General features: G+C 50.4%; 25 protein-coding genes and 5 long non-coding RNA genes across 91 annotated transcripts; 10 read left to right on the top strand and 20 right to left on the bottom strand.

Annotated features, from left to right (window-relative positions):
- The first annotated feature begins 39,740 nt into the window (after positions 1–39,740).
- On the top strand, positions 39,741–64,321 carry FAM3D (FAM3 metabolism regulating signaling molecule D). 4 transcript variants are annotated; one of them, XM_073350920.1, is made up of 11 exons: positions 39,741–39,881; positions 43,763–43,809; positions 50,190–50,256; positions 51,971–52,078; positions 52,838–52,858; positions 53,896–54,019; positions 54,519–54,577; positions 59,174–59,224; positions 62,031–62,115; positions 62,795–62,921; positions 63,985–64,321. In XM_073350920.1, the coding sequence occupies exons 3-11, from the start codon at positions 50,244–50,246 to the stop codon at positions 64,072–64,074; spliced, it is 678 nt and encodes a 225-aa protein (XP_073207021.1). In that variant the 5' UTR covers positions 39,741–39,881; positions 43,763–43,809; positions 50,190–50,243; the 3' UTR covers positions 64,075–64,321. The 4 variants fall into 4 exon arrangements, with proteins under 4 accessions (XP_073207021.1, XP_073207020.1, XP_073207019.1 ...); XM_073350919.1 differs by having other exon boundaries at positions 50,187–50,256; XM_073350918.1 differs by lacking the exons at positions 39,741–39,881; positions 43,763–43,809 and adding an exon at positions 48,814–49,117.
- Positions 64,322–72,803: 8,482 nt separating this feature from the next.
- FAM107A (family with sequence similarity 107 member A) lies at positions 72,804–143,898 on the top strand. 5 transcript variants are annotated; one of them, XM_073350914.1, is made up of 6 exons: positions 72,804–72,896; positions 75,176–75,323; positions 110,369–110,432; positions 133,871–134,045; positions 138,699–138,855; positions 139,911–143,898. In XM_073350914.1, the coding sequence occupies exons 2-6, from the start codon at positions 75,300–75,302 to the stop codon at positions 140,016–140,018; spliced, it is 528 nt and encodes a 175-aa protein (XP_073207015.1). In that variant the 5' UTR covers positions 72,804–72,896; positions 75,176–75,299; the 3' UTR covers positions 140,019–143,898. The 5 variants fall into 5 exon arrangements, 3 of the variants coding, with proteins under 3 accessions (XP_073207015.1, XP_073207014.1, XP_073207016.1); XR_012159744.1 differs by lacking the exon at positions 72,804–72,896 and having other exon boundaries at positions 74,649–75,323; positions 139,911–140,083; positions 143,837–143,898; XR_012159743.1 differs by lacking the exon at positions 72,804–72,896 and having other exon boundaries at positions 74,649–75,323; positions 139,911–140,083; positions 142,599–143,898.
- A 14,275-nt stretch (positions 143,899–158,173) lies between these two features.
- On the top strand, positions 158,174–162,750 carry LOC140914042 (uncharacterized). The gene is made up of 4 exons (XR_012159746.1): positions 158,174–158,520; positions 159,293–159,361; positions 160,489–160,542; positions 162,359–162,750. It is a non-coding gene; the product is annotated as an uncharacterized lncRNA (long non-coding RNA).
- Positions 162,751–164,883: 2,133 nt separating this feature from the next.
- On the bottom strand, positions 164,884–173,372 carry LOC140914041 (uncharacterized). The gene is made up of 4 exons (XR_012159745.1): positions 173,074–173,372; positions 170,603–170,940; positions 165,678–165,824; positions 164,884–164,964 (listed from the first exon to the last, which is right to left on the bottom strand). It is a non-coding gene; the product is annotated as an uncharacterized lncRNA (long non-coding RNA).
- On the top strand, positions 168,820–199,712 carry ACOX2 (acyl-CoA oxidase 2). Of its 4 annotated transcripts, none has more exons than XM_073350893.1 (15): positions 168,821–168,924; positions 170,659–170,827; positions 173,518–173,680; positions 176,710–176,861; positions 177,752–177,859; positions 179,865–179,984; positions 180,557–180,672; positions 181,506–181,678; positions 183,320–183,482; positions 184,573–184,763; positions 187,660–187,821; positions 188,064–188,169; positions 191,886–192,103; positions 197,033–197,165; positions 198,855–199,712. In XM_073350893.1, exons 1-15 carry the CDS (start codon positions 168,907–168,909, stop codon positions 198,915–198,917), a joined length of 2,055 nt encoding a protein of 684 aa, XP_073206994.1. In that variant the 5' UTR covers positions 168,821–168,906; the 3' UTR covers positions 198,918–199,712. The 4 variants fall into 4 exon arrangements, with proteins under 4 accessions (XP_073206996.1, XP_073206997.1, XP_073206994.1 ...); XM_073350894.1 differs by having other exon boundaries at positions 168,829–168,928; XM_073350895.1 differs by lacking the exon at positions 187,660–187,821 and having other exon boundaries at positions 168,820–168,924.
- Positions 199,713–201,060: 1,348 nt separating this feature from the next.
- On the bottom strand, positions 201,061–209,346 carry KCTD6 (potassium channel tetramerization domain containing 6). Of its 3 annotated transcripts, none has more exons than XM_073350912.1 (4): positions 209,257–209,346; positions 204,615–204,697; positions 203,627–203,734; positions 201,061–202,452 (listed from the first exon to the last, which is right to left on the bottom strand). In XM_073350912.1, the coding sequence occupies exons 3-4, from the start codon at positions 203,651–203,653 to the stop codon at positions 201,766–201,768; spliced, it is 714 nt and encodes a 237-aa protein (XP_073207013.1). In that variant the 5' UTR covers positions 203,654–203,734; positions 204,615–204,697; positions 209,257–209,346; the 3' UTR covers positions 201,061–201,765. The 3 variants fall into 3 exon arrangements, with proteins under 3 accessions (XP_073207013.1, XP_073207012.1, XP_073207010.1); XM_073350911.1 differs by lacking the exon at positions 209,257–209,346 and adding an exon at positions 206,386–209,226; XM_073350909.1 differs by lacking the exon at positions 204,615–204,697.
- A 3,237-nt stretch (positions 209,347–212,583) lies between these two features.
- Positions 212,584–218,904, top strand: PDHB (pyruvate dehydrogenase E1 subunit beta). 3 transcript variants are annotated; one of them, XM_073350907.1, is made up of 10 exons: positions 212,584–212,667; positions 212,916–212,978; positions 213,261–213,368; positions 213,454–213,516; positions 213,593–213,628; positions 213,775–214,060; positions 215,597–215,707; positions 216,477–216,568; positions 217,679–217,820; positions 218,486–218,904. In XM_073350907.1, the coding sequence occupies exons 1-10, from the start codon at positions 212,599–212,601 to the stop codon at positions 218,629–218,631; spliced, it is 1,116 nt and encodes a 371-aa protein (XP_073207008.1). In that variant the 5' UTR covers positions 212,584–212,598; the 3' UTR covers positions 218,632–218,904. The 3 variants fall into 3 exon arrangements, with proteins under 3 accessions (XP_073207008.1, XP_073207007.1, XP_073207009.1); XM_073350908.1 differs by lacking the exon at positions 212,584–212,667 and adding an exon at positions 212,749–212,843; XM_073350906.1 differs by lacking the exon at positions 212,584–212,667 and having other exon boundaries at positions 212,744–212,978.
- On the bottom strand, positions 215,411–279,548 carry PXK (PX domain containing serine/threonine kinase like). 9 transcript variants are annotated; one of them, XR_012159742.1, is made up of 19 exons: positions 279,316–279,547; positions 268,209–268,259; positions 266,356–266,403; positions 257,656–257,842; positions 249,298–249,375; positions 248,782–248,855; positions 248,244–248,318; positions 245,622–245,726; positions 245,316–245,417; positions 243,613–243,774; positions 242,163–242,280; positions 241,615–241,693; positions 237,871–237,919; positions 236,758–236,835; positions 235,467–235,553; positions 234,700–234,769; positions 233,269–233,331; positions 220,977–221,367; positions 215,411–217,558 (listed from the first exon to the last, which is right to left on the bottom strand). XR_012159742.1 is itself a non-coding variant. In XM_073350902.1 (19 exons), exons 1-18 carry the CDS (start codon positions 279,415–279,417, stop codon positions 226,590–226,592), a joined length of 1,545 nt encoding a protein of 514 aa, XP_073207003.1. In that variant the 5' UTR covers positions 279,418–279,547; the 3' UTR covers positions 221,276–221,367; positions 226,572–226,589. The 9 variants fall into 9 exon arrangements, 7 of the variants coding, with proteins under 7 accessions (XP_073206999.1, XP_073207001.1, XP_073206998.1 ...); XR_012159741.1 differs by lacking the exon at positions 215,411–217,558 and adding an exon at positions 218,966–219,055; XM_073350902.1 differs by lacking the exon at positions 215,411–217,558 and adding an exon at positions 226,572–226,606 and having other exon boundaries at positions 221,276–221,367.
- Positions 279,549–286,861: 7,313 nt separating this feature from the next.
- HTD2 (hydroxyacyl-thioester dehydratase type 2) lies at positions 286,862–289,100 on the bottom strand. Its single transcript, XM_073350889.1, has one exon. The coding sequence runs from the start codon at positions 289,098–289,100 to the stop codon at positions 288,585–288,587; it is 516 nt and encodes a 171-aa protein (XP_073206990.1). The 3' UTR covers positions 286,862–288,584.
- A 17-nt stretch (positions 289,101–289,117) lies between these two features.
- On the bottom strand, positions 289,118–296,943 carry RPP14 (ribonuclease P/MRP subunit p14). Of its 2 annotated transcripts, none has more exons than XM_073350890.1 (5): positions 296,751–296,943; positions 295,326–295,410; positions 293,800–293,876; positions 289,994–290,072; positions 289,118–289,204 (listed from the first exon to the last, which is right to left on the bottom strand). In XM_073350890.1, the coding sequence occupies exons 1-5, from the start codon at positions 296,909–296,911 to the stop codon at positions 289,148–289,150; spliced, it is 459 nt and encodes a 152-aa protein (XP_073206991.1). In that variant the 5' UTR covers positions 296,912–296,943; the 3' UTR covers positions 289,118–289,147. The 2 variants fall into 2 exon arrangements, with proteins under 2 accessions (XP_073206991.1, XP_073206992.1); XM_073350891.1 differs by lacking the exon at positions 296,751–296,943 and adding an exon at positions 295,509–296,355.
- Positions 296,944–310,721: 13,778 nt separating this feature from the next.
- On the bottom strand, positions 310,722–467,532 carry PRKAR2A (protein kinase cAMP-dependent type II regulatory subunit alpha). The gene is made up of 11 exons (XM_073350887.1): positions 467,117–467,532; positions 404,948–404,983; positions 364,142–364,194; positions 361,437–361,520; positions 351,731–351,837; positions 332,534–332,687; positions 325,419–325,520; positions 323,944–324,018; positions 316,966–317,031; positions 315,685–315,823; positions 310,722–314,269 (listed from the first exon to the last, which is right to left on the bottom strand). The coding sequence occupies exons 1-11, from the start codon at positions 467,370–467,372 to the stop codon at positions 314,136–314,138; spliced, it is 1,206 nt and encodes a 401-aa protein (XP_073206988.1). The 5' UTR covers positions 467,373–467,532; the 3' UTR covers positions 310,722–314,135.
- LOC140914035 (uncharacterized) lies at positions 467,121–510,602 on the top strand. Its single transcript, XR_012159740.1, has 2 exons — positions 467,121–467,580; positions 502,906–510,602. It is a non-coding gene; the product is annotated as an uncharacterized lncRNA (long non-coding RNA).
- LOC140914034 (uncharacterized) lies at positions 502,499–510,004 on the bottom strand. The gene is made up of 3 exons (XR_012159739.1): positions 506,266–510,004; positions 505,552–505,633; positions 502,499–505,081 (listed from the first exon to the last, which is right to left on the bottom strand). It is a non-coding gene; the product is annotated as an uncharacterized lncRNA (long non-coding RNA).
- Positions 510,603–522,872: 12,270 nt separating the features above from the next.
- On the bottom strand, positions 522,873–540,409 carry SLC25A20 (solute carrier family 25 member 20). The gene is made up of 9 exons (XM_073350888.1): positions 540,205–540,409; positions 536,182–536,274; positions 533,246–533,373; positions 531,325–531,415; positions 528,705–528,822; positions 527,305–527,377; positions 526,674–526,783; positions 525,009–525,133; positions 522,873–524,103 (listed from the first exon to the last, which is right to left on the bottom strand). The coding sequence occupies exons 1-9, from the start codon at positions 540,307–540,309 to the stop codon at positions 524,041–524,043; spliced, it is 906 nt and encodes a 301-aa protein (XP_073206989.1). The 5' UTR covers positions 540,310–540,409; the 3' UTR covers positions 522,873–524,040.
- A 174-nt stretch (positions 540,410–540,583) lies between these two features.
- ARIH2 (ariadne RBR E3 ubiquitin protein ligase 2) lies at positions 540,584–595,849 on the top strand. 7 transcript variants are annotated; one of them, XM_073350882.1, is made up of 15 exons: positions 540,584–544,938; positions 552,306–552,649; positions 566,558–566,625; positions 571,890–571,953; positions 574,409–574,556; positions 577,532–577,653; positions 580,436–580,545; positions 581,963–582,080; positions 586,461–586,511; positions 586,612–586,633; positions 588,585–588,736; positions 590,028–590,171; positions 590,519–590,587; positions 591,870–591,953; positions 592,482–595,849. In XM_073350882.1, exons 2-15 carry the CDS (start codon positions 552,401–552,403, stop codon positions 592,551–592,553), a joined length of 1,473 nt encoding a protein of 490 aa, XP_073206983.1. In that variant the 5' UTR covers positions 540,584–544,938; positions 552,306–552,400; the 3' UTR covers positions 592,554–595,849. The 7 variants fall into 7 exon arrangements, 5 of the variants coding, with proteins under 5 accessions (XP_073206983.1, XP_073206980.1, XP_073206984.1 ...); XR_012159736.1 differs by lacking the exons at positions 540,584–544,938; positions 592,482–595,849 and adding exons at positions 545,520–545,706; positions 591,677–591,779; XM_073350879.1 differs by lacking the exon at positions 540,584–544,938 and adding an exon at positions 545,521–545,706.
- Positions 595,850–597,529: 1,680 nt separating this feature from the next.
- LOC140914033 (uncharacterized) lies at positions 597,530–598,862 on the bottom strand. Its single transcript, XR_012159738.1, has 2 exons — positions 598,567–598,862; positions 597,530–597,872 (listed from the first exon to the last, which is right to left on the bottom strand). It is a non-coding gene; the product is annotated as an uncharacterized lncRNA (long non-coding RNA).
- Positions 598,863–599,784: 922 nt separating this feature from the next.
- P4HTM (prolyl 4-hydroxylase, transmembrane) lies at positions 599,785–627,828 on the top strand. 2 transcript variants are annotated; one of them, XM_073350886.1, is made up of 10 exons: positions 599,785–600,107; positions 600,858–600,939; positions 613,940–614,130; positions 615,335–615,431; positions 617,832–617,994; positions 620,725–620,910; positions 621,457–621,547; positions 622,160–622,283; positions 624,885–625,127; positions 626,075–627,828. In XM_073350886.1, exons 1-9 carry the CDS (start codon positions 599,844–599,846, stop codon positions 625,100–625,102), a joined length of 1,416 nt encoding a protein of 471 aa, XP_073206987.1. In that variant the 5' UTR covers positions 599,785–599,843; the 3' UTR covers positions 625,103–625,127; positions 626,075–627,828. The 2 variants fall into 2 exon arrangements, with proteins under 2 accessions (XP_073206987.1, XP_073206986.1); XM_073350885.1 differs by having other exon boundaries at positions 624,885–627,828.
- LOC140915403 (secreted frizzled-related protein 5-like) lies at positions 606,632–611,836 on the bottom strand. Its single transcript, XM_073354993.1, has 4 exons — positions 611,631–611,836; positions 609,991–610,160; positions 607,972–608,061; positions 606,632–606,945 (listed from the first exon to the last, which is right to left on the bottom strand). Exons 1-4 carry the CDS (start codon positions 611,825–611,827, stop codon positions 606,632–606,634), a joined length of 771 nt encoding a protein of 256 aa, XP_073211094.1. The 5' UTR covers positions 611,828–611,836.
- A 563-nt stretch (positions 627,829–628,391) lies between the features above and the next one.
- Positions 628,392–649,795, top strand: WDR6 (WD repeat domain 6). 5 transcript variants are annotated; one of them, XR_012159734.1, is made up of 7 exons: positions 628,392–628,549; positions 630,610–633,082; positions 633,625–633,705; positions 634,051–634,167; positions 634,741–634,859; positions 635,049–636,709; positions 642,970–649,795. XR_012159734.1 is itself a non-coding variant. In XM_073350864.1 (6 exons), exons 1-6 carry the CDS (start codon positions 628,480–628,482, stop codon positions 635,573–635,575), a joined length of 3,387 nt encoding a protein of 1,128 aa, XP_073206965.1. In that variant the 5' UTR covers positions 628,392–628,479; the 3' UTR covers positions 635,576–637,490. The 5 variants fall into 5 exon arrangements, 3 of the variants coding, with proteins under 3 accessions (XP_073206965.1, XP_073206966.1, XP_073206967.1); XR_012159733.1 differs by having other exon boundaries at positions 635,049–637,136; XM_073350864.1 differs by lacking the exon at positions 642,970–649,795 and having other exon boundaries at positions 635,049–637,490.
- On the bottom strand, positions 639,846–650,392 carry DALRD3 (DALR anticodon binding domain containing 3). Of its 2 annotated transcripts, XM_073350868.1 has the most exons (13): positions 650,061–650,346; positions 648,522–648,820; positions 648,148–648,428; positions 647,827–647,885; positions 647,582–647,704; positions 646,729–646,799; positions 645,385–645,443; positions 644,430–644,512; positions 643,384–643,507; positions 642,732–642,790; positions 642,283–642,396; positions 640,914–640,982; positions 639,846–640,513 (listed from the first exon to the last, which is right to left on the bottom strand). In XM_073350868.1, the coding sequence occupies exons 1-13, from the start codon at positions 650,241–650,243 to the stop codon at positions 640,394–640,396; spliced, it is 1,644 nt and encodes a 547-aa protein (XP_073206969.1). In that variant the 5' UTR covers positions 650,244–650,346; the 3' UTR covers positions 639,846–640,393. The 2 variants fall into 2 exon arrangements, with proteins under 2 accessions (XP_073206969.1, XP_073206968.1); XM_073350867.1 differs by lacking the exons at positions 639,846–640,513; positions 640,914–640,982; positions 642,283–642,396 and having other exon boundaries at positions 642,415–642,790; positions 650,061–650,392.
- Positions 650,393–650,465: 73 nt separating this feature from the next.
- On the top strand, positions 650,466–704,535 carry NDUFAF3 (NADH:ubiquinone oxidoreductase complex assembly factor 3). 6 transcript variants are annotated; one of them, XM_073350875.1, is made up of 7 exons: positions 650,466–650,483; positions 652,336–652,479; positions 678,256–678,345; positions 678,965–679,157; positions 679,592–679,658; positions 680,111–680,211; positions 680,868–681,107. In XM_073350875.1, the coding sequence occupies exons 2-7, from the start codon at positions 652,475–652,477 to the stop codon at positions 680,961–680,963; spliced, it is 552 nt and encodes a 183-aa protein (XP_073206976.1). In that variant the 5' UTR covers positions 650,466–650,483; positions 652,336–652,474; the 3' UTR covers positions 680,964–681,107. The 6 variants fall into 6 exon arrangements, 5 of the variants coding, with proteins under 5 accessions (XP_073206976.1, XP_073206979.1, XP_073206975.1 ...); XM_073350878.1 differs by lacking the exons at positions 650,466–650,483; positions 680,868–681,107 and adding an exon at positions 704,255–704,535 and having other exon boundaries at positions 652,043–652,479; XM_073350874.1 differs by lacking the exon at positions 650,466–650,483 and having other exon boundaries at positions 652,056–652,479.
- On the bottom strand, positions 681,749–706,000 carry IMPDH2 (inosine monophosphate dehydrogenase 2). 4 transcript variants are annotated; one of them, XM_073350869.1, is made up of 15 exons: positions 705,839–706,000; positions 705,020–705,080; positions 704,582–704,683; positions 703,868–703,942; positions 703,109–703,315; positions 696,160–696,247; positions 695,204–695,403; positions 692,640–692,730; positions 691,277–691,372; positions 689,587–689,658; positions 687,239–687,382; positions 683,260–683,404; positions 683,005–683,148; positions 682,435–682,518; positions 681,749–682,011 (listed from the first exon to the last, which is right to left on the bottom strand). In XM_073350869.1, exons 1-15 carry the CDS (start codon positions 705,934–705,936, stop codon positions 681,990–681,992), a joined length of 1,629 nt encoding a protein of 542 aa, XP_073206970.1. In that variant the 5' UTR covers positions 705,937–706,000; the 3' UTR covers positions 681,749–681,989. The 4 variants fall into 4 exon arrangements, with proteins under 4 accessions (XP_073206970.1, XP_073206971.1, XP_073206973.1 ...); XM_073350870.1 differs by having other exon boundaries at positions 705,032–705,080; positions 705,839–705,999; XM_073350872.1 differs by lacking the exon at positions 689,587–689,658 and having other exon boundaries at positions 705,839–705,999.
- A 9,998-nt stretch (positions 706,001–715,998) lies between these two features.
- Positions 715,999–760,164, bottom strand: QRICH1 (glutamine rich 1). Of its 11 annotated transcripts, none has more exons than XM_073350851.1 (11): positions 755,391–755,426; positions 753,435–753,495; positions 749,176–749,505; positions 734,432–735,445; positions 729,609–729,786; positions 728,254–728,408; positions 727,240–727,354; positions 724,281–724,389; positions 723,537–723,688; positions 722,663–722,807; positions 715,999–721,659 (listed from the first exon to the last, which is right to left on the bottom strand). In XM_073350851.1, exons 3-11 carry the CDS (start codon positions 749,482–749,484, stop codon positions 721,467–721,469), a joined length of 2,370 nt encoding a protein of 789 aa, XP_073206952.1. In that variant the 5' UTR covers positions 749,485–749,505; positions 753,435–753,495; positions 755,391–755,426; the 3' UTR covers positions 715,999–721,466. The 11 variants fall into 11 exon arrangements, with proteins under 11 accessions (XP_073206952.1, XP_073206951.1, XP_073206953.1 ...); XM_073350850.1 differs by having other exon boundaries at positions 755,311–755,397; XM_073350852.1 differs by lacking the exon at positions 755,391–755,426 and adding an exon at positions 754,246–754,733.
- A 3,952-nt stretch (positions 760,165–764,116) lies between these two features.
- QARS1 (glutaminyl-tRNA synthetase 1) lies at positions 764,117–786,351 on the bottom strand. 3 transcript variants are annotated; one of them, XM_073350861.1, is made up of 24 exons: positions 786,202–786,351; positions 783,896–784,043; positions 782,525–782,634; positions 781,664–781,739; positions 776,698–776,762; positions 776,332–776,385; positions 775,793–775,850; positions 774,503–774,574; positions 773,897–773,982; positions 773,191–773,277; positions 772,190–772,289; positions 770,896–770,974; positions 770,535–770,643; positions 770,065–770,195; positions 769,683–769,775; positions 768,303–768,440; positions 768,129–768,216; positions 767,909–768,052; positions 767,673–767,777; positions 767,332–767,424; positions 766,660–766,787; positions 766,051–766,117; positions 764,469–764,594; positions 764,117–764,360 (listed from the first exon to the last, which is right to left on the bottom strand). In XM_073350861.1, the coding sequence occupies exons 1-24, from the start codon at positions 786,319–786,321 to the stop codon at positions 764,310–764,312; spliced, it is 2,328 nt and encodes a 775-aa protein (XP_073206962.1). In that variant the 5' UTR covers positions 786,322–786,351; the 3' UTR covers positions 764,117–764,309. The 3 variants fall into 3 exon arrangements, with proteins under 3 accessions (XP_073206962.1, XP_073206963.1, XP_073206964.1); XM_073350863.1 differs by lacking the exon at positions 764,117–764,360 and having other exon boundaries at positions 764,504–764,594; positions 766,680–766,787; XM_073350862.1 differs by lacking the exons at positions 781,664–781,739; positions 782,525–782,634.
- Positions 786,352–794,956: 8,605 nt separating this feature from the next.
- Positions 794,957–798,095, bottom strand: LOC140915181 (epidermal differentiation-specific protein-like). Its single transcript, XM_073354757.1, has 2 exons — positions 798,013–798,095; positions 794,957–796,154 (listed from the first exon to the last, which is right to left on the bottom strand). Exon 2 carries the CDS (start codon positions 796,132–796,134, stop codon positions 795,013–795,015), a length of 1,122 nt encoding a protein of 373 aa, XP_073210858.1. The 5' UTR covers positions 796,135–796,154; positions 798,013–798,095; the 3' UTR covers positions 794,957–795,012.
- An 18,431-nt stretch (positions 798,096–816,526) lies between these two features.
- On the bottom strand, positions 816,527–854,760 carry USP19 (ubiquitin specific peptidase 19). The gene is given in 27 exon segments (XM_073350848.1): positions 816,527–817,761; positions 819,520–819,698; positions 819,780–819,943; positions 821,441–821,593; positions 821,849–822,065; positions 822,928–823,038; positions 823,533–823,843; positions 824,220–824,357; positions 824,467–824,585; positions 825,601–825,741; positions 826,045–826,146; positions 826,319–826,429; positions 826,769–826,879; positions 826,956–827,114; positions 828,506–828,594; positions 828,597–828,638; positions 828,725–828,926; positions 829,292–829,506; positions 829,860–829,975; positions 830,607–830,678; positions 830,792–830,948; positions 831,269–831,518; positions 832,270–832,647; positions 833,111–833,244; positions 834,381–834,509; positions 848,998–849,272; positions 854,558–854,760. Coding segments are annotated over 27 exon segments (4,503 nt in total). The 3' UTR covers positions 816,527–817,536.
- A 4,012-nt stretch (positions 854,761–858,772) lies between these two features.
- Positions 858,773–901,884, bottom strand: LAMB2 (laminin subunit beta 2). Its single transcript, XM_073350846.1, is given in 36 exon segments — positions 858,773–859,339; positions 859,438–859,597; positions 861,228–861,404; positions 862,160–862,301; positions 862,541–862,748; positions 870,328–870,472; positions 871,284–871,487; positions 871,678–871,919; positions 872,318–872,502; positions 872,693–873,065; positions 873,283–873,379; positions 876,067–876,284; positions 877,381–877,605; positions 883,671–883,834; positions 884,280–884,511; positions 884,931–885,039; positions 885,041–885,075; positions 885,536–885,728; positions 887,590–887,710; positions 887,965–887,998; positions 888,001–888,091; positions 889,737–889,892; positions 890,183–890,318; positions 890,500–890,579; positions 891,961–892,073; positions 893,157–893,336; positions 893,510–893,698; positions 894,290–894,410; positions 894,761–894,963; positions 895,520–895,583; positions 896,709–896,897; positions 898,136–898,209; positions 898,820–898,955; positions 899,337–899,506; positions 901,530–901,607; positions 901,693–901,884. Coding segments are annotated over 35 exon segments (5,331 nt in total). The 5' UTR covers positions 901,558–901,607; positions 901,693–901,884; the 3' UTR covers positions 858,773–859,202.
- A 2,986-nt stretch (positions 901,885–904,870) lies between these two features.
- Positions 904,871–952,992, bottom strand: LOC140914013 (laminin subunit beta-2-like). Of its 3 annotated transcripts, XM_073350836.1 has the most exons (35): positions 952,911–952,992; positions 951,910–951,958; positions 948,896–949,059; positions 948,019–948,142; positions 946,882–946,955; positions 946,097–946,285; positions 944,675–944,738; positions 944,115–944,317; positions 943,556–943,676; positions 942,919–943,107; positions 941,618–941,797; positions 940,516–940,628; positions 940,366–940,445; positions 938,398–938,554; positions 936,623–936,775; positions 935,839–935,997; positions 934,895–935,016; positions 934,314–934,434; positions 932,589–932,781; positions 932,011–932,154; positions 928,876–929,107; positions 928,033–928,196; positions 924,492–924,716; positions 923,256–923,470; positions 922,955–923,051; positions 919,949–920,327; positions 919,297–919,481; positions 917,832–918,073; positions 910,488–910,691; positions 910,070–910,214; positions 909,614–909,821; positions 909,189–909,330; positions 906,919–907,095; positions 906,351–906,507; positions 904,871–905,666 (listed from the first exon to the last, which is right to left on the bottom strand). In XM_073350836.1, the coding sequence occupies exons 2-35, from the start codon at positions 951,938–951,940 to the stop codon at positions 905,533–905,535; spliced, it is 5,487 nt and encodes a 1,828-aa protein (XP_073206937.1). In that variant the 5' UTR covers positions 951,941–951,958; positions 952,911–952,992; the 3' UTR covers positions 904,871–905,532. The 3 variants fall into 3 exon arrangements, with proteins under 3 accessions (XP_073206937.1, XP_073206940.1, XP_073206938.1); XM_073350837.1 differs by lacking the exons at positions 904,871–905,666; positions 906,351–906,507; positions 909,189–909,330 and having other exon boundaries at positions 906,962–907,095; XM_073350839.1 differs by lacking the exons at positions 946,097–946,285; positions 946,882–946,955; positions 948,019–948,142; ... (1 more) ...; positions 951,910–951,958; positions 952,911–952,992 and adding an exon at positions 945,455–946,055.
- Positions 952,993–952,994: 2 nt separating this feature from the next.
- On the bottom strand, positions 952,995–969,428 carry LOC140914015 (uncharacterized). Of its 3 annotated transcripts, XM_073350844.1 has the most exons (7): positions 963,402–969,428; positions 963,072–963,210; positions 960,597–960,760; positions 958,463–958,695; positions 957,977–958,074; positions 956,992–957,196; positions 952,995–953,079 (listed from the first exon to the last, which is right to left on the bottom strand). In XM_073350844.1, the coding sequence occupies exons 2-6, from the start codon at positions 963,115–963,117 to the stop codon at positions 957,045–957,047; spliced, it is 693 nt and encodes a 230-aa protein (XP_073206945.1). In that variant the 5' UTR covers positions 963,118–963,210; positions 963,402–969,428; the 3' UTR covers positions 952,995–953,079; positions 956,992–957,044. The 3 variants fall into 3 exon arrangements, with proteins under 3 accessions (XP_073206945.1, XP_073206946.1, XP_073206944.1); XM_073350845.1 differs by having other exon boundaries at positions 960,597–963,210; XM_073350843.1 differs by lacking the exons at positions 960,597–960,760; positions 963,072–963,210; positions 963,402–969,428 and having other exon boundaries at positions 958,463–959,433.
- A 975-nt stretch (positions 969,429–970,403) lies between these two features.
- On the bottom strand, positions 970,404–976,812 carry CCDC71 (coiled-coil domain containing 71). 3 transcript variants are annotated; one of them, XM_073350841.1, is made up of 2 exons: positions 976,740–976,812; positions 970,404–972,095 (listed from the first exon to the last, which is right to left on the bottom strand). In XM_073350841.1, exons 1-2 carry the CDS (start codon positions 976,787–976,789, stop codon positions 970,850–970,852), a joined length of 1,296 nt encoding a protein of 431 aa, XP_073206942.1. In that variant the 5' UTR covers positions 976,790–976,812; the 3' UTR covers positions 970,404–970,849. The 3 variants fall into 3 exon arrangements, with proteins under 3 accessions (XP_073206942.1, XP_073206943.1, XP_073206941.1); XM_073350842.1 differs by having other exon boundaries at positions 970,404–972,087; positions 976,740–976,807; XM_073350840.1 differs by lacking the exon at positions 976,740–976,812 and adding an exon at positions 975,840–976,211 and having other exon boundaries at positions 970,404–972,087.
- Positions 976,813–977,046: the final 234 nt, after the last annotated feature.

Raw genomic sequence — 977,046 nt, 5'->3', positions numbered from 1 at the left:
ATGGGACAGGCAGTGCACCAATCCTCTGCATGGGGTTGAATTGCAAATATTTGGACAACTGCCAGGGGCGCATGAAACTGTTTGCAAAGCCCCTGTAAGGTGCTAACTTGTCCCCAGCCCACGAAGGACCCACTGCCAGACCCAGAGTCTCTTTCTGGCCACAGGTTTATTTTCCAAACATAGACAAAACCCCAAAGCCGTCCCTCCTGGGCTACAGCTCCTGGGCGGTTTTCCCCTTTGCCCTCTCAGTCCCTCCTGTTTCAGGGCCTCCTGCAGGATTCTTCCCAGCCATGTTTGCTGATTCTGCCCAAGGCTGTCTCCTTGGAGGCCCTTTTCCCCAGCAGATTCCCAGTGCCTCCGCTCCCAGTGAACGCCCTGCAGCTCCCATTTCCCTTCCTTACTGCCAGCCTGGCTCCACAGAGCCCCAGCTGCTCCCCTGCCCTCTTAGTTGGCCCAGCTGGGAGCAGCTGTTCTTGCACGGGGGTTTCGCAAAAATGAGTGTCTGAAAACGTCTCCAAATTGCGCCACTGGCTGGTTTGAAATGTGCTCGCCATCCCCCAGGAAGAGGACCCAGTGCCCTGGGAGCACAGTGACCACCCAGCCACTGCCCATAGCCAATAGCTGACATGGGCAGACCTCAAGCAGGCTGGCTGCAAACTACAGGGCAAATGCTTCAGCCGGAACCCTCCTGAATGTTTGTTATTCACCAACCTAATCGGGGGTTACGCTCACAACGAACTCTATTAACGTGGAATGGTTCTGTCAGCTCCAGCTGAAATCTGCAGCATCGCCGCTGGCTATCGATCACTGTCACCACCACTGGAATTCTGTATGCGACGGTATTTTGTGCCGCGACTGCCTTCCACCTGTGCTGAGGCTCGTTCCCGGGGTGCGAGTAATAAAGCTAATCGTTACAGCGACCCAATGCGTCTTTTCTCTGTTGTTGTTTCGATGATGAGTTGACTGTGAAATTTGAATTGCAGCTGAAAACGAAGCGCGCGCCTTGCACTGGGCTCACAGGTGTGTACAATGTCCAGGGAGTATTCAGTACTAATGCAAATGCGTTCTGGGTTTTCTTCTGTGGTCTTCACTGTAGCAGCTAAGTGCCAGTGGAGTTTTATACTCTGTCCCAGCCCACATACTGAGACAGCCTTCTATCAGAAAATCTTTGAGGCGCTAATCAAATGTAGGGAACAAATACTAAATCCATTGAAATACGGAGCAAGGACAAGTTCCGTTACCAGTGGCAGCTGATGAGCTCAGTGAAATATTGGAAGAAACGACATATGAAAATAATGATTTTCATTATTCATGCTATTATCCATGGCAAGGCACCGGACACCCGAAACAGCCAGTTGATAAGCCACAGCATTCATTAATTCCGATCAGGGAAACCGATAAGGCGCCCGTTTCAGAGAAATACTTTCCGTCATCGAAAGGTATTTCAGCTTTTCAAAATACAGCAGATCTAGCGCAGGAGGGTCAGCAAGTGAAATTACACCTCTGCAGTAATTAGCTCCATGGTCAGTGTCAGGACAGACTCCACATGGATGGACATGGAGTCAGAAAGAATAAAGGCATTATCCCATGGCCCTGGGAAAGGGACGGTGCCCTGTACTCTGCAGTGCTCAGCTTCACCGGTTTGTAATTACTTGGGCAGGGGGCCACATAGGCGTAAATCCTGTTTTGGAAGTTTGAAGGGTCCCTGTGCTAACCCTCTGCACAAAGGCGCTTCGTGCCACATCGCAGCCTACAAAAAGCTCCCACAGTAGCAGGGATTAAGAAGACCTCTTCAGTGGAGTAAATAGGGGTGACCCAATCTCTGAAGAGAAACAATAGATCACGGTGCCGCAGCATGAATTATACACTACAACAGAGCCGCAGAACCTTGTTCTGGCTTGGCCATTTATCCAGGGGAGAGAAAACACGGTATGTTTCATCAAACAGTATTGATTTTTTTGGGTCAATATCAATTTTCATATCACTAATTCATGGTTGCATGTAGTGCAGACAGATGAAAAGCTCTAGCACGCGGGTGTTCCAAAACGGCTTTAAACCCCAGGGTGCTCGGAGGCCATCCTGTTAACCGATTGTCGTTAAGTCAGATGGAAAGAAAGAACACCATAAAATAAAATATTCTTTGATGGCTGAGAGCCCTTTCCGTTCAGTCCAGGGAATTTGAGACAGCACCTCTCCAGATTATTTTGTTTTTATGTTTAAACTTTAGTGGCCTAAGAGAGAAGGCAAAGATGCTGGCTGGAGGTAAGATTACAGCCCAAAGCACATGCTTTCTGGGATAAAGGGGATGAGGATTGTGTGGCTGGGAAATGGTGGAGGGTGATAAGCCCAGATACTAACATCTGTACAGCCAGACACCAAAACCAGGGCAAGGTTCTTCCATGAACCCACAGCTGAGCTGTAGGCTAGACACTGCCCCTCCGGCCTGGGGGTGGGTCAAGGAGCCAGGACCAGCACCGACCTGCCACACGTTAGAGAAGAGTTCACCAGACCAGTGACCTAAGGAAACTCACTCTGAGTCCAGTCAGGGGCAGATGTGTTTTCCAAGCCACCCTGGGGTTTGCAACGAAACCTGGATAAGGCTTTGAAAGGCCAAGAGAATGACCTCGCCTTGAGGGAAAGGTTTTGGTCAGAGCTCCTCTCTTGTTGTGCCATGTTTGATGTAGCCATGTGTATATAAGACAGTAGCCAGGTGTGTGTGTGAACTGTACAACTTGTATTACATACATCAGCAGTGTCCTCAGTCGTCTTCTCTTGCCCTGAACCCCTCCCCCCTGCCCAAAGCCACATATCACCTTTTAGGCTGCTCCTTCCGATCTGCCTTTTACCCCAGGCCTCTTCTTGCAATTGGCTAGCAAGTACTTCGCTTGATGTTGATTGGCCTTCCAGCCATGTCAATTGCTTGACGCTCACCAGGTCAGAAATCCTCATATTTTGTCAATGCTGTGCTATCTCCCTTCAGCTGCTGGTCTTTCTGTCGCACTGTGGACAGTCGCACCATTCTCCTGCAACAGGAGAGACTCCTATGTGATTACAGAATGGACTCAAGATCAATAACTAACCAGCTCTTCTTACAACCCAACATATGTTGACAAAGCTGAGTGGATACCTTGAGCCAGATCAAGCTGCACATCCTAGCCCGAGGATGGTAAAGTATTAACTACTCAATATCATCTGTTACTTGCAGTTTTACTCCAAGTTTCATTTGGCTACGGTGTTAGCTGTGCCCAGAGCATCCTAATAAGCAGGAGCATAGGCAGTCAATATTTCAATTGACAACTTTGTGCTTTAAAACTCCTGCCCTGCTTGAGCACAAATGTGAAATATTAATTCGAGCATCTTAACAAATGGGCTTAGCCCGGCGATGAACACAACACAGAGGCTTTGTGAACATGAGTGTTCTGGAGCATCACTGAATCTGGACTGTCCCCCTATTGCTTGATGCTAAAATCTGGGTGGCAGATCTCTGACAGTCCTAGCCAGTTGTCTAGCCCCCACCTGTATCTCTGTTCACACCTCAGATTATAAAATCAGGGCCTATGCATGTAGCACCATGTAAGAGTCACTGAGCCTGCTTCTCCTGGCACATACCATCACTCACCATGCACCCAGAGTAACCTCCCTTTCCCCGGGCACAACGGAGTTACTCTAGTGAAACCCAGTGTAAGTGCAAGGAGAATCATGGCCACTGCGTTTGTGTGGGTTAATGGAAAATGTAGCAAAGCAAAAACCTTAGAGACCAACTTTAAGGGAACTTCAAAGAAGAATTAGATACGTTCATAGTGGATAGACCCATCAATGGCTAATAGCCAAGATGGTCAGGGATGCTACCCCAGGCTCCAGGTGTCCCTAAACCTCCAACAGCCAGAAGCTGGGAATGGACAACAGGAGACGGATCGCTCGATGATCGCTTGTTTTGTTCATTTCCTCTGAAGCACCTGGCACTGGCCACTGTCGGAAGACAGGACACTGGCTAGATGGACCATTGGTCTGACCCAGTGTGGCCGCTCTTATGTTCTCAAGTTTAACCACAAGTCATTGAACTTGATAGTGTCATTTACATAATAGGGAAGAATAGCTTCTTCCATTGCAGGAGTTATGGGTGAACTTTGAAACCCTGTGTTATGCAAGAGGTCAGATGAGATTATTATAGTGGTTACTTCTGGCCTTAAAACCTATGAGGGAAATTGAGGCCAATGGGAGTTTTACCACTGACTTCAGTGGCACCTGGATTTCACCCTATGGGCCAAATTATCTGCTGACAAAACTCCCGTTGTGTCAGTGAAATTACTCCAGCAGAGGAGTTTTACCCTATAAATGCCGACTGCAGTCAAAGAATGACAAACATTCATGTTTGTGCGGCAAGTCTGTGGGAAACCAGTACAGAATTCAAATCACAGGCGGAAGAGAAGCACATTGTAACCTCTAATAGGACCAAAGAATCTGAGGTGACACCGAAGGTCATTGCCACCTCAGGCTGTGAATGAAAGGATAAACCACCATTCATTTAAATGAACTTTTACAAATCAGGAAGATGAGATTTACATGCATATGAAAGCTAGGAGCAGCCAAACTCAAGATTGTTCAGGTACCTGTCCCAAGGGCCAGATCCTCAGCTGGCGTAAATCCATTGGTCAGTGAAGCTTTGCTGATTTTCACCAGCTTCACTTGCAACCCAAAGCTTTGTAAGTGTCTATAACAGACAAGCTTGGCCTGCTCAGGACGGGCTGCTCTGAGCTGACTGCCGGTGTGTGTCCATTTGTCCTCTCGCATCGTAACATTGTCCTGAATGCTTTTTTCCTTCTGAAACCCCCCATGAGTTGGGCCCAGCAGAGTATATTTCATGTTGTTTATTAGGAAGTGCTTTCAAAAAGTTAGGAAAGAGACAACTCTGTTTTCTCTATCTTTTAAAATCCCTTTTCCCCTCCCAAGATATTTGTTTTACACAAGAGTAAAGGCTAAATAAACATATCTAAACAACTAAGAAACATGTCAACATTCAACTTCAAACTAGAACTTATTGAAGGGTAAAATTACACGCCTTGCTCCACAAATCTCTAACAAACCACACAGTATGTAACCTGCCGCGCACTTTGTCACGGCTGAGTTTAACACATCAGACAAGCCCCACAAAGTAATTCCATTGCATCTCAACAAAGAAAAGCCCTGCTTAGTCAGTCTTCCCACCTGCCTTCCATCTCAGAAAGGATCAGAGGCAACTCAGTGGGTGCAGCTTTTTTTCGGGTGATCAAACCAAAGCAGAAATGGTAACGTAGGCTCCCAGTGCAGGATATTTAAAGAGGAAAGAATCAGAGACATCACTGAGATGCTCTCCAATCTCTGATCACCCTTGTAAAACTTTTTCTCTTTCTGAAACTTCCTGTGGTTTATCTTCTGCCAAGAGAGCTTTAAAAATGCCAAATTCGCCTTGAACAGGGCATTCCCCTTTTGGTAATGGCCACTGGATGGGTTATGTGCCTTGCACCCAATCTCCAGCCAGTGGCTAAAGGTGAAACAGCTCTGGAACGGATGTGCATGAGCGAAGTTCGAGTAGGTGAGTGATATTCACCCCTGTGCTGAGTCCGCACTACTTATATTCTGTGGCTCTGGAAAGACCAAAGGGACAATAAATCCATCTATACCTCCCTGTCTGCTGGATCCCTGACCGCAACTGGAGCACCTCTGCACTCCAGCCATCTCCAGCCACGGACATGACCCCATGGGTCCACACATTGCTCTAAGTTGCTCCAGGGGCTGAACTCACTCCATGATGACACAAAGCCACCTTTACCCCTCAACCCCTCCCCATCACAGCCCCACTGGGTCAGAGGATCTAGCTGTAGAACTTGATCATACTTTAAAACTTCGTCCCCCCTCTTTCTGCGAGGCTTGTGGATGAATTCTGACTGCTCAGACGCTCTGGGGAGTCAGAAAGAACACGTTATTTTTTAAGCAGGCCCCCTTTCAGCCAAACTAAATTTATATGTATGCCCAATAAGGACCAATTAATTTAACTAATTAATCTATTAGCTGTCCCTGAAATAAACTTCCAAACCTTAATTAGACCATTCTGATCAACTGTAAGAAACTGAGCCCTGAAGGCAAGTCAGCTAGGAATACATTTATTCTCCTTTATTGCCAAAATCCAGAATGGGTGCAGGAACAGACAACGAAAGTTAATGTGAAGAGACACTATGTGACTAAGACACAACGTACCATCTGCCAAACCAGGCACCACAAAAGAGAGAAAACAGAAAGACAAGGCTGTAAAGAAGGAGAATGAGAGAGCAAGAGACTCTGCAGAGGAGGTGAAATGAAGAGAGAGCTTAAAAAAAACCAATCTTTAGACCGGTTTCAGAGTAACAGCCGTGTTAGTCTGTATTCGCAAAAAGAAAAGGAGGACTTGTGGCACCTTAGAGACTAACCAATTTATTTGAGCATGAGGGTTAGTCTCTAAGGTGCCACAAGTATTCCTTTTCTTTTTGCGAATCTTTAGACCATAAACATGAGGTGCAAATTATTGTCTGTAATATACTGTATTTATGGATCACCTCCACATGGCATTAGAATGTAACTGGGCCATTGGCTATAATGAAGTTTCAGGGAGTTTTGTCCCAATGGGAAGCTTGCTGATGTTAGTTGGTAAGTTCAGTATTTTGTCTTGATTCATTTCAAGCTGTTGTGTCTGGGTTAGATTTTCTTTTCTTTGTTTATTTGGGTCTCAGTCTTGCACTCCCTTCCTAGTCAAGCAAAACCGCCCCCTGAATTAAACGTTGGACTGTGAAATGCAGTGGGCAATGCTTTCAGGCCTCTGTTATTGCTTCATAAAGTGCAGGCCAGATGGTCATGCAGAAATACTCTGCTTTGTTGGATCGAAACTTCTTGGCCTGGCATGTCCCATGCCCTCTGCTTTTATCCCTGCCGTGCACATGTGTGTCACACAGCTCCCCAGGCACCGTGCTGAGCTGGCGATCTGGGGCACTGCCTTTTCCAATCCACTCTGCATGCAGAGATTCAGCAAAAAGACTGGACACTATGTATGATACGGTGCTGTCAGTGGCTGACGTGACTAAGAGAGTTCAAGTACCCGGCTTGGCATAAACTGGGCTTTGGTGGAAAATACAAGACCTGACTGGGGATGATTGTGTTGTCTGAGCGAAAGCTAGTCTGATGGGCATCGGGGGAGCAAAATGAGGCAAAAACAATTAATCAGGAGATCAGAATGTGCAGGAGAAAGAGTTTGAGGCTGATGTGGTGGACAAGGGAAGCAAGACAGAGATTTGTTTTTTGTAGCATGAATCATCGAAGTGTAGGACTGGAAGGAACTTCTATAGGTCATCTAGTCCAGTCTCCTGCACTGAGGCAGGACTACTAAGTATTATCTAGCCCATCCCTGATGTATTTCTCTAACCTATTCTCAAAACCTCCAGTGATGGAGATTCCACAGACTCTCTTGGTAATTTCTTCCAGTGCTTAACCACCCTGACAGTCAGGAAGTTTTTCCTAATGTCCAACCTAAACCTCCCTTGCTGGAATTTAAGCCCATTGCTTCTTGTCCTGTCCTCTGCAGATAAGCAGAACAATTTATCACCCTCCTCTTTATTGCATCTTTTATGTCCCACTCTCAGTCTTCTCTTCTCCAGACTAAACAAACTCAGTTTTTTCAATCTTTCTTGATAGGTCATCTTTTAATCATTTTTGCTGTTCTCCTCTGGACTCTCTCCAGTTTGTTCACCTCTTCCCCAGAGTGTGGCACCCAGAACTGGACACACGACTCCAGCTGAAGCCTTATCAGTGCTGAGTAGAGGAGAAGAATTATTGTTCATCTTCTGCTGACAAAACTCCTGCTAACACATTTCAGAAGGATGATCATTTTTTGCAACAGCGTTACACCATTGATTCATATTTAGTCTGTGATCCACTATAACCCCCAAATCCTTTTCTGCAGTACTCCTTCTTAGGCAGTCGTTTCCCATTTTGTATTTGTGCAACTGATTGTTCCTTCCTAAGTGTTCTATTTGCATTGTCCTTATTTAATTTTGTCCTGTTCATTTCAGACCATTTTTCCAGTTTGTCAAGATCATTTTGAATCCTCATCCTGGCTCCAAAGCACTTGCAGCCCCTCCCAGCTTGGTATCATCTGTAAATTTTATAAGCGTATTATCTATGCCATTATCCAATCATTGATGAAGATTTTGAATAGAACCAGACCCATGATAGATCCCCGCAGAAGCTCACTCAGTATGCCCTTCCAGCTTGACTGTGTGAATCATTGATAACTACGCTCTGAGTATGGTTTTCCAACCAGTTGCATGCCCACCCTCTAGTAGCTTTGTCTTGGCTATAGTTCCCTAGTTTGCTTTTGAGAAGGTCATGTGAGACAGTATCAAAAGCTTTACTAAAGTTGAGATATATCACATCATCTGCTTTCCCCCCATCCACAGGGTTGTTACTCTGTCAAAAAAAGGACGTTAGGTTGATTTGACATGATTTGTTCTTGACAAATCCATGTTAACTGTTACTTGTAACCTTATTATCTTCTAGGTGTTTGCAAACTGATTGATTATTTGTGCCATTATCTTTCTGGGTACCAAAGTTAAGCTGGCTGGTCTATAATTCACTGGGTTGTCCTTATTCCCATGTTCATAGATAGGTACTATACTTTCCCTTTTCCAGTCCTCTGGGATCCCCCCGTCCTCCACAACTTCTCAAAAATAATTGCGAATGGCTCAGAGATCTCTTCAGCCAGTTCCCAAAGTATTCTAGATGTATTTTGTCAGGCTCTGCTGACATGAAGACATCTGACTTGTCTAAGTAATTCTTAACTTGTTCTTTCCCTATTTCAGCCTCAGAGCCTACCTCATGTACACTGATGTTCACAAGGTTAATAGTCCAGTCACTGCTAAACTTTTTGGTGAAAACTGAAACAAAAAACAGGTTTCAGAGTAACAGCCGTGTTAGTCTGTATTCGCAAAAAGAAAAGGAGTACTTGTGGCACCTTAGAGACTAACCAATTTATTTGAGCATGAGCTTTCGTGAGCTACAGCTCACTTCATCGGATGCATACCGTGGAAACTGCAGCAGACTTTATATATACACAGAGAATATGAAACAATACCTCCTCCCACCCCACTGTCCTGCTGGTAATAGCTTATCTAAAGTGATCATCAGGTTGGGCCATTTCCAGCACAAATCCAGGTTTTCTCACCCTCCACCCCCCCACACAAATTCACTCTCCTGCTGGTGATAGCCCATCCAAAGTGACAACTCTTTACACAATGTGCATGATAATCAAGTTGGGCCATTTCCTGCACAAATCCAGGTTCTCTCACCCCCTCACCTCCCTCCCAAAAACCACACACACAAACTCACTATCCTGCTGGTAATAGCTCATCCAAAGTGACCATTCTCCCTACAATGTGCATGATAATTAAGGTGGGCCATTTCCAGCACAAATCCAGGTTTTCTCACATCCCCCCACCCCCATACACACACAAACTCACTCTCCTGCTGGTAATAGCTCATCCAAACTGACCACTCTCCAAGTTTAAATCCAAGTTAAACCAGAACATCTGGGGGGGGGGGTAGGAAAAAACAAGAGGAAATAGGCTACCTTGCATAATGACTTAGCCACTCCCAGTCTCTATTTAAGCCTAAATTAATAGTATCCAATTTGCAAATGAATTCCAATTCAGCAGTTTCTCACTGGAGTCTGGATTTGAAGTGTTTTTGTTTTAAGATAGCGACCTTCATGTCTGTGATTGCGTGACCAGAGAGATTGAAGTGTTCTCCGACTGGTTTATGAATGTTATAATTCTTGACATCTGATTTGTGTCCATTTATTCTTTTACGTAGAGACTGTCCAGTTTGACCAATGTACATGGCAGAGGGGCATTGCTGGCACATGATGGCATATATCACATTGGTGGATGTGCAGGTGAACGAGCCTCTGATAGTGTGGCTGATGTTATTAGGCCCTGTGATGGTGTCCCCTGAATAGATATGTGGGCACAATTGGCAACAGGCTTTGTTGCAAGGATAAGTTCCTGGGTTAGCGGTTCTGTTGTGTGGTATGTGGTTGTTGGAGAGTATTTGCTTCAGGTTGCGGGGCTGTCTGTAGGCAAGGACTGGCCTGTCTCCCAAGATATGTGAGAGTGTTGGGTCATCCTTCAGGATAGGTTGTAGATCCTTAATAATGCGTTGGAGGGGTTTTAGTTGGGGGCTGAAGGTGACGGCTAGTGGCGTTCTGTTATTTTCTTTGTTAGGCCTGTCCTGTAGTAGGTAACTTCTGGGAACTCTTCTGGCTCTATCAATCTGTTTCTTTACTTCTGCAGGTGGGTATTGTAGTTGTAAGAAAGCTTGACAGAGATCTTGTAGGTGTTTGTCTCTGTCTGAGGGGTTGGAGCAAATGCGGTTGTATCGCAGAGCTTGGCTGTAGACGATGGATCGTGTGGTGTGGTCAGGGTGAAAGCTGGAGGCATGCAGGTAGGAATAGCGGTCAGTAGGTTTCCAGTATAGGGTGGTGTTTATGTGACCATTGTTTATTAGCACTGTAGTGTCCAGGAAGTGGATCTCTTGTGTGGACTGGACCAGGCTGAGGTTGATGGTGGGATGGAAATTGTTGAAATCATGGTGGAATTCCTCAAGGGCTTCTTTTCCATGGGTCCAGATGATGAAGATGTCATCAATATAGCGCAAGTAGAGTCGGGGATTTAGGGGACGAGAGCTGAGGAAGCCATAAAATCTAAATCAGCCATAAAAATGTTGGCATACTGTGGGGCCATGCGGGTACCCATAGCAGTGCCGCTGATCTGAAGGTATACATTGTCCCCAAATGTGAAATAGTTATGGGTAAGGACAAAGTCACAAAGTTCAGCCACCAGGTTAGCCGTGACATTATCGGGGATAGTGTTCCTGACGGCTTGTCGTCCATCTTTGTGTGGAATGTTGGTGTAGAGGGCTTCTACATCCATAGTGGCCAGGATGGTGTTATCAGGAAGATCACCGATGGATTGTAGTTTCCTCAGGAAGTCAGTGGTGTCTCGAAGGTAGCTGGGAGTGCTGGTAGCGTAGGGCCTGAGGAGGGAGTCTACATAGCCAGACAATCCTGCTGTCAGGGTGCCAATGCCTGAGATGATGGGGTGCCCAGGATTTCCAGGTTTATGGATCTTGGGTAGCAGATAGAATATCCCAGGTCGGGGTTCCAGGGGTGTGTCTGTGCGGATTTGATCTTGTGCTTTTTCAGGAAGTTTCTTGAGCAAATGCTGTAGTTGCTTTTGGTAACTCTCAGTGGGATCATAGGGTAATGGCTTGTAGAAACTCGTGTTGGAGAGCTGCCGAGCAGCCTCTTGTTCATATTCCGACCTATTCATGACGACAACAGCACCTCCTTTGTCAGCCTTTTTGATTATGATGTCAGAGTTGTTTCTGAGGCTGTGGATGGCATTGCGTTCCGCATGGCTGAGGTTATGGGGCAAGTGATGCTGCTTTTCCACAATTTCAGCCCGTGCACGTCGGCGGAAGCACTCTATGTAGAAGTCCAGTCTGCTGTTTCGAGCTTCAGGAGGAGTCCACCTAGAATCCCTCTTTCTGTAGTGTTGGTAGGGAGACCTCTGTGGATTAGTATGTTGTTCAGAGGTATTTTGGATATATTCCTTGAGTCGGAGACGTCGAAAATAGGATTCTAGGTCACCTGGATTTGTGCTGGAAATGGCCCACCTTAATTATCATGCACATTGTAGGGAGAATGGTCACTTTGGATGAGCTATTACCAGCAGGATAGTGAGTTTGTGTGTGTGGTTTTTGGGAGGGAGGTGAGGGGGTGAGAGAACCTGGATTTGTGCAGGAAATGGCCCAACTTGATTATCATGCACATTGTGTAAAGAGTTGTCACTTTGGATGGGCTATCACCAGCAGGAGAGTGAATTTGTGTGGGGGAGTGGAGGATGAGAAAACCTGGATTTGTGCTGGAAATGGCCCAACCTGATGATCACTTTAGATAAGCTATTACCAGCAGGACAGTGGAGTGGGAGGAGGTATTGTTTCATATTCTCTGTGTATATATAAAGTCTGCTGCAGTTTCCACGGTATGCATCCGATGAAGTGAGCTGTAGCTCACGAAAGCTCATGCTCAAATAAATTGGTTAGTCTCTAAGGTGCCACAAGTACTCCTTTTCTTTTTGTGAAACAAAAAAGACATTGAACATTTCAACCACTGCTGTGTTTTCTGTTATTGTCTTTCCTCCCTCATTGAGTAACGGGCCTATCTGTCCTTGGTCTTTCTCTTGCTTCTAATAGATTATAAAATGTTTTCTTGTTACTCTTTATGTCCCTAGCTAGTTCAATCTCATTCTGTGCCTTGGCCATTCTAGTTTTGTCCCTACAGGCTTTTGTTTGTTTGTTTGTTTGTTTGTTTTATATATTCACCTTTCAAAGTAATGAATGAAAAATCATTCTAATTTCTATGTAATTTAAAATATTTCCTAAGAGCCCACTCTTTTTGGTCCAGATTCTGGTGCTCTCACCTGCACTTTCTACTGTTCAATCAGGTGACACAATTTTAACACGTTGAAATAGTGCCTCTCGCTGGTAAATGTGTGCAGATTTCTATTCCGCAGCAAGCTGAAGTAAAAAGTGGATTCCTTTAGGGTCAGCTACTGTAGACTGGCCACAGAGTTCTCCGGCCACAAGTACAATGTTTGACATTAAAAAGACAACAGTTATTTCCTATTCTGTGTACAGGGGCATCAAAGATACAGTAGCACTGTCTAGTAACTGTCAGCAAATGGTGACAATTTAATGCTGATCATTGTGTCGGTGATACTTTCTGAGTTTCCTTCTTGTATCCAAACGCTGAATAACTTGTACCAGTGTCAGAGAGCAGCCTATGTCTATCTGTTATTTCCTTAGCAAGCTGAAATCTTCTTTAAGGTGTCTAAGAGACACAGCATGGGAGGAAAGATATTCTCCCTCAGGAAAACGGTTCTGTTTGACAAATATTATAAACTATCCTACAGACCATAGAAGCAACATTCTAGGGGCTCTGCTTCCATTGGAGGGTTTTAATTTCTGCTGCCCCTTTGAACAAGACGCTGTGCTGGGCCAGACCGGTTCCTGGAATCTAAAGGGTTCGTTAGCAAGGAAAGGACAAAACGTTGGTTTCCGAGCGACGGTGTAGCACTAGGGCTTCAGAAGGCTTCCAACTACTTAGATTGAGCTATAATTAAATAAAAATAATGAGCTGCACTAACGAACTTATCCACTCGGCGTGTTTGTCTATGGGCTTGTGGGACAGCCTCTGTCCTGCTGATGGGACCCTCGGTGGAAAGTATTTAATGCCCATTTGAAATAATGGCTTGGTCCCTAATGGAGCCAGCAATATAAATACATTTCACTGTGATGTATCATTTTCTTTTACTTATTTATTCATTCACTTTATTGCCTCGCAATCTAGGGCCCATTAAGAATTTTGTGGCCGCGTCCATTGTTTGGAATGGCCTGGATCTTGGGTGCAGGTTCGGCCGGGGCGGTGTTTGGGCAGCAGTGAGCGTTTTCATTGCTACTCACAGACAGTCGGGTGTGACTGAGTGCTACCCAGGAATGACGCACGCTCCTGCTGCAGCAATGGACCCAAAGCACTAATTACTCCTGCAATTCCTGGTTATATGGAAAATCCAGGGAAATCGATCCCTGGACTCACGCAAGGCATTTTCACATTCGGAGCAGGCTCAGGAATGCCGACCTTAGTGCAGCAAGAGCCAGTGGGCTCGGGGAAAGGGAGATGAGAGTCCCTCGAGGGAGAATGTGAGGAGACCACCCCTAGCAACAACAGGGAGAGGACAGGCAGGGGAAGGACTCACAAGCCCTAAAATGAAGAGCTCAGAGGATGCAGGAGAAATTACCTGGGTCCCAAGTAACCATATTTCCTAAATATACACAGCCACGCAGGGCCTAGCTACAGCCACGCTGCAGCTCTGACTGGTTTCTGGTGGCTTCTAAAACACAGTCAGAGCCCCTAGAGGGATCACAAATCATTTACAGGGATACTATGCTATTGCCCTACACTACAGTAGCAATGTGAGGGGTGCATGTGGCCCTGGGGTCCCTTTCTCCCTTCCTTGAGCAGCACGACGGGGGAATGAACAGGGCGGGTAGGAGCGGCTCCTGCATCTGGCACCCAGCTGGTTCCCTACTGTTTCTCCTGCCCTCTGGGTTGCTGCTCCCCTTCTCTCACTGGGCAGGCTATCACAGGGGAGCAGGGCCTACGGGAGGCAGCAACTGCTCCATCTGCCTCTCCTGGCGAACTGCAGCCAGATCCGCGCAGCTTTGGCTCCCAGCAGAGTCATGTAGCGGCTGCAGCCAGAACTGCCGCGTCCATTCCAGTTCCGCCAGAAACTCTGAGCTAGCAGGGGCCTCTCTAAAGACTCTGAGAAGGAAGTAAAATTACTCCACAGTCATGAGACTCTTGAAAGTCTGATGAGAGTTGGCCAGTGGGAGGTCCTTTTCATACACAAAAAGCTCATAGCAACAAGAATGACCTTCCTTGCAAAATGCAGACATTAAACCTGGAAGGTCCAAATCCTCTGCCCAGTGCACAGCCAGTGTATAAGGGGGGGGATTTCTGGGGGCTGCTCTTTATTTCTCTGTGAAAGACGTAACACATAAAAGCCATATTCGCTACGTTTACCATATTATTACCTTCTTCTCAGCACTGAGAGAGTTCATACAGACGTGGATTGGTTGCATAAAACACAGGAGGACACAAAAACTCTCGGTAAAAGGAACAAAGCCCACCTAGGTCTGAATCGCAGCCCCCAGACAAAGACAGTCCGTAGAGTCTCAGCTTTGTAGATGCTTTCATCCGCTGAGTCGAAACATGTTAAGTTTTACAAAGGACTTAGTGGCTGGTTCGTTCTATAGAGATGGACTGTTGCTACGGCTTGGTTAAAAACTCCCGTGGTAGCATAACGCTGCCTACGTGTTACAGTGTTGCCCGCTCCCAGGAGTTGACCCCCAGCCTTGCAATATGTGGGCGTTTTTCGTAAAGATCCGGTTGCTGGGCTTAGGTTATTACGTGAGAACCCCAGTGTTCATTTGGGGACGCAGTCCTGGTCCTGGTGCATGGGGAGGGAAGCTTGAAAGCAGGACGTCTGGATGCGCCAGCCCTCAGGGGCGTGGGGGTGTACCATCATAATCCACCAGACCTGCCCTGTAATCAGCAATGGAGCTGTTGTAGTCACTTCCACTCATCCACTGAAGCTTCCCCTTTCCCCAGCAGGTCCCAGGGCCCTTCTCAAGAGATCCTGCTCCCCATCTGCTGCTGCATTTCTTCGGCAGCTCTGCTTTTCACAGTGTCCGTGCAGTTTTCTATGCCCGCCACTCCAGATGTGGCCGCTGGTTGAAGCCTGTGATTCTAAGGAGCGATATCTCCGTTGTGTGACCGGTGCAGGGCCCCCGCCCCATCACCTTCCTGGGCGTGGGGACAGATCCCAGAGAGGTTCTGGCAGCCCGGCCTTCTAAGCCGCAGGAGCGTTTGCCCAGAGGGCAGGAAACAGCCTCTCCGAAGGGCACTGATGGTCCAAGGTCCCTGCAGAAAGCTGCGGCAGCCCCTTTGTACGTTTCAGCATTGTCCAATCCAGAATCAACCCTTAATGTGATTTAGCCTAAACCCCTGCCCCATGCTACAGGAGGCCACTGCCTCTGCCTGTCTCCATTCAGACCCACAGGCCTCTGCGATCCAGCTCCTGCGTCATTTTGTTTTAGCGTATCAGGTATTAATCGAGGTTCTTCTCCTTCCCTCATCTGTAGGGCCCTACCAAATTCATCATCCATTTTGGTCAATTTCACAGTCATAGGATTTCAGAAATCATACATTTCATGATTTCAGTGATTTCATTCTGAAATGTCACAGGGTTGGAATTTAGGGGTCCTGACCCAAACAGGAGTTGTGGGGTGGCAGAAGTTTACTCTAGGAGGGCTGCGGTACGGCCACCCTTCCTTCTGGGCTGCTGCCTGCAGAGCTGGGCCCTCAGTCAGCATCCCTCGCTCTCCGGCCGCCCAGCTCTGGAGGGAGCAGCGCAGAAGGACGGGTGGCCTGGTGTGGTATCACCACCCTTCCTTCTGCGCGGCTGCTGGCAGGGCACCACCTTTGGAGCTGGGCAGCCGGCCGACAGCCACCGCTCTCCGTCTGACCACCTCTGAAGGTAGCGCAGCCCAACCCCCCCAAATAACCTTGCGACCCCCCCTGCAATTCCCTTTTGGGTCAGGACCCCTAATTTGAGAAAAGCTGGTCTCCCCCGTGAAATCTGTGCAATACAGGGTAAAAGCACTAAAAAGACCAGATTTCATGGCAGGGAGACCAGATTTCACGGTCCGTGATGTGTTTTTCATGGCCACGAATTTGGTAGGGCCCTACTCACCTGTCAGTACAGCTGTATCGGTCTATGTGCTGAGAGTAAAGCTATCAGCAGAGCAGGGCGTCTGTAAGTGAGGGACACGCCAGCCAAACGCTGATTCGGAGGCTTGATGAATTCGTTCTCATCCTCGTGCTCATTGGGTTGCGGTGATACCTGGAATACACAGGTTTGTTCCTGCTCGCACGGGGCAGCCTAATCGCCCATTTCCCAGAAGAGAGGCGTGTTCATCACTGAGATAAAACAACCACAGCATTTGCCTGTCTGGCTTGCGTAGTTATTTATTTAAAATGTTGCTGACTGAGAGAGCTTCCTGAGACGTGTGTTTTATTTCTCCTGGACTCCTGGGGGAGCTCAATCAGACAGGCTCATCTCCAACATGCATTTTAAAGGCAGCTTTGGCATAACTGAGAAAGCACCAGCTCTGGGAACACTTGGGGCCTGACCCTGCGCGGTGCTGAGAACATGCGACCCCAGAGGGGTGCTCTCGCCCCAGGCCTGTGTGTGACCTGCTGCGGTTCTCTTTCATGGCCACCGACGCCGCAGTGACGCTCTCTCACACAACCCTTTGAAGGGACACTGCTGGTGGGACTGTATGAAGATGGCGGAGATGACAGGAATGAACATGCCATCCTGCAGCATCTAACCACCGGCCCAGGGCAGACCTCTGAAGAAATGGCTGGCTCCAAAGACACGAGGAATGGAGCTAATGCTACGTGTTTAAATCCTGGGAGAGAGCGGAGTCCATAAGTGTCTCTGCACTGGTGCTACCCACAGCAGAAGACAAGACTTGGTTGTCTAACCCAGCTCCCAGTCTACACGCCAGCTCTCAGTGCGGGTGGCATCTGGGTGGGAGAAACAGGAGAGGAAATTTTGTGGCAGTGAAAATATTTTCACATGAACTTTACAGTGGAAGCAGTTCTGTGAGAAAGAGACAGAGAGGGGTGTGCAAGGGGACTGTGTACAAAACAGCACCATAGGACGCCTTGCTCATCTCACAGCGTATCAAGGGGAGTATTGAGAGTAATATAAGTTTGTAATCAAGTTTCATGCTCTAGACAACAAATGCAGAGAGTTATGGCTCCATACGCAGAGAACAAACCATGAATTATCAGCCTAAAAATGACCAATAAGAGAGAATGCAAGCGCGATCTGCCAGACAGAGAGCACAGGGTGTGTTTCCAGCCTTACACATGGTGGCAACACTGAGAACAAAATGGCTCCCTCCCTTCTTTGCAGGCAGGCAGCGTGGTTAGAAGTTGAAAGGTGCAGTACACAGAAAACACCACCCTGAGTACTGGGCAGAATATTTTGCACTTCCATAGCTGGCTCTTTTCACCAGTTCTCATGGCACATTCACTGGCTGATTCTAATCATACCTCTCAAGGGAGGCAGGGATTACACCCATTCTGCAGATTAGTAATTGAGGAGCAAAGAGGTTAAGCACCAATTTTTCCTGAAAGCTGGCTGGGTACCAGCGAGCTGCACAGGATCAGATGAGGAAGCCACCCTGCCATGGGCTATAGAACAGGTGTGGCACTTCTTTGCATCAGCTCCTCGGGCCCGAAAGCTGGAGTAGATCCCATGGCTCGAGCACCTCTCTCTGCACCCAATACAGGGAGAGGATTGAAGGGCTCTTGAAGCAACAGACCGTCCCTCTGCAGCCTTGCTGTAATGGGTTCTTAGGGGCCCCGTGTAGCTGGTCTCTGTGCTGTGCAGAGAGTGCCCCATCCTGCCCAGCCTTCCAAAATCCTGCCCTCTCCCTCCCGCGGAGCCAGCTGCATTGCTTCTGTGGTACGCAGGGCCCTCAGCACCCAGGGAGTGTGGGGCAGTGCCCGGACCAGAGCCCTGATTCCTAGTCCTGCCTTCCAACACCTCCCAATCATTATTATTTTTATTTATTATTTGTATCGCCATCGTGCCCCGGAGCCAGCATGATGGGCCGTGGGCTCTGCACACCTGCGGCCTCGCTGCTCTTTGTCGGCATCATGGCAAAGAAGAGTTCTGAGCAGGGAGGATAATGAGCTGGCTTTGCTGGTGTTTCCTGGGAGTTCCTCCCAACCGCCAGGGTCAGCGGGAGAGAAAGCACCAAGCGGCTGGTGTGAAAATGTACCAAGCTGGCGATGGAGACGGGCACCGGGGGCCAATCAGAGGCGGGGCGTTCTGAATGGAGACAAGCGGGGCGAGCTGCCTAGGCCGCAGATGGATCAAGTGCCCATTTCCATCTCCTAAGTGGAGGCCGGGGTTGAGTGTTTGACGGCCATGGGCCTGGGCCACTCCCTCCCTTTGGAGCCGACAGCCGTGTCCGAACAACTGCTGCTGGGAGCAAACCAAGCGCTTCTGAACCAGCAGCAGGTTCTGCTGCCACCTCCTTACCAATGGGGGAGAGATTCCTTCGTCCTGATATCAGCAGGGGACGGGTCCCGCTCTTGTGGGGAACTTTCCTGGCTTACACCCGACCCCGGTGGCATGGGCTAGCGAAGGGATCTGAGTCCTTGCTCCCACTCCCTTTACCCAGAGGCCTGCCTCCCCTGGAGGGCTCCCTTTCCGCTCTCCTGGGTGGCAGAGTCCTCGTAGCCCCAACAAGGCAGGGCCCAGGATTCCTGGGGAGCTCGACCCCCATCTTGTCATGGTCACTTAGGGTGGGGGCTCGGGCAGAACCAGCTCACACGGAGGACGGGACCCACTACGTTTCAGTGAGGGGCCAGCAGGGCCTTTACACAAATCCCGGAAGAAGAAGGAAAAACCAGTGAATTTTATAAAATAGTCACTGACTGTTCCTTTCCACCTTACGCCTCACAAAGAGTGGGGGAGAGGAACATTTGCCCAGCCCTAACTCTGCCACAGCGGAAGGCACTCACCAATGAACGGTTAAACCAAACTTTCCACTGGCTTCCCACCAGTTGTTTCATTTCAGCAGAACAGGGCACGCCTGGTATCTGGTGCCCCCAATCGATAATAATTTGCTACATTTGCTGCCTAATCCTCACACTCATAATACCAGGCCTGTCCCTCGCACATGAAATGAATTTTAGGATGTTAAAAGAAATACGAAGCGTGTGGAGATCAAAGCCTTTCTGAATAGGCAGGAATACAAAATACCCTAGTCTGCCAGCTTTTAAATCATTACAAGATATTTAAATGACCCCAAAGTTATTCATACTGAACACTATGGGGTCTTATTGCAAACGTAGATTGTTTCAGCAGCTGCCGACCACCCAAGGGTGGCTGAAAGCATTTCATCCAACCTCCTGCCTCACAGCTCATTGAAGAGCATGGAATAGATAATGAAATCTCATCCTCTTTTCCCTCTAATTCTGCCTAAATTGAGTATGCTACATTGCTTTACCGGAATCAACACTCAAGTTCTAACCTTGTTGGTGTTAGATCCACTGAAAACACGCCAGGGCAATTTGCCCAGGGCTGTTAGTTCTGCCATTTCTTAAGGGATCCGTAGACACTTATAATGCCTCCTGAAGCCAGTTATATTACTGTCTCTTCCAATCGTTTCAGAATTTGGGATGCACAAGGGTTAGGGTAATGGGGAAACATGCTCTGGATTATGCTCTCTTTCACATCAGGGACCAGCTAGTGAGGTTAATAGGTCACTGGATCCAACTGACATCAGGAGGGCTACCTGTATCTAATTCAGGAGAGAAGCGCAGAACTTTAGAAGTGAAGGACTGGAAGGGACCTCACTAGTTCATCTACTCCAGTCCCTGGCACCCTGGCAGGACTATGTAATAACTAGACCATCCCTGACAGGAGCTTGTCTAACCTGTTCTTAAAAACCTCCAATGATGGAGATTCCACAGCCTCCATGGGCAATTTATTGTACATATCTTTTTCCATATTTTCCCAATCCTTTCTCCAGTGGGGATTTGCCCCAATCCACACCCTTAAAGGCCTGGCCTCCACAGCAAAGTCCTGGTGTAGACAGGCCAAGATGCTATTTACATCAAATGAGCTTACCCTGCTTGAAACCAGGATATGCTGTACCAATTCAAAAATAACGAGGAGTCCTTGTGGCACCTTAGAGACTAATAACTTTATTTGGGCATAAGCTTTTGTGGCTTATGCCCAAATAAATCTGTTAGTCTCTAAGGTGCCACAAGGACTCCTCGTTATTTTTGCTGATACGGCTACCACTCTGAAACCTGTACCAGTTCAGAGAATGCAGAGAGGATCTGTCTACACAGCAAAAAAAGCCTGGGTCTGGCCCACCCCGCAGGTGATAGAGCCCAGTGCCAGCCAGAGCCTGGAAGTCTACACAGCAATGAATCAGCCCTGCAGCCCAAGCCCAACAAGCCTGAGTCAGCTGGCACAGGTCAGCTGTGTGGACAGACCAAGAGTAACTGGAGTATTCACCTGCTCCGCTCCATCGATTGCTGGAATTGGGGCAACTGCAGCGGGGTTGAAGACGGGAGTATATTTTTATTAATAAATATAGTAACGAGTTACAGAATGAATGTGAAAAGTTGAACAACAATTTGGACACTTCTCCCCAAATCTTTTCTCCATTCCCCACCACCCCACATTCAGCTCCCTGTCTGGGACTGTCCCTGCTGCAAGCTGGACACTGCTGATCATGGAGACAAAACTCTGCCTGTGTGTGGTACATAGAGCAAAATAAACGATCCACAGAACATTTCAAGGCCCTAACCTGTCTTTCACCTGAGCTCAGGGGGCCAGCACCTACAAACCTGACCTGCTATTCAGCCCTAGCATTATGCAAAGTCTTTAAGGAGAAAAAACTCCCAGGACTTGAGCAGTTCATATCACCGTTATTGTCCATCAAGATCTCAGCAAGTTTTCAAGCCTCTCTCAACGTAGGGCCAGTCGGCCTTTTGCCAAGGCTCTAAGCTAACTATTGAATTTAAAGGGTGATTGACCCAGCTGTGATCTTTCATACAGGGATGTATCCTGCCTTATGCTTTGTGCCAAAGCAGCTGTGTAAGGGCCAAAATGCAGTGGACGTGTCGTGTGGCCTTTGTGCCTGGCAGGGGGCTTTGTACCTCCCTGCTAGGTGCAGGGTCAAACCATACTGCGGGTCTCTCTGCCAGACCATGCAGGGCGGGTTGTGGGGGTGTGATTGTGCACAGCTCTGACCCAAAATGCCCTGGCCATCCCCTACGGCGAGGCATAGAGGACACTTCCGGGGGCAGGTTGGTACTGCAGCTCAGAATTGGAGGGGGAGGGGAGGAAGTTTCCATTGTTCAGCCTCCTGCCATTCATCCGGTGGCCCCACTGACCCAGCTGAATGTGTCTCCTGACCTTGGAATCTCATATTGGTTTCATTCTGGAGAAGCGAGTGGCAATCGGTAATGCCTCACGCTCCCTAATTGCACCAAATAGCAGGCAATTTCCTGGCATTCAATTGATCCATCCCCACTGTCCCCCTCTGTCTGAAACGCTAAGGAAATCTGGCCAGCACAAAGTACAGCATTACTGTACTTTCATTTGAATATATCTTTTCAACACAAAAAGAAAAAAAAATCCCAAACCATTCACAATTCAACTCGCGCTGTTTAAAAGCCTCCTAGGACAACAGCCTGTTATTAACATTTACAGGGCTGTGGTTGCAGAATAAAGAAAAGCTTCTGTGTGATTTGTGCTAATGTAACAATGATGGCACTTAAATTCAGTCGTGTGCGGAAAATGGTAGGCGCCATAATGGTCCACGAGAGGAAACGGACAAGGACATTATGCAGGCCCTTTTATGGAACCAATGAGTAAGTTAGAGTGAAACTTGCGGTTCCTGCAGGGTGTCTCTGCCTCTCCAGCAGAAGAAGGGACCTCACTGGTGATTCTCAGTGGGAGCTGCTAAGCCCCACGGGTGGCACAATAGATGTCTTTAGAGTTGGGTTACATTTTTGTTGTGGCCATTTCCATGGTGAGTTATGGGCTGGGCTGTCATTTTCATTGTTTCCTATTAGCAAGATGTTTGTGCAGAAATTGTTACACTTGGCAACCAAACGAGGGTTTGAAACGGTCACATTGGCAGAGCGATGCCAGTATTTTTTGTCTCGCTGCCAAATTATTCTCTGTCCTACACTGTCGTTCCACAGCTTTATTTTTGCACGTCAGCCTCATTGGTAAAGAAGGCGAGAAATCCTCTGGCAAAGGGAAAATCTCCCAATTAAAAAGTGTACAACATGCAAAAATGCCAGAGAAGTCTCGAGAGCGGTGGTAAAAGCGGTCACCTCTTGTCCTCAATTTATGCTATTTCCTTCACCCTGGGCATTATATTAGTGCTGACAAGGATCAGGTTAACCCCGTCTGCAATCTAATAAAAGCTTGCATGGGGGAAGCGTGCATAATCTTTCTGCAGTGTCTTAGGGAATGCGCACAGTAAAACCTGCTGCCGTTGCTACGTGGCCAGAACTCTGGGCTGAAATAAATAGGGCCCTGCCTGAGGCAGACAGTGAGACGTGCTCTCAGCAGGGGACTTCTCAGAAAGCCCTGCTCACCCTGCACTGGGACAAGCCTCCACGTGGGGGGGTGGCCGCACCATGAACTCCAACTCATGCAGCTGCCACCTAAGTCCTCTCCTGAGGAGTGTAGCTAGCCTTTCCGCCAGCTGCCCTCTCCCCCGGCCCCTGAAGAAAGGGGGTTCAGGGCCCAGACTGCCCAGCTGGGGGAATCTGGCAAAGGGCATCTACACCGAGTCCACCTGCCCGCCCCTTGCTGGAAGGAGCTGTGCTGGCCTGGTCCGCCGGTGATGCTACCCTGAGAGTCTCCCTGCAAGGGCTGACGGGGCTTCCCCGGCCTGGGGAGAACTCCCACGTGTTGCTGCCGGCTAGGGAAGGGCAGGCGCTCCGGAGGTGCATAGCGAGGTGCGTAGCAACCAGGCCTGCTCTGGAGCAGCGTGGCGGGGCAGGCCCACCCCGCCCCAGCACCACGGCCACAGGCTCTGCTCCGCCCCCCACTGAGCTGCTAGATTTCCCCCCAAAGGCTGCCACATTTTCCCTGGCACTCCTGATGCTAGTGGCACACGGAGAGGATGAAGGGTGGTGTGTCTCGCCCTTGTGCCAGCAGCACTGCGTTCAGTTCCCAGCTCCTGCCCAGACCCCTGGGCAAGACCCCTAGCCGCCCTGGGCTTGCTTCCCCGTGAGTAAAATGGGGTTCCTACTCTTCCCACCCTCCCACCCACCCACCCAGGGAGGGCAGGCGTGGTCTCTAGCCGTGTCTTTGTCCAGCGCCGAGCAACGGGGCCCAGGTCTCTAGGGGTTCAGCTCCACAGCCCACGGCAGCGCCCGTCCAGCCTAGAGACTCCGATGAAAATAGCTGAGCGGGCTGGAGCTCAGGCTCTGAAGCCTCGAGAGGGGCGTGGGCTTGGCTCCCGAGCCGCAGCGGACTACTGCTATCTACGCCATGGTTTTGGTGCGGTGGCGCGGGCCTACCCTCGGTGCTGCTCCGCTGATACCCACATTGCTTAGCACCAGCCGAGAGCTCTCTTTCCAGCCTGAACTCCAAGCATTTGTTGTTTTGCTCGGCATTCAGCTGGCAGGACTCGCCCAGCCAGACGTCCCGTCATTACTGCACCCAGCAAAGGCAACGCGCGGAAGGAGCTGCCCTCGGTAAGCGGCTGGCCGTCTCCCGTTTCTTTCCCCCTCCTCATTAATTGGCCAACCCCGGTGTTGCAGTATTAGAATGATGCTCTGTTACGCTTTGCAATAAAAACACGGCCCGCGCATAAGAACCAAGTGTAACGATATGATCCTAATAGGGGTAGAAGTGAGCTGTGCCAGCATTAATCTTTTATAGCAGCATTCATCTTTGAATGCTGTCTGTGCTTCTGTCACAAGGAAATGCTGTGGCACTAGCCTATCAATCCCCCGTTTCGTTTCCCGTCCAGGGGAAGGACAGTCGCCAACGTACCGGAGAGAAAGGTCCCCAGAATGAAGCCACTAGAGGTGCAAATTCGCCATTTGGAAATAACGGGAATTGCCTTGTCCACAGTTTAAAGGAGAGACTGTGCTTCAAATGTGAACATTCCCTTCATTGGCCTCACTCTAGCTACTTTAAATGCTGGATATTCACCGGGTCTGCCTTCACCCAGGAGCGGCTGGGATCGTTTGGGGCTTGTATATTAGCGGCTGCATTCGTTAGTGCAAAAATCATCGTCAGAATGCTGCTGCTTGGTGCACGGCCGAAGGGCCGGCTTGTCAGTGCACCGCTTTCCCCACCGGAATGGGGCTCAGGCTTAATTAGCTTGTGAGGGCTTCAAGGCAGTCTTAGTGCTTGTCTGTGGCAGTGGGGCCCTGACCCCTGATGGGGGCACCAGGCCCCACTGAGAGGTGAATTATCATCATCACAAATAACCTCTCAGGAGGGCTGCTCCCTTCTGCTGCCGCAAGGAGAGGGTCAAGGCAAAGCAGCAGCTTTGCAGCATGTTACCTCCCCTTTCCATCCATCCACTCCCCAGGGACCAGGCTGGATCTGGGCACCTCCAGGCTCTCTGCACTCCCCCCACCCCCAATCTGAAGGGAGCAGAAGGCTAGGAAACAGCAATCAGCTGATTTGCAAAGGAAGTGTCACAGGATACTCAGGTAGCAAAGCGTAGAAGAAAAGGATGGCAAACTGCTACGTGGCTCACAGCCAGAGACGGGCCCATTCTAGTCTACTCTGTTGGATTCTCGGTCATCTGAAGCCTTTAAAGCAAGGCTGGAAGTCTTTGTAAAGGGTAAATCTAGCTCAGGCCATGGTTATGGGCGTGATGCAGAAACCGTAGGACGGCTTCGTGCCCTGTGCTTTGCAGAAGGTCAGACTGGAGGAAGCCAATAGCCAGACTGGCCTTAAAATCTCTGAATCCATTGTGCACTTTGGTCTTTGGGTCTCTCTCCAGCCCTCCTCCCCCCAGTGTCCGAGCACCTGCCAGACGAGCAGGAAGTGAAATGACCAGCAGCTGCATCACGTGTGCTTCCGAGCCATAGAACCGGGATCCAGGTTCCAACACTCCAAAGGGCCCGTTATTAGTATTATTATTTTATTGGGGCCATTTGCCCAGCCCTCATCCAGACCTGGGTCTGAGCTGTGAACACCCCCAGGGACGATTGCATCGAGGGTGTTGAGTCAAGCCCCGCTCTGCCGTCGCCATCAATACTCTGGGGCCAGGGATGATCGCCGACGATGGGAAATAGATAGCAAGCATTACAGCTGTCCAGAGAGCAAATGGAAACCGAGCTGCAGGGGCTGCTTGCTGTGCAGAGTGCTCAGTGGCCACTGTGTATTTTTTCCAGTACCTTTCAACCGGATCTGGCTGGAGATTCTGCCCCTGGCAAAACTTCACCAGATGCCTTCTTAGACTAACTGCAGAAAACTGGGTAAACAGGGTGTGGCATTGCTGGTTGCCTCCCTTCTACGCCCACCTCCCCCTCGGTGCCACTTCGTATGAGAGGAGACAACAGCCTGGCTTCTAACTTGTCGCCAGCAGCCAAGATGCCACTCACATCAATTTTACACACCAGTGGCAAGGAAAGTGAGACATCCATCCTGCTCTTGGAAAATGCCAGGCAAGCCCCTCTTGTAATGAACTAACCATAGCTCTAGAGGCTGAAACACAAACTGACAAATTTAATGTCAAATTAGGTGACCGAGAGGAAAACCTACAGGCATTCAGAAGATGCAGGGCCCAGAACCTCAGCTGAACCCAGGGGTTTTCAGCACAACTCAGAAAGGGGCAGCTGCAGAGGTAACTGACCTCTAATAATCCCCAGAGCCAAGGCGTCTGATTAGGGCTGGTTTGGCCAGTTCTTGGATTCAGGCCAGTTATGAACAGCTAGACTTCACACGGTTGAGTAAATCTTACAGGTCTGTGGATCTTTTGTACTCAGGGTGAAATTGCTCCTGTACAGCAAGGCAAATCTGAACATTGCGAAGGCCATATTAAAAACCTTGTGTAAGTGCCAATGAATAATGAAGGTTTGGATGCATATGGGATGGCACCTAATTTCCCCTCAAACCACGATCAACTCTCCAGAATTGCATAGGATGATTCCCAACTGTTGTTCTGTTGTGTCAGTCTGGAAAGAGACCCAGTGTCTGTGACATAGCGGGAACACTGCAATCTCAGTCTTATAACGTGCACATTTTCCATCAGAACAAAGAAATGACGCCAAGCTATTGACATCCGATGTCTGTGCTCAACCCAGTATTTCCTAGACAGTGAGAAACCATCTCAACGAAAGAACGACAGCATCTTTTCTTGGGAAAACTTTCACACGAGAAGCTGACGCTACATTTCTGGCTCTCTTCATTTTGTTCTGCGGAGGCTAACTCATAAACTACTACTGGTCTACGCTCCCCAGGCTCTCACAAGGATGTCAGGGAACTAGCAATGTATTTTCTATGCTATTCAACTGTTTGTGCCAGAGGAGAGGAAAAGGCACTTAAAACAAACTTACTGGAGGTCTCCAAAACGGGGTCAATACCACTCCTCTACCCACAGGCGGGCGTGCGGCTAAACACGTTAAAGCTTGCGGAGCTCTTTGAGATCTGTTACAAAAGGCGACCTAAGGGCCAGGCGTCGTTATTTCCCATAAGAAGTCATCTGGTATCCTGGTGTCAGCATGTGTCATGGGACGTGGCTGTCACGATGACAGTTTAATTGCACACTAGTGCCCCTGATTCTCCTCTGCTTCGCACCTGACATGGTCACTCGCACTTGTGCACGGTCACCGGGTAGTACTTTCCCCCCACTTTGCTGGGTATAAATGGCACCATGGGGGAGCAGCCCAATCGCTCAGCAGCACTTGTGTGTGGTAAACAGGGCCGGGGGGGGAGTGCTGTGCCGTGCCGTGCTGTGTGGCTGCCTGGAAGAACCATTCAGTTATCCAGGCCACAACTGTCAAGCTTGACTTCATGAAGTTGGGTAGGCACCAAAGTATTAGTGATCTGATTTGCACAAGTGTGAGCCCCTGCCTCTCTAGGTGCTTCAGTCTGACATTACTAATAAGTGCCTCTATGGGCAAATCCTGGGCCTCAGGGACTGATTGTCTCCATAATTAAACTGGGTAGGATAAAGCTGTGGCCTACTGTTTGGATAACACCTGGTGTCTATCCTCCACCTGAGGCCAGTCCTCAGCAAACTGAGCAGAACTTGGCTAGGGTACATAGTAGGGATGGGGAGGGGGCTACACTGAAAATAACCTTTTGAGAGTAAGCAACATAAATACAGGGTGATGAATGAGGGTTTGATAAAGTGAAATGGAAGCTAATTTCCTAGGACGTGCATAATTGCAGCAATTCAAAATGTTAAAAATGCAAAATTAGTAATAATCAGGGGCTGTTTATGATCTGTGTCTATACTCTGTGAATCCAACTAATATGGAGTAATTACATTCCTCTAATTCTAGGTATTTATCATCTTTTGGTTGAAGAGGACTCATAAGAAACAATAAAAACAGATTGCTCTGTATTTGGCTAGCCCAGCATACTGTGTGGTTGGTGCTGTATGGGCTAATTTCTCTTTTAAGGGTAAAACCGTGAGTATTTGGCTTTGCTTACACAGCTGTTCCATACATGCGTTCAGCATGCCTCCAGCATGCAGCAGCTGATCAGTTGCGCAATAGCACCACCAGTAGACAATATCACGGCGTTACGGAGAAGACACTCAGATGCTATCTCTTGGCTGCACAAGTTACGACTGCTGAGTGCAGTGCAGAATAATACTCACACTTTATTTGTCTACTATCGTATATTTTTATGGAGCATTTCCTTTATTTATTTTCCCCTTTAGCCCATAAGGGGACTGGGATACCTACCACTCGCAAATATTTGCCAGCAGAACCAAGTTACGGCAAAGTGGGATTCCAGCTGCACTGCGGTAATGCCCGATGAATGTGTGATCAGTTTGCTAATGTGGGTCGTTCCTTAGTTGAATGAATCATTTCATTTTCCCTGTTCCATATGCGTGCACTACAAAAGTGGATCAGAGAGCTAAACTCCTGAGCGGGCTGAGGTTTGCTTTTAATGGATGATGTTCCTTCTCAGCCCCGGAAGTGGTCATCAGAGGTGTAATTATCAGAGGCCTGTAGCAAGCCTGGATGGTGATGAACCCATCTCTTCAATGTCAGGTTTCAGAGTAGCAGCCGTGTTAGTCTGTATTCGCAAAAAGAACAGGAGGACTTGTGGCACCTTAGAGACTAACCAATTTATTTGAGCATAAGCTTTCGTGAGCTACAGCTCACTTCATTGGATGCATTCGAAAGCTTATGCTCAAATAAATTGGTTAGTCTCTAAGGTGCCACAAGTCCTCCTTTTCTCTTCAATGTGTGACTCCCGGGCTGATGTGGAACCAATGACGTGGCTGTCCGGCTTGTGAGCTGCTATTAGTCTGAAGGGTCCCTCTGATGTCCTGTAGCTTTGTCCTGCACGCAGCAGCCTGAACCCATATTGTTGGTTTTCAGCCCCTGTGACATTGTTTGTAATAGGTAGGGCTGCTCAAACTAGTCTTTACGGGTGGTATTTGTTAGGCCTTTAGCACATCTCGGTTAGCAGACTGTTAGCAAAGCGATGCTCCCTGTGTGTGCTCATTGAATCCTCTGCACAAACAGTTCACAGGCTCTGTTCTTGGGCTGTTTGCTGCCTGTCTCCCAAGGTTTGTCTCATGGCCTGGCCTCCTGTATTCCTGTAGATGAATATATGGACCCCCCCCTCCCCCAACCACCAGGTCTGACAGTCTCTTAGATGGTATTATAGAGGGTAATAACTGTCCTCCTGGGGAATAGAGAAGAAGTTAGCTAAGATGGGCTGGAGTGCTCATTGTTGCTGTTGTTGTTAAAGTCCAATCCCGTTTCCTAGAAGACAAACACACACACACACAGAAAGAAAAGAGCAGCAAAGAGGGAAAATGCAGCTTCTGTCTCTGGTGCTGACTCTCACTTGCAGACTTGCTGCTGGAAAAAGACAAGCACAGCACATGGTCTGATCAGCAAGTCTGAGACCTGGCAAACTTGTTCCAGCATTGAGCTGTTCAAGGTATTACATTTAGCTGCCCCTTTCTGGTCTCAGGCTTATAGCAGTGTTGCAAAATATGCATGCTTGGCTGGCTAGCCAGGCTCTTACTAGGCAGAAGGAAAAAGGAGATCGGAAAGAGAGAAATAAGGTGGGCAAGGAAAAGGACACATGGGGCTGTGGGAGACCAAGTCTCACATCCCAGGTAGTGTTCAGGATTTAGCCAGAGCCGGTGGATGAGGCGGTGTCATCTGGATCCCTCTCTCGGGATCTCTCAGGATCAGGATGAAGAAGGCCCGGCATCTCAGGAGATGGTGAGGATGGCAGCCAGGGATGGTGAAGCTTGCTCCTTTCCCTTCTTTTGTCGTTCAGCCAGCCAGCGTTTGCTTCCAGCCATCTGTCTTTTCCCCCAAAGTATCTTTTTTAAAGACCCCCCCCCCAAAGGGAATGAAGGGCAGAATAGCTCATTCCCTCGTTATTTTGTTCACCAATTAGGCCTAATTTCTGACCTACTCTTTTTAGTTCACTAATTTCCAGTCCTACACTTTTCTTGTTTACCACACACGAGCTTAACAGAGTCGGTGAATTATACCATGGGGTCTTTTTGTTTGGACTATTTCAGCTTTTCTGTTTTCCTTTTGCACCTTTTCCCATCAACACGTGTTGTTACAGGGCACTCCGGCACTGTAGGAACTTTGACCCACTTCTCACAATTTGAGTAAATTTGTAGGCCCAGTGATTACAAGAGGCCCTGTCCCCTTGCAAGGTGACTTGAGTGTTTCAAACTGGAGAGTAATGAACACAGCTGAGCAAACACACGCTGCATGGGTGTAATCATCCTTTGAGCTAACATCTCTGCATTCACCAGTGTTTCACTAGGAGCTGGTGGCTGTTTGAATCCATGTGAGGACAGGGAAATTTGCCTCTGTGCAGATGGAACCTGACCAGTCCAAACCCTCAGCACCACTAACCCCCACGTGCTTCTCCACGAATGAACCCAGTTCTATTCGACCTTCTCCGGCAGCAAGTGATGCTGTCCCACTGATGCTGGGGCCATACACCATTGTGTTCAGAGGTGGTTGAGTGACATGTCTCACTGCTGAACATGCCTTCTGCTAGGAGATGGTCCTCTCTTTGTAAAGGGGCAGATCAGGAGGATGCGGGACCAAACTTCTGCCTCCACAATACCTACAGGAGGCTTTGTAGCCATTCATATTGTCCTGACATTTAACCATGCATAAACCCTGTGGCAGGAGCACCAAGGAATAAAGCGCTCCAGCTCCCCTCTGGCCCCCTCCTTGGTGTCAGGGGGAAAAGACAAAGTGAACAAGCTTCATTTGCATGTTTGTTACCCACCATTTCACCGTGAACATTTTGGCTAAAATTTGTAATGAAATATAACTATCCTTGTTGTGTAACCTGAAGGCAAAACCTGTACTAAATCGAGGTGAAGGGATCACCCTGGTGCAAATCCCAGTCTTGCATGGCTGGGCTGTGCAGCATGGACACAGGAACGGAAGGGGGTGGGGGCTCATCTTGGGGTGTGAGGCCTGGTTCTAAGAGGCGAGGACTCTCACCAGCAGCTCAGCGTTGCCCGGGGAGCTCCCAGCTTGAAGACAGCGACATGGAGGAGCTGCAGTAAGAGCAGCATAGAGCTGAGCTATGCTGCTCTAGTGAGAGGCCAGGGCCAGCCCAGCAATGCAGGCTCTTTGGAGAGGTGACATGGAGCAGGGGGTGGGCTGAGTAATGAGAAGCTGAAGAGCCTTTATGGGGCCTTAACCCACCTGGGGTCAGGGCAACCTGAACCCTGAGCTGAGGTGCAGCCATACCCTACGGTGGGACCAGGCCAGGCGGCTGTGATGGGAAGAGCCAGGGCCAGCGAGGGAAGCTGCCCCTGATTGTCCCTGGTGGGCACCAGCCGGGAGGTCAAGGAGATGGATGGCTAGTACTGAGCATGTATTGAGGCTGTGGGGATGGGGAGATGAACAGATTCCTTGCAAGTAAGTGTGCTTTTCTTCACTTTACCTGTGCATCTAATAATCTTGGGTTTCCCATGGTCTCTTGTTTGTGTTCCCTTTCCCTTCAGTACAGTTCTCTGCTCCAGCCCAGGCAAGAGAGCTTGCTAGAGGAGAAGAACCTCCTGACAAGGCTGACCAGAAAGGGCTTTGTTTTATTGTGTTTCCCAGAGCAGGAATACCAATGAGACTCTGGGTGGGACCTTGGGCCAGCATTGCTAAAGTGGACCCCCAGCTATCAGCAGGCCAGCCCTTGCTGCTGCTAATCACACCTGGCAAAAGAGTTACACATGGAAGCTTGACTATTATCTTTAATGGCTACAGGATAATGCTGCTATAAAGGCGGCGCATTGTTGTTTGCATGGCACATTATTCATTCCCCTGCCTGGCAGCTTTTCAATATGACATGTATTTTTTTTTTAATTCCTCCTTAAGAACCGTGAAGGATTCTCCCAATGGGAAGATTGCAGCCTGAGCCCAATGCCATTCCATTCCACGGCTCTGGTTTATTATTTGCTACGTTGCAATCAAGTTAATGATCTGCTCCCGCAGTTTGATGTATTGACGTCTTGAATAATGGTGTGCTTCATTTTAATTGCACCTTGCTGTGGGTCACTGCAATACAAGACGGTGCCTGAGCTCCCCAGAGGCAATTCTGGACATAAACTTCCTCCGCAAGTTTTGAGGCATCAGATGCTGGGGATTTGGGTCCAGCCCTTCCCAGTGGGACTTGAAAAGAAATTGGACAGAGTTAATGCAATGTAATCACTTGACGTTTACCTGTTTTGTTCAGTCCCTCTGGGACAGCTGGCATTGGCCACTGTCAGAAGCCAGGATACTGGACTAGATGGACCTTTGGTCTGACTCAGTATGGCCATTCTTGTGTTCTTAAAATAGGAGAGAGTTGTGCCCTCTTTTGCTTCCTTATGATGGCTACAGTAGGTCTGCTAAGAGGGTCTTTGCATTTTAAGCTTTTCCTCTTGTTCCTTCCGGAAGTGTCTGGTGAATTCAGTCTAATCCTCTCCCTTTTTTTGTTGGAGGGCTTTTTGGATGACCCAGAAATGTATTTTGGGAGCTTTCTGAGTCCTTGGTGGAAGGTAAGGGGGCAGGGGAGGGAGAGGGAGTCCCTCAGAAAACAAACTCCTCTCCCAAGTGTGTCCATTAAATAGGGGGCAACCAAAATTAGAGCCGTGCAGTCTACATACACTTAGGACTTGATCCAAACCCCACTGAAACCAGCCCATTGACTAAACTGCTTTCACTTCCTTGGAGCTTGTGATGTCTCAAGAGTTCTCCAGTTGAACATAGAGTCTTCCTGGGTAGTTGAAAACTGAATCTCTACCATAAGAAGCAGAGGGGAAAAACAAACGCTGTTTTTGGAAACCCCTTTCAGATCTTCATTCTCTACCATAAAGAAGCAAAACAGGGTCTGGGCCCCATTTCCATTAACTTTGCAGGTCACCTTTCAGCTGGTGATATTTTGCCCTGTGACGTTGTCGATCATGGATGTACATTTCCTGCCCATTCAATCAGATGCTTTCAGTGTTTAAGCACTTTCTGCGGTCACTTCAGTGCCCCCCCCACACACACCCCATCCTCTCACACCAACACGATGTGGCCTCTAGCAGGGGAAGTGCCCCCAACCTTTTGTAGCGACTCCTCGGCCTCACTTTCTTTGCTCATCTTGTTCGGCCCCGTTGGGTCCCTTTTCCCTTCTACAGGCAGACAAAGGAGAGGAGCTGTTGCAAGGACGTCCCGAGCATGCTCAGTGAACCTTCTCACGCTCTCGCTCACAAGCATGACTTCCCCAGGTATGAAGAGAGGCTTGGGGAGCCCAGCAGGCCTCCTCCAGCCAAAGCCAGGCTTTTATCATTACAGCTTCCCAAATTAGGCCGCGTCTCAGATGCTGCAGAGAGCCAGGGAGGCCCATAGGGCTGCAGCATACTGGGGTCTCTGAGGCTGTTTGTTATTGAGCAGAGCTGGTTATTACCAGCAGCTAAACAAACTAATAGGAAGGATATTTCCCTGGGGAGGGAAGAGGCTGCTGATTGAGAATGTGCTGTTTAAGCCCAGATTCTCACTGCAGCTAAAATTTCTGTCTGAGGCTGACAAGCATCAAAATGCAAAGTTCAGGCCTAGATTTCTGTTAGTTAAAGCGATCTGTGTGAAAAGAGCCGCAATGTGATTTTACAGCCCTGCTGTTACGGACAGGGGAGGGCCTCATCATCTCAGTCCCAGAGTGGCTCGAACAGGTGCAGTTTGATGTTCAGATGGCTGTGGCTGGGCCCATGAGATTATTACATCGGTCAGCCCTGCCCAGCTACAGCACAGCACCCTGGGCCCCGATCCTGCAATCAGATCCACCGTGCGCTCCTGCCCAGCAATGTCCAACTGACTCACCCAGCAACAGGTGTGCAGTAGCCCTCCCGCAGCCTCTCGCCTGCCTGCCTGCCTGAGCCCAGCAGCCCCCGGCAAACAGCGAGTGTTAAGGACATTCCAGCCCCCTCAGCAGTCCTGAGGAAACTCTGGGATGTAGATCAAGCCCCACACAGCAAAGGGAGACCGGCCAGAGGAGGTGAGCAAGGAGAACTGCTGGAAGGAAAGGGGGACAAGGACACGGGAAGAAGGGAGAGATGAAGGGCGAGAGACACGCAGCCAGTTGTTAAAGGGGCAGGGAAATGGCGACCGGCTCCAGACCTTTGATTTGCAGGCTGGTCCCCTTTTGTGCAGAGGCCTCTACTCGAAGGCATTCAGGGTCAGGGGAGACCAGCCAGCCCCTCACAGAAAACGGCTTATGAAAAAGAGGTGGAGACAAACGCTGGCACGAACTGGGCTGCTTAACCATGCTAAGGGGGCTGACGGCACCTGCTAACGTCACAGGTTGGCCTAGCGATGACGTGCAGAGTCCAGAATGGGAAGCCATGTTTATAGTCAAGCCATCACAATGTCTTTGATTGGTTCATGCTAACGGATGAGACCAGGCCCCCTCCTTGCACTCCATGTGTCTGGGGTGGTGGCTCTCTGCTGGTTACGCTGTGAACGTAGCGTGAAGGAACCACGTCGGCACCGTGTTCAGATAACTAAGGGCTTATCTGCAGTGCTGCACTGGTACGGCTCCAGCTCTGTAGCACTTAGTGAAGACACAGGCTGCGTCGCCGGGAGAGCTTCTCCCATTGGCACAGCGAGGCCACCTCTCCGGGAGGCAGGAGCTATGTGGACGGGAGAAGCTGTCCTGTTGACATAGCGCTGTCTACACAGGGCGTTAGGTCGGTATAATTGCGTCACACCGGGATGTGGATTTCCCACACCCCCGAACAACGTCGTTACACCGATGGTTAGATGGGTACACTGACTGTTCACAACGTGCCAGGCCTAGCTACATACACACACTGCTGTGCTTCCGGGTGTCTAGGCTCAGACCACAGACAGCACGGCTAGAGGGCTCACCAGCTATTTAAAGGGATAATACCTGATTCCTCTATACCACTACATGGGAGCAGTGGGAACCACGGACGGGAAAAATTGAGCTTTGTTCCACCATGGCTGCCACCCCATCCTCCCCTGGGACTCTGGGATCCACCATGACACGACTGGGCCTTGACAGGCCTGAGTCTGAAAGGCGTCCTGACCAGACCAGGCCAGAGAGTGGGAATCAGTGAAACTGCTCCCGGCTTCAGCAAATCCTGAACACCACTTGGGATGTGAGGCTTGGGGTCCTGCTCCCTCGTGCGTCACCTTCCTTCCCCACTTTCTTTCTCCTCAGTCCAACCACTCTTGTTGCCTCTGTTGAACAAGGGGTAGCCAGCCAAGATGGCACCACCTTCTGCCACACTGCTGTGAGCCTCTGACTGGGAAGGGCAATGCCGTAAGCGCCATGAGCCCAGTCATGGTTTGCCAGGCTTCACCACGAGGCTGCAAGTGGAAGGCAGCCCCAGAGACAGAAGGGAGAGGGTCTGCCACTTTTGCTCACATTGAGCAGCACCTCCATTCATGAGTAGTTCCACTGAAATCAATGGGACGGGCCTCCGCATCTGGTCCATACTGCGCAGAAAGGTCAGTCCATACCCCTTCCCTTCTCCCTAGCTGGGAGGACCCCACGACACCGTTTACAGAGTCCTGAGGGGTCTCGTGGGACATTCGGAGCTGCAGCTGCCTTGTATAGAGCGAGGTCCATGTGTGGGAGTGAGGTCACCGAACATTCAATATTCTTGTGCTGCTCTCCCCGCTAGACAAGAATTCAGGGGTGATGAGGTCACAGGAGCAGATGAAATGGTCGCTCTTGCCTTAACAAAACTGCTCAGTAGCTCAGAAGCTGCTTTAGCAAAACGAGTGGCACTGAGGTACTAGCGACATGGACCCTGAACTTGTGCTCTCCGGAGCAGCTCCCATGCTCCCTGCAGTTCTCTCCCTAGAACAGGAGCAACCCGCTTTCTGCCCCTTTGCTGCTGTGCCCGTGAGCCGGGGTTCGGAGTGGGACATCAGTCAGCCTGCCTGGGGCCCGCCCCCTCTCCCCCTGAGTCTCTCCAGCTGGGCAGGGTGCGGGGAGCTCACTTTCTCACTGCCTCAAAGCATTTCCTGCAGGTGAAGGGCTAGTGGGGTCTGGGCAGCCACGGGGCACGTCTCTCCACGCTGAGCAAGGCAATGCAAGCTGGGAAACCTGGGATCTAAAGCCATTCCCACTGAACTCCTTGGGCCGGAGTCTCACTTACACTGAAGCCCCTTGACACCACTCTTCTATTTACATGCTTCTTAAGGCTGTTTGCACTGCCCCAAAGGTGGTTAAGAAGGCTTAGTGTTCATAAGAATCAGGCCCGTTGACTTTAATGTGGGTTGGATCAGGACCCTGGTGGTTAACCGTATTGATAAAGTATCCATGCCTGCATTTGGTCAGGGGAAGGAGTGCAAGACAACTGTACGCAAAGGCCCTGGATCAACACGGAATGCAAAGAAAAGGGGAGGAGGCAAAAATCTTTCTGCGCAAAGCAGAGAACCCTTAAAATGCTAATTAGAGCTGAATAATGTCTGCCACAGACCAGGGGCTGCTTCTGACTTCAGACGAATGGGGGCCTCGCTGTTCACGTTTCCCATTACAGCCCGGAAGTGCCGCTCTAGGTAGGGGTACGTCAGCAGTATTTCAATTACCAGCCCTGCTTTTCGGCTGTAAAGCTTTGCGCTGGGGTGATACGTGGGATCTAATTTGTCATGCTGCAAATTACTTTTTGAACCTATAAGATAATCCATTTGGCTCTAAGTGGTGGGAATGAAAAAGGACAAGGCTCCATTCACCATGTGCCAGGTGAACGGGGCCTGGATCCTGAAAGATGTATATTGCATACAGCACAGCGTGGAGAACCAGTCCCTCCGAAGAGCTGTTCCTGGCATCAGGCACATAAAAGTAACAGATGCTTAAAAGAAACCTGCCTAAATACATATTTGCTGTTAACTGTGGGCTCCGTTGGAAGCATTATGTCTTCTGGAGAAATAGGTGCTTGCTCAAGACAAACCGTACCATTTCACGTGAAGATAGCAGGCTAGATTCTGCTCTCAGTTACACCTGTGTACATTCAGCGTCACTCAGGCCAGCAAATGGGTTTACTCCAGATTTACACCATTCTCAATGAGAGCAGAATCTAGCTTATCTATTTTATAACCATCCAAGGACACTTTCCTTCTTTTCTTACAGATTTCTGTAAATAAAGACACCAAATGATGTTCGACTAAGATGAAAAGTGGCACAAAAGAAGGAACGGTAACAAAGTCCAAAGTAAGGCTGACACGCTGACCGTGATGCCCACAGTATCTTTTTTACACAACTGTGTAAGGTTGGAAACTGCATCATGAGGCCACCCAATCCAGGCTTGGTCAATTTACACCTTTATTCATAAATGTTCAGACAGAATTATTGTCCCTTATAGTTTCTGATGACATAATATGATAGACAATAAACAAATAAGACGGAACAGGTAGGAGCTCAAGTAACCGAGTTCTGGGGGACTGGGAAGTTCTCCTGAACTTCAAGATGGTCTCTGGCCTCCAAGCTGGTGTTCTCCTGTAGTCTCTCATCTGCTATTTCCCTGACTTGGGTCTTGCTTCCTTGGTTTCTTATTTCTTTCCATATTACACAGTCATTAGATTTCCTCCAGTCAACCTTATGTAGCATGACGCATACCCAGTTGTATATTCACCCCAAACTTTCATAATTTGTTTTTTGTGCTCCAGGCTATGTTGTTATAAATCATTAGCATTACATCAGCATTAAACATAGCCCTTATTTTCTGCCATTCAGAAATTTCCTTTATGTTTTGACGTCATTGTTCAGTGTATGTGGATCATCAGAACCTTTAATTGCTATTAAATCAGAATAGGAGAGTTATGGGAACAATATGACCTGACCTTAGTGTCAGCATTTTATTATCTTTTCCACACAGCGTCTTCATAGAATCATAGGACTGGAAAGGGACTCGAGAGGTCGTCTAGTCCAGCCCCCTGCACTCAAGGCAGGACTGAGTATTATCTAGACCACCCCTGACAGGTGTTTGTCTAACCTGCTCTTAAAAATCTCCAGTGTTGGAGATTCCACAACCTCCCTGGGCAATTTATTCCAGCGCTTAATTCAGGGGGACTATTTTGCTCAAAGTCTAATATCATGCTTATAAATCAGTAAAAAAAACCTGGTTGGTTTGCCTGTTGTATTTTGAGGTGCTTTTTATTTTGCAGCCTTGATATTCAGTTTTTTCCCCAACAGCTGCATCAGACTTGAATACTGCGTCAGCTGTCCCTTTGACATTGTTTGCTCCCCTGGCCCCTCTTATTTCCTATGTAACAAACTCCACAAGTGTTCCCGGCACGGGAGAGCCAAGCTCAGAGGGTGGACAATGGTGTAAATTAGACCAGCCCCTCACACTAACTTAGCTTCAGCTTGAACAGTGGTTCAACCACATTATAAAGTCACTGAGCGTCTCACAGAGAAATATTGCTTTATTTCTCTGCTGTAATTTGGGGCCTTACCCTGCGAAGTTTTACGTAGGCAAGTAACCCAATGACTTCAGTAGTAATATTTATGTAACGGCAAGTATGTGATCATATCTATCATCTGTTGCAATTCCTACGTGAACTACTTTTAAACTGAGCAGTAAAGAGGCACATGAGATTCTGGGATAGGTCATACATCTTTCTGGGTTTATATGTTGAGAAAGAAATTAGGTGGAGAACAGCTAAGTATGAATAAAAGGCCAAAAGGAGGAATGAAGTAAACAAATGAATTAGCAACCTTTGAGCAAGATAATTATGACGTATCCCTTTGTGTGCACATGGATATTTTTGTCAGTACAAACCTGAGCTTCCATGTGAATAACCACACAGACTTCCTTGTTCTTGTGGTTTGTTCTGATCCGCTGAGGTGTGTGTAGTTGATTTAACATTTACTAGACCGGCAGCACAATGCACATGGAAAGTGTTTGTGGTGATTCACAGAGGGGATGGGCTGTACCATGGACTCAACCCAGTGGATCACTGGACTTACAAGCGTTAGTCAGAAGGTGTCCTGTCCTCTCTCTGACAATACCCCATTTGGAACGCAGCCTTCAGAGAGTAAAGAGACCTGTCGGACGGTTTCCCTGGTATGTACATTTGAATTAAGGCCACAAAAGAGCTCTGATACCTTTGTGTTGCTGGAAAAATGCCCAGAAAGAGTGGTTTTTTAAGTACAGTATAACTAAAATAATAGATTTTTGTCCTCTATTTTGGTGACCATTGTAGATGTTTTTTACAATTCAATCTGGCTCAAGCAAGGGTGATTTCAGTAGCTCGATGTAAAATAAAACACAGCTAGCAGCAACCATTTGGGACAGCATATTTATTTATTTTCCCTTATTTATCATCCCTTATTTATTATCCCTTCTTATAATATGGGGAAGCTGAGAGAGAAATCGGATTAGCTGGTGTACTTTTACAGTCTATAACCTGGGGACAGGTTTCCTTCTTTCCACTCCTCACTCTGTTCTTACTCTTCTTTATTTCTATGTATCTGGTTTTTCAAAGGAAAATTTTCCAGCCAGGGTACTTGTACAACACTATTTGTGGCAAAAGTTAGTTTTAAAGCCCTGAGCCATTTCAGTTTCTGCATGTCCATTGACTAACTGGAGATAGAACCTGTTGTCTGATGTGTGTTCTGTGCCAAATGTCTTTATTGTTTACTAATATCAGAATATCACTAGAAGTATTTCTGAAAGAAACAGGATTTTTTTAGTACCAGTGCCAAATGCTGTGGCTAATTAAAATGTAATGTTTATGGCTAGTCTAAGGGCCAGCTGAGTATTGGTTGGTTGTTTTTTGATAGCGCCTGAAGAGATCGTTCTCGGATCAGACCTCCACAGAACTACACCCTGTACACACATGGAACAGACAGCTTACAATTTCAGCACATGACAAGGAAACAGGCAGAGAGAAACAACCAATTAGAGGAGTTGAAGAAGACAAGGTACATGATCGCAAAAAGAAAAGGAGGACTTGTGGCACCTTAGAGACTAACCAATTTATTTGAGCATGAGCTTTCGTGAGCTACAGCTCACTTCATCGGATGCATACCGTGGAAAATACAGAAGATGTTCTTATACATACAAACCATGAAAAAATGGGTGTTTACCACTACACAAGATTTTCTCTCCCCCCACCCCACTCTCCTGCTGGTAATAGCTTATCTAAAGTGATCACTCTCCTTACAATGTGTATGATAATCAAGTTGGGCCATTTCCAGCATTTCCATTTCCGGGGGTGGGGTGGGGAGAAAACCTGGATTTGTGCTGGAAATGGCCCACCTTGATTATCATACACATTGTAAGGAGAGTGATCACTTTAGATAAGCTATTACCAGCAGGAGAGTGGGGAGGGGGGAGAGAAAACCTTTTGTAATGGTAAACACCCATTTTTTCATGGTTTGTATGTATAAGAACATCTTCTGTATTTTCCACAGTATGCATCCGATGAAGTGAGCTGTAGCTCACGAAAGCTCATGTTACTAAACATGGAGCTATCAGGTATGAGAGCCAGCTGCAGTTTGCTGACACTTTGCGTCAGGTTCCTTTATCTCTCTATTTGCCTTGGTTTCCCACCTCTTCATTTCCTCCTTTTTATTGTGCTCACAGTGTTCATTGCTCTTTGATATTTGTTTTCTTAGCCCGCTGTGGTGGCTGTGCTGGGGATTGCAGTAGAACAGGTTCTTCCTATTGACCTGCCTCTTGCTTTATCTCCGAGCCTGATAAACTTAGGGGAGATCCTGGAAGGTGGGTGTGGGGTGCCATAGGAACACAGCAGCTGCCAGATTGGGTCAGAGCCAAGGATCACCTAGGCTGGTAGATGGTCTCTGATGGTGGCCAGCACTAGCTGCTTCACAGGAAGGTGCAAGAACCCTGCAGCAGGCAGCTCTGGGAGAAATCTGCTGCCAGGGAAAATTCTCTCCCAAGCCCCAGTAATTAGTGGCTGGCTTATGCTTGGAGTGTCAGATTTCATGTCTGATCCCTGACGCGGGAGGGTTTTTTAGCATGTACCATTCTAATTCTGGGTATTCTTGCTATCCATAGAAATGTCCAGTCCTTTTGTGAATCCCGCTGAGCTCTGGGACAGTGCCGGAGGGACTGACGTAATTTTACTTTACCTCCAGGCCCTGCTGCAGGGCTTGATGAAACTCACTGTGAGGCTGAGTTCATGGTGGTTTGGATATTGATTCTGTGATGGGCACTGAAACTGGACAAAAGGCTGAAAATCAAGGATAATAAGACAATAGGCCAGATTCTCAGCCGCTGGGAATCGCATAGCTCCAGCTGCAGTCAGTGGAATTCAAGATCTAGCCCAGTGTCGTGGAGCTGGGGATAGTTGTCTAGTGGGGCCTGGCAGACCTTCTGTTGAGTCCTGTCACTTGTAGGCGATCCCATTAGGCCCTGTCTGCCGACCCCGTCTTCCCTGAACCAGCTGACCAGCCACATCAGGGTCAGAGAGGAACAGCAGGACAGAGGAACTGGACCCAGCACAGAGAGAACCCAGCAGAGCAGGTGGTATTGGAAGCCATGGCCGGTGCTCCATTCCCTCAATGGCCCCGTCACCACCATAGAGAACAGTGGGTCCCAGATGCATTGTCCAGCGCGAGTCTCCCAGTGAGCAGTTCTCCAGCACAGCGGGCACCAGGATGAGCAGGGTTCTAAGCCAGGTGAGGCGGGCTGGGACCTAGCCCATCCAGGCGAGTTCCTGGAAAGAGGCGTATTTAGAATAGCTCTGGTAAACGGGCTGCCCCACAGCAGGAAGGGTTCCTGCCACTTTCAAGCTGCAAATTCACCAGAGGCACCTGCACTTCTTGGGGCACGTTAGTACCCGTACCCTGCTCTAGAGGGGCAGGAATCCCCTCACTCATCAGCCTCACCCTTCAGGACCAGCCCACAACAACTAAGAGAGGAGAGAAGGGCAGGGCCAACCTAAAACTGCACTGTGCAGTGGGCAGGGACGGAGCCAGGCCATCATCTGTGTGGTGTTGACCCTGGTGGCCCCTGAGCCTTCACCCTTGCCACCTCCAGGAGCCTTCACCCTGCCTGCCCCTTACTCTGGGAAAGCCACAGAGAGTGCAGTGGGCTTCCAGACCCTATCCCAGCTCTGGGCCAGATGCTCAGCAGGAGTAGGCAGGCACTGCTCCATTGACTTCAGCTAGAGCTGTGCTGATTTACACCCGCTGTGGATCTAGCTGTTTGGCTCTGAACTAAAGATCCAGGGACCAGCCTTTAACCCTGACAACTTATCACTGAGTAACTATTTACCTACAACAGCTTTGAATTCTTCAAATGACTGACAACAGTAAGCCTTTGGCCCAATATTTGTATGAGTTGAACAGTAAAAAAAAAAAAAAGAAAAGAAAAAAGCCATCTCGCAGGTGGCATTTGCCTATGGACTAGCCCAACTAATCACATTCCCCCTACCCTTATCACGGGTAAAAGTACATTTATTCCCTGTCATAAAACAATCCAGCCCCAGTCCTCTTATCAAATTAGTTTTGATGCATTTGGTTAAGTTTTGCCTTATAAATGTCAGTATTTCACCTCCTTGGCGTTCTACAACTCAAAAGAGCCTGGGATTGACTGGGCCAGGAAGTCTCCTTAGAGACCCATTTGTCAGCCGGGGTTTTCCACACTTCTGCCAAGCAGGATTGCATCTCCCCTCCTTGACTTGCAAGAAGGAAAAAGGTTTAAACTGACCACCCTGAACATCCTCACAGAGAACAGTGATACTAAGGCTGGAGGGGGACTGCTGGGGAAGATGCTGCCTCGTCTTAAATACACAGCTAAGGCATGAACTCAGGCTCACTCATCTGCCTGCTTCTCTGAACTGCCCGGTATTTTTGAAGTCAAAACAAATACATTTTGCAAATGCTCTGAACAAAACAATGATCGTTTCAAAGCAAATTGTATCTATCTGTTCAGCTAGAAGGCACGGTGTCGGATCCTCAGCAGGGGGGAATTGGCACGGCTGCATTAAAATCAATGGAGCATTGCTGATTTACATCAGTTCAGGGGCTGGCCTAATTTTTTTCCAAAGCTGCATAGCGAATGTGAGAGACAATTCAGGATGTAGGTCTGTCTTTTGTCTGTGCTACTTTTCTTTTGATCTCTTTGAAGGGAAAATCCTCAACTTCCATGTTTTGGTCAGCTCAGTAGCTAGAAATGTCTATTGCCACGAGTGTGTATGTGAGCATGTATCTGAAACCAAGTGGCTGAGCTGAGGTCATCAGCCTGCCAGAAGAGAGAGAAAAGTGCAGCAGTGAAATGAAAAGGAAAAAAGAGAGAGCAGTGTTTTCCTTGGGAAACTAACCTGAGTTTTCCTCCATTATTGGGAGGAGAATGTGAACATTCATAAACTGGAAAGTACTGAATCTCTGAAGCCCTCTCTGTGGCAGTTTAATACAAGACAGGACACGGCTTTAGGCAAGCAAGCAGGCTGGTTTGCTGACTGGATTGCTTTTGTTAGCTTATTTATTTATTTATTTATTTATTTATTTGCGCATTATATATTTTGACCGCAAAAGGCATTAACAAAGGAAATAATATGATTTTGATTAATATTTTTATTTACTAGTTTTTATTTATTATAATTTTTGTTTTTAGGCCTTGAGCCTAGTTTAAGGAAGCTTTTTATGGTTTATGTTTTTTAATTGACTTTTTAATGGTTCATGTTCCCATGGTCCGTGTCCTTGGACAGAGCAATGTGTGCATCGCTCCTACACAACAATCAGGGTGTGCCCTGACTATTTCCAGGTGCATGAATGCTACATGAACCCTTCACCTCTTTAAGAATATGTGCATTTCATGAAATTTCTCTCCTAAGGACTGACTGCTGCAAACAATATCTTCGAAAGATCCAAGATCTAACAGGTAGAGAGTTTCCTTTAATGTTAGTATCTGACAGGGGTCCTGTAAAGGAGGAAAAGTGTTGCCTGGATAATGTTTATTAAGAAATAGATTTGTTCTTGGAAAGGGTTTAATTGTTGAGCCAAACAATCTGTACATTTCACCCCCCACCGTCTTCCACAACTTCTTCCTTTCTACTCTCTCTCTGGCTAGTTGCTTCCTCTTCCATTGCTTTTCAGTGGATCTTCCAAAATCAATCCACACAATTAAAAGGGAACATCACAGAAATAGTGGGATGAAATGATCCCTGGGATATTGCAGTGAAGTGCTGGGGATTTCATCGGGGCAGATTTGATCCAATGAGTTTCATTTGGGGTTACATCAGAGACAAATGGCACAAACAAGTAAATGACTTGCTGAAAGATGTACTGTTTATTGGCTTATATGCCATTTATCTCTCTGCATACCCTGCCACAAAATCAACAAGAGTATAGATGAATACACATTGTGTGATGGATAAAAGCTGGGCAAGGGGAGGAAGCAATTGGTTCTGTAGATTATTTTGCAAGAGCCTTCCTGGGAGTGGTTCTCTTCCTGTTAAGGTGGGATTTGGGGCCAGTTAGAATGGGGTTTGGTTGGGGGTGAAGCCGCTGCCAGTGCAAAGGGGAAATGCTGGGAAAAAAGCCTTCTTGGAAACACTCCTTCCCCTGACTGAATTCCTAATTTGTTTGAAGATGGAGCTTGATAATTTTATGAAGAGGATGATGGGATGAGGTTGCCTGTGACAGCAGGGAATTGAACTTGATGGCCCAGGAGGTCCCTTCCATCCTACATCCTTATATTTTCTGTATCTCCCTTTCCTGGTTTCTTTCATTGCTAGGGATAGTGGTGTGAAAACAAGCACATGGATTTTCAAGTTTCCATCCCCTGTTTTATGTTCCTGGTGCCAGCAGCCTCCTGGCTTATGGCAATACTCACAGCAGGGAGAGGAAATCTCCACAGGATCTGCTCACGGAGATCCCCTGTTAGAGAGCTTATTCCTTCACTCTCCCACTTCCCTGGTCCTTCTCGCATGAACAGAGAGCAACAATACCCGAAGTCCGAAGGTGCAAACAATTCGATGTTTATTGGGGTGAACTTCCAGCAAGCTTAAATACAAGTTCCTTTTTCCTTATTTTCGAATCCCAACTTACTTCCTGTTTGCCCCTAATTTATATAGTAATATTCCTAGCTATACCTTAACCAATCATTCTACTGAAATTTAACTAACCAATCCTAACATATTGTAACATGATTAGCTAACCAATTATATCCCATCACCTTAATTAGTTTACACCCAGCAAAATTAATTATACAGCAGACAGAAACAATCACAGAACCAGACAGAGACCGTGCCAATAAACAATAGCAAAGTGGGAACTATAATGACAAAACAATACAGAAGTGGGGATTTCACAACTACATCTATAAAGACATAAGAGTTTCCCAGCTGTGTCTATTGATAAGTGAGTTCTTATCAGACAGAAAACTATCAACCTCAATTTCCTTTTACATCTTCTAGGCACTTCCCTTTCTCTGGAGGCCATAGGCGTTATCAGGACAGGATTGTATTCGTAACAGCCCCATAGCACCTTCTTTCAATGTGACTGGTTTGGGATGTGAGGAGGTGACCGGTCGCTTCCCAGCTTATGGCTGCCTCTGCTGCTTAGCCAAAGGCCTTAGCCTAAGAACAGGGCCTCAGACTGTCACAGTAAGAGAAGGACCTTACACCGGCAGACAGTGATTTTGATTCTTTCTTTTATACCTCTAACTAGCCAAGTGATAAGAATACCCCTAAATTCTTAGCGTACAGGCCTTTGCAGACAGGCCTGAATATCTGTATCCTAACACCCCCTCCCTCACATCATCGCAGAAAAGGCTGCATGGCCCGAAATCTGGCAATGCTCTGGGAGGGTGGAGCCCCCACTCCCCGCCCCCATCTGACTCCCTGGCTTCATGCTCCTCCTGGCAGAGCACGGAGATCTGGTGACTCAGTCCCGGTTGTTGCACTCGGGGCTGGGCAGGGTGGGAGCCCAGAGCTTGGAAAGGCAGAAGGTGGAGGAAGCACACGCTGTGTTCCCAGACTCGTCTGAATTGGAGTCGGAAGAGAGCGAGGCGCCGCAGCAGAGACGGAAGGAGGCGGAGGCCCTGCAGAGCAGGTCTGGCCGTTCCTGGTGCCCGTAGCAGTCGCCAGGCCTAGGTGCTATTCCTGTGACTCTCGGCCACTCTCGTTCTGCTGCGTGCCGGGGACCATGGTGGTGCCACAAGAAGGTGGAGGCTGTAGGTCTCCTCCTTTCTCATGCCTTTGCCCCAGGCACAGCAGGAGGGAGTCGCAGCCTCTACAGCCTGAGGATGCGCTTGCCAGGGACCTCGTTTGGCTGGCTGACAAGTAGCCGCGGCCGTGCTGGGCCTGAGGCTGTAGTGCAGGGGAGTCCTCGGTGTCCATTGGCCCCTCAGCAAAGGGCCACCTGCCCAGTGACCTGCAGAAAGCTGGGCCCAGTGCCAGAGCAATGGATGGAGTCTCCAAGCCAGGAGAGGAGCTGGGCAGCTCGGGCTGATGCTCCTGCCCCATAACCCCCTCTTCTTCTTCCTGGCCTGGCTGTGGCTGGCGGCTGCAGTGCGGGCCTGGTTCTCTTCTCATGTGCGCGAGTTTATCGCCGCTGGCAGACAGAGCAGGCGGACTCCCACGAACAGAGCCATTCTGGTGAGGGGCTGGTCTGGTAACTCCCCCGCACATACAGTGGTTGCCATTGATATCCTTAGAGCTGTCCATTTGCAAGTCCCTTACGCTTCGCCCAAAGGGCTTGACTCAGCCAGCTCCTGGGTGCGTTTGAAATCAGTGCAGCTCCCCGAGAAAGGCAGGATTATTCATGAGGTTAAGTCTTGGCCCTTGGAGCTCGAGATCCCAGATAACTGGCTGGGTGAAAGTACACAGACGTTAATAGCGGTGCGGAAGACAGGCTGAGACGTTTGTTTCAGGCTTTCAGCAATCTGACCCTTGGTCAGGGAACGGCAGTTCCAGCCGGGAACCTGAGGAATTGTTCTTTGTCATTCTATTCCAAATTCTCCAGCATCCGGCTCAGACATCTCTATGCTCTAGTTCAAGCCCACGTTGCTGGGCTGGATGCAGGAAGCACTGGCTGCAGGTTTGTTGCCTGTAAGATGCAGGAGGTTCTGCATCGGGGTTCTCAAACTGTGAGTCGTGACCCCATTTTAATGGGGTCACCAGGGCTGACAGACTTGCTGGGGCCCAGGCCGAAGCCCAAGCCCCACCGCCTGGGACCAGTGGAGCTCGGGCTTCGGCTTCAACCCCCCGACCTGGCATGGTGGGGCTCAGGCAGGTTCAGGCTTCGGTCCCCCCTCCTGGGGTTGTGTAGTATTTCTGTTGTCCGAAGGGGGTTACAGTGCAATGAAGTTTGAGAACCCCTGATTGTAAATGGTCCTAAATGGCTGGACCGCAGCTAAAGGATCATCTTGTGGACATGCTAAGAATAGGCAGCCAGCTAAAATCTGGCAAAGTCCCTTCAGTCTCCACTGTCTAGCCTTTACTGGGAATCAGAGATGGATCTACAGGGGCAGTTCTCCAGTTTCTTAGTTTCTCACATTATAACAGGACTCCAGTAAAACAAGTCAGGATGGAATTCCCTACTTTTTCTTTCCTTGGACGTTGAAGCTGTAGAGAGGAATGTGTCTCTTACGTTCACGCCAACCCAGAGAAATACCTACAACCTCAATACTGGCCGAAAAGGAAAAAAAATTGACTTTGGCCCCTGTTTTCCTTGATTCATACAATCAAGGTCAGTGGCTGGGGCATGAACAATATTTCCCTGGAGTAAATTAACTGCCAGAATATTATCTCTTGTAAATAAGGGCTTCTGGGGTCAGAAAAACCCACGATGCTGCTAACTGGCAATACATTGCTTAGCAACTATTTATCATGTTAATAATAAACCTAGATGTGAAGCAACCACACAGAGAGCAAGCTTTGGAGCTCCTTTAAAATGCAGCTAAGGAAAAGAAGGCCAATCTTTTATCCCACATCATGGCTTGGGCTGGTAAGCCCGGGGTCATTAACTCTTCCTTGGCATACTTCAATATTCGCATGAAGTAAAAGTAAAACCAGTACAGCCTTGTAATCTGGTTGAAACCCTTTGGCTTAGCAGAGACTTGGGGAGAAGGGGCAATAATTTGCTAAGAGTATAAGAACTTGCCCATCCTAAATGCAGGGTCTTATGGGTAAGGCACTCGGCTGGCCGGGCGCTCTGAGTTCATTGCTGGCTTTGGCAGACCTGCTGGGCCAATAAGGCAGGGCATATCTTTCCCTCCAGCTCATCTCCACTCTCCCTGGGCAAGGCGTAAGTTCCTTCTCTGGGATCTGATTGTGCATTGGTGGGGCACTCCAGCCCCGCACTGATCTCCTGCAGGAATGCAGCAAAGGCCCATCGGGTGGAGTCCTGGACAGGCTGGTTTCTGGGAGGCATCACCAGCTCTTAAAAAAGCGCTTTGGGATGCAAGCGGAATCATGCCATACACGCCCTGAGGGCTGGATGGCACTTGTAGGCGCTCAGCCACTTTGGGAGGGGGGCAGTGGAGCTGCATCCGCCCAGCTGGAGGCCAGAGGGGCAACGAGCTTCAAGGAGCCACAGCGTCTCTGGGCGCTCACCGGCTTGCAGTCAGGGCATGCATGCCCCTCTGTGGGGTGCAGAGAGAGGGGCCAGGCCATGCCCCTCCGCACCCACTTTGCGGGGCTGGAGACACTGGCAGCACCAGCCTGAGGACTGAGTGACACTCAGCCCTTGCACAACTATGGAACTATTGTCCGAGTCTGAGCAGGAAAAGAAAGCTCCGGGAGATGGTTTGCCATTAACTCTTTGGCCCAGTGATTACATGACCTGTCGATCTGGTTATGGGAGGGTCAGTGGAGAAAAGGGAGAGACTCGAGGGAAGGATCTTTTTTCTTCCATCTTTACATAAAAGCAAAAAGCACTCTCCTTCCACCGCAGCCTGGCAGCAGCATTCATTCTGTGCCCGACAGGCAGGAAGCACCGAACCCAGCACAGCTCGGGTGTGAAATTTTCCAAGGAAGAGCTAACAAAAGTAGCATTTGCTCCTTTAAGGCTGAACTAAGCAGAGCTGGGGGCGTGTGTCGAGCCGTTAAAATTAGCCTCCCAGCTCCAGAGCAATCACAAGTGGTAAAGCGAGAACTGCGGTAAGGGATCCATCCTCCACAGTCACCTGCAGTGTGTGTGTCAGATCAGAAGCAGCAGCCTGGGGATAGGCAGCAGCACAGGAGGTAAATGTCCCCTTTCCCGCTTCCTTTTACCACTGCTAAGGGGTTAGATTTGGTCAGACAGTCCGATTCATTGTGGCCTGAAGGTGCTCAAAGAGAATGGTAGTGAGGGCTTATAAGAGTAGACAGATAGTCCATGCTCTGTCCCTATGTAGGCAAAACTCCCAGAAAAGTCAATGGGATTATGTCTGAGTAAGGCTAGATAAACTCTCATCCTGTAGGACAAATGCTGATCTTACTCCACTGTAAATCCAAAGTGCTTGGCAGACTTCTGGTGCCACCCCAGGGCACGTAAGAATCGAATTTGGTCCTGTGTCTTTATTTACATTAGAAATTATCCTAATGAACTTTAATAACTGTTACAGTTATAATTCCCATTTCGGGTGTGTAGCCAAAAAAAAGTATCAAATATGTGATGCAAAGAATGGAGATCTATATGAGCATGTAACATTTGCTTGTTACTATTTTCAGTTATTCAGGTACTGTGGTTTCTTTGACGGTATTGATTTGTGACAATAAACTTTCCCTAACCTGTCAAGGTCAAGCCTTGCCATGTCCCCACCTGGTGCTTAGCACGCTTTAGGATTAGAAATGTGCTTTGCATTATCCAGCTATGAAATGCAACAAAACTATGATTTGAAATATTCTGTAATAAAGAATATGCTATCCAATTTTCAAGTAATTTCAAAACTCATTATTCTTATTATAATCGGCAACAGATAGAAAAAAAAATTGATCCATTTTGAAGTAGAACGTAAAACATTACTGGTGGGTCCAAAGAATAAGTGGTGAGTAGCCAAGGGTGGTCTTAAAAATGAAGTAAGTTTAAAACAATGTCTGCTGGTGTCATACAATTGGACCCAAAATTATAAAAATTCTGAAAATTGTAAAAATGACTTATACTAGCTCTACAAGAGCCATGGCAGCTAAATCCAGTCTGGGGATAAATATGTAAAATGGGATACTTCTGTGGTGCTCTAGCAGCATTACGCAGCAAGTAAGCTCTTTAATCTACCGCTTACCTGGGTTTGCTGGAGGACAGTTACATTTCAAGATATTTTTTCTGTTTCAGCAGGTTGACCTGTGATCTTTGATTACAGCCCAGATTCCACTGTACCTGAGCGCTACAATGAGGTTGACAGGTAAGAGGCAAGAGGATATTTCTTTTATAATGATTATAAAAAATGCTCTTTGTTCCTATTCTTTGGGCCTGTTTCTCATTCGCATGAAGACCTCTAAATTACCGCGTCCAGCCAGAGTGGTAGGAAAGGATCGACGTGTCAATAAGTGTGCAGCCTTTTTCTGAAGAACTTTTATACAGTTCAGCCTATTGTCTTTTTTCCAGTGAAATCCCTCCAGCCTGGGGAAGAGATGACTGTGGAGAGGTTCTTGGTTCCATAAGAGCCATTCACATGCAATATAAATGTTTTCTCCAATCATGTTTCCAAGGCAGGGAAAGAGCATTGTGCTCCACTGACCGTTGCTTTAAAACCAAACACCAATCAGATTTACATTAACAGCTGTTCAACGGGAGCTAGTCACTAGATGGGGAAGTCAGGAGGCTCCCAGCTCTGGGAACTCAAAAAAGACTTGGATTTACATGGCTTTTGAACGCCTCAGAGATGCTTTGCAGTTATGTAGCATCTTTTGCCCACAGACCTCAAAGCACTATAGAAACATTCATTAATAGAGCCAAAGATTTTTAAGGCCAGAAGAAACATTATGATGATCTAGACCAGTGCTACTCAAAGTGGTGGTCCGCAGACCGGTGCCGGTCCGCGAGCCATCAGCTGCTGGTCTGCGTGCACATTGGGGAAAAATTGCCAGTCCCCCACATCCGATAGCTTGAGAAGCACTGCTCTAGACTGACCTCCTGCATAGCACAAACCAGCAGCTCCACCCAGCGCATCGAACCCAGCCCCAGTAACTCAGGCTAAGCCCCATGAGGCCCATATTATTTGTATGTAAGAATGGGAAACTGAGGCACAGGTAGGCCAAGCGGCTAGCCCAGAGTCGCACAGTGGGCCAGTGGCAGAACGTGACTCCCAGTCTCGTGCTCTCACCACTCAATCTCTTGCTGCATGCAGGCCCCATTAAGCAAACCCACTAGAGCCAGCGAGGGCCGTGCCCCAAGCTCCGAACACCCCTGAGCTCTGAAGAGGGTTGGCTCTAGGCGTTGCGGTTCGGGCTCATAGCTAAGTGGAACCCACATATAGTGACGTTGCTGTTGCCGGAGAACCCCACCTTTACAGCACCCCCATCCCTTCGCCTCAGGGGGGATGAGCAGAACTCCCTTCCCCGCCTTCCTGCCCCTCCGCCATAGGGGATCTGGCAGTACCTGCTCTTTTCCCCACGCAGCTGTCAGGGGTATTGGTTGTCTCTTCTCTTGCCTTCTCCCTCTGCAGCTGCATGGGAACTGGCTGATGAACGCTGCTTGGCTAGCCCTGTGCAGCATTGTGCTCTAGGGCCGGGGACGTGGAGGGCAAGCACAGCCAAACAACAGGCACAGGGTTGGCGCTGATGGCCTACCTAACCCCAATGCTGGTAATTACTTGGGCCCCGGCTCCACGGGGGTGGATGTCTGCACCAGTGCAGGGCCACATCAAAGGGGCTCTGTGTGGGGGCAGGGGTCTGCCCCCATGGCTCCGACTGCAGGGGGGCTCTCGGGCAGCTAAAAAAAGAGAGTCACGTTTTACTTCTCCATAGGTCGGAGGAGAATTCTGCCAGGAACTTGCGTCCTTCTCTGAGAGTGACCCGTGGTCCCTGGCAAGTGGCGGGAAATGAGCTCAGGGGCCGAGCTGCTCCACTCTCCAGAGTGCTGCGACTTACCACGCTTGTCTCTCTCTCCCATTGCAGGGCTGATCCGGATAGCGACTGTGATGTTCTCACTGGGCACCGCCTGGCTCTTTGTACAGACGTACTTCAACACCGGCTGGAAGGTCGTCAGTCTGCGGAGCTGGCTGGGTACGGTGATTTACCAGGACTGCTGGGGCCAGCCTGGAATACATCCAAGGCTTCCCCTGGGAGGAAATAGGTGGCTCCATGGGATGTGTCATTTGTGGCAATACTGATCCTAGCAGCTCTCGTGGTCCTGCCTCTGGTGGGATGGGGTATTCTGCCCAATATCCCCTCCACAGAACCCATTTACTCAGGGCACGGGAATAGCACCGTAAGATCTCGCATCCATCTCTGCAGTGGGTCTGCATGGGCAGCGTACTCTCCATCCTGCTTGCCCAATTAGCTCACCTTCACCAAGTCCTCCAACTCTGCGCCATTTAATGCCCACATGGGGCCCTGGGCCATGGGCTAGGCACACAGGGTATGTCCACACAGCAGAAAAAGACCTGTGGCAGCAAGTCTCAGAGCCTGGGTCCACTGACTGGGGCTTGTGGGACTGGCATTGCAGGGCTATAAAGAGCTGTGTAGATGTTCCGGCTTGGGGCATAGATGTTTGCCCCTGCGCTTACTGGCTCTGCATCCATGGCGCCCGGTCAGTTAGTCCATGATAAATCATCTTTTCTCATTTAGACTCATGTATGTATTTCTATGAAGCGGTGGGTCTCCCCAGCCGACCCCGTTAATCCAGAACGGTGGGTTAGGCTTGTTTAGCCAGACACCCGCCTTCCTCCTCCAATCACTTCCTTTGCTGCCCAGTCTCTCGTTCGGCTCGGCAAAAGGGCAGGATGTCTCAGAATTGTGATGCTGTTGTTTGTGTCTCTCCAGGTGCCGGCCCTGACCTGCCCAGTGAGTATACCGTTCTCATGTCACTTGTACCATGCCGGAGCCGCATGGAGCTCTGAGAAGTGCTGGCAGAACGAGGGAGGCAAGGGGTGAAATCCTGCCCCGCTGAAGTGCCTGGGAGTTTTACTGGTGACTCCTGTGGGGCCAGGAGTTCATCCCTGGGGCCTGACTTGTTGTCAGAGAGTCACACCAAGGCCCCAGTTCTGCTCCCCCGTATTGATGTCAAGCGGCCCCCTTCAAGGCGAGCCTTCCCAAGCACGCCAGCTCGAGGCTCGGTGTCTTTCCGAAAGATGCGCTGTGGCTCACAGCGAGGTGCTGGGCTGGATGCAGGAATCACTGGGCGAGGTTCTCCGGCCCATGCGATGCCGGAAGTTAGACGAGGGTCCCAGGTGCGACTGCACGCAGTGAGAGCAGCAGTCTCCACTCGATGGATGCTGTGTCTGGGACTCACCTGCCTGCTGAGACAGCCGCTGACTGGGGCGGGACAAACCCCTTCTGGACGCTGCACTCTGCTAGCGATGGCAAACGATTCACTCTGAACCAGCATCACACACGCCTGCGCCAGGCCCTGCCTGATTCACCCCCTCCACTGATACACTGATTCCTCGTTAAACTTTCAAGGGACTCGGCTAAATGAGCCTTTTGCTCAGCAACTTCCATTTCACTGGCTACTGGAGCTTACCCCAGTCCGTCTCTTTCCTGAGAGATGCTGCAGTTATTTCAGACTCCCTTTTCTGCCCAGAATGGTTGCATGCCAATATCGGAACAATAAACTCGTGTGGTGCTCTGCCAAGGTGATACCCCGCCCTCCCCCCGCCCTCCCCCCCCCCCCCCCACACACACACACACACAACTGTGCAGGGATGAATTTCACCCAGTGCCCCAAACACTGAAATCTCTGCTCAGGTTAGATGCAAACTCCCTCTGGTGTCTAGAGAAACTGAGTCAGTCCCCTCAGGATTTGGCCCATGTATTGAAAACCCTCACAGGCTGCCTGTGCAATGCAGTGCAATTTACAGTCTGCTCTTCATTCCCTTCAGAGACCCAACCCCCACGAAACAAGTGTGGTAACCAAAAAAGTTGTCCCGAAAACTCATTTGCCTTTAAAGTCATGAGTGGAGCAGCCAATGTTGTTGGGCCTTCGATGTGCTTTGAAAATACGATGTAAGTACTGAAGTAGCACACCAAAACACCATGTTACACTGGAGGTAGGAAGGACTCTCTCGGGAGAGGACTTGGAGGGGTTGGCTGAGCAGCCGTGAGGGAGGAACCTTAGCAGCAGCCAAGCCTGGGGAGAGGGATTCAGCCGCTCTTTGTCATGTTGTTAATTTCTTTGCTTGACAAAAGCAGACTTAGGCAAGGGACAAGTTTGGACCCTACATAGTATGTGGGCTGTGTGTGGGGGGAACCTGGGGACGGCACCTGCTCACAGAACAGGAGAAGAAAGCCTGCTGGGTAGCAATGGTGATGGGCACAGGCACAAATGGGGTTGAAACCCTTTTGAAAACAGGTCTCCCTGCTGCTGTGTTCATGGACATTGCAGCTGGCCTAAACCAAACCCTGCGGATGCCCTTTTCAAATGGCCATGCTGGGCTCTTTCCTTTGCACGGACATTGCTAGGATGATGCTACTTGCCATTTTATTCTCTGCGCTTTATTTCCAGTATCATGAGTGGCGTGAAGAGCAACGTTGGCAGAGGGTTAAACATTGCACTAGTAAACGGTGAGTTCTCGGAGTGGGAATCATTCTCCTTTTTACACAGGGTGCCCTGTCCCGCACCGACTGCAGGGCTGCAGCCCCAGCCATTTTGATGCATTTGGGCAGCTGCTCACCTCCATGAGTAACTGATCAGTAATGACTCCTTGGGCTCTAGGTTCATAGCTAGTTACCTATTTAATTATGAGTCGGCTGTCTCTCAATTAACTAATGCTTGCCCAGCAAATAGAGGGCCAGATCCCAGTTAGTGGAGGTCAGCCCAGGTCCACTGACTTCAGCTCACACCAGGTGAAGATCTGACTCTTGCATTGCAGAGCATTAAGTAGCATTATTGGGCCCACTCCGGAAGTCCTTAGTCGGGCAAACTCCTGTTGAACAGCATTCACTCCATTTTCATCTAGTCTTGCTGGAGCAGGGACCTCAGGGTTTGGCCTCTTATTGGCTGCTGACCAAAAACATTGATTCCTGGAGTAAACCTCCCTCGTCATTTAACTTTTCTTTGTACTCTCCCTGTTAGTCCCAGCACCCCCTGCTGAGTTTCCCAGAGTGAGCAAAATCACTGGCCCGATGCCGAATTTGGCACAGGCCCCAGAAACACAGACTGACACTGCTGGCTGGGCACTGAACAGAGCCAAGTCCCTCATCCTGCCGGTCTCCAGAAAGATAAGGTGGCAATGAGAAAATAGCTGGGAGGTTCAGAGCTCAATGGGTGTTAACACAGCTCAGGGTTTAAATAGCAATCCCCACAAAAAGCACAGAGCTTTAACCAGGTAGCTCCCCCACAGGGAGGAAAGCGGGCTCAGCAAGCTGTGCCCTGGCAGAGTTAATGGAAGGCGGTCAAGTATCAGTAGGTTTGCTCTGAGTCTCTCCTACTGCTGGACATAACATGGCACCCCTTAGGAACCCATTTAGCAGGAGCTGGGGCATAAGCCACTGGGACAGACGATAAAAGACACTGTAGCTTTGTCTCTCTGCTCACTGGCATCCTTAACCCGAGAACTGAATTCTCTGGTCGGCATTTCAGGGAAAGGGCCCAGCTCCGGCATGAAGGAGCTGCCATGCCCCCGCAATGGGAGCTCAGCTTGGCAGCTTGAAGTCAATCTGACAAAAGGCCGATTATCAGAGAACGTCTCCGGTAGAAAGAGAGACCCCAGGGGCCCCACTGTTACTCTGCCCGGGTGGTTCTATTGCAACCAGTGCAGCTGTGCAGGCAGGAGACGAGGGTAATGCAGCAGTGAAAGGGGCCCGGGGTGCACCTAGGTGTATCCGATTGCAGGATCAGGATTCTGAGCTATGCGTTTAGTTCCATGTGCCATTAATCTTCATTTCCATTGCTCCCACAAAACTCATGCTAGTGAAATGGAATTCCATAGTTACTGAGCAAACATTAATAATAGATGCCTGCTTCCATTGGTTTTGCTGGCAAAGACGGCTTTCCATACTATGGCAGTGAACATAATGAACATAATTTGTTGGGAAAGAATCAATATGGTTTTTGTAAAGGGAAATCATGCCTCACCAATCTACTAGAATTCTTTGAGGGGGTCAACAAGCATGTGGATCAGAGGGATCCAGTGGATGTAGTCTACTTAGATTTTCAGAAAGCCTTTGACAAAGTCCCTCACCAAAGGCTCTTAAGCAAAGTAAGCTGTCATGGGATAAGAGGGAAGGTTCTCTCATGGATCAGTAACTGGTTAAAAGATAGGAAACAAAGGGTAGGAATAAATGGTCAGTTTTCAGAATAGACAGAGTTAAATAGTGGTGTCCCCCAGGAGTCTGTACTGGGACCAGTCCTATTCAACATATTCATAAATTATCTGGAAAAAGGGTAAACAGTGAGGGGGCAAAATTTACAGATGATACAAAACTACTCAAGATAGTTAAGTCCAAAGCAGACTGTGAAGAGTTACAAAGGGATCTCACAAAACTGGGTGATGGCAACAAAATGGACATAACATGGCACCCCTTAGGGTGATGAAATTCAATGTTGATAAATGCAAAGTAATGCACATCAGAAAATAGAATCCCAACTATACATATGAAGTGATGGGGTCTAAATTAGCTGTTACCACTCAAGAGAGATCTTGGAGTCATTGTGGATAGTTCTCTGGAAACATCCACTCAATTTGCAGAGGCCATCAAAAAAGCTAACAGAGTGTTGGGAATCATTAAGAAAGGGATAGATAATAAGACAGAAAATATCATATTGCCTCTATAGAAATCCATGGTACGCCCACATCTTGAATACTGCTTGCAGATGTGGTTGCCCCGTCTCTAAGAATATATATTGGAATTAGAAAAGGTTCAGAAAAGGGCAACAAAAATTATTAGGGGTATGGAGCGTCGCCATATGAGGAGAGATTAATAAGATTGGGACTTTTCAGCTTGGAAAAGAGACAACTAAGGGGGGATATGACAAGATCTATAAAATCATGCCTGGTGTGGAGAAAGTAAATAAGGATGTGTTATTTACTCCTTCTGATAACACAAGAACTAGGGGTCACCCAATGAAATGAATAGGCAGCACGTTTAAAACAAACAAAAGGAAGAATTTCTTCACACAACACACAGTCAACCTGTAGAACTCCTTGCCAGAGGAGGTTGTGAAGGCCAGGACTATAACAGCGTTCAAAAAAAGAACTAGATAAGTTCATGGAGGATAGGTCCATCAATGGCTACTAGCCAGGATGGGCAGGGATGGTGTCCCTAGCCTCTGTTTACCAGAAGCTGGGAATGGGCGAGGGGATGGATCACTGGATGATTACCTGTTCTGTTCATTCCCTCTGGGGCACCTGGCATTACTCACTATCAGAAGACAGGTTACTGGGCTAGATGGACCTTTGGTCTGACCCAATATGGCCGTTCTTATGTTCTTAAGGAAAGACCATTTCCAGTACGGCCGCTATGTGGCTCACAACCACTCCCCTTGTTCTGGTGGCTAGGCTGGGCGTTTAATGGGGACAGGGTGGCCCATGGCAAGCAGGGCAAGGCACGGCCGCCGGCAGGAGACCACCACTTGGGAAGAGCTGGTCTGTTGTCCCAGCCCAGCACAGGTCAGTAGGACCAGAGTTACGTTACACTGTGAGGTTCGGGCACTGAGTAGCATTCTCCTGTGCTGGAAACCAATGCAGCCGGTGTCTGAGGGAGCAGCAGGGCTGACCTGCCCTGGGGACCCCTCACGGGATCCTGGCTAACACATCTGATTGGCTGGCCTGGGATGCCAGGGGAGTGCCCAGGAGAGGGACATTTGCACACGCCTTTGACCGCCCACAGCCTACCCTTCTTCCTCTCCTCCTGCCCCCGGGCCATGTGGATGGAGATGTGAGCTCGTGGCCCTCCCCTCTCCTCCCGCACTGGGGAGGCTGGGAGTGCTGTTGACGCGCAGCTGCTCCAGAGTCTCCCGTCCCCAAACAGACTGTGCCCAGCCCCCTGCTGCATCAGAAGTGGGGGGAGGAGACTCCCGGGCCCTTCCCCTGCATCCCGCAGACCCAGGCAGAGAGATCTAACAGTGAATGGACCTCCCCATCAGCATGGGATGATATTATCAGTGACTGCACAGCCTGCCACCTGCGTGTCACACCTCGGCACTCCAATGCACCGAGTGGGTTAGCGGGCAGCCTCTGGAGTCTCCAAGGGGCATGGCGTGAGACTGTCCAAGAGCGTTCAGTTCCTGCCAATTCTAGTTTGCTCCTGCCCGACTGGGAGAGTGGGCAGCGGTGTGATAAAGACAGAGATGGAGACACCCCAGCTGCTCCTGAGCCTGGCTACAGACACCACAGATTGTCAAAATCTGCCCACACATCCACCTAGCCCCACAGATGTCAGGAGGCTGCATGGGTGTCAGAGCCGAAGTGGGTCCACTGAGGAGGCCAAGGGTTTAACGTAGGGGGTTGGTCTTAGGGAACCTTGCATTCCTCCAACGTACTCTGCTCTTTTTAGAATGAAAACCTTCACTGTCATTTATCAGCAGCATCGCTGCAGATTGACGGACTCTGTGGAGTGTGAATTTAGCACTCAGGAATTCCTAGGAATAGCTCACACAGGCCTGGGACAATCCACATTGAGCTTTTCATTACGGAATTGTGTGAGATCAGCACTCCACGCTTTCCTTCTGCTGGTGTCATTTCTCTCTTTGGCAGCTCGGGCCCCTTTCCCTGGGATCGGGGGGTGCTGCCATTGCCTGATTTAATGTTTTCATTCCACATTATGGTCCCAATCCTGCAATCAGATCCACCAGCTCAGACCATTCTGGAGCTCCATTGAGCCTCCTCTGCTGGTGGCACAAGGATCTGTTCTAGTTGGTCCCTTTTGCTGGACTGGGACCTAAAATGAACTGATGGCCATTCAGCCTGGTGTCACTTATTTTAGCAGCTCCGCTCATTCAACAGCACTAGATCCTTTCCCCACTACTAGATCGTTGTGCTAATCCCATAGTTCCAGTCATAGGCACCGTGTCCTCTACAAAGTGCAGGATTGCACCAAGGAGCAATTCTGCACATATTCCCCTGGATGCGTGAGCTGAACAGAAGGACTAAACAATGCATTTCTGTCACAAAGCTTACAGTTTCAAAAGTAATTGCGCTATTTCATTTCCCACTTTAGGAACAAATGGCCAGCTCATGAAAACCGACGTCTTCGACATGTATTCTGGAGGTAGGGCTTTGCTTTCCCTAAACACTCAGCATCTACCAGCACTTCACTTTTATAGTAAGATCCAGAGAATTGCAAGCAGTATTGATAACTAGCTCCTTCTACCTTCTCGTCTGTTTACTCACTAGTAAAATGAAATGGACCTAAGCAGTGCTGCCAACTCTTGCTATTTCTGTTTGGTGTTTTCCTTAAGCCCCTACTCCTGGAATCATGTTATTAAATGAGACTCTTGGGTTTTATATTTTTTTAAAAAAAGGACATTTCTGGCCCTCATGGCTGTGGAGAAAAGCTTGAAAACGTGCCCCCTAATGTCTCAATAAACAAGGCGCATAAAAAGATCCATATTTATTATTTTTGAAGTATTGTGATTATTAAACCAATGAGACCTGACTCATGGTTTCTGAACACTGGGGTTTGGCAATCTTGTTTTATGTAGCTTCTTTTCTTCCCCTCCTATCACAGAGTAAATTACAGATTCAATGTATAGATGCTAAGTCGCTTTCTGCATTAATCACATCCATCTAAAAGCATGTTTTTAAAAAACAGTCTTTATCTTCCTATAGAAATCCCCCTCGCTCTGCTCACATTAATTATTCTGCAGGTTTTAATGGGATGCCTCTTGTGAGTGAACAGGACAGTACTGGGCCCACGTTTTGTGTCGTGTAGATACTACAGTGCCCAGATGCCAGCCCTTCTGAAACATGTATCTAGCAGTTGGCCGATCACAAAGTGCAGAGTACGTGGTGTTAGCTCTGTAAGAAAGCTCATCCGTAGGTTGTATGCTGAACTCCCCAAGGATCTCCATGGAGCTGTTCTCCATTAGGAATGTCATTGCTCAGTGTCTTCCAGCCAGAGAACCCTCCAACCTGCAGTCTGATAGGGGGAAATGCCTTAACTACCATCGCACTCTTGGCTTTCCAGCATGATTATTCCACCTGCCAGTATCCAAGAGGCCAAATTCTGCATGCGGGTACACCTCTGCTACCCTATTGCAGGCAGCAGAGGGCAGGATTGGGCACTGCGGGGCCAGACCCTCAGCTGGTGTCAATCAGCGTGGGACTGTTAACAACAGTGGAGATACACCAGGTTACACCAGCTGAGGATGTGGCCCTAGATGTTTAATTTGAAACCGATGTGGAAAGAACAGAGGTACAAGTCACTTACGCTCTGCAAGTGCAATTCACCTGTGCGGGGAGGCAGCGCTAGGCTCAGGAACCACTCGAGCCCTCAGAGGGGCTTAACTGGCTCTTAGGGCTTGTTTCGGGCCTTCTGCACAGGATGACTGTCGCTTTCCGGGGCTAAGGGCTCAGTGTTTCCTGTGAGCTGCAAAGCACCCTCAGCCGTCCTGGACGTCTGGGTGCTCAGCCGTGTACAGGATTAGACCCGTTCTGCCCAAGAGCCCTTTATGCCCTCCTACCCCGGCGGTGGCTGTGCACCGGCTGAACGTTTGCTGCGCAGCATTGTCATTGTCATTGCCCCAGGCATTGTCAGTCCAGAAGCTGCAGTTCTCCGCAGGTCCCTAGACAGAGCCTTACACTGAAGAATCTCAAGTGACTTCAGTGGGTACCGGTAACGGCTGCAATGGAGTCTCAAAGTGCTAGCTAATCTGCATCCAATTTTATGTAGCTAACTAGGGCTGCAAACATGCACTTGGATCAGACCGTTGCACCTAGGTGTATCCAATTGCAGGATCAGGATCCCGAGCTATGCGTTTAGTTCCATGTGCCATTAATCTTCATTTCCATTGCTCCCACCAGACTCATGCTAGTGAAATGGAATTCCATCGTTACTGAGCAAACATTAATAATAGATGCCTGATACCTGCTTCCACTAGTTTTGCTGGCAAAGACGGCTTTCCATACCATGGCCGTGGGAGAAATTAACTCTGCACATGGTGCAAAGGGCCCAATCCTGCAAAGTGCAAGGGACCGTCTGCAAATTGGGGACTGCCTTCGAACCCATTGAAGTTAAAAGGTGCTGAGGGGGCATTCGGCACCTGCTCCGATCCTACGCCAAAATGTGGAGAAATTAATTTTCAGCTGAACAGTTCTCCCCGAGGCAGAACATTCTATGCACAGTTGTTGTGTATCTGAGGCCCGGTCATTAAGCCACTCCATGGAACAGCCCAGTGGGTATGTGAGGTGGCAGTTGTCTTTGATCCTAATGAGTTTAGCCCAATCGCTTTTGGCTGATTGATCAGCAAGGAGGTATTTTATTAATTAGCCTAAATGATGCTGTGTGATGAACTTTGATTTAAACCATGTTGGATAGGAAAGCTATAAATAATACTTTACAGAAATGGGCTCATTTGGCTCACCAGGGAAACCCAAAGGAGAATAATTGGAAAGGAAATTATTAATGGAAGACAGACACCATCTTTCAAAAACCATAGCCTTTCCATACGGTCAGGACCTCAGTATCCGAGTAGCTAGTGAAATAATTTAAAGTTCATTGCAGTAAGATCTCTGTGCAGTTTTTTTCTAACATAAAGCATGATTAAATGAAACCAGTATGCATGTTATGCCAGGCAAGTGTAATTGTGTAGAAGTTACATTGCTGTCTATCGTCTGAAACAGGTCTGTTCTCTTAACGTCAGTGTGCTGCAAATTCAGTCTGACTTGGAAAATGCTGTTGTACTCTATGGGTGAAATTCTCCTCTGCAATTCATGCTGAGGACTCTCCCAGGACTGAAGGACGTAGTGCTTATGCTGAGCCACTATCCCTGTGCAACATCTGTTGGGAAACTGGTTGTGGCTGGGTACCAGGTCTTTTAGCAGAATGTTTCCGTTGATTTTCTTTTCTTTACCAGATATCAATCTGTTACTGGACTTCCTGAAAGCAATCCAAAGTGGCACTATAGTGATAGTTGCCTCCTACGATGATCCAGCAACAAAGTAAGTATAATCCAAGGAAGTGATGTTTGATTTCCAAGGGCCAGTCCTTCACCCACAAAGTCAATGGCAAATCTCTCATTCGGTTCTGGGGGAGCAGGATCAGACCCCAAGTCCATACAGACAGTCCTTGCATTGCAATCAAAACTGGATTAAGATAATGTGCTCTACAGGGAGCTACCCCTTGAGACCATTCAGAAACCTCAGACGATGCAGAATGCAGCTGTCTGCTTGCCAATCACCATGTGTCAGACGGAGAACACGTTACGCATTACACCAGTGCTCAGGAAGCTGCACTGAATGTCCCCCAGGAGCTCTGGACCATCACGAACCTCCCCACCTTCTTCCCCAAGTGCAAGGCACATTTCTTTGACCTGCCATCTATACCAAACATATCACAACAGGTACATTACCCAATTATTATAAAAATTATAATGATATGGTTTTAAAAACTCCAAAGCCAGCACTCCCCTGCACACACTTCTCCCCCAGAGGAGAAGATGAAAGAACAAATAGGTGACAGCTGTTTGTCAAGTTGCGTAATGCCCAATGGGAAGACTCAGCACTATGCTGGTGAGCGCGTCGCACCGATCCGGAACCTGGCTGGAACGGCAGTGCAGGCTTCCCTTGAGAGGATGAGGGAGCTGCTACCCAGCTCTCCTGTTTTCCCTTTTTCTCCTAGGCTGAACGATGAAGCACGGACGTTACTCACCAACCTGGGAAGTAGCCACGCGAGCAAGCTGGCCTTCCGAGACAACTGGACTTTCGTGGGTGCAAAAGGGCTCAAGGATAAAAGCCCCTATGAACAGGTATTTTCCCCTCTCCCCCAAGAGGAAGCCTGTGGCCTTGGTTAGTAGTAGGGCCACTTCTGCCTGAGCTGCTACCATTCAGGCTGTCCTGTCTCCTGCAGGTATTCGTTTGACTCGGACAAATTCTTTTTTTTTTTTTTTAAAAGCCTGGCAAGTGCCTGGCTCTGGCCATAGTTCAGCGAGACCATGTGGCACACACAGGCAAATCCAAAGCTTGCCCTCTGTTCCCTTGCACTGCTGTACAGCCGCACGGAACTGGAGGAACCTGCCAGGCCTCGCATGCAAACGGACAAATCGAATGTCCCCTTCTGCAGCCCAGTTCCTGTGCCCCACACTGAGACGCTGCACAGGGCTGACCTCCAGTGGGGCACTCTTCACACACGTGCACTGGAGAAGCCTGGGCCATAGAGAACGTGTGAGGCAAAATGCTTCTGTCCTAATTCCAGCTTTCTCCAAAGCCACCAATTGAGAAGCCACTGCACAGGCCTCCCAGTGACCGCAACTGTGCAGCAGCAGAGACATGTCCTGTGTGCCCCAAGACATGACTGTCTCCTATGTATTCCCCTCTCCATGCAGTCTTGTGCTGCTCCCGGACAGACAGTCTGCATTGGCAGATGGGAGCCTGGAACCACCTCTGCTCCTTCCAGCACACACTGGTGCTGCTTTTGCATGTGTGGTCAAAAATGTATAGAGTCAGAACTGGGTTGATAATTCTGTAATGGCATAACCTTTATACCCTAAGTGGTAAGCACCTGAACTTTCTGCACTGTCTGCTGAAAATGTACCTTTCATCTTGCATATACAATTCACTAACTAAATGGCAGGTCCACTAAAGGACAACAGCCTACTACCACTACCAGCTAATGGAGCTTCTCCTTTAGCTCAAGCGGTAGAGCTCTGTGCTGCAGGGCTGAACATCCATGTTCCAAGCCGTGCTGACAATGCATGCAGGGGAGATGACATTATACCCACATTATACTGATTATCTGTCGTCTTGTAAATCTGACATTCACTTCTGCCCTTGCCAAACCCTCTGCTTTATTTCATTTTTCCCCCTCCAAAGCACTTAAAAAATGAAGCGGCAAAAAACAAATATGACGGCTGGCCGGAAGTTCTGGAAATGGAAGGATGTCTCCCAAAGAAGATGGATTAACAGTGTGCTGAAGTCAGAACAACGCCCACATCCAGCCTTATTTAACAATACGTTCCTGTTTGGCTGGAAGACGGCATTTCCAGCTGAATCCAGCATATGAACTGATCCCAGCTCCGTGACAGCACAAGCCAACTGGCTGTTTTCAAATCACCAGCCAACTTATAAGGGTGTCTAAACACTGCTTTAAAACCATGTAGGCTATGGTATACTACACCGGCAATGAAGTCACAGCAAATGTCTAATCTTCCAGCATGCTGCTTTATTATATTAATACGGCACATGTTGAGGTGAAGGCAGCAGTCTCAATACCAGGCATTTAGTTTTTCTGTCTGTCTCAAAACAATAAGTGCCCCAATAACCCCACTTGGGAAGAAATTGCTTCAGCTTCTGCTTCTTGAGTTGTTAAAAGTGATGTTCCCAGTTAAATCCTCCCACATTGTTGCCAAGAAAAGAGATCAGCAGGCAGGGGGCTTCTCAGCCTGGCTGACAAAGGCAGAACAAAATCCAGTGGCTGGAAGTTGAGGTTAGATCAATTCAACCTTGAAATAAGATGCCATTTCCTAGCAAGACGAGGGATTAAACATCGGAACAGCTTGCTGGGGAGGTGGTGTGCTCGCTGTCACTTGGAGTCTTTGAGACAAGCTTTTATATCTTTTTTAAGTATAAACTTTAACCCAGCTTCTAGGAGAAATTCTAAAGCCTTTGGGGGGCGTGGGAGGGGTGGATGTCATGGTGGCCTTGGAATGTGGGAATCTATGACTCCCCCTGTTCGTTCCCTTCCTTCATGGGCCACGGGGAGGCCAGGAAGCCCTGCTCTGCCCTCAGCATGCTTGTAACACCTGCAGTTCTGCATTATGAGAATAACTGTAATCAAATCTCATGCTTCAGGGCTATAGCTGGTCACTTACAGTGGTCAGGAAGGGATCTTTCTGCCCAGTGAACTGTTGGACTGGTGTGTTCTGAGATTTTTTTTTTCTCTCCTTCCTCTGAAGCATCAGAGATTGGGCACAGCCAGAGTCAGGACACAGGGCAGGGTGCACCAGAGGTCAGGTGGTCCAGCAAATCCTCTTTCTTGGCTGCCTGGCTGGTGAATCTGGCTCACATGTGCAGGGTCAGATTGATCCCCAGATCTGTGGTCAGGGAGGAATTTCACCCCAGCTCAGTTTGGCAGGGACCATGGGTGGTGGGTTTCGCCTTCCTCTGAAGCATGGGGCTGGATCACCTGCTTGGATAATCTGGGCATGTGTCACCTAATCAATTCCCCACCATTGCAGTAGCCTCAGGCACTGGTGACACCATGGTCCCTCCTTTACCCTGCCTGTGGTTAGTCTCCTGACAAATTTACTCCTTTAGCCTAACTAAAGTCACTGGGCTCAATACAGGGGTCAGTGAGTAAAATTCTCTGGCCTATGATGTGCAGGAGGTCAGAGGAGATGGCCCAATGGTGCCTTCTGGTCTTACACTCTATGAAACTATATAACATTTTAACATTCTATCTTCAAATAGGTTTCAGAGGGGTAGCCATGTTAGTCTGTATCAGTGAAAACACCAAGGAGTCCTTTTGGCAACTTAGAGACTACCAAATTTATTTGGGCATAAGCTTTCATGGGCTAAAACCCACTTCATCAGATGCATGGAGTGAAAAATACAGTAGGTGCTGTAATATATATACTGCTTACTGTATTTTTCACTCCGTGCATCTGATGAAGTGGGTTTTAGCCCATGAAAGCTTATGCCCAAATAAATTTGTTAGTCTCTGTAGTGGGGTGGTCACCCACTCCGGGCCTGAAAGGTTACAGCTAGCCCTGGGAGAGGACTGGGGCTGGGAGCCAAAGACTAGGCTGACGGGGAAGCAGCCACAGCTGGGGCCTCGCCCCAATCAGGCTGTAGCTGGAGCTATAAAAGGCTGTGAGCCAGGAACTCAGGCAGTCTCTCTCTAGCAGTGGAGAGAGATGGGCCTGGCTGCTTGGGACCTCAGCAGGGTACCCAGAGTGGAGCAGGGCTAGGGAAAGGCCAAAGGAGCTGGGGCTCTCCAGGCTAGAAAACTTCCAGCCTACAGGCCTTGCTGAAGGCCTAAAGCAGGTACTAGGGTTGCAGAGGGGCAGCCCAGGGGTAGGCAAAGGCAGCAGGTCCAAACCCCCCTTGCCGATGATGAGTGGTTTACAGACTGCAGCCTGCCCCAGTGAGCAGGAGCTAGATGGGGACTGGCAGTAGCCACTGAAGCAAGGTGGGGATTCCCCAGGGAGGGGAGACCTAGACTGCAGGGCTAGTTCAGGGGGCAGAACTCTGATGTAGAGGGGGTCCGGGAGGGACACAGGACCCGCAAGCAAGCAGGACACCAGCCTGCAGAGGGCGCTCCAGAGGCTGGAGAGCTCATTCCCAGGATGACCAGCTGGAGGCGCTGCAGCAGTGAGTCTTGCCTCGCTACAGTCTCTAAGGTGCCAGAAGGACCCCTCGTTGTTTATGTTCAAATAGTTTTCTCAGGGCATGATGATGCCTTCCAATATATGGTACCCAGTCCTGTCATTCAGATCCCAGTCAGTGTACCTGCTTGCACGCCAGAGGGTGTTTCTGCAGGATACCTGCATACCAGAGGGTGAAGTCAACATTTTAGATTATTAGCGCCTGAAGGAGCCATAATCCAGACAGCAGATCTCCCAGTGAAGTCAATGGGCCAATGATGAAGTCAATGGACCGTTGAGTCCGATGGGACAGTTTGCACTATGTGCGAAGTTACCTCCATGTGCATGTCTTTGCAAGAATCAGGGCCTCAGCTTGAAAGGTCTTTGTGGCAGGCAGGGGCCAACTTTTACTCTATGGACAGCATCCAGCACAACGGGGGCCCTGTCCTGGTTGTCCCACTTGGACCATCAGCCTTGGAACAAAGTACTGGGCACTGCCGGGGCCCCAGGGCTCACTGGAGTGCCTCTCTCCCCTCCCCTTGCCCAGCGGGGAGGCTGGGGAAGTTGTTGCGTGTGACGTCTTTTGTCGGCGTTCCCTGGGTTTGATTCCCGCCAGCCAGAGAGGCTTTACTGCGTGTCACTGGGGTTGCATCTGCTCAAGTGTCCCAGCAGCTCACAGGGCGAGCGTGGGGAGTCCAGAGAGTCCAGAATCATTGCCGGGGTGGGTTTGCTCTTCTACGTCACACACGCAGGGAAGCGGGTTTCTTGCTTTCAGACATTTATCAGAAATAAATTATCTACTTTATACAGGGTCTCTGGTTCTGGGAATATCAAATAGCTGAACGATGGGGAGTTTGGGATTTTTTGAGTCTCTAATAAAATTTTTAACCAATGATGCTAACCGGCTCGTTTTTGGGGAGAGTCACACTGCGGAGCTGGGGGGCCAGATCAGGCAGCACAAGGGTGGATGGATTGTAACTGGGATAAAATAACCTTGTGTTCTCATTTCAAATGACCACATCTGAGCTTGCATAGTCCCCTGAAAATAAAGCCCTAAAAGTCACTGTGGCATGTGCAGTGAACAGGTCAGCTGACCACCTGGCTGGGTCCATGCACCTCTCAGTGCAGGAGCGCATGGTGCGGGTCACAGAGACCTTTACAGCATGTGCAATGAGATCTGACGGGCGAGGGAGGCAGAGGGGCCTAGTGGTTAAAGTCAGGGCTCTGTGCCCAACTCTGCCACTAATATGCTGTGGAATCTGACTTCTAAGCATGGGAAAGATGCAGTTGGAAGCTGCTTTTTCCTTTCTCCCTTGCTCGTTGAACAAAGGGGTGCTGCTGAGAAGGACGTGCCTGAGCATTTAAAACCATATGAAAACCTTTCTTCACACAGCACCAAGCAAACCTCTGGAACTCACTGCCCCTGGAGCTCCCTGAGACAAACAGGGCTGGAAGGAGGAGAAGGGAGCCACTTCTGGCCCCCTGTGGTGAGCTAGTCCTAACACTGCAGTGCCATACCCCCAGAATGAGAGCACCACTCCGCTGGGGGGAGAGAGAGTAGGCTTGCCTTACAGAAGCTGGCAACCCCGTATGGGCACCAGTTTGGGGTCAAGAAGTGCGTAGTGGGTGCTGCTGCTGTGGAGGTTTGCGTTGCATAGCATGCCTTGGCCATCCATGCACAGAGGAGGATTTCTGTGAAGGGATCTTCCCAGTCTGCATGAAATGGGGGAAGACATTGTGCTGTCCGGTACTGGATACCGTGCTAGATGATCCACTGGACTGAGCTCGTATTGACGTTCCTCTGAGAAATCTGAGCAGGGAAGGGACTGGGGCTGTGCACCAAAATGAGCAGACCACGTCCCTGACATGATCCATGGAGAGAAATCAGGATTGGATCTTTCTCTGAGCTATGCTCAACCAGAAGTTAGGAGCTTGATGCAGGAATTAGTGGGTGGAATCATGTTATATGTGAGATCAGATCATAATGACCCCTTGTGACTTTACAAACCTGTGAACCTTAAGCTACATGCTTCTTTATGGCTGGAGCCACTGGACATCGGCCAAGAGCACATGGGGGGTTGAACTCCCTGGGTTGTGGGAGGCACAAGAGTTGTTTCACTCAGTTCTCTTCCTGGCTGCAGATTTCCTTGCCTACTCATATGGATAAGCAAGAGCCAGCCTGCAGCCTGGGCTGTGAGTGACTGGGGAGAACTTTGATACAGATGGGTTTGATTCTCCTGTCATCAGTGGAAATCAGAGCGACTCCAGGGAAGCAAAGCTCCAGTGGAGTTACAGGGGACACACCAGTGGTTAAAAAACAAAAGGAGTTGGGAGAGACTCCGGCACTGTTACCCTTCGCTGAGAGACACACTTGTGGCTATTGAGAAATGAAACTTCTGAAAGAATGATAAACGCATTTAACAAGTTGAAGGAGGACTTGTGGCACCTTAGAGACTAACCAATTTATTTGAGCATAAGCTTTCGTGAGCTACAGCTTACTTCATCGGATGCATTCAGTGGAAAATACAGTGGGGAGATTTATATACACAGAGAACATGAAACAATGGGTGTTACCATATACACTGTAATGAGAGTGATCACTTAAGGTGAGCTATTACCAGCAGGAGAGCAAGGGGGGGGAACACTTCAATCTCTTTGGTCACTCTATTACAGACCTAAAAGTTGCAATTCTTCAACAAAAAACTTCAAAAACAGACTGCAACGAGAGACTGCTGAATTGGAATTAATTTGCAAACTGGATACAATTAACTTAGGCTTGAATAGAGACTGGGAGTGGATGGGTCATTACACAAAGTAAAACTATTTCCCCATGTTTATTCCCCCCCTCTACCACCCACTGTTCCTCAGACATTCTTGTCAACTGCTGGAAATGGCCCACCTTGATTATCACTACAAAAGGTCCCCCCCATCCCCCCGCTGGTAATAGCTCATCTTAAGTGATCACTCTCATTACAGTGTGTATGGTAACACCCATTGTTTCATGTTCTCTGTGTATATAAATCTCCCCACTGTATTTGCCACTGCATGCATCCGATGAAGTGAGCTGTAGCTCACGAAAGCTTATGCTCAGATAAATTGGTTAGTCTCTAAAGTGTCATAAGTCCTCCTTTTCTTTTTGCGAATACAGACTAACACGGCTGTTACTCTGAAACCTGTCATTTAACAAGTTGTAATTCTAGGTTCAAACCAGTAGGTGGAAACCTTCCCACAGGAGAGCTGGGAACACAGGCTACATGTTTAAAATCTCTACTAGAAAACCAAAGCTTGCTGTCCTAGGACAGTAGTGATTCACCTTGTGCTTTGGAGTCTCACTAGACATCTGATGCTGAGCAAACTTCACCAGGGTCCCTACTAAGAGATTTCATGTAGATACATGACTCCCTGTGTTTGCTGTGGATCTTATTCAGGGCAGAGTTGTACAGAATTTGGTAACAGCCCGTGGGCTATTCAGAATGCAGGGCTGCCTTTGACAGAGCCCCTTTGGGAGCGGGGCAATGTCTGTACAAGTTCAAGAGGAGCAAGAGCCCCGAAGCCCTATTTCACAGACACATACGGCAAAACAGGCCAGCCCAGATGTGTCCCAGCTCAGCTCATGAGCCGAGCCACATTCAGATCTGAAACGCCTGTGTGCATCAAGTGCCTAAAGGCTGGGAAGATGTCTGGCCTAAAGCCTCAATTAGACTGCCTTCTGCCTCTTGAGCATGGTCTGGGCTAGGAAATCTAATGGCAGGTGAAAACGGTTGTCAGCAACCAGGTGAGCTGGATGGAAGAAGAACATGGGTTACCTGTAATTGTAGACCAGAACAAACTGTGTTCATGATTCTATAGTCTTTAATTTCATGATCACATATGATTTTTTCCACCAGTCCTGGCCTCATTCAGTGCACAGCAGTGGTGCTGGAACAGTTTTTGGAGTTGGGGTGCTGAGCTGCACCCCTCTTACCCCTGTCTGCACCCCTCACCGCCCCCTAAAGCTGCGGCTGGGAGCAGGGATGTGGCTCTGGGAGGTGTGGACAGAGACAGGGTAGGGCAGCAGAGACTGTGCTCACAGCTAGCGGTGGGTGCAGAGCCCTGGGCGTGGGGCTGGTGGCTGGGACCATGTCTGTGGGGCAGGCGGCCAGGCAGAACCCTGGGGCTGGCGGTGGAGCCCCTGGCCCGGGGTCAGTGGGTAGGACCCCACATGCAGGCCAGTGGCTGGGTCCCTGAGGCGGGCAGAAGAGGGCCCCCCAGGGCCAGCAGGTGAAATTCAGTGTTGATAAATGCAAAGTAGTGCCCCTTGGAAAACATCATCCCAACTACACATATAAAATGATGGGGTCTAAATTAGCTGTTACCACTCGAGAGAGAGCTTGGAGTCACTGTGGATAATTCTCTGAAAACATCCACTCAATGTGCAGCGGCAGTCAAAAAAGCGAACAGAATGCTGGGAATAATGAAGAAAGGGATAGATAATAAGACAGAAAATATATTTCCTCTATATAAATCCATGGTATGCCCACATCTTGAATACTACATACAGATGCGGTTGCCCCATCTCAAAAAAATTACATTGTAATTGGAAAAGATTCAGAAAAGGGAAACAAAAATGATTAGGGGTATGGAACAGCTTCCGAATGAGGAGAGAGTAATAAGACTGGGACTTTTTATCTTGGAAAAGAGACTACTAAGAGGAGATACGATTGAGGTCTATACAATCATGACTGGTGTGGAGAAAGTAAATAAGGATGTTCTTATGTTAAGGTTCTTGTGTTACTCCTTCTGATAACACAAGAACTAGGGGCCACCAAATGAAATTAATAGGCAGCAGAGCAGATTTAAAACTAACAAAAGGAAGTATTTCTTCACACAACACACAGTCAACCTGTGGAACTCTTTGCCAGAGGGTGTTGTGAAAGCCAAGACTATAACAGGGATCAAAAAAGAACTAGATAAATTCATGGAGGTAGGTCCAGAAATGGCTATTGGCCAGGATGGGCAGGGTGCAAAACCATGCTCTGAAGTATCCCTAGCCCCTGCTTGCCAGAAGCTGGGAATGGGCAACAGGGGATGGATCACTTGATGATTACCTGTTCTGTTCATTCCCTCTGGGGCACCTGGCATTGGCCACTGTCGGAGGCTCGATGGACCTTTGGTGTGACCCAGTATGGCCATTCTTATGACTGCAGGAAGGGACAGTCTGGTCTAGTAGATAAGATAAAATAGATAGATCAGGCATGCGGCCTGCTAGGGTAAGCCCCCTGGCGGGCCAGGCCAGTTTGTTTACCTGCCGTGTTCACAAGTTCGGCCGATCATGCCACCCACTGGCCGCGGTTCGCCGCTCCAGGCCAATGGGGGCTGTGGGAAGCAGCGCGGGCCAAGGGATGTGCTGACCGCCACTTTCCGCAGCCCCCATTGGCCTGGAGCGGTGAACCGCAGCCAATGGGAGCTGCAATCAGCCGAACCTGCGGACACAGCAGATAAACAAACTGGCCCCAGCCCGGCAAGGGGGCTTACCCTGGTGGGCTGCGTGCCAAAGGTTGCTGATCCCTGAGATAGATAGTTGAGCGTGACCCATGAGAAGTGGGGCCTATCCCTGGCTTTGCCATATGTTCTTGTGAGAAATTGGGCAAGTCACTGATGTAAGCAGTGTCAGGATGAGCTCCACCCTGACATCTGGTGGTGAGGTGTGGCAAGTTGTGGAAAAGAACTTCAGGGGCTGATCTCATTTGCATAGGCACACGCACCCCGCCTAGAATGAGGCCATAGCTGCCCAAATGGTCACTTTAGCTGCTGTGGGATTCCCAGTGTCTCTGTTATTGGGGCAGGAAGAATAAATTGTTATTACCCTGATTATGGGAACTATGCTGGGAACTGTACTTGGCCTTTTGTTATGATGGAGGGACTCACCATCAACTAAGTAGCACTCGCTAGGCAAGGGTCATGGGTTCCAAAACTCTGTGAATTGAGAGAGGTTGGGGACAAGTATTAATACTTGGTGGCATGGGCCTCTTGGTGAGGGACTTTCATGCTAATTACACTTCCTTCTCTCTCCACTGTAGAATATCAGAGCTAATTTTGATTTCATGAGAAGTCTAGTTACAGGCTGCTGAGCTCACTTTGGGCTAATGGTGCACCAGCCCTGAGGCTCCCCTACTAGAAGCTGAATTCACCAAAAAGCTGAACTGACTAAGAGCTGAAATCACTGAGCGTTGTGTTAAGCAGGGGGGGAGCCTGAAGATATATTGTGGAGCAGTTTGTGGGCTGGCTGGAGTGCCTTGTAGACAGGCTGGTGGAGCAGTTTGTGGGACAGCGGGAGCTGCTTGTGGGCCGCGGAGCTGAGCAAAGGAGTTCGTGGGGTGGCTGGCGGAGCGGAGCGGAGCGAAGGCCTATGGAGCTGTGGGGCGGTCAGCTTCAGATCACGTAAGGTGCCTCTTACCCCCGTCCCATCTCCACCCAGGTTGGGAGGTAAAGCTCCGCAGATAAACTTTCGAACTCTGGGGCTGCCCTGACCAGGGACAGAGACTTTTGGGCCATTGGACTTTTGGGACTTTGGGTGATTTGGGGTTGCTGGACTCAAGAACCAAAGGGAAAGGACACGCCCCAATTTGCCTGGGGTGGGGTTGTTTTTGCTCATGGGTTGTGTTATGAATCCTGTTGGTGGTGTTTCCCCAACATAATGCCACATTGTTTCTCTCTGTTATTAAAAGGCTTTTTGCTACACTCAGACTACGCGAGAGGGGAAGTATTGCCTCTTGGAGGCGCCCAGCGGGGGTGGTATATATTTGTCCCAGGTCACTGGGTGGGGGCTCGAGCCGGTTTGCATTGTGTTATTGGAATGGATCCCCTAGATATTGAACCCAGCCCTTGTTGCTGCCAACTCTGACGGGTGCCTCCAAGAGGCAATATTTCCCCTCTCGCAAGATTTCTCTAGATTTCGAACCCTAGATCCCCTAACCCTAAAAACAATTAGGAAAAGTAAACTGCAGTTTCTTTTCTTAAATACAAATAAAAGCAAAATTCCCTTTAATAACTTTCAAAGGTTATTGCAAAAAGCAGACAGACTTATCAAAATGTTTTTACTGTCAGGAGCCTGCCTGGCATTTACCTTTCTACCAAGAGCCTTATGTGCTTCTCCAATACGTTTAATGAAGTCATGATTTCTCACAAATAGGTCCTCAACTGTGCTGTAAAAACACTGCTGTTAAAGCCAAGTGCTTATGCACACACCCCATATCAGCGCTGAGAAACGAGGGCCATGTAACAACTGCAGTAGCTTTTGCAATCCACACGCCTTGTGCCTTGCCAGCGTTAATCTGTCAGCTGGTTTCATTCCCCTCAGAAAGCAGGGATTCCACGCGAGGGCAGATTAAATGCAAGTTGTAAATATTTCCCACAAGGCCACGGTGTGGTTGTGGTTGGAGTGGAAGGATTTCCAAGGGGCCCTCAGGTTTCAGGCTCTGGGCAGAGACTCTACTTTTGATCCCGTGATTGAGCAATGAGTAAGGCGGGTCAAAAAACGGGGGCTTTAAAGTCAGGCGCCTAAATCCATATTTCGGCAGCTTGCCGAGCAGGCAGCTTTTCAGCAGTGCTGCGGCCGAGCAGCTCCCCCTGGCGGTACTGGACGCTAGTGATCACCCAGCACTTTGTAAAACCCACCCATGTCTCTAGGTGCCTAAGCGTGGCCTTAGGAGCCTGACTCTAGCCACTTTTTCGACAAAACCGTTTGACTGTAGTAGCTCCACAAGGGGCAGTGGGTACCCCAGGGGCTCCAGTCACTAGCGGTTTGAAAGGATTCTCCATGACTGAGATCGTCCCTGGTGAGTTTATTAAAGACCATTGACAAGTGTCCTGAGTGGAACTGAGCCTCCCCATCTCACGCTGCCTTCAACAGAAACAGAGGGTGCTCAGCACCGCACCGGATTGGCCCTGGGGGCTGTCTGAGCTGGGCAGAACTCCAGTTCAGCCAGAGTCAGCATGCAGGACAAGGCCTTTATACGGTGCGGTTCGGCGGCCGGCGCCCACTGGGGCTAAGCCGCGCACACAGTTCACGTTATGTAACATCTTTGTTTAAGATGCTTGTTTGTGAGCAGCCTCAAGAACTTGCAGAAGTTGAAGAGCTGCCTGATTGGGATTGCAGACGCCGAGTGCAGGAGCAGCAGCCTAGCCGCTGAATAATAATCCTGCATTCTTTCTCTTGGGAGTGGGGAAATGGGCTTATTTTTCAAGGCGTCTCTGCCAAGCCATCGTGAAGTGCAAGACAAATGGCTAGAGAGGATGGCACAAATCCACTAGCAAACAAGGACCTCCTAGTGCTGGGGCCCAGCCGAGCCCAGCAGGTTGAATTCTTTCACAGATCAGCTCTGCATTCTGTGACATCTTGGTCTGTCAAGTACAATTACTATAATCTTCCACAGCCTTTCAGAATAAGGAACCCAGCTTAGAAGCCAGGCATCTACAGGATGAAAGCTGCCTTTGTGCCTGGGCAGACCTTGTGTGCAAGTCAGACATTAGGTATACAAAAGTGAGTTCTTTACGTGGCAGGAGAAGAAGTCAAAGGAAAACTTCGATGCTCATCTCCTTTAAGATCCTGCTGATTTTTGCCTGCGTTGCTCTGTGGAATAAACTGGAGCTGTCAGGGTGCCAGGAGCTGTGTGTTTGCACATTCCCTAGTGTTTAATGCAGCCCATGCCTCTCCACAGATTGTGTGGACAACACCACAGAACGACACGGAGCCTGCGACTCCCTGCAAGCGCAAGCCAAGAGGACAATTTGGAGGGACTGCCGGAGATTTGGGGGAGGCTTCCTGGACACTGAACTTGTACCATGGGAGCAGCTCACGGGAAAAAGGTAATGGGATGCCTTCATTCTTTGATGCTTCAGCATTGGTGGCTTTGAAGAGATGACACTTGTCTGCTCACATGTAGCTCTACTTCACCCCTTTGTGCGCTGCCCAGGCTGTTCAGTGGTGGATTAGAGACCAGAAGCCGCTGGTGTGGACGCAGGTGTCAAACGCTGTCAGCTGGGTGAAGTAATTCGATCTGATCAGATTGATAAATTGTCCTTCCTTTAGGGAGCTCTCTAGAGCCAATGAGGAGCGTGGGGTGGGACTGAACAGTGATATGTCTGGAAGCTGGAGGGTTACACAGACCCACACACACAGACACACACAGGGCTTAGTTTTTGCAATCACTGCCAATGACAATGTTCACTCACATATCTGATGTTTTTAATCCTGTCAGGGAAGGGCAGCAGAGTTTTACCAACTTAGCTTGTGACAGTTCTGAGCGATGTTGAAAGCAGGGCAGCATTTGGGTTCTGGCGCACTGGGGAGATGTGTCAAGTGAATGGGTGTGCAGGTCTGTAAATTGCATTCTCTGTAGATCATCTACAGTATGGCTCCAGGGGGGCATCAGCAAGCCAGCGCCAGAAGTGAAGGAGACCTCCTGGGATTGTTCTTGTTGCTCAACTCAGCACTCTGGCGTCACTAGTAGCTGCTCATGGCGTTCTTTTTTCATTTCATTAGTCTAAAAAAAATGCCAACGAGTTCCCCTGCAGTAAAGAGCACTCCTCTCTGGCCTGCCTACACACTTCTTGTCAAAAATGACCCTCCACAGGGAGAAAACATGTTAGAGGCTACAGCTGAGCAAATATTCATCACACATCATTTCTTTAATGTAGCCTCTTGTCTGTTTGAGAATCACCTGCAAGCAGCTCAGCATTTCCCCTGAATGTATTCATTAGGCAAAAGCATGACAGGTTCTCAGGAATATTTCTTGCCCTGTACATTGTTCACAGCTCACTCACCATGAAGTACGCAAGGCAGGATTCCTCTGTCAGTGAAACTCAGCTGAGACTCTCCCTCCCCTCATCCGCCAGGAGCGCTCTTTTAAAAGGTTTCCTCTCTTTCTCTTCTCTCATTAACTCCCCTCCCCCAGAAGGGCACATTCAGCGTCAGATCCCATTGGCAGAGAACAGAGGTGGCAGCAATTACGGATTCATAGATTCCAAGGCCAGGAGGGACCATTGTGATTATCTAGCCTGACTCCCTGTATAACACTGGCCCGAGACCCGCCACCAAAACAACCCCTACAGCAGAGCTTTTGGAAAAACATCCCATCCTGATCTCAAAACTGTCAGTGTTGGAGAATCCACCACAACCCTTGGGAAATTGTTCCAGTGGTTAATGACCTTTGCTGTCGAAAAATTACACTTTATTTTCAGTCTGAATTTGTCTAGCTTCAACTTCCAGCCATTGGATCTGGCTAGATCTTCCTCTGCTAGACTGCAGAGCCCATTATTAAATATTTCTTCCCTGCATAGGCACTTATAGACTGTGATCAAGTCACGCCTTAACTTTCTCTTTCTTCAGTTAGATAGATGGAGCTCATTAAGTCTCTCACTATAAGGCAAATTTTCTAATCCTTTCATCGTTCTCATGGCTCTTCTCTGAGCCCTCTCCAATTTATCGCCATTCTTCTTGAATTGTGGGCGTCAGACCTGGACACAGGACTCCAGCAGTGGTCGCACCAGTGCCAAATACAGAAGTAAAATAACCTTGCTTGCACCCAGTTTACCAAGCGAGCTCGATCACTCTGAATCAGGGACCTCTCCTCTGCATTACTTACCACTCCCTCAATTTTTGTGTCATCTGCAAACGTCCATAACCTATGGCCTTTTCGTCCATACACTCCAACACTGACACACAGTGCAGCTGCATTTGAACTGCACAGTGTAACTTCCTGCTCGAGGAGACATGCCTGTGCTACCTCTGACTGAGAGTAGCCACGGTGCTGGAAGTGGCAGGAGGGGATAGCCACCCCAACCATGGTACCATCGGAGCCCCTACGTCCATGCTCACAGCAGCTAGCCCCTACTGCTGCTCGCTCCCTGCGCGTATACTTCTAGCTCCATCAGGAATGTCTCGTGGAGCTGGAGTTTGCACCTGGCTTGAATGATGATGTACCCAAAGTCTGCAGGACGGAGGACTGAATTTGTACCAAAGCAGCCCTGAAACACACTTCGATGCCTTCTAAGTTACACCAAGCCTTGTGCTAGGAGCTGAGCGGGGACAAGGTAACAGCATTTTTTAATTTAACAATAAAAACCCCCTCACAAGTGCTGCCCTGGGGCCAGTCCCCCCAATCGCCTGGCCTCTCCATAACCCCTGCGCAGTCGCTAGTGAATGGCAGCCCCCACAAAATACAGGCATTTCCAGTATAGCAGGCTTGACTCTGACAAGCTTCTGAAAGATGCTGGTTTGGAGACGACTTGATTTGGGTGGGTACAAACAAGGTCACAGATTTCACTTGCATTGCAACAACCACAACATTGCCTGGTTGGACAAAAGAATGTGGCCCTGGATAGCGGCGGTTAAGCAGGAAGACCTGTTAAAGGCTAATGACTTGTGGGTCCATTTTTTATGGTCTAGAGTGAATCTGATGGCAGTAGGAGGGAAAGCCCCTTTGCTCCTGTTTCCTAGGTATGGTTAGGTTGTGCATAAATGGTGCAATCCTTTCTTTCCTCCAGCACTGAGTTAAAGTCCATGGGACCGAACAGAAGCTAGCCTGGCTGATGGGCTGTAATCAGGGGTTCCCAAATGCTGACCTCCTTTCTCTGGCGTCCTTCGCAGGCATTTACAAACTCCCTGCGTGTGCTCAGACAAAGTTTCGCCTGATACATAAAAGTGAAGCAGCAAGAGCCGGATTTAACGTGCCTGCCACAATGTCTAGTGAGTAGCTCGGCCCTGGAAAACACAGGAACAAAGGACAAGGGACTAGCCAACCATAGGAGAACTGGCCTCGGGCAGCCATAGCAGCCCCTGAATGACACGCCTCTCTGCGGACAGTATCGGGGCTGTGGCCAGGATATAGCTATGCCCCACTGACAGCCCTTTGTGAGTCCTGCCAGCTAGCCCCAGTTGTTTGCTTTGTGGAGACGTTTGGCTCTGGTTATGTGGGTAGGACTTTCATCCATCCCCACAGTATCTGAGCCCCTCCTGTGCTGCTGGATTCAGCCTCCCAGGTGTCCTGCTAGGCAGGGACGTCAGCAGTCCCACGTTATAGCTGGGGAACCTGAGCCATCCGATGAAGTGGGTTCTAGCCCACGAAAGCTTATGCCCAAATAAATGTGTTAGTCTCTAAGGTGCCACAAGGACTTCTCATTGTTTGAGCCAGAGAGGAGAAGTGACTCGCTCAGGGACACACAGGGTGTCTGTGGCAGGGGTGGGAATTGGGATTCTGTCTTGGGAATTGGGATTCTGTCCAGTCCGGTCTCTTAACCTCCTCTCCAGCTCCGATTTACATGGCTGGACCAGCCCTGTGCACAGGGCCCTGATGAACAGTACTGTGTACTCCTCGCTGCAGCCAAGGACTCAGGCCATAGCCTGTGCTCCTTGTCTCAGATGATGAGAACCGGGGATCTGCGACACTGACAGGCTGCGTGGAAGCGTACCCTGGGGCCCGCAGCGGGAGCCACACCGAGAGATTAGCAGTGTTTGTGCAACCTAAGGAAAGACATCTGCCGCCACACACGACAGGCACAAGGTGGGACTAGGGCCTGCACGAGGAGCGAGCTGATCGCCTGTGAGAGTCAAGGAGGAATTTTCCATCCTGGCACATTGGTGCTGTGTGGGAGGAGCATTACTGCCCAGTGGCATGTTAGTATTGGTCCCTCTGGACCAGCTGGCTCTTCTTTTCCCATGTATGACATCTCCTGCGTGAGCTCCTGCTCCCCAGCTGTACCTGCCGGTCCTGGCCAGGTTGTGCTAACGGAGACTGCGTGGTGGTTTTCTCCAAGTCTTCACAGGCGTCATTAAGAGCTGCATTAAATACGCTGCCCCAGACGGCTGGCTTCCCTCAGCCAGGCCCAGGAAAGCTCCGGTGTAAAGAGCAGGACCTGCACAAGGAAGTGCCCAAGGGCTAAGCCTGATATGGGGCTTCACGCACGTCACACCCAAGCTAGGACTGAAGTCAGGAGCTGTCCCAGCTTCGTACCTCTCAGATTTAGAACAGAACGGCAGCACTGAGGGATTAAAATAAGTGGATTGTGATGTACAGGACATCAGCAGAACAATAGGACTTAGCAAAGAACGCCAGTGTGTCCGCAGGGCATTAGCCGCCAGCCCTAGGTCAGGGATCTGATGCAATTCCCCCTTCCAGGGCTGCAGCCGCTTCACCATCGCTGCCTCACGTGGGGACACCGGCTCCGCATGGATCGGCTCCAGAGCTATCAACCGCAAGATCGGGGCTAAACCAAGGACAAGATGCAATGGGAGGCGCAGAACATGGCCGAGGGCAGGAAGGAGGAGATCAGGGTGAAAAGGTCTCAGGGCCAGGCCCTCTGCCCAGTGCTTTGCACAGCACAGGCTCCGCAGTCACCAGTAAGATAGAGGGGAATAAAGGCAATGGGGGGGTTATTAGATTTATAGTGGATCGACCTAGGCTAATCTAGCTCACCAGCCCTGTCTGGGAGTGACTCCAGAGACTGGTTTGCAGTTCTGAGGAGAGACTGCAGGAAGCGTTGTGGGACGGAAGTGGAATTGCTCTTTCATGTCTCTGCTGTTGTGTCTGGGGTTTCCTTGCATCTGTTGCTCACCAGCACATTTAAGACATTAGCAATGCTGGCCCCAAGCTTTGGCTGGCAGAGCCGGCCACCTTCTCAGTGGCAGTTCTGGCTACACACTGGCTACACATTCTCCGGAATGTCAGGCTTCCACAACACTGCAAAGACATTACCCTGGTGTCGGCTCATCTTCGGTTCCCCTTCCCTTGCAGCCGGGAGCGCGGCTTGCAGGTATGAAATATTGAAGGCAGCAGTCCAATGGTTTAGGAAGAAGGCTTCAGACAATGACCAGGGGGGTTGCTTAAGCAAATGAAGCATGCTGCACCAGCCTGGTCGTCTATTTTAAATTCTCCTTGTGGAGAGGTGTAGTTATAGTCAAGGGGAAGGGTCTGGCGTCTCTGAGAACTGGAGATATGCCGTAGGTCAAGAGTGTTAAACTGGAAGCAGCAGCTGGAACTGAAAACTCCACCAAAGCCGTGAAGTCAGCCTGTGTAACTCATTTCTTTATTTACTGCCACGGTGCTCTACTCCTCGGCCTGTCAGTATTTCTAGTCTGTTATAGGGCAAGCCCACCTGCAGCACTCCCCAGTGGAAGAACAGGCATGCTGGCCTCAAATTCCTTCCTTCAGAGTCCCCATTAACGTCACACAGGCTTTCTTGTCTCAATAATTCCCTCCTTTGGGACAGTTTATTACCAAAACATAGTTAAAATACTCCATAACAAAAGCTCCAGACTCAGTCCACTTCTCCATAGTCGCCACTGTTTATAGTCCTTAATGCTTCACATTGTCCAGTCCACTGACCTAGCACATACCACATGCCCGCGTCTTCCACCACACCCAGATACTTCTTTGGACCTTTCAGCAAGACAGCCACCCCAGCCCGCACAGTTGGACTGTAACCATGCTCTTCCCAGCAGGAACCCCCACATCCTCTCTGCTGGGAGTTCTGCCTCACCAGGGGACCACCCATATCCGCCCCCTTTTCCAGCTCCCAGCCGCCGGTGGATAAGCCCCTCTGCTGCTCACAAATTCCCGAAACATCGGACATTCACGCACTTCTGGGAACAGCATGGGCCCGCCCCCACCAGCATGACCTCACATGCCCGGCGTGTGCAAGGTCCCGCCACATGGGGGACGCCATTTTCTAGAGCGCCCCGGCCCCGCCAGCCTGACCCGCTTCCAGCGGGCGAGGTTAGGTCAGAGGGGTGGAGTGGCGCCCTCTTCAGAATGGTGCCCCCATCTGATACTGGACAAAACCACCTCTGGTTTTCTCCTAGGACCGGATGGAGGACAAACCAGCCAAAGAGAGGCCAGGCCGGAATCAAACCAGACAAGTGGCCTCCCTATCCACTTCCCCTTGCCCTCAGCCCTCTCTGGCCCTTTGCTCTGGCTCTCCAGCTTTGATGCCAGGAGGCAACTCCCTCAGCTGTTCTCCTGCCTTCAGCCCCGCCGCGTCCCAGCTCTCCAGTGTGGCAACTCCACAAGCAAATGCCTCCACTACTCTCATCTTCTGCCTTCGACCAGGAACCACCTACAGCTTCCTTCAGGGACCTCCTGCAATCTCCCAATCTCTGGCCTCCCAGGCAGCTCTCACTGCCCCTTCCTGACCAGCTCTTCTCTTTAGAGCCCCGGTGCCCTCTTTTAAGCCCAAATGGGGTCAGCTGACCCATCACAGGTGGCCTCTTCCCTTGCCACCATGTGACTCACGCAAACACATTTAAGGATGCTACATAAAAATAAAATATACCACACAGATGTTGCCAGGATCACTAGAACTGCTCTGTACTCGGCTGTATTTCTGCCAGTGTCCTGTATCCCCTCACTCCCACATCTCTGTATTACTTTTCTGACTGCTGCTGATCATCGAGATAGTTAAACACACCCAAGAGCTTACCTCTCTTGTAATCAACTCATTCTGTCAGTTCCACTTATCCACAGACAATGACACAGCCCAGTGACGGAGACATCAGCCACTGGTATGGGAAACCGGTTGTCACCAGGCCCCAAGTCCATAGGAAGTGAAAGCAAAGCAGCTTGTAGCCTTTGATAGCCTGTAATCTCTGGAGAGCTGAGCTGCTCCCAATTTAGAGCAGCTACCATTACAGCAGTCAGTGCTATGTGCTGTGCGAGCCGTAGTGTAATGGTACCTACTGTGCAACTTTACATTCCATCCGTTTCATAGGTGCACAGATTCACGGATATTTAGGTCAGAAGGGACCGTTACAATCGTCTAGTCTGACCTCCTGCACAACGCAGGCCACAGAATCTCACCCACCAACTCCTGTAACAAATCCCTCACCTATGTCTGAGCTACTGAAGTCCTCAAATCGTGGTTTAAAGACTTCAAGAAGCAGAGAATCCTCCAGCAAGTGACCCGGGCCCCATGCTACAGAGGAAGGCAAAAAAAACCCAGGGCCTCTGCCAATCTGCCTTGGAGGAAAATTCCTTCCCAACCCCAAATATGGTGATCAGCTAAATCCTGAGCATAAGGACAAGATTCACCAGCCAGACACCCAACTGACACGGTATATCAGGCTATTGCTGAGATCATACTGCAGCACTACAGAAGTTAAAGAAAGTTGCATACTTCAACTCTTTTCTATTTAAGAAGCTTCAGATAAGAGTGAGCTCTTCCTACTAATTTCTTCAGATTTTTACCTACCGTCCCCTCCCAAGTATAAAGACAGCTCCCCAAGAAATGAAACGGTACCTTGATTGTTCAAAGGTACGGAGTCCCTGTAGCTCCCATTGATGCAAACACAGGATAGTCCAAAATAGCCCTGTTGTTTCAAAATGACCCTGCTTCCTGCAATTTCAAATAAAATATGGTTAGTCATACATTAATTGCAAGTACGATCATTTCATCAAACCAGATAATTCATGCTGCACAGATGACGAATGCTACAAGAGTCAATATTTCAATTCTAAAATACAAGCTAAATCCTGGAATAAAATCCCTAGAAGGAAATGGGCTAATATTACTTATACTTACCTCTTCTCTAACGGGAGGAGAACTGTGCATTGATAAATAACAGGTCCCTTGCCCTTTTCATTGGCTTTGGTACAGGTAACAAAGTAAAGCCATGTGACCGTATGTTCATAAGAGGTGTCTCTTTCAAAGCTTAGTCCATGGTAAGGCTGTCCCAGATTACGAGCATCTACCTCTTGAATCTGCCACTGGCACAGCAAAGGTAGCAAATAAAGAACTAAGGAAAAGTTGTGTTTCTTTTGGTTCTTCCTCCTCCAGTTCTCAGTATGGCAGGAGGCAGCGATGCCATTTTTATCAGTGTCACCAGACTGCTGAACAGGTGAGTTCTCTTCCAAGCCTCACAGGTGGATCAGCATCTGAACGCAAGCACAACCTCAAGCATTGTAGCCCAACCAACCCTAAAAGGAGGGCTTCCTTTTCTGAAGAGCATATTGTTAATGAGCATCTGTTTGCCACAGACTGGACATTGGGTCAAAGCAGCACCTAATATAATTCCATTTGTTCCAATGGAGTTTACACCAGGGAAGAGTTTGACCCTTTCTCTTGAATGGTGCCTGCTGTGAAAAGGCAAGAAGCTGGCAGTGAGCAGAGCTCTTAAATGCTAAAAGGAAGTTTAAAGGGAAAATCTATGTTACTAAATGGAAAATTCATATTGACCAAAAGCCGCTTCTCTCCCTTGGAGCTTTTGGAAACTCTTGTCCTGGCCATTAGAATGCTGGGCCATTCTTTTGGAAAGAGAAGTGCAGAGAAACGGCAAACAAGAGCAGCAGTGTTTGTGGCTGGCAGGACAGAGAAGGGCTTTATCATGCGAGCCAGAAGCGGGCTAGTTCATTGACTGCAAGGCAAAGTGCAAGGAAGAAAGAACTCTGATTTCCGGGGGATTAACATGTAATGCCAGCCAGCCACTCCGAGAGCCTGATCATGATTCCACCAGAGTTATAGATCCTGGAACTTCCATTTAACGGGAAGAACTGGAACTGGGGTCCCAGATGTGATTACTCAAAGACTGCTCTGTTCAATCTGCAGCTCAGTTCCCCTTTCCTTCCTTCGAAAGCTCATTAACCTCCTCCGGCATCAGCTGGAAAGCAACAACCAGTAACAATACCAGCCTCAGAAATCAAACGGGAAAATGGAACAGAATGGGCCAGGTTCTCAGCTGCTATAAATCAGTAGTTCCATTTAAATCAATAGAGCTTATGCAAATTTACAGCAGCTGAGGATATGCCCCAAAATGCATTTATGTGTACATACAGCTATCCCCAAGTTAGTTGTTAATCCTAATTAAACTGGAAACGCCAATTCTGAAAGGCAGAGCAAAACTCACTGGCTGGAAGCTGACGCCTTTGTGCTCCAAGAAAGGGATGTTGGGGAAGGCAGGAGCATCTGCACGGGAGGAGGATAAAGCCAGGGGGAAAGAGCATTTGCTTAGATTCAGAGATCCCATGGCCAGAAGAGACCACTGCAATCACGTAGTCTGACCTCTTGCATAGCCCAGGGCAGAGACCGGCCCCACAGTAACCTCTAGAGCAGATCTAGAAAAACAGCCCGTCTGGATTTCAAAATGGTGAGAATCCACCACGACCCCTGAGTAATTGTTCCAGTGGTTAATGAACCTCAGTGTTACAAACCAACACCTTATTTCCAGTGTGACTTTGTCTAGCTTCAACTTCCAGCCATTGGATCCAGTTAGACCTTTCGCTGCTAGACTGAAGAGCCTATTAATTAAATATTTGTTCCCTGTGATCCCTTCTAGGCTGTGATCACGTCACCCCTTAACTTTCTCTTTGTTAAACTAAAGAGCCTGAGCTCCTTGCATCTATTACTGTAAGGCAGGTTTTCTAATCCTTTAATCATTCTCATGGCTCTTCTCTGAGCCCTCTCCAATTTATCACCATCCTTCTTGAACTGTGGGCACCAGAACTGGACACAGGATTCCAGCAGCAGGCACCCCACTGCCAAATACAGGGGCGAAATAACCTCTCTACTCCTACTTGAGATTCCCCTCTTTATGCATCCAAGGATCGCATTAGCCCTTTTGGCCACAGCATTGCATTTTGAGCTGACTATCCACCATCACTCCCAAATCTTTGTCACAGTCGCTGCTTCCCAGGAGAGAGTCCCCCAGCCTGTAAGCGTGACCTACATTCTTTGGTCCTAGATGGACACATTTACATTTAGCCACATTAAAATGCATATTGTTGCTTGTGCCCAGTTTGCCAAGAGATCCAGAACGCTCTGCATCAGTGACCTGTCCTCTGCATTATTTATCACTCTCCCAATGTGTGTGTCATCTACAAACTTTATCAGTGACGATTTGATGTTTTCTTCCAGGTCATCGATAAAAAATGTTAAATAGTGTAGGGCCAAGAACGCCCCCCACAGGACTCCATTGGAAACGCAGTGGTGCTGCTCAGTGGTGACTCCCTGTTCCAACGCTGGGGGTAGCAGGGTATGCTGGTTGGGGGGAGAGACACTGTGAGTCTATGAAACAATTGCCCTACGTGTGGTTACAGGCTATACTGACCTTAAAGAACTCTTCGTTTATGGCCAGAAAAGCATGCAGGTGTGAGATGCTGTAGGACTGATGGGAATGGCTTGTGTTGTGCTGTGAAGGCTGGGTGCCCCCAGGCATTGCAGGGGACACTGATGCCCAGGCCAGAGTTCCCAGGAGGACCCGCACTTTTGGATTGTTCCTAGCTCTTTTGTGTAGCTGTTAAGCAAAACCCAGTTTGGACATTGCCGACTCTCCACGTTCCCCTCAGCTTTCTAAGGGCAGCCTCTCCGCACCTGTGCTCTGCAGGAGCACGTCCATCCTGCTAGAAGAGCAGCAGCCTTCGCCGCATATCTGTGCAGGACACGCCCCCTTTGGGCAATGGGACCATCGATGGCAAGGCCCAAAAGGCAGAGCAAGCGGGGCTGGTGGTCACTAAACGCTGCCAGGTGTTTTGAGAGAAGATCCAAAAATCAGCTGTAGCTGTGGGAGGAGGAGTGGGGGGGGTCCCTTGCATTTTCCATAATAAACACTTCTGTTCAGGAATCAGAAGAGTTTCGCTAGAATGACTGGCCTGGCTGGTGCTGAAACGACACCTGTTTGTGTCTCCTAGCACTGGCGAGCTTGTTGAAGACCAGTTGGCTCTGATGCAAAGATAAGCGTGCGCACTCTCTCTCCATGCAGCGCTGTTAGGGCTGGGGAGACTCGGGGCAGTGTGTCCACCTTGGCATGTGGCAAGGTTGGCGTGAGCTGGGGGATGAATCCAGTGGCTGTTTGTGGTCTGAATGTCCTCACAGCTCCGTCCACAGGAATCCCTGCAGCCTGCTTCATGATGCCACGTCCCCTCCCTTCTCCTTTTCCTCCTGTGTCCTCCTTCTGACCCTGGCAGCCTCTCCAAGCTGGCTTATAGCCAAACCTCTCTTGGGAGGAGCATGCCTTTCTTACAGCACTAGAGCCAGGCAGAGGGACAATTTCATTTCCAAAGGCTTTCCCACCTCATTTTATGCTTATCCCTATGGGCTAATTTCAGTCATGGTCAGCTAGGCACCACATTTGTGCCTTTGCACAGAATACTCAAAGGCGTCCGCAGCACCCTGGCCTCACACAGCCAACAGGTTGGTAGTTGTTCAGTAATTAATAGCAATCATTGTTTGCAGTGGCCAAAAAGCCACCCCTTTTGCTTTATTTGGTGGAAAGGGGTTCCCCAGCCTTTACTTCCCTCCAGGCCCTCACCTGCAGCTCGCTCCCGCCCTCCCTTTGGCTCCCTTCAGCAGCAGTACATCAGCCAAAAGGATCAATGCAGAGTGCCAGGAGGGGCTCTCTGCCCATGGGTCTGCTCTTCATGGCACTTCAGCTCTGACAGGCAGCAAAAAATGGCCAGTTTGGAGCTGCATTCCTAGCCACGGGGCTAGTGGGTTAGCCCCACATGCTGGGGTTTTTGTGCCAACTGCATTACTGACTGCCCTGCTAAGATGGACAGTCTGACACTGGGACCTTCTGCCTTTTGTAATTAAAGATATGCCTGAGCCAAACCCCATAGCCACAGCCTGGCAAATGTTGTTGACACTCAGACTCCAAAACCAGATCCACACCCAAATTTCTGACTGCTCCAGATCAGCTAGACCAAAACTCTATCCTGAGCAACCGTGAGTTTTGGGGTTGGGTGTCAAAATCTGGGCTTGACCAATGAGTCTTGGGCCCTTCACTATTTTCCAGATTTCTTGTGGAACCGAGATCTCTGAGCTTTGTTACCAGGAGGAAAAGGAAAAGCAGCTCAGTGGTTTGTGAAGCAAAGAAAGCCCAAGGGTAATTAAAGAGCCCAGCTTGCTGACAGGCCTCAGACTCTGGGCTTTCACTGCAGCCGCAGTCTAGGGAGGAGAATAAGCTCATGTCACTTTGACATGCCCACAGAAAATGCCCTGATGTACAGCTGAACGCACTGGGCAGGAAGCAAAAGAGAGATGCTGTCTTCCATCCCTAAGAGATCATTTGAATAGAACTAAAGGGACTGAATTCTGCTGACACTTTGGCCAAATGCCACCTGCTGCATTTGGGAGGCTGCAGAAAGCATTTCTAGACAGATCACTGGCCCACAGAATAGAGTTCCTTTTAGGACTTTTTTGCACAATTATGCACACTCGTGTGCATGCGCTCACACACACACAATCATTCTAACTGATCTAGCTTTTTCAAGCAGACAATCCCAAATGTATTATTGCTGGGTGAAATTCACCCAGTAGGGTAAGGCACCAGAGGAGAGTCTGAAAAGCAAACAGAGCTGCTACAATTCTACTTTATAGCCTGGGAGCTGTGGAAGAGGGGAATTTCGTATCCCCGGTGTGCAGTGGAGTGGGCTCAGTACCACCGTCTCAGGAACCATTTACTTCCCCAATGTGGGGTCAACAAAAAACAGAGCAGCTGAGAAATCTGGGTATTTTCTTTTGCTCTTTCTCCTAAAACTGTTTCCTTTGGGCCCTTCAGAAATCCAGGCAGTTCTCCCACGCTTAGGCAGTGCCCAGTCTGAACTTCCAGTCTGGAGTACAGGCTCCAGATTTAGGACAGCCGCTCTTAGCCCGACAGGAGCCCTTTTGTAGCCAGTCCCAGTTTCAGGGGAGAGTGTATAGCAGGAGATGGGACTGACAAAGCCAAGTAAAAGCTCAGCTGGGGAGCAGCCTGGTCTGTGGAATAGGAGAGGCAGGTGGAGTCGTTAGTGGGAAAGTGACCAGAGCCATCACTGCCCAGGAAAAGCACCAGCTGACAGATCTGTGCCAGCTCGCTGACTCCCAAATCAAAACTGATTCAAGTCTTTGCTGGGCTGCTGCTGTGTCTTTGTTCCTTGGGGTTTGCATTTCGACTGAGCCACTCACATTTCAAGGAAACTTCAGGAAGTAGCAAAATAAGAAGAATAATTTGGGGGTGGGGGGCTGTCATCCCCACAGAATCCTTGAACTCTTACTGCTGCGATCTCTCCATAGCCAACTACTGCTATGCAGCCACCTCTGGGGTGGGACCATGGCTGACAGGTGCACAATTTGCTCAGCTTCTACTGTACAGAAGTCTGGACAGGGGAAGTGTTGGCCAAAGATGCTGGGGCAAACCGCTAAGCTAGCAATAAACACGCTGCCACAACGTCCACAAACAATCTCTAGCCCGTCTCCTCGGCCAAAAGCTGGGAGTGGACGACATGAGATGGCTCACTCGAAGATCGCCTGTTCCGTTCATTCCCTCTGGGACACCTGGCATCGGCCACTGTTGGCAGACAGGACACTGGGCCGGATGGACCTTTGGCCTGACTCAGTCTGGCCGTTCTTAGGTTTTTCTCCATGTTTTCCAGTGACTTTCTCTCTGTCACTTTTTCAACGTTACGTCTACATGTACCAAGTCATGTAGGAGCTGCAGGGAGCATACTTCACTCTAAAATCAGCGTTAGCCGAACGTGGGACTAGAGAGAGACTCGAGATGGGCCTGGGTCATGAAGCTCAGACACTCGGCAGTAGCTAAACTTGCCCAAAGTCAGATGGTTCAGATCCAGGTTTTTGATTTAGCTGGTTATAGAGAGATGGGCCAGCCACAGAGACAGATCTGAATGTCTGCCACAGCCTTCAATTGTCCTTGTAAAAGAGCAGCAGAGAATTATTCAGCATTAACATCTCAGCGAGGAAGGCTTCCTCTACATCTAGGAATGTCTCCTTCTGAACAAGTGATGATAAAACCCACTGGCCCCATTAAACTCCAGTGTAGATCATGATTCGTTATTTTATGGAAACCACAAGTGTGCTAGGCGCTGCACATAAAACATCCAGCGGGCAGGTCCCTGCCCCACAGAACGTACGGCCTATAGGAGTGGCTTACCAGGTGAGGGAGGGCGTGCCACACACCAGGAAGGGGAGAGGCTTGGGAGGACACAGGCTGCAGACATGCCCACGTGGCTGCTCGTCTAGGAGTCATACGTCTTGGCAGTTCAAACGTGAGGAGACTTTTGTTTGTGGCACCTCAGTACCTGGCCCGTGCAGCTGGGCAGGGCACTGCGCAGACGTGTGAGTGACAGGGGAGAGGAACCCATGCAGCAATCCCATGCCATGCTCCAAGCTAGACAGGGTACGGCTACGAGATCCTGCTCCCTCCATCTGCACAGCACAGCCAGCTGGGGCCTGCTGCCTGGGGTCCCACCCCGGCCATGCCCACCTGGGGGCTGAGACAGGATCGGCCAGGAAGCGTCTGTCCACACAATTCGCTCGAGCCGCGTTCCCCGCCTCCAGCTATTTGTGACGTGGGACTGGAAAACACAAGAGGGTGCAACATGCTGCTGCAGCCTGGGACGGCTCCCAGCATCCGCCACCAGCAGAGTGCCAGCTTGCAGCCCTTTGGACAGGGTGGCAAAAAGAGTGCAGAGAAGCAAGAGGGCTGGGAAAGCAAAGTCTTTCAAGGACTGGTACTTCAGGGGCAGCTGTATGCCCCAGCCAGGCCAGCAGTGCCCCACCGCTGCTCCAGGCCTGGCTCCTTGTAGGACGTGGCAGCTCAAGCCACTAGCAATGCACAGAAATAGCGTCCAGGAGCCTTAGGGTCCCTGTGACAATCCTCCATTTGGTGTAAATCAGCCCAGTTCCATGGGCTTCACTGGAGCTACGCCAATTTACATCAGCTGAGGATCTGGCCCAACGTTTTGCCATCCTCGGTGCCTGACTGGTCCTTGCATGTTGAGCGTGTGCATGTGGCAGGCCTTCCACTCCATCTTCCCGCGCTGCATGACCCCACCCCCCCACCCACAGCTTCAGTATGAATCTCTCTTCCAGGGAGCTGCCCTCTTGGGATCCCTCTGCCATTTTTGCCCTTTCTTTACTCCTCCCTCCCTCCCTCCGTGACATGCCCACCCCCGGAACGCCCAGGCCGCACTAGAGCGACGCTGACCAGCCTTGCTCTCCATTTCTAATTGCTGCAGGAACTAGGGGGCGATGGCAAGTGGGTGTGTTTGCCCAAGGCACGCTTTGTTCCAGGTTTTAAAGAACTGTCCCTGTTTGCATTCCCAGGCCAGTGGTGATGTGTCCAAGTCCTAGGCTGAAACCCCAACAACCCAAACGTTGGGGCTGGGAGCCAGACATCTAGGCCTGGGTACAAATTCTGCGGTTACCACCCCTGTCTAATGGGCTGAACCAGAACCCAAAATCTGAACAGAGCAAACTTTGAGAGGTTTGGCCCAAACATAGGCTGGCTTTTCCTGGTAGGACCCATCTCCTGTAGGCCTGAGGCTGTGAGGTCAAGTGGGAAGGGGGCCGTAGTGGGCATCAGAAGAGATGGGTTCTGTTGGTAGCTCTGTCCTCTGACCATGAGCAAGTCAGGTAACCTTTAGCACCCGACTTCCCCCATCTCTAAAATAGAGATAGTGGGTAAGATTACCATGAACAGCTGTATGTCAGAGCTAGGTATTGTTACATGCGAAGTTCCTATGCGATGAGTGTCACTTGTTGCAAAGCCCAATTCTATTGGGCTCCGTAGTGTTCTCCTTACCGTGTTCTCCTCTGTGTGACAGCAATTCAGCCGTGACTCTCTCTGGGCCCCTTTTGTATCTGCCATCAAGGTAAACTCTCGACACCCCTCGGCGTAGCCAGGAATATCATTTGCATCCTTCATTCAGTGTCTCTGGTGCCATGCACAGAGGACACTAACTCGGGCAGAGCAAGGAGCCTTGAATGGCCCGGGGTTTCCATGGCCGGTCTGAAAGGGACACGAATAGCAATAGCTCAGGAGCTGCTAACTAACAAAGTTCTGCTGAATGGTGTGAATGTAGCCAACTGAGGGTAGTGCAAGAATTTGGCTGCGTGCGTGTGCACATGTTACACACTCCGCGCACCACAAGGGACTAGCTGAAAAGTGACCCATTGCAGGTGAGGATTTGGCTAAGGCCTAGAGCCAACGGGGGGTCCTTTGGCATCATGTACTGCATGGCATAATGTCTCACTTTGTTTTGTGTTAGGTGGCACCCAACCAAGACTTTCCTTGTGTTCTTTGAGTTGGTGTGTCAGATTTGACAGTCAGTGCCAATGCTTCCCAAATTGTCCTTGCATACGGATTGGCTGGGCTGTGGGTAGTGTTTTACACTGTGTCTAGCCATTCATTGCTTTGGTTAATCTGCAGGAAGTCTGTTGTTCAGACCTGTCTAAAAGCAGTACATTATGCTTGATCTCACTGGTCTCTGTAGGGTTTGTTTTTAGACTCAATACGCAGCACTGAGATTGGACATTTATTGGGGCCCAGTCTAACTCCCATTGAATTCACTAGAGGGTTTTTCCACTTGGATTGAGCCCTGAGGTTATTAGCTTCCCTTCTTTGTCTTTGCAGTTATACTTTTCCAGGGAAGTCAGCAAAATGGGCCCGATTCATCAGCGTTTTAACACTTGTGGCCCTCTCCGTTGGTTGCACCATTGTTATTTCCATCGTGCAGTACTTGCAGCCTGAGCAGTGCAAAGAGTAAAATCCAAATGAACCAGAAAGACAGGAATCCCTGCCTGGAATAGGTCCCAGCCTAGAGACACAAGTGGGCACAGTACTGCAAAGAGCACACACAGCAACTGGACTGAGCTAAACTGAATTAAATCCAGACCTGCTGTCCACTACCCCAGCATCATAATATGACAGTGAGCCAATCAGTCCAACAACACATCCTTTGCCTAATGCAGAGACGATTAGCTAACGCACTAAGTAAAGGAAACTTGCTTTTCTTTTCTCTATTTTGATGCATTTATTGTGCCTGAAAGCGAAGCTTCACACTGGTTAGAAGCAGGCATCCTGCTTTCCCAGTGCATGTCCATCCTGACCTACAGGGCCCTCTTCCAGCTTCTTGGACCTCTCTGGGGCAGTGGCAGCTGGCTGCCCTGTGCAGAGCTGGTTTCTGGTTCTGAGATGCGAATGAAAGTCTGTGGGGAATGGGATGAGGTCACCAAATCTGCTTCCATTTCAGGCCTAATCCGAAGCTGAATCCTGGCCTTCCTCCAGAAATGAAAAGCTCATGCCATGAGGCCACAGAAACCCTTAGGGAAGAAAATGTAGTGCCTCTTATTCCTTGCTAAAGTTGATGGACTAGTCTCCCGCCAATAGCTCCGAACCGGCAGCACTCATTCAGGACCTGCGCGGTGTTCTGCTACCCTGTGTTAAGTATGATTATGAAGGAGTTTGTACTCAGTCCAGACTTTGGCCATGAATTAAAAGGGTGGATTCATGTTGTGATGGCCATGCCTGTCCTGTGAGCAATGAGCATGACCTCTTGGTATTTCAGGTCAGAGTGGGCATTTGCGCTAAAGGCCACAAGGAAAAAAAAACAAAGGGTGCTTGATTTATGAATAAAATAACACAAAGTGCTATTTCAAGCACTGGCAACGTTCTACTTGAATAGCTAGTAAAGTGGCCACCTGTCTGATAGTCTCTGAGCGCAGCCTGAGAGCCGCAGTAATGTGATAATAGTATAGTAATGAGATCTCGTGACTCGCCTCACTGTGTAAGCTTGCCATTTTTCGCTACAGTCTTTGAAAAGTCATTAGGTCACTGTTCATTTTCCTGAGATCAGCCAGAAATTAAATCACATGGAAGTACTATAACCCTGAGCCTAGCTTTAGCCCCAGTGGAATAGGACAGATTTTTAAAGGTCAGAAGATCAGCAATGAAATGTTACACCAATAATTTGATATACTGGAAAGCACTTTGCAATATGATAGTGAAATCTACTATGTTATGGGCAGGGAATAGAGGCAATATTATCTTTGTGCTTTGCTTAAAAAAACTAATCAGATGCTGTACAAACCCAGCTGTGCATATGCGTGCCAGACAATGGGAACTGGCATAAAACAGCAATGCTTATGGTGTGCTGAAACCAAGGTGACAAAAGCAAACCACCTGACTCTATGCTCAGAGGATGGTGTGTGTATTTCCCATTAACTTGTTCCTTATGTACATTAAAGGATTCCCATTATTATAGAAACACAATATTCTGTCCTTCGTGAGTTAATGCTCTTTTCTGGAAGTAAAGATGAGGCACTATCAGAGAGGGAGGTGTTAAAAGAAAAGGTGTGGTCACAAACTGATCATTAAAAAGCATTAAACCACTAAGCCCACATGGTCCATCCGAGAGATCTGAAGGAACTTAAGTATTAGTGGGTGAGTTGCTGACGAAGATATGAAATCTCTTCTTAAAAACAGCTACTGTTTCACAGAACTGGATGGTAGCAAATGTTGAACCTAAATTTTAAAAAAGGCTCTGGGGAATTACACTGCAGTCAACCATACATTGGTACCTGACTAGCTAGTTGAAACAATGGTTAAAAATAGAATTATGAAACACCTGGAGATGATGATCTGATAGCATCTGTCTGGCCTGGTTTCTGTGAAGGAAAATCATGTCTCACTAATCCCTTAGAAGTCTTTGAACGTGTCAATATAGTAATGGTTAAAGGAGAACAGGCTTACATTATTTAGACTGCCAACATGCCTTTTACAAGATCCCTCACAAGAGGCCATAAAAGAAGCTAAGTCCTCATGGGCTGGCAAAGTATTGTCATGGGTCAATTCAGCTGCTAAGGGACTGTAACAGAGTGGCTTGCCCCTGGGCTGGAGAGCCTGAGGCTAAGCCAGCCCTGATTACAGGATGAGCCCACCTGTGGGAATCGGGTATTTCAAATACAAAAGGCAGCTGGAAGCTGCAGGAAGCGGGTGTGGTTGAGATGGCCAGAGGCAGAAACCTTGCCAGTAAGCCAGGGAAGAGACTGTGTGGATCCTGGAGCTGCAGAAAGATTGTGTGTTTGTCTGGGGACCTTTTTGAGTTCTGTTTTGGACAATTATCTTGCCATCTTGCTGACAAGTGAATTAAAGGAGCTGGGGCTGAGAAGGCAACTGGAACCATTGTGAGTTCTTAAAGGGGACCTCGTGAAGGGGGAACAGATGCAAGTGGTGGCCCTGGGACGACAGAAACAAAAAGCAAAAGAGTGGGATTCAATGGGCACACAATTTTCAGATGACACAAAGAAATGTAGGGCACTCAGGATCAGAGAGGACTGTCAGGACCATCAGTGAGACCTGAACAAGCCAGGAGAATGGGCAACATCATGGTAGATTAAAAAAAACTAGGAGGACTTGTGGCACCTTAGAGACTAACAAATTTATTTGAGCATGAGCTTTCATGGGCTAAAACCTGTCATCATGGTAGATGAAGCTCATTGTCAACACATGCAAAGTAATGCACACTGGAAGGAAAAAAATTAATCTGCTCATACACCTCACAGGGTTCTACATTGTATCACCCCAGGAGAGAGACCTGGTGATCACTGAGGACAGCTCAGTGGAAGCCTCTGCTACACAATATTATGGTACATAAGGAATGACAGGGAGTCTAATACAAGAAAATAGTTTATGCCCTTGCATAAATCAATGGGCAGCCTTGCTGGGATACTGTGTGCAGTACTGGTCAGCCCATCTGCCACAGGACATTGCCGAACTGGAGGGGGGTCAGAGAAGGGCAACAAGAATGAGCAAGAGAGTGGAAAAACTCCTCTGAAGAAAGAGTGGAAAGATTTGGAAGTATTTACCTTATATATATAGGTATATAAAATATATAAAATACTGACTGATGCAGAGGATGTAGATCAGGAGTTTCTTTTCTCCTGGTCTCATACTACAAGAACTAAGAGACATTTAATTGAATTGAAAGGTGGCAAATTCAAAACTGATAAAAGGAAATACTTTTTCACACAATGCATATTTAGACGATGGAACTCACTGCCACAGGAAGTCATTGAGGCCAAGAACGTAGCAAGATTCCAAAAGAAGCTGGAGATTTATGTAGGTGTCAAGAATATCTGGAGTTATAATTAATGACAAGGCCTAGCTGCTGAAGCACCTGCCGTGCTTGCAAAACACCTGACACACTACTGGCACCCGAGGGGTTTGGTGCTCTGAGCAACCCCCCAAGAAGTACTTCACTCATCAGCAAAGGCTTGATCCAATGGCTGATTTCGGTGGGCTTTGGACCAGGCCCCAGTTGCTGAGAGGGAGCGTAATAGACAAACTATTGAGAATTAAGATGTGAGAGCAGAGCAGCAGCTTCAGGTAACGTCTTAGCCCTGGTCTACACTAGGACTTTAGGTCGAATTTAGCAGCGTTAAATCGATGTAAACCTGCACCCATCCAGACGATGAAGCCCTTTATTTCGACTTAAAGGGCTCTTAAAATCGATTTCCTTACTCCACCCCTGACAAGTGGATTAGTGCTTAAATCGGCCTTGCCGGCTCGAATTTGGGGTACTGTGGACACAATTCGATGGTATTGGCCTCCGGGAGCTATCCCAGAGTGCTCCATTGTGACCGCTCTGGACAGCACTCTCCACTCAGATGCACTGGCCAGGTAGACAGGAAAAGAACCGCGAACTTTTGAATCTCATTTCCTGTTTGGCCAGCGTGGCAAGCTGCAGGTGACCATGCAGAGCTCATCAGCACAGGTGACCATGATGGAGTCCCAGAATCGCAAAAGAGCTCCAGCATGGACTGAACGGGAGGTACGGGATCTGATCGCTGTTTGGGGAGAGGAATCCGTGCTATCAGAACTCCGTTCCAGTTTTCGAAATGCCAAAACCTTTGTCAAAATCTCCCAGGGCATGAAGGACAGAGGCCATAACAGGGACTCGAAGCAGTGCCGCGTAAACTTAAGGAGCTGAGGCAAGCCTACCAGAGAGGCAAACGGCCACTCTGGGTCAGAGCCCAAACATGCCGCTTCTATGATGAGCTGCATGCCATTTTAGGGGGTTCAGCCACCACTACCCCAGCCGTGTTGTTTGACTCCTTCAATGGAGATGGAGGCAACACAGAAGTAGGTTTTGGGGACGAAGAAGATGATGATGAGGAGGAGGAGGTTGTAGATAGCTCACAGGAAGCAAGCGGAGAAACCGGTTCTCCCGACAGCCAGGAACTGTTTCTCACCGTGGACCTGGAGCCAGTACCCCCCGAACCCACCCAAGGCTGCTTCCTGGACCCGGCAGGCGGAGAAGGGACCTCCGGTGAGTGTACCTTTTAAAATACTATACATGGTTTAAAAGCAAGCATGTGAAAGGATTACTTTGCCCTGGCATTCGCGGCTCTCCTGGATGTACTCCCAAAGCCTTTGCAAAAGGTTTCTGGGGAGGGCAGCCTTATTGCATCCTCCATGGTAGGACACTTTACCACTCCAGGCCAGTAACATGTTCTCGGGAATCATTGTACAACAAAGCATTGCAGTGTATGTTTGCTGGCATTCAAACAACATCCGTTCTTTATCTCTCTGTGTTATCTTCAGAAGAGTGAGATATCATTCATGGTCACCTGGTTGAAATAGGGTGCTTTTCTTCAGGGGACACTCAGAGGTGCCCGTTCCTGCTGGGCTGTTTGCCTGTGGCTGAACAGAAATGTTCCCCGCTGTTAGCCACAGGGAGGGGGGAGGGTTGAGGGGGTAGTCACGCGGTGAGGGGAGGCAAAATGCGACCTTGTAACAAAAGCACATGTGCTATGTATGTAATGTTAACAGCAAGGTTTACCCTGAAAGAATGTAGCCACTGTTTTATAAAATGTGTCTTTTTAAATACCGCTGTCCCTTTTTTTTTCTCCACCAGCTGCATGTGTTTCAATGATCACAGGATCTTCTCCTTCCCAGAGGCTAATGAAGATTAGAAAGAAAAAAAACGCACTCGTGATGAAATGTTCTCTGAGCTCATGCTGTCCTTCCACACTGACAGAGCACAGACGAATGCGTGGAGGCAAATAATGTCAGAGTGCAGGAAAGCACAAAATGACCGGGAGGAGAGATGGCGGGCTGAAGACAGGGCTGAAGCTCAAATGTGGCGGCAGCATGATGAGAGGAGGCAGGATTCAATGCTGAGGCTGCTGGAGGACCAAACCAGTATGTTCCAGTGTATGGCTGAGCTGCAGCAAAGGCAGCTGGAGCACAGACTGCCACTACAGCCCCTGTGTAACCAACCGCCCTCCTCCCCAAGTTCCATAGCCTCCTCACTCAGACGCCCAAGAACGTGGTGGGGGGGCCACCGGCCAACCAGCCACTCCGCCACAGAGGATTGCCCAAAAAAAGAAGGCTGACATTCAATAAATTTTAAAGTTGTAAACTTTTAAAGTGCTGTGTGGCATTTTCCTTCCCTCCTCCACCACCCCTCCTGGGCTACCTTGGTAGTCATCCCCCTATTTGTGTGATGAATGAATAAAGAATGCATGAATGTGAAGCAACAATGACTTTATTGCCTCTGCAAGCAATGATTAAAGGGAGGAGGAGAGGGTGGTTAGCTTGCAGGGAAGTAGAGTGAACCAAGGGGCAGGGGGTTTCATCAAGGAGAAACAAAGAGAACTTTCACACCGTAGCCTGGCCAGTCATGAAACTGGTTTTCAAAGCTTCTCTGATGCGTACCGCGCCCTCCTGTGCTCTTCTAACTGCCCTGGTGTCTGGCTGCACGTAACCAGTAGCCAGGCGATTTGTGTCAACCTCCCACCCTGCCATAAACGTCTCCCCCTTACTCTCACAGATATTGTGGAGCACACAGCAAGCAGTAATAACAGTGGGAATATTGGTTTCGCTGAGATCTAAGCGAGTCAGTAAACTGCGCCAGCGCGCCTTTAAACGTCCAAATGCACATTCTACCACCATTCTGCACTTGCCCAGCCTGGAGTTGAACAGCTCCTGACTACTGTCCAGGCTGCCTGTGTACGGCTTCATGAGCCATGGCATTAAGGGGTAGGCTGGGTCCCCAAGGATACATATAGGCATTTCAACATCCCCAACAGTTATTTTCTGGTCTGGGAATAAAGTCCCTTCCTGCAGCTTTTGAAACAGACCAGAGTTCCTGAAGATGCGAGCGTCATGTACCTTTCCCGGCCATCCCACGTTGATGTTGGTGAAACGTCCCTTGTGATCCACCAGAGCTTGCAGCACTATTGAAAAGTACCCCTTGTGGTTTATGTACTCGCCGGCTTGGTGCTCTGGTGCCAAGATAGGGATATGGGTTCCGTCTATGGCCCCACCACAGTTAGGGAATCCCATTGCAGCAAAGCCATCCACTATGACCTGCACATTTCCCAGGGTCACTACCCTTGATATCAGCAGATCTTTGATTGCGTGGGCTACTTGCATCACAGCAGCCCCCACAGTAGAGTTGCCCACTCCAAATTGATTCCCAACTGACCGGTAGCTGTCTGGCATTGCAAGCTTCCACAGGGCTATCGCCACTCGCTTCTCAACTGTGAGGGCTGCTCTCATTTTGGTATTCATGCGCTTCAGGGCAGGGGAAAGCAAGTCACAAAGTTCCATGAAAGTGCCCCTACACATGCGAAAGTTTCACAGTCACTGGGAATCGTCCCAGACCTGCAACACTATGCGGTCCCACCAGTCTGCGCTTGTTTCCCGAGCCCAGAATTGGCGTTCCACAGCATGAACCTGCCCCATTAGCACCATGATGCATGCATTGGCAGGGCCCATGCTTTGAGAGAAATCTGTGTCCATGTCCTGATCACTCACGTGATCGCGCTGAGGTCGCCTCCTCTCCCGATATCGCTCTGCCAGGTTCTGGTGCTGCATATACTGCTGGATAATGCGTGTGGTGTTTAATGTGCTCCTAATTGCCAAAGTGAGCTGAGCGGCCTCCATGCTTGCCTTGGTATGGCGTCCGCACAGAAAAAAGGCGCGGAACGATTGTCTGCCATTGCTCTGACAGAGGGAGGGGCGACTGACGACATGGCTTACAGGGTTGGCTTCAGGGAGCTAAAATCAACAAAGGGGGTGGCTTTACATCAAGGAGTATTTCAGGCAGGACTTCACAGAGGGTTCCAATAAGAAATGGTGCACCTAAGTTATTGTTCTTATTGGAACAATGAGGTTAGTCTGGCCTCTGATTGATACATGGCTAGATTTACCTTGCTGCACCTTCTCTGAGTGACTGCAGTGTGACCTAGAGGAATGAGTCCCCTAGACGGGGGAGTGGGGGGAAGCAAATGAGTACAAAACAAATCTGGTCTATTTCTTGTTTTGATCCACTCCATCTACCTTTTACATCTTTGGCTGGCAGCAGACGGTGCAGAAGGACTGCATGCCATCCACATCTCATGGCTGCCCGGCAGAAGATGATGCAATAGGACTGCTAGCAATCCGTATCGCCTGCCCGCTCACCATAAGACGGTTCAATAGGACTGACTGCAGGACTAAAGAGAATGACCTGGTTGAGTCACTCCAAATTTAGTCCCTGCGCCCATGTCTGCTCAGGCGCTCCTGGCCGACGTGGCACCTCTGACATGACGATGACGGCTACCAGTCGTACTGCACCGTCTGCTGCTAGAAGGCAATGGGTTGCTGCTACTGTGTAGCAATGCCGTACCGCGTCTGCCAGCACCCAGAAGACATAGGGTGATGGTTACCTGAGCGGGCTCCATGCTTGCCGTGGTATGGCGTCTGCACAGGTAACTCAGGAAAAAAGGCGTGAAACGATTGTCTGCTGCTGCTTTCACGGAGGGAGGGAGGGAACGGGGGCCTGACGATATGTACCCAGAATCACCCTCGACAATGTTGTAGCCCCATCAGGCATTGGGATCTCAACCCAGAATTCCAATGGGAAGCAGAGACTGCGGGAACTGTGGGATAGCCACCCACAGTACAACACTCCGGAAGTCAACGCTTGCCTTGGTACTGTGGAAGCACTCCGCCGAGTTAATGCACTTAATGCACTTAGAGCATTTTCTGTGGGGACACACACACTGGAATATGTAAAACCAATTTCTAAAAAACCGACTTCTATAAATTCGACCTGATTTTGTAGTTTAGACATACCCTTAGTATCTAAGAGGACCCAGCCACATGGTCTCATACAAGGCATTGGGAGCCAGCAATGGGAGGACGTTTCCGGTTTAAAATAACCAATGTTCACCTCAGATTTAGCTAATGTGTTTCTAAGTCTCATATGATATGGTTTCACCAGGTGGAATTGCTGTGTCTCTTGGATGTGTCTGGGGCTAATGTGTGGTTTCAATGCATCAGACCTCCCTTTAAGGGTTATTTTTTAAGCACTAACATTGTTTTCATTAATCAGTGTGTTCATTCACTGACCATCCGTGTAAACAGTCTCTATGTCAACTTACGGGAATGAATTACCTTTTTTCCGATCTCCCTTACACTAGAATATTTTGAGCAAACTCCAGTCAAGTTAATGGAGTTATACTGTTATATATGTGTGCGTGTGTTCAGAACCAGGCTGTAAATGTTCTTTCACTTGGTGGCATTTTATACACCTTAATATTTCCTAGTTACCATGATCTGATTGCAGCAATTCCTTTCCTAATTCATTTACCCAGATTTTGATTGGCAACATAATACTATGACTATAATGCTATAAGATAAGGGCTTTGATATGGCCCTAAATCCATCTGACACCATACTTACAAAAGAGTCATTAAATTTGCATTTGCCACGTGGATTGTGCCCGTGTTGACAGCTGGCTTATCTAGCAACTTTAATCAACACACGAACACAAGTAGAGATTACTGAGAGGATTAATTTTACTGAAAGCTAGCATTATGTTATCTAGGTGTAGGACAAATATCGCTTTTTCAAAATGTTGTATAGGAGCGCTGGGTAGGGGCTTTGGCAGAGACGTGGGGTCCCTGGAGCGGGCTCTCCCTCACTGAGCTAGAGATGGAAATTAACGAGTTGGGGGAAGAGGAAGAAGAAGGAAAGCTAAGTGATGCTTGCTCTTACCAGCCACTTAATGGATGTCCCCGGGCTTTGGCTTCACCTAATTTATGGTGAAGTTCTCCAGTCACAGCTGTTCAGAACTGAAATATCTCAGGAACTACAAAAAGAAAAGGAGGACTTCTGGCACCTTAGAGACTAACAAATTTATTTGAGCATAAGCTTTCGTGAGCTACAGCTCACTTCATCGGATGTAGCTCACGAAAGCTTATGCTCAAATAAATTTGTTAGTCTCTAAAGTGCCACACGTCCTCCTTTTCTTTTTGCGGATACAGACTAACACGACTGCTACTCTGAAACCTGTCAGGAAATACAGTGGTTTCAGGATGAAAAGGTGGGGAAATGCTTAGGATCTGGCTCCATATCAGAGCAGGATCCAAATTTGGGGACTGTACAACACACAGGAGCAGAGCTGGTGCTGTACATGCTGACTATGAAACAAAATCATACCAATAAAAGAGCAAATTCCTGCTAGGAGATCACTCGAGCCAGTCTTTATAAAATAAGTCATTTTCCCAGTTGTCTCTGCAACACGCAATGCTGCAGCCTATCAGAGAGACTTGTGCACTACCAGGAATATAGCTGGCCTAGTGTGGTGTAATGATGGCGCACCACTTCTGGAAGTAACAAACAAAAATCCATGTTCTAGGTGAAGGCATTTGTGTTTTCCATAAATACATGTTATTATATTTTAACTAACTTTTAAAGGACAGAACAACTCCAGGACGTACGCTAGGAAGGGGAGTTTAAAATGGAGGGCTTGGCGCTTGTAAACTGAGGTCACTGGAGCTATGCCAGGCTATGCCATCTGCGGCCCTGCCATGTAGACCGTAAGTGTGTGCTTGGTGCCCCCTTCAACAGCCATGGTGTCTGAGAACCTCTCTCCACCAATGGGGAAATTTCCTGGCTGGATTCACGCCTGGTGGATTTTTTCATCTCCTGTGGGTATAGGGAGCTCGAAGGAATTCAGCCATCCTTGGAGCAGCTTCTTAAAACAGACTAGGAAGGCTAGTGACTCCGTATGCTCCTGTGCATTATGGCTCCAGGCTGTTTGAGGTTCACTGGTTAGATCTCACACCTGCAGGCATGTGTGATGCTGACAGTGCTTCACATGAAATGTCACAGCAAGCAGGCACCTACAAACTGACGAGAATATAGGGCTCTGCCTGGAAGATGTTAGAGCCCTTAGATCCCATTTACTTCAATCAGGATTAAGAGCACTCAGCACTTTGCAGGAGGTGCTCAGAACTTCACAGGATGAGGCCCCCAGTCCCTTTCATTTCATCTGTTAAGCATACCATGGCCTTCCTGCCTGTGGATTAGCTAGTTCTGAACCTAACCAAGAAAACTCTTCCCATCGGATTTTCCACTTTGGGTCGTTTCCCCTTCTCTTCGTGTTCCCCTCCTGACACATTGCTGTTTTCCTCTGACATCATATCCCTGTAGGAAAGCGGCCATGATAAGGTTAACTGGGTAACCCAGGGTATTATGGGATGGAGCCAGGTTCCACCCAATCCCTTGCTTCCTGTTTAGACAGTGGGACTTTCCCCTCAACTCTGGAGTGATGCAGTGAAATAAAGCAGCAAGTTCCCAGGCTGTAGTGCTGTGAATTGACTTAGTTTTGTTGCACTGAGCGAGCTCTGCAAAACTTCTGAGATTTAACTGCCTGATTCTCAGAGGGAACCTTCAGCCCATCTCCAGTGGTAGCATGCTTCTGGGATAGCACAAGGTTTATGCTCTGACTTACTGCCCCCCATCCCCATGCAACTGCACATCTGCTGTTGCCATCTCTAAACCATTCCTACATGAGTCTCACAATAATTGTGGGTTCTCCGTAAAGCCCCAGCTCCTGGAGACCAGTGATTACACATGAGACTCCAGCTTTCCTTTAAACAAGTAGTAAGTTTCTATCCCTCATGGTTGTAGAGAAAAGATTAAAAATGTGAATCAAGTGTAAGGTAAAGACTCAGAAACCAGAAAACAAATTAAAAAAAACAATTTTAAAAAAAAACACTGATGATTTTTAAGCCAATCTCATGATGTTTTTGGAGCCTGAGTCATGATTTTTGACCATTTGGGGTTGGCAATATTGTAAATCTCAGCAGAATTCAGCCATTGTTATGTGAAGAAATCCTCTCCTGATCTCCCCTACCATGCACAGCAGTCTTTGTTATCTCATTGTGGGGCAGGTGTTGACATTGGGCGTGTACCTCCGCATTTTTCCCCTTTGGAGTGTGTCATTAGCAGCCGTGTCTTTCGCTTCGCCCCAATCCGAGTCCACAGTTATACAGCTAAGCCCAGTACGTGACTTTTTGCTGATCAGTCCAGCTAAGCATGTTTACCGTTTTGACACTGGAACAAAGCAGTTCTTTGTTTGGAGCCCAACCTGCATGTCACTCCTGGCCTGTCACCGTTTGATGTTCCAGGGTCATTTCAGAGCATTTTTGTTCCTCTGCACGTCAGGGCCTTCGTCTTTCTACACAATGAGTAATGTATATCCTAACTGACAGCCCTAGGGGGGAATTCACCCCTCAGCACAGGGCCCAGTCACCCCGACCTGCAGTTTGAGCCCTGGCTGCAGAGGGGTGAATTTCACCCAGTATGAGAGCCCATCCAGTAAAGACTCTGCAGCCTTTTTCCTGACCTGTCTCCGTTAACAAACTAGGAGGAAACACACCTGACCCCCTAATGCCAATAGAGTCAGTGGGGAGGCGAGTTCTCTAAGCACAGTTGCAGTTACTGACCTGGTTGAGTGTGCATGTTTAGTAACAGTTCTTTTGGGGGAAATAGATTAACGTGGCAAACTCATTCCATTGTCTCTCCCTTTAAAGAAAAGAAAACAAAAGAAGCAGGTCTCCAAATCTGCAGCCTGGCTTTAGGAACTGCTCCCCAGAGTTACACACTGGACCAAGCTGACATTTGCCTGCCTAAGACCTTGTCTACACCACAGACCTTGGCCTGAATAGCCGCACAAGCAGAGCCCTGTACTGCAGATGCAGCGTAAGCTACGCCACTTCCCAGAGTGACACTAGCCAAGCTGACAGACACGCTTATCTCTCAGCACAGCTGTATCCACACCGCGGTTTTGCCACCATAGATACACCCACGAAGGATTAGGATTTTGTCACACTCCTAGCCCACTTAGCTGTGCCATCAGAGCGTGGCCATGTAGACCAGCCCTGCAGGGTTTGCCTTCAGTTCTATCAGGCAGCTTGCAGCGAAGGACAAGCCACTTAGGCAACGTCACCCACCACAGCAGTGCCGCTATCCACCGTCAGAATACGGGCGGTGGAAGGTGCTCGGCTGCCTGAGAGTGAGTGTCTGCCCCACAGTCGTGCAAGAAGATTCTGCTCCTCTTGGGTGCCGTGGAGCTGGGATGGGGCCAGGCCAAGGCCACGGGGTCCATGATTATAACCCTTTGATGGAAGGGGTGCACAGGGGCTGACTTGATTCATGCCACACATGGCCTTAGTGCTATACAAAGGGGGAAGAACAATAAACCATCATTCCAGACCCAAAGACAAAACAGATGCAAGTAAGAGGCTGTAGCGCTGTCCTGTACCCTACTCTCAGGGTGCAGATAAACTCCGTACCCCTATCCAGGCACATTTCTCCACCCAAAATCTGTCATGAACATAACGGGAATGTATACCCCGGAGTAAACCCTTCAAAGCCAGTAGGGCTGGTCCTCCACTCACCACCTTTTTACACCAATGTAATTTCCTTCAATGGAGTGACTCCTGATTCCCGCGAGGGTAGAGGAGAGATTTGCATTCATCACGATCCCCCTACCCCGACCCGCTGGAGGACTGGAAACCCTGTGTTTTCCAAACAGTATAATATGTTCACACGTTTTCCAAACAGTATAATGTTCAGTCATGGTTTATTTCTCCTGGAGCAACGTGGCACTGAGACATTGTTACCGCGTGAGTCATGGATGTCCTGGTACCTCCTGTCACACTATGTCCCTCAGCTCTAGCTGCCTCTGGCAGGGATTTACCCAAGAGTGTCCCCAGTTTCTGGAAATGGCCGAAGCACATTTCTCAACCCATCACCGCAATGTTTTCTCCAGGTCTATGATTTGATTTGAAAAGCAAATGCCTGTCCGTTCCCACAACACCTCTCCATAGACCCCGCTGGGTCAGGCAGAGGCACCCAGTCCCCACTCCCACCCCTCTGGAGCAGAAAAAGAACGACCTGGGGTAATTATCTGCATCTTGAGGGCTAGAAAGAAGCTGCTGAGGAGGGTTGTAGCCGTTGCAGTGACTCAAGTGACCTCACCCGTATTCAGAGTAGCAGCCATGTTAGTCTGTATCCGCAAAAAGAAAAGGAGGACTTGTGGCACCTTAGAGACTAACACATTTATTTGAGCATAAGCTTTCTTGAGCTGCAGCTTACTTCATGTAGCTCACGAAAATACTCCTTTTCTTTTCACCCATATTGTTGACACTTTTCTTTCTCTTTTCTCGGTGGGGGAGGCAGTATTCTAAGGCCCCCCCACACTGAGCAAGTCACTTCACTAGGCCCTTGACTTTGATATTGCTGACCAAGCCCCCGATCCTCAGCTGGTGAAAATCAGCATAACGCCTTGGACTTCCATGGATATACACTGACTTATGCCTGGTGAGGATCTGTCTCCTGTTGAGGCGAGGAAATATCTGACAGATTTTGGAAGACGATCTTCCAGCAAGTGGAGTGAAATCCAGGCTCAATTAAAGTCAAAAGCAAAACCACCATTGACTTCAACAGGGTCAGGATTTCACCTGTGGACGCTGAAAGACACAACTGTGCACAACATTACCTCCACCTTCCTGCAATCAGCTCTCAGTTGGCTGAGCGTCAAATGAGGTTTATTAAAGACACGTAAGGGCCAGAAGGAGAAATCTTTTCAAAGTGACCTGAGCCGTTCCCGGTTTATTTTGGAGCTTGCATACACGGTGATGGTTCACTAATGTCATAGCCTGGATGAATAGTAAATATAAGTCGGTTCATCCCTGTAGAGGGGTGGTTACCCGCTCCTGCCCTGTGGGGCTTAAAAGCCAGCCCTGGGAGAGAGCCAGGGCTGAGGGCAAGAGAAGCTAGGCTGATTGGGGAAATGGCCACAGCTGGGCCATGCCCCAATCAGGCCGCAACTGGGCCTAAAAAGGAGCTGCTAGGCTGAAGCTTAGCCAGAGTCTCTCTCTGCGTTCAGAGAGGGAAGGGCCTGGCTGCAGGGACCTGGGGGATACCTAGATTGGAGCAGGGCTGGGGGGGAAAGGCCTTGGGAGTAGGGGAGCTCTGGCCTGGAAACCCCCAGGCTGCAAGGCCTAGATTAGGGCCTATTAGGTACTGGAGTTGCAAGGGGGCAGCCCACGGGTAGACAGAGGCATCAGGTCCAAACCCCTTTGCCTGTGATGAGTGGCTGATACACCGCAGTCTGCCCTGGGGAGTGGCGTTAAGCGATGACTGGCAGTAGCCAAGACTGAGGCGAGGTGTGGGTTTCCCGGGGAGGGGAGACCCTCAGGGATTGTTGGGGTTTACTGCCAGGGGGTAGCACCCCAGTGGGAGGAGGCACCAGGTGCTGGGAGGGACTGGGGCCGGCGGTAAGGCAGATCACCAGACAGCAGGGGGTGCTCCAGAGGCTGACAAGCTAATTCCCAAGGACAACCAGCAGGAGGTGTCGCCGGGTGAGTCTGGCTCGATTACAATCCCCTTGTCATGCATGTGGGGAAGGACTGTTTCATGCCATATAGAGCTTTGGAAAACTGAGGGTCTGGCCTTGCTGATGCCCTGTCTAATTTCTGTATTGATTATTTAGTTTGCTAGTTTTAAATAGCAATGAACAACTGCCATGCAAAAAGCTCTAGGTGCCCTCGCAATTAATTAGACAAATGACAACCACCCAGCAGCAACAAAGAATCCAATAATGAGTTAACTCCACCAGCTAATAAATCAACGCACCAAACAGCCTCTGTAACTCCCACACCTAGGAGCAGCCCCTACACCGTCCCCCACCCCACTGTCAAATTAAGGGTTAATATTTTTGAGGGTTAATATTCATTATTTATTTTATAATAATTCCTCATCTACTCCATAGGCGCAGTATTCAGTGCACAGACTGAGTCTCTGAGAACATATTTAAGTAAAACCTAACGCCAGATCCTCAGGAGGAGTGAGTCCGCTTGGCTCCCCAGAAGTCAGCTCACTGAGAGGGAAGACTGGTCCTGTGTTGAAGGAACAGGTCTGGGACACAGGAGATCTGGGGCAGTCACTCAGTTTCTGGCTCTGCAACAGACATCCCTGTGTGTGATGCAATTCTCCAGCTGTAAAATCGGAGATAAGAATCCTTCCTTTCTCTCCTCCCCCGCTTCCCCCCAGCCTGTCTTGTCTATTAGTTGTAAGCTCTCTGGGGGCAGGATTTGTCTATGCTGCACCTACCAAATGGGGGGGCCCAATCTCAGTGGGGACATCTAGGCACAGCCGTACCCCAAATACTAAGTGCTCATTCTCCTTTCAGTCTGAGAAAAGCCCATCTTCTCTTTGAAACACTTGTTTTCATTTTCCGAAGCTCATGAGTCACTCTGAAATTACAAGACCCAAACAGCTCAGGGTCACAACGTTAGTGTACAGAATTGCTACAATAGGAAGAACAACATAAGGAACATGGCCTACTAGGTGCCTGCTTAGGACTGTGGAGAGAAGAAGTAAGAAAAATAACCAATCGTGCTGATAACATCCTGGATGAGTCATCGTCAGATTTCATTGTCTCGGGGTATCAAGTCCAGGAATTTCAGCTTTGCTAGTAACGTTGGGCGAATTTGAAAACCATGAAATGCATTGTCCGAAGGAGCCGCTCCAGATAAGTATCACCTAGCAACCAGCTGCATTGGCACAGTAACCTTCAGGGAGCCGTGGAGAAATACAAAGGCTTTTTGTTAGCCCCGAAAACTTAAGAGCACAGGTTGAAATTGTTTACTAATTTAGATGCCAAAATGAATCGTAGCTCAAGTAACTCCTAACTCCTTGATGTGAAACTCCATGGCCCCCTTTGGCTCCACTGAAGTTCTTTACCCTCAGAAAGACTTGTCCATCACAGTACAGAGCCTGTACACCCCTACCCATGTACAGGAATCCCCTAAGAAGAGAGTAAACAGGCTGCACAGCAGAGAGGAGTCTGAGAGTGGCAGCCTTATGCATGGGCATGGGAGGCTGTGAGAGTGTATCAGACACAGAGCAACATTTCAAGAGTTTTGAGCATTTCATTTTTACCAGTTATCTGACGCTGAACTGATACAGGCTTCCTCGTGGTCCCCCATCTGTCCAAGCAACAAGGCACTTGGGATCTGAAGGCCAGTTTAAATCCTGCTCTGTTCCCCTTGATATGGCCCCCCGTGAACATGCTGATCCAGAGCTGAGCAAAAGCCACTGGCTAGTTCACAAGCAATATGGAGAGACTGCACCCACCCCTTCTTGGACAGAAAGCTAGACATATGAGTTAGGAGCTTGAGTGTGGGAGAACCCAAGAGAAGCTTGAAGGCCCATTCTGAGGGCGAAGAATTCCATTTGGGCTGTCACTCTGTATGCAGTTTAAAGAGACAGCCAGCGACGACTGTAAATAACATTGGGCAAAATGCTGCTGTCTAATGGAGGTGACTAGCCTGAGGCCCGTGACCCTGTATTAATAACCTGATATTTGGTGTTAGATCCACGTATTGCAAGTATTTGAATCGGAAAGGAGTGCTGCCTGTTGGTTAGCGCAATACACCAAGGGCCAGGAGGGCTCTTGGGTTGGAGCTGACTTGCTGTGGAACTTTGGGACAGGGACTGGGAAGGGATCATTTCCATTGCTTGTGTGCACCGCCTTACGGGTCGTCACCAAGTGGTGTTGCCACTTCAGAGGAAATAATACTGCCCTGTCCTTGTAGTCGGCCAGTTGCTTTTAAGGTCATTGTTCTCATAACAAGCTTATTCATATCTGCCTATTAGTTGTAGTCATTATCTTGAGGAAGTTAGAGCCCCCGGGGCACATTTGCCATGTCAGGAAAATGAACCATCCTGGGGCATCTTTGCAACAACACAGAAAATTAAATATTTCCTCTTATTTGCTCCCGGCAAATGAACCAATGAAGGTTATACATGTCAAAGGAATTGTAAGAGAACAGTAATGCTGAAGTGCTACTACTTGGCTGGACAGACAGACATCTCTGGATCGTAGTAGGTCTGTGACATCCTGACTCTTAGCTTTCATTCTAGAACTTCTTGCTTGTGCTGAAAATTAGCATGGATCCAAACCAGTTAAGGGTCACCAGTTTTCCTGAGGTTCTTCTGGAACTGTCCGTTTGAATGTATCCCTATGTCTTTGCTGCTGTGGATCTGGAGTTCTGCTGAAGTGCCTGAGGTCAGAGAACCCAAGAGAGGTTTGCTTTAATTGTGAATTGTGTAACTGTGCTGTTTAAATGGAGGGCACTCACTTTTCTGGCATGGCTTTGTTCGAGAGAGTGAGAGTCCTTCTGTATAAGTCAAAACGGCTCTTTTCAAACTTAGCCCTTTTTTACATAGGAGTGTTCAGGATTGTGTGTGTGTGCATACGTACGCACATGCGCTCGCACACACACACACATATATAGGTACCACATATAGGTACTGGAATACATACCAGGTCATTTCTCCACTATACCCGGTAATATTAAAATCCAGCATTTCCCCCCAATTTGAGGTGAAAACTCATGCCCCTACTCTCTGGGTCCCTACTGTCTTCAAAGTCCATTTATAAGTCCATTGGCAGACTCTGTCCACTGATGATGAATTCAGGGCCTACGCCGGTGAAGCTAAGGCATACGACAAGGGTGATGAATTGGACTCTAGGGCTAAAGGAGGTGATTGCTCCTTGCTACATTATTCCTCTTCCTTCCTAATGCCTGGGTTGTCTGAGAAGACGGCCAAGTCCCTCTCCGTCTCTGCTGGGGGAGCAGCCTGAGGTGAGAGAGTGCGAGGTGCAGAGTGTGAGTGTGAGGCACTGGGACGTGTGGTCGTGTGGATCAGGTGGCCAGACTGAGGAGATGGAGACAGACCCCTGCAGCACGCAGAAAGGTCACCTCTCGCTTTTCTCTCTTCTCTTTCACAGAAAGAATATTCTCTTCCGTCCACCTTTCCCAACGGAAGTGGGAAGCATGTTGTCAACGGCTCAGGTGAGTGTCTGGAGCAAGCCACACCGGGGTGGAATGGCACGTTCTGCTCAGCCAAGCAATGGGGTGCTTCGAACAGCAAACAGGGCAATGTCCATCGTTCTGCACAATCAGTGTTCCTGGGGCTACCCCTTGCTCGCAAACACTGCCAGGCTGGGGGGCCAGGGCAGGGAGCTCAGAACATGGGTTCCAGCCAGCCACATTCCTGGTCCGGACTCAGGGCGGAGGAGTGTTACTGAAACACAGTATTTAATATAGGAACATATGACTGGTTCTGTGTAGAGGCAGAAGGGGAGGAGAGGGTGCTGGGGCTCTGTGTGGGGGCAGAAGGGGAGGAGAGGGTGCTGGGGCTCTGTGCGGCAGCAGAAATGGGGGAGAGGGTGCAGGAAACCCTCTCCCCTGCAGAGGGACCCCCACAACCTCAGTAGGGAGCCCAAGGAATATGCTAATCTAATGCCATTGATGCTGCTAGACTGTGGCCTGGTACCCAGTGCCCATGGTCTTGTTCCTCATCTGCACTAGCCAGTGTAGTTGAGTGGGTGAGGCGGGACGTGCGCATGACACCTTGTAAAGGGGTAGCTGAGCTCCCCCAGAATCCCTGGAGGAATTGGGGTTGAGCCAGCCAGAACCGCCCTGAGAACCCCGGCTACAGCATGGCCCCTCCCGAGCAGCCTGCCGCGGTCCCATGACTCTTCAGCTCGATGGTTAGTAAGTCTATATTACAGCCGGCGGGAGATCCACATGCAGCTTCCCATTAGGCTCCCACACTGCCAGCGTCACACAGGGCAGGCGGCAAAATGGCTGCCCCCAGCAGGGTAACTCTGCTCTGGCCCCCTATTTCTTCCCGGGTGGTAAAAGTCTCAGCCCCACCCCATACAGATTACAGCTCTGCTGTGACTGAAACGTGGCGATCGCAGGGCACCAGAGAGGAGCTCTGACAGCTGGGTGGGTTGTCTTGCAGTGGGCTAGCAGAGGGGCCCTCTCACCCCTACACCCAAACCCCAAAAGGAACCGTTCTCAGGGCGGAACGTTTCTCGCCCCCCACATCCCTCTCACCAATACATGTTTGTGGCGCCTGCTGAGAGCTGAGCCCCAAAATCCCATGAGATCGTGGAGCTTGGGGTATGGCTGCCCCTCCCCATATCCGAATTTGCTGAAGAGGGTGAAGCCCTGTTGGGGATGGGGGGGTGCCCCCTTAAGAACCCAGAGATGCCAGGACCACTGGAGGTTCCTTGCTGATAAGCAGTTTATCCAAACCGCCTCCTTCCCCCGCTCACAGTCCTACCCATGGCAGCCTCAGTCTCCCCTACCCCCACCCGTCATGCTACTCTCCCCTTCCTCCCTTCCCTCCCCCTCCATGATCCTGTTCCTTTCCTGTTCTTTACCCCCACGCTCCTGTGAACTCATCCCCTTGTGCCCTTCCCCCGCCCCCTCTCTGTTAACAGGCTGCAGGCCTGGTATGACCCCGAGCCTTTTTTCTGTGTAATACACTGACACGCAGCATGTCAACATGCGTGTCTGGGCTAAGCGACCATTCAGCCTCCTATTTGCTCCCAATTCAGAGAGGTTTTATTTACTGCAAGTTGTAGGAGCTTGTGGTTTAGGTGCCAATGGTCCCGGGTTCGATCCCTGCTCAGACTCATGGCGTCGGTACCTCTATGTTGCTGTGGTTTGTGACAATTGTACCTTTTTGTCTTGTAGACTGTAAACTTGCAGGGGCAGGGACTGCCTCTTCCTACATAGTCTCACAGCATCTAGCACGTTTTGGGGCACCACCAGAATAGGAGCAATCATCACTTGAACAGTAACGCTGTTGCCCCAGATTCATGTTGCAGTGGATTATCCCGGGCAGTGGGGAGTGTGGGCCGATCTTTGGACAGTCTGGTTGTCTCTGTCTGCATGTGCCATGCAGCTTTCAGGGCAGAAATCACTGCTAGAACCTGGGCAGTGATTCTGACTCCTCTGTCAGCTCTGTGGGTTGCGGTGAATGTTCTTGCCTAAATTGTTGTTCCAATCACTTGTCACAGGGGAAGCTGTTTTTCCTCCCATGAAAAGAATCAACTCGTTCCTGAGCATTGAGCTAGCCACTTGCTTTGGGGAAAATGTCCCCAAGCTGAGCAATTAACAGCAAATAAGCCATTTCTGGGTGGAGTTGCCCAACTAGTGCGGAGGAGTTAATAATGCTCCCCCAAGGTGCGGGCAGCTCCCCTCGCACAATAGTAATGTAATATTACAGGAGCCGAGCGCAATGGTTTTGTTAGTGCAGAATGTGCTTGTCAGCAGGGGAGGGCAGCAGCTATGCAGCAAGCTCAGATCACGTGACTGTGTATTCTCACTCCCTCTGAAAAGATCTTACAGAAGTGAGAGAGCTTAGCAGTACAGAGCCAAAAAGTCATGCACACTTAGACCTGCACAGCGCTGAGAAGAAGCTAACTCAGAACACACAATACTGAGAAGCTCAGAGACCTGGATCTCATGTCTCAGAGGGTGGAGGACCAGGTGAGGGTACCACCTGGAGCTACTGGACTGTACAGAGCAATGCTGGTCAAATCAGGTAAGCACAGGTGTCTGGCAAAAGTCTCCCAGGCGCCCTCTCAGGCAGAACCAGAAATTTGATCAACTTGAAATTTCCATTCGACCTTCAGCCTGCTCTTCCCCTGCGTTGGCTTTGACAGCAGCGAAGGTGAAGTATTTTATGAACCCTCCTGGGTCTGTGCTGTCTCTGAGTTTCCCTCATAGGAATACTCTGCAGCACATATGTGTTTATTTAAGGAACTATTTTACAGCTAGTTTTAAGTCATGTAACTCTTTTGAGATCTTTCCTTTAAGACTTCTGCAGTTCACAGGCTTCTTCTGCCTCTCCAAACAGACCCATAGGCCTCTATGTATACTGTAAGCAATCCTGTGCTGTAATTCAAATGCTCTGTTTGGAAGGGAATTATGCTGGAAGAAGATATGTGCTAATGAAATCCCTGCTGTTAAATTTTGGAGATTTTTCTCTGTGATCTTTCAGACATCTTTGGACTACCTAAAAACGTTTCCTGGTGATTGGGACAATGGGATCTTTTTATCATGAGTATGCCAAAAGCAGAGAGCAAATATGTGATGATATATTAGTAGTGAATGTAGGATTTCTAGGCTTCTGTCACTTCTTAACAAAAATAACTAGGCTGGTGCATTGGTAGTAATTAGCAATACGTATGTTAGAGAGAATTCTTCTATGCCCATGAGAAATTTCAACAGTAATGACCCAAAACCCTGCTGTCACATTATGGTTTTGACCACTCCCATAGAATACCAGGGCATGTTTTTATAAGTGTAGAGCGCTTGGCATTTCTGAAAGGCATTTCACTGAGACAGCTTGTTAATTGTTAATCAAGGCAGGAATCCAAGGACTGTCATGTGTATTTAACTGTCACAATCGGAGAAACTTTAAACTCAATTGTTAACTAATTTACCAGATTTCACCTGCTGCCACCACAGCAGGGATTTGGCTGTAGGGATAACTTTATAAGCAGTTTCAAGCTTAGCTGAAACACAGTCAAATTTGCATGAATTGTAAACACCTTGTAACTCAGTTTGTTGAAAAATAAGCCAGTGTTTGTTTCACTTGGAACATTTGGTGATTTGGTGACCATTTGGTGAACCTGTTCTGTTCATTCCCTCTGAAGCACCTGGCATTGACCACTGTCAGAGACAGGATACTGGGCTAGATGGACCTTTGGTCTAACCCAGTGTGGCCATTCTTATGTTCTTGAGAAATTAGCTAGTGAGCAGGATTGGAGCAGTCCCAGGTGTCACGTACAACCCTTTTGGATTTGAATACCTTTTGAAGGTATCAATACTGGCAGCTTACATTCTCAGTAGACAATGCTAGCAGCTGGTTCTCAGTAGGCACTGGACCATGCTAAGTTACACCAGTGTAAAGCTAGAGGGACTCTATTACATTTGAATTTCTTTGAACTTAATTTGCAACAGTATAGATGACAGCAGAATTTGTCTCCATATTTTCAAGAATGGCACTAAGAGTTGTGATGGATGGGTACATGGGAATATTAGTGAGTTACCAGCACCTAGATGCCATGAAAAGAGTGTGTTACTCCTTGCACAGCTGTTTGGGGATGTAGCAGGGCGAGTCTCTCAGTAACGCTGGTGTAAATCCAGAGTAATGCCACTGACTATTTACAGATCAAAAATGGCAGGCTGTAGGTGCGGCTGGATGGCTCAGGAGTTTGGTAATGTGCTGTGGAGTCTTTGCCTTTCACAGCAGGTTGCTGGATCAATCTAGCTTAGATCAGTGGTAACCCAAAGATGGTACCAACTGAGAGCTGTTGACCTACATGGAAGTAAAGGGTGTGGTCTCCTCCCAGTGGATGGGCACCCACCTCCCAAAGCTGACACTTCCAGCGACCCACAGGAAAGCTCACGCTACTGCTGGTTATTCTGAACTTGCTCTGCGGATGAACAGAGATCTCCATTCCCCAGGGCTTTCAGCCTGGTACCTTTCACCAGCACAAAATGAATAGAACAACATACCAGGTTAGAGAGATTTGGCAGAGTGAAGTTCGAAATACATTGTAGGGAACAGGCCTGCACTGGCACTAGGGAAGGACTAGGCAATCCAGCCATCTTTTAAGTCTCTAATTTATGAATACACCTCCGTGGGGCCACCATTTCAGAGCTAATAAGTACAACAGGGAAGCGACCAGCCCTGCTCTGAGCGGGACACTCTGAAATGTTCCTTGTATGTTCTTTATCCCTGAACCCGGCTTCAGGAACACAGTTAAAAATCCAGGTGACAGTAGGTAGTGTGGCTGCTGTATTAAAAACGTGAGCAGAGACTGCTGTCAAGATTTCTTTGCTTTCCCCCAGCAATAGTTTGTACCACGAAAGGCCATTTTCTTCTGCCCTTATTCATGGTGAGAAGTGCCTTATTCTGCGAGCAGTCCCTAGAGAGATTGCCTTTGCTATGAGATGAGCTTAATAAATTAGTGGAGAACAGTTTCTTTCCACACCCAGAGTGACATATCGCACAGAGATTCACGCACTACACCTGGTCTGAAATCACATGGATCTTAACTGTAAAAAAAAAAAAAAAAAAAAAAAAAAACCAACCCAGTTAGCATTATAGAAAACTAGGGGAGTGATGCTGAAGCAGCTACAGCACGTGCAACCCCAGTGAAGTCCGTGTCGCACAGGGTTCATGTCCTGGTGACTTCCCAGAAGTATCTGCAGCCCTTTCCTTCCCATAAAAAACGACTTATGGCATTGCAAATGCAATTCATGTTTTCTTTCTCTTCCTGACATTGCGCCCTCTGTGCTTTGTTTTGTCCCTGAATTTTAGTCTTGATCAAAGCTTAGAGAACCTGCAATGTCTGTATTTGCTGCTCTCATTCAGAGCGTTAGGAATCATTTCCCAGGGTGATCACATCAGGTTACATTTGCCCTATTGCATTATAATTACCAGAATTAGGCTTGGTTAATTATTTAAAACTATGGATTAAACGGGGACAAAGGATTTCTGTCTTCCTTTTGGAGCATGCCCTGTTGCTCCTCAGAGGTGTGACTGCCTAACCGAAGGGTGAGTGATGAGGAGGGGAATGTCTGCCAGGTCTCTAGTTAGACCCCGTTTCCCCTGGATGCCATGCAGATGGAACAGAGCAAACGCCATGCACAGCAAATTCCAAAAGCTGCCTACGTGGCAGAGACTAAGACGCCAGACAGTTAAGAAAATCATAATGATGATGCCAATGATGCCCTGACCATTATGATAATTAGCATCTGCCAATCGTAGGGCTTTCTGTAATGCTAATTGCAGTGTCCATCACCACTGCAGACACTAAGCTAATGTAAGGGAATCAAGTTGTTGTTCTCTCCCTAAAATGATCTTTGTTAATAATGAGATTCAAAGTGAGACTCCCCACACAGCCTGGCCCCCACCCCCTATCCGCCCCCTCCCACTTCCCGCCCCCTGACTGCCCCCCTCAGAATCCCTGACCCATCCAAACCTCTCCCCTTCCCCCCTGCTCCTTGTCCACTTATCGCCCCCTCCCGGGACCCTCGCCCCTAACTGCCCCCTGGGACCCCACCCCCTATCTAACCCCTCCCTGTCCCCTGACTCCTCTGACCCCTATCCACATCCCTAACCCCCCCCCGCTCCCCATCCCCTGACCACCACCCCAAAAACCTCCACCCCCATCCAACTGCTCCCTGACTGCCCCCCTGAACCCCCAACCCATCCAACCCCCACTGCTCCCTGACTGCCCCCCCCAGAACCCCCGACTCATCCAACCGTCCCCTGACTGCTGCCCTGGGACCCCCCCGCTCCCCGCCCCCTTACCATGCCGGAGCCAGCCCCGCCGCCGTGCTGCTCGGCAAGAGCGGAGGGCCAGAGCACGGGTGGCGCAGCACGCTCAGGCTGTGGGGGTGGGGGGACAGCTAGGGAGGGGCCGGGGCTAGCCTCCCCAGCTGGGAGCTCAGGGGCCGGGCAGAACAGTCCCATGGGCCAGATGTGGCCTGCGGGCCATAGTTTGCCCACCTCTGGGATAGAACAAAACTTTCCAAATCAGTTCATTTTCCTGGGGTTTGGAGAATTCAAGAGGATCAGGCCAGGTCAGCATTCAAAATGCTTTTTATTTGGAAGCTAGGTTCTTATTAATTTCATGCAAGACACATATTCCCACTGGCTAAAGAATACTAGCTGTGTTGCTCATAACTGTGACAAAATAGGGACCAGTATGTGGCTGCTTTATTGGTCTGTGTCTTCAGAGTAATGTCCAGGAGGAACTGTGTCTGGAGCAAGTAGCTTGTGTCTATCTGGTCAGGATCCTTTTGCAAATCTAACTCTGATCTGTAAACATGTAGGGGCAGATCTTGGCACAGCATCACTGGCTACAGAGGAGCTATGACAATTTATTCTGTAGATCTCCCCCAAAGACCTTACTATGGAAATTATAAAGCAAGGAGAACTCTACCAAACAGAAACTCATGACAGATTAATGTTTCCTTTGTGTTTGTGGCACAAAAGTCAAAACAAATATCTGTCCCTTTCCCACAGCATCAGATTATACCAAAGTCATTGTGCGTGTCAGCAATGTTGGGAAACAAAACAACCGATCTCTGGATCCCCTGATGTGGTTGGAAATGTTACCTAAGGCTCCTCCAGAGATCTGAGACATGTTACCATTACTTGTGCAAAGGGACTGTAGAAGGATTCAAAACTCGCACGACTTCTCCAGTGTAACCTCAGGTTAAACGCCTAACAAAGAGCCTCCTGTTGACTTGTTACTGTATCTTTTATGTCTTCGTATGACTTTGGGTACAGGATGTTGGGATACAGAACAGCCTACACTTAAATATTTCCAATCTTATCTCTTTTTAATAAAGTAGCAAAAAAATCATCTAAATAACTGCAGGGTTATGATGTAAATTGCCATGAGGCAAGACATTCAAACTGAAGGATCATCATAGAATCGTAGAATGATAGAACTGGAAGGGACCTCGAGAGGTCGTCTAGTTCAGTCCCCTGCACCCAAGGCAGGACTAAGTATTATCTAGACCGTCCCTGACAGGTGTTTATCTCACCTGCTCTTAAAAATCTCCAATGATGGAGATTCCACAACCTCCCTGGGCAATTTATTCCAGTGTTTAACCACCCTGACAGGTAGGAAGTTTTTCCTAATGTCCAACCTAAACCTCCCTTGCTGCAATTTAAGCCCATTACTTCTTGTCCTGTCCTCAGGGGTTAACGAGAACAATTTTTCTCCCTCCTCCTTGTAAAACCTTTTATGTACTTGAAAACTGTTCTCATGTCCCATCTGTCTTCTATTTTCCAGACTAAACAAACTCAGTTTTTTCAATCTTTCCTCATAGGTCATGTTTTCTAGACCTTGAATCATTTTTGTTGCTCTTCTCTGGACTTTCTCCAATTTGTCCACATCTTCCCTGAAATGTGGTGCCCAGAACTGGACACAATACTCCAGTTGAGGCCTAATCAGTGCGGAATAGAGTGGAAGAATTACTTCTCATGTCTTGCTTGCAATCCCTTTGCCTTAATTCATTCTTTAGGACATGCATATGGCATAACATACAGTATCATCACCGTGCATCTAGCACCGTATATAGAGCCAGATTCAAAGTCCACTGAAGTCAGTGGAAATTCCCCCACTGATTACAATCACCTTGAGATCAGATCCAGAGATTGCCTTCCTGCACTCATCTGCGACCCCCTGCCAGTTGGCTTTGCAGACTAGTGTCAGTTGTGTTGTCAAGGGCCTGCAGGAAGCAGAAGTTCTGTGTCTTGGTGTTTGAAATGCACACCTTAAAACTTCTGGAAAATACATCTTTTCTTCAGAAAATGTGCAGGGTTTTTAAAGTTCCTAATTCATCACAGGTTTCAGAGTAACAGCCGTGTTAGTCTGTATTCGCAAAAAGAAAAGGAGTACTTGTGGCAACTTAGAGACTAACCAATTTATTTGAGCATGAGCTTTCGTGAGCTACAGCTCACTTCATCGGATGCATACTGTGGAAACTACAGAAGACATTATATACACAGAGACCATGAAACAATACCTCCTCCCACCCCACTCTCCTACTGGTAATAGCTTATCTAAAGTGATCATCAAGTTGGGCCATTTCCAGCACAAATCCAGGTTTTCTCACCCTCCGCCCCCCACCCCAAACTCACTCTCCTGCTGGTGATAGCCCATCCAAAGTGACCACTCTCTTTAAAATGTGTATGATAATCAAGGTGGGCCATTTCCAGCACAAATCCAGGTTTTCTCACTCCCCCCCACCCCCCTCCAAAAACCACACACACAAACTCACTCTCCTGCTGGTAATAGCTCATCCAAAGCGACCACTCTCCCTACAATGTGCATGATAATCAAGGTGGGCCATTTCCAGCACAAATACAGGTTTTCTCCCCCCCCACACACACCCATACACACACATTGTAGGGAGAGTGGTCGCTTTGGATGAGCTATTACCAGCAGGAGAGTGAGTTTGGGCGGGGGGGGGGGTGGAGGGTGAGAAAACCTGGATTTGTGCTGGAAATGGCCCACCTTGATTACCATACACATTTTAAAGAGAGTGGTTGCTTTGGATGGGCTATCACCAGCAGGAGAGTGAGTTTGTGGGGGGGGGGGGCGGAGGGTGAGAAAACCTGGATTTGTGCTGGAAATGGCCCAACTTGATGATCACTTTAGATAAGCTATTACCAGCAGGAGAGTGGGGTAGGAGGAGGTATTGTTTCATGGTCTCTGTGTATATAATGTCTTCTGCAGTTTCCACGGTATGCATCCGATGAAGTGAGCTGTAGCTCACGAAAGCTCATGCTCAGATAAATTGGTTAGTCTCTAAGTTGCCACAAGTCCTCCTTTTCTTTTTGGTGATATGGTGGAACTTCTAGTACTTAGTGCATGGATTCTGAGATATCAGGCGGCTCCTTCAGTCAACAGGGACTCTTTCCATTAAGTTTAGGGATTTTTAATATGTGGATACTGAAATACTCGCCAGTAATAGGTCCCTTGTGTTCCATGATATTGTCAGTGTGGATGCCATTTATTTTTACGTGAGACTGAAGGTGCTCTAGGTTCATGCCTTAATTCCCTTGTGGAGTTCGGGCTGACCAGCTGCAAGTGAGCATTTGCAGTTGTCTCTTCTAAACAAACAAACTGCAAACTGTTAGCTACGGTTTTGAACAGTCACATCCATGTTTAGAGACGTGAAGGCCCCCAGAGGTGCCCTTGATGTGCTCATGCAACAAAGAGTCATGTGGGGCATGTAGACATGGGCACGCGCGCTCCAGCCTTCCTTAAAGTGCTTAACTTTAAGCACGTGCTTAACTCCCATTTGTTGCATTAGCGATGAGCGATGCGGCAGGCAGAGTGGCAGGAAAGAGCTCTGTATTCAGCATGCACAGAGGCCAGCTTTATATTCAGTGAGCCCTGTGTTTGTCTCGTAGCCACCTTGCCCAGCTTGCACTCCTGAGCCCCTGGTGACATACCAAACCGGGTCCCTCCAGAAACTTCGCCCTCTTCCTGCATTTCCACGCATCGTAGTGCACCTTTGACTTCAGTGTTCAAGTGAGGGGTGTGCTTTGCTAAATTGGCACCTCAGGGGGTGCCCCTCTGTAAAATTCCAGCCTACAGCACAAACTGTACAGATAGAGATATATCACTAAGTTCTGCTTCTTGTTTAAGCCGGGGTGAATTTTGGCGGCCAGGTTATAGACTCCTTAAAATCAGGGAGCACTGCTGATACACCTGACGCAGCCCTAACTGTGGCAACGTGACTGATGGCATTATTCCATTTCACCCGAATGCCCAAAGTCATTTCTGCGACACAGACGTTTGCTGGCAGCGCACAGTCAAGGCCTGCCAGCACCACTGCAAACTGTGGTACTAGCTTGAAAGAAAGAGCTTCATTTGAGCAGCTCGCCAGGTTACCCAAAGTCAGCCCTTTTGTGTATGAATACAGGCTTAGCTGAGATTTCTCAAACTCGTCCCACCCTCTGGCCATCTGAGAGCCAGATTGCTGTGGGTAGGCGAACCATACATCTGTAGCCGTTTGGCAAAGCATCACACTTCAAACATCTTTGGGAGCAGAAGGCATTCAGAATGCTGCAGAATTTTCCATCCACCCAGCGAGTTTGAAATGGCCTTTGCCAGATCCTTTTTTGCCTCTGTGCAACAAAGGAGATTGAACTTCTGAGTGAATTAGCAAGTGCAATGGTGCTGCAGTGCCGACCCTTCATGGCAAGAAAAGGCCAAGTCAGCTATTCCTAATTGTAATGGAGGTGGGTTTTTTAAAGCTAACAGCAAGATCTTTGTGTGTCTTTGAATAGAGCCATAAATATCTGCTTGATACTTCGTTTCCTCCCTGCCTTACCCTATCTGTTATTCCAAAGATATTAAAGCTGTTGCTATTTTTTTAAACATCTTTCCCAGATCCCATCAAAACTTGCTCCATACAGATGGTTTTTTAATATAATTTCTGCAGAATGCAGCATTTGGGGGCTTGTTGGGGTTTTTTTTGTTTAGCAGATCCAGAGTTATAAAAGGAGTTGGCTTGGGCACTGGAACCTTGGTGCAAGTTGAGTTGCCATGGAGATCTGTTGTGTTTAATATTTGTGCTTTGGCAGATAAAACGCTGCTTGAGTTTAGAACACCACTGGGATGGCAAATTCTTGGAAATGACTACGAGACTCGTCAGTGTTGCAGCTGAGCATGTTGAGTGCATAATGTAGGTTATTTCATCGTGTCAAAGCAGCAACAGAACCATTCCAACTAGCTGTGATAAGCCACATTGCAATACAGTATATGAGTTGTGGCTTTTAGATGACTTATGCAATGCATCTTCTCCCACTACACGATAAAAGTGTTGATACTACACCAACCCAGTTCAGTAGCCACCATCACTAATTTACTATTCTGCCATTACTGTACTGAGATTTGTTCTTTTTTTATTACAATAAAATACAGACAGGATATGCAAATGAGCAATGGGTTACTTCCTAGAGTTGTATTCGTAAGTCACCATTCAGGAGAGGTAGATTGTTAGAACACTCCATTCAGCCAGTGATTTTAAGAGCCCTGAACAGCCACATTTATACCCAAGCTTCTGGAATCTTGGTCAAGTTTTGACTTTCTGGCAATCTCCAGCAGGAACAGGGTTTCCTAGAATTATGAACATTAATGCTCCCTCCATGTGAGTCCTGACCCCACCATCAGAATCATGCTTCAGGCCTCTAGTTTTACACTGGTGCCCTATCATAGAATATCAGGGTTGGAAGGGACCTCAGGAGGTCATCTAGTCCAACCCCCTGCTCAAAGCAGGACCAATCCCCAATTTTTGCCCAAGATCCCTAAATGGCCCCCTCAAGGATTGAACTCACAGCCCTGGGTTTAGCAGGCCAATGCTCAAACCACTGAGCTATCCCTCCCCCCTCTGTCCCAATCACCTATAAACAGAGAGAAAGAGGAGGAGGAAAAGGTTTTAATTATATCATTTGGCGTGAAGCAATCACAAACATATAGAAATATGAAATACAACGCACATTCAGTCCTCCCTGAAAATCCAGCAACAGTATTTCAAGAACCTATAAGAGGGACAATAGGAGTTTGTTTGCTGCCCTTGAATACTGCAGCACCCACTGTAGTTAAGGTAGGACTATTGTATTTAACAGATACCACCTGTTGTAGATATTTTCTAACTTTCATCTAAGCCCCCTTTTTCAGTTGTTCCTAGTTTATTTTAAAAACTCCTTTGGGGGCTGAAATGTTCCATGTTTGGTCTCTGCCCAAAGGTGAACTTTTGTGGAAAGATTGAGTGAAACCATTTTGCAATCATTCAGTCATGAACAAAAACCTTTTCCCCAGATGTTCTACCCAGAAAATTAGTACTCAAATAACTCAACCATCAGAAACTAGGAATTGCAAACTTGGCTTGTTTTGTAGATCCCGCTGAAGCTTAAAAATCAAAGGGCTCTGAAGAGGAAAAGCTCAATAGCGTTAAAGTTATACCTTTTGAAAGTCAGCACTTTTTGCATGTGTGCATTAGAATTTTTCCACACATTTTTATGAAAACATATAAATAATTTATATTGGCATATTTCCAGGTTAAGGGGGCATTTGTTAAGGTCATCCCAGTTAAGGTTGCATTAGTCAAGGATGCCTCAGTTGGCAACATTAATCACTGAAACATCTGTGAAATTATTTTGTTCAAATAGTGATCGATTTTAAGTGTCAATGAGATCAACCAAACCAGCTAACTTTGACATTTCTAGCTTCAGCCCTATTTAAATTTTCTATGCTGGAATAAAAACAGCAGAGTAGCAGACACCCAGTTAATGGAATCCCCTCGTTAGTGAAGCCAGCAGAACTTGTGAGCACCACTGGTTGAGAGTTCTATATCAAGAACATTGCAAGGTCGGCCAAGAAAGGATTTCTAAAGGGCTGCTGACTTAGGAAGAAGGCCTCAGTGAAGCACAGTGCTGCTTCAGCCACAAAGCCCAAGAGTCTGTGGAGCTCATTAACACTGCCAAGGACCCATAAGCCTATTGTTTGTATTATAATAAGCAAGATGGGGCAGGGGCTCTTGTTCTATTTGTCAAACACAGAGCGAGAGGCAGTCCCTGTCCTGGAGAGCAACAATCAAAATAGAGAAGCCAGAGAAAGGGTGGAGGGAATGGACATACCATACAAGTAGCGTGAACAATGGGACAGCTTGTAGATGCCGTGCGGAGTGGGGGAAGGTTGTGGATGGGTTGGTTTCCTGTTTTCCTTTTTGTGGGGGTTGTTCAGAGGGAAGGAGACTATAGCTACGAGGAGGGGGCAAAGTTAAAGGGGAATTGAGAAGGGAGGCACAAGGCATGCAGAGTGATGCTGGAAAGGAGAGACCGTCAGGGAGGGAGCGGGCAGCCAATCAGCAAAAGGGAAAGAATTTCAGAGTAAAATCTGTAAAAAGTCGTCAGGTCTCCCCTGAACAGCTCTGGTCCAGGGGTGCTGGGGCAGAGCCTCAGCCCAGAAATAAAGCTTCTCAAGCCTAATAGCCCTGGGTTTTGTTCTTTCTTTGCTTTTGTTTTTAGTCATTTCCCGCCCCCTCAATCCCTTTTGTCTTTTAGAAACCTGCTGGACCCAGCCTCAAGCTGTAACCAGCCATTGCACCTGTCCACTGAGTGATTACTTTCACTTCCCTTTAGAGGGGAGCTAATCCACTTAACATTCCTTGAGATTTTTCTCATGCACCCAGACGGGCAGACGAGGCAGCCAGAGCCCTTTAATGACAGCACCTGGGGCACCAGCATAACAAGTCTCTGCCAGGTATAGGAATATATGGTCCCGTGGTTGTGGTGCACGGCCATAAAGTGATCCATTTTTCCAAGACGGGGCATTTCCAGAGTGAATCCTTCCTAGTTAGAAATAAGTCGAAGGACCCCAAATACATTCTCTGTGAAGTGTATCTCCTGTCTCGTAGGTAAATGACGTCACTGTGACCCAAAGAGCAGAAACAAATGAGATACAGGGATGGGGTTTATCGCTCAATTCACCCTCTGAGTTTGGGTTTCCACTCCAGTCCAGAAAATATAACTTAGCCCTGAAAGAGAGTGATGCTAGTGATGGCGAGACTGGCTCCCAGGGGAAGAGAAAGCATCATGCCACTCCAGAATCCATCACCCCAGCCTGGATAGTATTCAGAATAAGAACATATGAACGGCCATACTGGGTCAGACCAATGGTCCATCTAGCCCAGAATCCTGTTTTATGTTCTTATAGGCAGCAGGTTTAAAATAAACAAAAGGAAGTGTTTTTTCACACAATGCACAGTCAACCTGTGGAACTCCTTACCAGAGGATGTTGTGAAGGCCAAAACTATAACAGGGTTCAAAAAAGAATTAGATTAATTCATACAGGATAGGTCCATCAATGTCTATTAGCTGTTTGCTAGAAGCTGGGAATAGGCGATGGGCTGGATCACTAGGTGATTACCTGTTCTGTTCATTCCCTCTGGGGCACTTGGCATTGTCACTGTTGGAGGACAGGATACTGGGCTAGATGGACCTTTGGTCTGCTTCAGTATGGCTGTTCTTATAGTTATGTTCTTATGTTCTGTCTTCCAACAGTGGCCAATGTCAGGTGCTTCAGGGGGAGTGTACAGAACAGGGCAATTGGAATGATTCACCCTGTCTTCCCCTTCTGGCAGTCAGAGATTTAGGGTCGGACCGAGCATGAGGTTGCATCCCTGACCAGCTTAGCTAATAGCCATTGATGGACCTATCCCCCATGAACTTATCTAGTTCTTTTTTTAATCCAGTAATACTTTGGCCACCACAACATCCCCTGGCAATGAGTTCCACAGGTTGACTGTGGGCTATGTCAAAAACTAATTCCTCTTGTTTGTATTAAACCTGCTGCCTATTAATTTCATTGGGTGACCCTTGGTTTTTTATTGTGGGAAAGGTTAAATAACACATCTCTATTCACTTTTCCACTCCATTCATGATTTTATAGTCCGCTGTCATATCCTCCCTTAGCCATCACTTTTCTAAGCTAAACTGCCCTAATCGTTTTAGTTTCTGCTCATACAGAAGCCATTCCATACCCTCAATCATCTTTGTATCCTTCTCTGAACCTTTTCCGGTTCCATTATATCCTTTTTGAGATGGGGCAACCAGAACAGGACACGAAATTCAAAGTTTGGCGCACCATGGATTTATATAGTGATAATGATATTTTCTGTCTTATTTTCTATCCCTTTCTTAATGGTTCCCAACATTTAGTTCGGTTTTTTGACTGCCGCTGCACACTGAGTGGATGTTTCCAGAGAATCATCCATGATGACTTCAAGATCACTTCCTTGAGTGGTAACAGCTAATTTAGAACTCAGAATTTAAATCTCAGAATGGGACTGTTAGAGTTCAGCGGATGCTTAGATCCCTCCTTAGTCAGAGGGAGGGCCAGGTTCGTATGGGGCCCGGCAGGAGGAGAGGATGAAAACAGAAGATGGGGAAGGTCTGCACAAAACTACCTGCATTCCAAGCAGCGCTGCCATTCGGGAGTTATAGTGAGGATCATTCCATCCAAGTGTAGGTTTTTTCTTTTCTAAATCTAGTGTTTGAAAGCACATTCAGTGCCCCCAGCAAAAGCTGATTGACAGTGTGTTCTATAACACACATCAGGTTGGGACTGAAAACAGCCTAAACTGGGAATGGCTTGGCTATTGAAGTGTGGCTGGAAGCCCTTGCTGAAAACAGACACCCCCACGCTGAGTAGCAGGAAGGGCATGTATTGTTCATCACCTGGATTTTGTTTCGCACTCTGGTGACACTTGCAAACATGCAGTTCTGTCTCCAGAATACCAGACCTCTGACAGGGGCCCAAAAAAGGCCAGAGAAAATTATCCACCGATGCTGTAATGTCAGAGACAGCTGCATGGCTGAAAGACCTCAGTCTGTGGTGGGTACAGGGATATTAATTCAGTATAGATCTTGGCAATTAGACAGAAACCTGACATTTTAGCTACATCTTCCGCCATGGGTCTCAAAGGCAGCATCTAGCAAACTAACAAGTATGCATACAAGTCTGGGGAGCTACAATTTTCCTGATGTGGCAGTTTCCAACAATGCATTTGCAGTTATCTAATACTCCAGAGAAACCATGCTTTTCAAACCCCAGCTAGTGCTTTCCCAAAGCATTCTACCCACCCTTGGTTTAAGGGGAGGCAATCAGTGCTCCACATTGGGCTGGACAGAATGGTCATTAACCCTCTCCTGTAAAATGCGGAGGTGGACCAGAAAGGAGGTTGGCTTCAGGTCCACAAGTTTGGTGGTGATTTTAGCTCTGGATCCCATTGTACAACCAATGTTTGGAGCAGTACTTGGGCTCAGATAAAAGGTTCTGGTTTGGGCCCCTCTCGAATAAAATATGTGTAAAACTCAATAGTAATGACACTGTAACTATGCCAAACCCACTAAAGTTGTCCATCAAAACCTAGATCTATACAAACATTCAAAGATAAGGAGGGAGAAATGTCACCTAAGCTCCTCCCCTAAGTGAGCCATATGGTTTAGAAGAAAAGTCTGTGTCCTGTGTCCTGGCCAGACTGGGTATTCAGGGTCACACATGATGATGCATATACTGGAGATCTGTGAATTGCTTATGAAGCAGAACTTCCCCGTTACTTTTGAAACAGGTGATGTGACAAAGCCTCACAGTATTTTTTTTGAACGAGGTGTCCTGCATGCTAGACACAGCATAAAACCTAAGTGAAGCAAGAAGTTGCTATAGAAACTTCCTTTATATTGATATCAGAGTAAATATTTGCTTAACACTTACCTAACTTGTTGACATGCCTGTTTCAAGTACTGCAGCTCTGCAGTGACTTTGACTGTGCTCTGAAATGCAAAATTTAGGTCAAGATTCTCCTTTAAGATCTGCTCAGCAGTGAGACCTGCACCGGTCAGGCTGCAGAATATGCACTGTGTGCTTCTGAGAGGAGAATTTCTCCCTTACTCTTTGGGCCTAGGCATTGCCTTGGTAAACATTTAACAAAGGGAACTCCTCCTTTCGCCACTCCTTTCGCTAGGTGTGGTAATCTTGTTCCTTTAAAGGGAAATGGCTTTCCCCCTCTTATTCCTCACGTCCTCTTCAGTTTGAGGTCTTGGTTCCTATTTCACCCCACTTTCTCCCCTCTTTGACTTGCATGCTGCCTAGGTATACACAGTCTAACAGCAGGCGGTGAGCACATGAATAGCTGCTGCAGAGAAAGCTGGCCTAACCATTTCCTGGCATCCAGTGCTTTAGAAATCTCATGTTTTTATTAAAATAAATTGATTCCTGACTCTAGATCTTGATTATGCCCAGCTGGACTCTGCATTGTTATGAATGTAAACATTCAGGGCCCATTCCCCCACTGGTGTAAGTCAGCACAGCTCCATGTCTGATGGGGCTTTGCAGATTAAACCAGTTGATGATTTGGGCCTAAACCAGGGCTGGTTTACATTCTGCAAAACCAAAACCAGTGGTGGTTTGGATCCTGGCCCCCTGCGACCCAAACCTCACTGCACCGGCTAGGGCATGGCTGGAAGGGTTTGGGTTTGGCCCATTTCTAACTTCAATGGTCAATGGTCATTTAGGCATCGAGGCAAGCAGGAGTAGGGCCCAATATCTGCCACGCAGCCTCTCTCTCTCTGTACGTATCATAGCGACAGCCCCAAGAGCCCCACTCCACGGTCTGCTCTGACTGGCTCAGATAGATGCGCCGGCCACTTGACTGCCTCTGGTAACTCTCCAGGCAGGCGGCCAATCCACCCCAGAGGCTTTTCAGCCACAATACTTGTTCCTTTCTCTGGAAAAACAAAGCGAAGGCAGCTCCTCTCAAGGACTGAAATGTTACATGAGGCTTCTCGGACTAATAACAAAGGCCGTGCCCTTCTCCCTCAGAGCCGTATGAACGCCAGGTGTCTCTGTGCCTCCAGTTTCACCCTGGAATACAAAAGGGAAGGACCACTAAGGCAGAAAGGTGAGAGAATTACAACAAGGCCAGGAAATGCAGGTGTCAAGTTGTCATTTCCAAGCCTTTTGCTTTGGTCTTCTCTCTCACGTTCTTTCCAAGCTAGAAAGGAGGAGCACGTTCTATGGTGGCCTTCCAATTCTGTGTGTCAATGAATGTAAACGATTCTGAGATGGGTCAGTTCTCGGCTTGTCTGGCACAGAGACAAGTAGCTTTAGTCTGAGGTATGGACAAGCACCCAAATCTCCCCCTGCTGCTCCATCAGCGGGCTTCAGCCTGACCTGTGGGCCCCCCCTGTACATGGGAGAGGCGGTTCAGGCTCCAGGGCATCCTGTCTCCTCCTCTCTCCTGAAGCTGCCCTCCAGGGCGCCAAGTGGTACAATGGCTTCTCTGAGTCTCCTCCTGCCTGCTAGGAAATGGACTGAGGCCTCCACGCCTTGCACAGCTCTGCATGGGTGGGGAGGAAACTGCCGCATGCTAAGCCCAAGCCAAACGCCCACCAACGTCCATGGCCTTTCTCAGATCTACATACTCTGGCCTTTTTCACCCTGAAAAGCGCCTTCCCTAGAAAGCCTGAAATGTCTAGCGATGAGGAAAGGGAACGTATGTGAACAGCAAGTCAGTGGCTTTTATAGGGGCTGGTAGGGCTGCCAACTTTCTAATCGCACAAAACCAAATTGAGGGCTCCATCTGTGGGGGTGCAGGCTCTGGGGTGGGGCTGAGGATGAGGAGTTTGGGCTGCAGGAGGGGGCTCTGGGTTTGGGGGCTCAGGGCTGGGGCAGGGGATTGGGGCTCGGGGTTGGGCGGGCTTACCTCAGGTGGATCCCGGTCAGCGGTGCAGTGGGGCTAAGGCAGGCTCCCTGCCTGTCCTGACTCTGCACTGCACCCCTGAAGCAGCCAGCAGGTCCGGCTTCGGCAAGGGGGCCAGGAGGCTCCACGAGCTGCTCTCACCCCCGCAGCTCCCATTGGCCCATTGCAAGGGGCCAGATCCCACTGACATATGACTGAACCTTGCAAATACGGGCCCGGTGCTGCAGAGAGGGAACGTGGGTGACCACACAAACCCTCTGACTGACGATACTAAGCCAGCTCATAGCCTTATGGCTTTGATATTAGTGACAGCCAGGCCTGAAAACTTTGGCTCAGCTCCACTAGAGGTCATTTGGCCATCGGGGGCCCGTCTGGTAGAGTGCGATGGAAGAGATGCCTGGGTCCTTAACCCACAGGCAAGCCCTGAGTCCTGTTTCAGGGAACACAGGCACTTTTCACGGTCTCGCTTTTCTTTTTATACTCCACCCACTATAAATTACACCCTGAACTGCAGCAGGCAAAGGACCTGTGAAGCTTTACATAAGAACAGCCAGCCCGAGTCAGACTAAAGATCCATCTAGCCCAGTGTCCTGTCGTCCGGGAGGCTCCACCAGCGGCATAGCTAGGAGTGGAGATTTGGTTGGGCCCCGACTTTCGGGGGGACGGGCAATGACAGACGGTGCTCGCTCCTCTCCCCCCCACCGCCACACTCTGTTCCTAGCGCTGGTGCCCCCAGGCACAGGGCTTCCCCTGCCGAGCTGGGCACGTGCACGGGGCGGCTCAGGACGTGGCCGGGCAGAGCTGCCGGAGTGCGGCTTTCTGAAGGGCGGGCACGTAGCTCCATCCTGGGTTTCAGGCGCCCGAGTGACTACACACCTGCACAGATTGGAGTGGGCCTGGATGCTAAGTGGGTGGGCCGTGGCCCACCCCAGCCTCACCCAGGGCTACGTCTTTGGGCTCCACTATTGGAGAAGACCCCGACGTTGGAAAAGTGAAGGGCCGGATAATAGTATTTAGCCATTGGCCTACACTAGGGGTGGTGTGAACCCTGACTTGAAGTCAATGGAGCCTGATTCCTATCTGCTGTACATTGGCATTACTTCGCTGAAGTCCCTGGAGCTGCAGGGATTTACACCAACTGGGGATCTGGGCTTTTACGTGCTTACTGCTTGAGTTTACTTTTGAACTTGCTACTTGGTTTCAGCTCTGTTACCCACTGGCTGGGCCGGACACCAATAGCTAGCGCACAGTGAGCAGAATGAAGATAGTGACATACCTAAGCGGACAGATGAGTCCTGCGCCCTCTTTGGCTTTCAACGGCCTCATATTCAAAAGTGCTGAACACCCAGCATCTGATCTTGACATCGGTGGAAGCTTTTTGCGTGCAGGGATGCGAGAACAATTTGTACAGAGAAGGTCCTGAGAGCCATTGAACCAAACTGCAAACCCTATCTATGATGGAAACCACTTCAAGTCAAGGGGGGTGTCACCACATCCCCACCACCCCTAGTTCCAGCACCTACAATTGGGGCTCAGTATTTTTGAAAATCAAATCACGTATTCAGGTACCTAAATATGAATTCAGGAGCCTAATTTCCTTTGGAAGAATCATAGAATCATAGAATCATAGAATATCAGGGTTGGAAGGGACCCCTGAAGGTCATCTAGTCCAACCCCCTGCTCGAAGCAGGACCAATTCCCAGTTAAATCATCCCAGCCAGGGCTTTGTCAAGCCTGACCTTAAAAACCTCTAAGGAAGGAGATTCTACCACCTCCCTAGGTAACGCATTCCAGTGTTCACCACCCTCTTACCCCAAATGTATTGATTTGAGATTTGAAATGCTGGTAACACTGACATTAACGGCCAGACCCTCAGTCAGGCTGGTTGTTCAAAGGTACTGTAAGTATTTGCCAAGCAAAACTTTGCAAGAAAAGAAACAAGTTTGTTTTTTTCCAAATTTTTCTTCAAACATTTCAATTTTTTGATTAAATGAAACAAAACATTTCTTCGCAATTTGGGATGAAAATTCCATTTCAAGTTGATTCAAATCAAAACGAACAACCCTTGGGTTTTTGGTATTTTCTCCCCTAGCTTTCTCATCCTTCCCCTTTCTTCCTCTGGAAAAGGGAAGAAACAAAATAAATTAAACCCAAAATTATCCTGACCAACTCTCCCCCTCCACTGCTGCAAATCAGTGGCCTCCATTGAAGCCTGATTTTCACCAGCTGAGGATCTGGCCCTAGAACAGGGGTGGGCAAACTTTTTGGCCCGAGGGCCACATTAGGGTTGCAAAACTATGCGGAGGGCCGAGTAGGAAAGGCTGTGCCTCCCCAAACAGCCTGGCCCCTGCCCCCCATCTACCCACTCCCACTTCCCGCCCCCTGGCTGCCCCCCTCAGAATCCCTGACCCATCCAACCCCCCCCCCCCCCTGTACCCTGGGACCCCCACCCCTAACTGCCTCCTGGGACCCCCACCCCTTATCCAACCCCTCCTTCTCCCTGTCCCCTGACTGCCCCAACTCCTATCCACACCCCCAACCCCTGACAGGCCCCCTGGGACTCCCATGCTGTATCCACCCCCCCTGCTCCCTGTCCCCTGAGCGCCCCCCCGAACCCCCGACCCATCCAACCCCCCCGCTCCCTGACTGCCCCCCTGAAGCCCCCACCCATCCAACCCCCCCGCTCCCTGACTCCCCCCCAGTATCTCCGACCCATCCAACCCCCCCGCTCCCTGACTGCCCCCCCAGAACTCCTGACCCATCCAACCGCTCCCTGTCCCCTGACTGCCCCCCCGGGACCCCCCACTCCCCGCCCCCCCCTTACCATGCCAGAGCCAGCCACGCTGCCGTGCTGCCCAGCAAGAGCGGTGGGTCAGAGCGCTGGCAGGGCAGCACGCTCAGGCTGCGGGGGAGGGGGAACAGCGGGGGAGGGGCCGGGGACTAGCCTCCTGGACTGGGAGCTCAGGGGCCGGGCAGGACAGTCCCGCGGGCCAGATGTGGCCCACGGGCTGTAGTTTGCCCACCTCTGCCCCAGAAGTATATGAATCAGCCAGGCATTTGTCACTGAACGGCTGCCCCCAGCCATCTTTCACGTCTGCCCATAATAATGTATGATTCTAATGGAAAATAATTTGGTATAAGAAATCGTTGGCCCAGGATCCCAGCAACCTTGAAATGTGTACTGAACTTTTCACCCCAATTACGCTGATGTAATGGGATGTGATTTGTTTTTCTTCATTCCCAGCGTGCTGGGGCTCTAGCCCCATTAACATGCAACGGGAAGCTGTTCAGAACTGAGTCATTTTCCTCAGCAGTATTCGTTCTTACAGACGTTTATTTGCTAGCAACCCATTTTAAGTTTGGTGAACTCTTACTGATTCTGGAAGAATCACCCTAGCCGGCCTTGTTCCGTTGATTGCTCTTTCAAATGGATTTTATAGCTGAAAAGAGAAAGCTGTTGCAAACCAACAGTTTGCCGTGCTGTTCCCCGGGCCCAAATGCCCCCCCAGTATGCTCTCCAAACCAGTGTAAAAGAGAGAGAGTTCCTGACATAGTGCTGTGTGCACTTGCTTCCTGAGGTTACGCTGCACTGATTTGTAAATTTCCAAACTGTACACGCATGAGTGAGTGGTTAAGAATGAATTCCTCGGTACAGGCCACTTCAATTTCTGCATGCATGCATCCTTTATGCATCCTGGCACAAACCTCGTCAGCCTGGCTGTGCATTGCGCTAAAAGACCCTTGAAAGTTCGCGTACTTTAGCTCTCAGTCTGTGGTTTTGGTCATTTTGTATAAATATATATTTTTTAAAGTTATTGAACTTTGCACCACATCAGCAGGCTTGTCTGACATCCAAAATATTGTCAATTACAACATCACAAGCACGGGTTTTGACATATTAACATATTAAGTATGAGATGTGTGAACTGTAATCTTGATGCTCTGGGGCACAGGGTTGGGTACAAAGCAGTAGACCAATAGGGTATCACTGACAGTTTAAGATTTCATACAATTTATGACAATTTCTTCGGAGCAGATTATGGGGTCACATCCTGTCGTCATGGGTCCACCAGGCTCTGCGCTCGTTAGGGGCTGGATGCATGAGCAGTAAGGTGCACAGGAGCAGCACCCCACGGGAGTATCTGGGCCAGTGTTTGTCTTTTGTTTTATTATGACCTATTTCATTGTCGTAAACGATTGCAGCGTAGCGACGGGCGTTAATCGATCATTGTCATTAAATGCTGTAGCCGGTGAACTGAGCAGCTGCCACTGCTTAACAAGTGGACTAATTCATTTGTATAAAATTCACACTGTCATGGGGATTTTCTGAACAGCAAGACTTTTTGCATGGGTACATGCACACCCACACACACCAAGCCACACCCACCCACACACTTAGCTTGTAAGCTCTTTGGGGAAGGGACCCCCTTTTTGTTGCGTTTGTACAGCACCAAGCATCCTGGCTCTTCACTGGGGCTACCTGGTGCTACTAAAAAACACAAACACACACATACATACACCACCCGGGGTCGGGGTGAAAGGAAGGTGTACCTGTTGGATTTTTGACCTCAAATTCAATTTGTTCCTGTCTATACTGAGCCTTCTCTTTTCTCTTCCAGCGTCTATGTATTCAGAAATACAGAGGGAGCGGCCTGAGGTTAGGAATTTCATGTCTCACCCAGACTACATAGATGGAAACCCGGATCTCATCAAACCTAAGAAGCTCCTAAATCCTGTAAAAGCCTCGAAAAGCCACCAAGAGCTCCACAGAGAGCTGCTTATGAACCACAAAAGGTGAGGCAAAGACGCAAATGCCTCTTCAGCGGCCTTTGCATTGGGCTGGAGACTGTGGTTTCTGGTGTCACATCAGTGCAGGCAGCAGTGACTCGTCAGAAAGCCACAGGCTGGGTCTTTGACGATTGCGGCAAATCGTTTTACTGTTATGGGCAAACAGCAAAAGGCGTGAAACAGGCTACAGTGGGAGGCGGCTTTTCTCTGCCATGCTGTGACCCAGATTGTAAAAGAATCGCTCTGTCATTCGGAAAAGCTAGGAAGTTCCTAAAAGCTAGTGGCCTGCTTTTCAGAGCTGCAGAGCGCTCACCAGCCATTCCAACGGAAGGCAGTGGGAGCTGCAGGTGCTAAGCACCTCCGAGAATCAGATCGCTCAGCCAGCTGAACCCTCCGAGTCTTGTCTTGTGTCCCGCAAACATCCCTCCCTCCTGTCTTACTCCCCCTGCCCACCAGGCAATGCCATGATTTACAGCCCATCTATGCCTCTTGGAGTGTTTGGTGTGAATTTTTTGCTGGGGAAAGGTGGACTGCTCTGTTTATTGACAGCACAGATCATATCAATGCAGGCTCCTGCATACTGGGAAAATGCTGACACCCATTTCCCTACAAGCAGACTGGTGCTAGGTTAATGCCTGAGCTAGCATTCATGGGCCTGATTCTCCAGTATGTTCCTCCAGTTTAACCATGTTGTAATTAATGGAGTTACAGCAGTGTAAAGCTGGAATATGGCAATTGGGAATTAGGCCCAACAGGTGCATCAGCACTCCCGCAGTAACGTGGAAAGCGATGATTTCGAAAGCAGCTAGGTAAAAGCACATTTGGTACAGAGCCCTTTGAGCAAGGAGCGAATTCTACTGACTCTCAGTGGGATGTTTCCTAACAGTCTGAGCTGTTTGCAAATCTGACATCATCAAATAACAATAATATCCATTTGCTCAGCTAATTATAAACAGCAGCCAGACTGATTGAAAGTGACATCAGTAATCGTAAGAGACAAATCAAGGTATTTAATCTGCTAACAATCAAGCCCTCCAAAAGTAAATTGGGGTCATTGATATTGACACAACCTGGACTTGGACTTGACCCTGACATTACAGGTGATAATGTGGACTTGGACAGGTCACCCGCGCACACCACGCTGGGAGCAGAGCAGAGAATGCACTTCGTTTAGCTTAACTTTTCATTGATCAATACAAAAGTGAGCTGCAATTTGATGGTAGAGCGCTGGGCATGCTGCCTTATGTTACTTCCCCTTAGCCCACTAGATGTCCCCAGAATGCAGCCAAAACTACCACAAGCTCGCTCTCTCTTTTGAGAACCTCAGACATCTTTTCTTTAAACTCCAGTTAGGTTTCTCAAAGCTTCAGTTGGCCCCCTTCCCCTCCCCCGCCCAAGGCCTTGTGAAAAGTGACCAAGAAAATCCTTTTTCCAGAAGAATGCAAGATGCCCGGTATCGTACAAAATGTGCCTCATATCTGCAGTTAAATATAACTGTGTTCAGAATATTTCATCCAGCTTTAAAGGGCTTTAGGAGCTGATCCAAAGCGCATTGATTTACATGGAATTTGGATCAAGCCTACAGAAATGTGGCAGATCACAGTATAATCAGTCTTTCCCCATAGCGGACAGCTGTAAAACTTTTGATTCCTCTCCCTCAAAAAATAAAACTTCCCCAACTACTTCTAGAAGTTCAGTAAAATGTACAATTCCAAACTACTCCAAATTGTCCTCCAAGGACACTGACTTTCCAATTGCCCTGGACAAGGGGGCTTGGTCAAGGCCATTCTGTGTCAATATCACTGAGATCACTTCTTAATAAGCGCGTCTGTTAGTTTCTTACAATTTAGCACAGTCAGTCTAAAGTTAAACAAAGTCTTTGCTTCTCAAAGTTCAGCAAGTGTAGATGTGTCCCTATAAGTGGATCAGTTCATATGAATTTATAGCTGAGCAAGCGTTGCAAATGTGTCAAGTATGGAGTCACCATGAGGCAGAAGTGATTACAGGAGATTTTAGTGATTTATATCAAAGGGATTTTTAATATTGACAAGGGACAGGTTCATCTTCTCTGTGGTGGGGAAGATTTTAGACCCTCCCCCAATCCTAGAAGAAGAGTAGGGACCCTCACACTGTAGTGTAAAGAGAGGAAAAAAGGTGATCTTGTGTTTGGGGCATTAGACTCATGAGGACACTGGGTTCTCTGTCACCAATTCCCTATGCAGCCCCGGGCAAGTCACCTGAGCCTCTCACTCATTCTGTTATCTCGCCAGGGCAGGTTGCCCAACCCTTCCCATTCTAAACCCCTGGTTTCAGGTACTGATGACTATTTGGGTTGAAACTGTCTATGTCAGGTGTCTGTTCAGGCTGAATTGTTTTTTAAAAAGTTTCAGCCAGAGTGGTCAAGCTTGTGGGGGAAGAGGCAGAAGTGAAACCCACTGGCAAAGTGCGTGTGCCTGTGTGTGCGAGAGAGTGACAACCTGCTCTTGCTATCAGTTGCTGCTCAAACGGCAGAGGGGTGTGTGTGAGGTGGATCTGAAGGGTCTAACCCAGCCGATCACCCACGTGCGTGTCACTATGATGCCAGTTTGCTTTTTAAAAAAACCTAGGAAATTACACACACACAAACACTGCTGAAAGAACATTAAAGTGGCATAGCTAAGCCCTCACAAGTTAGGAAATGCCACAATTAAGACGGCCTGTACACCACCCACCCTGTGCACTGACTGAGGCAGGGGTCCTAATGAAAATAACAATATGTGCCCATGTAATTGGTGACTGTCTCATAATGCATATGCACAGGAAGCTTTAATTTTGGCATTTCCTGACTTCTGAGTGTTTGGCTTTGTTATTTTAATGTGGTTTTGGTGTGTTTTATAGATAGAGAATCAACTAGTCATGAGTTCTTCTGACCTGGTGTCTTAGGGGTTCATGTGGCCCATTATGAAGAAGGTTGGAGGCGTTTTAAAAATCCAAATCTAGTTCTGGTTGGATTTTGAACATCCCAATGATGGAAGGTGCTTGAATCTAGGGATTTGCTTCAGGACCTTCTCTCGTGTGCCTACAATGTGCTAACACGCAGGTGAAAGCTCCGGACATGTCTCATTTCCAGTGAGCCCATCAGGTCGCAGACCTCGGCTCCTCGGACCAGCACTGCTGTATTAATACACATCTCAGGGGTGAAACTGCCTCCGTTATTGACAGACACTTGTGCGTTCAGGAAAAGGGGCCTTTTATTTTGGCCAAAAGGCCCAAACTCTCTACATCAGGCAGGAGCATCACTCTGTTAGCTCCAGCTCTAAAATCAGCAGAGCCATAAAGCGAGTGGAGGTGGACCTAGACTAGATACAGTGAGGAAATAAACTGCTTGAGGGCTAGAGGTAAACTGCAGGGCTAATTGCTGGCACCCACTCCCCTTGCCGGTAAAAAAGAAAAAACTCAGGCACTTAAACAGCCTTATAAAGTTACACACGATTAAGGTTACGTTTTAGTCACCGGGACTGTTAGTAAAAGTCATGGACAGGTCACGGGCAGTAAACAAAAATTCATGGCCCGTAATCTGTCCATGACTTGTACTCTATACAAGTCCCCTGACTAAATCTTGGGTGCACTAAGGCAGGGGGTGGCCTGCGGGTGCTCGGGGCAGGGAGTGGCCCAGGAATGCCGTGGGTGCTCTGGGGGGGGCAGTGCTTGGCCCAGGACCCCCGTGGGTGCTGGGGGGGGATCGGCAGTGGTGTGCAGCCAAGAACCCCTGCAGGTGTTGGGGAGAGGGGGGACGGGTGGTGGCAGCCAAGGACCCCTGCTGCTGCTGGGGCGGGGGGGGGCACAGCGATCGAGACCTCTTCTTCTGCTGCTGGGTGATGGAGGGGGCAGTGGCCTGGGACTGCCCCAGCAGCAGCCGTGCAGCTGGCCCAGGGGCTGCCCATGCTTGGGCAGCCCCGGAGCCAGCTGCACTGGCCACTGCAGAAATCATGGAGGTCCTGGAAAGTCACAGAATCTGTGACTTCCATGACAGGCTCACAGCCCAGTGATCCCTTTTTAGAATTAGCTACAAATCAATAAGAAAGGCCACTGCAGACTGTCCCACTTCCCCCAACTCACAGAACCTGACGGTGGCAATGGACATGGGGCACCAGATCTGGCTAGCTTTCTATGCCCATGATTCCCAGCCACGCACTGTAAACATCACACATGTTACACATCCCCTATTAATGCATTAATGGGTTAACAGCAGGTACATATCGCTACATGTTCCCAGCCAATAAACGTCATTAACCTATAGTTAAAGTGTAAAATCTTCATTATGTTATTTTAATGTTGCTTGGGTTTTGCATGTCGTTTCGGAGAGTGGATAAGCTCCACCCCAGGAATAAGTGAGTTTCCATCTCATTTACTGTGATTTATTTCGATTTTGGCACCAGGCCGTGCGTCATTGTTCGGTGGGTGAGGAAGGGCCATTTAGAACCATTCAATGCCCACTGAAACTGTCGGGAATCTCTCTGTTGACTTCAGCGGGCTTTGGCTCAGGTCTTCCATGTTCCTGTTTGGATCTGAAGACTGCGCCCCAGCTCTCTGAACCGGCAGGCTCCACACACCTCTAACAGCAATGAGAGTCAGGGCTGAAGGGCTCCGGCTCAGAAATACTCTGTGCTCTATTCACAGAGGCTTGGGTGTGGAGAGCAAGCCTGAGCTCCAGCGAGTGCTTGAGCACCGACGGCGAAATCAGCTGCTCAGGCAGAAAAAGGAAGAAGAAGAGGCAAAGAAACTGCAATCTCCATTTGAACAAGAGCTCCTGAAGCGACAGCAGAGGCTGGATCAGGTAGAAACTGAATTTTAAATCACTCCCAATGTTATATTAAGTGCCCTGCACAAGGGCCACGTCCAAAGAGAGGGTTTGCGCTCCATCAGAACGGAGCCATGGCCTTTTCTCTACCCCGAGCGCGAGGTGGTACTGTGGAACTACAGTGGCTGAGTAGTGGCACGCGAAGCCAGTCGGCCCCCAGCGGGCAGCCTCTGGCACAACACCTGCCGGAGACTGCCGGAAATTGTTGACCAGAAAATGCCCATCGCTCAAACCAAAACCTTCCCCGGGAAAGTATTGGGATGGACAAAGCTTTTGCTGGAAGGTTTCTCAGGTCCAGGATGGAATTTCTGGTCAAACGCAGGGAGAGGGCGACCCACCTGGAAATAGCCAGTAATCCAGCAGTTAGGGTTGTTACCTAGGCCATGTGGAGCCAGGTTCAGGTCCTTGTTCTGCCTGATGTGGCCTCTCACATCCCAGGTGCACGCCCTCACCACTGGGTTATTGGCTAGACTCTCTGTCACTCGCTCTCAATTTCCGGGTGTAAAATTTCAAAAGGTCTCAGTCTGTTCTGCTGCAGAACGAAACCTAATGGCAACACCTTGACATTTGTCACAAACCGGTATTTTTGTTGCCGGCCAGCCCTACTCGACAGCGTTCCTTACGCCCATGCCTGGCAGGGACCGGCCCCTCCCTTCAGACCTGCTGCCAGCCCAGATGACTGCGTGACATTCATTCCGATTTTACTGTCTAGTTTCTCTAACTACATACAACTGAAATCTTTAGCTGTTCCAGGCGTAATAACTACATTAACATGAGACTTTATAATTAGCCATTGTTTATTTCTGTAGGGACAGATCTGCTACCCTTACTCACATTAAGTAGTACCTGACTCTATAAATAGCTCCACTGAAACCAACGGGTCTAATAGCAGAACAAGGGGCTACTCGGTGTGAGTAAGAGCAACAGACTCCGGCCAATAGTAATTAAGTGTGCAACATGCAACAATGTAGTGAATGGCTTGCACTTCTGTTCCCTAGCAGGCTAATAACCGTCGCTGTTCTTTCATCTAGCTGGAAAGAGGACAAGAGAAGCATGAAGAACATGCACCAGAATTTATTAAAGTAAAAGAGAACTTGAGAAGAACATCAACGCTAACTGGGGAAGAGAAAGCAGTGTAGCATCTGCCAAACCTAAGCGGAGGATCATATCAAGCTGGGGCTAATACCTACACACTGACATCTTTGTACGTGGTGGACATTTACAGCCATGTCCTTGGAGCTACTTACTGTTACTAATGCTTGCTCCAGTAGAAATGCATAAAAGGGCTTTCCCGTCCAGGACAGGGTATTTAAATGGTAAAGGTGCAGTATTTGCCAGTAGAAGTACTCACATGAGAAGATGTGGAGGCAAATGATGTCATTTTCCCCTCAGTTTGTGGGTCCATGCTAACATCTATCCCTATTAACTCTTGGTTAACCCCTTGAGATACAGCATATGCTCAAGACAGAGGCGTTTATGGAGTGACAGGTTTGGGAAACCCTCCTAAGTAATCATCCCAGATGATCTCCGGCCGTGTGGCTGCTGGTACTGAAATCTCCAGGACAGCAGCTGTAGCTTGGGAGGGCTCCCTGGAAACCTACAGGTGACACCTTAAAGGGATGATCCTGCATATTGCTGGGCATGGCCTCAGTGACGCGCAGGGGCCAGATGGGAGAGCTAGAGGGTGGCTGTAAGATTTAAGCCTTAGAGAAGCTATGTGTCCTTGCAGTACTCCCCTGTTTAGCTGCTGTGAGAAACTCAAGTCCCATATCTGCATGTTTCTGAGTCAGCCTTGCCAAACAGGATCCTGGTAACGGTCCTGAACTTACACTGAAAATCTGATAACGCACTAGGACGTAGCTACATAGCAGGTAGCTCACTGGGCTGCACCGCAGAGGCCACCTCGGGTTAAGGCTAATGTCAGACACTTAAAGCAAAGACTGGGAGTTCTGAGCATTGGGGTTAACCAAACTGCACCCTGCCCAGCCAGCAGGTCCCCTTGGGCCAGAGCAGCTCATCCCGAGAGTCAGAGCAGCAGATTCATTGACTCTTCCCTCCAGATTGTTGGGCTTTGGGTCCCTCCCCCCCCCCCCCCCCCGCTAGACACCTGTTATTTTAACAGCTCTGAAAAGCGTGTTCCTGGTGCATTGCTTGACAGCTCGCACAGCTGGGGTGGAGGGGTCAGTATAAAGCCCCTCAGACCTAGCAGCAGCTCGACTTAGTGCTACTGCATAGCTGGGACCTGCACCAGTTTTTGTGAGTGAGGAGCAGATGTGGATCACGGCAAAATACATGGTCATGGTCCATTGTTATCCTCTTCCCCTGGAGGCCTGTTAAGGGGAGAGTGGCCATGCTCATTTGCCACGAATGCAGAGTATCTTCTAGTGTTCATGGTGGCAGCGTCCAGCGTGTGTTGCCATGGAAGGCGGCACCTTTGCAGTCAGAACTCCCTCACTCCTGACCCAAACTTCAGCTCCCCCCATGCCTGAACTTTGGGGAAGTTCCAGTCTGGAGAAAAATTCTCTGGCTCTTGGCTTCTTATCACTCACTGTGTCCCCGATAAAATGTGAGAGCAAAATAAGCTATTGGCTGCCTTTGGATACCGACTGTCTGATCACAGCAGTCAGTGGGCCTGGCCTGTGACAAAGGCATCAGGTGATTAAACAATATCCACTGTGTGAGCCCCAGCGGATTCACATGCAAAGTCAATGAGCACTGGGGATTCATCACATCTTTCTTAAAAAATTAAAGCAACCCCCCACAAACACATTTTCTGGTCTCCCCAAGCTCTGCTAGTTCAAGAGACTGTTGCTTATTCTGGCAGCTTGAGGAAATATCTGAACCCAGCAACGAGTCGTGAGCAGTGACCCAGGTATCTCCGGGTACTGTGGCAGCCTTATCAGACCCTGGAAGCCCTTAGCTGAATCTGGTTCATGAGAGCTCCAGCTCCCAGCACTGTCTCTGTGGAGATTAGCACCACCTCACCCAGCGTGTTTATTCTAAACTAGTGTTTGTTTCCAAAAGCTAGCGCCTCTCCTCAGCATAGAGCCAATTCCGTCTGAAATCAGCTACTCCATCCTTTCCGCTAAATGCAGCTTTTCGCTTAGCTTCTTGGGCAATCAGTGTGGAAAAAGCAGTATTGTGGGTTTTTTTAAAGAGAAATTTCTCACCGACACAAAAGGGGAGCAGTTGGGAACATTTTACATATGGCTGTGAAGAACACTGTGTTACACCCACTCAGTAGCATCAACTTAAATAACATTGTTATTAGCCAAACCTAACTAAGCCAGGTTTCTGATGGCTTCAGTGCTTTCCTCCCAGGGGTTACAGCACTGGTTAAGGTGTCTTAATTAAACATGGCCAAGAAATGAAACAAACGAACATGACTTCTCTAAAGGTGAAACTCACCCCAGTGCAGACAGCCTGCACCAGTTAAGCTCCAGGCTAATTGCTCACCATAAGCAGAGCACAGGATCATATGTCCGCTCCCTGCACTGCAAAAAGAGCTAAGCGCTTGCATAAAGGAAAACCTGCAGTACTGGTAGCAACCGTGTCCTTTTAATCCATAGCATGAAAACCACCCAGCAGGGCCTGGCTAAGCTGAGGGCCAAGGTCAACATGGGCGAGTCTGTAAATCCCTGTCAGTGGACTGGCTGAGTAGGCTCGTGTTGGCGGAGACCTGTGCTGTGTCACATTTTGACCAAGTGTCTCGGTTACAGGTGATGGTAAAGCATGACTGCAACCTGGGATTCACTGAGGCTGCAGGGCAGGAAAAGGTGGGGTGTATTCTAACAGAAGGGAGGGGCCAAATCATGCACTTCTGATTCAGGGTGAGTTCCCCAGCGACGCCAGAAGACATCTGCCTGCCCATGGAGAGACAAGGCCCAAACTACAGCCGAACCGAAAGTCACAGAGGGCAGACCCACACCAGAGAGACGCCACGTGCCCCTGTGCACTGCACAGCCAGGCTCCAAAGCATCACGTGCCGTGGTGGAGACTGAGCCACGCGGAGGGGGGCCAGCAGGGCCACACACTGCCCAGAGCCGCCGAGCTCGCCATAATCAACGACAGCCCAATTGCTAGAGTAACACTCGCAAATCAGTTGCCTGGTTCCCTGCTCCCTGTTCCACATGGTAGAAGAGGGGTCCCTCTGCCCTAGCCCTGGCATTCAGCCCTCAGCACAGGCTGGGAGAGAGGAAGACGTTCACCCTGAGCAAGAACTGCAGGCTCTGGCTCTAAGGGGCTGCACGTTTGAAATGATGCTGTGAGTATTTAAGGGTTTACTAGCAAGTTTAAAATTGCATCATTTTCAAACACACATATCCTCATCTGTGTTACCCAGCAACCGGTTAAGGTGTGAAAACTGAAAGCGTTTGAAAAGTCCTTTCACCGCAGATACCATTTGTATTTCACCCCCACTCTGCTCGGCCTAGAAAAATGCAGGAGACAAGTTTCTAGTCAGGTTCTGGTCCTGACCCTGGAGTCTGGCCACACTGTTCAGGTTGTAAACACTGCGGGGAATGTTTAAAGCCAAAGAAAATAAAATCAGTTGTCACGGAATTTTAAAGAAACTGATCAGTGACAACAGTACTATCATTATTACATTACTAGGTTCTGTAAAACTTTTTTTTTTTTTTGCCTTTTAAATAAAAACCTAAATGATGGGCCTAAATTTCCTGCTAGTATCCCTTTCAAATGCTTCCGCAAATAAATGTGATTTACCCAAACGATGCACATTCCCAGTATTACTGAAAAGACAACCTTTTGCATTGTTTATGCTATATAATGCTCTACATAGGATACATACTGTATGTGTGTATGTATATGCACTTATATATTATGCAATTTTATTCAAATTAACTGTTGTTGCTCACATTATTTAATGCACACATTTCTGAAGAAAGATGATCAGCAAATAAATCAAGTGATGATTGTATATTTTGCTCTTTTCCACAAGGAACTGAAAAAGCTCCACGGATGAAGGCAGACAACAGCCAAATAAAATGATTTCAAATTAAATCACTGAAGTCTGACAGTTGATTGGTCCATTAGTGCTGCAGTATCAGGCTCAACAAGAAAATGTTTTCCTCTCCAGGGCCCAGTGCTGTATTTCTTGATCACCCAAAACTCACACTGAATTTACTGAAAGTAACTATGCAGGAGCAGGCCCCATATCTGTAAGGCCTTCCTTACCCACCCTCTTAAAATCGGAAACCTTTATTTTTTTAATTTCCAAACTGAAAAGTCGAGGCCCAAATGCTTTAAAAAAAACCAGGTGAGGAACCGTAGCAGAGCGACTCTACTGAACACATCCCTCTGGTAAGGGTCTCGAGCAGCTGTGACGCTTCGGGGTTCACCCAGACCAGGAAGGGGTGGTGTCACCTCCCGCTCTGTAACCCTGGGTGCGTCTGTGTTGTGCAGCTTTGGTTCAGAGCCCTGATGCCAGCGACTTGCTTACAGCACAGTGCCCTCCCCGTAGCTTCCACCAGCCTGTGTGTGACTTGCAGGGTGATCCCAACAGCCCCTTGAGCCCTGAGTCTCCACAAAGCTGTCTCCTCTGCAGGGCTGTAGCATTCACAACCATTGTCAAGTTGGCTGCTCCTTTAAAGAGCCAGCACCAGCCTCTGAGCTTGGCTGGGGATTGCACTCTCCAGTTTGAAACGCTGCACTGAGCTCGTTGTGTAATAAAACAAGATGAGGTTTATTAACACAGACCAGAGATTTAAGAGACACCAGGTGGAAGGAATTGGGATACAAATGGCTACAAACAAACAAAATTAAAATACTCTTCTAAGAAAGACTAAAACCTAATGTCACGAACCCATCTTTTGTACACAGTAGATTCCTCCCTCCAGGTGTTCTTCTGGCATGGCTGGCCACTCCTTGCCTAGGATCCAACACACACAGCACAAAGCGCTGGGCTTCTTTGTCTCCTCGGGCAACTAGTGCCAAAATGGCCTTTTCTCTCTGCATAGAGTCTCAAAGTTTTCTCTTTGTTTTCAAAGTCAGGAAGCTCTCCTGCAGCTCAGCTTGCTACGTCCACCAGGTTGCTGACACCATGTTAATGTGAGCAGTCTCCCCCTGCCATGCTAGCTAAGTGACTATCTCCCCCACTCAGTAGTTTGATGCCCTGCCTGTCGCTGTGCTTTCATTGTCTCTCATGGGAGACACCTCCAAGTAGGCCAGGCCATAGTCCTTTGCCTAGAGCAGGATGACGTATGCTCTACCTGCCAAACACGTTTGAAGAGCATCTTTCCAGCATATATTTATAATGTTTCACGTATCACCCATACATATGCCACGCAAGCCTTTTACCGACCAGCGTGTTGCCAGTTTGCATACAACACCCTCCATGACACCTTTTAGCCACAGACCATGACAACAGCACTGGGGTGCTCCTAGGGTCACAGCTGCCCCTTCATACAACTCTTCAGGAAGACAGGCCATTGTGACTGATTTCACTGGGCTGGGCCATAGTCACTAAGTATCTTTACACGCAGGTTTTCTAGAGCATCCATAATGTAAAGGAACACGCTATTGCAGCTGATAACCCCCTGTCATTGCCCAACGCCGTTCCCAGCGGAGGTGGGCAGGAAACAGATTTCTTATCCTATGAGAATGTTTAAGACTTTGACATTGGTCCCAAACCCTGAGATCGTCCAAAGTTTTCCATGAAAACTGAGAGAGGGACCCACCCCAGAACAGCCAGTAGCTGTGAGGGAGCAGGGAACAATCTAGGATGGGGAAAACCAAGTTCCAGTCCCTAGTCTGAATCAGGCAGAGAAGAGACTTGGGCCTGGGTCTTCTTTGTCCCCAGCCCTGACTCCCCAGTCTATCCTAGGGTGGGGGTCTCTCCCACGCCTTCTTCCTCCTCGCTCCCAAAACTCATCCAGGGCCTGAGAAACCTTCCCAAGGAGAGTGTCAGCAAAACCGACACATTCCCGGGAAAAGTTTCGCTTTTGATGAATCAGCATTTTCCAACAAAAAGACGTTTAACGGAGCAAGTCCCAACCCGCTCTAATTACCAGCATTCTAATTCCAGAGAAGAGGCGCTCGCGTGGCAGGAAAGGCTAGCATGGCCCCTGTGCAGGAGAAGGCTGGGTGCTCTGACTGCAGCCTGGCAATGCAATCAGTCATGTCGTTACCAGCACTAGTCCCTGGCATTCCTCTGGAAACCCTGGTGGGGTGAGAGCAGAAGCCTCACGCTGCTGCGCTCACTGTGTGATAACCCAGGCGACGCCATTCAGATCAGCTAACTAATACAACAAAGGGCCCTACCCTGGTGCTGTGCCATACCCAACGGGGGCAGACGCCACGTTCACTGGGCGTCCCATACTAACAGTTGACATGGAAAACAAAGTGAAAGCACCTCTGCCTGTTCGTTTGGGAGAAGGAGGAGCAAGCCCCCTCCATGGCTGGCATTTGTTTTCAGGGGAGATATGTTTTCCCATTTGGGCACATTTCCCATTTTCTGTGCTTGCGCCTGGATGCACGATATAAACAAACCAACACGCACGCAAGATCCCAGGCCTTCGGCCAGAGACAGCCGCATCCCAAAACCAGATAGGCTGAGTTTTCACCGTCAGCTGTTAACAGAGAGTGGTTTATCGGGGTCCAAATTCCTCTCTACAGAGACACAGAATAATTAACATTTTATCACCAATTGCTTTTGTCTTTCTTTCCATTCAGAAAGCTGCACACATTTATAAATCAATAACTAGTAATAGTTACTCCTCTAACCTGGTCATGCTGCGATGTGTATTATCACAGTGAGCAGCAGACACCTCGCATGGCCTGGGTTGAATGCCTGCATATGAGTGTTAGCAAGAACAGGTCTCATTCTTAGGTCCAGCGTGGAACTGAGATCTTTCTTTGGATTAAAATAACTGGACAAAGTCTGTGACAAAGAAACATAAGGGGAAGGTGCGGAAATAAGAGCTGTGGCAAGATGAAAAAACTTTTACTGTGAAGCCATTTTGCTTTGGATGCTGCAAACAAATATTTAAGGAGTCTATTGAAAAGAGTTAATTTAGAAGGAAAAATTGGCTAAAACAATCGATAATCATTCTTTGCCCTTCTAGGGCCTCAAGGACTGCAGTTAAATCCTTAAATTAATTAAGTAAGTCCTGAAGCATCCCTACAAGGCAGGTATTAATATCTCCATTTTACAGGTGGGGAAACTGAGGAACAGAGCAGGTGAGTGAGGAATACTGAAACCTGGAGATATGCTGAGCTCCTCTGAAAAGCCACCACCCAGCAAACCAGCATCAGCGCCTAGAACTGCGTCTAGGAGGTCCACCTGTCAGACACCCTCCCCCGCCCTGCCCTCACCAATAAGCAAGCTGCTTCTCTCGACAGGAAATTCACAGCTACACGTGTCAGAGAAGATGCTGACTGACTCATTCCCAGAAATGTTCAGATGCCAGACCACTATGGATTGATAACCCCTATTTGTCATTGCAAATGTGCTGCTCATCGAGCGTCAGTACGTTAACTCAGACACAATTACACAAAACCCGATACCTGTTTCAGAGAGCTACGGTAGCAGTATCTTTTCCATCAGCAGCCTGTTTATCAGCATGTCCCCTACGCACCTTAAGCCTTGATATGAGAGCCACTGGGTCAGTGATTTGCAGCTGTGCATGCATATCAGATGAGAAAAAAACTCCACCCCAATAAAATCTCACACAGGCTGGTTTTACCTTCTTTATGTTTTATTTTAAAATTAAAGCATGGAAACTAACAATCCCACCCAAAACATTACAGTCATGTTGGATGCACAGTCTAGTCTACCCTGAGAAAAGCAAAACAATAAGATAATACTAAATTGCACCCTGGACAATATTCTGGATTTGGATCATTTATAAAATGATTTTTAAAATATCACAAAGGTGACCAGGTTTATAATAGTTGAAATACAAGACAAGACCATCATATAGTAGAAATATACTGAAATAGAGTCAATACAAAGAAACACTTTTTACTGAACTCTCTGCTCAAATATAACGTGGCGTCAATTGTTCCAGTGAGTCAAATATTAAATTATGTCAAATTCTGTTCAGAGGGTTTCATATCTACACCCCTAGCACTTTTGCCAATAGGAAAAATTGTACCCAGAATAATAAATATAAGACCATGACGTGTCTCCTTCCTGTCAACTTTGTAAACGTTTTCTTATATTTATTCTCCAGCTGCTTACCAAGGGCTACCTGCCCACCCCACATGCATGGTTGTGACTCCCACTGAAGTCATAGGAGTTGTACCTGTTTAACTGGGGTACCTGATTTAAGTAGAACACACTACTGTGCATGGGTATAAACCGTGTGTATAAACTGGGATTTCACAGACAACCCTTTGTGCCCTGGTGAAATGCAACTACACCTGTGTACTAATAATGAAATGACTGACATGCTGCACCCTAGTGGCAGGATGGAAATAAACCACCCACAAACCTTCGGTGACATTCTGCGTTTCTACAGTGTGTTTCTATTGTAATGTGGTACGCAGTGGTGTTGTAGCCTTGTAGGTCCCAGGATATTAGAGACAAGAAGGGTGAGGTGATAGCTTCTGAAGTTGGTCCAATACAAAAAATATGACTTCACCCACCTTGTCTCTCTCTTGCACATGTGATTTTAGGATTTTACAGATGTTCTTCTACTATAGAGCCCTCTGAGCTCCAATTGTCGATTAGTCACATCCACCAAAACCACATTGTTTTAGATCTAGGAAACTACTACATTAAGAGAGAACGTCTGGATCTGTGTTCAGCTTGAGGTCCTTATCAGTCCCAAATTAAACAGATGGCAAAAGTCTGTAGCAACCACAATATAGCACGCTGTGCTGGAAACGGCAGCAGCTATGTGCCCAGACAAGAAACGGTAAAGCTGGGACACCACAATCCAACACAAAGCGAACTGATCGAATCCCTGGAGCTCGCTGCTCAGTGTGTGTTACGCAATCTTCTCTCTGCCCCATCCACAAAGCTTGTCAGTCTGTTACAGGGCTTCTCTAGAAAGACTGTCTCTTTAGCCCAAGTTGCAGAGACTCACGCTTTTACCTCTGGAGGTCACTGATTAAACCTTGGTGTTGGCCCTGATGATATCACTCACATTTTCACTACTGAGGGCACCAAAACATGTGGAAGGAAGAGCTCTGTCTTCCCCCAACCTTCATAACAACCAGGAATCTCCCAGCATATGGAAGCCCATTGGCCTAATGGAGAGTTTGGAAAAAATGCAAAATCCCAACTCCGATCTTCTGGCATGAGAGGAATTATTAAAGGTAAAATACGAGGAATTGTTCCATTTGGCCCACGCTCCTTAAGAGAGAGCTCACAAGACTGCTGTTTAGAGCAAGCTTACCTTTGACTGTCCAAACTGGTCACTGCATTAATTGTTGGCCTCTTGCAACGGATATAGCAAGATGGCTGCAACTGACACAGACAGCAAGGACAAAAAGACTTAGGCCTATTTGTGCTGCCGACTGTAGTTACAAATTCCAACCAGGTTTCGAATTGCTGTTATATGGCTCTTGGCCTGCTTTGCAGAGCTCTTTAGAACAAGGGACCAAGTAACTTCTCAGAACTTCACCTTTGTTCTCTTGCTCCCCTGCGGTGGACTTCCTAGAATCGTTAGTACCGATATGTGTCATTTTAGATGGTCTCTCTTTTTAACTCTCATGACCGTACTTTGTGGAGCTCATAAATTATTGAAATTAGTAATAGTCTTGCCATGCTTAAGCCCATGCTTATGGTGCACTCATTTTCACTCACCGCCAAGTAATCTGGTAACTGTGAACAAAGAGATTTTTTTTTTCATTGTGCTGTGAAATGGCTTTGGGACGTCTGCGCGTGTTCATGTTCTACCGCAGCTTAAGCTTTCCCTTTTCTGCAGCACGAACACGTTGAACATTAAACTACCTTGCAAAAGGCAACCCTAAGAGAGAGGGCTTTAACTGAGAGCTCCATTCTGCAATGTGCTGAGTGCCTTCCACGTCCTAATAAGTCTTAACACTACACGGCATAGAAAAAATTAAACAAAATAGTTAAATCTACAGTGAATGCTTTTGTGCCTTGTTCTGAACTGAGGTGGATGAAATGCAATGAAACCCAAAACTCTCCTGGCTTTAGATTTTGCAATTGAGGCTCATCCCAGATACGGTGAAGACATTCACTGACTATGGCTACACTACAGCTTAAGTCAACATAAGCTATATCACCCAGGGGCAGTGCTTAATTTGGGCCAAGGCTGAGCCCCCCGGGGGGGGGGGGGGCTCTAGGCTCAGCAGTTCATAGCCCTGGCTATGTAAAAAAATTGCTTCAGCCCCGGCATCTCTTTCATTACAAATTAAGCACTGCACCGGGGGTGAATTAGCCACCACCCTGAGCAACATAATTTATGCCAATTTAAGTGGACAGTGCTACGTCAGCAGGGGAGCTTCTCCCACCAACATAGCTACCGCCGCTCACAGGGGCTGGAGTCATTACAGCTGTACCGCTGTAAGCTCTCTGGTGTAGCCATAGCCTGGGATTCACACATCTTCTCAGTGACCCTAAGGCCGATCTTTGATCATACAGAGAGATCATGTGACGCTCATGGTTTTAACATGAAACTAGTAGAAATTCTGAGTGGACTAAAATGTTTGTATGAACCTCTGTGAATGAAAGGTGTTGCGTTTCACATCGCTCTAGTTCGAATACTACGCAATATATTCTTGAGGGGTCTGTTGACTCTAGCATTAAAACAAAGCCATGAACTCTGTGTTTGTAATTACGCTGCATACCATGGCACTATAGAATTTCCCAATATGAAAGTGACAGTGGGGTTAGAATTCCGATACCCCGGCTTCACAAGGGCCGAACTACCTGAGCTGTTGGAAGCTCGCTGTTAGCAAGAGCGAATATATTACACACACTGCTGAGCCCTTCTGATTCCAGCCAATAGAAAGCAGTGGAAAAATACACAGTTAACAGCCAGCTCTTTGTTGAATATACATATGGCTTTCAGTCCAGTGAAACGACATCTCTGAGTGAGAATTTGAGATCCTGGCTGCATTAAACCCTATTTAACTCAGTCTCATCTGTCATCAGAAAACACTCACCTCCTGAAAGGCATTTTTAATAAGTGGAGTGAAACCCGAAATCACAGGCTTAATGCCAGCTGTGGCTTGCCTTCCTCTGAAGATGCTGGAGGGTGTGTCTTTCGGCAGGTAGAGTATTATAAGGGCCTTAAAGTTTGAGGGGAAGAAAGGACACACATTTGAGAATAAGGAGAAATGAAGTTAGTATTTGTTATCTCCTTATTTGCAACATTACTTATTCTCTTTGGTGCAACAGATTCAGGTAAGAAGTCAGGTACATTTCTTTTTGAACTTTTGCTTGGAATGTCTTAGCTAGGACAATTCAAGTGCAGCTCAACTCTTGAAAAGTGACTATGTAAAAACAACAATTTCTTGCTCAACAGATCTAGTCCTTGAGTGTTTTCCTAGTCATAATTACTTATAGATGTAATGCTTCTCAGCCATGCAGATAAGAGAAAGAGTGCTGGATTCTTTTCTCTCTGTTTTGTGCATCATCAACAGAAGTGTTCACTAAGGTTTGAACTACAGAGTCATTCCGTTTTTCCATGTTCTGAACAGAATGGGCATTATGAGCTATGTATACAGACTGGGATGAGGAATTTACCTATTGTCATATATAGAAAACTGTGCTCAGAATTTGTGCTGCAACATTCAACTCCAAGGGGCTCCCTCCTCAACCAGGGGAGACCAGCTCCAAGCAGCTCGTGGTGCACAACCCAGGAAAAGACAAATGGCGGGCCATTGAAACAGTCAGACAACTCAGCCAGCATTTCCCCACCCTGAATAACCATGAGTCACCATGCTAGAGACAAAAAGAAAAGAAAAAAACTCTTTATAAAAAGGAGGCTTGAGACTGACATCCAGCTGAAGGGCAGTCGCTTGGTGGGTACTGTCTGTGAAATGCTGGATCCCCTCCATGGGCGGGAGGGGACACACTGGGAACTTGTCCAATGGCAACAGATAATTTGCATTAGAAGAGGGGATTTATCTAATATAGATGTGGAACATCTGAAGTTGTGCCCTTCTGTTTATTTTCTGGATCACTTGGCTGTGTGGCATTCCCTTGCTATTCCGTCTCTGACTCAGTGGTTTTTTTCTATTAAATAAACTTTTTCTTTCTTGTGCCCCCAGGCCGGTGTCTGTTGTGCAGGCTGTGTGGGGTGTGCGTGCCAAAGTGACCAGTTATCTGGGGAGCTGGTTTCATTATCCTGGGGGTGAAGAACTAGAGGGGAGAAACCCAAGTGCCTGGTAGTTCAGAGCTCAGGAAAGATAGATCTGGGGAGACGCGGGACCAGAAGGGCTGTTGGGGTCACTGGAGTAACTTGGCTGGTGGAAGCCAGCATGACTCCCTCATGCATGTGGGCTGGTTACTGGTGGGAGGGCTTTGAGCCATCACAGCCAGCATTGAGGCTCCGCAAGGTGACAGAGCAGGCACATCCAGAACCCCTTACTGGTGTGGGTGATCCCCAAAACATCACAATTGCTTTTCCCATTGGTGCAGACAGAGAGAAATAGAAGTCTTTGCGCTTACCATCCCCCTGCAGACCAACCGCACCTTCATCGCTTTCCACTTGTAACTGAACTCAGCTGTTTTGAATGAAAATGGAAGTTACATGCTTAGTGTCACCAGGCACTGTGCACAAAATGTGTCTTGGCATCTTTATGGCAGACCTGCAGTTGGATAGGTATCAGCAACCCTGTTACAGTATTTATGGTGGGTTGTTTCCATATACTGTACACATCACAACAGCCACCAGTGCTATCTGGGAAGGTGCAGCGGTGTTGGCCAAGCTGCAGAAAAGCCGGTAACCAGATAGAGCAGATTGCTGGAAGGAAGCTCTCTGCTAGACATATGTCATCTTTAAAAAATAATCTTCAGGATCTTACAGTTAGAGAGAAAGCAAACCCAAGGCAAGCACAATAGCAGGGTGGTGTTATACCTGAGAATAAACTTGATCTCACCTTCAGAAGTGGGTGCTATAGGAAGCAGAAAGGGATGCTAGGCATCACTTTGAAGCATGATGAGCACTGTGAACATCATGTTCTGAACTTTTTTTGAAGTATTACAGCTAGATACAACAGTTTCCAATGGCGTTTCAGTGGGATCGTGACCCCCTGTAGCTGTAGGCTGATGGCTCTTTGTAGTAAACAGGAGATTTCCCTGCATGATGCTGCACGCTCCTATCTTTTCTGACTCTCCATTAATGTGTTACAATGATTTGTCCCTTCGTAGACTTCTTGAAGAAATCAGATGCGCTTGAGTTCTTGGGCAAAATCCGCAAGCGCCGTGATGTGGATGGAGGCTGTGCTGGTGGGAGATGCACCTTTGAAGAAGACAATGATGTTTTTGATGATACAAGCTTTGGGGTTAGTAGATGGCATGCTGCATGGGAAGCTGGAGGGCTTGAATCATATTACCATAGTAATATGGGACGACTTCATTTGTTCCATTAAGGGTCACTATGGTCCTTCATTTGCCTTAATTCATGTAGGGCTAGAAAAATGTAATCATAGAAATGCAGGGCTGGAAGGGACCTCAAGAGAGCATCTAGTCCAGCCCCCTGTGCTGAGGCAGGACCAAGTAAACCGAGACCATCCCTGACCGTTGTCTGTCCAACCTATTTTTTGCAGTGCAGACATACCCTATGACGACCTTAGATTAAGACTTTGTATCATCCTGGTACATTGCATAATCTGCAGTGATGAAAGTCACCCTGGTGCAGACAGCCTGTACAAAGACGTAGGCAAAACATAAGGCCCTCTTAAACCTCCAGGGCAACAGCAGTGTTTAAGTCCTGGTACGAGCTCTCTAAACTTCACCCCAATGAATCATGTTCTTGCCCTGGTCCAGTGATCACCACTGCACCATACTCCAATTAGGATTCAATATTCACTAACAAAGTAAAGGCACAATATGTTATTTCTCTTGTGGTAAAGGGATCGCTACTGACTAGTTTATGAGGAAGGGCAACTGGTGTGGCAACTGTCCCTATGGAAAAATATTTTGGGGGAAAAGCAACTGTCAAAGTCAGATTCAAGACTCACAAAATTTGTCAGACCACTCTGTTTATTAGCAAAGCACTTTGCGAATGCACCCAGATATGTGAGCCTCCTGCAAAGGCTCAAGCTAACTTATTTAAACAGATAAGGGAAAGCCAATTTAACATAAGAGACAAAAGGAAGCAGAAACTGACAAATATACATACATATCTTATTTGCATACTAACGTTTACCAATCTCCTAGCTCAGTTGACGCTCTAAGTTAATTAGTTTGAGGACCCATTGTCTCACGCTCCTTAATGTTTCTCTTCCTGACAACTATATTTCAACAAACCCTTCAAACAGCATTTCTTTAATGAATTATAATTTCAATATAATTCATTCTACTTTCACAATCCCTCCTTTTGGTTAAGCTACGCAATGACCAACAATTACTGGGTTCCACATATCAATCTTTCTTTATCTCTTTGTTCATCAGTGATATTTAAAATCATCAAATTAGCACTCTGGTTTGGGGCAACTATCTGTGTAGCATGCCTGACACAATTTTGAATACAACAGGAAAGTAACTGAAAACATACAAAAATTATTAGGATTCCAAACAGGAGAGTTAGGGCTCCCTGAAACAACCAGTTTCCTATGCCAGAGAAATTGAAAAGGTTACTTAGCCACTTCCATAAAGAACTTGGCTCTTCGTGGGGAAGATATGCAATTTGTTCTAAGCGGCTAGCACGATCTATTACCTCATTGGTGTTGTCTGGTATATGCACACAGCAGTCTTTTCCAATGAGAGCACAAGTCCCTCCTTTTGCCGCCAGCACTATGTCCAATGCCTGACGGTTTTGGAGGGCCATCTGTCGGATTGCCCCTGTTTCTTTGGCCAGGGCTCTTAAACTTTCTCCAGTTTCATCTGCCATTATTTCAACTACAGCTTGTAACCTTAGGAGCCTTTTTGCATGGTGTATTACTCCCCCTAATGGTATGAAGGAACCGCCAATGGCCTCTTCCCAGGGTAAGGGGCTTATGTTATTTACATACCGTTGGGCATCTGTTAAGTCCCTTCTTTTTCGCCTGAAATTGCGGAGGCGTTCTCGAGGGAAGGTTCCTAGCCCTCGGAATTGTGGGAAGAGTCGGGCAGGATAACAAATTCCTGACCAATTATCTGGTAGTGCGGTATAAGCTCTGGTCCCACACACCCAGTGATGGCCTATTAAGGCCGGGAAGGGTCGGTTGCACCCATTTGTCATATAGGTGTTTGCAAAGGAGGAGGAGTATCCCCCAAAGCGTACAGGGTAATTCTCCTTACGAGGAGTGGTGTTATTTGCATGACATTGAAAGATTGTATTGTTTTCACTAAGGTTACTGTAGGGGGAACATGAGATTGATTTCTCTGTTTGATGCAGGTTGAGAAAAAATTCATATCTCCATATCCGGCCCGCCACTTTTTAGTTTTGTTTGATAAAAGAATTGTCATCGTGGTCTCCCCAGACCGTAAGATACCAGCAGCCGAGGAACAGGCAGAGGCGCATGTTGGAGGCAAGGCTCTTCTGGTTCTGACAACCTCAACTGAGGGAACCGCAGTCACGGTTTTACCCCCACCAGGCAGTAGGCGCTAGGCTTGCTACTGCTTTTTTTTGTTCGTTGCCTGCTTCTGGCAACCCTTACGAGGGCGTAGATTGTAAGGTATTGCAGACCGTTCCTCTACATCGTCTTCTGGAGTCAAAATTGACTCTGTGTTGTCCTGAGGTGATGATTGGTTCTCTGGGGATGGTGCCTTCTTACACTGTGAAGCATGTATCCACACTGCGATGCCAGATGGTTTAACAGCCGTCCGTGTAGTAAGCAGTACCTGATGAGGACTCTTCCACCGGGGCTCCAAGGCATGCTTTCGATGATGGCGCCGTATGTAGACCCAATCACCTGGCTCAAGGTTGTGGCAAGTGTCGGAGATGGGTTCTGTGGGCCAGGCGACTCGAACCTGTGAATGGAAGTGACTTACAGCTTGCATTAGTCCCTTGCAAAACTGAAGGAGCGCACTGTGAGTCAAGTTCAAATCTGGAACGGGAGTAATGGTAGTCATAGCTCTCATAGGGCATCCCATAACAATTTCAAAGGGACTTAATTTATGCCTTTGGGATGGAGTGGATCTCATGTCCCTAAGGGCTAATGGTAAGGCTACTGGCCAGCTTAATCCTGTAGAGTCACAAATTTTAGCAAGCTTATTCTTAAGTGTACCATTTCGTCTGTCAACTGCCCCTGCACTCTGTGGGTGGTAGGGACAGTGCAACAGGTGCGATATACGGTCCAGGTGTTGAACAAGTTGTCCAGTGAAATGTGTACCCCGATCCCTGGACAGAACAGCAGGAATTCCCTTGGCAGGCATAATATGATTTAACAAACATTTGGCAACAGACAGCGAGTCAGCCTTGTGACAAGGAAAGGCTTCAATCCAACCAGAGAATAAACATACCCTAACCCATATCAATTCATATTGTTGACACTTAGGCATTTGTGCAAGAACGGTGCTTGAGGCAGACCCCGGAACCCCTGGGCCACTTTTACAGGTTTACCTGTAAATATTATGGCTTTGGCAAATGGTACAGGCTGCACAGTGGCGGGCTGCAAAAGAGCTAAAATGGGGGGCCCACCATCCTGTCTTTGTTACAGCAGAGACCATCCCCTCCTTTCCGACATGCGAAACACCGTGTAGCAGGGCGGCCAGAGATGGGTAGAGTGAAAGGGGGGCTACAAAGGCGCCAGTAGGCGAGCGCCAAAAGGAATCGGGATGTAGAGAGCAACCTTGGGCAACCTAGGATTCTCTCTCGGTTTCTGGGGCAGAGTCTTGGAGCAGGGCGAGGTCAGTGAGGGACAGGAGGGTAAGAGGAGAGCGGAGAACAAGGGACTCAGACATTTCGACTAGGCGTGCTGCAGCAGCCACAGCACGCAGGCAGGGGGGTAAGCTTTGGGCAACAGGGTCTCAAGTGGCAGAGAAATAAGCTACTGGGTGGTTCTTTTCTCCGTGCAGCTGAGTGAGAACTCCAAGCACACACCCAGATTGTTCGTGGCAGAAAAGGGTAAAAGGCTTAGAATAGTCAGGCAGCCCTAAGGCAGGGGCAGAAGCCAAACCCTGTTTGAGGCAAACAAAGGCAGAATTGGCCTCAGGGGGCCATGGCATGGGATCAGGCACAGAGAATCAAGTGAGTTCCTGGAGAGGTTTTGCAAGGGAGGCATATTGGGGAATCCATTGTCTGCAAAATCCAGCCATGCCTAAAAACTTCCGGACCTGGCGTGGGGCGCGGGGTCGGGGAAAGCTAAGGATAGCTTGGACACGGGTGGGAGAAAGTGCACGGGAATCCTGGGAGAGGAGAAAGCCAAGGTATGTGACAGAAGCTTGACAGAATTGTAGTTTACAGCGAGAAGCTTTGTGACCCTTATTTGCTAGGGCAGTAAGGAGCACTAAAGAGTCAGTTTCAGAGGCAAACAATGAAGGGGAACAGAGGAGTAGATCATCTACATATTGGACTAGAGTGGACCTGGACGGGAAAACAAGGTCACCAAGGTCTCGGGCTAATGCTTGGGAAAAATATGACTCCTGGGGCAGTGTGGTCCATGTGTACTGTTGCCCCTTGTAAGAAAAGGCAAACAGGAACTGGGAGTCAGGGTGAACTGGGACAGTAAAGAAGGCAGAGCACAAATCAACAACAGTAAAATGAGTTGCATCTGGTGGGATAGAAGCCAGAATCGTCGCTGGGTTAGGGACAACGGGAAAGGCAGGTATGAAAATGCGGTTAATGGCCCGAAGATCCTGAACAAACCGCCATGATTTACCATCAGCTTTTCGAACTGGGAGGATAGGGGTGTTACAGGGGCTGGAGCAGGGGATAATAATGCCTTGTTCCCGCAGGGCAGTCATGACTGGATCAATTCCAGCCTCGGCTTTGGGGTTTATAGGGTACTGAGACAGGCAAGGCAGAGGTTTGGAGGAATCAACAATAATGCAGACGGGGTCAATATGTAAATGGCCCACTTCAGATGGGTGGGTTGGCCACAGAGAGGATGGGACCTGTGAAATTAGGTGTTCAAGGGATGGGACCAATGGGCAGCAGGGGACCGGAGTGGAAAGGGGAGTTTCAGACAGCAGGGAGGCTACAGAATCACTCAGAGAGGACTAAGGGATTTGTAAGTAGACACCATCCGGGGAACAGTAGATGGTACAGCCAAGTTTACATAACAGGTCCCGACCCAAAAGGTTCACCGGAGTCGAATCCGAGAGGAGGAATGCATGGTCCGCGGAAAGGGGACCAACCTGGACTGGTAGAGGCTTTGAAAGGGGATAAGGGGTTGGGACTCCCGTAATGCCCACAGCGGATATGGTTTTTTCAGAGTGGGGAACCTCAGGCAGGTCGGCGTACGAACTGCAGAGAGCGAAGCTCCCGTATCAACAAGGAAAGGGAGAGAAAGATCATTAATAGTCAAAACACATTCACCCGTAGGAGTGAGAGGCAGTAAAGGAGCTAAAATTTCCTGAGGTTTCCTGGTGTTCTGTCATTGCTGTGGGACAAAGTAAGTCTGGGGACTGTCGGGCTGTGCCGATGGGGGGTCTAGCTGGTTGTTTACAGAGCTATTAGGCCGGCGCGGACACTCGTTTTTCCAGTGTCCGGGTTGTTTACAGTAATTACAAACACCCCCAAAACCCGAAAATCCAGTTCCACGGCCCCTCCCGTGACCACGTCCCCCTCCCCTCGGATTCCACTCCAGAGAACCTTTTGGGTCGGGACCTGTTATGTAAACTTGGCTGTAAGTCAGCTGGATTTTTGTTTGTTTGCCCATTGTCACCCAGGTTGACATATATACTAGAGCAACCTAAAAAAATGTAAAAAGAACGAGGAGTACTTGGGGCACCTTAGAGACTAACAAATTTATTTGAGCAGACTCATGATGACTCATTACACAAACTAAAAACTATTCCCCATGCTAATTTTCCCCCTACTGCTACTCATGCCTTCTTGTCAATTGTTTGAAATCGGCCATCCTGATTAACATTACAAAAGTTTTTTTTTCTCCTGCTAATAATAGCCCACCTTAATTGATTAGTCTCATTAGAGTTGGTACAGCAATCCCCATTTTTTCATGTTCTCTGTGTATATATATATCTTCCTACTGTATTTTCCACTGCATGAATCTGATGAAGTGGGCTTTAGCCCACGAAAGCTTATGCTCAAATAAATTTGTTAGTCTCTAAGGTGCCCCAAGTACTCCTTTTCTTTTTGCTGATACAGACTAACATGGCTGCTACTCTGAAACCTAAAAAAAGTCTCTCTTTTTGTTTCCCAAGGAAGAGTTCTTGAATTTTTTTCTCTTTAGGAGCTTGTTACAGCGCCTTCACTACTCTGGGAAATATCAGGTATCTAGATATTTATGCCTAGATCTACATTTTAAAGAATGAAATAGGTTATTTTGCATTTCTTCTACCAAGTCTGACCTATTAACTATCATAGGCAGTGATGCTGTAGCCAGGTTGGTCCCAGGCTATTAGCAACACAAGGTGGGTGAGGTAATATCTTCTATTGGAGCAACTTCTGCTCGTGAGAGAGATGAGCTTTTGAGCCACACAGAGCTCGTCTTCTGATCAGAAGCTCGTCATTCTTGCCAACAGCAGTGGGTCCAATAAAAGCTATTAACTATCAACCATTTTCATGGATTTAAGGCCAAATGGGACCATCCATAATGGTCATCTACTCTCATCTCCTGCATAGCACTGGCTGTAAAATTTCATCCAACAATTCCTGTAGTGAGCCCAGTGACTCATGTTTGAACCACAGTCCTCTGTGCCAGTTTTCCAGGCTGATATTCAAATAAATTAAAATCTCCAGTTCACATCATCCACAATAATGTATTGATTTGCATTCTTCTACAGCCCCCATTTCCAGGCCATCTTGGTACCACGCATTCAACTGGAAAACGGACCAATTCATCTTCAGCCAAATATTTGACACAGGCCCTAACTATGACTAATATTTATATTGTGATAGAACAAAGAAGCCCCAGTCAGGCCCTGAGGTCTAACTGTGCTGGGTGCTATACTGAGAGAAAGGAAGACAGAGATCACATGTCTAAAAGCCTACAATGCAAAGAGATAAACACCAGACAAAGGGTGGGGGAAGGGATGCGACCAACAGGCAGAAGGATGGAGTGAGGGTGGGCACGTCATATTAATGCCAGGACTTTTTGTCTTTACTGTATTTGTTTTATCTCTCTTATAAAACTGAAGAGTCAGGGGGACTGTGGGGCAGTCAGGGTTGCAGTGGGGCAAAGGGAGGAATTATGGGAGGGGGAGGGAAACTCAAGAGCAAAGACGAGAAGGGTTGTGGGAAATGAGAAGCATAATAGGAATGAATGGTAAGGTTGGGTATTTGAATGGCTGCGATGTGAGAGAGGGGCAGGGTGAAGCCACTCCTGGGAATGCAGCAGGTGATGGGTGGGGAAATGCAGCATCACCAATTTTCTTTCTTCCCTGCCCCACACTTTCAGACTCAGTTCCACCCAGCGACGGAGTCTCCACCGGAGCCCACCATGACGCCGCAGGTACTTTGCTGTTTGGCTCGCTGGATTGCTTTGACCCAGAAGCGCTCTCTGGAGCACAGTTCAGAGAGGTCTTTGATGAGGAAGGAGAATTAAAAGCTGCTGTGGTCTACAGACTCATCAAGCCAAGGCAGAGGAGGGCAAAGACGAACCACTTGTAAAGCAGATGACAAATCTCATACGCTGGTGCTCATGGGAGATTTTAACCAGAGAGAGAGAGAGAGAGAGAGACAGCCTTAACAACTACCATCGCTAGCTTTGCCCTAGATACCCAGATTAGTTACCTCAGCATTAGCAGTGTCCCCATGGTAGTTCTTCCAGTCAGCACAGGGAATGTTGGCAGGTCAGAAGTAGCATAATCTGTGTACCTAAGGCAAAGTTAGCAAGTTTTAAGGGTGATCATATCTCTCTCTCAGTAATAACAATCTCCTGCAAACACCAGGCCACAAAACTTGTCACCCCCACTGCTTACGATCACTACCTCTGGTGGGCTATATTTATTTGTTTCTCTATCACCCCACTCCAGCCCCAGCCCACTTGTTTGTCTCGTCCACCTGTTACACCTTTTCTTTAAGATGGTAAACTCTTTCGGGGTGGGGACAGACATTTATACCCTTATACAATGCCTAGCACTATAAAGCCTACCCTGGTTGTGGCTTTGAGATCTTACTACAGTGTAATTACTTTACTGCAGTGTAATTAGGCTTGGAAGGATTAGATTTTTATCAGTAAATGTCAATAAATGTTGATTTCACCATACACGCACAAACTGATGAAAAATATCTCCATTGATAATTGAAATTTGCAGACAGGCAAAGTAAGGAAAATGCTTCTTAGACCTTATTAGAGTTTGATTTAAAGATGTTTACTTTGTATATTTTGACAAGTGATGTTGACAGTTCATGTTTTGATGGCTATAAAGCTTGAGCTTTTTGAATCTCAGTCATTAAATAATTATTGTCTGCCCCCCATAATTGCCTGCAACTGTAAAATTTAAATTGACAAAAAAATACTTAATCTCCATAATTTTGCATAACTGTGAATATTTACATCAATAAAAATAAACCAATATTATCTGTCAAAATTATAAAAAAAAATAAAAATTGAATTCTTCCAAGCCTAAGTGTAATATTAAATAATAATTTTCATTTTTCAGCTTGTCTATCTGTTCTACAGCTAGAGCTGGGAGAAATTTTTTGGATGAATAGCTTATTTGCCCAACCCTGTAATTTTGGGTTTATTGAATTCAAGTTGCATTCGGCTACTAATTTTGATTTTAAAAAAACCTGAATTTTTTTAAAGAATATAAATGTTTTGTTTTGACATTTTCAAAATGAAACATTTTGACGTTTGTAAAAAAAATTTATGGGAAAAACACACCTGACAACTGAACAAAACATTTCATTCTACCTGAAATTATTTTTTCCAAGCAAGAAAAACTGAAAAACTTTAATTTCAGTTTGACCAAAACAATTCCCCCCCCCCCCCCCAATTCTTTGGTTTGCCACCAAACCAAAAAAAATCTATTATTCAATCAGCAATGAGTGAGGAGTCAATAGACTCAATTCTTCATTCTCCTTCCTCTCTTATTCTAAACCACAGGATTTTACGGCTTCCACTGACATAATTATCCATATGTGTTCTACCAGTACAATACCCAGCTCCTGCAGACAGGTCAGATACACAACCTTTTACCACAAAAAATAAATTTAACTCTGCTTGGGTTAACTATCTGGCCAAATATACAACTAGTCAAGTGCAAAGTGAAGGTCTGACTCTTCAAAGCCTGTAGGTTTCCATTCATTTCATTAATTTGCAGGAGTCTTCACCATCATCTGTTCCACCTGACAGTTCATCTCTTTGATTGATGCCCAGCTGGATCAAGTGGATGGATTCACTGGTGAATGCCCATTTGTGGTCAGAAGAAACCCAAGGAACATTCAGTCATCTCTCTTCCACAGGTAGAAGAAAAAGTAGCAGAAATTGGCTACTTGGAAGTTCTCTTGTCTGTATTAACTCTGATTAATAAAAAGCATGCAAATAACGATGAAACACATCACTCCCTGACTCAGATAATACAGAAAAAAAGACACCAGGCTACTCCCTCCTCCCAGACCCCAAGCGACTTGCATTCTAGCTACATATGTATAAAAACAAGTACCCAGAAATGCATTTCTCAGGTTTAACTGTCAGAGGTGATGCACAAAACAAGTAAGACAGAACCTAGACCTAAAGGTTCAAAAACAATAAAGCTGATTGATTAGAATTTAAACACCTTTTATTTCAGAACTAAGAATAAAAGTGCAATGTGAGGAACACAAAGAGTGTCAACAGCTGTTTATAGATACCACATATTACCATTTATTTACTTTGCTTTTAAAACTCTGTATATTAATGTAAAATATTCTGCCTTGCTCTGTATTTAAAAAACACCAACAGTATTTTCTTAACTATAAAGGAGTCCTAGAGTTACATTGGTCAGAAATGACAAGGCTGTTAAAGAAAATACATTATTGTCCTGGAGAGGTTGGGAGTGTTGGAGTCATGATACCCTTATTCCAGGCTGCTAAAAAGCAAGGTAAAACTCTGAGCAGAAAGCAGCTTGCAGCGTGGTTTATACATTAAGATGCTTGCACCCTGCATAAACCAGCCATATTCAAGTTTAAAAGAAATAAAACGGTTGTGTCTAATGTGGACACACAATAGCAGGCTGATCTGGTTAACACAGCTCCCTGCTCTAAACACAATGATGGTAGTAAGTACATTTTAATGATGAAAGACATCCTGTCTAAATACACCTGGGTGGAAGCCCTAAAGGATAAAACCAAAAAGAGGTGACGAGGGCATTTAAAACTATTTTCAATCAAGTCAAAAATTATAGATGGACTGTGGAAAAGAATTTGTAAACAAAGCTTTAAAGAATTTGTTAACACAACCGGGCACATACTGTTTTGTTATCAATAATGAAGTTAAAGTGGGGGTCGTGGAGAGGGTTAACAGCACTTTAAAACGAAAGATGTGGGGGTACTTTACATCCCACAGCACCTATTGGTACCGCAACATGAGGCAGGCTTTTATACACAGTTACAACCGAAGTTACCACAGCGGGCGACCGACCGATGTTAACAGTTCTAACGTGCTGGCTGTGTGGAAAACGGTCTAGACGGGCAGTTTTAAAATAAAGTGAACACAATCCTTTTTAAGATCACGTCCTAAGAGTACCTGAATCATAAGGGGCATCAGTTAATTGGGGACTGCTATGTCCGCTGTTGCTTTCACATCTGTGGCAGCAACAATGAATTTATCACTATCATACATGGCAAACTGCATTATGTTCGTTGGAGTAAGCAGCACATCACTACGGAAATAAAGACAGACCAGAATAAAAACATTTCATTTCGTTCGGAAAGCTGATCATTCAATGTCATCTGCACTTTGGGAAAGTTGAGGGACAGTGACCATAAAAAATGATGGGGACCCCTCTTTGTTTAAGAACTACTAAAAGGCCCAGGCTGGTTATGCCCTATTAGGATAATCAGGGATTACCTGTTATGTAGGGGGCTGAGTTAGACTGGATATTCCACAGTCTTTTTAGAAAAGCTGGGCTGATTCTGAGACAGGGACTAGAAATTATTAAGACTCACATGAAAATGGATGCAAAACATATAACCAAAAATGAAGTGACCCACATACCTAGTGCCATTACACACAAGGAAGGCACGTACATGCAACAGGGAGGCTCTGGTCTAGTAATGATTAAGAGAAAAAGAGCAGCGTTGTGCGTCCATTTACAGGCCCTCCCATGCCCTTTAAAAGGAAAGCTGCCTAAAGCCATCGCAGACAAATGTGAAAGCCGTCCGAAGAAGAAGACCATAGATCATGATAAAGGGGATATAGACTCCCTGGGGGGGCCACGAGCAGGTTTCCGGAGGGCTGCCAAGCAGGCCAGAAGTCGTCTCACTGGAGCCCAGGGCAGAAAGCCGAAGGCCCACTGCATGGGGATGAAGCCTGGGGCACTGAAACCCACCACCTGGGGCTGAAGCTGAAGCCTGTGCAGGCCCCAGAAAATTGCCCTGCTTGCTACCCCCTAACGCTGGCCCTGGCTTTTAGATGGAGAAAAGCAGTTATGGTGGTACAGGTGGGCCTGTGGAGTTTTTATAGCATGTTGGAGGGGCCCCAGAAAGTAAAAGCTTGAGAACCCCTGTTGAAAACACAACACAGCTTTAATTCATGGCGGTCCTGAAGAATGTGCTGAATCCCAGCTGGATTTATTTCAAATAGCCCCTAATCTAACCAGTATTGAGAATCACTTTTCTGGTGAGGTGCGACCTCGGCTGCTTTAACGGTGAATGCCCCTCGAGAACGTTTTGTTTCAGGACACAGGGACCATCACTTAGACCTCAGCAACACTTTGCAGTGCACACGCTGCAAGACAGCAAAAGAAGACGGTTCAGACATTGATGACAGTGCCAGGATCGCCCCATGGCCACCCTTTTTACCAGCTGGCTGTCAGCCAGACAACAATGCTTACCCTTACCAAGCCTTTATAGAATTGATTTTAAACTACCACAATGAAATCTTCTCTACGCAGGTGTCCCCCAGAGGGTTTCAGGAAGACACAGAGGGAACTCACGAGAACACCACCTGGCTGGTGTGGGTAGCAGGGGGTTTACTCCACAATTTCATTTTTCAAGAAAAAATGCTGCTGAACGGTGTGGATGTGAAAATTAAACTCACACATAGCGAAGACACTTTTTGCCTCATGAGTGGGAATGCCGGTCAGAATTATAAAGTGCATATTTAGTGCCGCGACTCTCTTTCTGGATCGTCTGAAAGCGGCTCCAGGGGTCCTTTGGGGACATGCAGAGGCTCGAATGACAGCCAACGCAAAGCGCCCTGGGGACTGACTGGGGATGACAGTATTTAATATTCCAGCCAGCAGTCACATCAGTAACCAGGAAAATCTCTTTCTGGGGCAGTCACCCAAGCAGCTCGTTACTGGATTTGCAAATAATGATGCCTTCGGTGGAAATTATGCTAAAAACCTTTTTGACTTTAAACATTACAATGCTGCCACAAAAATTGTTGCCATTTTCAGCCTCCACTTATAGACCATTTGTAGTGTGGCTGTCACTTACCCATGGCCTGGCTACCCCCCAAAACAGCTGTTCTTGGGGAATTTTTCTAAAGGCGCAGTTCTCTTTGCTCTTTTGAAGCTGGTTTGCGAGAGCTTTCTTCTTTTTGCTGTTGTTGGGTATCTTGGTAGATAGCGTATGATGCCTCTGCTAAATAACATGCATAAAACCCAGTTTTAGGATCCAGTAACAAATATTTTTAAAAGTTTTAAACAAAATCCTAGATTTTTAATGAAAAATTATTAATGGCGGTAAATTGCTGGATGAGGGATTTGAACTTCTGCAGAGTCACAGGCTACTGGGTCTTAAACACAGCGGATTAACCACTCTTGCTCTAATCATGTTAGGGTACAGCTTGGCAAATTACTGTACTAATGTTTCTTCAGTATGTAAATGCATAGCAGAGCTGTCAAAACTAACCCCTTCTTTACACTAAAAGGGATGATAAGCATCTTTTAAAAACTTTACCTATGCACTGTCATGTATATTTCAAATTACTTTTGAGTGACACCAAAATCTTCTGGTTGTGTATGGGAGCTGAGGGGAAGAGCAGGGATTCTGCATGGTTTATCTCTCCTGAAAACTGCTCTCTGATTACTTAACCAAACAGTCAAGTCATCAGTGTTTCACATTTCACAAAACTCCATATAGAATGTCTAAATAGCAGTCATTTGTAATGGTAGCAATTTTTGATTCACTTTAAGTCTTGAATATATTTAAGTTATAAGCAAATTTTAAAAATACAGTTATTTCAAAAACTTGCCACACTTACAGCATCTCAAAACTGTTGTGTAAACAGAATCAGAAACCCTTAACCTTTGCAATTGTAATAATAATCACAAATAAAAACTATACCTGTGGTCTTGGATATTATTAGGAATGAGGCCATTTTGAATTTGAATGCTGACTTGGTTTAAATTCCACCATATTTGGGCAAAAATAAAACAACAAGAAAACAAACAAAAAATAGAATAAGATCTATACATGAACCTGATCTTTAGGAGTCAAGTCTTTTTTGGGGGGGGGGCAGTAATTTCTGTAGCTATGCTCAGTTTCAGTCTTTTTTTGACACCAACATACACATCTACAATCTCTCTTGTAATTGTTACAATCAGAACAAGATGCAGAGAACTAAACTTCATTGTTATCTTCAGCCCGTAGGCGTCCATGTAACAGATTCCTGGGGCTGTTTGTAACTCTCAGTTTTCAAATGAAGAAACAGATTTTCCCATGAATTTAGCAAACTATGTCAAGGGCACCATTGCTTTCAGGAAACCAATAGTCAAGTTTTCAGACTCCCTCAGATACCAAGGCATATAGAAAGAAAAGGAAGGACCCAGACAAAATGTCACCAATTCTGCAGAGAAACTTTTTACATTTTTATCATGAAAATGGCAAGTTTTCATTTTCACTGAAAAGACTGAAACATTTTAAATGAAATTAGCAAAAGCACCCACACAGCTCCTGGCCCACACCCATTTTTAAAGAGGTATCCGAAGAAGCATTGCCTTTAGGAACTGTCTGAGGGGGACTGAACAAAAATCTCCTTTGAGTGTCTTCCCAAATGCACTCTTCATGCCTAAGAGGATTTTCACAAGTGCATACTATAAAAGTATCAAAACCTATTTTGCTTCTGCCTATTTGCCTTACTCTAAAGTGAATTATTGACAGCGAGGGATAAAGCAAATATTAAGTGTTCTATTGTCAGAGTAAATCTGCCTTCCAGGGTCCTTCAGTCACACACAGATCTTTGCTCTCAGACAGTCTCCTGTTGCATTAGCAATGGTTCACCGCTGAATCTCCGTGTCTGCCATGCAGTTCAAACCAAAACTTTACGCTTTTGCTTTTGTGAAACAAATAGTGACCCCTCAATATTTCCTGTCGCCTCCTTTCCTGTCTGCCCACTTCTGGGCGGGGCAATGGAGATCTGAAGTGGGGACAACTTCTCACTGGCAAGAGGCCCTTCAACGAAGCTCTGTTGCCCACCTTCAATCCAGACTTTGCCTTTGCTGCACACGTAACTGGGGGCAGGGGCATTGAAACAGTGTCTGGCCTTCCTGCTCTCACTAATGATGCCGCTAATTTTCTAGCACCTGCCCCACATTGTCACCACACCCAGAAGCCCATGATGGAGGTGGCTGCGACACAGAGCCTGCATGGGAGAAGACTCAGCCGCCTAGCACAGTAGGGAGTGCGACACTGCTTCAGAGACAGTTCCCTTTCCCTCACCGGCTGCACGCTGCCACAGCCTGCAGCATGCTCGGGCCCCCAGAGCTGTCATATGCCAGTGTGTCAGAGAGACCCCGAGGGCAACATATGCCAGACAAAGTAGGTGGGTTGAGAGAGCGTGTATCTGCCGGCCCTCAGCAAACATGGCTAGCCCCTATGCTGCCGGGAGGCGGGGCGGCCCTGTGAGGTGATATAAAGGGAAAATGTGGTTGGGAAGGGGCAGGGATAGAGAGTACCTGGGGGAAGCACCCTGGGGTGCAATCCTGTGTTCTGCTGCACGATCGTAATGGTCCCCCCTGGCCTTACAATCTGTGAACGGTAGAAGGTGGAAGAATTGAGCAGGACAGGGAGAAATACTGGGGGGGCAGAGAGGGAGCGGGAGGGAGATGGTGATGTGGCAGAAGCCAGAGGGAAAAGGGAATATGAGTGGGAGGGCCAGGGAGCAGGTGAGGGTCTGAGACAGAGGGAGCTAGAAGGGGGTGATGGGGCAGGAGCTCGAGGCTGGAGGAAGGAGAGAGTGACGGGGCTGGGGGGCATGGAAGGGGACAGAGAGACAGCTCTGCCACCCCCAGGCTAGGGGAAGGGACAGGAGCCCCCGCCACGCAGCTAAGGAGCAGGCCTGTGTTTGTGTGTGCGCATTTACATTGAATTTCCACCCCAAAATGATCTCACACCCACACACGTTGCAGGGCTGGGGTGTCCCCAAAGGGGTGAATAGTCAGCGGGCCAACCAAAAACAAAACCATTTTTAAAAATCAACCGCCTGGAGTTTTGCGGGGAGATGCCTGTGTTGTGAGTGCTTGGGGTCAGCCCTTCTGTTCACTGCAGATGTGGAGCAGATGTGAGGTGCCACCCACTAGAGGTCACTGGCGGTGCACAGCAGCCAGCGTCCGCACAACAAGGAGTTAATGACAAAGCCTGACACGGAGCGTCCTGGGGAAGGGAGTGTGCAGTCAGCTGCTGAGGAAGTTGGGACTGGACTGGAGATGCAACTTTCCCTCTAATGGCTGCCAAGGGGAAGGTAGGTGAGTGTGCGTGTTTGCATGGTGAATGAAGGGCAGCTAAACCAAAGTAGGAGCATGAAGCGGATGGTTACTGGTTACCTCTAAGCTGCCACGTTTGCTTTTCACTGTACAGCAAGGGCAGTCGATTACATTTGTTTGATTGGGAAGCTCTGGTTTGAGCGACGTTTCTATGCCTAGACAATAACAGGCGGACCCTGAATTCAATGCCTTAAGATCATGCCAGGAGTTAAGATCCATCTTGCTCAGGGCTTCGAAAATTGCAATGTCTCGGAATGACAGATAGGTTTATGAAGCCAGACAGCCTCTCATCAACTCCGGCTGAACTGGGGATCCTTTTACTCAGCAATAGAATTGTACGTTTGGATAGAGTTACGGTTACATGTAGGCAGATTTTAAAGCCAGACGGGACCATTAGGATGCACAGGATACAGAATTTCACCGAGTGATTCCTGCATCAGTGACATGTGGTTGAACTAGAAAGTATCAGAGAGTGTCTGAGAGCATAACTGCAATTAATTGAAAGAGCATATTCAATTTTCCTTTCCCTTGAATTAAATGATTCTGCAGTCATTAAATCCTTATTTTTCAGCAACTCTTCTAAACAGCTGAATCTCAATCCTAAATTAAAGTACTATCAACACATGCATCTAATTAAAAAACAAAACAAAAGTGTCCCAGCTACAACTGTGCTTAATTGTGTTAAGTAGTCAGGAAGCCTACTTCTTGGTCAGTCATTACCTATCAGGGTTAATAAGCAACATGTTGGATAGGGGACGTTAACCAGGTAAAAACCAGAACCTAGTGACCTTTTCTCCCCCTGACTTTCTCCAGAAAGAGGAGTGGGATAGTTTTAAGGGAAGAACTTCTGTTTTAAGGGTAAGAGACTGTTTATGGCCCTTTTTTCCGTTCAACATGTAACGGAGGAATTGTGAGTCTGCTCCAGATATGTTGTGGTCGTGTAAAGGGAGCTTTTCAAATTGCTATCCAGTGTATGCCCTATAGCTGCAGTCCTGGAACTGGATCTCTGGGAGCAGGTGAAGTCAGGTCAGTTGCTTGTGTTCACACCTGCCTATGCATTCCCCGCAATGTTGCAATCAAACACTACCAGAGACCTTTAGAATGGGGGATGGGGAAGGAAGAGTAGTTTTGATAGGAATTTTTAAAGTAAAACGTAACAGGAATCTCTTTCCTTAAACTCTTACATTTTGAGTTCTAATCCAGGATGACCATGTGCCATCAAGTGTCCTAAACATCATCATTCTATGCTGCCATATGGTGGGGTTTAAACAGTCACGCAGATCCGCATATTCTATTAAATTCTCATGAAAATTTACCTGCCTGGGGACAATATCTACTCCTGCACCTTTTGTGTTGATAATGGATGCCCGTAACAGAAAACATACAGTATTCTATTTGCCAATTCACTGGGGGAAAAGAAAGTGCCTACCCTGCATACATAGGATTTTGCCAGGCTGAGTTAGTATCTGCTTAGTGGAAGCCAATCAGCTGGTGCCTTTACAGTTCTTTTGGTTGCACAAAACACCACATTATCAGAAAAATCCAGCAAAATAGCATCAGTCCTCTGAACTGAACTAAGCATAATTCATCCTCGTTGTAAGACCAGCTCTAGACTTGCAAGTAGGTAATGAAAATGCTGCCATAGGGGATGCTCACCTGGGTTTTCGAGGGCTGACAGACTAATTCATACCATCTGTTCTCTGGGATTCCAGCAATCTCAGATGGCCCAGTGGAACAGGAGTGGCTATTTCAGGAGCTCTGGTAGCAGAGATGTGAATCCCGACCTTCAAGCTGAAAGGCAGACTGCCTCCTTCAGTGTGGAGAGGCTCACTACCATATTGGATGGAGGTGCTGACAACACCAGGACACGGAGGGCAGTAGGTGAGTGGCCTTTAAAAGACTTGATGCTTTCTGGATGAGAGAGACATTTCCATGTCCCTGTTATGTCTGTTTCTTCTCTGCAGTGGTGACTCTTATACCCAGTGAGGAACCATCTCCTCAGATAAAGCAATAAAAAATTAAAGCAAAGAAAATGTCATAAGGGGCTTTAAGAAAGAGAGAGGTGTGAGGCCAGGGTTCTCAGCTGGTGTAAGTCAGTCTAACACCACTGAAGCTACACAAATTTACACCAAACTTTTCACCCCACTTTTCCTCCTCCAAATCCCTGGGTGACTTCGTAGGGTGCAATAAATTAGGCAAAACATATAACTGAGGCTAAGATTTTGTCATAAGTATTTTTAGTAAAAGTCAGGGACAGGTCACAAGCAACAAAGAAAAATTCACAGAAGCTGTGACCTGTCCCTGACTTTTACTAAAAATGTAAAAGGGACAAAAAGGGAAGGGGCTGGGCAGCTGTGGGGTGGCTGGCAGCTCTGGAGCCCCCACCACCCGTGGGGGCTCAGAGCTCCAGGGATCCCCTCGCCCCCTCCCCAGCAGCCAGGGAGCAGGGTTGTTCCATGATTTTTGGGAGAAAGAGTGGTACGGTTGGTTAGGGATAAACTAAATGGGAAGAGAAGAGAAGGGGAAGAGAGGGCAGGGTAGAAGGGGCAGCTGGGGAGGGAAAGCTGAGATGCAGCGACCCTGAGGGAGCAGGTTGGAGCAAACAGCCAGTCAGCACAGAGTAAAGACAGTCCAGTCAAAATGGCCGATAGTTCTCTGAAGGGCCAAAGGGCCCTGCTTTATCTGCTTCTGTAGCTGTTCCGACTGGATCAAGTCTCTAGCTGGCTCCGCTCTGCAGTTTTTTAGGCTGGGAGGTGCATTTGAAATTGTACTAAAGGTCATAGATTCAAAACCCCGGTCTGTATACATATTTCACAATGACCATCAAGTTCAGAACATTACAAGCTTTCATAAAGGACTGTATTCAACATATTGTGATACACAACGTTGTATGCAACCAGTTGATTCAATTGCTTATTCTTTGGGGTTCAGACCTCTTGACATAAATCTAAAGGGAAGGGTAACCACCTTTCTGCATACAATGCTATAAAATCCCTCCTGGCCAGAGGCAAAACCCTTTCACCTGTAAAGGGTTAAGAAGCTAAGGTAACCTAGCTGACACCTGACCCAAAATGACCAATGAGAGGACAAGATACTTTCAAATCTGGGGTGGGGGGAACAAAGGGTTTGTCTGTCTGTGTGATGATTCTGCCAGGAACAGATCAGGAATGCAGCCTCACGACTCCTGTTAAGTTAGTAAGTAATCTAGCTAGAAATGAGTTAGATTTCCTTTTGTTTAATGGCTGGTAAAATAAGTTGTGCTGGATGGAATGTATATTCCTGTTTTTGTGTCTTTTTGTAACTTAAGATTTTGCCTAGAGGGATTCTCTGTGTTTTGCATCTGATTCCCTTGTAAGGTATTTACCATCCTGATTTTACAGAGGTGATTCTTTTACCTTTTCTTTAATTAAAATTCTTCTTTTAAGAACCTGATTGATTTTTCATCATTTTTAAGATCCAAGGGTTTGGGTCTGTGTTCACTTGTACAAATTGGTGAGGATTCTTATCAAGCCTTCCCCAGGAAAGGGGGTGTAGGGCTTGGGGGGATATTTTTGGGGAAGACGTCTCCAAGTGGTCTCTTTCCCTGGTCTTTATTTAAAACGCTTGGTTGTGGCAGCATACGGTTCAAGGACAAGGCAAAGTTTGTACCTTGGGGAAGTTTTTAACCTAAGCTGGTACGAATAAGCTTAGGGGGTCTTTCATGCGGGTCCCCACATCTGTACCCTAGAGTTCAGAGTGGGGAAGGAACCTTGACACCCCTGTTCTCCCCTAGGGGTGTCTGGACCCTGACTGTCACACTCCCTAACTACAAGTAGGCAACTGATTTGACTGGTCCTTCCTACCCTGCTGCATAGAGAGCTGGGATCCCAGAGTGCATTGCTCCACATGATGCACATGTCCCCTGGGCACTGTCCCCCAGCTGAGGCAGTATGGGACAGTGGCCAGGGTAGTCCCAGGATGCACTGACACAAAGACAGTGACGCAGCATGGTATGGGTGGGCAGGCAAACACAGTTGGATACAGGGTTGTGTTACGAAACACCGGCTGTGTGGACACAATACAATGTGGTGTGGTAGCCGTGTCAAACGAGCATGTCATGACCAGGTTACCATACCGCTTGTACTCACCATGCAGACAGGACTCTGGAGGTAGCCTGGCTGCAAACAAAGCCTACAGCCGTGCCAATGCCAAGGAGGGGGCCAGAGCGGGAGCATGTGTGGTCTGGAGGAGGTTTCTGGCCTTGTCATGCGAAGGAGGGCTGGAAAACAGATCACTAAAATTAAGCTGTGAAGGGAAGAGGGGGATTCTGTGAGTTTGATCAGGTCGAATCCTTGCCTGTGTAGATCACATAGCTCTGCGTCACCTGAAATAGATGCTGGGACCAGGGTTGTCTGCAGAGAGCTCTGCCAGGTGAGGCTTTCCCTGTGGGCAGCCAACACCGTGGTAAAGCTTTCCATGGCTGCAGCTTGCTTTCAAACACAGCTCAGGGTTTGCTGAGAGACTAATCATATTGGGGCAGAGGACCCCAAGCTGTATTACCGCGGAGTGAGCTCTCCTGTTCTGTTTTACAGAGGCAGTTATCCACAGTGACCCCGGCTTTAGCAGAGAAAACCAATACTTTCAGAGTCAGAATGAGAGGTATGAAGCAGCAGTCAGAAAGTCTGTCCACCTCAAAGAGAAGATGCATCAAATGGGATGGACTGAAAACAGGCCTGAAATTAAGTACTGCTACAGGTAATGGCTTTAATATTGTTATTATTTTTCTTTTAAAAAAAAAATCTGCTTAAATCACACACACCCCAGTTAAGAGGCTGGAGGCTGCAACTGTTAATGGACAGATTAACAGGGGTTCCCCCACAAGCATGCTACAGATTTTTACTTTAGCACTCTGCCTCAGAGGAAAGAAAAACATTGGTATAAAACTCCAAGGGAACCACTCAAGAAGTAGTATACAGCTGCTCCTGCAGAGTAATAAAGGTGACTCAGCATACTGGAAATGGCAGCAGATCCAGCTTCCTCGCACTGTCCTTTCACACTCCCTTCCCACGGGTGCTGCTTGTGAAGACAGATGTGGCCTGGAAGAACTCAGGCCAGGCTCCCAACTCACATGATCCTTTTAAACAATCCACAAGAACAACCAGAAACATATTAAAAATTCCGAGTTGAAATGTGCGAGTGGAAGGTCAGCATTTACGCGCGAGGTGGTGGCATGAGGCCTGGACTGATAACTCCGATTCCCCATGAAAGGTTCTCATCCCCACAGTTGAAACCAGAGAATGCCGTCCCAACTGACTTTTTAAGTCTCTTCCGTAGGATAAAACGCTACTCCAGTGAAAGGCCACTAGTACGACAATCTGACAACGTGGTTTGCAAACAGTCACTGCAGCTCAGCTTTTGAATTCATGAAAAAGGCAGGGAATTTACAAAGTTGTTGGATAAGTTCCATTTTTTTAATAAAAAAATGTTTGGTTCGTGTATTTATTTAGCTATATGCATAAAGGAGGAAAGCTGCTACCCTGGGCTCTGGGCTCCTTTGATAGAATTTTTAAATGCAATGACAAAATAACCAGCGGCTTTCCCCAACCAGAAAATAAGAAAATAACTAATCAGCACCCTGATGATAACCCACCACATCTGCTTTCATCAGGCCCCTTTCCCCATTTACATTAATGGGACTAGTCATGTGCTTCCAGTTAAGCGTGTACATAAGTGCTTTGTTGAAACAGGGCTGAGTACCTTGCAGGAGGACCGAGTCCCTAGCCTGCATCTCATATATAATCACATGGCAAGTTCTTCAAAGGGCCTCACAGTGCTGGAGATTGTCAGGGTTCCCTCCCCACTCTGAACTCTGGGGTACAGATGTGCATGAAAGACCCCATAAGCTTATTTCTACCATCTTAGGTTAAAAACTTCCCCAAGGCACAAATCCTTCCTTGTCCTTGGACAGTATTGCTGCCACCACCAAGTGAGTTAGACAAAGATTCAGGAAAAGGACCACTTGGAGTTCCTGTTTCCCCAAAATATCCCCCCAAACCTCTACACCCCCTTTCCTGGAGAGGCTTGAGAATAATATACCAACCAACAGGTTAACCAAGTAAGCACAGACCAGACCCTTGAGTTTTTATGACACTAAAAACCAATCAGGTTCTTAAAAGAAGAACTTTATTATAAAGAAAAAAGTAAAAGAAGCACTTCTATAAAATCAGGATGGAAGGTAATTTTACAGGGTAATAAGATTTAAAACACAGAGGATTCCCCTCTAGGCTCAACTTCAAATTTACAAAAAGCAGGAATAAACCTCCCTCTTAGCGTAGGAAAAATTCACAAGCTAAAACAAAAGATAATCTAACGCATTTCCTTGCTATTACTGACAATTTTTGTAATCTTAGATGCTTATTTCAGGTAGGGTTTTAGGAGATGTTTTTTTCCTGCCCTGGTCCCTCTCTGTCCGAGAGAGAACAACAAAGAGGGCACAAACAAAAACCTCCCCCCACAGATTTGAAAGGATCTTCTTCCCTTATTGGTCCTTTTGGTCAGGTGCCAACCAGGTTATTTGAGCTTCTTAACCCCGTACAGGTAAAGGAGGGATTTTATGCTACCCTTAGCTGTATGTTTATGACAGAGATAGTGAAACAGTGGCAAGTATCTCTACAACCTGTTTTGAAAATTCATTTTTAATAATGTATATTCCTAGCTAGCTAGCTAAAGCGTGTATCACTACTGTGCAGTGCAATCTTCCTTCAACCATTCCCTTACACACATTTCTTCTGCCCCACCCTAGATGATCTTGAAGCTCTCCAAGGTCCTGTATAACAGGAAGGGGATGATCATTTATTAAAGAGAACAGGTGTCCATCAGTTTCTAACAGAGGTGCCTGTGGTGGCATTGCAGTAAAACAAGGGGTTGCGAATGATCTAAGGAGATAGATTAATCAGCTCCGCTGAGCAAAGATTTCCACATGTGACAAAACGTGAGCTACCTTCTGTGCAGAAGGAGAAACTCCAGAAGGAAGGCACTTCAGACTCCTTCTACTTCTTCTCACTGTTTCTATTTTATACAAATAATTAAATATTTTACAAAAGAGAAATTTTCACCATGTGCTACTGAAATGAGATTATCTAAATTCCTATGGGCTGCAGAATCTTAGAATGCACCATTCTGGGACGGCACCATGCAGTTGAGATGGCTGGCATGTTGTCAGAGGAACTGACTAGACTTTTTAAAAAAAAGTTAGGTAAGTTCAAAGTTGTCTAAGTCCTAAGTGACAGCAGATGCAGCTCAGTCCATTCCAGCTGAAATCAGTGATATTCAGTATTTTTGGTTGTGATTTAAATAGAAGGAAGAGGAAAGATGAAAGGGGGAAAAGAGAAGAAAGGGTTAATAAAAATCAAAGAAAGTTTAGGGGTTGGATGGTGTTTTTTAGAATCTCAGTTCAATACTACTAAGCTGATCCGAAAAGAGAGAACACCTTTCCACATTGCCAATTAAAAGACAAGGGAGGTGTAATCATCAAACAAATAACTCTCAAGCAAGGTATGCTATTAAAGACAAAACAGAACCAGCTTTGAAGGATTATTTTTCTCGCACTTCCTGTGTAGATGCATTCTGTTACAAAATTCATTCAAAAGGTCAGTAACAATGGGAACTCAGAACTGGTAGGTGCTGAAGTTTTTTTAAAAATGCCTTATGCATTGGGACGGTTGCATTAACCATATTCTTGGAACTAGCACTCATGCAGAATACTGTCCGTACGTTCCTTCCAGGGCACTTGGAGGAGACCTAGCATTTAACGTCCACAGAGTCTTTAAGAACAGTATCTTGGCCCTGGGAACAGATGAACAGATTGCCAAGTGGATCCCACCTGCTGACAAATACCACATTATAGGAACCTATGCTCAAACTGAATTGGGACATGGTAAGTCTACAGAGAAAATGTAGCTTTTCCTTAGGAAGAAAAACACTGGCCCGGATGCTCAATTGGTGTAAATTGGCTCAGCCTTATGGACTTCATCTTAGGATATGGCCAAAGATTGTTTACAACATGAGACGCCCTTTGGGGCAATCAACTGCTCCCACCCAACAAATTTCAGAGACTTGAGTTTAGAGGCTGTGGAGATGTTCAGCTGCGGATTGCACGAGAGTCCCAAAGGAAGAGGAAAAGCCTTTCTCGCTTTATAGAGCTGGCAGGAAAAAAATGAGTGTCAGAGAAAGTCTGCTGGAAGCTGAGCTTTGCTTTTTGATTCTGAAAAGTTCAAGTGGTGGAAGGGGAAGACTTGCAGTTGGATGCCAGAAAACAGGCATCCAAGAGGGTCACCCTCATCCCAGGAGTTGGTTGGGGGGATATATTTGGTTATACGTTTTCTATTCCTGGGAGAGGGATTTGCCAGGTTACATCAAAGGTAGATGTGCTTGGGAGATGGGTTTTAGGGTAGCACTCACCAGGCTGGGTTCCAAGCCAGAGAGTAAACCACAACATTTGGGGAGTGTCCATACTAGCTTCCAAAAAGGTGTAACGACTGCAAGTTAACTCAGGGGAAAAAACGGTAGTGTAAAAAGACTCCAGAAGCCAACAGATTAGGCCCAGCCTTAAATATCCTATGGAGACAGCTGCAAGGGCCTGCACTGAATGCACAGTCTCTGGCAGATCCTTCTCTGAGAGGAAGGGGCCTGGTAGGAAGGGAGAGCTAACGATCTACCAGAGGTCCTGTGTCACTTTTCTTCAGTGAGGCCTCAAGGATGTGGTGTCTGTCTCTCAGATGACCCTTCTGACATACTGAGGGATTATGTCCATTTATCTTTGTGCAGGGACATTTCTTCGGGGTTTGGAGACAACAGCGGTTTTTGACATTTCCACTCAGGAATTTACACTGAATACACCAAAGATCTCTGCAATGAAGTGGTGGCCTGGAGACTGTAAGTACCAAACTCAGAATTACACTCTAGTGTTCCTAGTCTGCACCATTCAGTCACTCTCCCCTCCCGCTCCCCGACTTAACTTGGCATGTGGGTGTCAGAGCTGCCTTTGCTTACTCCCTAAAACATATTAGGATTACATTTTAAAGCTGAGCTTTGTGACTGGGTGAGCCACTTGTTGTAAATATTTATTCATGTATTTAAAAGTCAAAAAGGACCATTATGATCATCTAGACTGACCTCCAGCACAGCACAGGCCAGAGAGATCCACCCAGTGACTCCTGCTATGCAGGGAATCCTTCTTCTCTACTCCAAGTGACACTGTGTGCCCAGTGACTTGTGGTTGAACTAAAACAGATCTTGGAGTTACTTCCAGTCTCTGTTTAAAGACTCAAGTGATAGTGAATGTATCACCCCTTTTGGTAAGTTGTTCCAGAGGTTAATTATCCCCCCACTGTTAAACATTTCACCCTAACTCCAATTAAAAATTTCTAGCTTCAATTTCCAGCAAGTGGATCTTGTTAAGCCTTCGGGTAAGTCGACACGGCAACTGGAGATGTGATTGCAGCATGTATAGACACACCTCAGATAGCTTTAACCTCGCACACTTGGGTAGCAGAGCAGTGAAGCTGCAGTAACATGGGCTACAGCATGGGCAGTTCAGTCCTGCCTGGAACCCTGGGTACTCACTCGGTTGGCTACTCCGCGGTACCATGGTTTCACTGCTGTTGATACTCTTGCTAGCTCGAGTGAAGCTAGCTCGTGTACATCTACACATGCTGCAAGCACACCTCCAAATGCAGTGTGGAAATACAAAAAGAAAAGGAGGACTTGTGGCACCTTAGAGACGAACCAATTTGAGCATAAGCTTTCGTGAGCTACAGCTCACTTCATCCGATGAAGTGAGCTGTAGCTCACGAAAGCTCATGCTCAAATAAATTGGTTCGTCTCTAAGGTGCCACAAGTCCTCCTTTTCTTTTTGCGACTACAGACTAACACGGCTGTTACTCTGAAACCTGTGGAAATACAGACTCTTTGCCTGCTGTAGCAAAGGGCTCCCTCCTGTGGTGTGCAGTGATCACTCAGTGCTTAAGGTGCTTGCGAGAGCTCTGCTTTATTCTGTGTCCAGTTCCCCTTGACTGTGTTTAACAAGAGCTTCACCACACCCCAACCAGCATCTGTCTGAGAAGCTCAGCCCTAAAAGCCACAGTCCCCAATATCACAAGTGGCTGATGTCTTCTCCCTGCGTAGGTACTCACAGATCACAATTAACCCTGCGATCAGTTTGCTACCAGCAGGTGGCAGGCTTTCCCAAAGTACCTTTAGAAATTAGAAACCAGCGAAAGGACTGGGTTTTGTCCCCTCAGTCTGCATGTGGAAGGAAGGAAGGAATAGTTTTCTGATTACAGAGAAGGATGGAACCAGGAGCCGTGGGATCAGGGCATTCATTTCTTGTGCTAGATTTCCTTATCTGTAACAGTGGGATAACACACCCAGTACCCCCTGTGCAGGATGTTGAGAGGAAAAATTCACTAATGTCGGGAAAGCTACAGAAGTGCAGAGTATCAGAACCTATACTCACAAGCCAGTGTCTCAGGTTCCCCTTGGTTTGAGGATGGCACATTCCACATACAACTGCAGAACCCAAGGCAATTACTACAAAATACTTCACACTTCAATAGCATCTTAAATATTCTAGGACCTGTCTGAACATTAACTATTTACGTAGATGAGTCTCCTCATTTCAAAGGGAAACTGAGGCAGGAGAATTAAGTTATTTGCACAAGATAATCCAGAAAATGAACAGTGCTAGGAGAACTACTCAGGGACTTCCTGGCTCCTAAGGTCCCTGCTCAATCCACTAGATCACATCTTTCTCGAGGAACCATTCACTATCGACTACTACATGTGTTACGTCAAACAGAACCAATGTCTGCTGCATTGAACTATAAAAGCATTTATTGTATCTAATCTTAGAGAAACCTGGTATTCTTTCTCCTTCTAGTGGGCAGATCAGCAACCCACGCTGTGGTTTTTGCCCAGTTGTATATTAAAGGAAAGTGCTATGGTTTGCATGCCTTCATCCTGCAGATCCGCAGCCTTTGTGACCATTCACCTGTGCCAGGTAATTTACTCCAGATCCTACAGTGATGCTTCAGTTACCTTGTCTAGTTCACTCTCAACATATTTTCTAAACACTGGGCCGGAATTTTGAATAGTTCTACATGGACACCTGACAACTGTCCCAATGTAGCACCAAGTACTTATAAAGATATTCCTGAAGTTTCAGGGGAGTCACAAGCAGTGTTTACAATTGTCAAACATTGACCCAGCATAGCTATAATTCCCCCAAGCCCTTTAACTGAAGAATCATTGGTAATGCCCTTTGGCAGCTTCAGCCTAAATCTACTTTCAATTGTGAAATGTCAAGGCTCCTAGCTGTGCTGCTGTAACCATTTTTGGTATTAACATTTGAACGCTGGTCCCCAGGCAGCACCTATAAATCAGTAGATAGGTAAGGTAGGCAGACAGCCCTTTGAGATTCAGTTACCTCCCTCGCACCCTGGGAAAAGTTTTCTTCAAGGGAAGGGTCAGGGAGTTGAATTTTAACTTGTGCTAGATCTATAAACCTATTGAAGTACTAAGAAAAACAAAGTTCCAATGGAAGTAAACAGGATCCATCTTCCCATTCCTTAGGGGTCATTGTGGGAGACATCGGTCCCAAAATGAATTTTGAACACATTGACAATGGCTATCTCATGCTGCAGAACATTAATATTCCCAGAGAAAACATGCTGAGCAGATTCTCTCAGGTACGTGATGCATTAAATCACAAACACTTCAAGCAGATCCAAAAACATCTAGAGTTATGGAAAAATGTTATCCTCAGATATGCATGCAACTTCAGTTGAACTCACTGGGAATTGTAGATGAGGGTGGAATTTACCTGTATCCTAAATGTACTCTGTACATCAGGAATTACAAGTTAGCGGTTAAGGCAGCGTGTGCCTTACATGCCAAACATGCGCCCTGCATGACCCCATTTTCAGATGTGTTGCTTCCCGCAGCCCCAGACAGGATGGAGGGCGCCATTTAAAAATGGCAGCCTCCATGCAGCCTGATCTTGCACACACCCTACACGCAAGATCATGCTGCGTGGATGATGCCATGTTGCTTTACAAAAGGGCATCCTTTGCACAGTGTGACCTCCCACACGCACGGTGTGTGTGTGAAGTCATGCTGCATGGAAGGTGCCATTTTGTAGAGCAAAATAGCATCTTCCATGCAGCATGACCTCACATGTATGGCTGTGCCGTGTGGAGAACACCATTTTGTAAAATGGTATCCTCCACACATGCAGGATTGCTGCAACCTCATCCGCTGATGGAGTGACCCCGCTTGGGGTCACAACCCACAGTTTGGGAACTGCTGTGATAAAGATTATGATGCAGGCAAAATATATTAGTGTCAGCAGAAGAAAGAGCATGTGTATCTTAAAATGGGTACTTTATCCCTTAAATACTGGAATATTTAGCTCCATGTTCATTTTGCTCAATACAAAATGACCACAGAACCATCTATTTTACTGAAGACAACTATTGCCCTCCATGGGTGCTGTTTTATTACTCTGTATTTCAAAGTCTAGGTTCTACCGGATGGCACCTATGTGAAACAAGGGTCTGATAAGATTAACTACTTGACCATGATTGTGACACGTGTTCAGATGCTTTGGACTGAAGTTATACCCATGCTGTTGAGGGCCTGCACCATCGCCATCAGATATTCTGTGGTTCGCCGGCAGTCCAAGTTGAACCCTAGGTAATGGCATGCAGATAAACAAGGGGGACAGGTGCAGTGTCACACTGTGCCCCCCTTCTCTATTTTATGCTTTTATTCCTGTCTCCTTTCACACGTGATCTCATCACCGTGTCATCAGTTTATTCACCTTTCTATTTGAGGAAGGAAATTAACATCTTCCATCGCTATTCACACTAACAACTTTTCAGCCAAATCCCAGGAGACCCCATTCACAATTACTGTCTGAGATAAGACCCAAGCTTTATATACTCCAACAGCCAGGAAAGATCACTTGTTATCTTCTCCCTGATTGGCCTTCCTTCATGATTACATAATCCAGCAGAATCTTGAAAAAAACACTGATGGGGTAGAGAATTCTTCTTCAGTCCCATTCTATTAGTGGATGAGACATTAAACTGATTCGCTAGTGAATGCAGTGTTGGTGTAGCCATGTCACTCCCAAACCTGAAGAAGAGCTCTGTGTAGCTCGAAAGTTTCTCTTTTTCACCAACAGTTGGTCCAGTAAAAGATATTACCTCACCCACTTTGTCCCTAGTGAATAGCTACATTGTAGAATTTTTATTAGCATTATAAGTCCCTGTGTAATGACTGTGTTAGATGGCTATTGTACAATTGACTTAGACCCAAAACTTTAAATACTTTCATGATTGATTGATTTATTTTAGAATTCCAGTGAAAACAAAGTCTCCTTCAAATGTGCAACTCAAACACTGCACCAGTTTGCTAATAGGAAGCTGACTAGTTCAGTTTCACGGGCAAGCTCAATTTTGGGCAAAAACTAAACACAGAAAAAAGTGAAGAATAAATTAGACTATTAAAAAAAGCAGTAAGGTCCAAATATTTTCATAAGAAATGTAGGGTTTGACCCAAAGGATAGGTATTATATACTTTTATAATCTTTAATCTAACAGTGCACATTAAAAAATACACATTCTGTATTCAAGAGAGCTTTTGAAGTTTGACCATTTGGATTGGACTATTAATACTAATAATAACACCAGACAATCTGTAAGTGTGTGTCTCTGTGTAATGAAGTTGTTGCTGTTGCTAGGGCTTTTCCACTTCTATTTTCGATTATTCTTTCCCCCAGTTGAAGAAGAAATTTTGCTGAAGCACCTTTAACCTTCTGTGCCTTTATTACAGAAACATTGGCAGGAGTTGGTCAGTTTGTGAGCTGCTTTCAGACCAGAGGAGCCTGCTTGCAAAGCAAAAATACCTTGGGCTCCTTAGATTACAAATTTCAGAGTAACAGCCGTGTTAGTCTGTATTCGCAAAAAGAAAAGGAGTACTTGTGGCACCTTAGAGACTAACCAATTTATTAGAGCATAAGCTTTCGTGAGCTACAGCTCACTTCCTCAGATGCATATCGTGGAAACTGCAGCAGGCTTTATATATATATAAATATGTATATATAAATATATATAAATATGTATATATAAAGTCTGCTGCAGTTTCCACGATATGCATCTGAGGAAGTGAGCTGTAGCTCACAAAAGCTTATGCTCTAATAAATTGGTTAGTCTCTAAGGTGCCACAAGTACTCCTTTTCTTTTTAGATTACAAAGGCATTTCAAACTAAACTAATAATAATTGCTGTCCACAGCCTTCCATACTTTATAATCAGAAATCATCTTCCTACAGTGACCCAGAGGCAAAAATCCTAGACTACCAGACTCAGCAACAGAAGCTACTACCTCTGCTAGCAACAGCCTATGCCTTTCATTTCATGAATGCCTTCGTGAATGAGTTCTACAACAAAGGATACACCGAGATCAAACAGGGGAATTTTGATTCACTACCTGAGGTAATTTGCAACAAAAATAATAAAATAATCATTACCATTATTTGCACACACTGTGCATTTTAATCCCTAGATCTCACAAATAATTTACAAAGCACCCCACTAGACAGATGGGAAACTGAACCACTAGGATCTTAAATTATTTGCCCAAGGCCCACAGAGAGATTACAACTCAGATCTGGACATCCAGAGTTATCTGCATGCAAGAGACAGCATTTGAAAGGTTTTTTTAGCTTGAGAAAACATTGTTTTAATGATCCGACAGATCAACGTGGCTCAGATTTACTTCAGTCTTTCCACACTCTCAAAAAATTAACTTCTGGGCTAGGATTGCCAATTTTGGTTGCACATATTCCTGGACGTTTAATCACATATCAATCTTTAATTAAAGATCAATCTTTAATTCCTGGAGACGCCAGGACAATCCTAGAGGGTTGGCAAAACTATTCTGGGCTGAGAACCAGTATGTAACTTTGGGGGGAAAACCAGTGAGTGCCTGTAAATTGGGGTGAGGAGTGCGCTCAGGGTAGGGGGAACAAGGCGTGAAGAGGTGAGGTGGGGGCGGAGCAGAAAGAGGCAGACCAGGCATGGGGCCTTGGGGAAAAGGGGCAGAGGTTAAACACCCCAGAGAAATAAGGAAGCTGGAGCCTGAGACTCCCTCATGTGAATGCTGCAGCATGAATTAAAAGGGATCTAGTTTGTATCAATGCACTCCTCTTCAAACAGGACTAAGTTAATGCAAACTAGCTACCTTTTCGTTCCACGTGAGAGAGTTACAGTGTAGGAATGCTGCAAGTCACATGCCCATAGTCCAAACTGTGGGGCCACGTAGACTTAGCCTATGAATCACCAGGCAGCATGGTTTAGAAAAAGCATACATGGTGTGAGCATGTGCAAATTTGCAAGGACACAAGTGGACAAAAATCAGGCCCTTGAGTTTGCCTGCAGCCAGAGGACCCACACTAAAGTAGTCAGACTTACCAGAGAATACCGTACTTTAGCTTTTTATAAACTTTTAATGGCCTTCATCACAGAAATTGTGTGGCCAAAGGCCAAACTCCTTCACTGTTAACAATGTGTCTGCTTTATACAGCTTCATGCACTTACTTCAGGCCTTAAAGCCATAATTACAGACTACTGCACGGCTGGGGCGGAGGTCTGTCTCAGAGCCTGTGGAGGACATGGTTACTCTGCGCTGAGTGGACTCCCTTTTTTGTATACTAAATTAGTCGCTTCTTGTATTTACGAAGGGGAAAACACAGTTCTGTTCCTGCAGACTGCCAGGTAACTATTCATTCCTGTTTGTGTAATAACCTGCCTCCGAGTCCTCTCACTCCCTACAGCATCTTCTCCAAAGCAGTTAAGGACATCAACAGTTTTCCTATAATGCATGCCCAAATCAAACCCATTTCACAAATGATTCAGTTTTCACGCCCACAGGCAGGAAAGGAGGAGAAACAGTCACTGTCCATCCCTACTGCTCCGGGTCTTGAGATTCCATGGTGATGGTGGTTTGTAAACAGATTGGATACGTTGTACCTACCTCAAGATTTTTGTCACGGGGAGGTGAAGTGAAAATACCCCTCCACACAATAACAGTTAGGGAAAGAGTTTTCAATGGAATTTGTTGCCTTTTAAGGTAATTTTAAATTAAGCTTAAATTTTGAGAAGGTAAACTTGTTCCACTTAGACCAGGCTGTGGTCTGTTCCAGTAATGTTGTTTTCCTTTGGATACATAGTCTGCTAATTATCTGCAGCGGATAAAACGCAGGAAAGGTGCAGTGCTAACATCTAATTGAGTAATAAAACATGCACTTAGCTAAAATGGGAAAAATCTAGTCCACGTCCCGAGAGAGCGAGATCCACCCCACCCCTCCACCACTACCCACCCACTGCATTTGCTGGCAGTACCTGCAGCAATGCACAGACAGGACGGACTCAGAGATGACCTCTGTACTGTAGCCTATTGCTTCTGGAGATGGTCCATCCAGCTCAAGGCTGAGTCACGTCAATGGGACTTGGTGGTGAAGCTCACACTGCTTCTCTCTGTCTCCCTGTGCATGGAAAAAGAGATTCAGTCAGAGGTGAAAGCAAGCCGGTGCGCCGTACCTGGACCGGCTTTCCCAGACAGCAATTTAAAGCCTTGGGGTAAGTTGCGGCGGGGCTCCGGACGGGATTTAATGGGCCCCGGAGCTCCAGCCCCCACTACCGCCCTGGGGCCATTTAAATCCCCACCGGAGCCCTGCTGCCGAAGCCCTGGGGTAGCGGCGGCAGGGCTCCGGAGGAGATTTAAAGGGCTGGGGCGGTAGCAGCGGCTGGAGCCCTGGGGCCCTTTAAATCCCCGACGGAGCCCCCCCCCACACCTCTACCCCAGGGCTCGGGTAGCAGGGCTCAAGCAGGGATTTAAAGGCCCGGGGCAGTAGCGGCGGCTGGAGCCCTGGGGCCCTTTAAATCCCCGCCAGAGCCCCGCTGCCGCTACCCCAGGGCTTGGGCAGCAGGGCTCAGGCGGGGATTTAACGGGCTCGGGGCTCCGGCAGCCGCTACCACAGCAGAGTCCCAGGCCCTTTAAAGCTCTGCCAGAGCCCCGAGCCCCGGGGTAGCGGTGGCAGCCGGGAGCCCCCAGGGCTCCTCAGTGATTTAAAGGGCCCGGGCTCTGCTGCGGTAGCTGGAGTCCTGGGCCCTTTAAATCGCCCCCGAGCCCCGGGGCTCCCAGCCACCTCTGCAGCTGGTAGCTCAGGGGTGGTTTAAAGGGCCCCGGGCTCCCAGCCACCACTACGGCAGCTGGAGCCCCGGCCCTTTAAATACAGATGACCATCCGTCCTGTCTGTGCATTGCTGCAGGTACTGCCAGCAAACGCAGGGGGTGGGTAGTGGAGGAGGGGTGGGGTGGATCTCGCTCTCTCGGGACATGGACTAGATTTTTCCCATTTTAGCTAAGTGCATGTTTCATTACTCCAATTAGATGTTAGCACTGCACCTTTCCTGCGTTTTATCCACTGCAGATAATTAGCAGACCATGTATCCAAAGGAAAACAACATCACTGGAACAGACCACAGCCTGGTCTAAGTGGAACAAGTTTACCATCTCAAAATTTAAGGGATTCAAGTCCCTGCCTCTTCCGGTTAAGGCCACGCCTCTTCCGGTTGAGGCCACGCCCCCTGTTCAGGACTCCGGTGTACCAGTAAGTCCTCTAACTTACTTTCACCCCTGGATTCAGTATTTGGGGCTCTCATGTCAACATCTTTCATGCTTATGCAGGTTTTTTTTTTTAAGGGGATAAATGCACCAAACACAAATTGCCTTTACCTATCCTAGTTTTGTGGCTCATGCAGTTTTAAAGAGAACTATCTAATTATCACACAGATGGAATCCTGTTAACAGCAATATCAACACCAATTCTAGACATTCATCAGGACACAAACATTAGACAGACCCTGTGGAAAGCCAGGCCCATCACATCAGGTTGCTGCAAACAGCACACAGAAAACAAAATCCCTGTTAACTGATTGGTGGATTTTAGACTTTTGACGGCTCATAGGAACTCACTGCTCCTCCCTCACCACACAGAGAGGCTCATGACACCTTGCAGTAGTTTGCACAGAACAAACAGGTCCAGTGCAGCCTATTGCATCTGCAACAAACAGATTCTTTAAGGATGCGTGTTCTAACATGAAAACTAAACTAAAATTCAACCCAGGTTTGAAGTCCACTAGTTAAGCCCGACTCGCAAAGCCATGTTCTTTCCCCAGGCTCTGTGCACCATGGAGGCAGAGTGCTTGGCTCCCATAGAGGAGTGGGGAGCAGCTTGGGTTACTAAGCAGCCAAAAGGAGTTATTGCTTAACATGGGGTGTAGGATCTGTCCAGCCTTGCTTGGCTAGCTGGATGTCAAATCTGATGCAGTCCGGGGGGGATGCACAGGAGGAGACAGGAGCTTGTGACAGGGAAATGAGGAACCTCTTTCCCCACCTCATACCAGAGGGTAAAGGGTCCTACATTTTGACAGTAACTCCCCAGGTTTCCAAACCATGACCCAATATGTATTCAAATACACTTCCCAGGGTTTGCATCTGGCTTCAGCTCAAGAAGCCTCAGGTCTCCTCAACAGGGGTCACTTTCAGGACATGCTGCAATTTTGGAACCATACCGAGCTGAGGACCCATTCTGTCCCCCTGCTGTCAGGTTTCTGGTAAAGTGCCTTGCAGCAGCTCACTCCGGCCAGCCCATCCCTGCCTCCGTCGCCTATCTGTCTTCAGTGGGCTCGGGAAAGTGTAAGGCCTGGACCAAGACGGACTTTCTCAAACCAGACATTTACGCAGAGGCCTATCGGCACAGAGCAACCAGGTGAGTCAAAAGGGGCCGGAGGAGGAACTTTTCCAAGGTTAACACCCAAGCAGTCCTTGAATTCAAACCTTTCATCACAAATAAGAAAACCACCTAAATCGGCTTCTTAGCTTAAGAAAAGGAGGCAGCAGTTTAAATTCAGCAAAACCTCGTCATGCCGTTTTCGCAGAGATGACAGTTCACCAGTGGTGAATATAGAGTGTGTTTATAGACATGTACAATACAAATAATTTTCTTCCCAGGCTCCTCGGAAATGCAGCAACCAAACTACAGGCTTTGGTTCAGTCAGGAGCAGAACAGTATGAGGCATGGAACAAGTGCACAATACAGCTTGTCCAGGCTGCGAAGGTTAGTACAAATCCAGTATTCCATAGCCCTACTAGATATGGCTAACAACAGACAAAAGGAACCCATGGTCAGCTTAAACAGATTTAGTCATATTCCCAATTATTTACTGTTCGTATGACAGAAGCACCTATTCTATTGTATTCTATTCCATACAGCTTATACCTAGAGCTCCCAGCTGAGATCAGAGCCCCCTTGTGCTAGGTACAGTACAATCAGAGTGAAAGACACTTCCTGTCCCAAAGAGGTTACAGTCAAGAAAACAAGAGGCAGGAGGGGAAACAGAATCCATAGAGAGGTGAAGTGACTCACCCATGGTCACTCATCAGCCAGTAGCAGCGGAACTGGCTCCCAGTTCCGTTCTCTCTGCACTGGAACGCGCTGTCACAAATCACCATTTAACTCAATTGCCATTGAAAATGTTCATTTGTTTCCTTTGGACCTCAGTGCCGGAATCGGAAAAAGTTGTAGGGTCACTGGGGCAAAATTTACCCCCAACGTAAGTGTGTTGAAGTCTCTTAGAGTAGCACCCAGGGGCAATTAGGCCTATTATTTCCTTTTTAGCTTTAAAAAGTATTTCTCCTCCCAAAAAACAGGAACAGTGATAAGTCTGATACTGTAATTTCCACCTTAAAAGAAAGCAAAGGAATAAATAAGATCAATTTAGCGAGACCTGAAAATGACCGGATATCCTGAAGAAACTGATGTGAGAATTCAGGCAGGCAAAATATACATTCCCCACACTGAAATGTGCTGAGACAGCCGAGTTAACACTCTCTACACTTCAGCTCTTAAATGGAGCACACCGGGGGAACCATTACAGAAATCTCATTCAAGGGGGAAATTAAAACACTTGGAATTTCATTATGTCTCTAGTAGGCAACAGATCAAGATAAGTTCTCTGCAAAGTTTCATATTTTGCTGCAACTATGTTAAAAATAAAGTTATCCTCTTGTACCCTTTTTATCTAAAGGAGAACATTTTTGAAAATAAAGATCTATAGGTCATTTGTTTTACTAAAATTAAAAAGTTTTAAAATCTAATTTCTTCTGAAATGTGTGCTTGTATGCTCAGCATCAGTGTGAGACTGTCCAAATTAAACTGGACAAAGTATAGATCCCTCACATGGGTGGTGTATAAAGGAAACTGACCACTTAACTGCAGCAGCATTGCTTAGATGTCCCCTTAAACAGGAAACTGCACCCAGTGTGCTTAATCCAGCAGCCAAAGTTCACAACAAAAGTGCAAGTGATTCCCACCAGGAAAATACTACCCCATGCCTTCGAAAACATTAGAGCGGTTATTCCTCTCAGACTAATCGCACTTTCAAAAGAAACAGTGCTCTATGGTCTTCCAGGTCAATGTAATCTTTCAAAAGCAGAAGTAACTAAATCTACTTTGAGCAATAATGGCTCTCTCTAATGGCATTACAGGCCAGCCAGCTGCCCAGCATGTTTGTTTTCACCCTTTCTGGTAGATGGAAGAGCTGCAGGCAGCCTCAGTGGAGCAGGATATTCAGGATGGATAAGTAAAAAAAAAGTGCAGCATTTATTATTGGGGATGATTGAAAAACTGGAATTCTTTTCTGTGAAACAGTTTGAATGGAACAAAGATTTTTTTAGTTAGAAGTTTTCCCCAAAATTGTCCAATGAATCAATTAGATACATTTCAAATGGAAAGAAATTGAAATAAAAGCATCCATTTTGGAGCCTGCCCTCTCCTCTCCTGACCCCCAGAGAAAGGGATCAAGGCCAATAAACAAAACATTTTCATTCAGCCTTCTCTGTGCAAAAATCTGGAATGCAGGCTTGATCCTGCACTCATTCAAATCAAGGACTGAACCCCACCCCTCCCCATTGACTTCCATAGTCCATGATCTTGGTGGTGGGCAGGCAGGGATGGGAGAAATGGCCCATGCATCACAAGACTAGGATAAATAAGGGCCAGGAATGCCCTATCAACTGTGGAATAGAAGGTCAGTCAGCGGAGAGAGAAGAAAAGGAGGACTTGTGGCACCTTAGAGACAAACCAATTTATTTGAGCACAAGCTTTCGTGAGCTACAGCTCACTTCATCGGATGCAGTGAGCTGTAGCTCACGAAAGCTTATGCTCAAATAAATTGGTTAGTCTCTAAGGTGCCACAAGTCCTCCTTTTCTTTTTGCGAATACAGACTAACACGGCTGTTACTCTGAAACCTGTCAGCGGAGAGAGTGACAGACAGAATTTGACCAGGATTTGTAAATAAACAAAATATTGATTGTATAAGGTGTTTATCAAGGGAAAACACAGCGTTGAGTAAAAGAGAATGGCAGACCAAGAGTGAAAACGAAGTGAAGCTTGAGTTCTGTGCTGAATTCCCCAGGTACATACACGCGTGTGTGTGACCCACCCAACCCAGGAATGGAATTAGAACACAAAGCATGGTCATTTGTAACTTTTCCCACCACACTTCCTAGTTCACTGAAGACAGCCCTGAACACGCATCATTCTGTGACATCTTTACCACACTAGAAAATACCAAGAGGATTTCAGAGGGAGAAAAAGATATTATTTGTATTATTTCTGGGCAGAATTCACCCTCTCCACTACTCCCACATAGACTGCTCGGGTGAATCATTAAGCACAGAAGTTTAGGATTAACTCAGTTTGCATATTTCACTTCAGAGTTCAAATGTTCAGCTAATTATGCCCGTTAGCAGGGCTCATTTCTTTTGCTTTGGGTCAGCAGCCAAAAGGACTTCCATCAATTACCTCAAACAACAAAAGCATTGTCAGCTCCTTGGGGCAGGGACTTCTTTTGTTCTGTTTGTACAGAACCAAGCACAACAGGGTCCTGGCCCAGGACTAGGGCTCCAAGGCACTGTAGTAATATGAATAATCAATAATAATTAATTGGAAAGATGCGCATTCATTTGTCACTCCCTGAAGAAAGACTGAAGTCTCCTTAGTTCTGAGCTCCTGGGAAGGTTGAGTGCTGCACGCGGCTCCAGTGCGATATCTTCAGTTGAACGGATTTGTTTTCCCCCCCTCAGTCCACACATAATCAAACAGCCTTGTGGGGATTCAGTGCAATGGGTTTCAGTGCGTTTCTGCCATTCAGATTGCCTGGAATGCTCGCTGACAATATTTTGAATAAGAGTAAACCAAGTTCAGAAGGATTTTTCTAATCTTTATCACAGTGGTTCTCAAACGGTGGGTTGTGACCCCGTTTTAATGGGGTTGCCAGGGCTGGCATTAGACTTGCTGAGGCCGAAGCCCGAGCCCACCACTCAGGGCTGGGGCCAAAGCCCAAAGGCTTTAGCCCTGGGCAGTGGGGCTCAGGTTACAGGCCCCCCACCGGGGGCTGAAATCTTTGGGCTTCGGCTTTGGACCCCCCGCCCGGGACAGAGAGGCTCAGATGGGCTCAGGCTTCGGTCCCCCATCCTGGGGTCATGTAGTAATTTTCATAGTCAGAAGGGGGTCGCGGTGCAATGAAGTTTGAGACCCCCTGCTTATCAGTATCCCAGTGGTGATTATTACTGTCCCCCCTTCTCTTCCATGCTGTAGAAGTCAAACATGAATGTGAATGGCCTAACCAGAATAAAAACTGGCAGAAAATGGCCAGTGAAAGTGAAAGGTTTTATACCCTTTGCTAGACTGTTTAGGTCACTCAGCATAGCCCTCATCACTGGAGACATTTATGAGGATGCATTCATAGTTGAATGTAACTCTTTTCTAGGCTCACTGCCACTACATCATTGTGAAAAACTTCATAGACACAGTGGAGAAACTTAAAAACGAGGCTGAAATCCAGAAGATTTTGAAACACCTTTGTGACCTTTTTGCATTACATGGTATCTTCTCAAACACGGGAGATTTCCTGCATGCTGGGTACATATCTGGGGATCAAATGGACATGGTGACTGCATCCTACCTGGACCTACTCGCTGTCATTCGGTAAGCTATGATAACATAAGAAAGTTAAACAGCAGCTTCCCCCCCATGTCCCACAAGAGGGGGGAAATTATGTTAAATAATTGTTAAGGATGGTTAAGTGTGTCACCATCACCAAGCCTGATGGGATGTCAGGTTTACATTTGTACACAAGGTCTATATGCAAGCTTTATTTTTACAGTTACACAGATTTAAACCCTTAGAGGTCTGAAGGAAAAAAAAAAGTTCTCAGGATTTCATAAATTGCCCGCTTTTAAATATCTTATTTTTTATAATTAAAACGTTACTACCAATTAAAGGAAATGTCTCAGGTACTTTAAACTCAGCATTTCAGTTTAAAAAGAGTTGCATGCACATAAGACTTTTCTCACACACACAACAGTCAATGTGGCATTGGGCTACTGCATGAGAAGCACAAAATAAAATAAAAATTAAACCAACTACAGGTGACAGTGCAAAATGTAATTCATTGACTTCATGACCGGGATATCACATAGGAAGATTTGGATGACCTTGTAAACTGGAGTAATAGTAATAGGATGAAATTTAATTGTGAAAAGTGCAAGGTCATGCATTTAGGGATTAATAACAAGAATTTTAGTTATAAGCTGGGGACACATCAATTAGAAGTAACGGAGGAGAAGGACCTTGGAGTATTGGTTGATCATAGGATGACTATGAGCCGCCAATGTGATATGGCCATGAAAAAAGCTAATGCAGCCTTGGGATGCATCAGGCGAGGTATTTCCAGTAGAGATAAAGAGGGTTTAGTACCGTTATACAAGGCACTGGTGAGACCTCACCTGGAATGCTGTGTGCAGTTCTGGTCTCCCATGTTTAAGAAGGATGAATTCAAACTGGAACAGGTACAGAGAAGGGCTATTAAGATGATCCGAGGAATGGAAAACCTGTCTTATGAAAGGAGACTCAAGGAGCTTGGCTTGTTTAGCCTAACTAAAAGAAGGCTGAGGGGAGATATGATTGCTCTCTGTAAATATATCAGAGGGATAAATACCGGTGAGGGAAAGGAATTATTTAAGCTCAGTACGAATGTGGACACAATAACAAATGGATATAAACTGGTCATTGGGAAGTTTAGACTTGATATTAGATGAAGGTTTCCAACCATCAGAGGAGTGAACTTTTGGAATAGCCTTCCAAGGGAAGCAGTGGGGGCAAAAGACCTATCTGGCTTTAAGATTAAACTCGATAAGTTTATGGAGGAGATGGTATGATGGGATAACATGATTTTGGTAATTAATTGATCTTTAAATATTCATGATAAATAGGCCCAATGGCCTGTGATGGGATGTTAGATGGGGTGGGATCTGAGTTACTACAAAAAATTCTTTTCTGGGTATCTAGCTGGTGAATCTTGCCCATATGCTCAGGGTTTAGCTGATCGCCATATTTGGGGTCGGGAAGGAATTTTCCTCCAGGGCAGATTGGCAGAGGCCCTGTAGGTTTTTCGCCTTCCTCTGTAGCATGGGGCATGGGTCACTTGCTGGAGGATTCTCTGCTCCTTGAAGTCTTTAAACCACGATTTGAGGACTTCAATAGCTCAGACATAGGTGAGAGGTTTTTTGCAGGAGTGGGTGGGTGAGATTCTATGGCCTGCGTTGTGCAGGAGGTCAGACTAGATGATCATAATGGTCCCTTCTGACCTTAATATCTATAAATCTATGAAAAGTTAGATTATTATAATTGCAACCATTTCTAAAATCTAAGAGGTTATTAGCAACACAAGCAAGAATTTTTTATGTACAATTTTACCCTGACTGTGGCTTTAAATTATTCCACCATTTAGAGAAAAACGATTTAAACTAGGAAGTTAAATAGCAACCATGCAGAGTGTCTTGTAGCTTTTAAACATCCAGTAGTACATGCTAACCCTATAAATGAAATAACCCTTCACACACTGAATGCTTTCTGCCATTTTACAAGATTTCTTAGTTTGTTTCAAAGTCATGTTTGGATATAATCAGAAAAGATTAAAAGTTTTTCAGCCATGACCTTTAAACAAAAACAGAATTAGCCACTGAGTCATTTCTCAGATAGCATAGTAAATTAATCCCTTACAACGTTTAAAAAGCTGTTTTCACATAGGATTTACTTTCCATAATACAGCACAGCAATTTAGATATTCAGTTTCATTGGGACTTTAGACTAAGTTGTTGACCAAGTGAGGTAACTGGGATTTTGCACACACTAGTAAGAGTACACCCTACACGGTGGACTAGAAAATCACAATTGAGGCACACACATTTTTATTAGAATTTCTAAACCAGGATTCAAAAGGTAGCAAACCTAAACCGAATTTTCAGAAGACCTTAGCCCATGGAACTCATAGTCAAAGATACTGCTGAGGTCAAGAATTTAACAGGACTCAAGAAAGGAGTGCCCATTTCTATGGGATAATGAAAACATGCATGGAGTCAATATTTAGGATTAAAATGAAAACAACCAAGAGTCTGAAAGGGATACAAACACTCCAGCTTTGGGACATGAGACAATCTCATTGACAGGGGCTCGGAAGAAACTTCCCATATAAGCGGGTTGTGACAGGTTTCCCTCAGGGTGCCCCTGGAGGTCGGGTACCACTGAGCCCACCTGACACACCAGAGTGGGCTCCCTTTAACTAACTGTACTGCTGTGACAAGCTGCAGACCCACTCCCAGTCTCGCTCTTTCACCAGCATACATAGAGGTAGGGACACATCCAGCTGTTGTAACATGCAAACAGGCTTTCTGACTAGCCCCTGCATGGGATGGCTTCAGCTAAGGAACTGCCCAGATACTCAAGTGAACCCCCCACCCCACCCCCACAGCGCAAACCCAAAATACACCATCTTGCGCTGGACAGAGAACTGTACAGCGTAAGCTCATGAAATTCACTCCCTCCGTCAATGTGGAGAGAGATATGCAACAGCTTCCCCCCCCCGCCCCGTTATGAATTCCCCAGACTGGGTTAAGACAAAACAAAACAAGTTTATTAACTACAAAAGGTAGATTTTATGTGATTATAAGGGATAGCAAACAGATCAAAGTAGATTATGTAGCAAATGAAACAAACACGCAAGCTAAGGTTAATATACTAAAGAAACTGGTTAAAACTAGCAAATTCTCACCCTAAATGTTGTTTTAGGCAGATTGCAGAGGTTCTTGAAGGCCAGCTGCTCTTGCTTGCAGCTTAAAACTCCAGGTGTTTCTTCCACAGGCCAGAGACCTTCTAGCTTGGGTTCAGTCCTTTCTTCCCCTGTTCAGTCTTAGGTGTTTTTTTTCACAGTCAACTTTTGTAGGGAGACAGTGAAGAACGAACCACATTGAGGTCACTCCCCTGCCTTAAATAGCTTTTGCATATAGCAAAACTTAGTTTCTAAACTTAGTTCCCACGCCAGTCAGTGAAAAAACACTGGTATTCCAAGATGGATTCCAGTACCAGGTGACCCTGCAGCCACAACTCAAAGGCTGGTTGTAACATCCTCAGGAAGACTTCCCAGGAAGGTGGGAGACTACCATCTTCTAAGACCTATTGTTCTTCCTAATGGTCCTTTCCAGCCAGCAATCTAGACTGATTGCATTCTGTCTAGTGCGCATTCCCCAGGTGTACGCACATTTGTAATAGCTGCACAGACAATATTCCTAACTTCAGATACAAAAATGATACAAGCATGCAAATAGGATCATATTCAGTAAATCATAACCTTTCCAATGGTATCTCACATGACCCATCTTGCTTAAAATACATCTTAGTTATGTAATAATCACATCATAACAATATTTCTATGAAAAATATGGGGATGTAGCGTCACACAGGTTATTTCAGAACTACCTAGTACAGCATTTCCTGCAGCTGGTACTGGCTATTGTCAGAGGCCAAGATCCAGCAAAGTATTTAAGCACCTCATCACTAGTCACTACTCAGGTGCTTAAAGTCAAGCATATACGTAAATGCTTCTCTGAATCGGGGCCAGAGCTAGGATACTGGATGAGCCATTCGATATATTACGTTTATCTCAATATACTGAAAGCTCTGTGTCCCTGAGGAAGTCTTAACATGTGTAGATTTACAGACATTTTGAAACCAACACGGTATTTGACCCATTGCTTAGTTCTTTGTTTATATGATGACATTATCCATCGCTTGTTGAGACCCTATTTTTTAAGCAGCTTTTCTAACAAGTAAATATAATTTGGAGGCATATTATTGTAATTCCACTTTAATTTCCTCCATTTATTTTTCAAAGGCACTAAAACCAGAACTTCATCATTTTGTGAGGGAAATAAACATTGTCATTTTAAAATATAAATCCTCTTATCAAATTTTTTTTTCCAATTAGTAATGCTGTTTAAAAGCTTTGTAAAATGAAATCTCTTAGATAACTATTTTACCAGTGGCAGCAGTATCAAGCAGTGAATTCCTAATACAATTATTAAGATTTGCATTTCATTAAAATGACAGTGTCACGGCTTTTAATTGTGTGGGGGCAAGATGCGATTGCCATGTAAAATACCATCTAGAAGTGAAAAATACCCCTGTGCTGAGGGCCAGCACAAGTCTGGGAACCACTTAAGCCCATCAGGCCACCTTAAGGCACAAGCTGCAGGGCCTGCTGCTTAAGTGCATCGCATAAGATTCAATCCTGAGTCAGGGACCAATCCACGGAGGTGCCAAGCACCTTCAACTGCCATTGACCCCAACGGGAGAAGAGAAGGCTCGGCACAATGGACAATCTGCCTCTCACAAATTAAGGTATATTGGCCGATAATCTCTCCCCAAAACCAGGAACATTAGTTCCTAAATCACCAGGTTTTTTCACACTACAGTAAATACCCAACAGCAAATATGAAATTGTTTCCCCCCATTCGGCCCCTGCAAAGCGGTAAGGATTTCGTTAACCCTGCAGTGAGTGCGGTCCATTTGCTTCCCTAGGAATGATGCCGTGCCACTAGCGGATGCTTTCGACTTCACTGATGAAAGTTTAAATTCTGCACTTGGCTGTTATGACGGACATATCTACCAACGGCTTTACGAGTGGGCTCAAAAATCCCCAACCAACCAACAGGTAAGGACAGTGGGCTACAAACTGCCGGCACCTACACATTAGCTTAGGCACACATTATTTAGACATATAACATTAAAGGCTGAAAAATGGAAAACAGCCAGGAGAAAGCAAGTGGACTGACAGGTTGGAATTTTGAGGCCAGAAGCTAAAAACAACAGTAAAGGAGGACTTGTGGCACCTTAGAGACTAACCAATTTATTAGAGCATACAGCTCACGAAAGCTTATGCTCTAATAAATTGGTTAGTCTCTAAGGTGCCACAAGTCCTCCTTTTCTTTTTGCGAATACAGACTAACACGGCTGTTACTCTGAAACCTAAAAACAACAGTGTGTTCCTTGGAACGGAGTATTGACTTGTGCCCATTACATGCACGGCTCAGAATCTGAGAGTTTAATGACTGAGGCTCTGCTCGAGCAATCGACTCCATGTGGATGGATCTGTACTGACATCAGTTGGGCACTGCACAGCCACACGTCCGTCTATAAAGAGCTGCTCAAGCAGGACGTCAGAGCCACGTCTGCCCTTGTTCCATGTGCAGAACAACCAGTAAGAAGCATGGTTTGGTTCTGGTGCAGTAATCGGAACCTTATAAGTTTAGACCTGCATGTGCACTGGTTGTTCAGTGAATTCAACGTTCGCAGAAGGCATTGGCCTGACACTGCTAGAGCCTGAAATCCAGTTTAAGCACATAATAGGTACAGCATAGTAACGCCACTGCATGATTCTCCATACTACTGTGCCAGTCTGCCACTGCCCTTTTCTGAAGGAAATGCCCTGTAAGTGGGGACCGGGTTTGGCCAGGCCCTTTCGTTCCTTGGCAGTCTCAGCAGAGGCCTACTAGTACCATTTAAAAAGGTGTCTTGTCATGAGCCCTGCTGCAACAAGACCACCCTAAAAGCCATCAGATGGTCTTTCAGTCACCGGTGACCAGGACCGGATCTGAACAGGCAATCTAGAGGTCCGGGGCTCTATCTCCTATTACAGTAGCCAGAGCTGTCCAGCCCTCTGGCTGGAACATTATTTTTTATTTATAGCTCTGAACTACCACTGTGAAAAGGCAAACAACATGCACAAAATCTATATATGTACAATTTAACACCATGGAAAGATATGATAGTTACACACTCTGTATTAACAGGCTGCATATTCACGGGTACTTTTATCACTACTTATCAATAAGTATGTTTATGTTTAAGCAGTAGAGGGTATAAGTTTTAAACAAGGTAACCTCCCTCTTCCCCCACCCACACACTGTATTCTTAGCACACTGCCTTCATTTCTAACATCACATTAACGGTGAGTTAACATCACTGTTCATGCTACATTGGGGTTTCTTTTTTAATTTAAAAACACAGCTCACCTACTTAAACAAGATTTTACCTTAGTACTTTTCCCAGCAAACCAGGTACCACTAGTTTACAAAGAATGCACAATTTGAAGTTTGCCTTTGGTGAATATTCAAGTTAAAAATGTGCCTTCCAAAATTAAATGCTTTGCATCCTCATTTTGATGAGCAGCACTGCATATTAACAATGTTGGGGGATCCCAGGTACCGGGTTGGGGGGCATTACACACTACTGTAGCATATTTTTTAAAAATTACACTTCAAAGATCATTCTGAGTTATTGAGAAATCATTGTTTCTCCTTAGTCACTGCTGATACCTTCCTATATGCTCCCTCTTCCACAGGTGAGCCGGGCCTATGCAAGGTACCTGAAACCACTTTTTCAGAGTGCTCCGTCAAAACTATAAAGATCAACAGCTGCTTGGGACACAGACAACATCTTCTTTGGTTCCATGTATGGTGCACTAGTTAGCACCCTGCCAGTGTTTTATAAATAATCATAAAGAGTAACACAGAACAGTTCACTATATTGTCTGCAAAGATCAACTGGAATTCTTAGTCATTTACATTTAAGAATGGAAGAAAGCCAAACAGGTTTCAGCTATGTCTGTGGTTATACTCCTTATTCCATTAGGAACTTACCTATTTTATTTTATTTTTTTTAAATATGTTCACAGTAGCTGCATAAGCTGCCATATTTAGCAGTCCGATTCTCAATGTTTTATTACATTCAGGTTAAAAATAATTACTTTCTTGCTGCCTGGGACATAAGTTTGTTGAGCCCATAAAATGCATTGCACAGAATCAAGGAACTTAAGTTAACAAAAGTAATGTAAAGTCACAGCCATAGGTTCTGAAACCAGCTGCTTAGATTAAAAGTGCTGTTAAAATGTAAGCTCTTTGGGACAGGGGACAGAATTCCTCCTTGTATCTTATTGAGCAGTGAGCACTATCTGCACTTAAATAACCAATCAAAACTCACACAGTATGTGCCAGCTTCAACTTGTGAAAATTATCTATTATGATGAAAGTTGCCGATATCCTTTCTGTAAACTTCAGCCTCCAACAGGGGTGTGTGATTTAGGGTTTGCTTATTAAATGGGTCTGTGGTTATCAAGTAAAAAGAACAGATATCTTCTATTCGGGGATTAAACCAAGCATTACACATTGCAAATAAATGAAGAAATGTTGTGAACTATTTATTTCACGATTTTCTTGTACTGTTGCAAACAAACTATTTTACAGGGATCATATATTGGGGTTTGCCTGGCAAGAAACAGAAACTGTTTGCTGAAGCTTCCTCAGTTCACCCTAAGAGCAGCCTTTTCCTATCTGAATAAAATAAAAATCACTTCATGCTAACAAACAAAACAAAAAAAACCCATCCCCTAAGCACCAATAAAAAGGGAGGTGAAGATAGGACCAAAGAAAAACATGGCACTGAGAAAGGTCTCCATGGTCAGAGAATTGTGAATGAGCCAAGCTGAATAAGAAGTGCATACCCACTGCCAAGTCCATGAACTCTAAGGGTATATTTACACTGCAATAAAACACCTGTAACTTCCCCATGTCAGCTGACTCGGGTTTGTGGGGCTATAAGACTGCAGCGTAGACGTTCAGGCTCAGTCTGCAGCCTGGGCTCCCTCCCTTTGCAGTATCACAGAGCCCAAGTATGGACATCTACACTGCAATTTTGTAGCCCCGCAGCCCGAGCCCTGTGAGACAGCTGACATGGACCAGCTGTTTGTGTTTTATTGCAGTGTAGACATACCGTAAGCCCAACCAAAAAGTTGCTAAAGTGGTAGCCCAGGCTGCAAAGCCCAGGCTCTCTCTGACCATACTCGGGAAGCTGGGGTCCATACTGGCCAGATCAGTTAGACCAGGTAAATAGGAAGTTTATATATCTAGAGATGATCGTGAATTATTTAAGGCAGACAGAAACATTACAACCTAGAAAGAGGAGTAAGCAGAATTGCACTGGCCTAGTCACTCAAAGCAGAAACCAAGTTTATTTATTTCAGTGTCTTCTAACTTTGATTCCTGTTTGTTAGTATCTTTTATGCATAATTCTACAGAATGCATAAAAGAGGCAGGAGCACTGTCTAGAGAATTGGGAGATAAGAATGCGGAGCCAGAGTCCCATCCACTTCAACAAAAGCAGCCCTGTGCAGGGTGATGAGAGCTCTGAGACGTGCTGGCAATTGATTTGATGAATATTTTGAAACTGGATAATGTTTCCCACCAGGTTATAGTTATTCAGACTCTAGATGTACCCTGGATTAGCATCCTTTAACTAGCATTAGTCATTTCCAACTTCCCATTAGTCAAAATGTATAACTTCTCCTCTTAATTTTCAATTTGGAAATTATCCCTATGGAAATATGATGATACAAGGTCCACTAAATTGAATGTTAAGAGTGAGCTAATATTCCTATGCACCAGAATATGGAAAGTAGTAGCCTGTCCAGTTTCACTTTCCTGTATTGATATACCTTACTCTCCCCTTTTTCCTAGAATAAAAAAGGAGAGGAGAAGACAAAAAATACAAGCTTTATTTCGATATTTGACATTTTTATTAGCTTCTTGCTGGCAGGCATTACACTTGGGAATAATATTGCACCAGGCATTAAAAGTATGAATTCTACCACAGGGATATTTTGCATTCAGAATCCAGTATAAATATTTCTAATAACATTTTCATGGCTACAGATATTTGGTTGCTTGATTTATATGCATAGAAAAACAGTTGTCATAACTGTAAAAAGCCATACTTAACAAGTACTTTAGAAGGGTAGGATTTGTTTTCCTAAAATATTACAATACTGTTTATTGATTTAGAAACTAGGTTAGTTTACATGATGCTAGCCTTTCCCCCATCTGCATCTTAAATCCTGTTTGTTCTTTACTCTGAGTGTTTTAGCATTAAATGGATTAGAGACCATTTAAATAGGTGAAGTTAGCACTTTAGGTTGAAAAAGCTGACATAAAATGTCCTACCATACTGATATTTAAGACCCCCTCTTTAAAAAAAAAAAAGAAGTGTCTTAACGGTGTGAACAGGCACATGCATATCTTTTTCTGGACAAGACAAAAAACGGATTTGCTAGAGCATGTAACTTCTCCAGTCCTTAATGGTTATTAATAGTCTCATAAAAAAGCCCATGCTGTTGCTTTAGTCAAAACCAGATTCTTCTCAGGTATGCTGTTCCAGGAAGTTGTGTGTAACCACTGAAATGACATCTGTGGAGTCATACATCAGTCATCCGTTTTCCGAGCCAGTCTACAGAAAGTCCAGTTGTGCTCCACTGTATTTTCATTGGCCCGCTCGCTCATATGGTGAACTCTTGTATTTCTGATAGAGAAACCTTGTTTTGTAATGTACTCCATCAGATGGACTCTGAGGGAAACTTCCTGGTGGTAATCACATGGCCCAAAAGTAAAGGAAACTTGGCAGTCTCTTGTGTCCATCATGTGCTTATTCCACTTGGTAAAGTGGTTTGAAATGCCTTCCAGTAATGAATGGACCTTAGTTGTGATGGTTAACTGTGTTATGATTACTGCCACTGGATTGGAGTATTTGGAAAGTTTCCGTGTGCTGGACAGCTCCACTACTTCCTCAAAGGTATCCACAGGATACAAAGGCTTGGGGTCATTAAGACACTGGATTAGGGGTTCAATTTGATAAAAATCTGCTTCTTTTCGAAGCAAGTCAAATTCCTTGAAGTCCAGTGGCAAAGTCAACTCTGAAGTCCTTAAAAAGTTAAGAACATACCGGAAAAGTGGTCCATCTCGGTCAATGAAGTAATTGCCCTGAGAGTCCCTGGCAGTGGGGAAGTCTCCCCCGAACATGGCCCCAAGCATTGAATCGGGATATCTCGTTAGAGTGGTGAGGGATGTTGTATACAAGTGTCCACCCACATTTATTGTGACTGGATCAGTCATCTAGAAAGAAAGAAATTCCAGAGTTTATCAAACTACCACAAGAGATTTCTTATCACCAACACATGGCAGTTGCTGTGAGAAAGCTGCTGGCTCTAGAAAGAATTGCAATTGTTCAGCTTGAAACCTACCAATGGTGTTATACAGGAATAAATTCAAGAAACCTAGCCATAATCCACACCCGGCAACTTAGAAAGCATATTTTCAAAGTGCTTTACAAGTATTAACTAAAGCCCAGAGCTCACTGTCACATAACTATTTCATCTTCTGCAAAGTAAATATTTTCTCCATTTTTACAGATGAAGAGACTGATGCACAGCGTAAGTGATTTCCCGAAGGTACGAGTCAGAATTCCACCTCTGGCTCCTTGCCGTCACAATATCCCTTTTACTCGAGAAGGAACTAGTTTAGCAGGTACAAAACCTCTTTCCAGAAAAAATGAAAGGATGTAATGTAATTTTAGATCTAGGACCAAGAGCTTCCATTCAAAGGTGCAGCTAGGGGACATCATAAAGAAAACTCTATCACGCAAACAGTACTGCTGTGTAGAGGAGGGGCCAGAGCCGTAGAGCTAGCCTGCAGCTACAGCAGCCAGATCGCACGGAAAAAGGAAGGGGAGAAAAAGGATAGGGCACGATCCTGGGCACTGACTCTGACAATGAGGGCAGAGGGCCAGCCAGATAGGCAGACAGACAGAAGGGAACGGGATGTTTAGAGAAAGAAGAGAGAAGGAAAAATAAGAGGTGTGTGTCTAGTTTTGTGATGAAAGATGAAGTTTAAGAAGCAAGAATATTTTTCCAAATAAAATGACAGCAAAGTAATTAAAGGAGCAGGCAGGGAGAACATATTTTTTTCAACTTTGTATACCAGAAAGGTGGCTTTCGAGCCCAGTGTCAAATTGTATCTTTTTAGGAGCAATATAGCCCTCTTCTTGCTGTTGTGTTCAATAATTACTACTACGTGGCTGAAGATTAAGAACATGAACTGTCCCAACACACAATATGAAATGAAACATTAAAAACAAACCTATCTGCTTATATTATTTTTACTAAATTCATTTTCTTCACTCAACATTAAACTCTGGGTCTATACACAAGGCCAAGAGATTCGACCTAAAAATCTGGAAAGCCCAATTCTATTTTTCAGCATGCACACATCTTTATATTGGATCACTTACCATATATCCCCAGTCTCCATTATCCATCTGTTCTGTTGTTTGATCTATGGCAGTCTGAGTTTAATTGAAGGCTGCTAGGAGGACACACAATTCACCTCCTATTTCCCCCTGCAGGTTGGGAAAAAAGCAAAAAGTAGCAGACTGTAAGTACTTACAAGAACAGAGCAGAATATTTCTAATCAAAGACAGACTTGTGCCATAAACCGGTCTCTTGCATTCAACTACAAAGCCACACTGGTACAGGTATCTAACAAAGGAGAACTTCCCTATCTGAACCTTCCAGCATATCCTTCACTGTTACTCAACAGACTGCTGTCTCTAGAAGCAACTGGTAATCACTTTGTAGGCTGTCGTAAGCAGTCCTGTTTTGTTAAACAATAAGTCTGTCTTTGAAGATGATTGAAACGGAGAAGACGACCACATATTTGACTTGGGCAAAAGAGACATGGTTTAATAAGTAGTCCCAGTTACATAAATCAGAAACTTATTTACCCACCTATCTGGCTGAAAGTCCATCTCAATAGGTGGGTAAATAAAATTTCTGATTTATGTAACTGGGACTACTTGTTAAACCATGTCTCTTTTGCCCAAGTGAAATATGTAGTCATCTTCTATATCTATAGGTACAAACACACACAGATATATAATTATAATTTCAATGGTATTAATCAGCCATTCTGCATAAAATTGTACAGAAACACAAACCCACGAGGCGTCACTGTGTTTAAAAAACAGTGAGAATCTCACTGGAGTTAATGCTTCATTAGAGGGGACTGCAACTTGGCTGCAAGAGTGTGAACCACAAAGTGTGAAATCAGAGCCCAAGCTGATTTCGCAGCTGCCATAGAAACTTGCAAAGCACTTTACTTTTCAATGCATTTTTATAAATGAATCAGAATACATTTTCAACAATACTCCAACAAGAATGGTTTGAAAACAAGTTTTAACAATAACTTTCTAAGAGATATCCTCAACAGCGTTCACTCACACAGCCAGGGAAATGACTGCCTCCACTCCAGGAATGATGGGTGAAAGCCTAGTGCCTTGAATTTGCATGAGATCCCTTCTGGCCTTAAAAAAAAAAAAAAAAAACTCTAATCTATAAGCAGTTTGGTACAAAAATAATCCTACTTATGAGAGCTTTTTAAAAACAAATACATACAGACATGTTTTACAAGCCCCGTTGTTAGCAAATAAGATCTGCTGCAGTATTCAGTCTCCTTACTGCACTCCAATTGACGATCACCCAGCAAATGAAATCACAAAGCTCTGGCTGAGACAAAACCCTACATTATTCTGTACCTCTTCCAACTCAGACCCAAAAAGAATCTGCTCTTCTCTTTACTCCCTAGCAAACAGGGGGTCCATATCACCCACTTCAGAAGAATGTGGAATCGTTCAATGCTTTCTGCTCAAAATAGGCGCAAAAGCAGAGCACAATGGCTCTCTCTCAAAAGGTCAGCAAGGCACGTGGAGAACTGTGATATAGCCACAGAACGCACTGCATCTCAGAATGAAAGAGCTTCAGAGTCCAATTCAGCACTGTGACGGTGCGGATTGGCGCCACACTGGTACAGCGGTGGTTAATCCTTCCCTCCTAGCGGAGGAAGCCATGCCCAGGCATGCTCCACCTGGAAGTCAGGTATAAAAGCCTGCAGAGCTGCTCAGTCATGGTGGATCACCAGAGGGGAAGGAGGCTTGTTGCTCTCTTCAGCAGAAAAGAGGCTTGCACCCTGAGACGCAAAGGCCAGACCCCCAGAATCTGAGAATATGGTAGGAAGTGACCCAGAGAGTTCTTAAAGGGGAACGGTGCTGAGACCGTTCAGGCCGGCGTGTTTTGGGAGGATCCCCACCGGACCACTGGTGAGGAGAACTCACCCCTTGCAGGGCCCTGGGTTGGGACCCAGTGGAATGGGTGGGCCTGGGTCCCCCTACCTGGGCCACCCTCCTTTGAGAGGAGCTGGCCCCACACAGTGAGTTATATGGACTCTGGCCACTAGGTGGCATTACCCCACTAGGGGAGAGGAATTAGGTTGACTCTGGCCATTGGGCTGCACTACCCTGGGGGTGCATTGTATGGACTCCGGCTGCTAGGCTGCACTACCCTAATCAGCAAGGGGAAGTAGATGGACCCAGGCCTTTGGGCCACCCTGTGCAAACTACAGAAGGGCTTGGAACACAGACTTGGGCGTAGAGAGACTGCTCCCTCCCTCCCTCCCCCCGACCAAAGTGGCTGACAAGATGCTAGCACTGCCATAGGCACCTCGTGCATATTATGAAACGCAACCCAGTTAAACAGGACGAATCACCTCGGCGCCCCGCGGTGACACAGTGCAGCGGCGAGCACCACAGGGCAGCGCAGTAGCAAACGAATGCTGATCTAAAAGGTGGGAACAACCTTAGAACACCAGCTTGACTGCCATATACTAGAATGCATTTTATCCACGGTAAAGGAATTAGTGGTCCAGAAGACAAGCCTTCACAGCTTTTATTTGCTGTTAAGAACCTTCAACCTGAGCACAAAGTGCAACACACAGCTGCATTACAACAGGGAGAAAGAGCGGGGAGGGTTTCTGATCAATTCCCCATTAACAACGCTGGAGAGGAGCAGCACTCAGACTCGTGGTAACAGTGAGCATCAAGGACAGCTGGCTACTTAAACTGCACAGCAAACAATGGGAAAAGAGATCTTCCTGTCTCCAAAGTAGGTGTGAAGCAGCACAAACATTTTAAAAAGGAAGAAGACAGTACACGCTCACCGACATAAGAGATTTTCTTTTTCAAATTTCCATTACGTAGCTGATGCCAGTCAACTGCAACCTTCCAAACCCTGGGAATTGATTAAATCAAGCAAAAGCTACCCTTTTGGGTGATCATAAAGGGAAAGAAATAGATTACGTATTCCTGTCTGTACCATGGTAAAAGGCTTCACTTGATCACAGCACTGCTATGTAACACCAGGGTGAATAATGTATGAAAGCAATTAGCTCAGACAAGCCCACATGTCAAATAAATAAATAAAGGGCATCCAATAAGCTACACTGATTTTGTGTAGTATTTGAAAGTCATTAGACATACAGAAATCTGCTTAGGCAAAGGTAATATTAAAGTGAGGAGCACATTAGAAATACTGAATAGCAGCACTAAAACTGCATCACATGGTAAGTTCAAATGCCAAGTGCCTCAGAAACAATTAACTTTCCTTATCAGAATTAGCCTGGAAGTTTCTAGGTTCCTCTTTTAGGCAGCTGTGTGTATACTGATTATTTATTCTGGTCAGGTACAACTCAAGCATCATGAATAGCTAGAGGCAGACTAGAATGGAGAGGGAAGCCTTTGACAGCTCTGCCTTTCAACCAATGCATTGAATTATTTTAGTTAAAGGGATTTACCTTAAAAGATTCTGTGGTTAACTTATCTACAACTAAAGAGAATGAATGCTCTCTCGGGGTTAAAATCAGAAAGCTAGCATAAGACTCCACTTAAGCCCTATTTAGCCCACAGCCATTTCCCCCACTCTTGTGCAGAATGTTGACCACATAATAAGCAATGGCAAAAAAAAAAAAAAACCAAACAAATAGTGGAAAGCAAGTGACTGATGACAAGTGGCCGTTTGATGAATGATCAGTGATCCCAGTATATCAAATCTGTGTGATCCCATTCATATCAGTGCAGCTTCTGTAAATGTTGTTTAATATTTCATGACTCTAGAGATCTATTATACTACCTTACTATTAGGCATAGCGCTTATTAGTCATTCGTCCCATTACTTCAATGGAGCTGGGGGGCAGGGAGGTAGAGACAGTGCAGGCTCAGAGTACAAATTATAATCAGAGCCATCTGAGCATTCTCATGTGTATCATCCACACTGTGGATGAAGGTTCAAGCCAGATTGGAAGAGATTTGACCCAGTGGGGTTCTCAAGTTTTCTCACAGTGTGGATCCCATTTTAGAAGAGAGTGTGCCCTGTTCCAACTTCACCCCAATAATACAATGTTAGGAAAGCGTTTCCTATCTTTCCCTGTCATTTATCAGCTAGACTAGAGGACAGCCAGCACCATGTGACCTGCCAGCTGTTTGCAGACCAACTGTCCACAGACAACTGCTTTGGAGCCTACAGCTTACTCATTTCTCTCCAACAAATCAACTAAAAGTCACTCCTAGTTCCAGTCTTTAACGGTTACTCCAGTATCAAAATATTAACCTTGGCTTTCTAGATCATTCCAGAATGTACAAACATCTTAAAGATGGTGGTTTAAAAATCAAAGGTTGCAAAGCTCGCACTCCCACTACACGGTTAAACACATTTTGCTATTCAAGCTGCTCCCAGAGAGCCACTTAAGATAGGTCACTGTCTTTGGCATTCAGACATATATAGATGAAACAAATGTCCTAGCTCCAAGTATAGATAGTTACATTTGTCCTGAATTGCTCTGCGCCTCAGCTGTGCACAGAGTTTGAGAGATAATATTTTCATAGAAAATGGATGGAAGAAATTTAAGGCAGTCACTTGAGTTAAAAAAAACCAAGCTGGCACAAGAAGTAGCTACATTTGCAAATACAATGGAAATGTAATCATAGCACAGCATTATTCTTAACTAAAATATTGATGACTTGACTTTTTCCTTAATTCAACCCCCTTCAAGGGTTGTAACAGCTGCTTTGCTTTACTCCACAATGAATCATGGTTTATACATTTCCAGAACCAATTTTTTTTCTAAAATAGGTTACAGACCATCAATATTTCTCTTTCTTGCTATTTATCTTTAAACAAGAAAACAAAATTCACACACAATAGGTGGTCTTAATGTTTTCATCTCTGCATGCTTAGTTGCTTTATTACAATTTACAGCACCCTCAACTCTTGACGGAGAGAGCTTTATCAAACATTTTTTGTCAAAAAAAAAACCCCACCCCACCCCCAAAGGCTGCATTCAGACCTTTTCTTTTAGCTACAAAATTTTCCATTTCAAAAAGGTGTGATTAGAGGGGCTCTGGGAACCAGTGGACAAACTGAACAGTAAAAAGTCACCAGGACCAGATGGGATTCTGAAGGAACTCAGACGTGAAACTGCAGAGGGGCTACCTGTCCTCTCCCTAACCCATCATTTAAATCAGCTCCTGCACCAGGTGGCTGGAGGGTATCGCTAATGCCACACCAATTTTTAAAAGAGGCCCCAGAGGCGATCCTGGCCATTACAGGCCAGTCAGCCGACCCCTTGCAACCGCAGTAAAGAACAGACTGATCAGACCCACGGGCGACCACGATCTGCTGGGGAAGAGGCCGCCTGGAGAGGGAAATCAGGCCTCCCCCGGGGGCGGGCAGCCTGCGAGAAGTAGCCACGGCTTCCCCCGGGGTCGCGGGGAGACCCGGGCTGCCCAGGGCCGCAGGCGGGAGCCCCCCCCAGGGTAAAACCGACACCCGGGCCCCGGCGCTTCTCCCGAGCTCTGCGACACAAGCCTCCCTGGGGCCGCCCCGCGCCGGGGACGGGACCCAGGCGTCCGGCCCCTCCCCCGCGCCGGGGACGGGACCCAGGCGTCCGGCCCCTCCCCCGCGCCGGGGACGGGACCCAGGCGTCCGGCCCCTCCCCCGCGCCGGGGACGGGACCCAGGCGTCCGGCCCCACTCACCGGCTGCGCTCGCGGCTCCCGGGCTGCGGAGAGGCCGGCGACCGCCGCGGGGACAACCGAGCGCGACCCCCGCGTTCCCGCCCCGCGCCCGGGCCCCGCCCCCCCGGCCCCGCCCCGCGCCCGGGCCCCGCCCCCGCTGCCGGCTCCCGTCGAAGCCGCCTCGCAGAGAGGCTGGTCCGCGAGCCCGGCTGTGCCAAGGCTGGCTCGCGGCGGGGGCGGGGGGGGGCGCGGAGAGCCCCTGGCCCAAAGTGCAAACGCGGCGTGTGATGGGGCCCGCCTCAAGCCCGGGGGCGCAGCAGCCGCCCCCGCCCCCTGGTGCCTGCCCCCTCCCCGGTGCAGCGATCCCTATACCGCCACTGGGTTTCTGCTAAACAGCCTCTGGCAAGGAGTTCCACAGGTTGACTGTGCCCTGTGTGGGGGAAGGCTCCCTTTGGATTGTTTTCAGCCTGCTGCCTGTTAATTTCATCGGGTGCCCCCTAGTTCCTGTGTTAGGAGAAGGAGTAAATAACACTTCCCTATTTCCTTTCTCCACACCAGGCATGATTGTATAGACCTCAATCATATCCCCCCTTAGTCCTCTCTTTTTCAAGCTGAAAAGTCCCAGATTTATTCTCTCCCCTAATACAGAAGCCGTTGCATACCCCTGATCAGTTTTGTTGCCGTTTACTGAACCTTTTCCAATTCCAATATATATTTTTTGAGACTGGGCGAGCACATCTGCACGCAGTATTCAAGATGTGGGCGTACCATGGATTTATATAGATGCAATACAATATTTTCTGTCTTGTTAACAGAGGACTAGTCACAATGACTCCAAGATCTCTTTCTTGAGTGGTAACAGCTAATTTAGACCCCATCATTTTATATGTATAGTTGGGATTATGTTTTCCAATGTGCATTACTTTATCAACATTGAATTTCATCTGCCATTTTGTTATCCAGTTTTGAGAGATGCTTTTGTAGTTCTTCGCAGTCTGCGTGGGATTTAACTGTTTTGAGTAGTTTTGTATCATTTGCAAATTTTGCCACCTCACTGTTTACTCTCTTTTCCAGATCATTTATGAATATGTTGAACAGCAATAGTCCCAGTACAGACCCCTGGGAGACACCACTATTTACCTCTCTCCGTTCTGAAAACTGACCATTTATTCCTACTCTGTGTTTCCTATCTTTTAACTGAGTTGCCAATCCATGAGAGGTACCTTCCCTCTTATCCCGTGACAGCTTACTTTGCTTAAGAGCCTTTGGCAATGGACCTTGTCAAAGGCTTTCTGAATACCTAAGTACACTATGCCACTGGATCCCCCTTGTCCACATGCTTGTTGACCCCCTCACAGAATTCTAGTAGATTGGTGAGGCAGGATTTCCCTTTACAGAAACCATGCTGACTCTTCCCCCAACAAATTCTGTTCATCTGTGTGCCTGCCAGCCATTAGTTTAAAAACTGCTCTACAACACTTTCACTGTGAAGTGCCAGCAGTCTGGTTCCATGTTGGTTGAGGTGGAGCCCACCCTTCCTGTACAGGCTCCACCTAAAGAGTGGTGCCAGCAGTGATATTTCTAGTCTGACCCCTGCTTTGGATACACCGATCCAGCCCCATTTTGATGGATCTCTCCCATCTCATTAACTTCACTTTCAGATAGACACAAGGCACTCTGGGGCCATCATGGCTACATCACAGGGAGACAGTGTCCCTGTGGAGCAGCACAGGCGCTGCGTGACACAGAAGACACACCCTGGCTGTGCAGAGCCCAGTCCCAGGGGCGCCACTTCAGGCTCCAGGGTGGTGTCTGGAAACCCCATTAATGTGTTGGTGCAAGTGTTGTGGTCTTGTGACTTCACTGTCTGACACCACACTCAAACACTGGGACACAGCACAGCAGCCAGAATCGTGCAAGGCAACTACCAAAGTCTCCCCAGTACCAGCTGAACCTTGGGCAGTGGGATGCAAGTGCTGCTCTCATCTTCTGGGCTGAGACCTGTGGCCTGCAGCTCTGCTCCTTTAGGCTAATGGAACGTTCTGCTACTACAAGAATGAAGCCCATGTGCAGGACTCAGCACTTTCTCAAGAGCCAGCAGAGCGTGGAACAAGTGCCCACAGACAGTAAGGACCATCGCAAACCTCAGTCCCTTTCACTCCAAGTGCCAAGATCACCTTTTCAACCTGCAGTCCCTATCATAACCACAGAGGTGTATAACGTGGCCAGATTTGGGCAGATTTTCACAGGCACATCCCTGATGCTACGGCAACCACCCTGCTAAGTTTCAAATCCCTGTGCCGAGGCACGGGCGCATGACATCTCTGAACGAAAAACACTAACTCTAATTTTTTTATGTGGTCAAAGATAACAACTTTTCCCCAAAAAGAACAGGAGGACTTGTGGCACCTTAGAGACTAACAAATTTATTTGAGCATAAGCTTTCGTGAGCTACAGCTCACTTCATTGGATGCATGCAGTGGGAAATACAGTGGGGAGATTTATATACACAGGTTTCAGAGTAACAGCCGTGTTAGTCTGTATTCGCAAAAAGAACAGGAGGACTTGTGGCACCTTAGACACTAACCAATTTATTTGAGCATAAGCTTTCGTGAGCTACAGCTTACTTCATCAGATGCAAACTGTGGAAAGTGTAGAAGATCTTTTTATACACACAAAGCATGAAAAAATACCTCCCCTCACCCCACTCTCCTGCTGGTAATAGCTTATCTAAAGTGATCACTCTCCTTACAATGTGTATGATAATCAAGTTGGGCCATTTCCAGCACAAATAACAATGGGAGTTACCATACACACTGTAACAAGAGTGATCAGGTAAGGTGAGCTATAGCCAGCAGAAGAGTGGGGAGGGAGGGAACCTTTTGTAGTGATAATCAAGGTGGGCCATTTCCAGCAGTCGACAAGAACGTGAGGAACAATGGGGGGGGGGGAGGAATAAACGTGGGGAAATAGTTTTACTTTGTGTAATGACCCATCCACTCCCAGTCTCTATTCAAGCCTAAGTTAATTGTACCCAGTTTGCAAATTAATTCCAATTCAGCAGTCTGTTTTTGAATTTTTTTTTGTTGAAGAATTGCCACTTTTAGGTCTGTAATCCAATGACCAAAGAGATTGAAGTGTTCCCTGCACCCACCAGGCTGAAATCCAGCGTGGCCAGCGTCAGGCCAAACCAGCGAAGTCTGACAACATCAGCAGCTGGAGACAAGTCTTCCATGGGCTCCTGCCCTCCGGGGAAGGCAAAGCTGTAAAGGATGGCGTCTCCGTACTAGCTTTGGTCCAAGCCGCTCACCGTACTCGCAGGGCAAGACGACGTTCGGCCCGCGGGTTGGCGGAACCCGCTCAATGCGCCGAAGGGCGGAAGCGAGGCAAAGCCATCCCCTGCGGCCGCTTCTGTCTCTTCTCGCGATAACAGTGAGTAGCTCCGCCCCCTGCGCCCGCCTGCCGGGCAGTGACGGGGCGGTCCCGGCTTTGATTGGACAGACAGGGTGTGACGCAGTGACGTAGGGGGCCGACAGGCAGAGGGCAGGGGCAAGATGGCGGCTGCCGCAGGGGCACTGAGGAGGCTGGTGCGATGCGGGCCCCAGCAGGTAGGGCCGGGCCGGGCCGGCCGCCCCCGCCCCGCCGGCTCCGTGTTAACGCGTGTCCCCGTCTCTCCGCAGGGCCTGGGGCGGCTGCTGCAGCTGCGCCGCGGGATTCACGGGACCGCGCCGGCCGCCGCCCAGGTAACGGGGTCACCGGGGGGGGGAGGGGCAGCCCCCCCCGTTCCCGCCGGGGCGGGGGCTGGGAACGGGCCAGGCCCGTGGCACCGCGGAGAGCGGCGGGTTGTGGGGCGGGCCCGGGTCCGTCACTTGGCCGAGGCGCTGGCGGCGTCGCCACCTGTTTTGGGGGCGGGGGGGCGGGGCGGGGCCGGGCCGGGGGGGGGGGGCAGCGTGCGGCCGCTCTCCGGGAGCCGCGGGTTTGCTGCGCTCCAGACTTGCCCTGAGCGGCTGATCTGTCTTCCGCAGGTGACTGTCCGCGATGCATTAAATCAGGCATTAGATGAGGAGCTGGAGAGGGACGAGACGGTGTTTCTGTTGGGAGAGGAAGTTGCCCAGTATGATGGTGCGTACAAGGTGAGGGGACTCCTGTTTATTAACTGAATTAACTAGTATTTGGAAATATAATCTTAGCAACCCAGATTTTCTTTGCTAATTGCAGGTTAGCCGAGGTCTCTGGAAGAAATATGGAGACAAGAGAATAATAGATACTCCTATATCAGAGGTATGAATAAATTAGCAATCCCTCCTCCCTCATTTTTTGTAGTCATACTCATTCTTCGTTTCTTTTTCTTTTTAAGATGGGCTTTACAGGAATTGCTGTAGGTGCTGCTATGGTAAGTAATTTCTGACACTTTGAAGTGGGATCAGTTTTCTCTTGGTTTAATTCATTTAACAGAAAAATGTTAAATGCAAAATACTTTGCTATTATGATAGTTAAACTAGTGTTTTAACTACTAATATAGCTGTCTTAATTTAACAGGCTGGGTTGAGGCCGATTTGTGAATTCATGACCTTCAACTTCTCCATGCAAGCAATTGATCAAGTTATAAATTCTGCTGCCAAGACACTTTACATGTCTGCAGGCATAGTGCCTGTCCCAGTTGTCTTCAGAGGTCCCAATGGTGCCTCAGCTGGAGTAGGAGCACAACATTCACAGTGCTTTGCTGCTTGGTATGGGCATTGTCCTGGACTGAAAGTAGTCAGCCCTTGGAGTTCAGAGGATGCAAAAGGTCTACTTAAAGCATCAGTCCGGGATGACAATCCAGGTGAATGGAACTTTTTATAAATACCATGGTCTAATGATTAAGCGCTAGCTGCTTAAACTTATTCTCCAATTAGTCTCTGAATGAATTTTTTTTTAAAGCAAATTTAAATATTTGATTAACTCCTAAACTGTTTAAAATCACTGCTTTATTGCAAAGATTCTCCATGCCCTTATAGGAGCTATTAGGGTGTCTCTGCACACTTTTCCTAGCATAGAGTATCTGCAGCTGACTTCAACACAAGTTATAGGATCAATTTATGCCTTTCCCAGCTAAGCTTCAGTGCGTGGTTAAGAACTTCACAGAAAATTAACACTATTGAAGTTGAGGTGTCCCAGATAAACAAACTACACACACAAGCTTCTAACTCCCCTAGTTATAAATTACTAGTTACTAACTCAGTAGTGCCGTCTTGTTGAATCTACATTCATAGAATAGAAAAGTCAAAGTTACTCTGTCCATTAACCATACCGCACAAATCACTGTAGTATCGGGCACCTTTGATGCATTGATTTTTAAAGACTAACACCATAACAATGAACTTGGGAATTTTAAGGGCGCATGCTGCATACAGTGGCTTTAATGGTAGCAGGCACAAATGACTATGCATCTATCACTTGGTGGTGATTCTCCTCCTCTCTCCAGAGAGAGAAGCATGTGGAGTGTCTTGTTTTGGTACTGTGTCTTTAATAAATACCTATTACTCTGTGTTTATATTAGAAAATGCAAAGTCAGAGAAATGTGCCTGGCACTTGGAGCAGAAAGCGGTATGGCTTGTGATAGATTTTAGTTCCTGGTGGAATTCATTCCAGAGTATTAGACTCGCCTCCTGGGAAAGTTCTGTCTCCTATACAAATGAGTTTAACTACTATTGTTGAGAGTTCCATTATGTCAAAGTTCTCTTTTTTAAAATCTTCCTAAAACATGATATGACTTTTTTGCAGACTTCCAGGAACTTAAAGGGAGAAATCTTACACAAACTCCTGGCCCTAGTTCCTCTTGTTTAAATTCAATTTAGAGTGAGAATAGGGAGATCCAGATGTTTAATTTCTGTAGTGACCAAGTAGAAAAAGAAAGTTAATACTGTATTGCCCTATTAAGGAACTAGTTTCCTGCATTCTTTCCCACATGAATAATGGGACTGCTCATAGGAAAGGTGGTTGGATCAGGTCTTAGGCTTCTGCCTACCAAACTGAATATCTCAAATCACCAAACTTACGGTTTTTGGGGTTTTTTGTTTTGTTTTTTACCATGTTAACAAACAGGATCATTTAGTCAAACTTTTAAAACAGTCTAGCGGCTCAGGTTAACTGAGTCATTTTTCATGCTGATACAAATATGCTACCCAAACTATGCTTTTATTGCATTTATTGTTCACCCTCTTGTAAGTAAGCTGAGTTTAGCATCATGGAGCCCCCTAACACTTTAGGAATTTGGGGGGAGGGTAGAGTAGGGAGGAGAGGCTGGATGATGCTGTATAGTGCTTTCATCTGGAGAAGTGCATCAAACTAACCAAGTAAGCACTTGATGTTTTTTCAGTTGTGATGCTGGAAAATGAATTGATGTACGGAGTCCCTTTTGAAATGTCAGAAGAAGCTCAGTCAAAGGACTTTCTTGTTCCTATTGGAAAAGCCAAAATAGAAAGGCAAGGTAAGTTCAGAATACTCTTAACACTTCACATAATCTGATCCTCAAATTCTCCTACTCTGTTGGGTCGCTTTAATTAATAGCGTATTTCCCATACAAAACACTCTCTCTTCCTGTGGAATAGGAAAATATTTAAAGGGACAGAATTCTAAAGTCCAAACTCAACTTCTAACATACTGTACTAACCTCATGTTAATAAAACAGAACATCACTTGGTCCCATCCTTTTGGTCACAATATCTTGGTTGTTAGAAAAAAGGTGCGATTCTGGATCAAGACTGGAATGAACCAGGTAATAGACCTATGTGCTGCTGAGTGAAATCTGTCACATTTCTCTTCCTTCCTTGCATGTAGACAACCACTTTTGTTTAGAATCTTAGTGACCTTTGAGGTGCTGAACAAACTTGCAGTGGTTCAAATTTCTTATTATACATAAGTTCGTTTGCAGTGATGAGAACTTCATAGCCATACCATGCAAGTTGCTACTACTCATTCTGCATGCAGAGTATAAGTGTCGGACGCTTCAAATACGCAAACTCAGGATGAGTTCAGATGTTGAATTTCAGGCTATTCCTAATGTATAAATCACTTCTGAATAGACTAAAAAAGTCCATTTAAATCAATGTTCAGTCCTTATGTACTTACTATTTCAAAACTGGACTGTGTTGTCTTGAGCTCATAAGGCTACTTATAGCTACTTAGATCTTCCCACACCCTGACTTCTGTAGTTAACTCTTATGTAACTTGATCCATCACCAACTTCTGTGTTTCAGGAACCCATGTTACTTTAGTGTCACACTCCAGATCTGTTGGACACTGTCTGGAAGCAGCTGCTGTACTTGTCAAAGAAGGTGTGGAGTGTGAGGTGTGTTATGGGAGGATTCCAGTCTCTAGTGAAGAAATTCCTTACTGTTTTTAAAATTGAACTAAGGCCATGCAAAATTAAGTCTAGTAAACTGTTTGCACTTCAAAGTACTCTTTCATCACTGATTTAAACAATGATGGAGACAAATGTGTTCCTTGCATGTATCTGCCATCCCCTGATTTCCCATCATAGAGCTGGGGCCAAATTAATACCATGTATGTAAGTCAAAATCACAAAAGGGAAGCTTGTGTTTGAGAGGGTCTGTTTATGCATGGCAGTAGTGCTGCAGCTAGGCAGGATGACATTTAGTGGGATTCCTAAAAGGTGACCAGGGGTTTGTCTAAACAGTTGTAGCAGTTTAAAGTGGGGTTTATTTTTAACTGATTCAGTTAAATCAAAGGCTGTGTAGACGTTCAAATCAGTATAAGTCTGGCTTATATTGATCTAGCTTCTTAGGAACAGGCTATAAGCCATACTGATATAGGTCAAGTCTATATTGATTCTAGCATCTAGCCCTTTCACTAATTGGTCTTAAAATCACTTAGTTAAGGTAAACGGATGTGCTCTGTGCGTGTGTTCATATTTTAAACTACGTAGAGACAGTGAAAGGGCTATTGTTTGCCTTGATCCAAGGAGGCTTAAAGCAGAAACACAAGTGAATGTGTGTGCAAGGCTCATTGCTTACACCTCTGTATGAAGGGAGGGGATGACCAGAAAGTCAGACTTCCGACATGCTGGAGGGTGTGAGAGGAGTCTGTAGCATGATGATGTGGCTAAAATTAGTCCTCTACATGCAGGTAGAAGCATCCTATCCTAGAACAAAGTGAGTAGTTCCTCTTTGTACTGTGGGTGTGACTACAGCTGAAATACAGAATTTAGGTACCTCTGCAGAGGAAAGAGATAGCTAAAATAATGGCTGCCGAATACACACCGTTGGAGGAAATGCCCTAGATCTCAGTTTGAAGTGTTGCCTTTCTTTAGCCACTTGTCCTTGAGAGGATAAGAACAAAGTAATAAGATGAAGTTAAAGGTTAGAGTACTCACTTACGCAATTATAGATAGGCTTAAAGGACCTCTTGCAAAAATAAAACACTTAACACTCTCTCTAAGGTGGTAAACCTCCGTACCATTAGACCAATGGATGTGGAAAGTATAGAAGCCAGTGTTGTGAAGACAAATCATCTTATAACAGTGGAAGGAGGCTGGCCGCAGTTTGGAGTAGGAGCTGAAATTTGTGCTAGGATCATGGAAGGTAGGTCATAATAGCTTCTGAAGCTTATTTAACTTTGTATTGTATGTTTCCAAAGTTAGCTCACTAACCTTAAACATACTACTCTCATGATACATGAGCTGCTCCAGACAACTGTTTTTGTGGGAAGGAAAAGAAGGAAATTTCTAGTCAAATCAAGGTTCAGGTTTTCTGTTAGACTTTTAACCATTTAACTTAACAAAAGCACATACCAGTGAAAACCTTTGCCCCTTTATTCTACTGTGGCCTATCCCCCTAGAGCCAGAGCTTGCAGAGGCTGTGTAGGTGGTAGTGAGTTAGGCAACCTGGTAACGTGCCCTAGAAGGGAATGTGGGACACACATCTTCCGCTCCCCCCCCCCCCCCCCGGTAAACTTTCATTGAAGGTGCAAAAACAACAAGGAATCCTTGTGGCACCTTAGAGACTAATAAATTTATTTAGGCATAAGCTTTTGTGGGCTAGAATCCACTTCATCAGATGCATCATGAATGTGTGAAGATGGTGAGAATTAAGCAAGAATGTCTATAGGTTTAGGGTTAACACATCAAAGGTCGGCTCCAGGAGTAAAGGGATTGGCCCATGGATCACTTTGAGACCCTAACTCCTTTGATGAAAGCTGTAGCTAAAAATACATTGGCCTTTCCTAAGACCTTTTTATTCTATTCCAGGACCTGCCTTTAACTATTTGGATGCTCCAGCTGTGCGTCTCACAGGTGCAGATGTTCCTATGCCTTATGCAAAGATTTTGGAAGACAACTGCTTACCTCAAGTGAAAGATATCATATTTGCAGTGAAGAAAATATTAAATATCTAGGTTGTATATACATGGTGCTCTTCCAAAGTGTGTCTTAAGAGCATTAATGGAATGGACTACACACACTTACTCATAATGTTGTATAGCTCTATTGAGCTCTTTGTACTGAAGGAAAAGTTCAGGTGACCTTTTAAATGTATTTATGTAGTTAATCTGTGTTTAGTGGGTCACCCTCTCAGCTACTTTCTTCTACTGAGCTAAGCACACTTACATGTATGGGTGCCAGACTGAGTCTGTAAAGTGTGAATCTGTATTAAAAGCCTTAGGAAAACAGTATCTAAATAAGCCTCCCTCTGTGCCATTTACAAATGGTAAAAGAAATAAAGGGTCACCTGTGCTCTGAGTTGCTTCTGTGGAACTTGGGGAGAAGAGAGGTAAATTGCAAGGGCCAATGAGAGATGCTGGCTGCAGTACATTGGTTGCCCTAGTTTGGTGGAGAAAAGAAGAATGGGTGTAGGTGAGTTTTTAGAAAAAACAAATCCCATGCTCTTGGCAGCTGTAACTAATGAGCTGCAGGACTCAAGGTGCAGTTTCTCTAAAAATACTAATTTATTATGATTGTGGAGCTGCCAACTGTGTGCAAGATCAGTCTCAAGAAAATCCTTTTGCTGTACAGGTGCTTTCATACCTTATGGTGTCCAGTACTAGAGCTTTCCCTGGGTCAGATAAGAAACTGATTGTAGAGAGGAAATAAGTCAGTATGGACTATTTTTGTTCAATCCAAGATAAGCTGCTCCACATAAGTTTAGAAGATCAGTATTTAGAGTCTTAACCCTTTTTAGCAGTTTAAATCCTGTGACTATACTAACAGCAGCACCTGTTCAAAAATTTTTAATCTTAATTATTCCTCATTCATCCACTCAGTTTCACCACAGGAGTAATCCATGATCAAGTCCTGGTAAAATAAAAGATCTTTTAAAAAAAAAAAACAAATATATAGAGAGAGAGAGAAAAGGAGGACTTGTGGCATCTTAGAGACTAACCAATTTATTTGAGCATAAGCTTTTGTGAGCTACAGCTCCTCGTACGAGGTTAGAGAGCTTGATTGCTAAGTGATCTTAACTTCAGAAATAATGGAACCCTTGTTTGGATGTTGTAAAACCACTCCTAACCCCAATAAGGAAATGAGAGTAGATAGCAAAGGTGCTGTGTTTAAAAAAGGAGGCAACAGTGAAGTCATTTTAGAGAAACTAGACAAGTGCTGTTACTTTAAGAGTGCTTCCCTCTAGAACAATGGTTTTAGGAGAAGCTAGTGATAATCACCACAGCCTGTCAGCATTGTTGTCATGTATCAGTCACTGTCAGATGCAGTACCAAACTGTATCTTCATGGAGGGAACTGAATTAGCCTCACTCACCTACCCAAGGAGCTGAATTCCTTCCCTTTGCATGGACAGTCAGCAAGCTGATGTAGCACTAGCCTGTCATTTCAGTACTTACCACTTAAATGCAGGGTGTAGAAGCTTCTGCTGCATTCGATTCTCTATTTTACAGCCCAACTTATTTTAAAGCAGTAACCCTCATTCTCTGACTGGAGGAATTCCAGTGACATTTATTTTAATAAAAATATGACTGATATATCACAGGTTACATGAAACTTTATACACAATGACATTCTCTGCATAGTAAACACTGATGTGTACTTGAATTTAAAATGGATTATCTATAATCCTTTAAAGTGCAATTTGTTTAAGGTTTTAAGCAAATCATAGAATAAAAGGATCTTTTCAGTCAGCATTTTAAAACAAAGTGTTCTGCAACTTCCCCAAGAACAAGATTAATTTCATATGGATGCAAAATTTGCCTGAGTTGAAAACTCCCCAATCCAGAACTTGTGTTGATTAATCAGTGCCAATTAACTCCCATTTTATTGCCTGAATTAACAGGCTGTTTGTTTCCCCAGCACATGTGGTAACTAGAAACAGCTACATGTACTGTTGGAATGACCACCCTAAACATTAGTTACATATAAGCATGAGAAGCATTCATGCTACACTGTTGAATATGCCATAGAGAGAGTTAAATCTACAGTTCCCTCACCAGTGTACTACACTTTGGATTAAGTGCTTTTTTTTAAAAAAATTTTCTAAAGTAAATGGCTGGTTTTTGATGCAGCAAAAATGTAATGTGCCAACTACAAGGAATTGTAGGAAAATAGGGCAGACTAACATTAGATTTTCAAGTGTGTTTGAAACAAGGGGTAGGGTGGAATCAGATGTACTGAGTCAGTATCCTCATATTTGTTCCTATTTTCAGATGGTAAAAATATGGCTTTACCTCCCTCCCTCCCCAAAAATCACTTAAAATGAACTTTAGTTAACTGGAATAAATGAAGTCAAGAGTTACCACAATATGGCAATGCAGTTCAAACAACGTAGTGCTGCTACTCAAGGACAAGGAGAAATTTCTCTAGAAAAAGCTGAAATGGCTCTGAACAAACAGCTGCAAAATAATAGACCACCATGAAGTGGCTGATCATGCCTCAACTTAGGACATTTGTTCAAGGGAAAAATATCCGATCCTGCTGTCAAGAGTTAACTTCAGCTGATCCTGGGAACACTGTAGTCACACGTGTCTGCTTTCTTCAAAGCTCCTTTCTGAAAGTTTTGAATGGAGCTAAGTAAGGCTTCTCGGCTGGCACTGGCAGCAGGCGAAGGGTCAGGATGCACTGCCCCATCCATTGGAGGAGGGAGTGGAGGAGCTGCTGGTGGTGGCGGCGGGGGCATAGTTGACACTCCTGTTAAAATGAGACAGTAATTACACAAGAAACCACCACATTAGCTGACCAAAAACAAGACTAAGCTGATCTAATAATTGCAGCTACCTTGCTAGAATAATAAATCAACTAAAGAAGTCATTTACCCAAGTAAATATGTAACTTCTTGAGTATTGCAAATAGGAATCAGATTGTGGAGAAGGAGGACATAGAAATTAGATGCGAGAAAGACCTAGGAGATCACATCCATCCTCCTGTAAGTGCAGGCTATACAGTCCCCTGATAAGAGATCATCCAAGTCACCTTTGAAGAGAAGCCCTGGATGCCCAGTTACTTGGAGACTCAAGGGGCCATACAACTACAAATTATAAGAATCTTGTGCTGGCTGAGGGATGAAATTAAATGATTTCCAGGACTTTCCCCTCATCTCTGATTCCTGCGGTTTGTTTCTTAGTGCTAACACCAAGTGAAGCAGTCTGCCCCCATCTCACAAAGCCAGACCCAATAAATAAAATAGTTGGGCTGTGGCATTAAGTCTCTTACTATGTCCCAGATGTAGCTACACTGTAAAGTCTGGTTTTTTTCCCTCTAGCCAGATTTTCCAGTCCATAAATTCTGTTTTTAGGTCATTCGCTATACATGAAAGTATTGATAAGGGGTATAAAGACTCATTTTCTAAGAAATAGAAAAAGGCAAGTTCCTATTAAAATTAGTTATTGAGTAGTGATATCCTTTTGTAGATTACACTGCATCACAAGTTCTTACAAGGGCCACAAAGAGACCAGAGTGCTGGCCAGTGGCACTTTTAGCACTGAAAAATCTTGACTTGCGTTGCTACATTCTGGGTTCTAGATCAGTTCTCAACCTTTTCTTTCTGAGGTCCTGCGATATACTATAAAAACTCCCTGACCCAGCTGTGCCACAACTGTTTTTTTGCATATAAAAGCCAGGGCTGGTGTTCAGGGATAGCAAGCAGGACAATCACTTGGGGCCCCACACCACAGGGGGCACCACAAAGCTAAGTTGCTCAGGCTTCGACTTCAGCCCCAGGTGGTGGGGCTCAGGCCCCGGGGCTGCAGTCCCACATGGTGGGGCTTCAGCTCTGCCCTGGGCCCCAGTGAGTCTAATGCTGGCCTGCTTGGCAGACCCCCTGAAACCTGTTCACAGCCCCACGGTGGGCCCCAGACCCCTGGTTGAGAACCACTGGTCTAGATCACACATACGCTTCACTTTCTGTAACTCAGTGTGTCAACTTCACACTCTTACATCAAAAATATACAGGCACATAAGAGCCAGAGAGTTTCAGATATGCTCCCTTGCAACCCCACATCGCATGGCCATACAAAGTCAGAGCTGGGAAATTTAGTTAGGCTTGGAAGGATTTGATTTTTTAGCAGCAAATCTTGGTAAACTTCAATTTCACTGTACACAAAGATGAAAAAATATTTCTATGGATAATCAAAATTTGCATATAGGCAAAAAGCTGCTTGAGAACTAGTTTGGTTTAAGGTATTTACATTTTTGACACGTGATGTTGATGGTGTGTGTGTGTGTTAACAGTTTAAAGCCTTAACTTTTTGAATGTGAACATTACTTAAATAATTATTGTCTGACCTCCCCCACTGTCTGCCACCCCCATATTTGCCTGCCACTGAAAATTTAAAATCAATAAAAATAAGAACTTAAACGCATAATTCTGCGCAACTGTGAAAATTTTACTCTAAGAATTAAATGCTTAAAAATTAACATGGATATCAGTTGAAATTAAAAATATATATATAGAATGAATTCTGCCACGCCTATTTATAGCGTGCCCTCTTCTGCCAGATAACAGGATGACTCTTTCCAATACACAAACCACATATTCTGCAAGGGGTAGAGGAGGTCTGATTACATCCATCACCCAGGTACTTTTTGGTGATTTGAGCTAATCAATAGATATTCAGGAAAGAGGGGAATGTGAAAGATACAGCATCGCACTTAGTCATGCCAGGTTTACATGGAGAACATCTGGAGAACACAGAGGTGAAAACTCTGCCATTATCGGACAATGAACGGAAGTGATAAGAGGCTAAGGGAAGCAATAGTTACCAGAGCAGAACCACATGCTGCCATATTTCCATTAACTCAACACTCCCAATGACTACGTAAGAAATTAAGTCACACAGAACGACATTCAAAAGTTATTCAATGCTCAGCCACAAGGAAAGCAGCTGAAGCAATCACTTCCTTCTCAACTTGTTCCAGTCTTCCTTGTTGCTGCTTAGTCTCACACTAGTAAGTGGTGGTGAAAAAATAAGTGCTGTAATAAAACAAGCTGAGTTCTAGAAGGAAAGGACCTTAGTTTGAAACATTTTCAATTTGTGTCAGTTTTAAAGATTGTTCCTATGTGGAAAAATCTACCTCAAAAAGGAGAATGTTTATACAAAAAGCATTTTATTTGGCCAGTGACTTCACTGCATTCCTATGGTTATTGTACTTCGGACACTTGGACAAGAGTGTCCCTTCCTCACAAGCCAGCACCTCCTGCAAGGCGGGGAAGGGGGAGACAATCCTCTGATGGGAAAACAACAGCCTGTTCCTATCGAAATATGTGGCTGTTTCAAGTCTTTGTTTTACTCTCCTCCTCTCCAGTAGAAATGCCAGTGTTCAAAGAAGGACTCCCACACTGGGCAAAGTGGGACCACCTCTCTGTTGCAGAGATTTTGTTTTAAATCCATCCCTCTCTTTGGTAATTGAGCTGGAAGCAAAGTTAATACATATTTGAAAATCAGAGATGGCCCAAATTCATCACTGTAATTCACTGGCCTATCTGATTTGTCCTTATACCAGCACAGATAACTGGACCTGAAAATCTAAGTTTATTAATAACATTTATTGGAAAGTTATCCCCACCATTAGAGTCTCACTAACTAATGTGCTCACTTATGATCAGCAGAGTGTGGGGCAATATTATGAAGAGTGATACTTAAAATTCATGGCAGAAGGAAGAACAAATGGTGATCCACAGCAAAGGCTGAGGCAGGATGGTAAGCATTAAGGTTGAAGTGGTCAGAGTAGAACAAAAGGGTAGGTGAAGTCATCCCACATCCTTATTGTTTAACTTGTGATCAAATGAATTAGCCATTAATATGATATGCCACAAAAGAGTCAAGAGCATCTGAGTAAGGAACGAGATTGCAAAGAGACAAAACAGAGAAACTGATAGGATAGGACAGAGAAAGACTCAGAACACAATAGACAAAGAACAGAGAAGATAACAGACTAAAGAGGCTAAAAAGATGAGTTGTCCAAAACTGAATATGAACAACAAAGGCTGGACTTCTGTAAAGGGACAATGATAATAGTAACATAGAAGGAAAAAAAGGTGTAAACTTGATGAGAACAGAGGTAGAAAAGTCATCATACATCTAATGGTGGATCACTATTTATAAAATCAGTCCAGGGCACTAATGTTACCTAGTTTCTAGACTGGTTAGTGTTTTGGAGGGGGAGATCAGTTTACTTTTTGTACTTTTTTAGAAAGCCCTTAGAGCTACATACTATGTAACGACTGAACTGGAAACAGAACTGCCAGCACCAATGTGCAGTAAGGGGAAACTCAGCTTTTCTCTATTACGGAGGCACTTTAGTTGATCTGACAATTTAAATCTGAATTTAGCCTTAACACAGATGTAGCTATTGAAACCGTGTCTAAGTCAGGCGGGAGAACCACCTACAAACATCATATTTGTTCCATTGGGGCCCATTCCGTCATACACTTACATGAGTGTCTCTACTGACCGGTGTCTAATGGTTTGCAGGACCTGGCCTCTAGTTTATAAAATGTAACAGTTATTTCATTTCAATCAGCACATCTTATAAAAGTGTCAGGCAACAAGTCATCTCTCTGTCCTTCCTCCCTGCGACGGAGTCAATCGGTGACTGGAGACCCTGTGGGCACGTCTGCACTGCAGTGTAAGTCCAAGGTTTGAATGCCAGGTCAGGCCTAATACCCTTCCATTTATATACAAACGGCACAGAACTTGGTGGAGGGTCCAAGCTGTATTGCATTGCAGTGTAAATGCAGCCCCATTGGGCTCATGCTCTGGGAGGCCACAATCCCATGGGCCAACTTTCTTTATCCTCTGCTCAGTCAAGTTTGATGGACAGTCAGTTTTCCCCACACTGCACCACAAACAAGGGTGGGAGTGGCCGGATTCTGGAGAGGGTGCCAAGAAGTCTGGGATATGGGTGGTTGGACTCGGGCCCACACAATGCTGTGTAGACGCTGGAGCCCCAGGTTGGGATCCGAGGTTCAATGATTCCTAACCTGCGGTTATAATTGAGGGTAGACACTCAAACCCTAGGTTAACAAACCAGGGTCTGCTAATTCGAGTTCTACTAACGCTCGGCTTACACTGCAGTGTAAACTTACCCTTAGAGCAGGTCTACACTGCAATTAAAACACCCTTGTCTGATCACTCAGGCTCGCAGGGCTGTAAAATTGCTGTGCAGATGTTTGGGGCTGGACCCCGGGCTCTGGGACCTTCCCCCCTGATTGTGGAGTCCCAGAGCCTGGGCTCCAGCCCAAGCCCAAACATCTACATGGCAAGTGTTACAGCCCCACAAGCATGAGTCAGTTGACATCGGCCAGCCATGGGTGTTTAACTGCAGTGTAGACAGACCCTCACGCACCTAAATATACTTTGGTGCAGTTGCAGCTACTGTCCAGCAGGAAAATACTTTACAATATTTACAGGGAGAAAGTGACTTGATGCAAGAGCTTGGTGAGCAGGAGGCCTTCCCTACAGATATGTTGGAGGACGCTGCTCAGGGCCAATGAATCATTTGTTTATCCCTAGGATTTTATGAATGAACACTCCCAATACCTATCAAGGGTTTTTACGGTGCCATTTTTGTTAAGAGTTTGTTACAAGAAATTGAAAGTTTATCAGATACTGTAAAGCTGAAGCCTGACTTGAAACAAAAAAAACCTCAGTAATGCATTTAAAGCAACAGCAATTGTGAAAATTACATGTTTAAAGGTTGCTAAGAGAATGGGATGCAAACAAAATCATTGTAGCGATAGTTTTTAAAGATGCTATATTTAATTAAAATAATTAATGAAGTAGCTTATGATCTACTTCTTCTTTGTTCCTTTTTTATGCCATGAGAAGGTCTGTGTTCAGCTTTCCCATACAGAAACAGAACATCTTTAAAGAGAGAAATCAGCATTAGCTTACGTTACCGATAATTCATGTTCAAAATGATGTAAGCTCTATTGAAGACAGCAGAAAGAGAGACAGAGACAGAGAGAGAGGATACAAGTCATTATTCTGGTTCTAGTGTCATTCAGTCACACTGTTAGCTGTGCAGTTAGTTAGGTTACCCAATGGTTATGCTCATACATTTCTCTATGAATTAGAACGTATTGATTTTGAACTGTTTTAAAATGCCCTTTATATTAAAAAAGCCAAATAATTGTGCACGTAATGTAATGAAGTACACTTTCTGTACTAAAATCTTTATCGACTGATGAAACATGATGTTTATAATCTCACACAGACACACATCCACCCATCGAAAAATGCCAAATGTCAAACTCGGGGGGGTCTCAAAAGCACTTTTAGTTACACTAAAGTACATCTTACTTAGAGTGATTCAATAATAAAGCTGTATGAGAAGCAGCCATAGGAAATAAAATCCATTCATTTTGTATGTAACATTCCAATAATTTCTTTCTACCCTGAAACATTTAGATTATGTATCTGATCTGTACACTCAAAAAAGGAAGAATAATTAAGGCAGTGAAGTTGGCTCATGGTGATGTAAAAGGCAGAACACCAGCACACCATGACCGTCAGCAGGGCATCTTTCTCCTTGAAGGATTTAAAGCCAAAGAAAAAACACCCATAGTCAAGTCCAAATCCTGCTCCTGGAGTCAACTCCACTTTCAAGATTGATAGATTCTAAGGCCAGAAGGGACCATTATGATGATCAACTCTGATGTGCTGCTTAACACTGCTAGATTGAATAGCCCATTATAAAATGTATTTGTTCCCCATGTAGGTATATAGACTGATCACGTCACCCCTTAACCTTCTCTTTGTTAAACTAAATAGATTGAGCTCCTTGAGTCTCGCACTATAAGGCAAGTTTTCTAATCTTTTAATCAGTCTCACGGCTCTTCTCTGAGCCCTCTCCAATTTCTCAACATCCTTCTTGAATGGTGGCCATCAGAGCTGGACACAGTATTCCAGCAGCAGTCGCACCACTGCCAAATACAGGTATAAAATAACATTTCTATTCCTGCTTGAGATTCCTGTTTATGCATCCCAGGATCACATTAGCTCTTTTAGCCACAGTGTCACATTGGAAGCTCATGTTCAGCTGATTATGCACAAGGACCCCAAATCCTTTTCGGAGTCACTGCTTCCCCAGATAGAGTCCCCCATCCTGTATGTGTGGCCGACATTCTTTGTTTCTAAGGAACAAGGAACACCCATAAGGCAATTGGGGTCACTCACATTAGTAAGGGAAATGGAATTGACCAGAGATGTCCTCTTTCAGCCCCTACCTTCCTGCCTAGAGAAGCTTGCTCATTTATTAATGCTTCCTGGGGTCAGGAGGCATGCAATGAAGAGTGAGTTATACTTTCCCTTTTACAGCATCCTCCATCCCATCTACTTTACGTACAACTTCTGACCACAAAAAATGAATGGATTTTTAAGTGAGAGCAGAATTAATGCAGTCGGAAAAAAAACTGAACATGCAAGGGGAAGTGACAATCACTCTAGCCAAAAGCTCAGAGCCACAGGAACCTGTATTAGAATCAGCATTTGCCACCACCCAAGTAAGATATCTCAAAAAGATTTGGTAGTAAAGCTGAGAGAATAATTTGCAACAAGTTTAGCCTCCTTCTCTTAGCAGCATGTCTGTTAACCAGCCATGATTTCTGTACATGTTATTTGGATTTAATTGATTCATCTTTTGGAACTTTTTGCTCTATGAACAGATTGCAAATGTGACATTTGAGTTTTCTTGCTTTGTTGTAATTTATTAAAGTCACATAGTATGGTTTCTGCTCCATGAGTGGATATGCACACAAGCACTACTGAAACACATTTGTGGGTCCAAATTTCTCTGTGAAAACTCACATATGAGTCTTTGAAATTCACTTTCTGCACTAGAAGTGTTGGAAAGCAAACACTAAAGGGTCATGAACATAGCCAAAGTGAAATCACTGAGAAATTCAGAGGAATATTCATGGATATTTGTTTGCATTACTCATTATTGTTTGCTAGCAGCTTTAGCACTGGCAATATTAAAACTAGGAAACAGAAACCAGCCTGAACTTCCATATTTGGGCACTGATTTGCCTTAACCCTGAATGAAGTGAAGGGAGATGAAGGCATATGGCTCTTTGCAGAATCAGGCCCCTCAGTAAGCAATACATTGAAAGTTATTCAAATCCCTCTAGTTAAGAGGCTGCACATTAGGCACCTCTGCAAGGTCCTTCACGCCACTTAGATTAGGCCATTTTAAAAACAAGTAGGTTTCTATTCCACTAGCTGCTAAGTGCTACACTTTCTAATTGCTAATGGGAAGGCACCACAGAAGGCAATCTACCCTTACTTCCTCTTATGTAGTGCGGTGACGTGGCTAACGCCCCAAGCACAGCGTTGAACGTCACTTACCAACTTCTACCCCCAAAAGGTTCAGTGCAGCACTTCAGCCACAGCATGTGGAGATGTCTAAAGAGAGTTAGCTATTTAGACTCTTAATCCTAGTGCTCACCCAGATCATTGTTTTCCTCCACAAAGTTAATCAATGAAGAGGCAAAGAAATTGGGCTTCGTGACATTTTAAAGGTTCTGCAGGTCTCGCAGCTCTTGAAGGCAACACTGTTAAATGGAAGGAGACTAACTTATGTGCTGTGTGACCCAACTCTGAAAGCAACTAAGACTATAGGCACCATTATACAATGTTCTCATTCACCAGTAAACTCTCTAAATGAGCAGTTTAGTCTGCTGAAAATACTCTCGAGGACGGATCCCTGTATTTTGCCCATGAGGGAATCCAAGTTCAACCACAGCTATAGCCATGGCAAGGCGATGGGACCGTCAGCTGCAGTGTGGGTTTGTTTTTGGAACGTTTTAGGCAGCTTTCGCAAAGATGTGCAACAAAACGCTCCTTATTTACAATAAATAAAATTAATGGTCTCCTCCATATGTGTGGAATTGTACTTCTGTGATACGAAATATAAAATGTAGATGCTAAAAAGAAACCTAAATTGTGCACATAGTACAGCTCTTAATTCACTAGACCTTGCATAACAAGCAGGGCTCTAATAAATGCCTTACGTAAGGGTCCCTTAAAGAACTGCCGGAGTCCCAGGAAAGCTTTGAAAGGAGGACAGTATTCTGAAAGGTTTTGCGGAGCGTTGGTTTCCTGTACTCCTCTCGTTCCCTCTCAAGGCCTGATCCAAAACACACTGAAGTCAGTGGAAAGACTCCCATTGATTTTAATGGCTTTGGATCAGGCCCACACTCAGGTCGGACACCTTGGGATCCAGCTCCCTCTGCTCTCCCTTCCCAGCTCCACATGTGCACAGACGGTACTTTTGCTTGGCTGGCAAGGGGCCTGTTGGGGACAGGGGTTCACGTTTGACACACTTCCCCTCTCATTCCCATTCCCTTCCTCTCGGCATATCCCATCATCACAGCATGCCACATTATCACACAACTGCACTGACTCGAACAGAATCCAGACCAGAAATCTAGAGGAGAAAAGCTTGACACCTCTGCCAGTCACCTCACCAATTAGTTCCCCCATGAAACTTTTGTCCTTAGTCGAGAATCAGGGAATGGGGAATACAGAACGCTGCTTCTGTAGCCTGTATTGTTAAGACACAGATATTCAGGCCTGTCTGTAAAGGCCTATACTCTAAGAATTTAGGTGTATTCTTATCACTTAGCTAGTTATAGAGGTACAAAACAAGGATCAAAATCAGTCTGCCTGTTTATAGGCCTTCTCTCACTGTGACAGTCTAACGCCTTGTTCTTAAGTGAAGGCCTTTGGCTAAGCAGCAGAGGCAGCCATAAGCTGGGAAGCCACCGGTCACAGACTCACATTCCAAACTAGTCACATTGAAAGAAGGTGCTATGGGGCTGTTAGGCATCATTATCAGGACAGGATTGTATTCCCATCACCTCCAGAGAAAGGGAAGAGCCTAGAAGATGTAAAAGGAAACTTAGTTTGATAGCATCCTGTCTGGTAAGAAATCACTTCTCAATAGTTGTGGTTGTGAAAACCCTCATTTCTGTATGTTTTATCTTTATGGCCCCCACTTTTCTATTGTTAATCTGTCTGGTTCTCTAATTGTTTCTGTTTGCTGTATAATTAATTTTGTTGGTTGTAAACCAGATGTGGGCAAACGGGACTGTCCTACCCGGCCCCTGAGCTCCTGGCCCGGGAGGCTGGCCCCCCTCCCCCTCAGCCACACCACCGCACGGCACAATGCTCTGGGCAGCGGGGCTGCAGAGCCCGGCCTGAACCCGGTGCTCTGTGCTGCGGCCTGTCCTGGTGCAGCCACGCTGCCAGCCACCAGTGCTCCAAGCTGCGCGGTAAGGGAACGGGAGGGGGGGGGGGGTGTTGGATAGAGGGCAGGGGAGTTCAGGGGCATGGATAGGGGTTGGGGCAGTCAGAGGGCAGAGAAAAGAGGGGTTGAATGGAAGCAGGGGTCCCGGGGTGGGGGGGGCAGTTAGGGGACGGGGGTCTGGGGGAAGGGGCCCAGGCCATGCCTGGCTGTTTGGGGAGGCACAGACTCCCCTAACCGGCCCTCCATACAATTTCAGAAACCCGATGCGGCCCTCAGGCCAAAAAGTTTGCCCGCCCATGGTGTAAACCAATTAAGGTGGTGGGATATAATTGGTTAGATAATCATGTTACAATATGTTAGGATTGGTTAGTTACATCTCAGTAAAATGATTGGTTAAGGGATAGCTAAGCAGAACTCAAGTTTTACTGTATAGTCTGCAGTCAAATCAGGAAGTAGAGGGAGGGTGGGGGGGGATTGGAATCATGTTTTGCTAACGGGGGGGAATGGGAACGGGAACAGGGACACAGGCAAGGCTCTGTGGTGTCAGACCTGGGAAGGGGACACTGAGGAAGGAAACTGGAATCATGCTTGCTGGAAGTTCACCCCAATAAACATCGAATTGTTTGCACCTTCGGACTTTGGGTATTGTTGCTCTCTGTTCATGCGAGAAGGACCAGGAAAGTCAGCGGGTGAAGGAATAAGGCCTCTAATATGTATCTTCTTTCTTAACAATGTTCTTCAGTTGTGTCAGGTTTTTCCCCCCCATTAGGTCATTTAATGGTTTGGTTGCACACAGAAGTGGAAAAGGCATATTCCTGGTGAAAATCAGAGACCCAAGCCCCCCTAACTTTCTTTATAGCTAATATTTGAAGTGCTAAAATTATATTTAACCACTCCAATTAATGCAAAATTAGATGGTCTTTTTATACCATCCTGTATGTATTCAGTTTACAAAAAATACATTCTTAAATGGTGGCAGTACTAAGAATGCCTGAAACAAATCTGATGTATCAACACAATTTGCATGCCACAGCACTTTTTGATTAACACAAATGCAGGGACAATTTGCATAGAATCAAATATGTTATGGACTAGATCAAGCAGCCAAGAGCACAATGTCAGAAGGATGAGTGACATATGATAGGGTGTTCACACTGGAGATGACACAGAAGCCAAACACACATGCTGAAACTGACAAAGCATATTTCAGTTTAAATCCACATCAATGTCAAGACATGAATCTAAGTAAACAAAAACCTAACTTCATTTCACAAAACAAAGATAACTATTTTCTAAACATCTATCCATTTGGGAAAGGTAGAACTGTTCCTTGCATTTTCACCTAATTCCTCTTTTTTTTTTTTAAAAAATGCATTCAAATCTTGGAGGGAAAAACCCCAACCAAAACATAAAATAAAAGTTGGCACACCTGGAGGATAACAACATTTACTTCAATACAGAGCATACAGTGGCATCCCAGTATCCTAAATCCAGTGGACCTGGAAGACCGAGTCCTTCTTAGAGAGGACATAGTTAATAATTCTCAACATATTCTGAACTTGACAGGGAAAAAACCTCTTTACTGAAGTTTGTGGACTACAGTGTCTTTTAGAAGGTCAGTTAGAACGAACCAACCAACCAACCACACACACTTCCCTAACCAATTAATGTAGCCTAGATGTAGGAGCTAACGCCGTTCAATGCAGCAGGTTCCTTGGACCAGAAATCAGGTGAGCTAGTCACTACTGCACAGGTAGTCGGTATCGATGTTTCCTTCTGAAAACGGATCGTATTAGCACCCTCTAATAATGCTGCTCCTCAGTGAGCCTTACACTTACATTTCAAATGTCAGTGATGTATTGTGGGTTAATACTTGGATCTGCAGCTAACACTCGGGGAGTACAAAGATGATACAAAGCGGCTGAATCACAAAACAGAGCACTCCAGAGCCCGCAGACTGGATCACCAGAAAGCAAAGCACGTTTGTGAAATAACGCAAGGTCCAGAGAATGTCTGGAAAGTACCAATCAAGGTAGGATTAGGGTAGTGCAGATTTAGACACAAGCATTTGTATTGTGTAGACAGATTATCTACAGGAGTATTACAGAGAAATTTGTTAAACAAGAAGGCTTTGTATGTTACAAGGCTATCTAGGATGCTCAGAAGACTCCAACTGTCTGAACTTTTGTCACTAGAAGGTAAATAAATGTCATCTGTACATTTTTATGGCCAGTCCTTGTCCCTAAAACTCTATCACCCCTAAGGATACAATAGATCATCTCCCGCCCTAGAAAAACTCAACAGAAGACAGACCAACACTGCAATGGCTCTTTCGCTTACCTGCTGTAGAGGATGGAGTAGGGGACGATGGAGATGTCAGAGGGGAACTGGCCCCAGAGCCTGCTAAACAAAATAAAAACCCAGTAACTATAGCTGTGATTTCAGGATTCAACACAGTAACATGGGCCTTCGGAAACAGTCTGATTTTACTGACTACTTCCACTGAAGTCAATGGCTTAATTCCCATGGACTTGAATGGGTACAGAATCAGAACCTGTCTCAACTGACGATCTGCACAGCATGGATGAACAGACCAGGCTTGACAAACATCTCAACACACACTCAGAATTCCCCAATGGGGAACACTTCTTTTCAATAGCAGGCAGGCTGTTTAGACTAAATGCTGTTGGATTTCAGAGCCTAAATTTTGCTCTCCTTTAGGTGCATGCCACCCACTGCCTGCAGACTCTGACCCCATCTCTTCTTCTAGGAGAGAGTTTTTTAGTCAGTTGCTATAGCTTCACCAGTTACTTTGGTAGCTGACTGTATTTCACAATGAATTGCTTTCTGGAATAGTTACACCCTTTAAGATGTAAAGTTCCCCTTGCAAGTCATTTTAGTTAACAGAAACTGGCTGCACTACTGGACAGTTCAGCAGGTGACAGTTTACCACACAGAGCCCTCTTCAGGACTGGACACAGAAACTTTTTTCTCTGTAGCTCATTGATTCATTTTAGTAACTTCTTATCAAGAAATATAAATGTCAAGAGTGTTTCCATGTGAAGGACGAAGTATCCAGTGGATTGACTGATCAATGCTATTGTAAGCAACCCCACACCTTCCATCCAACGCTCAGAGCACTGAGAGGTTTTCACCTATTAATGAAACTATAACTACCAGTGACAAAGTTTTTAAACCCACAGTTTGACCATGATGAAATAACCAATAACTGTTCTATGTACTTTAGGCATTCATATAGCCACTCATCGGTTTTTCTTATTTATCTCATTTAAAGTTACTGCAAATCAACTAGCGGTCAGCATTTAACTTCTTGTCAACTGTCTAAATGGGCCATCTTGATTATCACTACAAAAGTTTTTTTTCCTCTTGCTGATTATAGTGCATCTTAATTAATTAACCTCTTACAGTTTGTATGGCAAATTCCACCTTCTCTGTATGTATATACATATCTTCTTACTATATGTTCCATTCAATGTGTCCAGTGAAGTGGGCTGTAGCCCATGAAAGCTGATGCTCTAATAAATTTGTTAGTCTCTAAGGTGCCACAAGTCCTCCTGGTTTTTTTGCAGATACAGACTAACACAGCTGCTACTCTGAAACCAATACTAGGATCAGCTTGTAATAGTCTGTTAGTATACAGTAGAAAATTCAAAGTGATTTTAGGTTTTCTAACGAGCATGTAATTTTTTTTTTTTTAAATCCAAAAGAGAGAGCGCGCTGTAAACCTGTTGAAAGGACCCTGTTAGTTACCTGAATTGTTTGAATTGCTGTATTTTGCCGAGCGTTCTTCCCCGCTTTCGAAGGCAGAGAGCTTTGACTTCTTTAAGAATCAAGGAGAGAGAAGACAGGAATAAACAGCATTTCCCATTATTTCACTGCGGCCCTTACCAAGATGCCTTTGACACATGAGGATTTGCATCAGCCCCCAAGGGGTTATTATAGCATGCAGGGATCACCAGTGCTTTATCCACTCTTCCCCAGAGCGTACTCCTGCTGTCGCAGTCCTATTGGCCAACTCTGCAGCAGCTAGGGAATCACCCATTGCTGGGGAATATCCCCAGCTGCCCACTTTGGGCAGCAATATGGCCCTACTGCCAACCAAAACAAGGGCCAGGAACTGGTCCTCAAAAAAAGAGAGAGCCAGAGATGCAGGAAATGCGCTGCAGATGCAGGAGATAGCTTTCCCATCCCCCAGCAGAATGTGCGAAGCCAGCAGGCCGTTCTATGCACTTTAGGCATTCATATAGCCACTCATCGTTTTTTCTTATTTAGCTCATTTAAAGTTACTGCAAACCAACTAGCAGTCAGCATTTAAACATTGCTGCACAGCACATCGCCTGTCTGCATACGTGAAAACAATCAAAACAGATGTTCTCTCTCTCTTTCAGAAGTGTTCCTGCAGGTCATGGGGGTGAGAGCATACCCCTATTATGCTCTCATTTCCTCAGCACATACTACACTAGGAATGTACATACTTCTCTACATGCCAGAAACTCGTGTTAAACAATCCCATTTACCTTTCGTGCCAAGATTTTTCTTTTCTTTTTCTCTTCCTCAGAGCCATGGTGAGACTGAGCTCTTGTCAGTCTTCTATGCTGGTGAATCTTTAGAATATGAGAGAGACAGAGACCAAAACAGCCCACATGAAATGTACAAAACTTATCTGGCAACCTCAGAGAAGGGGAAACGCTGGAGAAAATACTCAAGTGGCTTTGAATTTTTAAAAAATATTTAGATCTTTGCTACTGGTTTGGGGCCCAAAGACCAGAGTTAAAATAAAGTTAGATTTATAAACGTTTAGGGAACATTTTGGGAGCCACTCACTGTGGAAATTCCACTAAAGACAATGGCAGATCCATGCATACAACAGCTGCACAATCAGGCCATGGCTCCTTTACTAGGGAGCATCAAATGTGCTGCAAAAACAACTGTGTTCCAACAACATTATTGTCCACCACATGGACTGGACAGTCTTCCTCTAAAAAGCATTCAGAGATCATACATCTCATACTGATCTCCTCCTCAGCTAGAAATGGGCCTGTAACAAAACCTAAGACAAAAACATTCCCAAAATTTGGGAAGCTTGGTTCCAATCCTAAGTTTTACATCTGGTTTCCTTCCCTATAACACACTGGGGCGGAACCCTGATTCAGACACCCCAAACTTCAGAAACTTTAGATCTGGACTTCCTGACTCAAACTAATCATACATTTCAACAGCCCTTTGAAGACTACTAAATTAATATTCAAGGATCCAAAGGAATACAGTCGATTAAGGGCACCAATTGCACTTTAATTTTTAAACGTAAGCTAATAAGAAAATATAATCGCCAGATTTCCAAATTGTCAACCAGTTTTTCCATGTATTTATCTGCACGTGCAAAAGCCAATACAGTGCACAAAAATCTATCATGTGTGTCTCTATCATGCCAAAGTGTCAGAAGCCAGGAAGTTTGGCTTCATGCTGTCAATTAGCCATTTTGGCTTATATAGTTTTTAAATATGATAAAGTTAACTAGAAAAACAAACAAGTTTTTGTTTTATATTTTAAATACTCTCATGTTCTATCTTACATTGTACAGCGTACCTTTAAGACACCCAAATATAATTCAGTTTAAAAAGAATCTGTTCTAAAATGGTTTCTTACATCTACTGCAATAGTCTCACAGGCACATTTCACCTCAGTAAGATTTATTAAACCTACTGATGAAAATCTTTAACATTTCACCATTTGTCATATAATCTTTGGTTTAAAAGATAAAGGGAAAAGAATGTCTGTGGGAAAACCATAAAGAAATGCAAATATTACCAATTTCTGTTCTTCAGTTAGTCTCTTTTCTATGCACTCCTTGGCAGTTTTCAATGCCTCTTTTAACTTAGTGGGAATCTGGTAAAGGAAAGGGAAGAATCATGGTATGGGATGTGCCAAGCAGAATTAACACACAGCTTCACTGCCAAACATCCACTTTTAATCTGAGGTATTTTTTGATCTATGATAAGGCCCCAGGTTTTAACACTGATTGTTTAATGAAGATAACTGTGTATCCACCTAGACCACATGGGATTTCTGCAACCACTGCTCCCTACAAACCTGGCTGCAAACCTCAACAACAGGAAAAGAATATGGTGTATGATGGAGGAGTTAAAGCCAATGTTAAAATCTAGCAGCTGTTCAGATATAAGGTGCTTCAGATCGGACTGTGGACTAACTGATGGTTTAGAGTGGTTCTGTTGATTTCTTATGGGAAGGTTCCAAATCAGTGCCAAGGAGATTGCTCTCCTATGCAATGCTGCAGGAGTCTGTTCTCGCCATTGCTGTTGAAACACACGTGGCAAGTAGTTGGTAAAAAGACATGGCATAAGAGCTATATTATGTTACTCGTGCTTTGAAGAGATTGTTTGTCCTGAATCTCCTACAGAACTTTATGAAGTTCACATTTGTTCATCTTATAACCAAGAACCACCAAAGAAAATCTTGCAGTTTACTTCTCTTGTCCACTATGTACAAGTAACTTCTTTTCTGAGGGACAGTTTGAAGCATCTGCAGAATTCAGTGCTGAGTAGTCTCCCCCACCATCCCTAAACCCTGCGTTTGCTTTACGTTTGTGTCAGTGTTCCTAGTAAGGAACAGCAACTGCCATCGTCCTTAAGAAAAATCTAATGAGTAAAAAAAAAAAAAACACAAGTGCTCCCAGGAACATGTCAATGAAGGTATCCAACGAACAAGCTCCCTTGTGAAGTGCTGCTGAAAGAAACAGCAGCACTGGTGTCTTGGCAGCCTTGAACACAGCCAAGTGTCTTCTTCCCCACCTGTCACACACCCAACCCCACATTTCGGATGGATAGCACCAAGGCCCAAAGCCAGCCACATAACCACGCAGTCAGCAGCAATTCAGGATACGCCAGCGTCGTTCACTTTTACCTTAAACTGTGGTTTCTCGGAATTCGTTAGGAGAATATCACTGAATAATCTGAAAGGAAAGAAAAGTTCAAGCTGGTGTGTTATTTCCAAGAGACAGACAGGATCAAGAAGAGAATGCAGCATTACCACCACTCCCTCCACTGCTGCTTATTCGTTGCACTAAGACAAAGTGGGTGAGGTAATATCTTTTATTGGACCAACTTCTGCAAGTGAGAGAGAAGCTTCCGTGCTCACACAGAGCTCTTCTTCAGGTCTTTGCACTGGCATTTATATGGTGCTTGTCATCCAGAAGGGTCATAACATACAAATAGCAATCCTCCCTGACACGTAGCCACCTCCGATGTGGAACATAGCAAGACTAGCTAACAGCTTTAGGAGGAGACCAAGAGAAACACTTTGATAGTTGAAACACGGTAATTTTAGTTAGGCAGAATAGAATCTCCCAAAGCCAACTCTCCCTTTGCTTAAAATGCCATAACGACTACAGGGGTCAGGTATTTGGTGGGGGGTTTGTACATTGCATCTAAAAGATCACTCCTCTTTCTGACAAGAAGCTCTCTTTGCACAGTCATTATATGTTATTATTCAAAACACTAAAGAGCATGGAAAATATCAGAGTAAAGCTTCACATTTCCATTTACCTTGTAGTCCATAAGATTATTTTGCTAATTATATCCTACTAATCCAGCCAGCTGTAACAAATATGCTTCTCTTTCTGAATTAATCCATTTCATATATCATTCTTATATTTTATCAGTATTAATTCCTATGAAATTAGGATGTGTTGAGGTATATGATAGGTGTTTCCTAATAATTATACAATAATAGAATAAGTTTTGCTGAAATGCAAGAAGCCAATAGCTAAAAGTATGATCAGTTAAGAGTAAGTCAGCATAAAAGATGGCAACCTTTGGCACAGATAGAAATGGTCCCTGAACTTTGGGGAACCTAAGGGGAGGAACTATACACAACCCCGAATAGATTTTTCCACCGTCTGCAACCGGTTGGTAACCAAAAACCTGGAAGTCGCCAAGAGAGCCTAGGTGGGCAGTTTTTGGAGTGAGACAATCCTTAATACGTAGAGAGTAAGTGTCATAATCTGCTAAGATATAGGATAAGGGGACCCATACCTTTCTTAGGGTACAGAAACAAGATTTGGGTATAGTAGGTTGGGCCTGAATTATATAGCATCAAGATCCTATAAAATACCATGTAAGGATATCTTAGGGAGCTTCTTCTTTTCTTTGTTCTCCTATATTCCGTAGGCTATCCTTTTAGCTACCTATCATTCTATCTTCCATCACGCTATCAGCTCAGCTTGTGTAGTATAGTATAACAACTCAGCATTCCGAACTATTGGGACCATCGTGTTATCGGGCATGCCAGGAGTAAGGCTAGTCCTTCACGCCCTATTACCGGGTCCTCAAGGAAGGGTGTGAGTAAGTTAGGTTAAGGTACTTATAATAGGAATGTTACCACCAGGAGTTTTGGAATCCTTTTACCATTTTGCAGTCATAAGTTTCATAGCACTTATTATTCTTTTGTTAATCTCAATAAAGTATTTATCAATTTGGTATTGTCCTCAGTATAAGTTTTTTGCCAAGCACCCCAAGAGTCCTCTCCTGATATAGAGCTCGGAGTTCTTGGACCCTGTAGTCTGAATTGGACAAGAACCTATAAATCTTTTGGTCGGATGCGATCAGTGGCGAGCCATAACTAACCCATAAAATTCAGAACAACCACCTGGATTTTAACACTCCAGTTAAAGTAACTGAACAAGGGAAAAATGTTTCACTCAATCCCACTAGACAGCAGCAACAATGCAAATGATTAACCCTCTGTTCTCAGAGCACAGGGGAAGTACACTAGAGGGCAATGTTAGTCTGAAACTAGAAATATAACATTTCCAGCTACTTTCTATTTCTTTGAGAACACACTAGAAAGGTTGTCCAGTGTAATGTCAGAGTTAAATCCCCCATGACCGATAGTTTAGAATTTTGACACTATTGCAGATTACCACATGTTTACGCAAGTGATGAACTTATCCAACATCCCAGATCCAGAGTAGCAGCCGTGTTAGTCTGTATTCCCAAAAAGAAAAAGGCATACTTGTGGCACCTTAGAGACTAACAAATTTATTTGAGTGTAAGTTTTTGTGATCGGATGCATGATGATTAAATAAATTTGAATTCAAATAAATTTGTTAGTCTCTAAGGTGCCACAAGTACTCCTTTTCTTTTTATCCCAGATCCAAACACTCAGGAACCATAGTAGGCAGAAAATTCAGAGAAAGGTGTGATAAAGTTGTCAAAGCCCCTTTAAAACCCACTTGTGCATTTCTTTTTCCCCTCCCCTGCTTTTTAATTATGTGCCCTTGCCAAAATTAAACAGACTCTTGCTACAGAACAGTATTTTATTTAAGAAGAGAAAGGTTTATTTTTATTGTATTGGCATATACATGAACCCAGAACCTACACATTCCAAATTGTACTGCATGTACACATCAGGTCAGACTGGACATGGATTTATCTTCTCTAACTCATGACCTTTATAAATTCTTACACCGATACCATTTCCCTGTTGTCAGATTTCTGTTCATTTCCTCTCTCCCCCTCAAATAAAAAAAGACAGATGACAAAAGACAAGACTGCAGTGACCCTTTCCCACCAGAGAATATGGAACTCCACAGCACACCCCAAAATGTGTGGCAAGCTACGCACTGTGGGACTAGTCGACAATTGTAAAGGACAGAACATTACACTTCTGCCCACTCCCTATTTTGAACACGAATGTGGAACAAAGCAATAAAATCTACTTTGTTAATCACATCGCAGGCTCACTACCAGTCAAATCTATTAAGGATCACTTCTAGAAGGAACAGCAACCCACAAACATCTTAGATGTTTTCTTATCATCCCTCCATGTACTTTTGCATGTGTTCATAACTGATGGCTGGGCCCATTTAAATAATCACAGCAACATGCTCTATACATCGGGCTTATGTTTTTCAGTGTTAATTACTTCCATTTTTCAGGATTTGTTTTTAGCAATTTGAGTTTTACATAGAGGTCCAAAATCAGAGGTTTTCAGGGCTCTCTCTGTATACCCTAAAATAAGTATGTATAGAATGCAAATGTTATATATTTACTCATTACAGTAATATATACTGTAATGAATTATCTCCTGTAATGTTCCCTTGTATGCTTTAATATAGAACTATTTTAAACAGCACTATGTTAAAGTGCACTAGGGAACATTTAGTGTACATCAGCAGGATCTACATGGACCAATTAACACGCAGCACATTAGTGTGCTTTAGAAATCTCACCCCAGTACTCCGCATTACTGCTCCACATAGACAAGCCCTTAGGTACAAGTAACCATTTCCAGTGGGTTTTTTTGAAATGCTAGTTTTTTCTTTTTTAAATAAAATAAGCAGTGTTTTACAGGTGTTTTCAACTTTAATCAGTAGTCCTTCATTAAAATGCAAACACCCGAGTGGGTGAATGTATTGTATGCTAGAACGTAGCAAGGGTCAGAATAGTTTAAGGAACATCAATCATATTTCACAAGTGACGTACATCAAATAAAGTTAGACCATTAATGCTCTCATTGAGGAGAGATTATTCCTCCCCCCAAAAAACCCTTTATTATGAATGATGAGAGCACAGAGATAATTATATTAATATGAGAAAAGCTAACAATACTACAAAGTCTACAAAAAACAAGGCAACGAGAACTTACGACATCTGTAAGATCTTGGAGACAGTTGGCATACCATTCTTTATGGCTTCACAGGAGAGTATGGATTCCAACACTGCCACTTTAAACAGGAAGGAAAAGAAAGAATGGGCAGATTTTTATACTGCAGGAACACGTTTGTTAACACTGCTTTCCTTGTTTTGGGACAAAAGATTAGGCACTGTTGTGTAATGCTCCCTAACTAACCTTTCAACTAAGACAGTTCAAGAGCAGTAAATATTACTTTTACTAGATGATCAGAAACCGTGTAGTAAAGAAAGAATGACAAAGCAACTCAGTGTATCTGTGCCGTATATATTTCTTCAGGGAAAAACGAATCTCACAATATAGAAACGTACAGGTATGGTATATTTTCTATTGTAGTCAGTTTAGCAAATAATTATCCAACCTCAGAAATCTTCTAAAGCCACAAGAAGTTTTAAGTAGGTTTCTAGTGTATTCCAATATGTCCTTTTAGTTTGATTAAAAGAAAGGCAGACAACTGAAGTTACTTTAAACAGAGGCTAATACCTCCCCAATAGTATACTGACCGACTGATGCCGATGGAGCAGGAGGGAAGCCGTCCACTGGGATTGAATCTGGAGGTCTCCCGTACGTCATTTCATACAGTAAGTGACCAAAGCAATGTACATCAACACCTTCTAAAGTCTAGGAAGACAAAAGCCCAACTTGCTCGAATCAAGCAATTTTGCACATTTCAGTTTCAAGATTTATAATGATCTATTAGAGAAGGATGGGCTTGTGATTAGGACACAAGACTGGGACTCAGGAGATAAAGGTTCAATTCCCAGTTCTGCCACCAAACTGTGTGACCTGGGGCAAGTCCCTGTCTCTCTGTGCCTCAGTTCCCCATTGATAAACATAATCCCAATCCTCTCATGCTTTACCTGTCTTTTCTATTTAGATGCTAAATTTGGAGGGGAAGAGCAGTCTTACTATGTACACAAACTGCACCCAGCCCAAATGGCTCCTCTAATAAAGTAACCCCTTCACAAGTGATCAATTTGGCATTTTCAGTTGCAGGTGACAATACAGCTTAATAATTGACCTAACTATTTTTTGTTCACACAACCCTTATTCCTACAAAATAAATATAGGACTTTTGAAAATCATAATACTGAAAGGAAATCTTGAGCTAGCGCATTTTTCTAATATTATTCAAACAGTAAACACCGAGGTTTAATATACTACATGTGAACGTATTAACAGGAATAGTACACATACCCACACCACCACAGATTTCTAACCAGCCACAAGTAGATAAAAAGAAAAGTATCCAAAGAAAGAACTATTTGTACAAAATACCAGAGAGAGTTTAGTGCATTTGGCTTAATTTAGCATAGTGACTTAAGTGTTAATGGAGGATGGATGTTCACTGGCTTTTAGATTTCGGTTTAGTAGCAGACACACATATGTGGCTGCACTTATTGGCTAAGACTTTAGTAAGTTTTGATGGCACGGATAGTTAATATAACCATGAACTTTTGAAAGTTTATTTGGCAACTCAGTCCAACTGTTGAACAAGGTCATCAGCTGTGCCATGTGATACCTTACGTAATTTATTACGAGTACTTGAGAGCAAGGCAACATACCAGTTAAAAGCTTGCAAGTTCTACAACAGGGCAGATTTCCCAACAGAGGGAAAGTTAGGTCTAGCTTCTCTGCAGACAGTCCTGCGATGTGCAAATCTGCACCAACTCCCACCCAATTTATGAGTTTTGAAGAGCCAGACGTCTACATAATGCCTCTAGCCCATTCATCTTAGAGAAAACATTCTCTATTTCATTCCAGGGATATAGTCTAACTTGAGCAGATGCCTACAGAAGTCATACTTTCTATAACAGCATTAAGGTCACTTTTCATGGTTGATGGACTATTGTAATATTTTATCGTCAAGCACAAATTGTTTTACTATCACATCTATGATGAATTTTCACATATGAAATATCTATTTGTCACTTTATATTTTAAGTGACTTACATTAATTTTCCGAAATTGTGAAAAATATGATCGATAAAAGGATGGGAGTCCCAGCAAGGAATTCTCTAGATCCAGCAACCTGCATGTATCACCGTCCAACACCACATTGGAGGAATGTAGATGCCCATAAGGAAATCCTTTCTCATGCAAGAATTTTAATACCTGAAAGATCAAAGAGAAAAAAAAAGTGTCACTGCGAGGACATCCGTTTGGATGATTGTCAGACAACATTTGAAGCGTACTTAAAAGAATGCACAATGGATGAATAAGCTCCTCAGACTCTGGGTCTTTCATTTTTTCCCATTCAGCTCCCACCTTTTAGCCACACTGTCAGAGTCAAGCCATCTTCTACAGCTCTTCATTCACAGACTGGACTGGCACCACATGTATGATCACTCTCACCCTATACCTCACCTGGTGGTTTCCCCAACCCATTAGGCTCTAGAGGTTCACGTTCTCACATTCCTCTCTAACAACTGTTTCCTCTAGCCACTTCAATCAGAATCTGCTGCATTTGGGTTTCTTTTAACATTGCACATAAGTAGCTGGAATCTGAACCATCCTGTCTTCCCCCATAAAGGAACTATCCTGTGAGATGCACACCTGTATTGCTCTTCTCCCATGGATTCACAGGAGTTTCCCAGCAGACTGTGGGAGTTTGACCTCTTCTCCCACAATTCTACTGGGCTCCCAAAAGGGCTTCAGAAAACTCCCGGAAGCCTCTGCTTCAAAGCATCATGTCAGAAACAGTGGGATAGATGGGGCAGGACACCAAGGATCAAGAGCAGAGAAAGTTCTTTTGGATAAAAGGATCTCTGGCTCTGGTTAACACTGGTGCCAAGATTCATGATTTCTCACCACCAAGTGCTAAAGGGATAAAATAGACTGGACTAAGGAAAACATCAGAAGAGGAGATATTGTACTATGATCTTATCAGCATAGATAATATGATCTTAATCAAGAGATCTTGAAAGTTGACACTGATCAAACACTCACAATAAACCTGGAAGTCATTTTCATGTAAACAGCACCAATATTGAAAGGTTCTTGGAGCAGAATAAGAGGCTGATAAAAGGGGTTTATTTACTGTGTCTTAAAAATAAGAAAAAGGGTCAAACTGAACAAAAAAAGTCTACAATATGGAAGACTAATACATTTAGTGATGTAGACTGCAGCAAGTAAGAGAGATTTAAAAGGACGCTGTTAACTTTAATTTTTTCTTTAAAATTTACTAATTTGGAAAAATTCCAGTTTCTGATGGAGCACCCTTTTAAGTACTAGAGCCGTATTTTTTTAAAAAAAAAGTTACCATAAAAGCACTGATAAGGGTATCTCTGCTCCTGTCTATATTTACGGGTCTTTCCGGCAAGGAAAAAAAGGTAGTTACTTAGTCCCCAGTGCAGCAATTGGATCCATATGGGCAGACCCTGGCACCTGTGCAGAGCTCCAGTTACATCACAATGAGGGCTCCATGCAAGCATAAGGGTCTGCACACAAGGATCCAGTTGCAGAATGGAGGCCTAACTATGCAGGGGACTATACTGAACTGATTACACACAAAGTGTGGCCAAATGTACAAAATAAACTAACTGCAAAAGGATACAACATTCTTAACTCCCTTCCATTATAATAATCTTAGCTGTTAATTATGAGGAGATTATCCCTTTAGTCACAAATGCATGTTAGACAGTAAAAGGAGTTACCTCTAGTATTTGTCTCCCAAATGTTTTTATTTGCTGAAGTTCAAGACCTTGAATTTTTTTGGGATTGCAGTACTTCTTCAGGAATGGGTCTTTGGGTTTTGCCTTAAAAAAAAAAAAAGTCCACAGCTATTAATGAACATCTAAAATGCCATGTTCACACTAAGCAATTACAAAGAAAAAACTTGATTTACTCAACAGTAAAACATAAAAAGCACTTTCTACTATTATAAACATACGCTGTAAAGATCATAGAGTAACAAAATATGGCAGAGCATTTTGCTAAAAATCGGTGCCAATCTACAGTACCTTATAGATCAGGTCCTTTAGTGTTCCCTTCTCATTGAATGGTCTAATTACCAGTGCTGAGGATTCATTGGCTGTGGCAAAAGTGACTTTGTAAATGTAGGGATGCTGCCAAAAGAAGAAGGAAGATTCATACATTTTAATGTGGATTACAGTAAATTCATGCTAGATTCATTTAACAGAGAACATATGTCCTGAAGCAATATCATGCATTTCAATGATTTGTTTATCAAAATGACAAACCAGAGTCTGTAGTCACATCTGTTTAACGGACCATTATTTTAGTCTTAACCAAGGGCCAACAAAGCAGGGATTTTATTCAACTTCCACTGAAGTAGACAGGAATCTTACTACCAATTTCAGTAACAGCTGGATCAGGCCCTAAATTAGTAACTCTCACACAGGGACGTGCACAGGAATTTAAATTTGACTGCATTTGAAGGAGCATGTTCTGTGCCCCTGCCGCAGCCCTGGGGCTGGAGGAGCTTGCTCTGCCCCCACCAATTATTGGTGGGTGCCCATGCCCCCCTTGTGCACACCCCTGCCCACACATGATAAAACAGATGCACTTAACCCAGACGTGACCAAGCACAGGGTGCAGGGGAATTTGGTGGGCATCAGGGGAAGTTAGGAGGTTGCAAATCTCATTACCTGTGCTCTTCCTCCTGATCTCTTACACTGCAGTCAAAGTCACTAGCTTGTTGATTAAAAAAGGTTATTTATACCGCATAGTCCCATTAAAGTGTTGTTGCCACTGTGTCAGTCCCAAGATATTAGAAAGACAAGGCGGGTGAGGTAATCTCTTTTACTGGACCCACTTCTGTTGGAGGGAGAAACAAGCTTCCAAGCTTACACAGAGCTCTTCTTCAGGTCTGGGAAGCTTACTCCGACTTGGTCGACACCACACTCTCTGGTATAACTCTCGCTCTGGGGTATGAAAAATCCACACCCTTGAGCTCTGTAGTTATACCAACCGTAAACCCCCATGTAGACAACGCTGTGACAGGGGGACAGCTTCTTCCACTGACCCAGCTACTGCCTCTTGCGGAGCTATGAAACTGACAGGAGAGCTCTCTCCCATCAGCTTAGAGCATCTTCACCAGACGCGCTAAAGCAGCGCAGCTGCACTGACCTAAATTTGTACCGTAGACCTGACCGTAGTGTCTCACAGCTAAGTGTCTCACAAGACGGAACAGATTGTTTAGCGTACGTAGTTGAACAGTCTCTTGAAATAAGTGTTAAGATGTAGTGGCCTGTTATGTTCCCTATGACAAAAGGGGTATTAATGGGCCATGTCACCTTGAGTGGTCCCTTGAAATACGTACTAACTATTTATGCTAAACAATCTGTTCCATCTTGTGTTTAGCTGTGAGACACCAAATGTGGTGATGTCTACAGGAGAGCACTTACAGCCTGCACCACTGTAGTGCTTCTGGCGAAGATGCTCTCAGCCAACGGGAGAGAGCTCTCCCCGTCGGCTTAATGACTCCTGCCTCCATGAGAAGCGGTAGCTACGTCGTGGGGAGAAGCTTCCCAGCCAACATAGTGCTGTCTACACTGCCACTCAGGTCAGTATAACTTCTGTTGCTCAGGGGTGTGGATTAATCATCTGTTATACGAAGTAATTTGTAGCAGAGACAAGGTCTAAGTTTCCCAGACCTGAAGAAGAGCTCTGTGTAAACTCAGAAGCTTGTCTCGTTAACCAACAGAAGTTGGTCCAATAAAATATATTACCTCACCCACTGTGACTCTATTTATGCTGGATAAAGTTACTCATGGCTTTGTGGTCTCAGGCCCTAGATCTGCAGTACAATATGAGGTAGTTGAAGACTAAGAATTCACAGTACTAGTTTCATAACCTTTTCAGAAATTAATATCACTCACTGGAGTAACTCAGTTCAAGTGAGCACTATTTACTTTCTGCTGACAACTTGGCTTGCAGGATTGGAAAAAACAACCATACACATTTAAAACTTGGCTGTAAAGAATTATTCCCAAGGTGTCCTGCTTTTTGCTGCGAGAGTCTCAAAGCAGAAACAGGCCACACAGGGTTCCCTTTGGAGTCAGCAAATACCATTCCTTATTCAGATAGAGTTACTACTATTGGATCCTGCCGTGTGGTGTTCCCTGGAACACAGGAAATCAGAGCACTGCCTCCATTGTTTCCACAGCCTCTGCCTCCAGGCTACCGACAGATTGCAGACAGAGCACAGAGAATCCAAACACATTTCACTGATATCCATTAGATCCTCAGGACATCTCTGATGAGTTGTTAAACAACTAAATTTATAGACAGCACTGTTCTGACAGCCTGAAAATCTTGGACATTTACAATCAAAGTTGATGCTAACGCGAAGTATTATGGAAAGACAGGAAGAGAAAAAGCACAACAGCCATGACTTTGACATTTCCGGCATTACTACTTTCTTGGGCGATTACATATTACCTCACCAGGGTTTAGGAGGCTTAACTAGTGTTGACAAAGGCTTTGAGCTCTTCAGATGACAGCAGTTTTATAAGTACACAATATTTTTGTATTAGACTGCATACACTTTTTCAGGATTAGTCCTCGTAAGAGTTAGTTTTGGGTTGGCTCAGTTTAAGAGTCATCAAGGTAACACTCACAGAACAAGAAGAAAGAAGTTTCACTGCGCACTGGAAGTCTTTATCAGACAAGTATTTATCAGGGCCAAAGTCAGCCTAGAAATGAATACAAACAGTAAGTCATCAGCTGAATAATATACAGAAAAAGATGGAAGGATTTTCACTTAGTTTTCTCACAAGTTACTAAAACAGCTGCTTCTGCAAAGTTTACCTCTAGAGTAAAAGAGGGCAAAATATAATGCAAGGTAATGCTTTATACATTATGGAAAGAAACATTCTAGAAGCTAAACTAGCTCACAATTGGTTCACATTGTCACTTAGAGCTGGATCCCAAGCGCCCAAGTTTACATGTTTCTGTTATTCATATGCAATATCTGATAAAACACTATGAAGCTAGGCTTCACAAAAATAAGATCTTGAGCATGAACTCAAAACATTCCTTTTGTTGGGGACGAAGGCAACCACACAGAGGGGTTTTATAATGCTGCTTTGACCAGTTCATTTATATAGCTATCTTGAAGAACCTGAAAGTGGGATGAAATTTAAGATGCAAGCATACCCAACTTAACATTAGTCGCTCCTTTGGCTGATTCTTACTCTTCATTAAAAAATACCTCTTACGGATTCTCCAGCCTAGGAGGAAACACAGGTTTCATTTTTGTTTTTAAAAAAGCTACTGAATCATAGCAGGGTTTATGTGCTAACTCTTTATTATGCTTCTCCAATAAGAAAATTCTTCTAGATTTACAAAGATCGCTATCAGTGGGGCATTATACCAACATACACCAAAATTATGTCAATATGGAAAGATACATAAATAATTTAAGGCTTCAATGCTTAGTATTATCAGTAGTAAGACTCCAAATCCTTCATCAAATTCAGTTCCATATACATAATGACAGTGCTCTTCTAACTTGGCTCAAACTGCCACCATAATTCTTCATTTTAATTAAGTCTCCTTCACAAAGAGAGACATTTAAGAAGAGAGAATTGACCAATATATTTCCCCCCAAGGAACATTAATATGGCAGCCATGTCTCTCCTTGAGCAGAGACCCAAACTGCCAATTTCTTACCTATATCTTTTAGTGGCTCTACCACCTCCCACTTTGGCTCCGACCGGAAGAACATCGAAACATGCTGTAAGGCAATTTCTGCAAAGAGATTTTTAAAAGTCTGTTAATTATACACACATTGCTGAATGGTCAGAATCAGAGGCAAGCTGCAGGGATTCAGGCTTTGCTTCACACGTAACAAGGCAGCAAAACTGTTTCTTTTTTTAAATTAAGTCACAAAACATGGCTAAAAAGTGTCTGAGCTTTTAACCTGAAGTAGTTTAGATCTTCTAAGCCCTGGTCTACACTAGGACTTTAGGTCGAATTTAGCAATGTTAAATCGATTTAAACCTGCACCCATCCACACAGTGAAGCCCTTTATTTCGACTTAAAGGGCTCTTAAAATCCATTTCCTTACTCCACCCCTGACAAGTGGATTAGCGCTTAAATCGACGTTCCCAGCTCGAATTTGGGGTACTGTGGACACAATTCGATGGTATTGGCCTCCGGGAGCTATCCCAGAGTGCTCCATTCTGACCACTCTGGACAGCACTCTCAACTCAGATGCACTGGCCAGGTAGACAGGAAAAGAACCGCGAACTTTTGAATCTCATTTCCTGTTTGGCCAGCGTGGCAAGCTGCAGGTGACCATGCAGAGCTCATCAGCACAGGTGACCATGATGAAGTCCCAGAATCGCAAAAGAGCTCCAGCATGGACCGAACGGGAGGTACGGGATCTGATCGCTGTTTGGGGAGAGGAATCCATGCTATCAGAACTCCGTTCCAGTTTTCGAAATGCCAAAACCTTTGCGAAAATCTCCCAGGGCATGAAGGACAGAGGCCATAACAGGGACCCGAAGCAGTGCCGCATGAAACTGAAGGAGCTGAGGCAAGCCTACCAGAAAACCAGAGAGGCGAACAGCCGCTCTGGGTCAGAGCCCCAAACATGCCGCTTCTATGATGAGCTGCATGCCATTTTAGGGGATTCAGCCACCACTACCCCAGCCGTGTTGTTTGACTCCTTCAATGGAGATGGAGGCAATACGGAAGCAGGTTTTGGGGACGAAGAAGATGAGGAGGAGGAGGAGGTTGTAGATAGCTCACAGCAAGCAAGCGGAGAAACCGGTTTTCCCGACAGCCAGGAACTGTTTCTCACCCTAGACCTGGAGCCAGTACCCACCGAACCCACCCAAGGCTGCCTCCTGGACCCAGCAGGCGGAGAAGGGACCTCTGGTGAGTGTACCTTTTAAAATGCTATACATGGTTTAAAAGCAAGCATGTGAAAGGATTACTTTGCCCTGGCATTTGCGGTTCTCCTAGATGTAGTCCTAAAGCCTTTGCAAAAGGTTTCTGGGGAGGGCAGCCTTATTTCGTCCTTCATGGTAGGACACTTTACCACTCCAGGCCAGTAACACATACTCGGGAATCACTGTAGAACAAAGCATTGCAGTGTATGTTTGCTGGCATTCAACCAAAATCCGTTCTTTCTCTCTCTGTGTTATCCTCAGGAGAGTGAGATATAATTCATGGTCACCTGGTTGAAATAGGGTGCTTTTCTTCAGGGACACTCAGTATAGCCCATTCCTGCTGGGCTGTTTGCCTGTGGCTGAACAGAAATGTTCCCCACTGTTAGCCACAGGGAGGGGGGAAGGTTGAGGGGGTAGTCACGCGGTGGGAGGAGGCAAAATGCGACCTTGTAACGAAAGCACATGTGCTATGTATGTAATGTTAACAGCAAGGTTTACCCTGAAAGAGTGTAGCGACTGTTTTATAAAATGTGTCTTTTTAAATACCGCTGTCCCTTTTTTTTTCTCCACCAGCTGCATGTGTTTCAATGATCACAGGATCTTCTCCTTCCCAGAGGCTAGTGAAGCTTAGAAAGAAAAAAAAACGCACTCGCGATGAAATGTTCTCCGAGCTCATGCTGTCCTCCCACACTGACAGAGCACAGACGAATGCGTGGAGGCAAATAATGTCAGAGTGCAGGAAAGCACAAAATGACCGGGAGGAGAGGTGGAGGGCTGAAGAGAGTAAGTGGCGGGCTGAAGACAGGGCTGAAGCTCAAATGTGGCGGCAGCGTGATGAGAGGAGGCAGGATTCAATGCTGAGGCTGCTGCAGGACCAAACCAGAATGCTCCAGTGTATGGTTGAGCTGCCGCAAAGGCAGCTGGAGCACAGACTGCCACTGCTGCCCCTCTGTAACCAACCGCCCTCCTCCCCAAGTTCCATAGCCTCCACACCCAGACGCCCAAGAACACGGTGGGGGGGCCTCCGGCCAACCAGCCACTCCACAACAGAGGATTGCCCAAAAAAAAGAAGGCTGTCATTCAATAAATTTTAAAGTTGTAAACTTTTAAAGTGCTGTGCTTAAAGTGCTGTGTGGCATTTTCCTTCCCTCCTCCACCACCCCTCCTGGGATACCTTGGTAGTCATCTCCCTATTTGTGTGATGAATGAATAACGAATGCATGACTGTGAAGCAGCAATGACTTTATTGCCTCTGCAAGCGGTGATTAAAGGGAGGAGGGGAGGGTGGTTAGCTTACAGGGAAGTAGAGTGAACCAAGGGGCGGGGGGTTTCATCAAGGAGAAACAAACAGAACTTTCACACTGTAGCCTGGCCAGTCATGAAACTGGTTTTCAAAGCTTCTCTGATGCGTACCGTGCCCTCCTGAGCTCTTCTAACCGCCCTGGTGTCTGGCTGCGCGTAACCAGCAGCCAGGCGATTTGCCTCAATCTCCCACCCCGCCATAAACGTCTCCCCCTTACTCTCACAGATATTGTGGAGCACACAGCAAGCAGTAATAACAGTGGGAATATTGGTTTCGCTGAGGTCTAAGCGAGTCAGTAAACTGCGCCAGCGCGCCTTTAAACGTCCAAATGCACATTCTACCACCATTCTGCACTTGCTCAGCCTGTAGTTGAACAGCTCCTGACCACTGTCCAGGCTGCCTGTGTACGGCTTCATGAGCCATGGCATTAAGGGGTAGGCTGGGTCCCCAAGGATACATATAGGCATTTCAACATCCCCAACAGTTATTTTCTGGTCTGGGAAGAAAGTCCCTTCCTGCAGCTTTTGAAACAGACCAGAGTTCCTGAAGATGCGAGCATCATGCACCTTTCCCGGCCATCCCACGTTGATGTTGGTGAAACGTCCCTTGTGATCCACCAGAGCTTGCAGCACTATCGAAAAGTACCCCTTGCGGTTTATGTACTCGCCGGCTTGGTGCTCTGGTGCCAAGATAGGGATATGGGTTCCGTCTATAGCCCCACCACAGTTAGGGAATCCCATTGCAGCAAAGCCATCCACTATGACCTGCACATTTCCCAGGGTCACTACCCTTGATATCAGCAGATCTTTGATTGCATGAGCTACTTGCATCACAGTAGCCCCCACAGTAGATTTGCCCACTCCAAATTGATTCCCAACTGACCGATAGCTGTCTGGCGTTGCAAGCTTCCACAGGGCTATCGCCACTCGCTTCTCAACTGTGAGGGCTGCTCTCATCCTGGTATTCATGCGCTTCAGGGCAGGGGAAAGCAAGTCACAAAGTTCCATGAAAGTGCCCTTACGCATGCGAAAGTTTCGCAGCCACTGGGAATCGTCCCAGACCTGCAACACTATGCGGTCCCACCAGTCTGTGCTTGTTTCCCGAGCCCAGAATCGGCGTTCCACAGCATGAACCTGCCCCATTAGCACCATGATGCATGCATTGGCAGGGCCCATGCTTTCAGAGAAATCTGTGTCCATGTCCTGATCACTCACGGGACCGCGCTGACGTCGCCTCCTCGCCCGGTATCGCGTTGCCATGTTCTGGTGCTGCATATACTGCTGGATAATGCGTGTGGTGGTTGATGTGCTCCTAATTGCCAAAATGAGCTCAGCGGCCTCCATGCTTGCCTTGGTATGGCGTCCGCACAGAAAAAAGGCGCGGAACGATTGTCTGCCGTTGCTCTGACGGAGGGAGGGGCGACTGACGACACGGCTTACAGGGTTGGCTTCAGGGAGCTAAAATCCACAAAGGGTGTGCCTGTACATCAAGGAGTATTTCAGGCAGGACTGCACGGAGGGTTCCAATAAGAAATGGTGCACCAAAGTTATCGTTGTTATTGGAACAAGGAGGTTAGCCTGGCCTCTGATTGATACATGGCTAGATTAACCTCGCTGCACCTTCTCTGTGACTGACTGCAGTGTGATCTAGACAGGGGAGGAGGAAAATGAGTACAAAACAAATCTGGTCTATTTCTTGTTCTGACCCACTCCATCTATCCTTTACATCTTTGGCTGGCAGCAGACAAAAAAGGCGCGAAATGATTGTCTGCCCTTGCTTTCACGGGGGGAGGGAGGGTGGGAACGGAGTCCTGACGATATGTACCCAGAACCACCCGCGACAATGTTTTAGCCCCATCAGGCATTGGGATATCAACCCAGAATTCCAATGGGCAGCGGAGACTGCAGGAACTGTGGGATAGCTACCCACAGTGCAACGCTCCAGAAGTCGACGCTTGCCTCGGTACTGTGGAAGCGCTCCGCCGAGTTAATGCACTTAATGCACTTAGAGCATTTTCTGTGGGGACACACACACTCGAATATATAAAACCGATTTCAAAAAAACCGACTTCTATAAATTCGACCTAATTTCGTAGTGTAGACATACCCTAAGAGAAGAGTGTAAATCAGCTGGTTTAGGGAACGCAAACTTCATGAGCTAACATTTCTGCTGTACTAGAAATGGGCCTAAGCCACAAGATCCAACACCACCCCAAGAGACAGTTCAGATCCAGATCCAAAGCTCATGGTTTGAATTTCCCCATGTCTAGTCTGCCTCACAAACAGGACATTTCTTTGTCATTCACCTTTAATGCCAAATTTTAAAACTTAATTGACATTTAATTCTGCCATTACTATGTACAAACTATTCATCTATTTATTTTACTCTTTGCTGCCTGCTCCTGCTGAGCAACAAGAGCTGACTAGTGCAAAGGCACTTACTTCCCTGTAGACTTTCTGCTGGCAGCCTCCAGCGTGCAATTCTGAAAAAATGAAACCATTCCAGATTACTGGAGACAGACAGCACTCCCCTGCAGCTGGAAAGGCAACTCTGTTAGGAGTTCACAAGGTGATTTAGAATTGATCATTAGGGAAAGCAGGCAATGCACTGAATGCATCTGATGAAGTGAGCTGTAGCTCACGAAAGCTTATGCTCAATTAAATTTGTTAGTCTCTAAGGTGCCGCAAGTCCTCCTTTTCTTTTTTCAGGCAAACAATGAAACTTCTCTAATGTCACTGATCTTGTCAGGGACAAATAGTGCAAGTGAAAAAGGATGCAGGGTTTTAGATTTTATTTGACCCGTTGTGTATTATTTGCCTGTGACCATTTGTGGAAACATGCTTGGAGAAGGGGAAAATGGTGCAACAGTCATTGTTTATTGGTACAACAGTGACTTAAAGTAATGTCACATTAATGGGGTCTGCCAAGATCATAGGCAGTGACTTAATCATTATTAATTCCCCTGGTACTTGCTGTAACAGTAATCTTGATGAACTTGCTCAGAATTAATATGGATGTTAGAATACTTCTTACAGGATCACCACTGTTTGTTCAGTGGTAACTAGATGAGCTAATATGTTAATGTATTACTTATATTTTAGGTCTCCTCCATAGCTTAACATAAATGTCAGAGAATGTTTAGGGAAAGACAGTTAACTGTAGGCAGAGACTCCAGACACTAGGACAGGGCTGGCCAAACTTACTGACCCGCAGAGCTGTATATGACAATCTCCAGAAGTTCGAGAGCTGGGACGTGTCTGCCGAGGCTCGGGGTTTCAGCCCTGCTCCTGCTGTGAAGCCCTGAGCCCTAGCAGGTGCGCCCCACAGGGCTGAAGCCCCAAGATTCCCCTCCTCGCTGGGCAGAAGCCACTTCCCTACCCCCTGCTGCAAGGCAGAGATTCCGAGCTCTCTCCCACCCCAGATAGATGGAGAAGGGGGTAGCAGGCAGGGGGGGGCGGGGGGGGGGTAAGGGGGCTCTGCGAGCTGCGCTTTAACTGTAAAAAAGAGTTGTATACAGCTTGCGAGCCACAGTTTGGCCACCCTTGCACTAGGATATTTCACAAGGGGGGAGTGGACACAAATGGAAAATAAACAGTATGTTTCTGCTTTGCTAGGTTGTGCTTTTATGAACATAAAGGTTTGCATTTCACAGTTTATAGGGGAGTTGACACTATATGTCATCTCTGGTATGGTTTTCCCATTGGTTAGTGCTACAGAAATAAATTGTAGAATGCCTTCCTTTGTTTAAAACTTCTTTTTGGGGTGAATTAGGCTATCACTTTACCTCAATCTGGCACATTTTATAGGTCTGGGGTTCACCAACAGAGGGGGTGCCTCTGGGTCATCTTCCCTCCAGCTGCAATCACATAAGCCATTTCTCCTCTTACTTGCAATCCTGAGGACCTCCCCCATCGCCCTTCAAAGCCACCTAACTGCAGCAACTAGTTACAAGGGGAAGCAATATTGAGCATATTTAAATTTACTTTCTGCTTTCTTTACTGAAACGTAAGTTTGAACCAAGGAGAGAAACGAGAACCATTTGGTTAGCAAGCTTCCTCCACAGATGATCAGCAAGAGCTCCGTGAACAAGTTTGAGAGCTGCTATCATTGTTTTTTTAGAATCTTCTGCATTTAGTATCTTCTGCAAGAACAGAGTTTTCAGTCAACAAGATCCGAAGAAAATTGCTAGTCTCCTACAAAAGGATTTATTGCCAGCAGCTTTAGTATGGACAATATTTAGAAAGTCCAACAGGAAAATCTTGTTTGGACAGGTACCATAAAATTCTTCCTTCTCTCATACTTGCCTGCTACATGCTGGACTATGGAGAAAGGGGGAAAAACATACAAGTCCAGAAGCAGCAGTACATGTTGAAGAAGGAGGATTGGTTCCTAACAAGCTGGATGAGCTCCCAGAATGACAGTCAGTATGATCAATTATTTATTATTAGTATTAAAAACAAATTACACGCACATGCACACTTTAAATTTTTCCACCTCCCCAATTTATACTATGCACCTATCAACATTTCTCAAGATGCATGACCAAAGCACATCTCATGCATATTTATATATTGCCACAAATTTACACAGTGCTTTGCACAGATCAGGACACATTCCCAGCTCTGAAGAATTTAAAATCAAAGTAGAATCATAATACAATAATACATAAGTCTTTTACAGTGCTTTTCGTCAGTAGATCTCACAGTGCTTTACCAAGAGGCAAATATCATTATCCCCAGTTTACAGGTAAGAAAATTGAGGCACAGAGAGGTACAGTGACTTGCCCAAGACCACCCAGCAGGCCAGTGGCCAAACCAAGAATAGAATCCACATTTCTCAAAGGCCAGTCCATGGCTCTATGTGTAAGGCCAAACTGTACACACGGGACAAGACATTGGACAGCAGCCCAGGAAAAGAAGATGTAGCAGTTACTACTAATGTGAAGAAGACAGGAGGGATTACTGGAGGAGGTGGGTTTCAAGGAGGAATTTGCAAGAGAAAAGCAAGGGAAGTTGACACCCCAGGTAAATTCACTCACCCTTACTGGTTAAATGGGAAGAGTTTTAGAGGGTTAAGCTTGTCTCACCCGCGTGTGACTGTAAGGATGAGTTAAAGTCTATACAGCACTCTAGAAAAGGACTACCTTAAAAAAACAAAGCAAATGAGACATGGGGCTGGATGTCAGGATTCCAAGATTCTATTCCCAACGGCTCACTGTGTGACCTGGGACAAATCACAACCTCTGCCTTAGTATCCCCACCACAGAAGTGCCACCTCCGTATAACACTGAAAGCTAGGCATGAAGAATGCTAAGTGTAGAAGTGCCAGCTACCCATGATGCAGCGGGCAGGAATTTGTGAGCTATAACCGCAGTACACAGTAATATATGGGGTCTCTATAGAAACCATGAAGAGTTTGCACCATGGGCCTCACAAAGTACTCAGCAAAGCTGAACTAGTTCCCTGTGTTTCTTGGCTCACTGCCTTAGCTCAGGTACAATAGTTTAAACTGCCCCTAGGTAGTCTTATGTCTCCCCTCTTTACATTTCCTCCTCCTGATTCTCTCGGTCCTGGCCACTCTTTGTGGTACTGTAACTGGAAACTTGGTAACAGTACAGTTAATGCACAGATCTGCTTCATGACAGACAGCATGTGGGCACTTCAGAGTAAATTCACTACTCTACGTCGCAGTATCACTCCTTAATAGTATTAATGCACAATTTATAAGGTGAGACTGGTCCTCTGTGTCTGGAAGAGGAAGTAAATTTCTCCTGTGCCCTTCACTCAGCAACCAGCATTTATTAATGCAGTTTTACAATCCTTCACTTACCAGTATAGTTTACAGAATAGTTGTTTGGATCCAAAAATTTCTTTACCAATTCACAATTGGACAGTATGTGATTGGAAGTGATGACGTTGAGATAGTTCTCGAGTCCCTTCTGTCTTTCAGCGATGAATTCACGATCCATATTCCCAATCAACTTTTTGGGAGGTAGAGGTAGACTTAGAGTCGAGATCTTAAAAAGAGAGGAAACATAATATTATCAAAAAACTTCCTCTTTTAATATCTCATGGAGGTAAATAATTGAGCCATAAAACACTAGTTTTGCGTTGTTCTAAGAACCAGGTAATTTTTAAAAAGTGGATATTCAGAAAGTCTATATTGGCATTTTGCCTTAAGTTCTGTGTTTGTACAGTGCTGAAATAGTCTGATATGTACTCTCATCTCAGAATGTAGAGATTTGTATATGTACCACCACCAAAAGTGCCAGGAGATTTAAGTGCAAGAGCCACACTAACAAAATGAGAATAAAGCACGGTGTTTTCTCAGCATACCTATGTCATAGCACAAACCAACATTGCATCCTAGTGTCTGCTCTTGACAAACTCTCTTCTCTCCTATTTAACTTGTGCACAGATTGATAATAGTTTCTAATTCACGCACTACCATTATTGTGACTTAAAGAAGCCAGCAGTAATGGTTTTTAACTTGCAGTTTCAATTATAGGAGATAATTCTTCACATCCCATTCTAAAATTTTTGCTGTGTGACATTATACAGGTAGAGCTGTTATGTACACCCCAGAAGCATAGGCGCCAACTCCGTGGGTGCTCCAGAGCTGGAGCACCCACAGGGAAAAATTGGTGGGTGCTCTGCACCCACTGGCAGCTCCCCGCCCCTCCCTTCCCCAGCTCACCTCCGCCTCCTCCCCTGAGCACGCTGCCACGACCTGCTTCTCACCCTAGCTCCCAGCACTTGCACCGCGGAACAGCTGTTTCATGGCAGCAAGCGATGGGAGGGAGGGGGGAGGAGGGGGAATGTGGCAAGCTCGGGGAGGAGGTGGGGCTGGGATTTGGGGAGGGCTCCAATAGGGGCATGGAGGGGGTGGAGTTGGGGCGGGGACAGAATGGGGGCTGGGTTAGGGGCGGAGTCATGGTGGGGCTGGGGGGGTGCGAGCACCCTCCGTCGCCGGGAATAGTTGGCACTTGAGCCCAGAAGCACTACGTTCTAGTGGTGGATCACTGTATACCCCTTACCTACATGTCGTGAGGCTTTAGTTAGTTAACATTCATGAAGCACTTACGGCTCATCAGATGAAAGATGCTGCAGAAAGGCAAGGTATTATTTTAAAGAAATCAAAAGATTGTGTTTGAAAAACAAAGATGTAGCTTGAACACAGTATTTATATCTACTTGCGTCATATGAATTGATACACAATGAATTATTCATCTTTCCAACACATCCCTGTACAGCAAATCAAAGCAGATGTCTCACAGTTACTGAGCCTTCATGGGAGAAATCCTTAAGAAACCGGGCGTCTGTCACAGAGGCCCATGGTGCCAGCTGGCAAAGGGTTCCCTGTTCTGTAACAGCAACTCCTAACAGGCCTGACAAACTAACTACACCTATCAGAGGGGTAGCTGACGCGTATTAGTCTGTATCCGCAAAAACAACAAGGAGTCCTTGTGGCACCTTAGAGGTTAACAAATTTATTTGGGCATAAGCTTTCGTGGGCTATAACCCACTTCACGTAAGATCTTAAATGAAAGCCAGGATCACACTGATCCATATTGTTGTGAAATGTATGTACAAATACTGTGTCAGAAGTTGCAGACATGCATGCATGCCCTCAAAATATATTCCTAAAAGTGTCTGAATCAAGGCAGGGTTGACAAACCGGTTTCTATCAGACAAAGGATGTATATTCAACCGTCTGCCTCAGTTCACCTGCAAATCAAACAGCAGAAGCTCTATTTGCATACGCAGTCAACATGAACTCAGCACACCAGCGAACAAACCCCGGAGGGGGTCATCCTGACTTTAGGAATAACATAATGAATTTTGGGGGTTATAAGGAGAAGGAAAGCCTAAGGACACCTCTATCCTTCTCTGAGGAAGGATAGCGCTTGGGGATAGTAAACCTGGTATTTCTGTGAATAGCCAGTGACAGGCTGGATGTCAAAGGGGAAGACTCCAAGGGGTATCAAGGACTGGGGTGCACCTATTAACCTGCCAAGCAAAGTGAGGGCTGGCTTTGGCTTGAGGAGACTGGATGACAGCGTTGCAGAAAAAGAAAGTTGTTGGGGCACAATAGCTGCTTTTCTAAAGAAAATAGTTCCGGCACTGGGGGGACACTTCCCCACACCGCCTCCAAAAGCTCAAACTGGAAAGTGGAAAGAAGGTGGGAACATCTGGTGGTTATACAATCCCCACTTCTAACTTCCACCAGTTGGAAAAGTAGGAACAGTTTAAAAAGCTGGAGGAAACCATCGCTTTTTGAGAGAGGAGGCAATGCCCTTGCCCTTTTCCTGCTCCTCCCTCCACACCCACGTGAGCTCTTCCCAATCCCTGACATTATCAATGTTGATAAATGCAAAGTAACGCACATTGAAAAACAAAATCCCAACTATACATATAAAATGGTGGGGTCTAAATTAGCTGTTACCGCTCACAAAAGAGATCTTGCAGTCATTGGGAATAGTTCTTTGAAAACATCCACTCAATGTGCAGCAGAGTCAAAAAAGTGAACAGAACGCTGGGAATCATTAAGAAAGGGATAGATAATAAGATGGAAAATAGCATATTGCCTGTATATAAATCCATGGTACACCCACATCTTGAATACTGCATGCAGATCTGGTCACCCGTCTGTGACGTTATCTGGTTAAAATATGACCATATAGATCATTGTTGCAACCACTGTTGTATATTTGCAACAAATCTTGTACAAAATGTGGCATGTAAGATGTCTATGGAAAGGTTATGATTTGCTGGTTATGATTATGCTATCTGTGTGCATGTATCATTTTTGTATTTGAAGTTAAGTATTGGCTCTATACCTGGATTTCAAACGTTTGCCCTGAGGGAATGCCCACAAGGTAATTAGCCAGCACATCTTGGAGGGACTATTCAAATTATGTGGCTCATCAAGAAACAAACACTTAACTGACAATGAACCATGGGAGATGCCCATCTACACTGAATGGACAGTCCTGCAAACGTGCTGTTTGGGGTATAGGTAATGGCTTCTACGGTGTCCAAACCTTCATGCATGGACACGTGACTTGCCCATGTGACTCCAAACTCCATCTTGTCACCTGTAATTTTCCACTAGCTGTGCTGGGGGCTTTGTTTGAAACAATGGGTTTCCCTCCATGGGGCAGAAGATATAAGGCTCTGGAAACCCCTCCATTTTGCCTCTTTTCTGCTCCAACCTCTGGACTATGAACTTATATTAATGGAAGCATTCTAACCAAGGAATTGAGAACCTTCAATGATTTGGAAGCAGCCAAAGACTTGACTTAAGCCAGCAGTTTATTCCATCACTGCTACAAGCCTGAACCAAGAACTTTGCAATTATTGTATGTATTTGATTCCGTCAACCAATTTTAATTCTCACCTTTCTTTCTTTCTTTTTATGAATAAACCGTTAGATTTTAGATATTAAAGGATTGGTATCAGCGTGATTTTTGGGTAAGATCTAAGTTATATATTGACCTGGGTGTGTGGCTGGTCCTTTGGGATCAGAAGAACCTTTTATTTGAAGAGGCTGGTTTTAAAGAACCACTCATCTCTAAGTGTAGTGTTTTCGGTGGTAATACAAAGACTGGAATACCTAGGGAAACCACTTTTATGACTTCTTGTTAGCCAGTGTGGTGAAACAGAAGTTTACTTTTGTTGCTGGTTTGGTATATCTTATGGGGGATTAGCCACCAGTCTTGGGGTGTATCAGCCCTATTTTTCAGTAGTTTGTCCTGAATTTGGCATCCTCAGTTGTGACGCTCTGAGGCACAGTTACACCACCTCAAAAGAGATATACTAGAATTGGAAAAGGTTCAGAAAAGGGCAACAAAAATGGTTAGGGATATGGAACAGCTTCCACATGAGGAGAGATTAATAAGATTGGGACTTTTCAGCTTGGAAAAGAGATGACTAAGGGTGGGGATATGATAGAGGCCTATAAAAATCATGACTGGTGTGAAGTGTTATTTACTCCTTCACATAACACAAGGACCAGGCATCACTCAAAGAAGTTAAAAGGCAGCAGGTTTAAAACTAACAAAAGAAAGTACTTATTCACACAACGCAGTCAACCTGTGGAACTCTTTGCCAGAGGATGTTGTGAAGGCCAAGACTATAACAGGGTTCAAAAAAGAACTACATACATTCATGCAGGATAGGTCCACCAATGGCTATTAGCCAGGATGGGCAGGGATAGTGTCCCTAGCCTCTGTTTGCCAGAAGCTGGGAATGGGCAACTTGATGATTCCCTGTTCTGTTCATTCCCTCTGGGGCACCTGGCATTGACCTGTTGGAAGACAGGATGCTGGGCTAGATGGACCTTTGGTCTGACCCAATCTGGCTGTTCTTATGAATCAGTAGTGGACAAAATGTTGGTAGGAAAAATAAGGTTATGTGACTGTCTTCAGTTACTGGAACGCATGCAAAGCATCCTAACCACTGTGCATTTCCCCACACGCTCACCCTCCTACTTTGAGGGGGAAAAAATCTCACCTGCAGGCTAAGCAAACACAAACACAAACAGACGCACGTCAGTCTGAGAATCTGCACCAAGATTAAAGAATTACAGCAAAGCTTCAGAAATCAGATGCATTTTCTGTTTAGAAGTGCAATCAATCAACAGAAAAACATGTCAGATCACAGTCGACATTGGTGAGGCCTCATCTGGAGTACTGTGTCCAGTTTTGGGCCCCACACTACATGAAGGATGTGGAAAAATTGGAAAGAGTCCAGTGGAGGGCAACAAAAATGATTAGGGGACTGGAACACAAGATTTAGAAGGAGAGGCTGAGGGAACTGGGATTGTTTAGTCTGCAGAAGAGAAGAATGAGGGAGGATTTGATAGCTGCTTTCAACTACCTGAAAGGAGGTTCCAAAGAGGATGGATCTAGACTATTCTCAGTGGTAGCAGATGACAGAACGAGCAGGAATGGTCTCAAGTTGCAGTGGGGGAAGTTTAGGTTGGATATTAGGAAACACTATTTCACTAGGAGGGTGGTGAAGCACTGGAATGGGTTACCTAGGGAGGTGGTGGAATCGCCTTCCTTAGAGGTTTAAGGTCAGGCTTGACAAAGCCCTGGCTGGGATGGTTTAGTTGGGGATTGGTCCTGCTTTGAGCAGGGGGTTGGACTAGATGACCTCCTGAGGTCCCTTCCCACCCTGAGATTCTATGATTCTAAGATTAGGCTCTTCCCCTGAGGGTTAATCACTGCTTTACAGAGAAGGGGCTCTAGTTTAGGTGACCATTTTCAAACTTTCTCCAAATGCTCCTGGAAAGATTTCATTCCTTGATTCAGAAAAACAAATCTGAATATTTAAGGCAAGCCCAGTATTTTCACCTTGGACTTCTTCAACCCCACCTGCCGGGGGACTGGGATCATATTTATGGAAAGGCACCTCAGTGAGGCCCTGACCCTATGAAGGCTTATGCACGTGCTTTAGGGCCTGAGGGAATACTTACTCTGGGCCCTAATTCAGCACTCAGAGAAGTAAAGCCTCCTCTGCAGCCAATGGGATTTTTGCCAGAGAAGGGCCAATGCTTTAACACTCTTATCTTCAAACTAGAGCGTTCTTCTTAGGGATCTCCGTTGATAATTCAGAGTGCCTTTGTTACAGCAAGTCATTTGCTCTCTTAGCAGAGAATGGTCTGAGGAGTTCTCTCAACAAAATGGAGATCACATGACATACAATTTCCACGCTTCTACACTAAATAATCTCGAAGTAAAAAGAGGATGGATTGCGAGAAGCTTTTTAATCCAGTACACTTGGGGAGACTCTGGTTGAGATTTTCAAATGCAGTTTGGAGATTTAGCCACAAGTCTCCCATTAATTTCAACGGGAGCAGTGTGGTTAAATCCCCTAGTCCAGTCAGCTTTGAAAATCTCAGCCCCCACTATTATTTTTTAAGAGGTGTAACAAGGCAGTACAGACAACATAAAAAAATCCACAACAATTCCAGGCTCTGCAAGACATCCAAGCACAACTTCCTGAAGAAACAGGCAATAAGCAGGTCAAGAGTTAAGTGAGTCAGTAAAGAACATGGGTGGTTTACGGCTTTAAGTCCAAGAGAACTTCATTTCTCTCTTCCAGGAACAGGTCAAAGTTTCATAGGTAATTTTACTCTGAATTAGCTTCCATATCTACAGGAGAGGTTTAAGCTTGTTCAGTCACAGGGCCTGAACATTTCCATACAAGATAGTGCTGTTGGGAGTTTTGGAAGGAATTAGGGACTGTGCTTCTTAAAGAATCAGAAAGTGTACACAGGTGTATGCAATGCTGGAGTTATTTTACATAACTCAGTGGAGCAGGAGAAAGAAAAAATAACCTTAATATGCCCCATTTCCCTGCGTGTCACCTCTCAAACCTTGGCACAGAGAATGGAGCTAAAAGGGATGTGTTGGGGCAGTGCTACACAGCAGCCAACACTGTGGAGATTCCTGACAGCACTGCAGCCAATCTACGTCTTAAAGCAATGGTTCTCAATCTGTGGTCCACGGACCCATCAAGGCCCACAGACTACATCTAAAATATCCAAAGGGGTCTGCACCGCCATTCAAAATTTTTAGGGTTCTGCAAATGAAAAAAGATTGAGGACCACTGGCTTAAAGTCACTTTAAGGAACCCCGCCTTCCCGCTGTGCTTCAAGTTCTATGCTGTGCCTCCTAGAGGATATGTTCTCACTCCTCCCAGCTTACAGATAGCGGGAATGTCTGTTGCTAAGCATCTTTTATTACTTTGATCCTTTGCAATCTTCTGTTATTTACTAAAACTGCTTCTGAGGAAAGATGAGTTGAACATAATGCAAGCCATTTGGGCTTACCTGAGACTGCCCTGGCTGGGGCATCTGCCCACCACCTCACAATAATAATTCCACATGTTTCCACTAATGCAAAAAATAATTACAATTCTTCAACAGCCTTGTTCCTTCCCACAAGCAATCTCTTTTTACCTCCGGTGAACCCATGATGCAATTATTCAGTTAGAGTTTTGTAGAATGCATTACACCAGCTTTTTACCAGTCAGAGGTGTTGTAGATAGCGATTTTGTCTCAAGCATGCTCCATTTCGCTCTCCTAGGAAGTGGTATGCATTTTAAAGAACAGTGACTATCAACCTACACAGAAGACCAGGAAGGAAAGTCACAGGGTTTGTCCATTCAGTAGGATTTTCTTTTCCTGCTTGTGGGAGTTATTTTTAAAATTGCTCCATTCCCACATATGAGTTCTCTTCTGAAAAACTGCTGGAATCCAGTCGTCTCCTGCTGAAGTCATGTTTGGGCTGAACACGGCGAATACATGCCAAGATATACACAACCTAACAGAGTAGTCATGAACATTGTATGCTGTATTGGTATATTAAGGGCCCAATTTTGGATTCCGTACTCAGGCAAAATTCCCAGTTAGATCAAATGAAGACAATGGGAGATTTTCCTGATTAAGGAGTGCAGGATTGGACCGTAGAAGACAAAGAAGAAAGTAAAGTTGGTCATTTAATAGTGGTCACACAAAATCTTGAGTGCAAATTCAGACCTAGTGGATAACCTCATAGAATTCAATTAAGTTACACCTGCTAAAATTGAGTCTGAATTTGGTCCCAAGTCTATCTTCTACCCTCTACAATGTCATCCCTGCTTCTGTATTTAATGATGCTCATATCGTGAGCACAGTTCAATATACTTGCCCACTCTTGTTCACAAGACTTCACCAAGTAGTCAGATTTTTAAAACCAACAAGGAAATGAAAACCAGAAAGGCCTTAAGGTCCTGCAGTCACACTACATGTGACGGGGGAAAAAAAGAGAAGAAAGTGACAGATAAAATCTATTCTTAAAACACTGATAGAGCTCACTTCATATGTTATTTGTCTGGTGTTAAACTAAGAAATCCTAGAACCACAAGCATCCTTCCTGTAAATGTTAGTCTCTGCCTGCCCCTCATCCCACACACACTTTGCCTTTTCCTACGCAAACTAAAAGAAACCACTGTCCTAAAAAAAAGAAAAGAAAAATAACCAGCCAACTCAGTGTTTAACTGAGGAACCCTTTGCCATGATACAGAAATCCATCACATGATAAGCAGCATCTGGAAGTGCTTTGAGAGGAAGCCAAATAACGAGATACATAGCACTTCTGTGCTGAATTAAGAAGGTCAGTATGTGCCTCCGTTTTGTGGGAGTCAAAGAAAGAAGGGGTCATAACAGTGCACCAAGCCAGAACAAGTCACATCACTGAAGGGAAAGATTCAGTATCTGCCAATCTCCTGTCTTTAGATTTAAATTGGTCACAGAGGTTACAGCCAACATTTCCCAGGGTAAAACCTAAAATAGCTCAGCATTTCTCCTTGTTCAAAAATGTCAGTTTATAATTTTAAAATTTAAGTAATTTCATTTTCAGCCATGTAAGTTTGATGCTGTCTCTGTTCTCTTCATTGTTGTATACAAAGAAGAAAATTTTAAATATAATATAATATATTAATTAGAATTATAGTTATTTATCAGAGGAAAAAATCTTACCTGTAAACTACTATTAAGCAAATCAAAGTCACTGTATCTTCTCACAATCTGCAAAACATAAAGGCAGTATTGAAGCAACACACTAGATTTTATGTGATAACTAAACCGCATGAGGGAAAAAATTCCGACTTGCAATCTTGGTTTCACTAAGCTTCTCTGTACAAATGCAAGACTGCTGGGTTTACACTGCTGTCTAGGAGTCTATGCCAGCAAGTGAAGAGAGAGAGAGAAGAGTTGCTCTCTGTGATGTCTAATCTTGCAAGATTCATAGATTCCCAGGCCAGAAGGGACCACTGATCATCTAGCCTGTCATCCTGTATAACTCAGGCCACAGAACTTCCCCCAAAAAACTCCTAGACCAGAGCTTTTAGAAAAATCATCCAATCTCAATCTAGAAACTGCCAACGATACAGAATGGACCACGATGCTTAGTAAGTTATTCCAGTGATTAACTACTCTCACTATTAAAAAAGTGCACCTGGTTTCCAGTCTGAATTGGTCTTGCTTCAACTTCCACCAATACAGCTTCCTAGCTGTAACATTATATTGCAGCAGCTTCATCAGAAGGTGTTTGCAGACACCTTCTGATTCTTCCATCCTAGAAGCAACATTACTTCAAAATCATACATTCAAAATTTAGAAAAATGTAACTTGACCTTCCCCAGAAAAATCTATCTGGTAGCAGTGGATGCTCACCAGCTCTTCACAGGGTATCAGCATCATTACTTATTTTTATTACAGCACAGCCTGGACAAGACAGTGGTTCCACTGCTAGCCGGGAGGCAGGTCCTGGCAGACTATTCAGACCCCATAATTTAGGTTTAAAAACAAATACCATCTATACACACCTGCATATTATATATATGTAATAGGAACACACTGCAGGGATTATTCTTTGTTTGGCCTAGAACATCCACAATGGCAGAAGACAATGAAGTCTTCTATAACTACCACAGCCACGTCGCTCTTCTAAAATGAAGAGGTCAGACAAAAATGTGCCTCTAACAATCACAACTTTCAGAAGCTTTGGTCAAATATGGAAATAGAAAGTTTATTCCAGAGGAAAAAAAAAAAAACTTGCTTCCAAAACTAGAGCAAACAATGTAAAGCATCCTAAATTATTCTATCTACCGATGACAGACAGACATACATACGTACATAGGAAAGAATGCTAGTGGAAAGTGTGTATGAGATCAACGTGAGGACTTTTATTCTGTGTCCACTGGCAGGATTGTCACAGAAACTAAAGGACTGACTCACCAAACTTTACTCCTGGAAGTTGCCCACTGTTGTTGGGACAAGTAGCCTACAAGTAGTAAGAGTTGGCACAAAATGAGCCTTGGTGTTGTATCTTAGGTCATATGTATCTTAGGTCACATGTAGTAGTCATCTGGAAGACTTATATGCTGAAATGAAGCCTTCACGCTAATTAATACTGACACTAGAAACAACAGTTTGTGACCGAACACATTCAAGCATTTCACATTCCTGACTCTCTCTCAAATAGCATTTGGTCTCTAGCTAGAATTAGACTAGCTAGGATGAATCCAGGTCTTTTCCTAGGAACAGTGGCCGATTAGCCCCTGGGCCAAGGGGGCCTGTGCCCAGGGGCCCCGGAAAAATGGGCACCCCGACTGCACTTCCCCAGCCCACCTAAAGCTCCTGCTGGGGAGTTGGGGAAGCCCCTGCACCCGACCCCACTCCTCAGCATGAGTGCCGGGTGTGGGAGGATGACTCCAAGAGGAAGGGTTAGGGAGGAGCCCCCCACTTCCTCTGGGCCCCACAAAACTGTAATCTGCCTCTGTCTAGGAAGACCGTCTGTTTAAGTGACCCAAAATTTAAAGAGCGATTACCTGCCAACTGTTTTCCATGGAAATCCCTCTCTGCACACGAATTATGTATTCCTAGAAATGAGAGGGGAAAAGAAGGGAGAGAGTTATTAGAAACCGGAACTAGTGACTCACAAAGAAGTGTGAATGCATAGTCAGCCTTCTCTTTATAATGGATTTAAACTGACCACTATGAAACTTGGAAAAGCTCAGAATTTTCACCATTTCTGATCTAGATTTAGAACCTCCCAGCTGGAAAGTGTTTTGATCAGGGGTCTCATTCAGACCCATCTCTAGAACACACTGAAAGATGAAACAGAATTTTAAGAGTGTACAGGTTTCTGAAGCATTTAAGCACTTTCATTTACTTTAATGAGAGACAATAGTGAATACGTCTCCTCCTGTTATCTCAGCCAGTAAAAGCTGGAGAAAAATCTGTTCCTCAAAGATCTAACTTTTAAGACATCTCCTGGAATTACAGCCACCTTCATAGCTGAACGAACTCCAGCTCATCATTCCCAACTTTACTACCGCTCATTGCTGCTGAATGCAAAAATTACTATGGAAAGCTTAGGTGAGAGGATGAAGGGGTTAAACGCAGCATAATAGACTTGAATAACTGGCACACTTCTATTACTCCTGATGCAGTGTTTCATTTCCAATGCATAGCTCACATTCATTGCTTACAGACAAAATATATGCCTGTATATTTTAATTATTGATTATTGTTGATTTTTACCCATCCATCTTTACATTCCTTAATTCCTGGACTTAATTCTTAACACTATTTCCCTTCATTTCCATAGTCATCTTTACACCGTGCCTCTTGAAATAGGGCCTCTGAAAATGTTTTCAAAAGTATCCCACAATAAAGTGTATTTACCTATATTTCTTTGTGCATCCCCATCTCCTGATTTTGCTCATCCCGCCTCAAAACTAGAGAAACCCAAATCTCCCACATCGCAAAGCATATGGGTGAATTCTATTCAAGCAGTATCTCTCCACATAAAATCAGCATAAGGGATGGTTTCCACACCATTCATTCCTCTTATTAATATACCCAATTATATTACAGTTATCTTTCCCCAAAGCCAAAGAAGAGCCCTGATCCCCAACCCAGGTACAATGAAAGGCAACAAAGTTAACCCTGACTTACACCAGTGTAACAGAGATTAATTAAGCAGACACCTGAAATGCCTAATTCACAGCTAACAGTTGGGTTTTTCCATTTCCTGATTTCTAATCTGTACCTTAGGAAGTGGGAAGAGACTGCTTTATATATATACACACAGACAGGAAAAGTAGTAACCACTTATTCAGCAAGTCTCTGAGGAACATTAGCGGTTTCTCTGAAAGAATGTAAGGGAAAGAGGATTCCTGATGTTTGGTCATTCATCTTTACTAGTATTTTAAAGGAAGTGGAGTTATTGCCCAATCTCCCCTACTGCTCACTGTTTACACAGCGACTGACCTTCTCATTGTACTACTAAGGAATGTTCTCAGGCAGGCAGAATGGAGGCACAGCTCCCATTTGATTACTGCTTGGGAAAATATAAAATTGCTTTCAATACAATACTGCTCTTTCCTGAATAAAATACCAACAGCACAGCTTCATCCCACAGCTTCCCTTATCTCCCTTCCAACACACTATCCCCATCACCACAGTAAAATTCCTTAGAAGATCAATTCGGATCCAAAAATCACAATTATCTTACACAGCCCCTTGCCCCATCCAGCTACTTTTTTATCATCAGGCCTCCTCTTCCACTGCAATCAGCTCTCCCACAATCCACTGATTCCACCGGGTCAGACAGAAATATCCCCACAATGAACTCACTATTCAGTAACTTCTGACTCAAAAAAAGGGAGGCTGCTTCACAGGTTCCTCGCTCCTCATCTGTTTAATACCAAGGAGGTTTGAAAAGCCGACAAAAGTATGGAAATCCAGGTCATCTTCAGTTCATGCCAAAAGCTTATCAGAGGCACAAAAAGGCTTTTCTAGCTTCCAGCTTTTTAATGCTCGAAACTGGAAACCTAATTAAGCAAGAACCATCAACAAAATACTAGTTTAAGAACACTGGATAGAGACTATTTTTAATAAAGGGTTCTAAAAAGCCCCTTTTAAATGCTTATTTGAGAAATCTTCTAGTATGGAAAGTAGCACTGTAATCATGAGAGCTGCTTAGACCCCTGGGTCCTCCTTTAATAAGGGGCAAAGTATGATTACTATTACACAATTCATCATTAAACCACTTCATCTAAGATACTGATGCCTACCTGCAGTGTAAACAATGCAGCTCACGTCAGCTGTATCTTTATTATTGTAATGTACACACCATTCCATACATTTATAAAAATAAGATCACAGCAGAAGAAAATTAGAGACGCACGTTGAAATTCACTGAAATTTACTGAACAAGGAAACCACTTTGGAAAGAGTAGAGAAAAGATGCTGTCCCTCTTCCCAAACAGGCTAGTTCTCTTGCCTTAATGCAAAGTGTTTTGAATTTTATTAGAGGACATCTGTAAAGGATATGCTTAGAACAGGATCATACAGAATCTGGCAAGATGCCAAGCACCTTGGACTCCTACAGACTTCAGTGGCATAGTGACAAACTTAGCACTTTGCAGAATTGATCCCGGAGACTGTATACAACAGTTACAGTTCAAGTACACTGTAGACTCTCAGGTCAGGGACTCTTCCTTTGAGTGTACAGCAGCCAACATAATTTGGCTGCCATCCTCACTGGGACCTCTGGGTGCTATAGTAATAGCAATAATAATGATTAGCAGTGCTATTAGAAACCTTCCTGCTGATATCACTAAAATAAGCTGTGTGTTCAACAGTCAGATATCCTGTCTTTTAAGCTCTGACCATACTTTACAAAACTACGTTGGGCTGCGTTTGAGGTTTTCTTCAAAACACACACAACTTAGGTTTTTTAGTTAATGGTCACCTTTAATGCTGATTCCATTGTGTGTTTCAAAGCAAAGGAAAATGCTAGAGAAGAGGCTGAATTCATTCCAAATTAATGGCACAAGGATCTACAACTGTTTCTAAACAACCGAGATTCTCTCCCTTCCTAAAATTATAGCTTTAGAAAAATGTAGTCTGATTTTGTAACTACATAAAGATCTAGAGAGAGATTTAAAAAATCTGAATCATTAAAATGAACTAAAGGGATGATTACATCTTTAAAAACAGTGTTCCCATTAATTGTTAATCAAAGAAAAGCTTTCAAAATATATTTTAAGGAATTATCTCAGCTTTTAGCTTCTGGGCTACCTTAAGGCAGCAGACTAATGGAATGGCAAATTCCACTTCACTGTTGTAATTTCAATGTACAATACACCAAGCAGGGAAAGAATTTATTCCAGAGAGGACATGCATACACACCCCCTAATGGTTTTACTACTTTAAATAGTTCTGCAGCTCACAGGTCCAGGCATGCAACTACTGCAGCAGGGATCTGTAGAGAATATCATGAAAGAGACTAGTTTTCCATTTAAGGCTTAAAAAGCAAATTATAGAAACAAGTTCTCATCTACAGATGGACACATAAAAACACTCAATGTCTAAATAGCTGAAACACATTAAAGCCTTTCTGCCGAAAAGGCCTCTGCTATCAGAACATGGTATCTTATTATTAGGCCTCTTTTACAAGTATTTTACCTTAAAACACATTGGACACCATTCTGCTCCAACTGAAAGGAAATTAAAAGGACAGGAAGATTTTTGCCTGCTACAGAAATGAGATCCACTCTTGGTACTCAAGTATTTTCGGACTTGCTAAGAGCAGATCTTGCAACTGGACCACTATGCTCACAGGAAGCTATGTGACATGTTAGTCACACTGGTTAATGCACTATTAGAAGAGACTCAGATACTACAGTGATGAGAGTGGTATAAGAACCTATACAGAATAGAATTTAAAAAGCCCTGATGAAATCAAATCCAGTTGCAGGATCAGGCCTTATACCCAGAGGGTGATATGAAGTGCCATTGAAATGTATATGAAATATAATTGCTATGATGTTCAAAATTAAAGCGTGTGTACATGGTAAATATCGAGACACGGAATTAGCTATGTCCAATTATACATGCTAAAAAAACCCAGAATTTTTACATTGTGTTTAATCAGAAAAAGAGCTCTCTAAAAATTAGATCATGGTGTTCCATATACTTAGTGACTTACTTAGTGACTTCCAGATCAAGTGCTATCAGTCCACAAGCCAAACAATTTACACATAGATGTACTGTGATTTTGTTTCAGTGTAGAAACTTGGGAGGGGGGCCGAAACAAGCTCTTTTTTGGTTTGTTTTTGTTTGAGAGACAGGGGCTGTCTCCTCAGTCTTCACTAGCAATAAAGATTCAAAAATCAAAAGTCAGCCGACAGTTTTGTTGCTGCAGCATGAAGCTGAACGGAACCCGACATACGTACTGGCTCCACAGTGCTACCTGACACTGAACTGCATCTACTCTATGATACACGGTGAGCCAGTCTGCTGAGTGAGTCATTTCTATAGTGATTTTATAGCTATTTTTCTGACAGACAATAACACTTGGTACAAGTTTAAGAGGTTTGTGTGTGTTCTCTGTCAAGTGAGAGAGTTACATTTATTACCATGAACTGCAAACTTTTGTCCGATATTTCAAATACCAATTTCATTCCCTCTTCGGTTTCTGACTAATGCAAACATATGTAGTGGGTTATTCATGCTGAAGTTTCCTCCTCATCTACAAGAAATAGGAATCAGTCTGCTGCCAAATGTAGAATTTTATTCAATGACATTAAATTTACATTTCCCCAATATTTTAATGTCATACTATCCAAACTGTTGTATTTGACCTAATTTGAATAAGAAGCAGGCTAATCCACTAGAATAGTCCATTTTAAGTATCCCCATCACTAATTTTTGTCTTGAATTTCGTATTTTACCATGTTTAGAGATTTTTTTCCCCTGCAATTCGTCACCCTTATCTTGTAGTCACTGGTTTATTCAAAACTCTGACTATTTCTGGAGCCTATAACAACTTTACAGAGTATTCCTAGCCTGGATGTCATATTAAATTACATTAAATCAAATCTGGACTCAGATCTTGGTTTGTAAGAGCTATGGAAGAGGGTGTTTCATTTTTGATAAATCCAATGGAAAGTTTTTAAGCAATCCCCGCAGCGTTTGCAGCCCACCTATGACAACATAGCACTAGGCGACTTAGTAGTTTCAGATTCAAAAGAGGAAACAATCTATTTTCATTGTTCAAACCAACACATATGCAAGATTTAAAAAAAAAAAATCAGATTTTTCACATTTTCTGCTTTAATAATCTTAGATGCTATCAGTATCACAGATAAGGATTTTAACTGTTAATATTATTTTTAACATGGCCACATCCCCTTAAATTATGGATAGAATATATCACTGGCAAATGAACAACAGGTTTATTTGTAGACCCCTTTTCGTATCTGCTATAGGGCAATGCTAATTTATGAAGCTTCTGCTCTCCATGTATTCGTATAGGATAAACACATTTATAGCCAGGATTTCTTCCTTTTGGGGCCTTTCCTTTGAAAGCCTGAAGGGGTTTTCATTTAGTCTTCCTATTTCATTCAGTCTTCCTATTAATAAATCACCACCACCACCCTGTGTCTTCATTATGTCAGGAATACAGTAAAATGAAACTATTCCTCCCCCCAAGATGTCTTGGCAAGTGCCTCTTCTGGGAGGGAATCCTACCGCTACACTTGGGATCTGTTACTATAATTTATTTTCCCCACAGAAGTTCAAATCAGATGCGCTATATATCAGTTACTTCCTGCTCTCACCCAGTTTCCCAGCTCAGAAATGAGGGGATAAGGTCAGATATGCGAGATGACAGGGTAGTAGCTTTACGTCAAGTAGGAAATCCAGACTGCTGTGGTGCCTGCTATTTTGTTTTAACCATTACCCCACGCTGACTCTATGTAAACTACCTGTGCTATGTACATCTCAAGACCATTTTATTTTAATTCTTAACGACAGTCCTTCTGCCATAAAAGCTATTAGAAATACATGCACCCGAAACGACTTTTAAATCAAAAGCACAGTGCTACTGCATTCTGATCTTTTGTGCATTTCTGGTGAAGAGCAGAATTAATTACTACTAGAATCTTCCTCAGTGTGAATTTACAACACGGAAGTACAAAGACAAATGATCAAAGGGTCACAATACTTGCTACTGAAATCCCACACATGGAAGTCGCATCACACAGAGTATTTGGGATAGAAAACTGCTTTTAAGTGCTTTCTGTACAACAGAACTCTTCGCGTTTTTTTTTAAGTCAATTCCTGCTAGAGAATCAACCAAAAAAACCAACAAACCAAAAGACACAAAAACCTATTGTTATCTTTGTACTTGTAAGTGATTGTAATAAATGGTGTTGAAAACAGTTAAACGGGGGGAGGGGGAAACCACTCACAATGAAACTAGAATCTGGCTTGGTAGCACAGGGAAACAAATTATATACGATAATCACTCAATAACTAAACACAGTTACACATCTCAGTTTATTAAGACACAGGTAAAGGGTTTGTCAGAAAGTATGCCTAACATAGCTTTGGTTATAATGCAAGTTTGACCACAGCTCAGAATGTAGAGCCCTGGGCTTGTAAACCACTAGTCACAACTTCTAAACTCACTGATGCCTTCTAAAAGATTCCTCATAGTTTTAGAAGCCTGTGTTCAGAGGGAGATTGTTTTACAAAAGTTAGTTCATTAAACTACTAATCTGAGATCCTCGAACAGAAAGCATTGCAGAAGCACAGATTATTTGTACTGTTACAATTTTGATGGCATAGCATGCTTATTAACTATAAATATAGCACTATCTACCTCTACCATCTTTCATGTTACAACATTCACCAGACACAAGGAATAAGTCAGAAGCCTGCTGTCATGATATGCGTGCCCCTAAACAATGAGTGAGGCTGAAGGACACACCCCTTAATGTTCAAAACAAAGTCTCTTACCAATGCACCTGCTGCTGTGGAAGTACACCTGGCCTTATCTCTTACAACCCCATTCCCTGCTAAGTGGGTAAAGCTCTGAAACGTGATTACAGGTCTCCTTTTCTCTGATTCTGTACCTTGGTACTGCTTGATAATACCATGGTAAACACAGTTTTTAAAAGTGCAGTTATACTCCCAGAAAGGGCCTATAAAAATAGCATTATGGAATTCTGTTGTTCTTGGGTATCAGTGACCCCAGACAAAGTCTGCTCAGTTTTTAAGAAAATGGTGTCAGGTGTAAATACATCACAGGAAAATGAGCCTGGCACCTGAAAGTCAAACTGGGTTCTTTCTGGCGAAGCATCATAATCACCCCTTGTCATAATCTGAGTGCTACATTCTGCCCTCAGTTACACCTGCGCAGCCTCATTGTCTTCACTGGAGTTGCACAGATGGAAGTGTGGGCAGAATTTAACCCTACGTTGTCACTTACATTAGAATCCAGCTCCACTCCCATCATTGAGATGGATCAGCCAGGCTAACGTAAGCAAAGAAATGTTAAAATCTTACTTTGGCACTAGAGTAAGCAGGCATAACTGTGCAGACACAGCGGGAGATGGTCTGGGTAAGGGCTAGTCTACACTAGAAGTGCTACAGTGACACAGCTACGTTGGTGCAGCTGTGACAGGGTCGTGCATCTGGTGAAGATGTGCCAATGGGACAGAGCTCTCTCCCATCGCTCAGTGAGAGGCAGTAGCTATGTCTGCCAGAGTGCTGCCCACACCCCTGCTTAAGTCGTTGTAACTTACATTGCTCAGGGGGGTGGCTTATTCCCACCGGAGCGACACCAGTTGTACCGACACAAGCGGTAGTGTGTACAAGCCCAAAGAAGAGGGTGCATTTGCATTGTGACGTTATTGACCAGCACAATACAGGTAACCAACAGTAACAAGAAGTACAGTTATGGCACATGGCATAGAGCAGATCCATCAAGCAGAGAGGAAGGGAAGGGGCTGCACAGCACGGGGCTCACTGTATAAAGCCAGGAGACAAAACCCAGCGACAGAGCCATCAGAGCAACCCAGCGAGCTGCCCTGGGGCTTCTTCCCACCCAACCCCAATACCCCAGGTTTCAAACTCCCTCCCCCCCCACAGGGCTCCCCCCGACACACCCCCGGCTCCCCACCCTGACACACACACCCCTCCACACACACATCCCCCCCGGCTCCCCCCCGACACACCCCTCCCCCACACACACACATATCCCACCCCGGCTCCCCCCCCGACACCCCCCCACACACACATCCCACCCCGGCTCCCCCCCGACACACACATCCCACCCCGGCTCCCCCCCCGACACCCCCACACACACACATCCCACCCCGGCTCCCCCCCCGACACACCCCTCCCCGACACACCACCACCACCCCACACACACATCCCACCCCGGCTCCCCCCCGACACCCCCACACACACACATCCCACCCCGGCTCCCCCCCCGACACCCCCCCACACACACATCCCACCCCGGCTCCCCCCCCCGACACCCCCCCACACACACATCCCACCCCGGCTCCCCCCCCCGACACCCCCACACACACACATCCCACCCCGGCTCCCCCCCGACACACCCCTCCCCCCCCCACACACATATCCCACCCCAGCTCCCCCCCTGACACACTCCTCCCCCCCCCACACACACACATATCCCACCCCAGCTCCCCCCCTGACACATCCCTCCCCCCCACACACATCCCACCCCGGCTCCCCCCCGACACACACACATCCCACCCCAGCTCCCCCCCCCGACACCTCCCCACACACACATCCCACCCCGGCTCCCCCCCGACACACCCCTCCCCCACACACACACACACATATCCCACCCCAGCTCCCCCCCTGACACACCCCTCCCCCCCACACACATCCCACCCCAGCTCCCCCCCTGACACACCCCTCCCCCCCACACACATCCCACCCCAGCTCCCCCCCCGACACCCCCCCACACACACATCCCACCCCGGCTCCCCCCCCCGACACCCCCACACACACACATCCCACCCCGGCTCCCCCCCCGACACCCCCACACACACACATCCCACCCCGGCTCCCCCCCCGACACACCCCTCCCCCACACACACACATATCCCACCCCAGCTCCCCCCCGACACACTCCTCCCCCCCCCACACACACACATATCCCACCCCAGCTCCCCCCCTGACACACCCCTCCCCCCCCACACACATCCCACCCCGGCTCCCCCCCCGACACCCCCACACACACACATCCCACCCCGGCTCCCCCCCGACACACACATCCCACCCCGGCTCCCCCCCCGACACCCCCACACACACACATCCCACCCCGGCTCCCCCCCCCGACACACCCCTCCCCGACACACCACCACCACCCCACACACACATCCCACCCCGGCTCCCCCCCGACACCCCCACACACACACATCCCACCCCGGCTCCCCCCCCGACACCCCCCCACACACACATCCCACCCCGGCTCCCCCCCCGACACCCCCCCACACACACATCCCACCCCGGCTCCCCCCCCCGACACCCCCCCACGCACACATCCCACCCCGGCTCCCCCCCCGACACCCCCCCACACACACATCCCACCCCGGCTCCCCCCCGACACACCCCTCCCCCACACACACACATATCCCACCCCAGCTCCCCCCCCGACACCCCCACACACACACATCCCACCCCGGCTCCCCCCCGACACACCCCTCCCCCACACACACACACATCCCACCCCGGCTCCCCCCCCGACACCCCCACACACACACATCCCACCCCGGCTCCCCCCCGACACACCCCTCCCCCACACACACACATATCCCACCCCAGCTCCCTCCCTGACACACCCCTCCCCCCCCACACACATCCCACCCCGGCTCCCCCCCCGACACCCCCACACACACACATCCCACCCCGGCTCCCCCCCCCGACACCCCCCCACACACACATCCCACCCCGGCTCCCCCCCCGACACCCCCACACACACACATCCCACCCCGGCTCCCCCCCCGACACCCCCCCACACACACATCCCACCCCGGCTCCCCCCCCGACACACCCCTCCCCCCCCACACACATCCCACCCCGGCTCCCCCCCCGACACCCCCACACACACACATCCCACCCCGGCTCCCCCCCCGACACACACATCCCACCCCGGCTCCCCCCCGACACCCCCACACACACACATCCCACCCCGGCTCCCCCCCCGACACACCCCTCCCCGACACACCACCACCACCCCACACACACATCCCACCCCGGCTCCCCCCCGACACCCCCCCCCACACACATCCCACCCCGGCTCCCAACCCCCGACACCCCCCCACACACACATCCCACCCCGGCTCCCCCCCCGACACCCCCCCACACACACATCCCACCCCGGCTCCCCCCCCCCGACACCCCCCCACACACACATCCCACCCCGGCTCCCCCCCGACACACCCCTCCCCCCCACACACACATATCCCACCCCAGCTCCCCCCCCGACACCCCCCCACACACACATCCCACCCCGGCTCCCCCCCGACACACCCCTCCCCCACACACACACATATCCCACCCCAGCTCCCCCCCCGACACCCCCACACACACACATCCCACCCCGGCTCCCCCCCGACACACCCCTCCCCCACACACACACATATCCCACCCCAGCTCCCCCCCGACACCCCCACACACACACATCCCACCCCGGCTCCCCCCCCGACACCCCCACACACACACATCCCACCCCGGCTCCCCCCCGACACACCCCTCCCCCCCACACACATCCCACCCCGGCTCCCCCCCGACACACACACATCCCACCCCAGCTCCCCCCCCGACACCTCCCCACACACACACATATCCCACCCCAGCTCCCTCCCTGACACCCCCCCACACACACACATATCCCACCCCAGCTCCCTCCCTGACACACCCCTCCCCCCCCACACACATCCCACCCCAGCTCCCTCCCTGACACCCCCCCACACACACACACATCCCACCCCGGCTCCCCCCCCCGACACTCCCCCTACCCCAGCTCCCCCCCCAACGCACACCCCCCACACAAACACCCCCCCCACACACACACACACACGGCCCGGCGCTCACCGTGTGCGAGTGCAGGCTCTGGCTCGCCTCGATCCCGGCTGTCAGCGGCACCGTGTCGTCCAGCAGCACCTTGCCCGCCGGCGGCTTCTCCAGGAAGGCCATGCCGGGCCGGGCCGGGCCGCGCCGCGCCGCGCCGGGAGCCGAGCGCCGAGCCCGCGCCGCCGACCTGCCTCGCGCAGCAGCGCTCGCGCCGCGCCCGCCGCTGTCAACACGGGGGAGGCGCCGGGCGCCGCCGGGTCTTAAAGCCCGAGGCCGCCGGCCCCGCGCGCAGCCCGGCCGCGTTTCCCGGAACTGCCGTCAGGCCACCAGAGCCGGCACCCAGCCCGGGGGGGGGCGCCTCACCCGGACCCCCCCCGCGACACCCAGCCCGGGGGGGGCGCCTCACCCGGACCCCGCCCCCCCGCGACACCCAGCCCGGGGGGGGCGCCTCACCCAGACCCCCCCCCGCGACACCCAGCCCGGGGGGGCCGCTCACCCAGACCCCCCCGCGACACCCAGCCCGGGGGGGCGCCTCACCCGGACCCCCCCCGCGACACCCAGCCCGGGGGGGGCGCCTCACCCAGACCCCCCCGCGACACCCAGCCCGGGGGGGCCGCTCACCCAGACCCCCCCGCGACACCCAGCCCGGGGGGGGGCGCCTCACCCGGACCCCCCCCGCGACACCCAGCCCGGGGGGGGCGCCTCACCCGGACCCCCCCCGCGACACCCAGCCCGGGGGGGGCGCCTCACCCGGACCCCCCCCGCGACACCCAGCCCGGGGGGGGGCGCCTCACCCGGACCCCCCCCGCGACACCCAGCCCGGGGGGGGCGCCTCACCCAGACCCCCCCGCGACACCCAGCCCGGGGGGGGCCGCTCACCCAGACCCCCCCGCGACACCCAGCCCGGGGGGGGCCGCTCACCCAGACCCCCCCGCGACACCCAGCCCGGGGGGGGCGCCTCACCCGGACCCCCCCCGCGACACCCAGCCCGGGGGGGGGCGCCTCACCCGGACCCCCCCCGCGACACCCAGCCCGGGGGGGGGCGCCTCACCCGGACCCCCCCCGCGACACCCAGCCCGGGGGGGGCGCCTCACCCAGACCCCCCCGCGACACCCAGCCCGGGGGGGGCGCCTCACCCGGACCCCCCCCACGACACCCAGCCCGGGGGGGGCGCCTCACCCGGACCCCCCCCGCGACACCCAGCCCGGGGGGGGCGCCTCACCCGGACCCCCCCCGCGACACCCAGCCCGGGGGGGGCGCCTCACCCAGACCCCCCCCGCGACACCCAGCCCGGGGGGGCCGCTCACCCAGACCCCCCCCCCGCGACACCCAGCCCGGGGGGGGCGCCTCACCCGGACCCCCCCGCGACACCCAGCCCGGGGGGGGGGCGCCTCTCCCGGACCCCCTGCGACACCCAGCCCGGGGGGGCGCCTCACCCGGACCCCGCCCCCCCGCGACACCCAGCCCGGGGGGGGGCGCCTCACCCGGACCCCCCCCCCGCGACACCCAGCCCGGGGGGGCGCCTCACCCGGACCCCCCCCCGCGACACCCAGCCCGGGGGGGGCGCCTCACCCGGACCCCCCCCGCGACACCCAGCCCGGGGGGGGGCGCCTCACCCGGACCCCCCCCGCGACACCCAGCCCGGGGGGGGCGCCTCACCCGGACCCCGCCCCCCCGCGACACCCAGCCCGGGGGGGGCGCCTCACCCAGACCCCCCCGCGACACCCAGCCCGGGGGGGCCGCTCACCCAGACCCCCCCGCGACACCCAGCCCGGGGGGGGGCGCCTCACCCAGACCCCCCCCCCTGCGACACCCAGCCCGGGGGGCCGCTCACCCAGACCCCCCCCCGCGACACCCCTTCCTACTCTCTCCCATTGTCCAACTTGACCCCAACAATGGTCCCCTCTCTTCCTGCTATTTATAACCCCAGATCCACAGGGAACAAGCCCACTTCATCCCATGCCCAGGGCCCTCCATTACCCTAGCTTCAGAGACACCTGTTTTGCTCCCAGACTCCCTACAGTTTATGGCGATCAACATCTGGATTTAGATTTGGTAACTGCCCCAAACTACTACCCACTGTTTGTCAGCCAGGGGTGCTGGAACTAGGAATGCTGGGGGTGCAGCAGCACTGCCTAGCTTGAAGTGTTTCCAACATATCCAGGGTTTACAGTTTTGTTCAACGGCTTTCACCCACCCCCACTATAAAAACTGTTCCAATGCCACCACTCTGACCCAACAACCCCCCCCCCCGCAACTTGACCCATGATATCAAATGGACACAGAATTGCACACCAAGGGAGGCAGAAGGAAAAGGAATTAAAGTCAAAAGGAAAATTGGAGTTGCGTGCCTTTGAAAATCTTCCCCAAGGTTATACAGAGAAGGCCTGATCCTGAGAGGTCCTGAGTGTACTTGACTCCTCACTGGGAGTTAAGGAGGCTCAGCAACTGGCTGTGTTAGGCCCAAGGTGATAATAGAAAAGAAACCAAATGAAGCGCCTCAAACGGAGGAAAAGAAACTGAACGTCATGGGCAGTCAGTGCTGGTTCTGTGGCAGGAGTGGCCAGGCTAAACCCCCTGCCGCAGAGATGAAGCAACTTCAACATTTCCCCTGAGATGAGATCACGCTGAATACACAAAAGGCTTTGTCCACCCCCACCTCCCCCCATCCAACCTCCTCCAGTTTTGAGGAGCCAGATTACAGCCCTCGTTCCTTTGTTAAACTCATTTCGTTTACCTTTGCATTACAGTGCGGCTTGGTAAGGACAAAACACCATTCGCTTCACAATATACACAAACATATCTGGACAATCTATCCTTCAGAATATGTGACCATCATGGGGATTTTGCTAAACTGCCTGGGGAGAAGCATTTATACAGTGAAAAATAAAAAACATTCTGAGGTTGGTGATAGTCACCAAAATGAATTACATTAATTGTGAATAAATGTATTTCCAAGGAGGTGGGAGATACTATGGAAGGCATAGATAGCATAATGGGCAGGGACGGAGGACTTTTGGCCAGCAAACTATATAAAATTCACCAGCTGAGGAGAAGGGCTGATAGTTCTTCTCCTGACACTCTCCATTGCACCAGTGCTGGTAGGTAATTTTTAAAGGTTCATGGCAGCATCGCTAATCATGCCGGCAAAGAAGCAATGGAGGCTAGAATGCTTCAGGCTCAGTTGTTTTTTTACTCCCCAAAAGCCTAATCTGTTTGAAACCTTGCTTAGCACCACTAGTAACCAACCAAAGACTTGGTGGGTCTGGACCCAAGGCACATTTCAATCAATTTAGGATGAGCAAACAATGTTTAGCAACATAAATTAATCTCTGATAGAGAAAACCTTAAGGACCTGATTCTCCACTACTTTGCACCTTGCCTAGTCATTTATACCTGCATGACATGGGTGTAAAAGGCTACCTAAACACTATGGACAATCGGCAAGAAACAAGGCTGAAGACAAACAGGCCCTCTATTGATACCTTCCCTAACCCACCTCCCTCCAGTTCTAATAGACAGATTCCACCATTGAGTGTCATTTGTTTGTTTACAATTAGCTTTTGTAAGACAATATGCATTTTACTTATTAATACCTTCAAACCCCATCTCTAGACCAATAATTTACTCTCCTCAGCTTAGCATAGAGGCTGATTGTGATCAGCACTATATACAAAGTTACAAAGGGCAAAGGTAGTGAGGACATTTGGGAAATAGCCTATTGCAGCAATACCAACTGGAAGTGATGAAGTCGATCATGTGAGGAAATCCTGCTAATTAATCACGCAGTGCGTATCAGCATCCTTCCCCTCAGCACGGCTGCGGGTTAAACTTATAGCAGTTGTCCTTTGCCATTGGTGTTTACTTGTCACTGAAATAGGTGAAATAATCATGGCTAGAGGATAACAGTAATGTTTACACACAAGTCATCTGAATTCTTGAGGGGGGAGGGGGGAACGGTCCAGGAGCTCTCATGAATCCACTATCAAAACAGCTCATCCACTACTTTGGGATGTGTTGGGGTATTTTTTGGCATGGGTGAGCATGGTAGAGGAACATAGAGTCAGAAGTAGGAAAGAATAAAATTATTGAACATCTCTAATATACTCAGAGGAAGATCTCTTTATGCATATACAGTAAATTCAGTCCTATGCAGCTGGTCAGGCCAAGACCTATGCACCACTTGAGTCCCACATAAGACCTTAAAAACAAGGCTTAGACGTGCACAGGTCTTGTTCTGTCCCTCTGCACAGAGATGAATTTCACTGTTATAGAATGAGTGTAATGAGCATGTGGAGTAAAACATTAGTAGATGTGGACCTCAAAGAAAGCAAACATCCTTCTGAGATGTATTAGCAGGAGTGTTGTAAGCAAGACACGAGAAGTAATTCTTTTGCTCTACTCTGTGCTGATTAGGCCTCAACTGGAGTATTGTGTCCAGTTCTGGGCACCACATTTCAGGAAGGATGTGGACAAATTGGAGAGAGTCCAGAGAAGAGCGACAAAAATTATTGAAGGTCCAGAGAACAGGACTGTAAGGGAAGATTGAAAAAACTGGGTTTGTTTAGTCTGGAAAAGAGAAGACTGAGAGGGGACATAACAGTTTTCAACTATGTAAAAGGTTGTTACAAGGAGGAGGAGGAAGAAAATTTTTTATTCTTAACCCCTGAGGACAGGACAAGAAGCAATGGGCTTAAACTGCAGCAAGGGAGGTTTAGGTTGGACATTAGGAAAAACTTCCGACCTGTCAGGGTGGTTCAGCACTGGAATAAATGGCCCAGGGAGGTGGTGGAATCTCCATCATTGGAGTTTAAGAGCAGGTGAGACAAACACCTGTCAAGGATGCTGTAGATAATACTTAGTCCTGCCACTAGTGCAGGGGACTGAACTAGGTGACCTCTTGAGGTCCCTTCCAGTCCTGTTATTCTGTGATCCTGATACATGTCATTATCCACCTACCTGAGAAATAAGATGATAAGTCAGTATTTGTCAGAAATAAATCACTTTGCCAAAGTACAAACACTGATTAAGGGAATACAAACGGTCTGGCACTACGTTGGATTATATGGACGTTTAATAATGATTCACTCACAGGGCCATAAGAAAATTAGAGCATTTGCACATTGAGCTGTCACAGAAGTTATGGTCTCAATGACAGAGAAAAACAGGCAACTTTTTTTAAAACACAAGACTTCATACAGCTACTCCATAAGGAATGAAAGAGCCAATTTGAACTCAACTTTGCCATCAGTTGTTTAGTTTGATTTTCCCCAGTTTGTTTGTTTGCCAAAAGAACATCTTTGAAATAACACAGGACCCTCAATTGTACAGATCTTCCACTTTTGCAGAACATAGCCTTACGTGTGACGTCTGTCTGAATTACCGTAAATTCTTTCCATAGCAACAGTATTGCCTAGCGGAGGTCTGGGACTATCAGAAGCCTTTGTAGATCCGACTTCTGTCTGGAGCTACCACCAGAATTCTTTCAGCGTCTCTGGTGTCAGGTAACGCAACAATGAAAGTAGTGCTTTCTCTGTATTCTCCTGTTGGGAGTTCTTTAAGGCCTCCCCATATGTACTGTAATTAATCTGGATTTCATTTACTTTTAAAGGCCTTGGAGCTCTGGCAGTATTTCCTCCCAACAAGCCCATAATATAAATGATTTTTAGTCTGCACTGGTTTTCCAGAGCATAGTCTGTATCTATACTACAGAGACTACATTGGCGTAGCTATGTCCATGTCATTAAGGTGTCATAACCCCATAGCGTAAATGCAGCCTACACCAATGGAAGGGTTTTTTCCATGCGTTTAGGAACATCACCTCTCTGAACAAAGTCAGCTACATCAGCAAAAGTGTTCTTCCATCAACATAGCTGCATTTACACTGAGGGTTCGGTTGACATAGCTCTGTCAGTCAAGGGCGTGCATTTTCACACACCCTGACTGCTGTAACTATGTTGAACTAACTTTTAAGTATAGACCAACCCTAGTAAGCACAGCTTATTTGTATGATTGAAATAAGTAAGCCTTGGGCTACACTTAAAAGTTAGGTTTTTAAGGTATTATTGTTGAAAGCCTAATTTTTAAGCTCTTCTCCACAGCAGAGACGGTGAGTTGTAATTGTTGTCGGTGCCCTCAGATTCCCGTAAGCTCTGAAGCAAGACCACCATGATGAAAGGAGTTAGAGGAGCTGAATGTGATGGTATGCTACAGCATCAGTTACAAGCTTCAATGTCAACATTATCAGCTATCAATTTTATTTTAAGCAGTCTCAGAATATGCTTATGTATATGAGCCCTACCCAGAAGCTGAAAGAGCTATTAAAAGGATCTGATGCAAAACAATGCTGATGTAGAGTGCTAATTATTGCTTGGGTGTAGCACACAGGAAGAACTACCAGCTGGTTGATGAGCCCTCTTCTCTTTTTAATTTGTCTCTTGTTTTCAAACAGATCACCAGAGATGACAATCTGTCACAATACAAAAATAAAAGTGTGTTATAGAGAAGTTTTAAAAAGTCTGAGCTATCATAAGAGAATAATCAGTGGGGTTTGAGATTTGACTTCTTTACACTATTAACTCAGCAGCAAGTTTCACAGCCAACATATCTGCTTTTTCTCTAGCTGCTGAACAGTGAAAAAGTCTTCCTTCTAGGGACCCTGCTTCCTGCCATTTTCTTTTTAGTTGTATCAACAGCAGTTGATACAGAGATCTGCTTAAAAGTCAAGAAATTAAACTGACAACACTTGCCCACAAACAAACACTTATTTTACTTCTTATTTCATCTTATATAGTCTCTGATTGTGCAGCTACCTCTTACTTTTACCTTGTTCAAAATATTGTCTGTAGGGTGCAGTTTAAAAGGTCTTGGATGCCTTTAAAAACTTTTAAAAGAACCAGATGTCCATTAAGGGTTCTTGCTGTCCTTAAACTACCACATTTTGCAGTCACCAATTTTTCAGTCTATTGCCATTTGAACACAGAACTGTGCTGTTTAAACATGACCATTCTTCTGAGTTTTAGATTTAAAACTCAGAAGCGTAGATCAAAGATTTGCTTCAGCTTGGAAAGCTAGATTGACCTATTATTGTGCTTAAAAAAAATCTACTGTAATTTTGATCTACAAAGCCCTTTATGGGACAAGTCTAAAGGTTGCCACATCCTCACAGAAGACAGCTGCTACGCTCAAGATGACAGACCCCAGATTTGTACAGTGGGACGTAGGCTTGGTCAGTAGAAAGCTCTTGGTTCTGGCAGTTGTTGTTCCCTTGGTCCAACAAGCTCACACGGAGTCCAAAGCCCAAGAATGGATGTTTGCTTTGTTCGTCTCTCCCCTCAGCTCTGGCTAGCAGTTATGTTATTCACAATGTATCATTCTTAATGTAAAAAGAAAAGGAGTACTTGTGGCACCTTAGAGACTAACCAATTTATTTGAGCATGAGCTTTCGTGAGCTACAGCTCACTTCATTGGCATCCGATGAAGTGAGCTGTAGCTCACGAAAGCTCATGGTCAAATAAATTAGTTAGTCTCTAAGGTGCCACAAGTACTCCTTTTCTTTTTGCGAATACAGACTAACACGGCTGTTACTCTGAAACCATTCTTAATGTAAGCATGCCTAGAGATTTAGTATATATAGATATCATATACAGACCTGGAATGAGTCTAAGAGAGAAAAGGAAGTCCAGTACTAAACCAGAAGTCAACCTAGTGTACTTTGACTATCCATTATATCCACAGAGTATGTTATGAGCCAAACTCTGCCATCAGATCCACAGCACATTGCTCTAGCTTACATTGCTGTGATTTCTGCAGCTCTGAGAATGGCGTCAGACTTAGCTAAGTAGGACAGCCCAGTGTTAGGGTGTTAAATCTGGGGTCTCCAAAGTCCCAGGCTAATTCCCTGCAAATGTCCCATGTGACCTTTTGCACATCACAGCCAGTTTTTTTAAAGGTATTACACATCAAAAGATGCAGATAGGTACCTAGGCACCATGGAAAACCCCACTAGGTGCCTACCTGCAGCTTTAAATGTCTAAATACCTTTAAAAAAATCTGTCCCCTACTATCTTTGGGCCTTACTTCCCCATCTGAAAAATGGGGATAATAGCACTTCCCTACCTCACAGGTCTTGGTTCCTTGAAATTTAAGAGGCTGCTCAAACACTATGGTACCAGGGGCCAGAAAAGTACCTTGCCAAGTAAATTTAAGGTTTACAGCAGCCACCTCATTTATTCTGATCTGCTCAAACTAGGACTCTGTCTCTCCTGCACATTTGGCTCTGTGTGTTGTCTGAAAGAACACTTCCTTCTAGCTATCCTCTTTCCAAAGCAATAAGCAATTCTGGACTATAAAGGGTTTAGCTCATAAAGCCACCAAGTGTAGCCACACGTATGTAAAGTTCCCTATAATCTAGTTTTAAGAGTTCCTATATCTGTGACAGGTTGCACCATGACATTTAGTTTGTAGTTCCGCAGTAGTCAGATGTTACCCAAGACCTTTACACAGACTATTTTTGTAGGGCATAATGATAGCCTTAAATCAAATGAGTCCTTTCGCTTAAAAATTAAATGGAACAAGGCATTAATTTATGAAAGAAACATCAGAGCTCCCTAATAAAGGCAGCGTTTGAATAAAAAGCTTTTTATTCTTGTAAGTCAGGGGAGAAGATGACATGTGCATGTGTTAATATCAACCAAATTCTGCTTGCTTTATTCACTCACATAGTCCCTTGGACTTCAATTAACTGAATTCATATAAGAAAGGGGGTGGGAGATGTTGCCCTTTGATATACCTAGAACCTCAAACCAAGTAAGAGTTCAAAACTCAACATATTAGATATGTGAAAAGTGGCACATACTGTGCACTGGTAAAAAGGAACCAAGAGAATACTCTATTCATTTATCTGTGACTAATATCTTGGCTCAATGTTTACTAGTCAGGTGACAGGAGTCTCTTGACCAACTCCAGAACATTACGTGATGTAAACGTTCCTTTTTAAAAGGTTCCAGTAAACAGTAGTGTTTATTTTGGTGACAAAAAGTTGAGCTAGGAAAGAGAATAGGCTTGGCTGCACATGATAGTAATAGATGTAAGTTAAGTATGGATCATATTGATCTTCATGTGTCCTTAAAAGCCATCAAAAGTGATGTTTTACATCTCTTATCTACAAGGCAGAGTAGCTCTCAAAATTGACAGCAAGCTGTGACCTCCTCTTACCAAGGTCTGAGGTATCATAAATGTAACCCCCCCACATATTTCTGAATTTTACTAAAGAATAAAGCACCATGCAATCAGGAGCGCTGACCTTCCGACACCATGACTTTCACCATCCCTTCCATAACAATCTTTTCACTTTCCCTAACAGTACATGATACTGAAATGTATGCAACAGATCTTTTCAGTCTCTTCACTTCTGCTGCAGCTAAGACTTCTTCTCCAATGTACAAGGGAGCTGGGAAGTGAATTTCCTGAGAAAGAAACACACAACCATAGCCAGGCATTTTAGTACCTATAACTGCAGAAATAAGTCCGTTGATCAAAACTCCATGTACAATTGTTCTCCCAAACCTAGTTTCCTTTGCATAGTCTTCATTCAAATGCAATGGGTTTGTGTCCCCAGTTAAGTCAGCAAAACAAACAACATCCTTCTGTGTGAAGGCTTTAGTAAGTTCAGCCTTGTCTCCAACTTGTATATGTAAATACTGAAGAGAGAGAGATTTACGCAATGAGCTGGCAATGTTTGGTTTTGTTAGGATGGTTCTTTTGAAATCTCCACCAAAAATTCTAGGTCTGAGTACTGCCAACATCTTGAGCAACTTCTGCTTCTTACAGCCCAACCTTGTCTCCTGTGTATTCAATCCAATACGAGTTCTCTACTGTTCCCAGATAACGCAAGGAGAAATGGAGAGGTCTGGTGAGAAAAAAGAGACGCATTATGAAAACATCACACATACCAAACAGTTTCCAGCAGACAAGATAAAAACAACAACAACAAAAAAAACCCACAAAGCAAAATTAGAGCAACTTAAGCCAACCATGTTATTCAACTATCCCCTTGGAGACCAATTCCAGCTCCCAGACTCAGGTTACTGAAAGTTACATGGCAGAATGAAGTGAAGCATTTCAAAAGGAACAAGCATTGGGCTCTGGAGTTCAAGTACAATGGGGTTTCAAGTGGGTGACTGACAGTGGGGGAAAAACAATACAAGTTTCATCCAGATGTGGGCCAAAGACAAACTGTCATGGAAATTAGTTTCCTCAAAAATCTGTTAATGAGATCAGACCTGACCTCATTGTAGTAAATATATAAAGTGATGAAATTCAGACACAAGAGTCTAGTTTTACAAGATCGGATCTATGTGGGCCCCCAGAAGGAAAGAGGATTCCCAGCATCTACTTCCTCTCAGACAACCCCAGATATGACAACAGGTGATTGTTACAAGCACCATACAATATAAAGAGAGACATGGACATGACAATTTAAGTTGACTGAATGTCAGTAATTATAAAACAGACTGATTTAATCTCTCACCAATCTGTTTCACACCTATCTTTAAGGGTATTTAATTCTAAAAACTGATCAGTTTTTACACAAGTAAACCATGTCTCTATTAAGAGGTTTTGTGTACTTGAGTAGGCCGAGTAACCCTAAAGAGCATCAACATTCAGGGGCAGGTCCCAGAGTTCCCCAGGACTTTACCTGTATCACTCTAAAAGCACACTTCCTGTTCTGGTAGGAGCCCAGCAGTGTTAGAGCACTCCACAGCTTGACAAGGCCACTAAAGAATGACAAAATTAAATATATTATTAGGATTCACATGACTCAAAGGTTTTCCTGCTGTGTACACAGTTTAAATAGAAATCCCCTAAACAGAAGGAATAATGAACTCTCAACTGCACTTAACAGCTGGTAATTTCATCAGTGGGCTCTGGTGACAAGTTTGTGACACAATTACCCTTCAGTGTAGTTTGTCTTATCGATGGTTTGGAGTATTTAATACAATCAATGCTCATGGGTTTTGCCCTTGTCAAACCCTTTTTTTCTGGGCCTGTTTCCTGAACCCCTCTTCCCGTTCCTCTAATCTCCTTCCCTTCCCCACCCCCAATAGCTTCCATTCATCTTTAGTTCCCTAATCTCCCAACTGCTCCTGACCTTTTCCCACAGCAAGGGATAACAGACACCGGTTTGAGTACTGCATCATCCACACCTGGTCATTTTATGTTTTAAGACAGGAACCATATATATGGATCCATGTTTATCGTCTCATTGAGTACACATCAAGTTTGCTCAATTTAAGTAAAAAGATGTTTTAGTCTTTAACCTCCAGCCCTGCATACTCAGCCTAGCAAAGTCAAGCTGGGTTCTTTCTAGGTCATGCATGGTCATCAGTAAGAGATTCTGTGGGCCCAATTTTCCCTTCAGTGCCACCTGAGCAATCCAACTGCTGTCAGCTGATTAACCACAGCAGGAACCAGTTCTGTTGATGCACAAGTAACACTCTCCAAGTCACTCTAACTTACATCTGCAGAGCCAATGCAACTAGTACTGAACACTCACTTTTGTAACTAAATGCAGCAGACAGGACTACACACAAGAAGATGTGTCAAGACGTTGTGAGGTTTACACATCTGTGTCACTTTTTAGACCAGTGTCACCTTAACTATTCTGGACCTGTCACATTTTTAAGGTCAGAGTCAGAAAATAGTTGAAACCCACAAATGCCAATGGAAATTCGTTGTGTTTGAGGTGGTTTATTAGTCTGCCTTTTTACTGCTCTTTTGATTCCCAGTGCTCTATTATTTTTCTTATGGCTTGTCTACACTGGCAATTTACAGCACTGCAACTTCCTTGCTCAGGGCTGTGAAAAAACACACCCAAGCACAGCAACCGCAGCACTGTAAAGTGCCAGTGTAGACGCTGTACCAGCGCTGGGAGCTACACCCCTCGCTGCCTTGTGTGGTCGCAGCGCCCTAAAAAACCCCACCTCAACGAGGGGCATAGCTCCCAGCACCAGGGCATTGTTTACACTGGCGCTTTACAGCACTGCAACTTGCTGCGCTCAGGAGGGTGTTTATTCACACCCCTGAGCAAGACCTAAATTAGGCAGACCTCACAGTATTAACATTGAAAGATAACAGGGATGTAAAGACTGCTCTAAAAGGCCAGTTACTCGATTTCACACCTTAAAAAGGCATTTCACATAGCTTTTTGAAATGGAGATGAATCATTTACAGTTTTGCTCCACAACTAATTATCTTCCACGCCAGGTGCCAGGCACATTATTCAACCTGCTTTCTCTAACATGTAGCCGCGTGTACATTCTAAAATCCACAACAAAAGACACTATGCTAGACACATAATTTTCCCCAAGGAGAGGATGAGAGAGAGAGAATAAACCATGTCATTTAATGCACTCCTGGAAGGCACTCAGATACCATGGTGATGAGGGCAGTAAAAGAGTACAGTACAGACTCTCTAGAGGCCAATAAGGCTATAAAGTGTCCTCCTCCAGACTTTTAAGCAGCCACTTGATAACTGAGAGTGAAAGGTCCCTCTTTCAGCAATGGATTGTCTTATATCAGTGAAGGCTGAAGCTTCTACCAATCCTGGGCCATGTGCCCCCCTAGGTATCTCTTGAAATTCAAGCACAATTAGGGGGAAAAAAACCCAAAAAACTCCTGAGTGATCACTAAGCAGCATTCACATACATCCCAGAAACACACAAGAATCATAGAATCGTAGGACAGGAAGGGACCTCGAGAGGCCACCTAGTCCAGTTCCCCGCACCCATGGCAGGACTAAGTATTATCTAAGATAGTGGTTCTCAAACTTCATTGCATTGTGACCCCCTTCCGACAATAAGAATTACTACATGACCCCAGAAGGGGAGGGACTGAAGTCTGAGCCCACCCAAGTCCCGCTGCCCCAGGCTGGGGGGGCCAAAGCTGAAGCTCTGGGCGGTGGGGCTTGGGCCCAGGGCCAACACCAGCCTTGGTGACCGCCATTAAAATGGGGTCCCAACCCACAGTTTGAGAATCCCTGATCTAAGACCATCCCTGACAGGTGTTTGTCTAAGCTGCTCTTAAAAATCTCTAATGATGGAGAACAATTTTTCCTCCCTCCTCCTTGTAACAACTGTTTACATACTTGAAAACTTATTGTGTCCCCTCTCAGTCTTCTCTTCTCCAGCCTAAACATTTTTTCAATCTTCCCTCACAGGTCATGTTTTTCTACACTTATCACTTTTGTTGCTTTTCTCTGGACTTTCTCCAATTTGTCCACATCTTTCCTGAAATGTGGCACCCAGAATTGGACAATACTCCAGTTGAGGCCCTAATCAGCACGGAGTAGAGTGGAAGAATTACTTCTTGTGTCTTGCTTACCATACTCCTGCTAATACATCCCAGAATGATGGTTGCTTTTTTGCAACAGCGTTATACTGTTGACTCTCATTTAGCTTGTGATCCACTATGACCTTCAGATCCCTTTCTGCAGTACTCCTTCCTAGGCAGTCATTTCCCATTTTGTATGTGCGCCACTGATCGTTTCTTCCGAAGTGGAGTACTTTGCATTTGTCCTTATTGAATTTCATCCTATTTACTTCAGATTGCTTCTCCAGATCATTTTGAATTTTAATCCTATCCTCCAAAGCACTTGCAACTCCTCCCAATTTAGTATTGTCTACAAACTTTATAAGCGTACTCTCTATGCCATCATCTAAATCACTGATGAAGATACTGAACAGAACTGGATCCAGAACTGATCCCTACGAGGCCCCACTCAATATGCCCTTCCATCTAGGTTGTATTTCCCTAATTTGTTTAAGAGAAGGTCATGCAAGACAGTATCAAAAGCCTTAATGAAGTCAAGATATATCACATCTACCGCTTCCCCACTATCTACAAGGCTTGTTATCCTGTCAAAGAATGCAACAGACAAACAGGCTCAGAAAATCTGACCCACGAGGAAACATTAAACAGGCATGTTTAGTATTGGGGGGGAAAAAAAAAGACTGAAGGGAGACCTGATAACAATCAACTATGTTAAGGGCTGTTATAAAGAGGACAGTGAGCGACTGTTCTCCCTATCTACTGAAGGTAGAAGTAATAGTGATGAGCTTAATCTGCTGCAAGAAAGATTTAGGTTAGATATCAGAAATAACTTTCTAAACTAGAAGGGTGGTTAAGCACTGGAACAGGCTTCCAAGGAAGGTGGTGGAATCTCCATCACTGGAGATTTTTAAGAACAAGTTGGACAAACACCTGTCAGGGATGGTCTAGGTTTACTTGGTCCTGCCTCGGCGCAGGGCTGGATTTGAAGGATTTCCAAGGTCCCTTCCAGCCCTGCATTTCTAAGAAATCACAGCTATTATTTTCTCCCTTATTTTGATAGGAAACTGTCAGAAGTTGTAAGCGAGTTATTTTCAAATTAAAGGTTATTTACACATCTTATACAATTCCAGGTTGGTACTTGCGAGTACTGTATATGCAATCAGTGTCTCTTACCTGCTAGAAACTCTTAGTATTGCAGACAGGGTCTTTTCCTCATATGTTAAGACATCAACAGGCAAGGCTGCACCAACCTATGCACCAATAGGGCACTACTGTTAAATCAATATTATTCACGGCTTTAACAGCAATTTATGAACATATGATTTCCATGTTCTCCAGCTAAAATTCTTATTATTAGAGCAACTTTGTAATATCCAGCTCTTTTATGGCCCTTTTCATTCACAGATCTCAAAGCACTTTACAAAGGAAGCAAAAATCATCATCACCATTTTACAGCTGGCAAAACTCAAAGAGGTGATAGGACTTGCCCCACCTCACCCAGCAAATCAGTGGCAGAGCCAGGAATAAAACCTAGGACCTCTTGAGTTCCAGTCCAGCAGGCCATATTCCCTCCTGCTGTTTTCCCTTTGAAGCTCCATTGCAGCAGGAACAGGGATACCAGGACTTAAAGGAAAATGGCTGTTTTCACACCCAGATCAGTGAGTGTCAAATAGCACTGAAAGCAGCATCCAGGCTGATAGGAGGTACATTAAGGCTCCTACTTCAGTTTCTTGAACTTAAAAGCCAAAGTCTATGAAACAGCAGAAAGCAGAGAGAGAAGGGCTCTGAGGGAGCAGGAGGGAAATAATTTTAAATGGTTTCTTCCTTTCCCTTTATGTCCCATGAACCAAGCCTCCTTTCTGCTTAGTTTCAGCTCTGACTTTCTATTAGTAATTCTAATTTGGATAATACTATTCACTAAATTATGTTTTCTAAAGGATGAGCTGGAATCACTCATTAGACCACAAACCTAGAGAATCTTGGTTATCTTTTGAGGGGCCCCATCCACATACTGACCCAGCCTGACCATTTAGCTTCAGAGATCTTCCAGAATCACTAGTTTGCAATTCGGGGTGAAACAGCTTCCACACTAAGAAGTCAATTAGTCAAAATTCTTTGCCCTGCTAAAATTAATTTTAGGTCAGATGAATCATGCATGCAGCACAAGAAACCTCAGGGTTCAGAAAACTTTGAATACACATCAGAACTGCTGTGAAGATGGGATTTTCATATATTTGCCTACTGAAACAGAAGAACTGTAACATTTACTACCATTGTTAAAAGCAGCCTGAAGTCTACGGATTTTTTTTTTAAATGTAATCATAGCATAGTAAATAAAGAACAAGGTGTTAAGGTGAAGAAATATCAGCCTCTGCCATTCACCAGCACTTTCTCCTAGACGTTCCATTTGAGATAATGGTTTTTTAAAAGTCAGCACTATTTATTTAGTGATTCTCCATCATGTGCAGTCTTCAAGTTGAGAGAGACGCTCAACTCAAACCAGAGGTATGGGCTCGATGCATAAATTATTAGAGGAAGTTCTTTGGCCATTATTATGCAGGCGCTTAGACTAGAAACTAGATTCTCTTAATGGTTGCTTCTGGCCCCTAAACAAACAAACAAACAAAAATCCATGAAGTTATATTTACAAGGAATTCAGAAAAGCGCAATCGTCAGGCACACAGTCAGTGATCCCGTACCTCCCCATGCAAGTCCTTCAGTGCTGAAAGGATAAGTTGCTTGAAATGAGCAGCGTTCAATCTAACTCCACCTTCTTGAAATTCTCTGAAACGAACAACGTTCACACGAAGCCTGATTATTCAAGTCCATGCACCTCAAAAGGGACGTTGTGGTCAAAAATGGGGGGGGGGAGCCGAACTTACAAGCAAACCTTCACGTAGTGGTGCTCAGAAGCGTTCTTGAACACGGTTCTTTCAAACGCCGCGGGCGCGGCCGCCCTCCCGCCCCCGAGCTGGGCCATGCGAGCCACGCGCGGACCCGGGAGGGGAGACCGCGCAGGCCGTGGAGCGGCGGCGGCGAAGGCTTGCGGCTGGCCCCGGAGACAGGCCAGGCAGGCTCCGGGAGCGGCCCGGACCCGCGAGCCCGCCAGAGCGGTGAGCGCCCGTTACCCTGCGGGCTGTCCGCGGGCCCCGGAGCCCAGCGGGTCCCGCCGGCGCCGGAGCCTCCCCCTGCAGCCAGCGGCGGGCGCAGCTCCTGGCGCGGCGGGCTCCGCGCCAACGGGGCCCGTCCGCCGCGCGCCGGGGCTGCGAGCTCTGCGCATGCGCAGCGCGGGCCGGCCTGGGAGCGCGCTACAAAGGCGCTCGCCGCCCTCGCAAGGCCTGGCCGACAGGGTGGGTGAGAACCGAACCGAACCGTCCCCGCGCTTCCAGCGTGCCCAAACCCACACGCTGCCCTCCTCGCCCGCTTTCTGAGGGGAGAAGCCCCACCGACCAATCAGCGAGCAGCTCCTCCTCCTCGTGGCCAATAAGAGCCAGCCACACGGCCCACCCCCTACGGCGGCCCAGCGGGGCCAGTGCGAAGCCGGAGAGGGGGCTGGGCGCTACGTTGGGGCTTCCGGGGAGTAGCAGGGGCGGCACCTTTGTTACTGTCGCAGCTCGGGGCGCGCCCGGCGGGAGGGGTCGACTCGGCTCTGCGCGTGCGCGATGCTGCCCAGCCGCGCGCCGCGGGGGCCTGGTCACGGTTGCTGGGCTCCCTCCCCCTCAGGCCGCCGCGTTGCCATGGGGATCCGACCCCGCCGCGGTGGGGCGCCCTGTGCACGGCTCCCCGGGGAGAGGCGGAGCTCGCGGCCCGGCCCGGCCCGGCCCGGGGCGGCTGCCTGCGAGGCGGGCCGGGGTCCAGGGCTGCTAAGTGACTGGACAGCGCGGCGCCGGGGGCGCGGGCACAAAATGGCGGCTCTGGGACCGGCGGAGGCGGGAAGAGAGAGGAGCCCGGGCTCAGGGCCGGCGCAGAGCAGAGGGACATTTCGGAGGAAGGGCGCGGGGTCGAAAATACACCCAGGGAGAAACAGGAGCCGGGCGAGAGAAAATCAACCCCCGCTTCCTGCCTCCACCGCCAGGCCTCAGGAGTCGCCTCCCCCCGGTTCTTCGCCTCTCGGGGCGCCTCACCTCGGCACCTGCAACTGCTCCCTCTTGTTCGGAAAGGGGGCGCGAGGGCAGGGGAGGCGTTGGGCAGCTGCCGGGGACGGGACTTTTCTCGCCTCCGGTCCGCTGCTGCGGCCCGTGCCCTCCTGTGCACACAGCTCAGTGCCCGTGTCTTGGCTCCTCATGCTGAAAACCTGGTCCTGCCGCCCACCCGCCCCGCATCTACCCTGCCTCAACTGCCACCGTCCCGCTCCTCCTGGGAGCCCTTTGACCGGCTGCGGAGCAGGATCTTGTGTGCTGAGCAAAGAGAGCTATTATGAAGACAAAGACTTAATGCCAGTTTAAATGTAGGCTCAGCATTTCTGAAAAATCAGGCCTAAAAGAACCCAGCCTGCAGAGGGAAAAAGCACCATTTTTAAGGGGAGAAAATCGGGTCTAGAGTCAGCACACAGTGTTAGAGCACCGCTAGCATCAGCCATTCTGATCAGGGCTGGAGCTAGCATTGTTCCGAACACTGTGTGGATAAGGACTAAACGTTCTCATTACTTAACTATTATGAACTTCCTTTGGGTAGATAAAGGAAATAAATGAGGCGCTAGCTGAAGCATCTGATGTGGGGAACAAATGCTTGTCACACATAGTATCCTACTCTGCTACCCAAATGCATATAAGATAAATGCAGAGATTTTTTGCCCCAAAAAGGTCACGGTCACAGAGTCACAAATAACTTTGTACCCTGAAGCGAAGACTTCCTATAGTACTTAACCCTGTTTCTGTCATACAACTGCTGGCTGTTTCTGGAGTGGCTGTTTTAACAAACTCCATTCCTGTCACATCTACATTCCGGACAAAAGCGCATCTTGGAGTTTGTGGATCTGGTGCATAATACAAAGGACAGTAAGAAACTAGCGTGAACTTCAGGAGAGTTGCAAGAAGTAAAGTCTGATTCTGTTCTGAAAAGTAACCATATAAATGGCATACGGTGCTCTGTCTCCAGATTTCTGAACAGATGTGCTCAATGTACAGGCAGAGATATTTAGTTCTTGCAGATTCAATCTGGTATCTGAGAACCCAGCCGCTCCCTCTGCTTCTCATACATTACCTGTAATAAAGGTCCCAAATTAGGCCCTGTACAAACCCACATCATGTCTTTATATGATGCCATCTGAATCACTTGTGCTAACTCAGTGCTTTCAGTGGAGTTACACAGATAGGACTGACTAAATATTAGTAAACTCCTCTGCTGAAGATACATAAAAGGAATACAGATTGCTCCCTATGAGCATGTTTGGCTTTGCAGGGCTGACCAGAGGAAAAAAAAAAAGCTGCAAAATGTTAGTTTAGTTCTTAAAGTCAGCAGCTGTGTCTAAATATGTACCTGGAGCAAATCAGCTAAGCAAACATGGCACCTTCTCACAGCCACTTCTCAGACTAGGACCACACATTAATTTAGAAAATTCTGCTGCTCTGAAAAGCTTGTGGGAGTTCTTCTACAAAACGTGACAGTGCCAGAGTTTATGCAGCTCATGTGATCTCATCTTCTGTAACAAAATTTTATCAACATTTGTAAGTGTATAGCAGACGCAGGCAGATTTAAGATTCTCTTAATTTTTATAACCATCTAGGCAATATGATAGACCTTGTCATAAACATACAACTAAGAGTAGCATAAAATCCCTCCTTTACCTGTAAAGGGTTAATCAGTGCCATTAACCTAGTTGACACCTGAACAGAAGGACCAATGGGGAAAGAAGATACTTTCAAATCTGTGGGGGTGGAGGGTTTTTGTTTGTGCTTTTGTTGTTCTCTCCGGAGACAAAGAGAGAGACCAAGCAAGTAATCCAGCTCCTACTGAATGATACATATAAAATTACAGAAATAGTAAGTAATAGCAAGAAAATGTGTTAGAGTATCTTTTGTTTTAGCTTGTGAATTTTCCCTATGCTAAGAGGAAGGTTTATTCCTGGTTGTTGTTTTTTTGTAACTTTAAAGTTTTGCCTAGAGGGGAATCCTCTGTGTTTTAAATCTTATTACCCTGTAAAATTATCTTCCATCCTGATTTTACAGAGGTGTTTCTTTTACTTTTTTTTTTCTTTATAATAAATGTTCTGTTTTTAAGAATCTGATTGGGTTTTTAGTGTCCTAAAAACCCAAGGATCTGGTCTGTACTCACCTTTACTCTCAAGCCTCCCCAGGAAAGAGGGTGAGGGGCCTTGGGGGCATATTTTGGGGAAACAGGAACTCCAAGTGGTCCTTTTCCTAAATCTTTGTCTAACTCACTTGGTGGTGGCAGCGATACTGTTCCAAGGACAAGGAAGAATTCGTGTCTTGGGGAAGTTTTTAACCTAAGCTGGTAGAAATAAGCGTAGGGGGTCTTTCATGCGGGTCTCCACATCTGTACCCTAGAGTTCAGAGTGGGGAGGGAACCCTGACAGACCTGAAGGACTAAAAATACCTAAAGTCTCAAACTAGAAAATTTAAGAATATGTAAGAAATGTGGTAAGAGGAGAAACTTTCTGGATTGAGACTTTAGGATTTTTTATTCCTTCGGGTTTATCACATTGCCTAGATGGTTATAAAAATTGTTGAGAATCTTAAATGTCTGGAACATCAGAAAAGTACTGCTTATATCATTATGTCATATGGAAAGAACTGTGTATGAAAGGAAGACTTGCAGGAGAATACTAACTCTGTATGTGTGGTGAATGAAATGGATGCCCATAGTAAAGAAACAGTGTTCTGCATCTTTAAATTTGTTGAGAACTGTGCTGAGACAGCAGCCATTTTGTTCTCAGTGGCTCCTGCTGGTTCAGTGGAGACACACACAGTGCTATCTCATGGAGCCTTGAGTCTCTAACTTTTCTTGTTTGTGTTAATCTAACAAAAGTCCTTTAGCCAAGGTCACGGTTGCTCTTTGTGCATGGAAGAACGTAACAGCATACTAGCTGTGTTAGTGTGGGTAAGATTTTCACCACTGAATCCCTTTGCTGTTTGTATCTCTGCCTTCAGTCTAAAACAGTAGTTGCCAAAGCATGGGTGTGCGGAGTACGTGGTGGTTGTCTGGGGAGAGCTGGGTGGTCACACAGAGCTAGAATCTCCTCATTCCCAGCTACCACATTACATTGAAAACAGCTAAAAAGACATGCATGCTTTCCTGAAATTACTTTTCCGTCTACGCTATTGCTGTAGTCCCACTAAACCTCTGCATATAACACCTCTAAACAGACAGCAGGTAAAGACCCAAATGTGCCCTCCCTCTCAGTGGAGCAGACAGTGCTGGTGATAGTCTGAGGATATCCAGATTGGCATGGAAACTGGAAAGACAAGGGGTCCACTACTGGCCAGCACCACTGCTCTTGCCAGCTGTAGATAAGGTTTTTAAAGACTTGGTATGTCTACACTACGAAATTAGGTTGAATTTATAGAAGTCAGTTTTATACAGTTGATTGTGTGTGTCCCCACACAAGTGCTCTAAGTGCATGTAGTCGGCGGAGTGTGTCCACAGTACTGAGGCAGCCGTTGACTTCTGGAGCGTTGCACTGTGGGTGGCTATCCCACAGTTCCTGCAGTCTCTGCCGCCCATTTGAATTCTGGGTAGAAATCCCCGTGCCTGATGGGGCTAAAACATTGTCGCGGGTGGTTCTGGGTACATATCATCAGACCCCCGTTCCCTCCCTCCCTCCCTCCGTGAAAGCAAGGGCAATCATTTTGTGCCTTTTTTCTTGAGTTACCTGTGCAGACGCCATACCACAGCAAGCATGGAGCCCGCTCAGCTAACTTCACCGTATGTCTCCTGGGTGCTGGCAGACGTGGTACTGCATTGCTACACAACAGCAGTTAATTGCCTTTTGGCAGCAGACGGTGCAGTATGACTGGTAGCCGTCAGCGACGTAGTCCTCGGTGCTCTTTTAATCGGGCGCCTGGGCAAACATGAGAGTGACTCAGCCAGGTCATTTTCCCTTGTTTCGTCTCATGGCGATTCAGTCCTACCAGCAGTACACTGTCTTTTAACCTCCAGCCAGCAGAAGATGATGGCTAGTTGTCATACTGCACCGTCTTCTGCCGAGCACCCAGGAGATGACGACGGCTAGCGGTCGTACTGCACAGTCTGCTGCCAGCAAGATGTATAAAGATAGATGAAGTGGCTCAAAACAAGAAATAGACCAGAATTGTTTTGTATTCATTTTTTCCTCCCTCCCTCCTTCCCTCTGTGAAATCAACGGCCTGCTAAACCCAGTTTTGAGTTCTATCCTTGAGGGGTCCATTCAGTTTCTCACAAAGCCACCCTCTTTGTTGATTTTAATTCTGTGTAAGCCATCCCTGTAAGCCATGTCGTCAGTCGTCCCTCCCTCCGTCAGGGCAACGGCAGACAATAGTTCTGCGCCTTTTTTCTGTGCAGACGCCATACCACAGCAAGCATGGAGCCTGCTCAGATCACTTTGGCAATTAGGAGCACATTAAACAACACGCACATTATCCAGCAGTATATGCAGCACCAGAATCTGGCAAAGCGATACTGGGCGAGTAGGCGACGTCAGCATGGTGATGTGAGTGATGAGGACATGGACGCAGACTTCTCTCAAAGAAGGGACCCTGGCAATGTGGGCATCATGGTGCTAATGGGGCAGGTTCATGCGGTGGAACGCTGATTCTGGGCTCAGGAAACAAGCACAGACTGGTGGGACCGCATAGCGTTGCGGGTCTGGGATGATTCCCAGTGGTTGCGAAACTTCCGCATGCATAAGGGCACTTTCATGGGACTTTGTGACTTGCTTTCCCCTGCCCTGAGGCGCAAGAATACCAAGATGAGAGCAGCCCTCATAGTTGAGAAGCGAGTGGCAATAGCCCTGTGGAAGCTTGCAACACCAGACAGCTACCGGTCAATCGGGAATCAATTTGGAGTGGGCAAATCTACTGTGGGGGCTGCTGTGATGCAAGTAGCCAATGCAATCAAAGATCTGCTGATATCGAGGGTAGTGACCCTGAGAAATGTGCAGGTCATAGTGGATGGCTTTGCTTCAATGGGATTCCCTAACTGTGGTGGGGCCATAGACGGAACCCATATCCCTATCTTGGCACCGGAGCACCAAGCCGCCGAGTACATAAACCGCAAGGGGTACTTTTCAATAGTGCTGAAAGCACGGGTGGATCACAAGGGAAGTTTCACCAACATCAACGTGGGATGGCCGGGAAAGGTACATGACGCTTGCATCTTCAGGAACTCTGGTCTGTTTCAAAAGCTGCAAGAAGGGACTTTATTCCCAGACCAGAAAATAACCGTTGGGGATGTTGAAATGCCTATATGTATCCTTGGGGACCCAGCCTACCCCTTAATGCCATGGCTCATGAAGCCATACACAGGGGCAGTAGTCAGGAGCTGTTCAACTACAGGCTGAGCAAGTGCAGAATGGTGGTAGAATATGCATTTGGATGTTTAAAAGCGCGTTGGCGCAGTTTACTGACTCAGTTAGACCTCCGCGAAACCAGTATTCCCACTGTTATTACTGCTTGCTGTGCGTTCCACAATATCTGTGAGAGTAAGGGGGAGACGTTTATGGCGGGGTGGGAGGTTGAGGCAAATCGCCTGGCTGCTGGTTTCGCACAGCCAGACACCAGGGCGGTTAGAAGAGCACAGGAGGGCGCGGTACGCATCAGAGAAGCTTTGAAAACCAGTTTCATGACTGGACAGGCTATGGTGTGAAAGTTCTGTTTGTTTGTTTGTCCATGATGAAACCCACCGCCCCTTGGTTCACTCTACTTCCCTGTAAGCTAACCACCCTCCCCTCCTCCCTTCGATCACCGCTTGCAGAGGCAGTAAAGTCGTTGTTGCTTCACATTCATGCCTTCTTTATTCATTCATCACACAAATAGGGGGATAACTACCAAGGTAGCCCAGGAGGGGTAGTGGAGGAGAGAAGCACCAGGAGGGGTGGTGGAGGAGGGAAGGACAAGGCCACACAGCACTTTAAAAGTTTAAAACTTATTGAATGCCAGCCTTCTGTTGCTTGGGCAATCCTCTGGGGTGGAGTGGCCGGAGACCCCCCAACCGCATTCTTGGGCATCTGGGTGAGGAGGCTATGGAACTTGGGGAGGAGGGCGGTTGGTTACACAGGGGCTATAGCAGCAGTCTGTGCTCCTGCTGCCTTTCCTGCAGCTCAACCATACGCTGGAGCATATTGGTTTGATCCTCCAGCAGCCTCAGCATTGAATCCTGCCTCCTCTCATCACGCTTCCGCCACATTTGAGCTTCAGCCCTCTCTTCAGCCCGCCACCTCTCCTCCCGGTCATTTTGTGCTTTCCTGCACTCTGACATTGTCTGCCTCCACGCATTCGTCTGTGCTATGTCAGTGTGGGAGGACAGCATGAGCTCCGAGAACATTTCATCACAAGTGCGTTTTTTTTGCCTTCTAATCTTCACTAGCCTCTGGGAAGGAGAAGATCCTGTGATCATTAAAACACATGCAGCTGGTGTTAAAAAGACATTTTCTAGAACAATGGCTACACTCTTTCACGGTAAACCTCGCTGTTAACATTACATACACAGCACATGTGCTTTCGTTCCAAGGTCGCATTTTGCCTCCCCCTCCCCCCCATGGCTAACAACGGGGAACATTTCTGTTCAGCCACAGGCAAACAGCCCAGCAGGAACGGGCACCTCTGAATGTCCCCTTAAGAAAAGCACCCTATTTCACCAGGTGACCATGAATGATATCACTCTCCTGAGGATAACACAGAGAGATAAAGAATGGATGTTGTTTGAATGCCAGCAAACATATACTGCAATGCTTTGTTCTACAATGATTCCCGAGTATGTGCTACTGGCCTGGTGTGGTAAAGTGTTCTACCATGGTGGGTGGAATAAGGCTGCCCTCCCCAGAAACCTTTTGCAAAGGCTTTGGGAGTACATCCAGGAGAGCCGCAAATGCCAGGGCAAATTAATCATTAAACATGCTTGCTTTTAAACCATGTATAGTATTTTAAAAGGTACACTCACCAGGAGGTCCCTTCTCCACTTGGCAGGTCCAGGAGGCAGCCTTGGGTGGATCCGGGGGCGGGGGCCTGCCTCCAGGTCCAGGGTGAGAAACAGTTCCTGGCTGTCGGGAAAACCGGTTTCTCCGCTTGCTTGCTGTGAGCTATCTTCCTTGTCCCCAAAACCTGCTTCTGTGTTGCCTCCATCTCCATTGAAGAAGTCAAACAACCCGGCTGGGGTAGTGGTGGCTGAACCCCCTAAAATGGCATGCAGCTCATCATAGAAGCGGCATGTTTGGGGCTCTGACCCAGAGCGGCCGTTTGCCTCTCTGGTAGGCTTGCCTCAGCTCCTTAAGTTTCACACGGCATTGCTTCAGTCCCTGTTATGGCCTCTGTCCTTCATGCCTTGGGAGATTTTGACAAATGTTTTGGCATTTGGAAAACTGGAACGGAGTTCTGATAGCACGGATTCCTCTCTCCATACAGCGATCAGAGCCCGTACCTCCCATTCGGTCCATACTGGAGCTCTTTTGTGATTCTGGGACTCCATCATGGTCACCTCTGCTGATGAGCTCTGGCCAGCGTGGCAAACTGCAGGTGACCATGCAAACAGGAAATTGAAATTCAAAAGTTTGCTGGCCTTTTCCTGTCTACCTGGCCAGCGCATCTGAGTTGAGAGTGCTGTCCAGAGCGGTCACAATAAAGCACTCTGGGATAGCTCCTGGAGGCCAATACCATCTAATTGCGTCCACAGTACCCCAAATTTGATCCGGCAAGGCCGATTTAAGCACTAATCTACTTGTCAGAAGTGGATTAAGGAAATCAATTTTAAGAGCCCTTTAAGTCGAAAAAAGGGCTTCATCGTCTGGACGGGTGCAGGTTTACATCGATTTAACGCTGCTAAATTCGACCTAAACTCCTAGTGTAGACCAGGGCTTAGAGGACTGTTTAAAACACAGTTCTATTCTGATGTAACCATCTTCACTACTAAAATGTCAGAATACCTAGAAGCAATCAGCTCTTGGATTAAGAGCAATCTTCATGCTCAAGCCAGGCAAGACTGAACTGATGCTGGTTGGAAAGGAGAAACCCTTTAACGAAATGACCGAGATGTTGTTTCCACCTTCCACAGAAGGCACACAGGCCCCATTCACCAGAGTGGGATGAAGCTTTGGGGTCCTGTCTGACTCCTCACTGAGCTTGGATGGCCAGAAAGCATCAACATCTGAAAATGCCTCCTTTTACCCCCAGCTTATTAGGCAACTTCCTCCCAGATGAGGACTGGCTACAGTGATCCGTGCATTTCTTCTCAAGTCCCTCCATTAGCTCCCAGATAGCTCTTGATGCCAGTTTAAGACCTTCATCCTAATTTTCAAGCAATTAATGGATCAAGCCCCAACTACATCAAAGACCAAATTTTGATCAATGTACCTCCATGACAGCTGTGTTCCACTGGGATAGAGGCCTGCCTGCTGACTGTATTGCCTAAACTAAGATGTTGCTACTTTTTGCCTCCTGTTGTTTTTGCAGAGCCAATGTAATTACAGAGACGAGCTTGGATTCCAGTCTGGCTCACACATCTGCACTAGAATTGTTAACTAAGGATACTTACGGCTGGCTATATTTTAGTTGTAATCTGAACAGATTGGATATGGTGCCTTCAAGATGATTAATGCAGAACCCTGCAATCCCCTTTTTATGGGCACTTAGGGTTATTTTGAAGGCAAAGGGCTGTATCTAAATACACCTCCAAACAGCCATGGTCAAAGAGGGTCAGACAAACCAAGCTTTTTTTGCCCTGATCCTGGCTCCACTGAGACCTAAGGAGGCTATTACACCAGTCCTTCAAGTGGAGCCACTGAGGAGTGCTCTGAGACATGGGCTTAAGGACTGGCACACAGACCATTTGGGGCATCTCAATGCATGTGTATCCTGAACCAGATCCACATAATTCCTCCCCCAACAACCCCATGCCATTCCCATCCTGCTTGTCACAGGAATAACCTGGGAAGGAGGGCTCTAGCTAGCTAGCACGTAGGCTCCCAATAGTAGGAGGTTTATAGTATTAAGAGGCATCCTTTTTCTGGAAAGCCTGAAGATTTCTCAGAACCTGGCCCATAATTCTCACTAATTGCTTGATTGCTATTCCCTTGGGCTGCTGGATATTAACGCCAGGTCATTCTGTTGCCCTTTTTTAAACTAAATTAATTCTGCTAAAGCTGTATTTGAAATGTGAATTATTTTGGTAAGTGGGCAGAAAAATATGCTTTCGATGATGTAATTCGTGCCCAATAGAACTCTCGCCCAATAGAAGAGGCAACCCTCTTACGTTACATGAGCTGTAGTCCTTGCATATAAAACTGAAATAGAAGCCTGTTAGCACAGTTTTTGGGCTAGGTACTGTTCTCATTCATCCCTGCCAGTTCAGCCCAAGAGAGCAGAATGCAGCTCTTCATGCAGGCAAATGTTTGAACATAAGAAAATACCTAATGTGGGAAGGACGCAACAAAAGTCATTGATTCCATGCTTGGCAGTACAGAACGGGCTGCTGGCCCCACAGCCTGACCTACTTGGAGTTTCTCCAGAGAATGGAGTGCATCCTTCCTATGACTAAACTGATTGTCTTAATTTCCTGGGGCAAAGATACATATTACATAATGATGCAAATCCCTGAATTCACCAGTGTTACAAGATTCAATTAATGAGGATTCTTACTGCAGTACAAATGGTAACCTCATTTAGGAGTAGCATTAAATCCCATGGGAAAACCTGAGAACTTTGGAATGATCAAAGCATGTAATATGAAATTTTTCTCATTGTTATTTACTTGGATGCTTGAAGTTGACAACAGTTGGTTTCTTTGATGACATTAACAAAGCTTTAAAATGGTAGGATAAGAAAACAAAAACTGAATCTGACTGCAGGGCAAGGGGGAGCTGCAGCAAACATCGGTGTGAAATGTAACCGATGATAGGTGTGTGGCTCACACCAGCCAAGCAGGGTAATCATTTTGAATGTGTTATTTCTTTTTGTTGGACACTACTCTCCCACTTGCTTGGTTATAAATAATAATTACCAAGGAATAAATACTATGGGCATCCATTCTTCAACCCCACCTCTGACCTCCTAACTCCAACAACAGCAGTAGAAGAAAATCCTTTGAGATGACAGAGAAAGCAGCTGAGCTGAGAGCTTTGGAATGAACTTTAGATTTGAATGTGAAATACTTAAGACAACCATGGATTGTGGAGCTTCAGCTAATGCAGGTGAGTTGGAGCAAATTGGAAAGTTGTAATTAGGAATAGAGGCTTTTAGAGAGTTTTTCTCCAGCCTTTGCAATAATAGGTGCTCAGCCATGGCTGAATTAACATCCCACTAATTTCTGCTTGAAAAATAAAGTAAAACATTTGTGAGATGAAGTAGAAACAGGAGCCTGCTTTCAGTTACTGACCAAACTGGCTCTGAAAGGAGAGGCTGGCAGTGTGTTTTTACATATCAGATTATCTCTCAGATACAGATGTTCATTGTCAATTTAAATGCTGCCCTGCCTACAGACAATTCCCATGTCGAGGATACAGGACTGTAAAACTTGGTAACAAAGGTCTGTTCTCTGTATTATATAGATGGTTTAATCCTGTCTTAGTGCCAGCAACAGTAACTGGACTGAGAATACTCTGCTGTTGGATTCAGAGATATACTGCATCAAAGTTAAGCCCATTTAAAAGAAAAAGAGCATCTCTGCCTTTGTTGCCCACAGTGTATTTATCATGGAGCATTCAATATTTGTCTTTCTGAAGCTGAAAGAGCAGTTTAACTTCAGGAAAAGCCATCTGTACTCAGCTGTATCTGAGGTGATTTATTCCAGAACCAGCGAGTATTTCTTGTCCTCAACAGCCTGAAATGAAATTGAAGATGAGACTGCAGCACCCTAAACCTTCAGTGCCCAGTGAATTTCTTGTAGCTGCCTCAAGCCATGTTACGTACCAAGTATTTGCAGGGATGTTTCCATGTTAAAAAGGGCACTTTACATCGTTAAAATGGCCGTGTCAACTTGGGAGGAAATGTAATTTTCATAACATGCAGATTTGGCCAAAACAGTTGATTTTAACCTCACAGATTTAAGGGACAGTAGTTCTGATAACCATTCATTTGTTTACAGTATCAATATACTGTAGATGTTAACAGTTCTGCAGCTGTGGCAGAAGAGATTGTTTAGAAAACTAAATATTGGTTGTGCTTGACTGTAATCTCAATTTACAAGAAGTGCAAGTGAACACAAATACATTTCCGACCTGGAGTAACCTTGGGCAGCATGAACTCATTTGGGGATGGGGTGGAGTTGGGACATGCTCAGAAAAGTGATGAACAGTTCTAGTCCCTCATTCTGGGGTAAAAAATCTGTTTTCTACATTTTGTAGTGGATCCCTTCTCACTTTGTAACGATAAAGCATAAAAGATTCTCTGTACAGAGCAGTGCACTGTTCACAAGCGATCTTCAGTACAAACTGCACTGCACCAAAGCACTGATCCACATAAGGGAGCTAGAACTTTATCAGGATGGGAGAAAAACGGGTCACTTTTGCGTTAACTAAGTTTATGATTTAGGCCTGGTGTGCACACAATTCTTGTACTGATTGAGCTACTGCAGTTACGGGGGGGTGATTTTCTACTGAGAACTTCATCGGTACAACCCCTAGCGTGGAAGTAGTTGCATCAGTGTAGAGCAGGGGTTCCCAAACTTGGTTTGTGGCTTGTTCGGGGTAAGCCCCTGACAGGCCGCGAGACACTTTGTTTACCTGAGCGTACGCAGGTACGGCCACTCACAGTTTCCACTGGCCGCAGTTTGCCGTTCCCAGCCAATGGGAGCTGCGGGAAGCAGTGGCCCGGCCTGCACCGCTTCCCACAGCTCCCATTGGCCGGAAACGGTGAACCGCAGCCACAGAGAGCTGGATGGCTGTGTCCATAGAGGCTGCACACATACCCTTGTGGATCCAACTGCTTGGCCCAGGAGATGCGACTTACTGTCCTGTAGCTCCTTTCCACATGACCAGAACCTATATGTGCCAGGATTCTGCTGTTGGGGAATTTCCTGCAGAACCTTTCCCTTGCTGTGGTCTCTCTGCTTTCATGAAAGAACAATTATTTATGTAGGCCTCTTCCTGCCAAAGAAAGCATTCAAAAACACAAACCAAAAGTAACTGCTGCAGTGCTGTCTTCCTTGAGTCTGCAGCCAGCCTGAAACAATGGCAGAGATCTGTCCTCATTCGCTGCAGTGGGGGTAATAATGCAAACCTTAACATCTTGCTGATATGCGGATCCCAGATGACAAGTGTCTACGCATCACCTGCACAGACATCAGTAAACTCTGTTGATCTACTTGGTGCCAAGGGAGCCTCAGCTTCATGCCGCTTGTTTTCTTGGGCTGGGAGGTTTCTCTCCCCTCTCGGTTCCAATGGAGAGGGATTTGAGTGCTCAGAAGGTGTGGGGTTCTTCCAAATGCTTAGTGTCTTGGCAAGCTTCGGATCCGATCTTTAGCTCACGCCTTGGTTTGGGAGACAGAGTCCCTAGTGGATGCACTTCAGTACATTTTAGTGACACTGACCTGAACAGTTCCTAGCTTCCCAATGCTGACATGGGAAGCAAAACCCAGAGCCATGACACATTTATTTAATCCAAAGCCCCTAGTGAATTTGCTAAGGCACTTTCCATTTTGAAAGTTGATCAGTGTGTCCCGTGGATACACCAGAATTCTTCTCCCAAATCTATACATTTAAAGCTGTATATACAGTTTAAAAGGGTTAAAATAAAACCAGCTCAGCAAAAGCAAATATGCCATCATGCTGGGTGTTCAGATAGTAAACTCTCCAGGTCACACAGCACATCTTTTGTACTGGATGTTTACTTGTTTCCTTTAAAGGTTTTGTGTTAGTTTTGTTAAAGAAATAGACAGCCACAGCTCAGCACACACTATGCGTCAGCCACAAATGCAGGGCAGCTAACTTTAGAAACTTATCTTAAAACTAGTTTTGTTCTCCTGCAGAATTTGTTTTAGGACAATCTATGTTTTGCACAGTGCTCAACACACCAACAGTACTCAAATAATAAATCAGAAAGCCAGTTGCACCATTTTACTATGTAGTGTGGCAACAACAGCGTAGGAGCTGGTTTTATCCATAGCAATAATATCCAAATACAGGTGTAATCTTAATGCATCAGTAGGGCCCTCTCACCAAATAGTAAAATTCTGTGGTTGGGGAATTTTGTAACTGGTTGTGTCAGGGAGAGAATACCATTTTCAGCAGGCCACTGAGAGTACTAACTATAGTGCCTCCAGCAGTCCTCCAAGTAAGGCTTTCTCCTTTGTCACTAGACATACACAGCCACTTCATTACATAAATGCTGTGGGGGGCTGTGTCAGCTGGAATAAGTTAACACACACACAGGATTATACCAGGAAGGCTGGACACGACATGTCAGCATTTTATTTACCAAAAGTGAAGCTGAACCCCAGAATGATTTTTTTTTTAAAAAACCATAAGCTTATATGGCAGGTATTTTTCCCTCCCGCTGTCAACACCACAGTGCAAGAATCGATCTCTCTGCAATCACTTATCCTTTGAGAATCAAATACTAGTTGTAAAATGAGTTAATAAAATATGGGTCTCCCAATGAATCAATAAAAAACATTTAACTCAATGCAACAGACCAATTTGCAAAACCAACTTATGGAATTCTCCCAAGTGAAAGACCTTTAAAGCACTTGGAGCCTTGAGGTAGCATTTTTATGCAGAATTCAATTTTTTTTTTGAGTGGAGGAAAATATTGGTAGCACATCTTTAGCTCCAGCCAGGCTAAGTGGATTTCAGTAATTCTCTTATGAGGCTAGTGGCTTTCTTTTGCATCTTTAAATACTGATATAACACTATAGCCTGTAAAGAGAGAAATTACAAGGAAGGCCTCTTGAAATAAAGCATATGTTTGAAGTGACTGAAAACAGAAGTAATTGTAATAACAACAAAAAGTAACTGGAGTGAAAAAACCCAAAACATTTGTATTTTGGCAAGACTGGTTTACAAATACATGTCAAGAACCAGAGTCCCAACATCAGCTAACTGAAAAGGAAAGAGAATGGAAGGTGACATTCAAAGGGGTTTTTCTTTTTTCCTCTGTGCAAAACTGCACTTTGGGTTTTTTTTGTTTTTTTTAAAAGACAGCTTTTTTTTTTGTACATTGTGAAACCTGTGCTGTGACATTAACCAGAAATACCATATGCCAGGACACTTGACCACTGAAAGCTCCTCTCACTGACTTCACAACAATCACAAGCAGAGAATCAGAAATAAGACAGATATTTCTCCTAATCTCAAGATCATCATCCTCTTGCCCACTTTGCTGCTGAGGTCTCTTATTAAACTAGAGCTCTCTCCACTACCAATTGCTGGGAATCCATGGCAGATTTACTGAACACAGAGCAATACCAACAGAGAAACTCACACATCCATTAGACACATTAAAACAAAAGTGGCTGGAGTAAGACAGGGATGTGGTGATGCAGCTGAATCACTACTGACCAATGTCTCAAAGTCAATTCTCACTCTCTCTTTTCAAGCACTCTGACTTTGTCCTTTATTGATACTCTGGCTGGCTAGCCAAAGGTGCTATTGAGTAACATTCTATAGGTCACCTCTCCCTATCTTCTTATCCCCACTCCCCAAAAGACTACATAGCAAATTGGTTAAAACAAACCAGACCAGCCAGGCAGATCCCAAAGATGGACTTTAAACTGATGATCCCCCACCCCTTGCCCTTAGAGGCTCATTCTCTCTGCTCAAAGTTCAGTTGCTCACTTGCATCATACTACAGTGTCCCATCTGACATTGGGTGTGACATGGCTGTGTGTGATAATTCCACTCTACTGCATGCAAGGAGCATAGAGATGGATAAAAGTTTGTAAATCTGTCCCCTCATCTGGGACCTCTAGCTTTCTGAGTCCATAGCCTCATGTTCCCTCCCTCTGCCTTCTAAATCTATTAAAATCCTTCCGTGCAGAATTTCCATAAGGCCCTAAGGGTGTCCAGTAGATCTTGCTTCCTTTTGGCCAGGCTTCAGTACAGTTTATCAGGTTTGCATATTCTGAGGCACCAAGTCCTATAATGCAGAGAACTGAAAGTTGTAAGCGTAGCCAGATGTGCTTTACTCCAGTGGATACAAGGGAGGGGCATCTGAGGAAGTGTTTGTATGGGAAGGACCAAAGCTGGTTGAGGATAGTTATTCAGAGAGATTTCTTTAGTTCATGTGACAGCTTAAGCTGTACGGAAACTCAGATGGGTTTGGAGACCAGCTTGTGTCTGGATTGCCTGGACAATCCACAGCTGGCCTGATTTGAGAGCCTGAGTCTGCTTCTGAATCCTGATCTCTCAGTTATCAGCATGAGGACCTGCCAACTGTTCTTTTTTTAAAATTCTACAATTAAAAAGAAAGACGGAGTGTTTTTAGTGTTAAACCTCAGAAGTATGAATGAAATTCCAGTTCCTGCTGCTTTTTTAGCCTTGCAGAACTGAACCTGTACAGTAAAACAGGGAAAACACACTGTGTGTGGAGGCAGTTACAAGAGCAACTAGATAACAGCATCAGGGCTGTAACAGTGAGGCACACCTTGTTCAGTGGTATTCATTACAAACCAGTCCATCATCTGAAAGCATAATGCAATCTACTGTAACTAGACAACAACAGTACAGACTCAACCTGATATGGATCCCACTTTACAGAACAGTGCAGGAGCTGGAAGGAGTGAGGAAAATATTACAGGCTAGAAGCCAACTCCGTGTTGTAGCTCTGCACCTTCCACCTTGTTAGAGCAGATTTCTAGTGTGCTAACAAGCAGGAATTCAGAGTTATAGTATTCTCTCCCCTTTCTCAGGTGATCATAAAAATTAAATAGTGGGTTCAGTTCTACCCATCAGAGTCTGCAATTAAAATTTCACCATCCCAGAAACATGGAGGTAAGTTTCACATAAATTTAGAACACTGAAAATGGAAAGGGGACCACTAGACTTATCACCTACAAATTCATTGCCTTTTCTTTATATAAATATTATATTTTATGCCATAAAAAGGGTCCCCCTGAAGGTCGGAGTCTCATTTAGATAATACTCTGATAAAATCTCAGCAGGATGTGCCTTAAGGTCAATAGATCTATAGAAACAGAAGTCTTCCTAATAAACGCTGCAGATTTGACAAATAAATATCTTTAACTGAATTATATTACCTAAAGCAAAAGACCACTCCAAACACACCAACTGCCTAGTTAGCAAAGGCATTTGCTTCATGAAGTCAAATGTTGCTAATTTCTGAAAGATTTAACAAACAGACTTGGCATTTGGAAGTATCTAAGTGCCTAATCAAGTTAAATATTACAAAATATTAGAATTGAGGGGAGCTGCTTAAGTACATAATTATTATTCCTTTAAATTACAAAAAAATTAACCTCCTTAAAAAGAGAGTTTTAAAACTGATCCAGACAACAGCAATGCCCTGTGAAATCTAGCAGTATAAAGGGTATCTAAGCAGGAGAGGGTCATGTGCTGCAACATCTCAGCAGTAAAATCTGCCCCGTTTAAGAAATGGAGAGCAAGTTTATGGGGATGATACAGCTATGGCACCTTCAAGCCACTGGAGCTGTTGGATGACTATCGAACTCTCTGCATATGTGGTAGCATAAAGAACGAAAACAATTCTTTTTACTGGTCAGAAAATGTTCAGAGTCAATCATTCTTCATTTTCTGCATTTCAGTATTGAGCAGTTATTTCTCTCTTGTGCCCCCAGCTTTGTTTATAGTTTTATTACAGAACTGCAGTACCTGCAGCTTTCAGCAGATGGCAGGAACACCTCAGTGCCAACTTATTCAATGGCTCTGATAATTTCAAGTCCCCTTGATATATTCAGCATCAAACCCAAATGCTACAATTACATTTTTGACATTCTGTAAAGGAAGTGTCAAAGGAAGATATTAAGAGACTGTAAAGAGAAGGCTGCTCCCTGGGGGAAGATAAGCAGCCTGCCATTACAAATCTGCTCTGAAGATTTGCCACAACAATAAAATGAGGAAAAAAAAGGAAGGTTCTGTATCTTTTACACTTTGGGTTTTGCATCAGGCACTTATATTGTTGGAGAGACATGCCATTCTGAGCCAAACAAGTGAGAGAAGGGTTAGAATCATCTTTAAACTAAGCCTAATAATGAAATTTCAGCAGCAAAGTGGAGGCATGGAGTGAGCCTCTCCCCATCCATCTGTGCTGAGACTTATTTATGGTTTCTAAAATGCCCAAGAAGACAGCAGCAGTAACTGTTCTGTAGTGTCCATTTTTCCTTATGTGTTATGTTGCTGAGAGGAGGCTTTTCTGTGTCTTGAACTGAGAAGGCACTAAGGTACCATGTGCCTAATTCCCTGGATCCAACAGGTCCATGCTTGAACCAAACATTGCCACCAGCTGCTCCTCATAATGTGTTATATTCCTCTTCATAATGTCCATGCAGGGGCCAAGCAGCCTCTCGAATGCTTGCACATCCATGACTACACAGAAACAAATAGAAGAGTGAAAACAAATAAAGAGCTGCCCTGCAAAATAAAGCAATAACCCAATCCGAATTACTTTCTAAAACTCATGTAACTTGAGTCCAGCCAACATGGTTCTAATGTTTCAGTGGAAGCCACTCGCACTGAAGTCAAACTTCTCATTTTACAAAGCTGTCATGCTGATCCAGGAGACTAATAAAAATAAATGTCTGATCCTGGCATAAATCTGGAGGCCAAATGCAAAAAACACACAGCTGCAATATGAGCATGACTGAAAAATCTCTGGTTTCAGAGTAACTGCTTGATAGCTGCTTTCAACTACCTGAAAGGGGGTTCCAAAGAGGATGGCTCTAGACTGTTCTCAATGGTAGCAGATGACAGAACGAGGAGTAATGGTCTCAAGTTGCAGTGGGGGAGGTTTAGATTGGATATTAGGAAAAACTTTTTCACTAAGAGGGTGGTGAAACACTGGAATGAGTTACCTAGGGAGGTGGTAGAATCTCCTTCCTTAGAGGTTTTTAAGGTCAGGCTTGACAAAGCCCTGGCTGGGATGATTTAACTGGGAATTGGTCCTGCTTTGAGCAGGGGGTTGGACTAGATGACCTTCTGGGGTCCCTTCCAACCCTGATATTCTATGATTCTATGAACAGCCGTGTTAGTCTGTATTCGCAAAAAGAAAAGGAGTACTTGTGGCACCTTAGAGACTAACCAATTTATTTGAGCATAAGCTTTCGTGAGCTACAGCTCACTTCATCAGATATATGCCGTGGAAACTGCAGCAGACTTTATATATACACAGAGAATATGAAAAAATACCTCCTCCCACCCCATTGTCCAGCTGGTAATAGCTTATCTAAAGTGATCAACAGGTGGGCCATTTCCAGCACAAATTCAGGTTTTCTCACCCTCCACCCTCCCACACAAATTCACTCTCCTGCTGGTGATAGCCCATCCAAAGTGACAACTCTTTACACAATCTCTGTCATGTGTAACAAACATCTTTAGAGGGAAGGAAATCAAGCTGAATGGAGGTTGTGCTTTTTATGCTACCATGCTGCAGATACACACTTGACTCTATGACTTCCCTTTTCTGAAATAGTGGAAGCCAGGCACATAAAGGAAGTAACGTACTTAATCTCCATTGGGCACTTACACCATCCCCAGTCAAAACAGAAATGGTACAAAAAAAGGCAAGATGAAGGAAACAAGGGTTCCCATACTGAAGTGCTGAAGGTCTCTTGCAGGCCAAAATTCCTGGCCTTGACTGAAGAACAAGCAATCCAGATTGGATGCCAGTTAGAATCTACATGGCTGTACAACTTAATGGAATAGCATAGACAACATGAAGCAATTGGGCATTGCCTGAAGGCACCTACTGCAGAGAGATACCTAGCAGCACAAAGTACCCTTACCTAAACACTTGACATCCCCAACAGCATAGGCAGAGGCTGCTCTGGGTTTGTTGGTAACAAGTGCAAGCTCTCCAAAATATTGTCCTTTCTGACACCGGGCAATCTCCACTTCCTGGTTAGCGTCCTTACTTGTCATAGTCTGTGCCAGAAATAGAACAATAAGCAAAGTGACTATTTTAATCACGACACAGTGCTATGCATACAGCTCTCTCTGAACAGAAGATCACAGCTGGCAGAGAAATGCTTCAGTAATGGCTCAGTATCCTGTACACAGGGTCTCCAGAATATTCCCTAACAAAGATTTTAAGTATAACATACACAAGGCTCTGCCCAGTAAAGATTGCCTCAAACTGGGAGAACTATTTGTTTGAAAGCAAGACCCCAGTTAAAAGAAGTCACAGAAGGGCAAAGGGTTAAAAGATGCTGTACTTTGAGTATCTGTTGACTGTTGCCTACTACAGTCCCCCCTAGGGAAGACTGTATCCATGTTTGAAGTTTGGAAGGGAACATCATGACAATTTGCACATGTGCAGATGTAAGCAAAGCATGTTTCTCAAACAGACATGCATCATCTTCAGAATCGGTTTTTGAAATAGCTTGAAGCAACTTTGGGGAGATGTACAGCCTGCCTTGCCCAGCTAGAAACAATAACGATCAGATCTTCAAATAATCCGAGAGTTCGTCTGTTGTACAGCACAGCACTTTTATTAAGAACATAGATCAGGCCGAGAATCTACCGAGCCCGCTGTCCTGTCTAACCCTATCCAGTACCATATGTTTCAGGAGGAAGGTCCTATGATGAGAGGGTATTTTTCTTTTTATATCCCCCTCCCCCCCAAAAGATGTATATTGAGCAGGGCTGCCTACAATGATGCCCAGGACTTTTTTAAAATTTAGAACACAGCAATAGCATGAAATGGTTCAAATTTTTTCCCTTCAGTGTTGACTTGCATTTGTCAACACTGAATGTAACCTGCCATTGTGCTGCCCATTCACTTTGTTAGGTCCCTCCGCAACTTTTCACTCTTCTGTAGTCTTTATTCACCTACATAACTGTCATCTGCTGGTTTTGCCAACTCACTGTTCACTATTTTTCCCAGCGCATTGATAAATATATTAACCACCACTGACTCTAGTATGGAACCATACTACACCTCCTCTCTATTAACCTTTGCCTAGAGTGAAAATTGACCATTTATCTCTACTTTTTGTTTCCTGTCACTTAGTTTCTAAACTACGATAGCACTGGACTTCTCACCCAGTAACTGTATTTCAACTCACCTTGCTTTTAATCAAGATTTTTACTTCACCAGACTCTACAATGTAAAAGCTGTCTGCTTTATCACCCTATAAAGAGAAAAGGTAAGAATAAATTTGCCATCCTATTTTAAGATACAGAAATTATATTCAAATGTTCACACTATTCAGGGCTTAGTGCTAAATTGTGCACAAGTTGAAAATTTGCTGCAGTGACTAATACAGGAAGTGGCCTATACTGGGCTAAAGCAGTAGCTCAAAAGAGGGGTGAGGAGTCTGAGGAGAGTCTACCTGCTGACATCCAAAAGGCTAACATACCAATATAAACAAGGAAGGTTTTAAAAATGCTTGTGAAATAGAAGGGAAAAAACTGATAGGAAGTTGAACTGGTAAACAGTCGTCAAGGAATGCACATGTAATATTAAGAAAACAAAAACAAAGCAACAAAGTGATAACTAGAGGAGTCAAAAGCAATAAGAAAGGGTTTTAGAAGTACGTTCAGTAAAAGAGAAAGGTGAGGAATATACAGAATCTCTGCAACATCAGAAAGGAGAGCAAGTATGAGAAAATAGCAAAAGAGCCAGCACTGCAAGGAGCTGCTTCTGCTCAACTTGTAGTGAAAACCTTGTGCAGGAAGCAGTTCAGTGATTTGAGATGGCAAATGGAGAGGCCAACAACAAAAGGGCAAACAAAGACGGGGGGAAATCTGGCAAAACTACTGCAGATCCTGATGAAATGCATCATATAGTTTTTAATAAAACTAACCAAGGAATGCCTGGAACCTCTGAAAACAAGTTTCAGTGAGTCATTGGAGAGAGACTAGCTGTCTGGAAAATACCAAACATGGTAGCAACTATTCCTTTATGGTCAATAGGAGGAAAGAACCAGAAAATTACCAGCTAATTAACCTGACACATTCTAGGCAAAACAGCTGAGACTAATAGGAGTCCAATACATCAGCTTTTGTGGGAAAGGTGTCTAAAAACCAATAAGAGATATTGTTTTGATAAAACTAAGCTATGCCAACAAATCAAATGGCCTTCTATAGGATTAATGGTATATCTGACAATGAGTGGACGGAGCATACTGGGATGTCAATAAGGCGTTCAATATAGAGCCAAAAATATAATATTAAAGAAACAAAGTCATTCATTCAAGGGGAAAAAAAAGATACAAATTGGTGGACAGCTACCTGAAGAGCAAACAAGTCCAACAAAGATATTATAGGGTGGCTTCAGGTAATCAGCTAAATATGACCTTGAAGTGCAAAATAGCTGGGGAAGATGGGTGTGTACACCCACAAATGCACCAGAACTACCACCCTTGGAAATACAGTGTGTTCACCTTGGGGCTCACAGGATGACCCCCATTATCTGTCTAGCTTTACTTTGATTATATATATATATATATATATATATATATATATATATATATATATATATATATATATATATATATATATATATATATATATGCGCAAGTACAGAGACAAGTGTTTTGTAGACAGGGCAGGAGCTTCGTCTAACAAGAACATTGGCCAGCACTTCCCATTATAAGATTGCGTTTTCAGTTGCTTATAACTTTGCAAAAGAAACCATTTGGGCTGAAATTTTCCATGCCAGGCCTCTGCTGCAGGAGGGTTTTTTGGGAAAATTTCAGCCAAAATGGTTCAGCTGTATCCAAAAATGAGCCTAGGGAAAAATATGTTTTGCCCATGTTAAAAAATTCATGTAACCTTTTCTTTGAGAAGCTCTAGCACTTCAAAAAGTGCTTTGGACCAGGATGTTGAAATTTGTTAGGGGACTGCCCTTTGTGTCAGGGACGTGCCTTTTGCCTTCCCTATGAAAATCTGCACAAATTTGGCCCAGCTGCAAGTCTCTGAAATATCATAGTTCATACTGCTCAGTAGAGACTTGATATAGCTTAATCCCTCTGCACCGGGCATGCTCCAGCCTCGGGCTGAGCAGGACTTTCCTTGAACTTGCAGCTCTGGCTGCCGCAGGCTGGCCTGGGTACCAGAACTGAGAGAAGGGGAGAGCCTGTCCATCCTGTATTCTCAGTAACCACTCCCCTTGTTGACACCCAGGCAGCATGGAAGAGGAAGCTACCTGAGTCAAATGCAGAGGACAAGAGCAGAGAGGACAAGAGCTGGGGAAAGTGGCCGGGACATAGGATGCCCAGATAGCAAGTGTGAAAAATCGGGACGGGGGTGGCGGGGTAATAAGAGCCTATGTAAGAAAAAGCCCCAAATATCAGGACTGTCCCTATAAAATTGGGACAGCTGGTCACCCCACCGGGACAGCCTGGGCAAGGAGGCTGGGACTAGGAGCCAGGTGGTAGACTGGGGATGGACTGGGCATTAGTGGGATGAGGGCAAGGAGACAGATCTGATGAGGAACCGGGTGTGTGCACACTGGAGTTGGATGAGGAGCGTGAGAGTGAAACTGGGAGTAGGAGTCAGTGAGGAAGGGAAACACAGGCAGAGAGACCCAACTAGAGGTTGCGGGGAGACAGACAGTTCAGATGAGGAGCTGGGAGGTGAGAAGGGAAGACTGGGAGTGTGATGGGGAGTCAGAAGAGGGAAGACTATGACTTGTTGGGCCAGGAAACTGGGATGAAAAACCTGAGGAGTGGAGACTGGAATTGGTTAGGTGAGGAGAATGGGACGGGGATGAGGAGCCTGGATGGGGAAGAAATACAACTGGGACGAATTGGTGAGGACAGAGAAGAAGGGGTCAAAGTTTGGGGGCAATGGGCAGAAGACCATATGACTGCTAGAGCTTGGAATGGAGCCCAAGATTCCTGAGTCTCACCATTCCTCTGCTGCTTGCAAATATCTGTGAAACCCAGTGGAAAAGCATCCCATCCCCCTCTAGTGCTGGTCCACATAGAGGATGGCAACCTACCACGGCTATCAGTTACTCTGTCAACTCAAGTGGCAGAGGTCCGTGCAATGGATCTAGAGGTTCTAACCCTGCTGATGAACCATGTGGGTGTCAATGTGACACCACATAATGGAACTTTTTTTTTCTAGTTTGCTATTTAAAGAAACTAGGAAACTGCACACAAAATTTATGTGAAAAGAACATTAAGGTTGCAAAGTCAAGCACTCGGATGTTAGTGCAACCTTAACTCAGCCCGTTTGAGTGCATACTTTATGATACAGTCTTTGATTACATGATCACATACTGTGTTTTCCACAGGACACTGCCTCATTCAATATACAGGACTGATCTGTTCTGTGGATGAATCCGAGTTGTGTGTGGTGAAGGAGGCTGCTGTCTGTAGGACCTCTGCCTCATTTGTTGCAGGAATGTAGTGAATGAAGCAGGGGATTGCAGGAAGAGAAAGGAGGGTCTCATGTTTAAGGCAGCTGAATGCTGTCCTGAAGAACTGCATTCTATCCCTGGTTCTGTTCCTCTATGATGCTAGTTTCATATGTGGTCACTAATTGTGTGTTCTTGATTTTCTGAGTTTGTCTGGCTTGAGACCCCTGGACTCTGATTTGCAGAAACTTGGAGCACTCACAAGTGCAACTGAAGTCACTTAGAAATGTGCTTTGAACATATGAAGCGTTATACAATGTTAAGTGTTGTGAGAAATCAAGTCCTACATGTCTCAGACTGGGCAACCAAAATTAGTGAACGTATGTGAGTTGTACAGACTCTCTTTATTCTGGCATTTCCTACATTAGCGTGCTTGACTTTGCAAACTTAATGTTCTTCCATTGTTTATGTTCTTACTCTTCTCTTTAGTTTGTGTGTAATACATATATGGGAAATATATGGATATGAAACACAGATAGAAGGTACCTAAGTGGCCGAGGATAGAGAGAATCAGAGGAGACATGAACACAGCTTATAAATACATTACAAAGAACATAAGTGAGAAGGGAACTGAACCCTAAAAAATGGCAGGAGAGAGAGCCACAGCCCAGTGCCAAGGCAATACATGTTTCCAAGACTGTAGGAAAAGTTATGATGGTATGGCTCCTCTGCCATGTCTGAGGAGGACACCTCTCCTAGCAGCTGCAGGGCAAGTCCCAAAACCCACTGTCTATCATGCTGACCAATGTCTCATTGTTCACTTGTACTCCCGTCCGTCTATATCCATCTGTTGTTTCTAGTCTTTGCTTGTAAGTTCTGGGGGCAGGGACTATCTTTTTGTTTTGTGTTTTACAGCGCCTGGCATGATGGGGTCCTGGTCTATGATGCTAAGATAATGCAAATACAACAACAGAGTATAAGCAGGCCAAGCAATCCAGGAGGCCATAGGGATTCTTTCTGTCATCTGGTCTTAGCACCCTTAGTTGGCTGGTGTTGGTGGCCTGTGACATAGAGCAGTGCTATTCAAAGTGGTGGTCCGCGGACCGGCAGCCATCAGCTGCTGGTCTGCGCACACATTGGGAAAAAAAATTGCCGGTCCCCCACATCAGACACCTTGAGAAGCACTGACAGAGGGTGTCAGAAGAGAGGAGCTGGTGGTCCCTCTAGACTTTATCTAGAACTCAGACACTGCAGAAGGTTAGGTGTCATTCAGACAGCCAAAATGTCAATCCAGCTATTTCATTTCACACAGTTTTGCAAGCTATTAAGGCATTAAAAGATCTGTGCACCACATCTATGTTGGAAAAAAACATTTCTACCTTAAAAGAAACAAGCTGAGTGGGAAATGCAAGGATTTCAACTAAGAACTAGATAATGCTAACAACTTTCAAATGCTTTAAAGATAATGTTACTCTTAGCTGAATGACCAAATTAATGAAAAATGATTTTTTAAATGTAAAATTATTTGGTAAGAGTGTGCATGGCACTGACATGACTCCTAGCATACAAGACTTTTCCAGGCACTAAATCTGATCCACTGCTGAAGGTGTACAAAATACATCATATCCCAGCTGCCCACATAAATTCAGATCACTAATCCCCTGGGCAATATCTAAGGAGTGTTTTATATACTTTTCCTGAGTTCTGTTACTTGTGGAGATGTATTGTATCTTGACTTTAGCAAAGCTTTTGACACGGTCTCCCACAGTATTCCTGTCAGCAAGTTAAGGAAGTATGGGCTGGATGAATGCACCATAAGGTGGGTAGAAAGTTGGCTAGATTGTCGGGCTCAACGGGTAGTGATCAATGGCTCCATGTCTAGTTGGCAGCCGGTGTCAAGTGGAGTGCCCCAGGGGTCGGTCCTGGGGCCGGTTTTGTTCAACATCTTCATAAATGATCTGGAGGATGGTGTGGATTGCACTCTCAGCAAATTTGCGGATGATACTAAACTGGGAGGAGTGGTAGATACACTGGAGGGCAGGGATAGGATACAGAGGGACCTAGACAAATTGGAGGATTGGGCCAAAAGAAATCTGATGAGGTTCAATAAGGATAAGTGCAGGGTCCTGCACTTAGGATGGAAGAACCCAATGCACACCTACAGACTAGGGACCGAATGGCTAGGCAGCAGTTCTGCGGAAAAGGACCTAGGGGTGACAGTTGACGAGAAGCTGGATATGAGCCAGCAGTGTGCCCTTGTTGCCAAGGCGGCCAATGGCATTTTGGGATGTATAAGTAGGGGCATAGTGAGCAGATCGAGGGATGTGATCGTCCCCCTCTATTCGACATTGGTGAGGCCTCATCTGGAGTACTGTGTCCAGTTTTGGGCCCCACACTACAAGAAGGATGTGGATAAATTGGAGAGAGTCCAGCGAAGGGCAACAAAAATGATTAGGGGACTGGAACACATGACTTATGAGGAGAGGCTGAGGGAACTGGGATTGTTTAGTCTGCGGAAGAGAAGAATGAGGGGGGATTTGATAACTGCTTTCAACTACCTGAGAGGTAGTTCCAGAGAGGATGGTTCTAGACTATTCTCAGTGGTGGAAGAGGACAGGACAAGGAGTAATGGTCTCAAGTTGCAGTGGGGGAGGTTCAGGTTGGATATTAGGAAAAACTTTTTCACTAGGAGGGTGGTGAAACACTGGAATGCGTTGCCTAGGGAGGTGGTGGAATCTCCTTCCTTAGACGTTTTTAAGGTCAGGCTTGACAAAGCCCTGGCTGGGATGATTTAATTGGGTATGGGTCCTGCTTTTGAGCAGGGGGTTGGACTAGATGACCTCCTGAGGTCCCTTCCAACCCTGATATTCTATGATTCTATGAAAAGTGCTGCATAATTGGATCAATGACTGCATGTGATCCCAAACCTGACATCTCAGCGTGGGCTTTTTGCCTTTGACTCTCCGTTTGCCCAGAGCTCACTCTTCTCAGGCCCTCAAGCAGGAGGGTTTTATCTTGCAAAACAGAGTGGATTTTTGGATGGAATTAATTGGCTTTGTTTAGTTATTAACAGGCTAGGCCGTTCATTTATTCAAAATTATCTGTCACTCAAAATAATTAAAATTAATGTATGCTGAAGACATCATCAATGATTCTTGGTCAGATTTTTACTAGTTAGACTCAATTCAATTAGATAATTTCCTGATGACCTAATTCAAGTGTTATACAAATCACTGCTGTTGAATTGTTTTAGATTTTGATAGGAACAAGATCTAAAATTTGTCAGAGATCATTTTACTATTTATCCGCTCTCGTTTCATCAGGCTACACTGTGCATTTAAAAGGCTTGTTGTGATTGTCTAAGACGTCTGCTGTTTTCAGGAAGATGAGGACCTTCATGGAACCCTGTATCAATAGGGATCTTTCCTTAGTGTTTTTTTCTTAATCACCCAAATGAGTCATTAATTGTATTGTACTTCCCGTATAACTTGAAAAAAGGCTTTTTAAAAATATTCACAAGCAGGAAGTAAATTAGAGTAAGAAAAATGGATAATAGAACAAATTCCTAGGGGAACTACGTACCATCCCAACCCTGAAAATAATAAAAAAAACCAACAACCTTAAATAAGATGTTAGTAGAAATAATGGCGAGAATAAGGTCAAACTGGACAACCAAACTGGTATCTATGATTCCATGTAGTATAAAAAAAGAGGGGGGAATTCGAAGTCCAAATACCTGAGAAATGATGCGCTCCCCATCTCGATACACCTTCTCCCCTATTACATCAACTATCTTCATTCGCTCTGAAACCTGGAACAGAGAGAAAATTTCCATTCAGCGTACAACTGCCCCTGAGGAATTAGGACCTGAAACCATGTGAAGCTTTTCCTATTTTTGTGTACTATATTAAAAAGAATGCTTGCTATGCTCTTTGAGATCAGCATGCCATACAATTTACAGTGAGCATCTGGGAGTTTCTGATTTTTCTAGTGTCATAGATAGGGAACCATATTCAACAGTGGATTAAATGAAGATTGACTATTGACTTTAGTGGCGTTTACTCATTTATTCCAGAGCTGAATTTGACCCTATGTACTTATGACTAAGTAAGGGGAAAAAGTCAAATGTGTTAACTTGACTGCAGTTTAAAGGTCTGTTGTTTTAATGATGGTAAATTAGAAATTAAAAATTAGAAAGCGGTTGTACGAAATATGTATGCCCGAGTCTTCATGTACAGGGAAGAGATGATAGTTTAAAGAGATTAATCTTCCATTAAAGCTCACATTTCCTCTTGTCCACTTAGCCTCTCAAGAGAGAATTTGATGGGTCCAGAGTAGCGGCAAAAACAGTTCAGAAAGGAATAATTCGACAGCAAAGATGATACATCAATAATGGATTTAAATCTTACTCAACTAATCTTGAGCATGTGTACCTCAAATGTAATGAAATGAGTTATTCTACATATAATATAAACACAGTTTGTCATGCAATAAGCCACCAGAAATGCTAATGAGGTATTTTTGTATTTTCCTAAATATTTATGAGACACTTTAGTGCTCAGGAAGGTCACAGTGATGGAGCTGGTTTAACCCAGGTACAGAGGGAGCAGGGGCTGTGGATGCTTCCTCCCATAGCTTTGCCAATACACCTCTGTCCTGACCTGTACCACCATGTTTTTTCCAGCCCTTGAGCAGAGATTGCCAGTCACATCTAACCATAATACTTTGCTTTTCTCTAGCACCTTTCATCAAAGGATCTGAAAGTGCTTTACAAACATTAATTAAGCCTTAGAGAACATCCGTGAAAGGTATGCCTGTGATGGGGAAACTGAAGCAAAGAGACATTAAGTCACTATCTAAAGTAACAACACATCAGTACCCATAATCTGGAAGAGAACCCTGACCCCTTAACTCCCATTCCTTGCTTTGAACAATGTTGTTTCCCGAATGTATGGTGATTTTGAAGAAGGGTACATATGGTATTTAAGATGAAATCAGCAACCTTTCATTCCACTTGTGACTGAAGGAAGGATTTGAACAAATTTTTTGCATAATTGCTGTAAAAGAAATTAAGTTGTTCTACTAATGTGGTGTTACTGTAATTTCTATTTCAAATTGTGCTCTAGCAAGGATCCAACAAGAATCCTATCTAATTGAAAAGCATCAATAATAGCAGACTCTCTAAAGCAAATGCTAACAAAACAGCTTTACCTCCAGCGATTTAAGAAGGGGCACAGACTCAATAAATAATTCAAATGTCTTCCTCTTCTTCGCATTGTTTTTCAATATAATTCTTCTGAACGTCACTCGATCCTGTAAGAGAAAGGATAGAAAAATGGATTATTTCCTTTGGACAAAATGGCAAGTGTTTAAGAGATATGCAGACTGATGCTTTCTCTCCAGAAAGCAGGAATGCTGCAAATGCTAGTTTATAAACACTGTGTTTAAAAAGTCTATTAAAATTGTGCTGTATTAATCAAATAATGGGCATTGCTGATGGCTGCTGTAAAAAGGACCTACTGTAATGGAAATCAGAAGTTAGGAATTGTTGAAAACTGATAAGGGAAGCAAAGGGACACAAGGTGAAATCTACAGCCAGCGGAGTTAAGGACAAGAAGGAGACTTTTTAAAATATATTAGGAACAAAAAGAATCCTGACTATGATATTGGTCCATTGCTAGATTTAAATAGTAGAATTGTTAATAATGCAGAAAAGCATAAGTGTTCAATAAATATTTCTGTTCTGTATTTGGGGGAAAAACACAGAGGATATAGTTTCATCATATGGTGACAGCACTCTCCACTCCACTAGTATCTTTGGAGGATGTTAAACAGAAGCTGTTAAAATTAGACCTTTTAAATCAGCGTGTCCAGATAACTTGCATCCAAGTGTTTTAAAAGAGCTGGCTGGACAATTAATGCTGATTTTCTGTAAGTCCTGGAGCACTGGGGAAGTTCCAGAAGACTGGAAGAAAGCTAATGGTGTAACCATTTTTAAAAAGGGTAAATGGGATGACCTGGGTAATTATAGGCCTGCGAGCCTGTCACCGATCCCGGGAAAGATAGTGGAGAGGCTGATATGGGGCTCAATTAATAAAGTATTAAAGGAGGGTAGTAATTAATGCAAAACAACATAGGTTTACGGAAAACAGATCTTGTCAAACTAACCTGGTTTTTTTAATGAGATTACAAGTTTGGCAGATAAAGGTAATAGTGCTGTTGTGACATACTTAGACTTCTGTGTGGCATTGGACTTGATTCTGCACAACATTTTGATTAAAAAACCAGAATATTAAAATTAACATGACATATTAAATGGATTAAAAACTGGATAACTGATCCGTCTCAAAATGTAACTGTAAACAGGAAATTGTCATTAAGCATGTGTTTCCAGTGGGGTCCTGAAGGGACCAGTTTTTGGCCCTATACTATTTAACATTTTTATCAATGACATGGAAGAAAATATAAAATCATAACTGATTAATTTTGCAGAGGACACAAACATTGGGGAAGTGGTAAATAATGATGAGGACAGATCACCAATTTAGCACCATCTGGATTGCTTGATAAACTGCTCACAAGCAAACAATATATGTGTTTTAATATGGGTAAATGTATACATCTAGGAACAAAGAATGTAGGTCACACTTACAGAAGAGGGACTCTATCCTGCGAGGTTGGGGGGGTCATGGTGGATACTCATGGTGGAACATGAGCTCCCAAAGTGACACTGTGGCCAAAACAACATAAGCAGTCCTGGGATGCATAAAGAAGGGAATGTCAAATAGGAGTTGAGAGGTTATTTTACCTCTCTTTTTGGCATTAGTGTGACTGGTAATGGAACACCATGTCCAGTTCTGGTGCCCACAATTCAAGAAGAAAGTTGATGAATTGGATAGGGTTCAGAGAACAGCCACAAGAATGATTCAAGGGTTAGAACACATACCTTATAGTGGTAGACTCTAAGAACTCCATCTATTTAACTTAACAAAGAGAAGGTTATGGGGTGACTTGATCAATGTGGCCACTAGGTAGCAGCATTTGACCAAATGAGATTAAGCTCGCCCAATATCTGCAAGGGTTGTTCACCTCATATTTTTGTACCCGCAACATCAGAAATATTTAGCTTTCTTCTTCTCAGCAGGCTAAGGGAAGAATAGTACAAACACATAGGGACAAAATCAGAAAAATCAAAATCAGAAAAGCTAAGGCACAAAATGAGTTCCACCTAGCAAGGGCCATAAAAGACAATAAAAGATGTTTTTAAAACATATTAGGAAAATATGAAGGAATTATTAGGTTTTCTACTTGGTGGGGAAGCAGAGCTAATAAATGATCACATCAAGAAAGCTCAGGTGTTTAATGCCTATTTTGCTTCACTCTTCACTTAAAAGGTTAATGGTGACCAGGTACTCAACACAATTATAACAACAAAGGGGAAGGAACACAAACCAAGATAGGGACAGAACAGGTTAAAGACTATTTACATAAGTTAGATGTATTTAAGATGGCAGGACCTGATTAAATTCATCCTAGGATATCTAAGGAACTACTGAAGCAATCTCGGAACTGTTAGGGAGTAGCTTTGAGAACTTTCATGGAGGATGGGGTGTGGCCCAGAGGACTAGAGAAAGGAAAACACAGCACCTATCTTTAAGAAGGGGGACAAAGAGAAACCAAGGAGCATAGACCAGTCAGCCTAACTTTGATACCTGGAAAGATACTGGAACAAATAATTAAGCAGTCAATTTGTAATCACCTAAAGCATGAAAGGGTTATAAGGAATAACCCACATGAATGTGTCACAAACAAATCATGCCAAACCAACCTAATTTCCTTCTTGGATAGGGTTACTGGCCTAGCCAGGGACACAGCAGCAATGATATACCTTGATTTTACTAACTGTTTTGACACAGTCCTGCATGATATTCTCATAAGCAAACTAGGGAAATTTGGTCTCAATGAAATTACTATAAAATGGGTGCATAACTGGGTGAAAACTCATACTCCTGTAAGAGTAGTTATAAATGGCTTACTGTTGAAGTGAGAAGGCATATCTTGTGAAGTCCCACTGGGGTCTGATACTATTCAATATTTTCATTAATGACTTGGACAATGGAGTGGAGAGTACAATTATAACATTTGGGACTTTGGAGAACAGGGTTAGAATTCAAAAAGATCTTGAAAATTAGAGAATTGGTCTGAAATCAACAAGATGAAATTCAGTAAAGACAAGTGCAAAGCACTACACTTAGGAAGAAAGAACAACTACAAAATGGAGAATAATTATAGTTATCCCACTCTACTCAGCACTGGTGAGACCGCAGCTGGATGAGTAAATACTGTGTCCAGTTGTAGGTGCCACACTTTAGAAAAGATGTGGATAAATTTGAAACAGCCCAGAAAAGAGCAACAAAAATAATAAAAGGTTTAGAAAACCTGGCCTATGAGGCATGGTTAAAAAACTGGATGTGTTTAGTCTGGAGAAAAGACGACAGAGGGGGGACCTGATGACTATCTTAAAATATGTTAAGAGCTGTTACAAAGAGGACAGTGCTCATTTGGTCCTTAATACCTACTGAAGGTTGGACAAGAAGTAATGGGGATTATGACCCAATGCCCCATAACAGTCACAGAGATATGCTTATGATATGAATATGGCACAACTAAGATATGTTTTATGCAAGAGGGGTCATGTGAGGTGTCATTGGAAGGGTTACCATTTACTGAATGTGATTATCCAATCTGTATGCATGTTTCGTTTCTGCATCTGAAGTTAAAAATATTGACTATGTAATAATTACAACTGTGTTTTCACCTGGGGAACGCCCACCAGACAGTAGGCAAACAGCCAGGATGAGCCATTAGGAAGGACAATAGGACTTTGAAGATTCTAATCTCCCTCCTTCCTGAGAAGTTTCCTGGGATGCTGCTTTAACGCTGTAGGGTCAGGTGATCAGGTCACCTGGTACTGGACATCATTTTGGACTCATGATATTTTTCTATTGGAAGGGGGTGGGGGTCAAACTAGGAGACAGGATTCCGGTCATATGTAAATCCTATTTAAGGCTGGGGAGTGAGTTAATCTTGGCTCTTCTCCACTGCCTCCCCGCCCAAGAAGGAAGACTGCTGAAAACACCAGAAGAAACAAAGGAACTAAACTGGGGGCAGGGGCTGAGCCCAGGCGAGAAAGGTCAACCTGTGAAACAAATACCTGGAGATTCAAGCTGCAAGCAGTGCAGTTTACCTTCAAGAAACTCTGCAACTTGCATAAACCACCACTTAGGGTGGGAATTGGGTATTAACAACCATTTAATTTAGTGTAATAAGCTTAGTTTGCATGTTTTGTTTTATTTGCTCAGTGATCTGCTTTGTTCTGTTTGCTATCCCTTATAATCACTTAAAATCTACCTTTTGTAGCTGTTAAATTTATTTTTTGTTTATTCTAAAACCCAGTTTGTGCAATTCATAATGGGGGGGGGGGGGGGAGCTGTGCATATCTTCCTTCACATTGAGGGAGGGAGCGAATTTCACAAGCTTACACTGTATAGATCTCTATACAGCACAAGGCAATATAATTTTGGGTTTACACTCCAGAGAGTGTGTGTACCTCTGTGCTAGGCAATTCCCCGAGCTGAGTCTTCCCACACAGAGCTGACTGCAGACTCTGTGCGATTCTGCAGCTGGGTGTGTCCCTAACTATGTTTGCGCAGCAGGACAGAGTGAGGGAGCCCAGGCTGGTGGAATGGGCAAGCTCAGTGGGACCCCAATACATCAGGTGGCACCCCAGAAGAGGGTCCAACCCATCACAGGGTTAATTTACAGCAAGGGAGATTTAGGCTGGATATTGGGAAAATCCTTCTAACTATAAGGGTAGTTAAACTCTGGAATATGTTGTGGAATCCCCGTCATTGGAGATTTTTTGAGCAGGTTAGACAAACACCTGTCATGGATGGTCTAGGTTTACTTGGTTCTGCCCCTGTGCAGGGGGCTGGACTTGATGGCTTCTCAAGGTAAGGAGGGCCAGAGGGCCTAGGTGAGCATTTTAGAGAAAGAGCCAGATCTTAGAGCAGTTATGGTGGAAACAGTAGTAAGATCTGGGCACAGCTTAGAGCAGGAGTTCTCAATCTTTTTCTTGCTGAGCCCCCCGCCAAACATGCTATAAAAACTCCATAGCCGACTTATGCTGCAGTAACTGGTTTTCTGCATATAAAAGCCAGGGCTGGCATTAGGGGGTAGCAAGCAGGGCAATTACCTAGACCCTGTGAAACTACATTGCTCAGGGCCCTGGACTTCAGCCCCATGTGGTGGGGCTTCAGCTTTCTGCCCTGGGCCCCAGTGAGTCTAATGCTGGCCTGCTTGGCGGCCCCCCTGAAACCTGCTCACAGCCCCACAGGGGGGTCCTAGACTCCTGGTTGAAAACCACTGGCTTAGATATTGGTGTAGACAGATGGCTGAGTCATGGGCAACACTCAATCTGTGGCCCTGAGTGACAGAAAGGATGGTGTTGTTAGCAGTGAGAGAAGGGGAGCAGCGGGGGAAGACAAAAAGTTCAGTCTTGGGCAAAGGAGAGAGCGAATGGGGTCACTGGAGGAGAAGAGCGAGTGAGAAACACCTAATGAAAAGCAAGAGGAAAACACAGTTTTGGGGGGCAAGGGGAAAATGAAGTCACAGCAAATATTGCTGATCTTTTCTTTGTAATAGTTGGTTACATCCTGTGTGGAGAGGCAGAAGACACAGGAGCAAAGCATGATTTCAGGAAGGCATCAGAGGTTGGGAATGAGTGTGGGAATGTGGGTTTGAGAGTCAGTGAGGGAGGAGAAGGGCTTCTGTTTGACCAGGAGGAAGGCAGAATTGAAAGAGGGGAGTGTGCATGTTAATGAGTCTCTCTCCAGAAGCATTCAGTGGCACAGGAGCAAGATAAATCAGATGTTGGGAGTAAGTACTCTTCACTGCCTTGCAAGAGACCTAGATTTGATTACTGATCTTAGTCTTGCTGAGATGGGCTTGCAGAGCTGTGGAGGTAGTTAAAACCTCCTAAGTGGAAGAGAGAGCGAGTCATTCCTGTGTTTTACTGAGTAGCTGAGAGCTGAAGTGAGGTGCTTGAGACAGTGCTACTTCAGAGTGACGAAAGTATGGTAAAGAGAAAAGCAGAGAGCAGGCAAAGGGATCGTGGGAAAATAACCATAATTATGGCCAGGCAAATCAACTTCATTTCAGCTTAAAGGTAACTGGAATAAAAAGTCACCTTATTCACTTTTTCTAATGAGCTCCATGTACAGGTGGTTCATTTTATATTATTTAGCCTGTTTTGTTATAGAAATTAATTAGACCCCAACATTACTCCCAGGTTAGCTTATCAGAATCTTTCCTTTATGAACTACAAACAAAAAGAGAAGTCAATCTTCTCAGTGTGCACTGAGATTGCACAAACATGCTGGTGCATAATAGCTTATCAATCATATAATCAAGGTCATAATGCACAGTCAACCTTTACTGATAGTTGCTGAGGAGCCATGTGTACTATACGACAAACTTCAAAGGCTTTGTGGTATTACAGTCATTTTCTGACGTGCACTACAGCAGATGAGTAACACCGAGCACTTTGAAAGTAGACCTTACACAAATACTGTAAAGAAAAGGACCATATAGGAAGCTCCAATTTCTAGAAGTCACATTTAGCAAGCGAACCCAGAAACAAAAGCAGCAATACTGTCTATCAGCCCAAAACGTGGGAACAACTCTCAAAGCTGTGCTCATCCTGGGACCTCTTCCACAGCAATGTGGGGCAGAGACCAGGAACAACATGAAAGCTACAGTTTGTCCTTGGGAAGGTGAACAAATCTTTTGGTGTCTCTTCCTACCTCAAAGTGAGCGCTTCAGATTACTTGACAGGCTAACGAGAAAGAGAACTACAACTGTTTCCCAGAGAGAGAGGAAGATGCTGGGGAGTTAACATTCTTGCCTCCCAAGTCCTAAATGGGCAGGGCTGTTCTCCTACTATAAAATACATGCATTCGTTACCTTCTCTTTATCCCTCTGCAGTATGAAAAAACAGACTAACTAGCAAAAGCTTTACATTGCAGCGCCTGTGAAGTGACCAAATGACCCTCACTAATAGATCTGGAGTTATGATTTATTGACAGATTGTTTTAGGGAAGTGGTAAAAAGCATTTGCACAATGAACTCTGGGTTGAAATTATAAATCATGATAAAATAGCTATTTGCATACAGACACGCACTGGGAAAAAGTAACTGATGATGGATGGGGTATATTAATTAGTGTTTAACACTTGATGCAGCTTAGAGTAATTTTCCACACTTACCAGTCCCCAAAGGGCTCCTTCTGTTGTGGCAACAATGGTAGCAGCTCTAGGAGTGTTGTACATCAAGGCCAGTTCCCCAAAACTGCCGTGATTGTCGTAACGGCCGACACAACGAGGCTGGCTCTCTCTTGTTACAAAAATATCATACAATCCCCTGGAAAAATAGAAAAAATACTGTTCATTAGACCAAATTAAAGCACTGCTAATAAAATACTGCTTTCAACAGTTGGCTCAAATATAAATGATGCAGATGTTTTCCCAGTACAAGAATTAGTTTTCCTATCTCTGATCTATGTACCAAGAGCACATGTTCTGCCCAGTTTGCCATTATCTGATTGTAAGCTATTTCTATGTAAGATGCCTTCAAAGCACCTCTCCCTTCACACTTCATTTTAACACCTGGAAGCTTCCCTCTGTCCATCCTGATCAGGGCTCCCTGCTTTCTTCTGAATTTATTACTTGGGCTTTCTGACTTTGCTATGCCTAGCAGATGTCATTGGGTTTAGGAGCTTTTTTAGTTAGACTAACTGCTGCTGGTTCTGACGTTTGAGGTGCCTGGCTCTTTAAAAGACATTTTGTCAAACTATATGTTGGAGTGGGGGAAAGAAGGGAGATGAACATATGAGTATGAATGTGTCTTCTTCGGTTAAGTTAAGAAGATACACCAAGAGGGCTTTTGCTGCATTGGACAGGGACTCCAAGTACTAGGGCAGTCCAAATGAGTTTCTCTGGTTATTCCATTTACAATAAGTGAATCACAGGAACGTAGAGCTAGAGAAGTCACAGTTTTTGGGGGTGTAATCCAGACCAGTGAGGGATTTACCCTGTAACCTTGAGTGGCTCACAATGACTTGCTACTATAGTTCCCAGCCTGGGACACTCACAGCAACAAATATGCAGGTCACACCCTGAATGCCTGTGCACTATGCAACCAGCCCTGGTTCAGCAACTTTGACCCCAACAGCCTTTCTACAGACCCCCAGCCCCACTCTGACTTCCACCAGCCTTGATTACAACTAGCAAAGTGACCCCAACACACTCCCCATCCTGAATATTCCCCAAACCCTGTGCTCTGTAATCACCAGCCTTTTCCTGGACAGTTCAGAGAAATAATAAGGTTTATTTGTTCCTTTAAAGAGACAAAAGCATATTACAGCTTATTCACTTAACTGGGATATATAAACTCTTCCCTGCAAACTCAACACTTAGTTAGTTTATAGTAAAAATAAAACACATTTATTAACAATAGGACAAAGTTATGTGCTGCTAAGTAAAAGGAATAAAGTTAGAAACTGCTACAGGGAAATAAAAGTGAAAATGCATCTAAAAGTCTAAAACTTTATCTAGGAAAGTACAGGCTTTGTTCAAGATGGTTTCTGTTACCAGTCTCTCGAGCCATGGCTGACTTTCCCTCAGTCAGAACCTTCCACAGAAGTACAAGATGCTGGTTTGCCTTGTTTTCCTAGGTGAAAGATCTTTGCCTTTGCAGGTTTCTCACCTATAGTCAGTTTCCAGAGACTTCAACCCCTCCTGGGTTGAAGGACCCATCTTTCACAGCTGCAAGAGCTCTAGCCTCTTGTGTCTGTCTAGTGATGGATAACTTAGGGATGTTCTCTGCCCTCCCTCTCTCAAAGTTCATATACCTTGCTGTTCTTCTCTTCCTGTGGCCTTCTCATTCCCCATCTGATTTCTATGTAAATGGGGATTCTTGTTTTGGTCACACCTTGCTTAATTTCTTTGGAGACAGGGAGATAGCTAGAACATTCCCTCCTGTCTGGGAAAGACCTGTTTCTCCCTTTGTTTAGGTCACAGACTGTAAAGTATAATATTAAGGAGCATTCATAATTCTCTATGTAGTGTTAATAATTACAATTCACAACTATACTGATCATCAGGGTGTCATAGGCTTTCATAAAAGACCTTGCTCAACACACTTTTATCATACAGTAATATTGTATGCTATCAGTAGATTCAATTGCTGATCACTTGAGGTTTAGCCTCCACCCCATCTTTACAGACCAGCAAAAATTTGTAATGTATTGTTTGAAAAGTAAAACACAGCCAAGCTTCTTTCTCCTCCTAGGTATAGATGCCATACTGTCTCCTCCCCCAGTTGTTAGCTTGCTAGTTTAGTTTAACTAATATGTAAACAGACCCTCATTCTCTCTGCCTGATGACCAGACTGGTCAGAGAAGCAAACATTTCTTTGTCTAGGGCAGACTATTTACCAATTTCCCCTGACATGCCTGATTTAAACGCATTTTAGTGATAATTCTAGCATATATCCATAATGTTTAATACACACCACATACATATACTATGCAAGAATATTAATTGAGTTGGGGTACACTGGTCAGGCCAGCTGAAACTCATTACAATACCCAGGAGTCCCCTACCCTCTGGTTCTGAGATGCTCTTAGGGTCACACCTGCCCCCTTACAACACTGCAGGAGGGTTAGCCACTGGCTGACCCAGAGGCAGACGGTTAGAGCCCTCTTTCCTGGACAAGGCATCTGCCACCGCATTTTCCTTCCCTGTGAAAGAAACCTGTTTTCTCACCTTTGTCTGTTTACCGTCTCCAGGACATATTAGAGTATCCAGATTTTCACGTACAGAGTTATTACAAACATTTCAGTGACATTAATGACCAGTGTGTTATTAGATTTCAAACGATATACAACATGCCACCTTTGAAAGAAATATGACACAGTGTGTATGCCAGGCCTGACAAGAGTTTCTGACAGAGTAGTGAACGTCAAATGGGCCTCTGATACAGAGGTCATCTACTCCATCCCGCTGTGCTGAAGCGGGACCAAGTATACCTAGAGTCCCATATGCATTAGCAGCCACTGCACTGCAACCAAGCCAACCAATTGTCAGGGATGGTTGATGACAGTACCTCTGAACATACCTACCTTCATGAAAAGACAAAGATTCCCTACATTTTAATGTTATAAGGGAAGTGTCTGAGAAGGAACTATGCATCTGAGGAATATCCTAATAGTCATTCCTTGGAACAGACATTGGTCAAGGAGAATTTATGAAAGATGTAATCTCTAGAGGAAAAACAGCCAATGAATCCGTTTACAGAAGAGAACCCCAGAAAAACCACCACATCAAGTTTTTAAATAGACTTGATGTTGGATGCAAAGCTATAATCTTCACCAACAAACTGGAGAGAATGTTATTGACCTCCCATAGGGTGTCAACTGCCACCTAGAAATAAGAGAATTGTCAGCTATAGCAGCAAGTGGAACTCTTCAGTAAATAAGTTTAGGAACAAATAGAGTCCACTAAATTAAGTCCTAGCTGGCAGCATCAGTCAAGCAGCAGTTAGGAGTGATGACTGCATACCCTGCTATTGGATAGGAGTTGTCTTTGAACTCTCCGGTTTCTAAAACAAGCACTGGATGCAGCTCTGTGCCAACAACACTTGCAAATAGCTCCACCATACTGATTCCTGCACAGATACCTCAACTTGGAAACTATAGTGTATCAGGTGTGGGAAAGCTTTGCAACAAACCCACAAGCCGGCATTCCTGCCTCGAAGCCTTTCAGACCAAAAAGATTAAAATTTAGTTTGCTGGGTCAATTTCCACTATGTCAGAGTCAGGCTTGTGAACATTTCAGGAGATACCTCAAAGCAATCCAAGAGTTACCAGTCTCAGTTGAGGCCTCAGCTGAGGCACTCTCCTTTCATCCAGAAAGCTAAGGCTGAAGCCAGAAGAACAGGGAAACAGCCTAATATGTCTACAAAGGACTTTGACCCTTGAAACCATATTACTTAATTATATATGGAATACAGACAAGAGAAAACAATTTCAGTATGCTAACAGAAGACCACTCTAGCAGTGAACAGTGAACTACCAATGCCATATGCAGTTAACAGAGAAACTACAAACAACAAGCCTATTAAGGGAAGCATAAGACCATCAACAGAAGATAGGCGTAAGGACTCCAAAACGAAACAATGCACCAATATTGGCAGGAGCAATAGTCAGATGAGTGATACAGTCAGTGCAAGGACTATACCTAATCCAGCTAGGAAACTGGGCAAGGTCAGACAAACAACAAATGTTTGCACACTAATGCAAGGAGCCTGGGCAATAAAATGGAGGAGCTAGAACTGCCAGGACACGACATGAAACTCAGTAGTATAAGGATAGCAGAAATCAGATGAATAGCGGCTCCACAGCAGAAGAGGACGTAGGCTGAAACCCACTTAAGTTTCTGGGTAGACACTGGTGTTCACTTAGCTCTGTCTGCAATAGATACAAATAGTCTCTGAGAGGCTCTAAAAGATTTAATTCTGTCCAAATAATATGCTAATGCTCTCCTAACATCCCAGGTATCCTCTCTAGTCTGATGGGGTAACTGCCAGATGAATAGCCTGACTGATATGGAAGTTGAAGATGACTTTGGGTAGGAACCCGGGTGTGGCTGGAGGGATACTTTATCTTTGAAGAAGATAGCATAAAAGCCAGGATTAACCATCAAAGCACCTAACTCACCAAGTCTTCAAGCATAGTTAACTGCGCCACTAGAAAAGATGGTTACTCACCTTTGTAACTGTTGTTCTTCGAGATATGTTGCTCATATGCATTCCAATTAGGTGTGTGCGCACCGTGTGCATGATCGTCTGAGAATTTTTAGCCTAGCAACACCCGGTGGGTTGGCTGTGGAGCCCCCTGGAGTGGCGCCTTCATTGCGCTGGATATATACCCCAGCCGACCCAGCACCCCCTCAGTTCCTTCTTGCCAGCTACTCCAACAGAGGGGAAGGAGGGCGGGTTTGGAATGGATACGAGGAACACATCTCAAAGAAGAACAGTTACAAAGGTGAGTAACCATCTTTTTTCTTCGAGTGCTTGCTCATATTGATTCCAATTAGGTGACTTCCAAGCCTTACCTAGGCAGTGGGGTTGGAGTGAGATACTGCGGAGTGCAGAACCACTGAACCAAATGCAGCATCGCCCCTGGACTGCTGAATTATCGCATAGTGAGCGACAAAGGTATGTACCGATGACCAAGTGGCAGCTCTACAGATCTTCTGTATTGGAACCTGGGCCAGGAAAGTGGCCGATGAGGCTTGAGCCCTTGTGGAGTGGGCGGTGGGATGCGTGGTCGGGACACTGGCCAAGTCATAGCAAGCACGGATACAGGCCGTGATCCAGGAAGAGATGTGCTGTGAGGAGACCGAGAGGCCTTTCATCCGATTGGCCATGGCAATGAAGAGCTGGGTCGTTTTTCTAAACGGCTTTGTGCGCTCAACATAGAAGGAGAGAGCTGTACGAACATCGAGGGAGTGCAGCTGTTGCTCCCATCGAGTAGTGTGTGGTTTCGGGTAGAAAATCGGAAGGAAGAGGTCCTGATTGACATGAAAGGCTGACACTACCTTAGGAAGGAAGGCAGGGTGAGGTCGCAGCTGTACCTTGTCTTTATGGAACACCATACACAGTGGTTCTGACATGAGGGTTCTGAGCTCGGATACGTCTTGCAGAGGTGATGGCCACAAGGACAGCTGTCTTCCAGGAGAGGTACAGGAGCGAGCAGGTGGCCCTCGGCTCGAACGAGGCCCCCATAAGCCTGGAGAGGACCAAGTTAAGGTCCCATGCAGGAATCAGTTGTCGCACCTGCGGGTATAGACGGTCCAGTCCCTTAAGGAATTTGCCGACCATAGGGTTGGAGAAGACTGAGCAACCATGTTCCCCTGGGTGGAAAGCGGAAATGGCTGCCAGGTGCACTCTGATAGATGATACAGCCAAACCTTGTTGTTTTAAGGACAGGAAGTAATCCAGGATGAAATGCACCGATGTCTGCACGGTGGGCGTGCCGTTCTGAGCACACCAGCAGGAAAACCGTTTCCATTTGGCCAAATATGTGGCTCAGGTGGAGGGTTTCCTGCTGCCTAGCGGTACCTGCTGCACCGAGTGTGAGCAGAGCAGCTCTGACCGAGTTAGCCATGCAGCATCCACGCCATGAGGTGGCGTGATTGCAGGTCAGGGTGACAGAGGCACCCGTGGTCTTGTGAGATCAGGTTCAGCCACTGCGGGAGCGTGATTAGAGCGTCTACCGATAACTCCAGGAGCGTGGTATACCAGTGCTGCCTGGGCCACGCCGGGGCGACCAGAATCAGATGTGCTCTGTCCCTGCGTAACTTGAGCAGGACCTTGTGGACTAGCAGGAATGGAGGGAAGGCGTAGAACAGCTGGTCTTTCCACAGAAGTAGGAAGGCGTCTGGGAGGGAACCCAGGGAATGTCCCTGGAGAGAACAGAACACTTGGCACTTCCCATTGTTGCGTGAGGTGAACAGGTCGACCTGGGGAAACCCCCACCTCAGGAAGATGGAGTGGATGACATCTGGGTGAATCAACCACTCGTGAGACTAGAAGAACCTGCTGAGGCAATCCGCCAGTGTGTTCTGAACCCCTGGGAGAAACAATGCCACCATATGGATCAAGTGAGCTATGTAGAACTCCCACAGGCAAATGGTTCCTGACAGAGGGGGGATGACTGTGCTCCCCCTTGCTTGTTGATGTAGAACATGGCCGTGGTGTTGTCTGTGAGGACCGCCACAGAACGGCCATGTAGGTACCCGTGAAACGCTTTACACGCCAGGTGCACTGCCATCAGCTCTTGCACACTGATGTGAAGAGATAGCTCAGGTGCGGTCCATAGACCCTGCATTCGGAAGGCACCCCATCCCAGAGATGATGCATCTGTGACTAGGTTAAAATCGCTTCTGGGACAGTGACCACCATGCTCAGGCTGTCTCAACCTGGCCGATATACTGCTGACAGCCAGGCCTGAAGCGGGCAAAGCCGAAGTTTGGCATGCCTGGTTACGTACGTGCACGAAGCCATGAGCCCCAGAAGGCTCAGGCATGTCTTTATAGTTGAAGTCAGGAAGTTTTGAAGGCTGCGGACGATGTTCACCAGCGACTGAAAGCAGGTGTCCGGTAGGAGAGCTCAGACGAGTCTGGAGTCTAAGACTGTCCCGATAAACTCTATTCTCTGGGTTAGTTCCAGAGTCGACTTTTCGGTGTTGAGCAGGAGGCCCAGCTGGCGGAACATGTCTATGGTGAGTCAAACGTGGGATTGTACTTGGTCCCTGGTGCAGCCCCGAATAAGCCAGTCGTCGAGATGTGTAAACGCTTGGATCCGTTGTCGATGAAGGGAGGCTGCCACAATGGCCATACATTTGGTGAACACCCTGGAAGCTGTGGTAAATTGGTAGTGTTTGTGATTGACCACAAAGCGAAGGAAACGTCTGTGCGCTGGATGAATCGCTACGTGGAAGTACGTGTCCCTCATGATGAGGGTGGCGTACCAGTCTCCAGGATCCAGGGAAGGAATAATGGTCCCCAGTGAAACCAGGCGGAACTTCAACTTTACCATGTATTTGTTGAGTCCGCGCAGATCTAGGATGGGTCGAAGCCCACCCTTGGCCTTGGGGATTAGGAAGTAACAAGTAAAAAATCCTACCCCTTAGCTCCCTTAGAACCTTCTCGATTGCTCCCACGGTCAGGAGCGTTTGGACCACCTATGTAAGGAGTTGCTCGTGAGAAGGGTTCCTGGAGAGGGACGGGGAGGAGGATGGAAGGGAGGGGAGAAAGAAAACTGAAGAGAATATCCCTTTTCCACTGTGCAAAGAACTCAACGGTCTGAAGTTATACGGGACCACGCATGGTGGAAATGGGAGAGATAATTTCAAAATGGAGGGGAAGGATCCTGGATGGTGACTGGCAAGCCGTCCTCTGGCACACCTTAAAAAGTTTTGCTTAGGCCCCAACGGTGGTTTGGGAGGGCCCTGATTCTGACCGGGTTGCTGGCCAGTAGATCTCATCCTACCACCTCGCCCGCGCCTTCTATAAAAGTCCTGCCTCAGGGGTAGGACTGTTGAGGCTGCGGCTTAAGGGCCTGCGCTGGGTAACTGGGGTGTGCGTTCCCAGGGAGCGCATGATAGCCCTGGAATCTTTCAGGCTCTGTAGTGTAGAGTCCGTTTTGTTCGAAAACAGGCCGGAGCCTGTTGACCGTGCCGCTCCCTTTCGTTCACCAAGGCCACCACTAGTGAACACGGCTGAGGGTGAGTATAAAGGTACTCGTACTCCTTGGAGGGGACAAAGTATTTCCTCTCCACTCCTCTGTCCATCGGTGGGATGGAGGCAGGGGTTTGCCAAATTGTCTTGGCATTGGTCTGGACGGTGTGGATAATGGGCAAAGCTACTCAGGACGGGGCCTCTGCTGAAAGGACGTCCACCACTGGGTCCTCCAACTCCACTACCTCCTCAGCTTGGAGGTTCATATTACGTGCCACCCTACATAGAAAGTCTTGGTGGGCAGGAAGGTCTATCGGGGGAGGACCCGAAATTGTTGTCCCTGCCACTGCCTCATCTGGAGAGGACAAGGAGGATGCCACGGGGCCAGGGGATCCTGTGGCAGAACCTGCTGTGAAGGGTCCTGTTGCCCAGGATCCGCTACACTGGGGTCTGGGGCCTGCTCTGGGGTAGGTGCAGTCGCCTCTATACCCCCCGGAGGACGACGACTTATGGTGGCCTCTGGTACCTGGGGTTCTGAGTGGGCTGAGAGGGAGGCCCCTGACGGAACCCACTGGACTTGGTGGTACGCCCACAGGGTCCAGAAGGACCATTGTGAAGGCTCCTGATTAGGATCTTGGCCCTCCTCCTGCCAGTGACCCACATCACCCTTGCCGTGGCTTGGAGTGGGGTAGACTGAGCACGAGCTGCCCTTGGACTGTGACGACTGTAGGGCAGAGCGTGAGAGCCAAGGCAGTGCAGAGCGTGCCTGCATCGACTCTCTGGGGGACGGTGCAGATTGGTACCAGGTCACTGGAGAGCGGTGCCGGTGAGGCGCTGGGGAGCAGTACCTGGATTGAGATCGGTGCTGATGACTGGGCCGGTACCGGGATCCAGATCTTGACTGCAACGATGACCGCCTGTGGGAGCGGCGTCTGGATCGGCTCTGGGAAGGAGATCGGTGCTCTGATCGGTGCCAGGATCAACGTCAGGAGCCCGAACGGTACCGTGGTCCAGAACTGTGCCCAGAGCCAGATCGGTGCTGTGAGTACGACCAATGGCACGACTGCGAACGGCGCTGGGACTGCGAGCGGCGCCAGGATCGGGACTGGGACCGGGATTGTGTTTGCATGCGCGGAGATGGCGGACATATTAGGGTTGGCTTGCCCCTAGACGGTACCGAACGAGTTGGAGGCTATGCCGCAGTCTGTGATGATGCCGGCTCTGTGAGGGCAATGAGGGCTCGCGCCGCTGCAAATGTCTCCGGCGTTGACGGAAGCCGGGGCTCAACCCTGGTCCGGGTCGGGGAGCCTGTGCACACCGGACTCAACAGCTCCGCTCTCAATGCTGGAGTCAACAGCGCCAGTATCGGCACTTGTACCCCCAGTTGCTCTGGTGCTGGACGCGACTCCGAGGCTGGTATAGGAGGTGCCGGCGACTGTTGAGGTGGGACAGTCATCTCTGGCTTGCGCGGTCTCTTCTGGCCCGGAGATAGAGAACAACGCCGGGTCACTTGTACTGGCTATGGTGCCGGAGAGGTCCGGTGCTGCGGGCCTCTATCAGAGTCCAACCACAGTGCAGTACCTGATGCAGCCGCCAGGGCGCTGCGCACTGAAGCGCCCAGTGCCGGGACTTGGCGAGCCGATGGAGGGCCGGGCTAAGGGCCGCCTCCAGAAAGAGCTGCTTGAGTCTAAAGTCCCATTCCTTTTTGGTCCAAGGTCTGAACGCCTTACAGATCCTACACTTGTCAGCCTGGTGAGACTCCCCGAGGCACTTCAAACAGGAGTCGTGGGGGTCTCCCGTTGGCATAGGCTTTGAGCAGGCTGAGCAAGGTTTGAAACCCAGAGCCTTGGGCATGAGCCCAAGCGGCAGGCAGGGAGGAGGGGAAGGATCCCTTCCAACTCACTAAATTAAGTCTAAACTTATCACTCTCTCTATAATAACTACTGCAACTATACAACTATAACAACTATCTAACAATAGGAAGCAAAAAGCTAGGGAGAGTGGAGGACAGCTATGCTGCGCTCCACAGTTCCAATGACCGTCACGTGCGGTAAGAAGGAACTGAGGGGGCGCTGGGTCGGCTGGGGTATATATCCAGTGCCATGAAGGCGCCACTCTGGGGGCTCCACAGCCGACCCACTGCTAGGGCAAAAATTATCAGACGATCGTGAACGCAGCACGCGCACACCTAATTGGAATCGATATGAGCAAACACTCGAAGAAGAAAGGCAGTTTTCATGGAAAAGTTTAAAACCATACAAGTATTATTATTAAGGATACAAGAGCAAACTATCCCAATGCATAGGAAAGATAAGAATTGCAGTAAGAAAGCACCCTAGCTTAACCAGTAGATCTTCAATAACCAGAAATTCAAAAAGCAGAAACTAGATCAAATCATAAAGGATGAATATATATTAAAAAACACCACAAGCATGTAGGGACAACATTAGAAAGGCGTAGGGACAAAATGCGATTAAACTAGCTAGTGACATAAAGGTTAACCAGAAACCACAAATACATTAGAAGCAAGAGAAAGATTGAGTAGACAGAGTAGGCCCATTACTCAATGAGGACGAAAAGACAACAGAAAACACAACAGTGGCAGAAGTGTTAAATACCGTTTTTGTTTCAGTTTTCACCAAGAGGTTAGCAGAGATCAGACCACTAACATAGTGAACATCAGTGCAAATGAGGTAGAATCTGAGGCTACAGGAGGGAAAGAACAAGTTAAAAATTACTTAGACAAGTTAGATATCTTCAAGTAAGCAGAGCCTGACCAAGTACATCTAGAATACTTAAGGAACAGCTGATGAGTCTCTCTGAGCCATTAGTGATTATCTTTCGGAACTCATGGAGAATGGGAGAGATCCCAGAGGGCAAGAAAAGGGTAAATATAGTAACTATTTATAAAAAGGGGAATATGGTCTATAATTCCCTGGCTTGTCCAATCATCTTAACTTGGTACTTGGAAAAATAATGGAGCAAATAATCAAACAATCAATTTGTAAGTATCTAGAAGACAATAAGGTGATAAATAACAGTCAATATGGATTTGTCAAGAATAAATCATGTCAAACCAACCTAATATCCTTCTTTGCGGATGGGAGGGAAGAATTAAATGTGATGTATCTCAAATTTAGAAAGGCTTTTGATACTGTCTTGCATGTCATTCTCATAAGCAAACTGGGAAAAAGGTACCCTAGATGAACCTACTATATACAGTGGGTGCACAACTGGTAATTATCAGTGGTTCACAGAGTCAAACTGGAAGGGCATATCAACTGGGGTCCTGCAGAGCTCTGTCTTGGGCTCAATGCTATTCAGTATCTTCACAAATAATTAAGATAATGGCATAGAGTACACTTGTAAAGTTTGCAGACAATACCAAGCTGGGAGGGGCTGCAGGCGCTTTGGAGGACAGGGTTAGAATTCAAAATGATCTTGACAAACCTAAGAAATGGTGTGAAATAAATAGGATGAAATTCAATAAGGACAAATGCAAAGTACTACACATAGAAAGGAATAATCAACTGCACAAATATAAAATAGGAAATGACTGCCTAGGAAGGAGTACTGCAGAAAGGATTTGGGGGTTATAGTGGATCACAAACTAAATATTGGTCAACAATGTAATACTGTTTCAAAGAGTGAATATTGTTCTGGGATGTGTTACCAGGAGTGCTGTCAATAAGACAAGTAATTCTTCCACTCTACTCAAAACTGATAAGGCCTCAGCTGGAGTAGTGTGTCCAGTTCTGGGCACCACACTTTGGGAATGATGTGGACAGCAACAAAAAATGATAAAATGATCTAGAAAACTTGACCTTTGAGAAAAAATTGGGTTTGTTTAGTCTGGAGAAGAGAAGACTGAGGGGGCGGGAAACATGATAACAGTCTTCAAGTACATAAAAGGTTGTTTTAAAGAGGAGGGTGATAAATTGTTTTCCTTATCCATTGAGGACAGGACAAGGACAAAAAGTAATGGGCTTAAATTGCAGCAAGGGAGATTTAGGTTAGACATTAGGAACTGTATGGGTAGTGAAGCACTGGAAGGAATTACCGAGGGAGGTTGTGGAATCTGCGTCATTCAAGATTTTTAAGAACAGGTTAGACAAACACCTGTCAGAGACAGTCTAGATACTATTTAGTCTTGCGCCAGTGCAGGGAACTGGACTAGATGACCTACTAAGGTTCCTTCCAGTCCTATATTTCTCTAATTCTAAGTAGCTAGTGGTTCAAAGGGAGGTTTCATCAGAGAATTAAGAACTAAATTCAAATCCCAAGCTGTGGTGGGTTCTCTGCCATTTGGGAAGAGATTTGATAAACTTTGATGAATCTGAAAGTTGCAGGAAGAGCAAATGCCAAGAAACCTTCCACAAGAGAATGAAATCCTGTAATGGCCACCATGTGGACTTTAAATGGAACTCAAAGACTGACCTCCTTTCTTCAGAGTGAAAAAGTATTCTAGAGCCTCCAAAATGGGAGAGCCAACGGGAGACAGAGGAAAGTAAGTACACAGTCTTTCTGAAGGTAAGTTTTCTTGTGGATTCCTTTCTGCTGTTGATTAGGACTTCTTTAACATTTCTGGAACAGGAGAGTTCTAACTTTGAGAGCCACCTAGGTACCAAGCCGTGAACCACAGAGTGTTCAGGTGGAGGTGACAAGTGTTCCCCAAGTCCTGAGTGAGAAGACTGAGCATCAGAGGGAAACTGATGGCCAGCCAGGAGGAAAGGAGAAGCAGATGAGCTCCCCATCCAAGGAGGGATGCAGCCAAAACTACTGTGACAGTGGGAGGAAGATGGTTGAAAGGAACTCTGAGCAAACCTTGTCCGGGCTCTTCAGTCAGTCGAGGGATACTACTACACAGCTGGGAATAGAGAGCTACTTGTTCAGACTGTGTATAAACTGTCCTGGGCAGGCTTGGAAGCCGTGCAGATAAGCTCATTTGGAAGGAGCATGAGGAGCTGCAGGCATGATCTTGCAGTGACCTGTGGTCTCAACTGGACTTGTCAATTAAGTGCGTCAAACTGAGAAATTTGTCCTCAGGTAGGTTTTGGATGTCAAGGCACCGAGAGTGGCCTCTTTGAACTCTATATCAATTGTTTTCACTTCAATGTAGGAATTGGGAAGCCAAATGTTGAGATAGGGAAAGACTACTACTCCCCACTGGTGAAGCTGTGCAGTCAGTACCACTATAATTTTTTTTAAACACTCTGAGGGTAGCAGAGAGTCCGAAAGGGAGAACCTCCCTGACCTACGTGAAATGTTGGAATCTCTTATGAGAGAGGCATATCACAACATGCAAGTACGCATCTTGATGGTCAAGGGCTATGAAACAGTCTCCCAGATCCACGCCTGGAATAACAGCTGCGATTGTTACCATCTTGAATTTTTGTACCTTGACTAAGGTATTCAGCATCCTGAAATCTAGAATTGGCCTCTACCTGGCCTTCTTATTTGGGAAGCAGGAAGGACTTGGAATAAAATCCCATTCCTCTGAACTGAATGGGAACTAGTGTCACAGCTCCTGTGCAAAGAAGGGAGAGACTCTCTTGTCTCAAGAGAGGCTTATGAGATGCGTCCTTGAAAAGGCACAGGGAAGGGGTTGGGAGGGAGGTGTGGAATGGAAAAGGATGGAGTAGACCGATGTTCTAACCGCCAGATCTCAACTCTCATGAGATGCAGATGTGGGAGAGACAATCCCACAAGGTGGGAGGATCGAAAGGGCGGAATGGTATATAGCATCAGCTCTGGCCAGCAGCAGGGGTGTTCATGGCTTTCAACTGCAGTGTCAAAACAAGTGCTTTGTAATTGATGGCTGCTGCATCAACCTAGGAGCAGCAGTTGAGAATTTCCCTGCTGAATTCTGGGTTTCTTTTTAGGTGGTTCCGACACCCTATGGTAGGTGGAGAACTGAGCTGGGAATGATCTCCAAGATGTCTGAGCCCAACTAAATCTCCTCTTGTTTGTAGGCATATGTATGCCCAGTGAATGAAAGGTCAGCCTAGAATCCTTCAGCAAATGAGGGGACTCATCTGTGAACTCACTGAATAATTTATATTCAAAGGGGAGGGCCTCTACAGCGTTCTGTACTTCATGCAGAAATCCTGAAGACTGCAGCCATGAGGTTCTATACATGACTACAGATATGGAGATGGAATGGGCTTGTTTTGTCAGCTGCATCAAGAGAAATTTGCAGAGTTGTGCCTACCAGAAATTGTCCCTCTATGATGCGGGCCTGAAATTGCTTCCTATGCTTTTTGTGGGAGATGTTCAGTAAACATTTTGAATAGTTAACATGGTTATACTTTGCAAAGAGAATAAGCACTTTTGGTCTTTATCATGCAGAGTGGCCTTGGAATGGTGTTGTCTTTTGTGTTCTTAGTTGTGGATGCAGTAAATGGAGTTAGGGGCAGGATGGAAATAGCTATTCTAGCCACAATGTAGTACTTTTTGTCTACCCTCTTAGCTGTCAATGGGACAGTGACGGGAGTCTGCCACATTCCCTAGGCCTGTTTTAATAGCACCTCATTTACAGCATGGGTGATCCTTTCTGAAGGTGATGTGTGAGGAATGTTCAGCAGCGTATGCGGAGTCTCTTGGATGTCTTCTAACTGTATTTGAAGAGAGTGTCTGCCACTCTCCATCAAATCATGAAATTGTTTGACGGTACCCATGCTAGATGGAGGGGACATAACAGCTTCATCTGACAGACTAATGAAATATTAGTCCAAGATGAAGCCTCTTCAGCAGCCCTTCTCTCTTTCTCCTCAAACATTCCCTCCTGTGGTAAAGACTGTTGTGAGGGAATGGAAGAAATCAGGGAGGGATGTACCTGGCATTTCTGGCATGCTCTGGGTACTGTGGAGAACTGTTGACAACAGGCAGGCCAAGGTTCTCAATATGGCCCGTGAGGGCAGGGGCTCATAAGGGAACGGGGGAGGAATCCAGGTCTGGTCATACCAATGAGGGTCTGAGCAGACCAAGGCTGCACCAGCTCGGAAGTACTCCTTGATGGAGTAGGTCCAGGACAGATCAGGCTTGGCAGGTAATCATAACAGACCTGAACAGAAATTTGAGAGTCTGAAGAGCTCTCATCTGCATAATCTAGAGGAGAAGCCAGACAAAGGAGGAGTGCTGGTTTGCCTCTCTGCATGCAATACTGCAATAGGTGAGGTACCAGTAGCGGGAGCCTAACTGAGACTCACATTCGTCAGAGATTAACAAATCCCTGCAAAACAAACTCCTGACATATCGGGTGCAGTTGTGCAGTAATTTGGTGAGCCATGGATGTAGTTGCCTGTGGTATCAAGGATGGTACAGGGGGCACTGGCGTCTCCTGGAAGAGGTATAAAGGCATAGTAGATGCTACTGGTGGTACCAAGTTCTTCAGTGCAGAATCGGTAGTGTGTCTGGCACATTGGTCATGCCTTGATGGTACCGACGGCTAGGTACCATGTGATTTAGATGAGCTCTCAGATTTTGATTTACAGCTCTCAGTACTAATCCCTCTTGAACCCTCTGTGGAAGCCTTTTACAGGTGTGGGGTCTCCAATATGGTGCAGCTCTTAGTATTATGCAGTTTCTGAGGAGATTTAGTACTCCTCTTCATGGAAGTCTTTTCTGCATCACTTGCAGGTCTACCAGAGGCTGATGGGGCACTATAGTTGCTCAGAGGCTGCTGTATGGGTCTCTGTCTGCATTTGTCTCTAGGCCTGGATCTGAAGCCGGACAATGGTATGCTCCATCATAAGGAGACAAACTTTAATCTCCTCCTCTCTCTTGGAGGAGCTCTTAAAACTAGTGCAGATTTTGCACTTTGGATGTCATGTGTGAATACCTGAGGCAGCAGCTACAGTGCAAGTGGCCATCACTAATTCAGAAGGATTTCCAGCAAGTGAGTCAACGTTTGAATCCTCAAGACTTGGCATGCCCCAAGAAACCAAGAGGCTTCTTTGTAAAAGGGAACCACCACCCTCATCTGGGGTGGGCAGAGGGTAAGGGAGACAAAAGGCTCAGCTAATTGGAAAAAGATCCCTCAGAAGAAATAGAACGCTAATTTACATAAAAGAATAAAATTATTATTTATAACAAAATAAAATAAAACTATAAAAGTAAATAAGAGGAAAGTATCTGCAAAACTCATCACTATCGAATGCTCCATCTCTGTCCAGGCTGGTTTGTCCATCGCAGCCCTATATACCCTCGATACAGGGCACAAGGATAGCTAGGGCACATGGACAGATCACACAAGAACTGCTGCTGAAAAATCTTCAATTGTAGGTGCATGGGGACCTTGAGTGGTACACCCATAGGGACACTATTCAAGGAAGAATTATTAGTTAAAATGGAGAAGACGGGGCTTATACAAGTATTGCAAGGCAAGTAAGGAACTGACTAAAAGGGAGATGACAATGGGCTGTGCTGAAAGAAAAATTTTGAGGTTCGAGGGAGATTGTTAATAGAGTTCATCAAGGATTGGTCTTGGGACCAATGTTATTTAATATTTTAATTGATGACCTTGATGCAAAACGTAAAAGTGATATAATGAAATCTGCTGATGATACAAAGTTGGGAGACACGGTCGATATAAGGAGGATAGGATTATTATGCAGGAAGAATTGGATGACCCTGAGGACTGGTATAACAGAAATTGGATGAAATTTAATAGTATGTAGTGCAAGGTCATGCATTTATGGACTAAAGAAAAATTTCTGCTATAAGCTGAGGGGAGGGAGGCTCATCAGTTGGAAATGACAGAGGAGGAGAAAAACCTGAATTAATTAATTGATCATTTGAGGATTAGGAGCCACCAATGCAATGTCGCTGTGAAAAAGGCAAATGTGATCCTACGATACATTGGGTGAAGTATTTCTAGTAGAGAAAGGGAAGTACTAATGCCATTATACAAGCACTGCTAAAACCTAATCTGACATATTGTGTATAATTCTAGTCATCCACATTTAAGATATTATGAACTCAAACTGGAACAGGTGCTGAGAAGGGTTATTTGGAAAATCAGGGGAACAGAGAGCCTATCTTCCAAGAGGAAAGTACAAGAATGTGGCTTGTTTGGCCTAACAAAATGAAAGCGGAGAGAGGAAAGGATCTGATTGCTCTCTATAAATACATCAGGGAGAAGAGCTATTTAAGCTAAAGTACAATGCTGGCACAAGAACAAATGGGTAAAAACTGGCCATGAATAAATTTAAGCTGGAAATTAGAAGAAGGGTTCTAACCATCAGAGGAATGAGGATCTGGAACAGCCTTCCAATAGGAGTAGTAGGGGCAAATACTCAAACTAGTTTTAAGATGGAACTTGATAAATCTGTGAATGGGAAAATATGCCAGGGTTGCCTGCAATAGCAGGGGGCTAGACTCGATGACCCAGAAGGTCTCTTCCGGTACAATGTCCCATATTCCTAATTCGCCCTGCATCCAGGGAACCTCAAAGAGTCATCTTAGTGCCTCTGACGCAAAGTGGACCCAAAAACCCTAGCCTCAAAGGCATTGATGCTGAAATTTACTGCTCTACACCAGAGCCAGAAGGCTTTGAGAAAGACCTGTGCCTAATGTCTCCAAGAAGGTGGAGACCTGAAAACTGCCAAAACAGTTACAATTCAAATAGGGAGCTCCACTGTTGACCATGATCAGAAAGGAACTGTAAGGAAAGGTTCTCGAGCATTAGGGTAGCAGCAATTGCTCTGTGTACAAGACACACCTACTGATGGCTTAAAGAGCTAAAATCCTTAGAAAACAAAAAGAAAAGGAGTACTTGTGGCAGCTTAGAGACTAACAAATTTATTTGAGCTTAAGCTTTCGCGATGAAGTGAGCTGTTGCTCACAAAAGCTTATGCTCAAATAAATTTGTTAGTCTCTAAGGTGCCACAAGTACTCCTTTTCTTTTTGCGAATACAGACGAACATAGCTGCTACTCTGAAACCTGTCATTAGAAAACAAAGGAATTTCCACCTAACTCAAACTAGAAGTGCATGACCCAAGAGCAGAAATCCAATCAATGTGGTATCTTTAGGGAAATATGCTTTTGGACATGGAAAATAGATACAAAAAAAGAATATGGATAATGTTAAGACTTTCAAAGATGATGATTTGTGGAACAAACAGTACAGCAGACCCTGCTGAGCCTGCATTTCCAAGTTGGGTCTCAACTGTCATACAATACTTATCAGGCTTTATTCACTTATTCTCAATATATTGTCTTTTTGACCTGCACAGTTTTGCCCACAGTTGTGACAGCAGTAAAGTACCAACTATCATCATATCCTCTGGAAAATCACATGTGGCAAACTCTACCGCCTTAAATCTTCTGCAGCCAGCTAGCTGGCTTTCAGTATAAAATGTTTTGTAGCTGACAGCCTGTTTGTAGAACATGAGCTAATCAAAATAGGAATTTGGCTGAATTAACTAGGTTACCAGAACCTAACATAAAAGTGCATTGTAAACTCCCTAAATATACAATAAATGACAATCCAAAGGAAATGCACTGTCTTAAGGAACTGCTTTGAAATCTTTAGTGTCTATTTAATGGTGCCATTATTTGAAAGAGGAGCATCTGATAATTATATGAATCAACTTCTGTGGCGGAATCAAGATCCTGTTCCAACAACCACTTATTCTTACATTCCTCAAGATTATTCTTATTAACATCACAGTTTTATAGGAGCCACAAACATATATACTTCATATCTGCAGAAGAATTAAGTAGGTGTTCATCAATAGAACTATCACTAGGAGATGCTTATAAGAGGAAACACTGATACAGAAAAGAGTTTCTCTGAATGCCTTTATTATAAAAGGGTAAATATATATATATATTATACATATGAAAGGGAGAATCTCTTAATTACACAGATATATAGAACCCATTGATCTGCAAGAGAATAGACAGACTGACTGACAACTGGGTACCTTAAAATAGCTACCTTGTACGGACAATTAGGCCAAATAATAGAGGAAAGATGTTTATAAAAATCCCTAACGCCAGTGAATGAAAAAACTAAGAAAAACAAAAGCCGCATGAGGTGCTAAGTCTATAGGAATTCCCTACTAATTCCAGAATGATTGAAATGGAACAAAAATTATGAGTTCTAGATTTTTATCTCCATAGAACTCATACAAGTCAATGGCTCATTTTCCTACCTCTCAACAACATAAAAGTTGTCTCCATCATCTCCTTGGTCAATGACGTGTTCCTGAGGTTTCACTTTCCTCTCAAACATGGCGTCGAGAACCTGAGACAGCTGCTCCTGGAAGGTTAGAAAACCCGCAATAAGATTAATCATTGGAAAAAGACTGGTTCATTCAACTTTTGTTCTGGACAGTGAGTAGTAAGGCACATGGATTTTCATATCCTGAATAGGAAGATTTGGGTTATTTTAATATTTTGACATTAAAGAGTTTTCAATTTTATTTTAATATTTAATATCTCAAGGGTTTGCTTGCACTGCATTTTCTGACAAAAATGTTGATTTGTGGTTTAAGCCTTAACAGCTTAATCCAGTGCTATGGGTTCAATGCCAAAGTGCACACTCTGGAGTAGATTTTCTGCAAGTGTAAACTGATATAGCTCCTTTGATAGAGACATGCGGATTTACATCCGCTGAAGATATGGTTCACTAAATCTATGTCTACATACAGCACCATATTTAACCATCACAGTCTCTATCACTGTGCCATTTAAGGGCCTTACATCAATGCTGAACTTCTTTCCTATATATGTTATCCTTAAAACCACTGACAATTGACTTTCACTGTAATTTCAGTCCATTATCAGATACACTAACATTTAAACCTCAACAAATTTCCAAAATGCAACTTATGAACACCCCTAATCCAGTGTTTATGCTGCTTAATGCATTTTAAAATTTACTACACTAGTTTTACAATATGACTCATTACAGCAGTATCTGTAAGCACCACTATATTAGAAGTGCTATCTGACTTTTCATCAGAAAGCTCTTATTTTCTCATCTTAAACCCTCCTGGTATTTAAACTGAGAAGGCAGTTGCTGCCTGAAAGCTGTTTGTTTTAACCACATATTTAAAGTATGTGTGTCTAAATAACAGAAGTCAGAAAAATGTAAGCATTGTGGCTATAAATTCTTTTTTTAACCCCTAAAGCTCAAAGGTGCCTTATTTTGGGGGGTGGGCAGCAGAGGCTTAAAAAATATCTTCAAGCTTGTTGATAATGTAAACAAGTACAATTAGTAGCACAGCTGATGCACACGTCCAACACATTACAGCATTTTAAGATTCTACAAACTCACTCACAAGATATTGTGAAACACAGCTGCATTAATGCAACTATCACATTTTTGCAGGATGCTCTCCCATGACAGAACTTATATTTTGTTCCCCCATGGCTTTAGATGTGGGGACAGAATGCAAGTTAGTTTTCCACAGGCAAGAGTGTTCAGATCTGCAGTATATTAAGGACTTTTGCTAGTAACCTGGATTGGTTTTACTCCAAAATTTACTCTGATTCTTGCAAGAAGTGATCCAAAGAACACTGGCTTCTTAGTCTTTGATTATGAGTGTTCTGGCAGCTAATTTATGCCTTTTTAGAAGATATATTTAAGATATTTAGAAGATATATTTAAACAGAACAATTGATGTACTGGGCCTACATTTACTTTGGTTCAACTCAACTGAAATCACTGGAGTTAAACAAGAGATTAATTTAGCCAATTATGTGTACTCCAGTCACGCAAAGTTATATTTACCCAAAGAATAATTTTGACAGGTTAGTAAAACAGATGTCTAAGTGGGTCCCTTGAGAGGTATCTTCAACACTATTCTGTTAAAGGAAAAACTTCTACAACCTATGAAAGACGCTATTGTGGTTCTCCCTCAGGACACAAAAGACCTTATTTTATACGGGCCTATAGGAGCTGCATAGGAGCTGAATCACAACAGAGATTATAGTAAAAATACTAGCTAGCTGACTGCAGTCTACGCTCCCAGCTTTTATGTAAATCCAGATGAAAGTGGATTAATTAAGGATAGACAAATGTAAGACAATATTTGGAGAGTAATTGGAATCATCCATACTGCTAGATCAAAAAAGAAAAGATAATTTTTTTTTTTAATCACTAGATACAGAGAAAGCCTTTGATAGAACAGAGTGAAGCTTTCTGTTTCAAGTCCTATCCCGTATGGACTTTGGCCCCCAGTTCCTTAAATGGATAACTGTTCTTTGCACCAAACCAAAAGCAACTGTGCAAATTAATGGGTGAAATCTCCTCTATCAGAACTACAAAGAGGGACCAGGCAGAGATGTCCAGTGTCTTCTTTACTTTTTGCACTGCCCCTGGAGCTTTTTGCACAGAAGATAAGGAACAATGAATCCATCACAGGAATAAAACTTGCAAGAGTATATCAGAAAATATAATTACATACAAATTATGTAATATTTTGATCTAAATCAAATATTTACCTAAAATAAGTTGCTAAAGAAATCCAGGAATTTGGGAAGGTGTCTGGATTTAAAGAAAATTATGCAAAATCTGAAGTACTAGGTATAAATTTTCTAGACTCTGAAAAGTCAGTCCTCCAGAAACATTTGGGTACCAATGGGCAACAAATTATATAAGATACCTGGGAATTCAAATCTCAAACAACCTAAAAGAGCTCTATGATTTAAATGTAAAACTACTACTTCAGCAAATGAACAAAGATCTAAAAGGCTGAGGAAAGTACGCAATGTCTTGGTTGAGAAGAATACCCACAATCAAAATGAACACTCTGCCAAGCACTTCTTTATTGTTTCAAAATCCTTATGCAATTCTGTGTAGTTTTAGGAAAAAGAAGTGTAAAACCAATTGCACAATGGAACAGACAATGGCAGGGGATTAAACTACATGATCCTTGAGTTCCTTTCTAACCCTATGGTTCTATGATTCTACCCCAGATAAAACCCTAGCAGGAATACAAAGGATGTTAGAATTATGTGGAATAAGAAGAGACCAAGAGTGAGTGCAGCTACTTTGCACAGACCCATTAAACAGGATAGATTAGCTGTTCCAAACATTCTATGGTGCCAGCCAGCTCAAAGCAGTAGTGAAGTGAGGGTGCTCTTACCCAGACAAACACTGGCCCTTTATGGAACAAGAAAATTGTGGCACTGAAAATATCACGAGGCTACAACAGATTAATAAAAAAATCATACCCTCCACAAATTTACACACATCCTTTATCAAAGGCTACTCTGAGTCTGGGATAGAACCAGAGAAAAGATCAATTATTTTCTGTTGCCAGTGGCACCCACTGCTAATAAGCCAGATCTTAACCCAAATTGCGAACTACAGAGCTTCAAAAGATTGGGAGAGTGATGGAATACACATGGTTGGCCAGTTATTCAATAAAGAAACTTTTATAATTTATTTAAAGAGCAAAACTATCTTTAACTGGGTCCACTCTATCCTGGTACCAGTAGTTTCAAGTCAGGCATTAGGTTTATTGATTTTCCAGAAAATCCGTTTTATACAGAAAACAAACTTTAATAAAGTGATGGTGTCTACTCAATTAGGACACAAACAAAAAAAATAACTAATTTAGATCAATCTTTGCGGACAGCCTTCCTAACAAAAAAGTCTCTATGTATAACATGCTGGGACATGGATGCTGATAGACAAATTACCCCAAGAGGGTCTGATCTGGAAAAGACGACCAGTGATCTTAATTTTGTAGCACAATACAAAAAAATTTCTTCAAGATACTTTTTCAATGGCACCTCACACCAGTCAGGTTAAAAAAATAGAGAGACTCAATGGGGATAAATGTTGGAAAAGTTGCGGTGAAAGAGGAGATTTTATACTTATATGGTGGACATGTCCAGTCATTAGAGAGTACTGGCATGTTATCTGTAACCCAGTATCACAAACTGTTGGAAATTTATTACCAAATAATCCCTTGGTAATCCTCCTATGGCTTCCAAGAGGAAATGAAGACTTAATCCCTTATCTGCTAGTAGCTGGTTTGCTATTAGTAGCCTCTCACTAGAAGAAGTAAAAATAGTCCAATCACAGAAGAAAAATGGTTCAAAAAATATGGGAGGTTGTGGTTACAGAAAAATTAACACACCAGTTACCTAGCCAGCAAAACAGACAGAGGACAGATAGCTACTATTTAGAAAAGCTGGACGTGCACAAGTCCATGGGGCCGGACGAGTTGCATCCAAGAGCGCTGAAGGAATTGGCGGCTGTGATTGCAGAGCCATTGGCCATTATCTTTGAAAACTCGTGGCGAACCGGGGAAGTCCCGGATGACTGGAAAAAGGCTAATGTAGTGCCAATCTTTAAAAAAGGGAAGAAGGAGGATCCTGGGAACTACAGGCCAGTCAGCCTCACCTCAGTCCCTGGAAAAATCATGGAGCAGGTCCTCAAAGAATCAATCCTGAAGCACTTGCATGAGAGGAAAGTGATCAGGAACAGCCAGCATGGATTCACCAAGGGAAGGTCATGCCTGACTAATCTAATCACCTTTTATGATGAGATTACTGGTTCTGTGGATGAAGGGAAAGCAGTGGATGTATTGTTTCTTGACTTTAGCAAAGCTTTTGACACGGTCTCCCACAGTATTCTTGTCAGCAAGTTAAGTATGGGCTGGATGAATGCACTATAAGGTGGGTAGAAAGCGGGCTAGATTGTCGGGCTCAACGGGTAGTGATCAATGGCTCCATGTCTAGTTGGCAGCCGGTATCAAGTGGAGTGCCCCAAGAGTCGGTCCTGGGGCCGGTTTTGTTCAATATCTTCATAAATGATCTGGAGGATGGTGTGGATTGCACTCTCAGCAAATTTGCGGATGATACTAAACTGGGAGGAGTGGTAGATACGCTGGAGGGGAGGGATAGGATACAGAAGGACCTAGACAAATTGGAGGATTGGGCCAAAAGAAATCTGATGAAGTTCAATAAGGATAAGTGCAGGGTCCTGCACTTAGGACGGAAGAACCCAATGCACAGCTACAGACTAGGGACCGAATGGCTAGGCAGCAGTTCTGCAGAAAAGGACCTAGGGGTGACAGTGGACGAGAAGCTGGATATGAGTCAGCAGTGTGCCCTTGTTGCCAAGAAGGCCAATGGCATTTTGGGATGTATAAGTAGGGGCATAGCGAGCAGATCGAGGGACGTGATCGTTCCCCTCTATTCGACATTGGTGAGGCCTCATCTGGAGTACTGTGTCCAGTTTTGGGCCCAACACTACAAGAAGGATGTGGAAAAATTGGAAAGAGTCCAGCAGAACGCAACAAAAATGATTAGGGGACTGGAACACATGAGTTATGAGGAGAGGCTGAGGGAGCTGGGATTGTTTAGCCTGCAGAAGAGAAGAATGAGGGGGGATTTGATAGCTGCTTTCAACTACCTGAAAGGGGGTTCCAAAGAGGATGGCTCTAGACTGTTCTCAATGGTAGCAGATGACAGAACGAGGAGTAATGGTCTCAAGTTGCAGTGCGGGAGGTTTAGATTGGATATTAGGAAAAACTTTTTCACTAAGAGGGTGGTGAAACACTGGAACGCATACCTAGGGAGGTGGTAGAATCTCCTTCCTTAGAGGTTTTTAAGGTCAGGCTTGACAAAGCCCTGGCTGGGATGATTTAACTGGGAACTGGTCCTGCTTCGAGCAGGGGGTTGGACTAGATGACCTTCTGGGGTCCCTTCCAACCCTGATATTCTATGATTCTATACTTAGATATTTGTTTACATTTTATTCAATACTCAGACAAAGTATATCCATCACCCCCAACCCCCCCAACCCAATACCTGTTCAGTAATATTAACATTTGATAGACATGCCTGATCTGTTAAACGCATACACTGAGATTTCACTCAGCTTAATAAAATCAGTAGAAATAATATATTATCGGTGTTGTAATGATACCATATTACAGAGTGAGTAACACCCTGTTAAACAGAATACTATCTTCTGTAAAACGTCTCTTTAAACAAAAGGTAACTGTTGTAATGATAGTTTTGTTTGATATTTACATGGCAAGAATTTGTACAGTTGTTAAAACTTCCTAAATAAATAGTGAAAAAAATAGTTTTACACTCCCTCAGTCATCACAACAAAGGGCAGAAGAGCAGATTTTTACCTGTTTTGCAAGAATGGCTTACTTATATTAGACCATTCATTATGTTGAGACCACATACAGAACTGGATACAAGCAGATGCAGCACACACTTTGTAGTCTGGTGTATATTCTGTAATTGTTCTTCCCATGCTGTTCATAGTTTTCAGTTACTCAAGTGGATTGGGGAAAAAACTTGAGAAAAAGATGGCAAATGCTATACACCATTCATCTTGCTATTGGAAAGAAGCTTGACTCCTTTTGTAAGATGCCCCCAGAGGTAATGACATACTGTACCGTCAGCCTACACATCATGATCATTTTCTTTAGCGCGCACATTGTTCTAGAGTTGGAGCCCTAACAACTGCCATAATTAAGGTTGCTCAGTTAAGTACATAAGAATGACTATACTGGGTCAGACCAATGATCCATGTAGCCCAGTATCCTGTCTTCCAACAGTGGCCAATGCCAGATGCTTCAGAAGGAATGAACCAATCAGGAAATCATTGAGTGATCCATCCTGTTGTCCACTCCCAGCTTCTGGCAAACAGAGGCTACCACCACTCAGAGCATGTGATTGCAACCCTGACTATCTTGGCTAATAACCATTGATGGACCTGTCCTCCAGGAACTTACCCAGTACTTTTTTGAACCGTTATAGTTTTACCCTTCACAACATCCCCTGGCAACGAGTTCCACAGGTTGACTGTGCATTATGTGAAGAAGTACTTCCATCTGTTTTAAACTTGCTGCCTATTAATTTAATTGAGTGACCCCTAGTTCTTATGTTATGTGAAGGAGTAAATAAGACTTCCTTATTCACTTTCTCCACACCAGTCAACATTTTATAGACCTCTGTCATAACCCTCTTAGTCATCTCTTTTCCAAGCTAAAAAGTCCCAGTCTTTTTAATCTTTCCTCACACAGAAGTTGTTCCATACCCCTCATAATTTCTGTTGCCCTTCTGTGTACCTTTTCCAATTCTAATATATCTTTTTTGAGATGGGATGACCAGAACTACATACAGTATTCAAGGTATGGGCGACCATGGTTTTATATAGAGGCATTATGATATTTTCTGTCTTATTATCTACCCCTTTCCTCATGGTTCCTAAGTCTGTTAGACTTTTTTTTGACTGCCAGTGCACATCTAGTGGATGTTTTAAGATACTATCCACAATGGCACCAAAATCTCTTTTTAGACCCCATCATTTTGTATGTATAGTTGGGATTATGTTTTCCAATGTGCATTACTTTGCATTTATCAACATTAAATTTCATCTGCCATTTTGCTGCCCAGTCAACCAGTTTTGTGATATCCCTTTGTAATTTTTCAGTTTGCTTTGGACTTAAGTAACCTGTATTTTCTGCAAGTTTTGCCACCTCACTGTTTATCCTTTTTCCAGATAATTTATGAATCTACTGAACAGCACTAGTCCCAGTACAGGCCCTTGGGGGATACCACTACTTACTTCTCTCCATTCTGAAAACTATTTATTACTACCCTTTGTTTTCTGTCTTTTAACCAGTTACTGATCCATGAGAGGACCTTCCCTCTTATCCCATAACAACTTACTTTGTTTAAGACCCTTTAGTGAGGGCCCTTGTCGAAGGCTTTTTGAAACTTTAAGTATACTATATCCACTAGATCACCTTTGTCCACATGTTTGCTGACCTCCTCAAAGAACTCTAATAGATTGGTGAAGCAGGATTCCCCTTTACAAAAAACATGTTGACTCTTCCCCAACAAATTCTGTTCATCTGTGTGTCTGATCAATCTATTTTTCTCAGATTCAACTTCCAAGTTCTGAACCATTTTTTAGCAAAAAGAAAATCAAGTACACTGGTATGAAGCAGCACTTATTGGCAGAAGAGCAGCAGCATTAGCAAAATGGGTTTGTCGTTAGTGAAAATAGACAGGGATGCAATTTTCTTGGGGGGAGTGTCTAAAAAATCATGGTAATCAGAATATTGAAATACTTAATTGAATTAGAACAGATTGATTGGTGTTTGATCTTTACGTACATGCTCAAAAACAGACTGCAAACAATTCATATTTCAGAAACCGGCACTGTGAAAGTGATGGGCAGGAGTGTTAGAGAGTCAATGACAAAAACAGTGTGAGCATCATCAGCTGGGTGTGTAACTGGAGAATTCTGTCAAAATACTGGTATATTAGTATGTAAGTATCAATGGAGTGAATTTTAGTGAGTGAAGGGAATTATCACTTGAATGATCTGACATAGTTGGCAAGGTCATCACAAGGTAACATAGTAGTAGTGAGCAAAGCCACAAGAAGCCATGATCTGCACTGGCACAGCTTACCACCGCTTCAAAGCGGAATGAGCTGCACCAGTGCAAGTCACAGCTTATAGTGGTTTTGCCTGTCTGCACCAGGGATTTGCACTCATGCAGCTACAAGAGAGCTGACCATTAACGCTGAATCCCCAGAGCACAAGAGGCCTCAGAACAAGGTATGAAGAAAGTTATACCAGTGCAACTTGTGTATATAGACAAGAGCTGAGGAAGATCAGACCACAGATCTACAATGCCCAACTATTCAGTTATAAAATTCTTGTTAAGACATCAATATCACATGTCAGTTGCTTCTACTTTGGATACTGCAACGGTGTTTCTGGGCAATCCAAAACCATGCTATGGAATGATACCTCAGATCCTTATTTTCTGCATCAGATGGTGGCTCACTTCATATTTCAGTGTACTGTTTCCTTCTCAAGTGTCAGAACCTAAAAGCTACAAGAATTAAGAAATTTCCCTACAGCTTCTTTTAACAGCTCTTTGTGGTTCTCAAGTTAGCAGAAGCAATAAGGCTGTCAGGCCTTTGACTGTTCAGCTACCTTGGTTTCACAGGTTTCAGAGTAACAGCCGTGTTAGTCTGTATTCGCAAAAAGAAAAGGAGTACTTGTGGCACCTTAGAGACTAACCAATTTATTTGAGCATGAGCTTTCGTGAGCTACAGCTCACTTCATCGGATGCATCCGATGAAGTGAGCTGTAGCTCACGAAAGCTCATGCTCAAATAAATTGGTTAGTCTCTAAGGTGCCACAAGTACTCCTTTTCTTCTTGGTTTCACAGTATATTATGAAAAGCCTTATGGCTCTGGTCTTGAAGAGACCAAATGGTTTCCAAGGCTTATCTAACCAACCTGCTATGTAAGACAGTTCTGCTCTTTTGTGAGGGGCAAGAAGAGATTCTGTTCAAGTTATAGCTAAGTCATTTTTTTACCCTCTGGTTTCCAACAGCCAAAAAGATGACTGGAATCCTGTCATGGTTCAGGGCAAAACAACAACAATGGTTACAAAGGAGAGCTCAGGATTCTGAGCTCAAGACTTGACTGGAGAGTATTTATGCCATCTAGCTAGTGTTTTATTTTTAAATGTATTCAACTGTAATTTAAATATTCTCATCTTCTGTTACTAGTTTTGGGGTTTAGATTTTTGAAATAGAAATTCTTCACAGTCATCTTTTATATCAACAATTTCTCCTTCACCCCATTCAATCAGGAGAAGATAACAATAATGGAGAATACTGAAGCTATTACCTGGCTCTAATTTCTACTTTAACCTTTTACAAGTTGGATATTTGCTTCTTAGTTGAATCCTCCTTTGTAAGGTGGCTATTACAGGATACAAATTCAGTATGTCCTTGTATTCCTGCAATACTCCTTTTGCAATATTCCACTACTGAGAACAATGTAAATGGCTAGTAATTATACATACGGTAAACGACTGTAGTTCAAACATTATAGCAGTACTACCTGATCTAGGTTTTTGAAGAGGAGTATATCTTTGCATGCTTCCTGCAGTCTACATCTCTGCTCATCTGTTTTTGGATGAACTACCTGCAAGGAAAAATAAAAAAAAACCTGTCATGGCAGTAAAGAAATCTGATCGCAATCTGAAGCATACTTAACCTCACAAAGTGAATCACAACATTAAGTAAGAGCCTTGATGTAGCTAGAACCTCAAAAGAATGAAAAGTGAAAAAAAAAAAGATTTATATAGTGGCAATAATTGTTCAGGAACTCATACTTAAAAAAATTTGATATTCTGACAACGTATCTTTTTAAAGGACATCCAGACAAAAACAATTACACAAATATTTAGAAAATTAAACTGAGTGAGCAAAAGCTGTTTTAATATTGCTCTTCAATGAACTATTTTATTGTTTTAATATTTCCTCACCATAACAGCTCCACTAATATTTAATATAACTAGAGCATTTAAGATATTTATATATCTTAAAAGTAGTTATTTGGAAAAAAAAAGAATTTATTTTTAAATTCTGGAATTCTTTTCTACTCTTTCCCGCTTCTGAATTGTTTAGTGATCTTCAGGCACCTGAAATACAAAGCCTGTCCAAGAGACTAAATCAGAGTATTGCATGGGAGGATGGAAAAGAACCCCCAAAACACACACACACGAACTTGGAAGAAAAGGAAACAAGAAAACAATTCCAAGTAAAAAAACAAAGTCAGACCTCTCTTCTTCTAAACTGTTCTGTTCTCTCTTTCCTCCTAATTCAGAATTTAGGCGAGCAAAGAGGCACCAGGCACCAACTCAACTGCTGTGACCATGTCTGATCCAGAGAGCTCTGTGCATCTTATGAGCAAGAACTGGAAAAGAGACCCATGACTTTTATGAGGATGGGAGAGGTGAAGCTAGTGCAGAACGAGCTTCTCCCTGACAAATGACCCTTCCCAGGCACTTTCAGACACTAGGCACGGGAAGTCTGCAACTAAAATCTTTCCCTTGCACCAGTGAAAATTAGTCATCCATCCTAAGATATGGGCTTATAAAAAGAGAACTGAGATCTCAGATGACAATAGCTTGTCCCAGTAGATCCGCACAGCCTACTAACAACAACAGTTATTTAATTTTTTCTAAACTTAATATTAATTAAATCAAAAATAAATTTATAGAAGTATACTGTAAACCATGTTTTTAGAGAAAAATAGCCAAGAAAGCAATGAACAAGAAGGAGGAGGAACAGAGGATATCCCAGCAATAGCAACGTATGGAGCCTAACAATAAGTGTTGGTTCCACAAGAGAGTATATTTGCAGCCCCAATGGCCACAACTTTCTAGAAGGCTCCGATTTTGGTGCAGATGCACATGAGAGTGGGGTCTATATGTACAATAATTGAATTTGGTATTTTAGTAAGCCTTAAATTCCACTGAAAGTATCTGTAGTACTAAAAATCTTGATGAGATCCAAAATACATGGTATAGTACCCAGATACCTTTGTGAGGACCACAGTAGAAATACCTAGACAATACTGAAATCTTATGATACATGTTTCTAGTGGCCACAACCACCAGTAAATCATCTAAAGAACTTGATACCAGAATTTCATCAGATGTCAAGACAAAAACCAAGAAAAACTGAAGTTTTAAGTTTTGTTTCCTTCAGATGATGTCTTCCCAGATAAAGAGAACTAATGTTCATTTCTTCAGAAAAATAATTCCTTATTATAATGAAAACAAAATCTAAGTAAATTCACTGGGGGTTAAAATTGGATAGTAAGCAGATAAGAGGATTAATTGCTTCAAATTAACCACACAGATAGCCAGGATTCTGAAAGAAAGTTGCACCATTAAGTACTTAGCCATTAAATAAAAAAGAATGAGAACACACTGAAAAACTTGATGTAAAAACAAATTTCTTAAGTCAAAATACTACTCAGGAATCAAAACCTCTTAAATGGTCGTTCTCAAACTTTTGTACTGGTGACCTCTTTCACACAGCAAGCCTCTGAGCACGACCGCCCCCCCACCCCATAAATTAAAAACACTTTTTTAAAATATATTTAATCCTATTATAAATGCTACATTCCAGAAGTACAAGTCCCTAAAGGAAATATCAATTCCTATCAACCAGGATTTTGTTATATACAGTTGCGCTCGAGAAATACAACTACAATATCTGAACTGTAACAATCCCTATAAATTGCCTGCATTTAAAAAGATACAACTGCTGATTATAGGCTCAAGCACATTTCAGCAAAGCATTTCTTACATAAGCAGCAGGCAAGCTCTCCCAGCACAGAACTGCTTTGATAAGGAAGGCAGTGGAAAACATAAGAGGTATTCTAGGCATCTAGACAGAGAGCTGTGCTAAAGCTTCACTAATTCTTCACACCAGCACCAGTGCTCCAGGAATTGTCTGAACAAGTGTTACCTAAGCAGATAATTAAGAAAGGAAAAGATTTAAGTTCATGTAGATGGTAGGCCTCTAGGTACAATTTTAAAATCTTTTTGTATAACAAGTTTGTAAGTTAAAGCCGATAATGACCAAAGGAATGCCTAGGGCAAAGAAACTTAACATTTCAGTAATTCTGCTTTTTCAGTAATCATTTCACTTTGCAGAATTAAATGTAGAATTAACAAGGGGATGATGCGCTTGCATATGTACATTAACCTATGCAAAAGACTGTGCCAGATGTAATTTGCCCACGCTTACCCTTGGTTCTGTATCTTCCTCTTCCTCATCTGGGTTGAAGGCTTCAGCACAAACTTAATAGGAAAAAGAAGAAGAAAAAATTACATAAAAGCTGTATTTCACAGGAGCATAAGACAAATAAAATTTCAATTCCTTCCCTCTAAATTTGCCATTCTATATTTCACTTTTGTTTTTAAAGTGATTTTTGTATGAATAGTGCCATTATGTCGAAGGATGAAATCCTATTTATCATCAGAATAGACACATTACGGTCATATCCAGACACCAAAGTGAGGGGCACGAAAAAGACTGAGGAAGCTTCCTCCACATTGGCCAAACTACCTCTTTCAAAACTCTACCTCTAACCAGCAAGCTTAACTTCAAAATATAAATACAGTGCTCATACGCACATATAGATTTTAATTCTGCAACGTCTTATAACCACATTCATAATGATCATGAACACCGATCCATTCACAAAACTTTCCCTAAACATTAAGAGGAAAAACCATCTTGTAGCCATGACCCCTCACTCACATACAGTACATTTCAGAACTACAGACATCATCTATCAATTCACACAAACCCTTTATTAACAAACAAAACACAAAATATAACCAATAAATATGGTCTCCGTTAAGGCTATAAGATGCTGGTTAGGATCAGAGAATGAAGATGTGGGCTGTGAGTCATGGAAAGCAGGTAGGCAGGATTGAAAAGGGGAACGGATTCGTGGAGTATAGATGGGTTATTGAATGACTTATTTGCTTTTTATGGTCTGTCTTGGAGAGGAAGGGGGGAATATGGGATCTATCCATATTAAAGTTCAGGGTTTTTTTGGGTGGGGGGTGGTAGAGAATTTCTCAACTTTTAAATATGCATTAACACTAATAACTACTCAGATGGGTAAGTATCCACGGTTGATATGTAGAATCACATGCACTCTCCCCCTCCCAGAGTCCGTTTTATACCATGCAAACAGCCTGGCCCCCAGAACTGTATTCCTTCCCAATGTCTCCTGTAGAGCCCCATTTCTCCTTGGGCACAGACTATTTCTGTGTCTCATGCACCTATCAGCACAGTAGGCGGGCTCTGTCCCATAATATCTCTTACAGCTAAGCTAGCAGTTCTCAACCAGGGGTCCATGGCTCCCTGGGGTCTGCGAGCCCTTTCAGGGTGGTTGCAGAGTCCCGCTACTGAAACCCAGTGCCCCAAGCAGCGAAGGGTGCAAGGCTGAAGTCCCAAGCCTTGGTGCTCCCCCTGCCCCCATGGGACTGAAGCAGGGAGAGGGCTGAAACCCTGATCTCCCCCGCCCCCCACTGAAGCCAGGAGCAAGGGGGGCCTGAGCCCCAAGCTCCCCCTCCCTCTACTGCAGCCAGGAGTGGCAGGGCTGAAATCCCAAGCTCCTCCCACACCTTCTTGGAGCAGCAGAGCTGAAACCCTCATTTGTATGAGGAAGCTCAGTGTTCTGCTTCTCAGTAATGAAATCTTTGTTCAGTGGCACGTTTGGTCCTGATGAATCCAAAGAAAAATGATTTCCTGCATTTTTGAGATGAGCACAAATTCTGTCTCTCTAGTTATTCTGGGTCAGGGTCAGCAGCAGCAGGGATGAACCCAGAACTTCTGGATCTAAAACCATGAGTCTCTGTTGCCTAAGCTGAGGCACTCAGGTCAGTTAGCTCAAAGCCAGTGGCAGACTCAAACCACTATGCGGGTCCAGCTTGGGTTACATTAACATTTACATTGGAAGAATCCTGTTTACGTTATCTTCAGTTCATCTGATTATTTGTTTTCTACCATTTCCTTCAACTTTGGGCAAGTTAACCCTGATAATTTTATAAGTTGATATTGGTAATCACTAACCACATCGTTTGCACTCCTGAACAACAATTTTCACATTTACCACAGTCAGATTCCCTATGTAGTTGCTTCTCATTCTAACACTGAAGACTACAAAATAACATGAGCTAGCCAGCTCTGTAGAGAAACCGTTTATCAGATGCCCTACCCATTTTCCAAAAGTTTCTAGATTCTAGAAAGCCAGTAACACCCAACAGTTAACCACCAGATCCCTTCTCTCCAACATTCAATGACAGTTGATTCCACCACCATGCCCCCTTTCTCATTCAGCAATGACTCCAACCATTTCCTTTCTCCGCTAAGATTCTAAAACAGGTTAATAACTTTATTTCCTAATAGGCATAACAAGAACCTTGATGTTCTTATCTCTTCTTTTAAATTTTCAGAGTAGCTACAGCCTTTGTTTATAGATTAAAATTAGGGACTAGTGTTTTTAGTATGAGTAATTTTTTTTAAACACTTCAGTGATACAAATTGAAAACAAAAAAACAAAAAAAACCCAGAAAACACCGTCTTTCAGAATGCTGACTATCTCTCACAAATAAATCAAGCCCAAGAAGAAAATCTAGAAGTCAGAGGTATTTAAGTGGCAAAGGAGAAAATGTGTTTTGATTTTCAATTCTGGAACCCCTGGTTCACATCCAATTTACAGTAGAAAACAAGTGAAAACAGAGATCAGAAAAACGACTGCTTAGCCTAATTTGGAAAACTCAGTCTCTGCTCAGGACCAAAAGGGCTGCATTAGCAGAGCTGCTCTGTAGATCTTATGAAGTGCCCATGTGTTTGGTGCCTCTGGCTCTCATTACTGTCTTTCAATTTTAATAAGACTGTGAAATACTGGGGAAATGAATAACTGGACGACTACTCATAACATGATCTTGCCTGTGTCAAAATTCCCATTACAGCATATAAAAAAAAACGGCAATAGTTCGACCCATGCTGGCACCAAAGGCTATATTTTATTGCCATAATCTCTGTCACTCACTCACTCCCTCTACTTTATTTTAAATCTTTTCAGTGATGTGATGAGTGCAACCTGAAGGGCCAACCCTGGGTCCTGCTTTTCAAACAGTCTAGGATAATGATAATTTCTCCATAGGAAACATTTACAGAATTATATAAGTATCTTTTCCTCCAACTGCAATTTCAGGTATACAGTAATCCAAAACATTTATATGGTGCTTTATCACATGACTATCTTATGTTGTCTTTTAAAAGGCAAGTAAAATACAATAAAGAGCCATAAACACAGGTTAACCTACCCACAGGTTAAATTAAAAAGACATGTTAAATATAGTATAGTATTAAAAATACTAAGATTAAGTTCCCCTAGGGACCAAACAGGGAATTTTCTGATGGAAGGCATATGATAAAAGTCATTTATGAACAGCAAATCAAAACTGAAATCTGGCACCTTTACACTGAATAAATCACTTAGAGCTATGAAGAACATAAGAATGGCCATACTGGGTCAGACCAAAGGTCCATCTAGCCCAGTATCCTGTCTTCCGACAGTGGCCAGTGCCAGGTGCCCCAGAGGGAATGAACAGAACAGGTAATCAAGTGATCCATCCCCTGTCACCCATTCCCAGCTTCCGGCAAATAGAGGCTAGGGACACCATCCCTGCCCATCCTGGCTAATAGCCATTGATAGACCTATCCCCCATGAACTTATCTAGTTCTTTTTTTAAATCCTGTTAGCATCTTGGTCTTCACAATATCCTCTGGCAAAGAATTCCACACGTTAACTGTGCTTTGTGTGAAGAAATACTTCCTTTTGTTTTAAACCTACTGCCTATTGATTTCACTTGGTGACCTCGAGTTCTTTGTGTTATGAGAAGGGCTAAATAACACTTCCATTATGTACTTTCTCCACACCCGTAGTGATTTTATAGACCTCTATCATATCCCCCCTTAGTCCTCTCTTTTCCAACCTGAAAAGTCCCAGTCTTACTAATCTCTCCGCATATGGCAGCCATACCATACCCCTAATCCTTTTTGTTGCCCTTTTCTGAACCTTTTCTAGTACAATACATCTTTTTTGAGATGGGGCAACCACACAGAATCATAGAATATCAGGGTTGGAAGGGACCTCAGGAGGTCATCTAGTCCAACCCCCTGCTCAAAGCAGGGCCAATCCCCAACTAAGTAGGACCAATCCCCAACTAATGACCAATCCCCAACACATCTGCACACAGTATTGTGAATGCCGCTGCACATTGAGTGGACGTTTTCAGAAAACTATCCACAACTCCAAGATCTCTTTTTTGAGTGATAACAGCTAATTTAGATCCCATCATTTTATAGTTAGATATTGTTTTTCTGTGAGTTTAGTAAAAATTTAACAAGTTTTAATGATGGTTCTTACACTGGGTGTAAGCCAGCAATAACTTAACATGAGTAAAACAAGGGTTTAACTAATCTTATATACGTTGTTGGTCCCAAGACACCTTTTATCAACCTGACAATTTTTCAAATGTTCACTTTTAGAGATTTGAGGTGATAAAGAAATTTGGTTTTCAAAATGTGTGATTTTTTGACTTGTGTCCCTTGTAGTAGTATACATCCAATGGAAAAAGGCTTCTTTCATAGATACTAAGGTCAGAAGGGACCATTATGATCATCTAGTCCGACCTCCTGCACAACGCAGGCCACAGAATCTCACCCACACACTCCTGCGAAAAACCTCTCACCTATGTCTGAGCTATTGAAGTCCTCGATCCGGTTTGTGAGGCGACAGTACCAAAACATTGGTGGTCTGGGTGATAATCTAAATTAAAATTACAGTGAGGTCTCATTGTAAAGGTTAAATGACAGAGCTATTACCAAGCAAGGAGATCTGTTATACTAACACCAGTAGAATCAAAAGTCTGAATGCAAAAAATGAAGGACACTTAAAATTTAACAAACCAACCTAATCCACCACAGCATAATGCAGTTCTGAACTTTTCCCATCAACAGCTGCCATTCATAACTCTGCAAGATCCTTTTCATTCACACTGGCTGTAGTGCTTGCTTTCTTCCCTGAAGCACGTTCACTGTCAGCCCCATTGGCATCTCCTTTAGCATAGCTATGAACCATGAGAACCCCAGCTTGGCCAAGAGTTTGTCTGGGCAAGAGTTCAGCTGACTCAGTCTGAAGAAGCAGAACACGCTGAAGAGTTGGACGGAAGGCTGCACTCTGCTTAGAAAGCTACAACTTCTCTAAAAATTGTACTCCTACCTGGGTATTTCATTGCAGTTACTTCTCCGCCGTCCTTAGTCTTAAAAAGATTTGATATAATCTATCATAAAAAGACATTTATGATCCAAGTTGGAAGAAGCTGGTCTAATTTTTAAGATTTCCCTCAGTCCACAGAGAGGTAATGCCTGCGCTTCCAGTCTTCAGAGACAATAAACCTGTTTAATCATTCTACTATTCAGAAATGTTACATTAAAAAAACTGCATATAGGAAGGCTTGATTTTTAACTCCTTGTCAGAGAAGCCAGGTGCCAAAGAATGAATAAATCCACACAGCCACTCACTACTTCCTTTTGCAGTGAAGGATCTCTTTGAATAAAAATGAATAGATCCTTGTGGTGATAGAGAGGTATACATTATACCACACGCACACACACAATTTGGTATTACAGACAAACTAGTTTTGGTTAATTTGAAAACAAATGCCTAGCATTTACATAGCATTCCATCTTCAAAGCACATTGTAACATAATCAATAAACCTTAGAACACTGTGAAGGATGTTTCTCCATTTTACAGATGAAGGCTGACGCACAGAGAGGTTAAGTAATTTCCGCAAGGTCATCTTGCAACTGAACCAGGATTAGGGAGGCTGTATTGGTGAGTATCTGAGTGTCTGTTGTGGGGACAGTTTGACCCTGTGCTTGATTGGTTGTTTGTTTGAAAAGTGTGAATTGCGAGTGCTTTGTTCCAAGTGAGCCTTGAGTGGGCCTGCTGTTACAAAAAGCCAGTCAGCTGAGAACCAGCTGAGTGGCTGAACAGCAGAGATGCTAACAGAGGGAGTTTGCCTGGGAGTTCGTCCAGGGAGAGCCCACTGAGGCTTACATCTTCCCAGCTTCTCTGAGTAGTTACTACAACTCCTGAGGAAGCTCGTAATATGGATGGGGAGCGTTCAGCTGTTGTGACCTGCACTGGATGTGCCATGTTTATCTTTCTTCCACAGGACAGAAGTGACTTTGTCTGTACAAAGTGCAAGCTGGTCTCCATATTGGAAGAGAAGGTTCAAGGTCTGGAGAAACAAGTATCGACCCTGCGTTGTATAAGAGAAACTGAAGATTTCCTGGACAGACGTCAGGATATGCTTCTACGGGCACAATGTTCTGAAGATTCAGAGCAGGCTGCGCAGCGGGGACAGGAGGACAGTGAAAAAATCTGGCAGCATGTGACCTCCAGAAGAAGAAAGGGGAGCGTCCATGTACCAGCAGCGCAGATACAGGTAAGCAACCATTTTCATGTTCTCTCCACAGGTACTAATGCAGAGTGGACTAGATGATACATCTGAGGGAAGGGAACAGAAGGAGACTCCACCAATTGGAAGGCAGGAGATGCACTGTCCTAGGGATGGGGTTTCCACGACCACCGCTCCCAAGAGGAGGAGGTGGGTGGTGGTGGTCTGGGACTCTCTCCTCAGGGGGACTGAGTCATCTATCTGCCGCCCCGACTGGGAAAACCAAGAAGTCTGCTGCTTGCCAGGAGCTAGGATTCATGATGTGATGGAGAGACTGCCGAGACTCATCAAGCCCCCGAATTGCTACCCTTTCCTGCTTCTCCATGTGGACACCAATGATACTGCCAAGAATGGCCTTGAGTGGATTGCTGCGGACTACGTGGCTCTGGGAAGAAGGATAAAGGAGTTTGAGGCGCAAGTGGTGTTCTCGTCCATCCTCCCCGTGGAAGGAAAAGGCCTGGGTAGAGACTGTCGAATCGTGGAAGTCAACGAATGGCTACGCAGGTGGTGTCGGAGAGAAGGCTTTGGATTCCTTGACCATGGGATGGTGTTCCAAGAAGGAGGAGTGCTAGGCAGAGATGGGCTCCACCTAACAAAGAGAAGGAAGAGCATCTTGGCAAGCAGGCTGGCTAACCTACTGAGGAGGGCTTTAAACTAGGTTCACTGGGGGAAGGAGACCAAAGCTCTGAGGTAAGTGGGGACATGGGATACCAGGAGGAAGCACAAGCAGGACAGCGTGAAAGGGGAGGGCTCCTGCCTCATACTAAGAAAGCAGGACAAACAGCAAGTTCTCTCAAGTGCCTATACACAAATGCAAGAAGCCTGGGAAACAAGCAGGGAGAACTGGAAGTCCTAGCACAGTCAAGGAATTAGGATGTGATTGGAATAACAGAGACCTGGTGGGATAACTCACATGACTGGGTACTGTCATGGATGGATATAAACTGTTCAGAAAGGACAGGCAAGGCAGAAAAGGTGGGGGAGTTGCATTGTATGTAAGAGAGCAGTACGACTGCTCAGAGCTCCGGTATGAAACTGCAGAAAAACCCGAGTGTCTCTGGATTAAGTTTAGAAGCGTGAGTAACAAGGGTGATGTCGTGGTGGGAGTCTGCTATAGACAACCGGACCAGGGGGATGAGGTGGACGAGGCTTTCTTCCAGCAACTAACAGAAGTTACTAGATCGCAGGCCCTCGTTCTTATGGGAGACTTCAATCACCCTGATATCTGCTGGGAGAGCAGATACAGCGGTGCACAGACAATCCAGGAAGTTTTTGGAAAGTGTAGGGGACAATTTCCTGGTGCAAGTGCTGGAGGAACCAAATAGGGGCAGAGCTCTTCTTGACCTGCTATTCACAAACCGGGAAGAATTACTAGGGGAAGCTAAAGTGGATGGGAACCTGGGAGACAGTGACCATGAGACGGTCAAGTTCAGGATCCTGACACAAGGAAGAAAGGAGAGCAGCAGAATACGGACCCTGGACTTCAGAAAAGCAGACTCTGACTCCCTCAGGGAACTGATGGGCAGGATCCCCTGGGAGAATAACATGAGGGGGAAAGGAGTTCAGCAGAGCTGGCTGTACTTTAAAGAATCCTTATTGAGGTTACAGGGACAAACCATCCCGATGTGTAGAAAGAATAGTAAATATGGCAGGCATCCAGTTTGGCTTAACAGTGAAATCCTTGCTGATCTTAAACACAAAAAAGAAGCTTACAAGAAGTGGAAGATTGGACAAATGACCAGGGAAGAGTATAAAAATATTGCTCAGGCATGCAGGAGTGAAATCAGGAAGGCCAAATCACACCTGGAGTTGCAGCTAGCAAGGGATGTTAAGAATAACAAGAAGGGTTTCTTCAGGTATGTTAGCAACAAGAAGAAAGTCAAGGAAAGTGTGGGCCCCTTACTGAATGAGGGAGGCAACCTAGTGACAGAGGATGTGGAAAAAGCTACTAAAAAAAAAAAGCTACTTTTACATTGAGTAAAAAATGTACTCAATGCTTCTTTTGCCACTGTCTTCACGAACAAGGTCAGCTCCCAGACTGCTGCACTGGGCAGCACAGCATGGGGAGGAGGTGACCAGCCCTCTGTGAAGAAAGAAGTGGTTCAGGACTATTTAGAAAAGCTGGACGAGCACAAGTCCATGGGGCTGGATGTGATGCATCTGAGAGTGCTAAAGAAGTTGACAGATGTGATTGCAGAGCCATTGGCCATTATCTTTGAAAACTCATGGTGATCGGGGGAGGTCCCGGACGACTGGAAAAAGGCCAATGTAGTGCCCATCTTTAAAAAAGGGAAGGAGGATGATCTTGGAAACTACAGGCCAGTCAGCCTCACCTCAGTCCCTGGAAAAATCATGGAGCAGATCCTCAAGGAATCAATTCTGAAGCCCTTGGAGGAGAGGAAAGTGATCAGGAACAGTCAGCATGGATTCACCAAGGGCAAGTCATGCCTGACTCATCTAATTGCCTTCTATGACGAGATAACTGGCTCTGTGGATGAGGGGAAAGCGGTGGACGTGTTGTTCCTTGACTTTAGCAAAGCTTTTGACACAGTCTCCCACAGTATTCTTGTCAGCAAGTTAAAGAAGTATGGGCTGGATGAATGCACTATAAGGTGGGTAGAAAGTTGGCTAGATTGTCGGGCTCAATGGGTAGTGATCAATGGCTCCATGTCTAGTTGGCAGCCGGTGTCAAGTGGAGTGCCCCAAGGGTTAGTCCTGGGGCCGGTTTTGTTCAATATCTTCATAAATGATCTGGAGGATGGTGTGGATTGCACTCTCAGCAAATTTGCGGATGATACTAAACTGGGAGGTGTGGTAGATACGCTGGAGGGCAGGGATAGGATACAGAGGGACCTAGACAAATTGGAGGATTGGGCCAAAAGAAATCTGATGAGGTTCAATAAGGATAAGTGCAGGGTCCTGCACTTAGGACTGAAGAACCCAATGCACAGCTACAGACTAGGGACCGAATGGCTAGGCAGCAGTTCTGCGGAAAAGGACCTAGGGGTGACAGTGGACGAGAAGCTGGATATGAGTCAGCAGTGTGCCCTTGTTGCCAAGAAGGCCAATGGCATTTTGGGATGTATAAGTAGGGACACAGCGAGCAGATCGAGGGACGTGATCGTTCCCCTCTATTCGACATTGGTGAGGCCTCATTTGGAGTACTGTGTCCAGTTTTGGGCCCCACACTTCAAGAAGGATGTGGATAAATTGGAGAGAGTCCAGCGAAGGGCAACAAAAATGATTAGGGGACTGGAACACATGAGTTATGAGGAGAGGCTGAGGGAGCTGGGATTGTTTAGCCTGCAGAAGAGAAGAATGAGGGGGGATTTGATAGCTGCTTTCAACTACCTGAAAGGGGGTTCCAAAGAGGATGGCTCTAGGCTGTTCTCAATAGTAGCAGATGACAGAACGAGGAGTAATGGTCTCAAGTTGCAGTGGGGGAGGTTTAGATTGGATATTAGGAAAAACTTTTTCACTAAGAGGGTGGTGAAACACTGGAATGCGTTACCTAGGGAGGTGGTAGAATCTCCTTCCTTAGAGGTTTTTAAGGTCAGGCTTGACAAAGCCCTGGCTGGGATGATTTAACTGGGAATTGGTCCTGCTTTGAGCAGGGGGTTGGACTAGATGACCTTCTGGGGTCCCTTCCAACCCTGATATTCTATGATTCTATGATCTGCAAATTTTACCACCTCACTGTTTACCCTTTTTTCATTTACAAATATATTCTTTTGTGCTTTTCTGCATGGGGGCACAAAAATATGCGGGCCATATCAATTCTGTCAGAAGTACAGAAGGTTCCTAATATGATTAACCATATACCCTGCAATATCGACAAGAAACATTTTGTATAGATTCTAGTCCTCTTAAATTAAAAGCACTTTTCTGTTACATGCATTATCCACAGAAAAACAGTAAAGAAAAGCTCAAGTTACCACAGAAATGGAAGCATACCAATATCTCAAAACAGTTACTATGAGAGACCGTTTCAAGGAAAATATTTTTTTCTATATCCAGCCTTAAAAGGGGGATCTAATACTGAAGTCCTAGATGGTTGGGATCTTCTTGAGGCCTCTCTCGCCATGTAATATTACCGTAATTGTGATCAGCAGAGACATTCGTGCTTTTATCTGTTTTCTCTGCTTTTGCTAAAGGCTGGTTGAAGTTTCTGTAGGGGCACAGAGTACTTTTCAGGGTGGATAAAATAAATCTGTTTAAAATTAAACTTGAAATTATGACAACCGACGTTCAGAGCTAAAATTACTATTATCTCTTCAAATTATTTAAATAAAAAATGCTCCATTAATGAGCCCTCAAATTTAATGAGTTAAACAGAGCTGCTTTTAAAATTACATACAGAAATGGGGGGGGGGAGGGAAGACATCTAATTTTTGAGGTCTACTCACATTTTTATGAATGTCGCTATGTAATGCATTATGTATATTGTTTTCATACTTTATAATGAAGCAAATTTTCCACATGTAAATATTTTCAGTTTGTTACGCAGAAAAGCTTTTCCCTTCATCACTTTTGGTTTCAGTTAGCAGCAGGTGCAGAGAGAATATTTGTTTTCATTTGGAAAAACTCATTCAAAATTAAGAAGCTGGGAGCAGAAAGAGCAGGAAAGCTTGTTTTTCTCTTATAATCTATGAATGAGAACCAGATGGGAGAGGATGAGATCTAATCATTCTAAACCTGAAGGCTGTGAGGCTGAATTTTCAAAGGTATTTATAGGCACCTGAAGGCCCAGTGTGACCAGAAACAATTAATCAATTCACCAACTACAATTAGTACTAGCTTTGTCTAATAAATCAGTTTTAAATTAAACATATTTTTGATAAGCTTTTTTTTCTTATGTACCAAGTACATTTAAGGTAGTTTTATTTAACTAACAATTTTAAAATGCTATTTTGTACATTTTTATTGAATTTAACTACCATCATAATGCAGCTTGAAACAAATCCTGAGTAAAAAAAAAAAGATTTTTTAAACACAATTTTACCACATTTTACATGTGTTACATAAAAAAGTAAAATGTAAGAATCTGCATTAATGGATGTTAAGATACGTAATTGCTTAATAAATGTGTATAGATACAGGCTATCCTCCTGGTTGGTTAAAAGGAGTTACAAATTTTGTATAAAGCCTGCTATATTTGGTTGTAAATTAATACAGTTTAATGCTTATACCAACCAACCAACGTGAATAAATCTTTCTTTAGGACAAGAATTAAAATGTAGAAATGCAATAAAAAAATCAGTAATTTAAATCCTTCCAGGTTAGTACTTTTTGTCAATCTGGTGATTAATTTGTATTGTGTGGGGGACGATAGATCCTAGTTGGGTCAGGTATTATAAATAGTAGCTTTTATGTTATATATTTTATATTAAGGATCAGTACCTACAGCTTTAGACTTTACCTTTTTTGGTATGATCAGAAATATAAGCATCACTAAGCTGTTATCATGGAATTATTAAATATAACTTCAAGGTGAAATCTAATGTACCTATACAATATCAATTAACTAACTGAAGTTACATTTACTAATTTCTAAAAGTAAATTCTTTTATTTATTAAGCACTAATTATGCATGAAGAATTTTTAAAGAAGCCTCTGCATTCCAAAGAGAGGAAAAGGGCTTCTTTCCATTAATGTAATGGACGACTCATATTTCTTACGTGAGACCAACACTACTTTCATCTGCTCTCCCACACACTTAGCTTCTGCACTCATATCAGCATTTTTAAAGACAATTTATTGTCACTTGTAGTTATGTCAGTTCTGCAATGAAGACCAGCAAAAAATGACAAATGCATCAGATTATTTTTGTAATAGAGAAGCCATTAGTAACAATCTGCATTTCTAACATAAATCTCTTACAGATTACAGTTTGCATGTAAACACTCACCAGGAGTTGCCATACCAGTAGTAGTTCTATTAAAATTGCAAATGGTGAAATAAGAGAACTCACAAAATATCAGAAGAAGCCAGACCTCCATTTTCAGTTAATCTTCTCAGTCCCATAATCCAGTACATTAAAAGTATGGAGAGTACATCATTTATTCTGAATTAGTTACCTGATTTTCTTCCATGAATGACTTAAGGTTAAAAGATGTTGGCAGAGGAGAGAAGAGGAAGGTGGCACCGTTAGAGGAGGAAAACACTTAACACTATGGCTAGATCTGCATCTCAGAGAATAGGGTGCAGGCTTTGGCTACTGTCATTATTGGGGTATCCAGAAGGAGCATGGATTAATTCAACAGGACCCCAAAATTTTGTATTATATTGACCACCAGAGAGTAGACCTGAGATGAAGTTATAAAGTATATCAGGAAACTAATATAGTTCACATGCTCTTCATCCACCTAAAGAAGATCTTCAGAGTTTGAATGTGGATTTAATGTGTATAAATTAAAGTTATAATTTAGGCTACAATTCTGTCATGGGTATTTTTAGTAAACGTCAGTGACTGGTTGCAGCCAATAAACGAAAATCCAAGGAAACCTGTTGTCAAGGTTCCTTCCCCACTCTGAACTCTAGGGTACAGATGTGGGGACCTGCATGAAAGACCCCCCTAAACTTATTCTTACCAGCTTAGGTTAAAAACTTCCCCAAGGTACAAACTTTGCCTTGTCCTTGAACCATATGCTGCCACCACCAAGCATTTAAACAAAGAAGAGGGAAAGAGCCCACTTGGAGACGTCTTCCCCCCAAAAATATCCCCCCAAGCCCTACACCCCCTTTCCTGGGGAGGGCTTGATAAGAATCCTCACCAATTTCTACAGGTGAACACAGACCCAAACCCTTGGATCTTAAGAACAATGAAAAACCAATCAGGTTCTTAAAAGAAGAATTTTAATTAAAGAAAAGATAAAGGAATCACCTCTGTAAAATCAGGATGGTAAATACATTACAGGGTAATCAGATTCAAAACAGAGAATCCCTCTAGGCAAAACCTTAAGTTACAAAAAGACACAAAAACAGGAATATACATACCATCCAGCACAGCTTATTTTACCAGCCATTAAACAAAAGGACATCTAACGCATTTCTAGCTAGATTACTTACTAACTTAACAGGAGTCGTGAGGCTGCATTCTTGATCTGTTCCCGGCAAAAGCCTCACACAGACAGACGAATCCTTTGTTCCCCCCCGCCTCCAGATTTGAAAGTATCTTGTCCTCTCATTGGTCATTTTGGGTCAGGTGCCAGCTAGGTTACCTCAGCTTCTTAATCCTTTACAGGTGAAAGGGTTTTGCCTCTGGCCAGGAGGGATTTTATAGCACTGTATGCAGAAAGGTGGTTACCCTTCCCTTTAGATTTATGACACCTGTGATCTGTCCCTGACTTTTATAAAAATACCCTGGGGAAGGGGGAGAGACAAAGAGAGAGCTGCCGGTGCCTGCAGCTGCTCCAGCCCTTCTGCTGCTCCTGTGACAGGAGCTGACTACTGTTGCTCCAGCGAGGCTGGCCCAACCCCAGCCGCTGCTCCAGTGGCTGGGGACAGCTGCCCCAGGTCTGGAGGCTGGTCAGCTGTTCCAGCAGCCGCTGCTCCAGCCCTGCACCAGAAGAAGTCACAGAGGTCTCGGAAAGTCATGGAAACTGTAACCTCTGACAGAATCATAGCCTTAGTTATAATCAATATAAACATAAAACAAATACAAGATTGGACAGAATAAGTTATGGACATCTAAGAACTTGTCTACTTGAGAAAGTCGCTCCAGTTTAACCTAGATTCTGATTTTAAACTGATTTAGTTAAACCAGTGCAAACCCATAAGATACTCTTATTTTGGTTTAAGAATGGCAATATTTTAGTTTTGTTTATGTCAACTGGTAACAGGTTTTATAGCTAAACCAGAGTAAGCCACTCTGAAACCAAACTAAGAGTGTCTGCACACAGGTTTTCATTGACTTAAAACATTTCAACATTACAGCATAAACAAGGTGTTGGAGAGATTAAACAAACATTCCAATGGGAGAGATTAGGTGAAGAGAAGAATCAAACTGCTGTTGTATGTACCAAGTGTCATGAACAGCAAATTCCTTTTTAGCTGTCAAAAACATTTTTAAAAGCAATGTACCACCACTTGTGATGTACAGAAAGAAACTTAACTGAGCAAGAAAACTGAAAAGGAACTAAAATAAAGACTATGAAGCATGCAAAGATTTGCATTCCACTGAGGAACTGGAGAACGAAGTAGGTAACTGAAAACCCACAGAAAGTTACTCAAGCAGCAACTTGCTGCTCACAGAACATTGCACATCGTGAATGAAAAATGGAAAATGTGATTACATTTATACTGGAATATGGAAATCAATGGATGGCAAGCAGAGCAAGAGCCATCAGGGACAAGATGAAAATATTAAGTAGGAGTCTTCACAGATAATTTATGATGGCATGTTGTGGCACAAAGGCTCTGTGAGTAGTTTAGGATGGTTACATGACTTCAGAGTAATAAACTCACCAGTTACATGAAATACCCAAAGTGAGTACCTATAAAATTTTCATGTATGCTGTATGGCAACAGTTTACAGAGAAACTATTTTAGCAAGTGGACATAAAAGGGAGATACATTTAAATTACAATTTTAGAAGACTATAAATTACCTAAGATAGCTTTTCTGTACATAATGTTGTCACAATGTTAAGGTATATGTGAATCTAAGGTACCCGTCAATGCCAGCTGACAAAGGGTTTACCATTCTGTTACAGTAACTCCCTGACAAGCCTGGCAAACTCACAACACCCAGCACTTTGCTTTCATGGTATTTATCCAAAGTGGGTCAAGTGTGATATCTACTAAAAGCTTAGGTCACACTCATCCTTAAACACTGCAAGATGTATGTACAAGATGATATTTAAGGAGTTGTGTATATCTATCTATATCTACTGGGAAATGTTTTAAAGTCTGAATCAAAGTGGCGTTCACAAGCAGGTTTTGACAACGGCTGTATATTCACCTGTCTGCCTTTGTTCACATGTAAAAGAAGCATCCAAAACACTGAAAGTTCATTTCCATACAATGTCAACATGAGGATGTGAAGGCAACATGGAACTAGCACATGAGGGAATAAGCCACAGGGGTTATCCTGATTCTGGATACAAAACAGTGGCTTTGGGAAACGTAAGGGGAAGGCAAAAAAGACATCCTTTCATCCTTCACTGAGGAAGCAAAAAGGACAGCACTTTTTGCATTAATAAAAAGAGGATCCCAACCATGCTGGTTTGAGGCACTGGGATATTGTTTTTGGTGACAAACTACTTTGAACAAGGGCTTTATCTGTTAAAGTTAGGAAGCATGTTATATATTTTGTTTTATATGTAACCATTTCTGCTTCCATCATTATCCTTATTCACTCTCTTAAATCTTATGTTTGGTAATAAACTTCTGATTGTTTTCACTATAAATATATCTCAGTGCTGTGATGTTATATTGGAGCTTCTTCTCAGCTGAGCCAAACAAGCTGGTGTGTACACTGTTTCTTTGGCAAAAGTTTACCTGGTAATTTCTGAGAGTGTCTAGTGATTAATGGTTTTACACTGCAGGATAACGTTTCAAGAGCGCTTGGGGTACGCCTATTACCCTGCAAGTCTAAGTAAGAGCTGGCAGAACCCTGAGGAGATTGTTTGGGTGGTTAACAGACTGGTGGTATCAATGAGCTGACAGCCAGTTAACCATCAGCAAGTCTTAATCTTGCTGAAAGCAGGGGGTAACAAGGTGAATCTTAGTCCTAGGCACCCTGAGAAAGCATCACAGTATGATATCTCATGACCTTCCAGGGCAAGACTCAAGTGCAAATATGTCATTGGAAAGACCAAATATCAGACCTTGAACCTATCAATGGTCTATCACAGAATACTGCCCATCATAAGCTTAGAGCCAAAGGAACTGAAGGGGGAGAGAGAAAGAGAAGAATTCCACATTTATGGAAAGAAGAAAACCATTTTATGGCTAGTGAGTTTTAAATCAGATGTATATTAAAACATTAAAATACATATACACTCACATAAAACCGCTGCAAGGTTTGGGATTTTGGAAGCCATCTCAGAAGAGACTGATTAGTGAGTAGAGTGTAGATGAGGTAGTCAACGCAGCATGATTAGGGCCCTACCAAATTCACAGTTCATTTTGGTAAATTTCATGGTCATAGGATTAAAAAAAAATCTTAAATTTCAAAATTTCATAGTGTTGTAACCATTGGGGTCCCAACCCAAAAGGGGATAATGGGGGGGTCGCAACAGAGGCTACTGTAGGGGGTCATGGTATTGCCATCCTTACTTCTGAGTTGCAGGAGCTGGCATCACTGCCTTCAGAGCTGGGCAACCAGAGAGCAAGGGCTGCTAGACAGGAGCCCAGCTCTGAAGGCAAGCGCGGCTGCCAGCAGCGGCGCTGCCTTCAGGATTGGGCTCCCAGCCAGCAGCTGCAGAGCTTCCTGCAGCTGAGGGAGGTTCCCAGAGATGGACATGACCCGCCCGGGAGCACCCATACAAGGGCGCTTCAGCCTACCCCTCCCCAGCTCCGGTCCCAGCACTCAGGAGTTAAAGGGGCCTTGGGCTGGCTGTGTGGAGAGGGGTGGGGGGCAGCAGACCTTAACCACAGCGCCCTGGGCGGTCACCCACCCATAAGGCTGGTCCTGGATCCCCTGAAAGTGCCAACCCCCTCAATTCATGCCACCCGAACTTCTGCACTGCTGCTGGCAATGTCATTGCCTTCAGAGCTGGGCACCTGACTAGAAGCCACTGCACTCTGGCCAGTCAGCTCTGAAGCCAGCACAGAAATAAGGATGGCAATAAGGCAACCCCCCTACAATAGCGAGATTTCACAGGGGAGACCAGATTTCATGGTCCATGACACGTTATTCAAGATCGTGAATTTAATAAGGTCCTAAGTATGATAAATGCAGTTTATCACACAGCTATACATTTTATAATGTGGCTGTCACACCACCACAGATGTGATTATATAATGTAATAGTGGTGACCCACAGCTTTGCAATTTAAGTAAAGGGTTTTATGGTAAATATGAGTGACAGTGGGTGACTGGTGTGATGTGCTGGGAGAGTTCTGTTGAGTTACATGGGAGGGGGGCTGTACTGAAAGATGTGTGTTATTTGTGCAGGTAGTGAATAAGTGGTATGTGCTTTGGTGAGGGGCTGTGTGTCTCTGTGGGTTACTGTGTGTGCTGGTCATGTTGATTTGTGTCCAGAGAAGAGGAGTTGTTCTGGGGCATCTTGTGTTGATTTGTGTGGGTGGTGAATAAGGGGTATGTGCTGCAGTGAAGACCTATGTGCATTTGGGGTTATTGTATGTGCTGGTCGTGTTGCGTGGGTGGTTGTGTTGATTTGTGTGTGGATTGTGTTGTGCTGGGAGAGTTGTGCAGATTTGGGCAGAGGGCAAATGAGGGGTGTGTGCTACCATAAGCAACTGTGTGTGTCTGGAGTTAGAGTGTGTGCTGATTGTGTTGCTGGATGGATGGTTTTGAGAAACTGGCATTTGGGCCAAGTAAACCACCATCTGCACAGTCTCCATCATACAACTAGTGTAGAGTAAGAGTGGTGACTGGCTGACTTACCTCTGATATCACAGCGGTTTACAACTCTTGGTATGGCATAAATACATGCGTTTTACCCTGCATAGGTGTAATTCATAAAGTCAGAATGGCTGAGAATTTAAAAATTGGATGATGACAGACCGTAGAGCCTAGTGACCAATCAACCTGCTGAAACTCTGAGCAAAGAGCCCTTGATGAGACATGCAGCTGTTTTCATCACTTCACACTGACTCTACAGACGCAACAGGCCTCGTAAAACACAGAGCAACAATCCTAGAAACTTATAATATAGATTATTTTGAACAGGGATACTTAGTAATGTGTCCCCCTCTGGACAGAGTTATTTCCTTGTGAAGGATAGAAGTGGCATCATATGACAGGGATGCCTGTGATAGCAGAAAGAAAAGGAGTACTTGTGGCACCTTAGAGACTAACAAATTTATTTGAGTATAAGCTTTCGTGAGCTACAGCCCACTTCATCGGATGCATTCAGTGGAAAATACAGTGGGGAGATTTATATACATAGAAAACATGAAACAATGGGTGTTACCATACACACTGTAACCAGAGTGATCACTTAAGGTGAGCTATTACCAGCAGGAGAGCAAGGGGGGGAGAGGGGGGAACCTTTGTAGTGATAATCAAGGTGGGCCATTTCCAGCAGCTGATAGCAGGGTACTGACCTGGATGACTCAGGAGGTCCCTTCCAGTCCTATGTCCTCATACAGCTAAGAGGATGATTTCAACTAATGTTTCTGGGTACTTTAGAAAAGTTTAAAATGATAATTATTACAAAGTACATTTTCCCATGTCTGCACACTAGCTTCCACTGTAAATTTCACATTTTTACACGGGACATCAATTTGAAAATATTTTTTTAAAATGAGTTTAAAGTAGTTTCAGATATTAACATTTCTGTGGGAGCTCCGCTTTCCATGCGTCTCCTAGTACCTTTTTGTCATTTTACAATCATATCTGCTTGTTTTTTAAAGTTCTTCTCTTCATTGTTGATGGATGAGATCATGACACAAATGACCAAGGAAACTGACTGCAGAGGACATGCAGTCAATTTATTCTCTGATCTTTAAGAATCACCTTGAAGCAAAGGGACAAATAAAATGTATAGCTTTTTAAACACTTAATTTATTATAGTACTTGGAAATTTAGCATTTTAAATTGGTCTATGTATGCAACATGTTATTTGGCTGTTCGTATTTGTGAAACAGGAAGCATTCCATAACCCAGTTTGTTGTGCACAAGTACTGTTCATTCACTGCTTCTAAAGTCTTCTACTTCTTACAAAGTGTTTCCCAACAGTTAAACTGTCTGCTTCGAAGAGGTCTTTGAGTAATCTCATCTACTCACATGGCTCCAACTATTATCTCTGCTCTGCTGACTCAAAAATCCATATACAGACTCCTAGACTTTTCTCCTTTCATTCAGTCCTACATTTTATCTGGTCTCTCTAACATGTCCTCTTGGATATCTGACCATCAGTTAAAACTTAACTTTGCCAGAACTGCACTTGTCTTCCCTTCCTAATCCTCTTCACAACCCCTCTCAACACCACCCCTTCTCCTTATCAATCAACATCATAACCTGACCTTTATCTTTGACTCCTTTTCTATTGCCCGCACATCCAAGCTATGTCCAAGTCGCACCACTTCTTCCTCCACAAATACCTCTAAGATTCATCACTTTCTTTCTATCCCTACAACTAAAACCCTCATTCAGCCCCTCATGTTCCATTTTGATTACTGCAAGCTATTCCTCTCTGGCCATTTGACACCAGCATTATACCCCTCTAGTTCATCCATGACAGCCATGAAAAATCATCTGTTCTTGCCCAGTATTCTGACCACGCTCTCACTCACATACTTTTAAGTCCCTCCACTCTGTTTCCCCTCCTTCACCTCATCAAGATGAAGGTTGTGGCTGGCTCTTTCAAATTCTGTACTTCTTTTTTCAGGCTGGGTCTACACTATAGACTTATGTCAGTAGAACTACGTCGCTCAAGGATGTGGAAAATCCCCACTCCTGAGCGACAATTATACCAAACTCCTGATATAAATAGCATGATGTCAACAGAAGTGCTTCTCCCATCAACATAGCTACCTCCTTCTGGGGAGGTGGAGTACCAGCGCTGACGGGAGCTCTCCCTTCGGCAGAGCAACAGTCTTTACTAAGCACTGCAGCTGTGCCTGCTGTACGTGTAGACAACCCCTCATTCTGTGTTAGCTTTTCCCCTCCACTCCGTCAATGATGCCAGCCTCGTCCATCCATTTATCAGCTTCTCACACAAATGTCTGTGTCTCCTTCCATGCTATACCCAGACACAGAATGCTCTTCTTGAGTCAGCTACAAAACTATTACCATATATGCTTCAAGTCCTCTCTGAGCAGGCTAACTTGACAATGTCCTTTTAAACTTCATTTTGTGAAGAAGTACTCAGACTACAGTACAGCTCCCCGCAAGCAGCAACCTCTCCTGGCTGCTTCTCGATGGAGGCACGGCAGGCAGCTCTCCACGCTGCCTCTGTGCGCTAGCTCCACCACTCCTATTGGCTGGAAACCATGGCCTATGGGAACAGCCTGAGCGCCTCCACCTAGAAGCAGCCAGGACAGGTCGCTGCTTGCAGGGAGCCGCCTGAGGTGAGCACCCCCCGGATCCAACACCCCACACCTCCTCCCATGCCCCAGCCTGCTGCCCCGAGCCCCCTCCTGCACCCAAACTCCCTCCTAGAGCCCATGCCCTGAACCCCTCCTGCGACCCTACCCCCAGCTCTGCACCCCCTCCAACACCCAAACTCACTCCCTCTGAGTTAACCGGCATTTTTCACTTACCCAGCACCCCCCATTCCTCCACCATGCTGGATAAAACAGTTTTTACTATGCATATATACACACATTTTATTTATCTATTGTGACAAAGCTCTGTTCTTGCCTCCATGGGTCCCGCGTTTCCTGGAGGATTTCGCTAGCCTCAGAGCTCACCGTGACCCTGCACTTAACCCTTCTCTCTCTAAAAACAAGGGTCACAGTCTACTGAGCCATTTTCATCATAAGCCAGTGAGGGAGGTGAGGAGAAGTTATCCTTCCTTGCACAGTCTCTGTTGCCTCCCAGTCTCAGTGATTAATCAGAGGGCAAAGGTGGTGGGGGGGGGGAGGAGGAGGAGGAGCCCGGGCCCACCTTCTACTCGGGCTCCAGCCCAGGGACCCCAATAGTATCGGGGTAGCTGACCTTTCAGAAACATGACATGTACAATTCCCTAGGCTACTTCCCCCACAGCAGACCTCACTTCCTCAAGCTCCACTTCACCCTTACCTCAGGGCCTCCTTCCTTGTGCCTGATATGGTGTGTACTACTCAGCCTCTCCAACAGCGCAACTTCCTCCCACAGCTCCTGACATGCACACCCACCTGACTAACTGGGAGGCTTTTAACTAGTTTCAGCCAGCCCCGATTGGCTTCAGGTGTCCCAATCAACCTAGCCTTCTCCCTGCCTTCTGGAAAGTTCTTAATTGGCCCCAGGTGTCTTAATTGACCTGGAGCAGCTGCCATTTCACTTATCCTGGTATCAGGGATTTGTTTAGCCTGGAGCTAATATATCTATCTATCTCCCACTTCTTTTCTACGGCCATCTGGCCTTGCCCCATCACACTATCTATATATGCATGCATTGACCTCCTCCCAACCTCTGCAACTAAGTTTGTGGACACTTCCTGGCAATATGCAGAAGGAGCTTTAAGGAGCTGGAATCCGGTCTTTCATCTGATCTTGATACCTTAGCCAAGTACTTCTCGAAGTGGCAACCTAAACAAAACACACTAAAGACAGTGTCATCCTGTTTCCATCTCACCAACTGATTAGCTGCAAGTCCTTCAAAACAATTAGCCAATAGCTTTTTAACTGTACCCTCCTTATTTTGGAGATAAAGCTTGACTGATCTCTGTCCTTTTTGACAGCACATCAAGATGACATGCACTAAAATCCACTCAAGTGTCAGACAACTCTGCTGGTTTACTGGCAATTCATGAAGGATTAGTGAAGCTACTTTACGGACATCTACCTATGCCCTAAATCATTACACATACTGAATACTGGGCAGCAGAATGGAGCTTCAGTCATCATCATGGCAAGTCGGACTCAACTATCAACTCTCCCCTTCATATCATCACTGACGTGACCTGGACAACTTCAATAGCCAGCCTTCTGGTCCTGGCTGGCATTGCTCCATGGCAATTAGGCATAAAGGCATGGCTCTGGCTGCATTACTGCACACAGCCAACTATGAAAACAGGTTACTTCACAATTTCATCTCAAAATTTCACCAAAAATGCTGCCAAAAAAGCCCAAAAGCCTCCTTCTCTGAAATAGTTGAGCCTCTCAGACAGTATATCAGATATGACTTCCTAAGGAACAGGAGCAATAGGAGGTACAGGACCACACTTTGGATCGATGGCACATTTCTTGGCAGATAGACAACTCCGATCTGCATCCCCTAGTTTCTCTGGATAAGCTCTCACATGCCCCTCAAAACAGCCATATTAACTGAAAGATCCTCCTTTGTTACAACAGGATATGTTGTGATCATGGGAGGTTAACTTACATCTTTATCCTTGGGGCTTCTTGAGCTCCCCATCGTGCCCCTGTGGAGCTCAAGAGCAAACACCATGTAATCTGGTTATGGTCTGATCTCTTTATCATCTTGATGGTGGATGGATGCATTTGATGTCTCCAGACAATATTGCTGTGACAGAGTGGCTACTTCTCTTATCCAACACATAATTCATTGTTTGTGCCTTCAAAGATTAAGGCAGATTTTCTAATCTTTTAATCATCCTTGCGGCTCTTCTCTGAACCCTCTCCAATTTTTCAACTTCTTTCTTGAATTATGGACACCAGAACTGGACATAGGATCTCAGCAAAGGTCACACCAGTATCAAATACTGAAGTAAAATAACCTCTCTACTCCTACTCATGATTCCTGTGTCCGCATCCCAGCATCGTATTAGCTCTTTTGGCCACAGCATCACACTGGGAGCTCATGTTCTGCTGATTAGCCACCCCCACACCAAATCTTTTTCAGAGTCACTGCTTCCCCAAATACAGTCCCCCATCCTGGAAGTATGGCTGACTTTCTTTGTTCCTAGATGTATACATTTACGTTTAGCTGTATTAAAATGTATATTGTTTGCTTCTGCCCAGTTTACCAAGTGATCCAGATTGCTCTGTATTATGGACCTGTCCTCATCATTATTTACCACTCCCTCAATTTGTGTCTTCTGCAAACTTTATCAATGATGATTTTGTTTTCTATCCTCACAACTATCAGCTCCACAATTACCACAGAAAGGAAGAAGCCTCATGTAATGATTCAATATGAATATGAAAAATTAACACTATCAGATTTAAGCAACAATAGACAACCACAGTTACAATAAGTAAGCTATTTCATTAAAGTTGGTTTCTTTAATAACTGGCAGTCATAAGTACTGGCTTTAGGATGGAAGCCCAGTGAATGGAAACCAAGAGTTGTTTGTGAGAGAGAAGTATCTGATTTACAAAATCAAATGCGGACGTCTCCATTCCATTAACATTTCAAAATATCAGCAGAAAGATTTCATGAGCTACTTTGTTTTCTGAAGATCAAAATGATACCATTCTATACTATGCAAGACATCTTAACACTCAATAAAATTCTATTTATTGCATACAATTATTTACAGGAAAAGTTATTTTTGCCTACTCTGCTAACAGACGTACCGGTAGTTTGATTAATTTTTCAGAACATACAAAGACAAAAGATAAAAGTTGTACTTCAGTTACCTTGACATTTAAAAACACTGATGAATACAGTGTTTGTTTTTGGGGGGTTTTATTTTTTTGGTTTTTTTTGCAAGAGTTCCATAGTTTCTTGCTGCTAACTCTTTGTAGTATGTACTGATGAAGCATAAACTATGATTACCAGTCAAACAATAAACTTGTGTGGGTCTAAGTCTTACAAACTGAAAGTTAAATGATTCATCAGATGTCTTGTTGGAATGGAAGGTCATCATCTTATCATGGCTATAGTACTCTAAAGCAATGCAAATGCATCCAGATTTATATATTTTACCTTGGCCTTAACAATACAAAGATTTTCTCTTTTCACCTAGATCAAACTGGAGGAGTTTTAGTTTAAGTATCAAACAAAATTGTGGTAAGTTAAAATGAATCCAAGAACAGTTTTTCAGCTAGTTTTTCAATTTGACCAGAGGTAATTAGTTCATATAATCAAGACCACCAATATGCTCAGCAACAAGCTGGGCCTAAATTCTGTGTTAAGGCCCTTATTACATTTCTGCAGCCCTCCATTCAAACTAGAATTTCTGCAGCAGATTCAAGTATATTCCAAAATGGAAATTTTTGCTTGATTAAATACGAAAATGAATTAAGTAGGAACAGACATTCAGTGAGTACAGCTTTGCTTGTGTATACTGATATTAAATTCAGTTTACTTCACACTGCTGCCAAGTTTTCAATATGCCAGATTTGTGTATTAACATGACCATATTGTAGAAGTTGTTTGGGGAAGGGGGAAACTGAAGTGTTGGCATCCAGGACACAGCTGAGACTTTCAGCAATGGAATGAAGACAACTCTTTTAGCTTTCAGTGTGATATGGTCGGAAGTGGCTGTTCTTGGATGGGGGAGGGGATGGGGAAGATGGGCAAGCTAAGTTTCCCACCACAGAAACCTTTGACATTAATGGATCCAATGACAATGGATAACCAAATTCTCTGGATATTACTGCTAAAGGGGATCAGCTATGAACACAGTGAACTTTGTTTATTATTTTATTTGGTTTGGTTTATAGCAGCAGTACTCAAACAGGGGCCAGGGGCCTGGGGCCCCCTGGGGGGCTGTGAGCAGCTTTCAGGGGGTCCACCAAGCAGGGCCAGTGTTAGACTCACTGGAGCCCAGGGCAGAAAGCAAAAGCCCTGCTGTGCAGAACTGAAGCCCAGGGCCCTGAGCTCTGCCACCTGGAGCTGAAGTTGAAGCTTGAGCAACTTAAGCTTAGCGGGACCTGCTGTGGCGTGGGTCCCCAGGCACTTGCCCTGCTTTCTACCCGTTAATGCCAGCCCTGGCGGCACGGATGGGCCATGGAGTTTTTAAAACATCATATTGTGGGGGGGACTCAGAAAGAAAAAGGTTGAGAACCCCTGGTTTATAGTAAATATTTTAACGTTATCTTAAATGTTTTTTGCCTAAGTCACGGATATTTGCAATCTTAATTAAAGTTTATAAAAGGGTACTGTATTTGGTTTGTTTTAATTGCCTGGGGATTGCCTCAGGTTTAAAAAATATTTAAGAATTTCTCAGTGACAGACATTCCTGTGTAACTTGCAAACTGCACAGGGACAGATCCCACTTCTCCCATATTACCTGCCTCCCAAATGTGCTTACTTCCTCCCAGTGCCCAAAAGACCCTTCCCATTCCACCCATCTTCCCACGTAGTTGCCTGCTTTCTCCATAGAGTAGGGAAGGAAAACCGACATGGAGACAGGGGAAAGAGGCATAAGAATTGGAGATAGCGTATATATTTGCAAAGCAGATAGGCTCTCTTTCCTCTCTATACATCTCTTCAAGACTCTCCCCAGACTAAACCCAGGGGTGGTGGGCATTAAGATAGGGTGTGAGGAGGGCAGCTGCTCCCTTCCCCATGCTTCATAACACATGCTTGGACTGGCAGGTCTGGGTGTCCAAGCAAAACAGGAAGTGGCCCACTCTCCCCATCCATCACCAGCAGTAACTGGAACCTTAAGTAATGACAGGTTTCAGAGTAACAGCCGTGTTAGTCTGTATTCGCAAAAGAAAAGGAGTACTTGTGGCACCTTAGAGACTCATGCTCAAATAAATTGGTTAGTCTCTAAGGTGCCACAAGTACTCCTTTTCTTTTTGGAACCTTAAGGGGGCACTACTCCATGAGGGCAGGCAGCAGCTCCAGTGAGTGGAGAAAGTCAGAGAGGGGCAGAAAGATGCGGGGGGGCAAAGAGCAGGAAGTGACACTGCAATAAAGAAGGTGCAGTCTCTGCTCTCCACTTCCTTGGTGCAAAACTGGACTGGCTCTGCAATGCTCTGGCCACGACCACTTGAAAGTTGATCAGCACTTTTCCCCTCCCATCTCCTGCTCCTATCACAGGTAGATGGAGGCAGTGGCTTAGCTCATGCTAGCTTCTCTCAGAGGACCAGAGTGGGACATGCCCAGTCCTCTGGCTCCCATAGTGTCACAGGGGAAAAGTGGGGACAGGGAGGGGTTCAGAGATGGCAGGGATTGCAGAAGTTAGGGTTTAGGATTTTGGGCGGGGAGGGGGGTGGAAGACGGGGGGAGAGAAGGAGACTCGGACCATCTTTATAAATATCCACAAAAGTCCATCTCCATAGAAAGCTTTGGAACACTATCGATAAAGCCTTCCTGAATTGTTACAAATATGGTCATAAACAACCTTTACAAAACCTTAAGTTAAAATAGTTTGCTAACTTAGAGCCTGATCCTTCAAGCACAAAGCATGGCTGGATCTATACCAGCACCTGCAGCTTGTGCTTCATCCTGGAGAAGGGGATAAAGAATGGATCAGCAGGGCTTAGCACCTTTGGGAGGGGCGGGCACGGTAGAGGGGAATGGGTTATATCTGCACCTTCCTCCTTAGCATTGCTCAGAGAGGTAGTCAGTGGGCCCCTGTGATACACTTGGCCTCCAACTGCCAGGGCCAATGAGTTGTTGCTAAAATGAGGCATGTGACAGATATGACTGTATAATGCAATATCCTGGGCAAACCTTATGAAATTAAGTTAAACTTTATTGAATTACATTTAATACCTTTGGAGTCAATTGTATTGCTTGTGCACTATTGTGGGATTGTATAGAACTTGTTTAGGAGGAGGAAGGATTAATGCAATCTCAGAGAGAATATAAATTTCAAAAAACCATGTTGAACAATATAGAAGAGACAATTGACGTTTTGAGACAGTATGCATGAAATGGAATTCCTAGGAAGTACTGGAGAGGAGGGGATAGCAAACCCACACCTACGGACGCAGGCTTTGAAGCTTTGCCATGGGTGGAGGGGTACCGTTTGTCTGCTGGGGAGGAGGAGGACTGTTCAAAGACCCATTCTGTATTTTCCAGTGACCAACACACATATCAAAGATTTTTGGATAAACAGCATGGTTTTAAACAGGCCCGGGACTTTTTGTTCTGATCCAGCAAACGGGCAGAACCTCCGATCCACAGAGGGGTGTGTAGTAATTGATAACTGCATCAATAACACTTGTACCATCTCTGAAGAGAAAAGTGAAGCAGGTGTGCTTAGGCAGACTGTCTTTTGCTAGGATTAACCCAGTGAAGGCAGGCAACTGTTCAGTCTGGAAATGTCCCAGTCAGGCAGGAGAGAGATACAGCTCTCCACCCAAGAAAGGCAAGAGGCAAAGAGCCAGAAGCCTGAGAGTGGGTGCCCTTGCTGAATCACTAAGGGGGTAAACAGATGCAGTTGTTTTGAACTGCAACATTTCTCCACCTGCTAACATGCAAAAAACGTTTACTCCCCTTCTCCTAACTGTTGTTCTTCGAGATGTGTTGCTCATATCCATTCCAAACCCACCCGCCTTCCCCCTCACGAAAGCTTATGCTCAAATAAATTTGTTAGTCTCCAAGGTGCCACAAGTACTCCTTTTTCTTTTTATTAAAATATTGGAAATAATCACAACAAAAGGTCCCCAAATACACCGATTTTTAATGTTTTATCCTTCAAAAAAATCCAAGAGCTTTCAACGGCCGAAGCAGCCTCTGGCCTCTCAATGAAATCTGAAATGGACCCCTGATAATCACCCCTTTATTTCCATGATTGCTGCTTCCACCCTTTGTGGCCAGGTGGCATTTATACTGTTATGGTAATAATGCAGATGGCACAGTTACAGTATTATAAGTTCTTCTTCTTACCACGTGAACACCATTTGAAAGAAATGTTGCAGTGTTTTTAGTTTTATGATGCAACTTCTTTCCGGGGGGTGGGGGGGGGAGACGGACACGGGACTTTCCAGACAGCAAGAGAGTTGGCTCTCTGCCTTACTCTAACTGGAGCGGATTGCTGGGGCAGAGTTGACCCCTTCACAGAATCATAGAATATCAGGGTTGGAAGGGACCTCAGGAGGTCATCTAGTCCAACTCCCTGCTCAAAAGCAGGACCAATCCCCAATTAAAACATCCTAGCCAGGGCTTTGTCAAGGCTGACCTTAAAAACTTTTAAGGAAGGAGACTCTACCACCTCCCTAGGTAATGCATTCCAGTGTTTCACCACCCTCCTAGTGAAAAAGTTTTTCCTAATATCCAACCTAAACCTCCCCCACTGCAACTTGAGACCATTACTCCTTGTCCTGTCCTCTTCTACCACTGAGAATAGTCTAGAACCATCCTCTCTGGAACCACCTCTCAGGTAGTTGAAAGCAGCTATCAAATCCCCTCTCATTCTTCTCTTCTGCAGACTAAACAATCCCAGTTCCCTCAGCCTCTCCTCATAAGTCATGTGTTCCAGACCCCTAATCATTTTTGTTGCCCTTGGCTGGACTCTCTCCAATTTATCCACATCCTTCTTGTAGTGCGGGGCCCAAAACTGGACACAGTACTCAAGATGAGGCCTCACCAATGTCGAATAGAGGGGAACGATCACGTCCCTCGATCTGCTCGCTATGCCCCTACTTATACATCCCAAAATGCCATTGGCCTTCTTGGCAACAAGGGCACACTGCTGACTCATATCCAGCTTCTCGTTCACTGTCACCCCTAGGTCCTTTTCCGCAGACCTGCTGCCTAGCCATTAGGTCCCTAGTCTGTAGCTGTGCATTGGGTTCTTCAGTCCTAAGTGCAGGACCCTGCACTTATCCTTATTGAACCTCATAAGATTTCTTTTGGCCCAATCCTCCAATTTGTCTAGGTCCCTCTGTATCCTATCCCTGCCCTCCAGCGTATCTACCACACCTCCCAGTTTAGTATCATCCGCAAATTTGCTGAGAGTGCAATCCACACCATCCTCCAGATCATTTATGAAGATATTGAACAAAACCGGCCCCAGGACTGACCCTTGGGGCACTCCACTTGACACCGGCTGCCAACTAGACATGGAGCCATTGATCACTACCCATTGAGCCCGACAATCTAGCCAGCTTTCTATCCACCTTACAGTCCATTCATCCAGCCCATACTACTTTAACTTGCTGACAAGAATACTGTGGGAGACCGTGTCAAAAGCTTTGCTAAAGTCAAGAAACAATACATCCACTGCTTTCTCTTCATCCACAGAACCAGTAATCTCATCATAGAAGGCGATTAGATTAGTCAGGTATGACCTTCCCTTGGTGAATCCATGCTGACTGTTCCTGATCACTTTCCTCTCATGTAAGTGCTTCAGGATTGATTCCTTGAGGACCTGCTCCATGATTTTTCCGGGGACTAAGGTGAGGCTGACTGGCCTGTAGTTCCCAGGATCCTCCTTCTTCCCTTTTTTAAAGATTGGCACTACATTAGCCTTTTTCCAGTCATCTGGGACTTCCCCTGTTCGCCAATCTTGGCCAATGGCTCTGCAATCACAGCCGCCAATTCCTTCAGCACTCTCGGATGCAACTCGTCCGGCCCCATGGATTTGTGCACGTCCAGCTTTTCTAAATAGTCCCTAACCACCTCTTTCTCCACAGAGGGCTGGCCATCTACTCCCCATGTTGTGATGCCCAGCACAGCAGTCTGGGAGCTGTCCTTGTTAGAAGACAGAGGCAAAAAAAGCATCGAGTACATTAGCTTTTTCCACATCCTCTGTCACTAGGTTGCCTCCCTCATTCAGTAAGGGGCCCACACTTCCCTTGACTTTCTTCTTGTTGCTAACATACCTGAAGAAACCCTTCTTGTTACTCTTGACATCTCTTGCTAACTGCAGCTCCAGGTGCGATTTGGCCCTCCTGATTTCATTCCTACATGCCCGAGCAATATTTTTATACTCTTCCCTGGTCATATGTCCAACCTTCCACTTCTTGTGAGCTTCTTTATGTTTATGATCCACTAGGATTTCACAGTTAAGCCAAGCTGGTCGCCTGCCATATTTACTATTCTTTCGACTCATCGGGATGGTTTGTCCCTGTAACCTCAGCAGGGATTCCTTGAAATACAGCCAGCTCTCCTGGACTCCTTTCCCCTTCATGTTAGTCCCCCAGGGGATGCTACCCATCTGTTCCCTGAGGGAGTCGAAGTCTGCTTTCCTGAAGTCCAGGGTCCGTATCCTGCTGCTTACCTTGCAACAGAGCATTAGTGTTCTAGACAAGATTCCTGAGAGAGGACTGTCTGAGGGCTGTTTGACCACCTCTGTTCAAGAAATGTTGTGTTTAATGCTATTAAAATAAGCCCTGCTCTACACTGGGGGGGGAGGGGTGTCGATCTAAGTTACAGCAACTTCAGCTACGTGAACAACATAGCTGAAGTCTTAGACATGGTGTCTTCACTGCGGTGAGTCGACTGCTCCGCTCCCTCGTCTGCTCCACTTGCGCCTCTCGCGGCGGCGGAGTACAGGAGTCAACGGGAGAGCACCCGGGGGTCAATTTATTGTATCTAGACTAGATGTGATAAATTGATCCCCGGTGGATCGATCGCTACCCGCCAATCCGGCAGATAGTGAAGACATACCTTAAGTTATAGTAAAAATATATAGACTTTGTGTCACTGGTTTCTCCTTCAACAGAAAACAGACCAGGAAGGGCCTGAAATTTTGCTACCTTGCAGCAGCGGGGTGATAATATACAAGTCCATAATGTGCAAAAGCTACTTTTAATAAATAATTCCATCAAGTATATTCCAAAATTAGTCAATGACATTCATCTTTGCGAAGATCAGTAGCTCCTCTGGTTGCAGGCAATAACGTAACAAACAAAAGTCATGTACCAGTGACAATGGTTGTATCTGTCCTAGGATTCTGTACTAGTATCCAGCACGGCAGCATTTAAGTGCTTATTGAAAATATTAACAAAAATTCAACAGATTTGAAAGAGACTTTTCTTAGCTGAAAATATTACCCCTGTGACCTACAAAAGAACGATATTCTGATAAGAGAGCATACAGGGACAAGAATATATTTCTAGCAAATTGATATACTCAATAATTATCATCAATTCAGAAACAAGCAACCACTAACCAACCCACTTTACCTTCCACCCAAAGCACAAGGCTATGAGAGAACAAATCTATTACCTAGTTAAACTTTCCTGGGAGATTAAATTTCCTGGTAATGCTGAATTTAAAGGGCAGAGAAAAAAATATTTTTGTGCCTCTCTAGCACCTTACATCCAGGGACCTCAAAGAACTTCATAACAAGTTCTCTGCATCCCTGGCATTTAAAGTTTTATTATAGGTATGAAGCCAACAGTAGACCAATTACAATAGTCGTTTGCAATCTTATTATTTAACTGACACCAGAAACTACAAAAGGCTGCAAATAATCAGCAGAAGGGCACATAACAAGTGGGGGAGGTAGAATGTATTTAGAAAATTGGATTAAGGTCCTTCTAGCAATATTCAAGTGGGATCATGATCTTTCAAGTGATTAAATTTATTGAAGTAGGCTCCCATGTAAAATAAATATGTACTCAAATCAAAACTTGTAATTACATCTTTGAGTTCTGATAAGTCCTTATCAAAAACAAATATAAACTCCCCAAAATCAATCACTACACAAGTCTCCCCCAGTTCCACCACTTCCTCCAGCTAGTCTAACTTCCTAAAGGCAATGTTTCTGCCTGGTTTTGAAACCAGAACCTCATGCAAGGCAAATGTAATATCCACTACACTGCAGAAATGCAGTTCAGACTCAGATTAAGTCAGTCAGATGGCTGGGACAGGATGCTCTCAGTAAAGGGTCACAGATTCCAGAACTAACTTCCCATCTTAGTCTGAGAACCCAAAGTTAGCTGACCTTCAAATCACACTGCAAAGCTTCTCTTTTTACCTGGGACCTTTTATATATAGTATTATTATTGTTAATGACACTGTTAAGATCCTGGATTTTTTTTCATATATAAATAAACCAAAATAATTAGAGAAACTCTTGATGGAACTGCAACTTTATTTACAACTGAAGATGCACTCTATATTATGCTAAAAACCTAGTGATTTGCAATAAAAAGCAGTATTCGGAATCTTGCCTTCTAACTGGTCAGGAATCAGGAACAGCTTTTCAAAGCACCATCAGTTAAGACTATTTTGTGTACTGAACAATATCACAAAATATTACACCAAAATGCTGAGAACATTAAGGTTTCAGTGTTGTTGTTAACCCAATTTCTGCAGTTCCCAAAAGTGTGGTAGGCTCTTCAGTGCAGGGTTTCTGTTTTATTTGTACTTTGAAGAGCTTTACAATCTAATTTCAGACATGATACAATATGAGGAGGCATAAAGAGGCAATGAAAAATTGGGGGATGGGGGAAAACTAACAGAGTGACAACTTTATGTGGTAACTCAGCAATGATTCAGTACACAACAGCGTGAGCAAATAACTAGATAATTGTATTTACAAATCACATTGTAGGTAATACTTTTGTTGGCATCACAGCAAAAGATAATCAGAGACATTAGCTAAGAAAGAGCGTTCAGCGTATAAGCATTGCATGGAATAAAGCAGAAATGGCTGAAGGAGACTACGGCCATGTCTACGCGACCTGCTGGATCAGTGCGTAGTGATCCATCTATCAGGGATCGATTTATCGTGTCTAGTGTAGACGCGATAAATCGATCCCCGATCGCTCTGCCATCAACTCTGGAACTCCACCACGGCGAGAGGCAGAAGTGGAGTTGATGGGGGAGTGGCAGCCGTCGATCCTGCGCCACGAGGACACAAAGTAAGTGATTCTAAGTCAATCTAAGATACGTCGATTTCAGCTATGCTATTCTCCTAGCTGAAGTTGCGCATCTAAGATGGATCACGCCCCCAGTGTAGACCAGGCCTAGGACACAGGAATTGATTCTGTAGATATCGATCCAGATTCATATACTGTGCCCATCACCAGGATATCCAAGAACCCAATGGAATCAATTGGTTAAACGGAGCACTCAAGTCAAAAAGTGACAAACTGCACATGCTACTGTAACTCTTGCCCCTCTTGTGTATAAGAATTACAATACAGCCATTATTTACAAGATTATATACTATTTCACAAAGAATACCGAGTCTAAACATTTTCTGCAACCTTAGATCAGCAGTTCTCAAACCGTGGCCTGATTAGCACACAACTGCGGCCCAGCTCAGCTGTGTGCTAAAGAGCAGCCTGCAGACCAGGGTCCCACCAGGTTCCTGGCTGCCCGGAGGGGCCGGGGCAGCCGGCCCAGCCCCACCCCGTGGAGTCCAGGGCAGTTGCATGGCAGGCATCCACGGTTGGGCTGCCGCTGCCCTGCCACCCGGCCCCTGTGGCCCAGGTAACACATTGTGGGCTGCATGTGCGGCCAATAATGTGTAATAAATTGAGAACCACTGCCTTAGATTAATGTATTTAACACCTGGCAGTACAGAGGTACAGAGCAGTGCAGACTGCTTTGTTTACACCAAACAAAATCCACTGAAGGTGTTCATATGACAAGTACAAAATAAACCTCTCTTACATAATACACTACAGATTAAGCATAATCTATGACAGAAGCGAAAGTCGGGGATGGAGGGAGGGGGACATCTATCTACACAGGCCACCTAAATTTTCAATAGAGAAATGTCACAGTGAATCTAACTTACCTTGTAAATTACACCTAAGAAGGAACTATATATAAATTAATTACATTCCCTGCACCTGCATAGAGCCCAAAATTACATAAACGCGTTCAGCACAAAACAACTTGCAGGATCAAGGCTCTCTATTAAAAAGCAGACCTTACAGATGCAAATTTACATTGAATGATTGCAAATGCAGAAATACTGGATAACCTAAATATACAAGAATGAAAGTTTGCTACAGGATGATACAAATGTTAAATTGAGGCCTTAAGAAAAAGGCTGAATGATATATGATCCACTCTCACATAATACAATGTAAGTAACAACTATCAAAATGCATATGCACAGAGAGGTGATGCTGCAGTTATGCATGGAACCTTGTTCTCATTTCTTGAATTTCTGAGCACTTAATCATGCAACTGTAACATTTGCTCAACATAGTTTTCAGGTTTAATGAAATTTCCTAGGGGTTGGTTTTTTGGGGGTTTTTTTTTTGTTTTTTTTTTTAAAACAAAAAAAAATATTGAAAAGGTTCCATAATCTAAAACTGTTCACATTGTTCTCTATCTCTAGATACAAAGAGAACATTTTTTCACCCCAACTCCTTTCCCAAAAATAGCTGAAGTGTTTGGGTTGAAACATTAAAAAAAAAAACACCCAAAAAGGCTGAGAAATCTGAGCCCCAAATAATAAGTTACTGTGGGAAAAGCCAGACTTTATCTTCAATTTAAATCATTTTAAACTACATTTTTAACAGGTCTTGAAACTCAGTATTCCCCTCAAGCAGTTCCTTTCTGCAGTCTATCTTTCATTTGTGATCTTTCCTCATACTCCAGCATTCCAACCTAAACAGTATCACCACAACACTGGTCTCAAATACACGGATATTCATTTTTATCTAAAATGAGCCTTCCACATCTTGTAGAGTTTTCCAAATGCAGTAGTGGCTAGACCAATTCATTTTATGTCATCTTCACAATTCCCATTCTTTGATACTAATCCTCCAAGGTACACAAATTTTTCCCACTTGTTCTAATTCTTTGTTTCTATCTTCAATCTTTACCTCTTTTTTTGTATTCCAGTTGCCACAGTTTGTCTTCTCTATGCTGATCTTAAATCCAATTTTTCTGCTTTCCCAGTCTACCTCATTAATTATTCTCTGTAAATACTCCTCCTTTGTCAAAGCCATGACATCAATATATAATCTGTAACTTCAAGGTTATTCACTGTCTTCCCATGTAACATGACTTCTCATTCCATCTCTCAGTGCTATAGCCATTGCTACTTCCATTACAAAGCTGAGCATATCTGGCAACAGTATGCATCTTTATCCCACTCCTACATGTCTTGAACCATGCAGTCTGCTTCCTGTCTACTCTCACTGCACTCCTCAACTTGCTGTAGATGTTTTCTATCAGATTGAGCAATTACTCAGGAATGACATGCATTCTCAAGACTTGCCATAACCCTTTCTGCAAAATGATATCAGAAGCCTGTTTGAAATTTATAAAGTTGTTGCAACAGATTTGGTTGTGTTCTAGGCGTCATGCTGTCTGGAGCGGCTCACAACTGTGAGTGCCAAACTTAGGTTAGAATGTAAGAAAACAGGGCAGACACCCCAAACTGGTGGTATATTCTATAATTATATTTCACCAAGCCAGTAACAAATTTGAACTCCTGGATCACTATACCAATCTTACTGTGGAGTCACAGACAGCTGCCTTCAGCACTCCAGTCTTATCCTGCCACCCAGACAAACTGGACTTGGTGATAATGGTCACAAACAAACAAAAAATAATCACACCACATACTGATTCTTTGGGATTGCAAATAACCAGTAACTTACCCTAGGTCAGCTGGTACTTTGGAGCTCACACCAAAGAAAATGCTGACAGCCAATTCTATAGTAAACTAACTACAGGTTTATTAGCTAAGAAAAAATGAGAGTTATTGAGAGTTAAAGCAGGTAAAATATAATAGGTGAATCAAAGTTTGCAAATCCAAAATGACAGCAGTTGATGTAATACACAGCTAGTTTCCCAAAAGTCTTTTCATGAAACCCTGATGTTTCTGGGGATCTCCACTTTGCATGTCATATCCTCTCTGTAAGAGTTCAAGTAGTCAGCGATAAGGATTATTCTTTTGAATCAGGTTTCAGAGTAACAGCCGTGTTAGTCTGCATTCGCAAAAAGAAAAGGAGTACTTGTGGCACCTTAGAGACTAATCAATTTATTTGAGCATAAGCTTTCGTGAGCTGCAGCTCACTTCATCGGATGCATAGCCGATGAAGTGAGCTGTAGCTCACGAAAGCTTATGCTGAAATTGGCTAGTCTCTAAGGTGCCACAAGTACTCCTTTTCTTTTGAATCAGGATTTATAGTGTCTGCTCAAAGACGACAATCTGAACAATGTCTTCACCTGTGTGGGGCAGTGAATTTCCATTGTCAAACATAATGACCCTTACTTTGAAGTTAGCACTCTTCTTCATTTACATATCCAAGGCTCCAATCGCATTTGACAGGTAATTTACCTTTTACATTGTGTATATCCGTGTAAGTGGTCAGTTTGGATGAGCTATTACCAGCAGGAGAGTGAGTTTGTGTGTGTATGGGGGTGGGGGGGGATGTGAGAAAACCTGGATTTGTGCAGGAAATAGCCCAACTTGATTGTCATGCACATTGTGTAAAGAGTTGTCACTTTGGATGGGCTATCACCAGCAGGAGAGTGAATTTGTGTGGGGGGGTGGAGGGTGAGAAAACCTGGATTTGTGCTGGAAATGGCCCACCTGATGATCACTTTAGATAAGCTATTACCAGCAGGACAGTGGGGTGGGAGGAGGTATTGGTTCATATTCTCTGTGTATATATAAAGTCTGCTGCAGTTTCCACGATATGCATCTGATGAAGTGAGCTGTAGCTCACAAAAGCTTATGCTCTAATAAATTGGTTAGTCTCTAAGGTGCCACAAGTACTCCTTTTCTTTTTGCGAATACAGACTAACACGGCTGTTACTCTGAAACCTGTAATTAATGTAACAGCAAACAACAATCCCTCATTAGTTTTCATGAAGTTTACACATCAAGTATATTCTCATCTTAACACTGACACATACTTTTGATCTAGGGTTAACTAGTTACAGGAATATACATAATGCAATGCAATAGCAATCAATGGGTTATAGACAAATGAAGACAGTATCTTTAACATTTCTTTTAACTAAACTAATACACAAATGAATTGGCCTAATTATACTACAATACCTTTTGTTGCTCCTTTAATTTCTATTAGCTTATGAGTGAACTAGCCTCCAGCCCAGTCCTGAGCTGGCACCAGGGTAGACAGCATCACACTAGGTATTTCTCCAATACCTGTCTTATCACAAATAGTTGATCTACTGTATTTCACCTCTGTCTAAATCCAAATCACTCTTCTGCAAGCACTGCTTTATTCAGATACCTCTTCATTCTCCTCTGCAACGTCTTGACGGATGCTTTTGCCAGCATACTCAATACAATGATTCTTCTGTAGTTCTTTCACTTACTCTTAACTCCTTTTTTATAGATTGGTAGTATTATCACTTTCTCACATACACTTAGCACTTGATCTTGCTTGGAAATTTTGTTAAATAACTTGTGCATCACCTTTATCACATGTTCCTTGCCTGCTTGCAACAGCTCTGCGATTATGTTGTCACTTCCTGGTGCTTTTTTCTTTTTCAAGCTTTCTACTGAGATCTTTACTGTGTCTTCTAAGAGTTCCACCATCTTGTCTCCCATATTTGTACTGGGAAGCTTCTCCGGGAGCTTTTCATCTGTGTTCACGACATTGTACAGGTCTTCAAAATACTCTTTCCATCGCTTATTCTTTATTTGTTCATCCTCAATTAATTTGTCCATGCTTATCTTACACCTCTGTTCATGGCCTGGTATGTAAGCCAAGAGTGGAGGAAGCTTACCTTATAGAATCATAGGACTGGAAGGGACCTCGAAAGGTATCTAGTCCAGCCCACTGCACTCATGGTAGGACTGAATATTATCTAGACTATCCCTGACAGGTGTTTGTCTAATCAGCTCTTAAAAATCTCCAATGATGGAGATTCCACAACCTCCCTAGGTAACTATCACCCTAACAGTTAGGAAGTTTTTCCTAACGTCCAACCTAAACTTCCCTTGCTGCAATTTAAGCCCATTGCTTCTTGTCCTATCCTCAGCGGTTAACAATAATAATTTTTCCTCCCTCCTCCTTGTAACAACCTTTTACATACTTGAAAACTGTTATGACCCCTCTCAGTCTTCTCTTTCCAAGACAAAACAAATCCAGTTTTTTCACTCTTCCCTCATAAGTCATGTTTTCTAGACCTTTAATAATTTTTGTTACTCTTCTCTGGACTTTCTCCAATTTGTCCACCTTTCCTGAAATGTGGCACCCAGAACTGGACACAATACTCCAACTGAGGCCTAATCTTACGCGGAGCAGAGCGGAAGAATTATTTCTGGGGTCTTGCTTACAACACTCCTCCTCATACAGCCCAGAATGATGTTCGGTTTTTTTGCAACAATGTCATACTGTTGACTCATATTTAGCTTGTGGTCCACAAGGACCCCCAGATCCCTTTCCGGAGTACTCCTTCCTAGGCCATCATTTCCCATTTTGTATGTGTACAACTGATTGTTCCTTCCTAAGTGGAGTTCTTTGCATTTGTCCTTATTGAATTTCATCTTATTTACTTCAGACCATTTCTCCAGTTTGTCCAGATCATTTTGAATTTTAATCCTATCCTCCAAAGCACTTGCAACCCCTCCCAGTTTGGAATCGTCCGCAAACTTTATAAGTGTACTCTCTATCCCATTATCTAAATCACTGATGAAGATATTGAACAGAACCAGATCCAGAACGGATTCCTGCAGGATCCCACTCGTTATGCCCTTCCAGCATGACTGTGAACCACTGATAACTACTCTCTGGAAACGGATTTCCAACCAGTTTTGCACCCACCTAATAATAGCTGCATCTAGGTTGCATTTTCCTAGTTTGTTTTTGAGAAGGTCATGCAAGACCGTATCGAAAGCTTTACTAAAGTCAAGATATACCATGTCTACTGCTTCCCCCCATCCACAAGGCGTGTTCCCCTGTCAAAGAAAGCTATCATGAAGAGGTTTTAAAAACATAAGACTAACAAAAACTAGTATAAGACATGCAGCTTTAATCACACATTTGTATGATAGCTCCATGTAACTAATATAATAAGGTTCAGTTATTGCTATTACAACTCCTATAAATTTATCAAAAATGTGCAGTGAAAAAGATGAAGTTGCAACCATATTACCAAACATAATTTTAGCCCAGTTGCGTGCATTAGTAATCTGGTTTTACATTCGCTGCAAGTTCACGCTAACATATAGAGCATAAACAAATATCCTGTTTCTCAATAAAGACTCATTATTGCACTGATCATCAATGAGACCACTAATACTTCAACACTGAAGATGCAGTGAAATGCCTGTATGTCCCCTTTCGATGGTCACTTAGCCATTCTGCCCCTACACTATGGAGTTCACAGCCTTTGGACATCTGGAATAGCTCCATTTTCTTATTTAAAATTTTATTTAATTGCTTTTAACCAGTTATTGGTTCAGGATGGATTACTTTAATATTTACATTAACGTAAAATGGCTTGAGACCACCCCAATAAGGTGCTTTAATGAGTTGTCACTGTCCCTCCAAATTCACCACTGCAATAGTAAAATATATGCTAGTGTCAAAATAATGAAAAAGCTCTGATTATGGTCCGCTTCCTTATGTGCGGCAACACCCTTGTCTCCAAATCATGCCCTTAATTGAACCTGAGCAATTGCACTGCAGACTAATAGGGCTGCCTAGGTGTAAATGAGGACATAATTTGGTCACAAGGGGACTATACATGTGAAAATAATACAAAGATCCTAAAAGATCCTTCCTTCTCATTCACTATCACAGGAAAGGACCCACGCCAACTATCTAACCTCAGGCTGAATTTGCACAGATGATTTAGAAAAAATATCTTTTTATTTAAAAACTGAGAATATTTGAACTGGAAATAATTGACAGACAATAAACAGGGAACTCACAATGCCATTTTCACAAAAGTACTTTTAAAAGTAGAACTACATTAACTAATTTCCTGGACAACTATCCAAGTTTAGTTAAATGAAAATCAAAGAGAATTTAAGATGATTTGTGCTGTGCTCTGGCGGAACAGTGGAGTTCTGATGGTTCAATAGCACTCACTTTCAATGTCAACTTAAAAAAAAAAAGAACAAAACAGTTGGTAAAATCAAATGAGAAAGTTGCAAAATATTTAACCATGTGGAAGAACTATGCCTGGGAACAAATGCATCAATTATGCTTCCTGAACAAATGGACATTTGCAAATCTGACATTTTTAGCTATGGCAGTGTAGCTGTAGCCCTGTCGGTCCTAGAATATTAGGGACACAAGACAGGTGAGATATCTTTTATTGAACCAATTTTTGTTGGTGAGAGAGAAAAGCTTTTGAGCTACACACAACTCTTCTTCAGGCTCCTCCCTGTGGCTCGAAAGCTTGTCTCTCTCACCAACAAAAGATGGCCCAATAAAAGATACTACCTTGCCCACCTGTCTGTCTAATTTTTAGCTATTATTTTCTGGAGGCATGGTGCAGGCATCTGCTGTTCTTAAGATAACTATCTCTTCAGGTTAGACACAGTGACAAAAACTGACTATTGGAGAAGGCCTTATTTTGTGCATTGTGCTGAAGATAAAACTGACAGCAATCTGGAAGATTAGCAAGAAGAAATAGAAGCAGATTCAAATGAAAGAAGCTGAAACATTCCCAGAGTTATTTAGATGAGTCTTTTCTGTGGCCCCTGTGACATATGTCTTCAGAAATGTATCCTGACTGAATGGTTATTAATGTTGAAGTTGCCTTAAAGCCTGAAATTGTCATTAATAGGAAAAAGGTTTTTCCACTAACCTATCATTTGCAATCTATTGATTTCTAAAATAAACAGAGAGAATTATAATTTAAATACAATAACTACTATGTGCTAAATACAACAGACAAGTGTTAATAGGCCACAAACTGGAAAGTCATTGCTTTCAATAAGCACACATTTAAAACCTTTTCAGAAGTGTATTAAAATAATAAGGGAAACTTTACCTGATACTCTTCTGTTAAATCTGTTAATTACTGGAGCTGCAAAACAAAGAAAAAAATCAGTTAAAGGTGAAATTACTGTTTACTAAAATAAGTCATTAAGAATCAAAATGATCACATTTGGTAATACCACTATATTTTTTCTATTTTATATCCCACCCTATTAAAATCTTACAGACACTTTTCATCCGCTTCCTTATGTACAGGAAGAGTTTGGATATTTAAAGCTAAGCTAGATTTTCCAAGACTGTTATAGAATAAAAAATAAAACAGCCCTTTAGTACGTGGTATTTTCTTCCCATTACATTAATCAGGTTACCATCTCAATCTTCTTTTCGATAAACAGATTGAGTTCCTTAAATCTCTCATTGTAAAGCATTTCTTCAGTCTCTCAAGTCATCTTTATGGCTCTTTCTGCACCATCTCCAAAATTTCAACATCCTTTTTAGAATGTAGACATCAGAACTGGATGCAATATTCCAGCATCAGTCTCACCAAGTCTGGATACAGAGGTAAAATCACTTCCCTACTCCTTGGTTCATCCATCCAAAGACTGAGTTAGCCTTTTTGCCACAGTGTCGCACTGGGGACTTATGGTATGTTCAGTTGTTTGAAAAAGATCTCTTGGTCAAAGTGGACAGTCTGCTCTGATCCGAGATTATGACCTTGCATTTGGCTATATTCAAACACATTCTGTTTGAATGGGCCCAGGTGAACTAGTGATCCAGATTGTTCTGTATAGCTGTCCTGCCATCATTTGCCACTATAGGTTCTCCACAATTTACCATCAATGGTTTTATATTTACTATAGATCATTGATGAAATATTGAATAGCATCACATATGGAATCAATCCCTGCAGAGCCCCACTCAGAATACCCCCATTTCATGATTCCCTATTGACAACGACTTTGAGAAGTAATAACTTTATAAGCAGGCCAGAGAGCTCCTCAGCCAACTTTTAGGAATCAGGTGCAAGTTTTCTTGGTCTGCTGTTTTTTCGTTTTTTGTTTTATTCCCTAGCAGATGCTGTTCAATACCCCCTTCATTACTAATGGACTGGAAAGTAGTTCCTCATCATATGACATGAAAATATCATCCTGCTTCTTTCCAAATACAAAGCAGAAATATTTATTGAAAACTTCTGTCTTTTCTGCATCTGCACAGATAACTTTCTTTAAATCAAGAGTGGAACAAGCAAAAGTAGAAAGATAAAGCTGAATGGTGCCGCTGAAGACAAAGAATGGTACTAGGGCCACTCTTTCTGCCTATGTGGAAGAAAGAATGGCAGTACAAAAAGAATCAAACCAAAACCTCACAGTCTCCTTCCAAGGAGAGAAAAGTGAAACTATGCAATCAAAACTACAGACAAGCCCAACCAACAGCTAGAATGGCTATATTGGCAGACTACCATAAAGAACAATGTGCAGTGCTAGCTCAAGACACCAGAGAATCACAGCCCCGTATGGAAAAAATGTTTCAAGTGGAAGAAAGAATGGACAACAACAACTAGGGATGAATGAAAAATATTAGAGACTGAGACGTTGGATGGACCAGGGAAGCGCAAGGGCCTGAGAATTATTATGTATTTTGCTGAAGGGAAAGAAGAAATAAAGCAAGAAGCCTGGGATTTGGATCAGATTTATCAACATTTCCGTATTTACATAAAAGTGTATCAAAATAGGGAGTTCTCTCCAAGAACACTCTACTACATCAAGCATACATGAACCATGCATAGGAGTGTTATAGTGGCCATGTCAAACAGAGTTTTCCCACTTAAATTTTTATTAAAAACTTACTTTGTTTTTAATAAGAACATTGCCATGATAATTTGATCACAGAACTTTAGAGGGGTGTGTACCAACACACACAATTTGTATGCCATATATCAAGGTTGATAGAGCAAAGCATAAAAACACTTTTTGATACTTCCTTACAGAGATATCCACTATATAAGCTTAGGAGCACAATTTGTGCCCCACTCTTGTACAGTGCACTGGCTGTAAATACCAAGGCATCATCTAAGACCTGCATGATTACTTTGCCTTATATTTTGGAGCACAGTAGATCTGGGACTTTTAAATGCTACCAGTTGGAAATGCTGAATTGTACACACAAATGCAACTCAGGTGTTTATGGCACCTTTTCACAGATTTAGCTCCAGGGATGCAATAATTTTAACTCTAAATGCAGTTCACTCCTCAAGACAATCAATCATCACATATGAGTATATGAGCAAATAAAAAAAATCTGCCCCTTCACTTCCATGGATGCAGAGTCTGAAGACTTTAATTTGCTGAACATTTTTCAAAAGCTATCGTATTTAGGCATGTTAACATTCCAGAATTGCACCACAAATGAAATATTTACATTATTACATAGCTACTATTATTACCAGAACAAGTCAGTAACATAACAAACCAACAAAGGTAGAGACTATTACTAGAAGTCATAACATGAAAGACCTACCATATTTTACTACACTAACTCTCCGAATCACCATAGGGTAACAGAATTTTCTGCTGAAGTAAAATTTCATCTCATGACTGAGAAATTCAATTTTTTTCTTCTAACATAGCTGGCATTGATATGGGATTGATAAAGTTTTTTGCCTTTCAAGCTTCTGTGAGCAGTAAATACAACATCTGAAGAAGCTCTTAGAAGGAAGACAATATGGATATTGAGTGATCAACTGTTGTGACCTGCACAGGATGTGCCATGTTTGTCTTTCTCCCAGAGGATAGAAGCAAAGGTTAAAGGACTAGAGACCTACGTATCAACCCTGCATTGCATCAGAGAAAAGGAAGACTTTCTGTATAGAAGTCAGTGTTTGGCACTGCAGGCACAGCAAGTTGAAGAATCAGAGAGGGTAGTACAGAGCAGAATGGGGAAGAAAATTAGTAGCATGTGACCTCCAGAAGAAGAAAGAGGAGAACCTGTGTACCCCCACTGCAAATAGAGGTAAGAAGCCGTTTTCAGGCTCTCTGCACAAGTACTATGGTGGAGAATGGTTTGGAAGAGTCATCTGAGGCAAGAGACCAGAAGGCATGAGATCCATTGTCCTAGGGGGTTCCACCACCACCACTCCCAAGAGGAAGAGAGAGGTGGTGGTGTTCAGGGACTCCCTCCTAAGGAGGGCCAAGTCACCCATCTGCTGTCCAGACCGGGAAACTTGAGTAATGTGTGCTTCTTGCCTGGAGCTAAAATTCAGGATGTGATGGAGTGTCTGCCAAGACCGATAAAGCCCTCAAACCGCTATCCCTTCTTACTTCTCCATGTGGGCACCAATGATACTGCCAAGAATGACCGTGAGCAGGTCACTGCAGACTATGTGGCTCTGGGAAAAAGGATAACGGGGTTTGAGGTGCAAGTCGTGTTCTTGTCCATTCTCCCTGTTGAAGGAAAAGGCCGAGATAGGGACCATTCAATTGTGGAGGTAATGCATGGTTACACAGGTGGTGTCAGAGAGGGGGCTTTGGATTCTTTGACCTTTGGATGTTGTTCCAGGAAGGAGGATTGCTAGGCAGAGATGGGATCCACCTAACGAAGAGAGGGAAGAGCACCTTCACTGGCAGGCACACTAACCTAGTGAGGAGGGCTTTAAACTAGGTTTGTCGGGGGGTGGAGACCTAAGCCCTGAGGTAAGTAGAATACTGGGAGGAAACACAAGGAGGAGGGTGCCACAGGGCAGGCCTCCTGATTCATACTGAGAAAGTAGGGCAATTGGCTAGTTATTTTAGGTGCCTGTACACGAACGCAAGAAGCCTGGGAAACAAGCAGGAAGAACTGGAAGTCCTGGCACAGTCAAGGAACTATGATGTGACTGGAACAACAGAGACTTGGTGGGGTAACTCACATGACTGGAGCACTGTCATGGATGGGTATGAACTGTTCAGGAAGGACAGGCAGGGGAGAAAAGGGGGAGGAGTTTCACTGTAAGTAAGAGAGCGGTATGACTGCTCAGAGCTCCAGTCCGAAACTGGAGAAAAGCCTGTTGAGAGTCTTTAGGTTAAGTTTAGAGGCAAGAGCCACAAGGGTGATGTCGTGTTTGGCATCTGCTATAGACCACCAGACCAGGAGGATGAGGTAGATGAGGCTTTCTTCGGACAACGAACAGAAGTTTCCAGATCACAAGTTCTGGTTCTCATCGTGAACTTCAATCACCCTGACATCTGCTGGGAGAGCAATACAACAGTGCACAGACAATCCAGGAAGTTTTTGGAGAGTGTCTGGGACAACTTCCTGGTACAAGTGCTGGAGGAACCAACTCGGGACTGTGCTCCTCTTGACCTCCTGCTCACAAAACAGGGAAGAACTGGTAGGGGAAGAAGAAGTGGATGGCAACCTGGGCAGCAGCGATCATGAGATGGTCGAGTTCAGGATCCTGACAAAAGGAAGAAAGGAGAGCAGCAGAATACGGATCCTGGACTTCAGAAAAGCAGACTTGGATCCCCTGGGAGGCTAATATGAGGGGGGGGAAGGAGTCGGGAGAGCTGGCTGTATTTTAAAGAAGCCTTATTGAGGGTGAAGGAACAAACCATCCCAATGTGCAGAAATAATAGCAAATATGGCAAGCGACCAGCTTGGCTTAACAGTGAAATCCTTGCTGATCTTAAGCACAAAAAGGAAGCTTACAAGACGTGGAAACTTGGACTACGGAGGAGTATAAAAATATTGCTTGAGCATGCAGAGGTGTAATCAGGAAGGCCAAAGTACAATTGGTATTGTAGCTAGCAAAGGATGTGAAGGGTAACAAGAAGGGTTTCTACAGGTATGTTAGCAACAAGAAGGTGGTCAGGGAAAGTGTGGGACTCTTACTTAATGGGGGAGGCAACCTAGTGACAGATGATGTGGAAAAAGCTGAAGTACTCTATGCTTTTTTTGCCTCGGTCTTCACCGTCAGCTCCTACACTGCTGCACTGGGCAGCACAGTATGGGGAGAAGATGAGCAGCCCTCAATGGTGAAAGAATAGGACTATTTAGAAAAGCTGGACGTGCACAAGTCCATGGGGCTTGGTGCAATGCATCTGAGGGTACTGAGGGAGTTGGCTGATGTGATTGCAGAGCCATTGGCCATTATCTTTGAAAACTCATGGCAATCGGGGGAGGTCCCGGATGATCGGAAAAAGCAAATATAGTGCCCATCTTTTAAAAAGGGAAGAAGGAGAACTATGATGTGATTGGAATAACAGAGACATGGTGGGGTAACTCACATGATTGGAGCACTATCATGGATGGGTATAAACAGTTCAGGAAGGACAGGTGGGGGAGAAAAGGTAGAGGAGTTGCACTGTATGTAAGAGAGCAGAATGTCTGCACTGGATGGGTCTCACAGTTCTGGGTCTTGATATTCAGTACCAGGATTGGTACTAGAACTAGGGTTCTGCTCCGAGGGAAGAAGTGGAGGTGCTCTAGATTCCAATACAACGGAGTAAGACCTTCTAGTATGTGTCCCCTGCATTGGAGGAAAAGCCCAAAGGTTCCAGAACAGCCACTGTGCTGGCATCTGCCACTGTGCAGGTAGCCAAGCTGCAGGTGGGATGCCCTGGGTTGGGTCTGTCATCGGGTGATGTCAGGTGGAGTGTTGATGCTGGCTCCTGCAGGAGACATACAACTCTGCCTCTCAGGATTCCCTTTTAGAAGATCAGGGAGGAGCAGTGCTGGCAAACAGTGCTGGCAGGGAGGGGACCAGGCTGTGCCATCAAGACTGGTTTCCCTTTTCCTCTATTGTGGTGGAGAGTCCATCGGTGCCAGAGTAAATGGTGCCTGTTCCGGGGTTGGAGTCAACAGCACCAGACAAGTTACAGGAGCCTCAGAGTGGCCCAACATGGGTTGCACTCTGCTACCATCTCTTTGCCCCGCAGACCTCGGAGTTGGGGGATCGCTTTCTGTCCATCTTCTTCTGCTTCTCTCTCGGCACCAGTGGAGAACAGTGTTGAGAGTCCCTTACCATAATCATCATCTTCTGCACTGGGAATGATGGACAGTGCCAGGAGTCCTGAGAAGCAGAAGGAGCATCCTTTTCCAGTGCCAGAGATGTGAAGCAGTATTGACGCTCCTAAGAGAAGTCGGAGTGACTCAGCTCCGAGGGATGACTAAGTACTGCCTCCATGAGGAGAAACCTAAGCCTAACGGTCTATCTTTTTTGGTGCAGGGCCTGAAGCTTTTGCAGATCTTGCAGTGTTTCCACATTTGAGTTTCCCCAGGTACTTAGACAGCTGGAATGGGGGGTCACAGACAGACTTGTGGCATGAAGCACAAGACAAACTCTGGAGACCGAGGCATCCCTAGTGCCCAGAGGAACTTACCCCGCTGAGCGGGGTTTGCTATCCTAAATAACTGTCTTAATAACTGAAATTTAACAACTACAAATAGAGATGACTATACAAAATAAAAGAATCCAAGTCCACTGAAGGAGTATATGTGAAACACAAGAACAAACTCTAGTTCCAGCAACAGTAAGAAGGAACTGAGAGGGTGGTGGGTTGTCAGGACCCTTTCTATCAGCACCATGACCATGCGACTCCAGGGGGCACCAGAATCAACCCGACAGATACCACTGAGGGGAAAACTTTCTGGTGGCAGTGCTGGAGGCAAGCACACACCAACACTGGAATGGACATGGGCAAGCACTTGAAGAAGAACAAGAATGTTCTTTGCTTCAGAAAAGCAAGGTCCATCCGCAGAGACCAAAAACAGATCATGAACAAATAAAAGCAAATCCCTTAAGATTTTAAAATTTTCAATCAGATCATTTAGGAACTTTTGCATTGCTTTCATCGAGGTTTCACCTGTAGCAACAACACTCAATGTGGGAAAATGCAACATCTTTCCTGTTAAATCTGTCTGAAAGATTGCACGATTCCTCTGATGGGGAACACTTTTTCAAACAGATCCCCAACATGGCTTGCACGGCCTTGGAGCTGCAAATTGAGGGAATTAAAGTGATCAGTACTGAAAAGATACCTGTGACATAGAGGGGACATCATTAATAAATTCTAGGAACTCAGAAGCCTTATTGGTCTTGTGGTTTGGAAGGAATTTTATTATTTCTTTTTAAAGTGCACAAAATATCTCTAACACATACCCCCTACTAAACAGCAAATATCGCTGTGTTGCAACAGGTCACTATATTTGGCTGAAACGTCTTGTAAAAGAGCTTTAAAAACACGATGTTGCAAGCTAGAAGTTGAGCATATGTAGTTCACTAATCTCTTCACAACATCCATTGGTTTTTTCAAGTCCCCAGACAACTTATCACACAGGACAGTCTGATGAATAACACAGTGAAGTGTATTTAATGAAGGATATATTGCAGCCAGACTTGAAGCAAAGCCCTTCTCTTTCCCTCTCATGGAGGGACCTCTGTCTGTAGCAAGCAAGCTTGCTTTCTGCAGATCTAAACCTTTTTTATTTTTCCAAAAAAGCCTCTCTCCTGTGGTTTAGGTTTCTAACTGTATTAAGCACAAAAATTCTTCCTTGAAAATTTCACCATCATAAAATCTAACGAACAGCGATAGTTGTCCAGTATCACTTAAATCTCTTGATTTGTCCATTGCAAGAGACATGTATTTGGTGTTTTTAAATCAGAAAGCAGTGCTGACAGACCATCCTCAAATTACTTCCAATCTTCGCTCTGCCATGGAATCAGACAGGGGAACTTGCTTCACAATGTCATCTTTGTTTTTATCTCTGGCATTTACAACTTGTACTCTTTGACAAGCTCGGCATCTAGAAAAGGCTTTCTTTTTAGCTAGTACTCACATTATCAGAAGAGAGGCAGCTGTTGCTTTTTCCTGTACTCGTGCTGATGTTGTGAGAATGACATCTGAAGTGTGATATGGAGAATTCAGGATTTTCATAGAATCATAGAATATCAGGGTTGGAAGGGACCTCAGGAGGTCATCTAGTCCAACCCCCTGCTCAAAAGCAGGACCCATACCCAATTAAATCATCCCAGCCAGAGCTTTGTCAAGCCTGACCTTAAAAACGTCTAAGGAAGGAGATTCCACCACCTCCCTAGGCAACGCATTCCAGTGTTTCACCACCCTCCTAGTGAAAAAGTTTTTCCTAATATCCAACCTGAACCTCCCCCACTGCAACTTGAGACCATTACTCCTTGTCCTGTCCTCTTCCACCACTGAGAATAGTCTAGAACCATCCTCTCTGGAACTACCTCTCAGGTAGTTGAAAGCAGCTATCAAATCCCCCCTCATTCTTCTTTTCTGCAGACTAAACAATCCCAGTTCCCTCAGCCTCTCCTCATAACTCATGTGTTCCAGACCCCTAATCATTTTTGTTGCCCTTCGCTGGACTCTCTCCAATTTATCCACATCCTTCTTGTAGTGTGGGGCCCAAAACTGGACACAGTACTCCAGATGAGGCCTCACCAATGTCGAATAGAGGGGGACGATCACGTCCCTCGATCTGCTCGCTATGCCCCTACTTATACATCCCAAAATGCCATTGGCCGCCTTGGCAACAAGGGCACACTGCTGGCTCATATCCAGCTTCTCGTCCACTGTCACCCCTAGGTCCTTTTCCGCAGAACTGCTGCCTAGCCATTCGGTCCCTAGTCTGTAGCTGTGCATTGGGTTCTTCAGTCCTAAGTGCAGGACCCTGCAATTATCCTTATTGAACCTCATCAGATTTCTTTTGGCCCAATCCTCCAATTTGTCTAGGTCCCTCTGTATCTACCACTCCTCCCAGTTTAGTATCAATTTTGTCACATCTTGCAACACTGCCAGGAGGATAGGCTGTGTTGAAATTTGTTTGCTTTGATTCAAAGTGGCGCCTCACGGTGACAACCTTACAGGCGGGTACAACAGTTTGGCATATCAAACACAAAGGTTTTGTGTTTTAATGAGATGGTATAATTAAAAGAAAATCCTCTCTCCAGTTTGAGTTAAAAGCTCAGTCTTTGCTGTCGACTTTGGAGGTTTACTCCCACGCATTCATTTTTTGGTCCATTTCCATCACTAACGAAAAAGTGAGTGGCATCCTAGCTCAATCGTAGCTGATGCCATTGTGAGAACTTAAGAGCCAGTCAGTTACTTACTAAGGAAGCCATAGGCAAATGATAGGCAGCACATCACTGTTCGTGAATTTATTTATAAAACTTTATATTTTTATTTATATGCGAGCTGGCGGGCCACACAGGAAGCTTTGGCAGGCCCACATTTGGCCTCCAGGCCACCTTTTGCTTATTACTGATGTAGACCCTGCTGGAGTGCTTGTTTGTTTGAAACAGTACTATTAAAATGCACTACGGAACTTAGAGGACACTAGCATGATCTAAAGGCACCAACTAATGTGCAACACTGATTTCAGAAATCACATCCCTGCACAGAGCATTACCCCTCCCTGCAGAAAAGCCCTAAAACTCTAGAACCTAACTTCAGTGGACCATTGCTCAGTCACACTGCACTGTCAGATCTATTGGGTTCAGAGTTAATTATAAACTCTCAGGAAAAAGATGGTATGCATGACTGTGGATACCTCTATGAACTGGTGCTTTCAGTGCACAGCGGTGGTAAAGAAAGTAACCAAGAAGTCAGCACAGATGTAATCACTTTGAATAATGAGTTCCGTTTTTGTCATGCTCTCAAAAGTGACACAGCAGAAAAACCAAGAGAAATACAAGGAGATATTAAAATCTTACTTTTCCTTTCCAAAACTATCAATGGTAAAATGAGAGAAGATTACTACATGGCATAAAGAAGCATTTTTGACCGCAGATTCCATGGAGCACTGTTCCCCAAAAGGAGGACTTACAAGAGCAGCTCTACTGTAATGTTCTTCAAGGCAGAGGAGCGGTTACAGATGACAGTCACATTAGTAAGAAAAGGTATGCTGCCAAAAATGTTGTTTGATGTTACTGTCAGTTAGCTTAGCAAGAATATGAATAGTTTATACATTAATTAACTAAGGTTGGAAGATCCTTCTCCCCCTACATGACAAGTGATTAATGGCTCCATGTCTAGTTGGCAGCCGGTATCTGGCGAAGTGCCCCAAGGGTCAGTCCTGGGGCCGGTTTTGTTCAATATCTTCATAAATGATCTGGAGGATGGTGTGGATTGCACCCTCAGCAAGTTTGCGGACGACACTAAACTGGGAGGAGAGGTAGATACGCTGGGTAGGGATAGGATACAGAGGGACCTAGACAAATTGGAGGATTGGGCCAAAAGAAATCTGATGAGGTTCAACAAGGACAAGTGCAGAGTCCTGCACTTAGGACGGAAGAATCCAATACACCGCTACAGACTAGGGACCGAATGGCTAGGCAGCAGTTCTGCAGAGAAGGACCTAGGGGTGACAGTGGACGAGAAGCTGGATATGAGTCAACAGTGTGCCCTTGTTGCCAAGAAGGCCAATGGCATTTTGGGATGTATAAGTAGGGGCATAGCGAGCAGATCGAGGGACATGATCGTCCCCCTCTATTCAACATTGGTGAGGTCTCATCTGTAGTACTGTGTGCAGTGTTGGGCCCCACACTACAAGAAGGATGTGGAAAAATTGAAAAGCATCCAGTGGAGGGCAACAAAAATGATTAGGGGACTGGAACACATGACTTATGAGGAGAGGCTGAGGGAACTGGGACTGTTTAGTCTGCAGAAGAGAAGAATGAGGGGGGATTTGATAGCTGCTTTTAACTACCTGAAAGGTGGATCCAAAGAGGATGGATCTAGACTATTCTCAGTGATAGCAGATGACAGGACAAGGAGTAATGGTCTCAAGTTGCAGTGGGGGAGATTTAGGTTGGATATTAGGAAAAACTTTTTCACTAGGAGGGTGGTGAAACACTGGAATGCGTTACCTAGGGAGGTGGTGGAATCCCCTTCCTTAGAAGTTTTTAAGTTCAGGCTTGACAAAGCCCTGGCTGGGATGATTTAGTTGGGGATTGGTCCTGCTCTGGGCAGGGGGTTGGACTAGATGACCTCCAGAGGTCCCTTCCAACTCCGATATTCTATGATTCTATGATCTACTTGCCTGTAAACAAAGTTTTTAAGATTATATGACAGAGTCAGATGTATAAATAAAGCAGTGCTTGCATATTCTGATTACTGAGGTTCACAAAAACATGGTTTACGTCAGACACAATAAGAAACACTCCTGGCCAATAGCCGTACCACCTTACACTATGAGCTTGTCAGATCTCACAAGCTGACTCACAGAAATGGGCAGAAACTTCAGCAGGTGGTACTTTCCCCTCAAACAGTAACTACCAAGATCTTCTTCCACTTCCTCTTCTCTAATCAGGTCTACCACAAACACAGACCTTTGGATCCTTTTACTGACTTCCTCTTTCATGTTAAGTTCAAGCTCACTTTGCTTTCAAGATTTTTCAAAACCCACCCCCACCTAACCTTTTTATTTCATCACATCGACTCCCTTTTTGCGGAAGACAGTAGCCTGTCGTAGCCCATCAACACAGGGAATTTCATAATTGAGAACACTGTGTGCAGCATCCTGCTCTGATTATCTCAGTTCCATTTCAGTTCTATAGTAAATACACAGTAATAAATTTTGTAAAATGAATTAAGTCAGGCATATGAGACCTCCGTACAATACCAGCCTATTGTAGTGTTTGCTGAGAAGCAGAGAGGGACTACCATTTTGTGTGGTAAAATACAGCATTTGTGGAGAAGCAAAGTGTAAATAAGCAATAAGTTGACTATATACAACAACAAATGGCAACATAGTTGCTCTGGTGCACAATGTGAGCAGGACCCCATTGTTCCAAACCCTTAAAGATGCACCAAAGTATAATGTGGCATCTTTAGGGCTATTGAAAATCAGATAAATATTCAGCTTCAGTATCCATCTTTAACTTCAACAAGCTTATCTAGCCAAGGCCAAAATCCTCAACTCTGCACCATCTGATTCAGGCCAGAAGGCACAACAGAAACAGCATGAGGGGTGTTGATGGATTATCTCTTGAGGTGGATGAAGGGAAGATATCCATTCTCATTCTCCTGGGATCTCCAGACAGCATTCAAAAGAGGTGATTATGAGTTTCTGCTCCATCTCTGGGAGGTGGCAGGGTTCCAGGGAACACGATAAAATGGCATGAGTACTTTCTGGAGACATTCAAAAAGTAGTGCTGGGAAAACTATACTTCCACCCCCACATGCCTCACTTGCAGAGTCCCACAAGCTAAGTTCCCTGTAAGCTGTGCACCCGTGCAGCAGCCTTCTTAGCACCATGCAGGCACTTAGGGAACCCGCCCGGGGACCTGCCATGGCAAGGGCGCCCCTCCCCTGGCCCAAATCTAGCCCAGCCCCAACTCTGCCGCAGCTGGGGCAGCCCTCCCCTGGCCTGAACCCAACCCCAGCTAGGAGCTGCCGGGGGAGGGGCGTCAATCCTGCAGCCCCAACCCCAGAGCTGCCACAGCGGGAAGAGCTGCCTCTCTCTGCCAGCCCAGGTGCTGCTGCAGGAAGAGAGAGCTGGGTGGGAGTCCTCTCTCCTCGCCATAGCCCAGCGCACCCTCCTGCACCCTCAACCTCTAATCCCCAGCCCCACCCCAGAGCCCACACCCCCAGACGGAGCCCTCACCCCCTGCACCCCTCTGCCCCGGCCCCACCCCAGAACCTGCACCCCTACCGGAACCCTCACACCCCTGCACCCCAACCCTCTATACCAGCTTTGAGCCCCCTCCCACACTCCATACCCCTCGGCCCCAACCCCACCACATGAATTTTGTTATGTACACTAATATGAAGGTGATGTGTCACACATCACCTCCAGATTGGTGCACATAACAAAATTCATTCCGCACATGGGTGGGAAAAATTAGAGAGAACACTGCCCACAAGGTTCATTTCTCTCTTCAGTCTTATTCAACATTTTCAGGCAGCCATCAGGAGAACTGAGGAGACATCACTGATTCAAATGCCTTATCACCACAATATCACTTTGATCAAGCTAGCTGTGTGCTTGTCGTAAGTCAGAAGGCTGAAGCTAAACCCAAGTAAAACAGAAATTATGCTGGTTGTCAGAGCAAAACGCTTCAAAAAAATTCATAGCCATGGTGCAGTCTCCTCTGGCTGAAGATATGTATTCACAATTGGTCACATCAGTCCCCAGCTTAAGAGAGCTCCTGGATTCCTTCCTCATGTTAAGCTCACGCATAACAGTGCCCACAAACAACATATCCTACCTTCTACAGCTGGAAAGGAAAGAATGTCCCATCCTGGCAGATGGTGACCTAGCCTCAGGAAGTAATACTGACCTTCATTATCCTCCTAACTGAACAATAGCAATGCAGCTTACTTGGGCACGAAATGATCAGCCCTCAGCAAACTCTAATTTGAACACAATGCAGCAGCATGCCTCCTCAGCACTAGCCATATTAAAACCTGTCCTCCACTTGCTTCCCATACAATAATGTGCCAAATTCAAAGTTTTGGACTTATCTTCAAGGAGTTCCGTCATCTGGGTCTGGCAGGGCTCAAGGTGCGGGAAAAGACAGGTGCTGGTTATGATGTTACCAGACCAAGTGCCAGCTCATGCGAAGGCCCTGAGGCCTCACTGAACACTGACAAATGCATAGCTGGAAACCAGTCTGGCTTACCTGTGTGTTAGCACTGTTAAAACAGATGTTAAATTGATAAGAACGTGTTTAGTCTTGATGAAATGCTTGTAGGATGCGGCATGTTACTTATATCTGTAGCCCATGGTATAAAGTTATATTGCGTGTTTGCATTGTAATTGTACATTGTTTCTGTATGGTTTAGCTCAGCAAGCAGGAAAGAAGCATTAATGTAAAGTGCTGGTCCTGCACATAAGCAGCCCATTAAAATCAAATGAGCTACTGTGAAACATCAAAGAACAAAGATTTTGTTGATTGCCCTCCAAAACTCACACTCATAAAGAGGAGACACTTGTTCCATTAGTTTGAATACTGGGGGAAGGGAACCAGAAGGTACTGTATCACTGTGCTCCTTGAAATTTGGAGAGGTCAATATTTCTAAGTTGAAGCAAGAGATCCTCAACCTGCTTAGCTTGGGTTAGCCCTAAAGGACATACAGAGCTTGTATATTACAGCATCTTCTACTACAAGGGTGGGACCTTGGTATAAATGGCTGAGCTGAATTTGTGCATTATTAATCAAACTGTTGCATTTCTGATTAATAGTACACTTGACCACAGAGTGGAACACACACACACAGTTTGGTGTCAGTTCCTTTTATTTACTGCCTCTTTCAGCACAGGTGTATTTCGCTAACTTGATAGCCTTACTTCATCACTTTCACTCAACTAAAATAAATCCATATGAATGCAACCCCTTTCCTTCCTAACAGGATTGCCTAGGTGGTAAACCATATCATTAAAATTTACAGTATTTTTCCCAAAGCTGTATCACTTATATAACTTCCCTTTATAAATGTAACTTTATTACAATTACAGTATTAGATTCCAACAAGTTCCCTAATTTTCATTACTGTATCTGACAATATCTGATATTAATTTAAATTTTAATTCATTCACACAAATAGAGAAAAAGAGGAAGTCTCTGTCTGCACCAGTGGTGTACTCTTAAGAAAAGCTGCAGCAAGTTTTAGTTCTGCGGAGTACTGAAGAAATCTAGCCATTAGGCCTTTCATTTTATTCTCTCAGTCCTCTGTTCTATCTTTTCCTAAAATAGCCTTGATGCCGCCACAATTCTTAAAAGTAATAACTCATAACTTTGGGCCCTTAATTACAAGAACAACAGAATTCAATTTTATGATGACATTTGTGGTTGCTTTTTATTCTTGCAATAGGAAACACTTTGGCAATTTTTTTTTAAATCTTGCATGACATTTATACTAATGGGCAGATTAAATGTTTTGCAGTCTACCATACACCCAAAACAGTCTTAATTTTCTTGAGCATGGCTGTCCACAACAATGTAATTGTTCTGACTTGCAATGGACAACCAAGTTTGTTCCTTAAAGTGTATCAGAAGAAAAGCCCTAGTAAATAAAGGAACAAAGTTTACAACATACTGCTTAAATTCACATGCACAGTACCCAGCTTAAACAAAAATAAATTTAAAAATATGAAACAGGTTTGAATTAAAAAAAACACCAGCAAGTGACTACTTCAAAAAGTACATTCATTTCAGATTATGGTACAAAATTATCCTGTGTGAGTGAGACGAAGACAGAAAACTGAACATAAACTGTTCCTATTTAACGAGTTAATTAAAAATTACCCAAATCATACTTAGGCTCACACTATAAACTCTTCACACTGTAAATATTAGGAACAGAGTCGAATATGTCTGTTGAGATGACTGGCTGTGTGGAATGCAATGTCAAGTGCTGATAAGAAGGTCTGAGACTCTGGCTGTCAAGCCATTTTTCCTCACACCAAGATGTCAACAGGCTCATACCAAAACATACAATCATGATGGAGAGAAAGTTTAACAGACTCAAGTTCCAACACTTCAGGATTTTCAGTAATGAAAATGTTTACAGTGCTACTACAGAAACAACACTTCTACCAACAGATGAACAACCCTTTACAGTAGATACTCTATGAAAAGCAATATCTACTAGCAAATATAATATTTTAAGAGCAAACCATAATACACAAGTTTCTTATAGAAGATGGAACTTCTCCACAGTGGGTCAGTAATACCTGCTGCACCTACATGTTAGAATGTCATGCAAAAGTTCAAAACTTATCTTTGAAATGTTAACACGGAAAGTTTCATTAACATTTAAAGTATGTTCTGTCTGCTAGTGCTAACATGACTACTAAAGACCAACTCTGTTTTGGACAGTAGCCACAGGACTTTTAAATCCCACACACCACAGCAAGCAGAAATTTGAAGAGGACAAATCGGCTGAGTGGGAAACCTGGAATCTTGTTGAGGTTGCAGAGAAGTAGGAGAGATTTAGAGGATACATCAGAAGAGAAAAAGTAGGGGATTAGAAAGGAGGGAGACAAAGGAGGAAAGGAAAAACAGAGTGGGGAAAAGAAAGAGGAAGTGATGAAAAGAGTTGAAGGGAGAGAGCAGAAGAGGGAGCAGCAGTTATTGAAAACTGCAAGGAAAGACAGATCCAGGATAGGAAAGACAAGGGGAAAAAATGTATTGACGGCGAAGTACAACAAAAATGAGATACAAAGTTGCATCTTTTTAAAAAACTAAAGTTGATTGACAAAGTTACAGTTGAATTCAATGCACGAACAATACACCCATACTTTGTCCCTCTGTACTACGGGGGCGTGATGATGCAGTTATTTTTCACCCTGGGTATTAAAGCTTAGTCTTCTGCCTAACTAGGAGACAGTAAAGTTTGCAAGTTCAGTGTAGCCTCACATCCTTGGGTCCAGATCTAGCCATTCTATTTTTATTTGGAGTTTGATATTGCAGCAACAAAAGGTTTTTTTTTTTAAAAGTACAGCATTGAAGCCTGATCTCAAACCTGAAAGCAGCTCTTGGGTATTTGTTTTCTTCAGGTTTTGTTTGCTTTCAAATCACTATATGGGAAATTTAAAAACTACTTTTAAGGTAAAAGTTGAGTCAACAGGCAAGCAAAATGAAAAGTCTAAAGAAACAAAATTTGGACTAAATTCACGTAGCACTCAAACACTGTATTATGTTCTTTTACTCAGGCAGCTCTCTAATGAATTATTAAAAGCCTTTGTACTCTAATACTGACAGATTTTAGAAATCTGATGGATCCCAAAGGGAGTAAACCATATCTGGATAAACTTTAGAACTTAGAAAGCTGAGTAAAAGGAAAACTCCATTGATTAGCCAGAACACTTTTGCCAAATATTTACTAAAAAATATTTTTTAAAAATTGAATAGTTTTTAGTAATCCCCTGCAATTTTACTATTCCCAGGTAATAACGACATCTGCATCTCAGTGAGGATGGGGATGGGAGGATCCGATCCTATTTTAACAATACTTCTCAGCAGATGCCAAGCACAATGAAATAGGGATGAAAGAACTGGCTTTTCACTGGACAGTGGAAAGTTTCATAGTTGTATAATTTTATAAAAATTCTTGGGTTTTTACTTTTCACCTCAGAAGCCTTAAAATTTCTAATTCTTTCTAATGGAAAGCAGGTTCTCTTTTTCTGTTTTGAACTGTTAAATTGCCAAGGTGGCAGCTTCTGTTTGATTGTTAATTGTTCTTTTAATTTAAACGGTGATTTTCTGTGGTTTACTTTTTGTAATTAGATACAGCATTAATGATCTCTTCTATTATGCTGTAGTTTTCCTGTAATTGTAGCCCCAAGAAGATCAAGTTGATAAGAAATATCTTAGAGAGATTTCTACCATAATGGTGCTTCAAAAAAAAAAAAAACTGAGCAAAGGGAACTGCTGAGAGATCTCACAGAACTAGAAAAATGAACAAGGACTTTTGACAGATATTCATTGAATGACCCAATAGATCTTTTCCATCACTAACTTCTATCATGAATTATTTTACCTGAAATGTAAGTATGAACTGAATTTTTTATACTGAAAAATTAAAAATCATTGTTGTGACACTATGCCCCATATTACTCATAGAAATATTGTTATAATATGATTATAGCATATCTAAGATGTATTTCATGTAATATGGGTCATGTGAGATACCATTGGAAAGGTTATGATCTACTGAATATGATCATTAGTATACATGCATCATTTTTGTATCTGAAGTTAGGAATATTGTCTATGAACCTATTACAAATGTGTTTACACCTCGAAAACGCCCGCTAGACAGAAAACAATAGGTCTTTGAAGATGCTAATTTTCCACCTTCCTGGATAGCCTTCCTGTGGACACTGCAAATAAACTGAGTTATGGCTGCAGGGTCATGTGATCAAGTCCCCTGATCCTGGACTCCATGATAAAATTAGTACTTTTCCACTAACCAGGGGTGGGAATCACACTAGAAGACAAAGGATTCCTGCCATATGTAAAACCTATTTAAGGCAGGGGAGTGACATAATCGTGGTTCTTTTGTCACTGAATCCCCACCCAGGATGACTGCTGTAAACATCTAAGAAACAAAAACAAGGGGGGGGGAGAAGGACTGAGCCCAGGCTGGAAGTGTGTCTAGCCTGTGAATGAAATATCTGAAGTTTTAAGCTGCAAGCAAGACCAGCTTGCCTTCAAGAATCTCTGCAATCTGCCTAAAACAACATTTAGGGTGAGAATGTGCTACTTGTAACCAATTTCTCTGGTATCTTAAGGCTTAGATTGCGTGTTTGTTTTATTTGCTAAGTAATCTGCTTCGATCTGTTTGCTATCCCTTATAATCACTTAAAGTCTATCTTGTGTATTTAATAAACTTGTTTTCGTTTTCTCTAAAATCAGTTTGTGGCATTCATAACTGGGGGAGAGGGGCAAAAAGCTGTGCACATCTTCCTCTACATTGAGGGATGGTGCGAATTTCAACAAGCTTACGCTGTATAGTTTTCTGTGCAGCGCAAGATGATACAATTTTGGATTTACACTCCAGAGAGGGGGGTGCACTTGAGTGCTGGGCAACTCCTTAGCTAAATCTATTCCTTAGCTAAATCTTTCCTATGTAGAGCAGATCTCAGCATCTGCGTTAAACGGCAGCTGGGCATGTCCCTACCTGTGCTACAAAATATTTAGGTTGCTTTCAGTGACTAAATAGTGCTGTCAGCTTATTCGCTAATCTTTTAGTTCTGAAGGCATGAATTCCAATCCTGTTTAGATTCCAGGTTAAATGGAACAATACAAAAAAATGGCAGTGTCAAAGAGCTGTGTGCTTCTTAGTGGCTTTCAAATTAAATAAAACATTGTTTGAGCCACTATTTATATATGACCATAAATAATTACATACAAAAATGTATGTTACTAATGTATGTAATGCCCATGCAACCTTAATCCTGCCTCCTTAGATGTCCAACCTGTGCACTGGATAAAGCCGGGGTCCTATAGAAAAAGTAACACAATCATGCAATTAAAGACTGTAGCGTAATGCGCACACACAAGCGGGCAGAATTAAGACTGCACAGGCAATCATAATCCTATCATTTCCCAACTTTTGAGTGCTTGACTTTACAACCTAAATAACTCTTAACGTAATATTTTTTTAAAATATAATTTCCTAGGAAATGAGTTAAACACAAATTCTATTATATTCATCTGGAACAACCACTCCATCGTGTATCTTTATCAGAGTTTGAATCCTGAATCTTGAGCTACAGAACTACCTGCACTGTTTGAGAGCAGAAAGCACCTGTTATTTGAGGAAGCATGGATGGAAGAAATGGGCTACATCCAAGGAATGATCAGGGGAATAGAATCCCTGGCTAGTTTCCTTTCCTCCCAATTTCAGGGTGGTGGTGGGGCTCCTACCACTGATGCCAGGAGAAGGGTTACATGGAACAAATAATAGGAACTTCTCTAGGTCAGGAATCTTCAAGGTCTGCTGCAAACAGAGGGATCCAAACTTCTTAAAAATTTATGGAAATTTTTTTTACAGTGGAAAACATTAGTCAACCTAAATACAGACTTGCTATCAGCTCTCCCTAAAACACACAGATCCCAGATCAAAACCGGTGAACTGAAAGAACATGAGATGATTACTTTCCACCACCCTTGAAAAAATGCTACTTATCCAAAAAGAGTAATATTTTTGGTTGGCAAGTAAATCAGATTTTAATATAACCATAATTATATTAACAGATAGGCTTGTAGAAATTTTGCCTGGACTGGTATGTTTTTATGATTGGTTTGAAGGCTGGTTTAAACAGTTTTTGTTTAACATACCCCTTTGTAGCTCAGCCGAAGTAATTAGAGACAACAGCTCACAGTTTCACACCAAATTGTAAAAAGAAAAGGAGTACTTGTGGCACCTTAGAGACTAACCAATTTATCTGAGCATAAGCTTTCATGGGCTAGAACCCACTTCATCAGATGCATGGAGTGGAAAATACAGTAGCAGGTATAAATACACAGCACATGAAAAGATGGGAGTTGCCCTTTGGATGCTGCAGCAGTGGACACACAGGCATTCTTAGCATGAACTGACCTAGGTATCAGAGTAACAGCCGTGTTAGTCTGTATTCGCAAAAAGAAAAGGAGTACTTGTGGCACCTTAGAGACTAACCAATTTATTTGAGCATGAGCTTTCGTGAGCTACAGCTCACTTCATCGGATGCATGCCGTGGAAACTGCAGCAGACTTTATATATACACAGAGAATATGAAAAAATACCTCCTCCCACCCCATTGTCCAGCTGGTAATAGCTTATCTAAAGTGATCAACAGGTGGGCCATTTCCAGCACAAATCCAGGTTTTCTCACATCCCCCCCACCCCCATACACACACAAACTCACTCTCCTGCTGGTAATAGCTCATCCAAACTGACCACTCTCCAAGTTTAAATCCAAGTTAAACCAGAACATCTGGGGGGGGGGGGGCGGGTAGGCAAGGTAGCCTATTTCCTCTTGTTTTTTCCTACCCCCCCCCCCCCCAGATGTTCTGGTTTAACTTGGATTTAAACTTGGAGAGTGGTCAGTTTGGATGAGCTATTACCAGCAGGACAGTGAGTTTGTGTGTGTATGGGGGTGGGGGGGATGTGAGAAAACCTGGATTTGTGCTGGAAATGGCCCACCTGATGATCACTTTAGATAAGCTATTACCAGCTGGACAATGGGGTGGGAGGAGGTATTTTTTCATATTCTCTGTGTATATATAAAGTCTGCTGCAGTTTCCACGGCATGCATCCGATGAAGTGAGCTGTAGCTCACGAAAGCTCATGCTCAAATAAATTGGTTAGTCTCTAAGGTGCCACAAGTACTCCTTTTCTTTTTGCGAATACAGACTAACACAGCTGTTACTCTAACACCAAATTGTGTGATGCAAGGAAACCCCAACTCTCAGCACTAAGGAGTTAATGCAGCCTGATTGAAGTACTTTTTCATTCTCTTGTGACTTGCACTATCAAAACAGCATTCCATATTATCTACCACTGCAATGACATGACCCACACAGACCTCTTTATTTCTTGCTGACATGTTTTTCTGAATTCTTGGCAAATACCGAAAACTTTTTTTTAACAGAGTTAATCTTTATAACCCTCCTAAAACTTATCTATATAGTGGCACAGGTGTACAAGGTACCTTATAAACAAGGTCCCAGTCCTAAGGTAAAATCTAAATTAGAATGATACAATACATATAATGATTAAGGACCTGGCTGTATGAGAACTGCACAATAGAAGAGATTAGGAACTGAAGTCCATGAAGGATTTGAAAGAGGAGTTTTTATAGTACACAGAAGAGGAAGGATGTTCATAGTATAGAGAAAGTAATGAGTGGGAGGAGACTATAAAGCGAGCAGAGAGCAAGAGACGGGGTGTAGGAGGAAAACACAAGCTGAGATGTAGGTGAGGCTGTCGTGAAGAGTCTTGAGAGTGAGGAAGAGCAACTTGGGCTCAAAGACTAAGCCAGGAAAATTATTTGAAAAAGAGGGCAACAATATGAAGCAGCACTATAGACATTTCAGTAGTCACAGTGAGATAAGGCACATACCAAGGGTTTTAGCAGTTGGTACGGAAAGTTGTTTTGTTTTGAATATTGAAGAACACAAAAAATTTGGAAAGAGCCTAGACAGGGAACATTTGCGGGGGGAAGGCTACAGAGGAATTGAAGATGGCAGTGTGATTGGGGGAACCAGAATAATGGAGTCTTCAGCAATTAAGAAAGAGTATACAAAAACACTTTAAGACTTGTAAAAAATTAAAAAACTGCCACCTATGAAAATAGAAGGTATATCCTGTCTAGGGAATCCTGAAGCATTTCCCAGTTGGTCAGAATCATAGGTAATTTTATACACATTTTCCCACACTGTTTCCAACACTTAGAACAGTGTCCTTCCACCAGTGCACCAAGCAACCTCCTTCTCTTTTGAGTCTCTCCTAAAGGCTCACTTTTGGCTTCCTTCCTACAGTTACCTACTCAACTCTGCTCTCATGCCTCACCCTCATTAGCTAACTAACCTCCTATCACATGAGAAATACGAGGTATTAAACTAAAAGACAGGTGTTTTTGAAAATTCCACCCTAACTGACTTAGGAGCCTAAGCTTCCATTGGACTTGGGCACTTTTGAAAATTTTACCCGTTAACAAGATTTATGTCCTACCTTACCAACGCAATTCTCACTTCTTTTAAAGATGCATTCTCTCTCCCTTGCCTGTATTTCACCTAATTTTAGTATGGTCTGATTTCAGAGGTGCTGAGCAATTACACCTTTCATTGGCTTCAATTTTCAGAGCTTTCATGAAAGGATAACATGGCATAGCTTTGCAAGTTTCATGGCAACAAATAAAAAAAACGGGGCTAGTGAGTGCAGCGTGAATAAAACATAAACCACAATTAAAACACTATTATTAAGAGTGAAGTATTTTCTAAGGGCATGTCTACACTACAGCACTGTCAACCTATGTTAGGTCGACCTATAGCCACCACAGTAACTACTGCAGAGGCTGATGTCCACACTACCCTCCTTCTGTCAGTGGTGTACGTCCTCACAGACTAAAGAGATGCAGTGTGGGGGGCTGAGAAACCTCTGCACTGCTCCCCACCTGGAGTCCAGCTCTTGCTTCCTCGCGGGCAGTCACCCAGGTTTCTCACCTTCCAGAGCAAGGAGCCTCTGGGCAGCAGGCCAGCTTGGAGTGGGGAGCTGGCTCCAGCATGGAGCCTTGAAATTGGTAAGACAACCAACAGCCAATGTAAGTAACACAGTGTCTACACAGATACTGTGTCTCCCTAACTACACCAACATAAGCCCTATGCCTCTTGTGGAGATGTAAATGCCCTATTACACCAACATAATAATTCCATCGGTGGGACAATGCTGTAGTTTGTCCACTGACACAATTAGGTCAATGTAAGCTGCCTTATGTCAACCCAACTGTGTAGTGTAGACAAGGCCTAAGTAAAGTTTTATTATTATTATTATTAAAAAATGATATTATGGCACTGCCAAGAGACATCGGGATCAGAGCCCCATTGCAAGGTACTGAATAAACCTGAGCTAAACACAGGCACTGTCCCACAGAATTTACAATCTACGACATTGTCTGCTACTCCCTTTGCTTTGCCAGTAACGCCAGCTTTGATCACCTGCTTCTCCTGCAGATACCTTTTCACTTTCTTCTAGGTTGGCCCTTATGCATGGAGATTATATATCTCCATAAATCCAATACCAATCCTTCCAAAAGAATACTTGTAAGTATATTGAAAATTACCTGGAAATCATGCAAGAAATCCAAAACAACTAACAAAAACAAACAAAACCACCTGCTGATGACAGCCATTCAACACAAAAACAAAAAGTGGAATCAACTATAACTACTCCACAACCCACAAAACACCACCTCCAGGGGAAACCATGGCACCAGAATTCACCACAAGGACACTACACAATACCCAATCATCATTAATTTATCAACACAATGCCTCACTGGAGCTGAATTATCTGTACTTTTTAAGGGTCTGAACTTCGGCCCCACCACAGAACCCGATACCATACTAATATGTGGAGAACAGGAAGAATTCTTCCACCATCTCTACCTCAAAGAATTCTTTCACTAGGACGACACCACTCACAATTACTATGTCCCCACCAACAATAATAAGAAAAAAGAATCATCTGACTGGGCACCACAGGATGAAAAATAGTTGACTGTGAAATCCTTAATAAACATCATATCCACCATAATCTCTACACCACCAAGAGGACGGCCATACAGTCCCTGATATCTAACTACCAGATAGTAGTCAAACCAGCAGACAAAAGGGGCACCATTGTATTTCTCAACCATGCTGACAACATCAACGAGGCCAACTAATAACTCTTTGATACTAAGTACTCACAGATAGAGTCCTGCGCAGATACAGAATTTGTATCTGCATCCAAGCCACGATCCACAAACATGGTCAGCAGATATAAAGTGGATATCCAGACTTGCCATGCTCTATTCACCCCCCACACCACAATTTATCCAGAAACTTATCATCAAATCCTTCCCCAAACAACTCCACAAGAAAGTCTACAAACTCTTCCCCCACAAACCCACTCCAGGGACCTTCTACATGCTTCCCAAGATACGCAAACAAGGGAACCCAGGCAGACCCATCATAACTGGTCATGGCACTCTTACTGAAGGAATATTGGGACTCTCAGAAACCATCCTCAAACCACTAAGGGCCAACTTCCACCAGGACACACTGACTTCCTCCATAAACTATACAATATTAACAACCTCCCTCAGAACACTATCCTCACCACCATGGAAGTTACTTCCCTATACTCCAGCATCCCTAACAATGACAGCATAGCTGTCTGCCTCAAATGCTTACATGACAATGGCCAACCCTCAGATAAAAGAAAAGGAGTACTTGTGGCACCTTAGAGACTAACCAATTTATTTGAGCATGAGCTTTCGTGAGCTACAGCTCACTTCATCGGATGCATGCCGTGGAAACTGCAGCAGACTTTATTTATACACAGAGAATATGAAAATATGGGAGGAGGTATTTTTTCATATTCTCTGTGTATAAATAAAGTCTGCTGCAGTTTCCACGGCATGCATCCGATGAAGTGAGCTGTAGCTCACGAAAGCTCATGCTCAAATAAATTGGTTAGTCTCTAAGGTGGCACAAGTACTCCTTTTCTTTTTGCGAATACAGACTAACACGGCTGTTACTCTGAAACCCTCAGATAGCCACCCCAAACACATTGCCAAACTCATCCATTTCATCCTCATCCATAACAATTTTACATTCAGCAACAAACACTTTGTCCAAACCATGCAAACAGCCAAGGGTACTAGGATGGCTCCCCAATATGCCAACCCCTTTGTGGGCCACCTTGAAGAAGAATTTCTGGACAAACGCACCACCAAATCAATGACATACCTGAGATACATCAATGATATTTTCATCCTCTGGACAGACGGCTTAAACTCGCTCATAGATTCCCACCACAACTTTAATCACCACCCATCCATTAAATTCTCTGGAACACGCCCTCAGTAGCAACTTCTTGGACAACACAATCAGTTTCAACAATGGAACCGTACAGACAACCATATACAGTAACTCCTCACTTAAAGTCGTCCCAGTTAACGATGTTACATTGCTGATCAATTAGGGAACATGCTCGTTTAAAATTGTGCAATGCTCCCTTATAACACTGTTTGGCTCCCTTACCAAGCCTGCTTTGTCCACTGCTTGCAGGAAGAGCAGCTCGTTGGAGCGAGCTGGTGGGGGCTTGGAACCAGGATGGGCCAGCAGCCCCCAATCAGCTCCCCTAAGCTCCCTGTGCAGCAGCCGCCCAGCAGGCTACCAATTGCCAGCAGTTCAACTGTCCCTCCTGCCACGGCCATGTGCTGCTCCTGCCCTCTGCCTTGGAGCTGCTCCGGGGAGCCTCCTGCTTGCTGTGCAGGGAAGGGGGGAAGAAGGGGGTTAATGACAGGGTGTCCCCGTCCCCCCTACTCCTGCCCCCCCTTACCTCTTCTCCAAATAGAGCAGGGTGGGGACAGGACAGGGCTCAGGACAGAGAGTGCTTGCTGGCCACAGCTGCTGTCTCCACTTCCTGATTTTTTTTAAAGGCAATGTACTTAGAGTGGGGTCAGCATACTTAAAGGGGCAATGCGCATCTCTCTCTCCCACACACACACAGGATGTGTGTCTCTGTCTGCCATGCTGTCTCCCCTCCCTCCATTCGTGCTGCCTTGTAGAGTGGGAGACTACATTAACGACATGTTAACCCTTGAGGGCTCAGCTGAATGCCAGTTCATCATTTAGCAGTAAGGCATTCCCCAGGAAATATCCCACCCTTTAACTTCACCACCTCAACCAAGCTTCACAATCATCATTGTTGTGTACAATGTGTACAGTATTATATATATTTTTTGTCTGGGGAAAAAAATTTCCCTGGAACCTCCCTTCCCCCCCATTTACATTAATTCTTATGGGGAAATTGGATTTGCTTAACATCATTTTGCTTAAAGTCGCATTTTTCAGGAGCATAACTACAACGTTAAGCAAGGAGTTACTGTATGAGAAATTCACGGATCACTGCACCTACCTTCACAGATCCAGTAACCACCCCGAACACACCAAGAAATCGGTTATCTACAGCCAGGTACTCAGATACCACTGAATATGCTCTGAGGAATAAGTCCAGGATACATACACCTTCACACACTTTAAACCGTCTTCACCAAATAAGGACATTTCACCAGAGAAATAGATTGCATCATAGAACAGGCCACCAAAATACCCTGAGAGAACCTGCTTTGATATAGAAATAAAAACCCCTGTGACTGCACGCCACTAGTTGCCACTTAGCACTCCACACACTGGAACCCATATGGGATATCATCAAACTACAACCCATACTCGATGGGGATCCCATCCTGAAAAAAATCTTTCCTGAATCCCCACCTCTGGCCTTCAAAACAACCCCCAATCTCATCAGAAGCCAACTCCCCACACACCAGGACACAACACAAAGTGGCACCAGGCCCTGCCAGAACACAGATGCAAAGCCCGCAAACGTATCTCCATCGCTGCAATGATCAACACCCCCCACAATACACCTTTCAAGATCCACAGATCCTATACTGGCCTATCACAACAAGTGGTGTACCTTATCCAGTGCACTAAATACCCCAACAACAACTATGTGCATGAAACCAGACAATCACTATGCTCTTGAATGACCTCACACAGGAAAATGATAAAAGACAAAAAGACCCTATCACCTGTGGGTGAACACTTCTCAAAAAGCAATCACTCTATCTCTGACCTATCAGTTCTCATCCTTGAAGGAAACCTGGACAGCACTTTCAAAAGACGAATATGGGAACTTATATTCATTACTCTGCTAGCCAATAAAAAATCATGGACTGAAAAGAGACACTGGATTTATGGTTTACTACAACAATCTGTAACCCTCTAGCCGTCTCTCCCCTTTATCCTATGACTGCAGAGGTGTTAACGGGGCCACTTTACCTTGAATGGTCCCTTCAATATGTGCTAACTACTTAGGCTAAAAGAAAAGGAGTACTTGTGGCACCTTAGAGACTAACCAATTTATTTGAGCATGAGCTTTCGTGAGCTACAGCTCACTTCATCGGATGCATACCGTGGAAACTGCAGCAGACTTTATATACGCACAGAGAATATGAAACAATACCTCCTCCCACCCCACTGTCCTGCTGGTAATAGCTTATCTAAAGTGATCATCAGGTTGGGCCATTTCCAGCACAAATCCAGGTTTTCTCACCCTCCACCCCCCCACACAAATTCACTCACGAAAGCTCATACTCAAATAAATTGGTTAGTCTCTAAGGTGCCACAAGTACTCCTTTTCTTTTTGCGAATACAGACTAACACGGCTGTTACTCTGAAACCTGCTTAGGCTAAACAATCTGTTCCATCTCGCATTTTGCTGTGACTTTGCGAGTACTTTTCCCAGAGCTGAAGAAGAAGTTGGTCCAATAAGAGACATTACCTCACCCACATTTTCTCTCTAATTACCAGTTTCCAGCAAACAGACAATATATACTTTCTTCACCTGGAGCACACTAAAGGAATCCCACTGATCAATCAATACGGAGCAAACATAGGTTATCTGAATCTCTGCACAAACTGAAGACCCTCACCCTGCAATTGAATCTGCGCAAGTAGCCTCTGGCACCTTCAGGAGCCCCACTGACTTCTATTGCCCAAAGTAGGGACAATGGGATATCCTTGCAGATTCAGCTGCTGGATTGAGGCCTATAAACTCTGCAGTGCTGAGTAAATTCTCTTGCATCTGCAGAAACAGGAGTATAAAAGACTACAATGGTGATGAAGGAGAAAAACAAAGCAGATGCCTTATAGGTCTCTTCTAAGCAGCAAGAAATTAAGAATCCTGTGAAACATGTCCCAATTTTTACCCAAATTTCTTCAAAATCGGGACAATGCTACCTATTGTAACATCTACTCTCCAGCCTCCTGACAGCATTCCCCAGGCATTCCACTTTACAAAACCATAGAAGGAAAAAATTAGAATCCTAATGAGATGCATTTTATGAACCTATTAGATAATCTTTTTTATTCTCTGTAGCTCACACACATTAACTCAGGGTATGTCTACACTGCCCACATTGCAGCACTGGGATGTGGGCAGTGTAGACATGCTTTATCACCAGGAGAGAGCTCTCGCAGTGATTAAAAAAAACAAAACAAAAACTACCCTCCCTTGGGCCACCCCTTCCTACCAAGGCCCTGCCCTCGCACTGCCCCTTCTCCACGAGCCCCCACCATTGCACTGCCTCTTCCCCCCTCCCCAAGACCCCGCCACCAATCACTCCTCTCCGCCCCCTCCCCCACATCATTCACCCTTACGGCCTGGTAAAAAGTGCGGGGTGGGGGAGGGGGACGGGCACAAAGACCCCTGTTCCAGGGCCCATGATTGCAAGTCCCACTGCATCCTTACTCCAGAAACATCACCTTTGCTTTCATATGTTATACAAAATGCAGCAGACATATATTTATAGTATAATCTCTTTATCAGTCACTGAAATTTCATCACCATGCATCATAAATTGAACTCACAGCTTAATCAGCATTAGTCTGGGTTTGTGTAACCTGAGAATGGTTCGTTACCCAAAAGTAACAGTGAGCACTGCAGTATCATTCGTAATCAAGGTGGGAATGGAAATCTTGAAGTCTGTGTGTTGTTGGATTGTTTGTTTGTTTTTTGGAAATAGAGTCCCTCTCTGCCCAATCTTGAAAACTCCAATTTTTGAAAATTCTGGAAGTCATGCTCTCTGACCACTCTACCTACACATCCATGAACTTATACTGCATCACCATGGAGAAGTAGCCTTTTCTGTTAATATACTCCTTGACTAACTGGAGGTGACATCACAGAATATGGGCAGATAGATTTCCTGAACAGCTTCTGCACAATTCAGAATCCCAGTTGTTTAAACCCCTCCATTATCTCTGGCACACTGATCACCTTGATTACAATCCCTTGCAATATGCTATATATCACTACGCAAACCTCCACAATAGTTTTCAGAGTAGCAGCCGTGTTAGTCTGTATTCGCAAAAAGAAAAGGAGTACTAGTGGCACCTTAGAGACTAACCAATTTACTGAGCATAAGTTTTCGTGAGCTACAGCTCACTTCATCAGATACATTCACTCCACAATAGTAGCTCCTACCATGGGCTTTCTGATCCCAAGCTACTGACTGTATGGGGTAGCCATAAAAGCCACATTACTCTCTCTCTTAGCTCAACAGAGTGGTGCGCTCATCTTGGAGGTCTGGCACTGCAACATTAAGGCTAACTCACCACAGAGGAACAGAAGTGTCTCCTTCCTCACTGTGAAGTTCTACAGCCACTGTTGCTTATCCCAGGTCTCAAGGACAAATCAGTACCACCAGTCTGATTATGGTCCGGATCCAAAAACAGCATTCCATCTAGTGAACAAGTTATTCTCAAATACACAGTACCAGCTTTTCTGGAGGCCCCAGAGGATTAGTGATTATTGCAGCAAATTTTATATCTTATGCCAGAACATCCTCCACCTGAAAATTTATAGAAATTTGCCAGGGAATCATGCAGTTTGACATCTTCTTTCAATTTCCCTGGATAGCTCTCAAAAGCAACTGATACAGAGAGCTGTGCTAGCAACTGTGCAATAGGTACCAAGCAAGCAACGTATTGACAAGAGCAAAGTACAGTGTAAGCAGTAGTTTAACTCTCTAGCGTTAACACAACCTTTGGGCATGCCTACACTATGACAGTATACCTATGATGTTGCAGCTGTGCCGCTGGAGCGCCCTAGCATAGACTCTTCCTACACTGATGGAAGAGGTTCTTCCGTCGATGTGGTTAATCCATCTCTCTGAGAGGCGGTAACTAAGCTGACAGAAGAATTCTTTCATCCACCTAGCTGCATGTACACCAGGGGTTAGGTAAACTTAACTATGGTGCTCAGGTCAAAAAATGTTCACACATGTAAGCCCCGAAGCTAGGTCAATCTAATTTTCAAGCGTAGACCAGGCCTTAGTGTTGGGTTACTGTAAACTGAACTATGAGAGGGTATGAGGCATTAAGTGAAAATATATTAAGGCCACATAACTACACTAGCCAGTATAAACTACATACTGGATTATTCTCAATTATATATTCAGTATCTACTGTAAACTACCTCCTCTTCTACACATCACTTCCCCAAACACACATGAACAAATGAATATTTCCCCCTCTTTCCCCTGCACTCTGTCCAAAACAATATCTCCCTTTTCTGTTGTTCCACCCACACCGTCTCCACAAACCTTGACTCCCTTTTTCTTTTAATTTCTATATCAAGTTTATTCTCCTCATCTTCACCTCCATGGTTCTGCACACACTACCACAGCCTACATCTTACTACGTGTCATTCTGTGACCTATCACATTCATGGTCCTCCACAATCATCTTCTCATTCCTGGTTTCACACTACCTTTTATCTTTGGAATAGACTCTTAACTCCTAGTGTTCCCATGGCACCTTCCAACCCAATTTAAAAAACACTTGCATCATCATCTTTATTGAACGACTCAGCAAATGAGGTATGTGCATCTTGCATTTCAACAGTTATCCAGTGCTTCATATCTGTCCTAGTTACAACATAGATTCCTTGAGTCAGGGATCATGTCTTTAAACTGTTTTGGTAAACATTATGTATATTCCTAGCGCTCTGTGTTAATCATACTGCAGTTTTAAACATCAAAAAATGTGTTGTCTTCCCTCAACCACTAACAGTGCATTTTGTTTTGGTGGAGTAGTAACTAGTTAATTAAAAACTGTCCAAAATTACTTTATGATTAATATGACAATGCAATGTGGGGTAGCACAAACTACTGAAGATATTACTCCCTGTATTACTGCCATCTAATGGCACATATACATACATCTTCTTGTGATTTAATGAGATTATATGACTTAAGAAAAACATGAAACTGCATTATTGATTACTATTCCACTTTTACCAGAAACCAAATATTATGGCAGAAAATACTACTTTCATTAAGTGGTCTGTATTTAAAGGGAATTCACAGTTTGTTCTGCAGGTAGCACACATAAATATTTGGAAGATGCCTGCAATGTGCAGTCCTTAATTGGAATCATGTCATGGCTACTATCATGTAGCACAGTGAATGTAAATGCTGGATATCTGCACTTGGCAGCTGCTTGGCAGGCTTTATAATAAGAAATCTTACTGAAAATTGATAGTGTCTTTAAATGTAATAGGAGGATATAGACAGTATTTTGAAAATCAAATACTTAATATCCTGCAGCAGTCTTCCAATCCATCCACATCTAACATACTGTTTACCATCAATTTGAGCTACTTAACAGCTGGTAACAGCATTTATATTCAGCCACCATTTTCAAAGAGAGCAGCCAAATAGGCTAATGTAACATAACATAGCTTCCACTGGGGAAAACATCTAATATATAACTTCTAACCAAAGTTTTGGGGACCAGGTTAGATGGAAAAATACAGTGTGATTGAAATTACATTGTCAAGTTTGAGACAGTAAAATGTGAATATACTGCATATCAAAACACGTAAAAGCAGTGAACAATAGAAAAGGTCTGACTCAATGAACAAGCGTGCATGGTGGATAGAACAAACCCGGTCTCATGTGTCAGGCAAGTCATTCTAAACATGAATAATGATACATCTAGTCATCTTTAAAACAATGAGTTAGAAGTCATTTCAAGTCCCCAAGTCCCTCTGCCAATTCATGGTTTTACATAATTGCATTTTCCTAGGGTTTAAAGCATTGCTCTCTCCTTTTACTGTATGGAAGGCTCTCACAAACAGGGCAAAGTGACTAACGACCAGCACCGGGGCGGCGGAGGGAGAACAGTGAAACTGACTGTACATAAAGTGCTGTCAAATAAGCATTATATAAACTAAAAACAAAAATTGTTACAAATATATATCACAACCTTAGGTTAAAAATGCATTTACACACATGGATATTTTTAAAAAGACACAGATTTCACAAATACATTTTTCTTGCACTATTCCTTTGCTCTATTGTTTTTCCATAGTAGCAGAGCCCTAGACAAACCCTCTCAACCAACAGTTAACAGAGAACAGCAGAACAGCTGCTCATTGGGAGGTAGAAGTGGCATTACAAGTGTGACATTGCACTTCATATGATTTTTTTTTAAATATGCTAATGAGTGTGAATATAATGTAACTGGAATATGCTTTATGCAAAAGGTTTTTGTAAGGTATTATTACAAAGCTTATAATTTACTGAGTGTGGTCATTCTATTTGTATAAATGTATTATTCTTGTATCTGAAACTAGAAATATGAAATATAACTCTGAGGTCCTATTGTAATTATGCAACGTATGGGCAATTAATGGTGGTTTGGTATCTTGGCTCCCGTTAACCAGGACAATTGACTGTAGATGGCTCTGTTTACTTGCAAGCCTTCCTGTGAGTCAGGCCGGGAAGAATGAAGGCTTGGGGTCTCACAGGACATGTGACCATGTCACCTGGTACTAGAATCCATCTTAAACCTGGGGCTTTTCTGTTTAGAAGGAGGGGTGGGGACCCAGAGAGAAAAGATTCCCCCCTTGTGCCAAAGCTATATAAGTGGGTGGAACAGAACAAAGGAGGATGGAGTCATGTGAAATCCCTTGCTTTACACCTAAGATGCCTGCTGGAACTAACAAGAACTGTACCAGGGGAAAGGATTGGGCCCAGACTAGGAAGGAGTCTAGTCTGTGAAAGAAGCTTATTGGAACATCTCTGAGGATGAGATTCCATCTGTAATCAGTTTCTTAATGTATTAGGCTAAGACTTGAGTGTTTTGTTTTATTTTGCTTGGTAACTTACTTTGTTCTGTTATTACTTTGAACCACTTAAATTCTACTTTTTATATTTAATAAACTTACTTTTTGCTTATTAACCCGAAGTAATAAATACCTGGAGAGCAAACAGCTGTGCATATTTCTCTATCAGTGTTATAGAGGGCAGACAATTCATGAGTTTATCCTGTATAAGCTTTATACAGAGTAAAACAGATTAATTTGGGGTTTGGATCCCATTGGGAGCTAGGTGTCTGGGTGCTAGAGACAGGAACACTTGCTAAGCCATTTTCAGTTAAGTCTGCAGCTTTGGGGGACATGGTTCAGACCTGGGTCTGTATTTGCAGCAGGCTAATGTGTCTGGCTCAACAAGACAGGGTTCTGAAGTCCCAAGCTGGCAGGGAAAACAGGCTCAGAGATAGTCTCAGCACATCAGATGACAGTCCCGAGGGGGTTTATGTGATCGAAACCGTCACAACAAGAATGATAAGTACCAAGCAGTGTTGTCTAGAGTTTAGAACAGGAGTCAGAGTCAGGATCCAACTCTATTCCCAACTCTGTAGCTGTCTTAGACTGTGAAGTTAGGTAAGTTCCAGACTCTGTACCTTCAGTTTTTCCGTAAAGAAGTAGTATACAATAATTAGGGCCCTACCAAATTCATGGTCCATTTTGGTCAATTTCATAGTATTTTTAAAATCATAAATTTCATGATTTCAGCCATTTAAATCTGAAATTTCATGGTGTTGTAATTTTAAGGGTCCTGACCCATAAAGGAGTTGGGGGGGAGGGGCCCGAAAGGTTATTGTAGTGGGGGTGGGAGGAGCTGCAGTACTGCTACCCTTACTTCTGTACTGCTGCTGGCAGCAGCGCTGTTTTCAGAGCTGGGCAGCTGGAAAGCAGCAGCTGCTGGCCGGGAGCCCAGCTCTAAAGGCAGAGCCGCTGCCAGCAGCAGCACAGAAGTAAGGAAGGCATGGTTTGGTATTGCCACCCTTATTTCTGCACTGCTGCCTGCAGAGCTAGACCTTCAGACAGCATCCATCACTCTCCAGCCGCCCAGCTCTGAAGACAGAAGCACAGAAGTAAGGGTGGCATGGTGTGGTATTGCCACCCTTACTTCTGCACTGTTGCTGGTGGGGCAGTGCCTTCAGAGTGGGGTGCCTGGCTAACAGCCACCGCCACTCTCCAGACACCCAGATCTAAAGGCAGCATAGAAGTAAGGGGGGCAATACTGTGACCATCCCCCCCAAAAAAACCCTGTGGCCCCCTGCAATTCCCTTTTGTCTCAGGACCCCCAATTTGAGAAACACTAGTCTCCCCTGTGAAATCTGTATAGTATAGGATAAAAAAAACACAAAAATATCAGATTTCACTGGGGGAGACCACTGAAGATGGACCTGGCAGCGGTATGACCCTTTGCAACAACAGACTGGAAATGTTTCCTGAAGTCCTGTGGTAGATGTTTAATGAAGGCCGTTAGCTTGCTGTAATTAGTAAAGTTATATTTAGCCATGACCATTGGATAGTTCATAATCGGGAACTCCAAGCTTATGGACAACTAACACTTTCATGCCAGAAGGTCCAATCGGTTTTGATCCTTGTCACAGGGGGTAGCACTTGAAAAATGCAGTGTACCCCGTTTGTTCACAGCATCCACCACAAGGGAGTTAGGTGAGGGATGGGAAAACAAAAAGTTATAGTTCTTAAGAGGTACATAATATTTCTTATCCACCCTTTTGAATGGTGGTGGAATAGTGGATGGCATCTATCATACTGTCTTAGCAAGATCCAGGAGAGCCTCATTAATAGGTAGCCCCATTTTGGAGAGTGTTGCTGACTGCAAAATATCAAGCAGTCTGTGCTGCTGGTCTTTGACCTCCTCCAGAGGGATTGGCAGTGTGTCTGCTACCCTTCTAATAGGGTTCTGGAATTGTCTGAAGGGGGGGAGGCATGAGCACCTCATCCAGCAACAACAACAAAATGGGTATTTCAGGAGTGAATTCTACGCCTGCCCTAGCTTCCAACTCTTCAAACGTCTCTTCCTGCCTTGGAAGGGAGGATGAGGAACCCCGGTTTCCCTGCAGGACAAGACGGTAGTTTATTGAACTGCTGCCAATAGGCAGCCCACAGATTACAATATTGCCATTGTTGGGTGGTCCATAAGGGAGTGGGGGTGGCATACAGGGTTGGTTTCACCATGCTTGATGCACTGCAAAGTCCTCCCTTTGTCCGAGGGCAGATTCCCGAAAGGGTATGTAGGAGAACCCCTAACAGAAATCGAGGAGACCGACCAGGTGTCCTCCTCTTCTTCCTCCACATCCTCCCATTGCCGCACAGCCAATGAGAACGGAGGAGAGTATTGTGCCAAGGAGTGGCCACTCAGACTAAGGTCTCGGCACTGTGAAACACTTGGTATCTAACAGCAAAGGGGACTGTGGTTTGTCTGACATGGAGACCCCTCGAGTATCGGAACTCCTGCAGTACTGGAAAGGATGCCAATGCCAACACCATAGCCGAAGTTTCCATGGCTGAAGCCAATGGTACCAGTAATGCTGAGCATTCTGCAGGCTTTGCTGGACATCAATGCCTGCTTGGTACCAAAGGTACCGCTTGTACAGACACCCCCGGGTGAGCTACTTGCAACAGGACCAATGGCTGGATTAAGGTGTGCAATGGCACCAACTGCTGAGTGGAATGCTTTGGTGCTGATGGTGAGGCCAAGCTTAATGATACCTTGCGTTTCTTTTTACTAGAGCGTGCTTGTACCCTCCTATCGGAGCAGTGTTTCCTACCTTTGGAGCTCTGGCACTTTACTGGCCCGCTGGTTTCAGAGGAAGAGTCTTTGGCCTGCACAGTACCCTTGGAGACTGAGTACATTGGCAGGGACCTGGTCTTCTATGGAGTTTAGCTCCTTAGGTATAGAATCCATGCTCCTCTTTTCGGGAGTCTTCCCTGTGTGCTCAAAAGGCTTCCCTTTCTTAGGAGAAGCATGTCCCAAGGTGGGTAGGGTGCTGGATCTGTCTCAGAACAGATACATGGGGGTCTTCTGACCTAGCTCAGAGAGCAGTTGCAGGGAATGTTCCATCGCCAATAGTCTGAGCTTCATCTCTCTGTTCTTCTTGGCCCTGGACTAAAGGACTCAACAAAAAAACAACTTTTGGGAGATATGGGACTCTCTTAGGCAACTGACACTCTTGGAGTGTCCGTAACTCACCAGTATAGCCTCCTGGTAGGAGGAGCAATATTTGAAGCCTGGAAAAATAGGTATACCCCATCATGAGAAGACAGATCTCCTGGGGGGAAAGCAGTCTCTCACCTAAACTACCTATACTAATACTAACAACACTGAACTATCTTATATAGAAAAAGTAAAGAGAAAGGCTGAGCACACTAAGTTGGCATGCTAGTGTTCCATCTGGGTCCTAGGAGATAGGGAAGGAACTGAGGACAGTTTGCCTGCCCACTTCTAGATAGCCTCAGTGTTTGCCACAAGGAGGCATAGGGCTCACGCGTGTGCCAAACAAGCACTGCTAGTTAGAAATTTCAAATCAAGGGCTTGAGAGACACATGCACACCTGGAGTGGTGCACGCATAGGGACGCTACTCAAAGAAGAGCATTTTTGCACACCGACTCACCAATCTAGTGAGGAGGGCTTTCAGCTAGATTCAAAGAGGGCAGATAACACAAGTCCAAAGGCAGATATAAAAAAGGGGACCTTAAGAGAGCTGCATATTGGCAGGGGGAGAGAAGAATGGAAAATTGTCACAGGCACAACAAAAAGAACAACAGTGGGGAAATCTGCTTAACATCTTAGATGTCTATACACAAATGTAAGTAGTATGAGGAGTAAAGAGCATGAACTGTAAATATTAGTTCATAAGCTAAATTATGACTTAGTTGACAATACAGAGACTTGGTAGGATAAATCTTATGACTGGAACACTGGTATAGAGGAGTACAGCTTTTCAATATAGGAGGAAAAGGGAGGAGATACTGCATTATGCATCAAAAACATATACTCCTGTTCTGAGGTCCAAGAGGAGGTGAGAGGCAGTCCAGGCAAAACTCTCTGAATGAAGATAGAAGAGAGGAAAAAATAACAAAAGAACAAACAGGGAGGAAATGAATGATGAGGCATTTCTAGAACAAACAGAAATGTCCAAAACACAAGACTTGGTAACAATGGGAGATTTCTACTAAGACATCTAGTGGAAAAGTAATATGGAAAACACAAAACAGAATGGATAAAAAAAATCAATGATTTTTTTTAAAAAAAAAAAAGCAAAAATCGGTTTTTAATTTAAATAGGTTTTTTCCTCAAAAAGCATTTTATCAAAAAAATCCAATCTAAAGATAGTTTTAATTAAGATACATTATAGCTCAAAGATCTCTCATCACAGAATAGGGATTATAAATTCTAATTCTATACTATGAGACAATATATTCATGTAATATTTAAGAAAAGCTTTGTAAATGAGTTCCAATAGTTCATGGATTAGGGACCCCATTTTATGAGGTTCCAGGAGCTTCAATATAGATTATTTTGGTTAATCTTTTTATCTACCCAGCGGGATTCAGTGCTCAGTCTAGAAGATACCATCAGAGATGCTTAGTTTTGCAGTTCTCAAACTGTGGATGCCTGTTAACACCAAAAATGTTTTTAAATAAATATATAGAGATGAGAAATACCAGACCTCAACCCTATTGTCCTCTGCAAATTTGTGTACACAGAGTCAATCCCTCACCTCTCTCTAAAAGTGCAAAGTTTCAAAAAGTTAAATGAATAGAAGATTGTTGGGGGCAGAATAGAACTGGACAAGGAGAATTAGTCTGGAGATAAAAGTGAGAAGGGAGGGACAGGCAGTAGAAACAAAAGTGAAACCGTCTGAGCAGCATATTCCAGAAGTCTTGAGGTCTTTCTGAGTGTAGCCTTCATTGATTTGAGATCTACCATACCACTCTCTCATTAGAAGGAAAAACTTATAATGGCAGCAGGCCGTAAAAGAGACCCAGTTTGGGAATAAGAACAATTCAAGAAATATATGTTTGCTGATAACGTTTTAAAGAAAGTCACACCCGTGAACTGGTGGAAGTCACTTAAGCACTTGGATTTAGAGACTGTTGAAGTGATAATCTCACTTAACAGCAGTAGCTTATTCTGCTGGTGTAGAAAGAATATTTTCTTCCTTTGGAAAAATTCATTCCAAATTGAGAAATCGATTGGGACCTGAAAAAGTAAGGAAGCTTGTTTTTCTTTTCCAGATTATGAACAAACAGGAAAATAAAGGTGAAGATGACTGAGTTAGCTGCAGAAGCCAATATTTTAAGTTTCTCATGTTGACCTGGCTGACATAGTCAATTTAATTTTAAGTATTTAATTTACTATTTTAGTTAAAAACAAATTAAACAAAAACAAATCTGATTTTAAAAAACGTGAATGTTTAACTAAATTCAGGTTTCAGAGCGGTAGCTGTGTTAGTCTGTATCAGCAAAAAGAACAAGGAGTACTTGTGGCACCTTAGAGACTAACAAATTTGAGCATAAGCTTTCGTGGGCTAAAACCCACTTCATTAGATGCATGCAATGGAAAATAAAGTAGAGAGAGAAAGAGAGAGAGAGAGAGACACACACACAGAACATGAAAATGGGTGCTGCCGTACCCACTATAATGAGAGTGATCAGTTAAGGTGAGCTATCATAAGGTGGAGAAAAAAAACCTTTTGTAATGATAATCACGATGGCACATTTCCAACAACTGACAAGAAGGTGTGAGTAACTGTTGGGGGAAAAATAAGCATGAGGAAATAGTTTTACTTTGTGTAATGACTCATCCACTCCCAGTCTTTATTCAAGCCTAATTTAACGGTGTCCATTTTGCAAATTAATTCCAATTCAGGAGTTTCTCGTTGTAGTCTGTTTCTGAAGTTTTTTGGTTGTAGTAATCCCATTTTTAGGTCTTCTGAATTCGGAAACACCCATTTTTTCATGTTCTCTGTGTATATATACACAGACAGACAATCTTCCTACTGTATTTTCCACTGCATGCATCCGATGAAGTGAATTTTAGCCCACAAAAGCTTATGCTCAAATAAACTGGTTAGTCTCTAAGGTGCCACAAGTACTCCTTGTTCTTTTAACTAAATTCAGAAATTCATATGCTTGTTTTGTTAAAATATTGTGTTAGCTGTTGAAGAAAAAAATCCAGAACATAACACGTTGTTTTTAGTTAAATAAAACAATTTAAATGTCTGTCTGGTGATGTTCTCCTCCTAATATAGCACGGCAAGAAAATCCTCCAAATATTAACGATTAACCTGTTGAATTGGAGATAGTTCACCTCCCAATGACTTCATCAATATCTGCTTCAATTACCTTTAGTAACTGAAATAACTACTCACTCATTTTCTGATATAGCCGTAAAATTAATCTGAAAAGTTTTCAAAATAAATCACTTTAAAAATGTATAGTGTATACCTTCTAAAAATGAAACCTACATCCATCTCTGAGTTGTGAAGAATGTGTGTTAAGGTTATAACAACCAACAAGAATGCACATTTATGTAGAAATCCATGATTAAATCAAGTCTTCCTGACTAGTGATCTAAATCATGATTTAAATCAAATCCACCCTGACACAAAATGTCCAATAACTCCTTGGAATGTACTGGGAACAACTTTTCAGAATATGGAAGTAATAACTAGGGGGACAGCCATTTTACACTAGACTCTCTGTCCAACAGGAATTGGCTGTGAATCTGAAGGTAGAATGCACTTTGGGTGAAAGTGATCATGAAATTATAGATTTTGTGATTTTAAGGAAAGGAAGGAGTGAGAGCAGCAGAATTAGGGCAGTGCACTTCAAAAAGAGCAGACTTTGGCTTTGTTAAAGTACTAGGAGATCCCATAGGAAGAAAATCTAAGGGATAAAAGGAGTTCAAGAGAGCTGGCAGTTTCTCAAGAAGACAGCATTAAAGATACAACAGCAAACTATCCTGATGCAAAGGAAAGATAGCAAAAATAGTGAGGCAAATATGGATTTATCAGGTGTTCTTTAATGGTTTGAAAATCAGAAAGGAATAGTACAAAATGTGGAAACATGGGCAAATTGCTAAGGAGGAGTACATAAGAACAGTGCAAGCACAGAGACACAAAATCATAAAGTCTAAGGCACAAAATGAGTTACACCAAATAGGGGACATAAAAGGCAGTAAGAAGAGGGTTTACGAATATATCAGGAGCAAGAGATAAAGGAAACCATAGGTTCCCTTAGCAGAGAAGGAGAGCTAATAGCGGACAGCTTCAAGAAACCTAAGGTGTTAAGTACTTATTTTTCATCAGTCTTCACCTTAAAGATTAATGGTTACTAGATAGCCAACACAATTAATACTTGTCAAGGTTCCTCCCCCACTCTGAACTCTAGGGTACAGATGTGGGGACCTGCATGAAAAACCTCCTAAGCTTATCTTTACCAGCTTAGGTCAAAACTTCCCCAAGGTACAAAATATTCCACCCGTTGTCCTTGGACTGGCCGCTACCACCACCAAACTAATACTGGTTACTGGGGAAGAGCTGTTTGGACGCGTCCTTCCCCCCAAAATACTTCCCAAAACCTTGCACCCCACTTCCTGGACAAGGTTTGGTAAAAAGCCTCACCAATTTGCCTAGGTGACTACAGACCCAGACCCTTGGATCTTAAGAACAATGAACAATCCTCCCAACACTTGCACCCCCCCTTTCCTGGGAAATGTTGGATAAAAAGCCTCACCAATTTGCATAGGTGACCACAGACCCAAACCCTTGGATCTGAGAACAATGAAAAAGCATTCAGTTTTTTACAAGAAGACTTTTAATAAAAAATAGAAGTAAATAGAAATAAAGAAATCCCCCCCTGTAAAATCAGGATGGTAGATATCTTACAGGGTAATTAGATTCAAAAACATAGAGAACCCCTCTAGGCAAAACCTTAAGTTACAAAAAAGATACACAGACAGAAATAGTTATTCTATTCAGCACAATTCTTTTCTCAGCCATTTAAAGAAATCATAATCTAACACATACCTAGCTAGATTACTTACTAAAAGTTCTAAGACTCCATTCCTGGTCTATCCCCAGCAAAGACCCAGCATACAGACAGACACAGACCCTTTGTTTCTCTCCCTCCTCCCAGCTTTTGAAAGTATCTTGTCTCCTCATTGGTCATTTTGGTCAGGTGCCAGCGAGGTTACCTTTAGCTTCTTAACCCTTTACAGGTGAGAGGAGCTTTCCCCTGGCCAGGAGGGATTTCAAAGGGGTTTACCCTTCCCTTTATATTTATGACAATACTAATAATGGGGAAGAAACAAGCCAAAATAGGGAAAGAGCTAGGTTAAAGAATATCTAGACAAATTAGATGTATTCAAATCATGGCCCAAAGAAAGGGTACTTAAGGAACTAGCTGAAGCAACCTCAGAACTGTCAGGATTATCTTTGAGAATTCACGGAGACAGACAAGGACCCAGAAGACTGGAAAAGGTCCAACACAGTACCTATATTCCAAAAGGCGAACAAGAGGACCTTTGCAATTATCGTCCAGGCAGCCTAAATTCAATACCTCGAAAGACACTGGAACAAATTAAACAATCACTATATAAGCACCTAAATGATAATAGGGTAATAAGGAATAGCCAGCATGGATTTGTCAGGAACAAATCATGCCAAATCAATCTAATTTCCTTCTTTGACACGGTTACTGGCCTAGTGGATGGGGGGGGGGAGGGGGGCGCAACAGATGTGATATATCTTGATTTTAGTAAAAAGAAAAGGAGGACTTGTGGCACCTTAGAGACTAAAATTTACTTGAGCATAAGCTTTCATGAGCTATAGCTCACTTCATTGGATGCATACAGTGGAAACTACAGTGGGGAGATTTATATACACAGAGAACATGAAACAATGGGTGTTACGATACATACTGTAAAAAGAGTGATCAGGTAAGGTGAGCTATAGCCAGCAGGAGAGTGGGGGGAGGGGAGGGGACCTTTTGTAGTGATAATCAAGGTGGGCCATTTCCAGCAGTTGACAGAATTTGGCACATGATGGCATATATTACATTACATTTCTGATATAGCTGTATGGCCCCAGAGTATGCCAACGTTTTTATGGCTGACTTAGAACAACGCTTCCTCAGCTCTCGTCCCCTAATGCCCGTACTCTACTTGCACTACATTGATTACATCTTCATCATCTGGACCCATGGAAAAGAAACCCTTGAGGAATTCCACCATGATTTCAACAATTTCCATCCCACCATCAACTTCAGCCTGGACCAGTCTACACAAGAGATCCACTTCCTGGACGCTACAGTGCTAATAAGTGATGGTCACACAAACACCACCCTATACCAGAAACCTAATGACCGCTATGCCTACCTACATGCCTCCAGCTTTCATCCAGACCACACGATCCATTGTCTACAGCCAAGCTCTACAAGACAACCGCAATTGCTCCAACCCGTCAGACAGAGACAAACCTACAAGATCTCGATCAAGCGTTCTTACAATTACAATACCCACCTGCTGAAGTGAAGAAACAGATTGACAGAGCCAGAAGAGTACCCAGAAGTCACCTACTACAGACAGGCCCAACAAAGAAAATAACAGAAAGCCACTAGCCATCACGTTCAGGCCCCAACTAAAACCTCTCCAACGCACCATCAAGGATCTACAACCTATCCTGAAGGACGACCCATCACTCTCAGATCTTGGGAGACGGGCCAGTCCTTGCTTACAGACAGCCCCCCAATCTGAAGCAAATACTCACCAGCAACCACACACCACACAACAAAATCACTAACCCAGGAACCTATCCTTGCAACAAAGCCCGTTGCCAACTGTGTCCACATATCTATTCAGGGGACACCATCAGAGGGCCTAATCACATCAGCCACACTATCAGAGGCTCGTTCACCTGCACATCTACCAGTGTGATCTATGCCATCATGCGCCAGCAATGCCCATCTGCCATGTACATTGGCCAAACTGGACAGTCTCTACATAAATGAATAAATGGACACAAATCAGACGTCAAGAATTATAACATTCAAAAACCAGTTGGAGAACACTTCAATCTCTTTGGTCACTCAATTACAGACCTTAAAGTGACAATTCTTCAACAAAAAAACTTCAAAAACAGACTCCAACGAGAGACTGCTGAATTGGAATTAATTTGCAAACTGGATACAATTAACCTAGGCTTGAATAGAGACTGGGAGTGGACGGGTCATTACACAAAGTAAAACTATTTCCCCATGTTTATTCCCCCCCCACATTCTTGTCAACTGCTGGAAATGGCCCACCTTGATCATCACTACAGAAGGTTCCCGCCCCCTGCTCTCCTGCTGGCAACAGCTCACCTTCCCTGATCACTCTTAGAATCACAGAATATCAGGGTTGAAAGGGACCTCAGGAGGTCATCTAGTCCAACCCCCTGCTCAAAGCAGGACCAATCCCCAACTAAATCATCCCAGCCAGGGCTTTGTCAAGCCTGACCTTAAAAATATCTAAGGAAGGAGATTCCACCACCTCCCTAGGTAATGCATTCCAGTGTTTCACCACACTCCTAGTGAAAAAGTTTTTCCTAATATCCAACCTAAATCTCCCCCACTGCAACTTGAGACCATTACTGCTTGTTCTGTCATCTGCTACCACTGAGAACAGTCTAGAGCCAACCTCTTTGGAATACCCTTTCAGGTAGTTGAAAGCAGCTATCAAATCCCCCCTCAATCTTCTCTTCTGAAGACTAAACAATCCCAGTTCCCTCAGCCTCTCCTCATAACTCATGTCTTCCAGTTCCCTAATCATTTTAGCTGCCCTTCGCTGGACTCTCTCCAATTTATCCACATCCTTCTTGTAGTGTGGGGCCCAAAACTGGACACAGTACTCCAGATGAGGCCTCACCAATGTCCAATAGAGGGAAACGATCACGTCCCTCGATCTGCTGCCAATGCCCCTACTTATACAGCCCAAAATGCCATTGGCCTTCTTGGCAACAAGGGCACACTGTTGACTCATATCCAACTTCTCGTCCACTGTAATCCCCAGGTCCTTTTCTGCGGAACCGCTGCCAAGCCATTCGGTCCCTAGTCTGTAGCGGTGCATTGGACTCTTCTGTCCTAAGTGCAGGACTCTGCACTTGTCCTTGTTGAACCTCACCAGATTTCTTTTGGCCCAATCCTCCAATTTGTCTAGGTCCCTCTGTATCCTATCCCTACCCTCCAGTGTATCTACCACTCCTCCCAGTTTAGTGTCATCCACAAACTTGCTGAGGGTGCAATCCACACCATCCTCCAGAACATTTATGAAGATATTGAACAAAACCGGCCCCAGGACCGACCCCTGGGGCACTCCACTTGATACCGGCTGCCAAGTAGACATGGAGCCATTGATCACTACCCGTTGAGCCCGACAATCTAGCCAGCTTTCTATCCACCTTATATCCACTCTTCGTACAGTGTGTATGGTAACACCCATTGTTTCATGTTCTCTGTGTATACAAATCTCCCCACTGTATTTTCCACTGTATGCATCCAATGAAGTGAGCTGTAACTCACGAAAGCTTACGCTCAAATAAATTGGTTAGTCTCTAAGGTGCCACAAGTACTCCTCTTCTTTTTGCGGATACTGACTAACACGGCTGCTACTCTGAAACTTGATTTTAGTGAGGCTTTTGACAATTCCAAATGTCATCCTCAAACAAACTAAGGAATGTGGTCTAGATGAAATTACTATAAGGTGGGTGCCCAACTGGTTGAAAGACCGCACTCTAAGAGTAGTTATCAATGGTTTGCTGTCAAACTGGGAGGACGTATCTAGTGGGGTTTCATAGGGGTCTACCCTGGTCTGACATTCAATAACTTAATGAATTACTTAGATAATGGAGTAGAGAGATGCTTATAAAATTAAGACTACATCAAGTCAGGAGGAATTGCTAGAACTTTGGAGGACAGGATTAACATTCAAAACAACCTTGACCAATTAGAGAATTGGTCTGAAATCCATAAAATGAAACTCAATAAAAGACAAGTGCCAAGTACTACTTAAGAAGGGAAAATCAAATACACAACTACAAAACGGGGAATAACTGACTAGGTGATAGTACTTTTGAAAAGGCTCTAGGAATTACAGTGGATGAAAAACTGAATGAATCAAAAATGTGATGTAGTTGCAAAGAAGGTTAATATTCTGGGGTGTATTAATAGAAGCATCGTGTGTAAAATACAGGAGGTAATTGTCCTGCTCTACTTGGCACTGAAGAGGCCTTAGCTGGAGTCCTGTGTCCAGTTCTGTGCACCACAATTTAAGAAAAATATAGACAAATTGGCAAGAGTCCAGAAGAGACCAACAAAGCAATAAAATGATAAGCTACTAGAGGCCCTTTTTAAAAAAGTGCATAAACCTACCTCTACAACTAGTTATAGAGGGGTCTTATGGAATCCAGATATAAATTTGTTTTGGCAAATATATAATATAAATAAACCTCCTGAGTAATCTCTTAATATAGCTGACTTAAAACTTAGACTCTAAAAATCCTTATTTGGGAAGTACTAAAGCTGTAATGTAGAATGAAAGACTGTGTGTACCAGAAAATGTTTTTAAAAATTATGAGAAAGTATCCAAAGAAAATGGATTCATTTGAAAACCATTTAAATTTTATCATAAGGATTCAGTTGAGATTATTTAAAATACACATTCTGAGAAATGACCTTTTACATTTTTACTGCTAAGAATATACATGAACTCAAAAATTCAATACTTCATTAAAATGTATACAGATATGAAAAGTAAAGCATAACATTTTGATCTTCCTGTGATAAAGTGCTCAGCTGAAAACAGAGAAGCCTCATTATGAAAATATGAAACAACTGGAGCTTTCACAGAAACGTTGTACTGTACATTTTCATAGGAATAGGAAGAAAGTACCTTCACTCCTAATAAAGTTACAATTGTATAAAGTGGTGGGCTAACTCACCAGCCTCAGGAATGAACCAGTGCCATGCCAGAGCCTGTTTCAGGCCCTGGCCTCAGGGTACAATTATTCATACACAAAACATTTATGAAGTAACTTAAAACAAAACAGGTTGCAGTACCCAGAAGCCTCTCTCCTTGTTTCTGTCAGCCCCTGAAAGAGGACACACCTCTTCCTTCAATCCCCTGCTGAGTCATATTTTTATTTATTATTCGTATTACCATAGTACCTACCAGGCAGCCCTTAATCCCTTCAGAGCAGTTTCACCCTGTCACTGTTTGTAACAGGACACTTGTATACATGTGTCACTCTGCTGGGAAATGGCCATGCCATTTCTTCAGCGTTGCTGCAAATGGCACCATTATTCTTTGATAGTTCAGCAAACATATTTTTCCATTAAAACCCAATTTCATAGCTTCTAATGACTGACCCAATATGCAATCTATTAAAAAGACTTTCACAATGGTAACTGTCTTCATCCTTTTAATTTGCACCAGTCTGATAGACATTTTAGATATGTACAAATACAGAGTCTCTTCTCGGAACAGTTTACAATGAAGGAGACCGATGAAGCATGGTAAAGGGATTCATCAAGACAAGCAAAACAGTAGGGGTGAATTTTGCAGACACTTTGTTAGTTCCAAGGGATCTTTGTGGAGCGAGGGGTTAGTTTTTCCTCCATCCAATCTTGTTCACATTACTTAGAAGAACTTTTTCTATCAGTCCCACCTTTTTTTATAGGTGGCCATACCCTTGTCTCATAGATATGTCCCTCCCATCTGTTATCACATAGATCACTGCACCTCTCTCAATTGCAATAGCATAACATCCATGGGACAGCTAAAGCAGTTGCTTATCAGGAAAAATATTAAGAAAATGTATAATTTTGGCTGTTTTTAGCATTTTGTCCCTTTTTTAAAAAAAGTGAACCACAGCAACTCTCCCTCCCATTTGAGAAAAGAACTGACCAAATGGAACCGGGGAGAGCCAGCAACAAGTGACCTGCCACTAATCACAGTCTGGAAACCTCTGGTTTACACACCAATAATACAGTATCTAGAGCATGTCACTGGATTACTCAACCATTTACTAATTTACAGTGGAACCTTACTAATTTTACACTAATGACAGAAAACCACTGCAAATTAGCAAAATCGGAAACATAATAAAAGAGCAAGGATAATACAGTACCAGGTTAACTTTGTTCATTTTGACAATTAAAACGGAATTATAATTTATAATATTTTATAATGCACTAAAATGTTCTATCATACAGTTGTAAAAATAATCCAGTTTTAGAAATAAAATAGTTCACTACAGACTTAAATATTTGATAAATGGGGAGAAATACAGAGGTGATGTATTAGAATTCACTGCAAAAGACCATGTTCAAGAACAAAGGTGAGAATAAAGGATATGATATTCTGTGAGGGGAAACTTCTGAAATAGATGCAAATTTTTATACATAATGTGCCTCAAAACCATACATACTGAATTACTGATAAATTTGTAAATGGCTGTACTGATACCATACTCATTTCAATACAAGACAGAAATAATTATAAAAGGAACCTAACAATTTCCCCGATTTTGTGAAAATACAGACGTTTAAATTTGTCTAATAGAAAGTATAGGTAAATTATAAACTTCATACGAAACACTAAGCTGTCATGGGATAAGAGGAAAGGTCCTCTCATGGATAGGAAACAAAGGGTAGCAATAAATGGTCAGTTTTCAGAATCATCATGTTCCCATTACGTCTCTGGCGTTTAGGGCAGCAACAAAGCGCCTCCATTCCTATCAGTTTCTGGCAAGTCTGTCAATGGTTCACCAGCTGTGCCCCAGGTTTTTCAGCTCAGTTTCCACAGCTCTTTGCCATGTTGTTTTGGGGCAGCCTCGTTGTCGCTTGCCTTCAGATGTCCATCTTATTGCTACTCTGGTGATGGAATCATTTTCCATCCAAAGCACACGGCTAATCCATCTCCAACGCCTCCTGACAATGATGGTGCTCATCATTGGCTGCACGGTGTCAACAGATCTTGGTTGAGATTTTTCTGAAATCTGAATTGAAGGTAATTTTCTGAATTGAAAGTATACAGCTCTGATAAATCTTGAGTTTGGTTTTGGTGTTGTATTTTGATGATTTCCAGACAGTATTTAAGGCTACTGAAGGTGTCCCTGGCTTTACTGATTTTGTTCTGGATGTCCTGGCTTGTTTCACTATCCTGGCTGATGGTGCTGTCCAAGTACGTGAATGTTTCTACACTGATGAGAACATGATCCTCCATCCGTACTGGTCATGGTGAGGCAATATTAAAAGTCATGATATCTGTCTCATTACGATTGATTTTCAGTCCAATTTGCCTGCTGAATGCGTTGAGTCAAGTTGTTTTTTCTTGTATATGGTATGTACTAAGAAAGCGAGATCATCTGCGAAATCCAGTTCTTCAAGGAATGAGAAGGGTGTCCATCTAATGCCTCTGGGCATGTCTGCTGTTGTACGCTGCATTACCCGGTCAATGGCAATGCTGAAGAGGATTGCAGACATGATACACCCCTGACATACTCCTGTTTCGTCTTCAAAACTGAGCTCACTGTAATCAACACTGCATGTAAAGTTGAAATAAAAGCTTCTGGTGATGATGATTATATGAAGAGGGATTCATATGCCCGCAGAATGCACCATAGGCTGGAATGCTATCAAAAGCCTTCTCAAAGTCTATGAAGTTTATGTAGAGCTGCTGTTGCCATTCTAAGCATCGTTCTATTATGTTTCATAGAGTGAAGAACTGGTCTGTGAATCCACGCCTTTCCGAAAACCGGCTTGCTCTTTTCCGAGAACGCTATCAACTGCCTCTGATATATGCTGGACTATGATCTTACATAATACTTTGCTTGGCGCAGATAAAAATGTGATACCATGCCAATTATTCCAATCACAGAGAATTCCTTTCTTTAGTATCTTCACTATAACCCCATTGGTCCACTCATCTGGCATTTTTTCCCTTTCCCAGATTGATGTAAATAGAGGGGCCAGGATAGATGCTGCTAACTCAGGATTTACCTTGAACAATTCTGCATTTAAGTTATCCTTGCCTAGAGCTTTCCCATTTTTTTAAGGATTTGATGGCTTGAATGATCTCTGCCTTAGTTGGTGTCTGTGTTGATATCAAGATCATCTTCTGCCTCCTGAATGTTGGGAATCATTAAGAAAGGGCTCAATAATAAGACAGAAAATAATCATATTGCCTCTATATAAGTCCATGGTACACCCACATCTTGAATACTGCATGCAGATGTGGTCGCTACCTCTCAAAAAAGATATATTGAACTTGGAAAAGGTTCAGAAAAGCCAACAAAAATTATTAGGGGTATGGAATGGCTTCCGTATAAGGAGAGTGTAATAAGACTGGGACTTTTCAGCTTGGAAAAGAGACTACTAAGGGAGGATATGATTGAGGCCTATACAATCATGACTGGTGTGGAGAAAGTAAATAAGGATGTGTTATTTACTCCTTCTCATAACACAAGAACTAGGAGCTCACCAAATGAAATTAATAGACAGCAGGTTTAAAACAAACAAAAGGAAGCATTTCTTCACACAATGCACAGTCAACCTGTGGAACTCCTTGCCAGAGGTTGTTGTGAAGGCTAAGACTATAACAGGGTTCAAAAAAGAACTACATAAATTCATGGAGGATAGGTCCATCAATGGCCATTAGCCAGAATGGGCAGGGATGGTGTCCCTAGCCTCTGTTTGCCAGAAGCTGGGAATGAGCAACATGGAATGGATCACTGGATGATTACCTGTTAATTCCCTCTGGGGCACCTGGCATTGGCCACTGTCGGAAGACAGGGTACTGGACTAGATGGACCTTTGGTCTGACCCAGTATGACCATTCTTATGGTCATTTGGCAATTATTTTCTACCATTCTCATTGAATGGTAAGAGTGAACAGCTTCTAAAAAAATTTCTAATTTAGTCCAAACTTCCACATAATTAGATTAATTTAAAGACAAACATTCTTCATTATGAAAAAACTGAATATATTTAGCATGTAGATGGGAACAGTTATGGGAAATAAACTGTATAAAAATTATAAATTTAAAGATCTATGTTGTCCACTGTCATGGAAAATTAAAATAATTTAGAAACTAATTCCACCCCCCCCTTTTTTTTTTTAGCTTGAGGCTATGCATTATTCCTTACATAGTCACACAGCATATGTTTCTCAAATGCTGCATCTAGTTTCCATTCTCAGTCACTTTATGCATCCGATGAAGTGAGCGGTAGCTCACGAAAGCTTATGCTCAAATAAATTGGTTAGTCTCTAAGGTGCCACAAGTACTCCTTTTCTGTTAGTGGAAGAGTTGACCATACTCAGGCATTTGTACATTTTCTCTGTTCCCACTTTGCTTCTTTCTTACAGCTAAAAAAGCCTGAAAGATATTAAATATGCTTTGTTTTCTGTTGTTGTATTTACACTAGAGACATCAGGTTTTGACTTCTCCATGTTTGCTGGAGGACTAGTAGAATTATTACTCTTATTATTACTTATTATTTCAAAGGCTCCTATCACCATGATATTCAAGTGCCAACATCATAAGAGACAAATTTGAGCAATTCAGAGATAAAGGTGTTTTAAACAGACTCTTTAGAGCCTATTATCAATACTTATTTAACCCAAACATTTGGTGAACATGTGGGGAAAAAAGCTCTCCGTGAAAGCTGAAAGAGCCCTCACCCATTCAAACTGAGGATTCACAAAGCTGCACTCTAGTTCTCAGTTCCAAGGAATCCCCCAGCAAAGGAACAGGAGACAAGACTTGGTATTACTAATATTTCTAAGAGAAAAAGCAGGCAGTTTCTTTGTTGTTTGCTTAAGTCCTTTTTATAAACTGAGAACAGACAGAAAGGGCAAAATGATTGATTTCTCCTTTGCAAGTCACCTCCAAAGCAGACTCAGTCATCTTTGTTTCAGAGTAAAGAAAATGCTGATCAAGACACTTTCATACTCTCAAGTGGGAAAAAAAAAATGCTCTGTTTTAGGGTTTATTGCTTTTAAATATACTCTCAATAAAACACTTCCGAGAAACTTTGCTTTGGTGTTCTACTCGTCTCAGCAACCATTTATTGCTTTATTACTGAGTACTACAAATCAATGGGGATTTGTCCCTGAATAATTGATTTTGTTCAGAAAGATCAAAGCAGCCGCTGAAATTTTCACCTTTGGAGATGCACTATAAAAGTTATCAGAAATGCATGTCATACTACCTTAATGGCAGCAGGTGCGACCTATCTATGTAAGGTACAAATTCCAGATTAACTCACTGTTATTAAAAACTTCATAATTGCCACTTACAAATCTTACCCACAAGAAAAATATATGTTTTGCCTAGTAAATGCAACATCAAGCCACTGTTACAGAGAAACTTGCAGCATACGCTACACATTACAAGTCTGTTTTAAAGCTAAGCTAACTGTTAACTCCTCATAGATTTTACATACAAAAGCTTATTCAGGTCCTGAGAAAGAAGAATTAGTGTACAGAAGTAAACATAAAAAGAAAAGGAGTACTTGTGGCACCTTAGAGACTAACCAATTTATCTAAGCATAAGCTTTCGTGAGCTACAGCTCACTTCATCGGATGCAGCCAATGAAGTGAGCTGTAGCTCACGAAAGCTTATACTCAAATAAATTGGTTAGTCTCTAAGGTGCCACAAGTCCTCCTTTTCTTTTTGCAGATACAGACTAACATGGCTGCTACTCTGAAAGAAGTAAACATATATCCCAGAAATTGCACCCTCACATTACTATTCACAATTAAACCACAAAGTACTATATCCATAGTAATCAAAAGCTTCCAACAGTAAGAAATAAGGCTGACTTCAGGGGGACTCCACATGGGTACAAGGGACTACTCATGTGGAGTACAATGCAAGATTGGAGCCCTATGTAATTAGGGAATGTTGACCCTCATTTGAGCAACAGGCTAATTATCCTATATCAGAGACAACCCATATTTAAATTCAATTCAAAAAAAGGTTATATACATGAAATTGCATAAGTATTTAATCAAAATATTACTCAAACATTCAGAAACCGATCTAATCAAAATCCACATAATCAGAGATAAGACGGACTTACAAAGATTTAGCCCCTTAAAACAGGGGTTTAGGAATCTGTTATTTTTTGCAAAAATAAAGACAAACTAAAACCATGAGCATGATTTTTGGTTGTTTTTTTAAGATGCATCCCTACAGCCTACACTACTGTAGGATCCAAGAGACTTACAACATTGATGAATTGGCAAAAGTAGGCAAAGCATAGGACTGGAGAGAGGTTACCCGTGGAGTTCATCAAGGATCAGTCGTGGGACCAATCTTACTGAATATTTTTATCAATCACCCTGGCACAAAGAGGAGGAGTGTGCTAATGAAATTTGCTGCTGATACAAAGTTGGAAAGCATCATCAATACAGAAAAGGATCAGAATATTATACAGGAACATCTGGCTGATCTTGAAGACGGGAGTAACAGAAAAACTGGATGAGATTCAACAGTACGAAATGTAAGGTCATGAACTTAAGGTCTAAAAAGAATTTCTGCTATAAGCTGGGAGCTCATCAGTTGGAAGCAACAGAAGAGGAGGGAGATTTGAGTGTGCTGGTCAAACACAGGATGATTATAAGTCACCAATGTGATGAGGCTGTGAAAAAGGCAAATGTCTTGCATAATGCATCCTACATTTCCAGTACAGATAGAGAAGTAATAATGGCATCGTACAAGATACTGGTAAGACCTCCTTTGAAATGCTGTATACAATTCTGGTCACCCATGTTCCAGTTTGAATTAATCTTTCTTGAACAGGTGCACAAAAGAGCAATTAGGATGGTCAGGATAACTGAGTGCCTATGTTATGAGAGACTGGAAGAGCTTGGCTTGTTTGGCCTAACAAAAAGCAGGCTGAATAGGTATATAATTGCTCTCTATAAATACACCAAGCACCAGGAATGGTAAAGAGTTATTTAAGCTAAAGAACAATGTTGGCATAAGAACACCAGGGCATAAACTGTCCATGAAATTAAAAGAAGGTTTCTAATCATCAAAGAGTGAGGGTCTGAAACTGCCTCCCAATAGGAGTTGTGGGGGCACATCGCCTACTCTTCACTGGGCTGTGATGTTTTGGTCTGATTTTGATTGTTGGGTTCAGTGTGCCAGTGGCCTGTGACATACAGGAGATCACTGGATGATCTGGTGGTTCTTTCTGGTCTTAAACTCTTATTCTAAATCATATAAAGAAAAGGAGTACTTGTGGCACCTTAGAGACTAACCAATTTATTTGAGCATAAGCTTTCGTGAGCTACAGCTCACTTCATCAGAGCTCACGAAAAGCTTATGCTCAAATAAATTGGTTAGTCCCTAAGGTGCCACAAGTACTCCTTTTCTTTTTGTGAATACAGACTAACACGGCTGTTACTCTGAAACCTGTCTAAATCATATCAGTTCCAGAATTATCCCTCTGGGGGGAAAGAAAGGGAAAGTTGTCTTACCTGTGACTTTTCATTCTTGGAACCTCCACATCAGATAGTTTTCACAGTGGGACATTCCATGTCATAGCAACTGGAGGCAGACTAGATGTCTAATCTGAGTCTAGTTTTAGGATTCTCCAGAATGGTGAATTCCAAAGCTGAAAAAAACCCTGCATCAAAGCTTTAAAGTGCTATTCAGCTCAAATAATTTGCAGCAGAGCCTTGACATGAAGTTTAGGGATGGAACACCCTCTTCTCTTTCAAACTATTCAACAAATAAGCATTAGCCAGAAAAACACCCTGGACATAGTGCCATCCTTTGAGGGAGCGCCAGACTGTCTGACACACAGGTCTAAGAATGAAAAATAAGATAAGACAAAGTTTTCCCTCTCAGTCCCCTCCCTCTTCTAGTCTTCACAGCAGGATGCAGAAGTTAGTAAGTCATCCCTAGAGAGGGAAGAATGATTCAGTTTACCCATGTAGAATTGCACCCTGACTGTATAAATTGGTTAGTCTGTAAGGTGCCACAAGTACTCCTTTTCTTTTTGTGAATACAGACTAACACGGCTGTTACTCTGAAATCTTCCACCAAACACTGCATCAGCTGAGGGAAGGATGTCAGCTTGAAAAAGTGACTGAGTTTATTACATGATATTTTCTTTCTTTTAGGCCTCTCTCTTGCAAGACTTCACAAGGACTCAGTATGCACAGATCTTTATGTAGAATTGACACTTTGGTATTAATGTCTCCTTACTGCCCTTTTGTGATGCCCATTGGATGGATCTTGTATAATATTGCTCAGAAATACAACCTACCTACCTCCCTAAACTATGTCCTTGCCTCCTTCGTAAGTCATCTGTTACAGTGCTACATAAGAGCATTCTAAGATGACACACAATACTTCGCACCTTGCCATTTTTGTAGAATTGGTGGTATTTGTGAAAATTTCAGAAAATAAACTAGAAGAGATAAGCCAAAATAGCATAACTCTACAAACCACATGTCTATTTGATTGACATTCATATTTATGAATTTAGTCACTGGAAGCAATCAAAGCTCTTGTAATACAATTACTGGAGTGTATTTGTGTAGCTATAAAGTAAAGTTACAGTTCCCATTTTTCAAGGGATTATCATTCATATGTAAACGCTAGCTCTTTATATAAACAAGTTTGTTGTAAAGAGCACTGCAGTAATCCTTCAGGTAAACCCATTTAGCTTGCAGACTGATCCCAGTAGATTTTTCTCTACTGTATTATTCCCACTGCAGCACTAAACATTCATGTTAAAATTATTTATAAAACTTGATAAATATTACTAAGCACATGCAGGACACTGCACTTCTAATGGATGAAACTAAGTTAGGAATTTATCCTAAAATGTTCAGCATTAATAAATATATATTTTGCATGTTTGTTCCTGAAGAATTCCAAAGCATTTCACAAACTATATACAAAATTACTTCAGCTCGTCGGTAGCCATTTTCTTAGCAGCACAAAGCAACAATTTATAAGACCGTAAGACTAAAAGAATACTATATCCCACCAAAAATACAGGGGGGGAGTTGAAAAGAGACAACGTGGTTACCAAATCGGGTCATACTAGATTAATACCAGAGGGCAAATGGCATTGGCACTGTCGGCAGACAGAATACTGGGCTAGATGGACTTTTGAACTGACCCAGTGGTATGGCCATTCTTCTAGTGTATGCTAGATTTTTGTCTTCTCTCTCCTGCCCCCCATGTCTCTATTCAGTAATCCTCCCCTCCCGCCAGAGATTTTTTTTTTTTTTATGATGCATACAGACCTTAACTACTTGTTCTTGTTGTTTTACAAGAAGGGTAAAAGGTCTGGGGAAGGTTTTTTACATTAGAAATTGAGGGAGCTTTCTACCCTAGAAGACTGGTGATTGTACTACAGGGTGAACCTCTCTAGTCCAGCACTCTCCAATCCGGCAACTTCTGTGGTCAGCATGATTTTTAGCTTACTCTATAAAATTGCCAATTGATGTCTTGCTAAAGAGCTGATTGTAGTTTACCTTTTCCCAGTACAGTTGATATTGAAGACTTGTGAGCTACCCATAGAAATTATTTCTTAGAGATTAAGAAACTTTGTAGTTTAGTAAAACAAATGTTGTACTGCCTCTTACAAGCCACTGTTGTCAGCTGTTCTTATTAATAGGAGTAGAGGTTAAGGCAGATTTATGGACATGCAAAACAAACCATGTGGCATCTTAGCCTTTCATGCTCAGCAACTCTGTTTATTAAAGCAAGCCAATGCTGAATGAAATCAAGTGGTTTTGGACACCAAGTTAACTCTGTGAAGGCATCAGTGTCTGCTACATTTCACTTGTGTTGGGATCATCTGATACTGCTAATCTTTACTCACTCTTGTTTTAATCTTGACAATTCTTCGCTCCACAGGGCTTTAAAGAATCTTTTTGTTAAGTAGGTTCACAGTAATGTAAAAAAATAAGTTACGTAAACTTTAGTCCAGCCTCATAAAACTGCCAAGATTAATTACTAGCCCATATTCAAGATCTAAAAGATTACTCACCGCAGGCAACCAAGTTTTACAAAGTTGCTTTAGGCCAATTCTGCAACTGTTCCAGTTGATAGCACAATTACTGGGTACTTTTGACAAGACTGATCATTTAAAAAATGCACTGCTTGCATTCATGTCACTGACAGCATTAGTTTATTTGCTCAACTGGTCCTGGACACATTTTCCTCATACACAAGGTTCCAAAAAAAGCTCTGAGCAACTTGAAAGCTTGTCTCTTTCACCAGCAGAAGCTGGGCCAATAAAAGATATTAACTCATTCACCTGGTCTCTCTAATATCCTGGGACCAACTGCAAGCAGAAATGAAAGAATGATGGCTGAGGAGCTGATTAAAGATTTCATTTATTACTTGGGACCAACAGGCAGATTTAACTTTCTTTACATAAAGAACAGACAGATCATTTTTTTAAAATGGATATTTAGATGTTTCATAACAAATATGCTAACCAAGGAGAAAAGAGGAAAGTAAAATATTAGCTTGCAAAGCCTATATGGCAACAGTTGAGCAAAGAAAACTAAAATATCCCTGTTATACTCTAAAAATGCAAGAGGTTGCGTTGTGGAAAATGACACTGTTCTTAGGTATATATAATCTTCCAGTTGACAGAACTAGAGTATCTACATAGGCAATCTGCTACTGACTTAGAGCTGGTGCACTATAGGGCAATAATTATAACACTAGGACTGAAAAAGGTAAAATATGAAGAGAGATAAAGGGGGGTGGGATTATTCTCCCTGGAAAAGAGAGAATACAGTAGAAACTTCCATGGCTATCAAACATGCTAGTGCAGAAGAGATATTGCTATATTAAACTAAAAAAGTTCAGAAGCTTCAAAAACTAGGTTTCATTTAAAAAAAATGAGGAAACAAAGTAAATACAGAATACAAGTGAAGTAATTTTACACAAAGGATGTTAAACATAAAATAAGTTCCGAGGACGAGATGAATCATCAAAAGAGATTTCAGTGAATGTAAATGAAGGCAAGGATTGTATTTGACCGAGATGACCAAAATATGATGAACAAAAATGTACATGGGCTTAAAATAAAGCCAAACCAGTAGGCGCTTGTGAAAGGGTCTGCCAGGCCTTCTCTGCCTGCTACTGGAGATGTTGGAGCTCTGACATCCCCCTGCTCAAGGAAAACCCACTGAAGCCCAGGCTACCAAGACTTGGTCCTCCACAGGACTGGAAGGGCCAGGAGGAGACACTAACAAATCAGGAGCCAGCAGACTAATTAAAAAGGCTGGCTGCTTCTTCTCAGGGACAGTGCTGGCACAAAGAGCTCATCAGTGCTAACTCAGAATCCCAGGACTAGGTCAGGGCCTCGCCTTCAAGCGCTGCAATTAAGCACTTGCCTTTGAAGTTGTGTTTATTTAAAGGCACAAACAGCCAAATTCTGATTTTGTTATTTTTACTTAACTGTTAAGACTGATGCCGAGCTTTTAGCACGAGCTACCCTTCTTCAAGCACACACCCATAACTTTCTGACTTCAGGGAGCACGTGAAGTGCCATGGTTGGCCCTGCAAAAGGGGGCACTAGAGAGCTGCTTTTGGGGTGTTTTTTTGTTGCAGTTGCTTAAAGATTTTAATATTGGGTAAATGCCAGCACATTATTGACTTGTATTCAATTTGAGATCCATTATAACCCCTAGATCCTTTTCAACAGTACTACCGCCTAGACATTCCCCATTTTGTAACTGTGTATTTGATTGTTCCTTCCAAAGCGTAGTACTTTGCACTTATCTTTACTGAATTTCATTTTGTTGATTTCAAGCTAATTCTCTAATTTGTCATAGCCATTTTGAATTCCAGTCCCATCCTCCAAAGTGCTTGCAACCTCTCCCAGCTTGGTGTTACCCACAAATCTTACAAGCATACTCTCCACTCCATTATCCAAGTCATTAACAAAGAGAATGAATAATACCCCAGACCCAGAAATAACCACATTAGATACTCCCTCTCAGTGTGACAGCAAACCATTGATAACTACATTTGGACTACGATCTTTCAATCCATTGTGCACCAACCTCAGAGTAATTTCATCTCGACCACATTTCCCTACTTTGCGTATGAAAACGTCATGGGGGATTCTGTCAAAAGCCGTACTGAAAAACAAGATATATCAAGTCTACAGCTTCCCTCCTCTCCACTAGGCCAGTAATCCTGTCAAAAAAAAAGAAATTAGGTTGGTCTGACATGATTTGTTCTCGACAAATCCATGCTGGCTTTTATCCTTTAAGTGCTTACAAAGTGATTGTTTAATAATTTGTTCCAGTATCTTTCTACGTATCAAAGTTCGGCTGATAGGTCTGTAATTCCCTGGGTCCTCTTTGTTCCTCTTTTTAAAGACAAGCACTATGTTTGCCTTTCTACAGTCCTGTGGAACCTAACCGGTCCTCCATGAATTCTCAAAGATAATCGCTAACAGTTCTGATGTCACTTCAGCTAATTCCTTAAGTACCCTTAGATGAATTTCATCTGGCCCTGCTGACTTAAATACATTTAAGATATCTAAATATTCTAACCTGTTTTTCTCTCTTTTGGCTTGTGTTGCTTCCCCCTTTTTGTTAACATTTTAATCAAACATTCCTTTTGTGTTGCTAAAGATTCTTGATACACCTTTTCTAGACCTTCATTAGCATGTAAATGAAGATTCCCTAACTGTTGCATTGTTCGTATGAAGCATAATTCAATTGTGTAACAAAGGAAATACGGTACTAAAAATCGAATACAGATATGAAAAGAATAAAAGCTGGATAACACGTCACACCTGACAAACAGACACACAGCCAAAGCTTTCATGTTATGTCCAAAAACCTGAACAGAACAGAAAGGAAATACACGGCTTATTATGACCTTCTTCATAGCCTAAACACAGGGCAAGCCAGCCCATAATCATCACTAATCAAAAGTAAAGAGAATGAAAACCTCTATGAATGAAATGAAAACCATCAACATATTTAATTATCCAAATGTCCAAGCAGCAGATTCCCCTTTCATCAGATTCAGGTTTTTTTATATTTGCTCTGATTATATTCAACAATTTACCTATCAAAATTTCTTCTTGTACTAGATGCATAATTTAACTAGATTTGACAGTACTGTATCTATCTATACTTATTTTAAATATTTTACATCCCCTAAGCTTGTCTCATCAATGCAAGGAAAATTTGAACATAACTCCATTAACACTAACAGGAGTTACCTTTATTTAATCCTTCAGACTTAAATCTGTACGAATTGGTTCTTGGATTCAAAGATGATGTCTCATGTATAAACCATTACATTTTTACATACATTATTCTTCTCGTTCAAGATCTGTTCTTCCTTAAACAATTTCAAAACATATCCCGTTATGCTAAAATATGTCTATGAAAAATAAAGGACTTGCTATCTTAAGGCTATACTACCAACAAGGATAAATCATTAAATACTTTGACTTATGAAGGTTTCAACAATACTGGGTGAGGCCAGGGGGAGAACCAAAACTCCAAAGTTTGCTGAGTTTTATATGAGACAGGGTGATGTTTGTTTTTTAAACCACACTTTCCCTTCTAAAACCAAGGGCCTAATTTAATTTGGTCAAAGTTTGCTAGGGCTTCCCTCCAAGATCTAGCACAGTAACCTCAAAACTTTAGAAGACAGTGAAATCCTATTTCTTTTTGGACTCTGAAAGCCACAGCAGGGTATAAAATAATATTGTGATTACAAAAAGTTAAGGCACATAGATGTTAGTTGCAACAACGTCAAAGTAAAAGAAGTAGTTCTAGCACTAATTATTATTGCGGTAGTGCCCATACATAATGTGCTTTACAAATAGTCCAAGAGAGGAATGTCCTGTTTTAGCATTACAATGTGCAATAGCACAAATAAGTTGCAAAATAGGTGTAAAGAGCTATTTTACTTTTAATAGCAAAAAAAAAAAAAAAAGAAGCAAATTGGGGCTAATAGTACTATGCTTTGTGGCCTTCCTTATTTCCAAAGATTTATCAAATATGGAGGTACTTGTTCATTTGGTGAATATGTTGCTAAATGTTAAAGCACTTTAATGTTAGAGGCTGTTATGCCACCAAAGAGAGCTCTGAAACAAACCCGAAACTGAATTGCATTTGACAGCTTGAAGAGAACACATCAACAAGTACCAATAACCATAATTCTCCTCCCCCAAAATATTCAAATAATTAAATTGTTGAAAACCTTGCACAAACTGAGTCGGTCAAGTGAGTTGATTCAGTGTACCAAATTTCCTAATCAAAAGACAGAAAATAGATCTAGCTTACCTAGCACAGTATAGAAAAATATGAGGCTACTCAGATTTTAAAGGTGAACAATATTAACTGATCTATGTCAATGTTTGTAAAGTAACTATTATCACTGACCATTAAAAGGACTATAAAGGCTTCAATTTATCCTTCAGAGGTGGATTGGATGCTTCCTCTATTACCTGATATCACTTTATAGAAGATAACACTTTAAAAGGACTTGAAACTCTTGATTGCTTTTTTCCCCCCAAAAAGGTCCTATGATGCTTTTGCAAAACTTCTGATATTAAGCCAGGAAGCACTCTGTACAAGACCAAAAGCAGGTACATTTTTACCTGCTCTTCCAATACATAACTACTGTGTTTTCTACTGCAACAACAGAGCAGGGCAGAGGATTCTTTCAGGGGGTAAACGCTTAAAAGTGCTCACTTTTGCCCTCTGGCTGCAGGACAGGAACTGCAAACAAAGCATACAAGCCTTCCGACCCCCACCAACTGCACAGAGAAGGAAAGTTCCCAGGGAAGAAAAAAGCATCAGATGCCCTACACTAATTATGATTATTTAGGAAACTGAATTGCCCACACACTGTTAGGCTACATCCACATCAGCATTCCATTACGTAGACTGAGCTCAGCACCCACCACTACCACCCAAAAAAACCCCACATAAACGGAGAAAAGGATATTAGATGTTCAGAATTTTCAGCTTTTAACAATCGAAGTAATAAAGTTAGCAGCAGATTTCAATTCTTTATAATAGTGTGTAATTTTAGGTAAACAGAGAAAAACATCAAGCACCACGTTCATACTCAAAGTCAAGGGGAAACAGTTATGGCTGCAACTCTATCCTTAAATAACCATATTGTGGTAAGTATTGTAAAAGGCCGCACAAAAGCACATGATCTTACATATTGCATACTCAGCAGGATGGACATTTCAATCTTTGATGGTTCAAGTGAGACCCTACAGTACCGTTTTGGCAGTTACTGGGTAGCTGCTTACATTTGATTCCTTCCTCCAGGATGTCTCTCTGGCAGTGGAATAATGGCCTAACTTTGTACAGCAAACTGCCTTTTCAACTGCATATCTACTTGTTACGGGGCAGAACACTTCAGAACCCAAATATGTAGCTTCTTAATAGCATGGATAACAAACGGTAAAGAACACAGATAGAAAAGCCCAGCAGAAGAAGCTAAGAAACAATTACTAGCAGGCTCCACACCAATGCAAGCTCATGTCCGAAGGGACATCATGTGTGGGTTACAGCAGCCCTAGATTCCCTTCCCCCATTCAAACCACCCTGTCTTGTATTAATCTGCAGCTACAGTGGCCCAGGACGTTCGGGAAGGATGAGAACTGTTGAGGTTTTTGCTGTGAAATTCATCTCTCAGTAAGGAAGGACTACAGGAGGATGAGCGGAGAACACACAGCCCGGGAAGAAGGCGGGCAGGAGAATAACCTTCTGACAGCCCCGTGCCCGCTCCCCGCCCGCTCGGACAAGGGGACCCCGATAGTTGCCTGCCATGGTTGCTCTCCACGGTGCCTCGTTTCCAGAGGGACGCGCTCAGGCTCAGAGCCGAGGATTACCAGCATTACCGCTGTCAGTCGCTACTTCGCTTTGCCCGTCGCTTTTACCGCAAAACGTGGGACATAAGGAACCGCGCACCCGAAGAGACAGTTTACAGGGAGGGACCCAAGCCCAGACCTCTTGCCGTTCCCCTTCCTGCATGGAAGCTGTGTCCCCGCACCTCCTGCTACGGCTCTTCGGGACCCCTGGGCCTGGCAGGTGGAGCCGCACCCCGGCAGGGGGCGCCCCTTCCCCGCTGCCCACGTGCCCCCCGCGGGACGGCTCCCGGTGCCTGCCCCGCTCCCCCCTGCCGGCAGCCGCCCCCGGGAGACGGACCCCGCCCCGCCGCCGCCGGCTCCCGCGCCCCCTCCCGGCCCTTACGCTCGAAGTCGGAGTCCTCGTCCTCGTCGTCCCGCCCGGGCTCCTCCTCGCCGTTGGACTCGGTCTGCATGGGCTCCCCGTCGAAGCTGACCGCCTTGCGGCCCCCGGCGGCGGCGGCCTCCTGGTCGCGGGCATCCCGCAGGCGGGTGAAGTAGTCGGCAGCGAAGCCCAGCAGGTCGGGCGGCCGGTGCCGCAGCACTTCCACCGTGTAGCCCTGCAGCAGCTCGGTCAGGCCCGGCGGGATCTCGATGCTCATCGTGCCGGAGACTGGGGCCGCCTCCCCCGGCTGGCTCCGGCTCCCTGGGCTCCGGCGGGCTCGGGGCCTCCCTCCTCAGGGCGCTCGCTGACTCCCGCCTCTGCTGTCACCCAAGCCGCTCCGAACAGTCGCTATGCGACTGCGCATGCTCTGCGGGAGGCGCGGGGCGGAGCCCGATGGAGGACAAGCGCTGCGCATGCGCTCAGAGGTAAGACAAGTCGACCTGTCCAGAGACGGTAGGGGTGAGGATGCGCGTGCGTCACAGTAGGGACACGCGCAGAAGGCGCGTCCTCGGATCATAATACACTAAACCCGCCCTGGGGGAGGAAGGGGGAATAATGCGCATGCGCATAGTGTGGGTTGAATTGAAAAAGAAAGCAGTACGCGTGCGCAGCAGAAGAACGCGGGAATCTGATGTGACGGGAGCGACATCGGGAGGCCCACTAGTTCCAATCACCTCGAGCGTGCACTGCCTCTCGAGCCTCCCTCTCCTGACCCGGCAATGCCCCCTGTGCTGGGGTGCGGCGCGGGTCTCCCCGACCCAGGCCTCCGCCTCTTTCCTCGACGTGGGGGAGGAGAAACCTTCTTCTCAGCCCTCGTCTCCGTTGCCTGAGCCCCTCCTGTACACCCCCCCAACTGCCTCGGGGGAGGGGCCGAGCCCTTCCTATACACACCCCCCCCAACTGCCTCGGGGGAGGGGCCGAGCCCTTCCTATACACACCCCCCCCAACTGCCTCGGGGGAGGGGCCGAGCCCTTCCTATACACACCCCCCCCAACTGCCTCGGGGGAGGGGCCGAGCCCTTCCTATACACACCCCCCCCCAACTGCCTCGGGGAGGGGCCGAGCCCTTCCTATACACACACCCCCCCCAACTGCCTCGGGGGAGGGGCCGAGCCCCTCCTGTACACACCCCCCCCCAACTGCCTCGGGGGAGGGGCCGAGCCCTTCCTATACACACCCCCCAACTGCCTCGGGGGAGGGGCCGAGCCCTTCCTATACACACCCCCCCCAACTGCCTCGGGGGAGGGGCCGAGCCCTTCCTATACACACCCCCCCCAACTGCCTCGGGGAGGGGCCGAGCCCTTCCTATACACACCCCCCCCCAACTGCCTCGGGGAGGGGCCGAGCCCTTCCTATACACACCCCCCCCCAACTGCCTCGAGGGAGGGGCCGAGCCCTTCCTATACACACACCCCCCAACTGCCTCGAGGGAGGGGCCGAGCCCTTCCTATACACACACACCCCCCCCAACTGCCTCGGGAGAGGGGCCGAGCCCTTCCTATACACACACCCCCCCAACTGCCTCGGGGGAGGGGCCGAGCCCTTCCTATACACACCCCCCCCAACTGCCTCGAGGGAGGGGCCGAGCCCTTCCTATACACACACCCCCCCCAACTGCCTCGGGGAGGGGCCGAGCCCTTCCTATACACACACACACCCCCCAACTGCCTCGAGGGAGGGGCCGAGCCCTTCCTATACACACCCCCCCCAACTGCCTCGAGGGAGGGGCCGAGCCCTTCCTATACACACCCCCCCCCAACTGCCTCGGGGAGGGGCCGAGCCCTTCCTATACACACCCCCCCCAACTGCCTCGGGGAGGGGCCGAGCCCTTCCTATACACACCCCCCCCCAACTGCCTCGGGGAGGGGCCGAGCCCTTCCTATACACACCCCCCCCAACTGCCTCGGGGAGGGGCCGAGCCCTTCCTATACACACACCCCCCAACTGCCTCGAGGGAGGGGCCGAGCCCTTCCTATACACCCCCCCCCCCAACTGCCTCGGGGAGGGGCCGAGCCCTTCCTATACACACCCCCCCCCAACTGCCTCGGGGAGGGGCCGAGCCCTTCCTATACACACCCCCCCCAACTGCCTCGGGGGAGGGGCCGAGCCCTTCCTATACACACACCCCCCCCAACTGCCTCGGGGAGGGGCCGAGCCCCTCCTATGCACACACATCCCAACTGCTCTGGAGGAGGATCTGGGCTTGTCCTTCTGGCCACTACTCATGGAGTTGAGTTCCTCTACTACCTACCCCTATTTTTCCCCGCTACCAAGAAGCCCCTATTCTGGCTCCTCCTAGATCTTTTATTACATTTTTTGCTTGACTTCTCTCCCCATCTTCTCATTTACACACAGCCAATCTGTGGCCCCACAAAGTCGTGGGACCTCCTCGTCAACCTATTGGCGATGGCCAAAGTGGCCGTCTATAACACAAGGGAGGGGATGTTGGCTGAGGGGCTTCTTTGCGACTGTGGGCCTATTTCCGGTCCTCCCTCCCTTCACGTAGCTGGGCGGAGTTCCTCTGGGCAGCATCTGCTGTCTCCCTTGACACCTTCTGCTCAGTGTCCCCTTTAGGTTCTCTCTGACCCTTTGACCTTCTCACCCACCCTTGTTTTCTTTTTTGTTGTCCTCCATAATTAGTTGAGATCCCCAGGCTCAGTGGATCCTTCCCAAGGGCTGGGAGAGAGGGCCTTAGGGTCCTTCCCCTGGAATTTTCAATAGGATCAGTGGCCAGGATTCCCAGGAAACATGATTAGCCTGCTGTCAGCTCTTAGGCAATTTTCACTTCCCTGTTCCTCATGGCCATCCTGCAGACAACTGAGGGGATGAGAGTTGCCCTTCAGTATCCCCATCTGTAAAATGGCAATTGCAACATACACCTACATCAGTGGAGCTGTGAAGATTAATTCTTCAAGACTTTTGAACATACAAAACATCCTGTAAGTGTTACTTATGTTATTTTTGTTATTATATACATCAGGGGTTGGACAGAGCTGGAATAGGCCAGTACATGCTGTCACTATTAAATTAGACGTGTCTGTTTCTTCAGAATTTAAGCTTTCATTCTGGGGAGGAAAGAGGGTGGGAAATAGTTTCTGGCCCTGAGAAAGCTCGGAAGAAAAGTTTGGGAACATGAGACTGTAAAATGCTGTTTCAATGAACCTAGAAACAGACTGAAACTGTGCTTATGAGTAAGGCTAAGTTTTTGTCAGGGATAATTTTAGTAAAAATCACAAACAAGTCAGGGGCAATAATGAAAAATTCACAGAAGCCTGTGACCTGTCCTTGACTTTTACTAAAAATACTTGGGCAGCTGGGAGAGGGAGGGGGCTGGGAGCTACAGGGTTCCCCTCTGCTTGTGGCTCCAAACTGTGGGAGTCCCCCCTGCCTCCTGCAGCAGCCTGGAGCTCTGAGGATCCTCCCTGCCACCTACCGTGGCTGGGAGTTGCAGGGGTGTGTCTCTCCCTCCCCCTGCTGGCTGCAGTAGCCAGAAACTCCGGGGTCCCTCTTGCTGCCCACAGCAGCAGGAATCCCCGCGGCCATGGCTGGGCACCCCGGGGATCTCCCTTGCCCCCTGCAGTGTCCAGGAGCGGCGTGGGTCCCTCCACTGCCTGTGGTGGCTGGGAGTGGTGGCAGGGAGCTGCAGTGCTCTCCCCTGCCATCTGCGGTGGCTGGGAGCTACGGGGATACCCCCCAGCTCTCTGCCTCTGCAGGCAGCAGGGGATCCTGCAGCTCCCAGCCTGTGCTGGCTGAAGTCACGGAGGTCTTTGAAATCACAGATTCCGTGACCTCCGTGACTATATCGCAGCCTTATGAGTAATATCTACCCCAGTCATCGTAATTTATGTTAACCCTGAAGCCTAATAAGGGTAATTTAAATATCTATGTAGTCTGTTTCAGCCTTCCATGGTTGGCATATTCATTTCACGAAGCTGACCACCTGGGACAATCTGGCTGATTGCTCTTGAAGCTGAAGCAGCCAAGAGTCTGTCTTTGCTGCTGAGGCAAAAGTGACGAATGAAACCTTTTGAAAGGGCAACCTGGTGTTCTGCATATTGCCAACAAATACAAAATGTGTGGGCAAGACTGACAGTACCCTGAATGAACTTTATTGAATTAAGTTATACCTTCTTTACCTTTAGGGTCCATTGCATTAAAAATGCAATTGTGTATGTGTTATCATGGGAATGTATGTATGTAACTTCTGTAGGAGACTGAATACAATCTCTGGAAGGTATTGTGAACTTCAAAGGGCTTTTTGGAACAATATGTGTGAAGTAGATTTCCTAGGAAGTACATGGGGGTAAGGAAAATGCAACTGACCCACCTTGAATTCACCCTTTTGAAGCTATATTCTAGGGAGGAACCCCCATCATGTACTAATTATGTGTTCCTGGAAACTCCAGATCAAAGACCCTGAACTGTGCTTGTTCTGAACAGAAGCTGTGATGAACTTGTGACCACAAAAGAAACACTTTGGCTGGGGTTCTGCTCCAGCCAGACCTCATGTTAGGGTTGGGGTGAACTCTGGTAGGCTTATTAGCATGTGTGTAGGTCCTTTTATTGTTTTTAATGTTTTCTCTGTCGTGCTTTAACCTTAAGAATAAAATAGGCTTGCATAGAAAGAACTGTGGAAATGTAACTGTTGACAATCCCTCTATTAAGAAAAGGAGTACTTGTGGCACCTTAGAGACTAACCAATTTATTTGAGCATAAGCTTTCGTGAGCTACAGCTCACTTCATCAGTGAGCTGTAGCTCACGAAAGCTTATGCTCAAATAAATTGGTTAGTCTCTAAGGTGCCACAAGTCCTCCTTTTCTTTTTGCGATTACAAACTAACACGGCTGTTACTCTAAATCCCTCTATTATTAGCCTCTGGAGAGAAAGCAAGCCTCTGTTCTCGGGCAGTCTGCCTCTGCTGGGAATAACACAACAAAGTCAGGGAACTGTTCACCCGGGAAACATACTGGTCAGAAGGGAATGAGACTAGGTTTCCACCCAAGAAAGGCAATGCCTGGGGAGTTGGCAGCCTGAGAATGTATGACCCTGCTGGACCACTGAGGAGAATTATAGGTGCTGTGGCCCTGAATTTACCAAGGAATGCTCCTATCTGGTCAGTGATCAGATGGGCACCAGAAGCTTTGGTGGTACAATAAGATTGCCAATGATGGATGTAGATTGAACATCCAGACAGACTTAAGGACATAGCTAGCGATTGATCTGGGTGGTGCTCAGTCTTCAAGAAGACTATGTCCTTTTGGGATTTACCATGATCATGATATAGTGTATTTCATTTCTCATATATTTTACCAGAAACATCCAGGTGTTCTGGGGTTGTGGATGAATTTTGGGATTATGGATAGATGAAATTTGAATAGAGTGCCACCACTTTTTTCCAATATGACTCCTGTGTATGTGCTGAAAAGACAATGTGATGTTTTATATGAGAGTAAACGCTAGTCTGAGATCAAGAAGTTGGTCCACAGTGCTTTAGAAAGTAAATCCTCCAGAAGTAGTGGTATGAAATTGAAAACATAATAAGAACTTGAAACCTCTATGTTGTTGGTGCACTGGTGACTGCAGATTACAGACTTTTTATTTTTTTAAACATCCACCAAGATAAATTAGAAGAATTAGGATTCAAATCTCATTTCATGTGTTAGGAGGCTACCTGAGATCAGTCTTCAAGAGATGTTCTAAGGAGGATTTGATTTGACATTTTATTGTGCCAAATTAATCCCTGATATATCTCTACTGAAGTCAGTGGAATTACATCAGGGATATTTGGCCAAATAATTCAGAACACAAAAAACTGAATTATCCCTATTTTTTTGGTTCTGATTTAAAAGTTTAAAACAGTTCCAAACAGCAGCGACTGAATTTGGAAATTCATTCTGCAAAATGACAGGCTTCAGAGTAACAGCCGTGTTAGTCTGTATTCGCAAAAAGAAAAGGAGGACTTGTGGCACCTTAGAGACTAACCAATTTATTTGAGCATAAGCTTTCATGAGCTACAGCTCACTTCATCGGATGCATACTGTGGAAACTGCAGAAGACATTATATACACAGAGACCATGAAACAATACCTCCTCGCACCCCACTCTCCTACTGGTAATAGCTTATCTAAAGTGATCACTCTCCTTAAAATGTGTATGATACCAGCAGGAGAGTGAGTTTGCGGGGGTGAGAACCTGGATTTGTGCTGGAAATGGCCCACCTTGATTATCATGCACATTGTAGGGAGAGTGGTCACTTTGGATAAGCTATTACCAGCAGGAGAGTGAGTTTGTGTGTGTGTGTTTTGGGGGGGGGTGAGAAAACCTGGATTTGTGCTGGAAATGGCCCACCTTGATTATCATACACATTGTAAAGAGAGTGGTCACTTTGGATGGGCTATTACCAGCAGGAGAGTGGGGTGGGAGGAGGTATTGTTTCATGGTCTCTGTGTATATAATGTCTTCTGCAGTTTCCACAGTATGCATCCGATGAAGTGAGCTGTAGCTCACGAAAGCTTATGCTCAAATAAATTGGTTAGTCTCTAAGGTGCCACAAGTACTCCTTTTCATTCTGCAAAACGTTACGCAGAGAGATTTCAGGTGATAAGTGAGAATCTGACTTTTTTTTTTAAATGTTGGAACAAAGAAGCAGTTGACCCCTTTATACAGCTCAGTCAGAAAGCAAACGATATAGAACCTGCTGGTAATTCACAAGATTCAAAATTAGTGATACTGTAGGATGACTAGAGGCCAAGATGCAATATATATATAATCTAAAACAGCATTTTCAGATTGGCAGCTTCTTATCTGAAGTAAAATTAATTGCCCCTTACATTTATTGTAAAAGTAAATAAGTGTATCATTGATATGCTTATTTAATATGAGTGTATGTGTTTTGAGAGAATACTTGGACTTAAAGGATAAGGGTATATGAGGAGTGGGGGAGCAAGATTTTCTTTACTTTAGCTTGTAATGTTTTCAAGGCTTCATGACCCATGGATTGTTTTTTTGTGACACTCCTCCTCCCCTCCCCCAAAAAACACTGGTCTAAAGAAACAAGCACAGGACTGGGAGTCAGCAAGTCTTGATGTCTAGTCCTGCTTCTACCAATTATGTGGTCTATGGTAAGTCCCGATCCTGCCTTAAATTTCTCCATCTGTGAAATGGATTATAATATATTGACCTACCTTATACTGATGAGGTGAAGGTTATTTGCTTAAAATGTGAAGCAGTTTGTAAATTCAGTATAAAATTTGTGTGTGCACATTAGAGAGAGCGAAAACAGTGTACTGCATTATGGAGCTTTCAATTATATTCTTTATTGAAGGCATGCACATGTACCACGGTATCTATTTATGTGCACCCTGAAGGCCTGGCAGACATACAAGTGCTGTCTACCCTCTTTGTGGCTTGGGGCGCACCTAAGACTTGAAACCACTGGGAACTATAATGTTGGACAAAAAAATATGCCTGCCCAGCCTTGAGAGGAATAAGGATGTTGGTTTGGTGACACCAAAGGTGGTGTCAGTGTTAATATTTTTCTTTTCTTCTTTTTCAACTGTAGAAAGGGTCAGAAACCAACATGTATTTTAATTATGAGCTTCACTCTCGCATCCAGAATTGGCTGAGACTATTTATGACGTGTTGGTTTGCTCGTGTGCCAAGAGTTCCTGTAGCTTATCCGTGTGGCTCTCGGTCCACTCCCCCATACAGACAAATATATTTTATTCATGGTTGTTGAACCAGGGACACAACTGAAGACACTCAAGTCTCCGTATTCAGTGCTCTTGCTGAAATTTTTTTTGTGTACCATGAGGGAGGCCAATTAGAAATCTTCTGGCATTTATTACGGTACTCAATGTCTCTGTTACAATATGTTCGTTGTAATTCTGCTTTCATAATTTGGTTTGGGGTAAGCTTGTTTTTATATCAATATAAAATTAAATAAAAATACAAGACAGAGCCTTTTTGATGAGATATAGCAAATCTCTCTGAGGACAAAGAATTAAACTGTCTTTCCTTACACTGTATGGTAGACACACCTACCAGAAGCAATGTACTTTTCTCAGAAGATACTTTATTACGGTTACAATCTCACCCCTACTCCACCACCTTATCTGTGGTCTGTTACCAGAACACATTGCACCAGCCCAGTATCTGTCTGTGTCTAGACTGGTAATGTAAAGCTTAACGGAAAATGGCCTTGATTGATAAGAGAAGACTCAACTTCGCTGCCATATCCCACAGGGGTAAATGAGGCTTCTGGCAAGTTCTTATCTCCTTTGGCTTTTGGGTGCTAGGACTGTTACTGTTGGTAAGGAGGTCTCTGTAAAGGCAGTTTTCAGAGTAGCAACCGTGTTAGTCTGTGTTCGCAAAAAGAAAAGGAGTACTTGTGAAACCTTAGAGACTAACCAATTTATTTGAGCATAAGCTTTCGTGAGCTGCAGCTCACTTCATCAGATGCATTCAGTGGAAAATACAGTGTCCAGTGTGATCAATGTACATGGCAGAAGGGCATTGCTGGCACATGATGGCATATATCACATTGGTAGATGTGCAGGTGAACGACCTCTGATAGTGTGGCTGATGTGATGAGGCCCTATGATGGTGTCCCCTGAATAGATATGTGGACACAGTTGCCAATCATGTATGTGCCAGCAGTGCCCCTCTGCCGTGTACATTGGTCAAACTGGACAGTCTCTATGTAAAAGAATAAATGGACACAAATCAGACATCAAGAATTATAACATTCAAAAACCAGTCAGAGAACACTTCAATCTCTCTGGTCTCTTGATTACAGACCTAAAAGTTGAATTCTTCAACAAAAAAACTTCAAAAACAGACTCCAAGGAGAGACTGATGAATTGGAATTAATTTGCAAACTGGATACAATTAACTTAGGCTTGAATAGAGACTGGGAGTGGATGGGTCATTACACAAAGAAAAACTATTTCCCCATGTTTATTCCCCCCCTCAACCCCCCACTGTTCCTCAGGATGTTCTTGTCAACTGCTGGAAATGGCCCACCTTGATTATCACTACAAAAGGTGTCCCTCCCTCTGCTCCTCCCCCTCTCCCCCCCCCCCGCTCTCCTGCTGGTAATAGCTCACCTTAAGTGATCACTCTCATTACAGTGTGTATGGTAACACCCATTGTTTCATGTTGTCTATGTATATAAATCTCCCCACTGTATTTTCCACTGAATGCATCCGATGAAGTGAGCTGTAGCTCACGAAAGCTTATGCTCAAATAAAATTTGTTAGTCTCTAAGGTGCCACAAGTCCTCCTTTTCTTTTTGTAAAGGCAGTATGCACTTTTAAAATAAATCTTGGCAAGTAGGGAGAGGAAAAAGGGGAGTCTGCAGTTCCAAGGGAGTAAAATTATTTCTCTTTCCAAGTCTCTTGCACAGCAGCCAGCCACTTGGCTATCCCTTGCTTTTGGTACTAGACGGCACTTGTACCAGTTTTGAATGTTTGTTGATAATTTTCTCATTTGTCCCCGTGTGTGTAAATCTGGTTATTTATATAAAAATGTGTTACCAGTAAATATTAGTAAGGCTCTAAGGAGCTATGATGTATTAGTCTTCTGATGTTTATATGTCCATACGCAGCAACCAAACTCAGATAGAGGAAGAAAACACGCTATAAAGGAGGACTAGCACATAAACACTGGGGCTCTGTTTAGCTTCTGTCTGAAGGTCAGTGGACAAAGAGAGGAGCCTCCAAGGACACATGAAGCACATTTCAAAGCTATTTTATTCCATGGTTCATTTAATATCTTTGTACTCTTTTATTTTGTGGGTGTGGGAACTGATAGCAAGTTTGTGCAAGAGACTTGTCCCTGTCAAGTGAACTTGAAGTGTAGTATCCCCCTCTCTGTGCATATTTATAGCTGATAATAATCTATGCCATCTCTCTAGCTGTACATTATATCTTTTAATTAGAAAAATCCCTTTATCAGCAGAATGCTAGGGTTGCAAAGTCAAGAACTCAGGAGTTAGAAAATGACTGACTGACCAACTTAATTCTGTCCCTACTATAATTGCATAATCACATTCTACTTTCTTCCACAAGATCCCTGCCTTATTCAGCATGGGATGGAATAAGACAGTGTTGTATAGTTAATGAGACCGTTGTCCATAGGACCCCTAGGTCAACCATTTTTCTAGAGTAATATTTTTCTAATCCCTCTTGCCACCTGATAACTTTTTGTTATTTCTGTGTTACTCCTACTCTCAAGCCCACCAATTTTGACATCTTCCCCCCCACACACCAAACTCTTGTGCTTTGTGTGCAGGCTCACAGTGAGAGTAATAAGAGATGCATACCAAACAGCATTGCTCATGCTTGTACCAGGAGTGGCAGGGTTGCAAGGAAAGTGGCAAAATAATCCATGTTACCTTTTACTTGGAAAAATTATCAGATTAGTCTTCCAGATTGTCTCTTGAGAGGTGAAATAAATAACTCTCTCTACGTAAATACTTCCCATAATTAGTTATTTTTATAGTGCTGTCAGCACTGATCTGAGCACAGCAACACAGATGTTATACATAATACCTAACTTCTATTGTGCTTGATTTGGTGCCTCTAACCTCAATTAAGTGTCTGCAACCCAAAGTAGAAAGAGGATAATAAGGGAACATACTAGGTGTTCTGCTGGTTGATATTAACACTTGCCAGTGATCTGCTAAAAAAAAAAACAACCAAAAATAAACTATTCCAGAACAGCCCAGAAAAAATAAAGATCAGGAGAGAGCCTTCTAACGAAGAGCCAAATGCTGCCCTTGCCTACAGACCTCCTCCTCTCTGAGCCATCCAGTCATGGCCCCGATCACTTTAACTGTGTAGATACTAACGTTTGTGAGGTGTATGTGACACTACGCCCCATATTCTTCATTGAGATATTGTTATGATGTGAATACGGCATAACTAAGATGTGTGCTATGCAAGATGGTTCATGTGAGGTGTCACTGGGAAGGTTATGTTTTACTGAATATGATTATCCTATTTATATGCATGTATCATGTTTGTATCCAGAGTTAGGAATATGGGTTATGTATCAATTACAAAAGTATTTGCACCTGGGGAACGCCCACCAGAGAGAATGCAATCAGTCTGGCTGGTTAGTCAGTGGGCCATTAGGAAGGACAATAGAACTCTGAAATTGCTAATCTCTCACCTTCCTGAGAAGCTTCCTGGGATGCTGCTTTGACACTGCAGGGTCATGTGATCGTGTCCCCTGGTACTGGACCCAATCTTAGCCTACTATTTTTCCACTAATAGGGGGCGGGGACCAAACTGGGAAACCAAGGATTCCCATCATATGTACATCCTATTTAAATCAGAGAAGTGAGTTAATCTTGTTCGGTTCTTCACTGAATCCCCACCCAAGATGACTGCTGAAAACACTTTACAGCACTGCAACTTTCTTGCTCAGGACTGTGAAAAAACACCCCCCTGAGCGCAGCAAGTTACAGCACTGTAAAGCGCCAGTGTAGACAGCGCACCAGACCTGGGACCTGTGCTCCCAGCGCTGGTAGCTATTCCCCTCTCTCCCAGAACTATGCCTTGGCTACACAGCTACGTTAAAGCACTGCCATGGCCAGCACTTTAACGTTGCTAGTGAAGACATGCCCTAACACTGATCTGGGAAAGAAAGGACTGGACCCAGGCTAGAAGGTGTCTGGTCTGTGAAAGGAATATCTGGAGTTCTAAGCTGCAAGCAAGAGCAGTTTATCTTCAAGAATCTCTGCAACCTGCTTAAAACAACATTTAGGGTGAGAAATTACTACTTGCAGCCAGTTTCTTTTGTGTATTAAGTTTAGTTTGCATATTTGCTTTATTTGCTCAGTAATCTGCTTTGATCTATTTGCTATCCTTTATAATCACTTAATCTACCTTTTGTAGTTAATTAACTTGTTTTTGTTTTTTCTAAAACCCATACAATTTTGGGTTTACACCCCAGAGGGGGTGTGCGCTTGAGTGCTGGGAAATCCTCTAGCTGATTCCTCCCGGGCAGAGCTGATTTCAGTGTCTGTGTCTTTCTGCAGCTGGGCGTGTCCCTGCCTCTGTGTGTGCCAGAGGAGGCTTGAGGGCCTGGCACAGCAGGGCAGGGTGAGGGAGCCCAGGCTGGTGGAACGGGCGGGCTCATTGAGACTCCAGTACATCAGGTGGCACCCCGGAGTGGGCAAAGCAACCTGTCACAGGGTGTTTTCCCTATCACAGTATTGTTCTAATTAACATAATCTAACAAAATAAACAGCATAAAGACTAGATCAATAAGCTTGTAAAATATGTTGACAGAACGAGTCAGAATGCTCAAAACATTGGGACCATGAGCCCACATAAGACTCGCTTGGTGCCAGTTCCCTGTGACTAGATATCTGCTGGTCCTTTCTGGCTGTGGCTGCAACATGGGAAGAAGGAGGATCCGGGGAACTACAGGCCAGTCAGCCTCACCTCCATCCCTGGAAAAATCATGATTCCTCAAGGAATCAATTCTGAAGCACTTGGAGGAGAGGAAAGTGATCAGGAACAGTCAGCATGGATTCACCAAGGGTAGGTCATGCCTGACTAATTTAATTGCCTTCTATGACAAGATAACTATCTCTGTGGATGAGGGGAAAGCAGTGGACATGTTATTCCTTGACTTTAGCAAAGCTTTTGACACAGTCTCCCACAGTATTCTTGCCAGCAAGTTAAAAAAGTATGGGCTGGATGACTGGACTATAAGGTAGATAGAAAGCTGGCTACATTGTCGGGCTCAGCGGGTAGTGATCAATGACTCCATGTCTAGTTGGCAGCCAGTATCAAGCGGAGTGCCTCAAGGGTTGGTCCTAGGGCTGGTTTTGTTCAATATCTTCATTAATGATATGGAAGATGGCGTGGATTGCACCCTCAACAAGTTTGCAGATGACACTAAACTGGGAGGAGAGGTAGATACACTGGAGGGTAGGAATAGGATACAGAGGAACCTAGACAAATTAGAGGATTGGGCCAAAAGAAATCTGATGAGGTTCAATAAGGACAAGTGCAGAGTCCTGCACTTAGGATGGAAGAATCCCATGCGCCATTACAGACTAGGGACCGAATGGCTAGGCAGCAGTTCTGTGGAAAAGGACTTAGGGGTTACAGTGGACAAGAAGCTGGGTATGAGTCAACAGTGTGCCCTTGTTGCCAAGAAGGCCAATGGCATTTTGGGCTGTATAAGTAGGGCATTGCCAGCAGATCAAGGGACGTGATCGTTCCCCTCTATTCAACATTGGTGAGGCCTCATCTGGAGTACTGTGAGCAGTTTTGGGCCCCACACTACAAGAAGGATATGGAAAAATTGAAAAGCATCCAGCAGAGGGCAACAAAAATGATTAGGGGACTGGAACACATGACTTATGAGGAGAGGCTGAGGGAACTGGGATTGTTTAGTCTGCAGAAGAGAAGAATGAGGGGCGATTTGATAGCTGCTTTCAACTACCTGAAAGGGGGTTCCAAAGAGGATGGATCTAGACTGTTCTCAGTGGCAGCAGATGACAGAACAAGGAGTAATGGTCTCAAGTTGCAGTGGGGGAGGTTTAGGTTGGATATTAGGAAAAACTTTTTCACTAGGAGGGTGGTGAAACACTGGAATGCTTTACCTAGGGAGGTGGTGGAATCTCCTTTCCTAGAAGTTTTTAAGTTCAGGCTTGACAAAGCCCTGGCTGGGATGATTTAGTTGGGGATTGGTCTTGCTTTGAGCAGGGGGTTGGACTAGATGACCTCCTGAGTTCCCTTCCAACCCTGATATTCTATGTACCTTCAATTTACTGCATGTCTGCAGTCTCTCCAATCCAACTTCTGCTTTCTAACATCACTGGAGATGTGTTTATACCCTGTAACATTGTAGATATTAAAGACAAAACCTTCTGTACTCTTTCTGGCAGAGTGAATAATGTTAACAAAAGAGAGAATGAGCCTGGGCTTAGCAACCAGGATGTAGAGATCCTTCAATGTGATATACAGGATAAAACTGCTTTTGTTTGTTTTTCTTCTTCCCAGACAGACTAAGGGTATGTCTTTACTGCAGTTAGACATCTGGGGATGGCCCATACCAACTGATTCGGGCTCCAGGCAGAGCCTGAATGTCTACACCACAATTAAACAGCCCCTTAGCCCGAGTCAGCTGGCATGGGACAGCTGTGGGTTTTTAACTGCAGTGCAGACATGTCCTGTATAGTAGTGGTTCTCAAAGCCGGTCCGCCGCTTGTCCAGGGAAAGCCCCTGGTGCGCCCGACCGGTTTGTTTACCTGCCATGTCCACAGGTTTGGCCAATCGCGGTTCCCACTGGCTGCGGTTCACCACTCCAGGCCAATGAGGGCTGCGGAAAGCAGCGCAGGCCCCTCCCACAGCCCCCATTGGCCTGGAGCAGCGACCCGCAGTCAGTGGGAACCGCGATCGGCCGAACCTGCGGACGCGGCAGGTAAACAAACTGGTCCGGCGCGCCATGGGCTTTCCCTGAACAAGTGGTGGATCGGCTTTGAGAACTACGGCTGTATAGTATTTTAGGATAAAATTCAGCCCTGGGCATAAGTCAGTGTAATTTCATTGAAAACCAATTGTCATAACCATACAGCTAAGGGTAGCCTAGAATTCCTCCTTACCTGTATGGGGTTAAGAAGCTCAAATAACCTGGTTGGAACCTGACCAAAAGAACCAATGGGGAAAGAAGATACTTTCAAATCTGGGGGGAGGCTTTGTTTGTGCTCTTTGATTGTGTGTTTTCTGGGGAAGCAAAGAAGCATCAGGTCAGAAAACTCCTCCTAAAATCCTCCTAAAATGAGTCTCAATATTGCAAAAAGAGTAAGTAAATAAGGCAAGGCACATTAGATTATCTTTTGTTTTTAGCTTGTGAATTTTCCCTGTGCTAAGAGGGAGGTTTATCCCTGTTTTTTGTAACTTTAAAGTTTTGCCTAGAGGAGAATCCTCTGTATTTTGAATCTGATTACCTTGTAAAGTTACCTTCCATCCTGATTTTAGAGAGGTGCTTCTTTTACTTTTTTGTTCTTTATAATAAAGTTCTGTTTTTTAAGAATCTGGTTTACATATTTCGTTGGTATATCATTCTCAAGCATCCCCAGGAAAGGGGGTGAAGAGGCTTGGGGGGATATTTTAGGGAACAGGAACTCCAAGTGGTCCTTTTCCTGAATCTTTATCTTACTCACTTGGTGGTGGCAGCAGTACCCATCGAAGGACAAGGAAGGATTTGTGCCTTGGGGAAGTTTTTAACCTAAGCTGGTAGAAATAAGCTTAGGGGGTCTTTCATGCAGGTCCCCACATCTGTACCCTAGAGTTCAGAGTGGGGAGGGAATCCTAACACCAATAGTTACATCACTTACATCAAGGCTGAATTAATCAATTCTCTATATGAATCTGGCTTGGATAATTGCTGGCAAGACATTCTTCTGCATTCAGTGATAATCTTGAACTATCGACAAATTGGGGGGGAAATCTGTTCTACTGAATAGGAATTCCAGGCTTTAACTGACCCAACTGATTATTTATACAGCCAACATTGACTCTATTGGTTACACTTATCATTCTTTAAACAGAGAACCTAAATCTCAAAACCTGTGATCTTGTAACATGTGACATATTCAACTAGGAGTGTGCTGGCTGCTGCACAGGTCTAAAATTAAACATCTTTGGAGTTTAAGTGTTAGGGCCTCATGTGACCCACACATCTTATCATAGCAAAAAAAAAATATTTAAAGAGCCATGTCAGATGGGGTGGGATCTGAGTTACTACAGAGAATTCTTTCCTGGGTGTCTGGCTGGTGAGTCTTGCCCACATGCTCAGGGTTTAGCTCATCACCATATTTGGGGTCAGGCAGATTGGCAGAGGCCCTGGAGGTTTTTCACCTTCCTCTGCAGCGTGGGGCTCAGGTCACTTGCTGGAGGATTCTCTGCACCTTGAAGTCTTTAAACCACAATTTGAGGACTTCAATAGCTCAGACATAGGTTAGGAGGTTTGTTACAGGAGTGGGTGGGTGAGATTCTATGGCCTGTGTTGCGCAGAAGGTCAGACTAGACGATCATAATGGTCCCTTCTGACCTTAAAGTCTATGATTCTATGAAAAAGGTGAAAAACCTTTAGGGGATCCTGCGCTGTAATATGCCATCTGATTTATCAGAAACCATTGTCACAAATGACATTGAGCATAGTTTCAAAAAACTGTTGAACAGAGGTAAAACCTATAGGGTATGATCACACTGCAATAAAATAAACCTGTGGCACCAAGTGTTAGAGCCCAGGTCATCTGACTCAGGCTCACAGTGTTTGGGCAGGAGCGTGGCTCTGAGACTTCCCCCTTTTGGCTTCAGATCAAGCCCAAACATTGACACTGCAACTTTATAGCTCTGCAGCCTGAGCCTGCTGACCCGGCCATGCCTTGCTCTTTATTGCAGGGTGGTAATACCCATAGGCTCCACATCAGAGAAGCTTTGTGGAGTTTCCTGAGGAGGGAGTTCAGGATTTAGACCATAGAAATTACTAGACATTTTAGATACCCTTTCCAGATTTCTCATCTGGTCTTTTCAGTGCTCAGCTGAAAATCTGGAGCTGTCTTTAACTCCCCTCTCCCCTTTTCACCTCACCACATAGCCTGTGTCTGCCGCTACTTGCATACTCATCCTGTGGAGTAATATAGACAAGCATCCGTGCTAGTATTACAGTTCCTTTCTTCGTGGCTTTTCAGAATCACTCCAGTCTGTTCAGAATGTTACTATCACCTTCTCTCTTGTATATGCAAATACCATCACATCTTCTCTGGTCTTATATTCCCATCTGGCTTCCTATTTACAATCATATCCATAACCAGAATCTCATCTTCAGGGAACTTTATGACCAAGGTGCTATCCATGAGATCCATGATCTCATTATCCTATGCCCTACTGTTTGCCCCCTCTGTTCTACCAGTTCTGGCCTTCTTTCAATCTTTTATTCCTCTTTCTCCTCTGTCAAAACTCAGTCCAATAATGATGCTGCACCAACTGTCAGTAACAATCTTGCCTTCCTTCCTCTGTTTATGCTGATAATCAAAGCTGTTAACAGCTCGATCATTACAATTTCCAGCAATTTATGATTCTCCCCTCCTGTTCTTGTACCTGCTCCATAACTGTAGCTTTATGGACATATAATATTAAATTGTACTGTATGCGGCGTGTACATTACTGATCCTCCCATTTTTGGTTCTTCTGAGTGCTGGCTTACTACTTCCAAGAACCAGACATAAAACTATGATAACTGAGCTTAATCCACCATATCCCTAACTTTTTTTAATTTTACTTAAACCCTTTTATGAGCTATATTACATCCATTAGCACTAGCTTTAATTAAGCTTGTAGCACAGCACGCAGTTCAATTTACCAATAATTTAAAGCTCAATTTGGTGTCATAACCATTTCTCCTCAGAGAACACTAGCAAGAGCCCCCAGTGGTTTTTTCCTGCCATCCATCACACGCTGTGCTTTAGCATATATTATAAAAATGTTAGTAGAAGATTGACTAGTTCAGGGGATTGGTAATGTGAATGGAACCTTACCTCTAGGCTACTTCTTCCAATTCAGCTCAGGCCCCTAATGAATAAAAGTAATTTGCCTCTGACTGCTGTTCGGTCGCCAATATGAAATAAACTGATGGTCACTTTTCAGTTGCAAGTGAGGCAGTGGCTACATCATAACATTTGGCTCCTCATTGTCCGTCTCAGCAAAGGGACCAAAGATTGAATGACTCTGAAACCTGAAATAGCTTTGCATGTCACTAGGTGGTCCCTGCAGATAAGAGTTAAATCAGTTTGGTATCAAGAGCTTCTTGCACTGATATGGTGTTGCAAATCCTCTCCTAAGAATTATTAGGGGACTTCCAGGGCTATTAAGGGCTATCAGCCCAGCACCTGCTAGCAGTATTAAATTCACATTAGAAAAAGGGGGAAACAATGTAGTTTTTAAGAATGAAGTTGCACAACCTTCTGTACAACTTGCTTAGACATGCCTCTCCATTGACATCTAGTGTCCATGCAGACAGAGCTTCAGACACCTGATATTTGTATTTAATATTTGTTTCTAAAACTTTCCTCTAATGCTTTTTCCATATATAAGAAAAGGAGGACTTGTGGCACCTTAGAGACTAACCAATTTATTTGAGCATGAGCTTTCGTGAGCTACAGCTCACTTCATCGGATGCATACCGTGGAAACTGCAGCAGACTTTATATATACACAGAGAATATGAAACAATACCTCCTTTTCTTTTTGCGAATACAGACTAACACGGCTGTTACTCTGAAACCTTTCCATATATAGTTACTATGAACTCTTATTAATAACAATAGGACAACATAGTAATGAGATGGTGAGAAATGATGAATCAAATTTCAACCTGATGATCAAACTGCACCAAATCCCAGTTTTGAAAGTTTGGTTTAGTTTTTAGAAGAGTGCCTTACTTGGCCTAGAGTTTGTTCTCCCCCAACAACCTTTCATCTTTGAGTTTGGAAAACAGCTACACTTGATCCTGGGATTTCTTATGCCATCCAAATCTGCTGCCAACTCCATTTTCTTGGTGTAGAACATCTTCAGAAACCCTACCAAAGCCTTCTTGTGGTGTAACCTTTTTTCCTCCTTCCCTCAAAGGTAGTCCTGCATGTAAGGCTTTAAGTACCTGACCTTTATCTTCCTCAACTGCTTTTTGCCAGCTTGTATTCCTCATGACTGTCCTCAATTCTTACTTTCTGCCATCGCTTAAACTTTTCCTTCAGCTTCTCTACTGCCTCCTGTACATCATTTGACCACCACCACATTGCTTTGCCATGAAAATTTTCTTCCTTTTGTTTGGCCACAGACAGCTTTTACACTTTCTGTAATATGGCTGGAGGTTTTCTCAAGCCTCCCTGGCATCATGGTGTTGGTCTAGTAATTGTCCAAACTCCATAGAACCTCATTCTTCAATCTCAGACTAACTTCCCTATCCACAAGCCTCCGCCATTTTATCCTTTATTCCACAACTTGGAAGTCCATTACAGCCAGTCTGTATTGCGCTGGAATCTGCTTTCCTAGAATGAATAATTTTACAGTCTCCCACATTTTTTAGATCTCTTCCTTGTCAGGAACTAATCAATCTGGGACCTGGCGGCACTGTTCTTATAAGTAATTAAGTGTTCCTTCCTCTTTACAAAGTGTGTACAATGAGGCCATGGGCTCTGGCTGACTCCAAGACATCCTCACCAGCTACATTTCTAGTTCCAGAGTCTCATTCTCCATGACAAAAAGAAAAGGAGTACTTGTGGCACCTTAAAAAGAAATGGAGTACTTGTGGCACCTGAGCGACTAACCAATTTATTTGAGCATGAGCTTTCGTGAGCTACAGCTCAGAATTGGTTAGTCGCTAAGGTGCCACAAGTCCTCCTTTTCTTTTTGCGAATACAGACTAACACGGCTGCTACTCTGAAACCTGTGGCACCTTAGAGACTAACCAATTTATTTGAGCATAAGCTTTCGTGAGCTACAGCTCACTTCATCGGTTAGTCTCTAAGGTGCCACTAGTACTCCTTTTCTTTTTGCGAATACAGACTAACACGGCTCCTACTCTGAAACTTTTCCTAGGTGGACTGTCTGGCACAGCTGATGATCCCCAGCTACCATGCACAATCTGGTTCTAAGGCACCATCCATCCACATTTCACCTCCCCCCTTCCAATTAGGAATACCTCTTCCATGAGAAGAGGTAGAAGTTTAGCTGTCAGAGGCGATATATATATTTTGCATGGGTCTCATGAGGCATTTTCTAGGAAGGGAGAATTCTTCATCAAACCCACCTCAGCCATGACAGCTATTTGCCCTTATCTCATTTATATTTATTTATATAAAATTTTACAAACAAAAGTGAGACAGAGGCCCTGCCATGAAGAACTTGCAGTCTAAATATTTTAAGTCTGTTAATATGTTAACTTTCATTACCAGAAGTTAAATAAGTTTGACAGGTACATTCAGTTTCTGGCTTAGCTAAATGCCACTGGCTTTCAAAGCCTTCAGGATCCTAGAGTACTTGGTCTGTGTTTTGTTTTTAAACTTTAATATGTATACTTCTAATTTTGATGTTTGTAATTAATGAGATAATGATTTCAGCATTCTAATTTCTCATTCCCCTTAAATAGGGTACTTAGCTTCTGTGGAGAGGGAATGGCTTGAATTATCCAATGACAAGCCCTCTGGGCAGCGGAGTGGCAATAAAAGTTATGATGGGATTGCTATGCAGTCTTCATTACCCAAAAAGATGTTACGATTGATGGTCTCTGCTGTAAGACTATAGAGAAGATAACACCACCCCACCTAAGACCCATGTGGGGTATCCCCCCCTCCTCTGAGCCACATGGACTTGGAGAGGAAAAAAATTCAACAGAGAAGTGATCCCTAGGTGCTATAGAAATTCTAGCTGACAGGCACAAATGCAAGGAGCAGCTATTGCAGCTTTGAGGGAAAGGGGTAACATAGGGCGCAGGTGGGACATAGCTGGGGCCACCACTGCTCTCCCAATGGCCTGTGTACAGGGGTGACATCCATGGCTGCTCTGCAGGGGAAGTAGGACCCATTGCTAAGATTTTGTGACAATTATTTTTAGTAAAAGTCACAGATGGGTCACAGGCAACAAACAAAAATTCACTGAGCCCGTGACTTTTACTAAAAATAACCGTACAGGCCGAGGCAGAGGCGCACGGCCCCAGCTGCAGCCCCCCCGCAGGGCAGGGGCACACGGCCCTGGCGGCGGCCCACGGCACAAGCCCTGAAGCTACGTGGGGCACACGGCCCCGGTAGCAGCCCCTAGCACAAGCCACAGGGCTACGTGGGGTGCACGGTTCCAGCAGTGGCCCCCAGCGGGGGGCTACATGGGGTGTGCGGCCCCGGTGCAGGGCACACGACCCCAGCAGTGGCCCCTGCCACAGCTCCAGCCATGGCTTCAACTGCTGACAGCTGAAGCTGAAGAAGTCTCAGAGGTCCGGTAAAGTCACAGAATTTGTGACTGCCGTGACCTCCGTGACTAAATCATAGCCTTACCCATCACTCTGACTCTGCTTTTACATTCTATCCCTTTCCCCATCCTTTGGCTGTGTTAGCCAATACATATGTTAGGGATAGTACCTTCTGTGTGGTGAACACACTGAGAATTTTCTTTCTGGAAGGAAGGTATCTGTTTCTTTCCATATTGTACTATTTTGTTTTTAAATAAGTTTGGCTACGTTCAGTTATTTGGTCTTGAACAATTTTAAGAATAAAGTGACAGGTTTCAGAGTAACAGCCGTGTTAGTCTGTATTCGCAAAAAGAAAAGGAGGACTTGTGGCACCTTAGAGACTAACCAATTTATTTGAGCATGAGCTTTCGTGAGCTACACCTCACTTTGGCTCATGCTCAGATAAATTGGTTAGTGTCTAAGGTGCCACAAGTACTCCTTTTCTTTTTGCAGAATAAAGTGGTGAGCATAGTCAAATGGTTGACTACACCTTTTTGCTCAATTGGTGAGCCAGCCAAGAGCCAATTAGCCAAGTATTAAGTCAAACCGGTTTTGCATAGGGTCGAAACCTAGCCATCTGGATTTTGGATAGTAAATCTTACAGAGCAGGAGTGGCCAAACCACGGCTCTTTTTCAGTTAAAGTGCAGCTCGCAGAGCTCCCCCCTCGTTATCTGACTACCAGACTTGGGGGAGGGGCTGGCGCTTCTGTCCTGTGGCGGGGTGGTAGGGCTAGGGCAGGGGCGGGCAAACTTTTTGGCCTGAGGGCCGCATTGGGTTTCAGAAATTGTATGGAGGGCTGGTTAGGGGAGGCTGTGCATCCCCACACAGCCAGGCGTGGCCCGGCCCCTGCCTCCTATCTGACCCCCGCTGCTTCTCACCCCCTGACGCCCCCCCGCCAGGACTCCTGCCGCATACAACCCACCCTGTTCCCTGATGGCCCCCCTGGGACGCCTGCCCCATCCACCACCACCCCTGTCCCCTGACCGCCCCCAGACCTCCCGCCCCTAACTGCCCCCGCCACCCCATCCAACCCCCCATCTACTTCCTGATTGCCCCCCCCCGGACCCTACCCCATACAACCACCCCTTCTCCCTGACCGCCCCTGGGTACCCCACTCCTAACTGCCCCCCACCGCCCCATCCAACCCCCCCTCCTTCCTGACTGCCCTCCCCGACCCCTACCCCATCCAACCCCCCTCCATCGCTCCCTGCCTCCTTACCGCGCTGCCTGGAGCACCGGTGGCTGGTGGCACAGCTGCACCAGGACAGGCAGCCGCACCGCCCGGCTGGAGCCAGCCACACACCGCGCAGCACAGAGCACCGGGTCAGGCCAGGCTCTGCAGCTGCGCTGCCCAGCAAGAGTTCGCAGCCCCGACGCCCAGAGCATTGCGCCAGCGGCACAGTGAGCTGAGGCTGCAGGGGAGGGGCCGGGGGCTTGCCTCCTGGGCCAGAAGCTCAGGGGCTGGGCACAACGGATGTGGATCATGGGACATAGTTTGCCCCCCTCTGGGCTAGGGATTTCTGCCTTGCAGCAGGATGGCCAGGCTAGGGGCTCTCAAACTTCTGAAGATTATTGTATGTGGCCCATGGGGTCAGTAAGTTTGGCCACCTCTGTTATAGAGGTTGGACTTTAGGGATTATGGATCCTAAGTACACTTGTAGCAAGCTAGCCTGGGCACTGGGGAAATCTATACTAAGTGCTGCTTTAGTGAAATGCCTTAAATAACGGTTTAACAGAAACTAATAAAAGCAAACTGCTTTTCTGGGCATAGAGCCATACTTTAAGAATATATTGCAGTAAAACATTTTCTCAGCAAAATGCCCAGATACAGCAAAGGTTAAAACTGTGAAACACCAAAGCCCACAAATTAAGAGTAATGATGGCCAAAAAATAATAATAAATTATTTCTCACATATTTTGTAAGAAAATATGTACCTAAATATGGAAACAGGACATGAGGCACCCAAACAACCCTGGGATTCATTATGTGAAGTAAAAGTTAAACAAATAGGGAAACAAATCAAGGAACTAAAAGAATCAAAATAAGAAATTTAAAAAGCCAATAGAAGGTATAGGCTTCTGTAAATACCTGTTTTGCTTACAGTTCACAAGAAATGAAGGGAAAGCTAGGAGATTGGCAGTGTGCAGCCAGCAAGAGGGACAGAAGGGAGGGATAGCTCAGTGGTTTGAGCATTGGCCTGCTAAACCCAGGGTTGTGAGTTAAATCCTGGAGGGGGACATTTAGAGATGGGGGCAAAAACTGGGGATTGGTCCTGCTTTGAGCAACGGGTTGGACTAGATGACCTCCTGAGGTCCCTTCCAACTTGTTTGCACCTTTAAATATTAAAGTAGCTATTTTTAAGCATTTTGGCTATAATGTACTTATATATGATGTCTGGTTATGTTACAAAATGTTAAAGTTAATCAAACAGATTTCAACAGGTTACTTTTGTCTCCCAAGCACACGCAAGGCCTTGTCTACACTACACAGTTTTGCTGGCAAAAGGCAGCTTTCGCTGACAAAACAGTGGAGGTGTACACATTACAAAGCTACTTTTGGCGGCAAAACAAAACCACCTTGGTGGGAGGCAGAGCTTTTTGTGGCAAAGTTAAAGCGACAGAGTGTCAGTGTAGACACTGTTGCTCATTATGTTGCCATAACTGGCCTCTCTCAGTATCCCTCAATGCCCACCATGACCGCTCTGCTCACTGTTTTGAACTCTGCTGCCCTGCATCTAGCTACGCAAGTGTACTCCTCATCCCTTTGAAACTGCCAGGAAGCTTTGCTATTCCTCAGCATGAAGAGCTCACAGAGCTGTTCAGGATGCTGCTCTTGGTAGCTGAGGAGGCTGTGGGAGAACTTGGAGGGAATCACAGAGCAATTAATATGGACTCCTGCTCTCCCCAGCACTAGGAACGCAGCCACTGCAAAGAGGACTGCTGTGCTGTGCAGAGTTGGAGACTGATGTGGGGGAGTGCCCCCCTCTCCCTGCCTCAGGTTGGGTTGCTCAGGCTGCTGTCTGAACTTAGAGTCAGCAAGCTCACACACACTTCCCCAACATACCCTCTGTTTCTGTCTCTCCCCTCTCATACACACACTCTCTGTATCTCTCCACTCCTCACCACACTTAAGTTGAAAGGTGGCTGGCAATCCCATGGGACAATGGGATTGAGAAAACTGCATTATGTGACGCTCTACCTGTCCCATGAGGCATTGCAAACCCTTCCCAAAGCACCTTGCAGCCAGTTGCACAGTGGGATAGCTACCCACAGCGCACTGCTCTCTATATGGATACAAGAGCTGCTGTTGTGGATGCACTCTGTCAGCACAAGGAGTTGGACATGAACAATGGTTTAATTAATGCACTTTAATTAAAATGGCATAAGTTTTGTTGACAAAACTCTATAGTGTAGACATAGCCCAAATGTTGTGAAAGTTTATTACCCTCAGTGTTTGCATAAACATCCATTTAAACTTACTTTTCCTTTAATTTTAATACTATTTTCTTTGGTGTTTTGTTAAAATAAATTAAAGTTTGTGCTTTCAAATATTTAATAAGTTTAATTGCTATAGCAAGCAAATTCACTCTTTAAAAGCTTGGGTAAACATTCTGTTGCTAAACAGAGTGGTCAGAAGGTAGAGCTATACCTCTTCTCACAGAAGATTGTAAGCACATCTTAGCAGCTAAGCACCATCTTTATTAATGCACATGTTAAAGAAGTAAAAATAAATGTCTATGCAAAAGCATCAAAAACAGGAATATTTGTGCTAAAGAATTAAGAAATTCAAAACAAAAAGGAAAAATGTATTTTAACAAAGGAGTAAAAGGAGAGTAATTAAAGAGTAGAAAACCAGGTCATGGTTCTGTCATATGCTGTACTGAAGCATAACTTCTGTCGTAGATGGCTTGGTCCCCATCACATTGTGAACAAACTGATCTCATCTGTGTATAAATTAAGGTTATGGAGGGAAAAAAAGTGAAGAAGTGTATTATGTTAACCAACTTAAGCTGTTTAAGGGTCCATCCCACAGACTGGAGACACCAGAATATATCAGTGCACAAGGAAGAAATCTCCAGATATTTGGAAAAAGAAAAGATAAGGTGCTTTATATATAACAGACTGGTCAACTAAACTTCAACCAACTGTATATGGACTATTGAGTACACAATTGACTATAGAGACATTAGCTCAGCCAGGTCTAACTCAATTTGCATATACCTCATTGGAATATGACTAAATTTGTTCCTTGGGCAAAAGCAAAATGTATTGTTGTATACTACTTTGTTAATAGAATAGCATCTTTTCAGGAATGTAAATGAGACTCAGTGGCTGAGCAAGAGACTCTGCAGTCTGCTGTCTTTCAAACTGGGAGACACCAAAATTTAGATGGAATTAGTGATTCCGTTTAAGGATTATTTGGATCTGGAACATGGCTGATATGGAAAATATAAAAACAGTCACAATTTTGTGCATCAGGCAGTGAAAACAGCTTCAACCCATAATTCATGGCATTGAGGGTATAGCTACTGAGGAACAGTATAGGCTGCATAGTATCGCTATGCAGTTGAGCCAAACTAGTAAAAATTAATGAATACATCACAGAAACTAATAAAGCAAGGAAAAATCATGTAGGTAGAGAAATTATTTGCACTGTTCTTGGGAGTTGTGTTAACTACCATAACCAATTCATTAGGGAATATTGAAAAAGGGAAATTGCCTGAACTTATTACTGATATGATTTAGTAAAATTGCTTATCTTCAGTGTATAACAAAGGTTATTGTAAACTGTCAGTCTGTTAAATCAAAAAAAATTCCACTTAGCTCAATACGTAATTTGAAGTCAGTGACCCCACATCCTAATAGAGGTACATCCTTTTCAAAACAATCATGCTTAGTGTTGGACGCAAGATATATTTCTTTTCTGGTCTCTTTGCTATATTTGATAAGTTGGCTACTGTCCATTCAGTAGGTTACTTGGAAGACAGCGTGTACAAGGAATGTCTGGATGTACCTCAGCTACTGATGCATCACTTAGCAACATGGATGTGAAGGGCACTGCACTTGGCTTCTTGTTCTATGAAGGGATATCTATACATGCTTTTATGTAATATGTAAATATGTTTTTGACATTGTGACTTGAGTGTGTGGCTATGTAGGCCTGTACCAGTATATTTACTCCTGGGGGGAATTCTGCGCCACTGCACGTGCACAGAATTCATTTCCTCCACCCATTTCTTTGCTTCCCTGCAGAAAAATGCCTTCTGATGGGGAAGTAAAAGAAAGCCACAAGAGCAGTCACACGCCCCTCCCCAGCCGCATGGGCACATTGTTTTGGGTGCCCAGAGCACCTGGCAGAGAAGCAAGTCACTATAAGGGGAGGGGCAGAGATGGGATGCCCCAGCAGGTGACTTTTACCCTATGCTGGGCTCAGCTGATAGTGTCAGCTGGGCTAGGGAGGATGGGACTTCCTCTTCCACTGCAAGGAGTGGCTGAGACCAGGTCAGACCTACCCCGAGAAATCTTCCCCACCTGCAGGAAGCTCTGCACATGCACACACCACGCTTCCTGTTCCCATTGCGCCTCAGCCACAGGGGGAGGGGTCTCTGTATGGGGAGCTGCTCCCCTACACCTAACCCCTGTACATCCCCCCCATACCCAGACCTCTTGCCAAGCCTCCCCCAACACCCAGAACCATCCCGCTGAGCCCCCTGCCAAGCCCCACCCCTGCACCCAGATCATCCCTCACTGAACCCCTGCACTCAAACCCCCACCCCACCAAGCTCCACTCCCCCAGCACCTGGATCTCTCTGCTGAGTCCCATGGCCCCTGCACCTGGAACCCCCCTTCACAACAAGTCTGTGCATCCAGAGCTCGCTCTCTCTCTCTCTCTCACACACACACACATTCACTCACTCACTCACTCACCCTCCCCACCAAGCCACCTGCACCCAGATTACCCCACACAGAACCCTCTCACCCCACACTAAGCCCCTCCACACTTGGATCCTGCTGGGCTAAGCCTGCCTGCCCCACACCTGGATCGGGGGCCAGGGCTGGGCATGCATGCAAGACTCTCTTGTTTGCTATCTTAGTGCTCCTGGCGCGGAGGGGCAGAGCCCTGGAGTATTTCTGGGGCAGGCCCAGCCCTTGCGCTGTGTTAGGGTCAGCTGCAGCCTCACTACTGAGCGTGTGTCCAGGGGGTTGGGGCTGCAGGGTGATCTCCCACCTCTGTACAGTGAGTGGCCTGTGCTCTCTGATACCATGCTGGAGCCTCCACATTTATTTACTGACAAAATTTGCAGAATTTTAAATGTGTGCAGAAGTTTTATTTTTTTGGTGCAGTATTCCCTCAGGAGTATATATTGAGACAGGAACATTAGCCTCTACTATCTCCTGCCCTGTAAAACTTACCAAGTGGCATTGGTCAGCAGTAAGAGTAACCTATAATATGAATGGATAGTATTGTGTAGTAACTAAGAAGAAATGTATGTATGGAGAGCTCACTTGTGATGACATTGCTCCAAAAAAAAAAAATGTTCTTCTTCTCATGTACATACTACAGTTCAACCCACAGTGTTAATCCCTATTCCACTTTAAGTGGTAATAGTTTTAAATTACCTTAATTATTATACAAGTGGCAAAGAGTCCTGTGGCACCTTATAGACTAACAGACGTATTGGAGCATAAGCTTTCGTGGGTGAATACCCACTTTGTCAGATGCATGTAGTGGAAATTTCCAGAGGCAGGTATAAAAATGCAAGCAAGAATCAGGCTAGGGATAACGAGGTTAATTCAGGTTTCAGAGTAGCAGCCGTGTTAGTCTGTATCCGCAAAAAGAAAAGGAGGACTTGTGGCACCTTAGAGACTAACCAATTTATTTGAGCATCAGCTTTCGTGAGCTATAGCTCACTTCATCGGATGCATTCAGCTCAATCAGGGAGGATGAGGTCCTCTTCTAGCAGTTGAGGTGTGAACACCAAGGGAGGAGAAATTGCTTTTGTAGGAAAAAACAAGAGGAAATAGACTCGCTGGAGTCTGGATTTGAAGTTTTTTTGTTTTGTTTGTTTTTTGAAGCGAGAAACTGCTGAATTGGAATTCATTTGCAAATTGGATACTATTAATTTAGGCTTAAATAGAGACTGGGAGTGGCTAAGTCATTATGCAAGGTAGCCTATTTCCTCTTGTTTTTTCCTACCCCCCCCCCCCGATGTTCTGGTTTAACTTGGATTTAAACTTGGAGAGTGGTCAGTTTGGATGAGCTATTACCAGCAGGAGAGTGAGTTTGTGTGTGTATGGGGGTGGGGGGGATGTGAGAAAACCTGGATTTGTGCTGGAAATGGCCCACCTTAATTATGCACATTGTAGGGAGAATGGTCACTTTGGATGAGCTATTACCAGCAGGATAGTGAGTTTGTGTGTGTGGTTTTTGGGAGGGGGGTGAGGGGGTGAGAGAACCTGGATTTGTGCAGGAAATGGCCCAACTTTATTATCATGCACATTGTGTAAAGAGTTGTCACTTTGGATGGGCTATCACCAGCAGGAGAGTGAATTTGTGTGGGGGGGTGGAAGGTGAGAAAACCTGGATTTGTGCTGGAAATGGCCCACCTGATGATCACTTTAGATAAGCTATTACCAGCAGGACAGTGGGGTGGGAGGAGGTATTGTTTCATATTCTCTGTGTATATATAAAGTCTGCTGCAGTTTCCACGGTATGCATCCGATGAAGTGAGCTGTAGCTCACGAAAGCTCATGCTCAAATAAATTGGTTAGTCTCTAAGGTGCCACAAGTACTCCTTTTCTTGTATTGAAAGAGGGTGCTGCATCAATAGGCCCAGAGCAAGAGTGAAAGCCTGGAAGTAAAAACGTTGATTAAATACATCCAGGCTGGAGTATTTATATAGTCAGCTAACCTGTAAGAGTCAGGGTAAAACAAAGGCATATGAATAAGGGGGTAAATGTGATGTGGTATCTCATTCAGAGTAGTGCCCCTTGGTTTGGATGCTGGCAAAGCTGAGGTAGTAGCCAAATGGAGTCCTTCATTCCAAACATTTTATGATAGTTAAATGTCTATAAATCTACGTTTGGATCCATTCCTGCCCTGCTCGACTTTCTGTCTCCATTCATCCCTGACTTTTCATCCCCAGGTAAAACCTCAGATTCCAACAAGTCCCAATTCTCCTATCATTTCAATGGAATGAAGCAGCAGCTGCAGTCAAGAGCCTGTTGCCAAGCAACACATTTCAGCTTCCTCATGGATTTGAGTTACCATAGTGACAGCTGGGAGTGCAGATGCACTAGACTGAGTGGCATAAAAGCAGCTGCCCCTTGAAAAGCCAGGCAGCTCTGTCCTGAAAGAGAGACTCCTAAATGAGCAAAGGCAGATGGAATAATGATCACAGGACTGTGTGTTCACAACCTGTACTTGCTATTTATATAGTGCTGAGGGAGAAAATGAGACAAGGTCCCTGGCCAGAGGCGCTTACCAATTTATACAGATGACACAGCAATAAAGATAATGTCAGCACAAACGTGTGGGGGGATTAGTTGAGTGGAACAGGTGCTGGGGCCATCCATCTTGTGGTTTACATCATCAGAACCTACAAACAAAATTACATCTTCATAAATGATCTGTGTGCATGTTATTTTGTTACAAAATGTAGCTACCAAAGGAGGCAGTCTTGTACGTATAAAGTTAGTGCAGTTTTGTGTCATTGTGGATAGACATCACATTCCATTTAGCTTGCAGGGGATTACAGCCTTGTCTTATATAGACAGATTTTCCTTCAAATGCTGCAGCGGGATGCAGCAACCTGTTCCTGCAGCTATAAGAAATCCAGGCACCAGACCCAAGTTGTCTGCAGGAGTTCCATGGGAAAATGCTGATGAGCTTTCAGAGGGCTATAGAGTAGTAGACCAACTATCCACAATGGTGATCAGTTACTAAGATAGTATAGCTTGGTGGATGAGAAGTCTGGGATGAATGGAGACAAGACTGCGTGCAAGTGGCACTAGTCACTGATAACAGGTTCATTTGGCTACATAAATATATTATTAAGAATGGGAGTGGTGAGACATATAGAAATGTGAGAATTTTGGAACTATTTGGATATTAAGTAAGCAGAGAAACTGAGGGTTGGTACATTTTGTGTTGACATACAACCTCACAGAGACTGTTGGAAACAAAAATACAAGAAATGCTGGAGAATATCATAAGTGGGATGTGATGGTCCAGGCTTCCACCAACCCATCACCTTGATGTGCCTACTCAGGAGGTGAAAGTAACTTAAAGGACTTACCGGTACACTGGAGTCCTAAGCGGGGATGTGGCCTCAACCGGAAGAGGCAGGGCCTTTAAATCACCCCCAGAGCTCGTAGCTACAGAGGTGGCTGGGAGCCCTGGGGCTTAGGGGCAATTTAAAGGACCCAGGGCTCCAGCCACCGCTACTGCAGCGGAGCTCCGGGCCCTTTAAATCGCTGCCGGAGCCCCAGGGTGGTGGCAGCAGGGCTCGGGTGGCGCTTTAAAGGGCCCGTGGCTCCCCGCAGCGGCCAGAGCCCCAGGCCCTTTATATCGCCTCCCGAGCCACTGCAGGGAGCCCCGGGCCCTTTATATCGCCTCCCGAGCCACTGCAGGGAGCCCCGGGCCCTTTATATCGCCTCCCGAGCCACTGCAGGGAGCCCCGGGCCCTTTAAAGCACCGCCTGAGCCCCAGGGTAGCGGCCAGAGCCCCGGGCCCTTTAAATCACTGCTGGAGCCCTGCCAGCGCTACCCCGGGGCTCCAGCAGCCGGGCTCGGGAGGCAATTTAAAGGGCCAGTGGCTCTGGCCGCTGCAGGGAGCCCCGGGCCCTTTAAATTGCCAGCCTGGGGAAGCTGGTCCAGCACAGCGTACTGGCTCTTGCTGGTCTGCCATACCGGACCGGATTGGCTTACTTTCACCTCTGTGCCTACTACAGATTGAACATACACCTTATTTTATACCCCTTAGCCCGCACGCTTGCAAGTCTGGTGACCATATGTAGATTGCCTCCTGGCCCCCATGCATGAGTGGCATTCTGGGGAATCATAATTGAGGTTCTGACTGTTGACATAAGCTACTTGCATCAAAATATATTTGCCAGTATTTCAAAGTGCATTAATGTGTTGACCTCAGCGTTACATGCACCCCAAAATCCCCTTGAAATCCATTATTTCAAGATTGTCTTTTCAGAGTAACAGCTGTGTTAGTCTGTATTCGCAAAAAGAAAAGGAGGACTTGTGGCACGTTAGAGACTAACCAATTTATTTGAGCATAAGCTTTTGTGAGCTACAGCTCACTTCATCGGATGCATACTGTGGAAAATACAGAAGATGTTTGTTTTTATACACACAAATCATGAAAAAATGGGTGTGTGATCACTCTCCTTACAATGTGTATGATAATCGAGGTGGGCCATTTTCCAGCACAAATCCAGGTTTTCTCCCCCCCCACACCCACCCCAAAACAAACCCACTCTCCTGTTGGTAATAGCTTATCTAAAGTGATCACTCTCCTTACAATGTGTATGATAATCAAGGTGGACCATTTCCAGCACAAATCCAAGGTTTAAAAAGAACCTCTGAGGAAGGGGGTGGGGGTGGGGTTAGGAAAATAAGGGGAAATAGGTTACCTTGCATAATGACTTAGCCACTCCCAGTCTCTATTCAAGCCTAAGTTAATTGTATCCAATTTGCAAATGAATTCCAATTCAGCAGTCTCTCGCTGGAGTCTGGATTTGAAGTTTTTCTGTTGTAATATCACAAAAAGAAAAGGAGTACTTGTGGCACCTTAGAGACTAACCAATTTATTTGAGCATGAGCTTTCATGAGCTACAGCTCACTTCATCGGATGCATACTGTGGAAAATACAGAAGATGTTATTATACATACAAACCATGAAAAAAATGGGTGTTTACCACTACAAAAGGTTTTCTCTCGACTCTCCTGCTGGTAATAGCTTATCTAAAGTGAAAAGAAAGGAGTACTTGTGGCACCTTAGAGACTAACCAATTTATTTGAGCATAAGCTTTCGTGCATCCGATGAAGTGAGCTGTAGCTCACGAAAGCTCATGCTCAAATAAATTGGTTAGTCTCTAAGGTGCCACAAGTACTCCTTTTCTTTTTGCGAATACAGACTAACAGGGCTGTTACTCTGAAACTTATCTAAAGTGATCACTCTCCTTACAATGTGTATGATAATCAAGGTGGGCCATTTCCAGCACAAATCCAGGTTTTCTTTGTTCTCTTGTGGGTTCTCTTGTGGGTTGTTTATCACAAACTACATATTGTAAAAAGTCCCTGTAACCTTATAACCTAGATCAAACACTTATGCTAACATGTCTATTTATGCTAATTACCAGGTGGACTTTTAGTGATACCAAAATATAGCAACAATATTTTAAATCGTGTTTTCCCTCATTTCCACGATACTGTTTCCTTAAACTGCTCATCCTAGCATATAATTTATAATACCAACAGCTTGACATAAGGAGTTCCCAGATCAGGACAGATGTCAGAGGTCAAGAACAAGTAGCCCATGGACTTAAATGGGAATATTCATGTGAGCAACTGCTCATAAGGAAAGTAAGGAGCTCATAATTTGGTCCATAAACGGCAAATATCCAGATTGCTTGGGGAGAATTTTCAGAAGCAGAGAAGAAAAGGAGTACTTGTGGCACCTTAGAGACTAACCAATTTATTTGAGCATGAGCTTTCGTGAGCTACTCAAAGCCTGAAGAATTTAGGCAATCAGATGGCTGCTCTTGCTATAAGAAACTTTTCTCCCTTAAGACTTGTGCAGTAGGAGGTCTCTTATCTGTTGTAATTAGTTCTTGAATAAATGGCATCTCCTGAACTCGTCTCTGCATCCAGCTTCCTCTTCTTTAGCTGCCCATCACAGCTCCAAAGTCTTTTCTAAATAGTGGTTTGCAGTAACATTCTCTGACTGCTCTTCAGGAAACAAACTAAACCTGGGTAGTGCTGCACACAGAGCTTCTTACCTTGATTCCTTCAGAAAAAGTTAGCCTGCTTTAAGGGGACTAGCACAGATTGTAATCTTTAAAGGCATAACCCCATGCTGTAAATCACGTGCTGGTGACAGTCTTATGCCTCCCTGAGTGTATTGCCTGACACACAAACGTTTAAACAGTAAAGCACTGCCTCCTCTTACAAACTAGCATGACTCCTGCTGATTTTGGATTCCATCTCCCTACATCTGCTTCCCCAAGCTATTGCACTTTCCAGTAAACTATTGGCAGTCCCAGCCTCAGAATCCAAGACTCTGTTGATTGTATTTGTACAAGGTATCTAGCCTGTGGGAAGTATTTCTCAACCTGTGACATTTTGCACTGTTGTACTAAGCATGTGTGCAGCTTTCTCTGAACTTTATCATTCCAGTTGCACAGACTATGACAATGGTTCAATTACATCAGTAGCCCATGGATTATCTTTTTTTAATTTCTATTGCAGTAGTGCTTAAGGAAGCCATCATACTTACAAACAAATACTACAAAGACAGTCCCTGCCCCCAGATGATGATCAAGGGTGTCACAGTGCTTGGAAGGGGTCACAGCTGAGACAACCGGTCACAGCTGAGAGAACCAATCTCAGGTCCGACTGTCAGAAACAGGGCAGACACCCAAACTGGTGGTATATTTTATTATTAGATTTCACCAGACCAGTAACAAAATGTGTGCTCCTGAATCACTACATTATTTTTACTATGGAGTCATAGACAGTCCTCCTTAGGCTCTCCCAAGAGTCACAAATTAAATCTAGGTTTCAGAGTAGCAGCCATGTTAGTCTGTATCCGTAAAAAGAACTGGAGGACTTGTGGCACCTTAGAGACTAACAAATTTATTTGAGCATAGGCTTCTGTGAGCTACAGCTCACTTCATCGATCCTCTGACCTGCCTCCCACATAGGAGATCAAAGAGAGCAAACCCAAGAGATTATTGGGGTACACCTCTATATGCATACAGAAGGAACAGGGGCAACACATCCCAATCGCTCTTATGCCTGGAAACACATTCTAAGCATGGCTTTCAAAGTTCCATTTAATCTTTCCACAAGGCCATTAGTTTTGGGATAAAAACAAAAACATCTGAAGAACTGGGGTTTTTACCCACAAAAGCTTATGGCCGAATCAATTGGTTAGTCTTTAAGGTGCCACCGGACTCCTCGTTGTTTTTGTGTACACAGACTAAAATGGCTACCCCTCTGATAGTTTTGGGATAGTAGGGTGCAGCCTTCAGATGCTTCACTCCACACAATTTCCGTAACTTTTTGAAGACAACAGACATAACATTGGTAGCACAGTCTCAATTTCTCTGGGGAACCCTACTCTGCTCAAGATGGTAAACAAAGCCGCAGCCACTGTTCCAGCCTCAATATTACACAGTGCTGCGGCTTCTGGGTACCTGGTAGCAAAATCTACCACCACAAGAATATATTTCTGCCTACTCCTAGAAGATTTAAGGAGAGGTCCTACAATATCTACAGACACTCTGGCATAAACCTCTTTAATAACAAGGAAAGGTTGCAGAGGTGCCTTTAAAGCCTTATGCTTCTGGCATAAGTCACAGCTTTTACAGTAATCCTTCACTGTCTGAAACATATGGGGCCAGCAGAAATTTTGCTTTAGCCTGTGCCTGTTACAGGGTTTTTCTACACCCAAATGACCTGCGAATGAGCAATCATGCTAATTGGAGCAAATCTCTTCTATATCCCTCAGGCACAACTATTTGCAGACTTCCTAAGGAAGCCTCTTCTTCCCTGAAGGAGCTTCTCTAAATAATAATCCATCTTTCATTAAAAAAAAAAGCCCTTTCCATCCTTGGGGCATTATTCTGCAATTCTCTCATGTTCCAAAGAAGCATCATTTTGCTGATCAGATTTAAATTCCTTTTGTATTTCACTTAACCCCAGTAAAAAGAAAAGGAGGACTTGTGGCACCTTAGAGACTAACCAATTTATTTGAGCATAAGCTTTCGTGAGCTACAGCTCACTTCATCGGACACATTCAGTGGAAAATACAGTCGGGAGATTTATATACACAGAACATGAAACAATGGGTGTTACCATACACACGGTAAGGAGAGTGATCACTTAAGGTGACAGAGTAACAGCCGTGTTAGTCTGTATTTGCAAAAAGAAAAGGAGTACTTGTGGCACCTTAGAGACTAACCAATTTATTTGAGCATGAGCTTTCGTGAGCTACAGCTCACTTCATCGGATGCATCCGATGAAGTGAGCTGTAGCTCACGAAAGCTCATGCTCAAATAAATTGGTTAGTCTCTAAGGTGCCACAAGTACTCCTTTTCACTTAAGGTGAGCTATTACCAGCAGGAGAGCGGGGGAGGGGAGGGGGAAATCTTTTCTATTGATAATCAAGGTGGGCCATTTCCAGCAGTTGACAAGAATGTCTGAGGAACAGTGGGGGGTGAGGGGGGGAAATAGTTTTACTTTGTGTAATGACCCGTCCACTCCCCAGTCTCTATTCAAGCCTAGGTTAATTGTATCCAGTTTGCAAATTAATTCCAATTCAGCAATCTCTCCTTGGACTCTGTTTTTGAAGTTTTTTTGTTGAAGAATAGCCACTTTTAGGTCTGTAATCGCGTGACCAGAGAGATTGAAGTGTTCTCCGACTGGTTTTTGAATGTTATAATTCTTGACGTCTGATTTGTGTCCATTTATTCTTTTACGTAGAGACTGTCCAGTCTGACCAATGTACATGGCAGAGGGGCATTGCTGGCACATGATGGCATATATCACATTGGTAGATGTGCAGGTGAACGAGCCTCTGATAGTGTGGCTGATGTGATTAGGCCCTACGCTATTCCTACATACATGCCTCCAGCTTTCATCCAGACGACACCACACGATCCATTGTCTACAGCCAAGCTCTACGATACAACCACATTTGCTCCAACCCCTCAAACAGAGACAAACACCTATAAGATCTCTATCAAGCATTCTTACAACGACAATACCCATCTGCTGAAGTGAAGAAACAGATTGACAGAGCCAGAAGAGTACCCAGAAGTCACCTACTACAGGAAAGGCCCAACAAAGAAAATAACAGAACGCCACTAGCCGTCACCTTCAGCCCCCAACTAAAACCTCTCCGACACATCATCAAGGATCTACAACCTATCCTGAAGGGCGACCCATCACTCTCACAGATCTTGGGAGACAGGCCAGTCCTTGCTTACAGACAGCCCCCCAACCTGAAGCAGATACTCACCAGCAACCACATACCACACAACAGAACCACTAACCCAGGAACCAATCCTTGCAACAAAGCCCGTTGCCAACTGTGTCCACATATCTATTCAGGGGACACCATCACAGGGCCTAATCACATCAGCCACTTTCCCTGGAAACTGGTTATAACATTAATCTGCTTAGACATAGTTACAATGTTATTGCATACTGAAATATCAGCAGGTAGCAAATTCCTAATGCCAATCACAATATCACCCTTAAAACTTTCCCACTTCAGGTGGATTTTAGCCAGATGCACAGTCATTGAATATTCAGTCAAAGCTAAAAGATTTATATTTTTGCCAGGCAATCTATCTTCCTCTCACAAAACTTTCTTTAATCAAAGTGACATGAGACACTGTGTCCTGTCACCCAGTACACTCAGTGCCAGCTACCCTTGCATAAATAATAAACTCTTAATACATTCTTCACTCCCTTCTCAAGACTCAGTTCTAATATAATTTATGAAGACACTTTTCTCCTCCACAATTTTCCCTGTGTCTAATGTAGTAATGTTAGCACTTGTGGTTGTAACATTGGCACTCATGATGGGGGTTGTGGGTGCATGTTATTGGGTGGTTTTAAGCTTTGGGCAATTTGGCTTTATATGGGCAGGGTCCCACGCTGATGACAGACTACCAGTTTCCCTTTGTGGTAAGATGTTTTCAAATCTGGCTCCCTTGAGGTTTTTTAACAAAGTTGTGGTAAGGTTTATTTTTAAACCCTTCAGCCCTTTCACCCTGAGGAGCAGAGGTATAACCGTTTCCCTGGGGCTTGCGCCCTTCCCGAGTTTTGGACTCAACATATTCATCAGCAGTTTTTGCTGCTTTTAAAACTGTCAAGGTTTTTTGTCACAGATAGCTGCTTTTACCTCATCAATGACTACCCATAATAATTGCTCTTGTATTACCAAACCTAACAGATTATTAAAGTCACTGTCAGCACTGCCCCAATAATCCGTTTTTTTTTTCACATAACTACACAGCTTATACATATATTCCACATAAATTATATTGTCAGGCATTTTAAGATTTCTAAACTTTAAGAAATAAGACTATGAGGTGATTTAAAATCTTTTCCATATAGTTTCTTCAAAGTTCTTATATATCATAGCATCCTCCATCACCATTTCATTAAATATCTGTCTGGCTTTTCCGGTCAACCTGATTAAGAGGATTGGCATCCATTTATTCTCTGGAATCTTATGGATAGTACACAGTCTCGCAAAGGTGGCTAGGAATGCCTCATGGCAGTCAGATTCCTGATAAATTGGGCAGGTTTTTTCCCCTTCCCTGATGTTGAGAGGGGATGGACCCAAAGGCTGAGGCTGGTCCTTTTGCTTGTCCAGGATTTCAAGCAGCATTGCATGAGCTTCTTTCTCAGCCGCTAGCTGCTCCATGCATCTCAGGTGGGCTTCCTTCTCCATCTTAGCGATCGCTTGCTTCTCTTTCATTTGGAGTTCTATCATTTTCATTTCATGCTTATATTCTTGCTTGACTGCCGGGGTCTGCGGCATCTGGTGCTGGGGTCAGCGGTGCTGAGACCTTGCTTTTTGGTCAAAGTCCCTGAGCATAGTTCTCACTTCCAGATCTGCTTTCTTCTTAAAGGGTAACCCCCTCTACAAGCACAAATGACAGAAAAGACTTTGAGCAAGATCCTCATGATTGTGTTCACCCCTTTGTAACTACTCTTTAACCCTTAACTTTAAATATCAAATTTAAACTTTAAATAGCACTGGGTTCCTATCTTACAGCCCAATTGACCTTTGGCATCCTGCCGACTACACCAATTGCCACCGTGTCCAGAATGGGTCACAGCTGTGAATGCCAATCTCAGGTCAGTTGGTCAGAAAAATGGGCAGACACACTGAAACTGGTGGTATAATATAATTAAATTTCACCAAACCAGTAACAAATGTGCACTCTTGAATTACTACATTAATTTCACCATGGAGCCACAGACAGTCCTCCTTAGTCTCTCCAGCCCCTACTTTGCCACCCAGACAACCTTTCATAATAAAGTCCAGTCTATTTCAACCAAAATCACTGTACATTAGGTTCTTCCAGCCTCAAAGGGCCAGTCCCTTACCCAGGTCAAGGTATATTCCAGATCTCACCAAAGATAATGCTGAAGCCAGTTTCTCTAGTAAACTAAACGAAAGATTTATTAGCTAAGAAAAAAGAGAGAGGAGATGAGAGGTTAAAAGCAGGTAAATTACATTAAAGGTGAATCAGAGTTGTAGTCCAAATGATAGTAGCAATGTAGTAATCTGCTTGTTTTCCATAAGTCTCTTGGGGCTTCCCAAAATGGCTCTGGGGACCTCTGTCTAATTGCTTTCCAGACTCCTGAAATGGATACAGAAATCTGATTTATCTTGCATACCCCAAGTTTTACCTCACTTAAAAACTCAGGCTTCAGCTTCAGCCCCACACACCAGGGCTTGGGCTTTGGCATTTTGCCCTGGGCCCCAGCAAGTCTAATGATGGCCCTGGCGATCCCATTAAAACGAACTCACCCACAGTTTGAGAACCACTGAAATAGTATGAAATTTTAGTTTGTACTGACTTTGCTGGTGCTTTTTATGTAGCCTGTTGTAAAACTAGGCAAATGTCTAGATGAGTTGATATACCCCGTGGAAGACCTCTGCGTATCCCCAGGGATACACATACCCCTGGTTGAGAACCACTAGCTTAGGGTTCTCCCTGTCAGAATTCAAGCCATTCAGAGATGAAGGATCATTCCCATGGCACACTTTTATAGCTATCTTCCCTAGAAAGAAGCCAGGCAAATGCTTGCACTCACAGCATGGTCTCTTCCTTTGATGAAGAATACATTTTGGGTCTTTGACCTCAGGTCACCACATCAAGGACCACTTGCTTTGAAATTAACATTCTACTTCCTATGATACACAAGTAATCCAGTTACAGTCATGTATGCATACAATTACCTGCCATTACATTCTGATAGATAGATAAGTGAAAACAATATAGAAAATATTCATTAGTTTTCAAGATATCTACACAGCAAGCAAATTCTCATCTTAATGCTAACACAAACTTCTGATCTAGGGTTAATTAAGCATAGGGTGAACATATATAATGCAAATCAACAAGTTACCGATATGTGAGGACAATATCACAAACATTTCTTTGAACTATTCTAAGAGATAAGTGAATTGGCTTGATCCTATTACAATGCCTATCAGCCCAAGTGAATTGGTACACCTAACACCAATTTGAGGTTGTGACCTGAGCTAGCTAGTTGTCAGTGCCATAAAGGGCTCTTACCATACCACTTAGTTTGTATTTTTATACATTTTTGGATTTTAACATTATTATTATGGTTTTAGATTTTAATGAGGTCTGAATTAGTCTTTTAGATGGATTTATGGATCCTCAAGTGTCATAGCAAATAATAACCTATTACCATCACTCAGCCCTCCCCCTAGATCCTCTCATCCAGGCCCTACCTGAATCATGCCATTTGTTCCTGAAAGAGATACAGTCTTTCATTATCACCCATACGGCCCAATCTCTCGTCCAGGCCCCCATCATCTTGTGGCTCAACTAGTACAACCTTTTCTCTGGCCTTTACAAATACAGTCTTGCCCCACTCATATCCATTGAAGGCAATTCTGCAAAGACTCTTTTCCTGGCTTGTCATATCACCACTCTCTGTGTTCCTGCACAGGCTTCCCCTGCTCCACTGCAAACACAAGCCACACATCTTCACTATCCAGGCCCTTCATGGCCTATCTCCACCCTAGCATCTCTCCTATTCTATTGATGGCCACCCTGTCAATGGTACCAGCCTTCAACGCACACTTGTTAAAGTTTTCAAACAAGCTTCTTGCTGCTTTCTTCCATGCTGCCCTTCATACATCAGAGCGGCTTCACATAAACACTCACAAAGATAACTGGTGTGCTGAGGCTACTGCATATTATGCTGACCAGCATTGACTTATTATTCCCTTATGCTCCCTGTGATCCAAGAACTTCTTTGTGTCAATGGGCAGAAGGCACAGGTGGGCATAGAGTTTTACAGGGATCCACTGGGTCATATCTGTGCATAATAATTCACCAAAGGGTGGCATGTAAAGTCTCTATTGAGAGCATATAGCCCACTGTTTATCAGAATCATTGCAATATATATGGATGGATAATATTTAAGAAGTTATGTACCTACACTGGAAATTATGTTCTTAAAGCCTTGAAATGAAAAGGTGATACACTTCAGGTTCTGTTCAGGCGGGGGATGTAGATGCGTCTCTTTGTCTTGTCTTTGTGCATTGTGTCTCACACAATGTAAGCCTATTTGCAGATGCAGCCACCAACTAATCAAGATTGCAAAATCTCCAGGAAGACGCACACAGCAAGAGGTGCCTGGGTTATGAATAAAGGGACTGTTTTGATGTATCTGGGGTTGCAAAGAAACACAGTATCCTTTCACTGAGGAGACAAGCTGACAGTGTGTTATGTCTCATGAGAGAGGGATCACAGCCAGTCACTGGCCTGGTGATCACAGTGCTGGTGAGCTATACTGTATTAGGAGAATATCTCGTTAATTAATTCTAGGTTCTAAAATGCATAAAATGCATCTTATGGTTTTATTTTACATTGAACCATTTCTTTCCATTACTTTTGCTTGCTTCTTCTCAAATCTCTATATTTTGTTTTCACTATCAATATATCTAAGTGCTGCGTCATAAGCAGAGCAATGATCTTAAGTGAAACTGGTAAATTAGGGTGTACTGTTCCTTTGAAAGCAACAAATCTGTGAATACTGAGAGTGTCCAGTGAAACAGGCTGGATGCTCCACAAGGATGCTTAGAGGGAGTGAGGATTGAAGTATGCCAGGTGCTAACCTGCAGAGGGACAGCAGTGTCTGCATAATCTGAGACGGGAGTGCTTGTGTTGTCCATGCCCAAAGGAGTCAGGGACCTGGCCCACAGAAGATACGGACAAGGCTTCCCCACGCTGAGGGCAAATTGTAGTGAGGTACCTCAGAACTCTGGGTACTCCCAGGAAGCATCCCATCCCATCCCATCTGTTGTATTAATCTGTTGTCTCTTGTCTCATGCTTAGATTATAAATTCCTTGGCGCAGGGAGTGTCTTTTATTCCATTTGTATAGCACAATGGGGTCCTGGCCCACGACTGGGGTCTCTAAGAAATACTGCAACCTCAGTACTAAATCTTACATTTACACATTAATGTTGTTTTGACATCACCACAAAGCTTCTGATTCCAAAACTAGCAGCTTCAGTTATTTGCAGTTATTCAGCATTTTTTTCTCCTTCGAACTGTGCCCAAGGAGCAGAAATTGTTTAATGGTGCATTTGCTCCCAGCAGGGAATTAGAAGGCAAAGTACAGAAATAACCACAATAAAATTACCCCTCTCTGATTGTCTAATGCCTGTCTTCTCTGCCCCTATTGGAGATGTTTTCTAGCTGACAGCTGATTCAGACTCTATAAAAGGCGATGCAGTTTAAGCACAGCCATAGTGACTGGGGCTGGGAGGGACATGGTAGGTCACTTAATGATCCCTCAGGGATGTGGACTATGAATAATTAAAATAACCACTCCACTTGGCTTCAGCCAACCAGCTCCCTTCTCACATTATGTCCAATTTATTTCCCCCGGGTCCCCGAGAGCAGCATTGAATGCATTGAACACAAGTAGGTCAATAAAATGGAGAGATGGTTAGTAAAATTCTGTCCCTCCCACATGCATTGTGTGTGATCCCTGGTCTAGAGTATATGCATTTCAGTGTCATTGTTTTATTTATGTATTCTTCCAGAGAGAATGCTGTGATTCTGCCTTTTTTTATATAATTCCACCTCTGTCCTGCATGCAAATGTTAAACTATTTGGGCCCTATCTAGAAAAGGAGAGGGGTTAGTAGCTTGTTATGACAATTTGGAAGCTCTGTTGTGGCTGCAGAATGTTAACAAATATGGAATGGTTTTGCCAAATCTGGTCCATCTGTATTCTGCAGTTTCCATGTGCTAAGAGCTGCAGCCAGAGAGCGGAGCCATTTAAAGGGACACAGCCTTTTCTGTCTAGCTCACTAGAACTGAAGGAAGTTGCAGACCTATTATTTCCAGTCTGTTTACTTTGTGCATTTGGCAGCACTTTGGGGGTATTGTGTTTCATACTCCTCCCTATGTATAGCAAGATTTTAAAACCTTGTTTTAAATGTGCGGATGTGATATCAAAATGGAACTGTGTCAGGAATGGGACAAGGTGACGGGAGCAGCAGAGGACCAGACTCAGGCCTGGTCTACACTGGGGGGGATCGATCTAAGATATGCAACTTCAGCTACAAGAATAGCGTAACTGAAGTCGACACATCTTAGATCAACTTAGAATCACTTACTTCGCGTCCTTGCGGCACGGGATCGACGGCTGCCGCTCCCCCGTCGACTCTGCTTCCGCCTCTCACCAGGGTGGAGTTCCGGAGTCGATGGCAGAGCGATCAGGGATCAATTTATCGTGTCTACACTAGACGCGATAAATCGATCCCCGATAGATGGATCAATATCTGCCGATCTGGCGGGTAGTGTAGACATGGCCTAAGATGGCTGTCTGAAGCCTGATCTTAGAGAATTACAATTTGCCTCCATCAACCTTCTACACCAAATAACCCTGATCAAGAAAGTGGAGCACAGGGTTCCAGAGAATGAATTCCTCAAAGCAAATCCAAACATTAAAAATAAAAAACCCTCACTGAGAAGGGAGGCCTCTTTGACTGCAAGTGAGGACATGTCCTCACAAAACAAGCAGGAATAGTAAGGCCAAAGAGCCAAATGGTCACACCAAGGTGGACCTCAGGAGATGAATCTCTGAGTTTAAAGTTCTGAGAAATGATGTTCAAGAGTCTAGCAGAAAGAAGGAAGTTACTGACTTTGAAGGTTGAGTCCCTGTGTTAGAAACTGACATAGGAGAAACAATTGAGAGAGAGAGCGTGCACACGCTGCAGAATCACATGGCACTCCTAGAGTAGAGAAACACAAAGATGTAATTTATGTTAGATTATAGAGAAGACACAAGGAGAAAAGGTTAGAAATTAAGGGTCTGCCTGAAAATGCTGAAGGAGGAAACCCAATCAGGTATGTCAAGTTGTTAAATCTGAGCTCTCTGGAGGTGGTGAAAGTGGACAGAGCACATAGAATCCTATTCCATCAGCTTGTGCCTCATTACAGATCCTGAGATCTGATTGTGAAGTTTCATCATCAACAAAGATTTAATTTTGAAAAATATCAGAAAGTTTCCAGAGCTTACCCTCAAAGGCCACAATCTGCAATTTCCCCAAGACCTTACTGCCCTAACTTTAAAAGAGAGAGACAAGACTAGAGATAGGGGAAATTTCAGCAGCAGTCAGATGGGCAGAAATCCACAGTAGACCGGGATTTCCATTTACATACTCATTTGCTTTTCGAATTGGTATTACACGATCAGCAGTTTTAAACAAGGGGGGAAATAGACTCAGGTTGCTTGGGAGAGAAATCCAAATCTCAAACACACGCGAGGATACTCCAGAGGTAGAAGGTAAGGATAAGATGCTGAAAAAAAAACATGTCTGACAGCATAACTCCAGCAAAGGCAGACAGGAAAAGAAAAGGTGAAAGACTAGAGAACACATTCACAATGGCAGAAGTAAAGCTGAACAAGAGAACACAGACACCTGAGAAGTAACCTAATCATTAACCAGAAAAGACTTTTTGGGAGTCATCAAGAACAAATACCTGATCGCTGTGTTAATTTTCAGAGTAGCAGCCGTGTTAGTCTGTATTTGCAAAAAGAAAAGGATTACTTGTGGCACCTTAGAGATTAACCAATTTATTTGAGCACAAGCTTTCGTGAGCTACAGCTCACGTAGCTCACGAAAGCTTATGCTCAAATAAATTGGTTAGTCTCTAAGATGCCACAAGTACTCCTTTTCTTTTCACTATGTTAATGTTGTAAAGAAAGTCGTATTAAGTTTAAGTGGAGTGATCATAACTGTGATAGCTGTGTTCTGAATCTTAAAATATAGAGAAAACAGAGGATAATAAGGGGTGAGTGTGTGGCTGGGTAGTGGTCTTAGGGATGGAGGAGAGTGGAGGGAATGGGAATGGATAGGGGCCCTTACCTGTTTTGTATACCCACCAGTAACTCAAAAAGTTCAGCTGGTAATCTGTCCCTAAGGGTGAGGGTTGATGTACTGTACATGGAAAGAGTACCTCCTTTACATTGTAAGAGAAGCAGCCCACATATTTGTGGGGAGGGTATAGCTGTTTATGGTTCAATAAATCACGGTAGTTTGAGAACTGATTTATATGCTGTTTTTGATATTTTATTTTTTTATCTTAAAGTGAGTCTGGAAAAGACCTAACCTCATTGAGCTGTGCTGAATCATATAACAAAGATTTTAATTGATTGTATTCCTAGTGCCAGATGAAAAAGAGATCCATTTCCTTTGTTATTACTTGCTGCCGAGAAAACTTTTGATAGCATAGAGTGGAACTCCATGTTTAAATTCATGTCCCCTATGGACATTTGGCCCCCAGTTCCTTGAAGAGATGATTGCTCTTTATACTAGCTTGTCACAGCGTGCTCTACTCATTGCTGGCTGGTGCCTCCTTCAGGAGGTGCTGCCCAGTCCCGTGCCCCCTTTCTTCTCTTCCACCATTGCAGGTCTCCTCCTGCTCATGGAGTTGCAGTATGGCTGCTTTGTGACTTTCAGGGGAATCTTTCTAAGTCTCTCTGCACAAGCATGGTCAGGTAGTCCTCACACCCACTGACCTGATTAGGTCACTCCCACAGCGACTCAGGCAGTTTTCCCGTTCGCTGCCCTTAGCAGTACTATTCTGCAGTGGTTGGTAGGGGAACCCAGGCCTACCCTCTATTCAGGGTTCCAGTCCATGGCGTTATACCGAGCAGTTGCTGTCTGCAGCTACCTCTAAGGTCTGGACTACTTCCTACCATGCTTCGCCAAGCTTTTCATTCTCCAGCTTTCCTAGTCAGACCGCTCTCTCTTAGGCCTACTAGGTAAACTTTCTCTCTTAGGTTCCTATCTCTTTTCTCAAGGGTTTCTTTCTCGCCTCAGGGAGGGGGACTGACGGCTTTCTCCCTCCTGCCTTTATAGAAGCACTGCCTGTTTCTCACAGGTGAACTTCCTCCTCATAAGTGCCCTCCACACAGATTACATCTTCCCCATTTGCAGCTTCATGGGCTGATTGGGCTTGTGTGGGGAGTACCCATATCACACAGCCTAACAGCAGCTGCAAATGCCCATGTCCCCTGTAATTGTTTGAATCCCGGGTCCAGTACCTCCTCCCCTTAGGCTGCAGGAGGAGCCTTCAGCTGCAGGTGGGCTTGAGCCTGCCCACCTCTTCAATAGGTTCAGAAGCCAGTGAAGTTAAATCTCCCCCTTCTGAATTGCACAGGAGAGATGTCATTGTTGCCTTTGCTTTTTGCATTGACCATGGAGTGTTTTGCAGAGGATAAGGATTAATTATTCTGTCACAGGAACAAAGCTTGCAGGAACACATAAGAAAATAGCTTTGTTTGGCAATTATATGATTTTTTTATCTGACCTGAGCATTTCTCTAAAATTAGTATCAAAGAAATCCATGACTTCAGGAGAGCATCTGTCTTTCAAGTAAATTATGCCAAATCTTAAATACTAGGTATGAGTTTGCCACACTTGGAAGAATCATCCCTCCAGAAAACATTTGGGTACAAATGGACAACAGGTTCTGTAAGATACCTGGGAATTAAAATCTCAAGCTTGGGCTCTATGATTTGGATGTCAAACCTCTATTTCAGCAAATAAAAAAATTTTTTTTGATTGGTGGGAGAAGTATGCAATTTCTTGGCTATGAAGAAAATAAAAATATCCACAGACAAAATGAATACTTTGCCAAGGGTATCTTCCTTGTTTCAAAATCTTCCTATAGTCATCTGAGATAGAACTCTAGCAGGAGTATAGAGAATGTTGTTAGAATTTATGTGGAATAAGAAAAGACCAAGTGTCATGGTTCATGGCATCTGCACGTGTTCCCCCTCTATGGTCCAGTAAGGGGCACCTACTCCTAAGCTTCTGGCTCCCCAGCCGTTGCCTCTCTTGGGTGGAGACATATATCTCTCTCCCTCCTGAGCAGATATTTCCAGCCTGCACAGTTCCCTACCTATACTGTGAATTCCCTAGCAAAATTAGAGTGCCTAAAGAGGCTTGCTTTACATTTCTCCTCAGAGATGATAAACAGTAATTGACACAGTTAGTTACCACACAGCTCTTTCTAAGCAAGTACATTTATTCTTCAGGTAAAACCACTACAAAGAATACATATTAAAAACAATAAAAGAATCTACATACCTGCTAGATTTCAGAGTAGCAGCCGTGTTAGTGTGTATCCACAAAAAAAGAGGAGGACTTGTGGCACCTTAGAGACTAACCAATTTATTTGAGCATAAGCTTTTGTGAACTACAGCTCACTTCATTGGAAAATACAGTGGGGAGATTTATATACATAGAGAACATGAAACAATGGGTATTACCATACACACTGTAATGAGAGTGATCACTTAAGATGAGCTATTACCAGCGGGGGGATGGGGGGGACCTTTTGTAGTGATAATCAAGGTGGGCCATTTCCAGCAGTTGACAAGAACGTCTGAGGAACAGTGGGGGGTGGGGAATAAACATGGGGAAATAGTTTTACTTTGTGTAATGACCCATCCACTCCCAGTCTTATTCAAGCCTAAGTTAATTGTATCTAGTTTGCAAATTAATTCCAATTCAGCAGTCTCTCATTGGAGTCTGTCTTGGAAGTTTTTTTGTTGAAGAATTGCCACTTTTAGGTCTGTAATCGAGTGACCAAAGAGATTGAAGTGTTCTCCGACTGGTTTTTGAATGTTATAATTCTTGACGTCTGATTTGTGTCCATTTATTCTTTTACGTAGAAGCTGTCCAGTTTAACCAATGTATATGGCAGAGGGGCATTGCTGGCACATGATGGCATATATCACATTGGTAGATGTGCAGGTGAACGAGCCTCTGATAGTGTGGCTGATGTGATTACTCTAACAAGGACTCTGGCCAGTGAACAGTCCTTCAAACCCTACCAAGAGGTTTTCCTGGGGTTGCACGTTCAGAACCCCTTTTCCTGAGAACAAGAGCACAGACTGGGCCAAGTCCTTCCAGCCCTTCCCAGGGGGACCCCTTGGACAGAAGATCTTTTTGATTAAAAAAAACAGACAAGAAGGCCCTGGGTCAGTGTTAACACAGGCTATTTAACCAAAAGTCCTTTCTTTGTCAGTTGGTCCCTGAAGAATCCAGTTTCCACCAGTACATGCGAGCCTCTCTCCAGGTGGGGTAGCTCTCTGGAGGTCTTAAAACCGGAGTGAATTTGCCTAAATCACTCCCACTGTTCTAAGTTCCTGGAGGGCTGTTGTCCCCCTCTCTCTGTAATTACATGCAATCTCTGGCCCACAAAGATACATAAACTGAATTCAGTAAGGTTTGCTCAGGATGTTGCCCTATCTGTCACACTAACACTGAGTTTGGATACTTTGTACAGATGCATTAAACAGGGTGGACTAGCTCTTCCAAATATTATACAGTCTTGTCAAGCCAGCCAGCTCAAAGCAGTTAGTGGCTTGGGGGTGCACTAACTCAGCCAACACTGAGTTTTATTCAATAAGAAAATTGTGGCAGTGTAAATATTGCTACATTACCATGGATTAATTTAAAAAAATCACACCCTCCAGAAATGTATATAAAGGGTTCTCTATGGGTTTGGAATAGAGCTAAGGATCGGATAAATTCTTGTCCCCATTGCAAATCATTCAGATTTTAACTCAAATTACAAACCAGAGAGATTTAAGAATTGGGAGAGCCCTGGAATACATACAGTCAGCCAGCTGTTCATCAAAGAAACCTTTCTAATGTATTTAGCAATCAAAACCAGCTTTAACTGGTTAACTCTCCCATGGTACCAGTACCTTCAAGTTAAACATCTCTCAACTTTTCTATAAAGTTATTTTATACAGAAAGCTAATTTTAGTAAACGCAATGACTTCTGGTCAGTTAGGAAACCAAAAATAACACATCAGTCTTTGTAGGCAACTTTCCTAACAAGGAAAATGTCCATATATGACATGGTGGGAAAAGGATTTGGATAGACAAATTACCCCAGAGGACTTGATCTGGAAAAGAAGACCAACAACATCAGTTTGTACTATGATAAAAGAAAATTTCTTTTTTTGTTTCACTTAGCACCGGTCTGGTTAAAATATATAGAGCGATTGAATGGCAGTAAATGTAGGAGAAATTGTGGTGAAAGCAGAGATTTTATGCATATGTCGTGCAGATGTTCAGTCAGAGAGTACTTGGGTGCAGTTTGTAACTACACATGACAAAGTGTTGCATATCTCTTACCAAATGATCCTTTGGTAATCCTCCTGGGGCTTCCGAGTGGAAGTGGTCACACTCAAAGAAATGAAGAATTAATTTCTTCTCTGGAATGAGCTCATTTTTGTAATGATTAATGCTTTCTTGCTGATGTTTGTATCGCAGTGATTTGTAAACCCATTCAAACTTCTGAAACAGTTATAAAAAATTTCAAGTTGACATGGATTTAAAAATTAAATAAATAAAAAAGGACTAAACAGAGTACTTGAAAATGTTTCTGCAGAAGCTGTCCCGCACTTACATCCCACAAGATATGTCAAGTGACCTGATGGGTCTTTTCCTATCTCCTGTGTGTATGGTCACTATCCTGAACTTGGCCTTCTCCCATAGAAACCCCGACTCACTTCAGTGAGAGTTTGCCCTAGTTAGGAGTTCTGTGATTTTACAATGGCTTGGATTCCTAACTCAGGCTGCTTTGATTTTTAACAGTGGAGACCACAGTTAATGCACAATGCAACCTGGCCTCTATGTGCAGTTCATAAAGACACTGCATTATTTTTACTATTGGGGGTCCCATTGTGTTACACACATTAAAGAAAGGTAAATATGGTCTCTGATCAATCCTAGCTTATTAACATTATATATTATATCATATGTATAATTTCTCCTTCGTATCACTAAGTCAAATAGGCTCAGAGAAGTAGTGTACTTCTCCATGATCCTCTCTCTAGATTGCAAGTGTCATGTGGTAGGGCCTTTTAGTCATTTCCATTTATTCTTTTTCAGCACACGTTGGGGCACAAATCTACTGAATTTGATTGCTCTTTTTAGTGTCACTCAGAAGATTGACTTCACTGAGTCAGACTGCTACAACAGTGAGTCAAATGCCCAAAATGTTACAAAGTAAAGTAATGATGGAACAGGGGGAGGGGCTGATTCTGATATTCTGCCCTGTCTGGACTAATGGAAGAGAAGGAATGCTCAGGCATTAAACTCAGCTTTCATGTCCGCAAGAGAGAAACCTCTAGAAACTAAATGAATCTTTGGAATTGAAGGAAACAACTACTAGAATCCAACATGGGAGCACTTTAAAGGAGGGAGGGAACTAAGACTGATGATCAAGCCCTTTAATCCCCTCAATCCATGATGATCAATCCCCTCTTAGAATCATAGAATCATAGAATATCAGGGTTGGAAGGGACCCCTGAAGGTCATCTAGTCCAACCCCCTGCTCGAAGCAGGACCAATTCCCAGTTAAATCATCCCAGCCAGGGCTTTGTCAAGCCTGACCTTAAAAACCTCTAAGGAAGGAGATTCTACCACCTCCCTAGGTAACGCATTCCAGTGTTTCACCACCCTCTTAGTGAAAAAGTTTTTCCTAATATCCAATCTAAACCTCCCCCACTGCAACTTGAGACCATTACTCCTCGTTCTGTCATCTGCTACCATTGAGAACAGTCTAGAGCCATCCTCTTTGGAACCCCCTTTCAGGTAGTTGAAAGCAGCTATCAAATCCCCCCTCATTCTTCTCTTCTGCAGGCTAAACAATCCCAGCTCCCTCAGCATCTCCTCATAAGTCATGTGTTCTAGACCCCTAATCATTTTTGTTGCCCTTCGCTGGACTCTCTCCAATTTATCCACATCCTTCTTGAAGTGTGGGGCCCAAAACTGGACACAGTACTCCAGATGAGGCCTCACCAATGTTGAATAGAGGGGAACGATCACGTCCCTCGATCTGCTCGCTATGCCCCTACTTATACATCCCAAAATGCCATTGGCCTTCTTGGCAACAAGGGCACACTGCTGACTCATATCCAACTTCTCGTCCACTGTCACCCCTAGGTCCTTTTCCGCAGAACTGCTGCCTAGCCATTCAGTCCCTAGTCTGTAGCGGTGCATTGGATTCTTCCATCCTAAGTGCAGGACCCTGCACTTATCCTTATTGAACCTCATCAGATTTCTTTTGGCCCAATCCTCCAATTTGTCTAGGTCCTTCTGTATCCTATCCCTCCCCTCCAGCGTATCTACCACTCCTCCCAGTTTAGTATCATCCGCAAATTTGCTGAGAGTGCAATCCACACCATCCTCCAGATCATTTATGAAGATATTGAACAAAACCGGCCCCAGGACCGACCCCTGGGGCACTCCACTTGACACCGGCTGCCAACTAGACATGGAGCCATTGATCACTACCTGTTGAGCCCGACAATCTAGCCAGCTTTCTACCCACCTTATAGTGCATTCATCCAGCCCATACTTAACTTGCTGACAAGAATACTGTGGGAGACCGTGTCAAAAGCTTTGCTAAAGTCAAGAAACAATACATCCACTGCTTTCCCTTCATCCACAGAACCAGTAATCTCATCATAAAAGGCGATTAGATTAGTCAGGCATGACCTTCCCTTGGTGAATCCATGCTGGCTGTTCCTGATCACTTTCCTCTCATGCAAGTGCTTCAGGATTGATTCTTTGAGGACCTGCTCCATGATTTTTCCAGGGACTGAGGTGAGGCTGACTGGCCTGTAGTTCCCAGGATCCTCCTTCTTCCCTTTTTTAAAGATTGGCACTACATTAGCCTTTTTCCAGTCATCCGGGACTTCCCCGGTTCGCCACGAGTTTTCAAAGATAATGGCCAATGGCTCTGCAATCACAGCCGCCAATTCCTTCAGCACTCTTGGATGCAACTCGTCCGGCCCCATGGACTTGTGCACGTCCAGCTTTTCTAAATAGTCCCTAACCACCTCTATCTCCACAGAGGGCTGGCCATCTACTCCCCATTTTGTGATGCCCAGTGCAGCAGTCTGGGAGCTGACCTTGTTAGTGAAAACAGAGGCAAAAAAAGCATTGAGTACATTAGCTTTTTCCACATCCTCTGTCACTAGGTTGCCTCCCTCATTCAGTAAGGGGCCCACACATTCCTTGGCTTTCTTCTTGTTGCCAACATACCTGAAAAAACCCTTCTTGTTACTCTTGACATCTCTCGCTAGCTGCAGCTCCAGGTGCGATTTGGCCCTCCTGATATCATTCCTACATGCCTGAGCAATATTTTTATACTCTTCCCTGGTCATATGTCCAACCTTCCACTTCTTGTAAGCTTCTTTTTTATGTTTAAGATCCGCTAGGATTTCACCATTAAGCCAAGCTGGTCGCCTGCCATATTTACTATTCTTTCGACTCATTGGGATGGTTTGTCCCTGTAACCTCAACAGGGATTCCTTGAAATACAGCCAGCTCTCCGGGACTCCTTTCCCCTTCAAGTTAGTCCCCCAGGGGATCCTGGCCATCCGTTCCCTGGGGGAGTCGAAGTCTGCTTTCCTGAAGTCCAGGGTCCGTATCCTGCTGCTTACCTTTCTTCCATGTTTGCTGAGAACAAGAATGAGTCTTTGGTGACAAATTGCATGCAGTTTTCCAATGTAGTTGGGAGTCCTGCCCTCTAACAACCACGTGAATCTTTGCCACTATAGCCAGTTGGGCAGCACAGTACAGTAACTCCTCACTTAACATTGTCCCAGTTAACATTTTCATTATGTCACTGATCAATTAGAGACCATGCTCGTTTAAAGTTGTGTAATACTCCCTTATAACATTGTTTGGCAGCCGCCTGCTTTGTTCACTGCTTGCAGGAAGAGCAGCCCGTTGGAGCGAGCTGGTGGGGGCTTGGAACCAGGGTGGGCTGGCAGCCTCCAATCAGCTCCCCTAAGTTCCCTGTGCAGAAGCCCCCCAGCAAGCTACCAAGTGCTGGGCAGTTCAGGTGTCCCTCCCCCCACTGCCATGTGCTGCTTCTGCCCACTGCCTTGGAGCTGGTCCCAGGAGCCTCCTGCTTGCTGTGCAGGGCGGGGGGAGAAAGAGGGGTGCTGATGTCAGGGTGTCCCCCTCCCCCTGTACCCCATCTCCACAGAACCAGACATGACAGGGCTCAGGACAGAGGGAGCTTGCTGACAGCAGCTGCTGTCTCAACTTGCTGATATGCTTAAAAAGGCAACGTACTTAAGAGTGGGGTCAGCATACTTACAGGAGGCAATACGTCTCTCTCTCTCTCTCTCACACACACAGAGTGTGTGTCTCTGTCACACACACAAGCACCCCCAACACTTTGGAAAGTAGAGGGAGTGGTGCACTCCAGTGGGAGAGGGTGGGTTCATCATCACCTTGTTTCCGCAGGGGATATTTGCCGCCACTGCCATGCATCTATTGTGTCTCCTCTCTCCATTGGTGCTGCCTTGTAGAGTGTGAGGCTACATTAACAACAGTGGGTTAACCCTTGGGGGCTCAGCCGAGCGCTAGTTCATCATTGAGCAGTAAGGCATTCCCTGGGAAACATCCCACCCCCTGACTCCACCACCTCAACCAAGCCTCACACTCATAGTTGCTGTGTACAGTATTGTTTGTTTAAAACTTCTATTGTGTGTATAATGTCTTTTGGCTGGTTAAAAAATTTTCTCTGGAACCTAATCTCCCCTATTTACATTAATTCTTATGGGGAAACTGGATTCGCTTAACATCATTTTGCTTAAAGTAGCATTTTTCAGGAACGTAACTACAATGTTAAGCAAGGAGTTACAGTAATGTCATGATGAACTGATCTGAGGCCACCCCCTTATCTATTGTATCCCACTCAGTAAGTAGGGCTTACTGGGCATACAAAATTTATCATTTGTTGCCGTGAACTCTTTCCACAGAGGGAGAAGATGAAAGAGAATTCAGGAAACACTATGAAAATTAGGAAGTTACAAATTTTACAGCAGCAATTAAGAGTTAACACAAATCAGGAAGAACCATATATTCTGTGCTTGAAGCCCAATGGCACAAGTACTGTGTAAGGGCAGGAAACAGATAAAGCAAATCAGCAGGATATTAGCATGGTCAGAAGGATGACAAAGCACATAGGTACAGTGCCTTGAGAATCCAATGGGAGAGCTGGATGGGCCACACTTTCTTCCTTAGATTTCAATTTCTCTCTGCATCTACGTGATCTCCTCATTCCCTTCTTAAAGAGATGCTGCACCGATCAGTCATGGGTAGTGTGTCAGTCTCCTTTACTAACAAATATCTCTGGCATTTGTAAAGATGCCTGAACTTCCAAACGTGTGCTACATCCCTGCTTACATACAGGTTTTCTTAAACATAATAGGTTTCAGAGTGGTAGCCGAGTTAGTCTGTATCAGAAAAAAAAAAAAATGAGTCCTCGTGGCACCTTAGAGACTAACAAATTTATTTAGGCATAAGCTTTTGTGGGCTAAAACCCACTTCATCAGATGCATGCAATGGAAAATACAGTAGGAAGATATACACACACACAGAACATGAAAAAATGGGTGTTGCTATACCAACTGTAACGAGACTAATCAATTAAGGTGGGCTGTTATCAGCAGGAGGAAAAAAAAGTTTGTAGTGATCATCAGGATGTATTTTTCACTGCATGCATCCAATGAAGTGGGTTTTAGCCCATGAAAGCTTATGCCCAAATAAATTTGTTAGTCTCTAAGGTGCCACAAGTACTCCTCGTTTTTTAAACATATAAAAGGCTGGAGAGGGAGGAGGAGGGGGGCAGCTTCCAGCAAATAAATATTAGGGAAGGAAAGGCAGAATCTGAACTGCTCTAGGACCTGCTCCCAGCACAGGGAACCAAGAACCAGCAGTTTGGTCAATAAATATTTACTGAAACATTCAGAGTTTGTTCTCCTTCTTGCTCACACTCAGGGAAGCAGCACAGGCGGTATAAACCTGCACAGAGCATTGTGCAAGGAGTGAGTCTGCCACTTTGCATATGCAAATATTTTAATAATTAATCAGTGGTACCTGGGGTTATTAACTACGTGATGATCCTTAGCAAATCTAGGTTCAAACTGTCATCTGCAACAATGGGAAGTGAACCTAATCTACAGCCTATTGCTGTAACATTGCTATTGGTCTTTGCTGTAAGAGTTCCAGTAAGCGTATAGGGCTCAGCTAGCAATGTCTGTTAGCACCTAGCTAAACCCACATCAGCCACAAGAGAGTGACAGTTACTGATTTTACTTATCTGAGCTGCCTCAGAAGCAGCTGGGTTAACCAGTCCTCAAGTGTATGGCACAGTCACGCTCTCAGGCAGCGTATGGCAGGACAGGGAGCAGTAGCAGGTAAAGGAGGGCTATATGTGCCTTCCTCAGCAGCTCTGGGCCTCTTACTTCCCCTTTTCTCTTCCAAGGAGCAGAGAGGCTCCTAAGGTGGAAGGACTGGCAAGATATTTTGGGGAGGGGAGAGAGCATCCAGGACTGGAGGGGGAAGTGAAGGCAGTCCTGAGTTGTGGGGCTCTTCGAACGTGGGAGGGTCTACTCTGTCCTTCCCACCCATGAAAACAAAAACATTTTGCTCCCTCAACTTCTGGGAAAACAAAAGGTACCACAGAAGCAGCTGGATGCCTCCTCTCTGCTCTTTACAAGAGAAAGGGAGCGAGGAGCAGGGTCCTGAGCTGCTGGTGCAGTAGCAGGTGAGAGAACATCCTTGGGGGGCAGCCTGGCAGAGACAGCCTCGTTAATGGAAAGCATGCTAAATTAATTATATGCCTTGGGGGGCCTGGTTAGGGACAACCCCTCATTCCCCAGCCCTACCTTCCCTTGGTACCTCTTGAGGAGTCTAGGCACGGATCTTCTCCCTAACCCAATCCCCCCACCACACCTGTAACAGCTGGTTTGTTTGCCTCCCACCATGAGAAAACAGCCCTAAAAACCATTTTAACCTAGCCGTGGTGGCACCACAAACAAAAAACTCAGGTGTTGCCCATTTCAGCCATTTGTGTCACATTTCAATGGCTTGCATCAGATGGGGCAGATCTAAAGGTTGAGAGGCATAGAATTAACACCATGAAAGACAGGCTACCCATCCGTACATAAATTGTCTGCAGGACTTTAAGGTAGGCAGATCTCAGAACAAAGTGTAAGGGAATATTTGTATGCCCTTTGCATATGCTAATCATGCGCCAAAATGCAAAGTGCACGAAACCACAAGGAAACATTCTAGCTGAGCAGCTGCAAACTTTGAATCCTGATAAAATAGGATCATTTAATCACAACTGGAACAGGTTACAGATTGTCTTGCCTGTCCCTTGCATCCATCATGTCAACTCAAAATTTGTTAGGTTTATCAAAATCTCTTAATGCTGAGCTGAGGAGCCAGACACTGACTTCAGGGCTGACTGTCCCCATTAAGTAAGCCATGGGGGAAATTCAGCACCAAAATAAGTTTAAGTATTCTCCCACTTTGAAATCCTCTCTGTACTTCCACTGACTATCTCCCAGAATGCATCATTCAGGGACATCAGATATAGCATCGATTGCAATGAGTCATATGGTATTTGTAAAGTTGTGTTCTGGATACAGTCAGTGAATCAGGAAGTACCAAAGGGATTTCAGAGGGGAAAGAAAGGATTTTGAAGAGAGATGAGATCAGTTAGAACTTGTTTCTCCGCTGAATGCCCTCGCCAGCTGGGTTAGCAGTACTTAGTCAAGGAAGTTGGGCATAATTCACTTTAACTCTTAGTTCCACAGTGCACCTTTCATCTGTTCAAGGTGGTCACCATACAAGGCCTCCATAATGCTTTAAAAAACCTCCGTACCCATCCCCTCTCCCCAGAATTAGGATTTTTTTTTAAAGCTATAATCTGTTCTGTTCCATATTGCCCCTCATTACATGCACATAAAATAAAGGCACCATCAACATGCTAACAGCTGATGAGACTATCTATAACCGATGGAAAATAGTCTCTCACCTCAACATTTGCAATAAAGTGTTAAGCCACATCCTGAGAATTAAGTGCACACTGGCTGGTAATTACTATTTTGAAAGATTTTCAGCACTAACTGCTTCTTCAGTAAATAAAGAAAGAAATTAAGAGTCTCCTCTTCTTCCAGAGGAAGTACTTAGGGACTCTCACTGTAATAGCGATAGGTGTCTATTAGCAGCATCACTGCTATGGTGCATTTGGTTCAGAAGGTAAATGTACTCATAATTCCTACTCCTCACGAAAACTCTACATCAGAGTTATGGCTCAAGGTTCAGAATGGCATCTATTACACCATCCAGAGGATGTGAGTAAGGCAATGGGGATTAGAAAATTAATAATTCCTAGGGTTTCTGAAGTCATCCCTTTAATCCAGCATCATGGTCTTTTTTCCTCTCCCAGGAGGACATTTCCTAGTCTTCACAGACTTGGTGCAATCCAGTTAAGGAACTTCATAGCAACTTCAAAACCAAGGAAACAGGCCTGGAACAGAGAGACAGAACACAAGGATTAGATGAGTCTTAGGCACACAGAGCTGGAGTGTTTGGAAAAGGTCTTCTCAAAGCTGAGGGGTACAGCAGCATTATAAACCCCAGACATGGTTTTGTTTCCCCCCTCTCCCCTCCTTGACATGAGTTATCTTGAACTGGAAGAAATGACATGACTGTGTCCCTCTATAGCAGAGGCAGAATTTCTGATTTTCAGTGTCATTTGTTAGGGTCCTTCCATTTAAAATAGGTGCTGATTCAATCTAGCCATTCAAAATGCTGGCAATTGTGTTAGCAGATGTGTAGAACTGTTAGTTTGTTCTAACACCAAGAGGGGTTTAGTGCAAAACCTGTCATCCTATTTCTGTTAGTGCTATCCCTACAGCCTACTTTAGTTTCCCAGCTACAGAGATTTGAGCCAGTATTTTAAAAAGCTTGGAAATAGATCCCCCAGACCATACACCCAGGGGTGTTCACTCTAACGTAAGCAGCACTGGTGAGATAATACAACAGTCTGGAATCATTTCCCCCTCCCCGGGTGACATCTGCTTTATTGGGTGAGGTATGCCATTTAGGAGTTAGCATTGGGGCCCTTCTTCGTGCCAAAACCTGGCACAATATTGACAAAGCGCCGGTTGTACTGCATGCGTCTCTTGGCACAGCCAGTCGTCTTCTTCTCTTGCTTGGCAACCTTGGGAGTCTGGCCTCTCACCTTCCCAGCACGAGCCAGGGAGCCATGGACCTTACCACCCAGCATGCGAGTAGCCACCTCCACGGTGGTAAACTCGCTAATGCCACATTGCCCAATGAGAGATTCATCCTCCTCCTTTGCAACCACTAGGTATTTAGGGTGCAAGTAGCCAGCTCCCTGCAGCTCACTAGATATCATGGTTTACTTACTGCGTTAGCGGGAAAGGCCCTTATCATAACGGCTGTGAACCCTTTGTACAGGGATGAGACGCCTTCCTCTCTGATAAGCTCCCTTAGCACATCCCTAAAGCCATTGGGATACTTCCCTGGAGCAGCTGTTGACAGAAGCAGAACATGCCATCTATGATTTGTGAATGCAGCCAGCTGAGACTTTAATGGTTACACTGTGGCCTTCCACTGTAATTCATATGGATTATTTTCCGAGTAACAAACGATTTCAAAGACTAGACAGCTTTTAGTATAGTACATCACTGACAACTAGAACAAAGACCGAGTGAGCAGGAGCCACATGCTCACCAGCACTATAAAGGTTTTAAATAATAATCGGGTCATCTGGAAGAAAAGAGGAACTTAAGCTAAGGGTTAGAAGGCTGGAAGCTTCAATCTAGCGTTGTTACTGCTGGTCACGCTAACAGCATCAGCAGGGTGGAAAGTCAGTGGTGTATCAATCAATAAAGCTGATTTGCAAGGAACAACGCTGGTCTGTTCTCAAAAAGAATATCCTCCCACGCACTAGAGCCAGGAATGGCAGTGGCTTTCCAGTGAAAACTACAGGCTCCATTTTAATGCTGATGTTACACAGATCTGACCAGGTGTTTGAGGAAAGTGATTTTATAGGAACAAATTAGCTGATCATGTGACATGCCACTGGAAAGTATTACCTTTACGAGGCCCTTGACCAGCTACTCCAGAGTAACCCTTCACCAGAGTCACAAACAACTTTTGGAAAGTGACTCAGTGGAGCAGGGGCTGCAATATTCTACTATATCCCATTCAGGCTTTTGCTCCCTTGGTCTGGAGCATCACAGAAGCTAAATTACAAAGCAAACAAAACACACACACCACAAACAAAAGGATTTTCCTGCATCAGCAACCACTGTTGGATGGACTGGGGCAGAAGCTCTGCCTATGTCCTTGATGTGTGACAGAGAAGATGCAGGGATCTTGTCAATGCAAGCTCCAGAGGATAGTCCTGCTAGAGACTGCTGCAGAGCTCTGTTGTATAGAAATGTTCCTCTGGGAGGAATGCCGAAGAAATCAACCAGAACCTTAATGGCACCCTCTGCTGGAGCCCAGCAACCCCAAATGTCTGTGTTCGCCCCAGGGACTGGGCTGTCCCTACTACAATTCTATGGAGTGCTGACTGTAGATATTTCCATGTCATCTGCAGATTTGCCAGTCACAAAGCAATGGATTGTGAGAGACATGCATAACTATGGTTGTCCCTGCTCCACTGTGATTTTATTTTAGATATCACCTGCCTGAACCGATGCAACTGTGCCCGGTCTTATCTGAAATGATTAAGCACTTTAAATGGGAGTATATTTGGAATAACTACTACCTAGCTCTTCTACAGCACCTTTCAACACAGATCTGCAAAGTTCTTTGAAAGGAGGTATTTTACAGATGGGGGCACAGATGAAGTAACTTGCTCAAGGTCACCCAGTAAACTTGTGGCAAAGCTGGAAATAGAACCCAGGTCTCCTGAGTCCCAGTCTAGTGCTGTAGGAGCTAGGCCACACTACCTCCTTTCTAAAATTCTGCCCAGCCATAAGCTTCTCTATTGGATTGTCCACCCAGCCCATGGAAATGCTACATCTTGTGGTGCTCTTACACGGCTGACATCTGACTCACCGGTCTGGAAGCGGGATTTCAGCACATCAGGAGGGATGGCAACAGCCCAGTTGAAGATCCCTGCCATACCCCCGGCAAAGAGAATCCTAGGCACACTGAGGTCACTGACACTGCAGAAATATTGAATTGAAAAGGTGTCCATCTTTAAACTAATACATAAAGACCAGAAAGGCAGTTTGGCTAAGAGAGAAGACATTACAATGGTACAGACCCAGCGTGAGAGCAGCCACTGTAGGAATTCAGAGTGAGAAACTTGTGGCCGTAATATGCTGTCTCTCCATGAGAAAGGCTCAACTCTTATTGCTCTCTCATACTTGCAGCATGACAAGGATGCCTGAAAGACCAGCTTTTAGCACACAGCAGGGAAGCGGAACAGGGGTGCATCTCACCCTGAATGCTTTTCTAATTGTGCCATTAAGAGGAGTGCTTCAAATACCATTCAACAATCAATCCAATCCCACAGTGAGATGAGTCATCTCGATGGGAAAGCCAATGACAGCAAACTCCTCAGCAATCACAAAAGACACTGTTACTCCGGTGATTTTGCTCTCTAGCCATTTGCTTAGCAGGAGAAATTGACTGGAAGTATCTGGGTAAAGTCAGCATTGCCCTGACTTAGGATTTAACTAACCTCTTCCCCTCAGGGGTCAGAATGTTTTTCAGCCATTCATACGTCATGAAGTACATTCCACTGGCTGGAACATCTAGTTGGGAGAACAAACAGACAGACAAAGAGAAGTAGGAAAACGACACCTGACCACCTCTGTATGCAGGGAAAAAAAGAGCGGAAAGGAAGTATTCATCCCTAAGGGGAAGCTCTGGGCTTGCATCAGCTGCCAATGTTAGGGATCATTCTGCACCAGCCTCAGCAATGCCAACAAGTACCACTAAGTTCCCTTTCTGAGCCTTCCAGTGCAAACTGTCTGTCTAGATGGAACAGCAAGAACATTTTCAGAAAGAGCAGGGACATGGCTGCAGAAACACCTATTCCTGAACCTCTGTGTCACCAGCCCTTCCAGTCACACTGTTACCTTGACTACGAGACAGGTCTAAGCTCCCTAAACTGGAGACTGGGCAGATCAAGCCAGTCTCAGCGGCTTTGTGACGTGTGCACAGCCAGTTTGTTCCAACCAAACTTTCTGCTTTTTTATATTCTCACGTATACATGAAAATGCTCAAGCCCATGGCTAGAATCAGACAAACAGTTCTGTCAGGCATGTTGTCCTTGCTGCTAGCTTTTACAGTCATATGAGAGTCATGGGAAAGATAATTTCCTGGGCTGATGAAGATGCAAAATGCTTAAAGTTTCTCTATTTGAGGAGGCTCAGGTGAAATCACTGCCCCAGATGGGGTGTATTTTAGGGGAGAAGCATCCAAACATATTTCTGACCTGACCCATAAGGCTTTAATTTGTTCATTATAGGTGCCTTTTTAAAAAATATATAATAGGAGAGGGAAAGGAACACTGTGGACACACAAGATATTTTTCCTCCACATCAAAAATGAGTAAAGAAACTCACTCTTTCTAGCTGGGAGAAAGAGTAATTCATTGTAACTGTATCTTTCAATAACCAATCCAACTGACCATCACGAACTGGGAGTCTCATGTACAAACCCCATCCCAAAGCGAAGAAAAAGCTAGCTTCCTATTTTTTCTTATCTGTCTTTCGGCTTCTTTCCCCAGACCCATCATCTCTCGCCCATCCTGGAAGTCTATTGTAGCCTTCTGCGGCTTGGATTTTATTGGTCTTTACCTCTCAAGTCTTTGTGTCCATTTCTTGCTCTCCTCCCCTCATTCCCTTTTGTACTTCTCTAGTCCTCTTCTCCCACCACCCACACCAGGACTGGGACATATCCTCGTCTTCATTCTCAATCCCCAGGAGATGCAGGGGCAGCTGTGAAAACTGCAGCGCATGAAACTGATGCACAACATATCTCTGGCCCACAGTGAGATTTACGATGTTGGGTCAGTTTTGTTCTGATGCTTCTCTTCCTGCAGGGGTACTATTAGAATACATTTACTCCAGGTACCTCTCATGAGGGTGAGCACAGTTCCTTTGTATATGCCTCGAATCCCAGCCTCACGGTACAGCTGTTTCGCACAGTCCATTGGGCCACCGTATTTAATTTCACCTGAAGCAGCCTGGATCTGGAGAATTAAAATGATTGTTTACCAGGCATAACCCAAATAGTAATTTGGAAGCCTTGTGCTTTCTAAAGCTAAACTGTCAAGTGGAAGTTAGCAGCTCAGCTCTTTTCATGTAAACAGAAGCCACCCAAGGAATGTATGCCACCAGACTCCTGCTGATATATAGACAAACTGGTACAATGCATGTGAAGTCACCATATTCCCAGCCCTCTTTCCCTCCCTTTTATCCCTGTAGTCTTTCCTCAAATCGGCAGACACCTCTGTGATCTCGGCCTGGGGTTCTCACAACAAAAATGTTGGTGACCTCAAAGTGTAGCCACAAACTCTTGCTGGTGGCCACTCTCACAATTAATTAACTTTAGAAAAAACAATTAAATATGCACATACACAGGTCCAATCAGTGTAATTTATTTATGTAGGGTTTTTTTGCAGACCTAATAAAAATAATAATGCATAGTTGTATGTATTCCTTACTGGTGCTAAAGAGAATAGAAACACAAATAACGTGATGTGCATGTTCTCGTCTTTTGTCCTTGGTTGGGTTTTTTGGGGCGGGGAGGAGGGGCACTTTTTTGGTTGCTTTTTTAATGACTTGCTATCTAGTAAGTCTATATTTGTATGTTTGTTAATATTACTTCTCACAGGAGCAGACTTGGTAGCTAGAAGATAGTGAAAAGTGATATTAAAAAACATACAAATACCACTTTTTACAACAGACTTACTCAGCCCTGGTAAGCCGAGGACAAATTAAACCTGGAGCGGTGAGTAGGGAGGCAGCCAGGGGGTGGGGTGGCAGCAGGGGCCAGGGGCAATGGGGTGGTGAGCCCAGGGCTAGGGCCAGAGTCCGAAGCCCCACAGCTATAGGATGGAGCCTGCTGCCGTGTGGCCAGAGGACAGAGCCCACCACCCCAGAGCTGAAGCTGGAAGCCTGAATCTCACTGGGAAGGTGGGGAACTCACACTGACTGCCTGCTCCTCTGGTGTTTGTGGCTCCGCTGCTCTCTCCCCCCCCATAAATCACTACCCAGGAGGGTGTGGCCACAAGAAAAACCCGATGGCTGCATTTGAGAAACGCTGATGGGCCAGCGTAACTCCAAAGAGGCCCAGCAATAACCAGTGATAAGTAACACTAGTCTCTGATCAGAAATAGGTACGTGTAGTCTCAGAATAAGCCCCCAGCTGTCAGAGGTGAGAATCCAAAAATCCCTCTAATGCAGGGGTTCTCAAACTTCATTGCACCGTGACCCCCTTCTGACAAGAAAAATTACTTAATGACCCCAGGAGGGAAGACCAAAGCCTGAGTCCACCCAACCCCCACTGCCCTGGGTGCAGGGGTCAAAGACCGAGCCCTATCGCTCCGGGCAGGGGGGGGTCAAAGCTGAAGCTCAAGGGTATCAGCCCCAGGCAGGGAGCCTGCAACCTGAGTCCTGCTGCACAGGACTGAAGCCCTCTGGCTTTGGGCAACGGAGCTCGGGCTTCAGCCCCAGGAAGTCTAAGTCAGCCCTGGCGACCCCATTCAAAGGGGGTCGCGACTCACTTTGGGGTCCTGACGCTCAGTTTGAGAACTGCTGATCTAATACACACTTACTAAAATTTCTCTCCTCCCCAGATTGAAAAGGATTTGCGTCCACAGGTGTTTACTGAACCATGCACTGGCTGGATTGTGTCAAATTAAGAATCAGATACTTACCTAATTTCCACCAGTTTAAGTTTGAAATAACTCAGCTGAAATCAGTCAAGTTACTCCAGATTTACACAGATTAGAATATGACTCCAAAAAAATTTCATAGAACTCAAGACAATTTTTATGAGTAAAAGATGCCCTGTGATAATGCTTTGCATGTTGGAATCAATGTCTAACATCCATTAAAACACTAAGAAGTACAGCAGTCAGCGTGAGAGAGGGTAGAGATCAGAAGGTCTTGCACAGACAGTTTTTTCATTTGTTCAAATTGGCATTTCCCACTAGGGTTTCAAAAACCAAGAGCTATGATGGGTTTAAAGTTTATGGTCACTAGAAAAGTTTATGGTCACTAGTTTTATAATAGCTTGTATTATATATTTTTGAAATGGGTCCTTCTGTTACATACAAGGATTCCAGGGAACTATGGGCAAAATCTTTATCATGCAAGAGATTCACGGACCTGAATGTTACTACAAAGGCTTTGTTTTACATGAGAAGATAAGATACACTCTACATTTCAGAAGTGCCCAAGAGGTCAGCTGGCATCCCAGGGTGATGCTGCTGATATGCTGAATGGTGTCTATAGGAGGGCATGTTGTATTTACCAGATTTTCAAAGGGAAGCTGTATAGTGCTTCTTCATGACAGAGTCGCATCAAGTTATGCCTCAGCCCTGCTGAAAGGGGTGCTTTCTAAATTCAGTACAGAGTAAATTTGCTAATTAGAGGAGTTATGTCTTCCTAGCAAGGTCTTTTTAAATCAGACAACACTCCTTAAATTAAGGGTGGGAATTTCTCCCCATCCACACACACAGTCTTACCTGTAAAAGGCACTTGATCCTCTCTCCTGGAGCCATGATTGCTGTTGTGAACACTCCAGATAACATGCCAGCAGCAAACAACTGGGGATATCTGCGCATAGAACACGGGAAAATAAAGATCCCAAGATACATAATCCAATAAGCATGACATTTAATATAGTCAGCGTGAAAAGACTTGACTCACGCAACATTAGAGTAAAATGTATAAGAGTTTGGAAATCCAAAAGGTATGGTTCCCTCAGCAAGTATACCTCTGCTGTTGTGCATTGATAGTATTTTGTATTACTCAATGTGCTTATGTTTTATGCTACAATATACAGAGTGCGACTAAGTCATTTGACCCAACTATGGGGCGGGCCTCCCTAGGGAGGCCTGAGTGGCGTGCCCCCCCTTTTGGGGTGGGGGGCGGGAGAAAAGAGCTCTGGCTGTCAGCCCTGGATGGCTGGGGCTCATACAGGAGGGCCATGCACACCTGGGATGTGTGGGGATGGGATAAAGGTGACAGGTGGAGCCGCATCGCCCAGGGGCTGACAGTCAGAGCCCTGCCGCCTGGGCTCCCCCCATTCCTCACCAGGAGGCAGTGGCGGGGCTCTAGTTGTCAGCTTCGGGGTGGCTGCAGTAGGGTGGCAATGGAGCGCTGAGTCGCTTATATCACTTCTCACATTGCCATCCTTACTTCTGTGCTGCTGCTGGCATGGCGCTGCCCTCAGAGCTGGGTACCTGGCCAGCAGCCGCTGCTCTCTTCTCTGCCTTCCGAACTGGGTGGTGGTGTATGTATTGGGGGGGGGAGGGGGGAAGCAGGAGGCCCCGAAGGAATTACAGACACAAAGAAGATCAAATAAGTTTGAGAAGCACTGCTCTAGAACTAGAAGTCTTAAGGTCCAATTCAGTAAAGCACTGAACAATGGAGTTCAATGGGAATCGAGTACATGAAACAAGCTTTAAATTTCTTGATTTATAAGCAAGCTTGAGAGAACCATGATGGATTTGGAACATTTGAGTGAGCAAAGCTCTTGAACAAATGTACACACAAGTATATTATATGTGCATCTGGAGCGCCACTTCTGTTAGAAAATGCAGCAAGTGGAGGAGTAGTATGGATGAGTGGTTACAGGATTTTCAAACACCCTTTGTTCTTCCTAAGCCAGATTTCTTCAGATGGGTCAGACACTGGTCCTTACTAGAGACTAAGTCTATGGCAAGTTGAACATTTCAAAAATAAACCTAATTTTTTTTTTAAATTAAAAATCTTCTCATTCATGAATAACCTGTCACAGCTACATAGAATTTTATCAGCCTTCCACAGAATTCCAACTTGGAGCCAAAAAAGGAGCAGGAGAAATTTTGTTCCAAAAAGTCATTTTTCCAGAAGGGTAAGTGTGCCTGAAAACAGAGGCTGACCGTAGAAAATAAATACCTTTTCAGCCATAGCTAAGAGAAACACTCCTGCAATTAATAACCTAACCTACAGAGTGGATGCAGTGAGACTCCCACTTACCACTAGCAGGAAGGAAAGATCATGTCTTGTGACCACCAGGTCTGTCAGATGGCTATGCTGCAATATACATGTAATCTTTCCATTCAGTTTCCCTTAATAGCAAGGCTGTTCTAAGTCATTATCATTATGTAACACATACGGTATTCAGTTACAACTGAGCTGTTCTTTAATGACTGTCTTTCTGCACAGGGAGGGAACCGCACAGTATTTGCCTACCTGCTGTCTGTTTTTAGCCTGTGCTATCGGTACCACGCTTTTAGGAGCATTACCGCCACCAGTGGTTTGAGGATTTTGGTTTTTTTTTAAATTATATTTATAATCCAGAGAGGAGACACTTACACCACAACCGATTGTGTAATTCGACACAGCAGGCTAGGAGCCGTAGAAAAGGTACCCCAAGTGTCTGAACAACTCAGAACTTACGTTAGAATGTCATCAGGATTCCTCTGCTGGAGTTTTTTCCCCAAACCAAATCCAAAGAAGCACACAGCAAACATGGGAGTCACTCCAATAATCGGAGCTGCCATTCCTTTATACAAGCCTCGGACTCCCTGCAAGAGACCGCAGGTTATTTAGGTTTCATGCAGCATTCTTCAGGGTGATAAATATTTCACCACATCAAGAAGCAAATAACGTTACTATACAAGATGATCACAGCAAAGGCAGCCAGCTGCATGAATGAAAGGGATTTGCCATGATACAGTTCTGAACACAGCCCAGAGGAGTTGTGGGAAAGTCGTGCCAGGACTTCTTGTCCTCCCCAGGGCTAGCACTTCCAAAACATACCTATCACGACGGCACTAGGCTAAGCCCTAGATTCTTACTCTCCAGATAACTGCCATCCTGCCTCCATGGATTATTCCCATTTCTCACCAGCACTAGTTCTGCTCTCTGCCACTCCAAATATGCTAGCTAGTGCCCACCTTAAATACAGTATACAATACAATACAAATACAATATAGCTAGCTAGTGCCCACCTTAAATACAGTCCTGTTAGAAACATGCACGGCTCAGTACGTCTCAAACTTTTATATATATATATATTTACATATACACAGAGAGAGAGAGAGAGAGACGGACGTACTGTATTAGAGAGTCTTCAAAAGGCAACATTTCAGTATAACCCTGACACTCAACATGTATACAGTGGGCCAGACTCCTCCCTGGTGTTAGGCAACTGATTTCAATGGACTTGCAGCGAGGATGGATTTGGCCCACTCTATTTAACCCTTTCATTCCCCCACACACACACTAAGCATTCTCAGCTCCATTTGATATATTTCAGGAAGCAGACCATGAGGAGCAACTTGTCAGGACTTTCACTGCAGATCTGACAAAACACAAAGAAGGTACACCAATGTGAGATTTCTAAAGATAGTGACAACACTCGACCCAAGGTTTATGAATCTGAAGTGCCTTCCAAAATCTGAGAGGAAGGAGGTGTGGAACATGCTTTCAGAAGAGTTAAAAGAGCAACACTCTGATGCGTAAACTACAGAACTGAACCACCAAAAATGAAAATCAACCTTCTCCTGGTGGCATCTGACTCAGATGATTAAAATGAACATGCATGGGTCTGCACCACTTTGGATCGTTATCAAGCAGAACCCGTCATTGGGAAGGATGTATGTCATCTGGAAGGGTGGTTGAAGCATGAAGGGACATATGAATCTTTAGTGCAGTTGGCACGTAAAAATCTTGCAACACCGGCTATAACAATGCCATGCGAATGCCTGCTCTTACTTTCAGGTGACATTGTAAACAAGAAGCTGGCAGCATTATCTCCTGCAAACGTAAACCAACTTGTTTGAGCAATTGGCTGAACAAGAAGTAGGACCGAGTGGACTTGTAGGATCTAAAGTTTTGCATTGTTTTATTTCCGAGTGTAGTTATTTTTTGGTATGTAATTCTACATTTGTAAATTCAACTTTAGTGCAATATCTTTATCATGACAATACAGTAACTCCTCACTTAACGTCATCCCAGTTAACGTTGTTTCATTGTTACACTGCTGATCAATTAGAGAACATGCTCGTTTAAAGTTGCGCAGTACTCCCTCATAACACTGTTTGGCAGCTGCCTGCTTTGTCCACTGCTTGCAGGAAGAGCAGCCCGTTGGAGCGAGCTGGTGGGGGCTTGGAACCAGGGTGGGCCGGCAGCCCCCACATCAGCTCCCCTAAGTTCCCTCTGCGGTAGCCACCCAGCAGGCTATCAAGGGCCTGGCAGTTCAGGTGTCCCTTCCCCAACTCATACCTAATACACCCCAGTGCGTTAACAGGAGTGTCGTATACAAGATGCAGGAGGTAACTGCTCAGCATCATTGAGACCCCAGCTGGAGTAGTGTATCCAGTTCTGGGCACCACAGTTTAAGAAAAATATAAACAAATTGGAGAGTCCAGAGGAGAGTAAACAAACATGTTAAAGGGTTTAGGAAACCTGATTTATGAGGAAAGATGGGGAACAATGGGCATGCTTAGCCTTGACTGAGGATGGACCTGATAACAGTCATTAACATTTAAGACTGTTATAAAGAGGATAGTGGTCAATTGTTCTCCATGTCTACTGAAGACAGAACAAGAAGTAATGGGCTTAATCTGCAGCAAGGGAGATGTTAGGAAAAGCTTCCTAACTATAAGGGTAGTTAAACTGTGGAATAGACTTCCAAGGGAGGTTGTGGAATCCCTGTCATTGGAGGCTTTTAGAACAGACTGGACAAACATCTGTCAGGGACCATCGAGGTTTACTTGGTCCTGATACAGTGTAGGGGGCTGGACTAGGGTGACCTATTGAGGTCTCTTCCAGTCCTACATGTCTGTGATTCCACAATGGTGCCTTCTGGCCTTAAAAAAACAAAACAAAAACAAAAACCCCTAAAACCTACAAATTTGAACTAGCACTTCCTCTCTTTTGTCTTGTCACAGAGGGGATTATGGGTTCTAGAAGAAATTAGAGACATTGCTTGGGTCAACAACAGTCAGTCTCTATTTTAGGAGTTCCAGAGAGCTCGCCATAGCACAGGCATCAAAATTCCACCACCTACAACAATACAGCCAGCAAACAACTGCCAATGTTCATTACAGCCTTTAACTTTAGGTATTAACACCACTGCATTTCTGACTTTAAAAAAGAAAAAAAAAGCAAGATCAAATTACACATTCCAAAGATTATTATGTTCTCCCTCTACCAGTTCTTTTCAGACTTCACAATCCGATGAAAAATTTGAATTAGAACCATTTGAATTGATAACCTGAGAACTTTATAGTCTCAAGGGGGGCCAGATTCCCACAAAATTCCACTCCAATGACGTACATGAGCAACTGACATTTTTGGCAGGCATAGCAAGTGCCAGTCTACAGTACCTCTCGAATGAGAGTCTGTCTGAAACAGTCGAAGGTCCCAGAATAGAGTGGAGACTGCCCAGCCAGGGGTTTTGGTTGGGTCTGTAGTCGGACCTGTAAAACAAGAAGGGAAAAAAAACAGTTTTTTTTTGTTTTAAGGTACATGACTTTTTTAGGATTAGTTCCAGAGAGCTATATTAAAGTCATAGGTTTTATATCCAGGCATTGTAATATTGGTACAAGGGTTAAAACTCAGTATTTTAGCTTGTACAAATATCTAAATAAGAACACAAATACCTTAAGTTATTTCAATATCGTTATAAATATTACACTTACTTTAAATTCAAGTTAATACTCTCTAAACAGTAATGTGGTTGCTTTAAGCACTTTTGCGATCCAGTGCCATTTCTATTGCTCCCTTTCCCCATCTGCTCAACTCAGTATGCAGGTACTGTCACCAACGAAACTTGGTTTTATTTATCTTCAAATTAAAGAATATAATTAAAAGGAAAAATAATGTTATTGTTTAAAACATCTCATCTCCAGTATCATCAATCCGTAGATCAATAATGCAGAACAAATACTTGTTACATTCCAAAAAGCTTCCCACTCATACCACGATGGGCCATCATGCTCTGGAAGTTGTACTCTCCACAGGTCTGATGTCTATATTAAAGAGGAGACCCTATGCAATCAGGTATATCCCTTTAGCTTATGGCAGGTCATCAAGGCAGCCTTCTGTTGGGCAGAGTTTGGACACTTCTGCTTTGCGGTTTCCTGGTCTTCAGTTACTACTTTATCTACCTTTCCCCACCCTCTCAATCGCTAGGCTCCTTTGCCATAACAGAGTTTAAACCCATGTAACAATTAGTTACTGGGGCTCAAGGTCACAAATTTCCCTTAATTTCTGATGCTTTTTGGAACAAGAGTTTTCCTTTCCATTCATTTTCCATTCATCACTGATTTTTCTAGCTGCTAACTGGACTTTTCTGAGTGTCTTAAAAGGATAAACATGCTGGCTTAATGAAGACAAGCAAAACACAGATTGGAACAAATACATAGTTACAACAAATAGGTGCTAACATTTTGAGAGGACTCGTGAGCCAATGGTTATCTGTACCTCAGTTCTCCAAGTGTAAAACAGGAATAATTGCACTTCACTACCTCACAGGCGTGTCATGAGGATAAATACATTAACATTTGTAAGATGCTCACATACTACAGTAATGGGAGCCATGTAAGTACCTGAAATAGACAGATTCTTAGAAACAGAGTGGTACAAAGAACACTCCTACACACTCCCCACCCCACATAGGCTGACAAAATGAAACTGTTCACACACAGATACAAGTGAGCTTAGCAACATTTTCATTTAAACTAATGGCAGGGAGTTCCAGCTACCACAGGCTGAGAGTGGAAATGCTCCAAAGAGAATGATCAGTATAGTATGATTTTAGACTGAAGTGAAGTTGCCTTCATATATGCTAGTGTAGTAATTTCTCTTTAAAAAAGAGTCATTTGTATATACGATCCAAGTGACAAAACAGAGTATCAGACATCCCATTCATGTCTCTCCTTTAAAATAAAGTAATATCAGCCTGTGAAATTCTCATTAACAAAACAGGATCATTGATATCATAAGCTAATGATGAGTGGCACGTCAATGCTGCCTCTGTGTGGTAGGAAATATACACCTTAAATTGACTGAGTTAGCTGGTGAAACCAAGGGCTTCTGAAAAACAGCCGGACCTCACATGTTTGAACAGATTACTTATCATTCTAGAGGGCACAGGCGTTATAAACACTGCCACAGTTGCCAGAAGCTAGATGCAAATATTGCTGCCAAGATAAGAGGACACGCCCTGTGATAATACTGTGTGTGGGATATATCACAGGTCAGCCAACACAGAGCTTTCAGGGTCAGCCCCATTTTCATATAATAAGAATGGGGGGTGGGAAAGGGGGGGGCAATACTCAGCATCCATGTCCCCATACAATTCTGCCAGAGTCTCTGCACACACCTCACGGCTAGATGTTCTCAAAACTGGTTGCCTGGTCTTGTGAATCCTATAGTGTCAGTTTTACCCAATGCACAGTGACTGTTGGCATCTTTGCCAGCCCTCTCTCAGCTGCTCCTAGAATCCACAGCCCAGAGGAGGACGCTTCAGCCTAGTCAGAAGGCTTTATGCCAAAACTAGAAACTACCCCGATGCCCTGAACAGACAAGGTGGGCGAGATAACACACTTTTTCATCAACAGAAGTTGGTCCAATAGAGACAAGTGTTGGAGACCCCAGGGCATGGCCACTAGTTAAGCCAAGAGGATAAAAGGCCATAAGGTTTGAAGAAGTCTCCCTGCTGAAGGCCTAAGGGCTTCTTCTGAACCCCCCTTAACAGAATTCAGGCCTGGCTGGTTTGAGTAAGCTTTTTTGCTCTTAAGACAATGTTGCAGCCGCAAGTAATGCTTTATAATGTAAGATTTGCTAACGCCAAGATAAAAATAATAGGAGATAGTTACAAGGCCAGGCAGGATGTGCTGGTTGTTTAAGTTGCTAGAAATGCTTGTTAAAGGGTGCAAAAAATAAACATTGTTGTAACCCATATAAAAAAGGCAAAATATTTGTGCAAAGTTTTAATTGGCCAATATGTAATGCAGTAGCATTAAAAAATATAAAAGTGTATCTAATGACCTGCTCTGGTGTGCAGGATTTGAGATTCTATTCTCCCTGTTCCTCGTTTGCAGCTGCAAATAAACTTTTCTGCTTCTCCCCCCCCCTTATAATTATTAAGTAAAACACACAGTTGTTTTTCCTCTCGCCGGCAACAAACGCCTAGGAGTGCGCGCGGGGCAGGCCGGGAGCTGTAGTATTTCTTCCCCCCCCCCCCCGGGAGCGGGGCAGGCCGGGAACTGTAGTATTTCTCCCCCCCGCCCCCGGGCGCGGGGCAGGCCGGGAACTGTAGTATTTCTCCCCCCCCGCCCCCGGGCGCGGGGCAGGCCGGGAACTGTAGTATTTCTCCCCCCCCCCCCGGGCGCGGGGCAGGCCGGGAACTGTAGTATTTCTCCCCACCCCCCGGGCGCGGGGCAGGCCGGGAACTGTAGTATTTCTTCCCCCCCCCCCGGGAGCGGGGCAGGCCGGGAACTGTAGTATTTCTCCCCCCCCCCGGGCGCGGGGCAGGCCGGGAACTGTAGTATTTCTCCCCACCCCCCGGGCGCGGGGCAGGCCGGGAACTGTAGTATTTCTCCCCCCCCCCCCCGGGCGCGGGGCAGGCCGGGAACTGTAGTATTTCTCCCCCCCCCCGGGCGCGGGGCAGGCCGGGAACTGTAGTATTTCTCCCCCCCCCCGGGCGCGGGGCAGGCCGGGAACTGTAGTATTTCTCCCCCCCCCCCCGGGCGCGGGGCAGGCCGGGAACTGTAGTATTTCTCCCCCCCCCCCGGGCGCGGGGCAGGCCGGGAACTGTAGTATTTCTCCCCCCCCCCCCGGGCGCGGGGCAGGCCGGGAACTGTAGTATTTCTCCCCCCCCCCGGGCGCGGGGCAGGCCGGGAACTGTAGTATTTCTCCCCCCTCTCCTCCTCCTCCCCCCCCGCGCGGGGCAGGCCGGGAACTGTAGTATTTCTCCCCCCACCCCGGGCGCGGGGCAGGCCGGGAACTGTAGTATTTCTCCCCCCCCCCGGGCGCGGGGCAGGCCGGGAACTGTAGTATTTCTCCCCCCTCTCCCCTCCCGGGCGCGGGGCAGGCCGGGAACTGTAGTATTTCTCCCCCCCCAGCGCGGGGCAGGCCGGGAACTGTAGTATTTCTCCCCCCGCGCGGGGCAGGCCGGGAGCTGTAGTATTTCTCCCCCCAGCGCGGGGCAGGCCGGGAACTGTAGTATTTCTCCCCCCCGCGCGGGGCAGGCCGGGAGCTGTAGTATTCCCCCCCCGGGCGCGGGGCAGGCCGGGAGCTGTAGTATTCCCCCCCCCCGGGCGCGGGGCAGGCCGGGAGCTGTAGTATTTCTCCCCCTCTCCTCCCCCCCCCGCGCGGGGCAGGCCGGGAGCTAGCTCCCTCACCTTGATGGTGTCCAGCGGGTGCCCCACGAACACCAGGCAGACGCCGCCGAAGCCGCCGGCGAAGAAGTTCCTCACGGGGCTGATGGGCTGCGGCTGCTCGGCCATGGCCGCGGCGGGAGCGGAGCTCTGCGCAGCGCGCCCGACAGCGGAGCCCTGGCGCTGACCTTTACCCCAGTCCCGAGCCGCAAAGCATGGCGGGACACGGCGGGACGCGGGGCACGCTGGGACACTGGAGGACTGGCCTGCCGGAGCCGCGCCCGACACGGAGTTCCGGCTCCCTCGGGCCGGCGGCGCAGCGGGGTCGCCCTGACCGAGGCGCGATGCGCATGCGCTCTACGCCCGCTTGCCGCCGGGCCCCCGTGCCAGGAGCGGGCCCCCCTGCCCGCGCTGCTGGGCCGGCCCCTCCCCGTGCTGTCTGGGCGCCGCAGTGCCCGGAGCTGGGCCGGTGGCGGGCGCTAGGCCGCGCCCTGTCCCAGGCGGGGAACTGAGGCACAAGGAGCCGCGGTGAAGGCCGCTCCAGAGAGCGGGGTGCAGGCCGGCCCGGAGCCCCCCTCCCGGCTTCACACGGAACCATTTCCCGGTGCTCGGCCGCGGCGCGGCCCGGGGGAAGCGCCCTCGGGAGTCCTGGGCCCCACCAGATTCGCTTCCCAGGAGGCCCCGCGTGTCCTCGGACGGGCCCCGCTTCCGAGTTGGCGCTTGTAGGCCAGCCCCGAGGCAGACCAACGTCTCGTTGGGCCGCTCTCCTTGGGCCCAAGGTGGCGTTCCGCAGCTGCCCCTCCGCTGCCGGGTCTCGCCTCCGCGCCAACCCAACCGTCTGTCATTTCCCCCGCAGAGCGGTGGGGGGATAGTTTAGCCCCTGTCTCCCTTTAATTCTGGGGAGCGTCACTTGTCATGAGGATAGGTGAAGGAAAAGTAGCCGTGCTTTGACAGAACTACCCGCTGAGGGGTCCCTGTGCCATCCATTACTCCATATCTGTGGGAGGGGTGTCTGAGAAGGGGTCAAGCCCAGCTGCTCTTCAATTTTCCTGATACAGGTTTAGGAAACCCCTCTTCCTCAGAGAGCTCACACCATTGTGGCTCTTGCCCTCAGAGGAAAATTCGTTTCTGGTTTTGAGAGGCGATGCAGCCACTCCCATAGCCAAGGCTGAAGTGTTTTTACCAGTGGCTTTTCCTAACACTGTAATTAAAGCAGCTGGGCCCTGTCTATACCATCATGTACACCACTGGAAGTAAAGTATAGCTGAATCATTGCTGGAAACTCAGTACAGTAGAACCTCAGAGTTACAGACACCATGGGAATAGAGGTTGTCCATAACTCTGAACAAAACAAAGCTCCGGCTCCAGCAGTTCACACTCTGAGCCAGGTTCTAGAGGCACCTTCTTTCTGGACAAGCTTTTCCCCCCTCCCCACCGAGGGGTGGGTGGTGAAAATAGTGCCCCCCTCCCACCCATGGGCACATGTGTGTGTGTGAAAACAGCCCCCCCCTTCCCGGGAGAGGGTTGTGGAAAGCAGTGCAGACACCAATGCTTTTTCTGCGCAGGCAGGACTCAGCTTTGCCTGAGAATCTCAGCATCTTCAACTCCTAGCGGTAAGTGGGTGCCGAGTGGGGACAGGCAGCCCAGATGTGCCTACCTTTAAGATGCAATACAGGCACAGTACAGTACTTGCTTTTTTTGCAGTCTCCATTGCTGCCTGATTGATTACTTCTGGTTTCACATGGTGTCCTGTTGACCAGTCAGTCTGTAATTCTGGCGTTCATATTTTTGAGGTTCTACTGTAATAATTTTCCAAATGTAGACAAGGCCAGGTGAAAAAGTGAAATTCTTCAGAGACTGTTAGTCTCTAATCAATCCAAAAGGCCATGATATAGATGTTTAGTCACTCCCTGGCCTGTCCATGCTGCCTAGTCTCCCTCATCCCATGGAGGTAAGCAGAAGGTCACACTGAGCCCATAATTCTCGCATGGCAATGCCAGGAGGTGTCCCAGAGTCCCTTTGCTCCCCAGCCAATTTAATATTTTAGTAACAGGTATAAGGAATAATGACCCAAGAGCTGTGCAATATTTAGCTGCAATTCTTTTACGTTATTCTCAGGTAATGGTGGGTGGTTTGTTAATGTCATCGGAAAGCCCACAAGGGACTGCAGCAAAAGCAACTGTAGGAGGAGGCTTACTGAAAGAGGTGAATCTTGCATTACACTTTAAATATGGCAAGTCTTGGACTCAGTCTGGTCTCCAGCAATTGTGGATTCCCAGCTAAAGTCCCTCCAGTGGGAGCAGCCTGCTCCCAGTACTTACATGTACAAATCTGGACTCCATTAGCTTGAGTATCTTTATAGAATGCAACTGCTGTGATGGAGTGCAAAACAAAAGCTGTTCTTTCTGTGAGGATATCCCGCTATTGGATATGATGACAAGATAGAGCATAGCGGATGGGTGTGATGTGCTTATGCTAGTCTGTCCTACCTAGCTGGAAGGCAGTTGCTTATTGTCATTTCCAAATTGCCTTCAGGATTACCCCAAAGGAGTGATTAAAGTGTGATTCACTGGCCTAGTGTGTGATCTTGCAAGAATGAGACCCTGCCACTTACTCAGGGGCAGCTCTACCAATTTTGCCGCCCCAAGCAGTCACCGCCGAGCCTGGAAGAGTGGCGGAGCTGCTGCCCAAAAGCTGCCATGGTGGGAAGAGCGGCGGAGCTGCTGCTGAATTGCTGCCACGGGACACAGACTGCTGCCCCATTCTCAATGCCACCCCAAGCACCTGCTTGGAAAGCTGGTGCCTGGAGCCGGCCCTGCACTTACTGATAGCAAACGCTCCTCTGATTCAAGTGGTAAGCTCATTCAAGCACTCCTGTTCAGTGCTGAATGTCCCAGGTTTGATTCCTGCTTACGAATGTTATCTATGTTATATATCAAAAGCATAGCTCTCTGTGGTCAAGTCTGTACCTGAGAAGAAAGGGCAAAGTTAAAAGCTGGGAAAAAGCATTTCTGATCAGTGCTGCAGTTTGATTGTCCATGAGCATGAATAAGTCTCATCAGGGACAAAGCTGGAAAACATGAGGGCACTGTAGTCTCTCTCTTGATCTTCTAGTATCTTAAGACTGAGCACTGAAGGACGAAGGAAGTGAAAGTCATTAGTGAAAAGGAAGATTAATTATAATCTTATGGAATCTATTGTAAGGAGAGAAAGCCACATCAATGAAATGGAAGAGAGGGGAAGTTGATAGCAATAAATAAAAATCAGAAAATAGTAATTGTAGAAAAGTGATAAGGGAAGCAAAAGGACACACTAAGAAGAAACATATAGCCAGCAAAGTTAAAGACAATAAGAAGGCATTTTTAAAGTGTATTAGGAACACAAAGAATCCTAACAATGGTACTGGTCCATTACTAAATGGAAATGGTAGAATTGTCAGTAATAATGCAGAAAAAGCAAAAATGTTAAATTACTATTTGTTTTGTATTTAGGAAAAAACAGATTAAGTAATCATATAGTGGCAATGAAACGCTACTGCAATAGCAACTCAGGAGGATGTTAAAATTAGACATTTTTAAATCTGCAGGTTTAGATACCTTACATCCAAAAGTTTTGAAAGAGCTGGCTGATGAGCCTGTTGGACCATTAATGTTCATTTTCAATGTCTTGGAAAAATATGAAAGTTCCAGAGGACTGGAAGAATGCTACTGCTGTGCCAATTTATAAAAAGGGTAAATGGGATGACCAGGGTAATTATAGACCTGTCAGCCTGATATTGCTCACAGGAAGAATAATGAAACAGCTGATACAGGACTGGATTAATAAAGAATTAAAGAAGGGTAGGTAATAGAATTAATCCCAATCAACATGGGTTTATGGAAAACAGATCCTGTCAAACTAACTTGATAACATTTTTTAAAATATGGTTACAGGTTTGGTTGATAAAGATAATAGCGTTGATGTAATATACTTTCACTTCTGGAAGGCATTTGACATGGTGCTGCAAGACATTTTGATTAAAAAGTAAAATGACATAAAATTGACATGGCACACTTTAATTAGATTAAAAACTGGCTAACTAATAGGTGTCAAAATGTAATGGTAAATGAGGAACCATCACTGAGTAGGTGAGTTTCTAATGGGGTCCCACAAGGAACAAGTTTTTGCTCCTATGCTATTAAACATTTTTATTAATGACTTGGAGGGAAATATAAAATCATCACTGTAAAGTTTGCAGATTACACAAAAACTGATAAATAATGAAGAGGACAGGTCACTGTTAAACAGCAATCGGCATTGCTTGGTAAGCTGGGCGTAAGCAAATAATAATAGTGTTATTTTGACCAAACATATCTAAAAACACAGAATGTTGGCCATACTTACGGACTGGGGACTCCATCCTGGGAAGCAGTGTCTCTGAAAAACGTCTGGGGATCATGATGGATAATCATGTGAAAGGGAACTCCCAATGGCATGCCGTTGCCAAAACAGCTCATGCAATCCTTGGGGGCATAAACGGGAATCTTGGGTAGGAGTAGGGGGGTTCTATCACCCCTGTATTCGGCACAGGTGTGACTCGGACTAGAAGACTGTGCCCACTGCCGATGCCCACAATTCAAGAAGGATGTTGATAAATTGGAAGGAGTTCGGAGAAGAGCCCTGAGACTGATTAAAGGCTTGGAAAACAGGCCTTCTCCTAGAAGACTCGCTCTGTGAGCACATATTTGGACAAGGGGCTCTCCGATCAAGCAGGCGAAGGTACACGGCGAGCCAGTGCCTGGAAGCTGGCCCTGCCCAATTTCAGAAGCAGGCTCCAAACAACTTCCCCGGGACCAGGGCGGATGCGGCCTCCGCGGCCGCTTTCACAGCGGGACCGGCTGTCTGTCCCGAAGGGCGCGCTCTAGGGCCAGCGGGAGGGGAGGGGCGGCGGGGCGGCGCCCGAGGCCTGCGCGACCCCGGGGCGGCCGGGCCGGGTACCCCGCCGTTCCGCAGCGCTGAGTGGCCCAGGGGCGATGGCAGCGGGGCCGGGGCCGGGGCAGCCCTGCGGACCCCGCCCGCGTCAGACCCGCGGGCCGGGGCAGCCAAGGGGAGGAGAGCCAAGGTGTGGCCGGGCCCCCGGGGCCGAGGGCAGCGCGACCCGGGCACGCCTGGGGCGGGGCCGAGACTCCCCCCCGGCCCCGCCCCGCCCCAGCCGCAGGGGGCGGCCCCCGCCATCGACGCGTGCTACGGGGGGTCCCGCATGGCCGGCGGGGAGGCGAGCGGAACCTCCCCCCGCCGCCGCCGCCCGAATGGTTCGGACCATGCCCTGGTCGCGTCACCTCCTCCGAAGCGCGGGCTTCCCCGCGTCCCACGCGCCGGCGGAAATGACGTCTGGCTGGACGCCAGAACTTCCGGTGCGCAGGCAGTAGCGGCCCGGCAGGAGGAGCCCGGGGGGAAGCGGCCCCCCTCTTCCCGGTGGTCCCGGCACCCCGCGGCCTGCCCCGTACCTGGGCCCGAGCCTGCCGCGGCCTTCGCCCCGCAGCCCCGGTAGGTCGGAGGGAAGCCGGGCCTTGTTTACGCCGGGACAGCGCTGAGGAGACGGGCAGGGCGCCGGGCTGCTCCCTCCCGCGGGCGCAAGCGGGACGTGGCTGGAGCGGGTAGGGCCTGGGCCCTGTCCCCGCGCTCCCCTGGAGCCCGGCACGGAGCGGGGGGCGGCTCTCCCCCGGCCTGGCTGTGGAATGGGGGGAGTTGTGTGGTGCCCCCTTCCTGAGGGCTCCTTCTCCTCCCCCAGCCCAGCTGTACCACGGGGAGGAGGGGGCTGTGTGGTGCCCCCTCCCTGAGGGCTCCTTCTCCCCCCCCAGCCCAGCTGTACCACGGGGAGGAGGGGGCTGTGTGGTGCCCCCTCCCTGAGGGCTCCTTCTCCCCCCCCAGCCCAGCTGTACCACGGGGAGGAGGGGGCTGTGTGGTGCCCCCTTCCTGAGGGCTCCTTCTCCTTCCCCAGCCCAGCTGTACCACGGGGAGGAGGGGGCTGTGTGGTGCCCCCTCCCTGAGGGCTCCTTCTCCCCCCCCAGCCCAGCTGTACCACGGGGAGGAGGGGGCTGTGTGGTGCCCCCTTCCTGAGGGCTCCTTCTCCTTCCCCAGCCCAGCTGTACCACGGGGAGGAGGGGGCTGTGTGGTGCCCCCTTCCTGAGGGCTCCTTCTCCCCCCCCAGCCCAGCTGTACCACGGGGAGGAGGGGGCTGTGTGGTGCCTCCTCCCTGAGGGCTCCTTCTCCTCCAGCCCAGCTGTACCACGGGGAGGAGGGGGCTGTGTGGTGCCCCCTTCCTGAGGGCTCCTTCTCCCCCCCCAGCCCAGCTGTACCACGGGGAGGAGGGGGCTGTGTGGTGCCCCCTTCCTGAGGGCTCCTTCTCCCCCCCCAGCCCAGCTGTACCACGGGGAGGAGGGGGCTGTGTGGTGCCCCCTTCCTGAGGGCTCCTTCTCCCCCCCCAGCCCAGCTGTACCACGGGGAGGAGGGGGCTGTGTGGTGCCCCCTTCCTGAGGGCTCCTTCTCCCCCCCCAGCTCAGCTGTACCACGGGGAGGAGGGGGCTGTGTGGTGCCCCCTTCCTGAGGGCTCCTTCTCCCCCCCCAGCTCAGCTGTACCACGGGGAGGAGGGGGCTGTGTGGTGCCCACCTCCCTGAGGGCTGCTTCTCCCCCCCCCAGCTCAGCTGTGGTACAAGGCGGACTTTTGTGGTGCCCCCCTCTTTGGGGGCTGCTTTTACCTTCCTGAGCCTGGCTGTGCAACTCTGGGGGGGGGGATTGTGCAGTGCCCCCCTCCCTGGGGACTGCTTCCCCCCCGAACCTGTGCCCAGGGTGGGGGCGGGCTGTGCGGTGTCCCCCTTCTTGGGAGCTAGGTCCCCACCACTAGAGCCAAATTGTGGTGGGCAAGGCTACTATTGGTCGCAGGGCATCTCCACCCCCTCATATACAATGGATCTGTCTTTACCTGGCCCTCATGGGGAGACTTCGTTCTCCCTGAGTGTTAGCCTCGGTGAGGGGATGGGCTCCCAGTTGACTGAGTCATTCTAGCCTTTGGGAGTAGGTACCTACCCTGTATCATCCCAACCTGCATATGCTGTGGTTGGGACCTATTAATATCAACCAGGAGCCTTCAGAGCACCAAAAACCTTTCTTGCCCTTCTACTTCAAGGGGCGTTTGGTACGTGGCTCTTAGTGTAGGGGTCCTGGTGGTGGGACTATGGGAATATAGCCTTTCCCCACCTGTGTGCTAGATGGTAGTGATAGTCCAAGGGACATAGTGAGGAGCACAGTATACACTGATTCTTAAGAAAAGCTTTAATGGGATTCTCAGATAAAATTGGCTGCTGTGTACCATTATATAGAGTAACTTGAAAATGGGCAAACTTCAAGTGCAACTTGCTGTAGGCTTTTCGTGCATGCTGCTAAATGAAATTAGGTCTGAAAGGATTCTGTTTAATTTGATAATAATTTCTGTCCTCCACATGTGGCACTCTAACTTCAGCAGGCATGCTGGAGGGGAATCCTTTCTCATGGTTTTGTGACAGGAGTGGCATATTCTTGGCCTACTGGCTGGATGCTATCTGCTTGATGTAAGCGTTTTGGTCCATGACAGGTTCAGAATCTGCAAAATGCAAGGCCTCTTTTTTTTTTTTTTTTTTTTAAAGTTTGAAGTCCTTAAGTAGAAAATTTAATGGAAGTGAACTGATGTATGATTGTCTTAGTTTGAAATGGCTTTAAGTGGTGTGAATTCCCGAATCTATATCGGGTCCAGTGTCAAATCACTCAGACATATTATTATGTTCTTGATTTGCACATGCAGCTGCTGCAGTTGTGAATGCAAATCAGGGAAGTTGCATAGGCAAATGTCCCACAAGGGCAGAAATGTCACCGCTCCTAAAAGCCTTGCATTCTCCTCTGAGTGGAACACAACTGTTTAGTTATTACATAAGGCCCTTAGTCTACTCCCAAAACATTCCACTGCATCAGTGTAAACCCCCCTGTACGCTGAAGGACTAAATGGACCATAACGTAAATGTAGCTTGTCTTTCTCCACAGGATGAGCATGATGCCTTGGGTAGGACTGAAGGCTTTCCTAACTAGTAATATCTGTCTGTCCTGAGTGATCTATGAGATTTGCTAGATAAAACTGGCATAATCATTAGATTATTGAGGACTACCCTTGGGTGGTTCTAGCATATCTTTTAGACAGATGTGCATTGCTCAAACCAAAGATACGGGCTCTATGCAAGAATTACTGGGTGAGGTTCTATGGCTTGTGTTGTTGCAGGGGATCAGATTATCATAATGGTCCCTTCTGGCATTAATCTGTGATTAACCTTTTCTCAGAGAGGCTCAAAGCAAACGAGTGTGTGTGTGTATATATATATGTGTGTGTGTATATATATATATACACACACACACGTGTGTGTGTGTATATTTGCTTTGGACTTGGCAAAAGCAGAACTCAGCACTGACTATGAAATATAATATTGAGGAATCTTTGGAGAGCCCACAGTGGAAACCCAACAAGAGAGACATTAGCTGCACGTAAAACACGCTTACCAAATAGATCAGCTTTTCCAAATATTTTCCTTAGAAGCCAATTTGTTTCCCTCCCTTCATTTCTGAAAGTTTCCATTTGGGGAAGCCTGAGAACTCTTTTGTATCTAAGAGGTTTCATATGACATTGGAAGAACCTGCTTTTAGAATCTGTTATATGGATGATTTCTCAATGATGTAACTTAGTTACTTGGATTTGGTGTCTTTTGCATCTGGCAGAAAAGGTGAATATTTGTCTGTGGCAGCTTGACTAACTCATGTGTTTTATTGACATTTCTATAGTGTTCATTGCTTTAGTATCAATGTTATGGTATGGGAATATCACTCACTGAAGGCTATTACTCAGAGTTCTACATAATTTGGCAAAATAAACTTGTACCACAACTTAAATGTTCTCTCCATAGTCCCAACCCTCTAATCCTTTGGTTGTAGAGGAAACTGAAGGATATTAAAAAATATGTGGATGTGACACACATTGAAGATAAGTCAAGAAATCATGAGGTACGTTATGGGTATGGAGAACGGAATTCAGCAGGCTAATGTGATTAGATTCTAACCCTCATCCTCTCCTATTGGAGGAGGTTTAAATCTGCTGAAATTATGGCAGTGCCTCAGATTAATTATACATTAAGTCTACTCCTGAATGACTTAGAGTACCGAACAAATGTGTTTAAATCAGGAAACAAATAGAGTGGGGGAAAATAATGAAGTGCTTTGGTTGAGATTGTCCATGCACTAAAGTCAGGAAATTCAAAGTTCTGGTTCTCGCGGCAACAGTAACTTGCCACATATATATTAAAAGATTAAAGTTAACAACATAAACAGCAATTCAAAATACCACATATGCAAGGGGACCAATTTATGCTTCCCTTGGGAAGTGTAACTTCAACATTTTTTTATCTTTTGCATGTAAAACTCAGTCACATCAGTGTAGTCCAGCTCTTTTTTTCATTTGTATTTAATATAGACCCTCTTGAGACCAAATTAACTTGGTTAGATCCTAGCTTGTGATTTTATTACAGAGATGCATCCTTCAGTTATGAGTATCAGCTTCTGCTGTCTGATGACCCCTTTATAACTAATACGTTGTGGTCATTATATTGGTGACTTGAGTAGAAGTTGTGCAAGACAGGTAACTAAGATCAAATTGACTACTTTACCAACAGCAATGAAAACGTTAAGCATAATTTAGCTATGTTGATCCTTGTGTAATTTTAGGAGCTAAACATTAATTTTTACTGAGAATGTCAAGAAAATGGACTAATTTCTGTAGTTTTCTCCTCTTTGGATATAGGACCCCAGCCAAGTGTAAACCAAGGCATGTGCCAGATTCCAATTATGAGAACATACTGAGGAGCTCATGCCTTTCTGAGCCACTGCTTTGGGTGCAGCTCAGAGCTCTGGGATTCTCTCCCCACCCTCATTCTGAGCTGCCAGTTAAATTCTATGCTCTAGAGCAGGGGTCGGCAATCTATTGCACGTGTGCCAAAGATGGCATGTGAGCTGATTTTTAATGGCATGCTGCTGCCTCCAGGTCCCAGGCACCAGCCCAGCTCAGCCTGCTGTTGAACCCAGGCCGGCACCGGGCTGAGTGGGGCCGGCGGCTGGGACCCCGGCAGGCAGCAGCGTGCCATTAAAAATCCTGCCCGCCCTGGCCCGTCTTCCCCCCCCCCCCCCCCCCCCCGCGCCTGCTGGGGCAAGGTGAAGAAGCTTGGTTTTGCCCGCTGCTGCTGCAGGGCAGGCAAGTTCCCCCTCCCCCACCTCTTCCCCCAGCGTGCTGGGTTCCTGCCCCTCCTCCTCTCCCGTCTTGACCCCGATCAGCTGATAGCCTTTGTGAGGGAGGGGGAGAGAGAAGCGGAGCTGCAGACCCCTCGCTGCTCCTGGGAAGAGGTGGGAATGGGGCCTTGGGGAAGGGGGGTGGAATCAGGGCATATCCCCTCCAGCCCCCTGCCCTGAGCTGCTCTGGGCAGGGGGCTGGGAGCACCCACACGACCCTAGCCCACACCCCCAGCCCTCTGCCCTGATCCCTACCCACCCACACCCAGCCCTCTGCCGTAACCTCTGCACCCACCACACATACCCAGCCCCCCACACCCCATGCCCTGACTCTTGCACCCCCCACATTCCCACCCCCACCCTGAGCACCAAACGGGAGCTCCTGCACCTCCACCCCACATTCCCACCTGCACCCCTCGCACCAAATGGGAGCTGCCCAGGTAAGCACTTCACACCTAAACCTCCTGCCCCAACCCTGAGCCCCCTCCCTCATTCTAGCACCTGGCCAGACTCTACACCCCAACCCCCAGCCTGCTCCTTCACCCCCAGCCCTGTGCTTAGTGCAGAGAGAAAGAGGGGGGAAGACAAAACATCTTTAAGACCTGGGAGGAGAACTAGGAAACAGTTCAGTAAGCCCTGGTTGAGAACTACACTAGGGAGACATGCCCAGGTTTTGCAGGTGCAGAAGTCAAAGCTGATCTTTAGTCAGGGACCTTCATGATAGACTGTTGCTCTCTAGCTCAGCATCAGGTCAGTGCTTTTCTTACTGTTTTATCATCTTGATCATAAATGATCTGGAGGATGGTGTGGATTGCACTCTCAGCAAATTTGCGGATGATACTAAACTGGGAGGAGTGGTAGATACGCTGGAGGGGAGGGATAGGCTACAGAAGGACCTAGACCAATTGGAAGATTGGGCCAAAAGGAATCTGATGAGGTTCAATAAGGATAAGTGCAGGGTCCTGCACTTAGGACGGAAGAACCCAATGCACAGCTACAGACTAGGGACCGAATGGCTAGGCAGCAGTTCTGCAGAAAAGGACCTAGGGGTGACAGTGGACGAGAAGCTGGATATGAGTCAGCAGTGTGCCCTTGTTGCCAAGAAGGCCAATGGCATTTTGGGATGTATAAGTAGGGGCATAGCGAGCAGATCGAGGGACGTGATCGTTCCCCTCTATTCGACATTGGTGAGGCCTCATCTGGAGTACTGTGTCCAGTTTTGGGCCCCACACTTCAAGAAGGATGTGGATAAATTGGAGAGAGTCCAGCGAAGGGCAACAAAAATGATTAGGGGACTGGAACACATGAGTTATGAGGAGAGGCTGAGGGAGCTGGGATTGTTTAGCCTGCAGAAGAGAAGAATGAGGGGGGATTTGATAGCTGCTTTCAACTACCTGAAAGGGGGTTCCAAAGAGGATGGCTCTAGACTGTTCTCAATGGTAGCAGATGACAGAACGAGGAGTAATGGTCTCAAGTTGCAGTGGGGGAGGTTTAGATTGGATATTAGGAAAAACTTTTTCACTAAGAGGGTGGTGAAACACTGGAATGCGTTACCTAGGGAGGTGGTAGAATCTCCTTCCTTAGAGGTTTTTAAGGTCAGGCTTGACAAAGCCCTGGCTGGGATGATTTAACTGGGAATTGGTCCTGCTTTGAGCAGGGGGTTGGACTAGATGACCTTCTGGGGTCCCTTCCAACCCTGATATTCTATGATTCTATGATCTGTGTGGTATTGAAATATTCTGTTACAATTTCTTAGGCACAAGAAAAAAATTTTTTTTCCTTCCCCGCTTAGGAGACAGAAGTCAGATGAATTCAAAGGAGTGATAAAGTGTGGCAGAGGAGAAGCTGTGGTTGCTTTCCTGGTCTGCAGTTTGGCAGGGCACTAAGATGTCTGTGGACATGAACAGCCAGGGCTCTGACAGCAATGAAGAGGATTATGACCCTAACTGCGAGGAGGAGGAAGAGGATGAGGATCCTGGGGATATTGAGGATTATTATATTGGGGTAGCTAACGATGTGGAGCAGCAGGGAGCAGATGCTTTTGATCCAGAAGAATATCAGTTTACCTGCCTGACTTACAAGGAGTCAGAGAGCACCTTGAACGAGCACATGGTCAGCTTGGCCTCCACATTAAAGGTGAGCAAATGTTTCTGCATTCATCAGGTGTGCACTTAAGGCTGTATGACTGAAAAGGCAAATATTGATCAAAAATTGGAGTAGGATCACTACTTGATGAGTGTGGTGTTTAAGATTAGTAGTTCTGAGCTGACTCAGGGCTTTACAGACTACTGCATACTGGGTCTGGGGGTTGATCATAAAAGCTATTTACAGAACCTTTATTTTGTGTGAATTTTCAGAGCTAAACTTCTTTCATTAATATTGGAGAGTTCTAAAACAACAAACGAGGCAAAGGGAAGAGAAACAAGTATGAAAAGACATCACAGACACAATATAAATAGCTGTACTTATGTTCGTTCAGAAAATGACTGGCAAGAAGCAAACGATGCTAAGAGCATAAAGTCCAAAACAAATACTCTGCAAGTTTGAGAGAGAGTAATCAGACTTAAAGATAGCTCAGATCTCCTGCACCAGCCCTATCATTGCATTGACAAGCAATTTGATTAAGGATGGTGAGCTTGTCTGCTGTTATACTAATGACTAATTCCTCATTGGAGAAGATTTCCACTTCCATAAGTCAGCCCGTTGACATTAAGTAGTGTTCAAGAGAGACTATATTATCCCTTTTGTGTAGCTGGTAGTATGTTACAGGCCAGTAGCAATGCAAATGTTCTTGTACTGCACTACCAATGTGCTTCCTTCCCATCGTGGAGTGGCAACTTAGAGACTGAATTCTCATCTTACCTCTATATAATGCTTTCAGACCTTGACACCTCAGCTAAAGCCATCAACAGGTCTGCCATGTAGTGTCAGATGTAATGGTGTCATATTGTGATGTGGACCCTTGGCCATGGGAAGCTGGAGAGAAACAATCACACTTCACAAAAGTTGTCTAATGTTGTGATAGCAATACAGCGTAGTCACTAACCTGCCACCCACACCTTTATCGGATCTTGATGCCCACTAACCATCTATAGCTTCAAGCTATTTAATATTCCATTCTCCCCTACCATAGCTAGCTGGCTCTTGGTCACATTATCTAGAATCTGTAAAGGACAGGGAAAACTGAGCTAGAATGTAAATGTTCTAGAAAGAATAAAGTGGACAGAAGGAGGGGGCAAATGGGAGGAATTGACCTGCACTTGGATCTGGCTTCCAGTCACTGTCATTTTTAAGTGACACAGTAAACATTTAGAAAAGGCTGTTTTGCTTCATGCCTGGGTGACTCATAATGTACCCCCTTAAAAGGGGTAAGTGACGTGTCCATTGAATCATATGAATGAAAACACTAGACCTTCAGGTTTAAAATCTGAGTGGATCCTTACTTTGCCACAACACACCAAGGGTTGTTTTTACAAAGACCTGAGGACAGCATCAAGTTTGTATTAAAACCGTGAAGACTACAGTTGCCCTCATCTTTAAAATCATAGACTTTAAGGCCAGAAGGGATAATCATAGTTGTCTGAACTCCTGCACATCACAGGCTACAGAACCTCAACCACTCCCTCCTGTATATGCTATAATATGAGTTACTGAAGTCCTCAAATCTTGATCTAAAGATTTTTAAATTACAGGTAATCCATCATTTACTTTAGTTCAAACCATCAATTGATCAATGCCATACACTGTAGAGGAAGGCAAAAAAACGCAGGGTCTCAGGCCAATTCTCTTCAATTTGTCAAGGTCATTTTGAATTCTAATCCTGCCCCCCAAAGACCTAGCAGCCCCTCCCAGCTTGGTGTCATTCGCAGATTTTATAAGCATATTCTCCACTCCATTATCCAAGTCCCTACTGAAAATACTTAATATTACTGGACCCAGGACGGACCCTTGCCGGGCCTCGGTAGATGTGTCCTTCTAGTCTATCAATGAGCCATTGGTTAGCTACTCTTTGAGTACAATCTTTCAAACAGTTATGCTCTCACATTTTACTAACCACATTTCCATAGTTTGTCCCATGTGACATGAGCTATAGCAAAAGCCGTACTAAAATCAAGATATGTCACGTGCAGCTTGTCTCCTATCCCTTAGGCCAGTAACCTTGTCTGAGAAGGAAATTACGTTGGCTTGGCATTATTTATTCCTGACAAATCCATACTGGCTATTCCTTATAACCCTATTATCCTCCAGGAGCTTACAAATTCATTAATAATTTGTTCGGTTATCTTTCCAGGTACTGAAGTTAAGTTGACTGGTCCATAATGGCCTAGGTCCTCTTTGTTTGTTTCCCTTTTTGAAGATAAGTACTATGTTTGCCTTCTCCAGTCCTCCGGAACCTCACCTCTCTTCCATGAGTTCTCAAAGATGTACACTAATGGTTCCAGCATTGCTTCAGCTAGTTCCCGAAGTTCCCTATACCAAGCCAATGGATGCCAAGAACTGTACTAACAGGTACCCAAATACAAATCAGGTACAGCCTCTAGAGCAGTTTGGTCAATATCTCATACTGCACAATATAGGTGCAAATTTCTTAAGGCATAACACAAAACCCCATATATTCTCAGCTTGCCAAAAACAGTGCAATGTTAAGTGATGCTAGCAACTAATTAATGTCAGATGTGTCTAACAAAAGAGTGGGTCCATTCAGATTTAGAGGGTGCTAAATTAGACATGCTCAGCAAAGCTAGGATTCTGTTACCACTCAGATTGTTGTTCATATCCGGCATGTCCAAAAGATCGGAAGTCACATCCTGAGTACGAACAGGTACAGCAACTCAAATGCTGAAGGAAAAATTGATTCTCATTGACTAAAGCAAGAAGGACCCTTCATCTCATGAGCAACAAATTTCCGAGTCTTTGGGATGCATCCAAGAAGACTGCTCTTAGCACACAAGCAAAGGAGTGCCTCGTCTTTGCTATGGAACAAAATCAGCACTGGTGCAATTGATGTAGTGACATCTGTTGAGCAGATCTGGTGAAGACTCAAGTCAATGGGAGAGCACTCTGATGTTGATGTAATTATTCCACCTCAATGAGAGGCGGAAGCTGTTGATGGGAGAGTGTCTCCTGCTGACATACTGCGGTGTCTACACCACGCTAAGTTGATGTAAGTGACGTCACTCGGGACTTTTGTAAGTGACTTTTTTGCACCCCCAAGTGACACAATTTACATCAACTTAAGCAGTAGTCGCAAAAAGAAAAGGAGTACTTGTGGCACCTTAGAGACTAACCAATTTATTTGAGCATGAGCTTTCGTGAGCTACAGCTCACTTCATCAGATGTTTACCGTGGAAACTGCAGCAGACTTTATATACACACAGAAATAATGAAACAATGATTTCTGTGTGTATATAAAGTCTGCTGCAGTTTCCCCAGTATGCATCCGATGAAGTGAGCTGTAGCTCACGAAAGCTCATGCTCAAATAAATTGGTTAGTCTCTAAGGTGCCACAAGTACTCCTTTTCTTTTTGCGAATACAGACTAACACGGCTGTTCCTCTGAAACCTGTCATTAAGCAGTAGTGTAGACAAGACCACAGATGAATATCATCAGGCACTACTGACTTGAATACATCTACTTATCTAGATATTCTTTAACCAGTTCTTCTCCTATTTTGGCTTGCATACCTTTCCCCTTGTTAATAATTGTTTTCAGTATCTGGTCACTATTAACCTTTTTAATGAAGACTGATACAAAATAGACTGATGCCAAAATAGGCATTAAACATCTCAGCCTTCTTGCTGTAATCAGTTATTAGCTCTCCTTCACCTCTAAATAGTGGCCCTTCACTTCTTTTAATCTTTCACTTGTCCTAATATATTTAAAGAACCTCTTGTTATTGTCTTTTATGGCTGTTATGAGGTGTAACTTTGATATTGTCCCTACATGCTTGTGCTGTTTTGTACTTTTGCTTTGCAATTTATTTGTCCTCTCTCTTTGTCAGGTAAATACAGAGCTGATGGAGCTATATTGACCTCTTACTATTCTTCCTATCTTTCCTTCGCCTCAGAATAGTTTGCTCTTGTGCCTTTAATATTATCTTTTTGAGAAGCCCACAAATCCCCTTAATTCCTTTTTCCCTTAGATTTTCTTCCCATGGGACCTTACATAGCAGTTCTGAGTTAAGTCTATTTTAAAATCCATTATTCTGTTGCCTGTATCATTTCCTGATCACTTTCACCGAAGTTGCCTTCAGATTTGCAACCAGTTCCTTCCTGTTAGTCAGAATCAAGTCTAAAATTGCCATCCCCTTAGTTACATCCTCCACTTTCTGAAACAAATTGTTATTGGACATTTTTTATTTTGCTGTGTTACTTTTCCAACAGATATCTGGGTAGGGAAAGTCCATGTGATGGGGTGTGACTCACCACCTCCTGATGGCCATGCTGGGAATTAGCTCTTGGCTGCCAGTAAGCCTTTCTCTAGTGGTGTCTCGCCACCATCACTTCTGCTCCACCTGTAAAACCCATGTCACTCCCCGGACCCACGGCATCCTTTTCTAGGCATGGACCTCCGGCTGTGCTCCCCTGCACTTTCTCCCCCCTTCCAGGGGAACCAGCTGTCTCTAGTTCATCCACTTGCCACTGTGGCCTACTGTAGCTGTCAGTGTAGCCCCTCATGTCAAGGGGTAAACTGCAGTCCGAATACTGGCCACCCCCTCTGTGGCAAGTGGGGGAGAAGGCTTTGAATCAGGATCCTCAGGCTGGAGCACCCTATTGCTCTTCCACCCAACACTGCTCTATCTAAGGTACTCCTCTAAGTCCTTTTCCCTTGCACTCCAGGGAGAGATTGACTTTGCTCTATTGAGCAGCTCTTCTTATATGGCCCCACCAGCCCTGATTGGCTGCTCCAACCAACCTTCTTCTGATTGGCTCTCTGCAAGCCCTCTTTCCATTGGTTGGGTTTTGTGCGGCCTCCCTGAGGGTTGCTTTAATCCTCTATCTACCTATGTGGGGCAGCTGCCCCACCACAGCCCCCATTACTAATAGATCTTGGGTTTTGGGTATTTCTGCTGTGCTAAAAATGCTCCTCCTCCTCCTGATTTGGTGCTCTATAGTAGACCCCCACCTGGTCTATAGTAGACCCCTACCTGGTCACTCCTGGTTTGTCCTCCTTTTGTCTTCACCCAGAGACTTTCAGCTGGTCTGCCCTCACCTCCTTCTGGACCTCAGGACAAGTATATATTCTTGATGGGCTATATGCTCAAAGACCAAACATTGCAGCTTTTGGCTACTGCATGAAAATTGTAGAAACTCAGTGTAGACAAAGTGAAGCCAAATAGTCTGTTTCTTCCAAGCTGATTGAACTGCAAAGAGCAAACAAATCACTTGAAGGGCAAATACTATTTTAAAATTGTTTTAATAATCTCGTAACAGGGAAGGATTTCTTTTCATTAACTTGTGCCCATTTAATAAAGTGGTGTGACACAAGAAGGCTACAGGTCCCAGTGGGCAATACTCCCTTGTGCTTTGAGCAACCTCTGCTTGGGCTGGAATGGAGTAGTCAACCCCGTGCGCAGGCTACATCTCCCATGTTAAAGCTGAGTGAGCTCACGTGATACATTTGTTTTAATCTAGTAAAGCTTTTAGTTACCTGTCACCCACCAAGTGGGAATGGCATTGGGGTGGGGCAGTAAAGACATTCATTTTGAAACTTGGGGTCTTATGCTCTTAATCAAATAGATTGCTTTGCTGATGCAGCTGTAGCAAGACATTAATTTAACCACCTTTCCCTGCATGAACAGCCCAGCTACCTCTTCCCAACTTGATCTACCATATACACAAACTCATTTGTGATGTATCTACTGGGAGACATTTCACAGATCTGAGACAGTTCAATAGTTCCTATTCTCTTCCTTTGCTTGTGTGTTAAGAGCAGTCTTCTTGGATGCATCCCAAAGACTCGGAAATTTGTTGCTCATGAGATGAAGGGTCCTTCTTGCTTTAGTCAATGAGAATCAGTTTTTCCTTCAGCATTTGAGTTGCTGTACCTGTTCGTACTCAGGATGTGACTTCCGATCTTTTGGACATGCCGGATATGAACAACAATCTGAGTGGTAACAGAATCCTAGCTTTGCTGAGCATGTCTAATTTAGCACCCTCTAAATCTGAATGGGCCCACTCTTGTTAGACACATCTGACATTAATTAGTTGCTAGCATCACTTAACATTGCACTGTTTTCGGCAAGCTGAGAATATATGGGGTTTTGTGTTATGCCTTAAGAAATCTGCACCTATATTGTGCAGTATGAGATATTGACCAAACTGCTCTAGAGGCTGTACCTGATTTGTATTTGGGTACCTGTCAGTACAGTTCCTGGCATTCATTGGCTTGGTATAGCTTATTTCAGGGAGTATTTAAAGGATACCATTGTAATGTTTAAGATTTCTAACAGCTTCATCTAGTCACAAAAGTCACTAAAAATGTTTAGCTGAGTGTCAGAAATATAACAACTATCGAACAGGAAGCTGCGCTTTCCTTGCTGTTCTCTAAATGTCCACTCCATGTGACATTTTAAACTTTAACTCTGCTGCCTTCATGTTTTGTCACTGGTACCCTGTAGAACAAGAGTTGTCCATTTCTTAGGATTCTTAGGATCTCATCTTTCATGTGTATCTAACATGCAGACTCTCCTGTCCCCTTATTTGTCATCTTTATGAGGCATATTAGGTTGAAGAAAATTCATGTCCCATTAGCAAGCATGAAGATGGGGGACATTGGATAGCTGCCGTTAAGAAAACAACATAGTATCATTAAATGTTGATCTTCCCCCGCCCCCACTGAGAGATCCACTACTAGTCATGGTTTTGAGATACTGAAACAGTAGCTGATGTTTCTGAGAACTGTTAGAAATTCTCGTTTAGACTGCTTATGTAATAATGTCCTTGATCTCAAAAGTCTTAACAAATCTATAGCAGTTTCCCTTTAACATGATTTCTTCATAAGTTGTATTATACTTATGGGTAACAGCCCATTCCTTTGTGTGAGGGTTTTTCACACTTCTTGCTATCACTCTAGGATTTTTATGATGATCCCCCTTTTTCCTTAGGGAGACTAGTGATTCCCCAGCTCTTTTATTCCAAGACTGCCTATAGAGCAGTTGTTGTAAGATCTGTGCTGTGGGTCAGGAACCCTTCCTAGACTCAGTGCCACCTTTCTCTTCAAGGACTAAAGTGGTTTAGTACTTAGGCAGTGTTTGCCCCCTAAGAGGAAAGTTTGAAGGGTAAATTAAAGACCCTTTTGAGGAAATACAATGTTGGAGATAGTCCAAGGTTCGGAAGCTGTGCACCTGGCTCTCACTCCTGGGAGACTGTTTTCTGTGCCACCTCTGTTCTTCATTAGCCTGGGGAAGCAGTTTTGCTACGGCCTTTTGAACAGATCTGCTGTTAGTGCTGTTGACCTGGCTCACATCCATCTGTGTTCTTTGCTTCAGAGAACTAGATTCTGTGGTTCATTCATTTCCCAGGATAGCATTGCATGAGGGCCCAGTAGTGCAGTGAGCCTTGCACTTCCGTTTGTCTTATTCTTTTGGATTCCCTCTCTGATGCCTTCTAGAACAATTTTTTGATGGTGACTGGACTGGACTGTGACCATGGCCACTAAAGCACATATTCTACTCTTGTCCTCACACTGATATTTCTTAATGGGAATTTGATTCAGTTGTGAATTGACTGCTCTGGTCACCTATTTCTTTGGACAGCATTCTTGCTTGTCCAGGTTAGCTTCCAGTCTTGAATGTCTGTTTTCTCTTTGCAGTGTAAGGTATAGTGGACCCATACTTAGAAACCTCTTGGGCTGTTTCCTCCCACTTAGAGCCCTCAGTTCCTTACAAGTCACATGGCACTTTCTATGTGGAGTTTGGCTTGGCCTAACTCTTACTGAAGTTAGCTACCCAACTGAAGAGACTCCTTATCACATGGTACATGTCTGACCAAGTATATGAATGCACTCATCATATTTTGATAAGCATGTATGCTCCATTAACCTAGATAGACCCTGCTTGTTGTTTAATCTTTAGTACCTAGCACAAGGGGACATCAGTCCCTGATTGGGGTCCTTAAGTTCTACTGTAGTACAAATAATATCTTCTGAAACTTTGTTCCCTTAGCTGTTGCTGTTACTGCTTCCATGCAACAGAGGGAAGTTCTGTATGTTACACTGAAACTGTACTATTATCTAGCAAATGTGTAAAATCCGGATAGTACCAATAATATACTCAACTTCAATGGGATAAGGATTATTCCTTTCATATAAGGCTTGTAAATTTGTGGTATTCAATGTGCAGTATCTGCTCAAAAAAAATTTTGAGCCAAAATAAAACAAAACTCCTTAAACAATTACCTCAAAATGCAATGTACCAGAATGTCTGTAGTGGATCTTTGGCTGGAAAGATCATAGAGCTGGCAGGAAAGCCCAGGACTTGCAAATTTAGTAGTTTCACAGGATTATTTGAAGAAAATCAGTTTTATTCCTCGCTGCCCAAGCCTGCAGCTTGTTGCTATTTCCAATTTGATGGAAAAACTAACTACAGATGTGTGGGTTGATTAAATCCCACTCCTTTTCTTTTCTCTGATTCATGCATCACCTAAAACTTGCAGCCTGGCTGGATCTGCCTGAGCGAACATGGCAGCTCACAGCTGTTGCTGAGTCTGATTTGGTGGACGGTGGAGGGAAGAGACAGCACTATGGAAATGTCTAAACAGTCTTTCCGCAAATCTGAGTTTCACATTGCCATCTTATAGCTGGACCAGAAGAGCACAGAAGCTGTGTGAGGCAGTTAAAATACATTGCCAAATTCACATGCTATGGCTGTCAAATTCAATAATTCAGCTGAGATTGCTATTCTCTGTACCCTGAAGTGATGGCCTTCATATGAGCAATTTCTTCTCTTTCCTTCAGTTGTGTCTCTTAAAAACACACCTGGGATCCTCTAGCAGAGAGAAATGGTGAAATGGGGCAGAAGATGGGTTTGTCTTTACTGCAGAGAACTCAAGTCGTGACCAAGCACATCCTTAACTCGAGTGTGATGGTGCTTTTAACTGGAGTCGGCTGTCCTGCTGGGGCACAGGGTACGGCTTGAATGAGCACAACTCAGTAACAGCTAACACAACCCTTCTGTATAATGTCTTGGTTAGAACTTATTTTCATTGGGCTTGCATTGTCTCCCCTGGAAAAATAACTTGCGGTCTGAGAAATACTGCACTTTGCGTTTCCCTAACAAAAGCTCTGGTGCTCCCACTTGGCAGCTGAAATGTCTGTGCTTTGTACACGTGAGAGAAGGTAGATTAAGGCTAATGTAAAATGATGAAGTACAGAGAACAAGGAGTTAAGACTTAACATGAGATCCTCTTTATTCAGTGCGCAGCAAACTATGTTGTGGACTGAAAGCACCTGCAAGTCCTGCTTAGCAGCACTTGTAGTATTTATCAGTCCTTAACTGCACTCTGCCTTCCTTGTAAATAGGTTTCTAATCTTGTGGGCTGACATTGGGTGTCTGCACGCCTATGGTGAGGTGATGGTTGGAGATTAAAACCCTGTCATTTAGACATAGTTGTGCCATGCTGGCTGTCAAGACTGTTCCATGATACCAAGGCTACAGCTCATGAGTCTGAACTGCATTTCTCCTACTTCTTCTATAGCTAACAATCTGTAGCGGAGGGAGAGGCTGAAATGTAAGTCTAATTCTAAGCAATACTCTGAATGCTTAGAACTTTCAAAATTTTCTACCCAGTATGTCAGAAGTCTGAGTTAAGTAGGTGTTTACATTTTTTTAAACAGTATGATGAAAAATGCCTTTCATTTGCCCAGGTTTCAGTCTCTAATAAAAAATATCCTGGGTCTTCTTTATGAATGATAAAGAAGCACAAAAGACTTATTTTTCCCTTTTCAGGTTAAATTTTTACTTAGATATGTTTCATTCTAGTTAGTATATGAAGGTCATGCATGTTTAGAAGTTTTCAGCAAAGTACAGTGTTGCCTAACTGGGATCTAATCTTGGGAGTTGCTGTATTTCCTGTGGTGGTACGGTTTGGAAGGCTGGAGTTGTCTAAATTGACCTCATCTACTCTGCCTTCATTGTTCATCAGCCATGGTGGTTGCAGAGGCTCTTGCTCTTTGTGGGTTGCTTTGACCATGCCGGGGTATTGCTGTAAGTCTGTAAGGGTTTGATCTAGCAGTAATTTATCTTGATCACCAATTACCTTCTCTTGATGAGACAATCCAAAATCGCAGCCACTGGAAAGTCATGTTCTAGGATTAAAAGGAACATTTCTCAGAATTATTTTCTTACCTTTGTGTCTTAGAAAAAAACTTTTATTAGTTAAAACCAAGTGTTGGCTCTACTGGGGGAGAGAGGACTTCCTTCCTGGGCTCTCCCTGGAGAGATTCCCAGCCGCAGCAGTAGTGAGCTCAGACAGTTTAAATGTTTCTTTCTCCTTTCTCCTTCCTACTAGGTTAGTTCTCTTCTCTGGCCAGGCACTTCCAAACGCAACCCTGATTTTGCAGGACGTTGTCAACTTGACTTAAAATCACAGGATGTGTTATTCCGACTCTTCCCTAATGTACTCTCTCCTTAAGTGGTCATGTAATGAGCATGGGGTCAAGCTGCACCCTTACAGGCTCCCAGCCAGCACGTCTCAAAATCTGTGTGTTGGAAAAAATGGATTTTTCTGCGGACCAGTTCGAGCTTAGTCTAAAAATGTCCCTAGGAATTCTATTTAAAACTCTATCAGGTCTCTGCAAAATCTACAATGAAAACAGAGCTCCAGAAAAGCAAGTCAGTCCTGGAAGAGACATTCAGGATGAGGGTGCTGCACAGCTACACCACCAAACTAATCACCGTTAAGGATTCTAAGTTCTCAAACATGAAACATTCTTTAAGCTTTAGGATCAAATTTCTACCTGGGTGGACCACTCTCAAGGCCAGGTAGCAATGGTTGAAAAATTTCAGACACAGATGTCTCTCACATAGAATCGTAGGATTGGAAGGGACCTTGAGAAGTCTTCTAGTCCAGGCCCCAGAACTCAAGGCTGGACTAAGTATTATCTAGATCATCCTGGACAGACGTTTTGTCTAACCTGCTCTTAAAAATCTCCAGTGATGGAGATTCCACAAGCTCCCTAGGCAATGTATTCCAGTGCTTAACCTGCCAGGAAGTTTTTCCTAATGTCCAACCTAAACCTCCCTTGCTGCAATTTAAGCCCATTGCTTCTTGTCCTTTCCTCAGAGGTTAAAGATGATAACAATTTTTCTCCCTGCTCCTTGTAATGACCTTCTGTGTTATAATGTCCCCTCTGTCTTCTTTTCTCCAGACTAAACAAACCCAATTTTTTCAATCTTCCCTCGTAGGTCACGTTTTCTAGACCTTTAATCATTTTTGTTTCTCTTTTCTGGACTTTCTCCAATTTGTCCACATCTTTCCTGGAATGTGGTGCCCAGAACTGGACACAGTACTCCAGTTAAGGCCTAATCAGCGCAGAGTAGAGGGGAAGAATTACTTCTTGTGCCCTGCTTACAACACTCCTGCTAATACATCCCAGAATGATATTTGCTTTTTTTGCAACAGCGTTACATGGATCACTCATATTTAGCTTGTGATCCACTATGACCCCCAGATCCCTTTCCGCAGTACTCCTTCCTAGGCAGTCATTTCCCATTTTGGATGTGTGCCACTGACTGTTCCTTGCTAAATGGAGAACTTTGCATTTGTCCTTATTGACTGTCATCGTGTTTGCTTCAGATCATTTTTCCAGTTTGTCCAGACCATTTTGCATTTAATCCCATCCTCCTCCAAAGCACTTGCAACCTCTCCCAGTGTGGTATTGTCCACACACTTTTTATAAGCATACTCTCTGTGCCATTATCTAAATCACTGATGAAGATATTGAACAAGATTACGTAGGTGGGGGCCAGGCTGCAACTGCTGGAAAATAAGGTGACCTGTCTAGCAAAATGAGCTGAGGACACAGCCAATTAACTCTACGCTCTGCAGCTGTTAAGAAGGAATAGAGCGCCCAGAGGATTCCTTTATCCGAGCCTTCAGATGTCGGAGCGTTCTCTTCGGCAAGATAAACTTTTCAGGACACGTCAATATGATGAGTGATTCTTACCCTGAAAAAAGACAAGAACCAGAGGACTGTAAATCATACCACCCAACTTGATTAATCTGGACATCAGAATATGTGAAGATTTTTGATAATTGGGCTTTACATATTGGAGATCAACAAACCACAACATCTGCAGAACTCTATATCATATGCTACTCCAGGGGGGTGAAACAAAGGTCTCCATGTCTGTATGCAGAAATTGATCATGTTTATTGCATTACCTCTTTTCAATACCTGAGAAACTTAACTTTGCCCAGCAATTTATAGTGTCTTGCAAATTGTTCTGTAACTCTGCCATGGAAACTGCTGCTCATCAAGAGTAGCTTCCTGCCTGTTGGGCTGAGGCACTGTGCCCCCACTCCTTCAGCATGTGGTGCTTGCACTTTAGCTACCCCTGCTGCAATGTGTTTTGAGGACAAACATAGCATTAGGGGCTGTCAGCCTTGTCCTAAAGGCTGATCCTTCTAACCATGCCCATTCTCCTGAGCTGCCTCCAAGGTGTTGGCCCTTAATATATCTGAATCTCCATATGTGACTCTCTAATTCACAGCCTTGCATTTTAAAAGCAAGTGTTCAGTACCTGTATTGTTATGTGGTTCAGACCCCAGCTTTACCCTACAGCCCCATCACACTTTTATGCTCCTATTAATACTGAACCAAGATAAACAATGTGAGATTTGAAACCTCTAACTTGCTTCCTCTTCTTGGTGTTACCTGGAAATATTTTTCATTTAGCCTTTCTGTAAAATTACACAGGGCTACCTTGCTCAGACCAGTTAAAAATTATTTAATTCCAGCCTCTGCCCCAGACCCCTTGCAGTGCATCAACCCATCACTGGAAGTTGTACAGTCTCTAGTCCTGTGGCAGGAAAGCTAAATGTTTCCTTTTCTTTCTTACCACATCCCCTGCCCCCATGTGCAGCTGGGCACCTCTTCTCCGCCCTGCTTATTAAGGGGTGTCTGTTTGCTCATGCACAAGTCACATGGCTTTGTGTGCTCTGTTATGACTAAAGATACGCTTTAGTCATGGAGGTCACTGGTTCCCTGACTTTACCAGGCCTCTGTGACGTCTTCGATTTCAGTTGCCAGTGCCCACGGCTGGAGCCTGGACTGCAGCTGTGTGCCCCTGCCCCCACCGTGGTGGTGGGGTTCAGGCTGTCAGTTCTCTTGCCCCCTGTGGCAGGACTCGGGCTGTCAGTCCCCGCCCCATGGGGCTCCAGCTGTCATTCCTCCCCCGCACTACCACTTATTTTTAGTAAAAGTCACAGACAGGTCATGGGCTCCTGTGAATTTTTGTTTATTGCCCGCGACCTGTCCGTGACTTTTACTAAAAATAACCGTGACAAAATCTTAACCTTAATTATGACCTGGCCCCTGCCTCTTCTCTCTTGAGTCCCACCCTTTTTAGGCCTAGTCAGGGGAAGCAACAGTCAGGTTTTGAGTTTCTCTCACTTGGCTGCATGAAATTGCATCCGTTGGAACAGTGGTTACTTTAGGTACAGCTGTATGTGTAGCTCCGTTCCCCACCCAGGGCATTGTTTATCCTTTTATTGAGGGGATATGTTTCAACTGGGACCCTTCTTTAAAGCTTGAGCTAGAAAATTAATGGCCTGCAGGTTCTGGGTGCAAATAGTGGCAGGCATTGGCATGTTTTACTGTAGGTTTCTTTTGGCCCTGACCGTGGGTGAAAATATGAACTATGTGAAATGGTTTGAGAAACAAATTTCATAGGATTCATTTCCAGCCCAGACCACTAGCACAGAAAAGTCTGAACTGTGACCTGCATTATGGGGTGGTGTGTGTGTGAGTGCGTGCGTACTCCTAGGTGTACAAGGGGGGCTCTGGAAATATGCCTCTTGATTCTTTTTTCCTCTTTTTCAGGTGTCTCATGCAGTTGCTAAGCTTGTATTAGTTAGTTTCCACTGGCAAGTCTCAGAGATTTTGGAAAGGTAAGTGTGACTAACTTGTATGTATCCCATGCTAGTCACTTTTCACTCTCACTGTTTTGCAAATATGAACGTACCAGGATGTTTCCCACTGATATCTACACAAGAGAATGGTTGGGCCATCAGGGAGGCTGCATACTGTACCCCGGGAGTGAAGAGGAAGGCTGCATTTTGATAAGTGGATTCCCGTAGCTGACCAGCTAATGTAGGTGGAATAAAGGGGGAGAGATGATGTTTGTTTGTCCTGGAGGGCTCCCATCTCTTTAAGGGATTAAGCACTGCAAATGCATTTTGCTTTAAATTTGAATATTGAGAAAGCTGCAGCAGTAGTTGATTATAATAAAGGGAAAATTTCCTTTAGAATCTCCTCAGTTTTCTTAACCCTGTTTCTAGTAAGTTTTTCCACTGAAAGAAGAATCTGATCCCTGGCCATAAACAGGTACTGAACTAGTGACGGCTTACAAGGCAGTCATGCTTTCGAATTAAAGCTTTTTGCTCTTTCTGGATACAATTGGTGATTTTTCTGGAGAGCACTGAAAGGATGTTGAGTCAGGATATTGGGAAGTGGGATCCTGACTCAGTAGCCACTCACATAGTACTGAACAATTCTTATAGCAGATCAACAAGCTGCAAAGGCAGAGTGTAAATTCTGTCCAAACCCATCTGAGAAGCACATGCCAGCGGCCAGTGCCTCTTTGCATCTCCTTCTGGCTGGTCCAGAAATAGTAAGAGTGACTCTGCCCCACAAGTCCCTGTTAGCAATCAACCCCTTCCAGAGAGGGTGGGGGAAATGCAGTTTCCTGAATGGCCATGGGTCATGACTCTTTATCTGATGTGTAGTGCACATTGACTGAGCAAGCAAGCAAGCTTCCCATGGCACATAGCTGGTCCCCAAAGAGTCTAGAACAGGGGTCAGCAACGTTTCAGAAGCGGTGTGCCGAGTCTTCATTTATTCACTCTAATTTAAGGTTTTGCGTGCCGGGCTAATACATTTTAACATTTTTAAAAGGTCTCACTCTATAAGTCTACATTACGTAACTAAACTGTTGTATGTAAAGTAAACAAGGTTTTAAAAATGTTTAAGAAGCTTCATTTAAAATTCAATTAAAATGCAGATCTTATCAGTTTAGTGCAGTGGTTCTTAACCTGGGCTGCACGCTCCCCCTTGGGGTGCGAGATGCCCTTTCTGGGGCTGCGAGACAGGCAAGATTTTTTTTTTAGAAGGTAAATCATCAGAAACCCAAATTAAGAACAGGCACATAAGTACAACTACTTTGTTTCATCAAACCTATGTATTTATTAACATTATTTGTATATTACAGTAATCGTTAAAAAATGTATAAAGTTTTTAAGTTTTCAACTTTTTAAGCTAATTGTAGTGTAATTTTTGAAAAGGGGTGAGAGAACATATTTTGAGAACTCCAGAACATCAGCCGGCTGAGCGGTGATGGGTGTAGTGTATTAAATTGCTCCCCATAGGAATGTGCTACTTACGGTGTACTACTTATGGCTGCCAGTCCTGGTGCTCTGAGTGGCATGGTAAGGGGACGGGGAACAGGGGTGGTTGGGTAGATGTGGGAGTCCCAGGGGGCCTGTCAGTGGTGTGGATACGGGTTGGGGCAGTCAGGGGACAGGGAGAAGGGGGGCTTGGATGGGGGGAGGTCTGGGGGGCAGATGGGGTGGGGGGTCCCAGGAGGGGGCAGTCAGGAGACAAGGAGCAGAGGGGGTTGGATGGGGTGGAGGGTTCTGAGGGGGGCAGTCAGGGGGTGGGGGTCCTGGGAGGGGGTGGTCAGGGGACAAGGAGCGGGGGGGTTTGGATAGGTCAGGGGTTATAAGGGGGGCAGTCAGGGGGCGGGAAGTGGGCCGGCTGTTTGGGGAGGCACAGCCTTCCCTACCCCGGTGTAGTGTATTAAATTTCTCCCCGTAGGAATGTGTTACTTACAGTGTACTACTTACGGCTGCCAGTCGTGGTGCTCTGCAAGCAGCACGTTCCTACGGGGAAAAATTTAATACACTACACCGGCGGACAGAATCCCAGACTGGAGGCAGGCTGAGCAGCTCAGCCTGCTGCCAGTCTGGGGTTCTGTCCGCCAGCTCCTGCCAGCCAGGGTCCCGGCCGCCGGCCCCACTCAGCCCACTGCCGGCCCGGGGTTCTGTTCACCCAGGCCGGCAGTCGGCTGAGCGGGGGCGGCAGCCGGAACCCCGGCTGGCAGCCGTGTGCCACGGGTTGCCGACCCCTGGTAGAAACTAGCTCCAGAAGGTGGGATTTCTGCATGGGAGCCACTGCTCTTCTGCAATGTAAGTGGTCAGATCTGGAACAGGAGTACATTGGGGAGGGGCTTTATTTTTAAAATTGCAACATTACAGATTGTTTGTTAGTGCATCTGGTGCTCAAGCTAATGTCAAACTTCCATTTTCCTTCCTGAGCTGCACTTGTTATAAATTCAGTGGTGGCTCCTAATTTAAATCTCTAAAAGTTGTGGAGTGAGAAGAAGAGGGGGTTTACCTATCCCACAGTGAATAGAAATGACTTAGATTTAATTCAGTGATGCGTACATCCATGGTGAAAACCTTCCTCTGCAGTGTTGGAAACCCCAAACAGCAACATGTGGCTACTTCTAATGCTGCTTATTTCTTATTTGGTGTTCTTAGGGGGTGGGGGGCTCTGATACAATTGCATAAATACTTAGCTAGATAATGTATTGGAATCAAAGCGAGACCAAACTGTCCAAACTGAAGTGTGAAATGTCAGCAGCCTTTGCTGAAAGGGGATTTAGATTAGGAAAATCCTGTTGGTCTATCCTAAGAATATACGGGAAATCTAGTTCACATTTGGATTAAACATCACGCTGGGCTGATTTAAGTCAAAGTGATTTAAATCAGAAAGCGGGAAATGGTCATTTAAATAATGGATTTTAAGCTCATTTTGCATGTGTACTTCCGTTATTTTCCTAAAAAGTTGGTTCTCACTAGTTGTTAACCATTAAAATGTGATGATTTGCAACTAAATACAACCTTTACACTAATTTGTGCTGCTTTTTGCTAATCAGGAGGATACACTGGCAATTTTTAAATCCAGATTGGATATTTTTCTAAAATATCTGCTCTAGGAATTATTTCTGGGAAGTTCTATAACCTGTGCTATGCAGGAGGTCACGCTGGCTAACCACAGTGGTCCCTTTTGATCTTTGAATCTGAGATTTATTTAAGCAATTTAGCTTCTTTCTTAGTGAGATTCTTAATTTTTGCATTTTTATTATGGTAAATGATGCATTTCTTATTTAAACTAATTTTTTACTTTTGATTTTTGTCAAGCTTTTTGGATGGGAATTCAATTACAAATGCACCATACCAGCATTTTAAAAAAAATAGTTAAATAAAATTACCTAAAATGTGCTGCATACATAAGAAAAAAGTTTATCAAAACAGGTTTTTCATTTACGACTGATTTATTAAAGGAAATAATATCTATAGTTAGTGAATTGAACTGATTGTTTCTGGGCACCATTTCCTTCAGGATTTTAGAATTAGTAAACCTCACCACCTTATACCTGTTTTTTTTATTCAGCGATTTGAACAGGAAAACAAGCTTTCCTTCTTTTCAGCTTGCCATTAGTTTCTTAGCTTTGAATCAACTAGTCACTGAACTGAACTAGTTGAATAAACTGAAATGAAGAAAATATTCTCTCTACACCAACAGAAGGAACTGCTGTTAAAAGTTGGGTTAGTGCTTAAACTGTGGTTCCAAGGTGCTTAAGCGGTGACTTCCACCAGTTCAATAGTTTGACTTTCTTTAAAATTTCTGTAGCAAACATGTCACGCTTAATATTTTTAAAATTTAAATTATTTTCTTTTTATTAAGTAAAGGCCTGTTTAATTTCAAATTTAATTTTAAATAGGTTTTTTTTTAAATAAAACTGTATTTAATATAACCTTAAAAAACTCACAGATAGGTCCAGTTTTTTATTAAAAACAATTTTTATCCACCCTGTTAACCATAGTCACTATTTTTTGAACAGTGCTAGTTTAGGGTTGCCCGGTTTTTGACCGGAATACCTGTCAAAAAGGGACCTTGGCAGCTCCGGTCACCATTGCTGACCGGGCCGTTAAAAGTCTGGGCTAAGGCAGTGGCTCTGCATGGCTCCCGGAAGCATTGGCATGTCCCCCCTCCAGCCCCTACACGTAGGGGCAGCCAGGGGCTCCATGTGCTGCCCCCACCCCAAGCCCCGGTTCCACAGATCCCATTGGCTGAGAACCGCGGCCAATGGGAGCTGCAGGGACAGCGCCTGTAAATGGGGCAATGCACAGAGCTGCCCAGCCACGCCTCTGCATAGGAGCCGAAGGGGGGACGTGCCGTTGCTTCCAGGAACCGCTTGAGGTAAGCGCCACCTGGAGCCTGCACCCTTCACCCCTTCCCGCGCCCCAACCCCCCTGCCCCAGCCCTGTTCCCCCTCCCGCCCTCCAAACCCCTCGGTACCAGCCCAGAGCACCCTCCTGCACGCCAAACCTCTCCTCCCCAGTCCCATCCCAGAGCCTGCACCCCCAGCCGGAGCCCTCACCCACCCGACCCCCCCTGCACACCAACCCCCAGCCCAGAACCCCCTTCCCGCACCCTGACCCCCTAATTTCTGGTCCCAGCCACAGAGCCCGTACTCCCTCCTGCACCTTAACCCCCTGCCTCAGCCTTGAGCCCCCTTCTATACTCTGGACACCTCAGCTCCACCCCCCCAGCCCGGAGCCCCCTCCTGCAACCCAAACCCCTCATCCCTGGCCCCACCCCAGAGCCCGCACCCCCAGCCAGACCCCTCATGCCCTCTCGCATCCCAACCCATTGCCTCAGCCCAGAACCCCCTCCCACCTCCTGTACTCCTCATTTCTGACCCCACTCCAGAGCCCTCACCCCTTCCTGCACCCCAACCCCCTGAACCAGCCTGGTGAAAATGAGCGAGTGAGTGAGGGTGGGGAGAGCGAAGGACAGAGGGAGGGGCAATGGAGTGAGTGGGGGCAGGGCCTCTGGTTTTGTGCTAGTAGAAAGTTGGCAACTTATGCTAGTTATGTCCAGAAAAGGAGGGTTTTATTAGCAAGAGTTCACTTTGCTGCATCAAGGGCCTCCATGAAGAATGGACTTAGACTTTCCTTGATCAAGTATCTTCTGCAACTCCACTCCAGTTCAACCAGAAGCTACTCTTCATTAGTGGCAAAATGGTTCTTGTAAAATCAAAATGCATTTTGGTGCACGCGTTTAATTCTTAAATTCACCCTTCCAGGCACAAGTCTAATTCTGCCCAGTTGCTAGTGGAAGCACGAGTTCAACCCACCTCATCCAGACATGTAAGTAACTGGCTACTTCAGTCTGCACCACCCCATTCTAGGGTCACCTTACTCATTGCCTGGCCAGCCTCACACTAACATTTTGTGCAGACTTAGTGTTTTAAACCGTAACCCGATAACTCCTGCTGCTGTTTTACAGTGAGCCAAGATGTCTCTGGCACTTACATATAAGCCTTCATATGGCGTGGCAGTTAATGTACATGAATAACCTCTACAGATGAGTAAATCACTGTAGCTCTTCAAGAGCAAGTTAGATAAAACATGGGAGTGAGTAGTTCTGCAGAATTCACACGGCCCAAGATGGCTCTTTGGGTCTTGCTCTCTGTTTGTTTGTTTCTAAAAGAGGTCTTAGGAGAACTAGGGGTTGATAGAGAAAATAAGGCCTATTTGTTACTGAAATTGGGTGTTGTCCTGAGGTGGCTGCATTGCTGTGCTTGAGGATGTTGAGGCCAATCTACAAAGGATGCTTCTTCCCAACCAGTTTCATAATGACCTTTGAACCCACAGTTTAGGTTTTGCAGCAGTGAAGAGTCTTTGGAAACTTGCCTCTCAGTTAGAAGCTTCCTACTGCATGTTTACAGGATTCATTTGCTGTGGGTGTTGCAATCCAATGGGTTATGTTACAAATAGTTGTTCTGGGAATGGATTGTGACTTGTCAGAAGCTGGATTATAGAATATTGGATCTAGAGGAGGCTGATTTTTTACAATGGGTAGTTGCTGTTGCATCTGAGTCAACTTGCAGCTAGTTGATGAAGAAGAAAAAGAAAAACGCTAAATGTGGAAGGCTGCATGGATTTAAAATAAACTCTCTAGCATATTTGGGTTCCAGATTAACTTAATCTTTATTACTCCACATGTTATGAAATGGGCCCTGAGCACTTATGAACTTTATCTAGTTTTCTTGTATTTGCTTTCATCTAGGTGCCCTCCTCTGAAATGGTGTTCTGTACCTTTGGGAGGAAGGGTGAGGTCGTTAAGGCATTGGATTAGGACTTGAAAAATCTGGGTCTAGTTCCTAGCTCTGCTACGTGCTTTGTTGGGGCAAGTCACTCTGCTTCAGTTCCCTCTACAGGAGAATTATAGTTGAAACTTTTCTAGAGAGACAGTTAGCTAGAACTGGGGAAACTGCCTGCTGCCCAAATAAATGTTTTCTTGATCTAGGCAATAAGTGATCCCTAACGCTGTTAGAGAACTCTTTTCAGCAACAATAGGAATAGGTCTCTTAGAACAAAGATGCTCCTACCGTGGCAGACGATGATGCTACAACAGAGTTATACTCCTAGTGTGGACAGGCCCTTGCACTGTCGTTCAGCAGTGGCTGTGTTCTAAGAGTGCATAGGCAGGCCTGGGAGATGAGTTATCCCATGCAGGTTTCTCTAACACCTTAAAGCTTTAGTACCTTCCAGAAAGGGATTTGCATTATGGCTTCAGTCTGAAAGGGACAAATGGGTATATAAACTTTTGCTTCCGGATGTGGAGGCAGAATCTAGCTGTAGGTGGTCCTCTGTTAACCTACTTCCCCTTCAGCTTGTATGGGTGAGATGAAACAGAACAGGAGTGGCTAAGGGCTGCATCTGTTGTTTAGTGGCTTGTTCTTCACGACCACATGGGAGATCCAGATTGTTTCCTAATGACTTGCTTCCTGGGCCAGCAGGGCCTGGGAGTAACAATAACTTTGCAATGAATACTGCCCATTCCTCCTCAGCCAGAAGGATGGTGTCTGCTGTGCAATATGTGGCACAAGTGAAGGTGAAGAGATAGGAGAGGTTCCTTGAACTTCACAGTGGTCTGGGATCTGCTTTCCCTCCCCACAAACACTGATGTGCATAAAGGTGCTACATTCGCTTGCATCATTTGTCATCTGAAATTGCTGTCCAGCTGCACAGACACTGATAGGTGAGTTCCCAGAACGACTGCTTCCTGGGATCTAGCCAGACAGTGAATGAACGAGTCCCTTTTGAATTGACCTTTGCTAACAAGGTAGATGGAAAAACTAACCGAAGAAAGAAATAATGCAATGGTGTATTTCAAAGGGATGGTTAATCTGCATTTGGTAGCGGGACAAGGATAGAGACCAGAAAAACAAATCTCCTTGTGGGTAATACACCAGATCCAACTCTGAGGCAGTCCAGTGACTGGGATGAGGAAAGTGAAAGACTTGTCTGTTGTCCTCTGACACTTAAAAGGCTCCTAAAAAGAACTAATTGGTGAAGCAGCATGCGCCTTTCCTAGATGGCTCCTTCTCCCAGCCTCTGATGAGCTGAAGCCAAGGGCAGTCTGAATTAGGTGAAGGTGAGTCTGTCCTGGGGTAAAGTTTTAGAGACAACACTGGGCTCCTTCCACAACAGTGCCATGTAAGGGCTGGTGAGGGTCATTTTGGGCTTACAGGGCCAGAAGAGCTAAGTGGTGCCAGGAACCATTTCAGCCCAACTCTGATTTGCACCTCTCTTTCAGACAATGGTACATTCCTCCCATCACTGTGCAGTGTGTATGCAGTTTGTCCGAAAGGAGAACTTACTCTCTCTGGCTTGTCAGCACCAGTTTTGCCGTAGCTGCTGGGAGCAGCATTGTACAGTACTCGTCAAGGATGGTGTCGGAGTTGGTGAGTTCAAGGCAGATGCTTTGGGTTTTTATTTGATGCATTGACCTCCTCACCTCCTCCCCCATTCCTCAAGGCGGCTGGACCAGTCACTTTAATGTCTTAATATTGAGAAAATGAAGCATGCAATTGGTCTGTATGGAAAATCAGTGCGTTAAATATTTAAACTGGCTGCTGGTTTGGACTGAATCCATAATTGCCAGGATCTCTGTAATCTTAGCCTGGTCCCTAGAGGATGCCGTTGCCTCCCAACAAGTAACTATAAATCACCGCTCCTGTGTACTTAAGTACATTTGTATATACTGATGTATTTTGAAGTGCTCTATATACTTCTAATTAAGTACTTTAAAGAGTCTGTACTTAGCACTTGGATTTAAGTACATTTTAAAGGTACTTCAAGCATACATAACTTTTTCCTAATCTGCAACTACTTCTTCAAAACAGTGTTTGTTTTTAAAAAAAATCACATCTCTCCCAACTGTCCTGGATTCTGACAGGCCCAGGACCCGTTGCCCTGACTCGGGACCTTCAGGCTCTGAGTTCTGACTGCCCAGGCTTTGTTCTGTTGGCCTGGCTGGCGCAGCAGCCAAGGAGTGTAGTGGCCCCACCACTTCACTTCTGATAGGTCACTGCAGCTGGCATCAGGGAGACTCACTGCCTGGCCCAGCCCAGCAGGGGCGGGGAGACACATACCTCTCAATGTCCTGCACAGACAGAACAGGACCAATACCTGCATCCCCTGCAGGGTGGTATAGAAAATGCTTACCACCCCCCTGGGCATGCTCCAACACTGCAGGGTTGTTGGGAAATTGGGGATATTTTTTCATGGTTATTCCTTGGCTATTTATATATATGAATACAACTTCATTGTTGCTGTTTTTTCTCTTCCACTCAGTGCTTACATCATTTAAGTAGTTGTCCATAAATTGACTTAACAATTGCAGGGAATTCAGGAGTTGGAAGTTCTTGTTCTTTTACTTATGTATTTATAAGTACTATTTCCACAGCATATGTGTACTTAAAAGTACTTCTGAAATGGTGTATTTAGCACTTATAAAAAGGACTTAAATATCAGTACTTTTGGCAACACTGCTATAAATTGGACACAGCTTTTGGTCTATATTCTCTTTCTCTCTTGCTTCATCTTTCTGATCCTGCCAGGCTGTGATCACAGGTCACTGTTGTATTAATTTAGGTGGAATATATGGTCCCAAAGAGGTAAAGGCGTTATCATGACCTTGTAAATGTCTAACATTAAACAGTTTTAAACAAGGTTCGGGATTTAGAATACAGAGACCTCAACCTGCCTACTTAGTACCATGGCACAGACATCATTAAAAATCTCTTTAGCCCTTTATTAAAAATACGGGTGAGAGGGACAAAACAGTTAAAGCATTTGAAATGTAAAATATTAAGTAAGGCTTTCATCTTAACATCTTACCCTTTCCCCTTAGTTGGACCGTCCTTTAGAGGGGGAAAAACCCACATTTGAATCTCTCTTGAATGGTAATAACTATCCTTTTGGGGGAAAAGAGAAAAGTTAGTTAAGATGGGCTGGAGCAGTTGTTAAAATCTGCTCCCGTTTTCTAGAAGATGAAATAAGATGAACACACATGAAAGGGGAAGAGAAAAGAACAGCAAAGGTAGAAAATGCAACTTCTGCCTCTGATATGGACTCACTTGCAGTCTCACTGCTGGAAGAACGTAGGCATACGTGTGATCTTATCAGCAAGCCTGAGACCTGGCAAACTTGTATCAGCGTTGGGCTGTTTTAAGATATTACATTTAGCTGTCTCTTTCTGGACAGTGGCTTACAGCAGTATAGCAAAATACATAGTCTTGGCCAACTAAGCCAGACTCTTGTAAACAGAAGGAAAAAATTAGAGGGATAGGAAGGACAAGAAATAAAGTGGGGAAGGAAAAACACACAAAGGGGGGTGGGAATGTGGCACAGTTTCACATCCCAGGTGGTGGTATGGATTTAGCTTGAGCTGGTAGAGGTGGTGAATGTCATTTGGCTCCCCCTAATGTGGTCTGGCCTGGCCAGGACATCTTTCAGGATTAGGATGAAGAAGGCTCAAGGTGCAGGTGGCAACCAGGATAGTGAAGCTTGCTCCTTCCCTTTCTCTTGTCTTTCAGCCAGCCAGCATTGTGGTAGCCAGCTTGCTTCCCCCAGGGTCTCTTTTTGAGGGCTCCAAAAGGGACTGATGAGTGGAATAGCCCATCCTCTCGTTAAGTTGTCCATCACTTAGGCATAATTACTGTCCCACCAATTTTGGTTCATTGACTCCCAGACTCACATTGTTCTCGTTTTTCTAGGCGTGACCTTAACACAGTCCTGGAATTATGTTAGGAGAACTTTTTGTTTGTACTAATTCCGTTTTTCTGTCTACTTTTTGCACCTTTTTCCACCAACATTTATTTTTATAGGTTACTATGACATTTTATGAACTTTCACTCACTCCTTACAGCTGAACTCACAAGTAGGGGAAACTTGTAGGCCTGGTTATGACATCATCACTGAGGTGTTTGAAGCTGCAAGACTGTGTTTAAAGGTTGCAGTTCTCCATGAGCACTTTGGCCTCGATGTCCATTGGCAGTTGAGTGTCTAGGTATCTTTGAGTGTATTTCCACAGGCCCCCTGTGTGTTGGTGGAAGCCATCAGTAGCCATTGCTACTGCAGGTTGACTGACTTCTCACCTGACCTTCAGTTGCACAGCAGTAACTTCACACTTATAGGTGTTTTGACCGGTGAAACTGGGACTGCCCCAGATGCTCTTGCCTCCATCATCTTCCACTGAAAGCAGCTGGACTCCAGCTTTTCAGCAGCCCTGATAAATGTAACTGTTGTATCACTTGTATCAGAACAATTAATTGCACCTGAGAAGCTGTGTTGGGAACAGCACGTCTCTGATCTGCGTGCATTAGTTCCTCAGTTCATATTGCACTGTGCAGCAACTGGCCTCTTGTTTTAATAGGGGTCTCCTGCATGGCTCAGGACTGTCCACTTCGGACACCAGAAGACTTTGTGTTTCCACTGCTGCCTAGCGAGGAGCTGAAAGACAAATATCGGCGCTACCTCTTCAGGGATTACGTGGAGGTATTTTCTGCTTCATGTTCCTGTAGGTCTTTGCCATGACCATTCCCAGTAGTCAGATATTTGGGCCAAGATTTTCAAATGTGACCCGTTTGGGAGCTTCATTTTTTAGGGCCCAACTTGAGACCTCTTAAAAGGGCTTGTGTTTTTCCCAAAGTGCTGAGCACCCTCCCCTTGCAAAATAGGACCCTGTAATGCAGGGGTTCTCAAGACAAATTATTTGGTGGCCTCAGAGTGTGGCCACCAACTCTTGCTTGTGGCCACTCTTGCACTTTTTCCTAAAATATTTAAGTAGATTTAAGAAAAAGAAATAAATATGCACATACACATATCCAAATCACTGTAATGTATTTATTGCTAGCTACTAAGTCTGTTGTGAAAAGTGATATTAACAAACTGTCAAGGTTCCTTCCCCACTCTGAACTCTAGGGTACAGATGTGGGGACCTGCATGAAAGACCTCCTAAGCTTATTCTTACCAGCTTAGGTTAAAACTTCCTCAAGGTACAAACTTTTTTACCTTTTTGTCCTTGGACCTTATGCTGCCACCACCAAGCATGTTAAACAAAGAACCGGGAAAGAGCCCACTTGGAGACATCTTCCCCCCAAAAATATCCCCCCAAGCCCTACACCCCCTTTCCTGGGGAAGGCTTGATAAAAATCCTCACCAATTTGTACAGGTGAACACAGACCCAAACCCTTGGATCTTAAGAACAATGAAAGGCAATCAGGTTCTTAAAAGAGAATTTTAATTAAAGAAAAAGTAAAAGAAAAACCTCTGTAAAATCAGGAAGGGAAATACCTTACAGGGTAATCAGATTCAAAACATAGAGAATCTCTCTAGGCAAAACTTTAAGTTACAAAAAGACACAAAAACAGGAATATACAATCCATTCAGCACAGCTTATTTTATCAGCCATTTAAACAAAACAGAATCTAACGCATTTCTAGCTAGATTGCTTACTGACTTTTTACAGGAGTTCTGGCCTGCATTCCTACTCTGGTCCCAGCAAAAGCATCTCACACACACAGACAGAACCTTTGTCGTCCCCCCCCAGCTTTGAAAGTAACTTGTCTCCTCATTGGTCATTTTGGTCAGGTGCCAGCAAGGTTATCTTAGCTTCTTAACCCTTTACAGGTGAAAGGGTTTTGTCTCTGGCCAGGAGGGATTTTATAGTTCTGTATACAGAAAGGTGGTTACCCTTCCCTTTATATTTATGACACAAACATACAAGTATTGTTTTTCACAGCAGAATTACTCAGCCCTGGCAAGTCTGGGGACAAATTAAGCCCGGGATGGGAGGTCAGGGGAGGCAGAAGGGGCCAGGGTGATGGGAGTAGAGAGGTGGGTGGCCGGGGAGGCAGTGGGGATCTGTGGCTAGAGGACAGAGCCCGAAGCCATGCAGCTGGAACCTGGGACCCACCACCGCGTAGCCGGAGCCCAGGACTGGAGCCTGAAGCCCTGCCACCCCAGGGCCGAAGTCCAAAGCCTGAGCCCCGCTGCCTCTCGGAAGATGGGGAATTCACTGGCTGCCTGGTCCTCCCGCATTGTGCCCATGGTGTTTCCAGAGGGGGGCAGTACCCAACTCCTGCTCGCAGCCCCAGGAACCATCACAAAGATGGTGCATCCAGGAGCACCAGGGAGTGGGAGGGGCCTCTGCTTTGCTCCTCCCCACCCCCAATCACAGCACAGGAGGCTGTGGCTCCAAGAAAAGCCCCTGGTGGCCACATTTGAGAAATGTTGGTGTAAAGTGTCCCACCCTAGCTGGGCACCCAAAATCACTAGTGACTTGTAAAATATTGATCTTGATGTCTGGGCTTCTTGATGATGCCTCTCTAGAGAGTTCAGGGGCTAGAGATGCAGTAGCAGCTGCAGGATTGTAGCTGCCAGGCATGTTGTCTGTGGCTTGTGTTGTGGTGCAGGGCTCACTGTCCGAGTTCTCACATGATTTGCCAGAGTAAATCTTGCTCTAATGTCATCCCAGTGACTCCAGCTGGTGCTTGGCCCATATCTTGAAGCCAAGTGCTCTAGTGTTAGAGTGGAGAACTTAAGCTGAATGGTAAATATTGGTGCAAGACCAAGAAATATTTTTAGGTAGCTACAGACTTGCCCCTCATCCTGATGCAGCTGAGGTCACTATTATACAGCATTCTTTGTACGTGCCTTCGCTCTGCAAAGCTTCATGAGTCACATCTAAGCTAGAGAGAACAAGAATGTTTAAGGCAAGATTTCGAGGAAGTAACTCAGTGACTTGGACGGAGAAAGAAGTACTCTAGATGCCTGGTGCCGTGTGGGCAAATGACACCCTCTCCCCAGCAACTGTAGGGAGTCACAGGGAGGGGACAGACTAGCCATAATTGAGTAGCGGAGTCTGTGCCCTGGGGCAGCAAGGGGGTGGAATATGAGGTGTGGGGGAAGGAGTTCAAGTAGAGTGAGATTCAAGATCTGTCTGGAGTTTCTCATCATGGTCTCCTGACGTTATGGATGGGATCTTGAATTTCCTCATTTCATGACTAACCAGTGCAACCTCAACTTTGAACAAATGCAAAATATAAAGCCTCCAAATCTTTTGTTGGAACAAGCACTTAACTAATTAACCTCCTCTGCATGTAGAAGAAATTGATTGCCCACTGTTGGACATCTTCTGGTGGCTCTTTCCATTGACTTCTCCAGATCTAAGAACTATGGATTCACATTAACAAAAGGCGGGACTTTTACTCACTAAGAATGGAGATCAATATTCTCCCATGCCTATTGCTAACCTTGCCACTCGGTGTATTTGCAGAGCCATTACCAGCTGCAGCTGTGTCCCGGTGCAGACTGCCCCATGGTCATACAGGTACAGGAGCCCAAAGCTCGGCGAGTGCAGTGCAATCGATGCAACGAAGTTTTCTGGTAAGGAAGTCAAAGGCTTAAAGGCTATGAGGAAAGCATGTGGCACAGGCATATGCTCTCCTTAAGGTCACTTCATTTGAGAACAGGTCTAGTGTGTCGAAGCATTACAACTGCATTACTAGGGTTGTTTGTAACTTGAGCCATCTGTGTAATAAGGGTGTAGGCTGGGGCCTGCCTTTCAGTGGTGGTCAGTTCTTGCTGAACTCAATGGAAGCTGTGGGTTCTGAGCGCCTCTGAAAATTGGGCCCTTAGTAATCAAGGAAAACAAGTCTCGTCTAGTTTCGTCTGTAGCTTGGATTATCTACCAATTATGGTACAAGCATTGGTGAGTGATTTTGGGTACAAAGCCTTAATGACTGCTACTGCTGGGGCCTGTCTGCTTCCTGTGTTTGTATATTTATTTCTGAGCGTTCCTGTTCCCGGAGTCTCTAGTGCATTCCCAGTATCCAGAGAACCACAAAGCCAAGGGACTCCGATATCCTAACTACACACACAGGCTTCCATGGTGTGAGTGCTCCTAAATTTGCATAGAAACAGAGCGTACCATTCAGATAAGATGTCAGTTGATTTCTGTATGTGAAGTCTAGAATACTGTATCTTTAAACCTCTATGTGTGTGAGGTCCTCTCCAGCATAAGAATAAACTTCCACAGGATAGGAAAGCTAATGGTGCTTTCCTGGCTTGCAATGTCCACGAGAGGAGTAACAGAAGTGGGAGTAACATTGAAAGGGTTGCTGCTGGAGTATCTTCTGACACCCCCTACTCAAAAGGTCTAGCTGCATCTTGAGTGTCCCAGGGACAGTAATATACATGGGTTAGTAACCAAGCCTCCCAGTAGTTTCATGCAATTAACCCTGAACAGAAGCCTATTTGGAATTTATCTGGGATGACATAGGCTTGCTCCCGTTCTCTTAAAAGTGATGCTGGGGCTCCAGGGAAAAGATGATGGTGGCTCATCAGGCAGCCAGATGCTCACTTGTCTGAGAGGGAGCCCTGTAGTCACTGCCATTCAGAAGAGAGGTACTGAGGGGGGAGGGATAGCCCAGTGGTTTGAGCATTGGCCTGCTAAACCCAGGGTTGTGAGTTCAGTCCTTGACGGGCCATTTAGGGATCTGGGGCAAAAATTGGGGATTGGTCCTGCTTTGAGTAGATGACCTCCTGAGGTCTCTTCCAACCCTGATATTCTATGATATGTTAGAGTTTCAGGAGAAGGAAATGATCCTTCCCAGAAGGACCTGGCAGGAGTTCTAAAGGTTGAACACAGGCCCTCTCATTGTGGTATTTAGGAATGAACTGCTTTTTTCCTTGCACCTGTTTCCCATCCAGATCCTGGTTGTAAGGAAAGATTGACTTCTTGGTTATTAACACAATGTATTAACTCTCCTGAACACTGGAATTTCTTTCTCTTCCTGTTAAGTTTCAAGTGTCGGCAGATGTACCACGCTCCCACAGACTGTGCCACCATCCGGAAATGGCTCACCAAGTGTGCAGATGACTCTGAAACAGCCAACTACATCAGTGCTCACACTAAAGATGTAAGGGAGAGTGCCTCAACATTCCTTTCAAGCTTCTAGTCCCTGATGAGAAGAGGGGAGCAATTCTGTGCATGTTTAGCATTTTATGCTGCTTTTTTTATGTTAGTAAATTCCCACTTGGGGTTTTGGTGCAAAGAGCTTGAATACCTTGAAATCTAATGAACAAATATCTATACACTAATGCAAGAAGTATGGGGAATAAACAGGAAGAACTAGAAATATTACTGAATAATCACAATTACAACATCATTGGCATCACGGAGATTTGGTGGGATAATTCACATGACTGGAATACTGATATAGAAGGATACTGCTTGTTCAGGAAGGACAGGCAAGGAAAAAAGGGAAGAGGTGTTGCTGTGTCTATCAGATATATACAATTGAACTGAGGTTGAAATATTTGAGGATAAAAGGAATAAAAACCCAAGGGTGATGTCATGGTAGGGATCTACTATGGACTGCCTAACTTGGAAGAAGAGGTGGGTGAGGCTTTTTTTTAAACAACTTAACAAAATCATCTGTAGCTCAGGACTCAGTAGTGATGGGGGATTTCAAGTACCTACACATCTGTTGATGAAAATAATACGGGGGACAAATTATCCAACCAATTCTTGAAATATATTGCAGACAAATTATTACAGAAGGTAGAGGAAGTGACTAGGGGAGATCTGATTCTAACAAACAGGGAGGAACTGGTTGAGAATTTGAAGGTGGAAGGCAGCTTGGATAAAAGTGATCATGAAATGATAGCGATCATGAGTATAAGGGAATGGTAAGAGGAAAAACAGCAGAATAAAGACAATGAACTTCAAGGAGGCGAACTTTAGCAAACTCAGCAAATAGGTAGGTAATATCCTGTGGGAAGCAAGTGTAAGCAAAACCAGGGTTCAGGAGAGTTGGCAGTTATTTTAGAGAGACCCTATTAAGGGCACAAGAGCAAACTACCCTAATGGGTAGGAAAGAAAGGAAGTCTGGTAAGAGGCCCCACCCTGTCTTAGCCAGGAGATCTTCAATGACGTGAAATTCAAAAAAAGAGTTCTACAGAAAGTAGAAACTAGGTCAAATTACGAAGAATGAGTATAAAAAAAAAACACAAGTGTGTAGGGACAAAATTAGAAAGGCCAAGGCACAAAGTGAAATTAAAATAGCTAGGGACATGAAGGGTAACAAGAAAACATTTTACAAACACGTTAGAAGCAAGACCAAAGACAAGGTAGGTCCCATTACTCAATGAGGAAGGAAAGACCATAACAGAAAATGCAGCAATGGCTGAAGTGTTAATTGCCTATTTTGTTTCAGTTTTCACCAGAAAGGTTAGCAGTGATAGGATGACTAAGCTAGTGAACATCGGTGTAAATGAGGTAGGATCTGAGGCTGATTTGGGAAAGAACAAGTTAAAAATTACTTAGGCTATGTCTACAGTACAGATCTTACAGTGGCACAGCTGTACCACTGCAGCGGCGTCGCTGTAAGGTCTCCTTTGTAGCCACTCCATGCCGGTGGGAGAGAGCTCTTTTGTCAGTGAAACTTATCCCGACAAAAGTGCTAGTGGACACACAGCTTAGACAAGTTGGATGTCTTCAAGTTGGCAGGGCCTGACAAAATACATTCTAGAATACTTTGGGAACTGGCTGAAGAGATCTCTGAGCCATTAGCACTTATCTTTGAGAACTCATGGAGAGAGTGGGAGAGATCCCAGAGGACTGGAAATAGGCAAATATAGTACCTATCCATAAAAGGGGGAATAAGGACAACCCAGGAAATTGTAGACCAGTCAGCTTAACTTTGGTACCAAGAAACGGAATGGAGCAAATACTGGAACAATCATTTTATAAGTAGCTAGAAGATAAGCTGATAAGTAACAGTCAGAATGGATTTGTCACAACATATGTCAAACCAACCTAAAATCCTTCTTTGATAGGATAATAAGCCTGGTGGAGGGCTGAGGGGGAAGCAGTAGAGGTGATATATCTTGACTTTAATAAGGCTTTTGATACTATCTCACATGACGTTCGCTTAAGTACACTAGGGAAATATACCCGAGATGAACCTCCTGTAAGGTGGGTTCACAACTGGTTAGAAAGCTGTACTCAAAGCGTAGTTATCAGTGGTTCACACAGTCAAGCATGAAGGGCATATCAAGTGGGGCCCTAAAGGGATCTGTCCTGGGTCCGGTTCTATTCAATATCTTCATCAATGATTTGGAGACTGGCATAGAGAGTACACTTATAAAGCTTGCGGATGATGCCAAGCTGGTAGGTTGCAAGCACTTTGGATGACAGAATTAGAATTCAAAATGTTCTTGACAAACTGAAGAAATGGATTGAAATAAAGAAGATGAAATTCAATAAGGACAAATGCAAAGTACTGGACTTAGGAAGGAATAATCAATTGCAGAAATATAAAACGGGAAATGACTGCCTAGGAACAAGTACTGCGGAAAAGGATTTGTGGGGTTTCAATGGATCACATCATTCTGGGATGTATTAGCAGGAGTGTTGTGAGTAAGACACAAGAAGTAATTATTCCACTCTACACGGTACTGATAAGGCTTCAATTGGAGTATTGTGTCCAGTTCTGGGCACCACACTTCGGGAAAGATGTGAACAAACTGGAGAAAGTCCAGAGAAGAGCAATAAAAATGATTAAAGGTCTAGAAAACATGACCTATGAGGGAAGATTGAAAAAAATTGGGTTTGTTTAGTCTGGAGAAGACTGAGAGGGGACTGGATAACTCTTCAAGTTTGTAAAACCTTGTAAAGAGATGGGTGATAAATTGTTCTCCTTTTCCACTGAGGGCAGGACAAGAAGCAGTAGGCTTAAATTGCAGCAAGGGAGATTTAGGTTAGACATTAGGAAAAACTTCCTAACTGTCAGGGTGGTTAAGCACTGGAAAAAAATACCAAGAGAGGTTGTGAAATGTCTGTCATGGAGGTTTTTAAGAACAGGTTAGATAAACACCTGCCAGGGATGCTCTAGATTCTGGATAATACTTAGTCCTGCCTCAGCACAGAGGACTGGACTCGACGACCTGTTGAGGTCCCTTCCAGTCCTACATTTCTGTGATTCTATGGCTGACTCTATTACTGCAAATACACTTTAAACTGGGAAACCCACCTGTGTGTAGAGCTGGTTACTGAAGTGCTCCCTCTATACCCTAGTCTTCATTCTGCTAAATTCATTGCAAGCATTAATCTGCAGCTGGGTATGTTGCCCTCTAATGGCAGAGAAGCAGCACGGTGGTTGGCTCAAGCACTTGTCTGGTGTACAGCTGCAGTTAAATTTTTTTTTTTAAAGGAGAATGCTTGGATACACGAAGGGTAGATAATATAGCCCATCCCCATTTGTAACAGTGTATAGCTTTGGTTCTAGCCATGGATTTCGGAGAATGAAAAGCTCTAGAGCGTCAGTTTCCATTTGTAGGATGAGGCGTTATAAGCAAAAGTCGTAGGGTTATCTAGCCTGAAGTGGGGGATGCAGTTTAAGTCTGCATAGCTATGCAAGGCAGTGTGAAAAGGAATATGCCTATTGTAAGGCCTAGTACTGTTCTGGCTGGGGGAGCCAAAGGGACTCCATGACTTAAAGGTCTTTGTCCATAACTTAGGTTTTCTGAGCACGTGATTAATTTAAAGGCAACAGATTTAGACTCAAGAAAAGGAGCTATTTATGCAGCGTGAGGTGAACCTTTGGAATTCATTGTAGCTGGATTTAATTTAGAACTTTATGGTTCAGGGAAATGGTTATGAATTCAGTGTCCTTAGTTTCTAGGTCAGAGACCCCAATATATCCAGACTGGTCATGGCAATTCTGGACTGTGATATGATTTGGTGTCTTCAGATTCAAATTGGCAAAGCTGGATTACTTCCTATAGCTATGCAAACCACGAAAATATAATAGCAGTCAAATTGTGCAGAATATCAACTGATTACCTGTGGAACAAAGAAACCTAGGTAAAGCACTGTGTAGTCAGGCAGGTGTATGATGGCTTTGTACTTCCTCTGAAGCAGTTACCAATCGGCTACTACTGAAGGCAGCATACAAAGCTAGATGGTCCTGTGGTCTGAGTCACTATGGCCAGTACTGTCTTTCTATGTAAACTGGTTGAATTGCTAAACCTGACCAGCCTGTTAATGGTAACTATTGAGACTGAACTTTGGTTCACAAGTGGTAACGCTAAGAATAATGACCTTATTCCTTGGAACTGTTATCTCAAACCACTGATCTGTTGTTGATGCCCTGAGCCATCCATCCATCCCCCCTTCATCCCATTTTAAAATGGGTTTGACAGGAATAGCATATGTGGAATAATGGAGCTGGCATTATGTTCTTAAGGAATATTACAGACCAGCTGGATCTAATTAATGCTTTTGTTTTTCCCAGTGTCCCAAGTGCAATATCTGTATTGAAAAGAATGGAGGCTGCAATCACATGGTGAGCAATCCCCTGAATACTTCAGATCTTCCTTGTCTTTAGCTGAAACCTTTCTGTCCTTTTGCAGATTGCTAATGTCTCATCTTTCCTTCTTTTTCAGCAATGCTCTAAATGCAAGCACGGTAAGTAGCAGTATCTGAAATCTGTTGGGGAAGCGGAATATTCCTTTATTACCCCGGTAGTCAATTTTGTTGTCCTAAATAGCCAGTTAACCATTTCTCCCAGTACAAATATGAAGAGGATTCTAATTACACATCTGACTTGGTGATAGAGGGTTGTTGTTTCACTTTCTATGTTTTTAACTGGTTTCTGATGCTTCGGTGGCATTTAGATTTAACGCTGTAAAAAGGTCTTCAGCTCCCTTTCTGTCATAAGATTGATGCTCCTCAGAAATGTGCTCTGGTGTTTAAAAGGTTTCCTGATGTAGTTCTTGTTTTGTACATGGATTTCTGTACCACCAGGTGAAACCACTTGCATTGTAATGGAACTCTGAGCCTTTATGTCAAATTAGCCTTACTTTATGTTCACTGATGGACAGAATTAGCCCCTACATAGACCAAACCAAAAAAGCAAGTGTAGGTCTGTTGCTGATCTCTATAACCTTATCCGCTAGACTGCTCCTCAGTCCATTCCCAAGCAAGAAGCAGCCTGGTTGTCTTCAACCCTTATCAAAGCCCTGTAAAATATCAGGAATGCAGAGCAAATGGTTTTTGTGGGATGGTAAATTTCTCTTATCCCAAAGAAGTGGGTGAGACTACCTGCTGCTGGGGCTCCCATGTTGCAGCTATCAGCCAGTAGGGAGGCTAAGGAAGATAACCCCCCTCAGAAAACATTTAAAATCTGCCCATCCCAGTTCACTTCCTTTGCTGCTAGAAGATCAGCAGGAATGGTAGTGACTCGGTGGGATGCTGTGGTATCAGGAGTAGGTGAGCAACAAGTTCCTAGATACCACAGTGATTGAAACTGGAAAGAGAGCAGGCTACCCCTTCGGTGAAATTAGCAGATTTCAACCAAACTGAATGGGAAAGGTAAGCCTTTCAGAAGCAATTTGTACAGCAACTGTTTAACCCCCATCTTTTCTCCTTCCTGACAGAACACTACAAGTATCCCACCTCTAAAACCAGGCAGGTCTGTTTTGTGGGTTTAGTTGTTGCTCTACTTTTTCTCCTTGGCTCTTTTACCTACGTCCTCTCCCTCAAGCCGGGACTACGCTGCCAACTTGTATCCGTATAGGTACGGGGCTCGGATGTGAGAAATCCACACCCCGCGCAACATAGTTATACCAGCCTAACCCTTTGTGTAGACAGCGCTGTGTCAGCGGGAGGGCTTCTCCCAGTGATAGCTACCGCCTCTTGCAGAGGTGGATTAACTAGGTCAACGGGAGAGCTCTCTCCCTTCAACGTAGGAGTGTTTTCACTTGCGTGCTACAGCAGCACAGTAGTGCTAATCCAGCGTTTCAAGTGTAGGCTTGCCCTCAGTGACTTCTCATCTGACGCCATTTCCTAAACCACTGGATATGGATAGGTGTCTTAGAGTCACACAATTTAAGGCGAGAAGGGACCCTCAGATCATCGAGTCTGACCTGTGTATCACAGGCCACCAACACCACCCACTGCGCACCCGTGAGAATTGGAAGTGGATTGTCTGTGTGGATTTGTTCACTGCTTGATCAGATTAGGATCCTTCAAATCTAATCCATCAGAGACCCATGCTGGCAACTTGCCAATAATCAGAGAGCTGCAGCTGCCCTCTTCTGTAACTGAGGTGCAGCCTGCGCAGATTGCATGTCCCAGTTTCCAACACTCCGTGTGGATCCAAGCAGTGTCTCTAACACGCTGGAAGTGATACCTCACAAGCTGCATCTCCATATTTAGATACAGACCCCCAAGACGGGGTTATATTTGGCCCACAAGCTGTATTCTGTTTTCCCCCTGGGCAAAATGGCACAAATAAACTTTACATGCTGCTTGGCTAAAGGAAACCCCTGAGACAGAGGGGCTGTTTCTCTGTAACTTGGTTTCTGGAAACTCATTTTTTCTATGCATCACAGTGATTGTGCCTTGTTCTCTGCAGACTTCTGCTGGATGTGTCTGGGGGACTGGAAGACCCACGGTAGCGAGTACTACGAATGCAGTCGGTACAAAGAGAATCCTGATATTGTAAACCAGAGTCAGCAAGCACAGGCCAGGGAGGCCCTTAAGAAGTACTTGTTCTATTTTGAGCGGGTAGGACACATCTCTTTGGCCAGAGCTGCTGTAGCCTTTTAATGTCCCTGCCGGGTGCAAAGGTCATTGCCAGCAATGTTGGTGTAAGAAACTGCACAGAGGATTCTGTACAGATGAAGTAGCTTCTGGAGTCCCAGTTTAGGTCCTGGCTTTGTTCCTTCAGACTCAAAATTCTGCCCAACAAATCCCAGCCAAGCTGTTAACTTTGCTTCTCCATTGAAGCAAACCATGTGAGATTGCTTAAGTTTCCTGATGCTGCAGAAAATCAGTATTGCCTGCATTCTTCTGTTCTTTCACAGCAGCTAGTACAATGGGATTCTCATCAACGAGTAGGGCTCCTAGGTGCTACAATGATACAAACAATACAAAATAGTGTCCCTCTACAAGAAGCTGCTATGCTATGGCAGATAGGTATCCTAGAATCATAGGACTCGAAGGGACCTCGAGAGATCATCTCGTCCAGTCCCTGCACTCATGCAATATCGCTGCAACCATTTCCTCGCAGGACCAGGGAAGTTCCAAAGCTCCTTATGGCATGAATTTGTAGGGACCAAGAAGAAACTAATCTCGGGTGTTTCAATTAAAACTCCATCATGGGGTTTAATGAAATTTTAAGGGGATTTCATGTCAAGACATGTTTAAAGAAAGGCTTTTGGAATCTGTCACTAACCGTCACAGCTCCTCTTTCCCTGCAGCAGGCATGAATAGGACTGGTCAAACTGCACAGGTCTAATGCAGCTTCTCTAGAAGAAAACACTGTAGATCCAAGGTTGCCACTTTTCTGTGAGGTCAGCATGCACTCGTTTCCTCATTCAGATATCAACAGCTGCTTATCATAGCATTAATCTAGTCTTAAAATAATAATAAATTAATAATCTTGGCTTTCCAGATCAAGGGACTCTGGGAAATGGCCAAGTTTTACAATGATGTTTCATAGCGCAGATGTGTCAGTTTTCAGTAAGCCCATGTTAAAAGTTAATCTAACTCTCTTGGCAGAGACCTCTTAAGTGGGGAAATACCCATTATTTTACTCCTTCTAGTTGCTCACAAGATGCTGATGTGACCATAGGGCATTTCTACAGAGGGGCTGGGTTTGCTCCCTGCTCTCACCTGCCTCTTACAGTGTAACCTCCATGGGCTTGCAACTAGTGGGTGCTGCCTTGCTGTGGTCCTGCCCACAGCATATGCTATCCTGCTGGACTCCAGCCCCATCTTACTTCCTGTTTGCTGGAGCGTCTATCTGTAGGTAGCAGCACTTTGATCTCATGCCCTTTTTCTTCTACTTTTGCAGTGGGAGAACCACAATAAAAGCTTGCAGTTAGAGGCACAGACATACCAGCGAATTCAGGAGAAGATCCAGGAAAGGGTGATGAACAACCTGGGAACATGGATAGACTGGCAGTACCTGCAGAATGCTGCAAAGCTGCTTGCAAAGGTGGGCATTTTTGGCTCTTTCAGTCCACAGGAGAGAGCCTACACACCAAAACACTTCCATCTGAGTAGCACACTGAAGAGGGAGGCAATTCAGAGATTAGATCTGTAAGGGATGTTATGCCCTGAATCAGACACTAACTGCCTGAGGTTAGCAGGAGGATGCCTTTTTGAGCAGGTTATTCCATAATTAGTCCTAACACGTGTTTCCTGCACCTTCCTCAGAAGCATCTGGTAATGGCCTCTGCTATACTGGACTGGTCTAGCAACTCCTGTGTCCCTATATTAGTCATAGAAATAATCTGTGCTAACAACATCCAGATCTAAAACTCTTTTCCTCTTCTGTTGTAGTGTCGTTACACCCTGCAGTACACATATCCATACGCCTACTACATGGAGTCTGGCCCCAGGAAGAAATTGGTAAGGTGTTTGCTGAGACTTCTTGGCATCTAGCTAGGGAGCATAGTGAGCTAAGCAGACACCTAGATTTGTCTCCTCAGTCCCAGAGTTTGTGTGTTTATAATAAATCCGTGTAATTACATATATGTGACGTTGAACCTCACGTATCCTCAAACTTCATAATCAGCTCAAAACCCTCCTCCTTCTGCTCCCCCTCAGATTTAATAGCAAAGTTCTTGCTGGGTGTCATTCCAGAGACGTCCCTGTTTTTACAGACTTTACTATAGAATAATACTGCAGTGTGAATGACAAACTAGTTGTCAAGCAATTTTTCTCCATAAGAATTCACATCATAAGCAAGCACATGTATCTGGAATCTGAGTTGGTTACTACTGGCTCCTATGTCCTGGGAGATGGGAGAGTCACATCAACAGGTTAACCTTTCAGGAAACTGTATCAAAAAGGAGGAAGTAAACCTCAGTGCAAGTGGTAGAGCGCTAGCCAGGGCACGCTGCCCTAGGGCGGGCTGGCTGGCAAGCCAACATCTGAGGCTCTACACGCTATTGTTTGACTTGAGTTTTGCTTTGCTGCTAGTATTTGAGATAGTGAGATCAAATCTAGCTTGGGGTTTGTCTACCTGTGCAGCAGACACACCTTTGATCACAGTGTAGACATAACCTTCAGCTAGACGTTTGCTGACTTCTGTTTTGGTCCTTCTTTCCCAAGTTTGTAGTCAGGGCAAGACAAATAAATGAACCTTACTCTTTCCACGTCTGACTGAAGCCCCCGTTAATTATAAACCAACCCAGCTGCTCAGTTGCTTACATCGCTTTACTATCAAGGGGGCCGCTTTGGTAGGCCCAACACGTGACTTAAACTAAGTGGTTTTGAGATGGGGTTTCTGGGGTAAAGTTTCCCTTTTGGTAACACCATAGTACTCAGCCCTTGTTTTACATGAAGGTGTGTACAGGGCAGAAACTGCGTTTCCAGCCCCTAAGTGGGATGGAGATTCACCAGACTGCAAACACCAGTTGGTGGTGTCAGTTTCCTCCTTGTATCCTAATGCTTGAATAATTAAAAGTTGAATGTACAAAAATCCATCTTCCTTAGGACTTTGAAGTCCCTGGACATGCCACATTCTAGTGCTCATTGTTTTCCCAAGTGTTCCAGAGATTTGCTCCACCAAACCTGTTGCGGAGAGGAAGGACCCTAGGTGTGTGTGCTTCCTTTCACCACACCAGTTTGGTGGCATAAAGCTGCTCAGGGTAGATTGGTTTCTCTAATTGTCTGTACTGTTGATCAGTTTGAATACCAGCAGGCTCAGTTGGAAGCTGAAATAGAAAACCTTTCCTGGAAGGTGGAGCGAGCAGACAGCTATGACAGAGGGGTAAGTTATCTGTTCCCCTGTGTCTGCTGGGCAGCCCTTTACTTACAGGTGGCTTAGTACCTACACAAAATGGCCCAGGCAAGCTTGGCAGGCAGATGAGGGCAATCAGATTAGCTTTGAGTCTGACCTTTTGTTCCCTTGGCCTGCAGATGCTTGCTTCCTAGTTGGGGGTGGCGGGGTGGGGGTGGGGAAGAACTTTACTCCTGGCTGACTGAACCAGGGCTGACAGGCTCTGAAGGAAGATGCATTCAGCCCTTTGCTGGAGGGGAAGTTACCCTGGTGTATGGGGTTTTTTTGCTTTTCGGAGGTGGGAGGGAGCATCAGAAACCCTCTAAGAAGGGAAATGTAAGGAGAATTGGGTTCAGAGGGACAGTCCTTTTACACACCGTCAAATCGGAAGGGTCCCTGCAGTCCTGAATTTGCTTGAGAAGCCATGAATGGTCCTCACGCTCTACCGTACAAGTGCCTTTTCTTTTCCTCTGGGGAGTTCAGATTAATGGGGTTCTGCCTTGCTGTTCTTTGTTCCAGGATTTAGAGAATCAGATGCATATAGCAGAACAGAGGAGGAGGACCTTGCTTAAAGACTTCCATGACACATAAGGCGGAAGGAGGTGATGGGGTGCAGGGGTGAGAGCAGCAAGCAAGGTGACGGTGTCTGCATCGTGACAAATGAGCACTGCCTGTGGGAGAACCCGGCCAAGGACAAAACCATCCCCTCCCCTTGCAAAACAGACATGTGCAAACGCCCCATCTTAGTCCCGTTCTGTTTTTTATTTTTCTGCTTTTCGTTTCTGCCAGGCTAGAGGCTGGAGTTCAGATTGACATCTTTCATGGGATGTTTCCTCCTACCCCAGATGGCTTTTGAGAGAGGGAATTTTTCTGAATGGCTGTTAATAGTATTAGATCATTACAATTTATGTAATTTTCAACGGTTGTACAATTATACAAACAAACCCTAGAATAACACACAACCCTTTTTAAAAATAAATTGGCAGTGGAGTGTTCTTCCTTAATAATCTGCTTGTAAATTTAATGGGCTTCTGCCCCATAATTCTTTTATGCACTGAGGGTTATGAAATAACCCAGCTAGAGTTCCCTTTCCTCTAACATGCGCTTTGTAGCACTGGCCTGTGGCTGCACGAGGAAAGTGGCTGGAGGTTAGAGGGTCGCTGCTGCGGTGTTGGCACCTTACAGCATCAATGGTGGCTGCATATCAGCACAATTATGTGTGGCATCTCTTCTCTCAGCAGTAGTTTGTGCTGCATGAACCAAAGCAAATGGAGGTGTTACAGGGCAGAGATCAGGTTAATATAGGAGATATGCCTAGAAGTAATTCAGATCTTTGCATTCAGTGAATTTAAGGTCTTCCATGTGGATTTTTGCTTTAGTTTGTTTTTAGGGGTTTTCTGTGCTGCCAAAACTATGGTGTTTGGGAGACTGTGAGAACAGTTGTTCTAACGGTGTTAAATAGGCTTGGTCTTGTTAGGTAGAGCGGAACAAGCCATGTTACTTCAATGCATACAGCTTTGTAAAGACCAGTCATCCAAGGCGTGTAATAACATGATCGAACTACTTTGGTCTCATTTACCCAGGCAAGACTAAACCCCATTGCAAGTCAAGGGGGAACAGTAATGCATAATGTGATCCCTGACACGCGTCTTGGCAATGTAGACGGGCACTCAGAGAGAAGTGCTAGAGTTAACCTTGTACTGCTCTCTCAGAGCCTGCACCAAGCCAGACAGAAAGCTGACCGGTGGAGGTAGTGTGTGTGTGTGTGTATATTGATATTAAAGCTGCTGGACGGTTATCATCAGTCTGATTATTGTCCGGGACTCTCAGAGCTTTTGTCTGGGTGTGTTTAATGCAAAATAGAAACAGTTTTTTTAAGTGACCTCCCCAATTCATCTTAACAAGGGAGTCCCTTCAAACCAGTGGCTTAAATGCAAACACTTTACTATGGTGGATGTACCAGGTACAGGTGCCTGTGTAACACATGGACTTGTGCATGCATCTGCTATACATAGGCAAAAATGGAGTAGTTGAGTGTCCTGATCCGAGCAAATCCCCAATTCTAGGGTGAAAGTAGTGAAATCCCTTCCATGCCATTTTCATGAGGAATGCTGCCCTGACACATTCCTTACTAGGATACTCTTATTTTCACCCTTTTTGACTTGACAGGATGAAAGACTGACTGGGAGTCTTCCTAATTCCTGCTTGACAAAATAAACTCACAATGCTATGGAGCTACTCTCTTGGTTCCAAGAGAGACATGCACCATATGACTCTAGCACCCACTTCTGGGTGCTAGGTTTTAACCACGTGAAGGTGGGCGAAAAGAGAGGGCTATCAGTTTGAGAGGGTTACTATTATATGAACTAATCATGTGGCCAGAGTTTGTATAGTGTACCCCACTGTGCAGAGTTAATGTGTATATAGTGCTTTAAAGATGTAAAGCGGAACATACTAATGTACGATATGAACTGGTGTTCTAGTTAAGCTAGCTGCATTCAGGTGAAATTTGGTCTGTTTGTCAGAGAGGTATAGGGCAGTATCTTTTCGAACCCTAAATACTCAGCTTTGCTGCCAGATGGTGCCCTCTTCTCCCTGCTCACTTACATCACATAAGCATTCAGCTCTGAACCAGGATAAGCATATTTTGCTTAAACACAAAGTGTTTTAACATCCTCATTCCTGGAGCAGTGTAGATCAGATGGCAAGAACCAATCGCCAAATGGCCCTGAGAGCCGACTCGCAGTCCAGACTGCTCAGACACCTTGGTGATGAGCACTTTAGAAATCTGTACAAATACAGACTGCTTTGAAAGCCACCTCTCTCTTTGGAATTACACAAAACTCAAGCTTTATCAACAGCTTTATTTTGTTTCTCCAAAACTCTTCCAGGAAGTAGGCTGTGAATTTCCTGGTTCCCATGAACAGATCCTGCTTCCACCCTCTGTGGGGAAAACAAGGCGGGATTGTGTCTTTGCAGTGTGAGCCCAAACAGGGCAATATCTGTGTGCTGTAGTATAGGAACAGTTAAAACTGTGGAGTGATCCCCATTTCCTGCTCATTCTGGCATCTGAAGAGGATAAGCTGCTGCTGTTTGAGAGGTGGGTGACTGATAGGAAAGAAATTAGTGTTCTTGAGATCAAAGATAAAGGGGCAAATTCCGTTATGTGAACACAGCCCCTTTCAAGTCATTGTGGTGGCCTGAGAATAGAAGTTGGATCAGGTTATTAACTCTAAAGAGATACAAATTTTCCCCCGCACCAATAACATCGCAATTTTGCAGTGTTTGTCCCTTCCTCTTTTTGCAGCTGCTTGCTATCCCTAGGTCAGCCTGACCTCTCTCTCTCCATCCTTGCATCTGATACTCTTTATTTCAGCTTTGCTCACGCTAATGCACTGGCTGACTCAGATCTCTAACAGTCATCAGGCTTCCCGGACAATTCAAAGTTTTCTACTGACAATATAAACTGCATGACTGCTGCTCCGCACATGAATTGCTCACTGTACCAATGTGGGACAGGAACAGCAGGAGGTTTCTGTACTATAATTTCACATTCAAACTTTTAGACTTTTTAAGCAGGTGATAAATAGACCTTTATTTTTAAATGAGACTTGTTCTAGGGACTCCTTTTCTCACCTGCATCTGCTCAGTTGGATTGTTCTCCAGGATTTCAGGTAGCTGCTGCTGTGGGAGCTTTAGTATTATGGAGAGTGTTGCTGTTTCTTGGCTGCCTTGTTCTGTTGGCGAGGTCTTCTCCAAGAAACTGACACCCCTCTTAGCTTTCTTTATAGGTATTGGAGGGGAAGGGGCAAAGGAAAATGCCCTTGAAATACTTCCCAGCGGTGGAGTGGTTTATTTGAAATAAATTGTGAATTTATCATTTTAAAGGTGTGTGTGCAGTGTCTTTATTCCATCAGCTTTTAGGTGAAAACCCTCTACTTCAATGTTTTTTTAATTAAATGTTTCGAGCAGTGCGACATGGACTGTTAGAATCACATGAAGCAGCCAACAGCACAAATCATAATTTGAGTGCTACAGTTGTACTAAAATGTTGGTAGGGAGGAAGGTTTGGGGATTAAGGGACTTGGGAGATTCTGTTCCTGGCTGTGCCATTGATTTTGTGACGCTTTGGCAAAATCACTTCATCTCTCTGCCTCCATTTCCCATCTGTAAAATGAGAAAATACTACCCTACTGCAAAGGATATTTTAGAAACAAAGTCTGGACTTTAAGGCTCTTGACTGCGATGATGAAGAGTGCCATAAAAACCATATAAAGCAATGTGAAAAGTCAAAGCACAGCTTTGGGTTTGATGTATTAAAATATTAGCATAAAGAAGGAAGAGAATAGGCACAGATTTGCTAAAGAATCATGCCACCTAGTATATGTAATTCCTGTTTTCTGAAAACACATACGATGCTGAATTTTCTGTCCAATTTAGGTAAGATAGTGTCACCTTCTAGACAAACTCTTGTAAGTAACAAGCATGGGACTGTTGCATATTGGAGAAGTCAAAAAAGGGTATTCAGAATATGCAGTAATCTTATTCCCCTTTTTGCTGACTTTCTCTAAATGAAGAATATCCAATATCTTTTGTCTCATTAGTAGATATTCTGAAAATCAAACATACACTATTAACACTCAGCATTACCAAAGGTTTTGCTATATTGAACTATTATTGCAGGTAACTTATGTCATATAGTAGACAACAGACTTCATTCAGATCACTAAAACTATCAAACTCCTTGAAGTTGAAATTAAAAAAAAAAAAAAATCTTATAATACAACTGAAAATCCCAGGTCACTTTTAAAAAAATACAAGCTTGCTAAGCTTGATGTCGATGCCGCTAATAAGCATTTCTAAAATATCTATTCAACATGAAGCACATAGAAGTGAAGGCTTGTCTAGTTTTAAATAGTTCATGTTTTGGGAGACAAAAGGCTTAACTGCCCAAGAACCCAACCTGTAGCTCCTCTGGGAAATGCTCAGTTCAGGTGGCCTTCATGCTCTGGACAGAAATCTAGTCAGGTCAGGCTATAACTTGTCGGTAATTTTCACGCTGCAGCTCTGTGCTGTGCCAGCTGGAGCTGTTGAGCACTTTGCCGACTGGGCAGAATTTGAGTGCCCTTGTTTGTAAATGGGAGGGGAAAGAGGGGGAGCGTTTTTTAGATTTTTACTTATTTGAATGCCCAGTTCAATGGAACTGGGATGTGTGTGTGTAAATTTTTTTAATTTAAAATCACCGAGGAGTGGCAGTGTGAGGGGGAGTCCGACCGCCATTTAATGACAGCAGTCTAAGGCCGAGGGTTACCCCTTTACAGCTGTTAACGTGCGTTGTCAATGTGCCCCCCACACCAACCCAGCTGCTCACTCCCTGTTGAGGAGCAACTCCTGTGTCTTCCCGCTCCCTGCCCGGGCGGCCTGCATCTGCTGTCAAGTGCTCACCAACAGTGCTTTCAATTCCACAAAGCAGGAAGTCACCAGACAAACCCTGAAAAGTCGCTAGATGTAACTGTTTAAGCACTCAAAAGGAGTCAAAAATGTCACTGAACAAAATTTCCACAGAATTCAACTAAGAATTTTTTTTATATATATATATACACACACACACACGCCTATAGCCACAAAATCATTCACAAGCAGCTCAATAGTGTTAATAAAATCCATTCCATGCTCTTCTTACTACATTCTCTTACACAGCAGAAACAACTACAGCAGTATGCTGTCATCAGGAGGGTGCCCTCTGCTCCTTGAGCAGGGCACTCTGTAGGTGCCAGCCCAGGTTGGCTGGGGTTAGTTCACTTCAGCTGAGCCTCCCTTTCGTGCCAGCCTAGATTTGAGCCAACAGGTTAGTGAAAGGCAGAGCCCAGAGCTGGGGGGAGAGGGCATTCATCTGACTTGAGCTCGGCGCTGCAGGGAGCAAAGAAAATAGATGTAAAAACAAAAACCCGTTAGCCAGACCCCTTCTCTCTGCTTCCACTGTTTCATTTCTGACCAGCTAGGCAGCTAACCCCAGACCAAGCCAGGGGAAGGAGTAAAGGGGAACTGAAATCCAGCTAATTCCACCTTTGATCCTGTCGTGAGGGCTTCATCCCTAGAGGCAGGGGGCATTGGGGCACATGGTCCTGTCTTATCCCACCCTACCTCCCATCCATGCAGCTCTCCTTGCCGGCTGACCTGCCTCCCCCACCCTACCCACTTCATCATCCGTCTTTCTCTGCATGACAGGGTGCGCTACCTGCTACGAGGCAGCGAGAAAGGAGGTTTGGGTAAAAACAAGCCCTGGCTAACGCGCTGCGCTCTCCCGCCTGGGCCTGGCTTGAGCACAGTATTTCATTAGCCTCCACCACTCCTTTTCCTTGCCTGCAGCGTATAGCGACCTCGGCCCAAGAAGCCCTGGAATGCGATTCCTTCGGAGGACATGCCCAGCTGGCGGGTAATGACACTGGCCCGCTGCCTAACAGAATGCAGCAGGGAGCCAGGGTGGCCAGATGTCCCGATTTTATAGGGACAGTCCCGATTTGGGGGTTTTGTTCTTATAGAGGCTCCTGTTATCCCCCACCCCCCGGCCTGACTTTCCACGTTTGCCGTCTGGCCGCCCTACCTTCCCAGCGGGTGCGAGGCCACCAGAGCCCGGCCGCCAGCAGGCGGGGTCGGACCTGGGGCCGCTGCCGCATGAGGTAACAGCCGGCCGGCCCCGAGCCCAGGCTCGCGAACCCCGCTCCGGGCGCGGTCTCGGTGCCGCGAGCGGGGGCAGCGCGCCCCCCAGGCGCTGTGTGGGGCACACAGGCTGGGCCTGAGGAGCGGGGCGGAGCGGGACGACTCTCCCCACAGCCGCTGCGCCGTGACAGCCGCGCGATGTGTCGCGGGTCACGTCGACGCCTCTTTTCTCCAAACGGTCACTACCTCTAACGACAACGTTGCTAAGGTGGCAACGGCCGGCCGGCCACCAACCGCGCGGCGCCGGGCCTGCCCCGAGCACCGCCCGCCCGGGGAGCCGGGGCAAAGAGCCGCCCTGCCCCCTATGCTCAATGGGGCTGAAGGGGCACCGTGCCCTCAGTCAACTGGCCCCCTAAGGCAGATGGCCGTCCCCTTCCCCTGTTCGCAGTGGGCCTGAGGCCAAGCTACCCTCAGCAAAGATGGCCACCGCCTTCCCCTGTTCGCAGTGGGCCTGAGGCCAGGCTACCCTCAGCAAAGATGGCCGCCGCCTTCCCCTGTTTGCAGTGGGCCTGAGGCCAAGCTACCCTCAGCAAAGATGGCCGTCCCCTTCCCCTGTTTGCAGTGGGCCTGAGGCCAGGCTACCCTCAGCAAAGATGGCCGCCGCCTTCCCCTGTTCGCAGTGGGCCTGAGGCCAAGCTACCCTCAGCAAAGATGGCCGCCGCCTTCCCCTGTTCGCAGTGGGCCTGAGGCCAGGCTACCCTCAGCAAAGATGGCCGCCGCCTTCCCCTGTTTGCAGTGGGCCTGAGGCCAAGCTACCCTCAGCAAAGATGGCCGCCGCCTTCCCCTGTTCGCAGTGGGCCTGAGGCCAAGCTACCCTCAGCAAAGATGGCCGCCGCCTTCCCCTGTTCGCAGTGGGCCTGAGGCCAGGCTACCCTCAGCAAAGATGGCCGCTCTCGGGCCCGAGCCGTCTCTCCTGCTGCGCGGCTCCGCCCTCCCTTTCGACCAGGTGTCCGGGACGCGCTGACGTCACGCAGTTCGTCCAGCCCCGCCCCTGTGCGGTCGCGATGGCCATTGGCCAGTCTCTTCAGCGTGACTCCCCTGTGCTGCGACGCACGTTCTCCCTCCTCGCATCCCCGGTGCGTGGTGACGACATCACGCTGCCGTCCCAGCCGCTGCGGGCGGTTGCCGGGGTGACTGGGTGGGCGCTCGCGGGGCCGGGCGATGGCGGCGGCGGCGGCGGCGCGGGCGGAGGGGCCCCAGCTGCCCGGGCCCCCAGCGGGGCGGCCCCGGCAAGTCTGCTCCCGCCCCTACTTCGTGGTGCTCATGGTGTTCGCGCACCTCTACGTGCTCAACGTGCTGGGGCTGCTGCTCTTCGTGCACCTCAGCGCGGGGGACGGCCCGGGCCCCGGGCCCCCGCCGCCCAGCGAGCCGCCCGCCGCGCCCGGCCCCCGCGGGGCCGCCCTGCCCCGCCGCGAGGGCATCAAGGCAAGGAGCTGGCGCGGGCTGGCCGTGGCCGTATTGCCGGGGGCCGGCCCGGCCCGGCCCGGCCCGGTGAGGGGGGACATCGCTCGGCCTGGCGCTCCGTGCCGGGGGCTGGCCCAGCTCGGCACAGCCTGGGCGCCGGGATTCGCAGCCGGTCTCCGCTCAGCCGCGTGCGGGGCGGGAGGACTTGGCAACACACAATGCGGCCCGGGCTGGCCCGCCTCCGGCTGCGCTGGCGTGGTACAGATCGGCTCGGCTCGCTGAAGTTTGGCCTGAGGTGATTTAGCGAGAAACAGTGTAGCGGGCTCGGAGTTTTGCCAGCTTGGTGCCATTCTCTTTTCAGTCTCCTTTCAGGGGTACAGGTCATTCCTCTGATGTGTTCTTATTACTGCTCTTTATTTCTTACCAAGTTCGGGGTAAATTGGGTCTCGCTATAAATGGGTGGCACTCCACTGATCTCAGTTGCACCTTAGCTGAATTTTTAACTCCTTTCAGCTGAGTTTAAACCAAGAACTAACCTGCCCAGACCCAGGGATGAGGGGCCCAGAATTGAATTCGGACATCCAGATGCAGTAGCACACGAACTGTATAGAAAGGGACTCCTGGCTGCCTGCTGTGTCTGTATAGATGCAGTCCAAAATTGCAGGCAGGCTTTTTTGGCATAGTGATTGTTGGATGCACAGTGGGGGGGAAAAATACTGAAAATTTGTGCCTGGAATGTAAGCTGTTAATTCCTGCTGTTTTGTCCCCCAGGTTGGCCATAAGCAAAAGGTGGAGCTGGTCCCTAACAAAGTCCATTTCATGAGAACTCTCAGCTTGAAACCGCTTCTCTTTGGTAAGACGCACAGCCCCGCACAAGACCTGCTAACAGGGTGGCTGAAATCCCATTGATATTTGTGTCCTCGTAGATGCTGTTCATGTGGTGTGAAATGATGTCTGAATTCTTTATGTTAAGTGGTAGCTTCAGAAGGAATAGTGAGGTGGCTTATGGGTGAGAACCACTGTCCATGGTAGAAGGTTTTGTGCCTTTCATTGCGTATGTCTTAACTCAAATTAACTCTGCAGTAATCTACCCTCCAGTTACTGCTCTCTAGTTAGCCTAGCTCCAGTGAGAGCAATCATACTGTGAAATAACACTTGAGTTGCTGTTTGCACACTGCCACTGCACTTGCTGTGTGTGTCCCTTCTGTGTGCCCAGCCCATGGTTCTTTGCACTTCTGTAAGATGAAATGCTGTGTAAATGCTTTCCCAGTGAATTGTGTGAGAACTTTTCATTCCTTTCTGGGCATGCTGGGGGAATTGTGGGACGGCATTAGAAGCAAGGTGGTCATTTAGCAAGTTGCTGAATTGGACTAACACAAGCTTAGCTTATATCTTCTCTCAGGCTAGCCAATGCGACTTAAAAGCACCAGTGCACGCAAGTTAAAGGCTGGGGTGTGTGTGTGTGGACAGGACTCAAGTTAGGCACAACACTCGAGTTATAACTTGAGTTAATTTTGCGGTGAGGACAAAATCTCTGAAGCATCAAGGGGTTGGTAACTACTACCTGACTAGTAGATTAAGGGTCTCTGCTCACGTGAGTTAGAGAAAATTGAGATCTGTTACTTAGTTGATGTTCCCCAGGAGACAGAGCATGACTGTTCCCTTTTATGTGCTTTTTCTTAGATGGTATATAAATGTGATAGCTTATGTATCCCCTTTTAACATTGTTAGCAGCCCAATGCAATAAAAACAGGCCTGTGTGAATTCCGAAGGCTGCCAAAGGCAAACTGGCAACTGGATTTCTGCCATCCTGCTTTGATTGTAGCTCTTCTGGTTACTCCCACAGGGCATATGGAAGTGAGTGATAATGACATTATAAAATGTATAGCTCTTCTCTCCTGCCTTTAGGAAATGGATTATTCAGACATATTTTTCAGATCTTTATTAAGATTTACTTATTAAGGCAGAGAGAATCAGTTCAAATTTTTGAGCTGCTTACCAGTTCTTTTGTTTTTATTTTTTAGTATAATTTGAAGAATAAGTGAATTGATCTGATTTCCATAAAATGTAGGAAACTGATTTAAGAAAAAAGGCAACTATCTCAACTTGCCTTCTTACCTCCTAATCTCTGGAGAATCAATGTACAAACCAGCTCATGCTGCTTCCCGCAGTCCCCATTGCCCTGGAACAGTGAACCATGGCCAGCGGGAGCTGCCATCGGCTGAACTTGCAGATGCTGCAGGTAAACAAACTGTCCCTGACAGGCCGCATGCCAAAGATTGCCAATCCCTGGTTTAGTATATTGCAAAGGTGTGAATGACTCTTACTGGCACAATTGTGTACAAGTTCTTGTTTGTCCAGGTGGAGAGAAACTGTTTCCAGCATAGGTATGAACAAAACAGGGACACTAAATTCTTTATGGCACTTTCACCATTGTTGTGTGATATGAATAAGAAGAAAAGGATCCTTGTGGTTCATGTTGCCTGATTCAAAGTGAAAGCTCAGAAAAAACCCAGACACGCTTCTTATTTAAATCCTTTTAATGCAACGAGCATATTTAAGAAACACACACGGCTCTGTCATTGATTCCTAAATACACAGTATTCATAACTTGTAAATTCCACAATAGTTTTCCTTCTGGCAGTGTGTAAAGACTGAAGTTTGGAACTGGTGTCTTATAAAAGTCAACACACACAAAAAGCCTCAATATAATCACAGGAAACGCGGTATGAGGGGTCAGTTTGATTTTACTAATTAAGTTTCCCTTGGGGCCTCAGTTCTAACTTACTTACCCTTATTGATTTAATTTGCCTAACAGAGCTGATCCTGGCCTTCAAGAAAGTTGCTGTAGTTGACAAAAAAACAGACTTATGGCATAGTAGACTCACAACTTTATTAATCCAGCTTAATACCTCTCTTCTGGATTCTGGAGGTAGGCCTTGTTTTCTGATCCTGTTATCCGGAAATGCATCGCTCCTGGAACAGTGCTTGATGTCTAGCACTTTACGGCCTTATACAGCTTGTACTGCTTTGTCCTCTGATAAGGAGTTCTTATTTAGGAACTTCAGCTCACAGACAGCTCTTATCACCCCACTGAGCCTCCCAGGACCCCTTGTTGACTTTAAAAGACCACTAAGGTATTCTCTATCCACAAGTTGTTTCAAGTTAACAAAACTGGTTTAAAAATTGATGTAGTGAAGTTGGAACAGCTCCACTGTGTTGATACACTTCAATCTGATGATGAGCATCTCTTTCATCAATAAGAAATCAGCATTGTGTGTAGACAAAACAGAGAGGCTCTAGCTCTAAAGGACTTTTCAAGTTAATTAATTCAAAGGCTTTTATATTTATCAAAATGTTTTGCAGAGTTTGAGGACAAGTATAGAAGTGACTAGTCCACATTTTCTGAATGCATTTGGGAAAGTGCAGTGCAACATTGATTTCAGGCAAAGGAGGCCATGTTAAAGACTTTTCATCGGCTTTGTGTTTGGGAGTGTGGCAAGGGCACTACTGGGAAATGGTTTTTTTTGTTTTTGTTTTTTTAATACTTAAACATTTAAAAATGACATAGAATCTCATCTGCCATTGAAACCAAGCTTATTATTTCATAGAACTAGGAAAGGTTCTTGCCGTGTTTGTTTTCCTCTTTATGAGAAACGCTAATAATGAAATAATCCTGTTGGTATCAAACAAGCACCAGACAGGGCTTTTTCAGTCTTTATAGCTTTATAGATTCTGTGATAATTTAAAGTGCAATCTGCTTTGAGGCAATTGTCATTTAAGAGACCACCTTGCAAGGATCCCTATGGTTTGGGCTCCAATTTGTAAGCCGAGGCAGGGAAATAAAAGCTTGCGGTCTCACTGTGTTTTTTAGATGTTCAACTTGGTACTGCACAACATTTAGATTAAAGAACTGGAATGATGTAAAATTAATATGGCACCCATTAAATGGATTAAAAACTGGCTTAACTGATAGTTCTCAACATGTAATTGTAAGCAGGGAATCGTGGAGTGGATGTTTTTCTAGTGGGGCCCCAGAGGCATCAGTTCTTGGCCCTATAGTATTTAACATTTATATCAATGTCCTGGAGGAAAACATAAAATCATCACTGATAAAATTTACAGATGACACAAAAATTGTGGGAGTGGTAAATAATGAAGAGGACAGGTCACTAGTACAGAGCAATCTGGGTCACTTGGTAAGCTGGGTGCAAGCAAACTGTGTGTTTTAATATAACAAAATGTAAATGTGTACATCGAGAAACATAGAATGCAGGGCATGTTTACAGGATGGGAGGCTGAAAAAAGATTTGGGGGTTATGGTGGATAATCAGCTGAACATGAGTTCCCAGTGCAATGCTGTGGTCAGAAGGGCTAATGTGTAAAGAGGGGTATCTCAAGTAGGAGTAGAGAGGTTATTTTACCTCTGAATTTGACACTGATGTGACCGCTGCTTGAATGCTGTGTCTAGTTCTGATGTCCACAATTCAAGAAGGATGCTGATAAATCGGAGAGGGTTTATAGCAGAGCAGTGAAAATAATTAAAGGATTAGACAATCTGCCTTATAGGGAATGAATATTTAATAATGGGCTCTTCAGTCCAGCAGAGAGAGCTAACACAGTGTAATGGATGGAAGATGAAGCTAGACAAATTCAAACTAAAAATATGGTGTAAATTTTCAGTAGTCAGGGTCATTAAACATTGGAACAGTTTACCAAAGGGTGTGGTGGATCACTGGCAATTTTGAATTAAGGTTGGATATTTTTCAAAGAGATCTGCTCTAGGAATTATTTTGGTGACATTCTGTGGCCTTTGTCATACAGGAGGTCAGACTAGGTGATCACAGTGGTTCCTTCTTTCTGTCCTTAGACTCTATGAATCTATAAAAATACTCTGTGCCTCAGTAGTCCAGAAGTTAAATTTGCACAAATATCGGGATGTGGCCAATTTCCCCAACTGAATTTGAACAAGGAAAGTCCTGCGGGGGGCCGCAAGCCTCTCCTCAGGTACTGCCAGAGATAAAGAGAAAATCTGATTGCCAATTAATGAAACACTTTCAGAGCACTTAGACCGACAATGGTATCTGTAATGCACCTCTCTCCAAACAAATGTTCCATGTATCTCCCCTCCGCATGCTGGATGATCGTTAAAGTAAATGACTGATGATCAAGAAACAAAACAAACCTCACATTATAGGTAAACATGTCAATTGTCACTGTACAAGGAAGACCCATTTACCCCCAAAGCTTTTCTTTGCTTCCCTATTTCAATCCTGTGTTTACTGTATTTGCTCTAGTCTAGGAATACCTCCATACATATTTACTTTCACCAGGAATTCTGGAAAAGCAACACCTGTCTGGAAAGCAGGAGAACCATACCTGTCCTTGAAGATGACTGCTGTAAGTGCTTCTTTTGATATAGGGGATCTGCAAAGGATTTTAGAAAAATGCTCCTGTTGCTATTTTTGACTCTTTTAGATAAAGAAAGAAGGCATGGAGGGATATATTTAAAGTTTTTTTTCCCCCTGCTTTGTTTATCATTGAGTCTGATCTTCCCAGGTTTTGACAGGGGACTTCTCAAATGGTCTCAGACTGTACATCACTGAAGGGGTGTGTATTGAATCTTGAACAGAGACACCCTTTCTCCAAAATGCATGCTAGTCACTGGAATTAAGTGGGTGCTACCAAAAAGACTTTTAAACAGTCTGACTAAAAATCCCTTAGTCTCCCAGTTGTTCAGCTTTCTGTCCTGACTCTTGGGAAATCCTCACTTCACTAGTTCTTCAGTCACCAGGGTCTTCCTAGGTAGACTGATTTTTTTTTTTTTTTAATTCCCTTAGTGAATTAACCCTTTTGGGCGACCTTTTCCTAGCAGAAAGTAAAAAGGGCAGAATTCCAACATTTTCCTTTGCAGGTCTCCTTTAAAACTTTATCCATTACATAGGCAGCCCTGTGGCGTAGTTGCAAGTGGTGAATACAGCTGCTGGCCACATGTCTCACCAAGCAAGGTGATCTGTGTGTGGAAATGTCTTTGTAATATCTCTGGGCCCACAGCAAGCTTGCACTTATGCAAAGTCTGTGTTTCAGGGACAAACCACAGGACTGAAATTACTACCACGTTTCAGTGTGAAGGGAACAGACAAGAATAGCTACTAGGTATCTCCTCCTGTCCAGTCTAAGCTGAGGACTTCAATTCACTTATTCCTGCTACTACACAAGCTTGCCACATCTATTAGAAACTGGGTTTCCAGTGCAGTAGGAGATAAAGAAGAACACAGCATGTTTGTGTCTTTCCATTTCTTGGAGCAACAGGTGACTCCCTAAGCTCTTAATTAATTAACATGTTGTACAGCAATCCCTTAGTGAAATGCTCTGTAGTATGGCCTCTAGACCTTGGCTATTGACTACACTGAATCCCACTTAAAGATAGCCATTGTACCGACCCACATCCCCAAAGCCCTGGTTGTCATGGATCGTTTTCTAGGTACAGGGAGGGGAGCAATTTCCTATGAGTGGAGCAGAGATTTCTGAAATCTCCTGCCAGACTATGCTCGGCACCGGTGGTGTTTCCATCGCCGCACAGCCTGCTGCAGGTTCCTGTTCTTCTTGTGCCATGCATAGGCCTTGTTTACGACCACCTTGTCATTCTGCACCTCTCCACTGATGACATAGACTCCTGTGTGTGTACCTCTCATGATATTGCGAACACAGGTGGCATCTAGGTCTAGCCAGTGCTGCAGTCTTGGGTGGATTTCCGCCCGGAGGAGGGGGCCATGCTTCAAAACCTCCAGCTTGGAATCCATGTCAAAAGCAGAGATGGTGGAGGTCATGTTCTTCCTGGAGATTCTAATTTTCACAGCTGGAAGAAGCAAATATGAAACAGTTACCTATTGTTATTACCCACCTGATTTATGTTCATTCCCTTTGGGATTTCTTTACTGCTGGTGGTTAACTACCTCACTCCCACTTCTGCTGGCAACATACAGAACTTTTCCATTTTGAATGTAATAAGTGTCATAGATGTTTCCCTGACTCAGTGATGTCCCAGCCAAATCGGAGGAGGTTGTGCTCAACTTGTAATCCTCCAAATCTGTGATTACAGCCTTTCTAGTGCCAGTAACTATTCTCTTCACTTCCGCTCCCCTTTGAGTAGGGGGAAGGATGAGTGCTCATGAAGGAGGTTAATGCCACTGAATAGACAGAGGCACAGGGCAGAAAGTGGTTGTGCAGATGGCCTTGTGCATCTGTCCAGTGCACCTCAATCCTGCTCTGCACTCCCTTAGGTGTTCCAGTCTTAGCCTTTCTCTCAGCGCAGGGGCTGCAAGCACTAATATCCTTGTCAAAGTTGTCCAGGATTTAGCCATGAAGATTATGTGACTGAATGCTGTAGAACTTTGTGGAAATTAAAAGTTAAGCAAGCTGTTTGGCCCAACCCCACTACCTGCTCCAGTCTCTGGCCTCAGAGCAGAAACAGTGAATTGCTGGGATAACTGTGTTGGGGTTTGATGTGTGTAGGCTGGAGATGACCAAGTGTATCTGCCTTGATAGGAATCTGATTTGAACTCTGGCCTCCAAAGTGAACCACATGATTGGCTCTCGCAGCGTATGGGGGAATAGAACCAAAACCAATCAAAAATGCATAATGCAAGATGTTGGCCTTGGTGCAAGCCGTGAATTGTGGGCAAGTTGCCAGAGCAGCCCTGAGCAGTTTGGACACTTGACATTCAGCACATAGGTGAGGAATGAAAACTGTAAAGCTGGAGCCATACCTTTTCCAAGTCTTTCTTATAGCAAATAGAAGAGGCTTCCAGGGGATGCTGCTGTTTGGTTGGCTATCAGAGGGGAAGCAGCGTCTGAGGTGGGAAGAAAAGGTATGTGTACTCACTGAAATCGTTGGCACAGAAGTTTTCCAGTATCTCCTTGGTGGTTCTGGCTTCCTCAAGCTCACAGTCCCTACAGCTGGCTCGGGGCACTGCTGCAACAGAGACCGAGTTATAGCATTCTTCTTGAACTTTTCCAAAAGCTCCTTGATGTGCCATTGAGAGCCTGGGAGATTCAAGTGCTCTAACAGGCCCAGCAACAACAGTGACACTGCCAGCTTCCACCATCAGTGTGCTGCCCCTCTGAACTGGAGCAGCTCACTGGAGGGTTGAGATGAAGTGCAGCCTCTGACTCATTCGCGTCTTGGGCTTTGTGTGTAGACTGTCAAGGAGGGAAATGATAGGATCTTTGCCTACACGCGTCCCTGTGTTACTGCCACTTGCCCAGAGCTGGAGTAGGTGGGTGCTGTGGTTGGAACACTCACTCCTAACACCAGTGGCAGCAGCAGTGAGAAATTACTGAAGGAAAAATCATCTCCCCACTTGTTCGGACAGTGTCCACCATTGTCTGCGTTTGCCTTGGTGTTTTCTCCACTCATCCATTATTTTCCTCTGTGCTTTGCTTATGCTCAGCTTTGCCATTCCCTTCTGTCACGGCTCATGGCATCTCAGGGTATGTGTTCACCACAAACAAGCAAAGGTTCGTTCTTAACTCATTAGCTAACTTGGCTTAAAACAGCAATGAAGACCCAGCAGCTCTGCTTCCAACTGGGTTAGGGGGTTAGTGCTCAAGTTCAATCCCAGGCTCCCCTGGAGGCTTTAACTCAAGCTGCTAACCCGAGGTAAAAGCCATGTCCAAGGTAGCTAACCTGAGTTAAGGACACTTTTTTTTGGGGGGGGGGGCGCGTACTGAAGACTTACCCTAGCTTCCAGCTGGAAGCTAGGCTGGGTCAGTCAGTGGGCAGCTGCTTTTGAAGGCAATGTAAATGCTGTTTGTTGCATGGGCTGGGAAGGATGGATGTCTATTTGGCAGACATATCTAGCTGTTTTCCCCCCTTCTGAAATTAAAGCACATCACTTCTGTGCTCTGCTCAGGGTCTTCCAGAGTCTGTTTTCAGCCCCAGGTGCCCAGCACCAGCGAATAATTCAACTGCCTGAGGGTCATTCAGAAGGGAGAGCAGGGTATAGCGCTGCTAAACGTGCAGGCGGAGTTTGTCTAGCCTAGAGCTTCACGTCTTCTCGTAAGTCACGTTCGCAGACACCACTGTCGGTACTAATGTAGACGCTCCATGAACCCTGTGGCCTGGAACAAATGTGTGTGGAATGTCTAGATGAGTCTTTACACTCGTGGTCACCTAACAGCAGCTACAGTAGGGGCCAACCCTTAGTGAGTGAGATTGGTTCTTCAGATGTGTGGTAGAACTGTCTTGTTATGCACTTGTTCTGGAAATGCTGGTAACACCAGCAGCCCAGCTAAAGGAGCACAACATGGGAAGGGTGGTGCTGGGGAGGATTTCTCCTTAAATTTTTACTTCAAAGCTGTTTGAATGTTGCTTCACACCCACTGGCCAAGAGAGGAGCTTGTGCCCTTTTTAGCTGTTTTCTGATGTACAAAGGCGGCCTGAATGGTTTTTCTTTAATTTTGGGAATATTGAGCTGAACATCATTGGCTTTGCTGGACGATCTTGAGGCTATCTGAGCGTGTGTAGCATTAACTCTCATGCCTTGCTTGGAGGGGCAGGCATATTAAATCTATAACAAAGTCCTCCTTCTCCAAAATGTTAAATAGTGATTGAAATTGAACAGGTTTTAACAGAAATAAAACCGCAGACTTCTAAATAGTCTGACTAAAAATTCTTCCCCCTCCTAGCTGCTGCTCTGTTTTGTCTCATTTCCTCAGTTCTCCAGTCACCACAGAATTCTCCTTGGTGCACAAAACCAGCATTTCTGTTGTACAAAAGCCTAGCAGAATTAAGAGGTCATTTTAAAAAGAAAAGCCCAAACATGGCACAGGCCCCTGTTTTTGCTTTGCAGTTCACCTTTAAATGTTATCTATGGCAAAGTGGGTTAGAAAAATGCCTTACTTCTCCTGCTCGAAGTGGTTTCATCAGTGATTGTTGAAATGCATAAGTTGTGATCTGCAGGGAACTTGTTGCAGTTCAGGATTTCAGGCCATGGGTAGCCATAGCAAGCCATGATTGGAGCACAGCTGTTCCTAACAGCTTCACAGAGGCTGCGGCAGGGGTAGATGAACCTAGTGAGAGAAACGGGACTGTGCTGAGTCTCGAGCTTTTCCCTGCAAGCACAAGTGAAGGGTTAACTGTTCCAGAGCAAGCTCAAACCACCAGCCTTCCTAAATTAACAGCAGTATGTTGTACCTTGGAATGACATACATATTCCCTACAGTAGCTTTAGTTTGCAGGAGGCAGAATACAACAATTACGGTCCCAGAGGTTTTCTCTAGGAAGGAAATATTGGAGTTCTTTGTCTCAAAAATTGGTACTGATTTTCCAGAAACTATTAGTAAAGTGTCTGTACCGGTGTTTTAAATTGGGATTGGCCTTGCCTCCACAGGTTTGCATGTTAATAGTGCTGTAGCAGTTTTGACATACGCTGTGAATATGCACATTTTGAAACCAAACAATAAACGTTTGAGTGTTTGACACAAATGGGAGAGAATAGAATAGGATGAAATTATGGGCCGAGAGCCGTTCCCTTCTCCTTGTGAAGGGTGTTGCCACGGCCACCCATCTTCCCAAGGTGAAAGTGCTTGCTCTAGTGATGCAGCTGCTGCTTGTGTTTCTGTTCTAACCAGGTCCCTGGAGCTCCTAAATTGCTCTGCAGTTTGTTGCCAAGCCACCACAAAAACCAGGATTTGTCCTTTGTAAGAACCCCTAGGTGCTGGAGTGTGTGTGTGTGGGGGGGTATTGTGTAAGGAGAGGTTACTGGTAGTGACGCAGGAGCAGGATTATTTGGTTCTGCACAAGAGGAGTGGGAGACAAGGATCTTTATAGGTAAAGTTACTGGAAACCTGAAGTAGGAGAGAGGAGTTACTGTGTGCAGCACAGGGGAAATTCACTGTGTGCAACTGTGCAAGAAACTGGACTCCAGATGAGCCCATGTGCCATGTCTGAGAGACAAGTGGAGGGGGAGAAACACAAAGGGGGCCAACACCTAGAACAGGAGAGCAAAGAATTTAGAAGCAGGAATACAAGGGTTGCTGGTGGTGGGAGGCAAGGAGAGGAGCGAATTACTGTGTTGATATTTCAGGGATGGCCAGCCTCTGTGTGGAAGTGAAGAGAAGATGGGGGTTTTTTGCACACTATACAGAAGCTGGAGCATTGGGTGAAGACCAGCATGGTCTGCAGGTAGAAAACCACCAGTGGGTTTTCTGAAGTAATTACAGTTAGAAAAGTGTGTGAGTTATAAGGCAACTGATCTTCAAATTAAATTCAAAACCAAGGACACATTTCAGTTGTCTGGCAGGATTTTTATTTCCCCTCAGAAATGCCCCCAGGTAGAGGGGGGGAAACCCCTAGTGAGTCATCTCATTCATCCCCCTGCCCATGCCACACTCTTCCTTACAATACTTTGCTGCTTTGTCCATTCTAGTTCTAAATGACTTTAGCAATTGAGTTTCCCAGCCCATCTCAGGAGACTGTTCTCCTATTAGGAAGCTTTATCCAACAGACCATGTTGAAATAACATATTTGAAATGCCTTACCTGTCCAAGCAGATAGGTGCAAAGAGTGAGCAGAGGAAGATCCTGGCATCTGGGTGGCACTCTCTGGCTAGCAAGGGAAGCCAACTAGAAGACTGCTGGATCACCTCTGCCATAGTCTCATGTTCCAGCAGGTTGGGGATGCGCATATCTGAATATCCAATGTCGTAGCATAAGGCCATGCTTCTTGGAATGAGCATACACCTGGAGGAGCTCCTCAAGAAGTACCCGTAAACTCCTGAGAAGCCCCAGTTTAACAGACATATGAAGACAGCCAACAGCCACTGCATGCTCAGTGCAGGAAATCTGCAGTTTGCTGCATTCATTCTTTCTTCGGACCAGTAGCTGTAAAATGTTCAGAGAGCAGGTGAGCCTCTCTGCCTTGTGCAGTGCACTGAGAACGGACTTGCTCCTGACTGGGAGATGGTTTTTATAGCATGAAGCCACCTCTCTGCTAATCCAGTCTCATTAAATGCAACCCTCTCTGAGCTCTGATACCACAGTTTGTGTTTGCCTTGATTGTTTGGATTTTTGTAGGGGGCTTGGCTGAGATCAGCAGGTGTTGATGGGGGCACACACTGTGGAACAGCTTGGGCCCCCCCTGGCTTGGAGCTCTCTGTTCAACACCATTATGCTGGCCCATTCTCTTCTCCGGATTAGTCATTATTTTAAAAATGCCAGTGTTTTCCTCCCTTTTGTTTTTGTGGAAAAGCAATCAAGTGTTGCCCCAAGTCAATTAGGAGCCATTTGTTTAGCTTGATCCATTGTTAAACAGGCAGTGGGGTGGGATGGCCCTGTGTTCGGAAGTTAACCATTTCAGGGAGGTTTCTCCCCAGTTGGGAAACTGTTTACACACAGGATTACCAGCATTTGATTGACAAACTTCATCTAGCAGTCTGTGCCATAGAAAGCTCATTCTAGTGAATATAAATTGTATTTTGGTATGAAATCCAGCTGCTGTAATTTAGGAGAGGTTGTTCCTTCTCTAGCTGGTAATTAAATTCCAAAACCTTTATTGTCATGTTATTTCAGTCCAGTTTAGGGAACTTAAAGTATTGGGGGTATTGCTTGTCAGTTTGCTCAGTTCTTAACTTGTGTTACGCCACTAACTAGAAAGTGGCAAGTGGATGTTGCAGCTCTGCAGTATTTCTATGAAGAGGATTGTGTGCTCCTGTCACAGGAAATGTTCCCTACCAGGGGAGTTCTGGACACACATTGTGGTTTTTTGGGGGGGCTTCCTGGGAAGCGAGCAGCAGTGTTGTTTTCTGCAGACTTAACACCTAGCTGTACTGAATTAGAAGCCGCCTGCTCACTCTGGATTTTAGCAGATAGCCTCCATTCTAAACAGAAGCAATTACCTTAATTTTTTTTCTTTTCAGTGTGTTTCTTGATTGGACTGTGGTCTGTTCTTAGCCAAGAGAGTTGCCAAAATTCATGGGGAGGTAGTTCAGAAAGCAGGAGAGTGGTATTTGAGCTTTCAAAACTGGACTAGATGTGCTTTTCCCCCTTCCTACAATATCTTCAGTACTAATGAGGTTTGAGTGTAGCTGATGTGTCCTATGGGATCTCTCCAGTATCTCACTGACCAAGATTGTTAACCCCAAACTCCATTTGACTGGAATTCTTCTGCCTACATAATCACAGATGGATCTTTTCTCCTTCGAAAATTGTATATAATCTTGGTATTGGCTCTATAAGCTGCTAGCTTTGTGTTGCTAAAAATGGACATGTGTTAGATATAGTGTCTTGGTTCTGTAAAGTCTGTAATACACCTACCCTTTATTTTTGTGACTGTCAGTGGAATCTCTCTTCTTCCCCTGTGGTATAACTCTGTGCTCAGAGATCAAGCATCTTAATTTGGAACCGAGACCACCTCACTGAGAGTGTGGGAGTGAGGTTAGAGGCCTTTCACATCAGTGGATTCTCCAAGCCAGGCTCCACTGAAGAGCACCTGGTTCTCTGCCAGATTCCCCTCCAAATGGGGGCAAAGAAAGCCTGACAGCACTGCAAACATGCCCAACTCAAAGGCTCTGGGTTCTCTTCCTCTAGAGTAATTTCCTGTAACTAGGTATTTAGTAGAGTCCCTAGCGGCCCAATGGTTAGTGCTCTGTGCTGCCCCATTGGGATCAAGCTCCATGGGGATGAGTGGGGTGCATTGAAGGAAAGGATATTAAACTTTCTCCTCCCCCAAATCTGTTGGGAAGCTTCTAATTTTCTCCCCCTTTCTTTGTTGTCTGCTATAGGTTAGGGATTTCACTGCAACAGTTTCCTTGGTCTTTCATTCCCACTTCCTTTTTTTTTTTTTCCTGCAGAAATTCCAGATTTCCTGACTGAAGAAGAGTGTAAGCTGATTATCCACCTAGCTCAGTTGAAAGGGCTGCAGAAAAGCCAGATCCTGCCTACTGAAGACTATGAGGAGGCCATGGAAATGATAGAAATCAGCCAAATGGACATCTTCAACCTGCTGGATCACAACCAGGATGGGCAGCTGCAGCTCAGAGAGGTGGGGAGAAACCTAGAGAGGTTTGATATGGGGACTTAAGAAGAGAGGCTGTTGTGAAGTTGCTCATCCTTGTATAGCTAATTGTACCAAGGCATGGCTGGAGCCCAGCACAGAACGTTTCATTATTTCATTGGAGGAGGTCAGGTCTCTACAGGACTGCAGCATGGAAGGGAGACGTCTTATAAATCTGAGAAACGTTCAGTAGCAGTGATCCTGCTGGGGGGTTGCTAGGAAATGTCTGCTCTGATCAGCTGGGTAAAGGGCTCCTATGGGCTGAACTATGCAGAGATAAGAGAAAATGTGCAGTTTTGTGTTATTTCATATCTTCAGGGCTGTAGCTGGCACCGGCAGGGCTTTGCTTGGTGAAGCCTGCTGAGCTAGCTGTGCCTTCCCATGGTGGGCAGGGCACTGCAGAGTCGCTGGTTAGAATTCTAGATCTGTGTGTAAGCTACTGAGTCCGCTAGGGTAAGCAAGTGCAGAGAAGGCCTCCGAATAAATATGGCCATTGTGTTACAGCACAGGATTGGGAGTCACAACCTGGATCCCAGTCGTGCCTCTGACTCAGTGTGTGACCCTAAGCAAGTCATTTCCCCTGGATGTGCTTCACATTTCCCCAGGTGTAGAATGGGGCTAATGACCCTTACCCTCCTTTGTGAAGTAACTTCAGGTATGTAGCTGAAAAGCTCCTATGTAGTTGCTGAGTATTGCTCTTGATCATAGTGTGACTGCAGAACAGGCCTTCTTCCTCCAAAGCCTGGAGTCAGTCTGTCTCTAGCTCTTTGAGGCGTTTCATTCCTGGATCCTCCTCAGAGCAAACATTTCTTTCTAAACCATTCCCTATGAAAGTCTTTAAATGGCACAAGTGAACTACATTAACTCTGTAGCTGTTCAGCTGACTGTCCCTCCAAGGGAAAGGAAGACACGTGCTGCCTTTGCTTGGCTGTTGGCTGGCTTACTCCCAGCTGTGCTTTATGATGGCATAAATTGAAATGTTAGAGCAGGTGCTGGTCACACTGTTATAGCTAAGGTTGCAAAATAGCTTCCATTTGAATCCCTTTCTCAGGTGTTGCACTGGAGCCCTGCTACCTGATGTCCTTCAAAGAAGCTCTCTCAGGATTCAGAGCTACCAGCCCATAGGGTTTCATTAGCATTACAGAGGAGCAAATCATTGCCCAGGATGTGACTATCTTATTCATAATTTCAGGTGCTGACCCACACCCGCTTAGGGAATGGCAGGTGGATGACCCCGCAGAGCATCCGGGAGATGTACACGGCAGTCAAGGCAGATCCTGATGGCAATGGTGAGAGGGGCTTTGAAATACAGCCTCTGAGAATCTCTTTTATCTCTAGCGTATTGGAGACCAGATCCAGTGCTGTAATGTGAGGCTGGATCCAGAGCCTCATCTGTGGAAAAAGCCTGCTTTATATATACCAAAATGGAGAATCCAGGCACAAAGTCCACTTTCTCTCTTTGCCAGTCACCACCAACCCTAAGAGCCCCCCTGTGAAGTAGGTAGATTTTATTCTCACACACACACCCTACTTTCAAATGGAGAAGTGATTTGCCTGAGCCCACACAAAAGGCTGCCTGTAGAGCTGGAAACAGAACCCATGCCTCTGCCTGTAAGCTATGCCTTAATTTGTGCCACTGCATAATGGAGAATCCTTTGGGTGCAGCTCTGCTTTGTTTCCCTTTAGTTAGTTCTTGGGGACCTGCAGCCCCTTTAATTACCAGAGCTGTAAGATGCTGCTGCCACACTCCCACCTGTTCAGGGGTGAGTCATGTCTCCTTCCTGCCGCTCACAAATTTGGAGAGCTGCCCTACTAGCTCCCCTTCCTGATGAAAGGGTGTCGGGGTCAGTGGACATGAAGGCAGTTTCCTCAGTCAACTCTTGGTGCTTCTCTCCCTCTCTCTTGCCATCAGAGTTTTAATATGTTCCAAGAGCCAGTTCCGCCCGTCCTTCCCCTGGCCTCCCAAGAGCTCCCGCTGTCCCAGGCATGCAGTTTAACCTCTCTTGCTCTAATTAGAGTGCCGTCAATTGAGTGACTCTCCATTTCCTAATCAAATTAAGTAAACATGCAGTCTGTGCACACTCACTTCCAGTCGCCTGGCTCTCTGAGCAGCCCCAGAGGAACTGCTTTGGAGCTGGGGAGCAGCATTTGGTGAATGGGAAATTTGGCTAAATATCCGGTCAGCATGCTTGCCTCAGTGCTCTTGGCTCATGAGGTCCTTGGCTGGGTAAAGGGAGGATTATCTAACGGTCTGAACTTTAATAAATGAGAAGCTTCAGTTCCATTCCCGGGGCCGTGCTCTGTGCCATTGGCAGGGCCTCACTTCCAGAGTCCTGCTCCCCTCCATTGCTACCAGCACAATGGGCAGGCCAGTTCACAACCTGGAAGTGGCACTATGTCCTTAAAGGCGGGGCGGAGGGGCAGGACTGGGAGGTTGGGACAGAAGGGTGTGTGCAGACAGCTGGAAATGGTGACAGCTAATAGTTCAGCATCTGGGGAAACTGTCCTAACCTTCCCTCTGACAAGCCCCCTTCTTCCCTCTTGGGAAAGGGGACAGTGGGGTTCTATGTCCACCTGTGGCTATGAACCATAATTTCTTGTCAGCACAGGGAGTTCTCTTATGTTCAGGGGCAGCTGGTTTGGGTGTTTGGTCCTCCTTTTGGAGGCTAACATTTCTAGTCCACAGTTAGATGTGCAGAACTGTCTGGTTACATGCTGATTGCTGTGCTGGTCTATGAGGTTGCCACACTGCCAGCATATGACACACGGGGCTAGACCCCCAAACCTGATTCTTCTTAAAATAGAAAATGTCAGGATCTTCCATAAATTGGGAAAGACAAAAAGATAATCCTGCCCTCTGCTGCTCACACATCACCATTACAGTGGAGAGTCCAGGCATGCATATCAGGACACCCGTGGAAGAAAATGTCTGTGTTTTAATGGAAGCCACCTTTTACATCTCATTTCTTGATTATTGTCATTCTCACAGTAACTATAACATACTCTGTTGCATTTGCCTTTCATGTTTCTCTTTGTCTTTGAATTACATAAATGCAGAAAAGCTTCACAATCAGTTTATAAACTGTTTTGCATTCACTGTTTAAAATTGGCAGATACGTTCTTGTTTGAAACGTGGGCAGAGTCCTTCTGCAGAGTTTTCAAGTCAGAGTCCATTTATTCATCCAGTAACAAGTGGCAGTGCAGCCTTTTAGCTAAGGCATTTCAAAGGGCAAATCTGGAGGGGCTGTTTATTTCTTTTTGGTAGATTACTTTGTGTTCTTTAAGAGCTCTTCACAGTGAAAATATGGGTAACCAAAATGTAGCCCCAGAGTTCTACATCTCATGGCTGTTGCATTCCTAGAGGTCCCAGCATGGCCTCTGCCCAGATAAAGACGGAATATTGCATGCTGGGACCTGTTGTCTCTAATACGGCGATGCACCTGTGAAGACAAGAGCAAGTGCAGTCTTCCCTATTTAACACCTCTCAGATGTGGCTCTCTGGCTACCAGTGAGTTGCCAGTGCAGCCCTCAGACACAGTTGCAGGCCCTTGGAATGGTGTGCTTTCAAAGGGTAAAACCCTATGGTGCCTTTCGGTAGGTAACTGTCCCTGAAGGCAGGACACTACCAGGGAAATATGCACCTGGACCAGAAAGCTGAAAAGACAGCCTGCTTTCCTTCTCTTTCATAGGTGTGTTGAGTTTGGAGGAGTTTAAACAGCTAAACATTCGTGACTTCCACAAGTACATGGGGAGGCAGAAAGTGAAGATGAGTGATCTGGTGCGGAACAGCCAACACACGTGGCTGTACCAGGGTGAGGGGGCACATCAGGTCATGAGGTCCATACGACAAAGGTAAAGGCACTGGCAGGGGAAGGATGCTGTGTAGGCACTGCCATTGTGTCGGGGAAAGGTTGAATGGGCACTCATGGTGGGGGCGGTATACACATAAGGCAAAGCAGCTGTGCCCGGGGTCCCGGGACAACACAAAGTGGTGGTGGTCTGTTCAGTCATCATGGGGTAAGAGCCTTTGGAAGAAGGGATCACTGAATGCTGACACCGAAGAGGGAGATTCCCATTAAGGTTTGAAATTCATCTACAAATGCATTGTTCTGTGGACAGAAATGAAGCCTTCAGCAACTCTTTGCTTCTGGGAGCAGCCTCATAGAATCACAAAGACTCAGTGTTACATGGGATAACTAATGGAAACATTCACCGGGTGAAATTGTTGCCTATTCCAAGGGTTGGCTAATTTGCCAGTAATTACTGTGCATTTACTTTAACTACTTGTACATCTCCCTGGATCTCTCCCAAGTAGAACTGACTGCTAACAAATGTAGTTTTATTCCAGTTTAGCTAAACCAGTTTAATCCATTGAGCATACATCCAGTGATATGCCTTGCTGTGAAGGTTTGGCCCCATTTGTCCATCCATTGAGGTTGGATTCAGCCCTGCACAGACCTCAAACCCAGCCCTCCTGACAAGCCCTAATCTGAGACACTCATTCACTACAGATGCAGCTGAAAGTCACTTCCATCTCCCGGCAGATCATTTGGCCTCAGTGGGCTTGAGAGAATTAGTCCTGGCCTAGCAAGTGGGTGGCTAAAGTGTGGTTCGAGGCCTAAAAGTGGCTCTTTGCTCACGAAAGCTTATGCTCAAATAAATTGGTTAGCCTCTAAGGTGCCACTAGTACTCCTTTTCTTTTTTCCTCTTCAGTGTGTCCCAAAAAGAGAACTGGTCCCAGTGTGTTATATGCCACTTTGACCAGAGTGGGGCAGCAGCTGCTGTTTGCTTTGTGCCTGTTAGCTGGAGCCCATGGGCTCCTGGTTTAATGCCAGCGTGGCCCTTATTTGGGCAGTGTTGGGGTGTCCCTGCTGAAGCGGAAGCTTACTATTCCAAAGGCTGCTATTAAAATCTTTCGTAGGATTTGGAGATTCTCAGAAGCCAGAGCCCACATAATCCTTGTACAGATGTTGTGATCCTGGCCTACCATTGGAGTCCTCTTCCCCCTATCCCAAAGGGGTAACTACTCTGGGTTCTTACAGACAGTGTATCTGAGAGGTTCCTGCTCGCTTTGGGGATGATTGGAGATGTAGGAAGTTCTTGAGGGGGACAGAAATCCTAGAGCACGAAGGTCTGGTCTCATTGCTCGCTTCCCATGCACCTCAATCCTGTTGGGGATGATGCAGAACAGGAAGCAGAGGGATGGATGAGAAATGTGATAAGGCTATTGATAACTAAGTCTTTCTGCCCTTCCATGCAGTCCTATCGTGGTCCCTCTGCTTTGCTAAGGATCTCTGAACTCTATAGGGTCATTTGCAGGACCCTTGGGAAGGGGAGGACATGGCACCTGGAGATCTCCAGGGACATGTACAGAAAGGAATCTTTCCCAGCAAGTGGCAGCCCTGCTGAGTGAGAGCAGCTTAGCCAGGAAGTTTCTGATTAACACTGACTAGGCTTTTCTGCTCCATTGTTCTGGCTGTCCAGTTCTGCAATGGGTCCCCTTATTCTGTATGCACTAGGTGTGGTGCTGTGCACAGTGTTTCCAAAGAAACTCAGGTATAAAAGTACACCTGGTACCTGCTGGTCCTCTGGACTCCCGAGTTCCTTAGAGCAGGGAGGTGCTGGTCACTGGTCCGTTTCACCAACTGTATTGTGCTGATGTTGACTGTGCAGTGAGTAAACATCGTTGAATTGTTCGCAGAAACATGCATTCCAGTCGTCTTATAAGCAGGTTTGGGTATCTGGTGACCTTTCTTCTTGGCATGAGGCCCTTTGCTACTGCAACGAGGTGACCTATCAATTGACTTAAATGACAAATGTCACCTTCTGCCCCTGGCTGATTGCCACATTGTGTGTTGTTCTAATGCAGTTTGATTCATTCAGGCAGAGCCCCCTCTAGGGTACCTTTTGAACGTGCATTGGCACGTTCCCTTTACCTCAGGCTCCTGGCTTCTGCTCAGGGTTGAGGGGGTTGGGTTTACACACACTATTCTCTCTAACTAGGGGAAAGGAGAACGTTTTAAACCATTTAAAATGCTCTCTGCATCTCAGCTGAGAATGACATCCCATGGGGAAACCGGGTGCTGGAGCTGACAGGCTGTGAGGCAGGCTGGATCCTACAGAAGGGATTCAAAAGGGAGGAACCAGCTTCCCTGCACTTAGATCCATCCTGGAGACTCTTCTACCCTAACACCTGTGTGAAGTCCCCAACTCATAAGATCAGGGAGAGAGGCCGTGGGATAGTTTATACACTTGAGAATCATCGATTTGTCTTATCAAGGCCTTGACTAGTTATCACTGGGCCCACTTGCTGCAGCTCTTCTCCTTTGCTCCTCCTCTTAGATAGGTTCTTTGAGGCAGGAAGCATCTCCCTATCTGTAGAGCACTGTGCACGTTCCTGGTGAGCATAGTGGGATTCATAGAAGATTAGGGTTGGAAGAGACCTCAGCAGGTCATCTAGTCTAACCCCCTGCTCAAAGCAAGACCAACCCCAACTAAACATCCCAGCCAGGGCTTTGTCACCTCTATGGATGGAGGTTGGTTTGTTCTGCTTCTCCCTGACCTGCATTTCTGCTTCCCCAGGGTGATGCGCTTGACCCGTCTGCCTCCTGAGATTGTGGAGCACAGCGAGCCCCTGCAGGTTGTGCGATATGACCAGGGAGGGCACTACCATGCTCACGTGGACAGCGGGCCGGTGTTCCCAGAGACAGCTTGTAGCCACACCAAACTGATCGCCAATGAGAGCGCTCCCTTTGAGACCTCCTGTCGGTGAGTTGTGCACTTAGCTGTTAGCTTCACACCAAGCCAGCTTGGTGACCGGGCTCAGTCTGGGATCAGATTTAAAAAGAGACCTATCTAAAATGATCTGGGTGTGAGATGTGGGGCTGAAGGCAGCTCACTTTACTGCACATAGATTGTGGGTTTGCTTGCTACCTTGCTCAACTGAAATGAGACTGAGGGGGTTAACCCTTTTTATCCCTCTGGCCAGTACAAGAGAGGCACTGACTGGCTCCAGGAAGCTGTTGGCCCATCCCCACTGGAGGCTAGAACAGTGCTCCATAGTGGGGATAATCCTCCATTTTAGCCACACCATTAGGAGCAGATGAGATGGTCCCTGTTAGCCTTCTCCTTGGAGAACAGTCTATTCAGGTTCTGGGCCAGGCAATACATCCTTGAGCCCCTATGCACATGCCAGCAAATCTAGCCCATTGGTTGTGGGGATAGGGAGTTTAGGGAAGGGCTTGTGCAACAGCCTGTGGGTATCTTCACTATTCCAGTTGCACCCTGTAAGCAGCTGTGCTCTCTGTTTTACAGCTATGTGACAGTGCTGTTCTACCTGAACAATGTGACGGGGGGAGGAGAGACCATCTTCCCTATAGCTGATAACAGAACCTATGAAGAGATGGTAAAGGAGCCTCTCCCCCACCTGCCCCCGTCTGTGTTTTTGCTGGCCCGAGTTTGTTTGTTTGTGGTTGGGGAAAGGCGGATTTGCGGCTTGGGTTTACACATGCTATACTCTCTAATTAGGGGAAAAGAGAACATTTTAAACCAACTGATAATGCATGTGGCAAAGCCGAAAAGGAAGAGACTAGTACAGGGCTGTGTCTAACAGGGGGACATTGGAGAGCCTCCCAGGGAGAGTGAGCCAGTGCCCTAGCACCGGTTCTGCTTTGCTTCTTGCATCTTGGCAGATTTCCTCACAGGAGGATGAAAGCTCTCCTCATTGCATGCACTTCGCTGTCACTCTAGCTGGTGCACAAAGGGAACGGGAGACTATTCACGTGGCCAGAAGGATGGCAGAGCACCTGGGGCAGGGTGGGGAGGGCGGGCAGCTCACTGACTTCTGTACTGCCTAAATTGGCTGCTGCAAATGTGAGGGGAGCCTCCTGTTCTGCCTAATGCAACAGAGCTGTTTTAATGGAGGGTCTGATAAAGGGGGATATGATGGAGGGGGGCAGAGGCTCCTCATCCCAGTCCTATTTGCGGGGTAGTGTTTATTCTCGTGTCTTTTTCTCAGTCTCTGATTCAGAATGATGTTGATCTACGAGACACGCGGAAAAATTGTGATAAGGGCAACCTGCAAGTGAAGCCACAGCAGGGTACTGCTGTCTTCTGGTACAACTACCTGTCAGATGGGGAAGGTACTGTCCCCCCTCAGCACTATGCCTGTTGGGAGGGGAAGAGAGAGGATTTGGGAGGACAGCAGCCTGTTTCTTTGGGCCTCGCTGTTTGTGTTGTGGGTCAGGGCATTTCTTCACATGAATTCTGAAAGGATGGCCAAGGAACAGCAGCCAGGAACTGATGAGCACTGCTGAATTCTCCTTGGTAGTAGCTGGGCTGAATCTTCCTGTGTTTACAGCCAGAATGGTTCCTAACTTCTTTAGAAAACTTCCCCAATTAGCAGACTAAGACCTTGGCTGTACCAGCCATTGCTAGCTGCTTTCCTTTCAGCTGTGTGAGCTCTAACCCATCCTGGAACCTGGGCTTCAGTTCTAAGAGTGTCCTTTTGGCATGATGCGTTATACAGATTGCCCAAGTGTGATAGAAAGGGAGAGAGCCATCAGATCTTGGATGTGGGGAGAAAAATACAGCCTACACAGGACTTTGCTGTGAGGTTAATCTCCCTCCATCCATTCCTGCTCCAACATCAGGTTTCCCCATGACATATCATCATACCTGCAGTTGTGTCCCTACTCCCTGTGGTCAGCACAGGTTTCCTCATTCCTGATAACCAGAGTACCTCTTTGCCCCCTGCATGTTGACCATTGGATGAAGTATGGGGTGTAGCTATTTGCACTGCTGAGAGACAGTCACTCCTCTTTTTGCATTCTCCTCCTTCAAGTTTATAGTCATTGATGTCGTAGCTTAGTGTTACACTTATGTCAAAGCCAAAGCTCCATGATGAGTCAGAGCTGGCCCAGTCAAAGGAAACCAGTCCCAAGAGCCAGAGGTGCTGACACTGGTGCAGAGGCATTAATCCTGGGGACCACTGTTCTTATGTCACAGGATATTGTTTTCAGAGAGTCTAGCTCTGTGTCAGTGTGTCTGCCGTTACCATGATGGCACACACATAGTGGTCAGTGCATTAGCTAATCAGACACTTGAATGTATGCTTGTGCTGCGCACCACGTCTGTCTGAAAAATCTAGTCCATAATACTGGGACTAGAGTGGCGTGTGTGGATTTCCTGTGCACCTCTTGATTCCTATTAGAATCCACTGCATGAAAATTTCTTAACACTTCAAAAACATATATGGTAAATGCCTGCTCCTTTTTATACTAGTCTTCTATTGTCTGTTAGTCAGACTAAACAGAGGGTTGGGATATGCTTGAATCTTCCTAATTGCAGGTGCATGTAACCCAGGGTATTGGGACACTAGATCAGGAGTTCTCAGGGCACATTTTTTGCTCTTGCTGGTGGTCGTGCTCTCACTTTTTTTCCTAAAATACTTAATTAGCTTTAGGAAAAACAAATAAATATGCACATGCACACATCCAAATCATTGTCATTTATTTATTGCTAGCTAATAAGTCTGTTGTGAAAAGTGGTATTAACGAGCATACAAGTATCGCTTTTCACAGCAGACTTACTCAGCCCTGTCAAGCCTGGGGACAAATTAAGCCCTGGATTGGTGGGGGGGTGTTGGGGGAGGTGTTGGGGGCCAGAGGCAATGGGGGGTGGGGGCTGGAGCCCCAAGCTCAGTGGCCAGAGCCTGCCCCCCCTCTGCCTCACCACCCCAGGGCTGAAGCCTAAAGCCTGAACCCCACTGCCCCTGGAAAGGTGGGGAACTCACTGGCTGCCTGATCCTCCAGCATTGTTCCCCAGATTCTCCACAGGGTCCCAGCAACCAACGCCAAGGCAGTGCATCCAGGAACAATAGGGGGGGACTGCTACTTTGTCCCCCTCTCCCCCCCCAATCACAGCCCAGGAGGCTGTGGCCCCAAGAAAAGCCCCTGGTGGCCGCATGAGACACACACTACACTAGATTTTGAGATCGTGGTGGAGAAGGGAAAGGGGATTACAGCTGCCTTGTGAGCAGCCTGTGATTTCACCTACAGGAAATCCCAGCAGAAGGTAATGAGGCACCATTGCCATGGGGAGACTGAAGGACAGGTCTGGGCTCCAGCCACTGCACAAGACTATAGAGAGCCTCAGTGTGCTGTAATTGAGATCCCAGTGGCTCTGTTCAATAGCAAACAAACAGAATACAAAGAAAAGCTGCTGATGTGAGTTTGATGCGGAGTAGGTCAGAGAGAATCAGCAGTGCTGTTGGAAAGTGCTGGGGATTGGCCATAGCTGCTGTAAAGTCAGTTGTTTCTTTTACATGATAGAATTAATTAATTTAAAATACAGATTTTACCTTCCAGCAGCCATGGGATTTTGCCTTCTACTGGCAACATCTGTCATTTCTGTCCTGCTTTGAAAACTGTTCTTCACATCCACCAATGTTAAGTCCATAGGTAGTGATTAGTTAGCTAGCTATGGCAAAGCTAATCCCTGGATTTCTCCCTTAAACCAAGTCACTGTCCTAAAATCATAGTAGCTGACGTGGTCTGGCATCTCCTTTTGGGCTGGATAGTTGTACTTGTCAACAGGAGAACAATATGTGCAGGCCAGAAGTTAGTCCTCGGCCACATGTTTGTCTGCACTCCACTGCCCTAGAGAGACACTGCAGGGTTGTGAGGTACAGTAGAGTGCAATGCTTCCCAACTTGACAGTTATGGTTTATTTTCCTTCTGCAGGCTGGGTTGGCGACCTGGATGAATATTCCCTGCACGGAGGCTGCCTCGTCACTCAAGGAACCAAATGGATTGCCAACAACTGGATCAATGTTGATCCCAATAAGAGGCGCCAGCTCCAATTCCAGCAGGAGATGGCTCACTATGCCAAAGAGGGGGATGAGGCCCAGAATGAATGGACTGTAGATAAATCCTACAGCAACATGCATGTGGAATTGTAGTGTCCCAGCACAGCTGGGCTTGGAGGTGCCTCTTCAGTAACACTGTGGGACCCTTTTTGCACTTGCCAGTTTAGTTTATATTGATTTATATTTGGTATTCTACTGTTCCCCCTCTCCCCACACACATCCCTGCAGAAGTCTCAGGCTCAGCTGTAACCTGCATCTCTGTTGGTCAGACTGGGAAAAGCAATCCAGTAACAAGCATGTTGGGAAGCAGGCCTCATGCTAATGAGACAGAGGTTGAGGAAGATTTTGATAACACATGTATTTTTATTTCAGGGGGTTTTTTTTTGTGGGGGAGGTCCAAGTATCAGTGAGCTCTGCCTTGCTGAGGCTTCTTGCCTCTCCAGGCAGGGCCTTCTGCAGGGGAAAGGTGCTGTCAGTGGGTCTGCAGGGTTTCAACCCCTCTTAATCCTAGGTCTCTGTTTTTTTCCCATTGAAATTGATTCAGTCTCTCTTTAGCTGCCTCCACAGGGGTTTCCTTGGCACCTGCCAGTTTCTGTCCCTAGAGCATCCTGCTGCTAGTCCCTTCTCCCTCCAGAGCATGAGAGCATCAGCTCGGCTCTCCTGACCAGTAATTGGCAGCACTGTCAGCCAAGCCTGAGCCCTCTGGTATGGAGGCTGTATAATCCAGGAGGGAACATGGGAAGTGGGTTCACTGAGCTTCTGCATTAAGCCACTTCCCTAAATTCCAGTCCCATGATGTGAGACTGATTAGGGGGCAGAGGGTGTCACTCCTTCTGTATTAGGAGGAAGGGAAGTGTTGCAGCTGTGTGACTATGGAGATCTTACAGCATAATGCTAATGGTGAATCCTTCTCGGGGGTTGATGTGGTTCTGAAATGCTTTTAAGTTGTGCTGATTATCAGGGAGAAGGGAAGCTTTTATGTGCAATAGCAGCAGGGCTGGGGTAATTGGGGGAGGGGGGGAGAGTTTCACTCTAACCCTGTGATTTGTGTGGTTGCCTTGCTAGGTTTTTGGCTGTTTCATGAAGGTTCCTTCTGCCAAGTGATTCATTTGCCCCCCAGTCATGGAGCTACGTATATATGCCAATGTGTCTGTAGCAAATTGGAAGCACATGGGGGAATGAGTACCAGTGCCTCTCTCCGGACAACTGAACAATAGACGTCTCTGTGTATCATCATCTGATCCTCACGTGCTGAGGAGTTGGTCACTCCCAGCTTGCCTCAGCTTGAAGCGTTTTCTTCCCTAACTGCTGTACATTTCAGTCAGTGGTTTTTTTGTGGGAGGGAAACAATTTGAAATGTAGTGAGGAGTGAAACAGATCCCTGTCTTGCCACAGCATAGGGCACGTGCTGAATGCATGACTGCAAGCTCTGGAGATGGGATTTCTTCACTGCTAGTACATCCAGAAAGTCAACAAGTGAAGGTCCATGCAGCCCTTAGGGCTGAGTGAGCCTGTTGGATGTGCAGCCACCTGCTGAGGATGTGGCTGGAGTTGTGGCCGAGGAGAGAGATGGGTGGGTTGGTTGGTTGGCTTGCTTATTTATTTATTTTAAGGTTGCTGAACTGAGGAGAGGGCTCAGTGTGCTACTTCAGTGCCTGGTGTTCAGGCCTAAGGCCAGGTGGATGCACTGATGATCACAGCTCTGTCTCAGTGTGATAGTATTAGGTTACATGCCATGCTCGTGAGAGACAACTTATTGCATCAGGGAAATCTGCGGACAGTCCTGCTGCAAGTTACCCTGCCTAGCAAGGAGATTAGCCATGACAGAAGGCGGGGGAGGGAGGAAGTGTTGGTATGAAATCTAATTCCCTTTTATTGCTCTCTGGGTTTTGGGAGCAGTTTGAAATGTTCAGCAGAACATTAGCCCCAAAGAATGGGGGTTGTCCTATAGCCCCAGCACTAGGAAACTGGGTATGTTGCTAATACTTATTATTGTGTTATTATACTGTTACTCAAGTAGAAATATGAGATGCACTAGGCTAGTGATGCATGTTGTCACCATGCAACCCTCCCAGACAAGGAGACCAAGAGGGACCCTATCAGCATTCTGTGTCTCATAAGAAGGTGCATCCAGAAACAAGCCTGCAGTAGGGGATCTCCTACCAGGGGCACTGCAAAGGGTTAACAGTGTGTTGCATTACTGCTCTCTTCCAGGTGCACACTTGAAACCTGCTGCCACTTAGTGAGCAGGTAGCTGGATAGCAGGAGTGTATTGTAAAGGGTCTTCTGGAAGAGAGTAACCATAGCGGGAATAGAAACAAGACTCCAATGACCTGTCATGTTCAATGACCCTTTCTAACTGTATGTTCTTGACAGGGATTCTGGGGTTTGGTGTGTACTTTGGGGGTGTTGCTGCCCCTTCCTGTGTTCTTTCCACTTTATCAGCAGAGACTAATCTAAGAATGGAGGATTTTGTATGTTATTTTTTTAAGATGATGTAGCTCAGATGCCTTCTTCACAGGGTGATGTGATGTTGTCGTTTTATGTATTCTTCAGAGGGCATGACTTTTTATTGGATCTGCCAAGTTCAAGCCTGCATTCAATCTTTTTGCTACTCTTAGCTCATTTGAGTGACTTGGCACTGTCAGTTGCATGTGCAAGTGCCTGACCATTGTCTGTACTTGGTTTTCTGTTTTCCATGTCCTCGTGTGCACCTGATAAGTTGTTCATCCCTTATTTAATATTTATTTAATTTATTGTATTGTATTCATGTGCAAAGAAGCTGCCTGTCCTGAAGATAAAGTTTTGAAAACTACTAATGCCAGAGTCCGAGGATGTGTTTCTCGGTGCTGCCGGTTTCTGCAAACCTCCACCCTTCCCAGCCGCGTGAGGTTTCCGAACCCCCGCCACCTGTTTGTGTCATCCCATCGCAAGGGGGTGCCATGGGGCGATGCTGCACTGCGGTGTGACACACCTGACTGGGTAAACGCTGCAGGGGCAGGACTGGGCTGCTCACAGAGCGCTGGCCACTGGAAGTGCCCCAGGTGGCTATGACATGTACCTATCAATGCTGTTACCGCAGGAGTGCCTGGGCCCGGGGTGCTCGGCGCTGCACAGCCCCGTGCCCCGAGCTGACCCGCAGGGGCTGGCGGCACGAGAGAAGCGGGAGCTTGGGCAGTTCCGGGGGGGGTCTGGGGGGCCGGCCACGTGGGCAGCGGGCCCAGGTGCACGGATTTGGCGCCGCGAACGCTGGGACTAGGGCACGCAACAGCCCTCGCGACCGCCGGCCAATGGGGGGCAGCGTTAGAGAACCGGGACGCGGAGCGCCTCGCGGGCCAGTAAGGAGCCTCTCCATTGGTGGGTGGGCATGTGGGCGGGGCCTTGATCTTCCGGTCCCCGAGCCCGGCCGCCCTGGGGGCTCGCGCCAGGGGCCGCGCGGGGCCAGGGCGCCTCCCCGGGCAGCCCCCGCCATGGAGCCGCGCCTGCTGCGGGCGCCTGTCACGGCCCTGCGGTTCGTGGGGGGAGCCCGGCTCGTGGCAGGTGGGGCCGGGGGAGGGGGGGCCGGGTACCCCGGGGGGGGGGAGAGGAGAGAGCGAGCCGGGGGGCCGGGTACCCCGGGGGGGGCCGGGGGAGGGGGGGCCGGGTACCCCGGGGGGGGGGAGAGGAGAGAGCGAGCCGGGGGAGGGGGGGCCGGGTACCCCGGGGGGGGGGAGAGGAGAGAGCGAGCCGGGGGAGAGGGGGCCGGGTACCCCGGGGGGGGGGAGGAGAGAGCGAGCCGGGGGAGAGGGGGCCGGGTACCCCGGGGGGGGGGAGAGGAGAGAGCGACCCCGGGGAGGGGGGGGCGGGTACCCCGGGGGGGGGGAGAGGAGAGAGCGAGCCGGGGGGGGGGGGGCGGGTACCCCGGGGGGGGGGAGAGGAGAGAGCGACCCCGGGGGAGGGGGGGCCGGGTACCCCGGGGGGGGGAGAGGAGAGAGCGACCCCGGGGGAGGGGGGGCCGGGTACCCCGGGGGGGGGGAGAGGAGAGAGCGACCCCGGGGGAGGGGGGGCCGGGTACCCCGGGGGGGGGAGAGGAGAGAGCGAGCCGGGGGAGGGGGGGGCGGGTACCCCGGGGGGGGGGAGAGGAGAGAGCGAGCCGGGGGAGGGGGGGCCGGGTACCCCGGGGGGGGGAGAGGAGAGAGCGACCCCGGGGGAGGGGGGGCCGGGTACCCCGGGGGGGGGAGAGGAGAGAGCGACCCCGGGGGAGGGGGGGCCGGGTACCCCGGGGGGGGGAGAGGAGAGAGCGAGCCGGGGGAGGGGGGCCGGGTACCCCGGGGGGGGGAGAGGAGAGAGCGGGCCGGGTACCCCGGGGGGGGAGAGGAGAGAGCGAGCCGGGGGAGAGGGGGCCGGGTACCCCGGCGGGGGGGGAGAGGAGAGAGCGAGCCGGGGGAGAGGGGGCCGGGTACCCCGGCGGGGGGGGAGAGGAGAGAGCGAGCCGGGGGAGAGGGGGCCGGGTACCCCGGCGGGGGGGGAGAGGAGAGAGCGAGCCGGGGGAGAGGGGGCCGGGTACCCCGGCGGGGGGGGAGAGGAGAGAGCGAGCCGGGGGAGAGGGGGCCGGGTACCCCGGCGGGGGGGGAGAGGAGAGAGCGAGCCGGGGGAGAGGGGGCCGGGTACCCCGGCGGGGGGGGAGAGGAGAGAGCGAGCCGGGGGAGGGGGGACCGGGTACCCCGGCGGGGGGGGAGAGGAGAGAGCGAGCCGGGGGAGGGGGGACCGGGTACCCCGGCGGGGGGGGAGAGGAGAGAGCGAGCCGGGGGAGGGGGGACCGGGTACCCCGGCGGGGGGGAGAGGAGAGAGCGACCCCGGGGAGGGGCCGGGTACCCGGGGGGGGGGAGAGGAGAGAGCGAGCCGGGGGAGGGGGGGCCGGGTACCCCGGCGGGGGGGAGAGGAGAGAGCGACCCCGGGGAGGGGCCGGGTACCCGGGGGGGGGGGCCGGGTACCCCGGGGGGGGGAGAGGAGAGAGCGAGCCGGGGGAGGGGGGGCCGGGTACCCCGGGGGGGAGAGAGGAGAGAGCGAGCCGGGGGAGGGGGGTCGGGTACCACCCTGGGAGGGGGGCGGAGTGAGCAAGCCGAAGGGGGCGGATACCTTGGGGGGATAAGCTGGGAGAGGGGGGCTGTGTACCCCGAGGGGGGAGGGCCTGGGTACTCTGTGGAGGGCTGGACGGGGCGAGACAGGCCTGGGTATCCCAATGGGGCGACCACAGAGCCACACACATGGTGCCTGTCAGCCCGGGGCTGCACTGTTGGGCTGGTCAGCACGTGTCTGGTGCTCGCCCGCCCTGGGTGCAGCTCATCCACTGGCCCTTCCTGGGAACGTTCAGCCCTGCATCTCCTCCGCCATGCCAGGCGTCTCCTGCCGGCTGCTGCCTGCGGGACCCCTCTGTCGCATGACTGCCGACAGACAGAAAGGCCTCTGGCAAACCAGGGGACATTCCGGTGCAGCCTTCGCTGCGGCACCAACTGCTGCTGTGGAGGGACGGGGCGCCCGGTGCAGTGGCGGGTGCTGCGCCGGCCCAGGGAGGGCACTGCTGGGAAGGGGGATAACTCTGATCACTTGCTGCCTGTTAGGTGAAGGACCCAACGTGGTTGTGTACAGCCTGGATGCTGGCGGCGGAGCTGCGGGGAGCCATTGGCAGAGGGTGCTTCGGAACCATCGTATCCACGGGATCAAGGAGCGGAGGAGTCCCTCCTCAGAAGCTGAGCAGAGGACTCTGGCTGTCTTTGGGGGCAAAGGTCTCATTGTCCTGGAGCTGTGTGCACGAGGGAAGGAAGTGAGTCTAACTGAACTCTGCCAGCTCTGTGAGCTGCACGACTGGATATGGGATCTGCAGTGGTTGGCAGGCAGCACAGGGACCCTCACTCACGTTGGGTTAGCCCTTGGCCATAACTCTGTGGCACTCTATGACTATGCCAGTCACAGGACCCTGCGGGAGGTGCACTGCGAGGAGAAGTGCATCCTCTACTCTGCTTATCTGGTTGGAGACAGCTGGAATGAGCTGGTGGTAGTGGCTGGCACAGTCTTTAACCAGCTTGTGGTCTGGCGCGTGGCTGACGGGAGCAATGAAGAAGCAAGGATAAAACCCCAGAGGAGGGTCAGTGGACACGACGGAGTCATCTTTAGCATCTGCTACTTGAAGAGCAAAGGCATATTGGCCTCAGCCTCGGATGACCGGAGCATTAGGGTGTGGGATGTTGGGGACCTGCAAGCACCTCGTGATCCAGTGCGCTGTCTCCTGGTGTGTTATGGCCACCAGTCAAGGGTGTGGTCTGTCAGGCTGCTGAGTGACTATCTCATCAGCATCGGGGAGGACGCTGCCTGCATTGTGTGGAACTACAATGGAGAGGTTGTTCAGAGCTTCAGAGGGCACAAAGGGCGCAGTATCAGGGCAGTAGCTGTCCATGAGGCACGAGGCTGGGTGGCCACAGGTGGGGCTGACACTGGGGTTAGACTCTGGCACATTAGAGGACCTGAACCCAATGGGAATGGCCTTGTGCAACTAAACTTCAGCCCGCCCCATAGGAATGGATCCCCCAAGGCCGTAAAGCTGGTAGACGCAAGCCAGCTCCTCGTGATGACTGATGCGGGGGCCATCTACAGCTACAACTTGGCCTCTAAACGCTGGGCTTTGGTCATGGAGGATGCAAACTATCAGTCCTACTGTCTCCTGGAAGTTGTGCAACTAGCCAATGGCATCGTGCTATGTGCCATGGGCAATCTGACGGGGCATGTCAAAGTCTTTCCCCTCTGCTGCCCCACAGAAAGTGAGGAGAAGAGGCTGTATGAGGGGAAGGTCCACAGCCTGAGCTGGGCCGCATGCCCACGTGGGGATCCCAGCCAACATGTGCTCTTTGCCTCTGGCCTAGGGGGTGTTCTGCTCTGGCTGGAGGTCTCATGCTGCTCCTCCGGACGAGTGGCTTCCGTGGTGGAGAAATGTTGCTATCTCTTGCCAGTCTGCAGGCACAGGTGGCATACAAGTGTGGCCTTCTTGCCCGAGGAGGGGCTTTTGGTCTGTGGTGACCGCAGGGGCTCGCTGCTGCTGTTTCCCTGCAGCACTGCTCTGGGATCTGCCTTTAGCATCTGTTCTGTGCCAGGACAAGGGGATGCTGCTGATGACCCTGTGGGTCATGGTTTGGTCTGTAAAGACTCCGGTGACAAGCCAGGTTTGGTTTCTTCCCAGGGGGAAGGAAACCGCCCCGTTCAAGGTCCCATTTCCCTGCTCTTTGGGCTTCATGGGAAGCTGGGTGTGACCTCAGTGACCTGCCATGATGGCTTTGTTTATAGCACGGGCAGGGACGGCTGCTACCGCCAGCTGCGAGTGCAGGACCGGCAGCTGCAGGTGCTCAGGAAGCTGAAGCCATGCAAAGGGCTGGAGTGGATCGAACAGCTGCACTTCACCCCTGGTGGGAACCTGCTGGTGCTGGGCTTCCATGCAAGCCACTTTGTGCTGTGGAGCTCCCGGACCAACGAGAAGCTGCACTGTGTGCCATGTGGCGGGGGTCACCGCTCGTGGAGTTACGGCCGCTGGCTTGCTTCCGAGGTCTTTGCTTACATCAAGTCTGGGGACGTCTTCGTCTACCAGAGCCGGGGCGGGCCCAGCAGGCAGCACCTGCTGAGGGAGCCTCTGCATGGGCGGGAGTTGACATGCGTGCGGCATGTGGGCACAATAAGGACCCGCGGGTGCTGCCCGGTGGATATCCTTGTGACCAGCAGTGAGGACATGACTGCCAATGTGATTGCCATCAGCGAATCATCCTATTCATTGGCTCCACTCGCAGCCATCAGCGACCACATCTCGAGCGTGAGAGCTCTGGCCGTGGCCAGTGGCAGTTGGCAGGAGGAGACAGCCACCTGGTCTGCTCTCCTGTTCTCTGCAGGGGGCAGGGCTGAGATAGAGTGCTACAGGCTCCTGCTCAGCTGTGACCACGATGCCAGGAGTGGCGTGGCCTGCCAGGTCGTCCACGTGGCCTCCCACCAGCTGGACGAGCACTGGGATCGCATGAGGAACAAGCACCGAGTCATCAAGATGGACCCGGAAACCAGGTAACACCCCGGCATTCCCCAAGGAAACAGGGATGTGGGCTGGGGCCACATGGGGAGCTAGTTCCTGCCAGGGCACTGGAGAGAGAGCCTGAGACCCCTGCAGTCCTCAGCCCTTCAGTCCAGGCAGGAGCTCTGCTGATGCTGAGGCTTCAGGACAGCTGAGCCCTACTCCCCTCTCTCCCCCACCCCAGTCACATAGCTGAGGGCCCAGCTGAAAAGGGACTTTGCCCTCCTGTCCTAGAGAGCTCACCCCATGTCCCTCATACCTCCGGTCGACCTGGAGATTGCCAGGCTGGTGGGATCTGCCTCGCAGTCTGCAGATCAGGGCAGGGCTCTGCTGCTCCCAGTGTGGAGGCAGGGACTAGGGTGTGGATCAGTCCCTACTGTTGTCTCCTCTGAGAGGCGAGAGCTATGCAGTGTGTTGTGCTGGGGGTTGTAGTCAAGCTGTGGGGCTGCCCTGTGGTGCCCCGGCACAGGATTGGCCATCTGCCTGTCCTGTGGAGACTAGCCAATGGGCTGACTGGTTGCTGTGTTTGCTCCAGGTACATGTCCATTGCAGTTGTGGCTGGTACTGATGAGTCCTGCCTATTCTTGGCTGCCGCTTGCAGTGATGGATCTGTCCGGTAAGGAGGAGTCTCAGCTCTGATCCCAGAGACCTGCTTTCCCCCAATGGGCTGTTCCAGCTTGCCAGGGGAAGGAGACGCAGTGTGATCCAGAGAGGGAGCAAAGCCCTGGAGGAAGAGATGCAAAAACAGCTGATCCCCTGGTCTTCCTAACTCCTCCTGTGTGGAGGCAGGGGCTGGAAAGCGCTCCTCCTTCCCCAACTGCTCCCCTCCTCTCTGAGTTGGGAGAACATACCCTGAATCTAGACAGAGGGGCAGGAGAATGGGCGCCCGGGCAGAGCTGCAGTGAAATCTGTGCACCCCCGCTCCCTTGCCCTGACTGCCTTCCCCTTGCTGCTACTGCAGGATCTTCCTGATGCTGGAGCCTGCTCAGAAGCTGCTGCTTGTGGCCGAGTCTTTTCACCACCAGCGCTGCGTCCTGAAAGTGGAGACGTTTACGCACAGGGTAGCGGGAGACAGGAGGTGAGCACTGTTTGCACTGTGCCGCATCGGACATCCCTGCAGTTAGATGGGGAGAGATGGTTTCAGCTGTGATTGGAGGAGAGCAGACGAAGAGGAGGGGTACAGGGAGGCTCATGCCCCCTCTGACCAGCACCCCTCACCCACAGGATAGTTTTGCCCCGGGTCTTGGCCTCCAAACCTCCCATCTGAACTGGGGAATTAATCCTAGCAGAGCTTGCACGGGTAGGAGCCAACGTGGTCCCATATACTCCGTCCTGCAGGGATCTAGGGATGCTTTGTGTGCAGATTGCGCTGGCCTGGCAAACCTACCCTCACCAGCAATCCAGGGCTAGGACAGCTGCAGGCCTCAGCCGCACTGTGACTGCTCAGGGTGCTATGGCTCTGTGGTCAGATTAAACACTGGAGACCGGAGCAGCCTAGATCCAAGGGTTTGCTCACTGCAGGGACTGGACTCGCTGCAGACTCCCCCACTGCGTGCCACCCAGGGCAGCTGGTTTGTGCACTGAACCTCAGGGCCCAGGAATCTAGACTTAGTTCAGCCAGGAACCTGCCCCAATGTATTTGGTTTCCCAGGAGACACTTCATGTGCAGCGCTGCCACTGATGGGAGTATTGCATTCTGGGACATAACTGCCACCATTGAGCATGCTGCAGCCGCCCTGGAGTTGGCGAGTGGAGAGCTGCGGCCCCTCGGTAGGTGTTTCCCCAGCTTTCCTGACTGCACTGATTGCTGGAAGTGTCCCCTGGGGCTCTCTGCAGCTAGTGCCTGGGACTGCCTCCCAGGGACACCTCCAGGCAGTCATGGCAGCAGCCACTTTCCTTTGCAGCGGAGGTGTCTGTTGCTGCGTGCCCTTGGTTGTCATTGAGCTCTTCTTTTCTCAGCTCTGGGGGCCCCGTCCCTGGCTGTCCAGGCTCACAGCTGTGGCGTGAACAGCCTCCATGTTCGGCAGACAGCGGCAGGACGATACCTTGTGGCCAGTGGCAGTGATGATGGCTCCATCCACATCTGTCTCATTGCTGTGGATACAGCCCTGACTGAGCCGTCCCCCTCCCTTCCTTGGCACATAGTGCCCCTTGGAGCCAGTGCCGGGGCTCGCATTCTCCTGCTGGAGGCGTTCTCAAGGCCATGTGCCCATGCGGCCCATGTGACAGGACTCAGGGTCTTGCGGCCAGACCTGCTGGTCTCCGCCTCCGTGGACCAGCGCCTGACGCTTTGGCATCTACGCAAGGACAGCCTCGTCTTCCTAGGCAGCAGGTTCTGCCACGTGGCAGATGTGGCTGAGTTGGATTGCTGGGGAAGCGAGGAGCGGGGCTATGGCTGTGTGCTCTGCGGGCAGGGCCTAGAGATTGTCTGGTGCATGGCCCGAGCGAGTCCCCAGCAGCTCCCTTCCTCCAGGGCTTTGGAATAAAGGGGAGCACATGGCAAGGCCACAGCTGCCTTATTTGGTGGGGGGTGGGGTGCCTGCTTGCCACAGGAACCGCAGAGCCTCCATAGCCCTCTGCTTCCATTGTCCCCAGCTGGGAGAGGGGGACCAGGCCTCTAAACCCTCTCTCCAGCTGGCACCCCATCCTGCCACTTCACCCTGGCCCTAGTCCCAGGGGAGCTGGCATGTCAGCCGAGGATGCATCTCAAACGCTGGCAGTTCCTTGTGGGCAGAGCAGCCTGGGAACCCAACAGGGCCTTGCCCAGGCCCCCCCCAGTGACCCTAATAACACTTGGCTGTTCTGGAGCCCCGTAGCCCAGGGGTCTCCAAGCCCTTGACATGCTGATGAAGCCCCACGCTGCTTGGGAGCTGGAGCAAGTCAGCTCAATCCCGGTGTCCCACATAGGAAACTGAGACATGGTGTGGGAGTGATGAGCAGGGACCCACGGAGCTGAGAACAGAACCCAGGCTTTGTGACACCCACTGACCTGCTGTACCCACCGCTGCACTTCTTCCCCTGCCTGCGTAGACTCGGCATGTTGTGTGCTGGCTGGCTGCTCAGCTCCAGGATGTGGGGTGACCGTGGATGTTCAGGGGCTGCCTGGCTTGCCTGTGCCCGGCAGCATGTCCTGACTGCAGAGCCCTTGGAGGGGTCCCACTGCTGGGCGTCAGGGCATGTCAGCGCCTGACAGCACCGCCTGGATGAAGGAGACATCCTAGCCCCAGGCTGAGATGGGCAGCTGCTGGGGAACCCACGAACAGGGCGCAGGGCCCAGCAGACCCCCTGAGCGCCACTGCACTGAGCAGTTCTGTTCCCCATCCCCAGGCTCCTCCGGTGGCTGGTGCCTGCACGTTTCCCCGTGCCCGGGAGGTTTGGGGCCAACGTGCTTGCGCTGGGACTTGCTGAAGGAGATGCTTTGTGCTGCTGTCTCCTCTCCGGCTTGGGCTCAGTAGTTCCAGGCCCTGCACCCTGGGCTGGCTGCGGTTACCTGCTCCCCGAGTGCCCCAGGCATATTGCATAGCTCTGGATTGCAGTTTGGAGAGGCTGTGCCAGGCCCCTTGGTGGAGCCCAGCTGTTGTGCACGGACAGCTCTGTGGCCCTTGGGCCAGTCCACTCTGGTGAGCTGCTGGTCTGGCTGTGAAGTGGGGTGAGTTGAGGGGAAGTGAGCAGCACAGAACGAGGGACACTGCACCTCAGGGGGAGGTGGCCCATGCGCTGCTCTGTGCCCTCGCAGCACACTAGCCTGACATTGACCATCCAGGGAGACAGGGCAGAGCCCGAGTGACCTTCCAGAGGTGGCTCTTCAGGAGAGCAAAACAAAGGACAGCCCCTGGAGGAGCCTAGGCAGGCACGGAGGCTGCAGGCAACAGGCACACTGTCCTCTGTGACCAGTGCAGTTGGCTGAGGGTCAGCACTGCCCACAGCAGGAGTCACCAGCTGGCCAGGCTGCACCCCGAAGATGGACGTGACCCTATCCTTGGGGAGGAGCCAGGGGCCTGGTAGAAACAGGGAAGATGGTGCCAGGGGACCAGCTGGGCAGGCCAGGTACAGCGTTGTCTCAGTGCCAGGGCACCTCCCTGGGAGCTACACAGGCTAGTGTTTGACTGGGGGAGTCTTGTGTTCCTTGGGGCAGGAAAGCTGCAGCTTCTCTTTCTCTCACGCTGGTACTGTCGGGGCACGGTAGAGGCAGCCCAGCCAGTGCCAAGCTGATGCATGTAGAGCCCAGGGTCTCCGCTCGCTGCTGGGTCCACAGCGTGCCTCAGTTGCTGCTGAGCCCGCCAGGCTGCGCTGGGCTGACAGGTCTGGACTAGCGGGATTATGGAGCATGGGCAGAGCTGTGCAGGCATGGCAATGGGGGATGGGCCTGAGGCAGAGCTGTGGGTGGAGGCTTAGAACTGGAATGGCAGGGGGTCTGGAGCGGGGCGAGGTGGAGCTGGGGGCCCAGGAGTGGAATGGCTGGGGGTCTGGAGCGGGGCCAGGTGGAGTTGGGGGCCCAGGAGTGGAATGGCGGGGGGTCTGGAGCGGGGCGAGGTGGAGCTGGGGGCCCAGGAGTGGAATGGCTGGGGGTCTGGAGCGGGGTGAGGTGGAGCCGGGGGCCCAGGACTGGAATGGCGGGGGGTCTGGATTGGGCCGAGGTGGAGCTGGGAGCCCAGGACTGGAATGGTGGGGGGTCTGGAGCGGGGCGAGGTGGAGCTGGGGGGCCAGGAGTGGAATGGCGGGGGGTCTGGAGCGGGGCAACGTGGAGCTGGGGTCCCAGGCGTGGAATGGCGGGGGGTCTGGAGCGGGGCGAGGTGGAGCTGGGGGCCCAGGACTGGAATGGCGGGGGGTCTGGAGCGGGGCGAGGTGGAGCTGGGGGCCCAGGCGTGGAATGGCGGGGGGTCTGGAGCGGGGCGAGGTGGAGCTGGGGGCCCAGGGCTGGAATGGCTGGGGGTCTGGAGCGGGGCCAGGTGGAGTTGGGGGCCCAGGAGTGGAATGGCGGGGGGTCTGGAGCGGGGCGAGGTGGAGCCGGGGGCCCAGGAGTGGAATGGCTGGGGGTCTGGAGCGGGGTGAGGTGGAGCCGGGGGCCCAGGACTGGAATGGCGGGGGGTCTGGATTGGGCCGAGGTGGAGCTGGGAGCCCAGGACTGGAATGGCGGGGGGTCTGGATTGGGCCGAGGTGGAGCTGGGAGCCCAGGACTGGAATGGCGGGGGGTCTGGAGCGGGGCGAGGTGGAGCTGGGGGCCCAGGCGTGGAATGGCGGGGGGTCTGGAGCGGGGCGAGGTGGAGCTGGGGGCCCAGGGCTGGAATGGCGGGGGGTCTGGAGCTGGTCGAGGTGGAGCTGCGGGCCCAGGACTGGAATGGCGGGGGGTCTGGAGCGGGGCGAGGTGGAGCTGGGGGCCCAGGACTGGAATGGCGGGGGGTCTGGAGCTGGTCGAGGTGGAGCTGCGGGCCCAGGACTGGAATGGCGGGGGGTCTGGAGCGGGGCGAGGTGGAGCTGGGGGCCCAGGACTGGAATGGCGGGGGGTCTGGAGCGGGGCGAGGTGGAGCTGGGGGCCCAGGACTGGAATGGCGGGGGGTCTGGAGCGGGGCGAGGTGGAGCTGGGGGCCCAGGACTGGAATGGCGGGGGGTCTGGAGCTGGTCGAGGTGGAGCTGCGGGCCCAGGACTGGAATGGCGGGGGGTCTGGAGCGGGGCGAGGTGGAGCTGGGGGCCCAGGACTGGAATGGCGGGGGGTCTGGAGCTGGTCGAGGTGGAGCTGGGGGCCCAGGACTGGAATGGCGGGGGGTCTGGAGCTGGTCGAGGTGGAGCTGCGGGCCCAGGACTGGAATGGCGGGGGGTCTGGAGCAGGGCGAGGTGGAGCTGGGGGCCCAGGACTGGAATGGCGGGGGGTCTGGAGCTGGTCGAGGTGGAGCTGCGGGCCCAGGACTGGAATGGCGGGGGGTCTGGAGCGGGGCGAGGTGGAGCTGGGGGCCCGGGTCTGGAGCGGGGCGAGGTGGAGCTGGGGGCCCAGGACTGGAATGGCGGGGGGTCTGGAGCGGGGCGAGGTGGAGCTGGGGCCCAGGAGCGGAATGGCGGGGGGTCTGGAGCGGGGCGAGGTGGAGCTGGGGCCCAGGAGCGGAATGGCGGGGGGTCTGGAGCGGGGCGAGGTGGAGCTGGGGCCCAGGAGCGGAATGGCGGGGGGTCTGGAGCGGGGCGAGGTGGAGCTGGGGCCCCAGGAGCGGAATGGCGGGGGGTCTGGAGCGGGGCGAGGTGGAGCTGGGGCCCCAGGAGCGGAATGGCGGGGGGTCTGGAGCGGGGCGAGGTGGAGCTAGGGGCCCAGGAGCGGAATGGCGGGGGGTCTGGAGCGGGGCCAGGTGGAGCTAGGGGCCCAGGAGCGGAATGGCGGGGGGTCTGGAGCGGGGCCAGGTGGAGCTGGGGGCCCAGGAGCGGAATGGCGGGGGGTCTGGAGCGGGGCGAGGTGGAGCTGGGGGCCCAGGACTGGAATGGCGGGGGGTCTGGAGCGGGGCGAGGTGGAGCTGGGGGCCCAGGACTGGAATGGCGGGGGGTCTGGAGCGGGGCGAGGTGGAGCTGGGGGCCCAGGAGCGGAATGGCGGGGGGTCTGGAGCGGGGCGAGGTGGAGCTGGGGGCCCAGGAGCGGAATGGCGGGGGGTCTGGAGCGGGGCGAGGTGGAGCTGGGGGCCCAGGAGCGGAATGGCGGGGGGTCTGGAGCGGGGCGAGGTGGAGCTGGGGGCCCAGGACTGGAATGGCGGGGAGTTAAACAAGAAAACAGCACTTGCTCCATAACAATCTGTATTTGGATCCAACACCAAGGCTGCTGGCCCCCTCGGGGTAGGGGCAAGCGACCCTGGGGCCAGTGGGGACCTCAGCGAGTTCAGAGCAAAACAGCCAAAAAACCACTTGTTACAACACAACTAAGGCTGAGGCCTGGCCTGCTGGGGTGCCCCACTCCACCCCTGGGGGCGGGGGGCTCACGGCAAGGCAGGGAGATTCTGAGGGGCTGACGGGCTGGGACACGGCCTCTCCTGCTCCTGGGCAGTTTGTGGCAGGAGGCCAGCAAGTTTGGCTTCAGTGGCTAGGAGGCAGAGCCCATGGCCAGGTGCCAGCAGAGCCACTGCCTCCTCCCCAGCACTAGCGGTGGGAAGGGCATTTAACCCCTTCTGTTCCACAAGAACCAGCCCCTCCAGATAGCAACTAAACCTGGGGGGACCCCTCCCCCACCCTCTAAAACAGGGTTAACCCTTTAACTCCGAACAACAGCTTCAGACCAGACTCTGCCCTCCCCCTGTGCTACCCTTTCGGCACCAATGTGTGGTGCCCGCAGGACTCAGATCTGGCTGAGAGGAGGTAGGTGGAGGGTAGCCAGGGCCCTGTGGATCACGTCTCTCACTCCTCTCATCAGCTGTAGCCGAGCAAACATCTGGCTGAACAAATGAGGCAGCGGCTCCTGGAAGAGAGGTGGCAGCAAGTGAGAGCAGAGGCTGCTGCTTCCCTGCGCTCCAGGGGCAGGGCTCCCCGCAGCTCCTGCTCAGTGTAGGGAGGGCTTCCTAGAGTCCTTCCTCCTTTCCTCTCCATGCTCTCAGCCCCCCTGCTGGATGGGGTGCCCTTCGCCACATGGTGCTGAGGCCACTGAGAGCTGGGCAGGGGAAGCGTGCCCTAGCCAGCAAGCCAGGCTTTCCTAGCTGGGCACCCCTGTTGGTACACTGCCATCCCATTAGCTTCCCACAGAGGGGCATGGCCAGTTGGGCCCTGAAGCCTGCAGGGGGAGGGTGCTGCTCTGGCTCCCTGGAGAGAGCAGCTACTGTGGGAGGGAGGGCAGGCTGTTTCCCAGGAGGGTCCCTGCTTACCCCCAAGATGTGAACGCGGTTGTAGTAGGAGCTGAAGTCCATGCTCAGGTGAATCAGGAATTTGCACACCTGCCACACAAAGCAGAGCAGCTAGAGACCTTCCTTCCCGCAGGGGGCAGTCAGAGACCATGTGCACACTCCCTGCTAGGTGGTCGCACAGTGACACCCATCCCACTCTGCCTAGTCGATCACCCCATCACGGTCCTGGGCACCTCTTTCCAGGCCTTCTGCCCCTACGGCCAGGGCTGCAGCTAGCAGCTCCACGCTTGTTTCCTCCCGCGCGGGGCTCCTGCTGACACCTGCTGGGTGCCCAGGGATGGGAAAGCAGCAGCGGCCCCCAGAGGAGGTGCTGTAGGGAGCAGCCTGGGCTCAGTCCCAGCAGAGAACCACAATTAGAGGCTGGCTTGCACAACTGCTTTGAAGTGCCAGTGGTATAAACATCTGGGAGAAGCCCTGCAGAACAGGCAGCAAGCCCCCCCTGCCTGTAACAGCAGTGGCCAGGGCCCCACAGTCACCCACACCTGCACAGCACCCCGGGCCTGGCCAGCTCAGCAGAGAAGCCACGGACTGAGTGGGCCACAGAGCATGAGCTCCTCTTGCTCCCAGCAAGGCAGCTTATGCTGCTGCCTCCATTGAACCTGTGGCCAGCCTGCCTCTGCCTGGGATCATTCACTCTCCATGCTGTTGAGGCAGCTGGTCAGACTGCTGGGGTTATCTCCTCTCGAACAGTCCCTCTGGGGCAATGCCCTGGAGGCAGACACGAGGAACTAGCTCCCTGTTCTCCACCGTTGTCCTTACCGGCAGGGCCCTGCCCCTCCACACTGCTAGGCCTGTCAGCCTGGGACACCCATTTGTCCCTCTCACTGCTGCCCTGTAATCGCAGTCGCTGTCCCTCTTCCCCCCTCCTGCCCCGAATTAACGTGTAAGGACAGCATGCTCTCCTCCCGCAAACCCCCCTCCTGCCGAACACACAGCTGTGCCGGCAGCAAGGGCTGCAGCTGTTTGGAAGAGGGTTATTTAGCAGCAGCCAAGCTCACTTGCTTACTCCTCCCTGCACCTCCTGTTTGCCAAACTAATTTGCAGCTTGTGTTAAATCAGACGTAACTCTACAGGGCTCAGCAGGCCCCGTTCTAACTGGGACGTCTAGGCCTTGGCTGTCTAACAAATCTCTTCAAGAACGGTGGCTATAGCACCAAAGCAGCCCTCTCTAGTGCTCCACAGACAACCTGCAAACCTCCAGGCTAGTGCCAGCCAGGAGCAGCCCTCGCACCCGCCTGGGGCTCTGTCCCCAGTAAGCCAGCTTGCCAGAGCCCTCATTGGGGGGTAAGAGCCTGCAGATCCTCCCAGCACCCAGCCTCACTGCTCTCACCGCCTCAGTGCTGGCTGTGATTCGAATCCCTTTGCTGGAGAGGGGCAGTTGTGCTGACTGGCTCAGGGTCTCTGGGAAGGGAAGGATGTAGTTGAACAGCAAAAGCCATTCACCCTATGGAAGGAACACAAATGTCAGTCACCTCCCAGCAGCCTCCGGAGCTCTCTCCCCTCACCCCTTGGCCAGCTCAGGTAGTCCCACTGGACTGGAAGCCAGGGCGGGGGAGGACAGCTGTCAGGCCCAGTGATGGTTCTCCTGGGAGCCAGTCTGAACTCTGGGCTGTCTGAGATTCCAGTGGCCCAATGGATCAGACCCTCCCACATGCTCCTGCTAAACTGCCTGGGCCCTTTCCGAGGGGGGCGTGCAGGAGGAAATGACTGTGGGGCAGAGTAAGGATAAGCTTGATTGGCAGCCCCTCCAGCCATGGGTCCCAGCCCTTGCCCACTCACCTCTTCTCTGAGCAGGGAGAAGTTCAGTTCTGATGCTGGGGGGAAGGCCGGGTATGCACCTGGAATAAAAGTTCAGAGCCCGGTTACGCACCTGTGGCAGCAGAGATCTGGGGAAGAGCCGAGATTGGCAGCAGCTCAGAGATGGGCAGGGGTTTGATACCTGGAGACACCTAGCATAAAAGATCGTTCCAAGCAATCGAAGCTGGCTCAGTCACATCATCCATTGCTTTTGTCACAGTTTCCAGCCCGCTGCAGGGGGAAGACCTCCCCTGCACCTTCCTGCCGTGATGCTGGGGCCGTTGGCCTGAATGCTGTGCTTGGTGAGTGGGCTGGGCTTGCCTGAGCTGCTGGACCCCAACCCCTTGGAGCGGCTTTGTCAGACAGTTTGTCGCAGGTCCACAAAGACCATCCACAAAGGATTTTCCCTGCCTTCTGGATCAGTCAGACCAAGGGCTACGAGTCCATAAAGCCTGAGCCCCTGGAACCTCTGGAGGGCTCTGACTAGCAGTAAGGCCCAGCCTGGCCAATTGCTGCCGTCGCTTCCAGGGGGTCACTCACTGAATCAGTCTGGGGCTAATCTTGCTCAGCAGTGGCCCGAGCTGAGCGGAATGTCCTGCCTGCAGCTGATCAGACAGGCAGTCCTGGCACTCACCTTGCTCCACAGCTTGCTGGTAAGTTTTGAAGAGCGTAGCAAGCCGAGCGCAGTTGTACATCACAAAGGCTCCACTTTTCGTTCCCTTTGTGGAGATGCTGCTGTCCTCCAGGTCAAGGATAATCTGAAGGCGGAAACCAGCTCCGTTCCTCTCTCACTTTTTCCTCAGTGGTCCGCCCAGCAATACCTACTTCCTCCCCATTCTCATGAGCCCTTGCACCACTTCCCCCTGGTGGCATCTGACCCTGGCCTTCTCTTGGAAGAAGGAGAGTTGGGCAAGTACCAGGTTGTATCTAGGCCCCAGCTGGAGACCATTAGGAAATGCTTCCTCAGGGCAAATTTGCCTCAGATTTCCCCAGTCCATTCACACGTTCCAAGTAACAGGGCTCCTGTCCCTGCTTTTGGGAGACCAATGCATGGTCTAACAGCTCACTGCTAGCAAAGGATTCCTGATCATCAACCTCCATTTGCCTTTGCTTCATTTCATCCCTTTGTTTGTAGTCACACCCTGACCAATTCCTTTTCCTCCCCACATCAACCTCCTTCGAATGCCTGCTCCTTAGCCATTTGGGAGCCCAAGGGAGAACTGTCGAGCTCTAACCTTTTCTCAGAACCCTCTCCTGCCCCATTTCTGTTACCTGTCTCCGAGTTCCCTCTAATTTGTTCCCCTCCTCCTGGTGCCAAGAGCCACACCCAAAACCGATGCTGCACTTGACTGTCAAGAGACTTGCTGTCGACTTCTTGCTCTGGGTTTATAGCTCAGAATGGCTTGTTCCACTGCAATATCGCATTAGAAGCTCCTATCTAATTTGCTGTGTGCTATCTCCTAGGTCTCTCAGGGTCATGGCTTCCCAGGTTCTTGTATGTCTCAGAGTCCTTTCCCTGAAACGTAGTGACTGTCTTTTCCCACATTTGCTGGCTGGCAGGCTGTATACGGTGGGATGTTGCTCACTCCCTGTCCCTGTAAGGCCCAGGGGCCAGAATACACAGGGATTGCCTCTTAATGACCAGGAAGGAAAAGCAACGTGGTTCCTTCGTGCGCTTACCTGACTTTGATGGGCTGTACTCAGCATTTCAAACCTGATGGCAGCTGATGTCAAGACGCTGATGATCTCAGTCCAAGAGTCATCTGCGCAGAAAACGTGGCAAAGAACATACAACTGGAAGGGCCTGGCTGAGCCCACCAGCCATGCCACCCGCTAAGCCTGCACATGGTCATAGCTGGGACATATCTCTCAGCCCCAGTCCACTTCTTGCCAGAAGAGGAGGGCATGTTGGGGGGCAGCCCAGCCGCCACCTGGGAAATGTGGGCTTTGTGAGTTTTGTGCAGGTGCAGGAGGCTGGGGTACAGCTGTGGGGGCCAGCTCCCCCTCTCTCCACACGCCATGCTGGCACTGGTTGGGCATGCTCCCCATCAGCATGCCTCAGCCCTGCCCAGGAGGCTGCCCCGGGGGCAAGAGGGAGTTTGCTGGCCATTGCTTGTGAAGTGATTGGTCTCTGCTGAGGCCCCAGCTATTAGCCTGGTGATGGTGGTTTGGATGCCTCCTCACCGGATGAACACCCATCGTGGGAATGACTTTCAGTCCCTGCTGATCTGGACTGGGAGAACCGAAAGTCAGGGCCCTGCAAATCTGCTTGAAATCCACAGACCATGTTTGCGGCTTGGATGCGGGGGTGCTACCAAAGGGCTCTGAACTCCTCTGGGAAAAGCAGGCCTGCGGCAGCATGGTGTAGGTGCTGCTGGGGAGAGAAGAGCCACCAATGCTAGCCTCCAGCAGCTAATTCCCAGAGGCTGGGCTCTCACACCTGTGACTTCACACACACAGCAGCTAACGTGCAGCAAGAGGAGCCGCAGGTGACGCTAGCCCTGGTGAGAGGCTGCCTGCACAAATGCAACCTGCGGGTGAGGAGGCTCCAGGGGCTGCCTGGTCTCCTTGGGTCAATGAAGGCACAAGAGCAGGAGGAAGCATCCCCTGGCCAAGCAAAGGCTTGAAGCCTTACCCTGAACAAGGTCTCCATACTTCATGACCGAGGCTTCGTACATCTGGCACCTGCGGAGCCTGGGAGGAATAAATGCAGTGATGCAAGACAGCCCAGGGCTATCATCCCCTTGCCAGCTCTCAGCTGCACTTGGCACTGCCCTGGCCCATCTGAGTACAATGGCAATGCCCACCCAACAAAGCTGGGGATCAGACAGTGTCCAAAAGAGCCACCCAGCAGAAAGAGGCACTCTTATTGACTTGTAGCAATGCATCCCCCCTTGGTCACATCTCTGCCCACTCCCACTGGCTGCCAGGGTTTTGGCTCCAGCTCTGCCAGCCCAGAGAGGCTGGGCTAAGAGACCAGGTCTCGTTTCTCTTGGGCGGCAGAGTGGCAACCCAACAACCTGGGGCAGAACTCCATGCAGCAAGGACAGCGTCAAACTGAAACCAGCTCCCTGAAATTGTTGTGTTCCTGACCAGAGACTGGACCCCTCTGCTACTGAACCAGTAACATGGGACGCTGATTCATGATGTGAGGGCAGCTGGACCTTTAGAGCACCACATCAAGCTGGGCCCCTCACAGGAAGCAGAAGAGAGGAGTTCCAAGTGGCCTCTCTTGCCTTTCAATGGCTGAGGAAATCAGAAAGCCATTGATCAGAATCTTAAGGATGCAGACTTCTTTCCTGCCCAGGTCCCTGGCTGATGGCACTGATGCAGGGATGGGCAGAATCTCTGGCCAGAGCAGAAACGGGGGCAGACAGCAGGTTGGACACACAACTGTCCATGCCCAGACCTGCCCCTCAAAGATGCTGCAGTGAGCTGTCCATCCAGCACCAACATCCCAGCCTAGTTCTATCAGGCCTGCCTGCTTCTGTCCTCACCTCCCCACCGTGTCTTTGCAGGACAGACATTGTAAGAAGGGCTTACCCTCTCTTTCCATTTCCCACAGCATTAACCAGTGACCCCACCGCAGAGCACTAGCCCTCCACAGTGCAGAGTCAGGGCCTGCTCCTCAGGACATGAGCTGTAGCCCTGCAGGGCTATGCAGATCAGGGTTGCCGGAAGCACGGCTAATGGCTTGAAGAGGAGACTGGAAGTCAGGACACCAGCGTTCTCTTCCCAGTGCTTGCTATGCAACTTGGATTAAGCCTCCTCCTTGTCCATCCTAGCCACCTTTGTACGGTGCTGCGTGCCACTCAGAGGAGTTGGGCTGAAGAACACAGAATATTCTACAGAGCCAGCAGCTTGGGCAGCACTTTTACAGACGGAAAAAACACCCTGATTATCAGCCACCTCAGCAGAACGCAGGGAAACGCGCTCGGTTGAACGGCTGCAGCAGAGTCCTTGCTAAGTGCCAACTTACTGGAAGTACTGGGGTGCCCCCACAGGAGAGGGGGAGTTAGCGACCTTCACTGGCCCACAGACGAGGTGTTTCTGAGAGAGAGGAGGAGAGAGTGAATCCTGGGACAAAGGAGGGGCAAACAGCTCCCTGACCTTCTGCACTTCACCAAGGGCTTTGCCCGTTCAGGCAGTACTGGGATGCGTGAAATATGGAGTATGCCAGACAGCACAGCCGTTCAGCTGTGCTTAGATCCCAGGGTGATAGGCACCACAGACCAACCTGAGCCCCGGCTCTTAATGGATGCGCCCAGACCGTTGTAATGTCACAGCTTATTCAGTCAAAAGAAACCAGCCATGCTGTGAGTGATTCCAGTTTTGTCTACCCTCCTCCCCCCGATGCCCTATCACCTTAGCATCAAGGTCTTCAGGGGCAGGGACACTGCCTTTCTTATCTGTAAAAAGAAAAGGAGGACTTGTGGCACCTTAGAGACGAACCAATTTATTTGAGCATAAGCTTTCGTGAGCTACAGCTCATGCTCAAATAAATTGGTTAGTCTCTAAGGTGCCACAATTACTCCTTTTCTTTTTGCGAAGACAGACTAACACGGCTGTTACTCTGAAACCTTTCTTATCTGTAGTGCTCAGCCAGAAGGGCAGGGGGAGGCTACAGAGGAGGAAAAGGAAGGTTTTCAAGGAGATACGGTCTCCTTTCACCATGAGTTCTTCCTGGGGGAAATCAGAGGGAGCCATGCTCAGACACCCCTACCCCCAACCCAGACAACTTCACACAGCAGCAGAAAACACTTTCCCATCGTTGCCCTCTGCTGGGTGCTGCCATGGGAGGCAGCAATGGGGGAGTCAGAGACGTGCCTCACCTGCAAGGCTGTGTGAGGTCCCAGGTCCAACATCCTCCAGAGCAAATCCACCTGCTGCTGCTGGAACTCGCCCTTACAGCTCACCACATGCACCACCCTGCAGCAGCCTGCCGGTCCCGTGCCCTGCAGCAAAGCAGCAGCCTGGTTAGATGTACTCCCACCAAGCACAGAATTGAGCAGGGCAGGCGCTCTGGGTTCCCTGTTTACCAGAGCAGCACAAACCCACAGGCAGCAGGGTTACTCACCGCACAGCGCAGGGCCATCTGCCGCAGCTCTGCCAGGACCCGCAGCTTCTCCTCAGTCACTGCCAAGGAGGAGGAGAGGACTCAGAAAGGGAGGTACAGGCTCTTTGCACCCTTTCTCCACCCCAGCCATTGCTGCCTCAGTCAGTGTCCTGTGGGGCTGTGACTTGCTAAAGGCTGGTGCGCCGGAACCAGGAAAGAGCAATGGGAGTGGAAAGGGGGGATTTGAGCCCAAACACCCCATATTTTCTGTATGACAATAGAGCCAACTGCAGCCTTGTGCCCACCCAGTCAGATAGCAAATGTTAAACGTGTGACGCTTACCAAGACAGACATCTAGGTTGGGGTCATAGCCCTCCAAGCTCTGCTGCGCCAGGAAGTTTTTCAAATGCACTTTATATATTACATCATCAGCCAGCCTCATCTGCCGTGGCTCCAGCCCTGGGACTGTAGCATAAGGGCACTGGCTGAGGACTTGCTTCAAGGCCAAAACATCCTCAGGAATGAATGCTGTTTCCAGCTCTGAGGGCCAGTCAACTCTCAGCTGGTGCAGAAACTTCTGGATTCCTTCATCGGGCACAGCAGGAACCAGGTGGACATTCATCCTAGAATCAGATACAAACACCATTCACCATGCATGAGCCGGTGCAACATCCAAGGAAGAGCATTTAAAGAGCTGGAGAATTCAATCCACTGACCCCTGTATTCTGAGTACTTCAGCCAAGTGGTCAGTTACTAGAATGGCTCTCAGATTGCTCAGGCTAAGCATGTCCAGGCTTCTCCGGCCCCGGAGGGGTGTGCAGTTCAGGATGATACTCTGCCCACTTGCTGCCTGGGAAGGCTTTGTGAACTCACCAATAGAATTCAGGACCTGCTGGAAGGCAGCAGGTCTCTGTAACTGAACAGTCAGCCCCAGTGGGGTCTGCTGACAGCTCTGGAGAGGTGGTACTCCAGGGCATTTTAGTGAAATCACATCCTCTATGATACCTTTGGGAACCTGCAAGAAGACAAGACAGACACATGAAAAGCTCCTCTCACAGACACTTTCTTTAACACCAGTGTGCCATCTTGCAAATTCCTCACTCTTACTGACAGAAATTAGCTGGAATCTCACCAGTCTAGGTTAGATTCATAAACTTTCAGGCAGTTACTGCAGCCCATGGTGGTAGGGGCTAGTTGTGAGCCTAGGACCCTAGTGTGGTGCAAGGGGGACGCCTGGGGGAATTCTGCACCACTGCGCAATGTAGAATTTTTCAGAAATTAACATTGTGCATGCAGACTTTCCTTTTCCCCCACAGAAATGGGCTGCAGTGCTGCGAGCCGCTACTGGACTCCCTAAGCCCAGCGTGCACATAGTCGATGCTGCTGGGGAGAGAAAAAGGGAGCTCGAGGGTTCCTGGCAGCTGCAGTTCCCAGCACGTCCTGAGGGAATGTAGGAAGCTGTGCAATCTGGGGGTAGGGGCTTTGGGTATCTAGCCCCCACAGCTGGGCTCCAGGGTGGCAAGGGGGCAGAGGAACTGGAACTGGGTAGTCATAGGGGATTCTTTAACTCTCCGGGGGGGGTGGTGAATTTTTGTGTGTGCTTATATTGTTACAAAAAGAAAAGGAGTACTTGTGGCACCTTAGAGACTAACCAATTTATTTGAGCATGAGCTTTCGTGAGCTGCAGCTCACTTCATCGGATGCACGAAAGCTCATGCTCAGATAAATTGGTTAGTCTCTAAGGTGCCACAAATCCTCCTTTTCTTTTTGCGAATACAGACTGACAGGGCTGCTACTCTGAAACTTATATTGTTACAGACATACTTGCTGACCAGTATTTTGAAATAAATTACCAAAATAACTGAAACTGGCATGATTATGTCGTGCGATTTTGACAGACAAAATTTCCAGAGTTTTAAAATATTGTGCGCAGAAGTTTCAATTTTTAGTGCACGTTTTTCAGGGGCTGGGCGCAGCCTGCTCCCAGGAGTAAAAGCGGCTCCGTCCCATGGGCGGTGCCTGGGAATGAGACACCACAGCCAAGGTGCCCCCTGCCCGCCCCCCTGCCCTGCAACAGGGGCAGGGGGCCTCGCCCCAAGGAATCCCCCCAGCTGCTGGGGCTGCACCTCTTGCCCCTCCCCCGCCCCGCCCCGCCCCGCCCCGCGTGGCCTTAGGCCCCGCCCCGCGCCCACAGGCCCCTCCCTCTCCCGGCCCCGCCAGCCCTGAGCCCCTCCCCCTTCACTCTCCCCGCCTACCGGCCCCCCCGCGAACAGAGCCCGCAGCGCGGCCTGGGGGGCCAGGAAGTCGCGGGTCCGCAGGTTCCGGGCGCTGCTCTCCTTGAACCAGACGGAGGCGGGAGGGCCGAGTTCCTTCTTCAGCGCCGCGTTCAGGGCCCCCAGGGTCTCCGACACCCCGAACCGGCCCCCGCCCGTCTCCATGGGGACCGAGGCAGCTGCCGAAACCGGAACCCGCCGCCAGGGATTCGGGGGCAACGGATACTGAGCAACTTCCTGTTTGTCTAACCGGAAGTTGCGTCACACAGTCGAGCGGCCTTCTTGGATGTGGAGGCAGTTGACGGCGGCCATTTTAGGTGTGGCGGGAAGTTCCGCGGACGCCATCTTGGGTGTAGCCGGAAGAGGGCGGTTGCCATCTTCCCCGTAGCCTGTGGCGGCGGCCAGGTTAGGTCTGGGGGTAGCCGACCCGGCTGTGAGGCCCCGCCCCCTCCCGGACCGTCTGGCATGGGCCTCGCCCCCTCTTCCTGGCGCCATGCCCCCCCCCACCACTGGCCTGGCGCCCATCCCCCCCTGCTCCCCAGCCCTGGCCTGGCTCCTTTCGCGACCCCCAGCTCTGGCCTAGTGCCCATCCCCCCATCGCCCCCAAGCCCTGGCTTGCCGCCCACCCACCCCCCCAGCGCTGGCCTAGTGCCCTTCCCCCCCAGCCACCCCCCCAGCCCTGGCCTAGTGCCCATCTCCCCACCCACCCCCAGCGCTGGCCTAGTGCCCATCTCCCCACCCACCCCCAGCCCTGGCCTGGTGCCCATCTCCCCACCCACCCCCAGCCCTGGCCTGGTGCCCATCTCCCCACCCACCCCCAGCCCTGGCCTGGCGCCCATCCCCCCCGCGCTGGCCTGGCGCCCATCCCCCCCGCGCTGGCCTGGCGCCCATCCCCCCCGCGCTGGCCTGGCGCCCATCCCTCCACTGCCCCCCAGCCCTGCCCTGGCTCCCTTCCCAACCCCCAGCTCTGGCCTAGTGCCCATCCCCCCACTTCCCCTAAGCCCTGGCCTGCCACCCATCCCCCCATCCCCCAGCTCTGGCCTAATGCCCATCCCCCCATCCCCCAGCTCTGGCCTAGTGCCCATCCCCCCTACCCCCCCAGCCCTGGCCTGGCGCCCTTCCCACCCCCAGCCCTGGCCTGGCTCCCATCCCCCCACCGCCCCCCAGCCATGGCCTGGCTCCCATCCCCCCACCGCTCCCAGCCCTGGCCTAGTGCCCATCTCCCCACCCACCCCCCCAGCCCTGGCCTAGTGCCCATCTCCCCACCCACCCCCAGCCCTGGCCTGGCGCCCATCCCCCCCGCGCTGGCCTGGCGCCCATCCCTCCACTGCCCCCCAGCCCTGCCCTGGCTCCCTTCCCAACCCCCAGCTCTGGCCTAGTGCCCATCCCCCCACTTCCCCTAAGCCCTGGCCTGCCACCCATCCCCCCATCCCCCAGCTCTGGCCTAGTGCCCATCCCTCCTACCCCCCCAGCCCTGGCCTGGCGCCCTTCCCACCCCCAGCCCTGGCCTGGCTCCCATCCCCTCACCGCCCCCCAGCCATGGCCTGGCTCCCATCCCCCCACCGCTCCCAGCCCTGGCCTGGCGCCCTTCCCACCCCCAGCCCTGGCCTAGTGCCCATCCCCCCACCCCCACGAGCGCTGGCCTGGCGTCCTTCCCACCCCCAGCACTGGCTTAGTGCCCTTCCCATCCTCCAGCACTGGCCTAGTGCCCATCCTCCCACCCCCACCCACGCTAGCCTGGCGCTCTTCCCACCCCCAGCACTGGCTTAGTGCCCATCCTCCCACCCCCACGAGCGCTGGCCTGGCACCCTTCCCACCCCCAGCACTGGCCTAATGCCGATCTCCCAACCCCCACCAGCGCTGGCCTGGTGCCCTTCCCAACCCCAGCACTGGCTTTGTGCCCATCCCCCCACCAGCACTGGCCTGGTGCCCACCCCACCCCACCCCTCAGTGCTGGCTCCCAGCCCTCCCAGTGTCCTGGTCGCCCGATACCCACCTCCCAAACTGGCTGGGGCGCAGGGTGAGCGGTGCCCAACAGAGCCGGCCTGCTCCTGTGCCAAGGGTGGAGTGTCAGACAGCCTGGGGAGGGGGCTGAGCGAGGGGAAGGACCCCCAAGGACATGGGTCTGCAGGGGGAGAGGGAGGGCACATGGTGTGGGGAAGGTCTCGGTGAGACAACCTCAGTGCTATGGGAGGGCACGGGCTGAGGGCAAAGCAGAGCCTCAGATGAGGACTGTGAACTTGATCTTCATGCACAGGCAGGGAGCCAGCAGTGGGACTCAAGGGCACAGCAGCCGAGCTGTGGGAAACAGTAGTAATTTCAGCTGCTGGCTGCTGAACAGACTGAGCTGGAGAAGGCTGGAGAGGAGGGCACCGTTGTGTACATGAGAGAGACTCATGCAGTGAGTTGTTTCAAACACAGTCACCAAATATCATGAGTTGATGGGGTTTTTAAGCTGCCCATGATCTTAGGAGTGCTAGTGTCAAACTCCTGAATTTTCCCCAATCAAAATGGCTGCCATCTGTAATTTTCAAGAGGGTTGAAGCCAAGTTGGCCTGAGTTGAAATGACCACAATTTCCCTATAGTCTTTGCATGTAGAGGTGAGGCTGCCCCAAGGGAAGATGGCCACGGCCACCATCTCATTGCTTCCAGTTAAACCGGAGACAGAATGTCTTTAGCTGGGCGGCTACCACGCCATGGCGAGGGGCCTCCTAAGGAAACCGAGGAGTTGGGAGTGTAGACTGCAGGAAGGTGCAGGGGTTGAGAGAGATTGAAGTGTGCAGGGGCATGTGGGGAGTAGGAGAGAGAGGAATAGGGATGCACGGGAAAGACTGAAATGTGTTTTTGGGGAGCCATGGTTCATGGAAGGAGATTGAGGGGCAGGTGGATCAGATGTGGGGTGCAGGAGGGAGGCTGAGGGATTGCAGTGAAATGTGGGGAGAAGCCAGAGAATGAGGGGTAGAGGGAAGATGTAGAGGCAGGGTACTGCGAAGGAAAGGGGGAAAACGTAGGGCCAGCGTACTGGGGAAGAGGAGACAGGCTAGTGATAAGAGAGGGGGATGGAGGGGGGCAGAATAGCCTAGCTGGTCCCTCTCCCCAGGCTCAGAAGAGTGCACATGGAAACCCCTCCAAGCAGCCAATAGGAAGCCTGTATTTGTGTGTGTGTGTGAATTTTGAATGTGAAATGCTCTCACGCAATCACTACCAGGTTTACCATGGTGCCAAGCCCATGCTCAAAAGGGGACCCAGCCTGGCCCATTCCACTTGCACTGCGCCCTGCGCTGTTGGCTCCTCTCCCCCCGCCCCGGGCCCCCTCTCACAGGCTGGGTCTCTCCCCCCCTCCCCCCCATAGAGAGGAGCCCTTAGGCTCTGCCGCTCTGGGATGGTTGACTGTCCGCTTCGGGCTCCTGGGGGCGGGACCTACCTCTCCCTGCCACACTGCAGAACCCACGGGCTGGGGAAGTCACCTTCACCTGGGCACCAGCGCCAGGTGGGCAGGGCTGGGTGAGGTCCTGTGGGACGGGGCTGCTCTGTACTCCCAAGCTTCAGCTATCCTGCTCCCTAGCATTGTGCTGGGAGGGGGGAATCCCTGCTCTGCACTGGCTCCACAGGGCCAATGAGTGCGCTTGGGGGGCAGGGCGTGGAGGAGTGTGTCTGGGGGGAGCTGTAGGGTGGTGCTGGGCAGGTGGGAGGTTTGTGTGTTTTGGAGTTCTAGGCAGTGGGAGGGTCTGTTGGGGGGGCACTGAGCAGTGCGGGGGGGTCTGTATAGGTCACTGTGTACTTGTGGTGGGGCTGTGGAGAAGGACACTGGGCAGTGGCGGGTGGGGGAGATCTGTGTTTGAGGTGCTAGGGAGTGGGGGTTCTGTGTGGAGGGTGGGGCTGTGGGTGGGGAAGCGCTGGGCAGGGATAGTGGTGCACAGGGCATTGTGCATTTGTGGTGGGAAGGTCGGTAGGGAGTGGCACTGGGCATAGTGGGTCTGGGGGGCGCTGGGTATAGAGAGTCGGGAGGGTGTTGGGCAGCGGGGCTGTGTGGCATGGCGTGGGCCTGCCCCCGAGGGGAAGGAGCATGCTGGCAGCACAGGGCTGAGCAGGCCAGCTTCTGCCGGTTTGTAAAACAGTGCCCTCGCACTGGGCTGGGTGAAGGGGGTCACCCCCACCATGCCATACCACATTTCCCCTAGCTACCCCCTAGCTCCAGGGACCAACCTCCCTGCACCAGGCTCCATTGCCCCCATAGGGGCCCACAAATAACTTTGGTGCCGGGCCCACAAAAGGTTAATCCGGCCCTGCCCACAATTTGAGTGCAGGCAATTTGCCCCTAAAGGCTCAGAATCCAGGGTGCAGATTAAAAGCCCCATTTGTTAAAACCATATGATTTTCAAAACCATCTTGTGATGTGTTGGAATCTGCTTCTGCTGTTTGAACATGTGGGGATGGGAATACTGAAAAGATGCCAGCTCTTCCACAATAGGCCGGGGCTTGTACTGCCTGAGATTGTGGAGCACAGTCCCCCGAGGGTTGGGGCTCCTTTCATAGCCCCGGTGTTCTTTCCACCTAGGGGACACACACAACGCTTGGAATTAGCATCAGGCAGGCAGTGTGTCTCTCTGAGGAGCTGACGGATTAAGACATGAAGGCCAGGCTCTTACTGAGAGGGACTGTGCTGCTCCCTTCAGATATGTCATGAATGTTGGTGTCCCCTCCCCGCCTTGACAGAGCTGTAATGTTACTGAGCTCAGATTGCTGAATGTGGAGACACTGTCCTGTACAGACCTCAGTTGTTCAGGGTTAGGTCTGTTTCATTTCTTGCTCTTGACCGAATGGACTATCAATAGTTGGGTTCTAAGGTGCAGCAGCCACACTTGAAGTCTACCCTGTCTGATTTGGTCGGATCCTATCCATTCATTGTCATCAGTCCTTAAAAGCCTCACATGCAGGTTTTGTTAAAGGAAGATGCCAGGACACCAAAGACCAGCTGAAATGTTTTCGTCACAGATTTCGTAGACTCTAGAACAGACAGTTATTTGTTTGGATTTTGTGGTGTTCACAACTCAGAAAATTAAACAATTTGAAACTGATCAGAAACAAAAGTGAAAGGGGCTAATCAGCTTCCTTGTCCAGCTGAGAGGAATGCAATCAGCCTGTGCAACACAGGGGCCAGGAAATGGGCTTTTTTCTGGTTAATGTATTATTTATGGCGCCCAAAAGGATGCTGAGCATTTTTACAGACCAAATAACTGCCCTGAAGTCGTTGGGAGTTCGGGACATTTGGCACCTCGCAGGAGCAGGCTCTCGGAGGTTAGTGGCAATATAGGTAGGAAATATGCTGCTTGTTGAAATCTGGAACTTGATAGTGTGTCTAACTTTTGGGCGAAGGTAGGTGGCTTGAATGTGACTGAACAGGTGCTGAAGTTGCTGACCTAAGAGGAACCTGCTAGCATCTGCTATGGGGACAGACACAGCTGTTGTGACCCTGACAAATCTGAGTGTGGGCTTCTGCAGCTTGGGCCTTTGACCCACTGAAGGACATGACCATGTGCTGGCCAAGTAAACCCATTACTGAAACTCCATTAGGTCTATTTCTTTCTCAGCCATAAAGGAGTTTGTCTGCAAAGAGAAACTTGCTCCAGCTCCTTCCACACACTCACAAGCCTGTTCCCTTCTCTGAGATCACTAATATTCTACACTGGCCTGTTCTCATGGGTGGGGGCAATAACTCACAGAGAGTACTGGTGAGGAGAGGGAGGCTGCTCAGGGGAGAGCCAGCACATCTCGTTAATCAGGCAGGACAGGAAAGGAGATAGACAACTATCAGAATGTGTGTCAGACTCTCCATTAGATCTTCACCGCTACGTTCCTCCTGGCATCATTTCAAAGGCCTGTTTATAGTCACAGAACCGAAGGCCTTAGAGCATTGTGAGCAGCTAGTCTGACCTCCCAATTCCTGTTCAGCAGAACTCATTCAGTCCTGGGATGGAACTTGGGCAGCCCAAAATTCAGGCCAGTTGAAGCCCACAACTGAAGGCCATGGTCAGTGGCTGAATTTGCTCAACAGGTGGCTTCCAAAGAAATTGGAACCACTAGAGCCACTCACCTACCCCAAAAAAACAACAGGGAATCCAGTGGCACCTTAAAGACTAACAGATTTATTTGGGCATAAGCTTTTGTGGGTAAAAAACCTCTACCCCTCTTCCACTTCCTTCCCCTACCTCATTCTCCTCCTCCCCATGTCTCTTCCCTGTGGGCTAACAGTCTGTGGGCAGAGCAGGCCCCGTGGGGGCAGAAGGGTCACTATCTAGGAACTTTATCCATTGCTTCCCAGTGGAGGATCTTTAGACAAAGAAAGACATATATTGCCCTGTCCTAGAGGGAATAAAACTCTTAGTCCTCTGCTGCCTGTAACAATTGTTAATATGCCTAGCACTTTGGTAGCTGTTTAATCTATAGATCTCAAAGTGCTTCACCAAGGTGGTTTATTTGAGCATGAGCTTTTGTGAGCTACAGCTCACTTCGCTCACGAAAGCTCATGCTCAAATAAATTGGTTAGTCTCTAAGGTGCCACAAGTACTCCTTTTCTTTTCACCAAGGTGGGTCACCGTTATTAGGCCCTATGCTGTTTGTGCAGTAGCTTGGTATTTTTGCAAACTGCAGAAAACCAGCAGAACCCAGAGGAGATGAGATGGGAATTTAGGAAGGGGGGATTTCACGACCCAAGCTGGAATTGACCACAGCTGCTGCACTTAGTCCGACTCTTCTCCACAGCAGACTGACTGCTGTGCGGTACAGTAGTGCCTAGAGGCCCAAAGCAAATCAAGGACCTCCAGCAGCAGGATCTAGAGGCAGGCCAAGGGGATTTGAAGCCTGTCAGCTTAGCCTTCTTTGTCACATTCTCCCTGCATCCTGGTCTCCCCTGCCACTATGGCACTGGTGGTTGGCATTGATATGGGTGCCCAAAGTGCCATTGAGCTCTCTTTCCTTAGGTGACATGTAGCTGATGCACAAACAGGATATTTCCCAGCAGAAACTTGGGGAGATTCGTTGGGCCACAGAACATATGAATGGCCATGCTGGGTCAGAACAAAGGTCCATCTAGCCCAGTATCCTGTCTGCTGCCAGCAGCCAGTGCCAGGTGCTTCAATGAGAATCAAGAGAACAGGCAATCATCAAGTGAGCCATCCCCTGTTTTCTAGTCCCAACATCTGGCAATCAGAGGCTTAGGCACATCCAGAGTGTGGGGTTGTATCTTGGCTAATAGCCATGGCTTGACCTATCTACCCTGAACTTATTTAATTAGTTTTTGAACCCAGTTATACTTTGGCCTTCACAGCATCTCCTGGCAATGAGTTCCACAGGATGACTGTGTGTTGTGTGAAGAAGTACTGCCTTGTGTTTGGTTTAAATCTGCTGCCTGTCAATTTCATCGGTGACCCCTGGTTCTTGTGTTATATGAAGGGGTAAATAACTCTTCCCTATTCACTGTCTCCAAACCATTCATGATGTTACAGACCTCTATCATATCCCCTCAGATGGTAGCTACAGAGTGTGTGCTGAGGCCTGGGGTCTGCCCTGCTTTCCCAGCCCTGGTGAGTGCTGCTTGTTATGAGAGCTGGCAGTCTGGCTCCCCTTGATATGTTGGACAGTCCGCTTTTGGGGCTCCATGTTTGCTCTGGAGATACTGTTGTTAGGTGTATAGTGCTCTCAGTGGGCCTGGTGCTACCAGGTGGGTGGAAGGATGAGCTCCCTGCCTCAAAGGGCATCTAAGCTAACGCTAGGCCAAACCCATGCTCAAAGGTCAGTAAGCCATGGAGGGCACGTGGGGCAAAAGGAGGGAAGATCCCACCTTGGAGCGCAGCTTCCCATGGGCAGTATGAGGGAGAGCTGATCGCATTGGGTTTGTGAGTAACAAGAAATGTGAATGAAGGGGTGTTCACTGGAGGGCTAGCACCAAGAGGGCTCTGCAGTCAGACAGCATGTCTGGCCAGTAGCCAGCCCTGGGGGTTGGGCCATGCTGGATCCCCCTGTAGCCACAGACCGGTTAGAGATGGGAGAGACCTCTCTGTCCCCTCCATGTCGTCTTCCCTTGCTTGACATGCAGCAAAGGTGCACTGCTCTCTGCACCACCACTCACAGCCAAGAGGTGATCTGAGAATTCCTGCTCACGCCAGACCAACTACTGACTGTCTGCAGTGACAGGAAGAGACCTGTGTGCCTCAGGGTGTTCCCCTGCTCCTGCCTAGCTCCAGCCTGCGGGCCCAGCCGTGTCCAACCTGAGAAGAGAGGAGAGGCAGAAGAGAGCGGTCACAAGGCAAGAGGCTGGATCTGCACATTTTCCACCCTTGCAGTGGCAACGCTCAGGCTCTAGTACAGATGAGGCGCTGTGCTAACCGCTGTGTGGTCTGGGCTTGCTCTGAGCAGGGTTAAACATCTCAGCGGTGAAAACTCCAGCACGACATCTGCACTGGGGCTTCCATCGTTGCTTCCCCTGGGTGAGATGTGCTGGTGGGTGCACAGTGCTGCGAGCTCAGTGCGGAGGGAGCAAAGTCCACCAGCAAAAGTACCCTGCTTTGGCTGCTCCCCTGCCCTGGGGAGTGCGCAGGAGCAGCTGTCCCCTGGCCAGCTGGGAGGCCAGGCAGGGGTTGCCTCAGGAGGGCTGGCTCTGTCCTGACTCTGTGGGTACCAAGGCATAGTGGCTGCAGTGCAGGCAGGGAGGAACCACTCCAGCCCCAGCAAGCAGCCCAGCTTCAGGGGACTCAGTAGGGCAGACAAAGGAGACGAGGCATTATTGGGAGTCAGGGTGCTGGCGGCACATGGCTCAGCAGGAGGCTTGGAGCTGTTGGGATGTGGTGATCAGGACCTCCTGAGGGTCTCCCCCAGTGCACGGATCTGCTGACTTTCCCATGATGCAGTATGTGGTGAGGGCATGCGAGCTGTCATGGACTTGGGAACTGACTCGGAACCAGACTTGGCACTTCCAGCTGAGACAGCAAAGCGAGGGGGCACTAGGAAAACAGGCCAACACAGCCTGGATCCAGGCCCTTTCGGGGGGTCAGTAGTGAAGACTGATGGCCCTGTGGGAGGCTGGGAGGGGTGTATCATCTCCATGGGACAGGCAGCAAAACGAAGGCCCAGACAAAGTAGTGGAAGGGCTGGAATAGAGCCCACATCCCCTGTTCAACTGCTAGACCAAATCTAGGAGTCCTTACGCCCAGCCTCCTCTGCCCGCTAGGTAACGTTGGCTGGGGAAAATGATGAGCCACGTATCAAGTCATTTTGCACATTGTATTGAGAGCTCTTCCAGATGCAGGCACACGTGGACTGAAGGCCACAGACCAGGAGAGGGAGTCAGTGGGAGAGCAGTCTGCCTTCAGTCACAGAGCTACATTCAGGCAGGGTGGGATCCTCTGGATCGCATGCTGGGCTAACGGCACTCAGTCTTCCTCCAGGAGGTGCCGAAAGAGCTTTGGACGGACACGACATTCCCGATGGCTCTCTGGCTGCTCGCTCAGCGGGAGTGATCGTGTCATTCCAAAGCAGTTTCTCTCCAGCGGCTGGATGGTGGCAGGGTCGCTAGAGTCTGTCATGTTCCAGCTCAGATCACCCACGTGGCTGCTTCTCCATGGAAGACCATGCTGCCCCCCACTGTCCTGGCTGGCTCCAGTGTCACCCTGGTTCCTACGCCTGGAGCGTGGAGAGCAGAGAGCGCCCCCCACCAGCCCCGTTTAGAAGGGACGAGGAATCTCAGGCAAACGTGTGAGCGCCCCCCACCAGCCCCGTTTAGAAGGGACGGGGAATCTCAGGCAAACGTGTGAGCGCCCCCCACCAGCCCTGTTTAGAAGGGACGGGGAATCTCAGGCAAACGTGTGAGCGCCCCCCACCAGCCCCGTTTAGAAGGGACGGGGAATCTCAGGCAAACGTGTGAGCGCCCCCCACCAGCCCCGTTTAGAAGGGACGAGGAATCTCAGGCAAACGTGTTCTGTGCTTGCCCCTCAGCTGTGCTGCTCCCTGCATGCCAGATTGCTGCCGTGGGCTTGCCTGCTTGTATCTCACTGCTGCCCTGCTCATGGCACTAGCTTAGAGGTTCTGGTTGGAGCTTCAGGTCCTCACTGGTCTTCCCTTGCCTTAGTTTCCCATTCCTCTTGACTACTGCTGCTTCCAGCCCAAACCTGGATCCAGCCCGCTGGGTGCCTGTGAGCACCTCCTTCCCTTCAGTGGCTGTCTAGGAACATTTCGTCTGCCCTCAGCTCTTTCCTTGGGCATCTGGGGACTGAGCTCAGGCAGCTTTGAAACCGAAAGGGCAGCAGGATCGTGAAGTGCTGCCCAAACTCTTCATCCCGGGCTGGAGGGAGCCTCCTGCTAGGGGAAGAGGAATTGGCTCTGGGTGTGTCCCTCCTGCCCAAGGCTGATGCCATGTCTCAGGGGAGAGGCACTGTGGGCTTGCTCTCCAGAGTCTGGACTCACCTGTGCCCAGTTGTGCCCTGTGGCATCCCATGATTTGGGACCTCGGGGTGTGCCACGTTACTTGCACCTGTGCACCACCTGCACAGAGGAGCTGCTACAGACAGTGCAGTCACCCACTAGCAGGCAAGGCCAGTCCGTTCTCCAGTAGATAATGGGAAGGTCCTTGTAGACACGACCCTGGGCTTTTCCCATCCACATCCCCCTGTGGCTCTGCCAGGAGTTCTCTATCTCCCAGTGCTGGGCTGGGTGGATCCCTCCTGCTGCGTCACTTTTCTGAGCACTAGTGCGTGCAAGGCCCAGCCTGTGGCGCAGAGCTGGGGAAGAGCCCTCCTCCATCCAGCCTGAGTTACACTCACAGCAGCAGGAAGCACGTGCATGTGTCTTGTGACTTCAGCCTCCTGCTGGGGTCCTCTCTGGCCTGCTGCAGGTGGCCACATCCACATTGTGGCCGGCAGCCAGTGGCTGCCGCTTCTGCAGAGACTCTTCTGGTGGTTTTCCCCCAGGAAATGCACAGCTATCTTTAGATAGCTAGAGCACGAGACTGCAGGAGAGCCCTGTGGACTCAGCCTCCTGCTGCTCAGCTGGTTCAGTGCCTGCAGTGAGGAAGCAGGGCCAGAGTTTGGGGGCCAGCTCCTCCCTGATTGAACCAGACCTCACTCATGTCAAAGGGAGCCCTGCTGGGTGGGGAGATGTATTGTGCCTCTCCCCTGCACATGCATGCCCAGATGCACTCTGGGACCTGCCTTTGAACTGCAACTAGGTTCAGTTTGTGGGGTGCCCACTTTGCCCCACCCAGCACGGCTGCTGCAGTAGGTCCCAAAACCACATGTCCTTTGAGGTGGGGCTTTTGAGTACAGTGGCAAGGCAACACAGTGCCTGGGTGGGCGTGTGCCCTGTGTGGAGTCCTCTGCAGGTCCCAGTTCAGGGTGGGGAACCGGCCACTTTACCCAGCAAAGTGCTGAGTGCCAGCCTGTCTGTCCGTCCCCTCCTCCCCAGGAGTGGGGTCTCTTGGCTTTGTTTGATGCTCCCTGGCTGGAAGACCAGTCTGCAGCCAAGCACCTGTTACAGTAACCGTTGGGTGGGACTGGAGGTTTCTCTTTCGCTTGTTCAGGCCCTGCCTTCACTTCCTGTTTCTCCCGCCTGCAGAGAGTCTCTGCTTCCCCAGCACAAGGCATGCAGCCACAGTGGCAGCCCTTGCTGTGCTCATTCATGGGAGTGGCTGCCCAGAGCCGCAGGGGCCCCACAGCAAGAAGGAGCCTGGGCATGTTAAAGAGCAGGGTTTAAAACTCCTGACTCCCACCACCTGGGGTATTCCAGTCTCCCTCATTCTACTGCTGTGAAGCAATACCAGCCCACAGACCAGCAGGGCCGCCGCCTCGTAGCCCTGGTCTGCAGCCCCTGCTATTCCAGCTCTCCCACTCCTGAACAGTTGGCCCCAGTTGTCTGTGCAGAGATTTTTGTTGCAAGACGGAAAGAACCAAATTCCCCTCAATCCAAGAGGTTACTGTGTAAAGCCATAGGCCTCACTCCCTGTCTTGGTGCGTTCCGTTGCTCTCACCCTAACTCACTACAGGAACTTGTGTGGTCTGTGTTCCTGTCACCCCTATGCCTCTATCCCACCAACTCTTGGCCCGTTGTTTAAAGCAGCCAAATAGCTGTCTGTGTAACTACCTGAGACTCGCCTGACTCTTGTGGAGTACACAGAGAGCAGCAAACCATCCAAGGTCCCTTTGCTCCGAGAAAGTCCTGCAGAGGCTGTGAAGGGAAGGAGTTACTTCTAGTCCATTAGAACAAACCATTATTACAAGGAAGAGACTTGCATTCTGTAACCCAGGAAGACCCAGTGCCTACCAGTAGCATGACCAGATGTCCCGATTTTATAGGGACAGTCCTGATATTTGGGGCTTTTTCTTATATAGGCTCCTATTACCCCCCCATCCCCATCCCAATTTTTCACACTTGCTATCTGTCAGTACCTACCTGTCAGTAATGTTCCTTGGAGCAGTGTCTCGGGGGCTTGGCAGAGAGCTTGAAAATGCATATGATGCTATGAGCCCTTGGTGTGAGGTTGCCCCAGTGCAGGATGGGCTGACAGATGCCCGGGCAGGAGAGCAGGTAACGAAATCCAACCGCAGCTGGGATGCTCAGAGGAAGACAGCTGCTTTTGGGATTCCGTTGCCCGCTGTCACGCTATCGAGTGGGCAGGTGGGTATCTGGTGCAACAATCCCCAGGAACCAGGCCCAGCAGAAAAGTCCATCTTCAGATTCCTGGGGTGGGTGTAGAGCAACAGACTAACACCATGTAAAATAGCACGGCTACGACAGCACTGCAAACAGTCAAACCGTCCGTGGGATACACCAAGGAGCGGACAATCACTTACCACAGCTGCCAACAGCGGGACCCACATGAGGGAGCGTTGAGACTGTCTTGAACTCACCAAGCAGCCTCTTCCCAGGGTCTACAAGCCCGCAGCAGATCACTGTAGGAAGAGGAACTCCTCCAGAATCAAGGCCTCATGAGCATGGTTAGTTAATGCTGCAGACCTATCACCGTCATGCAAACTAGCCATAGAAACTGTGTACATGGAGCAGAGAAGCCTCTGATCCCAGCCGAGGGGCCGAGGAACGGAGCCGCCCTACTCACTGCTGGAGCTGTGATCTGCTACGACTTCAGAAGCTAAGCTTCTCTGCGCAGGGTCAGTCGCTGGGTTTTAGAAATCCAGGGAGTGGCAATAAGTGGTGATGTAAAGTGGTGCTCATCCCTTGGAGTCATTAGTGAGCCCAGTGTGTGACCATGATCCTATGGGGCATGGGCTGCTGGAGGTGTCCTCTTTCCAGTAAAACCTGCCCAAGGGCCTGGCCACGCAGGGTTATTAAAGATCGCCTGGCGTGTGTTCTGGCCAAAGCAGCATGTGGGTAATTATGTTCTGCTAAATTCCTTTTGCCCTTTCTGTTCGATAAGGGATTCTTCTTCACTCCCCCCTGCTAAGCTGGTGCTGGGTGCTGTTAGAGAGTTTCTGTGCTCCACCCCAGAGGGGGCTGCATTCTGATGGTGGGTATAGTAATCTCTGTGAGCACATGCATGGTTTGTAAGGGACTGGCGTAGGGAAGGAGCTGTAGGGATACAATTGTAATGGGGGGAGAGGGATCTTGCAGCAGCTCCACTCCCTGCAGGAGGCTCCACAAAGAACAGGGCAGAATCACTGGCTATGGGGCAGAGGCCAGCCAGTGCAGTGCTGGAAGAGGTTCTGGTGGGGGAGTCAGTGTGTTGGTGGCAAGAAGAGGCTGGTACCGGCGCTGCTGGCCTGGCCCTGCTCCCAACAGGAGGGGCTCTGAACAGGATGGCTGAAGCTGCAAAGCTAGACAGCAGAGAACAAAGAGCTCACCTGGAGGTTGGTTGGGTAGTCCAGCCCTTTCCTAAGGAAGGAGCATCTGGCATTGTAGGAGAGGCTTGTTTAATGCCTGGAAACCCGAGACAGCCCCCCCATCCCCACCCCCAGTCCTTTCATCCTCGCTTAGGCACCTGTGGCTCCTGCTGATGGCGAGGGAGGGGGCCCAGGGGTGCTCAGCACCTCACACAGGCTGGCTGGCTCACACAGGGCGGGGAGACGCAGCCAGGGCTGCCAGTTTGAGCTGGGCAGTGGGAGTCAGGGTTCAGCTGCCGGTTGCTGAGCACACAGCCAGCCCCAGGGAGCAGCACCAGCGCTGGTAGAAGGAGGGTCTGTGAGGGGGGTTAAAGGGAAAGGGGGGTGACGAGCCCAGAGGAATTCCTGACCTGGCATCTCTTCTCTTCTGCGCCTCTCTGAACGTTTCACAGTCCGTCGCTAGCAAGGTGTGACCAGCCCCAATGGCCCCACGCTGCTCTGGCCTGCAGGCCACTGGCCCTCCACTCAGTAAGGGGAGCCAGCTCGTTGTGCCCTCAGTCGGGTCTCTGGGGGAGTCCCCTGCTGCACATGGAGGGAGGCGCAGGAAGTGAAGTTGCTCCCCCTCCCCCGCGTGCCCAGGGTAATTCCAGGGCAGGCTCTGAAAAGGGGCACAAAGTCAGCTGCGACCAGTGCCCGGACTCCTCAGCAGTGAGTCAGCCACAAGCTGGCACAAGGTAGGGCTTGGCTCTGGGAAAGATGGCGCTTGGAGTCGTCTCTGCCCTGGACCGTCTGTGCCACCCCGAAGGCTCCGGCGCTGCCTCTGATAGTCGTGGGAGGCCTGGGTTGGCGCTGACAGGGGCTGTGGAATGCCAGGGGCCTGAGTCCGAGCCTCGGGGCCTGTGAACAGTCGGGCCTGTGAACTCTGGCTGGCCTCCATGCGGCTCGATGTCAGTGGCGAGTCCCTTGGGTTTAGTGACAGGAGCGTGGTTTCAATGGGCAATGCTAGTGCCAATCCCAGTGCGTCGGGGGTGAGAACTGCCCTGGGACGTACACGACCAGCCGCACTGTCAGCAGGAGCCCGGAGTGCCATGGAGCCAGTTCCAGCAGGATCCCCTCCCGCAGTCCTTGGGCGCTGTGGCTGGGGTGAAGGATGCAGGGGAGGACAGTAGGTTCTGCCCGGAGTGGCTGGGGGCCATGCTAATCATGGGTTATTACTTGGGTGACGGTGTTGGCTGGAGATGTAGGCATGGTGCAAATACCTAGGGAGAGACACCCCAAGATTCTCTCTGCCAGCACCACTGCCACCATGCCCCCGCTTCTCTGCACCCTCCTCCCCCTCAGCTCTCTCCAGGCCCCCTGGTGCTGCCCACCCCCCTTCCCCCTCACCGCACTGGGACGGCAGGCTCTAGTGTAAATGTTAGCAAGCTCAGTGGGGCGGGGCAGACAGGCACTGAGGAGCCACATCTGCCCAGATTGCATCCCCCCAGTCCTGCTTCTCTTCCGGCACAGACCAGTCCTTGCCTGGCTTCCTGCTGTGTCCCAGGACTCCCTCAGCCCTGCCAGGAGAGGGCACCACTCCCAGTCCTGCTTAGGTGGCACTCACCAGACAGAGAAGCTGCCTCCTTAGTGGAGCTTCTCTGCAAACCCCCCTCCCCTGACAAGCTGGCGCTGCCTGGCCCCTAAGGTCTGGGGAGGGCCTGCCCGGCTAGGTGAAGCGAGGCAGCCTGTCTCCTTAGTCTGCGTTGTGCCCTGGCCCACTGCTGAAGTACCTACAGCTTGGGCCACCCGTCCCCAGCCCAGTGCAGCCAGGCTGAAAAGCGCAGAGGGTCAAATTGCAAATACCTAATTGTTATTCATCTGTCACTGGATCCTCCCAGGACCCTTCCCTGTAACCCCCCCCCCCACCGCCCCCAGGAACACTGGGCCAGGGACGGTGGGTGTGTGGGACAGGTGGGACATGGGGAGGCAGCTAAACACACATACACCGCTCCCTATCTAATCCCCCAATGGCATCAGTCCGGCTGCAGGCTCTTTGGAGCAGGGGCTCTGCCACCTATTTGCAACTCTGGAGTGCTGTATAACTAAGACACCATCACTGTAACCTGGGCCCCATCTCTGCCTGCCCCAGTGCAACAGGGCCAGGCAACCTTGCCCCCTCGAGCCAGTCCCCTCCGCTGTGCGTTCTCTCTCTGTCACCTGCCTTCGAAGCCCCCTCCCTGCTCTCTGCTGGCTGGGCCTTTCCCCACGGTGGGGCTGAGCGCTCTTGGCAGGCAGAGCAACTGCAAGGAGGAAATGCTTGTGGGGAGCTGAGGAGATGGGAAACAGGAACTGGAGAGTCAGTGGTGTGTGGGGCAGAGGGGAATCCAGACCAGCAACAGTAGCTTTGACACACTTTTCATGTGAGCTAGCTGCAGCTTGCAGCGACAGAGGAAAGCGCACGGCGCGGCAGCATGCACAAGTTCACAGCACTAGCTGCAAGGGTGCTCACGGTGTGGGCGGGATGGGGGCAGGAGAGCTGGGGGGAGAGCCTGGCTACTCTGATCCCAGACTCCCCCAGCAGGGGGCACTGGGGGGGGGGCAGGAGTGCCAGCCATGCGGGAACCCTCTCCCAATGGGGGGAACTGTGGGGAGCTGCTGGTTACTCCAGTTCTGGCCTGTCTCAGCAGGGCATGCCCAACAAAGACAAGTGTCCAGCGCTTAGCGGGGTGCTGGGGCTCAAGCCGTTTTTTTACTTTCGTAACGGACACGCCAGGCACAGAGGTGCCGGGGCTCTGAGCTGCCCAGCCTGGAGGTGCCGGGGCTCTGAGCTGGCACAAATTAAGCCCTGCAAGTGCCTGCGTTGGTAAAGTGTTCAGCAGGTCCCTCTCTCCGTTCCAAGGGTCAGAAGTGGGGCTAGGCTGGGAACCTTCCCCAGGGGAATTCCAGCCCAAGGGAGGAGTGACTAAGCTAGTGGTGTCTCCCCTAGCTCCGTGTATCCCAAGCGGTGGGTCACCAGAAGGTTTTAGAGGGGTTGCCGTGTCCGGGGCTGGATTAACCTGTCACCGGGCCCTGGCCTAGGCAAACACGCTTCTGTTGGAGGGGAGGCCCCAGGGTCGGACTCGTGGCCAGGCCAAACCCTGTGCAGCACTGTGACCCCGAGCACCAGGTCACAGTGCAGGGAGCCAGGGTAGCAGGTTAATCAAAGCCCCCCGTCCCCTTGCCCGGGGGCACTGGCTTCCCAACCTGGGCACAGGTAGGTGGGCAGCCTGCGTGCTCCTCGCTCCGATTCATTTCCGCCATTTTGCCCGGGCTCCCCGCCATGGGCCACACCCCAGCTGTGGTGCTGACAGCTTCCTCCTGCCCCCAGACACATGGCAGGGCCAGCCCAGGGGCACTTGGGATGCGTCCGGCTCCTCCACCCCTCACTCGGTTGCTCAGTCAGGAGCCCTGAACACCCCCGGGGCACAGGGAGCAAATAGGAAATCCTCAGGGCGGGATTCAAACCTGCACCGCAGCAAGTGGCTGGACAGGGTCAGGGGTCAAATGCCAGCCCCCGGCTGTGCCAGTCAAGTGCAGCTCTCCCAGCCAGGGCACCAGCTCCCTCCTCTCACCTGCCAGTCCTGAGGGCGGGAGTGTTGTCCTGTGCAGCCGTCCTCAGCCTGTGCCAGGTTCGGGAGCTTTCCCCAGCCCCCCGGGTAGGACTGGAGGCTGCGCGGGGTCCTCTGGGCACCAGGCTCCCCTGCTGCGCCCCAGCCCCCCACAGAATGCTGCATGGGGCAGGAGGCAGCCCAGCGGGGCAGGAGGCAGCCTGGCAGGGCAGGGCAGGGCAGGGCAGGCCTGCAGCCAGGGCTGCCAGCTGAGCGTGGAGTCCGCTTGGGTGGCCCCAGGCTGCCCAGAGGCAGAGGCAGGGCTGGGGGGGGAGGCGGGCTCCTTCCCTCCCTCTCCAGCCGGTGCCCATCCCTGCTTGCCAGGCTGCCCCTCCAGCTCTGGCTGCTTTATGCAGAGACGCCCAAGGCGAGTCCCTCTCGGGAAGCCCAGGGCAGCCAATCATGGACTAGCCCCCCTCCCACACACACACTCACTTCCCCTTTTCAAGCAGCAGCAGTTTCACTTTTGCTATTACTCTGCCCTGTTCGCCCTGTGCTGCCTGGCGAGGCCGGGTGCAGGCTCGGGCTCCCCCAAGGGCAGGGAAGGGCAGCCCCTCGCTCTGCCTCCCTCCTGCTGTCTGTGCTGGGGGCTGGTCATCCCTGGCTGTGCCTGCCCCTCGCACAGAGCCCAACCCTTTCTGCAGTGCCTGGCCATTGCCTCAGGGCACATGCAGGGGCTGTTGGCGGCAGTGTCTCTTTCCGTGGCTTTGGCACAGTTGTGTCAGGTGCCAGGCTTTGGGTCCTGAGCCAGGACCAGGGCTGGGGATTTCCATCTGCCGCAGATGTTTACAAACCAAATGAACTGAAGGTTGTGTGATCCCACTGCCCCCTTGCTGGGAGCTCAGCTGGGGTGGGCCAGGGAGCACATGGGCCTGTCTCCCCAGCCCTTCAGCTGGCCTCAGCACCATTCAGCTTGGGTGATAACAGAGCCAAGCTGGGTTACACCCAGTCTAAAACCTATGTTCAGTCTGGGAATGGAGCTGGGCTGAGACAAGAAGGATGTGGAAAAATGGGAAAGCATCCAGCGGAGGGCAACAAAAATTATTTGGGGGCTGGAACACATGACTTATGAGGAGAGGCTGAGGGAACTGGGATTGTTTAGTCTGTGGAAGAGAAGAATGAGGGGGGATTTGATAACTGCTTTCAACTACCTGAAAGGGGGCTCCAAAGAGGATGGATCTAGACTGTTCTCAGTGGTAGCTGATGACAGAACGAAGAGGAATGGTCTCAAGTTGCAGTGGGGGAGGTTTAGGTTGGATATTAGGAAAAACTTTTTCACTAGGAGGGTGGTGAAACACTGGAATGCGTTGCCTAGGGAGGTGGTAGAATCTCCTTCCTTAGAGGTTTTTAAGGTCAGGCTTGACAAAGCCCTGGCTGGGATGATTTAGTTGGGATCGGTCCTGCTTTGAGCAGGGGCTTGGACTAGATACCTCCTGAGGTCCCTTCCAGCCCTGAGATTCTATGTTCCTTTAACCCCACCATGGTCATTGCCAAGTATTTGTGCTGCCACGATTCTGCACATAGCTGAAAGCCTCTTCCCATGTCGGCCTCCCCACCCCCTGGGGGGATAGACTCTGCCATGGGACTGCTGAGATCCATGACCAAGGGTCGCATGGGAACCTACAACCATTGTACACCATGCTCTCGCCAAGTGCCTTCCCAAGAGCTCCCCCCGCCCTCCCCCCCCCCGTGCTGCCGGGTCCGGTGGGCCAGGGTCACTGTCACCAAGTCGCTGGGCCTTCAGGGTTTGAGGTTGGGTCATTCTTGCAGCTGCCAGGGCCCCACTTACCTAGCCAGTCGGGAAGCTGAAGTGTGCATGTACTGTGTATGTGGCCATCAGGAGCCTTTGTTCCCAAGAGGCAAAGTGAGCCATAGGCTGGGCTGGAGACGTGGAGATGGCAGGAGGGTGAGTCAGCAGGGAACACGGATCTAGGGGGACTTCTACACTGAACCTGACACAGTGGTCCACTCCACTCCTGCTGTCTGAATGTTCTGTGGCTGGCTTCGCTCCCATTCTTGTCCACAACTAGGAGCCACCAGTGGGATGCACCCATGAAAAAGGCTAATGCAGTCCTAGGTGAGGTATTTCCAGCAGAGACAGGGAAGTGTTAATACCTTGTACAAGGCACAGGGGAGACCTCATCTGGAATGCTAGGTGCAGTTCTGGTCTCCCATGTTTACAAAAGATGATTTCTAGCTGGAATGGGTGCAGAGAAGGACCACTAGGATGAACTGAGGAATGGAAAACCTGCCTTATGAGAGGGGAATCTCGGCTTGTTTAGCCTGACCAAACGCAGGTGAGGGGAGAGCTGCTCGCTGTCCAGCAATCCATGCGAGGGATAACACCAGGCAGGGAGAGGAGTTATTGCAGTTGAGCGAAAGTCTCTACTGGAAATTAGGAGAGGGTTTCTAGCTATCAGAGGAGTGACGTTCTGGAGCAGCCCCCGAGGGGTGCAGTGGGGGCAGAAAACCTAACTGGCTTCGAGCCTGAGCTTGAGAAGTGTCTGGAGGGGCATGGTGTGATGGGGCTGCCTATGATGGCAGGGAGCCGCTCTGCGACTGCTAGCAGGAAATATCCCAACGCCCGGAGATGGGACACGAGCTGGGGAGGGCTCTGGGTTACTGCAGACAGTTCTCTCCCAGGTGGCTGGCTGCTGGGTCTTGCCCATGTGCTCAGGGTCTAACCAATCGCCAGGTCTGGGGTCAGGAAGGAACTTTCCCCTGGGTGAGCTTGGCAGACACCCTGGGGGAGTTACGTCTTCCCCAGCAGCATGGGGCACAGGGCACTGGCTGTTTTGAGTTCATGTCAGTGGTGGAGTCTCACTGAAAGGTTTTAAATCTGGATTTGAGGATGTCAGTGACTCAGCCAGAGGCTGGGGTTGATCCCTGGAGGGGGTGGGTGAGGCTCGGTGGCCTGCACCATGCAGGGGATCCATCCCTGTGTAACACTGAGGAACGAGGGGAAGGGGGAGAATGGGACAGCACCACTGCCAAAGCCTGAGTCAGAGGAGGGCATCCTTGTATTTAGGGCACTGGCCTGGGACCCCCAAAGTCTGCGTTCAGTCCCCAGTTCTGCCCCAGGCTTCCTGTGCAACCTTGTGCTGGTCCCTTCATAGTGCAGCCCCTCAGGTCTCCTCTGTGTAACATGGGGGGAGAACTGCATGCCTCACAGGGAACTTGCAGAAATGTCCTTTGGGAGGCTACCCCAGCAATGAGGCCATGGAAAGTCCTAGAAATAACTATACCCCGAGCCCGCTTGTGTACGGTGCCAGGGAAAGCAGCTGGTGTGCGGAGCCCCCAGTTGTGCTGAGCTTTCAGGGCTGGCTAATTGCAACTTGTGGCATTGGGAGAGGCGGTTCCGCCCTGGCAGGGTGTAGCCGCACAAGTCAGGGGAGGCGTCTTGAATAACACTGACAGGCAGAGAGGGACGGAAACTGGCATATGGGACCTGACCCAGCCCAGCCCTGCTGCTGTTTTACAGGGACAAGCAGGGAAACCTGAGCCCGAAATCCAAGCGGATTAGCTGGCTTGGGTTTCTGCAGTGGCTCAGGTCCAGCTTGCAGGTGTTTGGTGGGGAGGGGGTCTGCCCCCAGCTTCACCCACAGCCACTTTCCTGCTTTCCCAAAGCAGCCCTAGGCTACTTGGATCCAGTGCAAGCCCCTTGCAGACATCTTGGGGGGAGGAGGGGAGTAATGGAGGTAATTGTAATCCCCTCTTTGTCCCCACAGAGCCCAGGTGATGCCCCTCAGTCCCCAGGAGGCAGGGGAAAATATCTTTGCTGCTTCTGGAGGGGTGGGGGTGTCTGTGAGGCACAGAGAATCTGGGCCAGAGCACAGCATTGAACCCAGAGCGTTTTAGCCACAAGGACATCCTGCCTGCCTAGCCACAGCCCACAGGGCCTTGTGCTGAGCACCCGCAAAACCCACACCCCAGGGGTCTCCTTCTGGACACCGTGTTTCAGCCAATGTGATGCCCTCCTCCAGCAGAGTGCTAACGGGCGCCCATGCTGCAGTCAGGCAGTGCAGGCCTGTTTGCGAGAAGCCGCGGGGATTTGTACAGGCTTGCAGGTGTGTAGTGCAGTAAGGAGAGGAGGTTGGCTTTCCAGAGAACAGTTTGCAGCCAGGCCCCATTAGCCTTTCTTTGTCCTCAGTAAGGAGCGTGTTCAGCCTGTGATCAGGGCGAACTCTGCCCCTGTGCTAAGGCAGCATTGGTGTCATTGAGCAACCTGGCCTGGCTTTGGAACCAGTTTTGGTTTGGAATGTCCTGGAGTTCTGTCGCCATCCCAGTGAGCAGCGCCTGGCCGCACTGTCTGCAAGGCCCCTGCCTTTCGGAGCTCGGCTCCTGGAGCCATGACCCAATCTGCAGAAGTCCTGGGCCTGCCCCACCCATGCAGTGGCTCTGAGGTCAGGAGCTGGGCCAGCAAAGCCCACCTCTCCAGTGCAAGAGGTCCCGGCTAGCACTCAGCCCTCCTCCAAAGCTGCTTTGGCTGTCTTTACCCGTGATGCTCTGTGCCAGGGCTCTCCTCAGTTGACCATCCCTCAGGTGGGCACTAGCCAGGGGCCAACGTTGAGCCCCCAGCCCATCTCCCCTCAGGCAACTGCGAGGCTAGCTTGTAAGTGATCTGTGCAACCATCTGCCAGCACCGCCCTGGGAGGGGACAAGCCGGCACTGCTCTGCTGAGGCTGAGAGACTCATTGTCCATTAATTGACACCTGGGAAAAGCCCCCTGGTCCCCAGGGGCAGGTGCTTTCCAGCAGCCCTGGCACTTGGCTCAGCCCCACCCTAGTGAGGGCTCAGGTGTGGGGGAAGCAGTGCCAGGTCCCGGGGTAGGAGGACTAGTGAAATCCACTCCAGGCTCCTCCTCTACTCTGGCCAAGCAGACACCTGGGGGGCTTGCAGGGAAGGCTGCAGGCCCCATGTCTGAGCAGCCCTGATGCTGCCGTTTGGCTGCAGGGGACTGACCATGCCACAGCAACCCTGGCCTGGGCTTGGGGAGCACCACAGCCCCCCAGTGCATAGGGGTCCCCCGCCCCAGCACACCATGAAGGGACTGGGAGAATGTGCAGAGTGGTAGTGGGATGCCTGGAACAGAGCAGTGGGTCTGGGGGCGGGGGGCCGGCGCGGAGCAGTGGGGCTGGGGGCAGGTGGGGCCGGCGCGGAGCAGTGGGGCTGGGGGCGGGGAGCCGGCGCGGAGCAGTGGGGCTGGGGGCTGGGGGCTGGTGCGGAGCAGTGGGGCTGGGGGCGGGTGGGGCCGGCGCGGAGCAGTGGGGCTGGGGTCAGGCGCGGAGCAGTGGGGCTGGGGGCAGGTGGGGCTGGCGCAGAGCAGTGGGGCTGGGGGCGGGGGGCCGGCGCGAAGCAGTGGGGCTGGGGGCCGGCGCGGAGCAGTGGGGCTGGGGGCAGGTGGGGCCGGCGCGGAGCAGTGGGGCTGGGGGCCGGCACGGAGCAGTGGGGCTGGGGGCGGGGGGCCGGCACGGAGCAGTGGGGCTGGGGGCAGGTGGGGCCGGCGCGGAGCAGTGGGGCTGGGGGGCCAGCGCGGAGCAGTGGGGCTGGGGGCGGGTGGGGCCGGCGCGGAGCAGTGGGGCTGGGGGGCCGGTGCAGAGCAGTGGGGCTGGGGGCGGGGGGCCGGCGCGGAGCAGTGGGGCTGGGGGCAGGTGGGGCCGGCGCGGAGCGGTGGAGCTGGGGGCAGGTGGGGCCGGCACGGAGCGGTGGGGCTGGGGGCAGGTGGGGCCGGCGCGGAGCAGTGGGGCTGGGGGCTGGTGCGGAGCAGTGGGGCTAGGGGCAGGTGGGGCCGGCGCGGAGCAGTGGGGCTGGGGGCGGGGGGCCGGCGCGGAGCAGTGGGGCTGGGGGCAGGTGGGGCCGGCGCGGAGCAGTGGGGCTGGGGGCAGGTGGGGCCGGCGTGGAGCAGTGGGGCTGGGGGCTGGTGCGGAGCAGTGGGGCTGGGGGCGGGGGGCCGGCGCGGAGCAGTGGGGCTGGGGGCCGGCGCGGAGCAGTGGGGCTGGGGGCAGGTGGGGCCGGCGCGGAGCAGTGGGGCTGGGGGCCGGCACGGAGCAGTGGGGCTGGGGGCGGGGGGCCGGCACGGAGCAGTGGGGCTGGGGGCAGGTGGGGCCGGCGCGGAGCAGTGGGGCTGGGGGGCCAGCGCGGAGCAGTGGGGCTGGGGGCGGGTGGGGCCGGCGCGGAGCAGTGGGGCTGGGGGGCCGGTGCAGAGCAGTGGGGCTGGGGGCGGGGGGCCGGCGCGGAGCAGTGGGGCTGGGGGCAGGTGGGGCCGGCGCGGAGCGGTGGAGCTGGGGGCAGGTGGGGCCGGCACGGAGCGGTGGGGCTGGGGGCAGGTGGGGCCGGCGCGGAGCAGTGGGGCTGGGGGCTGGTGCGGAGCAGTGGGGCTAGGGGCAGGTGGGGCCGGCGCGGAGCAGTGGGGCTGGGGGCGGGGGGCCGGCGCGGAGCAGTGGGGCTGGGGGCAGGTGGGGCCGGCGCGGAGCAGTGGGGCTGGGGGCAGGTGGGGCCGGCGTGGAGCAGTGGGGCTGGGGGCTGGTGCGGAGCAGTGGGGCTGGGGGCAGGTGGGGCCGGCGCGGAGCAGTGGGGCTGGGGGCCGGCGCAGAGCAGTGGGGCTGGGGGCAGGTGGGGCCGGCGCGGAGCAGTGGGGCTGGGGGCAGGTGGGGCCGGCGTGGAGCAGTGGGGCTGGGGGCTGGTGCGGAGCAGTGGGGCTGGGGGCAGGTGGGGCCGGCGCGGTGCAGTGGGGCTGGGGGCCGGCGCGGAGCAGTGGGGCTGGGGGCAGGTGGGGCCGGCGCGGAGCACTGGGGCTGGGGGCAGGTGGGGCCGGCGCGGAGCAGTGGGGCTGGGGGCCGGCGCGGAGCAGTGGGGCTGGGGGCCGGTGCGGAGCCGTGGGGCTGGGGGCTGGTGCGGAGCCGTGGGGTAGTGGGGCTGGGGGCTTGTGCGGAGCAGTGGGGCTGGGGGCAGGTGGGGGCGGCGCGGAGCAGTGGGGCTGGGGGCGGGGGGCCGGCGTGGAGCAGTGGGGCTGGGGGCTGGTGCGGAGCAGTGGGGCTGGGGGCAGGTGGGGCCGGCGCGGAGCAGTGGGGTTGGGGGCTGGTGCAGAGCAGTGGGGCTGTGAGCGGGGGGCAGGCGTGGAGCAGTGGGGCTGGGGGCAGGTGGGGCCGGCGCGGAGCAGTGGGGCTGGGAGCTGGTGCGGAGCAGTGGGGCTGGGGGCGGGGGGCAGGCGCGGAGCAGTGAGGCTGGGGGCAGGTGGGGCCGGCGCGGAGCAGTGGGGCTGGGGGCCGGCGCGGAGCAGTGGGGCTGGGGGCAGGTGGGGCCGGCGCGGAGCAGTGGGGCTGGGGGCTGGTGCGGAGCAGTGGGGCTGGGGCAGGCGCGGAGCAGTGGGGCTGGGGGCAGGTGGGGCCGGCGCGGAGCAGTGGGGCTGGGGGCCGGCGCGGAGCAGTGGGGCTGGGGGCGGGGGGCCGGCGCGGAGCAGTGGGGCTGGGGGCAGGTGGGGCCGGCACGGAGCAGTGGGGCTGGGGGCCGGCGCGGAGCAGTGGGGCTGGGGGCAGGTGGGGCCGGCGCGGAGCAGTGGGGCTGGGGGCCGGCGCGGAGCAGTGGGGCTGGGGGCAGGTGGGGCCAGCGCGGAGCAGTGGGGCTGGGGGCTGGTGCGGAGCAGTGGGGCTGGGGGCAGGTGGGGCCGGCGCGGAGCAGTGGGGCTGGGGGTGGGGGGCCGGCGCGGAGCAGTGGGGCTGGGGGCCGGCGCGGAGCAGTGGGGCTGGGGGCAGGTGGGGGCGGCGCGGAGCAGTGGGGCTGGGGGCTGGTGCGGAGCAGTGGGGCTGGGGGCAGGCGCGGAGCAGTGGGGCTGGGAGCAGGTGGGGCCGGCGCGGAGCAGTGGGGCTGGGGGCTGGTGCGGAGCAGTGGGGCTGGGGGCAGGTGGGGCCGGCGCGGAGCAGTGGGGCTGGGGGCGGGGGGCCGGCGCGGAGCAGTGGGGCTGGGGGCTAGTGCGGAGCAGTGGGGCGGGGGGCCGGCGCGGAGCAGTGGGGCTGGGGGCTGGGGGCTGGTGCGGAGCAGTGGGGCTGGGGGCGGGGGGCCGGCGCGGAGCAGTGGGGCTGGGGGCTAGTGCGGAGCAGTGGGGCGGGGGGCCGGCGCGGAGCAGTGGGGCTGGGGGCTGGTGCGGAGCAGTGGGGCTGGGGGCAGGTGGGGCCGGCGCGGAGCAGTGGGGCTGGGGGCTGGGGGCTGGTGCGGAGCAGTGGGGCTGGGGGCGGGGGGCCGGCGCGGAGCAGTGGGGCTGGGGGCTAGTGCGGAGCAGTGGGGCGGGGGGCCGGCGCGGAGCAGTGGGGCTGGGGGCTGGTGCGGAGCAGTGGGGCTGGGGGCAGGTGCGGAGCAGTGGGGCCGGGGGCAGGTGGGGCCGGCGCGGAGCAGTGGGGCTGGGGGCAGGTGGGGCCGGCGCGGAGCAGTGGGGCTGGGGGCTGGTGCGGAGCAGTGGGGCTGGGGGCAGGTGGGGCCGGCGCGGAGCAGTGGGGCTGGGGGCCGGCGCGGAGCAGTGGGGCTGGGGGCAGGTGGGGCCGGCGCGGAGCAGTGGGGCTGGGGGCCGGCGCGGAGCAGTGGGGCTGGGGGCAGGTGGGGCTGGCGCGGAGCAGTGGGGCTGGGGGCTGGTGCGGAGCAGTGGGGCGGGGGGCGGGGGGCCGGCGCGGAGCAGTGGGGCGGGGGGCAGGTGGGGCCGGCGCGGAGCAGTGGGGCTGGGGGCTGGTGCGGAGCAGTGGGGCTAGGGGCAGGTGGGGCCGGCGCGGAGCAGTGGGGCTGGTGCGGAGCAGTGAGGCTGGGGGCGGGGGGCAGGCGGGGAGCAGTGGGGCTGGGGGCGGGTGGGGCCGGCGCGGAGCAGTGGGGCTGGGGGCAGGTGGGGCCGGCGCGGAGCAGTGGGGCTGGGGGCCGGCGCGGAGCAGTGGGGCTGGGGGCAGGTGGGGCCGGCGCGGAGCAGTGGGGCTGGGGGCGGGTGGGGCCGGCGCGGAGCAGTGGGGCTGGGGGCAGGTGGGGCCGGCGCGGAGCAGTGGGGCTGGGGGCGGGGGGCCGGCGCGGAGCAGTGGGGCTGGGGGCAGGTGGGGCCGGCGCGGAGCAGTGGGGCTGGTGCGGAGCAGTGGGGCTGGGGGCAGGTGGGGCCGGCGCGGAGCAGTGGGGCTGGGGGCAGGTGGGGCCGGCGCGGAGCAGTGGGGCTGGTGCGGAGCAGTGGGGCTGGGGGCAGGTGGGGCCGGCGCGGAGCAGTGGGGCTGGGGGCAGGTGGGGCCGGCGCGGAGCAGTGGGGCTGGGGGCCGGCGCGGAGCAGTGGGGCTGGTGCGGAGCAGTGGGGCTGGGGGCAGGTGGGGCCGGCGCGGAGCAGTGGGGCTGGGGGCCGGCGCGGAGCAGTGGGGCTGGGGGCAGGTGGGGCCAGCGCGGAGCAGTGGGGCTGGGGGCCGGCGCGGAGCAGTGGGGCTGGGGGCAGGTGGGGCCGGCGCGGAGCAGTGGGGCTGGGGGCGGGGGGCCGGCGCGGAGCAGTGGGGCTGGGGGCGGGTGGGGCCGGCGCGGAGCAGTGGGGCTGGGGGCAGGTGCGGAGCAGTGGGGCTGGGGGCCGGCGCGGAGCAGTGGGGCTGGGGGCGGGGGGCCGGCGCGGAGCAGTGGGGCTGGTGCGGAGCAGTGGGGCTGGGGGCAGGTGGGGCCGGCGCGGAGCAGTGGGGCTGGGGGCGGGTGGGGCCGGCGCGGAGCAGTGGGGCTGGGGGCAGGTGCGGAGCAGTGGGGCTGGGGGCCGGCGCGGAGCAGTGGGGCTGGGGGCGGGGGGCCGGCGCGGAGCAGTGGGGCTGGTGCGGAGCAGTGGGGCTGGGGGCAGGTGGGGCCGGCGCGGAGCAGTGGGGCTGGGGGCGGGTGGGGCCGGCGCGGAGCAGTGGGGCTGGGGGCAGGTGCGGAGCAGTGGGGCTGGGGGCCGGCGCGGAGCAGTGGGGCTGGGGGCGGGGGGCCGGCGCGGAGCAGTGGGGCTGGTGCGGAGCAGTGGGGCTGGGGGCAGGTGGGGCCGGCGCGGAGCAGTGGGGCTGGGGGCCGGCGCGGAGCAGTGGGGCGCAGGGGCCGGCAGACCCTGGGCAGCACCAAGCGCTCCCGAGCCCTGCGGGGAGCTCCCAGCGCCGGGCAGCAGGGGGCAGCAGCGGGAGCGGCGGCAGGGCCCGGCCGGCCGCTCTTCCCGCCGCGCTGCTCCTCGGCAGCGTCTGCAGGCCGCGTAAGCGGGGCTCGTGCAGCCGGGTCCCTCCCCCGCCGGTGCCCCTCACTCCCGACCCGCAGCCCCCCCCCCCGCTCCCCCCGCCGGTGCCCCTCACTCCCGACCCGCAGACCCCCCCCCGCTCCCCCCGCCGGTGCCCCTCACTCCCGACCCGCAGACCCCCCCCCCGCTCCCCCCGCCGGTGCCCCTCACTCCCGACCCGCAGACCCCCCCCCGCTCCCCCCGCCGGTGCCCCTCACTCCCGACCCGCAGACCCCCCCCGCTCCCCCCGCCGGTGCCCCTCACTCCCGACCCGCAGCCCCCCCTCCGCTCCCCCCGCCGGTGCCCCTCACTCCCGACCGACAGCCCCTGCTACCCCAGCCCTGGGCTCTTCCCGCCGGTGCCCCTCCATCCACCCCCACAGTGCTCCGTGGTTCAGCCCAGGGCTCTCCCCACAGCTGGCGCTGGTGGTTTCTCGGTGCGCTGGGGTTGCCAGCTGCGGCCCCGCGGCTCTGCCCTGACCCCTCTCTCCGTCTCATTGCAGCAGGATGGCTCTGGCCTCTGTGAGGATGCTCTGCCGCAGGGGCTTAGCTCCTAGCTGGAGGCTGGCAGCTGCCAGGAGAGCCCCGGACTGGTAAGGTCGGGAGCGCCCCGTGGGGCCCAGCACCACGTCTCCCTGGATTTCCCTTGGTCCAGCGCGGGCCTGACCTCCCTCTGCCTGGGAGAGGCCGTCCTCAGCAGCTAGCAGAGCCTGGCCACTGTGGTGAATGAGGCCAGGTCCAGGCTGGCCGGTGCTCTAGCTGCAAGACAGAGCTGGCCAGCAATGCCCATGGCCCCTCTTACCCAGGCCCAGCTGCTGCTCCTGCACTCAGTCATAGAATCATAGAATATCAGGGTTGGAAGGGACCTCAGGAGGTCATCTAGTCCAACCCCCTGCTGGAAGCAGGACCAATCCCCAATTTTTGCCCCAGATCCCTAAATGGAGGATTGAACTCACAAGCCTGGGTTTAGCAGGCCAATGCTCAAACCACTGAGCTGTCCCTCCCCCCCTGCGTGGTGGGGCTTGAGCTGGCCACTCAGAGGCTGTCTGGGAGCCTTCGTCAGCCCTGCGGTTATGAGGCCCTTCACGGCAGTAGGGGAGCCAGCCACCATGCACAGTGGGGGGAGGTCTCTGCCCAAGGGGGACTGCGGGTGAGGAAGCGAAGTCTTGGGGCTTTTGGCTGGTGGGTCTCAGTCAAGCCTTCCTGTGACAGGCAGCCTCGCCGGGGTCACCGCCTCACCCCTGCAGATGACGAGCTTTACCAGAAGACAACGCTGAAGGCGCTGGAGCGGGAATCCTCCAGCATGATGTTCATAGACAGCTACAGCAGCCGGGGCTTCACCATCAATGGGGACAAGGTGGTGGGGCCCTGCGCCATCATCCCACGTGCCATCCTGCAGTGGAATGTGAGTGCCCCAGGGGTCCTCCCCCTCCCCACAGGGCCTGGGCCTTCAACTCCCCACTGTGTTGAGCTCCTAGGCCTGGGGCAGTGGAGTTCCCCATGCCCAGGTGGCCAGTCCAGTCCTGGGGGTGGGTGTGTGGGAGACCCAGGGAGCTAGGCCTGGTTGGGAACATGTCCGTCACTTTGACTCTTCCCTGCCCCCAAGGGGGTGTGCAGGTGATTTGACCTGGACCTCCCTGGCTGTGTGTTGAAACCTGCCCAGTCAAGGCAGCAGCAAGCTCTAGGGGCAGGTTGCTATTGGACTAGTGTGGGCGTGATGGTTCAGTGGGGCATCTCCCCCATGCAGGGCACAGATTGCATTCCAAGCCAGGTGGCATTGTGAGCAGGAGAGGTGCACAGGGAGGTGTCTTGTCTGTGAGTGTCCTTTCTTTCCTTCAGGTTGGCTCTTACCAGGACATCACCGAGGAGAGCCTGGTACTGTTCCGGCTGCTGGAGCCGAGAATAGGTAGGTTGGAGGCGCAGAGACGAGCCGGGCACTGGGTGGGTGTGCTGGTCCCCAGAGTGAGCCAGGAGCAGGGGCTGCACTGGCCAAGCCACACTTCTGACCTGCCCATGGCATGTGCTGGCACATGTCCTGCTACCCTGCCCTTGTCTGAGCCAAAGCAGAACTTCCCCTTCCCCAGACACTGCCCAGCAATGAGCATCGGGAGTGGGGCAGCCAGGCTGGGGTTACTCCGTGTCTTACAAGGCTGTGGCCACTGTAGTCTGAATGGACGGATGGGGCTGTGGCTGGGGGAGGGACTGGCCAGCGCCAGGATGGCTGTACTGGTTGTGTGCTGTGGCTGAAGCTGCAGGTGCTGAGCACCCACCACAATGTGGGGCGGGCGAGGGGCAGGGCTGGGTTTCGCCATGGGGCTAACACAGCCTCTCTCACCTGGGCTTGTCTCTTGCTACTAGAAATCCTGGTGCTGGGCATGGGGGACAAGGTGGAGCGGCTGGAGCCCGACGTCCTGAAGTTCATGAGGGAATGTGGAATCGCTGTGGAGGTGCAGGACACGGTAGGGGGGACATGCTGGGAACACGAGTGAAGCTGAGCAGACTTGCCAGGCCCCTACCTCAGGGATGTCTGCAGCAGCTCAGAATATCTGTTCAGGAAGCCCAGAACAAGGGGCATGTTCCGAGGCGAAGGTAACCACTCCTCCCCCAGGCCCTGCCCTATGCATTGGCCCCTTGCTTAGATGGGTGGAGGCCACCAGTGACCCTGCAGGGCCAGGGAGTGTGAAGCATGACCCAGTTACTGGGCCCCCTACCACATCATTTCACCGGACTGTGCAATGGCAGCATCCCTGTGATCATGCGCACAGCTCTGCAATGGTTGTGGGCCTGGGCACATGCTGGGACAGGGCATCTGTGCCTTGGTGGCTGTTTGCTTGAGATGCAGTCCTGCCAACATGAGCTGAACCCTCAGGTGCAGTGACAGGCATGGAACTCTGTTCCCTGCACCATAGACCCTGGGCTAATGATCACGTGTCTAGTGGTGAAAGGCAGGCCTGGGAGTAGGTGGGCAGAGATGAGAACATGGCTTAAGGGCAGGGTATGTGGGCTTCTTCTCCCCTGCTTCCATGAAGACAGGGGCTTGGGTAAATGTTCCACATGGCCAAGGGCTGTGCATTAGTCATTGATGGTTTCTGGGCCTTTGCCTTCTCTTTCACAGCCTAACGCTTGTGCAACGTTCAACTTCCTGACAAGTGAGGGTCGGGTAACTGCAGCTGCCCTCATCCCCCCCCATGCTGTTGGAGCCCTGAGGTAGAAGCAGCTGAGCCCCTGTGGCAGGACATGATACTGGCCCTTGGGAACGCCACCCACACCTGGGGTGGGACAGGGCCTGGAAACAGAACATGAACTGTTACTGGAGAAAATGGTTCAGAATAAACTGTGACCAGCTGTGCAGGGCCATGGGTGTCTGTCTGAACTGCTGGGCCTGGCCCCTCACTCAGGTGGGGGCTTGCTGCTAGGGACTATGCAAAAGAAGATAAGGGCTGCAGGGGCAGCTACCCCCATGTTGGTGCAGAACTGTTCCTGGAACAGGCTGTAGCCCTGACTCAAAGCCTCTCTGTCCCTGGGCCCAGGAATGCTAGTGGCAGGACCTGCCCTGAACTGGGCTGAAACTCCTCTTGCCACCCGCTGCCTTATTAGGACCTGCCCCTTCCACTCTGCTTTTGGGCAGCCTAGCATGAGAGGTTCTGAGCAGGCTGCAGCTGGATCGTGGCTCAGCTGGGTTTTGAAGGGGCATCTGCCACAGAAGTTCCTCCACTTGGCAGTAGAAAACTCTCATGAGGTACTCGAGCAAGCTGTGGTGGTCAGGCTGAGAGCAGCAGGGATTTACAGGACAGACAGGGCCTGGAATTGTGACTGGAGTACATGGGGGCAATGGTTGCTCTCACAAAAAAGAGCAAATCCAGAGACCAGCAACAAAACCAGCTTAAGGGGAGAGAGTGACAGCATCACTCCTCAAACAGCACATGGGACAGGAGTCGGGGACTGCAACCTGGGGAAAGGAGGCCTGAGGTGGTGAAACTGAGACAGGCAGACAAGTCCCACCTCTTTTCTTTTATTGTAACATATGTCCAACACAGGCCAGGGCCTGAGTCCTGCTGCCCCCATGGCATTGGGAGCCCTGGACGGATGTCTTCACAGGGAAGGAGAACAGCTGCTGAACCCAGGAAGCAGCAGGTGCTTGCAGGATAATGGCACTTCTGTGAAAGGAGCAGCTCAGGTGCATGGCAGCTGAGTGCTGCAGAGCAGCAAGGTGCTGAGTACAGGCACAGACCCTCCTTCAGAAGAGGCGCTTCTCATATCTAAACGGACAGGAAATAGTTAGCCATGGGCACTGGCCCCTCTAACTCTAGGCCTGCCCTGCCCAGCACACAGACCCCTGCTAGCAGAGGGGGGACACATACAGAGCTGGGCCTGGTGGCCCCAGGAGTAGTACACCAGAGGTCCTCTGTGCTGGGACAGTCAATTGCATTAGATCTGCTCTGTTAGGAGAATCCAAGGCCAGTGCAATCATGGAACAGCTCTGGCTGCTACAAACAGGGAAGCCAGTAACCATCCCCCCCAAAAACAGCCCAGCTCACTGCAAGCCAATGGGATGCAGCATGTACCACTGCATACAGGGACAGCAAGGGCAAGGCCAACAGCATTAGACGTGTGCTGGGCCACATCCAACAGTGTTTGGAGCCACCAAGAGCCCAGTGAAGGGCTGCACTGGCAGGACTTACGAATGGAGGCCGTGAACTCCTCCTTCCACTTGGGCAGATGTTGTCCTCTTTTCAAACTTCAGTTCTCCTGAGTACATCATGGCTCTGCCAAGGGAAAGCAGATTGGGGTCAGGCTCCCCCAGGCTGCAGCTAGAAGGCCTCTGGCCCTCAGTGTGCCATGAGGAGCTGCAGGACTGGGGAGAGACTGTATTGTGCAGTGGGGCAAGGAGATTTCACACCAACTGCAGCACAGGAAGAGCAAGGCTTTGCCTCCTTTCCCCTCCATTTCTGGCAGGAGCAGAGCCAGGCAGCCAGCTCCAGCACCTCCCTCAGTAAGACTGCCTGGGCAGTCTGCAAAGGGCAGTGCTCTCCCTCCCAGCACAACTCCTCCAGGGTGTGCCCACTGGGGACTGAGAGGAGAGAAGGGGCTCCAGCTCAGTTGCGCCACAGAGATCAGGGTCTATGAGACATGGTGGGCCTTGACTACAAGCTGCAAGAAGCCAGATACCAGACACTAGCTTAGGGATGACAAGATGAGCTCCATGGAGGCACTGAGGATTAGTTGAGCGCACACACGGGGAGGTGTCTTACCTGACTTGGGTCAGACTCTTGGCACCGATATCCTGACAGGAGTGCTGGATCCCAGCGATCAGGTACGGGATGAACTTGTGGATAGAACCTTTGTCTTGCACTGCACCAGAGACCCCCTGGGCCACTTTAATTTTATCTGTCTCACTGTGGATGGTTGAAAACAAAAGGCCCGTGGAACAAACCAGACCTGGCAGGCTAAGGCAGTGATCTCTCAGACTCAGGGACCTATTGCCTCTCATGCCAGGTCTCTCCTACCTGAAGTATCGAGTCTGGCTGCCCAAGTTCTTGTCCATAGCATCCAATGATCCCATTCCCCGGTATTTCTTCAACCTAATTCCGTCCGAGAAGAAGTACTCTCCAGGGGCTTCCGTGGTTGCAGCCAGGAGAGAGCCCATCATCACTAAAGTCAGTGAGAAGATTAGTGACAGCTCAGGGAGCAGGAGCGGGACGTGCAATGCTCATTGTGGAGATGCAGCAGGTGAGCTTACATTGGAGCAAGGCTTTTGTTCAGCCACTGGGGGGAAGGGGAGGGGCAGAGCCTGCATCTTAGGAGGGGGGCAGCCTGACCCTGTGATCTGAACAAACAGTGAAATCTAAGTACACTATGTCCACTGGATCATAGAATATCAGGGTTGGAAGGGACCTCAGGTCATCTAGTCCAACTCCCTGCTCAAAAGCAGGACCAATCCCCAATTAAATCATCCCAGCCAGGGCTTTGTCAAGCCTGACTTTAAAAACTTCTAAGGAAGGAGATTCCACCACCTCCCTAGGCAACGCATTCCAGTGTTTCACCACCCTCCTAGTGAAAAAGTTTTTCCTAATATCCAACCTAAACCTCCCCCACTGCAACTTGAGACCATTATTCCTTGTCCTGTCATCTGCTATCACTGAGAATAGTCTAGAACCATCCTCTCTGGAACCACCTCTCAGGTAGTTGAAAGCTATCAAATCCCCCCTCATTCTTCTCTTCCGTAGACTAAACAATCCCAGTTCCCTCAGCCTCTCCTCATAAGTCATGTGTTCCAGCCCCTGAATCATTTTTGTTGCCCTCCGCTGGACTCTTTCCAATTTATCCACATCCTTCTTGTAGCGTGGGGCCCAAAACTGGACACAGTACTCCAGATGAGCCCTCACCAGTGTCAAATAGAGGGGGACGATCACGTCCCTCCATCTGCTCGCTATGCCCCTACTTATACATCCCAAAATGCCATTGGCCTTCTTGGCAACAAGGGCACACTGCTGACTCATATCCAGCTTCTCGTCCACTGTCACCCCTAGGTCCTTTTCCGCAGAACTGCTGCCTAGCCATTCGGTCCCTAGTCTGTAGCTGTGCATTGGGTTCTTCCGTCCTAAGTGCAGGACCCTGCACTTATCCTTATTGAACCTCATCAGATTTCTTTTGGCCCAATCCTTCAATTTGTCTAGGTCCCTCTGTATCCTATCCCTGCCCTCCAGCGTATCTACCACTCCTCCCAGTTTAGTATCATCCGCAAATTTGCTGAGAGTGCAATCCACACCATCCTCCAGATCATTTATGAAGATATTAATAAATAGAAATGAAGGGATCCCCTTTGTCCACGTGTTTGTTGACCCCCTCAAAGAACTCTAATAGATTAGTAAGACACGATCTCCCTTTACAGAAACCATGCTGACTTTTGCTCATCAATTTATGTTCTTCTATGTGTCCGACAATTTTATTCTTTACTGTTGTTTCAATTAATTTGCCTGGTACTGATGTTAGACTTACCGGTCTGTAAGTGCTGGGATCACCTCTAGAGCCCTTCTTACATATTGGCATTACATTAGCTATCTTCCAGTCATTGTGTACAGTAGCTGATTTAAAGGACAGGTTACAAACCATAATTAATAGTTCCACAATTTCACATTTGAGTTCTTTCAGAACTCTTGGGTGAATGCCATCTGGACCTGGTGACTTGTTACTGTTAAGTTTCTCAATTAATTCCAAAACCTCCTCTAATGACACTTCAATCAGTGACTATTAGATTTGTCACCTACAAAAGATGGCTCAGGTTTGGGAATCTCCCTAACATCCTCAGCCATGAAGCAAAGAATTCATTTAGTTTCTCCGCAATGACTTTATTGTCTTTAAGTGTTCCTTTTGTATCTCGATCATCCAGGGGCCCCACTGGTGGTTTAGCAGGCTTCCTGCTTCTGGTGTACTTAAACATTGTGTTATTACCTTTTGAGTTTTTGGCTAGCTGTTCTTCAAACTCCTTTTTGGCTTTTCTTTTTATATTTTTACATTTAATTTGGCAGTGTTTATGCTCCTTTCTATTTACCTCACTAGGATCTGACTTCCACTTTTTAAAAGATGCCTTTTTCATCTCTCACTGCTTCTTTTACATGGTTGTTAAGCCCTGGTGGCTCTTTTTTAATTCTTTTACTGTGTTTTTTAATTTGAGGTATACATTTAAGTTGAGTCTCTATTATGGTGTCTTTGAAAAGTGTCCATGCAGCGTGCAGGGATTTCACTCTAGTCACTGTACCTTTTAATTTCTGTTTAACTAGCCTGCTCATTTTTGCATAGTTCTGCTTTCTGAAATGTCACAGTGTCGGGCTGTTGAGGTGATCGCCCCACCACAGGAATGTTAAATGTTGTTATATTATGGTCACTATTTCCAAGCGGTCCTGTTATAGTTCCCTCTTGGACCAGATCCCGTGCTCCACTCAGGACGAGATCGAGAGTTGCCTCTCCCCTGGGGGGTTCCTGTACCGGCTGCTCCAAGAAGCAGACATTTAAAGGATCGAGAAAGGTTGTCTCTGCATTTCATCCTGAGGTGCCCTGTGCCCAGTCCATATGGGGAGAATTGAAATCCCCCACTATTATTGAGTTCTTTATTTTGATAGCCTCTCTAATCTCCCTTAGCATTTCATCGTCACTATCACTGTCCTGGTCAGGTGGTCGATAACAGATCCCTACTGTTATATTCTTATCAGAGCCTGGGATTACTATCCAGAGATTCTATGGAGCTTGTGGATTCATTTAAGATTATTTCATTTGATTGTACATTTTCTTTCACATATAGTGCCACTCTTCCCTCCCCCTCACCCAGCACAACCTCTTCTGTCCCTCCAATATATTTTGTACCCCGGAATGATTGTGTCCCACTGATTGTCCTCACTCCGCCAGGTTTCTGTGATGCCTATTGTATCAATAGCCTCCTTTAACACGAGGCACTCCAGTTCACCCATCTTATTATTTAGACTTCTAGCATTTGTATACAAGCACTTTAAAAACTTGTCACTGTTTGTCTGTTTTTCTGATGTGTCAGATTCTTTATGTGAACGTTTCTCATCTGATCTGGCCCATACTTTATCCTCTTCCATCCCCTCCTCATAACTAAAACCTAGAGAATCTCTCTCAATAGACTCTCTTCTAAGAGAAGTCTCTGGCTGATCCACGTGCGCCTCTGCAGCTATCAGCTTCCCCCCCCATCTCTTAGTTTAAAAACTGCTCTGCAGCCTTTTTAATGTGAAATGCTGGCCAGCTGGATCCAGTTTGGTTTAGGTGGAGCCCATACTTCCTGTACAGGCTCCCCCATCCCAAAAGTTCCCCCAGTTCCTAATAAATCTAAACCCCTCCTCTCTACACCATCATCTCATCCACGCATTGAGACTCTGAAGCTCTGCCTGCCTACCTGGCCCTGCACATCGAACTGGAAGCATTTCTGAGAATGCCACCATAGAGGTCCTAGATTTCAGTCTCTTTCCTAGCCCGTCTTTCCTACCGCTGGGCAAAATGGCCTAGATCACGAAGGAGCCAAGACACAGCCAGGTTTGTTTGGCACTCTGCTTAGAAGAAGCCTAGTGCATGGGGCATCTGGCAATTCAGGATTATGGGGCACCAGCACACCTGTTAGGAGAATGCTGCACTGTCCTGGCAGTCTCTCCCTGCCCAGAGCACTAGAGTAGTGTGATCAGTGCCCTATGCAAACTGTAAATACACCAGCAATCTCTCACTCCTGGCCCTGCTCTGATGGTGTTGGCACTGATGCTGACAAGGTCAGGGCTTTTCAATGCTACTGCCCTTGCAAAGCTCCCGTAACACTGCCAAGCGAGCACTGCAAAGTAGTCTGCAGTCAGTAAGAAGTTCACTCATTGGGTTGATATTCCAACGGCAAAAGCAAATCACCCACAAAGGAGATACCCCTCTGAATGCCCTAAGCTCCCCCCGGCCTCCACCCAACCCTCATTCCCCCTCACTCCCCCTCACCTGTGGAAGCACCTAGTGCCAGGGCCTTGGCAATGTGTCCCACGGTTTGGATCCCTCCATCTGCAATCACTGGGACCCCAAATCTTCTGGCATATTCAGACACTTTGTACACCGCTGTGGCCTGGGGCCTGCCACAGGCCAAGACTAGATCAAGGAAGAGAAAGGGTAAACGGTCAAGTACCAGGTGCTGCAGCAGTCCCCCTTGGTTAAAGGCCCTTCAGCTTTCAGTCACACACAGACCTCCCAGTCTGCTTCTCCCCGTGGAATAAACCACACGAAATCAAGCAGCCCTGGCCCCAAGTCTCTGAAGGCAGGTGAACGGGGGCTATGAAGTAACTGCTGCCCCAATGCCATAGAGAAGCTTTTGCAGTGGTTACAGAATGAGCTAAGAGACCTGGTGAAATCATGGACACCAGCTGGTCAGTCCTTAAGGGTGCTGATTCACTCACCACCTAGTGTTCAGCCAGAGGTCTAGTAAGACACAGAAAGAAGCCAGACCCAAGAAACCCAAGCCCAGTGAGTCCCCATATGATTGCTGTGTTCCCAGCACTGCTGATCATCACAATGATGGGATGTCAGCCTCCTGACAGACTGACTCTGGCAGGAAGAGGCATCTGACCAAAAGGAGAGAGTTTGTTTATATGCAACAGAAAAGGAAAGACACAGGGCGGATTGATGTGGTGCTGGAAATGTAAGTTTCCACAGCATAGCAGGGCCTCTAACGTTTAGCCATCAGTGGGGACAAATACAGATTGGTCTCAGATTTACCAGTGCTTTAGCAACTTCAGGCTTTTGACTGTACAAAGAAACACCAGAAGGGAAACCACTGAATGACATGTATTCGGGTACATTTAACAGCCAAGTGCATGCAAATATGCCACAATAACCTTCCCATCCCTCAGATTCCCCCAGCAACACAATCACCAGGAGGCCTTTCCTCCAATCACAGTTAGCACAATGGTTCAGATGGGATTATGAACATGCAAGATTAGTAATTCAGGATGCAAACATCATGTTTGATGCAGGGTTTCAGGCTGCCACTTTGGAGCAGCATCAAGCGTGACAACTCCTAGTAGACTGGTGCTTTGCCAGAAGAGGGAGTCTTTACAAACTAATTTTTGCACTGGCTCACACGTATTTCTCCCTGTGCTCAGCACCAGCAGCTCAGGTTGAGAGGAGAATTCAAGGTGACGATCGTGAAAGAGTCAATATTAATTGGACCCAGCCAGCCGGGAAGAAGCGTCTGCTAGCAATAATGTGAATGCTGTTAGTGTTAAAGAGATGGTCTCATTTGGTACTGCATTGCTGAAGAAGAGACTGAGGGTGCCTTTACAGCAGCCTGTGACAGCACCATCTCTTCTGTGCAAAAGCCTCTGATTTCAAAGAAACCCAGGGCCCCAAGCCTCTGGATCCCATTATTCTCTACCCAAGAACAGAAATCTGCAGCTATATTATAGAAGTAACCACTGAGACCAGCCCTTTATAATTCACCTCTTGGCACGGGGCACATGGGACCATCACAGGACTGTATTTGGCTGTCCCAGCTCCCAGTGCCAAGACTTAAACAGGAGGTGCAGGCTTCCAAAGCAGGGTTCAAAATGTACACACACTTCCCCTGTACTCGGAGCAAAGGCTTGTAAGGGGTGGCACTAAGAGAGGACGGTCATGCTAGTGGGTACAACCCAGGATCCAAAACAGAAACTTCTTTCCCTTTGAAGTGCTTCACAAATAGCAAACAGGGCAAATGCCAAGATTAATCTTGGTCGCCTACTTGATCCTGTAACAACATCAAAAAGTAGCGCTCGCAAGGTGAGAGGGAGAAGAGCCCTTCCTCACACACGCAGATCAGAATCATTGGCAAAGGGCATGGTTCTGGGATGTGCCTTCCAAGTTTGCCACAGGGTGAAAGTCCCTGTTGAAGTTACATTCACACAGCATGGCTAGTTCACACAAGGCAAAATTGAGCTAAGGTGAAACCTCTCCCATCATTAAGAGACCAGAGCAGATTTGCAGGCTCTGCATAGGCACCATCCTCCCACCTGCCGCACCTTCCAGTTAGAGGCTCAGCAGTACCACTGAGGAAGCTCAATCAGGTTTTTAAATTGGGTTTGGATTAAAGACACTGATGAGCCCAGGTGGCCTTGATTAGGACAATTCAGAACCCTGCTTTAGAAATCCAAAAGACTTCTCAGCATCAGTTTTTGGGTCAACTACCAGTACCCAAAGCCACAAAACCCCAAGTGCATCTACAACCCACTTATTCTCAAACAAGCAGAGGGGCCATGTGCAGCCAATCAGGGTCTTGCTTCAAGACAGAATTAAGGTTGACAATAGGGCAAGTGACTTACTATAGGTGCCCATGACAGAAGACGGGCACTTGGGGCTGTGGGACTTTAGTTCTGGAGGGATCTGTGGAGCAGCTAAACAAAACAAACAAATACAATTTAGAAACGAACAGCAGCAGCAGAATAAAGGCCCCCACGAGTGACTTTACCAGGCCGAGCCTGGGATAACTGAGCCACAGCTCGGACATCGAGGGTCCCTCTTAGTCCAATCCACAGAGAAGGATGCTAAGCTGAAGGCCATGTCCAGGGAGCACATCATGGCACTTGGCATGTGCTCTCCCTACTCCAAGGACATTTCAGGGAGTAATCCATCTGATGCTGAAACACTGGATCCTCAACCTGCCTCCTGGCCTTCCTGGCACTGAGAGGGTTAACAGGTTTGGGAAGCTAAGGCTGGATAGACCTCTGGTCCTGAAACACCAGCCACATAACACCCACTGTGAAGAACAGATGTTTTGTCTCTGCAGCCCCCTCTATCCCACTGCTGCCAAGATAGGGACAGAGCTCCCAGAGTCAGGCTGTATTAAACACGTTGTAGCATTGGAATCTGCCATCATTTTCTCCAGTTCTCCATGGGTGAGAGCACCAAAGGGAGAATGAAAAGAAGCAGGAAAGTGCTGTTTGTGCTCCCAGCAGAGCCTGGCCTGGCCCAGACCAGGAATTGCTGGTGCAGCCGGGGATTGGGTAGCGTAAGGGCGGCTCTTGAATAAAACATTCTTACACGAAAGAGACACGACAGTTTCTCCAGTGCAACACCTGAGACAGTCTCCAAGCAGCAGGTGCTCCCTTAACAGGCAGAGCAAAACCACAGATCCTCTGTACAGGGGACTGTCCTCATAGGGCCCCAAGTACTGCTGCTGGAATCTGCAGGAAGACCCTGCATGCGTACGGCAAAGGGCTGCTTTTACTAGTCAGCGGCTTGTTTCAGGTCCATTACCGCAAAGGCAACTGATGAAGCACAAGAGGGGCTCTGCAGCCAGACTGCAGCAGCGATGGCCCTTCACATGGCATCCACACCCTTGCTTCTGTTTGTTTCACTTGATGCACTTGGAACTGTGATGTCCAGTTGCAGCTTTAAAACTAGTCTTCATTCCAGGACACGCCCAGCCACTCAGTCTAGTAGCTAGCCAGAGAGCTATGCCCTAGAAACACGGCCTGCCTGGCACAGGCTCCCCTGGGATCCTGCTAACTGCAATAGCTGCATTCAAAAACCTCAGCTTCGGTGGGCAATTGTGAACTGGCACCAATCCAGCAGACCAACTCTCCATTAAACGCACAAGGATCTTACTGTCAGCTGCAGCTGCCACAGGCAGGGCCACGAAAACAACCCTGGGAGTTTTATCACCATCCTCTCTGCTGCCCTCCTAGCTATGCTGGGCAAATGGAAACCCCTACCCACGCCCCCCGATGTCTGTACCTGATGCCCTCTCCTTTGCCCTGCTCACTTAGGTGGAGATCAGATGAGTGGCACTTTTACGCTCCCACACCCAGCCATGGCATGTCTTTGGCATTACACAGCTATAAAATCCTATCGCAGTTACACAGGCCCTGCGGCAGACAGTCACCACCACAACAGCACCAGAACTCAAGGACTCTGGCTCCACGGACTTATTGTGGGTTCTGGATATGAGGTGGATGTTTAGCAGATATTTGTTCTTCTAGCTATTGAGAAGATATTAAACATTTTCTTTACCTTCTTGTGTGATGCAGATGGAGCCGCTGCCCATCCCGACCCGTAGAGCATCGACCCCTGCATCGATCAGATTCTTTGCCTGAGCAGCTGTCACCACTGAAGCAAACAGACGAAGGTTTTAAAATGAGAACATTGTCTCCTTTCACCGCTAGGAGCTAACCAGTTGCCCTAGCTTCCTGCAAAGGTGCTTCCTCCCTGAGATGGGTTGGCGGGGAAAGGGACCTCTGCACTTGCACAGCACCTTCCACTCGGGCATCTCAAAATGGCTTCCACAAACAGCACCCGAGTCAGCTTCGCAGCCCCGCAGTGATCTAGGGTTGGAGAGTGCTCCCTTTTGGAGGCAGGCCCATGGTGTCGGTGTGCATGGTAACACAACAGGTCACGCACAAAGTCAGTTTAAAATCTCAACAGCAATCCGGCACCAAAGGGCTGGTTCTCAACCAACCAACAAGTGTGTGCATGCACCAGTCACCACAGCCATGGCATGTGCACACTGAACCTGGGTGACAATCAGGCCTTGATGTCCAACTGTTCTAGGAACAAACCCTACCATCTTGGTGTGCAGGGACCAGGGGTCAGCTTCACACTTACACAGCCACCCCCTCAATGGGGATGGGAGGATCAGCCGGATGTCAGAGCCTGGGTAGGGGTGGGGTTAGCCTAACATGGTCCCTCCCAACATGGTTCGTGTCTGGCCGATTTCCCAGGGCCATGCTTCTCTACTGCCCTTTTCACTGGCATTGTACTGGCTGCTGAATCCACAAAGTTCTGGATGTTAAAGTGCTTCCCACCTATCCCAATGGTGCATGGGACTCAGTGTTGCAGCTAGACTAGTAAGGCCATTATAATGCATTGTACAATGGCAGAGGAAGCATGAGACATGCTTACGGCCATGCAGGGGACAAAAGGCTGGAGCAGACACTATGGTGCGTTAGCAACACATTTGGTAACGCAGATAAAGACAAGAGGAAAAGAGTTAAACTCTGCTCAGCCAGATTCACATGGATGTTTCCATTTATTTTCCACACAAAGTAGGAGTCCTCCAAGAACCAGACACCTGAAATTCTAGAAAGCTTTCTAACCAATGTTACAGAGCCCAGAGAGAAAAGGATCAAGGCTGGAAACAAAAGAATTAACTGCAGGGAATTGCACACACGGCATTAACCCTGAGTGAAAAGTTTTTATATAGAATGGAAAAGAAGTGTCCCTCAGGTGCTGAAGCATATTCTATACATCTGAGATATCGGTCAAAAGTCCAACTGGACAGCTGACAGGGATGCTTATATAAAGCAGGTCAACACATCTTTCACTGCAACTGAAAACAGTCAAAGTCTAGAAGCTAAAATCCCATTTAGCAGATTACCATTGCCTCCAATGACCTGTAGGTTATGGTATTTCTCCTTGATATACTTGATCATGTTGATCTGGAAAATGGAATTGCCCTGAGAGGAATCCTAGAAGAGAAAGAAAAACAAAAATCAACCAAAATAGCTATAAAGGATTTTAAATCCAGCCCTAAGAGAGTCACAGAGACTTCAGCACATTGCAAACAGGTGATTAATTCACTTCAGTACTGAAAGACCCCACTGCCCAGGCTCAGAAGGCCCAGAAGACATGAGCCACAAGAAAAAACCACCACAAACTTCCATCTTACAGGACATTTCAGCCTAATGAACGCAGATCTCACAAGACAGACAGACACAAACACTCCCAGAGACTAGAACAGCTCACACTGAGGGCTAGATTCCAGTCCTCTCAAATCTAAGAGCTGCATTCTTTAGAGAATTATTTGCATTTTGAGGCCTCAACTTGTGAACCCCATGACAAGAGGAGGGCTGCCAATCTCATCCTGAGTGAGGTCACTAATATTTCCCTGAAAGAAAGGGTGTGGGGAGGTCAGTCCAAGCCCTTAGCACTGGAATGGCAGCTAGCCACCTGTCTATTCCTCATCTTCCAAATGGTCCTGTCCCACCCCCACAAAAAACGCACATGTCCATGTTACAGTCTACACAAGTGAGGAAGGATGGTCCCATGGTTAGAGCACTGGCCTTGGCTAGGAGACCAGGGTTCAATTCCTGCTCTGCCACAAATTGTCACTTAACATCACTATACCTGTCTCCCAGCCCCAGAACTGGGATGGCAGCACTGCCTGGCCTCAGAGGCGTCGTGAAGATAAAGACTTGATGACGACTGTCAGGTGACGGGCCCCCCAAAGTATCGAATGCTGAATTCAAAGAGACTCTTGAGATGCTCAAGGAAGACTATTTCCAACTCCCATGCATGCAGTTTGGTTTTTGTCATTCAGTTTACTCTGGGTGTGCCTTCACAGCACAGTCCTCTCCAGTTACGACAGGTGAGCGCTCTGGTTACTGTGCCGGAACTAGCCTGCCTTGGGCGAGGCCACGTCTACCCTACATGCGCCGTCGCTGTACCGCCGTAACCCTGTTCGTGCAGACACAGGGCTCGGCGACACCTGAAACGCTGCAGCACGTCAGCGTAGACACAGCCGGTGCTCACAGGCGGGGTTCTCTCCCTCCCTGAGGAGCAGTAGCTCGGTCGACAGAAGAATTTTGTCATCAACCTAGCACAGTCTATGTTGGGACTCAGGTCACCACCACCACTCAGGGGTGTGGATTTTTTCATACCCCTGAGCCACGTAGTTAAACCGACCTACATGTCTACTGTAGACCAGACCAGACCACAGCCATGGAAGGGGTTTTTCTGTCACCATAGGAACTCCACCTCCCTGGGCAATGGCAACATTCTTCCCTGGAACTAACGGAAGTTAGCAAAGCTACAGCACTCAGGCGTGAGATTTTTCACCCCTCTGAACACCATAGCTCTGATAAGCTAGGTTTTAAGGCCAGGCCTGACAGCAGCCACACCACAAACACCACTAGTGTTACACAGAGAGCTCGTTAGTAGCACAGAGCGATTGGATTAGCTCTCGAGGGGATATAAATGGAGCCGTTACATCCCCACTGCATTACTATCTCCAGAGTCAGCATCCCTGGAGCGCCACCTCCCCCATCCACCTCATGAGACAGCAAGCTTGAGCTTAAAGCACTGCTTAATTCCAGCTAGAGATTTCTGTATGTGGACAGGAGTCAAGTTAGGGGTAAAATGGGTTATAACTCAAGTTACCTGTGTCGTGAAGACACACCTTAAGAGGCAGGGAAAGTTAGTCACCTTTTTCCCAGGGCAGTGGCAGGAGCAGTCCCTGCTTATGGAGGCTCCACATTAAGTGCACTGGCCCCCCTCATTAGAATGGGAGGGGGAAGGTGATTCTGACTAATCCAGCTAACTAACACGGCCTGCTAAACAAGTGTTCTCTGGTAGAACACTGTATAACCATGCTCTATGAATATCTCCCATTTCCTTTATAGATGGGCTCTCAGACTAACCTATCAACAGCAAGGGCACGTGCAAACTCCTGTGCCCAAATGATCAGACACATGGGGCTGACAGGACAGACTGCTGAGGAGTACTATGTTGGTCCCTCTGTGTTATTTCTTTTAATTATCAGGTAATTAAAGGACACAACACTGTTATTTCACACCAGGAGTCCAACACATGCCTGTACATTAGTCCAATGGTCAGTGACAGACATCAAGCGAACAGAGCACCTTTGTAATTACAGCCATCTAGCCTGAACTCAATATAGCTAGCTGCACAAATCACCACATGCTAGCAGACCAGTATCTAGATCAACACACATGCCATCATAATGCCCCACCATGAACAGACCGGCCATTTAGACTAGAGTCTACCTCCTGCCCCGCAGGTCCAAGCTTGGCCACCTTGTGCCAATGTGCCTATCACAAAGTCCATGATGAAGCTATGCTATGAAGAGGGATGCTAGTCAAAAACTTTTCAGGGTGTGTTGAATCCACTCGACTAAAACAGAAGCCAAGCCCTAGAGCTCACCAACACAACGACATCCACCCCAGACTGCACTAGGAGATCCAGACGGTATTTGTCATCTTCGTGGGTCCCAATGGCAGCGCCACAGAGCAGTTGCTTCTTAGCATCTTTGGATGCCAGCGGGTAATCACGGTTCTTCTTCAGATCTGTGCGAGCGATTATAGCCACCAGCTCATCCTCCTCATTAACAATTGGCAGCTTACCTTGAAATAAATATAAATACACCGTCATTGCAGAGCCTCTCACAAGATAGGTGTCACACCAGACTGGCCCTCAGGGGAGGAGTTCCTACTTAAAGGAACCCAGCTCACACTGTATGCCAGAGATGCAAAGAATGACTGGCAGCCAGAACAGGGTTTGCTTTTGAAACCCAGCAGACTCTGGTTCTCATCCCAGCTGGCAGAATGAGAAGTCAGTAGGACTGGGAAAGGGTTCAGTATTATGATCCTGATCGTGCTACGTAGCCTTTAATTCAAAAAGGGCTCTTGTACTCGAGTCACTCCAGACCCCCCCAAAGGAACTGAGCTGTTCATAAGCCTCTGAAACCAGACGCTAGAAACTGGATACAAAATTAAAAGCCTGCAGCCAAGTGCGCTCTTGGCATTTACAACTTTTCAGCACCTTGACTGGCAGGAATCCCTGAAGTTCTAAACAGACTCAGATGAAGGTGAAGGTTTTAATCTTTTGGCAGGTTGTCACTCTCATTTGGGGCTCCAGGACGGTCCTGTCCTTACCATCCCCTTCTCCCCAAGGAGATTTGGAAGGAACACCTCATGGGGACACCTGGCATCATAATCTTTTATTGTAGGGAAAAACATTTGCACTGAGAAACGAATGGAATGTGTGGAGAGATGAGCATGAGAGCATTTCCACATACACGTACGAGTGTGTGCTCCCATCCTACCCCTGCTCTCTGCCATACACAGCTCTCCCACACAACACACAGCTAGTCACGGTACCTTTTTTGCTTCTCTGCAGAATTTCATTTGCTTCCTTTAATGTTACCCCTGCAGGGGCGACAACGAGATCATCCCGCTTTGTCATAATCTGATAGAAAAGGGGGCAAAGAATTTAAAGTCACACACAAGTGAGAGCTCCTTCCCACCTGATCCAGGACAGGAGAAACAAGCTGCCAAGCAAAGATGCTTCAGTGGCCACTTGCTAGGTGCCAGAGGGTCCCAACTAAACGTGACATATGGAATGGGGGATGAGGGAGCACACAATAGCGTGGAGCAGCCCATGGAAATAAATCCTCAGCCTGCAGCGCTCTATACCCACTCAAACAGTCCACTCAAATCCACATGAAGCCCAGCACACAGCTGTCTCTCCATACTGCCGGGCGACCCAGTGAGATCACCCTGAGAGAAGGAAGAACCTCTCACCCTCTGCTTGGGATTTCACCAGCACAGACTCCCCTCACATCAATAGCTACACAGTCCAGACCAAAGTACTTTTAATAGGTTAGGGAACCTAACTTCAGCACTCATTTGCCTGATATAATCACAGCCTCTTACTGTTCCTGGCAGAAACTCCACCAGTCACTGGGCTTGTTTTCAGACAGTGCTCCCTAGCACATTGGCTTTAGGAGGACTCTGCTTGGGAGTGCCTGATGCTGCAGAATAAAAGAGCAGGGGATGGGAGGAAGAGTTCACATCTAAATTAGGGCTGTCAATTAATCACAGTTAACTCACGCAACTAACTCCAAAAACTTAATCGTGATTAATCGCAAATTTTTGGATGTTTTTCTACATTTTCAATATTGATTTCAATTATAACACACAATACAAAGTGTGCAGTGCTCACATGATATTATTTTTGATTACAAATACATGCACCATAAAAATGATAAATGAAAGAAATAGTATTTTTCAATTCACCTCATACAAGTACTGTAGTGCAACCTCTTTATCGTGAAAGTGTAATTTACAAATGCAGATTTTTTGGGGGTTACTTAACTGCACTCAAAAAACAAAACAGTGTAAAACTTTAGAGCCTACAAGTCCACTCAGTCCCACTTCTTATTCTGCCAATCGCTAAGACAAACAAGTTTGTTTACATTGATGGAAGATAATTCTGCCCGCTTTTTATTTACAGTGTCACCTGAAAGTGAGAACAGGCGTTCGCATGGCACTTTTGTAGCCAGCATTGCAATGTATTTACATGCCAGATATGCTAAACATTCGTATGCCCCTTCATGCTTCCATGCTGATGATGCTTGTTAAAAATATAATGCATCAATTAAATTTGTAACTGTACTCCTTGGAGGGGAATTGTATGTCTCCTGTTCTGTTTTACTCGTATTCTGCATATATTTCATGTTATAGCAGTCTTGGATGATGACCCAGCACCTGTTCGTTTTTAGAACACTTTCACAGCAGATTTGACAAAACACAAAGAAGGTACCGATGTGAGATTTCTAAAAATAGCTACAGCACTTGATCCAAGGTTTAAGAAACTGAAGTGCCTTCCAAAATCTAAGAGGGATGAGGTGTAGAGCATGCTTTTAAAGTCTTAAAAGAGCAACGCTCTGATGCGGAAGCTACAGAACTCAAACCACCAAAAAAGAAGACCAACCTTCTGCTGGTGGCATCTGACTCAGATGATGAAAATGAACATGTGTTGGTCCGCACTGCTTTGGATCGTTATCAAGTAGAACCCATCATCAGCATGGACACATGTCCTCTGGAATGGTGGCCAAAGCATGAAGGGGCATACGAATGTTTAGCATATCTGGCATGTAAATACCTTGCAATGCCGGCTACAAAAGTGCCATGCGAACGCCTGTTCTCACTTTCAGGTGACATTGTAAACAAGAAGCAGGCAGCATTATCTCCTGCAAATTGTAACCAACCTTGTTTGTCTGCGCGATTGGCTGACTAAAAAGTAGGACTGAGTGGACTTGTAGGCGCTAAAGTTTTACACTGTTTTATTTTTGAAGGCAGGATTTTTGTACATAATTCTACATTTGTATGTTCAACTTTCACGATAAAGAGATTGCACTACAGTACTTGTACTAGGTGAATTGAAAAATACTATTTCTTTTGTTTATAGTGCAAATATTTGTAATAGAAAATAAATAGAAAGTGAGCACTGTGCACTTTGTATTCTGTGTTGTAATTGAAATCAATATATCTGAAAATGTGGTAAACATCCAAAAATATTTAAAACAAACAACAGAATACCATTTAACAGCGCGATTAATCGCAATTAATTTTTTAATCGCTTGACAGCCATAATCTAAATGAACATGCCTGCCTGTGTCCACTCTGACAAACCAGCACCAGTGTGCATCTGTACAGGGCTCATAAGGTACATATTGAAGACAGACAGCTCTCTTCTCACCGAGTTCAGGGGAGTAACATCTCACCCAAAACTGGGGTGCAGGGGGCTGGTTTGTTCGGTCTCAGATTGCACAGAAAGGAATTCCAGAAAGGGGAGGAGAAGGAGGAATAGCACCCAACACTGATTACTTGAAGAGAGCCTATGAGAGCAATGAGCAGGACGTTAGAGCTGAATCATAAGTGGGATGAGAACCAGTGCTGTTACAGAGAGGCCAAAACACTAGGGAAATAAACTCTCTTGCATACATAGGATTCAATGTTTCAAACAAGAATAGGAAAGGGGCTTTCAGTTCTGCAGTGTAGATGCTAAAGGTACGTCTTCACTACCCGCCAGCTTGTAGTGATCGATGGATCCCCGAATCGACACCGGTACTCCGCTTACTCCTCCTGCCAAGGTGGAGTCAACGGGGGAGCCGCCGCGGTCGACTCGCCACTATGAGGACGGCTAGGTAACTCGAACTAAGATACTTAGACTTCAGCTACACGAATAGCGTAGTGGAAGTTGCATATCTTAGTTTGAATCCCCCCACCTAGTGTGGCCCAGGCCTAAAAGGCCTAAGCAGGAGATATGGCGACAATCTCGACTGGCCAATGTCAGAGACAGAGTGCTGTTCTAGAGGGACCATTGGTCTGACCCATTACAACCGTTTGATATTCTGAATAGTTCAGCATCTCTGAAGAAACACAAGCCTCTTTGGTACCAGTCCTGAAGTGACACTGTCAGCGTCTCTTTGGCTAGTAACAGGAGACTGAAAATGGAGTTGGGACAGGAGTGTAATGTCAAGCTGGGTCTATCTTTAGCTCATGCTGACCTAAGTCAGGAGGGAAGCACTGGCCGAGAAGCACTAAAAACTATGCTTATATCTGATGACACCGAAGAGCTACAATTACAGAGCTACTGCAGTACCAGTAACAACAGAATTAGCACCAGAAGGCTTACACAGCTGAGTGCACACTGCAGGCTGATGTGAGGGAGCAAGAGGGAGAAAAGGTTACTGTGAAAAGGAAAGTTTGTTAATGAAGCAAATAACAGAGACTTGGTGGGATAACTCACATGGCTGGAGTACTGTCATGGATGGTTATAAACTGTTCAGGAAGGACAGGCAGGGCAGAAAAGGTGGGGGAGTAGCACTGTATGTAAGAGAGCAGTACGACTGCTCAGAGCTCCGGTATGAAACTGCAGAAAAACCTGAGTGTCTCTGGATTAAGTTTAGAAGTGTGAGCAACAAGGGTGATGTCGTGGTGGGAGTATGCTATAGACCACCGGACCAGGGGCATGAGGTGGACGAGGCTTTCTTCCGGCAACTCACGGAAGTTACTAGATTGCAGGCCCTGGTTCTCATGGGAGACTTCAATCACCCTGATATCTGCTGGGAGAGCAATACAGCAGTGCTCAGACAATCCAGGAAGTTTTTGGAAAGTGTAGGGGACAATTTCCTGGTGCAAGTGCTAGAGGAACCAACTAGGGGCAGAGCTCTTCTTGATCTGCTGCTCACAAACCGGGAAGAATTACTAGGGGAAGCTAAAGTGGATGGGAACCTGGGAGGCAGTGACCATGAGATGGTCAAGTTCAGGATCCTGACACAGGGAAGAAAGGAGAGCAGCAGAATACGGACCCTGGACTTCAGAAAAGCAGACTTTGACTCCCTCAGGGAACTGATGGGCAGGATCCCCTGGGAGAATAACATGAGGGGGAAAGGAGTCCAGGAGAGCTGGCTGTATTTTAAAGAATCCTTATTGAGGTTACAGGGACAAACCATCCTGATATGTAGAAAGAACAGTAAATATGGCAGGCGACCAGCTTGGCTTCACAGTGAAATCCTTGCGGATCTTAAACACAAAAAAGAAGCTTACAAGAAGTGGAAGATTGGACAAATGACCAGGAAAGAGTATAAAAATATTGCTCAGGCATGCAGGAGTGAAATCAGGAAGGCCAAATCACACCTGGAGCTGCAGCTAGCAAGAGATGTCAAGAGTAACAAGAAGGGTTTCTTCAGGTATGTTAGCAACAAGAAGAAAGTCAAGGAAAGTGTGGGCCCCTTACTGAATGAGGGAGGCAACCTAGTGACAGAGGATGTGGAAAAAGCTAATGTACTCAATGCTTTTTTTGACTCTGTCTTCACAAACAAGGTCAGCTCCCAGACTACTGCACTGGGCAGCACAGCATGGGGAGGAGGTGACCAGCCATCTGTGGAGAAAGAAGTGGTTCGGGACTATTTAGAAAAGCTGGATGAGCACAAGTCCATGGGGCTGGATGCGATGCATCCGAGACTGCTAAAGGAGTTGGTGGATGTGATTGCAGAGCCATTGGCCATTATCTTTGAAAACTCATGGCGATCGGGGGGAAGTCCTGGACGACTGGAAAAAGGCTAATGTAGTGCCCATCTTTAAAAAAGGGAAGAAGGAGGATCCTGAGAACTACAGGCCAGTCAGCCTCACCTCCGTCCCTGGAAAAATCATGGAGCAGGTCCTCAAGGAATCAATTCTGAAGCACTTAGAGGAGAGGAAAATGATCAGGAACAGACAGCATGGATTCACCAAAGGCAAGTCATGCCTGACTAATCTAATTGCCTTCTATGACGAGATAACTGGTTCTGTGGATCAAGGGAAAGCAGTGGACGTGTTGTTCCTTGACTTTAGCAAAGCTTTGGACACGGTCTCCCACAGTATTCTTGCCAGCAAGTTAAAGAAGTATGGGCTGGATGAATGGACTGTAAGGTGGATAGAAAGCTGGCTAGATTGTTGGGCTCAACGGGTAGTGATCAATGGCTCCATGTCTAGTTGGCAGCCAAGTGGAGTGCCCCAAGGGTCAGTCCTCGGGCCGGTTTTGTTCAATATCTTCATAAATGATCTGGAGGATGGGGTGGATTGCACCCTCAGCAAGTTTGCAGATGACACTAAACTGGGAGGACAGGTAGATATGCTGGAGGGTAGGGATAGGATACAGAGGGATTTAGACAAATTGGAGGATTGGGCCAAAAGAAATCTGATGAGGTTCAACAAGGACAAGTGCAAAGTCCTGCACTTAGGACAGAAGAATCCAATGCACCGCTACAGACTAGGGACCGAATGGCTCGGTAGCAGTTCTGTAGAAAAGGACCTAGGGGTGACAGTGGACAAGAAGCTGGATATGAGTCAACAGTGTGCCCTTGTTGCCAAGAAGGCCAATGATATTTTGGGATGTATACGTAGGGGCATTGCCAGCAGATCGAGGGACATGATCGTTCCCCACTATTTGACACTGGTGAGGCCTCATCTGGAGTACTGTGTCCAGTTTTGGGCCCCACACTACAAGAAGGATGTGGAAAAATTGGAAAGAGTCCAGTGGAGGGCAACAAAAATGATTAGGGGACTGGAACACATGACTTATGAGGAGAGGCTGAGGAAACTGGGGATGTTCCGTCTATGGAAGAGAAGAATGAGGGGGGATTTGATAGCTGCTTTCAACTACCTGAAAGGGGGTTCCAAAGAGGATGGATCTAGACTATTCTCAGTGGTAGCGGATGACAGAACAAGGAGTAATAGTCTAAAGTTGCAGTGGGGGAGATTTAGGTTGGATATTAGGAAAAACTTGTTCACTAGGAGGGTGGTGAAACACTGGAATGCGTTACCTAGGGAGGTGGTGGAATCTCCTTCCTTAGATATTTTTAAGGTCAGGCTTGACAAAGCCCTGGCTGGGATGATTTAGTTGGGGATTGGTCCTGCTTTGAGCAGGGGGTTGGACTAGATGACCTCCTGAGGTCCCTTCCAACCCTGATATTCTAGGATTCTGTGAAGCACTGTGTAAATGCTAAGCATGACTTTACTGAGCCCAGGAGTTATTCTGCATGGTGCAAGTCCCAGCCAAAGGGATTATACCAGGAGCCTGAAAGCACTATTCAGTGAATAGGAGCTTGGAGGCTTTGGCCTGTGCATTCAAACAATGATGTCACCTTTCCAACGGCCAGGTCACTACAGGAGAGCAGCAGTAGCCAATACAGAACCAGAAGAGACATGATGGCTACAGCCAATAGTGAATGTCTGCCGGGGCAACGGATTCTTCCTAGAAGTATGGGGGACAGATGGATGAGGTCCTGCCCCTTCCCCAGAGGCTCTCAGGCCCCCCTATCCCAGGCTAGTGAAGGGTCCGCAGCTCCCCACAGCTGTCTGGGCCACTCTCACCTGGTCCTGGCTCCAGCTTCCGGCCCGGTGACGGGGTCTCATGGGGGAATAGAAGGGGCCGGGCCTGTGGCAAACAGTGAGAAGGCCATGCAAGGCCCCATGGCCCCCCACATTCCTGCAACCCTGATGTCTGCTGTAGGAAGCAAAAAGGATCATGGCCAGATTGTGCCAAATGGTAAACCCGAGCCAGCAGTCATTGGAACACGCTAGTAATAGGCACAGAGCAATAAGCAACAGAAAGACTAATTTAAACCTGGAATAAAACAAAGAGCCAGGTCCCTGTCCCTGCTGGGCTGGTTCACAAACCTCATTCAAGCACTGAGTCTTCGTCATCACCACACGCAGTAGCACTTCCTAACATAACCCTCCCTGTCCCACCAGGAGTGCAAGACCTCAACAAACAAACCTCACTGAGGGGCAAGTCGTGCTCCTCCTCTTTCAGGAAGTCAATGTCTCGGGATGAGATGATCCCCACCAGCTTAGTCCCCATCTTTCCATTGTCTGTGATAGGAATGCCACAGAATCCATGACGGGCTTTTGCTTCAAACACATCTCTCACTTTGTCCTTGGGGCTCAGCACCACTGGATCGGTGATAAATCCCTGTTCATATTTCTGAAACAAGCACATTCAGAGAGCAAAGTAAACAACATGGATAGACTGAGCTGTAATGTGATGGGCATTTAGCATTCCTCATGATAAGAGAGCTGTGAAGGTCTGTCACCCTCCCCAAGCTGGCAGAGCATATCACTGGAGTCCGTGGCACATATGCATTTGGAGTTAGTGACTGCAATAGCAAGGATGCTGCATCAAACAAGTCAAGCTCCTTTCTGCCCATCTGTGGGGATAAATTCATTGACACTTTTCAAAATAGGCAGGTGGAGTTTAACCCCAGCATCCTGGCCAACATTCCCCCACACTCAGTAAGCAGGTTCTTGTGTCCCTAGCTGTTGTGGGATATGGCAAGACAGAAGAGCTGATGTGTCCACCTGCACTGACCAGTGCCACTGCTCTAAGAGACTAGAGTACAAGGGGAAATACTACTTGTCAGTTCTCCTTTGCTGAAGCCTACTTCATGGTTCTCAAACTGGAGCCAGACCCCTTTGGACATTTAGTGACTTGCCCAGTTGCTGCAGCTCCCCGTTTCCTGCTTCAGTTGTTCTTTACCTTAACTTTCCGTACTTCATTGGCCTGGAATTCCGGTGTGCAGTTATGATGGATGAATCCAATCCCACCTGTGAGCTGAGAACACACAGAGGCAGCAGTAAGTCACTGCAACAATAGGGTCCCTCAACTTTATTTGGTGAATTCAACAACCAAGTACAGACGGCAGACTACTACTGTAGCAGAGCAAACTGCACTGCTAATGGGGAGCTCAGAGACAGAATCTGAATAGTATAAATGCCAGGATTTCCTTATCCAAAAGACATGACTTGCCTGCCACCCCCCTGGCTACTTATGGGATACCAATGTAACGAGTATATTCAGGCCAGAAACATGCTCCAATTTCCTTTTAAGATGATTTAACATCAAACTGTTTGTTTTTCCTTACAGAGTTCGGAATAGGAATACAGCAACTGAGAGGCTAGACTGTTAAGGGAACACCGTGATAAAGCTCCAATAGAATACAGAGAAATAAGATCCAACCCACTAACAGCAAGACCAGCTTAAGGAGATCTGAAAAAACAGCAGCTGGCAATAGTGAGCCTAGTTCAGGACAGCTTGTTTAACACTGAAGCACATTATTTTAAACTGTCCATTTTAAACCAAGTTTAACACCAATGATGTCATCACTCTTGGGAATCTGTATTAAAAAGTTATTCTTCAGTTCACAAGATTCACTTCTTCCACCTTCTAATGCTCTTGTCCATGGGCACTCACCGCCATTGCAATGGCCATGCTGGCCTCTGTCACAGTGTCCATAGGAGAGGAAACCAAGGGAGTCTTTAAGGTTATCTTTTTGGTCAAAGCTGAAGTCAGGTCCTAAAAGAAGGAAAGGTTTGTTGTGGTGATATGCAAGTTCATCCCAAAGCAATTCTACCTGGGCCTGTAAACCAGGGAAACCAGCATGGATTTTTGCTTCATATACCACACACCGCTGCTTTACAACAAGTGCTTTTCTTGGTTCCCATGATCTTCAAAGGGGCACCAATATCTCCAAGAGTTTAGCTCCAAGGGCAGCCAAGATATTAAAAATAAAAAGAGTTTTCTCCTTCTACAATGGCCCCTTAAGCAGACACAAGAAGAGCCTGTTAGCAAAGAATTGGGGTCAGGGAGTGCCAGCTTGTAGTCATTAATTCCAGATAATGCAAACTTCACCTTTATACTCACCACTTGGTCTGCAGTGAAGTCAATATAGCCAGGAAGAATAAGGAAGTCACTAGAAGAGGGAAAGGAAAGAGAAAAACCGAAATCAACTGCATTTCAGTGAAACTGCCCCCAGACACTACACTGGCAGGGCTTTAACATGGCTTGCGTTGTCGGCACAGCGCTGGGAGCGAGCTCCCCCAGCGCTCTAGAAACCCACCTCCAGGAGGGGTGCAGCTCCCAGCGCAGGGGCGCTTTACAGCGCTCAAATTGCTGCGCTCGGGGGGGGGTTTCACACCCTGAGCGAGAAAGATGCAGCGCCGTGAAGCGCCCGTGGGGCCATGCCCCGAGTCACACAAACCACCCGCTGCACTCGGGGGTTCCTGCCCCGGCGTCCGGGGCTGGAGGCTCAGAAGCGCTCGGACACTAGGCAGCTCCGCTCACCGAGGGGCTTCTCGAGACCCGCCAAAAGCCAAAGCCCGCGGGCGCGGAGCCTGCGGAAGCTCTGGGCGCGGTGCCCGCGGTGCAAAGGAGGATGCGACACAGGGGCAGGGTCACTGGCTGGGGCTAGTCTCACGTAGGTCGCCCCGGGCACAGGCCCAGCACGGGGACAGTCTGGGCCGCCCGCCGGCCCTCGGCGCCGCGCGAGCGGGACAACGCAGCCTGCGTCCGCCGGGGGGCGCTGCAACCACCGCCCGACAGGCGGGGCACACCCGGGCCGCACCTCCCAGGGACCCCAGCCCCCCGGGCACGGGCACGGGCACCCCCCCCCGGGCACGGGCACGGGCACCCCCCCCCCGGGCACGGGCACGGGCACCCCCCCCGGCTCACTTGTAGGTCAGCCCGTCCCCGCAGTTGAGGAGCTGCTGCGCCGTCAGCCCGTCGTCGGGCACGTAGCCGGTGCCGCCGCTGATGAGGTAATCGGCCATGGCGGCTCGGCGAACGGCTGCGCCGCGTGGCCCAGAAAGAGCCGCCCCCCCCCGCGCGCCCCGGAGATAAACCCGCGCGCGGCCCGGGCCCCGCCCCCAGCCACGCCCCCTACGGGAGCCGAGCGCGGACAGCAGCCCCGGCCCCCCCCCGGCGCGCTCCCTTTCCCCGACCCCTGAATGCGCGTCAGGAAACCCCGCTGCCAGGCCCCGCCCCACGCCCGGCCCCAGACTCCGCCCCACGCCCCACAGTGGGCCCCGCCCCACACCCGGCCCCACACTGGGCCCCAGCCCTCAGCCCCCGCGCCAGCCCCAGCCCCGACCCGACCCGACCCAGTCACTCCCCAGCCCCAGCTCCAGCCACTGCCCCAGACACTCCCGCAGGCCGGGCCCCAGTCACTGGCCCCAGCCAGGCCCCGGCCCCAGTCACTGGCCCCAGCCAGGCCCCTAGTCACCCCACAACCCAGCCCCAGACCCGACCCAGTCACTCCCCAAACCCGGCCCCAGTCACTGGCCACAGCCCTCAGCCCCCGCGCCAGCCCCAGACCCGACCCAGTCACTGGCCCCTAGTCACCCCCAAACCCGGCCCCAGCCACTGGCCCCTAGTCACCCCCAAACCCGGCCCCAGCCACCAGCCCTAGTCACTGGCCCCTAGTCACTCCCCAAACCCGACCCAGTCACTGGCCCCTAGTCACCCCCAAACCCGGCCCCAGCCACTGGCCCCTAGTCACCCCCAAACCCGGCCCCGGCCCCAGTCACTGGCCCCAGACCCTTCCCCAGACATGGCCCCAGCCACTCCCCTAGTCACTCCCCAAACCCAGCCCCAGACCCGACCCAGTCACTCCCCAAACCCGGCCCAGTCACTCCCCAAACCCGACCCAGTCACTCCCCAAACCCAGCCCCAGACCCGACCCAGTCACTCCCCAAACCCGGCCCAGTCACTCCCCAAACCCGGCCCCAGCCACCAGCCCTAGTCACTGGCCCCAGCCACTCCCCTAGTCACTCCCCAAACCCAGCCCCAGACCCGACCCAGTCACTCCCCAAACTCGGCCCCAGCCACTGGCCCCTAGTCACCCCCAAACCCGGCCCCGGCCCCAGTCACTGGCCCCAGCCAGGCCCCTAGTCACCCCCCAACCCAGCCCCAGACCCGACCCGACCCAGTCACTCCCCAAACCCGACCCCAGTCACTGGCCCCTAGTCACCCCCAAACCCGGCCCCAGTCACTCCCCAAACCCGGCCCCAGCCACCAGCCCTAGTCACTCCCCAGACCCGACCCAGTCACTCCCCAGACCCGACCCAGTCACTCCCCAGACCCGACCCCAGCCACCAGCCCTAGTCACTGGCCCCAGACCCTTCCCCAGACATGGCCCCAGCCACTCCCCTAGTCACTCCCCAAACCCAGCCCCGACCCAGTCACTCCCCAAACCCGGCCCAGTCACTCCCCAAATCCAGCCCCAGCCACCAGCCTTAGTCACTGGCCCCAGCCACTCCCCTAGTCACTCCCCAAACCCAGACCCGACCCGACCCAGTCACTCCCCAAACCCGACCCAGTCACTGGCCCCTAGTCACTCCCCAAACCCGGCCCCAGTCACTGGCCCCTAGTCACCCCCAAACCCGGCCCCAGCCACCAGCCCTAGGCACTGGCCCCAGCCACTCCCCTAGTCACTCCCCAAACCCAGCCCCAGACCCGACCCAGTCACTCCCCAAACTCGGCCCCAGTCACTGGCCCCTAGTCACCCCCAAACCCGGCCCCAGTCACTCCCCAAATCCAGCCCCAGCCACCAGCCCTAGTCACTGGCCCCAGCCACTCCCCTAGTCACTCCCCAAACCCAGCCCCAGACCCGACCCAGTCACTCCCCAAACCCGGCCCCAGCCACCAGCCCTAGTCACTGGCCCCAGACCCTTCCCCAGACATGGCCCCAGCCACTCCCCTAGTCACTCCCCAAACCCAGCCCCAGACCCGACCCAGTCACTCCCCAAACCCGACCCAGTCACTCCCCAAATCCAGCCCCAGCCACCAGCCTTAGTCACTGGCCCCAGCCACTCCCCTAGTCACTCCCCAAACCCAGCCCCAGACCCGACCCAGTCACTCCCCAAACCCGGCCCCAGCCACCAGCCCTAGTCACTGGCCCCAGACCCTTCCCCAGACATGGCCCCAGCCACTCCCCTAGTCACTCCCCAAACCCAGCCCCAGACCCGACCCAGTCACTCCCCAAACCCGGCCCAGTCACTCCCCAAACCCGGCCCCAGCCACCAGCCCTAGTCACTGGCCCCAGCCACTCCCCTAGTCACTCCCCAAACCCAGCCCCAGACCCGACCCAGTCACTCCCCAAACCCGGCCCCAGCCACCAGCCCTAGTCACTGGCCCCAGACCCTTCCCCAGACATGGCCCCAGCCACTCCCCTAGTCACTCCCCAAACCCAGCCCCAGACCCGGCCCAGTCACTCCCCAAACCCGGCCCCAGCCACCAGCCCTAGTCACTGGCCCCAGCCACCAGCCCTAGTCACTGGCCCCAGCCACTCCCCTAGTCACTCCCCAAACCCAGCCCCAGACCCGACCCAGTCACTCCCCAAATCCGGCCCCAGCCACCAGCCCTAGTCACTGGCCCCAGACCCTTCCCCAGACATGGCCCCAGCCACTCCCCTAGTCACTCCCCAAACCCAGCCCCGACCCAGTCACTCCCCAAACCCGGCCCAGTCACTCCCCAAATCCAGCCCCAGCCACCAGCCTTAGTCACTGGCCCCAGCCACTCCCCTAGTCACTCCCCAAACCCGGCCCCAGTCACTCCCCAAACCCGGCCCCAGTCACTGGCCTCAGCCAGGCCCCTAGTCACCCCCCAACCCAGCCCCAGACCCGACCCGACCAGTCACTCCCCACACCCGGCCCCACACTGGGCCCCAGCCCTCAGCCCCCGCGCCAGCCCCAGACCCGACCCAACCCAGTCACTCCCCAGCCCCAGCTCCAGCCACTGCCCCAGACACTCCCGCAGGCCAGGCCCCAGTCACTGGCCCCAAACCCGGCCCCAGTCACTGGCCCCAAACCCGGCCCCAGTCACTGGCCCCAAACCCGGCCCCTAGTCACCCCCCAACCCAGCCCCAGACCCGACCCGACCCAGTCACTCCCCAAACCCGACCCAGTCACTGGCCCCTAGTCACCCCCAAACCCGGCCCCAGTCACTGGCCTCAGCCAGGCCCCTAGTCACCCCCCAACCCAGCCCCAGACCCGACCCGACCAGTCACTCCCCAAACCCGGCCCCAGTCACTCCCCAAATCCAGCCCCAGCCACCAGCCCTAGTCACTGGCCCCAGCCACCAGCCCTAGTCACTCCCCAAACCCGGCCCCAGTCACTGGCCTCAGCCCGGCCCCAGTCACTGGCCTCAGCCCGGCCCCTAGTCACCCCCCAACCCAGACCCAGACCCGACCCGACCCAGTCACTCCCCACACCCGGCCCCACACTGGGCCCCAGCCCTCAGCCCCCGCGCCAGCCCCAGACCCGACCCGACCCAGTCACTCCCCAGCCCCAGCTCCAGCCACTGCCCCAGACACTCCCGCAGGCCAGGCCCCAGTCACTGGCCCCAAACCCGGCCCCGGCCCCAGTCACTGGCCCCAGCCAGGCCCCTAGTCACCCCCCAACCCAGCCCCAGACCCGACCCAGTCACTCCCCAAACCCGACCCAGTCACTGGCCCCTAGTCACCCCCAAACCCGGCCCCAGTCACTGGCCTCAGCCAGGCCCCTAGTCACCCCCCAACCCAGCCCCAGACCCGACCCAGTCACTCCCCAAACCCGACCCAGTCACTCCCCAAATCCAGCCCCAGCCACCAGCCCTAGTCACTGGCCCCAGCCACTCCCCTAGTCACTCCCCAAACCCGACCCAGTCACTCCCCAAACCTGGCCCCAGTCACCAGCCCTAGTCACTGGCCCCAGACCCTTCCCCAGACATGGCCCCAGCCACTCCCCTAGTCACTCCCCAAACCCAGCCCCAGACCCGACCCACTCACTCCCCAAACCCGGCCCCAGCCACCAGCCCTAGTCACTGGCCCCAGACCCTTCCCCAGACATGGCCCCAGCCACTCCCCTAGTCACTCCCCAAACCCAGCCCCAGACCCGACCCAGTCACTCCCCAAACCCGACCCAGTCACTCCCCAAATCCAGCCCCAGCCACTCCCCTAGTCACTCCCCAAACCCAGCCCCAGACCCGACCCAGTCACTCCCCAAACCCGGCCCCAGCCACCAGCCCTAGTCACTGGCCCCAGACCCTTCCCCAGACATGGCCCCAGCCACTCCCCTAGTCACTCCCCAAACCCAGCCCCAGACCCGACCCAGTCACTCCCCAAACCCGGCCCAGTCACTCCCCAAACCCGGCCCAGTCACTCCCCAAACCCGGCCCCAGCCACCAGCCCTAGTCACTGGCCCCAGCCACTCCCCTAGTCACTCCCCAAACCCAGCCCCAGACCCGACCCAGTCACTCCCCAAACCCGGCCCCAGCCACCAGCCCTAGTCACTGGCCCCAGACCCTTCCCCAGACATGGCCCCAGCCACTCCCCTAGTCACTCCCCAAACCCAGCCCCAGACCCGACCCAGTCACTCCCCAGACCCGGCCCAGTCACTCCCCAAACCCCGCCCCAGCCACTCCCCTAGTCACTCCCCAAACCCAGCCCCAGACCCGACCCAGTCACTCCCCAAATCCGGCCCCAGCCACCAGCCCTAGTCACTGGCCCCAGACCCTTCCCCAGACATGGCCCCAGCCACTCCCCTAGTCACTCCCCAAACCCAGCCCCGACCCAGTCACTCCCCAAACCCGACCCAGTCACTGGCCCCTAGTCACCCCCAAACCCGGCCCCAGTCACTGGCCTCAGCCAGGCCCCTAGTCACCCCCCAACCCAGCCCCAGACCCGACCCAGTCACTCCCCAAACCCGGCCCCAGCCACCAGCCCTAGTCACTGGCCCCAGACCCTTCCCCAGACATGGCCCCAGCCACTCCCCTAGTCACTCCCCAAACCCAGCCCCAGACCCGACCCAGTCACTCCCCAAACCCGACCCAGTCACTCCCCAAATCCAGCCCCAGCCACCAGCCCTAGTCACTGGCCCCAGCCACTCCCCTAGTCACTCCCCAAACCCGACCCAGTCACTCCCCAAACCTGGCCCCAGTCACCAGCCCTAGTCACTGGCCCCAGACCCTTCCCCAGACATGGCCCCAGCCACTCCCCTAGTCACTCCCCAAACCCAGCCCCAGACCCGACCCACTCACTCCCCAAACCCGGCCCCAGCCACCAGCCCTAGTCACTGGCCCCAGACCCTTCCCCAGACATGGCCCCAGCCACTCCCCTAGTCACTCCCCAAACCCAGCCCCAGACCCGACCCAGTCACTCCCCAAACCCGACCCAGTCACTCCCCAAATCCAGCCCCAGCCACCAGCCCTAGTCACTGGCCCCAGCCACTCCCCTAGTCACTCCCCAAACCCAGCCCCAGACCCGACCCAGTCACTCCCCAAACCTGGCCCCAGTCACCAGCCCTAGTCACTGGCCCCAGACCCTTCCCCAGACATGGCCCCAGCCACTCCCCTAGTCACTCCCCAAACCCAGCCCCAGACCCGACCCACTCACTCCCCAAACCCGGCCCCAGCCACCAGCCCTAGGCACTGGCCCCAGACCCTTCCCCAGACATGGCCCCAGCCACTCCCCTAGTCACTCCCCAAACCCAGCCCCAGACCCGACCCAGTCACTCCCCAAACCCAGCCCCAGTCACCAGCCCTAGTCACTAGCCCCAAACCCGACCCTGTCACTGCCAAGCCCCAGCCAGCAGCCCTAGTCACTGGCCTCAGACCCTTCTCCAGACATGGCCCCAGCCAGTCCCCTAGTCACCCCCAAACCCAGCCCAGCCCCTCCCCAGCGGAGACATGTCTCTTGCTGGTCAGGCTGCTGGGAACAGGGGCCGGCGCAGACCCGTGGTGCCCGGAGCCCGGGGGGGGCAGAAGCAGGTGCTCGGGGCAGCCGCCAGGAAGGGGCAGCAGGGTTCCCGTGGTGGTAAGTCGGGGGCAGCTCCTCCTTTTTGCCATCCGTGGCAGCAGGTTTTTTTCACTGCTTGGGGTGGCAAAAACCGTAGAGCCGGCCCTGGCCCATGGCAATGGGGGCAGTGGGAGGCCAGAGCCTAAAGTCCCACAGGCAGAGCCTGCCACCACCCGCCCCAAGCCCGAGCCCCATGGGAAGGTGGAGAATGCACAGGCTGGCTGCTCCCCCACAGGGGAGAAGATGGCTGGGCCTGGGAGCAGCAGCTGAACCCAGCACCCAGGTGAGGCATCCAGGAGCAACAGGGTGCCCCGCCATCACAGCCCCGGAGGCTGCGGCCCAAGGAGAAGCCCCTGGTGGCCACGTTTGAGAAACGCTGGGTTAAATTACAGCAGGCAATCAAGGGGAAAGTACAAGGGCCAAAACAGATTTTAAAACTCAAACAGCTAAGGGTTTAAAACCCAACAACCAATGAGAGATTCTTTAACTAGAAAGAAAGAGGAGCTAGGCTAGTCTGTATTCACAAAAACCAACAAGTTGTCCAGGGGCACCTTTAACAGATTTATTGGGGCATAAGCTTTCATGCCCACACAAAAGCTTATGCCCAAATAAATCTGTTAGTCTTTAAGGTGCCACTGGACTCCTCATTGTTTTTGTAACTATAACAGAACAGGAAGAGTGCCCAAGAATAGTTAAGTCCATTGAAGCACTGGAGATAAAATGGGAGCAAGTAGACAGAGAAGGACAGTAGGAACCACTGAGAATTTAATTATCTTACCTTCCTCTTCACTGCTGGAAAATGTTGGGGAAATCCCTGCCTGGGCCCAGCTCTTCTCTGGTAATAGAAAAGAGGTGCCCTCAGAGACTCTGGTGAGGTGCTGAAGCAAATTGATAATGCAGTAGGTAACCAGGCCCAGACAGTATATCCAAGAGTTAGGAAGGAACTTAGGTATGAAATAGCTGAACTGCTAACAAAATATATGCAGTGTCATTAAAACCAAAGGAGTACTTCTGGCCCCTTAGAGACTAACCAATTTATTTGAGCATAAGCTTTTGTGAGCTACAGCTCACTTCATCGGCTGCATACTGTGGAAAGTGTAGATCTTTTTATACACACAAAGCATGAAAAAATACCTCCCCCCACCCCACTCTCCTGCTGGTAATAGCTTATCTAAAGCGACCACTCTCCTTACAATGTGTATGATAATCAAGGTGGGCTATTTCCAGCACAAATCCAGGGTTTAACAAAAACGGCTGGGGGGTGGGGGGGTAGGAAAAAACAAGGGGAAATAGGTTACCTTGCATAATGACTTAGAGAGTGGTCACTTTAGATAAGCTATTACCAGCAGGAGAGTGGGGTGGGAGGAGATATTTTTTCATGCTTTGTGTGTATAAAAAGATCTTCCACACTTTCCCCAGTATGCATCCGATGAAGTGAGCTGTAGCTCACAAAAGCTTATGCTCAAATAAATTGGTTAGTCTCTAAGGTGCCACAAGTCCTCCTGTTCTTTTTGCGGATACAGACTAAACACGGCTGCTCCTCTGAAACCTGTCATTAAAACCGGCAACTATTCCAGAGGGTTACAGAGTAGCAAATGTACCACTATTTTGTTTTAAAAGTCTTAAGCAGTGATCCTGGGAAAGAGACTAGTGAACTTTACATGTGTGCCTGGAAAAATCCGTTGCAATGTAATTAAAAGAAGAACAAAACATCATGAGAGCATTTAACCAACATTTCTGCAAAGGAAAATGATGTTTCAGTAATCTCTCAGAATGCAATGTTGTAGTGGCTAAGGGAGAACCAGTTTACATAATTTATTAGGATTTCCAAAACGCCTTTGCTGAAGTTGCACCCAAGAGACTATGAAGTAGTCATGGAGTGAGAGGCAAACTATTGTCATGGATCAAAAACTGGCTAGGAAACAGAAAACAGTTTAGATGGTCAATATTCATCCTGGCAAAAGGTTAACAGCACAGGGCCTCAAGGTTCCATGTTGTTCAACATTTGTTCTTAATGATCTGGAAAGGGGTGGTTAATGAAGTAGCAATATTTACAGATGACAAAGTAATTTAGGTTAGGACAGAAGAGTGAGGAACTACAGTGAGTCCTAAACAAGCTTGGTGAATGGGCAACATGATGGCAAATGAAAGTCAATGCAGATAACTACAAAGCAATGCACAGTGAAGGTGGGAAACAAACTACTCATACAGTTAACTTAGACCTCTGTAAGCTGTATCAACACAGTAAAAGAACCTGGACATCACAGTACACAGCTCATTGTGCATCTGTGCTAGAAAAACCCAAAGATTTTAGGATGCCTAAGGCATGAGGTGGAGAATACACCATTATGTAATCAACAGCACAGCCTCAGCTGGATTGTGTGTGCAGGATTGGTCACCAGGATGATCAAGGGCCTAGGAAAATTCTCTCATGAATTCCTTAAAAGAGCACATGCAATTAAAAAGGTGGGGAAAAAACTGGGTAAAAGGAACAGTGTCAGTTACACAATGTTTGAAAAGCTGTCGAACTTATTGCCACAGACAGCTGTTGAGGTCAAGAGCTGAAGATGCCAAAAGGGACTGACGTTTATATAAATAAGGTCTACTTAGGATAGGTTTTAGAAGGAATATTAAACTTCATACTCTAGGATTTAAAAGAATGAGAGCCAATGTAGGGGGCAGATTATCCCATTGTACACCCTCCTCTGAAGTGGTATTCAGACCCGCATGAGTTAGCAGCTGAAGAAAGAATAGCTTATTGACATAGCAATTATATGAATCTGAAGAAATTTTGACCCCATTTCTAGATACATTTGGATTTAAAAAAATAAAATCCATTGAGATGGCTCAATCACCACCAGACTTCCATTCCACCTCACTGCTTCGCCTCCCATTCAGGTTGGTTATCGATTTCGTTATGGTTGCCCCTCGCCCAAACATATGTTGCAGTGCTGATTTGTAAAATTGCAGAGTTCTGTTGGAGATCCTGTGAAGGACGGGGTATTTGAAAACATACAACTAAGTCATGCACCTTTTTGGACTGTTTCTTTATGAAAAATAATGCAATCACAAAAAAGTTTCATATTATTCAGTTTAAATCAAACAGGGGATGCCACGCTTGGGGCCAGATTTTCAAGAAAGCTCAAGACATTGGGGGATTTTAAAAGTCCCACTCCTTCTGCTACCACATCAAACTAGTTAGGACTGGATAGGATTCTTTTGATGACAGCACAGCAGGGTGGGATTCTGCAGTTCTGGCAGCAGGGCTCTCACAGCCAATAGCCTGTCATGGGGGTGGCGGAGTTTACTTTATTCCAATAACCTGACACTTAAGGGCAGCAGCACATCTGTTATACTGCGTATTGCATGGTGTCTCAGTGACTGGTTTGTTAAGCTGCTCTTATAACTGAAGGCTGTAGTCACTGCAGAAGTTGATCACTGCAGTTTTCCTTCAGCGATTCCCAATTTTCCTGAACAGGGGCCGCACACTCTGTGCTAGCTGTACGTAGTACTAAGAACGGTATCATTTAAGTCAAGACAGAAGGAAAATTAAACTCCTTTTCTTCAGCCATGGAGTTAATATTGTTTCTGGTTATGCAATGTGAAGTTTTCAGTTTTTGTTGTAGGGTGGCAACTGTTAAGAGAAATATGGCCCTTGGGTTTCATAACATTCCTGGTTGTGATTTTACACATCTGTGTGTAGTTTCTTGGTCATTTCTCACCTAAAGCTGTTCTATGTAGACTTACGGAATTCACTGATGTCCTGACTGACAAACCAAAAGTGGCTTGGAGTAGTGACATCAAGGCAGTTGTTCCAGCTGGTCTTACTGAGCACTTAGGCAGAAGAGCATTCAGACATGTATTTTTTTTGTTTTTAAAGCGTGACACATTCTACCAACAGTAAATGTTGCCTACTGTAAGAGTGGCAGAAGTGAGAATGTCTTTTTTTGTTTTAAAGGAAAGGACGATGGTGGTACAGCTGCCCTATTCCAATGCAAGGCACATTTACGTTAACCTCAGCAGTGATACTAGAATACAAAGTAGTAAACAAACAGGCAAGTTAGCTTCTGTTCCATTAGAAACACAAGGCAAGGTTTAATGGTTGTCAAACAGACTACAAAGGCTGCAGGGAAAGACATTTCATTTCCAAGGGGATTACAAAGATCAGAGGGTATAAGAGTAAAGTTAAATTAAAAAAATATTTGAGTTCATCTCTTTAAAATGATTTGCAGTGTGAGTAACTCACGGGGCAAAAGCTACTGGCGAGCTGGAAGGTCACTTTGCGGGATGGCAATGACATATGCTGTTCAGACTAGGATTCAACAGGGGAGGATGGACAAGACATTTCTGGCATGCAGGCTGCACCATTACCAAGAGAGGATCTGGGCTGCAACTAGAACCAGCCTTACTGAGATACAGGGTCGGTAGGGGATGTGTTATTTCCTTACATTCCCTCATTAGAGGCCAAGACCCAATTTATTCCCTCTTTATGCTGGGCTCAGTCCTGCCGTACCCCTCCTGATTAACTCAGTAGCAAGAACAGATGGAAGCAGGCAACTGGAAACGTGGCTGCTGTGCAAAATGTCTACTGCAGTGCTGAGCTGTGCCAGAGCCACACTGGAGGAAGGGAGCGGTGGGCAGAGTGCCACACCCATTGCATCACATGTCTTTTGGCAGCTTAATATCCCCCACCCCCAGTACGATAATCATTCCTTCCTGGAACAGGGTTTGAGATGCTCCTTATGGTAGGAAGATGCTTGTTAGTGTGGCTAGCAGTAGCTTGGATGTTTTCTATGCATTGGCTCCAATGAAATGGAACAGGCTGAAATGACAGGGCAAGGAGCATTCCTCAAAATATCCGGGGAAGGAAAACAATCTCTCTGTAGGCTGCTGTTGGAACCTAGCAGCTCAGGATGTGTGGGGCCCTTCTCCCAGCCACATCACAGGCTGTAGCAGTTTCTATCCCATTTTAACAGTGAAGTAAGAGTCAGAACATTAAGATTAACCATTTCATTATTCAACAGGTTACACCTAGTGTGCAGCCATCATGCAACCCCTAAGACAGTCCAGCAAACAGAAGGGTAGTGAGAACGTTCACAGGAAAACCCTCCAGCCCACACAGACAGGAAAGGGCTCTTCTCAGGCACTGTCACCTTTCTTTTATTTAGCGACAGATAGAGAACTTGGGATGGTGAACACAGCTTTTGTGCAGTTCCACGTTGACCAGGGCAAATGGACTTGTTCTCTCCTAGGTCAGAGCAATCCCTTTCATTTCCACCCTGTGAGGGTTGGTGCAAAGGAGGACTCCTGTTTAGGGTCACTTTCAGGTTCTGGATCCTAAAATGGATGTTTTAGCTCACACAACGAATCAGGCCAAGGCAGCATGCTTGGGAAACAGCTTCAGACATACAGGAGCCTACCTCCTCCCAGAAACACAAGAGTCTAGGAATCAAGAAATTAAAAAAAAAAAAAAAAAAAAATATGAAGGAACTATATTAAGTTACACTTAGATTGTCATCATCTTCCCTCCCCCTGCAGCAAGGGGCCGGGGGATGATAGTTTGCCACAGGCTGTCCTCCGCTACTTTGGTCATTCCAATTTTACAGTAGTGACCATCACCTCCAAAAAAGGAAATAAGGACACGATGGCACAGTGGACACCAAGTCTGTGTAACAGACTAAGTTTCCTGTAGGAGAGCAGTTATATTGCAATTTCATGAGAGAGGACAATACATGGAGGTCAGAGGTTAGAACACAAGAAGCTTCACAAAGCAGCCACGTTCAATCTTGCTACACTTTCTGTGGAGACAAGATGGGCACAGAACAATTAAAAAAACAAACAAACAATGCAGGGGTGCCTCAGACTAAATAACTAACCAAGCTGAGATATAACAGACAAGGCTAACCCTGTATCAGTTGCACATACAAGGCAAAGGAAGGGAGTGAATTCTGGGTTAAATATGTACAACAGCAAGTTGTTTGGTACTCAAGAGGTGTTAAATGGAATGTCCATCACTGAAACTCAAGCAGAGAGTGGAAACAAACTGGATACAGAAAACCATGCTAAAAAGAGCTATTTTACATCATTTAACCAGGAGCAGATTTGCCAATGACCTGGGTAAGATCCTAGGCCAACAGAGCACTGTTGCCTAGTCTGGGTAGAGTTCCTTCCAGGAGTCCTTAAAAATAAGGACTTAGGGTGACCTTTCTAGAAAGGAAAGTTTGGATCACTCTTCACTATCAGAGGGTACAGAGTTTAAACTCCAGAAATACTGCAGACATGGTTTCATACAGCTATGCAGAAGAAAAACAACTTCTGTGGAGTCATCTGAAAGCACAGTATATTGGATAGTCTCCTAAGAAATGAAACTGGTACAAGACATTTTGATACCAGACAGTAGAGAACACTGTACATTTTCAAGTCAACACCTTCATCTTCCATACACAGGAGAAATCAAAGAGAGGACAGGGATGGAAAATCCTCAGTCTGTTTGCTCGGGCAAACCCAATAAAGATTTAGGGGTTTATGTGGCCCTCTGTGCCTGCTAAACTCCCGATACTGTTACAGTGAGTTGTGCTTCTCCAGGCTGAGTGGAGATCCTAAAGAATTACTTGACTCTCCACCAGGTACATTTTTTGATTCATTTGCTCTTTACAGTAGCAAGTGAACAGCAACAAATACATTAGAATCAGGTATATTTTTAAGCAACATGGCATACAGCTTGACCACATAGCTCTGCCAGTGTACCTCAACTCAGTCCTAACCTGCAACATCCCTTGTTACTCCATTGCTGGGTCTCGTCTGTCTGCCAAATTGTTTCAAGCTCTGGCAAGTTTATACTTACACAAAGATGTTATGTGAAGCCATATATCAAACTATTCCATCCACTTAGTACTTGGCAGAGGAAAGAATAGCCAGTCAGCTTCCATTTTCATATTGCTCTCAGATTTAACTAACAGTGGATGGGCACACTCCGACCTCTGGGAAGGCTGGATTGTTTCCTATGCGGCATTCCAGGGCACAGTGACTTGAGTATGGGTGTTTAGCCTGCACATGCTTATTCCTCAAGGTCACTTGCTTTCTGTGCAGAAGGCAGGATGCTCCCCTCTCAAATCCAACATTCAGGACAGCTGTTTACCCAAGTGATCTAGAGATTAGCTCCATGCAGGCCCAGACACCCTTAGCACAACATGCATGTCTCCACTCCCTTGAACAGAGCAACAGCGACCTAGCGCATAACTATGTCCTTAAATAATCAACTGGAGCCTGGAGAATACTGCAGGCATTGGAACACAGTGACAGGGTTATAGCACCTGATAGTAGCCAAACCAAGAAGTGTTACCAACACCAACACCTCCCTGCCAGAGGAAAAGTGCTGCGGATACTCCCAACTGCTGCACTGAGCTGAGGGTATGATGGCAGCTTTACACTCCACCTGTCCCCAGTCTCTTTTTCTGCCCTACGGGAACTAGTGTTTCAGCCAGATACTACCACCAACCAGGCAGTCGTTGAGGTGAGACTTGAGCTAACTCAGTGGACTTTGCTTAAATCACCTCTCCGGGTGTTAATGTCAGTAAAGAACAGAGGGAGCATCAAACCCACTGCACAGGGGATGCACGTCTTCCTGCAGCAGTTACCCAAACATTTCTTACCAAATTATGCTTTTAAAAAGTTCTCTTCAGGAGCAAATCTCTCCTCATTTTCATATTCTCAGGCATATCTGTATTTTGACTGTTTGATGCAAGGAGACTTCCATCAAGCTCAAGTATCACATGCTAGGACCGGAAGTCTTCACCAGGCATACCTGCACATCAAACAGGAGGGCACACGGGCAGGTAACATTATGGACAGTCCTGATTTAGGTGTATATTCTATCCCTGGTGCACATGTACAGATCAGAGGGATGACACACCCTACTTGCAAATGTAAAACAGGGGGGCAACAAATGGAAGCCTTAAGACTCTTGGACAGTAATGGAGGAGCTTCCATTTACAGGACTGCAATATAGGGAGAAGAGGGGAAGGCAGATTCAAGAAGCGTCACCTCCTCATGTCCAAGAAGCTGGTAGCTCAATAACCTCAAGCCTCACTAGAGAGTGAGCTCTGATTTCGAGCACAGCGGACAATCTATTCTCTTTGGAAGCCACCAGAAACGTTATGATGTCAAAATACAGCAGCCATTGAAGATGCAGTGAGGCAGGCACCATGGGTCCGATTTAAAAAAGAATTATGACCCGTGACAACTCTTGAAACTATACAACCACAATACCGATATGCGAGCCAGCCATCCATACAGCCTGAAAAGCATTTTCTCCCCTAACCCTCTAGCCACCGGTCAGGTGCTTTGGGACTGGGGGAGAGGTTGCCTGTGCCTGAAGCCCCACATACTGGCCTCTGCTGCAGACAGGACACTCGTCTGGATGGACCAATAAGCTGATCTGGTGCAATAGCAAATCCCACATTCCTAGCTGGACACTTGAAGTTCTATCAGCAAACTGGTTTCTCTCAGTGAGTTATTACACTGAAGAAAAAGGCTGACACAATGTGCAAAACTAAAGGAGGACGTGGACACCCTAAAAGGAGTGAATTCCTTCAGACCTTCAAAGTTTGGAGGTGTGGGAAAGAGAAAAAGGGTCCAAGGGGAAATCACACTGAAAAGCATATGTGGGGGAGATGAGAACAACCCAATTACACTGATCTTTTTAAAATGCTCCCTCTTGCAGCTCTTGCGCTCTTCCCCAAATAAAGACACACTGTTCAATGGCATGTTGAAAAGACGTGCTCGTCATTCTTAATAAACAACTAGAGTAAGAATACATAAGAGAAACAGGGTGGTATCTTTATATGATACACAAGTGTATGGTACAAGAACTCCATCAGGCACAGGAGCCTCAAGGTTTAAGGCCTCAATGTCAGGCCAAAAAAAAGAAGAGTGTGGTAAAGTTTTTTTTTGTTTTTTGTTTTGTTTTTTTTTTTTACTTTTAACATCTAAAAATGTCACTTAAAGGTCTGAATAGAAATTGTTTTTTAGAAATCATAATTGCAGTTCACTCTCTCCTCCTCCTTCCAGGACAACAGCAAATTAATGTCTGAGCACAAAGGAGAGACACCTGCCTCTCCTTGGCTGGCTGAGCAGGTCCATCCATCATTCTGCGCTCTCCAGGCTGCACATGCTCTGAGGAGGCATCAGAGGCCCCAGCCATCCAGGCCAATCCCATAGCTCATGTTCTGTTTTCTACATCATAAAAAACCAAAGTCAACCAGCAGTTTCAACAGCTCTGAGCTGGCAGAGAAATGCAGCCTCCAATGGGTCTAACAGCTCAGTGTGTTTGGTAGGATACACATTGGGTAGGTTTTCCTTTTAGATTCTTTTAAACAGAAGAAGCCTAAAAGGGCTTCATAACTACACCAATAAAAAACAAAACGTAGGCATCTCCTTTAGTGTAAAAGTCTGTACAATTTATCGTTGCTCGTCATCCCCCCCACCGCACTGCCCCACCCCACCCCTTTCTGAGCTGGGAAGGATGCCTTAGTGCATGGTGCTGGCATTAGCTACAGCAATAGCTTCCTGAATCTCTCGTATCACCAGGATCCGAGTGAGCATCTGCTCCATCTGCTCTCTGCTGATTGGCTGGATGGAATACCAGATCGGGCTGTTAGGGGCTACCACCGGCTCCGGAGTTAAGTAAAATGTATCATTCCGGCCTTTCACACTCTGGGGGCTGAAAGGGGTGGGGTGGGGGGACAAAATCAGAAACAGGCAGGTTAGTAACATGTCCTGGAACAAGTAACATCATCCTATTCATTCTGGGGCTTTAAGAATCCTTACAGTGAATGCTGGGCTGATGAAAGGTGCAAGACTAGGAGAGCTATGGAAGTTTACTTGCAGGACAGATACAATTATGGGCAATGGTAGGATAAGCTTCTCCTACCAATGGGTCCCACCCAGCCCTAGACAGTCCTCCTCTTGGGGAAAGAGGGGAGCTCTGTCTCAATGACTCATTCACCCACTGGACTAAGCCAAGGTTAACAATAAAGGGGCCCCCCAGCTATCACGTGGACCTATATTCACTAGGAAAGATTAAACTCCTTTCACTTGGTACCAAAGGTTACCATTTAGCCTTTTAAGAGTCAGTTTTCTTCTCAAACTCCATTTTCACCCCAGTAAGCTAGTTATGGTGCCGTCCATGAAGGAGGGAAGCCTATACAAATGCAGCTACTAAGAGACCTCTCTCTCTCATCTCTAATATTCAGAACAAACTTCCATTTTTGCGGCTGCCGCCACCTGGGCCTCGCCAATATCTCATCCAAAGCAGAGGGCACTTCCACCACATGTGCCATCAGTGCACCTGGGGGCTAAGGGGCCACTGCACAAGCTCAACTGCTCTGATGTCTAATGTCAGAAGTGAACCCTGGGATCAACACTTACGACAATTCACACTTCATGATTTAGCCCCTTCAAATATTGAGCAGAACAGGATTTTAGTGATTTTTTTTTTAATGCAGCTTTGGACCAAAGTTTGCCCTCTATTATGGGCACGCACCCCCTATTGAAGGAGTCCCTTATATAGTTAATGTATTTAACATACACACAAACTGTACCGATATTAAGGAGAGAGAAATACTGTCCCGAAGACAAAGTTAGCTATCTTTCTGCAGCTATAAAATGCAGTCTAGGTCCACATTTATGGAAGATGAGCAACCCTATGTGACAGAAGATCTCACCATTTGAAGAGGTAGAAGTCATAGAGCTTTATGGGGCACCGCAGGGGGTTCTCTGGATTCTCAGTCTGCTCTGCATACATGTCATCTGTAACTGCAAACCAACCCCCCCCCGAAAACCACAGTGTGTCAAACTGAGTACAGGAAACTGTTTGTAGTAGAATAGTAGATAATAAAATAAGCAATGTCAAGCAGCCTCAATGTTTTCAAATCCTATGTCATCCTACAATATCTCATGAGTTACCAGCTGCAGGAAAGGTAAAAGGATTCAGATCGCTGCCCCAAAGCACAGCTCACTTGTTAGCAGCCAGAAACCTCCAGGTATTGCTTTTGGCTATCTGCTTTATCAGCAAGACCCACTCATTAACCCACCATCTAGCTATAACCTTTGAAAGGCAGGAAGTCTGGTTAAATGAAATGCCAGTACCTGAGCCAGTGGAAGCCTGGGTCAACAGGCCATATTCTACCTCTAAACTCCATGAACGTTCCCAGGAGTCAAGGGCTTTCATGGAGAGAAGAGAACAAGGCTCCACTCTTAGTACTCTCTTTGCTCAGAGACCCCTGCATCGCAACAGTGCCTCTGCCTGGGAGAGTTGGACTGGAAACCAATCCCCAACCTGTCTGCTGGGAGGCTTGTGTGCCTCACAGCCACTCAAGCCTAGGTCAGAAGACATCATGTGCTCACAGAACACACAGATGCGCTTTATCTCTGATCACTGAGCTACTGGGGGAGGATCTTATTGTCAAAAACATTGATTTCTTGCACCCCACCTGAAGGCACCTGCAAGGCTCTTCATAAAACTAGTACAAACAGACCAGGTCAGTCAATCCCAGACATTCTCAAGAAGGCTTGCTTCTCCTCTCATGTACACTTTACCTTTCTGGCCTGTCTGGTGTATACCAAGTGCCTTCAGATACCGGATACTCGTGCTCTTATCCTTGGGATTGGAAGGGTTCTTCTTGGTCTGCCTCAAGACCTTGGAGAAGGCCAACTTCATGTGCTGGTCTACCGTTTTCAACAGGAAGTACCTGAGCAGCGAGAAGAGGACACAGGACATTTATGGGGCAAACAAAGCCTTACTTAGCCTTTCATCTGACAGTGAAGTGGTGATCTTTACTGTCTATGAGCCAGCCAGGGTTCAAACCAGCATTTGAAAGTCAGGTGGTATTCTGAGCAGTAGAACACAAGAAAAGGCAGATGCAAGTCCAGGTTTCTCTTTGTTAGTTCACTTCCTTGTTTCACTGCATGTAATTTCTTGTATAAAGGGACTGCTCTGGGATTTGCTCCCATGTCCGGTTTCAGAGTAACAGCTGTGTTAGTCTGTATTCACAAAAAGAAAAGGAGTACTTGTGGCACCTTAGAGACTAACCAATTTATTTGAGCATAAGCTTTCGTGAGCTACAGCTCACTTCATCGGATGAAGTGAGCTGTAGCTCACGAAAGCTTATGCTCAAATTGGTTAGTCTCTAAGGTGCCACAAGTACTCCTTTTCTTTTTGCTCCCATGTCCCTAACCATTAAAAAGCAATGGCCACATCTTAGTCCAATACAGTTTCCTGTCAGTCCTCTCAAGGATGCTGGAAGTTCCTTGGCTTTTAAATCAACTGCCCCAAATACTTACTTTGTGTTAAAAAACATCAGCGTAGTGAGCAAGGTGGAAGGGGAGTGAGCTCCCAGTTGCTTGCACTCCCACAGCATCTCTTCTGTTACATGGCTGGGGAGGACATAACCTGCAACAATCAGAAGTCAGCATCACCGACCAAGTTACAATATGAACACAAGAGGCACTTTCAGGGATACATACTATAAAAAGAGATTCCTTGGGGAAGGGAAAACAGATTAATTCTCCCATTTCAGAGTTGCTCATTTTTATATCAACCTTTAATCAGCAAGAGTGAGCAAGCTGATGGAATGGAACAAATTGAGCTGTTGGCCTTATGTGCATCCTCAGTCAACGTACAGAGTCAAAACACACTATTTGGAGGTGTCCACTCTTTTGATTTTCCCTTGTACAGAAGAGTAATTCTTCACTCCAAACACTTAGATACACAGCACCACCACAAACAGTATGAACCCCAGAGCTCATGCAATGGCACAGAGAATAAAGAATAAATCAAACAGGCAGAGGGAAAAAGAGGATCTGAAATCCACCACACTACTTAAGCAGACGTATCTGAACACAAATGTAAAACGGATTGACAGATGATCAGACCAAACTAAGAGCAAGAGGAATAAAAATCTGAAAAAACAGATTTGTTCCCTGAAAATGTGATCCTTTAGTTCTCATGTGAATAGGTGTAATCTTCCCTACTGCAGCAACGGCATAAAGGAACAGACCTTGCATGAACAAGTTGACACTCCCATGTACACAGTGAAGCCCACACCCCCCCCAACCCTACTCTGAATGAAGGGTATAATATTCAGAAGTTTTTGGCTGCAACATCTCCAAGGCTCTGCCTAAAAGCACCCACAAATAGATTCCAAAATCCACTAAGCTTCAGAACAAGCCAAGCCTTAGGGCAAATCTCTGGTTTTATCACTTGAAGCTGCTCTAGTTTCTCATCAGTGGCACTCAAAGCAAAATGCATTGCCAATTCAGATCAGATCGCCTGCCTCATGAATACCAGAGGTAAGCCACTAGGAGGTAGTATAAGAACATAATAATGGCCAGACTAGGTCAAACCAAAGGTCCATCTAGTTCAGTATCCTGTCTTCCGACAATGGCCAATGCCAGGCGCCCCAGAGGGAATGAACAGAACAGGTAATCATCAAGTGATCCATCCCGTTGCCCATTCCCAGCTTCTGACAAACAGAGGCTTAGGGACACCATCCCTGCCCATCCTGGCTAATAGCCATTGATGGACTTATCTTCCATGAACTTACCTAGTTCTTTTTTGAACCCTGTTATAGTCTTGGCCTTCACAACATCCTCTGGCAAGGAGTTCCACAGGTTGACTGTGCATTGTATGAAGAAATACTTTCTTGTGTTTGTTTTAAACCTGCCGCCTATTAATTTCCTTTGGTGACCCCTAGTTCTTGTGTTATGAGAAGGAGTAAATAACACTTCCTTATTTACCTTCTCCACACCAGTCATGATTTTACAGACCTCTACCATATCCCCCCCTTAATTGTTCCTTTTCCAAGCTGAAAAGTCTGAATCTTATTAATCTCTCCTCATATGGAAGCTGTTCCTTACCTCTAATAACTTCTGTCACCCTTTTCTGAACATTTTCCAATTCCAATATATTTTTTGAGATGGGGCAACCACGTCTGCATGCAGTATTCAAGACACAGGCGTATCAAGAATTTATATATCAGCAATATGGTATTTTCTGTCTTGTCTCTCCCTTTCTTAAATGATTCCTAACATTCTGTTCGCTTTTGACTGCCGCTGCACACTGAGTGGATGTTTTCAGAGAACTATTCACAATGACTCCAAGCTCTCTCTCGAGTGGTAACAATTTAGACCCCATCATTTTATATGTATAGTTGGGATTCTGTTTTCCAATGTGAATATTTTGTATTTATCAACGTCGAATTTCATCTGCCATTTATGAATCCATCTCTGCTCAACAACTCATGCATTCCTTAGAAGGGGCATCAACCCCACACTCCCAACATCCGAAAGATTAACCAGTTCTCAGAACCCCTTAAAGAGTAAGTTAAATGGTACACAGAGTCAAGCCTAACTAAACCCTTAAAAAAGAAGTCAGGATGGGAGTCTGGTGCACAAAACCCTCTAAAATATTTGTACTTATTGCAGGCTTTGGAGAACTTCCCTCCCCGCTCAGTGAAACTTAAGGAATGTTCCTCTGCTCAAGTGTTTCTTCAGATCAGTTTCTAGTTCAGGAGTGGGCAAACTTTTTGGACTGAGGGCCATATCTGTGTATAGAAATTGTATGGTGGGCCATGAATGCTCCCAAAATTGGGGATTAGGGTTCGGGGGGGGGAAGGCTGAGGAGTTGGGGGTTTGGAGGGCGCTCCAGGCTGGGACCAAGGGGTTTGGAGGGCGCTCCAGGCTGGGACCAAGGGGTTTGGAGGGCGCTCCAGGCTGGGACCAAGGGGTTTGGGGCATGGGAGGGGGTCAGGGGCAGGCTCTGGGCGGCGCTTACCTCAAGCTGCTCCCAGAAACAGCAGCATGTCCCTACTCCAGCTTCTATGCAGAGGCACAGCCAGGTGGCTCTGCATGCTGCCCTGCATGCAGGCTCCGCCCCTGCAGCTCCCATTGGCTGTGGTTTCTGGCCAATGGGAGCTCTGGGGGTGGCGCTTGGGGTGGGGGCAGCATGCAAAGCCCCTTGGCTGCCCCTACGTGTAGGAGCCAGAGTGGAGACATGCTGCTGCTTCCGGGAGCCATGTGGAGTGGGGCAAGCCCCAGACTCCACTTCCCAGTGGGAGCTCAAGGGCCAGATTAAAAACATCTGGAAGGCCGGATGTGGCCCCCAGGCCGTAGTTTGCCCATCTCTGTTCTAATCACAGCTTTCAGAAACACGACGACACCAGCAAGCTTAAAGCTCTCTCAAATCCCACCCCTACCCCAGCATGTGAGAGGCCCCTTCCTAAAGCAGAGAAAAGGTGCTTACCAAGAGGGGTGACCCGGGGCTGTACATCCTTGAGAACTTCATGTAACCACTCGGTAAACCGTATATAATAGAGATCTGAGAAAATGTCATCTACTCGTCCGTTTTCAAAGAGATACTGAAAAAGACATTCACAACACAGTCTGATATAATGGCATCAAGCAAACTCCGGCAGAGGACCTCTCTCTTTGGGATGGAATGAGCCCCCTCCCAGGCTCAAGGCCCAGGCACTAGTCAGGCTTATGTATTTCCTGTGTTATTGTAGTCGTCGTTTGCTGGGGAGGTTCCACAGAGTGCACCTTGGAGAGTACAAATACCCCTGTACTGATGACAGTGCACCAGAAAAAAATCAAAAATCAATCAATTACGGCTGCATGAGTGGATAACAAAAAAGAGGAAGAGTCTTAAAAGCAAAGGTGGCTGGCCCTCAGCTATTTACAAAAGGATGAGTTTATTTGAAATTTTACATTTAAATTATTGCCCTGCATGCACTGGGATTGTTTCTTTAGGGTACAAATATCCTTTCACTTTATTGAATAAAAGAAAAATACTGTTGCAAACCCAGATTCTTTCTTCTCTATACCAAGCAATAAGCCTCCATTCACAGTTCAGGCAAGTCAAAGCTGAAACACTGATTTTAAGCAGGACAGACTAGGTCTAGAGCATTACACTCTGCTTGGAAAAACTTTCCCATTAAATTCTCACCACATTATTTCATTCCATTAATAGCAACTATTTTGTTTTTAATTGCATGCTGGTATCCCTTTAAAAAATCCTCCCTCCAACTGTCCACTCTTAAAGTTGCATGTTCCATCAAACACAGAAGAGGTTTCCCAAATTCATTCACTATTCCATATATAAAACAAAGCTGGAGAGCTTGAAATTAATAGCAACTGCCACCATCATTCTAGGTCTTACAAAGAGAAAGCTACCTACAAACACTGTCTGATCACAGCATATGCAGTTTTGTTGCGTGCACCCTACATAAAATAAGAAGAAAGAAATAAGAGATCCTACCTTCTGAATACACAGGAAGATATAGTAGAGTACATCTGGATCGTATGGTTCGCCTTCACCATTGCGAGCTTCTCGTGTCATCAAGCATAGCCCATAATTCAACTCAGCCACAGCAGAGGAGATGAGATCTTCCTGGAATCTCAGCAGCTGGCGTCCTGCAAAGCAAAAATGTCATGATGAATTTGCTTAAAAAAAGCAGACTCCATTTTTCAAGCATAATCTTCCATTTCACTACTGTCCACCCCTCCCTCCCAATATGCTCTCCCCACTTCTGAACAGCTCCCATAGCACATCATATGCCCCACCATAAGATCAACAGTGGGAGCAATGGAGACCTTAAGCATCCATAAATCAACTCGGAAGCAGAGAAAGACATTTAGAGAAAACTGACACCAGCACCACTCATTCTACATGAAGATCATCTCCTATATTATCCACAATGAAACATTTTTCCTACAGCAATGGGAAAGCCAGAAAAAAAAATATAACAGCATTTGCTGATTCATTAAGTAGCTGGTGTATGGGGCTATTTTGTTCCTGTAACTCATCCATCTGCGGCCACCAAACTACGTTCCTGAGCTAGTAGCTCAATATGGAACACAAATACTTCTTGGAACGTTTCATGATGCAGCTGGCAAAGAAACCATTCTTAGGCTTGGAAGGATTAGATTTTTATTTGGTAAATGTCGGTTTCACTGTACACAGACAAACTAATGAAAAATATTTCCATTGATAATCATTGAAATTTACAGGTAAGCAGCATTTCATACTTTGAGTTTGATTTAAGGATATTATTTGTGTATGCTTTAACATGATGTTGACAATTTGTGTTTAATGGTTGAAAAGTTATTTTTTTGAATCTCAATGACTACTGTTATTAAATAATTACTGTGCTGTGCCCCCCAGGATTTCTTACAACTGTGAAAGTTAAAAAAAATATTAAAATAAATAAAATAAATAAAAATTAGGGAAAAACACTTTACAATAATCAATATTATCCTTTAAAGTTTTATAGATACAGAAGTTCAATTCTGCCAAGCCTAACCATTACACTGTGACAAATTGAACTTGAGATCCCAAACTACAATCACCACTCAAACCAGAAGAGTTTTCCTAACAAAAGAGATGGAACATTGCAGTGGTTCTGCTGAACAGGAAAATGATCCTTGAAATCAGGGTAGAAGGAAGGGTTGAGAGAGATTTGGACCTTAGGAAAACTAGATAGGTAGCTCTAGTCTGAACCAAGTGTAGTCTTGTTTCATTTGCTACCTGATCCCTACTTGAAACCAACTTCTAGTGGTGAAAACCTGGAGTAAAACATACCATGCCAGATAACCCCCTCCCCTGACACTTACTGCCAATAGGGGCTAGCCTGTTCTGAGACTCCTTTTCCAGCTCTGCATTCTTGGTCTGTGCCCAGCTTTTCCACACGTCGAGCCCTTCTTCTGGCTTCAGGGAGTTCGGAAGCAAGAGTTCAGGTGAAGGCTGAGGCTGTGGCTGTGGCTCCACTTCAGCTACCTGAACAGTTTGAGCCTGTGAAAGAAAACCACTTCTAGTCAGGTTTCCTTCGAGATGCAACAAGGAAACCAAAACAGGACATTTCTTCTTTGCCTCATTTTTCTTGTCTTGGAGCACCATCTCCTCACTCCCAGTAGTGAATGTTGCCATGATGACTAGCAACTCACTCATATCTCAGTGACAGGCATGGTATATAAACCTAAAAGGAGGACTTTAGTGTCATATCAGTGATCATGCGTGAACAACCCAAAATATTCTCTGATCCCCAAGACCAGCTCATTTTCACTTCAGGCAGGTATTTTGAAAAGCCTCCAGTCCATTCCATGTGGGTAGTTTAAACCAGTATTGCAAAATTTTCCAGAAGAAGTGTTCCCAGCCATTCATCCAGATCATAAAGATCATTTATATTTTACTTACGCATGCACACAGAGGCAAATAATTTTCACCAAAGGTAAAGAACTTTACAGGACACAGATCCTCTCAGAGTAATTTTTTCCTCTATTCATGAACAGAATGGGTGAATCTATTGATTTATCAGGTCCTTTTAGCTTCATCACTTTTTCCCTGGTTGACAGGGGACAGTTAGCATAAACAGTGTTTCAAAAACCATTGTATTAGATGTAGAGTTAACAGCAGAACAGCGCATGCTGAGGATTGGTCTCAGAAGCCAGGTATTTGGAGCTTTGAGAGAGAAAGGCTGCCCTCTAGTGGGAAACAGTAGCAAGGTGGCAACACTTTTTTTAAAAAAAAAAAATAAACTTTTCAGTTCTATTCTATCAGAAGGGCATCTTCTCTCCACTTTACCAGCTATGTTCTACAGTTGCCAGTAGTCCTCTTCTTTTTGCGGATACAGACTAACACGGCTGCTACTCTGAAACCTGTCTTTATTCTGAAGCAATTAACACACAAAAACAGTTGCAACACTGTTATAATCCCAGGTGCACAACAGACCACTAGAAAAGCCAGGCTCTAGCTACCTTAGAACATACAGGTACATTGTGGTGTCCTGTTGACAGCCTACTCCATCCTTATCCTGAAAGAATAGGATGCTTGTGTCAGTTTCACCTATTTACATGAAGGAGCAGCTAGAGAACAGAGACACCATGCAATCTACATAGGGATATCTACCACCTTTAATATGGTCCCTCTTTAAAAAGGCAGATAATGTGAAAATCTCCATTTCATCTGTCAATTGCCAAGTGTCTCAGAATTGCATATTGTTACCTTATGAATAGGTTTTTTCATATTTAGTGACACTCAAATCACTGATACTAAAATGCCAGGCAATTTCACTAACAATTCAGGATACTGCTTCCAACCTACAGAAAAACTAGCTGCTAATCTATGCATGTATTCTGGAAAACATCACAGCATCTATTGGGAAGTTTAACAAAAACACGGCAAGAGGAGTCTTCCCTTGACAATAGGGCCCCAGAGTCAAAGCTTTGTCACCACAAGCGGCAGACATTATTTCACAACATGGTGCCCTATGTGCAGTCAGTCACTCCAACCTGTTCATCCAGCACCACCTATGCAAGTTGACCCTTGTTTACAAGCAGTACAGGAAGGGATACACTTAATCCCCTTCTACACTTCCTCCTCCTCATACAGAGCTTTTGTATTTACTTGAACTGAAAGCTAATAGGATTCAGACAAAGCTTTAATTGTTCATTTGATTAAGGGCTGTATTCTCATCTCATTTACCTTGAAAATTTACAAGTGAGGGATTCTTAGCCAATACAGGGCCCCCTTTTCACATCCACTCCCATCAGAGAAGGGAAAAGGCAAGTTAAAAGGGGAGCCACATGCACTGGAAGAGTTGCTACAATTAAGATAATAAATTCCTTGATTTGGTATCACCAAAAAAAAAAAAATTAAAAAAAAAAATCACTCAAAGTATGTTTGCGGACGTGCTTTCCTTTGGAAGTCTCGTTCTTGTGAAGCTCCACAGAACTATGGTGAATACAATGCAAGGTTTACAAGGGAGAAATCCACAGCATTACCCATCAATGAAAAGCAAGTCTGCTAAAGGCACAAACCCTGTAATAATCTCAGATATGAGTTTTTAGACAGACTGAGTGCATCCCCGTGTCAGCTCTCCTGCATCACCTGCTGTTTACACAACAGCACCTATATTACAGAAAGTGGAGCTAGGGCAGAATCTGAGACCAAGTCCTTTAATTGAAGGGGCTCTGCTTTTACCATCAGGGCAGACAGGGATGAAGCTTAACTTGACAAACAAACAACGGTCTTGGGGAAAGAGAGCTCAGGGGCGAGGCACGGCCTCCACATTTGCAGACCGACTTCTTGAATGCTGTCTCCTTGCTCCCCATGAAATGATAAAGTTTTCACTGCCACTTAGTCTAGCAGAAGAAGAGCACTGGCTATCTTCCTGCGAGTACCTCACAATCACTCTCAGTCTGAGGGCTGGCAATCAGGCTGGGGTAAAAAGCAATTTCCAGTGCAGTGAACTGATTGACATGCTTCTATTTTTCCTTACTCATGAACAACATACCAGCCCAGCCAGCAGCTAGACGGTTCGGGGGGCGGCATATCAATGCTGCAGAAGCAGGTGAATGGGGAGTACAAAGTACTGGGAAAAGCTCTGGGTTCTGAGGAGTTCATTCCACAGCAGTAGCAAGTTAAACTCCTCATGATACTCCTACAGCAGCAAAGGGCATTCAGAAGGACCCACCCTTTCCTTCCCAGTAATAATCTAATCGGATAACTCTACAGGTGGGCCTCAGGACAGGCCCAAAAGGACAGAGATTTAGTCATCCTGGCAGCTTTATCACCCTTCCTCTAAAATGGAAGACTGAATTCTGACTTGCCTAGAAATTCCTGGCACTAGAGGGGACACACTACTCCCCAGCAGACCAAGAAGGTACAATTAGTAGTAAACAGCCAACATTGCTATTAGGTGTGCTATACCGCTATGCAGAGGAATGCAAAGTAGAAGTAGGGAGGTGTTATTACTCCTGTAGGAGGGGTTAGTCAGACCATTACTGAAACACTGCTTCCAGTTCTTGGGTTCACACTTCCAAAAGATGTCAACAAATAGGACAGAGTTCAGAAGAGAGCTACAAGACTGACTAGAGATCTGGAAAAATCTACCTTACAGGGAGAGGCTAAAGCAGCTCAACCTATTAGTTTCTCCAACAGAAGGTTAAGAGGTGACTTGATCACGGTCTAAAGTAACTACATGGGAGGCTGGGGGAGACTGGATATCAGAGGCTCTGTAATCTAGCAGATGAAGGCAGAACATCCAATGGCTAGAAGCTGAAGCTAAACAAATTTAGACCAGAAATAAGGCAGGTTTTAATGAGGGTAATTAACCACTAGAACTTACTGAGAGATGTGGTGGGTTCTTTTAAATCAAGACTGGATATCCTTTTAAAAAGATACTCTACCTCAACCAGAAGTTATAGGACTGATGTAGGAATCACTTGGTGAAATTCTATGGCCTGTGTTATGCAGGATGTCAGATAAAGATTAATTAAAATGATCCCTTCTGACCTTAAAACCTATGGGTGAAATCCTAGCTTCACTGCAGTGAGTGGAAAAACTCCTATTTACTTCAATAGAGCCTGGATTTCATCCTATGAAAACCACAGAGGCATACGGCTATTAGTCTGATACCTAGCAAGAAGGAAGGGATATTCCCACCACCACGTGCATTATGGAATTAAGGTTGCAGTCAAGTTTAAATTATTTTTTAAATGCTGCTTTCTTGCTTTTGTTACTAGCATCTTAAGTTTTAAAAATCTTCTCTAAAAACATTTATGCTGGTGGATTTTTGGGCATGGGTTTTGCAATTCAGTTAGTGACATACTAGTCACTTTCTTGTTCTCGTGGACTACCACAATGTTCAGAGCGGGCATTGTCTGTATGCGTGTAGTAACAGACATTTACATACAAAAGGATTTATGAAATTTAAAAAAGCTAAAACATAAAAATGTTTTTCAAGAGGTTCGGCTCTGAGGCTCCCCTATTTCCCTGTAAAGACAGCAATATTTTTGGCCACTGTGTACACCAAGCACTCTAAAAAAAGACACTGTTTAAATTAAATTAGTTTCCAGTTCTCATTCATATGGCGTCTGTATTCCTGCACACCAGGCATTGACTAGAAACAGGGCATGGCGCAGAGACAGACTGGTACATCTGATCATCAGTGAGATGTGTTTCATCAGCTGACCAGCCATCAAACCCTCAGCTCTCTGTCAAGTGTCTTGCGCTACTCTGAGCGGAGTGATTCAAAGTGACTGGTGAAGTGGCTAGCGTCTGGTGTATCACATTAGTTCCACTGCGGTGGGGCTCTAACTATTCCAATAGAGTAACTAGAACAGCTCAGAACATTAACTCAGCACAGGAGAATACTGAACTATTAAGAATACCTGCTACAAGTATACTGCCTCATTTACACTAGAGGCCAGAACAGCAGTTTCACCTTCTGATTCTTGCCATAATCATGCCCCTGTCCAAAGTGACTGACGTGACACAAATGCACAGCTGGGGACTGGTCAAATGCTCAGTGTCACACATGTAATATTTAGAAGGATCCTATGAAGCACAGGATACCTGACAGACAGCATCTCTCTTCCCACACCATCAACATGTCATTAAAATCAAGGGCAGGCATAACGGAAGCAGTTTTACTCACAGAACAAGTCACTTGGAGCTGCTGCTGCTGCCCCTGCTCTTGGGGTGTGGGCTGCTGTTGCTGCTGCGGGTCCCATATGTGCACCGTCTGAGCTGTATTCTGGTATGTCCCTGCCACGGCCTGCACTGCCACTGGAATGTGGATGTTGCCATTCATGAACTGTGCTGGAAAGAGTGAGTTAGCGATAGTTTGCACCACTTCCTCCTGTGAGTTTTTCACTACAGATGCACCTCCCACCATCTTATCCTTGTCATCCTCCAGCTTCACAGCAGCCAGTGTTGTTGGCGAGCCACTGACGTGGACAGCATTGTAGGCCTCCTGGGGGATGGCGATGTGGGTTATATTTTGCTGCTGAAGGTCACCACGTGGCTGAGCTGAGTAAACAGGGATGGTCCAAGTCTCTCCAGTGGGGCTAGTAATGGTCCCAGTGGCACTGTATAGGTGAGCACTGTCCACTGTTAATAAGTCCGGCCTTAAAGATACATAACTCTGCTGCTGGCCTTGAGGAATGGCCAACACTGTGGCAACTGGCTGCCCTGAAATAGCATATGACACAGTAATAGGCATATCTACTTTACGCTTCTTCACTGGCTGAAGGACACTAGCAGTGCTGATCCGCCGTTCGCCTTCCCGTGGTGAGCCTTGCTGAGAAGGTGGAGGGGACAGTGCCCCAACTGTCTGGATCTGGATCTGCTGGCTACCAGCAATGGCCTGTCCAGAGACAAGCTGGGCCTGGATCTGCTGGTGCTGTATGTGCTCCTCCTGGATCTCAGTGGCCTGGATCTGCTGGGCAGTCTGTACATGCTGCACCTGGATTTGAGCTGCTTGCAGCTGAGATGGGCTAGGGCTCTGAAGAGACTGACTCTGTATTGTCTGGGATGCCTGCTGCTGTGCCTGGCCTTGGATCTGAACTTGGACCTGTATTGGCTGCTCTGAGGCTTGGTGGACAGTGAGCTGGGGAGAGAGCTGCTGGGCAGAGACCTGTTGCGGGGACTGCTGGACCTGGACTTGTACCTGTAACAGCAAAGATTCAATAGTTAATGCTCATACACAAGAACTTTAGTTCAATGGTGACACCATGAACAGACAATACGCTCTATATTCCAGAGCTCTCTGATGTGCTCAGTTTTGTATTAATTTATTATATAATCCTGGTCAACAAGATCCTAGAGGAAGTATAGGAAAAGATAGAGAAGCATCTTGCCCAAGGAGATCTCAAAGGTATCTGACAAAGGGAAGGCAGAGTGAATGCTGGATTTCCTCAGCACAATTCATTGCACTTTTCAATGGAAGAAGTTCACAAACTGTATCACATACCACTTATAGACTGGAGTTGTTTGGGAAAACAGACATCAGGCATCCCAGGAAGCTGAAGAATACCCTTCAGAACTGTCAGCATTGATAGAATGTGCACCATCAGAAATCCAGCCTACCTCATAGCAAATCAACATAAAGTCACGCCTGATGCAAACACATCAGAGAGGTCACGGATTCCGTGATTTTCTGTGACCTCCATAGCGGCAGGCAGCCCCTACACCAGGGGCACTGGCCACTGCTGGGGCAGTCTTGGGCCACTGTGCCCCCGCAGTAGAATTTGGGTGTGAGAGGGGGAAGGGGCACAGGATAGGATGAGAGGGCGCTGGGTGGTGTTTACCTGGGGGCTCCCTGGAAGTGGCGACATCCCCCTTGCTCAGCTGCTAGGCAGAGGCATGGCCAGACAGCTCTGTGCGATGCCTCCACCCAGAGCACTGGCTTTGCAGCTCCCACTGGCCGAAGTTCCCCGCCCCACCCCACCCCACAACTGCTGCTGTGTGCGGGGGGAGTGGGGAGAGGAGGAAGAGGAGGAGAGAAGGGAGGCACAGAGCCAGGTAGAGAGCCAGCAGAGGTCCTGGGCCACGCGCCACCCCAGCAGGAATCCCAGGTCCCCAAGTTTTAGTCACAGGCCGTGAATTTTTGTTTACTGTCCATGATTTTTACTAAAAATACCCATGACTAAAACATAGCCTTAATCATAATGCTTGTGTTAACATTCTTTAATATTCACCTTGCTACAAAATACAAACATTTGACTAACAACTCTCTCCATCTGTAGGATGCTTCAAGAACGAGGTCCTTCGTCCTTCAAGAACGAGGACCTACAGGTCCAATAGGTTTTGTGCCGCGCTCAGTACCCCAAAACCATCATGTCACTTCACACACACAATGGGCACTAACTAAAGTAAATTAGGATAACTCTCTTAAAGGAATGGTATAGTGTTTATACATAAAAACTGAGGTCTACTTACCTAACCTTGGGACTAAGAGTAGCACTAATGAATGGGTATCACATTGGAAGGAACTGCAGACTTCGGACACATTGCGGTTTAAATGAAAGGGACGCTAATAGGGTAAAAATGGCTTTTTGATGTTTTCTTAACTAAGTAATCTTTGCCACAGATTTTCAGAACTGGAGGAATTTTGAGAGTCTAGTTACCTTTTTGTCATTTCCATTTAACTCTGCTTAGACAATAAGAACATGCTCAATTTCACTTTCAGGTTCTCAGGCATTTACACAATACATTGCATAGTCTTGGTTAGAAACAAAGTAGGGGTAGGCAACCTGCGGCACGCGAGCTGATTTTCAGTGGCACTCACACTGCCCGGATCCTGGCCACCAGTCCAGGGGACTCTGCATTTTAATTTAAATTTAAATGAAGCTTCTTAAACATTTTTAAAACCTTATTTACTTTACATATGACAATAGTTTAGTTATATATTATAGACTTATAGAAAACCTTCTAAAAACGTTAAAATGTATGACTGGCATGTGAAACCTTAAATTAGAGTGAATAAATGAAGACTCGGCACACCACTTCTGAAAGGCTGCCAACCCCTGAAATAATGCAAAGGAAGATTTACACCCGAAGAACAATCTTGATTTTTAGTTTAGGAAAAAAGAATCCTACCCTCCTCTTTCTCCTAAAGTTATGGAGCCAAAACTACCCCAAGGTATCACTGCAAGGTTCACCTATGCACTAAGACACCTATCCCTTGTTGAGGAGAAGCAACTTCACACAGACACACTGATGACATTACATTTACTATAGTATCTGGAAGAAGCCCAAAAGAGTACATGCTAACTCCTCTTTTGCCAGTATCACGACTGACAGGAATGTAAGATTCAATTATTCTGATTTTAACAGCTGTAAATACTCTTCCAGGCCTGTCGTTGGCCACGATAGATACTCATTAGATAGTAGGAAAAATTTTCTAACTATAAGGACATTTAAGTACAGGAACAGGTTACCAAGGAAGGTTGTGGAATCTCTCTTGTTGGAGATTTTTAACAAAAAGGTTAGACAAACGTGTGTCCAGGATGGTCTAGGTTTACTTGGTCCCCATCTTGCTGAGGCAGATGGACTAGACAACCTCGAGGTCCCTTCCAACCCTACACTTTTATGAAAGTATGTCATCCTGACTTCCAATCCTCTACTGGCTCCGCACTGCGCCAAATTAAAACCTGTCCTCATCTTCAAGGCTCTTTACAACTTCGCCCCTCCGTACGCATCTGCTCCTGTTACCATGCTGCACCCTCCCCATTGCTCTACCAATTATACTAGCCTTGAATGGCCATTTCTCTGCTTGTTCCACAAACATCCACATGATTCTTTCCCGGCATAAGGGGCTGCATGGAACTCCTCATGTGAGTTAATCTACAAGGCCACCACTCTCTCCTCCCCCAAATCCCACTTCTATGATGTTTAGAAGAAATCAGGGAACCAATGATGGCCATGGAACACATTAGTCAGGGGTAGCGAATTTATTTTAAAGCTTTGATAATCTGGAGCCATCTGGAACTGAGAGCTAAGCTATGTAACTGCATGCTCTTATTTTCCTTATCCTTCCCTCTTATTTGCCTCACCTACCAGATTCAAAATTATCCTGTAAGCTCTTTGGGGCATGGACTGTCATTTGCAAAATGGGGATCTAGCACTGACTTGGGACTTTGTTTCTCACTTTTGTGTTGTGTTGCAGTAGCACCCAAACAGTGATCCTCACCCAAAAAGCCCATTCCCCCAAAAGCTCAGAATTCCAAAAGGTCTTATTAAAATGTTTCAAGGATTCATTTGCAATAACTTAAGAGATGCCATGGAAAACGCAGGTAGACAAGGAGGCATCATTCACAGAACCATTTTTTCAAGTCACCCCCTGTTGAGAAGAGCCGATTCTACTCATAGGAAGTAGAACGAACTTTAAGCGTTCCTACTGCAGGGCTAGAGCAGTGTGAAACACACTAATGCAGATATGGATTTGATATAAAATTTCCTACAAGGTAACAAGAATCATTTGGCCTCTTGCCAACACCACAAGTTAAAGCTACGTCAATGAATGATCTGACCAGGCAGTTAACTGAAATAGATTAAGTCTTACATGAGCTATTGTTTCACAGCTTGTGATTGCTTTTCCTTTACTCACCAATATTCAGCTCATGTACAATATTCAGCTTTATTGTCCATATATAAAGGAGGCAGAGATAAAAATTTGGGTAGTATCTAAGTGTCTTAGAAGCACTTTCAATGGGACTTATGCTCCTAAGTCATTCAGGTGCTCTTTAGCCTGGGATTTTCAAAACACAAAGTGAGAGATACTTAGACAAAAAAACCCCACCACCCAGCACTAATTTTTGCACAGCTACTTAAAAATACACTAACTATACATAAGCCCTCCTTTTAGAGCGGTCCAGATATCAATGATGCAGAGATAGAATAAAAAAACAAACAAAAAAGCAATGTTATTTTCACACCTTCACACAAAACAAGAATGTGAATGAAAACCTGATAGGACAAGAATCTTCCAGTTTCTCAGAGACCGCCACACAATGAAGTGGTGTATGCAGAGGGCAGCACGACATTAGAAAAAACTCCCAGAATGCTGGATAGATATCAATGCACATAGCGGGGCCTGATCAGGTTGACAAGTCCCTTGCATTTAAAAAGATATTTTGCTCTGTGCTTCATGTTCTCAGGGTATCCACTGCTTTCCTTATATTCGCTTTTTCAGATCATAAAGTCTGTTCCATTGCCTTAATGTACACAATGCTCTGCACCTCTTACTAGTCCCCAAGAGAAGGCACTACTTTTGTTTCTTATTTCATTGGAGGGGAGTAGGCTTCCTATTACATACCAAGAGGCAGTCTCCAACTGTAGGAAAGTGCAGCTAGAAATGTGGCAAGACTGGTTTATTTCAAAGCAGAAGCCATCTCCATTCCTAGAAACAGCCAGGGCAGTGCCACCTGCATTTTCCTATTTTAACCCTTGTTTTAGAGCCTGATTATATACCTACTGACATTGGGGGAGGGGCGCGGGGAGGGAGGCGCTTCATTAGCTTTGTCTCGGGCCTTGATCCTGCACTCACTAATCTGCTACTCCTCAAGAGCTAAATCCTAACTACTAATATACTAGCACGTTCCTATGTTTGTGTAGCCATTATTCCAGATATCCAGAGATGCAAGAGGCAGATCCAGGAAGAAGGTAGGATGACACAGGTAAAGGATCACACTTAGTGAGCTGCTAATTCTTCACAACTTCTGTCAACAACATCTGTCATTTTGGTGACAAAGTCTGAACTGAGATACTGAGTGAGGAACTAAGTAATGGGATACTGAAGCTATTCCTACTTTGATTTCCCATCACCATTCCCCCCCCTCCCATAATAAATCTTCAATATTTTCTCCTTCCAACAGCCCTACATTGTAGCAACCCACTCCCTGCTAGTGTAACCAACACCATTCCTTAAGTCATCTAGAAGGGGTTGCTAGAGAGCAATGCAAGGCACATACTTCAAAGCATTCCCAAAACTCTCTACTCCTGAGGGAATTATGTGCCAATTAAAAAATTCTGCGCACAATATTTTAAAATTCTGCAAATTTTATTTGTCAAACAAACATGGAGGCTCTAGCATGGCATTGGGAGCACAGGCCACTGGCTGCACAGAGGTGGGAGATCACAGAGAGATCTCGGAAGGGGGGTCTGAGTATTGAGGGCTCAGTGGGGGCATCCAGATGCTGGGGGAGTGGGGTTCAGTGGGGTGAGGATCCAAGTGCAGCTGGTTGGGCCTTGGTAGGGTGGGGATCTGGGTGGCTCGTTGGGGTGCTCCAGGTACAGGGGGAACGGGGCGGCTTGGCGGGAGGGTCTGGGCAGATGGAGAGCAGCTCCGTTTACAGTGATTCCCCCCCCCCCCCCGCAGCTGAGGCACAATAGGTGCAGGAAGTGGTTGGGGGGAAGAGTTTGCAGAGCTTCCTACAGCCGAGGGAAGAAATTTGGGGGTGGGTCTGACACAGCCCTGGATGCTGTGCAGGAGAAGAGGAAGTCCCATCCAGCCCAGCAAGGACTAGCAGCTGAACCCAATGCAGGGTAGGAGCCACCAGCCGGGTCTTCCCCAGTCCTGCCCCACAGCGATTTACCTCTGACAGCTGCCATGGGCACAAGAAACATACTGCTGGGGAGGGTCGCAAGACTGCTCTTGTGGCTTCCCCATCAAAGTAATTTTTCTGCGGGGAAGCAAAGAAATCTGTGGGGGACAATTTCTGCACATGCACAGTGACAAATTCCCCCAGGAGTACCCCTCCCTGCCCAAGATCCAAACTTGCTAGGCTGGGCTCTCACTGCCTTTAACTTTGAAACAGCTATGAGCTGTGAAAAAGCCAACATATTAGGGGAAAAAAGGATGAAGTGGTGTTTTTTGTACAGGACAAACAAATTCTGTGGCTGACTTTAGAAAAAGATACATTCAAGCCTCTGTCAGCCTGCAGGCTAAGCCCTGCAGAGAAATACTGTCTGCTTTAGTACTCAGGAGGTAGCATAGGAACAGCAGTTTCCATGCTAGGAGTTCCCAGCATAGAGCCATTATAGGCCAGGGCATCCCAAGCCCACTGGCATCAAGAGACCAACTAAAGTGACCAAAATTATCTACAGATAAGTTCTAGCATGTAATAGCTGGCCGATGACTCCACAAGCCAAGTCAGGCTTTCACTAGGACAAGAGCAACATAGCAAGACTAGTGTTCTAGTAAGCAGAAATGGTGGTTTCTGCAGACTTCCAGAGAATCTTCACCACTGTCAAGATCCCTTCACACTAAGCTCCCTATCACACTGTGTGGGGGTAAAAGTAACATTCAGACAACAGGACATAAAAACAACATAAGACATGGTTCTTCAAAAACAGTCCTAAGTCACTGAGTCAAATACTATAATATTTTTAAATTGCGTCATGGGCACCTAGGACATATGGAAAGATGCTCTTTTTAGTGTGTGTGTGTGTGTGTAAGTCTAAAAAGATCTTGGAAGCAGACAGTTAGACTAAAGCTCTATTCTAAGCAGTGCTTGAATAGCAGGAAATATACAGGATGATATACAACTGCTTTAAAGGAAATATTTTATTACCTATCACAAAATAAAGCAAGCTCTGGGTGAACAAGTCCTATAGCAAGTGGGGAGTCTATAAGTCAGCCTCTCAAAGTTTAACTGACAGCCCTGCAATCTCAAGCCGAGTTCTGAAAGTCAAGCTGATGAACAAGGAAAATCCCGCCACAAAAGATTGTCTTCCATTTTGACTATCCCAAATCACTGCCTCCAAGTTCCACAGGTGAGCCTAATGATAGAATTTGGTCCTGTATTTAGAATGTAATCATTCTGTTGATGCATAAATGAGATAAAAACCCAGATCCCTCTCCCAGAGCTGCTTTGGTTATTTTTGCCACTGAAGTCAATAGATCTGATTCCAAATATTTGCAGGGAACAGATCTGCTGAGTAAGGAGACGCCATTTACATAGTACTCTTTAACCAAAATCACGGTTTCAAAGCTTTGGGAATGATTCAAAGCCATAGGGGTTTAAATTAGGAACATCTCAAAAAGCAGACTGAACTACTCTGCAGATATTCAGGTAGGAAGAAGCAAGTCACAAAACCTAATTAGTGAAAAGAGGAATGCATTCCTTGCCGATTCTTTTCTAGAATCATGCACTTCTGTAGCAACAAGATTAAGGTCTTTCCAGCTTCTTCTCAATTGCCTCTTTCTCCACCTCCCATCCCCTGTATACTTACTGGTTTCAGAGTAGTAGCCGTGTTAGTCTGTATTCGCAAAAAGAAAAGGAGTACTTGTGGCTCCTTAGAGACTAACAAATTTGAGCATAAGCTTTTGTGTAGCTCACAAAAAGAAAAGTACTCCTTTTCTTTTTGTGTATACTTACCGTGTCTCTATAATGGGTCTGAAATTGTGGAACAAGATGTGTCTGCAGCTAAAGGAGAAAAAGACTGAAGAAGAGTAGACAAAAGTAAAACCACAAGGAGATGTGCCATCAGAGCAGCACACACTGCTTCTCAGTTGATGCAGTTACCTCACCCTTTTCTATACAACTGTATCAAAGCAGTCCCTTTGCAGCAGTAACATGAGCAAATAACCCTCAGGCTTCAGAACTTTAGAGGTCAGTAACTGAATAGCCCAGTTTTTGAAGCCATAGGAGCGTCAAGAATCTTACAAACCTGGAAGATCTCAATTTCACAATGACATTCTGACACTAAAATGGGCTGTAAACAAGAGCAACAACTAAAACTTCTCCCACTATTATTGTGTGTTCAGGAGGGATGGTGTGGGGAAAGGAGAAAAAAGGAATTACACTGCAGGGGGAAAAACAGTTACTTATCCACAGTAACTTTCTCTCCAAAACATGAAGCCTCCAGATCCCCCAGTGTACAAGATGTGGAATGCCTAGCCAAAGTCATTAAGAGTTTATGGCCAGAAGGAACCATCAGATCATCTAGTCTGACCTCCTGTGTAGCACAAGCCCCCACCGCCACTCAGCACCTGCACACTAAATCCAACAAAAAAGTATTACACCCCACAGGAGCCTACTCCGACATGCCACAAGCAGAGAGTAGGAAGGACTGAGACGCACCAGTGCACAAGGCCCGGGAAATGTCAGGGAAATGATTAAGTGAGATATACCCAGATAATCCTGGCAAATGACCCACAATCTCACCCACACATTGCAAAGGAAGGCGATGCGGACGTAGGTTTTTGAGCTGTAGTTTCTCCCTCAAGCTCACTATTCTAGAGTGTTTTAATGTTTTCAGTTGTTCTACCTCCAGAAGCCCTATTTAGAACTAGTCTCTAGAGCAGAGCTCTGTGGCCAAGATTTGTAAACAAGTCACTGTTAATTAGCCCCTTTCTCCTGCATGACATCACCTCTACAGACTCCCACTATGATAGACCAGCTACCAGTGACTTCCAGGGCAAAACGGGCTGAGGAATCCTTCTAGATGAGCAGGACAGAAGCACTGCCTTCCCAAAGCCAGTTCTTGATGCACAAGACCCTCCTGATTGATACTATTGGCCATTAAAATTCCCTTAAGCAAAGGGTGACCACACAATGAGAGGCACAAGAGAACAATTATTTGAAGGGGCCTTCCATGAGGCTGGTTACAAATTCAAGTGATGGGAACTAGTAGGCTTCCAGGTGGGAGAGTAGAAGTCTGATAAGACCCTTTAAAAAAAATAATTCGGGGTGGAGCAATAACGTTGACCTCTTTCATAGGCACATGTTAGAGCAGAACTAGCAGCTTGGTAGACCTAAGTGTACCCAGAGAGCCCTGATGACCAACAAAGACCGTGCAAAATAACTGGAACACGACAAGAAACAGGATCAAAACATCTGCCTTAAGCAAATGTTAACAGTTTTATTTGAGAGCCTAATACTTTCTGCACTTTAACAGAATTGCTTTGAATGCCCCACAGGCAAGCACAACATAGCCCGATCTAGAAATTCAGCAGGTCCGATGCAAGGTCTGGATGAACTACTTTCTGTTCCGCTGGGACAGGAGAGGACAAGAAAAATGGATGATCTCTGGCCCGGACTGTCAGACCCAAGCCTGCTGATGCCCAAGCCACTGCCATGAAAATCACCTTGGTTCTGTTCGGTCAGATCCTCCTCACTATCTGGGTAAGAAAGGAAACTGAGGAAAGCATAAAGGACCCCTTTTCCCTAAGCATCAATGGAAGACACTAACAGACATTATGGATCTCTACCTGCTATCAAACAAGTTTACATGTGGTGAGCGACAGCCAGACAACTCAGGTTATTGGCTAAAGTTTTGTCTGACTGCACCTGGCACATATGAATGGAGAGGGGAGGTGTCCCTTTGGTCCTAGTGCACCTTTTCCACAGATGGATCACCTCTTGACACAAAGGCAACAAAGCTCCCTGGAATCTGTTCACATAGTACACTGTGACCATGTTGTATGACATTATGCACTGGTTGCCTCCAGAAGCGTAGGAGAAAGTCAGAACTAGCCACAGAATTCTTGGCTCCATCAAATTTGTGCGTAGAGCCTTGCATGGAAACAAAATTATATCTGCTTAGAGCTCTATTTATGTAGAGCCTCAACTCTCTAGGTCTTCAGACACCATCAACAGTCAGATCCTAGATATACTCCTGGACCCAGACCAAGGACTCGAGCTATCATTTTCTGAGCAGCAGGCTGACAAATCAGCTCCTTCCTCGAGAACTACTATTGTGCCTAAGTTGTGCAAACTTGGTTTGCACAACTAATTCAGCTACCCTTGCAAGGGTCACCTCCATTAGCCTTGAACAGGACGGAACAAAAGGAGCAAGTGCCATCAGTTCTAACACTTACAGACAATCTCACTAGGCCTTCTGTTCTGAACCGGAATAGTTCCACTGCCAAGAGGAGAATTTGGAACCTGCCCTGAGGCAGGAACACTAAAGCCCTTATAGAAACTAAGATGGCCTCTATGAAGGTTAGCTGCTGAGATGGGACCAATGTAGACTTCCTCTGTTTATTCTCACCCCAAGAGACAAAAAAGGGTGCAAGTCTCCCAGGGCCTGAACTACCCCTGCTACAAGACTGTGCTCTTATGAGCCTGTTGTCCAAGTATGAGTAAGCCTGCAGACCCTGATGCTGCACATAAGCTGCAGCCACCATCAAGCACTAGATGAACATACTAGGGGATGCTACCAGTCCAAAGGGAAGCATCTTATACTGTCCACCATGAACCAGAGATACTGCCTGTGCCTTTTCAAGAAGTGGAGGCAGATATTTCGAAGTAAAAGGGCCCCAGACCAACGGATGTGTGTAGGAACTATGTTCCTTAAAGAAATCATGCAGAATTTGATCTTCATTAGATCCCTGATCAACTTGCTGAAGTCTTATACAGGGCACCTGCCACCCTTTATTTTGGGGATCAGGAAACATGAGGAACAAAGCCTTTCCTCTGGGGAGACTGTCAGTTTCTATGACTCATTTTCAACAGGGTCAGGAGCAGTTTCTTCTGAAAGGGAAGGGGATTTGAGCTTTGAAGAAACTTGTAACCAAAGAGCATTCCAGGATCCCCAGGCCCCAGCAGGATGAAGAGCAGTAGCTCATCATCCATGAAGAGTCTGGCACTAATGGTTCTTAAAGGGAGGGATAGAAGAGTAACGATAAGGAACTGAATCTTACCATGGATTCTGGTTCCCTCCCCACCCACCCACTCTCTCTCTCAAATCTGCTGCTTCGACACAGCCCACCTGCTGCTGAGACAGCATAGGATGAAGACCTTTGTTTGCTCTGATGGGGACAAAACACTCTGATAAGCAAACCAAAGCAGTTTAAAGATGACTGTGGGGAGATACTTGACCCAATACAAGCAATCTGGCCATGAATCTTGTGGCCGTTATTTCTCAAAATGGCATCTCTCTTAGATTTTGAGATCAGTTTATTTAAGAGGGAAAAATCTATTATTTTAGGTTCAAACTATGGAAAGAGCTGAACTTTGCTGCCAAGAGGATGAGAATCACAACCACGGTAGGTGACCTGGCAACGGTGTTGGGATGTGTAAGACCACCTCAGAAAATGCTTAAATGTCTCAGAATTGTCTTAAGAATTTCAGTGCCCTCCTGATTTTTGCCCTTGGTATGAGCTGGGCCCATATATAGTTATCCTAGACTATAAAAAGCTATACTGAGCCATAACAGTTAAGATAGCAGTTAGAGACTCAATGTCACTGTTGTAGAGGAATAAGCTGTTCTGACATATAGTCCTTTCCCCAGAAGTAAATACCACTACTCCACTTGTAGCCAAAACCAGAAGTGATCCTGAGGGAGGATGCTGGAAGGATAATTCAAACCCTTCTGTTAGGACCCAGTAGAAAGAATGCAGCTCCCTAGAAATCAAGGAAGTAGAAAGGTTATGGTTCCAGAAGATCTTTGTTGATAGGAGGGCTACTTTCTCCTGGAGTTCCAAGATGTCAGCGTCTGACTTTCTAGGTAAAGCTGCCAAAGGAATCCCCAGAGCTATGCTGTTTGGCCCACTGTGTTCTGAAAGGCCCTGGTGTCACTCAGAGCACAGAAGAAAGGGGTTCAGACAACATCTGAGGAGGAGGCGGTACAAAGGAGCCAAGAGTGACTCCACATAGAATTAGTAGGCTTAGCACTGATGGTTTCGAATGTTGACATTCCCTCCACCAGAGCCTTCAAAGAGCATTGACTATTGGTGCTTTGGCCATGGTGAACCAGTGGTCGCCCTTCCGTATGTATCTGGGTCAGTAGGACCATTCATAAGACAATCCTACCCTTCTTGTGACCATCAAGATCTTGGAAAGCCATTTCCATGGTGTCTGGTTAGAGTCAACAACAGGATCCTTGCTGGAGTCCCTCCTTCCTTCCACACTGTATCAGTGGTTTCCGAAAGACACAAGAGGGGTTTTCCTTGACCCCAGCTTCAGGCCCTGGAAACATCCTGTAAACAGTTCAAAGGTTCCCTACAGGATATCTTTACAAGAGAATGGCCCCCTTTAGCCTGGGATTTGCATTGAGGTTTTGCACTAAGGGAGGCACAGGGGCCATGCCACTTGTGTCCAGGGGGTCCATTTTAGGAAAGGTCTCCTAAACTCACAGGCTATCAGCCGTTTGCAGGGACAGAGTCCACAGCATAGTCCTTGTGACCCAGGGATCTCTTGATGCCAACTGACAGAGGGAACCCAGGGGATTCATTGGGTTTTACAGGGATCCTCTGGGTCACTTATAGGCATAATAATTCACCAGAGGGTGGGATGTAAGGACTCTACCGAGAATCAACAGTCATTGTGAAATGTATCTCCAGGTAATATTCAAGAAGTTATGTTTCTGTGCTGAAAATTATGTTCTTAAGATACTCAAGTTAAGGCAAGTCACCAAATGGTGATAAATTTTCTCCTGTCAGGTAGGAGGGAAGAGGAGATGCGCATCTCTCTCTGGCTGGTCATATGCCTATTGTCTGGTGGTCTATCTATAGTCTGAGCCGAATACTAATCGATATTGTAAAATCAACTAGAAAGCAGCACGCAGGAAAAAAAATACCAGCGGGGGGGGGGGGGTCCTGTTTACAAGTAAAGACAATGGATTGTTGGGGGTATACCTTTGGATGCAAAAAGGCAACCTTCGTCCTTCACTGAGGAGAGATGAACTGTCAGCATGTTCTATTCTATGCAAGGAGGGTCAAAACCAACCTGGCTGGAAAACTCTGCAAAGACCAGGTAAGCTAATTCATTAGACAAGACAGTATATCTTGTTACCTAAATCTAGGCTTGAGAAGGCATATCATGATTTTATTGAATATATAACCATTTGTTTACAATACTCTGACTTACTACTTCTTGAATCTCTATACTTCATTAAACAAACTTTCACTTCTTTGCACTATAAAGAGATCCGAGTGCTGTGTGTTGAACAGAACAATGAAACTGGTAAGCTGGTGTCTATTGTTTCTTTGGGAGCAGTGGGTCTGTGAATTCAGTGAGTGACTGATGCATCAGGGATTTGTCACTCCAGAGGGAGGCTTGGAAGACTCAAGGGTTGGAGTGTGCCTATTGCTAACCTAGGAGAGGGAGTAGAGGCTGAGTAGGTCTGGAGTGGAGTGCTTGTTGGGGAGCTGACCCTTGGCAGGCACAGACAAGGCTTCCTCATGCTAAGGGCAGGGGCTAGCGAGGTCCCTCACAATCCTGGATACCCCAGGAAAGCGTCAGAGTTCTCCTCAGGCTTTCAGAGAAGTCCTTACAGACATCTCAACCTGGGTTTGAGTGGTCCTACCCAAGGCACAAAAATCACTTTTCAGGTCCATAAGAAAAAGAAAATATCAGGGCAAGGAGAATGCCTCTCACTTTTCTTAGATGGATCTTAGCAGCTTGGGCAAGGCACAAGGTAACCCAAAACCGCAAAAGCAAAACTTCAAAACAGCTCAAAAACAACAATTAAGCCAAAATTATCAGGTGTATCCTACACCTATCTGAACTATTCTATGAAAAGAACAGAAAAATGAGAGGTTGTTTCCATAACTATTCCAGCAAGCAAAGAGAAATTAACAGGCCACTAGAGGGGATGGGGTATTTACAGCCACTTCCTATGAAATTAGGGTTTGAGGAAGATGCGCACACACCAAAACTGCTAACTATTTCTCAGGAAGTTGGCATCACCTCATTGCTAGGAATGGAACTCCTCCAATAGTGGGGCTCTGCAGAAGTAATGCCATGAGACATTATCTACCAAACTTCTCATATGAAAACTAAATAATTTCTGATACATGGAGAGCTAGGTGTCCACAGACTAGTGTTTATAAAGTTTTCCTACTTTTTACATTCTGACCTGCATGTTGCACATCCCAAATATAGACACCTGATTGTAACTGATTTACAAGTTAATGCATAAATTCAAAATGATCATTCAGATGTTTACCTGGACCTGTTGTGGCTGCTGAACCTGTATCTGTTGCTCTTGTTGCGTTTGTTGCTGGACACTGGTTGTAACGGGACAGGCAAGCTCAAGCAAAGATCCGGCCACCTCTGTGCTGTCCGTGTAAATGCAGTTTCCACCTTGTTGATATACCATGGTGGTGGTGGCTGTCTGCTGGAACTCCTGGAGAGCTTCAGGTCCCTTGGAAGCAAGAGAGTCAAGAAACTCCTTCATCCTGTGCTGAGGGATTGTTCGTGCTTTCACACGGATGTATTCTTCAAAGGAAATGGTGTTCTCCAGAGAATTATTCATATTGCAAGGTCCTTAGGATTCCTTAAAGGAGAAAGTTAAGACTCTAGTTTCACAACTTTCATAGTTGTTTCACAACTTTCATAGTTATATTGTACAAGGGTACACATGAAGCCAGTGGCTAATATCTTACACACGCTGGATTTCTGCATGACAAACATGGACACCCGGAAGCCTTTAAGAGACAAATGCTGTAGTTTTACATGCCATTTTATGCAGCAAGCATTTCTTTAATTAATCCCTTGTTAAGAGTCACAACTGCACACTGCTACCCTTCAGGCTTACTTGCCTTGTATAAAGAGCTCTCTCCAGAGTGTTGTCTCCTGCTGATGACTTATAGTAATGCACTCAGTCTCAGGCCAGAGCAGTCCTGAATAGGCTAAATTAACCCTTATTGAATTTTATGTGTTCATTTACAACATGGAATACTATATATAGTATCAAGAACATTTGAGATGCCATTGCCTATGGGATTGGTCTATAGCTACAGAGGTGACAGAACCAAGTATCATAACCCATTAGGCAAAACAACACTCTGTGGTAACTAACAGGAAGGAGGAGAAAAGGAAGTAGGAAGTGATTGTATCTCTACATTTACACTGGGATTAGGACTGGGATTATTCTCTCACTTTGCTAAGCAGAATTTTCAGACTTCTTTAAAAGGACAGAGGACAGAACACTGGAATCCAAAGATTCTATTAAGTGGGACTGGTGCACCTGGAAAGAAGCTGTGAGGTCTTGAAAAAGTGGGCAACAGCAGGCCTCACACTCCTATTACCAAATAGGAGGAGGAAGAAATCAGCATGAAGCACAGTATAGTAGGAGGGACATACATGTAAGGTGAAGAAAGGGAAACAGAGCAAAAGAAACCAACAAGACCAGGGAGAAAGTAAGAGCAAAGAGAAAAAAAACAAATGAGGAATCACCCAAGAACAAGATTAACATCTGGGGTATTATCTCACAGGTACTGTTTGAATTGCTGATCCATCTTGTTTAAATACAAGAAGTATTTCTATTTCACTATCACCTTTTCTGTGAGTGTATTCTTGTTTCCAGAGCAGTAATAACTCATGGTAAAGGGTAAACACATTTAGATGGTAACCTTACCACTACTGATGCGGTCATGCAATGCTGTGTGGAGATATGGGGTTGCAGCCACAATTACCAGGATAGGGAACTTTGGGTGACTGGGCCCAATTATGTATACAGAAGAGAAAGGGACACATACAGATCACACTATATATACACACACACATTATGGTGATTGGGACTACAGAAAAAATAGATGAGAAAAAAAGCTGTACGACATATCAGCACTGATTTGGTCACAGGAGACTGACTACATTCGTTCAACAAGGTGGCCCAAAGTGTTATTTCTAAAGCAGTGTGCAATCAAAAGGAGGTTTAGTAATAGGCTGTCAACATTAAGTGCAACAGAGTTCTAGCAATGTGAGCTGGATCAGACCCTAAATCACTTCCATTGTTGGTCTGAAACCCACTCCGACCTGGTCAGGCAGCACCACACCCATGACACTTCATGCAGGAAGGGTCATAGATACAAGTCACTACTAGCACATGGGTCAAAGAGGTATGGATCCCAAAGGCAGAGAATGTGTGCGAGGCAATTCTTGCAGAACATAATTTATGGGACCTTAAAAATAAGTGACAAGTTTCTGCAATGGGTTCCTGTAGAAAAATCCAAGCATTTATAGTGAACACACAACTATATGGTTGTGCTTACACAAATAAAAAGTACAAACTTACATTGTTCACTTATTTAAGAGAAGGGTGTTAATACAGAATAGCTGCATTTGCCACCGTACCTTGGCCACAATGTTTTATAACACAGCATACAGAAGCTTCCATACAACTATCTGATAGTCAGAAAAAAATACTGTCTTTCACTGAAGTTACACTTTGACAAGATTTCTAACCAGCTCTACATGTGACATGCAACTAATGAAGCTATTCATGTCACTGCTGACTCAGTGACAAGTTTCCCCAGAAGCCACCAAGAACACAGTCCAAACATCTTCAACGGTTTACCTTCTCTCAGGAAGAAAAAGTTTGACACTATCTACACCTATGCTGAAACCAACAGAAACCCTGGTCTTGCTAATGTTTTCAGTGCTGCAGTAGACCACCAAGCCTTCATCAACAAATTCCAAAATGAGCATTAAACCTTACTGAAAGAAAACAGAAACCCAGTATGATACTTTGAAGTAGAGAATTGTTAAGTTTCCAGTGTGTGTGTGTGTTTGGCTGGAATTTAAGCCTACTGAAGTTTGCAGAGATTTGGCCCGAGTACTTTGACTAAGACTTTCAGATGTGAATAGTGACTTTGGGTGCCCAATTTGAAATGCATTCAATGGGCCTGACTTTCAGAAGGCAGGTGCTCAGCATTTTTGAGAAAGACTCCTCTAAAATGTCTCAAGGTTGGCACCCAAAAACTGACCCTCACAAAAAAATTTCTAGTTACTTGTGAAAAATCTTGATCCTTGTGCTGGAAGCTGTTTTCACATATACAGCTGACTGCTCTGGGGCAGAGCTTAAAAAAAAACAAACGCAAAACCCAGAAATCTAGATCTTAGTTTTTAATCTGCCTGTAACTAGTAGGAGAGACCCACCACCACTGAGGTCTAGGGGCTTGAGAACTAAGCTTCCATCCACTACTTCCAATAGCTGGGAAGTAGAACAAGTGCTGGGATTCTTACTTACTGTCTCTTGACCTCAATCAGGTGTTCAATCTCTCAATTAGATTCAGACTAGCAGTCACCTAAAATCAGAAGCCCACTCTTACTTCCCCTACAGTCTGCTGGAAGGAAGCTTTCCTTTTTCTCTCCCTCCCAATCCCAGAGCCTAACAGCTGTTCTACTAAGTTCTTACATTGCATTTATCACTGTGGTATCTAAGCACCTTCAGAGTATTATCTAATATACATATATCCAGAGTGCATAGGAGCATTAGTCATGGACCAGGACCCCCTTACCTTAGATACTGTACAAGCAGAACAAAGATGGTCCTTGCACCAAAGTGTTGGGGAGTCTCTGCTATTCTACCTCTCCCAACGTTCTGAGAGATTGGGAAAGAGGCAGACTGGAATCTCTAGTGCTCCATTCCTATAGTCTCCCTTTTTATTTATATCGCGAATTTAAAAACAAGTCTCAGTTTTTCTAATCAGCAGCTGAGCTAAACTGACCTTACCAAATTCTTGTCAATTTCAAGGCAATCTACAGAAATATGGAACTGCAGTAAAACTGATCAGGATCTTGTTAGTTTCACTCTTCTGCCCCTTGGCAAAAGTATGAGCAACAGCAGAGTTATTAGTGCTGACCATAGATTCAGGAAGGTAACATGTTTTGAAGCCTTCTTTTTCCATTGAAATTTTAAAAAAAATCACAAAAAGAACTAAGCCTCTCCCTTTGACTACCTAACATACCACCTCCCCACAGGCATGTTTACTACTCAGCATTAACAAATATATTTTTATTTTTTAAAATAAAAACTTCTACAGGTTTCCAAGCACACACACAATATAATTCTCTTTATGCAAAGTTAGTATTGCGTTCAACAGCAAAAAAACATTTATACTAGAACGTACGCAAATTTGTACTGGCAGGCAGACAACACCTTTACCATTAGCTATTAAAATATCAGGATAGATCAGTTTATGCACTCAGTTTATCCATTATGTACAGTCCATTTCAAAATGAAGTGAATACTCATCACTACTAAAACTTGGCAGAATGCATTTTTAAACTGTTCAGCAAAGGTTACTGCTTGGATACATGGATATAATTCCTCCCTTTTCAGCTTAATTGCATTTTCCACTAAATAGGATTTGAAAAATAGTCCAAGTTCATGAGCATAAGTGGTTAGTTCATTAAACTTAGAGACTAAAGATACTGAAAATGTACACACAGATTTGCAGCAGGTGGACTATCTGGACTCACCAGTCACCATGTTGCAGGTATTTCTGCTGCACTTGTCCTGAGCTCTTAGACTTGTAACATTCTGGAGAAGACAGAACAAAGAAGCCCTTTCTATCCCCAGTTTTTTGGTTATTTTTAGTTAAATTGTATTTTTAAAAGACAATGAAATAAACACAAAATGAATATTATCATAATAATGCTACACCCTTAATAGAGAATTCCTAACTAATTACTACAAGACATGCCCAATTCCTAACCAGTTCGTTTTACTTCCAGATCTTAAGAACACATATTAAGCTCTCCATGTACATCTTTTGCATAGTACAGAATGTTCTTCTCTAAGACAGAGAACTGTGCTGGAACTTACATAACTTTTAATGGACACTGGAGTTATTGAAACTTAGAACAAGGCAGTGGGGAAAAAAAACATTGCCATAAGGTCCAGATGCCTTTTCTTGCTCCTTTCTCCTCACAAGTGTTCAAGGTAGAACAGAGTAACTAGGCAGAGCTGGGGACCAGTAGTCCAATTAAGGCTCTCTGAGGAGATAAAAACTTTTTTAAAAAAAAGTCACTTTGTTAAATGAAGAGAAGGCTAAACTCCATACATATCTGTTAAATGGTGGGTTACACCTCAAGATTTTTTAAACCTTCTTAATTTAGTTATATAAAATATCTTCTCCTCTTGCTGGAGCTAATAAACACAACTGTAAACAGACTTAATTAGTACTTTACTAAACCACTCATCCACTTTACAAAATATACTAAGGTTTTGTGCAATACAGCAAAACTTTCTTAAGAGACCACTCAAGAGACTGACACATCAGATGCTTACTGGAGAGGTTTTCCAATAAATGAGCAGCAAGATTGTACTCAATTAATTTGCAGGGGTCCCCTAGGACAGGAGATTGCTTAGTAAGGTTGATCTTGAACAGTTTTCACTGCATATAAGCAACTATGCCCCTTGCTTTGTCTCTAAAGTAGAGATTTCTGGACTCAGGAGCCTTAGCACTTGGATCTTTACAAGGCTCTGACTATACCAGGCCTGATCTGAAGATCTACTGTATCTCTTATCTTGAAGTTTCTTAAAAGCAAGAGTTGACCCGGTCGCACTGCAGCGGGTCGTGGTGGCGATACACCACTTGCAGGCCAAAGTAGTCTCCAGACCAGACCGGCTGACAACGGGGATGCGGAGTGAGAAATGACAGGCGCTCTGACCCGCCGCTGACCCCCGGCCCCAGACCCCGCGGGCGGGCCCGGCTGCAGCTCGCCAGGCTTCTTTCCGGGGCCGCGGGCCGGGCGGGCGGGTCCCTGCGCAGCGGGGCCCGGCGCAAGCCGCGGCGGCGGCGGCAGCAGGCCCCCCGCGCAGCCCCCCGCCGCTCTCGCCCCCAGCCCCGCCGGCGCCGTGCTCGGCGCAGCCCGGCAGAGCAACACCCTGCCCCCCGGGACGGGACAGTCCCGCCCCCGCCCCCCCAGCATGCCCGGGCCGGGCGAGCCAGGCCCCAAGGAGACGAGCGCGCCCCCGCCGCCGGGAGCGAGCGGCCCCGTGCGCGTGTCCGACAGCAACAGCGGCGCGGGAAGGGGCCGCCCCGCGGCTGGGGGAGGGGTGGGCGCGCGTGGGCGCGCCCCTCCTCTCACGGGAGGCCAACGGGCCTCGCGCGGGCACAGGGTGTCTCGGGTCGCCGCGCGCTCCCGGCAGCGCCACACAACAAACGGGCCCGCGCCGGACTCGTCGGGGCCGCGCCTCCCCGTCGGGGCCGCGCCGCCCCCGGAACCACCGCCGCCGCCGCCTCCCCCCGCGTGAGGGGAGGCCGCGCTCGGCCCAGCCGCCGCAGCCCACGTCCCCCGGCCCGGCAAACCCCGCTCCGCCGCCGCTCGGCCCAGCCCGGCCCCGCCTCACCCTGGCCCCGCCGCCGCCTCGCTCCGCCACCGCCTCGGCCCGACTCTTTCCCCCTCACAGCTCCCTGGGCGCCATCTTACATTCAACCCCCCGCAGCCAATCAGCGCTCAGCCCCGGCCTCGCGAGAGCGCGGCCCCCAAGCCCCGCGAGAGCTCCGCGCCCGGAGCCGCCCTGCGCCTTAAAGGGGCCGTGCGCCGGGGGCCCTAGGCTCCGCCCTGCCTGCTGCTAGCGCCCGGGGGCACCTTGGCCCGGCCCAGTGTGGGGCAGATTCCAGACCCCCCCCCGCACCGCACTGGGGCTGGCGGGCCCTTGCAAGCCTTGGGCCAGGCCTGGCCAGGTGCATGGCGCTGCACAGCACCCTGTCCCAGCCCCTCACAGCCAGGTCATCAACCACCCTGCCCTGGAGAAAGCGCTGGCCCCTGCCAGGGGGAAGGCCGGGCCCCGAGCCAAGGCCAACAGCCTCAGCCCGTCCCATGCCAGCCCCAGGCTCCGCTTCCCGGGAACACTTTTAACCCAACGGTTACATAGCGCTTTGCAATGGGAAAACCCGAACGTCCGGCTGGACCGGAGAAAGCCAGGCGCAGGAAGAGACTGTCATTCCTTACACAAAAGAGAGCCAGCCTGTGGTTTAGTTTCTTGCTATTGATATCACTGCCTAGGTGCCTTTGAGACTAGCCTCTACTTTACACATTGGTCCCAACGTCCATGGGTTGCTCAGTAGTAATTTAATGTTTAGTTTTGCATGCCAGCCCCGGGGGTGGCAGAATGGTATAGACGACCTTCTGAGGCCCCTTCCAGCCCTACATGTCTGATTTAACACCTTCTCCCCACACCCTTCATGGTAGAAAAGGCAGATACGTGAGAAATAAAGGCTGAAAGTTGACTTTTTCCCCATAAAGTCAAGCAACATCCTGTCCTTTAAAGACTAAGTCAAGCCTGTAGGAGGATGAAATAAGAATTAAAAACAAGTAATAGGCCCCCAACCCCTGTGCCCTCACTGATCTGACAACAGTATCTATTTCTTGTGATAGAATTTCAGCATAAGACAGAAACATTATGTATCTAGGGAAGAAAGAGTTGGTTGGGGAGGTAGAAAACCTAGCTAAAGGGCCTATTCCATCCTACATATATCACCAACACTGGTTTCATATAAAACAATTACAATATACAGTTGTCAGCACTAGGGGTGGGGAGTTTCCTGCTAGTTGATAGGCTAGACCTTTCTATAACCAGGAGAGAGAGAGCCTGGCAATGGGCGATGGGATGGATCACTTGATGATTCCCTGTTCTGTTCACTCCCTCTGGGGCACCTGGCATTGGCCTCTGTCGGCAGATAGGACACTGGGATGGACCTTTGGTCTGACCCAGTCTGGCTGCTCTGATATTCCCTGCTATCTTTACAAAGAGGAAAGAAGGTAGAGAATACGGAAGGGGCAGTCACTGTGCAACAGGAGCAGGGCCCGATGTGACGCAGTCCAGGAACGAGCTCTCAAGTCAGGGCAATATGGAGATCCTCTGGCAGCAGCTTTTTATGTCCGTAAAAGAAAATGCCCGGTGAGAGTTTTGACAATTAGGAGAGTAACTGTGACTGGAATTCAGAGAGGAAGAAGGAAGAGTGCTGACCACTATGGATGGAGCAGGCTAAACAACTCCATGGAAGAGAACAGAGGCAGGAGATACTGGGTCCCATTGGTAGGAGAGAAAGAGCAGTTCTGGCTGCACTTAGGCAAAGAGAATAAGATCAGGAGCTGTAGATATACAAGAGGAATGGGTTTTTTGGAAGCCACAGTTCTATTTCCAGTTGAAGCAGCCATGATCTTAGTAAGGCTTAGAGATAACATCCACACCTGCTTTGTCTAGAATATTCACAGCTGAGCAGTGGAAGGAGACATGGATTTCACAATCACTGTCAATAACGGAAACAAAACACTGACAGGTCAAATCAAATAGCCTGGGGCAGGAGAATGCATCAGAGAAACTTACAGGCCTTCCCAAAGCAAACATTGCTTCACAGCATTTTGGAATGCTGCTTTAGAGGAGAGCGTTGTGTGGTTGGGAAGCGACTTTGTCTTGCTCTCCCCCTCAGGACAAACTCTAGTGTTACAGGTTTCAGAGTAACAGCCGTGTTAGTCTGTATTCACAAAAAGAAAAGGAGTACTAAGATGCCACAAGTACTCCTTTTCTTCTAGTGTTACAGAACAGGAGCAACTTCTAGCACATCCCCCAATCACTGCAGTGGGCTTGGGAAGGGCTTGTCCCTACACCACCTAAGCCAGAAGGTGCGCCACATAGCAGGTTTCAGAGGAACAGCTGTGTTAGTCTGTATTCGCAAAAAGAAAAGGAGTACTTGTGGCACCTTAGAGACTAACCAATTTATTTGAGCATGAGCTTTCGTGAGCTACAGCTCACGAAAGCTCATGCTCAAATAAATTGGTTAGTCTCTAAGGTGCCACAAGTACTCCTTTTCTTTTCACATAGCAGGTATTATCCTTACTGGGCCCAGAGTTGTGAAGATGACATGCAGCTGTCTGAAAACTGTCCCTCGCCTCCCATGCATCACCTGTTGGAGCCCTGCAGCTAGCATGCTCTCCTTTTGCTTCCTGGCTTTAGGAGCAGTATCCTGGGCTCTGCACAGCAGCAGGGTCCCTCCACAATGCCTTACCATTCACACTGCAATGAGTTAGATAAGGTTTGTGTGGACCGAATGTGGAAGGACAATCACAAAGAGGGATTTGATTGGTCCAAGTATCTTAACTCCCCTCCCTGCTACAAGGCAGCCAGGCTGGGTGAGTTGGAAAGCAAATGGTTAATTGCTTCATTAAAACACCTGGCAACATCCCACACACAGTGAATTTAAAGAATACCAAGTGAGACTAGGTAACCCAGAGATTAAGAAAAACACAGGGCTAATTCAGCCCTTGAGTAACTCCTTTAACTTAATGGAGTTACACCAGAGATTACACTGGCCCACTGTTTAGCAGTTTCCATTGGCGGTGACCTGCTAACACCTTACTGCAGCTAGGCTTCAGGGAGCTCACCACAGCTGTTGTGGCCTAAAGCAGGCCAGGAAAAGTGAATTTGGCTGTGGGTACTTCTGTCTTGGGTTGGAGAACTGAGTTGTACAGGGCACTGTGCAAATCCAGAATCTCCTTATCAAGGAGCAGACGCCCTAAGGGATTCTCAGAGGCAGCCCACAGCGATTAAAGCTCCTTAAAGAAGAGCTGGAGGCCAGCAGAGCTATTTTGGCCCCAATGTCAGCATGGGAGTTGTGCACACACACAGCAGCCCTGGTTTTGGCTGTACAACCAGTCCCCCTGCCAAGGCAGAGCACATAATTTACCCCCCTCCCCCAGGTAATTGCCACAGCTTACCTGAAAGTCAGGGGACAGACTTTTAGCTGGCAAAAGGAAATGGAACAGCAGGCCCTGCCTATGGCATCTACCCTGTCCACATGCGAGGATCTTCGAGCAGTCAGTTACTAAGTACAGAACTTGTGAAAGTTCCCAGGACCCTCAGGCTACCAGGGGAGAATAAGCCTCCCCTCCCCACCCTGTGTAGCCCCTGTGCGCTCACTTTCACTCCCACACAGTCCCAGTCGGGAGCCCCGAGGGCTAATTGTAAGCAGCTGGGCCCCAGAGATAGTTCTGGGTCGTGAGAGCCCATGGAGTCGCCTGCAGGTTCCGTCAGGCGCATTCGCCCAGGGTCAGGAAGATGTTTGCTATGTCGTGGCCGTGAGGTGCTCACAGCAGCCTTGGAGCTTGTCCCACTCTGGACCTGTACAGATGCTACTGAAGGACAATCCATGGCCCTCATCGCCGGGATACCTGGGCACCTCCTGACTCCAACGCACTGATCCTCATGCCCCCGGGGGAGGTCAGGCTGGGCATCATCCCCACACTGACAGATGGGAACTGAGGCCCAGAGCCTTCCATTGGTTTCCAAAAATATCTCCCTGCCTCCAGGGTCTGGGCCCAGGCCACTTCCCCAGCCAGGCAAGGCCTTGGGTAGAGCAGGGAATTGAACTGAAAGGTCAATCCCAGCCGAGTGCCCGGCCACTGGGCCACCCTACTTCTCCAGAGCAGCGCCTGGCAGGCCTGTTCCCTTTGCTCTTCCCCCGGGTCCCTCCCCGCCACGGGAAGGGAGGCAGTTGCTCCCTCTGGGCTGCGGGCCCAGCCTGCCAGGAGCCGGACCCCGGCCCACGCAGGGGCGCTGGCTGCGGCTGCCGGCGGGGGCCGGGCCGGGCCGGGCCAAGCCGGGCCGCTTGTTAGCCCGGCCGGCTACTTGAACAGCCCCGTGGGCTCGCCGAAGCCTCCCACCCGGCAGGGCCAACACAGCCCCTTAAGGTGGCCCGTGGGGCTCGCGGGGGCCGCTGCCGCCGCCCCCCCGGGAAGCTGCCCCCCTCCAGCGCCCGCGGCCCAAACCCGCCGGCGGCGGCCAGCGCGGGCGGCGGGCCCGGGCCCGGGCCCCGGCCGGGGGTCAGGCCGCGCCCAGCCCAGCCCAGCCCACCTTAAGCGGGGCCCGTGTTTGCACGGCGAGCCGGGCAGGGGGCGAGCCGAGCCGAGCCGAGCCGAGCCCGCCAGGCTCGCGGGGGGTGGCGGGTTGAAGCCCCGCAGCGTCCTCCCGGAGCTCGGCTGCGAGCCCAGCTCCCGGCGCTGCCCGGCCCCGCGGTGACCTGCCGCGGCTCCCCCGGCCCGGCCCGGCCCGGCCCGCCTGCGAGCCCCGCTCGCTCGCTCCCCCGCTCCCGGTTCATCGTTACCGCGCCGGGCCTGGGTCGCGGCGGCCGCCATCGCCGTCAGAGACGCGCACGGCTCGGTGGGGCCGGGTATCGGCATCCCCAGCCGGGCCCAGCGCGCTCCCCGGTCTGCCCCAGCGCAGCGCAGCGCCGAGCCCTCCCCGCAGCCAGCCCCAGCGCAGCGCCGAGCCCACCCCGCAGCCAGCCCCAGCGCAGCGCCGAGCCCTCCCCGCAGCCCGCAGCCCCAGCCCGGCCTGGAGACCCCACCGCCACCTCTGGCCACTGCCCCACCCTTACTTCCCCTCCCCGGCCACAGCGTGGGCCTCGTATCCTGCTGGAGGCGTCGAGCATCAGCCTCCAGCCCCAGGGTCGGGTACCCGGCGCCGCCCCTCGCCCATGATTTGTTCCCAGGGCTGCAGGGACAGGCTGGGGTCCCTCACCCTGGCCCGGCTGGCGCGGGAGTTAGCCAGACTGCGCTCCTTGCCTCTGTCAGGACAAGGCAGGTTTCCGACCCTTTCCTTGACCCTTTGGCCACACTCCTGTTCCTGTTATATTATTAGTTGTCCCCCGAAATCACTTGGCTTCCAGGTCCTGTGGATCCCCCCTTAGGCTGGGAGGGGGGATCCTTTAGCAGTGGGCGGGCCCTGGATCCTAAGAGGATCATCTCTGGCCTCTGCTCTGAGCCCTCTGCAATTTATCAGCATCCTTCTGGCCTTGTGGACACCAGAACCAGACCCAGGATCCCAGCAACAGTCACACCCGGGGCACATACACAACACACAGTCAACCTGTGGAACTCCTTGCCAGGAGATGTTGTGAAGGCCAAGACTATAACAGGATTCAAAAAAAGAACTAGGTAAGTCCATGGAGGGTAGGTCCATCAATTGCTGTTAGCCAGGATGGGCAGGGAGGGTATCCCTAGCCTCTGTTTGTCAGAAGCTGGGAATGGGTGACAGGGGATGGATCACTTGAGGATTACCTGCTCTGTTCATTCCCTCTGGGGCACCTGGCATTGGCCACTGTCGGCCGACAGGATACTGGGCTGGGTGGACCTTTGGTCTGACCCAGTCGGGCCGTTCTTATGTTCTAGATGTGTGCACTTACATTTAGCTATATTCAAACACAGTGTTTCCTTGCACCCAGCTTAAAAAGTGACCCAGATCGCTCTGTAGCAGTGAGTTGTTCTCTTCCCTAGTTACCACTCCCCCAATGTTTGTGTTGTCTGCAAACTCTCAGTGACGATTTTTTCTTCTTCCAGGTCATTGACAAAAATCTAGTGAACCCTGCAGGACCCCTGGGAAACAGACCTGCTCTGTGATGATTCCCCAGCTAGTTACATCTTAGACCGAGCAGTTAGCCCGTTTGTAACATAAGAACCTAAGAATGGCCAGACTGGGTCAGACTAAAGGTCCATCCAGCCCCGTGTCCTGTCTGCCGACAGCAGCCAATGCCAGGTGCCCCAGTGGGAGTGAACCTAACAGGTGATGATCTAGTGATCTCTCTCCTGCCATCCATGTCCACCCTCTTGACAGACAGAGGCTAGGGACACCCTTCCTTACCCATCCTGGCTAATAGCCATTAATGAACTTAACCTCCATGAATTTATCCAGTTCTCTTTTAAACCCTGTTATAGTCCTAGCCGTCACAACCTCCTCAGGCAAGGAGTTCCACAGGTGGACTGTGCGCTGTGTGGAGAAAAACTTCCTTTTATTTGTTTTAAACCTGCTGCCCATTAATTTCATTGGGTGGCCCCTAGTTCTTCTATTATGGGAACAAGTAAATAATTTTCCCTTATTCACGTTCTCCACACCACTCATGAGTTTATAGACCTCTATCATCTCCCCCCTTAGTCTCCTCTTTTTCAAGCTGAAAAGTCCAAGCCTCTTTAATCGCTCCTCAATGGGACCCGTTCCAAACCCCTCATCATTTTAGTTGCCCTTCTCTGAAGCTTTTCTAATGCCAGTATGCATCAGCCCCTGTGATGCGGGGGGCCATGGTAACGTTACCTTTTTAAAACCAAAATGGCACATGCTACTACATCAAAGCCTTACACTGTTACCTTCATCCTCAGACTTGCCATCTCATCATGACAGGGTATCAAGTTAGTCTGACAGGATCTATGCTCCATAAACCCATCCTGAGTTGCATTAATTACATTACGCTCCTTTAGTTCCTTAGTAATGGAGGCCCGTAGCAGCTGTTCCATTATCGTGTCTGGGATGGCTGTCAGGCTGACATCCCATTTACCCTTTTTAAAAATAGGCACATTAGCTTTTCTTCCCAGCTTCAAGAACCTCCCCTGTGCTCCAGCCCCATTGGATGCCCAAGGCACCGCTGGCCAGGAACGGGGCTGGACCCAACCACATGCCCCAGGCACATGACAACAGAAGCCATGGAGCGGGCTGGGCCGGCCGGCTCTCAGAACAGGGGTAAATGCCACGCTAGGTAACCTGGCCTCTCCCTCCCTCCCTCCCACCCCCGGCCTGCTGCAGGGCTCCTGGCTTCACCGCACTCCCCCCTCGCCTACTTCCCCCTTTTCACTTCCCTCCCCTCCCAAGAACGCTGTGAGCTGCCCCGGCAAAGGTCTGGCCCTGGGGGGCATTCAGCCCATGCCAGCCCCCGAGGCAGTGCTGCAGCATGTGTCGAAGTGCTAGGTGCACACACCAGCTGAGCCTGGCACCCCGTGACCCTCACCCAATGCTGTAAGCAGGCTGCCCGCAGCTCCTCCCCATGCTGTTCCCCCTCTCCCTCCCGGGCAACGGGTCTGCAGCCCTGGCCCCAGGCAGGGCGCGAGCCGGAGCTTGTGGTTTCCTTGTGTTTTAGTCCGTTCCCCCCAGCCAGGGCGCTGGGTCTCCCCCGGTTCCCAGCACAGCTGTTTGGTTCCATTCTCACTCTCCACCAGGCCACGTGGCCCCAGCAGTGCCTGGCTGAGTGGCTCTCCTAGGTCCCCGGGCCCTGCACAGCTGGGATGCTCCCGCCCACACTTGGGGACTGGAGCCCCTGGGTGCCCTCACCAGCAAGCTGCAGCACGGTGCGCTGGGGCGACTCTGCTCCCCCTTGAGGCTCATGTGGGCAGCCCAGGCTGCTTCCTCGGCTGGTTCTCTGCCTGGTGCCCAGACACGCCCCAGCTGGGCATGTCCCGCCCTGCCCGTGAGGGCCCTGCCAGCTCCGAGGAGGAGCTGCAGGGCCTGGGGCACAGGAGCTGCTGCCAGCCGGCAGGGGCCGGCCCTGGATCGAACGGTGTTGGTAGCTCCCAGCCTCCTGCGGGATGGACCTGCCTAGAGCAGCGCAGGGGACCTGGATGCAGATGGCGATTTAAAGCCCCCCCAGTGTCCTCCCGGAGCCCATCTGTGAGCTCAGCCCAGGGATCCCGCTGGGATGGACGAGGGGTGGCAATGGGGTGGCCCAGCAGCCGGCCCAAGGACTGTGGCCAGGTGTCCTGCTTTGTGGTGTGCCACGTAGAGCCAGGTGGGGTTTCCTCCGAAGGGGGCTGCCCCTAATCCCTGGCTCCCAGGAGGCTGCATGATTGGCCGTGATCTCGCCTTTGACTGGAGCAGCCCCACACCCGGGGCCGTGCTGAGCGCTGCAGCTGAGCCCGGCTCCAGCAAGGGGTGGTAGAGAGCCTGACCCACACAACCCCTGCCGACTTCAGCACCCCAACCCCGGAAGGGGCAGCACCCATCACACAGCCCCCCCTGCAGCCCACTTCCCCCAGAGAAAGGGGCCAGGACCTCCTGCACCCCACCCAGGGAAACGCTGCCCCAGAAGGAGGCCCAAGGCCTGGCTGTCCCCTCTTGCTGGCTTGAGGGACAGGCAGTAGGAAGGCAGGTGGTGCCTTAGCCCATGAGCCGTTGGGGGCTGGGGGGTTACCCTACAGCCAGGAGAGGGGCAGGATTCCAGCCCATAAAGCTCAGCACAGCCTGGCATGGTGGGGCAGGAGGGAGGGGAAGCTCCCCCAGCAGGGCAGCCTGAGGCTCCTCCCCATGGTCAGGCCTGGGGGGCAGCAAGGTTGGGGGAGCCTCCAGCACAGAGGCCTTTGGGTCCCCACCCCATGCCAGTGACGCAGGCGGGAAGGCGGCTCCAGTGCTCATTTATTGCGGCGACATGTGCCAGCCCCGCGGGGCTTGTGTTAAGGCAGCTGTGGCCCTCATGCATGTGCCAGGCCCTTTGTCCATGGGTCGCGCTCTCCCCATGCCCAGAGGGACCAGGCGCTCCTAGGACAGGCCTGGGCACAGCCAGAGCCAGCAAGGCAGCAGCAGTGTCTCCTTCACACCTTGCCAGGGTCCTCCTTCAGCATCACCGTCCTGTTTAACACCATCTGTGGGAGGAGAGGGAGAGGCACTGAGTGAGCCCGGGAGGCCCCGGGGCGGGGACGCCAGCTGGCCCAGCCCCCAAGAGCCGAGCAACAGAGACCCCAAGGACTCACCTTCCCCTCCGTGCTGTCGGGATCCACCGAGAAGTAGCCCAGCCGCTCAAACTGGAACTTGTCAAAGGGCTTGGCGGAGCAGATGGATCTGTCAGCCAGGGCGCTGTCCATCACGCGCAGCGAGTCCTGCAGAGAGCGGCACTGCTCAGCGGCTGGGCCCCCGGCTCACCCAACAGCCAGGGGAGAGGGGCACTGCTCAGCGGCTGGGCCCCCGGCTCACCCAACAGCCAGGGGAGAGGGGCACTGCTCAGCGGCTGGGCCCCCCGGCTCACCCAACAGCCAGGGGAGAGGGGCACTGCTCAGTGGCTGGGCCCCCGGCTCACCCAACAGCCAGAGGAGAGGGGCACTGCTCAGTGGCTGGGCCCCCGGCTCACCCAACAGCCAGAGGAGAGGGGCACTGCTCAGTGGCTGGGCCCCCGGCTCACCCAACAGCCAGAGGAGAGGGGCACTGCTCAGTGGCTTGGCTCCTGGCACACGGCTCACCCAACAGCCAGGGCCTTCCAAGTGGAGTGGCAGGGGAGAGCCCAGCAGCAGGAGAGGAATTATTTAAGCTCAGTACCAATGTGGACACAAGAACAAATGGATATAAACTGGCCATCAGGAAGTTTAGAGTTGAAATTAGATGACGGTTTCTAACCATCAGAGGAGTGAAGTTCTGGAACAGCCTTCCAAGGGAAGCAGTGGGGGCAAAAGACCTATCTGGCTTCAAGACTAAGCTTGATAAATTTATGGAAGGGATGGTATGATGGGATAACCTAATTCTGGCAATTAATTGATCTTGGACTATTAGTAGTAAAGATGCTCAATGGCCTGTGATGGGATGTCAGATGGGGTGGGATCTGAGTTACTAAAGAGAATTCTTTCCTGGGTGTCTGGCTGGTGAGTCTTGCCCACATGCTGAGGGTTTAGCTGATCACCATATTTGGGGTCGGGCAGAGGCCCTGGAGGTTTTTCACCTTCCTCTGTAGCATGGGGCACGGGTCACTTGCTGGAGGATTCTCTGCACCTTGAAGTCTTTAAACCATGATTTGAGGACTTCAATAGCTCAGACATAGGTGAGGGATTTGTTACAGGAGTGGGTGGGTGAGATTCTGTGGCCTGCGTTGTGCAGGAGGTCAGACAAGACGATCGATCGTAATGGTCCCTTCTGACCTTAAAAGTCTATGACTCATGACCAGCGGCAGAGGGAAGGGAGACCTGGGGGGGTCCGCAGGGCAGGCTCCCTGGCTCCTCAGCTTGGTATCTCTCACTCTCCCTGTCCCTAGCCCTGAGCTGCGGGAGTGCAGAGAACTGGGGGGGGTGTCCGTATCCCCTGTGCCAATGGCCCCCTGGAGAGGGGTGCTCTCCTCACTCCCAGGCTGGGTGGAACCTGTCCCAGCAGGTCATGTGCTCAGACCCTCCCACTCCAGGAGTCCCCCGGCAAGGCCCCAAGCTGATGGCCCTGCACTCCCAGCCAGAGAGGCCCCTAGCCAGAGGAGGGAAAGCACGGCAGTGGCCTGGCCGCAGGGCGGTGCTCGGGGCAGCTAGCGAGTAACCCTGTCACAGTAGTGAGCCCTAGCCCGTAGCACCTGCCAGCACTCACGGGGTTGAGGTCACTCAGGAATCCAGCTGGCACCTCTGCAGGGTCCTCGGGGTTTTTGTGCAAGAACCTGCAAATAAGACAGGGCCAGTCAGGGCCGAAGTGGGGGCCCCCCAGGCAGGAGTCCCCGGGCTGGCGGGGTGGGGCGGGGGACCCTGCGGGCAGGAGTCCCTGGGCTGGAATCCCTGAAATCCTTCCCCAGCCCCCTGCAGTGACCAGCTGCTCAGCCTAGCAGGGTCTTACCCTGTGCCAACCCTCCAGCCACCCTCTGCTGAGCCAGGCGAGCCCACTGACGTAGCAGCCCCAGCAGTGGCCACCAGGGCTGCAGCCCTCCCCCCGCAGCAGCCTGGGAAGCGCAGAGATCTCTGGGCATGTGGGGCTGGTGGCTGGTGTGTTTCCCAGCAGGCAGGGGCTGGCACAGAGTTGCCTGCGGATGCCAGGCCAGCTGGTGAGAGCAGGAAAGCTGCTGAAGGGGCAGCTCCGGGCTCACCCACTAAGTGAAGCTGGGTGGCGTTAGCTGCGCCCAGCACGTGGCTCCACACGTACAGCAGGGCTGGGGCTCCTGCCCCCACCGCTCCGAGACAGCCCAGAGCCAGCGCCCCCCGTACTCACAGCCGCTCGTAGAGCCGCACCTCGCAGACCAGCGGATCCGACACCCAGTGGATGAAGGCTTTGGGCTTCTCCACAGAGTTCGACTTTGTGCACGTCACCTCCAGCTCCATCACCTGCCCGCCAGCATCCTGAGCAAGGAGAAAGAGGAGCATCAGGGGCCAACGCCTCACCAGGGAGCCCCATGGCCTCCGGCCCGCTGGCCACCACACAGCCAGCATGAGGAGAAGGGGGCTCTGCTGCGTGCCGAGCGGCTGGGGGCTGGACAGCCAAGGCCACCGGCTGCCTGTGCCAGCTCCCGTCCCTCTGCAGAGCTTCCCGCGGCTCCAGGAGAGCAGCTGCGCCTGGCGAGCTCTGGCCTCCTTATCGCAGGGGAGGCCGTGCCACAAAGCAGCAAGGCCCAGTGACAGCTGAGCCCTCCTTGGAACCCAGGTGTCCTGGCTCCCCCCACCCAACCCTCCTCATAACCCAGGAGTCCGGGCTCCCCTGCCCCGCCCCCCGGAACCCAGGTGTCCTGGCTCCCCCACCCTCTGCTCACTGCTCGACAGGTAGCTAACAGTGATTCGGAAGGCACGCCCCCTGATAGTGACGAGGCAGGTCGCACCAGGCAGCCCCCTGGCACATCAGTGTAACCGCAGGCGACCCCCGGCAGTGGCTGTGCCGGTCCCGGCCCACCTTGATGACGTTCTGGACAGCAATGACGTAGCCGGTGTGTCTCAGCCCCACTGGCTGGCCGGGTGCCAGCCGCTTGTAGCCTTTGTCCATCACCTGCAAGGGGAGAGCCCGGCCCGTGTTACCTGAGCTCCGGCCCCGGCCCGGCCCCCCCGCCCCCCCGTCAGCCGAGCTCCGGCTGGGCACTCCCGTTCGGCAGCTTGCAGGGGCCTCGACTGACCAGCCCAGCCCGGCTCCCTGCTTGGGCCCCAGCTCCCAGTGCCCATCCCCCCACGCCCCATTCCCCACAGGGAGGAGTGGGTCCCTGCCCTGGAGCCAGGGCAATGCAGGTGCCCCCTGCTCACCTCCCTGAAGTCGCTGTGCTCGATGTAGATGGTGGCCTGGAAAGGGACTTTGTGGAAGCCCTTGGTCTCGTCGGCTGGGAAGTTGGGCACGAGAACTTCCAGGGCCTGGAGGGGAAGCAAGCAGGTCAGCGCCAGCAGGGGACCATGCGGGGCCCCTTTGCACCCCAGGCCTGGAGCCGGGAGAGCCCCTGGCCTACCAGCCCCCCCAGGCGCCCCTCCCCGTGCGCCAGCCTCACCTTTTCGGTGGGGAAGTTGGTAATGGTGACTCGGAGGGGCTCCAGTACAGCCATGGCCCGGGGGGCACACTCGTTCAGCACCTCCCGCACGCAGGCCTCCAGCAGGTGGGGTTCCATCGTCGTCTGCGCCACCGTCACCCCCACCTGCGGGGACAGGCTGCGCTCAGCTCCCGCCCAGGAGGGGCGGCCAGCCCCGCTCCCCCCGCCCCAAGGCACCTACCCGCGCACAGAAGTTGTTGATGGCCTCGGGGGGGAAACCTCGCCGGCGCAGGGCCGTCAGCGTGAAGAGCCGCGGGTCGTCCCAGTCCCTGAAACGGCAACACCAGCCGTGACCAGCAGGGTGCGGCGTGGAGCCAGCCCCCGCCTGCCCCCCAGCAGCCCGCGCAGCCCTCACCTGACGGCGCCCGCCTCCACCAGCCGGATGATCTTCCTCTTGGAGACCACGGTGTAGAGCAGGTTGAGGCGTCCGTACTCCCACTGCACGGGGCAGTACACGCCCAGCGCATTGCACAGCCAGAAGTAGGAGGAGCGCCTGGGGGAGCCACGCAGCTGGTCACGCCTCGCCTCCCACTTGCCCCCCAGCCCTGCCGCTCACCCCCTGCTCGCCACCGCCCCCCCAGGCTCTGCCGCTCACCCCCTGCCTGCCACCCCCCCCAGGCTCTACTGCTCACCCCCCTGCCCCCCCAGGCTCTGCCGCTCACCCCCTGCCTGCCACCGCCCCCCCCAGGCTCTACTGCTCACCCCCCTGCTCGCCACCGCCCCCCCCAGGCTCTGCCGCTCACCCCCTGCCTGCCACCCCCCCCCCCAGGCTCTGCCGCTCACCCCCTGCCTGCCACCGCCCCCCCCAGGCTCTACTGCTCACCCCCCTGCTCGCCACCCGCCCCCCCAGGCTCTGCCGCTCACCCCCTGCCTGCCACCCCCCCCAGGCTCTACTGCTCACCCCCCTGCCCCCCCAGGCTCTGCCGCTCACCCCCTGCCTGCCACCGCCCCCCCCAGGCTCTACTGCTCACCCCCCTGCTCGCCACCGCCCCCCCCAGGCTCTGCCGCTCACCCCCTGCCTGCCACCCCCCCCCCCAGGCTCTGCCGCTCACCCCCTGCCTGCCACCGCCCCCCCCAGGCTCTACTGCTCACCCCCCTGCCTGCCACCGCCCCCCCAGGCCCTGCCGCTCACCCCCTGCCCGCCACCGCCCCCCCAGGCCCTGCCGCTCACCCCCTGCCCGCCACCGCCCCCCCAGGCTCTGCCACTCACCCCCTGCCTGCCACCCCGCCCCCAGGCTGTACTGCTCACCCCCCTGCCCGCCACCGACCCTGCCGCTCACCCCCTGCCCGCCACCGCCCCCCTAGGCTCTGCCGCTCACCCCCTGCCCACCACCGCCCCCCCCAGGCCCTGCCGCTCACCCCCTGCCCGCCACCGCCCCCCCCCAGGCCCTGCCGCTCACCCCCTGCCCGCCACCGCCCCCCCCAGGCCCTGCCGCTCACCCCCTGCCCGCCACCGCCCCCCCAGGCTCTGCCGCTCACCCCCTGCCCGCCACCGCCCTCCTAGGCCCTGCCGCTCACCCCCTGCCTGCCACCGCCCCCCCCCAGGCTCTACTGCTCACCCCCCTGCCCGCCACCGACCCTGCCGCTCACCCCCTGCCCGGCCCCCCCACACCCCCATGCCCTGCCGTTCACACCGCTGCCCCCTGCCAGCTGGGCTCAGCCCCAGCTGCGCTGAGCTCTCCACAGCCGTAGGCACTGCCCCCACAACCACAGCGGCCCCAAGGCCCCGCCTCACCGGGCCTGGAACTCCTTGGTGCAGAGCGAGTGGGTGATGTGCTCAACGGAGTCGCACAGACAGTGGGTGTAGTCGTACGTGGGGTAGATGCACCTGAAATGCAAGGCAGGGCCTGAGGGCAGGACATGTGGCCCCTCACCAGCGCCTGCTCCTCCGCCCCCCCCCCCCGAGACACCAGCCCCTCGCCGGCGCCCGCTCCCCCCCCGAGACACCAGCCCCTCGCCAGCACCAGCCACCACCCCTGCATCCAGGTCCCCTGCACCGCTCTAGGCAGATACTTGCATCTCCGGGGAAGCAAGGCCCCTCCACCCTGGTCCCATCCCCTCTCCGGTGGGGTCGGGCCAAAGGGCAGAGCCCGGCGGGCGGGCGGGGACCAGCGTACCATCTGTCCCCGCTTCGGTGGTGTGGCGTGTATTTGATGCGGTAGGCAACAGGGTCCAGCTTCCCGTCCTCCATCACCAGCTTCATTCGCAGCGTGGCCTCCCCCTCCTCAAACTTCCCCTTCTTCATCCCCTGCAGCGACAGCCGGGAGAAACCAGCGGGGACCATCAGCCACAGCCTGCAGCCTCTGCACACAGGGGGCGCTGTGGGGGCGGGGCAGGGGGCGGGAGGAACTCTCAGCGGGGGGTGCCGAGGGGGCGGGGAAGGGCAAGTGCCCAGCGGGGGGTGGGGCCCAAGCGGGCACCCAGTGGGGGGGAGGAGGTCGCCAAGGGGGCGGGGCAAGCACCCAGCGGTGGCGGGGGGGTTGCCGAGAGGGCCATGCGAGCACCCAGCCCGGGGAAAGAAATCACCGAGGGGGCTGAGCTGAGCTCCCAGAGGGGGGCGCTGAGTCCCTTTGCAAGGCCCATATACCTGGAAGAGGAGGAGTGACTCTTCCACGGGCCGATCCCGCCATGGGGAGGGCGGAGGGTTGTGGCCTTTGATTTCTTCTACCCTCTGATGGCAGACGTAGGCGTGGCCCCTGGGGAGGAGAGAGACGTCACACCCGCCCCACACACGCCCACCGGGGACATGGCCGAGTGACTGCTCAACACGGGACCCGCCAGTCTGGCACTGGCAGGGAGCCCAGGGGGACCAGGCTGCTCGCAGGGAGCCCCATCAGGCTCCATACTGTCCCCACAGCAGCCAGGCACACCCTGCCCCTCAGAACGGCCGGCTCCACCGCCCCGTGCAAAGCCTGTCCCATGGGCCCCCACGTGTCCCGCACACTCACCGCTGGATGAGCTCCATGGCCCACGCATACAGCTGGTCGAAGTAGTCTGAGGCATGTGTCACAGCATGTGGCTTGTAGCCTATGGGCAGAGCGAGCCCATGAGTGAGCGCCTCCCTCCTTCCCTCCCTCCCCGCCCCCACCTGGAGCACCAGCCTCATCCCCGCTCTGCCCCAGTGCCAGGGGGCTGCCCCTGTGTGACAAAATGGGGATTTTCTCATTATGGTGTAAGTGAATCTTATTGTTTTGCATGAATACTGTATGTGCCTCAGTTTCCCTGTGTGCTGCATCAAAACCTCGGTGATGGAGACAGGGGTGTGTGACTTTTGCCGAGACCCCCGGGGGCAGGTGAGGCGGCTCCGGCTGCCTGCACTTAGGCGATGGCCGATGCCCATCGTAACCTGAGACCCTGGAGGGGGATGTGACCAGGTGAAGAAAGACAAAGAGAAGGGGGAGCAGTAATGGGCGGGGGAGGGTTGGAGGTCAGGTGGCTGGAGGTTGGCAGTCTGGGTGGAGTGGCAGGAAGGGAATCCAGGCCGCCTGGCCCAGGACTCCCAAGATGGACTTGCCTGAAAGTCACGGATTTCTGTGCTAACGAGCTCTGTTCTACGCTGTGTTCCCGTCGACTAATAAACCCTCTGTTTTACTGGCTGGCGGAGAGTCACGTCTGATGCGGAGCTGGGGGGCAGGACCCTCTGGCCGCCCAGGACCCCACCCAGGCAGACTCGCTGGGGGAAGCGCAGGGAGGGGCAGAGGATGCCGAATGCTCCGGGGTCAGACCCAGGAAGGGGGAAGCCGGGTGAGCTGTGTGTCCTGCAGACAGGCTGCTCCCAAAGAGGAGACTTCCCCAGAGTCCTGCCTGGCTTCGTAGGGAGCAGTTCCAGAGCATGGCCCCCATGACTCCCTGCCCCCCATTGGCAGCATGCAGGGACCTTCCAGGAGGCAGCTGACTGAAATAAGGAGGGGCCAGGCCAGTGCCCCCCACCTCACCCCTGGGCAAAGGCAGCAGGTTCTGTTCACCCAGCAGCAGCTGTGGGAGCTCTGGCATCTCCCTTGGGTACCTGGCTGGTCCCTCTCCACCCCAGCTGCTCCCCCCACAACCTCCTAGTCATCCCCCCATTCCTCACCCCAGCGGTTCCTGCTCTGCCTCCCTCATCCCCCACTCCCGCTACCCCCCCAGCCACTGCCCCCACCCCTTGTATCCAGCTATTCCCCTCCCCCATGCCTGGAACCCAACCATTCTGCCCCCCTGCCCCCACCCCAGCCAACCCCCTCCACTTTCCCCCAGGCCCCGTACCCAGCCACTCCACCATGTCCCGGATGGCGGTGAAGTACTTCTCCTCCTCCTTCTCGGGGTTGGTGTCGTCGTACCGCAGAAAGCACACGCCCCCGTTGGCCTGAAAGGGGCCACGGCCTGGTCAACCCTACGCCCGGCACTCCCTGTGGCCGCCACCCCCCGTGCCCAGCACCCTGCCAGGGCCCACCACCTCACCAGCCCCCATGCCCACCAGCCTGCTGGCGCCCCCCACCTCCCCCAGCCTGCAGCCTCCCCCCACCAGCCCCCCCCACCCGCAGCCCCGCCCCCCCCACCCTGCCGGCGCCCGCCCCCCCCCACCCACACTCACCAGCCCCCGCGCCCACCACCCTGCTGGCGCCCCCCACCCCCCCAGCCTGCAGCCCCGCCCATACCCACTGCCCCTGCGCTCACCACCCTGCCAGCGCCTGCCACGCCCCATGCCCGCAGCCCCGCCCACACCCGCCAGCCCCATCGCCCATCACACTGAGGAGAGGGCAGGGCCAGAACAGGCCAGGGGCCTGGATCTGGCAATGGGGCAGGGCAGCTCCGGGTGCTGATGGGGCTCAAGGCCTTTAGCACATGGCTTGTCTCCAAACCCCCACCCTTCTCTCCAGCAGCTTCTGGGAGCCGGCCCCTGTGTGGGGTCAGGCGTGAGAGTGCTGGGCTGAGCTCAGACTGGGTGCCACCGACAGGGGCCTGTCAGCAAAGTGCAGTGGCTCTGCGCCATGAGGGAGCTGGGAGGACACATCTGTCCCAGGGGTCAAGGCAGAAGCTCACCTTGGCGTAGCGGCTGGCTTGGGGGGGAGGGGTATGGCTCACCTTGGCATAGCTGGGGGGCCTCGGGGGGTACAGCTGGCTCGGAGGGGATGGGGGGCTCACCTTGGCATAGCCGGGTGCCCCGGGGAGTGTGGCTGGCTTGGGGGGGTGGGGGTGGGGCTCACCTTGGTGTAGCCAGGTGCCCCGGGGGGTGCGGCTGGCTCAGAGGGGATGTGGGAGCTCACCTTGGCATAGCCGAAGTTGAAGTTGATGGCTTTAGCGTGGCCGATGTGCAGGATGCCGTTGGGCTCTGGAGGGAACCGTGTCCTCACCTGAGGGGAGAGGAGTTCCCAGACCCACTAGCCCAGTGTCCAGAGCGTTACTGGCCCCGGGCCAGGCCATGCGAGGTGAAAAGGCGCCAGCCTCATGTCCCCCACCCCACCCCCACGGGACTTGGCCCACAGGCCTGGCAGCCTCCAGCCCCTGGGGACAGTGGGCTCTAGTGATGGAGCGAGAAGGGCCTAGAGACAGAAAGAAACCGGCTCCCAGCAGTGACAGGGCAGGGTGGTGCCTCTGGGCTCTCTCCCGCTCCAAGCTGTGCTCAGCCCCGCTCTGGGCTCTGACCTGTGCCAACAGCCGGAAGGAGGATCTCTGGGGTGTCTGACGCCCCTTCCTCATAAAGCCGGCCAGAGGAGGGTCTGGAGGGATCTGTCCCGTCCCTGGGTTCTATCCCCAGCTCTTCTGCTGTCCTTGCCACCAAACTTCGCCTACCCATGCCTCAGTTTCCCCATGTGGCCCAATGGCCTCTGAGGCCCATTGTGGGGGTTAATGAGTAGATGGACAGCACTCGTTACTGTGGTTAGTGAGTGACAGGAGCAGGCAAGTCACAGACACTGCAGAGCCCCTGCCTCATGCAGGATGAAGGGGGGCTGGGAGAAGACCCTGACCCACCTGCCCGCCGGTGATCTCCAGGTGCTGCTTCATCAGGGCCATGGTGTGGGGCGTGATCACGTAGCCTTCTGTCTTGTAGTTCTCACCTGGGGGAGCAGGGAGCTGTGAGCATGGGGAGGGGGGAGGGCTGGGGCACAGTGCCCCAGTCAGCGGGAGGGGAGGCCCCCGCCCTGGTGCTGGGCATGAGCCCCCGGCAGGGAGGGAAGCGTGGGACTCCACACACTTGCCCCTCTGCTAATGGACCCTGCTAGGGGCAGGCTGCACCCTCCTGTGGTGGGCAGGGACACAGCCTGGTGCGCCCCAGCAACTGCCCCAGGGCTCCACAGCTGGGCTGCCCAGCTGGGGCACCGGAGCCAGGCTGGGGCAGGAGGCTCCAGTACCCCAGCCAGCACCACCGCCCAGCCCCCGGGGAAGCCAGGCTCAGACTGGGCACCCCCAGCACAGCCTCCAGAACACCTGGGGCAGGACTAACAGCAGGGCCCGACCTTGCCCAGCCGGCGTGGGACGGACCCTCCCGTCCCGAGCCCCTGAGCACCCCCGGGCCTGCCCACGCTGAGCCTGCCAGGCCGAGGTCCCAGGAGCCCAGAGCAGGCAGGCCGCACTCACCTGGCTTGTGGAATTTGAGGGCTTCTCCCCTCAGCTGCTCCATCAGCGACTTTGTCTCCAGGGTCACTCCTCCTGTGGGAGCAGGGAGGCGAGGTGCGTTAGCCTCTGCCCCAGGGACCCCGCCCCTCGCTCGCAGACCTCCGGTGCCGCCCGGCCCAAGGCCCTTCCCCAAGGGCGCCTGCCCAGGCCAGGCCAGCAGCACTGCCCTGCCAGCCCAGGCCGGTTCCCAGCCCCGTTCTTCCCTTCCCTTCCCTTCCCGAGACCCGCACAGAAGAGAGGGGAATGGAGCTGGTGCGCTGTTGGCCATGCAGCAGGGACCATGGAACCAGCGGGGATAGGCCTCGGTCCCATCTGCCCCCCCATCGACAGCAGGAGCGGCCAGAACCAGAGGGCGGGGGGCGCTAGGCAGCAGGAATCAGGGCCCAGCCCAGGACGCCAGTTCCCAGCTGAAGGCAGGGAGCCGATCCACCAGCAGGGTCGTCCCGGCTCCTAGGACGAAGGCCACTGACAGTGGCAGCTCCCAGCTCCAGGACGCTGTGCGTGCGGTTAGTCCTCCAGAGAGGAACTGGCCTGGCAGTCGGCCCCAGGGCTCCCTGAGACCCGGGGGGAGGTGTAGGTGGGGGGCAGCCCCACGACCCAGGAGGAGCTGTCCCAGGCCCGGGCCGGGGGGTGGTAGGCGGTAGGTGGGGGGCAGCCCCACGACCCAGGAGGAGCTGTCCCAGGCCCGGGCCGGGGGGTGGTAGGTGGGGGGCAGCCCCACGACCCAGGAGGAGCTGTCCCAGGCCCGGGCCGAGGGGCGGTAGGTGGGGGGCAGCCCCACGACCCAGGAGGAGCTGTCCCAGGCCCGGGCCGGGGGGCGGTAGGTGGGGGGCAGCCCCACGACCCAGGAGGAGCTGTCCCAGGCCCGGGCCGGGGGGTGGTAGGTGGGGGGCGGTAGGTGGGGGGCAGCCCCATGACCCAGGAGGAGCTGTCCCAGGCCCGGGGGCAAGGGAGGGCACACTGAAATGCAGTTCACCAGGACCAAGCAGTGTGGCCAGGGACTGGGCCGCTCCGGGGGCTGGGCACTAAGTGGCATCCTGTCCTCACAGTCCACCCCCCCTGCATCTTCTCTGGGGCACATGGAGCAGCCCAGGCCAGAGCTCTCCAGGCAGCACCTTCCCCAGCCCCAGTGCAGCAGGCCCAGCCGCGGGCTGTTTCTGGCCTCCAGCTCAGCGGCTACCCATGAGGGCGCAGACGAGGATGCGGGGAGTCCCCAGACCCTGCCCAGCCAGACCCGCACAGCAAGCTCACCATTCTCCTCCAGTGCCTTCTGCTGCCTCTCCACCTCGGCCGGCTTGGCCTTCCCAGCCTGCAGGGACAGAAGGGGAGCAGCCTTCAGCGCTCCCGGGGCCCTGAGCCCAGCCAGCCCCGCCCCCGCGGCAGAGACTGGACACTGCGCACCCGTCCCGCAAAGCCCAGCCTCCTCCCCAAGGGCCACGTCTCCCACCACGCTGCTTCCCGCAGTCAGAACGAGCCTGGGGCTCTGGCCAGGCAGCGCTGGGGAAGGGCTCCAGCCCCCTTCAGCTCCAGTGACCTCATACGTGCCCCCATAGCCCAGGGCACTGCCAACAACCCTGCCCCCCATAGCACTGCCAACCGCCCAGCCCCTCTCTCCATAGCCCAGGACACTGCCAACTACCCAGTCCTGCCCCCCCATAGCACCGCCAACCGCCCAGCCCTGCCCCCCCATAGCCCAGGGCACCACCAACTGCCTAGCCCCTCCCCCCATAGCCCAGGGCACACGCCCCCAGCAAGCCAGGCTCGGGGTGCCCCTCCTGCTCACACGGTACCTTCTGTTTCTTTTCCAGGTCAGCTTCTGTCTTTGGGCCCAACAAGTGCAGCACCTGCAGGAAAGGGAGTGGGGCCTGAACAGGGCTGGACAAGGGGAGAGGGGGGGCAGGAGTCTGAGCGGAGTCACTCCCCCATCAGCCCCCCCACTCAGGCTGGAGCCCAGCCAGGATCTCAGTGGTCCCTCTCCTCGGCAGGGCCAGGAGGACCATCCCTCCACTGCCCTGCCTGGGCCACGGGCCTGCTCCCAGGCACTTCCCGCGTGGGACACGAGCCGGGCGCAGGGCTCCTGGTGGCCAGCGCTGTGTTCAGAAGCCAGGTCCCGTCGCCCGCTGGGCTCAAAGGCAGCCCGGCACAGCCACACCTACCTGCAGGTCCACTTCATTCTTAATGCTCTTGCCATCCGCCCACCTCAGACTGCCACGCGCCTCGCCTGCAAGTGAGCACAAAGGGACGGGTGTGGGCAAGAGACAGGCTGGCAGGCCCCAGCTCAGCGATCCCCCTGGGACAAGCAACGGCACCTTCCCCTTGAGTCAGGGCCGCAGCCTCACTCAGGCCACCAGCTGCTGGCCAAGGGCAGATTCCAGCAGCCTCTCTGCTGCCAGTCTGGACAAGCCCCAAAGCCACCGGGTGCAGCAGGGCCCCGGCTGCACAAGGGTGGGAGAGCTGCAGAGCGGGCCTACAGCTGGGGAGCTGGTGCAGCCCCCAAGCACCAGCAGCCCTGAGACAACAGGCTGCCGGGCCTTTAACTGCCACATCGTCCACAGCTCTGCAGAGCACTGGCATGTACAACACTGGGCCCCGTCTACACTGGGGCTCCCAGGGCCTCTGCCCCCAGGGCGGCTTGCCAGAGGTTAGCCATGGCAGGGATGTTTTCGCAGAGCTCCCTTGTGTCAGCAGGCCACCCCGGAGGGATCTCGTACTGCTGGGCTTCCCCGCTGCACAGTCGCTCATGGCAGGGGCCGGGCAGCTCTCCCAGGCAGGGGCTGCCTGAGACGTCTGCACGGCAGCCAGCACCGTCAGTGCTGCGAAAGGCCCGTCCTGCGTGGCAGCTCCCAGCCCGGCTAGCGACACACACAGCTGGTGGGCAACAGGTGTACACTTGCCCAGTTGGCTCAGGAGCCGCAAGGAAGGAGGACATCGTTTCTGAGAAGACGGGGCACTGGGCAGGGCCAGGACCTGAGGGGCACCGAGCAGCCTCCCTCTCAGTGCTGGGCGGCCGGCTCTCGCTCACCTGCTCAGGGGCTAACCAAGCACTGCAGGGCGTGGGGAAGGAGTCTCCTGCAGGGCAGGGGGCAGTGACCTTCGGGGATTTCGACTTCCTCTGCAGCCTGGGGTGCAGGTCACTGAATCATTTCCCAGCCATGGGGGGCCTCAGGCACTGGGGCCCTCGGCAGCGATGTACCAGAGGTGACCTTTACCGGGTGAAATCATGTTTTTACAGCCCCAGGAAACCTAGTTAATCCCAGTTTAAGGCATTTTCTATTAAAAACTGTCTCGTAGCCACTGCGCCTCCTCTTATTCCATACTCACAAGACCGCAGTCGGGATTAATTTAGGGCTGTACAAATAAAAAGTAAAAGTGCAGCAGGCAAAGCACCACACTGTGTAATTGTAGCATTGAGCAGCCCAACGCCAATGTGGGTTTTGGGTCAGTGTTTTCTGAAGGAAGTTACACATCTCGTGACTCATTTCAATATTATCGAAACAAACCCATTTAATTGCATGAAAAGGCCGATAACGCAGAACTGCAGGCGGGGAGCGGGAGGCGATCAGAGGCGTGGCGAGCTGCAGGCGGGGAGCGGGAGGCGATCAGAGGCGTGGGGAGCTGCAGGCAGGGGGCGATCAGAGGCGTGGGGAGCTGCAGGCAGGAGGCGATCAGAGGCGTGGCGAGCTGCAGGCAGGGGGCGATCAGAGGCGTGGCGAGCTGCAGGCGGGGAGCGGGAGGCGATCAGGGGTGTGGTGAGCTGCAGGCAGGGAGCAGGAGGCGATCAGAGGCATTGCGAGCTGCAGGCAGGAGGCAATCAGAGGCGTGGCGAGCTGCAGGCGGGGAGCGGGAGGCGATCAGAGGCGTGGGGAGCTGCAGGCGGGGAGCGGGAGGCGATCAGAGGCGTGGGGAGCTGCAGGCGGGGAGCGGGAGGCGATCAGAGGCGTGGGGAGCTGCAGGCAGGGGGCGATCAGAGGCGTGGCGAGCTGCAGGCGGGGAGCGGGAGGCGATCAGAGGCGTGGGGAGCTGCAGGCGGGGAGCGGGAGGCGATCAGAGGCGTGGGGAGCTGCAGGCAGGGGGCGATCAGAGGCGTGGCGAGCTGCAGGCAGGAGGCGATCAGAGGCGTGGCGAGCTGCAGGCGGGGAGCGGGAGGCGATCAGAGGCGTGGGGAGCTGCAGGCAGGGGGCGATCAGAGGCGTGGCGAGCTGCAGGCGGGGAGCGGGAGGCGATCAGAGGCGTGGGGAGCTGCAGGCGGGGAGCGGGAGGCGATCAGAGGCGTGGGGAGCTGCAGGCGGGAGGCGATCAGAGGCGTGGGGAGCTGCAGGCGGGGAGCGGGAGGCGATCAGAGGCGTGGGGAGCTGCAGGCGGGGAGCGGGAGGCGATCAGAGGCGTGGCGAGCTGCAGGCGGGGAGCGGGAGGCGATCAGAGGCGTGGGGAGCTGCAGGCGGGGAGCGGGAGGCGATCAGAGGCGTGGGGAGCTGCAGGCGGGGAGCGGGAGGCGATCAGAGGCGTGGGGAGCTGCAGGCAGGGGGCGATCAGAGGCGTGGGGAGCTGCAGGCGGGGAGCGGGAGGCGATCAGAGGCGTGGGGAGCTGCAGGCGGGGAGCGGGAGGCGATCAGAGGCGTGGCGAGCTGCAGGCGGGGAGCGGGAGGCGATCAGGGGTGTGGTGAGCTGCAGGCAGGGAGCAGGAGGCGATCAGAGGCATTGCGAGCTGCAGGCAGGAGGCTATCAGAGGCGTGGCGAGCTGCAGGCGGGGAGCGGGAGGTGATCAGAGGCGTGGGGAGCTGCAGGCGGGGAGCGGGAGGCGATCAGAGGCGTGGGGAGCTGCAGGCAGGGGGCGATCAGAGGCGTGGCGAGCTGCAGGCAGGAGGCGATCAGAGGCGTGGCGAGCTGCAGGCGGGGAGCGGGAGGCGATCAGAGGCGTGGGGAGCTGCAGGCAGGGGGCGATCAGAGGCGTGGCGAGCTGCAGGCGGGGAGCGGGAGGCGATCAGAGGCGTGGGGAGCTGCAGGCGGGGAGCGGGAGGCGATCAGAGGCGTGGGGAGCTGCAGGCAGGGGGCGATCAGAGGCGTGGCGAGCTGCAGGCGGGGAGCGGGAGGCGATCAGAGGCGTGGGGAGCTGCAGGCAGGGGGCGATCAGAGGCGTGGCGAGCTGCAGGCGGGGAGCGGGAGGCGATCAGGGGTGTGGTGAGCTGCAGGCAGGGAGCAGGAGGCGATCAGAGGCATTGCGAGCTGCAGGCAGGAGGCTATCAGAGGCGTGGCGAGCTGCAGGCGGGGAGCGGGAGGCGATCAGAGGCGTGGGGAGCTGCAGGTTGCCAGTCCAGGTCCATCTGGCTGTGCAGCGCCCCATCAGAAGACCAACTGTGATGCAGTGGTTAGGCAGAGCCTGTTCCTCAGGTGCGAATGGATGTATGCGAAGATTGAAAAGATCCGTTCTTTGCTTCCTGGACACTGATGCGGTTCTTTTCCCAGGTTCAAGCGGGTTTAGGCTGGTATGAAGCAGCGCCCTGCCCTACATTACTTTTTCCCAAGAAACTGCCTGCCCTGTATTGGCTTTCCGTCCGGTTGTTGGGTTCAGCGTGCGGGGGCTGAGCGGGGCGGGCAGCCTGTCCTAGACAGGAGCTCAGACAGAATAATCTCGTGGTCCCTTCTGGCCTTAAACTCTCTGACTTTGCTCCAAACAAGTTCCTGTTTGCAGGGGTGTGAGCACTAGAAGGGGCCCGAAGCCAAGGCAGTGAGCCAGCAATGGTTTAGTCACACACAAAAGGAGACCAGGAGGGGGGACTCCAGATAACGCGCCAGCGTGGGCCACCTCTGCCCTCGATGGCGCAACACACATCACTGCAACAGCCAGACCCACAGACCAGGGAATCTCCTCAACGCAGCCCAGCAGAGTGCCTGGCGGTGCCAGGGCACAGGATGGTTGGGCAGGCAGCCCAGTGCCAGGGTAGGAGCCCTGCTCACAGCCACATGGCTCTGTCATGAAGCGTGGGGGAGTCAGGGTCTTGTACCCTTCTTTCCTGCGATTCACGGTCACCGTGACTCTCGGCTGGCCAGTAGAACAGCAGGTTTATTACAGACGACAGGAACGCAATCCAACCCAGAGCTTGCAGGCATGAACAGGACCCCTTAGTAGGTCCTTCTGGGGGATAGAGACCTTAGACCCCCCAACTCTGGGGCTCTCCCCTCTTCCCTAGCCCATTCCAAAGTGAAAGAAAAACCCTCCAGCATCCCAACCAGCCTCCCCCAGCTCCTCCTCCAGCCATTGTCCAGTTTCCCTGGCAAAGGTGTCACCTGGCCCCAACCCCCTCCTGGCTCAGGTTACAGGCTCTCAGGTATCCCATCCCCAGTGAAACTCCCCTGCCACGTTCCCAGGTCAACACTCCCCCTCCCTGCTGCATCACAGGCTCTCAGAAGCATTGCCAAGGGGATCCTCTAGACAAGGGGCACACACAAGAGCACCACCAGGGAGCTAGCCTTCAAACCAGATCCTGCCAGCCCAGCCAGCCTGAGGGTCAGGAGGGACAGAGGCAACCAGCACAGGGTCAGATCCCGCCGGCCGATTCCCAGGCCCTGCCCTGCTCATGCCCCTAGTCCAAGACACAGCCACCACCAACTCAGCTCCAGAACTGTTCTACAGGCTCATGGCCAACAAGCTGTGGCTGTACCTGGCCCTACTGCGCGTGCTCTGGCTATGACTCTCGGGTGCCTGCCACCCTCATGGCCAGCGAGTCACCAGGGCAGCAGCTGAGCACACACTGCGGCTTAGCTCCCAGAGCAGTGCTCACAGCCCTATTCCAGCCCCCAGGAACCTGGCAGATGAGGGGCAGGCATGAGGCATGGGGAGCAGTGGGGAAGTTCCAGAAGGATGCTGGGAAAGCAGGGTGCTCTGGGAGGGGGATCAGAAGAGGAGGCACAGAGGCGACCAGGTACAGAGGAGATGGGCACATGGATGCTGCACCTGGTCTGTAAGAAGCACAAGGAGTGAGCCCAGGTCAGGGGGAGGGAACAGAGCCAAGGGACATACTGGGGGGGAAGAGGGAAGGTACCTCTTGATCCATGCCATGGAGAACCACACACAGGTCACCCCCCGGAGACCCAGCCCCCGGCCCGCCTGAGCTGCAGACTCACCCATCAGCAGCCCCATGTTAAAGCGGTACCGCTCCGACAGCAGCTCAGCTCGGTGCTTGTTAATGGCCGCCTCCACCTAGACCGAGCAGGAGAATCCAAGTGGTGAGCCGGGCAGGAATGGGCGGGGAACACAGGCTGCAGGGCAGCAGAGCAGAGACTCACTTGTAACTGGTGCCCTGACAAACTCCCTAAGGGAATGAGATCGGCAATGGGAAAGGAGGGGCTGGAACCGGCACGGGCCAGACGGGCTGGGCTCAGACACACAAGGGAGCTACCGGTACGGCCATGCTGGCAGGGAGCTCCCACCACAGCAAGGGCCCCTCATCTCCTCTAGAGAGAGGCCCAGGCAGGAAGGGCTACAGGCCAGCCTGGGCCTGTCTGCATGGCTGGCCCCATCCTCACTGGCGGGGCTCTGACATGGATAGCAATGGGCACTATCTGCTCTGTGCCCTGGGACTGCCTTGCAGTCCCTGCAGAGCTCACCCGGACCCCCAGCCATCCACTCTCGCTGGCACAGAGCCGCAGCAGCCCTGCAAGCACAGCGGGCACCGGGTACCTCCGGTCTCAGGCTGGCGTCAGCCTCAGAGGCAAGGGAGGACCAGCGGCGAGTCCTGAAACAGGAGCGTTGTCTCCCAGGCCCTGAGAGCAGCCCGCTAACAGAAATGGCCTCCTGCCAGCTCCCCCACCCCCGCTCGGAGCAAGGACCCCACCCACAGCCCACCAGCAAGCACCTCCTGGGGTGCCATTAACACGGCCTCCTGGCTCCCCAAGCCATGGGCTGCCTTTCCACCGCTCCGCACGGCGCAGCAACTCCGGGACCCACCGGCTCGTCCCCATCCCACCCCTGGCCCTTGCACTCACGGCCTCCTCTATTTGCTCGGGGGTCACCACAACCCCCACGCCACACTCGTGCTCGAAGTCTGCCATGTCGATGGGGTCCAGTGGGTGGCTCCGCACATACTCCAGGGCAGCTGGGGAAGGCAAACAGGCAGCTCACGCAGGGGGCATTTCCATGCAGCGCCGTGGGCTGCTTCACCCAGGCTCCAGACCCATAGGGGTCCCTGCTTGTCCACAAGGGCCTCACAGACACATGGCCTGTACCCAGGCAGCGGCAGCTGGCCCCCTTCCTAGGGCTTCAGGCTCATGTTGCCCAGCAGGGCGAGGTGCCCAGCTTCTCACAGTACAAGCCTGGACCAGGCAGAGTGGAAGGCAAGGCAGGACATCGGCCAAATGGCTCCTGCTCCACCCCCCAGGTACCAGATTCCTCATCTGCTGCCTTGGACTTGTCACATTGCCTCCAGATCTGATCCTGGTACAAACCCAGGCCAGTTCCTGAACTGTAAGGGGGCTCGTGGCTTTGCCAAGTTCTCCCATATGCCGCTAGGTCCTGGGGTCCGCTCTGCAGGCTCACTGCAGCGCGCTTGCTCAGCTGAGACACGGGATGCGTTGGTCCAGGGGGACCCTCCCACTATGCACGCTGGGGCTAGCGACACCAGAATATGGGCCCTGCACTCCCACCCTCATCTGAACCCTGCAGGAAGCAGCTCACACAGCTCGCTGTACACGGACACGGAAGAGGTTGGGATCCAAGGCAACAAGACTTGTTGGGGCTCCTTATTCCCACCCAGAGACCAGAGCAGGATGCTCCTTGCAGCGTGTTTCTCAGGTCTTTGTCCAGCCCTGTTTAAAGGCCCTGCGTGACAGATGCTCTCCTCCCTTCCCTGGGGAGACCAATCCACGAGGAAAAGCTCCTCCTTGTTAATGCAGCCGCAGACAAGCAGCACCAAAAGGAAGCAGCCTCGGGGTCTGACTGCCAGGGATGGGCAGAGACCACCACAGAGGAGCCTGTGCTGACCCCCAGACGCCTGTGCCTGGAGTGACCAGGCTAAGCTGTGCGTTAGACCACTTGGCAGATGAGGTAGGGAAAGCCTGAGGCTAGGGGGAGAACATACACTCTCCTGCTGGGAAGGGGCTGAAACATCCGATTTACACTGGGAATCACCCCCACAGACTGAACTGTAGGCACAAGGGGGTGAGACGCCGCCTCAGCAAAGGGAGCTGGGGTTAGCACTTTGCATGCACAGAGCATGCCGCAGTCTGGCCGGGAGAGGGAGCAGGGAATTCAAAGCACGCTGAGCTGCTAGATCTCAGGCCAAGGCTGGGTCAGCAGAGCCCACGCTGTACATGGGAAGGCAGAGGAGCACATCTAGCTGCCTGCCTCCCGTATCATACCACTGAGCTGCAAGTCTGTGAGGATCTTCCTGCTGGTGATGCAGCCCACAAGGAAACGAAGACGCTTTTGGTCCTTAAGCCGGGAAGCCACATTATACAAGAGGGTACCAGTCGCCTTGTCAACAGTTGGGCCCAGGATTCCTTGTGCCTAAAGACCAGGAAGGAAGGACATAGTTAGAGCGACACTATCTCTTCACTACCAGTGCTGCCAGGGCTTCGCTGCTGGGGCATGGACTCTCTCTCCGGCAGGGGGCAGCGAGGTCGACAAGAGAATTATTCAGTCAGCCTAGCAGTGTCTACACCAGGGCTTAGGTCAGCTTAACTACAGTGCTCAGGGTTGAATTTTTCATGCCCCTGAGCAACACTAGGTCGCCCTGACTTTTGGGTGTAGACCAGGCCTGAGCCAGCATGAAAAGGGAGTCGAGCAGGACCCTGGCATGGAAGAGGCAGGGATGTTTCCTCTGAGAAACCCAAAGGGAAAAAATCTGTGAAGTTAGTGTGGTGGGTGGCGAAGGAAGAGAGTGAAAACCAGGCCAGTGGGGAGGAGTGGGGCAGCCAGGGCAAACCCCTCTCCTTGTCTTAGGGAGGGTGATGAAAGAGGAGAGAGCTCAAACTCAGCTGTGCCTTGGTGGGGCTCTGCTCCCGCTGTGGTTTGAGGGTCACAGCTAGGTAAGCAGTGCTCCCTCTGCCCGACTCTCCCCCTGGAGCACACGCTTCTCCATCAGGAGAGGCCATGTGACCATTAAAAATGTACTATCCGAGCCCTGCTTTCAGCCGCACAAGGACTCCCAGACAGAGCTACCCAGGAAGTGCTGAGTTTAAATGGCATCTGATTTGTATGGGTAGGAGTTAGTTTCGGTTTCTGCTTGTTGCAAAGAATCCCACTGTAAAATCAAACATCTGAATACTACAAGCCCACCCTCTCCCTCTCATAAACCCACCCCCACGCCTAGGGGTCTTGTCACACACTAGGGAGAAGCACTAGTTTCAGCATTCAGCCATGGCAGTTACAGAAGCATTCTGTGAACTGAAGCTGACACAACCTTCCTAAAAGGGGCACATCCAGATACAAAGGCTGCGTTTCAGAGGAGCAGCGTGTTAGTCTGTATCCGCAAAATGTAAAGGAGTACTTGTGGCACCTTAGAGACTAACCAATTTATTTGAGCATAAGCTTTCGTGAGCTACAGCTCACTTCATCGGACGCAACAAAGGCTGTGTGGTAAACAGTCGGGTCACTGACCACATCTTACAGTGCTAAAACACACAAATGATACAAATCCAGCTCCCTGGTTATGCTCTGTGGGTGCCAGCCAGTCTCCCTGTGTGGGCAATGAAAAGCCAGTGCAGTCCCCAGCATGTTCCCAGCGCTGCAGAGCCTGGGTTTCACACACCCAGAGCCGGGCTCAGTTGCCAAAGATAACGGGTTGGTGGCTGTTTCGAGAGAGGAACACGGCTGGGCATGCACCCTACGCTATTGTGCCCTCATCCTGGGGCGCGCTAGAGCAGCGGGAGGGGAAGGCAGAGGAAGAGCGCAAGGAAGTTGCCAACTCGGTTAGCTTGAGGAAAACTCTTCTCTGGTTCTGCGCACAGTGTCTCGGATGGTAACGATTCCGCCCTGCGTCTGCAACCCGCACCCAGGCCCTGACCCTTACCGTGAGCCACACGCATACTGGGCCACACTCAGCCCAGGCGTCAGCAGGCCCAGCTCCCAGGGACGTCGGGGGCGCCGAGCCTGCAGACACCAGGGGTGCGTTGGGGACCGGTGGGCACTCTCCTGGGGCAGCAGGGGGTAAGAGGAGGGGACAGAGGGCGCACAGCAGGGGCAGGGCTAGGAAACTGGCTGCAGAAAGGGGGGCCTGGCAAGGAGGGGAAGGGCTGTGTTCAAGCCAAAGGGCAGGGGTCACAGTGGGGGCCAGGGGTGCAGGGCAGGGGTCAAGGGACGGCGTGCAGGGGTCAGAGGTTAAGGTGAAAGGCACAGGGCCAGGATCAGAGGGGGCAGGGGTCAGAGGGCAGGGGTCAAGGGTCAAAGGAAGGGCACAACCGCCAGAAGGCACAGGGGTCAGAGGTCAGGCACAGCTCGGGGAGGAGCCTGGGGCAGGGATCAGGTTAGAGGGCAAAGGTCGCGGCCTGTGTGGGCCGAGGGTCATGGCCGGGGTCAGAGGTCAGGCACCGTTCAGGGAGGAGCTAGGGACGGGTTAGAGGAAGGGTCGCGAGAGGGTCGGAGGTCAGGGTTCGCGAGGCCCGGGGGGCCCGGCCAGCACAGGGGTCAGGGGTCAAGCAGAGCTCGGGGCGGGGTCAGAGGTCACCTGGGTCACGGCTTCCCGGAGCAGCGCGCTCAGCGCCTCGTTCTTCAGGGTCTCGCGAGCCTTGGGCTCGCTCAGGCCGATGGCCGCGAAGAGGCTCAGCGCGTCCGGCCCCGCCGCCATGCTGCCGCCGCTGCCCCGCCCGGCAAGGGGGCGGGGCCCGCGCCGCCCAATCAGCGAGCAGGAGGCGGGCGCTGCGGGGGGCGCCACCAATCAGCGGCGAGGGCGGCCCTGAGAGTCGATGGCGGAGCACGTCAGCATCTGGCTCCCCGGCAACCCGGCCAATGGGGACCGAAGCCGCCGGAGGGGGCGGAGCCAGGATTGCGGCCGATTGCATCATTTAAAGGGCCAGGGCCAGGCGGGAGCCACGTGGGCGGAGCGGCAAGGGGCCGGGGCCGGGGCCGGGGGGCTGTGGGGTGGGGCGGGGCGGGGCGGGGAGGGAGCCGAGCCGAGCCGAGCCGCCGGCACCCCCCCCCCCAGCACCGTGCCACGTGCCGGGCCCGCCCGCCCGCCGCGGAGCCCCGTCTACACCAGCTTCGCCCTTCCCGGGCTCTGTCTGCGCGGGGGGTCCGCGGGCCGGGCGCCGGGCGCCGGGCGAGGCCGCCGGGGCGGAGGGGAGCCAGGCGCGGGGAGCTGGCTGAGGTCACGGGGCGGCCTAGGAGCAGCGTTTCCCCAGCCCGGCTGCCCCCAGCCCGGCTGCCCCCAGCCGCTGGGGCCTCGCCCGCTGTCCTGGGCAGAGCCAGGCTCTCGCAAGGCGCCCGGGCCCGTCTCCGTTTGCTCCATCAGGGCAGCGGTTGAGCTCAGGCCCCAGGGCCGGCGGGGCTGCGGGTGAAGCCTCCAGGCGTGGGGGCCTGCGGCCTCCAGAGAAGTGACAGCCGGGCTGTGGCGCGCCCTGGCCCCGGAAAGCCCACCTCCTTGCCCTTGGGAACGGCTCGTTTCCCCCTAAGCCAACAACAGAATTAGCCATTTCTCAAAACAACGGGGAGGCTGCTAGCCATGGCCTCTGTGGAGGAGGCTGCAGCCTGCCAAAGGGGCTGCCGCTGTTGTCGGAGGGTTGGCCTGAATCCGCCTGGGGGTGGGTGCATTCGTGTCTGCAGCACTGTGCATCAGCTGGGCAGCTGCTGCCGCAGTGAGGCAAAAAGCCAGGGACAGCTTCAGTATCTGGGCAGGTTTTCCTCTCCCTCCCCAGCATTTATGGGACTTCAGTTCTGCAAGAGGTCAGGCCACCAGCTGGGCTTTTGTATCAATAATTGACATGGGGAATCACAAAGCGCTGGCCTGACTGGGTCCAAAGAGCAAAAAGAAACTGAGCCAGCACCTTGCAGTGGCATATCAACAACCTGAAAGCAGCCCCAGCCTCCCTGCAGACTAGATGCATCAACAGAAGCCTAAAGCCGAGCCACCACAGGGGCCGATCTGACCCTCCTATGCCTCCGAAAGGCCTGTGGCCTTTGCCCGGCTTGGCTCTGTCCCTGACCTCAGCAGCCCGGCAGCTCTTTAACGGCGGCTGCCTAGGGACTGGGACCGGCGGCCACTTCTTACTGGTACGCCGGCCTGGCCCACTTTCATCCCTGCTCATGGGGCTAAAGAGAGCAGTGTAGACATTCAGGTTCAGGCTGACACCAGGGCTCCAAGACTCTCCCCCCTCGCCAGGTTTCAGAGCCAGGGCTGGAGCAGGAGTGTCTGCATGGCCATTTTTAGCCCCCAAGTCAGTTGCCCTGGGCTCTGAGACTCGCTGCTGCGGGGGTTGCAGTGTAGATGTCCCCTGGGGGACCTGAAGGGAGACATGGACCTGCAGGAGGGAAGGGAGGGAGGCAAGAGGAGTAACTTTGTGCCCCAGCACAGGGAGGGCGCTCCGGGGGCCGCTTGGGGAAAGCACAGAGAGCGCTGCAGGGAAAGCAGAGGCTGGTATTGTTGGCAGAACAGAGGGCATGGTGCTTGCTGCTGGCCACTCTCCCTGGCCCGGGGGGACTAATGCCTTGCCTGAGTCTCCTTCAGGCTGCTCCCTTGGGGCACAGTTTAATAATTCAGACAAAAACCTCCCAGAGTAACAAGCCTGTTCCCCAGGCCAGCTGCAGGGGCTGGATGCCCTATACTCTGCACCTTCCGCCCACTCCACGGCACAGCCAGCCTCCCTCCTGCAGCGCTCAGCTGGGCTGGGACTGATAACTGAACAGGGCTGGCTGGCCCTTAAAGGGACAGAGCACCCTGCTGCCAGCCCCAGACAGGATGGGGGCACAAAGCAAGCTGTGGGGGTGGAGGTATGCAGGGCTCGCCCTTGGGCACCACCACTTAAGCCAGATCGGCATGGCTATGTCAGTGGGGCTGTGACACTCCAGCCAAGTACCTTATATATCAGAGGGATAAATACCGGCGAGGGAGAGGAATTATTTAAGCTCAGTACCAATGTGGACACAAGAACAAATGGATATAAACTGGCCACCAGGAAATTTAGGCTAGAAATTAGACAAAGGTTTCTAATCATCAGAAGAGTGAAGTTTTGGAATAGCCTTCCAAGGAAATCAGTGGGGGCAAAAGATCTATCTGGCTTTAAGATTAAACTCGATAAGTTTATGGAGGAGATGGTATGATGGGATAACATGGTTTTGGTAATTAAATATTCATGGTAAATAGGCCCAATGGCCTGTGATGGGATATTAGATGGGGTGGGATCTGAGTTACCCAGGAAAGAATTTTCTGTAGTATCTGGCTGATGAATCTTGCCCATATGCTCAGGGTTTAGCTGATCGCCATATTTGGGGTCGGGAAGGAATTTTCCTCCAGGGCAGATAGGAAGAGGCCCTGGAGGTTTTTCGCCTTCCTCTGTAGCATGGGGCGTGGGTCACTTGTTGGAGGATTCTCTGTGCCTGGAAGTCTTTAAACTACGATTTGAAGACTTCAATAGCTCAGACATAGGTGAGAGGTTTTTTGCAGGAGTGGAGGGTGAAATTCTGTGGCCTCCGTTGTGCAGGAGGTCAGACTAGATGATCATAATGGTCCCTTCTGAGCTAAATGTCTATGAAACACAGCTGTGCTGGCAAATCCCCAGTGTAGACGCAGCTCTGCCTGCAGAAGAAGGCTTGGGTGGGCTTAGCCCAGGGGGTTCGGAGAGGAGGTGGTGCTGTGCTGACACAACTCCTTCATCAGCGTCTGTGTGGTGTAGACAAGGCCTTAGGTCTAGAGCAAAGGACACCTCTCACTGGCCCAGAATGGCACAGGCCTGGGTAGGTGCCCGATACAAGACTCAGGCTAGGACTCACAGCCATGCTAGCCTCTCTGTGGCTAAATAAATACAAAGCAAATAATACTAGAACATGTTGTGGGGTGAAGGGGAGGAGTCAGTGTTCGTGGCCTCAATGACTTCCTGTGGCAGGGAGTTCCACAGTGTAATATGGGTGTGTGGAAAGATATTTTCTTTAATCAGATTTTAATCTCCCACCCGTTCATTTCATTGAACGTCCCCTTGTTTGTGTGGTAGGAGCCAGGGAGGACAGAAGTGTCCAGGGTCTGTTCTCTAGACAAGGCCGTAGGGTATAGACTTCCAGCATGTCCCATCTTACTCACCTTTCCAAGGGAGCCATCCTAGTTTTGGCACTCTCTCTTCACGGGGAGGTTTTCCAGCCACCTGATCGTTCTCATCACACTTCTCTGAGCCCCTCTAGCTCTGCACTATCCATGGGAGATGGGCTACCAGCCTGCGGGCAGCGGGGTGGCCCGAGGGGGGTACTGATTTACATTAAGGCAGGAGAATATTTCCATATTCCGTACGTCCCCTGACATCGAGTTAGCATCTGTGCCCGCAGCTGCACCTGGAGCAGAGGTCTCCGTTGAGTTCCCCCCGGCGCTGGCCAGGCTCCGTGGCTGAGCTGATGCAGTTAGCAGGGTGTGCTGGAGTTTGAGTTTCCCTTCCGAGGTGCAGTGCTTTGCAATGATCAACACTGAGCTTCCCCTGCCATCCTGGTGCCCATTCACCACGTTTGTTGAGGTCTCACTGAAGTTCCTCACAGGAGTCGCTGGGCCCAACTCACCTAAATAACTTGGACATTTAACACTGCACATTTTGCTCCCTGTATTGAACAGGGGGCATGCTGTTCACCTAGTGCCAGGATGGAAACTGGCCAGGTGCGTGGTCCCCCAGTGGGGACAATCCCATCGGCTCTGTTCCAAGCTGTGATCAGCAGGGCAGCCGAAGGACACGCCCCAAGGTTACTGCTTAGCATCTTGCCAGGCCTTACAGAGCTAACAACTCGATAGGGCTCTGTCGCGGGAGAGTGCAATCAGAGAGATGATGAAACGGCTCAAGGGGGATTGCGCTGTGGGGGACACTGCTGTGTTGAGCGGGGGGTGCTCACAGCCATGGGCGGCTGCTGGGGAAGGAGACATGGCGTTCATGGAGGGGTGTGAAGTAGAGAAAGTGCGTAGCAGGCGGGAGGGGGAGATGGCTCCAAGCACGGGGCCCAGAGCTGAGAGCAGAGTGGATGGTGTGCCTGGGGCAGAGGTTGGGCCAGGCCAGTGAAGGGTGTGGGGCAGTGGGATCCGGTGAAAGATGCCTGAGGAGAGGTTTGGGGAGCTGGGTGATGAGAATAGAGGATGTGGACAGCAGAGCAGAGGGTTGCAGCAGGGAGGGTTACAGAGAGCTGGACAAGCTAGCCATGGCTGTTAACACCTGGCTTGGCTTTCCAGCCAGAACCCTGCAAGGAGCCATTCAGCTCCCCTTGCTGCGCCCAATGCACTTGAGAGCAGCAGCCATGAACCCCACACCATGCTGACACTCTGCTCCTTGGGCAGGGCTTGCTCTCTAGCCTGGCCTTAGCTGGTCTGGTGCAGGCTTTCTGTCCATTCTGACAGCACCAGCTCAGACACTGCAGACAGATCTGTGGGCTCTTTAAGTGCCAGGGAGCCCCCCCTTCTCCATTAGAGGAGGTTTGTTAAGGAGCACCAGGGGCTTATGCATCCCCATTTCGCCCCAATAACATGCTACTGTCACCCTGAGCCTTGGGTGTACTAGCAAGTTGGATCACGTTACCTGGCTTGTTTTTTTTAAGTACCTCAGAAGCAGGAAACCTGCCAAACAATCCGTGGGGCCACCGGACCATTGAGGTGCTAAAGGAGCACTCAAAGAAGACAAGGGGATTGCAGAGAAATGAAATGAATTCTTTGCATCAGTCTTCACTGCAGAGGGTCTGAGGGAGATTCCCACACCTAAGCCATTGTTTTCAGGTGACAAAACCAAGGAACCTTCCCAGATTAAGGTGCAATAAAGGAGGTTAATTTATCAGTTTGTTTCAAACTGATAAATTAAACAGTAATAAGTCACCAGGCCCAGATGGTATCACCCCAGAGTTCTGAAGGAGCCCAAATGTGAAATTGCAGAACTGCTAACTGTGGGCTGTAACCTATTACTTAAATTGGTCTCTGAACCAGATGATAGGAGGCTAGCTAACGTGATGCCGATTTTTTCTAGAGGTGATCCCGGCAATTACAGGCCAGTAAGCCTGACTTCGGTACCAGACAAACGGGTTAAAACGATAGTAAAGAACAGAATGATCAGACACAGAGATGAACATAATTTGTTGAGGAAGAGTCAACATGGTTTCTGTAAAGGGAAATCCTGCCTCACCAATCTACTAGAATTCTTTGAGGGGGTCAACAAGCATGTGGACAAGGGGGATCCAGTGTACTTAGATTGTCAGAAAGCCTTTGACAGGATCCCTCACCAAAGGCTCTTAAGCAAAGTAAGGAGTCAAGGGGTAAGAGGGAAGGTACCTCTCGTGGATTGGTAACTGGTTAAAAGATAGGAAACAAAGGGTAGGAATACATGGTCAGTTGTCCGAATGGAGAGAGGTAAATAGTGGTGTCCCCCAGGGATCTGTACCGGGGCCAGTCCTATTCAACATATTCATAAATGATCTGGAAAAAAGGGGTAAACAGTGAGGTGGCAAAGTTTGCAGATGATACAAAACTACTCAAGATAGTTAAGACCCAGGCAGACTGCAAAGAGCTACAAAAGGATCTCTCAAAACTGGGTGACTGGGCAACAAAATGGCAGATGAAATTCAGTGTTGATAAATGCAAAGTGATGCACATTGGAAAACATCATCCCAACTCTACATATACAAGGATGGGGTCTGAATTAGCTGTTACCACTCAGGAAAGAGATCTTGGATTTTAAAACATAGTTTGATTTGCCCCCGTCACAGTCCAGTCCAACAGCCCGGGCAGCCCTTACGGCCCAGCAGTCCGGGCAGCAGGTGGCTCACAGGAAGGCTGTTCGGTTGCAGCGGCTTCTAACATGGGCTTGAGCCAGAAGTGCCAGCCAGGCTCACCCTTGTGTTTCACAGAACTAGGACTCCAGCCTTAAACCTTGGTGGAACGGCAACAGCCAAGAAGGAATGGACCCCACTGGCTGGAGTAAGAGCTAGATCCACACCCCCATTGCCCTCTGCTCCCAGTAACTTTCCGGTTTGTATTATGGTACTGCCTCAGCGCTCCAGCCACAGGCCGGCCTGTTGTACCAGGCGCTGGACAGACAGACCCACAGGCCGGCCCCTCCCTGGGGAATCATTTCTGACTGGGCAGTGAAGACAGACTGACGTCCTTCTACCCCCTGTGACGTACCAGGGTACAGCTAGTTTAAGGAGCAGCTGTGCCACTCTTGTCCTTGGGTGCCTTACGATGCCTGGCTGAAGCAGCTCCCACCTGGACCACTCACAAACAGTCCTCCAGCATGCAAGCCACGCCCTGAGTGTCTATGTGTAACTTCAGGCTGCCAGCCCCACCCTGGCTCTCACCAGCCTGGGTTATACTGCAGGGTCACCCCCAACACACCCCCAGTCTTAGATTTCCCCCCAAACATGTATGTCCTGTACTGCCCTGCCCTCCCCGGGACACATTATAAGTCCGTTGTCTCTTTTATAGAAATAACCTGTGCAAAACTTACCACCCCAAATGGAGTTTCCCAAACACTTCAGTGTAAATACACTGGATTCGATTAAACAATAAACCAAGTTTATTAACTACACGGAGAGAGATTGTCGCTGAGTACAAGCCATGAAGCGTAAAAGTCAGAAATGGTTACAAGAAAATCAAGTTAAAATGCTACCGGTGCCTAACAAACGATATCAGAGTTGAGAACGTTTCTCACCACATCATCTCAGCATCTTACTGACCAAACCCAATCGCTCAAGAGACCTTCTCCCAGAATCCAGTAAAGGCTTCCTCTGTTGCTTCAGGTGCAGAGACTCAATGGGCCTGGTGTGTGTGATACACACACACATGCTGGGCACCAGGAGACAAGAAGTTGATGCTGAAGGATGGTCCCTGCTGCTTTTTTCTCACCTGTTTGAGCTTCCTTTGTCTCCCCTTCCTGCTGGATGACTCTGTGTATTGCTTAAAATGCAAATCAAGCAGAGAAGACATGCCTTTGTTTGAGCCAGACCTGCCTGCAAGCCTCGGGTTGGGATGTGCTCATCACACCATACAGTGGAATCTTATTATTTCACATACAACATTGCCACACGTATTTCATCAGGACAACGTGGGCGAGCAAATGATGAGTTTTCGCACGACACCTCCCAAGACACACCTTGTACAAATCTCACTGCAATAGCGCATAGGGTTCGACTCGGGTACATTGTGTCACCCACACCGTCAGCGTGGGACTTGCCCACAGAACTGGCCCCGCCTGTGACCCTTGGCCAGCACGGGGGGCTCCCTTCGACGTTCTCTGGGGGATAACAGGTGTAACGGACAATGCAGAGGTGACAAAGCTGGTTCTCAGAGGGCTGCCAGGCCAAGGGGCAGGGGCAGCCCCATGCAGGGCCCCATGCAGCCTGACCCCTGCCCAGACTAGGGGAAATAGCTCTGAAGAGGACGCAGCATGGGTGAGAAGGCAAGCAAAACCGCCTCCAAGGATTTCCAGGGCCCCCACCAAGCAGATACCCACTGAGGTGCCCAGGGCCGTCCGCAGACATCAAGCCTCCAGTGTGCGACTCAGAGCCCAGCCTTGCCCATGCCGGTCTGTGAATACCGTCCACAGACAGAACCCTCCCGTCCCTACCGAGCACGGGCGGGATCAGCCCAGAACGTCCGGCATCGTCCGGCTGCCGCAGCAGGCCAGCGGGGAACCAGCCAGCTGCACAGAGCACGGCGCCGGCCCAGCCCAGACACGGGGGCTAATCACGAGCCGCCTCGGGGCACCTGAGCAGCCCAGCATGTGACAGGGGCAGGGTTAGGGCTCAGGTTGCCCCTTCTCATCGACATTGCCTGGAGGGGACCCACTGGCCTCCCTGCCAACCTCTGCCCCCTCATCTCCATCACCCCCACCTCATGACCCCCCCTCCGCCCCACTCACCTCCATCACCCCCGCCCCATGACCCCCCTGTGCCCCACTCACCTCCATCACCCCTGCCCCATGACCCTCCCGCCCCACTCACCTCCATCATCCCAGCCTCGTGACCCCCCTCACCTCCATCACCCCCCTGCATCACCCCCCCTGCTCCACTCACCTCCATCACCCCTGCTCCATGCCCCCCCGTGCCCCGCTCACCTCCATCACCCCTGCTCCATGCCCCACTCACCTCCATCACCCCTCCCCTATGACCCCAGTCACCTCCATCACCCCACAACCCCCCCACCTCGGCCCCACTCACCTCCATCCCCCCCACCCCACAACCCCCCCTCACCCCTGCCCCACTCACCTCCATCACCGCCGCCCTCACCCCACTCACCTTCACCCCCATCGCCCCCTAACCCCTCCCCCTGCTGAGGTTTAAGCCAGTTTGGCTCAGTGCCGGGAGCAGGTCTGGAAGCTCCTCAATGGCCCAGGGTGCTGGGAGTGGGGGCCTGCTCCCCCCCCGGCGGCGGGGCCGGTTTCATGGTGTACTTGGTGCCGATGGTGCGCCCTGACACACACCGGTACTCCCCCAGCTCCGTCTTGGTCCGCTCGTTCTGGCTGATGGTGAGCTCCACCGGCACTGAGACAGTGGTCTCCTTGCTCACCACGTGGATGGTGAGCTGGGTGCGGGGCGGGATCTTGGCTGGCAGGAGCACCTCCACCCGATCCCGCCGGGTGCTGGACTCGCTGTGCCCCTTCTCCACGGTGAAGACGTTGGCGGCTTCCACGGCCAGCGTGAAGGAGAGCCCTACCCGCAGGCTGGTGGCGTTGCTGAAGCGGAAGCTCTGCAGCGTGGTGGTGACGTATTCCCGGCTGCTGCAGGCGGTGAACGTCTGCTCCAGGTCCGTGGCGTTCACCCCCACGATCTCGTCGATCAGCACATCCCGCTCGTCCTCCACCTTCCGCTGGCCCCACAGGATGCGGGTGGTGACGGCGGGGCGGCCGGGCACCAGTGGGCGCAGGTGGGAGAGGCAGTTGTGGAAGCCAAGCTCCGGCTTGTAGTCGGGCAGGCGCTCGCCAGGCCAGGCGATGTGATACCAGCCCCCGCGGTCCGGGTGTTTGTACAGCAGCCAGACGCCGCGCTGCACCACATGGGAGGAGACCCGGTCGTTGAAGTAGCCATAGGTGAGGTTGGTCTCTTCCGTCACCACCTTACTCTGGCCCGCATAGTCGGGCTCCTCGTACAGGGTGATCTGCGGGTCGGCCAGGTCGTGGGGCACCAGCCGCAGCGCGGAGAAAGCCTTGTTCTTCTCCACCGTCCGGTACTCGCCTTCCTCCAGGGCGTAGGCGTCGCCCTCGTACTTGGGGGCCGTGTAGGCGATCCACGGCTGCCCCACCACCCGCAGCGAGCAGATGCAGTCCCCGAAGTCTAGCTCGTGCAGGTCTGGCACGTCGGACGTGAACTCTCGGCTCAGCCCCTCGAAGTCGGTGCGCTCATAGACGACGATCTTGTTGATGCCGGGCTGCATGGGGTGCCGCAGCTCGGCCTGGCCGGGCGAGTCCCGCTGCACGTCGGAGAGCTGAATGCTGGGCAGGGCCATCGCCGGCGCAGGGAGACGCTCTGCCGGGAGGAAGGTGCAGAACGTCACCCGCTGCCTCAGCGAGCCTGGGAGGGGGTTTCCTCCCTGGCGCAGCCCTGTACGACCCCCACCACTGCACCCCACCCCCTGAGCTGCACGTGCCCTGCCTGCCCCCCATGGCAGCCTGCAGCCAGTGGGCAGGAATCTGGCAGGGTCCCCATGGCTCTAACTCACCCCCAGGCTCTGGGCTGGACACAGCAGTCCCAGGGCAGGTTCTGGGGCTGGCTCTGGACAGGTCAGACCGAGCCCTTCGGGCCTCACAGCCTGGGACTCGCTATGTTACTGCAAAGGTTGAACAGCTGGAGGGCGAGTCCCTGAGCGCCAGGCTCCCCAGGGCCTCGCGAGCTCCGGCAGCGTCACCTCCACTGCGCTCGGCTGGGGTCGCTGGGGTTCTCCCGCTGCCGGGCGCTCGGCCCCAGGGAGGTGCTGTGAAGGGGAAGGACAGCCTGTTCGGGGCTGGGCCCTGCACCCCACGCTCCCAGGGCGCTGGCCAGGCCAGGCGGGACTTACCCCAGCCAGGAGCTCCCAGCCCCTCCCATGGGACAGGAGGAATTACCAGATTGTGCGGTTAGCAAATGGGCCCCGAGACCCAGCCCAGGTGCCGCCCCCAGACTCCTGTTCAGCCCTGCCTCCAAACCCGCTCTTCCGGGGCGCAGGCCTGGCAGCTGGCCGCAGCCCCTCTGGCTGCGCTGGGGCAAGGGGGCAGCCGGCTCTGGTCAGCTTGTCTCAACCTGGTCTCTGCAGCCACCCCAGTGCTGTCGCGTCTCTTCTGCAGCCCCCTCCCACCAGTGCCCGGGGGCAGGCGTGCTAGCCAGTTGCCCTGGGAGCCTCCAGCAGGCCAGGAGTGCCGCTGCCCCACGCAGCCGGCCGCGAAGTAACGCAGGCCCTGCCATGGCCCGCTGCAGGGCTGCTCCCCGCAGCAGGTTCCTGGGGCTGCTCCCTTCTGCCATCGCTGAGTCCTCTCAAGGGAACGGCCCCTGCAGCCCCTGCCAGCGCGCCGGGCCAGCGAGCTTCGGGCTGGCTGCAAGGACCTGGAGCCCCAGGACCCCTTGTGATTGTCCGGGCTGACTGGGCAGTGCCCTGAATTCAGTCCCCCCACCCCAAAGCAGCTCTGTTAAACCCGGGGGGGGGGAATTGTAGCATCTGTTGGCTGAGCTCATTGCACACACCTGAGACTCCCTGCATCTGTCCATCTCCCTCCCCCAGCTCCCAGGCTGCCCCTTCTCCCCCCAGCCCACATGTGGGGGGGAAGACAGGCACCGCCTTTCCCCTCCATGGAGCAGGCTGTGTGGCGGGACACAAGGAAGCCTCCTCTTCCCCTCTGCCGTGAGTGCAGCTGGCTGGGTGTTTGCCCACGGCTCCCAGCACCAGCAGGGGCCACTTCCCTTCGGGGCGGGTGGGGCCGGGCAGGGGACTGTTCTGCTGCAAGGTGGGTGCCAGGTGCCCTGGAGAGCTGCCAGCAGGGCCATCCCCCACCCCGGCGAGTGTTCCCCAGCTCAGCAGGGTTCTGCTCCCGGTGGCCAGCCCCTTCCCAGCCCCTTGGGAAGTGACTGGACGCCGCGGTTCAGAGAGACGCCCTCCAGGCTGCGCTGTGCCCTGGGACAGCCCTGAGCCAGCATCTATCCAAGCCCCCCGCCAGCCCCAGCCTGACCGCGGGGGCGTAGACTTTCTGGGCCATGGCCTCTTGCTGGCTGACTCCCAGCCCCAGCCCCTGGCTCCGCTAACAGTGCCTGGCTCAGGTGGGACCCCCTGCCATGGGACAAACCCACAGCACAGAGACAGCTGCTGCCCCACAGAGGCTCCCAGGCCTTTTGCTTGACCCCCAGCCAGCCCTCGTACCTTGGGAGTTCGCAGCCCTTGCCTGTGAGAGCAAGCCAGCCCGGCCCAGCGAGTCGCAGCTCCCTCGTGCCCGCAGCCAGCAATGCGCCACCCACCTCCGGGCCGTTTTAAGAGGGGTGGGAAGGGCTTTGATCTTGTCAGGACCTGAATGGAGGGCTGCTGACAACACCCCCACCCACGTGGCCCAGGGAGCTGCCAGCCACACCCTGGGGAGCAGGATGCACCACCCCTGAGCCCACTGGCCTCCCCCTGCACGGGGACACTCATTCGCCTGGCCTGCCACCAGCCGGGCCAGAGCCTGGCACTTCGAGACGAGCCGGGCCCTTGTGCAACGCTGTGGTGACGCCGGCTTGAGTCAGGGGACGCGGCTCAGTCACTAATTTAATGCTTGGCTTTGCAGCGCTTCCCACGCTCCTAGGGCGGGAGCCCGGCAGCCGGGAGGCAGGAATTAGCAGCTGCTGCAGAGAGAACCAAGAGCCAGGAGTGACTCTTCCAGGTGCCTCAGCAAGACGGGGGCCAAGGCCAGCCAGAGCCCTGGGGAGGCTGCAGCCACCAGCAGTGGCCCGGCCAGGCCGCCAGTCACCACCAGCAGCCACAAGCCGCATGGCTCACACACTCAGCCACCATGCTGAGCCGGGCTCTGCCACGCCCCTGGCACTGCTGGACCAGACTCCATGCACTGGGCAGGAGATCTCGGGTGCTGGGTGTCATGGGGTCCCCGGGCGATGCTCTGGAACTGCTCCCCATGAAGCCAGGCAGGACTCTGGGGAAGTCTCCTCTCTGGGAGCAGCCTGTCTGCAGGACACACAGCTCACCCGGCTCCACCTTCCTGGGTCTGACCCCAGAGCATTCGGCATCCTCTGCCCCTCCGTGCGCTTCCCACAGCCAGTCCGCCCAGGCGGGGTCCTGGGGCAGCCAGAGGGTCCTGCCCCCCAACTTCGCAGTCAGACAGGACTCTCCGCCAGCCGGGAAAACAGAAGGTTTATTAGACGACAGGAACATGGACTAACACAGAGCTTGCAGGTGCAGAGAACCGGACCCCTCAGCTGGGTCCACTGGGGTGGGGTGGGGCAGTGAGTCAGACAACCACGTCTGCCCTTCACTCCATGTCCCAGCCAGCCCCAAACTGAAACTCCCTCCAGCTCCTCCTCCTCTGGGCTTTGTCCCTGTCCCAGGCCAGGAGGTCACCGGATTCCTTTGTTCTCCAACCCTTTAGCTCTCACCTTGAAGGGGGGAAGGGCCCAGGCCATCAGCTGCCCAGAGACAGAGTGTCGGCCATTCTCTGTGTCCAGACCCCTGCACACACCTGCCCTCTAGGGCTCTGCAGTGATCATACACCCTTACCCCACCACCTAGATACTTAAGAACTACACAGGGGAAACTGAGGCACCCCCACACTATTCAGAGGAAACATTAAGAACAGTCCCACTTTGTCACATCTCTCCCCTCTTCAAGATCGAACTGAGCGGGGTCACTTTAGCCGGTGACCTGGGGAAGTTCGAAGCCACCAACATTCCCATGGATGCCCCAGCATCTCTCCCATTCCTTGGTGGGAGTTACACCAGGCCCTTCCAGTTTCACGCCCTCCCTTAGGTCGGGGGTGGTCGATAGCACTCGCAGGCCGCATGTGGGAAGGTTTATGCGGCCCCGTGCCCTTTGGCCACCCCAAAACTCCAGGGTGTCATTCTGGGATTGGGTCTTCTCCCCAACAAGCTGGCCAAACACAGCCACTTGGTTATAGGACTGTTTAACTTTCTTAACAGCTTTCACTCCATGTGAGATCTTTTCAAAGCTATCCACACTGGGTCTTTCAACAGGACAGTCAGTGGATCCATTCACAACAGAAAATTTCTGGCTGTTAGGAACCGAAACTGTCTTGTTTACATCAATTTCACACCCTTCAGTTGCAGTAAACTGCTTGCAAAGACTCCATGAGGATTCCTTTCCCTGGGGCTTTTCTATGCAACAATTCACCCCTCACAGAAATTCTGCTCTTACCCTCTTTACCTAGGGCTTGCTCTAGAGGAACACTTTCCTGAGCAACAACGGACTCTTTCTGGGTCTCCCTTACATCCAGAATTACCTCTGGGCCATCCGGTGGATTCCTACACAATCCCCTTTCAGGCAAACTTACAGACTTCCTAGATAACAGGTCAGAAGCATTCTCCTTCCCTTTGCCACACACAAGCTCAGGAATCTTTTCCTTCTTGCTACAGGTTTCCACACCCTCAGTAGGTAACACAATCACATCACCTTCCTGCTCTCCTTGTGCCCTGGCTAGGATCTCACCCTGATTAGACAGAGTTGCTCCACCCTTTCCCAGCCACACACTAGCAACAGGCAAAATACAAGCACCAGAATTGTCTGGTCTCTGGGATTTTACATAGACACTAACTGGATGCGACCTAGTTACAGGGCCATTCTCCCGAGCAGACACAAACTGAGGACCATTCCCTTCCTGGGCTTTAGCTGAATCCAGAACCAGCTCTGAGACAACTGCACGACCCTCAACCATCACAGGCTGAAAGGCCCCTTCTGTCTGCTCCACAGACAAAGAAGAGCCGGACACACCCTCTCCCTTCCCAGACACACAGCTTGGGATCTCATTCCCCTGGTCCCAGCACACAAGGCTGGTCACAGACAACTGCTTGGAGACCAGGGTAGCTCCCTCCATAGGCAAGTCAATACCCCTGACAGAGACAGACACATTTCCTTCCAAAAAGAAAAGGAGGACTTGTGGCACCTTAGAGACTAACCAATTTATTTGAGCATAAGCTTTCGTGAGCTACAGCTCACTTCATCGGATGCATACTGTGGAAAATACAGAAGATGTTATTATACATACAAACCATGAAAAAAATGGGTGTTTACCACTGCAAAAGGTTTTCTCTCGACTCTCCTGCTGGTAATAGCTTATCTAAAGTGAAAAGAAAGGAGGACTTGTGGCACCTTAGAGACTAACCAATTTATTTGAGCATGAGCTTTCGTGCATCCGGTGAAGTGAGCTGTAGCTCACGAAAGCTTATGCTCAAATAAATTGGTTAGTCTCTAAGGTGCCACAAGTACTCCTTTTCTTTTTGCGAATACAGACTAACACGGCTGTTACTCTGAAACATTTCCTTCCCTGTCCCAATTCTCCACCCAGCTAACAGGTAAGGTCCAGGGACACTCATCTTCCACTCTCCTCACCTTCCCACGCTGCTGACTAGACACAGCCATCAGATCACAAGGCTGCCTAGGCTCATCCAAACTTTCCTTACCCAGCACCTTGCCACTCCCAACAGATCCCCTGCCCTGCCTGTGTCTCCCCCCACTCAGCTGGGGTCTCAGCTCCCACTGTGCTCAGCGCTGCCCTTGCTATCCCAGTGGGGTAGGCAGCGAGCTTGCTGCTTTCCTCAGTGCATCAGAGCCAGCATGAGCCCCCTCTCCGGTGTGCAAGCGGGGCAGGGAGCCCCAGGGGTCTGGTCACAGGCAGGCAGGTAGCCTGAGCCCAGCAGCTCCTCCCTGCTGCCAGCCAGGTCATCTGCATTTTCACTGACCATTTCCCTCTCCACCGATTGGTTCCCTGGATTCAAATTCAAACCCTTGGCCTTTACAGGAGCAAGGCCTGGATCCTGTCCCAAAGAGACACAGTCACCCCACAACAGGATCTCGCAGCTGGTGTCCTGGAGAACCCCAACGACCAGCCAGCCCCACCCCTCCTGGGTCTGCACAGGGAAGTGGGCCATAGGCAGGGCGAGGGGCTTCGTCCCTGGGACCCTCACCCAGCTCACACAGCCCCTCAGCATCTGAGGCTGCACCACCCAGAGCCTGACACCAGTTCTCTCTGATCCAGGATCTCGCCACCCCAGGAATGTCTCCCCATTGACCATCCCCTTACGCTCCCACTGAGGGTCCGAGGGGCCTGGCCCAAGGAAACTCCACACAGACATATAGGTTGGGGTCAGGAGTGGGAGCCTGTCCACCTCCCCACCCATCTGGCTGACGGAGTCTATGGCCTTGGGACCCAGCAAGGGAGCTAGACACCGGGGCTTTTCCGCAGGGTCCCCCTGGTTCAAATCGCCAGCCTGCTCAAAGGCAGTGAGGTGGGCATCCACAGCCCCCCTCCTTAACCAGGGGCAGCAATTTAGTCTCGAGGTTCCCTGCGGAACTGGCCCCCCGGGGTCTATCCCCACTCACCCCGGGGAGGTCCCCTAGGCCTCTCCGCTCCCCCACCGCCAGTTCATGCTGCTGCTGCTTCTGCAGCTCTTTCTCGGGCTCTCGCTGTCTCTCACAGTCCTCTTGCTCCCTCGGACTCAGCTCCAATCCCGTCCGTCTCCGATCCCCGGATGGGGAACCCGATCGTGAAGACCCCCGTCTGGTCGGGGACAGGAGTCTTGGCGATGCCTGGCTCCCACTCCAGCTGCTCCCAGATCCTGCTATAGCCCCAGTTGGGGTCAGGAATCTGTTCCTTAGAGCGGTCATCCTCCTCCAGCTGCACGATTAACTCTGCTTTGGTGAACTTTCCAATGTGTAACCCTCTCTTTCTGCACAGGGTTACAATGTCCTTCTTCAGCAGACGGTGACAGGCCATCACTCCGCTCTTCCCAGGTTGTTGTGGACTCACAGGCCCATGTGTTCTCAGCTCCCCACGGTTTCCAGGGAGAACCCCTAGCGTGCCCTTCTCGAGGTCACCACCTCTTTGCCAGGGTCGAGCTGCAGACTCCTCCGCCCCTGAGACTACTCACCGCAGTCCCCAGGGGGACCCCATTACTGCACAGTCCTTCTCGCTGCTCACACACTCCCAGGGGTTAACCGCCCCCCGAAACTGCTCCCCTGAGCCTTCAGCACGCCTGGTCTTCGTCAATCCCCCTTCGTTTTACTGCTCCCCCGTCACTTACTGCAGGAAGCGCCATCCACGGAGTGCAATAGATCCCACCTCTGCCACCAGTTATCACGGCGTCCCCGGGCGATGCTCTGGAACTGCTCCCCATGAAGCCAGGCAGGACTCTGGAGATGTCTCCTCTCTGGGAGCAGCCTGTCTGCAGGACACACAGCTCACCTGGCTTCCCCCTTCCTGGGTCTGACCTCGGAGAATTCAGCATCCCCCGCCCCTCCGTGCGCTTCCCACAGCGAGTCTGCCCAGGTGGGGTCCTGGGGGGCCCAGTGGGTCCTGCCCCCCAACTCCGCAGTCAGACGTGACTCTCAGCCAGCCAGTAAAACAGAAGGTTTATTAGACGACAGGAACATGGTCTAACACAGAGCTTGTAGGTGCAGAGAACAGGACCCCTCAGCTGGGTCCATTTTGGGGGGCAGTGAGCCACACAACCACATCTGCTCTTCACTCCATGTCCCCAGCCAACCCCAAACTGAAACTCCCTCCAGCCCCTCCTCCTCTGGGCTTTGTCCCTTTCCCGGGCCAGGAGGTCACCGGATTCCTTTGTTCTCCAACCCTTTAGCTCTCACCTTGCAGGGGGGAAGGGCCCAGGCCATCAGGTGCCAGGAAACAGGGTGTCGGCCATTGTCTGTGTCCAGACCCCTGCACACACCTGCCCTCCAGGGCTCTGCAGTGATCATACACCCTTATCCCACCCCCTAGATACTTAAGAACTGCCTAGGGGAAACTGAGGCGCCCCCCACACTATTCAGAGGAAACGTTAAGAACAGTCCCGCTTCGTCACAATGGGAAACTGATGCACACACAAAAAGAAAAGGAGTACTAGTGGCACCTTAGAGACTAACCAATTTATTTGAGCATGAGCTTTTGTGAGCTACAGCTCACTTCATCGGACACAGAGTCGTCATACAAAATATTATGAAAAACTCCCACTCCATCACATCTCTTCCCCCTTCGAGACTGAACTATGTGGGAGCCACTTCAGCCAGTGACCTGGGGATGTTCAGGGCCCCCTTTCTGTGATAAAGCATCAGCGAGACCATTGGCACTTCCATTAACATCGACCCCGGCCACATAATCCTGGAGGGTGTAAGGACGCTGCCTCTGGCGGACACAACTGAGAGTATCAATTCAGGACAAATTGCTAAGGGAGAGCGCCTCCTGCTGCCCGCTCCCCGCAAGACAGCCCCCCCCCAGCACCGCCATGGGCCAGCCCTGCCTGCCAGGAGAGAGCGCCCCCTGCTGACTCCCGCTCCGCGCAGCACAGCGCCCCCTAGCACTGCCATGGGGCCAGCCCTGCCTGCCAGGGGACAGCGCCCCCTGCTGCCCCCTACTGCCCCGCTCCCCGCAGCACAGCGCCCCCAAGCACCGCCATGGGGCCAGCCCTGCCAGCCAGGGGAGAGCGCCCCCTGCTGACTCCCGCTCCCTGCAGCACAGCCCGCCCTAGCACCGCCATGGGCCAGCCCTGCCTGCCAGGGGAGAGCACCCCCTGCTGCCCCCTGCTGCCCCGCTCCCCACAGCACAGCGCCCCCTAGCACCGCCATGGGGCCAGCCCTGCCAGCCAGGGGACAGCGCCCCCTGCTGCCCGCTCCCCGCAGCACAGCCCCCCCTAGCACCGCCATGGGGCCAGCCCTGCCTGCCAGGAGAGAGCACCCCCCGCTGCCCGCTCCGCGCAGCACAGCGCCCCCTAGCACCGCCATGGGGCCAGCCCTGCCTGCCAGGGGAGAGCGCCCCCTGCTGCCCGCTCCCCGCAGCACAGCGCCCCCTAGCACCGCCATGGGCCAGCCCTGCCTGCCAGGGGACAGCGCCCCCTGCTGCCCCCTGCTGCCCCGCTCCCCGCAGCACAGCGCCCCCTAGCACCGCCATGGGCCAGCCCTGCCTGCCAGGGGAGAGCGCCCCCTGCTGCCCACTCCCCGCAGCACAGGCCCCCCTAGCACCGCCATGGGGCCAGCCCTGCCTGCCAGGGGAGAGCGCCCCCTGCTGCCTGCTCCCCGCAGCACAGCGCCCCCTAGCACCGCCATGGGGCCAGCCCTGCCTGCCAGGGGAGAGCGCCCCCTGCTGCCCGCTCCCTGCAGCACAGCCCCCCCTAGCACCGCCATGGGGCCAGCCCTGCCTGCCAGGGGAGAGCGCCCCCTGCTGCCCGCTCCCCGCAGCACAGGCCCCCAGCATGGCAGTGGGGCCTCAGGCTCAGCGATGACTGCCAGGGACACCCCCTAATGGCTTCCACCATCTCCACTGCTCCCTGCAGCCCCCTGCTCTCCGTGGGTCTCCCATCGAAGGACTGGGGCAGCCTCGTGCTGCTGAGCTGGAGTCCTGAGCCCACCAGCCAGTGGGGCGCGGGGAAGGCTGGCGTGGGGCTTAGGATCCAGGCCTAAGACGTGGCAGATGCTCCTGACTCCTGTGAGTGTGGGCCAGTCCCTTTGCCTCGCTGTGCCTCAGTTCCCCTCCCAGGGAACGGGTGGGAGGCCGCAGGCACTGCCGATTGCGAGGGGCTCCAAGATCAACTGACGAAAGGCGCTAAGTGGTCTCTGTGAGGATTAGAGCCACACGTGGGGCCAGCTTTGCAGGGGAGCTCAGAGCTGTGGGGTGCAAACCCTGCAAGGACCCAGGGACCCCCTTCTGCATGGGCCTACAGTGCATGGGGGACTGCTCGCTTCCCACACCAGGTGCCTGGGCAGCCCCCAGACCTGCCCGGCTGGGAGAAATACCCAGCTCTCCACCTCCTCCTGCCCCCCACATCTGCATTCTTGTGGCATAGGTAGGGGAAGCGCCAGGTGTTGCCCAGACCCATGGCAAAGCCCATGCAGGACATGATGAAATCCAGCTGGTGGGTCCAGATCTCCCGCTCGGGGATGGGGATGTTCATGGGGCCCATGGGCCCCACCAAGGGGGTGGCGATGGCTCGCTCCTGCCCCGGCTGGCTCAGTGCCCTGTGAGCACCCACTGCCCTGGGCAGGACCAAGTCCGGCAACCCCACCACCCCACCCCGTCCAGTGCCCGAATTCATACAGCAGCCCCACCCGCAGGGGATGCCCTGGGCACCATGGGTCCAGACCCCTCCCAGCTGGGGATGCCAGAGGCCTGCGTGCGGCCAGCCCACAGGGGGGCTGGAGCAAACCTGGGCAGCAACCGGGGCCCCCTGCACTGACAGGCCACCTTGGCAGGGAGCAGACCCGGCGTGGGGGGGATTTACACAGGGGGGCTCGGAAGGGACATCACAGCCCGGCCCAGCCCCCCCCAGGTGACTTGGAGGGGGAGCCCCTTTTCCTGCCCTGTGCCCAGTGTGACATGGCGAATCCCATGAGCCTCCACCTCAGGGCTGGTGAGGCGGAACCAGGCCCGAGGCCAGGGTGATGGGTGCCGGGCCAGGCTGTCCCTGCCCCAGGGCTGCTCGCAGGGTGTATGGCCCTTCCTGCCCTCGGCTGCTCATGGAAGGGGCCACAGCACCTGACCTGGCCCTCGGCTCCTGCCCCCTTCCCCCAGCCCAAGCTGAGGGCTCCAAAACAATCCCCGAAGCACTCGAAGTGGAAGAACCTCTGGCGGCAGCTGGGGCTGGCCCAGCTCGGTCCACCCGTGGGGGTCTGGCGCCGTGCCCCACTGACAGAGCCTGGCTGGAGCCATCGCTGTGCCCGGGCCCCAAGACCCAGCGGCAGCTGTGAAAGTGTGGGGGGCAAGCACCCACTAGCCCAGCCCCCTCCTCCTGCCCTGCCCCCCCGCTAGCCCAACCCCGGCCCCACTCCTCACACCCTGGAGCCCAGCACTGCCTACCCCTCTCCCCCAGCCAGGGCGCACTCCTGGCCTGCCCCCCTACATCCCAGCCCAAGCCTTACTCTTCCTGCAAGCCCCCCGCCCCTACCCCAGCCCAAGCCCCACTCCTGCTGCTCTCCAGAGCCCGGGGAAAACGGTCCGCAGCTAGAAGCGGCTCTGCAGGACTCCATCGCTGCGCCCACGCCCGGCCCTCTGCTGCCCGACTCGGGCCTGGCCCGTTGCAGTGCACGAGGGCGTTTCACTGCGATTCCGGGTTGGCAGAGGACCAGGGCAGCACCCCCCTTCGGCGGCCAGGGCCCAGCGCCCCACACATGGGCACCACAGCCCCGGGCAGAGTTCAGTAGAATTTAATGACTCAAGACAAACACCAACTTTATACAAAGTGAGGGGGAGCAGTGGCTCTGCCTGGGGGAGAATCGAGGGAGACAGCAGCAGTCGGGTGCCAAGGGCCGAAGAGAAGGGGCCAATGCACAGGAGAATGGGGAGGGGGGCACACGCCTGGGGGAGGGGCTGCGGGGCTTGGGGCGGAGCAGGTACCCAGTCAGGCTGTCCCAGGGGCACGTGCCTTCCTCTTACCCTGCCCAGCCTGGACTGGCAGAACTGCAGCAGGGCCGTTTTGCAACCCCCCCTCCCCGGTGCCAGGCTCCCACTGCTGCACGGGCACCATGGAGAGCGGGCAAAGCCCCCTAGGCAGGCCCTGCCTAGGCCCCAGGCCAGCAGCAGGAGCCTGCCCTTAAGGGCAGTGCCCAGGCTGCCCCACACCCACCCTGCCAACTACCATGCCAGGGAGCTGCCAGGCCCTGGGGAAGGGGGAAGAGCCCCAGCCCCACCAAGGAGCAGCAGGTTCTGGCCCCCTTTGGCCTTCAGGCTGAGGGTTGAGGACAGGTGATCCCCAGCAAGGAGCCCCAGGCCCTCCTTCCCCTCCCCCCCCCCGCCCGCCCACCCCGCCTGGCAGCCAATGAAACCGTTACCCAGCAGGGCAGCTTGCGGGATTGAGCAGAAAGTGCTTGAGAAGGGGCCATGGCAGGGCCGGCTTGAGGGGCAGGGACCCCCGCCCGGGGCAGGAGGGGGAAAGCCACAGAATGGCCCCCCCAGCAGCGCCTCAGTCGACTTCCTCCATGTTGCTGTAGGACGGGGAGGGGCGCTCGACGGGGCTGGCAAAGTGATCCGGGAGCCCAGCGGGGGGTAGTGGGGGGCCTCCTTCCGGGGCGACGCTGGAGCCGAACGACACGGGGTTCATGCCCTGCAAACAGAACAAGGAGGTCAGAGGGGGCAGCCCTGCCCTGCCCTGCCCTCCCCACCTGCATGCCCATGGTGCAGCGAGCACAGCCCCCCTGGCCTGGGGACAGAACCCAGCTGGCTCCTATCTTCCCCCAGCCGTGAGGCCAAGGGCCCTGGGCAGCGGCGTTACGAGGAGGGTGAGCGCCCCTGTGGGGCTCAGAGCACAGCCCCAGCGGCAGCACATATGGGGGCATGGGCGGCAGGCTGGAGCAGTGAGCCCTGAGTGCCGACAGCAGCCGGCGGCCCAAGGGCATGGCAAGGACCCAGCAGCAGCGCTGAGGGACCCGGACCCAGCAGCAACTCCCGGCCCCTTCCCACTCCAACAGCTTCCTCCAGCGCCTGAGCGAGCAGCAGAACCCTCTGCACCCCGGCGGGGGCGGCTGGGCCAGGATGCCCTGGGCAGAAGAGCTGCCGCCAGGGCCAGGCCCGTGCTCTCCTGCGGGCACAGACCGGGCAGCCTAGGCCAGCTTTAGCTGGAGCGCGACAGCCCAGAGCTGCAGCCACGCCTCCCCGCGCCCCTCCAGAGTCTGAGGCAATGGTGAGTGCGCCAGGGAGCCCTGCTCCTGCATTGGGGCCCCCCGCAGGGGGTTCAGCAGCACAGGGTACCGCAGACAATGGGAGGGTCGTGCCTAGGCAGTCCGTGCCAGCAGTGCTTCCCAGGAGGGGGTGGTACACAGACGGAGCCAGCCAGCACTGCAGGAGGGCAGTACCCTCCAGCAGAGGAGGGGCTCAGGCACACAGAGCCATCATCGCAGCACGCCCCCAGCAGGGGGCACACTCTGAACAGCCAGGCCAGTACTGTCTGATATGGAAGTTTCCTCACTTCAAAAGCGTTGATCCAGCCCCTGGGAATCAGACATTAGGCCTGGCCTGGCCTGGCCAGAGAAAGAGGGACTGACCCCAGAACTCAGCATTCATGTTAACTCAGGGGCAAGTCCAGCTCAGGGAGACAGACACTGAGCCAATCAGCTGGAAGGAAGAATTCTAATCCAAAACGTGCCTGATCATTGGGAATGGTTTCTGATCACTGTCCTGGGCGCTCAAAAAGCCACACGCAAGGAAGAAGGCTGCATTGGTTAAGACTCCAACCTGGTTCAGAGGGGAAGTGAAGGTAACTATATATATTATATACATTTTAAAAAACTACACAACAAATGGAAGAAAGGGGCAGTAGATAGTAATCAATATAAATCAGAAGCTACGAACTGTAGAAACTTGGTAAGGGAAGCAAAGGGACACAAGGAGAAATCTATGGCCCGCAGAGTTAAGGACAAGAAGGAGGAGTTGAAGTGTATTAGGACCAAAAGAATCCTGACAATGGTATTGGTCCATTACTAGATGGACATGGTAGAATTCACAATAAACATGCAGAAAAGGGAGAGGAGTTCTATAAATATTTCTGCTCTGTATTTGGTGGAAAACCCTGTGAACACAGTCTCCTCCTGTGGGGATAACACGCCTTCCATGCCACACCTCTCTCTGGATGGTTTGGCTTTACATGTAAAGCAGGGGAAAGGCTTAGCCACTGAATCCTTAGAAAGTACGACCCAGTCATTTCAGAGCATAAACCATGTCCCTGGCCATCATCGGCTTCCATTTAGCATGGCCAGGGCAAGTGACGGCATCATGGATCACATTTCCCAAGAAAACTTTCAGCACCCCGGAGGTTTCCTTGCAGGCCAGCCTAGAAAAAAACAGTACACCCCCACGATGAGCCAAACAACCAGCAGCCAGTTTGGTAATATCGGTTACTAGCGCAAAGCGCCTTCTGATGGTGTCTTGCACCCTCCGTTCGGAGTCCTTTACCACCTTTGCTTCATTCAGTCACGCTGCTACTACCCACAAACCAGTATCTCTAGAGAATGTTGAACAGAAGTTACTAAAGTCAGACATTTTAAAATCAGCAGGTCCAGATAACTTGCATCCAAGAGTTTGAAAAGAGCTGGCTGACGAGCTGGCTGCTGGACAGTTAATGCGGATTTTCTGTAAGTCCTGGAGCACTGGGGAAGTTCCAGAGGACTGGAAGAAAGCTCATATTGTGACAGGTTTTAAAAAGGGTAAATGGGACGAGCTGGGTAATTATAGGCCTGTCAGCCTGTCACCGTTCCTGGGCAAGAGAACGGAGCGGCTGACACAGGACTCAATTAATGCAGAACTAAAGGAGGATCATGGAATTAATCCCAGTCAATATGGGTTTGTAGAAAACATCCTGTCAAACTAACTTGATTTTTTGATGGGATTACAAGTTTGATGGACTCTTAATCTTAAATGAATCCACAAGCTCCATAGAATCTCTGGATAGTAATCCCAGGCTCTGATAAGAATATAACAGTAGGGATCTGTTATCGACCACCTGACCAGGACAGTCATAGTGACGATGAAATGCTAAGGGAGATTAGAGAGGCTATCAAAATAAAGAACTCAATAATAGTGGGGGATTTCAATTCTCCCCATATGGACTGGGCACAGGGCACCTCAGGACGAAATGCAGAGACAACATTTCTCGATCCTTTAAATGTCTGCTTCTTGGAGCAGCCGGTACAGGAACCCACCAGGGGAGAGGCAACTCTCGATCTCGTCCTGAGTGGATGCAGGATCTGGTCCAAGAGGTAACTATAACAGGACCACTTGGAAATAGTGACCATAATATAACAACATTTAACATTCCTGTGGTGGGGCGATCACCTCAACAGCCCAACACTGTGACATTTCAGAAAGCAGAACTATGCAAAAATGAGCAGGCTAGTTAAACAGAAATTAAAAGGTACAGTGACTAGAGTGAAATCCCTGCACGCTGCATGGACACTTTTCAAAGACATCATAATAGAGGCTCAACTTAAATGTATACCCCAAATTAAAAAACACAGTAAAAACTAAAAAAGAGCCACTGTGGCTTAACAACCATGTAAAAGAAGCAGTGAGAGATAAAAAGGCATCTTTTAAAAAGTGGAAGTCAAATCCTACTGAGGTAAATAGAAAGGAGCATAAACACTGCCAAATTAAGTGTAAAAATGTAATAAGAAAAGCTAAAAAGGAGTTTGAAGAACAGCTAGCCAAAAACTCAAAAGGTAACAACAAAATGTTTAAGTACACCAGAAGCAGGTAGCCTGCTAAACCACCAGTGGGGTCCTGGACTATCGAGATACAAAAGGAACACTTGAAGACGGTAAAGTCATCACAGAGAAATGAAATGAATTCTTTGCTTCAGTCTTCATAGCTGAGGATGTTAGGGAGATTCCCAAACCTGAGCTGTCCTTTATAGGTGACAAATCTGAGGAATTGTCACAGATTGAAGTGTCACTGGACGTTTTGGAATTAATTGATAAACTTAACAGTAACAAGTCACTGGGACCAGATGGCATGCACCCAAGAGTTCTGAAAGAACTCAAATGTGAAATTGCGAAACTATTAACTATGGTTTGTAACCTGTCCTTTAAATCAGCTTCTGCACCCAGTGACTGGAAGATAGCGAATGTAACGCCAATATTTAAGAAGGGCTCTAGAGGTGATCCGGGCAACTGCAGACAGGTAAGTCTAATGTCAGTACCTGGCAAATTAATTGAAACAATAGTGAAGAATAAAATTGTCAGACACAAAGAAGAACGTAAATTGTTGTGCAAAAGCCAACATGGTTTCTGTAAAGGGAGATCAGGTCTTACTGATCTATTAGAGTTCTTTGAGGGGGTCAACAAACATGTGGACGAGGGGGATCCAGTGGACATAGTGTACTTAGATTTCCAGAAAGCCTTTGACAAGGTCCCTCACCAAAGGCTCTTACGTAAATTAAGTTGTCATGGGATAAAAGGGAAGATCCTTTCATGGATTGAGAACTGGTTAAAAAACAGGGAACAAAGGGTAGGGATAAATGGTAAATTTTCAGAATGGAGAGGGGTAACTAGTGGTGGTCCCCAAGGGTCAGTCCTCGGTCCAATCCTATTCAACTTATTCATAAATGATCTGGAGAAAGGGGGAAACAGTGAGGTGCCAAAGTTTGCAGATGATCCTAAACTGCTCAAGGTAGTTAAGACCAAAGCAGACTGTGAAGAACTTCAAAAAGATCTCACAAATCTAAGTGATTGGGCAACAAAATGGCAAATGAAATTTAATGTGGATACATGTAAAGTAATGCACATTGGAAAAAATAACCCCCCAAGTATACATACAATATGATGGGAGCTAATTTAGCTACAACTAATTAGGAGAAAGATCTTGGAGTCATCATGGATAGTTCTCTGAAGACGTCCACGCAGTGTGCAGCAGCAGTCAAACAAGCGAACGGGATGTTAGGAATCATTAAAAAAGGGATAGAGAATAAGACGGAGAATATCTTATTGCCCTTATATAAATCCACGGTACGCCCACATCTTGAATACTGCGTACAGATGTGGTTCCCTCATCTCATAAAAGATATACTGGCATTAGAAAAGGTTCCGAGAAGGGTAACTAAAATGATCAGGGGTTTGGAACGGGTCCCATATGAGAAGAGATTAAAGAGGCTTGGACTTTTCAGCTTGGAAAAGAGGAGACTAAGGGGGGAGATGATAGAGATCTATAAACTCATGAGTGGTGTGGAGAAAGTGAATAAGGGAAAATTATTTACTTGTTCCCATAAGAACTAGGGGCCACCAAATGAAATTAATGGGCAGCAGGTTTCAAACAAATAAAAGGAAGTTCTTCTTCACCCAGCGCACAGTCAACCTGTGGAACTCCTTGCTTGAGGAGGTTGTGACGGCTAGGACTACGTGTCCCTACCCTCTGTTTGTCAGAGGGTGGAGATGGATTGCAGGAGAGAGATCACTGATCATTACCTGTTAGGTTCACTCCCTCTGGGGCACCTGGCATTGGCCACTGTCAGCAGACAGGATACTGGGCTGGATGGACCTTTGGTCTGACCCAGTCTGGCCGTTCTTATGGGCAATAGTGCTGATGTACAGACCTCTAAGATACATGACTTGGCCTTGCACAACATTTTCATTAACAGACTAGGATGCTATAGAGTTACCATGGCCCACATTAAATGGATTAAAAGCTGGCTCACTGATAGGTCTCACATGGAATTGCATGCAGGGAACCATCAGTGTTTCTGGTGGGGTCCTGCAGGGAGCGGTTCTTGGCCCTTCGCTAGTTAAAATTATCAGTGACCTGGAAGAAAACGAAATCACTGGAAGTCTGCAGATGACAAACATTGGGGCAGTAGCAAATAACGAGGAGAACAGGTCAGTGATACAGAGCAATCTGGATCGGTTGGCAAACTGGGCTCAAACAAACAATATACATTTTACTGCAGCTAAAGGTAAGTGTATCCACCTAGGAACAAAGAGTGTTGGCCGTACTCACAGGCTGGGGGGCTCTATCCTGGGAACAGGGCCTCTGAAAAAGATCTGGGGGTCCTGGTGGATAATCACTGAGCATAAGCTCTGTGACGAAGTGGGAATGTTCTTAATGTTTTCTCTGAATATTGTGTGGGTTCCTCAGTTTCCCCTATGCAGTTCTTAAGTCTCTAGGTGGGGGGATAAGGGGGTGTGATTGTGGCAGAGCCCTAGAGGGCCAGCGTGATGGTGTCTGCACAGAGAATGGCCGACACCTCTCTCCTGGCGACTGATGGCCTGGGCCCCTCCTCTGCAAAGGGGCCAACTGAAGGTGTTGGAGAACAAAGATCAGGTGGCCTCTTGGCTCAGGAAAGAGACAAAGGCCAGAGGAGGGGCTGGAGAGTTTCAGTTTGCAGCTGACTGGGGAAATAGAGGGAGGCCCAGATGGGGCTCTGGGCTCCCTGGCCCCAATATGGATCTGACTTAGGGGTCCTGTTTTCTGCACCTACAAGCTCTGGTTTAGATCATGTTCCTGTCGTCTCATAAACCTTCTGTTTTACTGGCTGGCTGAGAGTCACGTCTGACTGCGGAGTTGGGGAGCAGAACCCTCTGGCTGCCCCAGGACCCCACCTGGGCGGACTCACTGTGGGAAGCGCATGGAGGGGCAGAGGATGCTGAATGCTCGAAGGTCAGACTCAGGAAGGTCGAAGCTGTGGAAGCTTCTTGCCCTGGAGACAGTCTGCTCTGAGAGAGGAGGCTCCCCCAGAGTCCTGCCTGGCTTCTATGGAGCAGTTCAAGAGCATCGCTCGGGGACCCCGTGACAAGCTCCAAATAGGATGCTGTAGCCAAAAGGGCTAATGTGCTCCTGGGATGTATAAAGAGGAGAATCTGGAGGAGGAGCAGAGACGTGATTTTGCCTCAGTATTTGGCCCTGGTTTGACCGCCGCTGGGATCCTGGGTCCGGTTCTGGTGCCCACAATGCCAGGAGGATGTTGATAAATTGCAGAGGGCTGAGAGCAGAGACAGGAGATGATGAAAGGGTTGGAAACCTGCCTTGTAGTGACAGATGCAAGGAGCTCAGTCTGGTTAACTCCCCCACGAGCTGGGCCGGTGTGAGTGAGCCCAGTCTGTCAGTGCCGACACAGGAAAAAATATTGAATAACGGGCTCTTCAGTCTAGCAGAGGAAGGTCTAACATGATCCTGTGGCTGGAAATTCAAGCTAGACAAAATCAGAGGGGAAACAAGGGAGGGGAATTAACTGATGGGACAGTCTCCCCTCCCGGGGTTGTGGTGGATTCTCCATCCCTGGAACTTCAGAACTGAAGACTGGACGTTTTCCTAAAGGATCTGCTCTTGGCGATTGGAAGAGATGATCACAACGATCCCTTGTGGCCTTGGACTCTGACAGATGGCTGCCCCCATGATCCAGAGCACGAGTGTTTCTCCCGCCTGGCTGTGACATCCCCACAGGAGCTCGGCCCTGCAACAGCTAGTGCCAAGGGAAAAGCAGAGCAGAAGCCAGGATCCCATCCCCATGGCCTGCCTCGTGAGACCAAGGGAGGGGCAGGATCTGCTTTGGCCGGACATGGGGCAGCTGCTTCCTTGCCAGCATGCCAGCCTTGGGCGTGGTGGGGAAGCAGCATGCTAGGCCCTCCTGGGCTACGTGATGGGGGCTCCAGGCTCCTCCGTGGCCAGACCTCAGTCCCTTGCCTGGGGCAAGAGTGCAGTGGCCCAGTGCAGGCGTCCATCTTCCTTGGCCACGCCACAGTGTGAGCACGCTCTCCAGCCCACTCCTCGGCTTGCTGGCCGCGGCTGGATGTGGAGCTACTTGGGCAGTGCCCAGGACCCCGAAGGTGTGCCAGCGGGGCACGCTCCCCTGCCACAGGGCCACCCGTGCACTAGTTCGCAGGGCTCTCAGTCTCTTTTCTATCGGAGCTGGGTGGGGATCAGCCAAAGCCACAGGCCAAGAGCAAGACCCTGCAGCTCCTACGGACCCAGAGCTGCCCCTTGCCCCCATGGCAGGTCCTTGGAACCTGTACTGACCAGGCCTGAGACCCAGAGGGGCCAGTGCTGGGGCGGAGACTTGCCCCAGCCCTGCCTCTTCCTCCTCGTGAGGACAGAGGAACCATGGCTCAGCGCTGGGTCGGAATCCAGAAAGCCCTGGGCCAGTCGCCCCCTTAGAGGCTGGTGCAGCGTTCCTCGGCTGGCAGGGGACTCGAGGGCAGGGGTGTCCCTCACAGACTCCAGACAAGGGTCAGCACTTGAGCCCTGTGGCCTTGGCTGGCTGGGAGGGGGACACAAGCAGCAGCAGCAGGACACGGCCAGGCGCCCCGCAGGGTGCCTAGGCTGCCAAGAGCGCTGAAGGCCAAGCCCCAGCCCTGGCGAAGGAGCCACGCTGCAGTGCGGAGCTCAGGCTGCGAAGCCAGAAGAGGGCCAAGGGCACAGCCCGTCCCAGGCCAGAGCCTGCTGTGGGCAGAGCCCCCGCAAAGCTCCAGACGCGACAGCAGGGGCTGCGCACAGGCAGTCTGGGACGGGGGTGAGGCCAACAGTGGGCTCTACTCTGGGGCCGCGGTGCTGCATTTGCAGAAGGTGGGTGATGGCCAGGTCTTTGCCATTGCCTGCCGTAGGGGCCGTCTCACTCTACACCAGACTACTCGCCAGGGCTGCATCGGGTGGGGGCGCAGCGCACAAATCTGGACAGAACGCCATGCACCGAGAGCCATGCTGGGTGTCCCGCCTCCGTCCTGGGGCGCAGACCACTCTGCACATCCAAGTCCTCCTAGCTCAGCCCACAGCTCTGCTGATGTCCCTCGCTGCCAGCCCCAGCCCGGCACGTCCCTCTGCAGCGTTAGCAGGGCTTCTCTCCCACCCCAGCCCAGCACACACATGCTCGGAGCCCCAGTTCCCCACCTGCCTGGGCAAGCTCTGCCCTGGCGCTTGGCAGGCCCTGTTCTCAGTGGAGCTGCAGCGTAGGGCGGGGCTGGCTCTGCCATGCAGCTGTCAGGCTCACGCAGAGCGGGGGAGCGTTCGCCATAAGAAGTGGGGCCAGCGGGCTCCTGGCAGAGCCATGAGCATGAACTCCCAGCAGGCTGGGCAGCAGCATGGGCGCAGTCCCTGCCTCAGAGTAAGGAGCAGCTTGGCAGGGGCAGCCCAAGGATGGCTGAGCAGAGTGTGGCAGGCAGTGGCACGATTATGGCAGAGACGGGGGATCTGGTGCCAGTTCCCTTGGCCCCTGGTGAGTCATTTCCTGGCGCAGAGAAAGGAGATGGGCACCGCATGGGTGGAACAGCCCGGATTTATTAATACGGTCCATACAGTACACAACGGAGGGCCTTTTGCTGCCATCCTGGCAGGAACTCCCTACCCCGGGTCCAGCGCTGGGCATGCTTTCCCAAGGTCCCACCCCCAGGTCGCCGCAGAGAGACTGGCCCCACCTCCCACCAGCTCCTTTTGGACTCGGCTGAACTGTGGCAGATGCTGAGCCCACAGGGACTCCCGGCCGGCACTCAGGGGCGAGTGGAGGTGCGGGGTGGAGCAGGCAGGCCTGCTGCACACTGGGGACTATTAGTCACGACGCCACAGCCAGCAGGCTAATTGTCAGGGAGGCAGCCAAGTCCAGCAGGCATGAGCCCAAACAACTCTGCGTGTGACGGGGCCTGTGCCCATGTGAAGGTCTTGAGGCCAGCCTGCCAGCAACCTCCGGGCAGCACCACGCCTGGAGCCACGGGCACACAGGACCCAGCATGCCAGGAGCAGAGCCCATGGCTAGCAAGGTGGAGCGCTAGGCTCAGCGGGAGATCGCTCTGCAGTAGAGGGGACCCACGCAGGGAAGCCTTGCATCAGTCCCAGCCTCACTACTGCTTGGGCAAGGCCTGCCCGAGTCCGTGCGCACCATCTCCAGGGCTGGCAGCCCCAGCGGCGATCTGACCTCCCAGGCTAGGAGCATGTGCCAGGCCCAGCTGCGCTCCGCTGGTCCGCCATTCTGGCTGTTTGCACCCCAGAGCACCTGCTGCCGGAGGGCAGAGCAGCCTGGAGAGTTCCTGCTCCCCAGGAGCCGGACGGAGCCTGGCTGAGTACTCTGCAGAGCGGGATCCTGCAACGAAGGCTGCCCAGCGAGGTCTCCATGGTCGTGAGCAGGCCTGGGTGTCATGGCAGCAGGGCTCACTCCAGCACCTACCTGGCGAGGTGTCCCAATGCCCTCGGCACAGAGCAGCCCTCGCCAGGGCGGCTGGAACTGTTCAGGGCTGGACTAGCCACTGCCCCAGCGGAGCTCGGCTGCCCCCCAGTGCCTATCTTGAGCGGCTCTGGGAAATGAGGGGGTAGAAGACATTTAGGAAGAGTGCCACAATGGCTGCCATGGTGCCCAGCACAACGTATCGGAGGCAGCCTTCGTCAGGGTGCTGCCGGGCGGCCTGGCTCGCCTTCTGGCCATGGGGCCTGCAGGGAGTCCTGGCATGTCTCCTGCGAGCCTCGGGCTCCTCTTCGGCCTCCAGTTCCTGCCAGATCAGAGAAGCCTGCGATGTGGAAACCTGCGTCAGCACTTGGGGAGAACATACCCAGCAACCCGCCTCGCCATCCCCCACCGGGCGCAGCTTGGCCATCGAGCAGCCAGCAGCACCCCCCCGGCCACCAGTATTCGCAGCTGCCCCCGGCTCTTCACAGCCTGTGATCCGGGCAGGCAGCGGGCCCCGCACCTTCTCCCCTCCCTGGGTTCCAGCAGCAGGCAGAGACAGGCGCTAGGCAGGGTCAGCGTCTCAGTGGGCTCGGGGGTGGGCCGAGGAGCCAGGCCAGCGGCCAGTTGAGGCTGGCTTTGCAGGACGGCATCTCCCAGCGCCCAGCAGCGACTGAGTAATCCTAGAACAGCGGCTCCAGGAGCGCGGGGCACAGGCACCAGCCAATCACAGCCCAGATACAAGAGGATCAGTCAGATGACAGCCAGTCAGAGCCCAGCTTTTGCAGGTGGGAACCGAGAATCAGTCAGACGACAGCCAGTCACAGGAGGACTATTCCCAGGGATGGCCAACTGAAGCCACAGGAGAGCTTGGAGCAGCCAGTCACAGTTCAGTTTCTACAGGTATGTTTCACCGAGTGCCCAGGATGGCGGCGGTGACCCGGGGGAGCAGCCTGGTGCCTCCTGCTGCTTGCAGATGGGACTCCGAGCAGCCGTGTGCCGCCCCGCTGCAGGCAGCCAGGAAGCTGAGAGAGCAGGTGCCGGGGACCCCCTGCACGCCGCCCCAGCGGGCGCCTCACGCTGCTCCCCTGCCCTGCCTCCAGCTGGCGAGCGGTTCCCTAGCCGCCGATGATCCGCAAGTTCCTCTCCTTAGCCGCTGCTGTGCACACGGATCTGGGCCTGCTCAGCCCAGGGGCCGCGCAGCCAGCCTGACTCCCACCTGCGCTCCTGCAGCACCTGCTCCAGGCCCCGACCACGGAGGGGCAGCGGAGACCAGCGCTGACTGTGACAGCCCCTCGTGAGGAGCTGGTGTGAGCTAGGCCCAGCTGGGTGAGGAACCGGGCAAGGAGCCAGCCTGGCATGGGGTGTGCCGGGCGCCACGCCAAGCGGGTATCTGGAAAGCACCTCTCCAAGACCACGCAGGGCTGGGGAGCAGCAAGAGCAAGTGGCCAGCAGCCTGGCTGAGTGGCGCCATCTCCTGGCGTGGACGGAAGTGGTGCAGGCCGGCAGAGTCACACGGGGCCGGCGGGTCTCTGGGCAGTGCACAGGCCAAGAAGGGGAACCCGGGGCCATGCCTCCTGCTGCTAATGTGAAGAGCTGCAGCACTGGCTGCCCCTCCAGGGGCGCGTAACCCTGTCTCCCCAGCACTGCGCTAGGCAGGCTGGCTTCTCCCCGGGCTGCTTTCAGCCTTCCCTCCAGGCCCCTCCACCTCCCACCCTGCTGAGCCCTTTCCACAGCTGGCTCACCAGGGATTCAGGCTCCATAACTCTCACAGGGGCCTTCTGGGCTCCCCGCAGCACAGCCCTCAGGATGGAGGGGCCCTGCTGCCCCCTCGCCTGCCCCATCCCTTGGCTCTCCCCAGCTCCAGGCTTCGGGCCTCTCAGGATGCACCTTCACTTGTCCTGGACCCTTTGGACCATGGTGCCTGCAGACCAGCACCCACGGCTCTGTCCCAGCCTGTGGCTGCACCCCACATTCTCCCTCAAAGCCCGGCTTTCTTCACCACAGCCTCCCGAGGGGAGAGAGGCTGCCCGGAGTCTCCAGCTCGCACACAGGTACCCCGGCCAGGGGCAGTGCCCGAGCAGCTCCCTGCAGCTCTCACCTGACTGGCGGTTGCCTCGGCGGCGGAGGCCATGTCTGGCCGGTGCTCCGGGGGGCGCCCCTGCAGGGGTCTCTCCACGGGAGAGTTCCGCCGGCGGTAGAAGAGGACGTACGCGTATCTCGTCACCACCTGGCTCTCGTCCACCGTGGTCACCGTGCTGTCGTCAAAGAGCCGCCAGCCTGCGGGGAGAGGAGAGCGGGGTCAGCACACGGCCCGCACAGCCCCGGCCGGACAGGGTGCGGCCCGGCCTGGCTCCTCACCCACGTCGCTGCGCTGGCTGTTCTTGTCGCTGGGCAGCCGGGCGTAGGCCGTGTAGTGCCCGCCAATCATCCCGCCGTAGTGATTGATCACCGCATACAGGTCGTACATGGGCTGCTGCTGCTCCTCCTTCTGCCCAATGCAGAACTTGCTCAGGTCCAGGCTCCTGGGGAGACAAGGGAACCATGAGCTGCCGCTCCTGTCCCCGGCCCGGCCCCCACCCACCTCCGCCCGCCCCGGCTCCTGTCCCCGGCCCGGCCCGCCCGCCACCTCCGCCCGCCCCGGCTCCTGTCCCCGGCCCGGCCCCCACCCACCTCCGCCCGCCCCGGCTCCTGTCCCCGGCCCGGCCCGCCCGCCCCGGCTCCTGTCCCCGGCCCGGCCCGCCCGCCACCTCCACCCGCCCCGGCTCCTGTCCCCGGCCCGGCCCGCCCGCCACCTCCGCCCGCCCCGGCTCCTGTCCCCGGCCCGGCCCGCCCGCCCCCTCCGCCCGCCCCGGCTCCTGTCCCCGGCCCGGCCCGCCCGCCCCGGCTCCTGTCCCCGGCCCGCCCGCCACCTCCGCCCGCCCCGGCTCCTGTCCCCGGCCCGGCCTGCCCGCCACCTCCGCCCGCCCCGGCTCCTGTCCCCGGCCCGGCCCGCCCGCCCCGGCTCCTGTCCCCGCCCCCCACCTCCGCCCGCCCCGGCTCCTGTCCCCGGCCCGCCCCCCACCTCCGGCCGCCCCGGCTCCTGTCCACGGCCCGCCCCCCCACCTCCGGCCGCCCCGGCTCTCCTGTCCCTGTCCCCGGCCCACCCCCCCACCTCCGCCCGCCCCGGCTCTCCTGTCCCCGGCCCGGCCCGCCCCCCCACCTCCGCCCGCCCCCCCACCTCCGCCCGCCCCGGCCCGCCCCGGCTCCTGTCCCCAGCCCGCCCCCCACCTCCGGCCGCCCCGGCTCCTGTCCCCGGCCCGGCCCGCCCCCCACCTCCGCCCGCCCCGGCTCTCCTGTCCCCGGCCCGGCCCGGCCCGCCCCCCACCTCCGGCCGCCCCGGCTCTCCTGTCCCCGGCCCGCCCCCCACCTCCGGCCGCCCCGGCTCTCCTGTCCCCGGCCCGCCCCCCACCTCCGGCCGCCCCGGCTCCTGTCCCCGGCCCGGCCCGGCCCGCCCCCCACCTCCGCGCGCCCCGGCTCTCCTGTCCCCGGCCCGCCCCCCACCTCCACCCGCCCCGGCTCTCCTGTCCCCGGCCCGCCCCCCACCTCCACCCGCCCCGGCTCTCCTGTCCCCGGCCCGCCCCCCGGCTCCTGTCCCCGGCCCGCCCCCCACCTCCGGCCGCCCCGGCTCCTGTCCCCGGCCCGGCCCGCCCCCCCACCTCCAGCCGCCCCGGCTCCTGTCCCCGGCCCGCCCCGCCCCCCGGCTCTCCTGTCCCCGGCCCGGCCCGGCCCGCCCCCCCACCTCCGCGCGCCCCGGCTCCTGTCCCCGGCCCGCCCCCCACCTCCGCCCGCCCCGGCTCCCGTCCCCGGCCCGCCCCGGCTCCCACCTCTGGCCCGCCCCCCGGCCTGGCTCCTGCCTCCGGCTGTCCACCTGCCCCATGCTCGGCCTGGCCCCCAGCCTGCCCAAGCCTCAATGCTGCTGGGCAGGCGCGATCAGCCTGAGCCGGGGAAAGAGGCCCCGGGGCTGGGCGCGGCTGGCTCACCGGACCGGGAAGTCCACCATGTCGTTGATCTTGTCCCTCCAGATGAAGCTACGGAAGGAGAAGCGCTTGAGCTGGATGATGAGCACGTTGGGCAGGCGCCACAGCAAGAGCTGCTTGGAGGCCTCGCGATGCTGCTTGCACTCGGGGCAGTACCTGGGGGGCGCAGGGCTGGTTACCGCTGCAGGCTGGGCTCCCCCTGCCCCTCCCCAGAGGGCCCTAGGCGAGGGCCCAGGCTTCTCGGGGCCTGGAGGCTGCTGGGTGCCTCCCCCCAGCCCAGTGGCGCAGGCAGCCAGAGGCAGCCATGGGGCGGAGCAGCACAGCCCCACAGCATACGGTCACGGCCCTCCCCACCCTGCAGCCCGCCCACGGCTCAGAGCCCATCACCAGCCTCCCCCGGCCCCTCCTCACCATGCCTCCTCGGGCGCCAGCACTTCGGGCTTGGTGAAGAGGTTGAGGCACTGGCCCAGCGTGAAGTGGCCAGCCCTGGCTGCCTCGCTGGCCGAGCCCGGGTCCTCCACGCACTCCAGCTCCTTGGACTCCACCAGCACAAACTCCTTGAGGCGCTCGTTGTTCTTCCACACCAGCGCCAGGGAGCAGTCGTCCGTGAGCTCCAGCGGGGCATCGCCTGCAATGGCCAGGGGCTCAGACACCAGCCCCCCGGGCCCCGCCACCGGTCCCGGCCCAGGGCCCCCACCACCAGCCCCCCGGGCCCCGCCACCGGTCCCGGCCCAGGGCCCCCACCACCAGCCCCCCGGGCCCCGCCACTGGTCCTGGCCCAGGGCCCCCACCACCAGCCCCCCGGGCCCCGCCACCGGTCCCGGCCCTCGGCCCCCACCACCAACCCCCCGGGCCCCGCCACCGGTCCCGGCCCTCCGGGCCCCGCCATCAGTCCCGGCCCAGGGGCTCAGACACCAGCCCTCCAGGCCCCGCCGTCAATCCTGGCCAAGGGGCTCAGACACCAGCCCCCTGACACCCAGGTAGCCCCCCACATCATCACCCCAAGGTCCAGCCAGTGGCGGAGAAGGGGGAGAGCTGGCCTGGCATCAGGCTTTCCTCCCTCTGGCTGGAAATTGGCAATGGATGGCTGCTAGCCAGGGCTACCATTCCCCTCCCTGCAGCTGCCCCAGGGAAGGGAGGAGTGGCCAGCCCAGCTGGGGCTCCCAGTCAAACCCACGCAGTGTGGCTGTGCCCAGGACCCAGGCCTCTCTGCACAGGTGCCAGGGTGTGCATATGGAAATCCGCTCAGGCAGGGCATAACCTGCCCATTTGACACAGGAATAATGCGTGCCAGCCAGGAGAAGAACCAGCTCTGTGCTTCCTCCCCTGTGCATGGGCATCGAGCCTCTGCCCTGTGGAGGGGAGCTCCAGCCAGGGCAGCTGTTAGCCAGCCAACAGGCAGGGGTGAGAAATCTCCGGGGAGGTTCCCCAGCTGAACGGCCAGGCAACCTGAACTGCAGGGCCCCGAGGGCTGGATGGGCCAGGCTCACCTTTCTCCTCCAGCTTGTGTTCTCGGCTGGCTCCATCGATCTTGTTGATGTAGAACTGGGTGGCGTGGGCACTGAGCGCGTTGGGCACATGCTGGTATCCGGGGATGGCAGCTGGGGTCAGGCAAAGGCAGCCGCTCAGGGAGTGCTCAGCAGCAGGGCCCCCGCCTGGAGGGGAGCAGTTCTGCCACGCTCCGGGCCCCCACCCCGGAGGACTGTGGGTACCAAGTGCTCCCTCTGCCAGGGCAGATCACCACCATTCCCTGGTGGGCCAGGAGCTACCCCGCAGCAGCCGGGGGCAGGGGAGCTGGGATAGGAAGAGTTTCCCTTTGCTCCCAGGCTGTCCTGCAGCAGGGGCGAGTGACAGGTGGCTGGGACAGGCCTCCTCCAGCCCTCCTCCCTGGCTGGGCCGCAGCAGAGCAGCAGAATGGGAAGGCGAGGGGCTCTACTGCCCTACGAGTGCCCTGGGCAGCAGGAAGGGTTGCCATCCCCAGGGGCTGCCTGGAGAGCTCTGGGGCATCCCCTCACAGGGAGCTGGCGAGCTCGGGCACTGGAGAGGCGGGCAGGGAGGGGCTGGCAGGGCAGCTGAGCAGCCCTGGGGCTCTTACCTTCGGGCTTGGGGCCTCGCTCGTAGGACAGCTCCTTCTCCCAGCAGCCCTCGCCCGGCGCCTCCAGAGAGCGCTCAGAGCAGCCCAAATCTGAGCTGGGCACTGTGCTGGCGTCCCCCAGCTCAGGGTGCAGCTCCGAGGTGTGGGGGGGTAGCTGGGGCTCCTGCCGGTGGGGGGCCCGGTCCCCATCCCCTGACTCTGGGCTGGGGGTGGCAGTCGCACAGCTACTCCTTGCAGGCAGGTCCAGCTTCTCGGGGAGCAGGGGCTGCAGGCCAAGCTGGAAAGGAGGCTGGAACACGCTGACCGAGTACCTTGCAGGAGGGAAGAGCCGTCAGGCTGCGAAAGGCGACTACGAACAGAGCTGCAGCGCCCAGAAGCAGCTCCGCATGTCCCCATCACAGCCCACTCACAGCCCGCTCCAGGCCAAGCCCCTGTTCAGCCCCGCGAGTGGAATTCTGTCCTGTCGGAGACGGCGATGGCGGGGGCCACGGGCCAGGCCGCACCGACCCCCACGCTTTGGAGGCTGCAACTCCCCTCCCGCACCTCTCTGCCAGGGAGAGTTCAGTGACCGGCCTGGCTAATGGCAGCGCGGCCCGAGAACCTGGTGCAGAGGCGAGGTGGCAGCAGGCGTTACTGTGCAGGGAGCTGCCCAGCCAGTGCCCGCGCAGTGCCCACGGCCGCCCTTACCTCGCGTAGCCCTCCAGGAGCTGGGCCAGGCGGGAGTAGGTGAGGCGCGACTCTGGCACGCTGATGAGGAAGGGGAAGCCGATGTTCTCAGGGCGGCACAGGGCTTTGTGATCTGGCCAGTGCGTTTTCTGACACCCCCTGTAACATACAGCCCGCTGAGTCTCTCCCGGGCCCTCTCCACAGCCTGCCACTGCCCCAGACAAGCCAGCGCCCGCCCCCGCCCCTCTGGGCACATGCACCAACTCACACGTTGCAGTAGCCCACTCGGTAGCACCTAGTGCAGCGCTTCAGCTTCTCGTCCTCCGACTGCTGCTTCTTCTGGCAGGCTGCGCACTTGCTGATGGGGACGCTGGGCACCTGGGGACGCTGAGGGAGAAGGTGACCCAGTGGCGTGCTGCCACACAGGGGAAGGATCCTTGCAGCACCGTCACTGCGGAGCTGTGGGCCAGGGCGGTGACTGGCCCCAGCATACACTGCGGCCCCCACCCGCCCCTGGGGAATCACAGACTGGGAGGTGTCGTGCAGGGCTTCTCATGGCACAGGGTTTGGTGGCCTCAGAGTGTGGCTACCAACTCTTACTGGTGGCTGCTCTGACACGTTCCTAAAATACTTCATCAACTGTAGGAAACCAATCAATGTACACATACACGTGCCCAATTCATTTCTGTCGGGGGTTTTGCAGACTCGATAGTAAAAATAACACACAGCTGTCTCTATTCTTACTGGATCTGAACAGAACAGAAACACAAAAGCGGTGTTTGGCACATTCCTATCTTTTCTGTTGTTGTTCCTTTTGCCTTTTTGGTAAGAGGTGGTTGTCTGTACCACTATTTGAAAGTAAAGTTAAAAATGTGATGCTTGCATGTTTGTTCATATCACTTTCACAGCAAGCCCCGGGAGAAATGAAGCCCTGGATGAGGAGGTGAGGGGGTGGCAGCGGGGTCCAGAGGTGATGGGGGAGGCGGTGGGGGCTCGTGCCTGCAGCCCTGGTGCCTGGCATCCTACCACCCAGGGCTGAAGCCTGAGCCCCACAGCCCCGGGGAAGGTGGGGGGAAACTCTCCTTGCTCCTCCCTCCAGCTGGTTTCTTCTCAGAGGCTGCGGAGGACACCAACCCCAGCTGGCGGCCTCGGGGACGGGCTGCTGCTTTGTCTGTCCCCCCATCACTGCCCAGAAGAAAGGCCGCTGGTGGCCGCACTTGAGAAGCTGTGGTGCAGACTAGGAGCAGCCCTTGGGCTCACGGCAAGGTGCCAGCAAGCCCCATCTGCTGGGCAAGTGATCCCTTTGGCCTTGCCCTCCCAGCTGGCACTGCCCACAGCTGTCTGGTCACAAGCTCGGCCCTGCCTGTGGCTGAAGAGACCAGTCCCCCTCCAGCCTGCATACCTGCTGGACCTGCAGCACCATCACCCTCTCCTTGGCCAGCTCTGGGGACAGCACCTCGAAGCACAGGAGCAGGTCTGTGGGGGAGACCGTGTCCAGCGAGTGGGACGGCAGGAACATGCGGTGGAAGCGGTTCTTGATCACCTGCCGGGGAAGCAAGGGAGTGAGGCCCTGCGTGCAGGCTGCCTGGCCCACCTGCTGGCATACGGGCCGGCCCTCCCAACTCTGTGCCCAAGGCATGGCTTGGGGTGCTCTCCAGCGAGGAGCTGCCATAGGAGAGGGCCACCTGGCGTGACTCCGCAGTGCCACAGGACAACGCCCCACATGCAGCGGGGCAGCCCCAAGCTCTGCAGGGAAGGGGGACTGGACAGACGATGGCATCAGCGCAGCGAGGCACAAAGGGGTATGGTGCAGGCCTGTGGCTGAGCCCACAGCCGCTGTGCTCACCTCTGCCAGCCGCAGGTTCTCGGGCTTCACGCGCACGCTGTGGGCCACCGAGTCCAGCACCTCAGCAGCGCTGGAGTTCTCCTTGCTGGTGCTGACGAGGAACTGCCGTGGAGAGAGAGGGCCGTCAGCCAGGCCCCGCCCAGCCCCGCTCGCCGCCCAGCCAGGAGCCATGGCGCCTCGGTTAACGATGGGCTCCCAGAAAGGGCCCCGAGAGCGCCCCCAGCCATCCCAGCTGGCCAGGAGCGAAGCCACATGGTGGGAGGGCTGGTCTTACCTTGACAGGTTTCTTGTGCGGCTCCTTAGCAAAGTAATAGACAGTCAGCACTTTCTGCTTCTGGGGCAGGGGCACCGGCAGGTACAGGAAGGGGTCAAACGTGATTGATACCTGCAGTGCACAGGACAGAATAATCAGCCCGGGGCAGAGCTGCCGCAGAGGAGGGGCCCTGCGCTTGAAGGCTCAGATGGCAAGGGGTGGAGGAGCAGGCAGAGGCCCTGGGGTCAGATGAAGTGGTGACAACTGGGCACTGGGGCGGGAGGAGTGATGGCCAAGGAACCCAGTATCTCTGCTGGCAGGGCAGTGCGAGCCAGTGGGCTCCAGATGGCTCCAGATGGCTCCAGATGGCTGAGGGAGCGGGCACCGTGGCCGGCCCAGCGACCCTGCAGTGAGCAGGCTGTGCCCACCGCCCCACGGAGAGAAGGCTGCTCGCTGGGCCCTGGGCCCTACCTTGGCGCACACCGGGCACACCAGCTTGGACTTGTACTGGCCCTGAAAGAGGTCCACGATGAAGGAGTCGTTCCTCATCTTGTGCCGCTGCCAGGCCTCCTCTGCCACCACCTGACGGGAGGGGAGAGGTCAGTGTCCCGGCCCCACTGGCCAAGGCAGCGCCCGCCCCCTGAGCAACTGCACTCACCTCGTCGGGCCGCCCGTCCGAGTCCACCGTCTCCGTGTAGGGCTTGTTCTGGATGCGGTTCAGGTCCTCGTGCAGGCCATCGAGAAGGAAGGCCATGAACTCCTGGGCATCGTGCTGGGCGTAGCCCGTGAACTGGCTGGCCTTGCTGGCCACGATTGCCTGTGAGCAGGAATGGTCATGAGCGCAGACCCCTCAGCACCACCAGGCTGGCTTGAGCTGGCCAGCACCAGTTCTGCGCCTGGGCTCAGTGCTGCGGGCATGCCTGCCACAGGCCCCAGGACACAGCAGAGCAGTCCCGAGGAACCCAGCCCAGGGGCAGAGGGAAAGCCCAGCAGCAGCCCCAGCTAGCCGGGCATTCCTGGATCCTGAGATCCCCAGGCCAGCAGAGACCATTGTGATCCCCTAGTCTGGCCCCGTGCCCAGCACAGGGCAGAGACCTGCCGTCCAGTAACCGCTAGACCAGGGCTGTTAGCAAACACCAGCTCCCCACTGAACCATGGCCAGGGATGGAGAATCCTCCACGCCCCCAAGGAAACTGTTCTAATTCCCCTCCCTGTCCAAAATTGGCACCTGGACGTGTCTAGCATCAGCCTCCAGACCCAGGGTCGGGTACCCCTTCGCTGCCCCTCGCCCACGATTTGTTCCCAAAACGGCATGGACAGGCTGGGCTCCCTCACCCTGGCCTGGCTCGTGGGGGAGATAACCAGACTGAGCTCCTTGCCTCTGTCACAACAAGGCAGGTTTCCGACACTTTCATCATCTCTTGGCCCTGCTCTGTGCCATCTGCAATTTATCAACATCCTCCTGGCCTTGGGAGCGAAAGAACCAGACCCAGGATCCCAGCGGTGGTTGCAGAGGTAACAGAACCTCCCTCTACTCCTGCTCGAGGTTCCCTTATTTACACAGCCCAGGATTGCATTAGCTTCACTGACCACAGCGACACAATGGGTGCTCATATAAAGCTGATTATCCACCAGGACCCCAAGTCCTTTTAAGAGTCGCGGTTTCCCACGATAGAGCCCCCCCAACACTGCTCCCAGATGGCTACGTTTACGTTTAGTTGTATTAAAACACGTCGCTTACTTGCACCCAGTTTACCAAGCGACCCAGATTGCTCTGTATCACTGACCTGCCCTCTGCATGACTTATCACACCCCCAATTTTCAGGCCATCGGCAAACTTCATCAGTGATTATTTGATGTTTTCTTGCAGGTCACCGATAAAAACGTTAACTAGCGAAGGGCCAAGAACTGCTCCCAGTAGGACCTGACTGGGGAAACGCCCGCCCGATGACTCCCCAGTTACAAGACAGTTTGAGCCCTCTCAGTTAGCTGGCTTTTCAGCCATGTCATTTTATCGTGTTCTAAGCAGACTATCGTGCGGCCTTGCAGCATTCAACATCTATTACGTCAGCATGACAGCCTTCAGCAACCCACCTGCCCCCGCCTCCAAAAGGGAAACCCAGCTAGTCTGACAGTCCGCTTCCTGGGAGTCCAGCTGAACTGGCACTAATGACATGACCCCACCAGGCACGGGGGCTCCCCCCTCACCTTCAGCTTGGAGGGCTGGAAGGCGTGGTGCGTGCCCTTCCAGAGCGCCCGCAGGAGCACAGCAAAGCCGATGGCCAGGCGCCCCCCGTCCCCAGCGGGTTGGTGTAGTTGATCTCAGCCTCGAAGGAGCGATCTGCAGGAGACACGCAGGACAGAGTGAACCAGGTCCCTCGCAGCAGCACCCTAGCCCCAGGGGCAGAGCCACCGCCCCCTGCTCACCGTGGAAATAGTCCCGCAGCTCCCGCGTGTTGGACAGGGACTGGATGACGCTGTTCATGAAGCAGGTGTTCCCCAGATTCACCAGCCCCGTGAAGCCCGGCAGACACACCTTCTTCTTCTCCTCCTCCTCCTCGTCCTCCTCCACGCTCTCACTGCTCACCGGGCTGTGAGTCATGGGCGGCACCATGCACATTGGCTTCGGCTGCCAAGGCCGATGGGAGAGAGGGACAGGCATGAGTGGGGCCTCTGGCTGCAAGGAGCTCGGCTGGGGCAGGCCGGAGCAGCTGGGAGCTCCCCAAAGAGCCAGCGCCCCACCCCACCCCCACAGCGCCCCCTGCTGGGAGCTCCCCTCCAGCCAGCGCCCTGGCCTCAGTGCCTTGTGGGCAGGAACCATCCCTGCCCATGGGAGGTGCTGCCCCTTGCAGAGCAGAAGGTGCTGTGGGAGGGTCTGCAGGTGCCTGGCGCGGAGCACTCCCCATAGCACCGGCAGTGAGGGAGCTGAGTGCATCCCTCTGGCGTCTGGTCCCCGTCAATCTCGCCTGCTCACGCCATCGTGCAAGTGCTCACCGAGGGAACGTGCGGCTCCTGCTTCACTGTGACGTGCTCTGTGGCCGTCCGGGCCACGACACCCTCCAGGCCACCGTCCTCTGCTCTGGGCGTTTCCTTCTCCCCTGCCCGAGCCTCCTCCTTACTGGACAGGGGGTGCTGGTTGCTGCCCGGCTGGCTCTTATCCAGAGGGGTAGGGGCTGTTGGCATGGCAACCTTTGCACCACCCACTGCACCTTAAAAAGAGGGACAGGTGGGCCTGTGGTTAGCAGCAGTGTGGGCATGGGCGGAGTAGCTCACGCTCCCATCCCCAGTCACTGTCTGGCACTCCACGGCCCGCTGCAGGGCCCCCCTAGCTCCCTCGCCCCCCCAAAGCCAGCAGGCCCCCCGCGAGCTCCCCCCCGCCTGGCCCCCTCCCCCAAAGCTGGCAGGGCCCCCAGCCGCCCGAGTCCCCCAGGCCCCTACTGAAGCTCCCTCCCCCACCCCCAGCCTGCACTGTATGTGGGCAGCGTCTCCCCCCGGCCCGTGCAGAGATGGGAACTGAGCCCCTGCCCGTAGAGGTAAGGCGAGGGGAAGCCAAGGAGCAGACCTCGTGCAGCTGGTGCTTCCAGCCCCCCCCAGCGCTGGCTGTGGCGTTTCTTCAGGCAGATGTTGATGCGGGAGACAGTGAAGTTGTACGTGCACTGGTCCGGCTCAATGAGGTTCCTGGGAGCAGGACAGCAGCCTCAGGGCTGGGAGACACGAGCCAGGGCTACGCCATGGCCAGATCGCTGCGCTCCGATACAGCTGGGATCTTTGGCAGGGTAGGTGGTCGGCAGCGTGGGGGCGCTGTGGGCCGGGCCAGCCTCCTGCCAGCTCAGTGCCACCACTGACCCGCCCAGCCCCGAGTGGTGGAGTGATGGGGTCTGGTGTGTTGTCTCCAACATCGGTTAGGCTCTGCCTGCTCCCCCACTCCCCACCCTGTGGTGGGCTCTCTTCCTTGGGAGCACATGCCAGGCAGCTTGCACCTCGGCGGAGGGCAGCACATACCAGGGCAGTGAGCGCAGCCAGCCGGGCACTCTCAGGGCTCTGCGGCTCCTGTCTGCCCCGCTGGCCCAGCTGACGAGGGGATCTCGCAGGCCGTTGGTTTGGGTCAGCGCAGATGGAGCTGCCGTGTGCAGTGCCATCCGGGGCAAGTGCTCTCCACCCCTTGACGCCCAAAGGGGCATTGCTTGCACAAGGCTGGGGCAGTGGGGATGGAACCCAGGGGTCCCGTCCTCATTCTGTGCCTGGCTGGAGGAGAGCAGGAGCTGCCCAGGTGGGAGCGCCAGGATATTGAGGGGCCAGTGCCTGGTACCTGAGTTTCACCTGCCACCTGAATACCGTGTGGGGGCCGCAGCCAGGGTGCAGTCGCAGGAAGTTCATGTCACTGCAAGGAGAGGAGAAGGCAATCAGAGGGCACATGGCTGTGCCTGGGCACCGGGGAGCACCTGTGTGCTGCAGCCCCCGCAGGGCACAGCTGGGCCCGGTGCTCAGCAGTACCTGGTCCGAAACACCAGCGTGAAGTCCTGCTCCCGGAACAGCACCTTGGAGGTCTCCCTGTGGATCTCCTTCACGTAGATGTGCACCACCACCGAATCACTGCCCTTCTCGTACGAGTCGTTCTTCACCAAGGTCAGGCTCACCATGGGCTCTGGCTCTAGGACAGGACAAGACCAGGTGGGGGCGCGAGGTGGCTGTGCCCTGGGAGTCCCTCCCCACCAGCGTTGCAGGCAGACGGGCCCCAGGACTCAGAGGGGAGCCTGCCAGGCTGGGAGCTCCCAGGCTGCAGGAGACAGCTCTGTGGGCTGCTCTGGCCCCAGGCCCCTGTTTGCAGGATGGCAGCACCCCCCTCAGGGAGCCAGGCGCCCTTGGTTCCCAGGCCACTGGCCAGCAAGGAAACAGAGCAGGCTCCTGATAACAGGAGGGGCCCGGGGAGCTGCCACCTAGCGCTCTGGTTCCCTTCCCCTCGGCACTTACCATCAGCTGCTGCTTCCAGGGCAACATCCTCTTTGGACCAGTCTCTCTTCTCAGCGTCTCTGCCCAGCGGAGGGGAGGCAGGGGCCTGGACAGCCTCGGGGCCCTCTCCAAGGGCTGGAAGGCACTGGGAGGTGGCCGGCTGCAGGGGTCTCTTCTCAAGGCAGGGCGCCATGTGATGGGGGAAGCTCTCTGAAGGGGCAGCGAGTAGCTGCATCCCCACAAGCACGGGCTCCGTCTGCAGCACTTCGGTCTTTTCATGCAGAGGGTGAAGGTGAGACATGGAGGGTCCCCCTGAACTTGGGCCGGCCCCCGTCCAGCCATAGCTCTGGTCTATGGCCCTGAATAGCCACGCTACCAGTTCGGCCCCAGCCACTGCCAAGCAAGGGGAGCCCCCTCTGTTCCCACCTGCCCTGCCCCACCCCCGCCCCGCACTCACTCTGCACTGCAGGAGTGACGGGTTTCCTGGGGCACAGGAGGGGCCCTGGGGTGTGCCCCAGGGCTCCTACCCACACAACTGCCAAGGGGCAGAGCGCCGCGCCAGGAGCGGGGGAGGAAGAGCTCTGCTCCTGCTGGGCAGGCACCTTCCCTCTGCCCAGAGACCAGAGCCAGGCAGCCACTGGGCTCTGGAGTTCCTTGGCTCCAGGGTGTGAGCCTGGCAAGCCAGCCAGCTGTCCGGGGCCAAGAGATTGCTGGGATCTAGCCTGCTGGGAGCCATGATGCCCAGCCCCTTCACAGCCCCCGCCCCAGGGCGCCCACCTCAGCCCGGACAGAGAACCCGAGCCGGGGCTCAAGCGAGCAGCCTAACATCCCGAGTCTGTGGCAGGCCAGGCCTCCCACTTCCATCCTCCTGCTGCCATGGAGCCATGCCCCAGCCCAGCGGGGAGCACCACTGGGAGCCTGCCACCCCCAAGAAAATGAGGGGTTCCAGATCCTCGGGAGAGGGGATGGGGCAGGACAACACCTGTGAGGGGGGCAGCAGGCTCCCCAATGCCCCCACTTACCTTCACCAGAGGCGGGGTCAGGTCCGTGGCAGCATCGCTGTGGGCTGCTTGGCTGTTCTGCCGGCTGCCCCCTCTCCCACTGGGCTCCTTGCCAGGCTCCAAGCCCCCAGCAACCTTGGCATTTGGCTCCTCCTCCATCAGAGCCACCTTGAGGTACCCGGACCGCCTGGTGCTGGGCCAGCTCTGCAGCCCAGGGCTGGCCGGGCTCTTCCCTTCTGGGGCCTCACCCCTCCCTAGAGCTCGCTTCGAGTTAGGGAACTCCCGTTTGCTCCTTGCTTGCTCCTCGGGGGCAGTCTGTGCGGGCGGGGGCTGTTCCTTCCCGTTCTCCTGGCTCACGGCCCCCTTGGCTAGCTCCTTGGATCCGTCCTTTTGCTTCTTCTGGGAAAGGTAATGGGGCCCGCTGGGACAGCTGCACAGCCAGGGCACTGGGCCAAATGGGGCCCTCCCCTGGCCATGGACACGAACCTGCACCAGCCTTGCTGCTTGCGGGCTCAGGGGCACTGCCAGCACCATGCCATCGGCAGAGGCATGGCCAGCTTCCCACCAGCCAGGCCCTCCGTCCGCAGGACACACAGAGACGCCCGCGGTGCCCACCCTCCCCTCCCAGCCCAGGGGAGCTCAGCCGGGCCTCTCCATCCAGTGGGTCACACCGAGACGCCCATGGTGATCAACCACCCCTCCCAGCCCAGGGGAGCTCAGCAGGGCTGCTGCCCAGGCAAGGCAGCTCACAGAGCTGGGGGCGAAGGGTGAGCTCAGCTCCCTCTCCCCTCATCTCCAGTGGGCCCTGCGGCAGGTTCACAGGCCTAGAGAGGTGCGTGGCCAGAGTCTGCAGCAGCCTTACCAGGAGCGAAGCCCAGGTGTGCAGGGGGATCTTCTTCTGAAGCACCAGCTGCAGGAAGTTGCCCTTCTTGCCCTGGACTTTGCTGCAGGAGCTCTCGATCTCCCCATAGAACTCGCCACTCCACTGGCGGCCATCTGTGGGCACAAACAGGGACCTCACAGCTGGGGTGGGCACAGGCAGGCGCTGCTGCAGGCTATGGGGCTCTGCTCCGTGGGGCCTAGTCCCTCCAAAGAGGGCTCTGGACAGAGCTCGGGCCTTCAGCGCCTCCTGCCGGGGACTCTGCCAAAGGTGCTGCAGCAGCGAGCCGGCTCCCCTTTGCCGCTGGCCGGCCCAACACGGCCTTTGCAGAGGGGCTGAGTGGCTCTCAGCCATCGCCAACCCCATCTCCGCATCACCCCGCCCCGTCGCCTGCTCCCGCACAGCCCTGCCAGCGTAAGCCCCGGGGAGGGATTCTGCCACTGCTGCGTAGGGGGGCGAATCCCAGCGACTGCTGCACACCATCTCCCGAGAGTGCCGTACGCCTCCTGCGCCCACGCTCTGCAGCGTGCTTCCCTCCTCTCCTCCCCTGCCTACGCGGGGCCTGCAGCTCACCTGCTGCTAGGCAAAGCACCACTTCTTCCCTTCGGGATCACACCCCACATCCTCTGCCCCCGGGCAGCTCCCCGGCAGAGCCACCTCAGCCCTCACTGCTCAGCCACGCATGGGTTACTTGCTGCTTCCTCTCTGGCTGGGGACGCCTGCCTCCTGGGACCACACAGGGATGGGCCCCCAGACCAACTCAAGGTTTCAGCTCTTGATTTGGGACTAGCCTCCATGTTCTGTCATCTCCTGTGCAGAGGGGGCATCCCCGACAGGCTGGGCAGGTACCAGGAGCGATGTCTCCATTATGCCCTGAACCAACCCGCGAGCAGCCTCTCCCATTGGCGCCCTGGAGCTAGCTGTTCCCAGCGAGGTCAGTGGATCTTGGGCAGGCCAGACGGTGTCTGTACCTGGGGCGGGGTCTGCAGGAAGCACAGAGTATGTGGCCAGTGCAGAGGAGCCCAGCTCCACGCACTGCTCTGGGTTACCTATGCTATCGAGTGCTTTCTTCTCCCCCCGCCCCTTTGCCCTGCATGGCACTGTGCTCTGGTCAGTGGAGGACACGGCCAAGCACAGCCATGTGAGCCAGGGACGGGGCATCCCGCTCACCGGGAGCTGCTGTGTCTTTCTCCAGGCGCTGGCCATGATCCTGCCTGGAGCGGCTGGCTGCTGCCAGCTCTGCAGCTGTTACCTGGCAGCCTGACTATGCAGTTGGTGTCTGTGAACGCAGCATCCACCTCCTCCACCTTCAGGGGCCCGCTGCCCAAGTTCAGCTTCACAATGACCTCGTCAGCGTTCTGCTTCCAGTCCAGCAGCAGGTCTGCAACAACAGAGGGACAGCGTCACTCACCTGCCCAGGAAACCCCAGGGGGCCGGCAGCACTGAGCTGCCAGCTCTGTGGCTGGGGGAGCACAATCCCAGACCCAATGGCAGCTCTGGGTCTGGGGAGCAAAGAGGCACTCAGCACACTCCAGAAAGGGGTTAATGGGAGCCCATGGGGAAGGGGGCGAGTACGGGCGCAGCTGGGAAGCCCCACGGGCACAGAGCCAGGCAGAATCGTTATCGCCCCCCACACACAGCGCCCCAAGATGCCAGAGCACCTGGAAGGGAGGAGGGGCTCTCCCCATGTGAGCTGCTCCGTTCCCGCTCCATAATGGAGCGGAGCCCAGGCGGGCTCGCACTGCAGCTGGAGGTCGCTGTTTCCCTTCGCTGAGCAGCCGGATTGGCAATCCCAGGCAGGCGAATGCCAGCAGCCCACCACTATCTCCCCAGGAGGGCCGGGCCAGGGGGCTGTGCTGGAGAGAGTGGTACAGCAGGACTCTCGCCGTCCAGTCAGGTCTGTCCCGGATCCTGCAGGCTCCGTGCGGGGCTATAGCCTGGCACCTGCCAGACCCGTGGCCAGCCATAGCCTGTCACAGCTTAGCCAGGCCTGCTGGTGTCCCCCCTGCCACGGGAGCCCAGTTAAAGCAGCACACTGGGCCCATACAGCTCAGGGCTGGGAGATGGGATCCCCCAGCCTGCCTAGAAAGGGGCAAGAGGACTGCCTGCAGCGAGCCAGCACACAGGGCCATGCTTGGGGGCTCGCCGACCCTTGCCCTGCTGCTAAGCCTGGCCAGGAGAACGCAGAGCGAGGCAGCACTGGAGCAGTACCTGCGAGGGCAGGGACCTGACCTCTCTGACCACGGCCACGCAGGGGGGTTAGCACGCACCCGCCAGCCCCTCTCCTGAGCTCTGAGCCACGGCCACGCAGGGGACTAGCACACACCCGCCCACCCCTCTCCTGAGCTCTGAGCCACGGCCACGCAGGGGGGTTAGCACACACCCGTTAGCCCCTCTCCTGAGCTCTGAGCCACGGCCACGCAGGGGGGTTAGCACACACCCGCCAGCCCCTCTCCTGAGCTCTGAGCCACGGCCACGCAGGGGGGTTAGCACACACCCGTTAGCCCCTCTCCTGAGCTCTGAGCCACGGCCACGCAGGAGGGTTAGCATGCACCCGCCAGCCCCTCTCCTGAGCTCTGAGCCACGGCCACGCAGGGGGTTAGCACACACCCGCCAGCCCCTCTCCTGAGCTTTGAGCCACGGCCACGCAGGGGACTAGCACACACCCGCCAGCCCCTCTCCTGAGCTCTGAGCCATGGCCACGCAGGGGACTAGCACACACCCGCCAGCCCCTCTCCTGAGCTCTGAGCCACGGCCACACAGGGGGTTAGCACACACCCGCCAGCCCCTCTCCTGAGCTCTGAGCCACGGCCACGCAGGGGACTAGCACACACCTGCCAGCCCCCCTCCTGAGGTCTGAGCCACGGCCACGCAGGGGGGCTAGCACACACCCGCCAGCCCCTCTCCTGAGCTCTGAGCCACGGCCACGCAGGGGACTAGCACACACCCGTCAGCCCCTCTCTTGCTGGGGGAGGCAGCGGGGAGCAGAGACGCACACAGGATCAGTCTGCAGCTCGGACACTGGTACCAGGGCTGACCCACGAACACCACAGAGCCCCACTCCAGCGCAGGCTCCCCCGCGCTCCTAGCCAGCCCTCTTGGCTCTCTCCCTCCACAGTGGGTGGCACGACGGGTGGCACCCTGGCGCTGCCTGGCCCAGCAAACCAAGGTGCAGCCTAGCTCAGGCACGTCTGCACTGGAGGTGGAGGGGACAGAGCGGTCCTAGCTCGGACTGCCCCAGCATGCTGAAGTGAGCAGGGGAGGCGCAAGGGGCGAGCTGCATGGAATACAATGTCTGAAGCTGTAGGACATTCTCAGGGTGGCCAGTGCCATGCTCGCTCGGCACTAGTGCAGGTTGTTCTCCTTGAGTGGAGCCCTGCACGGAAAGGAGGCTATGCCCATGCCCCTCTCCTAGCTCGCCGCCTTCACCTGCTGGCCTACACTGACCACATCCGAGACCGACTACGTGCTAGGAGCTATGTTCATCCAGCATCCCACGGGCAGGTCACAATGCCAGGCCGAGCTGCCTTCCCACCTGCCCACTGCCTTCGGGTACACCTCAGCCAGCAAGGGGCGGGGCTCCCTGAGCCTGACCCCGGGTAACGCAAGCCAGGCTAGCGGCTCTCAAACTTTCCAAGCTACAGTCTCCTTTAAGGGGTCTGATTTGTCTTACAAACCCCCAAGTCACACCTCACTTTAAAAAGACGTGCTTACAAAATCAGAGACAAAAACACAAGTGTCACAGCACACTAGTCCAGTACTGAACAATTGCTGACTTTCTCATTTTTGCCAGATAATTATAGAATAAATCAACTGAAATATATTGTCCTTACGTCTCAGTGTACAGTAGATAAAGCAGTATAAACAAGTCATTGTCTGTATGAAATTTTAGTTTGTACTGACTTTACTAGTTTCAGAGGAGCAGCCGTGTTAGTCTGTATTCGCAAAAAGAAAAGGAGGACTTGTGGCACCTTACAGACTAACCAATTTATTTAAATTTGTTAGTCTCTAAGGTGCCACAAGTAATCCTTGACTTTACTAGTGCTTTTTATGTAGCCTGTTGTAAAACTAGGCAAATATCTAGATGAGTTTATGTTCCTCCAGAAGACCTCTGCGTACCCCTGGTTGAGATCCACTGGGCCAGACCCCCTCCCCCAGAAATTCCTGCAGCGAACCTAGCAGCTTGTGGTGACTAGGGGGTGTGACCAAGTGGGATTTATTTCAGAACATTTTGCATGAATACAGTGTGTGCCTCACTTTCCACTAGGTACTGCATGATGGGCTAGGTGGGGGTGGGAGTGGGGTGTTTCTTTGCAGAAGAATCCAGAAATCTAGGTGGGGGCCTGAGCCCAGACAATAGCCTGGTGATCTAACAAGTGAGGACCCTGGCTCTCTGGGCTAGTTTGGCCAGCTGGAGAACAAAGAGCGAGCACAGGAGACTCCCTTGCCTGGAAGGGAAACAAAGGACGGAGGAGGAGCAGGGTGGGTCAGTTAAGTGTGGTCTGCGAGAAGCAAGGTGCTTCTGGACTGGGGCCTGAGACTAAGCCCTGGGCTTCGGTCAGACCCAGACGGACTAGGCTGTAACTTCCTGTTCTGTGCTAACCTTAGGGCTCCCGACGCGGTGCTCCAGACACTTAGGCCTGGTCTACAGTACACGGTTATTTTGGAATTAGCCGGGTTAATTCGAAATAAAACTGATTCCGTCCATACGACCAAACTGTTTTTTTCGATTTAAAGGGCTCTTTAATCCGATTTCTGTACTCAACCTCAGCAAGTGGAGTAGAGCTAAAAACATGAGGGGGAAAGGAGTCCAGGAGAGCTGGCTGTATTTTAAAGAATCCTTATTGAGGTTACAGGGACAAACCATCCTGATGTGTAGAAAGAATAGTAAATATGGCAAGCGACCAGCTTGGCTTCACAGTGAAATCCTTGCTGATCTTAAACACAAAAAAGAAGCTTACAAGAAGTGGAAGATTGGACAAATGAGCAGGGAAGAGTATAAAAATATTGCTCGGGCATGCAGGAGTGAAATCAGGAAGGCCAAATCACACCTGGAGTTGCAGCTAGCAAGAGATGTTAAGAGTAACAAGAAGGGTTTCTTTGGGTATGTTAGCAACAAGAAGAAAGTCAAGGAAAGTGTGGGCCCCTTACTGAATGAGGGAGGTAACCTAGTGTCAGAGGATGTGGAAAAAGCTAATGTACTCAATGCTTTTTTTGCCTCTGTCTTCATGAACAAGGTCAGCTCCCAGACTACTGCACTGAGCAGCACAGCATGGGGAGGAGGTGACCAGCCCTCTGCGAAGAAAGAAGTGGTTCGGGACTATTTAGAAAAGCTGGACGTGCACAAGTCCATGGGGCCGGATGCGTTGCATCTGAGAGTGCTAAAGAAGCTGACGGATGTGATTGCAGAGCCATTGGCCATTATCTTTGAAAACTCATGGCGATCGGGGGAGGTCCCGGACGACTGGAAAAAGGCTAATGTAGTGCCCATCTTTAAAAAAGGGAAGAAGGAGAATCCTAGGAACTACAAGCCAGTCAGCCTCACCTCAGTCCTGGAAAAATCATGATTCCTCAAGGAATCAATTCTGGAGCATTTAGAGGAGAGGAAAGTGATTAGGAACAGTCAGCATGGATTCACCAAGGGCAAGTCATGCCTGACTAATCTAATTGCCTTCTATGACGAGATAACTGGCTCTGTGGATGAGGGGAAAGCGGTGGATGTGTTGTTCCTTGACTTTAGCAAAGCTTTTGACTCTGTCTCCCACAGTATTCTTACCAGTAAGTTAAAGAAGTATGGGCTGGATGAATGGACTGTAAGGTGGACAGAAAGCAGGATAGATTGTCGGGCTCAAAGGGTAGTGATCAATGGCTCCATCTCTAGTTGGCAGCTGGTATCAAGTGGAGTGCCCCAAGGGTTGGTCCTGGGGCCGGTTTTGTTCAATATCTTCATAAATGATCTGGAGGATGGTGTGGATTGCACCCTCATCAAGTTTGCAGATGACACTAAACTGGGAGGAGAGGTATCATAGAATCATAGAATATCAGGGTTGGAAGGGACCTCAGGAGGTCATCTAGTCCAACCCCCGGCTCAAAGCAGGACCAATCCCCAATTAAATCATCCCAGCCAGGGCTTTGTCAAGCCTGACCTTAAAAACTTCTAAGGAGGGAGATTCCACCACCTCCCTAGGTAACGTATTCCAGTGATTCACCACCCTCCTAGGTAGATACGCTGGAGGGTAGGGATAGGATACAGAGGGACCTAGACAAATTAGAGGATTGGGCCAAAAGAAATCTGATGAGGTTCAACAAGGACAAGTGCAGAGTCCTGCACTTAGGACGGAAGAATCCCATGCACCGCTACAGACTAGGGACCGAATGGCTCGGCAGCAGTTCTGCAGAAAAGGACCTAGGGGTTACAGTGGATGAGAAGCTGGATATGAGTCAACAGTGTGCCCTTGTTGCCAAGAAGGCCAATGGCATTTTGGGATGTATAAATAGGGACATTGCCAGCAGATCGAGGGACGTGATCGTTCCCCTCTATTTGACATTGGTGAGGCCTCATCTGGGTTACAGGTACTGTGGACGCAATTCGACATTATTGGCCTCCAGGAGCTATCCCAGAATGCTCCCTTGTGACCACTCTGGACAACACTCTTAACTCTGATGCACTAGCCAGGTAGGCAGTAAAAGCCCTGGGGAACTTCTGAATTTCATTCCCTGTTTGGTCACCATCAGCACAGTCCACCATCACAAGAGACCATGCAGTCCTGGATTCGCAGACAAGCTCCAGCATGGTCCGAATGGGAGGTACTGGATCTCATTGCATGTTGGGGAGACGAATCTGTTATGGCAGAACCACGTTCCAAAAAAAGGAACGCAAACACATACACTAAAGCGTCCAGGGCCATGATAGAAAGAAGCTACTGCAGGGACACAGAACAGTGTCGTACAAAAATCAAGGCGCTCAGGCAAGCATACCAAAAAGCCAGGGAGGCGAACGGGCGCTCTGGGTCACAGCCCCATACAAGCTGCTTCTACCATGAGCGGCATGCAATTATGGGGGATGACGACACCACTGTCCGTGCACACCTGCAAGGGGGGAGTAGCACGGAGCGAGGAGGATGAGTTATTGGAGGACGAAGAGGAGGAGGAAGATGACAGTGCACAGGTGGCAAGTGGGGAATCTGTTCCCCCCACAAGCCAGGAACTATTCTTAACGCTGGACCCAATAGCCTCCCCCACTCCCAAGGCAGGCTCGCTGGAGAAGGCACTTCTGATGAGTGAGCGCCTGATCGGAGCCACGCGGTGGGGGGAAACCCAGCCGTGCTGGGCTGTTCGCGTTTAGTTTAAAGGGCTCATCCCTGCTCAGAGTCTCATCGGAGTCACATGGTGTGTGTGTCATCCCAGAGAGCCTGCAGGCCCTCCTTTGAAATGCCAAACCCACCAGGCATTGCTTGCTATGGGAAAGGGGGCCTGGCAGTTTGAAAGCATTGAAATGAATGTGGAAGAAGCAGAACCCCGCATGCCCCTAGGGCTTACCACGGCTGCCTGCAAGCTGAATTCTGTTGCCTGGCCGTATGAGATGGCTTACTCACACCAAAGTGGCAGGCACTTCAGTATAAGAAGCAAAATGAGACCTTGTACAGAAAGAACATGTGCTGTGTACTATGAATTGCCTGTTTCATTGAGAAACAGTGTCCCCTTTGTTCTCTAAAATGCATCTTTTAAAATACTACCCTCCCTTTTCCTCCTCCTGCAGCAAGTGCAAATGTTTCAACACGGCCCCTATCTACTCCATCCCAGAGGCTGGTCCAGATTAGAAGGTGGAAAAAACGAACTTAGGCACGACATGTTTGCCGAGCTCATGCAGTCCTCCCGAACTGATAGGGCCCAGTTGAATGCGTGGAGGCAAACAATTGCGGAGTCGCGTAAGCGTTACACGAACACGAAGAGAGGAGGGACGCGCGCGATGAGAGTAAGTGCAGGATGCTATGGTCAAGCTCATGGGGGAGCAATGGATCTGTATGGTGGATCTAATGTGGGAAAGGCAGCAAGACCACAGGCTGCCGCTGCAGCCCCTGAATAACTGCCCTCCCTCCCCCCCAAGTTCCATAGCCTCCTCACCCAGACGCCCAAGAACACAGGAGGGAGGCTCCGGGGACCCACACACTCAACCCTAGAGGATTGCACAAGCAGCAGAAAGCTGGCATATCCTAAATTTAGATTTGGTTTCTGGACTTGTCCTTCCCCCCTCCTCCTCCTCCACCCCCCTAACCCAATACCCCCTCCCCCCCGTCTAGCTTCTGATTTCTCTCAGTGTTTTGTGCAACAAATAATAAAGAATGGTTTTTAAACAGTTGTGACTTTATTTCCTTTCATATATATAGGGGGCGGGTAACTTCAAGAGAAATAAACACAACTGTCACACCGTACCCTGGCCAGTCATGAAACTGGCTTTCAATGCTTCTCTGATGCGCAGTGCGCCCTGCTGCGCTCTTCTAATCGCCCTGTTGTCTGGCTGTGCGAAATTGGCCTCCCACCCCGCCATAAACATCTCCCCCTTACTCTCGCAGATATTGTGGAGCACACAAGCAGCAGCAATTACAATTGGAATATTGGTTGTGCTGAGATCTAACCAAGTCAGTAAACTGCGCCAGCGCGCTTTCAAACGTCCAAACGCACATTCTACCACCATTCTGCACTTGCTCAGCCTATAGTTGAACTGCTCCTTACTACTGTCCAGACTGCCTGTGTACGGCTTCATGAGCCATGGCATTACAGGGTGTTAGGATATAGATATTCAGGCCTGTCTGCAAAGGCCTGTACTTTAAGAATTTAGGTGTATTCTTATCACTTGGCTAGTTCTAGAGGTATAGAAGAAAGAAATCACTGTCTGCCGGTGTAAGGGCCTTCTCTTACTGTGACAGATTGAGGCCCTGTTCTTAGGCTAAGGCCTTTGGCTAAGCAGCAGAGGCAGCCATAAGCTAGGAAGCGAACAGTCACATCCTCACATTCCAAACTAGTCACATTGAAATAAGGTGCTATTGGGCTGTTAGGCACTATCAGGACAGGATTGTATTCCTATCACCTCCAGAGAAAGGGAAGTGCCTAGAAAATGTAAAAGGAAACTTAGTTTGATAGCATTCTGTCTGGCAAGAACTCACTTATCAATAGCTGGGATGTGAAATCCTCGCTTCTGTGTTGTCTTGTCATTGTAGTTCCCACTTTCCTATTGTTTGTCTGTATAATCTCTGTCTGGTTCTGTTATTGTTCCTGTCTGTTGTATAATTAATTTTGCTCGGTGTAAACTAATTAAGGTGGTGGGATATAATTGGACAATATGTTAGGATTGGTTAGTTAAATTTCAGGAAAATGATTGGTTAAGGTATAGCTAAGCAGAACTCAAGTTTTACTACATAATCTGTAGTCAATGAGGAAGTAAGTGGGTGTGGGTGGGGGTGGCATGGGCATGTGGGTGAGGGAAATGGGAGCAGGGAATGGGGGTAAGGAAGTTGGAATCATGTTTGGCTAAGGGTAGGAATGGGAACAGGGACACAGGTCTAAGGCTCTGTGGTGTCAGAGCTGGGAAGGAGGACACTAAGGAAGGAAACTGGAATCATGCTTGCTGGAAGTTCACCCCAATAAACATCGAATTGTTTGCACCTTTGGACTTCGGGTATTGTTGCTCTCTGTTCATGCGAGAAGGACCAGGGAAGTAAGTGGGTGAAGGAATAAGCCCCCTAACACAGGGTAGGCTGGGTCCCCGAGGATCACTATAGGCATTTCAACATCCCCAACAGTAATTTTCTGGTCTGGGAAGTAAGTCCCTTCCTGCAGCTGTTCAAACAGACCAGAGTTCCTGAAGATGCGAGCGTCATGCACCTTTCCTGGCCATCCCACGTTGATGTTGGTGAAACCTCCGTTGTGATCCACCAGTGCTTGCAGCACCATGGAAAAGTATCCCTTGCAGTTTATGTACTGGCCGCCCCGGTGTTCTGGGGCCAAGATAGGGATATGCGTTCCGTCTATCGCCCCGCCGCAGTTAGGGAACCCCAGCGCGTTAAAGCCATCCACAATGGTCTGCACATTTCCCAAAGTCACTACCCTTGATAGCAGCTAGTCAATGATTGTGCTGGCTACTAGCAGCCCCCACAGTAGATCTGCCCACTCCAAAGTGATTCCCGACTGACCGGTAGCTGTTGGGCGTTGCAAGCCTCCACAGGGCTTTGGCCACTTGCTTCTCAACCGTGAGGGCTGCTCTCATTTTGGTGTCTTTGTGCTTCAGGGCAGGGGACAGCAAGTCACGAAGTTCCATGAAAGTGGCCCTACGCAGTCGAAAGTTTCGCAGCCACTGGGAATCATCCCATACCTGCAACACTATGCGGTCCCACCAGTCTGTGCTCGTTTCCTGGGCCCAGAATCGACGTTCCACGGCATGAACCTGGCCCAACACCATCATGATCTCCCAATCACCACATGCCGTGCTTCTAGGAACATCAGTGTCCATGTCCTCATCACGATTGTGATCGCGCTGTTGTCGCTTCCTCGCCCGGTTTTGTAGGTACTGCACATACTGCTGGATAACGTGTGAGGTATTTACAATGGTGAAAACTGCAGCGGAGATCTGAGCAGGCTCCATGCTTGCCGCGCTATGGTGCCTGCATGGGTAATCTTGGAAAAAAGTCGCGAAACTTAGGAGAGCAGAGTGGCAGCGGAAGAAGTGCTGTTCTGTTCACGATAGCTGAAAAAGGCGGGAAATGGTTGTCTTCTGTAGCTTTCACGGAGGCGGGAGCCCAGGACAGTCAACATGGAGAAGCTCGGTAGTGTGGCAAGAGCGGGAGAGCAGAATTGGCAGCAGAAGGTGTGCTGCTCGGTTCATGATAGCCGAGCACAGTTGGCAGCGGAAGCAGTCGACGAGGAAGAGAAAGAGCAGATACTTGTAGAGATTCCCCAGAAAGACGAGAGGAAATGCGAGGTGGATTCATAGTACCAGAAGAAAAGCAGTGCACCGTACTGCACCGTCTGGTGAAAGCAGTATGGCATCTGCACGCTAAAAAGGCGGGAAACGATTGTCTGCTGTGGCTTTCATGAAGGGATCCAGAAACACCTGAGAGAATGTTTTTGCTCCATCATGCAAAATGGAGCTTAACCCAGAATTCCAATGGGTGGCGGGGACTGTGGGAACTGTGGGATAGCTACCCAGAGTGCATCGCTCCAACATTCAATGCTAGCCTCAGAAACACACTGCCAAATACACGCACTTTAGTGGGGGGACACAAGACCGAATGTATAAAATTGCTTCCAAAAATTCGAATAGAATAATTTCGAAATAATTTCGTACTGTAGATGTACCCTTAGCAAACCCTTCTGCTTTACAGCACCGGCTGACAGCCTCTCCAGTCTGAAGAAGTCGGGGTTGCATTGCTCCCTCTGGGTGTGCAAGTCTCCCCCAGGGTCCAGTGCAAGGGCACTCACCGAGGGGAGCTCCTGCATGCGGAAGGCTCCGAGGTTTAGCTCAGCAAGAGTGTGCAACCCCCAAGGGCTGATATACTGAAAGGGTCCCAGGGACCATTACAGAGTGGTGGGAGAGCACCAGGCCAGGGAACTGTGATGGGGGTGTGACGAAGTGGGACTGTTCTTAATTTTTCCTCTGAAGAGTGTGGGGGTGCCTCAGTTTCCCCTAGGCAGTTCTTAAGAATCTAGGGAGTGAGGAAAAAGAAAAGGAGTACTTGTGGCACCTTAGAGACTAACCAATTTATTTGAGCATGAGCTTGGTGTATGATCCTTGCAGAGCCCTGGAGGGCAGGTGTGTGCAGGGGTCTGGACACAGAGAATGGCCGACACCCTGTTTCCTGGCAACTGATGGCCTGGGCCCTTCTCACCCTGCAAGGTGAGAGCTAAAGGGTTGGAGAACAAAGGAATCCGGTGACCTCCTTGGCCTGGGAAAGGGACAAAGCCCAGAGGAGGAGGGGCTGGAGAGAGTTTCAGTTTGGGGCTGGCTGGAGACATGGAGTGAAGGGCAGACGTGGTTGTCTGGCTCACTGCCCCACAAAATGGACCCAGCTGAGGGGTCCTGTTCTCTGCACCTACAAGCTCTGTTTTAGACCATGTTCCTGTCATCTAATAAACCTTCTGTTTTACTGGCTGGCTGAGAGTCCTGTCTGACTGCGGAGCTGGGGGGCAGGACCCTCTGGCTTCCCCAGGACCCCACCTGGGCGGACTGGCTGTGGGAAGCGCACGGAGGGGCAGAGGATGCTGAATGCTTCGAGGTCAGACCCAGGAAGGGGGAAGCCGGGTGAGGTGCGTGTCCTGGAGACAGGCTGCTCCCAGAGAGGAGACTGCCCCAGAGTCCTGCCTGGCTTCATGGGAAGCAGTTGCAGAGCATCGTCCAGGGACCCCGAGACAGGGGTACATCCAGCCGAAGTGACAGAGAATGCACCACACACTCAGAGCAGCTGGGGCAGTGGTTAATTATCCCTGCTGGCAAATGGTGACCCCCTATTTCCAGTCTGAATGACTGACTCCAACTTTTCCACAGTATGCATCCGATGGAGTGAGCTGTAGCTCACGAAAGCTTATGTTCAAATAAATTGGTTAGTCTCTAAGGTGCCACAAGTCCTCCTTTTCTTTTGACTCCAACTAGTGAATCGCAGAGCCCTCTGCTACCAAGTCTTCTCCTTCCCCCCCAGGTACAGAGACTGGGCACATCTTCTCTCAATGGCTGCCCTCTCACTCGCCCTGCAAGGCAGCTTCCCCACTCCTCCAACCAGCAAGCCTCTGACGAAACAGCGCTTTCAAACGTGGACCCGCAGTGGACAGTGTTCAAGTGGAGGTCCCACCAATGCTGTTGACAAGGCAATGCAGCATCCCTGCTCCACGCTACATTCCCCCCTTCGGATGCCGCACGGCACGCTGGGCGCCTGCTCGCTTACATTCGTCCGTGACCCCAGGGCCTTTCCGCCGCCCCCATTCTGGACGGGCACCTGCAGCCTTTGCTCCTACCCCAGGGCCTTGTCTGATGGGGTGCAGTGTGGATGTGTTCTAGCCATGCCAAGCTAGAGCATTCCCCATTCCCTCTGGAGGCCTCAGCAAGCTAGCTGCTACCCCACCCCAGTGATTTCAGAGAGCGCTTCCCCAGCAGACCCCAGAGTGCTTCTAAGATGAAGCTCCAGACATCTTGGGACCCTGTCGGTGAGAGTCGCACACATTATTTCGCAGCACCCCTGCTGTGCCAGGACCGTGCAATACACACAGGATGGCATGGCCCCTGCAGGGGGTGAGGAGAAGGAGCTCTCCATTCAGAGGTGCAAGTCCTGCAGGCCCTGCTGACCCATAGGGGGCCCAGCTCCAGCAAAAATGCTGGACATGCAGTGGTGTACTCTGCTGAATGTGCGGTGCAACACGCAAAGCAAGTTACAGAGAAACACCTGCTGAGGAACCAAATACCGGGATCCCCACTGGTGATCTCAGCCCAGGTGTGAAGGGGCTCGGGAGAGTGTGTGTGTGTGGGGGGGTAACTACCGCCATGGTGACGAGCGACTCATTGCTCAGTGAGAGCAAATGCTGCACCACACCAAATGGCTAGTGCCACATCCTCAGGGCATGCTGGGACGCCGGTGAGGCAGCGAGTCTGGCCCACCCCAGGCACTCGGTACTTGAGGGGGATATCTGGACTCCAGGCAGTTGTATCTGAGGCAGGCTAGCACTGGGAAAGGCCAGTGAGAGGATGTGCACACACAGTGGGGAAGCGACTTCCACAGTCATTTTTGACCACAGCCCTTCAACGTACGACCTCAACGCTGCATGGAGAGGCATTCCAATGTATTTCTTAAGGCCAGGGTTTGCTCTCGAAAGGCGGGGAAGTGATTAAAAATTAGAGCAGGAGCAGCCATTGCTGGCTCTACCCTGCTGGCTGCCAGAGTCTGAGGGCTCCCTGCCCTGGATCAGCTGGGGTGAGCCACCGTTTGAATGCGGCTATCCCAAAGAGACACGGGAGCCCAGCAGCCCAGACTGCTCCCCGTTCCAGCTCCCAGGAACGGGCACAATGGGCATTCTCACCTGCCCCCGCACTCAGCACCCTGAGGAGCACGTCACAAGCTGGTGGGAAAGTGCCAGCCTACGGGGGTCACACTCCCCAGCAGCTCAGGACTTGGTAAGCGCACACTGTCCAGTGTCAGCAGTCCCCCTCAGTGGGCTAACCGGCAGAGCCACTCCAGATGATCAGGGGCTCTGCACCCCTCCTCACACCCCTCCAGCAGAGCTGCTCCTGTGCACACTAGCTAAACCAACCAGCCCCGATGGCGACAGGTCTCCAGAGTGCCCACCGCGGGCACACAGGGCTCCTTGGAAGGGAGACCAGCTGGTCATGGTAACTAGCGCTCCTACAATACACCAGGGAAGGCGAGTGCTAGTGAAGGCAGGGCTTCAAATGGACAGGAACAGCTTGCCAAGGGGCCAGAAGATGGGAACCTCAGATGGCAGCTCAAGGGAATCTGGGGAAATGGGTTGGGCTCTGGCCTTTCCCAGGAATGCGGTCTGCCCAGCACACCTACAAGCCCTCCCCTGCCCGAGCAAGCCCAGCAGTCTTGGAGTAGCTTGTGGAGAAGGACCCAGCAAAAGGGTAGAGTGCGAAGGCCCCTAGAGAACCTCCAAAGCCCACACGGGCCGGCACCATGCCCCACCCCGTGCCAGTTATCGCATGCTGGCAGCCTGCAGCGACCTCGCTAGGCCACTTGGGGAGGGCACAGAACACCCAGCAAGGCCCTTATTCACAATTCCAGCAGGGGGCTGTCACAGCCCACCTGTGCCCAGCACCTGGCGAGTCACACCTGCATGAGGGGTCCGCTGGGGACACACAGCTGCCACCACAGCTCTAGGCAACCCCCGGGAAAAGGAGGAGGTTACTTTGCACCTTCCCTCCTCCCTATGAGGTAGGAAGGCCGGATTCCCATGGGGCAAATCTCCCTGCCACCTCAGGTCCTACAGGGCTTTGGTATGGAGAGTTATCCCAGTGATTTACTGTGCTCCTCTAGTGCGAATCCCAGCACGGCCGCACCCATAGTTAAATCACAAGGACCATACTTCACCAGGCACAGAACTGAAGTGCCATCTCAGTGTGTACCCCGCAAAGAAGCCAGTCTGGCTGCTCCATGCACTTGACTACTCTGCTGTTTCCTGTCCAGTACCAGTGGGCCCACACTCTGCGCAGCTGCGGATTTTTGGACATTTGGCAGCCTTAGGGCTTGTCTACACAGGGAGCTATTACTGGAGAGCTAGTCTGCTTTCAATCCACACCCCTCCCTCCTTCCCATATTGTGTGCATGCTGCATTGGGGGTGCAGGGTCAGCGCAGGCGATCTGGGGCTAGATGGCCCCTGGGTCTGACCCAGCATGGCCAGTCCAATGTTCTTAGACACTGGAGCGAGTCACCTCCCAGCAGAGCACCTGGCTCACCTGACTGGATCACGTAGCAACACTCACTGCAGGTGAGGGGCAGCTAAAGGTCCTGCTGCAGAGCATCACGCTGGACCAGCTGCTCCAGGCTCCAATCCAGCTTCCTACACAGCCCACGCAGGTAAGCAGCTCAGGCCCCCTGAAGGCCATCCCTAGGGTATCGGCTGCTACAAGAGGGGCCAGCCAAGAAAAGATCCAGCTCCAAGCTGCAGGGAGTTGGCTCGCTTGGAGACAGGTTGAGCTGCGCTCACACATGGCGCCAAGTGGCAGCTCGAAAAGCAGATTAAGGATTCAGAGACTTGTGCCCACTGGAGCATGTTACATTGGCGAGTGGAAGCGCTTCGTCAAATTTGCTTATCCTACAGCAGACGGCCGTGGAGAGCCGGAGCAGCGAGACAGTCGCACCCCGGGCCCTACCTTTCTTAGGGTCGCTGCCAGGTCTCTCTCCCTCCTTGCTCTCCTGGTTGGCTCGGTCCTTCTGCTTCTTCTTGTTGGTTGCATCCTCCAGCCCCCGGGACGCTCTCCTCTGGCCTGGGGCATTGGTGCTGCTGGACATTTTCAGGCGTTTGGATGAGACAAACGGCCCGCCGGGGTCAGTGATGGAGTCTGGGTCAGGGGTTCGACGCTTTCTTCCTGGCCCAGCTATCTTGGCGACTCTTTGTGGGCAAACTCTCTGGCAAGGAACAAGTGACCTAGGGAGACAAGAGCACACAAGTGAACGGACGTGGCAGTGGGGCTGGGCTGGAGAAGGGCATGGGCAACAGGTTCTGAGTCAGGCTCATGACAGAGGCCCTGTGAACTTAAAGCCCAGCCATGCCTACAGGATGCCAGGGTACTTCCCAGAGCAGCATGCCAGAACGCCGGCATCCCCCCAGCACAGCCGGAGTGCCTGGCCTGGGCCCAAGAACCCAAGAGTTGACTTCCTGCTGACTCAGAGACGCTGAAAAAGTCGCATTCTAGACTAGGCTCTCAAAGCCTCACTACCAATGGAGAGCAGGATCTCCCGTCGACTTTACCCACCCCCAATGGCGGGCGGGGCACCCTCCTAGCCGATTTTACCCACCCCCAACGGGGAGGCGCCCTCCCAGCCAACTTTATTCACCCCCAGCCCAGGGGCAGCAAAACGTATGAACTGCTGAAAACCTAACAAAGGTGGGGGATTTACCTTCCCCCAAAGCGGCAGGGCTGACTGGGCTGGGCAGAGCCAGACTCACAAAGTGATGCAGACAGAACCCAACCAAGCTAACGGGTGGCAGTGATGCCTGCCCCAGTGGAATCCAAGCTGGCTGGCCAGAGGATGGCTTATCTTCACCCAGGGCTCGGATGTACAAAACGCCCCATGCTCTTCAGACCCTGAGTAACAAAGTCTAACCAGTTGCTTGATGCCAGAGAACATGGGCCTGTCAGTGCTCCTGAGAGGAGCTAGCAGGGCCTGATGCACAGGTGTGCCAAGTCCGTAAAGCCTGGGGAGCATGCATAACGCTGTCTGGCCCCTCATGGGAACAGTGGTCCCCAGAGAAGCCTGCCAGAGCACTGGCTACGCGTGGAGATGTCTCCAGAGGTGAGGGGTGTGAGCAACAGGGGCACTACTTCAGCACACCCATCGGAGCTTAGTGGGGCCGCCTGGCACATGGCCATGGTGGCAGGAGAGCACAGTTTCAGGAGTGGCCATTTAAGTAAACTGGATCCACAAGTACTGGGGGCTGAAGCCTGAAAACAGTGAAGGAAGGAAAGAATCGCTCTGCTCCTGGGACAGCCCAGTGGAACGGATGGAAGCCGCTCGCTCCAGCAAGAGCCAGTCTCTTTTGCCCCTTCTGCAGCCCATGCGCAGAGAGCCTGCCCTCGCCAGGCACACCCTGCTCAGTTACACCAGTGAGCAGCGACTGGGTGCGGTGACGAGACCCCTCGGCCAGGACAGGCAGTGAGGTGTCCTCTGGGCCATGTATCCATCCCGCTCCAGCAGGAGACTCCCTGCCCACACTCTGGTCTTGGCTGAGGTCACCCTGGCTCTCTGGGCTCTGGCTGCCAGACCCTGGTTTCACTTTCACTCTCCAGCACTGAGCTTGGCTGTCCCTGATAACAGGCCCACTCCAGGGACAGGCTGTCTGGAGCAGCTGGGGACCGACCTGTGGCATGTTCAGCGCCAGTCCCTGGGGGCGGGAAGGGGGAGAGCAGCAGCCCAAGAGAACAGCTGACAGTGTGAGTCGGGTAGCAAGCTGCTGGTCACTCCTGGCAGGCCTGCACATGTACACAGGGAGCCCAGTCTTGGAGGTAAAGTCAAAAAGGCTGCAGGCTTCCTGCTGCCTAGCTAGTGACTGGAGCACTCGTGCTCTAGAGATGCCTAAGCCAGCAAGTGCGGACTCCACATGACACCTCTGCACGTTGCAGACACTCTAACCCAAGGACGGCCCAGATCATCACGCTGATGAACTGAGCGCCAGCAATCAAACCTCCACCAAGCCCTCAGAGCAACCAGCGCTGAGTCCCCCCCCCAGCACAGGCGGGTCATACTTAGGCCCTTCAGAAGCCCTGACACAGGTAGAGGAAGGGAATGCAGAACTGGGCACAGCAGCTAACGGTGGAGAGCGGAGTGAGGTGCACTGCCAGGTCGAGCGAGGGATCGTTGCTGGTCCATGCCCAAGCCACTCCCAGCCAGAAGCTACTGCCTCCCGGCAGTGCCTGCCCAGGTCACTTTAACACTCTAAGCCGGCTGCACGAGAGGGAGTTTTCATGCGGTTCCAGCAGGCAGGAATGCTGGGAGCCCTGCTCTAGGCAGGCCACTGGCTGCCACTGCAACCCCACGGCAGCTAGAGCCACGCTGAACAAGGTCCATCTACACTACAGCGCCTAGCACCAGGCTCAGCAATGGTGGCAAGGGTTTTTGGCAGTTTTCCTAGTGTGGCCAAGGCCTGTATGTGAAAAATCCAGGAGGAGCAGGACTGGGCTCCAGCCAAGTGGCCAGTCAGTTGTATTCCCGTCCTGCAGGGGAGATGGCCACCCCCACCCGGGAGCTTCCACAGCAGCTCATGAGGGACGAGGAAGGAAAGCACAGCAATGCCCATACCCCCACCCCCATGTGAGGACTGGCAGTTGCACCCCAGCATTTGTCTAAGCAGTGCAGCCGGGTTTGGCAGTTTATTCTGTGCACGTTCAATAGTGCGTAAGTCACCAAGACACCCCTTCAGCCTGCAAGGAGTTACACCTGGCCTGCTCGTTTGGACCAAGTCTGTGGGGAGGGCAGTGCAATACCCTGCTCCTTGCCTGCCTCTCACACTTGCTCAGCATGTTCACTTTGCTGCCTGCCTGGAAGACCCATGGACAATGGAACATGCACCTTTGGGGTCTAGTCTGCTCCAGAGAGCCTGGGCCTACTCCTAGCTTCTAGGACCCTTTTCAGACACATCCTGGAGCGACGCCAGCCCCTTTTGCTCCATTTCTGCACACTGGCATTTATGGACCATAGGGATAAGTGCCTTAGACACACCTATGAGGTAGGAAGATCAGACTGGAATTGCCTCCTAGAAGTAGCTGAAAGCCCCATATCCAAGTCCCTTCAAGCTGGACCCAAGAAAGCCCTGGAGAATGAGCTGTAGGGAGCACCAGGCGGCACCAGGGAAGGACTAGGCAAGCCAACAGGTCTTTTCTATGTTTCCGCCACCAGAACTCCATCCCCCCGCCTGCTGACACAGGCTCCCCCAGGTTACAGCAGGCCCCACACACCTTGGGGACACAGGACAGAAGCTGCCCAAAGCTTGCTTTTCAGTTGACTGCAGCTGACAGAACTCTCCAACTAAAATCCTTCTAGGCCCTGCACTGCTTCGGACTTGTTCAGCCCCATGCATAGGTGCCATTCTAGTCTGACTGCTCTGATCTACTGCACTTTGTACTCTTCATTCCTTGCCCCACTGGGGATCAGACAGCCTACCCTGCACATGTCCTATCAACTTCACTCTCCACCTCCTGCCTGCTCCTCGGAGGTCTTTATTTGGAAGTCCCGAGAAGGATCCTCCTCCCACATGCACTACTGGGTTGTCCGCGCTACCCCCTGTGCCCCCAGGAGCCTTGCCAGCCACCTCAGGACCACACGCAATGCCACTGACGGGCGACCGCGGGGACCAAGGCTCCAGGCATGCAGCAAGTCCACCCTAGTCTCACAAGAGCAGCACTGGAACCTCTGGCAGCCCACACCGCCTGCTCCCTGGTCTTTGGTTCAGATGCAGAACAGGCTCCAAGGTGGACAAAAGCAGCAGGGAAGCAACTGTGTCCCCAGCAAATGGGCCAGCACCAGCCCCAGGCCCTGCCTAGGCCCCCCCGACAGCCCCGTGAACAGGGTGGCGGGGCCCAGCGCAATGGCTGCCAGGGACTGGAGACAGGTACAGAAGCAGCCCACAGGGGGATGGGGAGGGGAGCCCTTGGGGGACAACACAACCTCCCTCGGGGCAGCCCCCCCGACCCGTGCCAGCTCCTCCCCCCGACCCAGGCCAGCTCCCACCAGCACTCACCGCCCCCCATCTCCCCCAGAGACCAATCTCCCTGTCCCCCCGACACGGGTCAGCTCCCCCCCAGGACTTACCGCCCCCATCTCCCCCAGAGACCAATCTCCCTGCCCCCGCACCAGTCCCCCCAACCTGGGTCAGCTCCCCCCAGCACTCCCCACCCCCCCACCAGTCCCCCCGCCCACCGGGCCAGCCGCCCCCACACTCCCCGCCCACCAGACCAGCCCCCCCAATGCTCCCCGCCCCCCCAGCGCTCCCAGAGCCTCCAGACCAGCCCCCCCCAGCGCTCCCCGCCCCCATCTCTCCCCGAGACCAGTTCTCCCTACCCCCGCACCAGTCCCCCCAACCCGGGCCAGCCCCCCCCGCCCCCCGAGACCAGCCCCCCCAGCGCTCCCCGCCCCCCCACCAGTCCCCCCGACCCGGGCCAGCCGCCCCCACACTCCCCGCCCACCAGACCAGCCGCCCCCACACTCCCCGCCCACCCCAGCGCTCCCCGCCCCCCATCTCCCCCCGAGACCAGTTCTCCCTGCCCCCCCACCAGTCCCTCCGACCCGGGCCAGCCCCCCCCAGCACTCCCCGCCCCCCAGAGCATCCCCCGCAGCGCTCCCCGCCCCCCATCTCCCCCCGAGACCAGTTCTCCCTGCCCCCCCACCAGTCCCTCCGACCCGGGCCAGCCGCCCCCACACTCCCCGCCCCCCAGAGCATCCCCCGCAGCGCTCCCCGCCCCCCATCTCCCCCCGAGACCAGTCTCCCTGCCCCCCCACCTGTCCCCCCGACCCGGGCCAGCCGCCCCCACACTCCCCGCCCCCCCAGACCAGCCCCCCCAATGCTCCCCGGCCCCACCAGCACTCACCGCCCCCCATCTCCCCCAGAGACCAGTTCTCCCTGCCCCCGCACCAGTCCCCCCAACCCGGGCCAGCCCCCCCCGCCCCCCCAGACCAGCCCCCCCAGCGCTCCCCGCCCCCCCAGACCAGCCCCCCCCCGGCGCTCACCCCCCGGCCCCACCAGCGCTCCCCGCCCCCCATCTCCCCCTGAGACCAGTCTCCCTGCCCCCCCACCTGTCCCCCCGACCCGGGCCAGCCGCCCCCACACTCCCCGCCCCCCCAGACCAGCCCCCCCAATGCTCCCCGGCCCCACCAGCACTCACCGCCCCCCATCTCCCCCAGAGACCAGTTCTCCCTGCCCCCGCACCAGTCCCCCCGACCCGGGCCAGCCCCCCCAGACCAGCCCCCCCAACCCGGGCCAGCCCCCCCCCGCCCCCCCAGACCAGCCCCCCCAGCGCTCCCCGCCCCCCCAGACCAGCCCCCCCCCGGCGCTCACCCCCCGGCCCCACCAGCGCTCCCCGCCCCCCATCTCCCCCCGAGACCAGTCTCCCTGCCCCCCCACCTGTCCCCCCGACCCGGGCCAGCCCCCCCAGACCAGCCCCCCCGACCCGGGCCAGCCTCCCCCGCCCCCCCAGACCAGCCCCCCCCGGCGCTCACCCCCCGGCCCGGCGGCTCCGCGGTTTGTTTTGGTTCGAGCCGAAGTTCCGCGCGGGCGGACTCAGCAGGCGACAGGCCCGAGCCCGTGACGCATTTCCGGAAGCCGGGTCCCGGCTCCACGTGACAGGGGAGCGGGGTGAGAGGACGACAGCGGGGCCGGCCCCGGAAGTGACGCCCTGGTAACGCTGTTCGTGTGACATCATGACGGTGACAGCGCCGACCCCATGACGACAGCAACGGTGATGCCATGGCGACGGGGCCACGCGGGCCCGGGACCCAACCGCGGGCTGGCTCGGGGCGGGGGCGGGGCCCGGGGGGCGCCCGGGGGGACCCGCCGCGCTCGCTCTGAGCTCCTGGGAGCCCGGCCCCCCCGCAGCCCCCCCCCGGCCCGGCCCCCCCCGGCCCCCTCGCAACCCCCGCAGCCCCCCACAGCCCCCCCGCAGCCCCCCCCCGGCCCGGCCCCCCGCAGCCCCCCCCGGCCCCCCACAGCCCCCCCGGCCCGGCCCCCCCCGGCCCCCTCGCAACCCCCGCAGCCCCCCCCCGGCCCGGCCCCCCGCAGCCCCCGGCCCCCCCGCAGCCCCCCCCGGCCCCCTCGCAACCCCCGCAGCCCCCCCCCGGCCCGGCCCCCCCGCGGCCCCCCGCCCGGCCCGGCCCCCCCGCGGCCCCCCCCGGCCCCCTCGCAACCCCCGGCCCCCCCGCGGCCCCCTCGCAACCCCCGCAGCCCCCCGCCCGGCCCGGCCCCCCCGCGGCCCCCCCCGGCCCCCCCGCGGCCCCCCCCGGCCCCCTCGCAACCCCCGGCCCCCCCGCAGCCCCCCCCCGGCCCCCTCGCAACCCCCGCAGCCCCCCGCCCGGCCCGGCCCCCCCGCGGCCCCCCCCGGCCCCCTCGCAACCCCCGGCCCCCCCGCAGCCCCCCCCCGGCCCGGCCCCCCATAGCCCCCGGCCCCCTCGCAGCCCCCCCCGGCCCGGCCCCCCCGCAACCCCCGGCCGCCCCCGCGGCCCCACCCTGACCCGGCCCCCGCAGCCCCCGACCGGCCCGGCCCCCCACAGCCCCCCCCCCGGCCCGGCCCCCCCACAGCCCCCGGCCGCCCCCGCAGCCCCCCCCCGGCCCGGCCCCCCACAGCCCCCGGCCCCCCCGCAGCCCCCCCCGGCCCGGCCCCCGCAGCCCCCGGCCGCCCCCGCCCGGCTCCCGCGCCCCGGGTTTCCGAGCCGTCGTGGCGCGCTGCGGCGCAGGGGGCAGGTAAGTCTTATGAGCCATGTGCGTGCCTCAGTTTCCCTGGGCACTTTGTGCAGCTCCGCGCTGCATCCCCGCGGCGGCGCCTGGCGGAGGTGGAAGGAGGCCCCGCCAGCCGGGACAGCCAATGCCCTGCAGGGCGCAGGGGGACAGGACCAGCCGGGGTGGAGCGGGACCCCCAGAGACCGAGGGAAGGCAGGGCACAGCAGGGCTGGGCGGGGCAGCTTGGGCCTTGGCTGGGGGTCGCAGGTGACCCCCTGAGCGCTCCTGGCTGCGGCCCGCTGCCCTGCTCCAGGCAAGGGGAGAGCCCCTCGCGGCAGGCCGCTGGCCGGGAGACGCTGGCGGGAGGCCTGGGAGAAGCAGGGGGGGCTGGCACCTGCGGGCTCGGGGCTATGGGGCCTGGCCTCGTGGAAGGGTGGGGCTGGAGGGTCCAGCAGGCTGCAGGGCAGCGGGTTGAAGGCCAGGGCACTGCACACAGCCCATGACTCCACGACACACGGCCCCAGGGAATGGCTCCCTCAGAACCACCCGATGGGCCTGAAGCTGCAGCAAGAGGCGCAAAAGGCTAGCGTGACCAGACAGCAAGTGTGAAAAATTGGGACAGGGGGGCAATAGGAGCCTATATGAGGAAAAGACCCAAAATCGGGACTGTCCCTATAAAATCCGGACATCTGGTCACCCTACAAAAGTCCCACCCTGCCAAAGGGGCAAGACTCCTTCCTGAGCCCAGCTGGGGTCGTGCCCTGCGGCTCGAGGGCAATGGGCGGCACAGGAACTCCAGCTTGTGTTCCTGGCTGGGTATGCTGCTCCTTGCCCTGTGCCCCCGGCCCAGCGCCAGCCACTCGAGCGCAGCAGGACGGTCTGGGAGCAGCCGGGGAGGCGGAGGCTGCAGATGAAGGGTCTCTGGGCACTTACAGCTCAGGCCCCAGAGTGGTCCCAGCTGGGAGCAGGGGGCTGCCATTGTCAGCCAGAGCACTGAACCCCCAACACGGGGGCAGGCAGCAAAGAGCCCAGGTCACCCACCGCCTCCTGAAGGGCAGGCCCAGCTCATTTCCTGTAGTACCCAGGGCCATAGGCTGGGGCCCTGCCGGGCGTGCGGCACGCTCGGCCCCCTGGCCCTGCCGGGCGCTGTTCACAGCTCAGACCCGCTCCCACAGCGTTGTTACTGCAGGCTGGATGCTGCCAAGGTGCCATGCCCCAAAGTCAGGGGAGACAAAGGAACCCAGTCAAGGGCCACGGTGTCACCGATGTGCCACCCCGAATGTGCTAATGCGACTCCGATGGGACCAGAGTGGTTAACCACGGCCTGACCCCAATTACTCGTGGCAAAGAAGAGCAGAGGGTTAACCGCTGACCGTGGGTTTGGCAAATGTTATACTTGCTCCCGGGGCAGGTCCCTGCCAGCTGAGGAAGCAGGGGGCAATTCCTGCCAGCCAGGGAAACGACTTGGAAATGTCAAGTTGCCATAAAGTGCTGGTGTGTTGTGCTGGGGTGATCCAGGCACATCATCCCATTGCGGGGGGCCTGGTAATCCCAAGAGCCTAAAGCACGGGGAAAGGAAAGGGCTCCATTAATGGAACTGGAGTCACACGTTCAGCAAGCGTCCATCCAAGAAGCTGCAATACCTGTGGGATGGGGAAGGGGTCTCAGCCACCCGCCAAGCTCGCAGCGGGGGAGGTGTGCGTGGCAAAGCAGTGGGCAAGAGGGTGAGTGCATCCCTTAGCCGACTTCCCCAGGCTCTGCACGAACCCACTAGTGCAGAGCAGGGCTGCCAGAATGACACCAGGGTGGAGAACCTGCCTCAGGAGTGGAGACTCAAAGAGCTCGGCTTGTTTAGCCTGACCAAACGCAGGTGAGGGGAGAGCTGCTCGCTGTCCAGCAATCCATGCGAGGGATAACACCAGGCAGGGAGAGGAGTTATTGCAGTTGAGCGAAAGTCTCTACTGGAAATTAGGAGAGGGTTTCTAGCTATCAGAGGAGTGACGTTCTGGAGCAGCCCCGGAGGGGTGCAGTGGGGGCAGAAAACCTAACTGGCTTCGAGCCTGAGCTTGAGAAGTGTCTGGAGGGGCATGGTGTGATGGGGCTGCCTATGATGGCAGGGAGCCGCTCTGCGACTGCTAGCAGGAAATATCCCAACGCCCGGAGATGGGACACGAGCTGGGGAGGGCTCTGGGTTACTGCAGACAGTTCTCTCCCAGGTGGCTGGCTGCTGGGTCTTGCCCATGTGCTCAGGGTCTAACCAATCGCCAGGTCTGGGGTCAGGAAGGAACTTTCCCCTGGGTGAGCTTGGCAGAGACCCTGGGGGAGTTTCGCCTTCCCTGGCAGCATGGGGCACAGGGCACTGGCTGTTTTGAGTTCATGTCAATGGTGGATTCTCACTGGAAGGTTTTAAGTCTGGATTTGAGGATGTCAGTGACTCAGCCAGAGGCGGGGGTCGATCCCTGGAGGGGGTGGGTGAAGCTCGGTGGCCTGTGCCATGCAGGGGTCAGGCTAGATGAGCTGCATGGCTGTACTGTAGGGCTGTTTGTGGGCACAGGGCCTCTATGGGGCTGGACAGAGGGGATGTGCTACGACAGGATCTAGAGGGCACAGAGGAGCTGGGGTGTAAGGACTGTCCCTTCCCCTCACGGCCTGGCAGCTCCCACTGGCTGGCTGGGGCAGTCGTCTGCCCATGCTGGCTCTGTGCAGTGTGCTGTGGCCCCAGGCACCAGCCATGACTGGGGTGGGTGCACAGCTGGAGCTCTGCTTCCAACCCATCAGGTTCCTTCCCCTCCCGTGTGCCCAGGCCGGGCCCAGCTCCAGCTCCGAGCTGCCTGGGGCAGCAGGGGAGGATGCAATCTGCTGGCTGCCTTGGTCTGCATGAGAGCGGGGGGCAGTGTGTGCCAGGCCCAGGGCTGGCCCTGCGGGCATGCCAGGGCAGCAGATGCCTGGCACCTGGCAGCACGGCAGTCACCAGCACATGATCCACACAGAGAGACAGCGAGTGCCAGGCAAGGGCTTTATTCACACACAAGCTGCCCCTGCCACGTGCCAGGGCAAAGCGCCAGAGGGTGCAAGACCCTGTGCCCTGCCCACTGTGGAGGGCGTGAGTCCCCCTCAGCCCCCCAGCCTAGCGCTGGGCCAGGGTCCTGGTGCCCCTGGCCGGAGGCAGCAGCGGAGCCTTGGGCTGTGGGAAAGGGCACCATGGCTGCCAGGACAGGGGCCCAGGACGCGCCGAGGCTGTGCCAGGAGGGAGTTCTCAGCACTGCCCCAGCGGTGATGATACCAAGGGGGCAGGGCTCTCCTGGAGGGGCTGGTGCTAGGAATGGAGCCATGCAGGGGAGCCCAGGCCCTGGCAGACATGGAGGGGAGCTGGGCAGGGGGACGGGCTGTCGGGTTGGGGGAGGGAGGCGACAGGCTGGTGGGCGCTCGGGGTCACTGGCAGGTGTTGTAGATCTGGATCTGCTGGTTGATGGCACCCACGATGCCCTTCACCTTGGCCTCCAGCCCGTCAAGCTGGGCCGCCTTCTCCTCCAGCACCCGCTCGTTCTCCTGGTACGACCCCTCCAGCGCTGGGGAGACACAATGCAGGGTGAGCCCTCCCCTGCTGGGAGCCCGGTGAGGGCAGTGCCCAGGGCTGTTCCCGCAGCGCCCCCGCCCCACTCCTCACCTGTCAGGCGCTGCAGCTTGCCCTGAGCATCCCGTAGGAGGGCCGTGGCCTCATCACGCAGCCGCTCCGCCCGGTGCCTGGCCTGCAGTGCACCCCGTGCCTGGCTCTGCACCAGCTCCTGCACTGCCTGGTACCCGGCCTCCAGCTGCCCCTCTGCCAGCTGCGCCACACCCAGACAGAGACAGCCAGTCAGAGGGCACCCAAGGGCCAGCATGGCTCCCCCCCCAGGGCCAGTGCAGGCCCCCGGACAGAGCCAGCGCAGACCCCAGACAGAGCCAGCCCAGCTCCCCCTCAGGGCCAGCACGGACCCCCGGACAGAGCCAGGCCAGCTCCCCCCCAGGCCAGCGCAGACCCCCCCACAGGGCCAGCACAGACCCCCGGACAGAGCCAGGGCTGCTCCCCCCCCCCAGGGCCAGCGCAGACCCCCGGACAGAGCCAGCGTGGCTCCCCCGCCAGGGCCAGCGCAGACCCCCGGACAGAGCCAGCATGGCTCGCCTTGCAGGCCCTACAAGGACCCCCTGTGGGGTTAGGAGTGTGATATCATATCTCATTGACAGGTGACACAGGGCCAGAAAGAGTTAATGACCTCCCAGACTGACCTGACCCAGGGCCCAACTTTAGAGACTGCTTAGGAAGAGATGGAAAGGAGGAGAGCTGTGAACTGCAGCCCGCACTGCTAGAGAGAGAAGGGGAGATGCTGGCTCAGGGCTTGTGATGTCAGCAAACGAGTCTTGTCTATTGCCACGGCTTTGATTCAAAGATCAAAACAGGAGTGTGAAGATCTAGGAAGACACTGGAGGGCAACAGTGTTGTTGTCTCTCTGTCTCCGGGAAGGTTGGGGTAACCTGTATCTGAACCGTTTAATGATAAATTACCCTGAGCTAATTGCCAGGATGTTTGGGAGAAGGAAGGTTGAGCCTATTGTCTTCTCAGGCCAAGAGGCTGCTGGAAATGTATAAAAGCCCTGGGACACGATCCTCCTTCATCTCAGATCGGCTTTGGGTTTCAAGAAGGGGAAACCCTGAGCCATAAGGATTGAGATCCCCAGTCACTGACTGGAGTCACCCTGAACATGGACATTGGACTGTAACCTCTGGGCTGTTTCTAAAAGGACGTTTGGCCACTACAGATTCACCATCTCTGCTTGGTATCGTGACCTCAAGAACTGAACTCAGGTCGGTCTGTAGACTGATCTCTCTACCAACTCTCTCTCCCTTTTCTTTTTGAATAAACTGTAGTTTAATTAACGAGAATTGGCTATCAGCGCGTATTTGGGGTAAGATCTAAGTTATCATCGGACCTGGGTCTGGGGCCTGATCCTTTGGGATTGGGGGAACCTGCTCTCTTATATGATGAGAGAAGATCTTCAGTAATCATCATCGTATCTGACGTGTGTCCGGAGGGAGGCCTGGGGCGGGCACTTTAGGGGCACTGCGTTGTGTGGACGTCTGAGTACCCAGGGAGGTGATACGGAGGCTGGTTTGGTAACTCTGAGGAGTGGCATATCCACCCGCGTTTGGGGTTTGTCTGCCCCGCTCTGTCTGCAGTTCACCCCGACTGAGTGACCTCAGCTGGCTCCCACAGGCAGCACCGTCACCGCCCCCCGACAGAGCCAGCTCAGTTGCCCCCCCCCCCACAGGGCCAACCCAGACTGCGCCCCCCCAGGCAGAGCCAACACGGCTCCCCCCGCAGGCCTTACCCAGACTCTCCACCACCTCCAGCCTGCAGGGCCTGAACCAGAGAGCCAAGCCCCCTCCCAGCTGGGTGTCCTCTCCTTTGCCCCCACTCACCTGCTTGACCTCCCCGGCCCGGGCGTGCGCGGCGCTGGCTGTGTTCTTGGCCCGCGTGGCCGCTAGGCTGTTATTGGCCCGTTTCATCTTCAGCGTGCCCAGCTGGCTGTCCAGCCACCCCACCTGCTCCATGGCACCCTGCAGCTGGCGTTCTGTGCTCGCCGCCTGCAGCTGGATCTGCCCGGGAGGGGAGCTCCGTCAACCCAGGAGCCCCCCATCCCTGGCATGGCCCCCCCACCGCTGCTCCTGTGCCCAGCCCTGGCATCTCCCAGACCGAGGGGGGCTTGTCTGTGATAATGATGGGGACGGCATACCAGGCAGTGTTGGGCATCGCTGCCCCATGGTGCAGAAGGGTTCAAATGCCCCTGGGCACTGCAGGGGGCAGGAGCTGTTGGGTAGGTAACTGGCTGGAACCGACCCACAGCAACAAGAAAGGCACAGGAGCCCCACGGCCGGCCAGCTGACCCCTAACAAGGGGGAACTAGGCTGGCAGCTGGGAGCCCAGCGGGGTCTGCAGGGAGAGGGGTAGGGGCAGGACTCGCCGGGGGCTGGCGGACACAGGAAATATGAGGAAGGAGGCCGAGATGGGCTGGCCAGGCTGGACTCCGGCTGCCTCTCCGCTGAGCCAGGACTGGAACCCAGCACCGGCTGGCGCGGCACAGAGGGATGCTCCGAGCAGGGGCTCGCTCAGTGGCCTGGCTGGGCAGAGCTCCCGGGGGGAGGCAGAGGCTGCAGCCCGGAGGCTCGGGCTCAGAGGTGGGGAGGCCACACGTGACCCCGGGGACCCAGCCCACGGAAGGGAAGGCTGGGGAAGTGCACAGGCTCAGCTCCCTCCCAGCCCCTGTGGGGAGGACAGAGCTGCCCGGCCCCTTGCCGTGGGGCTGTGGGGTCCCCAGCTGAGGCTCCCCCGGGGGGGCTGGGGCTGCGCTCACCGTGCTCAGGGTGCCCTCCGTGTGGCGGATGTCATTGCTGGCACTGCGGATGGTGCTCTCAGCGGCGCTCTGGGTTCGCCTGGCATCCTCCAGCGCCCGCCTCCCCACTTCAGCCGCGTTCTTCACGCTCTCCGCCCGCGACCTGCACCCGGGCACAAGGCAACACATGGGGCCCTGGGCTCGCCCCGCCCCTCGCCCAGCCGCCCTGCCCAGGGCCTGGCCGGTGGCTGCCGAACGGGGAGTGCCCCCATGCCCAGCCCACCTGCCCGTTACAGCAGGGTCGCCAGAGTGTTGCCGCAGGCACGGGGGCAGGGCGGGAAGCAGGTGTCACTGTAGGTAGCCCCAGGCCCAGTGTGACTGGCCCCCGCCCCATGGTCTCACCTGGCCCTGCGGGCGTCCTGCAGCAGCTGCTCCGCTCGGCGCACATCACCCGCCGTCTGCTCCAGGATGGCATCCACGTTGGCCAGGCTGCTGACCCGCTCCTTGATCTCCTCGGCCAGGTGGCGGATCTGGTCGGGCGAGGCTGGGATGGAGAGAGCCAGCACCTGCCCAGCCACCACCTCAATGCTGTCGGGGTCGGCCCCCTCCTCTGCAGGGCGGGGAGGGGGTCAGCACTGCAACCCCTGCCCCGCCCCCGCGCTGCCTGCCCCGCCCTGACCTGCCCTGCCCCGCCCCCGCGGTGCCTGCCCCGCCCTGCCCTGCCCCGCCCCCACGCTGCCTGCCCCGCCCTGCCCTGCCCCGCCCCCACACTGCCTGCCCCGCCCTGCCCCGCCCTGCCCTGCCTCACCCCCACGCTGCCTGCCTGGTCCTGCCCTGCCCCGCCCCCGCGCTGCCTGCCCCGCCCTGCCCTGCCCCACCCTGCCCCCACGCTGCCTGCCCCGCCCTACCCTGCCCTGCCCCCACGCTGCCTGCCCCGCCCGCACGCTGCCTGCCCCGCCCTACCCTGCCTCACCCCCACGCTGCCTGCCTGGTCCTGCCCTGCCCCGCCCCCGCGCTGCCTGCCCCGCTCTGCCCCACCCTGCCCCCACGCTGCCTGCCCCCGCGGTGCCTGCCCCGCCCTGCCCTGCCCCGCCCCGCCCCCACGCTGCCTGCCCCGCCCTGCCCCGCCCTGCCCCGCACGCACGCTGCCTGCCCCGCCCTGCCCTGCCTCACCCCCACGCTGCCTGCCTGGTCCTGCCCTGCCCCGCCCCCACGCTGCCTGCCCCGCCCTGCCCCGCCCACACGGTGCCTGCCCTGCCCCGCCCCCACGCTGCCTGCCCGGTCCTGCCCCGCCCCCACGGTGCCTGCCTGGTCCTGCCCCGTCCCAATGGTGCCTGCCCCATCCTGCCCCGTGTGACGATGTGACTCAGCAGGGAGGGGGAAGTGTTGACCTGGGAATGTGCCCTGGGGATGGGAGACCTGAGAGCCTGTCACCTGAGCCAGGAGGGGGCTGGGGGGGGGGGTAACACCTCTGCCCAGGAATGTGAACAGAGGCTGCAGCAGGGAACCTGCTGGGTGGGTTTAGTTCAGTTTGGGGCTGGGGAGAGGAACACAGGGAACCCCAGGGCTGGGGTCTAAGCTCCCTGCTCCCCCAGAAGGACGTGACTGAGGGGTCCTGGTTGTACCCACAAGCTCTGTTTTGGACTGTGTTCCTGTTGTCCAATAAACCTTCTGTTTTACTGGCTGGCTGAGAGTCTCAGTGGATCCCAGGAAGAGGGGTGCAGGGCCTGGACTCCCCCACACTCTGTGACAACTGGTGGCAGCGGTGGGATCTACTGCACCCCGTGAACGGCGCTTCCTGCAGTAAGTGACTGGGGAGCAGTAAAAGGAAGGGGAATTGACGGGGACCAGGCGTGCTGAAGATCCAGAGAGAGACGGTTTCGGGGGGCGGTTAACCCCTGGGAATGTGTGACCAGAGAGAAAGACTTTTGCAGTAACAGGGTCCCCCGGGGGATTGCAGCGAGCGGTCCCAGGGGCGGAGGAGTCTGCAGCTCGACCCTGGCAAAGAGTCGGTGACCTCAAGAAGGACCGGCACACGTGGGAAGCTGCCCGGCCTGCGAGTGGCCAGCAGGGAGATGTACACTAAACGCCTTAAGAGCGACCTGGTGGAGCTGTGCAGGCAGAGGGGGCTGCGCATCGGGAGGTCCACCAAGGAACAGCTGATTGCCCAGCTGGAGGAGAGGGATCGCTTGGATGACCCGATCCCTGTCCCTGAGGGAAGCCGCCCGGCAGACGCAGCGTGGGCCCTGGGGCCTGACCGGGCTGGGAGGGGTCAGACTGCTGCTGAGGACATCCCGAGACCCTTCCTACCTATGCCTGGGGGAGGGGTTGGGGGAAGCCCAGCGAATACCGAGGGCACCCTGACCCCGGCACCCAGCAGGGGATCCTCCCGGCGGAGCTCCCCATCCCTGGAGCGGAGGCGGCTGAAATGGGAGAGGGAGATGAAAATGAGGGAGCTGGAGGATCATGAAAAACAACGTCAACATGAGGAGAAACAACGTCAACATGAGCAGGAGGAGAAGGAGAAACAACGTCAACATGAGCAGGAGGAGAAGGAGAGGGAGCGTCAGGAGAAGGAGAAACAAAGGCAGCATGAACTGGAGCTGGCCAGGCTGAGGAGCAGTGGGGCCCCGACTGCGGTGAGTGCGGGGGGACCCAAGACTGCAAGGAGCTTTGATAAGTGCTTCCTGGCCCAGCGGAAGGAGGGGGAGGACATAGATAGCTTCCTGACGGCCTTTGAGAATGCCTGTGAGCTGCACAGGGTTGACCCTGCAGACAGGCTCCAGTTTCTCACCCCCTTACTGGACCCCAAAGCCGTGGAGGTGTACAGCCGGATGACAGGGCCGGAGGCAGGGGACTATGAACTGTTCAAACAGGCCCTGCTCCGTGAGTTTGGGCTGACCCCCGAGATGTACCGGAGAAGGTTCCGGAGTCAGCGTAAAACGCCTGAGGTCACCTACCTACAACTGGTCAACCGGATGCAGGGGTATGCCCGCAAGTGGACAGCTGGGGCCCAAGCTAAAGAGGACCTGCTGGACCTAATCGTACTGGAGCAACTGTATGATCAGTGCCCTTCCGACCTGAGGCTGTGGTTGGTGGACAAACAGCTCGAGAACCCCCAGCACGCAGGGCAGCTGGCCGACGAGTTTGTGAACAGTCGGTCAGGGGGTCGCCGGGAGGAGTCCCAAAAGAACAGGCCCCCCCCGATGCAGAGAGAGGGTCACCAGGGGGCCTCCCAGCGGGGAAATAGGGAGAACCCCCTCCCAAGGGGAACGCCTGGCGTCGGGCCCCTCCGACCCGCTCGAGGGGACCAACGTGACCTGAGCTGCTATCACTGTGGCCAGAGAGGCCACGTGCGGTCCCAGTGCCCCGGGCTCAGGGACAAACTGAGCAGACCCAACCTACCCAGGGTTAACTGGGTAGGGACCCAGCTGGACGAGGGGCAGACGACCCAGGAAAGGGGGCCTACCAGTTTACCACCTGCCCCGGAGGGAAGAGTACCCCAGGCCAGCTCCACCAGAGGGCTGGAGGCTCTGGACTCAGGGTGCTCAGTTTACAGGGTGGGCGCGGGGCTGTCCCTCCGGAGAGAGTGCCTTGTTCCCCTGGAGGTGGATGGGAGGAAGGTCAATGGATACTGGGATACGGGCGCGGAGGTGACGCTGGCCCGGCCCGAGGTGGTGGCCCCAGATCGGGTGGTGCCCAACACCTATCTGACCCTGACAGGGGTGGGCGGAACCCCATTTAAGGTGCCCGTGGCAAGGGTACACCTGAAATGGGGGGCCAAGGAGGGCCCCAAGGATGTGGGGGTACACCACCATTTGCCCACTGAAGTTTTGATGGGGGGAGACCTAGAGGACTGGCCAAGCAAGCCCCAGGCCGCCCTGGTTGTGACGCGTAGCCAGAGCCGGCGAGGGGCACTGCGCCCTGACCTCGGGGAGGGTATCACACCGGAGGCGCAGGACCCTACCCTGGTGGGGAGGGAGCACCGAGGGGCACGGCTCAGAGAGGCTGAGGCCTCAGACCTGGCCAGCGAGAGGGAACCGGGCCCCGTCCCTGCCCCAGCCGCTGAGTTCCAGGCCGAGTTGAGGAAAGATCCCTCCTTGCGCAAGCTCAGGGACCTGGCCGACCTCAGGGTGGGACGGACCATGAGGAGAGGCTGCCAGGAGAGGTTCCTGTGGGAGAAGGGGTTCCTGTACCGAGAATGGGCTCCCACAAGGGAAGTAGAGTCCTGTGGGATCAGGAGGCAGCTGGTGGTCCCCCAGAAGTATCGCCGCAGGCTCCTGTACCTGGCCCATGACATCCCCCTCGCAGGGCACCAGGGAATCCGGCGCACCCGGCAGAGGTTGCTACAGAACTTTTACTGGCCCGGGGTCTTTACCACGGTCCGGCAGTATTGCCGATCCTGTGACCCCTGTCAGAGGGTGGGGAAGGCCCGGGACAAGGGGAAAGCGGCTTTGAGACCTTTGCCCATCATAGAGGAGCCTTTCCAGAAGGTGGCCATGGACATCGTGGGGCCTCTCAGCAGGACGACCCGGTCGGGGAAGAAATACATTCTGGTGGTGGTAAATTTTGCCACCCGCTACCCCGAGGCAGTGCCCTTAGCTTCCATTGAAGCCGACACCGTGGCCGATGCGCTCCTGACCATTTTCAGCCGAGTGGGGTTCCCCAAGGAAGTCTTGACAGACCAAGGCTCCCACTTCATGTCGGCCCTGCTCCGGTGCTTGTGGGAGAAATGTGGGGTCCGGCACGACTGGGCCTCAGCGTATCACCCCCAGTCCAACGGGCTGGTGGAGAGGTTCAACGGGACGCTACAGATGATGCTGAAAACCTTTATGAACCAGCACCCGCAGGATTGGGACAAGTACTTACCTCACCTGCTGTTCGCGTACAGGGAGGTGCCCCAGGAGTCTACCGGATTTTCGCCTTTCGAACTGTTATATGGAAGGAGGGTGAGGGGCCCCCTGGACCTGATGAGAGACGAGTGGGAGGGGAAGGCCACTCCCGATGGAGAGTCAGTGGTGGAGTATGTCCTGATCTTCCGAGAGAGACGGGCTGAACTCATGGGCCTGGCCAGGGAGAATCTGGCCAGAGCCCAGAGGAAGCAGAAGGTCTGGTATGACCGCACGGCGCGGGCCCGTGCCTACGCCACCGGGGATCCGGTGATGGTTCTCATCCCCATGAGAAAGAACAAACTACAGGCCGCCTGGGAGGGCCCTTTCAAGGTCGTCAAGCAGCTCAATGAGGTAAACTATGTGGTGGAGCTGTCAAACCGGGCGCACCACCGCCGGGTGTACCATGTGAATATGATGAAGCCATATTATGCCAGGGGGAATGTGGTGTTGGCCGTGTGTGGACAGTGGGAAGAGCAGGGAGATGACCCTTTAGTAGATCTATTCCCTGGGACCAGAGCTGGTTCCCCCCTGGAAACAATTCCCCTCTCGGATCAGCTAACCCCTGCCCAGCAAGCTGAGGTCAGGGAGGTGCTGCATCCGTACCGACAGCTGTTTTCCAACCAGCCTGGACGCACTAATCTGACTGTCCACCGGGTGCAGACAGGGTCACACCCGCCGATAAGATGCTCCCCCTTCCGAGTCACAGGGAAAACTGCTCAGGACCTGGAAAGAGAGGTCCGGGACATGCTGGCTTTGGGGGTGATCCAGCCATCTGCCAGCCCTTGGGCCTCGCCAGTGGTGCTGGTCCCCAAAAAGGATGGGTCGGGCCGGTTCTGTGTGGACTATCGGAAGCTCAATGCCATCACTGTATCTGATGCCTACCCCATGCCCAGGCCTGATGAGCTCCTAGACAAGCTGGGAGGAGCTCGGTACCTCACCACCATGGACCTTACAAAGGGCTACTGGCAAGTGCCGCTGGATGCAGATGCCCGACTGAAATCGGCCTTTATCACCCCTCTGGGGCTCTATGAGTTCCTGACCCTGCCTTTCGGCCTCAAGGGAGCGCCGGCCACCTTCCAGCGCCTAGTGGACCAGCTCCTGAGGGGGATGGAGAGTTTTGCCGTGGCGTATATTGATGACATCTGTGTCTTTAGCCAGACCTGGGAGGACCACGTGTCCCAGGTTAGACAAGTGCTGGACCGACTCCAGGGGGCTGGGCTGACTGTAAAAGCGGAGAAGTGCAAGGTGGGGATGGCGGAAGTATCTTACCTGGGCCATCGGGTGGGGAGCGGCCGCCTAAAGCCGGAACCAGCCAAGGTGGAGGTGATCAGAGACTGGCCCGCTCCCCACACCAAAAAGCAGGTCCAAGCCTTTATTGGGATGGCAGGATACTACCGAAGATTTGTGCCCCACTTTAGCGCCATCGCCACCCCCATCACTGAGCTATGCAAGAAGGGGAAGCCAGACAAGGTGGTCTGGACCGAGCAGTGCCAGGAGGCTTTCCGGGCGCTGAAGAAGGCTCTGGTCAGTGGCCCAGTTCTGGCAAACCCAGACTTTGACAAGCCCTTTGTGGTGTTCACCGACGCCTCAGACACGGGACTGGGGGCGGTGTTAATGCAGGAGGATGAAAAGGGGGAGAGACACCCCATCGTGTACCTGAGCAAGAAGTTGCTGCCCCGGGAGCAACACTACGCGGCCATCGAGAAGGAGTGCCTGGCCATGGTGTGGGCCCTCAAGAAACTAGAGCCCTATCTCTTCGGGCGACACTTCACTGTCTACACCGACCACTCTCCCCTGACCTGGCTGCACCAGATGAAAGGAGCCAACGCCAAACTCCTGAGATGGAGCCTGCTCCTGCAGGATTACGACATGGACGTGGTCCACGTGAAGGAAAGTGCCAACCTGATAGCGGATGCGCTGTCCCGGAGAGGGGGCCCCGAACTTCCCCAGGTCACTGGTCAGCGTGACCCCGCTCAGTTCAGTCTCGAAGGGGGGAGAGATGTGACGATGTGACTCAGCAGGGAGGGGGAAGTGGTGACCTGGGAATGTGCCCTGGGGATGGGAGACCTGAGAGCCTGTCACCTGAGCCAGGAGGGGGAGGGGGAGGTGACACCTCTGCCCAGGAATGTGAACAGGGGCTGCAGCAGGGAACCTGCTGGGTGGGTTTAGTTCAGTTTGGGGCTGGGGAGAGGAACACAGGGAACCCCAGGGCTGGGGTCTAAGCTCCCTGCTCCCCCAGAAGGACGTGACTGAGGGGTCCTGGTTGTACCCACAAGCTCTGTTGTGGACTGTGTTCCTGTTGTCCAATAAACCTTCTGTTTTACTGGCTGGCTGAGAGTCTCAGTGGATCCCAGGAAGAGGGGTGCAGGGCCTGGACTCCCCCACACTCCGTGACACCCCGCCCCCACGCTGCCTGCCTGGTCCTGCCCCACCCCCATGCTGCCTGCCTGGTCCTGCCCCGCCCCCGCGGTGCCTGCCTGGTCCTGCCCCGCCCTGCCCCGCCCCCACGGTGCCTGCCTGGTCCTGCCCTGCCCTGCCCCCACGGTGCCTGCCTGGTCCTGCCCTGCCCCGCCCCCACGGTGCCTGTCCCGCCCTGCCCCGTCCCAACGGTGCCTGCCCCATCCTGCCCCACCCTGCCCCGCCCCCACGCTGCCTGTCTGGTCCTGCCCCGCCCCCACGGTGCCTGCCCCATCCTGCTCCGCCCCCACGGTGCCTGCCCCGCCCTGCCCTGCCCCATCCCCATGGTGCCTGCCTGGCCCCACCCTGTCCCCGCGGTGCCTGCCCCGCCCCGCCCCACCCTGCCCCGCCCCGCCCCCACGCTGCCTGCCTGGTCCTGCCCCGCCCCCGCAGTGCCTGCCCCACTACCATGGTGCCTGCCCTGTCCCGCTCTGCCCCCGTGGTGCCTGCCCTGCCCCCCCGGGGCCTGTCCCGCCCCCATGGGGCTCACCCTGCCTCGCCCCCCAACAGTGCCTGCCCTGCCCCACCCCAACACCACCCCTAGACCATGCTCTCCATGCCACTGCCCCTGCTGTGCCTGCCCCATGCCCAAACAGTGCCCTCACTGACACCGCCTGGACACTGCCTCCCGCAGACAGTGCCCACCCCCCAGCCCAGACCCCGCCTGGGGGTCCCGGCCTGCTCCCCACACAGTGCCTGCCCCTCCCAACCCAACCCAACCCCCCCATTCCTTCCCCGCCCCATGACAACACCCATCCTGCCCCGGGGGTACCCAGCGCCACAGCCCCAGGCCGCTGGCGCACGGGGAGGGCAGCCTGGCGGGGGGGGCCGGGCACTCACGGCTCAGGAAGGCCTTGATCTGGTGGATGAGCTCGCGCAGAGCCATGTTGGAGCGCTCCACGCGCGTCCTGGTCTCGTTGGCCTTGTCCAGCGCCACCTGTGCCCTCAGCCGGGCATCGTCAGCCTTCCCCTTGGCCTCGGCCACCTGCCGCAGAGACGTGAGAGCCACGCGCTGCCCCGGGCACTGCCCACGGACAGGGGAGCCATGCGCCACCCCGGGCACTGCCCACGGACAGGGGAGCCACGCGCCACCCGCAGGCACTGCCCACGGACAGGGGAGCCACGCGCCACCCGCAGGCACTGCCCACGGACGGGGAGCCACGCGCCGCCCGCAGGCACTGCCCACGGACAGGGGAGCCACGCGCCGCCCGCAGGCACTGCCCACGGACAGGGGAGCCACGCGCCGCCCCGGGCACTGCCCACGGACAGGGGACCCACGCGCCGCCCTGGGCACTGCCCACGGACAGGGGAGCCACGTGCCGCCCGCAGGCACTGCCCACGGACAGGGGAGCCACACGCCGCCCCGGGCACTGCCCACGGACAGGGGAGCCACACGCCGCCCCGGGCACTGCCCACGGACAGGGGAGCCACGCGCCGCCCCGGGCACTGCCCATGTCAAGGGAGCCACGCGCCGCCCCGGGCACTGCCCACGGACAGGGGAGCCACGCGCCGCCCCAGGCACTGCCCACGGACAGGGGAGCCACGCGCTGCCCCGGGCACTGCCCACGGACAGGGGAGCCACGCGCTGCCCCGGGCACTGCCCACAGACAGGGGAACCATGCGCCGCTCCGGGCAGTGCCCATGGACATGGGAGCATGCCCCCATGCCACCCACAGCCTCTGCCCACGAGTGGGAGAGCTGCAGTCCTGCACACTGCCCCTCGGGTCCCTCTCCATGCCAGCTCCCCCTGCTGCTCACACCCTTCCCGCACTCCCATCCCCGCCCGCACCGCATACCTTGTGGAAAAGCTCATCCACCTCCCCCATGGCCTTGTGCAGCTCGGCCTGGGTGTGCCGGGCCCGCTCCTGTGCGCTGCCGGCCATGGCCACCGCCCCCTGGCAGTTGAGGCCCCCGCAGTGGCGCCTGCCATCCTCATCCCGGCAGCTGGACCCCCCGCAGGGGCTGCTGGCACAGGGGGTGTCCCCGGGGGCACCGCACACCTGTGGGCAGACAGAGCACTGTGGGCCGGCGACCCCAGGAGCTGGGGGGAGCCGCCTGGAGCTGCTGTGCCACGGGCATGCTGTCCCCTGCCCCGCCTGCCCCACTTTGCCCATCCCCCGCCTCCCCACCCCACTTTGTCCCTCCCCCACCTGCCCCCCTCAGGCCCCATCCCCTGCACTTTCCCCCCACCTTCTCATTGATGTCACGCAGCTGCAGGGTCTTGGCCCTGGTGGCCAGCTCGCCCAGCGCCCGCCGGTTGGCCGCGCTCTGGCGGTTGAAGTTGTCTCTCCTCCGTGCCATCAGCTGCTCCGAGCGGCGCCGGGTGGCAGCTGAGTCGCTCACAGCGCTGGGCACTGCCAGGCTGGAGGCGTTGGCATCACGCTCAGCTGCCCGTGACAGGGCATGGGACTGGCGGATGCTGTCGTAGGCACCTGGGGAGGAGCAGGCGGGCACCTGTGAGACCCCTACCCAGGGCAGGGAGCCCCCTGCAGCCTCTGTCGCGGGGGCCCTTCGGCACCAGCCCCCCTGAGAACGCCTGCCCCAGGCCCCTTGGTGCCAGCCCCCACAGAGCCCCTGCCCCCGGGGCCCCCTGGTGCCAGACCCCCCAAAGCCCATGCCCCGAGGGCCGCCCTCTGTGCAAGCCCCCCCCCAGTCTCCCAGTGCCATCCCCCAGTGAGACTCCTGCCTCCTCAGTGCCAGCCCCGCCAAAGCCCTCACCTCTGGGGCCCCCGGCCCCCCCCGGCCCCCCTGCAGCTCCTTGGTGCCACTTGCAGTGAGCCTCCCGCCCCCTTGGTGCCAGCCCAGAGCCCTCCGCCAGGGCCCGGCTCACCCAGGAAGTTGGAGTTCTTGAGCAGGTGGAGTTGGCGTGCCAGGTCGAGCAGGGTGAGGTTCAGGCCGCGGGCGCTGCGCTCCAGCGTGCCCAGGGCGCGGTTGGCGTTGTAGTTCTCGTCCTGGGCCGCGGTGAGCTCGCCCTCCAGCTGGGTCAGCATCTCCGTGGCTTCGCCCACGTGCTGCCTGTGGGCAGGGCAGGGTGAGGCCCCAGGGCACGGCCCCAGCCTCACTCCTGCCCTCCCCACCCCACCTGCGGGACGCTGATCCCTGCCTGGCTCAGCCCCACACCAGGGCCCTTCGCCTGCTCAGCCCGTGGCCCACGCCCAGGCAGTGCCCAGGCACTGGGCGAGGCGTCTCTGCACCCCCCACTCACCGCAGCTCCTCCATGGTGCGCAGCAGCTGGGTCACGGCCCCCGCGGTGGCATTGCGGGCGTCCACAATGGCCTGGGCTCTACCCAGCTTCTCCTCCAGCTGGCGGAAGTTCCTCTCGAAGGCACCTGCGATGCCCGTCTGCTGGATGTGTTTGGCGCGCAGTGCCAGGCCCCGGGTGCGGGCAGCCAGGTCCTGCACCACACGGTCCCAGTCCCCGAAGCACTGGTGGCAGGGCTGGCAGTCGGGGAAGGCGCCAGAGAAGCCGCGGGCGCACTGGTCGCAGCGGACGCCCGACACCCCCTGGCGGCAGGAGCAGTGCCCGGTGGCACGGTGGCACTGGGAGCTCTCGACGCCGCGGAGGTCGCAGTCACAGGCTATGGAGAGCAGAGACACGTCAGTCGTGTGCCTGGAGCCATCCCAGCCCCACCCCAGCTGGGCCTGGCACTGCAGAGATGGGGGCCTGCATGGCACCCTCCCCCGGCTCCCTCCAGTGCCTCCTGCACTCTGCCAGCAGGGAGCCCCCAGCCCGCTCTGCCCACAGTGCTGAGGGGGTGCAGGGCCCCCAAGCCAGCCCGCTCTGCCCACACTCACCTCGGCACTGCAGGCTGGGCTCACCCCAGTGGTTCTCCTGGCAGTCGGCGCAGGTGCGGCCCCCGAAGCCCGTCTGGCAGGGGCACTGCCCTGTGAACTGAAGACAGACGCTGGCCATGGTCAGTGCGTGTGAGTACACATCAGGCAGGCACTGAGCCCCTCCCCACCCTGGGGGCAGGCCTGTAGGGGGCAGGGAGGGGATGGACCTTCTCAGCTAAGGGTCGCACCACGGGCCGTCTGGGGCCCTCGCCTTCTCCTCCAGGTGCCAAGGTCTCTTCATCATACCAGCCCCTAACCCATTCCAGGCCCCGCCCACCCTGCCCCAAACCCCGGGACAACATGGCAATATTTTGTCATGTTTTTATGAGGCCTGTCTATGCCTCGGTTTCCCCGCAGTGCTGCATGGCTCCCAGTGGGTGGGGAAGGACTGGCTGCTCTCAGGGCAGGCAAAGCGACGTGGGCGTCTGGGCCTTGCTCCCCATGTCAGTGGGGGGTCTGAGAAGACACCGGCGACTGGCACCGAGCACACAACGCCCCAGAGGGACCTGGATTCCCTGCCGCCCCTGGGGGGCTGAACAATCCCCAGCTGAGATCAAAGCACTGGGTGGGGGGGACCTGGGGCTCTCCCCTGGGCTCTGCCGAAGGAGGGCGGACAGCCAGAGCGTGCACCAAGGGGCTCCCTACAGCTGGCAGGGTGCTGGCTGAGCAGGGTGGCCAATGCTGCAACCTTCACGTCTCTGTGCCGCGCCAGGGGACAGCGCAGGGTGAGCGTCTCTGCAGCCGCTGGGCGCGGGGCATCGGGCCCTGCACAGTGGGCAGGGCTCTGCCTGGCTCTGCCTCAGGGGGACTAGCTGGGCAGAGCTCACGGGGCGGAGCAGGGCTGGAGCCCAGGGGCCCGGTGTAAGGGGGTGGGGAGGCTCGTGGCTGACCCTGAGGGTCTGGTTCACTGCATTGGGCCCCCAGAGCTGGTCCCAAAGCTGCTTAGTCCTGAGGGCTTTCTGCTCCAAATAACTAAACATTCTGCGCACAGTATTTTAAAATCCCGCAGACCGTGTTTGTGAAATAAACGTGGAGGCTCCCACGGCCCGGGGAGCCCAGGCCCCTGCTGCACAGAGGCGGGCGATCAGTGTGCGGCTCCCCGGGACACGGACTCAGCGACCAGGCGGCACCCAACCCTGACACAGCGCAAGGACTGGATCTGCCCCGGAAACACCCCAGGGCCCGGCCCCTCTGAGCCAGGTGACCAGGTGGTTAAGTAGGCAGCTCGGCAAGGCAGGAGCTTAGCGTGGGGGGGTCCAGGTGTGGGTTGAGAGGGTTCTGTTGCGACAAGCAGGGTAAGGGAGGCTCAGTGGGGGGGTCTGGATACGGAGAGGGATCTGGATGCATAGGGGCTTGTTGGGGGGTACTGGGTGCAACAGTAATGGGTCTCTGCAGGGGGGTCCAGGTGAAGGTGGCTGGGGCTCAGTGGGGTAGGGTCTGGCTGTGGTGGGGATAGAGCTCGGCATGGGGGTTGGGTGGATGAGGGAACAGCTCCCTGTACAGGGATCCCTCCCCCTGCAGCTGAGGAGCGATGGGTGCAGGAAGCAGGTGTGTGTGTGTCTGTGTGTGGGGGGGAGTTGGCAGAGCTTCCTATAGCTGGAGGAGAAATCTGGGGGTGGGTCTGTGTCCCGGAGTCCCTGGGCGATGCTCTGGAACTGCTCCCTACGAAGCCAGGCAGGACTCTGGGGAAGTCTCCTCTCTGGAAGCAGCCTGTCTGCAGGACACACAGCTCCCCCGGCTTCCACCTTCCTGGGTCTGACCTCGGAGCATTCAGCCTCCCCTGCCCCACTGTGCGCTTCCCACAGCCAGTCCGCCCAGGCGGGGTCCTGGGGAAGCCAGAGGGTCCTGCCCCCCAGCTCTGCAGTCAGACGGGACTCTCAGCCAGCCAGTAAAACAGAAGGTTTATTAGACGACAGGAACATGGTCTAAAACAGAGCTTGTAGGTGCAGAGAACAGGACCCCTCAGTCAGGTCCATCTTGGGGCAAGGGAGCCCAGACCCCAGATCTGGGCCTCCCTTTCTTTCCCCAGCCAGCTCCAAACTGAAACTCTCCCACCCCTCCTCTGGCCTCTGTCTCTTTCCCGGGCCAGGAGGCCACCTGATCTCTTTGTTCTCCAACCCCTTCAACTTGCACCTTGCAGGGGAGGGGCCCAGGCCATCAGTCGCCAGGGGACAGGGTGTCGGCCATTCTCTGTGCAGACACCATCACGCTGGCCCTCTAGGGCTCTGCCACAATCACACCCCCTTATCCCCCCACCTAGAGACTTAAGAAATGCCATGGGGAAACTGAGGCACACACACAGTATTCAGAGAAAACATTATGAACATTCCCACTTCATCACAGTCTGACACAGCCCCGGATGCCATGCAGGGAAGAGGAAGTCCCGTCCACCCCAGCCCAGCCGGGATTAGCAGCTGAGCCTGGTGCAGCGTAGGAGCCACCAGCAGGGTCCTCCCCAGTCCCGCCCCCTGCCCCACAGTGATTTACTTCTCTGCTGGCTGCCCTGGGCACCCAAAACATACTGCTGGGGAGGGTCACATGAGCATTCCCGGCTTCCCTTTGCTTCCCCATCAGAAAGTCATTTTTCTGTGGGGAAGCAAAGAAATCTGCGGGGGACATGAATTATGTGGATGTGCAATGGCACAGAATTCCCCCAGGAGTAAAACCTGGATCCGTAGCCCCACTCCTGGGGGCCATGACACTCCCCTGTCCTGCCCCCCGCCCCACCCCCATGCTGGCTCTCACCTGGTTGCAAGCAGGGCCCAGCGAGTGCTGGGGGTGGCAGGCACAGGGCTCACAGCCCTTCCCGCTGGCCAGGTTCCAGAAGTTGGGGGCACAGCGGTCACAGCTCTGCCCCTGGACGCTGGGCAAGCAATGGCACTGCCCGCTGCGCCGATCACACCGGCACTCACCCTGCGCGCTGCACTCACTGGGCTCTGTGCCCAGGGTGTTACAGGAGCAGCCTGGGAACCCAGACAGCAGGGGCATCAGCAGGAAAGGGGGGCCCTGCTGAGACCTGGCTACGGGCACGGCATGGGATGGGGCCTGGCCGCACGGCACTGGTACCCAGTACCCATTGGGAGGACTGTGCGCCCGGCCCTCGCGGGGAGGCGGGGGGTCTGTGCGCCCGGTCCCCGGGGGGCGTGGGCAGAGCAGGGGTCTGTGCGCCTGGTGCCCAGGAGGGAAGGGGGGGTCCGTGCGCCCCATCCCCAGAAGGGAAGGGGGGGTCTGTGCACCCGGTCCCCGGGAGGGAAGGGGGGGGGTCTGTGCGCCCGGTCCCCAGGAGGGAAGGGGGGGGTCTGTGCGCCCGGTCCCGGGCGGGTAGGGCAGGGGTCTGAGCGCCTGGTCCCGGGCGGGTGGGGGGGGGGGTCTGAGCGCCCGGGCCCCAGGAGGGAAGGGGGGGTCTGTGCGCCCGGTCCCCGGGCGGGGGGGGGTCTGAGCGCCTGGTGCCCAGGAGGGAAGGGGGGGGTCTGTGCACCCAGGCCCCAGGAGGGAAGGGGGGGTCTGAGCGCCTGGTCCCGGGCGGGAAGGGGGGGTCTGTGCGCCCGGTCCCCGGGACGGGTGGGGTCTGAGCGCCCGGTCCCGGGCGGGTGTGGGGGGGGTCTGAGCGCCTGGTCCCGGGCGGGTAGGGGGGGGTCTGAGCGCCCGGTCCCCGGGATGGGGGGGGGGGGTCTGAGCGCCTGGTCCCGGGAGGGAAGGGGGGGTCCGTGCGCCCGGTGCCCAGGAGTGTGTGGGGGGGTCCGTGCGCCCGGTCCCCGGGACGGGGGGGGGGTCTGAGCGCCCGGTCCCCAGGCGGGAAGGGGGGGGGTCTGAGCGCCCGGTCCCGGGCGGGAAGGGGGGGGGTCTGAGCGCCCGGTCCCGGGCGGGTAGGGGGGGGGGTCTGAGCGCCCCGGTCCCGGGCGGGGTGGGGGGAAGCGTGCGCCCGGTCCCCGGGGGCGCTCAGAGGCGAGGGTGACGAGCGTGGTCCAGGAGACTGGCGGGACAGAGCAGGGGGGGCCAGGCAGGCGCCTCCCGCCCAGGCCAGCAGCCCCGCAGTGCCCAAGCCTGGCCCCTACTCACGCTGGCAGCCGCGGCGGGTGGCGTCCCCGTAGTAGCCGGCCTGGCAGTGCTGGCAGCGTGCCCCCTCCGTGTGGTGCAGGCAGCGTTGGCAGTGCCCCGAGCGTCGCTCACACACCTCCTCGTCCCGCCGGTCCACGTTGCCGCTGCACTGGCAGGGCTGGCAGCGCCCGCCGGCCTGCGAGGGGTCTCCATAGTAACCAGGGGCACACTCCTCGCAGCGCAGACCTGCGGGAACGCGGGAATCAGGGCCGGGAACGCTGCAGTGTGGGGTGCGGCACGGGCTGGAGGGCAGCACCCCCCGCCAACACCCCATTCGGCCCCCCCAGAGTCACAGCCAGTCGATGCTGGGCTGGAGAAGCCAGCAATACCCTGGTTAAGTAGAAACAGGATCCCTGTGGGAACGTGTCCTCTCAGGCCTGGGTCTCGGGGCTCCCTTGGGAGGGAAGGAAGGGGGGGGTACTGCTATGTGGGGGGGCAGGGAAGGGGATACAGATTGGGACAAAGTGGGGGGTTCTCTTAGTGTTTTGCAGGAATATGGTGCGTGCCTCAGTTTCCCTGTTTGCTGCGTGCGTAACGAAGTGGCAAGAGAGGGTTTGTTGTTTTAGGGGACCAGGTGTGACCTTGCCTAGCAGCCGGGACCCCAGATAATGTCCTGGAGATGGGGTGTCACTGAGTGTGGGGGAGTCAGGGCCCTGCACCCCCCACTTCCTGTGATTCACCATGACTCTCAGCCAGCCAGTAGAATAGAAGGTTTATTAGCCAACAGGAACACAGTCCCAAACAGAGCTTGTAGGTACAGAGAACAGGACCCCTCAGTCAGGTCCATATTGGGGGGGCAGGGGGAAGCTCAGACCTGGGTTCTGGGCCTCCCACCATCTCCCCAGCCAACTCCAAATTGAAACCCCCTCCAGCAGCCTCACCCAGCCACCCCCCACCCCTCCTCCAGCCTTTGTCCAGTTTCCCGGGCAGAAGGTGTCACCTGGCCCTGACCCCCTCCTGGCTCAGGTTACCTGCTCAGGTATCTGTGACGAAGTGGGGCTGTTCTTAATGTTTCCTCTGAATAGTGTGGGGGTGCCTCAGTTTCCCCTATGCACTTCTCAAGTGTCTAGGTGGTGGGATAAGGGTGTATGATCATTGCAGAGCCCTAGAGGGCAGGTGTGTGCAGGGGTCTGGACACAGAGAATGGCCGACACCCTGTTTCCAGGCACCTGATTGCCTGGGCCCTTCCCCCCTGCAAGGTGAGAGCTAAAGGGTCGGAGAACAAAGGAATCCGGTGACCTCAAGGGACAAAGCCCAGAGGAGGAGGGGCTGGAGGGAGTTTCAGTTTGGGGCTGGCTGGGACATGGACCCAGCTGAGGGGTCCTGTTCTCTGCACCTACAAGCTCTGTGTTAGACCATGTTCCTGTCGTCTAATAAACCTTCTGTTTTACGTCTGACTGCGGAGTTGGGGGGCAGGACCCTCTGGCTTCCCCAGGACCCCGCCTGGGCGGACTGGCTGTGGGAAGCGCACGGAGGGGCAGAGGAGGCTGAATGCTCCGAGGTCAGACCCAGGAAGGGGGAAGCCGGGTGAGCTGTGTGTCCTGCAGACAGGCTGCTCCCAGGGAGGAGACTTCCCCAGAGTCCTGCCTGGCTTCGTGGGGAGCAGTTCCAGAGCATCGCCCGGGGACTCCGTGACAGTTCCAGGCAGCATTCCCGGGTAACACTCCCTACTCCCTCACATGGGGACCCAGCGACAAAGGCCGGAGAGACAAAGGATGGAGGAGGGGCTGTGGGGGAGGGGATATGGGGGCTCGGCTGGAAGCAGGGGTGGGGCTGGATTGGGACAAGGAGCAGCCCTGGGACTGGGAGGGGGACAGACCTGGCTGGCCAGGCCCGAGGCCCTCAGAGCTGCCTGGGCTGAGACACTCAGTAAACCTCCTGTGTGATGCTGGCTGAGAGTCCGTGCAGGATAGAGATGGGGGGCATTGCTCCCTCACAGGGGCTGGGGGTCCAGAGCGAGTGGACTCCCGCAGGGGGCCCAGGGCAGAGCCAGGCTGTTGATGGCTCTGAGAGGTGTGATTCCAGGAGACGCTGGAGCCCAGAGGCTTAACCCCCGGGGAGAGAGAGCGCCCCGGAGAAGGGCTGTCACACTGAGGGGGGTTCCGTACGGAGCCGGGAGAGCAGGGAAGGGGGCACAGCTAGGATGTGAGGGGAGGGCAGAGAAGGGGGTACAGCCATGCAGGGGAGGGAAGAGGGTACATCCAGGAAGTGGGGGAGGACAGGGGGTACAGCCATGTGGGAAGAAGGGGGTGTGACGAAGTGGGGTTTTATTCACCTTGTTATGTTGCATGTGAGTCTCACTGTCCTGTGCCAATACTGTGTGTGCCTCAGTTTCCCTGTGTGCTGCACCAGTACTGGGGTGGTGGGAACTGGGGGTGTGATTTTTGCTGAGGCCCTCAGGGAAGGTGAGCCTGCCCAGCTGTTTGCAGCTGTGTAACCTAAGACCCAGGAGGGGGTGCAACCCGGTGACATCTTTTGCCCGGAGACAAAGAGAAGGTGGAGCAGCAATGGGAAGGGGGGAAGGGGGAGGTCAGGTGGCTGGAGGCTGGCAGGCATGGGGGTGGGGCAGGAAGGGAATCCAGGCCGCCTGGCCCAGGACTCCCAAGATAGACTTGGCTGAAAGTTACTGATTTCTGTGCTAACAAGCTCTATTTTAGACCATGTTCCTGTCGTCTAATAAACCTTCTGTTTTCCCGGCTGGTGGAGAGTCACGTCTGACTGCGGAGTTGGGGGGCAGGACCCTCTGGCTGCCCCAGGACCCCGCCCGGGCAGACTCACTGGAGAAAGCGCACGGAGGGGCAGAGGATGCTGAATGCTCCGAGGTCAGACCCAGGAAGGTGGAAGCCGGGTGAGCTGTGTGTCCTGCAGACAGGCTGCTCCCAGAGAGGAGACTGCCCCAGAGTCCTGCCTGGCTTCATCGGGAGCAGTTCCAGAGCATGGCCCAGGACCCCGTGACAGGGGTGTGACGTTAGGAGTGTAATATCATATCTCATTGACAGGTGACACAGGGCCAGAAAGAGTTAATGACCTCCCAGACTGACCTGACCCAGGGCCCAACTTTAGAGACTGCTTAGGAAGAGATGGAAAGGAGGAGAGCTGTGAACTGCAGCCCGCACTGCTAGAGAGAGAAGGGGAGATGCTGGCTCAGGGCTTGTGATGTCAGCAAACGAGTCTTGTCTATTGCCACGGCTTTGATTCAAAGATCAAAACAGGAGTGTGAAGATCTAGGAAGACACTGGAGGGCAACAGTGTTGTTGTCTCTCTGTCTCCGGGAAGGTTGGGGTAACCTGTATCTGAACCGTTTAATGATAAATTACCCTGGGCTAATTGCCAGGATGTTTGGGAGAAGGAAGGTTGAGCCTATTGTCTTCTCAGGCCAAGAGGCTGCTGGAAATGTATAAAAGCCCTGGGACACGATCCTCCTTCGTCTCAGATCGGCTTTGGGTTTCAAGAAGGGGAAACCCTGAGCCATAAGGATTGAGATCCCCAGTCACTGACTGGAGTCACCCTGAACATGGACATTGGACTGTAACCTCTGGGCTGTTTCTAAAAGGACGTTTGGCCACTACAGACTCACCATCTCTGCTCGGTATCGTGACCTCAAGAACTGAACTCAGGTCGGTCTGTAGACTGATCTCTCTACCAACTCTCTCTCCCTTTTCTTTTTGAATAAACTGTAGTTTAATTAACGAGAATTGGCTATCAGTGCGTATTTGGGGTAAGATCTAAGTTATCATCGGACCTGGGTCTGGGGCCTGATCCTTTGGGATTGGGGGAACCTGCTCTCTTATATGATGAGAGAAGATCTTCAGTAATCATCATCGTATCTGACATGTGTGACATTCACGGAGGGAGGGAGGGATAGCTCAGTGGTTTGAGCATTGGCCTGCTAAACCCAGGGTTGTTAGTTCAATCCTTGAGGGGGCCATTTAGGGATCTGGGACAGAAATTGGGGATGGCTCCTGCTGTGAGCAAGGGGTTGGACTCAATGACCTCCTGAGGTCCCTTCCAGCCCTGAGATTCTATATTCTATGTGTGTCCGGATGGAGGCCTGGGGCGGGCACTGTGTTGTGTGGATGTCTGAGTACCCAGGGAGGTGATACAGAGGCTGGTTTGGTAACTCTAAGGAGTGGAATATCCACCGGCGTTCGGGTGCCCCGGTCTGTTTGTAGTTCACCCTGATTGAGTGCACTTAGGATGGAGTTGTCACAGGGTCCCCGGGTGATGCTCTGGAACTGCTCCCCATGAAGCCAGGCAGGACTCTGGGGAAGTCTCCTCTCTGTGAGCAGCCTGTCTGCAGGACACACAGCTCACCTGGCTTTCCCCTTCCTGGGTCTGACCTCGGAGCATTCAGCCTCCTCTGCCCCTCCGTGTGCTTCCCACTGCGAGTCCGCTCAGGCTGGGTCCTGGGGAAGCCAGAGGGTTCTGCCCCCCAACTTCGCAGTCAGACGGGACTCTCAGCCAGCCAGTAAAACAGAAGGTTTATTAGATGACAGGAACAGGGTCTAACACAGAGCTTGTAAGTGCAGAGAACAGGACCCCTCAGCCAGGTCCATTTTGGGGGGCAGTGAGCCAGACAACCACGTCTGCCCTTCAGTCCTTGTTCCCAGCCAGCCCCAAACTGAAACTCTCTCCAGCCCCTCCTCTGGGCTTTGTCCCTTTCCCGAGCCAGGAGGGCATAGAATCATAGAATATCAGGGTTGGAAGGGACCTCAGGAGGTCACCTAGTCCAACCCCCTGCTCAAAGCAGGACCAATCCCCAACTAAATCATCCCAACCAGGGCTTTGTCAAGCCTGACCTTAAGGGCACCTGATTTCTTTGTTCTCTAACCCTTTAGCTCTCACCTTGCAGAGGGGAAGGGCCCAGGCCATCAGCTGCCAGGAGACAGAGTGTCGGCCATTTATGTACCCTGGCCCTTTGCTCTGCAACAATTACACCTCCTCATCCCACCACCTAGAGACTTAAGAAATGCCTAGGGGAAACTGAGGCATCCACACAGTTTTCAGAGGAAACATTAAGAACAGTCCCGCTTCCTCACATCTCTCCCCCTTTGAGACCGAACTGAGCAGGGTCACTTTAGCTGGTGACCTGGGGAAGTTCGAACCCACCAACGTTGCCATGGATGCCCCAGGATCTCTCCCATTCCTTGCACCGCTACAGACTAGGGACCGAATGGCTCGGCAGCAGTTCTGCAGAGAAGGATCTAGGGGTGACAGTGGACGAGAAGCTGGATATGAGTCAGCAGTGTGCCCTTGTTGCCAAGAAGGCCAATGGCATTTTGGGATGTATAAGTAGGGGCATAGCGAGCAGATCGAGGGACGTGATCGTCCCCCTCTATTCGACACTGGTGAGGCCTCATCTGGAGTACTGTGTCCAGTTTTGGGCCCCACACTCCAAGAAGGATGTGGATAAATTGGAGAGAGTCCAGCGAAGGGCAACAAAAATGATTAGCGGACTGGAACACATGAGTTATGAGGAGAGGCTGAGGGAGTTGGGATTGTTTAGTCTGCGGAAGAGAAGAATGAGGGCGGATTTGATAGCTGCTTTCAACTACCTGAAAGGGGGCTCCAAAGAGGATGGCTCTAGACTGTTCTCAATGGTAGCAGATGACAGAACAAGGAGTAATGGTCTCAAGTTGCCGTGGGGGAGGTGTAGGTTGGATATTAGGAAAAACTTTTTCACTAGGAGGGTGGTGAAACACTGGAATGCGTTACCTAGGGAGGTGGTGGAATCTCCTTCCTTAGATATTTTTAAGGTCAGGCTTGACAAAGCCCTGGCTGGGATGATTTAGTTGGGGATTGGCCCTGCTCTGGGCAGGGGGATGGACTAGATGACCTCCTGAGGTCCCTTCCAACCCTGAGATTCCATGATTCTATGAGTGACCTCAGCTGGCTCTCACAGGCGGCACCGTCACAAGGGGGTACAGCCAGGAAGTGGGGGAGGGCAGGGGCTCCCGGCTCAGACAGAGCAGCACTGAGCTGCAGTGCCCAGGAGGACGAAGGCTGTGCAGGGCTGTGCCCCTGCCGTGCCCCCACCCGGCACCGCCCTGCAGGGGGCCGAGCTGCCCCACGGCCCTGGGGGTCCCCAGTGCAGCCGGGTGGAGCTGCCTGGTGCTGGCACAGCCATGCCCACCACTGGGGCTGCTGCTCCACGGCTGAGGAGCCGGGCAGACGGGGCTGGGGAGGGGCTGGCAGTCCTGGCCCCGGAGCGGTGCTTCTGGTGGGTGCCCAAGGCCTGCGGGGGCACTCACCTGTGTAGCCGGGGTTGCAGTTGCAGATCACCTGGCGGGAGCGGCTGTCCTGGTGGCAGGAGGCAGCGAAGTGGCGGGCGCTGTTGGGCCCATCGGGGCAGGGGCAAGGGCGGCAGCGCTCCCCCGAGACCAGTGTGGGGTTCCCGTAGTGGCCAGCTGCGCACCTGTGGGGGGAGGAAGTGAGAGCCAGGGGGAGCCCCAGCCCTGGGGACACCTGACTGCACCCCTTCCCGAGGGGGGGGGCTGCGTGGCCACGCCCCACCCTCCCTTCCTGCTGCTGCACATGTCAGAGCCCCTGCCCCACTGGGCCAGCACCAGCCGGGGTATGAACCGTCTGTGTCACTCTGTGCCCAGCCCCTTGCACTGCTGCCCACTGCGGGGAGGGAATCGATGTTCTCCCTGGCTCCGGGAGAGCCCGGCTGGCACTGCGGCTCCCACCCCGGAGACGCCCACCGGCGCCTGCCCAGCCCCTTGCACTGCTGCCCACTGCGGGGAGGGAACCGATGTTCTCCCTGGCTCCGGGAGAGCCCGGCTGGCACTGCAGCTCCCACCCCGGAGACCCCCACCGGCGCCTGCCCAGGGGGAGCCCCCGGCTCCGCGGCCCGTCACCTCTGGCATCTGTCGCCGTCCGTGTTGTCGCGGCAGCGCAGGCAGCTGCCGGTCCGCGGGTCGCACTCCTCTGCGTGCCCATTGCACTGGCAGGGCTGGCAGTGGGGGAAGCCCCAGGAGCCAGGCTGGCAGCGGTCGCAGCGGGGCCCGGAGGCGCCCGGCCGGCAGGGGCACTGCCCACTGAAGCTGTCGCAGAAGCTGCTCAGGGCCCCGTCGCTGTTGCACTGGCAGGCTGCAGGGGAGAGGCCGTGAGAGGGGCCGGGCACTGCCCGGGCACTGCCCACCCAGCCTAGCCAGGGCCCCAGGGCACTCCCCGGGGCACAGGGCAGGTGGGAGAGGCGCCCCCACCCAGAGTCCATCTCCTGGGAACCGGGGACCCTCACCCTGGAACGGAGTCCCCCAGACAGGTGTGGGGGGAGGCTTGGGACCCCGCCTCTGGGGAAGCCTGCTGGGGGAGGGTGGTCAGGGTGAGGAGCCCCCGTCAGGGGAGGGTGGTCAGGGTGAGGAGCCCCTGTCGGGGGAGGGGTGGTCGGGGCAAGGAGCCCCCGTCGGGGGAGGGGCCCCCGTCGGGGGGGGTGGGGGCGAGGAGCCCCCGTCGGGGGAGGGGTGGTCGGGGGAGGGGCCCCCGTCGGGGGGGGGGGTGTCACTCACCTCGGCATCCGCTGGGCCCGAAGCCAAAGGTGCCTGGGGAACAGCGGTGGCAGCGACGCCCCGTCACGCCGGTCTTGCATGGGCACTGCCCCCCGCGGGCCTGGCACTCCGGCGCTCAGCGAGCCCTGGGGGTCGCACAGGCAGGCTGTGGGCAGACAGGCGAGTGCGCGACCCATGGGCAGAGGGAAGGGGCAGCCCAGCCCGGGCACAGGGCGCACCCCCCTCTCTGGAGCACACCGCCCGGGCCCGGGGTCCCCGCCAAATACACCGCCCGGAACCGGGGACCCTCCCAAATACACCGCCCGGAACCGGGGACCCCCCAGAATACACCGCCCGGAACAGGGGTCCCCGCCAAATACACCGCCCGGAACCGGGGACCCCCCAGAATACACCGCCCGGAACCGGGGACCCCCCCAATACACTGCCTGCAACCGGGGACCCCTCCCCAATACACTGCCTGCAACCGGGGACCCCCCCTCGATATATGCCACCTGAAAAACCCCACCCCCCTATCCCAGAACCAGGCTAGCAGATGGCAAGTGTCGTTCCCATCCTGGCACTGGCTGGCGCTGCCCAGGGAGTGCATGGTGGGCGGGGGCACTCACGCAGCGCCCCGCCGTGGATGATGGCCGACATGCTGGTGAGCAGGCTGGTGCACACTTCGCTGGCGGGTGCCTTGCCCACGGGCCAGGCGTGCTGGCCACAGTGGAACCGCTCGAAGGCCTCCCTACGCCCCACGGCACCTGCGTCGCCCGCGATGAACATCTCCATGGAGGAATAGCGCGGCACCAGCACCAGCTGGAGGGGAGAGAGGTCAGCCAGAGCTGGGCGTGCTGGTCCCCCCGGCACGGCCCTGTCCCCCCGCTCTCCTCGCCGGCGTGGCCCTGTCCTACCCCCGCACAGCCACGCCTGGCACGGCCCTGTCCCCCCCCGCTCTCCTCGCCGGCATGGCCCTGTCCTATCCCCACACAGCCGGGCCTGGCACGGCCCTGTCCCCCCCCGCTCTCCTCGCCGGCGTGGCCCTGTCCTATCCCCACACAGCCGGGCCTGGCACGGCCCTGTCCCTCCCGCTCTCCTCGCCGACGTGGCCCTGTCCTATCCCCACACAGCCGGGCCTGGCACGGCCCTGTCCCCCCTGCTCTCCTCGCCGGCGTGGCCCTGTCCTACCCCCCCACAGCCACGCCTGGCACGGCCCTGTCCCCCACCGCTCTCCTCGCCGACGTGGCCCTGTCCTATCCCCACACAGCCGGGCCTGGCACGGCCCTGTCCCCCCTGCTCTCCTCGCCGGCGTGGCCCTGTCCTACCCCCCCACAGCCACGCCTGGCACGGCCCTGTCCCCCCCGCTCTCCTCGCCGGCGTGGCCCTGTCCTACCCCCCCACAGCCACGCCTGGCACGGCCCTGTCCCCCCGCTCTCCTCGCCGGCGTGGCCCTGTCCTATCCCCACACAGCCGGGCCTGGCACGGCCCTGTCCCTCCCGCTCTCCTCGCCGGCGTGGCCCTGTCCTATCCCCACACAGCCGGGCCTGGCACGGCCCTGTCCCCCCGCTCTCCTCGCCGGCGTGGCCCTGTCCTACCCCCCCACAGCCACGCCTGGCACGGCCCTGTCCCCCCGCTCTCCTCGCCGGCGTGGCCCTGTCCTACCCCCACACAGCCACGCCTGGTACGGCCCTGTCCCCCCCGCTCTCCTCGCCGGCATGGCCCTGTCCTACCCCCCCCACAGCCACGCCTGGCACGGCCCTGTCCCCCCGCTCTCCTCGCCGGCGTGGCCCTGTCCTATCCCCACACAGCCGGGCCTGGCACGACCCTGTCCCCCCCGCTCTCCTCGCCGGCGTGGCCCTGTCCTATCCCCACACAGCCGGGCCTGGCACGGCCCTGTCCCCCCCCGCTCTCCTCGCCGGCGTGGCCCTGTCCTACCCCCCCACAGCCACGCCTGGCACGGCCCTGTCCCCCCGCTCTCCTCGCCGGCGTGGCCCTGTCCTACCCCCACACAGCCACGCCTGGCACGGCCCTGTCCCCCCCGCTCTCCTCGCCGGCGTGGCCCTGTCCTACCCCCACACTGCCACGCCTGGCACGGCCCTGTCCCCCCCCCGCTCTCCTCGCCGGCGTGGCCCTGTCCTACCCCCACACAGCCACGCCTGGCACGGCCCTGTCCCCCCCCGCTCTCCTCGCCGGCGTGGCCCTGTCCTACCCCCACACAGCCATGCCTGGTACGGCCCTGTCCCCCCCGCTCTCCTCGCTGGCGTGGCCCTGTCCTACCCCCACACAGCCATGCCTGGTACGGCCCTGTCCCCCCCGCTCTCCTCGCCGGCGTGGCCCTGTCCTACCCCCCCCACAGCCACGCCTGGTACGGCCCTGTCCCCCCCGCTCTCCTCGCTGGCGTGGCCCTGTCCTACCCCCACACAGCCGGGCCTGGCATAGCCCCAGCCCCTGCCCTCCCCCCCAGTGAGGCCCCAGCCCCCCAATGCCCCTGTTGGCCTACCGGCACACAGCTGGGCCTGGTGCGGTCCTTTCCCCACGGCCCCCCCTGGCACGGTCCTGTCCTAACAGCACAACAACCCCCTCCGCCCAGCGTGGCCCCGCACCCCCCCATCACCCACACCCGCCGTGGACCTGTCGGCCAGGCCCAGCATGGCACAGCCCCCCAGCTCCCCAGGCTCACCGAGTCGAGCAGGATGCTGGCGCCGGGCACCGCCGGGCGGGACGTGTAGCGGGCGAGCTCCAGGCGCAGGGTGTAGCTGACGCCGCGCTCCAGGCAGACGGGCAGGGGCAGCAGCATGTACCTGCAGGGATGGGAGCCAGGCTCAGCTGCCCTCAGGTTAGCCTCGGGATGGGGGCACCCCCCACACAGATCCACGGGCACCTGCCAGCCCGGCAGCACTCCCCGCCCAGCGTCACCCAGGCAAATTCCTCCCCTGTGCCTGGCCCCAGCACCAGACGGGCCCCCCCAACCCACCCCTAGCCACCCAACTACGCTCTCCCCCTCCCCGAGCCATGCCGGGCACCCCCCCCCCGGGCACCCTGCCCACCTGCTCACCTGGCCCTGGGCGGCAGTGCCGTGGCCAGCCGGTATCAGCAGGGATGGTGTTCCCACATGGGCTGCCGGTGGGGATGGGCCCGGGGCGTAGCACCCACAGCTTCACCTCCTCCCACGGCTCCGGGAGCTGAGAGCCGGGAGAGCCAGTCAGAGCGGGCAGGGGGCACGGGCCTGGCGCCAGAGTGAGGAGCCGGGGGGACAGAGGCCCGGGGCCGCGGGCAGGAACCCGGGGGGGGGCAGTGGCCCAGGGCCGTAGGCGGGAACCCAGGGTGGGGGGCAGTTGCCCGGGGCCGCAGGTGGGAACCCAGGGTGGGGGACAGTGGCCCAGGCCCGTAGGCGGGAACCCAAGGGTGGGGGGCAGAGGCCCGGGGCCGCGGGCGGGAACCCAGGGTGGGGACAGTGGCCCAGGGCCGCAGGCGGGAACCCAGGGTGGGGGGGCAGAGGCCCGGGGCCGCGGGCGGGAACCCAGGGTGGCGGACAGTGGCCCGGGGCCGCTGGCGGGAACCCAGGGTGGGGGGCAGAGGCCCGGGGCCGCGGGCGGGAACCCAGGGTGGGGGGCAGAGGCCCGGGGCCGCGGGCGGGAACCCAGGGTGGGGGGCAGAGGCCCGGGGCCGCGGGCGGGAACCCAGGGTGGGGGGCAGAGGCCCGGGGCCGCGGGCGGGAACCCAGGGTGGGGGGCAGAGGCCCGGGGCCGCGGGCGGGAACCCAGGGTCGGGGGCAGAGGCCCGGGGCCGCGGGCGGGAACCCAGGGTGGCGGACAGTGGCCCGGGGCCGCGGGCGGGAACCCAAGGGTGGGGACAGTGGCCCGGGGCCGCGGGCGGGAACCCAGGGTGGGGGGCAGAGGCCCGGGGCCGCGGGCGGGAACCCAGGGTGGGGGGCAGAGGCCCGGGGCCGCGGGCGGGAACCCAGGGTGGGGGGCAGAGGCCCGGGGCCGCGGGCGGGAACCCAGGGTGGGGGGCAGAGGCCCGGGGCCGCGGGCGGGAACCCAGGGTGGGGGGCAGAGGCCCGGGGCCGTGGGCGGGAACCCAGGGTGGGGGGCAGAGGCCCGGGGCCGCGGGCGGGAACCCAAGGGTGGGGGACAGAGGCACGGGGCCGCGGGCGGGAACCCAGGGTGGGGGGCAGTTGCCCGGGGCCGCGGGCGGAAACCCAGGGTGGGGGGCAGAGGCCTGGGGCCGCGGGCGGGAACCCAGGGTGGGGGGCAGTGGCCCGGGGCCGCAGGCGGGAACCCAGGGTGGGGGGCAGTTGCCCAGGGCCACAGGCGGGAACCCAGGGTGGGGGGCAGTTGACCGGGGCCGCAGGCGGGAACCCAGGGTGGGGGGCAGTGGCCCGGGGCCGCAGGCGGGAACCCAGGGTGGGGGGCAGTGGCCCGGGGCCGCAGGCGGGAACCCAGGGTGGGGGGCAGTGGCCCGGGGCCGCAGGCGGGAACCCAGGGTGTGGGGCAGAGGCCCGGGGCCGCGGGCGGGAACCCAAGGGTGGGGGACAGTGGCCCGGGGCCGCGGGCGGGAACCCAGGGTGGGGGGCAGAGGCCCGGGGCCGCAGGCGGGAACCCAGGGTGGGGGGCAGAGGCCCGGGGCCGCAGGCGGGAACCCAGGGTGGGGGGCAGAGGCCCGGGGCCGCTGGCGGGAACCCAGGGTGGGGGGCAGAGGCCCGGGGCCGCAGGCGGGAACCCAGGGTGGGGGGCAGAGGCCCGGGGCCGCAGACGGGAACCCAGGGTGGGGGGCAGAGGCCCGGGGCCGCAGACGGGAGCTGGGGGGCGCTAGCCCAGGGCTCACCTGGGGCTCGTAGCGGATCACCACGTCGTACTCCATGGAGGCGGGCACGTCGCTGACCAGGAACTCCACGGCACCACCCTCTGGCACGTGGGCAAACCCAGCCCCCGTCCACGTGGCTGGCCGGCCCGGGGACTGCGCCCGCTCCACCACTGCGCCCTGCCGTGAAGGAGCCGTCAGGAATGGCCCCTCCTCCCGCGTGTCCCAAGGGGGCCCAGCCTGGCACCGCACGCAGCGGCCTGCCCTGGGACCCCGCTCTCCCAGCTGGCTGCCGGGTGCTGAGCGGGGCCCGCCGGCCCGGCTCCCGGGGCTCTGGATCCTTGGCCCAGACGTTGCAGGTGCTGCCAGGGGCTCGCCCCCCGGCCCAGGTTTCCCCCGGGTGCCCACCGGGGCAGGCCCAGCCCCACCCCGTGCGCTGGCAGCCGAACGCCAGGGCTGGCCCGTCTCACCTGGCGCAGCCGGGCCTCCTCCGCCTCATAGGTGTAGTGGTCCAGGCGGGCGAGGTAGAAGCCGGCTTTCACCCGGCTGCACGTCCGGCCCACCATGTGGCTACGGCAGGGGCAGCGCCCCGTCTCGACGGCACACCTGGCAGGAGAGCAGGTCAGAGCAGGAGCGCTGGGCCCCTCTGCCCACGGACAGGGCGTGACCCCCACCCCCCAGCCCCGGCAGGGCGGGCCCCAGCCTGCCTGTGAGCAGCCCCCTGCCCCCAGCCCCACGGGTTCATGCCCAGGGTGAGGCCATGGCCCCAGGCCCAGCACCCACTCACTGGTTGTTGTGGGCACCTCCCACGTCGCAGTCACAGGACCGGCAGCCGAGCTGGTCGTGGCCGAGAGCCCAGTGCTCTGGCTGGGGACAGAGACTGCGTTAGTGACCGGTCCGCCTCACCCTGCCTGGCTCCGCCCAACCCACCCCGCCAGGCCCTGCCCAGCCCCACCCAGCCCCGCCCAACCCGCCAGGCCCTGCCCGGCTCCACCCAACCCCACCTGACCCTACCAGGCTCCGCCCAACCCGACCCCACCAGGCCCTGCCCGCCCCTGCCCAGCCCCGCCCAACCCCGCCTGACCCTGCCCAGCTCCGCCCAACCCAACCCGCCCCCACCAGGCCCTGCCCGCCCCGCCCAGCCCCACCCAGCCCGCCAGGCCCTGCCCAACCCCACCCAACCCCGCCTGACCCTGGCTGGCTCCGCCCAACCCAACCCGACTGGCCCTGGCCAACCTGCCCAACCCGCCAGGCCCTGCCCGGCCCCGCCCAACCCCGCCTGACCTTGCCCAGCTCCGCCCAACCCTGCCTGAACTTACCCGGCTCCACCCAACCCGACCCACCCAACCCAACCCTGCCAGGCCCTGCCTGGCCCTGCCCAACCCAACCAACCCTGCCCAGGCCCCGCCCAACCCTGCCTGACCTTGCCTGGCTCTGCCAAACCTGGCTGATCGTGCCCAGCTCCGCCCAATCCGACCCGCCCAACCCAACCCCACCTGGCCCCACCCTACCCACCAGGCCCTGCCCAACCGGACCCACCCAACCCTGCCCAGCCCCGCCCAACCCGACAGTCCCGAGCCCCGCCCAACCCAACCTGCCCAACCCCTGCCCAGCCCCGTCCAACCCGTCAGGCTCTGCCTAACCTAACCTGTCTGACCCCTGCCCTGCTCCGCCCAACCTGCCAGGCCCTGACCCCACCCAACCCACCAGGGCTCGGCCCTTCCCAGCCCCACCCGCCTGCCCCCTGCCCCGCTCAGTGGCCTAGCCCCTGCCCCCCTGGTGTGACAAATTGGGAATGTTCTTGTTTTCTCTGAATACTGTGTGTGCCTCAATTTCCCCTGTGTGTTATTCAAGTGTCCAGGTGGGGGATTAAGGGTGTATAATCATGGCAGCGATGCCTAGATGGTAACTGATGGCTGAAGCCCGTCCCAGCCAGAGGGTCCTGGCTGACTTCATTCAGGGCGGTTCCAGAGTACCCAGCCTGTGACTGCGAGACATCTGGCTCCACTCCTCCTCCCACCAGCTAGTGCCCCCGATCCCTAGGCACAGGCCAGGGCCTGGCAGCACACCGAATCCCAGGAGCGGGGCCCAGGCAGGCCAGGCCAGGCAGAGCCCCAGGAAGGGGCCCAGTGGGACAGCCCTCAAGCACCCCCCAGCCCGTGACACCCCCTGGGGGGGCCTGAGGCGGCAGCCTGGGGCCGATGCCGTGGGGAGGCGCTGCCCGTAGGGCCCGTAGGGCGGCACTCACCAGGCACTGGTCGCACCTTTGGCCAGTCACCAAGCGCTTGCAGAAGCAGTCACCGCTGACGGGGTCGCACTGGGTCCCGCCCGACACCGTCCCCTGGGGGTGGCACTGGCAGCCTGATGTGGAGAGTGGGTGAGAGGGAGTCGCAGGCCAGCACCACCCCACAGCCAGCCCCCTGCCCCGTCCCCACACTGCAGCGCCCTGCCCCACCCCCACAGCGCCCCCTGCTGGGAACTCCCCCCAGCCAGCGCCCTGCCCCTCCCCTACAGTGCCCCCTGCTGGGAGCTCCCCCCAGCCAGCGCCCCCACCCCGCCCCCAGAGCGCCCCCTGCTGGGAGCTCCCCCCAGCCAGCACCCTGCCCCGCCCCCAGAGCGCCCCCTGCTGGGAGCTCCCCCCAGCCAGCGCCCTGCCCCGCCCCCAGAGCGCCCCCTGCTGGGAGCTCCCCCCAGCCAGCACCCTGCCCCGCCCCAGAGCGCCCCCTGCTGGGAGCTCCCCCCCCAGCCAGCGCCCTGCCCCTCCCCCACAGTGCCCCCTGCTGGGAGCTCCCCCCCCAGCCAGCGCCCTGCCCTGCCCCCACAGCGCCCCCCGCTGGGAGCTCCCCAGAACCAGCACCCTGCCTCGCCCCCACAGCGCCCCCCGCTGGGAGCTCCCCAGAACCAGCACCCTGCCTCGCCCCCACAGCGCCCCCCACTGGGAGCTCCCCCCAGCCAGCGCCCTGCCCCTCCCCTACAGTGCCCCCTGCTGGGAGCTCCCCCCCAGCCAGCGCCCTGCCCCGCCCCCAGAGCGCCCCCTGCTGGAGCTCCCCCCAGCCAGCGCCCTGCCTCGCCCCCACAGCGCCCCCCGCTTGGAGCTCCCCAGAACCAGCACCCTGCCTCGCCCCCACAGCACCCCCTGCTGGGAGCTCCCCCCAGCCAGCGCCCTACCCCCGCCCCCACAGCGCCCCCTGCTGGGAGCTCCCCAGAACCAGCACCCTGCCTCGCCCCCACAGCACCCCCCGCTGGGAGCTCCCCAGAACCAGCACCCTGCCTCGCCCCCACAGCGCCCCCTGCTGGGAGCTCCCCAGAACCAGCACCCTGCCTCGCCCCCACAGCGTCCCCCGCTGGGAGCTCCCCAGAACCAGCACCCTGCCTCGCCCCCACAGCGCCCCCCTGCTGGCTGAGGCGGGACTGGCAGCTGGCCCTGTGGCCAGAGGTACGCACGCTGGCAGCCCTGGGGGTTGTCGGCGCTGAGCCCGAAGAATCCCGGCTTGCACTGGTGGCAGCGTGGGCCCTGCGTGTGCTCCTTGCAGCGGCACTGCCCGGCGAGCAGCCCCAGCGCCGGGTCGTCGTGGGCGTCACAGATCCCGCCATCCAGGGCGCCGGCCGGGTCACAGTCACAGGCTGCGGAGCCCCAAACGGGCAGAGTCAGACGGGGCCCAGCCCCCGAGCCATGCCCTCCCCCCAAGGGAAAGGCCCCCCTGACCTCCCTCCCCGAGACGGGGCTCAGCTGGACACAGACCCCCGCAGCGAGGGCTCGGGGCCTGTTCTCCACCCCCGGCCCCGGGGCCCCTCACCTCGGCAGGCCCCGGGGTCCCGCAGGTCCCTGCCGGGGTCCCTGTAGTAGAAGGGTTTGCAGAGCTGGCAGCTGCGGCCCATGGTGTTGTGCTGACAGTCGTCACAGACGCCCCCGCTGGCATTGCCCGTGGCCAGGTACACGGCCATGTCGAAGTGGCACCGGCGTGAGTGCTGGTTACAGTCACACCCTGCCGAGACACCGGTGCCATCCGGTAATCCAGCCCCCGCCACGCCGCGTGGTGCCCAACCTGGCCCCCAGCCCAGCCCAGCCCCAGCCAGGCCCCCCAGCCCCCAGCTCCGCCACCCGGCCCCCTGCCCTGCTGCCCAGCCCCCACCCAACCACGCCACCCAGCCCCCAGCCCCCACCACCCGGCCCCCCGCCCTGCTGCCCAGCCCCCACCCAACCACGCCACCCAGCCCCCAGCCCCACCACCCCGGCCCCCCGCCCTGCTGCCCAGCCCCCAACCAACCACGCCACCCAGCCCCAGCCCCACCACCCGGCCCCCCGCCCTGCTGCCCAGCCCCCACCCAACCACGCCACCCAGCCCCCAGCCCCACCACCCGGCCCCCCGCCCTGCTGCCCAAGCCCCGGCCCCCCGCCACGCCGCCCAGCCCCTGGCCCCGCCCCAGCCCCCTATCCTGCTTCCCAACCCCTGGCCACGCCACCCAGCCCTGCTGCCCAGCCCCGCCACCCAACCATGCCACCCTGCCCCCAGCCCAGCCCCCTGCCAAGCCCCCAGCCCTGCCGCCCGTCCCTGGCCCCTCCGCTCGGCACTCACTCCTGCAGGCGTTGGTGCTGCGCCCCTCGGCCGGGCGCCAGGGCAGGTCGTTGTAGAAGTTGTTGCACCTCTCACAGTTCAGGCCCTGCGTGTTGTGTTTGCAGGCGCACCTGCCATGCACCTGCCGAGGGGGCGGGCGTGAGAGACGTGCCACGGCCCTGCTAGCCCCAGCCACGCCCAGCCCGGGCCCATGTCCCTGCTGCCCAAAGCCAGACTCCCGGGGAGCTTGGTCCCCAGGCTCGGTCAGTTCTCAGACTCCGCTCTGCAAACAGAGGGCCAAGCCGTGCCAGGCAGCCGGGGCTCTTGGGGCCATGCCCTGCCAAGACCCACAGCCACCACGGCCCAACCCGGCCCATGCCCGTCAGCAAGGGCTCTGCCCCCAGGCACAGCAGGGCCACACAGCCCGTGGGGCTTGGATCTGGGAGTCCCCAGCGTGGGGGGAGGTCGCAGGGCGGGCAGCGCAGCCCCTACCATGCCCTCCAGGTTGGCGTGGGCGCCGGGGGCGGGCGCGCACTCGGAGGCGTGGCCGTAGCAGAAGCAGCTCCCACGCAGCACCAGCTCGTAGAGGGCATAGTAATACTTCTCCTGGATCTCCCGCCGCGAGTCCAGCAGGTTGTCGCCCAGCGTGTGCAGCTTGGTCAGGTTCACCCGCAGGTTGGTGACGCGCAGCAGATCTGGGGGCAGATGTCACCCACTGCAATGCTCCAGCGCAATGCCGGGGCGGGGGGGAGCTCACCCAGCCCATCTCCTGGGGGCGGCCAGGGGAGCCCGTGGGGGGGACCCCGGGAGACCAGGGCGAAAAGCAGCCGCAGCCAGAAGAACCCAGCCCCAAAGAGAACACAGCAGCACAGGCCCCGGGACAGACACGAGCTGGGCTTGGTACAGCGAAGGCTCAGGGCTGGAGCCGCCTGCCCCTCCCCAGGACCCCCCATGCCCTGCTTCCCAGGACTCCCGCAGGTCCTCCCCCGCGCCTTCTCAGGAACCCCCCGTGCCGCCTCAGGATCCCCCCACCCTGCTTCCCCAGGACCCCCCCACCAGGAACTTCACTGCCCCTCTCCAGGACCCCGCGCGCCCCCAGGATCCCTCCGCCCCACCTCAGGACCCCTCGTGCCTCCCCAGGACATACCACCCCTCCCCAGGCCGGGCCTGTGCTGCTCTGAGATCTGGGCCGGATCTCCCTGCGCCTGTCTGGGACCTGGGCATTGTCCCGCTGGGCAGAGCTGGACTCACTCTGGATGGCCGGGCTGTAGGGGTCTCGGATGGGGATGGCCGGGTCCAGGACTCTGTAGATGACCTGCAATATGGAGAAACGCCCCTCAGTCCCGAGTGCCGGCTGCGGGACGGTCCAGGGGCCCCAGCGGGGTGGGGTGCCCGCCTGCCGTGCTCATTTCACGGGGCCCAGAGGTGCTGCCCGGCATTGGCCAGTGGCACACCAGGCTCGGGCCCCAGGACAGAGGGGAAGGAGGCTCAGCCCAGCATGGCCCCCCGTCCCTTAGCTGGGAGGCTTTGGAAGGAAAAGCTCCCGTGTTTGGCTGCTGCCAGCCGCCCCTGGGGAGAAGGGACGTGGCTGGGGCTGGAGCTGTCCCCTCCCGTCTCTCAAAGACAAACAACAAGCACCCGGCAGGGGACGGGGAGACCGGACCAGCAAAGAGAAAATGTAGCTGCTGGCTCGGCTACTGACTTCCCGGGCCAACGGGGACACAGACCAGACGGCCGAGCAGCCCCAGACGGCCCAGCACCAGGCATGCCGAGCCCTGCTCCCGCCGGCCTCTCCCCGGCCCAGACCCCAGGACAGACGGTGGGGGAGAAAAGGGGCACACAGGGCAGGGGGAGGGGCAGGTCTCCCTTTCCCTGGCTGCTTGGGACCGAGCTGGAGCTGTGGCCGTCCTCTGGCTCCCTCCTTTGTCTGGTCAGGACGGCTCTAGGGACCAGGATCGGGACAGGGACGGCTCTAGGGATAGGGCCAGGCCTTGGGATTGGGATTGGGATCAGGATCGGGCCGGCCCTCAGGATGGGGTCGGCCCTCGGGATCGGGACTGGGCCAGCGAAGGCCCAGTGACATCACAGCGAAGCTGGGGTCCCAGGACACGGAGGGGTGGAAGCGCATGCCAGGAGCCAGCTTTTCCCCCCAGGGTCTCTCTCGGGGGACCCAGAAGAGAGCTGGGGCAACAGCCCAGCCCACCAATAGGCCTCATTTCCCACCCCCAAGGGTGGGTGGCCGATTTCCCGTCCCTCCTGCTCAGCAGGTCTTTGGTCTGCACTGACCCCCAGTGCCTGTCCCATGGCAGGGCCCCGCCCCGCCCCCGCCTGCTCGCAATCGGGGAAAGGTCCGTGCCCGCGCCGGGTGCAGGATCTCATAGGCCCACAGCCAGCCCACGGGCCAGGGCAGGCGGGGCCACGGCCAAGGACCCCCGCTTACCTCCCCCTCGCTGGAGGGCTCGATGTCCGAGTAGCGGGACTCACAGATGACATCATCCACCCTGCGCAGGGGGGCGGGGGCAGCTCTGGGGAAGGCTGACGCGCAGTCATAGGCGAAGTAGCGATAAACCTTCCAGGTGCGGCCGAAATCCGCCGAGCGCTCGATCAGCATGGCCGCCGGGCGGAAGGTCTGTGGGGAGAGACATGGGGGAGATGGGTGCGCCCCCAGCATGGCCCCGGGCAGGGTGTCGTGGGGGAGGGGAGCTGGGTGTCCCCTAGCATGCCCCGGGGCGGGGTGTCGTGGGGGAGGGGAGCTGGGTGTCCCCCAGCATGCCCCGGGGCGGGGTGTCGTGGGGGAGGGGAGCTGGGTGCCCCCCAGCATGCCCCTGGGTGGGGTCTCGTGGGGGAGGAGAGCTGGGTGTCCCCCAGCATGGTCTGGGGCGGGGTGTCGTGGGGGAGGGGAGCTGGGTGTCCCCCAGCATGGCCCTGGGTGGGGTCTCGTGGGGGAGGGGAGCTGGGTGTCCCCCAGCATGGCCCGGGGCGGGTGTCATGGGGGAGGGGAGCTGGGTGCGCCCCAGAATGCCCCTAGGTGGGGTGTCGTGGGGGAGGGGAGCTGGGTGCGGACCCAGCATGGCCCGGGGCGGGGTGTTGTGGGGGAGGGGAGCTGGGTGTCCCCCAGCATGGCCCGGGGCGGGGTGTTGTGGGGGAGGGGAGCTGGGTGTCCCCCAGCATGGCCCGGGGCGGGGTGTTGTGGGGGAGGGGAGCTGGGTGTCCCCCAGCATGGCCCGGGGCGGGGTGTTGTGGGGGAGGGGAGCTGGGTGTCCCCCAGCATGGCCCGGGGCGGGGTGTTGTGGGGGAGGGGAGCTGGGTGTCCCCCAGCATGGCCCGGGGCGGGGTGTTGTGGGGGAGGGGAGCTGGGTGCGCCCCCAGCATGGCCCGGGGCGGGGTGTTGTGGGGGAGGGGAGCTGGGTGTCCCCCAGCATGCCCCTGGGTGGGGTGTCGTGGGGGAGGGGAGCTGGGTGCGCCCCCAGCATGCCCCGGGGCGGGGTGTTGTGGGGGAGGGGAGCTGGGTGCGCCCCCAGAATGCCCCTGGGTGGGGTCTCGTGGGGGAGGGAGCTGGGTGCCCCCAGAATGCCCCTGGGTGGCGTCTCATGGGGGAGGGGAGCTGGGTGCGCCCCCAGCATGGCCCCGGGCAGGGTGTCGTGGGGGAGGGGAGCTGGGTGCGCCCCCAGCATGGCCCCGGGCAGGGTGTCGTGGGGAGGGGAGCTGGGTGTCCCCCAGCTTGGCCTGGGCAGGGCGTGGGGACAGGTTGAGGGTGATGAAGGGACAGGACTGGTGGCTCCCAGGAGGCCTGGCATGTCCCCCCATGTCCCGGGGAGGCCTGGCCTGGGCGAGGGGGCCCCGTGCCCGCCCCAGGCAGGGACCCACCTTGAAGGTCATGATGAGGTGGGTGAAGTGGAACTCGGCCTCCAGGTCCAGGCGGATGGTGACGTGCTCCACGCCTGCGGAGACGGGGCTGTGAGTTCTGTGGGGGCTGCAGTGGGGCCGGGGCGAGGCCCCCTCGGATCCCGGTTGCTGTCAAGGACTCGGCTACCTCCACCAGGCAGGGGGCCAGGTGGCAAAGAGCCAGGCCAGGGTGGGTCCGGCCCGCTGAGTCAGCGCTTCCCCGCGTGGGAGGGAAGGGAAGGAGAGGGCCCCAGGGACCCCCAACCCACACTGCTGCCGCAGCCAGCCCATGGGCCCCACGCTGGCAGGCAGCCCTTCTCCTGCCTAGGGGAACACAGGGGCCATACTGAGTCGGAGCCTGGCCCGTCTCTGTGGTGGGGGGACCCCAAGGCCCAGCCCCCACAAGGCTGCCACCTACCCCAGGGGCTGGATGGGGATAGCTTGGCCCAGGGGGGCAGAGCAGATCAGGACTCCTGGGGGAGTGGGCAGAGCCTGGCCCCACACACACGGGCCAGGCAGTCTGGACAATGGGGCTCTCTGCAAGGGAGCTGGGGGTCACCGTGGGGGACTGGGCAGAGCCTGGGGGCAGGGCTGAGCCAAGCAGGGGGTGGGGCTGGGGTCCAGAGGGGGGCTGAACTGGGGGGCTGGGGGCAGGGCTGGGCTCACCGTTCTCTGACTGCCACCAGGCCTTCCTGCGGTGGGGCGCGAAGGAGGGGATGGCGTTCTCAATGCCATGGCTGACGGGGTTGGCCAGCGGGGAGTAGGGCTGGCGCGAGTCGCACACAAAGCACTTCTTCTCCTCCTGCAACAGAGCCCTCAGCATGCACCCACCTCCTCCCTCCCGCCCCATGAGCCCCCCACCCCGGCCCACAGCGCCCCCGGCCCCAGCCTGCCCCAGCCTGCAGCGCCCCCGGCCCCAGCATACCCCTGCCCCAAGGTGCGTGGTGCCCCAGCATGCCCCCGCCCTGCAGTGCCCCCCACCTCAGCATACCCCTGCCCCATAGCACCCCTCACCCCAGCCTGCCCCTGCCCCAGCATCCCCCCTCCTTGCAGCGCCCTCCACCCCAGCATACCCCTGTCCCACGGCAGCCCCCCTCCCCAGCATGCCCCAACCTGCAGCGCCCCCCGCCCCAGCCTGCCCTGACCCCACGGTGCCCCTTGCCCCAGGATGTCCCCGCCCCACCTGCAGGTGGCTGACGATACAGTAGGGTTGGGGTCCCTGCAGCCCACATGTGGAGGAAGCTTTCAGCCGCTCCGCTCGGCCCACAAGCAGGTCCCCGGTGACTGGGTAGCAGCTGCCCAGGGAGCAGCCATGTGGGGGCTCGGGGTACTGGCACAGGCCCCCCCCCAGCACTGTGGAGAGAGGTCAGAGCTGAGAGGGGAGCAGCTCTGGGTTGCCCCAGCAGGGAAGTTTGGGGTCTGCACCCCACCCTGGGCAAGGGAGATGGGGGTCCGTGCCCTGTCCTGGAGCAGTGGGGCACCTCCCTGCCAGCCATGGAGGACACTGGGTCTGCCCCTTCCATGCTGGGAAGCCAAGAGCTGTCTGCTTCGCCTTCCTGGTGAGCCCAGGGCCTCCCTGTCTGCACAGAGCCAGCTGCCTTCGCCTGGGGATGGGGGGCGGGGAGGTGCCCTAGCCTGGTGCCAGGGCCTCTGTCCTGATGCCGGGGAGGAGGATGGTGCCCTAGCATGGGAACAGGGGGTGCCCTGGTACCACGGGGGAGGGGAGTATGCATGGGGCAGAGGGGGGCTGCCCTGGCACTGCAGGGTACAGGCACTGATGGGCATTGGGACCCTTTGTTCTGCCATTACCCGGGAACTGGGGCTCCCTGGCGCAGAGCAGGGCCAGAGCCAGGGGCTGGTGGTCACAGACAGGGGTGGGGGCCATGCCGAGGGTCTGGCTCCACGCTGCTCTGAGCCCCCCTTGGCCACCTGCCCCCTGCCCCTCAGGCAGGGCCAGGAATGTGGCAGGCCGAGCCCTTTCCGCTGGCCCAGGCAGAAGCAGCTGGCAGCTGGAAATAGCCAGGCCCTCGCCCTCCCCGGCAGGCAGGCAGCCAGGGGAGGGGTGTCTTTGGTGGTGGGGGCTGCTGCATACAGCAAGGCCCTGAGCCGCCGTCCCGGGGTCCCAGGACCCTGACCGTGCTGCCCCGAGCAGGGCGCTGGCTGCCCAGCCAGGAAGAGGGCCCAGGCCGGGGGTGGGCGGCCGGGCCTGGAACCCAGGAGTTCGGGCTCCCTCCTCCCGACCTGCGACACTACTGCTCATGGGGAGGGCTGCAGGGGAGCTTGGCGCCATGCCCCAGCACACTCCCTGCCCTCTGGCTGGGGGGCTGCTCACCCTGCAGGGGAGGGGACAGCCCTGCCCCGCCCCTGCAGGCTACGTCCTGGGCACCCAGCCAGCTCCGGCCAGTCCCCTCTCCTACCACTGAGCTTCAAAGGCAGATGAGAACCGGCTGCCCTGGGGTGTGGCCCACCCGCTGCCCCCCACCCCCGGCAGGGGCACGGCCTGCACCCCTCCCCCTAGCTCATGGCAAGGGGGCAGCACAGAGCCAGGCCGGCAGGGCTGTGGTGATTTATCGAGCTCTGGGGCCGCACTGGGGGGCGAGGGGTGGCTGGCAGCTGGCCCTGGGCACAGGGTAACAAGGAAGCAGAGCCAAGGGAGTGGAGGCCAGCGCCAGGCTCAGCTGGCAGAGGAGCAAGGCAGGGGGCACAGCTGGGACTGGACCCAGGAGTCCCAGCTCAGGGAAGAGGCCCAGGGCTCACCCCAAAAGCCTGCAGGCTCCTCCCCGCCCCACAGCTCCTGGCACTGACGCCCCATGGGGGATGGGCCAAAGATGAAGCATGAGCCCCAAGGGTGCCAGCAGGGAATGAGCCAGTGCGACCCCCACCTGGTAGCCCCACCGCAGCTCCCCTGCCCCTGACTGGGCTGTGCCCCGTGGGCCATACAGGGGAAGGCACGTGCTCCCTGCACAGGGGCCGCCGGGAGCGAGGGGCTAGGGACCGGGGGGGGGGGGGGGCACAGGACCTGGGGGGAAGAAGGGGGGGGCAACTGAGGGGCGGGGCCGTGGGAGGAGCTGCCCTGCCCCAGATGTCCCAGGAACCCCCCACTCTCTGGCCAAGCTACAGCTTCCCTGCCCCCCAGAGCCTAGACCACCCAGCCAGGAGACAGAGCATCTGGGGCGGGGCCGGGCGGGGCTGCACATCTGGGGCGGGGCCGGGCGGGGCTGCACATCTGGGGCCGGGCGGGGCCGGGCGGGGCTGCACATCTGGGGCCGGGCGGGGCTGCACATCTGGGGCCAGGCGGACGGGGCTTCCCTCGTCCTGGGCATCACTCAGGGGCCCCGGGGCTCCCGCTGCCCCCCGCAGGCCGGGCCGGACTCACCCGCCAGCAACCAGCCCCACAGCCTCATCGGGGCAGCCCGGGTCCCGCTCGCCCTTCGCCGCAGGCTCCTCTTCCACCCTGCGGGACAAGCCGGTGAGCGGGGCCGGGCCGGGCCGGGCCTCCCGCAGACCCCCGGGGACGCGTCCAGCCCGGCCCCGCTCACCTGCCCGGTCCGGTCCGGTCCGACACGGCTCGGCTCGGCTCCGCTGTGCCCGGGCCCGAAGTTGGGAGAAGTTGGCGCCGGGCCGGAGGGAAAGTGCGGGGCGGATCCGCCGCTGGGATCTGGGGCCGCGGCCAGGGGAGGAGCCCGGCCGGGGGGGGCTCCCGGGGGCGGCGCCTCGTAGGGGGGCCAAGGGAAAACGGGACCCCCGGCCGGGGGCAGTCGCCAGAACCCCGCCCCTCCCCCATCGCCGCTCGCCCCCCCTCCCCCCATCGCCGCTCGCCCCCCCTCCCCCCATCGCCGCTCGCCCCCCTCCCCCCATCGCCGCTCGCCCCCCCTCCCCCCATCGCCGCTCGCCCCTGGGCAGGTCCCGGGAGCGAACGGGACAAAGGCCCTTGGGCCGGGACAGGGCTCCAGAAAGGGCAGGGGCCGCCAAGCCCAAACCACACCCAGGGGCCCGAAGCACCCTGCCACAGGGACACTGGCTCGGGGTGCAATGGGGCGAGCGACACAGCCCCGCCCCATCCTGGCCCTGGCTGCAGCGGGGGGGGTGCCCGCAGTCAGGCACAGTCCCCTGCCGGCAGCCGGCAGGCCCAGACGTGGGGACCCCGGGGGGCGCAGGCCCTGGGAGCCGTAGCCTGGGGGCTGGAACTGGGGGGCTGCAGCACCCCCTGGCGTGACGTGGTTTCCATCGTATCCAGGGTTTGCAGTTTGGCTCCATGGCTCAGCCCGCCCCCGCCCCAGGCACATTGCTCTGGTGCCCCTGGCCAGCGGGCGCAGGCCCGGGGAGCCAGCCAGTGGGCGTGGGGAGTCGGGGGGCGCGGGTCTAGGGGAGCCGGCGGGCGCTGACATGGGGAGCCGGGGGGCACAGGCCCAGGGGAGCCGGTGGGTGCCGACGTGGGGAGTCGGGGGTGCGGGTCTAGGGGAGCTGGCGGGCGCTGACGTGGGGAGAGTCGGGGGGCACAGGCCCGGGGAGCCAGCCAGCCCGCACGCTTGTGGGGAGCCGGCGGGCGTGAAGCCAGTGGGTGTGGGGAGCCGGGGGGCACAGGTCTAGGGGAGCAGGTGGGTGCTGACGTGGGGAGCCGGGGGGCACAGGCCCAGGGGAGCCGGTGGGTGCCGCCGTGGGGAGTCGGGGGTGCGGGTCTAGGGGAGCTGGCGGGCGCTGACGTGGGGAGAGTCGGGGGGCACAGGCCCGGGGAGCCAGCCAGCCCGCACGCTTGTGGGGAGCCGGCGGGCGTGAAGCCAGTGGGCGTGGGGAGCCGGGGGGCACAGGTCTAGGGGAGCAGGTGGGTGCTGACATGGGGAGCCGGGGGGCACAGGCCCAGGGGAGCCGGTGGGTGCCGACGTGGGGAGTCGGGGGTGCGGGTCTAGGGGAGCCAGCAGGTGCTGATGTGGGGAGTCGGGGGGCGCAGGTCTAGGGGAGCCGGTGGGTGCTGACATGGGGAGTCGGGGGGCGTGGGCCCAGGGGAGCTGGTGGGCACCCACATGGGGAGTCGGGGGCTCAGGGGAGCTGCCAGGCGCCCACATGGGGAGTCAGGGGGTGCACAGCTCCTGTCCAGATGGCTCCGGCTTTCCCCCCGCGTTGGCAGGGCCGGGCTGGAATGCAAGTCCGGCGGTGGGGGGAGGCTGCAGGACAGACGCTGGCAGCCAAGGCCGGATTTCAGTCAAGGGCGGCTGGGCCAAATCCCGCCCCCACCCCGCCTGCTACAGCCCAGCCGGAGGGTTTGGGAAGCTGCGTCCCTTCCTCAGGCCCCACCCTCCCCAGTGGCCTGTCTCAGCGCCCCGCAAGGGGCCCCTGTATAACCAGCCCCTGCGCCCTGCCACAGAGCCAGCTGCATCTCAGCAGTGGGCAAAGGGTCCCTGTATAACCACCCCCCACCCCCAAACCCAGAAGCAGGCGCCTCAGTGGGGAACGAGGGGTGTTGTTGAACTAATACGGCATTGAGGGCTCGGTCCAGCCTCACGCCGGGGCAGCTAACAACACACTGGTACCTGCCGGCCTTACGCTGTCCCCACCCCATGCCCGGGGGTGGGTGCTGCCCAGCTGGCTGCAGCCTGCGTGGAGCCGGGGCGGGGGCGGCGGTTGGATATTCTTACTACAAAGAGCAGCAGCGAAGTGGTTTCCAGCCGTGCCAGCTACTGTGGTCCTTACGGGTCAGTGTTAACACCCCATGGTGCTGGATGGGGCCGCCCTGAGCTATTGGCCCAGGCCGGCAGTGCGGCACCGGCCCTGCTTGGGCCGTGGACACTGAGCCCTTGGGTCTGGGCCCGAGTAAATATCCCTGCTCAGAGCTGCCCTCTCTTGGGCGCATGGGCCCCAGACCTGGCTGCAGCCTGGCTGGTGCCATGGGCAGGCTGGGTGGGTTTGGGACGGGGCCCGCGGGTGTGACGAAGTGGGAATGTTCTTAATGTTCTCTCTGAATACTGTGTGGGTGCCTGTTTCCCCATGGCATTTCTTAAGTCTCTAGGTGGGGGGATAAGGGGGTGTGATTGTGGCAGAGCCCTAGAGGGCCAGCGTGATGGTGTCTGCACAGAGAATAGCCGACACCCTGTCCCCTGGCGACTGATGGCCTGGGCCCCTCCTCTGCAAAGGGGCCAACTGAAGGTGTTGGAGAACAAAGAGATCAGGTGGCCTCCTGACCCGGGAAAGAGACAAAGGCCAGAGGAGGGGTGGGAGAGTTTCAGTTTGGGGCTGGCTGGGGAAATGGAGGGAGGCCAGAGGAGGCTCTGGCCTCCTGCCCCAGAAGACGGACCTGACTGAGGGGTCCTGTTCTCTGCACCTACAAGCTCTGTGTTAGACCACGTTCCTGTCGTCTAATAAACCTTCTGTTTCCCCGGCTGGTGGAGAGTCACGTCTGTCTGCGGAGTTGGGGGGCAGGACCCTCTGGCTTCCCTAGGACCCAGCCTGGGCGGACTCGCTGGGGGAAGCGCACGGAGGGGCAGAGGATGCTGAATGCTCCGAGGTCAGACCCAGGAAGGTGGAAGGTGGGGAAGCTTCTTGCCCTGCAGACAGTCTGCTCCGAGAGAGGAGGCTCCCCCAGAGTCCTGCCCAGCCTCGTAGGGAGCAGGTCCAGAGCGTGGCCCGGGGCCTGTGGGGCACAGTCAGCATGGGCCCTTTGGGTGCTGGGGCAGAGCCCAGTGCAGGTGCAGAGGCTGGCATGTGACACAGAGCAGCCGGGGCCATAGGCTCAGGCCTTTATTTGCAGAGTACAGGGCTGCTACAGGTGCTGGCCGGGGCAGACCCTGGAGCTGCATGAGGGGCCCCTGACAGGTGGGGCCTGCACCTGGCTTCCCACTTGCTCCCTAGCACACTGCTGGGCCCCACGGCACCGCCTGCCCACGAGGCCAGAGCACAGCCCATGGCCAGGGCGGGCACCAACGGGGCACAGAGCCGGCTGCCAGCAGAACTCCTGGCTCCCCCTACGGCAGGCACAGCGTATGGGGGCTGTGGGGTGGCTGGGGCATCCCTGCCAGCGGAGGGGCCTGCCCGCCAGCTCTGAGCCTCAAGGCAGCGCGGACACTTGGCTCTGCCCTCCCTGCGAGGCACTCCCCAGCCCCACCTGCTGTGGTGTGGGGGAGGGCCAGGAAATAATCCCATGAATGTCTGGGATGTGGGGGCAGGACAACGCGGCCCGGCGGGGGAGGGGCAGGACAACGCGGCCCGGCGGGGGAGGAGGGGGTAGGACAACGCGGCCCGGCGGGGCCGGGGGGGACAGGACAGCATGGGCTGGCCGGGGAGGAGGAAGGGGCAGGACAGTGCGGCCCGGCGGGGGGGGGGACACCGTGGAGGGAAGGCGCAGAGGTCCAGACTGGCCGTCGGGCCCGGTGGGCGATGCCCTGGCACTAGCAGGTGGCATAGGCATTGGCCTTCTCCCGGATCTCCTCCAGCAGCCCGGACACCCGTCTCTCCAGCGCCTGCAGCCGCGTGGCCTTGGCCTCCAGCGCCTCCTCGCCATCCTCAAAGCGCCGCTCCAGCTCTGCAGACAGGCGGAGACAGGGGTGAGCCCCCCAGCATGGCCACAGCACCGACGGGGACCCGGGCCCTTTGCATGGCACAGCCAGCCGTCACACAAGCCCTGGCCTGCAGCCCCCCACGTGGCATGTGCCCGGACCCCTCCCAGAGAGCCCACGGGGCGCGTGGGGCCGGGCAGGTGTGAGTGGGGGGCCAGAGGGGCCCTCGGGGGGCGCGTGGGGCCAGGCAGGTGTGAGTGGGGGGCCAGAGGGGGGCGCGTGGGGCCGGGCAGGTGTGAGTGGGGGGCCAAAGGGGGGCGCGTGGGGCCGGGCAGGTGTGAGTGGGGGGCCAGAGGGGCCCTCGGGGGGCACGTGGGGCCGGGCAGGTCTGAGTGGGGGGCCAAAGGGGGGCGCGTGGGGCCGGGCAGGTGTGAGTGGGGGGCCAAAGGGGCCCTCGGGGGGCGCGTGGGGCCGGGCAGGTGTGAGTGGGGGGCCAGAGGGGCCCTGGAGGAGGCGCGTGGGGCCGGGCAGGTCTGAGTGGGGGGCCAAAGGGGGGGCGCGTGGGGCCGGGCAGGTGTGAGTGGGGGGCCAGAGGGGCCCTCGGGGGGCGCGTGGGGCCGGGCAGGTGTGAGTGGGGGGCCAGAGGGGCCCTCGGGGGGCGCGTGGGGCTGGGCACTGCTCCTGCTGCCCCAGCCACGCGGCCCGGGTACCTTCCAGCTTCCTCTGGCTGCCGCTGGCCTTGTCCAGGATCTGCTCAGCGTCCTGCAGGAGCCGCGTCACCCGGCGCAGCGTGGCGTCCGACGCCCCGGCCAGCTCGCCCACCTTGCTCTGCAGCGCCGCGTGCCGCCGCACGACCTCCGCCAGTGCCTGGGGGCAGAGGGGACCGGCTGACACCCAGCGCCAGGCTCGCAGGGGTCCTGCCCTCTGGGCGCGGGGCCCACGGCCCACTGCTGCAGGGAGGGGGAGGGGTATGAGCAGACTGGTGGGCGGGGGGGGAAGGGTGTGGGCTAGCAGGTGGGCGGGAGGGGTGCTGTGCGGGGAGGGGCACCAGCAGGTGGGGGGGGGAAGGGAGAGCATGCTGGGGAGGGGGCACCGGCAGGCAGGCGGGGGAGGGGGATGGGGTGAGCTGGGGAGAGGGTGCTGGGGGGGTCACTGACAGGCTGGGGGGAGGGTGCTGTGTGGGGGAGGGCGTGGGCTGGCATCCAGGAGCCAAGGGGAGGGGTCACATGCTGGGTGCAGCATTTCAGGCCCCTGCAGCGGGGGACCGGGGGCTCTCACCTGGCCTAGCACCCCCGTGGCCGACACGGCTCGCTCAGCTTTCTTCTTGGCCTCCTTGGCCAGCCCCCGGTTGGTCCTGGACTTGTCCTGCAGGGCAGCCACGTGCTTCGCCAGCTCCTGCAGGGCACTCAGCACCCGTGACTCCTTCTCCTGCAGCCCCCGGAGCCTGCGCTCGGCCTGCACCGGAGAGAGGGGGATTGGGCTGGAGCCGGCAGGACGAGGGGGCCCCTGCCCGTGCCACCCCAGTCCCACTTGCCCCCGCAGCGCGGCCGTGGGGCTGTGGCCCGATCCAGCCCAAAGGAAACCCGTGGAGCAGTCGGACCCGGCCTCTGTGAGCCCCCCCAGCCCCGGCCTCAGGGCTGAGAGTCCACACAGCCCCAGCGAGCCCCCGGCCCGGCCCAGCCCCAGGGAAGAGCCCTCTGGCCAGGAGCAGCTGGGGCAGGGACTGGCTGGGGAGGGGAGGGGAGGGCTCCAGGCAGCAGAGGTAAGGGGGGTTCAGGGGGTGGGGATGCCCTGGTGTAAGGATAAAAAGAAGAGGAGGACTTGTGGCACCTTAGAGACGAACCAATTTATTAGAGCATGAGCTTTCGTGAGCCGCAGGATGCATCCGATGAAGTGAGCTGTAGCTCACGAAAGCTCATGCTCAAATAAATTGGTTAGTCATCTACATGACAGTAACACAATGTCAGAGTGGCTGGCAGGAAGGCGACCCCGTCCAATGGCCCCCACGATCACCAGACACAGAAACAGATCTTAAGGTGGTTAAAGAAAACTTCATTTGATGGCATCTGTCTGGCAAGAAACCACTTCTCAATAGTTGTGGTTGTGAAACCCTCATTTTTTGTATTGTTTTGTCATTATGGCCCCCACTTCCCCATTGTTTGTCTGTCTGGTCTCTGTCTGGCTCTTTGACTGTTTCTGTCTGTTACATAATTAATTTTGCTGGGTGTAAATGAAGGTGGTGGGGTAGGATTGGGTAGAGAATTTTGTTACACTATGTTAGAGAAGAATGAGGGGGGATTTGATAGCTGCTTTCAACTACCTGAAAGGGGGTTCCAAAGAGGATGGCTCTAGACTGTTCTCAATGGTAGAAGAGGACAGGACGAGGAGTAATGGTCTCAAGTTGCAGTGGGGGAGGTTTAGGTTGGATATTAGGGAAAACTTTTTCACTCGGAGGGAGGTGAAACACTGGAATGCGTTACCTAGGGAGGTGGTGGAATCTCCTTCCTTAGAAGTTTTTAAGGTCAGGCTTGACAAAGCCCTGGCTGGGATGATTTAGTTGGGGATTAGTCCTGCTCTGGGCAGGGGGTTGGACTAGATGACCTCTTGAGGTCCCTTCCAACCCTGATATTCTATGATTCTATAGGGTTGGTTAGTAATGTTTCAGTCTAATGCTTGGTTACGGCACAGCTAAGCAGGACTCAAGTTTCACTATATAAACTGGGATCCAAGAGGAAGTTCTGTGGGAACCAACTCCAGGACACAGCCCCACGATCAGAGCTTCCAGACCTCAACAAATAAAAGGACGTTTTTCTCCACACAGCGCACAGTCCACCTGTAGAACTCCTTGCCTGAGGAGGTTGTGACGGCTAGGGCTATAACAGGGTTTAAAAGAGAACTGGATAAATTCATGGAGGTTAAGTTCATTAATGGCTATTAGCCAGGATGGGTAAGGACTGGTGTCCCTAGCCTCTGTTTGTCAGAGGGTGGAGATGGATGGCAGGAGAGAGATCACTGATCATTACCTGTTAGGTTCACTCCCTCTGGGGCACCTGGCACTGGCCACTGTCGGCAGCCAGGACACTGGGCTAGATGGACCTTTGGTCTGACCCAGTCAGGCCGTTCTTATATATGTTCTTAACACTCTGCCAATGACACCGGGCAGAAATTGGAGTGTCTCAGATGACCTGATCCTGACTGGCCATCCAGACAAGTTACTGGGTGTGGTGAGCACAGTCTGTGTTAATAAATAGAGGCGACGTAGGATATTACAGTGTAAGGCTCTTCCACTGGTAAAAGGTCCTGCACACCTGCAGGAGTAGTGTACACCCGGAGCCCTACGCATTGGGTAAGGGTGTGGGGACTTACACCGACCAGGCCAGTGACACCGGGAGCCCTACGCATTGGGTAAGGGCATAGGTGCTTTTTGCCTGGAGCCCTATGGCCTGGGAAAAGGTGGGGGTGCCATAATGTGTGTAGGTAACACCGGGGCAGGAGAAGCCTGGCTTGGGGGGGGCCAGAAGGGTCCCCGGGAAGGCAGAGCCCCTCACCTCCTTCACTCTGCTCTCCACACCCCGGACTGCCTTCTTGGTGCTCTTCAGCGCACGCCCTGCCACAGACACCTGGACCTTCGCCCCCGCCAGCACCTCCTGCGTGGCCGTGATCACCCCCCTGACGCCCACCGCTTGCTCCCTGGGGGGGCACAGGACAGCATCACCCTCAGGACACCTCCCCACCCCTGCCCCCACAGTGCCCCCTGCCGGGAGTCCACCACAGCCAGCACCCTGCCCTGCCCCCACAGCACCCCCTGCTGGGAGCCCCCCACAGCACCCCCTGCTGGGAGCCCCCCACAGCCAGAGCCCTGCCCTGCCCCCACAGCGCCCCCTGCAGGGAGAGGCTGGGACCAGAGTAGCCAGAAACTCCACCCACACCCTCAGCTGGTGTCCCTGCCCTGCTTCTGTCCCTGGTAACTCACCTGGCTTGCCCTGCCCGTGTGAGCAGCTCCTGGGAGGTGGCCAGGCTGTGGGCCGTGCTGTTCAGGACAGCGTCCACCCCATCCAGCTGCCGGATGCTGTCCTGGATCTCCTGCAGCAGGTGCCGGATCCTGCTGGGGCTGCTGGGCAGGGAGATGTTCAGCACCTTCTGGGCCACCAGCTCGATGCTCTCCGGGTCGGCTCCCTCCTCTGCAGACAGGGACGGCCCTCAGCATGGGCAGCGGGTCCTTGGCATGCCAGTGGGGACAGGCCGGGGCATGGCTGGGCACCCACAGATACCTGCAGCAGCCGCTGACTTGGGCCCTGGTTCACCCCATGCCTGCCCATGGCTTGGCCCAGCATAGCAGTGCCCTGGGACGCCCACCATGCCAGGCTGCACAGGGCACCGGTACTCCTGGGAACCCCAGGCCCACTCCAGCTCAGCTCCGGCTCCATACCTGCCAGGAAGTCCTTGATCTTCTGGATGAATTCTCGCAACCTGGCTGTGGACTCCTCCATATGGCCTCTGGCTGTCTGGGACCCATCCAGTGTGTCCTGGGCTCGTCTTCTGGCGCCCCGGGCCAGCTCCTGGATCTCCTGCACCTGGAGGGGACTCACAGCTGATTGCTCCAGGCTGGCTGCCCAGCTGGGAGCACAGGCATGTGACTGGCACATTTGTACGTGCACAAGGCTGTGGGGTGGAGGGCACCCAGCCATAAGGGTGCCCAGCCCACAGGTGTGCGAGGCCAGGGAAGGCTGTGCACTAGCAGACCCTGTGAGACACACACTCACCAGGACCCCTGCAGCTCGAATCACAGGCCTGATGCCTGAGGAGACCATCCCCACCCCTGGTGATGGGACCCACCCCTGTCGTACCTTAAGGGTGATGGTACCCAGCTGCCCAGCCGTGCTTTCCAACTGGCGAGAGACATCCTGGGCGGTGCGCAGGGCCTGTGTGGAGATGGGGAGCGCCCCCCTGCAACCTGGGCCCCCACAGCGCCGCTGCCCAGAGTCATCCTGGCAGGAGGCCCCTCCACAGGGGGCTTGTTCACAGCCCTGATCTCCCAGCGCCCCACAGATCTGCAGGCAGAGAGCACATGGCAGGGGGTCACCGGAGAGCCAGCCAGCCCTGCAGGGCCCCAGGGGAGGGGGGCAGAAACCTGGGCTTGCCATTGCACTCACTGATGGCCCCACACCTGGGAGGGAGGCTGCAACAAAGGGGGAATGATTTGTATGACTCCTGAGTGTGCCTCAGTTTCTCCCGATGCTCCACATGGCTACCGGGGGCAGGGAGGAGGACTCAGTTTGCTCTCAGGGCAGAGGGAGGCCTGTTCTTGTGACACAGCAGGGAGGTGGGAGTGTTGACCTGGGAGTGTTGCAGGGGAGTTTTACTGGGACTGTCTGCATTGGGGAGGGGAGACGTCCCTTGAGAGAGGATACCAGAGCCAGTAACCTGAGCTGGGAGGGGGATGGGGCCAGGTGACCCCTTCTGCCTGGGTAGCTGGACAAAGGCTGGAGGAGGAGCCGGGGGGAGGCTGGGGGAGTCGGCTGGAGGGGGTTCAGTTTTGGTGAGTTGGCTGGGGAAGAGGAGGGAGCCCTATGGCTGGGGTCTAATCTCTCTATCCCCCAGAAGGGCCTGACGAAGGAGTCCTGTTTGTGCCCACAAGCTCTGGTCTGGACTGTGTTCCTGTCGTCTCTAATAAACCTTCTGTCCTACTGGCCAGCCGAGAGTCATGGTGAATCACAGGAAGTGGGGAGACAGGCCCTGACTCCCCCACACTCCGTGAGGGTTCTACACTAGGAAACCAAGTCACTGTTACCACATCGCTCAGGGGGCTGAAAAATTGCCCTCCTGGAGCAACGCAGCGACCCGAGCTGAGCCCGGTGGAGGTAGCGCTAGGTGGACAGGACAGTTCCCCCAGCGATCCTGCCACCCCTCTCGGGGACGGGGATTGGGACAACATGGCAATATTTTGTCATGTTTTTATGAGGCCTGTCTATGCCTCTGTTTCCCCGCAGTGCTGCATGGCTCCCAGTGGGTGGGGAAGGGCTGGTTGCTCTCAGGTCAGGCAAAGCGACGTGGGCGTCTGGGCCTTGCTCCCCATGTCAGTGGGGGGTCTGAGAAGACACCGGCGACTGGCACCGAGCACACAACGCCCCAGAGGGACCTGGTGTGACGAAGTGGGCCTGTTCTTAATGTTTCCTCCGAATATTGTGGGGGTGCCTCAGTTTCCCCTATGCAGTTCTTAAGTATCTAGGGGGTGGGGTAAGGGTGTATGATCATTGCAGAGCCCTAGAGGGCAGGTGTGTGCAGGGGTCTGGACACAGAGAATGGCCGACACCCTGTTTCCTGGCCACTGATGGCCTGGGCCCTTCCCCCCCTGCAAGGTGAAAGCTGAAGGGTTGGAGAACAAAGGAATCAGGTGACCACCTGGCCCAGGAAAGGAACAAAGCCCAGAGGAGGAGGGGCTGGAGGGAGTTTCAGTTTTGGGGCTGGCTGGGACATGGAGTGAAGGGCAGACGTGGTTGTCTGGCTCACTGGCCCCAAAATGGACCCAGCTGAGGGGTCCCGTTCTCTGCACCTGCAAGCTCTGTTTTAGACCATGTTCCTGTCGTCTAACAAACCTTCTGTTTTACTGGCTGGCTGAGAGTCCCGTCTGACTGTGAAGTTGGGGTGCCGGACCCTCTGGCTTCCTCAGGAGCCCCGCCTGAGCGGACTGGCTGGGGGAAGCGCACGGAGGGGCAGAGGATGCTGAATGCTCCGAGGTCAGGCCCAGGAAGGTGGAAGCTGTGTGAGCTGTGTGTCCTGAAGACAGGCTGCTCACAGAAAGGCGACTGCCCCAGAGTCCTGACTGGCTTCATGGGGAGCAGTTCCAGAGCATCGCCCAGGGACTCCGTGACAACTGGTGGCAGCGGTGGGATGTACTGCACCCCGTGGATGGCGCTTCCTGCAGTAAGTGACTGGGGAGCAGTAACACGAAGGGGGATCGCCGAGGACCAGGCCTGCTGAAGGCTCAGAGAGGAGCGGTTTCGGGGGGCGGTTAACCCCTGGGAGTGTGTGACCAGCGAGAAGGACTGTGCAGTAATGGGGTCCCCCTGGGGACTGCAGTGAGCAGTCTCAGGGGCGGAGGAGCCTGCAGCTTGGCCCGGGGAGAGAGAAGGACTTTTGCAGTAACAGGGTCCCCCGGGGGATTGCAGCGAGCAGTCCAAGGGGCGGAGGAGTCTGCAGCTCGACCCTGGCAAAGAGGTGGTGACCTCGAGAAGGGCTGGCACACTAGGGGTTCTCCCTGGAAACCGTGGGGAGCTGAGAACACACGGGCCTCTGAGTCCACAACAACTTGGGAAGAGCGGAGTGACGGCCTGTCCCCGTCTCCTTAAGAAGGACATTGTAACCCTGTGCAGAAAGAGAGGGTTGAGCATTGGAAAGTTCACCAAAGCAGAGTTAACCGTGCAGCTGGAGGAGGATGACCGCTCTAAGGAACAGATTCCTGACCCCAAATGGGGCTATAGCAGGATCTGGGAGCAGCTGGAGTGGGAGCCAGGCATCGCCAAGACTCCTGTCCCCGACCAGACGGGGGTCTTCACGATCGGGTTCCCCATCCGGGGATCGAGACGGATGGGATTGGAGCTGAGTCCGAGAGAGCAAGAGGACTGTGGGAGACAGCGAGAGCCCGAGAAAGAGCTGCAGAAGCATGAACTGGCGGTGGGGGAGCGGAGAGGCCTAGGGGACCTCCCCGGGGTGAGTGGGGATAGATCCCGGGGGGCCAGTTCTGCAGGGAACCTCGAGACTAAATTGCTGCCCCTAGTTAAGGGGGGCGGGGTGGATGCCCACCTCACTGCCTTTGAGCAGGCTGGCGATTTGAACCAAGGGGACCCTGCGGAAAAGCCCCGGTGTCTAGCTCCCTTGCTGGGTCCCAAGGCCACAGACTCCATCAGCCAGATGGGTGGGGAGGTGGACAGGCTCCCACTCCTGACCCCAACCTATATGTCTGTGTGGAGTTTCCTGGGGCCAGGCCCCTCGGACCCCCAGTGGGAGCGGAAGGTGATGGTCAATGGGGAGACATTCCTGGGGTGGCGAGATCCTGGGACAGAGAGAACTGGTGTCAGACCCTGGGTGGTGCAGCCTCAGATGCTGAGGGGCGCTGTGAGCTGGGTGAGGGTCCCAGGGACGAAGCCCCTCGCCTTCCCTATGGCCCAGATCCCTGTGCAGACCCAGGAGGAGTGGGGCTGGCTGGTCGTTGGGGTGCCCCAGGACACCAGCTGCGAGACCCTGTTGTGGGGTGACTGTGTCTCTTTGGGACAGAATCCAGGCCCTGTTCCTGTAACTGCCAAGGGCTTGAATTTGAATCCAGGGAACCAATCGGCGGAGAGGGAAATGGTCAGTGAAAATGCAGATGACCTGGCTGGCAGCAGGGAGGAGCCCTTAGGCTCAGGCTACCTGCCTGCCTGTAACCAGACCCCTGGGGCTGGGTGGGACAGAGAGATGCTCCCTGCCCCCTTGCACACAAGAGTGGGGACTCTCGCTGGCTCTGATGCATTGAGGAAAGCAGTGGCCTGCCCCCACTGGGACAGCAAGGGCAGTGCTGAGCTGAGACCCCAGCTGAGTGGGGGGAGACACAGGCAGGGCAGGGGATCTGTGGGGAGTGGCAAGGTGCTTGGTAAGGAAAGTTTGGATGAGCCTAGGCAGCCTTGTGATCTGATGGCTGTGTCCAGTCAGCAGGGTGCAAAGGCGAGGAGAGTGGAAGATGAGAGTCCCGGGACCTTACCTGTTAGCTGGGTGGAGAATTGGGACAGTGAAGGAAATGGGTCTCTGTCTGTCAGGGGTATTGACTTGCCTATGGAGGGAGCTACCCTGGTCTCCAAGCAGTTGTCTGTGACCAGCCTTGTGTGCTGGGACAAAGGGAATGAGCTCCCAAGCTGTGAGTCTGGTAAAGGAGAAAGTGGGTCCGGCTCTTCTTGGTCTGTGGAGCAGACAGAAGGGGCCTTTCAGCCTGTGATGGTTGAGGGTCGTGCAGTTGTCTCAGAGCTGGTTCTGGACTCAGCTAAAGCCCAGGAAGGGAAGGGTCCTAAGTTTCTGTCTGCTCGGGAGAATGGCCCTGTAACTAGGTCGCATCCAGTTAGGGTCTATGTAAAATCCCAGAGACCAGACAATTCTGGTGCTTGTATTTTGCCTGTTGCTAGTGTGTTGTTGGAAAGGGTGGAGCAACTCTGTCTAATCAGGGTGAGATCCTAGCCAGGGCACAAGGAGAGCATGAAGGTGATGGGATTGTGTTACCTACTGAGGGTGTGGAAACCTGTAGCAAGGAGGAAAAGATTCCTGAACTTGTGTGTGGCAAAGGGAAGGAGAATGCTTCTGACCTTTTATCTAGGAAGTCTGTAAGTTTGCCTGAAAGGGGATTGTGTAGGAATCCGCCTGATGGGCCAGAGGTGATTCTGGATGTGAGGGAGACCCAGAAAGAGTCTGTTGTTGCTCAGGAAAGTGTTCCTCTAGAGCAAGCCCTAGGTAAAGAGGGTAAGAGCAGAATTTCTGGGAGGGGTGAATTGTTGCATAGAAAAGCCCTTGGGAAAGGAATCCTCATGGAGTCTTTGCAAGCAGTTTACTGCAACTGAAGGGTGTGAAAGTGATTTAATCAAGAAAGTTTCAGTTCCTAACAGCCAGAAATTTTCTGTTGTGAATGGATCCACTGACTTTCCTGTTGAAAGATCCAGTGTGGATAGCTTTGAGAAGGTCTCAGATGGAGTGAAAGCTGTTAAGAAAGGTATACCGTCCTATAACCAAGTGGCTGTGTTTGGCCAGCTTGTTGGGGAGCCAAGGTTGTGGAGAAAGGGATGTCTCCATGCTAGTTCTGTAAGTGAACAGTATGTGGCCCAGGTCAAGATGGGGGCCCTTAACCAAGAGAGCCCGAATTGCAGCCCTCCAGACTGGAGCACTCGGAGAAAACCCAATCCCAGTTTGACCCCCTGGGGTTTTGGGGTGGCCAAAGGGCATGGGCTGCAGAAACCTTCCCACATGCAGCCTGCTAGTGCTATCGACCACCCCCGACCTAAGGGAGGGCGTGAAACTGGAAGGACCTGGTGTAACTCCTACCAAGGAATGGGAGAGATGCTGGGGCATCCATGGGAACATTGGTGGCTTCGAACTTCCCCAGGTCACCGGGTAAAGTGACCCCGCTCAGTTCGATCTCGAAGCGGGGAGAGATGTGACGAAGTGGGCCTGTTCTTAATGTTTCCTCCGAATATTGTGGGGGTGCCTCAGTTTCCCCTATGCAGTTCTTAAGTATCTAGGGGGTGGGGTAAGGGTGTATGATCATTGCAGAGCCCTAGAGGGCAGGTGTGTGCAGGGGTCTGGACACAGAGAATGGCCGACACCCTGTTTCCTGGCCACTGATGGCCTGGGCCCTTCCCCCCCTGCAAGGTGAAAGCTGAAGGGTTGGAGAACAAAGGAATCAGGTGACCACCTGGCCCAGGAAAGGAACAAAGCCCAGAGGAGGAGGGGCTGGAGGGAGTTTCAGTTTTGGGGCTGGCTGGGACATGGAGTGAAGGGCAGACGTGGTTGTCTGGCTCACTGGCCCCAAAATGGACCCAGCTGAGGGGTCCCGTTCTCTGCACCTGCAAGCTCTGTTTTAGACCATGTTCCTGTCGTCTAACAAACCTTCTGTTTTACTGGCTGGCTGAGAGTCCCGTCTGACTGTGAAGTTGGGGTGCCGGACCCTCTGGCTTCCTCAGGAGCCCCGCCTGAGCGGACTGGCTGGGGGAAGCGCACGGAGGGGCAGAGGATGCTGAATGCTCCGAGGTCAGGCCCAGGAAGGTGGAAGCTGTGTGAGCTGTGTGTCCTGAAGACAGGCTGCTCACAGAAAGGCGACTGCCCCAGAGTCCTGACTGGCTTCATGGGGAGCAGTTCCAGAGCATCGCCCAGGGACTCCGTGACACCTGGATTCCCTGCCGCCCCTGGGGGGCTGAACAATCCCCAGCTGAGATCAAAGCACTGGGTGGGGGGGACCTGGGGCTCTCCCCTGGGCTCTGCCGAAGGAGGGCGGACAGCCAGAGCGTGCACCAGGGGCTCCCTACAGCTGGCGGGGTGCTGGCTGAGCAGGGTGGCCGATGCTGCAACCTTCACGTCTCTGTGCCGCGCCAGGGGACAGCGCGGGGTGAGCGTCTCTGCAGCCGCTGGGCGCGGGGCATCGGGCCCTGCACAGTGGGCAGGGCTCTGCCTGGCTCTGCCTCAGGGGGACTAGCTGGGCAGAGCTCACGGGGCGGAGCAGGGCTGGAGCCCAGAGGCCCAGTGTAAGGGGGCGGGGAGGCCACGTGGCTGACCCTGGTGGAAGGGTGGGGCCCCCTGGGGGGCTGGCCCACGGAAGGGTTCCTCCCAGGGACTGTTTAAAAGCTGGGACCTTGCACCGACCCTATGGATTCATGACAGAGGAACACCCAAGTCCTGTCCCCGCACTCCCCTGCCTTGCCCCAGCTCTCTCCCTGGAGGGGCTCCTTGGGGTAACCCTGCCCTGGCGCTCGCCCCTGCAACGCAGCAGCACAGAACGCTGCCCTGGGGCGGGCCGGCCAAGGAGGGGGGCACGAGCTAGGAGGGGGCTCGGGATCCGCCCGAAGGGGCAGTTGGAAAGAGCTGTAGGGGAAGGAGGAGGATGCAGAGGATGGAGTGGGTGGAGCTGAGGAAGGAGGTAGGGGATCAGATAATGGACGAACTGGGAAGTGAGACGGAGGAAAGCAGGAAAAGAGGAAAGGTCTGAGGCCAGGAGAAGCGGAAAAGTCAGACCTAGCTCTGGGAGCAGACACTCTTGGGGCTTGTCTATACTGCAACGTTGTCGACAAAACTTTTGTCTTTCACAGGTACTCAAAAAAGCCCCCTCGTGAAATTCCCGACGCAAGTGGCCGTGTGAATGCCTTTGTCAGCAGGAGCGGCAGGCCCGGGCGGCGCTTACCTCAGTCGGCTCCCCAGAAGTGGTGACATCTCCCTCTGGCTCCTAGGCGGAGGCGCGGCCAGGCGACTCTGCATGCTACCTCGCCTGCAGGCGCCGCCCCCACAGCTCCCATTGGCCGCAGTTCCCGGGCAATGGGCACTGCGGAGCCAGCGCTCAGGGGCAGCGTGCAGACCCCCCAGCTCTCCCTGTGCCTAGGGGCAGCCCACCCCCCAGCCAGAGCCCTGCCCGCTCCTGGGCTCCCGCCCTGCCCAATCTGGGCTCCCCCAGCCCTCCCCCGGCTCACCCTCTCGTTGAGCCTGGAGACGCTGAGCACAGCTGCCCGCTTCTGGGCCTCCTGCAGCGACCTCCTCTGCGCTGCCAGGCTCCGGCGGAAGGTGTCACCTGTGTCACGCAGCAGCCCCTCCGCAGCCTGCCGTGTGCGCTGGGCCTGGCCCACCAGGCTGGCTGGCCCCTGCACCGAGGCCCTGGCCCGCTGTGCCGCCTGCCTCGAGCGCTCGGAGGAGGCCCGGATGCTCCGGTAGGACTCTGCCAGGGCACAGGAGCAGGGCATCAGGCCAGGCCACGGAGAGCTCTGCCCCTGCATGGCCAGGGAGACGCGGCTGCACTGCCTGGGGGCTGGGCAGGGCAGGGAGGAGCTGCTGTCATAGAATCATAGAATATCAGGGTTGGAAGGGACCTCAGGAGGTCACCTAGTCCAACCCCCTGCTCAAAGCAGGACCAATTCCCAGTTAAATCATCCCAGCCAGGGCTTTGTCAAGCCTGACCTTAAAAACCTCTAAGGAAGGAGATTCTACCACCTCCCTAGGCAACGCATTCCAGTGTTTCACCACCCCCATAGTGAAAAAGTTTTTCCTAATATCCAACCTAAATCTCCCCCACTGCAATTTGAGACCGTTACTCCTCGTTCTGTCATCTGCTACCATTGAGAACAGTCTAGATCCATCCTCTTTGGATCCCCCTTTCAGGTAGTTGAAAGCAGCTATCAAATCCCCCCTCATTCTTCTTTTCTGCAGACTAAACAATCCCAGTTCCCTCAGCCTCTCCTCATAACTCATGTGTTCCAGACCCCTAATCATTTTTGTTGCCCTTCGCTGGACTCTCTCCAATTTATCCACATCCTTCTTGTAGTGTGGGGCCCAAAACTGGACACAGTACTCCAGATGAGGCCTCACCAGTGTCAAATAGTGGGGAACGATCAGGGAACGATCATGTCCCTCGATCTGCTGGCAATGCCCCTACTTATACATCCCAAAATATCATTGGCCTTCTTGGCAACAAGGGCACACTGCTGACTCATATCCAGCTTCTCGTCCACTGTCACCCCCAGGTCCTTTTCTGCAGAACTGCTCCCTAGCCATTCGGTCCCTAGTCTGTAGCGGTGCATTGGATTCTTCCGTCCTAAGTGCAGAACCCTGCACTTGTCCTTGTTGAACCTCATCCAATTTCTTTTGGCCCAATCCTCCAATTTGTCTAGGTCCCTCTGTATCCTATCCCTGCCCTCCAGCGTATCTACCACTCCTCCTAGTTTAGTATCATCCGCAAATTTGCTGAGAGTGCAATCCACACCATCCTCCAGATCATTTATGAAGATATTGAACAAAACCGGCCCCAGGACCGACCCTTGGGGCACTCCACTTGACACCGGCTGCCAACTAGACATGGAGCCATTGATCACTACCTGTTGAGCCCGACAATCTAGCCAGCTTTCTACCCACCTTATAGTACTGTGGGGACTCTGTCCCTCTTACCCCCAAAGCTGGCCCCCTCCCATCTTGCCAGCTGCTCCTGCTGGCGGGAGAGGGTGAAGTTCAGCTCCCGCAGCTCCCTGCTCAGGCTGGCCAGGCGGCCCCTCTGCTCCACGTCCACTCCAGCTGGCTCATCCAGGCGCCCCTCTGCGGTCTGCAGCTGCTTCCACACCTCGTCCATGTCCTTCCTGGGGGCACAGCTCAGAGTGGGCACAGAGCGGGACCTGCCCCCCAACCCTGTCCCAGGGCCCAGGTCCAGCGGCCAGACCCTTCTCCCCAGCACACCGGCGGGCACATGGGCGCAGGAGACGGACGTCCAGAGGGCTGGCCAGAGCCAGCGCCCGGCGTCCTGGGAGGGAAAGCAGGGCCCATGAGTAGCTGCTGGCTGTTCAAGGCACAGCTGCAGGAGGAGTCTGCGCCAGCCCCTCATGCCAGCCTTGCCAGTGGGGCTCAGCCCTGCACCCACACGGGGTCTCCATCTCCTTGGCCTCTGCTGGGCCTGCTCGCAAGGGGCCAGCCATGCGAGCTGGGGCAGCAACATGGGCATCTGCTTCCAGCCCAGCAGGCGGGAGGGCAGGACCAGGCTGGTCCCGCCGGGTGCTCAGGGTAAAGGGTCCCGTCACCGAGCCCCTCCCTCCCGGTGCCACCCCCTTGCCTGGTGCCGTCCAGCCGGCGGCCCAGCTGGCGCAGGAGGGGGGCGCCCTGGCTGCTCCCGTCCCCGACCAGCCGCTCCGTGCTCCTCAGCTTGCTCTCCAGGTCCTGCAGGCGGCTGTTGCTGAACTCGGGCCCGGGGCCTCCCTCCTGCAGCGCCCGCACCTGCCCCTGCAGCTGGCGCAGCCGGTCGTGCAGCCGGTCCAGGGCCAGGTCCCACCGAGCGAAGCAGGGCGGGCAGCGCTCGCAGCGGGGGAAGTTGTCCTGGAAGCCGCGCTGGCAGCGGTCGCAGCGCTGCCCCGTGAAGCCGGTGAGGCAAGCACAGTGCCCGCTGAGACGCTCGCACTGCGGGCTCTCCACCCCGGCCGGGTGACACTCACAGGCTGCCGGGGGAAAGGGGGCATGTCACAGCCTGGCCGCAACCCCTGCCGGAGTCTGCACACAGCCTGGCACGCCAGCTGCCGGGGGGGGGGTGTTAACCCTTTGACTGCTGACCCCTGCCCGAGCCACTCCCATGGCAGGGGGCAGGTCTCCAGCCGTGCCCCCTGTGACGAAGTGGGGCTGTTCTTAATGGTTCCTCTGAATAGTGTGGGGGTGCCTCAGTTTCCCCTAGGCAGTTCTTAAGTATCTAGGTGGTGGGGTAAGGGTGTATGATCGTTGCAGAGCCCTAGAGGGCAGGTGTGTGCAGGGGTCTGAACACAGAGAATGGCCGACACCCTGTTTCCTGGCACCTGATGGCCTGGGCCCTTCCCGTCTGCAAGGTGAGAGCTAAAGGGTTGGAGAACAAAGGAATCCGGTGCCCTCCTGGCCCAGGAAAGGGACAAAGCCCAGAGGAGGAGGGGCTGGAGGGAGTGTCAGTTTGGGGCTGGCTGGAGACCTGGAGTGAAGGGCAGACGGGGTTGTCTGGCTCACTGCCCCCCAAAATGGACCCAGCTGAGGGGTCCTGTTCTCTACACCTACAAGCTCTGTGTTAGACCATGTTCCTGTCGTCTAATAAACCTTCTGTTTTACTGGCTGGCCGAGAGTCACGTCTGACTGCGGAGTTGGGGGGCAGGACCCTCTGGCTTCCCCAGGATCCCGCCTGAGCGGACTCGCTGGGGGAAGCGCACGGAGGGGCAGAGGATGCTGAATGCTCCGAGGTCAGACCCAGGAAGGTGGAAGCCGGGGGAGCTGTGTGTCCTGCAGACAGGCTGCTCCCAGAGAGGAGACTGCCCCAGAGTCCTGCCTGGCTTCGTGGGGAGCAGTTCCAGAGCGTCGCCCGGGGACTCCGTGACACTCCCCCACCCCAGCTCTGACAATGCAGCGAGGCCTTGGCTGCACCAGCTCTGCAGTCTCCGCAAATGCCCAAAGCCCCACGCCCTTCTCTGCGGGGCACGGGGCTCAGTGAGGGCAGAGCAAAGCAGCCTGTCCAGTGTGGGGACCCCTCTCGCTCGACCCCATTCACCTGTGGCTTGCCTCCCATCCCTCTGGGTTTACTCCCATCCCCTTCCAACTCACCCCCGACTCTCCCCCCCCGGCTCACCACCATCCCCCTCTGACTTGCCCCCCCACTCCTCTGGGCTCACCCCATCACCCTCTGGCTCAACCCCACTGGGCTCACCTCTCAGCCCCCTCTGGCTTGCCCCCTGTGGGGTTAGGAGTGTGATATCATATCTCATTGACAGGTGACACAGGGCCAGAAAGAGTTAATGACCTCCCAGACTGACCTGACCCAGGGCCCAACTTTAGAGACTGCTTAGGAAGAGATGGAAAGGAGGAGAGCTGTGAACTGCAGCCCGCACTGCTAGAGAGAGAAGGGGAGATGCTGGCTCAGGGCTTGTGATGTCAGCAAACGAGTCTTGTCTATTGCCACGGCTTTGATTCAAAGATCAAAACAGGAGTGTGAAGATCTAGGAAGACACTGGAGGGCAACAGTGTTGTTGTCTCTCTGTCTCCGGGAAGGTTGGGGTAACCTGTATCTGAACCGTTTAATGATAAATTACCCTGAGCTAATTGCCAGGATGTTTGGGAGAAGGAAGGTTGAGCCTATTGTCTTCTCAGGCCAAGAGGCTGCTGGAAATGTATAAAAGCCCTGGGACACGATCCTCCTTCATCTCAGATCGGCTTTGGGTTTCAAGAAGGGGAAACCCTGAGCCATAAGGATTGAGATCCCCAGTCACTGACTGGAGTCACCCTGAACATGGACATTGGACTGTAACCTCTGGGCTGTTTCTAAAAGGACGTTTGGCCACTACAGATTCACCATCTCTGCTCGGTATCGTGACCTCAAGAACTGAACTCAGGTCGGTCTGTAGACTGATCTCTCTACCAACTCTCTCTCCCTTTTCTTTTTGAATAAACTGTAGTTTAATTAACGAGAATTGGCTATCAGTGCGTATTTGGGGTAAGATCTAAGTTATCATCGGACCTGGGTCTGGGGCCTGATCCTTTGGGATTGGGGGAACCTGCTCTCTTATATGATGAGAGAAGATCTTCAGTAATCATCATCGTATCTGACGTGTGTCCGGAGGGAGGCCTGGGGCGGGCACTTTAGGGGCACTGCGTTGTGTGGACGTCTGAGTACCCAGGGAGGTGATACGGAGGCTGGTTTGGTAACTCTGAGGAGTGGCATATCCACCGGCGTTCGGGGTTTGTCTGCCCCGCTCTGTCTGCAGTTCACCCCGACTGAGTGACCTCAGCTGGCTCCCACGGGCAGCATTGTGAGCCCCCCGCATGGCTCACCCCTCATCCCCCACGGCTTGCCTCCCACCCCCCACCCCTGGGCTCACCTTCATCTCCCATCTGGGCTTGCCCCCTGCCACCCCTTGGTCTAGCACCCATCCCCATCTGGCTCTCCCACCACCCCCTGTGCCCCCTCCTGGCTTGCCCCCCCCACTCCCCTCCAGCTCACCCCCCATCTCTTCCAGGTTCCACTCCAGACTTTCCCCCTGCCCTGCCCCACCCCCCCACGGCTCGACCCCAGGACTTGCACTCCAGGTCTCTGCCCACATCTCCCCCCACACACACTCACCCATGCACTCCTGCTCTGGCTCGCCCCAGTGGTTCTCCTGGCAGTCGGCGCAGGTGCGTCCCCCGAAGCCTGGCCGGCATGGGCACTGCCCTGTGAACTGGTGGGCAAAGAAGACACTTAGGTGGAGCAGAGGGAGCCTGGGCACCCCCAAACACAGGCCTCCCTGGGCCCTGCGCAGCCCGATGGCCCCACAGGGCAGCCTGCCCATGCAGTGCCCAGCAGGGCACGGCCCAGGCCGAGCGCCAGGCCCTGCTGCATGCCAGGTGGCACCCAGCCCCTGCTCCCTGGCACGGGCACTCACCATGTTGCAGCCTTGCTGCAGGGAGTGGGCCGGGTGGCAGCCGCAGGGCTCGCAGCCCTGCTCCCCACCGAAGCTCCGGAAGCCGGGGGCGCACTGGTCGCAGTTCTTGCCCACCACGTGCTCGCGGCAGGGGCAGCTGCCCGTGAGCCGGTCGCAGTAGCAGGTGCCGGAGGTGCAGTGGGCAGGCAGCGTGCCCAGCTGGTTACAGGTGCAGCCTGGGAACAGCAGCAGCAGGATTGGAGGGGCAGGGTTCAGCCCCCTCCCTCTGCCCACAGATACCCACAGCCCCAGGGCACTGCCATCTCCCACACTCAGGGACAGGGCCGTGCTGGGCCCTCTCCCCCCGTGTCTACACAGTGCCAGGGCCTGGGACCCCAGCCCCACTCCCTGTGATGAGATGCCAGGCCCTGTCCTGCCCCACTGTGCCAGGCCCACCCTGCCCCTCCCCACGGCCCCGCCCCACTGTGCCAGGCCCAGCCTGCCCCTCCCCACGGCCCCGCCCCACTGTGCCAGGCCCAGCCTGCCCCTCCCCATGGCCCCGCCCCACTGTGCCAGGCCCCACCTCGCCCGACGACCCGCCCCACTGTGCCAGGCCCACCCTGCCCCTCCCCATGGCCCCACCCCACTGTGCCAGGCCCACCCCGCCCCTCCCCACGGCCCTACCCCACCGTGCCAGGCCCACCCCGCCCCTCCCACGGCCCTGCCCCACTGTGCCAGGCCCCGCCCCGCCCGACGACCCGCCCCACTGTGCCAGGCCCCGCCCCGCCCCCCACGGCCCCGCCCCACTGTGCAGGCCCCGCCCCTCCCATGGCCCCGCCCCACTGTGCCAGGCCCAGCCCCTCCCCACGGCCCCGCCCCACTGTGCCAGGCCCCGCCCCGCCCCTCCCGACGACCCGCCCCACTGTGCCAGGCCGAGCCCCGCCCCCCCATGGCCCCGCCCCACTGTGCCAGGCCCAGCCCAGCCCCTCCGCACAGCCCCTCGCCATGGCCCCGCCCCACTGTGGCAGGCCCAGCCGTGCCCCACGGCCCCACCCCACTGTGCCAGGCCCATCCTGCCCCTCCCCACGGCCCCACCCCACTGTGCCAGGCCCAGCCCAGCCCCTCCCCACAGCCCCGCCCCACTGTGCAGGCCCCGCCCCACTGTGCAGGCCCCGCCCCTCCCATGGTCCCGCCCCACTGTGCAGGCCCCGCCCCTCCCACGGCCCCGCCCCACTGTGCAGGCCCCGCCCCGCTCACGTCGGCAGCTGCGCTGCGGTGCGTTGCCGTGGTAGCCGGGCTGGCAGGCGGCGCAGCGGGGCCCGTCCGTGTGGTGCTGGCAGCGCAGGCAGTGCCCGGTGCGGGGGTCGCAGGCCTCGGGGTCGCTGGGGTCGATGTTGCCGTTGCACTGGCAGGGCCGGCAGCCCCCGCCCTCCTGCCCTGGGGCCCCGAAGTAGCCGGGGGAGCAGCGGTCACAGCGCGGGCCTGGAGGCGAGACCAGGAGACGCTCGCGGCCGGCTGGGCGATGCCCCGGAGGGACACCCCGGCCCGGGCAGCCTCAGGGGCCCCGTCCTGCTCTCAGGACCCAGAAACGCCACCAACGCCCCCCACCTGCCTCTGAGCCCCGTGCCAGGAGTGTGCTGCTCGGCTGGAGCCCCCCGGCCTGGCGCCGTGGGGCCCGGGGACCGACCCCACGCACGCATCCCTGGGACGGCTGCCCAGGCCCCAGGGCCGGCACGGAGCCCTGCCCCGGCGTGCTCCCCGCACTGCCCCCCACAGGGCTCTCGGGAACCAGCCGGCCCCAGATCACCTCCCCGGCCCCCTGCAGCCCCCAGCATCGCCATCGGGAGGGGCTGGGGGTGAGCGGGGCCAGGGGTGTCTCTATTTGGTTTTTTAAAGGAAAAGGGTAAACCCCACCCTCCCTGTCGGCCAGCAGGAGCCCCCCGCCCCGCCCCGCCCTGCCCTCCCTGTCGGCCAGCAGGAGCCCCCCGCCCCGCCCCGCCCTCCCTGTCGGCCAGCAGGAGCCCCCCGCCCCGCCCCGCCCTGCCCTCCCTGTCGGCCAGCAGGAGCCCCCCGCCCCGCCCCCGCCCTCCCTGTCGGCCAGCAGGAGCCCCCCGCCCCGCCCCCGCCCTCCCTGTCGGCCAGCAGGAGCCCCCCGCCCCGCCCCGCCCTCCCTGTCGGCCAGCAGGAGCCCCCCGCCCCGCCCTTCCTGTCGGCCAGCAGGAGCCCCCCGCCCCGCCCCGCCCTTCCTGTCGGCCAGCAGGAGCCCCCCGCCCCGCCCCCGCCCTTCCTGTCGGCCAGCAGGAGCCCCCCGCCCCGCCCTTCCTGTCGGCCAGCAGGAGCCCCCCGCCCCGCCCCGCCCTTCCTGTCGGCCAGCAGGAGCCCCCCGCCCCGCCCCCGCCCTTCCTGTCGGCCAGCAGGAGCCCCCCGCCCCGCCCCCGCCCTCCCTGTCGGCCAGCAGGAGCCCCCCGCCCCGCCCTCCCTGTCGGCCAGCAGGAGCCCCCCGCCCCACCCCCGCCCTCCCTGTTGGGCAGCAGGAGCCCCCCGCCCCGCCCCGCCCTGCCCTCCCTGTCGGCCAGCAGGAGCTCCCCGCCCCACCCCCGCCCTCCCTGTCGGCCAGCAGGAGCCCCCCGCCCCGCCCTCCCTGTCGGCCAGCAGGAGCCCCCCGCCCCACCCCCGCCCTCCCTGTCGGCCAGCAGGAGCCCCCCGCCCCACCCCCGCCCTCCCTGTTGGGCAGCAGGAGCCCCCCGCCCCGCCCTGCCCTCCCTGTCGGCCAGCAGGAGCCCCCCGCTCCGCCCCTGCCCTCCCTGTCGGGCAGCAGGAGCCCCCCCGCCCCGCCCCCGCCCTCCCTGTCGGCCAGCAGGAGCCCCCCCCGCCCGCCTGCCATGAGCAGGGCTGGCATAGCGCCCAGCCTGCAGCCGGGGCTGCTGGCAGCAGCAGATAGTGCTGTGACGGTGCTCTCCACGTGATTTTATGGAAATATGCGAACAAGTGTGACTATGATGTAACTGGAATATGCTTCAGGAAAAAGGTCTCTGGTACGGGGTCATTACAAAGCTTATAATCTACTGAGTGTGGTCATCCCATTTGTATGAATGTATCATCCTTGTATCTGAAACTAGAAATATTAAATATAACTCTGAGGTCCTATTGTAATTATGCAATGTGTGGGCCAGTAATGGTGGTTTGGTATCTTGGCTCCTGTTAACCAGGACAATTGACTGTAGATGGCTCTGTTTACTTGCAAGCCTTCCTGTGAGTCAGGCTGGGAAGAATGAAGGCTGTGAAAGAATGAAGGCTTCCTGTGAGTCAGGCTGGGAAGAATGAAGGCTGTGGAAGAATGAAGGCTTCCTGTGAGTCAGGCTGGGAAGAATGTGACCATGTCACCTGGTACTGGAATCCATCTTAAAATTGGGGCTTTTCTGTTTAGAAGGAGGGGTGGGGACCCAGAGAGACAAAAGATTCCCCCCTTGTGCCAAAGCTATAAAAGGGGGTGGAACAGAACAAATTGTCTGGAGTCATGAGAAATCCCCTAGTTACCACCTGAGCTGGAGCGAACAAGAACTGTACTGGGGAAAGGATTGGGCCCAGACTAGGAAGGAGTCTAGTCTGTGAAAGAAGCTTATTGGAACATCTCTGAGGGTGAGATTTCATCTGTGTTCAGTTTCTTAATGTATTAGGCTTCAACTTGCGTGTTTTGTTTTATTTTGCTTGGTAACTTACTTCATTCTGTCTGTTATTACTTGGGGAACCGCTTAAATCCTACTTTTTATACTTAATAAAATCACTTTTGTTTATTATTGAACCCAGAGCAAGTAATTAATACCTGGGGGTGCAAACAGCTGTGCATATCTCTCTATCAGTGTTATAGAGGGCAATTTATGAGTTTACCCTGTATACGCTTTATGCAGAGTAAAACAGATTTATTTGGGGTTTGAACCCCATTGGGAGCTGGGTGTCTGGGTGCTGGAGACAGGAGCACTTTTAAGCTGTTTTCAGTTAAGCCTGCAGCTTTTGGGGGACCAGGTACAGACCTGGGTCTGTGTTTGCAGCAGGCTGGCGTGTCTGGCTCAACAAGACAGGGCACTGAAGTCCCAAGCTGGCAGGGAAAATGGGCTCAGAGGTAGTCTCAGCACATCAGGTGGCAGTCCCAAGGGGGTTTCTGTGACCCAGCCCACTACCACTACATCTCCAGTGGGACAGGCTAGGGGGCTGCACGTGGTGGGAGGCAGAGCCCAGCCTCGCCTCCCTCTCTCTGTGCCCGCAGCCCCTGAGAGCTGGGGGAGGCCCTGCCCTGTGTGGTAACCCAGAGGAGGTGGATGGGTCCCTGGAGCCCTGAGCTGGGTCCAGAGAGCAGTTGGAGGGAGCCAGGCCCAGCTCTTTCCCCTCCACAGAGTTGGGGGATTCCTGCCCCATGTGGTGCCCCCCAATCTTCAGGGTGCAGCGCAGGCCTGCTCTCTTCTCCCCCAGCAGCTCCCAGAGCAGGCTGTGCTGCCTGGCATTGGCGGGGGCGGCCTCGCAGGGTTTGGGTCTCCTGATTGCTCTGCCCGGCAGCCACCCATCCTTGGGGATGCCCCGGGGCAGCTCCGCAGAGGCTGAGCAGCATTGCATGGGACCGAGGGCACCCCCTGCCCACTGCCCCTGGCTGCTGCCAGCCCCACGGCCTCTCGAATGGCTGAGTGGGGCTGCCACCTGCTCCCCCATGCAGTCTCCCCGAACAACGGGGCTGTGCCCAGCCCCATGACCTCAAGAGTGGGGGGGCAGTGCCCTGACCCCGTTATCCCGCTCCCCCACTGCTCACCCGTATAGCCTGGTGCACACAGACAGACGATCTGATTGGTCTCCTTGTTGGCATGGCAGGAGTTGCCATGGTAATGCCGAGTCCCAGGGTACCCCGGGCATGGGCAGGGTCGGCACTGCTGCCCCGAGCCCAGCACCGGGTCACCATAGTAACCCTCCAAGCACCTGCCCACAGCACAGGGAGAGAGAAGAGGGAGATGAATTCGGACCAGAAACCACCTCGCCTCTCCCCCGCCTCTGCCCCCCACAGCCAGCCCCCCACCGCTGACCCCCAGCCCCTGCTGCTGACCTCTGGCCAGCCCCCTCGCCTCTGCCCCCCTGTCAGGCCGCACCCCAACTACCATCCAGCCCCACCACTGCAGCCCCCCAGCCTCCCTGCCATTGCCTCCCCAGCCCCACAGCCAACCCCCCATCACTCCCACTCCCCCCGCTGCTGCCCCCCATCCCCACAGCCAGCCCCCCCATCACTGCCCTAATCCCCATGGCCAACCCCCAATTGCTACCCTCATCCCCACAACCAGCTCCCCCCACCATCCCCGCATCCCCATGGCCAGCCCCCATGCTGCCGTCCCCACATCCCCACAGCCAACCCCCCACCGCTGCCCCCTCAGCTCCACAGTGAGCCCCCCTTGCCACCCCCCATATCCACGGCCAGGCCCCCCACTGCTAATCCTTGTCCCCACGGCCAGCTTTCCCCCCCACCTGAGGCAGCCCACACTCTGGCTGCCCCCCAGCCAGCCCTCCACGCTATTCCCCATTGCGTCTTCATCACCCAGGCCTCAACAGCTGTCCCGCGCAGTGGGACCATAGCTGTGCCCCCGCCCCGTGGGGCCCGCACACCCACCTCTCACAGTGGAGCCCTGTGGTGGCGTCACGGCACTGCTGGCAGGCCCCGGTGTGGGGGTCGCACTCCTCCGAGTGCCCGTTGCAGTGGCAGGGCCGGCAGGCGGGAAAGCCCCACTGGCCCCACGAGCATTGGTCGCACCGGCGCCCCATGGCACCAGGCTGGCATCGGCACTGCCCGCTCACGGCGTCACAGAGCTTGGAGACCGAGCCCTCGGGGGAGCAGGCACAGCCTATGGGACAGGTGGGTGGGGCGTCACCCAGCTGGGCAGCCAGACGGACAGCAAGCATGCCCAGAGCACCCCATACCCAGACAGATGGACACAGACGGGGCCCGATGCCTGGAGCGTTACTGTGACAAAGGGGGGATGTTTAAAATATTTTTATGAATCCTATGTTTGCCTCAGTTTCCCTGGAGGAAGAGCAAGACCCCAAAGGGCTCTGGTACACCGCAGGGGTTCCTCCTGGAGACCTCCAAAGGTGGGGGTGTAGCCCTGATCCTGTGGGTCTGTGTCAGTCACTGTCCTGGGTAGTGGGCTTTCCCCGTCTTCTCCTATCCTCCACTGAGATGGGTCTGCCGGCTGGGACAGCTGGGTGGACAGGTAGAGGCCTTGGTTGGTAGGTGCTGGATTCCTCATTGTCTTCCCCAGGCTCCACTGATAGGGGGATTGAGGCCCAAGCAGCTGGGGACACCCTCCCTCTGTCTGCTAGCCTGCCCCAGAGCACACAGCCCTCCCCCTCCCTGCAACAATGCAGCACAGGGGAAACTGAGGCATGCAGGCTTCATACCAATATTACAAACCGTTCCCACTTTGTCACCTTCTTGCCCCTTTGCGACCCAACGGAGCGGGATCACATCAGCCAGTGACCCCCCAATGTTATCCATAGGTGCCCCAGCATCTATCCTGTCCCTTTGGTTGCTGGCCGGCCAGGCATTTCCAGGATCCGCCAAGCACCATCGGCAGTTTCCAGTACACCATTCAGAGCAGTGTCATGTCCTCTCGGAGGTCGGCGCTTTTGGGGGGCACTAGCAGGGGCCACGGGGGAGTTTCCATGCTGCCCTTTGCCATCCCAAACCTTTGGGTTTGAAACCAGGCTTGGGTCCTGCCACTGCCCCTCCCCCTTGTCTGCCAGGGAGTGAGGAGGGCAGTGACCCCCTTCCCCCAGGGGTCAGCCAGCTGCAGCCCTGGCCCTACATTGGGCAGGGAGGGACCCCTGGAGCACTTGGGCAGATCAGAGAAGGTTTGTCCCCCTACAAGGCTAGTTGTACCCCAGCCATGTCTGGTGCCCTGGGGGTGGGGAAGCCGGGATGCAGGATGCTCCTGCATGTGGGCAGGGCCCTCTGGAGTCGTGTCCCAACGCTGGGACTGGGTGTATGCAAGGCCCCCACCTCCCCTTGGGGTAACCTGCTGCCCCCAGGACAGAGCCCTCTTAGCCTCCCCCCCCACCTCGTGGGCTGGAATTTGGGCTCTCTTGCGGAGACCCCACCACGGCCATGGCCCCCCTCAGACCAGGTGTCTCTGGTACCAGCAGCCACCTCCCAGCTGCTTTCCCCTCCCCTGGGGCCTCGTCTGGCCGTGGTCTTGCCCTGCCTGGGGGTTCAGCTGGGGGCTCAGCCCTGCCCCTGCACCCCGGGACAGCGTCTGGGCCCATGGGACTCAGCTCCCGTGTGTGGGTGGGGGGAGGGGGGATTCCTCTGCCCCACTCAGCCTGGGGTCTGGGCTCTGGGCTCTGGTTGCAGACAGGCAGGTGTCTAGCAGCCCTTCCTCTGTGTTACAGGAGGGGGAGCCCCTCCCTCCGCCTGCCAGCCGATCTATTGCCTTCCCTGGCCCCTGCTCTGAGCCTGGCTGGCGTGGGGCAAACCCCGGCCTGACCCAGGGCAGAGGGAGAGCTGCAATGCCCCCTCTTCCCAGGCCCCAGGCTCAGGCCAGGCCCCTTTGCATCCCTTTTCTCGGGGAAAGCCAGGGGGAGCAAGCGAGTGGCCGGGGGTCTCGGAGAGCCGAGGTGGAACGTGTGTCGGAAAACGACCAGAGTGGGCCCGGTGCTGGGTGAAACAGGGAGGCGAACTCGTCCTTTGCCCAGCCAGGCAGTAGGGTGACCAGGCGAAAAGGGACCCTGGCAGCTCCGGTCAGCCCCGCCGACAGGGCCATTAAAAACCCGGCCGGCGGCACAGGGGGGACCCGGGGCTAAGGCAGGCTCCCTGCCCGTGGGCACGAGGGCAGCACGCAGCACACAGAGCCGCCTGGCCGCCCATGCGCAGAGAGGCCACAGGGTCGCGGTAAGCGCCACAGTGACCCCGCACCCCAACCCCTGCCCAGATCCCCCTCCTGCACCCCAAACCTCTCATCCCCGGCCCCACCCCCGGCCGGAGCCCTCACCCCCCCCGCACCCCAACCCCCGCCCAGATCCCCCTCCTGCACCCCAAACCTCTCATCCCCGGCCCCACCCCCGGCCGGAGCCCTCACCCCCCCGCACCCCAACCCCCGCCCAGATCCCCCTCCTGCACCCCAAACCTCTCATCCGCGGCCGGAGCCCTCACCCCCCCCCGCACCCCAACCCCCGCGCAGATCCCCCTCCTGCACCCCAAACCTCTCATCCCCAGCCGGAGCCCTCACCCCCCCCGCACCCCAACCCCCGCCCAGATCCCCCTCCTGCACCCCAAACCTCTCATCCCCGGCCCCACCCCCTCCCCCGCAACCCCCTGCCCCAGCCCAGTGAAAGTGAGTGAGGGTGGGGGAGCGGGAGCAATGGAGGGAGGGGGATAGAGTGAGGGGGGCGGGGCGTGGGGGGGCCTCAGAGCGGGGGCGGAGCCGGGGTGTGAGTTCGGTTTTGTGTGATTAGGAAGTTGGCAGCCCCGCAAGGCAGCTGCAGCTCCGGCCCAGCGAGCGAAGGGTGCGCCCAGCCCTTGGGAGGGACGAGCCACAGCGAGCTCCTGGGCACCGGGGGTGGCAGACGGGGGGGCACACATCCCCTTTGGCTCTCCTGGGCTCAGGCACATCCCCCCCAGGGGAGCACAAGGTGGGGTTCATGGGAGACAGCCCTGGGGTGGGCAGTCACCCAGACAGACCGACAGACGGACCGACCGACCGGGCCGGTGCTCCCAGGGCGACATGGGGACAGACACACAGGTACTCACGGCTGCAGCCGGAGGGCCCCAGTCCATAGGTGCCTGGCGCACACTGGTCACAGCGCCGGCCGATCACGTGGGGTTTGCACGGGCACTGCCCACCCACCGGCTGGCACACGCTGCTGGTGGAGCCTTGGGGGTCGCACTGGCAGGCTGGGGAGAGAGGGGGACCAGTGGTGCTCATGGGGGCCCCCTTGGCACACACAGGAAGAGAAGTCAGGAGTCCCGCCCCCCAGCGCTGGGCTCACGGAGGAGCGTGCTTGGCAGAGCCCCAGGGCAGGGCGTTAGCTGCCATTCAACCCACTCCGCCCCTCAGCAAGCGCTGCCCCCCCAGATTCCCAGCCCAGGGAGCCTGTCCAGCACCCTCCCCAGGCCCCCCCCCGGCCAGCACTCCCCCAGGGCCCTGGCCAGCACCCTCCCCAGGCCTCCCCCCCCGGCCGGCACTCCCCCAGGGCCCTGGCCAGCACCCTCCCCAGGCCCCCCCCCCCGGCCGGCACTCCCCCAGGGGCCCGCCCCCGGCCGGCACTCCCCCAGGGGCCCGCCCCCCCAGCCGGCACTCCCCCAGGGCCCCCCCGGCCGGCACTCACCCAGGGCCCCATCGTGCAGCAGGGCGGAGATGCTGCAGAGCAGACGGGTGCACATCTCGGGCAGCGCTGGCATGGTCGCCATGCGGAACGCCTCCTGGCACGTGTAGCGCTCCAGCTCCTCCCGGTGCTGCACCGCCGCCGGCTCGCTGCCACGGAAAGCCGGCAGCTCCAGCACTCGCGGCAGAAGGACGAGCTGGGAAGGGAGAAGCATGAGCGCAAATGGGGGGCCCAGCCTGTGGGGCACGGGCTGGGCAGGGCAGCAGGCTGCACTAGGCCAGGAATGTGGGGGGCAGGGAGTAGGCCAGGCTGGGCTAGACAGGCTGCACTGGGGGAGCGGGGGGCGCTGGACAGGCTGCATGGGGCAGAGTTAGAGGCAGGTGCTGGCTGGACTAGGCATAGGGCATGGTGGGGGCATGGCCAGGCCAGGCGCGACGCAGAGGGGGCACAGGCTTAATGCCACAGGCCAGATGGATGGGCAAGCCCAGTGGGGCAGGCTGTGCCGTGGGCCCATGGGCCGGGTAGCGCAAGGTGTGGGCTGGGCAGGGCCAGGCAGGGGGTGCAGTGGACCAGGTGTTTGGGGCCAGGGAGACAGGGGTGCGGGCACTGGGGAATGAGAGCCAGAGGCAGAAGTGGCACCCAGCAGGCCCGGAGCAGCCCTGGGGCCCTCCCCACCACCACATCATGGTACTGCCGGTGGCACCTGCCAACGAGCGAGCGGCACGGTACATGCAGGCAACAGATGTCCTGTCATCTGCTACCACTGAGAACAGTCTAGAGCCATCCTCTCTGGAACAGCCTCTCAGGTAGTTGAAAGCAGCTATCAAATCCCCCCTCATTCTTCTCTTCTGCAGGCTAAACAATCCCAGCTCCCTCAGCCTCTCCTCATAAGTCATGTGTTCCAGTCCCCTAATCATTTTTGTTGCCCTTCGCTGGACGCTTTCCAATTTATCCACATCCTTCTTGTAGTGTGGGGCCCAAAACTGGACACAGTACTCCAGATGAGGCCTCACCAATGTCGAATAGAGGGGAACGATCACGTCCCTCGATCTGCTGGCAATGCCCCTACTTATACATCCCAAAATGCCATTGGCCTTCTTGGCAACAAGGGCACACTGCTGACTCATATCCAGCTTCTTGTCCACTGTCACCCCTAGGTCCTTTTCTGCAGAACTGCTGCCGAGCCATTCGGTCCCTAGTCTGTAGCAGTGCATTGGGTTCTTCCGTCCTAAGTGCAGGACTCTGCACTTGTCCTTGTTGAGAGGAGGCTCCCCCAGGGTCCTGGCTGGCTTCGTAGGGAGCAGCTCCAGAGCACAGCCTGGGGATGCCGTGACAGGTGGCAGCTGGCGGGAAGTGACTTACGGCTCAACCAGGGCACTGGCAGGTTTCCTGTCACATCCGGAGCTGGCACATGGGCTCCAGCTCACAGTGCCGTGGGGGGCTTCAGCCCACAACACCTTGGGGCAGTGAGTAGCTGCTGGAAGGACACCCCCTGCTCTGCAAAGCCAGGCGACGTGGCTACAGCCCTGGCTTGGCCTCTCCCCGCCCAGTGCAGGAGGCAGCTGCCATGCCTGGCCCAGGGCTCTCCCAGGGAGAAGCGGGGATTGGGAGGGGTGCCTGGCAGAGGCCACGTGGGGACTCTGGGGTCAGGACCTGGCACCCCCCTGCGCAGCCGCTGGCTGAGGGGAGAGGCTGCTGAGGGCAGCTCCCGCCAGCCCCTGCCCTTACCGAGTCGATGAGGATGAAGGCGGCTGGGTGGCGCTGGACCACACCCGCCCGCTGGAACCGCATGGCGATCTCGTACTGGTTACTGGGCTCAAAGCAGAAGGGCCGGGACAGCAGGGCGTACCTGGGGGCAGGAGGCAGGGGTGAGGGGCAGGAGGGTAAGTGGTGTGGGCTGGCCGATTGGGGCAAACAATGGGGGCTATGACACAGGGGGGCTGTGAGCCCAGCCCAGCATGGGACAGGGCCCTGGGTGGGGGTGGGGGGCTCTGAGCCCAGCCCAACGTGGGACAGGGCCAGGGCCTGCGGGCGGGGAGGTGAGCCCAGCCCAGTGTTGGTCAGTTTGCCAGGCTGGGGAATCAGCTGGCATGGGCTGGGCTGCGCACGGCATGGCTGGGAGGCTGGGGGGCTGTGCCCCCTTGGCAGGGCTGGCTCCTAGCCCGGGCAGCAGCTGGTGAGGGGATGCACTGCAACATTGGCCCGAGCCGCCTGGCAGCGAGGGCACTGGTGCCCCACGAGGGTCCCCAGGCAGGGGGAGGAGAAAACAGGGCCTGGATCCGGCCAGGAGCCCCCCTGTCGGCTCTCACCTCTCGGTGTGCGGCAGGCTTTCCTTGTATCTCTGCTCCGAGGGCAGCACGTTCCCGCAGCGAGGGCTCGTGGGCAACGCCTGGGCACTGACGCTGACGATGGCCTCCCAGTCCTCTGTGGACTGCAGGGAGAGGGGTTGGGGCGCCCCGCAGCTGGGTCCCCAAGGGCGGAAGCCTACAGCCCTCCCGAGGGAGTGGGGGCACTGCCGGGGGTGGGCCCGGTGGTGCTGGCAGGGGAAGGAGCCCTGGGCTGGGGGCCGGACAGGCCCTGGGAGATGAACCGGGCCCCTGCAGCGTTCCTCAGGGCAGCCTGCTCCCAGCATGGGCCCCTTGCCCTGGGCAGCTGAGCTGGGCGCTGAGTGTGGACTCTGCACCGGGTGCTCTCGGGGCTGGGCCCCACACACCAGGGGAGCCCGGTGCCAGGCCATCCCCTCCGCCCTCAGCTAGGGCTGCCAGATGCCCAGTTTTTGACCGGAAAGTCTGGTTGAAAAGGGGACCTGGTAGTGCCCGGTCAGATGCACTGACTGGACACCCGAAGCCCAGTTACCACGGGTGGGGGGAGGCGCTGTGTGATTAACCCACGCGCTCAGACCCTGCTCAGCCAGGCCGCCCCCTGTGCAGGCCGCCGGACCTCCAACCCAGCCCCGGAGCAGAGGGAGCCCAGCGGGGCGGGGGGAAGGAAAGGAAGGTGGCAAGATCCAGCAAGTGACAGGGGTGGGGCCTTGGGGGGAGAGGCGGGGACGGGTGGGGCTGGGAGTCTGGGTACCAGCAATTAGAAAGGTGGCAACCCTACCATCAGCCCCATGCCCTGTGGCAGCCTGGCACCCAGCCACCCCTCCCCCATCAGCCCCACACACCCTGCAGGAGCCCGGCCATCCCCTCCCCTGCCGGCCTGTTGCCACCGGGCAGCCTGGCGCCCAGCCACCCCTCTGTGCCCCACACACCTCGGGCTCGTAGCGGATCAGGATGTCGTACTCCATGGGGTAGGGGATGTTGTCGATGTGGAAGGACAGGCCGGCCCCATCCCGCACGCGGGCGAAGCCGGGCCCCGTCCATGTGATCATGTGACCCACGTGCTCCCGGGACACCACTTCCACGTCAGGCTGGGGGGCAGAAACCTGGGTCAGTGCCCTGCCCCTCCACCGCTGCCCCTTGCCCCCACCTGCCCCCATCTCACCCCATCCCTGCCCCCCACTACGCTCAGCCCATTCCTGTCCCCACCCCTCCACTGCTGCCCCCACCTGCCGCATCCCTACCCCCACTCCTGCTCCCTGCTATCCTCCCTTATGTGACAAAATGGGAATTTTTTGTAGTGTTTTTTATTAATCCTACGTGTGCCTCAGTTTCCTTTTACTCCCTGCATTGCTGCCCAGTGGTGGGAGGATTATGGCTACGTCGGCTTCACGGGGCTCTCCCCTCGCTTTGTTAGCCCCCCTCCCCAAGAGGCCAGGGAAGAACTCCTGAGGGCCTAGCACTGTCCACAGTGGGGCAGGTCGTCTGGGCATTGGCACCCCAAGCGCCGGATGTAGGCCTGGTGGGATCACATGGCCGAGCCTGGGAGAGGAATGGGACTCGGGGGGCTGGCCCACTGAACGGGCCCTCTGGGGCACTGCTCGAGAACTGGGGCATAGCCCCGACCCTGTGGATCTGTGACACCCCACAGCCCCCCCATTCCTGCTCCCATCCTCCCCCCCCTTCCTCCTCCAGGACCCTCCCCCCGCTCCTCACCTTGTGCAGGGGCTGCCGGCTGCGCCGGGGCAGGGCTCGGTGCTGCCGGAGCCGCATGGCTCCACGTTGGCGGCGCAGACGCCCCTTCCGCCCGTTGGGGAGCCCGCGGGAGTGCTCCAGGCAGTCCGAGGGGGCCTCGGGGCGCAGCGCTCCCTGCAACGGGCCAGGGTCAGCCTGGGAGACCGCCAGGGGCGCGGGGATGGGGGCTGCGCCGAGCACCCCGGGGGATGGGGCTGAGCCAGGGGGACTGACGAGGGGGCAGGAGGTTGCTGTGGGGGGCTGGGGTTACCCTGAGGAGACCCCCTGACCGCAGCAGGCTCCAGCTGGCCAGAGGGACGCTGACGCCCGGCTGCACAGTGTAGCTGGTGCTGGGTCCTGTTGCTCTGCGGGGGGCAAAACCCCCGGCCCAGACCCCAGCCTGCCACGAGAGACTGGGCCCCACAGCCACGGAACTGCACTTGGGAGGGGTACTGAGCCCGTGACCAGCTGTGACGTTATTGACTTGAACTGGGACCATATAGAACATCGTTGCAACCCAGGTCCCGTAGTGGCACTAAATCTTGTATAAAGGGGGTCAACTAAGGTGTCTCAGACAAGGTGATGGTTTGCTGGTTAGGATGATGCTGTCTGTGTGCGTCTATCATTTTGTAGTTAAAGTTATGAATATTGGCTCTGTCCTGTCTGTAGTTCAAACCTGTGCTCTGCTTCTGGGGGACACCCCAGACACGTTGGGGTCAGCTCTGCCTAGCCTGCTGGACGGCCCATTAAGGACCATCAGCGACACAACTGACCCAGTGAGAGAAGGCAGACGCGCCTGGGGACTCAGCCAGGCGTGCAGGGACCTGCCTAGGGACCGAACTCTGAGGTGTTTCCAGGCCATGGATGGGCAGCTTGTCCTTGGGACACAGAAAGCAGAGACCACACGGCAAGAGACTTTCAAAAGCTGCTGCAGCTCTTCCAGCTGGTCTTCAGTCCTGCTTCTGGCCTCTGGAGGGACTTGGCTACCCTGAAGCTTTGACCCAAGGACTGAAAGACCCATCCCAGCCGGGGATGTTCTCCAGAGACTGGATTTGAACCTGCCGTTTATTCCATCCCTGCTGCAAGCCTGACCCAAGAACTTGGCCGTCACTGGACGTCATTGATTCCATTGAACCCGTTCTAGCTCTCCTCTCTGTCTTTTCCGTTTATGAACAAACCTTTAGATTTTACACTCCAAAGGATCGGCAGCAGCGTGATCTGTGGGTAAGATCTGTTTTGTGTATTGACCGGGGTCTGGGGCTTGGTCCTTTGGGATCGAGAGAACTGTTTTTCTTTTACTGGGGTGTTGGTTTTCACAACCATCTGTCCCCATAACGAGTGGCCCTGGTGGGGATACTGGGAAACTGGAGTGTCTAAGGGAATTGCTCGTGTGACTTGGGGTTAGCCAGTGGAATGAGACCAAAGTCTGCTCTGTTTGGCTGGTTTGGTTTGCCTTGGTGGGCACAGAAACCCCAGCCCTGGGCTGTAACTGCCCTGCTTTGAGCAGTTTGCCTTAAATTGGCACTCTCCGTTGGGTCCTGCTAGAACCAGCATCGTTATAACATGGGACTCTGTGCGCTGCCCACCCCCTCGGCCCTGGGACCCCACACACTGCCCCCCCCTTGGCCCAGGGACCCTGGGTGCTCCCCCCCGGCCCTGGGACCCCACATGCTGCCCCCCTCAGGCCCAGGACCCCGCGCCCTGCCCCCTCCCAGCCCCGGGACCTGCAGCAGCCAGCATTGGGTGCCCGCACTCACCGGCAGCGTGGGGTGGGTGGGCGCGTGTCCTGTGGCATGCTCTGCCTCGTAGCTGTAGTAGTCCAGGGGTGCACAGAAGTAGCCGGGCTGCACCTGGTCACACTGGCGCCCGATGAGGTGGGGCCGGCAGGGGCACAACCCGTCCTCCATGGAGCACCTGGGGGCGGCACAAGCCCTGTCCATCCTGGGCTAAGGGAGCCTGCTCTGCCCTGTCCCTTTGTCCCGGGGGAGCCGGCCCAGCCCAGGCCACATGTCCGTGTGTCTGTCCCAGGGCAGGGGCCATGGGGGAGGAGTGAGAGGGGCCAGCCTGTTACCAGCCCTGAGTGCCCTGGTTCCATCCCCAGCTCCCCACAGCTTGTGTCCCACCCCCGGGGTGATGACCTGGGCATGGTCTTACTGTCTTCTCTGAATAGTGGGTGTGCCTCAGTTTCCCCTGTGTTACTCAGGTATCTGGGTGGTGGGACAAGGGGGGGTGATCTTTGCGTGACCCCTAGAGGGCAGGTGTGGCTGTGACAGGCCGCAGAGAACAGCCGACACTCGTAGCCTGGCAACTGAGGGCCAGGCCCCCTCCTCTGCGAGGATCAGCCCAGGGTGTTGGCGCAGCCGGGGTGACCTGCTGGCCCGGGAACAGAAAGGAAGGAGGAGGGGCAAGAGGTGTGAGGGAGGGTTGCCAACCCTCCAGGGTTGGCCTGGAGTCTCCCGAATAGGCATCGGTCTCTGGGTGACTATTGAAAGCAACCCAGCAGACCGGGCTGTTCTACACCAACTAACCCGCCTGTCACACGCTGGCTGGGGGTCACGGCAGCTAGAGATCGGGGGGGCATTTCTCCCTCTGGGGGTGGGGCCCCAGGGGCAAAGCCAGACTCCTGGTGGCTCCAGGAGGCGGGGAGCCTCTGAGAAGGGCTGTCGCACTGAGGGATTCCTCCCAGGGGCGGTGCAGGGCTGAGAGTCTGGGGCCTGGCAGTGCCTGACACCCGGCACCCCTGAGCCACGGTGCCACCACTGCCCCATGACCCTGCCCCACGGCCGTGATATCGCCCCATGTGTGACAAAGTGGGAACGTTCTTAATGTTTTTTCTGACTACTGTGTGAGTGCCTCAGTTTCCCCATGGCATTTCTTAAGTCTCTAGGTGGGGGGATAAGGGGGTGTGATTGTGGCAGAGCCCTAGAGGGCCAGCGTGATGGTGTCTGCACAGAGAATGGCCGACACCCTGTCCCCTGGCGACTGATGGCCTGGGCCCCTCCTCTGCAAAGGGGCCGACTGGAGAACAAAGAGATCAGGTGGCCTCCTGGCCCGGGAAAGAGACAAAGGCCAGAGGAGGGATGGGAGAGTTTCAGTTTGGAGCTGGCTGGGGAAATGGAGGGAGGCCAGAGGGGGCTCTGGCTCCCTGCCCCCCAAGACAGACGTGACTGAGGGGTCCTGTTCTCTGCACCTACAAGCTCTGTGTTAGACCATGTTCCTGTCGTCTAATAAACCTCTGTTTTACTGGCTGGCGGAGAGTCCCGTCTGACTGCGAAGTTGGGGGGCAGGACCCTCTGGCTTCCCCAGGACCCCGCCTGAGCGGACTCGCTGTGGGAAGCGCACGGAGGGGCAGAGGAGGCTGAATGCTCCGAGGTCAGACCCAGGAAGGGGGAAGCCGGGTGAGCTGTGTGTCCTGCAGACAGGCTGCTCCCAGAGAGGAGACTTCCCCAGAGTCCTGCCTGGCTTCATGGGGAGCAGTTCCAGAGCATCACCCGGGGACCCCGGGACACCCTGTACCCCCTCTCCCCAGCTGTGGCGCTGCTCATCATGTCCCTCCCCCCAGCGGTGAAGCCATGTGGCTTCCCCCGGAGGAAGTGTGAGACCCCTGGGGGGTCTGGTACCCTGCAGGGTTCTCCGGGAGACTGCCCCAAATACTGTCGTAGGTCGTACCCCCCTCCGACGTGTGGTGCTGCCCCGTGCCCTTCCCCTGCGTGGCACATGCCTACCTGTTGCTGTAGGCGCCCCCGAAGTCGCAGGCGCAGGGCCGGCAGCCGGCCACGTCGGTGCTCAGGCCCCAGAACTCGGGCTGTGGGGAGAGCAGGGTTAGGCACCGCCTGGGGTCCGGCCGGGGCCAGGCAGGGGGCAGGGGCACTCACCAGGCACTGGCTGCAGTACCGGCCGCTCACAAAACGCTTGCAGTAGCAGTCTCCACTGACGTGGTCACAGGGGGGGCTGCCCGTGAGGATGCCCCGAGGGTCGCACCTGCAGGCTGGGCAGAGACACAGCAGCTTACCCAGTGGGGCCCGTGCCCCCAGGATCCTGCCCGGTACCCATGAGGTTGTCCCACGCAGCATGCGGGGCCCTGCCACTGGCGGCTGCACCGAGGAGCCATGTCCCCCGGGGCCCTGCAGCACAGCCCGGCTGGGTGGCTGTGATGAAGTGGGCATGGTCTTACTGTCTTCTCTGAATGCTCGGTGTGTGCCTCAGTTTCCCCTATGTGTTACTCAGGTATCTGGGTGGTGGAACAATGGGGGGTGATGTCTGCAGCAACCTCCAGAGGGCAGGTGTGGCTGTGACAGTCTCCAGAGAACAGCCAACACTCTGTAGCCTGGCCCCCTCCTCTGCAAGGATCAGCCGGAAGTGTTGGTGCAGCCGGGGTGACCTGCTGGCCCGGGAAAGGGACAAAGGAACAAGCAGGGGCAACAGGCGTGAGGGAGGCCTCAATCCCCTGCATAGGGGCTGGAACTAGGGGGACTGGGGGGCTGCAGCCTCCCCTGGCGTGACATGGTCTCCATCATATCCAGGGTTTGTAGTTTGGTTCCATGGCTCAGCCCCTCCCCAGCCCCGACCCCGTACACGTTGCTCCAGCTCCCTGGTCTCCTGTTTGGGACTCAGGGGGAGTCCGGGGGAACCAGGCCCCGGGTCCCCCCAAGCTGGTTTTCTGCAGGTGCCTGCTCCCTGGGCTGACAAGCTCTGTTCTACGCTGAGCTCCCGACGGCTCTGTCACACGCTGGTGGGAGACACAGCTGGCTGCAGAGTGGGGGGCAGGGCGCTTTGGGGGGGTGAGGCTCCCCAGGGGGACTCACTGCAGGGAGCGAACGGGGTGACCAAGGGGCTGAACGCTCCGAGGTCGGACCCAGGAAGTGCCAAAGCCAAGCAGGCTCCTTGGCCTGGTGAGCATGGCCCTGAGGGGAGACACTGTCCCAGAGCCCTGCCTGGCTTCGCTCCGAGCGGTGCCAAGGCCGTGCCCACACTCACACTGGCAGCCCTGTGGGTTGGTGCGGCTCAGCCCGTAGAAGGCCTCCTTGCAGCGGTCGCAGCGCACGCCCTGGACGTGTTCCTTGCAGCGGCACTGCCCGGCGATCATGCCCAGCGCCACGTCCGTGTGGCTGTCACACACCCCGCCGTCCAGGGAGCCCACTGGGTCACAGTCACAGGCTGCCAGCAAAGGGGAAGAGAGCAGGAGTCGCACGCCAGGAACCAGCTCAGCGCCCAGCCTGGACGCCAGGGCCTGGCACCGCAGTGGCCCCAAAGCAGGTGGCACTGCCAGGGCAGATGGGATCGCCAATGCCGGGCAGGGAGAGGGCAGCCGAGTGTCTCAGCGCAGCCAAAGCCCTGGGCACATGCCCAGGCCAGGGAGTGCGACTGCCAGCAAAGGGGCTGGGGCTTGGCGTGAGCCCCCCCCACAGCACTGCAGCCAAAGGGCTCACGTGCTCCCTGGCCGCATCCCGGGGCCGTGACCAACGCGGGGACGTGGGTGATATGCGCCTCAGTTTCCCTAGGCGTTGCCCTGCCGCACTGAGCGCCACGAGGCGTGGGCCACGCAGCAGGCTGGGGAGAGACACGGGGCAGCGAGGGCATGGGGGACCTAACAGACAATGGGAACCCCAAGGACCCCGCATGTCCTCGTGAGAGGGGAGCCCATGAGGCTACAGCTGGAGAAGGAGGGGGCCGTGCCAGGCGAGTGTGAGAAGACCCAGGGGAGCCCCTGGCATTGAGACTCGGGAGAGACGAGGAAGGAGGCCAAGATGGGCTGGCCAGGCTGGTCTCCGCTGATCCAGGACCGGAACCCGTTACCAGCTGCCGCGCCACAGGGGGACAGTCCAAGCGGGGGCTCGCTCCGTGGCCTGGCTGGGCAGAGCTCCCGGAGGGTCACAGGGGCTACAGCCCGCTCTCGAAGGCGGGGAGCGGCCAGCCTCGCTACGCACAGAGGTGAACCCAGCCTGCTCCGATCTCTGGGCCCTGGGGAACCCAGGAGCCGTGCAGTGCCCTGGCCTTCCCTCACGCCTGGGGAGGGCACAGGGATGGCATCGGGGGCCCATATGGGCTGGGAGCAGACCCGGGGACAGCATCTGACTAGCGGGGGCCTGGCGAGCCCCTGGAGACCCAGGGCTGGGCACGGGCCGGTAACCCTGAGAGAGAGGATGCCCCCTCTGCACTGCGGGCACCCAGCCGGCCCCAGCTCTAGCTTCAGAGGAAGGGGAGCAAAGCGCCGAGAACCCCAGGGGGTGGCCCCCGCCCGCTGGAGGCTGCCCGGGCCCGCCCGGCAGGGCACTCACGGACGCAGGCGGTGCTGGCCCGGATGTCGGCCAGCGGGCTGTGGTAGTAGAAGGGTTTGCAGAGCTGGCAGCTGCGGCCCATGGTGTTGTGCTGACAGTCGTCACAGACGCCCCCGCTGGCATTGCCCGTGGCCAGGTACACGGCCATGTCGAAGTGGCACCGGCGTGAGTGCTGGTTACAGTCACACCCTGCCGACAGATGGGTCCATGAACGACGGCCCGGGCACACCCGCACCCAGGGCACTGCCCCCCAGCACACCCACTGCACTAGGCGCACAAGCAGGTGGGGGGAACAGCCACGGGGAAGCAGGGGGGGCACGGCTGTGGGATACCAGGGGGGGAACAGCCATGGGGAAGTGTGGGGGGGGCACGGCCATGGGGAAGTGGGGGGGGCACAGCTGTGGGATACCGGGGGGGGAACAGCCATGGGGAAGTGTGGGGGGGCACGGCCATGGGGAAGTGGGGGGGGCACAGCTGTGGGATACCGGGGGGGAACAGCCACGGGGAAGTGGGGGGCGCACAGCTGTGGGATACCGGGGGGGACACAGCCATGGGGAAGTGGGGGGGTACGGTTGTGGGGAAGCGGCTGGGAGGGGGGCACAGCGGCGGGGAACCGGGGGGCCGGCTGCTCTCTCACCTTGGCAGGCGTGTGGGTCGGTGCCCCCGGCAGGGCGCCAGGGCAGGTCCTGGTAGAAGTCCTGGCACCGCTCGCAGTTCAGGCCCGTGGTGTGGTGTTTGCACACGCAACGGCCGTGAATCTGGGAGAGAGGCGGGGACGGCGCCCAGGTCAGCTGTGGCCCACGGCCCTGGCCTCAGTCCCCTCGCGCCGGGCTCTGCAGGGCCAGCGGACGAGCCCAGGGCCCTCAGCTGCCATTAGCAGGCCCTGCCGCAGACAGCAGGCCAGACGCCAGGCCTGAGTGGGTCTTGTCTGCACTGGGGCAGGAGGAAAGGCTGGGGCACAGGGACCCCTGGGGCTGCCCCACACCCCCTGCCACCCGCCTGCTGCCCCGGGAATCAAGGGCACAGCAGCCACCACTGCTCCCCGCTTGGCTGGGCCTGGCTGCCTTGTGACAGGTCTTGGGGTGGGCTCTGCCCCCTTACTGCGCCCTCCCCACCCCACTCCCTGTGGGATGGGGCTCTGGCCCCTTGTCATGCCCTCCGCTCCCCCGACCCGCCATGGGGCTCCGCCCCCTTACCATGCCCTCCACGCCCCCTGGCACGCCGGGAGTGGGCGCGCACTCGGAGGCGTGGCCGTAGCAGAAGCAGCTCCCACGCAGCACCAGCTCGTAGAGGGCATAGTAATACTTCTCCTGGATCTCCCGCCGCGAGTCCAGCAGGTTGTCGCCCAGCGTGTGCAGCTTGGTCAGGTTCACCCGCAGGTTGGTGACGCGCAGCAGATCTGGGGGCAGGGGGAGCTCAGCACTGGCCCCACCTCCTGGCCCTGCTGCCCCCAATCCCCCCAGGCCCCCAATCTCCCAGCCCCAGCACCCCACAGCCCTGATGCCTCCCACTCTCCTCGGCCTCCGCATACAGTCCCCAGTCACCACTCCTGCATTACCCCATCCGCAAACCCCCCTGGCCTGCCTATGCCTTCCCTGCCATGGGCATGTCCCTGCCCACGGCGCCGCTTGCAGCTCTGAGCCCGGCGCCCCACGGCGCCGCCCGCAGCTCCGAGCCTGGCGCCCCAGGACTGCAAGCTCTACGGCAGGGATCAAGGCCCGTCCTCCCGGCTGATCCCCCCGCCTCGTGCTCCTACCCTGGATGGCTGGGCTGTACGGATCCTCCACTGGGATGGACGGGTCCAGGACCTTGAAAATCACCTGGACGACAGGCGAGGGGCAGCATGAGACCCCAGAGCTCCCCCAGCCCCAGCCCACCCCCAGCCCCCGAACATGCCGCAGGGTGACAGGTGAGGGGCAGGGTGACCTTAGGAGTGTGATATCATATCTCATTGACAGGTGACACAGGGCCAGAAAGAGTTAATGACCTCCCAGACTGACCTGACCCAGGGCCCAACTTTAGAGACTGCTTAGGAAGAGATGGAAAGGAGGAGAGCTGTGAACTGCAGCCCGCACTGCTAGAGAGAGAAGGGGAGATGCTGGCTCAGGGCTTGTGATGTCAGCAAACGAGTCTTGTCTATTGCCATGGCTTTGATTCAAAGATCAAAACAGGAGTGTGAAGATCTAGGAAGACACTGGAGGGCAACAGTGTTGTTGTCTCTCTGTCTCCGGGAAGGTTGGGGTAACCTGTATCTGAACCGTTTAATGATAAATTACCCTGGGCTAATTGCCAGGATGTTTGGGAGAAGGAAGGTTGAGCCTATTGTCTTCTCAGGCCAAGAGGCTGCTGGAAATGTATAAAAGCCCTGGGACACGATCCTCCTTCATCTCAGATCGGCTTTGGGTTTCAAGAAGGGGAAACCCTGAGCCATAAGGATTGAGATCCCCAGTCACTGACTGGAGTCACCCTGAACATGGACATTGGACTGTAACCTCTGGGCTGTTTCTAAAAGGACGTTTGGCCACTACAGACTCACCATCTCTGCTCGGTATCGTGACCTCAAGAACTGAACTCAGGTCGGTCTGTAGACTGATCTTTCTACCAACTCTCTCTCCCTTTTCTTTTTGAATAAACTGTAGTTTAATTAACAAGAATTGGCTATCAGTGCGTATTTGGGGTAAGATCTAAGTTATCATTGGACCTGGGTCTGGGGCCTGATCCTTTGGGATTGGGGGAACCTGCTCTCTTATATGATGAGAGAAGATCTTCAGTAATCATCATCGTATCTGACGTGTGTCCGGAGGGAGGCCTGGGGCGGGCACTGCGTTGTGTGGACGTCTGAGTACCCAGGGAGGTGATACGGAGGCTGGTTTGGTAACTCTAAGGAGTGGCATATCCACCGGCATTCGGGGTTTGTCTGCCCCGCTCTGTCTGCAGTTCACCCCGACTGAGTGACCTCAGCTGGCTCCCACGGGCAGCATCGTTACAGGCAGCGTGTGACCCCAGAGACCCCTCTGCCCTGGCCTGCCCCAACATCCCCATTCCCCAGGGCAACAAATGAGGGGCAGAGTTTGTCCCCAGGTCCTTCCCATGGGCCCTGCCCCAGCCCCCGTGCCCAGGGTGACAGGCAAGGGGCAGCGTGAGACCCCACAGCCCCTGCCTGCCCCAGCTTCCCCACCTCGCCGTGGCTGGAGGGCTCAATCTCGGAGTAGCGCTGCTCACACAACACCTCGTCCACACGGCCCGAAGCCTGCACAGCCACGGCCGGGAACAGCTGGGAGCAGTTGTAGGCGAAGTAGCGATAAACCTTCCAGGTGCGGCCGAAATCTGCCGAGCGCTCGATCAGCATGGCCGCCGGGCGGAAGGTCTGTGGGGAGAGACATGGGGGAGATGGGTGCGCCCCCAGCATGCCCCGGGGCAGGGTGTCGTGGGGGAGGGGAGCTGGGTGCGCCCCCAGCATGCCCCGGGGCAGGGTGTCGTGGGGGAGGGGAGCTGGGTGTCCCCCAGCATGCCCCTGGGCGGGGTGTCGTGGGGGAGGGGAGCTGGGTGTCCCCCAGCATGCCCCTGGGCGGGGTGTCGTGGGGGAGGGGAGCTGGGTGCCCCCCAGCATGCCCCGGGGCGGGGTGTCGTGGGGGAGGGGAGCTGGGTGCCCCCCAGCATGCCCCGGGGCGGGGTGTCGTGGGGGAGGGGAGCTGGGTGCGCCCCCAGCATGCCCCTGGGCGGGGTGTCTTGGGGGAGGGGATCTGCATGTGCCCCCAGCATGCCCCGGGGCAGGGTGTCGTGGGGGAGGGGAGCTGGGTGTCCCCCAGCATGCCCCGGGGCGGGGTGTCGTGGGGGAGGGGAGCTGGGTGTCCCCCAGCATAGCTGCCCAGCCCTGCAGAGCCAGGCCTGGGCCCAGTGGGATGGCTGCTCCTGGGCAGGGTTGGCCCTGCTGTCCCCACCCCCAGCCCTGGGCCCAGTTACCTTAAATTTCATAATGAGATGGGTGAAGTGGAACTTGGCCTCGAGATCCAGGCGGATGCTTACGTGCTCCACGCCTGCGGAGATGGGACAGGATCACCCCCAGGCACCAGCCCCCCTGGGAAGATGGGACAGGACGGGGTCGACCCCAGGCACCAGCCCCCCTGGGAAGATGGGACGGGACGGGGTCGCCCCCAGGCACCAGCCCCTCCCGGGGAGACGGGACAGGTGATGCAGCAGGGAGTGGGGCAGATTTGACCTGGGGATGTTGCCAGGGAGTTTCATTGGGAAGGGGAGACTTCCCTTGAGGGAGGATACCTGAGCCTGTAACCTGAGCTGGGACAGGGGGCCGGGGCCAGGTGATACCTTCTGCCTGGGTAGCTGGACAAAGGCTGGAGGAGGAGCCGGGGGGAGGCTGGGGGAGTCGGCTGGAGGGGGTTCAGTTTTGGTGAGTTGGCTGGGGAAGAGGAGGGAGCCCTATGGCTGGGGTCTAATCTCTCTATCCCCCAGAAGGGCCTGACTAAGGGGTCCTGTTTGTGCCCACAAGCTCTGGTCTGGACTGTGTTCCTGTCGTCTCTAATAAACCTGCTCTTCTACTGGCCAGCCGAGAGTCACGGTGAATGGCAGGAAGTGGGGGTGCCGGGCCCTGACTCCCCCTCAGGCCGTGACACATCCCCCTGCACCACCACCCCAGGGAGACGGGAAAGGATGGGGTCACCCCCAGGCACCAGCCCCCCCGGGGAGATGGGACTGGGTCACCCCCATGCACCAGCCCCCCCGGGGAGATGGGACTGGGTCACCCCCATGCACCAGCCCCCCCGGGGAGGCGGGACAGGACGGGGTCACCCCCAATGCTCCACCAGCTGCCGGCACCAGCCCCTTTGCCGCCCTCACTTCTCCAGCCGTGGGCCCAGCAGAGGCAGGTGCGGTGGCTGCGGGCGCCGCTCACCCAGCCTGGAGGTCCTGGCGCTGGGGTTTCCCGAGGAACAGTCCCCGGGCCCGGGCCTGCAGCCCAGGCTGCCCTGAGGGTCCCCTGTGACTCCTGCGGTCCGGGGCAGCGCAGGCCAAGGGGGGGGCCATGACCCCTCCCTTCCCCTCCCCACTAGTCTGGGCTCCACCCGACCGCAGGGGGCCCCTCACCATTCTCCGACTGCCACCAGGTCGTGTGGCCGTCCTGGCCGCCGAGGTACACCACGTTCTGGATGCGGTGGCTGGTGCGCAGAGACGGGGACCGGGAGTCGCAGGAGAAGCATTTCTCCGAGTCCTGCAGCACAGAGAGTGTCCCAGTGGTGTCCCTGCCCCCCAGCAGCCCCCCCAGCAGGGACAGACGGACAGACCGGGGCACTGGAGCTGCCTCTGCTCCCCACCTGCGACAGACCCAGTCTCTTCAGCCCTGGGACAGACAGATAGACTCACCCCCGGACATACCCATCCAGACATGCACAGTACCCACGTGCACAGACGGATGGACGGACACAATCACCAATCCAGGCGGACAGACGGACTCTCACACACACACGGATCCAGGCGGACAGACGGACTCACACGCACGTGCAGAGCCGGACAGACGGACTCTCACACACACACAGATCCAGGCGGACAGACGGACTCTCACACACACGTGCTGACCTTGGCTTGCCCGCAGGCTCTGCCAGCCCGGCTGGGGCTGAGTGTTTGGGGCTGGGCACAGGGGACTGAGTCCCGCGTCTCCCTTGGCCAGGCTCACCAGAGTCCTGAGGACCGGCCGGCGGGTGCCGGTGAGAGCGCAGGGCTTAGGGCCAGGCTCCCCTGGTTGCCCTGGATGGGAGGGGCCTGGCTCCAGCCAGTGGGGGCTGTGGGCAGAGGGGCCTCCCCCTGTGTGCCCAGGCAGTGCTGACGGGGAGCGCGTGGCCGCATGGGGGGGTGGCGGGGGCAGCTGTTCACACCGCACGCAGAGAGCGTGTTGGGCCGGGAGCCACACAGCACCCGGCGGGCTGGGGGCTCTGCACCGAGCAGCCTTTGGGGGCTGGCCGGGTACCTGCAGGTGGCTGACGATGCAGTACTCCTGGGGCCCCTGCAGTCCACAGGTGGACGTGGCGCTCAGGTTCTGGGCCCGCCCCACAAGCAGGTTCCCAGTGGCCGGGTGGCAACTCCCCACGGAGCAGCCTGGCTCTTCCTGGCTCGCCGCACCGGGCACCTGGACTGGAGAGAGGCAAAGGGAGGGCCCGGCTGAGAGGGGGCATGTGGCGTCCTGGCACCCAGGGACTCTGCTGCGCTGGCCCCAAGAGGAAACCTGGTGTGACGAAGTGGGACTGTTCTTAATGTTTCCTCTGAATAGTGTGGGGGGGTGCCTCAGTTTCCCCTATGCAGTTCCTAAGTATCTAGGGGGTGGGGTAAGGGTGTATGATCACTGCAGAGCCCTAGAGGGCAGGTGTGTGCAGGGGTCTGGACACAGAGAATGGCCGACACCCTGTTTCCTGGACACTGATGGCCTGGGCCCTTCCCCCCTGCAAGGTGAGAGCTGAAGGGTTGGAGAACAAAGGAATCCGGTGACCTCCTGGCCCAGGAAAGGGACAAAGCCCAGAGGAGGAGGGGCTGGAGGGAGTTTCAGTTTGCGGCTGGCTGGGACATGGAGTGAAGGGCAGACGGGGTTGTCTGGCTCACTGCCCCCCAGAATGGACCCAGCTGAGGGGTCCGGTTCTCTGCACCTACAAGCTCTGTGTTAGACCATGTTCCTGTCGTCTAATAACCTTGGTTTTACTGGCTGGCTGAGAGTCCCGTCTGACTGCGGAGTTGGGGGGGCAGGACCCCCTGGCTTCCCCAGGAGCCCCGCTTGAATGGACTCGCTGTGGGAAGCGCAGGGAGGGGCAGAGGATGCTGAATGCTCCGAGGTCAGACCCAGGAAGGTGGAAGCCGGGGGAGCTGTGTGTCCTGCAGACAGGCTGCTCCCAGAGAGGAGACTGCCCCAGAGTCCTGCCTGGCTTCATGGGGAGCAGTTCCAGAGCATCGCCCGGGGACGCCGTGACACCTGGCCAGGGACCCACCAGTGAGGGCCCCGGGGCAGGAGGGAGCGGAGTCAGCAAGGGCTCCAGGGTCGGGGAAGATCCACCGAAGGCCCCAGGGCGGGGGCAGATCCAGTGAGGGCCTTGGGGCAGGGAGGGGGCAGCGCGGAGCCAGTGCGGGCTGAGGCGGGCCGGGGGGGATCTGTGACTTTTCCATTTCCCACCATGACAGGAACCCCTCAACATCTGCTGCCAGGGAGCCCGTCAGCTGGACCCCTCCAGCCCCTCACCACCACTGCCCCTCGCACCCCCTGTGGGTACCTCTCCCCCACATATGCCCCTTCCCCTGCACGGGACCCCCAGGCACACCCCTCCCCGCCCACCCGGGGTCTCCCCCGCGCCCGGCACTGGGTCTCAGACCCGCTGACCCGGCACGGAAACACCGCGACCCGGAAAGCCCCCGCGCGGCAGCCCCGTGACTGGGGGAGCAAGGGCCTTTGTCTGGCCCACGTGACTCTGCCCCCCCAAGCCTGGTCCTTCCCTACCCTTCGCCCCCCCAAGGACTGCTCTGCCCCGACTCTGCCCCCGCCAGCCCAGTCCTTCCTGACTCTGCCCCGCCCCGGGACTGCTCTGCCCCAACTCTGCCCCCCCAGCCTGGTCCTTCCCGACCCTGCCCCCCCCCCCCCCCAGGACTGCTCTGCCCCGACTCTGCCCCCGCCAGCTTGGTCCTTCCTGACCCTGCCCCCCCCCCCCGGACTGCTTTGTCTCAACTCTGTCCCCCCAGCCTTGTCCTTCCCGACCCTGCCCCCCCCCCCCAGGACTGCTCTGCCCCGACTCTGCCCCCGCCAGCCTGGTCCTTCCTGACTCTGCCCCCCACCCCGGGACTGCTCTGCCCCAACTCTGCCCCCCCAGCCCAGTCCTTCCTGACCCTGCCCCCCCCCAGGACTGCTCTGCCCCCCCAGCCCAGTCCTTCCTGACTCTGCCCCGCCCCGGGACTGCTCTGCCCTGACTCTGTCCCCCCAGCCTGCTCTGCCCCAACTCTGCCCCCCCAGCCTGGTCCTTCCCGACCCTGCCCCCCCTCCCCGGGGACTGCTCTGCCCTGACTCTGCCCCTCCAGCCTGCTCTACCCCGGGACTGCTCTGCCCCAACTCTGCCCCCCCCCAGCCTGGTCCTTCCTGACTCTGCCCCCCCTGGGACTGCTCTGCCCCGACTCTGTCTCCCCCCAACTCTGCCCCCCCAGCCTGGCCCTCCCCGACTCTGCCCAGCCCCTGCCAATGATTAACCAGTGAGGCTGTGCCCAGGGAGGGGCCGTGCCCAGGGAGGGGCCAGGGACACACTCCACACATTCCGCACCTGGGCTTGACCCGGGGAGTCCCCACCACCGGGGCAGAGAGTTGGGGGGCAGGGGGAGGAGTCAGTGAGGGGGGGCAGGGTGTCCGCCCAGGCCCCTTTGCATTGCCCTCTGATCCGTCTCAAACCAGCAGCCACGTCTGCCCGCCAGTGGCCCCCACCCTGCCCAGCGCTCTGCACCGGGGAGAGGAAGCAGACGCAGGGCTGGGGGAGGGTGGCTCGGGGCAGCCCTGGCCGTGCCTGTCCCGGGAGCTGTGAGCCGTGCTCCGGTGCTGCCCTAATTCCGCTCCCAGGGCTCAGCGGAGCCAGGACGTCTGGGGATTTACGGCTCAGCCTCAGGGGCCCTTTGCCACGGGACGGAGCGGGCGCAGCTGGGCTGAGCTCTACCCGGGGGATGCTGCCAAGGGCTCGGACTGTCCCGGGGAGCGCGTCCCCCACACTCGCTGCACAGGCCCAGAGCACTCGGGCACTCCAGGGCACCCTGTCCCCGACCCTCCCGCGCCGGGCGCCCGCCCTCGGGGCACCCTGTCGCCGACCCTCCCGCGCCGGGCGCCCGCCCTCGGGACACCCTGCCCCCGACCCACCCGCGCCGGGCGCCCCAGGAATATGTGTGTGCACCCCCTGGGATCTGAGTACAGTGCAGCCCACTTGCCCTGGGAGGGGAGAATATGCCCAGGGCCGAATGTGTGCGGGGACTTACCCAGCAGCAGGAGAGCGACCAGCAGCTCCATGGGCACCGATGGTCCGGCCTGGGGAGAGCAAGGCGAGAGAGTTACGTCAGACTGGGCTGGGCGAGGGGACCGTGGGGTGGAGGTCAGATCTGCAGTGAGCCGTGGGCCCAGGGTGCAAAGGGGAGAGGGGTTGGGGGGGAGGGGAAAGAGACTGGGGGCGATGGGAAGCGGGGTGGGACAGGGCTTCCTCTTCCCTATGCAGAAGGTTTCAGGGCATGGCTCATGACTCCTTCCTGCCAGTCCTGCAGGTGAGAGGTGCCAGGGCTCCCTGGCACTGCTAATGCCCGATGCCGGGGCTGGGCCTTGGTCAGCAGACCCAGGGCACCCATGGGGCTGACTGCCCCAGAAGTCAGGCACTGCTCAGCTACCCCCAGGACAGCACGTGTGGTCCCCCCCCTCACCTTGCCTGGCTTTACCCTGCTGCCCCCCTCCGGCTCTGGGGAGTTGCGGGATCGGGGGGCAGGCTGGAGCTGCCCATGGCTGAGGGGTCCCATGTCTCAGAACTGATGCATGTGGTCCAGGGCAAGGCTGTCTGCTAGTGCCCTGGGGCAGGGCCAGCTCTCGTGAGGGCAAACTGCCCCAGTGGGCAGTGTCCCCCCGCCAGCGCCATGTGGGACGCAACCATGCTAACCTGGGGTCGAGATGCAGAGCAGCCAGCCCAGCTCGGAGCATCGAGACAGGGATTCAGGACACCTGGGTTCTCTTCCTGGCACTGCCCCGACTGGCTGGGGGGTACTGGGCAAGCCCATTCCCCTCAGCCTGCTCCACCTCGGCCCTGGCTCCTGGACCCTCTTGCTGCCCCTGGGCACCCTCCTGCCAACTTACCCCCCGCTGGGCACAGGGCTCTGGGGCTGCAGGAGAAATCCAGGCAGCTTGAGCATTAATGTCGCTGCCTGGGCCGGGCACCTTAGGGCAGCAGGCTCCGCGGGCAGCCCCCTCCCGCTCACCCCAGAGCCGCCCCGGTACTCACGTTTGAGCGGTGCAGCCCGCGGCCCTGGCAGCCACTCACCACTATGGGCTGGGGGAGGGGGAGCTGGCGGCCGGCTGGGGCGGAGGCGGCCCCCGAGAGCGCCCCTCCTGCTCCTGCGAGTCCCCGAGCCCTGGGCGGGCAGCGTGAGAACTCGGAGCACAAAAACAACCTGGCAAACAAGGGGAGCGATGGGTAAAACTAACCCAGCTCCTCTCCCAGGGCAGGGAGGCCGGGACAGAGCGATTCTTATTCAAATCGGGGCTGGGGCTGTGAAAGGGACTAACGGTCTCCAGGCTACGGGAATGTCACAGCCGATTCTTTCTGCTCGGCAGTGCACGCAGGCCAGCCGGGGCTCGCCGGGGCCTCTGGGCCTGAGCCGGCCGGGGCCAGACTCCCGGCTCACCAGGGGCTAGAGTTAGAGTCAAACCGGTCGCCCCGCTGGGCGTGACCCGAGGGAGCTGCTCCCGTCTCGCCACCTCCTGGGGCACAGGGCGCGCTTGGGCGGGGAGGCACCCGAGCTTTCCGCAGAGACCAGCTGAGGGGCCAGGTCTGGCTCCCCCCGCCACTCTGGGCAAAGGGGCTGTGACAAATGGCCACCTAGTGCCGCTTCCTGCCGCGCTGGGGGGGAGAGGGCCCGCTCCTTGCCCCCCGCTGGCCTCAAGCCACAGAGCATGGGAGCAGAGCCGGCTGAAGCCGCGCCACGGCCAGGAAGACAGGAGCAGACCGAGCCCTGCGCCCAGCAGGCCTGGCGCCCGCGTTCCCAGGGTGCTGGCCCCAGCCAGGCAGGAATGTGCATGTTGTGTCTTGCCCCAGGCTCTCCCGGGAGAGCAGCAGGGCTGCGCGTCCCACGGCTGCTGCCACCAGCCTCCCCGCAGCCGCTGGGCCAGGCCGGGGAGAGGGCAGGCTGCAAACAGCCAATGTCCCCCGCGCCCAGGGAGGCTGGGCAGGGAGGGAGCCAGCTCCATTCCCGGGGGCATCCACGCGCCACACATCCCCAGCTCCCTTGGCATGGCAGGCCACTGAGCCCAGGGGACTGGGAGATCTCTGAGCCCAGGGGACTGGGAGATCTCTGGAGAGCAGCTCAGCCCCAGGGGCCGGCAAGGACCCAGGTAAGCCCAGGTCCTGGTGGCAAGGGGCGGGCTTTGCAGGAGGGGACAGCCTGAGTTTGACTCCCAGGAGGGGCTGCCTTAGAGGGCACCACACAGGGACCCCACCACAACTCGGGCTCCCTGCTGCTTTAGGGCCCTGTCCCCTGCCCCGCGGCATGGCCTGGTGGGCAGCCTCAGGGACCTCTGTGGGGCTCAGAGATGGGGCCCAGCCCGGCAGCCTGCAGGACTCCAGCTAGCCAGACCCATCCCTTGTCCCAGCGTCAGCTCTGCCCCCGCGCGGGAGCGGCCTCCCCCGGCCCAAAGCCTGGCTCAGGGACCCTCTTGTCGCCCCCAGAGCTCCCCCCACATGGCTGGTCCCTCCTGCTGCAGGGCGCTGGCCAGGGCAGAGAGGCCTAACCCCCGTGCCTGAGAGGTTTGCCCCTGCCCCGCACCCAGCTGTTGAACTTCCTCCTGGACGTGGGTCAGCCCCATGGACGCTGGCCCAGGCCAGGCACCACGTGGCCTGCGCACCAGGGCATGTGCTGAGCCTCCAGCCGGGGCCCCAGGCCCGGCAGCGCCGCCCCAGGGGCACGGTCGCCCCCCAGGGAATAGCAGCCCAGGGTCCCAGGCCCACCCCAGAAAGGCTGTGAGCCCCAATGGCTCTGTTCCACCCCACCTGTGAGCAGAGCTCCCAGAGCTCCCCCCACGTCTGCGCTGGCCAGGGCGGGACACCACATGGCAGGGGACACACCCACAGGCCTGTCACAGCAGCCCTGGGCAGGGGCCATCACCCTTCCCTGGCTATCGTCTGCCAGTGCACAGGGCACCATGCCCACAGCTCTCTGCCCTTCCAGCGAGCTCTGTGCACCTCCAGGCCTCCCACCCCCGCAGCACTGCCCGGCCTCCAGGCCAAACGCCACTTCCCCCCTCACCGCAAAGCTGCCACCTCTGGGCGGGAGTGGGGCAGCTGTGTCACACAGCACACTATTGTTGGCACTGGCCGGGGCCAGGCCCGACTAACCCATGGAGACTGCCCGCCTGGGACATGGCAGGACACAGGGTTCACGCCCCACTCAGAGGGTCTCCAGTGGGTGAGAGTGGCCAGCCCTGCCCCAGGGAGACGATCAGCCCTTCCCACCCCGAACACGGGTGCTGCTGCAGGAGCCCGCCCCGCCCACTGCAGGGCACCACGGCTCTGCCCACGCAGCGAGAGCGAGCCAGGCAGGGGGCTGGGCTGGTGCCGCCAGGCCAGGGAAGGGCGCGAAGGCAGTATGCAGAGCCAGGGCTGGTACCTGTACGGCCGCAGCTGCTCGGTGTCCCTGGAGGGGGCGGCGCTTGGCCAGGTGGGCACACGCCCGTCCGGGACCCCCAGCCGTGGCCTGCCACCCGCCGCCTACGAGCTCAGCTCTGCTCAGGGCTGGGCTGTTTGTTCCTGCAAAGCTTCCCTCCCCCAGGCTCCTCCTCCCACCACGGGTGCCAGGTGGGGCGGGCCCAGCGGCTCAGCCAAGGTGAGCGGGAGGCCAGGTACAGCGGCTCTCCCAGCCCTGCACACAGGGGAGAGGCCAAGCTGGAGCTGGGCCGGGGGAGTGAGCCCCGCACCCTGAGCTGCCAGCCCTGCTCCTCGCTGCGAGGGAAGGGCAGCATGGGAGGGCATGAGGCCTGGTGCCTGCAGGAGCGCCTGCCCCGGCCTGCCCAGCCCTGCCCTGCCCAGGCCTGGCCCGGCCCCAGCTGGCCCTGCAGCCATGGGGAGGGACGGGGACCTCAGGCTGCGGCTGCAGCGGGCGGGGAAGCTCGGGCGGCAGGCAGGCCCTGGGGCTGGGGCCGTGCTGCGTGCCAATGAGTGCCCGGCTCTGCCTGCGCAGGGCCCCCAGGGCTGTCCCCACGTACAACACTTGGACCACGTCTCCTGCTTGGAGCCGCCCGTCGGCCAGCCTGACACGCGACTGTTGGTGCCAGTCAGTGCCGAGCTGCCTGGCTCCGGCCCGGAGCCGCCTGGCGTTTGGCGTGAGATGGCCCCGGGAGTCACGCAGCGCAGGGGGTGGGCACCGCCGCCCAAGGCTCGGGCCCGGCACACCCCACTTTGGCTGCCTGCAGGCAGCCCCCAGCCCCTACCCGCTCTCTGGCACCATGAATGGTGCTGCCTTTGGTCCTGCAGCGAGCCCCTCCCTCGGTGTCGGGCCGGCCCCCGCTGGGCATGGCCCGGCTCTCCGAGGGAGTGCTCCCGGCAGCCGCCGGCAGACGCGCAGCAAGGCCGTCGCAAGTATTCCCTTCCCAACGGGGCACAGTGACCCTGTGCCCAGCTCTGAGCTGCCAGCCACGTGCAGACGCCCTGAGATTGGCAAGGAGCCACAGCTCCCTATGGAGAACACCAGCAAGCCGACGCCATCACCGGGCCTAGCCGGCGAGTCGGGAGGGGCCTGGTACCCCAGCCAGGGGGGTGTCCCTGACAGGGGGCCAGGCCCAGCCGGCGAGTCAGGAGGGGCACAGTACCCACAGCCAGGGGGGTGTCCCTGACAGGGGGCCAGGCCCAGCCGGCAAGTCAGGAGGGGCACAGTACCCACAGCCAGGGGGGCGTCCCTGACAGGGGGCCAGGCCCAGCTGGCGAGTCGGGAGGGGCACAGTACCCGCAGCCAGGGGGGCGTCCCTGACAGGTGGCCAGGCCCAGCCGGCGAGTCGGGAGGGGCACAGTACCCACAGCCAGGGGGGCGTCCCTGACAGGTGGCCAGGCCCAGCCGGCGAGTCGGGAGGGGCACAGTACCCGCAGCCAGGGGGGCGTCCCTGACAGGGGGCCAGGCCCAGCCGGCGAGTCGGGAGGGGCACAGTACCCGCAGCCAGGGGCGGCAGGTTTGTGTACATCAGATGGGATGTATTGCCCGAGAGTAAATGCTAAGCTCTGCACCAGCAAGCCGGCCCTGCCCACGTGCCAACGACGCTGGGCATGCGCCCACGGCCGAGAGCCCACTGCCCTCATTCCACCACCCCCAGCCACACACCTCCCTGGAGAGCCCGGTGCAGATAACGGGCCGGCCCCTGGACCCCCTGGCTGTCATTGAGGTCGGTGAGCGGCTCCCTGGCCAGCAGCAGGCTGGTTGCATCCCGGTGCAGCTCCCCCAGCCGGTGCATCACGTGCAGCTGCCGACTCCACCGGGCCACCCGCTGCATCCTGGGCGTGAGAGCGGCGCCTCCCAGCCCGGGCACCTGCAGGGGGCAGTGCCATGGGGGAGTGGGGAGAGACAGAGTATGGCACCCACACACGGTGCGGGAGAGCTCGCATGGTGGGGGAGGGGGCAGGGGGTGCCTTCATGTAACAAGGTGAGGGAGGGGCGTGGGGGGCCCTTATGTAGTGGGGGGGGGCGAGGGGGTCCCCTTATATGGCAGGAGGGGCATGGGGGTCCCCAGCCCATACAGCCTTGGTGCCCTGCCAGGGACAGAGTGGCTCTCACAGACCCGCCAGAGGGGGGACCACCTTTGTGGGGTAGGAATCGGGGCAAAGCCAGCTCTCACCCATGGCAATCCCATGCGCAGGGACAATCTGTGCCCCAGCCCAGGAGCCCCCTCACCTGCTCGGAGAGCGCCCGCCCTGTCCCGGCCTCTGCCGCCTGGCTCCTCGTGCAGGAATTGCCAGAGCTCCTCAGCACTGGCCCCTGGGGGAAGGGGCACGTCCAGGCCAAGTGTCCCAGGCAGGGCCTGGTGCCCAGCCCTGGCGAGCCCCAAGCCCAGGGCCCGCGCTCACCCTTGGCTGGGGGCCGCAGGGCTGCTACTATTTATCCAGCCAGCCATGGCCCAATGGCTGGAGCCAACCTGGCCAATGGGCAGGGCCCGGGACAGGCCCGTGAGGCTGGGAAATGGACAGGCCCCAAGGCAGTGGCGTGAGCAGATCAGCCTGTGCAGCCAGCCCAGGCCACGGGGCTCAGGATCTGCAGCCAAGGCCGTAAGTGCTGGCTCCTGGGGCCAGGGGGCTGGGGCTGGGCACCTTACCTCCCACTGCCTCCAGCAGGCCCTGCTCCCCAGGGCTCCTGCACCTCTCCAGGGCTGGCGGGCTCAGGAAGTATTCGGCTCTTTCAGGGCCCAGAAGGCTGCGGGGAAGGAAGCAGGTCACAGCACGCAGCCCAGCACCTTGCCTGGCCCACCCCCTTCGTCCTGCCTGCCCCCACCCAGGATGGGTATGTGCCACCCCCCGCCCAGGCCCAGGATCCACCCAGTTTGCCATGGCCCACCCTATTCAGGACCTAACCCACCCGGAATCCACCCAGGATCTGGCCCACCCCACTCAGGCTCCAGCCCACCACATCCCTGCCCGGCTGGTGCCCACGAGTGCCCAAGCAGCCATGGTGCCGGCCCTGCCAGGGCGCCTGGCATCTCCTCTGGGGCCGCACTGGGCTGGTTGTTCCATGGGGCGAGCCCAGCCCACTCTGCCAATGCCTGCAGGGCTCCCCTGGGGAGGGGCTCCCCTCCTTCGCTCACCTGTACAGGTACTGCCGATAGTCCAGCGGGGGGCTGGCCAGGGGCTCCTCCTCGATCCCCTGCAGCCTCTGGCTCTTGCTCCCCTTGCAGGGGGCTTGGCTGCTGGGTGCTGCCTCCATGGGGCCGGACACCTGGTGCCCCCATGTCACGGAGTCCCTGGGCGATGCTCTGGAACTGCTCCCCACGAAGCCAGGCAGGACTCTGGGGAAGTCTCCTCTCTCTGAGCAGCCTGTCTGCAGGACACACAGCTCCCCTGGCTTTCCCCTTCCTGGGTCTGACCTCGGAGCATTCAGCATCCTCTGCCCCTCCGTGCGCTTCCCCCAGCGAGTCCGCTCATGCGGGGCTCCTGGGGAAGCCAGAGGGTCCTGCACCCCAACTCCACAGACAGACGTGACTCTCAGCCAGCCAGTAAAACAGGGGTTTATTAGACGACAGGAACATGGTCTAACACAGAGCTTGTAGGTGCAGAGAACAGGACCCCTCAGCTGGGTCCATTTTGGGGGGCAGTGAGCCAGACAACCCCGTCTGCCCTTCACTCCATGTCCCGGCCAGCCCCAAACTGAAACTCCCTCCAGCCCCTCCTCCTCTGGGCTTTGTCCCTTTCCTGGGCCAGGAGGGCACCGGATTCCTTTGTTCTCCAACCCTTCAGCTCTCACCTTGCAGGGGGGATGGGCCCAGGCCATCAGTTGCCAGGAAACAGGGTGTCGGCCATTCTCTGTGTCCAGACCCCTGCACACACCTGCCCTCTAGGGCTCTGCAAGATAATACACCCCCATCCCACCACCTAGATACTTAAGAACTGCCTAGGGGAAACTGAGGCACCCCCACACTATTCAGAGGAAACATTAAGAACAGTCCCACTTCGTCACATCCCGCCACTGGGACTCCACTAGAACAGAGGGGGAGGGGCGAGGAGCAGAGGAGACCCCCTGATGGGGAGCTAAACCCTTTGCCATGGTTCCCCCCCTTCACTGGGCCCCACCCCATCCCCATCACAGTCATGGCTCCCTGCCCCCCGCCTCACCCCAGCACTCAGCCCCCCTTCTCCCCTGGATTCTGAGCTGCACCTCATCACACAGGGACCCAGGCTCTGCTGGGGAGTGGGGAGAGCCAGCCCCCCCCCATGGCGAGGTCCTGGTGGCCCCCGGGCCCTGGCTCGCAGTCACTGGGCGCATCTCACCTGCAGGCCCCGCGGTGCCGGCCTGTTGTGCAAGGGTTGCCATGGCACCACCATCTCCTCCCGCCCGGATGACCGGGCAGCAGAGCCTGCGGGGCAGGGGGCTGGTGGGCACCAGGGGGTGGGCACCAGGGGGTGGGCAGGGCACTGGCCAGGAGCGTTGGGGTCAGGGAGGGAAGGGGGGCTGGGCTGACCCCACATGGCGGGGAGGTAGTAAGGACACACTGTGGGTCCAGCCCCTCTTGCTGACCCTGGGCTGCGGCCAGGCCCCCACCAGCCGGCTCCTCAGAGCCCCGTACGGCCAGGGCTTGCTGGGGGGACACGGTGGGGGGGGGCAGAGAAATGGGGCTGCAGAGCCATAGCCCAGGCTCACGCTGACCCCTGTTGGCTCCCTGTGGCTGTCTGGAGCCGGGACCGCCGTGGGCGGGAGGGCTGGTTCTGGGCTGCCAGCCCGTCCCCAGCCCAGGACGGGGGGACGCGGGACACCCCAGAGCCAGGCAGGCCTCTGTGCTCAGCCTTTGGCTTCATTTCAGCCACATACACCCGGGAACAAGTTCCACCTTCTGCCCCTGCCCTGGCAGCTCTGCCAGCCAGCGGGTGCCTTGCTCCTTTTCTATGCTGACCGGCCGCAGGTCCGGCTGGGCCCAGCTCCCCCGGCGGCCAGCGCCCCAGCCCCACCAGGCCAGGCCAGGGCTCCCGGGAATCCGGGCTGCCCAGCACCGCAACAGGCAGGGATGATTGCCAGCATTGCTACCAGGCCTGCCAGGATGGGGCCCCAGCAGGCCGGGCACTGCCCAGCACGGGCCCCCTGTCTGGGGAAGCTCTCCAGGGGGGTCACCAGTGATCTGGAGCCACGCTGACTGGAGCCCCCCCCCCCAGCCCACCAGGGTACCTTAGAAGAGCCTGAAACAGACCCCCTGCCAAGGGGGGGCAGCTATGCCACAAGCCAGGACCTACTTGAGACTCCTCGGCAGTCCACCAGCAAAGCGTGCTGAAGGGGAAGGCCCCGGCTCCCGGATCAGCGTGTGCAGACACCGACAGCTGGAAGCAGGGTCTGAGTGGCCTTTCGTGAGGCCCCCGGAACAGCAGCCCAGGCCAAAGGGGTCGGGGGGGGCTCCCACCTGGTGACATGATGCTGCTTAGCAAGTCCTAGTTGCTCATTGACCCTCCCGCCCTCTGTTTAAAGGCTGAGCTGGTCAGACTCCATTGAGAGGTTCGGGGGCTGAGCTGGAGAGCTGCAGAGGGGACAGCGTTGCTATGAAAGATGAACGCAGGGTCCCCACTCCCCAGTGAAATGGCTAAGGCCTGGGCTCCGTGGTGAAACCGCAGGGCTGGAGGCAGTGAGAGCGTGTGGCATTGCTCGTCCCCCGGTTAGGGGTGGGAGGTGACCTGCTGTGACGCACCCCTGAATCCTGGGCCTTGGCTGACTTTGCACCACCAACTGTGAGTGGGGGGCAGTGGCTTGCCACGTTAAAGGGACTTTCGTCTGCTGGACTGTCACACTGCCAGGTGGGAAACTGAGGCAGAGGACACAGCCCAAGGCACTCAGTGTGGGGGCGGATGTTACTTCTGGCCACGTGCTTTTGAGCTGTTGCAGTTTGCCAAATTGATGCTGGGTTTGTTCCCTTTTAATAAAACTTCTCTGGTTCTCCACAGGCTCAGTGCATGCGAGAGAGGGTGGGGTCTCCCCAAGCTGCCTGGGGACGGTGGAACCCACCGTACGGGGCAGAGGCTTGCTGGTGTGTGTTGCTAAGAGGAACCCCTGCACACTGAACCTGGCTTTTGCGGCTGCTGGCACCAGCTAGCAGAAGAGTAACAGTGTTTACACTGAAACATGGCACCCGGCCCATCCCCACGGACACAAGACCCAGGGATTGGGAAGAGCTAGATACAACCAGGGGAGCTGCTCTCTGCTTTCCATTCCCTGGGGGCTGGGGGACACAGAGCAGTTTATGTGCACAGGGATAACCCTTCTTCCTACGTTTCATCCAGAGCTCAGGGAAATGCTCTGCAGTCCTCGCCCGCAAGTCTCTAGGGAGAGCTGCCTTATTTCTTCCTCTGTGGTGGGACCCTTTCCCACCCTGCTCCGTTTGCTGACACCAGTGCAGCTGGGTTGCGTGTGTGACCCAGGGGTAAGGGCGGCTGCAGAGCAGTGATGGGCAGCTGGCCTGGGGAAAAGTGATCCTGGGAATGCGGGAGGGGAGCGGTGGTTTCTTTCCCTTTCTGGTGGGAGTGTAAATCCAAGGCCACACCTGGCTGTTTTATCAGCAGCTGCTGCTATTGCAGCCTGCAGAGAGGGCTCAGGAGGACCCTACTCCATTCCCCAGGCCAGTGCTGCAGCAGATCAGGACCAAAGGGCTTGAGTCTGGAGAAGGAAAGAGCAGAGGGGGAAGGGCCCAGGAGTCCAGCAGGACAAGGGAAGGGAGATGCACCAGGACATAATGGGGCTTCTCATGCAGAAACCCAAATGCTGCAGGTCCAGAAACCCCAGACTGCCCCCATTTTGAGGTCCTTGGAGGACTTCATGGTAACAGCTCCCATCCCAGCTCAGGGAAAGCACACCTGGACTCCCAGGTCCACCAAGGGCCACGAGTAGGGCTGGATTGCCCCTGGCTTTTACCTCGGAGTCTGACAATCCTGCATCCACCCTGCAGTTCTCCTGGGGAACGAGCAGAGGAACAGGGCAGTTTCGCTCCGAGCAAAGGCCCAGGAGCAGGACGAGGGGCAGGTGAAAGCACAGCCAGGACTGCACATGCAACCGGGGAACCCCCCCAAATACCCATCACCTCGCTGTTCACATGCAGCTGGTTCCTGGCTTTGCATGTACTATCCAACAAATGTACAGGCTCGGGAACGGGCATGTCTACACCAGCTAGGGTGACCAGATGTCCCGATTTTATAGGGACAGTCCCGATTTTTGGATCTTTTTCTTATATAGACTCCTAATACCCCCCTCCCAACCCGATTTTTCACGCTTGCTGTCTGGTCACCCTAACACCAGCCAGGGCCTCCATCTTCGAAAATTCAGTCCTCTGCACCAGTCAGGAGCTGGGCCCCCTTCTGCTAGGTGGCCAGGCAAGAGAATGGCAGATGAAATTCAGTGCTGCCAAAGGCAAGGTACTGTGCAGGGGTGGGACTGCTGCCTTCCTCAGCCACAGCACAGAGCCACCCGGGACCATGGCTCGAGAGTTCCAACCCCGCTGCTCCCAGGGAAGCCAAGGGGCAGCACCTCCCCCAACCCCTTTTAGAGGTGGGCCGTGATGGCAGAGGCAGAGCCGGCGCCCAGTGCAGGAAGCTGAACAGATGGAGGAAGGCATACAGACAAGCCCCGTATGGCACAGCCCCTCCCAGCTCCTGCCCTGGGGAGCAGCGTCCTAACTGTCAGGAAGGGGGAATAGTGGAAGCCCTAGCGTCCTTCCCTGGCTCCTGCACCTGGCCACTCCTGGTTTCCTGGCAGGACAGTGACATTGTAACACATCACTATGAACACTTCCCTTGCAGAGTAATTCCCGGACAGTACATCCTGGACACCTGGGCCTGCCCGGCCAGGCACCTCGGGCCTTCATGGGCGCTGCAAGAGAGAGAAAAGTTAATGAGCTGTTGATGACGCCAGGACAAGATGCTGCGTTTGTTTGGGTGCATGGTGTTGGACTGGCTGACGCTGCTACAGGGTGCCAAGGGGAGCAGGGCTCGTAATGCTGAGTGTTAGAGAATCAAGCCCCGTGCAGCAGCCAATCACACCCGAGGCTCTGCCCCGTTCACCTGACAATGTGTTAGTCATTACCACCAACAGCAGCAGCCTGGCCAAGGGCAAGGAAGGGCCCAAAGAGGAGCCGGACGCAGCTGGCTGGGTTCTGAAGCACCATTTTACTGAAGGACGGCAGGGCCAGATCGCCTGCTCGTATTTCATAACAAAAAGTTCACTTCATTTAAGAAAAAGAGACAGTTTGGTTCTGGCCAGTTGCCTCGTAAGAGTGGGACAACACGACCACTGCCCTTCACTGAACAGCCTTCCGAAGATACACAGCGAGCCCAGCAAACCACTGACCGCGCGGCAGAAACACTCCACACACACACCAAAGGGTAGAAAGTTCACTCCCGGCACAAGGGGGCCAGTTGTTTCAGATTCACAACATAAGCAGCACTTGGGGTCCCTCCTGCAGGCGATCCCGCTCCCAAGCTGACAGCAGGGGCGGCAGGCCCGGGACAAGACCCGCTGGCAGGAAAAGGCCCGCTCGCTCTGGGGACTAGCACTCTGCTGGTACAGGGCTGTTGAATTCACACACAAAGAGAAGATCCATGGCAAAGCTGGTGGCTCCAGTCTAAGCAGAAGCAGGCTAGTCACGCTGCAGCAACGGAAGGAGACCAGTTCTCTCCCAAGGCTGCTGGGCAATGAAGAACAGTTCCCAGCTCACAGGCAACAGAGTCTCCCTGTGTCCCGCTATCCCACGGCTCTGTGAATAGCGCCCATCGGAAATGCTGCAGCAGGACACTACAGGCAGAGGGGATGCCAGTGTCTCTCCAGACATGACACTAACTGCACCGCTTGGTAAACTCCAGGTGCCAACTGGCATCCCTTGCGAGCTGTGGCAGGAGGCGTATTTCCCAGTGCTCTGTATTCCCGTCTGTGCCCCTGGGGTCGGGAGAGGTGGTTCGGAGCAAGGCTGTGGCTGTACGGCGCCTTCTCTGTCACTGCAGCACTGCGCACCCGGCTTTGCCCCGGGAAGGCCCCAGACGCCCTCCGTGGAGACCTGTGCGCTGCTACAGGAACTGAACGGGATCATTAAGACACCACAAGAGGGATAGGCTTGGGGATAATAAGGCCTTTGAGGGACTCCTCAGGGCAAGGGCTAATTACCGCCTTTGGGGAACTTCCTTTGGATGCTCATGCTCGGACGAGATGCGCTCCTCTTTCTCGTGTTGTCGATCGGAAGGATCGGCACCGCCCGGGCAGGGCTCTGGGCCACGAGCGCTGCAGAGACAAGAGTCACATCAGCCCCCTTGCCGCTGCAAAGCGAGGGAGGACGGAACCCAAACGTGAGCAATGCCCCCAGCCGCCCCTCCATGGCACAGCCCAGAACCCACAAGGCCCGATCCACTCAAGGGAAAACTGTCTGGAAAGGGCTACGCATCTGAGAGCTCTCTGGTGCTCCACAGCCTTCGCTGAGCTCAATCCCCCAGAAGCACACGCCATGTACAGAAGCCAAACAGGCCTGCCAGCCACACACAGCCAGCTTCTTGGGTTTCCCTTAATCCCAGCTCCTCCCCCTCGGCAGCACCGGGCACTGCCCCAGCAGAGCTCAGGGCCAGGGCGCCGGCTTTGTAAGCTGCTGTTACACACACAGACCCAGAGGTTGGTGCTTTGCCCTCCCAGCAAGGCTGAGCACCTCCTAGGGGCACAGCACTCAGCCCCTTCTCCAAGCCGGCACCGTGCTCCTCTCCCTCACCAGCAGTCACGGCCCCTCGGACCCATCCAGCACAGCTCAGCAAAAGACACGGCGGCACCCAAAGGGAAGAGGAACAGTGGGGTAGGGGACAATCTGCCATAGGGCATAGTCTCTAGCTGCTGGAAGGCATCTCCCCCAGACCACAGGGGTCGCAGACATCAGCATCACTTTAAATCCTGCACAATGAACACACTCACTTCTCCAGGAAATAAGGCTTGCGCTGGTGAATGGAGAGTCCGCCCCCCAGTGCTACAGAGAGGGGAGAAGAAAACATTTTCCTCTTTCCCCAGGCATGGACTGTGTGCATGGCCCTGCACTCGGCGTCCAGGCAGCAGCTGGCCCGGTCCGTGGGGGTTTTCATACACCCACTGGGGAGCGAAAACACTAAAGCAGGAGCCTGTTATGGGAAACCACACTTGGCACAGGACTCCCACTGACTAGATTTCAAACTTGCAGCTCCCCGGGCTGGCACAGCTGCTGGATCAGACCCTCACACCCTGAAGCGAAGGGCCTACAATGCTGCTTACTTCTATCCTCAGATAAATATGCACAGGGTCTCCCCAAGTGCCCATTCCCACCCTCAGGCTGGGCCGGGGAGACGCCTCTCGAGCACTGTTTGTGACTGAAGGTGCAGTCTCCGCCACCCAGGAGGAAGTGCTGGAGAACGCTCGGGAGGAAGAGCCCCGCCACAGCACTGCTTAGCTCTGTTTACATCAGGCAGCTAACACTGACCGGTAACTCCTGCCCACGCTGCTTTCCCCTCTGCCTTCTCTGGGGTGCACACAAGCTCATTTCCCCGGGGCCACGATTTACTTCGCTCTGGGCACAGCACGGCACCCAGCAGCTGTGCCACAAAGCCAATGCTGTCACTGAGGTAAACCAGACCAACAGAAGAGGTGTTTGCCAACCATCCCCCTCGAGCCCACCAGGAAGAACCAGAAACCCAGCCAAACAAATGCATGTAACAGTCTGGATTTGTACCAAGGCGAGATCTCTCCAGGGAGAGCGAGGCACTGAGCGGGGTGTCAGGAGCCGAGCTGGTACATCCTGGAATGTAGGGCAAAGACGGATCAATCCAGCCTGAAGCGTCACCTTCATCAAGGGCCTGTTCTGAGAAGTGTTCAGACAACGGCCATTTACATGCACTCTGCTCGTGCTCAGCCACTAACCACCACTCCACGGACGCCTCCCCTCCAGCCACCAACAGGGTCAGGACACGGCACGCTACAGGGTGGGCTACACAATTGAAATAGTTACAAAATCATCCCTTCGTTTTGCACAGCAAAGTGCTCTAGAGATTACATACCAGGGTCACTCCTGCAGCCACCTCTGGGGTGGAGCACACAGCGGGTCTCTGCCAGCGACACCATACAACATGGTTTGCAGAGAGGGAGCAAAGGAGAAATTCCTCTCATTGGAACTAGAGGCAGGAAGATGCAGCCTGGTCACAACACACCTTTGCCTTAAAATTTCTGCTCATTAACAGCAGATTTTCAACCAAATCAGACCCCCGCCCCCCCTTCACTGACCTGCGCAGACACATGCTCAGGTAGCTGCTTTCCCTGCAAGAACTGATGGCCTCGCTAACACCTACCACAAAGAAGGAAGCGCAGGGGCCCCTGTCCTGGGTCACTTGTGACTGGTGCAGCCAAGTCAGGCGGGTGAAACACGAACTCTGACTCCTGGCTGGCAGGTAAGTCAGAGAGGAAATGACCCCCGGAACGTGGTTACGGACAGCCCTCTGCAGCCCTCATGAGAACACTGGTAGCATTAATCCACACAGAACAAGCAGTGCTGAGCACGCGGCTTTGCCGGTACCCAGGAACAGTACCGCCAGACTAGGCACTTGGAGGACCTATACAAAACAGACTGAAAACAACCTCTGCCGAGCTCTGCAGGGCAACGCATTCTGCATTTACTGGCTCGGTTCCAGATATGACCCTGTGGCCACCCCAGCTCCCTGGCTGCGTACACATTTCGGGTCTGCCCGAAATGCCAATCAATCAGTAAGAACGATCCTACAGGCCCTTACACCTCTGTGCCAACCCAGCCCCTATGGGCAGGAAAGGATTATCCCCAGGCCTAAGGGCACACAACAAAGCTGTAAAAGGCCATGCCTCCTCTCCTGGGCGGTGGTGGGAAGGAAGAGCCCATACCCTCAAGTCCAGCACTGTCTGGGCAGCACCCTCACAAGGGGGCTCCGTGCAGACAGGTCTCCAGGGGCTATCACAGTAACAACCCGTGGCATGGAGCTGCATTCTGTCTGCACCCCCTCTTGAAACAATGAAGGGAAGGGGTTGGCGAGTGGGCTATCTGCACTCCCCGCCTGCACTGGACCAAGCCCCTGAACGCTCCACTGCACTGCCATCTCTGCCCACGAAGACCCTCGAAAGCTCAGACACCTGCCCTGCTGGATTCTGGGCAGGAAGAACGTATTTCAGTGCCTATCGCTGACACACACAACCGACTAGTGGCACACGAACCAAGCGGAGAGCCACAGCGACCTCCAGCTCTCCCAGGAACCTGGGCGGACCCCCTTTTCCACACACTGTAGGAACTCTGAAGCAACGAGCGGGGAGGCCCAGGAGTGTGGAGGCAACAAGCCCCGTTTGACGTGTGCAGTCGCAGTGGGGGAGAGAAGCATGAGCTGCCTCAGGGACATGGCAAAGATTTCGGGAGCTGAGTGATGTGGGGAGGCAGGCAGCAGAGTGCTGCAGGGGGTAACAGACAGCTGCTCACCTATAGAGAGAGGACCTAGGCCTGGATTCAGCCCTGGGTATAAGCAGGTGCATTTCTCATTGGCTTCAATGGGAGCTGAACTCACCTCCGCAGGTTCCTAATCTGCATGGTGAGCGAATCTAAGGCTAAAACAGGAAATAACCCTTCAGTGCCTTTAGAGCAGAGAACAGGAGGCCTTGTGGCAACGTAGCGACCAACCCATTTATCTGAGCATCAGCTTCCGTGGGCTGCAGCTCACTGCAACGGAGGCACTCAGTGGACAGTGAGCTGTAGCTCACGAAAGCTTATGCTCAAATAAATGGGTTATCTCTAAGGTGCCACAAGTCCTCCTTTCCTTTTTGCGGATACAGACTAACACGGCTGCTCCTCTGAAACCTGTCTTTAGAGAGGAGAGAAAAGGAGGAATGAAGCACTGGGTAAGGCAGCAACCCAGAGCCCACTCAAGACTGGGAAGATTCACTGGAGGGCAGGTTATTTCTCAGCCTGCTTGAAAAATGGGGAAGGAGCTGAGCAGAGGGAAGGGAGGGAAATGGGAAAGATGAGCCAGGTCTGGTAAGTGATCAAACAGCCCCTGCTCACCCAGTGCCACTCCTGCAATGGGAACACTTTGCAAAATTGAAACACAAGGACTGTGAAAACAAAGAGTGAAAAGGAAACATTTCCATCCTATAGCCAACCCGGGGCAGCCACTGAAGGGCACGCACTACGGTGGAGTGAGCACCTGGCCAGCAATGGCATTAGCAGCTAGCAACTCACGACAGAGTGACTGCTGTGGGGCTGGGAGGGTGCTCCACAAATTCCCAGGTGCTGGCTTTCCAAGGAAGCAACAGCTATGAGCCGCCATGCGAAGTGGAAGAGCAGATCAGCGGAGCCAGCCAGCGGTTTGAGCTGCTACGCCAGGTGGGACACTGCACTCGATGGCCTGGGGTGGCTGAATCCACGGTAACACGCAGCACATGGGAGCCCCCAGAGCCAACCCATCCCAACCTCCCGGAAGGTGCTCTAGGCATCAGCTGGCAGAAGGCTGGGGGAGCTGGAAAAGCCTGATTTCACTGGCACAAGGGAAAGGGAAATCAGGCCCCAGCGTCCAGTTGGTGCGGCAGGCAGAGGAGCATCTCTGACACCCCCTGCTGCGGCCTATGCACTACGGCTTAACATGCTGCTCCCTCACTGGATGCCCAGCTTGTCCCTGCATGCAAGAAAGGTGCGACCTTCTGGCGTGCTTGTGTGTTAACAACCCAGGGCCTCCTGGAGGAGAGGAGACACATTCCCAGGAGCGAGAGGTGGGGACCTCCCACAAACAGCCTCAGCACTTTGGATCAACTCTCCTCCGGAGAAGGGGGGAGAATGTCCCTTTCAGTTTTTATGGTCTCTGGATCAAGACGCCCTGCTCGTCAAGTGCGAGATGACGAAGGCTGTCTCTCTGTGCAGGGCGATGGTCACACCCCCTCCAGCACTGACAGCTGGAATTTTACAATAGTTCACATGCAATTGGCAGTCCGCTTCCAACAGCAAAACGTAGAACCAACAGTAACCAGTGAAGGCTCTGCCCTCAGATCACACCCAGCAATGCAACTGCAAGTGCGATTAGCATATTCCCAGCCCGTACCTGCCAGACTCTCCCAGTGAGGAGGGAAGGAGGCACCTACCCCTTGTTTTCTCATGCTCCCCTGAACACAGAACTAAGCACGGAGACTCTATGCAGAGAAAGATTTTATACCCTGCAGCAGATCACCACCCTAAAATCCCAGAAGAGCTGGCAAATCTGAAATCCAGGATGAGAAATAAATATACAGTGGCTTAACCCCACGCAAACCACTCCCCAGAAACTAATACTGTATTCTCTTGAAATGTTAAAAAAAATTGCTGGAAACTCGTTTTATGAACCTGCTGCTGCTGCGCTCTGGTTCTCATCCATACCCATTCCACTGGAGCCAGCAGAACGTTAGCAAACACTCGATACATTCAGAATCACAGTGGGCGAGTTCTCGACCAAACCCGAAGGTCAATGCAATGTTCAGCAGCACGCAAGTGGTGACAGTCTGGCCAGGAAATAACAAGTATCCGTGGATTGGCAGCCCCAGATCTTGGTTTGACAACCAGCCACAAATTCATTTTTTAAGTTAACGAACAGGGCATAACAGCACCTTTCCCGTGGTGCTCTTTGGAAGCAAACCCGCAGGAAGTGTTTAGCGTTTCTGCTAATAGCGAAAGGTGGGCGGCACCCAGAAGCCGTCAGACAGACTCAGCGCTAACAGCCCAATCAGCCCTCCCCTACTTTCCATTTTCTTTGAAGAGGTCATCTGAACAGGATAGACCTAAACTCATCTACGAGCTGGTAAGTCTCCATCCGGCATGGTGTTTCCAGAGACAAATGTGTGGCTATAATTCTGTCTGCTTCTGAGCTTCTCAAGAGAGCCCAGAACAGACGGGTAACAACACTGATGATGGGAAAGAAACCCTGGCACCTTTCGACAAAAAACTGACTGACGGGCAGGTAAAAAAATAGGTATGGAACCAAAATCCAGAGGGGCGGAGGAAATGTGTCTTCAGACAGTGCCAGGGCATTGTGTGTGTATAGATATATAGATATATAATAAAGTTATAAAATTTGATCAAAATAAAACCAATAAATGTACAGCTTGAAAAAGAACAAAATATCACAGTGCATGAACGTCATGAGAAAGTCACGCGCTCCCCACTGCACAGACGTACGCTCCACCACGTTCAGAAAAGCACAGCACAGAACGCTAGCACCTGGCTTCGCTCAGCTCACCACAGGGGCTGGGAGTCATTGTCCTGTATTTCTAAACATGGGTTTGTACTCGTGCAGTCCAACTCTGCAGAATGTCACCAGGCAGCCAGCAACAGCCGTGGAGCAAGCTGCCCAAAGTCTGCAGGTACCGGGTGTGATACTGTTGCCGGACACTAGAGAATGGAAGTGGCTCTTACATATTTCCACAGCCTGGCAGCTGGTTCACACTTATATATTTAAGAGAAAAGTGACAAAAGGAAGGAAGGAACTCAGGGGACATTGTGAGAGGGGGACAATGGCTGAATTTTGATCACAGGGGACAGGTTAACCCTAAGGATCTTCTGTGCTCTCCGCCTCACTTCATCGTCTGATGACGAGCTGTCCACCTTAATGGCCCGGGATCTCAGCAGGTTCAAAGTGCTCTGACCTAGTTCAGGTTTATTCATGGCATTTTTCTTCTTCTTCTGTGGTGCTTCTTTCGCCTCCTCGGCTCTTTTCCTTTTCTGCCCAACAGGTTCCTGACTACTGCTGTCTTTCCATTCAGTTCTCCCCACTGGAACTTCCTTGGCTTTATTTTTAAAGGCCTTGGACTGTGACCCCCCACTGCAACACTGAGATGAGCTACCTGTAATCCTGCCATTCAGGATTCCAGATGCTTTGCAAGCATTACTCTCCTTTAGCACCCCACCTTTAGTTCCCTTCAGAAGTGTTACAGCTAGAGCGGGAGATTCTGGCGCTTTCTTAACTACGTGTTTATAGCCTTTGGGGTCTAACTGCCCCGAGGGTAGCTTAGTGTTCTGCCTCGAGGCACCCGATGCCTTGAGGAGCTTCAGGTCCGAGGGGGAGATTCCAAGATGCCCTGGTTTGAATTTGGACTCCAAACAGGATGCTGTGGCTTTCAGTGGGACCAAGGCTTCTAGAACGACAGAGAGTCTCATGGCTGGATACACGTCAGGGTACATATTAGCTGGGAAGCCCATTGCTGAGGCCTTCGATGTGCCTGACCGTGTCTCTTTCAATGAGTTCAGCAGCAGGTTTGTGGAACTACCTTTTGAGACAGGCTTGGTGCGGACGTCAGGAGAGCAGACTGAAACCCCCGCAAGTGTCCCAGGAATCTCTGCTGTCACTGCAGGGCTTCTAACCGGAGCTTTACAGTCAGAGACAGCAGCGCCGGTGCTTGAACTGTCTTGTGTGCTCTCGAGTGTCTGGCTGGGAGTAGCCGCCGTGCAGGAGCTGTACCCATACACATCCTTGCTCCTTAAGATTGTGGGCTGGTGGCCTTCCTCCTTGAGGCCTTGGAGGAAGGCCACCAGCTGGGTCTCGGTGTCTGAAAGGTCCTTGGACATGGGGTTGAAGACTCGGAGGGCTTCCTCCAGGGCTTTCTGTCCTGCAGAAGAGATTCTTGACCAAGAGTGGACAGCTTTTTCTTCCACATTGTTCACCTCAATATTCATGGCATTAGGGTAGTAGGAGCTTCCAATAGGTCCAAATTCCTTGAAAACCAACGCTGGACACCTCAAAGGGAAAGAGAAGACAGTTAGCGCAACCCAAACACCAATCTCCATGCCTCTAAGGGAAGGCTACGGAGAACCCTCCACAATGTTAATGCCAGTGACCATCTAGTCTGACCCCCTGCGTAACCCAGGCCAGAGAACCTCACCAAGGGATTCATGCGTCCAGACTAATCATTTGGGATTAAACTACCACATCTCTTTTAGAAAACCAGCCATGCTTGGTGTGATGATTTCAAGTGACGGAGAACCCACCACACTTGCTAGGGCAGCTGTTCCAATGGTTAAACACGTGCACCTTATCTTCAGTCTCACACTTCAACCTGCAGCCACTGGCTCACTCTGCTCTTTGTCAGCTACATCAAAGAGCTCTCTGCTACAGAAATCTTCTTCCTGCCTCGCGCTTACAGACCAGGATCAAGCCATCTCAGCATCTTCTTCAGTAAGCTAAAGAGACTGAGCTACTTAAGTCTCTCACTATAAGCCATGTTTCTTCCAACCCTCTGACCATTCTCTGCTCCAGTTTTTCAACAACCTTTCTGAAGTACTGACACCAGAATTGGATCCTATTCCAGTAGTGCTCTCACTAGTGCCACAGACAAAGGCAGTGTGACCTCCCTCCCTCCTCCTACTTCCTATTATTCCCCTGTTTATACAGTCGTCTGCAATTTGCTGTCACACAAACCGTCATTCATCCAAGGATGCTCACTCCGCAAAGACGATACAAAAGTGCTTTTCACTGAGGCAAGAAACCACAACAGAAACCCAGCTATGAGGTAGGAAATCTAACCCACTGGAGGCTTGCGCACATGGGGCTGATGGCCAGCCCTGATATTACCTTTAGCAGCACTCAGCTACCTACCCTGGGGGAACGGAGATAAGAGCTGAGTACAGGACACACCCCCAGAAAGGAGCCATCATGGCAGAACACTGTGCTGGAACTGGAAGGTAACTAAAGTCATGTGACACTAGGCCAGCAGGCTGAAGCCAACACAGACGCAACAGGCTGATTCTATGCTGGAAATGGCAATTAAAGGCTGACAAATGCGGTAAAAAGTGAAGAGTTGGTAAAACCTGTAGCTGCTGAGACACCTCTCGAACCAGTAAGAAAGTGGAATTCAGTGTTCTCAAACATTCCCTTCAAAGACTACCACCTCAGATAGATTCCACAGGTATTCTCACATCCGCAACCCCCTTCCAGAATCATTATTTTTATTACCAGAGCACGTAGGAGCCCTAGTCATGGACCACAGAGATGGGCCCTGCCCCAAAAAGCTTCTAATCCAACTATAAAATGAGACCCAGCCGAAGGATCTAGACAGACAAGGAGCACAAGGGAACAGTGAGACAATATGGGTCAGCATGATCAGCAGTGGTCTCTGCAAATCAACAGCCAAACCGCAGTCCATTTGTGTGTAGGTCTCGTGGCCAAGGAGAGGTTAAGGAGGGGTTTGAAGGTGGATAATGAAATAGCTCGGGGAGGGGAGAGGGGGTGTTACAGGGAGCTCCTCCCAAGCATGAGGGGCAGCGCAGAGAAAGCATGTGTAGGCAATGGAGGCTGACCTCACGGGCCAATGGGAGATGGAGGTCGACATCCTGATAGTAAATGAAAGAAGATAGGGAGGGAGGAGATAGGCCATGAAGGCAAGTAGCTTGTGTTTGGTAGGACAGAGAATGGGGAGCCAGTGGAGGGATGCAAAATCACTAACATGTTTTGAAAAAGGTGCAGAATATTCAATCGTCATCTGGGAATTGGAACCTGCACCAAGAACAAAGATGGCCAGCACACCTTACTGTGGATTTTTGAAATGCCATTTTAATACAGAAACAGACCAGGAGGTGTTCTTACTTTAATATATATTTATGTTAATAAAAAGTAAAGTTTAAGAAGTGACTGACTTATACAATGTAAATGATATCTCGTCTAATCAACAGCACTGTCTCTTGCTGAACCCCAAGTTTGTTCACCCACATGCCAGATGATGCCCTCAATAAATCAAGTGATGCCACGTGCATCCGCTGGGATGGCGAATCTATGATTCTATAGAAAAATGACCCAAAAGGTCCATACTCCTCGAGTAACCAGAATAGCTCTTGGCCATCAACATAAGGCCTCCAAACACAAAGAGGCAATTTAAAGTATTAACAAGACAAACCCTGGAGACAGGTTCAGACACCTTCAAAACGTGTGACGATTCCAGAACAAAGAGGATTCTGCAGAGTGAATAACCTGGCATTCTGCATGAGTGATCAGTGGAAAGGAGTTAACTCCTCAAAACTCCAATGATATTTGGAAGAGGCAAGCAGAGATTTCTTAGAAAGGCTGTGTCATGTGGCTGAAGGCCATAAAGGGGGTATATTTAAAGACACAATCTGCACAGAAAGAAACCAACTGAAAACCTCCCTATGGCAAGGCCATTCTTTGCCCTTGGCTTCTCCTGCCATTTCATGCTCATTAAAAGCTCAGCTCTGCAAACTTTCCCTCCTAGGGTGACGTGCACATTCCTAATCAGCACATCCTACACAGACACCAACTAGCAGCCATCTCCCAGGGCTTGGGGGTGAAAGGAATTGTCTGCATGACTCTACCTTCTCAAACTGAGCCATTTGCATCACTTTTTGAGTAGCCAGGAGCCAGGTTAGAGAGATGGGGTTTAGGCATGGCAGCCCCATTCCACCCAGCCTACCCATCGACTACCTAGTGGCTGAGAATCCACTGCTACATAACAGCGCTTCCTGGGCTCAGTATCCCAGCCACTGAAGCACATTCCCATCCAGAACCCAAACTGTGCTCAAGAAGCTAATCAGTCCCTAAAACATCATCAGCACCCAAGCCACTGGGAAGGACAAATGAAAAACAGCAGCCAAGTGAGCTCCGGCAGATCCCGGCAACACTCACTCTGCAGTGAAGAGTTCACAGCTAAGGCAGGCTCCATGCGGGGGAGACTGGCTGTTACAAAGCACAGTCTGAACCCAGAGAGAAGAGACTGTGCAGCCAGTGGGACAGATTCACTTTCTCCTCAGTGTCTAGAGTACAATGAAATGTGAGAAAAATCTCTCCACCAATTATCCAGCAGCAGAAGAGACATCTGTTCAAAGAGCAATGCGGAAAAACTGCCCGACCTGGGGAGAGAGGAGCCAGAGGATGGGGATGGCCTGGCACTATGTACCAACCCATTAATGAACATAATGACAAGCGGGCAGAGGGGATTAGCTCTCCAGTGGGGCGCACACCCCACAGCGGGCAGGTCACACCTGCCCAAAACAGATTCTGGAAGGCTCTGACTCTCCTACCCTTTGGCAATACTTGGAGAGTTTGTTGTGCCAATAAAGTCTCATTGACCTGAGGGCGTACGCAGCACAGGGCGGGTCACAGATGCACTGAACCGCTATGTGTTTCTTTCATGGCCTTGTGGCTACTTTTTATGACTACTTGAAATTATTCGCATTATTAAGAGGATCAACAGCCTGTGACAGAATCCCCAGAGGAAAAGCCACCCAGAGCTGCCCGAACCCAGAACCGCTCCTGACCCCTGGTGACACTCCTGCCCCCCCCACTCAGCACTACGTGACTCAGGAACGCTGCTTGTACCAGGCTGTGTTTGGTGCAGACAACATGTGTCACAGGAGGTTTTAAAGCTGGCCCATCTGCCCAAGAGAAAGGTCGTCACTCCTAGCTCCCTGTTCCCCCCAAATGACCTCCCCGGCTACTGCATCCTTCCCACCCCTACCCAACGCCCCGTCTCACCACAGGCCCAGAGCCAACTCTCTGGTTCTTGTAATGCACGAGTATGGGTCACGAACAACATGGGGGGCAAGTACTGACTGCATCAGTGAGCCTGGGGGACAGGGTGGATGGGGAGCCCTCTGAGGGAAGGTGGCCCACGGCTGTGGAGGAGGGGCCTGAGCGTCTCTTGGGAATATAAGGCAGAAGACAGATGCTGAGGAGAACAGGTCACTCTGGGAGACAGGGTGAGGATGGAGGCCCCCAGGACAGGGCAAATAGGAGATTGTGGGGCAGGACTGAGCAGTGGGCCAGGCCGTGGGGCAGGAGGAGCTGGGGGGGGGCAGGGCCAAAAGAGGAGCAGGCTGGGGCTGGCAGAAGAGCTGGGGGCAGGGCCGAGGACCAGGGCCATGGGGCAGGGAGGCCGGGCAGTGGGGCAGAGGGAAGGGTCGGGGGCAGAGGGCCGGGCAGAGTGGGGACCGGGTGGGGCAGGGGGGCGGGGCAGAGTGAGGGGGAAATGGGGCAGGGCAATGGGGCAGAGCTGGGGGGGCGGGGCAATGGGGCAGAGCTGGGGGAGGGGCAGGGGGCGGGGCAATGGGGCAGAGCTGGGGGGGCGGGGCAATGGGGCAGAGCTGGGGGCGGGGCAATGGGGCAGAGCTGGGGGCGGGGCGGGGGCGGGGCAATGGGGCAGAGCTGGGGGGCGGGGCAATGGGGCAGAGCTGGGGGAGGGGCAGGGGGCGGGGCAATGGGGCAGAGCTGGGGGCGGGGCAATGGGGCAGAGCTGGGGGAGGGGCAGGGGGCGGGGCAATGGGGCAGAGCTGGGGGCGGGGCAGAGATGGGGCGGCTCGGGACGGGGCGGGCTGGTCCCGGCGGGCGGCAGCGCGGAGCCCGGCAGCGCCCCCGCCCGGCCCCGGCCCAACCTACCGGCCGCCGCGGAGCCCGAACCCGCCGCTGCGCCGCCGCCGCTCCAACATGGCTGCCGCCGCGCGCCGGAAGTGCCGCCCGCTTCCGCTTCCGGCCCCCGGCCCCGGCCCGCGCCTCGCCCCCCCCGAGCCCCTGACTCCTCCCACTGACCCCCAGACCCCGCCCCCAGCCCCCCCATGAACCCCCCGGCCCCCAGTCCCCTCCCACTGACCCCCCCAGACCTCGCCCCAGCCCCCCCATGAACCCCCCGGCCCCCAGTCCCCTCCCACTGACCCCCCCAGACCTCGCCCCCAGACCCCCCCATGAA

Source organism: Lepidochelys kempii, chromosome 7 (assembly GCF_965140265.1).
Source record: "Lepidochelys kempii isolate rLepKem1 chromosome 7, rLepKem1.hap2, whole genome shotgun sequence".
Lineage (NCBI taxonomy): Eukaryota > Metazoa > Chordata > Testudines > Cheloniidae > Lepidochelys > Lepidochelys kempii.
This window is presented reverse-complemented; position numbering and strand designations above follow the sequence as displayed.

What these genes read in the sequence shown, in the direction of transcription:
- FAM3D (XM_073350920.1), top strand. An exon ending in TACGATGATCCAGCAACAAA is followed by an intron (nt 62,116 to 62,794) that starts GTAAGTATAATC and finishes TTTTTCTCCTAG; the next exon opens with GCTGAACGATGAAGCACGGA. An exon ending in ATAAAAGCCCCTATGAACAG is followed by an intron (nt 62,922 to 63,984) that starts GTATTTTCCCCT and finishes CCCCCTCCAAAG; the next exon opens with CACTTAAAAAATGAAGCGGC.
- FAM107A (XM_073350914.1), top strand. Translation starts at nt 75,300, where the DNA reads ATGGGAGCAGCTCACGGGAAAAAG. An exon ending in GCATGTTGTCAACGGCTCAG is followed by an intron (nt 110,433 to 133,870) that starts GTGAGTGTCTGG and finishes TTTCTCTTCCAG; the next exon opens with CGTCTATGTATTCAGAAATA. An exon ending in GACAGCAGAGGCTGGATCAG is followed by an intron (nt 138,856 to 139,910) that starts GTAGAAACTGAA and finishes TCTTTCATCTAG; the next exon opens with CTGGAAAGAGGACAAGAGAA.
- ACOX2 (XM_073350893.1), top strand. An exon ending in TGACCATTCACCTGTGCCAG is followed by an intron (nt 179,985 to 180,556) that starts GTAATTTACTCC and finishes CCCATTCCTTAG; the next exon opens with GGGTCATTGTGGGAGACATC. An exon ending in AGCTTGTCCAGGCTGCGAAG is followed by an intron (nt 188,170 to 191,885) that starts GTTAGTACAAAT and finishes ACTCTTTTCTAG; the next exon opens with GCTCACTGCCACTACATCAT.
- KCTD6 (XM_073350912.1), bottom strand. Translation starts at nt 203,653, where the DNA reads ATGGATAATGGAGACTGGGGATATATG. An exon ending in ATGGAGACTGGGGATATATG is followed by an intron (nt 202,453 to 203,626) that starts GTAAGTGATCCA and finishes CTTTCTTTCTAG; the next exon opens with ATGACTGATCCAGTCACAAT.
- PDHB (XM_073350906.1), top strand. Translation starts at nt 212,790, where the DNA reads ATGGCGGCTGCCGCAGGGGCACTGAGGAGGCTGGTGCGATGCGGGCCC. An exon ending in AGTCCGGGATGACAATCCAG is followed by an intron (nt 214,061 to 215,596) that starts GTGAATGGAACT and finishes ATGTTTTTTCAG; the next exon opens with TTGTGATGCTGGAAAATGAA. An exon ending in AAGAAGGTGTGGAGTGTGAG is followed by an intron (nt 216,569 to 217,678) that starts GTGTGTTATGGG and finishes ACTCTCTCTAAG; the next exon opens with GTGGTAAACCTCCGTACCAT.
- PXK (XM_073350904.1), bottom strand. Translation starts at nt 279,417, where the DNA reads ATGGCCTTCCTGGAGAAGCCGCCGGCGGGCAAGGTGCTGCTGGACGAC. An exon ending in CTATTCTGTAAACTATACTG is followed by an intron (nt 249,376 to 257,655) that starts GTAAGTGAAGGA and finishes ATCTCTTTGCAG; the next exon opens with AAATTGCCTTACAGCATGTT. An exon ending in GAAAAATCTTGGCACGAAAG is followed by an intron (nt 234,770 to 235,466) that starts GTAAATGGGATT and finishes TGATTCTTAAAG; the next exon opens with AAGTCAAAGCTCTCTGCCTT.
- HTD2 (XM_073350889.1), bottom strand. Translation starts at nt 289,100, where the DNA reads ATGTTGGCAGTACTCAGACCTAGAATTTTTGGTGGAGATTTCAAAAGA.
- RPP14 (XM_073350890.1), bottom strand. Translation starts at nt 296,911, where the DNA reads ATGAGGAGCCAAGACACGGGCACTGAGCTGTGTGCACAGGAGGGCACG. An exon ending in GAGCAGTTGCAGGTGCCGAG is followed by an intron (nt 295,411 to 296,750) that starts GTGAGGCGCCCC and finishes TGTTCGTTTCAG; the next exon opens with AGAATTTCAAGAAGGTGGAG. An exon ending in ATACTAAGAGTTTCTAGCAG is followed by an intron (nt 290,073 to 293,799) that starts GTAAGAGACACT and finishes GTCATTCTTTAG; the next exon opens with TGGCCTTGTCAAGCTGTGGA.
- PRKAR2A (XM_073350887.1), bottom strand. Translation starts at nt 467,372, where the DNA reads ATGAGCATCGAGATCCCGCCGGGCCTGACCGAGCTGCTGCAGGGCTAC. An exon ending in AGGAAGATACAGAACCAAGG is followed by an intron (nt 361,521 to 364,141) that starts GTAAGCGTGGGC and finishes TTTTCCTTGCAG; the next exon opens with GTAGTTCATCCAAAAACAGA. An exon ending in TCTTCAAAAACCTAGATCAG is followed by an intron (nt 351,838 to 361,436) that starts GTAGTACTGCTA and finishes CTAACCTTCCAG; the next exon opens with GAGCAGCTGTCTCAGGTTCT.
- SLC25A20 (XM_073350888.1), bottom strand. Translation starts at nt 540,309, where the DNA reads ATGGCCGAGCAGCCGCAGCCCATCAGCCCCGTGAGGAACTTCTTCGCC. An exon ending in ACCCGCTGGACACCATCAAG is followed by an intron (nt 536,275 to 540,204) that starts GTGAGGGAGCTA and finishes CTTGTTTTACAG; the next exon opens with GTCCGACTACAGACCCAACC. An exon ending in TGTGCTCACCCTCATGAGAG is followed by an intron (nt 527,378 to 528,704) that starts GTACCTGGAGTA and finishes TCTCCCAACTAG; the next exon opens with ATGTTCCAGCCAGTGGAATG.
- ARIH2 (XM_073350882.1), top strand. Translation starts at nt 552,401, where the DNA reads ATGTCTGTGGACATGAACAGCCAGGGCTCTGACAGCAATGAAGAGGAT. An exon ending in CGATGCAACGAAGTTTTCTG is followed by an intron (nt 580,546 to 581,962) that starts GTAAGGAAGTCA and finishes CTTCCTGTTAAG; the next exon opens with TTTCAAGTGTCGGCAGATGT. An exon ending in CTGGCCCCAGGAAGAAATTG is followed by an intron (nt 590,588 to 591,869) that starts GTAAGGTGTTTG and finishes ACTGTTGATCAG; the next exon opens with TTTGAATACCAGCAGGCTCA.
- P4HTM (XM_073350886.1), top strand. Translation starts at nt 599,844, where the DNA reads ATGGCGGCGGCGGCGGCGGCGCGGGCGGAGGGGCCCCAGCTGCCCGGG. An exon ending in GGCAGATCCTGATGGCAATG is followed by an intron (nt 615,432 to 617,831) that starts GTGAGAGGGGCT and finishes TCTCTTTCATAG; the next exon opens with GTGTGTTGAGTTTGGAGGAG. An exon ending in CCCTTTGAGACCTCCTGTCG is followed by an intron (nt 620,911 to 621,456) that starts GTGAGTTGTGCA and finishes TCTGTTTTACAG; the next exon opens with CTATGTGACAGTGCTGTTCT.
- LOC140915403 (XM_073354993.1), bottom strand. Translation starts at nt 611,827, where the DNA reads ATGCTCATTCCAAGAAGCATGGCCTTATGCTACGACATTGGATATTCA. An exon ending in GCACCTATCTGCTTGGACAG is followed by an intron (nt 610,161 to 611,630) that starts GTAAGGCATTTC and finishes TTCTCTCACTAG; the next exon opens with GTTCATCTACCCCTGCCGCA. An exon ending in CTTCTGTGCCAACGATTTCA is followed by an intron (nt 606,946 to 607,971) that starts GTGAGTACACAT and finishes TGCTTCTTCCAG; the next exon opens with CTGTGAAAATTAGAATCTCC.
- WDR6 (XM_073350864.1), top strand. Translation starts at nt 628,480, where the DNA reads ATGGAGCCGCGCCTGCTGCGGGCGCCTGTCACGGCCCTGCGGTTCGTG. An exon ending in GGGAGCCCGGCTCGTGGCAG is followed by an intron (nt 628,550 to 630,609) that starts GTGGGGCCGGGG and finishes GCTGCCTGTTAG; the next exon opens with GTGAAGGACCCAACGTGGTT. An exon ending in AGGGTAGCGGGAGACAGGAG is followed by an intron (nt 634,168 to 634,740) that starts GTGAGCACTGTT and finishes TTGGTTTCCCAG; the next exon opens with GAGACACTTCATGTGCAGCG.
- DALRD3 (XM_073350867.1), bottom strand. Translation starts at nt 650,243, where the DNA reads ATGGAGACGGGCGGGGGCCGGTTCGGGGTGTCGGAGACCCTGGGGGCC. An exon ending in CTCTGTTCGCGGGGGGGCCG is followed by an intron (nt 648,821 to 650,060) that starts GTAGGCGGGGAG and finishes GTCTTCTTGCAG; the next exon opens with GTTCCCAAAGGTATCATAGA. An exon ending in GACCTCACACAGCCTTGCAG is followed by an intron (nt 646,800 to 647,581) that starts GTGAGGCACGTC and finishes CCTCTCTCTCAG; the next exon opens with AAACACCTCGTCTGTGGGCC.
- NDUFAF3 (XM_073350875.1), top strand. An exon ending in GTGCCATCCTGCAGTGGAAT is followed by an intron (nt 679,158 to 679,591) that starts GTGAGTGCCCCA and finishes TCTTTCCTTCAG; the next exon opens with GTTGGCTCTTACCAGGACAT. An exon ending in GCTGCTGGAGCCGAGAATAG is followed by an intron (nt 679,659 to 680,110) that starts GTAGGTTGGAGG and finishes TCTTGCTACTAG; the next exon opens with AAATCCTGGTGCTGGGCATG.
- IMPDH2 (XM_073350869.1), bottom strand. Translation starts at nt 705,936, where the DNA reads ATGGCCGATTACCTCATCAGCGGCGGCACCGGCTACGTGCCCGACGAC. An exon ending in ACCAAGTGGTGAGTATAAAG is followed by an intron (nt 704,684 to 705,019) that starts GTGAAGTTTGCA and finishes TCCTTCTTTTAG; the next exon opens with GACCTGACTTCAGCTTTGAC. An exon ending in GGCACTAGGTGCTTCCACAG is followed by an intron (nt 683,405 to 687,238) that starts GTGAGGGGGAGT and finishes CACTGACTTTAG; the next exon opens with TGATGATGGGCTCTCTCCTG.
- QRICH1 (XM_073350857.1), bottom strand. Translation starts at nt 749,484, where the DNA reads ATGAATAATTCTCTGGAGAACACCATTTCCTTTGAAGAATACATCCGT. An exon ending in CTGATGTTTTTTAACACAAA is followed by an intron (nt 723,689 to 724,280) that starts GTAAGTATTTGG and finishes CTCGCTGCTCAG; the next exon opens with GTACTTCCTGTTGAAAACGG. An exon ending in ACACCAGACAGGCCAGAAAG is followed by an intron (nt 722,808 to 723,536) that starts GTAAAGTGTACA and finishes TACTACAAACAG; the next exon opens with TTTCCTGTACTCAGTTTGAC.
- QARS1 (XM_073350861.1), bottom strand. Translation starts at nt 786,321, where the DNA reads ATGGCGGCGGGGCCGGACGCGCTGAGCCTCTTCGCGGCCATCGGCCTG. An exon ending in TGGAGATCACCGGCGGGCAG is followed by an intron (nt 773,278 to 773,896) that starts GTGGGTCAGGGT and finishes CTCTCCCCTCAG; the next exon opens with GTGAGGACACGGTTCCCTCC. An exon ending in TCAACAACTTCTGTGCGCGG is followed by an intron (nt 768,053 to 768,128) that starts GTAGGTGCCTTG and finishes CTGTCCCCGCAG; the next exon opens with GTGGGGGTGACGGTGGCGCA.
- LOC140915181 (XM_073354757.1), bottom strand. Translation starts at nt 796,134, where the DNA reads ATGGCCCTGCCCAGCATTCAGCTCTCCGACGTGCAGCGGGACTCGCCC.
- LOC140914013 (XM_073350836.1), bottom strand. Translation starts at nt 951,940, where the DNA reads ATGGAGCTGCTGGTCGCTCTCCTGCTGCTGG. An exon ending in GGTACTGCAGCCAGTGCCTG is followed by an intron (nt 940,446 to 940,515) that starts GTGAGTGCCCCT and finishes CTCTCCCCACAG; the next exon opens with CCCGAGTTCTGGGGCCTGAG. An exon ending in CCACGGGGGTGCTAGGCCAG is followed by an intron (nt 906,508 to 906,918) that starts GTGAGAGCCCCC and finishes CTCTGCCCCCAG; the next exon opens with GCACTGGCGGAGGTCGTGCG.
- LOC140914015 (XM_073350843.1), bottom strand. Translation starts at nt 959,145, where the DNA reads ATGGCCTGGGCCCATCCCCCCTGCAAGGTGAGAGCTGAAGGGTTGGAG. An exon ending in TATCGGCAGTACCTGTACAG is followed by an intron (nt 958,075 to 958,462) that starts GTGAGCGAAGGA and finishes CCTTCCCCGCAG; the next exon opens with CCTTCTGGGCCCTGAAAGAG. An exon ending in CCTGCTGGAGGCAGTGGGAG is followed by an intron (nt 957,197 to 957,976) that starts GTAAGGTGCCCA and finishes TGCCCCCTGCAG; the next exon opens with GTGCCCGGGCTGGGAGGCGC.
- CCDC71 (XM_073350840.1), bottom strand. Translation starts at nt 975,900, where the DNA reads ATGTTGTTCGTGACCCATACTCGTGCATTACAAGAACCAGAGAGTTGG. An exon ending in GAGTTGGCTCTGGGCCTGTG is followed by an intron (nt 972,088 to 975,839) that starts GTGAGACGGGGC and finishes TGAGGTGTCCAG; the next exon opens with CGTTGGTTTTCAAGGAATTT.